Source organism: Pelodiscus sinensis, chromosome 1, assembly GCF_049634645.1.
Source record: "Pelodiscus sinensis isolate JC-2024 chromosome 1, ASM4963464v1, whole genome shotgun sequence".
NCBI lineage: Eukaryota > Metazoa > Chordata > Testudines > Trionychidae > Pelodiscus > Pelodiscus sinensis.
In genome coordinates this window covers 61,608,507-62,761,939 of record NC_134711.1, presented here as the reverse complement: position 1 = coordinate 62,761,939, position 1,153,433 = coordinate 61,608,507, and the positions used below count along the sequence as shown (strand labels likewise).

General features: G+C 43.2%; 7 protein-coding genes and 1 long non-coding RNA gene across 26 annotated transcripts; 4 read left to right on the top strand and 4 right to left on the bottom strand.

The window, feature by feature from the left end:
• Positions 1-80,948: 80,948 nt before the first annotated feature.
• LOC142829792 (uncharacterized) lies at positions 80,949-84,757 on the top strand. The gene is made up of 3 exons (XR_012904582.1): positions 80,949-81,072; positions 81,650-81,732; positions 84,622-84,757. It is a non-coding gene; the product is annotated as an uncharacterized LOC142829792 (long non-coding RNA).
• Positions 84,758-89,182: 4,425 nt separating this feature from the next.
• CAND1 (cullin associated and neddylation dissociated 1) lies at positions 89,183-147,431 on the bottom strand. Its single transcript, XM_075931364.1, has 15 exons — positions 147,073-147,431; positions 140,559-140,702; positions 118,173-118,327; positions 113,313-113,436; positions 112,564-112,820; positions 112,379-112,484; positions 111,340-111,485; positions 107,628-107,920; positions 106,189-106,330; positions 103,514-105,007; positions 102,376-102,471; positions 96,775-96,944; positions 96,510-96,674; positions 96,095-96,202; positions 89,183-94,265 (listed from the first exon to the last, which is right to left on the bottom strand). Exons 1-15 carry the CDS (start codon positions 147,138-147,140, stop codon positions 94,041-94,043), a joined length of 3,693 nt encoding a protein of 1,230 aa, XP_075787479.1. The 5' UTR covers positions 147,141-147,431; the 3' UTR covers positions 89,183-94,040.
• Positions 147,432-231,409: 83,978 nt separating this feature from the next.
• GRIP1 (glutamate receptor interacting protein 1) lies at positions 231,410-743,000 on the top strand. Of its 17 annotated transcripts, none has more exons than XM_075931263.1 (25): positions 231,410-231,911; positions 577,323-577,403; positions 610,226-610,361; positions 611,767-611,912; positions 614,310-614,393; positions 615,728-615,803; positions 617,016-617,161; positions 663,502-663,649; positions 665,270-665,439; positions 670,251-670,406; positions 671,053-671,208; positions 693,269-693,455; positions 694,063-694,208; positions 695,843-695,923; positions 704,735-704,804; positions 705,134-705,279; positions 715,038-715,215; positions 716,545-716,684; positions 716,859-717,044; positions 724,516-724,672; positions 728,930-729,041; positions 729,175-729,219; positions 731,828-732,061; positions 739,543-739,689; positions 741,483-743,000. In XM_075931263.1, the coding sequence occupies exons 1-25, from the start codon at positions 231,857-231,859 to the stop codon at positions 741,714-741,716; spliced, it is 3,417 nt and encodes a 1,138-aa protein (XP_075787378.1). In that variant the 5' UTR covers positions 231,410-231,856; the 3' UTR covers positions 741,717-743,000. The 17 variants fall into 17 exon arrangements, with proteins under 17 accessions (XP_075787378.1, XP_075787422.1, XP_075787391.1 ...); XM_075931307.1 differs by lacking the exon at positions 231,410-231,911 and adding an exon at positions 231,937-232,375; XM_075931276.1 differs by lacking the exon at positions 231,410-231,911 and adding an exon at positions 330,433-330,529.
• A 1,328-nt stretch (positions 743,001-744,328) lies between these two features.
• Positions 744,329-769,338, bottom strand: HELB (DNA helicase B). Its single transcript, XM_075931344.1, has 13 exons — positions 769,066-769,338; positions 764,776-765,153; positions 763,889-764,112; positions 761,455-762,345; positions 760,435-760,606; positions 759,021-759,162; positions 754,336-754,466; positions 751,699-751,783; positions 749,966-750,025; positions 748,493-748,751; positions 747,084-747,218; positions 745,903-746,403; positions 744,329-744,818 (listed from the first exon to the last, which is right to left on the bottom strand). Exons 1-13 carry the CDS (start codon positions 769,253-769,255, stop codon positions 744,729-744,731), a joined length of 3,258 nt encoding a protein of 1,085 aa, XP_075787459.1. The 5' UTR covers positions 769,256-769,338; the 3' UTR covers positions 744,329-744,728.
• Positions 769,339-772,110: 2,772 nt separating this feature from the next.
• LOC142829790 (general transcription factor II-I repeat domain-containing protein 2A-like) lies at positions 772,111-791,376 on the bottom strand. The gene is made up of 2 exons (XM_075931355.1): positions 791,284-791,376; positions 772,111-774,013 (listed from the first exon to the last, which is right to left on the bottom strand). The coding sequence occupies exon 2, from the start codon at positions 774,002-774,004 to the stop codon at positions 772,199-772,201; it is 1,806 nt and encodes a 601-aa protein (XP_075787470.1). The 5' UTR covers positions 774,005-774,013; positions 791,284-791,376; the 3' UTR covers positions 772,111-772,198.
• Positions 791,377-816,045: 24,669 nt separating this feature from the next.
• TMBIM4 (transmembrane BAX inhibitor motif containing 4) lies at positions 816,046-831,550 on the top strand. Its single transcript, XM_006130194.4, has 7 exons — positions 816,046-816,307; positions 818,054-818,162; positions 821,092-821,197; positions 825,106-825,139; positions 825,736-825,853; positions 827,639-827,684; positions 830,236-831,550. Exons 1-7 carry the CDS (start codon positions 816,205-816,207, stop codon positions 830,440-830,442), a joined length of 723 nt encoding a protein of 240 aa, XP_006130256.1. The 5' UTR covers positions 816,046-816,204; the 3' UTR covers positions 830,443-831,550.
• A 1,980-nt stretch (positions 831,551-833,530) lies between these two features.
• Positions 833,531-837,956, top strand: LLPH (LLP homolog, long-term synaptic facilitation factor). Its single transcript, XM_006130195.4, has 3 exons — positions 833,531-833,690; positions 834,026-834,217; positions 835,576-837,956. Exons 2-3 carry the CDS (start codon positions 834,037-834,039, stop codon positions 835,737-835,739), a joined length of 345 nt encoding a protein of 114 aa, XP_006130257.2. The 5' UTR covers positions 833,531-833,690; positions 834,026-834,036; the 3' UTR covers positions 835,740-837,956.
• A 101,342-nt stretch (positions 837,957-939,298) lies between these two features.
• On the bottom strand, positions 939,299-1,152,775 carry HMGA2 (high mobility group AT-hook 2). 3 transcript variants are annotated; one of them, XM_075931197.1, is made up of 6 exons: positions 1,152,465-1,152,775; positions 1,151,855-1,152,053; positions 1,149,378-1,149,464; positions 1,140,889-1,140,939; positions 978,171-978,203; positions 939,299-942,358 (listed from the first exon to the last, which is right to left on the bottom strand). In XM_075931197.1, exons 2-6 carry the CDS (start codon positions 1,151,969-1,151,971, stop codon positions 942,302-942,304), a joined length of 345 nt encoding a protein of 114 aa, XP_075787312.1. In that variant the 5' UTR covers positions 1,151,972-1,152,053; positions 1,152,465-1,152,775; the 3' UTR covers positions 939,299-942,301. The 3 variants fall into 3 exon arrangements, with proteins under 3 accessions (XP_075787312.1, XP_075787309.1, XP_075787308.1); XM_075931194.1 differs by having other exon boundaries at positions 1,151,855-1,152,775; XM_075931193.1 differs by lacking the exons at positions 1,151,855-1,152,053; positions 1,152,465-1,152,775 and adding an exon at positions 1,151,597-1,151,831.
• Between the last annotated feature and the right edge of the window lie 658 nt (positions 1,152,776-1,153,433).

Here is a 1,153,433-nt window from a genome sequence, read left to right as displayed (position 1 = left end):
GGTCATTTACTACTCTATCCATTTTTGTAGTCTAAGGGGCTGGTCCAAAGTGCATTCAAATCAATGGCAAGACTTCCACTTATTTCAGTGGGCTATGGATTCATAAAGTAGAAAGTTGTTTCCTGCTTTAAAATCCCTAAAGCAAAAAAAAAAAAAAAAAATGAAAACACAACAAAGGATTTTTTAAAAGAGTATAAGCTGTACATAGACAACACTAGAGCTGGGCAAATATTTATAATTTTGCTTCATTAAACTTCTCAAGAATTACATAGGCGATTCATATATATATATAATTTGAAAAACAGACCATTTTGCATGTCTTTCCCAGCTGGAAGGATAAACCCACAAAGCCTAGGTACAACATAAATAACAAATGAAAGCAAAATGTTTCAATCAGACAGGCAGTCTGCTGGAATTTCTGGTTGCAGGAGAGAGGAGAAATCCCCATGGTACATACAATGCTTATAAGGACACTCTTTTAAACACTCTTAAATGTTTCTTTTACACTGCATGCACTATCCATCTCTTCTTCTGCACAATGTAAGAACTCTTCTGGAAGAACTCAAATGTGAAATTGCAGAACTATTTTATATGGTTTGTAACCTATCCTTTAAATCAGCTTCTGTACCTAATGACTGGAAGATAGAGAACATGACACCAATATATAAAAAGGGCTCTAGAGGTGATCCTGGCAATTACAGACCAGTAAGTCTAATGTCAGTACCAGGCAAATTAGTTGAAACTATAGTAAAGAATAACATTGTCAGACACATAGAAGAACATAGTTTGTTGGGGGAAAGTCAACAAGGTTTATATAAAGGGAAATCATGCCTTACTTATCTAACAGAGTTCTCTGAGGGAGTCAACAAACATGTGGATAAAGGAGATCTAGAGGATATAGTACACTTAGATTTCCAGAAAGCCTTTAACAAGGCCCCTCATCAAAGGCTCTTAAGTAAAGTAAGTTGTCATGGGATAAAAGGGAAGGTCCTCTCATGGACTGATAACTGGTTAAAAGACAGGAAACAAAGGGTAGGAATAAAAGGTAAGTTTTAGGAGTAGAGAGTGGTAACTAGTGGGTTCCCCCAAGGGTCTGTCCTGGGACCAATCCTATTCAACTTATTTATAAATGATCTGGAGAAAGGGGTGTATAGTGAGGTGGCAAAATTTGCAGATGATACTAACCTGCTCAAAATAGTTAAGACCAAAGCAGACTGTGAAGAGCTTAAAAAAGATCTCACCAAACTAAGTGGTTGGGCAACAAAATGGCAAATGCAATGAAGATGGGAAACGTAAAGTAATGCACATTGGAAAAAATAATCCCAACTATATATACACACACAATATGATGGGGACTAATTTAGCTACAGCTAGCTACTCAAGAGAGAGATCTTGGAGTCATTGTGGATAGTTCTCTGAAAACATCCACTCAGTGTGCAGCGGCAGTCAAAAAAGCAAACAGAATGTTAGGAATCATTAAAAAAGAGATAGAGAATAGGACAGAAAATATCTTATTGCTTCTATGCAAAACATGGTATGCCCACATCTTGAATATTGCATACGTATGTGGTCGCCTCATATAAAAAAAGATATATTGACATTGGAAAAGATTCAGAAAAGGGCAACAAAAATGATTACGGGTTTGGAATGGGTCCTATATGAAGAGAGATTAAAAAGACTTGGACTTTTCAACTTAGAAAAGAGGAGATTAATGGGGTGATATGATAGAGGTCTATAAAACCATGACTGGTGTGGAAAAAGTGAATAAGGAAAAGTTTTTTACTTATCCCCACAATATAAAAACTAAGGGTCACCAAATGAAATTAATAGGCACCAGGTTTAAAACAAACACAAGGAAGTTTTTCTTCATTCAGGCTATGTCTAGACTACACTGATCTATTGGGAAAAGATACGCAAATTGTGCTCTGCAATTTGCATACCTTTTTCCAATAGTTTTTTCGGAAGAGGCTTTTCCGAAATTTGGCCTGACTTCACTGAGCCAAATTTAAGAAAAGCCTCCTCTTCCTGAAGAGCCCTTCTTCCTCATGGAAAGAGGAAGACAGAGCTTCTGAAAGAGCGTGTCTACTCTTCCGCAAAAAAAAAGCGGAAGAGCAGACGCATTCCCTGGACTCAGCGGAGTTTTTTCTGGGACTCCCATAGTGTAGACATAGCCTCAGTGTACAGTCAACCTGTGGAACTCCTTGTCAGAGGATGTGGTGAAGACTAGGGCTTTAACAGGATTCAAAAAAAGAGCTAGATAGATTCATGTAGGTTAGGTCCATCAATGGCTGTTAGGATGTGTACAAATGGTGTCCCTAGCCTCTGTTTGTCTGGAAATGAGTGACAAGAGAGGGATCATGTGATGATTACCTGTTGTGTTACCTCCCTCTGGGGCATCTGGTATTAGCCACTGTCAGCAGACAGGATACTGGGCTATATGGACCTTTGGTCTGACCCAGTATGGCCATTCTTATGTTCTTAAGCAATTCACTGTATTACTAATGCACAGGAAGGAGGAAAATAAAACTATTGCTACCATTTGTAAGCATGAGGATACAGTATTTATGCAAAGACAATGGAGATGACGTCCAGGGAGTTGCATCCTCTTGCAATTAAGAAGTCATGCCAGCAAATACATCTGACATGCTGACTTTAAACCTGGGAGTCTCCCACACCCTATCACCAGACAAGGATAGGATTACTGAAATGTCACATGTGTATGCAGGAGGAGTAGATGAATAAATCTGCTTGTTGGGCATATGCAGAATACTTCTCATCATTATCACAATGCAATCGGTGCTTTATCATACACTTAATACATCCACAGAATTGTCTAATGCCGGCACAGTGACTAGCGCCACTTCTGTCTTGCAAGCCCAAAAGCCTGTCGGACCAGTTTGAATGCATTAGTCTGAATGTGTACCAATGGTCACATACCCCTGGAATGAAACCTTTTCAAGTGATCACCTGGAAAAGTGGGAACCCTGATGAAGAAGTTTACTATACAAGAAAGCTATGTTCATGAGCTGACTCCTTTCTGTAATCCTGAAGTACCTAATCCTTGGCCAAACTCAACCCCCTCAGTTACTATCTATTCAGTAGATTGGCATATTTTATTATTAATGTATTGCCCTTACTATTACTATTATTTAGAGTGACTAGTGGGACCAACACCCTTGTCGGGCCCCTGGACAAGGCAAGGAGGGCCTCTGCTCCATGCTCTCAGAAAGGGCAAGGCCTCAGATGAAAGGTGCAGGGCTGAAGCTATGTAGCCCTCAATGCCACCCAGAGAGCTACCCAGAGTGTGTGGTGCAGTGCTCTGATAGCAATCTAAAGGGCCCAAGGCTCTGGCTGCCAGTGGCATCTGGGAGCTCCTGGCTGTTTTGCATCACTGGTCCCAGGGCAATTGCCCTCTTTCCCACCCTCTCGGTGGTCCTGAGGGTGACTGTACTGCTGATGAAAGTTGCCATATTGACAATGCACAGCCTGATGGCCTCTGCTGATCCTAAGAACAGGGAGAGCACCACTGAGTTTATTCAGGCTGCCCATAAATCAAGGCTTCAGATTTATATGGGGCTATATAATCTTCAGAGGCAGTTAAATTGGGCGTCTCGCCATTTATCATGTCTGTGTTTTGGGTGAGACTTCAAAAACCATAGCACTTGCTGATCTTCTTGTACACTGGATACCCCATGGTGTTCTCGCCCTAAGAATAAGGCTTTGCCTCAGAGTGCTTGGCCAAAATTGCTGTTTCCCTCACTGTCATGCTTGTTGACTGGTTTGCTACTTTGCTCCACTTTACAGAGATGGCTACATTTCAATGGAGCTCCACGTGCATGTATTGCCTGCGAAGGACTTTAGAATGAACTATGCCAGTGGTTCCCAATCTGTGGGCTGTGGATCCCTGGTGGTCTGTGATGGTACTGCAGGGGGTCCATAGAAAGTTTAAAAATAAGGATCGGGCCCACCTCAGTGAGCCCAATCCTCACTTTTCTTTTTATTTCCTTTTCTTTTTTTCCTCCCCCAAGGAGGGGGGGACTTGTGAAATTTTAATAGATTGAAAAGCGGCCTATATGCTCAAAAAGGCTAGGAATCACTGAACTATGCAATGTAATTGTCAAATATATGCCTGTGGGTGAGATAGTATCTTATAATGGACCAGTAAACGATATTATCTCACCGCCTTGTCTTTCTAATATCCTGGGACTGAAAGAGCTACAACTACACAACATACAAATATATGCCTCTGTTAATGTTATTGGCTATCTAGAGCCAGTTCAGTTTGTGGCTGCACAGCATTTCCAACTCCTCCCCCCCCAGCCGAAAGTGCAGTGAACAGTGTTTTTGTAACATGTCAGCAGGTTGTCTTTTTGCTAGTGGCACTGTTATTTTACAGAATTCTCTTTCTTCCTCTCTCCCTCACCTCCCAATTATATAGCTATTAGTGTTTAAAGGCCATATTGATTTTGCAATAAAATTCAAAAGGAGGTGTGGTTAGGAATATAACAACTGCTTGAGTCATGAAACAAAAAGAAGGGAGAAAGTCTAACTGACCTGAACTGTGTCATCACCTTAGGAGTAGAGGACGGAATAGGATCTGTCATTATAAGTTCAACTCATAAAGCTGACAATCTTTTGGAGCAAATGAACCGAACCCACCAGATCACAAGATTGGCCAAATATAGCAGCTGCCCTTTTCCAATGCCATATTAGGGGGATTGATGGACATTATTATAATGGACAAAACATGGAAAGTCTGCCTGACAAGGGGCAGATTTTCATGTGTGGACGTCAGTTATGCGCGGTGACAGAGTTTGTGAGAAAATGGCAAATGAGCCACCAAAGAAGCTAATGTGGCCACCTCCGCATCTTAAAATTGAGGGACAGTCAGGTAGAGAAAAGGAAGAGGCATCCGAGAAACACGTGGAGGATTCAAAAGATGCTCACCCGAGTGCGGCAACCCTTTCTACTCTGTAAGGTTTGCAAGGGAATATGCAAAAGAACTCAATGCAGAGAGATTATGGGATCTGAGATACAGCCAGACTCTGAGGGAGAGTTATATGCAGCTATAAAAGGAGGCTGGCATCTAGTTTAATGGACTCTAGACAGAGCCGTCCATAGGGGGGCCCCCAGGAGAGGCACACTGTCCACAGGAGGAAGAGGGGCCCAAAGCAAACCTAGGAAACATGACACTATGATGGCATCACCAAGCCCCAGAAAAGAAGGAGGTGATATTGCTTTATAGAACATAATGGCCCCAGCATAATATTATAATAACATTCAATTATAATTAACAGACCAGCTAAAACAAACCACGCAACATAACTGTATTAAACTGCTGTATCTAAAGTGTGATTAAAAGCCAGCACATGGTATCCAGTAATATACTTAGAATGATGAATATGCAAACTCACTAGAAAGTAAGTTCACTTCCCAGAGAACACCTCAAAGTATACAACATAGACATGCCATGATACTGTTCACCATGGTCTATTTTTCCCTTTATGGAACAAAAACAAGACAAAGGAATCAAAAGGTACGGCTGATACCTAACTAACTGTATTGAATAAATATATACAAATGCACCAGTCCTTGCTATGTACATACTGCTGCTCTGACTGATTTCTGATGGTAGACTCACTCAGAACACAGCGAGCATTACCAAAAGACTCAAAAACAGAAACTGCCCTATTCTAATACATTACAACAGAACAGTGTGATCACTAACATAAAGCATGGAGTTAGAAGATAAAGTTATGGAGTATGCTAATGAAAGGCCTGATGCAAATTTAAAACAAAACCTCTGATAGTTGTAATAAAAAATGTTATCCCTAGGAATTTAAAATGTGTCATAATGTGGTATATGCCTGTACCCACGCATGCAGCCATAAATGTGGGTTTACTCCAACAAACAGCAGACATTGTAGCAAGTTCAATTAAAACTGTCATTATTTTTTTTAACAAGCTGTTCATTCTTGCAACTTCAAGATGAATGTGACACCTTGGATCACTTAACTTTTAGTTTTATTCAAAAACACTTTTGGAAAACAGCTCCCCATTTAGCTCTGTGTTGCAGACTGAAACGTAGGCTGGATCTCTGACTGTTAACTGCCCTAAAGAACATGTTCTAGAGACACAGATAGGGCATTCAGGGGATGTCTACACAGCAGTTTTTCCCAGAAAAACAGCCTACACTTACTTCCACACTGCAATTGCATTCTTTTGACAGAAAGTCAAAAGAATGGAGGGGGGGTTCCGACAGAGGTAAACCTCTTTCTACGAGGAAGAAGCCTTTTTCTGAAAGAGCTCTTTCAGAATAAAGCATATGTGGACAGGGAAGAGGGGTTATTTTTTTGGTTTTTTTTAAAGAGACCTCCAGGAAAAAAACACAGCTGCCTTGGTGGCGACTCCGTCCATAGTAATCACAACTTCCATGCGAGATAGCGTCCAATCAATGTGGATGCTATCTTTCAAAAAAGCAGATCGCTTTTTCGATGTACGTTTGCTGTGTGGATGCTCTCTTTCAAAAGCAGTTTTTTCGGAAGATCTCTTCTGGAAAAGCTTCTTCCAAAAGAAGCCTGCAGTCTAGACATAGCCTCAGAGAGCTAGGTGATCTAGCAGTTAGCACACCTGTTCTCCCAGCATCTTTTTTCTCCATCATGGCACTATCTTATTCCTGTATTTAATGTATTTGAAATATTAATGTTTACATTTTAGTGAAATTTCTCAATTTAAAGGTGACTTTGTAAACAGTAAAGTCTTTCTCCAGCATGCTTTCTACTGATCAGTTTATGACCGCATAATTTAGTGCCATTTTCTAATGTTATATTAGTAGGGCTTTCACAAATTCATAGTCATGAAAAATGCTTTATGGATTAAGAAATCTGATCTCCCATATGAAATCTGGTTTTGCCCATGTAATCGGACTAGTGGAGAGGAAGAATTGGGCTGTGGGCACTTACCATGCAGCAGCCTCCAAATGCTAGTCCTAACTGGGATAGGGAGGGAGGGGCCATTATCTTGCCTACATGGGCTGCTACTGGGGCCAGGGCCGACCGATCGCCCAGAACCTCCCCCAGCTGCAAGAAGTTCCATAACTGCTGGCTGGAAGCCTAGCTCTGAATGCAGCAAGGCTACTAGTAGCAGTGCAGAAGTGGAGGTGGGAACAGTGTGACCCCCCCCAACAATAGTCTGGTTACCCTCCCTTGCCCCCCACTCCACACACAGCCTCCTTTTGGGTCTGAAACAGTGACATTTACTATTTTAAAAATCTTACAACCATGAGGTTGATCAAAATGGACCATGAATGTTATAGGGCCCTTATATATTAGTGATAAAGTTGTCCTGGAATTGGGACTTTTGCTTCCCTTTTCCTGTTATGTTGCCAGACCACATGTCCTGTTAGCAGTTTTCTAGCTTTGCTTTGTTTTCTGATAGTGCCAGGTCCTCTGGCTGCTGTGCTTCCATCTTATGCTTCATATTTTCAGCACGGGAGAGACTGACAACCATAATAACACATTATTTTTCTGGGAAGCAATTTCAGCAGAATCTCATCTATGAGTCTCAAAAGACTCCACATTTCTGGATATTATGTGGCCTGGGACCATATTCCAGCTGTGTTTGATTTAGGCCAAAATCAGAGAATACAAATTGTATACATATATTGATGATGAAGATGATGATGTGTAAATTAGAGTTAGGATCAATTTTATTTTTTTTTTCCTTTACATTCATATGCTTCTCCCAACTTCAGTTACCCAACTTTTATCTTGAGACATGTCTCTCTCCTCTCCAGAGGATAACCTCAGGCTCTCCTGACGTTAGACAACCAACAGATCTCCTCATTTCAGATCAAATATATAGCCCTTATCCCAAGGACATATTAGGATTTTTATGTTTTTTTAATAGCTTTGGCTTTTGGACTGATAGTCGCAGGTGGACAAAAGTCTCTGAAAGCCTTGACAACAGCGAGAGATACCAGAGAACAGTAACAGTGTGGCAACAGCATGTGTGTTCTGACCAATGGGAGTCACACTGAGACTTCTAAATCTCCAAAGTACAGCCAGTTTCTTCATAGTGGAAGTGGTTGATTTGGTTTACAAAGATCTTTGCAATGTGGCTCCTAATTTAAGGTGGCTTTGTTCACTATTAATGCAGCACAAACTGTATTTGTTTAAAAGCTATATATGAAACTTGATTTTTCTTAAAAACTAATTTTCCCTTATTTTATTTATCTAGATTATAAAATAATTTATATGAAAATGCTAAAAAGGTATGAACATCCGTGAAAATATCTTGAAAGCACAGGAATTTAATTTGAGCAAGTTACAAATCCACTTCATTCTCAAATAATTTGCAGCCATTTTCAAATTATGCCACTAAACTTGATTGTTATCCAATTTGTGCTATGTCAGATTAAGGATGAGGGGTCAAATGCCAAAGTCACGGGGTTCATCAGAGAATACATAGCCAGCATCCCCCTGGTGTTTATACCAGCAAGACTCCAGCTTGAGCTCAGCTGTGGTGGTATGGCATAGAGCGAAAGGCAGTCTCTCCTGTAGGTAGGCCCTAAACCATTTGGGATATTTTTAATATCAGTCTTGCTGCCTGGAGTGGTCAGGGCTGCCCTAAGGATTTATGGGGCCCTATGCAACATTATTAAACTGGTGCCCAATGCTCCACCAAAGGGGATCTCCAGCCAGCTCTGCTGACCCCATTGTGTTAAGGGGGCATAGCCCAGCTGTGGAACCCAAGGAACTCCATTGCTGACACACACAAGTACATGTGTGGGGGGGGGGGAGGGGAAGAAGGCAAGAAGTATGAGAATGAGTGAGCACACTGTCATTAAGTCTTCCTCTGCCCCCCTCAGTTACTCACACGGAAGTTTCACTCCTCCTGGGCCGAGACACCAAACAGTGCAGGCAGGCAGGGTGTAAGGAGGGACTCTGCTCCAAGTGTTGGTGCATCAGGCCACCATGCTGACAGTGACTTGTCTGGACTCCCAGTTCCCATGGCTGGGGCAGCAGAGCCAGAGGTTGGACCCCTCGGCCAGAAGGCTGAGCAGCAAATGAGGAAGGAGGCAGCGCAGGGGAGGAGTCATAGTCCAGCCACAGCCAGTGAGGGGAAGTCGAAGCTTGATCCCCCTGCAGCAACCCACCTGCCTACTTGGGTCCTGGGCTGGGGAGAACCAATTTGCTCCTCCCATGCCAGCAACCCCAGGCAGGAGGGACAAGGCAAAGGATACTGAGGTGAGCCTCATTGTGGCACAGAGCTGAGGCCCCTGCACATGTGGTACAGGTACTCAGTCTTTTCCCTCCCTCCTCATGAAGAATGTGCCACCATGCCAGTGCATTTCGTTGGGTTCTGTACAGCCCCAGTGACATCTCTTCCCTGCTGTCCGGGTTGGTGGGTGGTGCCCCAAATTTTTGAGTGCCTTACACAGCTATGTAGGCCTAAAATTGGCCCTGGGTGTGGTTCATGACTGCAAGTGCTAACCTCAGGGCAGAGACCTCAAGCTGGAGGTATGTTCCATAATTAGATTTCACCATCCCATAACCAACATGGAGTCCTGAGGTACTATATCAGTTTTACCATGGAATCACAGACTGTCCCCTTGGGCATTCCACACTATCTTGCCACCCAGGTAGGGTTGCCAGGTGTCCGGTTTTGAACCAGACAGTCCAGTATTTGAGCTTTCTGTTCAGGAAACAAATTGAGAAAATATAAATGTACGGTATCTTCTAAATAAGATGTAATGTAGATTGTGAGATAATGTCAAGCATGTCCGGTATTTTTGTTGAAACCATCTGGAAACCCTACATTCAGGCAAGTGATAAATTGTCCCTTACAGCAAAATTCACAAAACATTCAGGTTGCTCCCAGTCCCATTTAACCCAGATCAATTTGCACCTTAGCTCTCACAGCAAAGACAATGTTGGTAGCTGATCCTATCTTAAAGATTTATTAACTATGAAACAGAAAGACAGTCATTTACAGGCTAAAGAAGGCAACATAGAAGAACAAATGAGTTACAGGTTATGGCTCCAAAAGGTGACAGTGATGTAGTAATCTGTCCATTGAATGTCTTTTAAGACTAGCCCAGATTGACCCTGGGGATCTCTGGTTTTATTTCTTAGCTCAAGCCCTTGTGACAAGTCCAAACACCAAAGAGATGAAAAAAATCTTTTATGTCAGCTATTGTTATTTCCTTCCTCCAGGATTCAAACTGATGGGTTAAGACCTTCCGCATGTAGCCCGCGTAGGGGCAATTGGCAAAGTCTTTGTATTGTGATGTCTTACAATGGCCTACTTAGTTGGATAGTTAGTCCTCCTTGCTGAGAGGAGGGAACCATGTCTCCAGTCCGTGTGTAAGTTAAAAATGCCTGCACTGAAAATTATAAAATAAAACGTTCAGATTACCTGCACAGGATACAGACTTGACAAGTATGGTTAATTCATGAAGAAACTTACAAGCATGTTATAGATTCTAAACAAATCCTTTACATGTCTAACGCTTATCTTGAACAATACTACCATACAGGTAAGCTAGACTGGTTTCCAAGTTTGAATTCATCAACTCTCTGCTGACACCAAGCCCCACCACCCTGCTCTTGCACACTCTCCCCACACTCCAGTCACCAGTTCCTCTCGCCTGCCAAATGTGCCTGTTACATTGAATAGAGAGCAGGCAAGGATCAGCAAACAGAAGGTAAGGACAGTGTGTGACAGGTTGGATCACAGAGATCCCCTCAAGATCTTCACTCAATGAGCTGATCATACCACTGAGCCCAGCTCCCTGCTGCCTGGGGCACCCCAGCACCCTGTCCTCCTGAGCCAGACCCCTGGGTCTTCTCCAGTGATGGCACAGATTTAGGGTCACAGCTCACAGCAGAGTAACAGGGACACAGCTCAGCTCTGGGAGGGCTCAGTCACAGTGACTTGACAGCACTCAAGAGCACAGCCCCAAATAGGACCTAAACCCCAAATAAATCCATCTTACTCTGTGTAAAAGTTTTACGCACACAAAGCTCATAAAATGTACCCGCTTCTTCAGTGAAAGAGAGAGGTGCAAAGCTGTTGTAACATTTACATTAGGTTTGATAATAAACAAAAATGATTGTATTAAGTATAAAAATGGGATGTAAGTGGTTGTGAATATGACAGACAAATCAAAGTAATTTAGTAAATTAAAATAAACAAAACATGACAGCCCAGTCTAATACATGAAGAGAACTTGTTATAAATTATAATTTCTCACCCCAGTCCTTATTTCAGGTTAAGTAAGTCCTTCAAGCCAGAGTTTATCTTTTTTTCTGACCTGGGTTCAGCTGCTTCCCCCTCTTGCTTCTTAGAGTTTCTAGGGCTCTTCATACATCCTCTTATGATGGGGAGCAGTCTGTGAATCCAGTTGACGACAATCATTGTTTGTTTCTCATCCCTTAAGTAGAATCACCTCAGGATGAGAAGTCTTTGTTTCATTCTCCCCACCCCAGTGGGAAAATTCAAAATTCAAAATGGATTCCAGTATCAGGGGACATGGTCACATGTCTTAGTAGGACCAACCACAGTTTAAGCTTACAGGAAAAACAAAGCCATTCACAGATTGTTGCCTCAAGCACCAGGTCATTAAGTTCCTTCAGTACAGCTAAAGGCTTTCACTATAAGCAGGTTTACATTTCATATTTCTAACTTCACATACAAGAAAGAATATACACATACAAATAGAATATACACATTTAGAGGATTACTCATTCTTGAGTGATAGGTTACTTGCCCTGTTTTGCATGAAGTATATCAAGTTATGCATATTCATATTCAAAACATATTTTCATAAAAACTGTAGGGACATAGGGTTCCACAGATCACAGAAAGAAACTTAACCAATTTGAAAGTGCCCACCATGTCTCTTCCCCACAACTAGAGAAAGCTGTTGGTAGCTGTGGGAGAGGTGTGATGAGAGAGATGTCAGGCTCTCTTCAGAGAAGTTTAAAGGCCCCTATCCACACACTTGTGTATAGAAACTAGTACTAGCCTCCCATCTGTGTGGCATGTGCAGGGAACTCTCTCCAAAAGATTATCTCTGAGTACTATCAGTTACAAGTCAGGCTCCTCACACATTTCCATCCTACTTAGCCAGAAAGAAAGATTGGTTGTAACTTCCTGGTGTGATGGCGTGTTGGGGTCCCCCGTCTCCTGCACCCCCAAATGGCACAAACAGACTCCCCCAGCTAGTAGAATGGAGGTAGTTTATTGCTTCTCCAGGATATAGCACAGCACAGATGTAATCTGGTTACAGGAACTGGGGCTAAGAGGCCTCAGTGCCCCCCTTGAGAAGGGGGAATCCCAGCCCCCTCCCCAGCTCCTTCTCTCCTGCTTTCCAGACAGGAACTAACCACCTCTCCTCTAGCCCTACCCCCAGACAGGGCAGCCTTCCACCTTCCTTTGTTTCTCCCCATGGGGGGTGGCTGGTCAGACCAGTTTGGAGCCACCTTTGCATAATGACTCCCCCCTTCCCTGCTGGGTCTTGCTACAGACAGCAGAGACTTCAAAGTACTTTGAAGTAGGAATAAGATCCTCCGGAAAAGGGCACTTTTTCCGGAGGATCGGGGCCAGTGTAGACGCTCTTTTCCGGCTTTTCTAAAAGCCGGAAAAAAGCGGCGGACATTTTTATTTAAATGCTGCGGGGGATATTTAAATCCCCCGCGCATTTCCCTACTACGACTCATGAAATTTACATGCCCCTTCCGGAAAAGGGGCCAGTGTAGACGAGCCCCTACAGAAAACTGACCTAAGCTATGCCACTCCAGCAACATAAATAATGTAGCTGGAGTCAACATATCTTACATTGCTTTCCCACAAAGTCTACACCATGGGGAGTCAATGAGAGAAACTCTTCTGTTGATTTCCCTTTACTCTTCTCATCTGATAAAGAGTAATAGAGTTGACCGGAGAGTGATCTGCTGTCAATTTGGCAAGTCTCAACTAGACCCACTAATCAACCTCTGGTGATTGATCTCAGAGCATCAATCCAGGCTGTAGTGTAAACATACGATTAGGGTCCTCACAAAATACTAACATGATAATAACACTTGTTAATAATTATGCATTGACTTCTTCTTCCCGTGTATTATGAAATGCACAAAGTCTCTAACACACCAGATGCTGGCCCAGTCAAATCCATTCTCTTAGTCCATTTCCATTTCAGTTATATCCCCTGTATCATCTCTAGCTCTGATCTAGGTCAATAATGATTGAAAATTCTTACTGGGCTTCCAGGCATTTGGTGGACTGTGTGAACTATCTAGCAGTACTGTAGCATTTGAGTGAAGGAGTCATGCACTGAAGCCAAAAGGAGCAATTCCTGATAAATACTGAGCTATTGTCTTTTTCGATAATTGCAGGTATTAACCAGGGTCATCCTTACCCATATGCAGAATACGCAACTGTGTAGGGCACCCAAAAATTTGGGGCACCACTGGATCTTAAAATTCATCCACAATCCCACTTCTTTCCATCCCCGTTCTGTGGCCCTACTTCCTCCAAAGATGATCTAGTTAACTTAAAAGTGAAAAAGGCTTCCAAACAGCAGTCAATTGAACTTGTGATAGAGCCAGTCAAATGGTAATGAAGCCGTTTAACAGGTATTTGCCAGCTCTGGGTATATATTGTCTGCTTCTGAATTTACTGTGTTAGTCTACAGGGCTTTAATTTAAAATCTGCTTTAAAATATTTCATTAGAGTGTTGCTGAAGATTATAATATCACATCTATGAAAAATCATATCATTTCCCACCTCCTTCGTGTCTGACACTGGGCATAGAAGCACCAGTTTAATAGTACTGCAAAGGGCCCTATCATTCCCAGGAACAGCCCTAGTATCAGTAAACCAGAAGCTTGAATGTGAAATGCAGAATTAGTTTCAAACTGCCTCCTTAGCTCTTTCCTTGCAAACCCATTAGGCTGAGCTCTCTAACTGAAAAGCCCAAGAGTTGATGTGTCCCAAATCCTTTGCCAGTCCCAAGTTTCAGTCCCATGGTCCCAGAAGGATTCAGTCCCATGGTCCAGAGGATGGGCAGCAAGTGGTGTGTTTGTGGAAAGAAGAAGGGGAGTGGTAGATGCTGGGGTCCTACTTAGCTGGTCACCCAACAGGGGAAAAAATTCAAATTTGCCTGACCGTCTGATCTCTAAGGATTCACTCCCCTTGCTTCTGGAAGTGCTTACACAGCATTTGTAATTAAGACTGAGTCACGTTTTTAAATATTAAAATCTTTGTGTTCTTCAAATGACTTTAAAGGATGTACATACACACACTTCAGGAGCTAGATGGGTTTTAGTCATTAAAACTGCCCCTGAAAAATAAGAACAGTTTGTTACAATTTTCCCCTCTAGACTTTCATATCTGAAAAATGGATGACGACATTTTGCTCAAACTTGGAGGAAAAAAATCACCCTTAGGCAGACACCAACCATGGAAAATGTCAGGCCTTAAAGGAGAATGTTTTGGAAACCTATGATGGTATTGCATAAGTTATAACAGTTTTTCTAACTTGTGTTAACAGCATTCACTTCTGGCAATAAATGTGATGCTTGGAGAATTTATAGCAAGTAGCTTAAGGAACATTATGTGCAATGTCTAGGGTGATTCCTCATTAGAAGTGTTTAGGCATTATTAGAAGTTACTTGTTTTCTATACCCACACACAAAATGTTTAAAAAGTTTTATTGTGAAAACGACAATCTGAGAAATCTGCTCGTATGTCTATTTCTAGATTTTAGACAGTAACAAAAGTGTTTTAACAAAAGAACAAACCACAGTATTTCAGCCTACTTACCTACTTTTAAAAGGACAATAAAAAATAAGGAGCCGTTTATGAAATCCACAGTGTTTGTACGATCTGCCTTTTGCTGCACATCCACTGTTCCACTTAGGGCAGATGTGACCATTTGTGCCCCATTGCTTAAGCACAGTCTGTCTCAGGCTAGCCTGTTTTTTTCTCTGCAGTTTCCTGTATGTATTTCAGTCACACTAAAACAAGAAGAATTCAGACACTTATTGCTACAATGGATCCAGCAAGCAATGACATTTATACACACACATCTCTTACAGTGTGGGCTGCTTCAGCGTGGGAATTAAATAAGGGTTTTTAAGGGCAATTCTCACACAAAATCACAGTCTTCAACAGCTCAGAAGAGGAGTCCTGCAGAGCCAGCATTTGTTGTCTGTTCCCAATATAAATGCCTAGCTAATTAGCTCAAGAGGGAGGAGCAGGTAATGTTTTGATTTACTGGATTTTCAAACATATTTTAATTTAGTCCTAAGGATCATAGTGGAAAAGGATTCTGAAGGCTTAGATGACAGTTCAACACCTGTTTGTTTGTTTTATTCTATACACAACACAGTGGCTACGTCTAGACTGGCATGATTTTCCAGAAATGCTTTTAACGGAAAAGTTTTCCATTAAAAGCATTTTCGGAAAAGAGCGTCTAGATTGACACGGAAAAAAAAGCACTTTTTGCGGAAAAGCGTCCGTGGCCAATCTAGACGTGCTTTTCCGCAAAAAAGCCCCGATCGCCATTTTAGCCATCGGGGCTTTTTTGCAGAAAACAAATCTGAGCTGTCTACACTGGCCCTTTTGCGCAAAAGTTTTGTGCGGGACTTTTGCCCGAACGGGAGCAGCATAGTATTTCCACAAAAAGCACTCATTTCTTACAGTAGGAAGTCAGTGCTTTTGCAGAAATTCAAGCAGCCAATGTAGACAGCTGGCAAGTTTTTCCGGAAAAGTGGCTGATTTTCCAGAAAAACTGGCCAGTCTAGACACAGACAATATGTTTAAAGAATGTCCTGGCTCTGTATGGGCCAAATAGACATATAATGGATAGAGCGCTCCCAGCCCTGGCTTACTTAATCCAGCTCTAAAAGAAAGGCCATAAGTATGCTTTCTTTAGCCATGTTCCAGAGTGAATGAGGGCAATCCCTTGCTTCCTCTCTCATCTCCAGCCCATTCAAAATGATTGTGACACAGTGCAAGACCCAAGACTATTCTCCCCAGAACGTCCACCTAACAGTGTGCTGAGAAGAAGCATCTAATTCCCCACATCTTGCCCAATTCTGCTAATCTGCAGATCACTTCACTCCGGGCAGGTGGCTGGATTCTCCCTTTCAGCAGAAGGAAAAGGTTAACGCTTTGTCTGCCATTCTTTTCACTGTGAGGAGCAGAGGTCTCAGGGCTAACCCAAGGCAAGTTAAGAACGATGGACATCTGTTGGAGATAGCACTTCATTCTCTGGACTAGGTGGAGAATGGGTCATTTACAAAGACAAACAAATCCCAGGAGAACTCTCTGAAGAGGGGATCGCCTGAGCTAAAAGACAATAGCCTATACCCATATTAGAGCAAGATCTTAACCATTACAGAGGATCAGCTCTACCCACAGGTGTCTGGTGGATCTGAACAGGGCAAGTATTGAGCATTGGGTGAGAAATACCTTATTAGATGGGGAAATAACGTAATATGGATAGGATGCAAATGGAGTTTTATATTTGTTCTTGTACTTGTAATCTTACATTACCAAATCCTTTTACTTGATTTTTCTTGACTCTCTGTCTCTCACTGTTAAATACATTTCAATTTGGTTTTATTATAGCCACAGCTATGTGTCTTGTGCTAAGAAGAGTGTTGAACTAGATGCACTGTTTCCACAGATTCAGCAAGTCGGTGGATGTTGTGGGGGTCCAAACAATAAGGTTATGTCTACCAGCAAAGTTATTTAGAAATAACAGCCATTATTTCAAAATAACTTTATCAGCATCTACAAGCCACTATTTCAAAATTAAATTGAAATAGCAGCGGGCTTATTTCGAAATTGGTAAACCTCATTTCATGAGGAATAGCACCAATTTTGAAACTGCTATTTCAAAATAAGCATTGTGTAGACACTTATTTCAAAATAGGGGGCCTCCAGTCCTCCCGAGGGTGCCCTGGTGGCCACTCTGGGCACAACCAAGAAAATGCCTCTCCCTCCCCCACTTCCCGAAGCCCTTTAAGGGGCAGACTCTGGCCACAGTGTCTGTGCCAGCTCCAAGCCTGCCAGCCAAGAGCCAGCAGTCGCTGCACCTGACCCAGTGGCCCCAGCATGAGCCAGGCAGCCAGTGCCAGCCAGCCCTCCACCACTCCCCAGGACCAGTCTGCCAGCTCCCAGGTGCCTGCCAGGGCCCAGAAAAGGTAGGTGCGTGCCTGGTCCAGTGCAGAGATCAGGGATCTAATTCAGGTTTGGGGGGATGCCCCCAACGTCCATGATCTCCGCACTAAATGTCTACACTGGCACTAAATGGAGGAATGCAACCGTCTACAGGCAGATGGCTGCCAGCCTGGCCACCAAAGGCCACATGTGAACCCAGGAGCAGTTTCGCATGAAAATAAAGGAGCTGCGGCAGGCATATGCCAAGGCCACAGGGGGCAGCTCCCAACCAGGATGCTGTGGACTGCATCCTTGGGGGGGCAAGATGGTCCATGCCCCCTAGGTGGTTATCGACCCTGGGGCAGAGCTTGCTGCCTCCTGCTGCTCCAGCCCCTGCTGCCTCCCCAGCTACTGCTCCTCCTCCCACTCCTTTTCCCCCTCCTGCTTTTTCCTCCCTACCCTCCCCACACCCCCAGGGATGCCGAGGCCCCCGCACCCATGGTGCTGGGAGACAGTTGGGTTGGCGAGACCTCCAACCCTGAGCCCTGAGCTTCTCCTCCTCCTTTCTCCCCCTGCCAGATCCCTCCTCCCAGGTTTCCCCCTCCCCTTTCCCACCCTCCCTCCCCCACCTTCTTCCCCAGTCTCACCTCAGTTTCATTCCTCCCCACCCCAGTTTTGTTCAATAAAGAGCCTTTGTTGAAATGAACACGTGTCTTTTATTGTACAGCAGGAAGGGGGGTTAGGGAGGGGTAAGTGGAAGGACATGAGGGAGGCAGGGCTGCCCGGGGGGGCAAGTGGGGCAATTTGGCCCAGGCCCCATAGGGGCCCCCACAAGAAAGTCTGAAGTCTGAGACAGGGAGTGCCCAGAAGGGACCCCCAAAATTGCTTTGCCCCAGGCCCTCTGAATCCTCTGGGCAGCCCTAGAGAGAGGAATGAGGCACAAGCCTCCAGTGGGGCACACCAGGGAGACTGTTACTGCCTGCAGAACATGCTGCCAGGCTTGCAGCAACATATCCAGGAGAAGCACCAGAGTGCCCAGGGACGGCTCCGGCTCTATGCTGCAGAGTGCTGTGGTGTCCTGAGTGAAGGCAATCAGAGCACGCAGAGAAAAAATGCTTTGCTGTCCCTCAGCAAGGTAGGCAAACAAGCAGGGAAACCTTAGAACTGGCTGTCCGGGCGGGGGGGGTAGTCCCTTTAAGCACAGGTCTCAGATAGCCTCAGGCAGCAGCCACACAAAGTAACTCCTGACCTGATGCCCTGCCAGAACCGGTTCCAGCCGACCTTAAATGTGATTCAGCGTCCTATCAATGTAGATGCGCTATTTCGAAATAGTAAAACGCTATTTCGAAATGCATTTTGTGTCTAGCCAAAGATATTTCAAAATAAGATATTTCAAAATAATGCTGTAGTGTAGACATACCCTAAGGAAGTTGGAAATTCCCCCATAGCAAAGTCAGGTGTATAAATTGCTGCCCACAAAGGGAAAGAGCAAGAGTCCTGAGTGAAATGCCTGTGTTGCCAGCAGTCAGTGGTTAGGGAAAATTTCCCTGGGTGGGCACAGACAGGGTTTCCACAGAATGGCAAGCAGGTAGTAGTGGTTCATCTTGGACACTTCAGGTAACCTCAAAAAGTATCACAGAAAGGAGGGTTACAGTTTGGGTCAGGTTTTATGTTACCCTCACTGGATAGTCAAGGATAAAGCACCAGAAAGGGTCATGTAGAAAAACACGGCTCGTCTTCCCTCTGAAGGAAAGCGATGAGCCATGCAGAGGCAGAAATGATTTGTGCACATACTAATATTACTTTAAAGAATTCCAAAGTCATCAGTCTCAGAGTTTATTTACAGTACCCCAATTATGTCGCCTCCCAGCCCTCCCGCAACCATAATCAAAACTCCCCCTGCAAAAATAAACTTAATGAGCAGTTATAAAAGGCAGGCAATGTTAAGTAAAACATGAATAGTTTAGCTATTCCTATGCTTGTCCTGTAAGATACTCCTCTTCCAGGCAGGAATGTTACAGCTTGTCAGTACTGCCCTAATGCCAAGGGATTCATATTCATGTCACTGTGCTGTAACTTCGTATCTTCACTTAAGCTGCTGAGTGGTATGAAATTACATACAGAGACAGGCCACTCATCATTGTTGGTGTCAGCCAATTCAGCATTTCTTTCTTGAAGTAACAAACTCTGCTAGAAACTCTTCTAGTTTACTTTTAAACATGGCACTTACTTTACATTCTCAAGAAGGGCTCAGATGTGTCTCATCAGGTAGTAATCGTATTCCTGGAAATGCATTGCAAAAATAACCCAAAAGAGCAATTTTAAAATATATTACAGGAGCTGTATACAAGTCAGTCTTTTTTATTAAAAAACAAACAAACAAACCACCTATAAATCTGTGAGATCAAAAACTAGCTTTCCAGAAAGACCCTATAGAAAGATTTATACAATACAATGTATGGGCCAATTTTTCATAAACACCTTCTCTATCTGCAGTCACGTTGTAGTGTTCAGTCATCTGTGTCAACAAGTGCAGAAGCTGCAGCTGTTGAGCACTCATTACAAGTTGGGGGTACAAAGCAAGACTTAAGCCTTCTTTGCAATACCCCAGTCCTAAATCAGCTGAGCATTGAACCAGTCCCCTTTCATAAGAGCCTTCTGCAGGATGTTAAACATTACTTATGATGTCGTTGATCCCAAGTATCTAATATTGTACCTAGTGACGACAAAGTCACTGAGGCACCAGTTATAGGGGATGGATGGTGTAAAAGACATTATACTAACCCTGCACTAGTAGATGTTCTCCTTGTATTAGGATGATCCTTGTACAACTTAGTTTGCCACTAGATCAAAATGGTCCTGAAACTGACAAAGTGCAATGCAGTCCTAATTCTGGGAATAATCTGGATAAAAATCTGCAGGACAAGAGCTGCTTAAAATATGCATTTTCCCCCATGAAAAGAATTCAAAATCAAAATTATTCATTTGCAATTTATCCTGTGCACAACAATTTTCAAATAAAATATGCTTGCTTAATTTTGATTCATATCAAAGCTTTTGTTTCAGTCCAAATAAAATATTTATTTTATTTTATTTTGAAAAAGTTTTAGAGTTTATGGGGAAGGGGCATGGAGAAGTTTTGCAATCTTAGTTTTTCTTGTTAGCTTTTTTTTTCCTTTTTCCACTATAAGGGTGCATCTACACTGCACCCATAGCTCAAAATAAGCTATGCAATCTGAGCTATGCACTTTTCATAGCTTATTTCAAGTCAATTTTGAAATAGTTTATTTCAAAATTTGGCGTTGCCTACGCAGCACTTATTTTGAAATAAATTGCTATTCTGAAACATCCCTTACACTCCTCACAGAATGATGTTTACAGGGACGTCCGAATAGCGAGCCCATTATATTTCAAAATAATGGGCATGCTCAAAAGACGCAGAATAGCTATTTTCGTATCCTGAAATAGTGTTGCAGTGTAAATGCAGTTTAAGAGATTATGCTTCTCTCCCCCTTCCTACACACAAACACAACAAAACTTTAAGTCTTCTTAAAAGGAAAAATTCTGAGATTTTGGATATTTCCATTTTGAATTTTTCAGTTTTTTAAAACAGAAATTGAAAATGGCAATTCAAAATAAAATGATACTATTTTTTCATTTCATTGTGATTCTAAATTTCTCCATGAAAACTTGTAGTATTAGAAATGACAATTTCCCACAGGGAAAAAAAGGAGTAATTTTTAAAGAAATTCCATTTTTCATTAGAAATATTTTCCAGCTGAAGAATTTGAACCAGCTTTAGGGGGAAACAATGTGTATGAATACAAAACAAGTTTGTGCACACAATTTGTCCTTAGTAGATACATTAAACTGTGCAAGATTACAAGTTCTCATACATCTACACTGCAATGCAGAACATGCCCTACAATCCTGAGTCAACCTACCCAGAGCAGCTGTGGGCATATTTTTGTTGCATTGGAGACATACAGGTATATCTACAAATCAAAGTTATTTTGGGATACCAGAGGTATTGCAAAATAGCTATGCCGCATCTTCACAAGTCACCTGTTATTTCAAAATATTTTTCAAAATAACGGGCGCATTATTTAGGCATCCCAGTAACCCTCATTCCTCGAGGGTTAAGGGATGTCTTGAAATAGCACTTTATTTCAAAATTTGGTGCTGTGTAGACTATTTCAAAATAAACTCGAAATAAGTATGCAATTTGCATGGAGTTTAGAGTGCAGTGTAGACATAGCCTTAGTTATTCTGTTTCCCTGCCTTTAAAATGGGGATAATAATATTTACCAGTTTTACAGGTATGCTATCAGGTGTAGGTTAATATTTCAAATATTTCTATTTGAGGTTCTTGGAGAAAAGGAATTGAAAAGTATGATTGTGTCTCTGATGGGGTTTTATTTTGAGAAAATAAAAATAACACTAAAATATTATTAAAGCTTTGTCTATACAGGCAGCCCCCGGGTTACGTACAAGATAGGGACTGTAGGTTTGTTCTTAAGTTGAATTTGTATGTAAGTCGGAACTGGTACATATTGTAGGGGAAACTCTAGCCAAACATTTCTCCAGAGCTCAGTTCTATTCTCCCACACCTCACTTCCCTCAGTCCTTTATTCTCAAGCTAAGGTGTCTGCTGAGAAAAGCCACTTCGCGTCTCCCTGGTCTGCTGGGGGGGAAGCAGCTAGTGCGGGGTTTCCTCACCCCGTTTGTAAGTAGGGATCCGATGTAAGTCGGATCCATGTAACCCGGGGACTGCCTGTACTAGAAAGTTTGCTGATGTAGCCAATCCAGCAAACCAGACCAGTGGAGACATTATTTATTCTGGCAAGTTCTTAATCATGCCAGCAAAAAATGTCAGTATAGATCAGGCCTAAGTAACTTTAAGAACCCATCTTAGACACAAAAGCTTGAAATTCAGTAAATTTGTATCTTAATGGAAGCTCCTTTCTCAAGGTATCTTTAAAATTTTGTTGATTTCAAACAATATATTGATTATCCTATACCCATAATTTAATTTGAAATGGGAGGACTTAGGTCATATGGCAGCTGATAAGCAAGCACAGAGAATGTGGGGGTAGCAGAGTGTACTGAGAAGCACAGGATGAACTAAGGTTTAAGGATATCATTTAGGAGATCATACAAGATGATCACAGTGATCCCTCCTGGCCTTCTAATCAATGGACTTTCAGTCTCTGAATTCTCTTGGATTTATTGATTTAAATAATCCTCTTGATATTATTTTAACCTATTTTGTATGTGCACATTCATGAAAGTAGGAAAGGGAAACTTAGTGTTAGCTGCCAACAGTTGGCTGTCAACCCAGAATACAGCGTTTGCTGGATTTGGTTCAGAGTCTTGCACAAGGAGTTTATTTTTAGCTAGAAGGTGGGGGTGGACTCAGCTGAGATTTTGTCACATCAGTGCAAAGAACTGGACTAGATGACCTCTCCAGTTTCCTTCCAGTTCTATGATTCTATTATTCGAGTTCTGCGTTGGAGGGCAACCCTAGAGATTCATTTATAAAGCAGCATTTGAAGTTTGCTTCTTTGTCATTCTGTTATGCACAGCAGGATAGTCATCAAGGTTATTTCTAGGAACTCTATTATGTGATGGTTTCTTTAATGTTCTTCATTGCAGAGATCAGGAAAGAAAAATTGCCAAAGATTATCACATTGAAACTCTACATAAATGTTAACACCTCTGCTTTTCATGCCTTCACCTCTGCTTCTCATAACTTGACTGACTAAACAAGTCAGCAATAGGATAAAATGAGATCATTTACTCATACAAAAAAACCCCTCAGACAATACATAGCAATTCCCTATAGGTCCCAATGGTCCCCTTCCCTGAGAGAAGCTGCAATCAGGGGCAAAATCTCAGCAAGATTATCCTCACTGGTTTTCTTTTCCCATTGTTCTGCCAGAATAGGCTTAGGCCTCAGTCCACATGGATCAGTGGGAGGCTAGAGCTACCCACGTGAAGGCTCTGTCATTCAAATGCATTGTAAGCATTTAAAAAAAAAACAAAAAACCTGGACCACCCCCTCTAAAAGGAGGCTTATGGACAGGAGGCCTCAGAGAATCCTCTCATCAACTTTCCTTAAAAGTCCCCCCCATAATTTCTTACCAAAAATGCACAAATCCCCAATTAACTGTTTGTGTAGGAGGCTTTGGACCCTGAGTCCCTGTGTCCCCACAATAGTTCCAAAAATCTGCCTGAGAGCTGGGGAGGGGTGAGCCTATACAACTCCTGATATTTAAAGGGCTTGCATGAGCCCTTTAAATAGAAGTAGTTGTTATAAAGGGCAGATTTTCTTTTATGTGTTTTCCTCTCTTACCCCTTAAACTTTTATAGACTCCAACCCTTGGTTTAGGACTTGTCATTGCTCAAAATGAAGTGTTGGGTTGGTTTTCCTGTACAGATTGTATTTGTTGCCTTGTTCATTGGAAATCCATTCTAGGGATTTGTTTGTCTCCAAATTCTCAGATGTATAGCTCAGCATAGCCATTGGCTGATAGAAATGAGGTTTATGGATGAAGATTATGTTGATGTTAAGTTGGTCTGGAACAGTCTGCAGCAGGAAGAGAGTAGTCGAAGCCAGTGTATAGTTGGAAGGGCTCTGCATGAAAACTAATATTCATACTCTGTTTTGGATGCAGCGGGAACAATATTTCAGATTTGATCATAAATCATCTAAATTTCAGAGGCATGAGTGGCCTCCTGTCCTATCCTCATAGAGCCATAAAAATGTGCAAAAGTATCTTGTAGATCTTGGGTTTAATTGATCCTGAAGTTGTACCAGAGATGCATTTGGTCCTGACATCTTCCTCCCCAACAAGCATATACACCTGCTCAGCATTCGCCCCTCACATTCTTCAGAATCCCCAGGCTTTGTCTGCACTGCAGGGTTTTTGTGCAAGAAGCCTTTTGTGGAAGAGATCTTGTGCAAAAGTGTGTCCACACTGCATAGACACTCTTGTGCAAGAAAGCTCTGATGGCCATTCACAGAATGGCCATCAGAGCACCTGTGCTTTTTCCAACAGGGGTTTCTTGCACAAAACCCCTCCAAAGCGCCCACACCTGCCTTTTTGAGCAAGAGCTATAGCGCAAAAAGGAGTTATTCCTCGTGAGGAGAGGAATAACTCTACTGGCAAAAGCCCTCTGTTGATTTTCTTGCATAAAAACGCACTTGAGGTGTGGACACACCACCGATTTTTTCACAAAACCAGCCATTTTTGCACAAAAACCTTGCAATGTAGACATAGCCCCAGATAACTTATTGCTGGTCTTTGCCTCAGAAGCCGTAGACCTGTTGATTTCCAGCTTTTGTACTGGTGATCCCTTTCACACAGTAATTGTGTGTGCCCTCCACCCTCTTTGTAAATTAAATCAAACATTTTAAATTTAACACTATTTTAATACTGGGGCTTGGGGATGGAGGGTGCCACCTCCTGATTCCTCATGGAGAAACTTTGTGACCGCCTGAGGAATCATAACCTCCAGTTTGAAAACCTCTAAAATAGACTTTCTATCAGTGTATTGCTTGCTTCAGGTTGTTGGGCCTTTCTATTCCTACCTTGCTTTGAAGTTCAAGACCCCGCCCCTTCCACTCAAGGTCCTGCCCATTCCGGGGGGCAGCCCATGACCACTTCCAAAATTTGTGAACTGGCTCCTCTTCAGAAATTATTGCTCATCTCTGATCTATATCATCCCTAACAGGTGGTTATCTAACCCGCTCTTCAATATCTTCAATTATGGAGATTCCATAACTTCCCTAGGCAATTTATTCCAGTACTTAACCACCCTGACAGTTAGGAAGCTTTTCCTAATTTCCAACATAAATATCCCTTGTTGTGATTTAAGCCCTTTTTCTTTCTATCCTCAGTGGTTAAGGAGAACAATTTTTCTCCCGTCTCTTTGTAACACCGTTTTAGGTACTTGAAAGCGGTTATGTTCTCTCTTAGTCATCTTTTTTCCAAACTAAACAACCCAATTCTTTTAGTCTTCCCTCAAAGGTCATGTTTTCTAGACCTTTAATCATTCTTGGTGCAATTCTCTGGCCCTTCTTCAATTTCCCCACGTCTTTCCTGAAATGTGGTGCCCAGAACAGGACACAATACTCCAACTGAGGCCTAATCAGTGCAGAGTAGAGGAAAAAATTACTTCTTGTGTCTTGCTTACAAAACTCTTGTTAATGCATTTGTCAGGACTGTTCCCCACTCTGGCACTTGGAGTGCAGAAGGTGAGGACCCACAAGGGAGCTTCAAAACCTTGCCTCTACAGGCACTGGTTATAAAAAACTTCCCCACAATCATAATACATAGATTTTGCAGAATCACTGCCACCATCAAATGCTTTTTTATCCCTAAAAGCCAGGGGTGAACACTTGAAACCACCCCTCAGGGTTCCCCGAGTCCTTTTGCCCCAAAAGAGCTTGAAAAAAGAAGAGAAAAACAAGCTGCAATCTCTGGTAATTGACCCCTCAGTGCAGATACAGACAGACATTCCAGACACAAGAATCAAATCATCACCTTTAAAAAAGTGATTTTCATTACAAAACAAAAGATATACTTGATAAAGCGTACTTGGTTGCTAGATGTTACAGAGCAGCTAAAGAAAACAAATTAAAACACAGAGAAATCTCTGGAACCTATCCTTTGATGGTAAAGGGCAAAGAGAGGCATAGATTCACACAGAGTGGTTCAAACCAGACCACAAAATAAAGAAAAATTGCCCTGAATGCGATTGGATTCATTTATCCCTTTACTTCCAGTTTTCTCTTTGTTCAGTCCACTCCCATGCCCCAAATTCCTTGGAGACATGGTAGTCCTGCCTGGGTTTAAATTATTCAGTCTCTCTCTGGTTTTTCTCTCCCACACAAAGAAAGCAGGTAAGGAATCTATATCCAAATGAAATTTCAACACTATCTCAGTTGGTTCTCCCAGTCTCCTGGCCAACACCTTTGCCAGCTAACTGAGTTTAACCCCTTAGTCACCGGGTGCTGGTCAGGATTCCTCCTGTCCATTATAGCATCCTAGAATTATGTTTGCTTTTTTTGCAACAGTGTCACACTGTTGACTCATATTTAGTTTGTGGCCCACTATGACCTCTACAACCCTTTCTGAAGAACTTCTCCTTTCTAGACAGTCACTTCACTAAAATCATAAAGAAACCATTTCCTTGGCTGTCTACCTACTTCCTGTGCATGTTATTTTAAATATCCTGGACTGGGCCCTCAGCAGGTATAATTCAGCACAACTTCATTTACATCATTTACATCTGACCCATATACCTAAATTGACAAAGAATGTGATCTGATTCCAGTTCTTTATTTTCTTTTGGTTTTTTGTCTCCATTTGAGTTATTTTACCACTGCTCTCTATAATTCTATTGTTAATCACTTGCTTTCCTGAGCAAACCTACAAAGGAGAGACAGGTGACAACTGTGCAGGTCTGAGACCTTGAGATTCTGTCAGCCGACGGTCAGGGCAGTGTGTGCGTGTGTGTTACACCCAAGTCTTCAACTGCTGAGACACAAAGTCTCGGTGCAGCAGGCAGCCTAGGAGGCTGGAGGGCACCCTGAAAAGTAGTTTAACATCCGTGACTTTACTGCTAGGACCGAGGTCCCGTCGCAGAGGGTAGCCAAACAGGCTAACAGACGCCCCAGTGTGTACAGGAAGAGCTTATTACGCTTCAGATTTTAGCTGCTAGAATTTCATAATTCCTTCGCAGCGGGCAGCCTCGGGGAGACTGAGAAGCGCCCCAACTGAATTTTGCCACCTGGGTGTGACACAAATTCAAATGCCCAAGCTCTTCCTATACTATGTGTGTACTATACGCCTAAGACTTTAACTGCTGAGACCGGGGTCCCTTGCAGTGGGCAACCTGGAAGAGGTTGAAAGGCGCCCCAATAAGTGTACAGGGAGAGCTTATTACGCTTCAGATTTCAGCTGCTAGAATTTCATAATTCCTTCGCAGCGGGCAGCCTCGGGGAGACTGAGAAGCGCCCCAACTGAATTTTGCCACCTGGGTGTGACACAAATTCAAACGCCCAAGCTCTTCCTATACTATGTGTGTACTATACGCCTAAGACTAACTGCTGAGACCGGGGTCCCTTGCAGTGGGCAACCTGGAAGAGGTTGAAAGGCGCCCCAATAAGTGTACAGGGAGAGCTTATTACGCTTCAGATTTCAGCTGCTAGAATTTCATAATTCCTTCGCAGCGGGCAGCCTCGGGGAGACTGAGAAGCGCCCCAACTGAATTTTGCCACCTGGGTGTGACACAAATCCAAACGCCCAAGCTCTCCCTATATCTGTCCCTTTATGACCGGCTGAAGTTCTTTTGTTTGTGTTCGGTTCGGGTACAGCAGCACGGGTTCAAGTCAGAAGCTTGACACGCACTGGCTTATTTATAGGAGAAAGAAAGAAAGAAAGAAAGAAAGAAAGAAAGAAAGAAAGAAAGAAAGAAAGAAAGAAAGAAAGAAAGAAAGAAAGAAAGAAAGAAAGAAAGAAAGAAAGAAAGAAAGAAAGAAAGAAAGAAAGAAAGAAAGAAAGAAAGAAAGAAAGAAAGAAAGAAAGAAAGAAAGAAAGAAAGAAAGAAAGAAAGAAAGAAAGAAAGAAAGAAAGAAAGAAAGAAAGAAAGAAACTTGGTTCAGTGTATATAGATATATATATTTTATAAGTGAATGAGGGCACCCCACTTGTTCCCAAAGTTTATAGCTAAATCACCTTACCAAAGGTGATTTACAATAGAAATGAAGCAGTTTGACTTTAAGAAAACTATAATAAAGTAACTAACTTACAACAGAGAGACAATTAGAGTGTACACATAAAGAAAACACATTGCAGGTACAATTCTCACCCCTGCGTTCCAGACTTGGCGTGGCCAGCGTCTTTCTCTCAATCCCTCGGGAAGAAGTAGGGCGAGGTTGGGCGTCCCACGGACCTCGGGAGACAATCAATACCTGCCAGCAGGTGTAGGTGAGTGGAGCTCAAATTGGGTGGGCAACTCAACCCTCTTTATACCCCTTGGGTCACATGGGCTTCTTCCTGGTCTCAAGTGGCCAATCAGGAAAAATGGCTTTGAATGCCAAGTTTCCCACGAAGGGTGCAAAGCATAATTCACACCTGGGAAGATGCAGACAATGGGCACCTCTGGTATGTGATGGGCGAAGATTCCTCTCCCGAGACAGTGCAGGCGTGTCAATTACTGATACTAGCCATCACGGCGACGGGAGGCCTCCCAGTCGTCAGCTAGCCCATTTACTGTCTGGTTTCTGTTTATAGTAGAATAAGGGACAGGCACCACACCTGCGTTCCCAGGGCATCAAAGGCTGACTGCCTTTCTCTTGCTCTCTGGGGGGGGGGGGGAAACAAGATGGGGCTCGTGGAAAAACAAGATGGGGTTTTGTGTCTGGCTACAGATTCTCTAATTACTCTGTTGGGAAAAGGAGGAAGTGGTCCAGGGAGCTGAGCCCTTCTGATCCTTTGCCTTCCCTATCCAGCCTGATCTTCTCTAGGATTATCCAGGTTAACATGACACCAAAAGCTTCTGCAAGAAGGGGCTCATTGCACTCCTGAGGTAACTAGAGGGGCTTTGGCCTGCTATACAAATAAGCACTTGTAGGGTGTCTAAACTACACCCCTCTGCCGACAGAAGGATGTAGATTAGGCACATCGCTATTGCAAATGAAGCGGGGATTTAAATATCCCACACTTCATTTGAATAGAAATGGCTGCCATTTTTTGCCGATGCAGCACTTTGCCAGAAAAAAGCAGCAGTCTAGACAGAGATCGGTCAATAAGGAAAGCCTTTTCCGACCGATCCTGTAAACCTTGTTGCACGAGGCATAAGTGAAAGACACACCTTTTAGTGACATGGCTATGTTGCTGAAAGTCAAGCAATGTAAATGCTGTTTGTTGGTATTTCTGCCCACAAAAATCTTTCACACACCCCTCATGAAAGTAGCATTTGTTTTATTGGCAGGAGAGCACTCCTACTGACAAAGCACTGTTTACACTAGGGCCTTGCCTTTTGATGATAAATCAGCAAGAGTTTTTACACTACAACATGACTTTTGTCGGGAAAAACACCCAATTTTGGCAAGAAAAAACTTCCATCCCTGTGAGAAACTTTCGTTTTTTTTCCCTCCCTTTATTGTCGACAAAAATCCAGTATGGACTCTGCTGTTTGTTTTGTCGAGAGAGCTGCCTTCCGCCAGTATCCCACAATGCCTTCCTTGATGGCTCTGCTCAGTGCTTGTGACCTCTGCTGCCCTGCAGGCATGCATCCCTCCCCTTTTCAAAGCTCAGGGAACTATCTGACAGCTGAGTGAGCTGCTCCCTTTGGGGAACAAAGAACAAATCATTAGAGTGCTTTTGTTTTTCCCTGCACTAGGAACACAGCAGCAAGCAGACCGCTGCTGCAGGGCAGGTGGGGTGGAGAGACTGCTGTGATGCTTTGACATTCCTTACCATGGAGAGCTCACAAAGCTATAAGGGAATCCCAAGAAGTCCAGGGCTCAGCTCTGCCTTGCCGGAACACTGAGGCTATGTCTACACTGCAAGTTTTTGAAGCAGAACATATGCTAATGAGGAACTCATTAGCATAAGTCACAACATCATTAGCATATTTTCTACCGTTTCTTTTTGCTTAAGGGTTTTTTTGTGCAAAAAACCCGTTTTCCGCAAGATCCTTATGCCTCTCTGGGACATAATGATTGTGCGCAAAAGGGTTTTTTGTGCAAAAAGGAAATGTCCACATTGCTTCTTTTTGCTAATAATGTCAAGACTCATGCTAATGAGTCCCTAATTAGCATAGTGTAGACGTAGCCTGAGATTTGGGATGTTTACCCACATTGCTTTGCTCTATCTGTCAACAGGGTGCTAGCAATGTGGCCATGAAATGTCAACAATGAGGGGTAGAAAAACTAGCTGTTTTCACTTTTGTTGACTTTTGCATGTTGACAGCATTTTTGTCGCCAAACCATCCCAGTGTAGACATAGTCTAGTACTTGCTGTAATAAAGCTTTTGTCATTTGTGCAGGGGAGAGGTTTAGCAAATTTCAGTCACCCTGAGTGTGAGAAACATCCTGAAGATCTGTTTGGTTACAAAGCCAATCTGGTTCTTGGCCCATTTGCATTACTCTGGCTATCGCCTCCTGTCCTACAAAGAGGTTCAGAGAAGTGTATGCAATTAGTTCAATTTGGCCCTACACATGAAATTGCTGCAGGAATCTGTGGCATTCTAATGCCTTTTCTTTTCTATACTAGCCAATTAGCCCATCATAAGAGGGGATTTTCATATCTCTCCTCCACGTCGGTCTTCTCTCCTGAGCCTCCGGTCTCTCTCTCTCTCTCTCTCTCTCTCTCCTCCTCCTCCTCCTCCTCCTGCTGCCTCCCCCCCCCCTCTCAGCTCGCCTCCGCCGCCTGCCTCTCTCTCTGTCTCTCTCTTTCTCTTCTCCTCCCCCTCCTGCCTCTCACTCGGGGGACCACGGAGCCCAAACAGTTTTGCTTGTTCCCAAGCGGCGGCCTGGCTGAGCAGCGCAGAAGTCAGACGAGCACCACTGCGGGAGGCGAAGGGGGGCAGGGTGGTGACATTCACGGCCGGAGGCGGAGCCTGGAGCTGCTGTCATGCCGCATGTCACCGCCCCACCCCCCTTCACCTCCCGCTGTGGCGCTCGGCTGACTTCTGTGCCTCTCAGCCGGACCGCCGCGGGGAAGCCCAAACGGCCGCTTGCGCCACTTGCTCCCCCGTGGCGGCCTGGCTGAGCGGCGCAGAAGTCAGCCGAGCACCACAGCGAGAGGCGAAGGACGTGACTCAGGCAACAGCGCTGCCCAGAGGGAACAGCCAGGGAGGCAACAGCGCCGCTCAGAGGGAACAGCCAGCATTTCAGCATTACAAAGTCATAGATATTTGGCTACTATATTTAGGATTCTGCCCCTTTTGACTTCTAAGAAATCTCCCTGTATGCAAATTTAAGCAGATACTTTGCTCCATGGTATAGCTGCCTGGAGCAAAGGATTCAGATAGCGTTCTTGCTTATGGAGCCTTTTTACTTGGTTCATTCTTGTATTTGTTTTCCTTAGCCTGTTTTAGAATAAGCAAAAATGATTCAGGACTCCAGCATCATCAGTTCTGCCTCTCTTTTTTTAATAATGTGCACACTCATTCATTTTAATGGCAGTAGTGCTGCCTATACTCAGACTTGCCAGATACTTCCCATTACAAGACCCTGTTTTCAGTTGTTCTTAACTTTGCCAAATATTAACTGAAATTTTCCATGTCAGAGGTCTGCTTCTAATTTGGGGGGGAAACTTTAGCAGAAGCAACCCAACCAGTAGGGGAAAATACATGACTTTGCCTACATTAAAAAAATTCTTACAAAGTTTCCTTGAGAAGCTCCAGCAACTCAATACTTTCAAGCAGGGACATGAAATTTGTCGGGGGTGGAAAGAGGTGTCACATTGTATGTTTTGCTGTACTTTGGGGGGGGGGGGGGGAGAATCACAAATCTAGCCACACTATATGTCTTTGAAAAATTGCACTTTGCCCAAGCTTAGTAGAAACTTGATAGATTTTGGCACCAGTCTCTAAGATTCCATCTGCAGAGAGAATGCTCCATCTTAAGGCAGCAGAGCTGAGCAAAACTATCTCTGCAATTACTCTTTTTGGCTAGTAGGTGCTCCTTTGGCATCAGCCAAAGGAACTGAAAGCAAGAAGACTGTCTTCCCTGTGTGGTCAGTGTATCTGCTCCTGGTTCCAAGGCCAGTATTACAGACATTGACAGCATGGAAGAGACAGGAAGAGGTGATGGGAGACCAGGAAGCAGCCTAACAAATATAGCATGGATGTGAACCGTATCAGGGTTTGTGGAAAAAAACACTATGATCATGTAACTGTATTATTACTTATATGTCCATGTATGACTGCACGGCCAGCCTTAATTCTGGGATTTCTTAGCTTTTTACTGCTTGACTTTGCATCCTTACCATTCTTAATGTAGTTTGTAAGTTTATATATGCAAATACAAACTAACTCTCCAGAAACTCATGCATATACTTAACTGTTTCAAAAATAATGCAATTTGTATCTGCAAATCAAATGCACAAGTTCTTTTTTGCTTATCTCCTTTGGAAAATTCTAACAACTGCATTTCCACATTACAGTCTCCTTGAAGATCTCAGTGTGCTTTACATGGTCCATGAATCAAGATTTATAATATCCCTGTTTTTTTCAAAGTAGGAAACTGGACATAGATTGAATGAGTTAATCAGGGTCATCCATGATTCTGAGGAAGCCTATATCTTTTGTTTTTTAAAGGTACAGGCCTTAAGCAAAAGACCCATCTTCTTTGTAACTATAGGTGCCTCTCTATAGAAAGCTTCCATTACCTGCCTCCAGTTTTAAAATAATTATTGGTTGATGGACAATAATTATACAATAGAAAAGGAGATTTACAGATATTGACTGGTCTTATGGCATTAACATAACTAAAGTTCACTAATTACCCATCCTTTTGCTGACAAATTTATCTGAGGTGGCAAACATCTTAAAGCAAAAGATAGAGTGATTTAAAAAGGAAATGAATTGTTTTGCCTGATGGAAAAAAAATCAGCAGGAGCCTTGATGCATTTTTTTTGTTTAAATAAATACAATTTTGATTAGACTAGTCCACTACTCATTTCAATAGACAGAAGGCTATAAAAAAGTGTCAGCAACATGCAGGCTGGTGCTGTTTTTTTCTTTAAAAGAATCAAACCTGCTTGCTTGAACTCAGATTAAAAACAGAAGCATGATCTGCAAGTTATTTTAGTATGTGGGAATAGAAGTGAAAGATGAGCTAGAACAATAAAGGAGTTGCTTGCTTAAAAATAATAATGGGTGAGGAAAATCACATTCTTAGTATCCCACTTGTGTAATTCTGAGGTTGTTTTGAACAAAATTAAAGTGGATGGCTTTCTTTCTGTGCATTCTAGTAAAATAGATTTTGCAGCCAGTAGACATTTCATTTTCCTGGCTAGTTTCTGGATTCTGGCCACATGTTGTTAGTGACCTATTTTCATTGAAGTGAGATCAGCTGTGTCTGCGAGACCCTGAGTCAGCAGCTTTTCCCTGTAGTTCCTGGCTCTGTCTGCCCAGGCCTGCCACAGTCCAGATTTTCAGAAAGTGCTACTCCTTGACTTCCTTGTACAAATTTGTAGAAAACAGCATTTAGTCACATATAAGTCAGATTGGAACCTGTGATTTTCTTCCAAGCATAGCCTTCCAGTTCCACAAAATATAAGCAGCTGAGGCAGCTGAACTTGAAATTCTTTGTCTAATAAAGAGTCTAAAAATAGCAGAAACCTCCTCAGTTCCAGGGAAATTATAATCCTTCCTGGGTGGTGATACTGGAAAAACAATTGATGCCGGTAGCAGCAGGGAGAAGGATCTGCTTGCACTAGAAAAATCCTGGGTGCCACCCACTTTAGCAAGAATTTGCTAAGACTCAGCTCCTTGTAAATCTTGTGTCATATGTTATAAATTCTGGGTTCCGGTTATTTCTACTCCAGCTCATCTGAAGAAGTGGGTTTTGCCCACGAAAGCTCATGATAATATATATAGTTTTGTTAGTCTCCAAGATGCCATGGGACTACTCCCACAATGTGTTAGTCAGATCATTTATGAATGAGATTTTGGGATCTTTACAGAGAAAACACTCTTCTGCTCCTATAGCTTCTGATGGCTTAAATTCACCAATATAACATTAGTGCATAGTCTATGCAAGACCTTCTGTACAATTTAAACCCTACATTAAAGAAGAGATTGTGTGTCACTGCCTGGGGAGCTTGCACTGCCTTCTGCACTGGAGTAAATTTCAGCTTTTGGGAATATTTTAAAAACATATTTTCTATCACACATAGTACAAAATGTGATTACTTATAACATATGTGCTTTTCATGATGTCCAGAAGATTGATTGGAGGCTCTTTTGCTCTGCCTCATGTGGCAAAGCTCTGGCCATGTCCCATGGGCCCTGTTCTTCTAGGTGGTTATTGTATGCCTCAGATTCGCTGTGACCCTCCAAACTGTCTCTTATCTTTTCTAGAGGCCACAGTCAGAGCTTACTGAGCCATCTTCATCATCAGGTGAAACCTCTCAGTAATCTTGGTCTCCCTTTCCAGGAACAGACTTTTTTAGTGGCATGGGGAGGATTGAGGGGATCTCAGGCCCACCTATTACTCTGAGTTGCAGCACAGAGACCCTAGGCCTCAGCAACTGTCAGGGTTTTTCCTCTAGCCCAATACAGCAACCTTTTCCCAGGGCTACTTCCCCAAGTGCTCCCCTAGTACTTTCTCCCCAGAACCTGAATGAATCTTTTCTGCTTCAGCCCAAACACTCTTTCCTTTTTGCAGTCCCTGGATCTCTAGCAACATACTTCCTCCTCTCAGTCTTTCATTCTTCTTCTTCCCATATCCTTGTCTGGGGGAAACAGTGAAAGTAGCCCAGAAGACCTTAATTGGCTGCAGGTGCCTGATTAGCCTGTTGCTTCAGGCAAGCTCTTAACTTACATCAGGTGCCATCTCTGGCAGTTTATTCAGGAAACAGAAAAGCATTTACCCAGCTCCCAGCATGCCTGCCCTCCAAACTATTGTAGCCAGCTGCCTTCCTTTCCAAACTAAACAAGCCCAATTCTTTTCAGTCTTCCCTCAAAGCTCATGTTCTCTAGACCTTTAATCATTCTTGTTGCTCTTCTCCGGACCTTCTCCAATTTCTCCACATCTTTCTTGAAATGTGGTGCCTAGAACTGGACACAAAACTCCAACTGAGGCCTAATCAGTGCAGAGTAGAGCAGAAGAATTACTCACATCTCATCATGTGTTTCTTGCCTGTCACTGCTCCATGTGACATTGAAATGCTTTCTATAGTTTAAGTGCCACATCAGTTTATGACATGGAAACGGAATTGTTTTAACTTAATGAACTTCCTAGGGATGAAAAGATGAATATGTGGGCTGAAACTGGCAAAATGAGTCAAATGGAAAATAATCCCAGTGGGGCATGTGACATTTCCTTCCAATGTTGGATTGAGGCTGCTATTACACAACGTGTGATTACACAATATCACTGCCATGCACTGGTTGGGGGGTCACTGAAAATGGTTTTAAGACATGATAGACTCTTCAATCCTTCCTGGCTGATACAATCAACCCAGCCCACATATGCCAAATATGGTTGTAGATGAAAAAAATGTTATCTGTGTGGGAGGATTTTACTATGGCAGCTGTATACAGGAATCCCGTGCTAAGTGATAACAGCTGATTTCTGTGGATTCTACACAACTGTAAATGTATCTTTCTGAGAAATACTAATGTGTAATTCTGTCTTTTCATTCTTTCCTCTGATTGAAACTTCACTTTCTCATACAACTGTTTTCCTCCTGGACTTCCCACTGTAGACCCCAAGAGTTTATCAAAATACTTTATTGATGTATTTCTAAAGGAAAACAAAATAAGCTGTGTTCTCTACTGGTATAGCTCAGTTGATGTCAAACACTTTTAAACCATTTAAGTACATTCTGAAAGAATCTGAGGTTTTTTTAATTTCTCAATGCATCCCTTTGTGGCCATGCTGCTGTCACAATGAAAGATACATTGAAATAGCTGCCTTCAGGCATGTAACAACAATATGGGACGTGACAAACCAAGTTCCTTCTGATTCAAAAGGAATGATTTCATTAACCAAGTCTTTGGAACATTTAATTTGGCCAGATACAATAATAAAAGTGAGAAGAGCTGGTAGATTGTGGATAGTATAATATATGTTACTGGAGATTAGATGAATACCAATGGTCAAAGTATGCAAACCTTCCTGTGCAAATTCACCTCATCTCTTGAATAGACCTTGGGAGTTGTCCTTGAGTCTTTGAAATGATTTTATAATAATTCTGTAGTATGCCCAGGCTTACTTTTGAAATATAATAGTGTTTTATGATTTCTTTGTTGTTTGCTGCCTCCAACAGGATTACTGCAGAATTTGTCTACAGAAATGGCAGATGTTCTTGTCAGAACATGCATAACTACTTTATGTACAGATAAGAAATATAAATATAGGTGGTCCTGAGATACAAGCCATAATTGCTGAGGACCCAACTAGAAATCACTCAACTGCAAATTTAAGATATCCTAAACTATTGTTCATCTATATGAAGTCCAAAATAACTACAAGAGACACTCTGATCTGTTAAAAAAAAAAGCAAGCAATCTCACAACTGAACAGAAATCTGTAAAAAAAACTGCACAATTTATTCATTTTTCTAAGCTCACTCTTGAAAGTTTCATTGTTGCTAGAAGGAGGTGGGGGGGGGGGGGGAAGTATCTCTATGGCTTACCTCCATGAGTTTTAACTCACTCTGGTATCAGAGCTTGCATACTATGAGCAGATTCTTCAGTCACAAAGTTTACTGAGGGAGATGAATGCCAACCACATGTCTGAAGCTCCAAGAAATGTCAGATTACTGGGTGTTTTGAAAAATACTAAGAGTTCCATCCAGCTCTCTTTGACTCTTATGAGTTTATGACTGCCTTATGAGTTTTTGTGTGTGATGGGAATTAAATAAAAGTTTCGGGTAGGGACATGGAATTTACCAGTTCATAAATATTTTAATGTAACTACAGCTATACTCCTACATACTTTAGTGGAATGCAGAATTTCAGTTCTCGCCAAAATAATTGCTTGCACAGGGGAAAAATCAGAGCTAAATGAAGGATTATGGATTGCTTCTTTACTGGGGCTTCCAAGTTCCTGGGTCTACACCTGGGCCTAATCCATTCAAAGAAAGTTCTTTACCAGATGCTTGTCTTCCACTTCTGAGAAATTACTTTTAATTTTATCTGTTTAGCTAGGCTCACTTTTTCCTGTACAGGGAGTCCTACAAAGATTTTTTTATAGCATTGCTGTCTTTCTAAATGACACTTTTGCAATTGATGGCTCTCAAATAGCTATTTGAAACCAACAGGTAAAAATCAAGTGCGGCATTTATAGCTGGAAAATATTTTCCACTGATTGAAGGAAAGTAAGGAAAATGCTGGTGGTAGGATTGCTGAATCTACACTAATGTGTTGCTCGGCATGTCATCAGGCAAGCTTTCACCACCTATCTACTGTCGCTTTATTATAGTTATACTTCAAACTGAATTGGTGCGACATGTAAGGAACTGACATTTTATTTACTTCAGTCCTGAGTTATCTATCACCATTCCTTTGTCACTGCAACTATAACCACCAATAGGCAGAATCAAACTTGTGACCTCTGGAGATGAGCATATGAGCCTCTACAGCTTGAGCTATAGAGTCAGCTGGCACGTCACTTAAGCTGTGAAGCAGGGGTGGGGAACCTAAGGCCTGAGGGCTGGACACAGCCCCTGACTTGCCTGGCTCCAGCTCCCTAAGGCTCAGGGCACCCCTCCAGCATAGGAGACCCTGTACTGGCACTCCAGCCTCTGGGGGGCTGGAGCACACAATCTACTAGGCTGGGCCCCCCTAGGCTCTGGTGCACAAGGGGAATGTGGGGAGGACACTCATTCTTATCTTCCACTGTAATTGTTCGAAGTGCCACTACCTGGCACTGTGAACCACACCCAGCAGGCATGTGGGTTACATATTTCCCCTAGCTGAGGAAGCACATCCTGAGCTTCAGACCCCCCATTGAAATCCTGGACAACAGGAAGAACCAAACCAGGGACCTTAGTGTATAAGCCTCTACATCTTGAGCTATTAAGCTCACTGGTACTCAGCTTAGGCTATAGTGCTCACACATTCTTACCTCTCCCTATAAGTGGTCACAGGATATGTCTAGACTGCAGGCTTCTTTTGAAAGAAGCTTTTCTAGTAGAGATCTTCTGAAAAAACTCCCAAAAGAGAGCTTCTACACTGCAAAAGTTCATCTAAAAAGCCATCTGCTTTTTCAAAAGATAGTGTCCACACTGAATGGATGCTAGTTCGCATTTCAGCTGTGATTACTATGAACTGAGTGGCCACCAGGGTACCTGTGCTTTTTCCTCTTTCCTCTTCTTTTGAAAGAACTGTCTCTTCCACATTCACACACACTTTTTTCTGAAAGAGCTCTTTCAGAAAAAGGCTTCTTCCTCATAGAAAGAGGTTTGCCAATGTTGGAAAAACCCCTCTGTTCTTCGATTTTTTTTTTTTTGAAAGAACACGATTGCAGTGTGGACATAAGTGTAGTTTTCCTGAAAAACTCTGCAGTGTAGACATATTCTTAAGTGCCACTACATTGGACTGTAAAACACACTCTCTAGGTGTGCAGGTTACACAACCACTGCAGTGTAGTGCTTCCTTCAGTAAAAACTCTCAAACCTTCCCTTGGAGTGTAGCAGGGGGAAATGCAGAGAACAACCAACCAGAAACACCAACCAGTAAGTGCAGCTGCAGAGGTAGCCAAAGCAGAGTGCGCTGCACTGGCTGGTAGGAATAAAATGGGCCCAACACAGGTGTACCAGCTCCACCCTTCCCCCAGCATTGTGCAGTGAAGAGCCCCACATAATGAGGGCACTACAACCTATGTGGTGCCTTCCCCTCCTCCCCCATGTTGCATTGGAGAACAACAGTAGGGAGGAGCCAGACAGTAATTAGCCCCTAGGGGCACCTACTGAGTTTCCAGTGAGGTGGGCTTATGGAAAGTTCCTCTCCTCAGCCTAAGGGGAGGAACTACTGAACTATGGGGTCAGGTAAAGTCAGGTGACAACAAATGAAAAACAGAGAGGGGTGTGAGGGTTAATTGCAGAATCAGCCAAAGCAAAGGCTTTGGGACATTCAGAGAACTGTCTTCAGTTGTGATTGGACTTTCTCTGCGCAGTGCAGACTAGCTGTTTGCACCACTCTCCCCTCCCTCACACTAGCTTCACATCAAGCGTCACTCCACATCCACCCCCCTTCCATACTCTGTCTCCTCAATCTTTCCTTTGCTTTCCATGTATCCAGTTCCCTTCCAATTAAACCCACACCCACACGGAAACATTGTGGCACTAGCATGACATTTGCTGCCATCACACTGTTCCCTCTGCTTGTGTGTTCTAACCCTTCCCCCACCCTGTGTTTGTCTTGACTGTTTAAATGGTCAGATCTCTGGGGCAGGAACTAGCTGGCACTCTGACACAATGGGGCTCTGCTCCTTGTTGGACCTTAGGCGCTACTGTAATAAACATGGTTAATAAGAATACTAAATGGCCCTTTCTCCACAGATTATGCTGGGTTACAAGCTTTGAACCCTTCACTCTCCTCATTCAGAATAATCAGCTTTTTTTTTATTGGGTTTTTTTTGGGGGGGGGGGAGGGTTGTTATATTACGGCAGTGACTAGAAATCCCAGTCAAAGGCTCAAGGTCTCATTTTGTTTAATATTTTGCCATCAAGTAACAAAGATGACAGTGGGTGGGTGTGAGGCAACACTGCGTATATCCATCAAGTAGGGCATGCCATGGGCTAAGCAACCCATTTTAGTTGAATTAGGCTAATTTGGAAAAGGCTGATGACTCCTCCTGAAGGCTTTGGGCTCTAAAGAGGGACGGCAGCTGAGGCTGAAGAATCTAACACATGCATGGGGCCGAGGGAGGTCATCATAACCCAAGAAGCTGCAGGCAAGACTATGAAGACAAAGATATATGAGAAACAAAGACCCATCTATGGGGACTCAGAGTTGGACAAGGCCCCCATGTCACTGTATATAGAGCTCTGATTCAGAACACAAACTGCAGTGGCATGAGTAGAGGTCGTGACCCATCTCAGAGAGGCTATTAAAGGAAAACCTGAGGATTTTTCTTCACTGTAAATAATTTCTTATTATTCTAAGCTATTTTTAAATTAACAAATATAAAATTAAAGAACATTGAGGCTCAGGAACCATTTTAGCAAGAACAGCAGTAAAACAAATAGATCCTTACATGACTGCTGCAACATCTCAGAAGAAACAGGAGACTCTTTATTCAGGTATCACTTTTTTCCCTCTAAGTAGCAGCTTTGGTCTAATCTAAAACTATGTCCCTCCCTGCAGTTTGTGTCCAGAATATTTTTAAGTGAAAAGAGGGAGGGAGGGGAGAAAATTGTAGATTATTCAGCAGTAGAAATGTCAGCTCATAAAACACTAGAGGTCACTCTTTACAAGGCTGGTGACTGCATGCACGCTGTTTAGTTTCTTATGCACCAAAGCAGCCAATTTCCTCTGGACCAGATATATCTACTTTTTTATACCATGATCAAAATGAGCCAGTGTGGCACTTGCAAATGCCTTCTGGTTTATCAATAGAAAAACTCCTGTTCTTTACTACCTTTCTGTTTTGTGATGACTGAACCTCGCTGTGCATTTCTACCCTCTTGCAGGTATGAGAATAGTCACTTTCTTTGTTTCCTATATAATGGATAATTTATTATTTTCTTGCAGGTGACAGCCTGTTAAAGCCCTGGAGAATGAAGTTCTGTAGTGTGAGCTTCCCAACTTTTTGTTGATTATCTCTTAAGCCACCAGCAATGAGTGAAGATGCCCTTCCCACCACGGTGTGGTAGTGTAAAGGAGGACAGAGATGGAGTACTACTCAATGTGTGGGTGTTTATTACACCAGCAGATAAAGCTATATAAAAACTAGTCCCCCAAAGTTTGAGGTGAGCAAAGTGCTAGTGGTCCCCGTTAAAAAAATTAACACACTTTTCAGTATGACCATCTAAGAGGAAATAATCACAGCATCACATGTATTTTCTGTATCGTACCCTGAAGCTCTCTCTGAAGTAGGGACAAGCTTTCCAATGCCTGCATTTTCTTTTTTCCTGACAAAAGTAAGGCAACATTGGTGGAGAAGGGGAGCCTTGCCTCTTTCCCCGCTATTCAAAGGGCTCCAGCACAAAGCAACCCCCTGTGCACCCTCCAGAGAGAAGCTGCAGCAGAGCAAGCATGCCTGCTTCCTTCCTTCAGAGTCCCCAGTAACTCCATTCCCCCTTAGGTCTGGGTAAGTATCAAACCCTAATTCAAATAATCCATAAAAAGATTCACAGTCCATTTCTCACACCTATTGTTTAGAGCTCTTAAAATCCCACACCGTGTAGTCAATTTTCCCTTTAATCTTTTCCATGCATGAGTGGAATAATTTTTATGAGCACTGAGGCATGTGAGAATGTGCACCACCAGTAGAAATATCTAGCAAAAATATCTAAAATATCTAGCCGTGAGCACTCTGCTAATCAGCTGGGTGGCATTTGAATTTCTCCTGAGAGGCCACACAGTTTATAGGGAACATAGAATCATAGCACTGGAAGAACCCTCAGGAGGTCATCAAGTCCAGCCCCCTGCCCAAGGCAGGACCAATCCTGTAGTCCATCAACACAACACATACAACATTAATACCTTCCATCACACCCAACTCTTCTTGGTCCTCTCCTGTCCTTCTACCAAGACAGGCACCCCAGCCCTTCCAGCTGGAATGTTAGCATGCTCTTCTCAGCAGGAACCAATCTCCACAGTATCTCTGCACGGAGTCCATCCTCACCAGGGAGCATCCTACACTCCCTATTGCCCTCAATCCTCGAGCTCTAGCTCCCCAACATGGAGATATTACTAGACATGTCTCCTCCAATGTTCCTCTGTCTTCAGACCTCAGCTCTAGCTCTCCAGCATGGAAGTCAGCTGGCAACTCCCTCTGCTGCTCCCTGGCCTTCAGAGTTCCCCCAGGAATCACCTACAGGTTCCTTCAGGGACCTCCTACTGTCCCTGAAACTCTAGTCTGCTCTTTCCTCACTGATTCTTCCAGGCAAATCCGGTTTATATGACCCGGATACCCTCCCTTAAGAGCCAATTAGAAAGCAGCTGACAAATGTCAGGTACACTGGCCCCTTCCTTCTTAAAGGGCTATATTATGCAGACACCTAACACCACTTGGGCAGAATATATCCAAGCATCTTACAGAGTCTTTAAAAAGAGCCTCCTACCTTCTTCTCCTTCTTCTGTCACATCAATGTGCTTCCACAACGTTAGAATGGCTGGAGTACCCCTAGTGGTACTGCTCTCCTCATGACTATCTCTACCGAATCTTCTTACTGCAGTGGTCAGTCAAGTGTCAGTTGTTATTTGTGTGTGTCTGTGTGTGGCAGGAAGCTGGCCTGCCAAGACACTGAACTCAGACCACCAATTCATTTCACACAAGTCACTAAATAGCTCTCAGATGGCAAAAATCTGTGGTCACTTGGCCTAGGTTCTAACGAACCACTGCCCTAGATTTGAAATACTCTATATATTCTATTCCTTTTTGAAACAGACTTTTTTTAAAAAAAAAAAATGATGTGTACCAGTGCAATACAATCAGGATATATTTTGAACAAGGAGTAAAGAGAATTGGACTTCTAATTCTCTGTTTAAGTTGTTTCTGAGGTAAAGTACTCTACACCATGCTGAAATAATATTGTAGCCTCTCACAAAATCACATGTACCACATTAAAAGACAGCACACTAATATTTTGTGGTTTTAGTTATACTTTGTCCAAGTTATAAATCATGTTAATGAGTATATAAAAACACAAATACCACTTGACATTTTTATAATCTTTTTTCAGCTGTTTTTGTATAAAGTGCAATTAGCATAGGTACCATGAAGATCGAAGTACTATAGTTTGGGGGTGTTTAGCACACTTTAGAATAAGGCCTTGTCTGTACTATACAGGTTTTTCAACAAAAGTCAGGTTTCATCAACAAAACAATGAAGGAATGCACACAACAATGTTCCTCTTGGCAATTTAACTCTGCTGTTACACTAACATAGTAAAACCACCTCAACGCGTGGCATAGAGCTTTCTGTGACAAAGTTAGAAGTAATGTAGTGTCTATGTAGACACTGCGCTTCCTTATATCACTATAAGTAACCTCCAGGAAGTGTCCCATAATGCTCATCATGACTGCTCTGGTAAGCAATTTCAATTCCACTGCCCCGATCCAGATATACAGGCGTGTGCCCCTCCCCCTTAAAAGCCCTGGGAAATTTTATAATTCTACTTCCTGTTTGATTGAACAGCTCACATTGTATCTTCCCAGCAGACCGTGTCAACTTTCCACAGCAAATGGGCTCCCACGGAGAGTGCACCAGAGTTGCTGGATCTGTTGGAAGAGTAGGCTATGCAGTTGCAGCTCCAATCCAGCCACAGTAGTTTTGACATCTACCATGAGATTGCATGGATGAGAAGGGGCAATAAAAGGGCATGCAGCATTGCTGTGCTAAGATCAAGGTGTTTACGCAGGTGTATCAGAAGGCAAGGGAGTCCAACCATCATTCTGGTGCAGCACTGAAGGTGTGTTGCTTTTACAAGGAGCTGCTCACCCTCATCAGTGGTTATCTCACCTCAATGATCAAGATCCCTTGTAGATACTTCGGAGAGGGAAGAGAAAATGGAGGAAAGTGGCATCAATCCGAGAGACAAAGTGATGGACAAGGAGGTTGAGCTGGAAGGGGGTGCAGAATAGGCAGGGCTAGCCAGGACCTTTTTTTGACTCCACAGGAGTCTAGCCAGTCCCAGCAGTCTGGCTTTGGAATAAATAAATACTCATGCACATGGAGGGAGATACCAAAATTAGCATGAGATACGGTTTGCAACTGCTTTGCATTCCCCTATGCAGCAAGACAGTGGGGGAAAAATTTGATAATGGACTTCAAGATCTCCTGGGAATCCTCTGTTGAGATCTCTAGAAAACATCTGCTAAAGGTTCTTGGAGAGAGATTCTTTGTTTCTTTCACTGTTCTAGGAAACTTTGCTGTGCCAATCGGCAGTTACTTCACAGGAACCATAGAAGAACACAGGCAAGCAACAGTTGGTCCCAGTCAGAAGCTGCACACATGCAGGAGATGCACCCTTGCCTCTTCAGGTGTCGTTAGTAGTGTGATATCAGCTTTGATTGACTACACCAGAGGAAAACCATACTAGAATTCAGAATTGTGTCCCTAGTTGCTTGTAGTGATCCCCTTCCAAATACCACCCTACTGAGCCCCTCTAATAGTGCTGATGTCTGGCTGCTTAAAATCAGCATCCAGGTGATCTACCTCAACACTCTACCCCCTAGGGAAACTTTTCCTCCTTGATTGCACAAATGTTGTGCAGAGAACAACAGGCTGCTATGACCATAGGAATATTTTCCTCATTATGCTCTAACCTGCCAAAAAGGCAGCATTAGCAACCCCTTAATCTGCCAAATACACATTCTGTGGTCACTCTGCACCTGCTGAGCCCATTGTTGAAGCACCAGATTCCTGGTGTATGGCTTCATAAAGTACACTAGTAAGGGACAGACAATCTCCCAGGATCATTATGGGCATTTCCACATTCCTTATTATTATCTTCTGGTCTGGAAATAGAGTTTCTATAAGTCACTTTCTATAGAGGCCAGTGTTCCTGAAGATGAGTACATCATGCACCTTCCCTGACCATCCCACATTGATGTCAGTGAAATAACCACAGTGATCCACTAGTACCTGAAATACTATTGAGAAAGTAGCCCTCTCTGTTTATGTACTCACTACCCATGACTTGGTAACTTTCTGCTTCATAGACCTGACATTTTTCTTGAACCAAGATAAATTATTAATATAATGTGCAGAATATATTACCCATCTATTATCAAATATTTTGAAACAATGGAATGGAACATTGCCAGAGCTAATTGGCCATTCAGTTTGTCAATTATTGTGTATGCAATTTATGTAAGCTATGATATGTACAAACTTTTAAACATTTTCAGGAAACAGCTTTCTAGTTAGCCTATCCACTAGAATTAAGCACTGACTTTCAGTCTTCTATGATCATAGATCATATGATAAGCATTACTCCACATCAAATGAGATGGGTGACCCACCAGGCACAAATGTCTGAGTAAATAGACATTTAAAATGCAAAATACAATAGTTCTGAGAGACCATCTTGAGTTCTGCATACCATTTCCATCACCTGTTCCATTCCATGCACAAAAGGAGCCCGCAAGCAGCTGTGATGTGCAGGAAACATGTACTCCATGCACAGATGCCTGTCATCCAGCCCCACCCCATGCAGAACTGCATTGGTGCCACAGCAAATATCCTCCTCCATGCCTAGGAAAGACGATAATGGGACTAGCCTGTAATTGTTTATAGGCGTCAACTGTGACAGAAGATTTGCCTAAAGAATTATATTAAGATTTTAGAGCCCAGAATTTAAACTAGAATCAAATGTACATAACAACCCCACCTCAGTCTAGCGAGTCTTGTGGATAAGGGAGAAGTGGTGGATGTGGTATACCTAGACTTTAGTAAGGCGTTTGATACCATCTCACATGATATTCTTATCAATAAACTAGACAAATACAACTTAGATGGGGCTACTATAAGGTGGGTGCATAACTGGCTGGATAACCACACTCAGAGAGTAGTTATTAATGGTTCACAATCCTGCTGGAAAGACATAACAAGTGGGGTTCCGTAGGTGTCTGTTTTAGGACTGGCTCTGTTCAATATCTTCATCAACGATTTAGATATTGGCATAGAAAGTACACTTATTAAGTTTGCAGATGATACCAAGCTGGGAGGGGTTGCGACTGCTCTGGCAGATAGGGTCATAATTCAAAATTATCTGGACAAATTGGAGAAATGGTATGAGGTAAACAGGATGAAGTTTAATAAAGACAAATGTAAAGTGCTCCACTTAGGAAGGAACAATCAGTTTCACACATACAGAATGGGAAGTGACTGTCTAGGAAGGAGTACAGCAGAAAGGGATCTAGGGGTTATAGTAGACCACAAGCTGAATATGAGTCAGCAGTGTGATGCTGTTGCAAAAAAAGCAAACATGATTCTGGGATGCATTAACAGGTGTGTTGTGAGCAAGACACGAGAAGTCATTCTTCCGCTCTATTCTGCGCTGGTTAGGCCTCAGTTGGAGTACTGTGTCCAGTTCTGGGCACCGCATTTCAAGAAAGATGTGGAGAAATTGGAAAGAGTCCAGAGAAGAACAACAAGAATGATTTAAGGTATAGAGAACATGACCTATGTAGGAAGGCTGAAAGAATTGGATTTGTTTAGTTTAGAAAAGAGAAGATTGAGGGGGGACATGATAGCCATTTTCAGGTATCTAAAAGGGTGTCATAAAGAGGAGGGAGAAAACTTGTTCCTTGGCTTATGAGGATAGAACAAGAAGCTTAAACTGCAGCAAGAGAGGTTTAGGTTGGACATTAGGAAAAAGTTCCTAACTGTCAGGGTAGTTAAACACTGGAATAAATTGCCCAGGGAGGTTTTGGAATCCCCATCTCTGGAGATATTTAGGAGTAGGTTAGATAAATGTTTATCAGATGGTCTAGACAGTATTTGGTCCTGCCATGAGGGCAGGGGACTGGACTCAATGACCTCTCCAGGTCCCTTCCAGTCCTAGTATTCTATGATTCTATGATTCTTAGGAAAGACTTATAACTCTAATACAAGCTAATTTTGAAGAACTTCAAGTCAAGTCTGATGGGAGGCTGGATTAAAATCCATCAGATGACAAAGAATTAGGGGATTTCTAAAAGAAATAATTATAATTAAGATGGAGGTTCTCTGAAAAATAAAAAGAAGAGTACAAGGAACAAAACAGGGACAGTGGAGTCTCTTGAGACTTCTTAAAGATTGGAGGCAAGGAAAAAATTATTCTGTAAACAGAAAAAGGACCAAATAAAAAGTCAGGAAAAAAAGTGGCCTCAGTTTTCACCCCTGTTATCTGGTCACCCTAAACTGGATGAAATTCAGTGGTCTGTTATACAGAAAATCAGACTTGATGCTCTATTGGTCCATTCTGCCTTAAAAATCCATGAATTAATCAAATGAGCTGGCAAGAAGGAGAACATTCGGGGGATTTTCAGATGGTTAGTCAGGGCCAGAGAGGTCACACCTTTACACACAGGCACCAACAGTTTTTCAAGATAAGATTTTGTTTTAGCAAGGATGAGCATTTCTCTCACCTAGGGAAGCTAATTGCATCTGCTTATGTGCCTCAGAGTGCCATATAAACAATTCATCACCAAAATTAACTAACATGCATTAGGTTGTGCTCTTGAAATTTCATGAGTAATTGCCTATCAAATTACAGCATAAATTTAATATCCCTGCAGAATTCCATCTGTTTCCTTTGTTTGGCTGAAATTGCTTACCTGTTCAGTGCTTGAGGGTATACAGGGCCTCCCCTTGCTATGCAAGGGGAGAGACGGACATTGATTGCTGCTCCCTGTGCTACAGAAATCTCACCAGTCAGGCAGATTTCCACAGGGAGTACAGGGAAGGAAACACATGCTCAGAAGTACATTTTAGTGATGCTCTGAGCAGGCAACGTATTCGCCCCTAGCTAGATCTAACTCCTGACAGCAGCAGTAGCAGTTTACACTAACTGGCCCCACTCACAGGCCGCACCTCCTTGGGGACATGGTGTGGGTTGGCACATTAGCTGGCCCTTTCTCCTTGAGCTATCTTACTCTTGAGCACTGTTCAGAGATTCTGCCTTGCTGTTTGCATACAGCGAAGAGGCAGTCTGCAATAGTGACCTGCAATAGTCCAGACCAGGGTAAGACTGAGCACAGTTCTGGTGTCCATACAACTAGTATCCATGCATCCACTTCACTCCAACGGGATCTTGGCTATATACTGCCCATAACAGACTCGAGCAGAACATGATTTCATTCACGTGGCTTCACACATTTTATTGAGGGGCATTAGAGTACTCAGAGAGATGAGTTTGCTTATGATTGTTTCTTTTTTTCTGTGTTGGATCACTAGCTCATCTCTTTAGAAGTAGGGTTTTCACAAATAAAGCTGAAGATCTGGGTTAATCAGGGACCTATTGTGAGTTTTAGTATTATTTCCTATTGCAATAACACCTGAACAGGCATTAGGATCCCATTATACTAGGCACTGTACAGAACCAAATACAAAACCAAAAGAGACAGTTCCTGTTTCCAACAACCTTACAATTTAAGCACAAGACAAGAGACAACAGATACGAAAGCCAGGGGAAAACAGTGAGGCATCATCAGTCTGTCTGGTAGGTAGTGGTCTCCGTACACCAGTACCTTAGCTATTGTCAAGTTGTTTTGTAGGGGCGAAAGAGAGCTTTGAGGAGAATAGTAAGTTGACTTTGTGGATGTCTACAGAGAGTAATTCCCAAGCATGTGGGGCAACATGGGAGAAAGCACAATTGCGCTTGTTTGAAAATGTAACATGTGGGCACTAGAGGCAGCCTGAGTCCAAACATCTACACAGCAAGGTTTACCCCTCTACCCTGCGCCCCACAAACCCAAGTCAGCCAACTTGAGCTAGCAGTGGCTATGCCACAGGGATTTTATCCTTGTATAGATGTACCCATAGCGTACTGGGATGGAGCCTCTCTGGCCCCCACAATGGCAATGACAGGGCTAAGAAGTCTGTGGACCTATTTGACCTCACCCCAATACACATGAAGCCAATATCATGTGTGGAGAATAAATCCAAAAGGCTGAAACCCCTAGTCCAATTCAGGGCTGGATAAGGAATATACGGCCTGCTGCAGTTATCTTTTTTAAATCATTATCAAGTATCCTGGCAATTAAAAAGGGTACCTCAGAAAGCAGGCATGATCTAATAAATGAAATATAGTATGTTTGGGACTAAAAAGAGTGCTAGTATGGATCCGTGCACATACTGGGATACCTGGCAATGAAATGGCAGATAAGGAAGTGAAAAAATGCTTTAAAAATGGAGAAATTGATGTAAAGAGCCCCTGGAAGCTCATCCACACAGCAAGCCATTAATTCGAAATAATGTCAAGATGGAGGACTTCTAACTGACTCCTGTAACCCTCATTTTACGAGGCGTAAGGGAAGTTGAAGAAAGAATGTTCTTCCTTCAACTTCCTGCTGTGTAGATTGTGCCAAGAGTCAAATGAAGCTATTTTGACGTCAGCTATGCAACTGTCATAGCTGAAGTTGCGTAGCCCTGCTGTGTAGATGTACCTTGAGTAAGCAGGAATTTAAAAGTTTAGTTAAAAAAGGAGTGGCAAGAATTATGAACTCTGAAGGGGGAGAGAGGTGGAAAGGGAAGATTCTATGACGTACACCCTGAAATAAAAGATAATATGCTACTCCAACATTATGAAAGGATCAGTAAGTTTTATATTGTGTTTAGATTGTTAGCTGGTCACTATAGTTGGAAGAATAATTTATATTTATTGAAGAGCTATGAAGCTGGGTTATGTAATATATGTAAGTTTAAAGAAACAGTTGATCTGATGCTAGGATCTTGCAGAGAGTATTCCCAGGAAAAGAAAACCTCTTTCTTTATGGAGAATTAGGTGATTTAAGGTGACAGAATATGCTAAATGGATGACAGAATATGCTAAATTGGCAAAGAGGGTAACATTAAAAAGTTCTACTGTATTTTTTTAAGGCTATAGAGCAGTGTAAGAGTGTAGTGGCATGAGTGTATGAGGAATATAATGGAAGGTAGCTACTGACTCAGTAGGTGAGTATGCTTCACCATAAAGCGTAAGGGGAAGAGCAGGACTGACAGGAGACAGTAGAGCTCTGTTTTATCCTTGCTGAAAGCCTGGTTCTAGCTGAGAACCTAAAGTAGCTTGCTACCTGGGTGAGCCATTTGATGGATGGGATAACTAGGCCCAGGAAACTATCAAAGGCTCTGGCTGCCCACAGAAAAGCCTGATGTAGTTGTGCATGTGTCCTCCTGACAAACCTGCTCCAGAAGTTCATATTTTCCTTTTGAAGGAATTAACACATTTCCATTCATAACAAATATGCAGCATTTTAAAACATACATAATAAATGTGAGTGATGTTCAGGGAAGAAGAGGGATCTGTTTGGTAGTCATTCAAGACACCACCCTCAGAAAGGAAATAGGGAAGGAAAGAGAGGTATTAGATGCTGCTGTTTGATGTAATATTTTTTAAACTCAGGATTGGTCCCAAACCAAAGTATGTGAGCCCCAAAGACTCTATTACTAATATATGAATTTTGTTGATGGCTACTATTATCTTAATCGGTTGAAACAAATTCCCAGGTCTCAATATCCAAACTAGGGGTGGCTAACCAAGGATGCCTGATATGCTGAATTTAAAAATAAATTGGGGAAAATTTAGGAACACTCCCATGTTGTGTTTTTAAATAACCTGTGCCAAGGTTAAGAGCCACATTAAATGTGCTCAATTTAGACACTAAGCCAAGACTTTCTTGTCTCATACAAGTGTGCCCCAGTTACTTCAGCAGGGTAAGCTGCCTGAACAAGGTCAGCAGAATTAGACCCACCACCTATCTAAACACAGGTCTACACAGTGAGTGTTGCAGCAGCACAACTATATCAATGCAACTGCGCCACTGCAGTTTGTCTGGTGAAGACACTCTGTGCTGACAGGAGAGAGCCCTCCCACAAGCATGATAAAACCACCTCCACGAATGGCAGAAGCTATGTCAGTGAGAAAAACTCTCCCATCCACATAGCGCTGTGCACACCTTTTTTTGCATTGGTGTAACTTATACCACTCAAAGGGGTGGTTTATTTACACTCCTGAGCAACATAAGTTATGCCAACATACGCTGTAGCGTAAACACAGCCTTACTCTTTGAGGCATGGTTAGACAGATTTAGGAGTGAAAGGTACTGCTAGATTGTACATTGTATCACTGTTCAAGTTGTTACTGCTTGGGGTGTTCCCCTCCACCCCCAAAAGAGATGACCTTCCATTCATCCAGTGTACTGGGCCTATTCTCTATTAATTGGATTATTAAGGAAAATCAAGATACTATCAGGGCATCAAGCATATGCTAGTGCACTCATCACACTAGTAAAATGGTAAAATGATGTAGCATAGATTTTATGCTATAATTTTGTTTTACTTTTATGATATCATAATGCAAACCCACCCCCCACAAAAAAATAACATAAGTTACACACATATAAGTTGTAGCTGTTCGTGTGTTGGCTAGTTGATCTCTTTGAGATTTCCAAATGGGGAGACCAGACAGAAAATGCCTGTAAAAGAAAGCAAAAAATAACTGAAAATTTAGCAGGAAACCCAGACGTAGAAGGAATTTATTTACATTACTTTGGGGAGAATAAAAAAATTGAGTTCTAGAGTCTGTCAAACTTTAAACAAGTCACTTTTAAAAGATTTTCTTGACCAAGTAGTTCCTTAAAGACTAGAAAAGCCCCAGGAAAGCAATTACCAATAATTATGCACTGTAAGGATGCTCTCTCTCTTACCAATGAACTGAAATCATAAAGATTGCTGGCAGCGGACCATTAACTACAGCATTTACCTAATCTCATGCTTTATGGTCAGAGTGTTTGAAAGCCCTTCATATAGCTATAAACATGTGTGATATGTGAATCACAGGCTGGTGGAGGTGATCCCCAGCTAGGGCTGGATTACCCAATAGTCAGACTAAGCACAGGCTTAGGGCACCAGCAAATCAGGGGCACCAAAAAAAAAAAAAAAAAAAAAAAAGAGATTTTATGGTATAGCATTGTTTTTATTTTGAATTACATATGGGGGGGCACCATAATCTTTTCAGTGCTTAGGGCCTCTAAAGGTCTTAATCCGGCCTTGTCCCCAGCCCTGCTTCTTCCACCCAAGGCCCCACACCTTTTGCTTCCCCCCCACCACAGTCATGAGTCCTGTCCCAAGTTAGCCCCTCAACCCCAAAGGACCAGGAGAACAGGCAGCATTTGACCCCAGCCGGGACCACTGCAGAGGGAAGATGAAGCTGTAGGCAGAGTGGGAAGTTTAAGCAGAGGGGCTCATGGTGGAATGGCCACATTTGGCTGTTTTGGGAGGCACAGCCCCTGGTACTTCCCACCCATGGCTTTAAGTTTTATTATTATTTAAACTGAGGCACCTTACAAATGAGGTCAGAGATGTATAATTTGAAAAAAAAACTTAATACTGTAACTAAAATTATTAATTTAACCTAAAATTCCAGGGATTTTTAAAATATTGGCTAAATATTGTACTTGAAGAGCTGTTACTCTCAGTGAGATCAATGAGAGAGAGGCCATGCACTTCAATGGAAATGGAAAAAGTCCCATAATATACCAAGAGCTCTGATCTATTTGCACAAATGTGTTTACCATTTAATTTCAAGTGCTTTTCTGAAGAATTACAGGGAAAATATTGTTGACTGGTTTTTTTCCCTACTCTAAACTGTAAAAAATTTGAAAAGTCAATTTGTTGTTCAAAATTCCAGGTACAAGTGGTACTATGACTGAGGTATTCTTTGCCATTTTTCTTGTGTGTAGCCCTAAGTCAGTAAAACAATTAAGCACATGCTTAATTATAAGCCAGTGAAGTCACTGGGACTTAAGTGCTTAACAGAACAAGGGTGGGTCTATATTACAGATAAGGTCAAATTAAGATATGCAACTTCAGCTATGTTAATTGTGTAGCTGAAGTCAAATTGGTGCTGTCCACAGTGTAGGAAGTCAAAGGGAGAACACTCTTCCTTCAACTTCCCTTACTCCTCGAGGAAGCAGGACTACCGGCATCAACCAGAGTGCCGCTCTCAGTTCAAATTACCATGTCTTCTCTAGACTCGCTAATTTGAACCCTAGAAGATTGAAAGTGGCATCCTTGATCTTCTCTGTGGCATAGACATACCCTAAGAGACCAAGCCCTTGTCTACATTACAAAATAAGTTGACCTATGTTAGGTTTACTTATAACCACTGCCGTAATTACTACAGTGGTGTATGTCCCCACTAGGAACACTTCCACCAGTTTAACTGTGGGGGCCACTGTCAAGGGGTACGTTCCCCCTCGGCGTTGGGGCCGCATCGCTGGATAATGTCCCCACACGTCGGCCCCTCTGTCCGGTCTTTATGACCTACTACTAGGGCGTATATGGCCCTTGAGGCCTAGTCTCAAAGTTCAGGTCCCTTTATCAGGGGATATACAGCCCTTGAGGCCTACTCGCCAAGAAAAGCCTCTCGTGGCCAGGGAGTCTAGTATCCAGGGTAGAGAAAAGAGTGGTAGGGGACCCGGGCCCTCCCTCTCCACCAGGTCCCAGACCAGGGCCTTTTAGGCAGAGACTATTGCTCATGCTTGCTCAGCGGGGAATCTGACTGCTACACACTGAGCCGCTCTCCCAGTCCTCTGTCATGGGCCACTTCCTACCACACCCTGGTACCCCCATAGTCTGCTGGCCTCCCGGATCGGTCCTGGGCTGGCGCTGGGGCTGCGGGCATTTCGGTCTCTCAGCCGGTGGGGATGCTGGCTTTGCTCTGGGGTCTGCTGCGGGTGCGACCTGCCTCCCTCCTTCCCCCAGCTGCCTTCCCAACTGCAGGGCTCTCTCTGCTTTTATACTCTGGCTCTGCTGGGAGCGTGCCCAGCAGGGCTGGAGGGGTGGGGCTGCGTTCTGCCCTTCAGTGCCGGGCCTGTCTGCCCCGTCACAGGCACTGACAGCCAAAGTATCACCACCTCTCCCCCACCTTGGGCACTAGAAACTCTAGCTGTTAGTCCCATGGACAGGTGATGTACTGTCTACATAGATACTGTGTTACCATAGCAGGCGACTTATATTGGTGGGAGCAACATTGTACTCACTCACCATGTTAGGTTGACACGATCTGTCCTATGTCAATCTAACTCTAGTGTAAACCAAGCCTATGAGAGGACAGTAGTTTCAAGGAAGAAAACATTCTGAATCTGGAGTCTTTTGCTGCTATTTAGCCATTTACTCTTAGTGCCAGGGAAGAGACTTTAAGGGGGAATATTACACTTGTGCCTGGAGATATAAATTCCCACTAACTCTGATGGAGCCAGAATGCTAAAAACAGGGTAGACATGGTAGCACAGGCAGCAGGAGTTGTTAGCTGCTCCAGCTTCTAACTTATCTATGATGCTAAGTATGTACTTAGGGCAGTTAGCCCCTGCCACAGCTTGTGCTGCCATAGCTACACCCTATTTTAAGTGATCTGGCATGTTACCTACCAGCCTTGTGCTTTTGGGGAGCCAGGGAGTGACATTCATGGAAAACCATCCCCCTCCCCTTTCCTCTAGGCCTCTGCTAGAATCAGACAAAGCAATGAAAATGCCAGGAAACTAATTAAGGAAACACCCCAGCCTCATCTGCATTGAAGACAGAACAGAGGGACATCTCATTAGCATACAGAATGGAGACCAGCTCTTCCAAGGCAGGAACCGCAGCGAACTATGGGATATGAAAGCAGAGAAACACTGCCTGATGGGAAATCTCTGCTCCGGATGCTATTGAACCCAGTGTCGTACCTCGGTGTTTTCGTACCTCGGTACCTTCGGTGGTCTGGACTGTCAGTGTCAGCATCGTCTGGTCAGGGTTGTCCTGGCGCAGTCCTGACAGGACCTCTACTCCGCTGTTAAACTTTCGGCTGCGTGCGTAACAATCGGTACTCCCTTTATCTAGAGTGTTAGACCCCGTGCACTTGGGTCAACGCAAGAGATCTCTGAGGCGCCCTGGAAACGACAGATGCAGGCAAGGTTTGAAATCAATCAAGCAGGTTTATTGTCAAATGCGAAGCTCTACCAGTTGGTAACAGGGATCAGTACAATGTTACATCACTGGGCACTATCGCCCGCGTTGACAAGGTACCAACACCAGGCAGGCCTATTGCCATGTAACAGATATTAACAGCAGTTAGTCAAAGTTAAGCTACTGTACATTCTGTAAGTTTAGGCAATGACACCTGCCGTTCAGGCGCCTAGTGCGCGCCTCCCCCCCCAGGTTGGCCGGAGAGCACCCTCTGCGGTGTCCTTTTATAGACAGGTACAAACAACTTACATCATTTTGTTACGTACCAGGTTACCACCCTCTGTTGCCTAGTTACCACCCCTCACCATATGGAAGGGCGGGCTTACTTACTATCCTTCATGCTGTCAATTCCGACCCCGTCCTGAACCTAGGTCAGTATGTGCATTAGTGTTTAGGGAGTCTTTGTACCAAGACATTTCTTAAGATGTTCCGTTACTCCCCTTTGGCTCACAGTCTGTACCCAGTGCCTCCCTGTGTCCTTCCATGCTCTAACTAACTTACACAATCACACAATTATCAATAGTGCCTCTTTCTTGGCTCCTGTGTTACTGAACCAAAGTCTTGCTCACTAGATTGCAGGCCTGTTGCTGTTTCCATGTTGCAGGCCTTAGGCCTGCTGACTCCATGTTACTGACCCTCAACTTACTACACCCAGGTCTGCTCACACTTAAATTAGTCATTATCAGACCAATTCTAGTAATAATCCTATTGACATCCAAAATACTGAAACTGCCTAGTTACATTGTGAGCTCATTCAAGGAACATCACCCATAACCAGGTGTGATCAGTCTCTATTGTCTCGCCTCTGTTTCTCTTTGAACTATTGTCCTATCCCTATAAAAACTCCTATCCTTGCCCAAGAAAAACTGTTCTGATACCTGGATTTAAACTGCATCAGTTCCATTGAGACTTCTTCATCTCCTGTCTGATCATGCTGGAGGCTCTGCTCTGCTTGTCTCCTGCCCTCCAGACCCCCAGCTCCCATCACCATCTGGAAACCCCAATCACTGCAAGCTCCACGAAGTGGTGAGGTCTCTCTCTCTCTCTCTTTTTCTCTATCTCTTCCTTCCCCGCCCCCCTGCCAAGCATAGCCTCCTGACTCTGCCCTATGTAAACTGTTATATGGTTACTTAGCTCTAACATTGTAATCAGTTTCAATTTAGATTTAATTTTGTAACTGTGTTGTGTGTTTGGCTATATATTCACTACACAGAAATAAATAACTTTCATTGTAAAGCTGGTTGCTTCTCTCTTTCTTTCTATTTCTCTCGCTCTTCCGCAAGGGGTGTTGTTTTGGCTTCCCCATTCGCTCTGCAACAATGTTCCTTGTACCCAAGCTAAAGATCCCAGTAGTGCCCAAAATCCTGTGCGGTTTGCTCATCATGTGGTTTACCAGTGAATGATTGTGGTGTGAAAGTGGGGATAAGGGGTGCTGAACCTAGGGGCTTATGAGGATGGCAGCTTAAAGTGCTGTTTAATCCAGCCCACTAAGTCCAAAGGCACATGAGGGTGCCACATTAAACCCAGCCTGCTGAATCCAGGGACATATGAAGGATCAGCCTGGGAGTGCTGATTACTCAGTCCTCTCAGATGTGCTCTATTAGTGGGTGTGAGTGTCTGTGTGTGTTGCTAAGGTAGAAAGAACCCCATCCTGAGGAACCTGGTTCCTGCAGGAGAGCTCCAGAGGGAGGGGGAATTGGCAACAGGGAGAATTCAGCTCCATATGAGAGCACAAGTAGCACACTGATAGAATTGTTAAACTCCCTCCAGTCCCATAAGAGTAACTCTAATAAAAGAGTATACCCCAGAGTATTGGGCAAATCTGGTAACAAGCAGGGGTATGTATCCTTGGGATAGAAATAACACCTCAAGTTCAAAGGATAGACATACCCTCAATCATCACTAAGGCACATGTAGTCTGGTCTGACCTCTGACCCACTTGTCCTTTTTAGGGTTATTTGTCTTCCTCACACATCCCAAGTCAACAACTGAATTTGCAGTAGATCACTTGCTTCCCTTTATCATTTGTAAATTATGGTCCTTTGGTGAGTATGTTATGCTCCTAGCATACAGACAGAGAAATTAGTTCAAGAAATTAGTTCAAAAAAAAGTCCAACCATGTAAGTGTCTTTCTGGACAGTTGCAATGTAACATACTTTGTTTCTTAAAAGAACCCAGAACACAGAGAGACAACACAGACTGCTCCATAAAACAGAGGCACAACTCATCCTACTTTAATCTAGATAGGTTCTCCACAGACTAACTGCTGAAAGACCCAAATGGCAAACTCCCTCTTGCCTGAAAGAAGGATCAGAAAAACCCTTTAGATTTAAAATATCACCTTATAATTTAACAGTTTTCAATACCCCCAACCAGACAGTTCATTGATCAGCTTCATTTAGCAGCAACAGGATTAACAGAACGTGGATTTTAACAGAAGAGATGAATGTGAGAGATTCCCATGAGAGTGCCACATGTAACTGGGTTATCGCTGAGCCCTCTCACTCACTAGCTTGGGCTCCCTCTCACACTATGTTGCTGTAACAAGCTTCCGACCTGTTCCTAGTCCTACACTTCCACCAGCATTCACGAAGTCAGGGACACACCCACCTGCAGTTACATGCAGACTCTCTGACCAGCCACTGTATGAGCCAACAATAGAGAGGCTACAGCCAAGATAATCCCCAGCGTCTAAGGCATGCAGACTCAAGTATAAACACTCAAGTATAAACCCAAAATTATATGGTCTTGCACTGCACAGAGAACTGAATAGCACAAGTTCAATATTCATAACTTCAGCTACAAAAGTGATACATGAAGACAAATCAAAATCATATTCAGCAAATCATAACTTTTCCAATGACACCTCACATGACCTATCTTGTACAAAATGCATCATAATGTTATAATTCTATCATAATCATACAAGTATGAATAATACGGGGTACAGTGTTACAATGTCCCCCTTGAAATTTAGGATCTGCCTTCAATTATGAAATAATAAGATGCTTGATCCATGCCGCACCCCCAAACTGCAGCAAGATACAGCAGAGAACAATTTCTAGTTACACTCACTGACTAACAGGAATCTGATACAAGGACCCCTTTTAATGGTTCAGAGAGTGCACAAAGTGACTTCTGGTGACCCTCCTGAGCACAGAAAATAGGTTTAGCCTGTCATGGAACCAGAAGAAATAATGTGACGTAGTTTTCATACATATTTACTAGATTTGAGCAAAAAACAGAATGTTTATAGAAGCACCAAGAACTTGTAAAGGGAAGTTTTGACCTTCTGATTTTAAGTTAAATATTTTACATAGTCCTACAAGTAGATATTTATTCTACATTTTACTCCAAAAAAAGAATGAAAGCCATTTTTCTTGGTAATGAGAATGCACAGGCACAAGTTCTTCACTTGATCTGCCTTCAGAACTCCCATGAATATAAATATGTTAATTAGCTAACATATGGAATGATTGGAACACATGATCCTCGGTTAATATAAAATCACCATTAGCTACACTGATTAATTATCTGTAAAGATATGTTTCAATATCATCTTGAACTGCAGATATTAAGAGTGATTTTCTTATTGCTTATAAGTCATTATAATATCATCCACTTCATTCTGTTACCTTCCATGGCTTGTTCCTGAAAAAACTGACTGTTAATCAAATTGATGTTGAACTTTCCTTTCAGAGTTTCTCAGCCATATCCCACTGCCCAATGACTCAAGAATGCTTCTTGTATTCCTGACACTTCATTCTCTTCTCATAATTTTCATCATACTTTTTTTCTTTGGGGGGATTGCTCTGCTCTCAATTTTATTCTAAAAGACGGGAGACAAATATTTACTTTAACATATATTGAACTTTGATAAATTATCTACAATTACAAGTGCTTTAATACAGCCAAAATGTTTTGACAACGAAACAAAATTTTAAAAGTAACAGGTTCTTGCTTTCATGTAGCTGAAACAGAGAAAGAATATTTGGTAATCCTAATTATTGCCTGTTAGGTTTTAGAATTCAAATACTTTTCTTAGACTATATGCCAAAGATCTGAATTCAGCCTACCCAGGATTAGACACAGACAGTGGGTGAGGTAATATCTTTTACTGGAACAATTTCTGTGGGGGAAAGACAAGCTTTCAAATTTACATTGAGTTTCTTTAGGTCTAGAAACTGTCTCAAAGTGTCACAGCTTCCTCTCCCTGTATCCTATCTCCACAGAGCAAAGAGAGGGCACAACAGGATTTGGGATGGAATTTGCTGGCTGCTTTTGGGAGAGGGGCTGGGCCAAGACAGGGGTGAGCCTGCTTTAGCCGCACTGCACCACCTCCTGAGGTAAGCAGTGTCAACTTAAACCCACATCCCATAAACCTACCCCAGTCATGAACCCCCTCCTGCATCCCAAGTTCTAGCCCTGAGCACCCCTGCATTCAAATGCCCTCCCAGGTCCCACACCTAGAACCCCCTTTGGCACCCCAACTGCCTGCCACAAGCTCAGGTCAAAGCCCCTCCCACGCTCCAAATCCCTTAATCCAAGACCAGAACCTGCACCCTAACCCTCTGCCCCTGCCTGGTGAAAGAGAGGAAGGATGGGGGAAAGAGGATGGAGTGAGCAGAGGCAGGTCCTTGGAGAAGGGGCACAAAGGAGGAGGGACAAGGGTATTTGGGTTTGAGGTAGATCTTGGATTGTACTTGCATTCAAAAAGTAATCTTGTACTTAAAAAGGCTGGAGATCACTGGTCTAGATGGTGCTTGGTCCTGCCATGAGGGCAGGGGACTGGACTCTATGACCTCTCAAAGTCCCTTCCAGTCCTAGTATTCTAGCAAAGGAAAAAATGTCAGGGAATAAGGAGAAGCAGTGTTGATCAATGGACAAACCATGGGACAGGGACTCTTAGAAATCGGGGCTCTAGTCATGCCTCTGCCACTGAGCTTCTGGGTAACCTTGGGTGAGTCTCTTCATCGCTTTGGGCCTCTGTTTTTAGCCCAACCTTTTGTCTCTTGTTTATTTAGACTGTATACTTTTTTGGACTCGGTCTCTCACTTGTTATGTGTTTATATGGTGCCTAGACAAGACAGCCCTGATATCAGTTAGGCAATGCTGTGATACAAATATTAGAGAAACAGTCAAGGGAGGATGGCAAAGGAAGAGAAACAAGGGGCAAAAATAACACTGTCCTATGGGGAATGTATTGTCCAACTAACGAATGCCAAATGCCACAAGGTATGTAATAACAATCAGAAGTCTAGTTACTGTTAGAACCATAGTCAACCCTTGATATTTGACTAAATCTCCTTTTGACTTTTGTGGGTGGATCAAAGTCAGTCCCAAATGTGTACTACTATGGATCATAAACAACAATGCAAATTGGCCCTCCCTACAGAATGAGTTCACTTTTGAATATAACGCTTTAGACATATGAAGTACTGAATAAATACTAAGCATTGTTAACAATTCTTGGAAACATGAATCCACAGTAAATAAATTAATTTAAATGTTATACTTTCAGCTTCAAATTATCCAGGATGCTTCCCAATGCTACATTTTACAAAGCTCCTATATAGTATAGACAGCATATGAATAAGTCCCACATTTGCATCCATGTTCAGATAGGCCTCAAAACCCTAGCATGTTTATATTAAATTTTTTGTAAAACTAGACAAGATTAATTTAATTAAAATGTGATAGTCACCCCTTGACAGACTTCTGTCTTTGTAATTAGCAACACAAAATATGCTGATTATTCCATCATTGGCACCTCCACATTCCAAGTATCTCATAAATAGTCATCTTTGCTCCCAGTATGTGTGGCAAGAAAAATGGTTGGCTTAAGTTCCTGAGCATTTTACTGTAGTCTTCAGCATTCTAGTTAATCATTAAAATGAAATCTCATCCCCAAATGTGTTTTTCATGAGGCACTAAAAGCAGGCACTTTCTTCTTTTAAGGCTATCATTAATTTATTAAAGGGACCCAGACTTGGCAAGTAGGGGTATAATGTTTCATTAGAACAACTGAATGAAAGGCTGGGCCCGAAATTAATAGATCAGTACATGCCTGATTTGACAAATTCCCGTCAATCAGATCAGTTGATTTTAAAAACAAATCTAAAGCGGTTTTGGAATGACAAGAAAAAAAATGTGATCCTTCTGTGTAGAACTGTTCTTTTGGAATTGCCAACTGTTAAATAAAAGCAATTCCTCCTGTGTTCTGAAAGATGCTAGGAGTTCCATGCGCTTTGTCACTTTTTTCCTGAGTAACAGCTGCTTCTGTGTAAGGGCTGAGAGTTTCCTGTGGCGTTCACACTGATATTTTATAGAAGTTAGCTACTGATGGGAAAGCATTGTCAAACAACATGGTCTAGAGCAAGATTTTGACTCATATCAGAATCCTAAAAACACTAAGGGTACGTCTAGACTACCGCGTTTTGTCGACGGAAGTTTTGTCGACAGATACTGTCGACAAAACTTCCGTCGACAAAGAGCGTCCAGACACATTGAGTTCTGTCGACAAAGCAAGCTGCTTTGTCGACAGAACTCCGTAGTCTGGACGCAATGTTACAGGCAATAACACCTTCTGTCGACAGAAGGTGTTATGCCTCGTAAAATGAGGTATACCAGCATCAACAAAACTGCTGAGTTCTGTCGACATTATGTCGACAGAACTCAGCGGTAGTGTAGACGCTGGTATAGTTTTGTCGACAAAAGTCCACTTTTGTCAACAAAACTAGGTAGTCTAGACACACCCTAAAGGTGAAAAATGGGAAACAAACTCATACAGATTTTCATTGTGTTATTAGCAATAAGCATTTCTAAAAATGAAAAGTGTACAAATAAACTTGCATGCCTGATACTAATGAATGATGTTCGTGCCTAAAACACTGGAAAATACTACTCCAAAGTAGTTCATAGTGGTGAAAATATTATCTCCGCTAATGCCAGATCACTGGGAAACCTATTACTTATGGGGTTTAATAATTCAGCTTGCTCATCCTGTTTTAAGGAAAACACTTCGGCTCAGATGTAATGGAGAGGGGGCCTATCAGAGGCCATTTTGGCTCCCTAGCACATGCACAAGTTAAGCTGCAAAACTAGGGTTGCCAGGTGTCTGGTATTGACCCGGACAGTATGCTATTTTCATCTCCTGTCTGGTAAAAAAAAAATTCAGAAAATACCGGACACCTAAAATGTCCAGTATTTTCTGATTTTTTCCCAGCCAAGAGGCGAAAATCCCGGGTGCTTACCTGGTTCCTCAGGGGACCTATATGGCCCGTAGCAGGGAGACAAGATGGCAGACTGCCTCTAGCAGCCTGTTAGGGCCAAAAAGCCTCAAAAGCATTCTTAGAGGGGCCATGCTGGAGTTTATTTATTTATTTATTGCTTAACTCTCGGGGTCCTTTTTTTTCTTTCTTACTTTCTTTTTTGCTCAGCAACTTTGGCTTCTCTCTTTTTCTTTTCCTCAACAGAATTTTTTCCCCCGTGGCTTTTCTTTTTTGAAGGGGAAGGGGAGGGCTCGGTATTTTTGGCTAAACCATCTGGCAAACCTATGCAGAACAGAAGTTTAACTTATGCCACTGATGTAAGGTGCCCCCAAGGAATTTTGGCAGTGGAGAATTGTGTGTAGGAAACCTCACTTCACCATACCCCTTTCGCTCTTCTTCACTGCAATGCTCCACCATGCCTTGCCCCCAGACTGTACAGCTCTACCTGAGCTTTAAACTGGTGGAATTTCCCCCGAAGTGGGGAGAATTATCCTGTGGCAATCTCTGGCCTTTGTAAACTTGAGACATGAAATAATAAATACAAGAAACAGGCCTAAACACTTTGCAGGATTTGGCCTCAAGGAACAAGACTAGTGGTATTCCTATATTTGTCATTCAATATAAATATAAGGAAGGAAAAATTCCAGCTTCAATTTTTATTATTGGAAAAGTCAATGGAGTTACACATGGAAAAGTGAACGCAGAATTTTCCCCAACATATAAATGACAGTAACAGAGCCCCCCACAAAGGTCCAAGTTCTGCTCTGCCACTTACACCCATGCAAGCCATAATTCAAGTCAATGGAGTTACAAAGAATATAAATCAGAGCATAGTTTGGCTGAACAGATCCAATTTATCCTTTACCATGGTTTATTGAAGCTTCCTCCAAAGCAACCGATACTGGTCACTGTTCAAGATAGAGTTACAGACTAGATGGGCTATGAGTCTATTCCTATGGTCCTATTAAAAAAAATCCCGTATTACAATATTTCTTGAAATCCCCTGCTTATTGAAATTATTTGTCTTTAGGCCAAATTATTGTTCAAAAACACAGATTTTTCCATTTGCTAAGTTATGTGTTTCAGGTACTTAGGCTGAGAAAAGACATAGAAATAATTTCTGTCCAGGTGAAGAATTGTTCTAATTAGCAACTGATATGAAAATTCACACTCAGAGGTTAACCCTCTCATAGTCAGATGTGGCTAGTGTTTTGGATTGATATTTTTCAAAAAACAAAACAACCACCACCCTCCCTTTCTGGAAATGTGAAAGCATACAGGAAAGCAGTGAGGGTCAGTTGCCTGACATGTGATTAGTATCTGTGCTGTCATTTAGCACGAAGCATCTATGTGAAAATGTTTAAATGTCACATTAATCCCAATTTTACAAACCTTTCCTGTATGAAACTTACTGGAAGCAGACATCCACAGTTTGGGCACCATTGCTTTAACCTTTTTACCCTCCTCTTTTGTAACACATCTTCAAGGGGTGGGACTCTGAGCTGGCCATGCATGAGGTTGTAGGGAATAATTCCAAACACACTGGAATGCAGTGAAAACAAGTAGAGGATTTATTGTACACCAGCACTGGTGGAGTACCAACCAGGGGTTAACCTGGAGAGCACTAGTTAATCAAAAAAATATTAGATTATATAGGCAACAGATGGACGGAGGGGAAGTGATTTGATAGGTCTAGCAGCGGAAACATAGTTATTCCTAACATGCTAAATAAGCCAACATAAACAAAACAGACATGTTGATGGAAACTTATTTTGCTGCAATTGTGATATGACTACTGCAAGATGACTACTTCCTTGCATTGACAGAGTCCTTGAGATCCAAGCTGATTTGTCTGAAATTACAGAAGACAGTGAGAGAAACAGTGCAGCCTGGCTGATACCAGCTAGGCCTTATCAGAGTGAGGCCCCTTTGGAATGTGGTTGCCAGGAGAACCAGGGTCACAGTAGCTGCCTGTGTGTGCTTCCCCAGGCCCGGCCTAATGACTTAGGATTTGAGTTCTCAGCAAGATACCCTGGACTGCCTCGGTTTACCCCTACAGTTCCCTCCTCTTGACCTTAGGGTTCTTTAACCTACTAGGTTAAATACAACAATTTTAGGGGTTTTTAATATACTTTGGAAGCACCGGTACAGCACTAGGACTATTATGAATGTTATAATTGAAACTCCCCACATAATTTGGCAGAACACTACCCAAATTCATCCTCAAGGTATGTCGTCGCTAGTAAAGGCGCTGCCCATGACTATAGATTTGACCTATACTGCCTGGTTCAGTGCCACAGAGTAATGTGTTTTGGCATGGCAGAAGTAAGTACCAAGAGGAGGGTCTACTGGCCCTGCAGGCAAAGATCAAGGAATTGGTGGCTGATGCCCAAAGGCGTATCGGGATCGGCCATGTGAGGTACACACAGATAGGGAAAACTGTGGACTGGAGGCCCCAGCGAGGATTTTGTTATTTTTCACCTGCCCCAGTGTGTCCGGAATCATTCCCTACAAGGCTTACTCTCTCACCTGGACAAAGATGCTGGAAATTGGCAAAGGGGATTCTTAGTCACCTTTGTTGCCCCACCTCAGCTTAATCTACCTTCTATCATCACAGCTACAACCACCAACAACACTACTGATACCATCAGCATCCCCACTAGTGTGGCAGCAGCAGATACAGGCAGGTACTCCACTACCAAACCTCTTCTCACCACCAAAGGAACCCTCTCAGGCAGCAGAAAGAGCCAGAGGAAGAAAAAGAGTCCCTGTCACAGAGGAGGCCACTGGCCAACCAGCTCTACACCATTAAAAACTTTAACAATTACTAGCAAGGAAATATTATACACCTTTTAACAAAAGAAGAACTAGTGCTATTAGTTGTCAAACACTATGATCACTATCATTTCTAGTGCTTAAGGCTAAAACTCATGCATGAGGCTTGGGCTGGAAGCATGGGGAAGAGAAGACGACAACTAGCAAGGGAGAAGGGGAGCATGTAAACTATGCCATAAATCTTCTTTTCCTACCATCTGTTTTTCAAATTTTAGTCTAGAATTTAGGAATGACCCTAACCTAGTTTCACTATGCATTAAAATTGAAGTGTGTCTCTCAAGAGCTACAATCAAAGAAGGAAGGCTAAGACTTGCATTTTGGAGAGAGAAACAGCTGACAAAATTCAATTTTACAAGCTTGTCTTAAAACCATAGCTTATATTATTTAAATTAAGTGCTTATGAAAGAGAATGAGTCACAATAATAGTGACTGAAAATTGTGAAAAAATTCTAATAGATCAAAAAACCTTTTTATGGTAGGCCTAGTACACTCTATGGAAATTAAGGTTGTAAATGACTCTTGAAAGCTTGAAATTGATCTTCATGTGAGCCAGCCACAATGAGGAACTTCAAGAGCAGATGCCTGATGTAAAAATAATTATTTAATAAAACATACTGAAAGGCTGAGGCTGCTGTACATGCACAATACTTTATTGGTGTCGAAATCTTTTAGAATTGCTTAGTGGCTTGTGATCTGTTGATTAAGTTACATCGCCATCTTCTGGAAGTAAATATGAATAACTCATTTTTTGAATGGATGCTTAACTTCAGTTGCTAATTTACATTTTCATTGTGATGTATATTGGCATTGGAATTATGTTGCACTTGAGCAGCAAGATATATAGTTCGACTGACTGTAAAAAAAGAAAACATTATGAACAGGGTTCATGTTAATAGATTTGTTCCACACCATTACAATGACAATAGAACAGTGATGATGCTGTGTACAACCTCTGTAATAACCCTCTGAGAGAAGATGTGTGTATGCTCCGTATTGGGAAGGTGACATCAGATTCTATCCTGGTGAAAGGAGAAACACTGTGGGAGTACAGATTTTATCTCATGGGGCTAATTTTTTACTACATGCTCCAAACAGAAATTAATCAGGATTGCTACACCTGAGAATATTGGACTGAAAAAAAAATCAAACAGGGCTCAATTGAAAACATTGGAATTAAAATGAAAATATTAAAAATTATGATTGATGCATAGTTAGACTAAATTTTCTTTGCTTTAATGAAGGTTGTAAAATTCCTATGCATATTAATGATAAAGCAAAGTACATGTGTATTGCCATCCCAAAATATATTTTAAATGTATAGCAAACAACTTTAAAAGCAATGCTATTTCATTATTTAAAAGTATTTAAAAGATATATTTTGCATTCTGATGACAAATCTTTTCCACCAATCTAATACCAATCACTTTTTATTGCTAGTCTCAAAGAATCACATTCAGAGAAGAACCATTTTAGGGAACAAATTACAAATTAACAAAAGCTCACCAAAGAATGAAAAGGACATACACATAGTAGTTATGCCAGCATAATAAACTGCAGGGCCACCTGGTAAGCAGATAAGACATGATGGTCGCGTTAAGATTTCATCTAGCATTTGAAATAACTCATTCATGCATTGTAAAGAATGTGATCCCAAAAGAGTAAAATTAAAGCTTGGTGCTGCACTATCAAGTATTCTGTATGCACCGCACATTTAACTAGCTTAGAAAAGCTGGAGAGAGTTTTTAAAACATTTATAAACACTAATTTTGTATTATCCCATCTGTAAGAGCGTGGTGCATTAGCTACCAAGTTCAAATGGACAGGAATCAGAGGATGAATTCAATATATACCTAAACTAGCTTTTCCACAGGCAAAAATATCACAACTGTAAAGTTTGTTATTGAAATAGAAGTGTAAAACAGCATAAAAATTAAAAAATATATATATTTATTAAGCTGTTTTAGTAGTCTGAGTCCTCAATTAACAGCTTAAGCATGGAATTTGCTTGTGCTTTAACATATAAACTGCCTATTGTTAGTTCATGGATCTCTGCTATAACAGTTCTATGCCTGGTTAAAATATAAGTATTTTATATTTGATACCTAGCTAGAAACAAAGGCTGTTAATTCATCCTCTTCTTTCTGATCTCCAAGGTACATTAGCTGAGCAGAATTTGTAGTTAATTTCTTCTCTTTCATTGTTGGTATACTGGATATTGATTCAAAAGAATAAAAAACGTGAAAATATGCTAAGCAATGACTAGAAGTGTTTGGTAAATATTTACTTGGTTTTTGTACTTCCACATGAATAAATGTGGCAGTTCTTGTACTACACTAATGTATCCATTCTGTAACCATTCCAGTATTTGCAACATCAAATTAGCAAACTAGTTCTTGTAACAGTCTTTCATGACGCAGCATGAAGCTTTTGAAAACAAAACAATCTTCAGCATTGTGCAGAATTTACCATTCATTTCTATTATGTTCATTAATACAAGCAGACAAAAAAAATCATTTTTCTATAAACAAAAGCAAAGACCAACACCACATTGAATAGTCTTATTTGACCACATTAGCAACCAGCTGTAAAGTATAGATTTAAACAAGATTATGTTAATTGATTTTCTAATTAATCAAGAAAAATGTCCATTTCATGGAATAATATGATGTAGAGATGCCATATAAAATGGAAATGTATAAACTGGTTTCAATTTATACTATTCTTCATTGTTATTCTGTATTTGTATGTATATGTGAATAAATTTTTAATTTTTGCTCGCTCTCTCCTATATTATTTAGTTAGCTATCCATACATTGATCAACAGTTGCAGGGAATTTGGGAGTTACAAGTATAAATTGAAGCACAAATACTTTCATTTTTGCTTATGAATTAGGGATATTAAAATTAGGTTATTTTAGTAATCAAGTAGCTGATCAAATTCTATCGACTACTTGATTACTCAATAGGGGAAGGCAGCCAGCTCAGTCCCAGCTTGCGCCACGTCTAAACCCCACCACAGCTCTACAATTTAATAGGCAGTAGGAGCCAAAGGCAGGCTGCCCAGCTCCTACTGCTGCAATGGGATTTGGTCCCAGCACAAGCCGGGACTGAGCGGGGCTGCCTGCCCAGCCAGTAGCAGCCTCTGTTCACGCGGGGGGAGGGGGGGTCCAAGCTTCCCACTGGGACCCCCACCAGCAGCAGCCCCTGAGAAGTAGCCCATCTGTGGCACCTGTTAACAGGGGCTGCTCCCTTGTCCAGGAGAGTCCAAAATTTCTGCTGGGACACCAGCCCCCCCCCCCCCCCCCACACACACACACCCCACACAGAGGGTGCCTCAGAGGTAGCAGCAGAGGGATGGAGATGGCGCTGAGGCGAGCTGGCTTTTAAGCTGGCTCCCCCACAGCACTAGCTCCTGCTTCCCCCCACCCCCCACCCCTTGCTGCCTCTATATCAGATACATCTGATACAGAGGCAGCAAGGGGCGGAAGGGAAAGGACAGTAATTGACTCGACTGCCCCTTAAGCTTAAGCTACTCTCTTACATCTCTATTATAAACACACTAGAAGACTTAACCAGTGCTGCTCAGATCCTTTGGGGTAGGGGGTTGGCAGTGTGAAAAGGGTGCTAGAGTCAGGGCAGGAGCCTGGGAACATGGGAAGGCACAAGAGTGAGGGTTGGGGAATGAGGGGCTCAGGGAAAGGAGTGAGGAATGTACGAGTCAGAGCAGAGAACGAGAAAGGGCTCAGGGCAGGAGATGGGGGTGGCCACTGGCTTCCCACCAGGGGCAGCCGTACCTGCACAACCCACCCACTGGCCCATCTCCAGGGGCCAGTGGGAGCTCTCTCCCCCCTCCCCCTCAGCCCAATCAGGGACTCTCTCACTGGCCTGACCCAGGAGGGGGCTCTCTTCCTCCCCCCTCTCCCCTCCCCCCCCCCCCAGCCTGGACTAACCCAGGAGAGGGCTCTCTCCTTCCTCCCTACCTCTTCCTGGGGAAGGGAGGGTAACAGGGGCTCTCCCTCTCTCCCTTGGCCCCTCCCAGGGTAAGGTGACCCTTGTGAGCTGTCTCCTGTGCCCGGGGAGGGGGACACTTTCCTCTTCTGGTGGCAGGCAAAATGGCAGAGCCCCAGACTTGCTGGCCACCCTGTTGGTGGTATTACTTCCCCTAGTGGACACTGTGCAGGATAGCACAGCAGCCCCTCCCTTTACGTATTATGGAAAACTGTCCTTTTCCAGGGGATTCCAGTTTTCCTGGCACATCCAAATCCTGATCTTGCTCTAAGTTAGAAGAAGCAGCTGCATAACAAATTTGATGATGCTAGTCTTACCATTTAGGAGGAGTTCTTGAACAAACTCACAGACAGACTCACTCTAAAATACATGTATAGATAAGCATCATGCCCACAGCATACTTGTACATAATTGTAGAAGTGATTATTTCACATGTATTTAAATACCTCGTACTGCAATAAGTACTGATTAAAAAATAAATAGTGCACTCAGAACAAGTTCACTCATTAGCTACCCCCCAATACCAGGCTCTCCGGTTTTCCACTGGCTTTCTGATTGCTTTTTCACTGTCACATGCCCAGACACACAGCTACAACTAATCAGTGTAATAGACACTGTTTGCCTTCAGATCCCACAGAAACCCCTTAGCTTCTGCTCAGGCCTTGCCACTTAGCCATCACTTTGGTATTGGCTTTTATTATTTAAGTTATAATTGCAAAGAAAGCATATAATGACTCCTTCCATTTAGCCTGGATGAAGAGTGCTTACTACACCTAACTGCTTTAGCCTGGATGGAATGTGACTGATGGCAGTCATTAACACCTTCAAACATAAAGGCTGTGTCTAGACTGGACAGTTTTTCCAGAAAATCACTTTTCTGGAAAAACTTGCCAGCAGTCTACACTGGCCGCTTGAATTTCCACAAAAGCACTGACGATCTCATGTAAGATTGTCAGTGTTCTTGCGGAAATACTATGCTGCTCCCATTCGGGAAAAAGTCCTTTTGCGCAAAAGTTTTGTGCAAAAGAGCCAGTGTAGACAGCCCAGATTTGTTTTCCGCAAAAAAACCCCGATCGCGAAAATGGCGATCGGGGCTTTTTTGCGGAAAAGTGTGTCTAGATTGGCACGGACGCTTTTCCGCAAAAAGTGCTTTTGCGGAAAAGCGTCCGTGCCAATCTAGACACTCTATTCCGAAAATGCTTTTAACTGAAAACTTTTCCATTAAAAGCATTTCCGGAAAATCATGCCAGTCTAGACGTAGCCAAAGAGTACACTTTTAATGACTGCATATTACAAGAATTACTTTTAAAAGTGTATTATCTGAAGTAAAACTTCCTAAAATCAAGGCAAGGGAATTTGTAGGAGGATCCCGACCTTGATAATATTTTAGTAAGTACATAATTATATTTTTTTAAATTGTGTTTAAAAATTAGGATAAAAACAAAGTTATAGCTCAGAATTGCTTGTATGGAACAGGCTCCCAAAGCACTTTAGCACAGACTGCTAGGCCTATCCATTGTTGCATAGAGGTAGGATTTTCACTGGAATCTGTATGCATGGCCTTTCATATGATCATAGAAGACTAGGGTTGGAAGAGGCCTCATGAGGTCATCTAATCCAACTCCCTTCTCAAAGCAGGATCAACCCCAACTAAGTCATCCCAGCCAAAGCTTTGTCATGTCTTGAAAATCTCTGAGGATAGAGGTTCCACTACCTCCCTAGAAAACCCATTCCAGTGCTTCACCAAGTCAATACTCTTACTACAGCAGCCCATTATGCTATTAGCCTTCTTGACAACAAGGACACACTGGGTATGTCTTCACAGAACCATTATTTTGGAATAAGCTATTCCAGAAGAGAGATTCCAGAATAGCTTATTTCAATGTAACGTGTCTACACACAAAATGTGTTTCGAAATAGCGCTTAGCTATTTTGAAATAGTGCATCCACATTAATTGGATGCAGAATCACATTTAAGGCCACCCAGAACCAGGTCAGGGAGGGCATCAGGGCTGTAGTTTCCTCATGCGGCTGCTGCTTGAGGCTCCTGCTTAAAGGAATGCCCCATGAACAACCATTTCTCAGGTTTCCCTGCCAGCTTGCCATCTTCAAGGGGTTTGGCACCCTGGGCTTCCCCAACTGCGGGGCGGAGGAACTAGTGATGCGAAACATCCCTTTTCATGCCCCCAGACCACCAGGCAGCAAGTTACATCAACCACAAGGGATACTTTTCGGTGGTCCTACAGGCTATGCCTAACCACTGGGGCCAATTTACAGACATGAATGTTGGGTCATCAGGGAAAGCACACGACACACGGGTGTTCAGGAGCTCCATCGTCTGCCAGAAGCTGCACGCCGGGACTTTCTTCCCCAACTGCCACATCAGCAATGTGGACATGCCCATATGCCTGATGGGGGATGCAGTCTATCCCCTACAGACATGGCTCATGAAGCCCTACACGGGCCACCCGAACTCCTCACAACAGGTATTTAATGTGAGGCTAAGCAAGGCCCACATGGTGGTCGAAGGTGCCTTCAGCTGCCTGAAGGCACATTTTAGATGCCTCCTCACCCACTTGGACCTCAGAGAGCACAATATCCTACATGTGGCAGCAGCATGTTATGTGTGTGAGAGGAAGGGGGAGGTCCTCCTGTCAGGGTGGGGTGCTAAGGCAGATAGCTTAGGCGGGGCCTACAAGCAGCCATGCATGGCTGCCATCCAGCAGGCCCATCAGGGGACAGTGCATATCCGGGAGGCCCTGAGGGAGAGCTTCTCCCCAGTGGAGCAGTGACACTGCACCCTGGGGTGCCCCACTGTGAGCTTGTTTCACCCCTCACTGCCGTTCCTCCACTTACCCCTCCCTTTTCCCCATTTCCCCCTTTTCCAATCACAAAATAAAGACACTTTTGTTTTGAACAACTAAACAGTCTGTATTTTACAGAACGGGGTGGGGGGTTGTCAATGAAACTGGGGACAGAGAGGGGAAAGAACCTGGGAGAAGGGAGGAGAGAAAGTGGACAAAGGGGGTGTGGAGAACCTGGGAGGAGGAAGCTAGAAGGGGGAGGAACGGGGAGAAGAGGCTCAGGGTTTGGGCTGGGAGTAGTGCCAGCCTTTGTGGATCCCACCACCACGGTGTGGGGGCCTCAACATCCATAGGGTGTGTGTGGAGAGGGTGTGCAGGGAGAAGCGGGAGGTGGGGAGGGAGTGGGAGGAGGGGCAATAGCTGGAGAGGGAGCAAAGGTTGGAGTGGGAGGAGGCAGCATGCTCTGCACAAGGTTGTGCACATCATTGCACAGGGAGCCGTGCTGCGCAAGCAGCTCCCACCAGCTCTCCTGCCGTAGCTGCAGGTCCTCCTCCACCCAGCAGTGGATGGTCCTGTGCGGGGCTCACAGTGCGGCCAGGTGCTGTTGCTGGTACTCGTCCATGGGATGTGCGTGCCTATGGAAGTCTCGGGTGTGGGAGGATGTCCGAGGTGGTGTGCACCATCCTCCACTTGCAGCTGGTCCAGCTGTGGAGAATAAAAGACAGATGGTCAATCATCTCAGGGGACACTGCCTGAAGCCCAGCCTCCATCTGCAAGCCAAGAGTGATAGTTCTTGGCACCGTCACAACCAATGTGCTTGGAGCCAGGCCGTGTGCACTATGGCCAGTGGCCCCTAATGTCCCCAGAAGTGGGGGCTGCCCTGAGACAGTGGGCATGCCCATGTGCCGTGTGCAGGAGTGCTGAGTGTATGTCCCCTGCCTCCTTCTAGAGGTGGCTTATGGAGGGAGGGTGTCCCACTTCAAAGTCAGGAGCATGGCAGGTCTCTCCAGACACCCTGTGGCCAATAGCCGAAGGGTCCTCTGTCACAGCCTGCTGGGGCCATGTGCTCAGGAGTGACATGGCACATGCTCCCACATGCACAGGTTGTTGTGTGATCCATAGCCAGCAAGTGCCAAGCATGGAGCACCTAACTCCTTTCCACCCCCTGCATGAAGGGAAATTGATGGCACTCACATCAGGAGCTCCCCTCCTTGGCCCTGGCATAAGCCTGGCAGAGCTCCTTGACCTTCATCCGCACCTGTTCTTGGGTGCGCATATGGCCTTTGCTCCCCAGATTGTCTGCCATTCATCCATATTCATCCGCGTTCCTGCCTATGGTGTGGAGATCCTGGAGGTTTGTCTCGTCCCCCCTAAACCTCAATAAGATCCAGGACCTCCGCACCAGAACAGGAAGATGCATGTCGCTTGCGGCCCCTGGCACGATCCTGAGAGCTGTCTGAATGTTCCCCAGCAGCAGTGGAGGGCTGGTTGGCATCATCAGAGTGGCTGATCTTGGGCCTAAATGCTTTCAGGGACAGCTGCAGGGTGACTCAGAGCTGTCAGGTCTGATGTGATCCACAAACCTGGTCTGCAGCTTTAAGGGCTTCGGAGGAGAGTGGGAGATAAGAGTTTTCCTGTGTGGACAGAGCTGCCAGCAGGGCACCCTGGGAAGGGCCAGAGGTCCCCTATTACAAGATAGCCCCTATTCCTTGTCTATACTGCGCCTATTCCAAAATAGCTATTTGGGAATAAACGCTATTCCTCGTAGAATAAGATTTATAGAACTTGAAATAAGCTGTCCGCTATTTTGAAATTATTTCAAAATAGCAAGTTGGCTGTGTAGATGTTCGCTGTTATTTCAGAATAATGGTCATTATTCCAAAATAACTTTGCTGCATAGACATACCCACTGTCTCATAACCAACTTCTTGTCCACTGTAATCCCCATGTCCTTTTCTGCAGAACTGCTGCTTAGCCAGTCAGTCCCCAGCCTGTAGTAATGCATGGGGTTTTTCCATCCTAAGTGTAGGGCAATGCACTTGTCCTTGTTGAACCTCAGATTTCTTTTGGCTCAATCCTTCAATTTGTGTAGGTTACTTTGGAGCCCTATTCCTACCCTCCAGTACATCTACCTCTCCTCTCCCCCAGGCTTGTCATCCGTGAATTTGCTGAGGGTGCAATACGTCCCATCACTCAGATCATTAATGAAGATGTTAAAACCAGCCCCAGGACTGACTCCTGTGGCATTACACTTAAGACTGGCTGCCAACTCGACATCAAGGCAATGACCACTACCCATTGAGCCCAACAGTGTAGTCAGCTTTCTATTCACCTTCTAGCCCATTTATCCAAGCTGTACTTTGACTTGCTAGAAAGAACAATGTGAGAGTCCACATCAAAAGCTTTGTTAAAGTCAAGGTACATTATGTCCACCACTTTTCCCATCTCCTCAGAGGCAGTATTGCCATCACAGAAAGCAGTTAGGCTGGTCAGGCATGCCTTCCCTTGGTGAATCTATGTTTACTACTCCTGGTCACCTTCCTCTCCTCCAAGTGTTTCAAAATGGATTCCGTGAGGACCTGCTCCATGATTTTTCCAGGGACTGAAGTGAGATTGACTCATCTGTAGTTCTCTGGGTTTTCCTTCTTCCCCTTTTTAAAGATGAGCACTAAATTTGCCTTTTTTCAGTCATCTGGGATCTCCCTGATCACCACGAGTTTTCAAACAAAATGGCCAATGGTTCTGTAATCACATCAGCCAGCTCTCTCAGCACATTTGGATGCTTTACATCAGAAGTTGGCAATCTTTTCAAACCAAAGAGCCAAATCACATCAGAATTCAGAACAAGTGGTCAACAAAGAGCTGTATAAGAATTCCTATTTGCATGACTTAAAATATACTTCATATTATTGATAATTGACATGATTAATAGCATAAATGAAACATTGTACTCACTTTATTTCATGGGACTTCTGATGCTGTTGGGGTGCAAATTGTGGATGAGAAGGTGCAGGAATTAGGGATGGAGTGTATGAGGGACTCAGAGCATAGGGGTGGTGTGTAGAAGGTGCAAGAAGCGAGGCAGGGCAGGAAATGGAGTATGGGGCGAGGGGAGAGAACAACCCTGGGGCCGGATTACCTTATCTGGCCAGGGTTGGGCAGCTGCACCTGGACAGCAGAGGCTGGACAAAGGGCCAGGCCAGGATTGCCACAGTAGGATCATGGCCTCCCCTCCTACCTGTGCCACAACAGGAGGGGGCCACCATCAGCCCTTCCTATGGACAAATGGAGGCCGGACCATGGGGCCTGCTGCAGAACTAGGGACAGGACACTGCAGCCAGATGGAGGCTGGGCCCTGATTGGGGCCTTGTTGACCAGACTTAATTTTAAATAAAGTAAAATATTATGTCCAGCACAAAAGGTCTTTATTTATAAGACGGTTGGGGAACCTTTTTTGGGTTGGGGGTCACTGACCCACAGAAAAATAAGTTGGGGACCACACAAGTGAGCAACAAAAAAACCCCAAAAAACAACCCTTCCAACCCTCACTAATGCCGCCCCCAACTGAAACACCTCACTTCCCAGTGCTCCATCCCCATGGCAGTGGGGGTGGCAGGAGGAGGAAAGGGGAGAAGGCCTCAGGCCAAATTTACTCTTCTGGGGTCCAGGATTAGTGGATTTGTGGGCTCTGGAATGGGACCAAAAATGAGTCATCCAGTGTGGGGGACAGGGCTGCCAGTGAGTGGGATAGGGATGGGGATGCAGGATCTGGGTGAGAAGTGCAGTACAGAATGCAGAAGCAAAGGAGGGTGCAGGGGCAGGCTGTGGGTAGCTGTCTGGCCAGAGGGGAGGGGGCAGGAGCAGGCTGGGGGGGTATCTGGCTGGGGGAGGGTGCAGGAGTGGGATGGGGGTTCAGGGTCTTGGGGGAAGGTATGCATGATGGGGCTGGGGACATGGGAGGCTAGGCATAAGGGGTACTTACTTGCTTTCGCACCCATGCCCCACACACTCAGGCACCGCTTCCTGCTGTTCCCATTAGCCAACGGGAGCAGCAGCGAAAGCCTCCAGGAAGCGTGTCCGTGCATAACTGTTACCCCGCCAGGGAAGGAGAAAGGGAAGCAGCAACACACAGAGATGCTTCTCCCTCGATTCTTCCCCGCAACCTGGTTCTGGGAGGATGCTTGGGCCTTTTTTCTCCACCCCCTCTCTGCAGGGGGCCAAAAGAGTGGAGAGCCAGTGAAGGCTTCCTCCTGAAGGGGAAGCAGGGGGGCGAGCCTGAGCTGCAAAAGAGCCATATCTGGTTTCCTAATGAGCCATATTTGGCTCAGTAGCCACAGGTTGCTGACCCCTGCTTTAGATCCATCCCCATGGACTTGTGCATGTCCAGCTTTCCTAAGTAGTTCTTAACTGTCAATAGAGGAAATTTGCCTGGGAACCATGCCAAAGGAGCTATGATGAGCACTGCATTATGGGGGATGTGTTGCGAGCTGGTGTGGTGAATATCCAAGTGTCGGTCTCCTGTGACTATTTGTTTGACTGGAGCTAGTTACAGAACTGTTTGAGCTTGTGTTTATAAAGTGTGAATTGGGAGTGTGTTATTACATGGATATTAGCCATTTGCTAGTCAGGAGCATGATACAAGTTCCTACTACCTCCTGTGTGTATGGCAGGTTTATTTTAATAGAAATTTCATATTTTTATAAAATACTTTGCACTTCAATAGTATCTTCCACTTGAGAAGATCTGAAAGCTTGGCAACATGATATATTAGTCAACTTTACAGGACTTTAAATTCTAGTAAGCAGAACCAGGTTTAGGGGTAGGTGACACATGCAAATGCCTGTAACTGCTAAACTTGGGAGCACAAGGCTCAGGAGTCTAATTTGGTTGTTAGTGACAAAAGGAAAAATGGAATGTTTTGAAGTAAAATGTTTCAGGTATTTCATACATGGATTCATTTTTCCCTAACCTCCTAGAATTTTCTGGACCTTTGTAGAATCTCATGGAACCTTCCAGACTTTCTAAGAACTACATTTTCCTTGAAGGTCCTAGAATGGTGTCAGTGAGGCTCTCATGGGTATGTAAGAGGTGGGGCATTTCCAGTTAGTAAGATACAGGAACTAAGAGAACCCAGGTGCAATATTATGAACCTTGTTTTATTGTACAACTGTGTTGGCACCTATGCAGTTATGTTCCATCTGCAACAAAATCATGTACGTGAGCAGTTCCAATTGGTCCTCGGTGAGTTTTATCATTTGCTCCTGCCCCTGTCTGTAAGCCTATCTATGGACTGAGGTTTTTTTTTTATTGTTTCTCTCCATGCTCTGTGCTCGTTATTGGAAAGATCTGCCAATTAAGGCAATTCGCAAAATATATCCTCACTTCCTCATTCTTCTCATTTGATGGAGGTGCTCTGCTGTTGTTTAGCTCAAGGGCCCATCTGCAGAAGCAAAAGAAACAATAAATAGTATTGTGAATACACTCAGTCTTGAATCATAAAAGTTACATACACTTCTTTCATTTTCCCTTGGCAAGTGTGCAACATGGCAAGAACAATAAATATCATGAGTTCAGCCTACAAAAGGAAGGAGCATGATGGGACAAAGATGCTTTCAATAGGGTATTACAAGCACTTAGGGATGCTGTTCTGAATACTGGCACCATTTTCCACAGGCATGGCTGATCAAAGTTGACATTTCACTCCTTGAGGGTAACAAAGATACATGCATGTGGTTTCAGACTGGGTTTGTATGCTGCTCTCCTGTGTGCTGCTTTAGTTTCCCCGAACAGAAGCAATTGCCAATTGGCATAGCAAAGTTTCCTATGGCAGCAAAAGAAACAAATGAGCTCTGTATGGAACCTTTGGCATATGATTGCAGAGTGTGCATTAAACATTTCCACAGGGCTCCCTGCCAGTGCATAGCTGCACAGGAAAGGAAGAAACTGTGAAGAGTACTTAGCATTGTTAATTTCAATCCCTTACTCCATGTGCCCCATGTAACAAAATAAAGAACACCCCTATTTCAGGTAACCATGCAGTATCAAAGAGAAATGATTACTTACTGAGGCTCCCCCTCCTGGTTCAGATATGCCAGAGCTAGATTAGCTGGGACTGGCACGATCCTTCCGGAGTCAAAAAGAGGTCCTGCATCAATATGCCACTAGAGAATCCTGTCACCTATACCACATCCTCCTCCAACTAGATATTCTTATCCATCACTGCCTCAAGCTTGACGTGCACAGGATGTCAGAATATATCCAGTTAATTTAAGTTAATGCCTATTACACCCGCTGGCGTGTAGGGCAGCAACGAAGGTTCTCCATTTTTGTTTGTCTTTGGCCAGTGTGTCCCAGTTGTTGTTCATTCTCTTCAAATCTGCCTGAACTGTACGCCGCCATGTTGTCTTGGGCCACCCACATTTCCTTCAGGCGTCCAGTGAAGTGCTATCTTTACAATGGCGTCTGCCTCCCTTCTCATCACGTGCCCTATTCATCTCCAGCATCTTCTCATAACAATAGTGGTCATGTCCTCCTGGTGGCATCGCAGGAGCAGGTCATGGTTGGAGATTGGTTTTGGCCAAAAGATGTGAAGTATCTTATGAAGGCTGGTGGTGTGAAAGGATGAGAGCTTGGCATGGTCGCACTCTGTCATCCGCCAGCATTCTGAACCGTATAGTAGTGTTGATATGACACAGCTCTAGTACAGCTTAAGCTTGATGTGGACATATATCCAGTGAGTGGATCCAATTTATTTAATTTTTTCTTTTTATATTAGAAAAAACTACAGTGCTCTTTTCAGTTAATTGCTAAGTTATCTTTAAAAAACCCCCACCTTAGCTAGTTTACAAGTGCCTTAGTATCCCATGAAAAGAGATGTTTGTGGGGGACCTGGTTTGCTGCTTGACTTATACCGAGCAAGCTCAGTAATGCTGCTAATGCTGCTGTCCTCCTCCTGCCTCCCCATGCCCTCAATCTTCTCACTTCCCTACTATCGTGGCATGCACAGGTTGCCCCCCTCTCCAAAATCTGAAACTGCCCTTGGCTGCCAGCCATGCAAGGGTTTAATCGCTAAGGCTTTTATGATGCATCTATGTGATGCGCCTCCAAATCCCCTCTCCCCTCCCTACAGGGCTCTTGATAGCGGAAGTGGGGTTGCCACCGAAGAAGGCATGCAGCTCTTTGTCATGCCACGAGCAATCTGCTCATAGAGAGCTGCGACTGCACAGCATCCTCTACCTACAGACTCAACAGACCCAACAACTCCAGTATACTCCATGTGGGAGGGAATTTACTGCAGAAAGCTGACATTGTCAAATAAGACGCTATGAGAACTCTCCACACTGAGCAAACAAAAAGTGGAATTTCAAAAATTCTAGCTTTACAGGGGGGAAAAGTGCTCATGTCCAGGGCTCGGCCAATAATGTAATCTATTCACCTGTGGCGAGTAGATTACACCCCGGAAGAGCCGGCGCAGAACAATCTGCGCAGAGCGCAGAGCTGCGCGGCTGGTGAGCAGGGCTCACCGCCACTTGGCGAGCCCTGCTCATGACTATGTACTTAGGTCCAGGATAATCATATTAGAATTGCTGACCAGAGCATTCATGATGGCCATTGTGGGACACCACCTGGGGACCATTTTGGGTGACATAGGCAAACGGTGTGTATACCCTTTCAAAGTACATGAATCTTATACATGCATATCACAACATGTGATATACCTCATCTAGTGCAATAAATGTCCCAACAACAATTATGTGGGTGGAACGAAACGATCACTGTGATCTCAAATGAACTCTCACAGAAACTGACAAAAACACCCTATTACCTCTTTGTATGAACACTTTTTATAAAATGATCATTCAACAGCTGACCGATGAGTCCTCACCCTTAACAGAAACTTGCAGTGTTAAAAAAAAAAAAAAAAAAATTAAGATGAGCCCAGAGATTCAAATTCTTAATCTGCTAGACACTAAAAATCATGGATTTAACAGACACTTGATTTAAGGCTTATTGCAAAAATCTGTAGCCTAATCCAACCCCCTCTTTTTGTCCTGCAAATGGGCCATTCTACCTTGCAAGGTCTCTTACATTATGTGTTAAAATACTTATGCTAAACAATCTAGCCTTCCATTTTCCATTTTGTTGCAAAACTGGGAATACCTTTCCCAGACGTAAAGAAAAGCTCTGTGCTACTCAAAAGCTTGCCTTGCTCACCTATAGTATATATAGATATTACCATCCCCACCTTGTCTCTAATATCCTGTGACTGCATATAATTTTTAGAAATAGGGAGACAAATTCAGAATAGAAGTGATTGTTTTTGTCTCAGATGGACTTCTCGTTCAGACACAGATTAGTTTGGGTTGCATTAACTGTTAGAGAGGCAATTCAGATTTCTATCCACAGCATTCAGGGATTGGTCATGCCTCTTCCACCTATCTGCCAGATAAGACTTTCAAAGCAGCACTGCAAAACAGGCATCTAAATCCTTAACAATAGTTACTGATTCAAATTGTATTAATTATATACATGGATTCAAGGCATAGTCGCTGTACACAGAACTAACCTCAGCCCAAATTGGACAGAGATCAAACCACAGAAAGAAAAATCAGGTAACACATTTTCCTTTCTGAATCCTGACCCCTCTCTCAACCAAAAACAATTTTATCATTGAGAAACAATATGGGGAAAAAAGTAGGAAGAATAGAAGAAATGTAAAGGTCTTCCACAGGTACTATTAAACAAAAACCAAAATCCTTCATCTTGTTTGGGCAACTTCCTACCTTTTCTTTGGAAAGAGTTGAAGATCTATAAGAGAACTACGGGCTTTAAGTGATGGCCGGCCATGTGGGCTACTTTCCAGCTCTCCTCTGTGGTTCCAGAGGCTCTTTCTGCCCAGGAAACCACTACAGAACTAATGCTTTGGTCTCTCCTAGAATCTGTTTATTTGTGGCTGACTGCTTCTGTAAATCAGCACTTAATCCACTTGGCTATGGGAAATTTAGATACTTTCTGTCCCAACTGGATAAAAGGAAACAAGTGCAGTTTTTCTGAAGCAATGGATTCAACTAAGTTAAAATATAACTGCTCCCATTAGCAGACCACATAGGGGGGCAGAGGTGCAGTTAACCTCAAAACTGATGGCTGCAGAATTCAGTCTTAACATTTTTGGACTTTAGGACTAAGAATTGTCCATTAACTCTGAGGCTACCAAAAGAACTCTTCCAAAACTGTAGAAACCAATGATTAGTATTAACCAACTTGAAAATATCCTGACTAACCTTAGACAGGCAAGACATATGTTTGTCTCTCTCTAAAAACATTCCAATTTGTATTCCAGTATTTACCGGACTACCAGTGTTGATTGAACCAAGGAAGCTACCACCAGAAAGAAAATCAGGTAAAAAACAACAAAACCCTTCATTCTGTTGCACAGATTCATTATTTTAAATGAAAAGTAGCAAGCAGCAATTCATAGAAGTGAGAGGAAGAGGGGCATAGCATAAGGGAAGGTTACTCACCCTGTGCAGTAACTGGAGTTCTTTGAGATGGTTGTCCCCATAGGTGCTCCACCTTTAGGTGCACCAGCACTTCTGTACCCACCAATCAGAGATTTTTGGTAGCAGTGATCCCCCAGATGGCTGCGCGTGCGAGGTTCAGGCATGAGGCACCTGGAGTGTGTAATGCACATGCGTTGCCAGCCGGCTCCTCAGTTTTTCTCTGATCCAGACCCCAAACCGAATCTGGGGGGAGAAGGAGGGCACTGCTACCAAGACTCTGACTGGTGGGCCACCATCTCGAAGAACTCCAGTTACTGCACAAGGTGAGGGAGGCTGTTGAATATGGCATAAGCCATCCTTATACAGTCTGAGATCCACTTGGAGAGTCTCTGTTTGGAGATCAGTTATCCCCTTAGATCTTTCTGTAGAGGAGACGAAAAAGGGAGGCATTTTACGGAACGGATGTGTTCGTTGCAGATAGAAGGCCACTGCCCTACGGACATTGAAGGTATGGAGAGTCCATTCCCTGTCATTGCTATGAGGCTTGGGGAAGAAGACAAGTAAGTAAATTGGTTCATTACAATGAAGTGAGGTAAGTACCTTGGGAAGGAATTTAGGATGGGTCTGTAGGACCACCTTGTCTTTGTAGCAGACTGTATAAGGCGGGTCGGTCACAAACACTCCCAGTTCTCCCACTCTTCGTGCTGAGGTAATAGCCACAAGAAAGGCCACCTTCATGGATAGATGGAGAAGGGAACATGTAGTTAGTGGTTCGGTTTGCCCATTAATGCCCTTAGCACAAGATTAAGGTCCCATGACGGGACTGGCTCTTTAGTTGGTGGGAATGTATTGTGTAGGCCCTGCAAAAATCTCTTGATTGATGGAGAAGTGAAAATGGAATGGTTCTGTATAGGTGGGTGGAATGCAAGTACGGCTGCAAGGTGGACCTTGATAGATCTGAGGGATAGATCGGAGTTGTGAAGGTGTAGTAGGTAGATATGAGTGGGATTGCGTGTGCATGGGAGTGCAGCATCGAGACGAGCACTAGCTAATGAAATGCTGCCATTTTTTAGTGTAAGTTTTCCTCGTTGCAGATCTATGAGTGTTTGTAAGAATCGTTTGAACTTCTGGAGGATGCTGGATCTCTGTCGTGGTTAACCAGTAAGAAGCCATGTGTGCAGGTGAAGATACGAGATGGTAGGGTGCCGAATCTTCCTGTTCTGTTGCGTGAGCAGTGATGGAACAGGAGGGAAGCAATGAGGGAGATGGCTGGCCATGTGTAGAAGAGCCGGATACCAAGTCTATCTGGGCCACCATGGCGCTAGCATATTACTTTGGCTCTGTCCTGTTTTATTTTGAGTATTGCTCTCTGGATGAGAGGGATTGGTGGAAATACATATGCTAATGGCGTGTCTCATCTGATGCTGAACGCGTCCCCCAGAGATCCCGGCTCCAATCCCACTCTGGAGCAATATTGAGGGCACAGTGAATGCCTGTGTGTGGCAAAGAGGTCCAGCGTAGAAAACCCACGTCTGCAGAATAGATGGTTGATGATCTTTCTGTTGATCTCCCACTTGTGATTGAGAGAGAAGTTTCTGCTACTGTTGTCTGCTAATATATTGTCCCTGCCTGGGATACATGTGGCTATAAGGTGGATGTGATGAGGGATCGGGGCGGACCATGACTATAGGTTAACTCGGCCGCCGCCTAGGGCACCGCTGCCCGGGGCACCCGATGATGACGGCACGGGGAGCCCGATGATGACATCAGTCCACTGACGACCCTGCAGGTGGGGGCGCCAATCGCATGTTCCGCCCGGGTCGCCAGCTGCCGCAGCCAGCCTTAGGCCACTCCTGTGTGGGATGCACCATTCCCATAACTGTACTGCCTCCCGACAGAGGTGGCAAGAACAGACACCACCCAGCTTGTTGATGTAACACATTATTGTCTTGTTGTCCACCAGTATGCAGATGGTATTATTGTGTATTATCTGGGAGAAGTGCATACATGCATAGCAGACTGCTCTGAGCTTGAGCAAACTGATGTGTTGTGTTGCTTGTCTGGTGTCCACATGTCTTGAACAACCTGGTTCTGTAAATGAGCCCCCCAACCTGTTAAAGAGGCATCTGTGATAATTGTAAAGGTTGGGGAGTTGCATTGAAAAGGAACCCCTCTGCATACATTGTTGATTTGTGTCCACCAGGTAAGAGAGACTTATCTTGTCCAGCATGTTTAGAGACTTGTTCAGTGGGTGAACGTGCAGCCTGTACACTCTCCTGTGCCATGTCTGCACCAGTCTCATGTGTAGGCGTACATAAAGTACCACAAAGGTGGTGGCTGCCATCTGACCAAGGTGGCTCAGGCACTGCCTGGCAGTTAAAACGGACTGAGCTGTGCCAGATGCACCATGTCCTGAATTGCTGCAAATCTGTGCTGTGGGAGTGAGGCTATTGCAATTACGCAGCCCAGGTGTGCCCCTATTAAACCTAGTGTCTATGTTGGGAGAAAAAACACACTTTGCCAGGTTTATGCATAGTTCCAGTCTGTCAAATAATGCCCTGGTAATCGTCATTGCCTGCTGCATATGGTAGGGTGAGGGGCCCTTTATACGGCAATCGTCAATGTAGGGGAAAATGGTAATGCCTCTTGTTCAGAGGTGAGCGGCAACTACTGCTAGAACCTTTGAGAATACCCTTGGGGCAGTCAAGAGGCCAAATGGTAGGACTCTGTACTGGAAATGTTGGTTCTCCACTATGAATCGGAGGAAGTGTCTGTGCGACATGTACTGCAATGTGGAAGTAGGCATCCTGAAGGTCAAGGGTTGACAGCTAATCTCCTTTCTTGAGGGCAAGTATGACTGTGGTGAGGGTTACAATCTTGAAGTGTTGGTAATGGACATAGTGATTGAGTTTACTGAGACCTAGTATAGGTCTCCAAACCCCTGATTTCTGGTTGCAGGGAAATAGCGTGAATAGAAACCTCTTCCTCTGTGCTCGACTGGCACCTTTTTTATGGCTCCCAATTGTAGGAGATGTTGTGCTTCTTGTAGGAGCAGTCTCATGAGAGGTATCCCTGAAGAGGGATGGGGATGATGGCTGTGGGTGGAGACGAAGGGAATTACGTAACCTGTGTTGATGATCTTGAGAACCCACTTGTCAGTGGTAATGGACTGCCAGGCAGGATAGTCTGGAGCCAAATGCTACTAGTCTGGAGCCAAATGTGGTATAAGAGTTGGATTGCCGCCCTGCATGTATGGGAGCTGTCTGACCCTCGACCAGGACTTCAAAATGACTGACGTGGTGGAGCCTGTTGGGTGAGGGGTTGCTCCGATGCCTGTCTATGTCTGAGTTGTGTGGGAAATCGTCTGTTATTGTATTGTCTAGTGTGGATGAAAGGGGTCGGTTTATATCTATATGTGAATTGTCTATTCTGCTTTTTCCTATTGGCAGGAGGCCGGATGCCAAGCATGCAAAGTGACTTGGGAATCTTTGAGGGAGTGAAGAGTCGTCTTTGTGGTGTCTACAAAAAGTTAGGACATCTTGAACGGGAGGTCCTCTACTATGTTCTGAACCTCCTCAGGAAAACCGGACAATTGGAGCTAGGATTCATTACCACTGCAGATGCCAGAGATCTTGAAGCTGTATCTGCACAGTCAAGAGCAGACTGAAGTGCGGTTCTGGAAATCAAGAAACGTTCCTTCATCAAGGCCTTGTATTGCTCTTTATGGTTGTCTGGTATAATTTGAATAAAAGTTGACAGTTGGTCGAAGATGTGGTGTATATATTTGGAAAGAAACGACACGTAGTTGGTGATGCAAATATAACTTAGATAGGGCCACGATAAGGTGGGTGCATAATTGGCTGGATAACCGTAGTCAGAGAGTTGTTGTTAACGGTTCTAAATCCTGCTGGAAAGGGATAGCAAGTGGAGTTCCTCAAGGGTCTGTTTTGGGACCCGTACTGTTCAATATCTTCATCAATTATGTAGATATTGGGATAGAGAGTACGCTTATTAAGTTTGCAGATGATACCAAACTGGGTGGGGTTGCAACTTCTTTGGAGGATAGGGACATAATTCAAAATGACCTTAGCAAGTTAGAGAAATGGTCAGAGGTAAACAGGATGAGGTTTAATAAAAAGAAATGCAAAGTGCTCCACTTAGGAAGGAACAATCAGTTCCATACATACAAGATGGGAAGCGACTGTCTAGGAAGGAGCATGGCGGAAAGGGATCTAGGGGTCATAGTGGACCACAAGTTGAATATGAGTCAACAGTGTGATGCTGTTGCAAAAAAAGCAAATATGATTCTAGGTTGTATCAACAGGTGTGTTGTAAGCAAAACTCGTGAAGTCATTCTGCCGCTCTACTCTGCACTAGTTAGGCCTCAGCTGGAGTACTGTGTCCAGTTCTGGGTGCCACATTTCAAGAAAGATGTGGAGAAATTGGAAAGGATACAGAGAAGAGCGACAAGAATGATTAAAGGTTTAGAGAACATGACCTATGAAGCCAGGCTTAATGAACTGGGCTTGTTTAGTTTGGAAAAAAGAAGATTAAGGGGGGACATGATAGCGGTTTTCAAATATCTAAAAGGGTGTCACAAGGAGGAAGGAGAAAATTTGTTCCTCTTGGTTTCTGAGGACAGGACAAGGAGTAATGGGCTTAAAGTGCAGCAGGGGAGGTTTAGATTGGACATTAGGAAAAAATTCCTAACTGTCAGGGTGGTCAAATATTGGAATAAATTGCCAAGGGAGGTGGTGGAATCTCCCTCTCTGGAGATATTTAAGAACAGGTTAGATAGACATCTGTCAGGGATGGTGTAGACGGAGCGTGGTCCTGCCTTGAGGGCGGGGGGCTGGACTCGATGACCTCCTGAGGTCCCTTCCAGTCCTATTATTCTATGATTCTATTCTATGATTCTATGCGCAATTAGAGGTTGGCAGAAGAATATGATCTCTTGCCCATGCCATCAAGCCTCTTCCAATCCTTGTCATATGAGGTTGATGGCATAGTCTGAGGTTTACCCCTCTGGTTAGTGGCCTCTACTACTAGAGAGCCTGGCAAAGGGTGAGCGAAAAGAAATTCTGCACCCTTTGAGGCGATGTAGTATTTTCGATCCAGCTTCTTTGATGTAGGTGGGATGGTTGCTGGGGTCATCCGGAGGAGCTTAGCTGGATCCATCAATGCTACATTCCTGGATATTGAGACCTCGCTTACACTGAAGCATAAAGAATATTAGTTAGTTTGTGTTGTGTGAGGAGTTGTGGAGAGGGATATTTCCAGTTTGTCTGTTAGTCTCTTCAACAGTTCTTGAGAGGTCTTGAAATCGTCTCCGGAAGTCATAAGCGATGGGGGCGTGATTGTGTCTGCCATGGAGGATAGAGAAGAGTACATAGGTAGGGAGGAGCATGAGAGTTGCTCCACCCCCGTAGTATCCATCTCGTCTTCCAATTCAGAAAATTCGGACCTGTCTGACGAGTTTAGGCTGGCAGAGTGAGGTCTGGCGGACGAATGGTACTGGCGCCCAGTTGGGAAGGGGGTTGCTGTCTGAACAGAGCCCACAGGTCCTGGCAGCATAAGTGGTGGTATCCACTGCTGTTGCCACTGCTGGGTCTGTATTGGTTTAGGTGGATGTCTTGGCCACTGGAGGTTGGGACAGATCTTCCCCCTCAGAGTCACTAAACTGTGTTAACATAATTGCAGGAGTACCCGAGAGTGGAATTTTTGATCTATCCAAGGTGCTGAAGAGCCGGGTTCTCAGCACCGAAACTACTGAGAGCTCAGCTATTGTGATGAACTGTGGCATGAAGGGAGGTGGAGCTATCGGCAGCGCAGCAATGTGAGGGGCCGGTACCGGTAGCGGATAAGCCATCGGGAGCATGGTAGCCCTTTTGATCGTTTAGCTGGTACTGGCTTGTCTGCACACTGTGTGTGTGCTGCTGACGGTGCTGGCACTTAATGCAGTGCTGACAGCGGCCACTTTTTTCCAGTCGGCGTTTTAGCTGGAGTGAAGGCTTGATCACTGTGCCTCGCTGTACGGCTCTCTGAGGAGGTGAGCACTCTCTGCTTGTACTCCCGGCTTTTATGGGAGCTAGCAGCAATTTTTTTTAATTGCCTCTCCTGGTAGCATGGAGGCAGCAGTATCAGGCTGTTTGCTCGACCGTTTGGTGGTTGGGGACGTAGACCCCGAGGAATTATAAGCCTTCTTCCTCGCTGAGGGAGATCTTCCCTGGGTGATGGGGCTTGAAGGAATAGCCCTTTCACCAATGTCCGTCCCCTGTGGACTCTGCTTGAGGGGCAAGTTTGAAGTAGAGTTTGAGGGGGTTTCAATGCTTTCTCCACTTGTAATATGCGGAGCTGAAGCTGTCTAGCTCTCCTTGTGCACTTAGTCAGTTTCTGGCATTGGTGACAGCTCTATATCGTGGTCTTCACCCAGGCAGCGGATGCAGAGAGAGTGTCCGTCTCCTACAGATATGGACAGACCAAGTCCAAGCACCTTTTAAACCCAGGCAAGCCAGGCATGTCCCAGGTAATGCACCACAACAAGGGCTGCCACTATACAAGCGGAGTCGCAGGACGTGGTGAAGAATGCAGCCTGACAGGAAACTTTTTTTAAAAAACAGAAAATAAAGAAATAACTGAATAAGTTGAATAATAAGAAGAAACTAGGTGAATGAGAGAAGAAATTTTTGTTAGTGAAGATGAGAAAAATGAATGTGTGAGGGCAGCTGCTGAACAGCGACCGGAGCAGGCGGAGGACAGAGAAGAACTAAGAAGGCGGCTGGCCACACATGCACATTACACACTCCAGGCACCTGAGCCTTACCACACACAACCAACTGGGGGGACTCTGCTACCAAGAATCTCTGACTGGTGGGCACAGTGGTGGAGCACCTACGGGGACACTCCTTAAAGAAGAATTTCAGTTAGCACAGTAGACAGAAATAGAAGTTCTTTCCCTATGAAGCATAAATTTTAACTTATACAAGGGTTTATCTACACCAGACCCTGTAAACTATTACCTTTTTACTAACACAAGATATTTAGGGACCTGATTATCATTCACTCTGCAGTTCCTTTACACTGCTCCAATAGTGTAAGAGTATGAATTACATTTATACTCATTTCCAAAGCAACATCAGAAGACCTTTTATCAAATTAAAATAAAAGTCTAAGGCTGAGTCTACACTGGCGCGATCTTGTGCAAAAGCGGCTGCTCTTGCGCAGAAACTTGCTGCCTCTCTACACTGGCCGCGTGTTCTTGCGCAAGTAATCTGACATTGTAATGTACGAAATCAGGGCTTCTTGCGCCAGAACTCTGACGCTCCAGCACAGGAATAAGCCCTTTTGCGCAACTGTTCTTGCGTAAGAGGCCAGTGTAGACAGGCAACATGAATGTCTTGTGCAAGAAAGCCCTAGGGTTAAAATGGCCATCAGAGCTTTCTTATGCAAGAGAGCATCTACACTGGCATGGATGCTCTTGCGCAAAAGCACATGCCAGTGTAGACGCTTTCTTCTGGAAGAGTTTTTGCACAAGAACTCTTCCGCAAAAGAGTTCTGGCGTAAGAAGCTGCCAGTGTAGACGTAGCCTAAGTGTTCTGAGCTAGTCAAAAAGAGAGGAGGCAGGCTTACAGGTTCTAGACATGAGGGGAGCCTGGTTTAAACAGGAAGCAATTATTTGTCCAACACACAGTAAGGCTAGTACACTAACAGGAATTTTAAGTGGTAGAGGACTTTTCAAATCAAAACAGAAAAAGTGAGAGCTTATGCACCTGGGCCTGGAAGATAAAGGACTTAGCACCCAAGACTCAGCATCCTTGCCTAATAGGAATCTCAGTATGTAGAACATCAATAGTTTTAACAGTTTCTCTATTACAGTTGCTCAGTGAAATTATTTTGATTTTGTAAACTCTTGCATATTGGATGTTATTCTTTGTTCAACCTTTTTGGGAGGAAAGCTAAAATGTGGCACTGAATGTTTATGTTTCAATTTATATTGCAAAAAGGACCCCATTGTCAGATGTAACAGTTTATTTCTACATAAGACTAGAGGTTATTGAACAAATATTTTCCATTTGAGATAATCTCATTTTGAAGACAAAAAGCAGTTCAAGCAGAAATTTTTACTAGTGGTAGGCCTCTTCACAACTTCTATTACTATTTGTATATTACTTCAGTAAATTCCAGACAATTGCACATGTGCAAATTCACAGATAAGATTGTACAGATATAACTAAGGATCTTATTTGGTCCAATGAACTTTTATTAGAAGTGATGTGAGAAAAGAAAACCTACTTTAAAACAAAATATTTTTAACTGGTTAGTAAAAGTTACTCAATAGAAGATTATGTTCTGGAAAGTAATTAAAAAGGGCACTATAGTTTCAAGTTTCTTCATTCAGGCTTCTTCATATCAAGTGTTCGGGTGAGAAATTAAAATGAGATTTTTCTACATTTCCAGCCCTGCAAATAATCTGCATTCTAACAGTGAAACAGGGTTTTTTAATTCTCATATCACCAGTAATAGAAGTTCTGCAGGTCAAATAAAGTCCTCACAGTTATACCTGTGAGATCCCATGATCTTCCATGAGTCTGCACAGTTTTAACATGGAATTTAGCAAACCATTGATGCAAACTTAGTTGAAGTATCCAGCTCTTAAACACACTGGCTCTACAGTGATAGCAGAACCAAAAGGAATCCTAAACCTATTGCTGAAACAAACAAAGTGACTTAATACACACAAGGAGCAGAGCTGTTGAAGAGGAAGGTGACATTTTTAATAGTCACGTTAGAGAACCATCTTTTAATTGTTTATTAAAAAAAATCTGCATCCCAATATTCCTGCTGAAGGCTTTGCAGCAGTTGAATAATGAATAGTGTTCACAGAGCTGTGCTATCCTTGTGCGCTGCTATAGTAAGTACAAACAGCTATGTCTACACTGCGCACCTTACAACGAGGCTATGCTGTTGTAGCATGCCATTGTAAGGTACACAATGTAGCCATTATCGCTGGGAGAGAGCTCTCCCAGTGATAAAATAAAACCACTTGCAATGGGAGCAGTAGGTTCATCACAGGGAGGCACAGCTCCCACTAATGAAGCACTGTCCAAGACCACTGTTTTTCATCATTGAAACTTTTGTTAATTTTGTTTATTCAGACTTCTGAGCAACAAAAAGTTCCAATGATCAAAGTACCAGTGTAGGTAAGCCTAAGAATGAAAACTTTTTCAGAAGATTTTATACTCACCACTGTTTCAATATCTGAAACTGAATGGCATGGGTAATTCAGCAACAGTTGCTATTCTACTGATATTTCCTAGCAGGAAACAAGTCTGAAGAACCTGAAGGAGAACATGCCAATAAGAATAAAGTGAGCATAAGGTTTCAGAGTTGTAAATTACACTTGAACCTCTTTAATCTGGCAATCCTGGGAAACAGAGTATGCTGATTTTGTGGGGCCAGGAAGGGCACTGAGGAGTCTGGTGTAAGGGGCATGAGGGTGGAGTGCTGACCTGGCACCCCACTCCTGAGGGCACATACTCCCATGCTGCTCCCAGGCACTGTTTTTTGCTGCTCCCGCAGGGGAAGCACATCTGAGGAAGCGGAAGCACAGAGCTGCATCCTCCTCCATACCACAGGTGCTTCTGGATTAGGGATACTGGGAATACCGAGGTTCAAGCGTACTTAATTTTTTTTTAAACAGTGGTTGTCAAATACTTACCTTAAAGTTTGAAAAACTACTATACCATCCTTTCATATAGCACATCACTGTCTGCATCATAAACTATGCTAGGAAAGGAGGACGAGGGTAGGGAGAGATTTAAAAAAAATACTGAGGTGCCAAATGTGCAAACAGGCATTTTTGTAAGCCCCACTAAGATGCCTGTTTGCATCTTTAGGCACCTAAATACAGTTTAAAATCTGATCTAGTGGCTTCCTGCTTTAATGTAAAAGTCAGTGAGTTTCTTTGTAATTACTATTCAGAAATTTTACTATTTCTGTAGTTTTGCCCTATACAAATTTACTTCTGCATAAGAAAATTTAGTACTCTCTTCCTCACCTACCTGCCAGGTCAATGCTCAAAGTGGAAAGAGTGGATCGTATTCTGTCTGTTGAGCTTAATGTGCTATGCTTTCATTCAAATCTTTTAATGTTTGGCCTCGAAACTCTGCATCTCACAAAAGTGTAACCAAGCAGAATGTGAAGCTCCTGTTTAGGCCTGGAGCTTACTGTATTACAATTTAGCATAGAACAAGAAAACCAAGTCAGTTTGAGTAACCATAATATCAGATACCTTGTAACAGTGCCTAAAAGGTAGTGTACTAATTTCTCCAAAGACATTATACTTGAATTTAAATATACTCTTCATTATACTTGAATTTAAATATACTATTACACCTTCCTTTACACCAAGCTTATGAATTAATTTTCTAGATTGGATTCCTTTCCTATGTCTAACTCCGTAAACCTCTTTCACTTAGGGTACATCTACACTGCATACTTATTTTGAAATAAACGAATCCAGAAGAAATACTCTGAAATAGCACAACTATACTATAGAGAAGCCCCAAAATTAGTCCGAGGCAGGCTTCTCTAATGTGGACATGCTACCTCGATCTAGAGCCGCAGGAGGCACTGGGAAGTAATTACTCTGAATGGCCCTCGGGAGGACTTATTTCGAAACAGCAACAGTGGAGCGTCCACACTACTGCTATTCCAAAACAGCTATTTCGGAATAGATGTTATTCCTTGTGCAATGAGGTTTACAAAAGTCGGAATATGTTGTCTGTTATTTCAAATTTATTTAGAAATAACGGAATTGCTGTGTAGACAACTCGCATTATTTCGGAATAATGGAGATTATTCCAAAATAATGCTGCTTTGTAGATGCACCCTTATTGTGAGAACATGTCAGAAAACATAAGATCCTAGTATTTCACCATAACTACACAACACAACACATTCTTAACTAATACAATTGTTAAAACAGATTAGGTACACTGCAGAGGAAATACTCAATTCAGGGTTCCAATAATTCAAAGATGCATTTTCCAAACATGTAATTTCTTACTAAAACCAGGCATCACTACTTTTTGCCTTGATTATTCCCCTGCCATTACCTTTAAATATGCTGGCACAGTTTAAGGAGATGTCACTGATCTCCATTTCAAAAAGTCAACTTCCAGTTATGTAAGCATGAAGATTTTGAGGACAGATGAGAAGCTATAGCATCAAATGATACTTCTGCACTATTATTTGAAATTGTACTTACTGCATGAGTGCATGTACGCTTTTCTTCTCATTATAGGTCCTCTTAAAGTCAAAGGCCAAGGTTAAAAAAAAAGGGTGAATAAAATTAAACATTCCACCTCTCTTAGCTAACAAATCCTGACAACCTACTAAGCTCCTCAGACTTCTTTGATAAAGTGTGCTATAATTAGGTCTATAAGAATCAATGCATGTCACACTGTTGATGTCAAATACTGCCACACCTATTTCTAAATGCCGAACTATTATCAAGCAAAGTGAAACTAGAGAAAAACCTGAAACAGAGATTGGAATTTTACATTAATCAGTTTAAGGCAGTCGGACTCCAACCTTTTCTAATGTAACTATTTCCAATGAACTGCTAGGCAAACTTCCACCCCTGGAGTGTCCCCTTTCACCGGGCACTGGCACAGTTGTAGGACAAAATTATTCCTACTTTTTCTCTTGCATATCTTTTTGCTATTTAGTTTTCCAATATGGTCTAATTTCATGACTGCTCCATTTCCCACTCACCAGATGCTTGAGATACTAGCTAGTTCAATGTGGCCAAAACCCATGTGCTATACCATTCCTTCCGGCCACTAATGGAGAAGAGTTTCTTGGCAGCAACACAGCACATTATTTGCAGAAAGGCAGCAGGGGTCTTTCAAGAAGCCACCCCCCCAGCACACATTTATAAAACAGAGTCAGCTGGGTCCACAGTTATGCAGTTTTCTCCCACCTACTATTCTCTGCCCAACGATCCCAAACTCCTACTTCCTGTAGGATCCATCCTCCACATTGGGAAACATCAATTTAGTGAATAAGATTACTTTCACTGTAAGAATACCTGTAGTTCACCACACCTGCACTTAGAAAACCAGATTAAAATTTAACCCTCTCCCTTTCCTTTAAGAATGTATTTTCTATGTAAAAATAAATACCTGAAAATTACACTAATACAGTATTATTTTAACATGTACTATGAATAAACTGCACGTGCTGTTTTACAGACAATATATATTTGTAAACTTGCTCATGCAAAGTTAGTGTGCACAACTGGGATATTAATTTTCTAATCCCCACACCTTTAAAAATGACATTTATTTATGTCTGCACTTTTTAAACTGTGCCCTTCCCCTCTGCAATATAATAAATCTTACACAAAAGAATTTCTTATCGGCCAGCCAAATCAATTTATGTAGCTGAAACACAAAAGAATAAAAGTTATACAAAAACATGGTGGTTTGTTTTTACAGAAAGAAGAAAAATTAAACAAAAAAAAATCATGGGCACAAAATTTAACATTTTAATCCTAAACATTACAGGGCAAATGGATGTTGGAACCTATTTCCATACACCATATTTTTTAAACCTTTTATTTCCATTTCAAATGTGGCCAAATCCACGAAAGCATGAGTGGTTTACAACTTCTGGATCATGGAAATACATATTTCTGCAATAAATGCTAGAAAAACAACAATGGGGAAAAGCCAACTGTCTCCATAAAGGTAAATAAAGTGGAACAATGTGAATATTAGATATTTTTCTGTTTCTTATTCTTAACCTGTCAATTCAGTGCATCATATGGTTCAACGTAATGGTCCCCATTTTGAACAAACATCTAACTAGTGTCCATTGATTCTAAGTTAGTGGATGATGAATCTTTCTGGATACTTTCAAAGATGGCCGCCAGCTCAGGGTTAGAGCTTATCTGTGACTGAAATTCACTCATTAACGGACTCTTCTCTGCTTCTGGAATTGTTAGAAGGGCTGCTACTGCCCTCATGGCAGACCGCTTCAGTTCATCTTGTTTTTCAAATTCCTGTTTCACTGAGTTTGCCTTTACCTGTAGAAAAAGTAGTATATTTAGCAAGTTTATATTTAAAACTGAGTTCTTCTTAAATTAGTCGATGTAAGGTATCTTTCTTTCCAGATTGCCACTATAATTTGACAGGCAGTGGAAATAGTTTATACTGAACTAAGTATTTTTCTTTAGGATTAAAAGAATATAAAGGTCACCACAGGTCACTGGACAGTTTAGTGCAGCTGATGTTTAGCAGTCGTAATTAAAAACAGCCTAAAACTGCAGATTAAGCAAAACCAGTCTCCCCCCCCCCCCACACACACACACACACAAATTAACAAAGCATTACACAGGGGGTCAAAGCTAACAATAGTCAAACTAGTTCAATTTAGTATGATCAGTAACAACATTATAAAATTACTAGATGAACTGCAGAAGCACAAATTAGAATAGAACAATGGACATACTAACCATATTCTTATCAGTTAAACCCTTTAAATCAATCAAGTGAAATAAGAAGTAGATTAATAATGGAAAATAGAACAAACAAAAAATTGGGTAGGAGATATGATGGTGGAAGTTAATTATTTGTTTTACCGTATGTTAGGAACTCTAGTCATGGACCACAAACCCATTGTACTAGGTGCTATGTAAGCACAAACCCAAAAGATGGTCCCTACCCGAACAAACAAACATTTAAGTAAGGCGGAAGTAAAGCATCATCTTAAATTGTTGTTCTCACTTCAAACTGCCTATTTCCCCCTTCAGAAGAAAGCTGTAAGTTTCCCACAACTTTTGAACCTCTGTTGTAAAAAATTAAGAACAAAACTACCCAATATTCCACATTCAGTTTCTACAAAAAAACCTGAGTTTTCAAGTTGTTTATATGATAGCCAGGCTTCTGAAAGACAAAGAGGAAACCAAATAATCCAAATAATTGAAAAAACAAACAAAAAAAGCCCCAGAAAAAGTAAACAAGTGTATTCAGATTAGAAAAGAGATTTTTCTATCTTTTTTATAATTTTATTAGGGTGTATTTTTATAATATGCCTTGCATGAGTCTCCCACTCTCAAATTATTTCTGATCAACATTTAAAATTAAAAAGCCATTCTAACTCAACCATGTTAGGGTATAAACAGACTACTGGTGTACTTTGCATGAGTGAAGCTTCTACAAGTTGTACCTTTCTTAAACAGGACTTTCTGGTCTGGTAACATCCGTGGTCTGACAGGACCACAGAACCCAGGAAAAAGGAGTCTGGGTGTGGGGCAGGAGTGCAATGGGGGTGGGAGTGACACAGCCAGGAGCCCCGTGTGAAAGGAGGGGGACCGTGCCTCAGGGAGATCTGGCCCCAGTGACTGGGCAATAGCGTGGAGCCACCAGCAGCTGTGGAACTGCAGCCAGGGGCTCTCAGCCCCTGTCGCGCAACTCCGGCCCCGGTGACTGCCAAAGAGCGCATGGCTCCAGCTCCGGTGGCAGCCAGGGAGCTCTGCCCCCAGCAGCAGCAAGGCCAGGCTGGAGCCCTAGAAGTGGGGCAGCATTAAACACAGGCCATAAGGGAAAGGACCGCCCCATGTCAAGCAAATCCCCTCATTTGGGACCAGTAAGTTCCCGTGGGTGCTGGATCAGAGAGGTCCAACCTATACTTCGGGCATCTTGCCTTAAAATGCAGTTGAGTCATGCACAATATCTATAGCTGTAAATCCTATTGTGGCTTATCAGCCCAAAACTACAGAGCATATTCAATTCATATTGACACATTCTCAAAAAGTAATATCCTTAATCAAGTCTCAGATTTGTAATATTTCAATATACAAGAAAAAAGGTCGAAGTATTACTCAAGAATATAAGTGTCAGTTTAAGACAGTACCTTTGTTGTACATGTGGCACGTAAGGGTTCGACAAGCCTATCCAACCTCTGCAGTACTGCACTTGGACAAAGGGTAGACAGTCTCACCAACATTAAAAACGTTAGCATCTAGATGGGGAAAATCAATTCAGAAGTGATTAAGTTCTGCACACTTAAGGTCTTTATTGTACTTCACTATAAAAATGAGTTTTAGAACCGCAACATCCTATTATAAATATGATTCCATATACATCCCATTGTATGTTTACTGCCTGAAAACTATTTTTATTTATATCATCTTTCTAGTCAAGAGAATAATATTTGCATAGCAAAGACACAGCAAAATCTTTTAAAAGTCACTGTTTATCCAATATTTCGCATTATTAATTAGGTGAGAATGCTCAAATTTAAAGCACAAATATACAAGGTAATTTACCTTAATGTCATAATGATCCTTCAAACCATCTTCAACATGGTTTAGGAATTCAAATATATCTAGCCTATCCAGACAGCTGTCTAAAAGAGTATACATGCACTCAAAAGCTGCCTTTCTAATGTCCAGCCCATCATCAACTGTATGCTTGAATGGTCCCATTTCCACCTGTATACACACACACACACACACAAAAGAAGGGGATGTTTTTATTAAAATGTAACTTCAGCTTATGAAAATATTTTGCAGTCTCACCAAGTTTACCTACCTCTCTTATTAGTTCCTTTCTGACTTTTGTTTCATTGTAAAGATGAGGAAGCACAGTATCTAAAAGGTCCCTTATTAGTGATGGTTTATTGTGTGCCGCTGAATTAAATGTCACTAGGGCGACTCTCCTTACATTGAGATCAGGGTCTTCCAATGTTTTTAGAAAATCACCTACAAATATGTAAAGAAATCATTAACCAACAGATGTTTCTATTTGGTACTTCCAGAAATCTGGAAGTATTTTGCCACATAGAATTTATTTTTACATTTTAACTGAGAGGTCATTTACTATGCAAACTATTTTTGATGGAACGGTTATTGCTAAATTCAGCAGCATCACTGTAAACTATGCAATATTAAGTAATACCACTGTAAAGATTTTAGTAAGTTTCACTTTATACGGTAGCATAATAGCCTAGAACAATGTGTGATGTCAGGCACAACTGCAGAAAGCATGTACAGCCTCCTAAGGTGGCAGGGAAAATCCCAACTAATATTCATATTTGAATATGAAAAGCCAAGGAATTATAAGAAAATGTATATAACACATGTATACGTAATCTACGGTCTCTCACAATCTGAGTGGCACATCCAACCAAAGAAAGTTTTATACCGTAAATATTTAAACTGAGCAGGCATTATGAACTCAAAAGAATTACACACCCATAAAAATCACATTATTTTTACAGAAGAAATATTAACTGGAGGGTTTTTATCTTCTTTGAGAAAGGGGCAGAAAAGGGTCTGGCAAACTTCCACATGGAATAGGGAAGCATATGTTTGTAATACTACATAATATTGTGAGAACTAGGTATAATTCTATAGTTTGACATATTAAAACTGTATCCTATTAAATATTAAATATTACATACATATTAGCATAATGAAGTTGAAACAAATTTTCTGTTATGCCAAAATCAATTTCATGAGTTTTACCTGTATTTATACCAATTTTTTTAAAAAAATTATTTTTTATTGTTGAAAGATAAGCCTTGTATAACTGTATTAAAGAATCATGAAGACTGTTATCTCTCCCTTTATTATGTTGTTCCAATTTTCTTAAAACATACATGAGTATGCCATTGTAAACAAAATTTGTATACTTTGAAACAGCTTAGGACTGCAGAATCATCCATTAACTGCTTTTAAATTACCATGAAAAGGAGTATATTCAACATATACTAGGATAAAAACACCTCCACAGACTACCCACCCCACTGTCCAGACCCTGAGGAGAGGAGTCATACAGTACTTCCTAGACAGAATAAATGCACAAAGGATCACATCAATACCCCTTATTAAGTATTATGGGATGCTGCAATGAAGGAACACAGTAAAAAAAAAGGAAATAAAACAAGATGGGTGAAAAGCAAAAACAAAACAAAATTTTTTCTTTTTGTGGAAAAAAAATAAAGAGGAATCAAGGCTGACTAAGGGAGAGGAATATTGCTAGAAGTTCACTGACAGCACAAAAAATGGGTTCCTAGCTCTCTGAGCCAGTAAGATCACTAGACAAATTCAGGAAATAAGGCATAAAAGTGAGAGTAATTAAATATTGGAACAATTTAACCACAGGTTATGGTGGATTCTCCTTCACTGATCATTTTTAAATCAAGACTGTATTTATTTCTAAAAGATGCGGTCTAGGAAGTTCTACAGCCTGTGTTGTATAGGTGGTCAGACTAGGGCAGCGGTTCCCAACCTCTTCCATATGGGGACCTATTTTGAAAATTCAGGAAGACTTGGTGACCCAAGACAATTCAAAAATGGGGGAGGGAAAATGGGGGGCAGCACCTAACTAGCTAATTTTGCGCCTGAGGCAAGAATATAAAATTGTACCACCTTCTGTTTATATATTCATAGTAGTTATTTCATAGAAAATACATTATTAAAATAATAACTCTACATTTATTTGAGTTGTGGTGGGGGAAAGACACTCATCCCCAAACCGCTTCTCCCCCGTCCCTCCGGCTTAAACCTCACACTCAGAGGCTTGAGGGGCTGAAGGAGTCACACACAGGTGCTGGAGGGGGTGGGAGTCTCACAGTAAGAGGTCTGGGGGGCACACTCACTCAGGGGCTGGGAGTCACACTCTGGGAGTCACACACAGAGGGAGCATCACACTCAGGGGCTGGGAGTCAGGGCCTGGGAGTCTCACAGGTGTTACAAAAATATTAGAAACATAATACACATTATTAAAAAAACCAAAAACAAATAAAATGTAGTATTTTACTGAACAGATTCACCTGAACTTAAATTAATGGGTTACCCACAGCACATACCAAGGGCTGCAACTTAGCACGGCTACATATATGCAAATATATGCAGATCACAAAATTTATTAAAATAGCTCCTCCTACCCCAGAGCCAGGCACCTTCCAGCCCTCCTGCTGCAACCCAATCCCCCACCTCCTACCAAACAGTCCCAGCCTCTACCCCGGGCCTGCATCAACCCCCCCAGCCAGGGCCGGCCCGAGGTATTCCGGTGCCCCAGGCAAAGGTGCGCGGCCCCCTTAGGGAGCACAGGCCCACCCCCAGGGCGCACGGCGAATGCGCGGCCCGGGTATGCCCACTAGCGTGCAACCTGGTACCCGCCCCTAGGGCACACGGCGCAAGCACAGCCCAGTCTGGCCCGGCTGTCATGCACGCTGGGCAGTGTAGAGCCCCGTGGCTGTGGGGGAAAGGGAACTGCTGGCTGGCGCCACGGGGATGCAGGCGGGCCGGCGCAGCAGGTGCCGGGTGCACAGCTCCTGATGGCAGCTGTGACACCACGCGCCCCTTACAGCTGCCATCAGGTGCCCCCCAGCAGTTGGTGCCCTGGGCAGCTGCCCAGCTCACTCATGCCTCCTTCTGGCCTTGACCCCAGCACAGTCCCAGCCTCTCCCCACAGGCTCCTGAACACAGTCCCAGCTCCTACTCTGGCACCCCTCCCCTAGTCACTGAAATGGTATTCAATTCAATTGATTGGTTTAACTGCCTGAAGACTGTTAAACCAATTAAGTTGAGTACCACTTCAGGTGAATGGCTCTTTAAAACTAAGCCAGCTGCAGAGCTGCCCAGCAGTGGACCTTTTCAAATGTGTGAATGCACCTGGGGAGACACTTGGTGATCCTTTTGAAATGTAATGGCGACCCATAGGTTGAGAAACCTTGGACTATGGGAATCACAATGATTCTTCTGGCCCTGGAATCTATGAATTTTTTCTGGCCTATGGAAGAATAACACTGCCTGATTCTGAAAGAAGGCCCCTAAACTTTTCTATGCTAGCGGCCTGGATGTCATGAAGCAACAAGAATAGTAAATGAAAAAAAAGAATCTAATGAAACTGCTCACCTCAAAGAGTGCAGTTCTCAAAGAAAACTTAAGAAAAACAAACACTAATGGAAGGGAGAAAAAATTAAATAAGGCTGTAAGAAAAGACTCAAAGGTGGAAGGTAAGCACATTAATTTTAGAGAAAGACACTAAGATTTTTCAACTATGGCTTAATTTATGAAAGGCTTTCCCAACACTTGAGGAAGTGAGATACAGGTTGAACCTCTGTAGTCCATCATTCTCTGGTCCAGCAACATTTTAGTTAGCTGGATGTCCACTTATCATGGATGTAGCCAAATCTCCTGTAGTCCCATAAAATTTGTTTACAGCCACCAGTGTTCTGTGCTGTTATTTAGCTCTAATTTACCCCTAAATGTCGTCTAAGAGCCCAGTAAGCAGGGGAAATGTTGGTAATGCTGCTAGACAACATTGACATCCCATGTTTCGGCAAATTCTCTGGTTCGGCACCAGTCAGGTCCTGAGGGTGCCAGACTAGAGAGGTTCAATCTGTAATAAAGCATAAGTGTAATAAAGATACACTGCAATACCTATTCCAGATACAGTCTAAAATAAAGCCCAGTGGTATAGTATAAGAAAATAACCCACTAGGAAATATAAGACTAAGACAAAGGTTTGTATTTGCTTTAAAAATATGTGATTTTGTAAAGACTGCAATGGTTGAGATCTAATACAGATAGTAAGCATCTGTGGAAATGATGTACTTAAAAAATTCAATAAATTTTCTCTGGTGAGTTCGATAAGACTACTGCAATGCTGAAAGGTCAGAAACAACAGGAGACCTGAGGATCAGAAAGTCTTTTGGCAAGTCAAAGCTTGTTTTTCCTTCTAAAGATGTACTGATGTGCCAAGTAATTTGGTTATTTATGGATCAATAACACATTTTGACAGATAATTCATTTTTTCAAATAATGTATAAAAATATGTACTGGAAATCTATCTTTCAGTTTTTAATGAATTGTGTGACTGTGTATACACATTTAAAATTAGCCATTTGAAAATAAATTCAGCATTTAAAAAAGTAAATGGTTAGTAAACTGGAAATTACTGCTATTATGTTTGAAACCTCAGGGGTCTATATTGAAAAGTTGCCATTTCCTTAATGGCATCCAGTATGCTTCAGTATACAGTTTAATAACAGTTCTCACTAATAGTTGTCATCAGTGAATGACTAATTCAAGTACAGGCAGTCCCCGGGTTACGTACAAGATAGGGACTGTAGGTTTGTTCTTAAGTTGAATCTGTATGTAAGTCGGAACTGGCGTCCAGATTCAGACACTGCTGAAACTGACCGCCAGTTCTGACTTACATACAGAATCAACTTAAGAACCCCAGGCGTCCCCAAGTCAGCTGCTGCTGAAACTGATCAGCAGCTGATTCCAGGAAGCCCGGGGCAGAGCAACTCTGCCTGGGGCTTCCTGTAGTCAGCGCTGGTCAGTTTCAGCAGAAGCTGACTTGGGGACGCCTGGGGCAGAGCAGCTGGGGTGCTACTGGACCAACCCAGCAGCACCCCATCTGCTCTGCCCCAGACGTCCTGATTCAGCCGCTGCTGAAACTGACCAGCAGCGGCTGAATCAGGACCTGGGGCAGAGCATCTGGGGTGCTGCCGGGTTGGTCCAGTAGTGCCCACGGGCGCTGCAGGACCAATCGGCAGCGCCCCAGCTGCTCTGCCCCAGAGTCCAAAACAAAAGCCTGGTCTGCTGGGGGGGGGGAGCACACTAGCTGCGCGCCCCCCCCCCCCCCCCAGCAGACCAGGGACACGGGGAGCAGAGCCGCAGCGGCAGCGGGGTGCCGCACCTCTGAGGCTTTGCTCTGGCAAAGCCTCAGAGGCGCGGGACCCCCCCGCGGCTGCGGCTTCAGTCCGGGTGCCTGTGGTCTGCTGGGGACCGTCCCCAGCAGACCACAGGCACCGGGTCTCAAGGGGCAGCAGCAGCGGTTCCTGCGCTTCTGAGGCTTTGCTCTGGCAAAGCCTCAGAAGCACGGGAACCCGCCCGGTGCCCCTGGTCTGCTGGAGACGGTCTCCAGCAGACCAGGGGCACCGGAGCAGCTTACGAACGGGGCTTTCTCGCCCCGACTTCCGGGGCGAGAAAGCTCCGTTCGTAAGTGCGGATCCGACGTAAGTCGGATCCGCGTAAGTCGGGGACTGCCTGTACTTGATAACCATTTCTTTAAAATGGATTCTTTGCACTGCAAACCTGGTAAAAATGTTTGACTATTAAATTGTTGAATAGAAATCCAGTTTTAATTTTTAAAAACATACAAGAAACTTACCTATGCAGTTCTTTAATAGTGGATCAATAGGTTGTGGATGATCAGAAATGGTGAACTTCACCGCAGTAACCACTGAACTTCGAGCATATGATGACCCTAATACCAAACATGTCATTTTAGTTAAAAAATATTCAAATTGTTAAATAATTTAAATATATTTAAATTATATTAAATTATAAGTCATTCTTTTCTCACCACAATATGTCTATTTTCCTAAGAAAGACTTCTTGATTCTGCTTTCAAAGGAATTAAATGTTACTGATTGGCTGGCAAGATGTTAAGTTTTGTTCATGATTTTCCATTATTACATTTTAAACAAGGATGGATGTTAAATGTTAATTAGAAATACATTAAATTGGTCTTCCATACCAACATTACATAATGAATGCCTTAATTGGAAACTTATCCCAAATAGATCCAGCTGTAGTTCTACAAAGGAATTCTATGTTCTAAACAAATGCAAATAACTTTTTATATCAATATTACCCTAGGGGTAGAATTACTGTATTGAACTATGTATAGTGAAGAGCCCTTGTCCTCATATTTACATTCCTTTATTCCTCATCCCTTATCCTCATATTTCACAAGTCTCTTGATTAGTGTCTCAAAACTGTTTGTATACTGCATTTGAAAAAAAAAATTCTGTTTCCATATCCTTTAAAACTATTCACATATGTATATTACAACTCTTCACTAATAAAACACCACTGCATTATTTCAAAAGCTAGTTTCTCATATCAAAGTGAAATGTAGACAATTTATGTTAGACACTACCTACTTCCTCCAATGTAAGGAAAATGTTATTCTAAAAACAAAAGCCATTCAAATACTTATTTGAAAAACACTAATCTAACTGAACATTATATTTTAACAAAAATTTCATATTACTGCTCTATAAATGTACCATGCAAATTTAAATGCCTTTCTTACACCTCCATGCAAAATATGTAATATCGGGTGTCAAGAAGTAATACAATTTCATTTGCTGAAATTCTCTGGAAACAGTCCACAATTTGAGATTTTTCACACAATAAAACTCAAGTGCAAGCTAGTGAGTTTAAGCTATACTCAATGTCAGGAGTACAAAATTCTCTTAACAGAGAGTCTATATATATACACACACTGAACAACAGCCTACCTGATGCCAAATATCCTTTGAGCCGTGGCAGCAGAGTCTCTGGGTCTATTAAAGTAAGCTTGCCCAAGCATTCAGCAACAACATTCCTGGTACCCTCTTCTGCACACTCACAGTGTTTCAGCAGTAAAGCCCAGATGTTTTCAACATACGGTTTGAGGCCTACCACTGATGCAGAACTAATTATTTCTTTCAAGGAATGGAGAAGAAGGTATTGCCTCTTAGGCTGACTGGTTATTTCTTGTAAAACAAATGGTAGATATTCAGGAAGATTGCCAACACTAATACTGCCTAGAGCATAAGATGCTGCGGACTTGACTTCTTCACTAGGAGAGGAGAAAGCTTCTAGTATTACAGACTTGAGCTCAATTTGTCCACTTAGGTCAATATGATGCCCAACTTCCCCAAGAGACAGCAAAGCTAAAAGTCGAATGGAATCTGTAGACCTTGAATTCTTGACATCTTGAATGAACTGACCTACCACAGCTGGTCCCTCTTTAGGGCAAGCTCGTGTAAGGGCAGCTACACATTTGGCAATGGAATAATAAGACTGCTTGTGAGTAAGTGCAGTGCTCTGTGAGTACACTGGTCCTGTTAACATGCGTAATAAATCCATATATCCTAAGTTACTGGTTCCAGTCACAACCAGAGCTTGGAAAAATTCTAGCATAGCACTAAGTGCTCCACCCTGCAATAAAGGTGATCTCACCAGGCCAATAAGTTCATTAAGAATGGATCCACTGATCTTTGAAAGGGAGGAAGGATAAACTTTAGCCAATGTAGTCAGAAAACTGATGGCCATCTGTGAAACATGCATATCACTTTCACTGATAAGAGGTGGAAGCTCATCTAGGACAGCATCAATCATGGCAGCTGTCAAGCTGTCACTGTAATTTTTAATTAAGATATCTAGAGCAGAAAGCGTGCCCAATTTTAAAGCTCGCTGGTTTTTTCTGAGGAAAGACGCAAGGATAGGAACTCCTTCACCCAGGATTGGTCTCAGATCTATCTTCAAAGGAGAGCCAGCAATCAGCGTCAATGCTTTCACTGTAGTTAGCCGAGTGATCTCATTCTTTAGTCTCTCTAGGAAGATCTGAAGTGTGCTAGGCAGGTCAGTGCCTAGATTATCACCAAGGCTACAGATGATCTGGCCCATACACGAGATTGCCCTCTCTTTTACTTCCTGGTCAATGTCAGCAGCCTTCAGTCTCTTGATGGTGCAAGTAAACAAATCTTTGATGTAAGGTGTGGCATCAAAGGAAGAAGGCTGGTCTAAAGGACGAATGACCTTCACAAGCTGCTGTGTAACTAGAAGTGCCTCTGATGTTATCTTGTAAAAAGGATCTCCAACACAAGCTACAACTGGAGGAACCAGTGCTTGAACATGAGGATGGAAGACTTGGGGAGAATGGTTACACAGTATCACGTACAGACAAGACAAAGCATCAATCTTCAAATTAGAGGAACTTGATTTGTCATTCAGTGAAAAAATGATCCCTGTAAAAGAAAAGAGGTTCTGTTATTTCTATATTTATTTTTAACATCAAGGGTCATGAAAAGTCTAAACAATGCAGCTAAATCATGCTAACATTTTCTGCTCTTAAAGACTTTTTGGAAGGAAATGCTTGCCACTTTTATTTATTCCAAACTTCTTTTACACAGGCAGCACACATAGGCCATTTAATGGCTTGTGCTGTCTTTCTTTTAACTGTTAGAGGAAACTCTGAATGCAACTTCTCAAAATGACCATATTTAAAAAACATGTAAATCTGGCACTCACATCTCTAGTTACTTCATGAGATTGAAACAAGCTACAACTTTTAGTTGAATCTAAAGACTAACACTTAATCTTTTATAAAAAGTGTCATTAGACACTGAAGAATTACGTAAGCGATACAAAAGATTGCATATTTGTAGCTTCTCAGTAGCTCCTATAAAAATTAATCTAGTTTAATCAGTAAGAATTTTCTGGCTACCATCCCTATAAATTCTACAACAAATCTGAAAATAAAGCTTTTATTTGGCTCACCCACCACAACCAGTGATAAAGATTTTGCATGGGTGATAAAAGGTGAAAAATGGGCAGTATTTAGCTCCACATAAGTGGAAATGTGGCCAGAATTTGGCCTTCCAATTAGACAATTAGTGAACAATTTTGTTAATACACTAGACAAAATGAATCTAAGCTTACAAGCCAAGGACTTTTTACTTTGGTTTTTTTACTGTGCTCCAGGGTGGATGCCCTCTCACTGAGTTCACTGCAGATCCCACTTTACTTCCCTACCTTCAGTAGGTCCTTTATCCTGCTTCAGTCTGTGTTGGCTGTTCAGCTACTTCCAGGGTAGGTGGGGCTTGAACCCACCACCCTGCAATCCCCAGGCAAATGCTGTATCCCTTAGTCTACTCAAAAACCCACACAAACTACCTACCTTCAGAGGATCCCTTATCCTGTGTTGGCTCTTTGGTTGCTCATAGGGTGGGCAAAATAAAAGTATTCCTCAACTATACATGTGGATTCACACAGACGCTAATCTACCAATTGCATCTGAGTGATATTATTAACTAAGAACTATGCTTTAAAGCTTTTTCTTAAGTATCAGGATTTAAGGGTTAGAAACGTCAGAAGTCGAAGTCATCACAGTTAACCTATAACAGATTTACTAATACATTTTTCATACCTGGCACAAGTACAGGAATGTGTTGTGTTAGGGCTCCAGGTAAAACATTTACCAGCTCAGTTAGCATGTTAAAACAACACTGACGTGTCTTCACACTCTTCTCCTTCATCTGTTTGTGCAAAGCTTTAACTATGTTGGGAACCTGTAATAATTAAACACCTATTAACTAGTTTGGCAATTAGCATTTCCTTTTCAGAGTTATCCTAAATTATGGAAAACAGAATGTCTCTTTGGGCTTTGATTCTTCACAAGAGCAATATTTCTAGCTGCACTGACTGCTTTAAGACCAAGTTTCAGATGTTCAAATCACTTACTACCCCACCCCAGAAATTTTAATTTGAAAAATTAAGGTCAGATTTAGCAAAACATGTTTTCCACAAATCTTTTATCTCAAATTCTAGAAACCGAAATACTAATTACAGAGTTACCCAATGGAAAATGATTTATTAGTCACTGCTGCCTATTCTGAGGGTAAAAGGTGTTCTACTGATCAAGTATCGCCTTCTTTTTATTGTGAGAATTTGTCTCCTATTTTGATTTTATCTAAACAGTTTTAACAGACAGCAGACAATGATTTGTTTTATAAAATGGGGCAAATAATAACTATGTTTATAGACAATTTTAGAAATGGACAGCCAATAATTATAAAATAAATAAACTCCCTATAAGTCCAATGAGTAATTCCAGTTTCCAGATAAGCTGCAGTTATCTGAGGCAATTTACCCTACACTCCCTCTTAGATGAGTTAGTCAGAATCCATAATCTGAATATAACTACAGGAAACCCAGGATGTTAAGAGGCGGGTAACTGACTAATCGTGTAGTCGATACAAATTGAGTCGAAACAAATTGTATCAACTACTTGATGAGTCCATAAGGCTCTGCAGTTTAAATGTAGTAGGAGCCAGGTGCACAGGCAGCCCAGTTCCTACTACATTTAAACAGCAGAGGTACAGTGGGGGTTGGTCCTTCAGCCAGGGGGTTCTTACATTTAAAATGCAAAGCCACAGTGTCCCAGACCGGCGCAAGCCAGGGCTGAGCTAGACTTGCTCAGCCCCGGCTCACACCAGGTCCAGCAGCTCCTGTCCATGGCTAGCCTGGGCCCGCCACAGTCAAGGTTGCTTTGCAGCAGCCTCCCATACCCCTCACCATCCCCACTGCCTCTGATAAAGTCAGCAGTTGGGGGGCCAGCAGCATTGCAGAGACGGTGCTGGGGGTGGGGGGGGGGGAACGACTTTAAACTGGCTCCCTGCCCCTTGCTGCTTCTATCAGTTTAGGCTTATCGGGTAGTCAATTAATCAACTACTCTTTTACATCCCTACAAGAAACTGGTGACGAATAATGATTTCACCCCCTTTCCGCATAAACCCAGAGCACAGTGATTAATCAGCATGACCGTCTCTCATATTCACAACATTTTAAAAAATCCTGACAACTAACCTGACTCTGAAGCATTGTCAAAGGTGTTTCTCCTTGTTCCATTGCATCAGGATCACACAGCCAACTCTGTACAGGTCGAGTTTGTTTTAAAAGAGAAAGATATGCATGGAAAACATCCGCTTTTACATTCTCCTCACGCTCTTTGAATCTGGCTATTAAAGCAGGAGACACGGTCTTGTAGAATTCTGGAAGCATTTCATGTCGTGTGCTAACCACAGCATCTAAACATTTAGCAGCTGCACGTCTCACTTTCCAGCTCATATCATCATCATCACTATATTCATCATCACTCCCTTGAGAAAATAAAATGTATTTCTATTATACACAAATTCACAGGCATTCCATGCTCGCAATTTTGTACAAAGAGTTTTGTTTTAAAGAACCCAAATTTATTTGATGCAACAGATTGTTAAATGTGTAAAACTTGCCAGAGACAGACAACATATTAGCTTACATTTCTGAAGAAGCACTCTATAATCAAGATAAAGCAGAAGTATACGAAGGTCGTTCAAAATTGCCTTATTCCTAAAACTAAATTATCTACTTTGCATGCTTCCTCATACTAGTGCCTCTCATAAATCCTCTTCTCATGTTCAGTTGCTAATTGGACAGTCATTCCCAACACCCTTGTAACTTTACATTTTTTATTTCAAATCTTTTCATTTGATGGAAAACAAGCCAATAATAATAGCACATCAAAACTCAGAAAACTAGCCTATCACATTTTATACTTGCGTGCATTATGCCCGCAAAAATTGTGCATGAGTTCAACATGTGGTTGGTCCCATCACCTGATATATACACGCTACAATTATCTTTGTACCGCATTCCATAAAAAACAGCCATATCAATATGCAACAGTGACTTCTAAAAGCCAAAATTTTCAAGTCTTCAGGATCTTTACAGGGTAGGAAAATGTACAGATTTTAACAAATTTACTAAATCTACATTGCTTTGTGAATAGAGACAAGATAATGCCTTTCAAAATCCTAAGTACTTTACATTTTTGTTTTTTTAATCTCTCCTTATATCTTTACATTCTCCATTGTACCACCACTCTGGACTACATGTTCCAGACAATTTCTACTGCAGTAATTCAAGCTAAACTGACCAATTTATAAAGAACTAAACTATGTTTAATAAACAGTACAGAAGAGTACATATACTCTTACAGCCTAAAAACCTAGTTCCCCTAATCAACCATTTATAATATATGCCTGTATTCCATTTAACTCTTTTACTAGAGAACAAAGCCCTGAGAAGCAACTTCTATAGAACTGAAAAGGCTTCTTGTAAAAATTTAGCAGCTGAAGCAAGACACTTGTTTATCAACAAATTCAACCATACTATTTTTCATGAAGAAAACTGAACAGAAGCAGAATATGCAAGAAGTAAAATATATTATATTACTATTTAAACATATTGTATTAATATTTAAAAATTAATTTAAAGCAGAGCTAGATGGTCTAGTAGGAAAATGCTCTACCTTTCGATTTAAGGCAACTCAGGTTCAGATCTAAGCCACAAACACATGATCTTTGCTGTTCTTATGCTCTGGAATCCAGATAAAGTTATGGGCCAAAGTTTCAGTAAGAATGAAAAGTTATCCAATAGCAATATAATAATTTTTATACTTTTTGTATATAACCAAAAGAGAGACTGAAAAATGCACCTACTGATGGTAACTTGGAAACTTTCCCTGGCAAGAGAATGTTGGTCTAGACTCTATATAGCCACAAAGAAAACCAGATGTAAAGCGTTAGTGTTATCTCCTGCAGATTTCTCCATCTCTTTGCTACTGCTCATAGCTTTATCAAACACCAAAGCAGTATTAAGATCTTTTCAATCTTCTACTCCACCCTCTACAACTTCAGAACTGTTTTATGGTAAAACAACAAATTAAAACAATACATATCTCAGGCAAAGAAGCATGTCATTTTCCCTGATTACCGAAAGACTGGAAGATAGCTAATATGAAACCAATTTGTAAAAAGGGCTCTAGAAGTGATCCTGGTAATTACAAGCCAGTAAGTCTAACTTCAGCAACTGGCAAACTGGTTGAAACTATAGTAAAGGACAGAACTGCCAGACATATAGATGAAACATAATTTGCTGGGGAAGCATCAACATGGTTTTTGTGAAGGAAAAAAAAAAATCACATCTGAGCAATTTCTAGAATTCCAACAAGCATGTGGACAAGGGAGATCCACTGGATATAGTGTACTTAGATTTTCAGAAAGCCTTTGACAAGATTCCTCACCAAAGGCTATTAAGTAAAGTAAGCTGTCATAAGATAAGAGAAATGGACGGTCCTCTCATGGACTGGTAACTGGGTAAAAGATAGGAAACAAAGGGTAGGCATAAATGGTTAGTTTTCAGAATGGAGAGGGGTAACTAGTGGTTTCCCCAGGAATTTGTATTAGGACCAATTCTATTCAACATGTTCATAAATGATCTGGAGCAGCAATGGGCAACCTAGTGAGTGGGCAGCATGAGTGGCCTTCCTTTATCTCAGTGGACAGCAATATTGTTGTAACCAAGACAGTCTCTTAGGATAGGCTAGTTTTGCTAATTGCACCTGTGTCCCTAGAATTTGTGGGATGTGCCAACTGAACCACAACAGAACTTTGACTGGATGCAGAGGAAGTGCATGGCTCTTTCAGTCAATGGTGTGTGAAATCAGCACACATTCATCACGTGCCCTCGTTTTATGTGCATTTCATTTTAGTAATACCATTAGGAAAACAACTACTCAGACATAAACCAACAGAATCTCGCAACCCTGTGCAGCGCAATGATAAACAAAATATCTCATGAGCCACACACTGAACCCAGTAGGACACACATGGCCCTTGGGCCATAGTTTGCCCACCACTTACCTAGAAAAAGTAGTAATTAGGGAAGTGGGACAATCTGCAGATAATACTAAACAGCTCATGACAGTTAAGTCCAAGGCAGAAGTGAAGAGCTTGAAAAGGATCTCACAAAACTAAGCAAGTGGGCAACAAAATGATAGATGAAATTCAATGTTTATAAATGGAAAGTAATAAATATTGGAAAACATAATCCCATCTATACATATAAAATGACTGGGACTAAATTAGCTGTTACCACTCGAGAGAGATCTTGGGAGTCTCTGTGGCTAATTCTCTGAATATATCCACTTAATGCGCAACAGCAGTCAAAAAAGCAAAAAGAATGTTGGGAATCATTAGGAAAGAGATAAAAAATAAAACAGAATATCTTACTGCCTCTACATAAATCCATGGTACGCCAACATCTTGAATACTGCATGTGTAAAATAGACTACTGGGCTAAAGGGACCTTTGTCCTGACCCAGCCAGTATGGCCATTCTTATGTTCATTCTCTAAATTTCTTCCAACTTCTAGTCATGTCATACTAAAGAATTCCTCTGCCTGCCTCATTCTTACATCAGTCAAGTTACCTTTAGAAAACTCATCCCTTAATCCCTCTAAATTCACACTATCGTGCCAATTGATACACAAAATAGCTATATAAAATGTCATTCTGTTCACCTTACTGAGTGTAGTAAATGGTCAATCTCAGAAATATAAAAAAGGAATACATGAAAATGTCACACAGTCATTCAAGTTTTGGAAAACCTGAATTAAGGCGTCTATACTGATCATTTCAATTTCATCACAATTTAGGCTCACTAGCTCTCCTCTCCAAAACCAAGAAATAATATACCTTGATCATCGTCATCACCACCATCAGCATCCATGGCATTTTCATCTTCATCTTCATCATCATAATTATAATTAGGATCATAGGTAAGGTATTTAAGACAAATGTTTATAATGGTAGAGACATGAGGATAAACTTCCTTAGGACATCTGCACAGTAAATTTAACACAAACAAGTTTAACTTACAATATTTACGTAGACCAATTAAATATCTTTAACAGAAAAAAATTAAGTCTATATGCATCAGTACTGAGTTTACAAGCAAATCTAGTACTATCAGAATTTCCAATACATATCATTGTTTTTTCTCAGAATTCAACTCAACTCTGTTACAAAAATTCAATGTAATCTGAAACTTGCTATACAAAAACTTGGACAGAACTGACAGAGTAATTTAGAAGATTGGAAAAAATATGGAGTTTCATCTCCATATAGACAAAATCAAAAAATATTTAGTTCTTTAGCCACTTTGCAGTCCTGTAGTTCAGTTCTCATAATTCAGTTCCCAGAAGCTACTTTGACAGTTACTGCTACTGTCACCTGTTGAAGCAGAGGTCAAGGAAACAAGATCCTTAACACTTTTCAAAGAAGACAAAAGTAGAAGGAGAGGAAGTATGCTCTGCTTGTGATTCACGTTCATACATTTCCAATCTGGCTGCTAAAGAGTCTTACATACTTTGAAAACAAGAAGGTTCTGTCTCCACTAATGGGAAACCAGCACTTTCCATGAGCACTATGTTTATAAAAACAATTATCTTGTCTGTCTGCTGTACACACATCACACTGATTATACTTAAATTATAAACTAGTGATAGAAAAATCTACTTTAGCTATTCAGATATCAGCAAAAATAATCAAAATTATTTTGCGCAGGACTATCAATTCCATCAGGAAAGGAAGCATATTTTTTGTGGCTTACTATAACTTCTCTTAATTGTACTAGGATTAGCAATGACTTCTTACACATTAGAATGATAGCCATTCAACTTGTAAGAAGAAAATACCAAACTGAAAAACCCCACATACCTTAAAAATAGCTTACCTCCTTACAAAAGATTCAAAGGCTTGAATGCAATATTCTCTTAGTTCATCATCATCTATGTTACAAAATTTTACCACTAAAGGGATTATTTTCTCAAGATATTCACCTGAAAGGAAAAATTAGAAAAGTGATCATTCACATCTAAAAATATGCAGTATCGGAGAAAAATATATAAATTCTCTTACCTATTCTATGACCTGCTTGCCTACTGATAGCAGCAATACACTGTATATAGGTCCTAGTTGTTGACATGGAATCATTTTTAGACAGCTCTGTCAACAGATGTTCAATGAGGTCAACAAAAACTATATTGCCACAACTCATGACCAGATGACCAAGAGCTATGATAGTTCTTTTCCTCACAGCAAGCCTGGGACTAGTCAGCTGGGGGAGCAGACAGGTCAGAATTGAAGGATGGAAGTTAACAAGCAGTCCTCCTTGCCTTAAAACAGATAAAACACAAACTCAAACCAATTGAATCTAGAACTGATTCTGTTCTTCTATCGTATCATTTTTATTTCAAGTATTCCCAAAATGCTATATACAAAATTAAACGCATTTCGAATTTTTTGGGACACATAAGGTTCTAATTAACTGATTTCAGATATACCTCTAAGTATACTGACCTCTGAAAATAGGAATTAAAGTTCTCAACTGCATCAAAAGATAAATAATGAGTTATATGATTAACAATCTAAGCTTAAAATTAAATGTATGCTAAATGTAACATCTGTAGTTTTGTACAAAGTTTCATTTGTGTTCAATTTTACCCATAAAACACAAAATATTCAAATTTTTTACATGTTTACAAATTCTAAATTATAACTACCTAACATTTAATAATCAGAAAAAATAAGTTTGCAGTGATTTAATGGGGTTCAAATACAGTATTAACAATTACATTCCATCAACATTTTCTAAGAAGGATGTTTACCTGCTCAGCATATCAGCCATGATATCCAATGCCTCTAATTGGACAGACACATCTTCCTGCTTGGCTATTGCACTTGTAAGACGCCCTGTGATCTTTTTACAAACATTAGCTGCTAATGCAGATCCTGGAAAGCACAACAAAACCTTAGCATTTTGCCAGTAAAATCTAATAATCATCGTCATATACCAAATGTCATATTTGCAACAGTTGGAAATTACTTAGCAAAAGTTCCTCCAAAGGAAGACTAATTGTCCAACATAAGCCTAAACTGACTGCTTTACATCAAAAGTGAAAGGCTGCTCTACACAGAAACATTTACTGAGCAAGATCCTTCATTACGATGTAGGAAATCTGCATCCAACTCAAAGGAACACAATGCTGCTGGCATGGAAGCAGCAGAAAGCAGAAGCCAATGAAAGCCTGCAATAGGGGAGCATTTGTTGACTAAGTCTGTGGAACCAGTATGAGACTAAAGGTGGGAATAAAAAGAAAAAACAGCAAGAAAGTTTATTGGGAAAAGTAGAGAGGCACCATGAACTGGCTGTAAAGAATAGCTGGTATAGTGATCTGTCAATGAGTTTATAGGTCATCATTAATTTTTAGTCCTCTGTTAAATTCAGTTTTCTAAACTAGCTGAAATAATCTAATAGCAACTAGCCAATGCATTTTTAGGTGGGAAAGGTGATTAAAACATTGTATCACTGAAATTCTTGGGAGAGTGTTTTGAATAGTTAGTTTATACAAGGAACAAACAATTCATTTTTAAACATTTAAAATAAGTTCAATTGTGTCCACTGAATTTTCATATGGTTCTTCCCTTACCACAGACTACTCTAAACTTGTATGTACAGTTGCATAAATTCAAGTACCCTTTATGGTAATGTTGCTCAATTGTTTGCTGGAACCTTTGTATTTGCAAATTATTGACAGCCCCACAATGACTGAAAATTTGACTACCTGATTTGGCCACTTGTGCAAAGCCTTCAGTAAACATGGAACATAATGAGCTACACAGTGAAAACATTTAAAACTCAAGTTTTAGCCACAATTTGAAAAATTGTATGTGGCAGGAATAACAATTGTACTGTTTTGATCATAAAAACAAATCCATTTGTTTATTCATTCAACAGACCCCTAATTACACGAACTAAAAAGTCACTTCATAAAATGAACCAACTATTGGGTGACATTTGCATCACCATGCTGGCTGGTAAAAGGGAAGAACGCAAGCAGTTCAAATGCACTACATTAAAAAAAAAAATCTAGAAATCATAACTTTTTGTGTGTGACTTTTTACAATAAAATTTTAGTTTAATAAGTATTCATTATTCTCTTTTCCTCTGGATTACAGAAATAAAACTGACTTACCTTTAGAAAAACAGCAGCCCAAATCTATTATTTATAAAATATTTATTTTCTCCCTAATTGTATTAATTTTACCTTAATTATTTAAGTGTTTTTGCCAGAAGATCCACAAGCCAGCAAAAGTAGAGCTAGCTCCAGCTTCCTGCAAAGTGGGGAGAAAGTCCCGCGGCTCTGCACCAGATCCAGATCTGGCGTGGAGCCTCGGGACTCCCCCTTCCTCCCCCCCAATGCCGCAGGAAGACCGGGGGGGGGGGGGGGCCTAAATGGAAGCACAGGATCCAGAGCAGCTGGATTTCTTAAAGGAACCATACATGCTTTTTTCAAAGCTGCCTGCAGATCCTGCCCCAGAGATCCTTGATCCTGGAGACCCCTAGATACCCGCTGAGCTGCTCCTGCCCCTCTCCCCTAGTCAGACCCCCACCAGAACCGTGCCCCCTAGCCAAACCCTCCACCAGCACCTTGTCCCCTGCCTCCTGGCCAGACTACCCCCACTCGCACGTTGCCCCCTCTGCCAGGCCAGATCCCCACCAGGACCCTGGCTCCTGCTCCTGCCCCCTGGCCAGACCCCCACCAGCACCCTGGCTCCAGGCCAGACCTCCACACGCATCCTGCTCCTGTCCTCTCCCTCCTGGCCAAAAACCTATTCCCAGCTTGCTCCAGTACTCTACTTCCCACATGGATTCTGCACCCTCATCCCTATCCAACTCACTGGCAGCCCTGTCCCACACACTGGATCCCTCATTTTTGGCCCCAGCTCAGAGTGTGCAGGGGCTCACAAAATCCACTAACCCTGGAACTCCAGAAGAGTTAATCTGGCCTGAGGCCTTGAACCTTAGTCTTACCTCCCCTCTCCCCTGCCATGTGGCTGGAGTGCCAGGGGAGTGAGGTGTCTCAGTTGGGGCCACATCAGTGAGGTTTGGGGAGTTTTGAACGGTTTGGTTTGGGGTTTTTTGCACATCACACTTGTGTGGTGCTTGACTGATTTTTATGTGGGTCAGTGGCCCCTGACCCAAAACAGGTAACCCGCCCCTATCATAAATAAAGACAATGCTGAAACATTTCACATTGGACATAATATTTTATTTAAAAATGAAGCCTGGCCAACAAGGCCCTAATTGGGGCCAAGCCCCCATCTGCCACAGTATCATAACATTCCTGCGTGCGCGCACACACACCCCCCCCACACACACACACCCAGATCCGAACTCTGAGCCTATCATACACCTGAACTCTCAACCCTGAGCCCTTCACACCCCCAAACACCTGCACCACCCACATCCCTAGTCTTGTGCCACAACCCTCCTGTACCACCCACACACTGCAAACCTGTGCCCTGAGCTGATCATACACCCAATTCCCCCCGCCCTGAGTCCCTCATACACCCTACCCAAACTCCTGCACCCCCACGTCCACAAACCTGCAGCTTGCTCAGCACCCCAACTCTCCGCCTGACCCCAACACTCTCCAGCTTGGAGCACCCCTCCCTGAGCCAGCATCTCCTTCTCTAACTCCTCCTGCACCCAAATTCCCTCCCAGAGCTTGCACCTCTCACCCCTGCCCACACCCAAATCCCTCTTTCCCACCCCAGAGCCCACACCTTCTGTCTCAACCCACTGAGAGTGGGTAAGGGCTGGGGACAGCAAATGATGAAGAGGAGGGGAATGGAGAACATGGGGCCTCAAGGAAGGGATGGAGTCTTGGGGAAGGGATGGGGTAGATTTTGGCTTGCACTGACATTTAAAAAGCGATCTTGGGCGTAAAAAGGCTAGAGGTCACTGGTCTAGTTAAACATGTGTCAGAACACCGACCATACATCTATTGACTATAAGTAAATGGGAGAGGCGACAGCATGGTCTGGAAAGTGGCAAAATTAGGGACTGATAACAAAATAGGATCCCGTCATTATTTTCTGTGCAAGGATTGGAGAGGTAGGTTGGGGAACAGATATGCTGCATAAGATACCCAAATGCTACAGAGGATACTGTGTTTTCAGGAGAGTAGGAAAAGCAGCCTGGGAAAAAGAAGGAAACTGAAAAAAAGTAGCAACACTGAGCTAGAAGTTCAAATTTTCCTAAAGCTTTTAGTCAGCTTCTGCACTGCAAGGAACAGTGGGAGGAAAGACCAAAGAGAATAAAAAGGAAGCAAAAGAATTGTATACCAAGGAATAAAGAAGTCAAGAAAGAACAGAAATGCGAGTCCAGGTTCAGCCTCTCTGGTCTAGGACTCTCTAGTCCGGCAACATCCATGGTCCAGCAGATGTTGCAAGACCCAAGAGCCCCAGCCAGCTGGTAGTCAGGTGGCAGTGGGGTGGCAGCTGGGATCCTAACCAGAGATGGGAGGATGGGGGAAGGAGAGGGAAAGCCAGGAGCCCCGCATTGGACGGGAGTAGAGCTGGGCTGGGAGCCAGGACAACAGCTAGGAGCAGAACTGGTCTGGCAGCTGAGAGTCACCCAGGGCTGGGTTCAGAGGTGATCCAGCAGCCTAGGGGGAAGACACCCAGTGGCTGGGGCCAGCAGCAGGGTTGGTAGATGTAAGGGGAGTCTGAGAACAAGGGCTGTCGGCTCCCCGGATGACTCCAGAAGCCAGTTGTAGAGGGGCCAGCATTGATTTCCCCTAGTCCAGCAAACTCTTTCGTTCAAGACAGTCACATCCTGAAGGTACTGGACCACAGAAATCTGGCCTGTATTCCTAAAGAATCCCTGCAACAGCTTCATCAGTAAGTTATGCTAAATAAAACTAAAACATTAGAAACTACATTATAGTCATGTTTTATCATCACTGTTTATGCTAGTACAATTTTTGAACTGTATCTTGGACTAGAAATAACATATAACCCTAATTTTTAGCCTGCAAACCATGGTTAAAAGAAAGTAAATATAAATTCTCCACCAGACCTAGCCTCTGTTTCTCTGGAGCTGGGTGACAGGGGAGGGTTCACATGAGGATTACCTGTTGTGATCCCTCCCTCTGGGGCATCTGGTATTGGCCACTGTTGGCAGACAGGATACTGGGCTGGAAGGATTGTTTGTCTGACCCAGCATGGCTGTTCTTATGAAAAATTTTAGAATAAGTCATTTTTTGCTGATTTTATACCAATTTATAGCATGGTCAAAATTTCAACCATTTTTTTTTAAATCAATTCTACAACAAGAAACACCAAGTACATCCCAAATCACATACTAGGACAAGAAATGATCACACTCCCATTGAAAAGTCATCTAAATTTAAAAGTGCACTATAAACATTTTTTAAATTGATCCAGATGAGATTTAACTACTATCACAAAAAGCCTGAGAATATTGTGCCTGAAAATATTCACAGTAGATATTTAACTATAGCAAATGTAATCTAAAATTACTTCTAGCTCCTTTTACAAGTGACTTGTTTGTAATCTCTTTTCATATCATAAAGAGGTTACAATGAAATAATTGGATATGCAGAAGTTATATCTCACATTTTAAAAATGGAGAAGGGGAGAACAACGTCATTTCTTACCGCTGGAAGCTGGAGGAAGTTCTCCAATGACTGTTTTAAGGCCAATACTTGAAATATCACGCAGTTGCTCTTTATCTGAAAGCATGTTAGTACAGAGGGTATCCACGATGGTCTCCACTTGATACTCCTTCACTTTACTCACCAAAGGGCCAAGACTGAAATAAAAAAGCACTGCAAATAAATCTGCAGATTTAAGCAGAAGTGACATCCAGCTATGTAACATATCATGTTTATACGTTAAGAATCCTTCAATATATTATTTTTTAAATCTATTCACAGAGCCACTGTTAATACTGATGTTTGCAGGGTTGAGACAATGTTGCTATTATTTCTGCAATATTCCTATACTAGAAGATTTACCCAGCATTGCTCTGGTCCTTAACTCAATTTTTGTTTTTTGGAAAATAAAATGAATGGCCTGCAAGCTATTTGGGGGACTAATCTCCATGAGCTGGCACCGGCCTCCAGCACCATCCCTCTCTCATAGCCTGCAGGCTGTCCACTGGGGAGGTGCGAAAGACTCACCTTCCCCATCCCCACCCCTCCCCCTCACACCCTGTAGCCTTTCCAGGGCTGGGGCATGGATCCCAGCCACAGACTCTCTTCGGGGGGGAGGGGAGGTGCACTCCTGGGCAGGCTCGGAAGCTCCCAGGCAAGGAGCTGGGGCAGGTTCCCCCAGCACTGTTTTGGGGCAGGAGGGCCACTTATTTGCACCATTGCAGAGCCCCATCCCCAGCTAGCCAGTCTCTTACTGGTGTGGCTGCCCCTAGTGGTCACTCAGCCATATAACTGTCCCCTGCATTCACTGCCCCCAATGGTGACTATGAATACTGTGTCCCTCCTCTCTGCTCTCTCCCTTTTCCCAAATCTGGAAAACAGTCCCATTCCCAGCACTTCCCATTTTCTCGGTACAACCAGACCCTGGCCTTGCTTTAAGTTAGAATTTGGTGGCCTTAGCTATTACCGTTTAGGAGGAGTTCTTGAACAAAAAGACTCGCAAACAGATAAACTCACAAATCTCTAAAATACACAGACTAGCAAACATACTTGGCGTTGCCTGGGTCTGCCAGGAGAAAGGGGGGGTTGGGCAGAGAGTGGTTCGCAGGCCTTCTGCAGGAGCTCTCTAGGCCAGCCTTGAGTCAGAGGGGAGCTGGCCTGGGGCTGGGTAAGCCTCCCCTGCCGGTGCCTCCTGGAGCTAGGAGAGAAGGGGAGGACTGTGTAGGCCTCCCCTGTCAACAGTCCCACAGGGCAAGGCCAGAAGGAAAAGAAAGGGTCATGCAGGCTGGCCTGCCATGCTCATACTGGGCAGCCTAGCAGTGCAAGCTGCAGGAGGAAGCACACTGGTGGGTCTCGTGAGGGGCGGCCAGGGCTGCGCTGCCCAACCCCAGTGGTGCTCCCAAAGGGGTAAGGATGCATGGCGTTCAGGTCAGGAGGGACTTTCTACCCTCCCCTTTGGTCTGGTGCTGGAGCTGAGGGAGAGGGGTTTGAGTGGTGACTGCAGGATAGGTCTCTCCTGCACTCGCTGCCCCCATGGGTAAGGCTTACCAGTTATAGGAAACTAATGGGGGCTAGAGCAGCCCCCCACCCACTATGGTCAAAAGGCTTTTCCAGCCCCACTGGGCTTACTGTAGGCAAAGGGTACTTCAGCCCAGCCGGAGAAGACCCCCTACCTGCCCCCCATTTACTCGTGGTTAACCAGTTACATTTTACTAATTAAATGGGATTTTACATCCCTACTTAGTAGTTGTGTTTTGCAGCTGCCACAGCTGTTGCTTTTTCAGAAATACTAAGGGTTTTGGTTCAGGACCACATGGGTGCGACTCACCCAGGACTCAAAACATGGACTAACACTCCAAGTATCTACGCTAGGGATTTAAAATCCCACTTTATTAATTAACTGGTTAAATGCTATGTTTAACCAGTTAACCAATTAAACAGGAGAGGAGGAAGCCTCTACAGACCTCCCTCCCCCGCTGTTGCAGGGCACTGAACACTGGTGGCAATAAACAAACTTTACGGGACCACAGGAAACTTGGCCACACCTACAATAAGCGGACAGCCAACTAACTAAAAAGATGCCGCATCACAGATGTTGCCAGATCAAAGAAAGCTAAACTAGAGAGGTTCAACCTGTACTACAAAGAAATCTGATCCCTACACTTGAGTCAGAACTTTATTAAAATATGTCAAGCAGATGACAGCTGTGAAAAATAAAACAGAGATTACAGTGCAGTTTACTGAAAGATAAACCATCTTCTAACTCAGGAGTGGGACACAATGAATTTTGCTACATGATCACGGGCCGGCTCCATTCTCAGAAGGGGCGGGGTCTGGGGACTAGACTCCCCACAGAGTTGTATGGGGCTAGAGGCTTTGAATTAAAAACACAAAGGGCTTGCAGCACCTGGCCCTGCTGCTATCACATTGCCTCCCTCCAGACCAAAGCACCTGTAGCCTTTCCAGAGCTGGGGCATGGTTCCCAGACACAGCCTCTCTTCAGGGCGGATGCTCCTGGGCAAGGCCACAGGGCTCTCGGCTTCACCACTACCGTACTGCCTGGTAGCCACCCAGGCTTGCCGTGGCTATTTAAAAGGCTCACAGCTCCAGCTCCTCCCAGGGTAGCGCCATGACCGTGAACCATTTAAATAGGGTCCTGGCTGCCTGAGGCGCCATCTGAAAATCGGGTGGCAAGGGCAGCAGGATCTAAATAGAAACCAACCAGATGCAGTCCACAGGCCAGATCAAAGTGTTAGGTGGGCCAGATCCAGCCCCATAGCAGCATTTTGCCAAGCTCTGTTCTAATTAGAAACTCACCTAATGTCATCCTGAGCCCTCTGCTGTATCCTTTTTTCCCTACCCTTTCAGTTTAAGGCAGCATATTTATAGCTCTGTGCAGATAAAAAAATTTGTTTCCACTGCCATTCTGCAAACATTGTCTGCAGAAATTCACATATGAAGTGCATATCTACAGTTTTGCAAAGCTCCAAGCATATTCAAAGCAGAGACTATTTCCGCCTGAGTGCTTGAGAAGCTCTTACAACTTTTGGGGGTTTACAGGAAGTCCCCGGGTTACGTACAAAATTGGGACTGTAGGTTTGTTCTTAAGTTGAATTTGTATGTAAGTCGGAACTGGTATGCTAAGTTGAATTTGGATGTAAGTCGGCCTCGGCGCGGGGAGTTTTTTAAAGCGGCCCCGGCGGCGCTTCGCATCCCCTCCCCCCCCCCCCCACGGCCGGTCTCTGGGGCTGGGGCCAAGCGTGCCCCGTGCGCCCCGACCGGCCGCTGCAGCGCCCGGAGGCCACAGCCCGGCGCAGGGCCGGGTGTTTAATGGCGGAGGCGGATTCCCCTTTAAATCTCCCTGCCTGCCCCCCCTACCAGGTCTCCCTCTTACCGGCTCGCTCCTCGCCCTCCCTCCGCCTCCTCCCGCGAACGGGACTCCCAGCCCAGTCCCACAATGCACTGGGCGCGCCGGGCTCCTGATTCCAGGAAGCCCGAGGCAGGCGTCTCCGATTCAGCCACTGCTGGTCAGTTTCAACAGCAGCTGAATCTGGACGCCTGGGACAGAGCAGCTGGGGCGCTGCCGGGTTGGTCCCGCCACCCGCATCCTCCGTTAGCGAGAAAAGCCGCTCTGCGTCTCCCTGGTCTGCTGGGGGGAAGCGCCCCCGGAGGCGGCGACAGTGGGGGAGGCACCCTGCACTAGCTGTGCCCCGGCGGCGGCATTTCCATTCAGGCGGCGCTGAGGGAGCCCGGTGCGCCCGGTGTATTGTGCTAAGAGTGAGACCTGGGGGGAGGGGGTGGTCCAGGCGGGGAGATTTAAAGGGGAATCCACCTCCGCCATTAAACACCCGGCCCGGCGCCGGGCTGCGGCCTCTGGGCACCCCGCACTAGCTGCCCCCCCTCCCCGCCCGTGCGTAACTAGGGATCCAACGTAAGTCAGATTGATGTAACCCGGGGACTTCCTGTATTAGTACTGTAATAAATCCTAATAAACATCCTACAAATGACAAATCTAGCAGGACAACTGCAATCAAACAAACACTTTTGAAAAGTAAATTCAGATTAAGTATGTACTAGAATAACCATTGAAAAAGTTAACCAATAAGCATGAGCCTATCAGTTGCACACTGGCTGCCATCCTATCCGTATCAGAACCTGCAGTTGGCTCCTTGGGAGCGAGGCAGGGAGCCAGGCAGGAATTTAATACATTTAAAGTGCAGAGTCGCAGCATCCTGGGGGCGGCTCAGTCCCAGCTCACACTGCCCCCAGGACACCGGACTCCTACCAAATTTAAAGTGCAGAGTTGCAGCAGGGTTAGCTCCCAGGATGGTGCCTCTGCACTGTGGAGATGGTGCTAATACAGAGGCAGCAATAGGATGGGGGAGCGAGTAGTCACTTACAGGTAGTTGACTAATGTAGCCAGACAGACCCCCTCCCCCCCATCACATCCATCTTATTTGCCTCTCTGAGGTTCCTGAAGCAGAGAAGGAGCAATAAAATCAGCATAGTCTATGCTGGCTCATCTGATCCTGAGAAGCTGAAAACATAGATATGAGAAAAGAGCGATTAAGGCTGTAAGCTGACCTCGAGGCTGCGAGAACTGTACCGGCTGGCACCCATGTTGATACGATCACACACAAGTCGTCCCTGGGAGAGGAATCTCCCACTGAGAAAAGAATCTCCAGTACTTCCAATTTAGTTCTCTCTCTTACAAGTGTAAATTAAGTTCACAACTCCCTTGTAAGAACTGGTCTCACAAAAGACAGACCAACACAATTTGGCATCTCAGATAAGAAAGAGAAATACGTGACCCCATGGGTATAAAGATGGGTCCAGCAGCACACTCACTTTGAGTGTCAATCTACCATTTACCTGCTGGTCGGGTTAGGTGTTTGACCTCCCGAGGTTCCACGGGGACGCCCACCTCGTATTTTCGTCTTTCCTAGGAATTGAGTGACCGGCCCTGGCCTGACACGCTGGAGTCGAGAGGCACCGAAGGGGGTAAAAATTGTACCTGGATGTGGTCCTTTGTCTTAAGTCTACACATAGACTTAGAGCTCTTTAAAGATTAAGCTGTCACTTGGTACCATTATTTCTATTTTCTATCTTTATTTTCTTTGTAACTGTTTTTAAGATCTATATTTGCTAGCAGTTAAGAAATAGAGCAATAGCCATTGTAACCATACGATTTATAAGCTTCTTTAATAAACCTGTAACTGTAAGTTTTTACCTGACTCCTTCAGTTGCTGTAACAGAACCAAACACAATTTAAAAGAACTCCAGCCGGTCATAAGGGACAGGTATAGGGAGAGCTTGGACCTTTTGGATCGTGTCACTCCCGGGTGACAGATCCGTTGGGGCATCTCTCAGTCCTCCCTAGACTGCCCGCTGCAAAGGGATCCTGTATCTTAGCAGCTGAAATCTGAGATGTAATAAGCTCTTCCTATAAATTCTGTCAGCCTGTTGGCTACCCTCTGCGACGGGACCCCGGTCCTAGCAGTAAAGTCACGGAAGTTAAACCTTTTCTCGGACACACACACACACACACACACACACACACACACACACACACCACCCCCTGACGGTCAGCTGACAACTATTCAACTAGTCGCTTACATCCCTACGTACTGGCTGCTGGACCCACTCCTAGGGCAGCTGTGCTGCAGTAGAAGCTTCAAATTGCAGAGCCCACACTGCGTAACCATTAAGATTTTCAGCAGTTACACAGTTACTTAACTACTTTTTAACATCCTTAGTTCAGATTCAAATTAGTTTTACCTGATTTAAAGTTGGATTGTGGATGGTTAACTGGTAAGCATCGTCCTTACTGGTTATAGTTAACAGGCTGGTGCTGGAGGGCTGACCCCCATTTAATTAATTAAATGAGATTTTACATCCCTAATTTCAAGTGTGATCCTTCCTTTATTTACATAGCATAGAATGAGTGCCAACGCGAGTGCTCTGGGACTGGAACTCACATGGGGAAAAATTAGTGGCTGCTGAGCACCCATTGGCTGCCAAGCTCTCCTTCACCCACTACCTCTAACCCACTGACCTCCCTACTGAGCAATTCCTCCTTATAAGAACAGAAGCCACACTGGATCAGACCAAAGGTCCAGCATCCTGTCTGCCGACAGTGGTCAACATCAGATACCCCAAAGGGAGGGAACACAACAGGTGATCATCATGTGATCCCTCTCCTGTCATCCATTTCCAGACAGAGGCTAGGGACATCATTCCTACCCATCCTGGCTAATAGCCATTAATGGACCTAACCTCTATTAATTTAACTCTGTTGAAGTCCTAGTTGTCACAACATCCTCCGGCAAGGAGTTCCACAGGCTGACTGTGTGCTGCGTGAAAAAAACTTCCTTTTGTTTGTTTTAAACCTGCTATCTATTAATTTCATTTGGTGACCCCTAGTTTTTAGGTTATGGGAACAAGTAAATAACTTTTCTTTATTTACTTTTTCCACACCGGTCATAATTTTAAAGACCTCTATCATATGCCTCCTTAGATTCCTCTTTTCTAAGCTGAGAAGTCCAAGACTTTTTAATCTCTCCATTTGGGACCCAATCCAAACACCTCAATTTTTGCTGCCCTTTTCTGAACCCCCTCCCGGAGCTTCCCCCCTGCCATGCAACATTTGTTTCAGGGCATTCAACGCTTCAGGAGGGAGAAGGAAGAGGAGCAGGAACATGGCATATTCGTGGAAGGAGTAGGAACAGGAGGCTTGGGGGAAGGGATGGAGTGGGGAGAGGACTGAGGTGGCAAAGGGTCAGGAAGAGGCATGGTGGAGGGAGAGCATTCCCTGGCTGTAAGGGAAGTTGGCACCTCTGTATCATAGTCTTTGACAATTGGTGCCCTAGAAAAATCAAGATCCAATAAAAAAATAAACTTTAATACCATATGTTATATAGTGGTACAAAATATCAACCTCCTACATTTTATTTAAATACTGGAACTAAAAGATCATCATACGTAATTTAGTCTGACTTGCTGAATGTTATAACAATTCTAGTAAAATCTAGTGAAAAAACCAAACAACTCTGTACTTGAGCTATAAATGTTTCAGATTACAGTAACTCCTCACATACTGTTGTAGTTATGTTACTGAAAAATGCTACTTTAAGCAAAACTATGTTAAGTGAATACAATTTCCCCATAAGAATTAATGTAAATAGAGTGGATTAGGTTTCAGGGAAATTATTTCCCAAAGACAAAAGGTAGTATATATGTATACACAGTATACATTTTAAACAATTTAATGCTGTACACAGCGATGAGGATTGTAAAGCTTGGTTGAGGTGGTTGCGTCAGAGTGTGGACTATTTCTCAAGGAATGGCTTGCTACTCAGTGATGAAGTAGCACTCAACTGAGCCCTTGAGGGTTAAGGCATTAATTTGGCTTCACACTACAAGGCTACATAGATTGAAGCAGAAGGGAGAAAATACAATAGTGAAGCAGGGCAGTGGCTGCAAACACTTCCTTGCAGAAACTGAACATGAAGATGAACCCATACTATCCCACAGGAGTGTAGTCTCTCCTCTGGACAGTGCACAGACAGCTGCACAGTGCCAAGGAGTGGGAGCGTGTGAGGGACAGACACATTTTGTGTGTGTGTTTGGGGAGGGAGGGAGCAGAGACATGTGTTGCCCTTTTAACTACACTGACCCCACTTAAAGTACACTGTTTTTAATTAGATCAAGAGGTCCAGACACAAGATTCTGTAGCTGTGATATCCGGCTTTGTGGAGATGGGGTATGGAATGGGGGGCTCAATGGCGGGGATGAGGAGACATCCTGTCATCAGCACACCTCTTCCCCTCCCATCTTGCACAGCATGCAAGTGGCTCCCCAAATGCTCCAAGGCAGAGGGCAGACGCAGGCAGGCAGTGGAGGGAAGGGCAGCTGAACTGCAGTTGCCCAGCCCCAGACCTTAAATGGAACTTAGGGGAGCAGATGAACAGAAGGGTATCAAACCTCTCTGGTAAATCTAAATTGTGGATTGTACACAAAAATCATGTTGGGAATAAGTCAATCTGGTGGTTTAAGTAACATACAGACTGAAGACATAAGCTCTGATTGAACTGGCAAATACTAACAATTTAAAGAGCACTACTTTCTAAAAACCACATAATCCAATTTCTACATAAGAACATAAGAATAGCCATACTGGGTCAGACCAAAGGTCCATCTAACCCAATAGCCTGTCTGCCGACAGTGGTCAGCACCAGGTGCCCTGAAGGGGGTGGACCAAAGACAATGATCAAGCGATTTGTCTCATGCCATCCCTCTCCAGCCTCTAACAAACAGAGGCCAGAGACACCATTCCTACTCCCTGGCTAATAGCCTTTTATGGACCTAACCTCCATGAATTTATCTAGCTTCTCTTTAAACTCTGTTATAGTCCTAGCCTTCACAGCCTCCTCTGGCAAGGAGTTCCACAGGTTGACTATGCACTGTGTGAAGAAGAACTTCCACAGATTAGATTTAAACCTGCTACCCACTAATTTCATTTGGTGTCCTCTAGTCCTTATATTATGGGAACTAATGAAGAACTTTTCTTTATTCACCCTCTCCACACCACTCATGATTTTTATATACCTCTATCATATCCCTCCTTAGTCTCCTCTTTTCCAAACTGAAAATGCCCAGTTGCTTTAGCCTCTCCTCATATGGGACCTGTTCCAAACCCGTGATCATTTTTTTTGAGCTGAGGAGACCACATCTGTACACAGTACTCAAGAAGTGGGCGCACCATAGTTTTATACAGGGGCAGTAAGATATTCTGTGTCTTATTTTCTATCCCTTTCTTAATAATTCCTAACATTCTATTTGCCTTTTTGACCGCCGCAGCACACTGTGTGGATGTTTTCAGAGAACTATCCACAATAACTCCAAGATCTTTCCTGATTTGTTGTAGCCAAATTAGCCCCCATCATATTACATGTGTAGTTGGGATTATTTTTTCCAATGTGTATTACTTTAGACTTATCCACATTTGCCATTTTGTTGCCCAATCGCTCAGTTTTGTGAGAACTTTTTGAAGTTCTTTACAGTCTGCTTCTGTCTTAACTAACAGTTTAGTATCATCCGCAAACTTTATTACCTCACTGCTTGCTCCTTTCTCTAGATCATTTATGAATAAGTTGAATGGAATTGGTCCTAGGACTGACCCTTGGGGGACACCACTAGTTATCCCTCTCCATTCTGAAAATTTACCATTTATTCCTACCCTTTGTTTCCTGTCTTTTAACCAGTTCTCAGTACATGAAAGGACCTTCCCTCTTATCCCAGGACAATGTAATTTACACAAGAACCTTTGGTGAGGGACTGTGTCAAAGGCTTTCTGAAAATCTAAGTATACTATATCTACTGGATCCCCCTTGTCCACGTTTGTTAACCCCTTCAAAGAACTCTAATACATTAGAAAGACATGATTTCCCTTTACAGAAACCATGTTGACTTTTGCCCAACAAATTATGTTCTTCTACGTGCCTAACAATTTTATTCTTAACTGTTGTTTTGACTAATTTGCCCGGTACGGACATTAGACTTACTGGTCTGTAATTGCTGGGATCACCTCTAGAGCCCTTTTTAAATACTGGTATCACGTTAGCTATTTTCCAGTCAGTAGGTACGGAAGCCGATTTAAAGAATAGATTACAAACCACAGTTAACAGTTCTGCAATTTCCCATTTGAGTTCTTTTAGAACCCTTGGATGAATGCCATCTGTCCCGGTGATTTGTTCACGTTAAGTTTTTCTATTTGTTCCAAAACCTCCTCTAATGATACGTCAATCCAGGACAGTTCCTCAGATTCATCTCCCACAAAGGACAGTGCAGGTTTGGGAATCTTCCCAACATCTTCAGCTGTGAAGACTGATTCAAAGAAATCATTTAGCTTCTCCACAATGGCTTTATCGTCCTTGATTGCTCCTTTTGTATCTCGATTGTCTAGGGGACCAACTTTTTTTTAAAGCAGGCTTCCTGCTTCTAATGTACTTAAACATTTTACTTTTTTTTTTTTTTTGAGTTTTTGGCTAGCTGTTCCTCAAACTTTTTTTGCTTTTCTTATTACAGTTTTACACTTAATTTGACAGTGTTTATGTTCCTTTCTATTTCACTGGGATTGGACTTCCATTTCTTGAAAAATGCCTTTTTGCCCTCACTGCTTCTTTTACATGGTGGTGAAGCCACAGTGACTCTTTTTTAGGTCTCTTACTATGTTTTTTAATTCGGGGTATACATTTAAGTTGGGCCTCTATTATGGTGTCTTTAAAAAGTTTCCATGCAGCTTGCAGGGATTTGGCTCTTGTCACTGTGCCTTTTAATTTCTGTTTAACTAGCCTTCTCATTTTTGTGTAATTTCCCTTTTTGAAATTAAATGCCAGAGTGCTGGACTGCTGCGGTGTTCTTCCCACCACAGGAATGTTAAATGTTATTATATTATGGTCACTATTCCCAAGCGGTCCTGTAATAGTTACCTCCTGGACCTGATCCTGCGCTCCACTCAGGACTAAATCGAGAATTGCCTCTCCCCTTGTGGGTTCCTGTACTAGCTGCTCTAAGAAGCAGTCATTTAAGCTATTGAGAAATTTTATTTCTGCATCTCTTCCTGAAGTGATACGTACCCAGTCAATATGGGGATAATTGAAATCCCTCACTACTATAGAGTTTTTTATTTTGGTAGCCTCTCTAATCTCCCTGAGCATTTCAATGTCACTATCTCTGTCTTGGTCAGGTGGTCGATAATATATCCCTATTGCTACATTCTTATTATTGGAGTATGGAATTACTATGCATAGTGATTCTATTGAACCTGTTGATTCATTTAAAATTTTTATTTCATTTGATTCTACACTATCTTTCACATAGTGCCACTCCGCCACCCACATGATCTGTTCTATCCTTTCAATATATTTTATATCCCGGTATGATTGTGTCCCACAGATTTTCCTCATTCCACCAGGTTTCTGTGATGCCTATTATGTCAATCTCCTCCTTTAATACAAGGTACTTTAGTTCACCCATCTTATTAGTCGAACTTCTAGCATTTGTGTAGAAGCACTTTAAAAATTTGCCACTGTTTATTTGTCTGCCCTTTCCTGATGTATTAGATTCCTTTGTATGTGGCTGTTTGTCTGCTCTGGCCCCTTGTTTGTCCTCTCCCCGCCTCTCTTTCTGACTACAGCTTAGAGAATCTCTATCAATGGATTCTCCTCTAAGAGAAGTTTCCGTCCGATTTACATGCTTCTCCATACCAATCGGCTGGCTTTCCCCCATCTCCTAGTTTAAAAACTGCTCTATGGCCTTTTTAATGTTAAGTGCTAGCAGTCCAGTTCCACCCTGGTTTAGGTGGAGCCCATCCTTCCTGTATAGGCTGCCCCTCTCCCAAAAGTGTCCCTAGTTCCTAATAAATCTAAACCCCTCTTCCCTACACCATCGTCTCATCCACACATTGAGACTCTGAAGCTCTGCCTGCCTACCTGGCACGGAACTGGAAGCATTTCCGAGAATGCCACCATAGAGGTCCTGGATTTCAGTCTCTTTCCTAGCAACCTAAATTTGGCCTCCAGGACATCTCTCCTACCCTTTCCTACGTCATAGGTATCTACATGTACCACAACCACCGGCTCCTCCCCAGCACTACACATAAGTCTATCTAGATGCCTCGAGAGATCCGCAACCTTCGCACCAGGCAGGCAAGGGACCATATGTTTCTCCCGGTCATCACAAACCCAACTATCTATGTTTCTAACGATGGAATTACCCACTACTAATACCTGCCTCTTCCTAACAACTGGCGTTCCCTCCCCCCAGAGGTATCCGTAGTGCGAGAGGATACCACAACATCCTCTGGAAAGAGGGTCCCAACTATGGGATGGTTTCCCTCTGTTCCCATTGAATGCTCTGCTCCCCATAGCCTTTCATCCTCCTTAAGAACACTGGAGCTCTCAGACAGGAGGTGGGACAGTACTACAGTATCCCGGAAAGTCTCATCAATATAGCTCTCTGCCTCCCTTAGCTCCTCCAGTTCAGCCACCCTGGCCTCCAAAGCCCGAACTCGGTCTCTGAGGGTCAGGAGCTCCTTGCACCGAATGCACACATACACCACCCGCCCTCTGGGCAGGTAATCATACATGTTACTCTTGACGCAATAAACAGGATAGCCCCCACTCTGCTGCTGGGCTTCTGTCTCCATTTTTCTTATGAATAAGTTTAATTATAAACTGGGCTTCTTTTTAAATGCCTGGAATATAGATTATTATAAAAGTTATGATTAAAGAAGGTCAGAAGCCACTAGCGCCCTCTAACTTTTCCCTCTAAACTCTCTCTTAAAACTCCGTTTGCTGCTCCTGTTTGATGCTCCTGGTCGCAAGCTCCCTGGTCACTGACTCTCAGTTTTATAAAGCCCTGGTAGCCCCGCCCCTGACTAAGGCTCAGAGAATTAACAGAGACTTCTAGATTTCAAACCTTTAGAAGCTCACAGCTTCTAGCTGCCGGCCACAGCACACACTCCTTCAAACAAACCAAACCGACAAACACAAGCTCAGCACACAGCAAGTAACTACCCCCCACACAAACACACACTACAGACAGCCACTTACCACAAGGGTCCCGTATTTACTCCTCCTTACCTGGAGAATTCCCTCTCAAAACTCCCTGTTTGATGCTCCTGTTCTCTGACAATACATGCTATACAGCATACAAATTGATACTTTTATTTCCATCTTTATGACTTTCCCAAGCCATCCCCTCATCACAGAATCAGAGAACTTCAAATGCACCTTAAAATATATACGTAAAAAACTATTCTTCTATAGGCTAAAGGAAAAAACTGTTTCTGCTTTTACAGGTCTGTGTGTCCATAGACATACAGAGGAAAAGTTATACCAAAGATTAGTTGTCCTTTTTTTCCTACAGTGAGGTTAGTCTTATCTAGTAAAAAATTGTTTTGAGTATGGTAAATACAGTCTGTGACAGGGTGCCGAGACCCCGCACCCAACACCCGGGACTCTGCGCTCTCGCAGAGGGGCAGCGGAGCGTATACCGGCAGTGCGCCGGTTGTTCTCGTGCCGCGGCTCAGCTGGAGGGACGCCACGGCACAGCTGAGTTAGCCTCAGCCCCGCCGGCAAGTCAAGGCAGGATAACGCGCCGCATCGGACGTCAGGAGGGCGGGACACATAAACCCCTCCCAGGTCGGCGGGAACTTTAAAAGCCCGCCAGCCACTGGAGAAAGGGGGGGGGGGGAAGATACGAGCAGAGCGCAAAGGCTCCCCGAGGAGGGGAGAGACCCGGACACACTTGTGGCAGTCTCCCCAGAGGGATTTGACGCCGTGAGTACTGACACCCTGAAGACGGGGTGGGGGAGGAAGCAAGTAGCCCAGGGCAGGGCGGTGAAGTAGCCCGTGGGCTGGTGCGTTTAGGGGCACACCCCGCCAGCCAGCGACTAGAGCACAGTCTCCATCTTTAGGGCCCTGGGCTGGGGCCCGTGAGTGAGGGCGGGCCCGGGCCCCTCTTCCTTTCCCCAACCGAGGGAAAGGCAGATACAGCAGGATTCGAAGCGAGGAGATAAACTAACTGGCTTGGAAAACGGTCGACCGCACCCCGGACCAGACCGAGGGAGGGGGCACAGTCACACAGTCCCATAAAAGTCCTAGCTCCTGCATTCCCTAGGTTTTGCCACTGGCTCACAGATCCCAAGTTTCAGTGGAACGCAACTGTCAGTTTTAGAAAGAAATATGGTTATTTGTAGCTAGTACTAATCCAGCAGAAGGGTTTGACCTGGCCAGCCCAGAACCTCATGCTGCTCTTCAGAAGTTAATCCAATTTACCAATGTGCCAAAGAGTATTCACTACTCAAACCCCGTTCTGCCCCACGCCCTATCCCCATGACACACCCTCCCCCCACAGACACTGCCCCCTCTTCTAAGCCTGCAACACCTTGCTTCTCCCCCCACTCTGAGCCTCCAGTATGCTATGAAATAGCTGATTAGAGCATGCAGGAGAATCCTGGAGTGGGGAGGCACTGATCTGGTGGTGAGCAGGAGGTGCTGAGAGCTGCTGCTGCATAACTGTGGCTCTTCAGCAATGCACACTGGTAAATTCTGGCTCCTTTTCAAGCTCAGGTTGGCCAGCCTTAGCTTTGACTATTAAGTCTGAGCCATCAAACTGAGCTCCATACTCAACAGAAAGCCAAAACAGGGCTGGATACTTTGGTGATGTATTCACAGCAACTTTTGCTGCTACTGTATTTTGTTCTAGGTAGAGGTTTTTCAGAACGTGTCACTTTATTCTTAAGGCTTGCCTACATGTTCATGTTACATCAGATTAACTTTTGTTTGTCTTAATCAGACTCGCATCCTCACACACCTTATTTCAGAAATAAATTATTTGCCATTTTGGACAGAGATAATGATTCCTCCTTGGCACATGTATAACACCACTTGCAATCAGAGTTGTTCAATTTAAATGGCTTGTGGACACATTAACAACTACAGCAAACTTCCGATAATCCGGCACCCTTAGGACCCAGGGGGTGCCGAATTATCAGATATGCCAGACTATCGGAAGGGGGGGCTATGAGGGATCTAGCCCCAGACCCCTCATAGCCCCCCCTTCTGATAGTCCGACTCTGCCCCAGGTGTCCCTGATTCAGCCGCTGCTGGTCAGTTTCAGCAGCGGCTGAATCGGTGACGCCTACAGCAGAGTAGCTGGAGTGCTGCCGGGTTCGTCAGACCTTGGTGCTGCGAGACCAACCCGGCAGCACCCCAGCTGCTCTTGGGGAAGCCTGGGGCAGAGCAGCTGGGGTGCTGCCCATTTGGTCCTGCAGCGCCGCTCCTTGGCGCTATTGGACCAACCCGGCAGCACCCCAGTTGCTCTGCCCCAGGTGTCCCCAAGTCAGCCGCTGCTGAAACTGATCAGCAGCTGACTCCAGGAAGCCCGAGGCAGAGCTGCTTTGCCCCGGGCTTCCTGGAGTCAGCCGCTGGTCAGTTTTGGCAGCGGCTGAATCGGGGAAGCTGGGGGCAGAGCAGCTCCAATGGTCCGGCTGCCTGGAGCACTTCCGAGTTCCTGATGGTGCCGGACCATCAGGAGTACCAGACCATCAGATGCCGGACCATCGGAGTTTTACTGTACTTTGCTTCTGGAAGTTCTCCCACTGCTATACCGCATTGTTTTATTGCACACCTGGATCAATGTGCCTGCGTACCCATGTGCCCTCCACTGGTCCAGTCCAGGGTCATCTTGACCAGATTAGGGATGTAAGTCGTTTAGTCGCTATCTGATAAGCAAAAGCTTATTGGTTAGTCAACACATCAGTCCACTAGTTGCTCCTCGCCCCCCACCCCCGCTGCCTCTATTACAGAGAGGAAGCAAGGGGGGGAGGCGATGCTGAGGTTTCCCCCAGCTCCAGCACTGTGAGATGGAGCAAGGGCACAGCGGCAACGATTCCTCTTTGAAATGTACAAGAGCCCCAGCAGATTGAAGATTGAAATGCCGCATGGAAATCCCACTGACGATTCGATTAGTTAATTAATTTATATTTAACATCCCTAGATCAGATGTCATCTCTCTATTAAAGGCTGACAATCATGTGTGCCCTTTAGATGCTAAATAATGCTGAGCTCACACATCCAGGGACACATTCCTGTTACAGAAAGCACATCTAACCTGTTTCCATGTGGACCCGCTTGATTTTTGGAGAACTGTAGTCACACCTAAGGATGTTAAATTGCGATTATCTGACTAATCGTGTAGTTGATACAATTTGTATCGACTATAAATTAGTCAATAAGGACTGTTCTGCACAGCCGCAGCAGTGGTAGCTCCAGAAACTGGCTCAGGCTAGAACTGAGCAATCCAGACTTGTGCTGGCTCTGGGAGCCACCCACGCTGCAGCTCTGCAGTTTAAATGTAGTAAGAGTCACCAGGCTCTTACTACATTTAAAGTACAGAGGCACAGCGTCCTGGACCAGAGCAAGCTGGGACTGCTCAGTCCGGGCTTGTGCTGAGTCCAGCTGCCTGTTTGCGGCGGCCAGCCCAGGCTGCTGTGAATAGAGGCTGCTTCAGCACCAGCCCCTGGTCGCGGCAGCCAAGGCTGGCTGTGGGCAGGGGCTGCTACCAGAGCAGCCCCTTTACACAGCTAGCCCAGGCTGCTGCAAACAGGGGCTGCTTGGCAGCAGCAACTGCTGTCTGCAGGGACGGAGGGGCCCAGCTCCCCGCTGGGACCCCTGCAGACGAGGGCTACTGCTGGAGCTGTCTCTGCCCACCGCGAGACTCAGCCTGCTGCGGGCAGAGGCTGCTTCACAGCAAAGTCCCCTATCCCTCACCCACTGACTCTAATAGAGGCGGAGGCAGCACCACAGAGCTGATGCTAGGAGGAAATTGAACAGCTGATACTCCAGTTGACTACCCTATGAGCTTATGCTCGCTACTATCCCTAGTTCCATCTGGAGAAGAGTCACTGAAAAGCAGACACCTACAAGACAGCGTTCAGAGTACCTAACCATGCCTCTGCCTACAAGCTGATGAAATATGTCACTGCTTCTTGGAAGCCTCCTAAGGTAAGCACCACCCAGTGGCTTCACCTTCTCCTGCAACCAACCCCCAACACTGTCAGAGAAAGTGAAGAAGATGGCACTCCCATATCCAGTCCCAGGGAAAGCAAAAGTCTCCAGCAGAAGTACATGAAGGAAAGAATTTCTGATAATACTCCCAACTTTCTACCTATATTCTATGAGGAGCTGTAGCATATTTTTTGCCACTATTGCATCCCCAAAGGATATAGTGGATAGCTCTCCAACAGGGGTATAAGCCACTAGTCAACTACCCAATAAGCATAGGCTTATCGGATAGTTGAGTCACTATTCAACTAGTCACTTCCTTGCCGCTTGCTGCTTCTGTATCAGAGGCATCGGGGGGAGGGGAACAGGAGCTGGTGCTGGGGGGAAGCCAGCTTAAAAGCCAGTTCCCCCAGCATCGTCTCCACGGGGGGGGGGGGGGGGGGGGGGAGGAAAGAGGGAAGGTGGCAGGGAAGGCAAAGGATCAAAGAGAAATGGCATGAGCGGTGTACTGGAGTAATCCCCTCTCCACCAGTCCAACTGCTGTGCTTCTGAAATGTAGCAAAAGCCCCACAGGGGCTCTTGCTACATTTCAAAGGCAGAGACAGCACAGCAGGAACATGGGGTGAGTGGGGACTCAACTAGGATAGCGAATGCTCCGCCTCACCCCTTACTGACTAATCAAGTAGTCAATGGAATTTCCATCAACTACTCAATAAGCTAATTAATCCAAATTTAACATCCCTATTCTGTATCGGGGCAGCTGTTGGCTCCGCAGGAGCCAGCCCAGAACCTGTGTGTAACCATCTGGGTAATCGATAAGAGTGTAGCTATTAAACGGCTACACTCTTACATCCCTAGCACATATGTTTGTGCAGATACCAATTTTGTATCCATGCAGGGCTAGCAGTGTAATTATTATTCACATTTACTGTGTCCACATAAGAACATGGGTCTATTTGGAAAGGAAAGCACCTTTCTCCACTCAGAGACACAATACAAGTCAGTCTCAACAGACAAAGGCTATCTTAAGAACTTCACCATGAGCACAGGATCAAAGCTACAGAGGAATAAGGATTTGGAGGAACACCACCATTACAATGGACATACCTTTGAAAAGGACCACCTGATAGCAACCCAGCAAGTTGTTCCTGCAGGGCCTACAGAGATCCTGCAGGGCCTACAAGGTATATGAATCGGTGAATTAAGCCACAGCAGCACATTCTTTTCAGCACAATGCACCAGCAAAGCATGAAGGACAGCTTCACAAGAAGCATCAACACAAATGGTTCTTATCCTTTAGGCACTACTGTAATGCAAATAATCATGACAGACAATATGGTCACATATCCTTTCCACAAGCAGTGTAACATGTCAGTGGCAAATTAAGTGCTATTGGGGAGCTGTGTCAGGACACAGGGGCTTGCCCAGACCAGGAAGAGAGGGGAACACCCCCAGGCCGCAACCCACTCCCCAGCAGGAGCACCAGGAGTAGAGAAGGCCTTCTGGCAGAAGTGGGAGGTCCCACTTGCTCTGGCCCAGGGCTCCACAGAACTCTGCCCCTGCAACAAGCAATTTTGAGAAAATGGCAACCATCACATGTGAAAGTACAATTTTGGGAAAAGCATGCCATTCCTTCCTAGTGCCACTGCACTTATTACAGCACCAACACAATGAATGCTATGCATAAAATGCCCTTTGGATGTTGGCCAATGGACTACGGAGGTACTACAACCTGAAGGACCAATTTTGGTGGGAAAAGTCCAACAAACAAGATACCACTGTAGTGCTGCACCTCAACAGCTCTGAAAGGCAGAAGAATAAAAAAAGAAACTTCACTATGAAATACATAAAACTAACCAACCTAGTAAACAAAGGACTGAATAGACAAGTAACCAAAACAAAAGATTAAAAAACAAATTGAGTCTAGCCTCCAAAAAAAAAAAAAAAAAAAAAAAAAGAGGGCCTCGATCTGGTGAGACAAAAAAACTCCCAAGCAGTACATGCCACAGAACCCCATTTAAAGCAAAGTGACCTCACAGGAGCTTATAACTTCTTTCCTGACTCCATCTGGAAGCAGAGTATAATAATTTGTGACTGCTTGATAACCTTTTATTTAGTATTTCTCTTCCTCTTTATGATAAATTGAATATTGTTCTATAACACTTTGGTCTACAAAATGTTACAATCCATTTCACAGATTTAATTAAATGAAGTAAAATACAGGTACAATCATTGTGCCAACTCTATAAGCTAAAGCTCTTAAAAAGGACAGGTTGATAACTATACCCAAAGGCTATGTCTACACTGGCTCCTTTTCCGAAAGGGGCATGCTAATTTTAAACTTCAGAATAGGGAAATCCGCGAGGGATTTAAATAAAGATGTCCGCCGCTTTTTTCCGGCTTGTAGATAAGCCGGAAAAAAGCGTCTAGACTGGCCCGATCCTCCGGAATAAAGCCCTATTCCGGAGGATCTCTTATTCCTACTTCGATTTAAATCCCCCGCGGATTTCCCTATTCTGAAGTTTAAAATTAGCATGCCCCTTTCGGAAAAGGGGCCAGTGTAGACGTAGCCAAACTGTGCAATGACTGCCAATACTAAGAGATATTATGCAAGTAGTGTCCGACTCACACCAGTAATAATGTGCCACGTTTGATCAGTACAATGATTCCCTTAAATTCTCCAGCTTGCTAAAACCATTTGCTTAGCTCCAAAGATATTTGTAAAATTACATTATCTGAAATAGACCGCTGATACCACTGGAAGTTACAGCTGGCTACATCACTCTTATTTCCATTTCACTTATGAACATGTTTAAAGAATAAATTCAGGTTCTGTCTACATTACCAAGTTTTGTTGCCAAAATTTATGTCAAGACCCAAAAGCCCACAAAGCAAATATTGCCAGAGGGTGTTCACATTTGCTCTCTTAGTCAATGGATCACGTCCACATTGGGGACACAATCATCAACAGTGTGAGAAGTGCACTGTGGGTATGCATCCCAGAGTGCAGCATTGTGAGAAGGTAAAGCTGATATACGCATTTCTTGGGATTCCCTCTCAGTTCTCCCACAGCATTCTCAGCTGCTGGGAGCAGTATCATGGATAGATCTTGTGAGCTCTCTATGCTGAGAAGTGTCAAAGCAGCATACTGTCTGTTCCCCTCCCACTTCAGCAGCAGTCTGCCTACTGCTGTGTTCCTAATGAAGGGCAGAACAGGAGCTTTCCAATTATTTGTTCTTTCTTTGACCCCCAAAGGTAGCAGCTCACTCACTTGTCAAATACTTCCCAGAGCTTTGAAAGGTGAGAGAATGCATGTATGCAGGGCAGCAGAGAACAAAACACGGATCAGAACAGGCACTGTGGGATACTGGTGGAAGCCAGTTCTGTCAACAAAAAAACAGCAGAGTATACATTGGCTCTTCGTGGACAATAAGGGGAGGAGAAAAGAAAAAAGTCTCTTGTAGGGATGCAAGTTTTGTTGCCAAAACTGGGTATTTTTCCTGACAAAAGTTGCATTGCAGCACAAATGCTGTCACTATTTTGTCATCAAAAGGAAGGTTTTGGCAGCAAAACTTGGTAGTGTAGACAAGACCTCAGGTAAGATATCCAACAAAAAACTAGTTACCTTAATAAAGTAAAACTCCGATGGTCCGGCATCTGATGGTCCAGCACCATCAGGAACCCAGAAGTGCTCCGGGCAGCCAGACCATTGGAGCTGCTCTGCCCCCAGCTTCCCGGATTCAGCCGCTGCTAAAACTGACCAGTGGCTGAATCGGGGAAGCCGGGGGCAGAGCACCTGGAGTGCTGCCGGGTAGGTCCCATAGCGCTGCCCCTCGGGGCTGCGGAACCAACCCCGCAGCACCCCAGCTGTCCCCATTTCAGCTGCTGCTGAAACTGATCAGCGGCTGACTCCAGGAAGCCCAGGGCAAAGCAGCTCTGCCTCAGGCTTCCTGGAGTCAGCCGCTGATCAGTTTCAGCAGCAGCTGACTTGGGGACACCTGGGGCAGAGCAGCTGCTGTGCTGGTCCAGTAGCGCCAAGGAGCGGCGCTGCCGGACCAATCCGACAGCACCCCAGCTGCTCTGCCCTAGGCGTCCCCAAGAGCAGTTGGGGTGCTGCCGGGTTGGTCTCGCCGCACCAAGGGTCGGTGCTACCGGACCAACCCGGCAGCACTCCAGCTGCTCTGCTGCAGGCGTCCCCAATTCAGCCGCTGCTAAAACTGACCAGCAGCGGCTGAATCAGGGACGCCTGGGGCAGAGCCGGACTATCGGAAGGGGAGACTATGAGGGGGTCTGGGGCCAGACCCCTCAGAGCCCCCCCTTCTGATAGTCCGGCATATCTGATAATCCGGCACCCCCTGGGTCCTAAAGGTGCTGGATTATCGGAAGTTTACTGTATTACAATTTTATCTACATATGTAAAGAAGTGAATATAGGGTAAGACATGGGCAGAAATTTTCTTGCATTCACAGTCTGCAAGTGATACTACAGCAAAAATGCAAGACACATGCATTCTCTTAGTGCTTTAATACTTCATTTTTTTGTTCAATCCTGATTAAGAAAAATTAGAACAAGAATATTAAAGATCAGACTACTAAACATTAGATTTGCAAATCATTGAAGCAGGGTCCACCACATTTTGTGTTTATGTCCGGGATTAGGAAGAGTAAGAAAAATTGAATTTCATTTGAGCCCTTTTAGTTCCTGTATGTTACCTTTGGTTTACACGTACTTGAACTCTGTTGTGCCCTTTCAATTATCGCTCAGGTTTTCTCCTACTCAAATTTTATATCTGTGTCCTTCTATTTAACCACCACCACCTGTTTTTAAGCATACAAGCATTTCCTTCATTTAAGTAAGCACATGTTCGGCCATTCCCAAAAGCAGTTTAGAAACAGTCACTTTTGGTTTGAACGTTAATTTTTTCACAATTGTGTCCAAGCACTCTTTTCCCTTTTCTAACAAAACAGACAACAAATAACTGACTGGAAAAATGAGCTCAAGATCCGTTTTACATGGTTACTATTAATGCTGGTGTACCAGAGTTAACAAAAAAATGTAAGATACAAAGAAAAAGCTACTTCCATCAGGCCATACACAATTTAACCCATTGTAGTTTCCCTTCCTGCTCCTTTCCTAAATGACTGCCTTCTACTGCACCACCCACGCTGATTAACACAAACTAAAGCATCAGTTTTCAAATGTATGATTTCAAGAGTCAGATTCCTAAATCACAATTTTTTCCAGGTTTGGGACTCATTTACATTTCCACAATAGCACACTTCCAGTCAATCAAGTTCCCATAAATATGCACAGCAACATGTATCAGAGGCTGGGGGGAGGGAAGAAGGAGTCACTGCTCATGGGGAACTGAGTTTTATCAGAGGTTTCTATCAGAGGCAGCAGCAAGCGGTGGCGGGGTGGCACAGGTGACTCAATAGAAGCCAGTGCTCATGGAAAGCCCGCTTAAAAGCAGGCTATCCACATGCTCAGGCTTCCATGTAAACTCCCCCCGTGTAAACATGTAGCCACTGAAAATTTCACATTACCAAAATAAACACATTTTAACATCCCTTATTCCCACTGAACCAGCAAGTTCTCCATAAACCACCAATATGCAAACTATTTTGTGATCTCCAAATCATAATTTGGATCACTGACAAATCAAAATGCTTTGGAAGACTGGGATTAAGACAAACCATGTATGAGGGTCTCTTGAAAAATATTAAATATAACAAGAATATGCAACTTAATTTGAGCAATTGAATAAATCAGTTATATAGTTTAAAGATTAGATAATTATATACACAAAGACACATACCATTTGACAGCCAAGTTTTGCACCTCACCATTCTTATCTTCCAGTAATTTCAGAATCATCTTCACTACCTTCCTTTCACTGTCATCATCCAACTTGATCGAATCCTTCTGTAGCTCAGTCATCAAGTCATTTGTAGCCATAAACCTATCCAAAAGAAAAACCCAACCATTATAGCTAAACAGATATGGATTATTCACAACGTATTACAACTCAAAACTTATCATGTTGAATCATGCATGATCAAATTCTGCATGAACATTTAATGCTACCAAGATTCTGGAATAGAAAGCACCAGTTTTGATAATTTATAGTCTTATAATACAACACTGATATAAGAAAATGTTCTTACAACACTTGCTAACACAACAACAATCTTTCATTTATCTTGTAATCGCTCCTCAAAAATTGAAGTCACAAACTTCATTTACTTCTACTGTCTACACTATGGTAAAAGACGGTCTGAATTCCTATCCAAAATGGAATTAAAAGCAAGATTCGGACAGAAATCTACCAAGATTTAAAACAGTACTTTGAATTGCTGCAAACAGATTTTGTAAAAGCAAACTTTTACAAACCTAAAACCAATGGAAGTATAACTAAAAGTCTTTATTTTAAAAAGTATTCTTGAAAAAGTGTCCTCAAGTTGCATGTGGCAAATTAGTGAGTATGTCAATGGGAACCAAGGAAACAGCTGTCGGGAGCCAACTTATAATGGGAATGCGGCCAGAGCAGGAATCGAGCAAAGGAAATGAAGGGAAGGAAGGAAGTAGGGGCATGAACAAGGCAACTGCTGACCAGAAGTATGTCTATGCAGAGCTATGGCACTGTAATGCCACAATGGAGAGACTTCCTAAATCAATAAAAGAAATTTTTCCACCCATGCAGTTAAACCACCTCTCTGAGGCAAAGCAACTAGGTCAACAAACATTTTTTTGTTGACCTCACTGCATCTCGACCGAGGTAAATCTAATTGTGCTGCTCAGAGCACAAGATTTTTCAGAATCCTGCGCAACATAGCTATGGCAATCTAATTCTCCAACATAGACCAGACTTAAGACAATCAAGTAAACCAGTGATCTTCGACGTTTTTACACCGAAGATCACTTTTTCATTGTCAGCACAAGCCAAGATCGACCCCATCCTTTCCCCTCCATTCCATCACTTGCTATCCCCAGCCCTTAGTCATGCTCACTGAGTTGAGTCAGAAGGTGTGGATGCTAGGGTGGGGATGGGAGATTTGGGTAAGGTAAGAGGTGCAAGCTCTGGGAGGGAATTTGGGTGCAGGAGGAGGTGAAGAAGGGGATGCTGGCTCGGGGAAGGGACTACAGGCTGGAGACTGCTGGGGTCAAGTGGAGGATTGGGGTGCTGAGCAAGCCACAAATTTGTGGATGTGGGGGTGCAGGAGTTTGGATTGGGGTATATGAGGGGTCAGGGCAGGGGGGTTGGGTGTGTGATGGGCTCAGAGTTGAGGTGGGAGGGGGTGCAAGAATGTTATGATGCTGCAGCCAGATGGGGGGTTTGGCCCCAATTGGGAACTTGTTGGCCAGGCTTCATTTTTAAATAAAATATTATGTCCAACACAAAAGGTTTCAACATTGTCTTTATGGGAGGGGCAGGGAACCTGTTTTGGGTCAGGGTCCACTGACCCACAGAAAAATCTGTTGGGGACCACACAAGTGAGACAACTCTTCCAAAAATCTCCTCCAAAAAAAAAAAAACAAAAAAAACAAACAAAAAAAAAAAACACACAACTCCAAAAAACCCCAAGCCTCACTGAAGTGGCCCCAACTGAGATACCACACTCCCCTGGCACTCCTGCCTGTGGTGGGGAGGAGGGTAGGTAGAAATGAGGTTCAAGACCTCAGGCTTGGAACACTGACTTTGTCAGTGCGATCAACTGGTTGTTGACCAGTGAAGTAAACTGTCCAGAGGTTCTCACTCACTTTATATATTTTTCCCCTAAGTCCTCTTACTACCTATTTGGGTTTGTTTTTCTTATCAGCAGTGACTATCTTTCAGTACTATTTTAACACTAGGTTCTATAGTAGAGGTGGGCAATAAAAAAAATGGCAGTCCACAGAGTTAGTCCCTGGCAGACTGCTGCCACTATGTTTAAGGTAAGGATGTGAACTAGTAGACCATTCGATAAACAAATGCTTATTGGACAGTCAAAAGACTAGTCCAGGGGTGTCCAAACTTTTTTCAAAGAGGGCCAGATTTGAATAAGTGAACATGCATGAGGGCCGTCCCCGCACTCTCAGCCCAAGGCGGAGGGCCCGCGGGGTCGGAGGCGGGCGGAGAGCGCAGGGCACGCCGGCCTCACGGTGGCCCGGGGGCAGGGCGAACCCGCAGCCGAGCGCGAGAGCGGGGCTGCGGACGTGCCCTACAGGGCAGGCTCTAGGACCGCGGAGGCCATGGGCGGCGGCGGCGGCGCGGCCGGAAGCGGCGCGCTGGGCGCGCCAGATCAAAAGAGCACCGGGGAGCCAGGAGAGGGGGAGGAAGCGGGGGCCGTATTAAACCGGAACACGGGCCGCAATTGGCCCGTGGGCTGGACTTTGGACATGCCTGGACTAGTCGAATAGTTGCTTCCCCTCCCTTACTGCCTCTATCAGAAAGAGGCAGCAAGTGAGGGGTGGAAGAGAAAAGGATGCTTCAAAGCAGCAGCTGGGAGCCCGGGTTGCACGCAGCATTGTCAAAGTGGCAACAGCATGTGGCGCCCAGGGTTGGTCCCCAGCTGAACCTGGACTTCACACAGCACTGCCACTTTGAAACGCCACATGCAGCTCAGGGTCTCCAGCAGGCCTCAGGCTGCATGTGGTGTTTCAAAGCGGCAGCGTCACGTGGAGCCCAGGGTCAGCGGGAGGACTCCCACTCTGACCTTGGGCTCTAAGTGGTGCTGCAGATTTGAAACGCTACAGGGGGCATGGGGCCTCCACACAGTGTTTTCGCCTTTGAAGTGTAACAGCCCTGGGGCTGTTGCTACACTTCAAAGACAGAAGTGCCTGTATCAACTAATCGAATAGTTGATGCAAATTACATCAACTATTTGATTAGCAAAATAATCAAAATTTTACATCCCCTAGTTTACAGAGGTGCAAGTATCAGAGGATTGCAGCTCTGGTTGGCCACCAATCACTGTTCGCAGTCAATGCAAGCAGTGGAATGTGTCTCGGACCAGGATGCTACTTCCCACCACTTGCATTGGCTGCGAACAACGTTTTACGGCTAACCAGAGCTGTGATCCTCTGATACCTGCGGAGGTGCAGGTAAACAGAGATGAGGGCTTTCCAAGGATTAATCCTGCAGACAGGATCCAGCCTGCGGGCCAGAATTTGCCCACCTGTGTTCTAAAGACTCTCTTAGTACCTGTCCCCAGCAGTTTCCTAAAGCCAAACTCAGCTTGTACTTCAACAGTGCATCACCAGCTTTGACTCTCAGCTGCAACCCAGATCTCCTTCACTACAGCTACTCCAGTCAATTGGAGCTGCTTGTTTGCAGGACAGACTAACACAAAATATATCATTCCCTTTCCCTGCATGCTCAGTATGTTCAGAGCAGCAACTTGGCCCCTGCAGCTGGCTGCTTTGAGCAGAGTACAGGGGCACAGAAGGCAGGGAGCCTAGGTGAAGGACATGCTGGGCTGTTGGCTGGGAGCCGCCCAGAGCCTGCCTCTGTTCCCCTCCTGTGCCCCTAATTCCACCTAATCTAATCCCTCTTCACCCTCACTCCTGCACACATACCCCCCCTTCCAGAGGCAGCAGTGCAGGGGTGCAGGTTGGACCTGGTGTTTGCAAGGAGCCAGCTTTTAAACCAGCTCCCCATGCATTCCTGCTTCCAGGGAAATTTTCAGCAGTTACACATTTGCTTGAATAAATGTATTTTAACATCCCTAGTCACAACCCCATCCTCCACCCAAACTCTCTCCCAGATTCCATACCTCTTCCTTTATCCCATTCACTCGCGTCAAGTTCCCTTCTGCACCCAACCTTCATCCAAGACCACACACCTCCTCCATTAATATCATGGAAGAGTGTGACCCTTGACCACTTATCAGATTCTTGGCGTTGCCCCCCCATCAAGAATTATTGTTCATCCCTGGTATAAACACTATAAAAAAATCTACAGCAGTGGTGGATTTAAACAGATTCTTAAAGATTTTATTCGATATGAATATTAGAGCGGTGAAGATTTAACCAGTAAGCCTCATGCTAAATGGGTAATGCTTACTGGTTCCGGATAACCAGTAATGGGTGGGCACTGAAGCAGCTCCCCACCTGCCACTGGAAGGGAGCCTCTCCAGTCTCATAGGGAGCCTGCCACAGATGAGGGCTGTTCTCAACCAGAGCAACCTCTGTCCACAGGGAGCCCAGGTGCCCAGCAGGCAGGGGCTGCTCCAGTGCGTGCTGCGAGCCAGCAGCCAGCAGCCAGCCCCAGCGTGGCCCTGGGGGCTGCTTTAACCAGGCTAGAGTGGTCTTCAGCCTGGGATCCCAATTAGTCCATTAACCAGTTAAACTTTAGTTTACCCTAACATTTAACCAGTATTTCACATCCCTAATTCAAATACAGATATTCCTAATATTTGACTGGATTCACAATATAGAAAAATGAATAAAAAATGGTTAGTACTTAAGTCACTTTGCAAACCTCAATTCTTAACCATAGCTTTTATGATTTGGGAATTCAAAGAACTTAATCTATGCTAAACAACAGTATTATTTTTCAATGTACACACATTTTAAGGTGTTAAAATACTTAGAACAAATATTTTTACTGTCTGTGCTCATAAACCAACTGTCAAAGAACCTTTAAACACATTTGCATCAAAAAAATGTGCTTTCTAGGGTAATATGTCAGTTTTCACAGTTTTTTGTGAAAACTTTAAATCCCATCATAATCAGTAATTATAGTACCAACAATACCACTAATTACATCTTTAGAAGTTACCCATCCTTCACACCAATAAAAAATATAAAAATTATAATGGCATGAAAAATTTGGAAAAGCTCAACTTAAACAGTTCTGAAGATGAAGGAATATGACTTAACATGTAAACACCATTTTCAATGTCAGATTGTACTGTTATGATATTAGATTTCTGAATCAATTAAAAAGTAAAGGATATTAAACATAGTAGCTCTCTTTTGATTCAATCTTTATTCTTAATATCCCGGCCAGTCTATCTAAACAGGCAAAAGACTCACCAGAAAAATCTGACCAATAAGTATAAATAGTTAAATCTAATTTAGCTTGTCTCTAAATGCTATGACAGCTTTGTATCAGATACACAATGCTATACATAAATTGAAAACCAGAGCTCATTAACCATCTTTATCACACAAAAGTTTTCTGAAATAATTCAATACTCTCTGAAATAGTTTCATTTGGATGTATGCATTTCCTCTTAGTGACTGCAAGCTAAGCATAATATTATAGCATTGTGGTAATGTATGAGCACCAGGAATCAGCCTTATCAGAGAATTCTTATAAACACAGATTTAACTTCAATTTCCTAACATATTTACTAGAAGCAAAGGAGTACTTTAATGACTTCGACATAATACATCCAGCAGTTGACACAATTATCTTCTACTGCTACTTCAAGACTTTTTAAAAAATGTGTGGGAACAAAAACTTCAACCTTGTTTTCTACAATATATTTATAATGAATCAAATGAAATACTTTAGGTCATCCCATTGTCAAAATGAAATTTGTCATTCATTTTCAGATATTCAAAAATTATATGCACTTCTTTCATCTATAAAGATGTACAAATATGAATTCCAACAAACTCCTGAACAATGATAAGTTCTACCAAGAGAAATCCTTAACTTAAGTCAGTTTCTCCTCCATCACACAATCTTCCATGAAGCATCCCTCACAAAAATTTTAAGCATGGACTTTCACCGATGCTTAGGAGCAAGAAACCCTCTGCCCACAGAACAGGTACAACAAGGTCAACAGGCACCAAAGCTCTTCTGTCAACTTAGCCCTGCCCTAGTGAAAGAGCCTCCCTACGCCCATTCAATCCTTGCAGGCCTAAGAACTGGACTGAAATCACACGCAGGTCACCTACTACGGAGATGGGCCCTTTGTGGCTCCCCTACAAGCCTATGAGGATCTCCGAGCACGCTGCGCTTAGTCTTCATCTTCCCCTTACACGGACTCTGAGAAAGGGCTGAACAACTCACACTAAACTTTCACTGGGCACCAGAAAACTCGGGGCAAGCCCGGAGACAGGTTGGGATTCCTCCCTGCGCCCAGCCCCGAGCGCCACTCACCGCCCACTGCCGGGCTTCCAGACTCCGAAGCGAGAGGAGGGCGCGCCGACTGCACACTGCTCCTGTCCCGCGCCCGCCGGCTCTGACAGCCAGGCCCCTCGCTACGCGGGGCACGGGAGCCAGGCGCCGGTGGAGAAGCCTCGCAGGCGCAGAAGGAGTGGGGGGCTCAGGGCCTGCGTGGGGAACCCGGGGCGGGCGGGGAAAGGCCCAGATGCTCCGCGGGGCCGGCGCTCACCTGAAGTCCTTGTCGCTGGATGTCATTTTCTCCAGCAGGTTGGAGATGTGGTAGGAGGCGCTCGCCATGTTGCTGGTCCCGGTGGGGGGCGTCTTCTCGGCCTCGCCGGCTCCACCTCGCCCGCTGCTGGGGACGGCGCTGGCTAGGTGCGGCGGCGGCGGCTGCGTCCCCGGGGGGCGGCGCGGAGGAGGGAGGGAGGGAGGGAGGGGACTCAGTGCGGGCGCCGCGGGGGGGGCAGGCTCATCGCCACTTGGTGACACCGGGGGAGGGAGCGGCCTCGCGCAGGCGGGAGGAGTGGAAAGGAACACAACCCGAGGCGGCCGCAGCGCTCGCGCTAGGAGCGAGGTCAAAGTTCAAGGAGGCTCTCGCGAGGCGCGCGAGCGACGCGGTTTTGTAGCCGCTGATTGGCTCAGGCGGGATCGCGCGCTTGTTCGGACGATGACAGAGCGTACGTGGCACAGAGCGTGCGCGGGACGTTGAGGGCAGCAGTTACAGGGGGGAAGAAGCGCAGAAAAACAGCACAGGCTTCGAAGACTACGAATCCCAGCATGCAATGCGCCGGAGCGCGCGAAGCGCTCTATAACGACGCACGTTGGCGCTTGTAGTTTTTCTAGACGAACATGCGTCCCGTTGCCTGCAGCGGGGCAGCAGTTGCAGCGTGAGCTGCTGACGGAGCATTGCATGCTGGGACTTGGAGTCTCCCTCTGGGAGCGAACGAGGCGATCATGTCCCTGGCGTAGAACGTGGGTTCGGGTGGCCATTTATTCTGGTGCCAAACAAGAAATCGGGGATGGGGGCGCTAAGCCAAGCGGCCCTGTCGCCCGTGCTCAGGGGCTCTTTGCCCCAGGGAGATTTTCCAGCCGTTGCTGAAAAACCAGTTCCCCTCGTCTCGTGACAGTTGTCGCTCAAGTGCCAGCTCTAGGCGCCAGCGCTCACGTGAGCAGCTCAGCTTTCATTTCAAAACAAACATCACTTTCTAGTGCCAGCCCTTCCTGTTATGGAGGCCGGAGCTTGAAAATGTGTCCCAGTGTGGTGTAAAGGCTCAGGAACCAGAAGACAAATACACAGAACCCGGATTTATTTATTTTTAACTCGGTCTTGGGTTTTTTTTTTTGGAGGGGGGGGATTCACTCATGATATTTGATGGCAGGCACCGTTAATAGCAGTGTCTACGGTGGGTTTTCACTGTTAACATTCTCTCACCTTAGTGTCACTGATTTAACTTCACTGATGTGAGAACTTGAGTGAACACAGACCTGCTGTTGGGTGGCATTTCAAGCACTCTAATCGTGCTCAGCGTTGGTCTACTGACTGGCAGTATCAGACTGTTGCTGTTGTACACTATTGCTAATCCTCATGTTATTCTGAGTCCTCATGGTTTGTGGAGAAAAGCTTGGAGGAAATGTGGACTCTAAGGCTACGTCTAGACTGGCATGATTTTCCGGAAATGTTTTTAACGGAAAAGTTTTCCCTTAAAAGCATTTTCGGAAAAGAGCGTCTAGATTGACACGGATGCTTTTCCGCAAAAGCACTTTTTGCGGAAAAGCATCCCTGGCCAATCTAGACGCGCTTTTGCGCAAAAAAGCCCCAATCGCCATTTTCGTGATTGGGGCTTTTTTGCGGAAAACAAATCTCAGCTGTCTACACTGGCCCTTTTGCGCAAAAGTTTTGCGCAAAAGGGACTTTTGCCTGAACAGGAGCAGCATAGTATTTCCACAAGAAGCACTGATTTCTTACAGTAGGAAGTCAGTGCTTTTGCAGAAATTCAAGCGGCCAGTGTAGACAGCTGGCAAGTTTTTCCGGAAAAGCAGCTGATTTTCCGGAAAAACTGGCCAGTCTAGACACAGCCTAAAGGTTCCAAGACCAACCAAATAAAAGGAACACAACATTTATTATTTTCTTTTGTATGGGCCTGACTCATGATTTTTGACTAACATGAGATTTTGGAATGTTTTGGGTTGTAACTTATGGGTAGTCTAAAATAATAGGAGATTTTATGAAGACTTCCCACATTTAATGTAGATAAGACTGTCTTCTAAGGTATACTGTATACAACATCTGCACTTATAATGTAAAATGTGATCATACCCACCAGTCTTCACGTTTCTAACTATTTATAAATGAAAAAAAAATTGAAGAAATAGCTTTCAGGCTTTATTGACACACAAAAAAGAAACATTTTTCCTTTTCAGGCCATAGTACCATGTTGGTAGGGTGGACCAAAACAACCCAGCATGCCATACTCTCAAATTCTCCATGACCCAAGCTGGAGCTACATGTGGGGTTGCTTCAGAGATTCACAAAACTGAGACAGATATGGGAACTTCACTACATAACAACCATCATGTAATCAACTTTGATTGGTGCAACAGCTCTTAGTGCACTATGCATGTGCGAAAAGGAAGATGTGATGTAACTTTTAAATCAGGGATAGGGAACCTACAGCCCACTGGCCTATGGCTTGCCTTGATCTGACCCACCAGGTGTGGAACTCGCCACCCCTGACAGCAGCACAAGCATCACCAGCTCCCTGCAGTGTAGAGAAAAGCCCCAAGACTCACAGAACTGATGAATGCAAGCTAGGGCCAGATTTGGCCCACAGGCTCTGCCTGGCAGAGGGGAGGAAGTGACTCTGTATGCTGTAGGGAAGAGCTCAGGGCAGGCACCACCCTATCATTGCTCCTGTTGGCTGAGATTACTGGCTAAGGGGATCAATGTGGGCAGTGCCTGCAGGGAGTGATTCCTTGCAGGGTGCAAAGCTGCATGGAGCTACCTATGTCCTCATGGAGCTGTACCAGTTAAACACCCCAATTCCCTTCTTCCTCTTCCTTCTACCAAAATCATGCATCTCCTCCCTCCCAGCCCCTCCCCCCAGTGCTTTTTTAGTATTAAAAGAAAAGTGCAGGTACTCCAGGCAGGAGCAGATAAGAGTTTTGCAGGGCCCCCTTTGGAAAAAAAATAGAAAAAACGCGTCAAATGTGCAAATTGAAGGCTATTTTCATATTAAATGTGAATTGGGTAAATTTGATAGAAACTTAATTTAGTTGGACAATTTTTATTTTAATTATATTGTAAGTCATTCTTAAACAAAATTCTTCATTAATAATTAAAATGTTTCATTTGTATTTAAGTCTCCTCCCCCTCCTGCCTCACTCTCTTTTTCTCGTCCCCCTCCTGCCTCTCACTCTCTCTCTTCTCCTTCTCCTCCTGTCTCTCTCTCTTTCTCTTCTCCTCCTCCTCCTGCCTCACTCTTTCTCTTCTCTTCCTCCTCCTGCCTCACTCTCTCTCTTTCTCTTCTCCTTTGTCCTCCCCCTCCTGCCTCTCACTTGTGGAGCCCAAATGGCCGTTTGGGCCCCGAGCAGCATCCCAGCTGAGCATTGCAGAACTCAACAGAGCACCACGGCGGGAGGCGAAGGGGGGCGGGGCGGTGATGTACACGGCCAAGGGGCAGGATCTGGAGCTTCTGTCACGCCCTTCGCCTCCTGACCCCTGGCCTTGTACATCAACCCCCGCCCCCCTTCGCCTCTTGCCGTGGCACTTGGCTGAGTTCTACGCCGCTCAGCCAGGCCACCACGCAGGAGCAAGCAGCTCAAGCGGCCATTTCGGCCCCGTGCGGAAGGTCGGCGCGGGGCCTATTGCAGCGTGGGACCCAGGGCAGCCGCCCCGCTCTCCCTGCCCTATATCTGCTGCTGACTGCAGGGGAAAAGTTGTTGAACTCTGACTGGATGTGCTGGTACTGCATCTGGAGGTGCCGGTACTGTGTACCGGACAGTACCATCACAAAAAAAGCACTGCCTCCCCCCACTACTTCCAGCCTGTTTCTGTATCCTATCTCCCATCCAGACCTGCACCCCTATTCCCAGCCCACTCCAGCACCTTACCTCCCACCCAGCCTCCACACCTCTATCCCCACTCTGTTCCTCCTCCATCCCAGACCCTCATCTCTCCATCCTGCTCCCTACCTCCCACCCAGACCCTACACCACTACCCCAGCCCAATCCCTGACAACTCCCTCCCACACACTGACCTCATTTTTGGTCCCACCCCAGAGCTTAGGGGCGCCCCACAATATCTACTAGCTTCAGGGCCCCAAAAGAGTTAATCCGGCTCTGTTTCAGTACCTCTTGCCAAAAAAACAAAACTCTTTTGAAAGATCCTATACTCCTCATCTTTCAAAAAAGTGGGTTTTTTTTCAAAAGAACCGCGTCTAGATGGCGGCTTTACTTTTGAAATACCCATTTTCGAAAGAATGCACGGCCACATTATGCAAATGAAGCAGGGGAAATTCAAATCCCGGCTTCATTTGCAATTTCGATCTGTCCGATTTACATCCCTCTTTCTAAAGAGAGATGTTGTTTAGACATGCCCTATTTGAACCTATTGTGCTGATATGCCAGTTACTTCCACTTATTCTGACACTAACATAGTGCAGATTGAAACAGTGGCTAGTGCAGAGGTCCTCAAACTGTGGCTTTAGGGTAGGGAATAAAAAGTTAACCAGTAGGGGCGGGAGCAGCTCCCCACCTGTGCCAGCCCCATGGGATCCACCACTCACAGGAATTGCTCCAGGCTTCCAGAGCTGCCCCTGTCTGTGGAGGGCCTAGGCACATCACAGGCAGAATCTGTTCTGGGCGGACGCAGGAGGGGGGCATAAGCAGGGGCTGCTCCAGCCCAGCTGCAGCGAGGAGGAAAGGGGCTTCTCCATAACCCCCAGCTTAGCCCCCTTTCCTCTCCCTGCATCCCTCCATACTCCCATACCCCTGCTGGAGCTGCAACATTACTCCCAGATCCAACTCTGGGGCCGGGGACATGGAAAGGGTTAAGGGCGGGCACAAGACAAAAAGTTTGGGGACCACTGGACTAGAGTATTACTAGTAATTATTATGTACTAGCACATGTACCTGGCGTTGCTTTTGTCCTTAACTGTAGTAATGGGAGGGGGTTAGATATTAAATATACATGCTCTATTTAAATGATGGGGCTCAGGACAGTGGGTTGGAGAAGCAGGAGGCAGAGCAGGGGATTGGGTGTGGGAGGGATCAGGGCAGGGGTGCAGGAACCAGGGCAGGAGATGGATGGCACAGGGCTGGTTGTGGAGGGGCTCAGAGCAGGAAGTGGAGGTGCAAGATTCAGGGCAGGAAGCTGGGAGCTGTGGGAGACTCAGGGCAAGGAGTGGGGAGTGGTGGAGTCAGGGTAAGGATTGGGGGGCTCAGGGCAAGTGGTGGGAGTGCAGAAGTCAAGGCAGGGTGTGCGAGGTGCAGGACTCAGGGCAGGGATTGGGAGGTCGAGGAGGGAGCTTACCATGCCCATGTCAGCGAGGGTAGCACTGCTCTAGTGGTGGCTCCTCCCAGGGGGACAAGGGCTGCACTCCGTGACTAGCAGCAACTTCCAGGGGGCTAGAGCTGCACTCCCCGGCCACTGTCAAGTGTCCGGGGCTGCGCACACTAGCCAGTACTCTTCCCAGGGTGTGGAGAAGTGCCGGGGCTATACTCCCCGGCCAGCAGCTCTTTTGGGGAGCAGAGCTCTGGGGATGGCTCCAGCCCCCAGCTACCCCCACTCCCAGGGGCAGATGACCATTTTGCGGGGCCCAGGGAGGCCCAATTTTGCAGGGCCCCCCTTTGCCACGGCGCATGCGCGGGGGCACCACACGCATGTGCGGGGCTTCTTGAAGCGCGGGGCCCGGGGCGGCCGCCCCGCTCGCCCTGCCCTATATCCACCCCTGCCCACTCCAGCCTTCACCTTGTCTGGGGACAAGTCATGGTTTCTGGTCAGGGTGGGGTCTTCACTGGGGGGCCTCTCCTCTGAGGGGGGGAAACATCTCCTCTGAGACGGACTCACTGCTCTCAATGGGCACTCTTGCGTCGTGTCCTTATGAACAGCAGACCCTGCCTTTACATGTTATGGAAAACTGTCCTTTTCCTGGGGCTTCCCTAGCATAACCAATCCCTGACCCTGCTTAAAGTTAGGAGAAGAAGAAGCTGCATACCACATTTGGTGGCCCTAGCTCTTACCATTTAGTAGGAGTACTTGAACAATTGGACTCACAAGGCAGATACACAGACAGACACACTCAGTGGTTCTCAAACTTTCTGGCATCATGCCCCCCTTTTTGATTTTTGAAAAACCCTCCCATCCCCCAAATAGGAGCAAAACTCGTCGAGCCAAAAAAAAAAGGAAAAAAGGAACTGAACAGGGCAGCAAAACTTGATGAGGGGAAGGGGAGGCTGGGTTGCATTGCGCCCCCCTGGAATTTCTTCACGCCCCCCCAGTTTGGGAACCCATGCTCTAAAATATATAGTTAGATACTGCTCAAGGAAAAAGCTATTGTGGGGCAAACCCAAGTGCATCCTGTTCTAGACCACTTATTACAACTGGATTTTATTTACAGTAGAAGCAACTATTCTAGGGATATTTAGAAATGGATAGGACTAATGTGGAAGAGATTATTTCCCAAATGGAGTAGGAACTTAATCTGTTTTAGATTAACAAACATTAGATGTCCAATTTATTCTCAGAGATACTTAAATCTTATATATTGGAGCGTGAAAGGATTTATGATATAGTAAATTTTGAAATATGTTTACAAAGTGCTGAAGGTGAGTGAAAAGTAAGGTTGATGTACAGATATATTCATGACATTTACATATAAACACCCAAGAAGTTGCACTTTCACTTTCACTTGTTATAAGAACTCTGGATAAAGAAAAAGATTAATCACATCTCTATATATCTATGTAAAGAATTATTCTATAGTTCTGTATAAGGCTTTAAAGCTAATCGTTTAGAATGACAAATTTAAACCTGGTTATCAGTTTTTGCAGCTGGTTGTGCAAGAATAAAAGGAAGTTATTAATGTAAATCAAATGGACTTAGCTGCTACAATTTTGATCCAAGGAAAATGTTGCACTGACTTGTTTTGTCATTTATAAAGATGTTTTGCTTTTTAAGTGTGAATCTGGAATCTTGATAAGACAGCTAGGAAACACGACTTTCAAAATTCTAGCTTATTATAATAATGTTTATTTGTTGGTGTCACTAAGAAGTTATCTGGGTTTAAATCTGAAAAAAAGTAGTTTGGCAAAAGAGAATACATAGAGACAAATTATAAATTCCAAAACAAAATCACCAGTAACAGCACTGTACACTAGGTAGGGTACATCTGTATCATTGTAGGTACATGGACATTAAGGTTAACACACTATGGCTACATCTATACTGATGCAGTTTTTCGGAAAAGGAAATGCAAATGGAATGCTTATTTGCATATGTTGCACTCTCATTTGCATAGTCTCTTCTGATCCTTTTTGCAGAAAAGGTTCTTGTGATAAAAAGCCCTGTGTAGATGAGGCCATTTGTTGGAAAAACCCTGTTTTATGCAAGATCCTGTAAACCTCATTTTTTGAGGAATAAGGGATCTTGCACAAAACGGGGGTTTTCCTGACAAATGGTCCCGTCTACACAGGGCTTTTTATCGCAAAAACCTCTTCCGCAAAAAGGATCAGAAGAGAATATGCAAATGAGAGCACGAGATTTGCAAATGAGTGGTCCAATTTGCATTTCCTCTTCCAAAAAACTGCCACAGTGTAGACGTAGCCTATATAATAGTATGTGCCAGGAAACAGAATTGGAGTAGGTATAGGAACAGTAACATTGAGTTTCCTGACTTTAGAAACTCAGCTACAACATCACATTGTAGAGGGTTTGTTTGGTTTAGTTTAATTTTGGGCTCACTTTTTGTTTCAGTTTTCCTTATTTTTGTACTCAAGCTATATACCATAGTGAATCACAATTCAAAATAGGCCATATTATAGGACTAAACAATCTTACAATTTGCTTCAACCTGTCAAAAAAAAGTCATTTTAAGATTTCCTTTCTCCTGCACAGCCCCTCCCTAAAACTAATTAATTATTCATCTGAAAGCTAGTATGATAGAATCCCAAAATATTTTTCCAAAAGCAGTTTTAAAAGGTTGCTATGGTAAGAGATTTCTAGAAATTTACAACAGGAAAGAAGCAATCACATAGCTTTAAACAAAAATGTCAACCCAGCTAGTTCAAATAAGCTCCTGTCAAAGCAAAGAAAATAGAAGGGTCTGGTGATTCCATTTACTTCAAAAGAAGTAATATCAGGACCAACCTGCTGTAAATAGTAAATGCAAGTGTGTGATGGATAGGAGTGCTGGCCAGCATTCAGTGACTAAGGGTTAAACTCAAGTAGCTATGGGATGTTGGCAGGCAGCCAGGAGAGCCAATGAAAAAAGGTGTTGAAATTTACATAGGAAGATATACCTGCCTACTGTTTCCTTTGTGTGAGTTTTAAGCTAGGAGCTGGGAAAGACAAAATGAATTGAACCAGGAAGAACTACCATGTCTACAAGGAATACTGGTCATGGGAATGGAATGGACCTTGAAGTATGGATCATAAGTAGAAAGGGAAAATGTATATTTAGTCACTTTCAGCTTATTTTCTTTGTTTTGTTGTTTGGTGAAACTCCTCTGTACTAAGTCCATGTGCCCTCCCATTCACTGTATCCAAGCTGCACCCAGAGATACCATTTTTCTCTGTGTTTTTTAATCTGTTCTTTTCTCAGTTGCTCTGTAACACCTAGCAACCAATATGTTTTATTAAGTAAATCTTTTTGTTTTGTTAATAAAATCACCTTTTTTAAGAGGCTGATTTGATTCTTGTGTCCAAGAAGGTAACAGGAGGTCTGTGTATGCATGCATAAGGCTGAGAGGCCGGCTATCAGAGATCACAGTTTGTTTTCCTTTTTTTTGTTTCAAGCTCTCTTATGGTAAAAAAGATGGGCGGTATCCCTCTGGAAGAAGTTCAAATACTTCTTCCTGGGTTTAAGAAGAGGAGTTGGAGGGTTTTTTACACATGATGGTGGCAGCTTATCTCCCAAGGCCAGAAATCTGTAACCTTGATGAGTTTTTTTAAGCGGAAGCCTACAGAGGCAAGGTATTTAAGGTCTCCTGTGAGTCCCCACCTTCTGCACTCAGAGGCTATGTCTACACTGTGCCCGTTTTGTGCAAGAAATATGCAAAGAGGCTAAGCATGGAATATCGCTGAGCCTCATTTGCAGGGCTCAACAAACAATACAATCTACTCGCCCATGGCGAGTAGATTGCAACCCGGAAGAGCCGGGTTCAGGTGATCTGCGCATGTGCAGATCGCCGGACAGCGCAGCTGGTGAGTGGGGCTCGCCGCGGTTCGGCGAGCCCTGCTCATTTGCATAATTCATGTGGCTCCATTTTTGTGCAAAAACCCCCTCTTGCGCAAGAGCCGTTATTCCAGCCATTTTTTTCAGGAAGAATGGTCTTGCACAAGAGAGGTGTTTTGCGCAAAAATGGAGCCTAATTAATTATGCAAATGAGGCACATAAATATTCTATGCTTTGCCTGATTTGCATATTTTTTGTGCAAAACGGGGGCAGTGTAGACATTGCCAAAGTGGGGAACAGCTTTGACAATGTGATTAAATAATTGACTAAAAGGGGCTGTAAAAATGTCTGAAATTGCCTTTGCAAATTAATCCAGCTACAATAACCTTTTCATCATAAAATTAAGTTTTAACAAAGAATAAACCATAAAGAGAGAAGTTAAAAGGTTCTAGACAGGACGTCTGAAAGTGGTTCCACCCACGGGCTATTCAAAACCAGGAGGTAAATTTCAGTTTTCACAGTCAAAAACTTTTCAAATATGCAGCATCCAGAATAACATTTGAAACTTTTAAATGCAAGTTTACTCTAAAATAGGAGTCAGAAAATATGGAATATGGTTCCATGGTTGACATCGCTCAATTATTTCTATACCAGTTGAGCTCAGTTAACAGATACCAAGATATTTTTTCTTACTGCCAGGTCTGCAAATTAATTTTGGGTTCTGAAAGTCAAGCCAGGTTCTTTATTCACACACGTCATCAGCTGAACACCAGTCACTTGTATCTGCGCTCTCTGTAAGACCTCTGAACCTGGAGTTTCTATTCCCATGCCATTCAATTGACTTCTCATTCTGTCGGAGAAACAAGGTGGTTGAAGTAATCTCCTGGGCTGTGTCCAGACTCAGGGGTTTTTCCGAAAAAACTTCCCCTGCGTCCAGACTCAAGCCGCGTTCTTTCGAAATTAAATCAAAAGAACGCGGCTTTTCTTTCGATGGCGGTAAACCTCATTTCACGAGGAAGAACGCCTTCTTTCGAAAGTTCCGCTTTCGAAAGAAGGCGTTCTTCAATGTAAATAGGGCTTCTTCAAAAGAGAGCATCCAGACTCACTGGATGCTTTCTTTCGAAAAAGCAAGCCGCTTTTTCAAAAGTTCAACGTGCAGTCTAGACGCGCTCTTTCGAAAGAGGCTCTTTCGAAAGTATCTTTCGAAAGAGCCTCTTTCGAAAGAGGCTTGCAGTCTAGACATAGCCCTGGTGCAAGAGACAAGCTTTCAAGCTTACACAGAACTCTGTGAGCTTGAAAGCTTTCCCTTTCACCAACAGAAGTTCGTCCAATAAAAGATATATGACGCCTACCTTATCTCTCTCATATCCTGGGACCCACACAGCTACAACACTGCGGCTGTGCCTAGACTGGCCAGTTTTTCTGGAAAATCAGCCGTTTTTCTGGAAAAACTTGCCACCTGTCTACACTGGCCACTTGAATTTCTGCAAAAGCACTGACTTCCTACTGTAAGAAATCAGTGCTTCTTGTGGAAATACTATGCTGCTCCCGTTCAGGCAAAAGTCCTTTTGTGCAAAAGTTTTGCGCAAAAGGTCCAGTGTAGACAGCTCAGATTTGTTTTCCGCAAAAAAGCCCCAATTGCGAAAATGGCAATCAGGGCTTTTTTGCAGAAAAGCGCGTCTAGATTGTCACGGATGCTTTTCCGCAAAAAGTGCTTTTGCGGAAAAGCATCCATGCCAACCTAGATGCACTTTTCCAAAAATGCTTTTAACAGAAAACTTTTCCATTAAAAGCATTTCTGGAAAATCATGCCAGTCTAGACGTAGTCTGCATGTTTCCATTATGTCCTCAGACATTTGCACTTTACCATTACCTTCAGTGAACTTGCAGATCAATGATTGGAAGTTACTGCAGTAAACAACTCTGTTTATGATCCACACAATGGAAATGAAAACAACTCACACTTTCAACTGTGTTGGCTGCTAAGACATTTTTAACAGGGTAAGCCAAAATGCTGCTCTGATTCTGGGCATGGTAGCTACACAAAAGTTTAGCGACTGAATGTGAAATGACATGCTTTCATTCGTTTCTGTTGTTCTTGTGAGCTATAGGTCTGGAAGAAGTCTGCCTCAGTGCTGTAATATTTCATCCCAAAATGTGTTTGTGTGTGTGTTTGGATTTAAATAAAACAACCTAAAAGAATGTCTAGAATCATTACAATTTTTTTTTAAATCAGCACATTACAAATTTTTGTTTTAAATCAGCACAAATCTTCCCACATCTTTTGTGGGGCTATAAATGATATCCCGTAAAGATGAAAAAAAAACCCACTATAAGTACACTTTCATGAACCAAGCATGGAAATGACTAAAAAGAAACTGAAATGTATAAGTCAGATAAAACTAGACAACAGCTGAAGAGGGCTTTCGGGAGCAAAACTGACTCATCATCAGGATCATGTAAGGTAAAGTGCCATGCTGCTTCAAGAGTAGATGATGTTAGTTGCCAGCATACATCACTTGAACAATAAAGGTAGTCCATTGCTTTCCACAATGGGTCTCTGTTCACTGTCACAAGCTAATTCTTGGGTTTTTCCATTCGTTGTGGATGTTTCATAAAAGGAATTTAGTAGCTCACCATTCATCTACACCCCAGAAGGGAAGAATTTATTTTAGTAAAGCCGCTTTCAGGATTTTTTCTTATAAAACTGTTACATGAGAAATAAACTCAGATAAGTAGAATTAATTCATGAAGCACCCTGAGCCAAAATTGAACCCACAGTGTCCCAAATGTAAATCTAAGAATGTCTGCTGACATCAGTAGATTTCCCTCTGTGTATAAATCACTGCATGCATCTCTACACATATTTCCCAGGGAGCCTTAATCCTGACATGTAACTTCTGTCCTATTCTGTACCTTGTGAGCAGAGATCCAGACCTACCAATCATATTAGAATGACAATTTAATTGTGTACATTCAATTTCACATTTATTCTTCATTAGGAACAAGAATGAGATTGCAAAACTCATTGTACTTCTGACCAAATGAAGATGTTCTTGAATCTTTGGGCCAATGGAAACAGTCCGTATAATGTATAGGAACTGGGTAGTATCTCGCTAAAGAAGTACACTAACCTCAGGCTTGCCTCTTGTGGCTAGGCTTGGCATAGCTACTCATTATCTCCTACCCCCTTGCCAACAGCTCCTCTGGCCCTGCAGGTTTCCCACCTTGTGGCTTGACGCACTAGCCAGGTCACTTCAAATTCCCACAAATAAACACTCCAGTGCCCTTACAACAGGGGTAGGCAATAAAAAAATGGCAGCCTGCAGGGTTGGTCCATGGCGGGGCCACCGCCACTATTTTTACCTGCACCTTTGCAGAAATCAGAGGACTGCAGCTCAGAATCTCCATTTGCGCCTAATGTGAGCAGCAGGAAGCAGAGGCCCAGGTAAACATGGAAGGGGAACCCTCCAGGGACTAACCCTGTAGGCTGGATCTGGCCTACGGGCCAGAATTTGCCCACTCCTGCCTTACAACAAGGTCTTCATCCCCACTCCAGTCCCCATCATCTTCCCACCCTTGTCTCAAGGCTCTGTCACCCTGTCTCCTGCTCTATACACAAGCAGCCTTCCCAATGGCTAGTAGGGGGGACACAGGCCCTCTCACTATACTGGGTACCACCCCAGTGATCATAGAATCATAGAACACTAGAACTGGAAGGGACCTCGAGAGGTCATCAAGGGCCCTGCCCTCACAGCCGGACCAAGCACCATCCTATAACCAACAGCCAGAGTCTGCTTAGTCTATCTCTTTGCTGCTGTTTCCCTGAGTTCTTTGTACTCAGCCTTTCTTAGGACTCTTCAAGCTTATCTTCCATGCGGGGCTAAAACTTGCAGGATTCTTCCCAGGAATCTACCAAGCAGTCCCAGCATGGAAATACAAACTCAAACATCCTTCTGCCCTGCTCAGACTCTTTCCACTATGATTAATTACAATTAACCAAGAAACTAAAGGGCACAAAGACTGAAGGGTTTCCAACTTTCTCATTGGATAAAGCTAAGGCCCGCCCATTCTCACGCTACTCTCTCTCCCTCCATTTCTTGCTCTCCTCCACTCTCACTCAGTCATTCATTTTAACCAGGCTGGGGAGGGGCACTTTTTGACCCAGTGTTCAATTGATAATTGGACATTTGGCAACCAAAGGAGCTGATCATTTAAGAGCATTAGTTCAGTCTAGTTAATCTTACTGAAAACTTTTGGGATGATTCAGATAATGTTGGCATTATCTGCTTCTGAATCACTAATAACTCTAAAGAAATTGATCTTGAATACTTATGGATCAAGGTCCTAACAAAAGCACAGGAAGGGTATTAGTTGGTGTCTGCTACAAACTATCAAATCACATTAGGAAACAGAATGACGATCTCATTATCTATCTATAATGTGTAGGAAAAAAAGCAATGTGATCAGGGCAGACTTCAATTTGAGTGACATATGCTTGAGATCTCATGCTGCCAGTACCGAAACATTCCTAGATTGTCTTAACATTACAAATCAGTTTTCTAAGCCAAAAAGTGTTGCAGCCAACAAAGGGGAAATCTGCATTACAGACTACCGTAACAGACAATGGATAACTGAACTAAAAATTAATGGTACCTTAGGTAGAATGATCATGAGTAGATATTTGTAATATGCAAACAGAATAATATTCAGACCAGTATTATACATACTTGATGCTTTAGCAGGGGCAGTGTCACAATGCTAAAAATAATTATGAACCAAATCAGGTGGGAGGAAGCATTTAAATAGAAAAATGTGAATGGGAAATCCTTCTAGGACACCTTACTAGATACCCAAGACCACAAAACTGAGGAAGAAGGCTATGCTGGTTTTAAAATAAACTGGGTGGGTGGGGAAGTGAAGGTATCTATAATAAATCAAATAAATAAATAAATATAACAAGTGAAAGATGGGGACATTTATAGAATTTAATATAAATCAAATTAGAACTTGTGAAAATGTATAAGAAGGCTTTCCCTGTGCTCCCATTGGCCAGAAACTGGCTAATGGGAGCAGCGGGAGGCGGAGCCTGGGACTGGAGTGGGGCCTGATGACCAGTAAGTGCCCCCACCCCCCTCATGCTCAGACCCTGCATCCCCAACCCCCTCATTTACCTCCCTACTGAGAACCTGTGCCCTGCTGCTGCCCCCACCCAGACACCCTGCCCCCAAGCCTGCTCCTGTCACCCTCTCCTCCCACTCAGACATCCTGCCCCCAGCCTGTTCCTGTTTCTTCCCTTCCAGCCCTGCTGCTGCCCCCACCCAGACACCCTACCCCCAGCCTGTTCTTCCACGCTCCCTTACTCCCGTACCTTCCCTCCTAGCCACACACCTTACCCGCAGCCTGCTCCTGCATCCCACCTCCTGCCCTGATTTTGCACCCCTATCCCTATCTTGCTCACTGGCATCCCTGTCCCACACACTGACCCCCTCATTTTTGGCCCCACCCCAGAGCCTAGGGGCCCCACAAAATCCACTAGCCCTGGAACCCCAGAAGAGTTAATCTGACCTGAGGCCTGGAACCTTAGTCCTGCCCTCCCCCGGCACTCCCCCCCATGTGGATGGAGCACCAGGGGAGTGAGGTGTTTCAGTTTGGGGCCACATCAGTGAGGGTTGGGAGCTGGGGGGGGGGGGGCTTTGGAGGGGCTTTTTTGTCCTTTTCACGTGTGTGGTCCCCAACTGATTTTTCTATGGGTCAGTGGCCCCGACCCAAAAAAGGTTCCCCACCCCTGCCATAAATAAAGACAATGTTGAAACCTTTTTGTGTTGGACAAAATATTTTACTTTATTTAAAATGCAGTATGGCCAACAAGGCCCCAGTCAGGGCCACAGAAAAGGTTGGTGGTGGCACTCCCTCTCCCACCCGCTGCAACACAGGTAGGAGGAGAGGCCATGATCCAGCTGCAGTGGAAAGAGGGGATTGAAAAGCATAGTGAGCAGGGGACACAGGCCCCTAGTAAATGTATATTGAAAATACATGGTCATCAGCAATCCCTCAAAGTTGAGGAGGATTGTCTTTCATGGATTGTCCATTTCAAATTGCCTGTGGGTCCACTGCTGGCTGATAGGGTCTATTCTACTGCCACAGACTCTGCCCCATTGCAGACATGTATTCCCAAACAGGATGAGTGAACCTGGCATATTGGCTAGAGCTATAACATCATTTCTTTCACTCTTGTTTTTGCATTACTTATAGTCACATCTGGTTCTCAAAGTGCAGAGTTCCCTGCATCAAGCAATTCCTGCAATGTTGTCAGTCCTGAGCGATAGATTCCCATGAATTGATGTCAATATTGCATGTTTGTTCTCCTCCAGCCTCACTAACTTTCACCAGGCTGGGACACGGGGTTGAGATGCTGCAGAGAGTGCATGTTCTGGTTAGGGTTAGGCGCTGGGAGTGAGTTTGGGTGCAGGAAGGAGTGAGGGGTTCAGGCTCTGGGAGGTAGTTTGGGTGCAGGATGTGGGTTCTGGACTGGAGCAGAAGGTTGGGGTGCAGGAGCAGTTGCTCTTTCCTCAGGCGGCTCCTAAGAGCAACTGACGCACCAATTTGACAGGGGCTTCTAGGTGGAAGGCTAAGGGGATCTCCTCACACTGCTACCCAATGGAACTGCCCCCACAGCTCCCATTAGCCACAGTTCCTGGCCAAAGGGAGCTGTTGCAGCGGTGCTTAGGGCAGATGCAGTTTGCTGAGACTCCCACCGCAGGGGCATACCAGTCACTTCTGGGAGCAGCACAGAGCAAGACTGGCAGCCTGCCTTCATCTAGCTGCATTATTAGCAGTGGCAGCAGCCAAGGGGCCCTGGGCCTTTTTAACTACCCAGGCTCGTGGGCAATTGCCCCCTTCATCTTCCCCATCCACGAGCCTGGTCATGACCCCATTTTAATGGGGTTGCCAAGGCAGGAGTTAGTCTTGGGTCTCCATAAGCCTGAAGCTCAAGCCCCACCACTCAGGTCAGAAGCTATTGGGCTTTAGTTTTGGCTCTATTGCCCCGGGGTGTTGGGCCTTGGGCAGTGGGGCTTGAGTGGGCTCAGTCTTTGTTCCCCCCTCCTGAGGCCATGTAGTAATTTTTGTTGTCAGAAGGAGGTCACAGTGCAATGAAGTTTGGGAACCACTGGCCTAAGGAGCACAGTTGAATGGCTCTGATTCAGTCTCAGAGGAGTACAGGTTGAAGTTCTCTCGACCTGTGGGGCCAGGAACCCAGACAGGCTGGCTACTGGGAGCTTTGCCACGGGAGTCCGGCTGAGCCCGTGACAGAGCAGTCGGAATGCCAGTGGACTCTGGCAGGGCAGCTGTCTGCTGCGGTGAGGCCAGGAGCCTCAGTGGTAGGACCGTGGGGCTGCTACAACAGGGTTAGCAGGGCTAGGAGCCCCAGCAGTGGGGCTGGTGCTGCCCCAGTAGTTTGGCTGGGTCAGGCACCCTGGCTGAGCAGCAGTCTGCCTGGGTGGGGGGAGAGTGGGAGTCCCAGCGTTGGGACTGCAGGCTGCTGCTGCTGCGTCAGGACTGGCGAGGCTGGGAGCACTGGCAGTGGTTTGCCGTGGCAAGGCTGAGAACCCCAGTGCTGGGACAGTGGGCCCTCCATGACAGAGCAGCAGGGCTGCATGTGGGGAACCCCCCGGGAGGCCAGGCAAGGGGCTGAGTGGACTGGGGGTCCAGTGGGGGCGGGCAGAAATGACCTCTCCGGTCCAGCAAAATTCCTCCGTCAGAACCACTCAGGTCCCAAGGGTGCCAGATCAGGAAGATCTAACCTGTAGTTTGTACACATATAATGTTCAAGTTGAACACATAGCTAATTTATTATAATAAAAAAACCATAATTTTGCAACTGGCACAAGCCAGAAGATTTATAGAAATGAGTTAGTTTGCTTTTTAAGACAATGGAAAGGCATTTCTTCACAAATGAAAGACAAGAATGTTTGCTTCAGGAAATCAATTCCAACCATACATTACCATGCAGTGAGTCATCTAATATTGTAAGATATGGAGGATGGTCAAAATAGATTGGCAGTGATTTAGGATATTTTGTACTGTTGTGAAAAAAAGTGGATTGAATAGCTGGGTCAGAGTGTGTCAGCCAATTCAGCTGATTCATCATACTGAAACCCACTGGCATGAATGCAGGAAAGCACTTATGCATGTATTTAAGTTAATAGGACTGTTCACGTGTTTGAAGTTACTCACATGCTTAAGTGCTTTGCTGAATCAGGGATATACTGCAGGTGCATAAAACAAATAAAAATATGTCTCAGCTTTTGTTCAGCATATTATATTTAAGCCTCAAAGGTTTGGCTTTATTTAATGAATATATTTGCTTTGCTCAGTGGTTTGAATACATCCTTTTAGAGCCGAGACGAAATTGCTACTTTCTAGTTCTCATACTAAGGGCCCAGTTCTGCAGAGCACTGAGTCAATGAGCAGGTGATGAGCACATCCTAAGACAGTGGTCACCAACCAGTGGATCCGGATCTACTGGTAGATCTTGGAGCCTCTGACAGGTGATCCTGACTGGTTTGGCCAAGAGGCTATCAAGTGCTGGCATTTCACCTGCCCCTCCCCCTACTGCTGCGCATCTCCTGCCCTTTGCCTTGGAGCTGCCTCCCCTCACCCTTGGGAGCCTCCTGCTTGCTGGGCAGGGGAAGGAGAAGAGGGGTACTGATGTCAAGGTGCCCCCTCTCACCCTGTATCCTATCTCCTCAGAGCAGAGAGGGGGCACAACAGGACTTGGGATGGAGTTTGCTGGCTGCTTTTGGGAGTGGTGCAGGGCCAGGACCGATGTGAGCCTGCCTTAGCCCCACCGCACCACCAACCAGGAGCAGCCTGAGTAAGCAGTGCCCAGTCGGAGCCCACATCCTGAAGCCCTACCCCAGTCATGAACCCCCTCCTGCACCCCAAGCCCCTGCCCTCGCCCTGAGCACTCCTGCATCCAAACACGCTCCCAGAGCCTGCACCTAGAACCCCCTCTGGCATCCCAACTGCCTGCCCCAAGCTCAGCTCCAAGCCCCTCTCACACTTCAAATCCCTTAATCCAAGACCAGAGCCTGTACCCTAACCAGCTGCCCCTGCCGAGGGAAGGGAGGCAGGATGGAGTGAGCAGGGGTGGGGCCTCAGACAAGGGGCACAAAGGAGACAGTACAAGGATATTTGGGTCTGAGGTAGATCTTGGATTGCACTTAAATTCAAATAGTGATCTCGGGTTTAAAAAGGTTGGAGACCACAGTTATAAGATGTGCTCAGAACCTTGCAGGGGTGGTGCCTCGGATGGAGCAGCACCCTGACCTCCAGCTGGGCGACGACAGGCCAGAGTCCACCACTATGGGTGGGGAAACAGATTCTAGTGGAGCTCCTGGTGGTGTGGGCAGATTTGGGGTCCAAGGAGGGTGTCTGTGCTCCACCAGGGACTCGACCATGCACGCAAATATAATCGGTGATCACTGCTTGGAGCAGAGATCCTGCAATGTCTCCTCCTTCTGACAGTATCTCCACTCCAGACCAGGAGGGTGCCTGCCTCTTGGTCCCCCTGGGTGGGTCCTGGGACCCCTGGGGCTGCTCCCTGCGAGGGCCAGGGGAGTCTTAGGGGGCTTGAGGCTGGACAATGGGTGGCAAGGCCTGTGGCAGAGAGAACCACAGTCATGGTGGTGCTATCAAGCCAGCTTCCTGACACAAGGCTTGTCCAGGGTGCCTGCAGCTTTAAGAGCTGGCAGGAGACAGGAACTGAGAGTTGTGATTAGTATGGACAGAGTGTCCACCAGGGCACTTGTGTTATTTCCTAGAGGCCTCTTCTTTTGAAAGAAAACCCTCCTCCCATCCACACATGCCTTTTTCCGAAAGAGCTCTTTCGGAAAATGGCGGCTTTCTCATAGAAAGAGAATTACCCATACCGGAAAAACCCCTCTGTTCTTTAGATTTACTTTCAAAAGAACATGATTGTAGTGTGAATGTAACTCAGGTTTTGCCGGAAAAACTGCAGTAATGTAGACATACCCAGGGAGAAAGAGAGGAGGAGGAAGGGAGACAGAGAGAACACTGCAACTGTTGCCATAGTGTCCCTCCACATACAGTTCTTCATACACTGTAGTTTCAGCCTTGCATGTGCAGCTCAAAAATTAAACCATGTCTGTTAAAAAGAAACAGGTTTCGGGGCTCACATTAGTTAATATATGACATGTTTGCTTTATTTGTGCAGCTAAGGGTGTAGAATTAGCGCATTTTTCTCTGTGTTGCAATAAACTGCTCACTATAAAATTGTTCTCTGGAGCCAGTGAAATTGCGCAGCCTGGCGAGCTTTACAGCTGGGGGAAAGGGAGAAAATGACCTGATTATTTCTAAATTCCTCAATAACAGCCACCATTCAGTCCCAACCCCCCACAATTACCTCAGGAAAATACTGTTCTCGGGTTTCCACAGCTGAATCCTTCATTCTTTCAAGGACAGGAAGCCTGGATATAAGGATTCTTTGGTTGTTTCTGCACCTCTGTAACATTGTTATTATATTTTTATATTATTATTATATTCTGCACCAACCAACACAGTAGCCTTCTTTGAGTGTGATATCCTGAAAAACAGGGGAACAATAAGGCTATGTCTACACTCGCGGCTTCTTGCGCAAGTAATATGCAAATGAGGCATAGAATATCACCGAGCCTCATTTGCATGCCTAATGAGCCACCATTTTTTTCAGAAGAGGCTCTTGCGCAAGAAGGAGCATCTACACTGCCCCTTCTTGCACAAGAAAAACCCTCTTGTGCAATGCCGTTCTTCCTGAAAAGTAATAGGTGTAACACATTGTGCAAGAGGGTTTTTCTTGCGCAAGAAGGGGCAGTGTAGATGCTCCTTCTTGCACAAGAGCCTCTTCTGAAAAAAATGGTGGCTCATTAGGCATGCAAATGAGGCTCGGCGATATTCTACGCTTAGCCTCATTTGCATATTACTCACGCAAGAAGCCGCGAATGAGAGAAGAAGCCTAAGAGAGCTGCAGAAGTGGCTCAGCTGGAACTTTTTGCTGAATAAGGTCTTGTACATACTGATCACCACAACTATTACTAATAACTGTTCCACAATAGCTCCCCACGGGCTTGTCTACACTGCGCAGATGATCAACACTGCCGCAGTTGATCTCTGGGGTTCAAATTAACGGGTCTAGTGAAGACCCTCTAATTCGAACTGAGAGGGTGCTCCTGACAGTGCCAGTATTCCTGGTCCTCACGAGGAAGTAGATGGGAGCATGTACTCCTGTCAACCTCCTGCTGTGTGGACTGTTTAAAACACAATTTAAGATACTTCGACTCCAGCTATGTAATTAATGTTGCTAGAGTTGCATATCTGAAGCTGACTTTCCCCTTGAGTGGAGACCAGACCAGGCCCAAGTGAGCACTTTTATTCTAGAGTTAGATCACCTTTTTCTGATTTATCTTAATTCATTTCCAAAGTGACTTAAGACAAACCACAAAAAGCCACTCTATTGACAAATGCAACATACCTGTGAGTAATTCATTTGGCACCTTACAAGTAGCATGTTGGTATAGATATCTCATTAAACCCAAAAGACCTTTAGTCATCTTTCACACAAGGAATTAAGATTTTTATGAAGAAATAACAAGGATACTGATACAAGATGGGTGACCCATTTGTTACCATATTTGTCCATTACTTTGGGGTATGTTCAATTATTAGGGTTACTCTAATGGGAGGAGGGGTTAATAGTTCTATTAGTTTGCTGCTTGTGCTACTTATACTCTCATATGGTGCTGTACTTCTCCCTGATGCCAGTTCCCTCCCGAATGGAGTTCTTCTGCAGGAACTATGTTCCCCAGATCTAGATTCTTCCCACCCTAGAATCAGAGGAACACACAGACACTCACATTCACTAACAGAGCATGTCTGAGAGAACCGGTTAATCAGCACTCAAAAGCAGATCCCTTATATGTCCCTGGATTCAGTAGGCTGGGTTGCACAGTGATGCCAAGCTGTGGCCATCACGTGCCCTTGGACTAAGTGGGCTGGGTTTAACAGCACTTTAAGCTGCCACCCTCATTTGTCCCCCAGGTTTGGGTGTGAGTACGCATGAGTTCATTAGCATCTAGAGCAGAGATTTCCCACCAAGCAGTGCTTTTCTGCTTTTGGTATCCCATAGTTCAGTGCAGTTCCAGCTTTGGAATTGCTGTTCTCCATTCTGTTCTATCTTCGATGCAGATGAGGGTAGGGGTGTCTCCTTAATTCTATCACCCTTTTCCAGAGGGGTAGGTGTGTCTTCCTTTGCCTTTTCACTGGTTTTTCTTTGGTTCAAGCAGAGGTGGGGTGGGGGGTGTTCTCCATGAGTATCACGCCCTGGTTACCCAATAACACAGAGCTGGTAGGTAACACCTTGTCATGAAAGTTCACCTTATACGAGCCCACTCTTGGAGTTCATTCACAATTACTGAAATCCAGTCAATTGTTATTTATTGTATATTTACTTAACTAACAGTAATAACTCTGAGTCCCAAAAATACATGAAAACTCCAAACATAAATTAAAATAAAGTCAGACAATATCTGTGTCAAATCTCCAATTTTTTTTAAACCACTCTGGGGGGGGGGGGAGGGGAGAAAGGAGTACAGTAATTCAGATGTCAGCAAATAATGAAGATGGGAAGGTATGTATCTAGATGTCAAACTGTATAAGAGGTTCCAAAGCATTTTCAGTGATTACAGAGTGCAAAAATCAGTTCACATAGCTGATGATGTCATAAGTACTAAATGAGATCAAGAACTAATGGAAAAATCAGCCTGTCTTTATACCATAGTGTCTTCTTTTACAGAAGAAGCAGAATTATATAGCAGTCATAACTCATTATATGATGACAGAAGACACAGTGAGAATGATATTTCACGATAGTTCATATTTCATTTTTCAAAGTTGATCAAAAAGTGCAACAAAGTCTGGAATCAAACTGTTGAAGACAGCCATCATTTCATCTGTCATTGCTTTTTTATTACTTGCAGTCAGTAAATATTTTCAAGCCAGAGATACAGGTTTTTACTTGATGAGCCAAGGCTCATTTAGAAAGGAAAACATTATGTCAAAAGAACATTAAATAAACAGTGATTGAAACAAGGGAAAGATTTAAAGGAAATAATAATATTAAATATGATGTTTAATAATAAGGCTATATGCAAATAAGGACCCAAATCAGTAGATATGTTTCAAAGCCTATTCATGCTGCCACGGTCAAGGAGCCCAATATGTAAAGTTGAATCACTCTGTGACAGCTGCAGTAGAATTTTTCATGTAAACAATAAATCTTGTGATTCTAGTAATAAAACCAATTTCACTGAAATTCTGCGGCTTTATTCTTATCCCTTCCAACAAAAAGCAAGTAACTGATTGCACAGTTCAGAATGATCTAATCTGCTCTGATTCAGAAGTCCTGAAGAAATACTCTGTTAAGAAGATCCAGTCGGTCAGGGTTTTTGTTTTCTGTTCTAGTGTGGAAAAGCTAAACATGCATCAGAAAAATAATGCTATGCCTTCCAGAGAGTTAACTCATCACAAAGTCATTTGAGGATAGAGAGCAGACAACTTTCATGGGGGGAAATAGATACTGAATCTATTTCAGCATTATAATCATTTCTAGAATTATTATTTTAATGATATTTTCTCAGAGGAATTCCTAACAAGCCAGCAAAAAACTGAAATAAGTTTCATTATGAATTTACACAATATACATCTAATAATAACCATTACAAAACACTCCACTGTAATGATGGGGAGAAATCATGATCTCCAAAACCCAAATGATCTTCCTGACATAAACGAAGTATAAAGAATGTCTTCAATGTCCAGTTGGTAAAATACAAGGATGTGTGTCTGTCTGCTAATAATAATAATAAATAATAAAGTATTAGAGTTTAGAGAACTCAATGGAATCAAAGTGGGCTCAGGAAGCTATTCTCACCATGAGATTGGTTTAAATCCAGGCCAAGTTAGTACAGTAGAAATTTAACTCCATTACCCATTTGATAACTATTTAGTTATCTAGTCTCACGATTCCTAGTGAACAAGCGTGCATATCATATATAAAACAAATTTCCCCATAATTGCCACCCTTAGTAATCTCCTCTGAATGACCAAAGATTGCAAAAGATATGGGGAATGAAAGACCTTTTCAATCTTTGAAGTGTTTTCTCTTGTTTTAGGTGGGGGAATATTGATCTTAGCAGACACAAAATTATAGCTATCTGTCCCCCAGAAAAACCTCTACTGACAATATTTTGTGAAACTAAATCCAAAACCACTTCTTGGTTTTGAACAATTGTATTACTGTTGTTATTATTATTGCTATTATTATTATTGTTATTATTACTACTACTACATTTAGAAGTCCCAGTAATAGATCAGGATCCCATTTTGCTAGATGTACCAACACAGAACATTTTTATTGAGCGCTGTTATGATCTTGGATATTCTCCTCTACATGTTCAACCTAGTTCTCAGTGTTATCACTATTCCTTTGCAGATGCTTCATGACAGAGGCTATGGCCCAAATTTTTCTGTCTGAGTGAGCGGAGAGGCCAAGGGGGGGTTTCAGGAGGAGCGGAAGCAGACCCCACCCCTGGCGCACTAGACGTAGCGGCAGCGGGACGTTTAAAAGGAGTGAACCCCCAGAAGCAAGGGGGGGAGGAGCCGAGGTGCAGAGAGCCCAGGAGGGCTGACGGGCACGGAGGCACGGACCTCAGAAGAGAGGAGAGTAGAGGAGACAGGGGGAGACGACCGATGGAAGGCTTCGCGGAGGCTGCATGAGCCTCCCCTTCGGGGGCCACCAGACAAGTCTGCCACCGCAGCTCAGCGGGGGAGGTAGGAAGTGACCAGGGCAGGGTATTTATCCCGGGGGGTTGGTATGTTTTGGGGTTGAGGCTTCCTCCCACCAACCGGAACTGGGGTGCCATCCCCAATCCTTAGGGCCCTGGGTTGAGGCTCGGAGCGAGGGTGGGCATGAGCCCCCGCACCTCACCTTGCCAGCCTGCCAACGCACCGGAGGAGAGGACTTTAGGAGCAGACCAACCCTGCTGGACTCGGGGCAGGGTGGGTGATGGGGAGCACGCAGCTCAGCGTTTAGTGCACAGGACCAATAGCAGGGCATGGGCCTGCGAGCCCCAGGTGGGGCACACCCACGCGCCCCTTAACAGGCTAGAGAGGCTCAATGAGAGATGTAAGCTAATATGATATTCCAGGACTAACTAAAAAGTTTGACTGCCAAGGGCTTTTGTTGTATTTTTTCTCAGGCATTTTTCCCAGTCTTATTTTTACTTTTTGGCATGTAGTTATATTTCCATACCTATTAAAGCTGCACTGATAATTAAATACAAGAGCACAATTAGCACCAGATCATTCAGTTGGGAGAAATTTGTAATTTGAACAGTTTACCAAAGGCTGAGTCCAAACAGGAGGGCTTAACTCAAAATAAGCTACGCAAATTGAGCTACGTCAATTGCGTAGCTTATTTCAAAATTGGGAGCATCTATGCAGCACTTATTTTGAAATAGAGCACTCTTCTTCTGACTTACCTTACTTCCCGTACAATGAAGGTTGCAGGGTCGGAGTAAGAAGTCCTCCAGCTTGACAGTATTTCAACATTATTTTGAAATAACTAACCTGGGATATGTCTACACTACCCCTCTAGTTCAAACTAGGGGGGGTAATGTAGTCATACGGAGTTGCAAATGAAGTCCGGGATTTGAATTTCCCGGGCTTCATTTTCATGAAGCCGGCCGGCGCCATTTTTAAATGCCGGCTAGTTCGGACTGCGTGCCGCGCGGCTATACGCGGCACGAACTAGCTAGTTCGGATTAGGCTTCCTAATCCGAACTAGCTGTACACCTCGTTCAGAAAATAGTCACACATATGAAAAAATGAACACATATGAAAAGGCCGAATCAAATTTCAGAACAGAAGCAGGATGCAGGTAAAGGATCAATGCCCACAAAACAGATATTAGACAGGATCACAAAGAAAAAAAAGTTTCTTGCCATTTCAACCAGAAAGGGCATTGTCTCAACGACTTAATTATCTGCATCCTGCTTCAGAAGCCTTTTAAATCTGCACTTGAAAGGGAATCCTCTGAACTGTCATTCATGATAAAATTCGACACTCTACGTGGGGGTCTCAACAAAGACTCTAGCTATCTTACCCATTACAAAGATAGCTTCCACAATTATCACCTCTAATACCATTAGCTCACAGACATTTACCTTCCTCCCCCCCCCCCCGCATCCCCCTTCTGTTCTGAAATTTGATTCGTCCTTTTCATATGTGTTCTTTTTTTTTAATTGTATCCTTTGGTATATATGGTTGTGACTATTTTCTTCTACTATTTGATCTGAGGAAGTGGGTCTGGCCCACGAAAGCTCATCATCTAATAAACCATCTTGTTAGTCTTTAAAGTGCTACATAGTCCTGTATTTTGTTTCAGCTACACCAGACTAACACGGCTACATTTCTATCACTATTCTACGTAATCACTGACATTTTCAACGGTTACACGCGGTTACTTAACTACATGTATTTTAACAGCCTTAGTTATCACCATGTTTTGATTTGGGTTTATGAAAAAAATCTCTCCTCCTTAGTAGACTTACTGACAATTGCTAGGATTTTGGTGCTCAGATATCCCACCAGAATCGCAGAATCAGTATATCTGCCTCTCTGAGTGAAATACGGAAATGGTTTATATCAGTGCACATCAGTTGAGAACAAAAGAATGTAATACTAGATCCATTTAAAATGGCAGCTCATTTCGGAAGGTCAAATGTAATAACTCAGAATGAAAGTTAGTCAGGGCACCAGTTAATACCACTGTTTTCACCAACTTATACCACTGCGTGAAGTAGTCCACCACTTGATTATTTTTGCGTTATTTCAGGGATGGTCATGTTATTTGAAAAACGTTCCCTAAAAAAAACTTGTGCTATTGTGAAAATGTGTTACGCGGGCACGTGTTAAACGAGTAATTACTGTACCCACAATGGCCTTGCCAATTGTTCTGTGGTACCACTTCAGAAAAGTTTGCAATCTTTGCTCTTATGACACATTGCACAAGCAGAGTTGCAACCTCTTGGATTTATCTCTTTGGAGATCTATGTTCAGTTTTTGCTTGGTTGTGCCTGCCAGCAGTTGCCCCAGGTAAATGTCAGAAAAACCCGTTTAGTTTGACTTAAACAAAGGAAGTTTTTATTGGCTATTAAGAGACAGAGAACATAAAACAAGACAGTTAAAGATATAGATGCCTTGACAAACACTTTGGAAATCTTTGCGAGACAATTTATTTATGTTGCATTCCGACTGGCAGGCCCAATCAGGCTCCTTTTTGCTAGGCACTATACATGGTCAAAGCAAAATGATGATAATCAAAGAATTTTCAATCTAATTATACAACAAGGTGCAAAATTAACAGAATAATTACTTAGACTTGCAGTTAGCAGTGTTCTTGAGTAGCCATGCTGGTCCCAGAATTTGAGAGAAACAAGGGAGGCAGCAGGGGTGACACAAAGGGTCACTTGCACCCCAAATGCTGAGAGAGAGAGCTCATGGAATGAGGAGTACAGCTAGTTCGGATTAGGAAGCCTAATCCGAACTAGCTACTCTGTGCCGCGTGTAGCCGCGCGGCACGGGGTTCGAACTAGCCGGGATTTAAAAATGGCGGCGCCCGGCTTATGCAAATGAAGCCCGGGAAATTCAAATCCCAGGCTTCATTTGCAAGTGCGGTAAGCCTACATTACCCTCCTAGTTTGAATTAGGAGGGTAGTGTAGACATACCCAGAGCTCTTCTTCAGGCCACTCTGGGGAAGGAGGCAGAGTGTTTGAGCTAAATACAAGGGACAGATTGTTAAGCAGAAGGGTAATACGTGTGAGAAATGGCCACTTGAAATGGAGTGAGCAATTGAGGGTTAGATTGTTATGCATACAGGTGTAAAATGGGCAATTAAGGAAATGGATCCTGAAAGGCATGTTGTGTGTGTATCGGAAGGGAATATTAGGGGTGTGCTGAAGGGGATATTTGAGAGGTTCAGAAGGGGTATGTGTGGGCCATATTTATTAACTGTAGCAAAGGAGACATGTCTGCTGGTTCTGCAAGTGTTGTTCTTGTGCCACTGTGAGCTGGTGTGTTCTCTGTTGTGAAGAGCTTGTTTCTGATGATGAGGTTGGGTGTGGAGGTTGTTAGAAGGCCAGAAGAGGAGATTCAGGAAGGCTTTATTTCAGGTTGGGGTCTCCATCAAGTATGGGTTGTAACTATTTGATGAAACCCCGTATGGGTTCTGGTGACAGATGATAGCTAGGGTTGTGCAGTCATTGGCTTTCTTTTTCCTATATTGAGGCAGGTTCTCTGGGAGTAATTGGGTGGCCCTTTGAAATCTGTTTCTCTAGTGGAGTGTCCTTGTTTAGTAGAATAGTGATAGAAATGCAGCCGTGTTAGTCTGGTGTGGCTGAAACAAAAAACAGGACTATGTAGCACTTTAAAGACTAACAAGATGGTTTATTAGGTGATGAGCTTTCGTGGGCCAGACCCACTTCCTCAGATCAAATAGTGGAAGAAAATTGTCACAGTAGTTTAGCCTCCTCCATTTGCCCTTCCCCCACCCCCAAGCCCTGCTCTCACCTGTAGTGTTCTTCTTTAAAAATTTACCAATGTAACCAAATTAGCTTTTAGATGCTAAATTTTTTTCATGTCTTCATTGCCTTACATGATGCATGCAACTATGTTCAGTTAACCATAAGATCAAAGATGTGAACTACTCCAGGAAACTAACATTATCTACGCATCTTCAGCTTATGTAGCCCTGTTATAATGAATGACAGGCTGTTGCCTTATGTAAATGAGTATAACTAGATTACTAGTGTATGCATAGGAAATTGAATGTTAATGTCAAAATGAGGGGTCAGTGTGTGTTCAACAAAGAAGAATTCTCAGTCATGTGCTTTGCTCAAAACACTTGACAGCCTGCTTCAGCTAGAAAAGTGAAATCTCCGATCTTACCCTGTGTGTCTAGTCTGCTGCATTTTAAACAGGAAAAAGTTCAAGCCATAAGACTTGGATTTCCAATTACTTACTTGGAATAGTTGCATTCAGATTCTGACCTTTTGGGATGATTCTAGAAGGGCTTTTGCAAGCCAGCAGACTCATCCATCATGCTATGAATCTGATATGAGGATGTTGCAAACATCTGTCATAGTTCAACTCTGTTCGCTAAATTGCATCTATGCCAATGTTCTCTCACAATACTGTCAGCCACTTACGCATAGTACTTTATGGCTTTTCTCACCCATAGAGGACTGTAACAGGGCAGGACTCACCACCACAGGTGCCTCCTGCTGGACACTCTGGGAATTAGCTTTTCAGCTCTAGAGCACCCCCTTTAGGCTGGTGTCTCAACTGTTGTTACCTATTTTTCCTCCACCTCTGTGTATCAGGTCCCATGTCTCTCCCAGACCATGGTGTCCTCCCCACTAGGTACTGCCCTGCTACAGTGCCCCAGACTCCGGGGTTTTCCCCCTCAGGGAAGCCCAGCCTCCTATGCCCACCTTGCTTGAGTGGCCCACTGCCAGTCTTCATCTATGCAGGAGCAACTGTATTCTGAAATGGCCAGTCTTCATTGACAAGGGGTGTGTGGATCTGCTGCCTTTCCTTACCCCGCTGCCTCTCTGCAGCTCTAGTAGCCTCAGCCCTTGCTTCAGGCCTTACAGCTTGGGAGCTTGCCTGGCCAGAGTTTCCCCAGCTCTGCCTGCTTCTCCCCAGCCCTGCTCGAAGTCAGGAAGCCTCTAGCTTCCCTTGCAGCTAGGTCCCTCCTGCTCCCCAGCTAGAGTGAATTTGTCTCCTCCCTGCCAAGAGCTTTATTTATAATTCCCTCACCTGGGCCCTAATTGGCTCGTAAAGTGGCTGGCTCTACAGCTCCACCACTCTAGCCCTCACCCAGGCTGGGTTTTAACCCCTTAAAGAGCCAGTGTGTACAGATGCCCCATCACAGGCCCTCTTTCAGTTTAAAAGGATTCCTTTTGGTTTATCTTCAGCCACTAATCGTATCCAAAAAGTCATGGTCTCAGTGTCAGCAGGCATTCCTGGAGTGCTCATCTATCTAGATGATACACTGGCTCATAGATCACCTCTTTCTGGTCAGGATGCTTCTCTACATGCCATACTAACTCAATTTAAGGACCATCAGCTGACTCTTAACATGGAGAAGTGTGTTTTTCATCAGGATCACCTGACGTTGTGGTTCTTCATCTGTCAGCAACTGGCATCACCCCCTGGCAGTCCAGTATGGACTCCTCTGTTCAACTGCCAGATCCCATGGATAAGTCAGAACTCCTTGAGTTATTTATTGCTTTTGTTTTGTGCAAGATTAAGGTTTACTCACTTCACCCTTACGAGTCCAGCTACACAGCAACGTGGTTGGGAACAGTGTTCACGGGCAGTGTGCCAGCTCAAACAACATATTGCATCAGCCCCCACACTGGTACACTTTGCCTTATGAGCCCTTACTTTTGTCACATGTGATGCCCTAGCTGGCCCTGAAGCTCTCAGCACTGTGCTCTCCTAGATTCACCAAGGAAGTGGAACACCCAGAAGCATTTGCTTTTCAAACACTCTCCTCAGCTGAACAGAAATACTTGCCGGGGGAGTGGGAGGCCCTAACATGCACATGCCCTTGTGAGAGTTGGCATCTTTATCTGTGTGGCCATACTTTCACATTATGCATTGACCGCCAGGCATTAACCACACTAACATCTTTGTATTTATAGATGGGTTGATTCAGTACAATTTCTCAGTACAGTACCATCCAGATAAACTCAATCAGGTGGCTGATCACCTGTCTCAGGCTTCACCAGACAAACCCACAATAGGGGGTGATAAGCCAGGAAGAGGATAATCAATAAAGATTGATCTCTCTCGTCACTCCCAAATCATTGTCAGAGCACTGCTCCCAGGTTGAAGTGTTACAATAAGTTTTGAGATATGTTAATCAGGTTTGATCAAAAACAGTTCCAGATGATTTAGGTGTTTTTCTTTCCTGTGAGACATGAATTGTTGTTGTGAGGTGATCATGGTCTACTTCAGAGCTTTCAGAAGGCAGGCTCCCAGAGACCAGGAGAACACAGGTTCTGGCCATTGCCCACAAAGGGCCTTTTGGAATGGTACATAAGCAGCAGAGGTTTTGCACAGTGGTATGGTGGCCAAGAACTGATAATCACATGGAGGAGTTGGTCAGGAATTGTGAACCATGTCTACCTAGTGATAAACCCTACACACAACTGGTGCACCCATGACCTGTACGCTGTTGGTGCCTGGGCAATACAAACAAGAGACATATGTAGAGAAACAACCTCTATCCCACAGCATCAGTGGTTTCTGTTAGCAGCCTACAATATTTTTTCCAGAGGTCGCAGCTATCTGCTTCAGAATATCATAAATTATCTGTGATTGGCTGGAAGAGTGGCTTTCTACTTGGGGTTATCCCCACACAATAACAACTGATAATGAACTGCAGTTTGTTTCTGCTTGTTTCACCTACTTCCTATCAGGTAAAGGGATCCAACTCCCTCAGGCTTATTGTAGTGTAAGAGATTTAATCTCACATTGAAGAATGAGACTGGAGCTCATCTGACCCAGGATTTGCCTTTTCTGCAGGCTCTCTGCTCATACTTACAGCATTACCGGTCAATACTTCAAAAAGCTACAGATCAATCCTCAGTGTTGCTTATGCTCATCATTACACTTTCTTTAAGATCCCAGGATTACAGGTCAGTGGGTGGTTCACAACCATGTACAGAAGTATCAGGCATACTCCAAAGGTTACACCAATGAGAAACAGAAAGCTAAGGTAAAGATCCTGGGAGTGTGACAATGTGTACATGCATGCAAACCACAAAGGGCATCCTAGTTTGAGCCACATCTTTCAATTCCAGTGGAGATTGTGTGGAGCACTAATGTATGCATTGCACAGTGGGTCTTGTTGGCATATCAGTAAGGGTATGTCTGCACTACCACCCTAGTTTGAACTAAGGTGGTAATGTAGGCAACCTTAGTTGCAAATGAAGCCTGGGATTTGAATTTCCCGGGCTTCATTTGCATAAAGCCGGGCGCCGCCATTTTTAAATGTCCGCTAGTGCGGACTCCTAGGCTTCCTAGTCCAAACTACCGTTACTCCTCGTGAAACGAGGGAGTGACGTGAAACGAGGAGTAACAGTAGTTCGGACTAGGAAACCTAGTCCAAACTACCTAGTCTGTGCCGCGTGTAGCCACGCGGCACGGAGTCCGCACTAGCGGACATTTAAAAATGGCGGCACCCGGCTTTATGCAAATGAAGCCCGGGAAATTCAAATCCCAGGTTTCATTTGCAACTCCGGTTGCCTACATTAACCACCATAGTTTGAACTAGGGTGGTAGTGTAGACATACCCTAACTTAGTGCAGGTACAGGAGACCATCACAGATAATGCAGGTCTGGAAAATGCCCCTGAACCGTCAGCAACTGAGTGGGTACTGCCTACACAAGTCAGAAGCTTTTCCTGGTGGCTCCAGTTTCACTTCCAGCCCTGCTTCCTCCACCAGCTGATGCTATCCCAACTGTGGGGCCCATCTTGGCTGAAGAACTTTGTGGTGTAGCATCCAAAGGAATTACTGAAATGTTAAAGTTTTAAATTGTATAATTTGTTATTGAATGTCTGTTCGTGAGGCATGGCTTTTTAAGAAACCAGGAGGAGGAAAAGGAAGCAGGGGGGGTGGGGCAGGAGCGAGATAGGGGGATGCCATGAGAAACAGAAACCTAGAGAAGGTGCCAGTAAGATCCTGGAATCAAGTTTGCTCTTGTTTGCATTGAAACCCAAAAGTGACTGGGCTACCATAATGGTAAGGAGTCAAAATCATATCTTGGTGCCAGCTGTTGATTAGTGACAATTAGCTAATAGCTGACGACCACTTTGAAATGATTATTTATACTTCAAACATCAAATGTCCAAAGAAAAAAAGTTTGAAATATGTATGAACACTTTCCCAGGCATATAGAGCAACTATATCCATTTAATAAGATTTATTGTGATCTACAGTACATAAACCTAAAAAAGGCCTAGCCAAAAGCTGATCAAAGCTCTTGGGAGCAGTTGACTTCAATGGCCTTTGAACTAGGACACAAGAGGAAAACTTTAGACTACCCAGGAAGAAAAAACTCATGTAGCATTATTAGTACACACATCAGCAGTTGGGGCCACCCATGCATCTTTGCATTACCATTATCTCCAAAATACACCAAATTTGGGACTGGAACTTCAGCTTCTATAAATAGATATCAATTATCATCCCATTGAAATCAACAGAGCTGTACCTGTTTACACTAGCTGAGGACACATCTTTATTTTCTTTGACATTTTTTTAAGTGATTGGAATAGATAAATACCTAATGATAATGTGTTTGTTATTTACAATAAATGTATGATACACAGGTGTGTGAGTAAGAGACTGTTCTTTAATTCTTGGCCCTAGACTAAGTCATGGTCTCAAAGATTATACCCCTATCATGAGACACGGGAGAACAGCTACTCTACTGCCTCCAGCAGCTATTCTTACAATATACACCCAACGTGCTGAATGACTTGTGTCACTATTGTCTATTTAAAATGTTCAGTGGAACACACTAACTTTCAGAGAATGGGGAAGGGGAGTTCTGGGGGTCGTTTGCTCTATTCTCTGGAGACTGGAAATGAAAAACACCTTATTTTAAATATGCTTTAATGTAAATTCATTTTTAGAACATTCATATATATTTTGGGAGATTAAAGGATGCTAATAAGCTAAGCAACTATGTTACTAATAGCATTTTAGGAGTTTCAACAACTACTAATTGCAAACATACAGGACCTAAGGAAGCTACATGTCTTTAGGGGCAATAATTAGGTTTCCAAACTTTCAATGTGTGTAGCTGATAATGCAAAGAAGAAAACATGGACTCATCATCTACACTGTGGAGCCAAGACCCAAATGGGCTCAGCAGAGATATAGAGCATTTGATCACTATAATAAGAAACAGTTTAAAGTACTCATGAGTACCATGTGCTCTGAGTTGATTACTTTAAAATATAAAAAAGCCTTATAAACAAGTAAGCAGGTTTTCTCTAGTAATATAACATAAGGTCACTGTACACATTGCAAAACATATTCTGATGTATGTCTTAGAGTGACTGTCATCACTATAAAGTTTTCTATCAGAGTATTCATGTCATTTCAAGTTCAATGTAATTGGATTCTCCTCCATTGGAAGAGAGGTACACTTTTTTAAATGTCACCCTTGAAATGGACAATAGAATGGTCAGTTACTTGAATTGGTTTTTGCAAATTTTTATAATGTCAACACTTGGGTTTGACTTTTAAATTTGGAATGATCAGTTATATTCTGTTCATAGCCAGTACCAGGAATGCTGTAAAGAATTCCATTTTAACTTTTTAGGAAGCAACAAGTTCACTAAAACCTGTTTATAATACTCATTCTCCAGAATCAATGATTTTCTAGGCTCTCCCCCCCCCCCTTATTATCAGACATTGGGGGGAGGGTGCTTTCCTATGGGCAGTGGATAGAGGCCACCAAGCTCATTTCACAGAAGTCACTGAATAGCCATTAGCTATTAGGAATCCTTGGTTATTAGTAACATATGACAGGGTTAAAGTCATAGTTAAAATGCTCCACAATCCTTTACTCATATTTTGAGCCATCTGGTACCCCTCCAAAACTTGAATGGGAAGTAAAACAGGGATCCACGATTAGTACTTTGATAACAACTTGTTAATTCTTTCTGACAACATCGTACCTTTTCTAAATTGTCATTAGACTTTTAGAAGTACTTATTTATGGGAGTTTCCTGTATTTTCTCCTCAGATTATGAACATTAAAAATGGGTGCTGGCTTTTATTAGTTACTTTTATTACTATACAACAGTTGATTTCTGCTGTACACATAGTTTAAACCTTCTCTTTGGAAAGGACTATTCTTTTTACTACACACTGCTGGTCATATGAAGCTATGAATAGATTTTTCTCTGAACTGGCTCAGCTTCTAACAGATATCTAGAGGGACTCTTCTCCCCATAGCCCTTGCATATGTATTGCTCACACATGCCATGCATAAAATCTATTCCAGAATGGAATCTATTAGTTTTATGGAATGACTAATCAAACAGTTGGTCTAATTTGTTATCTGATTATTCTAGTCATAAGATGAATCTTGTCTTACTCAGCTTTATCCTGGTGGATCAATCATGAGATGGAGGTTGAATACTTTCAATCCTCACTCTAAGGCTGGGTTGGGCAAGATGCAGTCCGGGGACCAGATCCGGCCCGTCTAAACACTTTGATCCGGCCCACAGGCTGCATTGGGCCACTTTCTATTGATATCCTGCTGCCCGTGCACCAAATTTCCAGGTGGTGGCTCAGGCAGCAGGATCCTATATAAAGGGCTCATGGCTCCTCATTGCAGCACTACCCCAGCAGGGGCTGGAACTGTGAGCCCTTTAAATAGCAGCAACAACCCGAGGCAGCTGCCAGGCAATGTGGTAGCAGCAGGGCAGGGAGCTGCGAGCACTCTGCTGTGTTTTTAATTCAAAGCCTCTGGCCCCAGACAACTCTGGGGGAGGAGGCTAATCCCCAGTCCCGCCCCTTCCACCCAAGGCCCCACCTCTTCCAGGGGTGGAGCTGGCCTATGACCATATACCAAAATTCATTAAGTGGCCCCTCTGTGAAAATTATTGCCCACTCCTTGTCCTGGGCAATTCCTGGAGTCATGGAGATTGTTTTATCATGTCTAAGCAGACACAATAAATCAACCTGGATCAATTGCTACAGCATCAATCCACTGCGTTGTGAAGACAAGCCCTAAGATGATCAAGGAAAGGCTCTACATTGGAAGCCATCTCTTTCCATAAGTAGTTCAAACAACATTCTGAAACTGGATCCCCCCACTACTTCTAGCTTGTAGGATTATTGATGCCCATGAAAGGTAAATACAGATCACAATGGTACACCCAGTTTACTTTTTCAAGAGTTATTCCTCTCTCCACGAGGAATATGCCCTCTTGTGCAAGAGCTCTTGCATAAGAAGGCAGTGTAGACAGGTAACAGGGATTTCTTTCACAAGAAACCCTTATGGCTAAAATGGCCATCAGAGCTTTCTTGCTCACGAGAGTGTCCACTGCCATGGATGCTCTTGCGCAAAAGCACATGGCAGTGTGGACGTGCTCTTGTGCAAGGCTTTTTGGGCAAGAACTCTTGCGCAAAACAGTTCTTGCGCAAGAAACCTGCAGTGTAGACGTAGCCACAGGGTTTGGTGAGAGCTTTGTGGAACACAGTGAAGCCAAAACTGGGACAAAGACACCTATACCCAAGATTTAGATGTCTATCTCTGTTTTTTCTGTTCCTAAGTATCTTTGATTTTTTTTCTAAATGGTCATTTTTCTTTTCTTTTGTGTGTGTGTGTGTGTGTATGTGAAAAAGAAATACAGTATCTGATTTAGAGTACTGTAATAAGAATGGTTTAGGTATCATACTGGCTTTTTTGAGACTTGTAACTGGAAAAGTATTTGAAAGAGTTAAATGGAAATCAGGGTGTTTTATCGTGCACAAAATTAACATCGGTGATGAAACAATTAACTAGAGGTGTGCTTTTTATGATTCCTCTTTAGCCTCTGCTGTGACTGACAAAGGTTCTTCTGTGCCACTCTAGATTAAACAGCATCTACTGATATGTCTTTTCACAGCAATTCAGTTCCCTAAAAAAGTTTGAGTGTATATAATGGTATATATTAGGCAGTGTGTACATAAGGGGTTAAAAGCTACAGGTTAACATTTAAGAAAACATTGTTTCAATGCAACTGTTTGTTGAAGTAGGTGCTAATAAGGTAACTGAGTTTGCTCAAAACAACATAAGATATTTTGGACACTTTTGTTATAATCGGAGCTCTTGTATGGCCTGCAAATATATTACTGAAAATTGAAAGAAGGAAAAAGAATAGACTAAACTGAGTTATTAGATAGGAATTTTATATTCCAAATGGTCAGCTTCTCTTTTATATTTGGTTTCTACCTAAAATATACAGTAAGAGTTAATTGTAATTCCAAAAAAAAAAGAGTTTATTAAATTGTGTGCGCTCAGGGACTAGCTGAAAACCTGACACTGTCCCTTTTTGAACAAAAACCCCAAACAACTTTGACTGCATGAAACATTTTAATTACTTGTATCTATGAAAGATTAGTAGGGTTTTATTATTTGAATGAATTTTAATTATTTAGTTTTCCTAAAGATAAACAGAACTGTTTAATGGGAAAAGCTTTTTCAATTCAATTTTTAATCTTTTCACTGGAAAAAGAGAAACTTAAACAAGCAAATGCAGCACTTAATGGATTAGCTATTTGCTTTCTAATGAGCTTTAATGATATAAAATCATCATCATTCATTTATTACCCATGCTATCTACTTTTGTGCCATCAATTAAAATGTTTGCTTCTTTGGTTTTAAAATCAATGTTAGTAAATCAAAATTGTGTTTATTTAATATGAATTTGCACTTTCTAAGGGTGGTCAAACTATTCCCTGGTTTAACTACCCTTCAGATTTTACTTTTGGTACACATTCATTTTTCATTTTCTCATTCTCTGTAAGTGAATTCCATTCTGAACTGTTATGTGAAAGAACATCTATTAAAATGGAAATTGTTACCCTTTCTTAGTCTGTGCCACATACACAAGTAGCTAACGTGAATATACATCTCAGCCTCAGACATCTATTTTTGCGTGAACAGATCACAGTTTTCCTACATGAGTCTTTTAAAAGATTTGTATATAATTTTTAAAAACCATATTCACTTTTTGAATTTAAAATATCTGATTGAGGATTCAGGCTAGATCAAACAATCCTGTCTCTCAAATACAGTTTTTCTTTTGTGACTAGTTTCAAAGAAATCTCACGCAATTCCAGCTCAAAATAGCAGAAAGGGAAGATTCTCACCCTTATCATTCCTTGGTTCTTTGTGGCTGTTCCTGTATGGAATGAAATGTACAATATGGAAAGAAACTCTTATCTGATCAGTAGTCTGATATAAGGAAATAGCACTAGTGCCTTCGTCACGTGCTATAGTGCTCTGGATTTATTACATGGAGAAAATATTCTAGTAACTAATGTAGAAAAGGGATGATTCTGTACATGAAATCCATATTCCTTTGAAGGCCAGCATCTTTCAATATTTCTATTTACATATCAAATAGAAACATGGATTTTTTTTAACACTAAGCCCAATTCTGTGAAGTGGTTGATCTGTTTTTGGCACCTGTTTTCACAGTTTTCCGAAGCTGATCCAAATCTCTACCTCCCTCGGACTCTTAAGTTGAGCCCCCTGCCCTCTTGGCTTTGGCTGTCTGCCACATGCTTGGGTGGCTGCAAAGAGGACAGAATATTGCGGGGATGGGGGAGAGAGAGACACACGTGTAAATGTTCATGCACATCTTTATTATTCAAGCCTGACAAACAAACAGACTTCAACTGGAGCTGTTAGTCCCTACAACATTTCTAGAAACCTGTGGTCCTGTCATAGGCAACTCCCTCCATCTGTTCAGAATCTCTGTGCGTGGTCCCCTCCTATCTTAACATCTTACCTACCTCACGTCTTCTAGCTTCCACAAGTCTGGGTGAAGTGAGAACAAGGAAAGGAGATGTAGTTTACTTTCTGATGTCTTCAGAACATGAAACAACTTAGCAGTTAAAGACTGTGGGTTTTATTGTAATGGTATGCTATACAAAGCATGTGAGATCTTTTATAGGGGAGAAGGCAGTTCGCTGCATTTATTGAGAATACAACAGTTAGCATATGCTTTTCAGACACAGAGAGAGAGAGAGAGAGAGAGAGAGAGAGTCCTGCCAGTCCAGAGTCTGAATCAATCTAGTGGCCAGCCAGAGTGATTGCAGAGGGGAGCCTATCGGTCGCGATCTGACATGTTGAAAGTCCCCCTCCCCCCCACTCTCACTTACTTCAGGAGATACTCAGCACGTAACAGGATTAGGGACTTTTAATGGTGAACTGTTAGCTCAGTGATTAAAGATGTAGATTGCTATTCTGAAAAGTCCATTAATCCTCATGGGATGGGGTTTACAGGGATGTCAGAATTCTGTAGGAAAACACTATTTTGAGATACTGGAAGTATCCTAACATAGCGCCACTGTCTAGACGCACCCTTAGTATCCATTATGTCCACACATAATAGAATCATCCTATCCCAAGTCAAATGATTGAGGATTTTTTCCTAAACTTTTCAAATCCATTCCAAGATAAAACTTCCTTTTTGTCATATGTAATTTTTTTTAATGGTCAGGAAAATTGTAAAAAATACAACCAACCCAAAAGAAACAAACTGTCACCCAAACCAAACAAATTGTGCAACAGTAGCCAAAGCTCTTAAATGTATTTAGGTACCTGATTCCCACTGAAATCAATACAAATTAGGTGCCTAAATACTTTTTATTTTAAACCCTTTTATACAACTTATTTACAAAGAAATTAATGAAAATGCCTTTGAGATTCGTCTTTTTTAGTCTTAAATAGCCTTGTGTTTCATTGAAAGCATATCATAGAAGGCAAAACACAGGCTTACATATTGCTTTGCAGAGTATCATCTGAGTTGCATCCTGTTTAATAATACAGGTTCACACTCTCTAGTCTCGCACCTTTGAGACCTGACTGGGGCTGAACCAGAGAATTTGCCAGACCACAGGAGGTCAATATTGTCTAGCAACACTTCCACTGCTTCCTGAACTCTTAGGCTGTCCCTAAATTACATCCCTCTTTCGACAGAGGGATATTAATTAGGCACTTTGAAATTGCAAATGAAGCTGGGATTTGAATTTCCCATGCTTCATTTGCATAATCATGTAATGGCGCTCTTTCAAACAAGTGCCATATCGAAAGTAAAACCGCGGTCTAGATGCGGTTCTTTCGAAAAGAGAAGGCTTTTTCAAAAGATCCTATAAACCTCAAGGTCTAGACCACGGTTTTACTTTCGAAATGGCGCTTGTTCAAAAGAGCACCATTACATGATTATGCAAATGAAGCACGGGGAATTCAAATCCTGGCTTCATTTGCAATTTTGAAGTGCCTAATTTATATCTTTGTCGAAAGAGGGATGTAATCTAGAGACAGCCTTAAAAGACATTTAGGGGTAAATTAGAGCTAAACAACAGCAGAGAGCCAGGAATGGTGGCTGTAAACAAACTTTATGGGACCAAGGGAAACTTGTCCACACCCTTCATAAGTGGTCATCTGGCTCACTAAAATTAGGCCAGACCATGGATGTTGCCAGACCAGAGAAGTTCAACCTGTACACACATTCAGATAGGACTGATTCCGTGGGGTAAAAAATGTACAAAGCTTTATTCTAGCATATGCTCTGGTTGTTTAAGCCATTTTTAAAACACAGCTGTTTGACTGCTCTGTGACTGAAGATACTCTAAAGCCTGATATAATCACATTCACTTAACTATCATGACCTGTTTTGTTAATTGTTTTGAAAAAACATTCCCCCACACCCTCAATTCAAGTCTACACTTTTGCTAACTAGTGCATTGCTATTTCCTGGCAGGCGCCATCTACCAGCATAGACATGTGGATATTACTATCGTATACTTGATATGACAGATTTGACCGATGTGGTCCATTTATTCCCCTCCAGCACATTATCTCCCAGACGTAGAATGAATTATTACCTTTGCTCTAGTCAGTGTAGTAATGTACTATGCTGCATTATGAGTCTAATACTTTCAGTCTGTTTTCCACAACATGTTCCTTCATGGAATCTTCCAGTCTCTAATTGTATTTACATTTCAAATGAGTCTCTTTTTTTTTTTTTTATGTGAATAACCTTACAGCTGTATAGAGATTTTTATCTAAGTGGTTCCCAATCTTTATTGTACTTTACAATCTAAGAATGAAATTCATTTCTATGCACATACAAGAAATGGTGCTCATGCACCATTCAAGTCAAAACATCGGCTTAGGTGGGACATCCGGGGTCCAGGGCCTCATGTTCAGTCTCTGGGTGCATTTAATTCTGATTGCACAAACCACAGGTCAAAATTTGTATCAGGGGTTGGCAAGTGTGTGCCAAGGAAAATCAGCACACTAGGCAGGAGCTCAGCCCTGACTCTCACCCACAGCAGCTGGGAGTCTGTGCCACTGTTCCTTTAACGTGTGCACCTACTCGGCGACACACAAAAAATCTCCGCCCGCTCACCTCCGCAGCAGCCCTCGCTTCCCTCTTGCTCCTGAAAGGTGAGTGTCATGGCTGCTCCTGCTGATGGGGACAGAGACAATCTGGGGCTGCTGCATTGGTGAGTGTGTGTGTATGTGTGGGGGGAGGGTTGAGGACCAGAGGAGAGGGCTGTTGAAGCTGCGGGTGGCTTCGGGCCTGGAGGAGGGGGTTGAAGCCATAGGCGGTCTGGGGACCGGAGCGGGGGAGGATGTTGAAGCCATAGGCAGCCTAGGAACCAGAGGTGGGGGTGTTGTAGCCACGGGAGGCCAGGGCCACGTTGGTGGGCCTGCTGCTGGGTGTGATGCCACATTGTGGGGCAAACGGCATTTCCAGTCTAGACACATGGCAGCCAGGCGGGTTGCTGCTGTGGCATGTTGAAGCCATGAGTGAGTGGGTTGGGGACGGGTGTAGGTAGATGGAATGTAAGTATCCAGACTGAAACTGAGTTACACATTAGGGCAAGCAATTGACAGTTCAACTTTTACTAGCAGTGGCAGAGGGCTTTTAATGACCAGCCACCAGAATGTTAGTTTTACAACTAATCTGAAAGCCAATACATCTAAACACCTATTGTCTCCTAAAATCATTCTGACTATTGCTTTTTTCAGTGGCAGATATAGGGCAGGGCGAGTGGGGCGGCTGCCCCAGGCCCCGTACTTCAATAGGCCCCGCACCAGGGGCAGACTGGCCTGGCAGGATACCAGGAATTTCCCAGTAGGCCAAGGAAGGGGATTATGACACAGCCCTGCACTTTAAATTCCCCGGCGCTGGCCAGTACAGGCTATGTGGGACCAAGGGAACGCGTGTGTGGCGTGCTGAAACGCCGTGCAACAGCTGAGAGGGGAGACACCCGGGTGTGGCGTGACGTCACGGCCTGGGACTTTAAAACCGCCCAGCCCAGCACTGCTCAGTTTGGCACATGGTCTGGAGCCTGGGCCGGGGTCACGGCCGCCCTGAAAACTGGAAGGCAGAAGGTGGATGGCAGAGGAAGGGGCTTGTGCTGAGGGGAGGGAGGCAGGTCAGGAGAAGAAAGGGGAAGGCACCAAGGGACATCATGGAGGAGAGACAAATGCCAGGGGGCCAAGTGGACACAATGAGGAAAAGGGAAGCAGGGGAGGTGTCAGTGGGAGGGGGGACAGGGTGATGCTGGGAGAGGCGAGGGTAAGAGCATTGGGGGCTAAAGGAGGGAGGAAGAGGTGCTGGGAGAAGGCTTGAAAGGAAGGGTGGGCATGAGGAAGGTGGGGATGGAGCAAGACATGTGTGAGTCATGAGGGGAACAGGGGCAGAGGGTGATAAGGGGGTGGGCATCAGGGAAAAAGAGGGCAAAGGGCACAGGGGCAGTGAAGGAAGGGGGAGGCACCAGGAGGGTGCAGGGGTAAGGGAAGGTGCAGGTGCCAGGAGATTCTGGGGGTAAAGCAGAAGGGCAGACACCTGCAGGGGAGGGACCAGCACCAGAGGAGAGAGGCAGGACAGGTGTGTAGAGGGAGGTGTTAGGAGAGGGGATGAGGAGGGGTAGCTCACATGATCAGAGGAGTGGGCACGGGGGGGGGTCACCTTTTCTCTATTTTTTCTCCAAAGGGGGGCCCCGTGAAATTGTGCTGCCCTGGGCCCCGCAAAACTCTCATCCGCCCCTGGCTTTTTTAATGAGTCAGACTGACACCTTCTGAATCATCATCACTACTTCCTGCAGCATCTGGGTTTTCACATCCAAGGACTGCTGCTGCTCAGTCCTGCTTAGGTTGTGATGTCTGATTAGATCACAGCTTGATGCCTACTATTATAATTGTTGCCAACTTAATTTTGCCTTCCTATTAAACACTCTCCTCCTTTCCCACTATTCCCTTCCCTACCGTACATTTGTTATCTTTCCAATTAGAAAAAAATCATCCAAAAGCATTCAGCAGTGAGAAAAGTGCTACTAAGTCATCATTGTTACTTACCCATTCAGGTTTTTCTATGTGAAGGAGACAGCAGAGGTTTGGTTAACATATGGCTGTCCTTAAGTTAATATACTTATGAATCATTTCATTTTGTTGATATTGTAAGGCAGATTGGAAGAATTGCTCTTATTATTTCTATTACACATTTTCACAAAACTATAAATCCTAATTATTGTGGAGGCTTTGTTAGAAAGAGATGTACAGCGTTGATATAAATCACATCACTACGTATTCAGCTAGGAAATCAATATGCATACTTTATTTTGTAAAGAGAAATGGCAACAGTTTGGGAAGGATGGAGCTCATGAGGGCCTTTAACGTCTATCTAGCCATCACTTGTTTCCATATTTCTTCTATGTGCTTAATTCTTTTTTCTAATGATGTTTACAATGGCAATTTCTTTTACTGACTCCTTCCTCTGTGTTGGAAGCACTAGCAAAACTACAGGGGAGAAACTGGTCAAAGCCACAACATAGAATTCTAAGAAGCTGCTTAGCTACATTCAAAGCCCCTAGTACTGTGGTCTTCTGCAGCAGAGCCATGCTACATTATGCATTGGTGCTAGCTGATTACAAAATCATTTTATAATCTTCAGTTATGCTGAATTAATTCTAAAAGCATACTACTTTAACCATGGTGTTATTCATCTGAATTGTAACACCCAAATATTTTTTCCTGTTGGGGTTTAGGAGATCTTTAAAAGGTGATTCTGTTTGGTCTGATTGGAGTGACAAGGTGGGAATACAGCAACAAGAGGAATTACAAACTGCAGCTCCCAGAATGCACAGGAGCTGAGCTCTCTAAAGATTTGTAGTTCTACAAGGCAGTGACCTTTCCCTTTTCTGCATTTGCTCACCTGCACAAAAGCAAAGGTCCACTCTTGCAGGGTTTATATTGCCACAAGGTGGGCTCCCTTGTCAGCTGCATATATCCAAAACTTAGGAAATGAGTAGCAAGAGATGGTACATAGCATGCAGTGTGACTAATCTCCACAAGAGTAAATCCACTCCTATATAATTTAGGAATCCTTGAGAGCAACCACCTCCTATCTGCTCCCCTTTGCCCATTTTGCCTCTTAAACAGGTTACTCTTGTCTTTCCTGTTTTCCTAAGGGTATACAAGAGTATTTGAAATAAGTTATTTTGGAATAATAACTCCCAAAATAACGATTTCAAAATAGTATGTTCACACTGCGGGGAGGCCTAGAAATTGGTCTGAGGCAGACTCCCCTAATGTGGACACGCTACCTCAATTTGGAGCTCCAGGAAGCACTGGAGAGTAATTACTTTGAATGGCCCAGGGGAGAAGCTATTTCAAAACTGCAGCAGTGGAGTGTCCACACAAACACGGTTTCAAAATAGCAATTTTGAAATAAGCATTATTCCTCATAAAATGAGTGTTTATTATCTGAAAATAAGAAGCCTGTTATTTCAAAATAATTTTGAAATAATGGGCTTGCTGTATGGATGCCCACTTTGTTATTTCAAAATACCACTGTAGAGTAGACATGCCTTTAGTGAGCTGAATCTCTTGTTGTTTTCCACTCTATTCTTGAAAGGGCAGATACAGGTGAAGCAAACTTATTGAAGCGATCAGGTGAAGCGAGCCCACTGAACTCTCTTGTTCATGGAAGACACCACTTCACATGCAGAGGAATGGAAGATTGCTGGAAAATTGACTTTTGTGCATTTATGTGGCATCTCATAGAGTTCAACTAAATAACCATTTCCACAGCCACATATTCACATTGTGTCTTGGCTAAATGTCACCTATCTGCTACTTTTATGTTTGTTGCATCCAATCCCCTATTCTCTTTCTCTATGTCACCCAGAACACAAACTGGGGAAGCGGGGCAGGATGCTATTACTTTTCTGCCCATAAAATTACACCCAAGTGAAACAGCACTCACAGTACATTGTGCAAGTCCTGAAATTAGTATTACATGTACTAGGCTGGGTTCCAATGGCCTTTGTAGATTCAGCTTCTCCTCACTGGGAATCATATATACCCATGGGTTCTTATGAGTTCCTCCCACTTGGCTCCTGCTAAGTGGGACTCCGATATTCATTGGTTGACTTCTTGAATGATTAAAAAAAAAAAGTGGTAGGGTCTCCTGAGAACTACCTACTCATGACATCTAAATAAGACTTCATACTCCGATTGCAATCCTCCCTACATTCTGTTAATATGAATGAAATTGTTAATAATGCTGATATTTACATTTTCATCATTTGACATTTGAGTTAATACCTAGCTAAGATGAATAAGGATAGTTCTCATCTCTAAGCGTGATTGTGAAGACATCACTCTATTGCCTATACTCAAGTTTGCATTTTGAAACTTTTCTTTGGAAATTGAAGTAGTAGAGACCTCTTTTAAAATGTATTACTATGGAAGGAAAAAGTTGATTCTAAAATACAAGATGGCACGCAGGGTAAGGTGATGGTAACTATACCCTCACACACACACTCATCCCATCATCTCCCATATATTTTGATTGTAAGTTCTTTGAGCGAGATCTTATCTTTCATCTTGTTTGGCACAACAGATCTTAATGAATAATAATTGTAATAGTCCATAATAAATGCCCTCTCAGTAAGGAATGTGTCAAAAATTCCTTAGTTAGGAAAGGCCATACTGGATCAGACCAAAGGTACATCCAGCCCAGTATCCTGTCTGCCAACAGTGGCCATTACCAGATGCCCCAGAGGAAGGGATAACATCAGGTAATCCTCATGTGATCCCTCTCCTGTCACCCACCTCCAGAGAAACAGAGGCTAGGGATACCATTCCTACCCATCCTGGCTAATAGCCATTGATGGACCTAACCTCCATGAATCCCTCTAGCTCTTTTTTGAACCCTGTTAAAGTTCTAGCCTTCACCACATCCTCTAGCGAGGAGTTCCACAGGTTGTGTGCTAAGTGAAGAAAAACTTTCTTTTGTTTGTTTTAAGTCTGCTGCCTATTAATTTCACTTGGTGACCCTTAGTTCTTTTATTGTGAGAATAAGTAAATAACTTCCTTATTCACTTTTTCCATACCAGACATGATTTTATAGACCTCTATCATATCACCCCTTAGTCTCCTCTTTTCTAAGCTGAAAAGTCCAAGACTTTTTAATACCTTTTCATATGGAACCCGTTCCAAACCCCTAATTATTTTTGTTGCCCTTTTCTGAAACTTTTCAAATGCCAATATATCTTTTTTGAAATGAGGCAACCACATCTGTATGCAGTATTCAAGATGTGGACGTGCCATGATTTTATATAGAAGCCATACGATATTTTCTGTCCTGTTCTCCATCCCTTTTTGAATGGCTTCTAACATTCTATTTGCTTTTTTGACTGCCGCTGCACACTGAGTGGATATTTTCAGAGAACTATCCACAATGACTCCAAGATCTTTCTCTTGAGTAATTCTAGCCAAATTATTTCCCATCATATTGTATGTATAGTTGGGATTATTTTTCCAATGTGCATTACTTTACAATTATCAGCATTAAATTTAATTTGCCATTTTGTTGCCCAATCACTTAGTTTGGTGAGATCTTTTTAAAGCTTTTCACAGTCTGTTTTGGTCTTAACTATCTTGAGCAGTTTGGTATCATCTGCAAATTTTGCCACCTCACTGTTTTCCCCTTTCTCTAGATCAGTGTTTCTCAACCAGTGGTACAAGTACCCTTCGGGGCACTTGAGAGAAGTCTGGGGGATACGTCAACACAACTGAAATTTGGAAAAAAATGAATTTGTTTTAAAATTTGTTTTAAGTTTTACAGCGCTTTATTATTTTTGTACTTTTTACACCCAAAAATGTCATTGATGCCCAGCTATGATTAAGTTGTTTAAACAAATGTGTTTCAATGGTAGAAAAAATTGTGTCTGAAAACTGTTGGTACTGTGGGTACTTATAAATTTTTTTTTTAAAAAAAAAGGGGTACTTTATAAAAAAAATGTTGAGAAACACTGCCCTAGATCATTTATAAATAAGTTGAATAAGATGGGTTACACTAGCAGGGGTTTATTGATTAAGGAATTAACACTCCACTATATGCTAACTAAAGAGGACAGAGCTGCCATTAAAGATTTAAACTAAAGGGGAACCAGCTAGCTCGCACGCACGCGCACGCACACACCCCCTTCCTTCATTCATTCACTCACATTCTTTCCCGCTCTCAGGCACTCACACACTTACACAAACATATGGGTTGCAGAAGGAGCCAAGACATGTAGAATCTGGAGAGTCTGTCTGCTGTTCATGGCTGGAGAGCTGGTCAGAAAAGAAGGAGGAACCTCTCAGAAAAGAGAGCTTCTGCCACCTGCCACTCTCTTTTTATTGCCTCTGTACAACCTCTGAGACTCATCCACATTCCTCACCAGGGAGCATGCCCAGTCTTCCCTTGATCCAGCAAAGCAGCAGTCTCCTTAATTGCTCTGATGACTCATCACGGGCTTCACCTGCTCAGCCTTGCAGTTTCTAATCCCAAACACAATAGTTTCCACTCACACACACACATTCATATCTCCGGGAGAATGCAGTTTAGAGCAAGTTACAAGCAAAGTGGCTGAAAGTTACAAAGATTACAAAGTTGGAAGGCTCAACAATTACCATGCTTACAGTAGGTTTCTGAACTTATAAAGCAAAGTTGCTGAGAGTTACAAAGTTGAAAGGTTTTATAAAGTTTACAGAATTGTAAGGTTTCAGATTAGGAGTTGCAGAGTTTGAAAAGCAATGCAAAGCTGCAGAGAATCATTTACAAATCATCAGTAATGAAGTGATATAGAAGACAACTGCCTTCCACAGAAATGCAGTTAGCAGGAAGTTTTTTTGACAGTCTCCAAGTCATGTGCTGGTATGACCCCACAGTCTAGCATATTTCCAAAAACTCCAGGTGTAAAATCAAGCAATAGCTTGGGCTGAGGCTTTAAGCAACAATTCCTACCCTTTCTTTCCTGTCTTTTAACCAGTTATCAGTCCATGAAAGGGCCTTCCCTCTTATCCTGTGACAACTTACTTGACTTAAGAACCTTTGGTGAGGGACCTTGTCAAAGGCTTTTTGGAAAACTAAGTACACTATATCTACTGGATCCCCCTTGTCTGCATATTTGTTGACCCCCCTCAAAGAACTCTAGCAGATCAGTAAGGCAAGATTTTCCTTGACAGAAACCTTGTTGACTTTTCCCCAACAAATTATATTCATCCATGTGTCTGAATTTTATTCTTCACTATAGTTTCAACTAATTTGCCCAGTAGTGAAGTTAAACTTACTGGTCTGTAATTGCTAGGATCACCTCTAGAGCCATTTTAAAATATTGACATCAGATTAGCTATCTTCCAATCATTAGATACGGAAGCCAATTCAAAGGATAGGTTACAAACCACAGTTAATAGTTCCGCAATTTCCCATTTGAGTTCTTTCAGAACTCATAGTGAATGCCAACTGGTACCGGTGACTTGTTACTGTTAAGTTGATCAATTTGTTCCAAAATTTCCTCTAATGATACCTCAATTTGGGACAATTCCTCAGATTAATCACCTACAAAGAATGGCTGGGTTTTGGGAATCTCCTGAAGCAAAGACTGAAGCAAAGAATTCATTTAGCTTCTCCACTATGACTTTATCATCTTTGAGTGCTCCTTTGGCATCTCAATTGTCCAAGGGTCCCACTGGTTGTTTTGCCAGCTTCCTGCTTCTGATATACTTAAATACATTTTACTATTGCTTTTTTAGTTTTTGGCTAGCTGTCCTTCAAACTCCTTTTTGGCTTTTCTTATTATGTCTTTACACTTAATTTGACAAAGTTTATGGTCCTTTCTATTTTCCTCACTAGGATTTGACTTCCCACTTTAAGTGATACCCTTTTATCTCTCACTGCTTCTTTTACCTGATTAAGCCATAGTGCCACTCTCTTGGTTCTCTTATTGTATTTTTTAATTTACATTTAAGTTGGGCCTCTATTATGGTGTCTTTGAAAAGTTTCCATGCAGCTTGCAGAGATTTTACTTTTGTCTCTGTACCTGTTAATTTCTGTTTAACTAACTAACTTTGTCATTTTTATGCAGTTCCCCTTTCTGAAATTAAATGTCACAGTGTTGGGCTGCTGAGGTGTTTTTCCCACCACAGAGATGTTAAATTGTATTATATTAGGGTCACTATTTTCTAGCAGTCCAGTTATATTTACCTGCGCTCCACTTAGGACTAAATCAAGAATAGCCTTTCCTCTTGTAGGTTCCAGAACCAACTGCTCCAAGAAGCAGTGATTTAAGATATCAAGAAATTTTATCTCTGCATTCTGTCCTGAGGTGACATGTACTCAGTCAATATGGGGATAGTTGAAATCCTCCACTATTATCAAGTTTTTTTAATTGGATAGCCTCTCTAATCTCTCTTAGTGTTTCATGGTCACTGTCACTGTCCTGATCAGGTAATCGATTATATATCCCTACTGCTTTATTATTGGAGCATGGAATTACTACCCATAGAGATTCTATGGAATATTTTGGCTCATTGAAGATTTTTACTTCATTTGATTCTACATTTTCTTTCACGTATAGTGCCATTCCTCCACCAGCATGACCTATTCTGACCTTCCAATATATTTTGTACCCTGGTATGACTGTGTCCCATTGATTGTCCTCATTCCACCAAGTTTCCGTGATGTCTATTATATCAATATCCTCCTTTAAAACTACGCAGTCTAGTTAATCTATTTTACTATTTAGACTTGTAGCATTTGCATATAAGCACTTTAATAATTTATCACTATTATCTGTCTGCCATTTGTTGATGTGTTAGACTCTTTTTCTTTTGATTGTGTCTCATCAGATCCCACCCATACTTGCATCCTCTCCTCCTGACTAGAACATAGAGCATCTCTATTAGAACCTCCCTGTAAAGGGTCTCCAGTCAACAGGTGGGGCACTGCTGACTCTCTAGGGTGCCCACAAGTCTGTGTGGCATGCCTCAGCCTCACTGTTGGCTAAGTGACAGCCCCCTATGACCACAGTTTGAGGTGCAGCCTTGTCTAGGGCGACAAGCAATGGGGGAAAACAAATAGTTTAAGGCTATGGCCTGGTTCCAGCCAGGCAAGGGTCAGGTCTCTTCACTCCAGGAGAGCCGACAAGCGCAGGGGTTTTTCCCCCACAGAGGGAACCTGTCACACAATGGGAGTGGTGGCAGGAGGGGACGTAGGCCCACACACTTCACTGCACCTTGGCCCAGGGCCGTAATAGTGGCGGCCTAGCAGCCATTAGGTTGGCAGGGATCTGGGCCATTACATGCCAATGAGGTCGAGGGTCAGCAAGGGTCCAGGCCGCAATAAGCTGCCCACCCAACCTCCATGTCCTCAACTCTTCCAACACTGGCTATCGCTGAGCTACTTTCCAATCCCCCTTGTGGGCCTACAAGACTCTGGCACTGCTCTGGGGGGGTCCTTGGGCGATGGAGGTGTTGACAGGGTGTCCACAGGCTCCAGCTCAGGCAGGGGTCCCAGTGGGCTGGCCCAGTCCTTGGTGCCCAACAAGGGTCCTGGAGGGGTCAGTGTGGGTTCAGGCAGCAGCTAGTGTCTCAGCAGTCCAGGCCATGGCTCCAGAATTAGCAGTGGTCCCGGTGACCCAACCCAGTCCTCTGGCCTGGGGCAGCGCTGCTGAGTCCTTCACTGTGGGAGCCGGGACCAGGCATCTGCTTGGGTTGGCTGCCCAGCTCTGACTGAGGTCATGACTCTTATAGTCTTAGACCCACCCTCTGGCTTCCTGTGGGTGGGGCTAGGTGCATCTGGGCCCGCCTACCAAGGGGTCTTAGAGGGCGCTTCCTCTTCCAGATCAGCGGGTGGCCATGTTGCTGTCCTAGGCTCATTACACTCCTCTAATAGATGTCTCTGTCCATTCCATGTGTTCCCCCACACCTGTTGGCTTTCCTTCAGCCCTTAGTTTAAAAATTGCTCTACAACCTTTTTAATGTTAAGTGCCAGCAGTCTAGTTCCATTTTGGTTTAGGTGGAGCCCATCCTTCCTGTATATGCTCCCCCAATCCCAAAAGTTTCCCCAGTTCCTAATAAATCTAAACCCCTCCTCACTATCATCTCATCCTTGCATTGAGACTCTGAAGCTCTGCCTACCTACATGGCTCAGTGCATGGAACCAGAAGCATTTCAGAGAATGCTAGCTACCATAGAAGTCCTGAATTTCAATCGCTTTGGCCTCCAGTACATCTCTCCTACACTTTCCTATGTCATTGGTACCTACATGTACCACGACCACTGGCTCCTCCCCAGCACTACACATAAGACTATCTAGATGTCTCAAGAGATCCGCAACCTTTGCAACAGGCAGGCAAGTCACCACACGGTTCTCCTGGTCATCACAAACCCAGCTATCTATGTTTCTAATGATCGAATTCTCCATTACTAATACATGCCTCGTGCTGGGGTACTGAGAGTGGTGGATTGAGGAAGCCCTCCATGGAGTGATCTCGAGGAGTTGCGCCAAATAATATGTAATAAGGCGCCATGGAATAACAGTACCTAGGAGAAGGGAAACTCTGATTCCAAACCAGGGCAGACTGAGCTCACTAAGCCTTTTTAGGTGCATCAGTCTAAGAGAAGGCAACTCTGGTTTCAAACCTGTGCTCTCTCCCTCCAGTGTACATGTAGCAGTTCTTGTGCCTGTGCATGATGGTCAGTGTGAGTAGAGAGAGGGGGGTTGGAACTCACAAGCGAGCCTCACTTAAATCCATTCATATGTGAAGGTATCTCTCTTGACGCTAAAGATGGTACAGTCCTTAAGGCTGTTGACAAGTTCTACTACCTGAGAAGTGTACTGTCTTCTAGCATAGACATAGATCATGACGTATCTGCTCAATTGGCCAAAGCCAGTGCTGCCTTTGGAAAATTGACCAAACGCCTATGGAATGACCATGGTATGAAACTCCATACCAAGGCAGCAGTTTATCAGGCAGTTGTCCTGAATATCCTGCTGTATGGCTCAGAGTCATGGACAATATATCATCACCATGTTTTGAAGCTTGATCAGTTCCATATGCGTTGCCCACATGAATTGGTGGGACAAAATTCCTAACATGGAGGTTCTTAAGCTGTGTTGTGTCATGGGCATGGAAGCAATGCTTATGAACAAACAGTTTTGCTGGATTGGTCATGTTATGAAGATGGATGATACATGGATACCAAAGATGGTCTTCTATGGCCAGCTTGTTCATGGAAAGCGCTTTATCGGTGGTCAGTATGAGCACTATAAAGACATCTTAAAGGCCAACATGAAGTCATGCCGCATATCTCCCACTGATCTGGAAATTCTAGTTCAGCACAGACTGTCCTGGCAGCAAACCACTGAACAGGCTCTTAATTGCTTTGAGAGTCACCGTATCCAGGCATTACAGGAAAAGTGTAGGATCCGAATACTACCTCTGGCAGTTGGCAGTTTTCTATGTGACATATGTGATTGGCTCTGCCAATCAAGGATTGGTTTAGTTGCTCATCAACAGCGTCATAGAAGATGAGATCTGTCAATCAATGGCTCAGTCCCCACTAACACCTGCCTTTTCCTACAACTGGAGTTCCCTCTCCAGGAGATGTATCCTCAGTGCAAGAGGATACTATAACATCCTCTGGAAGGAGGGTCCTAACTATGGGATCATTTCCCTCTGCTCCAGTTGAATATTCTCCTTCCCTGAGCCTTTCATCCTCCTTAATAGCACAGGGGCTGTCTGACTGGAGGTGGAACAGTTCTACGGTGTCCTGGAAAGCCTCATCTATGTACCTCTCAGCCTCCCTTACCTCCTCCAGTTCAGCCACCCTGGCCTCCAAAGCCCTTACACTGTCTCTGAGGGCCAGGAGCTCCTTGCACCGAATGCACACATACGCCTCCTGCCCACAAGGCAGGTAATCATACCTGCTACATTGAGTGCAATAAACAGGATAGCCCCCACTCTGCTACGGGGCTTCTGTTTGCATTCTCTCCTACAGTTACTTAGGTTATTGATAGAGTTTTTATTTAAATCAGGAAGTTTTGTTTTGAGTTAAGTGAAAATGTTTTAAAGAATGGCAAGTGTACCTCACCCCCTCAAACTCCCATTCAAAAATCCGTCTCGAAACTCTGTTAGCTGCCCCTGTTTGCAAAGCTCCCCGGTCACTTACTCACGGGATTTATAAAGCCCTGGCCTTCCTGATAGGCCCACCCCCCGGCTAAGTCTCAGCCAATAAACAGAGGGTTCTAGATTTCAAATCTTCGTTTAAAAGCTCACCGTTTCCAATTGCTGGCCACAGCACATGGTCCTTCAAACAAACGGCTCAGCAGTTGTACCTCCAGACAGACAGACAAACACAAGCTCAGCACAGTTTCTTTCAGGCAACTAGCAAGTAACCCCCAAACACAAGAGGCATGTAAATTAGACATAAATCAATTCTGTAAACCTCCTTTCATGAGGCATAAGGGAGCAGTCAGCAACGACTTTCCCTGTCGACCGATCCGTGTCTTCACTGCTGCGTTGTGCCGACAATCAGCTGAGCTGGCACAACGCGGTGGCCGTTTTTATTTTAATGAAGTGGGGGATATTTAAATCCCTGCTTTATTGACTATGTCAGTATGTCTAATTTACATGCCTCTGTCGGCAGAGATGTATAATCTAGACATACCCTAAATGTCTCTCTTATAAAGGGCAAAGTTCCTTCTAATTTTAAATAGTAGATGGTGGTTAGTTATTATTGATCTTGTTGGTTACCACTCATCTCAAATTTCCTTTCCATAGTTATTATGAAAAGGCTGTTGGGTAGCTCCAACCATACTTGGATTCTACAGATGCATTGAATCCTATCAGTTGACAAAAGGAATGAAGGCTGTACTGATATTCTTAATTGATTATCTCTTTCTGGCAAAGGTAGCCATGATGACTTTATTTAAATCATTAGGTTTTTTTTACACCTGATATCATTGACTTGTTGGCAGGATCTGATAGTGTTAATGACGTGTCCCTTTGGTGAGTTTCTATTTTCTTTCATAGTGATCACAATGATAATTTTTTTTGCTTCCTGAGGACTTACTGGCTTACAATGTTTCCATTTTATCACCCCACCCGTTCCTGTAAAGTGAAGTGAGCAGACAGACTAAGGGTACGTCTAGACTACAGGGTTTTGTTGACAGAAGTTTTGTCGACAGTATCTGTCGACAAAACTTGTCGACAAAGAGCGTCTAGACACATTCAGTTCTGTCGACAAAGCAAGCTGCTTTGTCGACAAAACCCTGTAGCCTAGATGCAACCCTACAGGCAATAACACCTTCTGTCGACAGAACTCTGTCGACAGAAGGTGTTATGTCTCGTAAAATGAGGTTTACCAGCGTCGACAGAACTCAGCGGTAGTGTAGACGCTGGTATAGTTTTGTCGACAAAAGTGTACTTTTGTCGACAAAACTCAATAGTCTAGACGTACCCTTAGGTCTGTGTCTCCTTTTCATCAAATCCCATTTTTTTAACTATTTACTTCCCTTTGTAAATCCATGAAACTATCACTAGCCCTCTTTGTACATCTCAAAGTGTTCTATTTTTCCCCTTGCTAAAGATTTAGAACTTTTCCCAATATGAGGGTCAGATATACAACATTTCTTAGTTATTCGCGTAATGCCCATACTGTAAAAAAGGATTTTATTAGCTTATTTCCAGTTTTCATTTTTGCTCTTCTTTAATGTCATTATCTTGAAATAATCACTCTTTCTAATGCTAATTTCAAAAAATCAGTATAAATATTTTATACTAAGTCCATTTAAGCAGAAACACAATGAATATTAGCTATCTGTAAGGGTTAACCCATTAGTGAAAAGTATACCCAATAAATTGAAAATATGGCATATAGCCAAGGAAGTTCAGTATATTTTGAGCATTCATTTCTGCATGCTCTCTATGGAACTGCTTATTGAGTGCATGGGTGAATAAAGGACAATATTCACTAAGTTATCATTATCTTTAAGGCCCTAAATTAGCACTGTGAAACAAAAGGAATCTAGTTTCTAATGTAGCATCTTCAAATATTACGCAGAGATGGGAGGAAGCACCCTCTTCAATTTGGGCTGGTAAGGAAGAAGCTGGAACTATGATTTGTTGTAACAGAATAACTACTATTACTATCACGTTGCCATGATAAAGAACTACTCTAGTAAAGCAGATTTCATACATTTCCCTTTTTATTCAGAATTAATTAGCATTTAAAATGTTAAAATCTACATTCACTAATTCCAGCAGAAGATCTGAGTCAACATGTGTCATGTTATAGGATTTTAAAGTGAGCAGACAGATCACTGTTGCACCCACGGGTGGTATTTGCCCCAAATTCTATACAAAGTGGGCCATGTGAGGTGTCAAATGGAAGCGTATGTGCTACTGATTCTATGTATGATACTCGTGTACTTGTAGGATGTTTGTATGTGAAGTTGTGAATATGGGCTCTGTACTTGTACTGTAAATGTTCTCTGTCTGGGATGGAGCAATGGGCCTGGACTGCCTATTGTGTGGAATGATAATTCAGTGAATGTCTGTGCTAACTAGCACTACTTCATGGACAATGGCTCTCAGAGTGGTCAATACACACCTGAGGAATGCATCTGGAAGCCTGCAGACTAGCCAGTGCCTCATGGCTACTTGCATGTGAAACTTGATCATATGACTAGCTCCAATTTGGGAGACACCAGGAATATAAAAATCCTATGAGGGCATCTCCATCTTGTCTTCAATCTGCTAAGAGGCTGCATCAAGAACTTGGTGACTGATGTGTGTAATGTATTCTCCTTAACAATCTGACTCTCAACCTTTTCTTTCTTTTATTAATAAACCTTTAGATTTTAGATTCTAAAGGATTAGCCCAGCATGCTCTTGAGGGTTAGATCTAAAGTGTAAATTGGCCTGGGACTGTGGCTGGTTCTTTGGGACCAGGAGGATCTGTTCGGAGTTGGTGAGATTGGGTTTTATAACCTCTCACCTGTGTGTAAGGTCTGGGGCTGATTGTGGCACAGGGAAAGATGGGGTGACTGAGGGGTTTTGCTTGTGAGGCTTCCTGCTGGCCAGGTTGGCAGCGGAAGTGCTCTGTGTGACTGGTTTGTGGCCTGTTTGGGAAAGGTCTCCAGTCGAGGGCTGTAAGGAGCCCTGGTTTTGAGCAATTTGCCCTGAGCTGATGCCCTCAGCGGCGCCCAGACCTGGCCTGGTCCATCACAACATGCACATTCAAATACATTGATAAAACAATGCACATTGAAAAGGAGAATTATATAAGTTTATACACAACAGCAAGGAATGATTTAAGTTAGCCACGATAATTTGTTAAGTCATAAAGTTAGGGTCACATATCATGTATCTACAGCTACTACTGTTTCCATGAATCACATGACACTTTATTCTGAAAAAAGTGATGAGCCATCATTGGCCTCAAAGAAGAATTGGGTGAAATTGATAAGCTAGTTAAATGGAATTTCAAGTTAACACATTTGTTATTTTATTTTACATAGTAAAATACATAGTAGAACTGATCAGATCTTAAAAGCGTCTGATGGTGAGTACTTAATATACTAATTGGAACAGAGAAGACATCTTATTTTCATATTTCATGATGCTATATTGATTCTTTATTATATTGTAAAACAGGTGTGGGGATTCTTTTTTGGTCAGGAGCTACTGACCCACAGAAAAATCAGTCGGGGGCTGCACACAAGTGAGAAGCCTCCCCCCCCCCAAAAAAAAACACCTCACTGACGTGGCCCCTGACTGAGAAGGAGAAAGACATTCCCAACATTCCCCTCACACACCAGAGCCTAGTGGGGCCCAAGCTAGTAGATTTTGTGTGCTCTAGTCCTGTAGTAGGCACAGGCTCCCCAGTGCTGGGCGGAGACGGGGGGAAGGCCCTGAGCCTCAGGGGCCAGATCTGAGCAAGCTCAGGGCCGAATCCAACCACCAGGTCTGAGGTTCCCCACCTCTGTTGGAAAGCAAGCACTCTACTGACTAGATATAACATCAAATGAGAAATTAATTTTTCAGAAACTACTATTTCAAAATGTGCCCACATTGTTTGGTATTTTAATTTTTTATAAAAACATAGAGCACAATATAGTTTATTGTAACTCAAAATAAAATAATGCACAATAAACTACGCTATCATAAGTTCATTTAACTATCCACAATGAATATCCTTTCATGTAGCTTCATTAAGTACATGCTTTTTCATAATTATGTAAAAGCAATTCATGTATAATGATACTTGTTTTGTGACAAAACACAGTGAATTTATTTTACATTTGTTAAGATTTCTATTTTCTGGGTGTAAAAAATAAGCACTCTCTATACTCAAACATTTCAGAGCAAGCTCACACATGAATATTGCAGGTTGCAACTGTCAACTGAGACAAAGTGAGTGAGATAATATATTTCACTGGGCCAACTTCTGTGGGTGAGGGAGATAAGCTTTTGAGCTTACACACAGAGCTCGTCTTCAAATCTGGGAAATGTACTCAAGTGTCAGAGGTGGAACTGATTGTTTAGCATAAATAGTGAACCCAGCAGTGCCCAAACTTTTCCTGTCATGACCTACCTCCATTATTGCATAGTTGGCTAAGCAGGGGAGCGTGGGTTGAAGGTGAAACTGGGACAAAACAAACAATGGGGGAGAAGCGTGGGCTAGATCAGAGTTAGCCTGGGCATAGAGAGAGAATAAGGACAGAGTCAGAAGCAAGATAGGAGGTGGAGTAAAGGAAGGAGTGGAGCAACAGCTATGGCCAGAGCTGGACTGTGGATGGAGTAGGGCTGCGTCTGGGGACAGATCAGAGCTGTCAGAACTCCTTGCTCCTCATGGGGGCTTGCCATGACCTCTGCAGTGCATTTCCAGGAAAGGGGTAACCTACAGTTTGAGGACCACTGAGTTACCCCTTATTTCTTCATTCTTGTCTTAGCCATGTCAGTCCCAAGATATTGAGTGAAGTCATATCTTTTATTGAGCTACCATCTGTTGGTGAAAGAGACAAGCTTGTAAACTCAAATGCTTGTTTCTCCCACCAACATAAGTCAGTCCAATAAAAGATTTGATCTAATTCGTCTTCTCTCACACATTTCAAGGGACCATTCGAGGTGAAGTGGCTTGTTAACACTTCTCTACTCATGGGAGGATGGGGAATTGGTTGCTTACAGATTGATGTAATAAACCATAAATCCTGTATCTCTGTTCAGTACATGATTTTTAGTATCTAGCAAAGTTATGAATGTAAGCTCCTAGTCTTGTCTTTTGAAGGTGTTTTACATGTTTCCTTTGAGGTTGAGGATGAAGAAATCTAGTACAGAGTATGAAAAGTGTTCACCTACGAGTGTTATGGCAGGGGTGGCTAACCCACAGCCAGGAGTGGCCTGAGGCCGGCTGCAGCAGCTGGTGCCCTAGGCAGGGCGGCGCAATCGGCGCCCATGCCTGCACGGCCGTCAATAGCCGTGACGTCATCGCATGGCACCCCGGCGCCCGATGATGTCATCATCGGGCTCCCAGGCCAGCGGCGCCCTAGGCAGCTGCCTAGCATGCCTAGGCTCATGGGCTGCCCCAGCCCACAGCTCATGAACCACATGCAGCTCTTCAAAGAAAAAATTGCGGCTTCCTCACCCATGGCTCTTAAAAGGGCAACGTGTTTCTGTCTGAGACAGAGCCGGAGTGACGGCGTCCTGTGCAGACTTCAAAATGGCCACCTTCAAAATGGCCTCCTTAAAAGGGCAAACTGGTTTGTTTGGGTTTTTTTACTCAACTTTTTCCCCTCAGCCCTTTGTGCTGTATCCACCACTATTTTGGCTCTTCGTCTGTAACAGGTTGGCCACCCCTGTGTTATGGTGTTTTTGTTTTATTATTTTTCAGGAGCTGTAACTGGTGCAACTGTCCACCTCAGTGGGAGGAGGGGAGCTGGGGATGAGGAGTTCAGTTTGTAAGCTGCACCAGGAAGAAAGAATTACCCCAGCCCTTTCATCTTAGCACCTCTCCATGGCCACTGCAACTCCAGTGGCACAGCCAGGGAAGGGTGCATATCCCCTGGCTAGGGCAGATCTGAGTTCATCTGCCCCTTGCTCCCCAGCCAGAGCGAGGAATGCAGCAAACTGTGCACCTTCCTCTCACTCCCTGATGAAGGGGAACAGCCTCCAATGTCCCTGTATGAATTGTGGGGGGGAGCTTCAGCCCTCCTTCCCTCCCTAAAGGACAGCTGTGAGTGCAAGGCTAAGAGCTCTGTCAATCTTAGATTGGGGGGCCCCTGAAGTATCCATGGGAGTCTTTGGAGCAGAGGTGGAGTTGCCCCCATGTGTCATCCCACTCTTAGTAGAACTGGCAGGTTGTGGGCACCATATTGCAATGGTTGTTTCCTCCTGCACCTTGTGATAGGTGTTTTGCAGCTCCTTCACTTTGACTCTACACTGCAGTATGAACCAGCCATGGCCCCTTTTGGTCATGCATCTTGGTATCTGCCCAGAGGCACCATAATTCTTACAATTGGAGCACAGCTTCAACTGGACTGACATCTGTCCCCAAATGCTGTCCCTCCATCTCGGCATTGCTACAAGTAAGGGATTGTCTGGTGCATGGAGCAGATGACATCACCTGAAAAGATGCACTGAAAGCACTCTATCCATTGCTAACCAAACGAAAGAGGATTTTCAAAATCCCAAAGGAATGTAAAGGGTGTGTCTGAAGGTCAGTCACTTGAAGGCAGGGCAGTAAAGGTCAATCACCATTAATATTCTACCAAAAGCCTGACCCGTACAAATTCACTACCCAGTCCACTCTCCTTCAATGTAGAGAGGAAAATGCACAAGCTGCTGTTCCCAAACAGATTTCCCTTTGCACTTCAAACACCACACTGGTTTTGGTAAAACATATAAAACAGATATTAGCTACACAAAGATAGATTTTAAGTTATTATCTACTATACATTTGAGAGAGTTTTTTCTGTCTGTGTGTCTGTGTCAAGAACTCCTCCTAAACAGTAAGAGCTAGGACCTCCACATTTGATATACATCTTCCTCTTATCATAATTTAAAGCAAGGTTTAAATAAGAGTTTGGTTGTGTCAGGAAAATGGGATGTGCCTGGAATGGGATTGCTTCTCAGAAAACCATAGAGAAAAGAGACAGAATCACCAGGAGGAGGAAAAGGGGACCCTGAGCTAGAGGATGACTCGGCATCCACAGATGCCTGCAGTTAGAAGCCATTTTCTACCCAGAGGAGTCTAGCCAGTCACAACAGTCAGAGGTTGGGGAAGCACAAACAGCAGAGGATACACCTAGTAAATGGCTTTCATTTTGAAAGTGCTGAAGTGAGTTGATGAGGGCAGGAGGGTTGCAGAAAGCAGGCTTGGTCTATGTGCTGTTACTACCAACACAGGGCTAGTCAGATGCAGAACAGTGTTGTGGACTCTCTCACTGCATGGTAATTGGACTTATAGATCACATTGAAAGTGTCATGCAAATACTGGGCAATCTGCCTTCACATGATCTTTGGAAGAGCTGCTGTGTTCTTTGTCCCATTAAGGACCATTATGCCATGGGGGAAGGGGGAGAGGAGGGAAGAACCAGTGATACACACAGACAAGCCACATACGGGCAAGACAGAAGCTGCAGTCTCACAGAAGATCCTCCCTGGCTTCCCTTTTCACCCTTATCTGTGAAATATCTTCCAGGATAAATACAGCCTGTGGACAATGTGTGGACATTATTGATTATAGGGCTTCCTTGCGGTGTTGGCTCTCCCCAAGACACACACAACAAACCTTATATGTGCTTGCCCTGAGACAGCCAGTCAGTGCTAAGTATATGAATAGTGGTTGTGTTTAAACTGGGTAGTATCTGTGCTGTGTCTAGTGTTAACAATGGTCCCTCTGTAAAATGCTGCATGTTGTCTTCACAGATTTAGCCTTGGAATCCCACCTTTCCTTGTTACTGCCAGCAGAAAAGTTGCGCAGAGCAAGAAAGAGGCCTTGGAAAAGTAAAGACGACTTCTTGCATGACATTTTGCTGCAGGCTGCCACTGAAGAGAAAGAATCAAAGGAGCAAAGGAGTGGAGGGACAAGGAAGGAGAATGATGAATGTCAGATCAAAGCCATGGAGCAGCTCTTAAACATTATGGGGTGCCAAACTGACATGCTCCAGGCGTTGCTAGCACCACAGATGGAACAGCTCCATGATCACCACCTCCTTGCAGCTGTCACTGCCAACATTTTCTGAGCACCATCCTGTCTCCAGTTGGCACCCACTGCATTCCACACCTTCCCTTTTACTGTGTAGCCCTGCAGGCTCCCACAGGTACCCAATGTACTCAACCTCTGCCCCTGTGTAGTTTAGCCCTGCTGAACTGCAGCACCCATTGAATAACACATCACACAGCAGGGATGCATATACCACCTAAGCATATACAAATCTATAAATGCACCGGGACCTGACCCCCCTTCCTTCTCTCCTCCCTCCCACAAAGTGCGGATGTATCATCTGTGTTTCTGTTCTGCACATGTTGTTTTTAATGAATGAAATTCATGGGTTTGAAAACAATCTTTATTCCATTTAATGAAAGAAAGAAAGCATATCACACCAAACTAACAGGCACTTTTATACTAAGCATAGTATACAGACCAATCAGTCACCTACTAGCATCCCAACTGCTGCACCCCTGTACATGGTAAAAAATATTACTGACTTTCAGCATCAATTGGATGCTTCACGGCACCCCTGATCCTATGGCCCTGCACTGTGCTTCTCTACTAGCCCTGGTCTTGGGCTGTTCAAACTCAGCCTCCAGGCACTGAGCCTCAGCTGTCCAGCCCTAATTGAAGCTTTCACCCTTCCCATCACAAATATTATGGAAGGCACAGCATGCCACTATAAGTGCAAGGTTGTTGTCATCAGCCGGGTCCAGCTTCCCATACAAACATCACCAGCAGGACTTCAAATGGCCAAAAGCACACTCAACAATCATTCTGCATATGGTCAGCCTGTTGTTGAACCTCTCCTTGATGCTTTCAAGAGTCCCAATGTATAGTTCCATGAGCCATGGGATTAAGGGGTAGGCTAGGTCTCCCAGGATCACAACAGGCATTTCAACTTCCCATACAGTGATCTCCTGGTCCAGGAAGAAACTTTGTAGCTTCCTTAACACTTCAGTGTTCCAAAAGTTTGTGCTTCATGTACCTGTCCAGACCAGCCTTTGTTAACGTCAGTGGAATGGCCATAGTAATCCACAAGTGCCTGCAGAACCATGAAGAAATACCACTTCCAATTTATGTACTCAGAGGCTAGGTGATCTTGTGCTAGAATAAGAATGTGTGTGCCATCTATCGCCCCTCTGCAATTTGGGAAGTCCATCTGTGCACAGCCATCCACAATTTTAAGTAAGGTCTTTCACAGCAGGATGGGGTTACTAGCCCTGCACATTTCCATCAACATGAGTCCAAGGTCAACTTTCCCACTCCCTACTGATTGATGACCAATGGTAGCTGTCTAGAGTAGGCAGCTTTCTACAGTGCCATCACCACATGCTTCTCATTCTTGTGTCCTTCCACTGCTGTGTGGGGCAAGCTGTTAACACAGTCCCATGAAAGTGGCTCTTCTCATCCAAAAGTTCTGCAGCCATTGTTCATCATCCCAGACTTGCATGATGATGTGGTCCCACCACTCAGTGCTTGTTTCCTAAGCCCAAAAGTGGCATTCTACTGTGGCGAGCACCACTGGGAAATGCCACAAGACATCTCATGTTGTAGGTAGTATGCACGGCAAGATCAGTGTCTGATTCCTCATCGTCACTTTGTAGCTTAAGTAATAACTCAACTACCTTTCGTGGCGTGTTAGTGCGACCTATCAGAATTTCTTTCAACTGTTCAGAATCCATTCCCACAGACCGAGAAAGCAGAGCATGCAGCTCAAAAACCATTGAAAGATGGCGCCAAATGTGCACGGAAGCACAGAGGTTCCTGGGGTATGAAGTGATGTACCACAGAGCATTGGGACAGGATGCACTACAACCCCCTCTGTCGTCCTGCCTCTGGCTGTGGCAGAAGAGGAAGATATGCTCTGAGGGATAGCTCCAGTGCCACCAGCATGCACTGCTCCAAATGCTGCTGCAAGTGCCACAAGTGTGGTCTCACAACTGTGCTGGCACCTGATAGCATGGACATCCAACAACAGTGTCACTGTTGCATTACGTGAGTAGTACTGTAACTGCTTTACACTTGCCAATGTAGATAAAACTTGAGTACATTTCCAGACCTGAAGAAGAGCTCTGTGGAAGCTTGGAAGCTTGTTACTCTCACCTACAGAAGCTGATCCAATAGAAGATATTACCTAACCTACTTTGTCTTGCTAATATCCTGGATGTGTATATAAATATGTTTAATGTATATATCATGCTTTTCTCAAGCATAAAAACTAAGCCAGTTATACAACACCACTGTACATTTTCAAGACTTACTAGTCGATCTGTTTCTTCTTACTCAAGCAATGTGGAGGGAAGGCTACATTTTTTTGACATTTAGCAACATATTCCATCATTTCCTAATGACTGTTCTGTCTCTGATCTGTTGCCTCCCCCTCCAACCCTCTCAACCCTAGCCCCCAATAATTTTTTTTGCATGAAGAAAAGCTTGTAGGCAGCTCATATGAAGCATGGAAGAATAATTTATTTTCCCCTAATGTGATTATATATGCTTGGTATTTCAGTAGTTTAAGGAGAAACATCTTGTATGTTCATGCACTGACTTAATAATCATTCAGAGTGGCTTCCAGCTGTTCAATAAAAATATATACCCACCAATAAACAAATTAATCATTTCAAGCTTAAAATTCATTATCCATTATAAGTTAAATTCAAACTTTTAGCTTGTCTAAGTTTCTTCAGAGGAAAAACTGTAGTAAAGTAAGTTTGAGGAAATAATGTTATGGCATGGAAATTAAAATTTCAGAATTACAAGTGAGCATTATGATATTTATGAAGTATATTGTACATGTACCTCCATTTCCTACCCTACTTATTTTGTGGTATACTTCAAGATTTTAAGGCATTTCATGTAGATTTTTTGGAGAAGCTGCTCTGCTTGTGTGCATACCCATGCACACACACAGCTTCCTTCCAAAACAAACAAAATATTATATTTGGATAACACTTAAAAAAGTACTCAGAATAGCCCACACCAAATAAAGCAAACTACTTTTTGTCATCCGCCTTGATTAAAAAAAATGCCTGGTGTATAAAATACCATAAGGAAAAAGCATTAAAAGTGAAGAACAAGAGGAAGTAAGATACACAGTAGGCACTTCATACATGCATGGTGTTCTATGGTCATAGAACTGTCATTGTTTTTCTTTTTCAGTTATTGTTCCTAGGTGAATTATAAAATTAGGATCAGTCAATTGTTATTTCATATTTACATATGGTGACACTAAAGGGTTGCATTGTATTGGGCCTTGTAAAACAGTCAAGCATAAAAACTAAGTTTCTGCCCCCAAAGAGCTTACAACTTATATTTCCTTAAGCAGAGTGGAAAAACATTGGTTTGCTCTAAACTGAATAGCTTTTGTAATGAGCTTGTGGGTCTAGTTTTCAAACAGAATCATCAAAACCCAAGTTCTGGGTTTCCATGCAGCTTCCCATTAAGCCCTGCACAGGGTCTTGGGGCTGCATCGGGGAGAGATGCCTCTCCCCAAGCCCTTAAGCTGCTGTGGCCAGGGGATGCCCCTCTCTGCTGGTCCCATCCCAGAGCTGCTGTGGCCGGAGGAGAGGAGCCCTCCATGCTTGTTCCGGTACTCAGCGGCCACAGGCGGGGGAAAGAAGCCACCTGCAGCAGCTCAGGGCAGAGAGCAGACAGCACAGAGCACAGTAGGTCTGGCTCTAAAGCAGAAGGGGTGTAAGAGAGATGCAGCTTTATGGAACATTCCTACAGGAACCCAAAGAAAACTCTGAGCTTTGCTGAGCTTGAAAAAGCAAGGGGAATAATACACAAGTGGAGCAGTCTCCATTGCACAGTTCCTTGCTGGATTTTTCATTCAGACATTAATAATCATCAGAACCACTCACATAAGTACTGCCCGTATGAATAAAAGCAGCAGGACTGGGGCCTCCGTTGATAACCAAAATGCAATATGTCTTCTATGTTGGAATTTTTGTAAAACACTTGCCTGTATTTTCTAGGGTATGTCTAGACTACATGCCTCTGCCAACAGAGGTATGTAAACTAGGCTACCCGACATAGTCAAAGAAGCCGGGATTTAAATATCCCCGGCTTCATTAAAATAAACATGGCCACCGCACTGTGCCGGCTCAGCTGATCGTTGGCACAGCGCGCGAGTGAAGACGCGGATCGGTCAACAGGGGAAGCGTTTGTCGACCACTCCTGTAAACCTCGTTTCACGAGGCATAAGGAAGCAGTCAACAAAAGCTTCCCCTGTCGACCTATCCACATCTTGACTCGCGCACTATGCTGACAATCAGCTGAGCCGGCACAGCGTGGCAGTCATGTTTATTTTAATGAAGCCGGGGATATTTAAATCCCAGCTTCTTTGACTATGTCAGGTAGCCTAGTTTACATGCCTCTGTCGGCAGAGGCATGTAGTCTAGACATAGGGCTAAAGTGTAACTTAAAATCGTGAAATTGATTTAAATTCAAATATTGCCAGTAGGAGTGTAAACAACAGCTAAAACTAAGTGACAGTGTATAGAGGTGGAAGGGAGACTTTTCAGGAGGAATTGCAGAGATCCACATAAGGCAGTGGTAGGCAACCTGCAGCCTGAGGGCCACACATAACACATCAGGGTTCTATGTGTGGCCCACAAGACATTTTGTTTACTGTTGCTCATGCGCAGGGGATTTCACTGGTTTCTTATCCACGTCATTTTTTCCTATTAGTATTACTAAGGTGACACGTGTAAAGCAAGGGCATGTGAAGTGAGGTGATTGCACACAACATTGACTGAGAGCACCACATGCTCCCTCTGTGTCTAATCAAAGTGTTGCTTTGGTTCAACTGGCACAGCCCACAAATAGTAGGTATGCAATCACAGTTAACAAAACTACCTTATCCGGCGAGACCATCTTGCTTATGACAATCTTGCAGGCCACTAAGATGAAGGCAGGCCACTTAAGTGGCCCACTCACTAGTCTAAGTTTGCCCATTGCTTGCATTAGGGCCAGATTCATTTGGTATCTTTACAAATGGCAGTGTGAACATTATTGAAACTCAGCTGAGAGGCTTTGTTGTTTGAGAGCTCAGAAGGCCCCTGGATAGGGTTGCCAGATGGTTTGAACAAAAATACCGGACACACTTGACGTTACATCACAATCGACATTACATCTTATTTCGAAAATACCAGACATTTCTATTTTCTCAATTTGTTTCCTGGACAGAAAGCTCAAATACTGGACTGTCTGGTTTAAAACTGAACACCTGGCAACCCTACCCCTGGAAGACATTGAGGAAACACAGATTGTCAGTATGGATAGCTATCCCCTGGGATCTCCGGGTTTGGGAATGGGCACCAAATCCTTTTCCACAGGCAGGGAGCAATCCCTCTAATGGGGTCATGGGTGGGGGAGAATCTCTATGAAGGAACCAATGTTTAGATTTCCACCTCAAGATGCACATCATGTGAATTTTAACACGGAAGGAGATTATCTGAGCCTAAGGGTTTTAAGACTGTTTGGAAAGTTTGAGCCGGGATCACTTAGGAAGTTTCTGATATACTAGAATAATGGATGTAGGGGGCTGGGGCGGGGACGGCGATGGGGGAGATAATCAGATATAGTGAGAACTAATTATTGGTGTCAACTGTTTGCTGATTTCGGCATAAATAGGGATAGCTTACCTAGCTAAGTAGGTTGCATTACAGATTATTTAGTGAGGCCATTTATTGCATGGTAAAATTACAGATCACCTTATTTGTAGAGTTCAACTACTATTAACTGGCTTTGAAGGTTAATATGTTCCATCCTTCACAGTCATACCTCAAAGGATCTTCTGTTGAGTTATTAGGTCTTTGTCACTAGAAAGGGGTGCGATGCATTTTATAGTACTGTGTACTTTGTTCCTGGAGCCTTCTAAGAAGGGAGAGAATGAATAGACTGTAAAATGCAGTTGTTCTTCTCCGGGTAGCACAATATTGTACTATCATCAAAGTTGTTGGCCTCCGTCGGTCAGTTGACCATGGATGACGTATCCTAGTTCTCGTCTTGGTTCGTGTCGGATTGTCTGGGACAGCGTCGGGGACAGCGTCGTTGGTGGCTGAAAAGGCCAATCCGGGACAGGCATTCTTTGCCGCAGAAGTCGCAGCTATAGGTGGTTCCCTGGCTGTTGTTGTTGCGTAACTTCCTGCGGGCTCGCTTTTCTTCTGATGCACGCATCATGTTCGTTTCGCCTGACCTGAGCTGTGTGGTCAGGGTCCCCCTCCACTTCAGGCGGTCTGCTGCGAGGTCTTCCCAGGACTGCGTGTTTATGTCGATGGCTTTCATGTCCCTCTTCACGACATCTTTAAATCGCAGGTTCGGGCGCCCTGTGGTTCTCTTCCCAGATGCCAGTTCCCCGTAGAGGATGTCCTTTGGGATCCTCCCGTCCTCCATGCGGCGTACATGGCCAAGCCAACGCAGGCGACGTTGTCGGAGCATGGTGTACATGCTGGGGAGGCCGGCTCGAGTCAGAACTTCGAGGTTGGAGACTTTGTCTTGCCAGGTAATGCCCAGGATGCGGCGCAGACCTCGTAGATGGAAAGCGTTCAGTCTCCGCTCTTGTCTCGCGTATGTGTTCCATGTCTCGCTCCCGTACAGCAGGGTGCTGATGACGCAGGCGTTGTACACTGCCATCTTTGTTGCGATTGTCAGCCTGGGGTTGGTCCACACTCGGGTTGTCAGGCGGGCTAAAGTAGAGGCTGCCTTTCCGATCCTCTTGTCGAGCTCAGCGTCAAGGGAGAGATTATCGGTGATGGTGGAGCCCCAGTACGTTTACTGGTGGACGACGTCAAGCTGGTAGTCGTCTACTGTGATGGCTGGTGGAGTGACAGTGTCCTGGCTTAGGACGTTTGTTTTTTTCAAACTGATAGTCAGCCCAAAGTCTTTGCAGGCCATGGAAAAACGGCTCATCAGCGACTGTAGTTCTTCCTGGGTATGTGTCACGACTGCTGCGTCGTCGGCAAATATCATGTCCCTGATCAGCGTCTCACGTATCTTCGTCTTGGCTTTGAGGCGAGAGAGATTGAATAGCTTGCCGTCCGATCTGGTGCGGAGGTAGATTCCTTCCGTTGCTGAGCCGAAGGCATGCTTGAGGAGCAGGGCAAAGAAGATCCCAAACAATGTGGGGGCAAGAACGCAGCCTTGCTTGACGCCGCTGCTGATGCTGAAAGGCTCGGAGCAACTGCCGTTAAACTGTACTGTTCCCTTCATGTCTGTGTGGAAGGATTCAATCAAACTCTGCAGTTTTGGTGGGCAGCCGATCTTGTGAAGGATTTTGAAGAGTCCGTCTCTGCTGACCAGGTCAAAGGCTTTGGTGAGATCAATGAAGGAGACGTACAAGGGCATCTGCTGTTCTCTACACTTCTCCTGGAGTTGTCGTAGGGAGAAAATCATGTCTACGGTTGACCGTTTTGCGCGGAAACCACACTGTGACTCCGGGTAGACACGTTCAGCCAGCTTCTGCAGTCGGGTCAAGATGACCTTAGCAAATACTTTGCCTACGATGCTAAGAAGGGAGATGCCTCTGTAGTTGTTGCAATCACTTCTCTCGCCCATATTCTTGTAGAGGGTGACGATCTTAGCATCCCGCATATCCTGCGGTACGGCTCCTTCTTTCCAGCACTGACAGAGCACTTTGTGAAGAGGGTGCAGTAGGGAACACTTGCACTGTTTCAGCAGGTCTGGAGGAATCCCGTCGCTGCCGGGGGCTTTTCTTGAGGCCAGTTTATCAACAGCCTTGCTGAGCTCTTCTACTGTTGGCTCTGCATCAAGTTCTTCCATGGTTGGCAGGCATTCAATGGCATCTAATGCTGCGGAGGTCACCGTATTCCGTCTGGAGTAGAGGTCGGAGTAGTGTTCCACCCATCTCCCCAACTGTTGTTGCTTGTCGGAGATTATTTCTCCAGTAGATGACTTGAGGGGTGCTGTTTTGCTCTGGGTAGGGCCCAGCGCTTTCTTAATGCCGTCGTACATGCCTCTTGTGTTCCCTGATATGGCTGCTTTCTGGATGTCGTTGCTGAGCTGCTGCCAAAATTCGTTCGCACAGTGTCTGGCAACCTGTTGAGCCTTGCTCCTAGTAGCCCTGAGAATTTGTAGGTTCCTCTGGCTTGGTGACCGCTTGTATTCTGCCAGGGCGGCGCGCTTGGCTTCTATGACTGGAATCATCACAGAGGACTTTGCTTCAAACCAGTCGTGCGTCTTTATGGTCCTCTTTCCAAAGGTTGCCAGGGCAGTGCGGTGCATTATGTTCCGCAGTGTTTCCCACTTTTCCATGGCAGAGTCTCCTGTCTGTGTAGCATCAAGTTCCTTCTCAAGCGCTTCTGCGAATTTCTGCGTCAGGTCAGGCTGCGACATCTTGCTGACGTCGATGCGAGGATTTCCTTGTTTCCTTGAACGATGAAACCTCTTCGGGTTCAGCCTGATCTTGCAGCACACTAAGGAGTGATCTGTGTCGCAGTCAGCGCTGTGATAAGAGCGTACGTGCAGGACGCAATTGATAGCTGAGCGGCGAACTAGTATAAGGTCCAACTGGTGCCAGTGTTTCGAGCGCGGATGTCGCCAGGAGACCTTATGCTGGGGCTTGGTCTGGAAGTATGAGTTGGCGATGCACAGGTTGTAGAAAGCGCAGAGCTCGAGCAGGCGTTGGCCGTTCTCGTTCATTTTGCCGACGCCAAATTTTCCGAGGCACGAAGGCCATGAATCATTGTCCGCACCTACTCTAGCATTGAAGTCACCCAAAAGGATGAGTTGTTCCTTGTCGGGGATGCTGTTGATGACAGATGTTAGGTTCTCATAGAACCGGTCTTTAGTTTCCAATGTTGCATTCAGAGTTGGGGCATATACGCTGACGAGGGTGATAGGGCCTGTGGTGGTGTTGAGACGAAGGGTGAGGAGTCGTTCTGAGCCATTACTGCCTGGTTCTACCATACTCAGTAGGCTATTTTTCACCGCGAAAGCTACGCCATGCTGTCTAGGCTCGCCTGGGGCCTTTCCCTGCCAGTAGAAGGTGTAGTCTTTTTCTTTCAGAATGCCTGAGTCTGCCAGTCGTGTTTCCTGTAGGGCGGCGATGTCTACGTTCAGCCTCAGAAGTTCGTTGTTGATGACTGCTGTCTTTCGTAGGTCGTCAATGTCCCGTACGTCTTCGGAGAGGCCCGTCAACATTGTACGGACATTCCAACATCCCAGTTTAAGAGGTGGTCTCTTTCTCAGTGTTTTGTTGCCTGGTGCAATGGTTGCAGCCTGCCGTTCGGAATGTTCCTAATCCCCATGCACCCAGTGAGGAAAGCAGACTGTGGCGGGGCAGTACCTGACTGTCTGGGGGCTGCCCAGCTTGAGGCGGGCGGTAACTGCCCAGTGAGACCCGAAGATCCCTCCCACCGTCGGGAACAACCCCTGGCGCCATGCTCTACGCCAATTGAGCTGTGGCTTATAACCGGTAAACTGTTGCTCCCCGTGTTGTTTCCGCGCTAGTAATGCTAGCGAGGCTGGAGTGTCCTCTCCAGGGTTGCGAGATATGTTGGTAGTCGGATACTAGCCAGGGCAATGTAATATGGAGGAACAGGCTATTGCCCACGTAGCGGGTCCCCCCTCTCCACGTCGTCGATGGATCCAAAGGAACAGCAGGGCTGCTACAGTTTGGCATCGGCGCCGTCGCAGGAGTTGCCAGAGCGAGGCTGCAAGCAGCGTCGAACTGCCTTAGGGACTCCGACTCCGGATTTTTCCTCGAGGTTTACTCCTGAAGCCTTTTCCATGGAAGAATATAGCTGCAAGGCAGCGGAGGTTTAAAATCAGGGTTTTCCTTCCCCTAGATGAACTGCCTTCCTAGGCTGACGAGTATCATCTCCCCGAAGCAACTGGTTATAAGGCGCCATCAAAGTACATCACAGTGAAAATTACTAGCTAGGGAGTTCCATTAAAATAAATAATATACACTTGATATCAATCTGCCTATTGTATGATTCATGAGAAAGCAACATAGCACAAAGCATCAGTGTTTACATTCACTAACTCAAGTGCTGTTTTCACTGACCACAATATATTGATTTATTTTTTGAGTATACTTCAGATCTTAATTTTCAAAGTACTAAAAAACACCCTAATGAGTCCTGCAGAATCCAAGAGTTCCATTTTGTAATGGGCTAAGCATTTTCCTCCGATAGAGAACTAAGAAAGCTCAGCATTCAATAGGACTAAGTCTTTGCTTGCTGTAAGTTTGCAAGCTTGTCTTTCTCACCAACAGAAACTAGTCCAGTAAAAGACATTACCTTACTTATTTTGTCTCTGTTGAGAAACAATCAATTCATTTTTCCAACCCTTCAAGTTTGTCAATGATTTTTTCGAACATATTAGTCTTTATCAGGAAAACAGCAAGTTAGGTCCAATGCTGTCTTACTCCACCTCCTTTTTGAAAGGTTACAGGGACAGTTTAAATACATTTCAATTAATCTGAGTTTAATTTTTTTCACATTTAATGTAAATTATCATATACAGTGATAGCTGTCATTTGTAAAATGCTTTGGAATTCCCAAGAGGATGAAATGCACTACATCTGTTATAGCAATCAATACAAAAGACATTGTGAAGAGAATCAATAAAATATTCAAGAAAAATCCAAACATGCAATCCATCGTTGCAGGATTTTTAGGAGAAGTATAATAGTATGGGAATGGTAATAGTGATTATCATTCCCAAAACACAAATAAATCAGTAGGTAAGTCAATTACCAATTCAAAATGTGTCACATCATAAATATCGTATTAATTTGCATTAAGGACTTGATCTTGTTCCTTCTTGAGTAAAACACACTCATTGGAATCAATTATCCAATTTTTGCAGTTCCAGTAAGCTTAGTGGCTTTAAACGGAAAGCAACCACTGATTCTGGCTGACATTTTTATTCTTTGTTCTGGCCTGGACTGCAGGACAGGGTATGCATCCCCTGAAGGAGTTTACCACAGTTGATTACTGAGTTCCGAATTCTGCATGAAAATAATTGTGGATCTCAAAATAGGTATTTCCCAAGTGCAACAGAACTTTCATATATATTATTCAAGTTAAAGACAGTACCTACTTCTGCAGCAATAATTAGAGCCTAGCACAGATATTTGTGGATAGAAATCAGTATCTGCTGCTCCACAGGTCTCTTCTCCTAGGAGATGCTGTGTTCAAAGGAGACAAGCATGGTGCCACTGCTCCTAGCAGTCAGTGCCCCACGCTGGCAGTTTCTCCTATACCATCCCCAGCTCTGCCCTCAGCCATGTCTCCTATCAGGAGTTTTACAGCTCAAAGGAGGGTGAGGGTGGGGGTGGCAGCGGGACTGGGGACGACTCAGTTATGCACATTTATAATATTTTGCCAGATAGGACCATAAGCACGCTAAAAATAACAAACTCTTACCTCAATATTCATAATGAACATTAACAATAAATCTAATTTTTAAGATGACCATGCTTCAAGACTTCTATTGTTGTGCATCCTTACATAATGTTCTTCTGATGTTTTATCATCATATATGTAAGAATGTGGTGTTTTTAGTTATAATACACAAATCTAGCATCCTTCTATTTGTCTGTACATCTAAAAGTTAGAATTATGTGCTCTAATGAGTATAATACTTTTCTTGATGCACATGGAAGAGCCTTTCTGAGATCATTTCAATACTATGCATAGTAATACTACTACAGAAAATAGTATGAATTTCATTTCACTTACATGTATTTAATGTAATGAAAAACTGAATCTCATTTACATTTGGGGAAGAAATGGTGCAAAAATTCACTATTAGGGTTTTGGGGATCATTACTGAACATCAATTTTTTGAGATTTGGGGTAAAATTTTCAGAAGTGCATAGGGCCCAGACTCTCAATGATATTTTAGGTGCTTAATTTCTGTTGAATTCAGTGAGAGTTAAGCAGCTAGATCTTCAGGGATATTTGGGACTAAGAGGCCAAGGACCAGATCTTTAAGAGCTATCTATGTGCTTAATTCTCAATGAAATCACTAGAAGTTAAGACTTCTAGGCAGGGCTGGATTACCCAATAGGCAGACTAAGCACGTGTTAAGGGCACCAGCAAAGCAGGGGCACCAAAAAAAGAGAGATGTTATGGTATAGCATTGTTTTTATTTTGAATTACATATGGGGGGGCACCATAATCTTTTCAGTGCTAAGGGCCTCTAAAGGTCTTAATCCAGCCCTGCTTCTAGGCTATGTCTACAGTATGCAGAAGATTGACGCTGCTGCGGTTGAACTTCTGGGGTTCGATTTTCCGGGTCTAATGAAAACCTGCTAATTTGAACTTAGAGGGTGACTCCATCGGTGCTGCTACTCCTGAGGAGTAAGGACAGCCAACAGGAGCCCGCTATGTGGATGGAGATTTAAGATATCAACTCCAGCTATGTAATTAACATAGTGTAGACCAGATCCTATTGTGGTATTCAGGGTGGATTGATTTAAATCACAAACAAACAGACTTTGCTTAGAGTGCACTTAATTTGGAGTAAGCCCCATTGAACTCACTGGCATTTCTGTTTTTTGAGAAAACAAGTATAGAATGGGGTTCCCTTGGAAAAGCTGAGTTACGCTGAAGTAAAATAGGGAATAGACTTATGGCATCATCATCTGTGGCCATGATGTTCCAAAATAAGGAACATGTATTATGTAATATGAAATAAGAAAATGACACTCAGTGGCAACTGGCAACTCTAGATTTCGCTTGCTGAAGCTTTCCGTACTGTAGATTTGAGTGACAGATTCTAAACCTAGTTAACTAATTAAACAAGCCATAAGGATTAGCTTAGTAACATCCGACCTAGCAGTATCCAACACAGAAAATAACTTAGAAATGTACTTGTGAAATCACACATATTAAAAAGCAGAGAGAGAATGTAGAAGAATGATGCACTGCAAAGTGAATTATTTAAGTTTCTAACCAACTGATCCACTCAGCATTATCCACACCTTCATCATCTACATAATTTCCTCCGCTAAGCAGTTTCCTTTCAATGTTTTCATTCTTGCACTGCTTATACTTGACACGTTTTCCTTTTTTACCCAGGGAATTAATTTATTTAAAATATTCCCAGACACGGTCCCTCTTACACCCAGAAGCCACGACAGTTTTTCTGTATCAAAAGCATGGGGGCCAACAGAAAGCCGTGTGTGTGCTGAATAAGGTTTTCCCTTTTTCTTTCCAGTCTACTCCACTCTTCCTTTCCAAGCTGCCTCCTCCCTTTCCTATACATTGTGGGCTCGTCTACACTGGCCCCTTTTCCGGAAGGGGCATGTAAATTTCACCAGTCGTCATAGGGAAATCCGCGGGGGATTTAAATATCCCCCGCGGCATTTAAATAAAAATGTCCGCCGCTTTTTTCCGGCTTTTAAAAAAGCCGGAAAAGAGCGTCTACACTGGCCCCGATCCTCCGGAAAAAGCGCCCTTTTCCGGAGGCTCTTATTCCTACTTTCAGTGAGACTTAGGCATCTAAATGACTAAGGATAGTTTGAAAATGGGATTTAGGCAGTCTTGAAACCAGTGTGGATAAAAATTGATGATTTAAAAAAAATCAAAAACATCAGATTTTTTTTTAAATCAGGTTTTTATTTAAATCTGAATTTTAATTTTTTGAAGTAGGAATAAGACCCTCCGGAAAAGGGCGCTTTTTCCGGAGGGTTGGGGCCAGTGTAGACGCTCTTTTCCGGCTTTTTTAAAAGCCGGAAAAAAGCGGCGGACATTTTTATTTAAATGCCGCGGGGGATATTTAAATCCCCCGCGGATTTCCCTACGACGACTCATGAAATTTACATGCCCCTTCCGGAAAAGGGGCCAGTGTAGACGTAGCCACTCTGTCTGTCTTTAAAACAAAGTCTTAACTAACTCTTCTGCTGTGCTTGGCCAAGATCTACTACCACATATGCACAGACCAAAACAGTCCTATCCAGCTTGTGTCTTTCTTTACACATGCTAATTTTCAGTCTTCTGAGAAACAGAAATTGGAAGCCCAGAACTTTAAAGAAGCAAGAGCTAGTAGTTAGGCTAGACTGGAGCCATTAATTCATTTTATGAGATTGTAAGTGTATGAGTAGCATTTTTGTGATGAGATTTAATTGTAACTGTTATTTTTAAAAGAGAAATTTAATATTTTATTGGTGATTTTAAAAAATTAAAATTCAGATTTAAATAAAAACCTGATTTAAAAAAAAATCTGATGTTTTTGATTTTTTTTAAATCATCAATTTTTATCCACACTGGTTTCAAGACTGCCTAAATCCCATTTTCAAACTATCCTTAGTCATTTAGATGCCTAAGTCTCACTGAAAGTCACGTAAGAAGAGCTTTTAATACAGTGAGCCCTCGCTACTTCGCGGTTCGACCATCGCGGATTCACGACTTCGCGGACTTTTTTCATTACATTATGTATATACGTGAATCCGCGATGGTCGAACCGCGAAGTAGCGAGGGCTCGCTGTATACATGTTAAATATACATGTCCCTACTTCGCGGATTTTCAACTATCGCGGTCGGGTTTGTAACCTATCTACCGCGATAAACGAGGGTTCACTGTAATTTCATCCGTGTCCATTTTAGAACTAACAAACTCTACATGGCACAAGAGTTCTAAGTACTTTTATTTTTAAAAGACTGTTTCTAGTTAATCTGATTAGATTTTTAATTCAATTATCTGCATGAGAGCAATCATCTGAATTGCAAATATTTTCATAATTTGTTGTTTTTGTTAAACTGCTAGTTTTGTCATTTAAAGGACCAAATTTCTGAAAGAACAAGATTGCTAGAGGATCCAATTAAAGTATTTTAGTTTAATGGTACACCAAAACCACAAATTTCAAATCTGGAACCCTAAAGTTATATGCATAAATCGAAATTTAGGCTCCTAACTATAGCCTAAATTCACCAAGGTTTTTAAGCACATGAAATCAATGCTGAAAATTTGGCAAATACTTTAGTACCTAGCTGAATTGGGGCATAAAAGTGGCCTTATTTTCAAGGTTGATGAGAATCCACAAATCCCATTGAAGTCCAAGGGAGTTCAAGGTGCTGCTCATCCCTTTAAGAAGATTATTCCATTTTCATTTGGGAACTGAAATATTGATTGAGGAGCTTAACTTTTGCATCATGTTTGAAAACTGGGCCTCTTTTATTAATGACTTAGACAAAAATGAAAATAAAGAAATACAAAATGCAAACATTCAGGCTGAAATATGAAACTATGTTGTTTATCAACGAATTAATGTTTAATCTGAACCTGTAAGAATTGCAAGATCTTACCACAGCAATTTGCAAATGCCGTTTTGGATGTCCTCATTTAGAAGAGGGACTCTCTTAGTTTGCATTTGAAGCTTTGTTTTTAATCTCAATTATCTGTGTTTTGTATTTGGAATACAAATTAGGGATGTAATAGTGCAGTCGATTAACCGCTAAGAAAAAGCTTATAGGATAATGCTATAGACTGCACGCATTTCCCTTCCTCCACCTTTGCCAGTAACATTTTTAGCAGGCTGGCCAGCAGCCCGGCTCCGTTCTGGCTTGTGCTGGGTCCAGGAGCTCAGACCCCACCCCCTTAGACAAGGGCTGCTACCAACCCCCTCTGCTGCCTCTTTTTATTAGTTTTTAAACTGGCTCCCCTCGTGCACCAGCTCCCACCTGGCATGCTACATTGCTGCCTCTGGTATAATGGCTGCCAGCCCTGCTCACGGGGACTACAGAATAGTTGACTAACCGATAAAAATCCATGAGGTTACCTGACTATTTAATTAACTGATATTTAACATCCCTAATTCAAATATGTCTAAAGCTTCAAATCCTCAAATTTATTTATTTCAGTTTTGATACATCCACCTAGCACTACACGCACATGAACCATTACAAAAAAGATACTAAAATTCCACCCAATTTCTGAAAGCAGTAATACATTCTCTTAAATGTCCCCCACCTTTCCTCCCAACAGTTGAACTGTCACCCCCATCCAGCTACTTGAATTCCTCCTAGCCAAGCTTTTGGAGAACAAATGTAATTTTCAGTGCGACTAGGAAGTCCAAACGTTTAGTCTTGTAATTGAAACAGGGAGGATATTTCACATATTGGGGCCTCTCGAAGAATATCCTACCTTCATCCTCTGTGATTAAATCAATTTTTTTTATTTCAACATCTCAGAAGAGCTCAGCATGGCAGGCTCAAACAAAGAGACAGGTTGTCTCTTTAGAAATAAGGTTTCAATTAATTTAAAGTTAAAACATGTACATGGAAATGAACTGGAGGCCAGTTCACATAATAATATCGAAATGATGTGCTCACTGTAAGAAATGTACTCTAACAGACAGCAGGTACTCGATTCAACATAGCTAATCTGTTGCTAATCTGAATAACAAAATGCAGTTAAACTCAATCAAATAAAGGAGTTGTCATCACCTGCAAATTCTTCCAGTGGTTCCATGGAGACACTTGTCAGAAAGAGAAAATGACTGAAGAAGACTCTACAAAAATAAAAATCTTGTACATGACAGAGGTGATTTATTAGTTCTAGTCAGCGATAGAAATAACATCAACTATTTCTTTAATATTCAATATTATTATTCCTTAAAAGTCAGTCCATGTTTAGAATTTTTAATAGCTCTGGAAAATATCCAAAATAGCAGCTGGGATTTTATGACTTCTGTAGGACTTTTTGAAATCCTGCAGTCAGTCCTATGGAATTTTTACTCTTTTAAAGTGATGGCACTATGAAGTAGATGGAAACTAGGTTATTTTAAACTGACAACAAAAGCATGGCAATCCAACACTAATTTGGATCACAGAAATGCAATTCTGCAGAAGTCTAACAACGGTAAAAAGAAAATTGCAGGATCAAAAAGTGTTAGGGCTCAATGGAGCTTTGTTATATCCAGAATGTGGAAATCCCATTGGAAAGGCAAGGTAGTAGAGGAGATGCAGTGGTTTGGAATGTGAATGGTACAAAAAGATCTGAAATTTTATTTAATTTATTCTCTTGAATACACAAAACTAAGGAAGTTAGATAAACAGAAATTAAAAGGCACAGTGTCAAAAGAGAAATCCCTATAATCTACATGGAAATATTTTAGACACACCATAATAGAGGTTTAATTTATATGTGTATGCCAAATTAAAAAATATTGTACGAGAAAGAGAGAAACAAATGCCACTGTGGCTAAAGAACAAAGTAAAAGAAGCAGAGAGAGGCAAAAAGGCATCCTTTAAAAAGTAGAAATTTAATCCTACAGAGAAAAACAGAAAGGAGCACAAACTCTGGTAGGTAAAGTTGGTAGCGCTGGAACAATTTTTCAGTGGGGTGCCGAGTTACATCCCTCCGCTGACACCTGTTTGTGCTCCTCCAATGGTTGACAACTTCCTGGACTGGACTGACACAATGGTGCTCAGTCTGCCAGGTCCAGAAGAGTTGGCAACCTTGGCCCCTTGCCACCCCAGACCGGGATCAGACGGCAGCAGAGTCCCCAGGGCCAGTGGCAAAGATCCTGGGTCTGGTAGGCTATGGAGACCGTGACTGAACCCCAAGGACCAGAAGAGCCCTCAAGGTCAATAGGTTAAGGGACTCCAGGCAGGACTAAGGATGTTAAGGACTAGTTAACTATCCGATAAGCAAACGCTTATTGAATAGTCAGTCGACTAGTCGATTCCCACCCCTTGCTGCCTCTATCAGATAGAGGAAGCAAAGGGGAGAGGGAGGGAAGAGGACTACTTCAAAGTGACAGTGTTCCACAGTTGATCCTGTGATCAGCTGTGCAGCACTGCCGCTTTGAAACACTGAGGCAGCGTTTAAAGGGACAGCACCGCACAGCTGATCCCTGGCTCAGCTGTGCAGTGCTGCCCCTTTGAAATGCTGTCTCTGCGTTTCAAAGGGGCAGCACTGTATGGAGCCTGAGGTCACTCTGTGTGGCGCTACTTTGAAACACAGGTGGCATTTCAAAGGGGCGGCACTGCACAACTAATCCTGGGCTCTGCTATGTGGTGCTGCCCCTTTGAAATGTCGCTATAGCATTTCAAAGCGACAGTGCCATATGGAGCCTGGGATGAGCTGGGGAGTCCCCAGCTGACCCCGGGTTCTGGGGAAATGCTGCGCAGAACCCGAGGTCAGATGCAGGAATGTCACATGGCTGGGAGTCCCTAGCTGACCCCGGGCTCCACGTGGCATTTCAAAGCAGCAACACACCATGGACCCTACAGTCAGTGGGGGCCTCTCAGTCCCCCACTGACCCAAGGCTCCATGATGGCGCTTCTGCTTTGAAATGCACAAGAGTCCTTGCTGGGGACTCTTGTACATTTCAAAGCTGGCACGAGGCATGTAGCCCGGAGTCAGCGGGACCCTTTTCAAAGGTCTGATTTGTCTTGCGTACCTCCAAATTTCATTCCAATACTTACTATAAAATCGGACATAAAATTACACAAGTGTCACAGCACACTATTACTGAAAAATGGTTTACTTTCTTATTTTCACCATATATTTATAAAATAAATCAATGTGAATATAAATATTGTACTTAAATTTCAATGTATAATAAGTAGAGCAGTATAAACCAGTCACTATGAAATTTTAGATTGTACTGACTTAGTTAGTGCTTTCTATACAGCCTGTTGTAAAACTAGTCATATATCTAGATGATTTGATGTACCTCTTGGAAGAGCTTTGACTATCCCCAGAGATATATATACCTCTGGTTGAGAACCACAGCTGTTGGCTAATACATTGCATTACTTCAACAGGAAGCTTGGCATATACACAATACTAATGTATTATTGTAATACGTATCTCATGCAATGTATCAGCTTGTCCTAAGTAAACAAGTTATATTTATGATACAAAAGTAGGATGAAAATCAGAAAAAAGAATAGTATTTTTTGTAAAATCTGAGTTTAAAAAAAATCAGTTTAAATGGAAAACAAAGGGACTTAAGCATAGTACAGATGAAAGATAGATACCTTTGGAAGATTGTTTGAATTAGCAGGATGAAGACTAAGAAATATGGGGATGTGGTATACAAGAAGCAGAAAAATGGAGTAAGGAGAAAATAGTAAATGGATGGGGTGAAGAAGAATCAAAAAACAAGTAGAAGATACGAGTGAGAGAGTTTGGGCGAAAGGGCAGATTTTAGGCACTAACCTACATACAAACTGGCACAAATAAAAATCTGTGAAATAAAATAAAATTAGTTATTTAAGTGCAAATGTGTGTTTGTGGACACTTATTTCACAGTAAGTGGATAAGGTCAATTTAAATATAAGAGGTGTGATAAAGTAAGGAACCTGAAATATCTATTCAGAGGGCTTTCATTCAATAACAATAGTTTTTTACATTCAGATCACAGGTATAATAATGGTGCCTAAACCTAATGGCTGGTCAAAATTATATGGAGAGAAAAACGACAAGAGAATAAACCAAACCATGGTGGGTACTTACTACATTTAATATGTGCTTGCTAAACCAATTTGCTCTAGAAATCAAATTGGGAATTATAGGTGAGGAGAACATCCACTTACATCTCTACCTTTGCGCCATCCAGGCAACACATGCAACCAGAACCTTTCATATTCTGGGGGAAGTAGCATCACTATAGTTAGGCTGAGACATAGTTTAGTGTTGAACAGTCAATTTTCAAAGTATTCTAAAATCTATTTGCTTAATCAGGTTGCTTGAAAATGTGCTCTCCACTTTTGAGTCTGGAAAGATCATCTGAGCAAAAAATTCCTGAGATATAATTCCTTAACTTAAAATTATATCTGTCCATCTTTCCCTTAGAGCTGGGATCAAGCCATGACTCTGATCCTCCCCAAATAGGAATCACCCACTCAGAACTGATCTCAGCTAGTGTCCAGCACCTACTGCTCCTGAATAATACTTAAAGTTATTCAAGGTATTACTTGCATCTCTAAAGTGATTTGAGACAAGCTGACAAAGCCAGTGAAGTCATTTGCACCTGGGAGGCAGGATGGGGGAAATCTGCTGCAAGCCAACATTTGCAAGCAGCCTGAGAACAGTGAGTTGGTGCACTCCAGGTGACATAGCGTGTGGCCATTGAACCTGTCTGGTAACCATGTTCTGTAAGTCTGAATCTTCACCTTAGCAGCTTTCTGCCTGCATTCTACGGGAACATATTCTGGACATCTTGTCTTAAGAGCAAAGCTTCTGATTTAAGAGTCACTATTTCAGAGTGCTCTAAAATTCAAATATATACTCACGTTTTTCTTTAGATGTATTGGGAAGAAAAACAACATTAGCTAAAGACAAGATGAAAAACACTGAGAGGCAGTAGCATTAGGGTAATACAATCATGCCACATGCTCCTTGTCCTTTACCTCAACAATGGAATGGAGATCAAAGATAAGCAAGAAGCTGTGACTCTCTTCAGTGTCACCACGATCCAAGGCTTTCTGAGCATCAGGAAACACACCCATAAAAGAGCCCTGCTTTAAGGACTGGCTTACTGTCAACATTGATAAATGTGCTGCCAGGATGCTGTCATCAGTTTAAAGAGTAATTTGTTTATCATGAAAAAGAAACAGGGATTTCCTCTGGCCCCATATTTCTACCAGAATACATGCAATCTACACAAAGCAAATGTTCAAACCTATCAATATCACCTCCTCAAAATACTTTGGTTTCTGTGAAAAGGGGATTTGTAGGGAATGTCAGACACTGGAAAAAAAATAGCTATGTAGCTCCCTCTTAAAAGTCATGGCAAGAAAATGAACTATATTTTGTCTCTTCTGTCTCATCACAATATTGCTGTGCCAGGCATAGAGTCAGCAAATACAAACTGAGGTCATTAGGTTAAAGGGTTCTCTTGTACAGCTCCCTCAATAAGGAGATGGCACTAATAATCAAAGGGCTCTAAAATCTGCAGCCCTGAGGCAGTTGTCCTGAAAACTGGTTTGCTGCGATAGGTGCTAGAAAACTTTGTGGTGCAAATATGGGTATTTTGATTTCAGGGCTGTCAATACTATTTCCAAAGGGTGGTATGCACCTTTGACTCTATTTCCTAATTTTTCCCAGTGTAGCAACTCTACATGCACTCAGTATTCTAGAGCAAGGGTCATTGTGGCGTAATATTAAATGTTAATGAAATGTTTAGGCACTGACTTAACTAGAATTTCTGTGATGTGATTGTCAGTGCGCAGTGACTAACAGAGTATCTCTGGGTTATTTTTGGTCATTAGGAAAGGGATAGCTAATAAGTCAGAAAGTATCATATTGCCTCTATAGAAATCTATGGTATGCCCACATATTGAATACTGTGTGTAGAAGTGGTTGACCCATTCAAAAGAACATATACTGCAATTGAGAAAGGTACAGAAAAGGGCAACAAAGATGATTAGGTTTATGGAAAAACTTTCATGTGTGGAGAGACTAATAAGAGCTGACTAAGAGGGAATATGATAGAGGTCTATAAAATTATGACTTGTGGGAGATAGTACATATGGAAGTGTTATTTACTCCTTGTAACTCCTCCTTAGGGGTGTCAGCCGATGGTCAGGGCAGTGTGTGTGTGTGTGCGCTGAGAAAAGGTTTAACGTCCGTGACTTTACTGCTAGGACCGGGGTCCCATCGCAGAGGGCAGCCAACAGGCTGACAGACGCCCCTGTTTATAGGAAGAGCTCAGATTTTAGCTGCTAGAATACAGGATCCCTTCACAGCGGGCAGTCTAGGGAAGAGTGAGAGATGCCCCAACGTATCTGTCACCTGGGAGTGACACGATCCAAATGCCCAAGCTCCTCCTATACCTGTCCCTTATGACCGGCTGAAGTTCTTTTAAATTGTGCTTGGTTCTGTTACAGCAACTGAAGGAGTCAGGTTAAAACTTAAACAGTTACAGGTTTATTCAAAAGACTTATAAAAGCATATAGAGAGCAATAGCCATTGTAACCTTCTTAACTGCTAGCAAATACAGATCTTAAAAATGGTTACAAAGAAAATAAAGATAGAAAATAGAAATAATGGTACCAAGTGACAGCTTAATCTTTAAAGAGCTCTAAGTCTATGTGTACACTTAAGACAAAGGACCACATCCAGGTACAATTTTTACCCCCTTCTGTGCCTCTCGACTCCAGCGGGTCAAGCCAGGGCCGGTCCCTCAATTCCTAGGAAAGACGAATACGAAGTGGGCGTCCCCGTGGAACCTCGGGAGGTCAAAACACCTAACCCAACCAGCAGATAGATGGTAGATTGACACTCAGAGTAAATGTGCTGCTCGACTCATCTTTATACCCTTGGAGGCCCGTATCCTCTTTCTTATCTAAAATGCCGAATTGTACTGGTCCGTTTTGTGGCACCAGTTCTTACAAGGGAGTTTCAAATAATTTACACTTGTAAGAGAGGAAGATAGCTAAATTAGGAGTGCCGAATATTCTTTGCTGGGCGGGAGATTCCTCCCCCCGCAGACGGCTGTGTGTTCGTATCAATATGGGATTTAGTCAAGGGCACTCCTCAGCAGCCTCTTGGTCAGCAATTGGCATATCTCTGTTTACAGCCATTCACGGTCACTGAGCCTGCATATCCAGGCAAGCAAAAATGGATGTTACAAGGGGGGTTCCTGTCTGGCTACAAGGGGTCACCAAATGAAATTAGTAGGCTGCAGGTTTTAAATAAAAGAAAATATTGCTTCACACAACACAAGTCAACCTGTGGAACTTCTTGACATAGGATGTGGTGAAGCCAAGACACCAAGCCTACGTTTATACTACCCAGTTATTTTGAAATATGTTATTTCAAAATAATAATTCCCAAAATAACTATTTTGAAATAAGTGTATTCCTCTTCACAAGCAGGAGTTATTATTTTGACATAACAAACCATTATTTAAAAAAAAAAAACGGGCTTGGTAGTGTGGATGCTCCCCAGTGTAGAGATGCCTTAGCATGCTTCAAAAAAGAACTAATTAAGTTCATGGAGGTTAGGTCCATCAATGACTATTAGCCAGAATAGGCAGGGATGATATCCCTTAGTCTGTTTGCCAGAGGCTGGGAATGGGCAACTGGGGATGGATCACTTCTCTTTGAGGCACCTCAAATTTGTCACTGTAGGGAGACAGGAAACTGTGCTAGATGGACCTTTGATCCGATTTCTGATGTTACATTGCCAACAAGAACTCTCCTCTCCCACAGTCACCTGTTTTGACACCATAAACCATGAAATCACTTGAGCACTTTCAGAACAGAATTAGACACTTCTCCCCTCCACCGAAGACAATGCAAGATGAAACAGCTGTTTCAGTGTAGGACTGGAATGTAGATGCAGATGGCCTCTTTCCATCCTAAAATAGATTTGATAATTGTTGCAGGCAGAAACAAGGTCTCTAGATGCATTTTCCATTGCAAATGAGAAGGACCCAGTGCAGGCCCCTTTTTCAGTTGTGCCTAGTAACTCAACCTACAAGGCCAGACTGGGCTGTGAGGCGGATGCCTGGGCAAAGAGCAGTCCTGCCCTACAGCTGCAGGAGTTTTCAGACCTGCAGGCTGTTGTTGCTTCTGCTTGTCGCTGTGCCCTCATCCTCGACAGGAGCAGCCCGATTACCTCCGCAGGCAAACCACCTGCCTTCTGAGCAGGCGGCAGAAGTTGGTGCTTTTGGTAAACACTTTGGCCCAGGCGGACCAAGGAAGCCAGGCGTGGGGCTAGAGACTCAGGGTGCGAGTGGCCCTGCCGGAGACAGAGCCGCGGCTCTCGCCTCTTACCTGGCGGCCCACTGGGAGGGTGCTGCTCTCCCCCGCCCTGCGCGGCGCCTGGTTCACACCCCCTCGCTCCCTGCCTGCCTTGCGGGGAGTCCTCTGGGGCCCCGCCGCCAGGAGCCCAGCGCCGCTCGCCTCCATTGTGCGGCACCGGCGGCGGAGTGGAGAGGCCAGCACCCTGCCCACCCCGCCTTGTCCCCGGCTGAACCGGCCAGAGTCCCCCCCTCCCCTTCTCCTCCCCCGCCCAGCTGCGTCCTCCCCCCTCCCCGCCCGCCACAGCGAGGCTGCAGCTGCCCGGCGGAGCTGCCGAGTTTCCCCGGGAGTGCGGGAGGAGGGGGCGCCGCCACCGCCTCGCCCTGCAATGTGCCGCCCGCCGCCGCCGCTGCAGCCGTGAGCAGCCGGGCGCGCGCGGGAGCCATGCCGGGCTGGAAGAGGAACATCCCCACCTGCCTGCAAGCCGAGCCGGAGCGAGGTGAGCCCGCCGCGGGCTGGGGCCGGGGCTGGCGCCTTGAGCAAGGGAGCGGGGGCTGCGACGCCGCCGGGGCCTCTTGCTCCTCCTTCTCCGGCAGGCAGAGGCAGCCGCGGAGACCCGGGCGGTGCGGGGGGAGGAAGCGGAGCCCGGCTCCGGGAGCCGAGCACAAAGCGGGAGCGAACGGCGTGCGGGCACCGAGAGCGCGGCGGGAGGGGGTGGGGGCACCGTTCCCTGCTGCTAACTTTCCCGCCCGGGGCAGCGCGCCAGCTCTCGGGCTTGTGGCTTCCCCCTCGGGCCTCCCCCTGCGGCTGTGAGCGCGGGGGGCCGCCTCGCCGGGTGGCTTTGCAAACTTTCCGCGTGTTCCCTGGAGCCCGACCCTTGGCTGGCCCCGCGCAAGGCAGGGTTATAGAGTTTCAGAGAGGCGGCACTACCCAGGAGAAAGCCGAGAGGGGGCTGTCGATGGTGTGAGTGAAATTCAATATCAGAATGGGGGTTTCCCCCCAAAGCTTGGGCCTGGTTCGCTTCCTACTTACACTTGGGTAGATCGGCAGTAACTCCCAGTGGTGTAAATCCAGTTCCGTGGGTGTAAAACTTCCTCTTGTAAAAGCTCCTGCAGTTTTAAGCCTCTCGGTGCAGTTGCGCTGGTATTATTGGTTGCAATTTAGGGCACGTCTACACACACAAGTTGCACCAATGAAGCCAGTATCTGTATGTAGCTCTGAGAATGTTTGCAGAGTATTTGATTTCTTATTACTATTATTGCGGTGTCTTGCGGGTTACCAATGTTATAAATGGTCATTCAAGGAGGTACATTAGAATGAAACTTTTAAAACGAAGCCTCAGCTTGGTGCTTTTGTGCAAAAGGCAGCAGTTGTATTCATGATCTTGTCTTGTGGTCAATGTATGTAACTTCTAGACTCCCAGCTGAATGTAAATCTCATCTAATGCTAGAGGAATGTATGGAAGTGGCTAGGAGGAGTGGGTCTAAACGACTGGTTCTTAGAAGTTGTCAGGATTGCAGAACTGCGAGAATGTTGAAAACATTGGGTGGGAAATCCTGCAGCTTCTTTTCAGAGGGGATGATGGCATCTTAAGTATTCTTACAGTTTTAATAACAATGAAAAAAATCTGGAAAATCCCATTAAAAAACTTTAAGGAGATCAACAAGGGATTGGTAGCAGCGTTGTCAAACGAAACCTTATAGTGTAGGATTATTTGGTTAATGTTAAATCCTGTAACAAAATGATGGATTTGATGTTTTCTGGTCACTCTCAAAGTCAGAAATGGCTTGCATTTATTTTATATGGAATAAAATGACAACTTAGTCATTGTAGCTGCAAAACCGAATTCTGACTGTTACTAGGGATTACTTTGTCTCTGCTTAGTGGAAGGATTATGTCTATAATAGAGAAAAAATACCCAGTAAAACATTAACATTTGGGGAAATTGTAGACTCTACCTATTTCATTATATGTAGAAAGCTATAAGTTTTTGATACACCTGTACTACTTGTGATCCAAGTTTCAGTGTACAGTCACATGTACTCCTCTAGATGGTAGAGCAGGTCTTTGGTTTTCCTATAACTAATGAGCCAGGGAATTTATTTCTGTTGGCTGTTTTGGATACATCTGCATATTGCTAAGAAAGAATGTAATTTTTTCCCCCAATATTCAAAGTGAGATTTTTTTGATCTGCTATGAGGAGGAGACTTCTAGTTTGAGGCTGGATATTGAAGCCTATTTTGGAAGTGTTTTGTGTGTTGTATGTCATTAAAGTAGTAATGACTATGACAATGTACAGTAATTTAAAAGGATAATTTAAAAGGAGAATGCTAGCATTCATTTCAACCATGAGAAACTAAGTATCCTTGTCTGTTACTTAATATAATATATTATTACACATATACATTCAAATCCTATATACATATTTTTGACATGGGTAAACATGTGTTGGGCTGTGGAAAAACACAGAAATGAATAGATGACTGAACTGACACAATATGCTAGCTGTTTCTTAGAAATGTGGGAACTTTCAAAGATTATCTAATCTGTATTGCAGAAATAGTGAAAGCAAAAAATCCATTTTGTGGACAATATTGGAGTCAGGAATGAATTATTGTACTTCTGCTTTATCTTTTTTAAATAGCGCGCACAGTTATTTTTGGATATCTTTTTGAAAACTGTCTTTCTATATCAGCTAAGATGCTAATTTGTAAACAGTTCATATTTATGTTTTCTGTTTAGTATCTTATTTTCATTATGAAGCTCAGCAAATTAACATTTAGAAACCTTTATTATAGATGGTTTTTTTTTGGTATTTTATTTCTGCAGGATAAATAAAGCTCTTCAGAATCTACAGTAAATAGTTTCTTTCCAATGTTTCATTGTATATTGCTCAAGCTTAGCTAATTTAGCAGAATTTCAGTGCTACTTAGAATTAGATACAACTTTTTTTGCTTTTGTAATTCAGAAAAACAACGTGATCAGAATAAGTAACCACTTGTGAATTAGGTTGACCTGAAGACTAGAGAGTAGATTAGATAAACCTTTGAAAATGACCAGTGTAGTAATGAAATGAAATAAGATTCATCTGCAGCTAATGTAGGAATTTAATATGGCATCAACTTAAAAGGCAATTACAAAAACAGTTAGCCCAACTATCCAAAATTTAAATATTTCCCTCTGCTGTTTCCTGGCAATATTTTGATTCAGATACCATAGATTGTAGAGTATATGTACATCATGCTACAGGTTGGACCTCCCTGGTCCAGCACCTTTGGGACCTGAGCTATCCTCAACCAGGGAGTTTGTCGGACCAGGGGAGGTCAGTGCTCCCCTGCTGGCTGCTTGCTCCCAGGCTCCTCTCCTTGGGACTTGCTGCACTTGGCTCTGCTAAGGCTGGCCTGGCATGGGCTCCCCACCCAGCTGCCTGCATGCTGCCCCAAGGCCCCCCAGGGTTCCCAGCTGGGATGGCCTGGCTGCTGCTAGGGCAGGCCCTGCTGCTGCTGGGAATGCCCTGGGGTTCCCCAGCCGGACTGCCCACTTCAGCCGGGAGCTCCATGACTGGCGCTGCCCAATATGGCCCCATTACCATCAGGGATATCCTGGAGTTCCCAGCTGTGGCCACCCAGTAGCTGCCAGCGCTACTGCTGCGGAGGGGTGGTGGTGGTGGGGAGACTGGCTGGGTCACCTCCTACTGGAAGCCCCGCTGCAGCTGGGGGTTCCCCAGCTGGAGCCGGGATTCCTAGGCCACCTGGACCAGCTGATGCCAGGAGTTGCCACTGCTTGGTCCAGCTGTTGCTCGCCCAGCCAGCGCTAACCAGCCCCTGGGGTTTTCTCAGCTGGTTCCCGCTCCCACCTCCTGGGCTCTTTGGTCCAGCAACATCCATGGCCCTGATGGACCATGGATGTGCTGGACCAGAGAGTCCTGGATTTGGGAGGTCCAACCTGTAGCATAATGTTTGTGTAGCAGCTATTTATTCTAATATCACAGCCATCTTTTACATACAAATTAACAAAATTATAAAATAAAATTGAATCTCATATTGACTCTTAAAGGGAATTTCATATATACATATGTAGTTTATTTTGGATTTACAGTCTTATCTATATTCCCATATTTGATCATTTTTAAGTACTTCTCAGTTGGGTGGCTTGGGGAGAAGCTAGTCTTAGTCTTGATGCTATCCTATTAGCATCATAGTTTTGAGATACAGGTTTTTAATATTCTGTATAATTTGACCCAGTAACATCCATTAACTTTGAGTTAAGGTTGCTACATGGCATATTTCATAAAGCAAACCACAATAAGCAAGGAAAAAAACTAAGATTTTCTACAGCCCATTTTCTCTTTTTCTAACAGTCTCCATCTCAACAACCTCAACTATCAAGTTCCCACTGGTAAAACCTCATGGGACCTAAGTTTCTGCTAGTGGGACTGAACAAATGGGAATGGCATAGGCTAAGCTGCTGAAGTCCTGATGCCACTGAGCAGTTTGATGCTACTCAAACTGCTTTGAAACACTGCGGGGAGCCCCATGCGGCATTTCAAAGTGGCCATGCCACATAGAGCCGGGTTCAGCAGGGGAGTCCCCAGCTGGCCCCCAGCTCCATGCAGCGCCGTTGCTTTGAAACGCTGCGGGCAGCAAGGGGCTCAGTCAGTCCCCCTGGCCTGGTGCTCTCCGCATCGCTTTCACCTTTGAAGTGTAAGCAGCAGTCCCAGAGTTGTTGCCACACTTGAAAGGTGAGGCTCCTTTTATAGACTAATCTAGTAGTCGATGCAAATTATTAATTTAAATTTAACATCCCTAACCTCCACCCCACTACAGGCACTCAGCAGTGAGGCCAAACCCAACCCTTATGGTGTACAAGGGCACTCGTGCCATAGAATTTCCCCAAGATAATTCCTAGAGCATAGCTTTTAGAAAAATATCCAGTCTGGAATTTAAAATAGTGATGGAGAATCCACTGTCTTGCCTACTGAGAGTGAGAGATCATTGGGTCAGGGATTGTCTCACAAGAACATAAGAACGGCCATACAAGTCAAACCAATGGTCCATCGAGCCAAGTACCCTGGCTTCTGAGGGTGGCCAGTGCCAGATGTTTCAGGGAGAATGAACAGAACAGGGCAATTTATCACATGATCCATTCCCATTTGTTCAGTCCCAGCTTCTGGCAATCAAAGGTTTAGGGATATTCAGAGCATTTTGTTTTGTCCCTGACCCTTTTGGCCAATAGCCATTGATAATTAATGGAGGATACATTTAGCTAATATTTTTTAAAGCCAGTTATATTTTTGGTCTTCACAACTTCCCATGGAAGTGAGTTCCCCAGGCTGACTGCATGTGGTGTGAAGCACTTCCTCATATTTGTTTTACCTAGGCTGCCTATTAATTTCATTGAATGACACTGCTTTGTATATGATGTGAAAAGGTAAATAAAAGTCCCTATTCTGTTTCTCCGTACCATTTATGATTGTATATACCTCTATCATATCCCCCTTAGTCATCTCTTTTCTAAATTGAACAATCCAGGTCTTATTAATCTTTCCTCATATGGAAGGTGTTCCAGACCCTTAATCATTGTTGTTGCCTTTCTTTATACCTTTTCCAATTCTAATTTCATCTTTTTCAGATGGGGTGTGCAGAATTGCATATCCTATTCAAGATGTGAGCATACCATGGATTTATATAGTGGCATTATGATATTTACTTCCTCATTACCTATCCCTTTCCTAATGGCTCCTCACATTCTATTAGCTTTTTTTAAACTACTGCTTTACATTAAGCAGATGTTTTCAGAGAACTTTCTACAAAGACTCCCAAGATTTTTTTTGAATGTTAATGCTAATATAGATCCCATCATTGTGTCTATAGGAATTGTTTTTCCAGTGTGCATTACTTTGCATTTATCAACATTGAATTCCTAATCATCCAGCTTTGTGAGATCTCTTTGTAACAGTTCACAAATCTTTGGGGGACCATGCTATTTAGCTCTCCATTGTGAAAATGTGCCATTTCTTTTCTTTTAACCAGTTATCAATCCATGAGAAGACCTTTCCTCTTATCACTTGATTACATACTTTGCTTAGACCCTTTGGTGTGGGATTTTGTCAAAGGCTCTCTGAATCCCCACATACATTATATCTCCGGGATCACCCTTGTTCATATGTTTGTTGACCCCTCAAATAATTGTAATGCACACATCAATGGTTAACACTAAATATCCAAGAGAATTAAGAGAATGTGTTGTGGAACTGGGTTCTACAAGAGAACATGGAGAAAACACAGCTCTTCAAGATGCGGGATAGATTGGAGGGGCAAGGAAAACATTACAACTTTCTAGGAAATAATTCTCATCCATCTCAATTAACTAATACAGGTTGTACCTCCCTAAATTGGGACTCTGTAGTCTGGCAACGTCCATGGTCCAGCAGGGGCCTCAGTCAACGTGGAGAGCACTGTACCAGAGGGCTCAGGTGGTGCGGGGAATCTCATGATGCAGCTGGGAACCCTGCGGCAGGGGGTCCACTAGCACGGAGAATTCCGGTGGCACAGCCAGGAGTTCCACGTGAGGGACTCTGGCTGTGTAGGGAATCCCACAGGCGCAGGGAATTCCAGTGGTTTGTACCGCTCTGTTTGTACAGAGCGGTTCCCTGTAGTGATATGCTATTTAGGGAGAACTTAGGGTTCTACTGGTAGCACATCGCTTCAGGGAGCAGCTCTGTTCGAGCCGCCGGTGGTGTAGCCAGGAGTGCGACAGGGGCTCAGGCAGTGTGGGGAGTCCCATGGAGTGGTGGGGTGAGCCCTGTGGCAGGGGGCTTTGGCGTCATAAGGAGCCCTGAGGCAGGGGACTCAGCCAGAGCTAAGAGCCTTGCATCAGGGGTCTCAGGTGGTGTAGCTGGGAGTCCCAGGGCTCAGCGGTCCAGCCAGGGCCAGCAGCACAGCTGGCTGAAGGCAGTGGCGGCTGGCTGGGGCCAGAAGCAGAGTTGGCAGTTTCCTGGGAGGCTGGTGACTGGGGACCTCCCCTGGTCCCTCAGATTCCTTGTTCGGGATGGGCCAGGTCCCAAGGATGCCAGACCATGGAGGTCCAACCTGTGATCATTGAGCAATACTAAAGCATTGGGAAATTAAACTTTGGAGTTCAATTTGCTAGCCCACATAATCTACCAATGTAAATTATTTTATTACATTATGATGGAGAAAAGGCTGGAGAGGCATGATTTCCATTTACAAAGGCTGTGTTCATATGTGTTTGACAATTCTGTCCTTTGCTATTGTTTCAACCAGTTTGCCTGGTATTGAAATCTATGTATGGGAAACCCTCACCATTCACAGTGGATGTGGGAATGCATCCGCCATGAATTGCAAATACTAGGAGCCACGGCTCCTGGACTCTATGGTGATATGCAGCTCCGGCTCTCCTCCCAGCTACCGGGGAGGTCCAGGCTGAGACATGGCAGCCCCGGCCTGCCCCAGCTTTTCCCCACTCTGGCTGTCGGTGGTGGGGGCAAACCTAAGCTGGTCTGGTTCCCTCCCTCTGGCTGCTGTGGCGGGGAGAGGTTGGGCCGGACTGAGGCCATGGCTGACCCAGCTCTTTCCCTCCGACCATCGGGGGAGGGGAATTGGGCCAACCGGCCCTCACCATCTGGCCGTGCAGGGGTGAGGCCACGTGGCTCTGGCTCTCCGGTGGCGAGGGGCAAGGCCGCATGGCTCCTGCATGACCCTGGACCACCATGGATGCCACACGTGTCTGCATGCCCCTCTTCCCCACCCAGGCCCTCACAAGGCTCTGCAGCTCCCACGTGCCCCTCCCCCAACCCGAGCCCCTGCGACTCCTGTGTGCCCCGCATCAGACAGAGGAGGAGCCACATGGCTCAATTTAAACTCTCACCCCACTGGAGGCACGCTGGCCCCAGATGTCCCTCCAGAAGTTGCCATGTGGGCAGGTGGCTGCCAGAGTGACAACCAGTCCCAGCTTGAGTTCAGGGGCTGGAGTGTCCCCTAGGTCAGCACCCTGCCCCCGCAGCGGGCCTCTCCAGTGGCCCTCCTCCCCCCACCACAGGCCTCGTTGCCGCCCCCCCCCCCCAGTCGCTGGAGGAGCTTTTTTAGCCCCCCCTACAGCGGGTCTCTCTGCCACTCCTTGCAATTTTCCTCCTCCCTGCCCCTCCCCCCAGAAGCCCAGCAGCAGCTTACCTTCAGTACTGCTGCTGCTTGGGAGTCATGAATTGATAGTCCCTGCTGGGTTAGCAGAGGGAGGAAAGAAGGAAGCAGGGTGGCTATGTCGAGAGGGGCTATGGGACGCAGAGACATGATAACATCACTCTATAGTCCTGCAGGAAAAGCTTTTTAAAATAATATAGATAGATAATTTATATTGATAAGTTATGTGGAGTAGCAAATTGAACTCCAGAGTTTAATTTCCCAATGCTTTAGTATCTCTCAATGCTTATTAGTTTATTGAGACGGAGGAGGATTATTTCCTAGAGAGTTCTGATCTCGTCTTGCCCGTCCAATCTCTCCTGCACCTTGGAGAGTTGTGTTCTTCCTCCATGATCTCTTGTAGTACCCATTCCCACAACACATTTTCTTAATTCTCTTGCATATCTAGCATTAACCATTGATGTGTGCATATGATATGTATCTAAGATTTTTTTTTAAAGCTTACTGTAATAGCCAAGTGGGGGCAAATTGAAGAGCATGAATGTGAATTGTTTGGGAGCAATATACAAGTGTAGGATTTAAGAGTAGGTTAGGTGGGATCCTGTGATTATGAAGCAATAGGATATGTGGTGATGTGGGTGGATGGCAGTAGGGGATCTGAAGTGTTTGTTTATGGGGAAATTGAAGATAGGAGAAACATTGTTGAAAGAAATGGAACGGAAAGTAGTTCCACTATGATGGACTACATATGCCTTGTCAGAACACAAATCCTATTTCCTGAAGACCTTCTCCCCCCTAATCCCTATACTTTCTCCTATGATCCTACACACATTCTTTCTCTCCCTCTCTTCAACAACTCTGCTCAACACACAAATTCCTCTTTAGATTTAGCTGCCTGTTCATCTTTGGCTCCCCATGGTGTGGTATGTTTGAGAAGTCAAAAGTTTGTGGATGAACATGTTGTGGAAGTCATAAGGGTGATGATGGACATACAGTGCAGTGAGAATGGCCTTGTTGGGAAAGTGGAGAGCTGTGTGATCATCCTTGAAGGTCAGTCTGTGATGACACTAAGCTGGGGGGAGAGGTAGATATGCTTAAGGGCAGAGATAGGGTACAGAATGACTTAGACAAATTGGAGGATTGGGCCACAAGAAATCTGATGAGGTTCAACAAGGACAAGTGTAGAGTCCTGCACTTGGGACGGAAGAATCCCAAGCATAGTTACAAGCTGGGGACCAACCGGTTAAGTAGTAGTTCTGCAGAAAAGGACCTGCGGGTTACAGTGGATGAGAAGCTAGATATGAGTCAACAGTGTGACCTTGTAGCCAAGAAGGCTAATGGCACATTAGGTTGCATTAAGAGGAGCATTGCCAGCAGATCCAGAGATGTAATCATTCCCCTTTATTCGGCTTTGGTGAGGCCGCATCTGGAGTATTGTGTCCAGTTCTGGGCCCCCCACTACAAAAAGGATGTGGACGCATTGGAGAGGGTCCAGCGGAGGGCAACCAAAATGATTAGGGGGCTGGAGCATATGACTTATGAGGAGAGGCTGAGGGACTTGGGTCTGTTTAGCCTGCAGAAGCAAAGAGTGAGGGGGGATTTGATAGCAGCCTTCAACTTCCTGAAGGGAGGTTCCAAAGAGGATGGAGAGAGGCTGTTCTCAGTAGTGACAGATGGCAGAACAAGGAGCAATGGTCTCAAGTTGTGGTGGGAGAGGTCCAGGTTGGATATTAGGAAAAACTATTTCACTAGGAGGGTGGTGAAGCACTGGACTGGGTTACCTAGGGAAGTAGTGGAGTCTCCATCCCTAGAGGTGTTTAAGTCTCGGCTTGACAAAGCCCTGGCCGGGTTGATTTAGCTGGAATTGGTCCTGCCTAGAGCAGGGGGCTGGACTTGATGACCTTCTGAGGTCTCTTCCAGTTCTATGATTCTATGAGTTTACCCTTTTCTTGAGAGTGCCTCCTTTTTGCTGTGTGTGTGTCTGCATGCTCTTACTACTTCCAGGACAGGGTCGTGTGTCAGAACTCTCTCTCCTGAATTTGTCTTAGGTCCAGGCTTCTTTCTCCCTGCTCCGCAGTAGCTACTGAGGGCTTGGGAGGACCCAGGTCCACCCACTACTCTGGGACCTAGCCCAGGAATCCTATACATAGCAGTTTTCTGCTGTGTTCTGTTCATTTAAGTCCCATTGGTATTCTCACTTCCTGGACTACTTCTCCATGGTCCTACGCAGTCCTTGCCCTTATCTCAGGGTCTTGTCTCAAAGTCCCAGCGGCACTATATTCAGGGTTCTGCAGCTCTTCTCATCAGCCAAGCCTCCCTCAGCAGCAGCTGACCTTGGGCCTCAGTCCTGTCTCCAATAAGCTCTCCACAGTGAGCTGTCCATTGTCCTGCTGCTCTCTGTAAGCCAGTCACCGGACAGCATTCTTCAAGCTCCAAAGAGGAACTTGCCTGGCTTGCTTTATACTGGCTTGCTGGACCCAGATTGGCTGCCTCTTGCACAGCCGCTCCAGGGAGCATGGACAACTTCTGTACTGCTCTTTTTCTTGGGTGGAGTATGATAAGGTCACAAGCCTCCAGCAGGGGCTTTGGGGCTAGTTCAGTCCCAATGCATCTATATTGAGGGTTCAACTCTTAAATGGCTTCCTGTTACTATTGCTTCTGCTCTCTACCACACTACTGCAGCAGTACCAGGGGAGCACTGCTGTGGGAAACTCTTCATCTTCAGTTGCATCACTGCAGAGACTCATCTCATCTAATACTCCAGTGGTTTTGTGAAGTCGGCCCAGTGCAACCAGCTGTCTGTGCTACGTCACTGGCTCTTTAAAAGCTGTCCATGGTGCTGCTTCCTTGTTGTGCTGAGAAATCTTACAAAGACTAGTATCTTGATGCAAATGCACAACACCCTCCCTTTATCCCAGATTCACTGATCAGCTGAGGAACCTTCTTGGTCCCACTCTACACACATCTTACATATCTGTACTTAGCCTCTTCTGGCAAAATTATGACAGCACCATAATTCTTGCTGCACAGCCATCTCCTGGACTCACTAGAATTATGTCCAGAGAACACAGCTGCTGAGTCAGAGATGTGGCCAGTCGGACGCGTTTCAAATGACTTAAAATAAAAGTAATCAAGTTTAGCCAAAATTAGCTGCTCAAGTCTATATTCTGAATAAAGAGAGTAACTTTGTGTTTAATTTAAAAGTTTTGAAGAATAACTATGACAGCATGTATGTGTGACCATGGATGCAAGGGTGGAAGTGATAGGGGACCTTCATGGAGATCCAAAATGAAGTGAGGAAAACAGGGTAACACTTAAAAAATTCTCCTTTTTTTAAAAAAAAAGTCTTTTCTGTAAAAATTAGTAAATATTTTTCTTTATACATTGCATCAAACATTCACTTGGCCTCTGGAGAACTATTATTCCAAACCCAGAGAAAAATCCAGTAAATTAAATGTGAAAGTGGGTTTTTAGTCTTTAGTGCAAATTGCAACACATCCTTTAACTATGGAGTTTGTACTGCTTCCTTCATAATTTAATACTATAATGAAACAGCATCTATAGTGACTGGCCTTTCTTGGATTCCACTATTAAGATTACCATGAGTGAGCATCCTCTTTTAGAGGGCTGCAGTTATGCTCTGGTTGAGTTATGAAATTAACCTATGGCTGTTGTGACAAACCTTGTCTCTTCAGAAATGACAAGAAGACTCACAAGCATAAGATGATGTATCATTAAAATTCAGGGCACGCTTTCCCTAAGTTTTTTCTGTGTAAGTTACTACACTAAATCCAGTTATAAAATGCTCTTTAGGTGGCATTTGAGCAAACACTTTGAGAAGAATAACATTTCTGGAATACAATATTATTCGATATTCCTTCCAGTCAAGTTACATTAAATAAATAAAAACATTTGATGGGACTCCAGTCTCTGCTTTCATAGCTGATCAAATTTGACAGGAATGTAACATCTGCTTGTCTTGTGTGTTCCCTGCAGAACTGCTTGGCATCACTGAGTGTATACACATGGTTAAAAAGCATATTTATTTTATTCTATATAAAATGAATGAGCACCTGTTCTTATCTCCAGGAATGCTTGCTAGGTTAAACGTACAGTTGTTATAGCTGACTCCCACAGTCTTGCCCCGATAACGGAATGCCCAGTAACAGAAAAAACAGGAGACAATAACCCCTTTCTTTTCCGCTGCTGCTCCTTGAAAGACACGAAAAAAGATGGATTTCGCAGTATGCCTCAAAGATCAACACAATCTGCATGAAGAGAGAAGTCCAATTCCCAAATCTGGAAGGGCACCATAACAGCAGTCCTCTGACTGTTAAACTGGGGTTTGCTCCATTTCAGTCATTTACACTGGCAGTATTGCTCAGGGAGAGAGGCAGTCTTTCAGATGATACATTTCTTAATTTTTTTTGTGGCTCTGTAGGTCAAATCCAACACCTTGAAGTTTGCCCAGAATCCTATGGGCAGCAAATGCAGATTAGAGCAGCATTGTAATGCACAATGATTAACCACTTGAAAATCAGGTGAAAGACTCTGCACTACCCTTAGCTTGGATGATGTTAAGATGTAATCTTGTGCAATGCATGTTGCAGTATTCTAATCTTGAGGTGAGAAAGGAATGGATGATAGTAGTTCTGACTATATCTGAAATAAATGCTGCTATAAAAAAGAAAAAGTTGGCTTGGCTGTAGTTGCCACTTGAAAACTTAACCTGAACTCTAATTTGCAAACTCAACGAAAGTCAGATGCTATATCTGGTTTATCTTCTGATTGCTTTTTCTCAGCCAACCAGCATCTCAATTGAACTGAATTGTTTCTCTGACTCATGGACTCCTCATCCATGCCTTAATCTTAACCAAACATGGGATAAGGCCAAGACTGCTCCAGCCTGGTAGGATTAGATGGAGATAAAAAGCCAAGTGCCATCAGAATACTGACCTCATTGCCCCACATCTTGTCATTAATCCTCCCAACAGCAACACATTAAACAAGATGGGAGCTTATGCAATCCCTCACAAGAATGCTGCCAGGGAAGCAAGAATGATTTCTCACTGTCATCCTTCTAGCAAGAGAGGAAAAAAGCCATACAAGCACAAACCCCATCCAGCTTTGTGATCTGATGCTGCCAAATCAAAAACAACAGCACTGAATGTTGTGAGTGTAAATTGGTTATCATAGGCACCTGATTTTCATCCATCAGCCACAAAAGATCATTGATCATAACTTTTTCTGTGCCAGATCCAGTCATACCTATACAGACAAGGAACTCTAAAGCAAATACAGGACAATGTAGCACTTTAAAGACTAACAAGATGGTTTATTAGATGATGAGCTTTCATGGGCCAGACCCACTTAATAAACCATCTTGTTAGTCTTTAAAGTGCTACATTGTCCTGCATTTTGCTTCAACTACCCCAGACTAACACGGCTACATTTCTGTCACTAAAGCAAATAAACACTTGGTGGTTTTACTATAACTTTTTCCAGTCTCATAATCCAAAATGGAAAACTACATGCAGGGTATTGACCTGTTTGTCACCAGTTAGCGATGGTTTATTCCTTGCTAGACATGCTATTTATTAACCTGTGCACCTTCCAGGAGGAACTGACAGTCTTCACCCACCATGTGCCCGATTCTTTTCATTGACCTTTATGAACAGGCCATGAGTCGTTAGAACAAATTGTTGGACAAAGTATTCACCTCCACTCAGGCAGGGGAGATGTAGAATTCATACTCTTCAAAATTTGTTTGTGCCTGAATCAGAACATCTTGATCTTCAAAATAAAAGGAAATTTCTTCCTGGCAGCAATTTCTTATATAAACCATTGAGTGAGACTACCTGGATTAAGCTATCCATTATCCTCCCACCCTCCAAAAAAATCCACTGTTCTAGGCCCTTCAAAAGGAGAAACATAAGAAGAGATTCATCACCTTAGTAGGAGAGGTGCAAGCAACCTTAACATGCAGGAGTATAATTTTCCAAATGTATTTGTGTCAAATCCTGACTTAACTAATAGGTCAAGAATGAAAGTAACTGTATGAGGTGAGTCAACAAAGTCTGGGATAGTTTTATGACCAACACATGGTAGCAACAAAATCTAAACTCTTTCAAAGAACTGGTTTTCCATGTAGTGAGTGGTTGAAGTTATTGAGCACTGAATTGTCTTAACTTTTAGTACAACACGCTGGGAGATCAGGGAGGTACTTAGAGAGTTTATGGTGGGATCCCATAATGTGACAGGATAGTGTGTACCATAACTGGTTTCAGTTACATCCAGGGATTCTCACAAGATGGAATTCCATATGAACTCTAACTCTGTGTAGGAAATTATGTTTCTGGTTGGATGCTAATAGCACAGCCCCACATCTCCTTGCTGTCTTCCCTCTGGCTTGTGCTGATTTTTTCCCAACTAATATAAACTATACCAGTGGTCACCAACCTGTAGATTGGGATCTACTGGTAGACTTTGGAACCTCTGACAGGTGATCCTGACTGGTTTGGCCAGGAAGCTATCAAGCGCTGGCACTTCAGTTGCTCCTCCATCTACCCTCATGCTGCTCCTGCCCTCTGCCTTGGAGTTGCCTCCTTGGGAGCCTCCTGCTTGCTGTTCAGTGTGTGGGAGGGAGAAGGGGGGGGGGGACAAGTGATGTCCCTCCTCCCCCCACTTCTGTATCTTGTCTCCACACAGAGAGAAGGGGATAGAGGGAGCTTGGCAATGCAAATTTCTCTCTCTCTCTCACACACACTCACACACTCACACTGTGTGTGTGTGTGTGTGTGTGTGTGTGTGTGTGTGTGTGTGTGTGTCATTCACACAAACACACCTGTCCTTCACTCTCATCTCCTGACCCAACACATACGTGGGGGGTTGTTGTTATTTTTATTGCTTGCAAAGTGGGTTATTTTTGGGATTTGACTGGTCTGTGCATTTCATAATTTTTATTTCTCTCTTATGCTTAAATTTAATTCTTTGACTAGTGAGTTCTAAAATGCTGAACCTGCCGTGGCTGGATTCACTATCCCTATAGTAATTGCTGCTCCTGGAAGTGGTTGGCATGTCCCTGCAGCCCCTGAGAAAGGCAGAGCAGAGGGTCTCCACATGCTGTCCTTGCCTGCAGACACCACTCCTGTAGCTCCCATTGATCAATAATGGGGAACTGTGGCCAGTAGAAGCCATAGGCTCAGTGCCAGTAGATGATGGGCAACACATGGTGCCATGGAGCCATTGCTGTACATGCCAGCTACTTTCAGGAGTGGTACAGGGCCAGGGCCAGAGTAAGCCTGCCTTAACCCCCACTGCTCCACCACCCGGAAGCCATCTCAGTTAAATGGTGCCTAGCCAGAGCCTGCTTCCTGACCTCCTGTCCCAGCCCTGAACCTCCTCCTGGACCCAACCTCCTGCCTCAGACGTGAGTCCCTCTGCACCCAAACTCCTTCCCAGAGTTTGTACCCTGAAACCCCTCCTGAACCCCAATCGCCCATCCAGGGTTAAGCCCAGAGCCCCTCCCACACTCCGAACTCCTTGGCCCCTAGACCAGAACCAGTACCCCAACTCCCTACCCCAGTAGGGTGGAAGTGAGTGAGGGTGGGAGAGGGAGGGGGATGGAGTGATTAGGGTGAGGCCTCAGAGAAGGGGTGGAACAGGGGCAGGGCCTCAGAAGTGGCAGGAAGGAAGCGGGGCAAGGGTATTTGGGTTTGAGGTAGAGCTTACATTACACTTACATTGAAAAACTGATCTTGTGGTTACATTGTGAATTAAAACAAGACAGCAAGTGCAAATGATGTAACAAGGAGGGATGATTGTAACAGTGACTGGAACATGTGGTTATGTGGATTAGCCATCACTCCAGTTTCAGCTTTCAGTTTAGACTATTTTATTAAGGACAGGGCTGGACTAAGGGGTGGGCTAGCCAGGCAGCTACCCGGGGCACCAACCTACGGGGGGCGCCTGGCTCCTGGCAGGCTGCAGTGGCAGCCCAGGGCGGAGGCCGTGTTAACCCCCTCAGCACCGGCCAGCAGCAGTTCTATTTATGTCAGTACCAGGCAAATTAGTTGAAACAATAGTAAAGAATAAAATTGTCAGACACATAGAAGAACATAGTTTGTTGGGCAAAAGTCAACATGGTTTCTGTAAAGGGAAATCATGTCTTACCAATCTATTAGAGTTCTTTGAAGGGGTCAACAAACATGTGGACAAGGGGGATCCAGTAGATATAGTATACTTAGATTTCCAGAAAGCCTTTGACGACGTCCCTCACCAAAGGCTCTTACATAAATTAAGTTGTCATGGGATAAGATGGAAAATCCTTTCATGGTCTGAGAACTGGTTAAAAAAAGAAAGGAAACAAAGGGTAGGAATAAATGGTACATTTTCAGAATGGAGAGGGGTTACTAGTGGAGTTCTCCAAGGGTCAGTCCTAGGACCAATCCTATTCAACTTATTCATAAATGATCTAGAGAAAGGGGCAAGCAGTGAGGTAGTAAAGTTTGCGGATGATACTAAACTGTTTAAGATTGTCAAGACAGAAGCAGACTGTGAAGAACTTCAAAAAGATCTCACCAAACTAAGTGATTGGGCAACAAAATGACAAATGAAATTGAATGTGGATAAATGTAAAGTAACGGACTTTGGAAAAAATAACCCCAACTATAAATATAATATGATGGGGGCTAATTTAGTTACAACTAATCAGGAAAGAGATCTTGGAGTCATTGTAGATAGTTCTCTGAAGACCTCCATGCAGTATGCAGCGGCAGTCAAAAAAGAAAACAGGATGTTAGGAATCATTAAAAAAGGGATAGAGAGTAAGACGGAGAATATCTTATTGCCCTTACATAAATCCATGGTATGCCCACATCTTGAGTACTGCATACAGATGTGGTCTCCTCATCTCAGAAAAGATACACGGGCATTAGAAAAGGTTCATAGAAAGGCAGCTAAAATGATTAGGGGTTTGGAACGGGTCCCGTATGAGGAGAGATTAAAGAGACTGGGACTTTTCAGCTTGGAAAAGAGGAGACTAAGGGAGGATATGATAGAGGTATATAAAATCATGAGTGGTGTGGAGAAAGTGAATAAGGAAAAGCTATTCACTTGTTCCCATAATATAAGTACTAGGGGCCACCAAATGAAACTAATGGGCAGCAGGTTTAAAACAAAGAAAAGGAAGTTTTTCTTCCCACAACACATGATTGGTCTGTGGAACTCCTTGTCTGAGGACTATAACAGGGTTTAAAAGAGAACTATATAAATTCATGGAGGTTAAGTCCTTTAATGTGTATTAGCCAGTATGGGTAAGGAATGGTGTCCCTAGGCTCCGTTTGTCAGAGGGTGGAGATGGATGGCAGGAGAGAGATTGCTTGATCATTACCTGTTCGGTTCACTCCCTCTGAGACACCTGGCATTGGCCACTGTTGGCAGAGAGGATACTGGGCTGGATGGACTTTTGGTCTGACCCAGTATGGGCATTGTTATGTTCTTATTTTCAAAAGAAATTTTGTGGGAATTTGCATATCTTCTTCTGATCTCTCTTTCGAAAGTGAAAGTAGTCTGGATGTGTTTTTTTTGGGAAAAAAACCCCTTTTTGAAAAAAACGCTCTTCCTTAAAAAATGAAGTTTGTGTTTTTTTCGAAAAAGGGTTTTTTCCCCGAAAAAAACACATCCAGACTACTTTCAGTTTTGAAAGATCCTCTTTTGAAAGTGAGATCAGAAGAAGATATGCAAATGCCCACAGAATTTGCATATCCTCTTTTGAAAATAGAACGTAGTTTAGACATACCCTTAGGTGGCACATAAATGCTTGTTTTTACCGTTGCAGACTAGCACGGTTACCCCTCTGAGACTCTTAGCACAGTCAGCCTTAGCTTTTCTGGTAACTTGATTTAAATCAGACTACATCTGGACTGCAAGCCTCTTTTGAAAAAAAGCATCTAGACAACAAGAAGATTTTTCGAAAAAGAGTCTAGACACTCTCTTTCGAAAAAGCCCTGTTTTCATGCAATAGCGCCTTTTTTCAAAAGATGACTTTCGAAAAAAGGCGTTATTCTTCGTAGAATGAGGTTTACCGCCGTCGACAAAACCGCTGTGTTCTTTCGATTTACTATCGACATAATGCAGTGGTAGTCTAGACGTAGGTACAGTTTTTTCAAAAAAGACCACTTTTTTGAAAAAACCTTGTAGTTTAGACACACCCTCAGTGAATTTTGGGGGGATTTAAATTGTCTTGATTTAAACCAATCCACCCTGCTTGCATCTGAATTTGGCTTATTCTCAGAATGAATGATCAGGCTGCATTTAGGTTTGAAAGAAAGGCTACTTGAGAATGAGAGAGAGAAATCTGTTGAGAGGTAAGGAATTCTTGCAACAGACTTACAAAACTGACTGCGGTGGCATATTGTGATTTGTTGTAGAACAGTGTGGTAAATACAATAGCAGCAGGTGCCTCTATTAAAGATTGGTTATATATGGATTGTATTACATATTAGAACTGAAAAGACTATAAAGTGTCACTTTTAATTTATCTTTGTATAGGTGGACTTGCATTGCAATTAGTTTATATTGTAGGAGTAATAAATCTTTGGCACTTAGAGTCATCATCAGCTCACACTTCGGCTTTTTCATGAAACATTTTAAGCAATAGGTAAATTGTTACACCTTTCCCATTGTGTCTCCTTCCTGCCCACCATGTCCCTTCTCCCTACCCCTCCCCCCAAATGGCAAAAGGATTCAGGCAGGTGACTTGAAATTACTTTGATTTTTTTTTAATAATATTTTGGATTGACGCCGTCCCTTTAATACTGTTTAATAAGTGTGTGCCTACACTTGAATCCAGGGGATATATTTCAGCTGAGGCAGGAAGTGTATGTATACAATCGTCATGAATGACTTAATTCTGAGAGAGTCTGAGTGGCAGAAGAGGAATGGTAGCAGCTGTAAGAGGATATCAGGACAACAAACTGACTATGGCTTGTCCATAATAGGCACCATTTGATCAGCTGGTTTCTTCTTCCCTTCCCCTCCTATTCTGTGCTGTAGGTAAGCAGGATGGGGGAAGGCACATTAGCTCAACAATGGTGAAACAGCCATTGTCTGGGATAGCTGTGTTTTGTGAGAAATTGATTTATTGGGAATTTATTTGTATTGCAGTAGTACCCAGTCCAGATCAGGGACCCATTCTGCTAAATGTCATTATCTATCTGCCTTCTTGCTATCTGTGCATAAAACATTGGCGGAGTATCTAATTTTGTCCTCATTTGCTCAAACCTCTTGTTGATGACAATGAAATTTGGCTAGATGCAGCAAGGGCAGGATTAGGACCAATGTTTAAGGTAAGGTTATTCTTCCATGATAGTCACACAGATACATAAATATCAATAAATACTAAGGATGTAAGAGTGTAGCTGTTTAAACAGGTAGCCAGTAAGCAGGAGCTTATTGGTTGCCCAAGTGGTTACACGTGGTTCCTGGTCCAGCTCACTGGTAGCCGGCTGCTGCTTCTGTATTGGAGGCAGCAGTGTGGGGCAGCAGCCAGCTCCCTGGGAGCAGGGTGGCAGGCGGGAGCCACCTGCTGCCTCTTGATATAGAGGCAGAAACATGGAGCCGGTTTCCAGCCTACACCAGTTCTCAGGGAGCTGGCTGCTGTCCCACATGTAACCACAGAACATGGCAATATTGCTAGTGGGTTTACTCAGGTCCATGCGATGCACTTAGTGCCTGTAGCTTTGCTGGGTTACGCTTGCTGCTTATTTGCCTGCTTCTTTCATGTAATGGAATAAAAACTTGTTTGGAGCTTATGAATTTCATTTATTAAAAACAAGAAACAAAGAACACACATGAAGCATGGAACATCTGCACTTTGTGGGAAGCAGGGAGGAAGGGATGGGAGGTGGGAGAGAAGGCAGAAGGTGAAGCAGGCCAGGAAAGCTTTGGTCTTGCTGCTTGAGATCTTGCTGCCTGTAGATATCATAATCCCTACAGCAGGACTGCAGCTGGGACTCGATTGCCTCCTCTCCCCAAAGTGCTGAGCAGATTTGGTGCATGTGTAACTACCACCAAGGCGGATTTGAACCTGGGATCTCGGGAGCTGACTATAGGAGTCTCTACACTCTGAGCTAAAAACCAGCTGGTTCCCAGCCTGTGCTGTAGAGGTCTCTTGATCTTAATTGTTACAGTGGTCTAGGTGCCACTTGCAGTACTCAGTAACCACAGTAGGTGTGTGGGTTACACATGGAGCAGGCTTGGCCAGCTGAAAGCAATGAGAGATGCTCCTTGTGTTATTGAGCAAACAGGAAAGAGGACTTTCAAATTTCCAAAGGAATGTAAAGTGTGGCCTGAGGGTTGGCCACCTGAAAGCAGGGCAGTAGAGCTCAAACAAATGACCAGAGAGGCAAGACCAGGCATTGTTGGAAAGGTACTGGGGACCAGACAGAATGAAGTACTACATCCCAGTATCCACACTGGCACCCCAGCACTGTAGCCAGAGTGCAGCAAGCTCTAGGCTTCTGGTGGATGTGGTTTATTTAGAGTGCAACAACTGCTGAGCTAGTGTGCACTAATGCCTGGCCAGTAAGGGCACCTTGGATGTTACAGTTCTAGTAGCTGATTTACTGAGTAGTAACTGGCCAGGGTAGACTTGACCTTAGATGAGTTAGCTGGTCCTGAGTTTGACTGCAGGCCCAGGTAGTTTGTAGGATAAATATGGGCTTTCAGCTCAAGAAAATACAAGAGAATCTGGACCTTAACTTTGGCGATAGATATGTTCAAACTTCAAAAGAAAAAAGCCCACGTAAGTCTTATAAGTAGCCTTTGTCTTATGAGATACATGTATCTGTGTGTGCGTACACACGCACTCTTTATCTTTCTATATATAATTTTAAAATAAGCTGGTAGACTCAGTTTATTTTTCATTGTGTCTGAAATATTTGAGACAAATAAACAAAAAACTCAATCCTAGTCTTTGGAAATTAAATGGTGTCAGTTTTGATAAGATGTTTCCTGTACTGACGTTTACTAATCACAGAACAGTGGGTGGGGAATATGATCTGAATCACTGCATCTGTTATATTAGTTCTTCATTCTGCATAGATACCTTTATACTATAGTTTACACCTGTAAGAGTGCATTTATATAAACATTACTGTAGCATGAAATGAGACCATCTATGTGAACAAGTGGATTTTTTAAAGATTATCTGCCATTAATTGACTGCTTTGGAAATCCAATGACCATTATTACTGTTTTGTAGACAGAGTCTTGATATTTGAGGCTGTGTCTTATGTAAGCACCTGTTACTCACCACTCCCACCCTGTTTTTTCATACTTGCTGTCTGGTCACCCTACTTGGAAATAGGAAAAAAAAAGATGAACTGGGGACTCTCAAGTGCATTTTCTTTTTGCTTTCTTTTAACAGGCTAGGACTGTTTATTTACTTGCCCTGGCTTCTTATTATAGAAGTCATCTTTTCTTATTATGGAAAAGTGATGGTCATGAAACCATGAGTGAAGCCACACTTAGGAAAATAAATTTTTATCTGGAAATACATTATTATAACATTACTTACCATTAAAACAGCAACGACAAAAACCCCTTCAGGTAATAAATACCCAGAATTTTAAGAAAACATCTTAATCAAGTAGCTGGCTTAAAAAAGAGCAACTGATTTACTGCTGAATTATGGTGTACTAGACAATCTGAAAAACATGTCTTGGTATATTTCTTGCCCTTGACATCACACTGCATTTGACATCTTTTCCTCTTCTTGCACTTTTGCTGTATTCTTCATGATCTTTTCATGGTTGACAGTACTTTTTTTCTGACAGACCTCTTTTTGTAACTCAATGTGTTTGATGTTTTTCTATGGCATAGATTCAAATCAGTAAAACAAATAATAGCCTGATAGACCCTGTTTTTTCAAAATCAAACTCCCCCTTCATGTTTAGATTAATACTCTAGAGAAATGAATTAAAAAGTAGGCTTTAATTTACTTGTTCAATGTGTCTTTTTATTATTTGATTAATAGCAAATGCATATACTAATTATATAAACAATTTGTTCTTTGCCATTTTTAGTTTTGCTTCTAGTCTTCCAATTATTAAAATTGAGGTTCAGTACATTTACGTGAAACATGTGTTGTGTTAAAATGTTAAATATGTTAGCTGGTGAATGGGAAAACATTTCTGAATTTTATACAATTATCTGCATGTATTATCTTCTTGTAAAACATGTTTTATAATCAGTTGCATAAAATATACTACTTTAAAAAAAAAAGTATTTTTGACTTGATTATTCCTGTGAGCCTACATATCACTTTTATGTAAATGTGTGCTTGCAAGTTTAGTATTTTGAAATATAAATTTGCTCTGCCCTAAAAATATAGAAATATGATTGTCTTCTAGATTCTATTTATTTATTTATTTATTTTGCTTCATGGTGTCACTGAAAATATTCCTGAGAAAGGTCCAGTCCTGCAGTCACTTGTGCATATGTTTAACCTTACTACTGAGACAAGGTGGGAGAGATAATATCTTTCATTGGACCAACTTCTGTTGGTAAGAAAAACAACTTTTCAGTTTTTACAGAACCCCCCCCTTTTCAGAACTCATTCAGAGTACAGCTACTTGGTCCGTAACTCGAACTGTTCGTAACTCGGACCCCATTGAGTTACACGCAACCGCGCTGTTTGTAACTCAGGGACCGCCTTTACAACTGCTCTATGGGAGCTTTGGTCATAAGTGCGAACAGTTGTAACTCGACCGTTCGCAACTCGGGGAGCAGCTGTACTTGGAATAGTAAAGCCCTTCGATACAACCGCATCTGCTCTAATCCCACAGACAGAGACCAGAAACTTCAGGATCTCTACCAAGCATTTATAAACCTCAACTACCCACCTGGAGAAATAAAAAAGCAAATTGAAAGAGCCAAACGAATACCTAGAAACCATCTACTACAAGACAGATCCAAGAAAACCAACAATAGAACACCACTTGTCATCACCTACAGCTCCCAACTTATACCTGTCCAACACATTATCAATAGATTACAGCCTATACTGGAACAGGACACTAAACTCCAAGAAGCTCTGGGAGACAGACCCATCGTCTCCTATAGACAACCACCTAACCTCAAGATGATTCTTACCAACAACCACAGGACATACCACACTAATACCAACCCTGGTACTTTCCCTTGCAACAAACCCTGGTACTTTCCCTTGCAACAAACCCCGCTGCCAGCTTTGTCCACATATTCACTCTGCTGACACCATTATTGGGCCTAACCAAGTGAGTTACAAGATCAAGAATACATATTCCTGCGCCTCCAGAAATATAATCTATGCTATCATGTGCCGAAAGTGTCCGTCTGCTATGTACATTGGACAAACGTCTCAGACGAAAAAACAGTTGCTTGTCATTTCAACCAGAAAGGACACAGTCTCAATGACCTGCTAACCTGCATCCTACATCAGAAGACATTCAAATCTGCACTTGAAAGGGAATCCTCTGAACTGGCATTCATGCTAAAATTCGACACTCTCCGCACGGGACTTAACAAAGACCCCAGCTATCTTACACATTACAAAGATAGCTTCCCCAATTATCACCTCTAATACTATTAACTCACAGACATTTTCCCTTCTCCACCTCTAATATCATTAACTCACTGGCATTCACCTTCCTTCTCCCCCCCCCCCCCCACATCCCCCTTCTGTTCTGTAATGTGATTTGTCCTTTTCATGTGTGTTCATTTTTTTAAATTGTATCCTTTGGTATATATGGTTGTGACTATTTTCTTCCATTATTTGATCTGAGGAAGTGGTTCTGGCCCATGAAAGCTCATCATCTAATAAACCATCTTGTTAGTCTTTAAAGTGCTACATATTCCTGTATTTTGTTTCATGAACAAAATAGTTTTCTTACCCAATGATATATTTTTTAAAAAGTTTTCCTTTTATTTTTTTTAAATATCTTATGCTTAAGTGTACTGTACATTATATAGGTTTTTTGGTCCCTACTATCTGATTGTGTACTTCCAGTTCCAAATGAGGTATGTGGCTGACCAGTCAGTTCATAACTCTGGTGTGCTGGTGAACTCTGACGTTCTACTGTGTATTATAATGTATTCCCTTGATCAGCCTAGAAACTGGACAGACATTAGTATTACATAATTAGGGTGAAGTCTTGGCCCTTTTCAAGTTGATTAGCATTTTATCACTGTCTTCAAAAGAGCCAAGATTTCTCCCAAAATCTCTATGATCATACAATAGGTTTCCATTTTTAAAAAGACTGCGGTTTTAACTTCATCTTATGAGTTTAAAGCATTTAATTATGTGGTAGGAGAGGATCAAAATATTGAGGAGGAAAGTGCATAAGTAATTGGGATTAAAGCTGGGAACCATGTGAGGAGAAGAATTAGTTGTAAAAGGAGAATAGAGAAAATGGAATCTAGTGCATTTAACTTTAAAAACAAAAGGTATATAGGAGTTATTTACACTTTTACTTTGCTGTATGTTGTAGCTCCTTGTCTATTGTATGTCTATTTTTATTTTATTATTATTATTTTTTTTGGTTAGGCACATTGGCTGTTTCTTCCTTTGTATCAGAAGTGCTGTAGCACCTAGCGATGCTACGAAAATCTAACTATATAAAAGGAGAAAAAACTATTAAAAATTGAAGCTGCTTGATCCAAGAAACCAACAGCATGCACTAATTATAACTTATATTTATGTATAGGGTCCTACCACATTTACTATCCATTTTGTTCAATTTCATAGTCATAGGATTTTAAATATAATAAGTGTCATGATTTCAGCTATTTAAAGATTTGTAATTTTTATATTTTTATTATATTACAAAGTGGTGAATATTTTGTTTACTAGATTTTTTTACTTGTGATTTGTGTCAAGTTCTACTTTGATGGAAATTGGGATTCAATTAAAAAGTGGTAGGTAATGGACCTAATCAATAATAGCCATTGATGGACCTAATCTCCATAAATTTATCTAGTTCTTTCTTGAGCCCTGTTAAAGTCCTGGTCTTCACAACCTTCTCTAGCAAGGATTTCCACAGACCAGCCATGCGTTGTGGGAAGAAAAGCTCCCTTTTCTTTGTTTTAAACCTGCTACCTATTAATTTCATTTGGTGATCCCCAGTTCTTATGTTATGTGAACAAGTAAATTTGCCATTTTGTTGCCCAGTCACCTAGTTTTGTGAGATGTTTTGAAGCTCTTCACAATCTTCTTTGATGTTAACTATCTTGAGCAGTTTAGTATCATCTGCAAATTTTGCCACCTCACTGTTTATCCCTTTCTCCAGATCATTTATAAATAGGTTGAATAGGATAGGTCCCAGTTCGGACCCTTGGGGACACTGCTCTCCATTCTGAAAACTGACCATTTATTCCTACCCTTTGTTTCCTGTCTTTTAACCAGTTATCGATCCATAAGAGGACCTTCTCTCTTATCCCATGACACTTTACTTTACTTAAAAGCCTTTGGTGAGGGACCTTGCCAAAGGCTTTCTGGAAATCTAAGTACACTGTATCTAATGGATCCCCCTTATCCATTGTTACCAGATTTGGCCAGTACTATGGGGGATGCTCATTTATTAGGGTTACTCTTATGGGACTGGGGGAAGGTTACCAATTCTATCAGTGTGCTGTTTGTGCTTACTTGTGCTCTCATATGGAGCTGAATTCTCTCCCTGCTGCCAATTCCCCTCCCACTGGAGCTCTCCTGCAGGAACTAGGTTCCTCAGGATGGAGTTCTTCCCACCTTAGCAACACACACCAATATTCACACCCATTAACAGAGCACTCTTGAAAGGTCTGGGTAGTCAGTACTCACAAGTTGACCCTTTATATGTCTCTGGATTCAGCAGGCTGGGTTTAACAGCAATGCCACTCTGCACCCTCATGTGCCTTTGGACTTAGTGGGCTGGATTAAACAGCACTTTAAGCTGCCATCCTCATATGCCCCCAGGTTCAGCACCCCTTAATCCCCACTTTCACACTACAATTATTCACTAGTAAACCACACGATGAGCAAACCCACAGGATTTTGGGCACTACAGGGATCTTTAGCTCGGGTACAAGAAGCATTGTTACAGAGCGAATGGGGAAGCCAAAACAACACCCCTTGAGGAAGAGTGAGTGAAAGAGAAAGAAAGAGTGAGAAGCAACCAGCTTAACAATGAAAATTATTTATTTCTGGGGAGTGATAGGAAGCCAAACACACACAAGTTACAATATTAAATCTAATAGTTACAATATTAAATCTAAATTGAAACTGATTACAAATGTTATGGCTAGCTAACCATATAACAGTTTACATAGGGCAGAGTCAGGAGGCTAGGCTTAGGTAGTTGGTGGTGGGGGTGGGAGGGGAGAGAGAGAGAGAGAGAGACAAAGACACCTTACCACTCCGTGGAGCTTGCACTGATCGGGATTCCCAGATGATGGTAGCCGGGGGTCCAGAGGGAAGGAGACAAGCAGAGCAGAGCCCCCAGCATGATCAGACAGGAGATGAAGAAGTCTCAATGGAACTGATGCAGTTTAAATCCAGGTATCAGAACAGTTTTTCTTGGGCAAGAGTAGGAGTTTTTATAGGGATAGGACAATAGTTCAAAGAAAAACAGAGACGAGTCAATAGAGACTGATCACACCTGGTTATGGGTGATGTTCCTTGAATGAGCTCACAATGCAACTAGGCAGTTTCAGTATTTTAGATGTCAATAGGATCATTACTAGAATTGGTCTGATAATGACTAATTTGGGTGTGAGCAGGCCTGGGTTCAGTAGCATCTGGAGCAGAGATTTCCCATCAGGCAGTGGTTCTCTGCTTTCGGTATCCCATAGTTCACTGCGGTTCCTGCCTTGGAAGAGCTGGTCTCCATTCTGTATGTTAATGAGATGTTCCTCTGTTCAGTCTTCAATGCAGATGAGGCTGGGGTGTTTCCTTAATTAGTTTAGGTGTGTCTTCCCTGGCCTTTTCATTGCTTTGTCTGGTTCTAGAAGAGGCCTAGGGAAAGGGTGGGGACAGTGGTTTTCCATGAATGTCACTCCCTGGCTCCCAAAGAGCACAGGGCTGGTAGGTAACACCACATGTTTGTTGACCTCCTCAAAGAGCTCCAGATTAGTAAGGCATGATTTCCCTTTACAGAAACCATGTTAACTTTTCCCAACAAATTATGTTTATCTGACAATTTTATTTTTTACTATAGTTTCAGCGAATTTGCCCTGTATTGATGTTAGGCATACCGGTCTGTAATTGCCAGGATCACCTCTAGAACCCTTTTTAAATATTGGCATCATGTTAGCTATCTTCTAATCATTAGGTACAAAAGCTGATTTAAAGAGAAGGTTACATTCCACAGTTAATAGTTTCACAATTTCACATTTGAGTTCTTTCAGAATTCTTGGGTAAATGCCATCTGGTTCCGGTGACTTGTTACTGTTAAGCTTATCAGTTTATTCCAAAACCTCCTCTAATGACACCTCAGTCTGGGACAATTCCTCAGATTTGTCATCTAAAAAGAATGACTCAGGTTTGGGAATCTCCCCAATATCCTCAGCTGTGAAAACGGAAGCAAAGAATTCATTTAGTTTCTCCGCAATGACCTTACTGTTTTTGAGTGCTTCTTTGGCATCTCAATCGTCCAGGGGCCCCACTGGTTGTTCAGCAGACTTCTGATGTACTTAAAAAACATTTTGATATTACTTTTTGAATTATTGGCTAGCTATTCTTCAAACTCCTTTTTGGCTTTTCTTATTATATTTTTACACTTAATTTGACAGAGTTTGTTTCTATTTTCCTCGCTAGGATTTAACTTCCACTTTTTAAGTGATGCCTTTTTATCTCTCTGATTCTTTTACTTGGTGGTTAAGCTACGGTAGCAATTTTTTGGTTCTTATACTGTGTTTTTTAATTTGAGGTATACGTTTAAGTTAGGCCTCTATTATGGTGTCTTTGAAAAGCTTCCATGCAGCTTGCAGGGATTTTACTTTTGTCACTGTACCTTTTAATTTCTGTTTAACTAACTTCCTCATTTTTGTGTAGTTCCCCCTTCTGAAATGAAATGCCACAGTGTTGATACAGAGGTGTTTTTCCAACTACAGGAATGTTAAATTATATTACATTAGGGTCACTATTTCCAAGCTGTCCAGTAATATTTACCTCTTGGACCAGATGCTGTGCTCTACTTAAGACTAAATCAAGAATAGCCTCTCCGCTTGTGGATTCCAGAACCTGCTGCTCCAAGAAGCAGTCATTTAAGGTATCAATAAATTTTATCTCTTCATGCCATCCTGAGGTGACATGTACCCAGTCAATATGGGGATAGTTGAAATCCCCCCACTACTATTGAGGTTTTTTTTATTTTGATAGCCTGTCTAATCTCCCTTAGCATTGCATAGTCACTATTACTATCCTGGTCAGGTGGTCGATAATATATCCCTACTGCTATATTCTTATTATTAGAGAATGGAATTGCTACCCATAGAGAGTCTATGGAACGTTTTGGTTCATTTAAGATTTTTACTTCATTTGATTATACATTTTCTTTCAGGTACAGTACCACTTCCCCACAGGCACAACCTGTTCTGTCCTTCTGGTATATTTTGTACCCTGGTATGACTGTGTCCCATTGATTGTCCTCCTTCCACCAGGTTTCTGTGATGCCTATTATATCAATATCCTCCCTTAATTTGAGGCACTGTAGTACACCCATCTTATTATTTAGGCTTCTAGCGTTTATGAATAAGCACTTTAAAAATTTGTCACTATATCGGTCTGCCATTTCCTGTTGTGTTAGTCCAGGGATGGGCGATAAAAAAAATGGCAGACTGCAAGGTTAGTCCCTGGTGGGTCACTGCCACTATATTTACCTGCGCCTCAACAGGTATTGGAGGATTGCAGCTCTGGTTGGCTGCGAATCAGCATTTGCGGCTAATGCGAGCAACTAGAAGTGTCTCAGACTGGGACGCCGCTTCCTGCCACTTGCGTTGGCTGCGAACGGCAATTTGCGGTCAACCAGAGCTGCGATATTCCAATACCTGTGGAGGTGTAGGTAAACATGGAGGTGGGGGCCCACCAGGGACTAACCCTGCAGGCCGGAATTTACCCACCCTTGTGTTAGACTCTTTTTCCTTTCATTGTTTCTAATCTGATCTTATCCATACTTTATCTAATCTTCCATCCTCTCCTCTTTAGTAGAACATAGAGAATCTCTATCAATAGATCCTCCCCTAAGAGATATCTCTGTCCAATCCATGTGCTTCTCCGCACCCCTTGGCTTTCCCCCAGCCTTTAGTTTACAGACTGCTTTATGACCTTTTTAATGTTAAGTGCCAGCAATCTGGTTCCATTTTGATTTAGGTGGAGCCCACCCTTCCTGTATAGGCTCTCCCTTTCCCCAAAGTTTCCCTAATTCCTAATAAATCTAAATCCCTCCTTTCTACACCATTGTTTTATCCATGCATTGAGACTCTGAAGTTTTTCCTGCCTACTTGACCCTGTGCATGGAACTGGAAGCATTTCAGAGAATGCTACATAGAGGTCCTGGATTTCAATCTCTTTCCTATCAGCCTAAATTTGGCCTCCAGAACCTCTCTCCAACCCTTCCTGATGTCATTGGTATCTACATGTACCACAACCACTGGCTCCTCCGCAGCACTACACGTAAGTCTATCTAGATTTCTCCAGAGATCTGCAACCTTCGCACTAGGCAGGCAAGTTACTATACGGTTCTCCTGGTCATCACAAGCCTGCCTGTCTATATTTCTAATAATCGAATCCCCCATTACTAACACTTGACTTTTCCTAATGACTGGAGTTCCCTCCCCCAGAGAGGAGGTATCTTCAGTGCGAGCAGATACCACAACATCATCTGGAAGGAGTACATCTTCCATTTAGTTTTGCTAATTCACGATATTGTTTTATACTTTTATATAAAACAAAAGTGTACCCTCACCAGAAATACAATTCAGTTTGTCTTCCCATGACACTGAATTGTATTTCAGGTGTAGGTGTTCTTTTGTTTTATATAAAAGTATATAAAAAAATCATGAATTGGCAAAACGAAATGGAAGACGTGCTGTGATATGCAAAGATAAAAGCGGATGGATGAGATTCCAACAATGTCACTTGAATTAGGAGAATGCATGACTTAAAGATCTAGCAATTCCTTAGGCTGCTTTTTTATATACAGTATAGTTTATGTAAATATAGTTACAATTTAGAGTATGACTTAGGAGAACATTGTGGTTTTTTTTTTCTTTAAAAATTTTTGCTACCCACATAAATATATAATTTAATCCAGATATTCTTGGTCTTGATACTATCATGCAAGAATGAGATTCAGAGTATAATTATGCACTATGTGAAAACACATTTCCATTTATTAATTTCCAATTTGCCACCTTTTATTTTCACTGTATGTCTCCTTTTTCCTGTTTTATTAAGGAGGAAGAATAGAAGTTCATTATTTACCTGCATCATGAACTGATCTTAATTCATTTCCTCTCTAAAATCTAAAGTCTTTTCAACCTTTCTTGGTATGAGTAGTTTTTTAACTACGTTGCATTCTTTTTGCCTGTCTCTGAACACCACCTACTTCTGCTATGTCATTTTTGAAATGGAAAGAACTGAACATTATTTCAGTATTAACTCTAACAGACAAATTATCACAATACTACATCTAAGGTGTCCTTAAAAATTCTACAACTAGCTCTCATCTTCCCCACTCCAACTGTTATTTTGATTCATAGATGGAAACAGAAATATGAGATTTCCTGCTTTTTCAACTCCTCGTCTATTTCTTAGCTTTGAGTGAATAATATCAAACAATGAAAATATTCTCTCTATGCCTGCAGAGGAAACTACTGCTGCGAAAAGTTGACTTAGCACTTGAAGGTACTCTGTTTCAAGGTGCCTGGCTAATGATCCTGTTCTCAACTTCAGTAAATAGGTACCAATTAAATAGTTTCACTTCATTCCTGAAATGTATTATGATTGGCATAACTGGCATAGTGATTTTGAGATGCCCATGTCATGGGAGCATCATCTTCTTCAGAAGTTAGGCATCTACCCTTATATCTGGGGTCAAGAATGCTTGCAAGAAAATGAGGTGGAGTTATTGCTTGAGCCATTTTATTGCCTGCAGTTTAATTTTCTGGTGAGATATTTCTTTCTTCATTATCTCTAGAAGTGCCTTCCAAATTTCCATAGCATCAGCAATGCAGCAACAATTTCTCTGAAGTTTGTTTAATGCTATGGATATAGGCTTCAGTGTATCTAGCATATACTCTGCGTTCCTCTTAATTCAATGTTAGATACTTCAGTTGAGATACTTGCATCTTATTTTATTACGGTTTTCTTCATAAAGTTTTATGAGAATAGGCCAGTTCTTAATTAGTAGTTTAAGACTTACTTAATTCTCTGGCTAAAATATGCATTAAATGGGCACTGCGGCCATTTTTATTAAGGAGCATAGTGAGGGAAGCAGAATTAGGTATCTTGGGGTTGAAGCAAGCCCCCTAGAAACACCAGGAACTTTTTCATCAACAGCTAGGAAGCTTCCCAAACTAGTAAAGCCCCGGGGTCGCATTAATGATTTTTACAATTTGGATCCTCTGAGTATTATTTTCTGTCTCTTGATTGTTTGTCCCAGGTCCTCCCACTACCTGGGAGCTGGTAGTCCACTTTCATGGAACTTTGCAAATTGCTTCCCCCCCCCCCCACTCTAAAGTGCATCAATATGAGAATGAGGCCCACTCTGACAGTAGAGAAGCGAGTATATGCTTGCAATGTCAGGCAGCTATCGGTCAGTTGGGAATAAATTTGGAGTGGGAAAATCTGGCTGTGATCCAAGTAGCCAAAGTGATCAATAGCCTTCTCCTATAGAGGGTAGTGACTCTGGGAAACATATAGGATATAGTGGAAAGTTTTGCTGTGATATGGGGTTCCCTAACTGTGGAGGGGTGATAAATAGAACATACATCTCTGTCTTGTACCCAAACACCTTGCCAAAGAGTAAATAAGCTGCAAGAGGTACTTCGCCATGATATTACAGGTGCTAGTGGATCAAAAGACTGAAAGAATTGGGCTTGTTTTGTTTAGAAAAGAGAAGACTGAGAGAGGACATGATAGCTGTTTTCAAGTACTTAAAAGAGGGTTAGAGATGATGTAGAGACAGTGCTTTGTCCTGCTGTGAGGGCAGGGGACTGGACTCGATGGCCTCTCGAGGTCCCTTGCAGTTCTAGTGTTCTGTGATTCTACAAGGGCTGTTTCATGGACATTTACATGAGATAGTCAGGAAGGGTGCATGACGAGTGCATCTTTAGGAACTTCAATCTCTTCAGAAAGCTGTAAGATGGAACTTCCTTCCTAGACCAAAAAATTGCCTTCACGGTCATTGAAATGTCAGTAGTGAACTTTGGAGACCCTGCCTACCCCTTGCTCCTGTAGTTCATGAAGTTGTACACAGGCAGCCTAAACCACAGTAAGGAGCAGCTCAACTACAGGCCTAGCAAGTGCAGAATGGTGGTAGAGTGTGCTTTTGAATGTTGAAAGGGAAGGTTTCACAGTTTGACTAGGTTAGACCTCAGAGAAGGGGAGGGATAGCTCAGTGGTTTGAGCATTGGCCTGCTAAACTCAGGGTTGTGAGTTGAATCCTTGAGGGAGCCATTTAGGGATCTGGGGCAAATCTGTCAGGGATGATATTTGGTCCTGCTGTGAGGGCAGGGGACTGGACTCGATGACTTCTCAAGGTCCCTTCCAGTTCTGTGAAATAGGTATTTCTCTCTCTCTCTCTCTCTCTCTCTCTCTCTCTCTCTCTCTCTCTATATATATATATATATATATATATATAAAATAACATTCCCATTGAAGTGGCAGCCTGCAGTGTGCTCTATAATATCTATGAAAGTAAGGAGGAAAATTCAGTGAGTGAGGGTGGGGCAAGCAACAGAGGAAGGGGATGGAGTGAGTGGGGAACAGAGCTCTAGAGAAGGGTTGGGGCATGAGCGGGAAAGGATGTTCCATTTTGTGCAAGTAGAAAGTTGGCAACCATACTCCTAGTCCAGCCCCAAATTTCCTTCACCATCTCCAACAAGTACTAGTCTCCACTTCCTCAACCCCTCCCTTGCTACTAGTCCCAATCAGACTCCTTGACCCAGTCTACTCCTTTGTTTTCCTTTTGTCCATTTGTAGTCCCCCATGCATTTGAATCTAATAATTTCCTGAACACTGCTTTGGTACCAGCCAAAGGTCACTGAGACCAAAGAAGAAAGACAGGCTTCTTGGTCTAATTTCTTCAGTAGCCTGTCCGGAGAAGCCATTGCAGGGGAAGTCCAGCTTTGTCCCTCAAGCTTTAGAATAGAGTATGCACACTTGCTTTGTGGAGATGGTGCATGTATAGTCTAATCCAGTGGTCACCAACCAGTAGATTGGGATCTACTGGTATATCTTGGAGCCTCTGACAGGTGATCCTGACTGGTTTGGCCAAGAGGCTATTAAGTGCCAGCACTTCAGCTGCCCTTCCCCCTACTGTTGCACATCTCCTGCTCTCTGCCTTGGAGCTGCTTCCCCCCCACCCTGGGGAGTCTCCTTGCTTGCTGTGCAGGGCAGGGGAGGGAGAGGAGAGGTGCTGATGTCAAGGTCCCCCTCTCCCAACCTGTATCCTATCTCCACAGGGTGGGGGGCACAACAGGACTTGGGATGGAGGGAGTCTGCTGGCTGCTTTTGGGCACCACCAATCAGGAGCCACCTGAGATAAATAGTGCCCAGTTGGAGCCCACATCCTGAAACCCTACTTGAGTCATGAACTGCCTCCTGCACTCCAAGTCCCTGCTCTAGGCCCGAGAACCCCTGCATCCAAACACCCTCCCAGAATGTGCACCTAGAACCCCTTTCAGCACCCCGGCTGCCTGCCCCAAGCTCACACTCCAGATCCCTTAATCCAAGACCGGGCCTGCATGCCAACCCTCTACCTGGAGAAAGTGAGTGAAAATGGGGGATGGAGGGAGAATGGAGTGAGCAGGGGTGGGACCTTGGAGAAGGAAAGGGAAGGAGGTGGGGCAAGGGTATTTGGGTTTGAGGTAGATCTTGGATTGCATTTAAATTAAAAAAGACCACACCCTTGCCAAATGTCATGGCTCTGTTTCCAAAGGAAGGGCCTCAAAGAAGAGGCCACCAGAACTTAACTTTGGTAGGGGAAAAAACATTTTGTAATCTCATTTTTGGAAATGGTTGAACCATCCAAAAAAAAAAAAGGAAGAAAAAATCAGCTTGAGGGAAACCACCCCCAAAGGTTGCAAATTCGGAAGATTGAGCAACTGGAAAAAGATCTCATCATGGCACTCTTGGTGGTGCTGACAACATAACAATTACACTGGAAAACAGTTCTCGTTAAATGGATGTATATCTAGATAAGATTCCAGTCTGCCAGTGAAGTACAATTTCTGTTGATCCTGTATCTACTATTCATGTTGAGATAGTTCCTCATTTTTTCCTAGAATAGAAAGGATTATCCAGCAGTATTAAAAATAATAATCAAACCTGAATATCATCACATTCATCCTGGAAGGAGGAAATGAGAGTTATATGACTGGTTTTAAAAATACTTCATTTTGTTAATAGCCAAAAATATAATTAAGATTCTTGGCATTCCGAATGAACAGGAGGTGATAAACAATCATTCTGGTAAAAATTCCCCCTTAGGAACCAAAAAGGAGCCTACCATTTCTCTCCACTCTATCTTGGGAGGATGTAATTAAAGAAGAATGTGAGCTTCCAAATAAACCGAGAAATGTAACATACAGTTAATGAAACATTAGATTTGAAAATGAAAAGTCAGTTCCTTAAAGTCAATGGAGCAGTTTGCTTGCTCACAAAAGAAACTTATACCTGCAGTTTGAAAGGGGAGGTTTTTCAGAAGGAACAAACACATAGAAGCAGATTTCAGGAGAAGCTGTGGTATCAGATACTCAAGAAAACAGTTCTCATAAAACATGTAGAGCCAACTGTAAAAAATTTAGTGTTTGGAGCAATGCATTCAGTCTAATGTTTGGGAGTGCTGGAATGCATATGTTGTGCAGTGAGGTAAAACATAATCTGGAATAAAGAAGAATTTTGTGCCACAGTACAAGAAATTTGTGAAGTTTCTTCTGTTCTGGAGTGTGTGCACGCGGGAACGTGTATTTTCACAAAGCTTTACACAAGAATGCTCAAGTTAACAAAGCTGTTCAGGGATTCAATAAGCTAATTCTCTGTGTTAGGGCCAACTTAAAGATAGTGGTGCACCTAGGACTAGAACCAGCACGCTCAGTGGAATGGGAATTTTGTCATTGACTTCAAAGGGAGAAGATTTGAGCCCTTCATGAGAGGTTTTTGTGTTGAGTTCTGTGATTGCTATATTTTCTTACTTTTCTGTCTCTGTGCTGTGATTCAGTGATAGAGGTGTAAATGAGAGAGGATTTTCCTGTTTTCTTACCTCTTTATTCTCTTAAATGGTGTGCCCTTTAATTAGTTCAATCCACCCTTAAAAACATGGGGTGCTGAAACCAGTTTGTACAGTGGAGATGCTGAGAGCCATTGAACCAAGCAGTAAACCCTTGCATATCATGGAAACCACTTCCAGTTAGGGGGTGCAGAAGCAGCGCTAGTACCAGCTCCTATGTTTTAAAAACTAGAGGTGACTTTTTGGATAAATTATTTATTCTTGATTAAATTGCAGATCTTGTGCCTGTGACAAGCTTTCTTTGCCTAGGTGCCTTAAAGCATTCTATCTTGAGCCTCTAGTTCGGGGTGGGGAATGTCAGGCCCAGGAGCTAGATGCAGCCCCCCTGGCTTGTCTGGGATCCACCCCTGAGGCTCAGGGAGCTTGCACTGGTGCTTCAGGCTCCCCCCTCTCCCCCACCCGCTCTACCGTGGGGCTGGAACACACAAAATCATGTAGGCTGGGCCTCCGTAGGCTCTCGTGTGGGAGGGGAATATGGAGAGTGTCTTTCTCCTTCTCAGTTTAGGGCCACATCAGGGAGGGATTTTTTTTTTCTTTTCTACTTCTCATTTGTGTGTGGCCTCCGACTGATCTTCCTGTGAGTCAACAGCCCCAGACCTAAAAATGGTTCCCCATCCCTGATCTAGTTACTTGCTCTATGCCCCACTGGCATTCTCAACATTACTCTTTGCTGCTCGTGGCTGATTGCCAAACTTCAAAAGTTGATTTTTTTTAAACTCAAGAAATAACTGGGACAGTTTTTCACAAAAAAATTAATCAAACATGAATTCCTAGAATATTAGAACTGGAGGGGGCCTCGAGAGATCATCAAGTCCAGTCCCCTGCCCTCATGGCAGGACCAAGCACCATCTAATTAAACATTTTTAAACAGCTTTGACTGATTTTCTGCCTTTCTACTAGATAGAACACTTAGCGTAAGTACACTACACTATGGTGGAATATTGTAATTATTCTTGGGAGTCCGTTTTACTTTTGTTTTCATTCTCTTTAGGGTATGTCTAGACAGCGGGGCTATTTCGGGATATCCCCAGTCTTTTAAACACTGGATACGTTTAATACTTTGAATGAATTAGCTTTAATTCTGCTTATAAAAATGATGATGCAGATGTATAATGCAAGAACATGTACACTCTTCACAAATTACTTAGAAATGTCTGTATTCTCGAAAGGATGAGACTGTGTGGTTTTCTGCAAAGCCTTTTACACAGATGTGATCTGTTTCTCACTACTCCTGTAAAGTATTCATCAGCACAATCCAAATAAAATCTTATTAAAGCACTGGGTCATGTTCCACACTCATAAGATTCATTCTTACATTTATTGAGATAAACCACATATCATGTCAGAGACTGACCTAATCTCAAGGACAAAACGGTTCTTTAATTTCCAACAATTTATATCATTATGCTTATTAACATTACAGGGCAAATCCCCTGTAGAGAACTTGAATGCTTTAACAAGACTAGAGGGAGACTTCTCATCTGTAGTCAGTGCTTGACTATGGTTGTTATGAGGAAGTGTTCCCCGGTGACTCAGTGAACTGGAAAATTTATTATGCTTAGAAGTGGTTGCCATTTTTTTATTTAGTCTTCTGGCACCTCATGACAAGCAATTAAATGCTTAATAATTGAAAACCTACAGATGTCATCGTTAATGGTCATTGACAGTATTCAAGCCCTGGTGTTTCCCTAAAACTGGGACTTTGGGTATCCAACAAAAGGAAATCTTTCACAAAACATGTCTGCTTTCCATGGAACAGCTTGATGTTTCATTGAAAAACTGAACACCTAAAACCAAACAATTTGGGGCTAATCAGTTGGATACTGAATAATTCTAATATAGATACTTAACTCTGTGGTCCTTCCTGGCTGGACTAAATCTTTCATTGCTTACCACAGCCAGAGAGTTCCCTGGTGTACTCCTTTGGCTCAACTGGCGAGGAGACTCTGGTGCATCATGTGATATGTAGCTCAGCAAGGAATCCTGGCCCTCAAAGAATGGGGACATTATTGTACACATTTTGGGGCAACTGCATTGTTTATTCTACTGTACAATATAGCTCTTGATTATCAGTCTGAAAACATATTGTGAAGTAGTAACATTTATTTGTCTTGTGGGTTTGTCTAAGTATTTCATCTGTTGACAATGTATCTTGTGGGTCACATTTTATGATTTTAGCTTCTTTTTTTCTTTATTGCATATTACTTGAGGGCATTTGAATTGTCTGACTGCATTGAATTTGAGTTTGGAGTTGCTGATTCTGTGTCTTTTAGTCTAGACTCTGTCCTTTTAAATAAGAGTAAAAATGTGCTGTCATGACAACGCTGTTGAATCGTTGGAATAGGAAAGAATATTTACTGCAGTTTCTGAAAGTTGTTTTTTTTAGGTTGTTTAGGTATAACATTTTAGACAATTATTTGAAGTTTATACTGTGTCTTTTCACTGTTATTTTACATATTGAGAACCGTTTAAAATTTACTGCATGAAATTGTGTGATTAGTCCTCCCTGCTGCATTGCCCACCGTCATGTATCTCTGTGAGCTGAGGGTAGTGCAGCAACACTATGGGAGGAGCTGACATCGCAGGGCGCCGGCTCTTGGGCATAACAGGTTCATGATGCTCTCTATTAGCCACAGTGGCTCTTGGAAATAGGGCCCTATGGGTCGATCTATGGATCACAATGTGTATCTGTAGAGATCCGCATCCATTTCTAACCATGCAGAGTTCTAAAGATATGATTGCTCTCTATCCGTATGTCAGAAGGATAAATACCAGGGAGGGAGAGGACTTGGAGTTGGGAAAGAATTGGCAGAAACCCAGGGCTGGGTTTTGCCTACCTCTGCAGCCTTGGAGACAGGTCAGATGCAGGGCTAAACTAGTGTGAATGGTGGGTTCTCTGTAACCTGAAGTTTTTAAACCATGATTTGAGGACTTCAGCAATTCAGACGGAGGTTGGGGTCTATTACAAGAGTTGTTAGGTGAGGTTCTGTGCGGGAGATCAGACTAGATGACCATGTTGGTCCCTACTAGCTTTAAATCTATGAATGGCAGAAAAACTTTTACATAAAAAAAGATGATTGTAATTTAAAGAGTGTCCAAAATATGAAATAATCTGTCCCTTCCTTGTTGCATGAGAAATAAGGGATGGCTCGAAATAGCCCTTTATTTTGAAATTTGGCACCGTATTGATGCGCCAAATTTCAAAATAAGCTATTTAAAAATAAAATAGAAATAAGATATGCAATTTGTGTATCTTATTTCGAGTTTAGGGTGCAGTGTAGATGCATGCTTAGATTTGGGACTCCCATTCCCAGCTTACAGAGTAGATCTAGCTTATGGTATAGATTTCCATCTCAAAACTTGAGAGAGGATCTGTGCTTTATTCTCAAGGCATCAATATTTCAGCTCTAGCTATACTGTATATAATATGATCTGTCTCTGGAAATTAGTCCATTTGTTTAATCAAGAAGTGATTCTATCAAACTACTGGTAATTATTTGACACACTGTTGCCTTACTAATCTTTGTTTTGGACTGTGTATATACTCGCTGTCTATGTTTTTAAGTACACCACAACCTATTGCTTTTATTTATAAATATGACAAACCTATCATGTGCAAGATTTAAACAGTAACTCCAGACATAAGAATTTTGGGTAGAATGTGGTAAATTACTTCATTGGAGAACAGGAAGTTTCTGGATGTGAAAACCAGTTCAACAAAGGACTGAGGGTATAGTAATTTTAAGAGAATCAAAAAATTGTGTCATTTTTTAAAAAGGAAAATTTTTGAATTATGGAGTTTTAGGATTTTGGCAGCTTCATAAACCAGTTGAGCTTGTTTTCTCTGGTTTATGAACTCTCCAAAACTGTGAAGGAATTGATGTCCCCATATTAGTTATTTTGTTTATTAGATATGTAATGTAGAAATAAATGTTAGCTTTATTCAGACACAAGAAGATCCTTTTCCAGGCCGTCAGTGATTTTTTGCAAAACAAGTTACAGTATACATTTTCACTGGACCTGAGACTTTTTTTTTTAAGTGACAGCTTCAAGCCACATATAACCTCATTTGCAGTGGAGCAATTTAATGGATTTAATGCAAACTGCTTGAAGCCTTTTGATGATACTTTTGACTTAAGCAAAGAAAGATATTTGTCTAGCCTCTAGGTAAGATAATGTAGCAAATATAAGTCAGCAGCTATTAAAATACTTTGAAATGGCAGACTGTCATAGTTACAGGGTTAGTTGCACCTATAGCCCTGTCTCTGGTCTCTGAGTGCATATGCCTCTCCCTCTGGAATCTCACCATTTTCCCACTCTTAGACCAGGTCCAAGGCTACAATTCTCTTTGCTTTGGGAACTTGTAACCAGTGGTGAATATAATGACCCAAAAGAGCATTCTTGAAATAGTAGCAGTTAAATCTTAACAGTGGGTACAAAGCCTAACAAGAGAGAAGGTTTTTTTTTTAAAAAAAAGGTCTGCAACCATGTGTATCTTACCTACAGGCATGTTATCCCTCCATAGAGGCTCTTGGCATGTTGAACTTCCCAGACACGGCAGACTCTGGAATCTTAGCTCATTTTAATCTATCTTCCCTTCCCTTGCAAAAAAGTGACATTTCTTTCATCCCCTCCTAGTGCTCTTGTGTCCCTTTGTTTTCTGAGTCTCTGGTTAAACCGGTTTGAGCAGCTCGGGAGGAGAGAGGATAGGGTTGGGAAAGGAAGCAATATTATCTGGACTACTGTCCTCCTTCCTGCCTGTATTTTCTGATAGTCTTGCTATTAGGGATGTGAAGCGGTAAGCAGTGTAGGAGGGTATGCATGGTATAGAAAGGGGTTGTATCCTAGGCAGGAGAGGATGCAGGGTCTGGGAGGGTGGTGCAGGAGCAGGCATGCAGAGGGTTTGGATTGTGACTTAGGGTAGGGGTGCAGGAAGGGATGCAGGGGTGTTGGGATGTGACTTGGGGCAGGGAGTTGTGGTGCAGGAAGGAATGGGGTGCCAGGCTTATGTTCTGGCTTGAAGGTACTGTACTTAACTTAGGCGACTCCAGGCAGGCAGTCCAGCTGGACCCTGAAACAGGCTACCTGCCAACTGCATCCCCAGCCTCTCCCAGCCCCTCCCCCTAGCAGCCTCTGTTCTCAAGGAGCTCGGACCCCCACAAGCAGGGACTGTTTCTGGCCCATGCTGCTGCCTCTGATATAGAAGCAGCAGTGCACGGTATCAGAGGCAACAGCGCAGGGCGGTAGGCAGCTGGTCCGTGAGGGGAGCTGGTTATAAAACTGTTTCCCCTCGCAGATCGGCTCCAGCCTGACACCCTGCGCTCTTTGATAGAGAGGCAGCAGTGCAGGATGTTAGGGGGCTCCTTAGGAGTGGGACCAAATTGCACTGGCTGCTGGCCCCGCCCTCAGTGACTATAGAATAATTGACTAACCACTAAGAATTCATACGATTAATTGACTATTCAATTAACCGATAGCTAATTTTTATCGGTTACACCATTGCATTTTAAAATGACTATTTGCATCCTTAATCTGGCATGATTTTAGTTAGCCAGATGTCCGTTTATCATGGCGTGGCCAAGTTTCCTGCAATCCCATAAAGTTTATTTACAGCCACCAGTCCTGGCTCTCAGTGTTCTGTGCTGTTATTTAGCTCTGATTTACCCCTACATGTCTTCTAAGAGCCCAGTGAGTAGTGAAAGTGTTGGTAATGCTGCTAGACAATATTGATCTCCTGTGGTTCAGCAAATTCTCTGCTTTGGCACCAGTCAGGTCCTGAGGGTGCTGGACTAGAGAGATTCAACCTGTAGGCAATTTGCAAATATAATAAAGGGCTAAGTTCACTGTATTTGCTACAGGGTATTTATATAGTTTGAATTACACCAGATATTTTTATACTAGCATTAAAAAAAAATTAACAGACTGCTTTTAAACTCTGTGCCATCTATGCTCATGCAAAGGTACAAAGTTATATGATAAAATAATTCCCAAATTAAAAATTTACTGTGTGCATTGAAAGAGAGAGACAAAATGCTAGACCACTTTGTTTTAGGACAGAAGGCTCCATTTTATTTTTAATTCTTATTTTAATACAAAGCATATTTTCTTCCTTTCCTTTAGTGGATTTGTGTCAGGACAAACCTAAGGAATAAATTATTTTGCCATCTGGTCTGGAAATGTGACCTCCTGTGATGTGGAATGCCTGAATAATATACACAAAATTGAGCCACTGGATTCTGATCTTGAAAACCCTTAAGCATGTACATAAGGATTTGCAGAATTGGAACCTGTAGTTAAAGCACTCCCTATCCCTCACAAAATTGAATTCTAAAACAGGTGAATTTTCCAAATTAATGGAATATTTAGTGGCTAAATGTGTCTGTTTATGAGAGTATGACATTTCTAACAAGGCTTTGCATGACAGTTAACTGGATGAAATTGGAGCACATACTGTTTGTTGAAATGTATTGCATATGGAATGATCGCCTTTTTGGAGTGTGTTACCTGCCATGCTGTAGATCTGTGAAGATGGCAAGGAATGTGGGATGCTTGTCTGTTTCCTTGTTTCCATGTGTTATAGATCCAAGTGAGTGTTCTCTACTGGCTACCCAGTAGGACTGCCATGAAGGGAACACAGGACTCTGAATCCAGGTGTTTTAAGTTCCTGGAGCCTTAACAGAATCCAGGAACAACCTAAATCTTGGGGTTCCTAAGCGCACACTCAAGCTCAAACCTTCTCCTGGGCATCTCTCCCTCTGCATAGAAACTCTCTGTCCAACCACCTAATCTCCTTCCAACTGCTCACACTTTCAGGGATATTTGTGATAGGCTTTATTAGCAAAGTAAGTATTATCCGAATAGACACAGTAGAAGTTCCCTTGTACTAACCTGCAACATAATCCCACAGAAATGTGTTTACCTTCTTTAGGAACTTGCTGGAGTACAGTGTAGTACTCTTTAGGGATGTAACAGTGTAGTTGATTAACTGATTAATTGATAAGCAAAAGCTTATAGGTTAATGCTATAGACCACATGCATTTTCCCTCCCCCCTACCAGTACATTTTTTAGCAAGCTGGCCAGCAGTCTGACTCAGTCCTGGCTTGTAATTGGTCTGGGACCTACCCCTGCTGTGGCTCTGCATTTAAAGTGTATTAGGAGCTGGGTGGGCAGGCTCCTCAGCTTAGTTCCAGCTCGTGCTGAGTCCGGGAGCTCGGACCTCCCTAGACAGGGGCTGCTGCCAGCCCGTTCGGCTGCTGCTTTATCAGAAGTAGCCGCACAGGGAGACAGGCAGCTGGTCCGTGAGGGCAGCTGGTTTTTAAACTGGCTCCCCTCGTGGACCACCTCGGGAGTGAGGCCGGAGTGCACCTACTGCCAGCCCTACCCCCGAGGACTATGAATAGTCAACTAACCAATGAGAATTCAAGAGATTACTCAACTGTTGAATTAACTGATATTTAACATCCCTAGCACTCTTTGCCTCTACACCTCCAAATTAGAACAAGTAATGTTGCATTGTGGTGCACATGGTCACAGCATTGGCCATGGCCTGGGTGACCTCCCCATCCTGGTTTTGCAGCTTATGCTGATTGCTATGTGGCTGATGCATATGCTTCTGGGATAACATAGCTGAATGTTTTGAATGTGGAACAAAGGAATTTTTTTGTATTACTTTTATGTAGGATTGCCAGATGGTTTAACCAAAAATACCGACCGACCCCTTCGCCTCCCAGCAAAAACCCCCCCAAACAAACGCTGGGGAAAAAATTCTGTCGAGGGGAAAAAAAGTTGTTGAGTCTCTCCCTCCCCCCCAAAAAGGACCCTGAGAGTTAAGCAAAAAAAACCCCCAAAAAATAAAACAGCATTAAAACAGCATGGCCCCTTTAAGAAAAGTCTCTAGGGTTTTTGCCAGTGGCAATCTTGTTTTCTTGATTAGGGCCAAAAGGCCACTTCCCTGCGGAACCAGGTAAGCGGGAGGTGGTGCTGGGGGGCCCAGTACCTGAGGGAAGGGGCAGGCTGGGCTTGGTTGCTGAGTGTGTGTAGGGTTGCCAGGTGTCCAGTATATTCACCTCCTAGCAGGGAGAAAAAATCAGAAAATACCAGACATTCTAAGTGTCCTGTATTTTCTGATTTTTTTTTTTTTATTGGACAGGAGGCGAAAATACAGGACTCTCCGGGTCAATACTGGACACCTGGCAACCCTACTTTTATGTGGGAGATAACACTATTAATTGGGGGGGAGGAGCTGGCTGTAAATAAGAGTGTCTCTGACATACCATGGTTTGGTCATTGTGATTGGAACTCCATCCCAACTGTGTGAAGCTGCTGGCTTCCTCTTTAACTCTCTCAGGAGCAACCAGCAGTTGCGAAGCAGTCTACACACATTTTCACAGAGAAGCACTTTTATATCCTTTCTATTTAATCAGCTGAAACAACTCATACTAAATAACAAACACTGCCTTAGTTTCCTCACCACTCCAGGGCATTCCTTGGTCTGGGATCTGAGTTCCTTGGGTTGTCAGGAAAGTAGACAGGCACTGCTGCTTCATGAGGCTGTTGTGAGCTGGATGACTTCTCCCTCCTGAAGCCCCTTATCCAGATTCTGCGATTATGCTCTTGTTTGCCTGATGTGTGTCCTCTTGTCTGGGGCTTTCTGTTGCTGTGTGACTTGAAATAAAGTCAGGCTGATTACCTGGCCTCTCTTGTTTTACTCCTGCTGATGAGTTGCCTTTGCTCCCACCTTCTCTGTCATTAGGAGTCAGCTAAACTTGGTTTTCTAAAGAGGCAGCTTACCCAGTGTTCCAGATGTTTGTATCTAAATAGGATTGGTAAGTCCTAAGCACTTTCTCTTTGTGTTTATCTAGTGTATACATGCTTCAGGGCCTGTCAGCATTTGTGGACACACACATGTTTAGGCAGAAACAATGTAGCAGTTTTATTATAATGCAGTTTCACAGAATCTGCTAGAATTCAAAGTTGTACAGTTATAACCCCATTTCATCATACTGTGCCCTCAAGGATTTAGGTTGGTGGGGTGTGTCTTGCTGCACCCTTAGTTGTCACTGGATGTGTGCGTGTATGTAATATAAATACAACTGTGTGAGATCAAAACTGTAGAACCACATGAGGAATTGCATAGCCATGTGATAAATGTATTTCTCATGCACATTTTTGACTACCTCATCTTTGTTCATCTTCAAATTTTAACTTTATATAAAAAATAAATTAACCTGCAAAAGCAATATTTCTTCACTTTGTCCTGCCCCAGATATGATGTCCCAACCAAATTAAATTGTTCAGAGGTGAAATATGTAGGCAACTATAAGTCCTGGAGCAACAAGCTGTCTAATGCCAACCACGCAGGTTAGGGTTGTAATTTGATGCCACTGGGAAGAGAAGAGTCTCAGTTTTTCAGTGGGATACCCAACATTTTGATGGCTCTGGAAGAATGAAAGATATTGGTTGAAAAAACTGACACTGCGATGTACAGAAAAGCTATTTTAGGATATTTTGGGGATGGTTTAAATTTATCAGTTATAGTTTTTCTTTTCCTGGTTCTTTATTTTTGAATTCCTGGTGGAAAGGGAAGCTGCATTTCACAGGTGGAGAGATTAGGAAAATACTCCCTATAACATTTTGTGTGAAATGCAGTTCTCAAGAAGCTTTGCTGTAAAATATATGTCATATGTAGAAAACATGATGGTGCCTTGAGATATAAAGTTTTTCACTGAACTGTACGATGACCTGCATCACTCTTGTGACTAACAAAATAATGCCAAATTATTTGCTGATTTTAAAACCCTTTATTCAAAATCTCAGTACACCATATATCTAATTTAATCTATATTTGTCATTTTGTGGCATAACAATGATTAATTCTTTCTGCAGAAGTACCGGTAAGCTGTATACATATTTTATTCATGACAATGTTTGTTTTAAATATTTTATTTTAAGAGTGCAATGTGTTAACTTGCTCCAAATGTAGTTTTGTCTTATATCTTTCATTTATTGAACGCTGATGGCTGTTATGGGGAATAGAAACAGTTGTAGACGAACCTTAATGACTCACATGCTGTGTCAACCTCCTCCTGAGTTGACAGTATTTCTAACATGTAAATTTTGTTTGCTTCACTATATCAACTGCAGTGAAAAATTCTTATCGGTTTCATATTTTGGCAAGAGAACACTTTAATTGGGAACGTAAATCTGAGAGCAATGTGGTTTAACAGTAGAAGTGCAGCAGTGAAAGCCTTGTAGTGCTGAGTCTGCATACTCAAAGAAACAAAAATTTAGGAAAATGATTGCCAGCGTAATTTTGGTTTGCCATCCATTTCTTGTTCCCTCACATCACATAAGGGTGAAGGAAGCAAAAATGCATTTTTTCCCCCACTATTTATTTAATACAGATTTTTTGCAGTGGGGATCTTGTAATTGCTATGCCTTCCTTACATTTAAAAATATGCTGTATTACTGTTGTACTTTAGCTATTGCACTAGAAAATTGTGACACAAACAGCAAAGCTAAGATCATCAAAATTAATGAGGAAGATAACATTTTTGTGATATATTCTCCAGATTTTTTTCAAATGATGTTCATTTACTTTCTCACTATTTCCCAGTGTTCAGTAATTTGGATGGATCTTACAGTGCCAAGTGTGACTTGTGAAACCTCTTTGTATTTATAGGTTATGAACATAAAACCTCAAATTGCGCGTAGGCTGAACAATACTTTGCATTCCTCTAGCATCTGTAACTTACACATTACAAAGTACAAGTTGGACCTTCCTGATCCTGCACCCTGGGCACCTTAGTGGTCCTGAAGGAGGGATTTTGCCAGACCAGGGGAGGTTATTTCTGCCCCGTGGCCAGGCTCCACTCCTTGCCTGGCCTCCCGACAGGCTCCCCATGTGCAACCAGCCCTGCTGCCCTACCATAGCAGCCCACGGTCCTGCTGCTGGGGTGCTCAGTTTTGCTGTGGCAAACCACTGCCCTGCTGCTGGTGCTCCAAGCCTTGCCTGGCCTGCTGCTGCAGTACCAGCCTCACCAGCTTGCAGAACCGCCGTCGGGACTCTCCTCCCCCCCGCCCCCCGGCAGACTGCTGCTCAACCGGAGTTCCCGGCCCAGCCAGCCTACTAGGGCAGCACTGGCCCCACTGCAGGCGTTTCTGGCCCCACCAGCACAGCTGGTCCCACTGCCAGGATTCCTGGCCTCATTGCAGAAACCTCTGCCCTGCCGGAGCCCACTGGTGTTCCAGCTGGACTCCGATGGCAGGGCTCCCAGCCAGCCTGGGTTCCTGGCCCCCACAGGGCTTCTGCCTTTGGTCCCCCATTGGGTGTCTCTGGTCCTGCAACATCTGGAATGCCTGCCAGACCACAGATGTTGCTGGACCAGGGAGTCCCGGTTGAGAGAGGTTCAACATGTATTTTACAAACATCATCAGTTTATACAGGTACCTAATTTTTGCAATGAGCTGCTGTATTAGCTGATTATATATTGTGAATATTTAGATCTAGGAATGCAAAATATTGTTAAGTCAGTAGTAGTTGCATTGTCAAATTAAAAAAATCGTTAACGTTTTCCAGCGCAGTTGCCTCTGGAAGACAGAGTGGTAACTTGCTTTGTAATATTTAGGTAATGAATTGAAATATTTTTCGAAATCCTTTATGAATATTCTCTAATTTAATTGCATTGCTCTAAAGTAGTGTTTCTTAAAGTGGTCCTCAAAACCTCTTTGAGAAATCTGTTAACTTGCTGCACTGGCTTGTTTATTTACTGTGACTCCTGTTGGCTCTGTTTCACCATTTGCAGCCAAGAGGAGCCGCGGGAAGTGGTGTGGGCTGGGTCACCGCTTCCTGGAGCTCCCCTTGACTGCAAATGGTGAAACGGAGCCAATAGGAGCTTTGAGGTTCTGTGGCTGCAACACCAGTAAATAAACAAACTGGCACGGCAAGTTAACAGGTTTCTCAAAGTGGTTTTGAGGACCACTTTGAGGAACATTGCTCTAAGGCAGGGATGTGGAACCTTTTTTTGTTGGAGGCCACTGACCCACAGAAAAATCCGGTGGGGGGGGGCTACACACAAGTGAGAAGCACCCCGCCTTCCCCCAAGGCCTCCCCCCACCTTCCTTAAATGGCCTCTGACTGAGAAGCAGAAAGACATTCCCCATATTCTCCTCACACACCAGAGCCTGGACGAGATTGGGTTAGTAGATTTTGTGGGCCCTTCTAGGTTCTGGGATGGGGCCAAAAATGAAGGGTTCAGTGAGTGGGAAGACACTGCCAGGAAATGGACTTGGGGTATGGGATCTCAGTGGGAAGGTGCATGAGCAGGCTGGTTATAGGGGGTCTGGTGGGAGGGAGGGAGGGTGCAGGTGTCCTAGTCCCCTGGAGGAGGCTGCAGGGCTGCAGTACAAGGGCCAGCTCCTTGATGGTGGGGGAGAAGCCCTGAGCCACGAGAGCTGGATTCAGGCAAGCTGGGGGCCAGATCTGGCCCTCAGGCCATAGGTTTTCCACTCCTGCTCTAAGATGTTTTGTGTATTTGTTTGTCTGACTGATAATTCAACTTAGAAGTACCAATATTTTAGGTAAGAGAAGAATTGCCATATGGGAGCCTTTGAAATAAGCAACTTCCATCTTTCCAATATAATAGCAAAAAGTAGTGAATTTGCTTCAATTGATTTTGAATTGTGTACTCTTCGTTCACTTAATGTGCTGTGCTTCTAGGATTCAAATCTCCATATTCTTCTCGTGATTTATGATTCAGTGCAGATTTCCCATGGGATATTTTTTCTTACCTCATATATAAACTTGTTTTTTTTCACATGCAGTAAATCTCATTCTATAGTATCAACTCTGCTATCAGCTAGAACAATTCATAGTTTGAAAACTGCATTTTTTGTTTGACATAGTCTTTGTTTAAGAAACTTTTATGTAGGTTCTTTAGCCAAAAAAAGTAACTCCCTATTTGGAAGCACTAAAAAGTTTTTTGGTTTTGTTTTCAATTTGACTACATTTAACCAAGAAAGCTTTAACTTATTATCACAATGATTTTGTCCCCTTTTGCATCAATGTGAATATGGGAACATCTATGTGCAATATAACTGAAGAGTTAACATTCTGTCCCTTCATTTTGTCCAGTGGGCTGCAAAGTTGGTGGGGTTGTGAAATAGGTCTGGTAAGGGGCCAAAAAAGGAAGTGGATAGTTGGGGATCCAGGCCTTCAAAACTAGTATGCTCCCAGCTGTATGGAAATAATTTGCTCTTTGCACTGCAACAGTTCCTGTTCTCTTATAGCCATGGTAACACAGCTGGACTGTCAACCATGCTTCCAGTCCTTAGCTGTGCTCTGTGACTCTGCAGACGGGGACAACTGAGGAGAAGCAATTCAGTCTCTTAACTCTCTAACTCAGTGTTTCCCAAATGGTATTCCGTGGAAGCCTGGGGTTCAGGGAAGTGAAAATAAAAAGTTCTGTGGGAAAAATCCATTACAATAACATTTTATGATTAAAAATAATATTATTTAAGAATTTATGAATTTTATTAAAAACAATTTTCATTTGTGTTTGCCATGATAAGTGTCCCTGTGTAACGCCAGCTTAGCCAGAGAATGGGGATGATGATGTCACTACTCAGCGCTGTGTACGCAGTCAGTTAGTAGTGCGGCCGCCTTTTATATACCACATATAAGACTGTTATTAGGGGTCCCACAAAATTCTTTCGAGTTTAGAAGGGTTTCATGGCCAAATAAAATTGGGAAACACTGCTCTAACTCAACATTTTGTTCACTGAATTGTGGGTTGGTTAGTTTTTTGTTTTTGTTTGGGCAGAAAAATGGCTTATTGACCAAATAAAAAAATTAAGCAAAACCAAAAATTTTAATTTTGTAATCATTTCGGTTTTTGCAGGAAAATCCCAGTATTTCACTTTAAAAACTCTCCTTGCTTCTTTTTCTAGTCAGAAAGGGGAGTCAAAATTAAAAAGGGTATAAAATGCCATCCCTATCAAATAGATTTTTTTTTCTCAAAAGTGTTTGTTTAATTTTTTTTGAAGGAAAAAAATTGTCAGGAATTATTGAACAAAAGGAAAATAAGCATGACTTAAGTAGTTGTGTACTGTCATAGAATCAGTGCTCCTGTTCTACTATGACTAAGAGATGAGCCCTGCTACTACATCTGCTTGGAAAGGTACTTGGTATATGAAGCTCCTAAGCTCAGCAGGAACAGGGATTCCTTTTAGAATCATGGACGAGTAGGATTGGGAGAGATCACAGGAGGTCATTCAGTCCAACCCCCTGCTCAAAGCAGGTCCAGCCTGTCTCGAACTAAATCATTGCAGCCAGGGCTTTGTCAAGCTGAACTTGAAAAATTAATAGGATGAGGATTCCACCACCTCCCTAGGTAACCCATTCCAGGGCATCACTACCCTCCATATAAAATAGGTTTTCCTAACATCCAACCTAGAAGTCCCCCAATGCGACTTGAGAACATTGCTGCTTGTTCTGCTATCTGCTTCTACTGAGAATAGCCTGACTCCGTCCATCTGGAACCCCCCTTGAGGTAGTTCTTCCCTTCTAAAGACTAAATAAGCTCAGTTCCCTCAGCCTCTCCTTGTAAGTTGTGTGTCCCAGGCCCCTAATAATTTTCTTTGCTTTCTGCTGAACTCTCTCCAATTTGTCTACATCATTTCTTTAGTGAAGGACCAAAAAGTGGACACAGTACTCCTGTTGTGGCCTCACAAGTGCTGAATAGAGGAGAATAATCACTTCTCTTGATCTGCTGGCAATGCTTGTACTAATGCAGCACAATATGACAAGGACACATTGTTGTCTCCTATCCAACTTCTTGTCTACTGTAACGTCAAGTGCTTTTCTGCAGAACTGCCACTTAGCCAGTCAGGACCCAGGCTGTAGCAATGCTTGGGATTCTTCCATCCCAAGTGCAGGACTCTGCACTTCTCCTTATTGAACCTCATCAGATATCTTTTGGACCCATCCTCCAGTTTGTCTAGGTCGCTCTGGACCCTATCCCTGCCCTCCAGTGTATCTGCCTCTCCCATCTGCAGTCCATTTCAACATCCAGGTCACTATTGGAGATGTTGAACAAAACTGACCCAGGACCGACCACTTGGGCACTCCACTTGATACTGGCTGCCCACTAAACATCAAGCATTGATCACTACCCATTAAGCCAGACAATCTAGCCAGCTTTATGTTTACCTTATAGTCCATTCATCCAAGCCATACTACATTAACTTGCTGACACGAACTGCGTGAGTCCATATCAAAAGCTATGCTGAAATCAAGGTATATCATGTCCATAGTTTTCACTATATCTACAGAGCCAGTTATGTCACCATAGAAGGCAATCAGGTTGGTCAGACATAACTTGCCCTTGGTAAATCCACATAGACTGTTCCTGATCACCCTCCTCTCCTCCAAGAATTTCAAAATAGATGCGTTGAGGTGTCGCGAGAATCACAGGTCTGATGATGAATACCCAAGGGGGGAAGGACAGAACCACGTGGACAGTTTTATCAAATAAAAATTATTTATTTATGACAGTGGTGAATTTATAGTATTCTAAGATTTTTAATAGACTGTGTTAATAATGAATTTACAGTATTTATTATATTTATTCTATGGTTTCTAGTAAAACATGTCAGAGATATAGGGATGGGAATGGCAAGGGGAATAGTCTCTAATCTTAAAATATCCAGCTACAGTAATAAAATAACAGTGATAACTACAAACTCTTATGTACTACCCACAAACAACTATAACACTAAGCTTATACAACAAGAAAAAATCAAATCATACATACCAACTTACACAGCACACGGAACATTTCACAGATATCGGTTTGGTTGCGAAGGTCTTGGTTACGCCCGAGAGTCGGGGGAGGTGGCTGGTCGGTTGATCAGGCCGGCAGCGCTTTGAAGTATGCGAGAAGGCACATGCATGGTGGTACGTGTGTTGCGAAGACCTCCTCGAGTGAACTGTGCCATGGGTATTTATCCCCAAATCTGCACATCGCTTTCCTGTGCTTGCATATAACCATATATGGCCCAATGGTCACCAAGTGGGGGGGGGGGGTCTGTGTCCCAGGGGTTGGGCTGAAACTGTGCAGGTTTTATGCAACCAGGTAAGCCCCGCAGTTCTCACGCCAAGGTGACGGGTGGGAGAGTCAGGCTATTTTCCCCTTTTCACACCTTCCCCTTTTCTAAAGGCAATGGTATGCAGGAAGGGTGTGGCCGGTTTTTCTCAAGGAGTACTGCAGCCCACTATAGCAAGAGCAGCCTGGACAAACTTTTTTCTGGGGGAGCAGTTTCTTTTCTCTAACATTTAGGACAGCTCCATTATTTTTCCAAGAATTGAGGTGAGGTTGACGGCTCTGTAGCCCCCCTGATCCTTCTCCTTCCCTTTTTAAAAGATGGGCACTAGTTTTGTCTTTTTCCCAGTCATCCTGGACCTTCTCAGTTGCCACAAGTTCTTAAAGAATGGCTCTGCAATCTCATCAGCCAACTTTCTCAGCATCCTCAGATGCTTTAGATCCAACCCCACGTGTTGCACTTCCTCAGACCTGCTGAGGAACAAACCCGGACAAAGGGTGGGCTGGAGCAGTATTGCTTTTGGGGTTATTTATTGGTACAGATTCTTAAGAGTAAGGTCTCACACGCACATGCACACACACACACACATACACACACACACTCACTCTCTCTCTCTCTCTCTCTCTCTCTCTCTTTTAATGATGGTAGTTTGAAGAAAGGCTGCAAGTAGGGTGTAGATGACTTTTGATTAAACCTCATTCTGTTTAATTGTTAATTTGAAGTAAGGGGTTTATTTCGGAATCACCCTTCGCTGCCGCGTGTAGACGCTGGCAGTTCTTACAGGCTAGTCAGTTTCCAAAATGGCGACTGCCCGGGAACATGGTAATGAAGCGCGGGATATTTAAATCCTGTGCTTCATTTGCAATTTCGATCGCCCTCATTAGCCTCCCTAGTTCAAACTAGGGGGCTAGTGTAGACATACCCTTACTCTCTCAGAAGAGCTTATGTCTAAAATTTTGAGCCAGTGGTCTAGTGTGAAAAATTGAAGACATCCTTTCATTTAATGAAAGTGTTTTATCTGCTCACTTGATTAGGGACAAGGTAGGTGAGGTCATATTTTCCATTGGGTCATCTTCTGTTGGTGAAAGAGACCAGCTTGTCTCAGAGGTTGTCATGTGTAGGAAAGATTACCAGTACAGTAAAACTCCAGTGGTCCGGCATCCAGTGGTCCAGCACTCCTGATGGTCCGGCACCATCTGGAACCTGGAAGTGCTCCAGGCAGCCGGACAATTGGAGCTGCTCTGCCCCCAGCTTCCTTAATTCAGCCGCTGCTGAAACTGACCAGCGGCTGACTCTGGGAAGCCCGGGGCAGAGCGTGTTGTCCCGGAGTCAGCCGCTGGTCAGTTTCAGCAGTGGCTGACTTGGGGAAGTCTGGGGCAGAGCAGTTGGGGTGCTGCCAGGTTGGTCCCGCAGCGCCGAGGGGCGCATTCCCCCTACTCCACCCCCAGACTCCTCATAGCCCCCCCCTTCCGATAGTCCAGCATATTTGATAATCCAGCACCCCCTGGGTCTTAAAGGTGCCGGATTATCGGAAGTTTACTGTATTACAGCTAAGGACAAGATAGAACAGATAGGTAGGCATAAGGAGTTAACATGATGCAAGAGACCATTCAAGGTGAAGTGGGCAGCAAACACATCTGCAGTTGTATGACAAAGGAGGATTAGTAGATTACAGATTGTCATAATGAGCCATAAATCCAGTGTCCCATTGAGTCCATGATTTTTAGCGTCTGGCAGAGTTATGAGCCTGTGAACTGAAATTCATCTTTTGAAGGTGTTGTGCAGGTTTCCTTTGAGGATGAGAACTGAGAGGTCAGATATGGAGTGATAGTTTTGTGGTAAGTGTTCACCTAGAGGTGACATGATGTTTTTGTCTCATCATTTTTCTGTGTGAAAATTTGTCATTTTGAACATAGTGATTGTCTGGTTTCACCCACATTGTGGTTGTTGAGATATTTAGTGCACTGAATCATATATACCTCATGTTGTGATAGGCATGTGTAAGAACGATGGATCCTGAAAGGTATGTTGTAGGGGTTTTTGATTATGTAAACAGTGGATATATGTTCTGCAGGTGGGGGTGTAGGGTTGGTGTATCTTGTTCTGTTGGAAATTTGCTTTTGATGAGTTGGGAGTGTTTTGAAGCCCAGACGAAGAGGTTCAGGATTTTTTTTTTTCAGAATGAGGTCCTGTAGAGTATGAGTTGTAATAGTTTGTTACTCTATATGGGTTCCAGTTGAGGGACTGGTAACAACAAGAGGTGCGTGCAGTTGGTAAGGTCTTTTCCCCCCTGTATTGAAGTAGATTTTCTTAGGGTATTTGGGTGGCCCTTTCCATGATGCAATCTACTTTTCTTGCAAAGTGTCCTTATTTGGTGGTAATGGTTTTATGTGTGTTAAGGTATATATTCTAGAATTGCTCCTTGAAGTATATTCTATGGGTATCTGGGTGCTTGGCTGTAGATAAAACATTTCTTGGTGTATTTTGGAGTGATTGATGGATCTGTGAAGGTAGCTGTGGTGATCTGTGGATTTCTTGTAAATAATCATTTGTAGGGTTCCATTGTTTAAGGTGATCACGATATCCAGGAAGTTGATACTGCATGGGACTGTTCTAGAGAGAGTTGGATGGATGGATGATGGGAATTTAAGTCATCTGTCCAGAGGAGAAAAATATCATTCATGTATCTGAGAGTGTTAATTGGTTTCATGATATATTTGTCCAGATACTCTCTCTCAAGATGCCCCATGAGGAGGTTGAACTATTGGGCAGCCATCCTACTTCACACATGGCTATTTCCATGGTTTGGACAGAGTGTTCATTAGTTCAGGACTAAGATGTCACCACCTTGGTCTGCTGGTTTGATCACTATCTGGTGATTTTGTTTCAGGGATTGTATAGCTATATCCTTGGCAGTGCAAAGATTGTATTATATGTGATTTTTTTGAAAGATTTTTTTAGTTATGCTTCCCCCCAATGCAATCAATGTAATTTAGATTAAATGTATGGTTTTGTACTCTGTGGGTTGTCCAATCAGATGATTCTTTCTTCTATGACCCACAGTGGGAATGCGGTAGTTGTGAGTTGTCATCTTTGTTGAGAAGAAATTCTTTGTCCTGAGGTCTCCAGGTTCCTAGGGTATATCTACACAGCAGTGTTATTTCGGAATAACTAACATTATTCTGAAATAACATAGTCCATGTCTATACTACAGGCAGTTATTTCAACATAATGTTAAAAGGATGTCCAGCTGGAGGACTTCTTAATCTGACTCCTGTAACCCTCATTTTATGAGGAGTAAGGAAAGTTGGAGGAAGAGTGCTCTTCCTCGGACTTCCTGCTGCGTAGACAGCTCCAAAAACCGAAATAAGCTATTTTGACTTAAGCTACACAATTGACATAGCTCAAGTTGCGTAGCTTATTTCAACTTAGACCTGCTGTGTAGAAGTGACCTTAGAGAGTACAGCTATTTAAGCTCTATTAAGGGGGATTTAGAGTGTTACATGGCATCCATGTGGTAGGTCCTGATTACTCCCAGAAGTGTTCTGTGAATAGAAACCGTTACAATGAATAATGCTAAGATTTTTATTTTTTTATATACGGGTTTTGTTTCATTCTTAGTTTGCCTAATGTTTGAAAGTTTTAAAAACAAAGCCATTTTGCAGAGGTTTATAAACAAAAACATGTACTGTACACACCAATAAGTTTTCAAAAGGAGTAATTTTTCACTCTTTGAACTACTTGAAGTGCTCAATAGATTAACTTGCAGCTTTCCGGAAAATTAAATCTCTACCATATGATTGACTATTGTACTTTTAGTTATAATAATCAGTGCTTTTCATGCCCAACAAGGGTTTAAATCCTTTCTCTACTGAGAAAACAGAACTCACTAGTAACCATGGAGTTGCCACAAATGCCTTTAATTATTTGGGGCTTCCCTGTGGACAAGAGAGTACATGGGGCATTAGCTCAGGCTCTCAACCTTTCCAGATTACTGTACCCTTTACAGGAGTCTGATTTGTCTTGTGTATCCCCAAGTTTCACTTCACTTTAAAACTAATTGTTTACAAAATCAGATACAAAAATACAAGTGTCACAGCACACTTACTGAAAAATTGAAATATAAATATTGTCCTTATTTATTTGTGCACAGTATATAGAGCAGTATAAATAAGTCATTGTATGTATGAAATTTTAGTTTGTACTGACTTTGCTGATACTTTTTATACAGCTTGTGGTAAAACTTGGCAAATATCTAGATGAGTTGAATGCTACCTGGTGAACCTCTGTGTACTTCCAGGGGTACATGTATCCCTTGTTGAGAGCCATTGCATTAGATTCTTACTCCCTTGCCCATACCATTGCTTACTGTGTGCTGGGTGAAATATGCTTTGCAAAACCATGGCATTCAGCCATTCCCATTCCCATTCAGGTAGGTGGAGGCTTGAATCTGTCTCCACCAACATGCCCTGGGGTGTAGGGGCGCTGGTAAGTTGGGGTGTATGTTGTTGACACAGGTGTGCACTTTTGTCACAATTCACTTCCTCTCCATAGCAGGAGTCCAGGAGGTGGATGAACTCGTCAAGACAGACTTTTGGGATGCTATAAGAACAGCATCATAGCGTAATGCCTCTTAGTATGAACTAAATTAGAAATTGATTGTCTATCCCTTTGTTTCTGGTACTAAATATTTTTAAGTAACTCTAGAATGTGCTATGCTTGTAGAATCAGCTAGAATTTTTCTGTTAATTTTAAAATCTTTAAAAATCCAATTAGTGTCTAAGGAATCAACCAAATCTTCAAACTCACACAGATTGAGTATCTACAAAGTAGCAAAAGTGATTGTAAAGAGCTGTACAAGTGTACTGTGCTAGATGTGTTTTTTAAACTAATGAGCTATTAAAATCATGGAATCCTTTCTATTACTGCAAATATGAGATGACCCCATGGGAGTCACAAGAAAGGGTAGCATGAGCCCAAAGGGAATGAAAAACAGCTCATCTCTGTTTTCATGCAGTGTAACTCCAAACTGTCACAGATAGACACAGCAGTTTTGGCATGATTATGAGAAGAATTAATTGTTCACTCCCAAATTACTCGTTGCTTTGCTCTGAAGTAGAGTGGGTGTATAGGATTAAGAATACATCTGGTAATTACAAATAAATGATTTATAGAATCATAGAAAAACTGGAAGGGACCTTGAGAGATCATAAAATCTAGTCCGCAGCCCTCACGACAGGATCAAACACCCTACGTCAGAGTTTCTCAACCAGTGGTATGAGTACTCTTAGGGTACGCAAGAGAAGTCTGGAGAGTATTCCTAAGGGGTACATCAACACAAGTGAAATTTGGAGCAAACTGAATTTTTATTTTAAGTTTTACAGCGCTTTATTATTTTTGTACTTATTTCACCTAAAAATTTTATCATCCACCAGGCTTCAATTAAGTTGTTTAAACAAATGTGTTTCCATGGTAGAAAAAAATGTTGTGTCTGAAAACTATAGGTACTGGGGATACTTATAATTATTTTTAAAGGGGGTACTTTATAAAAAAAAAAAAAAAGGTTGAAAAACACTGCCCTAGATCATCCCTGATAGACATTTATCTAATCTACTCTTAAATATGAAGATTGCACAACCTCCGTAGGCATTTTATTCCAGTGCTTTACCACCCTGACAGTTAGGAAGTTTTTCCAAATGTCCAACCTAAACTTCCTTTCTTGCAGTTTATGCCCATTGCTTCTTTTCCTATCATCAGAGATTAAGGAGAACAATTTTTCTCCCTCCTCCTTGTAACACCCTTTTGGATACTTGAAAGCTGTTATGTCCCCTCTCAGTCTTCTCTCTTCCAAACTAAACAAACCCAGCTCTTTCAATCTTCCCTCATAGGCCATGTTTTCTAGACCTTTAATACTTTTTATTGCTCTTTCCTGGACCTTCTCCAGTGTCTCCCCATCTTTCTTGAAATGCGGTGCCTAGAACGGACACAATACTCAAGTTGAGGCCTAATCAGAAAATGATTCAGAAGAATGTAAAGAAATCACAAATGATGGAATGGATAAGATATAATGCTTGGGGCATTTTCCAGACCACCGAGATCCAATTTGGATATGGATAGACCTTCTTGCTTTATTTAATGAAACAAATACTACTAGGAATTGTATGATTATGGGAGACTTAAACTTTCCAGATTTTCTTCTATGTGATATAGCTGCTAGATAGATGGATGGCAGAACAAGGAGCAATGGTCTCAAGTTACAGTGGGGGAGGTGTAGGTTGGATATTAGGAAAAACTATTTCTCTAGGAGGGTGGTGAGGCACTGGAATGGATTACCTAGGGAGGTGGTGGAATCTCCATCCCTAGAGGAGTTTAAGTCTCAGCTTGACAAAGCTCTGGCTGGGTTGATTTAGTTGGGATTGGTCCTGCCTTGGGCAGGGGGCTGGACTTGATGATCTCCTGAGGTCTCTTCCAGCTCTATGATTTCTTCACCAAATAGTTGGCTAACTAACCAGACATGACACCATTTTGGATTTGATATTGGTGAATAGTGAGGACCTCATAGAAGAACTGATTGTAGGAGACAATCTTGGTTTGAGTGATCATGAACTAATTCAGTTTAAATTAAATGGAAGGGTAAGCAAAAATAGATTTGCCACATTTTTTCCACATTAAAATACGTCAGTTTCACTTTGGAACAAAGAAAATTAAACTGATCTATTAACATATGAAACTGACTTATTCATGGGCAGGCCATTACACTTATTCATGGGCAGGCCAATTAAACAAGACCTGGGTTTAATTCCTGACTTTGTCACTTATTTCCTGTGTGATCTCAGGCAAACTATTTCAGTGCCATACCTTCATTTTCTCTTTCCCTTTTTTGTCTGTCTGTTTTAAAATAAATAATCAAGATTGAGGGAAAACGCATAAACTATGAAAAGTAAATTATACAGAAACTTAAAAAATAGTTTTAGCATGACAGCGTTTGCTTGACTCAAACAGGCTTCATTGCATATTATCACAGTATAAATCATACAAAATATTAAAGTACATCTTTCAAGAATAGGGCAAGCCATGTCAAATCAGTAAGTCCTCCAGGAAGAATTCTCAAATCTCTAAAACAAATAAAAGTTATTTTAAACAAAAAAATTGCAATGAAATGTCTACAAATAAACACAGTTAACAAGCTCTATTATAGATTTCCAACATTCTGCAGAGATAAAAGCCACTTTGCAAATAAATTTAAAGTAAATTCAAAACGGAAGATAATTCTTCAGACATTAAAATACCATATTATATTAAACTTGGACTGGTTTATTACTCATAATAAAACTACTAAGCAACAGCTACCTTTAGAAAATAAAACAGTATAAGTTTTCAAATAACTTCCTCTCTCAAATGGTCTGCCATATAATCAATAATCCAATAAATAACAAATTAAATTAATCAGCTACAATTCAGACCAGGCAATATTGACTACAGCAGCTATACACAGTTTATAAGAAAGTAGATTGTTTCCTACATCCAATTAAAGAAAATGTCACCAAATTGTTGATAAATGTGCTGTAGAAACTTCTACTGTAATTAAGCAGAAGACTATTTATTAAAAAACATTTACTAATGCAAGTTAGATAAAATCCAAACTTCATGGCCCATGGAGCATGATAGTATTCAATTATATATAGATGCAATAACATGTCAGCTCCTCCATGAACTCCTACTGACATAGGAGCACCACAAAAATCAAAATGAAGAAAATAATTCAAGACATAGATCCAAAATGGGAAGATCTGTCTTTCAAAGGTAAATATATATGACAGACTATCAGTCAAAACAGAAATCTGTTTTACCGCGTTAACTGTAAATTTGATGGTTAGCTCTGTCTTTCCTTGGTAGCGATTGAAAGACTGAGCATGCTTGCTGCTGGGGGCTGTAGCAGTCACATCAGCGCCCCTTGGCCAGAGTATGGCACTGCCTAGTGCATCCTGTGCACCCCGCTCTGATTTCTCTCTGTGCCTGCTCCTTCTTTCTCAGTGGGGCTCTGCCCATGGCACTGAGATTGCCTCTCGGAGCTCCTCCTGAACTGGTGCTAAGCTACTCCTGCCTCACATTGTGTCCTGATTATAGTTACCTCCCCACTCCCTAATGCCTCACCTTTCTTCTAGTTGCCAGCACTAAAGAGTTTGTGCCTCTCGGGGCTTCCAGGGAGCAGCAACTTCCTTGTGGAAGCCCCAGAGGAAGGAAAGGGAGGGTGGCATCACCGGCCATGGAGGACTTACTGCCAATAGTGTGGTAACTCATTTACTTGCAACTGCACCTGCTGGGCATCAGGCAGGCTCAGTGTGCTGCTGGCTATGAACAGGGGTGCTGCAGTGGCGCTGGAACCTGTGCAAAAAGTGGCTGTAGCTCCAGCATAGAAAGGACCTCTCTGCAGCCTGCATGAACCATCTGCTGCCCATGCTAGAGCTGGTAACTCACCCAGCAAACCTAGAGGTGCCAGGGTTCTGTCCCACCAAGCCCTGTCACAAATTAAGCACTGTAGTGTAACCAGCACACCTTCTGTTCCCATCTAGTGTCACTGAGTCCACTTACAGAGAGAGTAATGAGACTGTGCTAAGGCCTTAGCTAATAGCGAGCTGGCTCCTACTAAGCTTTAGAGGTCCCAGGTGTGATTCTGCCCACAGACGATTGAGGTCTGCCAGCATTACACGGGTACCAGGTCATGAATAGATAATTGCAGATTGTAGGAGCACAAAGGCTGTGTACAGTTACGTTTGTATCCCCTCTCAGGTTCTGCACTTGGTGTTAGCAGCTTAAAGGATCATTGTGCTCTGATTTGAGTCTTAAGTAAAACCTAATTTTCCATTCTGATAGGACTTTGAGTATTGAAGATATTTGGATTGTTATAAACTACCAAAACCTCAAAATAGAAGAGCAAGTCATTTTGCAAATCATTACATTTTTTTTTGTAACTTACTGATGCTGCATCCTGTCTCTAAGACCACTAACATCTTGCTATAATTTGTACTTGAATAGGATCCTTGATGTAGTGTTGCTATTTCCATGCACTCCCATTTGGGTTGAATGAGATGCAATCACTGTTCACATTGGCAGATGTCAGTGTGTTGATCATTGCAATTTTTTGACTTCCTGACTTTGGTGGCAGCTGATTTGTGCTCACCAATCACCTTACAAGATTGCAGCTCAAAAATATATTTTAAAAACCCATCTACATTTCTGTCTAGTAGCTCTAGCAAATAATCTCTTTCCATTTTCTGGCTGTAACATTAGAAATCTGGGGTGATGCTAAGACACTGCCGGGAGTGAAAGTAATCTAGCTGTGCTTGTCAGGCATTTTAAGAGCCATTGTTATTTTCAGGATGTACACATTTAATTTAATTATGTATAAGAGGTTTCCTGACACTAGATCAGGGCAGGCAAGATATGGCCCGTAGGCAGGATCCAGCTTGCAGGTTGCCCCACCGGGACCCTCAGGGTTTGCCCACCCAAACTCTCTGCACTCCCCTCCACTCTCTCTCAAGTTACAACTTCCTCTCAAGTCCTGCATTGCCTCCTATGCTCCTCACCCAGACCAGAATCCTCTCCTGCACCCATACTCCTCCTAGACTTTGCCTCCCCAATCCGCTGCCCTAGATCACAATCCCCTCTGTCCAAACTCCCTCTCAGACCCCACACCGTCTCCTATACCCACTCCAGTCCCCTATCCCAAGCTCCCTCATTCATCCAACCTCCATTCCAGACCCTGCACCCACTCCATAGAAAAGTGTGGCTTTTGACCACTTACCACCACTGCACTAGATAGTAGCTTTGGTGAGATCCCATTTTTTACCCCTGTCAAATCTGTCAGCACAGAAGCATGTTAGCAGTGCCTTCTTGTACGGTGTTTGTTAATCCAAGAAATAAAAAAAATGTTTTAATAAAATTTGCCAAGTTAAAGGGATATTTTTCTCTCCATGGACCAAAGATTTAGATATTTGTAGCCCTGGCAATTCTTTTTTCCCAGATTCTCCATTTTATGGTCTGCTAGTAGCCCTTGCTTCAGAATCTATTTAATGTAGAAAACCCTCAATGCCTTTTCCCCCGGCTGAGCAGTTTCTTTTCCACTTGTTTAAATTCATAGACTCTTCTGCCCTCAAGCATATTAAATTTTGATGTACAATAAATGCCTAACTTCTTTAATGTCTTCCATTTTTCCTGCAGTGTATTTTGCATCTTCTTAGTTTTATTGTTCAAGTTGTCAAGTAAATCTCACAGAAAATGCTTCTGCTTCCATTTTATCAGGGGAAGCAAGAACGGCCCTACCTGACCCATTAATTGTTGCATGGCTGATCTGCAGCTGTTGTTTGTCTTAAAATTAAATTCTTTTCAGTTTTCTTTTTCACTGTTATTCATTACTAGTCACAGTATGCTAGCAAAAACAAAAAAACAGGACTATGTAGCACTTTAAAGACTAACAAGATGGTTTATTAAGGTGATGAGCTTTCATGGGCCAGACCTACTTCCTCAGATCAAATAGTGGAAGAAAATTGTCACAGCCATATATACCAAAGGATACAATTAAAAAAATGAACACACATGAAAAGGACAAATCAAATTTCAGAAAAGAAGGGGGATGGGGGGGGGGAGTTAAATGTCTGTGAGCTAATGATATTAGAGGTGATAATTGGGGAAGCTATCTAATATCATTAGTTCACAGACATTTAACTCCCCCCCCCCCCAACCCCTTCTGTTCTGAAATTTGATTTGTCCTTTTCATATGTGTTCATTTTTTTAACTGTATCCTTTGGTATATATGGTTGTGACAATTTCCTTCCACTATTTGATCTGAGGAAGTGGGTCTGGCCCACGAAAGCTCATCATCTAATAAACCATCTTGTTAGTCTTTAAAGTGCTACATAGTCCTGTTTTTTGTTTCAGCTACACCAGACTAACACGGCTACATTTCTCTCACTATTCTATATGCAAGCAAAGATTCAGTTGCCCAGAGATTGCAAACACTGAAATTAGTCAGGAAAAGATTAGGGTACTACAATGAAAATAGCATGAGTAGGATAACGAGAGCAGCAATCACATTCTGTATTTTTAATAAATAAGTTTCCTAGTTTTAGTATCTAGCCTTTGCCTTTCTTTGTGTGGCTTGTGTATGAGTGTGGCCATATCAAGGGGCAGAGTGTGTTTTGCAAAGAATATGTAATTATTAGATAATAACACAAACATTGTTAAAGAAAATGGTCCAGATTTCTGTTGTCTAGAAATGTGGGTACATTTACATCAGTGCAAAGTAGATGCTAAAATACTACTGAGTCAGAGTGCTACAGCTTTGTGCTCTGGTGTAAATATCTACCTGGCACAGGGCTATAGAGACTATGGCCCAAGGTCTAAAGACAAGAAATGATTCTAGAGACGAGTTCAGAAAGAACCATGATATTTTTCCATCATCAAGAATGGCACTGTTGGTGATTGGCCACGCTATGGCAATCGTACAGTTAGCCTCAAGTAGAAGAGAGGCACTTCTGTCAAATAAGTTATCTACTGAACGTCAATGCTGATTGGAAACTTAAATCATACTACTACTGGATGAGTTTGTGGTTCAATCATACGGTACCTGTTGAAGATTTGAAATATGTAAACAATAATCCAATAAATTATAAAAGCAGATTGTTAATTTTGTGGTAGCTCATGTTGGGATTATAACAGACCAATTAATATGAATGTACATTATTAAATTATTTATCACAAGATAAAGTAATTAGAAATTATAGTTGTGCAAACTAGTACAAAACCTTCATATAGAGCATTACAGATAGTTCAGTTACCCTTCTTTTTAAAAGATGAATGTGGAAAGTAGTCCTGATGGGACAGCTTCAGATAAGTTCAGAGGGTTCATATGGCTGCTCAGCCAAAACTGAGGCTTGTAGCAAGCTGCCTTTTCTAATTCCTCCTAACTTTCCACCCTTAACTGAATAGGCATCTCCCGTTGTCGACTGTGTCATCGCTGAATAAACTCGATGACACGTCCTCTGGTGGTTGTTCTTCCACTTCACTGAAATGATTAGGGGTCTGATACTCCCACAAGTGTCCTTTTAGAGTTGACTTAACAACTCCAGTCTAGTATATGGGTAGCCCGTTCTTCCCAGTGCACTAGATATCAAATTATAGAAGTGCCCCATTCCTAGAGCTTCAGTGTGGCAGGATTTAGCCCTCACTGTGCTTAGTTTTGCTAACTTGCTATTTTAAAAAGCAAATTCCAGATCCTGAGCCCTAATGTGCATAATCATGCACAGTCCATCTGATTTCTCCATGTCTTATTAGCTTAGTGGCTCTGCAGAAGTGCGAAGGAGTGGATTGCCCAGCCACACTTTAAAAGTGATTCCCAATTGGACTGAGTGGAATTGGCTGCCTGATTTTCCTTTAGAAGAGACCCCACACAAGAATTCAGGAGTAGGCCAGCTGATCATTTCCTGAAAAAGAGGCTTCCTGACCTTGGAATTGGGGATTACAGTTCAAGAAAGGAGAGACTCATCCAGGATAGTAGTAGGTCTCTAGACCAGGGCTACTCACCTTTGGAAGCTCTGGGGGCCACAGTGATACTCACAGCACATGCCGAGGGCTGCAACTTAAGTGTGGTTGCATATACATGCAATATATATGCAAATATGTGCAAATAGCTTCTTTCACACTTATGGGCATGAATACAAAGATTAAGGCAAGACTACACAACACACAGGCCCTATTTACACAACACACAGGCCCAACACACAGCTAATTAAATGCAATATTTACCCGATTTCCACCCATATGACAGCACTTTTAATGAGCAAATGACAGTCCAGGAATGTAACTACTAAAATGCATGTCAACAGAAGACCATTATAGCGACTATTTTTTTGTTTTGGCTCCCACCCATCGGCTGTGTGTTGAGCCCTGCATAAACCCAAACTGCACTGCGGGCCGCTAATAAACGGGCCGCGGGCCACATGTTGAGTAGCCCTGCGCTAGACCGTACTAGAGGCTATAATACAAATGGGTAGGAAATGTGATTGTTTCTGGGTAAGGAAAGGAACTGAGAGAAGGTTTAAGAGTCCATATCGAGAGGAAGATGGACATTCTTAAACTGTTCCAAACACCGTAACTAATTTATTGGAAGGGGGAGAGAGACAGGTGTCTTCCCATTGTTTCTTCCACTCCTGGAATATATTACTTCAGTTTTGTGTTTTCTTCTTTGAAATCACTTCTGAATTGCTTGTATTATTTGTGTGCTGTTCTCATTAATGTCAATGGGAGAGAAATACATGAATTGACAGAACACTAGGCCTCTTAGTTAATTAAGTACATTGTGGGTATATACGAATACATAAACATATTCCTATGTTCTCTAAACTATAATAATTTATACACATGACCTGTACATATACTATTTTTGTAAATCAAAATATAGTATTTTTGTAAAGCTTTAAGGAGAGCAAAATGAATAAACAAAATATATGCATTTGTTTCTGATAGTGAACTTCTTATGATTGCTTTTTATGAGCTATTTTCATATAAGCTAGTTTATGAAATTTGTAGCCAAATAATGTTCTCTTCTGGTAGAAATCATATCATGAAAGCTCAAATTGGGATAATTTGATATTACTGAACCAGAAATATGTCTGAGCAATACATTAAACCTGACAAATCTGTCATAAAATGTATATTTTAATATAAACTTAATCTGAGCTTTCATGACTTTGTCAAAACCAATAATATATCATCAGCTAGTTCTAAAACTGAGCAGCACTGGAAAGGTTAACAGATTTTAAGACCCAGTTACAGAAAAGGTTTTATATTGTGAATATTCTTTTTAAATGTGTTTTCAGCAGAAGACATGTGATTCTTTGCCTTATTAGGAAATGATATTATTAAATATCCTAGAAGTTAATTTATTCATTAGTATTGTTTTCCAATTTGCTTATAGTAAAATCATTTGTTTAAATACCTCAGTTAAGTATCACATTTTGATACTTGGTGATCTAATAACATTTTATGTCATAAAACAAGCAACAATTTTAATTTCTTGCCGAAATGTTTCACCCCCTTCCATCCCTCTTTATGACTCTCTCTCTATCATATTTGTGATATCATATCCTTCCTTTGAAAGGCATGCTGAACACCAATAATGTATTATATATTTAGCCAATAGATGTGGGCTCCAGAGATTTCAGTGTGTTTTCCTTGATCGTCTTACCTCCACTTGTCAAGATATTATTGCCCTGCTTTTTTCATATTACAGGCCTGATTCTACTTTCCTGTTTACCTATTACATTAGAAAATCTCTATTGAAATGCCAACATTACTGCCCAGAGCAAAAAATGTTTTTGGCACCCCCTCTTCCCCAGTTACAAGGCCCTCCCCCCAAAAAATCAATAAAAAGCTAGCTAATGAATAGCAAGAGTAAACGTGGCCAGCTCATTAGAGCAGAGCCAAAAAAAAGTGACCACACTTTTTGCCCACCACGAGAACCAGTAGCAACACTACCCTATGAGAGTTGTAGAGGTGGGGATAAAATGAAATTTAATCTGAATGATAATGATGATGTCAATGACTTCCTTATATGAAACTGAGATGAAGGGATTGTTTAAATATGACTCCAAACCTCTGTCTGTATACATGGTAAACATACAGAGCCATTCTTAGGCCTTTGTGGAAGTCCAAAGAGACATGAATGCGGGTGATGCTACCATTTTCTGCTAAAATGATGAATAACAATAATTTTGTCAAATGAAATAAGCAGAGTCATGAAGTGGCTTAATTCAAGTCTTTCATCTTTTTAAACACAGTGAGTTGATTTACAGCCCATGCAAGGCATCTGACCTTAAAAAAGATTACACTGTGGGTGTTTCTACACTGCAAACTTCTTTCCCCATGTAGATGCATGCCTGCATAGCTTCTGTAGCATGGTAAACAGCTGAGTAGTCAGTGAGGACTGGGGCTAAGTCTACACTGGCACTTTATAGTGCTGTAGCTTTCTGGCTCAGGGGTATGAAACATAGCACTATAAAGTCCCACTGTGAGCCAGGCTATAGCACTGTTAGCTATGCCCTTCATGGAGATGATTTACCTAGAACGCTTGGAGACCACTCTCTCAGTGCTCGGGCAGTGGCCATACTTTCATTTTCAAGTGCTGTGCCTTAAACTTTCAAGTGTGGACAAAAGCCAGGATTGGGCAGGTACAGTAAATACACTTCTGAAGAGTGTGGCTATATACCCAGGCACATATCTGAAACTCTTTCTACATCCCCAAACCATGCCTCCCTGCCTACACTGCTATTGTTATTCGCTTTCACCCTCCCCCTGAAACTTTCGCCTCTGGAGAAAAAAACTCCCTTAGTATGGAAAAGCTTGGACACCCCCTACTGTGGAGCATTTTCCCAGCAGTTTAGAGCACTTCCCCACTGCAAGGAAAAGCATTGGCAGTGTGGAGTCCACCCCATGGTACTACCACTACAGGATTCTTTGTACTGGCCTCGGGGACAGCATTATGTTAAGCTAAGATGCTCTCTTCTTGTGAGCATACATGAGTTAATTTATCTATGAAGACAGTAAGCCCTGACAAGCACCTTTGTCACCCAGCTGAGCCTTTTTTTTACCATTAACGTCAAGGTCTGCTGAATCAACACACTATCTTCATTGAGAAATTTGCTTAGTATGTCTTACATAGTTGGAAAGTTTATAAAAATAGAATTTCCATTTTTTGTGCCAATATGTAGTCAATTTATCTGCAATGCCAGTCATGATATTTTGAAAGGACAATAAAACAAGAAAATAGCATGAAAGGAGAGACCCTAATATAATGGATGAAGCATTAGATTGTTCTCAAGGTACAGAATCAGGACAAGTGTGTAATTGGCTAGATGAAAATATCCCTTTAAAGTAGTGGTGCTCAAAGTTTTTGGTCTGCGGACCACCAGACAACCATCCATGATGACAAAATGAAGGCACAGGGGATAGTGGTGCAGAGTTTGGCTGGGAGGGAGAGTACAGGAGTGGGAAGGGAGTCTGGCCTGGAAGTTGGATGCAGGAGCAGGCCGAGGGTGGATGGTCTGGCCAGGAGGTTGGATGGAGGAACGGGCTGAGGGTAGAGAGGAAGGCTGCAGGAGCAGGGTGAAGGTACAGGGTCTCAGCATGAGGTGGATAGGGTGTGGGGTCTGAGCATGGGAAGGGGATGGGGGGGGCGCTTACCTGGCTCTCTGCCTCCTGCCACTCGTGGGCACTGCCCCCACTGCTCCCAGTGACTGCAGTCCTGGCCAATGGGAGCAGTGGGGAAAGCCTTCAGGTGAGCGGTTTCCTGCACTGCTGTTTTCCCCAGCGGGGCCAGGGGGAGGTAGCAGCAGTATGTGGATCCACTTCTTTCCCCTTTAAGCCAGATCCAGCTAGTGAAGGTTGGTCCCTCCCCCCCACATTGGGAATCTGGCACTGGTGCTCCAACCTTGTGGTGGTGATGGGAGAGGTCTGTGGGGCTGGAGCACCAGTGTAGGCTCCCCATTGCAGGTTTTGGACTACGCTCTGAGAGCCACTTCTTTAAAGTATGTAGATTAGAAAAATAAAAATAAGTTGGAGTGTCCATTAAGTTAAGACCAAATAAAATAAGTGATTGAAGAGCTCCCTTCAATTCACTAGTGAGTTTAAATTAAATATAGATTTACTGACTCTGCTGTCACTAATTTAACTTAATTGTGCTTTTACAAAAGCCTAGTTAGTGGGGTCTATAATCACTTATTGTCAAGGCTGAGCATGTTTAAGGGTGTTCAGTGATCTTAAACTCTCAGTGAGTTCAATTCTGTTATCTATAGACAAAAGCTTCAATTGGTTTCAAGAGCATTTTATTTGTTTAAGGATTGCTGAAATCAGTATTTGCTGAACCACAGGGCTCCCTGAGGAACTGCAGAACATGGGGCCACTGCTCCAGGAACCTTGCCCTGGAAGACCCTCCTGGCTGTGTGGGTGTACCACCCTCAGCCTTGTCCCCAGCCCTTCCACACAGTGTGTCTCCTGTCTGGGGTTGTACAGCTCCTGAGAGCTTCAGCCCCATGTTCTTCTGCTTTCGCCACCCACAGTTCCTGGGGGAGCCCTGGTGTTCAGTAAATACTGATTTCTATCTTCAGATAGAAATTTGTATCTGCGCAGGGCTTTAAAGCTGTGCCCCCTTAACTGTGCAGCCTGGGCTGTCTCTTTACAGTGCTTTGCTAGTCCCGATGCTATCACTTATCACAGTAGCATGTGAAACCCAACACTCACCTAAATGCTACTCACTGAGCCACTCGTGAATCATATAGAGAAAGGCAACAGTAAATCTCACAAGCCCCTTTTACCTCCAGAATACAGCGTCTTGCTCTGATTAGAAGCCTGTCCATTGTAAGTTTATTACTCAGTCTTCCCCTCCCTCAATGTGGAGAGGACATGCACACTAGCCTTTGTAAACTAAGCTGAGATTTGTTAAAAGACACCATTTTAGGTAAAACGGGCAAAAGACACTATTTTATGTAAAACAGGGGTCTCAAACTCCTGGCCTGCGAACCATCCGCGGCTGGAGCAGTTGTGCAATCCAGCCCAGGAGAATTGTGTCAGCTAGGGTGTGGGGTAGGGGGAGGGAGAGGCACTTGTCCTTTCCCATCCCCCAAGTCCTGCCATTTTGCCATTGCCCCACCCTTTCCTCCCCATGGAACCCTTCCCCCAAGTATGCATCTTCAGGGGTTTGGTGCAGTGTCATCTCCCTTGTTCCCCCACAATCCCTGCCATGGCAGGAGCTGTAGTGAAGCAGAGCACAGCGTAACAGATGTGCCCCGGGACTGGATTCACAACTGCTCTAGCCGGGGATGGGCTGTGGGCAGGGAGTTTGAGTTTGCTGAGATAAAGTATAAAACAGATTTATTGACTGCAGAAAGCTAGATTTAGTAATTATAAGTGATAAGCCCAAAAGATTAGAGGTAGTTACCAAAGAAAATGAAAGGTAAGTGCATAGCCCTGCATGGTTTGTTGGGTAGGGGAGAGGGCCTGGGTGGAAAGTGGGTGGGCCACATATCACTCATGCCCACCCATGGCTACCCCTCTGGTGTGCTCTGTAAGAAACGTATCATACTTATAATAGGGTGAATATGGGGGTTCTAGGTATTGCTGTTTGTCACCCACTCTCCCCTTCCTCTGGAGTGCAGTCTGAGACTGGTTGAGCTCCCAGACTTCACCCCAGACATGAACCGCCAGGGTGTTGCTTAGAAGTACAGAGTGCCACAAGAATTAAGCCAGCTTGTTATGGTGTTTGATGATCTGTTTTTATCTATTTAACAGAACTAATCAATCAGTTTGAGTATCATGTTATCAAAGAGTTAACTAAAGAATTAATCTATATTCAGTCACATATTTCTATTTTATATATAAAATAGAAGCAAAAAGCTTTGACACTTTAATTCCTTTGTAAGGTTTTCTTTCATTTTAGTGTGCGCTGTTCTTGCATCTGCTGACACATGTATCCTCAGGAAAAGAACAATGTTAAGGAAACATCTAATTGTGATGTTTCCATGACATGACAAGAAATCAGAACCTATATAGATGATGGGCCTCAAGGTAGGACAGTAATCTCATAGACAAACATGGATATCAAATTTAGCGCTGGTGGAAACTATGGGCATTCCCACTCAGAGTAATGTGGATTGCTCGACCTTGTGGGGAAGTCCAAATCTGCCTTAGCATACAGTAATTCCTCATTTAACATGGGAGATAAGTTTCAGAAAATGATTGTGCTAAGTGATCACATGTTATTCAGGGTCAATTTTCCCATTGAAAATAATGGAAAAGGTGGGGGTTGCGTTTCAAGCGCACGTTCACTCGCAGCTCCAGCCTGCACTTGTTAGCAGCTGGGACCGGGACATAAGGTTGGGGGAGAAAGGGGACTGGGTTATAGAAGGGAGGGGAGGTGTTTGGCTCTAGAGAAGGGAAGGGAAGGACAGGGGGGAGGGTTTCTCCAGCTGGCTGGTCACCAGCAGCTGCACGGGGCTTCCTCTGCCTCCTTACAAAGCGGCAGAGGTTTGCCGCTGGCCACGCAGTTCCCCAGTGACCCCCTCTGGCCAGATGCCTTGCGTTCGGCCAGAGGGGGTCACTGGGGAACAGCGCCGCGAGGGGCAAACCTCTGCCGCTTTGCAGGGAGGCAGGGGAAGCTTTGTGCAGCTGCCGGCCACTGGCCAGCCCTAGGGGAAATCGTGCTATTGCGAGGACGGGGTCGTGTTGTTTGAAAAATGTTCTCTGAAAAAAAAATCATGCTATCGCGTGTTAAGCGGGCACGTGTTATGTGAGGAATTACTGTATTGTCTTGCTTTCTGACCCTGCATAGAGCTAGCCAGTTCTAAACAGCTGTATTTAAAATACATGTCACTATTCAGTGTGACTTCTGAGGTTTAACAGTTCCTCTCTAGTTGTATTCTAATAGATTTACCTGGCATTGCTCAGGTCCTTAAATCCTTTTTTTAAAATAAAATGAAAGTGTACATGCTTCATTTAAATCATTGCTCTGGTGTGGGGCTGCGGGTGAGGGGTTCAGTATGCAGGTTGGCCCAGGGAGAGAGGACTATCCCAGCTCTCACTCACCACAGAAATTTGGGGCCAAGTAAGAAACATCTCTCCATGGCCACTGCAGCTCCAGGAGGCAGAAGTGGAGGAGGGATGCATGTCCCTGGCTGGTGCAGGTTCAGGTTCATCTGCTCCCTGTACTCCCCAGACAGAATGAGGAATGCAGCAAACTGTGGACATTCGCCTCGCTCCCTGATACGGGAATAGCCAGCAATGTTCCAGTATGAATCAGAAGGGTAAGAGGAGCTTCAGCCTCTCTCCTGAACTTCCGAAAGGACACTTAGGTGGTGGGAGGCTCGGGGCTGGAGCAGTCACGGAAGGCGACATTCTCAACCACCTCCTTTCTATAAGGTGATTCTAACTCTTTTCTGTATGGTTTTATGAAAAGCAATTCCAGGCACATCCCATTTTCCTGGCAAAACCAAATCCTTGCTTTAAGTGATAAGAGGAAGCTGTACACCCAATTTGGTGGCCCTAGCTTTTGCCGTTTAGAAGGAGTTCTTGAACACATATGGACCAGCAGACAAAACTCTCTAAAATAGATAGCAGATATGAAGGAAAATATTTGCTAAGGATGTTCTCTTCTGGTTTCCTGGGCTGACTGATTAAATCACATAACAAATATTGTTTTCTTGCTTTCTGTTTTTTAGTATTGCTCACATTCCCTCTAGAGTTGGATTTTTTTCTTCCAGTTTTGAACAAATATTTCTCAATTGTGTGTAACATATTAAAGAGATGGTTCTGATCTGAAAAATAGGCTTCCATGTTTGTCTCTTTGGGCGACAGAGAAGGAACCAGGGTTTACTGAGGCCTTATCTACACTACACAGTTTTGTTAACAAAAACCAGTTTTCGTCGACAAAACAGTGGAGTATACACATTGAAATGCTCCTCCTGCTGATGTAATTCTCCTGCTATGCTGACATAATAAATCTACCTCAAGGAGTGGCATTGAGCTATTTGTTACCTATTTAAACCAATACAGCTTGATTATGTTGCTCAAGTTAGCTTCCAGGAAGTGTCCTACAATGCCCATTCTGACTGTTCTGGTCAGCAGTTTGAACTCTGTTGCCCTGAAGGTACACAGCTATGAACTCCAAACCTCATGTAGAGGCTTGGAATTTTTGAAATTCCTCTTCCTCTTTTCTCCACATGCACAGTTCACACAGTCTCTTCCCAGCTGACCATGACGGCTTTCTGCAGCCGATGCTTTCCTATATAGGGCACACCAGAAAATTTTGGCTAATTGCTACTGTCCTGCAGGAGAAGGGACATAAAAGGGATGCAGTCCACTGTTGTGCTAAAATGAAGGAGCTGAAGCTGGCGTACAGAAGGCAAGGGAGGCCAACCATTCCTCTGGTGCTGTGCCAAAGACATGTTGCTTCTATGAGGAACTGTATGTTATCTTTGGTGGTGATCGCACCTCCATTGCCAAAAGCCTGATGGATATTTCTGGGAAATTGGAGGCAGCAGACAATGGACTCAACTCCAATAAGGAAGTGATGGATGAAGAGAGGGCTCTGGAGGATGAAGTGGTACATAGGGTTATCCAGTGGCGTTGTGAGTCGAGATCTCTCTTTCCATTCTGGAGGGACCTAGCCAGTCCCAACATTCCTGTGCTGGCATGCAAGATGCAGGAAATGCAAACTTCGATACTTAGTATTTTTGCTTTCAATTGGATGATGTCAACAGATTGAGCTCTCGTGTACTTTGTTATATGGTAGCGGAGGGATAAGGAATAGAAATGAAATTAGCCTGTCCATCTAGTTAATGTAAACCAGGATTCCTAGGAAACTTCCACAGAGATGTCTAGGAAATTTTCCTGTAGGTATTCTGTAGTCCTCTGCTGAAGGTACGTTGGCAGATCTGCCTTGTTTCTCCCTCCACTGTAGGAAATGCTGCACCACCTGGAAGTTATTTCTGGAGGGACCAGAACAGCATACAGGCGAGCTATTAATATTGTGTAAATTTAACAGCTTTTTTATTATCCAACTCTGTGATTTCTCTAGTATTTTGAAGGCATGCTCTTGGTAATCTCTATGGGTATGTCTACACTAGCTCGTTAATTTGAGCTAGGTAGGCAAATCAGGAAACCGGGGTTGCAAATGAAGCCCGGGATTTAAATATCCCGGGTTTTATTTGCATGGTCTCGTCCGGCTGCCGTTTTTAAATCCCCCTTAGTCCGAACGAAATGCCTGCGGCTACACACGGCAGTTTAAAGTTAATCCGAACAAAGTCTTTAGTTCGGATTAACTGTTACTCCTTATTCCATGAGAAGTAACAGTTAATCCGAACTAAGGATTTAGTTCAGAATAACTTTAAACTGCCGTGTGTAGCCGCGGGCAGTTTGTTCGGACTAAGGGGGATTTAAAAACGGCGGCCGGACAAGAACCTGCAAATAAAGCCCGGGATATTTAAATCCCAGGCTTCATTTGCAACCCCGGTTCCCTGATTTGCCTACCTAGCTCGAATTAACGAGCTAGTGTAGACATACCCTATCAGGCTATAAATCTCCCATTCTTGTATAAATGCATAAAAATAGATTTTTTTTTAAAAAGAACTATTTCAATGGTTTGTTATTAATTTTTTGATTGCCTAAACAGTACAATATCTTTAAAAGTGGACAAAAGTAAATAATCCCTCAAATGCAGTTGTGAACATTTTTTGTAATTTTCCAATGGTAGTAATTAGTGTTGTAAATTTCCTGTCTGGCATATTACAAGTTTTAGATAAATATTGATTAAAATGAAGTACTCTGATTACAGTACTACATATAATTAAAAAAAACTGTTTTATTTTCTGTTTATCGTTGTTTTATATCTCAGCTCCAGTGCAGTGTAAGTGTGTGATAAGAAACACAATTACTTCTTATTATGCACTGTGTTATAAGTGGCAAATAACAGGTGATAAACTATGGAAAATGCCTTTCTCTTTGTTGCCAATATTTATGTAGGTGGGGAAGCTTAAGGTTTTTCAGACAAACTCTTTTTCAGCCAAGATCTCCAGGCTGCTCATTAAGAGTGAACATCGTTCCTACCTGTAAAGTGTTGGAATGAACAGGTTTTAATTCAGAAAACCTGTTGGGGTTAATTGGGATGAAAGTCTCTCCTAACTCATCAGCATGCCACAAGTCTGCACAGTGCTCCTGCACAGCAGCATTTATCTAGCCCCATCTGCTCTGTCCTGCAGTTTAGAATAGACAGTCCATCACTATGCTCTCTGCAGTGGGGATTTTGGGACACTGGTTCAGTGAAAAAGCAGCTCAGTGGTTTATTTTCTATGAAGATGTCACTTTGGAAATGAAACCTTAGGAATAGTGACATTCTGATGTATAAGCAATCACCATCTTTAAGCTTTTTTCGGTGTGCTTCTTTAGAAAACAACCTGGAATTGCTTTGCCTAAATCAATTTTGACCTGGAATTGCTTTGCCTAAATCAGTGTTTCTCAAAGTGGGTTGTTGGCCCGCTTTGGGAAACTGCTAGTGGATCTGCACCACTTTGTTTGACTAAAGGGTCCATAGTCACAGAGACTCGTGACTCCCATTGGCTCTGGTTAATCATTTCCAGTCAAGGGGAGATGAACTGCAGGAAGCAGGGCTGTACTGCTGTGGTTCCCCTTGGCTGGAAATTAGGCTTTGTGGCTTCTGAACCATGAGGCTTTGTGGCTTCTGAACCTTTAGGTAAAAAATGTGGCATGGGCCCACTAGTGGCTTTCCAAGAGTAGGTCCATAGCCCACTTTGAGAGACACTGGCCTAAATAATATTGCAAAAAGATCAAATGCGTTTTGGCCTTAAAATGTGAAAGTTTCCAATCAAAATTTTCATAAAGTATTTTGATGACGGAAAATCTGCCTTGGTTAATTGAAACTGAACTGAATGAATTAAGTTGAGGAATTAGTAAAAACCCTGTAAGTAATTGGGTTTTATTTTAGATTTTATTTTGGTCTTTCTGCAATTTTATCAAGATTCTGTACTTAGGGAAAGTACATTATTGTTTACTGAAGAATCACAAAACTTCCATTTGGTTTATTTTAGTAATGCTAAGAGATTCCAAAGAAATTAGGATCAAAGCAGCAGTCTTTTTAACTTCCAGAGAGTTCTCCCCAATCAGGAGTAATTCTTAATGCAGATTTGCCCCCCAGCAGTTCCTATCAATAGGAAAATAGTGATTTATATATTTTCACCAGGGTTCCCAAAGTTGTTTCCTGCCTCAGAGACTTGGTTGGTCCCATAGTGCTAACTTTACTTGCTTTGAACTGAGAGATGTAGATCGAATAGGAGATAGACAGACCATAAATGAAGGCCAAAAGCAGACGGAAAGACTGTTTTCAAAAAAAGGACAATAAGTTATTGCACTAAAAGCATCTAAAATACATAAATTGTTTCTATTACTGTTCTGTGAAACTGAGGTTGCTATGGCTGATGCAGAGACGTACGTTAGGCTGTCTTGGATGGGAAGGAAAGTGGGTCCATATGATCATGAACAGCAAGAAGGATGGTTTCTGATCATGAAGAGGAGAGGGCCAATGAGCAGGATCATTTTTTTTATTATTAAATTGTCCCACATGAAAACATCTGAGAATTATTTATTTAGCTCAGTCCATTGCTGAATTAACATGTACTTCATAGTATATAACTAACCAATAGGCATGTATATTTGTAGTTTTATATGATGAGTGTCCAAATGTGTGTTCAGCAGGATAGACTTCTAACGCTTGAATTAATAGGAATAACACCATTAGCTGGTACCAGTGGTTAAGAATATAATTTAGCCCTGGGTATTTTTAGTAAAAGTCATGGACAGGTCATGGACAATAAACAAAAATTAATGGCTAGTTTCCTGTCTGATTTGTACTGTAAATATCACTGACTAAATCTTAAGTGCTGGGAGCGAGGAGGGTCTCTGAGGTACCTCTGTCACTACTTAAGAATGGGGGGGGGGGGAAGAACATGGCCCGCAATGCAGCTGCTGCTCAGGACGTGGTGGCCTGGGATCTCATTGCTCCCTGGGAGGTGTGGACACAACCTTGGTCCCTGCCACCACTGCTCTAGATACAGAGTGATTTTGGATGCAGTCTGTTCATCCCACCAACAAATGTAATTGTTATGGGCTGGATGAAACCTTGTGCGTTGCGTTAAAACTGACAAGAAAGAAGAGAGAGAATGAAGAGAGAGAAACTAGAATGCAGAAACAGACAATGAGTTAGCCAGAACAGAAACCAAAAAAGCAAGGAAGTCTACTAATAGCCTGTGAGCACAGTGTATGTCTCTGGGAAAAGTACTGCTATTGTGGCAGTGGTGGCACCCAGCACCCTGGGGCCCTTAAAATTGTCACCAGAGCACTCCATCATGCATTCTGGGCAGCTGTGAGGGCTGGTGATGAGGGTGGGGGGACCCACTGCAGTCTGGGTGGCACAGAGGGCTGCCTCCTTCTGGGGGTGCGGAGTTGGGCACCCCACACACCTTGCCTTGGGGCCCATGGAAGTCGTCAGCTCACCTGATGTAAACAGTTAGTTTTTCAAAACATTGTGACTAGGGTATGAGTTTTACCAAATTCCCGATTAAACTATAACCTGTGATGACATTTCAGGGAAAGCTGTTTGTTTTGGGGAAATTAGGTGAAATTTGAATTCTGAAGCCTGTAATAGATGGAAAGATTCTATTAATCCTTGCTAAACTTATCCTGCTCTTTTCTATTTCTGAATTTATTGAACAACAACAAAAACTCCAGCCACTCAGTGTCTCTCAATATTACTAATTCTCAGATTACTTTGACACTGGGGTTTAGTCTGGTGCTGATTCACAAGAGATTTGTGTAAGTAATTTCAGTTAATGATAATGTGCATTACGCATGTATAGTGTATGCATACTGTTGGGAAAATAAATGTCAAGGCTTAAAGAACCAAAATTTTCCATTAATGTTTTTTCAGCAAAATGGCTTACCTTTCCTCTTTTTCCTGGGTCAACACAAACATTAGCCTCTATGATGCTTTCACAGCTCTCAAATTCTCTGTAAAGAGAATGTTAATTTGTAAGTGGCTTCAATAATGTAGCTGCATATATTTCATGGTTGGCAGGCCTAGTGTGGCCCGGGAGAATTTCACTTTCCTGTTGCTTTTTTCTGCACATGTTCAATTTGTAACCAATAAAATACCACAGCAAGAGAGATAGTTGAACTTAAGCATCTTTTGTCACTTTGGAAAAGGTCTTCCTCATGCCCATTGTTCAGGCTGTGTAGATTAGAGAACTCCCATTCTCCTCTTAATTCCAAACTTGAGACTCAAGAAATAACACTGTTATTCTTCGTTGTGTTGTGATCATTTAGGTGCAGAATCTCTCTCTCTCTCTCAACTTGTTTAATGTGTTTTGTAGATGGTTATGTACCTTGATAGCCTGGTATACAAATAGATGTTTGTTCTAGAACATTCCAGCCAATCAAGATGCTCAGCTTTCAATTAGGTCAGCTTTTTTGCAGCATGTAATAAAGTGAGTGATCAAGACATTGAAATAGTCTTATTAACAGAGGACTCCATGCAAAAAGGCAGGCCATCCATTAAATTATTGCTAGAATTTTGACAATATTTGATCATGGTTAGTTGACATCATTGGATTAGTTCAGAGTAGCAAAATGTTAATTCTGTGCTTGGGTCTTCTAGACTCCTGTGGGTATGTCTACACAAACCATAGAATTGAGTTTCCCAATTTGAATTGAGAACTGTGAGGTGGTAGGGTTCAAAGTAGAATTTGATAAATGTCTGTGAAGACAGTATTTTGAAGTTGTGGCTTGGGGTAGACCACAGGCCCAAATGCCCACACCTCTCCTTAGGCTACAGAACTGTTATTTTTTAGAGAGCTAGCACAAATCCCACCTCCCAGGTTGGAAGGTTCAGTTCTGCAGGTTGTCAACATACACTGTGGTAGGGCAGCCATTCATGCATCCCCAAAATACTGGAGATTCTGTTACTTCTGGCAATAGGATGACCATGAATCCATCTCCACCTATGTGACGCTGCTACCATCAGGCTGACTGCATGCAAGGTTATTCCAAATGGAGGATGCCATTATGAAAGGTGTGCTATGTACACCCACCTTCCCCCGCATTGTGAAACTTACACTAGTGTGGGGGAATGGTACACTCTCTTCAAAATGGGATCACCTGTTCATGATACAGGTTAATGTTGCAAGAGTTATCTACTTCTGAAATACTAAAAAACCCCAAACAATAAAGAAACAAACAAACAAACAAACAAAAAAACACCATTGCAAACTCAGTAGTAACCTCCTTGAAATTTTACCTATCTGCTGAATATTTTAGTTTGTATAAACATAACAAGAATTTTAAGACCAGTTTTTAATGCATAAAGCAATGTATTGAAAAGTTCTTAGTTTTTGCTAGGCTAATGTAAAGTATTGTTAATGCCTAGGAACTTGGGGGTTGGGAAGCCCAAATGCTCCTCAAAATGACCTATGATTTATATTTTGTATATTAAGTTATTACTATAACTTACTGAATTACAGTAATAAGAACCTTACTCGAGTCAAATACACAAGATCAACTTTAGATCTTAAGGAAAGAATTGTAAATTTTTTTCAGAAATTATTTCATTTTGGCTGCATGGCATTAGAATTTAATGTCTGAATAGTGCATCTTAGCATCCCTTTGCTGCCTGAACGGGACTATACCCTCTTGCTAATTACAAGGGTCTCTTCAGTTGTTTGCAAAACTATAATGGGTCATAATAGATTATTCCAAGAAGTGATTGTTTTGCCTTGGCATCTGTAATGAGGCTAGGTTTGAGAGACTGCTTCATGTCTCTTGCTTTGCACAGTTGTGGACTTCAGCTGGTTCAGTGTGTGCTTGTGTGAGCTATTTGCTGTGTTAACATCTTTTGTGGGGGCGTTAATGATATACAACTCTGGAAGGGTCAGTCCTCTGTTCTCCTAGCTAAATAGAGCCTTTTTTTGGCCATTTAGCAGGAAAGTCAGTTTTGAACAGGGATGGGCAAAATATGGCCCACGGGCTGGTTGCAGCCCGCCATGCCACGGTATCTGGCCTGCAGGAGCCTCTGCCAGGTTCCCTGCTTGCTCCCCCCCCCCCCCTCTGCTCTCTGAACACTGCAAGCCCAGGGGAAGGGGAAAGAGGCTTCACATGTTGCCCCTGCCCCAGCACAATCTTGCAGCTTCCATTGGCTGGTTTCCAGCCAATGGGAGCTGCCTGTTAGCAGCACACAAAGTACCCCTTTCCCATCTGGGCTCTCAGCATTTAGACTCAGCCACATATGGCCCCTGAAGCTAGTGCAGGGGCAAGGAAGGCAGGAATCCTGACTGAGGAACCAACTGGGCTGCTCGCTGAGAGCTTCCAGGGAAGTATCTCCCAGCCAGAGCCTGCCTCTGGCATCCAAACCCCTGCCTCCTCCCAACCCTCTGCCTCCCCCTCCTGCAGTCCTACTCCATGTAACCCAAACCCTCTGCACTCCTGCTCCTGTACCAATAACTCCTTCCAGACCATACAGCCCTCCTTCAGGTCACAAGTCCCTCCCAGACCTTGTACCTCAATCCTCTACGCTTAGTCACAAACCGAATCCCTGCACCCCTCCTGCACTCCTTCCCCAGGACACAACCCCCTCCTTCATGCAAATTCCCTCTCAGATCCCACACCTCCTCCTGTACCCCTATCCCAAGAGCCTTTCTGCACCCAACCTCCATCCCAGACCCCATATCTCCTACACTAATATCATGGAAGAGTGCGGCCCTTGACCACTTACCAGATTCTTCAAGTAGCCCCCTCACAAAAAGTTATTGTCCACCTCTGGTTTAGATTTTAATGGGAGGAATGAAATTGTTAGAGGAAAGGGCAAGGGATGCTTGAGAGCCTGTAAGAGCCCTTTGATAATGGGAATATCAGTAACATACGCATAAGTAAATAATTCAGGTTCTTCTCCCTGCTTGTTCATTTCCATCAAAATTAGTGATAAAGCAGTTGTATTGCACAGAATTGCCTCTAAGATAGAACATGCAATGATATGTCAGTGAGGTTTTCCAAATTCCTCTTGGAGTTTATTCCATTTTTTTCTAAATTATATTTAAAAAAACAGTTTGTTTATGAGAGAATCTGTAAGCAAGAGAAAGCTGCATGGAAATTGGCAGCTTTCTTGAAGTCTGTGGCATAATTTGTTGTTAATGAGGGAATGTAGCAAAATGTGAATATTAATATTTTATTGAAGGCCCATGTAAACTCCAGATGTGATCAAAACAGTCTGTTTTTCTTCAGGAAATACAAGCAGTGGTGCCCCATCTCATCTGATTTCTATATTCAGTAGCCACCCCTACACTAACATAGCTTTTTCTATATTTACAGAAGTGAATATGTCTTATGCTCATGTAAAACATCAGAGGCAAAATTACCGATGTAAGGCAGCCTGTGTGTTAAGTATTTTGAAAACCTACATAAGAAGATTTATTATTATTCTTTTATTATATGTTTTGTGTTAGATATTCTGTCATCTGTACAGCAATAAATGCACAGCAGATGGCACTGTGTTGTAACTGTATGCTGTAGTTTTTGGTAGAAAATGTATCCTTTCTGAGTTCACATGGTGTCTATACTGAATTTATATCTACTTATAGAGCATGATCTTATACTATCTCAATACAAGATTTGAAAGGTCTAATTGTTGAGGTAGACTTGTACTACACAGATATACAATAGATTAAAAAAAAGCAAGCATATTCTATCCTCAATGTCCCTCCTTTATAGATATTTTATAAATGTACTTTCTGTGACATTATCTAAATTATGTTTCAAGCTGCAAGTGCTTTTCAAGGTAAGATTAAAATTCAAAATGATTTAGTCAAACTGGAGAATGGTCTGAAGTAAAATAGGATGAAATTCAATTAGGGCAAATGTAAAATATTCCACTTAGAAAGAAAGAAACAATCATTCGCACACATAAAATGGGAAATGACTACTTAAAAAGGATCAGAGGGGTAGCTGTGTTAGTCTTTATAGTATATATTGTTAGTCTCTATGGCTGCATCTAGACTACATGCCTCTCTCGAAAAAAAGAGTGTCTAGAGTACAATCAGTACTTTCGAAAAAGCAAGCCGCTTTTTCGAAAGAGAGCACCCAGGCAGTCTGGATGCTCTCTTTCCAAAAAGTACAGTTTGCATTACATAGCGCCTTTTTTCGAAAGAGCACTTTCGAAAAAAGGCGTTATTCCTTGTAAAACGAAGTTTTCCATGGTCGACAAAACTGCTGTGTTCTTTTGATTTACTGTCGACAGAATGCAGTGGCAGTCTAGACGCAGGTAAAGATTTTTCGAAAAAAGGCCACACATCCTATATTATCATCTTGAGCTTTCGTGGGCAAAACCTACTTCTTCAGATGAGATTATCTTGAATGGAGAAATAAGGGGGCCCCTCAGAATAAGAAGGGAGAGGGAGAAAAAAAATTATGTCCCAGTTGTGCTGCTGGAGCTAATTGAGTGGGCTGGAAGTGTCTCATACTTAGCTTTTGATGTCAGTATGGGGTTCTTGTAAGGAAAGCTGGTATTTATAATATGTTAACCAGTCCAAGTCTTTGTTCAGGCTAAGGGAGAGGGTATCAAATTTGCATATGAAGGTCAATTCTGAACTCTTTCTCTCTAGTTGGTAAATAAGGCAAACATCATTCTGGGATATATTAGTAGGAGTGTTGTAAGCATGATATAAGAAGTAATTCTTCCATTTTATGCCACGCTTATAAAACCTCAACTGGAACACTGGGTCCAGTTCTTGGTGTCCACCACTGTTTCCTCTAATCTTTTCCATCCATATGTGAAATAATTTTTATGTTCAACAGGCATTGCAAATATGCATCACTAATAGAAACAAAAAAATCTGCCTGTGGGCTCTCTGCTAATTAGCTGGGCAGCATTTTAATTAGGGATATGAATGGTTAACCAGTTAACCGATAAACATCACCTTTACCAGGTGATGCTTACTGGTTGCAGTTAACTGGTGGAGGCCGGATGGTGTCCGCTGCAGATGGAGGTGCTCCAGGCTGGCCAAAGCAGCTCCTGCCCATGATGGGCGGTGCTCCAGTCCTGCTGGTGCAGCCCCTGCCTGCCCCCATTTAAGCTGTTAACCTATTAAACATAACATTTATTCAGTTAATTGATTAAACAGGATTTTACATCCCTCATTTTAATTTCTCCTGAGTGGCTGCACAAGCACACAGCTTACAGGGAACACTGGTCCCCAATTAAGGGAAGTGGACAAATTGGAAAAAGTTCAGAGAAGAGCAAAAAAAATGATTAAAGCTCTAGAAAACATGATCTAGGAGACAAGATTAAAAAAAATGGGTTTGTTTAGTTTGGAGAAGAATGAGAAGGGACATAAAAGTTTTCAAGTAGAGGTTGAATCTCCTAAATTCAGGACACTCTGATCAGGCAACATCCAAGGGTCAGCAGGATCGCAGATGTTGCTGGCAGAGAGCCCCAGCACCCAGGAGTGTGAGCCCGTTGGGAGTCCAGCAGTGGAGAGCCCCACCATCAGGACAGGTGAGCCCCAACCCTGCAGATCCATGTTTGGGTGTGGCAGCAGCAGGGCAGCTACAGAGCCCCATCCCTGGGGAGCCCCAGTTGGACACGACAAAGCAGGATAGCTGTGGAGCCCTGTCCTTGGGGAGTCCTGTCTGGGCACGGCAGCAATGGGGCTGTGGTAGTCGTGGAGCCCTGTCTGCAGGAAGCCCCAGCTGAATGCGGCACAACTGTGGGGCCATGGTGGCTGGGGAGTTCCATCCCTGGAGAGCCGTAACCTTCTGGTGGCAGCAGGCTAGAGCCAAGCCCAAGCCCTGTAGCAGCAGGACTGGAGTCACGTGGCAGTGGGACTGGAGCAGAGCCAGTTAGAAGGAGGGACAGTGTCCTAGGAGGCTAGTGGTGGGGAACCTCCCCTGATCCAACACATTCCCCCATTTAGGATGGGTCAGGTCCCAAAAGTGCCACACCAGGGAGGTCCAACCTGTACATAAAAAGCTTTTACAAGGAGGAGGGTAAAAAAACCTTCCTAGCCTCTGAGGATAGGGGCACTTTAGATTCGACACTAGGAAAAGCCTCCTAACTCTCAGAGTAAAGAAGCACAGAAACCAACTTCCCATAGGAATGAGGTTTTTAAAAAGGTTAGACAAAAACCTGTCATGAATGGTCTAGTTGTTATTTACTCCTGACTTGAGTGCAGGAGACTGGAGTAGATGATCTGTTGAGGTCCCTTGCAGTCCTACATGTCTCTAATTCTAAGTGGTGTAATTATTGAGGAGAGGAATTCCTTTTATAGAACTTATCTATACCACCTCATCTGCAAAACATATTCTTTTACTGACTGCTGGGAGTATTGTGCTAATCACAATTTAGGTGTATTATTTTTTTTAAATCCAACACAGATCATCTATTTTGATTTCTGAAGCATATTAGTTGTTTTAGTGAAAGAGGATCTGTTGCAGTGTTTGAGAATTTTTCTGTGTGAACTGCTTCAACTAGATGGTGAAGTAGGGAGCAGGTTCAGTTTTAAATGGTTAATAAACCACATGCTAATGCAAAACTGTCTTTTAATGATCTGTAGTTGGAGATATTTCAGATGTTGTTTTACTGTTACTATCAAAAATGTTAATTAGTAGCATCTTATCCCATGTTGTTGGTGCTATTGTGGTTGGCAAATTCTTTTGTTACTTTTCAGTGCCCTGATGCCAAAACCAAAAATATGTCACCATATGTGTTATCTCAGTACTGATAATAAATTTCAATTATGAATTATAAAACCATTTATAAAACATTATCCTAAATGTGAAAGCAGTGTGTCTTCTTCCAGCTCCATGAATAAAATGTATTGGTGCTTGTCAGGGATAGAATTCAAATAAGTGGTATGCATTTTGAAGTAAATAATGTCCTGTCTTTTTTATGGAAATCTTTATTCTTAAATTAGGTAAATAATTTACCACTGTTTTTAGATGAAGTCCAGTTGCTTCTCTTTTGGTTTTGATTCTTGGTGGTGGCCAAGGAATCATAGAATTGTAGGACTGGAAGGGACCTTGAGAAGTCATCTAGTCCAATCCCCTTACTCATGGCAGGAGCAAGTGCTATCTAGACAATCCCTGACAAGTGTTTGTCTAACTTGCTCTTAAATATCTTCAGTGATGGAGATTCCACAATCTCCCTGGGCAATTTATTCCCATGCTTAACCATGTTGACAGGAAGTTTTTCCTGATGTCTAACCTAAACTTTCCTTGCTGCAGTTTAAACCCATTGCTGCTTGTCCTGCCCTCAGGGATTAGGAATATTTTTTTCTTTCTCCTCCTTGTAACAGTCTTTCACAAACTTGAAATCTGTTATAATGTCTCCTTTCAGTATTCTCTCTTCCATACTAAACAAATTCAGGTTTTTAAATCTTCTCCCGTAGGTCGTGTTTTCTAGATCTTTAATAATTTTTGTTGCTTTTCTCTGGACTTTTCCCAATTTGTCCATGTATTTCCTCAAATGTGGCACCCAGAACTCCAGTTAAAGCCTAATCAGCACAGAGTAGAGTGGAACAATTACTAATTGTGTTTTGCTTACGACATTCAAGCTAATACATCCCAGAAAGATGTTCACTTTTTTGCAACTCTGTTGTACTGTTTACTCTTATTTAACTTGTGGTTCACTATGACCTCAGAACCCTTGCCACACTAACGTTTAGGGTTGCCAGATGGTTTCAACAAAAATACCGGACACACTTGACATTACCTCACAATCTACATTACATCTTATTTAGAAAATACCGGACATTTATATTTTCTCATTTATATTTTCTCAATTTGTTTCCTGAACAGAAAGTTCAAATACTGGACTCTCCAGTTCAAAACCAGACACCTGGCAACCCTACTAACATTTTGTATGTTTGCAACTGATTGTTCCTAAGCACAATACTTTGCTTTTTACTATGTTTACTTCAGACCATTTCTCCAGTTTGTCCAGACCATTTTGAATTTTAATATTTCAGAGGGGTAGTCATGTTAGTCTGTAGCTGAAAAAAACATAAAAAACATTGAATAGTCCTGTAGCACCTGATAGAGACTAAAAAAAAGTAGATGATTTTATGAGCTTTCGTGGGCACAACACGTGGGCACAACTCCAGATGAATGGAGTTAAGGAGTCCAGGTTGCAAAATAAATAGCAAAGAAAGAAAGGGGGAGAGAAAGAGAAGGAAAAAAATGGGAAAAAAATTGTCAGTGTCCATGCTAAATGAAGTTGGTAGAGTGGGTTATATGTATTCTTCAGTAGATGGTGTTTGACTTTTTATGACACTAAATATGTGTCTAGATCACATCACTCTCTCCAAAAAGGGATGTAAATTAGGCACCTCGAAATTGCAAATGAAGCCAGTATTTAAATATTCCGCACTTCATTTGCATAATGGTGGCCACGCTTTTTTTTGAAACAGAGATTTTCAAAAGAAAAATGGCCATTTAGTTGGGGATTGATCGAAAATAAAACCCTTACTCTAGGATCTTTTGAAAAAGGGTTTTATTTTTCATCAATCCCCATCTAAACAGCCGTTTTCTTTCGAAAAGCCCCGTTCTCAAGAAAAGGGATGTAATCTAGACACAGCCAGTTAAGGTCTTTGTTTAAACCTCTCTTTCAGGCGTCAAACTTGTAAATGAAATTAAGTTTAATTAATTACAAGCTTACAAGCTGGTTTTTGAAATTGGCTTGTAATAATATGGCAACTTTGATATCCATTAATGAATGTCTGAGCTGTTCCCCAACAAGTTTCTGTGTGTTACCTTTTTGAATATCTGATTTGTGTCCATTAATCCTTTATCATAGAGATTGTCTAGTTGGGCTTATACACATGGCAGAGGGGCATTGCTGAATGTTCAGTTATATGAGCCTCTGATGTGGTGGTTTATGTGGTTAGGTCCTGTGATGATGTTGCCAGTAAAGATGTGTGGACAGAGTTGGCACTGGAGTTGATAATTGATTTCAGGGGTGGGTTCCGGGATGAGTATGATGATGTGCTGTGTGGTTGCTGGAAAGAATTTGTGTCAGGTTAGGGGGTTGTCTGTAGGTGAGGATTGATCTGTCCCCCAAAGCCTGTGAGTGTGAGGGGTCATTTTCCAGGATAGGTTGTAGATTGTTGGTGATGTGTTGGAGGGATTTAAGTTGGGGGCTGTAGGTGATAAGTGGTGTTCTGTTGTTTTCTTTCTTGGACCTGTCTGGAAGAAGCTTATGTCTGGGTAATTGTCTGGCTCTGTCAATCTGTTTTTTCACTACTCCAGGTGGGTATTTTAGTTTTAAGAATGCTTGATATAGATCCTGTAAGTGTTTGTCTCTGTCCAGTGGAATTGGAGGAAATCCATTTGTATCTTAGGGCCTGTCTGTAGACAATTGATTGGGATTGTATGGAAGCTAGAGGCATGTAGGTAAGTGTAACAGTCTTAATGACACACAAAGCCAAGTACTGGGGATTTAAGAGTACTTAGAACCCACTCTATCAGCTTCATTTAGCATGGACACTCCAATTGTCACTTTTCCCCATTTTTTCCTTACTTTTTCCCTCACCATCCCCTCTATTTCTTTGCTATTTATTTTGTAACCTGGACCCCTTAACTCCATTCATCTGAAGAAGTGAGTTGTGCCCCTGAAAACTCATGATCTACATTTTTTGTTAGTCTCTAAGGTGCTGCAGGACTATTAGTTGTTTTTTAAGTTTTTTGAATTTTAATGTTATCCACCAAAGCATTTGCAACCCTTCCCAGCTTGGTATCATTTGCATATTTTATAAGCATACTCTTTATGTCATTATTTAAATCATTGATGAAGATACTGGACCCAGAACTGATATTCCTGATACTCAGGAATATGTGCAAAGATGGATTTAAGACAGCAGGAGGAGTAATAAGCTCCACTGTTGCAGCTCTTTATCTCTAGAGGAGATTCCTACCATGTGTTCAGCTGCTACTAGGGATGTTAAAATGGATGTAATTAAGTAACGGTGTGACTGTTGAAAATGTTAGTGGTTACAGTTACACACAGGGTGGCAGTCGATTCCCCAGGAGCTGGCATGTGTAGGTAGCTGTCTTTTAAGATGACTCCTCATACGTTTGGGATGTTAGCGTATAGATGTTTAAACAATTAACCACTAAGCTTGGACTTATAAATTAATGCTAATGATTACACACTGTCAGGGCTCGACAAATACACTCGCCCATGGTGAGTAGATTTTACCAGCTGGCGAATGCAGGGGTAGACTGGCCCGGTGGGCCGTTGTGACGGGCTGGCCGAAGACCACACTACGGGCGGCGCAGCCCCATCCGATACGCCGGCCGGCGGAGGAGCAGAGCGCTGCCGGGAAGGGGAAGTGCAACGATTCTTGCCACCAGACTGCCTGCATGGAGCTCCGGCGCGAGAAGGCGGGGCACGAGCCAGAGGGTGGGACGACAGCAGACACCAGGAGGCTGGCGTGACATGGCCCCACCAATTTTAAAGGGCTCCGGTAGCTCAGCTCTGGATGCGTCCGCAGGAGCTGGCTGCGGCATGTGGTGCAGCCAGGCGCCACCCTTCCCCGCCAGCTCTAGTCCTGCCATGGCCCCAGCCCCCTCGCCGGTGAGAGACCACTCCCCATCGACCGCCTGGCTCGCTGCACCCGCCCCGTGCCCCTTTGTCTCTGCGCCGCCCATTCCCCGCGCCACCCCTGCTCCCCTGCACCCCGGACTCCCTGCTCTCCCTCTTCCCTGCGACTCTCTGGCTCTGTGCCACCCTTGCATCCCGCACCTTGCCCCCCCGATCCCTGGCCCCCCAGCTCTGTGTTGCCCGTTCCCTGCACTGCCCGTAGACCCCGATCCCTCTGCCTCTCCCGTTCCTCGCATCCCATTCCCCGTGTCTCCCCCGCACCCTGCTCCCCCCAGTCTCTGCATCCCTCTGGCTCTGTGCTTCCCATTCCCCGTTCCACCCCTGTACCCCACATGGTTCCCTCCGCCCCTCTGGCTCTGTGCTGTCCCTGCACCCTGCTCCCTCTGTGGGTCGGGAGGGAAGGGTGCTTGTCCATAGGGAGGGGCTGGACAGGGCAGGAAAAAGGCTGCTGTGACCCAGCAGCGAGTGAAAGGGGGAGTTCACTTGAAGCGCCTTTGCCTTTATGGAAAAAAACGAATGAAAATGCTATTTGCTATTTATAGGGCTAAAATGCTGGGACAAAAACTAAAATAAACAAACAAAAAACTCATTGCAAAATGCAAACGTGTAAAACACAACAAAAAAGGGGGGGCAGTCAAAAAACGTTTTGCTTGGGGCAGCAAAAAACCTAGAGCTGGCCCTGGGGGAGGGGAAGGGGCTGGGCTGGGCTGTGGGGAGAGGAGGGAAAGAGAGGAGGTCAGGAGAAGAAGAAGAAAGGGGAAGGCACCAAGGGACAGGGGTGCAGGAGAGACAAATCCCAGGGGGCCAAGTGCAGACAATGAGGAAAAGGGCAGGAGGGGAGGTGTCAGTGGAAGGGGGAAACAGGTGATGCTGGGAGAGGAGAGGGTAAGGCCACTAGAGAGGGGAGGAGAAGGTGCTGGGAGAAGGCTTGAAAGAAGGGGTGGACATGAGGAAGGCGGGGATGGAGCAAGGCATGTGTGAGAGCACAGGGGCATGAGGGGAATGGGGGCAGAGGGTGGTGAGGGGGTGGGTATCAGGGAAAAAGAGGGCAAAGGGGGCAGGGGCAGTGAGGGAAGGGGGAGGAACCAGGGGATTCTGGGAGTGAAGCAGAAGGGCAGACACCTGTAGGGAGGGACCAGCACCAGAGGAGAGAGGCAGGGTAGGTGTTTAGAGGGAGGTGTTAGGAGAGGGGATTAGGAGGGGTAGCTCACATGATCAGAGTGGGGCTACTGGAGGAGTGGGCACAGGAGGGAGAGAAGCGCTGGTGGAGGGGGGCAGGTCTCAGGAAGGCTGAGGGCAGTGAGAAGGGCAGGAGTCAGGACAGCAGAGGAGGGTGAGGGGTTGGGGGGCAGCAGGCACCAGGGGAGCTGATGGAGCAAGGGGAGGAGACCTGGCATCAGAGGGAAAAGGTAGAGGTTTATAAGATATTTATTAGTAACTTGGCTGATATTTATTAATAACTTTTTGGTAATTACTGTTCTTATTCTTATTAGGAATTTATGCCATTAAAACACTTTTTGGGGGGGAGGGTGGCAAGTCCCTTTTTTGTCTGGCGAGTAGGGTTTTCTATAATTTGTCGAGCCCTGCACACTGTGACAGGGTCAGAGCAGAAGGCAATAAAAAAGTAATGGAGGGGAGTTACATAAGCCTCAGACTGAAGAGATTTCTGTTTCCAGAGTAACAGGGAGGGGCTGGTTTAGAACTAGCAGAGGCAATTGGGGCAGTGGAACACCTGGAACTAATTGACCAGGCCTGCAGTGTCAGGCCAGCCTAGGCTAATTAGGACACTTGAGGAGGATTGGGGGAGTAATTAAGAAAACTGGTTCAGGCTAGCTATAAAAGAAGCTTTGCCTTCAGTTAGGGTGCATATGTAGCTGAGAGGATGGAGAAAAGTGCCACTGAGAGTAGGAGGAAAGGAGACAACTGAACACTAGGAGGACAAGCCGGAGAGAAGGAAAGTGCTAGGAAAGGTTGTGGGGAAGTAGCGCAGGGGTCTTACAGCACATGTTAGGGACTTACACAGGTAACTACTCTGGAGCCCAGTGTAGAGAATGGGCCCAGGTTCCCCCAGCACCCACCTCTCCATTTCCATTTCAGGAAAAGGACTGTGGAGTTTATTCTCCATTTTATCATACAGTGGCCGATGATAAAAAGAGCTCAGCAGACAGAAAATTAAAGCCCTAGGCGTGGTGCCCAAAATTGTGGGCTAGTGTGAGCCTCTGCTGCAAGCAAATCTGCCAGGAGGTGCAGGGCCCACTCAGTTTTTGTAGGAGCTTTGTCACAACTCTCTTCCCCCCCCCCGCCCCTTTACTGCCTCTGATACAGAGGCAGTAGCGCAGGGGACAGGGGCAGGTGGGAGCTGGTGCTCGGGAGGAGCTTACTTAAAAGCCGGCTTCACGCAAGCACTGGATCCCACAGAGCTGCCTCTCCCTTCTTCCCCCCTCCCCTACACTGCTGCCTCTGATAGAGAATCAGCAGCACGGAGGGTGAGGGAGGCAGGCAGGAGCCAGGACATGTGGGAAGCTGGCTTTCAAGTTGGCTTCTTGCATGTATCAACTCCCACAGAGCCACCTTCCACCCTCCTCTGCTGCCCTTATCAGCTTTCAAGCCTTCTCCTCATGTGTGTTGGCTCCTCTGTGCCCTCCCTCCCCCACACTGCTGCCTGTTTATCAGAGGCAACATGAGGTTGGGGGGAGGGGGCAGGCTTAAAAACCAGCTCCCTGAGAGCACTGACTCCCACCTCCCTCTCTTCCCCGCATGTAATCATTTAACAGATAAAGTCTCAAATGGCTTCACATTTACATAACATCATGATAGTTAACATACTGGGAACCTGCATGTAACAGTGAACCCATCACATCAGTTCCTCCTACACTGCAAAGCCCTCATCCTTTGCCCCCTCCCCCCCAGTGCACACCTTCCAGCCCAGAGCCTGTACCACCTCCTATGCCCCAACCTCCAGCCCTGAGCCGAGCCACTCCCCTCCTGTACACCAAACCCCTCATCTATAGCCCCACCCCAAAGCCTGCGCCCCAGCCCTGAGCCCCTCAGTCCCAGCCATAGTCTAGAGCCAACACACCCAGCCAGAGCCCTCACACTCCTGCACCCCAACTCTCTGATCCAGCTCTGAGCCCCCTCCCACACTCACAACCCTTTAGCCCCACTCCCACCACATGAATTTTCTTGTGTGCACCAATATGAACGTCATGTCTCACGTCACCTCCGTATCGCACATCACCTCCACATTGGTGCATGTAAGAACATTTATTCTGCTCAGGATGGAAAAAATTAGAGGGAACACTGGTGGGAGAGGGGATCAGGGCTGGGAGAGCTGTGGGGTTCAGGGGGAGATGAGGCTCTGGGCGTGTGGGCTTTGGGATGGAGTTGGGGATGAGATTTAGGATGCAGGAGGGTGCTCCAGTCTAGGGATGTTAAATATTGGTTAATTGAATAGTCAAGTAACCTCATGACTTCCTATTGGTTAGTCGACTAGTCTGTAGTAGTCAGGGGTGGAGCCCGCAGCCAGTGCACTCTGGCCCCACTTCCGAGGAGTCCCCTATCACTCCGTGCTGCTGTCCCTGTATCAGACGCAGCAGTGTGGGGTGCCAGGTGGGAGCTGCTCTGCGACGGGAGCCAGTTTAAAAACCAGCTCCCCTTGCAGACCAGCTGCCTGTCGGCCCCATTCTGCTGCCTCTCATATGAATGCAGCAGCGTGGGGTGGCAGCAGCATTTACTTATCAGATAGTCCTTCACATCCATAAGTCAGATGTGCTGGGTTATAAATGTAAACATACTTGTACATAGTAATTTTAGTGTCAGTGGAGCTGATAGCCTTGGCAAGCCCCTGAGCAACTGGGAGTGGGGAGAGGTTTGTGTCCTGGTAGGAGCAGCACTGAGAGCAGCCAGCCCTCAGCGCTACCCGGTGCGTGTCCCTCTCCCCCAGCCCTTAGCACCGCTCGGAGCACTCAGCCTGGTGCTCTGGCACTCCAGTAGCAATTTAAAGGGCCCGGAACTTCAGCCACGTCATTGAAGCACCGGGTCCCGTGGCACTTACCTCTTTGCCTCCCCCATTGGCAGGCCTGGGCAGAAGTAATGCTTCAAATGAAGGCTCAGATGAGCATTTAAATTAAATTTACAAAAATGAAAAGCTTTTTATATCTTTCAATATCGTTATTTACCATTTATGAGAAGAATTATTGGTTTCAGAGGATAAGAATTTTGAGCTTCTTGAGCTCTTTAGTAGGGATATAAAAGGTTAACTGGTTACCTGGTAAGCATTAGCCTTACTGGCATGCTTACTGGGGTAAGTGGTTAACTGGAGGACTAAGCCAGCGGAAGCAGCCCCCTGCCCACCCGCTGTGGGGGAGGTCTGTTTACATTCCTACTCTTAAGTATGTGGGAGGTTCAGTTGTCGCATTGCCATGCCATTAACAGAAGTAATGTTTGGGGGAGCAAAAGCTTCCAGGCACATGAAAAAAAGAAAATAACTGCTCACAATCAATAATTAGATTGGTGTGTAGATAGGAAAATACTGATGTAGAAGCTTTTCAATGCTTCTAAACTGGTTGTACTAGACCATAATTTCAGTACAGTTGATGGATTGTTTCATTGATTGAAATTAATTGTATGCATGACACAAATCATGAAGAACTTGTGAGGATTCTCCATTATGAAATGACAGTCATATAGAAAGGCAACTTCTTACGTGCGAATCTATTACTAAATTAACTAACTGACCCTGAGAAGGGACAGTAAAATGCTTTATTGGTTTTCTGTTCATTTGATTGATTATTGGAAAGCTTTTAAATACAGTGCTGTGAGATCTGGTGCTTGTAGTTTTATCAGAGAGAGTTAAATAACATATTGCTAGCTCAGCATTCTTTTATGCACACTGTTCTTTGCAATAAATGAAGGTAGTCTACGTTAGAAATGTTCCTGATACTTAACGTTTATGAGCATGTGTGAATTGAATAATTTGCAGTATTATAATAATAAAATTGTTTTACTTGCATTACAAATTGAATCATATAATTTTTTTGGCATTAGTCTAAACCTTAAAACATCGCAGGTTTCAGAATTAGGGATGTGGAAGTGTAACCGTGTATAACTGATGAGTTTGGGCTTATCGGTTAACATGCACAGTAACTCGTAGGCTCCCTGTACCCACCAGCTCCCAGGGAACTGCCTGCCCTCTGCGTGTTGCTGCCCATGAGTGTCTGGTATAATGGGCAGGGAAAGTCTGGTATAATGGGCAGGGAAACTGCCATCATGGCCCCGTCTACATTCCACCCCCAGAATGCCTACTATAGGCTTCCAGGGGTGCAGTGTTGCTGCCCGTAACACCTGCCCTCTTGGTGCTCCAGGACCGGGGAGGCTGGAGATAAGCACCCACCTTCCTCCCTTTGCTCCAGGGCCAGGGAGGCTGGAGCCGTGTGCCGCCTGTACTCCTCTCCATGGTGATGAGGGGGGACGTGCAGCACGCTGCCCTTCCTTCCCATAGTGGGAGGGTCAGGCAGCAGCTTCGATCCCATGGTGGGGGCGGGAGGGGGCGGGCTGAGGTTGGTGGCTTGCCTTTCCTAGCCCTACCTTAATCAACTGCCCATGGGGGGGGGGAAATGAGGCAGGCAGAAAACATTGCATGGGGAGATCTGTCTGCCCTCTGCACACTGCTGTCTCTGTATCAGAGGCAGCAATGCAGAGTGGAGGAGGCAGGTCAACCTAACCCCCCCCCCCCCCGGTGTGTATCTCTGAAATCACTGAAATTTTCAGCGGTTACACGTTTACTTTATTAAACACATTTTGTTTTACTGAAAAAATATGCTATTCTTTGGGTATACTTTTCTAAGGATTAAAAGTGTTTTTGAAGCAGTTCTGAAGAATTATAAGGTTTAAAATCAAAGTGTTTTTGAATAAATATTTGTTTTAATTTTTTATATTATTTTAAACTTCTAAAAAACTGTATTAAAGAAGAGTTTAGAGCAAATTTCTTTTTTGTGATAAAATATTAATTGGCATTGCTTTTATATTTCAATCTGAAATAAGACCTGATCCTGTACCTCTAGGCTGTGTCTACACTGGCATGAATTTCCGGAAATGCTTAAAATGGAATACTATTCCGTTTTCAGTTTTTCCGGAAAAGGGGCGTCTACATTGGCAGGCTGCTTTCCCGGAAAAGCCCTTTTTCCAGAAAAGCGTCTGTGGCCAATGTAGACGCGCTTTTCCGGAAAAGAGCCCCGATCGCCATTTTCGCGATCGGGGCTTTTTTCCGGAAAAGACTACTGGGCTGTCTACACTGGCCCTTTTCCGGAACAGTGTTCCAGAATATGGACTTATGCCCGAGCGGGAGCAGAATAGTTTTTCCGGAATAGTGGCTGATTTTGTACAGTAGAGCATCGTTGCTTTTCCGGAAATTCAAGGGCCAGTGTAGACAGCTCGCAGCTTATTCCGGAAAAGCGGCTGATTTTCCGGAATGAGTGGCCCAGTGTAGACACAGCCCTAAAGTCAAAGGGAGTTTTGGATCTTCAGTTTTGACTTCAGGAGTTCAGGCTTCTGCCCGTGGAGAGTTTCTACCTGTACGTTCTCTTCTCATTTGTTCAAATTGTGAAGGATGGAGTAGGGTGTTTTTCTTTGCCTCTAATGAGATTTATTTTGATACAGACATACTTTCGAAAAAGAACATTTTGATGTTTAGAATGCAATAGATGAAACTGAATTGTATGTGTATAAATGATATGTAATAAGGGAAAAGCTTTTCAGGATCATCTCCAAGGCATTTATTCACCATTTTACAAATTATTTTTGTCAGGTGTTGTCTCTTTTTGCTGGACTCTCTCTGCATTAGATAGAAACTTTTTAAAATACAGATTGGACCTCCCCGATCCAGCACCCCCGGGACCTGACCAATCCCAAATGAGGGGATTTGACCGACTAGTGGAGGTCCCTCCCCTCATGGCCCATGCTGCCCTGGGCTAGGGCTCCAGCCCGGCCCCGCTATTGCCTGACTCCAGACCCTGATGCCTGCCTGACTGGTGCTCTCCGAGCCGGAGCTCTCTAGCTGCTGCTGGCCCCGCTGCTGCCGCCGGGGCTGGAGCTCTCCAGCTGCTGCTGCTGGGGCCGGAGCTCTCCAGTTGCCACTGCCAGGGCTGCTACTACCAGCCGCTGGGGCCAGAACTCCTCACTGTACCATCCACCTCCCCTGACTCGGGGCTCCTGGCTGAGTGACCTGCCCTGCCACCAGCCTCCCTACACCTGGGCTCTGGGGTCCAGGAATATCCGGGATCCAGACCAGAGGGTCCTAGGTTAGGGAGGTACAACCTATATTAACTTCATCACATTAAATATTTTACATCGTATACTTTTATAACAAAAGCAGAAGTGGCCAGATGATTTTCCCCTTTGATCTGTACATGGAAGTATCCTTCATATATGGATCCCCTCCATGTTGCTGTGCACCTCCAAGCCAACATGCCCTCTCTTTTTTTTTTAATATATCCTTTAGAGGGCTCTCTGGTCTGGTTCACACTCCATGGGAAGGTCAAAGTAAGATACGCAACTCCAGCTACGTAAATTCTGTAGCTGGAGTTGAGATGCATCTTAAATTCCCATCCACGCAGCAGGAGGTCGATGGGAACAAATACTCCCGTCGGCTTCCCCTGCTCCTGGGGAGGAATAGGAGTACTGATGTTGAAAGGGGTGGCCTTTTGAGTTTAATCTAGTGGGCTTATACTACTCTCACCAAATTGAGCCCCGGAAGATCGATCATGGCCCACTGTATGGTCTGGGCTTGCGTTGGGGCCAGGCTGTGGGCAAGACATGTGGGATGCACATTGTCCCCACTCCTACTCTGGCAGATTCTACTTTTCCAGAGTTACAGCTGTAACTCTTTCTCTAGATCTGTCCATATACCTTTCCAGGGTTCCCCAGGAACTGCTGCATCTGATTTGCATGATTTGGAAGACCCTGGTAGTCTAGATTCATAGATTCAAAAGCCAGACTCAACCACTGTGATTATCTAGTCTAGTGAGTGGGCCACATGAGCGGCTCTCCTTCATCTCCGTGAACCACTAGATTGTCTTAACCAAGGCGGTCTTCCTGGACAGGGTAGTTTTGCTAACTGTGCTTGCATGCCTAGAATTTGTGGGGTATTCCAACTGAACTGTAGGGTGCTTTGATTGGAAGCAGAGGGAGTACATGGCTCTCACAGTCAGTTTTATGTGCATTCAGCACATCCCTCATTTCATGTGCCCTTGCTTTACATGTGTGTCACTTTAGTAATACCATTAGGGAAAAAATTACGTGGAAAGAAACCTGCAGAATCTGGGTGTGTAGGCAATGGTAAAATGTCTCACAGGCCAGAGGTAAAAAAGGCATCTTTTAAAAATTAGAAGTGAATTTTTAGTGAGAAAGATAGAAAGAAGCATAAACTCTAGCCGGTCGAGTGTAAAAGTATAGTAAGGCAAGCAAAAAAAAAAAAAAAAAAAAAAGAAAAAGCAGCAAGTAGATAAGGACACAAAAAAACAACAACAAAAATTAAGTACATCAAAAACGGGAAGCCTGCCAAACAGTCAGTGGGGTCCACTGAACGATCAAGGTCCTAAAGGAGCACTTGAGGAAGACACGGTCTTTGCAGAAGAGCTGTGAAATCTTTGCCTCTATCTTCACTGCATATGTCCTAACAAATGTTCCCTTTATTTTTTTCCCTCCACGTGCATAATACATTTTGTTATGTGCACTGAGACCTGCATGGACATGCACCACCAGTAGAAACATGTGCTGCTGGCTGTGGACACTGCTAATCTGCTGGGTGGCATTTGACACTCTCGAGGGTGGCTGTCCAAGTGCACAGCTTATAAGGAACACTGACCCTAACCATTCTTTTTAGGTGACGAATCTGAAAAACTGCCCCTGATTTGAGGTGTCAATAGAGGAAATTTTGGAACAAATTGATAAATTAATCAGAAGTGACAAGATCAGATTGTATTCACCCTACAGTTCTAAAGGCACTCCAATGTGGAACACTAGAACTACTAACTTCAGTAAGTAACCTATCACTTAAATCAACCTCTGGATCAGATATCAGGAGGGTAGATAACATAATGTCTATTTAAAAAAAAAAAAAGTCTCCAGAGGCAATCCTGACAGTTACAGGCCAGTAAGACTAATTTCAGTACCTGGCAATTTAGTTGAAACTATAGTAAACAACAGAATTATCAGACACAGAGGATAACTGTGTTGCATGGCGAAAAAAAGTCAACAGGGACTTTGTGAATCATGCCTCACCAACTATTAGAAGTCTTGGAGATTGCCAGCAAGAATGTGGACAAGGGTGATGCACTCAATACAGTGCACTTGTGCTTTCAGAAAACCTTTCACAAGGTTCCTCACCAAACCAAAGTAAAGAGTCCTCAGATAAGAGGGAAGGTCCTGTCATGGCTCAGTACCTTGTTAAAAGATAAGAAATGGTCAGTTTTTACAACCGAGATAAATAATTGGGTTCCCCAAGGATGTGTACTGGGACTAGTGAAGTTCTGTGTATTCAGAAGTGATCTGAAAAAAGGATGAAGAGTAAGGTAGCAAAATTTGCAGATGATAAAAAATTATTTATGGAAGTTATAATTCTTCATAGTCATTTTTGGATTTAAAAGGATCTCATTTAACTGGGTGACAAAATGACAGATGAAATTCAGTGCAAATAAGGGCAAAGTGTAATACACAGTCGAAAAAATAATTTCAGCTCTACATCCAAAATAATGGATGTAAATTTGCTTATTAGCTGAGACTTGTGAATTGCTCTTAAAAATCAATCTCTTCAGGTTAAAGGACAGTTCTTAAGCCTTAGTCAAATAAAGATTAAACGTAAACCAGTGAGACAGAAAGATATGAAAAACACGGCCTTAAAACGCTCATGCCATCTGAGCACAAATAACAGCTTACACTGCAGCTGAATTTTGAAAGATGTTCATGTACCAAAGGACTCCATCTTATGAATCAAAAATACTCCGTGCATATATTCTGTTGATATTAACAAAAAAACAAATTTTTACTCTGAAAAGCAAAGCAGACAACAAGTTTTTCTAATCTGAGAATCAAGCAAACCGTGGTCTGTGTCATAGCTAGATATGGACCTAAATTATAAATGTCATATCGGTATCTGAGCTCCCCAAAGTCCAGGCAGGTTTCGAATTTCAGTTCAGGCCAGAGATAGGAAGCCAACCTAAAAGTTTGCATTTATTAGGAATGTTAAAATGTGTGTAACTGTGTAACCGCTGAAAAATTTTTCAGCATGGGGGCAGTTGGCTCCTGGTGAGTGTGGCAGGAGCCGCCGTGCTTGTAACAGTGCATGTTAACCAAATAAGCCCAGGCTGATCCGTTAACTGTTTACACAGTTAAACTTTCACATCTGTAAGATTTACTGGTCGATCTGGTATTCCTTAAATTTTGTAAGTTTTCTGATGCATGGTTTTGATATGTCTTACATTATTTCCATTTTATTATAAATTATAATTTATCTTGTCTTGTACTGTATGTGTAGTAAATAGCTTTTGGTGCTTGTGTGTGTGTGTGTGTGTGTGTGTGTGTGTGTGTGAGATTGATTATCTCCTTCTTACCTGTTTTTCTCCTTTCAGTGTTTGGGGGCATTTATACTTGTAGTTTATAAGCTCATTGACTGAGAGAGTTCTGAGAGCACAAGGGACCATTATGATAATTTAATTTGAGTTTCTGTATGAAACAGATCATAAAACTTCGCTAGATGATTGCTCCATCAAGTCCCAATTTAGGTCTCAGTCTTGCAAGTTGATCTATGTAGGTGCAGAGTTCTGTTAAAACCATCCAACAAGGTCCGTACTTCAAATCTCAACATATCAATAGAGAAGAGACTTCCTGAGCCCTTTAAGATAGTTTAAGGCCTTGATTCTGCAAACACATATGCATATGCTAAACATTCTACCTGTTCCATTAATTTCACCTTTGTTCTATTTTTATTTAGTATTAAAAAATAATTTTTGAAGACCTTCCGGGAGGCATTCTGAATGTCTCAACCTGTGTCCTGCCCCTCTGCGCTCTCTGGTATGTATTTGAGGTTATGCACAGTGTTTATCTACTACCACAGAGAATGAGTGTTTTGGCTGTAGAATTCAACACTGTTTTATGGATTAACCATAGCAGGGGAGGCACATTTGTGCAATCAGCTGCTTCCTTGAGACCAAACCAAGCAGCATTTTCCCTAAGGGCTGAAGTCAGCTGCACCCTGAGACCAGCCTCATCCCATTATAGATATGCTTGAGCTCCATTTCTCAAGGTCTCTTTTGTACTGCAATGTGTAACACAGTTGCCAAACCTCCTGGCTGACATCATTGCATTTTGCCTTTCGCTCTGTTTATGAAGGTGAACACACTTTGTCTTCATGATATTAATGTAACTTCATCAACTAGTGCTGACATTTATTGGGCTGCTGCTTATTGGCAGAACAAAATGTCATCAAGAGTAAGTCTTCATTATTATTTGTCCTGATATGCAAGTTGCAGAGCAGCCATTTGGGCAGTATACTTGAATACTTTTCCCCCAAGTTGGGATCTAATTGTTTTTGCAATGATCCCAGCATCATTATTTCAGCACTGCTGACTGCTAGACTTTTATAACTATATTAATATATCATAGAAACTAGAAAGAGTGCATCCTGACCACTGCCCCTTTGTATTTCTTGTCCATTTTGACCCTGAGTTCCTGTTTTATTACTGTAACCTTTGAAACATACTTGGGCAGTAAGACAAGAGGAGAATGTTCTATTACTGCTACAGAGGAGGAGGAGAAGGTCTTTGATCTGCCTTGAATTTTTGTGGAGGGAAAGGAGAGTGAGAAAGTAAAGAGGCTGGCACTGCTTCTCTGTTATTCTCTGTTGTAGATATAGTGTAAAATAGTAAGGGACTGGCATGTTACCATCCTGCCAGATGTGAGCAGCAGCAGGAGCCAGGTTCAGATGTCAAGGTGTTCCTCTTAAAACTAAAAAACACCATTGGCTTAAGTCCCATCCAATATTTTTTGGATCAGTGAATACTATCCTGAGCCCCCTGAACTGGCAATACAACCCTTCTTACAAGTCTGCTTATAAAACAAGGGAAAATTTTATTGGGGCAAACACGGAATCATAACCATCACTCCCCTTTATTCCCTGGATTACTCATGAGCAGGCAACAATTACTTGTGCCTGGGTGCCTGATGTTGATATTGAAGGAGGTCCTGAGTATCCAGCTTATCGGTTACCCATTTACACGTGCACACTCCTACTCCCAATTTAATTCCACAGTGTGCAGTTAAGTAAAATCAATTAACAAATAAAGTATACAGTAGATAAAGTTTAATTTATTAATGGGCATTTACACTGCCACCATTCACCCCACCCCAGAGCGAGCCCTCTTCTGGATTTCAGAGTCCCTGATGCTTGCATGGGCTCACTTGATGATCTGCAGCTGGAGCGGAGATAGCACTGTGCAGGTTCTGTGTGAGTCAGGCAAGGCAACAAGCTGTACAATCCCTCTGTCACTGGAACTGGCACCACCAAATGCCAGCAGCTCTGGTCCTAGTTCACTAAGAAAGATCACTGTGTCTCTTCTCAGACTCAGTCACTCTCTGCTGTGCTGCTTGCCTTGCAAGCACTTTCCCGAACTACCATCACAGTCCTTCACTGCAGGCCCTTCTCAGTCAGCTCCAAGCATGGCAAGAGTGTCCAGCCTTCAGGGGAAAACACTACAGACTCTAAAGCTCCCTGTTTGATCAAAGCGTCAGCAGGCTCTCAGCAGCAGGCTCTAGCTTCCAGCAGCAGCTCATTGTCTGGACAGAGCTCCACACCAGCAATCTGGCTTCTCTTTCCAAACTGGAAGCCACCATCTCTCTCTGCCTGCACTGCCTGGAAGAGAAGCAGTTTCCTACTTTTCCATAGGGTTGCCAGATGGTTTTAACCAAAATTCCGGACACACTTGACATTACCTCGCAATCTACAGTACATCTTATTTAGAAAATACTGGATAATCATGTTTTCTCATTTATATTTTCTCAATTTGTTTCCTGAACAGAAAGCTCAAAGTGTTCAAAACCGGACACCTGGCAGCCCTATTCCCCAGAATAATGTGATATAAATGGATGTGATGTAAAATACTCACTTACATGCTATCTTTGGCAATAGACTTTTACCTCAGCTCCATGCATGCTAGTGTCCTTTTACTTGTAATTCCCCCCTTCCTGCTGACTCCACTAAACTCCACTCCGGGTTTGGTATCAGTGAGTAGAGTGCTCCCCAAACCTGGGAGTGCAGTCAGGCTGGCCTGGCCTCCAGACCCTGGAGAAAATGTTGCCTGGCCTGGTTTTTAAGCTCTTACACCTAACTCAGTAATAGTCATTTCAGCTTTATTGGTGTTGGATAGCTGTTCTGTTTCTGCCGTTTGTCCCTTAAACAAAGAGCTGCCTCTATGTTCATTCTTCTTGCAGAATCATGTCTGTACCATCTCTTCAAATGTCTTCAGGGGTCCCTGGATCCCTGAGCAGGGTGCTTGACACCAAGAAGTCACTCCTTGCTTTGAGGGAGGAGCCCCTCCATTACTTTACAATTTGGAGTTTGTGCACAGTTCTTCTAATTCTCTGAAGTGTCATTTGAGGGTTTCTGGGTAGACTGATTATGTAAATAAACTCTCGAGCTGTACTTCCCCTTGTTCACCAATCGATGATGGTGGAGAGCCCTTCCCTCTGAGCTTTGTCCATCTGGAGTTCTGACAGTTTATCAAGTAGCTTTTGGCACTCCTTTCACCTTTTTTTATCAATAGATAGCAATAACAGGTTACTTACTTACCCTCAAGAGATTTAGGCCACCAGGTGTATATGCACCTTGAAGACTATGTTGTCACTTGAAAATTACAAAGTGGGCAGAAATTAAATATCCATACAGTCTGAAAATTAGAGAGAGAAACATGGCTATGCATAGCTGATGCCACCTGTTCACATGAGGATGACTCATACGTAAGCAGAATTCAACTTGCGTAGTTGACTGAGACTGAATGTATCTTAGTCTTATAATGTGAAGGAAAAGAACCATTGTTGAGCTAGCAGTTGGGGAGCCTTATATAATACAAATTAAAAAGGGAAGGGAAATTAAAACTAAAGGAGCAGTCCCGTTTTGCATGTGATTGTTACTCTGTGCACATGCACTCTGAGTCATGTGCAAACGTTCATCCTCTGATTCTAAAAAATAAATGAGACACAGGCAAGACTGCTTTACCCTTGGCCTTGTCAAGTTTTCGTATATGCAAAAATGCACATTGAACAGACCACTGGTAGAGTATAGGTCTGTACAAGTCTGCTTACAAATAGTGATTATGATGGGGTGGACTAGACATGATGACCCCTGCTAGAGGCCTTGTGACATGCTACACACCACCCCAGAAATGAGCTGTAGAGAGGTCCTACAGACTGCCTAGAGTGGCTGTGTGGAAAGCAGCTAATCAGGGCCCAATAGGGCCAGAGCAAGTTCAGGTTCTTGCTAGAGCTGGTGGAGAACGAATGATTCTTTCGGCTGGTTACTGGGACCACTGGCACCAAACTTTTGGTTCTCGAGGGGTGCTCAACCTCCACTCTTCCTTGAGCACTTTGTCCACCCATTCCCTTACCCTGCTACCTCCCCTTCCCAATCCCTGATTCTCCCAGTCCCCCCAGCACCTTGTGTATACAGTGGAAGAGCTAATCACGGTGGGTAGGAGGCACTGGGAGATAGGGAGAAGCATTGATCAGTGGGAGATGCTGGGGGTGAGGTAAAGGTGAAGAATGTGCTGGAAGTGGCCGAGAGATTGTAGCAGCAACACAGTTTATTTAAAGGGACGTGGCACACAGCTGCTGTCTCTAAAGTCCTAGGGCTTGGACCCAGAATGTAGTGTGGGCCTGGGTCCCTCTCCCGCTTCCCCCCCAACCAGTCTCGACTGGGAAAGTGGCCTTGACTTTGATGCACCCCAGAAGGGCCGAGAGAGATGAAGAGCCTCTAGGGAGGGATCCCTAGGAGACGTGTCCCCACAGCCATGCTGTGACTGCTTAAAGAGCAGGGAGAGTTTGAAGAAGAAGCCGAGAGACATTTTGGCTAGGGTACTTAATAGGCTGATTGAAAAGTGAGCCCCAGGATAGGGCTATCGATCGAAGGGCCTTACAGAGGGTGCTGAAATAGGCTCCCAGTTAGATTTATAACCCAGAAGGAATTTGCTTTGCTTTTATCGCACAGACAGACTGTGAGTGACTAGGCTGGTGGGCTGAGTCACTGTAAACTGACCACAGAGTGAGTGAGTGAGTGTAGGCACGTGCATATGCCCAAAGGACGCTTGCAAGAGGTGAATGTGACCCCTTACTGTGACCTTCACTTAAACCTGACAACATAACTATTTTGATGGGACTTACATTTTTAGTCTGTAACTGCAACTGCCTAGAGATGTCTGAGGCAAACCAGGAACAGCTGATCGTAGTATCTGACACTTCCCTGTGGGGATAACACAAGAGTCATCAGCAATGATTGTCTTAACAATGTTACATGCAGTGGCCAGGCTCAGGAAGCTGTTTCCCTAGTTAGGATGCTCTAGAAGGGCTGGTCCCCTTTGGGGAGAGAGGAGGCAGAGACAGAAATATTATTGAAAGGCAGAATTTTCTTGAGTCTCTCACTCTCAAGTTGAAAACTGCCAGGCAACAGAAGAACTGCAGGAAGAGACGACAAGATGCGTCTACTCACATGATGTGCACACAGTGCTGAAAACTCACACAAAGGGGATAAGTATTAGGCTCTGGAGAGAGAGCATATAGGCTGTGGTTATTTTCTTAATGATCTGTAACTTCTGTATGCTGTGAGAATAAAAGTTACTTGTTTGTTTGAAAAACTCACATGAAAAATCTCAGTTTACCTGGCCATGTGTTTCGAGAGAAGTTAAATTGTAAAGTGTCACCATTCCCCTCTCTCCTACAAGACAGCTTGCTTCAGTGTTTTCAACCAGTATGGCTGAAATCCTGTATTGTGAGATCAAGCCTGCTGGTGGCTTGGCCTCACAGAGTGTAAATGTGAGGATGTACCACCATACCCATTAGTTAATATCCCCAAAAGTTAATTGTCCTTAATTGTAAATAAGATCATGCTTGCTGGTTTAATTGTTCCAGTAATTTTTTTTGAAGATTTCACCATCTTTCACTAGCATTGGACTCAGTGTATGTGGACACCCATTGTGAATCATGAAATACTTAAATGTAAACAGACATAAATATTTCTTACATGAAAGAAAATCTGCTTTTTACCTTTCTGATGAGCTGTCCAAAGTCAGATCTTGCGATGATGATTTTCAGCATATGTACATAACTCCCTACACAACATCTGTACAAATAGTTTATAGTTATTATGATGATCACAGAGACAAAGCTTTCATTAGAGGCCTTTCGTTACAGTCTTTTGGTGAATCTGGGGGCTCCTTGTGCTTTCTGCCATTTGGCATCTAGAGGTTCTTGGGTCATAGAGGCTCAGAGTGAGACACTGTCTTGACTTAGCTGGCTTAGAAGCACAAGGTTAGGGCTTCTGATTTTCTGTTTTATCTGATAAACGTGGACGAAACACCCCCAATACAAGAAAAAAATAGTGATATTTATATCCAATAAATACCAGAAATGATTACTTATATCAAAGAGCTTGTTTACACAGAGTAGCAATGCAGACTACGGGGGATGTGATTTCTAAAGCACACTGTGTGCATTATCTGAGTGGGTCCCAACCTTTTTTATACCACAGATCGGCAAACCAATTCATAAACTTTTGGCAGATTGGAAACATCTTATTGGCACATTTTCATATTCATTATTCAAATAATCTCCTAGAGGCCCCCACCGCCAGCCACTGACCCCAGAGTCCCTGACCCAACCCCCCCAGTGCCAGCCTCCCACCCTCAGAGCCCTGCAGTGCCAGCCCCCTGCCCCTTAGAGCCCCCCCACCAGATCCCCAAGTGCCAGCCTCCTGCAGAGGCCCACTGCTCCCAACCGCCCTATGGCTCCCCCCAAGTGCCAGTCCCCAGTATAGCCCTGTCCCCAGTGTCATCCCTGCCTCCATAGTCCCCAGCTGATCCTGGGCTCCACACTGCGCTTTGGCCTTTGAAGTGTAGGAACAGCCCTAGGGGCTGAGTGCAAAATATACAGGGAAGGGTTGGAACTTAACTTCCCTTACAAGTTTGATTCCTATCAGGGAGGAATGAATAGAGGAATGTCTTGCAAATTACCTTCCACATCCTAATGACTTAACCAACCAACCAACCAACCAAACAGTGGGCACTTATAGAGGTGCAAATTGTTCTTATCAGCCTCTTGTAACTTGAACAAGCCAATTTCTTTTCCCCTTCTTCGCCCTCTCCTCCCTCCTCCCCCGCCTTCCGTTATTTTTTCTTGGATCTAGACTTTTAATACTCCAATCATCTTAAGACGTGGGTTGTACACACAAAAGGTCATGATACCATCTACATGTTTTGTTAGTTTTTAAGGTGCTACTAGACAATTTGTTGTTTTTACATTTTTCCTGTTACAGAGTAACTTGGCTACCCCTCTGAAGCTTTTCCTTTTTATTAATAAGCAATAAAATGCAAATAATTGATCTAGTCTGAGAGACATTTGTACACCTACCAATTCTTTTGAGGCAAAAAGAAATATCTGTGCACATGTAAGAAGTAGGATAAACTGACAACTCAACTTAAATTTATTTATTAACAATTAATAAAAATATTCACTCCAGAAATCCCTGCAAGTTGATTAATTTTGTCTGTTAAGTTCCTGTTCCCACTGATACTGATGACTACATGTCCATTATTTACTAGTGCAGGATTGGCCGTATATTGTCTTGTTGGTGTTTCTTTATTTTCCATTACAGTGTCTGACAAGTTGTCTTGGACAGAAGTTGTTGACTATTCTAATTTCTGTGTCCTATATTTTACTATGATTAGCTTCCAACTTATTCTGAAGGTTCAGTCTCTGGTTTAATTGCTTATTTGAAATCTGGAGTTTTATAAATCTATGTGCCAACCATTCATAGAAGCATTTCCTTGCCTATATTAGAAGTTAAACAATGCTGTTTAAAACAAACAAATTGTCCTTTAAAACTATTTCTTCAGGAGGCTGTTCAATAACAAATAGGAAAAAATATTGGCATACATTCATATTCTAATATTACAAAGTTTAGGGCCAACACTTGGGTGTCAGAGAGTAGAAAATAAGACAAAACTTGTACATCTTAACATTTTCTTTTCCATGGGCAGTTCTGTAAATATGCCACATTGGCTGAAGCCCTGTAACCACAGAAGAGTAGCCTATGCATTCTGATATTCAGATTATTTTAATGTGCTTTAATTACGAAAGCCTCTAATGGCGAGGGGTTCAAATAAGTAGCCAGGTGTTTGGATGCTGATATAAGCATCATGTATAAGGATCTGTGATAGTCCAAAACCACGCAGTCCAGCTTTCCTGTTAGATTTCTTTTTTCAGCTTAGATCTTGAGAGACAAGTCCAGAGGTCCACTACCTCTTTCTAGAATCTTTGATCTTCTGATATGATTTGGGCACCCATTGTGGGCACTACTGTAGTACAAATAAGTGATAACATGGCAGGTTTGCTGTCGTTATACACACACCTAGCATCCAGATACAGAACCTTCCTGCCAACACAACTCGTTATAGATACAGCTTTAAGCTGATGTAACTTACGTCACACAGGTATTTTTTCACACCCTTGAGCGACCTACGTTATATTGAAATGGTAGAGTAGACAACAGAGATGTGAATGTGTATCTGTTTACACAGTTAACCCATGAGCCTAGGCTTGTCGATTAACCTTCCTGGTTACACTCATCCATGACTCAGCCTGCAGCACTCCTCCCTCCCACCCCCATGCCATTGCCTTCCACAGAGGCAGTGAGGGGAAGTGCAGGTGGGAGCTGGCTTAAAAGCCCCTTCCCCCACTCCCCATGTAAATGTGTAACTGCTGAAAATTAAGTTGGTTCCCCCTGCCGGGGGGAGAGGGAGAGAGGAGAAAAACTCAGGCCTAGGGGCTGCATGCAGCCCCCAGCTTGCCTGGATCTGGCCCCTGAGGTTCAACATTGGGGAGCCCATGCTGGCACTCCAGCCTGCCTGCCACCCACTCACAGGGCTGGAACATACAAAACCTACTAACTTGGGGCCTGTCACGGGGCCCTGACACCGACCTTCCTGGTCGTGTCCCTCCGCCCCGCTTGCTGCTCCTGTCCCCTCTTGTTCGCTGAGCTAAGAGGTGCCGACCTTCCTTTTGGTCGCCCAGACAATCACCCGAGCGGGGAGGTGAGGGGGTCCGGGCTCTCCCTCTCTCCAGACCCCAGCCCAGGGCCCTAAGGCAGGGGAGAATAACTTCTTCTTCGAGTGATGTCCCCGTGGGTGCTCCACTACAGGTGTCGGGCTCGTCCCGGCGCCGCAAACCGGAGACTTCTTCGTAGCAGTAGCCCCCTCCGGAGGACCGCGCGTGCGCAGTGTGTCCCGCGGCGTTCGCGCCTTTTCTGCGTCGCGCGGTCCGACCCGCCAGTTCCTCCTAACCGTCCACGGCCGCAGACGGATCTGGAACACGCTCCTCTCCTGAGGAGGAATCGTTTAGTTAAAAAAATCAGATATATGTTCAGTTGTTTCCCAGTTAGCCCCTTCCCAACGTAGTGTTAGTCAGTGTTATATCGTTAGTTAGTTAGATTGGTTAATTGTTTAAAAAAAAAAAAAAAAAAAAAAAAACACCCCTGTTACTTCAACCCCCTGTTTTAATCCCGGGGGTTACACCCGCACAGCGAACCATGCCCGGTTCTCCCGGGTTCAAGAAGTGCGCATCATGCGGCGAGGCTATGCCGGTGTCGGATGGCCACTCCCGCTGCATTCGCTGCCTAGGGGAGGGCCATATCCCTCAGAAGTGTGGCCATTGCGCCAAGCTAACGGCGCGCACGAGGCGTGACAGGGAGATGCGCCTTAAAATGCTCCTCTTCAACAAGGCTCTTCAGCCGCCGACGTCAACAGAGCGAGAGACCGAGGGTACGCACAAGACCAAAGAAAAGGCCTCCGCTTCGTCCAGGAGCCTAAGTGCGGCAGACTCGAGAGCCGCGTCGGGCCACCCACAGGCGATGGAAAAGCCTTCCAAAGCCCGTAGCACATCGGCGCCGAGCCCTGCACTCTCTGTGGCATCGGCCCCGCCAACCCGTCCGGAGTCGGCACCATCATCAGCGGCACCGAGCCTCCGAGCGGCACCGCAGCCGGATTCGGTGCGGTCCTCGGCACCGAGGCAATCGGCACCGTCGGCGCATGACCGTGCCCCGACTAAGACGGCACCGGTGGCCGGCCCGGCACCGAAGCCTAAACAGGCACCGAAGCCTAAGCCGCAACAACCTAAGGCACCGGACACGGCACCGAGGAAACACTCGGCACCCAGATCCCATCCAAAGCCTAGCGACGCAGCCACTCCTCATCCTCAGGGCGCGTCGGCACCGCACCGCACCGACCGATCGCTGGAAGTGGAGCAGCCGTCTCAGTCTCCCGTTTCGGCACCGGATCCGACGACCTTACACCCTCAGGTGTCGGGACAAGAAGTGCTTCCGCCTTCCTCGCCTCCTGCGCCTCAATCACCATGCCTTCCAGGGGAAATCTCTGATGGGGCCTCACTTATCTCGATCCCAGATAGCCCGGTCCCCCATACTTCTAGAGCGGTACCGACGAAGGCACAGAGGAAAACACACCACCCTCGTACCCCTTCTCCAGGTTCGGACAGGGCAGCCTTCTCGCCTGGACCTTCGATTTCACCTCAAAGACGGCGGAGCCACTATCACGAGTACTCTCCTGCACGCCGCTACTATAGATCCCCGAGAAGGTCCATCACACCGCCTCACTATCACCGATCATACTACTCCAGATCGCCGTACCGTTACTCGTACCGTTCTCGTTCCCCTCGATCACCTACCCGCTCCCGCTATTATCGTCATAGGAGCACTCTGTCCTATTCTCCACAATACTCTCATCGTGCGTCTCGTCACCGCTCACCGCATTCGGAGCGTTCACGATCAATATCGAGGCGCTCACCCTTGTCTCCGAGCCGACAGCAAATATATTCGCCAACGACCCAAGGCTCTATTCCACCGGCTCAACGCCCACCAGCGCCTACGGGAGATGCGTCCACGACTTCGGTCCCACAGGACGATACCACTCAGTCACCAGTGGCGGAACACCAGTCAGTGGCCTCCCCGACAGATGTCGCTTCCTCTTCTCCTGATGATGCGGTGTTTAACGACGAACCCCCTCTAGCAGATGATTATAAGCAGTTCCATGAGCTTTTTACACGGGTAGCGGATTCACAAAACTTACGCACCTCGGGGGCGCCTCCAAAACACCATCCGCTGCTCAGAAATTTACAACATTCTAGTAAATCCAAGCTAGCTCTTCCTTTCGATGCCGCGATATTGGAGGTAGCCAATGACATCTGGCAAACTCCGGCGTCTATGCCTCCTACCAACAAACGCACGGACAGGAAATATTTTATCGACGCCAAGGATGCAGAGTTTCTCTTTACCCATCCTGTTCCGAACTCTATCGTGGTTGACGCAGCACAGCAAAAGGCGAGATCCGCGCAGGCGAGAAATTCTATCGCGGACAAAGAGGCCAAACGCTTGGATTTGCTAGGCAGAAAGGTCTATTCATCTGCTACGGCCACATTGAGGATGGCAAACTACTCTGCCCATCTTGCCAACCACGACTTCGACAACTATTCGAAGTTAGTGCCGCTCATACAGCATCTCCCACATTCCCAAAGGGAGGTACTGAAGGCCATAGTACAAGAGGGGTACACAGTGGCCCGTAATGCGCTCCAGATATCCCTCGATATCGCGGACTCGGCCTCCCGCACTACCGCGACGTCCATCGTCATGCGACGAGACTCTTGGCTCCACCTGGCTTCCGTGCCAAAGGATCTACACCCTAAGGTGGAGGACCTCCCATTTGACCGAGCATCCCTGTTCGCTCAAAACACAGACCAAGTGTTTCACTCAGGAAAAGACTCTAGAAATACGTTAAGAACTCTAGGGATGTACACCCCGCCCTTCAGGCGCAGGAGAGCCTGGCCATATAACAGGCAGAGGCCGCCTCCTTCTTCGGCTTCCTACTATACCAACCAACGATTTAGGCCATACGACCAGCATAGACAGAGGCAGCGCCCCCAACGTCGCCGCCAGCAACCTAACAAGGCCAACAACCAGCAACAATCTAGACAGCAAGTTTGACATACTGATCGAGAGTCTGCGAGCCATCCCTCAGCTAGAACCCAACGCGAGAGTAACCAAACTCTTCAACCGCCGTCTGTATCCATACTCCCTTCGTTGGTTTGCCATCACCACAGACCGCTGGGTCAGGGAGATTGTAACCTCAGGACTCACCATTCCGTTCTCCACCTTGCCTCCCACCAACCCTCCCTCCCCACCCCTTTTCAGGGACCCCTCCCACGAAAATCTGTTACGACAGGAAGTAGTACACCTACTTACCATAGGTGCAGTGGAAATAGTTCCTCCCGAATTCCATCGCAGGGGGTTCTATTCCCGATACTTCCTCACAGAGAAAAAGTCGGGGGGATGGAGGCCGATACTAGACCTTCGCGGTCTCAACCGCTACCTGCGAAGATACAGATTCAAGATGGTTACTCTGGGTTCCATCATTCCAACACTACAAAAGGGGGATTGGTTCGCGTCTCTCGACCTGCAGGACGCATACTTCCACATTCCTATCCATCCAGCTCACAGGAGGTTTCTGCGATTCACCGTCGGAGACGACCACTACCAATATGCGGTACTTCCCTTCGGCCTATCCGCAGCTCCGAGAGTATTTTCAAAGACCATGGCAGTCATAGCGGCATACCTCCGTCGAGCGGGGATCACCATCTTCCCTTATCTCGACGACTACCTCCTCTCAGCACCTTCGAGAGAACAAGCCGAGATGGCAGTTGCCACTACAAAAGGCATCTTCGAGACCCTTGGCCTAATTATCAATCTGCCAAAATCTACTCTAACTCCGGCCCAGTCCATCGTGTTCATTGGGGCCAGACTAGACTCTACCACTGCTATGGCGTATCTGCCTACGGACAGAGCCGACACCATTCGAGACCTATCGAACGTCTTGCTCACAGCCCCGAAGGTCTCTTACCTTACCTGCCTGAAACTATTGGGCCACATGGCCTCTACCACATATGTCATAGCCCATGCTCGCCTCCGCATGCGATGTCTGCAACATTGGCTCCTCATAGCCTACAAACCGGGCATTACCAATATCAACACTTTCATAACCATCCCTGCCCGAGTCAGGAAATCGCTCGTTTGGTGGACTCTACCTGCCAATACTCTAGCAGGCGTTCCATTCCGGATCCAGCCCCCATCCATTCAATTGACCACGGACGCGTCGCTAATAGGCTGGGGGGCGCACATGTTGCACTACCGGATTCAGGGACTGTGGTCCCATCAGGAATCCCTACTCCATATAAACTTCCTGGAGCTCAGGGCAGTCTTCAACGCATGCCGCCACTTTGTCCAACATATACAGGGGACCACCATACAAGTCCTTACCGACAACATATGCACGGTTTACTACATCAACCGGCAAGGCGGGGCCCGGTCCAGGACTTTGTGTGCGGAAGCAGTGCGCCTGTGGAACTGGGCGATCCGCCACAGGATCGCGCTCGTAGCTTCCTATCTCCCCGGCAAAACCAATATAATTGCGGACACGCTCAGCAGATCATTCCACTCCCAACACGAATGGGAGCTCCTTCACTCTGTAGCCCTCGATCTGTTTCGGGCATGGGGTTACCCAGAGATCGACCTCTTTGCCACTCGCGACAACAGGAAGTGCCGCTCTTACTGTTCGAGAGCGGGGATAGACAACCAATCCTTGGGGGATGCCTTCCTTCTCAATTGGGGAGCGTACCATCTCCTCTACGCTTTTCCCCCAATCCCGCTGATACCGCGGGTAATACAGAAAATACTGTCAGACTCGGCGACAGTAATCCTCGTGGCTCCCTTCTGGCCGCGCCAGACTTGGCTCACGCAACTCATGCAGATGTCGGTGTCCAGACCTCAACGTCTTCCAAGGATCAACAACTTGATCTCACAACAAAACGGCAACTTTCTCCACCCGGATGTCGACCGCTTGCACCTGACAGCTTGGCTCCTAACTGGCTCCAGGGCCTAGAGTTAACCTGCTCCCAAGCAGTCATGGATGTACTCGTGCAAAGCAGACGACACAGCACCCAACGATCGTACATCTATAAGTGGCGTCGCTTCTCAGCCTGGTGCCGGCCACAAGCCATTAACCCCCTAAATGTGCAGATCCAGCGTATTCTGGACTACGTCCTGCATTTACACTCCCAAGGATTGGCCGCTGCTTCGCTAAAAGTACACTTGGCAGCTATTTCGGCTTTTCACGCTCCCATAGAGAGCTTTTCCGTTTTCTCTCATCCACTTACGAAGAAATTTCTCAAGGGAATTTCCAATATTTGTCCACCACACAAGCCTATCCCGCAGCCATGGGACCTTGGCCTTGTACTGGACACCCTTACCCGCCCACCATTTGAACCACTTGCGACTTGTGAGTTACAAATTCTCACGATAAAGGTTACCTTTCTCCTGGCAATAGCCTCAGCTCGGCGAGTTTCAGAGCTTGCAGCACTCTCAGCGGACCCGCCATACACGATGTTCACTCAGCAGGGAGTCTCACTGAGATGTCACCCATCCTTCTTGCCAAAAGTCAACTCGGCCTTTCATGTCAATGAACCTATAATCTTCCCTACTTTCTACCCCAAACCGCATGCTACACCGGAGGAAGCCCGCTGGCACACTCTGGACATTAGAAGGGCATTGGCATTTTACCTTGACAGAACACGTCCATTCCGGAAGTCTCCGCGTTTGCTATTATCACTCGCTGATCGCTCTAAAGGTCATCAGCTGTCGTCCCAACGTATTTCCAAACATATAGTTAACTGCATCACCCGTTGCTACACTCTCAGGGGGAAATCTCTGCCCTGTTCGCTAACAGCGCATTCAACCAGAAGTATGGCTGCCTCCACGGCTTTTATGAAAAATGTATCTCTTACAGACATATGCAGGGCAGCGACATGGTCGTCCGCATCCACCTTCGCTAGACACTATGCCCTTGACCGTCTCAAGGTCGCCGACACAGCAGTCGCTCAAGCAGTCCTTTCGTCCGTGCACAAGTAAATCCGAAGCACAATCAGTGCGAGGGTGACTGCTTCATACTCACCTGTAGTGGAGCACCCACGGGGACATCACTCGAAGAAGAAGAAAAGGTTACTCACCTTGTGCAGTAACTTCTGTTCTTCGAGATGTGTGTCCCCGTGGGTGCTCCACGACCCGCCCTCCTCCCTGCTTCGGAGATCTCTCTTGTATCTTGCAGATGTTCCGGCTAGGAGGAACTGGCGGGTCGGACCGCGCGACGCAGAAAAGGCGCGAACGCCGCGGGACACACTGCGCACGCGCGGTCCTCCGGAGGGGGCTACTGCTACGAAGAAGTTTCCGGTTTGCGGCGCCGGGACGAGCCCGACACCTGTAGTGGAGCACCCACGGGGACACACATCTCGAAGAACAGAAGTTACTGCACAAGGTGAGTAACCTTTTCTTCTCTCCCCTCACCTGGCTGATGGGGCTAGGTGCCTCAACGCATCAGCCCATGGGCTCCTGTCTGCATCTGCCCTGGGCTGCTTCCTCACCCCCGCTCACCAGCGGACTTGTCCTGGTGTTTCTTCGAGACTCTCGGCCCTTCATCCCGTGTCCTCCCTCCTTTCCCCCAGCCCTAATGCCTCTGCTGGTCTTATCCTGGGGAGGCTGCTGCCCCTCCCCTCCAGGACCCCTGCGCCGGCCTCCCACAAGCGGCTCCTCCCCCTTTTCTCCGGCTGCCCCCGCTCCCTCTCAGCGTCCTCCTCCCAGCCGACGTTGCTGGGCATCAGGGTTTCCCATGGGGCGTCAGCAGGGGCACCAGCCCCGAGGCTGGTGGGGCGGTGCGTCTCCGCTGCTGCCGCCATCTCCCCCAACGTGAGAGAAGCTTCCCCTGCGGCATCCGGGGAAACGCCGGCTAAGCCGCCTGCCGGGCGGCACGTCTCCACTGCCACCCCGGCTGCTTCCCTCACAGCGGGGAAAGACGCTCTGCGTCCCCCTGACCCTCTGGGTGGGGCGCGGTTAGTGCGGGGTTGCGCCACCCCATCACAGGACCCTGTAGACTCTGGTGTGCAAGGGGAATGTCTTTCTCCTTCTCAGTCAGGGGTTTCTTGCTTTACTTCTCACTTGTGTGTGGCCCCCGACTGATTTTTCTTTGGGTCAGCAGCCCCCAACCCCAAAAAAGTTTCCCCACTCCCCAGTTACACATTTTCATAACACTAATCACATTTAGCATACCTAGTAGACAAGTATTTTGTTTCTCCTCTTCCTGCTCTGCAACCAGTAGACTTCACCAGAATGCCAGGGAAAGGGGAGCAATCAGGTGAAAGCCTGCTCTGCAAAATGGCTCTAGTGGTGGCAGGTGTTTTTTTGTTTGTTTCCCCTAGTTTTTAAACTATGCCGGCTGCTGTGACTTTCACTGGTATAAATTTAAAATCCTTGGGATAGTTCTGGCCCACAAAGGCCTTGTGACAACTCTGAAGAGGAGCAAAGATGGAGGAAATTATGGACCCTTCTATTATGTAGGGTGGTAAAGTGATAACAGCACTTAACATGATTTTTTCAAGTGTTTTATGAATAAAAAATCCTGCCAGAAAGAGGCTAATGGATGATGCTGTACACAGGAGACACATATGTGATACACTATCTTAGTCTCTTGCTTTCTGAGCAGACAAGAGCTGTAAACACTGTGGCAGCAACGGGCTTCTCCTCAGGCTGCTGGTCACATGACTTGTCAGAGTTGACAAAATGTGACTTGGCAATTAGCTACCAAGATTTGCACTGAGTATGTCATCCAGTGCGGTTCACCATTAAGTAGATACAGCTAACCGAGGAACTAGATCTTTGTTGTTGTTGTTGGGCGTAGATGGTATAAAAGAGATGTGAGCAAAATGCTTGTCCTAATGATAAGTTGGATATTTTTTATAGATGATCAATGTTCTGAATTAGTCAGGATAAGTACTGGCTGCCATGGAACACAGCCAAGAGGAGGCAGACCAAGAATTTAATATTAATGCTGGTATGTGAGAATTACTGCATTCAGACATACTATCCCAGATACTCCCATTTCCCCCGTGTTTCTCTTTTCATTTTATAATGCCTGTTCTATTACCCAACTCCCAGTTCTGAAGGAAATCCTTTTTAGCTTTTTCTAAGCACCATTTTCATTACTTTCTTGTCATCCTGGAAGTCCTGTTTTACACACAGTGTAGATGAATAATCAAATTGACAAAATGAACACTCTCTGCACATCCCTGAACAATACCATCAGAACCACAAACACTAAGACTCAAAGAAATAAACTGGGATAATATCTAATAATACATTTCACCATCTTCTGTTCATCCAAACCAAAGCAATTTAATTACAGCTGAGCAGGTAACAGCTGCGGGGTGCTGTGTTAATGTAACAAAGCAGTAAGAATGCCCTTTCTTCATCTGCATCAGTATCATTCTCATAATTGCCAACTCTGTGGGCGCTCTGGGACTGGAGCACCCCTAGGGAAAATCGGCTCCTCCTAGCTGTCATGCCCCTTACCCACTGACGAATTGCTTCCCTGCTCTCCAAACGCTTCCAAAGCGCTATGAACAGCTGCTTTGCCATGTTCAGGAAGCTCAGGGAGGGTTGGGGAGGAGTGGGGATGGAGTGCAATTGCAGGTGAAGGTGAAGCCAAGGCAGGAAGAAGTGGGGCAGGAGCTTTGAGGAAGGGGTTGGAATGGGAGCAGAGCTGGGGTGGGAAGAGGCAAGGTGGGGCAAGGTCTTGGGGGCATGGGTGGAGTGGGCACGGGGCCTGAGGTGGAGAAGGCTAGGTCCCGCACTCCCTCAGCAAGAGTGAAAGTTAGCACTTCTGATCATCTTTATGCTATTTTGATGTATCATTTAATTTTTTTCAGTTTAAAACCAAATATGAATGAGTGAGCATATGAAGAGTATACATCTGAGTTTAAAACGAGTATGATACTTTTCCTAAGTTAAAACAAAACAAAACAAAAAACCTCAGTGCACTGCAGCTAGCGGAAATGCCAGTGGATGGTAGCTGAGCTTAGAAAATTTCTAACTGGAAATAAAATGCAGAGGTTATACAGGAGGGTAATTATTACCCATTAGGGATGTGAAAGGTTAATCAGTAAGCCTCACCCTTAATGGTTGATGTTTACTGGTTCTCATTAACTGGTGGGAGCTGGAGCTGTGTCAGGGACTGCTCCAGCCCCACCGGGCCTGCAATGAACAGGGACTGCTCTAGCTGGGCTGGAGTAGTCCACGGCAGACCCACGCGCTCCAAAGGCAGGGGCTTCTTCAGCCATCTGGAGCAGCTCCTGCCTGCAGTGCACCCAGGTCCACCGTGGGCAAGGGATGCCCTGTCTATGGTGAGGAAGCCTCTTTAGCCTCCCTGCCATCCCCTTTTTAATCGGTTAACAATTTAAATGGGATTTTACATCCCTATTATCCACTTGAACATCTTACCAAGGGATGTGGCAAATCCCCCATCCTTTGAAGTCTTTAAAGACTGGATGTTTTTCTAAAGATGTTTTTCTAGTTCAACCTCAGACACTTGGTTTAGGGCAGAAATTGCTTGGTGCAAATCTGTGGCCTGTGTTAAGCAGGATAATCATAATGGTCCCTTGTGGCCTTAAAATCTATGGATAGATGAAGGTGATGATGGTCTGACATGTATTAGAGGTTTAGGCTACTGCTAACTCCCCATTTTTAACAGTCAGCTTTGAAAACTATGTAATAAGTACATAACAAAATTATAGTCTTACTGTCACTGATCTTTTCCCATTCTGGGGTTTAGCTTGCTCTTTTTTGTTTGTTTGTTTCTCACACTGAAACAATCCTTCTGAATTTTGTGTGCATTTTTATTAGAGATGGTAAGGAATTTTTCCTTAATGATTTTGTGTGAAAAATGGTTTCCATAAGAAATTCTTTGTTTTATCCCTATTTTTAAAAAACTTTTTATCGGGTAAATGAAAATCAAGTGTTTTTTTCAGGTAGGGTCGACGCAACTTGAAGTATTTTGATTTGTATAATTGTATTGAAAAGTTTTACTTCAGATCAATTCAGCATTGAGCTGCAACTACACTGAACATGCATAGATCCACGGTATGCCTACATCTTTAATACTGTGTGCAGATGTGGTCACCCCATCTTAAAAAAGATATATTGGAATTGGAAAGGGTTCCAAAAAGGGCAACCAAAATGATTAGGGATATGGAATGGCTGCCGTAAGTGGGAAGATTAATAAGACTGGGATTTTAGAGGTGACTAAAATGTGGATATGATGGAGCTCTATAAAATCATGATGGATGTGGAGAAAGTAAATAAGGCACTGTTGTTTGCTCCTTGTGTTCTGAGAAGAACTTTTGGGGTCACCAATTAAAATGAATAGATAGCAGATTTTAAACAGGAAGAATTTCTTCACACAATGGACAGTCAACCTGTGGAACTCCTTGTTGTGAAGACCAAGACTGTAACAGGGTTCAAAAAAGGACTCGATAAGTTCATGGAGGATAGGTCTGTCTATGGATATTAGCCAGGATGGGTGTGGATGGTGTCCGTAACCTCTGGTTTCCAAAAGCTGGGAATGGGCGATGGGGCATAGATCATTTATGATTATTTGTTCTTTTCATTCCCTCTGGGGCACCTGGCATTGGCCACTGTGAATGGTCTGACCCAGTATGACTGTTCTTAAGTTCTATGTTAACTGCTTGTGCTGCTGTAGTGTTTTTTATGAGTCACATGTTGATGAAGTCTGTCAAAGTAAGCTGCAAAAGGTTAGTAATTACTGGGAGTGAACCTCTTGATCAAATAAATATCAATAAATTATTTTTATAATCTGGAAAAAGACTTCATATGATCTTTTTTGTCTGTTTTCATGACTTCAAATGGAAGTGTGTGTCTTGATAAAAAATTGGTTTTAACAATAATCTAAGGAAGTATTGTCTGATTCCTATCTTTAAATAGAAGATAGGATAGAGAGTCTGTCTTAGTTTCTAGAGAGAAAACTTCTCTCTTATCCAAGAGGATGACTCATGCTATACGGGGACTCAGCACTGCTTTTGAGAAAATATACAAATATGCAGTATTTAAATGGACACCTAGCTGATGGAGCATTCAGTAGAGCCCATATTTGTTGTGTCATAGTTAACATTTTAATTCTGACAATGATAATGTAAACTTCCAGAAATTATGTTTTGTTTTAATTATGCTAAATTTAGATGTTGTATCGTGGGATAAATACTAGGTAGGGGAATGTATTTGTCTTTCCAAATTACGCGGAAAAGGTGCAAGTGTCAATCTGTGCTTCAGTCATAGACCACAACATTCCTTACACCTATTTCCAAAGGAGAACCTACTGATATAACTCGGTGAACAAGAGGCTCCCAAATATTCTGAGAATATTGTGTTGTCAGACTGCTGCAGCAGTCTGACTTTGATAATGCCTGTTTTTTCTTCATTTCCATCTCATAATCAACCATTTTTTTAACTTTCTCTTTTCAAAATAGTAAAGTCAAACATTTTACTCTCTAAAATTGCTATTCACTATAATATTTCTTTCCTTCGAGGTGTTAATATAGTAGCCACTACTGGTTGAACCTCTTTAGTCCAGAACTCTTCGTCTGGCAACATTCGTGTTTCAGCTTGATTTTAGTTAGCCAGATGTCCACTTATCACGGGTGTGGCCAAGTTTCCTGTGCTCTAATAAAGTTTGTTTACAGCCATGAATCCTGGGTCTAATTTACCTCTAATTTACTGCTAAATATCTTCTAAGAACCCAGTAAGCAGTGGAAGTGCTGGTAATGCCGCTAGACAATACTGACCTCCCATGGGGTTCAGGAAGTTCTCTGTTTTGGCACCAGTCAGTTTTTGATGGTGCTGGACTAGACGAGTAGTACTGTATGTATTTTTTCCATTGCTGAGGATAAAATGGAAGAAGATGGGATTAACACACTTTTCAACTATGATCAGCTTTTAGTGGCACACTTGAGTTTTCTTTTGTGATTCTTTTTTGTTAATGACATCTCTGTAATCAAAAGTGCTAGCGTAAATATGGAGGTGTAAAAATGCGTTTGTTCTGGGAAGTGGTATAAACTGCATCTGCAATAGGACAGTTTGCTAATATATTTAAAATAGAAACTTTTCTAGTGCAGATTAGGCCTTAATTTCCAGTTGATAGCTGTATCTTTACTTATACAGTGATACGTCTGTTGGCCCAGAACTCCATGACTTCACTACATTTCAGTTTAACATACATTGCTATGGTTTGGTTCTTGTTTAAGAGCTTGCATTGCATAATGCTATTGTTGCTGGAGGCTTTTGTGCATTAGGCCATCCATTATTTGTTTCCATTTCCATGTCTTTAAAAAGGTTTGCTGTAGAGAATAAAAAATTAATATTGGCTATTTTATGTGTTCATTACCAGTGATCTCAGGTATTCTTCTGACATACTTTTTTTTCCTCTTATGTTCAGCATATACTTTTTTCTTTCCACACCACCCATGACAGACACACAAAAACCTGCCTCCTACCCTAATACGCTGTTTCATAATTTGTTTGTGTGAAATCCATACTCATGTAGATATTGCATAAACATGGTAGCGAGGATTAACGTCAGAGATACTTGGGAGGCTCTTTTAATTTATTCATCATTGCAATACATCATCCTGAAGGTAGAGTACATATTGGAGATCTGGTTTCCAGCAATTTTCCCAACAGTAACTTTCTCTAACTTAGTCAGAAAATTGGGCTAAACAGACACTGAGTGCTGTGCCATGTACTGCACCAGCTGCCTCACTCTGGGAAATAGACACAGTGGCACTACAGGTTGCACCTCGCCAAACCGGAATTCTCTGGTCCGGCAAGATCCATGGTCTCACAAAACCATGGATGTTCCTTGGTCAGAGAACCCCAGTAGCCTAGTTACAGGAGGACAATCCAAGAGGGGCCGGGCTAAAGCAGCAGGACGGGGCAAGGGCTAAGGCTAGCAGCAGCAGCCTGCAGGAGTGGGGCTGGAGCCGGCAGCAGCCCCCAGCAGCACAGGATTGGGCCAGTGACAGCCCATGGCAGCACGGGGCTGCGGCCAGAGCCCCGGGCAGTCCATGGAAGCAGGGCCAGAGCCTGCGGGCTGCCGTGGGGCAGGAGCCTGCGCTCTTGGCAGCCCCAGCAACACACGGCTAGAGCTCCGCACAGCCCACAGGAATGGGGCCAGAGCTTGCAGTCTACTGCAGGGCTGGGATGTGAGCCTCAGCACTCGGGAGTCCCTGGTGCAGCCCACATCGCGCAGGCAGCTGGAGCGTGGAAGGCAGTCTGGCTGGGGCAGCAGCAGAGGGGCCAGCAACTCAGTAGACAGCCTGGCAGGGGCTGGAGGTAGTTTCCCCCCACATCCCACCTCTTCCAAGCTGCCAGAATCGTGGCTGGGGGCTGTGGCAGGGAATCTTCTCTAGACTTGCAGGTCCAGAGGGTGCTGGATAAGAGATGTCCAACCTGTGCAATAAATGTTCATTGTACCACACATGCAATAATTTATTAATGTGCAAAAGTTAAGCAAAAATAAACGGGAACAGCAGTTGTAAGACAGGAGAAACATTCCTGGCACAAGCTGAATGGTCTAATTTTGGTGCTAATGGGGCTAGTGGAACACTCTTCTCTAACCTAGGGACAGGGACTATGGCTTCAGTGATTTCATACCTGTTGTTACAGTCTTACAGGTTGAAACAGTGGGCACAGCCCCTTAATATCCATACAATAGATTTTAGTCCACTGGAAATGCCTGAGGATCTGTAGCTCTCTCATTTGACCCAAGCTTATTAACATAGTATCTGAGCACCTAACTCAATTACAAAATCCAATTTCCAATTCTCTCCCTTCTTCTGCCAAATCAGTAATTGCTCTCACCCCATCCTCTATCTTATTCACTGTTGCAGTGAGGAAGTGAAGTCAAAGAAGTAAGTTTTATAAATAAGATTTATAAAGATTTTAGGCTGTGTCCAAAGGTTGAGTGCTGAATTAATGTGGTGAGGCGTTACAGAAAAAATGTGGAAGATTCTTTCTATTTGTGGGGAATCTATCACAACAAAGCAGACAGCAAGGAGTTTTACATCTGGAAATAGTAGTAATACTATTCAGTTTAGGCAGAAATTCCTTTTCTTTTAGTCAAGTATCAGTGCTGCAGACAGCCTCTTTCAGGCATTCTTCCATACTCCTCAAAGTGTAATGCATTGTGACTCTCATAATTTATTCCTGCATGAACTTTTGACTGCTGTGTCGTTCTTCAAGTTTGTAATACCATTTGCTTAAAAAATTTATATACTGCTCTGCGGGTGATGAGATGAAATGTAAAATGGGGGGTGCTGTTTCAGGATAAGCAGTATTTAACTAAAGACATTGCAAGCTCAGGCTGAAGCCTAACCCACCTTTTATCTATGCACAAATTGCATTAAGCCTGGGCCCAGACTCAGGCTGCCAGGACCACTCTCCTCCAGGGTGGAGTGTGAGTCAAGGCAGGGTTCAAGCCCTGTTGCTTTGCAGTATAGATGCAGGCCCACTGGACAAGTACTCTAGGGGTCCACCAAAAATATCCCTCAGTCCCACTGATTGACTTGCTTTGTCCTGTGGACGGTCACATTTTCTCACATTACTGTTAACAAAGGACCAGAGCAACTACATGTTGGGAAAGCACTAGGGGTCTGGGATATAGGTGGTTGAACTTGGGTTTCATAATACAATGTAGATGCTGGAGTAATACAATGTAGATGCTGGAGTCCCAGGTAGAGACCTAGGGTTCCACAATTTCTAACCTGGGGCTATAAATGAGTGTAGACTCTCAAACCCTTGGTTAAGAGATCCGGGGTCTGCTAACTTGTGTTCAGGTAAGTTGGGGCTTACATTGCAGGGTCTGTGCAAAAATAGACAGAAAACCCCAAACCAACACTGAGTCTCAGGGCCCAGCTAATTTAGGCTTACAGGGCTTGAGCAATGATGCTCCAGAATTCCAGTGTAGACATTCGGGCTTGGAATGGAGCCTGATTTCTGAGACCCAGGCAAAGGGGAAGGTCTCAGAACTTGAGCCCAAATGTCTATACTGCAATTCTGTAGCCCTGCAGTCTGAGCCCTGTGAGCCTGATTCAGCCTTCCTGGGCCAGCTGGAGTCGTACCAATCGGGTCTTTATCACAGTGTACACATATCCTAAAGGTAGGTAAGCATAGCAAAAAAAAAAAAAAAAACCCCACAACTGGCCAATGCCAGCTGACTTAGGCTCAGGCCACAGAGCTGTTTCACTGCTATGTAGACTTCCATGTTCGAGCTCTTGGGCCTTCCCACTCCACAGGATACTAGAGCAGGGGTGGGCAAAAGGGCCTCCGGATCTGGCCCTTTTGATCTAGCCCACGGAAGTCCTGCCGTTCCCCCACTCCCAGGCCAATCAGGGCCTAGGGATGCGGGGGAAGTTTGCAAAGTGTCTGTCCGCCCTGCCAGGGAAATGGCACTCAAAGTCAACTGCCAGCTGCTGTTAAGTGTGGTGCTCCCTTGCAGGGCAGGGGCAGGGAGCGAGAAACATTGCTTGCTCCCTCTCCCCCTCGTCCTGATTGACCTGAGGACAGGGGAGGAATGCGCAAAGTCTCCTCCCGCCACCAGGGCATGGGCGCATAGAGGGAACCACTAGCGGTTCTGAACAGCTGGCAGTTCTTGGGAGGTGGGGGGAGGGGGAAAGGAGCAAAGACTTCACATGCTCCTCCAACCCCAAATCAATCTGGGTCTGTGGGTGGGGAAGCACCGAAGTGTTCTGGGCCCGCCCCTTCCGCCTGAGGTCCCGCCCCTTCTATGGCAGCCCTGGGCCACTTCAGAAATTTCAGAAGTGTCCTGCCTGGTCAAAAGTTATTGCTCACTCCTGTCCTAGAACCTGGGCTCTAGTCTAAGCACAGCTGGGAAACACTCCCTCTGATGAAACCTGGGAGCCCAAATCAGCAGGTACAGGTCAGCCATAGGTATCTAATTGCTGTATAGAAATACCATAGGAAAAAAATGTAATATTTACTAAATCATTGTTTTAATCCTAAAATCAGATTTTTACTAGATAGTGTTTACTTCCTCTTACTAGTTAGTCATGAAATAATGATGTCAATAATAAATTACTTGCAGAAATGCTGATAGTGTGTGCTTAAAATATAGGGGACTACAAAGGTATCAACCACTTTTAGAACATGTAGTTTCAGCCACAACTTTTTGAATATTTAATATGAATTGCATGTGCATTCTTGACTTGTTGCCTAGGCAACAAACAATTATTCATGTTCTTCACAAAATAATTATTAGCATAATCTAGAAGTTATAAACTTAAACTTGGAAAAAACCTGAACTATCAGCATCATGTTGCTAGCTTGTTGAACTCTTAAAGTATGCCTAGTTAGCCTCTACTCATCCCTTGCAGAGAAATGTACAGCCTAAATGGAATCATGTAGTAGTTTTGCTGATACCATCATAGAAGTTCAATTTTTTTTTTTATTAATTCTGTGATTTTTTTACACAGAATACTGCAGGGTTGCAAGATAATTATTAATTTTTTGGTACTGAAACATTAGGACTAAAAGCCTGATCCTGCAGGCACTACTTACATAATTCCTGTTGAAACCGGTCACTGGGTTTTTTGGGAGGTGGGGGCTATTCACATGAGTAAGAATACATAGCTACAGATTGCTTCATACTTGTTCAGGTGAATTACTTTAAAATGTTGCTAACATTCATAGGGGATCAGGTGAACACTTCTTCAGAAATACTCATTTAATGCAAGTATCTGAGGAGCCAGTAATAAACCCTCCTAGCCAGTGCAACCATTCTTCTCTGTCTTTAGTGAGGGCAGTCTTTTGATACTTTGGGAAGCATTTTAAACGGGTTTTGGATATTTCACACTATGTCCTTTAGGTCAACTGTTTTATGTAACAAGAGTATTATTAGTAGAATTTAAGACAAGTTGGTGAAATTCATAGCTTTTTATCTGAGCAAAGTGCTTGTGATTTCCATAGAGAGACTCAGCTGGAATAAGCATGTATGAAAAATGTTACTTTATAGAAGAATTAACTAGGTTATAAAGGATTTAAGTTTTCTTCAGACTCTCTCCCCCCACCTCTCCAAAATGTCTTTTTGTTTAAATTAACGAGAGGTTTTAAAATATATAAACATGTTTATTATAAGCATGCAATAAATCAAAACACTGATGCAAATAGTTTGTTAGAGGCTTATTTTGAATTTTTCTTTATGTAGCTCTACTGGAAAGAAAAAAGCTAATGTGATACAGCAGGAGAAAGAGGAGATACTAAAGCCCAAAGCTAATTAAGGCATGGTTCCTTGTAGACTAGGGAAGTTACTATAGGCTAATTGAAGTACTGTAGCCAATTAGGGCCTTGTCAGGAACCTATTAACACTCCCTATCTTGGGGCAGACTGAGTGCAGTGAGGAAGGAGAGAAGACTGGTGTTTGGAAATGTGTTGCTGAGATTTATAGACCAGAGAACTAGACGAAGGGAGACTCCTTCCCCTTCAGTGTAAAGGACTGAGGGTAAACCTAACCAGGGTAATGGTGGGGAAGAAACACACAGGGTTGAGAGGGGCTGGGTCTCAGACCCAGATCCCTTCCCCACTCCCCTCTTTCTCTCACCAGGGCATGAGCAGAATGCACAATGCCCAAGGATAGGGGTAAGGAGTGGCAACCTGACCCACCACATCAAGGGGAAGTGCAGGACCCATCACAGTAATACTGGCCATTTTCCATACTAATAATAGAATCAGAGATTAATTAATGAGTTTTGGAATTGACTTTGGGGGGGATGCAAGTATGAACAGCTCTGTGGCTTTTTCAGTGTGTCTTAATTTTTGTAAACCCTAAAACAATTGAAACGTAAATCGGTGTACTCTCTAAACAAGTGGGGAATGCATATATTGAGGAATACTTTATTGTTCTTCTCTTTAGTCTACAGTGGAGATACTTGGTGGGGATTGGGTGGGGGGGGGGGGTGAGGAAGGAATATCTTTTACTGGTCCAGCTTCTGTTGATGAGACGGATGAGCTTTGTATAAACTCAAAATCTTGTGTCTCTCTAACCAGCAGAACCTGGTCAATTAAAAAAATTACTTCACCTATCTTGTCTCTAATATCCTGGGACCAGCACCAATACAACAACACTGCATACATTTAATCCATATGTCACTTCACTGGTTATAGGGGATTAAGAAATAGATTTTCTTTCTAATTCACTCTGGAAGGCTTAGAACATTTTGTCTGGATCCATAGAAGGAATTAAATTTTTCTTATAGTTTAGCAACTAATGGAACACTGTACCAATGACCTTTTGAAATATTTAGTTTGGGAGCCCTAAAAGTAGTTGATGTGCATAAACTCATAAAGATGTAGAAAAGAACGAATATAAAATGTACAAATATGTTACCTGAAATAGGTGTGATTCTTCGGTTTCTGAAATTAGTGAGTAGGGCCCTACCAACTTCACAGTCCAGTCATCAATTTTATTGTCATAAAATGTTATAAGTTGTAAATGTCATTTCAGCTATTTAAATCTGAAATTTCAGATTTAATTTGTATTGTAGGAGTCTTGATCCAAAAATGAGTTGTGGCGGGCGGGCCGGGGGGAGGGTCACAGAGCCGGACTCATTTCTGAAGGCAGCAGTGCAGAAGTAAGAGTGGCATGGTATAGTATTGCCACTTGTATTTATACACTGCAGTTGGTGAGCCAATGCTTTCAGTGCTGGGTGCCCATCCAACAACTGCCATTCTTCAGCTGATTAGCTCTGAAAGAAACACAAAAGTAAGGGTGCAAATTGCGACCCCTTTAAAATAACCTTCTGAGACTTCTGACACTCCCAAATTGAGAAACTCTGGTCTCGCCTGTGAAATCAGTATAGTATAGGGTAAAAGCACACACATGGTAGATATCATGGAGGAAAACCGGATTTCACCATCCAAGACATGTTTTTCATGGCTGTGAATTTGATAGGGCCCTATTAATGAAAAATTAGGTCCTTTTGCTAAGAATGGAATGGTATATGGCAGGGGTAGCCAAACTGGGGCTCATGAGCCACATGCAGATCTTTAACCCTTAAAGTGCTGCTTGCAGAGCCCCATCCCCTTTCTCTGCCTACCAGACTGGGTGCCAGGGCGGAGGGAGACGGGGGAGAAAAGGTGAGGACCTCTTCCTTGTAGCGAGGTGATGGGGCAGCGACTTTTGCCCAGCGGGAGGGTCTCAGGGCTTCAATCCCATAGAGTGTACCTGCTGGGTCTTGAAGTTTTTTTTTGTACAAGTCTCTATTGGTTGACAGTGGCTTGCAGATTAGTGGTCTTTATAGACACTTAAAAAGTTAAACTGAAGAGCATGAAGTATGGCACTGGATAAAACAAGGTAATTTCTTTTTACCTCACTAACGTGCCACTCTTTCAGGATGCTGGAGATCTAGCCTCAGGGTCTGTCCACCCCATTTACATCACTATTGCTTGCTGCTCCAAAGCTGGCACACAGGTTTTGCCATTTAAAGGAAATGTTAAATGGGAAGATGGAAGTTGGAAGGAAAACTGTGTTCTTTGTACAACAGGATAGGAAGCAGCACAAATATAAAAACTCTCTCACACGCTGTTAAAAGAACATTGTTTGTTGCAGAGTCAAACACTCAGAACCTTTGCAACCTTAATTTGCCCGCCTTGTGCATATGCATTATGATACAGGCTTTTATTATGTAATCACATAGTGTTTTTTGTACAGGACCTTTGTCTCATTCAGTGTATGCTTAACTGGGCAGCTAATTGACATTTGGTTTTCTCCTCGTTCAGTTTGTGGCCCCTTGCCATATTTATCATACTTCATTCAAGCCTGGTCTGCACGAAGACAGTATTATTAATGTCCTCAGGCTTTTCTGTGGCATTCATCAGTCTGAGTGCTTTTACAAAAATTAATGTTTCTATCTTCACAAGACCCCTGGGAGAGAGAGGGGTAGGATATCCATTTTACCAACAGGGAACTGAGACAAAGAAATAAAGACTAAATATCTACAAATTATGTGAGTTCAGTTTGAGATGCTTAGGACTTTAGCATTATATAGTAGGGGAGTAGTCAACTATCCGATAAACCTAGGCTTATCGGGTAGTCAAGTCGACTACTTGTACACACACCCTTTGCTGCCTCAGTATCAGAGGCAGCAAAGTGGGAGGAGCAGCAGCAGATGCTACCTATCCCCACCTTGCTGCTGCCTCTATCAGACGGGGCTGGCAGGCAACCTGGCTGGGCAGGCAGCAAGGCTCAGTCCCAGCTCACCCCAGGTCTGGGATCAAACCCCGCCGCAGCGCTGCAATTTAAAACGCAGTGGGAACCGAGCAGCCTGCTCTTGGCTCCTACTGTGTTTTAAATTGCAGCGCAGCTGTGGGGTTTGGTCCTGGACAAGGCACAAGCTGGGACTGGGTTGGCTGCCTATTGACTAATTGAGTAGTCAATAAAAATTTCTGTCAACTACTCGGTTAGTTAAATAACTGCTTCTTAACATCCCTATTATATTGTACTTCATATGTTCAAAGGATATTTCCCCTTGACTTCAGTTACAGCTCTGAATGCTGGGGACTTCTCAAATCAGGAGACCTTAGGATCCCAAGCTAAGTACTCAGATGTTGAAAGAGAACATATTTAGTGGCTACTTGTGAAAAGTTTAGGGTAAGTAACTTCTCTAATGTCATGTTTGACAGAGGCAAGGATAGAATTCAGTTCCTTAGGGAAGCATTCAACTGCCTTAACTGTGAGCCTATCCTTTCTTCCTATCTTCTCCTACCTCATTTACAATGTACCTTCCAACTTCTGCTAAAAATGAAGCAGGGACCCTGCAGAGAGATCTCCTTTACTGTACAACCCTGATTCATCCTGAAAGCAGTTCCATCCTGTACACTGAATGAGGCTGGAATCCTGTGGGGGCGGGGGGAGGGAAATACTCTGTGATCATTGTGATGGGATGTGTATACCCTGCATTGGGCCAGGAGGACTTAATATTCTGTGGGTGGAAGAAGTGCCACCCCCCATCCCAAACTGGGCGTGGTTCAAGGGCAGGAGCAGCTCAGCCTGGACTGGATACTGGAGAGGAAGGACCTGCTGGAAGAGCTCCAGAGGTAGACCAGCCAGAAACCCAGATGATGGGAGCCAGAGAATGGGGACACTGTATCAAGCCTCCAGTCCCAGTTGAAATGAAGGAGAAGATTGGTGCTGCAGAGACTGGTGATCCGGAAACTACAGGGATCACCCCAATGCCAGACCTGGTAGGAACTGACCCAGGGAGGGTGAGCGAGCGGTATCTACAGTCTGAATGAGCTCAGCGCATTGTGATGGGTTTCCCCTCTGAGAAAGTGGTGGATTACTTCCCCACTGATAGGGCCTTGGGTTGGGGTCCTATAGAGTTGGGTGGGCCCAAATCCCCTACCAAGGCTGCTGCCCCAAACCCCTGAAACACTAGCCATTAGGCTGTGCTGCCCTGAATCCTAGGACTGGGTTAAAGACTCTGACCATTGGGCTGTGCTGCCTTATGACTCAAGGGCTACTTTGTGGACGCTGGCCATTAGGCCATAGTATTCTATGACTCTAGGACTTTGGGCCGAGCTGCCTTGAGATGGGGCATGCTTATGATTCAACAATCTTCTGTTAAAAGACTGTATCATTGTGCCTCTGACCATAGGTTCTCTGATATTTGGAATCTTTGTATTTTCAAAGCTTTCTCTTCTCCCCTCTTTAATATATAGATATTTCCATTCAAAGTTATACATCAAAATAATTTACTTTGTCTTTCTCTAGCACCTAGCATGCTAAACCCCCTGTCCTGTTTGATGTTTAGCCCAGGCCTGTAAGCAAGGGAGTGCAAAGGGTGCGAACACCCGCCCCCCCATTGACTCCCAAGTTGCCCCAGTCTTCCTCCCCTGTGCTTCAGCTGGCCCGGGGGAAGGCTGGAGCGGCATGTTGCCTGAACCTCCTTCCCTCATGCTACGGCCAGCCAGGGGAAGGCAGGAGTGGATTGCTGCCTGAGCTTCCTTCCACTATGATTCAGCCAGCCAGGAGAAGGCTGGGATTGATTCCCTCACCCCAGGAGCGAGGCCGGGCGCGGGGCTGGATCACCATTTGGTCAGTCGGGCTGATTCTGCCAGTTGGGGAAGTGGGCTGCTGGGCTGCTTCGTGATCCACCAGTTGACCGCTTGCGATTGACCAGGTGACCACGATCAATGTCTTGGGCACCCCAGATATAGGATATAATTGGGCTACAAGTGGACCCTCCTGGGCATGCCATGGGCATTGGATGATTAGTGCTGCTTGGTATCAGACTGTTCTTTTCATTGCAAAGATGGCTACCAGTTAGGATGACAGTATAAAGCAACAGTAGACGAACTGATGAAACATATGTATTAGTGTTACATCGCTGACAGTTTATTTTGTAACAGCTGCATACAGGCATTTTCACTACAATGGGACTGATTACCTATATTAATATTATTCTAGTTTAAATTAGTATTTATTTTTGAAATTTGTTTTTAGGCACAACTGGAATATAATTGGAAATTAAGGGGGCACTTTAAATGTAAGTAAAAATTATGTAAAAATTAAACCCTTTATAAAAAAATGGTCCCTTATATTCCAGATATAAACAGATTTAAATTTCACTATGGGGAGAAAAGAGCAGGAAATATATATTTTTAAAAAAATATATGTTTTAAAAAATTGCACTCTACATTTACAAAAAAAAAGTCGTTCCCCCCCCCCCCCCCCCGATATTCCTGTGTACAGGCCTGTAGCCATTACAGCAATATAAAAGTTAAATAACAAAATGTAAACCAATCACGAGGATTGAAAGTGCTCAGTTTACCTATACTGCGTATGTTCATGGCAAATGCTGTCATGTTTGTTTACCAGATGATCTTGCTGTTCTCTTGAGTAAATACTAGCATATATTTCAATGACATGTAATGAAAAACTAATTTTTAAAATTACTTACAATACAGGAAAAAAGTAAGTATTTAATAATCTACATTTACTTGTTATTATGGCATAATGTGCATCATGTGCTGGACATGGCACAAGTGAACAGAAGGGCACATTCTCTGTCTTGAAGAGCTCTTCGGTGCTTTCTTTATGTAGTATCAATAATTTCTTCATAGGCTCTATATAAAAGGGATTATTCATTCACCAGTGAAGTGCAGCACCCTCTAAGGTGAAACATTGCTAATAGTGTGCACCAGTTATACAAAAAAAATTTAACATGGGAAGGAAGATAAAGAATAACCTCAACTGAAACTATAGGAAACTTTTAGTAAGCAAAAATACAATGTAATTTCTCACAGTAAATTTGATTTTTGGCCACGACACCATGGTTGGCAACCTGTCTGTACAAAAATTCCAAGGACTTTTGTAATCACGAGTGGTCTAGGGCTTTGGTTTTGGGTCTTATTATAACTACAGTAAGAGTCTGAATTATACTAACCATGATTGAAAAAATGCAAAAGTAAGTACAGCTTTCATGAGAATTGATGTGGCTTTTAAAAAATTCATCCATATAATTGTAGAAAAGAGTCAGCCTCTGCTTTAGCTATTCAGTCTCTTCCTTTGAAATCGGATAACAACCATTATTTAAACATTGCTCTGCTTTCTATTTTTAAGTAAATGTACATATGCATAAGAATTATCTCTTTCATCAAATAAACTCCTGTGAGGACTAATGTGCTGCCAACTTAAAACTTTATGTTGAAAAATACAGGGGTAAGTATTTGTGTCTTAATTATTCCTCAGAAGTTAACTATCTAACAGTCTAGCAAAACTTACACCTGATGTCTTCCACAGGTGAGGGTAACCATGAAGTGGAGTGCTACTACTAAATAAAGATTCCTTACTCACCTACAGATATTGACGTGTAGGGCACGGGCCACCCCCACACACACTGTCTCTGTCTCTGTCTCATTTAAGTACCTAGGCCTGGATTATGAATAACTGTAATAAAATTACACAAGAAAGGTGCCCAACTACCCTACCTATATATTGGGTCCGGGTCCTTTGATGGACCCTGAACTTTGGGTGCTCCCTCAAAGGCGAGAATGGATGGAAGGGATGAGGATGGACCATTTTCTGCCCTTCTTTACTCCCCCCTGCTCCCCCCCCCCCCCCACACACACAAAAGGACTGCTAGGAGGCAAGTGCTGGCTGGGTACATGATGAAGAAGTAAGATGCTGTTGCATGGCAGTGGTAAGTTACTTCTACCCTAGAACATGTGGGAGTAATTGCAATTCCATTAATTGCTATGTCTTGTCATTCTGCCCCTGGGAGAAGGCAACCAAATTCTGCCATTTACTGCAGGCTAGAAAAGTGCAGTCTAGTGCTAATAATACATCTATGGGTTGCTTACCATTTTTCTTAAAGAAGGATTTATATAAAGTACCAAAGCTTGATTGTCTTGGAAAGTCATACTTTTTTGTGCAGTCTTGAGGGTTAGCAACTTAAAGGCTCAGATTGTCATGTATTCACTTGACTCTCTCTATGAGCAAGGTTTACAAGTAAAGCAATTACTGTACCATGAGATTCTCAGTATAATTGGCAACTTCATCTATTGGTTGGCATCCAGTATTGGTATGTTCCTTTCTTCATTTGTGGGTGGCACCAGAAGGGCCTCTGAGAAGATGGTCTGCATTGACATAAATTAGCTGTCATATTAAATCTAATTTAAATCCTTGTTTGATGCACTTAAACATGACTCATAATTTCCCCTCAAGAGGTTTCTTAATATGCTATGCAAAGTAAAAGACAAGACTACTCGTGAATCACGTATACATGAATTAATATACAATTTAAGTTCTTTTTACCTAATCAGCATACATAATATTAAGGAATGTAGCATAATTCTCCAAAAGCAGATGGTCTGTCCTCCTCCACAATTGGTGACAGAACTATTTTCATTCTGAAATATGTTTCTGTTGCAAAAATGGCATCTTGACTCTTATCAGTGTCGTAATATATATTCACTGTATTACAGAATTATTGAATCTAAAAGTCAGAACTACAGAGTGGCATTTTTCCTCCAGTTGTCCTAAGTGGTTGCTTTCACTTACCTGCCAAGTCATAGAAACAAAAGTACAGTGATATTGGGTGGGACCAATGGTCCATCTAGCCAAGCGTCCTGTCTTCTGACAATAATCGGTCCCATATGCTTCAGAGAGAGTGAGCAGAACATAACATTTAATTCCATGTTTCCTTTATAACAGCTGGCATAGCAAACACAATAAACATTCCCTGCTTCTCCCTACCTACTCTTTTGGATCTCATTAAAATGTTGCAGGGAGACCACATAATACTGAATTCAGAACTAAGGATCTGATTAAAAGCCCACTGAAGTCCACTTCAGTGTATGTGATTGACACAGGATATTAAGGAGAGCATGGGTGGGTGAGATAATATTTTTTATTAGATAAATTTCTGTTGATGAGAGAGAGAAACTTTTGAGTTACACAGTGTTTTTCAGGTTCTGAAGAAGAGACCAGAAAGAGCGCTCTCTAGCTTAAATTTCTCCCATACTTTAACAACACCCACTTTGTCTCACTGAAGTCCATGTAAATCTTTCTGTTGAAATCAGTGGGCTAAAGTTGCCCTAAGCATAGAGGAATCACATTTTAAAGGCACAGTGACCTCTTTAAATCATAGCCATTTACAATGCAAATGAAGACAAAATCCCTGCCCATAAAAGCTGGCAGTCTAAGGGCTTTTCCCTGCATAGTTATTCCTGTATGTAGAGTTGCTGACTTTCCATTGATTTTGACAGGACCCCAGGAAAGAATAACAACACCGAAAAAAATAACAGTATGTAAGTTTATTACAGGCAGTCCGCGGGTTACGTACAAGATAGGGACTGTAGGTTTGTTCTTAAGTTGAATCTGTATGTAAGTCGGAACTGGCGTCCAGATTCAGCCGCTGCTTAAACTGATCAGTTTCAACAGCGGCTGAATCTGGACACCAGTTCTGACTTACATACAGATTCAACTTAAGAACCCCAGGCATCCCCAAGTCAGCCGCTGCTGAAACTGATCAGCGGCTGATTCCAGGAAGCCCGGGGCAGGGGCTTCCTGTAGTCAGCCACTGGTCAGTTTCAGCGGCTGACTTGGGGACGCCTGGGGCAGAGCAGCTGGGGTGCTGCTGGGTTGGTCCAGTAGCGCCGCCGCTCCTCGGTGCTACTGGACCAACCCAGCAGCACCCAAGCTGCTCTGCCCCAGGCATCCTGATTCAGCCGCTGCTGAAACTGACCAGCAGTGGCTGAATCAGGACGCCTGGGGCAGAGCAGCTGGGGTGCTGCCGGGTTGGTCCAGTAGCGCCCAGAGCGGTGCTACGGGACCAACCGGCAGCGCCCCAGCTGCTGTACCACAGGCGTCCGGAGCAAAGCCGCGGAGCACGGGGGCAGTGGGACAGCCCAGACGCGCCGTGGCTGTCCTGCTGCCATCGGGCTCCGTGGCTTTGCTCTGCTTTGCTCCCCGTCCCCCTGGTCTGCAGACCAGGGGGACGGGGATCAAAGCGGCGGAACACGTGGGCAGCAGACAGCCCAGACGCGTCTGGGCTGTCAGCTGCCCGCGTGCTCCGTGGCTTTGCTTCCTCTCCCTGGTCTGCTGGAGACCAGGGAGAGGGAGGGCCCCATTCGTAACTGCGGATCCGACGTAAGTCGGATCCGCGTAACTCGGGGACTGCCTGTATCTGTTACTGTAGTGCCGAGGAGTACTAATCACAAAGATGGCCCCTATTCTGAAGAGTTTCACAATTGAAATATGTCAAGAAATAACAGGTGGATAAGACAGACCCACAAGCAAATAAAAGGAAACAATGATACATAACTGGCCAGCATGATGGGTAATGGCATGAGCACAACAGTGTTGGGTCTTAATTTAGATAAGAACAATGAGACATAAAACATAAGGATGAGAAGGAAAGGATGAGGGAGAGGACAGTGTTCAGTCCTGTGCAGCTCTTGCTTTACTTAGACTCACTGAAGCCACTGAAACTATTTGGACTAACAGCACATTATGTACAGTGAATTACGTGTGTAAGTTTTCAGTGGCTTGGGACCAGTGCAGACATGGTGGGATTAATACACTTGTCTAAAAGGTAGCAATCAAGATTTTAAATTATTTTTAATGTGTACAATGTATATTTTGAAACTGCCCGTGTGCAATATTTTGCTTCTTATTTGGAACTTAAGTTATTTTCACAATTTTGCAATTGAATCAGTCTTAATACTGAAAACTTAATAGTGTGAACTGAATATGATCAAGTATATTTATTATAGGATCAAAATTGAAATAATCCTGAAATTTGCTGCAGCTTTAATTATTGCAGCTTATACCACTGAAAATTAATATATAGCTTCCCAAATAAGTGAGATGTATAGATCATGAGAGTCACATATTAGTATTGTATGTTTGCTCATTTAATTTACTTAGCTGTTGCAGTGCAGTGTTTCAAATGGAGTGGCAGTATCAGAAACCCATAAATAAGACTTGGTAAATAAGACTTGTCATTTTTCTTTTTGATGTGTAGGTATAGTCCATGCAAAAAGCTGATGAACAGTGTCTTATGTCAGCGTGTTATAACAGTTAATCATCCTTTCCCACACAACCATATGTTTTCCATGGTTTTAATAAGGTAACCAGGTTGTTTTGTGAAATTATTAGAAACCCTGCAAAACATGTAGAGGTTTTTATTTTTTCCATAATAAAAGTATGCTAGGAATATTACTAAGAACATGATTTTCAGATTTTACATCTCTGTCAGGATTTCCTTCTTTCAATGAGTCTCACTGAAGTCCATGTAAATCTTTCTGTTGAAATCAGTGGGCTAAAGTTGCCCTAAGCATAGAGGAATCACATTTTAAAGGCACAGTGACCTCTTTAAATCATAGCCATTTACAATGCAAATGAAGACAAAATCCCTGCCCATAAAAGCTGGCAGTCTAAGGGCTTTTCCCTGCATAGTTATTCCTGTATGTAGAGTTGCTGACTTTCCATTGATTTTGACAGGACCCCAGGAAAGAATAACAACACCGAAAAAAATAACAGTATGTAAGTTTATTACAGGCAGTCCGCGGGTTACGTACAAGATAGGGACTGTAGGTTTGTTCTTAAGTTGAATCTGTATGTAAGTCGGAACTGGCGTCCAGATTCAGCCGCTGCTTAAACTGATCAGTTTCAACAGCGGCTGAATCTGGACACCAGTTCTGACTTACATACAGATTCAACTTAAGAACCCCAGGCATCCCCAAGTCAGCCGCTGCTGAAACTGATCAGCGGCTGATTCCAGGAAGCCCGGGGCAGGGGCTTCCTGTAGTCAGCCACTGGTCAGTTTCAGCGGCTGACTTGGGGACGCCTGGGGCAGAGCAGCTGGGGTGCTGCTGGGTTGGTCCAGTAGCGCCGCCGCTCCTCGGTGCTACTGGACCAACCCAGCAGCACCCAAGCTGCTCTGCCCCAGGCATCCTGATTCAGCCGCTGCTGAAACTGACCAGCAGTGGCTGAATCAGGACGCCTGGGGCAGAGCAGCTGGGGTGCTGCCGGGTTGGTCCAGTAGCGCCCAGAGCGGTGCTACGGGACCAACCGGCAGCGCCCCAGCTGCTGTACCACAGGCGTCCGGAGCAAAGCCGCGGAGCACGGGGGCAGTGGGACAGCCCAGACGCGCCGTGGCTGTCCTGCTGCCATCGGGCTCCGTGGCTTTGCTCTGCTTTGCTCCCCGTCCCCCTGGTCTGCAGACCAGGGGGACGGGGATCAAAGCGGCGGAACACGTGGGCAGCAGACAGCCCAGACGCGTCTGGGCTGTCAGCTGCCCGCGTGCTCCGTGGCTTTGCTTCCTCTCCCTGGTCTGCTGGAGACCAGGGAGAGGGAGGGCCCCATTCGTAACTGCGGATCCGACGTAAGTCGGATCCGCGTAACTCGGGGACTGCCTGTATCTGTTACTGTAGTGCCGAGGAGTACTAATCACAAAGATGGCCCCTATTCTGAAGAGTTTCACAATTGAAATATGTCAAGAAATAACAGGTGGATAAGACAGACCCACAAGCAAATAAAAGGAAACAATGATACATAACTGGCCAGCATGATGGGTAATGGCATGAGCACAACAGTGTTGGGTCTTAATTTAGATAAGAACAATGAGACATAAAACATAAGGATGAGAAGGAAAGGATGAGGGAGAGGACAGTGTTCAGTCCTGTGCAGCTCTTGCTTTACTTAGACTCACTGAAGCCACTGAAACTATTTGGACTAACAGCACATTATGTACAGTGAATTACGTGTGTAAGTTTTCAGTGGCTTGGGACCAGTGCAGACATGGTGGGATTAATACACTTGTCTAAAAGGTAGCAATCAAGATTTTAAATTATTTTTAATGTGTACAATGTATATTTTGAAACTGCCCGTGTGCAATATTTTGCTTCTTATTTGGAACTTAAGTTATTTTCACAATTTTGCAATTGAATCAGTCTTAATACTGAAAACTTAATAGTGTGAACTGAATATGATCAAGTATATTTATTATAGGATCAAAATTGAAATAATCCTGAAATTTGCTGCAGCTTTAATTATTGCAGCTTATACCACTGAAAATTAATATATAGCTTCCCAAATAAGTGAGATGTATAGATCATGAGAGTCACATATTAGTATTGTATGTTTGCTCATTTAATTTACTTAGCTGTTGCAGTGCAGTGTTTCAAATGGAGTGGCAGTATCAGAAACCCATAAATAAGACTTGGTAAATAAGACTTGTCATTTTTCTTTTTGATGTGTAGGTATAGTCCATGCAAAAAGCTGATGAACAGTGTCTTATGTCAGCGTGTTATAACAGTTAATCATCCTTTCCCACACAACCATATGTTTTCCATGGTTTTAATAAGGTAACCAGGTTGTTTTGTGAAATTATTAGAAACCCTGCAAAACATGTAGAGGTTTTTATTTTTTCCATAATAAAAGTATGCTAGGAATATTACTAAGAACATGATTTTCAGATTTTACATCTCTGTCAGGATTTCCTTCTTTCAATGAGTCCACCCGTGGTCTTTTAATTTACACTGGTTTTGTGACATTTTACTGATGTATTCCAGTGACAGTATTGTAAAATGTGGCTATAGTCACCTGCCAGAAATTACAGCAGTAAATGTGACCTAACTTTCCTGGTTTGTAAATTCTATGTTGACTAGCAAACCAAGCCAACTCCTCTATTTGTGACATATTTCAAGGTCTAACCTTTATTGGCTAGAAGATTTCTAGCTAAAATGACAAAGGATGACAGTGCTTATAGTTTGGTAATGTTTGCTTACTGAGCGTGAAATGAAATTTAACAGTGTGGCATGTCTACATTTATAAATTTATTGTGGTTGTTTAGATATTTTGGAAAATTAAATGTCAAACCGTCACCCTTTGCTTCAAAAATGGACTATACTGTAAGTCCCCACACCTGATCTTATTATTTTTACCAACATAAAATTATTTCTGATTCACCAGTAATTTTATTCACATGTAAACCTACAACTGATGATGTGACCATGTCTGAAAATAGGGCCTGACAATATCAGTGTAGAATAAGGGTCTGGTGCTGGTTGCCCTGAGCAGTTTTCTTCAATTCAGTTGAACTGTGAGCAAGGGTAAACAGATACCTGTATTTGCACAATCAGAGAGCCTGAGGTGAAGAGGTTTTGGAAAAAAATAGAAAGCGTGGAAATTCAAAGTTTTAGGAATATCATTAACTCTCCCCCCAGTAGTTTGCCGCCTTGTGCAGTAGGATTACATAAAATAGAGGGAAATGGGGTTTTTTGTAAATAGTTAATAGTTCATTCTGACCTAGAATTTGAGAGTACAATTATCACTGCTCATCACATTTGAGTACTCAAGTATGTTTAAGCGGATCACCTTACAAAGTTCTATTCTAATTCAAAATCTTATGTTTTAAAATTTTTGTATCTATATATTGGGCCCCCAAAATGATAATGCATATAATCTGCATCTGGAAAGATAGATACTTGCTTTCCATGGGCTTCCTAAGTAACATCAGTTTTATACACACTTCAGAATGTTGGTTGTGTGATTGTGACTCATGGCCCAAATAGGGCTTATAAAGCACCTACCTCACATAGTCCCAATGCAGACAGCCACAGTGGACTGTCAGAGAATCACATCTGATGGCAGTAGGGCTGCCCTGGCGGATCAGGAGATGAGAGGCTAATACAAGGTGATAAAGTGACTTGCGTACAACTTCCCAAATAAATATACATTCTATGCATGTTTCCTTGTCAATGATGCAGGGTGTCATAAAGGGAAAATAGGATTATGAGGTAGGAAGCAAAATGAAGGGGAAGCATTGGGGAAAAGAGATCATTCCGCATAACTTGCAAGTTCCATAGGAAACATGTTTTATCAAACTTAAGGAAATTCCTAGTCAAAATAGTCTTGTCGTGTAATTATTGCCTTTGTAAAAAGAAAGAAGAAAATGGAGTATCTGAGGAGAAGTTGTGATTTCAAGGATAAATATTACTTTAAGGATAATATGCTTAAAAGCTTGCCTAGAAGAAAGTTCAGTCTGCTGGTTCAGGGCTGCTGCCTGCTGTGTTTGTGTCTGAATGCTGGGGTAGGAGATTATAGTTTGAATTTTGGTGCAATTGTGTGTCCTGCACCTTGAGCCCTGCACCCTTTGTGGTGAGGGGAAATTCTGGGATCGAAGCAGCCTGATTCCTGCCCGAAGAGGATCTCTGCCAGAAGAGACCAGCCCCTCTGCAGTGATTGAGTCATCTCTGAACCTGAGGCTCATTCATGGAGTGTGTGCGCGTATCATCTTTTAGTTAGTAAGTCAGGGAATTTGTTTGGGGATTTTATAACCTGTTGCATATTAAACCTGTGGAGGGATTTACTGCCTTCTTCCATGTGTGAGTCCTTTGGGCTGTACTGGACCCAGTCAGCCCCACTGCTAAACCACTGCAGAGAAGAATTTTGTGGTCAAAAGTCATCAAGGGCCCCAACAAAGTACGTGTACCAAAAGGGGCAAATGATGATTTTGTGGGGCCCAGGGCAGCACAATTTCGCAGGACCCCCCTTTGCCATGGTGCATGCATGGTGGCGCCACGGGGCTTCTTGAAGCGCGGGGCCCGGGGTGGCCGCCCCGCTCGCCCTGCCCTATATCCGCCTCTGTGTACCAACAGGACACTAACTTTACAGCTGCTGGGCATCGGTGAACCTAAAGATAGTGTTTTACCATGTTCTGTTATATTTGTCTCTTGTTTAATATAATTGTGTTTGTGTTTGTGTTATTTTCTGGGAGTCTCCAACTATCTTGCAAATACGTGGGGATTACCCTGGGTTAGAATTTTCCTTCTAAGCTGCCCTGGTGACCCTGCCAGGAGGGAGTGAGGGGGTGGAGGCACCGCCAAATAAATCCATCGGAAAAAATAAAGTTGAGTGGGTAGCGGGATCCAGAAGAACCCAGACCTATCCATCAAAACCTGTAAGAAGATTGGCCTTAAAGAAGGTAACCAGGTGGAGAGGGGGTGCTACAATAGAGAGAGTTGAGAGCAGAAAACACTCTCTGAGAGATCATTCTCCGAGCACGTACATAGGAGGTGATAGTTTCAGGTGCTCAAAACATTCTGTATTTACCTCTTGAAAGTACAGTAAAACTCCAGTTGTCCGGCACTCCTGATAGTCTGGCATCACCTGGAACCCGGAAGCGCTCCAGGCAGCTGGACAATTGGAGATGTTCTGCCCCGGGCTTCCCTGAGTCAGCCGCTGGTCAGTTTCAGCAGCGGCTGACTTGGGGACGCCCGGGGCAGAGCAGCTGAGGTGCTGGGTTTGTCCTGTAGCGCCATCCCCCATCCCTCCCACCCCATCCCAGACCCCTCATAGCCTCCCCTTCCGATTGTCTGGCATATCTGATAATCCGGCACCCCCTGGGTCCTAAAGGTGCCGGATTATCGTAAATTTACTGTAGTACTCAAAGGTTCTAATCCTTGCAGAGGAGAACTGACAAAATCATTCTGGCGCTTGTAGAGCTTGAGGTTCCAAATAAATATTTGGAAACATTTGCAAACATAAACTACTTCCAAGTTTTGCAGGCTCTGCTATCTTTTGATTGCCTTGTCCTTTTTTTTTTTTTTTTTTGTAAAACTTTTTCAAATATTCTTCTGTGCAGAAAGTCACGCTGTGAAATTTCAGGGACCTTTTTTGTCCCCCCGCCCCCCCTCTTCAAATTAAGTTTTAAAAAAGACAGGTCATGATAGGATGTAAGTTAGTCTTAAATATGGAATTACCTCTGCAGCTGTGGAACAGAGGCAAAAAGCAAGCCAAAATTCTCTGTAAAGATATGTAGAAGGTAGAAATTCCCATTATACAAATTCTTTGAAGTGTGGGAGCTAGTCACTGGGCCCTTTTACTGTGCTAGTTTCCTTTGGAAACTGTCCATGGTATTGTAATATGAGTTAGTCTGAAAAGCTTCCTATTGGTTTCTCCTCATTATGATTTTACACCTTTTATATTTCTCTTATATCTTTCAAATTGCCCATCTAATCTTTTTTTTAACCCAGTCTCTTTATCACTGTTGACATCCATGTGCGACAACAGTCTATTAAATTACATGTATTTATTTAGAAGGAATATTAGCTGCATTCAGACATTTTAAAAAATAAAGGAAAGCTTGGGATGTGGAAGTGGATAAGATGGGTTTAACTTACCTCAACTGGATTGTTCATTACTCATCCTGTTGGTCTATGCCTCTGGGTCAGGAGATTGTAGATAGATTGCTAATTTGCATAAATATTTACATATTTTAATCACAGATACATTCAGTCATAGAGTGTTTTATGAGCAAAAAAGAGAAGTGTCTGCAAACAGAATTTGCTTGTTTTGTGTTCCACAGCAGTAAAATCTTTCTCTTGCATTTACTGAGGAAAGTTTATGACTCCACAGATTGCATTTTGCCCTCAAGATATACAGTTTTCTAGAGTCTTTTTCAATGCTTAAGTTTCTGGTTGTAGGCTTGCCAGTCTTCTGGCCAGATTCCTTACTATAACCTATCCTCTGTTCCTTCTTGCCATTCCTTTAGTATTTTGAAACAAATGACAAAGGCATCTTGTCACAGCTGGTATTCATCTCTGTGGGTAACCATACAGTGGAATTTGGTGGTTGTTTCCCTTAGAGAGAGATATCAATTAGATTCTCACAGCTGTCATGTAATTACAGTTATTGTTTGTAAATATTAAGCAGGATTATATAGCAGCTGAGGTGTGCACGATGCTTTTTAAAAAAGTGACATGGGCCTTGTGCAGAACAGTTTATAATCTGTGCTTGATATGATACAGAGCATCAACATCAGACAAGGGTGAGACAGGAAAGAATTTTTACATCTAATATCAGTTAGAAGGTTTTTTTTGTTTGTTTCATAGTGTAACACATGTTAATTCTCCTAATTTTACAGTGAATCACCGGTGAGGGGTGAGGTGAGAGATCATGAAAGCTGTGGCCTGTATCCTATAGTGAGTTTCAAATGGGCAGACTCCAACGCTGGGTGTTAACTGTACAACCAGGGCATACCACAGAATCAGGAAGGACATAGACTTAGTGGGCAGGAAGTGCTTGGGGGTAGAAGGATACACAAGATGCCTAAGTGAGTGCACTCATCTACTACTTTTCCATAACCATTTCTGCTATTTCCTCAAAGAAAAAAACCCTCTCTAAAAGAGAGCTGATCTTGCATAAGAGAGATGGTATCCTACAGAAATCTTTAAAAGGAAGGAAATGTCCAATTAAGGTATTCTTCTGTAACATACTTTAATCCACCCACATCACATTTGCCAATTTCACTGAAACTTTATTCAGCTAAATCCCATTTACCTCTCAGATATAAAGTAATACAATGCACACACCCTATTCATCAGGATTATGGTCTGATGAAAAACTTTAATTCTGACCTCAACATCATCAATTTGTATATGTGCCAGTGAAATGTGTGATGCATTATTTTTGTCTCTTCTTTCCTCCTACTCCCACTGTGATGTTGAACTTCAACTTTGTTTTGATTAAGTAGAAATAATTATTTTCTTCAAGAAAAGAGCTAAAAGATTTATGGCAAATGGAAGTTTTTAGTTCAAATGAGGCAAATGTTTATAGCTGTATGAACTCACAAGTTGGTGCAATGAATACTTTTATGTACAACATTAAGTGAGACCTACCAAGCAATATTTCAGAAGTATTTTTTTGACTACTTCTCCCCCCCCCCCCTCCCAAGCTCTTGCCAGTGATCAAATACCCTCAATTCACACCACTCAAGGAGTATTTTCCACTTTAGGGTTTAAAAAACAAAACAAAAACAAACAAAAAAAGTACTCTTTAAGCACCAGAGAATTTTTAAAGTTCTGTTAGAGACAAAACCTAGTTAATTCTTAACAGTAGAGCCACTGTCAGTGCATTCAGAAACCTAAGTAAATTCAATCTTTCTGGTGTTGGTCTTGGGCAATGGATATGTATCCCTGTGGCAGTGGTTAGGTTACAATTGGTTTACCCACTTTTGTGTGTTACAGTTATCGTGTCATGAATTAGGCCCTATAGCTGAACCTGCTCAGAATCCTGATGGCCTAATGAGCAAAGCTGAGGCACATCCACAGGACAGGCTAAAGGACTGCACCATCTGCTTGATCACTCGAAGAAGCTAGCAGGCTTGTTCCTAAGACCAGCAGAAGTGGTAGTTCATTGACTACTTTATACTTGAGGCATACTGATGGATTCTGTTTTCCTGTGCTGTGCTCCCCTTGCTTCTACCCTGGTCCTGCCTAATGCCTGTCCTGGACCTTATTCCACTCCTGTCTTAGTCTTCCTCTTGCACAGAGAACACTGTTGCTCCTCCCTTCCCCAACTCCAGGGAATCCAGTTCTGACCCTTTGCACTGATTCCTACCTCGGCCTTCACCAGTGGCTCTGGCATTTGGACTGATTTTTGTTCTGAACTTTGGCTCTGATTCCTTGACACTGCCTTGAATCTGGGCTTTGGCATCCAGACTGTGATGCTGGTTCTGAGTCCTGCTCTGTTAAATAGGCCTGACTCCAGCTCCAGCCACTAATCTGGACCTACCCATGACCTGGTCTCCAGAAAGTTTTTTTTTAAAGCACAGGGGTGGACAAATACCACCCACAGGCCAGATCTGGTCTGCCAGGGTTAGCCCCTGTGGGTCCCCAAACCACCATGCTTACCTGCACTTCTGCAGGTGCGGGGGATGGCAGCTCCTGTTGGCCACAGATCGCTGTTTCCAGCCAACGTGAGCTGTGATGGCCTGTACTTGCGGAAGTTCAGGTAAATACAGTGGCAGCGACCTACCAGGAGCTAACTCTGCCAAGCCGCATTTTATTGCCCACGCTGATCTAGCAGGTACCAAAAGCAAATAAGCAAAAAGAAAAAAAAAACAGGTAAAAGGATAGAATGTATAAATTGTTTGAACTGAATTTTTTTGAAATGAAAAAAGGCTTAAATTTCTTTTCCTAAAAACATCATTTTTGCACCAATTCCAGTTGACAGTGGCCCTTTTAAATAGTTATAACGATTCCACAGCAGTTTGCAGCACATTTACAAGATATGTCTAGTCACACACATGCACATGCACACGCACGCATGCACACAAAATTTCCCAATATTTTTGTGAATTCATCTCTTCTCCACTACTTTTTCTCATTCAATTGCATTAACATTGGTTATACACTGATTTGTGAGTGTGTATTTGTTTGCTAGAAAGCTTGTAGAGAGCAAAAGCAATCAGGAATGCTAACATCTATGAATCACTTAGTGTATTTGTTGGAAATGCTTGCGCAATGATTTTGAAAAACTGTGTTTATTTGCATAATAGATCTGTCGAATAATTATGTATGGTCACAGATAATTTATTAACAGAAAAGGGTATGTTAAGTTCATATCCTCTAATCAGAAAACAGAAACAAACTTTGGGTGAATAATTATTAGTAAATAGTCACAGTGACCAGTTGTGAACTGAAGTAAAGTAGTAGTGAAGTAAAGTCCATAGACTACAGAGCTGGAGAGGAAGTGGCCTGAAACTATTTAGGCTTTAATCCCCTTGCAAATCCAGTATAACTAATGCTGGAGCCCTCAGGTGCACTGCTTCAGCAGCATAGGTGCAGATGCCACTAAAATTTGGCCTGACTACCCCTCTGTTTTGATGGAGGTGTGGTTGAGCCAAGGAGTCTGACCAGATGCACAATGAGTCTGTTTCTTACTAGTGTCAGACTCAGGGAAATCCACCAATAGCTTGATTCCTGGCAGCCCTGGTCTTCTGCATTGTGTGGGTAAGAAAGAGGGGAGACTTCTGATGAGGTGCCCTTGCAAAGGAAGATTTAGCATAGACAAGGCTCTTTATTTAATCTTGCTTGACCACTAAGGGCTGTGAAGGTGAGGATCTGACCAGGATCTTGAAGATGATCTAATATTGAACTAGAAGCTAAGTTAGTATAATATTGCAAATAGTCAACACTTTCATGATGGTCTTAGTAGGCAGCCTGAAGAAACTTGATCTGACTAGCATAAAGAAAATTTATAGGAGCCCAGGAGAGAAATTTGTCAGAGTTTTACATCGTTTCTTTTGAGTTTCCTGTTAGCTTTGTAGTTAACGTTAATTTCTAGTTATAAGGCGGGGAGAGGGCAGTAGACGTTAGACTGGAAAATTGGTGTGTATTTTAAATCTGTTCAGTGGTTTAAAAATAACAGCTTTATGAAATTGGAGGGGTTCAACCTTACATCATTTTTGGAGCACTGTAGCGTGTTTTTAATAGCTTCAACATGTGTGGAAGTCCATACACAGTCTAGTAAAAATAATTAAAATAAGGGTATTGGTATTATTAGTCATTGCTATTTGTATTTGTGCAAAGGGGAGCAGATGGGTAAAGTAGTTGTCAGCAAATCATCTAGCTGTTTGGCTAGAGTCCCCTGGGAGGCCCTATTTATGTACCTAATTAGATATGAACAGTAGCTGCGGTGATATACTAAGGCAGGGGTTGGCACCTGATGAAGAACCACTCCAAGAATTTGGTAAGAGGTCAAGGGCCACATTCTTCTATGTTAATAGAAGAGGTGTGGGGTCTGGGATGGAGGCTGGGTTCAGAAAAGAGCTCGGGGTAGGGAATTGGGGTGCAGGAAGGGTGGGTATAAGGTTTGGGTGTGGGAGAGGATTCTGGCCCAGGACAGAGGGTATGTGTAAGGTCTGGGCGCAGGAGAGGATTCTGACCCAGGACAGAGTGCTGGAGGAGGTTCAGAGGGTTTGGGTTGTGACCTAGGGCAAGAGGGAGTTGTGACCTGGAGCAGGAGATTAGGGTGCAAAGTCCTGGAGGGATATTAGTATTGTGACGGGGGCAGGAGTGCAGGAGCAGGTACAGAGGCTAGGGTTGTGAGCTAGGGCAAGGAGATGGGAAAGTGAGTGTGAGGGATGTCAGAGGCAGGCTCTGTCTGGGAGGTGTTTACCTTAGTAGACAGCTCCTGGTCAACAGCCCAACCAGGCCCTTGTGTGGGTTCACTCCCTGCCTGCTGTGCTCCCACATGTTGGTCAGAGTGGCTGGTTGTTGGGGCCTTGTGTGTCTCTGCATGCTGCACCCCTTTGGGGGGGGGAGGTGGAACAATTTTTATATTGGGGGTGCTGAGAGCCATTGAACCCAAGTGTACCTAAGGGAAACCATTTCAAGTCAGGAGGTGGTGCAGCATTCCCCACACTCCTAGTTCCAATACCTGCACTGCATGCACCCCCAGCACAATGCTCCCATTGGCCAGAACCCGCCAGCTCCAGTTCCTGTCCCCTGTACCCCATGCTGCTGCTTCTGATAGAGGCAGCAGTGGATAGGGACAGGTGACAGTGCTCACGGGGGCCTGCTTCCTGCGAGCACCGGCTTCTGCCTGTTCTCCCCTCTCGCCCCCTCACTGCTGCCTCTGATACGAGTGCTCTTGCACTTAACCATGAAGGCTCATTGGTTAACCATTTAAATGTGTTTACTAGCACATGCCTAATACTAATTTGTATCAGTAGGGTCCTACCAAATTCACAGCCATGAAACTTGTGACATGGACTGGTAAGTCTGACCTACTCCATTAAATCTTGCTATTGTAGTGGAGACCTGATTTTACAGTTTTGGCCAGCTGGACAGTGGCTGTTGTTGGGCTGGAGTCCAGTTCTTCAGGCTGCAGCAGCAGTGAAGGAGACAGGTGGCATGGTATGGAGGGCATCACTTTTGGAGGGAGTCAGGGTTGGCTTTATACAACCACACAATCACCAATCTATAACCCACATACCTACTGGATGTTGTTCACTGCCCCATGTGGTGGCACTTAGACCACTTACAGAAAGAGAATGAGTTTGTTCTACAGCCTCAGCAGAGAGCAGTTGGCTTTTAGCTCAAGTGGTAGAGGCTCATACACTAAGCTCCAGAGGTCCCAAGTTCTTTCTGTCAGTGTTACACCTGCTCTTGACCCCATGGTCAGGGGGAGTGCTGTGGTCACCCCTCCCCTGCCAGTCAATCCAAGGCCTCTGTAACTCCCAAGCATTGGGCTCTAGCTGTTAGTCTTGGATGGGCTGGAAAAGGGCAGGACTTCCTCTTCCTCTCCCTGCGTCGCTCCCATGACTGGGTCAGATCCATCTCCAGGAATCTCCCGTGGCTTCAGGAAGGTCAGTGGCTGCTGGCTGGGAGACCAGCTCTGAAAACAGTGCAGGTGCTAGCAGCACAGAGGTGAATGTGGTATGGTGATGCTCTTGATGTCTGAGCTGTTGGTGGTAGCAGCGATGCCTTCAACAGCTGCTTTCTCACTCCCAGCTCTAAAGGCAACAGCACAGAAAGAAGAGTGGCAATTCCATGACCCTCCCTAAAATAGACACCCTCTCTCCCCCCAACCATGACCAATAACCCTGTTTTGGGTTGACACCCCCATGGTTACAGTGCTGTGAAATTTCAAAATTAAATATCTGAAATTTGAAATGAATGACTTTTAAAAATCTCACAACCATGAAATTGACCAAAATCGACCATGAATTTGGTGGGGCTTGTAGCATCAGAGTATGGGGTTCCCTCCAGTTCCCCCAGAAATTGTGCAGGTGTAACTGCCACAAGGCAGATTTGAACCTGGGACCTCTGGAGCTTAGTATAAAAGCCTCTACCCTTTGAGCTAAAAGCCACCTGGCTCCCAAGCTATGCTGTAGAGGTCTCTTGTTCTTATCTGTTGCTATGGTCTAAGTGCCACTGCATGGGACAGTGAACCACACTAGGTGTGTGAGTTACACTGTACCCACCCTCAATCGTCTCATGCCTTACAAGGAATGCAACAACCTCTTCCCAGGTCCTGGTATCCCTTTGAGTTTTCAGCAATGTATTTCAGTAATTTTTTTCACTACCTTGCTAAGTTAGCCAGACGCATGTGCACAATGAATCCTTTCTTAGCTATGTACTTTACAAGCTTACTGGGAGGGGAGGGAGGGAGGGAAATCCCACTGTGCAATCCCACTGTGCAATCTCAGCATGCAATTTTCAAAAGCTTCAAACCCTGCAATTTTCAAAAGCTCCAAATCCATAAGCAGTTGGTGTGCAAAACTTCTTGTTACACTATGCAGTATTGTTGTAGCTGTGTCTTTCCCAAGATATTACAGAAACGTGGATGGTGAGGTAATATCATTTCTTGGATCAGCTTCTGTTGGTGAGAGAAAGAAGCTTTTGAGCTTACACAAAACTCTTTTTCAGTTCTAGGGAAGGTACTAGAAACCTTATTGGTATAACAGTATCAGTTAGGGGTGTGAAAAATTCACACCCAGAGTGACATAGTTAAACGAAGCTACCCCCCTGCATATGTGTATGTTGACAGGAGAACTTCTGCTCACATGGTTACTGCCTGTCAGAGAGGTGGATTAACAGCGCAAACAGGAGATGCTCTCCTTCTCATGTAGGAAAATACTCACTAAAGAGTATGTGAATTGTAATGCTGTATGTGAAGATAAGCCCTAAAAGTGTCACTGCTGAATACAAGATCAAACAGATAGTTTAACTTAAGCAGTTAGCACATATTTTAAGAGTCCACTCCAAACCAACTAGCCATGAATAAGCCATGAATCCAGTGTTTTGATGAAGAATCCTGATTTTTAGTGTCTGGCAAAGCTATGAATTTAAGCTCCCAGGCTCATCTTTTGAAGAGGGTGTGCAGGTTTCCTTTGAAATAACGACTGAGATGTCAGACGTAGTGATTGCTTTGTGAAAAATGTTTACTCACAAGTTACAGGGAGTTTTTCTCTTCTAACATTTTCTTGTGTGAGTTCGAGTGTGTTGTGATATGCACGAGTGAGATGCATGGATCTTGAAAAGTATGGTGTGGTGGGTGTTGATCATGTCTGTTTTTGGCATTTGTTCTGGCAGGGTCTGGTGCTGTTTTGAGTTGGTGTGTGCTGGTCCATGGGGAGCTTTCTCCTGGAAGCATTCTTTGTGTAAAGGCCAGAAAAGGGGCTTCAGGAAAGATTTCTTTTGAGATGGAGTCCCCTTTCAGTATGGGCTGTAGTTGTTTAATATTAGGGAGATGTGGAGGGTGAGGTAATAGTGGAGGTGATTGATGGCCGCTAAAGGTGTGTGGTTAGATGGTTTTATTTCTGTGTTGAAGCATGTTTTCTTGGGGCATTTGGGTGACTGTTCCATGATGTGATCTACTTCTCTGGTGCAGTGTCCTTTTGTTTTGGTGAAGGCAGTTTTGAGTGTAATAAGGCATACACTCTGGACTTTCCCTTTGGAACATATTCTGTGGTATCTGTGTGCCTGGCTGTAGATAGCAGATTCCTCCTGAGATGGTTACTGGATCTGTGGAGGTGGAAGTGGTGATGCCAACCTCTTCATGGGACATCTTGAGCAAGAATTTCTGTGCAAATCACCATGAAACCAAGATGCATCAAAGATCTTCATCGGCTGAACAGATGACTTAAGCTCCGTCAGGATTTTTCTACAACTTCTGCAGCCATCATCCATCCATTAAGCTCTCTCTGGAACATTCCTACAGTAGCATCTACTTTCTGGATACCACAATCAGCTTCAACAATTGAAGCGCACAGACAAGAAGCCTACAGGTCACAAGAGCTACCTTCATAGATCCAGCAACCACCCCAGACACTCCAAGAAATCTCTTATCTACAGACAACCAGCCACCTTGAATCGCTTATTCCAGCAGTCATGATTTTGTTGTCACCTCCTTATATTTGTTTTCTTAACCTGTTGTCTCTAGTGATAGGATTAAATGAAGGCTATTTACATGTAGACTGTCCCTGTGTGTACAGTGCCTAGGAAAGTGTTTCCTCAATGGTTCCCAGAGTTCCGCGAAGTGAAAATAAGGGTACTGTGAGAAAATTCTATTACAATAACATTTTATGATTTAAAAAACAATTAATATTTAAGCATTTATTAATTTTATTGAAAACAATTTTCATTTGTGTTTGCCACGATAAGTGTCCCTGTGTAAGGCCAGTTTAGCCAGACTGGGGACGATGATGTCACTACTCAGTGCTGCACGCGCCATCAGTCTGTGGTGCGATCTCCTATTATATGCCATCATTAACGGTTTGTACACATTAAATATGATTTTTGGTTTTAAATATGTGTAATTAAACTAAATGTTGATCTCATGGCCTTGTTTAGCATTTGTTTATTATTATCCTTACTTATTTGTGGTCTACTTTTTCAGTTTCATATATAAGACTGTTATTAGGGGTTCTGCAAAATTCTTTCAAGTTTAAAAGGGTTCCGTGGCCAAATAAAATTGGGAAACACTGGCCTAGGACAATGGGACCTTCATCCGAGAGTGAGGTTTATTGTTACAACACAGATGATGATGATAATAATTTAATAATAATAAATCCCATTTCCTCAATGAAGGCTACATCCATGCCAAATGCCAGTTTTCAACATTTACCTATTCAATGTACAGCAGTTAAAAAGTGCCATTTTGTTTTATATTGGGAAAAGTTTTTCTCTCCACCCTCTCATAGTTAGAAATGGCTGAACCGTTTGTGTTTGTACTGGGCACAATTCACCAGTACCCTCAGTGTTTGGGCTACTACAACAAGATTGCTATTTATACTCATACTAGGTCTCATTGAGCTACACCTAGATTGAAGAGGAACTGGAATTGTCCTTGTTGGGAGCCAGGTAGGTAGGTAGGTTCAGGATAATTTGACTGATGTGAATAATTGCATTCCAAATTGTGGCAGCAGACTGGATACTAATACAAAGACCTCCTGCAGTTTACTGGACTGCTGAGGGGTTATAAAACAAACTGGTAAACAGTCATCTGATTAGATTTATTTGAATGGGCATTGATTTTTGTTCTCCTAAAATAAGGGAATTCTGTCAAAAAACACTTGAGAAATTTGTTTTGGAGAATGATTGTGGAGTGCAGAAACAAGTAATCAGAAAACCGTGGGAACCTTTTTAGATGTATTGGAGCATAAGCTTTTGTGGGCAAAGACCCACTTCATCACATGCATCTGACGAAGTGAGTCTTTGCCCATGAAAGCTTATGTTCCAATACATCTGTTAGTTTATAAGGTGCCCACAGGATTCCTTGTCGCTTTTGCAGATCCAGACTAACACGGCTACCCCTCTGATACTTTTCAGGTAGTTTAGCCTTCAGAACAGAGTTCTGCTTGATGCCTGGTTGGTTTGCTCTGGGTTATTTATTAAAAGTTTTAGAAGTCAGCTAGGATTTTAGAGTATTACATTATAGGCTAGCCTGTACCGTTTGGTCATGATGTAGCTTCCTTTGTTTTCATTGCTGTATGGCTGTGATGGATCTATAAGAAGCCCGTCTGTTAAGTGCATTTTAATATTTAGATCCAACAATGATTGAAATACATTAATGCCCTGTGGGTAAACGTGTCATTTTAAGCAGCTGCCGAGCTTTCTCCCTGCTGCTCCAATTAACACATTCAGCATACACACTTCTCTGTGAGTGGGCTGTGTATATGGGTTAAACCACTTTGCTGTTTATTCACCCCCTATGTGTGATATCAAAGGTGGATCAGCAAGGGTCACATTTTAAAAACAAATTAAATCAAATGAGGTCTTGAACATGTGCCACAGTAAACGTCAGGTTATTGACTAATAGGCTACAGTAAACCTGTTTTGTCTTCAGCTATGGTTGAGTCCATTGACTAACGTGTCCCCGCCCCCTAAGCTCCTCTTCAAATGATGGAGACATAGGGTAGTGAAATTCTAGTGCTCGGATTCCTCTTGCTGTCAGGCAGATCTTCTGAACTTTGTTCTTGAAAAGCTAATTGATATCAAACTGTACGTGCAATATTTCCACATAAAAAGAATGGATTTGATAAAGGTCCTTTTAAAGGTAAAACAAAATGCTTTGTCATAACTGAAACTGTTGGGATTTTTTTTATAATGGTATCAGAGTGGCTAATCAAAGTGTGCAGCTCTCCATCTGTATTTGCTGTTCATTCATGCTCAAGCAGCTTTTTGTGAAGCTTAGCTGTTGGCTAAGACCAGTGAAAGGTAAACTGAGCTGATAACTGTACGTCGGGGAAAGAGATGGAACGTTTCTTGGGCTTTGTGAAGCAGATAAGACGATCGAGAAGAAGAAAAGGCAAAAAGTACCGACCCGAGGAGGATTACCACGAGGGCTATGAGGATGTCTACTATTATGCTTCAGAGCATTTTCGAAGTAAGCACTGTGTAACCTCACTTTCTCTTGTTGTGATAAATATTCAGTTTTTTATCAGAAAAATCCTAGCACTGAATAGATATCCACATGTGAGCCTCTTATAGGTATTACAAGCACAAAACTGTTATTATTTGCATAAATATGATGGTAGGAAATTAGAAAGAAAAGCTTTTGTAGTATTCTAGCTTTCAAATCAGGCAGGGTTTGTTGATGTTAATGTTTTAGGTTCAGTTAATTGATTCTCACTGCTGCAAGTCTTTTGTTAGAGCACTTTGTATTGTAAACTGATATGATAGCCTTTTTAGAACACTTTGAGGTATATATGTAAAATAAAGCTACATTCATATTTCTACTGCACTGCTCTTTTTAAATAATTGCTCTTGTATAAGTTCAAGTTGATGATTAATATTTCTTGATTGAAAGTCAGTTCTTTGTGTCTGAACCGTGACCTCGTATTTACAGTAGAAAGTAAACTCAGGTGGAATTCTTTGGTGCAGCATGTTCAGAATGGCTTTAGGAACTAAGCAACTGGGTTTTTTTTCCACTTAATTTGCTGTCAGACATCTGCAGTAATAGCTGTAAATCAAAATAGAATGCCTATTTTTAAGACTCCTGTAAAATCTGTATTATAAACAGCAATGCACTTGAACCCTTGCACCTGTCAGTGTTCTTAGCTCATGTTCTCTTTCTGATTTATTCCAGTGGGTTGGGAATGCCCAAAAATGCCTGAGGGGACAGTGGGAGAGAAACTACTCAAAGACATCTGAATTTATTATGCCATTCTCTAACGGAAGGTGTTGACAGTATAATCAGTCATGCACAAAAAATATTTTTAAATAGAGTTGTTATTCTTTTGACCTGTGATTTGGGAGCTTTGCAGCAAAGAGCTGTATGTTCTGCCTCTCCCTGACAAGATGAAGTTTAAATATACTTTTATGTTTGTGTACTGTATCATTCAAGTGGCAGTCAGTTTCCCTTCCATCACTTATTCTTGTTTCCATCTGAATAAAGTGTATTATGGAAAAAAAATACAATGTTTTAAGGGTTAAATGGAGAAAAACTGGATTATAATCTAGAAAAAAAATATTTCTACTTTCATGGAAAAGCACGTAGCAAAAATGACTTAGGCGTGGTTCTGACCAACTACATCCAACTTCTTATCCAAGCCAAACAAGGTGGTTTACTTTTGGGGTTGTATTTAATTTTTTTGAATATATGTGTATAATTTATTTGGATGTTTCATGGGCCATCCTTATTCATATTCTCAGAGCTTTTCTTTATAAGAGGTTATTGTTACGTGAGTCACATTCAAATAATGAGTACAAGGTATGTTTAATTAATTTGAGATCTGTTAAGCAAAGTACTTTATTTTAGACAAGCTTATCATAACATGGTACTATCTTAAAATTATGTGGTCTACACTAGGAATATCACATTTAAAATAGAAAACACTGTAGAATTTTAAAATGAAATAATGAAAACATTCAACCTTTTTAGCTTTCTTCTGCATTGGTAGTGCCATGCAAATCACATGGATATATATATATATATATATCAAATTAGCTATGTCAAGCTAGTGTATCCCTAACAGATGGTAATAGAATATATTTTGACAAAAACAACCAAGCAAACAACAAATGTATGTATGTATGATTTTATTAGCTATTTTGAAAAAAGAAGCATGAGTCAAGTGTGTGGCTGGACGAAGTTCTTAATGGTAATTACTCATTTCATTTTTACTCTTATTAGTAGAATAAAGTTATAAATATTTTTCTACATACTTTAACCTGCCAAGGTCATGTGTGTACTAAGATATTTTCAAGTTGGTGAATGGGCAGTTCTGAAATTGGCATAATCAACAGAATTTAATAACCACCTACATCATAATACATAGCTCTACTGAGTTGGATGCGCAGGGGGCTTGCAACTTCAAACAGCAACTTAATAAAATGTATTCCAAGAGACTCAGACTCTAGAGACTTGATTGTTCATCAGTCATCAGATATGAAAGTGTTTTACTGAGATATCTTGTCAAATGTAATTGCTTCTTAACATTTCTTTTGTCTACTTTTTCAGTATGTTGTATGTCACTGTTTTGGTGGGTAGATGTAATACAAACTTATGTTGCACAAAGTGTCCAGGGATGCCACTGTTGTGAAAAGTTTTGCTCTTTATGCCAAATTTAATGTAATCTATGAAGTTAAATATCTATGCCACATTTAAATATTACTTAGCTATGCACCAGCAATTCACTGTTTACAGTGCAGGTTCAGAGGAATGACAAGCCTTTTAATTATCATTCCTTTTGCATTCATGTTTAGAAAATTCTTTGCATTGCTGAAAAGATACTTTACTACGTTTACTGATAAAAATGTCGACAGCTCAGAGATAATGGAGTCAGAGATTTCTTGTTAACTCAAATAGTGGAAGCATTTCTGGCATGCCCTCTTCCTTCACCCCTACCCACCCCCAGTAGTACTAGGTACTTGGACTTTTAGTTCCAAAGTAATATTTTATTTCTCTTTAAATTTACCTAATGGAGCTGAAGATTCATTCAAACAATCATTTTACATGTGCAATTAATATCTCTCATGTTCTTATTTGATATTACACATTGTAATATATACACTTTTTGCTATGAAACCCAAAACCTATATTAAAAGAACTCTAGGATCAAACAACCACACAAAAAGCAAAAGAAAAGAGTTAAAAATTGAATAGGCCTCTGGGAATTTAAGATAGAAGTTGGCATTTTTCTGTCCCTAACTTTCCCTTTTGTGCCTGGATATTTTAATTCATGCTCTCTATTGTGTACATAGGAACACCACTCTTCTGAACCCCTCTGAATGGAAAATAAGATGAGCTATGCTCCTTTGGCACAATAGGGTCAATGTAGGGTAATTATGGCAAAAGCTCCCCTGGTAAAAGGATGGTCCTAACTTTGAATCTCCCCCTTTTCATCAAGCTTTACTACAACGCTATTGAAATTCATTTTCTTAAAACTTTATTCGTAGCCTTATTTTGAGATGCTGTATTAGCTACATTATTTTTGTTAAGATTATCTGAATACAGCATGTTACACGACGTTAGTACCTTCCTCATCTGAGGAAGGATGAGGGATTTTGCCAGAGCAGGGGAGGTCATTTCTGGCCCCCTGCCACTGCTTGCGCCCACTTCCTCCAGCTGTGGCCCACTGGTTTTCCAGCTGGCTCCACAGCTGCAGCTGCTCTGCTGATCCCACTGGGCTGCTGTTGTGGCTCCTGGCCCTGCTGGGCAGCCACATACCGGCACTTTCAGCCCAGGGGGATAGCTGCACACCGCGTCTTTGGGCCCCACTGAGCAGTCGCCACCGCTGCTGCAGTTTCCAACCCTGCCAGGCAGCCACGAGTCACGTCTCCCAACCCCACTGTCACATGCTGGGTGGCCCTCGCTGGCAGTCTACTTTGGGGCCAGCAGGTAGCCTACGGTCCTGCTGGCCCCACAGGGCTCCATGCTTCTGGCTTTCCACCGGGACACACTGTTCCTGCTGCATCCGTGCTGGATCATGGATGTTGCTGGACCAGAGAGTCCCGGTTTAGAGAGTTTCAACCTGTATTGATGAGTGGTATTCTTGTTACACAAACTCATAACAATATTAGTATTGCGGGTCTCTCATTCATTTAAATGAGACATAACTTTGTGACAATGAATAATGAAATTACTGCCCCAGGTACTCTGAAAACTTGGTGCTTAATACATAACCTATCTGAGCAAGTGTTCTATTAATCTTGTGCACTGTTAAAGTGCTGCCACATAACCGGTTCATTGCAATGAAGCTTTGCATAATAAAAATCCTTATTACATTATAGATTGTTTTTCAACTGTAAGAATGGTATGTAGCAGAAGTTCTTGAAATATTTTTGATGTTCTATTGTTTTGTAAAACCAAAACATTTCACAAAGATATATTGGTTTTGATGGGAAGATTTCTGAGTTGCAAGGCTCTGTTCACTTCTGACAAGAGGTAGACACACTAGTTGAAAATGTAACCGTTTCAATCTCAAAATGGAGCATTCCACATTATTCCATTTTGCAAAACAATTCGAAAGGTTTTTCATTTTAGTGCAAAAGGAAAATAACATAAGAACAGCTGGGGACCCATTTTGACAATTCAAGAAGACTTGGTGACCCGAGGCAATTCAAAAATGGGGGGAGGAAGGAAGGCAGAGCCACCTGGGGAAACACTTGGCGACCCTTTTGAAATGTAATGGCCAGGTCTCGAGAAACAATGTAATCTACTCACCTGTGGCGAGTAGATTACACCCCGGAAGAGCTGGTGCAGAGCTGCGCGGCTGGCGAATGGGGCTTGCCGCCGCTCAGCAAGCCCTGATAATGGCGACCCATATTTGGGTCCCGACCCATAGGCTGGGAAACCCCTTTGTTAGACCAAAGATCCCGGTATCTATCCCAGTATCTAGTCTTCCAATAGACAGTGACTGCCAGATGCTTCATGGGAAATGCCAGAATTGGTAAGCATCAAGTGATTCATCCACTGTTACCTATTCCTAACTTCTGGCAAACAGAGGCTAAGGACACTTTAAAGCACAGTTTTGTATCCCAGCTGGTCCTGATTAATAGCCCTGGATGACTCCACCCCCCATGAATTTAGAGTTCAAAGGAGAACTAGATTTAATAGTCTTGGCCTCACAGCATCATCTGGCATACAGGTTTGCTGTATGCTATTTGTTGATCCCTGATTTTTGTGGCATGGGAAGCAATAAATAACACTTTAAAATCACGACTGCTATGGAGAAAATAAATATAGACCTGTATCATACCCACTCTTTTTCGAGCTGAAAAGTCCCAGTCTTATTAATCTCTCCTCATATGAAAGCCGTTCCTCATCCCTAAACATTTTTACTATTTTCTGTACTTTTTCAGTTCCAATTTATCTTTTTATTTATATATATATATATATATATATATATATATATATATATATATATATACACACACACACACACACACACACACACACACACACACACAGAGAGCGCAACCACATCTGCACATAGTGTTCAGGATGTGGATGCACATGAATTAAGATAGAGGCAAGATGATATTTTCTGTCTTTTATATTCTTTTCCTAATTATTCTTAACAACGTTAGCTTTTTTGAATGCTGCTGCACATTTGTTTTTAGAGAATTATCCATGACTCCAAGATCTTCCTTGAATTATCAACAGATAATTTAAATCTCACCGTTTGGTGTCTATAGTTCAGAGTACGTTTTCCAATGTGCATTACTTTGCCTTCATCTACCATTTTGTCACCGAGGTGCCCAATTTGTAAGCTTCCATGATAACTCTTTGAAGTCTGCTTTGGATTTAACTTGAATAGCCCTTAAAAATATCAGAACCTTGAAAGTGGTAACAGAATGGAGTTGTCTTCCTCTAAACAGCACTGTTGCATAATCAACATGGAGGCATCACTCTAAAAATTCACATTTTGTTGTACTGCTTTTTTAACTTCAAACCTTGAGCGATCAATAATTTTTGCTAGTCAACGATCAAGTTTCAGCAGGTTACAGTTTGAACTGGCTGTTTATTAAATTGTGGAAAATAAATGCTGTATTTATAGTAACAATGACCTAGTGACATTTTGTACTTGCAATAAAAAAGGGTAAGAGTTTGGCTTCTGAACTGGGTTGCAATGTCCATTTCAGTTGAGATGTTGCATGCCATTTGTTCTTGATATGTGCTCAGGACAGGATAAAACCGTAAGTATGTATGCAACTAGCTTATGCTACCCAGACTTCTTATTCTTTTCTTCTTTACATATTTTGCGTCATTAATCTGTACAAGTAACTTTTACCCATGTGAGTAAAGTCAATGGAATTACTTGAGAAGGTTACTCAAGTATCTCTTTGAAGGATCAGGAAATTATTTTATAGAAAACTTCATATCTAAGTAACAATCTGTAATTTAGCCTGCTGTCATTTGTAAAGGTTAAGATATTTAAAACTGAAAGTTTAAAAACTCCAAATGAATAATTTAAACATTTTATGTAAAGATTTTGCTGTATATATTTAATAATGATTATTAAAATTTAATCTATTTGGTAGTTTCAGAATGTAGTTTCAAATATACGAAAGAACACCAACTGTATGCGTGTGGAATTGCTAAAGTATGGAATGGTCATATATAAGCGTTTGTGCTTAAAGATAAATATGTGCTTTAGTGTTTTGCTAGATCCATGTCTAGCTAAGCACTCAGGGAAGTATAAAAATGCTAATGTTACAACAATTTGCCAAAGCTGATGATCTGAAATATACAGAACTAATTGAGAGACAACTTGATTATTGAGCATACAGAAACCAATTTGATCAGTTAGATGTTTTCAAGCTGAAATATTCCTAAAACTTCCATCAGCTACTTGTGGCAGAAACTCAGGCTCCAGACCTAAATTGGAGAACTCCATTCAAGTCATGCTAGTGCAAATCTTTTTGGTGTTAAAGAAGACTTAAAGGCCTTTCCAGGTGATATATTTATTCAAATGAGTAAAACTGAGGTTGAGTCAGAAGTAGCAGTTCCAAAATTATCCTGGGTGGGACCACATGGTGTTGATTCTTTTCCTTGTTTTCAGCTGTTTCCCTGGGATCTTTGTTGCACAGAGCAGTTTGGACACCTTTCAAGGCACCTGGAAATGAGAAGCCAGTTTAGATAGGTACCATTGCTACAAGAGCTGCTCTCACTGTCAGCTGTGGGATAGAAACCAGAGGCTGAAGATAGACATTTAGGAGAGAAGGGACTGAAGCATCAGGGTAGTTGTGTGCAGCAGGAGAAGAGGAATCCTTGCATCACAGAAACACACTGAGATGAAGCAGAATTAATATTGGGACTGATAAGCCCCTTGGAATGTACACTTTGGGAGGATGATTTAGGGAGACTCTTTGCAGACACACTGCACAGATTAAACAACAAATGATCTGGTAGCACTTGATAGACTAACGAAACATGTAGATGGTATCATGAGCTTTCATGGGCACAGCCCATTTCTTCAGATGACCGGAGTTGAGTTGGGGATATGAAAACTCAAAATAAATAGGAGAGGGGAGAGAAAGAAAAAGGGAGGGGAGACAGAGAGAGCATCATTAAGTATCTGGATAATCTAAGAGAATGTGTAAAACCACGGCATGAACTCCTGTACACCTAGGATAGTTTATATGGAAGTATCTTAATTCTGTGACCTGACTCATTTAAAAATATCACTTAAAAGTCAAGGTGGGCAATAACTTTTGATTGGGGGTGACACTCTCAAGGATTTGATAAGTGGTCAAGGGCCACATTCTTCCATGATACTAGTGGAGGAGGTGTGGGGTCTGGGATGGTGTTGTATGTAGAAGGGAGTTTGAAATAGGGAATTAGCTGTAAGAGGGGGCGTGGGTCATTATTCCCCTATTTTTTCCACCCATGTGCAGAATAAATGTGCACCAGGACATGTTCAGATGTGCACAACAAGTAGAAACTCATGCTGCTGGCTCTGGGTGCTCTGCCAATCAGCTAGATGCCATTTGAATCTTTTCTGAGAGGCTGCCCAAGTACATAGCTTACAGGGAACACAGATGTGGGATCTGGGAGAGAGGTTGGGTAAAGGAGGGTGTGCGGGAAAAGAGTGCAGAGGGTTTGGTTTATGATTTGGCCAGGAGGAGCTTACCTTAGGCACCTCACGGCCACCAGCCCAGCAGGGACCCCAAGGCAGGCTCCCTGTCCGCCATGCCCTGTATGCTACTTAAAGCACCGCTGAGGTAGGTTCTGGCCTATAGAAGTTGTGAGATTATGCTGGGTGGAAGTTCAGCGTTACCTGTAAGCCGAGCACTTGGGCGGCCACCCAGGAGAGATTCCAGTGCTGCCCAGCTTTATGAGCAGAATGCCCAGAACCTCCCACAACTGGCAGTGTGTGTTTCTGCCGGTGGTGCACATCCACACATGACTTGGTGCACATAACAATATTTATTTTGCCCCTGGATGGAAAAAAATTAGAGGGAACACTGACAGGGGCAGAGAGCACATGGTCCCCACAACCAGCCACATTGAGCGGCATGGGGTGGGTGGATGCGGCAGGCGGGGAGCCTCCCTGAAACTCTCGCTGTACTGTGAGACAGTGGCAGGCTGGATCTGGCCGTTTGGTGCACTGGATCTGGCCCTGAGGTTGTATTTTGCCTACCCTAGCTTTAAGTGATTATTGTATTAATCAAATTAAATTGTATACCCGACCTGTTACTGAAAAACTCCAGCACTAAATCTGGACTAAGGAAAGCAACATGCATTGGTCATGTGTTGTGATATTTTTTTTTAATTCTTTAATAAAATTATGTATTGCTAATGACAAAAGTTAGTCAGCTTTAGTCCATATAGCCAGTTACTTATCACTGATGTGTTTGCAAATGTTAACAAAGGTTCACAATACAGCCAGTCCCCGGGTTACATACAAGATAGGGACTGTAGGTTTGTTCTTAAGTTTAATTTGTATGTAAGTCGGAACTGGTACATATTGTAGGGGAAACTCTAGCCAAACATTTTTCCAGAGCTCAGTTTTATTCTCCCACACCTCACTTCCCTCAGTCCTTTATTCTCAAGCTGAGGTGTCTGCTGAGAAAAGCCGCTCCGCGTCTCCCTGGTCTGCTGGGGGGAAGCAGCTAGTGCGGGGTTGCCTCACCCCGTTTGTAAGTAGGGATCCGATGTAAGTCGGATCCATGTAACCCGGGGACTGCCTGTACACACACATACGTGCAGAGGAAGGTTGCATAGGTTTGGTGTTATCCTTATATGCATTATCTCTGTATCTGGGAATTAAAGCTTTTTCGTTTTTTGTTTTTAGATCCTGTTTTCTTATAATATAAAATTAAAGGGAAAAATGCAAACCAGTTTACTGACAAAATGAAGGTAAACAATGGGAAGAAATAACCCCAAACAACTACATCGAGTTTTTTACTTGTATAAGTTAAAGATTAAATTTTCCAAAGCACTCTGTGTTGACCTCATTCTGTTCGTACAGAAATCGATGGGGAAACTTTCTGAACGACTTCAGTGGAAGCATTTAATATATTTTAAAGTTGTGTCATGAATCCAAATTGTGTTGCTTTGCTCTGAAAGACAAAGTTTATAAAACAGTATGCTTAAAATTTTGTGGGTATGATAGCACTGCAAAGTTTAGTTTTGATAATAATATTGGTAACTATGGTACAATGCATGTACTAGAAGTTAGGCTGCCTTGCATGTGTCTTTCTGGGAGGTGTTGTGCTGCTGCTGTTATTGCTGGCTGGCTGAAGATGTCTGCCTTTTTTGCTGGCCAGGTTGTCACTGACCAATGCCACTGGACTGTTGGGGCTTGGATTATCTGAGGCTTTTTAAAAATCAGGCTGTGGTCAGGAACAGTCTTAATTCTGCCCTGCAAGGAAGGTTCGCCCACCTTCATTTCATTGTTCTGGGAGGGGGAAGGAGGCAGTGTTACCTGTAAGGTGAGCACTTGGGTGGCCACCCAGGAGAGATGGATGTGAGGACTAGCTGTTTGCATTATATTGGTGGGTTTGTAATTGTTTCATTTTGGTTGTGTTTGTGGTTCTAAAAAGTTTGACTTGCTGGTCATTTTGTGTGATGATTGGGGCATTGTGCATCTGTAACAAAGGTTATGTGGGTGTTTCTGAGGGGATCTGTTATTCATTCTGTGAATAACACTGTTGCCAACTTTTCTGATTTCATCATGGCATTTGACCCCCCTCCCCTAAACTCCTAGCTCCTGGTAATCAAGTGCGTACCCCATTAGGGTTGCCAGGTGTCCAGTTTTTGCCCAGACTGTCCGTTATTTGGGTCCCCTGTCTGGTTAAAAAAACAAAACAAAACAAAAAAACCAGAAAATACTGGACATTTCAAATACTGGACCTCTGAAATGTCCAGTATTTCCTATTTCCCTTGGATGGAAGCCTAGTGGGGACAATTTTCCCCTGGCATATCTGGCAGGGGTGGGGGAGTGAGGAGTGCGGGGCCATTTAAAGGTGCAGCAGCCCCCTCCCCGTTTTTTTGCTCAATAACTTTGGTCTCCCCCTTTTTTTTCCTCAACAGAATTTTTTCCCTGTGTTTTTTTTGCAGGGGGGAAGGGGCGGTGTTTGGTATTTTTGGTTAAACCATCTGGCAACCCTAGCCCCCATGGCTATAGAAAGCGGCTTTAAAATATGACCATGGTATAGTCTAAAGATTATGGTACTAGAACACAAATATAAAGTAACCACAATGTATAATTAAAAAGATCTGATTCTTTTAAGCACATCTCATGACTTTGTTCAACCTTGACCCATGATTTTTGAATGCTTGAGGTTGGCAATAGTAGAAGAGAAGCAGTCCCAAATCAGGTTGTCCTGGTGACAAGGCCTGGAATAGCCCTCCTATCCCAAATTTGGGTGTAATCAGTGGTAGTCCTCTGGTCAGCCTCTCCTTCATTGCCTTTCAGATTAAGTAATAGCGTCTATGGGTGCAGTCTCTCCTATGAGAGGACCCTGAGACAATAGCATGGCCTGGGAAGGCAAGATGTATTGCAACCTTAGTGGGAGCAGTGGACATCAGTATTCCCATTCACAGATACATGCATAAAAAAGGGCAGCACGGCCAATGACAACAAAGGGCTATATTCATTCCTTTTTTTTCATGCTTCAAGCACTTTCTGTGCATCAGGGCTGCTTGTATTTGTTTCTCAGAATAACACTGTGACCTTTTCAGACGTGCTTTAAGGTCAAACTCTGCATGTTCACATTGGTACCTGCTGTCTGCAGAACGTATCAGTTTTCTGCAAAAGAGATCAGACAAGCCCGCCAACTTTTGTATCTGTAACTCTGACACTTGTTTGTGTTCCATTGGCTCAGGTGTAGAGCTGTTACTTCATGATAAGCATGCTTCTGGCTTGCATTCTTGTGTTCGGTTTCAGAAGTGGTCAGTTGCTCAGTCACACTTGTACTTTTATGGCCCACTTTAGTGTAGAATCTAAGTGACTCACTAATGTGTTTATTCTTACAGCAGCCCATCACAACAGCAGTGTTCCTTATAAGCTGTGCACTTGGGTGGCCGCTTAGGAGAAATTCACACACTGCCCACCTGATTGCAGAGTGCCCATAGCAAGGTTTTGTGGTTCTGTTGGTGGTGCACATTCGCACAGGCCTTGGTGCACATAACATTTATTTTGCACATGGTTGGAAAAGATTTGCAGGAACATTGTGCAACAGTACTCAGACTTTTCCAGTACAAACTCTGCTGCCTCTCTCCCTTATTGCATAGTGTAGTATAACAGGTGGTCTGGCATTGCTATGAGGGTGAAATCAGGGCAAATTACAGCCCAAGACTGGGTCCCCCTTTGTAAGGCACCAAACCAGTCACACAGAGCACTTCGGCTGCCACTCTGGCTAGCAAGAAGTCTCATAAGCAATCCTCTTAAACACTCCAGCTTTACGTATGCCACAACCAGCACCACAATTTACAAACATGAGAGGTTATGAAAACCAGTCTCACCAACTCCTAAAAAGTTCTTCCGGTCCCAAAGGACCACCCACAGTCCCAGGTCAATCTATACTTTAGAACTTATCCAAAAGAGCAAGCTGCACCGATCCTTTAGAATCTAAAGTCTAAATGTTTATTAATAAAAAGAAAGAAAAGGTTGAGAGTAGGATTGTTAAGGAAAGCACATTACATAAATCAGTCAAGTTCTTGATGCAGGCGCTTAGCAGAGATGTAACACATCGCTAGCTTAAAAGTCTCTCGTACATCCTATGTTAGGATGGGTCAGTGAATCCTTCCGGGACCACTGTACTTAGCAAAGGTGCTTCTGGAGCAGAGGGAAGGAGTGAAGACAAATATGGAGGCACCGCTAAGATACTTTTATAATGTTGCCTGTGGGGAGGGAAATCCATTGTTCTGAGTGACAGTATCTCCCAAAATGGAGCTGATCACATGATCACCATGTCCTCCTTAGGCAAGGCCTCCTTCCTTTTTTCTTTTTCTCTCCCCTCCCCTTCCCTTCTCCTATTTATTTCGAGTTTTCATATCCCCCTACTCATAACTCCAGTCATCTGCAGAAGTGGGTTGTGCCCATGAAAGCTCATGATAACATCTACAAGTTTTGTCAGTTTATAAAGTGCTACCAGACCATTTGTTGTTTTTCTCTCACAATAGGTGGTCGATGCCTGCCGCAGTCTCCCAGACAGAAAACAGTTAAAATATAAGTATAGGGCCCATATTCATAACTTTACATACAAAAATCATACAAGTATATGAGTAGAATTGATAGAATCAGTAAAGCATAAGCTTTTGTGAGTAGGGTTGCCAGGTATTTGGTTTTCTACTGGACAGTCCGGTATTTGCACTCTCTGTCCAGTAGAAAAATTCAGAAAATACCGGACATGTGCAGTGTCCAGTATTTTCTGAATTTCTGGCTGGGCGCCGGACGGAAGCCTGGTGGGGGCGGGGAAGCAACTGGGAGGCGGGCCCGTGATTGGCGCTGGGAGTCTTTGGTCACATTCAAAAGCCCGCATGTTCAGTATTTTTTGGGAGACCATCTGGCAGCCCTATTTGTGAGATGCCCACTTTGCACACAGAATTTGGGGCAAACACACAACAGGGGGTGCAACAATGATCTGCATTTTCCTTTTGAAATCCAATAGCATGACACACAGCCAAGGTATCCTCAGCAATTCAATTTGGGCTCAAGGCAGAGCAGGGTGGGGGATTGGGGCAGAGCTGCACTAGAGGCAGAGTGGGAATGAGTGCAGAGTGGAGGAGGGCTAGAGCAGGGGTTGGGATTGGACCTGCAGTTGGAGGCAGAGCAGGGGGCAAGTAGTGGCCTAGGAGTGGAGATGGAGTAAGGGCAGATCTGGTCTGGGGCTGGAACACAGAGTGGAGAGGGAATGAGGGTGAAGCTGGGCCTGGAGGCAGAGCAGAACTGGAGGCTGAGCTGGGTCTGGGAGCAAAACGGGGCTGGAAGCATGGTGCATCCTCCCTCCCTCTTTGGGAGGCTGGTCCTGGCCCTACTGTATGCTCCCTGAATACACCTCTGTGCACCCCTAAGAGGCATCACCCACAATTTGAGGACCACTGTTCTGTGAAGTGGGGAATTATTATTACCCTCATTTTCAGAGGGGGAATGCTAGGAGGCTGTTATAAAAGGGGAAGTCTTAGCAATGTCTGAGTCTTTTTAAAAGAGTCTGTAGATGACTTTGTGTTCCAAACAGTACAGGAAGTGTGGAGGAAATATGTGCTGTTTTATTTCTTCGTTTATTTTTATCAAATTTTTCTAGCCAAGAGGATTTTGTCTTGTGTTGTGCTCATAGGTGTGTATGAATGTTTGAATAGAAATTACAGATGAATTATGTAGTTTATATAAATCCATATTTAATTAGAGTCCTTACTTAAGCAATTTTACAGGCACTTTAGGCAGTGAGGCACCATAAAAATATGTTCTCTGAAGGTAGGAAAACAATACTTCTGTTGTGCTAGGAGTAGAGTCAAATCTTGAAGGTCACTTGGGGGAACTAAAGTGTAGCCTTTCCTGTATTGAATGTTTAATATAAGTATGCATTTCTGCTGTTCTGGTTACTCTTTGTAGTTATTTAAAGGAGACTGGTCTATGTCATTTAAAGAAACCTAAAGTGGTAACAGGCTGCGGCATCAGCACTTTAAATTTTTGCACCAGCTATTGAGACTTCTTGCTTTTAACAACTAAAAATGTAGATTGTCAGTGCTATTGTTCTTTCTTCCCCCTCCAGTCCAACTCTTGTTCTTTGTCTGTTGAAATAAAGATGTTCATATTCCTTAGCTCAAGAAACATACTTCTATAAGAACTGCCACCCTTTAGCTACTCTTCTCTTGAAGTTACTTTACTGCAGCTGTGCTGCACATCTTGTCATTTAGAGTGGTGAGCAGCCAATGTGTTGCTGCTGCCTAATACATTTATATCAGCTTCTTTTGATAACTTGACCCTAGTTTCAAACAAGGGAATTTAGAGATGTGGGCAGCCACTGAATTTTCTGTTTCCTGTGGTGAGTATGTAAGTGCATGTATTTATCATTGATATATCAACTTACATCATGCATATAAAATGTCAAGATTATTTTCCTTTTTGCATACTTTCAATTGATTTTTGAAACTGAGCTATATAAGCTTAATAGATAAACGCAGTAGGTAAAGTGCCTATCAAGCTATGATAGGAAGCTTAAAGAAAAGAAAGTGGCAACAAAATATGCCTTTTTAAAACCAAATTCTAAAGCTTGAATAAATTATTACTTCTTTCTTCAATAGGCAATAATTGCCATGCATAAGAAACTATCAAAAAGAATAAGCAGCTGTTTTTCTTTAAAATGTTTTCTTATATAGGTATTGTTTAGCCACTAAGATATATTATAGGCAAAGCTGACAATACTGTCTATATCAGGGTTTCTTCCACTTGATTGAACTGAAGTCCAAGTGCCACTACCCTGAGGAGCACCAAAACTTGTGGACTTTAGCCCTGGGCAGCGGGACTCAGACTTCTGCTCTAGCACCGAGACCCAGCAAGTATTAACACCAGCCCTGGTAACCCCATTAAAATGGGGCTGCAGCCCACTTTAGGGTCCCGATCCACAGTTTGAGAGCAGCTTATCTATGTTTCAGGTTCATCAGTACTATGTATTATAATACCTTGTTTTCAGTTACTTATAATATTGCCAAACTTAAAATGGTTTAGGCTGAAGTTTTTCTTACTGCGTGTCTATCTCAAGTTTTTCTGGGAAGTTTCAGCAAAAATAACTCATCTGTTACTGCAAACAAGATTAGGAGGAAAATGTTTCCTTCCATGTTAAAAAATGCTTACAGCCACTTCACTGAAAAACTCTAGAGTGTCTTTGCTCTTTGGGGACAGGGACTTGAAATTTAGCTGGGGGTCATTCTGAAATCACCAATGTGCCTTTTGCTTTCCCCATGAAAAGCAATGCAAATGAGGCCAAATTATAAGCCTATCGGGGAAGGGGGGGAATCAGTATGCACATGCTCAATAGAGATTTAGATAGTTTAGCCAACCAACTAATAAGGATACAATACGTTCCATGCCCCTTTGTGGGGCTGCAGAGGCAGAGTGGGTTATTCCCTATATTTAAAATTCTGGGATATTGTGGGCCACTGTCACATCTGGCAAAGAAAATGAGAGAGAGGGAGCCTGTCTCTCCTGTACTCTCAGTGCTTCTCATGCCCAATGCAAAGGACTCCACAGACTTAAGGTGGAGGATGTGGCAGAGGGAGTAGATAAGACAAGAAATTTGAGGGGGAATGTGTGTGGGGGGGAGCAGACCAATCAGATGAGGTGTCAGGGAGTCAGTGGGAAAGGAGACTGGGGGGACCAGAATGGTGGGAAGATTGGGACTTGCATGGGGAGCCTTGAGGGATGATGACAGTACTGGCTGGGCAAGGAGACTGGGACTGGAACAAGATGCTGCATGGGGGAGGGCAGGAGATAGACTGGGAGAAGAAGCTGATAGGGAAGAGAAAAAACAGGATTGGGGTAGGGAGAGGTACTCTTCCTCAGCAAATGTGTGTGTATGTGGGGAGGTTGGATGTGCTTTGGAGGAGAGAATTAAAATTCAAAATGATCTGGGAAAAAACCAGAGAAATTATCTGACGTAAACTGAATGAAATTCAAGAAGGACAAATGCAATTACTCCCCCTTAGGAAGGAACAATCAGTGTACATGTACAAAATTGGAAATGACTGCTTAGGAAGGAGAACTGAGCAAAGGCGTCTGGGGATCATGGTGGATTGCAAGCTAAATGTGAGTCAACAATGAAACACTGCTACAAAAAATGCAGACACCATTCTGGGATTGTCTATTAGCAAGACATGAGCAGAGTTCTCTCTAATGTTTTCCTTGTGCAAAATAAAATTTATTATGTGCACTGAGGCAGTGTGGCTGTGCACCATCGGTAGAAACACCTGCTGTGGGCACTTTGCTAATGAGCTGGGCAGAATTTGGCCATCCAAGCATTCAGCTTATGGGGAACACTTAACACCAGAAATAATTCTTTTGCTCTACTTTGCACTGATTAAATCTCAACTGGAGTATGTGAGCATCTCTGGATGCCACATTTCAGGAAAGATGTGGACAAATTTGAGCGAATCCAGAAAAGAGCAACAAAAACGAGTAAAGCTTTAGAAAGCATGGGTTATAAGGCAAGGTTGAAAGAAGTGGGTTTGTTCAGTTTGAGAAGAGAAGGCTGAGAAGGAATATACTTTTTCAAGTATATAAAAGGTTGTTACAAAGAGGGGTGAGAAAAATTATTCTCCTTAATGTCTGATGATTGGACAAGAAGCAGTGGGCTTAAATTGCAGCAAGAGACATTTCGATTGGTTATTAGGAACTGTCAGCGTAGTTAAGCAATGGAATAAATTGCTTAGGGAGGTTGTGGAATCTGTCATTGAAGATTTTTGAGACTGGGTTAGACAAATAACTGTCGGCGGTGGTCTAGATCAGTGTTTCTGAAAGTGTTCCATGAAATCCCTTTGAGAAACACAGTCACACACAGTGGTTTGTTTATTTACTGGCACCGCAGCCACAGAGCCTTGTGGCTCCGTTTTGGCATTTGCAGCCAAGGGGAACCGCGGGAAGCAGCATGGGCTGGGCCACCACTTCCTACTGCTCCGCTTGGCTGAAAGAGTGAAACGGAGCCAATGGGAGCCGCAAAGTTTTGTGGCCACGGTGCCAGTAAATAAACAAACCGGGGTGGCCAGTTAGTGTTTCTCAAAGTGATTTCTTGGAACATTTTCAGAAACACTGACCTAGATAACACTTAGACCTATCTTAAGTACAGGAGCCTGGACTAGATGACATCCCTTCCAGACCTACAGTTTTATAATGCTATTATTCTAGTTCCTGTGGCAAAGAGTGTATGTCATCTCCCTCTAGGGCTGGTCCACATAGAGGAGAATAACTTAGTACTGTTGTCAGTTATTTTCTTAGCTCAAGTGGAGATAGTCTGCTGTGGCTTAAATGTTATAATATGGTTTATGAATCATTGGGTGTCCACAGGATACCACATGATTAAAATTCCCGATTTTTAGTTTTCCTTTTTAGAAACCTAGGAAATTATACAAAATTATTTTAACACGCATAAAAGTTGCGAAGTCAAGAACCTAATAGTTAGGAAACTTTAATTTGTTTGTATCCTTGTTGTGTATGTGTTATGAAACATTGTTTAATTGCATACTATGTTTTCCCAGAGGATCCTGCAGCATTCAGTGCACATGACAGATTGTGCTATTGGGATTAATTGGGGTTGTGTCATAAAGAAGGCTATTATTTGTAGGAACCCTACCTCATTTGCTGCAGAAGTCACAATGTGTGCGTGAATGATGCAGAGGATTATAGGAAGAGAAAGGATGATTTCATGGTTAAGGCACTTGATTTCTACCTTAGAAAGCTGGATTCTGTCCCTGAATCTGCCAGTGCTAGGATAATCACTTAGGCTATGTCTACACTATGTGTTTTGGAAGAGGCAATGAGAATGAAGTGCTGATTAGCATTTTGTTGTGCTTCATTTGCATAATCTATTCCGATCCATTTTTGTGCAAGAGGCTTTTGCGCAAAACCATGTAATGTGGACATGTCCATTTTGCGCAAAACCCCCTTTTTATGCAAGATCCTTACGCCTCTCCCAGACACGGACACATCCACACTTCATGTTTTTGCGCAAAAACAGATCGGAATAGATTGTGTTGTGAAAACTAATATTTGTAAAGCATTCAGACACAATGAAGAGAGCTAGAGACAAATTCATGAGGAAATTAATTATTCTCTTTAGAATAGGACTTGAATAGTGTGCAGTAAGCAACAGGCCACACATTGAACAATAAGAATATAAAGAAGAATCCACTCAGTCCCGGTCACTGGCTGAGACAGGATCCTGTGATTTAAAAAAAATGCATGTAATTAAAAAACATATTGCATATGTTCAAGGGAGGGGTGGCAAATTAGGGTTGCAGAGTCAACCTTAATTCTAGTTTTTCTAACTTAGTGTACTTAATTTTTTTTGTGTACTACTTTCTATATAGGATATAATATAGAATTCTTGATTTCTTCATCTTCCTCATCGGGGTGGCCAACCTGAGGCTCGTGAGCCGCATGCAGCTCTTCCCTCCCCTTAGAGTGCGGTTCGTGAAGCCTCCCTCATGGCTCACAAAGCCACCCCTGCATCTCTAGAAACAGTCCCCAGTTCCCTGTACTCACCAGGGCAGGGGAGCTGTCCGGTGCGTCGATTCAAAATGGCGGCGGCCAATGGGAGCCTGATGTGACTAAAAAGCCTCATTTTTTTTTCCCTCAACAACTCTGGGAGCTGGCGGGGAGCTCTTCCCTCCTCCCTCACCCCCTAACAAAAATTGCTCAAAAAAAATTCTGGTGCGGCTCTTCGCATTTTTTTCTGACCCTGTTTCAGCTCTCTTCATTTAATGGTTTGGCCGCCCCTGTTCTACATTGTGTTATGAACAGTCCACACATCTAGGCTGTGTCTACATTGGCAAGATTTTGTGCAAAAGCAGCCGCTTTTGTGCAAAAACTTGCTGCCTGTCTACACTGGCCGCGAGTTCTTGCGCAGGAACACTGACATTCTAATGTAAGAAATCAGTGCTTCTTGCGCAAGAACTATGATGTTCCCGCTCAGGAATAAGCCCTCTTGCACAAGTGTTCTTGTGCAAGAGGCCAGTGTAGACAGGCAACATGAATTTCTTGTGCGAGAAAGCCCGATGGTTAAAATGGCCATCGGAGCTTTCTTGTGCAAGAGAGCGTCTACACTGGCACGGATGCTTTTGTGCAAAAGCACATCTCTTGTGCAAAAGCACATGCCAGTGTAGACGCTCTCTTGCGCAAATACTCGAACTCAAAAACTCTTGTGTTAGAGTATTTGCGCAAAATCTTGCCATTGTAGACATAGCTCTAGCATAAAAAGGAAGCCTTTCTGGGCAAGAACGTCAAATATATTCAGTGTCTTCCTTTTCATTTAAAACTAGAAAAAGTTCTAGCTCTTATGGGTTCTGAAAGTGACATTTAGAACATGATCATGTGACCTCGGTGCAGCCTGGCAGCTCTAGTGCTTTTACTGTGTTTTCCCTTGTTACAGCTTCTGTTTTCACTTCTGCCATTCAGAACAGTGGGGGAGAGGGGACAGTGAAACACACAAGAATCACATCAGTTTCACTCTACTGCTGCCTAGGAGAATTCTGAGTAGCCCCAAAGGTAAACACTGCAAATAATCATTTGGAAAGTAGGTTATGTCAGGTGAACTATCTTTGCCATGATCAGAGTAGCAGCTCAGATGCTAAGGGAGAGATACACCTGCAGGGCAGGAGGTTAGAGGAGGTGCAAAGTAGTAGAAATGTCAACCAACTCTGTTGAGAATCCAGAGGCTGTGGTGTGAGAAGTAGGGAACAGATTGTATCAGACAAAATATGCTCCTTGTCTCTCCTAGCTAACAGACACAGAGGACACAGGTGTGAGCACAAGCACTTTGGTTTTGTCAGATACTTAGTTTCCAAATGCTGACACAAAAGATAGAGCGGCTGTGCGAGTCCAGGGACAACAACGTTCACAGCATCTGGGTGGAACTGGTTTCTCAACTGGATGTTGCTCCCGGACACTGTGGTACCCTCATATTTAATATCCAATGTGGCTTGTAGATTTAGTCCCCAGGCTTTTAGGTATGTAGAAAAATTTCCAAAATTAATGTATTAGGGTAGGATTTTAGAGGCAAATTTGTCATGAGAGCGGAAAGAGGGGGATTGATAGCATAAGTTCAGAAAAAAAAGTACAAGTTGGTCCTCCCTGCTCTGGCACACTTGGGACTTGACTGGTCCCAGATGAAGGATTTTTTTTGACCAATGGAGGTCATTTCTGGCCCCGTTACTGCTGGTCCCCCTTTTTCTGCCCCTCCACCGGGCTCCTGCCCCACCCTTCCCACAGTCCAGCTGAGCCATGCTCTGGTTCCCATCCAGTTCAGCTCAGCTGAGCCTCACGACTCACTCTTCTACCACCTTCCTGCCCCATAGTGCCAAGCTCCAGACCCCTTCATCCTCCCCTGCAGCGTGCTGGGAGACTCTGATGCTGGAACATCTGTGGTCTGGCCTGACCACAGAGTTCCAGTTTATAGAAGTGCAACCTGTATATCGATTAATTTTGGAGGAAGAAGAAAATGTAAAAAAGCAGTAGTAGAATGCAGGTAAAGGGGGGAAGAGAGAAATATAACAAGTTGGAGAGAGAGAGAGAGAGGAAAAGAGAGAAAAACTGACAATGAGTGAGAAAAAATGTTAGAAAAGGGAAAAGGATAATACCAAGCCATCATCGGCCCCTCAGCCATGGCCTTGCTGCTAGCCTCCCAGCTGGCTTTCCCCTGCCGCTGGCCCCTCAGCATTCAGGGCTCCTGACCCCACTGTGGCAGCCCCGCCGGCGGCATGTACAACCCCACTGCCTGGCTCCTGGCCCCATGGGAGAGCCCCTCTGCTGGGGTCCAGCTGCTTTGCTGGGCAACAGCCTCACTTGGGCATTAGCCTCGCTCAGCAGCTTTGCTGCCTCCCAGCCTCCCAGCGATAGTGTGGCTGCCGGGCTCTTCTCTGTGCTGCAAGTTCCTGGCCTCACTGCCAGGCAGCCTGGTGGTCAGGCTCCTGGCTCTGCACGGCAGCTACACTGCCTTCTCGTCCCACTGAGACACTTGGCTGGCAGGTGGCCCTGCTACCTCCCGGTCTCACCAGGAAGTTCGCTGTTGATTGCCAGCCCCACTGCCTCCCACCCCGCCACTCCCACAGTGTCAGCACCAGGCAGCAACCCTACTGCTGGGCTCCTGGTTTCACTGCCACAGGGTAGCCCCCACTACTACTGGGCTCTAACCTCACTGCAGGGCTACTAGCCCTCCACTGGGACTTTGGTCCTGGGACATCCGTGGTCCTGCTGGGATGTTGCCAGACCAGAGAGTCCTGGTTAAGAGAGTATTAACCTGTGTTTCTATTCATCTTACAGTGCAATTATTAGTAATAAAATAAGATAGCACTGTACACTTTGTATTCTCTGTTATTTGAAAATGTAGAAAATATCAAATTATTTATATTTGAATTGATACTCAACTTTTAACAGTATGATGAAAACTGCAATTACTTGTGATTGATATTTTTGAGTTAATCATGTCAGCTAACTGCAATTAATCAATGGCCTTATGTTCTATCTAGCTATAAATAAAAATTAATAAAATAAGTTGTATATGTATGATAAATGTTACCTGCATTTCTGGACTCCACTAATATATATTAATGATAGTCCAGATAACATTTATCATCAGGGCTTGACAATTGTATATTATATAAAATAATATTATATATTTTATAAAGAATAAGTAGTTTTATTCCTTAGTCTGAGTGGAGCGAGGGAGTGGGTGGGAGGGAGGGAGTGAGCGCGAGAGTGTGTGTGTGTGTGTGTGTGTGTGTGTGTGTGTGTACATCACCCGTATGCACATGTGTGTATTGTTTCTCTCTCCTATATATATATTATAATTTTATATAACATAAAATTGTCAAGACCTGATGATAAATGTTACCTGGACTACACTCTCACATCGGCCTAATTATTTTTCTCCTGTATCATGAGTGTGAATTCCAGTGAGATTTACCACACCTGCTTTAGAGGAAATTATGTTTGTTTCACAAAGCCCTTCCCATAGGTGAACCATGCAAGTGTTCAGGGGTTTATTCATCTTAGTGCCAGATATGTTGGTGCTGAATGTTATCTGAGTAACCACAAGGGTATTTACAAATTTCAGCTTGTGGGTTACTAATATCAGAGTTTGAATCCTTTTCTGGGAAGTGAAGAGATTTCCATGGAGGATAAATAGTTTTGGTGCTTTTTTTTTTCTTTTCAAAGTCGGGATATGGGCATAGTTGGAGTTTGATAGAGTCTGACGTTATGTGCCTATCACAGCCCCAGGAACATATAAAAAAATTATTATTCAGAGTTCCTAGAATTTTATTACTTGAGGTCCTTTTATGAACTCTGCTGTTCCCCATATGTCCTGACTACAAGGAGAGTAATTTTATAAAGAATCTTTTTGAGGTTAGGATTCTTATGTTCTGTTTGAACTTTTTCTTTATTCTCAATACATTCTCAGTCATTTTGCAAAAAACATTACAAATATTTCTGGTATTTCAATAGAAATGTTATTTTTTCTTATTTTTATTACATTGAAAGATAATTTCCTTGTCTTAATATAACTTTATTCAAGCCTGAAATAATGGACACTATGTTGAAAGCAACTGAAGGGAAGGGGCAATGATAGAGACTTTGCCTATTGACAGATTTACAGTTGTTCTTTTAGGCTGCTATTGCTCCTTAAAGTAACAAAGTCAATACGGAAAATATTGCACAGGTTCGATTTGTAATTCATTAATTGATTTGTGCTTGTATTATTGGTTAGCAGTTAGTTAGAAAACAATGTCTTTTAAACTATTTTTTTAAACTCAGCATACTATAAAGAACCTTAATGGCTTGTTGATTTCATAGGATAGATTATGTGTCACAAAAATTGTTTCCAGAGAATGAGTAAAACAGTGGAAGGTCATTCTAGTTACAGCCCAAAGGACTGGTGATCTATTGTGTTTTGCAGATAATTGGACTTTTTACAACCACTTTTCCAGGTGTGATGGATTATTTTTTTGAATAACAGATAGTCATAGAATTTTATTAGATGTTGTTTTTAGAGTCTTAAGCATATTTCTTCATTAGTACTGTTATTATGATTAATAAATATGACTCAGATGTTTACATCAGTATTAATAAAAAAGTGGTTACAAAGTTCCATTCATTTGTATGAAAAAACATTTATACTACGTTTCCAAGTAATGTGCAAACCTTATATGTTTCCCATATTACGCTAAAATAGTATTATAGATTATTTTGTGAAAATATTTTATCTGCAACGGCCAATGAACTTTTTGTATAGTTTGAATACATTGGTATTTTTACTAACTGTGGTGGATTGTTAGTGGATTTGCATAGGGATGTAAGTGACTGGTCAAGTGAGTGCTTGACTAATCACTTACCCCTCTCCGGCCCTGCTGCCTTTGTATCAGAGGCAGTAAAGTGGGGGCGGGGGCGGGAGGGTAACAGGAGCTGCTACTGGTGGGAGCCAGCTTAAATGCCAGTTCCCCCCAGCACCGTCTCCCTGGGGCAGGGCAGAGGATGCAGAGCTGCAGAAGGAGCCTCTCCCCCCCCCCCCCATCGACTAATTGAGTAGTTAGTGGAAATTCCATCGACTACTTGATTAGTTAATTAACGGATACTTAACATCTGTAGATTTGCATGTGGAGCAAATCTAGTTTGAACTTTCATTTTCAGATATATTGAGACATACATTATCTGATAACTAGTAATAGGAAACAGTTACAGCTTTTTAACCATAGGTAGATGTACATTATTGGCAGTAGAAAAGGGATTACACAAACAAGATTCATTTCAAATCACATAGGGTACGTCTACACAGCAACATTTCCGAAATAAGTAGCATTATTTCAAAATAATGTCAAAATACTGTCAAGCTGGAGGACTTCTTACTCTGACTCCTGTAACCCTCATTGTACGAGGAGTTAGGTTGGAGGAAGAGTGCTCTATTTCGAAATAAGTGCTGTGTAGACGCTCCCAATTTCGAAATAAGCTATGCAATTGACTCAGGCATTTCAGGAAAACAAAATAAATGGATGAGCCATGGTGAATTGTTCTTTTTATTATTATACGAGAGGTTTTGGTAAAGAGTGAATTTCTGGGAAACACTAATCATCTTGTTTATCTTCCTGCCAGGCCCATACTTTCAATTTGCAGCCCTTAAAAGGTGGAGGTTTGGATTAATGTAATAATACATATCACAATGTGGGGAAAAGGCTAATTAACAGAACAACAAGATAATGGTACATACATTTGGATCTTAGACTCGACTACATTTGTCTTGCTATATGTCACTTTCTTTTTTTATTTGTTCTACTGCATGTAACTGTTCGATTTTTATTTTTTAAAATATTATTTTTTAACTCAGGAACTGGATGACCCCAATTATTTTTCCAAAGTGTAATTTTTATGCATTAAGAATTAAATCTTTTTATTAAAGTATCCAGGAGCAAACAGTTACGGTGCAGTATAACAGTTATCTGGGGAGTGATAAGCGACTACTTGATTAGTCATCTACTCGATAAGCCTAGGCTTATCGGGTAGTCAAGTCACTACTCGACTGCTCGCTCTTCTCCCCTGCTGCCTCTGTATCAACCATCTTAAAAGATGCTTCCCCAGCACTGTCTCCGCGATGCAGGGCATGGGGATGGGACTGCGGCTCTGTAGTTTACATGTAGTAGAAGCTGGGCTGCCTGTGCACCCAGCTCCTACTACATTTAAACTGCAGAGCCACAGCGGGAGAAGATCAGGCTTGTACCTCCCCTTATCAACTAACTGTGTAGTCGATACAATTTGTATCGACTACACAGTTAGTTGATAAGGGGAGGTACAAGCCTGATCTTCTCCCGCTGTGGCTCTGCAGTTTAAATGTAGTAGGAGCTGGGTGCACAGGCAGCCCAGCTTCTACTACATGATTACTACATGATTACTACAAATTGTATCGACTACATGATTAGTCAGTTACCCGCTTCTTAACATCCTTAATCCCATACATACTCACTTCCTTTCTAAATTAAGGCTTTTTTCCTTTTCCCATTTATTGACTGAAAATGGATATGTCTGCATTTGAACCTCAGCTCTACATGTAAAAGTAAATTATATGCTATGGGCTTGATCTCGTTTATAGTGTATGAGTTTTTGTTTTATGAAAGTGAGCTGTCAGTGTCATTACTCTCTTTCCTATTTCATTTTTTTATTTTTTATTTAACTGAAGTTGTGTAGCATCCAACAAAGCAGAAAGATGATAGTTAGTTGCTTTGACAGGTAGTCCAGGTTTAAAAATATAGTCCTCCTGCCAATAGACTTGCCCTGTAACAGCTGGGTATGTGTTGGTTCAAGACCAAAGGAAAAACATGTAAATAGTGAACTATACAGAGAGTAAGAACAAGAAGTGAAATTTAAACAGTCTATGGATCTGCAAATTTGGTTTTTTATTCAGTCTGCAGTCTATAATTTTAATAGGTTCTTCAGTATATCTCTAAACACTTACGAAAATTTTAAAAAAACCTACTATGCAGAAAGGTACATTTGCTATCGCTAAAGAACATCTGACTTAAGTGCTCTTTTTGTATGACTCTCTTTTATGATATAGAAGATCATGTTTTCTTAAGTAGATGGGTAATTTTTGTGCTTTTTTAAATTCTTGCTTTGGATATACTGAACTGTGTTGTCATAGCACTGCGAAAGACTTGAGCCTGTAAATTGTTATGCATGTGAGTAATGTCACTTGCATAAGTAGTCCCAGGGACTATAATGGGACTTTGTAGCACTGGATTTTAAGAAAGTTATGGGGAATGGGGATGCCTTGTTGCAAATAAGTGCACATGGTAGAATGACAGTTTTAATTCTTAAGTTTCTTATATATTACAAATGTATATGTCACAAATATTTATATAATGTTTCACTTTCAGGGAGATGGTTTTTACTTGGATTGAGAAATTGTTTTAATATAATTTTGTAAGCATTTGCTGCAGTATAGTATTTTCATTATGATTTGTGGGTGGAAGCTTTCAGAGTTAAAAGAGTTTATTAGTTCTGCATTATTTCATTTCAGTTCATGATTTCAATCATGTTCATTAAAGCTGAAGTAGCAAACCTGGATCTGAAGGATCTCCGTTGACGGAAACACTAGCCTAGAGCACAAAATTCAATAATAATTGATTATCCGGTCTAATGTAGTTTACTTTTGAGTTCTTTTCTTTGGAAAAAGTCAGTGATTTTTGACAATAAATTTTATGCATGAGTCTGCCCATAGAAATTAAATAATGTTTTAAAATTAATAGCACAATACTAAAAATTAAGTTAAGTAAGGCATATTTAGCTCTGTCAGCAAGATGTTGATTTAATGAAGTATAAAGAAAAGAAGGCAGACTTGAAATGGAAAAAGTTGAAAGGATTGTCACATACAGTAAGTAAATAATATTTTTTCTCAAAATAAAATATTTTTAGGTAAAAATTACAATCAAACTCAACTTCTGCCTATTTATATGTATCAGATGTTATCTATTTTTAAAATATTTGAGATAAAATTCCAGCCAGTAATTATATTGAAACATCAGCTTGATATTGCACCAAAGTCCTCTTGTACAGAAATTGAATTAATTTATAAGCACAGACAAAAACACACGGGAGCTCTGCATGCATAGCTCCTTTTCAGTGAATACACAATAGCGCCTGCAGGCATGGATTATCAATTGTGCTCAGAAGAACGAAAAGGGTAAACAAGCTGCTGTTTCAGATGCTCAGTGGCTAGAATTTTATCATTAATATTTTATGTTACGGCAGCTTGGCTTAATATTTCTTCTGGTGTGGGCAAAGTAAGACCTAAACATGTTACAACAAAGTGGATAAGTGAAGTGAAGTAGGTGTAAAATAGGACTAGTTTTTTAAAGTTTCAATAAAAGCTCAGTATACCACATTAATGCACCTACTTTGTCTCTATGTCATCAATTAGACTCCTGGATTATCCCCTAAATTAACATGACAAAATTGCAATATGATAGTGGCAGTCATTCTGACTGGGGAAGCATTCATCTTTGCTTCTAAATGTTAATCAATCAATAATTAAGTTTATATTGTGGGAGAAACTGTGTGAAAATAGATTCATTAGTTTAGAAATTTAAGACCCCATTGTTAGTTCTGACTCAGACAAATTTTGTTTTTAAATCAGTTCCCGCTCAAGAACTCTGCTTTCAAAACTGGCTACTGAATTTGATGATTGTACACTTCACATGTTAGACCAAAATAGTGAGCCTATCTGATTTACCTGAATTGCCATGGAATTTACTCCTATTCTTTGTAAGGTTGCCAGATACTTTCACAAAAAATACCTAACATGGCAGGGAAAAAAAATTGGTTGAGTCAAACAAAAAACAGGGGACCAAAGTTGTTGATCAAAGAAAAAAAAAGGGGGGGGGGGAGGACACAAAGTTGTGGAGCAAAAAAAAAACCCCCTGCAAATAAGAGTCCCTCTGCCAGACGCCGCAGGAGAAAAATGTCCGAAGCAGCCTTCTGTCCGAGAAAAACAGAAAATACCGTACATGTCAAATTATCTGGTTTTTTTTTTTTAAACCGGACAGAGGCCACAAATACTGGACTGTCTGGGCCAATCCTGGACACCTGGCAACCCTAATTCTTTGAATTGCAAGTGAAGTTTTCCCCCTAAATCATCAATGGGTTGCGGCCTTTTAATGTTTTTACACCTACATATTTATTTCTTCAAAGATTTCTCTCTACCTTTGTGATAGGAAATGACAAAATAAATTATTAAACATTCTTCTAGTGTTACGTATATTGACAGTGTGTCTCTCCCATATCCATCCATCGTCTCTATATTCTATGCAGCGCTAGGCCTTGTCTCAAACCTTGTATTCATATTTTTTTCCATTTGTTAGCTAACATGTGGTGACTAACATGAGGTGAAATCCAAGTGAAGACAAAGCAGTTGGTCATTTTCACAGATATTAGTAGGTCGAAGTATATAATAAATGGAGATATACCATTTCATAGAGCTGGAAGAGACCATGAGAGGTCATTGAGTCCATCCCCTGCCATCCCTTACAGAGTTGCCCCAGATCCCTAAATGGCCCCCTCAAGGATTGAGCTCACAACCCTGGGTTTAGCAAGCCAATACTCAAACCACTGAGATATCCCTTCCCCTCCTAATTAATGTGAAAACAATCTTTGGGATTTTACCTCATGTTAGTCTTCATATGTTGGCTAACGTATGGAAGAAACAGCTTTATTCCTAATAAAGAGACACCCTTGGAGAGCAAGATGGCTACTGGAACTTCTTTGTTGGGGGGAGGGAATAAGCCCTAACTTTATCCCTTCACTCTTAGGATCAGAGGTTTGTGCTGAGGTGATGGAACATTTTGAATGGTTGTAGAGTTCCTTGTAGAGAGGTCAAGGATGTGTTGCAGAGGGAAGCTTAATAAATTTAGGAACTTCTTGCTTGGGAAGTTTTCTGGTTGCTACTTACGGCTTGTCTCTTGGTGGTTCTGTCCTCACCTATGTGGTGTCAGTAGCGAGTGAACCCATCTTTGAGAGAGCAAAGGGAGGAAAAGAGATCCTTTCCCACAAGACTGAGAGAGAGGTGAGTGTGTGGAGAAAGTGTAACATCAGGGAGGATATCTGTGAAAGCTCTCACAGGTAGCAGTGGAGCCTTCAGTACAAATGGCTCTGCTGGAGAAGCTTAATTTATTGGCAACTCCAGCAACTGGCCTTGCTGTATCCAGAGTTGCATGAATCCAAGTGACTTTTGATTTAACAGAGAAACCACCATAACACCAGGTAAATTCCTTTATATTTGCCATTGGTGATGCTGCTGCAGTTATCCTGTGTGCCCTACTCGTTACTGAGGAGGAAAAGAATGAATATACCAAACTATCTGAGGCATTTGATGGCCATTTTATAGTGAGATGGCATATTATATGAAATGGTGAAATTCAATAGGAGGAGCCAGGAATTAGCGGAAACATCTTAGACTTAATTACTGCAGTTCATAATCTTGCTAAACATTGCAAATATGAAACGTGAAAGCAACTAATAAAAGACAGGATAGTTGTTGGCATACAAGACACCAGTTTATCAGCACAGCTTCAGTTAGATTCAGATTTCGCACTAGTAAAAGTGAGACTGCAAGAAGCCATAAAGAACTAGCAATGTGACTGACTTGTCAGCAGCACAGGAGAGACTGCATTAGATAATACTGACACAATAAAGAGAAAAGAAACTAATGTGAAAGAAGCAGTCTGACCAAATACACACTATAAGAACAACAGCTAGTGTGTGGGAAACCAAACAACCTTAATAAGACTGAAGGTTGGAAAACCTGTGGAAGATGTGGCAAGACAGCAAGCCACAGATGGCCACAGTGTGGAAGAGGAAGAATACAGAAGATGCCACAAAGTGGGACATTTTGCAATAGCATGCAGGTCACCAAGTATAGTGGAAATAATCCAAGAGGGAGTGTAATCATTGTATGACAACAAGTGCAGACTTCTACGAGACACATCTGAATAGACCTGATTGTATCAGTGGTGGGCATCCTACAGCCTAAAGACCACATGTGTGGTCCACAAGACGTTTTGTTTACCATTGCCCATGCACAAGCTTGCCAGATTCCGCTGGTTTCCGTCTGTAGTTTTTTTTCCTACCGGTATTACTAAATTGACTTGCACATAAAGCAAGGGCATGTGACGTGAGGTGCATGCTGATTGCACTCGACATTATGAGATCTGGGTGCTCCTTCTGCATACCCCACAAATTATTGGAATGCAAACCCAGTTAACAAAACTAACTACCCCAGATCACCATCATGTTTATGGCAATCTTGTGGCCCACTGAGATGGAGGGCAACTCCTGGAGCCCATTCATTAGCCCAGGTTGCCCATCGCTGGGCTATGCCTTTGTTTAAAAGTATGGACCTAAGTATCAAAACCTTAAATTTAAAACTGACACTGGGCAGCACTCACTGCAATTAAAAAAAATAAAATAAAAAAAATTATGGTCCATCTCAGGATGGATATCTGCAAAGATCAAATAAGATTCTGTGTCATGTTAGTAACAATACATTAGCTGTTTGTGGCCATTTCCCTGAGAAACTGTAGAAATGATGGAAAACTCAGCAATTTATATATGTAATACAGGGAGGGATTGACCACTTCCCTACTAGGGCTGCCAGAAGTATAAAAACTATACTTACTAAGGAAACTGGAATGTATTACTGGCAAAAAGCAAACTATACAGGAGATATAGCCACACATCTTCATAGGGCCAGGAAGGTTTTCAGAGGAGTACAAAATAAAATTGATGCCTTTGCTCTCTCAGCTTCATGCCACATTGCTTTATCCTTGCTAGGGAAAATCACAGAAAATCTAAAAAGAATGCAAGAAATGGGAGTTACTTCCCAGCTAGAAAAACCTACTGACTGATGTTGCAGACATGGTTGCCTTATGGAAACCCAGTGACAAAAATAGATTTGTGTGGACCTTTCAGAATTTTAATGAAAATATGTGCAGAGAAAGATTTATGCTTCCTGCAGTTGATCAGACATTAAATCAGTTATCAGAGGCCAAAGTCTTCTCAAAGTTAGATGCTATAGCGGTCTTCTGGCACATTCCCTTTGCTGAAGAAACCACAGTATTAGCCATATTCATCACTCTATTTGGACAGTATTGTTTCAGTCAATTTCCAACATATCTTCAGCACCAACACATTTCCAAAAGAGAATCGCAGATTCTGATCATGTAAGTGTATGCAGATGATGTATTGGTATGTGGTAGGAAGAAAAATGAACATGTAGCTTTTGAGGCTATTCCAACTGTAGTTTTGAGGCAATTTCAACTAGGGATGTGTCAGAATGCATGGTTAGATGATTAACTGATGGACCTGGACTCATTGGTTAACCTTCTTGGATACATGCAAGCCCTCCGCCCCCATGCTGCTGCCTTTCTATCAGCTTGTAAGCCAGTTCCCTGTGTGCACTGACTTCAACGGAGCAGCCTCCCATCCCTGTGTGTAAACATGTAACCTCTGAAAATTTCAGCGGTTACCTGTTTAAAAAAAAACAACCCCTACACTTTTTAACATTTCTAATTCCAACAAGCTGACCTCATAGAATGAAAAATATGAGTTTGGAAAGGAACAGATAATATTTATAGGTACATAATTAGCAAACAGGGAATTCAGTCCTTTGTAGAAGACTTCAAGGTCTGTAGCAAGGGAAGAAAAACCAGCACTATTACTCTACAAAACTAAGTGACAGACTTGGCAGCGGGTAGTCACAGATTTGTTTTTCTGGAAAGGACACACAAAAGTTATTGTAGTCCATTACTTATCCAGATATACTGATTTAGCCATAATTCAAAATATATCATCAGCACAGATCAACTAGGTATTGAAGTCAGTATTTGCAAGGCATGGAGTTTCTAATGTCCCACATTTGATAATGGGCCTCAGTATGCCTCTGAACTGTTCCTAGCCTTTTGCATGAGAATTTGATTTTGAACATCATACTGGTAGTCTACATTGTCTGTAGAGCAACAGGGCAGGTGGAGAGAAGAATGAAGACTTCAGAAGGGTTTTTCTGTAACAAGCATTGGATCCATATAAGCATTCTTGCCATATTGACAAACACTGCTTGAATCTGGACTGTCTCCAGCAGAAATTCTGATAAGACAGCTGAGGATTCCTGTGGCATTGTTACAGTTTAACTGTAAGTGGTCAAACTTGAAAGAATTTTGAAAATGAGATGCCAACATAAAAATTCATCTTCAACAAAACTTCAGTGTTTGGCACAGAACAAAAGCACTACTTGAACTGAGATACAGGGTACAAAGTTTGTCTCAAAAACTGCCAGATACATTGAATAGTTTTGAATTTGGCAGAAGTGCCCAAGTCTTACCTCAGAGAGATTCCAGAACGACTTCTGTGGTGGAATTGGGTTCATCTTCAGTGTGTCCCAACAAAATGAGAAGGTAGTGAGCTCCCTCCACAGGAAACTCCATGCACAAACTCAAAGAAGTGAGTCCCTGGTATTCAGCTCCCTCTTCCCCCTCCCCCCCCAAAAAAGGGGGGGGAAACGAAAACAACCCTTGATCTGTAGAATAGTGTTCAGGACTATTTAAAGGTAACCGATTAGGAGACAGAGTGGTAAATGGTTTGCAGGAATTTGATATTTATTTTTAGGTGGAAGGGTGCATGTGCTCACATAAGTTGAGTTTTAATGTTTTATTTTAAAGAAAAAGAGATATGGAGTGGTTATAGAATTTCTGATTCTTGGGAGTTTCCAGAGAGCACTAGGATGTGTTGGAGTGGGGAGTTTAACAAATGGATGATCTTCCTGCTTGGGCATTTGTTTAATTGTTGCTTAAGGAATATTCATTTATGTTTGTTCTCACACTACAGAACATACATGCAAGTGCACATGTGTTCCTATATTGCCTGTGTAGTGAATAGAACCTCTTGACCTATCAGATCTAGGGAACAGTCCCATTTGAATGACATTGGCCTAGAAGAAATTCAGATAAAATTGTGAAGTGATTTGAAAATGTCAAATCTGTAAACTTTCAGACACTTTTAATGAAAGAATTTTTTAGAAGAATTTTCAGTTTTGTTTTTTAAAAAATAAAATTTTCTTTTGGTGAAGGTAGAAGTGTTCTTCCCATTTGTTTACTCATTTTCACTTGAAAAAAGGTAAAAATATCTGTGGCTAAAATTAAAATTTAATGTAGTAAAACCAAAATCTTCAATAGAAAGTTTGGAATGAAATTATTTTATTTCTTTTGAATATTTGTAATATTTTGTGTACAACTCTAAATGATTTTCATAGCAAAGAGAGAGAGAGAGAGTGGGTGAGGTACTATCTTGTACTGGATCAACTTCTGTTTGAGTGAGAGACAAGCTTTTGTGAGCTCCACAGAATGATGTGAAGAACAGTTCTGTGAAGAAAAGCTCTGTGTAGCTCAAAAGCTCATCTCACTTGCCAGTCAAGGTTAGTCCAATAAAACATATGACCTTGCCCACTTAATATATTGGAACCAGCATGACTAGAACAGCACTTCTGATAACGCAGACATTTTGCTTATATAATAAACCAAGGGTTCCCCAATTTTTTGATACGGGGACCAGTAAATCCAGTCCCGAGATTTTGGAGGACCAGTAGCATTCATTTGCATATTTACATATTCATTAAGCAAATGATGAATATGCAAATAAGTTGCTTCTGGTCCTTTTAATGTTCCCAGTGCCAGCTTTAGCAAAGCTTTTGATATGGTCACCCACAATATTCTTGCCAGCAAGTTAAGGGAATATGGATTGGATAAATGGACTGTAAGATGGATAGAAAGCTGGCTAGACCAGGGTTTCCCAAACCTGACTGGTCCCAGATGAGGGGTTTTTTGGACCAGGGGATGTCATTTCAGGGCTCCTGGTTCCCTCCCTCCCCACTAGGCTTCTTTGCACCTTCCTCCACTGCAACCCAACTGAGCTGCCCCCCCTCACTGGTTCCCTGCACCTCCCCCAAAACCAACCCCCCCTCAATGCAAGGGAGTGCAGCACCAGTTCCCTGCAGCCCCTCACAATCCAGCTGAGCTGCCCATCTGTTCCCTATGCCTTCCCCCATCCACCTCAGCCCAGTTGTTCCCCGCACTGGTTCCCTGCATGCCTCCCGCACAGCACAGCTGAGCCCCGTTTCCCTGCATCTCCACCTAAGTCCCCCGCAAAACTGCTGAGCCCAGCAATTATTTGCTGCCCCTCCCTCCCCTTGAGTCTAGCCCCGGTTCCTGGCACCTCCCTCCTCCTGTAGCTCAGGTGAGCCCAGCGCCCTGCACCTCTCCCCTCCCCCGTCCGCAGCCCAGCCCGGCACTCCCCTAGCATCAGAGGAGTAGTGAGGGTGTTATGCACCCGGGGGCAAAAGCAAAATTTGCGCCCCCACCCCAACCACCATGGGGCAGGGCCCTGAACTTGGCGCGTGGCTGAGCCGGACCCTGAGAGGAGAGGGGGAGCTCACCTCCTCCAGTTTGGGGCAGACTCCCACATGCACTATCCACAACCACACATGGAGGGAATCGAACACCTCAGTAATGCCAACTCCTTTAGAATTGAGGCCTGGATTATCCAACACGAGTTGAGGTAGAGAGGGCACTGTGTGCACTTGTCTGATATATTTTTACCAAAATTGCTACCTGCCCAAGTTGCCAAAAGAGAAAGGAAACAGGGAGGCCAACAGGAATGGTTTGGAGCAGTGTTTCTCAACCTTTATTTATAAAGTACCCCCTTTAAAAAAATTATCAGCACAGTTTTCAGACACACGCACAAAAATTCTAACATTGCAACACATTGTTTAAACAACTTAATTATAGCTGGGTGGGTGATGAAATTTTTGGGTGTAAAAAGTACAAAAATAATAAAGCACTGAATAACTGAAACTAAAAATTCAGTTTTCTCCAAAATTCAGTTGTGTTGATGTACCCTCTAGACTTCTCTCAAGTACCCCTGAGGGTATTCATACTACTGGTTGAGAAACACTGGTTTAGAACAGTGTTTTTCAACTTTTTTAATAAAGTACCCCATTTAACAATTATAAGTATCCCCAGTGCACCCACCCCTCCCCCAGATCCAGGCATCCCCAGCCCCCCTGCTCCAACCTAATGCCCCTTCTGCCCGAGAACCCCCCACCTCCCGCTCTAATCCAATGCCCATCCCCTAGAGCCAGGCACCCCCAGCTTCCCTGCTCCAGTCCAATCCTTCTCCCCCTCCCCCTTCCGCAGAGCCAGGCACGGTAACCCTACCTTTGAAGTGGCCGCTTGGCCCTGCCTTGGAGGCTTGATTGCACAGGGAGCTCGTGGCCTGACAGCGCTCCTGTAATGTAGAAAGCTGCTACCTTATAGGAATGTGCTACTGGTAGCATTTTCTTATCTGTACGATTGTAAGGAAATGCTCCTGTAGGAAACTGGTACCAGAAGTAGCACAATCCTACAGGGAGCATTTCCATACAGACCAGGATCACTGCTCGCCACAATTCATGGTGCTGTGCGCTCTGCTCCCACCCCAGCCTGGCGCCCCCCTAGCGTGGTGCCCGGGGGCAACTGCCCTCCATCCCTCCCCCTCGCTACACCTCTGCCTAGCATGACGCCCGGGGGCAACTGCCCCCCACTCCCTCCTCGCTATGCTTCTGTGCCGGGAGCCTGGAACATCCGGCTGCATCTTCCGCCCAGTCCAGGCCATGGGGGACACAGCGCCGCCCGGGCACTCTGGAAGCCTGGAGCACCCCGGCAGCCATGCTAAGGCCCGGTATTTTTTTCCCGGGCCATGGCCCATAGTTTGGGAAATGCTGTAATAAACCATTTTGATATTTGTAATCTTTCTAAAATCATTTGATTTGTTCTTCCATTGGAAACTTATTGTCTAAAGGAAAGAAATATATTTACACTACAGTATATCAAGTTGATTATTTCCATATTGATTCATTAGCTTTTCCATTATATTATATTAGTTGATTAACTAGCCCACGTGAATTGCATTCTGTTTGGGTATATTTGTGCCTGTATAGAACTTTTGTTTGTGTCTTTAATATTTTAATGGATTTGTGAATACTCTAAAATATGATAAAGTGATTGAGCATATTGCATGAAATTAATTATGGATGCACAAAAAGATTGTCTCAATTTTTATAATTTAACATCAGTCCAGGTAATGGGGGTGGTGGAAAAGATCTGTTGTAGCACAGAGAAAACACACTTGAAGCTTTAGAGTAAGTTGGTACTCAAGAAAACCGACTAAATTAGGTAGCCTAAAGTGGAGACTATTCACATCCTTTGAGCATGTCATTGTTGAAAGTAAGGGTTGCCAACTGCCAAGAGTAGAAGTTAATTTGCTAATGGAAACACTGGGCCCTTTGAAAAGCCATTTCAAGTATCAGGTATGTATTAGTGGTTTAATAATTAATCAAAGGAGCGATATTTAATGTCAGTAGAATTTGCCTTTGGTTTCCTGTTTTACTTTTTAACACTAAGTTCCAGCTCATAAGGGAACACGCAGCTCTGCAAGGTGTAATAGTAATGCAGGCACGCTAACTATCAATGTATCCTCTTTGAAGTACAGCATATTTCTTTTTTTCAGATTCTTGAGCATGGAATTTGTTTGTAAAGAATATTCATAAAGACTGTTGTAAAACTAATTATAGCATAGCCAATTAAATATGTGACTAGCGATTTCCTCCTCCCGCCATCTTCTAAGCCGCTACCCTCCCCCATGGCTTCTTTTTGCTGCTGTAATGGAAGATGGAAAGGAAGGTCATCAACTACCTGGAGATTCTGCTGCTGTTAGCAAAATCCCCAGGTTACTCAGGGTATGTCTACACTGCAGAGAAACACCCGTGGTTAGTCTATAACAGCTGACTAGAGCTTGCAGGGTTCAAGCTAAGCTGCTTAACTGTGGTTGAGATGTTTTTCCTCGGGATGCAACCTGAGCTCGAGGAAGTTGCCATCTGGCAGGGCCCCAGGCAATGTTTCCTCTAAACTTTTTCATCCATCTGCAGAATAAATTTTTTATGTGTGCCGAAGCATGAGCGAATGTACACCACGGGTAGAAACAAGAAGCCTAGCTATGGGTGCTTTGCTAGTCAGCTGCATGTATAGGCAGTGGGTGAACCTAGGGCTGGGGGAAGCAGTCCCCCAGCCCTGCCTCCTCCACATGAGTACCACCCCCTGCGGGAGCTGCCTCCCCTCCCCCACTCAGGGGCAGGTTTCCAGCCCTTCCTCTCCACAGCAGGGGCAGGTCTCCAGCCTCTCAGCGCTGGAGCATGGGGAGGGCAGACAGTGCACAGTCCCGGCCTCCCTGGCTCCAGCATACTGGGAGGAGAAGAGGCCATAAAAGTGACATACTGACATTCTTTGCTTACGCACACACAGAGGCCAAGCCACCTCCCCATCCCACCCCCACCACAAGGAAACGGGGCAGTGCGGAGCACAGGGAGGGAGGAGAATGCGTGGCCCCAGCCTCCATGGACCCAGAGCACAGTGAGGAAGGAGGGAGTACGTCCCCAGCCTCCCGCAGCCCCAGAGCACGGGAAGGGCTGGTGCTGGGGGCATCAGTATTCCACCCCACAGAATGCCTACACTAGGTGTAATGGGGGCAGAGTGTGGGTGGGCCACACTGGGAGTTTGGGAAAGCAATGCCAGTTTGCCTAGCAAACCAGCCGCCCATACACTCAGGCACATGCCCTGTCTCAGCTATGTTGGGCTAAGCACCATTCACTCTGCATTCCAGAGGGGTAGCTATGTTAGTCTGTTTTAGCAAAAACAAATTTGTTCATCTTTAAGGTGCCACAGGACTCATTTTTATGGAATATAAAGCACTTGAAATGATATGTGACTTCACATAGTGACACAGCACCTGTTAATTAATATTCGTAACTTGTCTCATAGCATGGTTCTTCATGTCCACGTTTGCTCACTTCACATTGAGCACAGAAAGAAACACATCTGTCATACTGATACAGGCTTTTTTTGTGGTTGTGCGCTGCTAATAGCAGGCAGCAATGTATTTCAGTCAGGTGTGTGTGTGTGTGTGTGTGTGTGTGTGTGTGTGTGTGTGTGTGTGTGTGTGCGCGTGCGCGTGTGCGCGCACTCATGCACTAATGGAGAGCCTCTCACTCCCCAGAAAAAACATTGCTTTGTCTGCTGTGAAAGCTCAGCACAGATCCACAGTAAAATGTAATTTCCTATTCTGGCATTGGATCCATGACCAGATATGTGCTACTGATGGTCTCTAGGGCTATTTCCAAATCAATGTTAATTTGCTTTCCCTTTCTTAAAGTTAATATACTTCCTTTTTTGAGAGGCAAGCATTTGGTGAATTATGAAAAAGGGAGTGTAATGAGGGAATATTTGTTGAATGATGCGGGTATTTAATGGTGTAATACAGTGATGGTGTGAGGAACATTATAACTGGTCTATAATGAGTAGAGTGACTCTTCCCTTAAATGAGTTTTCCCCAAGCTCATGTGGGCACTCTGTCACTCTGTGAAAGATTAAGTAGCCAGCAGATACACTGGGCAGTATCAGTACTGTGTCAAAAAGCCCCATGTTCAGTGGCAGGGCTCGACAAATAATGTAATCTACTCGCCTGTGGCGAGTAGATTATGACCCGGAAGAACTGGCGCAGAGCAATCTGCGCAGAACGCAGAATGGTGCGAAACCGCGTGGCTGGCGAGCAGGGCTTGCCGCCGCTTGGCGAGCCCTGTTCAGTGGCAAGCCAATGAGAGAGAGACCATTACAGACAATATAAAACAAGCACAGGACATACCACACTAATACCAACCCTGGAACTTTCCTTTGCAACAAACCCCGGTGCCAGCTTTGTCCACATATTTACTCTGCTGACACCATTATTGGACCTAACCAATTCAGTTATAAGATCAAGAACACATATTCCTGCTCATCCAGAAATATAATTTATGCCATCATGTGCTGACAGTGTCTGACTGCTGTGTACATTGGACAAACGTCTCAGACACTTCGCCAAAGAATCAATGCACATAAAACAGATATCAGACAGTATCACAAAGAAAAAACTGTTTCTTGCCATTTCAACCAGAAAGGGCATTGTCTCAACGACTTGATTACCTGCATCCTGCTTCAAAGACATTTTAACACCAGACTTGAAAGAGAAACCTCTGAACTGTCATTCATGCTTAAATTTGACACTTTTACTCCTGGGTCTCAACAAAGATGCTAATTACCTTACCCATTACAAAGATAGCTTCCCCAACTATCACCTCTAATATCATTAGCTCACAGACATTAACCTCCCCCCCAACCGCCCTCTGTTCTGAAATTTGATTTGTCCTTTTTATATGTGTTCACTTTTTTTGATTGTATCCCTTTGGTATATATGGTTGTGACAATTTTCTTCCACTATTTGATCTGAGGAAGTGGGTCTGGCCCACGAAAGCTCATCACCTAATAAACCATTTTGTTAGTCTTTAAAGTGCTACATAGTCCTGTTTTTTGTTTGTTAGACTAGACTAACGTGGCTACATCTCAATTAATATAAAAGTAAGGTTTACTCAAGGATTTGACTAGTTAAATAGAGATGAGTTGATTGTCTTGCTAATTAGTTATTTCTCATAGTCTCTACTGTGAGAGACAGTGTCTTACGTTTTGGGAAAATGGTCTGGAAAAACAGAACCGAAAGTTCTAAATCAATTTTTTTTTAAGTATCAACTCTGTGTAGACACAGCATACAAATAAAAATTTAGAACTGTTGAGTTGATGGCAGGACTAATGACTATGCAGGAATGGTGGGCTCTTGTGTTGAGCCATTCTGTTACTTTTAATGCATGGTTCTAGTTGGTGCTAATGGGTATGTTCAGCTGATTCAAAGCTTATTAATTCTACTGCAGGATCTATGGCAGGGGTCAGCAACCTTTTCAAACCAGAGAGCCAAATTACATCAAAATTCAGAACACGTTGTCAACAAAGAGCAATGTAAGAATGTATATTTTCAGTCATGCAAATAGGCAACTTAATATTATTGATAATTGACATAATGAATAATAATAGCCTAAATGAAACTTACTCACAGACTTCTGCTTCTTTAATGGGACTTCTTCTGCTGCATCTTTTCACAGATTTCTTTGAAGTTTACATAAAACTGGTCAAATCCAGCTTCATGCGCACTTTCAGGCTATCTTCTGTGAATCTCATGGTGGGGGCTGGAGATGTGGGGGGGCAGGAATCTCGGACTGTATGAAGGGCTCAGAGCAAGAGGTTCGGGTGTATGATTGGCTCAGTGCACAAGGTTGGGGTGTGAGAGGGGTGCAGGAGTGTTATAGCAGGGGACTGGGGATGTGGGGGTGCAGAAGTCTGGGAATATGAGAGTATGAGGGGCTCAGAGCAGGGGGTTCAGGTGATGATGGGCTAAGGTTTGGTGTGTGGGGGGGCGGGGGGGTTTGCAGGGGTGTTATGATGCCATAGCCAGATGGGGGCTGGGCCTCAGTTGGGGGCGTGTTGGCCAGGCTTCATTTTTAAATAAAGTAAAATATTACGTCCAAAACAAAAGGTTTCAACATTGTCTTTATTTATGGGTTGGGTGGGGAACCCTTTTTGGGCTTGGGTCCACTGAGTTTGGGTGAAGGAGGCATTTGTGACCCGAGGCACTGCAATTGAGGTACAGGAGTTTAGAGTGTGACCTAGGGCAGGGAATTAAAGTGCAGAGGTTTGGATTGTGACTTGAAATGTGCCTGAAAAATCAACATTATTTATAAGAGAATACAAGATTATGTTTTACATTCTATTGCACTACAAAGAAGTCAAATAGAAACGTATCAGAGATAACCAGTGTTGCAGATGTAATATACCATAGAACATGATCAGTGTATTCTGAATAATTATGTAAACTGTAAAAGTAGTTTAAAAATATGCAAAAATCAGAGAGTATGCTATTGAAACAAAACAAAATTCTCCGCTGGATTCAAGCATAGCTCTCCCCAGCACAAGATTTCACTCATTATAGTTTTTTGTGCATTATTTTTTCATGTGAAATTTTTATGTACTGTATCCCATAACAATGGATCTGAATGGATTTCAGAAATTTCAGTGTACCAATAATGATGAGCCAGTTTACACAGGGGGGAAGAATAATACTATTTGTGAAACATCCTTGCTCAGATAAAAGCTATTTAGAATCTCAACTATTTTTTAAATTTCCTCTGATAAAATTTTACTATAAAATCATGTTTGTGGGTTCTCCATTTTTACAGTATGATTCTACTCTGGAAAGTGTCTGTAAAAATAGGACTTTTAGTTCTTGAGCCACTTCTTGTCCAGAATCTCAGCTACACAAATGGACTGAATACTGAAAATATTTTCAAACTATAGAATGTTCTATAGAATTCTGATTTAGTATTGATTGCCATGCAAAGGGGAGTGTGTGATTTGTCCAGGAAGCAGATGTTTTGGTCTAGGCCTCCAACTTCAGCATTTCCCTTAGTCAATGACGTCCCTTCTGGATGAAGTCTTAGCTGGACTGGTCTCTTTAGTAATCTATAGCCCTTTCCTCCTTTGGGCCAGTGGCATAGCTTTGTGATGGGTAAGAGGGCTCCAGAAAGTGAAATAGCATGAACCAGCCTAAGTTTGGCTGTCCCACTTGCTCACCTTCTGCTGGGATAGCTCCTACCAACAAAATATCTCAGTTTGCCATTTGAGCAACCTTTGTGTCTTTACACTCAGACACACACTCTCTCTGCCAATGCCTACAGCATTCTCAAATCCTTGTCCACAGTTCTCCCTATTCTTGGGGAGTGTCTGGTGGGGATGAGACTTCACGTCTTTGTGAAAGTTTCCTTTCCTGTTGCTGCATAAAGGTGCTCCTCCAGGAGATGGTCTCCTTTCTTCTCTCACCTATCTTGGGCTTCTGAAAGGCCCTTTATCTTGATCTTCTCCAAGGAACATTCTTGCCATAGCCTGAGGAACAGTGCTTCTCTGGTCCAGTACTGCTTCAGCATTTGTCCTGTCTCAGCCATAGTGTGGGGCATGTAAAATCAAACATAGATGTGTTTTAATTAAATTGGGTAGCAGTTTAATGTAATGTCTCTGGAATAAGTTAACTTTTGTGGATAAAACTCAAGAAAAAAAATGTATAACCTAAATTTGTTCTTTTTACTGCCTATTCTAGCTGTCCTGCTCTTATTCACTTTCATCGGTGAATTGATATGGAAAAACAAGTGCCATATTAAAGCAGGACATTGCTTCGGGCACTTTGAGAAGCAAAATATGCATACCAACAACCTAGAGAAGCTAGACTTTACAGACACGGAGAGAAGTTAAAAAACCACCCTCATGTTCAATTACATATGATTTTAAAAGGATGTAATAGAATATTTTATGGTCCTTTATAGAGTTAGTATAAAGTTACCATACATTCATTCCACCCCTCTAATTTATTTGATACCATATCCATTAGTTACCCTTTTTCTCGTAGGTGCAAAGTCCCTTTCAGAGTTATTCAGGATTAGCTAAAGTGTTTAAATAAGTTTTCTGCCCTTGGGGAATATTATTACAAGCCTACATTCCTTCTCTCCTCCCTCTTCTTACCCCCATGTTGTCGCTATCTTGACATATACTGGAGCCATGGAAACCAAGGTTTTCTTGTTTATGTGGTGGAATGTCGTTATCTGAGCTTCAGTCTGTGAAATATCCAAATTTTTCATGAACCATTTTAAAACAAGTGCAAGGGTCACAGTTAAAATGCTGTGCTAAGGTAAAAGCAAATCAAATCTCAACCCTTACATAATGTTAAGGTCTGGTTTGAAGGAAAAGCTGTGACATTTTGTATTTTTTGTTCCTCCAAATCTATAATTCACAATATTATGCTGAAGTCTCAGCTTGTCATGTTACATGCTCCAGATCAGATTTTAACCATCTCATAACTGAAAAAAAGAAAAAGAAATGTCATTTTGGGTGTGACTTTTAAGGTTGAATAGCAATAAGATTGAGACAGGACCCTAGCATATATGTACAGAGTTCAGGTGCACAAATAAGAAGGAAGACACTCTGAAAGCCTTAACTTGGACATTTGTGCTGATTCAAAGGGCATCATCATAGTTAAAAAGCAATCACTGTTTTACTACAGATGTTGCAAGTGATGCTAAAACTATTGAAACTGAAAGTGAATAGAAGGAAAATGTTTTCCTCTGTTTCTTTCATGTGTTTTGTGCAGTTCCTCTTTGTAGACCATTAATCCAATTTCCCTTATTGTCTTTGTGGATCTTCCATATGGCAGGAGGGGAGAGAAAATATTTGTAAAAATTAAAGCTGTCAAACAATTAAAAATCACCAGTAATCAGACTCAGTTGCCAAGGCTAAAGGAGAGTGTAGAGTTCACCACATGGCTTGAAGAGCAGGTTTTTCCCGACAAAGAAACCTAATGCAGCAGCAGCTCCAGCTCTTCTCTGACTCCCTTTTCCATCTGCACTCTTGACTTTTTCAACAAACTTCAAAATGAGAAAACAGATTCCCAACCCTGTGACATTCCCTTCCCCTGCCTTCAAGCAGCTTTCAAGACTCTGCCTCCAACAGTGCTCTCTGAACTTCACCTCTCTTGATTCCATCTCTAAAGAGTGGCAGAACTACCACAGCTTCCTGGAACAGGGGCATGCTGGGGAGCTACTGCAATGCTAAGGAGGAAAAAAGTAGTCTTTAACAAAAAGTAGAAAGAGGTTTTAATGACAGACAGCAATATGAAATCATTTTCAAAATGTTCTCAGTGAGCGATTCAAGTGTTGCTTCTGTAGACTGATATCACCTGTCCATACTGTGGTACTACAGCTCTGGGATTTGCCCTGACCAGTTCTTTGTATTGTATAGAACACGTTGCATTTTGTGCTATTATTGTTACCTAAAATAGTAATAATTCCTTATTACAGAAATAATATTATTATTATTATTATGCAAACTTTCATGTAATCGGTAGAATGCAGCATTGTGAAGCTGGGGTGGGAAAACTACTGCCCATTGGCCACATCCAGCTTGTCAGCCTTTTTAATCCAGCCCTCAGACTCCTGCTGGGGAATGAGGTCTGTGGCTTGCCCTGCTCTGCACGGCTACTGGAATCAGCGGTATGACCCCCTTTGGCTTCTGTTTGCTAGAGGCAACCAAAAGGGTCTCTGTACTGCTCCCATCCCAAGCACCAACACGGCAGCCCCCATTGGCTGAGGACTGCAGCCATTGGGAACTGCAGGGCTGGCACCTGCAGATGGAGGGACAGCACACAGACCCACCTGGCCACATCTCTGTACAGAAGCTGGCCAGAATGGGGACAGAATGCTGGCTGCTTGTGGGAGCTGCTTCTGGAGGTATGTGCAACCCACAGCCAATACCCCAAACCTTCCCACTATGCTCCAAACCCTCCCCTTTCCCTCCCCTGATCCTTCTCCTGTGTTCTGAATTCCTCAGTCCTAGCCCAGAGAACTCTCCTGCATGGAGCCTGCTCAGCCAGAGCACTCAGGCTCCCTTCCTTTCCCCCGCCACTCCAACCTACTGTCCCAGATCAGATCCCCCTCCCATTTGCCAAACTTCTTCATCCAAGCCCAGAACCCCCTTATGTATTCCAAACTCCTCATCCTGGCACCATCCCAGAGCCTGAACTCTCAGCTGGAGTCCTCACCCCCTCCTGCATCTCTGCAAAAAGTTTGCTCCCTCCCCCCCATCCTAAAGGTTGCACATAATTGAGATGTGCAGTAAAAGAAGGAAAAGAGTAAAGGACAATGTCAGTTAAAACATACACTAACTACTTTTAAAATACTCTCCAGCCTCATATTTGTAACACAGATGGATTCTGCTACAGTTATACAATTTGTTTTCTGTAGCCGTTGGAAAGCATTTTGGGTTCTGAACACATTGCAGCTGCCAAAGCCTCAATTTGCTTGTGCCTGGAAGAATTGAATTTCCTCTCATGCATCTTCCTTTCCCTTCAAGCAGCCTGACTGCTTCCATTTGTGGTACCTGACCTACTTTTCCATAATTTCCCCAAAGGTAATAAACATCCTCCCCATCCCCACATATGAAAAACAGCTAACCATGACCATCCACTCACTTCTGTAAAGACCATCTATAACTATATGCAGTACTCAGGATTGATTTGAATACTGGGTCATACCATATGTAGCCCTTCTGCCGGGTAGGCCTGGCAGGAACCCGGCTCGAGCCCCCACCCAGTGATCTGGGAAATTCACGCACCCCTGGGCGCCTCTGAGAGGCAATGCTTCCCCACTCGCAAGCACTGAGTCTGAGTGTAGGAAAAGAACATTTAATGAAACAGAGGAAGAATTCATACGGCATTAGCTTGGGGAAAACACCACAAACAGAGTTCATAACCCAAACATGAGCCCCCACCCCGGCCAAGATTCGCCCGAAGTCCACCGACTCCCCAAAAGTCTCTGTCCCCACAAGTCTCTGTGCCACCCAGAGTCCCAAAGTTCACCCAGAGGGTTTCACCTCCCAACCTGGGTAGAAATGGGGGTGGGGAGATAGATAGGGGGCACCTTATTCGAAACTCCGCTACGCTTCACCAGCTGTCTTGTCCCACACCTCTGGACGCTCCGCTGGGCACCTGTCGCCACTCCACGCCACGCCACGCCACGCCACTGGTCGCCGCTCCTCGCCTGCTGCCGCTCCATGCCACACCGCTAATGGCCACTCCTCGCCTGCTGCCACTCTACTGGCTGCAGTAGGTCTGGCTCTCAGCCAAACCACTGATTTCAGCTTAGTGATTTCAACTCTCAGCCAAACCAGTGATTTCAGCTCTCAAATGAATCCAGCTTTCACTGGACTAGCAAACAAAAAGACTCCTCAGGGAGTCTGCTTTAGGTCTGTCCTTAAAACAAAGGGGGAAAGGTGCAGGCTGGGCCAGTCTTATAGCTCACACCTGGTAGGTGTGAAGCAGGCTGACTCAAGTCCTTTAACCCTTTCCCCCAGCTCTGTTCACTCAACTCTGGAAGGGGGGAGGCTTGTTCTTCCGAGACCTCTTACCATGATGGTGGTGTCTCTCCTGCAAGCACTGGTGGCATGTTTTACAGTTCCTACATTTAGGGGTAGCATGATTAGTGACCCCCACAACAGTCCCAAATTATATACAATTCTCCACATTCCATTCCAACACTGACCCTCCATCAGCCCTGGCTGAATGGGATTTACATAGCCACACCTTGGATTCTCTCCTGAGCAGTATTTACATGTCAACAGTTAACAGTTAATTACCTTGTAGAGCTAAACAACTGTAGTGGGCACACCCACCCCTCCTTTCAGCTGGCTGACAGCAAGCAGCAGTTCAGCCCCTGCTTACACATATAATAGTTTGTTTCAGTGATATCTATTCAGAAGCTCACCACAATAATTTTCATTTAGAAGGACCTTAAATTGTACCCTCTAAACTACTGTAATCATGAGGATGAGAATAATTATTTATTATGTTCAAGAGGTCAAACTACCACCTGAAATTTTATTTTTATTTTTCCCATCCTAATGTATGTAATTATGGCAAGTCAGAACCTTAATAAGAGTTTATGAATAAATAAATCAAAATGAATATTTTATAAAAACCCCACTGACCTTAGTTATATTTCTAGTTGACACTCAGAGCTGTCAAGCAGAGCATGGGTTTGTAACAGGATCACTGATGTATCCTTTTCTGTCTGTGGCATGGCTAGAATATTAATGCTGTAAAATGTCCAATTAATTACTAGTACAGGTATTAGAAGCAAGTAAATCTGAGTCTTTTATTGTTTATGCATATCACTGTATAGTTCCTGTTGAATATACAGTATCTTTTATAAACAATAGGCGCTTTTGAAACTTATGGGGGGAAGGAACACTTTTTTTAATCTGTCTATGTGATGACACACAAAAATTAGATAGTGTACATGTCAATGAGCCGAGATTATTGAGTGCCTCTAATCAGTTTCTCAGAATTTTTTTCTCTAAATAAGACTAGGTTTTTTACCTTACTCATATTTCTTTACGAATTTCTATAAAATGTCTTCTTCTTACACAATAATAGGTATGCAAAAAGATAAATATAATCCACTTTCAAACAGATTTTGGTTCAATTCACCAAGATTTTGTGAATTAATACTTAACATTTCCACTTTTAATGTCTTGTATATAAGACAGTAGTTTCCAACCTATGGTCCATGAACCCCTGGTGGTCCACGACATTACTGCAGGGGGTCCATGGAAAGTTTAAAAATAAGGATCAGGACCACTTTTCTTTTTCTTTCCTGATTTTTCTTTTCCTTTTCTTTTTTTTCCTTCCTCAAGGGTGGGAGGTGTGAAATGTTAATAGATTGAAAAGGGGTCCCTATGCTCAAAAGGGTTGGGAACCACTGATATAAGCTATTCATTACAAAGTGTGTTCAATTACATTGTGGGAGAGGTATTAACATACTTTTTGATGATTTAGAAACACATATGTGATGTACAGTGAATGTTTATTAAAATACATTGACTCCAATAACTTGACAGACTCTCCATATTTTAATCAAACACAGTTCGATTCCTTGCTATTCTTGAGGACACATGCAGTATTCCTCATTCAGCATACTCTGTCCCTCACTTAATCACTCAACTTCTTTTTGTAAAAGGCCAGAGCTTCCTTCTGGTCATTTTGGATAGGTGTCATTTGTACACACTTGGGTAACCAGCAATGATACCCTTCCCTAAAATTCCTCCCCCAAATATTCTCTCAAGGTATGGTGTAACACAGGTTATCCTAGCGCACCGGGATGTTTTATATACTTGCAATGTCCACAGGCATGGAGTCCCTTGGCTCCCAGTGCCTGCAGTTTTCTGTTCCTGGCCAACGGGAGTGGCGGCAAGTGGCGGGCAGCACTTCCCTCAGCCCATGCTGCTTCCTGCAGCTCCCATTGGCTGAGAACAGTGAACCACAGCTACTGGGAGTCGAGGAACTCCGTGTGTGCGCACATTCCAAGTGCACAAAACATCCTGATATGTCAGTGGTTTACCCTGGTGGGCTGGAAACTGAAGTTTGCCAGCCACTGAAATACAGGGTAGGCTTATGTAAGGGTCATAGCAGTTTGCCATTTTTTACCTATTCATTTTGGGGGGTTGGCGTATGAATGAGTATATACAGTTTCTCTTTTTGCCCACCTCTCTTTTGTGATTGCATGTAGAGTTAGTAAAGTGATTTAATGTCACTGACTTTGTTCAACATTTATAGTGAGTGTGATTCATTTAATTGAAAAAAACCCAGAAGGTATGATGTTGAATGGAAACAGGAGGATGCAAGATGACAATGGTGTTTGTTGATTTAGAATAAGGTCTGACAAAATTAGTAGAGTTTCTGTATGAGTATGGCAAAGGATATGGTCTAGAATTGAGTGTGGACAAGACAAAAACAATGGTGATAAGCAGTGGTCCTGGGAAAACGTGGAAGGTTCCAGTGAACGATAGCCATTGTGCAATTGAGAAAGGAAGCATCATTATAGAAGATGGAAAATTGGATATTGAAGTCAGCATCTGGAATAGTAAAAGCAAAAGAGAACAAACATCTGATGGGAAGGGATATAAATCTGAAGACTAAGTTGTGACTCTCTAAAAATTTATCTTTGGTCTGTGTTAAGTTACAGCTGTGCAACATGGGCATCTAAATAATCAAAAATAAAGAAATTACATTAATTTGAAAATGCTACAATATAATTGTGAATATATCATTGATAGACTGAATAATCAGCAAAAAATTGGAGATGACTGGAACTCAAATGCTACTCGGAGAACTTATGATTTGCGGGCGCATGCTTTAAAAGGTTCAGTGGGCAATGCATGTTTATGTATTGGATGGAAATGTTGATGGTAGAAGAGCACAAGGCAGAAAAGGAAGAACTTGGGTGGGTGATGTGAATTCTTGGGTGGAGCAAAAGGACTATTTATCCACAAAGACATTAGAAAAGGATTACACAGAATGAGCTACCATAGTTGCAAACCTCCAGTAATGTAAGAAGATGGAGGGTAAAAATAGAGAATAAGAGAGACTGTGGATTGGAGGGATGGAGAAAGAGAACTTTCTTATACTAGAATATTTCTTTCCTATCTTTGTCCCCTAGGGGATCACCATAGCTTCATTTTTCAGCCCTCCAGTTAAGATCTCCACTTCTCTATCCCTTGCTGTAGGGGTCCTCAGTCTCTCTCCAGGCCTTAGATGCATAGCAGTGTATGGGCTTGCCATCAGGAAAGCATAAATGGTCAGGAAGAGTGAGAGAAATAGAGGGTGAATTTCAGTTGAAGATGGAGGAGACACCAACAAAGAAAGAAAATGAAATAGGATGAGCCAAGGAAGGAAATAAGAACTTGAGGAGAGAACCAGGGAAGCTAATGAAGCAAAAGGAGGAATTTGAAACACCAGCTCCTTATAGAGTTGGTATGGTATGAAAATAGGACTGGACAAAAACTCTTGTTATCTTCTTACCACTTAGACTCTTTTCAACAGTAACTGCTCCTTTCCCTGTTATTGCCTCTCCAACTGATCTCAGCCACCTAATAACATTGTTTGCCGTTATGCCTCTGGCTTAAACGAGTTTACCAGAGCTCCTCTCTCCATCTTGACACAGCTGGTATGTCAGCTTTTCTTTCAGCAAGCTTTTTTTCCCACATGCTCACCAATCACTGCAGCAAAAAGCCATTCCACTATGTGCATGAAGTGAGAGTGGGAATTCTAAGTGTCTCAAACTCATCTGTTTAGAGAGACAGAGACTGAGTATCTAATTTCCTATAACAGTCCCTACCTGGATCTGAAAAGTACTGTTGGATAATGCTACGTTGTGGTTGCTTATCAAGCAATATATTTGTTGCTGTCCCATAATGGTCCAGCCTATCATGAAAGTGAATTTATAGAGTCTCCATTGTCATTTTCCCCCAGGTGGATTGCAGGGTTTCTAGTCCCTCTATCATGGCTTCCCTCCTTTCCCTCACTACCTATTCAGTGGTTCCACCTCTGTAAACAGAAACAGTTTGTGACTTGGCTATGAAGATGCTGAATCAGTGCACAGACCATTCAGAAGCTTCCCCCAGCCCAATTTGTTAGAACGGGAAAACTTTTTATTATAGGGTTTCTGCTCACTCTTGTTAAACAGCACTTTATCTAGTCTGGTGAACTTGCCTGTCCGTTCTGAATGGCAATAACGCCAGCATCAATTATGTAGTGGTAGAGGGTGTAGCTTTTCTAGCCCAACCAAATGATGAATGGACTGGCTTCTTGCTGAAGTCATTGGTGAGCCCGTGGACAAAGCTTGCTTCAAAACAGAGGATGCCTGAAAACACAAGGCCATTGGTGGCTGTACACATTGAATGTGCTTAAAAAATCATTCCCTCAATCATAATCACCACCATAGGGCAAGGGAACACAATGCAGGCAATCTACCATCTGCAGCAGAGACACATTTTATGATCAGCCCTTCCCTACTGCACACCACGCGTTTCAAGAGAGAGCTTCTTCTACCCCATGGAGATACTCTTAATTAAATCATTTACAGTGAGCACTAAATTTACCTTCAAAAGAGTTATATAAGCTAATATTTAATGTTAGGTAGTTAAATCAAGTAAACTATTTAAGCTTCAGGGATCAGTTTAATATGAGATTTGTTGTGGTTGTCTCACCAAAGGACCATATGCAAAGACTTGTTGTGATTGTAAGAGCTGAATATGCAAATAGCAGTTAACATTTGAACTAATTTTCGCAGGATCTGTTCCATTCAGCAAAAGGGTGACATCCTTGTGGTGCACATTAGAACTCATGTCTGCAGAGCATGAGGGTCCCAGATTGAACTTTTTGTTGCAGAGATGTACAATGTATGTACATTCTCTCTCCCTGCTTTCCTCTTCTGGTCCCCTAAAGTCCTGTCACTGGAGGATTAAGTGCATTCTAGGTTTTGGCAGCTGTTGACAGATTGGATCACTATTTACCACTTACTTAAAGCCCTAGTTAGATCAAATAGATAGAATTTGCAGTGTTCCCTGAAGGTCAACAAAGTACAGGCAGTCCCCGAGTTACGCGGATCCGACTTACATCGGATCCGCAGTTACGAAAGGGGCTTTTCTCGCCCCAGAGGACGGGAGCGGCGGGACGCCCAGATGCGCCGCAGTCCGCCACCCCCGTCCTCCGGGGCGAGAAAAGCTGCTCCCCGTCTCCCTGGTCTGCAGGGAGACGGGGAGCAAAGCCTTGGAGCACGCCTGCAGCGGGACAGCCCGGGCGCGCTTGAGCTGTCCTCCTGCGGGCGTGCTGCGCGGCTTTGCTCCCCGTCTCCCGACCAGCAGACCAGGGAGACGGAGCAAAGCCGTGGAGGACTTGGGCGGTCCTGCCACCCCCGTCTCCCTGGTCTGCTGGGGGTGTGTGTGCAGCTAGTGCCCCCCCCCCAGCAGACCAGGCTTTTCTTGCCTACCCCTGGGGTAGAGCAGCTGGGGGCTGCCGGGTTGGTTACGCAGCGCCGCTCCGGACCAACCCGGCAGCACCCCAGCTGCTCTGCCCCAGGCGTCCTGATTCAGCTGCTGCTGGTCAGTTTCAGCAGCGGCTGAATCAGGACGCCTGGGGCAGAGCAGCTGGGGTGCTGCTGGGTTGCTCCAGTAGCGCCGAGGAGCCGCGCTACTGGAGCAACCCAGCAGCACCCCAGCTGCTTTGCCCCAGGTGTCCCCAAGTCAGCCGCTGCTGAAACTGACCAGAGGCTGACTACAGGAAGCCGGAGGCAGAGTTGCTCTGCCCCAGGCTTCCTGGAATCAGCCGCTGATCAGTTTCAGCAGCAGCTGACTTGGGGATGCCTGGATTTCTTAAGTTGAATCTGTATGTAAGTCAGAACTGGCGTCCAGATTCAGCCGCGGTTGAAACTGATCAGTTTCAGCAGCGGCTGACGCCAGTTCTGACTTACATACAGATTCAACTTAAGAACAAACCTACAGTCCCTATCTTGTACGTAACCCGGGGACTGCCTGTAAAGCTTTTTGGGTATTTTTAATAAAAGAAAGGTGAAAGTCTTCTTACAAAGGTCTGTACATATTCATAGACACTCATTAGAAATGGAGAACTGTTTCCTTAAATGTAATCAGGCAATAAGTAATTTTTCTGTGTGAGGCTACTGTACATATGTACTAATGTCTATTATGTTCGTCTTGCAGGCCAAGTTAACAATACGGAAGTACAGCTGAGATTGAGGAGAATTATACTTGAAGGACACAGTGTGTGTGGGCATTTTACAACCAGGTCACTAGTATACTCCCATAAATAAACTTCACCATCAGGATCAGTGTCTAGTGAACAGATGCCGGATAAATGTTACTTAATTTCTCTGAAAATATCTACCAATAAACCCATCTTGAGTCAGGCCAAGTGTTTTTGCCTGTTCAAAGTATCAATCAGTTTCTCCTTTTATGTGAATCAGACCAGTAGTTGATTAAACTGCTAGGTGAAGCTTATTAGTCTACAATTATCATGAGTGTATTTTCACCTCCACTACTTGCCAAATCACTTAAATTTCTGTTTTGTCTCATTAGCAAGTTCTCCCTCTTCTTTTGATGACAAGGAGAGGAGAAGCATCTCCTCCTTTATGGGATTAAGCCTCCCTACCTGGGAAAGGGATGCTTCTTTCTGTGGAAGATTGTATGACCCAGTAGGTACGAATCAATCTCTGGAATTGGAGGCTCCTTTGGACATCCAAGAGCAGCCAAATAAATGCCTGTTTACTCAACACTGAACTTATCACTGCAGAAGTGATTGTGTAGTCATAAACCATGCATTGTAGCATGCCAGGAGGAGAAGGCTGATTAGAAGAGTCATTTGTGTATATATGCAAATATCTCTGTCTTGGGTAGGAACAGGATTACAGGAAAGTGATAAATGCAGGTTTGATAGAATATTCATTTTTGGAAATTTACTGTGTGTGATAGTGGTTATTTTAGTGGAGACCAGCAATGATGAATGTTCCCATTTTAGCTTTTCAACACAAGATCCCCAGGAACATAAAGGCAATGTTAACCTGATTGCTACAATAAAAGGCAATGCAAGAAAACTCATTAATAGTATCACTGTATGCTGTTGTGACTGTAACATTTCATGGAGTGCATCATCAAGGACAGAGAATTTGTTCATTGTTGCTGAGGCAAATTGACCTTTGTTTTACAAACAAACTAAATATAAATGTAGAACAGATATTGCGTTGATATCTTTCTGTCCTTCACTTCTTGGCTGTTCTAAGAGTGCTTTCGCTATTTTAGCAGTGTTTGTCACAAAGATGTGATTGCATTCCAAATGCTTCCAGCAGGGGCAGATGACCATTTTGCAGGGCCCCGGGCAGCATAATTCCGTGGGGCCCCCCCTTTGCCACGGCGCATGCGCAGTGACGCCATGCGCATGTGCAGCGGCGCCACAGCGCATGCACAGGGCTTTCTGAAGCGCGGGGCCCGGGGTGGCCGCCCCGTTCGCCCTGCCCTATATCCGCCCCTGGCTTCCAGGAAGGTTATAAAATCAGTGTGCTCATGTTTGAAATGGGTACAGTACAGTACAGATCATGGTTACAGTACAGAATCTGTGTAGTTTGGGACACTAACATTAAGCCAGCTGTGCTTCTTATCAGTTGACTTGTACATAAATTATATATACGTGTCTTCTTGTCCAATGGTTATTTTTCCTCTGATAATGGGGTGGTGGCTATTGTTGTTTTTGGGGGGGGGGGGTTGCTTTGTTTTTTGCTACTATTCCCACAAAAGATCAGTTAAATTGAATTATAGCAGCTCTAGTGTAAAATATGTATCTTCAACATCTTTTCTCTACCTATGCATTTTCACAACCTAGGATTGATGGTCTCATTGTACAAGACATGGACATGGGGCTCCTGTATTCCTACTATTCATGCACAAGTTTAAATGTGTGTTTATTTAACTACAAGCATATGAATATATCATTAATTTCTGTGACATAATTTGTGTTCTTACAGTTACACATGTGATAAGCCCTTATAGGGTTGAGGCTAATTATCATGATCCTGCAGTTGGGCCCAGACAGGAAGACCCTTGCCTTTCCACAATCTTTCACAGAATTCTGTGAAAATACAAGGTTCAGCTCTGACAGCTATAATTGCTGTGTTTGTGGTCCAGCTTAATTATGATATAGGGGAAACGAGGCAATGGGAAACAGGGGAGAAAGAGATTGTAAAATTAACTGGTAAAAGTAGAAAGAGTTTTTTTGGCTTGCTTTTTTGGGTTTGTTTAACTTTAGTCGACACCTTGTTCAACTTATGTTTCTGGTTTAGCATTTAAGTATTCATTACTGTTGTTCCTATATCATGAACCTAATTAAAAGGTACTTTTTGTGTGCCATAAAGGCCTTCACATCAGCTCATGAAAATTTTGTTGAGAAAAGTTGTTAGCCTATAAGCACTAACCGGTTTTTAAACCTCAAAATTTTACTCATTAGTCCCATTACTTTTGTTTGCATTGGAAGATCATTGTAATACATTTATTTATTTAATGTAAATATTCTGTAGCCAAAATCTAAGTTATTTTACTAACAATGCATGATGGAATGTGCTCCAAAAGAACATTTTAAAAGAAACAGAAAAGATTTTTTATTAATTTGATTAATTTTAAATGTATTAATAAATGCCTCATACCAGATAATGAACAAGAACTGGGCTTGTTTTTCAAATTTCAGTTTCTGTATTTTGAATTAGGAAGGCAAAAATGCCTTTCTCTATTGTTGGTCTCTAGTGTACATCTGCGCCATCATCTTGGTATAATGAATAGTTTGGGGAATCACTTTGCAGAGAGCTACCAATTGGAGCCAGCATTTGCCTTGTTAGGAAGTCTAAATGCTTGCTGCTCTACTTTGTAATTTATGTCAATTCAATAGAAAGGAAAGACTTTTAGTAAGTTTTAGGGAAAAAATTAAACCCAAGCCTCTGATAGCATGAGGGCATAATACACACTTAGCAGCTGGTGATGCCATTTGTGATTTGTATATAATTATTATTCAGTTTTAGGTGGTACTTATGTTCTTTGCTCATGATGAGAAAATTCATTTGTCCACATCATCATTATCTCGTCTGACATGTGCTTTAGTGAATTTAAACTGTGTTTTATTTCCTGCAGCAATAATAAGAGGGTTGTCTTCCCTGGCATTATTATGTTGTCATGCTTTCTGAGGATGTCCTCACAGAACAAAGGAAATTTATCACAAGGGATATACTCCCAAATAAGTAACATTTATTAGTCTTTTAATTCTTCATTTTTCCTTCTTGCCAAGATATGTTGGAATAGCTAATATTGGACAGGCAGACAAATTGTTCTTGGTAGTTGTCCTCTCAAATATTAAAATTTTATAAATTACTTTTAAAGAGTATCTTGAAAGATTGCAACACTGGAAGTCATCTTGGCTATGTGTACACTGGCCACAATTTCCGGAAAAGGGATGCAAATCAGGTAAGTCAGGATAGGGAAATCCGCAGGGGATTTAAATATCCCCCGCGGATTTAAATAAACATGTCCGCCGCTTTTTTTCCGGCTTGGGGAAAAGCCGGAAAAAAAGCGTCTAGACTGGCGCGATCCTCCGGAATAAAGCCCTTTTCCGGAGGATCTCTTATTTGAAGTAGGAATAAGAGATCTCTTTGAAGTAGGAATAAGAGATCCTCCGGAAAAGGGCTTTATTCCGGAGGATCGCGCCAGTCTAGACGCTTTTTTTCCGGCTTTTCCCCAAGCCGGAAAAAAAGCGGCGGACATGTTTATTTAAATCCGCGGGGGATATTTAAATCCCCCGCGGATTTCCCTATCCTGACTTACCTGATTTGCATCCCTTTTCCGGAAATTGTGGCCAGTGTAGACGTAGCCCTTATGTTTCTAATAAGAACATTTCACCAACTCTGACAGTTCATTATAGAAATGTGGAAGATAATTTGGAGACAATAGAGATTAATTCATCTTTCAGGTAACTAAGATGGCTTCACCACATTCCTTTCCAGACAAGATTGGATAAAATGACTGAGTGCTTTGGAGTCACTAGAAGGTATCTTTCAGAAGTCTTATCCTCATGTATGCTTTACAAAAAACTTACTAGTTGATGCTATCGTGCTTGAAGAGTAAATTTGGGTAATTGGCATATTTGTATTCCTATTAGTTAACACAAAGGTGTATATTACATTTACCTTCTATCCCTTGTCTGTCTTCACAATATGAATCCTTGATCAGATGAGATCATCTCTTTATCTCTAGTTAGAAGAAACCTAGAATGCTGTTGGTTCTACTTGAAATAAATACTATTGATAATATTTTTCTGATTGTGATTCTAATAGCATGAAACAAAATAATGGAATTATGGCTTATCTGGAGGACAGTTAGGTTTCACCTATTGCATACCCCAACTAGTTAAAATTCTCATCGTGTAATAAATGACCCCTGTCTGCTGCTGTTTTGTATCCTTCTCTTGTTGCTACTTAAAAATACCACATGTGACAATGAGGTTCCCTTACTGAATATGTAATATATTAATATCAAAGAACAGAACAAAGGATTCTTTATTTTGGGCAGAAGGGACAGGTGTCTACATGGTTAGATAAGCATAAGTGTTGACTTTTAGTTTTCCCTTGGGTGTGTTCCACCGCCACTCTGCCTAAGCCCCATTCATCCCCACTCTGCCTCTTCCTTTGAGGCTCCACCTCTTTCTGCCCCTTGCTGCTCTTTTCACATCGCTGAACATCCTCATTCTTCTGAAGTGAGTCGCTTTGGAAGTTATCTGTAGTGCTTGGGAGGAAAATAACCCTTTTCCATTATTTTGGAATGTTTCCTGAATTACTTTCTCTTATTAACCACAAAACAAAAATGATTCACTTTAACAAATTGATTGTAAGTGCTAACTAGTCACCATTCAGGTGACAGCCAAAGGACTCTGATCAGAAAAAGAACTCAAAATATCTACCTTGTATCTGGAATCAGATCCTTTCTGCATTTCGTTCATGGGATTACTTTAATGAACCAGTTCCCTGTGGACCTGACAATTAGTATACTTGCAAGTACACCAATTAAAAGATTCTTCAATACAAATAGAACAAGCTAACTATCCTCTTCACTATAGAAAATAGAGGGTAGGATGATTATACATTTTCAATTTATATTTTTCTGCAGCAATTACTATCTTTATTTTATTATTAGTGTGTTGTTTTATTAGAATTATTATTGTATTTGTGGAAGTATAAATTGTTTATTGGAAGAAAAATAGTTTTGCAGTAAAATGCTTAGTAACTTTTTAGGATGTGAGAATACTGCTACTGTTTAACAACTAGCCAATTAGCGCGACATAAGACGGGATTTTCAGGTCTCTCCTCCACGTCGGTCTTCTCTCCTGAGCCTCCCATCTCTCGCTCTGTGTCTCTCCTCCTCCTCCTACTGCCTCCCTCTCTCTTCGTCTCTCTCTTTCTCTTCTCCCCCTCCTGTCTCTCACTCTCACTTTCTCTTCTCCTCCTCTTCCTGCCCCTCACTCTCTGCTCTCCTCTTTCTCCGTTGGGGATGCACGCTCATCCAGGCCTTGCCCCCTGGGCATGTACGTCGCCTCCCGCCATGGCGCTCGGGTGACTTCTGTGCCGCTCAGCCAGGCCGCCACACGGAAGCAAGCAGCGCAAACAGTCTCTCTCTCTCTTCTCCTCCGACTGCCTCTCTCTCAGCTCTCGTCCACCTCCTGCCTCTCTGTCTCTCTCTCTTTCTCTTCTCCTCCTTCTGCCTCTCACTCTGTGTTTCTCTTCTACTCCTTCTGCTGCGTCTCTCTCACTCTCTTTCTCGCTGTCCTTCGCCTCATCTCCACCTCCTCCATTCTCCTCTCTGTCTCCTCCGCGTCTTCTGTGTCTGCTCCGCTTTCCTCCTTTTGAATCCGGCGCTCTTTCCTGACGTCAGAGATGTATGCTCGTCCAGGCCCCGCCCCTTGGCTGTTCCCCCTGGGCGGCGCTGTTGCCTCCTGCCGTGGCGCTCGGCTGACTTCTGTGCCGCTTCTATGCTGCATGGAGAGTGTGGACCGCAAACGGCCACTTGTGCCACTTGCTCCCGCACGGCAGCCCGGCTGAGCAGCGCAGAAGTCAGCCGAGTGCGACGGCGGGAGGCAACAGCGCCGCCCAGAGGTAACAGCCAGCGTTTCAGCATTACAGAGTCACAGACATTGGGCTACTATATTTTAACAATATACTTCTGTGAGAGAAATAAAGTTGGTATAATCTCATAATACTCTGTTGAAAATTTACTTGATCAACTGTGAATAAAAATGGTCTTTACAATAGTCACATTTAAGCAGTTGTTTAAAAGAGAATGCCATCAGTTTGTTGAATAACTAATAGAATATTCACCATTCTGACTTTTTGTGTTTGTCAGTAGTAATAATGCTGCTGTTCTCAAAAATCACAGCAGATCATAATTATGTACTATCATTCTGAATTTCTACAGGTACAATCAGGTAATGAAAACATTATCAGAAAGGAGAATTTATACTAAATGGGTTATTTCTCCTACTACATAAAATGTGTATCTATCTACTGTCTCTGTGTATGCAACTGAAGTAGATACTATCAAGAGAAAATACTTATGGGAAGAACAAACAGGAATCAAACTTAATACAGGCTGAACCTCTCTAGACCGGCACATTCTGGTCTGGCAACATTCTTGGTATAGCATGATTTCAGTTTGCTGGATGTCCACTTATTATGGGTGTGACCAAGTTTTATGTGGTCCCATGAAGTTTGTTTAAGGTGTCTAGTCCTGGCTCTCAGTGTTCTGTGCTATTAGTTATATCTGATTTACCCCTAAATATCTTCTAAGAGCCCAGTAAGCAGTGGAAGTGTTGATAATACTGCTGGACAACATTGACCTCCCATGGTTCAGCAAATTCTCTCCTTCGGCACTAGTTAGGTCCAGAGGGTGCTGGACTAGAGAGGCTCAACCTGTACTAGGTGAAAACAAGATGAGAAGAGAAAGAAACCTTGTGACAGTAAATTTCCAGAGCCCAAGAATAAGGTGGTAAACCTGTTAGGGCAAATGCTTCCCATAAACAGCTGATTGCCAAATGTGCCTGGAAAAGTGCCTTTGCCATAAGGGGAGGGGTAAAGAAACCCGCCATTTTTATCCCAAATAAGTTGCCCTAGGGAGATCCATTTCTCTCTGGGGTGGTGTGGGTGGGGAGAGACAAGTCTCATTCTGGATGAGCCCTTTCCCCCGTCCCGAGCCCTCCTCATCCCCTAACCCTCACTCTTGCAACCTCCCATCCCTAGCCTCCTGAAGCCCCCATACACATCCCCAAGGCACTGCCCTGAGTCCTGCATCCCCCATGCTGCCAGCCTCCTGCCCTGAAGGACCTGGGAAATGCCAGATGAGTATGCTAGTTATTTATAAGTGTGCTGACTACAAGCCTTTATTAAATCTTTCATTTTGGGGAAAACTTGTTAAGCAAGTTGCAGTGAAACATCTGTAGCATCCTGAAATTGGCTTGCAGGTACTAGTAGGGGATAGAAGTATAACTGTCAGTATTTGTGGACAATCGCCTCTTCTTAATGTTCATCGTTGGAAATGTGCCCATATTTTTCCTCTCCATGTATCAGTAGCATTTCATACCATTGTCAAACCTGATTATAAATGCAGTGTAGAAAAAAATTAGTAATCAGAAATCCTACTCAAATCAATCTCAGCTACAAGTCTTCAGCAGCACTGCTGAAAATCAGACCACTTGCATATTTCAGTTATTAATTTTAGTCAACCAGTTTTCACCATATTGACAATAGTTCTTGGCTAAATTTAAATTTAAACTTAACTTTTATTTTAATACCTTTGTTATTTTAGCATAATTGATAAAGATTAGAATGTGATCTCTCATAGGAATACAGTGCCAGAGTGTGACGTAGTGGGGGTACCTGGCTGGTTTCTATGCTGCTGGCTCTGGGGTAACCCCCACTGGCTGCTGTGGGTACCACGACCCAGCAAAACAGGATGAGTCACTATGCAAACCAGTATGGCCAGACACCCCCCATGGAGAGGAACAAAGGAAGGTGGAATGCTGCCCTGGCTGGGGGGCAGGGCTGGAGGAGAGTTAGTTGGTTGCTGGCTGGAAGCATGGAGGAGACAGCCTAGGGAAAGGGGCTGGAGTTTAGGGGCCCAGTCCCCCCCATCTCAAGGGGGCCTTAGGCAGCCTAGCCCAGCTCTGTGACCAGACTACATCTGTGCTGTGCTGTAACCTGGAGAGGCAATAAACTTCCTCTATTCCACCGGCTGGTGCAGTCTGTTTGTGCCATTTCGGGGTGCAGGAGACGGGGGAACCCCAATGCGCCGTCACACAGAGTTTTCTATTCCTACCACTTTTTGTGGTCACTGGACATTACACATGCCTGTGTTGACTCAGATATTGACTGCAATGACATTTTTTATGGGTTGCCTCGTCTGTGGGATCCAGCGTTGATATAGGTTTTTCCCCAATTGTATCCCATTAGAGGTCAAAGGATTTCTTTCTTTTCAAAGATGTTCCTCAGTGGCGTTATGAAAACAGTCTAAGGGTATGTGTACACCAAAGAGTTTTTCGGAAAAACTTCACTTACATCTACACTGAAGTCGTGTTATTTAAAAAAAAATTGGAAGAACTGACGGTTTTTTCCGACATTGGTAAACCTCTTTCTGCGAGGAAGAAGGCTTTCCCCAAAAGAGCTCTTTATCCACGTTTTTATATTTATCCACACGTTGAGACAAACAATAAGGCTTTTAAAAACTGACTTTAACTCAGAGTAATGTTCTTGTAATGATTGAAGAGAGAGATAAAAGAAGTAGCTGTCAGAGAGGCACAACAGAAAAGTACCGGAGAAAATTGTTGCTAATTTGAGTTTTTTGGTTAAATGTGATTTGGTATGAAGGGGTTTTGAAGAATGCCAAGCAAATAACAATAAGATTGAAAGTATTAGTGCTAACATTGAGTAGTTTATAGTGGTTTTTGTTTGTTTGTTTCTGTTTATTTTGGCTGTTGACTGGATAGTCATCTTAAATGAATTTCTGTGTGCCCTTCTGAATCTTGATGTTTTAGACTGGTTCTTGAATGTCATTATTAATCTGTTTTAGTTTTCGTTAGTTTGATTATGCCATGATTTTGAATATATTGTTCATCCTGTTTTTTTAATTATTTCTCCCTGAATCATTTTGGCATTTATAATCCAAATGCAGCCTTAGGATAGGTGGAGCCAGTTTCTATAGACTTTTAACAAAAGCTGTTGCCGCTTTGATCAAGTCTGAAGTCCCTCCCCCTCCTTTTTTGCTGACCTAGTTGGCATTTGTTTTATTTGCAATGGTTTTCTTAATATTTAATTATAATTGTATATAATTTTCAATTATTTTCAGGATTAAGTAACTACTGGTACTTTGTCATTTTAATTTATGATGCTTAATTGTACTCATTTCTGGGTCATCCATAATATTTCTGTGTGTGACTAGTGAGATAGTCCTTTCTGATCCACCTTCAAAGACCAACTATAAGCAGCTGAAGGAGGGACAGCAAATAACTGATGATGGATGAGAAAAAACTATCATGACTAACTCTTTACTTTTAGCAACTGATTTGTCTGAAGGCTAACTTGATGACCAAAAAACTAGAAACTTATAATTTTTAAAATGAAAAAAAAAAAAAAAATTTAAAGCATTGACTTATTTCTACTAATTCCCTGCAGTTTTCACCACATTTTCAAAATCTTTTCTTTGTGCCTATATTTTCATCCCTCACAATAGATACTATTTTTCTAACACTACTGGTAAAAGTGACCATCTCAATATATTTGTTTGCTAGTAAAAGGCTTCTTGTGCATTATTGTCACTCATACAAAATCAGTGTTCTTCCTATTTTTACTTGCCCAAAACCTTGCATATATTTTCTGGTGACTGTTTTGCTTCTGTGTAGCTGATCCTGGAGGGTATTCTTTTCTTGAGCAGATTGTCCCTTGAGGGCTGTGCAGCGTTGGTGTTATATTTAACTCTGTATTTAAATTGTCTTCCTTTTTTGTTTCATTTGAATGTCTCATAGTTCAGCATGTTTCACCCAGTCAACTTAAATTATTGTTTACATTTATCCGTTTATATAACCTTTGTGTATGAGCAGACTTTTCTTCCTGTAATGATATAGTTGTGATTTTTTTATTATCCATATTAATAATTATTTGGATCCCCTTTAACTTTTTGTCCTTGGAATCTAAGTTTTACCATTTAAAGTCAATTATTCTTATTCATAAGCAATATCTTTTTCACTTTCTTATCAATTTCTTTTTCACTTTCAGTTTTTTCTCTCCCATCAATATGGGATTTATTACTTAGTGACCACGTTTTAGCCTACTTTTTTCTCACCTTTTAAAATGCTCCATCACATACCTATTATATCGCCTATAAATCTTGATTTCAGTCAGTTTTGTGAAAAAATATAGGACCTCAATCTAGTGGGAGTTTGATCCTTTTCATGTTGTTGCTTAATCTTTCTTGCTGATTCTTCATTTCACATGTGGTCGTTTAATTTTCTCCCTAGCAACTCATTGAAATGTGTTTGCTCTCTTCAAAACGTATTCTGTGTTTCACTCCTCTAGGTCACCTTGGTAAAATGATTAAATCGAGCTTTTGAAATATATGGTCAGTCACCCTGAAAGGAACTGGCACACTTCTGGCTTTTCTTTCACTGTCAGATCTGGAAAGCTCAGTATAAGTGTGTTGCAGTGACTTTCTGGGCTTGGGGGGGGGGGGGGTGGGAAATCTTCAAGTGCTGGTCCATATTTGTACTGAACCATTAGTACCCAGTCTCTCAATGCACCTAATACCAGAAGATTCTTGCTAGCTAGCCTTTACTATTGGCCTGTACCTGTACCCTTTCTCCTCTTGTGCTCTATGCTGTGTGTGTAAAGGGCAGAGCAGGCCACTGCCTATCCAGTTTCTTTGAACCTCCCCATAGTCTGAGATGTAATCCTCCATTGAACAGGACTGATCCATTGTTTTCCATCTTATAAATACTAAAGACTTATTCTGCTTTTAGCATTAGTTTACTTAGTTAAAAGTGGTACCGGACCTGCCTCCCAGTACAAAATTTGGATTATACCCAAGTTACTTGGCTTTAAAAACTGCATCTCCTGACTTCACTGCTTTTTGGACAGAGACAACCGCCAATGGTGTTTTTACTGCCTAGAAGCTGCCCATGTTTCTGCAAAGTACAGTATTTGCCCTACTTTCTCTGCCAGACCTGGCAAATGCATGAGCTCTGGCTTAGTAAACATGTTATAGATCATGCAATGAGACTTCAGTCAGAGTCTAGCTAGGGGTTCCCCAGGACGTCAAAAGAAAACCTTCTAGTACCATGTTGTCTGACTCTGTGACAGGGAAGAATAAGGCTCAGGACTTTCTCCTTGATCTCAGAAGTGTAGGAGACACTCTGGAGAGGTGGAGACTAGCAAAAGAGAAGATCCCTTTACTAATGAGAAGATGCATTAACAGGTGTGTTGTGAGCAAGACACGAGAAGTCATTCTTCCGCTCTACTCTGCGCTGGTTAGGCCTCAGTTGGAGTACTGTGTCCAGTTTTGGGCACCGCATTTCAAGAAAGATGTGGAGAAATTGGAGAGGGTCCAGAGAAGAGCAACGGGAATGATTAAAGGTCTAGAGAACATGACCTATGAAGGAAGGCTGAAAGAATTGGGGTTGTTTAGTTTAGAAAAGAGAAGACTGAGGGGGGACATGATAGCAGTTTTCAGGTATCTAAAAGGGTGTCATAAGGAGGAGGGAGAAAACTTGTTCATCTTGGCCTCTGTGGATAGAACAAGAAGCAATGGGCTTAAACTGCAGCAAGGGAGGTTTAGATTGGACATTAGGAAAAAGTTCCTAACTGTCAGGGTAGTTAAACACTGGAATAAATTGCCCAGGGAGGTTGTGGAATCCTCATCTCTGGAGATATTTAAGAGTAGGTTAGATAAATGTCTATCAGGGATGGTCTAGACAGTATTTGGTCCTGCCATGGGGGGCTGGACTCGATGACCTCTCGAGGTCCCTTCCAGTCCTAGTATTCTGTGATTCTATGATAATGCTATCTTTAAGCCATGATGCTTTTTCTGTGGCAAAAGTGTGAGGGAGTATAGGAAGTTGGGTGTGTGCTGAATAATTTCTTCCTCTTTTCTTTCCAGTCCTCTCCACTGTTCCTTTCTGTGCTGCCTCTGTCTCTTCCTATATATTGTCTCTCTTTCTTTAAGACAATGTCTTGACTAACTCCTCTGCCGTGCTTGGCTAATGTCCACCACCACATAAGCACAGAAGGAAAACCGTCGTATCCAACCTGTGTCTTTCTTTGCACATGTTACTTTTCAGTCTGCTGAGAAATAGACATTGAAAGCCCAGAATTTTCAAGAAGCAAAGACTAGTAGTTAGGCTGGACAGACTGGACCCATTAATTCATTTTTACGAGACTGTCAGTGTATGTGTGGCATGTTTGTGATGAGATTTAAGTGCAACTGTTATTTTTAAACAAGAACTTTAGTATTTTATTGATGATTTTTAAAAAGTCAAAAAATATGATTTATGTTAAAAATCCAATTTTTAAATAAAAAAAACATAAATTCATTTTTATCTACCCCAGATAATACTGTGAGGTTCTTGCTTGGAATTTGGTAGAGAAGATGTAAAGAGAATTAATATATTTATGTATTTGGTTTTCTTCTGGAAATGGGCAATGCTGAAAAAGGGTAGCACTATATTGTAAATTAGAAAGGTGCACCTCAGCTGCTGATTAGATAACCACCAGCAGTATCAGGATTCTTAGTACTGTATAGTAGGACAGATAGATGTCATACGTCTATAACTAGGATTTACTGTGTTTATTCCTCTATTATATTCCTCCTTTCCCTTCTCTTAAGACAGTTGCAGCATTATACAGGTTGAACTTCTGTTAACCAGGACTCTCTGGTCCGGCAGGATGTCCCAGGACCAGAAAGTCCTGGTGGAAGGCTGGTGGCAGGGCTTCCCACAGCTGGCTGCCCGCTCTCTGCAGCTAGGCTGCACAGTGTGCCGTGGCTGGGCTGCTAGGTACCACCTGGCAGGGCCAGGAGCCCAGTGTGCAGGGAGTTGGGCTGGAGCTGGGCTGCCTGGCTTTGTAGGGAAGGGCAGGAGGGGCTGGCAGTGGCTGGGAGAGCGGGGGGCGGAAGCCAGTCAGGAGTCTGGCAGTGGGTCCAGGAGGGACCAAGGCCACAGCTGGGGCAGTGCTGGGAGTGGAGCTGCAGCTGAGGCCAGGGCCACAGCTGGGACCAAGGCTGGGAGCAGAGCTGGGACCAAGAGAAATGGCTGTGATTGGTGCTAGGAGCTGTGCTGTGGCAGGATCTGGGGTCAGAGCAGAGATGGTAAGTTCACCATTTGTGCTGAAAAACAAATTACTCGGTCAGTATTAGATCATTTCCTCGTGTTGGAATACCTAGAATAGAACTGTGTTCTTGTTTGTTTTCTTTGTTTCAAGCTAGATATCTAGCTCTTTATCTAGCTAATCATTTGTACTACTTTAGTGCTTTCCATCCCAAGAAACTCAGTTGTGCTTTACAAAGTTTATCTTCTAAGCTCATAACACTATTCAGATGTTACAGATGAGGCATTGAGGTACAGTGAGAGTATATGACTTGCCGAAGATCAAACAGGAAAGCAGTGGCGGAAGCAGGAACAGAACACAATCCAGCTAATGCCTTAGCTGCAGGGCCGTATTTGCTTATATGGCAAAACTGAAGCAGGAAAGAAGCAGAGATGTAGAAAAAAGAAGGCAAGATTTGGAGCAAGATGCAGAGAAGAGCAGATGAGGGAAGTCCTGGCTGGCTAACATGGAAATTGGTTTTCGTGGTGCAAGCAAGCAGCAAAACAAAAATCTCTCCCCTCCCAAATAAAATAGAAATGGCAAAGAGGACTTAAAAGGTGAATAGCAGAAGTGAGAAAAGGGGCCAGATGGCAGCATGAGAGGCAAGAGAAAAAAAGACAACAGAAGGACCATGAGAAAGTCAAATCATGTCTGAATTTCAACCTAACCAGCCATACCTCCTATCTGGTGGAAGGTAGTGAGTATAAAGCAGGGGTGGTGAACCTAAGATCTGGGGGCCGAATCTGTCCCCCGGCTTGCCTGGATTTAGTCCATGGCTTGTCTGGATCCAGCCCCTGAGGCTCAGGGTCCTCCCAGCATTGGAGAACATGCACTGGTGCTCCAGACCCACTGTGAGGCTGGAGCACACAAAATCTAGTAGGCTGGGCCCCCTTCGGCTCTGATGTGTGAGGGGAATGCCTTTCTTCTCAGTTGGGGCCACATCAATGAGGGTTTGCGTTTTGTGTGGGGGAAAGAGGATTGCTTCTCACTCGTGTGTGTCCCCTGACAGATTTTTCTGTGGGTCATTGGCCCTTGACCCAAAAAAGGGTCCCCACCTCTGGTGTAAAGAGATAAATGTACCTTTTGTCTGCATTGTCCTTGTAATTCCTCCATCTTGGATAGCAGTGTACGTCCCCTGAAAATAACTAACCATCATTCAAAGAGAGCTGAATGAGTTTAAATATATCTGTTTAAGTACAAATATATAGGTCAGTCTACATAACTCAGAGAATGAATGACAAGACAAGTTAGTGTTGCTTTTATAAGGATTTATAGTAAGACAGGCACTTTCCTTTACTATGTATGGGTATGTCTACACTACCCCGCTAGTTCGAACTAGCGGGGTAATGTATGCATACCGCACTTGCTAATGAAGCCCGGGATTTGAATTTCCCGGGCTTCATTAGCATAAGCGGGGAGCCGCCATTTTTAAATCCCCGCTGCTTCGAACCCCGTGTAGCGCGGCTACACGGGGCTCGAACTAGGTAGTTCGGACTAGGGTCCTATTCCGAACTACCGTTACTCCTCGTGAAACGAGGTGTACCGGTAGTTCGGAATAGGCACCCTAGTCCGAACTACCTAGTTCGAGCCCCGTGTAGCCGCGCTACACGGGGTTCGAAGCAGCGGGGATTTAAAAATGGCGGCTCCCCGCTTATGCTAATGAAGCCCGGGAAATTCAAATCCCGGGCTTCATTAGCAAGTGCGGTATGCATACATTACCCTCCTAGTTCGAACTAGGAGGGTAGTGTAGACATACCCTATGATAGTTTCAACCAAGTTATGAACATGGTTCCTAGTGTATCCCACAGGATTGCAAGAAAGGGCTTAGCTCAGTGCCTTCTGATTGCAAGCAACAAGAGGAATTATCGAGGAGGTCTGGCTCATTACCTCTCCAACACATTTTTTTAATGTGTAGTTATGTCTGATCATCCTAGGCTTTTTCAAACTATTTATTTAATTAATCACTGAAAGGTGAATATAGGAAAGTGACCTCTAAAACTTGAGCCACATACTTCTCAGTAGGAAATTGCAGGAGTTGCATATCTTCCTTTCTGCTCACTTGTCCCATATAAATTTCCAAATGTGGACCAAATGTAAAAAATCCAGTGCAATACTGTCTGCCTGAGTCTGAAGATAGTTCTAGTAGTATCACTATTAATTATTTTTCAGGGGGTAGCCGTCTTAGTTTGTATCTGTAAAACAAGGACGAGTCCTGTGACACCTTAAAGACTAACAGATTTATTTGGGCATAGGCTTTCGTAGGTCAAATCTGCTTTGTCAGGGTTTTGATCCACAGATTTGGGTCTGTTTTAACTCCATGCATCTGACACAGTGGTTTTGACCCACGAAAGCTTATACCCTAATAAATCTGTTAGTCTTTAAGGTGCCACAGGACTCTTCACTTCTATGGTGAAAGATTCTGCTACTGAGGTCCCTGAGGGCTTCTGTGACAGTGACAAGAGTTAAGTCACTTTTACTGTGATATTGCTCTGGAAAGTTTTGAGTTTCAGCAATGCCAAATGCTTGAGCTTCTCACTGGAGTGGGTGGGGGACTAATAAACAAGGGGTTTGGAAAGACAGAGAGTAGGAAAGATAGCAGCCAGAAAGCTGAGGATAGGGTAGAGTAGTTGAGCTTATTTACCTCTGGGGAAAGGTGCTGGGTTTTCACATAGGCATTGCACCTAGATCAGCGGTGGGCAATAAAAATGGTGACGGGCCATCAAGCTTAGTCACTGGTGGGCCCCTGCTGCTATATTTACCTGCACCTTCACAGGTATCGGACAGTCGTAGCTCTCGTTGGCCACGTTGCCATTCCCGACCAATGGGAGCAGCAGGAAGTGGTGCAGCTTGGGATACCACTGCCTGCCACTCCCATTGGCTGGGAACCATGATCCACAGCCAACGAGAGCTGCCATCTTCCGATACCTGCAGAGGCGCCAGTAAATATAATGGTGAGGGCCCACAAGGGAATTACCCTGGTGGATCAGATCCAGCCCACAGTCCAATAGTTGTGCATCCCTGTCCTACATAGTATATTCTTTTCTCTCCATTCATTTAGAATTTGGGGTTAATCCTCTGCCTACTATGTGTCTGATGAAATTTCCAAGCCTGATGTCTGAGGGGATGAGGTCTGAGGAGGGAGTTTCATAGGATGAACGAGAAAATAAAATTGTGTAATAAATGGAGATGTAGGTGATTTTCCTGGGGTGTAAGAAGCTTTACCTGGAACTTTTCAGCTTAGAAAAGAGGAGACTAAGGGGGAATATAATAGAGGTCTATAAAATCATGACTGGTGTGGAAAAAGTGAATACAGAAAATCATTTACTTGTTGCCATAACCTAAGAACTAGGGGCCACCAAATGAAATTAATAGCTAGCAGGTTTAAAACAAACAAAAGGAAGTTTTTCTTCATGCAGTGCACAGTCAACCTGTGGAACTCCTTGCCAGAGGATGTTGTGAATACCAGCACTTTAACAGGGTTCAAAAAAGAGCTAGATAAATTCATGGAGTTTAGGTTCATCATTGGCTATTAGCCAGGATGGGTAGGAATGGTGTCTGTCGCCTTTGTTTGTCAGAGGCTGGAAATGGATGACGGGAGAGGAATCACATGATAATTACCTGTTCTGTTTACTCCCTCTGGGACATGTAGGATTGGCCACTGTTGGAAGACAGAATACTTGGCTAGATGGACCTTTGGTCTGATCCAGTATGGCCATTCTTATGTTCTTATGAGAACAAACAAGAGAAAAGGGAGAGGCATAAAGAGCGTATTGCAGGGAAGGGTAGAATAGGATGGAAGGAGAGCAAGAGAATTAAAAAGGAAAAACTTCTTAATTCTGAAACAGAAAAAGATAGTGTGATATTTGATAGGAAAGAACAGAATAAAAGGGAAGATAGTGTAACAAAAGCAAAAGTTAAATTACAAAAATAAAACGGGATGGGCTGTATGCTACAATTAAATCTAGTACATGCTGGAATCATCATCTTTAAATTGCAAAGCTTTGGGGTGTGGCCAGGTATTTATAATCCTGGCTAATAATCCCAGAGATTCTTTAGAATAGTGGGTATTGAATATATTTTTTAAGCCCTATTTTAATCTGTTCCCAACATTTAAATACATATTTTTGAGGAAGAGGGGAAATTCTTTGGGATTTAAATTCTGTAATTTAAGAGTTACCTCTATTTTGTTTTCCTTCAGAATTGTTAAATAAATAAATAAATAAATAAAGAAAAATAAATTATTCTCCAAAAATGAACAGTTGCTACCAGGAACAAAAAACAGGACTATGTACCAGGCTGAGACTTGTGTGCCAGTTTTCAACACAAACTAATTTGTGCAGTTGAGTTATAATCTGCTGAACATAGGGGTATAAAAATGAAAGTGCTGACACAACCTTAACTATGGTAATGTGAATGTGCTACTGTAATAAAAAAAATGTGGTTTTATTGCACTAGACATAAAGGAGTCCAGCAGATAGTCTTCATTCCCTAGTACTCTCAAGGCAGGGTCCTGGCTTCCTGCTGTTTTTTAACTGCATGGTATATCATACTTGATCTCTCATTTCCTTCCCATTCTTTCTAAGTACTTTCAACCTCTTTCCCACCCCAAAGGCCTAAGGAAAATTAACTGCTGCCTTATATTTCATATCAAAATTATACGGTGTACTTTTCAAAAATGATGAAAGTGCTTCAGCTTCCAATCTAATTGCTCTTGAGGTGACATACAATTTGGTGACTAATCATTCCCTTTTTCTTCCTTTTAGAAGTGCTGAAGAAACATTAAGTTGCTGTGCTAGGTGATTAAAATGCCTGTTGAAGGTTTATAACAAATGAGTTCCTTCAGTCTGCACCTGCAGTAGCATTGTTTCTCTTTGCCAGACATAGATAGCAGGTGGATTCCCGTCTCAGAATATTTTCATGGAGGTTAGATTTTAAATGTTTAGCCTTATTTCTGCCTCACAAACCCAAGTTCACAAAATATTTAGTTCCTCTAAGCTTTGTTCTATGAACCAGTTGCAGGAATGTATAGTGGAGAAATGGCAAATGTAGTGCTTTCTACAACTGTTGAAAAGTTAGCTAAAGGTCTCTATTTATCTCAAACTCAGTTGAATCAGGGCATGTATAAGTGAACTAGTAGCTGAATGCCTGTGCTGTTGCATAGGTTTGGCACTTGGGTCTTGCAATCCACCATCTGTGCAGTCTTCCTCATAAAGCTAATTCAATTGTTGCATGTAAATTAACTATCAGGTAAAGATGGTGATTAGTTGAGATACAACTGATAGCACAATGATCTGACTCTTAGTATGGAAGTTGACTTACTGTAGCTGTAACACTACGTTGGTGTGATTTGTAAAAGCAAAATGTCTGACAACTTAAAAATTGGTTGGCAACAGACCGCGATTCCCTGTGATGATTCAATGTGGTAGTAATGTAAACAAAGAGAGCTCTCAGTCATCTTTGTAGCTGTTTCCATTGCTTCGCAGTGGCTAAACAGACATTGTGGGCTTCAGAATGGCTCATACATTGACAATCCTGGAATCTTATTATATAGACTCATTTTTTTTCTTTCTCATACTTCAACTTTAGTATTTCTCATTTGAAAGGAAAATGGAATCCATTTTGCACAGCTCAGCAATCGGAAAGTTCCAAAGGTAAGAATAGTTGATAGAAATGATTGGAGGTGTGTTTGAAATATAGTTTCTAATTATAATTGGCACATCATAAAAGGAATGTGGCTGCCACTGATAGCAAATTCTTAACATTTCCTTTATTTGAAGATAAAAGACAAATGTAAGTTGTTAATTTTATTAATTAACATTGTTTTGTGAATCTAACAGAATTAGGGCTCAATAAAAGACCCCCATTTTACACAGTTTTAGCTTCATTGACTTTGATGGGGTTATTCTTGATATACAATAACATAAATGAGTGGGAAATCTGGCACAGTACTTCAGTTTGAAACGTTGATACTGACTTAATAGTGAAAATACATGTTCAACTATTGCTTCTTAAACGTTAATGTTCTTGTTTCCATTACAGTGTTCAGATAGTAATTTATTGTCTGCTCTTTGGTCAAATCTTACTGCCATTGGGCTAGATCAGCTCCTTGTACCCATTGCAGAAAGTGCTGCTCTATGCAGTACAGAAGCACAAAGCCACAGTGGGGGATCTCTATATCCTGCCCTCACAGTTATTCCCTCAGTCCATGAGGTAGAATTATATTGGCTGAATACCAGCTGTGCTGGATTCAAGACCTCATGAATCCAAAGGTGAGGTAGGATTTGCTCCATTTGAACTTAGACTGTAGGGCTGAACAAAAAGACGTGATGGGGGATTATCTTGTAGCTCTGCTTCAGAGAGCCACTGATACTTGATGGGAAAAACTAGACAAACATTGTCTTCTAGAAATTGTATTTTGTTAGTGAGGGTATTTGAATTACTATGAATTCTTTATTCATTATTGCTACTTCTACTGCTTCTTCTCCACTGGAACTAAGAGGCCAGTGTTCGGAACATTATCTTTATTATAGTGATTGTGGTGTCAAAAACATATGACTGATTTCCAAAGCACCCTCCCCCCATGATTTAGTGCCCGCAGTGGTCATCCCCATGCTGTTCTCATGAGGCCAATTGGCCTGCCTTCACTCTGACAGCTGTGCCAGCCCGACCATTTGCTTCCGCCAGAACATTCGGGAGCTTTCTCCTAAATCACTCCCAAATGTGGGGAAAACTGCTAGTCAAAATCTGCAAAACTACCCCCTTTCCTGCTCAGGTCCCTCCTTAGAACTCAGGTCTTCTGTAATTAGGCATGAAAGTAAAATAAATGTCTTCCCTGTACAGGGGATGAATGCTAGTTAAAGGGGGCTACATGACCTCCCCATGTGACCCCCCCCCCCATGTGACTTGGCCCAACTCCCCAGCCTGGGGCCCCTTGGATCTTGCCATCCTGTATTACCTGCGGGAGACAAGGAGCTGGGGCGATACACCAGCCAGAGGATCTGCAGGCAATTGTTTTGCTTTCCCTGCTCTCCCCCTGCCAAGAGGGGAAAGGAGCAGAAGCCTGTCTTGCCCTCTGCCCTTCCAAGGAGTTGCATCTCCTCCAGCCCCATCTGTACTGCAGGAGCTCTATAGGACGACAGGGCTATGGTGGGAGGGCTGCAGTTTCTACTCCTTTCCCTGCAGGGACGATACCAGCAGCTCCTCCTGGCAGCCCTCTTCTCCCCAACCCTGTTCTCCTTTGGGGTGGTTGCTGAACAAACTAAGCCAGAGGAGAGGTAGCTCTGGGGAGAGGTTGGGAGCGCTACAGTGTTTTTCCAGTGTGCTGTACTGCCTATAAATAGCTAATACAGTGTACCGGACCTTGCCAGACACTTCTTTTTTGCCAGTACAGCATACCAGGCTATACCAATTTACCTTAATCTCTGTAATGCATACAGAAAAATGCTTTTATATTGTAATCGTTTGGCAAGTGATAAGTTGTATTTAATGACTAGAGATTGTGCAGCCAGTCTGTGTTAAACCTATTACCCCTTCTTTCTACCCCAGGTAATGTCTTTTCAACTGTGGGCGCTTGAGGAAGAGATCATCATTTACTATGTTTGTTCAAAGCCAAGCATGATGGGGACCTAACCAGATTGAGGCTAGGATGCAAGCGACTAGTTGATTAACGGATAAATTTAGGCTTATCGATTAGTCGAGTCGACTACTTGCATTCCTCCCACACCCTGCCTTGCTGCCACGGACATTCAGAGCAACCTTTGCCTGTGGCAGGCCTGGGCTTACCACAGACAGAGGGTTGCTCCAGCCTGGTAGGCAGTCTGGCTCAGTCCTGACTTGTGCCTGTCCTGGACCAAACCCCACTGCGATTATGCAATTTAAAATACAATAGGAACTTTCCGGGGGGAGGGAGGAGAGACTGCCTTTTAAATTGCAGAGCCTCAGCGGAGTTTGGTCCTGGACCCAGTGTAAGACAGGACTGAGCCAGGCTGCCTTCCCCAATTAGCTATAAATAAAAATTCTGTCAACTACTCGATTAGTAAATTAACCTCATTTTAACATTCCTAGTAGAGGCCTCTCTATTACCACAATATAAATGATTAATATTTGTAATAATTATATTAATTAATTGTGCTAATAGATAAGATAAGAACACACAGCTAAAGGTTACAAATATCCCTAATAAAGATGTGGGAAGAGCAATGACAAAAACTGAAAAAATAAGGAAAGTTATTTCTGAAATAGACTGGGTGTTTTACCGCGCTTTTGTTCTGTAGGTTTCTTTCTTTTTGCACAGCCTCTAATTCTATTCCAAATTTACCTACACTGTGTGAGAAATAACTTGGAGCCTTGTAAGCTGGCAAGATGACTGAATAGAGATGTAGCAACACGCTGGTAAGTCTCTTCCATGGGAGAGACTCTTTATAAACATAAATCAAAACACGACAACAGAAACAAAAAGAGTATGTTTTGTGCAAACCCATGCTACTTTCAGTTGGCAGTGTGGGATGAAAGGAACATGCATTGGCTTCTGATTCATAGCCTGTTGAAGACTCACTGATTTCAGTGGATTTTGGATCAGGATCCAGAAGAGTACACAAAAAGTAAGAAGCCGCTTGATCTTTTGCTTATGCAGTCAGAGACCTCCTTGTTATAGCATGCAACAGGTTAGAAAAAAGAATGGAAGAAATTATCTTTATTCAGTATAGTCAGCCTGTTTTCTTCACTAGCAAACAGAGTAGTTGGTCTTTTTTTTCCCTGAGAGCTGTTATCAGGCTGTTGCTGTACAGTATGTTGTTGTGTCAGTTAATAACGTGAGCTAGGTCCCACAGGAGCACTTGTAGTCTGCAGGGTAAACTTGTTTAATGTTGCTTTCCTGATAGTGAATGTCAGTTCATTTCAGGGTCTAAATGGAATTAGTAAAGAGGGAAGATGGCATCAGTTGACTGTTTGCAAGTAGGCACTCTTTTGACCTTTTCATCTAAATTGTAGGTTGCCATGGACAAAAAGGTAATGTCAGGTATTATTCCTTGCATGGGAGTTGTGCCTGTGAGGTTATACTGCCCCACATTTTCTTGCCCCGAGGAGAAAAGGTTATTTACGTTGGAGTGAGCTTTCCATCTGTGCTGCACAGCTAGCATTTTGTGCACCTTTGGATTTGCTTAAGAAATTCCAGTCAACTATACCTCTGCAGAGCCAAGGCTGCATTTCCAGGGCTGGGAGACATGTGAAAAAAAATCCCGTCCTTTTTTATCTTATAAAATTAGCACATCTGACACACATTGTTGAGAAACAATAAACACAGAACCCTATCTTGCTATTTTACAGTCAGTTTTCAGAATACAACCTCTTCTTAAATATAATTTGACTAATGTAGTCTACTGCTTAAGCTGCTCAAGAGGTGTTTAACTGTTTACTAGTTAAGGACTTAAAATCCCATTTAAAAAGTTAAGCGGTTAAACGTTACATTTAACTGATTAACCTCGATCTCGCAGGTCGGGGGGCTGCTCTAGCTGAGCTAGGCCTGCCACATTGCTGGCTGCTCTGACTGGTCCAGGCCAAGGCCATCGCACCACAGGCAGGAAGCTGCTCCAGCCAATCCAGACTTGCCACATTGAGCTATAGGTGGGGGATTGCTTCAGCCGGGTGGGGTCACTGCTTAACTAGTAAGGCTGATACTTACTAGTTAACTCTTTACATCTCTGTTACTAGTGTGGTTGTTACAGCTAATTGCAGTGCCAGTGTTTCCTAATAAACTACAGCATTGTAAAAATTTTCCTTTTAAGCACTAGTTCACAGTTAGGGTACGTCTAGACTGCATGCCTCTGTCGCCAAAGGCATGTAGATTAGGCTACCCGACATAGTAAAATGAAGCGGCGATTTAAATAATCGCCGCTTCATTTAAATTTACATGGCTGCCGCGCTGAGCCGACAAACAGCTGATCAGCTGTTTGTCGGCTCAGCGCGATAGTCTGGACGCGCTTCATTTTACTATTTAAATCGCCACTTCATTTTACTATGTCGGGTAGCCTAATATGCATGCCTCTGGCGACAGAGGCATGTAGTCTAGACGTACCCTTATTCATATTGATAAATGGAGAATTGCATTTGTGGTCCATATGAACTTTGTGCCCGAATTTGACTCTTTATTGGGCATGCTAATGTAAAATAAAGTGAGTATGTAAATTGTCGGTAAAACACCTTCCCATTACAGACTTCGACAAGACGTTTTTAGGTGTGGATGAAGCCAGCTCACATTCTAGCCCATCTTGAGGTTGCCCTCATTTTGGACCACTAACTTTAAACTTGGAATATGGTTAATAGAGGATCAAGAGTTCACTTTTAAGCCCTTCATAACAGTCCTCCCCTCTTCTTCTGCCCACTGCTTCAGGTGCTGCAGCATCCCCTGCTTGAAATGATTTGCAGAGTTTCGTTCAATGGTTGTCAGTAACTTCCTCTGCCCTCCCCCCCACACACACACATTGAATCAGCATCCCTGCTACCGAGTAGTGCTTTGAGTTGTTGTCTGTGGACAGACAAGCCCACTGGCATTGAGCAAATCAGCTATAAAGAATGAAACTTTATCATTGTAACTTTGTCTCCAAATATGAGCTAGTCCTGAATGCTGAGCTTGAGGTCTTAAAATTTGGATTTCTGAGATACTTTCTGCTCAGATCACATTGGTGATCTCTAAAGGTTTACCAATTTCCACTAGGAACTGTGTAGCTCAAAAAGCTGAAAATTCACTGTTTGCCTTTATAGCACTGTTAATTTGAGTGTCAGTTTCTGTCTTGGTATAGATGACTACTTTCAAAAGTATAGAGCTCTTGAGTCCCACTGGTAGTAACTAAAGATTTTTAGGACTTTCATATTTTGTTTTCTATTGAGTCTACTTAGGGGCTGTCTTAACATAGTTTTATAATATCTCTGTGACCTTCTGAACAACCCTTTGTATTGCTGTGAAAGATGGGTAGTAGCCTTGACTGAGTCTGTGTAATACTGAATTATTAAAGTCTAAAAACGTGTTTATTGTTTTTCAGCAGAGTAGATGGTGCTTATTTAGGCAAAATGTCTGCTTGAATTAAGTTTAAATTAGAGAAACTTATTAGATGCCCTAAACAACCCAACCCTTCTTCTGCACCTTCAGTGACCTATTTTGCCATGAGTTGGGAGAAGATAGTGGTGATTTTAGGATATTTTAGAATATTTGGTGCTGATGTTTCAAAACTTCTTGATTTTCTTTAAAAATCTGTGTGTCCATTAATACTGCCCCATTTTCATTTATTTTTCTTTATTTATTTGTTATTCCAAATGGCTTTCTATGTCCTTTTTGTCAGTCCCTGCAATACACGAAGTTCGAAAGGGATGCCGGAAAGAGTGAGACCACGACTCGGGGTTGTAAAAAGAAAAACTGGTTTTATTTTAATGATGACTCTGACACCTAATGACTGGGAACTCAGTCACATGCTCGGGCGCCAGATAATCATCAGAATAAAAAATAAGCAAATCACCAAACAATATAAAACAATTCCCTGAGGCTTTTCTAAATCACAATAATTCTCAATAACTGCCCAGGGATTAGGAACAGTTGAATTGATACTTATGTTGTTCATAAAGTTAACTATTTACACTATTTTATACAAGAGAACAGTCAAAAACTTAACAACAACTATTGTAAACTAACACAATGACTCTTTAACCACTGTCACTTGACAGGCAATAAGGGCAACTGAAAAATCAAACAGGACAGGGATAATGGCGGGGGAGGGATGTTATACCAGTTCTGAAGACAGCAGGAACACAAGTACCAGCCACATGCTCATAAACTGTCTCCACTCTGGTCGACCAACTCGGAGTACGCTCAGTAAGACTCGAGAGCGGCGGTTGCAAGGCATCTGGGTGATCAGGCCAGGCGTTGACACGATGCGATTCCCCAGTGAGAGAGGGGTTGCCTGCCTGTTTTATTGCCCGGTCACTTGTCACCTCATTTGCTGATCTTTGCCGCAGTGGGTGGAGTGAGCAGGTCTGACCACGAGTCAGCCCATTGGCTGATCTTTACTGCAGTGGGTGGAGTGAGCAGGGAAAGATAATTATTCTGTAGTCCCTTATATGGAAAGTGCTCCGCCTCACAGACAGAGCCCCCTATACCAGCCTTGGGGTGTAACAGGCTATGGCTTACCTGCGACAGGCAGCCATTTTTGTTGTTCTGTCTCGGACACTTTTAATATCTCTTTTCTCTTTGCATCTATTTGTATTTTTCTTCAGTTGGTAGAACAGCTTTTGCTGTGCTGTACATGCTTCAAAGGAGTTACCGTTTTCCTTTTTTTTTTTTTTACATCCATCCTACATTGTGGGAAATAGTATCAATTTCAGGTTAATGTCCTTTCTGTTCTGCAGCATGGCAGAGCCATGGAGTGGTGCATGCATATGGCACAGACAGAGCTATTCACTCCCTACCTGGGAGCCAGAAGGCCATGTGTTCCCAGGCCTCTTCTTCTAATAACTGTTTATATTTCAGTTCATTTACTTCCTTTTGATGTGTGCCTTATACCAGGGACCCTGGGAAGAAAGCAAGGAATGCAAATAAGTTTACTGAGAGGTTACCCATGAATATTTGTTTTAGCATTTATATACCCCTACTTTCCCTTAAACAGGGAAAAATACTTGTCCTTGAACAACATTCTACTTGGGTTACCATCTTACAATCAGTCTCCAGTTAGTAGATTTCCGATCAGCTTTTGAAGAAGGAACTTTCTTTCTTGTCCTCCTCTCCTTTCTCTGGTTGCTGCATCGGAGGTGTGTCTCTACATCTTGTTCAGCTCTTTGGCTGTCACCACTGTTCTACCCTTCCCTGACGTCCATTCTGCATGTTTCTGTGCATAATGCTGGTCCCTGCCTTTATTTGGAGTGAAACTTATGTGATTTTTACTAGTTTCACTAGTGCCCACATGGTTCTATCTGAATAGGGGAAGCAAAAATTGGTTGTGCATTGGCTTATGTTTGGTTCAGAGGGACGTGATAAGAGAATGGTCACTGTGGGAGCAGCAAACCCATAGGGGAGAGCTATCCTGCAGTGTGTCCACTGGAGGCAGCTGTACCCTCAAAGATGTGGCCAGCAGGGCTTGGCCTTCTTGCTTGCCAGCACATCAGTAAGTAGCCCCCTACCCCAAACCCTTTCCCCCCCCCCCCAACCCCTGGCCACAACAGTGAAGGAGGAGGAGGGAGAAAAAAGGACCTTGGTGGCCTGAGCTGGGGGAAGCGAAAAGGCCCATGCCAGAAGGGACCCCTGTCTTGAGTCCCTTCTCACCCCCCCAACCAACCCTCACTCTCACAACCCCTACCTACCTTATCCCCTACCCCCAAACCCTGTCCTGACTTCTGCACCTCCTCAGACCACAGGCCCTTCCTCCAAGGACCCCAGCAACACCAGGTAAGTCTGCTAGTTTATTTTAAAATTAAATAAACTTAGGTTTCTTAGAGGTTGAGGCACTGAAATACTTCCCCAGGAAAGCTTCCTAATCGTCTTCCAAGTCCAGGGAAAAGTTATCTTAGATATGTGCTTTGTATTGTCAGTCCAGGGCAAAAGCAGGGTTAATCAATTCTTTCTAGTTAAAGGACATGAATTGCTTATGTGTCTTAGCACAAATCAAAAGAAGAGGAGAATTTTTGCATGCCATTCTCCTAGATTTTTTAAATCAGTGTCTCCCCTTCCCTCAGAACTATTCAAACTTAATTACATTCATCAATTAGGTAAATAAGATTAGTATGCATTATCAGTTACAATTACAGAAGAGTCCTTGGTAATTACTGGCTAATATGCATTATCATTATATGTAAATGCTGAAGTCTTCTCAGCCAGCCTTATAGAGTCAATTAAAAATGATCTTCTTAAGATTAATTCTTCAGACTCTTTCACATCCACATACGAATCATTCTGACAATATATTTCTTGGGCTTGCAAGCTTCCTGTGCTTGACAACACAAGGGGTCATTTATAATACATGCTCTGTTTTCCCCACACTACAGTTTTCATTGTTCCTTTGTGTACCTTCAGGAAAGCTTCAGTGACATTTTGGTACAAATCCTTTTATTGACTTGAGAGGATTAACATTTTACTGGGCCCACATAATTTCTTTTATGCCAAGCAGAAATGCCAGCTACAGTAAAAGCAAGGTTTTGAAATCATGTACATATATACAGTTGCTTCCTTTTTAAATGACTGAGCATCCTAGGGAATAAGAATCACCATCATACAAAGATGTTGTGCTCTTAGCAAGAGTGAGAGTTTAATTAAATCTGCACATAGTTCTTTGCCAGAGCTGTTGGTTGGATCTTGCTGCCCTCTGTCTTCAACATTCAAGCAATGTATTTTGCTACTCTGGTTTTCTAGCATTTCAGAAAAATCAGTATAAAACGTGCATGCGACTATAGATCTTTGGGATTCCCTCCCATTATAAAAGACTGCTTCTAGCACATTATGTTAAAAAGTATCCTTTTGAATAGGATTTAGACTCCTCCCAAATGCTAACACTGCACTGCAGTTCTATAGAATGCTTTTCTGACGCCCTTAAGTTGAGACATAGTGACGTTCCCTTTGCCTATGTGTAATGATTGTCCATGTGGAAGTTAAACATCCCATTGTACCTTCTGAAAGGAGTTTGAAATAATCTCAGCATGTTAGCCAGCATTCCATCTTTCAACAAAGCAGATTGTGATGCCTCTGGCTCTGTGTTAAGCTATTGTTGATCACATAATGGCTGCCATGTTTGCCTAAACAACTACTGCACTAGTAGTTCCTAATTCCTTAGTTTATGTAAAGCCCTCTGGGATGAAAGGCACTACATAAAATCAAAATCTTTTCAATTTCTTCTAATAAAAGCTTTTACAAGGACATAGAATGCAGAACAGTGTGCATACCCATCTCCATTAGAAAATAAATATCTAATATATTTAAATTGTATTAATACTCAAGTAAACCACTGTTGGCATGCCATGTATTTTCCCTTCTAGCTGTTGGTTAGGAAAGACAGTTCTTTCCTTTCTTTGCCCTTTGATTTTTCTATTTTTCATGCAATATTTTGTAGAATTATCCCATTTTTAAATAATCTGAAAATAATGTGCAAGACTCGAAAACAAAAGTAAGCCTCAGCTGAGCAAAAATGTCAATTGCTTTTTATATTGTTATTAAAATGGTGTCAATATGACAATATAACTGAGAATCGTGTTGACTCTTTCCCTTTATAGTAGAGGGATGAAAACACTGCATTTGTTGTAGAATTACACTGTTTATGCTATAGAGTTTTACTTATTTTTAGTTCAAAAATATTACTGTGACCTTAAAAACTATGGATCTAGGGGAAATACCATTTACTTTTCTGGAATTATTCTAGGGCTGAGCGTAGTGGTTCTGGGAATCCTGCTTGAGCAGCAGTAGTTTGAAATCCTCCATCCTTTTGGCTTTCCTCTAATTCTTGTCCTCCTTCTATTTCCTCACTGGATACGTTGTGCCACTTGCACTAGTAGCACCAGAGTGAAGGTGAATACACCTCTCTGTCTAGCACATAGCGCTTCAGATTGAAAGACTTTAGCTCCAATATGCATAGCATGAAAGAAAGTAGAGGTGGAAGCAGCAGAAAGGGAATGAGAGGGACAGGAAAATGTTAAAAGGACATTTTTTGACTGCAGCGTGTTCTTTTGACTATCTCCCAAAATCTGCCTGTGACTGAATGTTTTGTTAAATACATGTATAATTTTGTGTTATTTTTAAGTAATTTCATGCCCTCCCCCCCTTTTTTAGAACCAGCCAACTAGTCCTGCAATAACCTAAAATAAAATGTTTGAACACTTATTGATAGACTTGAAAGTGACAGTGCATAAGAACTATTTTGATAAACAGGCAGCAGAAAGCATTAAGTAGCCAAGCTTTCCTTCTACTGTGTATGGCACAGAATGTAACATATTTGCTCAACTCTCTTGCCTAGTCTTGCTGATTCACCTTGCCTCTCTGTTCAGATGGAGAGAGCACAGCCAGACAGAAGGTACTGTTAAAATTACTTTGCAGTGATTCAGGTTTATTCATGCATAACTCTTCGTTTTAAAGAGTTCAGATTAAAATGCAAGTAGCAGCTTTCTTTTTTGAGAATTCCATAAATATTTAAACTAAAATTCAGTGTATTATTTCATGGATCTTTTATTATTTATTTTAAAATGCTGTTTAATAATAAACATACAAAGTTCATGTGAAAAGGGAAACCAGAATATATACTCATTATAGCTAATGTACTAGCAACAGCTTGAATAAATTCTGAGTGTATTTTGAGGAAGAGTTCTCTTATCTGTTGAATTTGTCATCAGGGAATACAATTAAATTCCCAAATTATTCCAGTGTTCATTATATCTACAAAATATTAATTCATAAACTCTTAATGAGATTGGTTCAATGTAGTGTAGAGTTGTGATAAGCATTATCCACATGCTGTATATTTTAGAATGTTATATATATTTTCTAAAATTGACTAGTTTTAGAATTTCCTTGTTTTCAGCTGACTACAGTATGACCTTAGTTGAATGGTAATGTCAGTTCATATGCACGTTTAAATCTTATACACTAGCAAGAGGCAAATAGAGACATTTTTTCGGATAAGAAAGTACTAGGTTTTACCAGTAGAGGGAGTAAATTAACACTAATTTGGGACCTGTGAGCATTGCTTCAAAGGAAAAGTCAAGTTTGCAGTAGGTATCTGCTTCTTTGAAGTTTGTGTGTCTTTTAGATACTATTTATCCTTATCCTGAATACAGGGGTTTTTTTGAGTGTAAGAATTATGTAACATCCAGATATGTATTGCTCTTCTATATAAAAAACGCTGGGGAAAGTATATTGATTTTGTGGCTTGTTTAAAAAAGAGAGGGATTGAATGATTTTGTTCTGGCATACTGTAATTACAATAATCTATAAGCATTCAGCAAGTCAAATTAATTGTCAATGTCACTCATTTCAAAATGCAGGACTCTCTTTTTAAATACAAATTGGTAACTCTGCAGGTTTTGATCTTTAATGGGACACTGATAATTAGCCCCAAAGCAAAATACTTTAACCTTAAAAGTTGCTTATTCTGGCACTTACAGCAATTATGTTTTGCCTGTGGTATTTGTAAAACATTTCATACAGCAGAAATCTGAAGTGTTTTATACCTCTGTCATCTTGTTTTAAAGTAAGTACGTCATGGAGAGCTAAGGAAAGAGAACACCTGAGGTAATTGTGTGTGTAAGGATGCTCTGTCAGTTGCCATGGAATTGGCTTGTTTTCATCACATGGCATCTGTAATGGAGCTGCATGGTTCACATTGTAAATAATCTTTTCCTTTCAGGTTAAATGAGCCAGAGTTTGAGGCAAGGAGACATGTTAGATGCAGAGAGTTAATCTCATTTGGTGGTGGCAGATTGAAATCCTGGAAGGATATGTGGTGGCCTTGGCTTGACAGTCTATCTGGAAGTTCTGTTTGTGGTTGTTCTCACTCAGTGAACATAATGGGGGAGACTGAAGGAGGTGGGGGCAACTAAGACTTCTGAATAATTTATGTCAAGGCTAGAGCTCTTCAGTCTATTTTGCTATTGCTGTTATTGCCAGAGGAACCAAAGTCGTGCCTGAAAGTGAAGGATGTGAGAGAGAAGAACCTGGTCTCTGTCAGGGGCAAGGGAAAAGATCTCTGCTGGCCCCAGGGAATAGGAGAAAAGAAACCCAGCCCAGTTGGCACTGTAGAGATGGTGCTTTGTCCCTCCTGTTCGCTGGAGAGGGCTGACAAGCAGATCTTCATTTGAGTCACACGTGCTCTGTTTGTGAATGGAGAGCAGAAGAACGAATGGAAGTGGGAGGTGTGGGGAAGACCAGTGTATCAGAGTGGTTTCCCCCAGTAAAGAAGAGCCTCTGAAAGGGCAGTGGTTGGGGACTGAGCCAGTGTCTCCATGAGCAGCTCAGACTCCCGGCCTCCCAGGATAGAAGCCTGGTTCATAGAATCATAGAACTGGAAGAGACCTCAGAAGGTCATCAAGTCCAGCCCCCTGCTCTAGGCAGGACCAATTCCAACTAAATCAACCCGGCCAGGGCTTTGTCAAGCCGAGACTTAAACACCTCTAGGGATGGAGACTCCACTACTTCCCTAGGTAACCCATTCCAGTGCTTCACCACCCTCCTAGTGAAATAGTTTTTCCTAATATCCAACCTGGACCTCTCCCACCACAACTTAAGACCGTTGCTCCTTGTTCTGCCATCTGTCACTACTGAGAACAGCCTCTCTCCATCCTCTTTGGAACCTCCCTTCAGGAAGTTGAAGGCTGCTATCAAATCCCCCCTCACTCTTCGCTTCTGCAGACTAAACAGACCCAACTCCCTCAGCCTCTCCTCATAAGTCATATGCTCCAGCCCCCTAATCATTTTGGTTGCCCTCCGCTGGACCCTCTCCAATGCGTCCACATCCTTTTTGTAGTGGGGGGCCCAGAACTGGACACAATACTCCAGATGCGGCCTCACCAAAGCCGAATAAAGGGGAATGATGACATCTCTGGATCTGCTGGCAATGCTCCTCTTAATGCAACCTAATATGCCATTAGCCTTCTTGGCTACAAGGGCACACTGTTGACTCATATCTAGCTTCTCATCCACTGTAACCCCCAGGTCCTTTTCTGCAGAACTACTACTTAACTGGTTGGTCCCCAGCTTGTAACTATGCTTGGGATTCTTCCGTCCCAAGTGCAGGACTCTACACTTGTCCTTGTTGAACCTCATCAGATTTCTTGTGGCCCAATCCTCCAATTTGTCTAAGTCATTCTGTACCCTATCTCTGCCCTTAAGCGTATCTACCTCTCCCCCCAGCTTAGTGTCATCCGCAAACTTGCTGAGGGTGCAATCCATCCCCTCATCCAGATCATTAATAAAGATATTGAATCAGAGTTAATGAACAACTGGCCAAGAGGAGCAACTCTCATAATACAAGAGGGCTGTGAATCTAAATCATCTTCTGCTTCTAGGTTAGAGAGTCAGGGAAATCTCCTGTTGTAGCAGACCAGGTGATAAAAAGCATTTTGAACTTACATGTAAACTGAGTTGGAGTTATACAGAAGATACACATATACCCACTCTCTTTCAATGAAAGAGAAACATGCGTTTTTTAAATAAAATATTTCTAGATGGAGTGATGTGGTGGTAGAGCCACCACAAATAAATAAAAAATATCAGCCTTGCTACTAAAATATTATGTTTCTCATATTTTGTCACTATTTTTTTTCTGACCAGTCCTGAATAAGGGGATTTGCCAGACCAGAAGAAGTCAATGATGGCTTTTCTGCTGCTGCTGGTTACAGTGCTCTGCTCTGATGGAAGAAGAGGGGCTGGCCTTGATGGAGCCGGGATGAGGGGGAACACACAGGGGAACTAACTTTGCCGCTGCCTGCCTCTTCTCCTGAGCATCCCCCTATTCCTGCTTCTCCTCTTCCCTCTTTGAAATTGAATGCTGCAAATGAGCAATTTGTGGTGCTCTGGAAGCTTTGGGAGGGTGGAGGAGGAGTTGCTGAGCACATGGCCCCTGGTTTTTTCCCACGAGTGCTCCAGTCCCAAGCAAACATGGATGATGGACCACGGATGTTGCAGGATGAGGAAAGTCTGGATTATAGAGGTCCAAACTGTATGTAATATACTTATACATATTTTTATGAAGCATTCTCTCAGAAGAACAGAAGGGGGAATGAAAGAAAAAGAATTAATTGCACATGGATGTTGTAATGCACTTCTGGAAGGTATTCAGATAGGTAGAGTATGAGAATAAACATATTTTCCCACAACCACAACGTCAGTCTTGCATGTAGAAGAAAGAAAAGCTGAAATCCTGGAAGCCTTCCTGAAAGAGCGAGGAGGAGATTTATTGTGTTTTACCTTGTAGGAGGTACACAGGGACTCTGATGAGGATGGGTAAAAAGGAAGTTATTTTTGTCATTTATCATCGATCAAAATGTTATGAGAAGTTATATGGCAGCAAATTTAAGGTTTTGTTTAATATCTAATGATAAATCACCAAATTCTCATATTGTTATGGCAAACATTTGTGTCAGGAGAAGTCAGCTGTCTCCCCTACAGATCCCCAGATGGAAAACTTGGGTTGTTTTTTTAAAATGTGTAATAACATTTGCCATTTGTTGTTGTTGGTTTTTGGGGGTGGGAGGGGTGGCAGGGAGGCAGGGAAATAACCAGAAAGAATACAAGGCTAGTCGCTTTACAGTGTCCTAATAAAGCTGGCAATGGTCAAATTTAATTTACATAATAGTTTTATTTGCTTTTTTTGATATTCCTGTTTCCTTCCTATTTCATCACCAGAACCCTGTGCATATACAAATGCTGTCCACTGGTGAAGATATCTGCGAATAGTTATTGGTATCTCTTGATCCACAGGGCTCTGATCCCAAGAGACTCTGTGGCCAAAGGAGAGGAGCATGGTCCTGTAACTCCCAGGAGCCAGCATCCCATGCCGGCTGCTCCTTCTGGCAGTGCTACTGTATCCCCAGCCCTGCGGGCTGATTGACCCCAGACTTGGGATGCTGGGGTTGGAGGCGGGGCTAAGAGCAGTACACTCACACTGCTGGAAGGAGTTGCCAGAACGATGGGATCATGCTTCTCTCTGTTGACCACAGTGTCTTTTGAGGGTATAGCCCTGCATATCAGCAGATACTGATGCCTATCTGGATATCCACAATCATGGGTAAACATTTGTATCCGTGCAGGGCTCTATTCATTGCTACCACTCAGCAAGAAATTGAACATGGGGCAGAAGCAGCTGTAAAAAGGAAGAGGAGGAGAAGAATAGTTTTGATTATATGTGTTGTTTTAAATATTGTCCTGAGAATGGAACAAAAAAGTGTTTTTATTTTGTTTTTTATTTTTATTGAAGAAACAGAGGATCTTCTTTTCTATGGTGTTGCTTCTAGACATATAAAATGGATGGAGAAAAACACAACACTGAGTTTTTTGTGAGCTTTATATGATATGCTTTCTCCAATTAATGCTAATTCTCAGATCCCACATTGATCAAAGAGAAGAGCATTTCTTGTTAACAAAATGATTCATTCCCTTTTACTTAAAAAATAATTTTTGGTATTCACTGCCCAATCTGAGTTCACATGTTGGAAAGGCTATTAATGCACATTATCTTTCTTGGCTTTGTTATGGTAACTTTTAATTGAGTTTGTCTTTATTACAGTGCCTCTTTTTGCCATTTTGTTGTAACTCATTCCTTCGTAATTGGATATGTACCGTCTCTGAAATGCAATTTTCTTTACGCTTGTAAAATGCATGAAGCAAGTTATACACTTGAGTCCTTTCATAGGATTTTTACCTTCATTAAAAGTCAAGATCAGAAGTTGTTGCCCTGGAGGCAGGATTTTACAGGGCTTTCAGCATTTAAGGAAAATACACCATGACTCTGGGAAAAATTGTCAAAGTACAGAAGAAGGAGAGGCTATACACATAGGACCAGGAACTGGGGGTGAATGGAGCTGGAGAGTGATTCCTATTCATAACTAATCAATACTGCCAGTTCAGCTCAGTAGGGAGGGGAAAAAACCCTTTTCTTTCCTAGGCAATCTCAAATTAATTCCCATTTGTGGGATGAAAATGAAATGAGTTTGGTCTCAGCTTAACCTTTAATCGGGAGGAATGAATATGATACAAACCCTATCATTCAAATCCATTGCTAATGGTAGTATTTACTCCAGAGCCTAAGACTGAGCTAACATGTAACCTGAATACTTCTGCCCTTAAAGACAGGAGAGACCTTGGGGAATGTTTTGATGATAGCTCAATATATTGAAATGTTACACATCCTTTCATCAAGTGTTAAATTACGTAGCATATGATTGAGACTGTTACAATTGCTTTGAGTGACTAGAGCAGGAAACACTTGCTACAATACTGTTTTAACTAAAAATCAATTATTTTCATATTTACGGTTAGGGATGTAAGCGACTAATGGAGCAGTCGCATTTGCTTATCGGATAGTCAACTTGACTAGTTGATCTCCCTCCGCCACTTGCTGCCTCTATCAGAGAGAGGAAGTGGAGTGGAAGGGAGCAGAAGCCAGTGCTCAGGGGAACCGGTAATGCTGGTTCCCCTCAATACCGTCTCTGCGGGGGGGCTGGGGAGGCAGAGGCAAAGCAGAAAATGGCGCCAGCTTGTGCCAGTTCCCACTGCAGGTGCAAAATGTACAAGAGCCCGATGGGGCTCTTGTACATTTCAAAAGCAGAAGTGCCGCAGGGAGCACGGAGCGAGCAGGGACTCGAGCAGTCCCCATTTGCCCCATGCACTCTGCCGCCCTCCCTCCCCCTACCTCCATAAGAGGCACCATGGGGAGACAGGAGCTGGTGCTGGGGTAGCCATTTTAAAAGCTGGTTCCCCCCAGCACCGTCTCCAGGCTGCTGCCTGCCCCCACCCCCCACTGCCTCTGTCAGAGGCAGCAGGGGGGATAGGGGATGCTACTACAAAGCAGCCTCTGTCCACAGGGGTCCCAGTGGGGAGCTAGGGCCCCCCCCCCGCAGATGGGCTGTTGCCACCAAGCAACCCCTGTTTGCAGCAGCCAGGGCTGTCCGCCGCAAACAGGGGCTGCTGGACTCAGTGCAAGCCAGGACTGATCAGTCTTGGTTCACGCATATCACTGTAGCTTTGCATTTCAAAAGCAGTAAGAGCCCAGCAGTTTCTACTACTTTAAAATGCAGAGCAGCAGCATGGGTGGCTCTGGAGCCGGCTCGAGCCAAGACTACTCAGTCCTGGCTCAAGTCGGCTCCTTTGGAGCTACCCCTGCAACGGCTCTGCTGAGGCGCTTATCAAGTAATCGTATAGTCAATACAAATTGTATCTACTATGCGATTAGCCAAATAATCGCATTTTAATATCCTTATTTACGGTGTATTTAGAGCTATAAACTACAATTTAGAGCCTATTGGTTAGGCATTATATAACTGTATTAAATCTTTTCTTGCAATGGAAAGGTATATAGATGCATATTCAGGTTAAAAGATATATCCACGTTGCATATTACTATATGAAAAGATCTTGGTCTAAGTTGTTGAGGTTAGCTGTGATTTGTTGGGTTTTTTTCCTAACATTTAGACCTAATTTTTCAAGAGATCTTGTAAAAGAGCCTGTTAAGCCAGTATTGATCCTTCCATGAAAGAGTTAAATAGGTTTTGCTTACTCACTAGTAGAGTAGTGGTAGAAATGTAGCAGTGTTAGTCACTAGTAGAGCTGGCTTGTTATTTGACATAGGCCAGTAGGCAGCTATTTGATGCTAGAAATCTTCAGCCATTGACTACCTGAGCCAGATCTGAACTGACAGCCTCAAAGTGAAACAATCCAGATATCCAAACCAAGCTCCTGAGCCATCATATCCCCTGAAATAGGCACTTTAAAATATACATATGCTAAATATTTGCAATCACTTGGGATATCTTAGAGGCCCATATTAAATTAAATTTTACTATATTTTTTAAAATGTGCATCTTTTTGTCTGTGAGTCTATTGGTTCAAGATCTCTTCCTAAACGGTAAGAGTTAGGACCGCCTGGAATTCAGCTGTTTCTCATAAAATGGCAGGAGGAACAATTACAGGCAGTCCCCGACTTACGCGGATCCAACTTATGTCGGATCCGCACTTACGAACGGGGCTTTCTCGCCCCGGAGGTCGAGGTAGCAGATTGCTACCTGCGAGCTCCGGGGCGAGAAAGCCCCGTTCGTAAGCTGCTCCGGTGCCCCTGGTCTGCTGGAGACTGTCTCCAGCAGACCAGAGGCACTGGGCGGGTTCCCGCGCTTCTGAGGCTTTGCCAGAGCAAAGCCTCAGAAGCGCGGGAACCCGCCTGCTGCTGCCGCTTGAGTCCCAGTGCCTGTGGTCTGCTGGGGACCGTCCCCAACAGACCACAGGCACCGGGACTCAAGCCGCAGCCGCGGGGGGGTCCCGCGCCTCTGAGACTTTGCCAGAGCAAAGCCTCAGAGGCGCGGCACCCCGCTGCCGCTGCAGCTCTGCTCCCCATGTCCCTGGTCTGCTGGGGGGGGGGGGCGCGGATAGTGTGTCCCCCCCCCCCAGCAGACCAGGCTTTTGTTTTGGACCCTGGAGCAGAGCAGCTGGGGCGCTGCGGATTGGTCCTGCAGCGCCCGCTCTGGGCACTACTGGACCAACCCGGCAGCACCCCAGCTGCTCTGCCCCAGGTCCTGATTCAGCTGCTGCTGGTCAGTTTCAGCAGTGGCTGAATCAGGACACCTGGGGCAGAGCAGCTGGGGTGCTGCTGGGTTGGTCCAGTAGTGCCGAGGAGCGGTGCTACTGGAGCAACCCAGCAGCACCCCAGCTGCTCTGCCCCAGGCGTCCCCAAGTCAGCCGCTGCTGAAACTGACCAGCGCTGACTACAGGAAGCCCGAGGCAGAGTTGCTCTGCCCCAGGCTTCCTGGAATCAGCGCTGATCAGTTTCAGCAGCAGCTGACTTGGGGAAGCTTGGGGTTCTTAAGTTGAATCTGTATGTAAGTCATAACTGGCGGTCAGTTTCAGCAGCGGCTGAATCTGGACGCCAGTTCCGACTTACATACAGATTCAACTTAAGAACAAACCTACAGTCCCTATCTTGTACGTAACCCGGGGACTGCCTGTATACTGCAGAAAGACCACACTCTCCGGGGGCAGCAAGGGGCCAGAGATGGGGACCAGGGTAGCAATAACCCCATTGGGGATGGAGAAAGGGACAGCTATCACTATATATTTCAGGGAGTTCTCTGTTTCTGTGGATTGTTGTAACATGTTTTTTTCTGTAAAGCTTTTACCTTAAGAATACATGTGCTTGCTTAGAAAGAGCTGCATGGTAAATTTTAACAGCAGGCAATACCCCAGGCATAGACCTTGGTGAGAAAGCAAAGCAGAGGTGTTGGCTGTTAGGCAGACTGGGTTGCTGAGAATATTCATGTGTAAGATAGCTGTGCCTTCTGGCCATCAGGGAGTGGAAAAAAAAGTCCCTGCTCAGAAACTGTTGATGGCTAGAGACCTGAGATTTGACTAGGAAATCCTTGAGTGGATTACTGTGGGGCTGGAAGGGGGAGAAGAAGGTACAGTTAACCTGAAACAGTGACAGTACTGTCTGGATATTAATCATTCTGCTAAAAACCTAGTCTTTCTTGTTCTATGAATAATTTCCTTCTTTTTCACTAGTTCTGGGCAGAACTTGTGGTATATAAAAAGCCTTATGTATAATGTAATTATGCAGTGATGCAGATGACCAGGAGACTTCCATGTGTCTGTGATCCAAAATCCAAGATTTCACTTTAAAAAGGCAGAATGAGATTCTTACCATAGTTTCTGGTAAGGTGCGTGGCTGCGCACAAAAAATTCTTCCCCTGCCCACCTCCTCTGGACAGCAGCGCAGCAGCACTCGTGCAGCAGACGGCTACTCTAGTGTGGTGAGGAAGCTTCTGCAGCAGGAAGCTGGGACCTGCTGCAGCTGTGTGGTAGTGGTGGGGGAGACTTGCTCTGGTGGCCAGGGCTGCTATGTGGCAGGGAGACCAGGGCCTGTTCTGGTGGCTGGGGCTAGGAACAGGTCCTGCTGCATGGTGAGGGTGGGGTTTCTGCTCTGGCAGCCGAGAATGGGACAATCTGCATGGCTGGGGTGGGGGAGAGTGTGTGTGTGTGTGTGTGTGTGTGTTAATACATTGGGTGTCGTGGTGATACAAATCCAAACCAGCGCTCAAGACCTCAGTATTGGTGCACAAGCCAAAATTCACTCCGCTCATGGTTGGAAAATCTTAGAGGGAACACTGATCCTCACCTGGTCCCTTTATACCAGGTAAAAGACCCAGAGTGCCCTTTAGCTTGGGAAATATTCTCCCAATGCAGAAATTGAGGAAGACAGGACCTCTCCCAAGCCCTCAGGAATGGAGGTTCACAGTATGTGTACTGTGGAAATTGTTGGTGCTTCTGCCCATACAGAACCTTGGGGAGGCTGTGGTAATCTACACAGTCTTCGCAGGGCTATTTAAATTACACCAGGGCTTTTCTGGCTCCTTAAAGAACCCAGAATCAGGAGAGTGCAAAAGCAGCATAAGTCATCTTGCCCTGCCAGCATGACTACTCTTTCTGGTCTGTTAGTTGTCATTCTGGTCTGCATCTCTTAGAGAGTCTCAGCTGGGATCTCTAGCCCTTGTGATTGTAAAGATAATCTCCAAACCTGAACTGAATGTAACAGGCGGTAATGTCTGCCTGAGTCTGTAGACAGCCTGAAATTTTATTTCTGATAGTCATCTGATGTAGCCCTCTTCATTTCAATGGGCAGTTAGCTCTGAAGCCTGCTAATGGCAAATTACATTGTAACATTCAGAACTACACTTGATCATTCTAAGGAAAACACCAGCCAATATGCATATTCACCATAGTGGCAGAGTTAAGTGTGCTTCAGTGTCTCCATCTGTAAAATGGTCACAATGATACTAACCACATTTTGTAAAGTACTGAAATCTGCTAATGAAAAATGCTGTATAAGAGCTAGGTAGTAATATTATTATTATTAAGGTCAAAGTATAGTGAAGTAAAAGTCAGACATCACCAGTGGTCAATCCTCCATCCACTAGAGTGTTTATCATATTGATGGGCTGTGTTTGCAAGAAGATCCTAGTGGGAAGAAGCAAGAAGTTGTCCTATACATAGCCATTCTGAAAAGAAGACCCGGAGGAAATAGCAAATCAGGATATGACCATCAAAGCAGGCATGATCAGGAGTGAGGCCATGTGGATCAGAAGAGGGGCCGCAGAGAAACAGAGCAGAGAGTTAGTTTAGCAGACTAAACCGGATCAGCCAATTCAAGGACATTGGCAGGTAGTTATGGAAAGATGATGAGCTTCAGTGAGAGAAACAGTCCAGATGGAGAAGTTCTGGAAGACTGTGGAATAATACCTCAGGTGGTATGTATGCCATTGAGACTGGAAACCGAACTGTAGAGAACAATGGTGTACTCCACAATCCTGTAGGGTGCAGAGAATGTGTGGTAAAGAGATGACATGTACAGTATCTACTGGTATTTGAGATGATATATATTCACATCACAAAAAGTTACATGAAAGTACAGACTCAGAAATTAAAGCATTAGGATGGAGTTAGACATCCATGATGTGGCTGGTAAAATCTAGGAAGTGCGACTTCACTGGTTCAGGCCCATACAAAGAGGAGAAATGAAGAAGTCCTCATAAGGAGAGCATGTAAAAGAGGGTGGTAAGAGAGTGACCCTAAGGAAGCAATGGATGGATTACATCAAAGGAAAAGGTAAGCAGATGTCTCAGCCAGACGTAGGTGGTGACTGCTTGCATGATGACTTTATCTCAGTTGGTGAGAATGCAGTGGGGTTTTGTTTTGAATGGTTTATGGGATGGGGAAAAAAAATTTAAATGGGCATCTTCCAAAACTTAAAGGGACACTATCAAGATCAGTTTTTTAAAAACCTCCAAATAGCAATACACTTGTCTCACAATATATACCTCTGATTTGTGGTAGGCCAGGATCACTTTGAGATCTGGGTTCTGCCCTTCAACCTCTCATTAGCTCTAAGTGTATTCATGAAAGTCGTATCAGTAATGACTGCTTATGTGCGTCATCAGGCTACCATGGTAGTCTCATACCTTGACGATTGGCTACTGAGGTTGCAAGGAGTCCTGTGGCACCTTATAGACTAACTGAAGTGTAGGAGCATAAGCTTTCGTGGGCAAAGACCCACTTCGTCAGATGCATGTAGTGGAAATTTCCAGAGGCAGGTATAAATATGCAGGCCAGGATCAGGCTGGAGATGATGAGGTGGATCCAATCAAGGAGGATGAGGCCCACTTCTAGCAGCTGATCTGGAGGTGTGAATTCCAAGAGAGCAGAAGCTGCTTTTGTAGTTAGCAAGCCATTCACAGTCTTTGTTTAATCCAGAGTTGATTGTGTCAAACTTGAAGATGAACTGTAGCTCAGCAGTTTCTCTTTGAAGTCTGGTCCTGAAGTTTTTTTGCTGCAGGATGGCTACCTTTAGATCTGCAATTGTGTGTCCAGGAAGATTGAAGTGTTCTACAGGTTTTTGTATGTTGCCATTCCTAATATCAGATTTGTGTCCATTGATTCTTTTACGTAGGGACTGTCCAGTTTGGCCGATGTATATAGCAGTGGGGCATTGTTGGCACATGATGGCATATATTACGTTGGTAGATGTGCAGGAGAACGTACCAGTGACAGTATGGCTGATCTGGTTAGGTCCTGTGATGGTGTTGCTGATGTATATATGTGGGCAGAGTTGGCACTGAGGTTTGTTGCAAGGATTGGTTCCTGAGTTTGAGTTATTATGCTGCGGTGTATAGTTGCTGGTGAGAATATGCTTCAGGTTGGCTGGTTGTCTGTGGGCAAGGACCAGCCTACCTCCCAAGGCCTGTGAAAGCGAGGGATCATTGCCCAGGATGGGTTGTAGATCACTAAGCTAAAACCTCTCCAACGCATCATTAGTGATCTACAACCCATTTACTTTCATTGCAAGTGAAAAAGACGCCACTTTCTGCCTTAGTTTCCATTGGGCTCCACTGTAACAGTAAAAATAAATTCTCCTCAAACAACAAAACTGGTACAATATGGTATGTGTGAAAACCCATTTTTAGGAGAAGCTTATGACCATAATAAAAAAGGTGTTTACCGGTTAAGGAGTGTGGCCTAACTGCCACCTTTGTGTGAGGTAGTGAACACAATGACTGTCTGCATTTTCATGGGCTGAAGTCAGTGTAATCAGGCCCCTGTGTAAATTCACTTACATTTAACATAAAGCAAGCAAAGGTCTGATTTTTAAAAATTCTAGTTATTAAAACTAAAAAAAAAAATTGAAGTTATACTGATCAATGCTTCCGATTTCCTTCCATTTGCCTATACACATTCATCACTATTCTAATGTGTGTATAGCTTTGAGGTTTCTGCTCACACTGGCAGTCACAGTTGCAAGTGCTGAGTGCATTACTTTGAAGCTCAGGCTTATTGAAACATATCTTCAATCAAGAGTGGCCAATGAGAGACAGACACCACTTGCTATTTTATGACTTGAAAATGCCATTGGGCAGTCTTTGAATCTATCTAACACTATGCTTCAGTTCGCAAGAGCAAAGGTGAGAAAAGTGACCTTTTGAACTTAAGGATGAGAGTGATAATTCTAAGGCTGCCACCTACTGTAACACTATTTAATGCAGTGTTGGTGCACAATTCCATTTCTTGATGTTAGTACATTTCAGTTATTCTTAAAATTAAAAATCTTCTATAAGATTTGAGGAAATTTGTTTTTTTAATTTGCTTTTGTTCGGCATGAATATATATAGATATAAAGATCTTAGCTTACAACTTCATCATCCTATCTCTGTATATAAATGATGAATGCAAATCATGCATCAGAGTCATGGCATGGGCTACAAATGCAATACAAATAAGGGATTCAGAAGTTTTAACAAATGGAAAGGGGGCACTGAATATACTCCCTTGCCTAGGACACCATTACATCTAGGGTTGGCCTTGAGCATAGGCATGAGTGTCCTGGAGCCCAGCCAGGACTTGCTGTTTCTCCATAAAGCTGTGCTGTCTTAGTTGTGTTTGCTCACTGTAGCACTCCTCCTACCCAAAAAGCAATCTCACTTTTCATCCAGCTCTGGATTTCTGTATCGTGTATAAACACTCTCTGATATTATAGCTTTTCAACAGTGACTTAAACCTGAGTCTCAGGTGCAGTAGACAGTATTGAGATAAGCAGCCCAGTGCTGCCCAAATCTAGGGTGAATCTTTAATGCTCTCTGCTTGAGTTGAATCTAATTTTCATGCATCACAGAAGATGCTGCATTCAATCTTTATTTAGATTTTTTTATTAGGTGTGAAATGAGCTGATGATAAATCCTCAGTTACTTCAGATTTCTAAATGATGGAGATAGATGGCTATAATCTTCAATCATCTGACAAGGTTTTTACTGTGTTTCTGCACCTTGACAGAAATGGTAGGAATTCAGATTGTAATGAGATGGCATCCAGATGCATAGCGCGCGCGCGCGCACACACGCACACACACACAAATATTGATTTAAATGTACTCTGACAAACTGTTCAAGCAAAGATCTCAAGGAAGGAAAACTTCTGAAGTGAAAGAGAAATAATGGTAATAATGAAGAAGCAGAACATTGATTTTAATATGCAGTAGCAACATCAAGTTCTGTGTATGATGAATCAGAATGGGAAAGCTGGCACGAGAGCATACAAGTGATATGTTGCATGCATTTGTTTCCATTTTTATCCATTAGTACATGGCTAGTATTCAAGTACAGCTGGGGGATCTGTAATGGGAATTAGGGAAGGGGAAGAGTGTGAATTCACTTTTTAAAGCTTTGATTGATGGTGAATTTCTATCAATCATGTTTCTAATTTCTTGAAGTGTTTCCACTCCTCCCTCTGCTTTATTTTAAAAACAAATACATAGATTTTGCTGCTGTTCTTCAGTTCAGCATTCTAAACAGCAGCTCAGAAACATTTCCATCATCTCAACAGTTTCATGGACTTTTCTGTAAGCAGTAGGGCTTAAAGGTTGGTGCAGTTCTATTAGCATATGGCTGTGAAAAACATTTCATCCTTTTGGGTGTGTCTACACAGCAAAGTTATTTCAGAGTAATGACCGTTATTCCGAGATAACTATGCGAGCGTCTACACAGCATTTCCATTATTTCAAAATAATTTAGAAATAACAGGCAGCTTATTCTGATTTCCATAAACCTCATTCTACGAAGAATAACACCTATTCCAAAATAGCTATTTTGAAATAAGACGCGTGTAAACACTCCATTGCTGCTATTTAGAAAAAGCCCCCCACTAGGGCCATTCTAAGTTATTCCTTGCCAGTGCCTGCTGGGACTCTAAATCGAGATAGTACGTCTACATTAGGGAAGCCTGCATCGGACTAATTTTGAGGCTTCCCTGCTGTGTAGACGTGTTGTTTCGAAATAAGCTATTTCAGAATAACTGTTCCGGAATAGCTTATTCCAAAATAACTGTGCAAAGTAGACATAGCCTTTGTGACTCCTCTTTGATCAACTAAGTAAATATAGCACTTTCTAAACAAGCTCAGACAGACAGACTCTGTTGATTGCCCCTCTTTGTGGTCTCAAGTTTAGTTTCATTGTTGAAGTAAAGCAACTGTCATAATATAGATTTTCAATGAAGACTGTATGGAATAAAAAAAATGCCATGTATGATTATTTTAATTAAGGCTATGACACATTGAGGAATGCAAAGAAAATCAAAAATAAATTCCAGACAAAATTATGCCTGTGCACAGCTCTTATTGATGTGTGCATGTTTCAGTGTGATATGTGTCATATGAATGTAAAATTATATGAATAGCAAATTACTTACATGCTATGAAGTATTTTAACATGCACACTAATAGGAAATATAAATGGTCCTGACACTTATCTTCCCTTAAATCTATGAAAATGAAATAACAAATGTTAAAATGAAAAGTCACTGCCTTTTTGGAGGAGAATGTAAGCATGAGCACAAAGTAGTTTGGATTTATATATATGTATCTTACCACAGTTACTGTTAATTATTAAATTAGTATAAGAAGAAAAAGTTGTACTATTCTGGTTCTGGTAAAGCATTTGATATATAGTCTCACAATTTTAGTTGGAAAATACTAGGCTTTCATAGGAAAACCACTGAAAACTGGTTCAAGAATCAGAAAGGTTTTAATGATAAGTAGCTGCATATGTTGCAGGACAATATATAGCAGGTACCAATAGAGAAAAGTATTACATCTGTTCTTATTGATTATCTGCACAATGGGGAGGAGGAGATGATGAATTTGTTAATAACGACACAGATGATACTAAATTAGGAGGTGATCTAAAGAGTAATGAAAGCAAAGAAACAATAAAAGGAGACTTAGAGCAATCAAAAATATGAACAGACCAAGGCAGAATGAGATTTAACTTGGAAAACTAATACATCTGTAGGGAAGCAATCTAAAATATGCTGATTCAATATAAGGGGAAAGCCAGGAAAGCAGTAATGCAAGAAGACTTAACTACAGCTAGTAGTCAGCAAATTAAATTTGAGTTTGCAATGCAAAATGGCAGCTGAATTTGCAAATCAGCCACAGGGTCTACACCCAGGCGCTTTGTGTCATAGAGAAGGAAAGTAATTGTCCCTACCTATTTTTTCTCATATGACTATATATGGAATATTGAATTCTGTTCTGATACCTCCTTATAGAAAGGATATTGACAATGTGGAGGAATGTCAATGAAAAGCAATAAAAAAGACTGAAGCGGTTAAAACAAGGGGCTTATTTATGAGGAAAGTGAAGAGCTACATGTATAGCTTACATGTAGCTAAATAACTAGTGGAAAAGCATAACATTCTATGATGTTTAAAGTTATGATGGTTAAAAGTTAAATAATTTAAAGAGGTTGAAATCCTTATAACTAGCAGGTGGTACATGATGAAATTAAAAAACAGAAAATATAGGGTGACTATTTAAGAAAATCTTCCTCTCAGTGAGATTTGTTGGGCTGAGTAAAACATCTGAATATATGCAAAGTGGATAGTTACTAGCCTGTAGAACTAGACTAGATAAGAGCTACCTGTAGGACCAATCCTGCACTGTCAGATAAATGGACTAGCTGATCTAATAGGTCTTATCTATCTCTGAATTGTGGTACTTAGTGTGTGGCACTGATATGTGCATAGTAATGTAATCAAGAATGTGCACCATGCGTTTAACTCTTTAAAGCTGTGTAGACTCAGGAGTAGAGCATTATAAATAGCTTTTGCAAAAATATGCAAATATTGAAAAGAACAAATGTAGTGGCTAACAGTAAATTTGGGTGAGTGGTGTAAATCAGATGGGGCATAACAAGGGATGAAAAATCTTTTGGCAATGGGAAGCAAGATGTATCTCTAATCTTTGTTCACACATTCCACCTTTTGAGTTCTGAATCTTTGTAAAGAAAATAACTTTCACTTATATAAACTTAAAAAACAACACATGGTCTGGTAGCACTTTTATAGACTAACAAAACATGTACATGGTATCATGAGCTTTCGTGGGTACAGCCCGCTTCTTCAGATGACCAGAGTCTGAAGAAGTGGGCTGTGCCCACGAAAGTTCATGATACCATCTATTTATTTTGTTAGTCTATAAAGTGCTACCAGACCATTTGTTGTTTTTTAAGTTTATCCTGTACAGACTAACTCGGCTACCCCCTGAAGCTTCTTTCACTTATATATGTCTGCTCCAGAATCATAGAGCACTAGAACTGGAAAGAGCCTTGAGAGGTCATCAAGTCCAGAGTCTCCTACCCTCACAGCAAGACCAGCCATCATCTAGGTCATCCCGGACAGATGTTCACCTAACCAGCTCTTCAATATCTCCAGTGATGGAGATCCCACCTCTCTAGGCAATTTATTCCAGTGCTTATCCACCCTGGCAGTTAGGAGTATTTCCTGATGTCCAACATAAACCAACATAATTGTTGTTGCAATTTAAGTCCATTACTTATTGTTCTCTCCTCAGAGAATAAGAAGAATAATTTTTCCTCTCCTCCTTGTAATGCTCTTTTAGGTACTTGAAAGCTATTATCGTGTCCCCTCTGGATCATCTCTTTTCCAAACTTTTCTCTTCTCTGGACTTTCTCCATTTTTTTTGGCAACAGTGTAACATTCTTGAATCATATTTAGCTTGTGGTCCACTATGACTCCAATATCCCTTTCTGCAATAGTTCCTAGACAGTTACTTCCCATTTTGTATATGTGAAACTGATTGTTCCTTCCTAGGTGGAATACAGGTTGGACCTCCCTGGGCCGGCACCCTTGGAACCTGAGTGGTCCCGAAGGAGGGATTTTGCTGGACCAGGAGAGGTCATTTCTGCTCCCCTACCTTTGATCCCCCAGCCTGACTCCACTCGTGGGCTGGCCTCCCAGTGGACTCCCCATATGCGACCAGCACTGCTGGCCTGCCACAGCAGCCCATGATCCTGCCCTGGGACACTCATCTTCATCACTGCACACCACTGCCCTGGTTCCAGTGCTCCCAGCCCCGCCAGCCTTGCCGCAGCAGCTCTGGTCCTGCCAACCCGCAGCCTCTCCTCCGGGATTCCCGCTCTTTCCCCTCCTCGCCCTGGGGAAGACTGCTGCTCAGTCACCAGGATTCCCAACCCAGTCAGCCTAACCGGGGCAACCCCAGCCCTGCTGCCAGTGTTTCTGGCTCCTCCAGCCCTGCTGCGGCAGCCCCACACTCCTGACCCCACCGCAATAGACCACTGCACTGCCAGAGCCCATTGGCATTCCAGCCGCCCTGCCACTGTCTCAGCCGGACTCCCACAGCAGGGATCCCAGCCGCTGGCCTCTTTGCAGCCAGCGTGGCTGGGTTCACAGCCCCCACAGAGCTCCTGCCTCTGGCCCTCCACCTGGTCTCAACCACGGATGTTGCCAGATCACAGAGTCCCAGTTGAGAGAGGTTTAACCTGTACTTTGCATTTGTCCTTATTGAATTTCATCTTATTTACCTCAGACCATGTTTTCCAGTTTGTCCAGATCATTCTGAATTGTAATCATATTCTCCCAACTTATCATCATATCCTTGCAGCTCCTCCCAGCTTGTCATCCTCCACAAACTTTATAAGCAAACTCTCTATGCCACTATCTAAATCATTGGTGAAGATAACAAAACTGAACCCTATGGAACTCTACTTGTAGTGCCCTTCTAGCATGACGGTGAAGCATTGATAACTACTCTCTAAGAATGGTCATCCAACCAGTTATGCACCCATCCCATCTAGGTTGTATTTCCCTAGTTTATGTATAAAAAGGGTCATGGGAGACTGTATCAAAGGTTTTACTAAAGTCTAGGTATGCCACATCTACCACTTCTCCCTTATCCCAAGGGGTATTATGTCAAAGAATGCTATCAGGTTAGTTTGACATTATTTGTTCTTTACAAATCCATGCTGACTATTACTTATCACTGTATTTGCAGATGGATTCCTTAATTATTTCCTCCATTATCTTTCTTTGCACAGAGGTTAAGCTGACTGGTCCGTCCTGATTTCCCTTTTTATAGAGGGCACTATATTTACTGTTTTCCAGTCTTCTGGAATGCCTCCTCTCCTCCATGACTTTTTAAAGCTGATGGCTTATGGCTCAGATACCTTCTCAGTCTGCTCCTTGAATATTCTACGATGCATTTCATCAGGCACTGATGACTTGAAAACATCTAACATTTCTAAATATTTTTAACTTGTTCTTTTCTATTTTTATCTCTCAACTTAACTTCTTTTCTCCAGCATTCACTATTCTAGGCATTCAATACCAACAGCCTTCTTGGTGAAAACTGAAACAAAGAAGTCATTAAACACCTTTGCCATTTCAACATTTTCTGTTATTGTTTTTCCCTTTTCATTGAGCAGTGGGCCTTCCAGGTCCTTGGTCTTTCTTTTGCTTCTCATGTATTTCTAGAATGTTTTCTTGTTACTCTTTGTCTTTAGCTAGATAGAGCTGATTTTGTGACAGTACAGTTTTCAGTTACTGTAGTAATTTTGCTTCTAACCTTCCATGAAAATGTTTCAAGATATTTCTCATCAGTAAGACCAACAAAATGAAACAAACTGGGAGTTTATATTTAAAGTCATTTTTGTTTCATAAGACAAAAACAAAAAACAAAAAAACCAAAAAACCCTACCGTCAGGAAAATGCTCAAATCTCTTCTAATGATTTGTATCACACTTCCCATAACATTTTGGAATGAGATTTGTCATGCAGTATTTCACAAAGTTCAGTATCTTTTGGATGAAGTTCAGTATCTTTTGGGGAATAGGGATGAAAACTGGGCTGGTAATGGAAAGCTAGCCTCAGCTTTAATTATGAAATAACGACTACTGTTCCATAATAATTTACTAAATGGCAAACAAGAAGCAGTGTATATTGATAAAACATTATTTAATCCTATAATCTGCTGCAAGAGAAAATCAGTGTATGAGTGTTATATGCAGAATTTCAAGAAAGCGTTAGAAAAAAGGAATTAAAACAATGATGTGCTACTGATAATCAACTGAGATAGCAGCATTCCTCTGACTGTAGCTACCATGATGACCAGGGGCTCGACAAATAATGCAATCTACTCGCCCGTGGTGAGTAGATTGCAACCCGGAAGAGCCGGGTTCGGGTGATCTGTGCATGCACAGAACGATCTGCACATGCGCAGATTGCCAGACAGTGAAGCTGGCGAGTGGGGCTCGCTGCAGTTAGGTGAGCCCTGATGATGACAGATATAAGGATGTTAAATTGCATTTAATTAGCTAATCAAATAGTAAATGGAATTTCAATTGTGGCTCTTACTACATTTAAGAGGCAGAGGCGCAGCACACACCTGGCTCACACCTGGTTCCTGCTGTGCCTTTTCCTCCAACTCCCTCCCCCACGGATATGGTGCTGGGGGATGGAGGGGGAGAACCAGCTTTTAAGCTGGCTCCCCCCAGCACTGGGTCCTGCTCCCCCCTTGCTGCCTCTGATAGATATTCTGATTTTGATTTTTATGACTCTTAACTTTCAGGAGAAAAACATTTGTTCTCTTGACAAATTGGTTTTAGTTCTTTATCAGGTCATTTATTAATATATAGCTAAAAATCTATATTTAGCTGCTCACCGTTTGTTATTGATTATATTGTGTGTAATGCTGTGTTAACTCAGAATGTTATAAGTATACTGTGAGCAGTGGGGAGGACAAAAAATTGTTTCTGCAAGTTTCAGAGTGTTAGTGTTGTGTCTAGCGTGACTTCTATATTTTTTTAAAGACTGTTTTAAATGGTGCTAATAAAAATATGATGAATAGCAGCAGGATGCTACTACAACGCTAATGACCCATAGTGGAATGATCCGAAAATAAGTTTGTGGGTTATCCAGCTCTCTCCCCTGAGAGGCATGTTACAAGTATTGCAATACATTGACTTTGAGCATAGCAGCATTAGTTGTAGTTGTGATTTCCTCGTAGGTATCTGATCATTTTTTTCCAGCCCTAATGATAAGGATTCTTTAGCTATACTCACTACCAACATCTTAATTTCATGACCTAGATGTTATCTATGCATTAACTGACACACCTTATTTTTGTTTTATGTTTCTATGGTTCCTTGCCCTTATTTTCACAACAAAATGGGAGGGTATGACCCTGTTGTAACATTGTCACCTCAGATAGGAAGCATCTCTTGTTTAGTAATGCATAGCAACCCTACATAATAGGACAAGGAAAGTTGAAATGAAAATAGGGGGAAGTTTAAATAGTCAATATTTCTAGCTATACTATAGCTTTTAATATTTAGAAGAAATTTTAAAAGTAAACAAACAAAATTATTCATTTATTTTTGTTAAAACAGGTTTTGCAGATAATCCCAAATTTTAATCAAATTGTATATGCACAGATTTCAGGTTGTGACAATGCAGGGAATTTCATAGTCTGCCTATGTAAATATTTCAGGATGGAAATAGCCTAAACACTCTTCAGAGTTTCTCACGCAAACTTAATTATTACTAAATCCACTGTTTAAACGGGGTAAGAGAAAAGATATCAGCAGTATGCAATCATATTGTCATCCTTGGTCATAGGGGTTTTACTCATATACTCATAGACTTTAAGGTCAGAAGGGACCATTATGATCATCTAGTCTGACCCCCTGCACAGTGCAGGCCACAAAATCTCACCCACCCCTCCTAGAATAATCCTCTCACCTATATCTCAGATATTGAAGCCTTCAAAAACTTTGAAGACCCCAAGATGCAGAGAATCCTCTAGCTCTGATCTGTACCCCATGCTACAGAGGAAGGCGAAAAACCTCCGGGGCCTCAGTTTTAAAGGCATAGGGGACAATTAGAGCATCTAGTTTGACCTCTTGTTTTTGTATAACACAAATTATAGAATTTCACACTTTTACCCCTGCTCAAAAACTTGTTTGACTAAAACATATCTTCCAGAAAGGCATCAGTCTTGACTTGAAGATATCAAGTGATAGATAATCGACTATATTCCTTGGTAGTTCATTTAATCATCCTGTAAGAATTGTACCTAATTTCTAATTTAAAGCTGTCAGGCTTTAACTTCTAGCTATAGTTCCTGTTATATTTTCTCTGCTAGACTGAAGAGCCCTTTGGTACTATTCCATATTTTCTCCTTGTGAAGGTACTTGTACGCCACAATCAAGATTTCTTTTTGATAAACTAGATAAATCGAGCTTTTTAAGCCTCTTGCTAAAAGGCATTTTCTTCCGCTCTCGTGTATTTTTTGTGGCTGTTCTGTGCACCCTCTCTAATGCACAGCACAATTAGACCGAGTATTCTAGTGTTTGTCTCTCCAATACTATATAAAGACATTAAATCTCTTCCTGACTCCCACGATTACTCACCTTTTTCTGCATCCAAGGATTGTATTGGCCCTTTTTGCCATAGTATCACACTGGGAACTCATACTGAGTTACATGTTGGTTATAACCCTTCTCAGAATCACTTTTTTCAAGATATGATTCCTCTTTGTATAGATGTGTTCTGCATTCTTTTTTCCTTAATCTTGCCTTTGGCTGTTTTAAAACTCATTTTGTTTAATTGACTCAATTTGCCAAATAATCCATATTGCTCTGTATGACTTCCTCTCGCTGAGCTATGATGTATGAAAATGTTTAGTGCCACACAGCGTGACCTAGGTCATTACATCTGTGGTGAAGTAAGCTGTGGAGATAAACTTCAGTGAATTTTATTTTGCTTTTTTTAATTTCAGGTGAGAGGATTGAAATAATACATTTTAGGTAATTTGATGATGAAAAGATATTAAACAGTTATGTTTTCAGAAATTCATACTGTAGGATATGATGCAAAGACATCAGGTTAATAGAGCCTCTACACGGCATGCTACAATTATAAGCAGAAACAGTGCAACCTCCTCAAAAGGCTATTAAGGCTGCAGACTCATAGCATGTATGGTAGACTGAAACACACGAGATTTGGCCCCTTACGCAGTTTACTTACTGGCATATAGTGTGAAGATTGCCAAAAACCAGTCAATATAGAGGATGTACTTCAGACAAAGAGACCATTTACAAAAAAAAGTTTGATAATAAATTTGCTTTGCTTAATGTGCACCTTGTATGTAGTGATGTTGTAGCTCTGTCAGTCCTAGAATCTTAGACACACAGATTAGCTGAGGTAATATCTTTTATTGGACCATCCTCCTGTGGGTGAGAGAGAAGTTTTCTAGCTACACAAATTCTTCCAAAGACCAATGTGCAGGCCCTCTCAGAGAATGTCAGAGGCCCAGGCCACTTTGAATTTAGAGGCCCCAGGTCCCCAAAGTATCTAACTTCTCATCCATGGGGTCATATTAAAACCAAAAGAATATATAAAAATGAGCACTTGAGACATTTATTGATTAACAATAAAGTCATTATACCAATAGCATGTGTATTAAAAATGTAACTTGAATTGTGAGTTTCCACTGCAAGCAAAACTCTTCATTTTAGGAATGCTTTTCTGGCTTTGTTGTGTGCAAACTCGTTTATAACTGAAGAAAAATTTACGTGCAACATCACTGTTAATGTTAAGCATTACGAGCCCATTCAAATGCTCTTGTCCCATTGTAGAATGATGATATTTATTTTTTAACAAGTGGAATGTGCATTCTCCTGAAGCCACTAATGCAGGGAGACGGATAAAAATACGTAATGCAAGGCTGAGATCGAATATTTCTTGAAGCAGTTCTTTTGGCTTGCAGTCTGATTTAAAGTTGGTGGAATACATACATTTCAGGATTGTCACAGAGCTCTCTTGAAATTTCGTTGTACCTTTGTTGAAACTGTTCAGCTGCTGAATATAGATCTTCATCACTTAGTTCTCTGAACGCCCAAAGGAATACAAAAAGAGTACAAATTTGTCGCAGTAATTCAAATCGACATGTAAGATCAGATTTGACAGAGTCAATACTAACAAAAAAACCATTGACTCAGTAGTGCCTTTCTGCATCAGATTGAGATGTTAAGCTGCGATTGATGCAAAACTCAGATGAAATGTCAATACCCCGTGCTACTGATTTGGACTTGGAAAGGATTGCATCCCATTGATCATGAATCTTTTGAATATCTTTAAGAAGTTATTCAGTGTTATCCCTCTCAGCATCTACTGTAGCATTGTGTCCTTCAATTACAAGATTAGTTTCATGGATCATTTTTAGCATCTTGATCCACATGGATGACATTAAAATGAATTCAGATTTGGATGTATACTTCTGAAATGTTTTAAGCTTGGTGTGAGTCTGCTGTGAGTAAAAGAATCAAGCGCTCATAAAGCCTTTCTCACAGAGTCTACATGCTGTACAACTGATTTAATACCATCAATTCATGCTGACCATCTTGTTGTTGGTGTGCCGTGAAGGGAAACTGGCAGGTGCTGCTTCAGAATTTCCCACATTCGAGGACTGCTACTGAAGAGGTTGTATAATTGCTGGATTGTTCCAAAGTATGCAATTGCTTCTTTGCATGGTTTAGTGCAATCAGTGCTGACAAGATTTAATGTGTGGTTGCCACAAATGGAGAAAATACAGTTTAGGTTTCCTCAAGAAGGACTGTTTGTACTCGGTTGTACTTCGCAGCCATATTGGATCCATTGTCATACCTACGCTTGACCAATGCAGACTTGAAAATTTAATTTGAAGCCTTCCAGAATTTTGAATACACAAGTGGTGATTTCTTTTCCATTTTTTTCATGAAATTATCGAACAAAATGAATTGTTCTTCAATTGAAACATTTGAACTTCCTGGAATTTTAACATATTGAACAACTAAGGTTGTCTGTTCTTTATGAGAACAGTGTGGAGTTGCATCAATAATAATTGAAAAGTACTTTGCATGTTGTATCTTGTCAAGAATTGTTGTTTGCACAAATGTTCCACACAGCTCAATAAACTCGATTTGTATTCGGGTATACAAATAATGGACTTGCATGGGTTTTCCGCTCTCTTGTGATTCGCGAATTTGCTTAACATGGCCTGATAAAAGTGGGGTCATACTTGATAAGAAACTCAAGTATACCAAGAAAGTTTCCATTTATAGCATCACCGATACATTGATGGGAACCAAACAAAGCCAATCCCTGTTCAGAAAGAAAAAGAATGACATTCAATATGCACTCAAAGATTTTTTTCTAGTTATCAGTTTCTGTGTTTATTTCACTCAGGAGTAACTTTTCAGTTGAACTGTTAGCTAGTGCTGCTCTACTAGCTGATTTCCATGTAACATACTGATGCATGTGAAGTATTACTGTTAAAAATATAACAGGGTACATGGTACAGAGCCTGCTTTTCCATGCTCCAGCAGAGCCAAACTCTTCTGTAGATCTCTCCATTTGGAAGAGTCTTTGTTGTCAAAAGAGTAGGAAAGCATGATTTTCAGTATCTTTCAGTTTATTACTTAGAATCTGAAAACTACTATGAGAAACGACTACATTTGAGCAACATTGTTCTTATCAAGAAGTCCAAAGTCAGGTTCTGATGCCACTGTTGTTACATTGAGTACTTTGCTAGTCATAAGTTCTTGCTTTTTCTGTGCAGCATCTCCAAAGTCCTCATTTTCTGCCTGCACAGTCTCTAAATTGAGCCTAGATTTTGCATCTGTTGCTACTGTTGGCATTTCTGTGTCTTGATTAAATGACCTCCTCATTTTAAGGCAGTGGCATTGAAATGTCATTTGTGGGTACAAAGTTTTCATCATCCGAACTGGACGTATCACTGTCAGTATGATCACAATGTCATGGCTGAGGTATCTTTTCTATGAGAAATGATGTTGTTGGCTTTAAACTCTTAACTGCTGCTTCACTCTGTTGCTTTTACCGTCTCTTACTTGCACCACTTTCAAATCTTCACTTCATTTTTATAAAGAGGTTCTTTTAAAACACAGTAACATACAATAAATTAATTCACTAAAGGCAATTGGTTATACAAAATTTTAATTGTATATACTTTACAACGGATAATAGATAATAATGGTTTGGAGGGGTTATTTACTACTGTCTTATAGCCTTATTTCAAAGTCTTGGAATTTTGTCTGCTAACATGTTCCCATTATTAAATTCCTCTAATAACTGGTGCGTCATTGTGAATATGAACATGGGGTGATTGCCAGATTATATATGTTTATTAAACAACTAGAATTAAAAGTTTATTATCACAAAAAAAGCCTTTAAAGGTGAATCTAAAACTGGCCGAAGAGGTAGCTTACAGCTGAGCCTGATATGGTTATTGTATATGAAGACACACAAGAAAAAACAGGAATATGAAAATCTCCTATGCAGAGATAAACATCTAATTTAAAGGTTAAACGCACCCTCAGACCAAGCAAAATCACTTTGCAGTAACAGAATAAATTATGACTTTCAAAACCTCTAAACTATGCAGAGACTGTAAACAGCGTTTCATAATGTAGAATCACTAATAGCAGATAGAAGTACCATACAGCAGATATTGGCACTAAGATTGATAGTGAAGAAAGCTCGGCAAAAGAACAAGAACATCTACAATTGCTTCGTCGATTTTCAGAAGGCATTTGACGGTATAGATCAGAAAGTGACTTGAGCGGTATTGGTGTCGTGCGGAGTTGATAGCAGACTGATACGGTTGTTGAAGGATATCAACGATAATGTGGAGGCAGTGGTGAGAACATACGGAGAGTTGGGAAGTTGGTTTAGAATGAGTAGAGGTACAAGGAGATCTGATGTCGCCGAATATCTTCATCACGCACCTACAGAGAGTGATGGACAAGATCAAGGAAGAGGTAGAAGGGATATCAGTGCATGGGATGAGAATTAACTACTTGAGGTTCATGGATGATATAGTTATCATCGAGGAAGATGAAGAGAAGCTAGCGAGAACGGTGCAGGTGCTAAGTGAGGAAGGGAAGCAGTATGGACTGATTATGAATATTGATAAGACGAAGACAATGTTATTTGGAGATAAGGAAATAGTAAGGAAGATAGGTGTAGATGGGATCGATCTAGGGAACATGGAGAAGTTCACGTATTTGGGGAGAAACATGACGTATGGTCTAGACTGTAAGAAGGCAATAGCAACTAGAACAGCGAAAGCAAGAGCGAGTTTGAAGGCAGTGGATGAGATCTGGAAAAGTAAAGCGACTAGCTTAGGAACGAAGTTGAGCCTCTTGAAAATGTGTTCATTTAGTGGCATTTTGTAGGATGTGAGACATGGGTGATAATGAAAGATTCGAAGAGAAGGATATTGGCGGTCGAGAGGAGTTGTTATAGAAAGATCTTGAGAATAGGATGGATGCAGAAGGTCACCAATGAGGAATTATGTAAAAAGATACAGCCAAAAGAGAACCTACTGCAGAAGGTTATACAACGGAAGCTACAGCTATTCGGGCATATCTAAAGAATGAACAACAAGCAAAAAGTTAAGACTCTGATATTTGGCATAATGTATGATCCGAATAGGAGAGGCAGATCCCATAGAGAATGGGTAGATGATATAGTAGATTGGTGCGGAGCTAGTCTACAGAAACTAAGCCGCTCCGCACAGGACAGGAAAAGATGGAAGGAAATAGTGAGGAGGGCATCGGACACCAACAGGCGTTGAGCCCATGGCTGTTGATGATGACTCCAGTCATGTAGATAAACACTTGGATATGACTGAAAAATTGGCAAAGGCCTAAGGTCTCACATTGATTTAAATCAATTTTTTGCAATTGTATAACGCTTCTTTTGTTGTCTCTGTTATAATTGCAAGGTGTATAATAAATGGAAATGACTTGGGAAAAATGTCAAAATTTGAGGCCCCTTTGTTGTCTCCTGAGGCTGGCCCAAATGGCACTCCTGGTCCCTCTCCCCTCCTAACCCACTCCCTCCCCCCCCCCCGATAGATCTTGCCTATGTCAGTCAAAAGCTAGTCTCTCTCACCAATAGGAGTTGGCCCAATAAAAGATATTGCTCGCCTAACTTGTCTCTGTCCATCTTGTCACATCTATTATGGCTTCTTCTCTGCATAAGAATGTTACTCCCTCAGAAGCCAAAATCCTGGTGTTACTTCATGGCATAATCTGTAGGGATAGGGTGATGTTACATAAATGCAGGGATAAAAAAAGAATATTGAGTACATTAGCCATTTGTCTACCCCACTTGCTGTCGTGTAGAACAAACTCAATATATTCTTAGCAGTCAGCCTCCAAGTGTTGAAACTCGGAATGCAGCTCCCCTTTCCACTTATTTTCTTTGTCAATTCTCATCTGTTACATATTTGATCTCTCTCCCCATACTTTATTGTGTATTGGACAAGTGAAAAAGGTGTACAGATTCTGCAGCTCACCCAGTATATTCTGACAGATGGTATTTCTGGAGAAAGAGGGAGACTACATAGGTTGACAACTACTCAAATAGCAACCAAAGCACTCCTTGTCAGTCCTGATTTCAGTACAAATAGAGGAGGCCCCCGACATGTGACTGTCTGAGTTCTGACCCCCCACACTTACAACCATTTTTGTAAACGCAAAAGGGGCCGGAAACCCCCAACTTATGTCCTCAGCCCGCATTTATGACTGCACACGGCACCTATTCTAAATGCATGTTTGAGTTATGATGCCCCCAACTTGCAATGCTTCCCCCAGAACCAATCATGTCGCAAGTTGGGGGCCTCCTATACACACTTCATTTTAACAAAGGAATTGTAATCCAGTTTTGCTGTCTTAAAATTTATGCAGAGACAGGAATATAATTGCATCAGTGAATCAGGTTTAGCTTTCCAGTTATGTATTTTCAAGGATTTATAAGTTGACCATCAGAAATAGCTGTGGACTGAAACTTTTATTTACGTTCGGTAACCTGTATTACGTCATCTATGTGCTGCATCACCGTAGTGACAACCTCTTATTGTCCTTCTAGGGTTTCTTGGACATAAAGTTTTGCCTATAAAAATCTTTGAAGTTCACACCTGAAAAACTTATATAACTTATATGCTAAACATATTATGAACACCAACATTTGGTCGTATCTCTCACAAGGTACATTTTATCAGTTCATGTGGTGTTCACATTTACATAATTGTTCAATAATTTAAAAAAATCAAAATTAAATACAGACGCAAGTGATACAGTTAGAAAAAGGTATAATTCTGCTTTTTGTTCTAAGCAGTTTCTGTGGTATTAGAATAATCTTTTGATTTTAAATGGCAGAGTCAAAACAGCTGTTTTCTCTTAAGTGTAAGAGGCTTTATCCCACTTGAATGGTAATAGCAAGTGTAGGAATTTCCTAACTGCATTTTATTGCTTTCCACTGTGTTGTGTTTAGCATCTTTATTCCGCTGCGTAAAGAATAAGTGTGTAGATTGTATTATAGCAATTTGTTTAGAACAGGTAAAATTACCTTACCATCCCCAAAAGGACTTTTCAAATCAAACACCTTTGGGAGCCAAGTAATATTCTTATCCTAGCTTTTCAAAAGCTAACTCTGTTTTCCATAAGATGAAGGATGCTGCAGCAGAAGGAAGGTCAGCTTTGTGACTAATTGAAAAAGTATAAAGCCCTGTAGAGATTGGAATTACGGAAGCCTTTAACCATGTACTGAAGCACATGGAAACTGCTTGTAAAACAGAGACATTCCTTCATTTTGAGATTACATTAAATCCCAAGGACTGTAATTGTATTCAGGCTGCTGGCGGACATCACCACTAGGCTGAGTGCGCGGTGCTGGAGGGGGGTGGTTATTTATAGTTTTCCTCATCAAAATCTACAGACATAGGTGCAGAATCCTTTTTGGTTTCTGTTGTATCATTTTCTATCCTTTAGTGCTTCTGTTTCCAACATAGGTAAAAAATTATCATCATATTTGGAAGTCTACAAGCTGTTTATGAATCATTGTGACAGAAGAGACTAAGAAGATTTCTTAGCAGTGTTCCTGAAAGAAAGCACTTCTCCCTCCCCTCCACCCTGAATTTTATGACTCAAAATCAAGAAACATGGTGCAGTGTTGTGGATTCATGTCACATAGGTTTTGCCCAAATTAAAATTTCACATAGTTCATCTATATTTAGTGATGCCTTTCAAAGACAGAATTTAATAGAGCTACTAAGATAGGGTTCTTTGTTATTGTAGCACATACGGTATCATTTCTTTAATATATTACATTTTCTTTCAACCCCATAATTATTTTTTAAAGCAAAGGTATGCATTTGTGAAAGCATTTGTTAGAACAGCTGAACCATGTATTTTACAGTAAGTATAATTAGGTTAAGAATGAAAGATCTGTGTTGTATTAAGTTCCTCAAAGGTCTGCAAAGAACATTTCCTGCATGTAAACAAACATTTCTCAGACTTTCTACAATTGCACGCTTTATTGGAAAAGACAATTTCAATTTTCTCACCAGTTATTCTAGGATTTTTATGCATTTGTTGTACAGTTTGCTATAAAGAACACAATATAGGGTAGAGCATTCACTGGTGGTGTTCACTAGAAAATTAATTTTGTTAAGAAAAAGTGCACATTCTCTATAATTTAATATTATACAGAGTTGTATAAAATGCATTCAGAAAACCAGATTACTGTTTGGTTTTAGTTTATGAAATCATAGTAGTACCAGACATTAGCCCCATGGTTTATAAATTGGAGAATCTACAAAATGTGTTCAGATTTTCAATACTGAAACAGTTTTTCTTCAATATATCCTCTTACAAGTCGTCCCCGGGTGAGGCAATACTGATTTATCTTACCATACATTAAGATAACTTGTAGGTGTTCATCCAGGGGTTCCTAGATTGCCAGTAGCCCCAAATCTAATCATTTTCTGTCTAGATCTCACACTCTAGTAGGGATGTTAAAAAGTATGTGTTGGGGTGGTTTTTTTTGGTAAACGTGTAACTGCTCGATTTTTCAGCGGTTGCACTCTTACACGTGGGGGAGGAGGGGATTTAAAAGCCTGCTCCCTGTGTGTACCAGCTCACGCCTGTCCCTCCTCTCCCCTCCTCCTGCCTCTATATCTGATACAGTGGCAGCAGCACAGGAGTGGGGAGGGAGGTTGTGTGTAACCATGCAGGTCAACTGATGAGCCCAGGTGCATCAGTTGACCATTTAACTGTGGCTCCTAACACATCCCTACTCCTTACTTGAAAAAAATAGTTTGCTTTTAGAGCCATGTAAAGTGCCACTTCTATGGTATCTGGGCACCAAAGTTAAGTATTAAAAAAGATTCATTGTTGTCTATAAGCAGTCTAGTTTTTCTGTGGAACAGGAGTATTTCTTACATTGGACTAGCTGTTTAGGGGATGGCTAGTGTGGGTGACTGTAGCTTCATTTAACAGAGATAGAGCTTTACAAAGGAATCTGTTTTTGAATTTCCTTTGAAGCTTTAAAACAAACTCATTCTGATCCTGAATGAAGAGAGTCAAAACTATAGACCCTCTTCTAAATTAGGAATGAGGGTAAAAAGCACTGATAATTTTTAAATCTTAAACTTGAAAAGCATTATTGCTCATGTTGAAAAAACATTAAAATGATCAATCACCATTATTCCAACAGGTAATCCTTTCACTGATTTGCCATTCTCCACTATATCAAATTAAAGTTCTTACTCTCATCATCATCAAGGTCCTTCTTGACTCTGCCCATCTCTGTTTATCTAGTCTTGTCTCCTAGGGTATGTCTACACTACAAAGTTAATTCAAACTAACAGACATTAGTTCGAATGAACTTTGATAGGCTCTACACTAGTGCTCCGCTAGTTCAAACTTAATTCGAACTAGCGGAGCGCTTAATTCGAACTAGGTAAACCTCATTCTACGAGGACTAACGCCTAGTTCGAATTAGCTAGTTCGAATTAAGGGCTGTGTAGCCACTTAATTTGAACTAGTGGGAGGCTAATCCTTCCCAGCTTGCCCTGGAGGCCACTCTGGCCAACACCAGGGAAACTTGTCTGCCCCCCTCCCGGCCCAGGAGCCCTTAAAGGGCTACACAGTTTGTGCCAGTTGCAAGCCTGCCAGCACCCAGCCAGCAGACCCTGCACCTGGCACGCCATGAGCTAGCCACCCGATGCCCCCCAGCCCTCCCCCTCTTCCCGGGACAGGCCTGGCGGCTCCGAGGAGCCTGCTCGGGGCCGCAAGAGGTGGGCGCCCGCTTGGTTTAGTGCGGAGATCATGGACCTCATCGAGGTTTGGGAGGAAGCCTCCAATGTCCACGATCTCCGCACTAGCCACAGGAACGGCCGCATGGCTGACAGCCTGGCCGCCAGAGGCACCCAGTGGACCCGGGAGCAGGTCCGTGTAAAATAAAGGACCTGTGGCAGTCCCACTCCTGGGCCTGCCTGCCAGGGGCCAACCCGGAGGCCTGCCCCCCACTTTCAGGCCCTGGACCGCATCCTGGGGGCTCACGCCGTCCATGCCCCCTGGGTGGTCATCGACCCCGGGGCAGAGGGACCCGTCCTGGACACCGAGGAGGAGGAGCCGGAGGACGCCGTGAGCCAGGAGCCTGCCGGGAGCCTGCCCAGGACCCAGGACCCCTGAGGAACCCCACAGACCACATCTCCAGTGTTGTCCGAGGCCGGGGAGGCCTCCACCTGTGAGTACCATCATCCTCCTCTTATGTGTACAGGTGGTGGGGGGGAGAGGGAGCCCAAGGACCGTGCGCCTGGGCCTTGCCCACCATGGTGCAGCAGCTGGGTGTCATGCAGGGGCCTTGGCCTTGCAGAGGGGGGCTGGGTTTCACCCACCTTGTCCCCAGGGAGAACTGACCGCTGCTCTTGTTTCACCACAGCCGCAGCACCTGGGACTGCAGGGCGCACCACCCCGCCTGCAACAGCCACCCGCGCCCGGGCCAGCAGGCGTGCCAGGAATGAGGAGGACTACCAGCGGCGGCACCTCCAGTTCATGGAGCAGCTGCTCCGCAACCAGGAGCACTGGGTCCGGGAGGACCTTCGGCTGTGCCAGCAGAGTGTGGATGCACTGGAGGAGCAGGGCCGTGGCCTCAGAGGCCACCTCCAGACCCTGCCTCCTCCTGCTCCGGATCCTGTGGCTGCCCCAGCTCTCGCTCCTCCTCCCACCCCTGCTGCCCCTGCTCCCTCTGCTGCCCCTGCTCCCTCTCCCACTTCCTCCGCACCCCCCATCCCTCCTGCCCCACCCTCCACACCCGCTCCCCCCCGAGGCCCCCACACCCGCAGTGTTGCGAGACGGGAGAGCCAGCCGGACCCCCAAGCCTGAGCTTTCCCTTCCCTTCCTCCCCTTCCACCCCCTTCCAGCTCCCTCCTCCCAGGTTTCTCCCTCCCCTCTCCCACCCTCACTCCTCCCTTCCCCCCACCCCAGTTATGTAAAATAAAGAGAGGGTTTTTTTGCTAAAATAGGTGTCTTTATTTGACATTAGGAAGGGAGGTTAGGGAGTGGGAAGGAGGGGAGGGTGGAGGAAGGCCCCAGTGGGGCATGCAGGGAGAGTTCAGTCTTCCTCCTCCACCTGGAAGCTCTCCCGCAGGGCTTCCAGGATCCGGACAGCCCCCCGCTGGGCTTCCTGGATGGCGGCGGTGCGGGGCTGAGTGTACTGGCCAGCCATGCGGTCAGCCTCAGCCATCCAGGCTGGCAGGAAAACCTCCCCCTTCCTCTCGCACAAATTGTGCAGCACACAACATGCTGCCACCATGGGAGGGATGTTGTACTTGGCAAGGTCGAGGCGGGTGAGGAGGCACCTAAATCGGGCTTTCAGTCACCCAAAGGATCCCTCTATCACGATGCGGGCCCTGGTCAGCCTCGCATTGAAGGCCTGGCGGGAGGGGTTGAGGTGCCCCGTGTAGGGCTTCATGAGCCAGGGCTGTAGGGGATAGGCCGCATCCCCCACCAGGCACACGGGCATGTCCGCATCCCTGACCCTGATGTGGCGGTCGGGGAAGAAGGTCCCGGCGTGCAGCCTCTGGCACACGGAGGAGTTCCGGTACACTCTGGCGTCGTGTGCCTTGCCGGACCAGCCCACATTAATGTCCGTGAACTGTCCCCGGTGGTCACACACGGCCTGCAGGAGGACAGAGAAGTACCCCTTGCGGTTGACATACTGGGAGGCCTGGTGTTCCGGGGCACAGATGGGGATGTGCGTCCCGTCGATGGCCCCCCCGCAGTTGGGGAAGCCGAGGGCGCTGAACCCCCGGATGATGGCATCCAGGTCGGCGAGGTGGACCACCCTGCGGAGCAGCACTCAGTTGATGGCTTTGACCCACTGCGGAGAGACACGGCAAAGCGTGAATCAGTGGGGCGCCCGGGTGGCTGGGAGTGCTCATGCCCTGGCAGTGCCCCACGCCCCACTCCCAGGAGCAACCCCCCCGGGCGGCGTGTAGTACGGCCGGGAGAGACCGGCCCCTCCTGTGCGGGGCACTTTTGCCTCCTCCCCCTCCCCGTCACCCCGTTTTCCCTGGGGCAGCCCATCCCTTCCTTGCAGCCCCTCTTGCCCCCGGCCCAGTGGCCGGCGAGTGCCATACCTGCATGAGCACCGCTCCGACGGTGGATCTCCCCATGCCGAACTGGTTCCTGACGGATAAGTAGCTGTCCGGCGTGGAGAGCTTCCAAGGGCGATGGCCACCCGCTTCTGGAGGGGGATGGCGGGCCTCATGCGAGTGTCCCTTCTGCGCAGAGCAGGGTCGAGCCACTTGCAGAGCTCCAGGAAGGTGTCCCTCTTCATCCTGAAGTTCTGGGTCCACTGTTGGTCTCCCCAGCGCTCCAGGATGATGCGGTCCCACCAGTCGCTGCTGGTGTCCAGACGCCAGATGCGGCAGGGCACGCCGGCGCCCAGGCACCGCCGCAGCTGCGCCATGGCCCCCAGGGTGGCCAGGCGGAGAGGCAGGGGGCTGATGTGCACCAAGTGGAACCAGACAGCCTCCAGCCATTGCTGGCAGGCTTGCAGCAGCAAGTTCATAAACTGCACCAGAAAGTGCAGGGCGAGCTCTGGCTCCATGTTGCCACCTGCCGCTGCGTCCCCGAAGGGAAGCACCGACACAGACGGGCGCAGAGAAAAACGCTTTGCTGTCCCTCGGCGACGTAGGCAAGCAAGCGGAAAAGCTGAGAACCGGCTGTCCAGGGGGTCCCTTTAAGCACGAGCCTCAGATAGCCTCAGACAGCAGCCACACAAAGCAACTACTGACCTGATGCCCTGCCAGAACTGGTTTCAGCCGCCCTTAAATGCGCCCCTGCGTCCAATCAGTGTGGATGCGCTAGTTCGAATTAGCAAAACGCTAATTCGAACTAGTTTTTAAGTCGAGATGCGCTAGTTCGAATTAGCTTAGTTCGAATTAACTAATTCGAACTAAGTTAGTTCGAATTAGCGCTGTAGTGTAGACATACCCCTATTGTGCTTTTTCTTGTTCCACTTTCTCTGCTTCTCCAAAGATGCTAGTTTGAGCAATCTGTTTGTCAAAACTCAGTGTAGATCAAGGTGGGGAACATTTTTTGGGTCGGGGTTACTGCTCTACAGAAAAACCAGTTGGGAGCTGCACAGAAGCAAGGAAAAAAACCCTACCCTTCACCAGCGTGCACTCCCCAATGCTGGGGGGAGGCTCAAGCCAGGCAAGCTGGGGGCTGAATCCAGTCCCTGGGCCTTGGGTTCCCCACCCCTGCCATTGATGTCTTTTCTTTCATGCTGCTCTTTGTGCATAAAATACCTTTCTGGAATGAATATGTGAAGCTACTGCCCTCTACTTACTGTGTTCCTTCCTCAAGACTTTCCTTTGGTGTGAATTTTAAAAGAAATATTCCAACTGATTCTGGATTCTGAATGAAGCATTGTCAGATATAGTGGATGTTTAAGAGATCCATAAAAAAAATCATGTTTCAAATAATTGGGAACCAATAAGATGTGGACATAGCTGACCAATGTTATGATGGGATTTCTTACTGATATCCTCTTCCCCTCTCATCTCTATAGATAAAAAAGTTTTTACCAGAACAGCTTATGGTTATAAAATGCTAATTTAACTAAATGAGGAATTTATTTGTAGGAATGTATTGATTTCATTGACATTTTTCACTAAAAGTTATTGAAACATTTTGTTTAGGTTGATGTACTTCGTGTGAAGATTAAAACACTTTTGACTTTTATAGGATACCATATTAGTCAATATATAATAGATGAAACAAAGTTTAAACAAAGGTTCCCCCCTTATTGACATGAAGCATTGCAAAGTATTCATGAAGCAGAACATTTTGATGTTATTTTGGATATTTCAAAACAATTTTTCATAATTCTGTGAAATTTTTAAATGTCAACCCTCTGATCCAATTTGGGATGAAAGAAATTTTTAAATATCGGAATGTCCTTTAGGAATGGACATTCCAAGTTTTGATTGGCTCTGCATAACTCCTGTTGTTTGTAGTATCTGTTGGTTGCATCTTGTTTCCAATTACAAGGTTCAAGGCAAGGCTGTCTTCTTCTATATCTTCATACAGTATTTAGCACAATGGGTCCCTAATTTTGCTTGGGCTTTTGGAGTATTATTATTATTATATAAAATTCACTTTTAGAATTTTTTTTTCTTTACAGTCTCCAGCCATTGTAATATATTTCTTTGGCAGCCAGCATTCCATTACCAAACTATTTCAGCAGGGACTATTGCTCCTCCTGTTTGTTCTCCTGTTGTTCTATTTTAAATGTAAGTGGTAATAAATGCTATTACTTTGCAAGCACCTACAGTCTCTTTTTAGTTAATTACATATGCAATAGCACACAAAATAGACTGTTGATCAAAGTACCAATGTGTGTCTGAATGAATCAAGATGCATGAAACTGAAACCAAGGTTTGTTTAATCACCTGTGAACTCTGGGTGTCTGAATTTAAAATGGAGTGAAGATTAAGAAAGTGGGGGAAAAATTGTTCTGTAAGAAGTATGTTTCTATCCTGGAAGTGCATGATGGTTTTAAGAAAATGCTTTGCCCCCTTCTATTAAGTGTTTGTAATAATGAGCTGTGTATTTATGATCTATTCTGGAAATGGCTGACCACAACTACTACACAAAACACGACTGAAACCCATCTGTGCGTATTACAATCCAAGATTGAAACTCCAGAGCACAAATTGCCACTGATGGAAATCATCATTGATAAGACAGGATAGAAATCAAATCCCAAATCATCATAAAAGTCAAAATATCAGATTTGTGTGTGTGTGTGTACGCGCGTGCGTGTACACAGATTGGAAAATTCCCAATTTGCTGATCCCATTATGTTGAAATTTTTGTTTCGATGTTTTCAACAACAAAAAAAACCCCTTGATGTTCCTGAATAAAAGTATTTCATTTTGGTGTGTTGAACCAAATCAAAACTTTCCATTTCTCCTTGGTTTGATGATAATCCGTGTCCTCCTGAGATGTCATGATGTTTTTCAAGGCAAAATTCTTATTTTTTTAATCACATTTTTCATTTTAAATTAATCACAGCTTTAATTTAAATTAAATCCAGGTTTTTTTAAATAAACTCTATTTAAAATTAAATTTGAAATTGACAACTTATATTAATGATTAATATTATTTGAATATATTTTAATAAGTTGCATTAAACCTACAAAAGAATGCCAAGTGATAGATATTTGCTGCCAATTTTTAGTCAGACAACTGAACTGATGAAGTCACTGGCTAAGCATTTGGAACCAAAGTTTGTTCAAGTGTTAAAACAGCTTATTGATAGCAATATCTCTTCTGCAGAGAGAGTGTTTTCTTCATTTCAGTTTATTCAACTATATCAGTTCAGCAAGTAGTTCTGTCAGTTAAGAAACTGAGTGGTAATTGGAAAAGCAGGAAGATTTGTTTTCCTTTTCCAATCCATGAATAAAAACTAGATATGAGAGGATGAGATCTATTAGTTCTAAAATCTCGAAGGATGTGGTTACCAGAAGTAATCAATTCAGTTCACTAATGGCAGATAATACTTCATTTGTTTAATAAATTAGTTTTTAATACAAAAAAATGTTTGTATTAACATTTTTCTTGTGTATCCAGCACACACAAGGTAGTTTTGTTGGATAGTAATGATAAATGCTATTTTGTGCATTTTAATTGAATTTAGCATTTCTATCAAAATAAAAAGTGATGAATGTTTTTTCTTATTTGCTAGATTACATTTTTATTTGGGATTTATATCTAGCTCTAACATTTAAAATATAAAACATTTAGCATATGAATTCATGTAAGTTTAGGTATACAATTAACTATATATAGATGTAGTCTGACCTCCTGGTTAGAAAAAATAATAATCAAATTTACTGTAACGGCTATATGTAGTTACAAGCTAACATGATTTAATGGGTTACAACCAGTGAATATAAACTTTTCTTCAGGGAAATAACTAAAAAGTGTAAAGACAAAACAACATTAAAATGAATGATTTAAATCAAAGTTTGATGTTTGCTGATCTAAATCTAGATTAAAATCAGCTATTTAAGTATCTTTCATTTAAATCACTTAAGTTCTCTCTGGTGGGAGTTGTCGTTTGAGTGCTTCATGCCCCCATTCTCCTTTATATGCAAGGCTCTCTGGCTTGACTACATCTCTCTCATGATAATCGTTTGATCACATGCCTCCAATGATGCCCGTCACCAGTTACCAAACAGGAGACTACAGTATACCATAAGAGATGTTGTCTGGACAGGGAGCCTGCTCTCTTCAGAAAAAAATACTCACAGAGCGCCAAAGATACTAATTCTATGAGACATTGTCACAGCTCAGATGAATGCAGATTAATGTTGAACTGACGAGAAACTAAATATTTCACTTAGATTTTCCCAACATAAAACTAGTTTGCCAACATTTTTAGCAAAATCAACATTTTCCCATTATAAAATTTCAATTTCCACAAAGTTCATTTTCAATCCAAAAGTCATTTAGACAGAAGATTCTTGTACAATCCTGGTTTCATACAGACATTTTACTTTTTGTAAAAATTACAGTCTCCTGTTCCATATAGAACAAGCATAGTTTATTTCATTGTAATCTTCTGTCTTAAGTCACTTCAGAGGAATTTAACTGATGTCATATTATGAAACATTCTTTCTAGAGATGAGTTGGTAGAAGATGACATTTGAGAAGATATAGAGATATAGATCGATATAGATATAGATATATAGTAATTCCTTATTTAACACATTTTCGCAATAGCACGATTTTTTTTTAGGGAAAGTTTTTTGAATTACATGACCGTCCCCAGAATAACACGATTTCCCCAGCCGGCTCATTGCCAGTGGCTGCACGGGGCTTCCCCTGCCTCCCTGCAAAGCAGCAGAGGGTTCGCCGCTCGCCGTGCCGTTCCCCACTGACTCCCCCTCGTGAACGCCTTGCCCCCCTCCTCCGCCCTCGCTTGCAGGCTGGCGGCTGGGTTTCCCCAGCTGGCTCGTTGCCAGCAGCTGCGTGGGGCTTTCCCCACCTCCCTGCAAAGCGGCGGAGGGTTCGCCGCTCGTCGCACCGTTCCCCGGTGATCCCCCCCTCACCGGACGTAGTGCGGGTCTCGGCAGGCCTTTCACAGGGGCATTCTCCCAATGCTTCTATCGGAGCATTTCTGTGACAATAAAAATGTGGTATCTGTCATTAAAGGACCAGTTCAGGAAAACATCCTATCAGGAAAAGCGCTTAAACACAAATGAAAGTCTTTTATACTTCCTTGAACATCAGTCTAAAAGAAAAGAAGAATCATCCTGGCAATTAATATCCTATTCGAGAATTTTGATTATTAATAAAATACAGAAAATGGTGGAACCATGAGTAATAAAGGGGAAAGGATAGAGCTTTTGGGACAGTTGAAAAATTATCCAGTAGCCTTTTCTGCTTTCCCTGAGTAGTGATTGGAGCCATTTAAACAACTATACATATTCCTGCCAGGATTTATGGCATCAAAAATTTCTGACACATCTAAAAAAATCAATATGAACACTTGATATTGGTCCACTGCCAGAAGATAGTGTACTGCCTAGAACTGTTCCATTATTTGAAACTTTAGACTATGGGAGGTGAAAACAGGGCTGGCGAAGAGATGACCAGGGACCCTCTGATTGGCTTCCAATGAAAATGAATAATCTATTGTCTGAGATATTTTAATGTGCTGATAAACTGTGTCTGGCCAGTCTTTTCACAATATGGCTGATGCTACAACCAAGGAGGTTGCCACTACTAAGGCAAAAATAAGAAAAAATGTAGAGTAGAAATTCTGATTTAAAATGGAGAAAGAAACTGTTGTGTCTAATGAGGTACTTAGAAAAACGTGTCTTGATCTTTTTTCATTTGTGGATCTCTAGAAAATTTTGAATGACAGCTCGGACCCCATTATAAATATATTATTTGTGGTAGAGCTGAATTCTATTCAGTTAGTTTTCAGTCTTTCGCGGAACTCTTAAATGTAGTCTGCATTTCCCCAGGAGTCAACAGACCACAAGTAGAGAACCACTAACTTAAAGAACAATGTTTCCCCTTTAGAGTTTCTTTGGATGGCCTTTCCCATGGTTGCTTCCTTCACTTTATTAACATTTACAAAATGTATGATTTATGGAAAAAAAACATTGTCCCATTCTTCCCTGCAACTCCCACTCCCCCAAGAAATATAATCCTGCCCCAATGCAGCACATGAGCATTTTAGCACTAAATAATCATATTAACTGCAGCTTTGGTTTAAAGATGTCAGAATATACCCTCACTAATTTTGAAATGGAAGGAAATGAATTGGACATGGAGTATATCAAGCTCTGTTAAATGTATTCCCAATAAGGAGGAGATGGGGTGATAGATTAATAATTATCTAATTATTTAAATTAACAATATTGACATTGCCAAACAAAATATTTGTCTTGTGGACAGAAATCTGGTTTGACATTTTATGCAGCTTTGTTTAATTTTTTACTCTAAGGTAACAGAGTCTATGAGGTTGATCCATTAGAAAAAAAATGGTTTCTCTGTAAGGATAGGGTGGAACTGTCATTTAAGCATCATGTCCTACTTTGTTATTCTATGAATGAAATGTTAAATATCAGTGTGAATGGCAACGAGAGATTGTAAAACATCTGAAGTAATGGGGCAATATTTTGCCATATTTAAAATTAAAGTTTGGATGGATTAGTTATGAAGTTGGTTCATAAACACCCTAAGAGTGGATGTCAGTTTCTTTCCTTTTTTTCCCCTACGTTTCAGTAGGTGGACTTTATAGTTGGTGAGTGAACCTGATTTGTTGCATATTTTCTATGTAGAATAATTGTATTTATTTTGGGTTCAAATGCTTCATGATCCATCCCACATAACAAATATCTCTCAGCCCTCGTTCCCTCTAATCCCTTGTTTCTACCACCTTAATATAATTGTTTTAAAATTATCAAAATGCTTTCTGGATGATAAAATCAGCTAGTCAGTTTTTTCACTACCTTCTTATAAAGTAAAATCTAAATCCTTTAAAATATATATATATTTTTGTTTTAAAATATCCCGGCTCACAACTAGCATCTCTAGTCTTTTGTCTTATTGTTCAGTGCAAGTCACAAAGGAAATGAAAGATACGTAAGAGAGGGGGGAAAAAAATCTCTAAATTTGCTGAGATGTATGGCCCCTTGCCTAGAACAGAAACCAGTGCTCTGTGCACAGCAGGGGAATGTGAGAGAATGTAGAATGGCTCCGTGTAGTATCGTTAGCATTTTATACTATTTGATGCTTTGTAGCTGCTAAAGAAACATTGCTTTTTAAGCCATTGATCTCATACTGCAAGTGGTGCTGATAGGAGTAGTAGTGAATGACACAGCTTTGCTGGATGACATGAAGCTGATCTCTGCATCAGCCAAGAGGAATTAAGCTTTGTCACTCCCCACTGGGACTACCTTTCTTCTGGTATGTGAGCAAGGAATTCATATGCTTCTGCTGCATCCACCAGAGCAGAGCCTAGAGTATACTTTACTACTGAAGACAGTAAGCAAGAATGATAGCTGTCTCTTTTAAATGCCGCTGTCAAATTCTGAGGAGACTTGCTAAAGGTATTGTGCTTTCCTTGTTGTTCATTCAGTGGCTCTGTTGTAGCATTCCATGAACATAGTCTAATGGTTTTATTTTCAAATATGACTGCCCTTACAATTTATTGTCAGACACAACAAAGAACTCTATGAATATATACAGGTAAGGATTTTAACTGAATGAGACTCTAATTGGCCCACGGCATGTTCATATTAGAAGCATAAGATGATTTTATTGCTTAAGAGGGAATTTTATTGCTTAAAAGGGAATTTGTTTTTAAGTCAAGTGATAAAGTTATTATAGGTTATCATTGTTTTGTATTCCTGCTAACTGATCAGTAGAAGTCTTGAATGTGTTACTATACTGTATGCTTCTAAAAGCAGCTGACAGAGATCCAGAACCTGTATCAAAGATGGAATTTTGAATTATTGTTTTTTTATTATTGTTTGTAATCTCTCATAGGGCGTTGCTCTGCATGTTTAAAATATCTGAGCCTAAAATGGGCTAAATATGGGGTCTTGATGAATTGATGGCTTTGATATGTTGTTACACTTGTTAAGTTAATTTGCCCATAATAGAAGCATTCTTTTTCTGTTGTCGTGAATCACTTTGCTTTCAGATTGATCTGTTAATACTTTGAAATGCAATTTGAACCTTATTTTGTGTCCTATTTGTTTTTAGAGCAGTTATTTTTAAACCTTCTAAAATAAAAAAATTCATTTTCCAAAAAATTTAAATTTTAGTTTTTAAAAATTATTTATACGTATTAAAAATACCAATTACTATTACTATCAAAGCTTTGTACCATCTCTGTATAAAATATCAATGCTAAGGAAAAGTTTTTTGTAGTAACTTCTGACATTATAGTAACAATATGTAGCTAAGTAAATGAGACATTTTTGTTTTCAGACTTAGTTGTGTGAAAAACTTAACTATTAGTATTATATGAAGAGCTATAAAGTCCTCATTGTTAATGAAACTATTTGTATCAGTTTAGCTTGAGATCTCAAAATTCTTTAGTCAGTCAGCAATACAGCCCAAAATCAATTATTATTGTATTTTGTAGAAGCTTGAAAGCAAATGTGTGTGTGATAGGTCTAGAACAGTCAGGGGGAAAGAGGAGAATTTTGTAATCAAACTTAACCAATGAATTTCCCTACTGTGTAAAATATCATGCATAGATATAAGAATGTGCTTTTTTTCATAGCTCATATGAGATTATTTTAAGATAGGTAATGTATTATTCTATTGAGGTACTCTTTCTTTAAAATCTATGCCTAGTAATGTTTAGTTTAGTAGGTTTATTCTTCATTTTTAAGATTGAAATTCAATTTTTCTCTTTTGTTGCTTTAAGTGAGGGGAACAATCTTTTTTTCTAAAACACTGGGGAAAAAAGATTTTGGTACAATAATTAGTCTATTAGTTGTGAGAGTTTTTGTGCACATAAATAGAGTTTGCTCTGGAATTATCACTATTCTCATAGGTGATACTCAATTAATTATTTTACACTTCCCATCACTTAAAAGAACACAAGCTTATATTATTCTTCGAAATAATTTTAACCCCCTTTACTTCCTCCCCAGTAAAAGCTGGCATGAAACGATTATCTGCTTTAAGAGAAGTGTGCCCTACACCATGGATTTTCAAAGTGACTCTGTATTGAGTCGTGGAAAGTCAGGCACTGGGTCACCTTGCTGTATGGTGACTAGGTGATCAGCGGAGGTGCTAAGGCCAGCTTCCTCACGGTCCTGGCACCATGGACTGCGCTGTGCCCTGGGAGTGGTCAGCAGCAGGTCCAGCTTCTAGGAGATGAGTAGCCAACTTTCACAAGATACAAAATAAGCCAAAAAATGAAGCTAATTCCATTTCAAAACAAGCCCAAAATGAGCTCCATACATTTTTGCTCAGCAGTGCCTGGCGACAAACCAGGAACCAGCCAATGGGTGTGTGGATCCAGAACTTGGGGTGGGGACAGCCTGTGGAGCTGGACCTATTGCTGACTACTTCTGGGATGCAGTGCGGTCCACTGTGCCACGACAGGCAGGAAGCCTGTCTTACCATCCCACTGCATCACTGACCAGGAACCTCCAGAGGTAAGCCTGTGCTCCAACATCTCCTGTCCCAGCCCTGAGCCCCTCCAAACCCAGAAATCCCTCCTGTGCCTTAAATACCTCATTCTCAGCCCCATCCCATACCTGCACCCCTTGTACCTCACCAACATGCCCAGGTCCAGAATCTCTGCCTACGTACTGAGCCCCTGTACCCCAGCCTACACCCCAAACTCCTCTTTCTGGCCCCACTCCAGAGCTCACAGCCCTAGGCAAAGCCTTCACCCCCCTCACTCTCAATCCTGCAGTCCTACCCTGGAGACTGCACTCTAGTCAAAAGATATAATTGTGCTGGGTCAAGAACATTAACAATTTTCTTCAAGTGGGTTGTGAAAAAAAAAGTTTGAAACCACTGCCCTACACTTGTCTACTATCACCGCTATTAACAATCCACATGCAAAAAGAAAGATCCTCTTCTATTGACTTTCAGTGCACCAGATTTTAATCTTACTCTTTTAATCTTCATATCTTTTATTTCCATTTCAGTATTTAAGATTTTGGATTGTCTATTAAATAACATTGTAATTTTTTGTTTTGTTTTGAGTGATGCTTGCCCATTAATTTTCTAGCAGCTTGTGTGGTGTGTTTACTTACTTTTCCGTATAACGCCGCTCATTTAAAAAAAAAATCTCCAGACTATAACAACATCCCATTTTACACACATGTTTTAAAAGAACAAAATATTTTTCAAAGGAGTAGCTAGAGAAAGACAATAACTTTCTCGGGGGAGTGAGGAACACATTCTAATTTTTTGTTTTGTATCCATCAGTTCCTGTTGTGCTAAATCCAAGGCCAAAACCATTATTATTCAGATAGACATCATATTTATTGTAACTGAATCTGTATGCCAAATATTATTTAACAATTTGGACAACCTATTAAATTGTTCAAACTAGTTTAGAACAATTGTGCTGCTGTAATTTGATGGATGAAGTAGTCTCTGCAAGTAGAGAATGAATGACATCTGACAAATGAAGCTCTTCAGTGTGTTTGCAGGGCTCCTTGGCTTGGATGAGCAAGATGTTTGGCATCTAGCAGCAAAAAATAAGGCCTGTGTTTCTATCACTGGGAGTCTTTTGTTGCTAGCATTTCACCACCATGTTCTCATTTTTGATTATGCCTTTGCTCTAGTAGTTAAATTCTCAGCATGCCTTGGCTCTGATTTTACTCGTCTGCCATCAGTTATGGAGTAATCAACATAATCAAGGTGTCAAAGAACAATACTAGCTTTTATTTCATCTGTATGGTCATAATATGCAAATGGCTCTCCTATATGTAGTCAACAGCCTTTTGCTTCCTGCCATCTTCTTCACTCATTATCACGCATAGCCTTTTCCACTGGATCCTCTATGTATTTGGCCTGATTACATAGCTAGACAAGCTATATCCTTTTTGTCATGACATTGCTTCTATTTAATGCTGTGTAGCTAGCGTCTTCTGTATATACTAATACTCAGCCTCCATGAAGACCCAAAAGGTCATTTCTGAGCCCTTTCTGCTCATCTTCTAACTACCTTTAACCCTGATGTGGAAAAGATATATGTATAACAAATGCTCATTTACTTTATCATTGTATTTTTAGTAAACGCTAGATGTTTGTATTTCAGGGGTGGGCAAAATATGGCCCACAGGCTGGATTCGATCACTAAACCTTTCAATCCAGCCTGCCATGATACTCTTTGAGTGGCATGTGGGGCTGTCAGCCAGGGTTCTGCTTGGCTGCTGGCCAGGAGCTGCCTACGGGTAAGCACCTCCCATCTAGAGCCTGCACCTGGCACCCCACTCCTTCCTGAACCCCAATTTCTTTCCCCAGATCACAGCCCAAACCCTCTGCCCCTTCCCCAGGGTCACAACCGCCTCCTACTCAGGTCACAGTGCACACCCCTCTCTACCCTTTTTCCTGTTCACAGTTCCCTCCCAGACCTAGTACTCTCTCTGATGCCCCAGTTCCCTACTCCAGGCTCTTCTGCACCCAATCTCCATTCCAGACCCCACATTTCTTCCATTAATATCATAGAAAATATGGCCTATAACCACTTACCGAATTTTTAGATTGGGCCCCCCTCATCAAAAATTATTGCCCACCCTGGTGTATTATAAGATGTAGTATGAAAAGTGCCAATTTCATATTAGTCGTGAATCAATATGTGATCTCATGGAAGTCCTACATATAAAATGTATATAGTATTCTCATGTAAGTTACATATATTTTAGTACCACTTAAGCCTATTATTCACCTAAAGATGATCTTTAATTTAATTCTTATGCTGATCATGCTCTAATATATGTATGTTTTGACACTTTTAGGCTACATCTATACTGCAGGCTTCTTGCGCAAGGACTGTTTTGCGCAAGAGTTCTTGTGCAAAAGGTCTTCCACAAGAGCGCTTCCACACTGCCATGTGCTTTTGTGCAAGCATCCATGGCAGTGTGGATGCTCTCTTGCGCAAGAAAGCTCTGATGGCCATTTTAGCCATAGGGGTTTCTTGTGCAAGAAATTCATGTTGCCTGTCGACACTGCCTTCTTGTGGAAGAGCTCTTGCGCAAGAGGGCTTATTCCTCATGGGGAGGGGAATAACTCTTCTGTAAGAAGCCCTGTTTTCCAATGCTTTACTGTAAATTTACTTGCACAAGAATGCACGTGTAGTGTACACACACTGCAAATTTTTGCGCAAGAATAGCTGTTTTTGCACAAAAAACCTGCAGTGTAGATGTAGCCTTAACGTTTCCCTTCTATCTTGATAAAGTAAACTTGTAACTTCCTTTTTCTTTCTGCTAAATAAGTTAGACTGAGTTGTTTCTTCTAAGCATCAGGAGAAACTCCAAACATCATAATTCTCATTTGCCACTCTAAAGGGTAGAGGGATTCTGAGGCAATATTCTGGATAATTCTATTACACTCCGCTCCTTCCTGTTCCTCAGCAAAACTCTTTGCTGCAACAGAGGCAGGAGCTCTGTCTTTTCAAAAGTTTGAAGACAGCTTTACACAGAGTCAAATTCAGACCTGTTGTATGTAAAATCCTGAATGTAGCTATTATAGCAGCTCCCAGTTTGCTTCCAAGACAGAATACCAGTATCATAAAAAAATTTTTAATGTAAACAAACATTTAATACACAAACACTGTAAATGCCATTTGGAATACTTACAAAAAACCATTTTAAAAAACCTAGAAACTGGTAAATCTATTGGTGTTCTTTATTGCAGTTACAAGTTTAAATGCAATGTTTCAGTATATCATTTACAATGCTATCCCTCTGCACAGCATATTAATACATTCCCCTCTAATCTCACAGGGAGGATTTCTCAGGCTTTAGCATTTTGCCATAACATATACTGTGTGTGTCACCTGGATTCTTCAGAGCTTGCAGACTGGTCTTCACTGAAATATTGTATCAGCATAATTGTGTTGGCCAGGAATATTTAAAAACCCACATCCGTGATTATGCTGGCAAAATCCCCAGTATAGAGACAGCTGTGTTGACAGACATGGGCTTCTGTCAACATAGCTCATGTTGTTTGTGGAATTTGTGTTTCTAACACTAGTAGAAAAACTCCTTCTGCTGGTGTATACTGCAACTCTGCTAGAGGGCTGTACCACCATAGCTATGTCAGCGGAGGTTCTGCAGTGGAGCTATACCCTGAGAAGAATGGCAGCATCTCTGTTCTTTTACAGAGACGTCTCAACAAATAAAAGGCTGGAGATCCTGATGGATAACAGCATTCCAGTCCTTGAATTAATAGCTGACTACTTCTCTTCATTCTTGGTGAAATAGGAAATCTTTAGCCTGTCTCCAAAGAGATACAGAATCCATCCCACACAGCAGATACATCTCTTGGTCCTGTGCCAATCAGCCACTGAGTCCAATGGGCTGCTTAAATTTCAATATTTATAACTTTCCCACCCCACTCAGCTCTCAGGCAGTCAATGTGTGGAAATTGCAGTTCTGCTTGCCCTCAATGAAAACCTTCCATATACCTTCAGAAATGGTCACGGAGCATGGTTAGTAACTGTCAGATCCTACTTTTGGATGTTTCCTGGCCCTTTTACCAAGTTGCCCAATCCTGCTTGTTTTATGTGTGCTGACACATAATATATTCAACCTGAAATACTTGTTTCCTTTTCAATGTTTCTCTCCCTTTCTTAGGACTTAAAAATTAAATGCTGCAGTATAAAGCATGTGTGTTACACCCGTACTGTCCTAAGCCGTGGTGTCACTTCTCCCCGCTGTCCTGTTCTGCCTTAACTGTATTAATGCTTAATCCTCAACCATGCCTTCATCTTCTTCTTTTGACTAATGCAGCTCCCTCCTCTATGGCCTGAATGAGCCATATCCAGATTCCATCACATGCATAAGACTGCCACCTGCCTTCTGACCCCTACAAAGTGTCAGAATCACCCATAACAGCTTTCCTCAAACATTTTTAATAGTTCCCCATTCAGTTCAGGTTTCAATACAAAGTTAAATACCTTCTGTGTTTTAAAATATGCTATTGCATTTTCCCACTGTTCACCACAGATTTATGTCATTCTCCTCCCTTCCCTGGTCTTTCTGCATATCTGCCATTGATCAACCCATCTTTAGCACTGACCAAGAACTCCCTTCACACCACTTTTCCTTATTTGGTGAAAAAGTCACTGTAGCTGCAGAAGTTACAGTCTAGAACAGCCCTCATTTTGACTTCACTGAGTCTCCATCATACCTCTCAACATGCGAAGGGGCAAATGTGGGACACATGGTGGAATAAGGAGAACACAAATTATTCATGTGGAAAACTTAAAATGCCATGAGATTTATTCCCTTAAGTGTAACACTTAAGTGTCGATAACTCTTTCCTCAGTTTCATGATAATTTCCAATGTAAATAACTTTAATCAGTTAAAGTGAGGGGAAACAAAATGGCTACGTCTAGACTGGCCCCTTCTCGGGAAGAGGCATGCAAAGCAGGCAAGTCAGAATAGGGAAATCCGTGGGGGATTTAAATATCCCCCGCGGGATTTAAATAAACATGGCCGCCACTTTTTTTCCGACTTGGGGAAAAGCCGGAAAAGAGCATCTAGACTGGCGCGATCCTCCGGAATAAAGCCCTTTTCCGGAGGATCTCTTATTCCTACTTGCAAGTCTAGACGTAGCCAGTCTAGATGGACCAGTCTAGACGTAGCCAATCAGGTAATTTTTGGTGGAAGCACCATGAAATGAGGTACACTTCATAAGTATGTGCCCTGTATCTTTTAAAATTGTATCTGGATATACATATTTTCTCTCTTTTCCAGATCTGCCTCTAGTGTTCATTTTTTTACTTGGACTAATGTTTAATTCTATTGTATGTTTTATTAAAAAAAAAAAGGTACACAAAATAAAACTGTAACCTGCTTTAGTATTGGTCCATATAAAATCTGTTTTTAAAAATTCAAGAAACCCTGCCAGCTTCTGCACTAATAAGTTTCTTGCTGTGCTCATTTGGATTACCAGTTTCATTAATAATAGTTGATATTGTTGAAATAACACAAAATATTGCATAGAGCAGCAGCAGTCCCTAGAGTTATGGCTGCAAGAGAGTTTCGATTTTAATTGCCTGCTTTTATTCACAAATAAATCTCTGAAACTTTTCCCTTTGGGGGTGAAATTTTGCAGACACGGTCTTAACAGTGATTTTCTAAACAATACTGGAGTGAAAATTGTTGAGCAGTTTTGAAGAACATGGGTACAAAGTGCTTTCAAAGCTCCTAAGGTTTTCAGGGGAAGGAGTTCCCAAGTTTTGATCTCTTAAACTATGTAAGTCAGGTCACTGGCATAATGTTTAGTCAAAACTTTCAGAATATGGAGTTTAAATGGATTGTTGCTAATTTGTTGCAAACTTACAGAACTCTGAAGTCTTGAAAAGAAGCTGTTGCTTTTTGTTTTAATACTTACCTTTAAAAAAATAGAAAATTTCACTCCATTCTACCAACTTTAAAGACTGCGGTTGCAGACTGGATTCCATTAACTAGTAATAGAGATTAAGGTCCTCATATAAATCTATGATCCAAATAAAGTAAGGTTCTAAACCAGCTCCTGCTAATGTCAATAGAAAGACTTCCATTTACTGAACTGGGAATTAGATTGGGCTCTGAAAGAGTGCTAGGATTGCAGTTGAATACTTGAAAATTGGAAAGCACTGCATTTGAGGATAACTCTGCTTCCATGTACGTAAGCTTAGGCCAGGTCTATACTAAAGTGAAAGGTTGAATCAAGATACGCAACTCCAGCTACTCTAATTATGTAGCTGGAGTCAACATACAGGCAGTCCCCGGGTTACGTACAAGATAGGGACTGTAGGTTTGTTCTTAAGTTGAATCTGTATGTAAGTCGGAACTGGTGTCAGCCGCTGCTGAAACTGATCAGTTTCAACCGCGGCTGAATCTGGATGCCAGTTCTGACTTACATACAGATTCAACTTAAGAAACCTAGGCATCCCCAAGTCAGCCGCTTCTGAAACTGACCAGCGGCTGACTACAGGAAGCCCGAGACAGTCAGCCGCTGATCAGTTTCAGCAGCGGCTGACTTGGGGACGCCTGGGGCAGAGCAGCTGGGGTGCTGCTGGGTTGCTCCAGTAGCGCGGCTCCTCGGCAGACCAGGGGGACAGGAGCAAAGCCGCCCAGGCGGCGGGAGTCCCGCTGCCTGGGCGGCTTTGCTCCGGGGCAAACGACCAGCAGACCAGAGAGACCAGGAGAAGCTTTTCTCGCCCCGGAGGACACGGGTGGCGACCTGCCGCCCGTGAGCTCCGGGGTGAGAAAAGCCCCGTTCGTAAGTGCGGATCCGACGTAAGTCGGGGACTGCCTGTACCTTAAGGCGAGTTTCCCCACTGTCCCCAATGCTTCTGTTGGCATCCCTTACTCCTTGTAAGAGTACTGGGAGCCAACAAGGATGCCCTCAGTGTTAGATTTAGCAGGTCTTTACTAGACCCACTAAATCAAAGCTCCAGAAGATCAAATGCGGCAGTGTCGATCTTCTGCTTAGTGAAGACATGGCCTAAGTCTTAAATGATCTGATAACATTTTCTTCAACCTTAAGTATACATGTATAGCACTTTGCAGTATTGTGTTATTCTGTGTGTGCCAAAGAGTTTATGAAAGCTGCTTATGTGAAGTGTACATAGTAAACCATAATTATACAGTACATAATAAGTATATGGCACATAGCAATGATGAAAACTTGCTGGCATATGTAAGCCACTGAAATTCAAAACTAAATTAGTTTCATGGTTAACTGCCTCATCCCCTGAACAGCACTGTAAATTTGTACTCAGCCAAGTTTCTCTGTTGTCATCATATTCTAAATACTTTGCCCTTCGTGTTAGCTTTATCTCAGAGTGATGAGCTGTTCTGCAGTACACAGTAGCCCATTCAGTTCTAGAGACTCGCAGTGGAGAAACTCCTGTTAACCTCTTATAGTATGCATGACTTGTCAATGGAGTAGCATCTAGCCAAAAACTTCTAGAAATATGGAATTTGAATGGACTATTGCCAATATTTTGCAAGTCGACAGAACTTTGAATTCCTAGAGAGAAGTTGTTCCCTTTCTGAGTATTAGATAAATCTGGAAAGGAAAAGCCCATCTTTTCTTCCTTGGCTGTGGAAATAGAGTGAAATCCCCCTGTGTGCCTGGTATTGTACATAAAGCTGTGCAGGAGCTCTAGTAGAGCCTTCCCTACCTTACTTATCATCTTAATCTCTCCTGGTGGGATCCACATACCTTGCAAGGCTTCAGACAGAGATGCATTGTCCACTCAGTCTACCCAATTCCTTCTTTGAGGGTGGTAAAGGAAGGCCACTAGCACCCCTAATTCGGTCTGTGGAAGTATTCTGAGGGTGAGATCTGGGCCAAAATCGCACAGATGTGCACACACATTCCCCACTCACAACCCCACCCCTTTCAGCAAAGTAAGTGCAGTACAAGGCTCTCTCAGCTTCCCAACTCCATCTCTCTCCCTTTCATATTTCTAGCTGCTAGGTAATGCTGGAAAATGTAGACCCTTCCACATTCCAGGGCCAGTTCTCTAGGCAGGTAACTGGCCAAGGAACTACACCACCCACATACCTTGGGCTCTCAGCTCCCATCCCATCATGCCCTGCAGGCTCCATGTGGATGTATTGGAAGGGTGTCACCCCTGCCTGTGTGAACCCTAAGGTATGTCCACATTGCACCATTATTTTGAGATAACGAAATAAACAGCCATTCCGTTATTTTGAAATAATTTCGAAATAACAGATGGCTTATTCTGAAATCTGTAAACCTAATTTTAAGAGGAATAATGCCTATTCCATATGCCAAAATAGCTGTTTCGAAATAAGGTGCGTGTAAATGCTCCACTGTTGCTATTTTGAAATAGCCCCTCGCTAGGGCCATTTTAAGTTATTTCTTCCCAGTACCTCCTGGGATTCTAAATCGAGATAGCATATCTACATTAGGGAAACCTGCCTTGGACTAATTTTGAGGCTTCACTGCAGTGTAGATGTGCTATTTCTAAATAAGCTTCCGTGCAGTGTAGGTGTTCCCTAAAGCTTTAAAGGAGATAACTAAAAATAATCCAATCATGAGTATTTGTTTTCAGTGGGGGCTCAGCCTACTTGATATTAATTTGAATGTTTGTACTGCATAGGTCTGACTGATTGTTGTTGAACTCGCTTGAAAATATGTAATTTTACTGGTGTCCTGTATTCAGCATAGGGAAATATAGTCCCCCTATAGATAGCAATCTATTAAAAAGTATAAGTCTGTGTACAGTAAATAAAATCCCTAACAATATTCTTAGTATTTCTATTGGTGCAAGAGTGTACATTAATTATTTGCAATTTTCACAGGCCAGGTGCCTGATTTCAGGGTTTAAAATGTTTACTTGACAATTAACTAGGCAAAGACTGAGTCTACTAGATAAGGTGCAAAATGCCCTTGTCAGTGTGCCCAGCCATAGCCCTACACCCTTTGTACTTTTAAAATAATAAAACAGATGTATCTCATCATAAAGTATCTTTTCCTGAGTTTTCTTCAGGGTTTGTTTCCTCTCCACTACATTATATTTCTGTCCTCCTTGCTTTCTTTTCATTGTGTTGTCTTTTATATCTTCTCTCTCCTTCTCTCATTGCCACTAACATCCGTCTTTCCCAATAAAGTGTCTCTTTTCAAAACTTTCCCATCTCTTACCCCACACCTATTGACATTCTCACTCACATACACCTTTATGTGTATCACTTCATTCACTCATGCGTGGGACTTGGAAGTCCTGTTAAGCACCTTCTAGCCAGAGGACCAAATGTGCTAGCTGATGGCAAACCTCTTATGTACATTAATATCTGTGAGAGAAGCAAATCCCACTCCACCCTTAGTTACTGCGAGATGTAAAATCCCATTTAATTGGCTAACTGGTTAATAGATTAAAGAGAAGGTGAGCAGGGGCGCCACTCCAGCCTGGCTAGAGTGGCCCTGCCCCTGGGCTGGAGTGGCCCCTGCCTGTAGGGTGTCTGGGCCCACCACAGGCAGGAGCTGCTCCAGATCAGCTGAAGCAGCCCCTGTCTGAGGTGAGCCCCCCATGGGCCAGCCCCCACTTGTTAATGATTAAACATACCTTCTCATACCTACTAGAAGAGAGGACCTCTCTTGAGTAGAACTAGCTCAACTGGTGTGGCAATTTTGTGATTGAAAAATGCTGTTTATTAAGATTGTTTGTCAAGTGTCGAGAGTTCTTCAGAAGCAGTGGAAAATATCTCCATAAATAAAACAAGAACTAAATAAGTCCAGCCAATTAATTGTATGCATAGCCAGTAGGAATCCGAATGTTTAGCTTTGGAATCCAAAGGTTCACATTAACATGTTATTTGGTACATGTGAATTCCAGCCACATGACGTACCATGACATAGGTGCTGATTCGTGGCTTTGGAAGGGAGCCAAAGGAGTGGGACGGAATCTGAATCAGCAGATTCATGGTGCTTCGAAAGTCCTGGAAGGAAGGAGGAGGAGCAAGGAAATGCAAGGCTATCGAGCCCCAGTGCGCAAGAGGTGGCAGATAGGGGGTTCACAGGCTGCAGGTGATACTCCAGTGGGTGCAGGTTGCCCACCACTGGTTTAAATCAAGTTTCCCAGTGATACTTCTTGATATATTATTTCACAAATGCAATAGCAGCAGTCTCCTGAGTTGCTGGCTGACAGCTGTCCTTAAACTTTTTTAAAATTTTGTAATTTTCAAATTTTATTAACTTTAATAGACGTGTCCTCAGAACCCTAAACATATGGTATCCTTAAACCTTCTACAACTAGCTTTCATCTTCCCCACTCCCACTGTCATTTTGATTCATAGACTGAAACAAAAATATGAGATTTCCTGCTTTTCCAGCTCCCCATCAATTCCTTAGCTTTGAATAATATCAAACGAAAATATTCTCTCTGTGCCTGCAGAGGAAACTAGTGCTGTGAGAAGCTGGTTTTGCAACTGAAGGAATTCTGGTTCAGGGTGCCTGGTTAATGATTTCCACCAGTTCAGGGGAGTGACTTTTTTCAAAACATCATTCTTAAGCATGTACAGAATTAAATGATTTCACTCCAGCCCTGAAATGTATGACTAAGAAGTGATTTTGAGATAGCCAAGTAAGCAGCAGCATCTTCAGAAGTTAGGCCTCTACATTTATACCAGGGGTTAAGGATGTTTACAAGAAATGGAGGTGAAGTTAGTTTGATCCATTCACTTCCTTACTGCTTGCAGTTTAACTTTCTGGCGAGGTATTTCTTTTGGCAATGTCCCCGGAAGTATCTTTCAAATTCCAACAGCATCAGCAACGCATCACCAATTTCTCTGAAGTTTGTTTAAGGCTATGGATTATAGTTTTCAGTATACTGAGCATATATTCTACATTCTTCTTAATTCATTGTTACAAAATTTGGATGGGATACTTGCATCTATTTATTCACGTTTTTCTTCACAAAGTTTTATTAGACTAGGCCAATTCTTAATAAATTGTTCAAGACACTTAACCACAGAATTTCATTGAATATTTTGAGGGAGAATTAGTTGGGATCTTCTGCTCTCTTCTATGCTACTGAAGCAAAATGGTCGTTACGGAAGTATTTTGCGACTTCAACAACATTCTCTTTTATTTCTGGAGAAGAAGTCCTTTAGTTAAAAGATGCAATAAATGACACTGCAGCCCTATGCTATTAAGGAGCACACTTCTGTTTCTTCTTTTAAGTATCTTCTCAGCTTTGCCACGTTTGCAGCATTGTCTGTGACAAAAAATTGCACATATGACTGTGGAATTTTTGTTCCCAGTTTATTACAACTTTCACTGCCACTTCTCTTAAATATCTTTTGTATAGGCATTTCCTGATGTTTCTGAAAGATATGCAACCCCATCTTCTGTTGTCACATAGGCACATATTAAGGATCATAGTATACGTTGCTGGACCTGTTAAAGCTTAAACTGGCAAATTGCCCTTCAGTGTTTCTTATATGCTGTTCAAATTCCTTCTCATAAACGGTATCTAGCAACCTTCCACCAAAGTCTGCTCTACCATGTGGAGTGTAGCCTGACCATAAGGACCATGGTGACTTATTGGTATTTACTGTTTCTTACTACAAACCATCAGTGATGATGGTTTTACTGGATGATAGGGATGTAAAATTTGTTTAACCAGTTAATCAGTTAAACATTACATTTAACGGGAATTGTGCGGGCAGGGGGCAGCTCCAGTCTGGCCAGACTTGCTGGCCAGACTTGCTGGCCAGCCTGGCCCAACAGGCTGCTCCAGCTGAGTTGGACCCATCACACTCTGCCACAGGTGGGAAGCTACTCCAGTTGGCCAAGCCACCTGTTAACTGATTACCAGTTTACATCCCTACTGGATGACTGAAATCTTTTGCTTGCTTCTGACACTTAGTTGCTGCACTGCTGCTAAAAATAGCAATGGATGACTCTGAAGTTGTTGCAGATGGTCTAAGTATCTTGTGCTTAAATGGGATCCTGAAACAAAATTCAAAAATTATTCTTTTCCGCTGATTATTCAGCTAATTATTTATTTTTTTTTTCAGTAAGGATGCAGCTCCAATTCCAAATTACCAAAAAAGCTAAGACTTCACTTACAGTGGATTTGATTTTGGAATAAACCCTACTGAACTCACTTGCGCTTCTGTTGTTTTGAGAAAACAAATATAGAGTGGGGTTCCCCAAGGAAAGTTGAGTTATGCTGAAGTAAAATAGGTCATCACCATTATGGTCTGAGGCCATGATGTTCCAAAATAAGGGCCATGTATTCTGTAAAATAAAATAAGAAAATTACACTTGGTGGTGACTGGCACCTCTAGTTTTCTCTAACTGCAGCTTTCTGTACCGTATACTAAGGTGATAGATTCTAAACCTAGTTAGATAATTCAACAAGGAGGTGTTGCCTTATATACGGGCAGTCCCCGGGTTACGTACAAGATAGGGACTGTAGGTTTGTTCTTAAGTTGAATCTGTATGTAAGTCGGAACTGGCGTCCAGATTCAGCCGCTGCTGAAACTGACCGCCAGTTCTGACTTACATACAGAATCAACTTAAGAACCCCAGGCGTCCCCAAGTCAGCTGCTGCTGAAACTGATCAGCAGCTGATTCCAGGAAGCCCGGGGCAGAGCAACTCTGCCTCGGGCTTCCTGTAGTCAGCGCTGGTCAGTTTCAGCAGCGGCTGAATCAGGACGCCTGGGGCAGAGCAGCTGGGGTGCTGCTGGTTGCTCCAGTAGCGCCGCTCCTCGGTGCTACTGGACCAACCCAGCAGCACCCCATCTGCTCTGCCCCAGGCGTCCTGATTCAGCTGCTGCTGAAACTGACCAGCAGCGGCTGAATCAGGACCTGGGGCAGAGCAGCTGGGGTGCTGCCGGGTTGGTCCAGTAGTGCCCAGAGCGGCGTTGCAGGACCAACCGGCAGCGCCCCAGCTGCTCTGCCCCAGGGTCCAAAACAAAAGCCTGGTCTGCTGGGGGGGGGGCACACTAGCTGCGCCCCCCCCCCCCCCCAGCAGACCAGGGACACGGGGAGCAGAGCCGCAGCGGCAGTGGGGTGCCGCGCCTCTGAGGCTTTGCTCTGGCAAAGTCTCAGAGGCGCGGGACCCCGCCATGGCTGCAGCTTCAGTCCCGGTGCCTGTGGTCTGCGAGGGACGGTCCCCAGCAGACCAGGGGCACCGGAGCAGCTTACGAATGGGGCTTTCTCGCCCCGGAGCTCGCAGGTAGCAATCCGCCACCTCGACCTACAGGGCGAGAAAGCCCCGTTCGTAAGTGCGGATCCGACATAAGTCGGATCCGCGTAAGTCGGGGACTGCCTGTATTAAAAATGAACACACTTGGAGTGAGGTGGAGATGGACATAGGAGAGTGTTGAGAGTCTCTGGGTTAGGCTAAAAGGGATTAAAAACAAGGGTGATGTCATGCTAGGAGTCTACTACAGGCCACCTACCCAGGCGGAAGAAGTGGATGAGGCTTTTTTAAAACCACTAACAATATCATCCAAAGCCCAAGATTTGGTGGTGATGGGGGACTTCAGCTATCCAGATATATGTTGGGAAAATAACATAGTGGGGCACAGACTATCCAATAAGTTCTTGGACTGCATTGGAGACAAGTTTTTATTTCAGAAGGTTGAAAAAGCTACCGGGGGGAAGCTGTGCTAGATTTGATCCTAATACATAGGGAGGAACTAGTTGAGAACTTGAAGGTGGAAGGCAGCTTGGGTGAAAGTGATCATGAAATCATAGAGTTGACAATTCTAAGGAAGGATAGAAGGGAGAACAGCAAAATAGAGATAGTGGATTTCAGGAAGGCAGATTTTGGTAAGCTCAGAGAGCTTATAGGTAAGGTTCCATGGGAATCAAGACTGAGGGGAAAAACAACTGAGGAGAGTTGGCAGTTTTTCAAAAGGACATTATTAAGGACCCAAAAGCAAGCTATTCCGCTGTGTTGGAAAGATAGAAAATATGGCAAAAGACCGCCTTGGCTTAACCATGAGATCTTGCATGATCTAAAAATAAAAAAGGAGTCCTATAAAAAATGGAAACTAGGACAAATTACAAAGGAAGACTATAGGCAAACAACACAGGAATGCAGGGGCAAGATTAGAAAGGCAAAGGCACAAAATGAGCTCAAACTAGCTATGGGAATAAAGGGAAACTAGAAGACTTTTTATAAATACATTAGAAGCAAGAGGAAGACCAAGGACAGGGTAGGCCCACTGCTCAGTGAGGAGGGAGAAACAGTAACAGGAAACTTGGAAATGGCAGAGATGCTTAATGACTTCTTTGTTTCGGTCTTCATCGAGAAGTGTGAAGGAATGCCTAACATAGGGGATGCTAGTGGGAAGGGGGTAGGTTTAGAAAATAAAATAAAATAAAAAAAGAACAAGTTAAAAATCACCTAGAAAAGTTAGATGCCTGCAAGTCACTAGGGCCTGACGAAATGCATCCTAGAATACTCAAGGAGCTGATAGAGGAGGTATCTGAGCCTCTAGCTATCATCTTTGGAAAATCATGGGAGACAGGAGAGATTCCAGAACACTGGAAAGGGGCAAATATAGTGCCCATTTATAAAAAGGAAAATAAGAACAACCCAGGAAACTACAGACCAGTTAGTTTAACTTCTGTGCCAGGGAAGATAATGGAGCAGGTAATTAAGGAAATAATCTGTAAACACCTGGAAGGTGGCAAGGTGATAGGGAACAGCCAGCATGGATTTGTAAAGAACAAATCATGTCAAACCAATCTGATAGCTTTCTTTGATAGGATAACGAGTTTTGTGGACAAGGGAGAAGCGGTGGATGTGGTATACCTAGACTTGAGTAAGGCATTTGTTATGGTCTCGCATGATATTCTTATCAATAAACTAGGCAAATACAACTTAGATGGGGGTACTATAAGGTGCGTGCATAACTGGCTGGATAACCGTACTCAGAGAGTAGTTATTAATGGTTCACAATCCTGCTGGAAAGGTATAACAAGTGGGGTTCCGCAGGGGTCTGTTTTGAGACCGGCTCTGTTCAATATCTTCATCAACGATTTAGATATTGGTATAGAAAGTACGCTTATTAAGTTTGCAGATGATACCAAGCTGGGAGGGGTTGCAACTGCTCTGGAGGATAGGGTTATAATTCAAAATGATCTGGAAAAATTGGAGAAATGGTCTGAGGTAAACAAGATGAAGTTTAATAAAGACAAATGCAAAATGCTCCACTTAGGAAGGAACAATCAGTTTCACACATAGGGTGTGTCTAGACTACCTAGTTTTGTCGACAAAAGTGGACTTTTGTCGACAAAACTATACCAGCGTCTACACTACCGCTGAGTTCTGTCGACATAACGTCGACAGAACTCAGCAGTTTTGTCGACGCTGGTATACCTCATTTTACAAGGCATAACACCTTCTGTTGACAGAACTCTGTCGACAGAAGGTGTTATTGCCTGTAACATTGCGTCCAGACTATGGAGTTCTGTCAACAAAGCAGCTTGCTTTGTCGACAGAACTCAATGTGTCTGGACGCTCTTTGTCGACGGAAGTTTTGTCGACAGTATCTGTCGACAAAACTTCCCTCGACAAAACGTGGTAGTCTAGACGTACCCATACAGAATGGGAAGTGACTGTCTAGGAAGAAGTACAGCAGAAAGGGATCTAGGGGTTATAGTGGACCACAAGCTGAATATGAGTCAGCAGTGTGATGCTGTTGCAAAAAAAGCAAACGTGATTCTGGGATGCATTAACAGGTGTGTTGTGAGCAAGACACGAGAAGTCATTCTTCCGCTCTACTCTGTGCTAGTTAAGCCTTAGTTGGAGTATTGTGACTAGTTCTGGGCACTGCATTTCAAGAAAGATGTGGAGAAATTGGAGAGGGTCCGGAGAAGAGCAACAAGAATGATTAAAGGTCTAAAGAACATGACCTATGAAGGAAGGCTGAGAGAATTGTGTTTGTTTAGTTTAGAAAAGAGAAGATTGAGGGGGGACATGATAGCAGTTTTCAGATATCTAAAAGGGTGTCATAAGGAGGAGGGAGAAAACTTGTTCATCTTGGCCTCTGAGGATAGAACAAGAAGCAATGGGCTTAAACTGCAACAAGGGAGGTTTAGGCTGGACATTAGGAAAAAGTTCCTAACTGTCAGGGTAGTCAAACACTGGAATAAATTGTGGAATCACCATCTCTGGAGATATTTAAGAGTAGGTTAGATAAATGTCTATCAGGGATGATCTAGACAGTATTTGGTCCTGCCATGAGGGCAGGGGACTGGACTCGATGACCTCTCGAGGTCCCTTCCAGGCTTGTATTCTATGGTTCTAAACAATGAGGATTAGCTAAGAATTTTTTTTCTAGCAACACCCAACATAGGAAAAAGCTTGCGAACTTACTTGTCAAATCACACTTATACTAAAAGACATAGAGTCTTAAAGAATGATGCCTTGCAAAGTGAATTATTTAAGTTTCTAACCAGTTGATCCACATTGTTCTTCAGACATATCCATATCTTTATCCATCTGGTGTTTTCCCAATGAGCAGCTTTCCTTATAATGTTTCATTCTTGCAGATTGGACCTGCATCATCATCTTGCATTGCTTACATTTGATACATTTTCCATTTTTTACCCAATGAAAAAAATGGCTTCAAAATATTTCCAAGTAGGGCCCCTCTTATGCCCCAAAGCCATAGGAAGCTATGTTTGCTAAATAATGTTTTATCGTTTTCTTTCCAGTTTGCTCCACTGTTCTTTTTTATCTTGTCCTCCTTCCTTTTCTATATATTGTCTGTCTGTCTTATAGACATTGTCTTAACTAACTCCTCTTCTGTGCTTGGCCCAGGTGCACCACCACATAAGCACAGAACAAAACAATCCTATCTTTCTTTGAACGTGTTACTTCAGTCTGTTGAGAAACAGAAATTGAAACCCCAGAACTTTCAAGAAGCAGGAGCTGGTTGTTAGGCTGGACAGACAAGAGCCATTAATTCATTTTTACGAAACTGTGAGGGTAGGTGTTACATGTTTATGTTGAGATTAATGTAACTGATACTTTTAAATAAGAAATGTAGGATTTTAATTATGATTTTTAATAAATATAAATCTTATTTAAATAAAAAAATCCAATTAAAAAAAAGCTGTTTATTTTAATAAAAATATTTTATTTTTATCCACCCTGGGTATATATAAGCCTCAGGATGATCAGAGTTTTATTCACTGAAATCTAAGGAGTTATTACTACAAAACATGGAGCCATTTAAAGCCTTGGCTAAGACCTAATAAAACCACTGCTTCAATCCGATAGAAGGAGGGAAGGAGAGCTGGCTGTAGTTAGGAGGCATACAGGTGCTAACCAGAGGATTAGAGTACCCATCACAGTAGCCTCAATCATTTGCCGCACAACATAATATGGGAAAGAAGTGAAAAATTGGATGGGTATTATTATTGCCATTTCTTAGATGGAGATAGAGTAGTCATGTGACTGGCTCAATGCCACACAGCTAGTCAGAAGCCTTTAGGGTTAGATATCAGACCTCCTGGTTCCCATTCCTGATGGCAATGAAAGCATAGGTGATAGTACATTATGATTACTGTCCTGGATTTTTCTTTCTTCCTTCCCCCCTCCATTTGACTTAAAATGCTTTTAGCTTGAAAGAATTATTTTAAAGAAGATTTGAAACCTCCAGTGTCTGCTTTGTGGCAACCAGAGGAAAAGGGAAGAAATTATTTTTTCTGATGAAAATGTTCCTTCTATATTTGCTGTTCAGGATTTCCAGCACTGCACATGTGAAGGACAAAAGATGAAGATGTATTATATGCAGTCATTACTAGTAGTTTGCAGCATTGTCTTTTTGTTCAAATGAATGCTTTGATCATGTTGTGAAAAGTAATGGAGGAAGGAAAATAGTTTTGTTTTCCACTCTAATCTGACCATAGTTCACAAGTTCAGACAAAATATTTCTTGGCCAAAGATATACTTAGAATTGCAAACTCCTTTGCATGAATAATTCAGGACATTTTAGATTGCAATTTTTACATGACCCAAACTTGGTGAAAGTTTGACGAAGAGCAAGAAGTGATATACCCCCCTTTTCAGACACACAAGTATTTCAAAGCAGATGACTAATGGTTGGTATTTTCTAGTTCATAAGAAAAATAATTACATTAATATACATAAATGCAGAGATTATTTGAGAACACTAGTTCAAAATGGAATGTTTTCATACTGATTTCCAAGTTGGCTTCAAATTGAGAAAAAATGGCCCAGAGGCAAAGGAATAGGTTGGACCTCCCTGGTCCAGCTCCCTAGGGATCTGACTGGTCACAAATGAGGGGATTTGCAAGACCAGGGGAGGTCCCTCACTTCATGTCCTATGCTGAATGCTGTCCCCCAGCTAAGGCTCCAGCCTAGACTTGCCACTGCCTGGATGGCTGTGGCTCTCTGGGCCGGAGCTCCCTGGCCACTACTCTCTGGCTGCTGCCAGGGCCACGCAGCTTCTGCTGACCCCCCACTACTCCCCAGCTGCTTGGGTGCACCGCCCACCCTACCTTCCCAGACACAGGACTCCCAGCTTGAGTTGCTGCTTCCCCCTGCCCTCACCAGCCACAATCCTGCCCTGTAACCAGACCGTATACCTGGGCTCTGTGGTCCAGGAACATCTGTGATGTCGGACGTTGCTGGACCAGAGAGTCCCAGTTAAAGAATTTACAACCTGTACTTCTCTGGGATGTAGGTTCAAAGCCTTGCATCACCACAGACTTTATCCTCTCTGAGCCTCAATTCTCTTACTATAAAACAACACCCTGCTACCTCACATGGCTATTGTTTGGATAAATACAATAAAGTCTGTGAATGCTCAGATATTATGAGTGTCAGAATGAGTGTCAGAAAGTATTTACGAGAAGAAAGGTGTTTAGAATATTATTTTATTCATCTGGTAAATCAATAAAATACTTCAGTAAAGATGGCCTATCTGAATTTTAAATAATAGGGGCATACTGATGTTGTTATACATGCATCTTTCTGGGTTCTTGTCTGACACTGTCACTCCAGTGACATAAATGTGACCCCTAAACATTTAATGAATATATTCTCACGATCACTGCATGTTGGGGAAATTTGTTCCCCATTTTATGGATAAGGAGAAGAGGCACGCAGAGACTGAGCAATTAGCCCAAATTCACACGGGAAGTCAGAAGCAGAACCAGGAAGTGAATGGAGATCTGAGTCCCAGTCCGCTACAAAATCAGGAATAGAGTAGAAACTGTCTACTGGTTTGTGCTTGTAAAAATATGTACAAAACCTGCTTTTGCTGGTTACCCAATTTGCACACACGTGTGCAGCTTCTACATGCAAGGTTTGTTTGTTTTTCCTGGCATACTTTTCATGCCAAATTAGCTTTCTGATTATGCATATTTGGTGCTTAAAAGAGTACCAGTTTGAATAGTTGCTCTTCAGAATAAGGGCAGTGTAAAGCAAATGAAATTGAAGAATAAAAACATGAGGGAAAGGCAGCAATAATATATGGGAAGATGAATGTAATATTCAAAAATCTTTGTCCCAATAATTATTTGCTGGGGCTTCTTGAGAAGTGCAAATACTAACTTTGAGACTATTTCTTGTTAGCAGGAGAGAGATACAGCTGGAATGGTGGAAAAGGAGGTGAGTCACTATGGGTAGAAAGGAGGAAGAGAGTAAAATATTGGGGAAAGTATGGCGGGGGGGGAGAAGAAGAAAGAGCAGAAAAATTAGAAAAAAATTAAAAAACAATGAATGATCCTGCAGCACTATAGAGACTAACAAAAAATGTAAATAGTACCATGAACCTGAGAGAGAGATAAAATAGGATGTGACAGAAGGATACTGAGGAAGAAGAAAATGGAAGGGAAAATTGAGATAAAGCAGATGTTGCACAAGCAGAGAGAGAGAGAGAAACAGCAGCTCTCTTACTCTTTTTACAGAAGAAAAGAGAATGGGGTGAAGAACAGTAATGAACTGCTTGCAAAATGATTATAGGAAGTGTTTGAATTATTAATTTGGGAAATTATTAATATAGGAAATCATCAAATGCTAATTTAACCATAAATTCCTTTATTAAATCCAAACACCAACTTATATTATTGTTCTAATCATATCTAGAAGGCCCAAATAATAAGTAATTTACTACATCTAAACAGCAATGAAACATTTATAAACATTTGATCAAGATGCTTGCAAACAAACTAACCTCAAGGGCTCCTATGTATCCAGGCTGGTCTCAGCAAGAGTTATTTTTTTATATCCTTTAACAAACACATGATGTCATTTCCAATTAGACTTCAGCTAAAAACCAATTTGAAACATTCACCCCGATTTCCAGTCTTAAGCTAGATGAGGTTTACACCTGCCTTTCCACACCTCTTTGCTGCCCAAAAGTTTTCCAGTGCACCTGGGTTCACATTAGCTTTAACATTGGCATGTGGGATAGGAAGGGCAATGTTGGCTCATTTTAAGGCAGATTCTTTCTGACTTATTTAAAACCCATTGCAGTCACTCCATTGGTTCTGAGACCTTTGTAGAAACTGTCCCTTATCTCATTGGTTATTCTTTGAAGCAGATGTCTCCGAAATTCATTCCTTGAATTGGCCTCATAATTGGTTTTCAGGGCCTTTCTATACAACATACACACACACATATAACCAAACGTCAGCTAATTGTGAATCTTGTAATTCATATTTATTTTAAAGGAAACTTAATATAAAAAAGTTACAATAGAAAATAGTTTGATTTGATGTCAGAAACATATACAGAGGGTGGATGCAGGTTATGAGTGAGACGAAGCACCCATTCATCATGTTTCCGTGTGTGATGCATGGAGAATCTGCCTTATGGGTTTTGTCTGTCTGTCTGTCTATCTAAATGCACCTGTCTGTGAGTCCTTTTGTTCAGGAACTCCTCCTAAACAGCAAGAACTAGGGCCATCAAATTTGGTATGTAGCTTCCTCTTATAACTGAGGGTGTGTCTAGACTACTGAGTTTTGTCGACAAACGTGGACTTTTGTTGACAAAACTATACCAGCGTCTACACTACCGCTGAGTTCTGTCGACATAACGTTGACAGAACTCAGCAGTTTTGTCGACGCTGGTATACCTCATTTTACGAGGCATAACACCTTCTGTCGACAGAGTTCTGTCGACAGAAGGTGTTATTGCCTGTAGGGTTGCGTCTAGACTACAGTGTTCTGTCGACAAAGCAGCTTGCTTTGTCGACAGAACTCAATGTGTCTGGACGCTCTTTGTTGACAGAAGTTTTGTCGACAGATACTGTCGACAAAACTTCTGTCGACAAAACCCGGTAGTCTAGACGTACCCTTAGAGCAAGATCAGGGTTTGTTTTTGCCAGGAGAACAAGAAGCCCAGGAAAGGGAGAGTTTTCCATAACATGCAAAGGGAGGGGCTGCTGTTTGGAGGCACTGGGGGCAGAGAACCAGCAAGGGAGAACTGTCCTGTGGAGAGTCCACTGGAGGCAGCCATACCACCAAGGGAGCGGCCAGCAGGGCAGGGGCTCTGCCATCTCACCTGCCAGAACATCAGTAAGTAGCTCCCCTGTGCCAAAACTTTTTGCACCCCTCCCAGCTCTTGGCTGCAACACCAGAGTGGAGGAGAGAACATGCCCCTGGCTCCCATCCACCTGCACCCCACGTCCCGGTCAATGCCGGGTAAGTCTGTTAGTGAAATATGAGTTACGAGTACTAGGTTTCAGTTGTGTACTATATATTTTAACATCTGAAAGGGTGTTGTGGAGTGAGGAGATTACTGTATTTTTGGCAGATGTTTAGCACCTCTTGGGTTTGAATGTCATTTCCAAATGCTGGGCAACCACTCGCCAGCTTGTAAGAGGAAGTGGTTATTGTTGTTGGAGGTTTCAGTGATGCTGGTGGACTGCTGCTCATTCTTTCAGAGGCCAAGAAAAGAACTGTGTAAAAGGGCTCTCTCCTTTGTGTTTTTGACGTACAGCAATTGCACTGTGGAACATGAGAATTGTCTGGAACTTCATGGTGCCACAAAATAGTTAGCTACCTAAAATGTTGCAAGAGTTCGAATTACATTTACTCCCACCCCTCATTAAAAACCCATTTTTAAAGTAATTTCTAGTAATTTGTATTTTTTCAAACGTGCGTATTGACTGTTCCTCATTACAGCCAATCTAGACGTGAACTTTTAAATTTCAATTGCATTGAGTTATTTCTCAGCAAACAAAAATCTTAATTTACTTCAATGGGAAATTTACATGTTAAATTAAAAAGTAGCTGAATGGTTTTGACTCAACTCATCCAACAGTGTTCCCTGTTTGAGCTATTTATTGTAGTTTGCAGACAATAACAACAAATGGTCTGGTAGCACTTTATAGACTAACGAAACATGTAGATGGTATCATGAGCTTTCGTGGGCACAGCCCCACTTCTTCAGATGACCCGAGTTATGAGTTGGGGATATGAAAACTGGAAATAAATAGGAGAGGGGATGCGAGGGGAGAGAGAAAGAAAAAGGGAGGGGGTTTGCAAGGGGTTTAATTCTGCCTCAGCTCAGCAAGATGGACTAGTTGACCTCCTGAGATTCCTTTCAGCCCTTTTGAATTGCTGGGCTCTGAAGAAATTGCCCCCTTTGTTTCCCCACTCTACCCATCAGTGGGCCTGCATAGAGATTCATATTGCAAGTATTTTTGCAACCCTCTAGGTTACATTGGGGGAGTACACATGTGTAACTTCCGTTAATATTACTGTTTCTAGGAAGCATCCTTCAAGTGTTCTTACAATGCTCAAACAACTTTCAAGAAGAATGATTACAATAACATACTATCAGAAATGGATGTATGCTAATCACTTCAATTGCAATATAAAGATTAGACTGAAGATGGCTATTTAGCATATAAATACCAACTATTCAAATGACTGAATTAATGTAATCAACAAAACACAATTCATGTTACTTTTTTAGGAGACATTGACTATTTTGATCAAGCAGGTTATGATGGACTTTTTTAAATGGCCATATTTGGCAGGAAAAGCCACCTTCTGGGCTTGTATGTCATTTTCATATGCTGAGCATGAGGGCAACCTGTAAGGGGTCAGATGTGGTTTAGCCGCAAGTCACGTATATGGGGCATCACATAGATTCTCACAGAGAAAGCCAAGCCCTTTACAATCAATACTGCTGCAATTTCTTAGCACATTGCAGGATGTGAGGTAATGTATCATTTTCTACTCTGCAGAAGTCAATAAAAGAGTGGTTTTTGAGTCGCTTAAATAGTATGCAGGTGATTGCCCCATGGAAACAATTGAGAGTTTGGGACTATTTGTGTACTTAAAGTTAAGCCTGTGTGTCACAAGGAGAAGGGGGACTTGAGCAGGGAGTTGCACCAACCCACCTGGCTTTATTAATAGCTTCATGATGAGGCCTGATGGGAGTGCACCTGGTCTCTATAAAGTACAGCAGGAAGCTGCAGAGGACGGGGAGAAGGGATGCTCAGGGAAATCAGTGCGGAGCAGGATTCTGTGAGGAAAGCTGAGACTGAGGGAGCCGCAGAGTGTTAGCAGGCTCCTGGGGTATGTCTACACTACAGCGCTAATTCTAACTAACTTATTTCAAATTAGTTAATTCGAAATAAGTAATGCGAAATAACGCATCTAGATCCAAAAACGAATTTGAATTAGCACGTCCACACTGATTGGACCCTGAGTCACATTTAAGGGCAGCTGAAACCGGTTCCAGCAGGGCATCAGGTCAGTAGTTGCTTTGTGTGGCTGCTGTCTGAGGCTATCTGAGGCTCATGATTAAAGGGACCCCCTTAAGGATCTAGCTGGAGATCAATCCGTGCGTCTCAGAATCTGCAAGGAGGTCATGTCCTTTCAAGATTTGCCATGATGATGGCTTACCTGTTCTACATGATTCCTTATCAGTCTGCATTCTTAGTTTATAGAAGTTTTGAAAATGTATTAAACAGTTTTTCATTGTTGCTGCATTAATTTTTGAAATAGAGAATTGTATTAGGTTTCTAGTTGGTTGGGTCAAGAATAAAGGTAAAAGACACAATCAAGATTATGAAAAAGGGTGATTTGTTAGTAACTGTGTTTATGTTCTAATGTCTTTATTGGAGTCTTGAGCCCAGCGGTTAAATGTATATTACAAATAAAAGAGGAGACAGTAACCCTGACTGTTTCATCTGTGAATTCTAGATAGAGCTGTGATTTTAAACCTAAAGGTTGCTGATGACACTGGGAAGTGATGGATGACTTTAATCTAGCTGAGAAGAAATAGGACAAAGTCCAATTCTTTAGTATTGCCTGTAAAAAGTTCTGTTCAGTATTTGCAGGTCTTTTGCACATCAACTGACACCGTAATTATTCTGCTTAAAGTGTTGCTATAAGTCCACAGATAGCTCATTCTAATGAGCTTTTTTACTGTTTATCTCTAATTAGTCAGAGGGTAATGAAGTGAGTAAAAGTTTCTCTAATTGCTTGACATCTATTTTTTGATTAAATGCTCATATCCGTGATACCATAAAAAGAGAAGCAGGATAAAAGCTACAAGAATGAGTGTCTTTATTTGGATCTAGAAACAGAGACTAGGACAGACTAAAAGGTCAGGGAGAAGAAAAGGAGATTTTAGGACAGACTTTTTAGTATGAAATTGTTTGGAAAGGCCTGTAAAAATTGATGCTGAAGTCATAGACCCTAAAGTTTTCCTGAGACTTAAAAAATCTTCTAGTGTGAACTGCTTCAAATGTATGTTTCTATTTCAGAGTATTCTTTTTCCTCTGAAGAGGGAATTTACTTTAAAAGAAATTTATTCAAGATGTGCATAAAGCTGTGACTCATCTGAATGATACACATTTGTTAATATGGCCTAATTATTTGGTATCTGTACATTTAGGTGATTTATGGTTACCCGTACTTGTACAGATTTTCAGGTTTTCTCTTTATTTACACTATGAACTTCCTTTGCATTTCTCAAGCTGTCAAGGGAGTGATTTCTCAGTTACTTCATTTGTTGATATGCAGTTCACAACATAAACCAATTTGTGAGTGGTAACATGCCACAGTTTCTCCTAAAAGTTCTGAACATCCTATTTCATTAGTAATTTTGTGACAAATAGTTTATTGACTTAATTTTCCATCTGAATGTTACAAGTTGGTTTACATTATGTTTAAGTGGCAAAAAATGAAAATAGAGCAACACTGTCAACTACATTAAGTACAGCAGTTACATGAATGAAGAATATCTGTTTATCTAATCTGTTGTATATCTGTGCCACCTATCATTGTGACATAAGTGTCATTATGTCTGGAGTGTTTGTCATAGCAGATGGAGACATAAGAATATTGTTTGCTGATGCCAAAAACAAATTGGTTAAGTAGGAGGAGTAAAAAGATGGCAACCTAAAGACAGCTGTTGTTCAAAAAAAGTCTTATGGATTGGCCAACATGGGTAATTATTGAACACAAGACTGAGGGTGTGACACTAAATAACACTTGCTGAATTATCATGAAAAATGTGCTTACCCAGTCATAAAATCGGTTTGCTTATCCCTGCCATGATGATGCTAGTGCTGTCCAGATCCAGTGTTATGTTACTTGTGTATTAAAAAAAATACCTTAGCTGAATGAGTGAGAAGACCTGGCAAAGCTACATTAAATTAAATTCACATGTAGAAATCTGAATCCTGTTGGACAAAATTCCATGATGCTCATCATGATAAGTAAATGTCAGTTTTCTCAGTTGGCTCAAAAACGACAAAGCATTTTGGTGGAGCTGCAATGAAAGAAGTGTGTGGGGGGGAAGGGGGCGGACAGATAGTGCTGGGTATTCATAGGTAAAACTGAAGAATGGTCAGCTTGAACCTGCAGTTGGGTACATGGGTGTCTGATTTAGCAGGTTACAACAACCAGAGATTTGGCCTGTTGCGGAGATGTGAAAATTGAGAATCTTCTACTAGGGATGTCAGTGAGTAGTTGACTAGGCTTAGTAGTAGGCTAGGTTTATTGGTTAATCTTGTCAACTACTCACATTCCCCTGCACTTGCTGCCTCTGTATCAGGAAGCAGGAGCTGGTGCTGGGGGAAGCCGTCTTTTCCCCCCAGCACTGGCTCTGTGGTGTCGCCTGCCACCTCTCACCCCTCCACGCTGCTGCCTCTATATTGCTGTTAGTGGAAATACTGTTCTCCTTCTGTAGGAACATGGGTTTTCCAAAATTAGCTTAGTCACAGCAAGCCCACAGACAGCAATGTACACTGTAGGTTTTGAGGCAAACAATGGGGAATGAGCAAAGGAAAATATTTTTCAGCCCCATCACCTTGTTCTCTTCTGGCTTGCTGCTGTTCATGGCTTTAATCCTAATGAGCCCTCAGTAGCAACAGCAGGCAGCACTAGTAGAGACTACAGGATAGATCTAAATTTCAGGCCAGATGGACATCATCCATAATGTTATTTAAATATTCAAACATTTGTTTGAATTTGATATAAATTACATTACATAGTCACAGTGCTGACACACTCTCTTCTTTCTCTGGTGGTAGCAGTGGCTTGATAATTTACATCAAATTAAGAACCCGACTACATTTACAGTACTAGTGGGATTCAGACGCACAAAAAACAGAGAGCAAGAATGGGAAACCCTGATAATAATTCAGCACTCAACCCAAACAGATGCCTTTGAGCCAGCGGTTTTCAAACTGTGGGTTGGGACTCTAAAATGGATTGTGAGCTGATGTGAATGGTGTTCCTAGTAGGGATGTGCATGGTTAACCAGTTAACTGCTGAGCATCACCATTACTGGGTGATGCTTAACAGTTATGGAGCAGCCCCCCCACCCACTATGGACAGCGGGCTAGAACAGCCTCATGGGGTCTCTTGTGCTCCAGCCCGGCCGGAGCAGCTCCTGGCTATTGCCAAGGGTCGGGGTGGGGGCAGTCCAGCCTTACCACGGTGACCCCGTTTAACTAGTTAAACATAATGTTTAACCGATTAACTAATTAAACGGGATTTTACATCCCTAGTTGCCAGGTCTGGCTTAGATTTGCTGGGTCCCGGGGCTGATGCCTGAGCCCCTCTGCCCAGGGCCAAAAGGCAAACCCCCAAAGCTTCAGTCCTGAGCAGTGGGACTTAGGCTGCAGCCTTCCCCACTTCCTCCTCTCCCCCGTCCCCTGCATGGGGCTGACCCCCTTGAGCTTCACCTTTAGCCGGAGCTCAGGCAGGCTCAGGCTTCATTCCCCCCTTCTGGGGTTGAGGACAGGGTTTTCTAATTTTTTCCATCCATGAGTAGAATAAATTCTGGTATGTGCACTGAGGCATGTGCGGACAGGGCCAGACGGAGGCATGGGCGAGCCGGGCAGCTGCCCAGGGCACCAGCTGATGGGGGGCGCCTGACGGCAGCTATAAGGGGTACGCGGCATCCCTTACAGCTGCCATCAGGCGCCGTGCACCTGGCTCCCGCAGCGCCGGCCTGCCCGCATCCCTGCGGCACCGGCCAGCAACGTCCTTCCCCCCACGGCTGCAGCACTCTACACAGCCCGGCGCGCACGCCAGCAGCAATGGCCAAGCCAGACTGGGCCGTGCTTGCGCCGTGCGCCCCAAGGGCGGGCCCCAGCCCAAGCGCCAGCGACTGTTGCCGGGCCGCGCATGCGCCATGCACCCTGGGGGCTGGCCTGCGCACCCTAGTGGGGCGGGCCTGCTCCCTACGGGCGGGCCCGCGCATGTGCCGTGCGTCCAGGGGCGGCGCCACACGCCTGTGCCCAGGGCGCCAGAATGCCTCAGGCCGGCCCTGTGTGCAGATGTGTACCACCAATATAAATACATGCTGCCAGCTGTGGGTGTGCTGCTAATCAACTGGGTGGCATTTGAATCTCACCCGGATGACCGTCCAAGTGCTCAGCTTACAAGGAACACTGGTTTTAAAGTAATTTAAGTTGTCAGAAGGGGTCACCGGGCAATGAAGTTTGAGAACCCCTGCTTTAGACAATCTCAGCATGTTTATTTTATATTTAATTGAGAGAATGAGACCACAGCCCAGAATTTAAAATGACTGCATTTGCTTGGTGAATAACCAGTTAGAAATCTTACATCCCTCTGAGCAAATGCTGACATTTTTTCTCCCCTTCCAGGGCTGAATGTTTACAGATTTTAAAAATGTTTTGATATGTGAGAGAATGTTGTTGACAACTGAATAGATACTTTCCACTGTGATTGATCAGAGATCTGATGCTTTCAGAAATAAGAAAAGAATCAATTCTGTAATTCAGATTTGGCTGTTGAATACTTAGCAAGCAGAGCAGTTGAAAAGAGAACTGTATTAATCTTTCACCATACATCATAAAGTTGCAATTATTTCAGTTCTAAAGGCTTTGACAGTGATGGTTAGTGCTCTTTCTTCACAGAGATTATTTTACATAACATATCCTCTACATATTTCATAAATGGAGACCTAAATTATGTATTTGGAAAAGTCTGTGAAGCATGGGAAAAAGTCCCAAAAGAATATTTTTAAAAGATTCCTGAAATGATTATGAAGAAAAGAAATTCAACACCCACTTTCCCTGTCAAATGAGATTTATAGCAAAAGAGCAAATTAAACAAAATGATTCCCATTGTTTCAAAGATGAAGTCTTCAGTAATAAAAATAACAGAACAAACAAAAAAAATCTAAATGAGATGGGTGAATGTGGAGTGGGTAAAACTTCCATTCATTCTCAATTACAGGAGCTAATGTCATGTTGGATATTGGGAAGAATTGAGTGAAGGGGGAATTGAGTTCATATTGATATTATTATCCATGCATCTGAAATACAAAGTATTTATTGTAATTTATTCTGTGACTCTGCTGGTTTCCATTATGAAGATTTTCATTCTTGATAAGCTTCTGCAAATATTCTTCCTGTAAATGTAGGGTTTGTGACTTGAATCCATGGGGACTTACAAATTTGTTGTAAGCTCACTGGGGGATGTAAGAAAGAGTCATTTTGATGGCATAGATGTGTGCCCATAGTTACTTTTACATTTTAATTTTTTATTCTAATGGTGGAAATCTTGGTTTGTTATGCAGTTCAGGAGGGTAGAGGTATGCGCACTAGATAGGGTTAATCAAATGTTTTTTCTCAAGGTTCAGTTTTCTTGGTCATGGTATAGTCAAGGTCCAGACTCCAGAGAAAATAATACAAAAATAATGACGCTAAGCAAATAAAAAGATTTTGCCATCTGTTTAGAAATGTCTAGTCTGGATTTGGCCCTTAGTCAGCCTCTTGACTACCCAGCATTATATGATCTCTTGAGGTACTATATAGTCCTTCATTTCTATACCTCAATAATAATTTCTTAACCACATTAATAAGAGGCCTGAGGATGAGTTTCTAGTCATGGTTAACTGAATCCACACCCATCTTCATACTGAGTAACATCTATACTGGAGTTCCAGTGATTTCAGCATGACTATCCTGGAGAAATACAGGTTAGAATGTGAGGGGAAGAATCATGTACAGAATAATTAAAAATTCCTGTTATCATCAACAGAGATTTTCCTGCTTTGGACTAATCTGGATTAGAATTCTCTTTCACACTTAGATCTCATGAAATTTATTGTGCTAATATACACATAATAAAAATAGTAATACTTTGGGTCTGAATACTTTAAATTCTTCTATTGGTGTTTCTTTGGGATGATCCCTGAATTATCTTCATCTATGACAAGAGCTCTGTGGGTAGTACTGTAAGACAGACAAAACTATCGGTGCAGCTCACGAAGCCGTCCCCAGCTCCCCTGTGCTCACCGGGGCAGGGGAACCGTCCGGATTCAAAATGGCGTCCGTGGACGGGAGCCTGCTGAGGCGAAAACGCTGTTGGATCCAAAATGGCGGCTGCCAATGGGAGCCTGCCAAGGCCAAAAAGCTGTTGGATCCATAATGGAGCCTGCCGAGGCTAAAAAGCCTTTTTAAAGGGCCAGTCTTTCTTTTTTTTCTCTACCATTTTTTTGCCCTGGTTCTTCGGGCTGGATCCAGCTGGATCTTGGCTCTTCGTCCGGAATGGGTTGGCAACCCCTGCACTATAGCAATATGGGTCTCTTTTCATTTAAATCTCTTTGCATTCAAATTTGCTTTTGAACTGCTTTAGGTATGTCTTTTCTACGGGATGAATTATTATAGAAACTTAGTAGCAGTACACTTGGGACACAGTCTTGTTCCATTTTCTGAATAGTTACAACAACCACAAATATGTTGCAGTTATATCTTTTTCACTCTGAAGATTTGTTCTCTCCTAGAAATGTTACTTAATTTCTTTTGCAATGTTTGAAGCAATAGGTCAAAACTTTAGAGACATACCTTTTCCAGAGCAGATAGATGGATCTGCAGTCTTAGGTGGAACTATTTAATGCATATTGAAAAACAAAACTGCATCTTTAGGAATTAGTATAGATTTCCAGTACTTTAGTAGAATTGTGATTTCTATCCTGCATTTTACAACTTTGTTTTTGAGAGAGCAACAGGACAGGTAGATATAATTTATCTACTTGTGTATCAATTTATTACAATAACAAACAAAGCAAAGTTAATGCAACTGTCTTGCTTTGCACATGCCTTTTTTCAATAATGTTCTGACTGGAACATAATCAATACCTCATTAGTTTTCAAAATCCAAGCAGAATGCAAAGCATACTCCTTCCAAAATTTAAAACACATATTTTGTTATCTAGACCACCTTCTTGGTACCACTTGGAAAACATTCTGATAAATTCTTTCTGAAGAGTTTTCCCCTTAATTAAGATGTCTAGGGAGTAATGAATATAATGTTGTATGTGCTGACACAGATTGCAAAGAAATAAAAACAAATTAAAGGCATTTCATAGTAGTATTATAGATTTCTGTATTTAAAATATCTTTAGAAATAACTTCATAAAAGAACTGATTGTTTAACAGTTTAATCCCCAGAAAATGACTTTTTAAGTGGAAGAAATTGTAATAGATATTGGATATGCTGTTGCACTTCAAAAACTGAACATAAAAATGTAATTTCTCACCTTGGATTGCATGGGAAACCTTTTGTGGAATTTTGTGACAGTTGATTATGATTAACTATCAGCTATTCCTAGAAATAGCTTTGTTTCCTAATGTTTGTAATATATAATTCAGAGAGGGAGAAACAGAGGTGGATTACATTAAGCAAAACATATAAACCATTTTATATATATTAGAATGACTAAAACATGACATGCTAATACATGGTTTTGTGTTTAATTCGAAGGTTATAGTGACCTTTTTACATTTACTAAAATAGCCAGCTATTAAGTTCCTTTCATCAGTTTCAAATGTGTTTATATACAGCATAGGTCTCACTTTCTCCTTTCATTCCTACACTTTTCCCTCCCTCACCCCATCTTAATAAAGTTAATGTAGTGAGCTACAGTTTTTCCTAACTGGTTTTTGGGGGAGAAGGGAATTTAAAAAACAACGAATGGTACTGTTTTGAAACAGTGATCTAAAAGGCCATATGCAAAACAGTACAGTACTGTTTGAAGAGTGTAAATGACCATGGTAGAGATTGGAGTGATTGAATGAAATGAAGAAAATGAAAATGTGGCTATCTGAGGAAAATTCTTTACGGTTAGGTACAATAAGTTATGTCTGGTCTCTCAAAGGAAATAGTCAAAGTGCCACTTGTTTTAACAGTAGGATGGCCAAGAAGCTAGAAAGATGTACTATCGGGAACTATCCTTGCAGTGGCAGGGTATAGGAATCAAACATAATACTGTAAGACTTTTCCATCTCTTTCTTCTATAATTCCCAATAAATATTTAATCAGAGTCTGAAAATATTTAACATTCATTCACATAAGACCATAAATGACCTTTTAACAAGAAGCTCTTTGATGTACATAAAATATTACATTAATTTCTCTGGAAATTAAAACATTATAATTTGAAACTATGACATTTCAAAGTATTTTTTAAATGAAAAATGGTTAGGAGTTGTTAATATCAAAATCTGTACAATAAAGCTAGGAGAGGAATGTTGTGTAATGTCCGTTGAAGTCCTAGTAATGACTCAAATAATTCACAGCCTCGTGAAGAAATGAAATATGTTGGAATGAAGAGAAGGTTCTGAAGTTTTATATGTACAAGTTAAGGACATGGTCAAGTTCTATAATTTAGTGTCTTACGATAATGAATTTTATTCTGAATACTTCATATTTCTATTATTTTCTATTTAGTAGCTAGAATGTACCTACCCTTTCAGTATGTTTGTACATATTGGCACTTTCAGAAATTAATTTTGGTATACAAATTGTATTTGAATTGTACTCAGAATTTGATTATGAATTGGGACTACATAAGCGTTTGCAGTATTGAGCCTTTAATGAAAGTGTTGCCACTGTGACTCATACCTTATTCGAAGCTCCAGTAATGTCAGCTAGGAAAACCACATTAAAATAATATCCAGATTAAAATAATATCCAGGGTTATGTACTAATGTTTTTAAAAAATTCTATTATTCCCACTGTCTGTCTGTAAGATTATGGTGATAGCCTTATTCTGTTAACTGTGTTAACAACTGTGGAAATCAGGTCATTACACAGATTAGGCTGGCTGCCTGTTGTATCATTATTGCCTGTCAATCTTATATGCTTTGTGAATTATGAAGTACTGCTAGAGATGTAACCATATGTGTTAATATTTCTTGTAGACGTCTCAAGGATATTTTAATAAGCTAAAACCAAGCATTTTAATACTGCCCGTAGGCAGAAAATGTAACCATGAAACCATGAATTTCTATCACTAGAAAAATGATAAAATGAGGGTGACTAAAGTTTTTCTAATGCAAATGTAATTATTGGTGGCAAAAAAAAATACTTCATTGTGCATTCCTTCTTTGTCTTTTGTATACAAGTCTTATAATCACATTTTCTATTTCTTTAAAACCCTTTGTGCAACTGTATTACAGTATGTATATGTGTACTGAATACATGCAATTTATTATATATACTCAGCATATGTACACATTAACGTCTGTATATATGCAATGTCTCTGGTACGTAAGAGAGGCTAAAACTTGCTATAAGCAAAAAACATCCATGGAATGTCAAATTAGAATGGAAAGACCCTAGGGAAATTAATTTCTATCCCTGAAGATTTACTCCCAGGTGTTGTAAGCAGGGAATATATGCAGAGCAATATATTGAGAGGTGATGCATGGCAAAGTATTGTGTTCCAAAGAAACAAAATTGCCCATGAGTTAAAGAATGGAATAAAGAACTTGATCTATGAGCACGCAAAAGACGATGCACGGAGGAGGAAAGAAACCTTTTGTACCTGATGGTATCAATTGGGCACAGAGAAATGCTTCAGGCAGATGCATTGCACAAATCTAATTACAACTGTCATCCCCAATCCAAAGTTACTGGTCCACTCAGGACTCGTGTTCCCATTCTGGATCTGTCAGTGCAGGTGGCCTAAAAAACAGTGGCAACCAAGTTTTGGATCAAGTGACTGTCTCATCAAGCATGTGCTTAGGTCAGTCAGGACACTGAGAGTGAAACCTGACGTATTAACATGAAGTGGGATTTGTAATGGATGGAGGGAAAATGTCGGTGTGAAAGCCTAGCAATCAAGTTAAAACCATTTTTGGAGAGGAGGAAGATGCCTGGGTAACCAGACCAAGGGTAAGATCTCACAAATCAATGAATGCTTCAGACTCCTGTAATGAAGCAGATTAGCAGTGCACATGGATCACAGTCATATTTGGCAAAGATTTTCTGCATGGTTTAGGTCTGATTATTTTTGTTCTTTTTATTAAAAGCTGGAGCCAATTGACCCCTCACCGCACCTGATGCCTGGCAATGATATTTGCAAGTTAATGTGGGCTTTTTGCATGAGCTTGTACCTCTAGAAATCCTAAAGATATTCTTGGGATTTGATAAAGGCAGCTTGAGAATTTTTCATGCCGACCACTTGTCAATCCCAGCTATTACACTCTCAGCTTCACTTTAGTTGTTCTGGAGTAGAGATATTAAATTGCATTGCATTTTGTCTGCTAATCCAATAGTCAATGGAATTTCCGTGGACTACATGATTAGTTGATAAGGAGGGACGCTGCAGAGCCGCATCGGGGTTAGCTCCCGCCCCCCGGGAACTGACCCCACTGCAGCTCTGCTTTTTAAATGCAGTGAGAGCTGCCCAGTTGATTCCTGGCTTGTGCCAGGTCCCCCACTGCACCTCTGCCTTTTAAAAAGCAGCAACTTAGTGTCTGAGATTGGGCACAAGCTGGGAATCACCACTGCACTTCTGCCTCCCATGCTCCTGTCCCCCGCAGAGATGATGCTGGGGAGAACTGGCTTTAAACCAGCTCCCCCCCAGCACTGGCTTCTGCTCCCCTCATAGAGGCAGTAAGGAAGGGGGGGGGGGTGACTAGTCAAGTAGTGATTGGACTATCCAATAAGCATATGCTTATCGGGTAGTCGACTACTCAACTAGTCACTTACATCCCCACTCTCGAGATAGTCCATGTTATTGCCTCTTTTCTTATTTTCATGGAACTTTCTCCTCAAAATCTTTTTTTCTCCTTTCTTCTTTTCTTTATGCCAGTGCTCTCTATGCCAGGCAGCTTTTCAATGGAGTCAGGAGTTAACCTTGGTTTATGAGCAACAGATCATTCCAGCTTTTGTCATAAGTCTAGCTCTCACATTAACTTACTTTTCTGGTCAAAAAAGAAATATTTGTGGATGAGTTATAAAGAAACCACGTATGTCTTTGAGGCTATGTCTATACTGCAGGGTTTTTTCAAAAAAAAGTGGCCTTTTTAAAAAAAAAAAAAAACTTCATCTGCGTCTAGACTGCCGCCATGTCTAAATAAGGGAAGGAGGGAGTGTGGGGGAGAAGGAAAAAGGGGAAGGGAGGAAGAAAAAAAGAGACAATGAGTAGATAGTTCAAATAGTTACAAGAGGCTGTTAAGAACGATTAGCACCTCCATTGTTTGGTTGGTTGGTTAAGTCATTAAAAGGTGGAAGATAGTGTGCGAACCACCCTCTGTCCTGGTTCAGACCATTTGCATAAGAATTAAACTTGCGAATGAAGTTAAGTTCCTATCCTTCTCTGTGTATTTGGCTTATGGAATTGGTCTGAAACAATACGGTGTCTTGGAGATCCATTAATGAGTGTCCAGGAAGATAAAAGTGTTCTCCAACAGGTTTTTGTGTATTGCCTTTTTGGATATGTGATTTGTGTCCATTAATTCATTCTAGAGACTATCCAGTTTGGCCAGTATACATTGCAGTGGGGCATTGCTGGCATAGATCACATTAGTGGATGTGCTGTTAAATGAGCCTCTGATTTGGTGGCTGATGTCATTGGGTCCAGTGATGAAATTACTAGTATAGATGTGTGGGCAGAGTTGGCACCGGGGCTAGTTGCAGGGGCTGGTTCCTGGATGATTATGATGGAGGTGTGTTGCATGGTTACTGGAAAGAATGTGTTTGAGGGTAGGGGGATGTCCAAGGGTGGCAGCTGTCCAAGAAACATGTTCCCCAGGAGAATCTTTACAAACATCCAGTAATTCAGACCTTGACATATTTCTGTTTCTTAAGGACCTTAACCTCCAGGACAAGTGAGGTTGGTCTACATCTCATTCACTGTCACTTCTTAGAACTTAATGCTTATTTTCCGGAGAATCGCATCTAGACTGGCGCTTTTCTCCAGCTTATCCCCAAGCCAGAAAAAAGCAGCAGCCATGTAAATGCAAATGCCGCGGGGGATATTTAAATCCCCCGCGGATTTGCAATTCCGAAGTGTCTAATCTGCATCCCTTTTCCGGAAAAGGGGTGCAGTGTAGACACAGCCTTTGTGTGATCTGGTCATTTATGTGTTGTTTTTGTTTTATGGCTAAGGAAAGTGAGGGGCTGATGGCATTGACTATGGAGGTTAGTGTAATTGTTAGTAGATGTGCAAACTACATTCCCTCTCTTCCAAATCTCGTTAGTTTTGATTATCCATACTTCTGCTTTTCCTTCCTAGCACTCTTCCCAAGCTTGCAAACCAGGAAAGCCAAGTTTGGGAAAGTTAATACTTACCAATCTCATTCATGTAGCTGAAAAAAATTGGCTAAATTAGCTAACATTTCAGGAGTAAGTCATCTGGTATTTCTGAGAAAAATATCTGCATAATTTCCTTTTAAGAAAATATACAATGTTTCCTAGTACACTGAAGGGTGCAGCTGATATTCCCATCAAACTGCATTATGTATGTACTGTACTTTAACAAACAGCTGTTTGCTGTTGCCATAGTTATAGATAAGCCAATGATATAAAATTGGGGCTGAAGCCAGATCTATACTTTTCTGAAGTACAAGCTTTTGTAGAGAGAGTTGTGAATCATGAATTTGGGATTCTGATCTCAATCTATAAGCTTTAGGAAGTTTATAATACTCACCCTTTTAGGACTAAACCAGGCACTTCTGCACCTGAAAACAGGAGTTTCTCCAGCTTGAGCTAAAGAGCAAATCTCTGTCCCTGGCTGTCTAACTCATTTGTGTGATGAGGCACAGAGGAAGACTAAAGACACAATGAAAATGGACAGCATTTGCATTTGGGATACAGAGGGAAAATCTCTCCACTTTCACCTTTAGTTTGCATGTTTACCTTCATGCTATACTGGGGATTCTAACATGACACTGTTTGCGAAGCATGTGGAAAAGAAAATAACATCTACCTGTGGCAGAAAAGAGTGCAATTTACAACCCAGAAATTTTATCCCTATGCTTTTGTCGTGAGTGGAAGTGTGCGGTTATTTATGCTCTATCGCTTTGTTTTGTGCTTTGTCTAGCTGCCAAAAAAAAATGTGGGAAAGACACATTCCCAAAGATATATCATATAATAATATATTGCAATGCATTGGGGTGACATCTGGGGATAGGTGAGCTGGTACTGTATCATGGGAGCTGTAAGTCATGTGTTTCAGAATCTAAATTGTCATTGTGAAAAATTAAGTGCCTAACCCTTATATTTGCAAAGGAAACCTTCAAAATGGGAAGATGTGAATCATTAAAACTGATGTAAACACCATTATAAGGGAATTTGAAGCAATTGCTCTGAGAAGTGTGAACTCTCTACATTCATCTCAATATTAACTCTGGAGGCTAATATGGAATATTTAAAAGTCCTCATTAGCTATTTCATGTTGATGTCTGATCCCATCTAAGAAAGAAGAGAATCAGTGGGATTCTGAAAGCTTAACAATCTTCCTGTAGTGTCATCTCATTTTGGCACCATATATCGGCAGAATATCGTCCCCAGTACACAACTGTGTTTACTTTTTTCCTGCATGTCATAATGCTATGTACTATTGGAGCTTCCGTGAGTGAGGTGTTGGTACAGCTCTTCTTGTTTCATGGGTTTCTTTCTTACTATTTGCTGACGTTGTCTGGTTTTGATCCAGCTCTGGGTAGCTAGCAGGAGTTGATTCTGTACCTAGTTAGCTTATACATCTCCCGGGGAGCAGTTTATTAATAAACTAATGATAAATAATGTCCTATGTACCAGCCTTTGCATATAGGATAATTCAAATCTCCTAAGACACCAGGAGAATGAATGTATTATTGGGTACACGTGGGATGTGTTTTGCTACCTATTATGCCTCCTTTCTCAGAGATATAATCATGTGTGATGCTTCATTTTCAAAGTGTCTTCAGTGTAGGTACCTCTTGAAATAATGGCACATGAACACGACAATGCATGCACAACCAAGGGCGGCCCGTGCCTGTAGGCAAACTAGGCAGCCGCCTAGGGCGCCAAGTTGCATGAGGCGCCAAATTCCAAACCCTGCCCATTCCATTTCCCATTCCCTTTCCGGTAGTGACTGGGTATTCCCCAAATAATTTTTCACTCTTTATCTTTGTGGATGTCACTGAGTAACAGTGGAGCTAATGGGAATTCTATTCACATCCATCAGTATTTGTCATATGCCATTCCACATCCTATGAGCTAATAGCCATGTTTTTAACTCCAAGCTTTGAATTCTGAATGCGCTGTAGTGCATACTGGTACATACTCAAGAGATAACATCGATTGTTTTTTTGGTGCAATAAAAAAAGTAAAAGCGTTGTAAATAGTATATAATATTTCTACCTGCATCATTCTATAGAAATAGATTGTCTGAAATAGAAATGGTTGTGTGTTAAAATTTAATCTGCAAGTTTTACAACTACCTCTGCCCTATATCTCAGTAGTGCATGGCGTGAGTTGAACATTTTTGGACAATTTTATGCTGATAGAAACTGGAAAGCTGAGTACCAACAGAAGATTGGCTTTTATTCCATTATAAAGCGCTATAGTTGAATCATTACAAACTACATTTTTAAACTTATACACTTGGGATTGAAATTTGAACTCCTCTATATTATTTGATTTTCTGATGAAAGATAAGAAGCCAAATCCTGCTTTTACAATTTATGCAAGTACAGTATATCAAAGGAAACAAAGTTTCCTAATTGTAAATATGGGCTGAATTGTTTTCTTATCTACAAATGCCGTTCATTGTGGACTATGTAGTGACACTGAGTGACAGAAAAATCTGTGACACGCTTGTAAATGACACTGTATCACACTCTCTTCTCCCCCCTCCCATGCAGCCTGGAAATGGGTGGAGCCATAACTCTCTTCCCATGACCATTCCAGTACATTACTGCCCAGCATTGTGATTCTGTTGCAGTCACTGAACATCTCCCAGTGCAGCGGTTGCAATTCTAGCTGACGCTTGAGTATGGGCCATGTAAAAGGGATGCTCCTATTCCCTCTCCTCACTGCACAGCTGCCTAAGAAGGAAACCCACTATCTGGGCCCCGATGCTGCTATTACAGGTTCTTGTTGTTCATCTCTTCAGTAATACAGATTGAACCTCTCTTAATTGGGACTCTCTGGTCCAGCAACATCCCTGGTCTGGAAGGACCATGGATATTCAGGACCAGAAAGTCCCGTGGAGGGCTGGTGGCTGGGAGCTCTGCAGCAGGGTTGGATCCCAATTGATATGTCTGTTGGTATCAATTCAGCCTATCTTTGAATGGAAAGAAGGATAGTAAAGTATACATTCTCCATCTGTTCTCTCTGATTTATGTATCCCTTGCTAAAGTAAATGTTTTGTACTAAAGATAAGTTGCATTATTCATTTCTTTGTCCTTGAAATGATTTTTTTTAACTATGAAATTTCTATAGCTTTTCCCTCTGGATTTGAAACACTTCCTCTTCTATAGATGTAAAAATATATATAGTTAGTTGTTCAGTTCCTAGCAAACTTAAACTAAAGCACAGCATGCATACAAAATTAACTCCAGCAGGCAGTAATCCAGCAAAAGATAATCAATCTTTCTTTGTTTAAGATTACAACTTATGCTTTTTCCCAGTCATATAATGGAAGCTTCTACAGTAAAACGCTTGCTTTTAGCTTTGTCTTTTTTTCTGCTTAAAAGAAAATAGAAAAGTCATTTCTTGAATTGCTTTGTTTATGACTATTCACACTGGCCTGTAATATGACCTTGGTTTTAAACTTAAATATTTTTGCACTGTTATTATGTACACAGATAGGGGAACTGACAGCCAGGCTGGGACCCAGAGCAAAGGTGGTTTCCAGAAGGGCCGGGGCTTTGGGCAGAATGGGCAGCGCGGGGGGCCAGCCAGCCCTCAGCACCTCCCAAAGTGCACCATGCTGCCCTCCACCTCCGGCCCTTAGAACTGCCTGGTGCTTGCTGCATGGTGCTGTGGCAGTGATTTAAGGACCAGAAGCACTAGGCCCTTTAGAATTGCCAGACCCAGGACATTTGCTGTCTTTGCTAACCCCTCCCATTGGTGGGCCTGCACGCACCTGAGCAAACACACACGCAATCCTTGTCCCAAAGCTTTTGCAAAGCCCACTGAAATCAATGAAGAGACTCCTATTGACTTCATTGGACATTGGATGAGACCCTAAAGAAAGAATCTGAGGCTGTATATTATATAGTTTTCTATTTCCAGTTACTGTTTAAATGGTCTGTTATGTTAGAGATGATGCATATGTGTTACCCTGAAGGTAAACATTGATTACAAATAGTGAAGATTAATGTAATGATCAAGCAAAGAGCAAGGTGAGAAACATGTATGAATCTAGTGTGTGCGCATTGGTAAACAATAGTTATAAAACTGTTAAAATAGAGTAACCTTTTTAACCGCATTCTTGGCATGCAATGTGCAATACAGGTTGGACCTCCCTGGTCGGGCACCCTCAGGAACTGAGCCATCCCAGACCAGGGAATTTGCCGGATCAGTAGGGTTGCCAGGTGTCTGGTTTTAAATCGGACAGTCTAGCATTTGAGGCTTCTGTCCGGGAAACAAATTGAGAAAATACCGGACATATCAATGTCTGATATTTTCTAACTAAGTTTTATTATTATCATGAGTATCAGTATGTAGTTGCGTACTGCCTGGCTGGCAGACATGCTCACGCTGTGTGAGGGTATCTATCAGCCAGGCAGTACGCAGCTACACAGTGGGGGGCGAGGACAGGGGCAGGATGGAATCCCTGGGGCCAGACTTGCCTGTGCACCCTGCCGGGATCGTGCACGGGATGGGCAGCACCCCGAGATCTGCATGCGCCTGGGCCAGTCCTGCTCCCCTCCTGCTGGTTCCCCTCCGCTCTTCCCCCCTGGCTAGCCCTGCTTCCCACCTGCCGGTTCCCAACCCCTGCCCCGATCTCCCCTGGCCAGCCCTCCTCCCCCCAATCCCCTCCCAGCCAGCCCCGCTCCCCTCCCGGCCGGTCCCCCGATCTGAGATCAAGTGTCTCCATTATTTTTTTCAAACCATCTAGTAACCCTACGGACCAGGGGAGGTCAATGCTGCGCTGCTAGCTATCCCACTGCCGGCTCCTCACCCTGGGGCTTGCAGGGCTAGGGTTCTCTGCCCTGCCGCTGTCCTGCTAATGCTGGCCCGGCTGCTTGGGGATTCCCAAGCCAGGGCTGCCCAGCTGCTGCCAGTCCCATTCAGCCACTGCTGGCCCCAGTACCTCTGGACATTCCTTTGAGTTTCTCTGCTTTGAGGCCACTCAGCCACCACCTGCCCCACTGCTCTACTGCCGCCAGGGGGTTCCCGGCCACCACCAAACCGACTGCTGCTGGGGGATTCCTGGGGTTACCCGGCCAGGGCCACTAGGCTGGCCCTACTGCTACCAGGGATTCCCCTGCTAGGGCTGGGAATCCTGGCTGCTGCCTGGCCCCACCGCTGGGGTTTTTCCTAGCCAGGGCTCCTAGGTCGCTGAGTGGCCCTGCTGGTGCCGGGGAGTTCTCAGGGTTCCTTGGGCCAGGGCCGCTCTGGCCGCCTGACCTCACTGACACCAGGGCTTCTTCAGCCGAGGCAGAGGCTCCCAGATGCCTAGTTTCCCAGCTGATACCGGGATTCCCCTGCCTAACCACTGCTGGCCTAGCCAGGACCCCGCTGTCCCGAGGCTGTTTGGTCCAGCAACATCCATGGCCTTGCCAGACCACAGATGTTGCCAGACCAGAGGGTCCCGGTCTTGGGGATACCTGTAGTAGTTGTATTATCCCAGAAAAAACACTTTGTCTTTACTTCAATAAACTCATATTTCCCAATTAGTACTGATATTTGCAGAACGTTTTGCCAGAATGTGAAAGCCAATGTGTCCTCTAGTGCAGTTACTAAGCACAGGAGGTAATACATTATATTTTAAATTCAGAAATGTTTCAGAAAACCAAAAGGGGCATTTCTTGTTTTGTTTTTTAATCCCGTTTTTTACCATAACCATTTGTTATGGTAAATAACTTGTATAAACTATTAGTATTATGACAGCTACCCAAAGGGTCCCTATTATGTGTGTATTATTTGTACATCATGACCCTCCATGTCATCTGGATCAATTTCCTTGACAAGTCCCAAAGTAGCAAATAGCATTCAAAGGAGCCAACTGCCTACCATTTTTAAAGAGACTGGGTGAAGATCTATATTTTACATCTTGGGGGCTACGTCTACATTTGCAAGATTTAGCGCAAATGCGTCCACTTTTGCGCAAAATCTTGCCGCCTGTATACACTGGCCGCAAGTATTTGTGCAAGAACACTGACGTTCTACTGTATGAAATCAGTGCTTCTTGCGCAAATACTCTGAGGCTCCCACTCAGGGATAAGTCCTCTTGCGCAAGTTATCAGTGTAGACAGGTAACATCAATTTCTTGCTCAAGAAAGCCAGATGGCTAAATAGCCATCGGAGCTTTCTTGCGCAAATCTTTTGCGCAAAGGCACATGCCAGTATATACACTCTCTTACTCAAATACTCTTGTCAGTCCCTGTAATACACGAGGCTCGAAGGGATGCCGGAAAGGATGAGACCACAACTAGGGGTTTCAAAAAGCACAAACTGATTTTATTTTGATGGCGCCAGACAATCATCAGAACAAAAATTAAACAGATTGCCAGACAACACAAAACAATTCCCTGAGGCTTTTCTAAATCACAATAATTCCCAATAACTGCCCAGGGGTTAGGAACAGTTGAATTAACACTGGTATTGTCCATAGGGCTGATTATTTACACAACTTTATACAAGGAAACAGTAAAAAATCTAAACCACAACTATTTATAAACTAACTTAGTAACTTTTTAGCCACTGTCACTTGGCAAGCAATAAGGACAACTAAAAAATCAATTAGGATAGGGATGATGGTGGGGGGGGGTGTTATACTAGTTCTGGAGACAGCAGGAACACAAGTACCGGTCACACGCTCATAAACTGTCTCCACTCGGGTCGACCAACTCGGAGTACGCTCAGTAAGACTCAAGAGCGGGGGGTGCAAGGCGTCTGGGTGATCAGGCCAGGCGTTCACTCAATGCGAATCCCCAGTGAGAGAGGGGCTGCCTGCCTGTTTTATTGCCTGTGAACTTATCACCCCATAGGTTGGTTTTTGCTGCAGTGGGTGGAGTAGCAGGCCTGAGCACCAGTCAGCCCACTGGCTGATCTGTTACTGCAATGGGTGGAGCGAGCAGGGGAAGATTATTAATTTACATGCCCTTATATGGAAAACACTCCACCTCACAGACAGAGCCCCCTGTACCAGCCTCAGAGGTATTACAAGCTATGGCTCCCTGCGACGGGCAGCCATTTCTGATGTTCTGTCTCGGACAACTCTAACGCAAAAACTCTTGTGTTTAGAGTATTTGCGCTAAATCTTGCCAGTCTAGACGTAGCCACACTGTCTATGAAGAAGAAGGTGGTGTCAGATTTGTTTATGGCAGGATTAAGTTGCAAAAAGAATGATAAGCCCTCAAATATGCCCAGCTTCCAACTCCCTCATGTGTCATTGCAGGACTATCAAGCTAAAGTATTTCCTCCAAATGTAGGTGTTGTGTTAAGTATAGAGATGTAGGTAGGGTGTTTGTTTTTGTGTGTGCGTGCGTGCGCATGTCCAGACTATGGTATTTGCAGATTGGGAATAACATCTTGAATTTTCCTCTGAAGAGGCAGTTTGAATAACAGTTGTTATAACTACTCCAGTTTTTATTAAGGTGACCCACCAATTGCCTTTTGTGGTTTTTCAAATTTCAGACATGAAAGAAACCCCCCCACAAAAGTATGTGCTCCAACACTCTTAACATCCCTCTGCTGCCTGCCCTCAAGGCCCTGGCTCAGCTTCCTTCCATCCTCTCTTCCAGTCCTGCCCCCTCTTGTGGGTGGAAAACTCTTAACAGGGTTCCTCCTTCACTCTTAGAATTTGAGGTCCCCATGCCTTTAAATGGGAGTGGAAGACAGATACCTCTAAATGGAAGAAAACACAAAGCAGCCCTCCAAGTTGTGTCAGTTCTAGAGAGTCTTGGATTCTCAAAGATCTTTTTACTTCTGGCAACCCTAACTGAAACAGACACCAAAACCAGAAATCCCTCTACCAACAGCGGAGAGGGCACAATTCCAGTTTTCTCCAATGTCAAGATGAGGAAAGCATCCTGCTCCCCTCCTGCTTGGCTCCTCTTACCTCTTGTTCTCCCTGCTCTAGTCTTGCAGCTCCAGTTAGCTTGTGTCAGGGATGGTTGCAGCTGAACAGCAAGCCTGCCCCACGCTTACCCTTCAGTGGTGGCTTCTGTCCTGCAGGGCTGTGTCCAGCTCCCTATTGCAGCTATCGTGACCAGGTACAGTGGGTCCCAGTGCCACTCAGGTTTCGCCTGATAGCCACTATGTCAAGACAGATAAATAATGTAGGACCAAAACTGGTCCCTGTGGCTCCCCACTAGAAACACATTCACTTGATAATGATTTCCCCTTCATAGTTACATTTTGAGATCTATCAGTTAGCCAGCTTTTAATCCATTTAATGTGTGTCAAGTTGATTTTATATGGCTCTAGTTTTTTAATCAAAATATTGGGTGGTTCCAAATCAAACACCTTACAGAGGTCCAGGTCTAGTACATCTACGCTATTATCTTTATCAGACACACTTACAAATGTTAATTTGACAGGATCTGTTTTACATAAATTCATGTTGATTTCCATTAATTATATTCTTCTTCAATTCTTTATTAATTGAGTCCCACATCAGTTATTCTGTTATCTTGTCTGGGATCCATTTCAAACTGTCAGGTTCATAATTACCCAACTCACTTTGTTTACCCTTTTAAAAAGCTGGCACAACATAGTTTCTTCAAGTCTTCTGGAATTTCCCCAATGCACTAAGACTTTTTTGAAAATCAATATTGATGGCCCAGCGAGCTCCTCAGCCTTGTCCTTTAAAATTCTTGGAAGCAAGTTATCTGGACTTGCTGATTTAAAAATGTCCAATTTTATGGCTGCTATTAAATTTCTCTCAGAGATGCTAATGGAATGAAAAGGTGCTATAAGATACAGCTATGCCACATTTTTTTACCCAAATAAAGAACAGAAATATTTATTGAATACTTCTGTCTTTTCTACATTATTATTGATAATTCTGCAATTTAAGGCTAGTAATGGACCAAATCCATTGTAAGGATTCATTTTGTTCCTACTGTATTTAAAAAACTCCTTCTTACTGTCCTTGACTGCTGACTCTAGCTTTTCTTTTTTCATCCCTTTGCTCCCCTGATCAATTCCCAGCTTCTTATTTATATTCATTGCTATTAACTTCCTTTTTCTGTCATTTGTTATATATTTTTAAAAAATTCTATAGATATCTTCACTTCCTCTCTAAACCAGGTTGATTTTTTTTAACCAGTATGGTCATCTTCCTCTAGTCTGGGATTGTGGCTTTTGCAGCATCTAATGGTGTTCTTAAACAGTTCCCAGTGATCATTCACTTTTTTACTGATTAAAGTTTTCCTCCCAGATCATTTGGCTCTTACTTATTTTCATCCTTGGGAAACTGGTCTTTTTAAAGCATCAGGTATATATAATTCTGGTTTGGACTTTATTCAGTTTACGCACTGAAAGTGTGATCAAGTCATGATCACTCATATCTAAGTTACCATTAATTTTTAGTTCTGTAATCAGTTCCTCTTTATCTGTTAAGACAAAGGCTAAAAAAGAATTCCTCTCTGTTTCTAACTCTTTCAGTTAGAAAATTGTCACCTATAATGGTTTAGCAATTCCAGTCACTGGCAGCAGGACATGTTTAGCATTTGTTACTCAAATAGAAGTCTCCCACAATGACACAGGTTTTTTTCCCTACACATTATGGATGGGTGTGCAAGGTGCCAATTATTCTTTTCCTAACTGCGATTTGGTGGTCTGCAGCAGATACCAAGTGATGCTGCATTTTGGTAGGATATTGATCCACAAGCATTCAAGATAATTTTCTTCCAAGATGCCAGTGACACAGGAACTGGTAATGCCATTTTTGAGGGTGCTTTGCCTCCTCCCCTTTTTGCCCACTTGTTTCTTTTTAAATAAGTTATAACCATTCATGTTAATATTCAAGTTGGGCAAATCTTCCCACCTGGTTTCAGTAATACCAACTAGATCAAATTAATGCTCACAGCTGAGCAATTCCAATTCCTTTTCTTTGTTACTGATGCTCTTACCATTCCTGTGTAGGCAATTAAAGAATTGCTTTAATATCCTTTGGTTCTTTTATTCTCAATATCTTGATTTTTATGCTGTGTTCATATTTTCCCTTCTTTTAACCTCCACTCTTGTTGTTAGTGTAGTGCCCTCCTGACTCATCTAGCCAGCCTGTTTCCAAGGAGATTGTTCCCCTTCTGCTGAGGCAGAAGTGTCTAAACTACTCCCCATACAAGATGGACCAACGTTCCACAAAACCAAAATCCTCCACCCTAAACCACTTACCTTGCCAGGGACTCACTTCCACAATCTTCTTTCTTTGCTCACAGGAAAGATCGCAGAGCAGGTCGCTTGGACATGCTTCAGCACACTTCTAAAGTCATTTAGTATCTGTGAGAGATCCTGCAATGCTGTGCCATTAGTGCTAATATGAATAATGACCAGTGGATCCTTGCCCATCAGTTTCAGAAGCCTATCCAGTTATAAAGTGATATCTTTTGCCTTAGTTCCTGAGAAGATAGCACACAGCCCTTCTGCCATGCAGAATGTTCTTTTGATTCTTTTGAGTATTGAATCCCCACGAAGAATTATCTGTCTTCCCTGGATGTGGGAGAACTCTCTGTAGACAAGCTTGCATTAGGTTCAGTCCTGAGGTGGCAAATGTTTGGCTCTCTGTCGCCAAGAGGAATGGGTTACTTTCTTTGGGTCAGTCATAGGTGATGGCTTATGGTTTTGATCACTGGACCTATCTCACTATCTAGGACCTGCAAGGGATCCAAAGTGGTTTCAAATATTGCAAGCCACATTGACAATAGCTGTGGAAATGCAGTGGGGACTAGAGGCTGTATTTGGCTGTTCGACAATGCTTCCCTCTGTTAGCCAGGATCATTTCTCTGTATTACTTGAGGGAGGGTCTATCAGAAATGTCAGAAGTAGGAGACACGGAGCTACACATCATCACATGTGGCTAACACTGGACTCTCTAACTCCATGCAGTGTTTCTGTAAATTATAGTATTTGATCAGAAATGAGAACAAATCCAAAAACACAACAGTGGGACTTTACAACTGGGTGATTCCTGAGAGGGTCAGGCAATTGACTGCCAACCACAACCCCCTGTAGTCTTTATGAAAGGAAAGTGCTGAGCCATTTTAAATCCATGTCAGATTTTTCTGCCAGGTCCTGGAGCCAAGTAAATAGTGTCTCATCACTGCCTGTGCCAAAGGCCACTGACATATCTAGCAATATCAGCATAGCCATCTGGTCTGTGTCAGTAACATGGAGATCATTGACCACTGTGATTAATTCTATTCCATTCCACAACCCAGTCTGAAGTATGCTAGAAGATCCAAAATCTATAGGATTTCAGATGTTGCTAAAATTGGCTGACCACCTTTCTTCCAATGACCTTACCTAGAAAGGGAACGTTAGAGACTAGCTGTTACTTCACAATGTTATGTAACAGACCCAGACTAGCTGGCTGTTGCACTCTAATGGAGGGCAGATATACAGGGCACTTGATAAACAGTTTTCCATCCCCTGAATAAACTCCCAGGCTGTGTCTAGACTGGCGAGTTTTTCCACAAAATCAGCCGCTTTTTCAGAAAAACTTGCCAGCTGTACACTGGCCGCTTGAATTTCTGCAAAAGCACTGACGATCTCATGTAAGATTGTCAGTGTTCTTGCGGAAATACTATGCTGCTCCCGTTCGGACAAAAGTCCTTTTGTGCAAAACTTTTGTGCAAAAGGGCCAGTGTAGTCAGCCCAGATTTGTTTTCCGCAAAAAAGCCCCGATCGCCATTTTCGTGATCGGGGCTTTTTTGCGGAAAAGCGTGTCTAGATTGGCACGGACGCTTTTCCGGAAAAAATGCTTTTGAGGAAAAGTGTCCGTGCCAATCTAGATGCTCTGTTCCGAAAATGCTTTTAATGGAAAACTTTTCTGTTAAAAACATTTCCAGAAAATCATGCCAGTCTAGACATAGCCCCAGAGTCTGCTGTCCTGTAATTAGGGCAGGCAGACACCTGAGGCTAGTTAATTGCTGCCTGAAGGAGCAGGCTAATCAGACACCTTCACCCAATTAAAGCCAGGGGAGCTGCTATAAAAGGTTTTCCCCAGGTAAGGAAGGGGGAAGGAGAAGAGGGATGGACTGAGAGGAGGAAGGGGGTTTAGTGGAGAAGCTGAAATGGGAAAGATTCATTCAGGTATCAGAAGAAAGGTACTAGGGGAGCATTTGGGGAAGTGGCCTAGGAAGAAGGCTGCTGTCTTGGGGCTTGAGGGAAAAACTGGAGCAGTTGCTGCCGCCTAGGGTCTCTGGGCTGGAACCCAGAGTAGTGGGTGGGCCTGGGTTCCCCCCAGCATCCCCGCACCACAGAAAGACCTAATTCTGGGAAAAGGAGGCACAGGAATTACAGAGGGATCTCTTCCTCTTCATCATGGACTTGGACAGTGGTGAAAATGGCTCAGTAAGTCTTAACCCTGACCTCTAGAAAGACATGAGGCAGTGTAGAGGGACAGAGGCATATAATAACCACCTAAAAAGTGCAGGACCCATGGGACACAGCCAGAACTTAGCCTCAGTTGTTACTGGGTATCTTTGCATTTGGTGCACATATTGCACAATTTTACAATATAGAGTTCTGAAGGAGAATAATATCTTCTCATCTGCTTCCGAGCCATATTCCTGGTTAGTATGTGTGATTTTTCTGATTAACATCTGTAATTCTTAAAATTCCTATCTGTCACAAATCTATGAAAATGGAACTGCAGTAATGTTATGTCTGAATTGCTTCTCTCTGCTAACTTCTTACTTCTATGATCTAATAATCTAAATAATCATACTGGTAGTAGGGGGTCAAAGGAAGGGGGAAGCCATAAAAACTAAATAGAATACTAACTGTGACCTATAAATTCCAGCTCCTGCATAAGCTACTGATTTAACAATTCAGAGATACACCATATACTCAACTAGTGAGGATCATTGAGAGGCACTGTTTATAGGACAACGTGTGATACATAATCTTAGTGGCTGTGAACAGATTTGGGACAAATCCTGATTCTGGCAGGCATCATATGCTCAGGAAAAAATGATTGTGTCTATGTTTTGCAGAGTCCATAGCTGCTCATGGTACCTAAGTATGTAAGCTTCATGAAGGAAAACCTGAAGAAGAGCTAGGATTTGCTCTTCAGTAATTGTACGTTATGTAACATTCCTTATCCATTTCATGCATAGGTACATTACAGCCTAGCTTTAGCTTTAGTAGCTGATGTTCAGTTGCTGGTGTAATAATAACAAATGGTCTAGCAGCTATTCTTGGCTACCCCTCTGAAGCTGGTGTAGTACTGTTAGTCTTTAGTGAAGGCTCCCTCAGACTCACAGCTTCTTAACAGATTTCTATCACTACACAGCTTCTTAACAGATTTGCAAGTGTGGATTTGTGTAGGCAGCCCTCAAAGAAGGAAAATGGGTTACTGCCCTGTAACTGGAGTACTCTGAGATGATTGCCTGCCCAGCCAACCTCCATCCCCATGTATTTGGTGTGCATATTGTGGGCTCTGAAGTAGTGAAAGAAACTGAGGAGTTGGGCAGGGCTATATAATATTATGTACACTTGAACAGTCAGTACCCTACAGGAGCTATGTGTATGCATGGCCCTGGTAGCCCAAGCTTTCTAAGGGGTTTTTAATGAAGATGAGACTTGCACAGGCATAGCTGACAGTGTGCAGGCACTCCTGCAGGCATCCATCTCCGAGAGATCCCATTTCAAGGTAGTCGCCTTTTGTGCAATATGTTGTAACACTCAGCCAGTCAGAACCTCCAGTTGTAATGTTTCTTGTCATTAAGACTGTGGTGCAAGAGAAAAGATGAGAGGTAAAGGAGAAAAAAGAACAGATAGTGTGCCTGATAGCCCAAGTTGCTTCAGGCTTTCTGTCTGTTCTCCACTAAACTTCAGGCAACTTTTTCAATTAACCATGGAAGTATGTAATTGCATCTAACAGGCAAGGGAGGTGGAACTTTATACCTAGTAGCTGTGAATGCAAGCTAGTAGAGAAGCAAGCAGACAGCCTCCCTATCACTTTTTAGCTGTCAGTACAGGTTGGACCTCCTTGGTCCGGCACCATCGGACAAGAGAATATGCCAGACCAGGGGAGGTCTCCTGCCTCCGGCTCCCAAGGCTGCCCCAGCAGGCATCCTGCCTCGCTTCCCCCTCCCACCCAACCTGGCTGGGCTGCTTGCCCAGCTGCTGCCAGCTCCCCTGGTAGCAGAGGCTCCTGGGCTCTGACTCCTGCTGCGGGGCTCTGGCTCCAGCCCTGCATGCCAACGGGCTGCTCTGGGAGATCTGGACCTATGCTGCCATGGGGCTTGACTCCATCCGCACACTCCTGGGGACTGTCGCAGTGCCCCAGGCCCACACTCCAGGGAACTACTGCAGGGCTCTGGCAACCTCCTCCAAGGAGCTGCCGGAGGATTCTGATTCCGACCTCAGTCCCGAGCTCCCATGGCTGACATGCGGTGCTAGCTCTGCAGCTTTAGCCCCACGCTGACCCGTGCTGCTTGGGGGACTTCTGCATGGGCCCACGCTGCTGCGAGCTGCTGAAGGCTACTGCAGGTGTCTGGCCCCGGTCTCACGCTGCCCCCAGCCAGGCTGCCAACCTTGTTGCCCTAGCCTGCTGGCCCTCCTGCCCATAGGCTCCCGAGCTCTCTGCCCCAGGAGCATCCGGGGTCCTGCTGGACTATGGCTGTTGCCAGACCAGAGAGTACCAGGTTTTGGAGGTACAACATGTACTTCAGAGTCTGTTCAGGCTATGTCTACCTGACAAAGTGTTGGCATTATTTTGGTTGACACTTTAATTAAACCACTGTTGCATTTCCAGACTATGCTCCTTGTAACAGCAGAGTGCATCCACACAGAGCAGTGCACTGTGGGTAGCTACCCCACTGTACAACTGGATGCAGGGAGCACTGGGAAGGATCTGCAATGCCTCATAGACAGGTACAGCATCAAATAAGGCAGGTTTCTCAATTGCGTCATTCCATGGGCATCATACTAGCTTGCAGGCTGCTTCTCAAGTGAAATGTAGGGGAGGCAGGGTACAGAGTATGTGAAATGGACTGTGGGAAAGGGGGGAGGGGAGACAGAGATCTGTGTGTGTTGGGGAAGTGTGTATGTCAGCGTGCTCTTCTTCTTTTTTTTTTTTTTTTTTTTTTTTTTAAAGTTCAGACAACAGCCTGAGCAACCAATCCTGGAGAAGGGGGACCTCTGCCATCAACCCTAACTCTGCACAGCACAGCACAGCAGTTCCCCCCCATACACACACACACAGCTAGGGTTACCAGGTGGCTTCAAAAAAATACTGGCAGGGCTGGTGGGGATGGGGTGGGTCAGGGGCAGTGGGGCTAGCTGAGGGAGATCGGGGGGGGGGGAGATTGGCGGGCAGGAAGCTGGGCTGGCTGGAAGAGGGCTTGCGGGGAGCAGAGCTGGCCAGGGGAGATCGGAGTCGGGGGGAAGAGAACCTGCTGGCGGGAAGCAGGATTGGTCTGGGGGAGCAGGACTGGCCAGAGGAGGTCGGGGGAAGGGTGAGGGGGACTGTCCGGCAGGAAGTAGGGCTGGCTGGGACGGGGTCAGGGGAGCAGGGCTGGCTGGGAGGAGGAGTGGGGGGAGAGAATTGGCCAGTGGGGAGTGGGACTGACCCGAGTGCACGCAGGTCCCCGGGGTGCTGCCCATCCCGCTCATGGTCCCGGCAAAGCATAAGCGAGTCTGGCCCCGGGGATTCCCTCCCACCCCGGTCCTCCTCCTCCCGTCCCCCTCGCGTAGTTGCATATTGCCTGGCTGGAAGACACACTCACGCAGCGTGAGCATGTCTACCAAGCCAGGCAGTTCGCAAGTACATACTGACACACCTAATAATAATAAACTTACCTAATTAGAAAATACCGGACATTTTATATGTCTGGTATTTTCTCAATTTGTTTCCCGGATAGAACCCTCAAATACTGGACTGTCCAGTTCAATACCGGACTGTCAAGTTCAAAACCGGGCACCTGGCAACCCTATCCACAGCAACAGCCAGCTCTGCCTGCCTGCTTTCACATTAATGATTCTGTGGTTCCCTCTGAGTTCTTTCACAGCCTCCTCAGCTAACGGGAGCAGCATCCTGAGCAGCCAGGTCAGCTCTCCATGCTGAGGAATGTCAACGGTTCCCCATTTTATAAAAGAGTTTTTATATGCCCCAGTGTTTTAGCCATTCTGTTCCTAGTGGTAGAAAAAGCTATTTGATCTTTTTTTGTGACCGAAGTAGCTTGTATGTTCATGTGTATGCTTTATCTTACTAAATTCAGGCTGTCAAGTTAAAGATGGTCTTTAGCAAAATCCTGTAGAATTTAGCACATGAATTGTTAGGAAAATAGCTACACAGCTGTTTGACATTCAGAAGCTACATTTAGATTAATATGATTACCATTTAAAAATGTAACCCTACCATCCACTAGGCAGGCTGACTACTGCACTATACTCTGTGGTGCTTCTTGACTTTGGACCATAGGCATAAATTAATTGCTTTTAGACCAGGGATGTTGGGAATAGAAATACAAATATGGAAATGGGTTACAGCTGCCAAATATCTGCATGCTATAAGTCCATAAGCTGAATTAAACATACTGTTCTTTGTCAGTGTTACTATTGGACATAAAATCCTGCTCTGAGTCTCAGGAACTACAAGAGGACTGATTTGATCTGACAGAAAAACTACTGTGGACATTCCTGTGTGTGGGGATGCACTTAAGCAAGTAGAAAAACACGGTTCCTCGGGTTCTTATTTTTATCCACATGGGGTAGTCCCGAGTTCAAACAGAGGTGGAGAAAGACAGGCTGATTGATGGCTGATGGTGTTTTTCAGGAGCATACTACAATTGTGTGTCATAAACTGTACTTGATTCCTGTTTAATTTGGATATAGGACTTGGTAAAGCCATGTATGGTTTGGGTCTTGTATACTGTGTCTTTATAAAGTAGTAATCTCCCTGTGCTCCATCCCAGCTAGAGTCACTCATTGACAAATCCTTAAATACAGAAATCTGGAGACAGGCTGTTTTTAGTGGAATTCTATCAACTCTGGCATTCACTTCCCCTTGTTTGTCTGACAAAGCATGAGTGTTTGGCTTTAAGAACATACTGGAATTCTAGTCTGTTTACTCAAACTTTTACCCAAAGGGCTGAATTTTTTTGTGGGTTGGCGAGGCCTCTGGCTGATAATGTGTCAGTTTAGTTTTATTTTTTTAGTGCATGTTTTATATTATATATGTACATTTCCTTTTAAATAACCCTATCACTAAACATTATTGCTGAAAGCTGTAAATTTACACAATGTGGTACCAATATACAATAAGTAAAATAATAATAATAACCTCAGTGCCTTGAAAAAGTTGAATTTGAGAAAGCAAACAAATTGTATTTTAATATTATGAAGCAATGAAATATAGAGTCTATGTGTATAGTTCTGAAAACTTCAGTGCCATATTGCAATGAATTACAAGAGGAGAAACAATATTAGAACATAAGAATGGCCATACTGGGTCAGATCAAAGGTTCATCTAGCCCGGAATCCTGTCTGCCGACAGTGGCCGATGCCAGATGCCCCAGAGGGAGTAGACATAATAGGTAATCATCACGTGTTTCCTTTCCTGTCATCCATTTCCAGACAAACAGAGGTTAGGGACACCATTCCTACCCATCCTGGCTAATAGCCATTGATGGACCTAACCTCCATACATTTATTTAGCTCTTTTTTGAACCCTGTTAAAGTCCAAGTCTTTACAACATACTTTGGCAAGCAGTGCCACAGGTTGACTGTGCACTGTGTGAAGAAAACCTTCCTTTTGTTTGTTTTAATTCTGCTGCCTATTAATTTCATTTGGTGACTCCTAGTTCTTATATTATGGGAACAAGTACATAACTTTTCCTTATTTACTTTTTCCACGCCAGTCATGATTTTATAGACCATTATATTGATATTATGATACTTATTAAGGAGCTGGAGATTGATACGTGGGGAAAGATTACTTGTACATTTTTGAAGGACATGAGAGTTCTCTAGACTGTTTTATGAGTATGTGTCCATATGTCTGTCTGTCTTATAATATTTTCATAGTAGTACAAAGCATCATTTCAGCCATGAGTTAGATTGCAGGTAGACAGGAAAAAGAACAAACACTTCTGATAGCCCTCCATTTATTGAGTCCTAAAACTTGGACAGAGGTGCACTCTGAGAGAGTCCACTTGAAGGGTCAGAACATTTTGAGAATATTGTACTGTTCTAACTAATCCCATTATATGTGTTTATACCAGCATAGCTTATTACCTGAGAGGAAGGGAAATGAACGATGCTGGTATAAAGGCACATTATATCAGTATAATTACATTCTCCCTTGGAGTTTTACTGGCATAATTATTTTGGTAAATAAGTAAGTCACACTCCTCGCCAGTACAAAAATTGTACTCAGTGACAAAGACTCAGTTTTGTGTAAGTCCTTCACTAATAGGCCCTCAGTATGCATGAGAGACTCTGGCAGGATTAGGGCCCGACATGGTAGTCATCGACATCAGCAACCCATGAGTGGCTCCTGCATCTCAGTGGGCTGCAAGATTGTAGTAATCAGGATGGCCTCGTGGAATAGGGTATTTTGCGAACAGTGCTCATGTACCTAGAATTTGTGGAGGGTGCTGATTGATCTGTAACAGCACTTTGGATTCAGATGGAGTGCATGGTTCTCCTAGGCAATGTTATGTGCGGTCAGCACACATCTCACTTCACATGCCCTCGCTGTAGTAATACTGGTAGGGAAAAAAACAACCCTGACAGCAACTAATGGAATCTGGAAATCCTGCGTGTGAGCAGTGGTAAACAAAACCTTTCTTGGGCCACATTTAAGATTCTGATGGGCAGCCTGTGGCCTTCAGCCTACTGACCTACGTGTTTGTTGGAGGAATAAGCAGAAATAGCTTTGTTTTTAGGGTTTCAGAGGCAGGGGATATGGCTGGGAGTAATAAAGGATGGCATTTTAAAGAGAAGAAAATGTAGGCTGATTAAAGGAAGTACTTGCTATTCCCTGTAGAATAGTCTCCCAAGACAAGCAATGAAAACTCTATCAGATTGCACAGCATATGATTTACTTCAGGTATGATTAGTTCTGTACTGGAGGTGGAAGGAAATACCTAATCTCTTACTTCAGTGTCTTAGGAAAGTAGGACTATGACCTTGTGTTTTTGACTTGCTTCAGGCTATAGTAAGAGTAAGCAAGCCTGCGTGTGAGATTTTTGCTATTCAGACACACACACACATACATAGTTTAAATGAACAATAATAGAGAGTGGATAGAATTTTTTTCTTAATAGTTGCTTTTATATTTAATTCCAGTGTAACAATCATTCTCTCATCGTATATAATTTAATTAATTAATTTTCAAAACTGGCTTCTGTTTGTTCTTGGCATGCAATATAAAAGGTAACCTTTGACTGCCTCACACCAGATCTCTGCCAGATGTAATGACAGTAGCAGAAGTGAAGATGCTTGTTCTGCTTTGTTGTGCACACAGGGAAACCGGGTTTCGCTAGTTCTCTGGCAAGTACAGCTGAAAAGATGATTATCCATATCCATTTTAGAGAAAATCCATGAGGATTTGAAATAGCCTTGTGGCCGTTTCAATCACCACTTCCACTTTTTAAATTCTGGGCAGTTGACCTGCAGGAAAAGCTCTAGAAGATATCCAAAGAAACAGAGGCGATCAGAATATGTGAAACCATTGTATCTACCAGTACAATGGAGGTATTCTTCAGTATCTATACAGCTCAAGTGTCTAGGAAACATTCAACTATCACATTGTAACTGCAGGAGGGTAGCTGTAATAATAGATTACAAGAAAGTAAGATTATATCAAACAACACAATCACAAAAAAGTCCTTATCAGGATGAAATGTTACTACTCTATAAGCCTGTTATCCACCCACACCCCAAGAAGTCATGAACAAAGACTACTGCTGCTCAGTCTCAATAGGTCAATAAAAACCCAGTTGGAGGGGATGTGAGATGCATCTGTAGAGAGAGGGAGTAGATAAAGCAAGAGGAGACCAAAAACCATATTAAAGTTATTCATGAAAGAAAATAAAACTGGAGGGTAGCAAAGGTAAATGCCAGAGAGGGATGAAAAGGGTCAAAGGAGAGGACTGGTGTTCTCTCTCATATATTAGGGGTTATTATGGTGTCACAGTATTGACTCTATAGTTCAGAGTTTACAAACCTGCCAGCTTTTGAGGAAAAAAATCTAGGAACAGTTTCACAAATGCTTATGTTTTGGGGATTGTCAGCCACTAATGCCCAATTTTTCTGTGTGGGTTTTAGTTACTGTATAAAAATCTTAGTTATCACACAGAATATAGTTTTAAGTTGTGCTTAAAAAGCTGATGCACACAGGTGGTTATGCTTAATCAAAATAATGCAACACTGCTGTTCTCTGTGCATATGTTTTGCAAAACTAAACCATCTCTGCAGCCAAAATGCATAGATGAGAGAAGCAGAAATGTCTAGTGCTTGGACTATCCTCCTACAGTTAGGACTCTCACTAGCAATAATGGGATGAAGTTCAGAAAAGGAAAATTTACATTGAATATCAGTCTAACATCACATCAATCAGTGTGAGCTATTTCACTGAGGAATTTTTATCTAAAAAATAGTTGGTCAAGGCTCCATCATTTGGGACTATACTGACCACAGCAGTATAAAATGTACAATACAGCCCAATCATGCATTGATAAAGAGGTGGACATAGTGATGTAACAAGTCACTTAAATCCCTAAATACTGTTAATTCTTCCATTTCTAGGAGAAAACTTCATTTGCTTCATTCTTGTGTTTTGCACTGTATATAATTTTCAGAGACAATAAACATGGCAGCTCAAGACACTGTAGTAGTACCCCACTTCACAACCTAAAATGAGGTTTAGATTATTTAATGGTTCAATAATTTATTCTATTTTATGGCATTGGGTTTAATCCTCTAGCAAACACTTACAAACATATAAAATATTTATAGGATTTGAGGTTATCTCTGCTTGGTAGATTTAAAAATGTGTTACAGTAATAGGATTTCTTCTTTATTAGAGAATTCATTGAAGGAGAGTTTCACTGTATGCCAGCAGTTCCTGAGGCAATTTTTTCCATAATGAAAGGATTGTATGAGAGCTCAGCACCTTTTGAGAATCAGACCATTTCTATTCAGATGCCTAAACATTGGTTTTGGAGCTTAATTTTCGGCATCTTAAGTTTTTAAAGTGATACATCTTTAGCTTATTTTTAGACAGTAAAATGTATGGGTATTTTAGATATCAGTAGCAAGTTTAAGATACATAATTACAAAGTGCTGCTGCTTCCATTAGCTTAAGATTAGTATAGAACCACCTAATTATAATGAACCGGACAATTCAGAATTCAGAGAACACAGGTAAGATGTATTCAACTCTCTTTTCACCTTTTGTATGTCTTAGAGAGCTAATGATTATTTGCTGTATGCTAGTTCTCTTTGAGAATGATATCTACATAAATAGTATGTGACAGTCAACTAAGTGTAGGAGAAAAGCTAATGTATTCAATATTATTATAATATATTCCGTATTTTTAACACCCTCTTCTTCTTGTTTCTCCCATTATCCTCACACATTCCAAAACTTCCAAATGAGTACAAAATAGAAGACCTTAGATTTTCCTAATGGTGAGTTCTAGAGGGTGAGGGTGAATATCAGGAGAACACTTACAAAATGAATAACAATGATTACACATATTTGTGATAGTTGGAGGTGAACAGTCTGTTCATGATTAGGGTTGTCAGGTGTCCAGTTTTGAATCAGACAGTCCAGTATTTGAGCTTTCTGTCCAGGAAACAAATTGAGAAAATACTGGACATATAAATGTCCGGTATTTTCTAATTAAGTTTTATTATTATCATGAGTGTTAGTACGTAGTTGCGTACTGTCTGCCTGGCTGGTAGACACTCCCACACTGTGTGACCATGTCTACCTGCCAGGCAGAACGCAACTACACAGTATAGAGGAGGGGGGTGGGAACGGAGCCAGGGCAGGATGGAATCCCCAGGGCCAGACTCACCCATGCACGGGACAGGCAGCGCCCCAGGATCTGTGTGCGCTCGGGTCAGCCCCACTCCCTGCCGGCCGCTCCCCTTCCTGGCCAGCCCTGCTTCTCACTGACCTGTTCTCCCCCCCCCCCCCCCCCCGATCTCTCCTGGCCAGCCCCGCTCCCCCATATCCACTCCCGGCCAGCTCTGCTTCCCGCTGGCCGGTTCCCTCCCCACCCACCCTCGATCTCCCCTGACCAGCTCCACTCCCCCATATCCACTCCCAGCCAGCCCTGCTGTCTGATTCCTTCCCCTAATCTCCCCCTAACCTCCTCCCGGCCAGCCCTGCTTCCCGCCAGCCGTTCGTCCCCATTTTTGTTGACTTTTGGGTGTGGACAGTTTTATCAGCAAAACTTCATAGTGTATATGAGACTTAGTCTCCTAAGTGCTTGAGTCAGTTTTGAAAAATGGGAGTTAGGTGCTTGTGAAATTTTTAACCTTCTGGATATGAAATGGCAGATCACTTTTCCATGACAAGTCTGAAAATGAGTAATATGTGTGTAGTAGATTGCTGACATTGTGGCATTCTTTGAAACCTGTAAATACAGTGTTCATTATAGCCTCTATTTTCTGCTGTTGTCAGCCATCAACCTCTCAAATACAGATTGGCAGCCCTGATCAATCTATGTTATTCAAATCTGGGTTCTTGCATTATTTAAAAGTAAATCATCCAAAATGTTCTTCTTTCCAAGAACAACCTTCTCCTAAACATTTTTCTCAGTGGCATTATTAATAGCCATTGATACTGTGCTGAAAATGTTGATGCTAAGTGGGACATCAAGAACCTGGATGGATTTTCTAAATACTCAGTAATTCCTAGAAAATTTCAGGATGCTGTGGCATCACAAACTAGTCTCACTTAGATACAGCTGTTTTTCATCCACTCTAAACTATACTTTATATTTAGTATTCAATAGCATTTTTAATCTTCAAAGCACTTTGCTAATATTAATTATACAAAGTAGAATTTACTGTCTGAGACATACTGTTTGGGATCCGTCCAAGGAATTGTATTCCCTTCTGGATCTGATGGTTGCAGAGCATAACAAACAGTAGGACTGTTAGCTTAGCATTCGCTTGACTTGACAGTGTCATGTAGAATAAAGTAAGATCTATGTTAATGTCTTTGTGTTTCTGAGTCGGTGGTGTCCACACGATTATTTTCCTGTTACGAATAAAGCTCTTCATTATGAGTTTCACGAGTGCTATAGCTGCCATCTTGTGACTGAGATATCAACTCTAGGTATTACAGAAATATGAGTCTTGTATTCATTAATGTCAGTAGTTTTTGGAGACCTTGCAGTTTCAGCACTTGTAGAATAATTGTTAATAACTTGGCACATCCTCCTCCTCGTCATATTGTCTCTAAAATATTATACCAGGATCAATACTTTATGTACAGGCCATAATATGCAATATGGATAATATGCATTTCTGTACTGTACTAGAATACTTAGGGAACTACTAAGGAGATATTTGAGCCATTAGAAATGATTTCCAAAGAGTTATGGAAGATGGAAGAGATTCCAGAAGACTGTAAAAGGGCAAACATAGAGCCAATTTATAGAAAGAGAAATAAGGACAACCCAGGGAATTACAGACTAGTCAGCTTAATTTCTGTGCCCAAAAAGATAATGGAATAAATAATTAAACCGATTTGCAAACATCTAAAAGATAATAAGGTGATAAGTAACCGTATGGATTTGTCAAGAACAAATCATGTCAAACCATTCTCATAGCTATCTTTGACAAGGTAACAAGCCTTGTGAAAAGGGCTGAAGCGGTAGCTGTGGTATATCCTGACTTCAGTAAAGCTTTTGATACTGTCTTGTATGATCATCTTGTAAACAAACTAGAGAAATGCAACCTAGAGAAAGCTGTGCAATACTGGTTGAGGTATTGCAAGGATCAGTTGGGGGCTGGTTTTGTTCAATATCTTGATCCTGATTCAGATAACACAGAGTACACTTATGAAGTTTCCGGATGATACCAAGATGGGAGGGGTTGCAAGTGCTTTGTAGCATAGGATTAAAATTAAAAATGATCTGGACAAACTGGAAAAAAATGTCCTGAAATAAATAGGATGAAATTGAACATGGACAAATGCAAACAAGCAATCAGTTGCACATATACAAAATGAGAAATGACTACCTAGGAAGGAGTTAGGAATGTAAACTCCCCTTTAATCAGTTAACTTTGTTTAACCCATTAACCTCTTAAATAGGAATGAGTGTGTGAAGGGGTGTGCTCCAACCAAGCCTATTCCTGCGGGCCTGCTCCCCCTCTCCTCCTCCCCCCCCCTCCCCCCCCCCCGCCACAGGTAGGGACTGCTTCGGTTGGACTGGAGTGCGTCCTATACTCAGAGATCTCACAATCACCCCGTGAACCAGTTAGGTTCAGAAAAGGGCAACAAAAATGATTAGGGGTTTGGAACAGGTCCCATATGAAGAGAGATTAAAAAGGCTTGGACTTTTCAGCTTAGAAAAGAGGAGACTAAGAGGGGATATGATAGAGGTCTATAAAATCATGACTGGTATGGAAAAAGTGAATAAGGAAAAGTTATTTACTTATTCCCACAATAAAAGAACTAGCGGTCACCAAATGAAATTAATAGGCAGAAGGTTTAAAACAAAAGGAAGTTTTTTCTTCACTCAGTGTACAGTCAACCTGTGGAACTCCTTGCCAGAGGATGTGGTGAAGGCTAGAACTTTAACAGGGTTCAAAAAAGAGCTAGATAAATTCATGAAGGTTAGGTCCATCGATGGCTATTAGCCAGGATGAGTAGGAATGGTGTCCCTAGCCTCTGTTTCTCTGGAGGTGGGTGACGGGAGGGATCACATAAAGCTTACATGTTGTGATCCCTTCCTTTGGGGCATCTGATATTGGCCATTGTTGGCAGACAGGATACTGGACTAGATGGACCTTTGATCTGACCCAGTATGGATGTTCTTATGTACCCCATTACATTTTTTTTAACATCCTGACTCCTAAATCAGAAGTGTGACTCAGCCCACTATGGGGCCTTTGTGGGAGAGAGGGAAGTATATGGGAAAATATCTTTAGACGGTCAGAACCCTTCATTTCTCCCCCCCCTCCTTCCCTCAAAAAATACCACCCAAGTTCTCTCTTGCCACAATTTTCTTTAGCTGTTATCTCCAGAGTGTTAAGTACAATAACAAGCAAGCTTTAAACGCACCTCACACACCAATTTAGGGCCAAATCCTCCACCTGTGTCTTTAGCACCAGAGACTTCTGAAACAGGTGTGTTCCCTCTGTTCAAGTCAGTGCTGGAGTAAAGAGGTGGGGAGGTGTCCTGTCAAGTATGAATGGCGTGCAGTTGAGCTATAGGAGAGGCAAGGAATGAGACTGAGGGATCATTGCATGTAGGTTCCTTTCCATCATCTCCTTCGAGTGAGGGATAACTAAAGGGGTGTCTCTATAGCTGCTCTGTGACTTGGGATAAGAAGATGCTCTTCATATCTTATAGGGCAGAGCAATACTCAGTCCATTTCTCAGACTTCGTGAGGCTGCCAAGGATTTGGGCCTTACTGTATATTGTGTCTCTACTTATCACCCAAACAAGTTGCAATAGCAGCCAAAGCATTTATCTCATGCTAGTTAATAGTTTTGGAAGAGGGACTCATGAAGTGTTGACATAGGGATTTGTCTTATAATTCCTTATTGGTATATCGCAGTTCAGGCAAAGTTCTCTTATCAGTTACTTTCACAGTGCTCTGTTGTGCCACAGAAATAGGTTAGTCAAGGTACACTGATGGATGTTTTGAATGCCTGGATTTGACAGTGGAGGAGCTATCCTACAACTTTCCTCTCTCTAACTCACTGCGTCTTGTCACTGATTAATAATTTTTTTAAAGGAAGCTAGCAAACTTGAGTATAACAACTATCCAAAGATCTTATGTGAGACGTTGTTCTTCTTTTTTTGCTAGGTACAGAAGCAGGTACTTTAAAATGGGGGAGCAACAAACAAAAAAGCTCCCTATATATGCATTGTAGTGTAAATGTTTATTGTAAGACATCATTATTTATATTGCATTACCACATAGGAACCCCAGTCATATATCAAGGCCATGTTGCACTAGGATTAATGTACAAACCCAGGTGATGGTCTCTGTCGCCAAAGAGCTTATTCCAATTATAAGACAAGGGACAAAAAATAGATGCTGATAAATTGAGGAACATACAGAAACAATGAGACAATATTAATTAGGATGATAAGCAGTGGAGGCATTGCAGCTATCTTATATAATAAGCAGTGGTGAGAGTCAATATAATCTTTGCAACTAGAGATTGTGTTCTTCACTCTGCATTATACAGAGATGCATGCTAATTCTGTGCAAAATAAATCGTTTGTAAAGATTTCAATGGTGGTGATAGTTTAACTGCTAATTAATTGGCAGGTGTGTGTGCTGGGCTTTGAAGGTGTAAATGTAATGTAGCAAACGTAACTACTAAATATTATTTGCTGCTATTTTAGAGAGGACAGGTAAAAGAATGAAGGCTATTCTGCATATTTATTTACTTTGTCAGTAATCTGCAAGACTTTTCCTCAAAGATGAGTTTTGCATTATGATCAGAAAGGATGTAAATGAAAATGTCCTGGTAACTTGCTCAGTACTGTGTAAAAACAGCTGTAAGAAATATGCAAGTAGTCTGTCTTAGTATCTAGGGAAATTGAAGCCTGATAGTTAACATGAAAAGCTTTTCCTGTAGTCTTTGAGTTAAGGAAACTGCTGGCACTGCAATCACCTTGGTACAACACATTGACTTACAAAAAACTGTTTACTTCAGACTGTCTACTCTCTCAGGCAGAAGAAATTTTTAAAAAAATCCATTGATGCAACCAATGCAGGTCAAGAACTGCATCTACATAGCAATGCAGTAAAGATGAACACCTGCAGTTCTAGTGCTCTAAACATTAGGAATGTGAAAGTGTAGCTATATATATGTTTACATGCAGCCCTCCCCTGCGCTGCTACCTCTCTATCAGAGGCAGCAGCACGGGGAGGGAGGCGGGAATAGGCTTAAAACCTGGCTCCCTGCACACATTGGCTCCCAAGAAGCCACCTCTCTCCCTCCCCTGAAACTGTGTAACTGATGAAATTTCCAGGGTTACACAATTACTTATCTAAACACATTTTAACATCCCTACTAGAAATGAGTGAGAACTAGTGAATTAAGAGGCAAAATGTGTAGTTGTGTATCTGAAAGGGCTGCAGATAAATGCTCCTCAGTGGCAAAGTGCCATAGTGCCCAACCAGTACTGATACAGAGGCCGCAAGGGGCCGGGGGGAGGGAAGGCGAGTAATGACTTGAAAACTTATCAGATAGTCAACTATTCGAGGAGTCACTTACATCCATAAAGATTGAATATTGGGGTGTCTAAACTGCCTTTGATTGAGATGGCATGGGGAACATTGTACCGCTAGTAGCTGTCTGTTGCCTCTTCTATGAATGAAAGAGATCCATCCAGACCTTTTCACAAGCACTTACTTCTCTCTCCAGAATTTTTTTTTTCAAAATGTAAGACGACTGTACCTCTTTCCCACCCCCGTACAATAATATTAGCTGTATACCAAATCTGGGGGGGGGGGGGGGGGGGTTAAGGTGGAATGATAGATGGTCCTTCCTTCAATATACCTTCAATCCATTTCAGTAGCCTGTTTCCCTCAACATTCTGTTTGTTACTGTCTTTGGCTTTATGCTGTGTTCTATAGCAGGGGTAGGGAGCCTTTTTTGGGTCAGGGGCCAATGACCCAGAGAAAAATCAGTTGGGGGCTGTACACAAGTGAGAAGCGGGGAAAAAAACCCTCACTGTAGCCCCTGACTGGGAAGGAGAAAGACACCCCCCCACACACACAATCCCCTCACACACCAGAGCTGTTAGGGTCACTAAGCATGATCCTAGGTAACTCAGGAGAGTAGAAGATCACAAAGATTGATGAAGCCCCCCCTGATCTAAGCCCAAGCACCTTAAAAGCCCTCTTCCCCCTCCTTTCCTCCCCTTCCCTCCCCCAAGCATAACTTTTCTTTAGCTCCCTAACAGCTAGGAACAGCAAGACCTTGAAGTTGCTTAGTTACTGTCAGTAATACAGAAGAAGAATTCAGATGTGTTTCTGTAAAGGAAGAAGAAGAGAAACATGTCCCAGCGTAAGAACCTCGCTACAGTTCACTATTCTCCTGCAAGGAAACAACCTGAGTATATAAAGAAAGAAAACTGCTTACGTTAGTGTGCTTGATTTGAGATGTCTAGTCTCCTCACACCTATTTGAACGTTCAAATAAACTTTTTTTGCTTCTCCACACCGGTGTGTTTATTAGAGTGCGCACACCGGGCAACGAACCCAGCTGTTGCCCCCCTCGGGCACTGTGTGCCGGCAACAGAGCCTAGGGGAGCCCAGCCTAGTAGATTTTGTGCACTCCAACCCCCAAAGAGGCAATGGGGTGCTGGAGTACCAGCATAGGCTTCCCAATTTTGGGGGGGCCTGAGCCTCAGGGGCCAGATCCAGGCAAGCTGAGGGCTGAATCCGGCCCCTGGGCCTGAGGTTCCCCATCGCTGTTATGCAGTATAGCAGAAGTTACCTTTCTTATTATGACTATACTTCTATGGCAATCTAAATTAATCTTACTATAGTAAAAGCAATGATATCTTGCAGACCTGGTATAATTGTTTTTAATTATTCGTTCAGTTCCCTTCCAGGGGCATGGCTGTACAACAGCCTTTTGCCTTGTTGCCAGTGTGCAGAAGTTTTTCCACTTTGTAAGGTAGACTCGGTAAGAAGAATTTGTTGTAGAAGATCTGTGGTTTGAAAAAATGAACTGTTCTTTGTAGTGTCTATCTGAGACCTGGTTTTAAATTATGCTGACCAAATCCTTATCCTTGCTGAATAAAAATGAATGATTTACCTTCTTTGATATAGTTTTCTAGTGTTGTCTGAGATTTTACATGTCATAAATACAGTAATCAGTAAAGAGAGAAAAAAATCTCAAGAGGGTCAGTAAGAAAGAAAAATGGATTGCCAAAAATGTTTATATTATTCATCTACTAATTTTTGTTGCATTTTAAGATCCCACTACATAACATAGTCTTTGATTCCTTATCCATTGATCTGTATTTATGCATGGTTGTGCGCACGTGCTAAAAATTAATTGGTCATTCCCAAATTAAAGAGAAAGTATGCAAATAGAAGTATTGGATAATGCATAAAGAGTTTTTTGAGAACAAGATTAAAGGACCCACAAAATAGGATCTAATTCCCTTTTATTTTTTCTTTTGAGTGAGGAAGTGAAGTAAACACTATCAATACTAGTGCTTAATTGACACATACAGTTCCTATTGAAGTCTTTCTCTGGCAGCTTTTTATATAAAGGCACTGTAAATTGTTTGGTTTTTTTCATTGAGAAGGCTGTTGTGGGGAAGTAGAAAGCAACTCATTTCCACTTGGGTCTGTCTTTAATGGATGGTCCATCTGCCCTGCCAACCAATCCCAGTGGCTCTCAAAAGAGCAGCATCACTCTTAATCCCGCTTAGGCCAGGTCTCCACTACAGCCCTATATCAGTATAATTACATTGCTCAGTAAAATCCACACCCCTAAATAACATAGTTATACTGATCTAACCCCTCTGTGGACACTCCTCAGTGGCCAGGAGGGCTTCTCCCTTTGACATAGCTACAGCTTCTTGGGCAAGTGGATTAACTACGCTAATGGAAACAGCTTTCCTGTTGGCATAGTAGCATCTTCGCTAGAGGATTCCAGCAGCACAGCTAGTCAGTCGACGGTCAGGGCTCCCTATATCTGTCCCTTTAGACCGGCTGAAGTTCTTTTAAATTGTGCTTGGTTCTGTTACAGCAACTGAAGGAGTCAGGTTAAAGCTTAAACAGTTACAGGTTTATTAAAGAAGCTTATAAATCATATGGTTACAATGGCTATTGCTCTATTTCTTAACTACTAGCAAAATATAGATCTTGAAAATGGTTACAAAGAAGATAAAGATAGAAAAATAGAAATAATGGTACCAAGTAACAGCTTACTCTTTCTATGTGTACACTCAAGACAGAGGACCACATCTAGGTACAATTTTTATCCCCTTCTGTGCCTCTCGACTCCAGCATGTCAGGCCAGGGCCGGTCCCTCAATTCCTAGGAAAGACGAAAATACGAGGTGGGCGTCCCCATAGAACCTCGGGAGGCCAAACACCTAACCCGACCAGCAGGTGGAGGGTAGAATGACACTCAAAGTGAGTGTGTGCTGGACCCATCTTTTATACCCATTTTGGGTCACGTATTTCTCTTTCTTATCTGTGATGCCAAATAGTGCTGGTCTGCCTTTTGTGAGACCAGTTCTTACTAGGGAGTTGTGAACTTAATTTACACTTGTAAGAGAGAGAACTAAATTGGAAGTACTGGGCATTCTTTTCTCAGTGGGGGATTCCTCTCCCAGGGACTGTGTGTTCGTATCAACATGGGTGCCAGCCGGGGGCAGTTCTCGCAGCCTCAAGGCCAGCTTACTGACTTAATCGCTCTCTCTCCACATATCTGTTTTTTTCAGCTTCTCAGGATCAGATGAGCCAGCATAGACTATGCTGATTTTATTGCTCCTTCTCTGTCCTGTATGCTTCAGGAACCTCAGAGAGGCAAATAAGATGGATGTGATGGGGAGGGGGAGGGGGTGTCTGTCTGGCTACATTCAGTGGCCAGGAGGGCTTCTCCCTTTGACATAGCTACAGCTTCTTGGGCAAGTGGATTAACTACGCTAATGGGAACAGCTTTCCTGTTGGCATAGTAGCATCTTCGCTAGAGGATTCCAGCAGCACAGCTGCAGCACTGTATATGAAAACAAGCCCGCTGCTAACTGGTGCACTGTCATCTTTTTGGGTAGGAAAGTGTTGGGCAGGCTGAATCTGAAAATGACTGGCTGACACTCTCTCAGATCTCTGGCCACAACACAAGAGGGGTCTTTTGTGAGCAGAGTCCCAAATCAAAAGAAATGTCTTCCTATAGAATCTCAAAATGATAAAGGCATATATGGCTTCTTGCAGCTAATGTGGATGGGAGACCTCCCACTACTAGCATTAAAGTGAGAGCAAGGGCTCTTCAAATGAAAGAGGAAAATCCACATTTCCCAGGGTCCTTTTAAAGTAGAACACTTAAAGCTTCTTGTAGCTAGACTTGAGTCAGAATAAGGTAAGGCTGCCTGCAGTCTGAGATTTACACAGTGCTTTTCTCATCTCTGACACAGCTAGAGTCTGACATCTTTGTTCAAAAGAGAGTGAGTATTCAAAAATACCCATCCTTATACTTCCGAGGTAGCCTGCGATGGTTCTTGTATTCAGAAAGGGAGTGCTTCGCTCACTGCCCTGGCTAGTATGCTAAAGACATTCTGTGCATTCTTGTCACCCAATGGCTGGCCCCTGTAAATGTAGGTTGAGCTCCCTGTGTCACAGCAGGTGTTCCCATCCGGCCAGTTAAGAGCATGGGGGCAGCACTTGTGGTCTGAAAAGACTGAAGGAGAGCTCCAGTGAGGGGAAGTCCCTGAAGGAAGCCAGGAAAGAGAGTCCAAGTGCAGACAGGTGAGAGCTGCCTGAGAACAGGGGACTGGAAGAGGGCCTGGAAGGTAGAATAAGGTGTTTTCTTGGGGAAGGCTGAAGGCAAGTAGAGCAGCGAGAGGGGTTTGCTGGCTAGTATTCCCAAGCCAGAGAGCTGGGTCGAGAGTGCTGGAGAAGACTGAAAGAAGGAGAAGCAGTAGGGGGGAATTTTCTGCCAGCTTGAAGCTGGAGAACCAGAGCCTTGGGCCAGAGAGGGAAACAATAGAGGAGATTAGCTGGTGACAGTCCCAGGGCTTGAAGAACCATGAGAGTAGAGTTGTACTCCAGTTGGCAAGGCTGGGGTGACTGTCCTAATACAAGGTCATGACAAGAGTGTGCTTGAGCGTGGGGAGGGACCCTAGCGCTGCACTGGAGCACCAAGGCATGGTGAAGGATTGTGGTGCTTGTATGTCACATGGTCTATATTAGGGTTGTTAAATATTGGTTAATTGAATAGTCAATTAACCTCATGAATTCTTATCGGTTACTCAACTATTCTATAGTTCTCAGGTGCAGGCAACCAGTGGCCTCCAACCCCACTTCTTAGGAGCCCCCTGCCACTCTGCACTGCTGCTTCTGTACTAGAGACAGCAGCGTAAGGTGCCAGACGGGAGCTGGTTCGTGAGGGGAGCCAATTTAAAAACCAGCTCCCCTTGTAGACCAGCTGCCTGTCACCCCACATTGCTGCCTCTGATACAGAGGCAGCAGTACAGGGTGGCAGTAGTCCCGGTCCGTGGGGTTCTGAGTTCCTGAACCCGGCGCAAGCCAGACTGCCTACCTTCCTAGTTCCTAATACACTTTAAATGCACAGCCACAGCAGGGGTAGGTCCTGGACCTGGTGCAAACCAGGACTGAGCCAGGCTGTTGGCCAGCCTTCTAAAAAATGTACTGGCAAAGCGGGAGGGGATCCATGTAGTCTGTAACATTAACCGATAAGCTTTTGCTTATTGGTTAGTCAGGTAATAGACTACACTATTACATCCCTAGTCTGTCTACTGTTTGCACTATGCTGGAGGAATTATCATTTATGGGACTTGTTTTGTTGTGATTTGTATGTATGAGACTTGTGTATTAAATGAAACTCAGTTGGGAACATGCTTTGGGCCACTTTTTGGGACTCAGAAGGAAGAAGGCTGAGGCAGGCGTACTTATAATGGTGCCCTGATTGGGGCTCATTATGACAATCCTAAAGACTAATAGGGTTCGTGGTATGTAATCAAATTGTTCCTTTTTGTGGGAAAGAAGTAAATTGGTACTTAAATCAGAAATTGTTAAAATACATCTCTTGCAACCTATTTGAAACTAAAACCTCTTTTTGTTTTTATTTTCAGATGAGAGTCCCTATACTAAATCTGCAAACCAGACAAAGCCACCTGAAGGAGCATTGTCTGTGAGGAGACAGAGCATCCCAGGTAGATGAGTTAGTTTAAATTTTAATTGTCCTTGCCTTATTTACACCAATATATGTTACAAGGTAGAGAAGCCAAATCATACATTCATTTTACCAAGCAGTTTATGGTTGATTATATGAAGAGCATTGGTGATTGCCTCACATTTTTATTATGGAAAAAAAATCTAGCTGCTTTTCTCTAGTACTATATTGTCCTCATAGTTTGCAGTAGCATTTTGACATTTGCTAGGGAGAATGTTGTGGGTCAAAGTAGTGACTTTTGTTGTCATCTTGAAAATCTATTCAGATTGTCTAGGGAGGTGGCAAGTTGTGATCGCTGCTTCTATTTGATTAAAAATTATATATGTCCCACACTATACCATCCCCTCTCTGGCTCTCTTCTTTGTTTCGCCCCTTTATCATGTCTCATCACTTAGATTGTAGATTCCGTGGGGCAAAGACAGTTATTTTTTATGTGTCTGTACCATCCTAGCAGAGTGAGGCCTCAGTTGCACTGACTCCCAGGCACTACTACAATATAAATGTTAAATAACAGTTATTGGGGCAAGTTATATGATGTCAGAAACTAACATTTCCCATTAGCCTTTTGTTCAGTAGAGTTATCTGCTAAACTTGTTCTGCATTATGATAGCACTGTGCATACATGTTGCTGGTGTCTCACTCCAGGAGGCCACACAGAGCTGAACCTCCTCTGAGACACAGGCAAACTAAATTATGTAGCTACCCCCTCTCCCAGCCACAGTACCTTTTGGCCTACTGGAAAATACACAGTACCAGAAGTTCAAGTCTCATTTCTACTGGCTATGTCATTCAATCTGTGATTTCACAGCCTAGCAAGGCCTAATATACTGCTAAGAAGTTGTACAAGCTGTAAATAAAACTCAGAGCTGTAATATAATAGACCAGAAAGCCACATTGGACAAGTCAAATTCTGGATCAATGTAGCTGTACCTCTGTACTGCTTTAGTGAGTTGGAGAGCTTCTCCCATTGGATTAGTTAATCCACCTTCCTGAGAGGCAATAGCAATGCCCATGGGAGAAACCCTGCTGTCATCATAGCTCTGTCTACATGGGGAGTTAGACTGGTATAATTACATTGTTCAGGATTATTCACACCCCTGCACAATACAGTTGTAACGATGTAGCTCTGTAAAGCTGGATTTAATCACACTTTCTCAGTGGTCTTTCCTGAAGTTATAAAGTTCAAGCCCTGATGATCTAGTGATGCATGACAGTTATGCATAATAGAATTGGTTTTTCTCTACCTAAAAAAAAATACGGAAACATCTCCCTCCTCCCTCTTTTCCACATAATGAAGATTGTTTAGATTGCAAATCAAATTCTCAAAAATGAGAGCTCTAGAATGGAGAGCCTTTATTCTGTATGTATTATTATGCACTCTTTAATTATATGGTCAAATACTAGTTTTTCCAGTACAATAAAAATCAAGATTTGATGCTTCCTGCGGTGAATCTGCTTGTGCCGTAGTTGGGTAGTATTTTACATCATGAGTCAATAAAACTCAGCTTAATAAGTATCTGTATTATACTGCATTCTTCTGGAATACTTAATTCTGTCCTCCTCCCTCAATTTCAATATAATCCAAACATAAATTTATGGATGAAACATTTTGTGCCACATGTGCATCACATTTGTGCATTCATTATGCCTACTGTATTTGGAAGAAGAGCACACATGTATAAGACTGTATTCTTCGTTCCCAATATACTTTAATTCTTGTGGAAGAGCTAAGAAGAGCCAATGTCTAAAATTTTTGTGCTTGGCACAGATTCTTTCCATTTCAGCCTTGAATGTGAGTGGCATACACCCTGTCTCCAGTTGATGTAGGTTTGGGGTGGTCCACTTACTGCAATGACACCTCCTCCTGGCTGTTCTGGGAATTAGATCCATGATGCTGCATTTGCACACCATCTCTCTGTCTTCTCTTGGTCCACAGCACCTCACTCACTCCAGGAGCTCTTTGTCACTCAGCCCTCTAGCCCCGTCACTCAGGTTTCCCCACTTCAAAGATATAGTCTTTCAAAATCTCTTCTGTTCAGGGGACCTCTGGCAGTCCTCCTGCATCCCTACCCTCTCTTAGAACTACACCCGAATCCCCTGCCCCAGGTCACAACCCCCTCCTTCATCCAAACTCCCTCTCATACCCCACATCTCCTCCTGCACCCCAGTCTCCTATCCCGAGTTCCCTTCTACACAACCTCCATCCCAGACCCCACACCTCCTCTATAGAAAAGTATGGCCCTTGATCACTTACCAGAATATTGGTGTGCCCCCCCCCCCCCCCGCCGCCCATCAAAAATTATTGCTCACCCCTAAGCTACTGCCTCACTGTGCTGGCCCAGCCCATTGGCTCTTATATAGCATGCCCTGCTCCCTTCCTGGTGCTGCCTTGTTATGTGCTCTGAGCTTGTGTGACCACAAACATGGTCATTCCATAACCCGGGTAACCCTCCTAGCTCTTCAGCCTGTGAAATCCCAGACCCAAAGAGAAGTTGTGGACCCATGGAATTTTTATCACAACAAACCTGCAGCCCAAACCATGCATTTCATGAAATAAATCCCCTGCGTTTAATTCCATTTTATCCCCCCGAAGCAGAGAATGGATTAAACATCTCTTTGGAACAGAGCTTGTTTTAGATACACTTCATTCATATGATCAGGGTATTTGTCATTTTTATCATGTCTTCGCATGGCCTAAAACAAATGACTGATTCTTTCATGGGGATTTATAGAATTTTGGAAAGTAATGATAGTTTAATTAAAGTGATGTGTAATAGTAGCATACCCACATTGTATTTTAAAACTTAAAATTAACACTGTGAGAGTATTTATTTGATTCACTGGTTAGCTCTGCAGTTTATTTTCTGTGGGAAAATTAATCCTGAGTTTGGAAGTGGTGCTGACACTGACAAACAGGTTACAGAGTGAGACAAAGTATTTTCTTTCATCTCTGCAAGATGCCTGCACCACTTAAATTCAGACGGGCATCTGGTGTATTCTGCAACTGAACCGTTAATCCGTCCCTGAACTAGATTGCAGCATCTTTGGGGCAAGGACTATGATCCCTATTCAGATCAGCACTTCTGCGCCTGCATAAAGCAGTGTTGTGACTTTTTTTCAGCACATGGGGCTGACAAGTCAGCCCCCAAATCCTGATACTTTACAAATAATACATTTTGTTTTTGCTGCTTCTTATTTGCCTGTTGGTGTTTGATCTTTTAGGTTTAATTTTCAAGCACTTGTTCACAAGCACGATGAGAAATTTGCCTTTGTTTAAATGAAAGCTGAGTTTCCCATTCTCTCTGATTTCTGCAAGAGATGGGAATAAAAAAAACCCCACCAAATATTGGAAGACTAGTGATAAAATCGCAAGAGTGGGCAATACTGCTAAGGGGTCCATAGAAGTCAATGAGATTTAAGCACATACTTAAACATATGCTGAAATGGTGTGAATAGAAAGGTACTCCAGCAAGTTCTGAAGTGCTTTTCTGAGTAGCAGAGTGTCTCCTTATCTGTTTGAACAATCATAGTAAAATAACTATATTATTTTTTGAAAACCTCTTAAGCCAAATGTGTTTAGTATGACAGATTGTTCGTAATTTGTGGTTTGAGTGCTTGAACTGTTCACCAAAATACTGGGAAGAGCTTTTAGAAAACTGTAGTTTTTGGCAGGTGGTGTAATTATTTGCGTCTTTAGTAACTTAGATTTTTCCAGTACTTGGGCTGCACATTGGGGGGGCCTTTCCTAGGCTGAAGAAATCCCCCCCTTTTTTTTTTCAGGGCTCAGAGCAGTAATTTAGCTGCAGTAATGGTAATAAAGCAATAAAATCTTGTCATCCTTTCATGTGATGTTCAGAGTTTATATACAGTGTACATATATTTGGGGGGAGGAGAGGCTTTGACTATATACAGGTGTTTATCTTTTTTTTATAAAAACAGAATTGTGCACGGAGGGTGTTCATTGATCCATAGCATCTGTGCAGCAAATGTTCATATTCTGTCTGAGGCTGCACCAAATATGAAATTCCTGAGGGGAATACCCTGTCTAGTACCCAGGGGCAGATGACTGTTTTGCGGGGCCCCGGGCAGCGTAACTCCGCGGGGCCCCCCCTTTGCCACGGCGCATGCGCGGGGCTTTTTTAAGCGCGGGGCCCGGGGCGGCCGCCCCGTTCGCCCTGCTCTATATCCGCCCCTGCTAGTACCCAGAACTAATGGACTACAATATAGGTCAACTGGAAAGGAGGGAATTTTAAAGGCAAAATTAGTTGCTTCAATATAGTAACGTTTTTAAGTCTGAAATGTCCATATAATTTTGAGAACAGAAAAAAATCTTTATAAGGAACTTGCATAAAGGTTACACAGAGTTTAATAAAATAACTAATGTATATTAAAATGCAAAATGAAAGAAATGCACACTTCATGTGCAAGTAACAATAAATGACTGGTTTCTGTTAGGGATGTGAACAGCTAGTCGACTAGTCACTTCCCCCCCTGCCTTGCTGCCTCTATCGGAAAGAGGCTGCACATGGCGTTTCAAAGCGGTAGTGCCGCATGGAGCCTGGGATCATCTGGAGACTCCCCTGCTGATCCCAGGCTCTGTGCGGCGCTGCTGCTTTGAGAAGCCACGTGGAGCCTGATGCTGGGCTCCCCATGGCATTTCAAAGTGGCAGCACTGCACGGAGCCTGGGATCAGCAGGGGAGTCCCCAGATGATCCCAGGCTCCATGCGGCACTGCCACTTTGAAACACCGTGGGGATAATGGGTTCAGCAGGGTACTGCTCCACTGGCCTTGTGCTCCCCACATCATTTTTACCTGAGAACTGTTGTTACACTTCAAAGGCAGAGGCATCCTATCACCTACTTTGAATAGTTGATGCAAGTTGCATCTCCTATTCAATTAGTCAATCAACATTTAACATCCCTAGTTTCTAGTAGGAGTTGACTGTCCAGTGATGAAACGGAATCTTTTCCTAGACTACCCTTTCTTAAGCCTGAATTTGTGGAACAGATGCTAGTACCTTGATGAACTGGGACCAAAATCAGATATCTAATTTTAAACATGTAAATAGTCCTATTGAAGCTAATGGGACTTGGTAAATCAGAGTCCAGGGAGAAAACAGGGATAATTTAGACCAGTGTTTCTCAACCAGTGGTGCGAGTACCCTTAGGGGTACTTGAGAGAAGTCTGGGGGATACGTCAACACAACTGAAATTTGGAGAAAACTGAAGTTTTGTTTTAAGTTTGACAGCGCTTTCTTATTTTTGTACTTTTTACACCCGAAAATTTCATCGCTTGCCCGGCTATGATTAAGTGGTTTAAACAAATGTGTTGCACTGGTAGAAAAAAATTTTGTGTCCGAAAACTATAGGTACCTGGGGTACTTATATTGTTTGTTTATTTAAAGGGGGGTACTTATAATTTTTTTTGTACTTTATTAATAAAAGGTTGAGAAACACTGATGTAGACCCAGGCCCACTTGGTGGTTCCACTCTCTACTGAGACTAAAAGCAATGATGCTAGATATGTTGGGCCTGTTCACTATGTGAATGCCTGCACATTACAGACTGGACTATGACTACCAAATGATTTGACATAGGCTACCAAATAACCATCAGATTAGTTGCTTAGTACTGAACTATGTCACATTTCAATGGGTCTGTTAGTGCAGGACTAACCCTGTGGGGCAACAAATATTATTTAGTGAAATGGTCATCCTCAGATCACATAAATTCATTTTTTAAATGATTAAAATTGATTTTGTTTTAATTCACCCTGCTTCTCTATATTATTTGCACAAACATTGCTACATTTCCCCTTACATTTACCAATATGTTAATCTTTTAAAGAAGAAATATTGCACACCAGTTATTCCAGTATTATACCATTCTATAATAGTTCTTCACTCACTAAAATTGCAGCACATAAAATCAAAATATTAAATCCTGTTCTTTTTTCTTTATATATCTTATATTCTGGATAATCCAAACACTTACTGTAGCCTACGTATACATACACATAATAAACAGGCCCACCATATCTAGCATCTTTGCTTTCAATCTCAGTAGAAAGTGGAACAACAAAATGGGCCTAGGTCAAAAATTTTAATTCCCGTTTTCTCTTATACCTCAATTTACCAAGTCCCATTAGCTTCAATGGGACTATTCACTTAAAATTTACTTTCCCGTTTGCTTAAAAATGGGACACCTGATTTTAGTCCCCGTATATCAAGATACTCATAGTCTGTTCCACAAATTCAGGCTCAAAGCAGAGTGAAGGGAATAGTCTAGGAAAAAAATCCATTTCAACACTGGATATTCAACTCCTACCAGAAGCCAGTCATTTTATACTATTATTGGGAAACATTCAAATTTAAAAATATGTATATTTGCTGGTAAATAATTTTAAATAGTCAATATTTTGAAGAATGGACATAAAATATGGAAGAAATGTAGAACTTAGAGATATTTATTATACTTCCCATCTTCCAAATGACTAACCGATCCCAGAGCTGATTAGAAGTGATGTGATTACCATAAATACTATGCATATTTATTTTTTATACATCAAGATTTCATTACAGTTTAAGCCTTGGGGAAAAAACTTTACAAATGTCATAAAATTCTAGTTGTTCATTACTATGTGTCCATTCAAGTTAGATCTCACTTTTGCATAGCACATTGAGTAAATTTACCTTTGTTTCATTCAGTACTTGTGGGATAAGTTCAGTTGGCACTTCTGAGATGAAAAATTGATGTGGGATAAAACATCATTTTCTCATATGCCCAGCCCAATAATGCATCTGATTTTGAGACTCTTCGGGCTGATTTCTGAATTCAGTTACACTGGTATAAATCCAGCATGACTCCTTTGATTGTAATGAAATTAATCCAGATTTGCAGTAGGGATGTGAAAGTGTAACCATGTACACAGTTACTTATAAGCCAGTACGTGCAAAGAGCCATCTTATAGGCTTCCGGCGCACACTTCCTTCTGGGGAGCCACTTGCTCTCCGCTGCCACGCTGCTGCCCACGCTGCTGCCTCTCATACAGAGGCAGCAGCGCAAGGGCATGCGGGAGTTGGTGTGTACGGGGAGCTGTCTTAGAAGCTGGCTCCCCACACACACTGGCTCAAGGGAAGCTGACTGTTGCCCCTGCATATAATCGCTGAAAATTTTAGCAGTTAAAATGGTTACTTAATTACATGCATTTTAACCAGGCTCCAAGCCAAGGGGGCAGCCCTTATTACCCCCACCTCAGGGTCCTCCTTGCCTTTTTCAGCTCTCCAGCAGCAGGCTCCAGCTTTGGAGTTCTCCTCCCTGTAGTACCAGGACCCAGGGACCCACAACTGCACCCCCACACACCAGGACCAGCAAATTACAGAAAAACAGTAGAGGGTTTCCACCATTTTCAGACTTTTAAAACTCAACTTTTCAAAGTGCTCTAAAATCTGAATGGTTCCTCTGATTGTTTGGAAATCTGCCTCCTGGGGATGCAGAGTGGCACTAGTGATCCATATTTGGGATCTGTGATGGGGCGACGCAGCCCCGCACTGAATCCACAGGGCCCAGTCAGGGTTACCTGGCTGCAGAGGCCCTTCCCCGCAGCCCTACCGAGCATGCCCAGGCTGCAGCTCAACTATAAAAGCCTGGGGAAGGGTTCAGTCTGGGCTGGCAGCCAGAGGAGAAGGACCTATGAAGGAAGCTCCTGACCAACAGTGACCTGAGACCCCAGAAGAAGTCAGTGGAGATGCTGAGGCGAGTTGGGGCACCGCAGAGGCTGCCCACCGAGAAGATGTCGCCTCGGGGGGGCAGCAAACCTGACAAGTACATGGGAAGAGTAGCTCCAGCAGACCAGGTAGGAAGTGGCCCAGAGAAGGAGCGGGAGCAACCTGTCCCGCCCTGGGAACCTCAGTGTGTTTTGGCAGGACTTCCCCACCAAGGGAGTGGCACACCGTCTTGTCACCCACAGGGTCCTGGGCCGGGACCTGGTGGAGCAGGGTGGGTCCGGGTCCCACTACCTGGGGCGCGGCCCCGCTATAACCCTGTTCTGCCAGCACAGGCCTTGCCTTAAAGGGCCATACTGAGAGTGTTTGCAGACTGAGGCCGTAAAGGGCCGCACTGAGACCGTGTTTATGGACTCAGGACAGAGGGCCTTGCCTTAAAGGGCTATACTGAGACTCTACTCATGGACTTGGGCCAGTGAGCCAGGTTCTAGGGGGGTAGTCGGTATCTGGGTTCGTGGACTCAGGGTCCCTCCCTGTCTGCTGGAGGAGACAGGAGGGAGCACCCCACCATAGGATCCTTTGCCCAAGGGATCTATGAGTTACAGGCTTCTCCTCAAACCTGTTTCCTTCTTCGTTAAACAGAAAGCAAGGTACTACGTATCTCTGGATGAATCAGACAGACTTCATTGAGAGAGATGGTGTGAGCTCACCCCACCATCTGTTAACAAAGCTAAGGAGAAGTCAATCACAACCCTATTAAACAAAAGGAATTTTGCAACAGATGCCTCTAGGGTGCTGTTTAGTGGCAATTTGATTTTTGTTGAGGATGTAATCTGGTTTGGAGGAGGATGGACAAATTAGGCATGTGACTGCTTCCTGACCAGGGACCAGTATTAGGAGCCAGAGGAGTAGAGAAATTAGAGGGAGAGTGGTGTGGGGAAGGGAGAGATTTTAGAGAGGGAGGTAAGTGGGGATGGATGGGATAGGAGAGGGGAAAGATTTGAGTTTCAGGTGAAGAAGACATACCACTGCCCACCTCTTCCAGTGCACCTCCAGACCCCTGCACTCCTCATGTCTGCCCCTCTGCTGCTCTGCAAGGGCCCAGTGCACCTAGCTCTGCTCTAACACACCTGCACCCCCAGCTAGCATACAATGGCTAGTATTAGTAGGCACAGACAGAAATGGAGAAAACATAGCTTTGGGTGCTATGAGGATTCATCCCTGAGGGAACAAGTACTGCATGCCAAGCCTTCAGTGTCTTTAATCACTTGACAGTGCCTTCCCAAACACAGCAATAGCACACAGGATTTCGTTGACAATCCCAGTCACTGTGGCTTCAGGGGAGCAACATTTTTTCCAAATTAATAACTATTGAGACATAGTTGGCTGTCAGTAGCTCTCGAGAGGCTGGGTTGACTTGCCATTCTGTCTATTGAGAAGGAAGTAGCATCAAACCTGGATTATCATGATGTGGTAGCCGAGTTTGCTGCAAGGAAGTCCATGAAGATGGATTTCAGAATGTAAGCCGAGTGAGCATGATCATGATCATGATTAGTGAGGCTTTTTTTAATTATATGAGCTTCATTATAATCATAAAAAGAGCTACACTAGGAGTTCCCAAACTTTTTGACACGGGGACCAGTAAATCCATTCAAGAGCTTTTGGAGGACAGGTAACATATATTTGCATATTCATTAAGCAAATGATGAATATTCAAATAAGTTTCTGGTCCTCCTAAAGCCCCAAGTGCCAGTGTTAGCAAAGCTTTTGATACAGTCACCCACAATATTCTTGCCAGCAATTTAAGGGAATATGGATTGGATAAATGGACTCTAAGGGTATGTCTACACTACAGCACTAATTTGAACTAACTTAATTCGAATTAGTTAATTCGAAATAAGCTAATTCAAATTAGTGCATCTAGACCTAAAAGCAAAATGCTAATTCGAATTAGTTAATTCGAAATAGCATGTCCACAGTGAGTGGACCCTGAACCAAAGTTAAGGTAGGCCGGAACCAGTGCCAGCAGGGCATCAGGTTAGGACTTAGAGTGTGGAGCTGCAGCCTCAGGCTAGCCTGAGGGCTGTGCTTATAGGGACCCAACCCCCACCCCGGACAGACAGTTCTCAGGGTTCCCCCATTGCTTGTCTATCTTGATGAGCGACAGCAAAGCAGTCCTGTCTTTGAGTGCCCTGAGTGCCCACACTCGGCACATCACAGCACTCGCCCATCAGCCCGGCTGCACTTGCCGCAGGCTGCCATCCGGGGGGGGGGGTCAATCGGGGGGCTGTCAGGATCCAGGAGGCCCTGCAGAAGAGCTTCCACCCCGAGGAGCCTGCAGAGCCACCCCAGTCCTCCCCATCGGGGGCTCATGCCCCATTCCTCCCTCACCTTCCAATTACCCCTCCCTAACCCCCTTCCTGATGTAAAAAATAAAGGACATGTGTGTTCCAAAATAGAAACTCTCTTTATTTAACAAAACCAGGGGCGGGGGGAGGAGATTAATCTCTGGGGAGACTGGGAAAAGAAGGTGGGAGAGGGGAAGAGAGAGGGTAGGGGGGTGGGGGAAACCTGGGAGGAGGGAGCTGGAAGGGGGGGGAAAGCCAGGGGAAGAAGGAGGAGGGGAAGTATAAAACTATGGTACACCATATCTTCAGTACTGTGTACAGATGTGGTCTCGTCACCTCAAAAAAGATATTTTGGCCTTGGAAAGGGTTCAGAAAAGGGCAACTACAATGAACAGGTCCCATATGAAGAGAGGCTAAAGAGACTGGGACTTTTCAGCTTAGAAAAGAGGAGACTGAGGGGAGGATATGATAGAGGTCTATAAAAGCATTAGAGGTGTGGAGAGGGTGAATAAAGAAAAGTTCTTCATTAGTTCCCATACTAGAAGGACTAGAGGACACCAAATGAAATGAATGGACAGCAGGTTTAAAACTAATAAGAGAAAGTTCTTCTTCACACAGTACATAGTCAACCTGTGAAACTCCTTGCCACAGGAGACTGTGAAGGCTAGAACTATAACAGAGTTTAAAGAGAAGTTAGATAAATTCATGGAGGTTGGGTCCATGCAGTGCTATTAGCCAGGGGGTAGAAATGGTGTCCCTGGCCTCTGTTTGTGGAAGGCTGGAGATGGATGGCACGAGACAAATCGCTTGGTCATTGTCTTCGGTCCATCCCTTCCGGGGTACCTGGTGCTGGCTGCTGTCGGCAGACAGGCTACTGAGCTAGATGGACCTTTGGTCTGACCCAGTACGGCCATTCTTATGTTCTGGGCTCAGGGTCGGGGGGCTCACTGGACCAACTTGATTTTCATGCAAACCTGCTCCTGGGTTCGCATGTGGCCTTTGGTGGCCAGGCTGGCAGCTATCCTGCCCTAGATAGCCACATTCCTGTGCCTAGTATGGAGATCGTGGACGTTGGAGGCCTCCCCTCCCCCCCCAAACCTCAGTGAGGTCCACGATCTCTGCACTAGACCAGGCAGGCACCCATCTTTTACGGCCCCGGGCAGGCTCCTGGGAGCTGCCAGCCTGGTCCTTGGAAGAGGCGGAGGGCTGGGTAGCAGCGGGGGCTGGCTCATGCCGTGCCATGTGCAGGGTTTGCTGGCTGGGTACTGGCAGGCTTGCAACTGGCACAAGCACTGTAGCCAGACCGTGCCCCCTTAAGGGCTCCGGGGCTGGCGGGGGGGGGGGGGGGGAGACAGAAGAGTTTCCCTGGTTTGGCCCAGAGTGGCTACCAGGGCAACCTGGGATGGGCTAGACTCCAACTATTTCAAATTAAGTGGCTACACAGCCCTTAATTCGAACTACTTAATTCGAACTAGGCGTTACTTCTCGTAGAATGAGGTTTACCTAGTTCAAATTAAGCGCTCTGCTAGTTCAATTTAAATTCGTACTAGTGGTTTGTATGTATAGCCCCTATTAAAGGTTAATTCGAACTAACGGCTGTTAGTTCGAATTAACTTTGTAGTGTAGACATGCCCTATGATGGATAGAGAGCTGGCTAGACCATGGTTTCCCCAATTTTTGACTTTAGTTAGAACCCCCTTTATTTTTTTTAGTACTGTTTTTTGCAGCCCAAAAATATAAATGCATATTAAAAATGAATAAGTTTTCAGTGTTTCACCTGGCTGCATCCTCCGCCCAGCCTGGGCCAGGGCTTGGGGGACCTGGCACTTCATGGGTACTCCAGAAGGCGGGAGCAGGAGCAGATTGGGGGTAGGGTATCTGGCTAGGAGGGAGAGTGCAAGGAGGGGTAGGGTTGCTGGATGTCTGGTTTTGTACCGGACAGTCTGGTATTCGAGAGTTTTGTCTGGGAAGCAAATTGAGAAAGTACCGGACATATAAAATGTCCGGTATTTTATAATTAGGTACGATTTATTTCTATTATTAGGTGTATCAGCCCATAGCTGCGAACTGCCTGGCTGGTAGATGTGCTAATGCTGTGTGAGTATTACCACCAGCCAGGCAGTTCACAACTACTCGAGGGGGGGGTGTGGCAAAATGGAATCCCTGAGGCCAGACTCACTCGTGTGCCCAGGTCTACATGTGCCTGGGTCAGTCCCACTTCCTGCTGGCTAATTCCCCTTCTCCCCTTGGCTTCTCCTCCCGATCTCCCCCATTCAGCTCTGCTTCTGTGGGCCGGTCTTGCCCCCCCCCCATCTCTCCCTCCCAGCTGGCTGATTCTCCTCCCAATCTCCCCTGGCCAGTCCCGCTGCCCACATCCAGCCCTGCTTCCAGAGGCTGGTTCTCCCGTCCTCCTCCTCCCGATCTCCCTTGTCCAGCCTCCCCTCCCCCTTGTCCAGCCCTGCTTCCATTGGCTACCCGCCTCCCTCTTCCCCCCCCCACCCGGATCTCCGCCGGACAGCCCCACTGCCCCCAACCCTGCTTCCCGGCGGCAAGTCCCCCCGCACACACACACCCCTCCTCCCAGCCTGCCCCACTACCCTCCCGACAGCCACGCTGAGGCCCGGTATTTTTCCCCCTGCAGCTTATAGGTTGGGAAAAGCTGAGCTACACTATAACATTATAATTATACAGTTGGGTGTTTTCAATATTTAACCTGCAGACAGCAGCTGCCTTTGAAGTGCACTGTAGCCAGATTTCACTTGTATAAAAATGTTAAGGGGGGATTCCATACAGGTCACTTGCCCCAATCCCTGCACCTCATTAGGGATGGACCTGCCAGATCCCAGCCACAAAGATCCTTCTGTTTGGGCCTCAGCTGCTCTGCCACACTTCCTGCTAGGAGCTCTGCTGTAAGAAAAGCCTTGATAGCCAACTGCAACGTATGCCCCAGGCCATTTCCCTCCACAGCTGCAGAAAGTCTCTGAGCTGGCAGATGCTGGGTCCTAGCTGACGGTGACCAGAGAGGCAGGCCAAAATGTGGGGATGCTGCAGCTGGGATCAGGCACAGTCTGGAGCTACTGGCAGCCTGGGATGGAGCCAGAGCTGAGTAGCAGGACCATCCTTGGCCACAGCCAGGTAGCATGGCCATCCTTACCATAGAGTCTCTAGCTGGATGGAGAAGCCAAGCGCAGGCAGGCGGAGCCAGGGATGAGATGGGCTCTGGGAACTGTTGCCTCCTGTCTCTCTGCTCCTCCCCCATTGACTTCCACCCAGCTCTCCCCATTCAAGCAGTGCCTAGGAGATTCCCGCCCCCTTTCTCTGACCAGCCTCACAACCCAAAATTGTGATCTCCATGTGAGCAGGGGGCAGGTCACACTGTTCACTTGGATAACCAAGATTTTGGATCAATTGAATTTTGGATAAATGGACTTTACTCATACATGGCATGACAGAAAAAGAGGGAAAATAAACTGAAGTGCATCCAGAATGCATCTCTGATTGGATTAGTAGTCCACATGCCATTCAGAAATCACCCAATATAGCATATTTGGTACCTGTGCCATAATTGCCAGTCCCTGCCAGCTAGGCAAAGAATTGAGCTGCTTCTGCTAGAGGGCAAATCTGAAAGCCCTCCAAGTTTTGGAAATTGACTTACATTTTCTGGGGTGAGGTATAATTGCATATCAGTGGTGGAGAGTGAGAGCGAGCAGGGCCTGCAGAGAAAGAAACAGGAGTATTTGTGTTGCTTCTGGCTAGTGGAGTCTGGCAGCTGACTCTCAGCAGACCATGGACAAGGTTTCCTCACACTAAGGGCAGCTGATAGCGAGGTGCCACTCAACCCTGAGTATCCCCAGGAAATGTCACACTTGGGAAATAATTTATGGTGGTAAGTGTGAAACTGGGAAGTCAAATGGCATTACCTCGATCAGTTTACAGATTCGACATTGACCTTTTCTTGTGAGCAGGCAAGCGTATTTTTCTCTTTTCTTCTATACTGTATTTTATCATCTTAAAATTCTCACACTTAACAACTAAAGACATTTTTTAGCACTTGCAATTCTATTAGTATTAACCTAATGTAAGCGAGGGAATGGTCCCGCTATTGCGCTCCTTGGGCTGTGTGTCTGGCTCTGACACTGCAGGTCTACTTCTTAGCACAGGGTCTGTGCTCTGTGGGACGTATGGGCCTCTGGCTCTGACACTGCAGGTCTGTCTCTCAACACAGCTCTTTTTGCTGCTCTTCTTAGCTCTCTCTCCTTTTCTCAGAGAGACCCAGAAAATCCCAGCTCATGCGGAGGATGGGACCTGGCTTCCTAATTTCCTCTCTGGCCTGTCCAACCTGTCAGTCAGGCTCAGCTGGAGTGTTGGCCTCTTTCCATTGTCCCTGGGGTCTGTCAGTCTCAGGACCCTGATTTATTTTGGTACTGGGAGCTGGCCAACCAAAAACTCCCACTGAGTTTTAGTAAGGGGCTAACAGTCCCCTTATTCTAAGCACTGTATATTTTGACTGATTTCCTACCAGAAACAGATTTTTTCAACCCAATAAGGTCTCTATACCTGCTCTTCTCATTATATTTGCAAAGCCTAGTTCTGATTGTCATCTTTGATAAGCTACTAAAATTGTCATGTTCGTTGGTGTCCCTATTCACTCGTATGACCGGAGGCTTTTGAAATAGTTTTTGAAACAGCTGCAGAGCTTCCTACCACAGGGAAAATTCCTAAGTTGCTTTCAAGAATTTAACATGATAAAAAACATAGTTTTGCCCCCAGAATTATTGTGTTTGGGAAAACCCTCTAATTGCTACATTAAAAAAAACTCATTATAGATCTGTTTATCAATGGAATTTATAGAAGAGCAATCACTGAATGTCTAAGCACTGACAATTAAAGAACACGGATCCTTCCTCACTGGGTCTCACATCCCTGCCTCCTCTCGTTAGTGGCCATATCTTCCTTAGGTCTAATTGCAGCTTGATAGAAGAGCTAATAAAGACTGTGAAAAGTGAATATTCTTGTTTAGTCCCTTGACTCACCCTGAATGGAAAAGAAAATGGTACTGAAGGCAATAATGTCCTTAGAAGAACTCATACATCTTGAAATTGTCAACTATACTGAGAAATTTATTGATCAGGTCTCAAAAGCTAAACATTTTATCCTTTCTGTCTGCATGAAGAAAGATTACAGTCAGAGCAGTGCACAGCACCTTTACTTAAGGTTTTCTGACACTTTCATCACAACTAGGGATGTAAGCATTTTTTTTTAAACCCACTAACCTTGTAACCAATTGATTTTCCACGGTTAAACATCCCATTGCTTGTTGGACCCATGGGCCACTGGCACCTGCAAGATGCACAGGCTGCTGGTAGTGGCTGAAAGTTTAACTAGTAAGGTTAATGAATAAGTTAGTGCTTATCAGTTAACCATTTGGTCAGCTAAGCCCTGACATCCCTAATCATAATACACTATTTTCAGTTGCTTATTACTTTGCCAAACTTTAACTGTTAAGGTTGAAATTTTCCACATCTGCCCTGTGCTGCTGCAGCAGGCTTTTTTGTTGTTATTTTTCTTTTAGATTTAGAAAAACCAGTTCATCTGTTTCTGGGAATGAGTTTAGGGGAAAATATATTGGGTCAACAGGGTTTGTTTGTTTGTTGTTTCGTTTTAAATCTCACCTCTCCCACCGAGAAGCTCTAACACCTCCATATGTGGCTGCAGGAATTTGGGTTTTGCTAAGAAGCAACCCTGAGTTGAGAGAGAAGCTCTGTTACAGAGGACATCTGACCAGAAGTAAAAGAAACATGAGCAGAGCTTCAAGGGAGAAGCACGCTATACTGAACTCAAAAAAGGAATGTGGTTATTCATGAGCAAGAAACAGTATCCATAGTTTACTTCCCTAAAGTGGACAGAGTATATATTGATCAAGGCTGGGAGACGTGCCAAGCTCCAATATTAATTGACTGTGTCAGTGAAGCAATAGGAAACGTCACTTGAAAGTTGATAACCATGAGACAAGAATCCTTACATAGTACAACTTTCTCCCACAGTAGATGACATTGTGTCTAAGCAATTGGCAGATAAATAATATGGAAAATGAGCTAACCTCTCTGTGATAGAAAACAAAAACAAGGTTTTGGAAACCAGAGCATGTTACAGCTGAATTATCGTTCTCCCAGAAAGCCATGAGTGATCAGATCCTGTTAAATTCCGTGACAAACTGATCCCAGAAATATTGCTTATGTAACAAAACTGAAAGATGAAAATTACTAGAGCTTCTAGAACACTCATAGGGAAATGTTACACATGGACTAAGACCATAGTGAGATGGCATCATTACCATGAAATATATTAATGTTGCAATAAGTCTGAAGTATAAAAAAACATATTTGGGTGGGGTGAATGCATAGGCTGGATCACCCAAGGAGAAAAATTAACAGATGTTTAGTAATGTTCCCTCTAACTCTTTTCCGTCTATGTGCAGAATAAATTATTTTCTGTGCATCAAGGTGTGTATTGATGTGCACCACCGGTAGAAACACAAAAACTAGCTGTGGGCATGCTGCTAATCAGCTAGGCAGCATTTGAATTAGGGATTTAAGTGAGTAGTCAACTAGTCGACTACCCAATAAGCCAAGGCTTATCAGGTAGTCGAGTTGACTGCTCATGTCCCCCGCTCCCCCCCTTTGCTGCCTCTGATACAGAGGCAGCAAGGGGGGGAAGCAGGAGCTGGTGCTGGGGGCAGCCTGCTTAAAAGCCAGTTCCCCCCTCAGCACTGTCTCTGCGGTGCCGCCTCCCCTCCACAGAAGCAGCAGTGTCGGGGAGGGGGTAGAGGGAAGCTGCCTCAAAGCAGCCCCTGCTTTGGTAGCAGCCCCTGAGCAGCCATGAACAGGGGCTGCTACCAGCCAGGCAGGCAGCCCAGTTCAGTCCCAGCTCATGTCAGGTCCAGGACCAAACCCCACTGTGTCTCGGCAATGTAAAAGGCAGTAGAAGCTAGGCAGCCTGTCCTCTGGCTTCTGTTGTCTTTTAAATTGCTGAGCCACAGCAGGGTTTGATCCCGGAACCAGCACGAGCCAGAACTGAGCTGGGCTGCCTATCGACTAATCAAGTAGTCGATAAAAATTTAATTGATTAATCAATTAGTAAATGAACTTCAATATCCCTAGTGGGATAAGGTTGCCAGGTGTCTGGTTTTGAACCGGACAGTCCAGTATTTGAGCTTTCTGTTTGGGGAAAAACATTGAGAAAATATATTAGTATTTTCTAAATAAGATGTAATGTAGATTGTGAGGTAATGTCAAGTGTGTCCAGTATTTTTGTTGAAACCATCTGGCAACCCTAAGTGGGGATCTTAGCGTACAGTTGTTTAAACGATTAACTGATAAGCCTGGGTTTATCATTTAATCCAAACAACTACACACCCGCACACACCACTTGCTTTCTCTGTATAGGGGAGGCGGGAGCCAGCTTTTAAGCTGGCTCTTCATGAGCACCAGGTCCTCTTCTCACCCTCCTCCCCCCCGTGCTCCTGCCTCTTTATCAGAGGCAGCAGTGTTGGGGGGCAGGTGGGAGCAGATACCCATGTCTCCCACAGAGGTGAGGGAGGGGGCAGGCGAGAACCAGTGTGGGGGAGGAGCTTGGGCTCCCTGTGGATAGGGGCTAGTGCCACTAATTCAGGCTTCATCAAACCAACAAGGGAGAAAGTTCCAAAGTGAAACTATCTGTATACTTGAGCCAGGTCTATACTAGAAACTTTTGCAATGTAGCATTGGTGGTTAAAAATGTAATTTTTGAGGCATTTCTTATACCAGCAAGAGTCCTAGTGCAGATATAGCTATATGGAATAAAAAATGCATGACAAATTACTATACAGTATATGTGCAAAAGCACTTTTTCTAGTATAAGCAATGTCTACACTGAGAGGGTTTGCCAGCATGTACCAGCAAACTTTTTCTAGAACAGATCTGGCCTATAGACAGCTTATTTAGAAGCAGAAAAGCTTCTCAGAGGGTGGAATCAGAGTAGAAGAAGATTATATGTACTTGTTTAGGAGAAAAGTTCATAGAATGGTTGACTATTTTTTACAAAAGCCAGAAAACAAAAATCATGACAAATGCTTTCATTGGATGCTTTTATACAATCGGGCCAACGCTTCTATTTTTAGTCCCAGAACTGCTGGAGTGGATGAGTTACATCATACATTTTAAAATTGTCAGAATTAATTGCATTCTGTAGAAAAAAATAAGTCTTTAGCTGAAATGGTCTAGTGCTTCTTCAGTTTAGACAACTATCTCCTGTCAATATCAAAACGCAGTCTGCAGTCTCTCCGGATCTCCTCCTACAAGTATGAAATAAATCTTAGGGAAATCTCAGACCATGCCTACAGGCAAAGGTAATCCTTCTGTCTATTTTAATTAACTGATTATTACATCTTTAGGAATAAGTAATAGCTGCTATTATTTAATCTTTTGTGAGGTAAATCTTGTCTCCTTAAAACTTTTTTGAAAGAAAGGGATATGTTCTCAACAACTGAGTAAAAAGAGCTTAGGTAAAAATGTAAATAAATGCAAGACTTATCCACATGCTTTACAACTAGTATCCTTTGTACTAGTGTCCAGACTATTAATGGTCATAAATCTGTAACTAAAAAAAAAAAAAAGAAACCACAAGTTAATTTTAAATTATTGTGCAAGTTAAAGACTGGTGACCCTCTCCTCACTGACCTACAATTATACCAGTGTTCCTTCAACTAGGATCCGAGTCTGGGGTCTTGCATTTCCTGCATCACTTGGGTTAAAAATAGAAACAAAGGAGCCTAACTCCTTATCATTACTTAAGCTTCTATGGGCCAGTCAAACAAAAAGGAGAAAACTTCAGAGAAAATTGGCTTTTGTGATCTTAAAATCGGCTGCTTTACAAGTTTTGGTGGGAGGATAAGGAATTAGGAGGATGCTAATGATCTACCTTTGCCTTATATGCCTTATAAGGAAATAGAGGAGCTGAGCATCTGCAATTTCAGTTTTATTCATGGACAGTACAAGTACTCAGCACCTCTGAAGATCAGACTCAAGAGAGATGATATAACATCTAAGGGCAGAAGTGCCTCTGTCAATCTTAGGAATGGTATTGACAGTCTCCGGGGGGGAGGGGAGAGTAAGCTCTAAGGTCTTTAGAACTCAGTGATGCCCTGGAAAAATAAGTAATAATAAAGGGTAAGGTAAAAACAATGGCAGAATAGATTGGCATCCTCAATCTCACAGCTAGCCAGAACATTTCTTAGATTTCTGAGGCCTCAAACAAGAGCTAAATCCCAAATTCTTTGCTTGGGAGTAAGGGAAATTCAGTTCATGAGCTGCTTCCTCCCCTTGTGGTCCTGTTCATACCAAGTTGGGTGGGTGAAGTAATAATTTGTTTTAACAGGGAGACTGGATGGAGTGAAGAGAAGGAGGTGGAGGCATCTTGTGAGATGCATTTTCCATGGAATGAAGTATCCTGAAAGAGTAGGCCCTCAATTGGCTTTACTTAGTTTAAGGATGCCCTTTCATGTCAGAGTGAAATCATCCGTTCTCTAATAATCCTTCTCCAAGAAGAGAAGAAATCATGTATTTTCATAGAAATGCTTGAGCTGCATTGGATGTGGATGTCCCATATCTTAATGCTACATATAAGTTGCATCTCTCTAGTTAGTGTGTGTCAGATGTAAAACAAAAGTGAATTTCTCTTTGCTTCATATTGAAGACTGCATCTTATCCTTCCTGTTCTTGTCCACATTGATTTTTTTTCTTTGTATTAATCCTGGATATTAAAAAAAGAGAGCCATTGAAATGGATAAAGTGAGCAAGACACACATGCTTGGGATATGCATGAACCAGAATTTGTAACTGGTTTTAGTCTTTTCTACATTTCTTCACTTCCCTCTCCTCTAAAATTTTCAGAGCTTAAGATGGAGAGAGAGAGAGAGAGAGAGAGATTTTTTGGTCCATTTGTAACACAATTTTCATGGGACATGTCACATTTTATATTCTCTGACTGGAAAAAAGTTTTACTTTTACCTGCAATAATAATATTGTTCAAGGGTGATATAGGCTTAATACTTAGGTCTCACTAGGACTTCTGTATTGAGAGCAGAATACAGTACTATTGATGAAAACAAACTTTCAAATGTAAAGGTTCTTTATTGTGTTGTAGCCTAATGTGCGCTCTATTATATGTGCTAATATAGTTAGTCTTTTGATTAATTCATTGGGAAACATTTGCAATTTAAATTGCAAAAGAAAGCAACCTTCACTGCATTCTTATTGCTCAGTGTTTCACTGCTATGCTTTTTTTCAGTAAGTTTGCTATGTAATAAATTAGCTCATGCAAATGAATGCATCTGTCTTCATTTCTCTTTGCCATTAGTTCATTATGCAGACATTAAACCCCAGAGAACAAGTAAAGAAATTGATTATGAAATACAGAGCACAAAGCCAGGAGGGAGGAAACTTCTGAATTATAGATATTTTTCCATTGGCAAACATCTTTAACAGAAATAGAAATCCCTCTGGATTTGAAATACTTATTGGCAGCTAAGGCCATCAGCACTTCTGTGATTCAGCACATTTTCCTGCAAGCCAGTATTTTATTTTGCAGTGCTTTAATCCAGCCTTGGCCTTGATGACACCTTTTTCTGATTTTTTTTTTTTGTAGTGCACTAATCATTAACTTAATGGTTACATTGAATGGTAAAATAAAGCCCTCTCTCGCCATTAGCAACTCCTTTTTGTAGACCTTAAGTTTCTCACATTTAATTTGGTGCTGTTGTTTCTGAATAATTTAAGTCATTAATTACTGTTAATTTTGTATTTTAAATTCATAATAGCCTATGGATTACATGCAACATTCATCTTGAAATACTCTATATGAGGTACAGGGGGCTGACAGCGACCATGAGTCCACGAGCAAGGTGAAGGGGGGGCCCAGTCTGCACCTCAAGAAGGGGCCTTAGACAGTCAGCCCTGTCCAGACCGCAGAGCTGGGTCCTCCCTCCAGCCCTCAAAGTAATGCGGTGCAGTGCTGTGGGGCTCCCATGGCAGTTCAAAAGGGCCCAGGACTCCAGCCACTGCTGCCATAGCAACAGTTGCAGCTGGGAACACTGGGGCCCTTTGCACCCCTCCACTCCCAGCCCATTGATGGGCCTGAAGAGATACCATTTAATATCAAAATTAAGTACTCTTTAGGGCTGTCAATTCACATGCGTTAATGCCTGCGATTAACACAAGGCAGGATTAACACGTTAATTATTTAATGCTTTAATCACAGGTGTTAATGCTGCACTGCACCTTTGAAGTGCTGCTCTGGCGCTTCAAGGGGCAGTGCAACATGGAGCCTGGGATCAGCTATGGTGTCCCCATCTGATGCCAGGCTCCAATGCCCCTGTGAAACACACGGAGGCACCATTTCAAAGGGGCAGCCTTCTCACATCTGAGCGGGGATCAGCTGTGTCGCAGCTGCCCCTTTGAAATGCCACCTCTGTGTGTTTCAAAGGGGCAGTTTCAAAGTTTCCGGGTGACATTTCCCCAGAACCCTGGGTCAGCTGGGGAGTCCCCAGTTGATCCTGGGTTCTGGGGAAATGCTGTAGGGAGCCTGTGATCAGCTCTATAGTCCCCAGCTGACCCTGGGCTTCACAGCAGCTGCCCCTTTGAAATGCCAGAGGCAGAGTTTTCAAGGGGCAGCTGCTGCACAGCTGTGGGGCAGCTGCCCCCTTTAAAACACTGTCTCTGGCATTTCAAAGGCGCGGCTGCTGTGGATCCCAGGGTCAGCTGTGTACTCCCTAGTTGAGCCTGGGCTTGGTGCGACAGCAGTCCCCAACTGGGGACTGCCCAGGTGATCCTGGGATTCCCGCAGCATTTCCCCAGAACCTGGGATCAGCTGACCCTGGATGCCACTGAAATGCCACACAGAATGCTTTATGCTGCCCCTTGGAAATGCCATCCCGGCGCTTCAAAGGGGTAGTGCTGCATGGAGCCCAGGGTCAGCTCAGGACTCCAGCTGATCCCGGGCTCCATGCAGCGCTGCTCCGTTGAAATGCTGCTGTGGCTGTGGCTTTCAAAGGGGAGGCAAACACGATTAATCAAGCAGTTAAATTTTTTAATCACTTGACAGCCCTCGTAATCTTTAATAATTTCCAGCACAACAGTTTCTGTTATGTGAACTGAAGCCTGGAGGTTCTGAATCTTCCCTTCCTCGATTCCTGGTAGCTGGAGCCTCACACACCATCCCTCTGGCTGCTGAAGCCCAGAACCCCATGACCCCCCCTCTCCTCCCCACCTGCTGGGCCCTGGAATTTTTTATAGCATGTTAGCCTCAGAAGGGGGGAGGGGATTGAAAACACATGATCTAGACTATCCTTAGTGTTTGTCTAACCTGCTCCTAAAAATATCAGTGATGGAGATTCCACAGCTAGGCAATTTATTCCAGTCTTCTCCTCCAGCTGCCATTTTTTCCAACAGCAGACACATTAGAAATGTGCCCTTCGATAAAACAAATGAGTAAACAAACAATAAATGTTTGTGATTACCATTCAAAAGTCAGTATAACTCTGTTATGCTTGTCAGATCTCCCATATCCATATATTTCCTACAATAATAGGCCACATGAAGTTTTAACATCTGAGAAAATAGATACATCAGTGCAAAAGATCACTAATAAGCAACATCTCCACCAGCATCGCATCCAATTCCCAGACTGCAGTTTACATTAACCCTGTGTGATATGTCTGGATCTCACATAGCTCAAAAAATAGTGCAATGTCTGATAGTAAATGGGATCATTACCACAGATAGCTTACCATTATTTAGAAACAAATGTTGCCATCTCTGCAATTGTATTTCATGCTACTAGGTTGCTTTGTGTCAGAGGGGTAGCCGTGTTAGTCTGAATCTGCATAGATAACGAGAAGTCCTGTGGCAACTTATAGGCTAACAGATTTATTAGAGCATGAGCTTTCATGGGCAAAGATCCACTTTGCCAGATGCATGTCACAGGTTGCATTGGATGCTGTCCTTTTCTGTAACAGGGCTGTCTGACTTATTCTCTAGAACAATGTTTCTTAAACTGTGTTCTGCGGTACACCGGTGTGCTGCGAGGCAGTTGGAGGTGTGCTGCAGAAAATAGAATTAAAAATGGCCACCCTTAAAGGGGAAGGCAACCTTTTTTTGCTCAATAACTTCCCCCGACCCTTTTTTCTCAATAACTTTCCCCCGACCCTTTTTTCCCCCACCTTTTTTTATTTTATTTTTTTTCCTCAACAAAAAATCCTCGGTGTTCCTCATAAAAAAAAATTGTTTGGTGTTCCTCAGTCTTAAAAAGTTTAAGGAACACTGCTCTAGAAAAAGGATATCAAACTGCTAAGTACCTTGATTAAAATAATAATCTGTTCCCAAGGCTGACAGGGTCAGATTAGTTGTTGGGCTAACAAGTAGCTGTACTTACATAGGGAGAAATCATAGCCCAATTGACTTTGTGAGGCCAGGATTTTACCCGCAGTCTTCTAAATGGGAGTGACAAAAGATGAGTTCACAAGGAAAACCATAAGCAGATTGTGAGTACTAAAATGAAATCCTGTGCTTCAAAGGCATCTGCTAGGGCTTTAAACCTCCCAATTTCTCCATAAATTAGGAACCTAATTGATTTACTTGGTATAAATCATAGGTTCATGAAGCTTAGATGCACAAAAGCTATCCCAAAGGATGTCAGCTTTTATTTTAATTCCAAAGTGGGAATTTTTGCACTATTTTAATGAAGCCTCTATGTGCCTTGGTTTCCCCTATATGGTGCATTGTTACCTAGCAGGTGAAAAAGGACCATATGCTCTCAGTTCAGGCTAAGACATAGGTGTGAAAGGTAAGAGCCTGAGGTACCATATCAGTGGAGCTCTTGAGAAGACAATGACAAACAATTGCCCAGATATGGACACCAAGCAATCAGTGGCCAGAGAGATATGGTCTTCCTTCACCTCTCAGGAGGAAGCTAGGACTCATTTCCCCAGCTCAGGAACAAAGAACGTAGGGAGAAGTGTGAGGGTGAAAATTAAGTGCTAGCTGCGGGTAAGCCATGGAGGGCAAACCTGGGAGTCTGATGAGGGAGATTAGATGGAGGAACAGACAGAGCTTGAACAATCAGTGTGGTTCATTAGTTTAGCAGGGCTCTGGCTACCCAGACTGGGCTATGCTTTAACCTTGATGTGTCTCCGCTCATCAAGGACTCCCTGTGCTGTGTTCTTGCTGAAAAACTCTACTTTTGACAGTGCTGGATGAGTGTCCCTCTGGATGCTGATGTAGTACACTGCTCTCTGACTGTATGGGTGTCCCTCAGGTGGGTTTCTCTCAGGAGGATTCACTGAACAGCACTTACAGTGTAAAGTAGGAGTGCTAAAGACCACAATCTAAGGAGACAGTGAAGCTGATGGGCTTACTCTGGTGGAAGAATGGAACCCCAAGAAGGTCCAGTACACTGAGAGGTCCTCCCAGAGTCTGTTCCAAAGCTGAGACCATAGCACCAATCCTGTGGGTCCATGGCAAGCACTTTAAGCAATTGGTTCAATATTATTTTTCTCAGGGCACGTCTAGATTACATGGCTCCGTAAACGGAGCCATGTAGATTTGTTTACTCAGCAAACGGAAATGAAGCAGCAATTTAAATAATCGCCGCTTCATTTAAATTAAAATGGCTGCCGCACTGTGCCGATCAGCTGTTTGGCAGCACAGCGCTGTAGTTTGGACGCTCCGTGGTCGACATCAAAGGCATTTGTCGACCTCCCCAGTAAACCTCATCCCACGAGGCATAACGGGGAGATCAACAAATGCCTTTGATGTCTACTGCGAAGCGTCCAGACTACAGCGCTGTGCTGCCAAACAGCTGATAGGCACAGCATGGCAGCCATTTTAATTTATATGAAGCGGTGATTATTTAAATCTCCGCTTCATTTCCCTTTGCCTACAACCCTAATCTACATGGCTCCGTTGACAGAGCCATGTAGTCTAGACATGCCCTCAGATATGCCAGTCACATAATGTTGTTAACATTTCTCTACCAAATTCCAGTGGCATCTACACTGAAAGTCTGTTATAACAGATTTTTTTTTTTTTGAGCAACCCTTATGTGACAAGCTATGTATTGAGTTTTATACACGGGAAAGAAAGCTCTCCTACTTCGTGGCATGCTTTGAGAGCAATATGTGATCACGTTCCCTTTTAAATGAATCAAAAGAAAAATCTCCCATTAATATAATTTCTCTAAAGGACAATAGGTAACATCTGTAGAGAATGTGAGCATTCATTTTCCAAAGTCTAACCCTTCTAAAGAGAGACAATGGCAAATATAATTATCATGCCAAATCTCCCTGAATACTAAAAAGTAGGAATAGAATATTTCAGCTGTGTATAACCTATAGATTAATAGGAATCTTACTTCCTATGTACTTAATATTTCTATTTATTAATCTAAATGGGGGAAAGTCTTCTACCTCTGCTTTCCAGAGAGCAGATGCTATTTAAAACTTCATATTTCATAATATTTTAAAAATTCATTAACATTCTGTATTTATAACTGTGAATAATAGTTTAACACAGTAGGATATAAATCTGGTTTAGCAAGTTCTATTCACATCCTCATACCGTTGATTGTATCCGTGTATGTAAGGGCCACAGCAAGAAGCTACAAAAATGAATGAGGGAAATTTCTATCTTGTAACCCATGTAAAACAAAAAAAAAAGAGAGAGTATAAATTATTGGTAATTACAGCAGTCTTGGGGTTTTATAATACCTACACGTAATGAATGAAATTTAAGCATAACCCAAGAGTCAAATATCTTCACATAAATAATGCTGCTCCCTTCTCTCAAAGGCTATTTCTTCATCCAAGGAAATAACCCACTCCACCTGTTCCCACAAATGCATAGAACTTAAAAGTGTTCTAATATTAATGGCAGAATGACTTCCTGTAATAAATCCTGGTGATTAAACTGTGATGGTTGCCTAGCTGCAAGCGATCATGGCCTCATTTTATATGTTTTGTGAAATCAGAATATAGTCCTGACCATAAGCCCATATACTTGGTGCTTTGAAAAGGCCAATTTCTCAAAGCTAAAAAGTATAATTAGAAAAATTGAGTGTTGGGGGGAATAACATAAAATGTGAATGATAATTGGGACTTATTTAAAAATACTTTATTAGATGTCTAGAATAACACAATTCCAAAATAATAAAAGAAGGCTTAAAATCATTCTGATTAAGAGGGGAGTTTAAGGCAACAGTAAAAATAAGTGAAATATACAAATCAAATGGAAAAATTGATGTTAACAATGAGTATACATCAACATTTAGGGAATGTTGACAATTGAGAAGAGATTTTGTGACCAATAAGGTTAAAAACAATAAAAGGAATCCCAGCAGTAATATAGTTATAATATTAGGTTTGAATATTAAAATTGTCAATTATAGTAAATAAGGCATTAGTAGTCAAATAAATATTTGTTTAGTATTTGTAAAGAAATGAGATGATATTATTTCCTTATCACTGTAAAGATATCAATTTCTAATTTATCAGTAACAAGGGATGATGTTAAAAAGCAACTATTGAAGTTTAATGTTTTTAAATCCATGGATCTGAGTAATTTGATCCCAAGAGTATTAAAAGCATTGACCAAGTAACTCTCTGAACAATTAATGTTGATTTTTTTAAAAATAAACCTTGCAACATTGGGGATAGTTCTAGATAACTGGGAAAAAGTCAGTCATGACAGTATTTTAAAAGGGTAAATTGGATGACTTTTGTAACTTATAGGCTGATTAGCCTGACATAAATTCTGAACAAAATTATGGAAAGGGTGATATCGAAAGTAATTGGCAAAGAATTAAAGGATGGTTTCATAATCATTGTTAGTCAACATTTTTTATGAAGAATGGGACTTGTCAGAGAAAATTGTTATTGCTTTAAGTGAAATCTCAAGTTTGGTCATAAAGGTAACTGTTGTCATACTGTAATAGTCTTCTATAAGGCATTTGACTTAGTCATGTAAGAAAGTCTGATTTGGGAGTAAAAAGCACTATATAACAATAGCAGAGTGGGTTGTTTCTTTTGGGGTTCAAAAAGGATCTATTCTTGGTAGAATAGTATCTAATACTGTTTATTAATTAACTGAAAGAAAGTATAAAATCATTACTGCTAACGTTTTCCAATGACAAAAATGGGTTGAGAGGTAAATAGTGACAAGTCATTTATACAGATGGACCTGGATTATTTTGTGAGGGGGGATCAATAGAAAAATATACGTTTTAATACAGTTGAATGAAAGCAGTGTGTCAGGATGATAAGTTTGTCAGGCCTGTCAGAAGTTGCTAACCGAGTCCTAAACCCATTGCCAGTAGGCATTAAGGATGTTAAGAGGTGACTAATTGGCTAATTGTCTAGTTCATACAGGCAGGCAGCACCACAGAGATGATGCTGGGGGGAACTGACTTTTAAGGTGGCTTCCCCCAGCACTGGCTCCTGCCTTCCCTTCCTTGCTGCCTCTTTATCGGGGCAGCAAGGGGGGGATGCCAGGAGTCGAGTAGTCAACTCGACTACCGTAAAATCACGACTATAATGCGCATCTATGTATAATGTGCACCCTAACTTTGCTATGTCAAAATCATGGAAAAAACTGAACACCTATCTATAATGCGCACCCTGAATTTGCTGTATTTCCTTCCCTTTTGGATTGCTGGTCAACTGCACGTGAGCGCACAAGTATATAATGCACGGCGTTTCGATGCTCTCTTTGTGATACCATGAGTTGTCTGCGATCTTACACTACAGCTGAAAAACTTAAGGTACTTAGGTATGCTGAGGCTCATGGCAACAAAGCTGCCAGCTGTGAATTTGATGGCATAGCAGAGTCTAACATTCAGCTTTGGAGATGGCAGAAAGAGCGCCTGCAAGCATTGCCTCAGATGAAGATGGCTGAGAGAGGTAAAAGCGCTGAATATCCTGAGGTGGAGGCCAAGCTGCTTGAGTGGATTGCTGAGCGTCGACAGCAAGGCAGTGGTGTTAGCATTGTGGAGGTTCGAATGAAGGCTTTGACTTTTGCGAAAACTTGTGCTAACACAGTTTAAAGCTTCGCATGGCTGGAGCAATCGATTCATGCATCAGCATGGCCTATTGGTCCAATGCCGAATGACAATCGCGCATAAGCTACCTGTGGACTCTGACACCGTTACTACAGTTCCAAAAGTTTATCATAAAACTACACAAGGAGCACAGGTATGACCTTTCATTAATCGGTAACGCAGATCAGACACCTTTAAATTTTGATAATCCTTACGATAGACCGTTTGAAGTGAAAAGTGCCAAGACCACCTCAATTGCTACCACAGGGCATGAAAAGTCGAGGTTCATTGTAATGCTTGCTTGCATGGCCGACGGAATGAAGCTGCCTCCTTATATTGTCTTCAAGTGCAAGACAATGCCAAAGAATGTTATATTCCCGAACACTGTTCACGTGCATGTTCACCCTAAAGGCTGGATTAACAAAGCTTTAATGCTTGATTGGCTACAGATGGTTTGGGCGAAGCGGCTGGGTGGATTTATGAGAAAGCGGTCTGTAATAGTTTTGGATGCATTTCATTGTCAGGATCAAGAAAAGGCTTCAGCAGTGCAAAACAGACTTTGCAATTATTCCTGGTGGAATGACCAAAATGTTGCAGCTGCTTGACGTGACAGTTAACAAGCCAATGAAAGATGCACTATGCAGGAAATGGAACACCTGGTTGTTGGAAGGTGAACATACATTTACTGCAGGTGGACGTATGCGAACTCTGACGCTGCAAGACATGACCCAGTGGATAGCAGATGTCTGGCTTCAACTTGATCCCGCCATCATAAGGAAGGTGGTTTCTGAAATTCAGCATCTCTAATGCTATGGATGGCAGCAAGGATGATGTCCTGTGGACAGATCCGAGCAACGATGAATCAGCCGAGGGCGAATTATGCGAAGATTACAATGACTTGTATTACCTGGATGAAGATGTCGAGGGCTATACCCTGGAAGATATTGCTCGTCTGTTCGAAGATTATTCTAACTACAGTGAATTCAAGGGCTTCAAAGATGAGTAGAAGATCAATTAACATATTTGCGTGTTTGAGCTGTGGTGTTGATTTCTTTACTTTTACTTACTTTTTTGAAAGTGTATATGATTGCTTGTCTATGCTAATAAAATTCAACTTAACCTCCAGTGTCTAGCAATTAATTAACTGACGCGGATCTGCCAAATGAAAACTTAAAAAAATTATTCCTGTAGATAATGAGCACCCGGACTTTGACGCTAAAAAGTCCGGGAAAAAAGTGCGCATTATACTCGTAATTTTACGGTAGTCATTTACATCCCTAGTTGGCATTGGTCTGTGCCACATGAGGTTGTGTGGGTCAGTAGAGGTTTCACACGGATATTGGATATAGAGATTAAAGGGAACATGACTTAACTAGACCAACTGGTTCAGGTACTGGGGCAGCTAAGTAATAGAAGACAGTAAGCTTGAGCATTAGATACAGTGCAGACTAGGAAGTGCTTGAAGAATGTGAAATCATATCTCAGGTGTGTTGAATATGACAAGTATATGCCACTGAGATTGAAAGCTCAGTTATGTAGTTCATCCGGTAATGCTGTACTGGTGCAGAAGCATGGGTGATAAAAGAACAGCAAGTGCAATGCCCATAGGTGCTTGAAATGAGATTTCCTCATGAAATAAAAAGTGTTACATGAAAGGACGGATGACAACATGGTTGCAAGTCAGAATTTGTGATGTGGCTGACAAAATTCAGAAAATACTAATTTCACTGGTTCAGGCACATACAGAGGATGAATGAAGAGGACCTTGTGGATTTAACATGGCAGAAGAGGGTGATAGAAAAGAGATTCCAATGAAAGCTGAGGAAGTAGTGGATGGATTACACAAAAGGAGATTGAGTAAGTGGATATCAGTGCCACCTCTTATAAAGGAAGGTGTCAGATGCTTGTATAAGAACCCAACCCAGATGATGGGATAAGGGGAAGGCGAAGTAGTAGTCTCTGAGTAAGTCCCAGCTCTTAAAGGAATCAGTTACAGTCATCCTAGTCAGTGTAATTCAAATTGATCTCTCTATATTCAGGCCCTCCTCTCTTACACCACACTCACTCACTCTTGGAGCCTGGGCACTTTTAGATTTTCAGAGTATAGGGGTTTTGTTTTTGTTCATTTGTTTGCACAAAAAATCCATACAAAATATAGTGTAAAAGAGCATCTCAAGCAAAGTAATTGCAAACACCACAGTGCATTCAAAAGACCAAAATTGAGAGCTAAATTTTCCCATTCAGAGCCACAAACCCCTTCTTCTTTTGGTATTGATTCCACCCCCTATTTTTTCTCCACAGAAACAAAGCAGCAATGTCTTTGACCTAAGATACAAAGAATCTATCATCTGTGTAGTCTCTGGCATGGGATCACTGCACATCAGAGTGCTGTCATGACTGCTGTTTGGGGTCGCTTATTTATGATTTTATGCCATGCCCTATTTGTGCTCTGTGTCAAATGTATAAGACTCTGGAGAGGGGGAAATGGTAATCTAGTCATTGCAACTTTATCCTAATTAACTAGATGAAATATTTCACTCTGCTTCTTGGGATGACACATCTCACCCACCAACTGCAAGATGAAAATACAGTAGAACTTGCATTGAAAGAAATCAGACTTAGAGAAGAAGAATTTTTCCTGGTTTATATTATTAGTGTTTGCACTGCATTGCTGTCATTCAGTATCTGTTTCTTACCCCCTCTATAGCCATCACTAATGAAAAGTCAGAGATTTCCACAGAAGAGAGAAAACTATCTTACTAAAAAACAAACAAACCAACAAAAACACCACCACCATTAAAGATGTTTACCTTAGGCGAGGTCAGGAGGCCTAATCTACTCTTTCCATACAAATTCTGCTTTCATTTTAATTGGAAAGTTCAACATCATGGGTAAATCTGTTTGTTTCATAAACCCAACCATGTTTCTGAAACATGGTATCATTTGTGATGTGATATCTGTACTATTAGCCAACCTGGTGTTTTTGTTGAATTCTCCAGCATTGTTGTCCCAGCAGCGTAGGAGTGGCTGTGAGCGTTTCTAGCCCTGTATAACCCTGTACAGATATGAAAAGCCTTGTCTGTGCCTGCTGTATATCAGCTCCTTACGCCCACAAGCAACACAAGCCCTTGCGTTTAGGCCTCATAGGCTCTGCTGTCACTCTGCAGGTTAGCAATAGGCACATTCCAGCCTCTGAGCATTTACCTGGCGTGTCCGGCCCCTCATCCATGGAACACTGTGCACACCAATTTACTGCTCCCAGAACAACTGTGCACCTCAAATCCCAGCTCCACTTAGCTCACAGCCCGGGCTGCTGACAGAATTGATGGACAAGATGGGGGAGCCTGACTCCTTACCCAGGACTGGAAAAGAAGGGGTGTTTATATGTCAATGATATTGAAGTGGCACTGCTATATAAAGAATATTGCATATTGTGCACACTATGCTTGGCTCAGGCTTGTACCACTATTAACATACTTTCAGGGTCCTAAATTCACTCTCAGATTTTTTATAGAGGGAAAAAAAGCAATATTTTGTTCCATGGTGTTTCTTAGTGCTGTAGTGTATTGATTTTTTTCAGTGCACTTTGAGGAGTCTCATGGGTTGTTATGTTTCAGAGAGGTAGCCATGTTAGTCTGTTTCAGCAAAAATAACAAAAAGTTCAGTGGCACCTTCAAGACTAACAAATGTATTACACTTCATTGTAGATGCAAGACACTACTTGAAATTTTCATTTATATGTCTGTGATTCTCAAGGCTCTGCCCTTAAATGGGACACTATCTAACTTCTGGTTTTGCAGTGGTAATTGTGGCTGCTAAATTATGCTCAAATAATTATATTTGAGGCTACCCTTCAAAATCAGGTTCTAGAAGATATGGCATTCTGATGTGGTGTTATTGGACATAAGACAGATTTTACCATCCTTACTCTCAGAAATTGCACTGGATTCTGCAATTAGTCCCATTAATAACAGTCAGACTATTTGTGGAGAAAAGTATTACTCAATGTAAGCTGACAGAACTGGATCCTAGATTAATAAGTATTATGGTAGTAGAAACTCTGTTTTAGAGAGAGATACATTATATTTCTTCCCGAAATCATCTTATGTCTGGGTATTCTAGTTAGCATTGACATCTAAGTAATGACCTCAATATTAGTCTGGCTCCAAAATTCAGTTATATCGTTTACCCACTGTTTATTTTATCCTAGCAATTTGTAGTACAATAAATGTATTTAATTCAAATTTTGGTTTTAAAGAAAGAGAAAGAAAAGAAAGCTATTTGAGAATATGAAATTGAATATAGAAAAAAGTTACTTTTTATGTAAGATTTCCTACACTTTGTATTTATTGGCTGTCTAGAGTATACTAGTCCATTGGTGCATTTTTTAATAACCTGTTATGGACTATCTACATCAGATTTATCTATATGTAGAGCTTTGTGGACCGAGCCTGTGAATTGTAATATAAAGAGAAGACAGATATACACATTTTTTCTTATTAAAATACAAAATTACTTCCTTGGGAGGTAGATTACATACTTTTTTAAAAAACAACATCTGTGATACTATTTAAATTTTAATAATGCCAATAACTTTCTTTCAACAGAGGAATTCAAGGGCTCGACAATAGTTGAATTAATGAAAAAAGAAGGCACCACCCTGGGGCTTACGGTATCAGGTGGAATTGACAAGGATGGGAAACCAAGAGTATCTAACCTTCGTCAAGGAGGAATCGCTGCTAGGTAACCACATCTCAAGCTACAAAATACATTATATGATATGATTGCTTCAAAAATACATACCGCATCAAAAAGGTCACTAATAAGTAAGTGACTACCAGCATCTGTAGGGCAGCACATCAGAGCAGAGAAGCTCTATAAAAAGCATTTCAATAGTATTTGAACCATTGCAACCCTCAAGGCTGCTCTGATACATACAAGAAGTACTGACACATTGTTTCAAGAATAATTTATTTTTTTATAAACTGTTTAAATTTAATTAACTGCTGTTCTTGAATAAAACCTACAAAACACACTGGCTGTGTCTAGACTGACAAGTTTTTCCGCAATAGCAGCTGATTTTGCGGAAAAACTTGCCAGCTGTCTACACTGGCCGCTTGAATTTCCGCAAGAGCACTGACGATCTCATGTAAGAAATCAGTGCTTCTTGCGGAAATACTATGCTGCTCCCGTTCGGGCAAAAGTCCTTTTGCGTAAAGCTTTTGTGCAAAAGGGCCAGTGTAGGCAGCTCAGATTTGTTTTGCGCAAAAAAGCCCCGATCGCGAAAATGGTGATCTGGGCTTTTTTGCGGAAAAGCGTGTCTAGATTGGCATGGACGCTTTTCCGCAAAAAGTACTTTTGTGGAAAAGCGTCCATGCCAATCTAGACGCCCTTTTCCGCAAATGCTTTTAACGGAAAACTTTTCCATTAAAAGCATTTGTGGAAAATCATGCCAGTCTAGACGTAGCCACTATGTATCACATCAAGGAAAAATATAGTTGAAAATCTCAGACAAGGTACTATCATAGTTTCGAATGGCTGTTGATTACCTGCTTATTTAAAATTTAAATAAAACAAACCATAGCTCATTTGCCTGCTTCCACAGAGAAAGCAGAACAAGCTGCTATGGGAGGAGATGTAGCTGGGGAAACTGAGATTAAGGCAAATTATTCCAAGTAACTGAGCAGAACATATGTCAGTGGGCTCTGGCTTACCTGCTGGAGTTGTGAAGTTGGCTGTGGAGGTAACAACTTGTTCAAAAAATACTTCTGGCAGTAGCCCAAGCAGAGAGAGGTTGGGGGGAGGCAGGGGCTTGAAAGAACACTGATGGAGAGAAATAATCCCAGGTATAGCTAAGTATTGTAACTGGCCTTATTATGCAGTTCCAGTGCATAGGTCAGCTTTTCCTACATCATAATAAACACTGTAAAGCTTCTCTTCTATATATTTTATATATTAAATTAGATTAAATTCTTGAAACATCATTTAGCTATTTGGAAAATCAGCCCAAGAAGGGTTTTACTTGTTTGACTTTAGTTGTGTGGTAAGATTAGTTTTTAATCCACTCTTGAAATGTAATTGAAAGCAACTCTGCTAATGTAGCAAAATGAGATACAAGTTTATGGAAAAGAAAATGTGTCTGTTGCAGAAGTGACCAACTGGACGTGGGAGACTACATCAAATCTGTGAATGGAATCAACCTGACAAAATTTCGCCACGACGAAATCATCAGCCTTCTCAAGAATGTTGGTGAGAGGGTTGTTCTAGAAGTGGAGTATGAGCTCCCTCCAGTCTGTAAGTACTGAAAGGATAAACTGGAATCCTCTAACACATAGAACAGCAGAATATAGAATTTTCAATAAGAGGTTTTAGAAATGTGTGTTTTCTCTGCAGTTAGTGCAGTAATGGTCAAATCAAATGATTATGTAGTATAGGATTTTAAAAATTGCCTAATTGGCTAAGGAGCATAAGTCCTGTTGAAAGCTTCCAAATATAGCCAATGTAAACCATTTCTGGGGAAGAGCATTAAATGAGGACCATGTGAAATACATTTGATATATTCAGAGACAAGAGAACTATGGCGTGGTGTGTGGGAAGATAATAGGAACTGAAAACTCTACTTTGGCTTCCTCTGTGATAATAGAATCATAGAATGCTAGAACTGGAAGAGACCTTGAGAGGTCATCCAAGCCCAGTCCCCTTCCCTGTTTGCAGGACCAAACACTTGATAAATGTTTATCTAAGATGCTCTTAAATATCTCCAGTGAGGGAGATTCCACAACCCTCCTAGGCAATTTACTACAGTGGTTAACCACTCTGACAGATAGGAAGTTTTTCCTAATGTCCAAACTAAACCTCCCTTGCTGCAATTGAATAGTGCCCATTAGTTTTACCAGTGCCCCTGCCTTCCTCCTTTTAAGATACAGTCCTCTTCCATGCATAAAGCCCCACAAAGCCCTCCCAGGGTTAATACTTTGCCTTTATGATTTCTGGAGTTATGGGATCACCCCATAACATCTTTAGGCACTGCCAACTCACTCCTTTCCTCCTGTCCTCTTCAAGTGCCATGCTTCAGCATATGCATGGCAGGAACTTTCTGGGTGATAGACTTACCTGCCTGTCAGTGTACAACTTTGCTGTTGTTTGTATCTCTGCCACCTCACTGATCTCTACCACAGTCTGAGACTCAGGGTTATGTTAGAGTGCACCAGTATAATAAGCAAATCACAGAAGAGGCAAGAGGGATAATGTGAACCAGACAGCCCCCTCTCCCCCCAAAGAGTTTAGAGCAGTGGTTCTCAACTCGTTTCAGTCCACAGACCACCAGGCCAATCAAAAAAATTTTGTGGACCACCTCCAGCACATGTAGCACAGGAAGAACAACACAGCAACTGCTCAGCATGACGGCGGCAGCTACACTGACGCTCAGAGCCTCAGATGGAAGTTACTGGTAACACAATGTGGTTGCGTCCTAGGTGACACTATGGATGACACGCCACATGCTTGTGAACACGGCGTAAAACAGCCTAATAGTGGTGCCTGATCACACCGTGTGACTTTGGACAGTGTTCCTGTGGACCACCAAAAATGTCACCATGGACCACCAGTTGAGAACCACAGGTTTAGAGTGAGGGAGAGAGCTGGCCAACAGATCACCTACTCCCTTAAGACATTAGGCATGGAAGGTTGTTTTAGGCACAGAAGGCAGATGGGGGCAAGGGATGTGCTGGGAGCTGTGGTTGAGAGGGTGAATGGAGAACTTCATGCTATACAAAATGGACTCCAAAATTCAAGTTCGCATTGACACCCAAAGCTCATTGACTACCTTATTGTGGGTCTTGTTATGAAAAGAAGTATACACAGTCCTGTTTAACATCTTTCTTCCCTCACTTCCTAATTTTTAAAAGTGTGTGCATGAGAGAGAGAGAAAGAATTAGTAACAATTGGGAGGTGTTGGGTCAGGGGGGGAGCTGGAGTGAGGGAGAGCTGGAAAGATGGGGGCTGGAACAGGAGGGACTGTTAGTGACAGCTGGTTGGCAAACAGGTAGCTGCTGAAGCTCTGTCAGCCAGATAAGAAAAGTAAGTGCTCTTTCCTATTGCTCATTGACAGGGCTCGACAAACCACTGATTCTACTCGCCCATAGTGAGTAGATTTCAGCCAGTCGCTCCATGAGCCCCATTCACCGGCGCTGCACGGACGCGCAGTGCTGGTCAAGCGTATGCGCAGTGTGGGGCTGGCGAGTTGCTCTCACCGCAGTTTGTCAGGCCCTGCTCATTGACATTGAGCAAGAAGGGTGCATGTCTACAGGGTTCAGCATGTCCTTACTTTGCTCACTTAGGCAGCGTCTCCCCAGCTACACTGTTCTTTATGCCTGTGTGAGGGGGACATGTACTGTCTATGCTGCCAGAAGTGTGCAATATAGACATACCGTCAAACACAGAGCCAGATCCCTCAGTGGCTGTAATTTGGAATTACTATCTATTGAACTATGTGATTATATGACAGTTTAGGCTAAAGATCTGATCCACAATGTTCGCAGTAAGGTCATGAGATGTAGTTAATTACAGCTTTTAAAAACTTTTACAGTTGAACTGTTCCCATTTTGTGATCAGAAATGCAATCGCTGCCTGGATTAGAAGCAGTGCAGAGCTATGAATCTGATCAGACAGTTTTCCTTTTAAATCTTTCAGCTGTACAAGGATCAGGTGTCATTTTTAGAACGGTGGAAGTTACTTTACATAAAGAAGGGAACACTTTCGGGTTTGTAATACGAGGTAAGTCATCCTTAAATATGAATGGTGTGAAAATCTAGATCAGCACAAGCTAAATAGGGATAAGTTTTTATGATACCATACAATCATATTTCAAGATTTGTTCACCATTTGTAAATCCTGTGTGATTAATTCATGATTTCTTCTGTACTTAATATACTGTGTTTATGAACTCATATAATTCTTTATTTCTAGAGCAATAGTAATAAATACATTATGCCAAGAACATAACTGACTTTGGTTCACATAAGGCCAAATCCTGGTCCCAGTGAAGTTAATAGGAAGTGTGCCATTTGCAATGGGCTCAGGGCTCTTAATGGAGCTAATCTTAGGCCTTGTCTCCACTTATTGGAGGATCCACGTTCTGGCAATCGATCTTCCGGGGTTCGATTTAGTGGGTCCAGTAAAGACCCGTTAAATAGAATGCTGAGGATGCCTCCATTGACCACGGTACTCCTCACTATACTACTTGGGAGCATTTCTCCCATGGATTTCCCTCTGTGAGACTGCCCCTGAAAATCGATGCAAAGTACATTAACTCCAGCTATGCAATTCACATAGCTGGAGTTGCCTATCTTGCATCAGTTTTCTCTGCTAGTTTAGACCTGGCCTTACATAGTAGTTGTTTATGTTAACTATTAAAATTTGATTTATGGTTTAAGAACATCCCACACCTCTAGTATAATGTGAATCCTCATGCTGAATTGGAGAACAGAAAACCTTCATGAAGCTTTTAGACAGTGATACCCACATGGTAAATTGTGGGAGTTTATTAACTCATAGACTTCAGAGTCAGAAGGGACCACCATGATTATCTCTAGTCTATTCCCCTGTATGCTGCAGGTCACAGAACCTCATAGAACCCTAAGCTCAGGGAAAACCATGTCCTGTGTTTTTATTTCAATATTTAGCATCTCCCAGTGGTCACTGTTGGGTTCTTCTAAGTACAATTTTTCCCTTCCTTCTCCTGTCCCCATTTGACCATCCAGCAAAGCATTCAGGATACCTAGTGTGAATGTCCATACAGGTGAGCATAAAGAGTATGTACTGAAAACAAAAAAAAGGAATGGATTTGTGGGGGCTTTTAAGAAATGAAAATCCCCCTTTAACAAATCTTATTCAAAAGGAGCAGTAGAGTAGGAATCCCCTGTATGTAAGCTAGCATAGCACTGCTCCACATGTGCAGACATGTAGGTGTATTTTAGTGGCTTAATAGTTTTTGCTTTTCTAACCAATCTCTAAGTGTGCATGCTGCAACCTTTGGAATTACATTTTGGAAATTAGTTTTCATAAAAAAACCCAGTACAAAGGTCTTTTATTTCATTCCCCTTTTCTAGGTGGAGCACATGATGACAGAAATAAATCTCGTCCTGTTGTAATAACATGTGTTAGACCTGGAGGGCCTGCTGACAGGTAAAATTCATTTTTCTCTGTAGTGAGAGAAAAGTTAGATTGTTTGTGACAAAAGTTAAGAGAGTCATCTGTGGAGCACAGTATACAATGTTCAAATCCAATCCTTTGAAGTTAAAAAAAAATCATGCATTTAATTGTAGTGACAGTAGGCAACCAGAGGAGCTTTGCACACTGTATTTCAAAATGTATTTCTCTTGCACTACAGAAACAAATTATCTAGATGTGTATTTTTTCTGATAACACATTAGAGCTAATCCTAACCTGAGTTATTACTCCTAAAGGAGTTATTACTCACTCCTTTCTCAGGCTTCACTCCCACTCCATCATTCCTGAATAAGGAGTTTAGGATATGGCCATATTACGTTGTGTGTGTATGTGTGTATATGTATAGACACACACGTGCATGCACAATGGTTATATATATATATATATATATATATATATATATATATATATATAAAATCTTGTATCTGTAAAAAAGAAGAAAAAAGCTATTTTGGTAAGGTTCTATATGTCAGTTACATTTTCAGAAATGGCATTGGTGTCCTTAGAACGTTAAAGGAGCTAAACAGACAGTTTCTTTAAAGGATGCTGAGTTCTCTAGCTTATGCTTAGAAAGTTTGCTTATGGCTAACATTAATAAACAGACAAGTGTTCAAAAATACTTGCTTTTTTTCTGTTTTCCTCCTACCCTGCCCATTTCTCTGAAACTTGAATTAAGAATAGGAATAATTTTTGCTAATAATTCAGGATGTATTATGATATATGCTTAGGAGGGAGGATGGCATTGCTAGCCAATTTTCTTTCAGATAGCAGGTTGGGAAGAAGTGAACTGTCCAAATGAGTTGAAGGATGTAAATCAGGAGGTGATTCCTCACAGTTGGCAATCTGCCTTTTCATCAATGTGTTTGTGCTTGGAGCATGTGTGAGAGAGAGAGCATATATTGTAACAAAACCAATATCTAATATCAGTCCGCTGTGACTTGATTATTTAGTAATGGGTAGTTTTTCCCATCACTGATTTTCCGATTAAAGCAATTTCCTTTTCACAGTGACCCCTGAACACTTTTAATGTCAAAGTAAATGTTAAAAGTAAAGTCAAGTGGGATGGATGTCAGAAAGAGCGTCAGTGAATCGCTTTGCGCAAGTGGCTATTATCTCCAAACCACATTATGTTAAATTAATAAGGACTGTTCCTTTAACTTCCCTCAGAGAGGGCACAATCAAACCTGGTGACAGGTTGCTGAGTGTGGATGGAATTCGACTCCTTGGAACATCACATGCTGAAGCCATGAGTATTCTGAAGCAGTGTGGGCAGGAAGCAACTCTGCTGATAGAATATGACGTCTCGGTAATGGGTAAGTTGAAATTCTGAGCTTTAGTTCTGGGAGACATCCATGACATTTTACTCTCTATCTCTGATAAGCTACTTCAAAATTGATGATGACCTTTTATACCTCAGATATTCCCATCAGAACCACCTCATTCATATTTTTTGGTTTGTGGGGAGGTGAGCGGAGTATTGTAATTTATAGTCTTGATAATTTGTGGTTTGTAAAGTGAAGCCACACTGTGGATCCTAGCAAAATAACTCTCTCAGTGACTATGTTTGTACAAAGTAGATAAAGGTGTGTACGCATTTCTATCCAGATTGTACAAATGGGAGGCTTATTTGTTGTGGCAGGAGTCCTTATTTTATTTTGCCAATGTAGCTGCCAACAGCACAGAAAAAGCCATCCAACCTCAGATATTCTGAAACAGATGTGCAAAGGAGTGTGAGAGAGCAAGAAGAAAGTAGGAAGGAAAACTGAGAGGTGCAAATTGAGCTTTAATTTTTATGCAGGATCTCGTAGGAATCCAGTGAAGATATTTAATGAAGGACTAAATGTGGCCAGAATATAAGACTAGGTAGATGGTTCTGTATAGCAGAGTTTTGAATAGAAGTTTCCTCTACTTTTGGAGAGACATTCCATCACCTTCGTTTCCTAGGCTTTTGATGAGAACTTGAGCCTAGAGGTGGAGGAGTTATCCGAGCAGCTGGACACCTTGTTCAGCACGCTCTCAGCCTATACCCCTACCTATGTTGTAGTACCAGTGCATGATGGGGTCCTGAAAATTTCCAGGACCCTCTGGCAAACCTCATCATCCATCCCTTCCCCTTCCAAAAGGGCCAAAAACAAGTAATTCATCCTGGCCAAATGATTTGAGTACTCTCCTCTAGTCACCTCACCTCTACTCCTGCTGCTTGTCTCTGTGGCCAATGAAAAGGACAACCGGGGCATACCATTTCAGCTCCCAAAAATAAAGAGGTCAAAAGACTGGACCTTTTTGTGTGGAAAATTTATTCAACAGCCAGCCTGCAATTTCAGGTGGCAAAATACCGGTCTTTCTTGGGAAGGTACAATTTTAACTTATGAGACTCCCTCCATACGTTCAAGGAGTCCCTTCCCCAAGATTTAGCCTAGGAATTTGGCATCTGGTGAAGGAAGATACCATAGCAGCATGGTGCTCTCTTCATTTGGCATGGCATGTGGCTAGGTAGTCAGTGGTAGTCATAAGGCACAACCCCTGATTTCAGACCGCTGGCCTCTCTCAAGAAATGAAGACCTCGATTCAGGTCTTCCCATTTGATGAGAATGAACTTTTTGCAGAGTAGACAGACATGAGGCTGTGTGGGTTAAGGGTGCTTGAGCTACCCTTTGCTCACTGGATATGCATATGCTGCAGTCTGCAAAGAAGCAGTTCTGGCCATCTCGGCCTCCAAGGCCTTGGCAGCCTCAACAGGATTCTGCAAGGAAAAAGAATAGAGAAATGAGCTTTATACCTTAAAGCCGCCTTCCTCCCCCTCACCCACACAGTCTGGACTAGCAAAGCGTACAGGTGTCCAGATATATCAATATGTTTCCACAGCACTCAAGGGGGCACAAGGCTGCCCCTACGGATTCCACTAGGACAAAAATCTGTGGCCGCTGTGCATGTGGGCAGGGGTGGCCCGTGAGCCTAGGCAAACGAGGCAGTTGCCTAGGGCGCTGCCAGCCCAGGGGCCTGATGATGACATCACGGGGCACCGGGGTGCCCCATGATTACGTCATGGCCGTTGACGGCCGTGCAGGTGGGGGTGCCAGTCGCGCCTTCCGCCTGGGGCACCAGCTGCCGCAGCCAGCCTCGGGCCGCTCCTGCATGTGGGCATGCACGTGTCTAGAATGGAATGGACATAAGCAACATTACAAAGACCAACATTTACGAAGAGGCAGGTAACCATTTGTTCAGAGTTATGAGCATTTCAGAGGTACAACCAATCTCCATTTCCAAGGTGTTTGTAACTCTGAGGTTCTATTATATTAAATGTACACCTTTAGTGAATCATTTCACCTCTTTATCTGTGTCTACACTGTACACTAAGCAAAGGCTCTGACTCAGGTTTGAGCCCAAACCCGTCTTCTATCCCCATACACATCGATCTGATGTGGGTCCTTCATCTTGGGGTGAAGATCAGATACCAAGTCTTCCTGTAGTGTGGCAGTGTGGAGGCAGCTTAAGCTGGACATTGAAATCAGAATATGTAGGCCAGTATAGACATGTTAGCACTTCTGAGAGACCCAGATGTAGCAATTGTAAGGCCAGACTTACAATGCATTGTGAACGCTTCAGCCTGGGCTTGGAAACACTGAGTTCACAATTCCGAGTCCCATAGACCTGGCTGTACAGTGCAGTATAGATTTGGTATCTGTATCTCTTTTTCCTCTCCTTGCTTTGTCTGTCTTGGTTGTGGATGGCGTGGAGCAGGGGCTACCTCTTACTGTGTGTCTGCACATAGCCTCAAACAATGGAGCCTGACCTGAGGTGGGGCTCTACGCACTACTGTAATACCAATAATGGTAGCAGCATTCCTTGCCTCTTGATCACACTATGTCACTTTCTTCTTGAAAGCCTTCCAGCTGCATTGAGCTTTATGGGACTATGCATGAGTTTAAAGTTACTCACATGCTTAAATATCTTGCCGAGTTAGGCAAAGAACTTACCAACATGAAAGGGATTCTATCTGCCTGTTGTGGCTTCTTTGGAAATGTGTCTTCTTGTTTCATGATTCATGGAAAACATTATGATGTAATTTCAAGAGGCTTTGAAATAATGAGAAAAAGAAATAATAGATTCATCTCTGAAAATGATAGGAAAACATGTTCTACAGTGACAGCTTGAGGAAAACGCTCTTCACGATGAATTAGGAGCATAGAAATGTTCTGGCATAATAGAGATGGCAATCTGTGAGGTGTCTTTCTTTTCCCTAAACCATCTCATTCTGTTTTGATGATGAAACAGGATGATTGCTCATATTTCCCAAAAGATTTAGGGGAGATTACATATATTTCTGATTTTGTGAGAAATAAATAATGCTGCAAGTCCTTGTGTGTCTGCACAGGAGAAGTATAAGAAAATTTCACACTAAATTTAGTATCATGCAGAGATACTATAAACTGCATGGACTTTATAGCTTTTTTCGTGGTAGTCCTTAGATTAAGCCATTGATGGGAGATTCACTGCTCTTTTTTATCAATGAATGATTTAAAGGTCTCTTCAGGAAGAGGAAAACATATAAGCCAAGTCAATTGGCTTTGTGAGGTAATACATATGGGGACATTTTCCCCCAAAGATATCTATAGTAAAACTTGTTATTCTGCACTGGAATGCATCTCTTTCTAGAGTACATGGTGTAGGGTACTGGAATAATCTTTACATGGAGAATTACTGCTTTAGATTGAAATAAATTCTTAAATTGTTCAAGCTAGAAATACTGTACTATAGTTAGCCAAGTGAGTTTCATAGCTTATTTTTGATAGTGGATGAGCATTAAATCACACTTGCCTAAGAGAACAAATCTAGAGCTCAGGTTTTCTTCAAGGAGGAGCTTCATTTCAGCGATCTTATGGGCACAGATGAGAAATCCTGTAAAAGTGCCACTATAGTCTCACAACAAGATATTTACACAAATTCCAGATTAAGGCTCCCAGGGTGTGTCTAGACTACATGCCTCCTTCGACGGAGGCATGTAGATTAGCCAGATCGGAAGAGGGAAATGAAGCCGCGATTAAAATAATCGCGGCTTCATTTAAATTTAAATGGCTGCCCCGATCTGCCGATCAGCTGTTTGTCGGCAGATCGGGGGAGTCTGGACGCGATGCCCCGACAAAGAAGCCTTTCTTCATCGACACAGGTAAGCCTGGTTTCACGAGGCTTACCTGTGTCGATGAAGAAAGGCTTCTTTGTCGGGGCATCGCGTCCAGACTCCCCCGATCTGCCGACAAACAGCTGATCGGCAGATCGGGGCAGCCATTTAAATTTAAATGAAGCCGCGATTATTTTAATCGCGGCTTCATTTCCCTCTTCCGATCTGGCTAATCTACATGCCTCCGTCGAAGGAGGCATGTAGTCTAGACACACCCCCAGTGTCCTCATCCAAGAGGAGGAACAAAAGTTTATTAATGGATTTCTTAATGATCAGAATGGGGAACATGACTTTCAGCCTTTCTAAAAACATGTGGCTCATAATGACCATATATACTCTGGATGCTAATGAAAAAATTTCTGAAAAGTTTGAGGAAAATTCATCCATCAGCTTGGATTTCTGGACATGAAAATAGTACCATAATTTAGAATTCTGACTTCTTAGCTACCATTTTTGTGCAATTCTAACAAAAATATAGCTTATTGTTGCCCTTCAAGTGGTCTGCCTTGTTACATCTTGACAATTCCTGTAAAGGGAATCTTTGCAGTAAAGCGGTCATAAGTAAGAAAAAATAAATTGCTAGATTATAGTGTCTGAGTATTTTGTGGTTGGCTGCACCTAAGGGAGAACATAATGAACCTTTTGTAACACATCACTTTAATAGAAGCTTCCTCTTAGCTTAAGTAGTAGGTACCTGTATTATTATTATTAGAACCAAAGGAACAGAGTTCTAATCCTAGTTTGCATATTTGGCTTCTTTGTCTAGCAAATACAATATTTGTTTGTAGAAATGGCTTCATTGAACAATGGCAAGCAACAATTGTTTCCTTGAAAATGACAAGGAAATTAGCCAAGTTGATTTTGAGTTCTATGTCTTTAAAAATCACTCTGACTGTAGAGCCTCTCAGTAGCAACTGCTTTGCTAAAGCTTCACCCAAAGTATTAGATGAACATGATGTTTATTCTCTCGTATAACTTTACACAGAAGAATATATTAATGTGCTTATTTTCTCAACTCTTAAAGACAGTTCATCATAATATGTTAAAGTTATCAATGCTTTGTTTACAACACTTTTTAAAAATATGCTACCAAGTGTCTTACCTCATTGGGTCACTTTAGCTAAAATATTTGGTTCATAGAGTAGCTAAAGAGCAATAATTTTAAAGGGATACAGTCATAAAAATCTGCCTTAGTATTTAGTAACTCTTTTATTAAGAGTTACCAAGAACCCTCCTGGCAGGGTTGTGTATGTTGTGTAATCTATACAATATGATGACCACTTTTAAAAACGAGAAGTGGAAAAGACAAACCCTAGGGATTGTTCCTAAGATTCACAGTGCATCATAAAGCAAGGGGATCTAATCTTGAAGAAATTCTAGAGCCCCTAAATTCTACAGATTAAGGGAAGGCTGAAGGAGCTGGGGACTCTGCATAGCTTTGCAGCAATGGGAGGAGACAGGACTCTTGCTAAGGTTAAGAATTCAGCAAGAGACTGTGAGCGAGGAGGATCTCCTATACTCCGTCTTTTGTTAAAAACTTAAAGTTAGCAAAGATTTAATCTATTAAAAGAAACTTTGATGGGGAGAATGGGATCTGGCATTTGAAGGAGACTGCTAATAGCTGCACTATCAAAAGGCTTGGATCCCACAGTACTCTAAATGCAAATGATTTGATCCTTTAACATACATTTTCTCTCATATGTCCCTTTAGGGACAGACTCACTATGCGTGTCAAATGTATACTGAAAGGTCCTGCTATTGTCATAGTGACCTTAGGAGCTGAAATATTAATCTGCCTTATCGTCATTACACACCTAGGGGAAAAAAACCATTACATTTAAAGAACAGTGTTATGTTTGCAAAGTCAAGGACAGAAAAGTTAAGAAATACCACTTACTTTGCCTGTAAGGTTGCCTGTTTGCCCATTTTCACTGCCCAGGCTCCTCAGCCTAGCTCAGTGTCCAGCCTGCAGCTCCTTGTCCCATTCAGGGTATGTCTACACTGCCACCTTAGTTCAAACTAGGGTGGCTAATGTAGGCATTCAAACTTGCAAATGAAGCTCGGGATTTAAATATCCCAGGCTTTATTTGCATGTTCCCGGGTGCTGCCATTTTTAAATGCCCCGTAGTTTGAACTCCCTGCCCACAGCTACACGCGGCACGGGCTAGGTAGTTTGAATTAAAGCTCCTAATTCGAACTACCGTTATTCCTCCTGCGCCCGGGAACATGCAAATAAAACCTGGGATATTTAAATCCTGGGCTTCATTTGCAAGTTTGAATGCCTACATTAGCCACCCTAGGCTAGCCACCCATTTGCAAGTTCGAACTAGGGTGGCAGTGTAGACATACCCTCAGTGTCTTTGACCAGCCAGTCCTAGTCTCTCCCCTCAGTTCCCAGTTTCCACCCCCATCTTCCTGTCCAAGTCCCACCCAAGCTACCAGTCCCCATTTCCCTCTCCCACTCCTTGCTGCCTCCAATCCCAGTCTTCCCATTACCTCAGGATCCTTTTTTAAATCTACTCCTACCTCCACCTACCCATTGGCAGGGGTGGCTCTTTGTTCCCTTTACTTGCAAATTAGGCAGGTTCCTCCTCCTTACTGCCTGAGCACAGCAGGAGGGTCATTGAGTGTATAAGACCCAAGGTATGGCCCAGGGTGGGCAATAATTTTCACAGGAGGGCCACTTCATTAATTTTGGTATGTGGTCACGGCCCGGGCCGGAGGCAGAAGCAGTGGAGCTGAGAACTAGCCTCCCCCAGAGTTGTCTGCAGTTGGAGACTTTGACTGAAAAACCACAGTCTCGCCGCTGCCACATTGCCTGCAGCCACCCAGGGTTGCTGTGACTATTTAAAGGGCTCACAGCTCTGACCATGACTGGGAGCCATGAGCCATTTAAATAGGATCCTGCTGCCTGAGTCACCGCCTGGAAATTCAGTGGCACGGGCAACAGGATATAAATAGAAAGCAGCCAGATTCAATCCGCAAGCCAGATCAAAGTGTTAGGTGGGCCGGATCCGTCCCCCAGGCTGCATCTTGTTCAGCCTTGGTGTGTCCGCAGCTAACCAAGGTCAGCTGACTCAGGCTTCTGAGACTCAGACTCTGGGGCTAAAAATCAGGATGTGGATGTTCAGGTGTCAGCTGGAGCCTGAGTTCTGGGACCTACCAGCCTCATAGTGTCCCACAGCTCAGGCTCTGGCCTGAACCAAAACATCTACACAATGATTTTTCAGCCCTAGACCAGGAGCCCCAGGAACTGAATCAACTGCTATGGGCCAGCCGCAGGCTATTTTATCCCTGTGTAGGCACACCCTGAAAGCACAGAAGAGATGAGCTCTCTGCTCTTAGTTTAGTATGTGGATCTGGATCTGGTGTAACCCACAGTAGCCAAGAGGTTCCCTTGCAGAGAAAGTTTATCTCAGCACCAGGATGGAGCATCCCCACTGCAGACAGAACCATGGGAAATTTATCTACTAAAAGCTAAAACATCTGTAGTGAACACGGGCAAATTGCAACTTGTAACTTGTCAACATTCAGGCAGTTTTTCCAAGGATGGTTCAACTTCAAGTCTCTGCTCAAAGGCATGAGAGTGCTAGAGATTTTTAATGTAAATGCTGACATAACTTCTGAAAATGGTCAAAACAATGCATTTTCTTGAAGCCCCATTCTGAGAAATGGCTAAATTGTTTTATGTGAAGTTTTCAAAAAGAATAATCAATAAATTGCAGCCTGAGGAAAATTTCAGCACAAATAATTTGTGACAAAGTTATAAACAGCTAAAGACAGGAGCTTATAATGGTGTCAGGCAACCTTAGTAATAGGTGATGTTACAAACTTCATGTATTGTGCTGGATCTGCTAAATCCAGTTGCCTTTCTTATTTGTTATCTGTTCTTGTTTGTTGATCTAATTTGTTATTCATGTCTGTTAGTAGAAGATTGCTGAAAAACAGGGAGGAATCTTTACTTTTTATACTCACAGTATTTTTTTTCTTTACACAACTTCATGATGGTCCCTGAGGAGAAGTAAAAAGAGTTCTGTGGTGCCGTATAGCTTACAAATTACTCTAACAGGCTCAATTAACATTTCTGTCTAGTACTTATGAAACCAAGGGGTTATTAAATGCAGTTTCATCCACTTTGTTCTGTAAGAGAGAAAAATTATAATGGTGAAATGAAATTTTATTATTACACAATAAGTAAAAATAAAGTTTCATTATCTGAAATAATAAGAGAGAAGGGGGATTCATTCTATTCAAAGAACCACTTATAATAGAAAAGTGTTGTGGTGTCGTGTACTTGCTGTTAATTTGCACCCTGAGAAATGGAGACATCTGCTTTCAAATATTTATTAGGAAATCGGACAATATTTAGATCAGCAGAGGAGAGATTCCAATTTTTTATTTATATATATATATAAATATAGTACCTACCGTTTTTATGCAGGGCCTCTATCTATGTGGGAGGACTGCTAGTGTGTCCTCCCATGTATTCTGAGGGAACTGACTTGACTTTTTGTATTCCAATTAAAGTTCCTATGTCCCTCAATGAGAGTCAGGCAGCAACCCATGTAAGCCGCCTCTGAGTGTTGAACAGCTGCTCCCTGCCATTCTTGTTACAGAGGTTGAACCTCCTTTGTCCGGAACCCTCGGGACCTGAATGGTCCTGAACCACAGATTTTACTGGACAAGGGGAGGTCAAGCTCTGCTCCCGGCTGGAACTGCACTTCATGCTACCTGTCCCGCTGCCTCCAGCCCCAGCCAGGGCTATGTCCCTCACTGCACCAGCCCTGGACAAGGACCAGCCCCACTGCCTCCAGCCCTATTGGGGCTGTGCTCCCCACCATGCCAGCCCCACTGGAGTTGTGTTCTCTCCCCCCCCCCCCGCCCCCCCGCCAGCCCAGACTGAGCTGTGCTTCTGTACCTGGCCATTGTGGGCTCTCTGGGGGTATGTCTACACTACCACCCTAGTTCGAACTAGGATGGTTAATGTAGTCAATCGAAGTTGCAAATGAAGCCCGGGATTTAAATATCCCAGGCTTCATTTGCATCTTGCCGGGCACCACCATTTTTAAATCCGCGGTAATTCGGACTCCGTGCCCGTGGCTACACGCGGCATGGAGTAGATAGTTCGAATTAGGCTTCGAATTAGGTTTTCCACGAGGAGTAACGGTAGTTCGAATCAGATATTTAAATCCCGGGCTTCATTTGCAACTTTGATTGACTACATTAACCACCCTAGTTTGAACTAGGGTGGTAGTGTAGACATACCCTGGTTCAGCAATATCCCTGGTCCTGCTAGACCATAGATATTGCTGAACCAGAGAGTCCCGGATTTTAGAATTTCAACCTGTAAAAGAAATACCAGTTTTGGATAACTTATTGTGAAACATTTTCATTTCACTCCTAGGAAAAATCTTTTCTGAGCAGTGATATAGCTGATATACTCCCCACACTCAGTTGGCCCTTCAGGTATTAGTACCTGTGCCTCTGAAAAGTCATATTAGTAGTAGTGTGGCTTTTCCAGAATATCATTTTTATTGTGCTGCTTTCTCTCAAGTGTTCTGCAGAATGATGTTCTAGTTTCATCTGCCAGCTACATACATTGAAGCAGGGTAATTAAAGGTAGTTAAAACTAAACTCTTGCTCTTTATATGAAGATGGAAGAGACAATTACCTGTTCTGTAACTGATGCTCTTCGGGATGTGTTGCTCATGTTCATTCAGCATAGGTGTGTGTGCCTGCCATATGCACCAATGCCAGAAGTTTTTCCCTAAGCAGTACCTGTATAGGCTGGGGTCCCCCGTGCCTCCTGGAGTGGCGTGCACATGCCATGCTATCTAGAACACTCTCTGTCTCCTCACTCCTCGGTGCCTTCTTATCGGAACTCCGATAGAGGGGATGCGGGTGGGAGCTACACATCTCCAGGAATGGACATGAGCTACACATCTCCAGGAACACCAGTTACAGAATAGGTAACTGTTCTCTTCGAGAGCTTGCTCATGTCCATTCAGCATAGGTGACTGTAAGCAGTGTCTGTGGAGGTGGGTGGGAGTTATGAACATGCAGACTGCGGTACAGCCCTGCCAAATGCAGCATCGTCCTTGGCCTGCTGCGTGATGGCGTAATGAGACCATACAAGGGGAATGCTTGCTGCAGCTAAGGTCAGAGCATTCTTTTCCAAACACTGTCAGTGGCGGTAAGAAGGAACTGAGGAGGGAAAGGCTAGGGAGTGTCCTATGTAGCACGGCATGTGCACACCACTCCAAGGGGCACTAGAGACCCCGGCCCCTATGGGTACTGCTTAGGGGAAAACGTCCATGCTGGTGCATATAGCAGGAACACACACCTATGTTTAATGGACATGAGCTAGCACTCAAAGAATTCAGAGTTCTGGGTCTGTCTTCGAAAAGTGCTTGTGCAAAGCACTAGAAGAAGAGACTAGCCTATCCCAACCTGGGCCTCTCAGATATCACAAGTCTCTGCGTTATCCATTGTTTATATGTCAGTAAATCCTAAACTGCGGTCACTCCATGAGTGGGGTAAAAACCCCAATGTGTGTCTACAAATGTCTTTAATATAATCTGGGACTAAAACAACTGAAATGCATTAATCCTAGTAGTTTGTTGTTGCATGGCATTCCTCCAGGGAAAGTTACAATTGTTTGGTGCCCTAACTGTGCATTTCCAACCCCTACAATGTTTGGATTTCTCTTCAATTTAACCTTTTCACTGAATTTCCTGGGTTTATAGTACTTGGTTTGAGGATAATTACAACATCCATATAATATATTTCACCTTCAATGCTTGTCATTCCACGACTTACTACTTCCTGACAGCCCTCCTAATCGGTGGATGTCCTATGTAACTGTCGGGACGTATTTGTATTGTGTTTATTTTTTTCATTGATAGACATCCATCAACCTGGATGAAACCATCCACCTCTAAAAATAACATGATGTATTTTATTTAATTGGTGTTGGCATAAAAGCTGGAACTTTTGAGCCTTTTAGAATAGGGCTGGAATTTCTGCTTACTTCCAGCTGGTATATATTCTCCAGCCTGAAGAATATATTCTGCAGGGAATTTCCTTACTGGGTAGAGTAAAATGTCCTCTTGTCATATCTATTATTAAGTATAATTGTAGTGTCACAGGTAGGGAAAGCGTGAATCATTTGTCTCTGCATGTTGAATGAAGACTATCCTGATGTGCTGGGTAGGGGAGTAGGAAAAGCAGTTGGAAAGAGGACTGCAGTCCCAAATACATACTCACACTTAAATCTCAGTGGAGATTAAACAAATGTTCATTCTTTAAGCTGGCTCATCTGTTATTTATTGTGCTGGATAAAACCAAACTAATTGGCATAACGAGTCCTCTCAGTTTATATAACTCTGAAAAAGAATTGCACAAGGCAGATGAAGTGCTTAAATTCAGGGCAAAAATGTCATCATGTCACAAAAGGCAGGCTGATAATTAAGCATCTCAAAGATTAAAGAAACTTCTGAACCTGACATGTAGTGCGGGAGAAACTCTATAACCAGAAAAATCCAATTAAAAAATGTCAACCACTGGAGCTGGCTTACTGACGCTGCATCAAACCAGGCGACCAAGGACTAGGAGTGGAATAGAATTTCTGAATATTAGAAAGGGCTTGGGCTGTTTTATCTGGGGCTGCGGGTGAAGCAGGCTTGTCTCTGAAGGAACAACAAACAGTGGTGTTAACAATGGTAGCATCCACTGTCCGTGGAAAGATGAACTTTGCTCATTTTACTAGAGCCTTCCCAAAGCAGTTTGTGGGGATAGGCAGGGGAAGCTTGAATTGAACACCTGTGCAGTATATCCTCTTGACAGTTTTTACCAGCAGGCCACAGAGACTGCGCATGATGGATTTGGTGCAGGGGAGAGGGGCTGGCAAGTCCTTTAGGCCAGTGGTTCCCAACGGCTGGGCTGCGGACCGGGGCCGGGCTGCGGACCGGAGCTGGGCCATGAACCACTGGCTGCCAGGCCACGGCACACTGCCAGGTAATGCCCCCATGGCCTGATGATTGGCTCGGCGGGGTTCCCCATAAGCTGCGCAGCTGCTAATTGAGCTGGTGTGCTGTGGCTGGAGCCGGGACCATGGTGAGGCTGCCCGTTCTGGGGCAGCCTCCCCACAACCCTGGTTCCAGTTCAAGTGGCTGCTATGCAGCCTCGCTGGCAGGGCCACATGGATGGCAGCTGATCCGGCGGCTTGGGACAGGGCCGCATGGAGGGCGGCTGCTCCAACGGCGAGGGCCGGGGCTGCATGGAGGGCAGATGCTCCAGTGGCCTGGGCCAGGGCCAGGTGGAGGGCGGCTGCGGCTAGAGGAAAAGCTCCCGGGCACCCCAGGCCAGTCTCCTGCCCCACTTCTCATGTGGGAGGAGAGACCAAAGAACCTTCCGCCACGCAAGCCGGCTTTCCTCCCACCCATGCTGGCACTGCCAGGAGGCTCCCTCTTCCTGGCCTCCAGCTGCTCCCAGCCCAGCCAGTGTGCACACACAGGAACCTGCCACCGCCTGGCCGTGCTGGTCCCTGGAGGCTGGTTCGGGGACTCCCTGGCAGGGTGGCCGGGGCTGAGCAGGGGCTACCACTACCCAAGCGACTAGGGTCGGGTGAAGGGACAAGGCGGGAGAAGCCCTCCGAGCCAGAGTCAGCACCCCATCACTTTCAGCCCAACCTCTCCCCAGCTTGGTCCCTTCTTTCGTTTGCACTCCTCGCCCCCTTCTTCCTTTTCCCTTCCCTTCTCCGTCCTCCCCCCGGTTCCCTTATGGTTTGCATACAAGTGCAATGTAAAATAACACACGACTGCTTAAAATTAATTACCATAATGAATATGCAAATATTTCTGTGCTGGTCCGCCAAACGTTTTTTAATGAGTTTGCCAGTCCGTGGTATGAAAAAAGGTTGGGAACCACTACTTTAGGCCAAAGCCTAGAACATCATTAATAAGTATGAACTGAGGCTAAACTTGGAGATAATGGGCTAAATGATTTCCATTATACAAGTGCAAAGTCCTGATCAGGCAAAGTATTTAAGCAGGTGCTGAATTGTATGTAAGTGCATCTCGAGTGCTTTACTGAACAGAGATGAATTTAAGCAGGTGCTTACATTTAAATATGTTTTTCATTTCCTGGCCTAAATCTCGAATAATTCAATTGAAGGTGCTCTGGAATAAAACTGCTGTGAGATCAGAATCAGACCCAGTGAGGTTCCATTTGAAAACTCTATATGAGATTAGAGAGTCTATCAAAATAAAGAACTCAATAATAATGGGGGATTTCAATTATCCCCATATTGACTGGGTAAATGTCACCTCAGGACAAATTGCAGAGACGAAAATTTCTTGATACCTTAAATGACTGCTTCTTGGAGCAGCTGCTACAGGAATCCACAAGGAGAGAGGCAATTCTCGATTTAGTCCAAAGTGGAGCGCAGGATCTGGTCCAAGAGGTAATTATAACAGGACCGCTTGGAAATATTGACCATAATATAATAACATTTAACATTCCTGTGGTGGGAAGAACACCTCAGCAGCCCAACACGGTGGCATTTAATTTCAGAAAGGGGAACTATGCAAAAATGAAGAGGTTAGTTAAACAGAAATTAAAAGGTATAGTGACTAAAGTAAAATCCCTGTAAGCTGCATGGACACTTTTCAAAGACACCATAATAGAGGCCCAACTTAAATGTATACCCCAATTTAACAAACACAGTAGAAGAACTAAAAAAAGAGCCACCATGACTTAAAAACCATGTAAAAGAAGCAGAGCAAGATAAAAAGGCATCTTTTAAAAAGCGGAAGTCAAATCCTAGTGAGGTAAATATAAAGGAGCATAAACACTGACAAATTAAGGGTAAAAATGTAACAAGAAAAGCCAAAAAGGAGTTGGAAGAACAGCTAGCTAAAAACTCAAAAGGTAAGAACAAAATGTTTTTTAAGTACATCAGAGGCAGGAAGCCTGCTAAACAACCAGTGGAGCTCCTGGACAATTGAGATACAAAAGGAGCACTTAAAGACAATAAAGTCATTGCAGAGAAACTAAACAAATTCTTTGCTTCAGTCTTCACGGCTGAGGATGTAAGGGAGATCCCAAAACCTGACCCGTCCTTTGTAGGTGACAAATATGAGGACTTGTCACAGATTGAAGTGCCATTAGAGGAGGTTTTGGAATTAATTGATAAACTTATCTGTACCGAGTCACCAGGACCAGATGGCATTCACCCAAGAGTTCTAAAAGAACTCAAATGTGAAATTGTGGAACTATTAACTATGGTTTGTAACCTATCATTTAAATCGGCTTCTGTACCCAGTGACTGGAAGATAGCTAATGTAATGCCAATATTTTAAAAGGGCGCTAGAGACGATCACAGAAATTACAGACCAGTAAGTCTAACCTCAGTACCGAGCAAATTATTTGAAACAATAGTAATGAATAAAATTGTCAGACACATAGAAGAACATAATTTGTTGGGAAAGTCAACATGGTTTCTGTAAAGGGAAATCACGTCATACTAATCTATTAGAGGTCTTTGAAGGGGTCAACAAAGGTAGACAAGGGGGATCCAGTAGATATAGTGTACTTAGATTTCCAGAAAGCCTTTGACAAGGTCCCTTACTGAAGGTTCTTACGTAAATTAAGTTGACATGGGATAAGAGGGAAGATTTTTTCATGGACTGAGAACTGGTTAAAAGACAGGAAACAAAGAGTAGGAATAAATGGAGAGGGGTAACTAGTGGTGTTCCCCAAGGGTCAGTCCTAGGACCAATCCTATTCAACCTATTCAGAAATTATCTGAAAAAAGGGGTAAACAGTGAGGTGGCAAAGTTTGCAGACAATACTAAACTGCTCAAGGTAGTTAAGACCAAAGCAGACTGTGAAGAACTTCAAAAAGATCTCACAAAACTAAGTGATTGGGCAACAAAATGGGAAATGAATTGAATGTGGATAAATGTAAAGTAATGCACATTGGAAAAAATAACCCCAACTATACATAAAATATGATGGGGGCTAATTTAGCTAAAACTAATCAGGAAAGAGATCTTGGAGTCATCATAGATAGTTCTCTGAATACATCCACGCAGTATGCAGAGCCAGTCAAAAAAGCAAACAGGATGTTAGGAATCATTAAAAAAGGGATAGAGAATAAGATGGAGAATATCTTACTGCCCTTATATAAATCCATGGTATGACCGCATCTTGAATACTGCCTACAGATGCGGTCTCCTCATCTCAAAAATATATACTGGCATTAGAAATGGTTCAGAAAAGGGCAACTAAAATGATTAGGGGCTTGGAACGGGTCCCATAGGAGGAGAGATTAAAGAGACTAGGACTTTTCAGTTTGGAAAAGAGCAGACCATGAGGGGATATGATAGAGGTATATAAAATCATGAGTGGTGTGGAGGAAGTGAATAAGGGAAAGTTATTTATTTGTTCCCATAAGAATTGGGGGCCACCAAATAAAATTAATGGGCAACAGGTTTAAAACAAATAAAAAGAAGTTCTTCACACAGCACATAGTAAATCTGTGGAACTCCTTGCCTGAGGAGATTGTGAAGGCTAGGACTATAACAGGGTTTAAAAGAGAACTAGATAAATTCATGGAGGTGAAGTCCATTAATGGCTATTAGCCAGGATGGGTAAGGAATGGTGTCCCTAGCTTCTGTTTGTCAGAGGGTGGAGATGAATGGCGGTAGAAAGATCGCTTGATGATTACCTGTTCGGTTCACGCCCTCTGGGACACCTGGCATTGGCCACTGTCGGGGGATGGGATACTGGGCTGGATGGACCTTTGGTATGACCCAGTATGGCCATTCTTATGTTCTTATATGTATAGTCTCAGTAAGGAAAGCAATCAGACTTGATTTTCAGATACCAGGTGCTAAGTTTGCAGGCCTGACAATTGGAAGGGAGCCCATCTTTTTGTCTGTGAACTGAACCAGTTGTATCTGTAGAGATTGAAGTATAGAACTTCACAGTGCCTTCTTGTACAGTGCCACTTAATAATTGTACTTCAAACAGTGATTAGTTGTTTTGTAGGTATTTTTTCATTCAGATTAAAGTTAGCTAAAACAACCCCACATATAAATTAATGTAAACATTAGGAACCTATAATAAGTTTAGGATTCTTGTAATAATCAGAAGAGGTCCCTATAATAAGTTTAGGGACCTCTTGGCGCCAATTAAAAGCAAGTATAGAAGGTGCATAGGATTTTAAAGAGATCCTTTTTATCAGATATCTGCATAATAGTGCACCAAAAAGCGATATGTGTCTGCTAAGAGCTAGTAGCCCACTCATCACAGTCATTGCAAAATATATTTTCAGATACTATTTAAGGAGTTATGTAGCTATACTGGAAATTATGTTTTTAAGGTCTTAGGGATAAGACAGCTCACCAAAGGGTAACACCGCTTGGACCTGTTCCTTTTAGGCAGAAGGTAACAGACATTTATTCCCCCTGTCTCATGCTGTGTGCATTTGTATTGTCTGCCCTACACAGTAGACCTATTCGTATACTGAGTCACAAGAAAAAGCAGAGACTGTGAAGTCTACAAAAGAGGAAATGCACAGGATGAAACAAGCAGTAGGGGCTAACCTGTTTTTACCACCAAAGACAAAGGATTATTATTGTATATCTGGGAGTACAAAGAAATGGACAGGGTCCTTCATCTGGGAAGCAGGCTGACAGAGTACATCTCTTACGAAAGAAGTATTACAGCCAAGCTAGGGTTTGAAACACTGCAATGAGTTTTAGTAAGCAATACTCTACAAGACATGAACTTATTTCCTGTGTAGCCATTTATTTCCATTACTTCTATTCACTATTACATGAATTTCTATGCTTGGTTAAATCTAACTGCTGTGTGTTAAGTGGAGTGGTGATCTGAGATGGAAGTGGTAAGGTACTGCATCATTGGAAGCAGCAGATCTGTGTCTACTTTGAGGGTCCAGTGGGACAGAGGCTGGGAAGTCCAGGGAGATGATCAGAGGGCTTGAGGTTTGGAGTGTGGCTAGAGTAGCATGTAGAGAGGCTACGGGGGCACCCTGAGAAAGCGCCATATCTGCATAAGCCTAGAGAGAAGGCCATGTTGTCTGTGGCTGGTAAAATAGGGAGCAGACTGCTGCCAGGCATAGATGAGGCTTCCTCACACTAGGCACTGGTGGTAGAAGGGTGCCTCACAACCCTGGGTGCCCCCAGGAAGTCTCTCACACGCACTTGGGGCTGACTCTGTAGGTGCTTCAGGGCTGCGGAACCCATGGAAAAAACTACCAGGTGCTTAGCACCCAGTGGCAATCGAGATCTCCCCCTTTCCACCCGCAGCACTTCCTATCCACTGGTGGCCAGTGCTCCCTGTAAGCTGTACACTTGTGTAGCCACGCAGGGGAGTTTCAAATGCTGTCTAGCTGATTAGCAGAGCATCCGCAACTAGGCTTTTTGTTTCTTCTGGTGGTGCACATTTGCACAGGCCTCAGTGCACATACAAATTTTTCCACACATGGATGGAAAAAGTTAGAGGGAAAATTGCTGGTGGCCCCACCAATCAACTCTTCTCCTTCCCTCAGAGTGCCTCCCAGTCACTGTGATCAGCTGTTTTATAGCATGCAGAAAGCACTGGTGGGGGGAGAATTGAAGAGAGGGTGTGTTTGGGAGAGAGGGCAAAATGAGTCAGGGAGGCAGTTGATTGTGTGGGGCAATGGGGGAGGGTTGATGTGGGGGCAGAGATGGGCCTGGGGATGACTGAGAGGAGAGGGTTGAGCAACACCCCCAGGTTAGTTGGAAACGGACACCAAAGTAAGCACATAATTTCATCTCATATGGACTCCAGATTTTGTCAGACTGGTTTGAGGAATTAGTACTGGGTAGATTAATTTGCACAGCAAATTCCGTGTGCAGCACATGTGCAGGCTCACATGTGAAGATTACATTTACATTTTTGTTACAATCCGTTCTTGACATGCCATGGAGGCTCCCCCCAGTACAACCGATGCCAAGCCCTTCCTCCATTTCCTAGGATCCAGTGAACACGGGCAATGTGTAGGGGTACATGAGAGGGTCATATGTACCCCCAAGGTGGGAGAAACTAGCCAGCACCCAGCGGGGGGAATTTGGAAGGCCAGAGGGCCAGCACCATCAGCAGGGGTCTCTACCCCTCTTCCATTCACCAGCAGTGCCGCAACAGGGAAACTACAGCAAGGCTTGGTGAGCTATCTTAACTTCTTGGTGAGTGTGCGGTGAGCAGTGTGGACCCCTTAAGACCCAGTCTGAAGCTGGTGGGGGATTAAGAGGGCTGGTGGCAGCAGGAGTCCATGCTACCCCCCATAACTCACTGACAGCGCCATGATGGGGAAAGCTCAGCAAGGGGGCTATAGCTTGTGCTGCTCTCAGGCCATGCTGCTCTGGAGCAGGGAGAGATGAGTCTGGGGATGTAAGGAGGTTATTCTGGCCCTTTCATGTGCTCGGGGGGGAGTGGAAGGTGCCCCCCTTGACCCTCACTCACCAGTTACCTCTGCCAGCAAAGTCTGTTACTGTCCTCTTTCAGGTCTGCAGTGATGTCACCAAACAACCTGTAGTCCACAAAGGGGGTTAAACAAGAGAAAGCTAAAGAAAAACATGTGAGCCTCCAAGATATGAGCCTCTCCTTTTTCAGGGGGCCTGGGAATGTCAGTGTCCACTTAAGTTCACTGAGCTCCAGTGCAAGCCTCAGTTCTTTCCCCTTAATGCAGGGGCTCTGCACCCACCCTCTGTGAGGACAGGGGCTCTGCAGGCTGGCTGCCCTCTCTCTGGGGCTGGAGAAGCTTAACAGTCCGTTCCTTTCCCATAGGGCCCCTATCTGAATGGACTTCCCTCTTATACAAGTCCTCCTCCAGTCCTAGCAGGATTTACAAGTACAATGGGGCAGGGCCAGTGCAGTCCATAGCAGCTCTTTACCTCACAAGAATATACAAAAGAGAAGGGTGAAGCTACAGTTCTCTTTTTGACCTTTGAGTATTATTTAGATTATCTACAAAATCTATATTCCTAAAATATATCTATCCAAACATTAAGTTGGAATCTTCTCTCTAATAATTAATCTAGCATTGAGAGAGTAAGTTATGGCTCATCAGGGCCACAGATGCATTGACGAGCAGCACAGAAGAGACTATCAATAAGTAAATAAATTATGTAAATGTGACAGCCTGCCTGAAGTTTCTAGAGGTAAGCATGGGGCTCTGGCAGAGGCTGCTGCTGCTTCTCCCCTTCATACCTCCATCTTAGCACTGGTTCTGTGCTGACTGAGGTAATTGTACACCTTGTTTTAGAGCTTAAGGATTCACCAGTGAGATGTAAAAACTTTCTTCATTCCTTTTCCTGACTAAGTTTTATTCTTTGTTCTCAAATCCAAAAGCTATTGCCAATTCGGTTCATCCCTCTTGAGTTCCTAACTGAACCTGAAGACATCAAGTAGCTTTAAAACAAAAAACTAATAAAAAAAGAACCTCCATCACAGGTCTGTAGGACATGTGCTTTCCTTGCTGCTGTTAGTATATTTCTGATACAGAGCTCTGAATAATTGTAATGATGAATGAAAGCTAACTATCCCTTTGGTGTATTGAGTCCTTTGTTTTGGCTTATGAAGATTTCCAACAATTTGATACCCAAATTGTCACTTTGTCAAACTTTAACTGTTTGGGTTGAAATTTTCCATACTGAGTGTCTGTCTCAGGTTTATATTTATAGGAAAATTTCATCCAAAATGGTTTGGCCAATTTCCAAGAATTATGTTCTATGAGAAAAATATGTTCTCTTATGCATGCAAAAAAAAAAAACCCCCCAACAACCCAGCAATGTTTTCTTGGAGAAGCTTTAGCTCTCATGCTCAGGGGCAAGGACTCTGAATTTGGAAAGGAATGGCCTTTGTCAGAATTTGCCTTGTGCTGTCTCTGTGAACATCCACCCACATATAGCTAAGTTATATGCCTCTAAAAAATCACAGTTCACATATGATCAGTAGAGAGCTTTCAAATAAATTCCTTGCAGATTCCATCTGTACTGAGCATCCTCGTTTCTGGGGTTTAGCAGGACTGTCACTGTAATTGCAACTCTGGGCTACTCTGAACTGGGCCAGTTCCAAATCCAAGCACCAGGACTGAGAGGAGGAAGACAGTCTTTCCTTTACTTTTGACATTCCTCCTACTGGGTCCCTGCAACGAGGAGGAGTAAGCTGCCTGATTCAAACATGGAGCAGCAAGAATCGGGCCAGGGTTGGGGAGTAGGTTAGGACAATGAGTCTGAGGGTTATGGAGGGAAGACTCAGACTAGAGGCTGGTGCAGCAGGAAAGAGAAACTGGGGCTAGGAGTTTGGCATAGACTAGGACTAGCTAGGTAAGGAGACTGGGAGCTAGTGAGGAAAACAGGCAGGAAAGATTTGGGACCTACTGTAGGAGGGAGATGGACCAAGGGACAAGGACTGGAACTAGTTAGACAAGGAGACAGGGACTGAGATGAGAAATTTCAGTGTTGGTGACTGAGATTACTAGATAAGGAGATTAGGACTGGGATGAGTAGCCTGAGTAGGGGACAGGAAGGACTGGGACAAGGATACAGTAGAAAGACAGTTCAGAAGGAGTTTGGTGGAAACAGGAGGAAGGATATGTCATCACTAGAGAAAACTCCCCTCCACCCACAAGTTGTAATAGAAGCTACTAGAGGTGTGGTCAGTAGGTGGACCATGGGCTGAAACCAGATCCCCAGATGCTTTTAAAAAGACTGCAAAATCTTTTTATTGATGTGTTATCATTATTGTTATTGCACTTTCTCTGGAATCTAGACCCTGAGAATTCCTTGACCAAGAAATCTGAACCTTGACAAAAAATAATTGACTAGCCCAACCTTCTATTTCTGGTTCTCTGAATTCCTCTACTACCAGCAATTCACTGTGCAATTCACTGGCAAAGAGTATGTCTCGTTCCCTTCCAGTGTTGGTCCACATAGAGGATGACAACCTACTATTGCTATCTATTACTCTCTTAGATGAGATAGCAAAGGTCAGTGTGATGGATCTAAAGTTTCCAATTGGCCGATGACCCTTTCAGTACCACAGCATGTAATTTCTGTGGTTTTCAGTTTCCTTTTTTCAAATACTAGGAAATAACATGCTGATAAACTGTGTCAAATAGATTTTAAGGTTAGAAAGTCAAGCACTCAAAAGTTAGGAAATGCTAGAATAAAGGTTGCTGTTGCAAATCTTAATTCAGCATCCTTATCCATGTGCATTGTGATAGTCTTTAATTACCTAATCACATTCTATTTTTTCTATGCCTCATTCAGGCTGGTCTCATGGTTAAGACAGTTGAATGCTGTTCTGGAAATTTGGGTTATTTCCCTGCCTCAACCAGAGGTTTCCTATGTGATGCTGGACCAGTCATTTAAACCAAACTCTTCATAGGTCATCACTAATTGTGTGTGCCTTACTAATTGTGGGTGCCCGGCTTGAGACCCTGACATCTGATTTACAGAAGTGTTGAGCTCTCTGCTCTCTGCTCTCTGCTGCTACTGAAATTAATAGAAACTGTTCTTTGAATATATAAAATGCTATATAATGGTTAGTGATAGAAATGTAGCCGTGTTAGTCTGGTGTAGCTGAAACAAAAAACAGGACTATGTAGCACTTTAAAGACTAACAAGATGGTTTATTAGGTGATGAGCTTTCGTGGGCCAGACCCACTTCCTTAGATCAAATAGTGGAAGAAAATTGTCACAACCATATATACCAAAGGATACAATTTAAAAAAATGAACACATATGAAAAGGACAAATCAAATTTCAGAACAGAAGGAGGATGGGGGGGAGGTAAATGTCTGTGAGCTAATGATAGTAGAGGTGATAATTGGGGAAGCTATCTTTGTAATGGGTAAGATAATTAGAGTCTTTATTCAAACTTAGGTGTAAAGTGTCGAATTTAAGCATGAATGACAGTTCAGAGGATTCTCTTTCAAGTGTAGTCTTAAAAAGGCCTTTGAAGCAGGATGCAGGTAATCAAGTCGTTGAGACAATGTCCTTTCTGGTTGAAATGGCAAGAAACTGTTTTTTCTTTGTGATCCTGTCTAATATCTGTTTTGTGGGCATTTATTCTTTGGCGAAGTGTCTGAGATGTTTGTCCAATGTACATAGCAGACGGACACTTTCAGCACATGATAGCATAAATTATATGTCTGGATGTGCAGGAATATGTGTTCTTGATCTTATAACTCACTTGTTATAAAATCAAGAACACATATTCCTGCGCATCCAGAAATATAATTTATGCTATCATGTGCCAAAGGATCAATGCCCACAAAACAGATATTAGACAGGATCACAAAGAAAAAACAGTTTCTTGCCATTTCAACCAGAAAGGACATTATCTCAACAACTTGAGGCTTTACTGTACTCTGAAAAAATCATGCATCTCAGATTGGTCACCCATAGTTAGTGAATACTTTTTACCTTATTCTCTCTAGGCCTGAGTTCCTTTTCTGTACAGTGAGGATAATAGAATCCTCTTCATCTCACAGGGACATATTAATGTTTGTGAAGCATTCAAATGCTATAATGATAAATGCCATGGAAAATGCTGGAGGCCTTAGGAGAAGCAGGTGGGTCTCTCTCTGGAGGTATCCAGCAAGGAAGAGATGGAGTGCTCAGGTGCCTGGAGTTGCTTGGGTCCTTTTGGTTCTTGTGGAACGGTGAGAGTTTGCAAGGGGAGGAGTGGTGGGGATTTTTGCTGTGATTTAAGAACTTGGGGCCAATATTTGGTCTGTCACCTGGTGCATCTTCCATCACCATCTCCTGACTGCTCCTTGCTGACTATAATCTAAAAGGGGTTATGAAAGAGGAGGCCTGTGACTACAGGCCATAGTATCCCCATGAGGCTGAAAAGCACAACTGCAGGCAAATATTTGAAGCCTTCTCATAGCTCAGCTTGATCCCTGAGATTCCAGCTGATATACAGTCAATCTGAAGGGCTGGTGTCACCTGGCAGGCTGTAGGTCTCTAGCCAGATTTGTAGACTTTGAATTAGTATGTTCTTGGGTCAGCATCCACTCTCTGATCATTTGTGGCAGAAGAGATGCAGCTGAGGTGTCACATTGACAGCACTATCCATATTCTCTAGATCTTGTCAGGATCCAGAAGTAAAATGAATGTAGTAAAATCCCGACATTTAAAAGTACTACGGGGCTGTACCCTCTGCTCGCTACGCTCACCTACCCTATATATATATATATATATATATAGAGAGAGAGAGAGAGAGAGAGAGAGAGAGAGAGAGAGAGAGAGAAACAAACTCTGCCCATACACCCCGTTAATTTAAAATAAAAAATTCAAAAACTAGCAATAAAGGACAAAAGAAGAAACTCTAGGTTTTCTTTGAGGTTCTCCTTTGCAGTGGAAGATGGGCAGCAATTAAATTCAATCAACTTGAGCTGTTTGACAATTTTTGAATTTTTATGTTTTTCAAATTTTCTTGCAAAAAATGTTTGCTGTTTTTAACAGCTTATTAGCATATTTGAAATTTTTCAAATGTTCAAAGTTTCAGAGAAAAAATTGCAAAATATTTGTTTAGTTCTCAGAAATGCTTGTATGATTTTGACCCATTCTAATACAAACTATTTGTAGACTGGGGAAAGGTACTAATGTATAGGCAAGAAATAACCCATACCCACCGTTCTGTATCAAAATTATGAGTGCTTTCGAGGAGAAGCATTATTTAATGTTAGATTGTAGAGCAATTTGTTAAATTCTTGATTATCATTCACCTCTCCCCCTTTAGATCCCATCTGTTCTTCTGTTGAATTGCTCCTTAGACAATACTAAAATACTAGAAGCATGATTTGGAGAACAATTAACCAGCTTGTTTTTTTGGTTAATGCTCATAAAATTTCATTCCATCACTAGCTGGTATTTGAAAGCTCTTATTACCCTTTCCAGCTTTCCTGGATACCTGAAATGCTTTCATTCTACCCCATATTAGATTAATATCAAAACCAGTTATAGTAGCACATTATAAACCAGTGCACCAACAACTGAAAGAATACCAAAGTTTTTCAGTAACAGTAATGTATGACAGTACGGCTTCAGAAATTTACACTTGCAGACTGTTCTCTTTTTTTATTTTATATTTTTATTTTATTTTTCATTTGTAATGTGCCAGCAGGTGTTGCCAACAGGTATGAAGACATGTATTCATTGTTTTACAGATAGGTATAAGGTCTGTACCCCAAACAGCATACAAACTGAGGGCCCATTCCCGTTCCTTTTAACTTCAGTGAGAGCAAAAGCAAGTCTGAAGTGATCAATCCAAGTCAAGGACTGTGCCTAGCTGCCCTTTTGCTATCAGAGTGTAAATAAAAAAAGGTTTACAATCCAATTACTCTTACCTTCAAAATAATGTTATGGGGTTTTACAGGCAGTCCCCAACTTACGCGGATGCGACTTATGTCGGATCCGCACATACGAACAGGGCTTTTCTCGCCCCGGAGCTCACTGGTGGCGGGTCGCCGCCCGTGTCCTCCGGGGCGAGAAAAGCTTCTCCAGGTCTCCCTGGTCTGCTGGGGGGTCCAGCAAAGCCGCTGGACCCCCCCCCAGCAGACCAGGGGGACAGGAGCAAAGCTGCCCAGGCGGCGGGGGTCCCGCTGCCTGGGCAGCTTTGCTCCCGGGCAAACGAGCAAAGCCGCCCAGGCGGCGGCTTTGCTCGGGTGTCCCTGGTCTGTTGGGGGTGTCCAGCGGCTTTGCTGGACCCCCCCCAGCAGACCAGGAAGAAAGGAGCAAAGCCGCACAGGCGGCATCCCGCCGCCTGTGTGGCTTTGCTCGGGGGCAAAGGAGCAAAGCCACACAGGCGGCGGGGTCCCTCCTCCTGTGCGGCTTTGCTCGGGTTTCCCTGGTCTGCTGGGGGGGGGAGGGGGCGCAGCTAGTGCACCCCCACCCTCCCCCCAGCAGACGAGGCTTTTGTTGCGGGACGCCTCAGGTAGAGCAGCTGGGATGTTGCCGGGTTGGTCCTGTGGGAACCTACCGGGCAGCGCCCCAGCTGTTCTGTCCCAGGCTCCAGATTCAGCAGCTGTTGAAACTGATCAGGCTGATTCCAGGAAGCTGGGGGCAGAGCAACTCTGCCTCTGGCTTCCTGTAGTCAGCTCCTGGTCAGTTTCAGTGGCAGCAGCTGAATCTGGAGCCAGTTCCGACTTACATACAAATTCAACTTAAGAACAAACCTATAGTCCCTATCTTGTACGTAACCCGGGGACTGCCTGTATTTTATTTCTTGGCATATTAACCCTAATATTTCAGTTAATATCAACAACTTGGAACTTAGCAATGTTAACCAGTGCATAACTTGGGATCAGGAGCTTTCAGGAATGTTGTTGTACCTCTACAGCTGTGGGGTCTTGTACAGGCAGTCCCTGAGTTACGCGGATCCGACTTACGTCGGATCTGCTGGTACAAACGGGGTTTGCTGCCCGTCTCCCTGCTGGAGACCAGCAGACCAGGGAGACGGGAAGCAAAGCCTCTGAGGACGCCGGCAGTGGGACAGCCGCGGCGCTTCTGGGCTGTCCGCTGCCCGCGTGCTCCGCGGCTTTGCTCCACGTCTCCCTAGACCAGAGTGAAGCAAAGCCGCAGAGGACCCGGGCGGCAGGACCGCGGTGCGTCTTGGTCCCCCGCCCACGTCTCCCTGGTCTGCTGGGGGGGGGGGCGCAGCTTGTACGCCCTCCCCCCCAGCAGTCCAGGCTTTTCTCCGGACGCCTGTGGTAGAGCAGCTGGGGCGCTGCCGGTTGGTCCCGCAGCGCCGCTCTGGGCGCTACTAGACCAACCCAGCAGCACCCCAGCTGCTCTGCCCCAGGCGTCCCCAAGTCAGTCGCTGCTGAAACTGACCAGCGCTGACTACAGGAAGCCCGAGGCAGAGTTGCTCTGCCCCAGGCTTCCTGGAATCAGCTGCTGATCAGTTTCAGCAGCAGCTGACTTGGGGACGCCTGGGGTTCTTAAGTTGAATCTGTATGTAAGTCGGAACTGGCGTCCAGATTCAGCCTGTTGAAAGTGATCAGAGGCTGATTCCAGGAAGCCCGGGGCAGAGCAACTCTGCTTCAGGCTTCCTGTAGTCAGCCGCTGGTCAGTTTCAGCGGAGGCTGAATCTGGACGCCAGTTCCGACTTACATACAGATTCAACTTAAGAACAAACCTACAGTCCCTATCTTGTACATAACCCGGGGACTGCCTGTATTACAGAAATGAACTCTGTCCGTTTCATATGATATGATAGTTGGGTATAAGTGCTTATGCTGGTAGTTAGGAACTTTGCATTCTGTGGGCTTTGTAAAGAGATTCCAGGAGCGCTCTCTCTTTAATTACAACTGTTGTTGTTAAATGGAAGCCTGGGAACATTGTGGCAACTGGACTTAATTTATGGACATCACAGCCCTTTATTTTCTCTATAGTGGTGTATGCTGAAAGGCACAGTTTTCAGGCTGGCAGACATACAATCAAATACCATCTGTCTTTTAGTTTGCAGGCACACATGCAAATCATACTGCCTCTCTATTCTGCCTGTTTGCTCTATAGGTTATAGCAGGCAAGTACAAAACTTGGCTCTTTTGAAATGACCAGCATTCTTGTACATTTCAATTTCCTATTTACTCACAGGAATTTAACAGCAAGGCAGAGCAGTGATATATGCATTCAGATACCCTCTAGAATGGAGAAACCACTGCCTGGTGGTTTGTTATTGTGGGACCTTTCAGCAGAAGAATTTAAATTTTATATATACTGCTGTAAAGTTCTCTTATCCCTTAAGATGGGGGCATCAGTCAGGATTGCAGTACTGTTCTAGCTTACAGTTCCTTGAATGAAAGGTAGGCTAAATTCTAGGTTTCAGCTGTCTTTATTATATGTTTCACATAATCTAATCTGATGTAACCATTCTGGGCTTGCTTCAGAAGCAGCTAGTTGTTAGAAATTGGGAGGCAAAAGACAGTAATAATGCCTGAGTTGTCAAATGGATTATTAACTGTTGTATGTATGTAACCCCCTCTTTCCTCCCTCAGGAGCAGTCCACACTCACCTGTGTGTCTGGGCGCCTGATATTTGTAACATAAAAAGAGATCCTGAGTATCCCAGTGGTTATGTTGTATAGATAGGGATTCCCTATCCACCCTCTTGCTGCAGTCCCTTGCTCCTAAGGGACTATACAATGGCAGTGCCTCCATTTGGCTGACCCTGTACTCACTTAATGGTGTGCCTTGGGAGACTCCAGGAACAAAATTATTCCAGTAATAATCTGGATCTAGTTCCAAAACAACTATTATAAATAATGTTCATTCAATCGATTAAATTACAATTAACACATCTTTACTTAACAACTTAAAGAAAGAGGGCTTAACGATTAAAAATGAATAAAATCAATAAAGGAAATTTATCTAACTGGCATTTACCCTGCCACCATTTATCCCTGCCCAGAGTGTGCACTCCTCTGGATTCAGAGTCTCAGACGCTTACCAAATCCCAGTAAGTAGGCCTTACCAAATCCCAGCAGCTCTGGTTCACTGGGCAGATCACTTTGCCTCCAGTGATAATCACCAACAGCCCCCTAAGCAGCCTACTAGATCCAAGCCCCAGCAGGCTCTAGCTTCCAGCAGCAGCTCCTGGCCTGCAAAAGGCTTCATACCAGCAATTTGGCTTCTTTCCCCAAAATGGAACCCACCAACCCTCTCTCTCCCTGCCTGGAAGACAGCAAGAGTTTTTCCCTCCTTTTTCCCAAGGGTTCGTGGGAGTTGTAGTCTCTAGGGTTAGATTGTAGCACAAAGGATCCTCCCAGTAAAAGTCAGAGGTTCCTATAGTAAGGGGAACTACACATATAATATATGTGCCGTATTGCAGGTTTGAATACCATCTCATGCCACTAATCTGCTTTTACCAAGCATGATTTCAACATAGTGTTTGAATAATGTCAGTGTGGCCTTTTCTACAGTGGCTGCCTCTCTGCTGCTAAGCTGGGTGGAGTTAAAGAAAGAAGGCAATAATAGCGGGGGATCTGATGATTAGAAATATGGGTTTGTGATGATTGGGAGGGCCACAATGTGAACTGCTTGCCAGGTCTGAAGGTAGAGGATCTCACAAGACCTCTAGATTAGGGGTTTTCAACCTTTTTCTTTCTGAGCCCGCCCTAACAGGCTAAAAACTCCATGGTCCCTCTGTGATAGTTTCCTGCATATAAAGTCCGAGGCTAAGTTAGGGGGAAGCAAGCAGAGTAATTGTCTGGGGCTCCTCAAAGCAACATTGCTAAGGCATCAGCCCCAAGCATCGAGGCTCAGAAGATGGTGGTCTTTCTACCCTGGGATCCAGTGGGTCTAATGCTGGCCTTACTTGGGGAATCTCCTTAAGCCTATGTGTGGGCCAGGACCCTACTTGAGAACTGTGGATCTCGATAGCTTTATAAGTAGTGTTGGCAAGAATGTGGTTGTGGAGATTAATGACATAAGGAAAGGTAGGAGAGAGGCTGAGGGAAAGCTGTCAAGTGCAGAGGAGCACACAGTTCAGGCAGTCGCACCTCTTAGGGCTTATCTAGACTATGCAGAACAACTGAAAGAGGATATGCAAATTCTGCGGGAATTTGTGTATCTTCTTCCGATCGCACTTTCAAAAGCAGAGCTTTCTAAAGTGAATGTAGTTTAGACGCGGCTTTTTCGGCGAAACCCCCGACCCCTTGTCGAAAAGCCACGTAAACCTCATTTACGAAACCTCTCCTTTCGAAAGTGCGATCAGAAGAAGATATGCAAATTTCTGCAGAATTTGCATATCCTCTTTCACTGTTCCGCGTAGTCTAGATAAGCCCTCAGAGATGAATGACTGAAAGGGGAACTCTATATGGGTATGTCTACACTACAAAGTTAGTTCGAACTAACGGACATTAGTTCGAACTAACTTTCATAGGCGCTACACTAGCGCTCCGTTAGTTTGAATTTAATTTGAACTAACGGAGCGCTTAGTTCGAACTAGGTAATCCTCATTCCACGAGGATTAAGCCTAGTTCGAACTAGCTAGTTGGAATTAAGGGGTGTGTAGCCCCTTAATTCGAACTAGTGGGAGGCTAGCCCTCCCCAGGTTTCCCTGGTGGCCACTCTGGCCAACACCAGGGAAACTCTACTGCTCCCCTCCCGGCCCCGGACCCCTTAAAGGGGCACGGGCTGGCTACGGTGCCCGTACCAGGTGCAAGCCTGCCAGCACCCAGCCAGCAGACCCTGCACCTGGCACGGCTCGAGCCACCCACCCAATGCCCCCCAGCCCTCCCCCTCTTCCCGGGACCAGGCTGGCGGCTCCCGGGAGCTTGCCCGGGACCGCAAGAAGCGGGCACCCACCTGGTCTAGTGCGGACATCGTGGACCTCGTCCACGATCTCCGCACTAGGCACAGGAAAGTGGCCGGCTTGGGCAGGAGAGCTGCCAGCCTGGCCACCCAGGAGCAGGTGTGCAAGAGAATCAAGGGGGTCCACTGAGACCCCCGACCCTGAGCCCTGAGCTTACAATGGCCGTCCTGGGTCAGACCAAAGGTCCATCTAGCCCAGTAGCCTGTCTGCCAACAGCGGCCAACCCTAGGGACCTTGGAGGGGATGGACCGAAGACAGCGACCAAGCCATTTGTCTCGTGTCATCCCTCTCCAGCCTTCCACAAATCTTGGGCAGGGACACCACTCCTACCCCCTGGCTAATACCACTCCATGGTCCCAACCTCCATGACTTGATCTCACTTCCCTTTAAACTCTGTTCCAGTTCTAGCCTTCACAGCCTCCTGCAGCAAGGAGTTCCACAGGTTGACTCTCTGCTTGTGAAGAACAACTTTCTGTTACTAGTTTGAAGCCTGCTACCCATTCCTTTCCTTTGGTGTCCTCTAGTCCTTCTTTATGGGAACTAATGAAGAACTTTTCTGTATGCACCGTCTCCACCCAACTCCTGCTTTTAGAGACCTCTATCCTGTCCCCCCTCCGTCTCCTCTTTTCTAAGCTGAAAAGTCCCAGTCTCTTTAGCCTCTCTTCATATGGGACTTGTTCCCAACCCCTGATCATTTTAGTTGCCCTCCCCTCTCCCAGCCTCTCTCTTCCCCTCTCCCACATCCTTTTCCCAGTCTCCCCCAGTTTTGTTCAATAAAGACAGATTCCATTTTGGAAGACACATTATCTTTATTTTGTACATCAAGAAGAGGGGCTAGGGAAGGGTAAGTGGAAGGAGGTGAGGGAGGAATGGGGCACGAGCCCCCGATGGGGAGGACTGGGCTGGCTCTGCAGGCTTCTGGGGGTGGAAGCTCTCCTGCAGCCCCCCAATTACCCCCTCTCCCAAGATGGCAGCCTGCGGCAAGTGCAGCCGGGCTGATGGCCGAGTGGTGTGATGTGCCCAGTGTGGGCACTCAGGGCACTCCAAGCCAGGACTGCTTTGCAAGCTGGGCACCCCTGAGAACTGTCTGTCCGGGGTGGGGGTTGGGACCCTTTAAGCACAGCCCTCGGCTAGCCTGAGACAGCATCTCCACGCTCTAAGTCCTCCTCTGATGCCCTGCCGGCACTTCTTCCGGCTATCCTTAACCCTTGTTCAGGGTCCACTTAATGTGGACATGCTAGTTCGAATTAGCAAAACGCTAATTCGAACTAGTTTTTTAGTCTGGATCCGTTAGTTCAAATTAGCTTAGTTCGAATTAACTAATTCGAACTAAGTTAGTTCGAATTAACGTTGTAGTGTAGACATACCCTATCTTAGTAAAAGGATAGGTAGGATGTTGGTGAAGTACAGGCAGTCCCCGGGATATGTACAAGATAGGGACTGTAGGTTTGTTCTTAAGTTGAATCTGTATATAAGTCGGAACTGGCGTCCAGATTCAGCCGCTGCTGAAACTGACCAGCGGCTGACTACAGGAAGCCCGAGGCAGAGTTGCTCTGCCCCGGGCTTCCTGGAATCAGCCTCTGATCACTTTCAACAGGCTGAATCTGGACGCCAGTTCCGACTTACATACAGATTCAACTCAAGAACCCCAGGCGTCCCCAAGTCAGCTGCTGCTGAAACTGATCAGCAGCTGATTCCAGGAAGCCCGGGGCAGAGCAACTCTTCCTCGGGCTTCCTGTAGTCAGCGCTGGTCAGTTTCAGCAGCGGCTGACTTGGGGACGTCTGGGGCAGAGCAGCTGGGGTGCTGCCGGGTTGGTCCAGTAGCGCCCAGAGTGGCGCTACAGGACCAACCGACAGCGCCCCAGCTGCTCCACCACAGGCGTCCGGAGAAAAGCCTGGACTGCTGGGAGGGGGTGGGCGTACTAGCTGTGCCCCCTCCCCCTCCAGCAGACCAGGGAGACGCGGGCGGGGGACTGAGACGCATCGTGGTCCCGCCGCCCGGGTCCTCCGCGGCTTTGCTCCGCGTCTCCCTGGTCTGCTGGAGACCAGCAGACCAGGGAGACGGGGAGCAAAGCGGAGCAAAGTCGCGGAGCACGCCGGCAGCGGGACAGCCGCGGCGTGTCTGGTCTGTCCGCTGCCCGCGTTCTCCGCAGCTTTGCTCCGCTTTGCTCCCCGTCTCCCTGGTCTGTTGGTCTCCAGCAGACCAGGGAGACGGGCAGCAAAGCTGCGGAGCACGCGGGCAGCGGACAGCCCAGATGCGCCGCAGCTGTCCCGCTGCCGGCGTCCTCAGAGGCTTTGCTTCCCGTCTCCCTGGTCTGCTGGTCTCCAGCAGACCAGGGAGACAGGCAGCAAACCCCGTTCGTAACTGCGGATCCGACATAAGTCGGATCTGCGTAACTCGGGGACTGCCTGTACAGGCAGGATTTACTGAAGAAGAGTCAAACAAAATAGAAGTGCATCTGACAAAGTGGGTCTTTGCCCACAAAAGCTTATGCTACAATAAATCTGTTAGTCTATAAGGTGCCACAGGACTTCTCGTTGTTCAAACAAAATAGAGTTTCATTTAAATATAATTCATGAAGGCTAGCATATTGACAACATTTGCAAGTGCTTACATATCAATACCACAAGGCATAGCTACACTACACCTAATGTAGGTCAGCTTACAGATATCATAGTAATTATTGCAATAAATAACAGATGTGCATACTACCCTGCTGTTGGGTAAAAACCACTTCCTCAGATGCATTGGAGTCAGTGACTCCAATGCATCTGAGGAAGTGGTTTTTACCCACAAAAGCTTATGTCCAAATGAATCTGTCTTTAAGGTGCCATAGGATTCCCCACTGCTTTTAAAGATGATCAAGGATATAGAATAACTTCCTTAAGAGAAACGATTGAAAAAAATTAGGGCTTTTCATCTTAAAAAAGAGCCGGGCCAACCCACAACATTATAGCACCTGAGGCAGGGAGCTCAAATGACGCTCTCACGCCTCCTCGCTTGGGCCAAAACTTTGAAAGGTCTCAATTCTGCCTTCTTCCTGTTCTACTCCACTCATGGTACTGCAGAGAGAATACATATGCACCAGCAGCAGACACAATTTTCAACACTCTGGGTCCTAGTGGCGCCCCCACACAGTCTGGCACCTGAGGCGGCCGCCTCAGTTCACCTCATGGTAAGGCCAGCCCTGAAAAAGAGACAAGTAAGTGGGTATAATAGAGATCTGTGAAATCATTAATTGTTTGGCAAAGGTGAATAAAAAAGTGTAGTGTATCTTTCCCATAATTCAAAAAATGAATCAACCGATTAAATTCATAGATTCATAGATTCATAGACTTTAAGGTCAGAAGGGACCATTATGATCATCTAGTCTGACCCCCTGCAAAGTGCAGGCCACAGAATCTCAACCACCCCTCTTAGAATAATCCTCTCACCTATATCAAAGATATTGAAGCATTCAAATACTTTGAAGGACCCAACATGCAGAGAGTCCTTCAGCTGTAATCTGTGCCCAATGCTACAGAGGAAGGCGAAAAACCTCCAGGGCCTCTGCCAATCTACCCTGGAGGAAAATTCCTTCCCGACCCCAAATATGGCGATCAGCCAAACCCTGAGCATGTGGGCAAGACTCACCAGCCAGACACCCAGAAAGTTCCCTATAGCAACTCCTATCATCCCTCCATTGACCTATTTCCAACTGATAATGTATGGTCAATTAGTTACCAAGATCATGTTATTTCATCCAACCATCCCCTTATAGAATCATAGAACTGGAAGAGACCCCAGAAGGTCGTCAAGTCCAGCCCCCCGCTCTAGGCAGGACCAATCCCATCTAAATCAACCCGTCCAGGGCTTTGTCAAGCCGAGACTTAAATACCTCTAGGGATGGAGACTCCACTACTTCCCTAGGTAACCCATTCCAATGCTTCACTACCCTTCTAGTAAAATAGTTTTTCCTAATATCCAATCTGGACCTCTCCCACCACAACTTGAGACCATTGCTCCTTGTTCTGCCATCTGTCACTACTGAGAACAGCCTCTCTCCATCCTCTTTGGAACCTCCCTTCAGGAAGTTGAAGGCTGCTATCAAATCCCCCCTCACTCTTCGCTTCTGCAGACTAAACAGTCCCAAGTCCCTCAGCCTCTCCTCGTAGGTCATATGCTCCAGCCCCCTAATCATTTTGGTTGCCCTCCACTGGACCCTCTCCAATGCTTCCGCATCCTTTTTGTAGGGGGGGGGGGCCCAGAACTGGACACAATACTCCAGATGTGGCCTCACCAAAGCCGAATAAAGGGGAATAATGACATCTCTGGATCTTCTGGCAATGCTCCTCTTAATGCATCCTAGTATGCCATTAGCCTTCTTGGCTACAAGGGCACACTGTTGACTCATATCTAGCTTCTCATCCATTGTAACCCCCAGGTCCTTTTCTGCAGAACTACAACTTAACTGGTTGGTCCCCAGCCTGTAACTATGCTTGGGATTCTTCCGTCCCAAGTGCAGGACTCTACACTTGTCTTTGTTGAATCTCATGAGATTTCTAGTGGCCCAATCCTCCAATTTGTCTAAGTCACTCTGGATCCTATCTCTGCCCTTAAGCGTATCTACCTCTCCCCCCACCTTAGTGTCATCCGCAAACTTGCTGAGGGTGCAATCTATCCCCTCATCCAGGTCATTAATAAAGATATTGAACAAAACCGGTCCTAGAACTGAACCTTGGGGCACTCCACTAGAAACCGACCGCCATCCTGACATCGAACCGTTGATCACTACCCGCTGGGCCCGGCCTTCTAGCCATCTTTCTATCCATCTTACCGTCCATTTATCCAATCCACATTCCCTTAACTTGCTGGCAAGAATATTGTGGGAGACCGTATCAAAAGCCTTGCTAAAGTCAAGGTATATAACATCCACTGACTTTCCCATGTCCACCGAGCCAGTTACCTCATCATAGAAGCTAATCAGATTGGTCAGGCACGACTTGCCCTTTGTGAATCCATGCTGACTATTCCTGATCACTTTCCTCTCATCCAAGTGTCTCAAAATGGATTCCTTTAGAATCCCTTCCATGACTTTTCCGGGAACCGAGGTAAGACTGACCGGCCTATAGTTCCCTGGATCGTCCTTCTTCCCTTTTTTTGAAGATGGGCACTACATTTGCCTTTTTCCAATCATCCGGGATTTCTCCCGATCTCCACGACTTTTCAAAGATAATGGCCAAAGGCTCCTCAATGACATTTGCCAACTCCCTCAGTACCCTCGGGTGCGTTAAGTCTGGACCCATGGATTTGTGTACGTTTAGCTTTTCTAAATAGTTCCTAACCTGTTCTTTACCCACCAAGGGCTGTCCATCTTCTTCCCATCTTGCGTCACTTAGCACAGAAGTCCAGGAGCCGACCTTGTCCGTGAATAAGCAGCAGGTGTAATACAAACAGGAGGAAGTGTTTGTTCACACAAAATACGATTAGCCTGTTGCACTCATTGCCATGTTATGTTGTGCTGTCCAAACACATAACTGGTTAAAAAATATTTTTAATTAGTCCCATAATGGCTATTAGCAAAGGTGGAGAGGCATGTAACTCCATGTTTGGGATGATACTAAACTTCTGATGACCAGAAGCCAGGAAGGGAAGATAGGATTACTCCACATGCTCTGTTCACTTTGTTCCCCCTGAAGCTCTGGTACTGTCCACTCTCAAAAACATGACACTGAGCTAGATGGGCCATTGGTCTGATCCTCTACGGCCATTCTTGTGCTCTTATTATTCATTCTTCAGTCTTAATGGAACACACACATTTCCCAAAATCAGAAGGGGATTGTGAATACACATGTTGTGGTAGGTTATATGCTGGGCCTCTTGGACTTCCGTAAAACCTTTTAATAAGAATATTATTTCATTTTAAAATGTTGTTTTATTATTAAATAAACTTGCCTGCTTTCCTACCCTAGTACTGTTTGCAGTTGCATAGTACCAGCTTATTTCATTCCAAAATGTATTTTGGGCTAAAGTGTCACAGATCATTAACCATATTAATATTTTCTTCCAGTTCTTGAGAGAATTTGAATTACTGTCGATGATTTTGGCTTTTCAGCCTTCATTATCAGTGTTTGCTGGCTGAAGGATGTTTCTAATTTCCCCACAAGATCTGAAATAAAAAAGGTTACTCTGTTTAATGAAGCGTGGACAAAGCCAGAGTGCAAACATGATGTTATATTAGTAAAACTGAATACCAATGCCAGAACTGTATGGTTTACTCATGACCTTTACCAGACCATAGAGTATGAAGAATAGTATAAGATTATGATTGATAATGGTCATTGCTGGATGTAATGTTGCTCCCTTGGCCTTGAGATGCAGCAGTCATTTTCTCTGTAACAGCTGTGCTAGCTCTCCCTGTGGCTGCTACTACTATTTCCCTAAATCATTCAACCTCTACCCAAGTCTTGTTTTTTAAATAGACCCATATTAGTCCATGGCTAACATTGATGCTAGTGTTTTTTTCCCCAAAGTGAGGATTATAGAGGCAAGCCACCCTGGAAGTGCATTATGTGATTTAAATAAAATATATAACACTCTTGAGAGTTAGAGTGATGACATTAAGAAACCATCAGCCATGTGTGGGAGAGGGGAAAGTGAGGCTAGGTTAATCATCTGCTTGGCATTAAATCTGAGTTAATGAAATGCCATAACAATTAAAGTAAATGAGATTGTGTGAGAGAGAGAGAGAAATGAGCCAACACAGGGTGACCAGATGTTAGTATTGGAAAATGCCCGGCTCAAATGTATTGGAAGTAAGATGATCAGATGTCCCATTTTTAGAGACAGTCCCATATTTAAGCCTTCCTTCAGGTTTTCTGGCTTTTTTCTTAAAAATCGGCAAATTGTCCCGTATATCCTGTCCCCCATTCCATCAGTATTGATGGGTCCTGCTACTGGCCAACTCCGTGCCAGCTCTTGGTCAGAAGGGCTCTGTCCTGTTTCTGGCTGGCACTGCCTAAGTGCTGTAAGCTGTAGAGTCTGGTGTGTGCAGGCAGGCACTTGGCAGTGGCTGATAATTTGTCACCTCTGCTGCCCTCCCATCAGCCCTTTGTTTTCCCCCTCACTGTCATCTCTCTGCTATGACCTTTCGCCACCCAACCCCGCTGTTCTTCCATATCCCCCCGGCAGTGTGCATCCAACTCCTAGTACTGTGAGAACAAACCCCTAGTCAGAGTGCTCAGCTCACTAACAGTCTGGCTAGCAGGCTCCTTCCTTCCTCCACTATCTCTGGCAGGGCCCAGGGCCCTGGGAAAGCCCAAAATCCTCCAGCCTGGGGCACTGGCCAGGAAAGAGCCAAGCCCTGTATGTGCCAAAGCTCTGCACAGCACTGGCACTGTGGTGCTGGAGGGCGAGTTCCAGCCTGTTCGCACCCCAAAACTGCAGGCTCCACAGCAGCCCCCCAAGCAGGGGCGTAGCATCATCTTCACAAACTCCCAGCCCCCACCTTGGGTCCTGTCCCAAGGAGCGAGGAGCTGCTCCATCACATAGGTACCCTACCAACACACACCTCTGGGTGAGTTGGATGAAGACCCTGCAGTCAGGTTCCCTGGTGGACTGTGCAACCTTAGGGTTTAACCTCTTCCTGACTGCTCTGTAGTGGGAGACAGGCGGCAGCTGGGTTACAGCAGCAGCCAGCAGCAGTGTGGAGGTGTTGTTTGCCTTTTGACTCTTTGCAGGTAGGAAGGGACAAGCTGCATCCAGCCACAGGGAAGGGGAGGGAGAAAAGATGTGCTCTGCAAAGATACCAGGTCATCCCCTCCCACCCTCATCCCCTATGCTGGAAGTATCTCCTGTCCCTTACCTCCCACACAGGGCAGAAAGCTGTTTCTGGCCATATTCTGGTGCAGACCTGATGGAAATCTAGAGAGGGCATGTGACCTTGTGTGCTCCATTCCATATTGCCTCAGGAAAATGTGGCATTAGATGCCAGGAGATGTGGGTCTCAGCCAGGCATACAGGGTAGAGAGCATGGAGTGGATTTGTTAACATAAGAGTGAAAAGCCTTCTAACTTGCCAAACCTGTTAACATAACTGTGACTGGGTGGGCCTCACCACCACAGACGCCTTCTGCTGGACACTCTGGGAATTAGCTCTTCAGCCCTTGCGTGCCCCCTTTTCACCAGTGTCTCACCCATGGTTGCCAGTTTTTTTCCCTTCACTTCTGAGTACTGCCCTGCCACAGTCCTCCCCCTCAGAAAACCCCCAGCACTCTATATCCACCTTGCTTCAGTGACCCACTGCCAGTCATCATCTATCCCCTTTCCTCAGGGCAAACTGCAATCTGAAATGGCCACTCATCATTGGCCATGGGTGTAGACCTGCTGCTTTTGCATCTCCTGGCTGCCTCTCTGCAGACCTAGTAGTCTCAGGCCTTGCAGCCTGGGAGTTTGCCTGGCCAGATTTTCCCCAGCCTTGCCTGTCTTCTCCCAGCCCTGCTCCAAGTCCGGACGCCTCTAGCTTCCCTGGCAGCTAAGTCCCTCCTGCTCCACAGCAAGAGCAAGTCAATCTCCATCCCTCCAGGAGCCCTTTTTTATACAGCCTCAGATGGACCCTAATTGGCAATATCAGCCTCAGCTGTGGGCTTTGCTCTCAGCCCTTTCCCAGAGCTAGGTTTTACACGTAAAGGGCCAGATGCCCCATCACAATAACATTGACCTGTGTGAAAGAGTCATTATTAATGAAACCATTCAACAGGCATGTACCAACTCTGAATGTATTAACAAAAACAGTTGTGCATTGTTGCCTGATCTAAGATTACGTTTTAATTTAACCACCTTTAGGGTTGGCAGGTTCTTTGTCCCAGGATCAGGCCCAATATTCAATTATTCTACGGTTGGAAACCCTGATATGCACAGTTGCAACACTCACACTATAGAAACTCTTGTATATTTGTATAGTTTATTAATGCAGTTAGCACAGTCACGAACACCCCAATTTAATAAGATAGGGAACACACATCCATATTTCCATATACTTACCTCATTCCTTTTAGAACAATCTTAAGTATTAGCCCATCATCTTTCTCATTACTTTCACCTTCCCCATCATCACCAGGGGTCATCATTCTGGCCCTTCCAAGGACTTACATCTTCTTCTTCCTGTCGCCCCGTGGCTGGGGTCCCACTTTTATACAATGTGACACTGACATGTTTGATACATATTCAGTAGGGAATGTTTCTAAGACTGAAGTGTTCTTTTCCTATAGGTCAACTTTATTATCATATACATCAATTTGTTACAATAGGACTTTGTGGTCATTTATCACATCCTGTATCCTGATTCCTTCAGCTCAGCCTGAACCAGTTATTTTGGGACTTTGTATATGACAATGCAACTGCTGAGCCTGAGGGTATTTTCCCTACCATCCTATGAGGGTGAAAGGTCCCTGACATAAGTTTCCCTTTTTGCTCTAAATAAGCTATGATCTGTGTCTGGGTGAGATCAGTGTCTCAACCATAGAAACCTGCTCTCCTTAGCTTCTGCTGATCTTATAAATGGCCTTTAGCAGATTTCTTGCATTACTGCTCTTAACTATTACCTCTGTGCTAAATCTACCCATTAATATATTAATGAATTAATCTAAATCAACACAACCGTATTATTAAAATGATAGGCAAGCAACTTGATAGGCTACGTCATTACTATGTTTACTGGACCTTAGTTTAAAATTGCTTTAAATTTAACATTTCATTAGTTTGTTGCTGAAGATTACAAAATCACATCACTAAAAAAATCCATTCATAGATGTTTACATGCACAATCTGAGTATTCAGCTTTATCCTTAAACACTTGGATCTTCAGACATATCTCTATTTATAAAAATATTTTTACTGCAGGACAACAAAGTGACATCATCAAACCACTATGCATCCCGCTGCTCTCCTCCACCCTCAGCCATTCGGCCTCCTCCTTTATTCCTTGCCAGTTCTCTGGGGAGGCAGGCGCCACGCGGCCTCTCCTTCCCCTCTTCCCAGTGCTCAGGTGCTTGGTGCGCAGGCACTTGGCTCACACTCCAGGCGGAGAAGACGCACGTGCAGCAGCTGCTGCTGGCCACACACTGGCCCCTGTGCCCCACTCCTCAGCTGGAGTGGCCCAGCTAGCTCCAGCTGCCTGAGTCCCAGCTCTAGCACCATTGGTTCAGGGGGATGGGACAGGGAGGCAACTATTGTTCCCACGTGATGTGGGGAGTGGAAGTAGAGGGGGAGAGTAGAAGCAGTTGGGCCCTGGCTTGGTAGCAGGTGTTCCGTGGGGCTGGGCAGACGGGAGAAGGGGCTGCCTAAACATAATGATGAGTAACCCAGATTACCCCACTGATCTCTCTTCCAAATCTGGTTCTCAGTACGGTGGGGGTGCATAAAGCTGGGGTTTCCCCCATGGTTCTGTGTCTCTCCATTGTGCCTTGTTTGCACAGAGCATGTCCCAGCCCCATGGCGGGAGCTTACTTGCCAGCTGGAAGGGCACAGCTGGAGCACTACCACACAGTAAAGATGGGAAATAACCAGGCACAAAAGTGGACAGCAAGAGGGTGGTTGGTGAGCGTAGCAAGCAGGGGGCACAGCCCCCTAGTAGTTTTTTAAGTCAATTATTCAAAAGACCACCCTTTTTCTAAAATACACATTTCCCCGGAACCCGGGATCAGCTGGGGAGTCCCTAGCTAACCCTGGGCTCCTAGTGGCATGCAGTGTAGCATGGAGTCCGAGGTCAGTGGGGTACTGTGACTAGTCAATTATCCACATTTTAACATCCTTAGTAGGGAAGGGACAGATTGCAATCTATGTGACTGATCATAACAGAAGCATGAAACGTGCTGTCAGAAGTAGGGATGTAATAGTGTAGCCGATTAAACTATAAGCAAAGGCTCACCATCGGGGCAGATGAGGATTTTTCAGGGCCCGGGGCAGCACAATTTCGCGGGGCCCCCCTTTGACACAGCACATGTGCGGTGGCACCACGGTGCATGCGCGGGGCGTCTTGAAGCGCGGGGCCCGGGGCGGTCGCCCCGCTCGCCCTGCCCTATATCCGCCCCTGCTCACCATCACCACCACTACCCGCCTCCCTGCCGCAGCTCTGCCAGGACATTTTTTAGTGCGCTGGCCAGCAGCCTGGCTCACACCGGGTCCCAGGAGCTACCCCTGCTGCAGCTCTGAATGCAAAGTAATTTAGGAGCCAGTGCGCAATCGGCCTGGTTCAGTTCCAGCTCACACCGGATCCAAGACCTACCCCTGCTGCAGCTCTGCATTAAGAGTATTTTAGGAGCTAGGGGCAGGCAGCCTGGCTCAGTCCTGGCTTGTGCTGAGTCCCAGGAGCTACCCCAGCTGCAGCTCTGCAATAACATGCACATAGCTCCCAGGACTGAGCCAGACTGCCTACCCGCCGGCTCCTAAGTTACTTTTCATGCAGAGCCACAGCGGGGGTAGTTCTCAGAACTGAGCCAGGCTGCCTGCCTTCTGGCTCCTAAATTACTTTCTCTGCAGAGCCACAGTGGGGGTAGCTCCTGGAGCTGGTGTGAGCCAGGCTGCCTGCCCACCAGCTCCTAAAATATGTTGCATGCAGAGCTGCAGCGGGGGTAGCTCCCGGGGCCCAGCACAAGCCAGGACGGAGTGCTTGCAATGCTAACCCTTATCAATGAATTGTATAGTCAATAAAATTTTGGTCGATTATACACAATTAACAAATTACACACTTCTTAACATCCCTAGTCAGAAGTCTTAAAAGAGCAACACTGATGAACACGACTACAGAACCCAAATCACCAAAAAAGAAAATTGACCTTTTGCTGGTGGCTTCTGAGCCTGATAATGAAAATGAACGTGCATTAGTCTGCACAGCTTTGGACTGTTACCAAGCAGAACCCATCATCAACATGGAGGTGTGTCCTTTTGAATGGTGATCAGCGCATGAAAGGATTACAAATGTTTCACTTAAATGGTACATAAATACCTTACAGCGAACACCTGTTCTCACTTTCAGATGACATTGTAAAAAAGCAGGCAGCATTAGCTTCCTGCAAATGTAAACAAACATGTTTGAGTGATTTTGCTGAACAAGAGGTAGGACTGAGTGGACTTGTAGGCTCTTCAGTTTTACATTGTTTTATTTTGAGTGCAGTTATGTAAAAAAAATTATATCTGTAAGTTGTACTTTTATGATCGAGCTTGTTCTACAGTACTTTCATGGGGTGAACTGAAAAATACAATATATATCTTTTTCACTGTGCATATAGTTGTAATAAAATTAACGTTGAGTGTCTGTGGTACACTGTTTTCTATGTTGTAATTGAAATCAATATATGTGAAAATGTAGAAAACATCCACAACAATTTAGATAAATGGTATTCTATTATTGTTTAACAGTGTGATTAAAACTGCAGTGAATCACAATTTTTTTTAAATCTCATGATTAATTGTGATTACTTTTTTAAATCATTTGACACTGAGATGCAGCAGTCTTTTACCAGGGCAAGGTTCTTCCTTTCCCACATCTGTTTATCAGCACTTTGTAGAAACTGGCAGAGATTTGCTGTCAGTTTGGATTTCTTTTCCGGTTAACACAAGAACTCCTGGGAACTGACAATGATCTCTCCTTTCACTTTGGGAAGAATCAGATTTACTGAGTGCCTGTGATTCATGTACTGATGATCACTTGCCATTAGAAAGCCACTTGTTTAAAAACCCCTTTTTGGCTCACTGCATTTTTACTGGCTTTGGTCAAAGTAACACAACAAAAAAGGACTATGGAGGCTTTGCTTTATGTATCTCTTAGGTGAATTGGTTGTAGAAATTTGGGACACCTAGAAGAAGAGAAGCCACTGGAGAATCCAGATATCAGATGGAGTAAAACCAGAAGTCTTTGGATAGCTGTGTGTTTCAACAGCTGCTCCCTTTTAACCTCAACAAACTGTGTGAAATCTCTTCCCCTTCTCTCTCTCTCTCTCTCTCCTCTGATTTAAAAATGTTGTAAATGATTGTTTTCAGTTTGTCACGGTTGTTGTGGTTATGCCTATCTACCTTTTACTAAAGAACCTGAGCTCCCAAACAAGCACCTCCCTCTCCCTTCCATTTATAGAAAAGTACAGAACACATAGAGTTAGAAATAAAGCTTGGAATCTCTCCAGAAATGCTGTTCTCATATTATTTCAGCACTTCCTATCTTAAATCAGACTTTGAAAAGGAAAAAAATACAAGAAGTTAGCAAGACTTTTTGATCCTTGACAATTGTTCTCTTTGCATTTGTTCTCAGACCAGGGGTAACTTACTTTATCCAGACCGGTTTGCCCATCACTGTTTGAGTAGTACATTTAATATGATAGTCCTGTTTGCTAATGATCAAACTTGACAAGCAAAAAAGGTTCCCTGCTATTTATCTAAAGAAACATGAGCTAGGCAAGGTTGTTGTTAGCATGCAGAAAGTAATTTCATAGCCTCTGGGAGGATTTAATCAAGCCTTGTATACTGATTGAGATGCACTGTTCGAAAGAGGGGAATCTGATTAACGAAATAAAAATTCTAGAGTGTTTTTCATGCAAACATTCATCAGGATATCTTATATAATTACATAGCCAGTAAATCAACACGGTGTGTAAATGCTTCAGTCATGGTGTAAATATCTTAATGACTGAAACATCTTTAGACATGAATAATTTATATCTGTATGATTCATTTTTCATACCCATGGTTTACTTCAACATGATAAACTAATCCTTCTCTGTCAGGGGATATGCAGTTGATTATCCTTTCCAGATTTCTCTTTCTTGCATTTGTTTTTCTCTATTAGACACACTCCATTGCTTTTCTTCTTCGTTTTCTAATGTAGCTGTTTTATTTATTCACCTTGTCTACTGTAGTTTAGTTTACCTTCCCAGTACATCTCAAGAGACATGTAGAAATGCAGCCAGGGCATAAGCTGATTTTTCCTCTCACAAGTAGCTTTTACAATAATTGCAGCTGTATCTTGAGACATTGACTGATTATCACCAAATGACATTAGTACTTCTTATTTCTTTGCCATTGTAGAAGAGATGTACGTTATGGGAAGTATTGTCTAGTGATAGGCCAATGCCAGGTTAACATTTATCACTTGCAGCCTCTTTATCAGTACAGCACTTTACTACAATATTTATAACAAAAAGGCTTCCTTCTTCACAGAGTACCATACAATACTGATGCTCAGCTAACTTGTTTGTAATTCTAAATATCAGTGGAAAAAAATCGGCTGAAAAAATGGCAACAGCGGAGAGCCAGGACCTCATTAGTTCTTGTCTTTACAGAGGACACCATCTTTTGCAATAGGCAAGTCAGATAGGGGGAAATGTTTCAGAAGGATACTTCTGGATGCCTCTGTTTGGGGAACTCCACTTGAGATGTTTTTGGCCTGATTTTTGGAGTTGCTGAGTGCCTGTTATTTTAATTGATTTCAGTAATGTATATAGATGCCTGGCACCTCTGAAAACCAGGTGTCTTAGTTGGGCACAAAATCGAGGCACCCCAAATGAGTGGAAATGTTAGCCTTAATTTCTCTAACTGGATTTTCTGTCTGCAAGAAAGAGAGGATAATCGCCATCTACTTCATAGGCAGCAATGTGAAAAATAATTAGCTAAAACCTTTCAACTGATGAACAATTCCTTTCTGCTCTATAATCCTTTTCATTCTTTTGTACTCATTATGAGGACAGCCCCACTTCCATAACTTAATATTTGCAGTTCTGTTTATTTGCTTTATACACTGCGTTTTCCCTGTATTTATAGTTTGTGACAATAAGAATGTGAACTGGTTCCCGTTCAGTGTTTTTTCTTGGCTGCTTGTTGACTTGCTATTTTTGGCTTTTTCTTGGATAGTTCCTTCTCCTTGTCCAGGATAAGGATGCCAGTTGGAGTTGTCTCTAGAATCACTCCATTACATTCTTCCTCTTCTGCAGCATACCATTTTCTATCATACTATATGTATTGGAAATAGATGACAGATTCTTTAAGATTCAATAAAAAAAACCCTCATGTCCTCTTTACCTGTTTCCTACCTAGTTTAAATTCCAGCTAATAAACACTCTCAGTTTCAGTTCCAGCAGCTTATGTGGAGGCCATCCCATCTAAACATTTGCTTCTCCTCACAGCAGGCATCCCATTGTTCTGTGAACCAAAACTAGTACTTGCATCCATTAAGTTTCCTGCAGTGTTAATATTCTCCTTTCTCCACTGATGCTGAGCACTGGGAAGACTTCTGAAAAGATCAAGTTACTTTGTCCGAGTTTTCAGTTGTCTTTTTATATCCCTGAAATGCACTTTCATTTTATCAAAGCTCCCTTCACTTGTCTCATTTGTAGCTTGAATGTCAATAGTTGACAGGGATTCTCCAGTTATTTTTCACTCTCATTATCACATGCTTTATCTTGGCATTCATGAGGCAAAGTACCGTCTTTTTCCATTGATCTGGGTAACAGATATTTTGGGCTTAGTTCCTCAACACAGAGTCTCTAATTAGATTCATTTGCTTCTTTCTTTCTTGCTTGCTTGCTTGCTTGCTTGCTTGTTTCTATTTGGTGCTTTCTTGGCCAGTTATTGAGTTGCTATCTTTGAACTGTTCTTTTTCTTTATTAGTGACAGGGTATGTATGGCAGGTATCACTTGAATTACAACAGACAGTTCTCTCTTCTGCTTTTCATACTATTTCTAGTAGCCATTTCTAATAGCCAGGATGGGTAGGAATGGTATCCCTGGTCTCTGTTTGTCAGAAGCTGGAAATGGGTGACAGGGGAGGGATCACTTGAGGATTACCTGTTCTGTTCAGTCCCTCTGGGGCATCTGACATTGGCCTTTGGCAGAAGACAGGATATTCAGTGGTGGATTTAGAGTTAGTGGGGCTCTATGCTCAGCTTCGTTTTTGGGGTCCCCCTAGGAACCCAGCCAAGAAAAAGACGATTCACTCTTCCTGCGCCTCCCATATTTCATTGTTTTTACTTCATCCTCTTCCTATATTATAAGTAAAAAGAAGTAAATGAAAATAAAGTGAGGTACTTTGTTTGTTTTTTGTAGTCTAACTCTTTTTTTCATAGACCATTTGAAAATTGCTGAGTATCTCAGTGGACCACTTAATGATCTTTCCAATTATTGTTTGAACCATTAGCTAACTATTGTAAATAGCTTTCGATAAGCATTTTATTTAAAAAAAATAACTTTTTCTCAGTCCACTTGAATGGTGTTCTCGGAGCACAGATGGGAACTTCTGGTCTAGATGAAAGCTTGTATTTTCATTAAGCTAACATGAAAAATATGTAAAAATAAAATGTATAGATGACGTATGAATGGACAAATAAAAGTTAACTTCTTCTGAAGAAACATATTTTTCAATTTGAAAATAATATTCTGATAACTCTCTTTTCTACACTTCTTCTTTACAAAATCATCAATTAAGTCATTGTAAATAATATTTTGTAAAGAAGCACTTTCAACTGTCAATATTGCTGAACTTGTCAACTGTTCCTGACTCATCATATTCACAAATAATTTTTAACTCATTTCAATACAGAAAAAGATGGTTCACCAGAAGCATTTGTGACAGATATTGTTTAAAATATTTTCAGAATGGATTCTACATTTGAAAGGTTGCCACTGGCGCCACATGTGGTACGCTCTGGGTCACTGAGCATTGGCCACGGAGAGGAAGCGTGACACAGAGCCCCCAGCCCTGCCCCTTCCATTTAAAGTCTCCTTTCCCCCCCTTTCTGGGGAGCATGGAGCCAGACCCGCCTCATCTTGCCCAGGGGCCCTGCCATTCTGTCAGCCTCCTGTCTCTTGAGCTTCAAAAGCAAAATATCACAGCTCTAGAAACCAAACTGCTCTCACTTTCATTCACTCCACACTCAAAATATAGGCCCCTTGTTAATTTTTTAAACTCCGTAATTGCTCTCTCTGGAACTCTGCTGTCCAATGTGTATTTCCTGTTTGTGGCCTAGATAAATACACTTGTAGAGATTTTCTGTGCGCCTGAAATATGAAAATGGCACAAATACCAAATTGGTGTAATACTGAAATACTCTTTTTGGTCTAATTTTAACAGATTCAGTAGCAACAGCATCTGGACCATTGCTAGTTGAAGTTGCCAAAACTCCTGGTGCTGCTCTTGGGGTTGCACTAACTACCTCGATGTGCTGTAACAAACAGGTCATTGTCATAGACAAAATCAAATCTGCAAGTATAGCAGACAGGTGAGTGCTACAGAGGACCCTACATTATAGGATTACACATCCATTTAATATCAGTATTTTTGTTGTTGTTTATAGTAACTTTGCTTGGAATTTGAGATGAATTTGACTGAAGAAGATGTTGTCTGTGTTGTTAGAGTTTAAAACGAATCCATCTTGGCAGACAGTTTGTCCATACTATAGAGCTTTTAAAAAGTTTCTAAGACACCATTTTACTTTTGCTCATTCACACAGCACCAAACTACGGTAAAATCAAACCAACTCCCAACAATACCCTATGTCATCCCATAAACAAACACTGTCTCCACTTTATGGTATGTCTGAACATGTTTGTTTATGCTGTGCTGCACAGTAATTTGAAGGTTTGCTGGGGTGGGAGATATTTAAAAATATAATGCTGCAGCAGCAATTAGCTTTAAAAATAAGTACCCTGATAGAATTCTTAAAGTAAATCCCAGAGTATGAAACATTTGTCAAAGCAAGTAAATTTTGAGACTTAGCAACCGTGAAGTGCTCTTTAAGGGTACCTGGTTGATTCTTTTGGCACAGTGAAATGGAACTCCCTTATTTTTTTCTTTTTTATATTTTAGAATACCACTGAGGTATTAGAAAGACTGGCTTCTGTATTTTAGAGATATTTTATAAAGAAAATCTCTTTTTCAGCTCCATTTGAAAAATTCCCACATAGTGAGATGAAATTACACTTACAAACAAGGGGGAAAAAATTAGATATTTTCCCTCAGATGATGTAACTTCTATACTGAAGCTGTGGGATCTTTTTTTTAATTTACTTAAAATATTGTGTTTCAGCAGCAAATTTCTCCTGCATGTCGCCAGTCACCCTTCCTTTGTAATCTCCCTTTGACAATGGTGCTGTTAGTAGCACCCACTTGTAACAGTGAGTCTACAGCTCCACTGTGGGCTTGACCCTACAGTAGAACCTTTGAGAGTGACGGCCATTGATCCAGAGATGTTCTCCAGCTCAATGGTGCAGGATGCTTTAATTTTCTCCCTCTGTTTTCTCCCATTCCACAGGGGGTAACCAATTAAAGGAGCTGTCCACTTGACTGGTACGTCGGGATGCTGTGTTTGCATTTCTCAACTCATCCAGTAGCCAGTCTCTTGAGTGCAGCAAGATGTAGCATCTAGCCCCCTCCCCACCCCACTCCTTGAGTCACCATGCCAGCCCTGGTTTCATTATTTGTTTGACTACCGCATAATTTCATCATCATTGACAGCTTTTGTACTAATAAATGTTTAACTATGAATAACTCAAAAAATGATGAACTGGGTGCTTGTGTGAGGGATATGAGCAGGCTTGCTGAGTCTCCTTAAGTTCTTCTCATTTATTCTGCTGCCATTCACACATATATTACTAGTTAACTAGTACCCCGTTCCAGTTCTGTGAGTGACGTCTTGACATATACTGTGTTTGCTGACTTGTATTTAAGATTTGTACTAATAGACTTAAAGTTTGGCCAGGGACAATCCTTATAAAAAATACAAAGTTTTTCTCTTAAAAATGAAGTATCATAATTGTCATGACCAATTTGAAGGCTACAAAACTCATAATCTAATCAAAGAGCAAACTTTATCATACTGAGTTTTTTTCCCTTTGTATAGATGTGGTGCACTACATGCAGGAGACCATATTCTGTCCATTGATGGTACCAGCATGGAGTATTGTACGTTGGCAGAAGCAACACAGTTCTTGGCTAATACAGCAGACAATGTGAAACTTGAGATCCTTCCTCACCATCAGACTCGATTAGCATTGAAGGGACCAGAACATGGTAAGGGAATTTGTGGCCCTGGACCCCACTTCCTCTTTCTTGCATCTTCATAGCTACTACCATCGCTGCAAAATGGGGAAAAGATATTAAGGCAATTTTCTCTGTAACCTCTCTTTTCAGCTCTCCAGATTATGCTTCTGAAATCCCTTTGCCAGCTGCCTACTCTACTCTCAGTTTACCTCGATCTAGCCTCAGAAATTCCTAAAAATAAGGAGAGAATGTTTTGCTGATTGTACCTCTGTATAATTCCAGTCATAAAAAAGAGTTGGTGGTTATGCCTTAAGTATATGAAAAAAACAAACAAATAATGAATTATACTCAGAATAGCTTCACAAAATGGAAACAATATGGATCATTACCAACTTTTTAAAAATTTTCACTTTGAAGAGTATTATAAATGCCCATAGATTCACCTGCTTTCTGTCATTCCTGATAAGTTCTTGAGACTCATCTCTCAGTACTTCCAAAACACTGAATTTCTCTTTTAAATAACATTGTCATTGAGATGCCATCCTTCTCAAGGGAGCTTTTCAAATTACTCTGCTACTCAATTTGATATTTAAAAATTGTAATGTTTGTTTATGGACACTTCTCCATAGTCCCTACTCTAGTTCAGTTTGCTGTTTCCTGATATTATATTATAATTCCATGCTACATAGTCCTAATATTATATTCTAGAGGGGCAATAATTATAAATCTAAACATTTAACAATCTTAACAAATAATAATAATAAATCTAAACACTTTAAGTTGTGAGGAACAAATTATGGGGAGTCACTTCCACTTGGGGGAATCACATTTTTAATACATTGATATGTTATCCCTACAATAGCACTGTTTTGAAATAGCACCATAATGCGATTCTGCAAATGAAGCATAGGATATTTAAATCCCGGCTTCATTTGCAATTTCTAATGTCTTCATTTGTATCCCACTCTCGAAAGAGGGTGCAAGTGTAGACATACCCTTACAGACTATGCAACATCATGAGGCAACGATGTCATATGTGGCTGTTTTGTAGCTGTTTGAAATTCCCTTTGAGGAGGAAGTGGCTCTTTTCTGTTAAAAGTTGAGAACCATGGCCAAATGATTTTATTCAGTAGCAATCTGGTTGTATAGCTGATTACAGTTTGCTTTTAAGACAATGCTAAAATAACCACTGACCTTCAAGGCTTCTGTTATACAGGTTGAAACTCTCTAGTCGAACACTCTCTGGTTTGGCAATATCCATCGTCCAATATGATTTTACTTAGCTGGATGTGCACTTATCATGGGCATGGCCAAGTTTCCTGTGGTTCCATAAATTATTTTTTACAGCCACCAGTGCTGGCTCTCAGTGTTCTGTACTGTTGTTTAACTCTAATTTAACCCCAAATGTCTTCTAAGAGCCCAGTAAGCAGTGGAAGTGTTGGTAATGCTGCTTGACAAAATTGACCTCCTGTGGTCTGGCACATTCTCTGGTTCAGCACCATTCAGGTCCTGAGGGTGCCGGACTAGAGAGGGTTCAATCTGTATACCAATCCCCTTCATCTAGCACAACTACAATCTGGAAGCCAGTATAGCTGTTTTGTTATATATGGGCATTGAGCTTTGTGAAATGACATCAGGAGGATTCAGTGATGTGCATACAATGGTGTCTTTCTATAGGTGCTCTCGCTAGACAGATGCCTTAAGTTAACCAGAAGAGCCCAAATGTTTTGAGTATAGACTCCAGATGGTGTTACTTAAAAATCACAGTCTACTTAGAGGAAACATGCTTTATGGAAACAAATGTACTCTTAGGAACAGTCCTTCATTGGCTAAGAGATGGACTGGATGATATGAGTGCTTTGCACCACCCTCTTCTATGATTCTATGAACTGTTGAATCATTAAGGCTCTCGCTGTTGAATGCTATTTGCCCTAGAACATGTTCTGAATTATGAGCTGGCAAAAAACAAAAACAAAAAACCCTCAACCAACCCAAAACAAAACTAAAGTAAAAAAATCTAAAGAGAGTGAATGGAAGAATAGAGGATTGAGGCCCTCCTCCCCCAAAAAGCACAAGAGATCCTGTTTTTAAGGGTTTTTTTCTTTTATATTGGAATGCCAGGCTCATTCCTTTGTCTACTGTTGTCCCATGAAATTTATTGCAATGTTAAGAAATCCTAGACTGTCATAACTCAGTCAATTACTAATATACATGCTATAGGTTTATACAGAATTCTTGTTGAACTGGAATAATCATTCCACAAGATATGGAAACTTAATTTGTATCGACTTTCCACCTCACAGGACACTTTATACCTGTCTGCAGCATAAAAGAAAAAAAAACAAATGCACCAGATAATTTCCTGCTGGAAGCAGCCTTTTTAATTAAACAGGGCTCATACCAACCTGAACATAATGAAAATCTGCCTCACTGCATTATTCTTATCAGATTTTAATTTTTACACTATGGTTAAAATTCACACATTGACATAGATTATCAGCAGAAGAATCAGATGAATTTGAAAAGATATGATAGGAATCTAGAGTAGGTTTGATTCATTAAAACAAAATATTGAAATAGATTGTTACTAGGACTGCTGGGGTTTTCCTGGCCACATATCCTGTTTGCTATATACATTTTTGTAAACTTCTTCACAGTTATGTCTATTAGAATTAGATTGGTGAGCTGTTCAGGCCAGTGGTATAGCTAGGACAGGAAAAGTGGGTGGGCCCCGCTTTTAGATAGGCAGGAAGTGATGGGGGCAGCACGAGGAATGGAGCGCCCAGGGGGAAGGAATGATCAGGGGCAGGAAGGATCAGATATGCAGGTGGGATCTAGTGTCCTGTATAGAGGGGCATGAGGGATTCAGTGCCATGGGAAGGGGGCAGGAGGGATCTGATGCTCTGGCAGGGGCAAAAAGGGGAGGAGATGCAAGAGGGATCCAGTGCCCTGGCAAAATGGGGGAAGAGGGATGGGGAACCCAAGGCACACTGGCTGTACCTCTGGAGCAGAGGGGGGCTCCACTGGGGCTGAAGCACTGCCCACCCCTCCCAAACACAGTTCGGTTTCTGCCCCAGTACTAGCCCTGCCCAGACATACCCAATGAGGCATGCCCTTAAGGAGCCAGCACTGGGGCTGGAGACCAGGGCAGGAGCACGCAATGCTGGCAGGAGAGCTATGTGATCAGGCTGGAGGACAACCAACTAGTGTCAGGAGTCCCAACCTGTGGATTCAGCCTGGATTTGGGTAGGCCTGGATGCTAAGTGGATGCTGGATGCCATGGCCCACGCAGGCCCACCCATCGCTATGCCCCTGGTTCAGGCATTGGTCTTTTGGACTTTGAAGTGAGGCTGAGTGGTTCTGTCCAGGATCTGAATGTCCTAATTTTAGTGCCTTATGACAGTTTATAAAGAGGTTTTGGCAAAATATTTTCTTTAAGTCAAATACATTCCTTTCCTTTTACCTTTCCTCACTCACCCTTCGTTGTAATGAAACATTCCACTGGGCTTAGAGGAGGGAGGGGTGCATTTTTATTGAGATAAAGAAGGATTTAATGTATTCAACCAAGTGAGAGATCCTGTTTTTTCTATCATATAAAATGGAGAAAAACTATAGCTGTTCCTCTGGCATGTAGTTGGGCCTTGGTCCAAATGCAGCACATAGTGCTTAACATTACAGCCCCGATCTCCCCTCATCTTTAAATATGAAAGTGAAGCTAATGGGGACTACAGGTCATGCTTAATTTGTGCTAGGGTTTGCTGGTGCTGAGCCCTGGCAACTCTAAGTGTGGCAGTTTATAGCCCCAGCATCTTGGGGAATTCTGTGCCAGTTATGAAAGTTAAAAAAATTGTTTGAGCCTGACACCTAATTATTTGAGCCACAGCACCTTTTTCTTTACAAATTAATCACTGACAACAGGTCACAACACACTGTGTTTCATCTTGTTCAGAGTGAACAGACCATGAAGCATCTAGAGTTGCATCTCCATACTAAAAACGAGGGTAGCTATTTATCTGTATAATTGTGTATAGTTTAGGAGCAGCCTCTCTGGCTTTTGGCAAATTAATCAACGTGTCATTCCCTTCTCCCCTACCATCTTTTTCATGACAAATTTTAGCCGCCGCCCCCCCCCCCCATTTTGCTCAAACCTGAGTAGGAATCAAATATCATCTTAATTTTAATCTGGAAATTTTTAATTTTACGGTCACCCTGCAAAATCATAAATGGTGACTTTGGACTTTTGTTTTGTCTTTATTTATCAGACCCTAAGATAGGATTTTTGTGCTGATGGCTGAGTGAAGTAGTTTATTGCCCAGGGTGATATAATGCCAATGATGGATGCTGGCAAAATTAAAATGTCAACATAGAAAATCGAAATGACTGACACGTAAACCACTTCAAATCATTGTGGGAAATGTGATTTATAGTCCCTTTTTATTTTCTTAATATATACAAGTCCTGCTAATGCTAGTGGAGATTTGCAAATCTGTAATTACTAGTCATATATCATACATCTCAATAATGTCGACTCAAGTATTTTTCTAAAAAGTTTTTAATCTTCACTCTTAAGGCCAGAAGGAAATTAGAAATTGATTCAGTACTTATCTTTTTAAAAAAGCTATAAGAAGCATTATTTCCGGGAAGATGAAAGGTTTCCATCCCTGAAGTTGGTCACAGTGTTTGCAGATCACCAAAAAAAGGGACAAAGCCATATTAATTTCCACACCCTTTTCAAACTGCTTTTATTTTTGTTATTTTTTATTTATGCAATTCAGTTACCTCTCCCTCTTCTCTGGTCCCTTTTTGTTTTCTTATTTCCTGTCATCCCTTCATATGGGCAGTGAAGGTTCAAAGGAGCAACAGGCAACTTACCTGGGATTCCTGTGCCAACAACCACAGCAGCCTCCTCACCTACCACCATTATAACACCTACCACCCTGACCATTGCAGGATGCCAGCCTTGAAATTCCAGAAAACGCCTCCTCAAAAAAACCTTCGTAATGTTCCATGCTTTTTCCTGCTGACATATATATATTTTTCTTCTTCTTCCTCTCACTCTTCTCTTGTTTCAGTTGCACTTTAAAGATGTGGGTGTTGCACTTGAATGATGACATGGTTATTTCTGACAAATTATGCCCTTTTTTTTTTAACGGGACAGCCTTTGTAGATTGGAAAAGGCTTGAAAATTTTCATGGTACCTGGTTTTTCAACCGTATTTCTAGATCAGTAGGTTTGAGCACCTTATGTGCAGCATAATCTTTGAATACAAAGAATGGCTTACAGATTTTATGTCAGAAATCACCTAATAAAAATGCATTTCTAGAATCAGTATCCAGAAACATTGATTTATGTTGATTCATGGGTGTGTATCAAAAATATTTATTGTATGTACTTTGCTTAAAGTATATAGTACATATTTTTATTTTTCTGTCTACAGTGTCTTTGCTAGTTCCTAGTTCCTTTTATACCTCACATGGTGTTGAAATTCTGGCTATGCTATTATCTAGGGTCATACCTAAAAATGTATATGTGTCTTCGTTACTAGATTCACAAACCATTTTTGAGCACCATACGCGCAGATTCATATTGCTGCTCTGTTCCTTGTTCTAAAGTGCTATGTGCCAAGTGTCCAATTTTTTACAGCAGCTTTGGTGTCTTCATCCTTCTCCCCTACCTCCATGAGTGCATACAGCCTGAGTTCCCTGAACATGGGGACTTTACCTCGCAGTCTCTACTCCACCAGCCCACGCGGAACAATGATGAGGCGACGACTGAAAAAGAAGGACTTCAAAAGCTCATGTAGGTAGTAATAGCTGTCATTTGCAACAAACGGGTTGGGGAAACAAGATGAGAGAAATGTTTACTGCAGTTTTACTTTAGTAAATGTATTGAAGAGGAGTTGTCAGGAGAGGGGAAGTAGTTTAGATGTTGTTCCATTTGGTGAGCAGTACTCAGCAATGTGCACTGTTAGTATCCAACACTAAAATGTGTTGATTACTTCTAGTTTGTGTAACCCATAATTAAAGATATATATTATTTTAGTGTAGTTTGCTTCAGTGCTCTCTGGATGAGTATGCAATACTAATTTTGGATGCCCCTTCCCCTAGTATTTAAACATAGTTGGGTGAATTTATCCATTCAACTTGTACAATCATTACAGTCGGCATAAAATATATACACCATTTTATTATACCAGTTGCTCTGGCTAATAGCCAAAAATAGACCTATCCTCCATGAACTTATCTAATAATTTTTGGAACCCACTTATGCTTTTGGCCTTCACAACATCCCATGGCAAAAAGTTCTACAGGTTGACTTGCGATGCATAAAATACTTTCATCTGAAGAAGTGGGCTGTGCCCATGAAAGCTCATGATACCATCTACATGTTTTATTAGTCTATAAAGTGCTACCAGACAATTTGTTGTTTTTTAAGTTTATCCCATAGGCTACGTCTAGACTACATCCCTTTTTCGTAAAAGGAATGTGAATTAGATGTATCGCAATTGCTAATGAAGCGGGGATTTAAATATCCCCCGCTTCATTAGCATAAAAATGGCTGCCGCTTTTTTTCCGCACGGAGCTTTGTCGGATAAGGGATCTTTCGGAAAAGGCTTTATTTTCCTCAAGATCAGCGTCTAGACTGACGCTTTTTTCCAACAAAGCTCCGTGTGCTATCCACTTCAAGATCCCTTTCTTGAGTGGAAACAGCTATTAAATCCCGTCATTTAGTGTGTACAGTTGGAATTATGTTTTCCAATGTGCTTTTCTTCACATTTTTTAATTCATCTTCCATTTTGTTGTCAGTTACATAGCTTAGTGAGATCACTTAGTAATTCTTTGCAGTCAGCTTTGAACTTAACTATTTTGAGTAACTTTGTATTGTCTGCAGATTTTGACCACCTCACTGTTTATTCCATCTTCCAGTTCTTTGGTGACTATGTTGAACAACACCGACCCCAGAACAAATCCTTGAGTGACCACACTATTTATCTCTTTCACTATTGTGAAAATTGACCACTAATTCTTACCCTTTATTTCTTTTTTTTTTAACCTATTACCAGTGCATGAGAGGATCTTCACTCTTATCCTGTAACTGTTTAGCTTCCTTAAGAGCTTTTGGTGTGGGACTTTGTCAAAGGCTTTCAGAAAAGCCAAGTACATTGTATCAACAGGATCACACTTGTCCCCTGGCTTGTTGACTCCCTCAAAGATTTCTAATAAGATTGGTGAGGCACGATTTCTCTTTATAAAAGTTGTGTTGATTTCCCTCCCCCATCCCCACCCAAACATATTGTGTTCAATTACATGTCTGAATGTTCTGGTTTTTACTATAATTTTAACGAACTCTCAGTGTACTCAGTCACTGGCCTATAATTGCCTCTGGAGTCTTTTTTTTTATTATTATTAATTTTATATTCACTATCCTCTAGTGGTACAGAGGCTGATTTAACAGATAGGTTACATATGATAGTTCATTGCTTTATGATATCATATGTGAGTTCCATAAGAACTCTTGGATGAATGCCATCCCAGCTAGTCCTGGGATATTATTGCTGTTTATCAAGTTGTTCCAAAACAAGTTCTGCTAACACCTCAATCTGGGAAAGTTCCTCAGATATGTCACCTAAAAAGAATGGCTCAGGGGTGATAATCTCCCTCACATCCTCTGCAAAGAAGGCCAATACAAAGTATTGATTTTGCTTCTCTGCAATGGCCTTGTCTTTTTGAGTGCTCCTTTAGTACTTGGGTTGTCCAGGGATTGTCCAGAAGCCTTTAGTATGAGTCTTTATTATAAATGTTATTATAAATTTTAAATAGTTTCCATGCAGGCATTTCACTCTTGTCATTGTTCCTTTTAATTTCTGTTTAACTAGCTTTCTCAATTTTGTGTAGTTCCCCTTTATTAAGTTAAATGCTATTGTGATAGGGTTTTTTGGTATTTACTGCCCTATTTAGATATGTTAGACTTAATTACATAATAGTCACTATTACAGAATGGTTCAGCTGTTTCGCCTGTTGGACCAGATCCTGGACTTCACTTCAAACTAAATCAAAAATTGATTCTCCCCTTCTGGGTTACAGAACAAGCTTCTGTAAGAAGCAGGGATGAATGTGTCCAGAAATTTTATCTTTGCATCCTGTCCTGAGATAACATGTGTCCCAGCTGATAAGGGTGTAGTCCTCCATTATTATTGAGTTTTCTATTTTTATAGTCTCTCTGATCTCCCTGGGCATTTCATAATAAAGAGGTACCTGATACATTGAGCAGAGGGACCATTTTTATATAATTATTTTGCTAATTCAGGCCCACTTTCAGTAGTGTGAATCTGTCTTTCATTCTGAGAGTTTTTGGACATTCTCCTACAATTGGATATGTAATGATGAACCTCTTTTTGCCTGCACGGAGTCCCACCGATTTGAATTGGGCTCTGCAAATATGTGGCCCACATGGAGTACTGCTGAGGTCACTGGGGCTGTGTCTACATTGGCATCCCTTTCCGGAAAAGGGATGCTAATGTAGCACTTTGGAATAGGCAAATCCGCGGGGGATTTAAATATCCCCTGCAGTATTTGCATTAACATGGCTGCCGCTTTTTTCTGGCTTGGAGATAAGCCGGAGAAAAGCGCCAGTCTAGACGTGATTCTCCGGAAAATAAAGCCTTTTCCAGAGGATCTCTTTCAAGTAGGAATAAGAGATCCTCCGGAAAAGGCTTTATTTTCCGGAGAATCACGTCTAGACTGGCGCTTTTCTCCGGCTTATCTCCAAGCCGGAAAAAAGCGGCAACCATGTTAATGCAAATACCGCGGGGGATATTTAAATCCCCCGCGGATTTGCCTATTCCAAAGTGCTACATTAGCATCCCTTTTCCGGAAGGGATGCCAGTGTAGACACAGCCTGGGTGTTCTGCTCGGCTCAGCTTGTGGGTAGAGGGCATTAGTCAGAGAAGAATTTTCACTTGTTGGCCAAGTTTCTCTTGTGGATGGGAATTGTGGGATTCCACAACCTGCTCTCAAAAATTTGCAAATCAAGTAAATGTGTCAATACAAATCATCTCTGATTTTTGTTGGAAATAACAAATAAGTCCATGTGAGATTAAGGGGTTTGGTTTTTGTTTTATTTGCCTAGTCCTTTAGCAGTGCAACTCTTTTCACACAGTTTTGCTGTTCATCATATTTCTTATCTGATCGTCCATTGGAACCAATACATTTTACATACTATCTGCTAATATATCCTTTCAGATTATTAGAAGATATTGTGCCAATTCATACTATTGCATTGATACAATTGAGTATCATAATGTATGAATCTCATTCTCTCTCTACACATGCAGAAAGGTAGAGGGATTATTATACAAATACTAATTGATTTAGAAAGGAATAAAAGTAAAATACTGCCCAAGGCAAAAATATTTCCTGAGATGGTGGTAGCCTGTCGACAGTGGTCATTCTCTGTGGCTGAAGAAACTGTTGTTAACTGAGGCAATTTTATTACCAGCATTGCCTCTGGAGACAGTCGCTGTTTGTTTGTGTGATATTTTTATATTCTATTTAATAACCATAAGTCTTTGAGGCAAATTCTCTCCTGTAGAGAGGACCAACATAAAAGGACAAACGTGGCACATGGGCAGGGCTCGGCCTAGCTGATTTTTACCTTTTAATCACATACAAACTACAACATCTAAGAATTGCTGGTGCATTAAGGAGAAATTAGAGTTGCAGTCACCCCAGGAAGTGATATTAAATCTCATGCTTCAAGTCTTAAAACAATCCCTAGAGATTAGGATGGCATCTAAAGTGAGTAGAGGGAGGCAAATTACCCACATCTGTTCATTGTGGGATTCTTACACCTTCCACTGAAGCATCAGGGATGGTGTAGACGGAGCTTGGTCCTGCCTTGAGGGCGGGGGGCTGGACTCGATGACCTCTTGAGGTCCCTTCCAGTCCTATGATTCTATGATTCTATCTGATGCTGGCTGTTGTGACAGACAGGACATTGCACTGACTAGATGGACCTAGGGTCTGATTCAGTATGGCAATTCTGATGTCCCTCAGAAATGGCCAATTCCACTGCCAAGCAGAAGAATTTGGGCAAGCCTGCCATCTCCATGTGAGAAATTGGGGTGGACAATAATTTTTGACCAAGGGCCACTTCAGAAGGGGCAGGGCCAGAACACTTCTGTGCTTCCCCACCCACAGACCCTGATCTAAACAGTGTTTGGTCCTGCCATAAGGGCAGGAGACTGGACTTGATGACCTCTCAAGGTCCCCTTCCGTTCTAGTGTTCTATGAATCTATGATTCTGTATCAGAGGCAGCAAAGGGGGGCGGGAGAGAGCTGATGTTGGGGGGAGCCGGCTTAACAGCTGTTTCCTCTGGCACCGTCTCTGCAGGAGAATGGGGTGGCAGAGGCACACTGGGAAAATGCACGAGTGAGGACTGAAGCAATCCCTGCTCATGCTGGTCTGACTGCTGTGCCTCTGCCTTTGAAATGTAGCAAGAGCCCCATAGGGGTCAGTGGGAACACGGGGCAAGCAGGGACTCAAGCAGTCTCCGCACGTCTGGAATTCCCTGCTATGCCACATCTATCTTTTAAATGTAGTAAGAACCACAGAAGGCTCTTAATACATTTACAAAGCAGAGGTGAAGACGAGCTAGTGAATATCCTGCCCCACCCCTTATCGACTAATTGAGTAGTCGATGAAAATTCCATCGACTACTCGATTAGCTGATCAATTGAAATTGAACATCCCTAGTGCACATAAAATTCATTCTACATATGGACCTAAAAATACTATCTTCTGGTGCCTGTCCCTCCCCTCTACTTGTCTGCCCTTCTGCTTTACCCCCACGATCCCCTGGCACCAGCACCTTCCCTTACCCCTTCACCTTCCTAGTGCCTCCCTCTTCCCTCACTGCCCCTGCCCTCCTTGCCCTCTTTCTCCCTGGTGCCCATCCCTTCACCACTCTTGGCCTCCGTTCACCTCATGCCCCTCTTTACCCTCACACATGACACACTCCATCCACTACCTTCCTCATTCCCACCCCTCCTTTCAACCCCTCTTCTCCTGGCACTCTCTCCTCCCCTGTCCTCTGGCTCTCTCTTGCCCCCATTGCTCCTTCCCTCTCCTCTCCCAGCATCACCCTTTCCCCTCCCTTCTCTCACCCCCACTGACACCTTCCCTTCCCTCCCCCCTCCTCTTTTCCTTGTTGTCTCCTCTTGGCCCCCTGGCATTTGTGTCTCCTCCATCCTGCCCCTTGGTGCCTTCTCCTTTCTTCTACTGCCTTCTCCTTAGCACAACTCCCTTCCCCTCTTCACCTTCTTTCCCTTCAGTTCTCCCCCTGCCCTTTCCCTAACTTTCTACCTTTGCAGTGGAAAGTAGTTTGTAGGGGCTGGATCCAGGGCTATTTTTAGTACCGCAGTCCTGGCCCCAAAAGCTCACGTATCTCCGACCCCAGCTGCTCTTGGGGTGGGACCGCGTGCCAGGAGTGGAGCAGAGGCTGCCCACGGTACTATTTTTAGTACTGTGGTCGCGGTTCCCATGGGTGGACCCAGCTCCAGCTGGAATAAAGCAGCAGCTGCATGTGGCCCGTTCCAACTGGGGGAGCCTCACTGCAACAGCCTCACCTTAGGTACCCTGGCTCCAGGCTGAGCAAAAGGGCAGCCGCCCGCCACCAAGAACCCACCAGGCCACTGGCTGCAGGTACCACTCCCCTTCCCTTGCAGCAAGACGGGGAGAAGTGAGTGCTGCTGCGTGGCTCTTAAAATGACATGGGAGGACCTACAATTTTTAGTTCACGCTCATGCAGGCACATAGCTTAGAGGAAACACAGGTTGGCTCTAAGTGTTGCATCCCTGGGTCTTGATTGGCTTGGGGGCGAGGGAGTGGCAGGACCTCCATAGGCCAGATCAACCCACTTAGCAGATTAATCCATTCTGTAGAAGCACTTTTGCCCACCCCTGGTCTAGCCCCTCTCTGATAGATGTCTATCTAACCTGATCTTAAATATCTCCAGAGATGGAGATTCTACAGCCTTCTTGGGCAATTTATTCCAGTGTTTAACCACCCTGACAATTAGGAATTTTTTTCCTAAAGTCCAACCTAAACCTCCCTTGCTGCAATTTAAGCCCATTGCTTCCTGTCCTGTCATCAGAGGCCAAGGAGAACAATTTTTCCTCCCTCCTCCTTGTAACACCCTTTTAGATACTTGAAAACTGCTATCATGTCTCCTCTCAGTGTTCTCTTTTCTAAACTAAACAAGCCTCAATCCTTTTCAGCAGTACAGCTTCCTAGACAAGAAGCAGCAAGAGGGGTTGAAGTGAGTAGTCTAAGCCTATGCTTATCGGGTAGTCGACTAGTTTACTAATTGCGTACATCCCTAATGTGCACCAATATGGAGGTGTGTGGTGAGCATGAGGTCAAGGGGTTCAATGTGGTAGGAGACTGAGGGGTAGGGCAGATGGTTGGAATGTGTGGGGTGGGGGGGATAAGGGCTCTGGCTGGGGATGTGGGCTCTGAGGTGATGTTGCCCCAGGGCTGCAGCAGGAAGAGAGGACTTCCCTCAGCACTCTCTCATCACAGCAGCTCAGAGCTGGGTGAGAGGCTCCTGTACCCAGCCATGGCTGCTCCAGCTGGGCTGGGTCAGGGAAGAGGTGCCTCTCCATGGTCATGTTCGTGGCAGCCCTGGTGGGGCTGGGCTAGACTGGACTGCATTGTGCGGGGGGCGGATCTGTGCAGTCCTTGATAGCCTTCTGCATGGCTGTGCAGCTTAGAGGGAACTAAGAATGGGAGACTGCTTACACGTCCCTTCTTGACAATGATTTATGTCAGGTGCAGATTGTTGCCCTTTGTCTAGAAGAGCAATAGCACAATCTGCTTTGGGGTTAGTAACCGATTTCTAACCAGTCAGATTGTTTTGGGATAGTTATAAATGTAAGTTGTAATAAGTCTTGGTCTGAGGGAAATGGAGAAGATATGTTGGTGAAGGGTGCTATAAAGTTTTCATTGCCACTTGTTAGAAAAGTCTGCATAACTAATAGATTCTTCCCAAACGCATAATAAAGTACAAAGGTGTAGAATACGATAAACGTTTAATTGCTGTGAGTTTGCAGTGACTGTAATACTTATGCAAGACTTTCTAAACATGTGAGTGTAAACATTTAAGACACCTCCATACCATTATGTACTTTATTTATTCCACTTGTTTTTTCTTCTCCAATAATCGTGCTCTGCTTTTCCACCTTTGAGGCACGTTACTTAGTAGGGAAGCAATTATGTAATTTGGGTAGAGTTTAAATCCCCAAATGCTGTGCAGTGTGGTTATGTAAATAGGACAGATTATCTTATGCCAGCGGTGGTGATTTATAGGTGTTTACACAATGGTTTTCAGGACCCCACGTTTGGTAGTAGTTGAAGAAGGGCTTGGACATCCTTTTTTTTAATGAAACTTCATTGTTTACACAGTCCCTTTAGCAAATGTCACAGCAAGATTTGGGACACAGCAACTCTGCCTCAGTTTCCCTCTTTTGATGTGTTCCCTGCCTTCTAGCCTGCTTGTCACTTCCTTGTTCTGAACTCAGTTCTCCGCCCAGGTCCAAAGTTCCCTCTCAGCTGTGCGGCTGAGTGGCCGTGCAGCTATGTTCTGAACTATGTTCTTGCAGAAGTATAAAGCTCTCCACGGAGGCAGGGAGATCAGCTGATCAGCGGGACCTGGGCTTCAGTAAACAGCAGCTAAACCCTGTGCATGCTTGAAATGAAAGCAATCAACGGAGATAAACAGGGAATGAGTGGCTGGGAGAAGGGAGGGAGTAATTGGTTTGGGGGGAAGTCCCATCTGCCAGAGGGGGAGAGAGAGAGTCAGAAACCCAGCAGTCTCTTCAGTCATCCTTGGCGCGGAAGGGGGAGGATAGTGGAGAAAAGAGGGAGAGATTGCTGGCATCTGTGCAATGAGGTGGAGGCAGGGGCAACTTGTTTGGCTGGGTGTCTGACTATGACTAGCTGCAGTCCTCTCTGTTAGGCAGGTTTGGAGGGAGGGGGGGAAAGCCTGGTGTGTGTATGTGCTAGGAGGGCATTTGCCTGATTAGATTTCAAACAAAGTTTGCATATCATAGAATCATAGAATACTAGGACTGGAAGGGATCTCGAGAGGTCATCGAGTTCAGTCCCCTGCCCTCATGGCAGGACCAAATACTGTCTAGACCATCCCTGATAGACATTTATCTAACCTACTCTTAAATACAGGCAGTCCCCGGGTTACATGGATCCGACTTACATCGGATCCCTACTTACAAACGGGGTGAGGCAACCCCGCACTAGCTGCTTCCCCCCAGCAGACCAGGGAGACGCGAAGCTAGCGCCTCCTCCCCCCCCCCCCCCCCCCCCCAGCAGACCAGGGAGACGCGGAGCAGCTTTTCTCAGCAGACACCTCAGCTTGAGAATAAAGGACTGAGGGAAGTAAGGTGTGGGAGAATAAAACTGAGTTCTGGAGCAATGTTTGGCTAGAGTTTCCCCAACAATATGTACCAGTTCCGACTTCCATACAAATTCAACTTAAGAACAAACCTACAGTCCCTATCTTGTACGTAACCCGGGGACTGCCTGTATCTCCAGAGATTGGGATTCCACAATTTATTCCAGTGTTTGACTACCCTGACAGTTAGGAACTTTTTCCTAATGTCCAACCTAAACCTCCCTTGCTGCAGTTTAAGCCCATTGCTTCTTGTTCTATCCTCAGAGGCCAAGATGAACAAGTTTTCTCCCTCCTCCTTATGACACCCTTTTAGATATCTGAAAACTGCTATCATGTCCCCCCTCAATCTTCTCTTTTCTAAACTAAACAAACCCAGTTCCTTCAGACTTCCCTCATAGGTCATGTTCTCTAGACCTTTAATCATTCTCGTTGTTCTTCCCTGAACCCTCTCCAATTTCTCCATATCTTTCTTGAAATGTGGTGCCCAGAACTGAACACAATACTTCAACTGAGGCCTAACCAGCGCAGAGTAGAGTGGAAGAATGACTTCTCGTGTCTTGCTCACAACACACCTGTTAATGCATCCCAGGATCATGTTTGCTTTCTTTGCAACAGCATCACACTGCAGACTCATATTCAACTTGTGGTCCACTATAACCCCTAGATCCCTTTCTGCCTTACTCCTTCCCAGACAGTCGCTTCCCATTCTGATGTATGAAACTGATTGTTCCTTCCTAAATGGAGCACTTCGCATTTGTCTTTATTAAACTTCATCCTATTTACCTCAGACCATTTCTTCAATTTGTCCAGGTCATTTTGAATTATGACCCTATCCTCCAGATTAGTCGCAACCCCTCCCAGCTTGGTATCATCTGCAAACTTAATAAGCGTACTTTCTATACCAATATCTAAATCGTTGATGAAGATATTGAACAGAGCTGGTCCCAAAACAGACCCCTGCGGAACCCCACTTGTTATGCCTTTCCAGCAGGATTGTGAACCATTAATAACTACTCTCTGAGTACGGTTATCCAGCCAGTTTTGCACCCACCTTATAGTAGCCCCATCTAAGTTGTATTTACCTAGTTTATTGATAAGAATATCATGCGAGACCATATCAAACGCCTTATTAAAGTCTAGGTATACCACATCCACCACTTCTCCCTTATCCACAACACTCGTTATCCTATTAAAGAAAGCTATCAGATTGGTTTGGCACGATTTGTTCTTTACAAATCCATTCTGGCTGTTCCCTATCACCTTGCCACTTTCCAAGTGTTTACAGATGATTTCCTTAATTACTTGCTCCATTATCTTCCCTGGCACAGAAGTTAAACTAACTGGTCTGTAGTTTCCTGGGTTGTTCTTATTTCCCTTTTTATATAGGTGTTAATTGCTTAAGATACGAAATAAAAGATTATTTTAACAGTTTCAGAGGTGTAGCCCTGTTAGTCTGTAGCTAAAACATATTAAAAAACAGTGAATAGTATTAAGGTGTTGCAGGGCTATTTGTTGTTTTTTAATTCTTTTAACAGAATTTTTTGGAGTGCTGCAGATATCTAAACTGATTTTTTAAAAATCCTATGTTACTAATTAATACCTAGTAAATTGTGTTGCATTAAGGCCAGATCTTTGCTATCTGATAGAGTGCTGGCTTTTATGAGTTAGAAGTAGCATCACACCTAGTACTTGCTAGTTGTTGTGTAGGATAAAACCTTAATTGCAAGCTCTTTGAACCATATCAATCTCTACAAATCCTGAAGCCAGGTGTTAATTTGTTCTGGGACTTCTGCTCTTCCTCCAGAAGAAGAAGGCTAATTTCCTACCTTTGTAGTCACAAGCGTACCTCTCAGTGAATTTCCTTTTCATTGTGGTACCTAATTAGATGAGGAAAGTGACATGACAAAACAGTCTTGAGTTTCTGATTCAAAACTCTTGTTGTAAATGGACAGATTCTTATTGACTATAGTGGGCTTTGTATCAAGCACTGAGTTTGCAGAATCATATTAACTTGAAACTCAATGCAAAAAACTAGTGCTATAAAATAGGGCCCTACCAAATTCACGGTCCATTTGATCAACTTCATGGCCAATAGTAAATGTTATTTCAGTGATTTAAATTTGAAATGTCATGGTGTTGTAATTGTAGCGATCACGTGACCTACAAAGGATTTGTGTGGAAGTTGCAGGATTATTATAGGGAGGATTGCAGTACAGCCACCTTTCCTTCTGCACTGCTGCTGGTGGCAGCACTGCCTACAGAGCTCAGCAGCTGCCTAATGGCATGAGTCTCTGCTAAACGAACATTCCCAGAAAAGTTTGTGAGATTTAAGATGTTGTGGGGCATTGGCAAGGTCTTGATGAGTAGGAAGGCACCTGTTTTCCTGCATTTGCTGAGTTTTGTGGAATGTTACAGCAGTTCAGCGTATCAGCAGGGGAGCAATGTTAGACATGGTGTTGGAGTCAACCTAAGCGTTCCCATGATGCACCACATCGCTGTGTTCAGCTGGGTATCCACAAGTCATGTGTGGCTGCATCTGCTTCATACCAGTGCACAATATTCAGCTACTGAATATGTAAGTGCTATTGCACATGTTCTCAGTATTGATGCTGATGCCCCTCAGGTTGTACCTACTAATTCTGGATTATGTGGGCTCTCATTTTTATCTTTGCAGCTGCGTACTCAAGATGATCATAGAAGGAGAGGGTGTGGTCAAATTTCATTCAGAGATATGTTGGTGTGTAATCACGTTGCACATTTTTACCACAGAAAGCTACTTTCTGTGTGGTTCGAGCACTCTTATCAAGATGGAATACGTTTACTATTGTTTTTCCAGGGTTTGGTTTGAGTCTCAATTTCCAGAAATATTGTTCCATATATTGGAGGAACTCAGTTGATGCTTTCTCAGTGTCATGGAGGTTTGATGGTTGGTTGCTATAGCAAGATCATCTGCATATCCAAATGTTTGTGATTTAGTTGGAGACACGTCATTTATATAAATATTAAAAACGGTTGGTGCAACTACAGAGAGGGTGTGCTGGTGTTATTACCCAGGTACATGTACATGTCAGTTACTTGGCATGATCCACAGCAGGTGAAGTAATTGGTAACAATATATAATTTTAGCAGTTTCAGTGCCAGGCTATTAATCCATACACTATTATACGCACATGACACGTCAGCAGATACTGTACCAGTTGTTAGGTATTTGTTTATTTTTTGTTGTTTTGGTTGTTTGATAGCCAGCCTCACTGTGAGTTGTGAGTCCCAGAATTTGGTCACAACTACATTTTGGTCAGAAGCCTACCTATTCAGCAGGGATAATTGGCTGAGTGAAAGGACATATTCTTTTGAAGGTGATACGTTTAAGAAGTTTACCAGTCATACATAGTAGATAAATTGGCCCGTAGTTTCCCAAAGGTTTTCCAGGCTTTGTTATGGCAATTACCATTGCCTCCCACCATATTTTAGGGATCTGTACAAGCCTTAAGGTAGTGGAGTACAATCATAGAACACTAGAACTGGAAGGGACCTCGAGAGATCATCGAGTCCAGTCCCCTGCTCTCATGGCAGGAGCAAGCACTGGTTACTCTAGATCATCCCTGACAGGTATGTGTCTAACCCCCGCTTAAACATCTCCAGAGATGGAGATTCCACAACCCCGCTTGACAGTTTATTCCAGTTCTTAACTACCCTGACAGGCAGGACATTTTTCCTGATGTCCAACATAAATTTCCCTTGCTGCAACTTAAGCCCATTGCTTCTTGTCCTATCATCAGAGGCCAAGGAGAACAATTTTTCTGAGTCCCCTGCTGACCCTAGGCTCCATGTGGCGCTGCCGCTTTGAAATGACATGTGGACAGGGCCAGCTCTCAGTTTTTTGACACCCTAAGCAAAAAAAATGTTTGGTTGCCCCACGCCCCCCCTTTTTTTGTTGGCTTTTACACGTTTGCACTTTGCAGTGTTTTTTTCTTTTTGTTTGTTTTCATTTTCATTTTTGTCCCAGCATTTTAGCCCTATAAATAGCAAATACAATTTTAATTATTTTTTTTCCATAAAGGCAAAGGCACTTCAAGTAAACTCCCCCTCCCTTTTCACTAGCTGCTGGGTCACAACAGCCTTTTCCCTGCCCTGTCCAGCCCCAGGAAAAGGGGCTGCGGGGTTCAGAGGGGGCACAGGGCCAGAGGGGCGGGGGGACTGGGGTGCAGGGGCAGAGGGGTGCAGGGTGCGAGGTGCAAGGGAGGTGCAGAGCCAGAGAGTCACAGGGAACAGGGAGAGCAGGGGGACCGGGGAGCAGGGTGCAGGGGCAGCTCAGGGAATGGGCAGCGTAGAGCCAGAGAGGCGCGGGGCAGGGCAGGCGCAGCGAGCCGGGCAGCCGGCAGGGAGCAGTCTCTTGCTGGCAAAGGGGGCTGGGGCCGCTGCAGGACTGGACCCGGCAGGGCGGGATGGAGCCTGACTGCCGCACTCCGCAGCCAGCTCCTGGGGACATGCAGCCAGAGCCGAGCTCCCGCGGCCCTTTAAAATTAGCGGGGTGGGGCCGGGCATTGCTGGGGGTGGCTGCTTACCTGGAAATGCCACCCCTGGAAATGTGCCGCCCCAAGCACATGCTTGATTTGCTGGTGCCTAGAGCTGGCCCTGCATGCGGAGCGCAAGGTTTTGCACACAGTCAAACGTGTGCCTTACTGTGTAGCAGAACTTTTGCAGTATGAGAGCTCCTGGTCTGATTGTATTTCTGAAGCAATTCCTGCATCTCTCTCACCCAGCAAGGAGTGTGCTTTTCCTGGAAGGCTCTCGATCCCATGCATCTCCCTTTTGAGTCAGGACCTCCTGTTTGAGAAATTCTGGTTTCCCCTATGAAATCCATATAGAGTAAAAGCACACAAAAGACAAGAATTCAGGGTCCAGATTTCACATTCCAGGAAATATTTTTCCTAGCCATGAATTTGGTAGGGTTCTATCTTTAAACCCTAAGTTGAAGGAAAAGTTTACACAAAGCCTAATGAAGAAATGCCAGTGAGATTTTTTCTACAACTGTGCTAACAACTTATAAATATAAAACATATTTAAAAACAAGTAGTAACTTTGTTTTTTACTCATTAAAAATGGCAAAGAACTTAAACTGTCCCTCAGATGAGCCATTCAGTTTTAGCTAATTCCTTGTAGGTACTGATGAGCCTTGAAGGAATTTAGAGGAGGACTGGGCAGTAGCAGGAGGATTTAGGGATACCGCTTCAATAGTTCTTTATTGGTTTGACTGGAATCAGAACAAATTGGTGCCTGTCTGCTTTGTATAGGATAATAGTGTCTTCCAGTAGCTATATATAAACAATGATAAAAGACCTCATTAGTCAGGGATCAAAGTACCCAAGGGCACCCTACTTCTTTTGTGTAAGTATTGGTGTTGAATCTCCACATCATTTTTCCCTTGACTTGTGCCGCAGTGCAGTCAGCTGAGATGGTATGGGAATAAAGAGAGAGCAAAAAAGTCTGTCAGAAACGTAGGAATCTTGCCAACAGTGGGTGGGGGGAACTTTTTATAGGAGTTATAGGATCCGTTTTTTTGAAGGACAATATAGAACGTGGTGGTTAATTAGTATTACGTAGCTCAAATTGCCTGACATAAATGTTAATGAGAAATAAACACCACAGGTGGTGAAATTCCCTACCTTTCTAGGACATTTGCCCTGTTTCTAATGAATAAAATATTAGAGATTTTCAAAGGAGCCTACAGGAATTAGCAGAGCCATAACTTAAGTAATCTAGCTCCCAGGCTGAGAGCACATTTGTACCCCTTAAAAGTAACACATAGCAGGGCAATCAGAGTCACATGGCTCTCCCCCGGCTCTGATTTCTTACCTCAATTTAGTAGAGTATTTTAAAAATGTGAGTTGCGCCTTTCTTAGGGGCACATGCACCACAGTTTGAAAATTACTTATTGCTAGGAGCTGGCAGATTGGAAGCTAGTGGGAGTCACGTGGCTTCCTTGGATTCCCAACTCTCTGCCCTGTGGAAGCCAGAGTGCTGGCTGGCTACTTCTCGGCCTCTTCAGCCTTGTTCCCTAAGCCATGCTGCCTTTGCCTCTGGGCACTCCCCAGAAAGATGGGTGGCAGCTCTCCAAACTGTTCCCCACTGCTCTCGTGCCTCTTTCCCAAAGCAGCACAGATCTTGGCTGCCATGAGATGCTCCCCCTCACAAACTCATTCCTCCTGGGCATCCGTCTCCCAGCAGTCTGGCCACACCCTGTTCACTGCCTAGAGAATTGTCATTGCAGCCGGATTATTCCCCTCACTTCATACATGCAGAACAGAACTGCCTCTTGCCCCGCTTGGCTGCCTTGCCCCAGCCCAACCTCTCACCTCAGCCACATTAACCTAGGGCCCGGCCCAGCCAAGTCTGGAAACCAAGGCTGTGAGAACAGAGTGACCTCTAAGGTTGCCACATTTCAAGTTCCCAAATGGAGGATGTTGCTGGGGGGGAATAGGAGTGGAGAGGGAGCAGTAGGGGTACAGTTGGAGGGCACTGGAGTGGGTATTTGAGGAACACTGGAGGTGGAACTTGCGGTGGAAATACCCACTGTAGTAGGGTTGCCAGATGGTTTCATCAAAAATACCGGACACACTTGACATTACATCACAATCTACATTACATCTTATATAGAAAATACCGGACATTTCTATTTTCTCATTCATATTTTCTCAATTTGTTTCCTGAACAGAAAGCTCAAATACTGGACTGTCTGGTTCAAAACCGGACACCTGGCAACCCTACACTCTCTGTCACAGTGGTAGGGCAGCTGGCACAGGCCTGAGATGTAGACCTCTCCCCCATCCTTGGGCAAGGCAGAGGCACCATTTCAAATTTTGGTAGGGGAGGTAACTTTGACCATGATTCCAGGGGTTACTTAGGTACCTGAAAACTCAGGTTTTTTGTGTTAACTTAGAAATTAGCACTGTATACATACTTCCTATATAAAGAAAGAACAAAATGTATAGAAATGCCAGTTAAAGCCATATTTTAAGTTTATATGTAAGGATAGAACAATCAGGAGATAATACAGGAAAATATTTCCAATCCCAAAACTTGAGGTGGAGTCAGAACTGTACATCTAGGTCCTGCCATTAAAGGGTTAAGACATTATTCAGCTCAGTTGGTGATGGGGAGGAGCCTGTTTCAATACCTACAGCCAGGACAAAGTCCCACATGAAGAGGAGTTGCCACAGTCACTGCAGGGCCTGCTGCTCTTGAGAGAGAATTCTGGATTTGGGAATGTCAGGTCCCACAATCCCATTGTCACACTGCCTGGTGTGGGACACAGCTAAGCATGCCAATCTCAGGTCAGACTGCCAGGAAACCGGGCATGTACCCCACACTGCATCGGATTTGGTGAAATCTTGCCTGTCCAGGTCAAAATGTAGTTCATATCTTATGCAAAAACCATGCTCGTTGCCAATCTTTTAGCAATTAAATAAGTTTTCTTCTTCTTTTATATATTAATAGAGTTAAGAGGTTAAATTAATTATATACACTACACTTGATTTCATAGTTTGTAGATCAGGATAATAGCAGTGATGTTAAATCTGCCAGTTTGTAATAAGTCTCTTTGGTTCATCCCAAATAGCGGGGTCCTCAGTCCATTGTTCAGAGTTCTTGATTAGAAATCATAATTCAGAGATGTGGAGCAGAAAAGAGACAAAGAAGTAATGCCATAGTCTCCATTTTTATATCCTCAGCCCTTGTGCATGGAAAGTTACTGGCAAAAACATGGCTTATAACTCCTTACATGCAATTGCTGAGTCGTGGGGCATTCTCAGGAGGGGTTCACTGAAGAGCTGATTCTCCTTAATAGACCATCAATATATAGCTGACCTGCCTCTGTCTTGAGGCTGTTATCCAGGAACACAATACAGCCATGGTGCACAGATTTAAGCAGGCCAATAATATTTAGCAACTGTTAACATTTCCTTTGATACCTTAAGTTATGGGATGGAAGCACTTGGTGCACAGAGATTTCTTCTGCTGATGTCAAAATTAAGATCTGATCAGCTGGTTCTTAGGGCAAACTTTGTCTGCCTAGGCAGGTGAGTAATGAACAGGTACATGTACCTGGATCTCTCATGTTTCCCTTGGCTGTCATGAGCCCTAGCAGAGATTCTTTTAGCTCAGGCCTCAAGGCTCTTTGGTGTAGGTGACTTGATTTTGGCCCCAGCTGCAGCTGTGAAGCTTTCCAAGACTGTTATGTGCAGCAAACTGTGTGACTGTCACCACACAGAAGTACCTCCTTGAATCTCTCCTTGCCTTCCCAGTGCCTCGCTGTTCGATACAGTGACACAGTTGGTCTGGATTAGAACAGGGTCAAGTAAAAACTGGCCAGTATAATTTGAAGTCCATGTGTGAGTGACAGGGCCCATCTTTTCATCAGCAGCTGTGAAAAATGTGCATCTCCAGACCCCTCTGCTGGAATTGAAGCCTGAGACTCCCCAGTTCATGGAACTGAGCCTACAGACATACCAGAGGGCAGTCACTGCCATGGCAAGTGGGGGTCCTCCTTGCCACTGCCATGCACTTGTGTCAGAGTCACAGGTTTGTCTGCAGCCAAGGGGTAAAGTTCAGGCCTGTATGCAGCAAAGGCCTCTGACAGTGGCCACCCAAGAGCCACAGCTACGCAGTTTGGCACGCTGGCTCGTCCACATAGAAACCCTGGCCAGGGATGAGTCTGCTTAAATTGCAAACCCCCTCTAGTGGGTACAACTAGTAATTAGCATCTTTAATGAGAGTCCTAACCCCAGGTGTCCTCTTTCCCCCAGTGCTGGGAAGGGCCGGGCCCCAGCCTGGTGACAGGGCTCTAACAGGGCTCAGGCCTGCACACAGGTTAGGGAGTGTGACCTGAGACAGTGGAGAATGATAGACAGTGGATCTGGGGAAGGCAACAGTTCCATCCTGAGCTGATCTTCCATGCAGCCCTTTCTGGCACAGATCCCTACAGCACTTAGCATGTTTCATGTGTGTGCCAACACAAAGCCCAACTTGTGCACACTTTCTTCTCCTCATGCCTATGCTAATGCTCATGTATCCCCTTCTCCCCTAACCCTGCACTCCCGTCCTGTGCCCCCTTCTCCCCTAACTAATGGTCTCTTTAAGCTGCGCATCAGCACAGCCCCACAGCTACACAGGGTTCTGTGCATGGTGCTGCCTGGCTGGGGGCAGGGCACTTCTCCCTCAATGACAGCAGCAGCTCCTTGCTGCGGAAAGAGCTGCGAGTCTCTCCCAGCTGGTAGGGACTGGGAGAGACTCACTGCTCTGTCTTCAGCAGGGAGCTGCTGCTGTCATTGAGGGAGAAGTGCCAGGCAGCACCATGCACAGAACCCTGAGAACCTGGTGGGGTGTGGCTCATGAAGCAGTCGTGGGGCTGTGCAGATTAGAGGGAACCTTGCCTTTCATCCCTGCGCTCCCCTCTTGCACTCCCTTTTCCAAACCCATGTGCTTCCCTCTTGTGTCCCCTTCTCCCCAACCCCATTTTAGATTTGGCATTTGGTGATAGTGAAGATCTCATAGATGCACAGGTTGTAAGGAACGGCCTTGGTTCATGTGATCATGAGCTAATTTAGCTTAAATTAAATGGAAAAATAAACAAAAATAGATCGGCAGCTACGGTTCTTGATTACAGAAGGGCAAACTTTAAAAAATTAAAAGAATTAGGTAAGGGGCTGGATTGAAGAACTCATGGGTCTGAATGTGCAGAAGGCTTGGAATTACTTAAATCAAAGTTGCAGAAACTATCTGAAGCCTCCCAAGCAAGGGAGAAAATACACAGAGAAACCAAGCTGGATGAGCAAACATTTCAAACAGTCGATTAAGAGAAAGAAGAAATTCTACAAGGAATGAGAGATGGGAAGGATCAGCAAGGAAAGCTACAACTTGAACATCGGAGTGTAGGGCAGTGTTTCTTAAAGTGTGTTCCGTGGTACACCTGTGTGCTGCAGAGAACAACAGAATTCAAAATGGCCACCCTTAAAGGGGCAGGCAACTTTTTTTTGGCTCAATAACTTCCCCCCGACCCTTTCCTCAGTAACTTTCCACCTCACCCTTCTCCTCCTCCCCCCCCCCCGACCTTTTTTTTTTTTTTCAACAAAAAATCCTTGGTGTTTCCCATTAAAAAAATTATTGTTTGATGTTCCTCAGTCTTAAAAAGTTTAAGAAACACTGATGTAGGGGGGAAGTAAGAGCTGCTAAAAGCCAAGGTAAGAAATGGGCTCACTAAGCACTGAGGATGGGGTGGAGATTAACAATAATGTAGGCATGGCCCAATGCCTAACCAAATCCTTTGTCCCACTTTTTAATAAGGCTAATGAGGAGTTTAGGCAGAGTGGCAGAACGGCTTGTAAGAAGGAGGATGTGGAGGTAGAGATTACCTCATCCTAGGTAGAAGTCAAACAGTTTAATGGGACTAAATCGGGGGCCCAGATAATGCCCATCCAAAAATAAAGGAATTGGCATGTGAAATTGCAAGACCAGCAGCAAGGATTTGTAATGAATCTGTAAACTCCGAGTTCATGCCCTAAGGTTGGAGAATTGCTAAGATAGTATCTCATTTTTAAAAGAGGGGAATGGGGGGGATGATCCAGGAAACTATGGGCCTGTTAGTTTGACTTCAATTGTGTACAAGGCCTTGGAACAGATTTTGAAAGAGAAAGTAATTAAACACATAAAGGTGAACGGGATAATACACAACATGGTGTTACAAAAGGTAGTTTGTGCCAGACCTGTCTGATCTCCTTTGAAAAGATAAGTGATTTTTTTAAACAAAGGAAATACAGTAGATCTAATCTACTTTGACTACAGTGAGGCATTTGATACAGAACCATTTCGGTAATTAGAGAAAATGAGGATTGCTATGAGAATTGAAAAGTGGATAAGGAACAGGTTAAAGGGGAGACTTTACAACAGGTAATACTGAAAAATGAATGATCATGCTGGAGGGAAGGCTAATGCAATCCTAGGAGACATCGGGCAAGGTATTTCCAGCAGAGATAGGGAAATGCTAGTGCCATTATACAAGGCACTTGTGAGACCTCATCTGGAATACAGTTGCTTTCAGATTTCTGAGAAATTGTGGACCATTGCTCAATGGAAGGGCAGCAGTTCTGGTCTGCCATGTTTAAGAAAGATGAATTCAAACTGGCACAGGTGCAGAGAAGGGCTACTAGGGTGCCCAGAGGAATGAAAAACCTACCTTAGAAGAGGAGACTCAGAGCTTGGCTTGTTTAGCATAAGCAAAAGAGCACTGAGGGGAGATGTGATGGCTCAGTACATAACAGGGAAAAATGCCAGGGAGAGAGAGGAGTAGTGTGGACACAAGAACTATGGCTTTAAACTGGCTATCTAGAAGTTTAGGGCTGAAATTAGGCAAGGATGAAGGTCTGGAACAGCTTTCCAAGGGAATAATGGTGACAAAAAAAAACCTAACTGGCTTCAAGGCTGAGCTTGATAACCTTATGGAGGGGACTGTATAATGAAGCTGCCTAAAAGCATGTAACCAACTTGCAACTACTAGTAGCAAATATCTTCCAACAGCCAATGATGAATATTAGAAGTAGGGAGGTCTCTGAGTGACTACAGAGGATTTTCTCCTGGGGTCAGATGTTGGGTCTTGCCAAAATGCTGAGGAGCCAACTGATTGCCATATGTGGGTTGTAGAAGGAATTTTTGCTTGGATCAGATTGGCAGAGACCATGTGAGGGAAAGGAGCTTGCCTTCCTCTGCAGCTTGAGGCAGGGATCACTTGGTCATTTCAACTAGTGTAAATGGCAGATTCTCTGAAGCCTTTAAATCATGATCTGAGGACTTCAGTAACTCAGCCAGAGGTCCGGGCTCTGTTACAGTCTATTAGAGTTCTTTGAAGGGGTTAACAAACATGCGGACAATGGGGATCCAGTAGATATAGTATACTTGGATTTTCAGAAAGCCTTTGACAAGGTCCCTCACCAAAGGCTCTTGTGTAAATTACATGGCCATGGGATAAGAGGGAAGGTCCTTTCTTGGATTGAGAACTGGTTAAAAGACAGGAAACAAAGGGTAGGAATAAATGGTAAATTTTCAGATTGGAGAGGGGTAACTAGTGGTGTCCCCCAAGGGTCAGTCCTGGGACCAATCCTTTTCAACTTATTCATAAATGATCTGGAGAAAGGGGTAAGCAGTGAGGTAGTAAAGTTTGCAGATGATACAAAATTGTTTAGGATAGTCAAGACAGAAGCAGACTGTGAGGGACTCCAAGAAGTTCTCACCAAACTGAGTGATTGGGCAACAAAATGGCAAATGAAATGTAATGTGCATAAGTGAAAAGTAATGCACATCGGGAAAAATAACCCCAACTATACGTACAGTATGATGGGGGCTAATCTGGCTACGACAAATCAGGAAAGAGATCTTGGAGTTATTGTGGACAGTTCTCTGAAAACTTCCACGCAGTGTGCAGCGGCAGTCAAAAAGGCAAATAGGATGCTAGGAATTATTAGGAAAGGCATAGAAAATAAGACCCAGAATATCTTGCTGCCCCTGTATAAAACTATGGTACGCCCATATCTTGAATACTGTGTACAGATGTGGTCTTCTCACCTCAAAAAAGATATTTTGGCCTTGGAAAGGGTTCAGAAAAGGGCAACTAAAATGATTAGGGGTTTGGAACGGGTCCCATATGAGGAGAGGTTAAAGCGACTGTGACTTTTCAGTTTAGAAAAGAGGAGACTGAGAGGGGATATGATAGAGGTCTATAAAATCATGAGTGGTATGGAGAGGGCCGATAAAGAAAAGTTACTTATTAGTTCCCAGAATAGAAGAACTAGAGGACACCAAATGAAATTAATAGGTAGCAGGTTTAAAACTAATAAAAGAAAGTTCTTCTTCACACAGCGTGTAGTCAACCTGTGGAACTCCTTGCCAGAGGAGGCTGTGAAGGCTAGGACTATAATAGAGTTTAAAGAGAAGCTAGATAATTTCATGGAGGTTAGGTCCATAAAAGGCTATTAGCCAGGGGATAAAATGGTGTCCTTGGCCTCTGTTTGTCAGAGGCTGGAGAGAGATGGCAGGAGACAAATCGCTTGATCATTGTCTTCGGTCCACCCTCTCTGGGGCACTTGGTGCTGGCCACTGTCGGCAGACAGGATACTGGGCTAGAAGGACCTTTGGACTGACCCAGTACGGCCGTTCTTATGTTCTGTGTATGTTCTTACAGGAGAGAGGTTCTGTGGCCTGCGGTATGCAGGTCATCAGACTAGATGATCATAATGGTCCTTTCTGCCCTTAAAGTCTATAAAATAGATTATATCAAAATGCAATTACATTTCAGCTGCCTGTGTCTGAATGCTTTTCCCTCTGATCTGCTCTGTTTTATAGTGTCTTTAGCTTCTAGCACAGTTGGTTTGGCTGGACAAGTTGTCCACACAGAAACCACGGAAGTAGCGCTGACAGCAGATCCCATTGTAGGATTTGGGATACAGCTCCAAGGTAGTGTGTTTGCTACTGAGACCTTGTCTTCTCCACCTCTGATTTCATATATTGAGTGTGACAGCCCAGCAGAAAGGTGAGTCTCTTTCAGATGATTGCTTGTAACTGAATCTTGCTGGGGGTGGTTTGGTTCAGTTGCTTTCAGATTTCTGAGAAATTGTGGGCCATTGCTCAATGGATGGGCAGCATGTAATGAACTCTCTGATCTGATAATAAAAAAGATTATTCTTGTTCAGGAGTAAGACAAATAATAAGCACCACTGTCTTTATCTTGTTGATTCCTTCAACAGCAGTCCAGAGGTTAAGTTAATTAAAAAGGAGAGAATTCGTTTTGAAAAAAAAAATTGAAGTTCAGAGCTAGGAAATTCTTTATAGTGGAGGAAACTGCATCCACCACTGCCAAGTTGTAGTGAAGATCACAACATAGGAAATGCTTGAGTTTTGAATTATTAATTACGTTTTAGGAACATTTCAACTGCACCTGCTTGTTTACAAGTGTATTTGTAATAACATGGTTTCATGCAGAACCACATTGGTTCTATAGTAGATACAGCTGCTAGCTGCCACTGCATAGAATAAGATAATACATCATCCTTTTTAAAGGTTAGATGAGATTTATTTTGTATAATGCGATACTGGTTGCCTGTACATCTGAAGGCTAATTTTTATTATTGTGTATCAAGGTGTGGAGTCCTACAAATAGGAGACAGAGTAATGGCGATAAATGGAATCCCAACAGAAGATAGCACGTTTGAAGAAGCTAATCAGCTTCTCAGAGATTCTTCTATCACCAGCAAGGTCACTTTAGAAATAGAGTTTGATGTTGCAGGTATGAACATACAATCTTTTTTTTTTTTTCCTTGTCAAGACAATATTAGGAAGGATTCCCATGTTCATTTTATTTGATAGGCACATGAGGCTAGAACTTTATTTTCACATGTGCCATTTGTTTGGGAAGCAGCTACTCTTACAGTTGTGTCTTTTTGTGAAGTTCCCATATTGCATGTGGCCCTCCTTAGTGTGCATCACAACCCCAGTGGAAATGACAAATGCCATAGAAAGTTAGTGACAGTTAGTCCCTATTGTTTGTTCTTTGTAAACATATTTCTGTTCAAAGTTAGACTTACAGCTCAGCAGAATATTCCTAAATGTATTATAATCTTTTACAGAGTGTTGTCTGTTAGCAACATGTTTTGCTATGCAGAAAAGTGTTATGTACGCAATAGATTAGTGACAAATTCTTAATGGTCCCATTCTTGAGGTATGGACCAGACAGAATATTAATAGAATTTCATCTTTAAAAACCAACCATATAAATTATATACAAAACTTTAGATTACTATAAGTCAGGAAGATACATAGTTTTCTGTGCATCCTTTATTTTCCCATGGCTCATCACCTTTTTAAAGTTACTGAAGCATAGATAATATAAAACCACAGATTATAAATGGAATATGCACAGCGTATAAACAACATACACCCAAAACACACGAACACACCTGCTATATATCTAATATGTACTTTAAATAAAATATTAAGACATCTCCACTCATTTAGTAACAGCTCCTCAGAAGTCATTTCTGTGTCCATCCTGCAGTGATTTTGCAGGGTTTAATTATTTTATTAATGGAATTTGATGTAATAGTCAGGTTATGCAAAATCCCAGCTAAGGATTGCTACAATTATAATTATGAGTGATATCATAGCATAGAAATTTCCATTAAGGTGTGGCCAGACTATAACATATTATCCGTACATTTTTATACATAGCAAATACAATGTTCAGAATGACACCCTGTTCAAACGTTGAGCAAATATTTAAATCTGTCTGAGGTGACAAATGAAAATGACTTTCATGTTTCAAAATTCCTGTTCCCAATAATTTCTATTGCAAAATTCCCATTGAGTTCACCAGAGTAGAATAAATGGTGGATATGTATTTACATCTCTAAACCACTTCAACATGCTGTTTAATTTATCTGAGACAACAGAAATGCCACAATACAGGACTGGGATATAGTGCTGTGTGTTCAAACTTTCATTGCCTCAGCTGTGCGTTTGTTCCTTTACTTTTCATGAGAAATAAAATGTACTGCTGTTATTTAGGTGATTATTTCAAAAATACACAAAAAAGTGTCTGAAATCATAAGGACATACTTTATGTCTTTTTAGTTAAAAGCTACCCGACAACAGTACATTTGTTCTCGCACACACAAAAGTGCATCTCAGCTGAGATACTGTGGGCTAAGCCGCTGGTAGGCACATGCAGTCTCCATCAGCTGAGATTTAACTGCAGAATAATAGAGTTACAGGACCTTAACTTATGCAGTGACGTTATCATCACTGATGTCAAACATCCTGTGTGTCATGCTCCTTTCAAATCAACTCCTACGTTGTTTTTATGAATGAGTAGATGCAATGTACTACTAATGTGTCCTGTAAATCACCTACTTTTAATTACAGAATCAGTTATACCAAGTAGTGGAACATTTCATGTAAAACTACCAAAGAAGCATAACGTGGAGCTTGGGATCACCATAAGTTGTAAGTAATTATGATTAATTTTAAGCCCATTATTGTAGGTTATTAAATAGCTAAAAGTGTATAATATCCTGGACTGTATTCAGTTTCAATTGAAATACCTCTGTGTGTGCTATTCCCAGCATCTGATATTTAGCAACATGGCATCAACTCTCTGGGTGCTTTAGGGCTGGAGCATCCATGGGGAAAAAATGGTGGGTGCTCAGTACTCACTGATAGCCAATTCTCCCCCTTCTCCCAACACTTTCCACCCATCTGCAGCCTTGCAGCTCTGACCCCTGCACATCAGCACCTCCCACCTCTGCACATCAGCTGTTCCATGAGGTGCAGGAAGCACCAGGAGGAACGGGGAGGAGCGAGAGCAGGTACAATTGGGAGAGGGAATGAGATGGGACAGGAAGAGGAGAGACAAGGTGAGGGCTGGGGGAGCGAGGAGAGAGGAGGAGTGGGAGCAGGGTCTTGGACAGAGCTGGGGAGCCTGGTAAGCAGTGCTATCTTGTATCAAGTTTCTCCTAACTCATTTGTAGTTTCCTTATTATGTTTATAGCTAGTTGAAGAAGCATGGGCAGCTTTACCAAAACTTAAATTTGACTTTTTTAGTAGATACATGCCCCAGTTCAGTAAAGAACTTAAGCAGATGCAGAATCCCAGTGAAGTCATTTTACAAACAGAAGCCAATGAGACTTTGGTACAAGCAAAAGTTATTTTCTGAGAAGGCAAACTTTCTTGCATCAGGGCCAATATTTGCAAAGTTAAGCTCCCAAGTCCTGAAAGTGGCTTCTGTACTCACTTCAGAGGGACTCCTCCTGGTTGAAGGGATCCACACAAGGAGTCATTTGCTGCATCAGAGCCCAAAACTATACTTTTAACAGTGTCAATGCCAGGAGATCAGCAACACTTCAGTGACACACCAAAAGTGGACATGTAGAGGAAAATTTAATTTATTTAAGGAAACTGATTTCAGGTGAAAATAACAATGAGACAAAATGTATTTATTAATTTTTGTAACACTTGGACATTATTTTATATTGAAATAAAAAAATTATTTTTCTATTTTTTTCCCAGCAGCCAGTAAACCTGTGTCTGGGTTGTAATTTGACCTTGTTCAACCTAGCCACAATCCCATTAAAGTTAATGGGTGTTATGCATAGAGCATGGATGCCTGTGATTAATCTGGCCTGATGGGATTTAAAATTTCATTGCATTTTGGCCTTACTTACACTAATAGCTTTATTCAGACTTATGTTTATGCAGAAAGCTTTGTAGGTTTTTTTGTGGGCTTAAATTTATAGTCTCAAAGCTTTTAGCAGCATGACAGATTAAAATTAGTCAAAAGTGCAGTGAAGAATTCAGCGCTATGATTGGCATCTGAAGAACAAATGAGATATACTACTCTAGGCTCAGCTTATGTTCTCATTTGTTATATATGCATATCAAGAATTGTTATACTCAGTACGGAATGTAGTTTGAAGCAAATTAAAATCATAGATCTGTCAGCAGAAGGAGTGGTAAACACATGAAACATTCATACAAATAAAAATAGTGAGCAGTGGTTCTATTTTGCTATCAGGCCTTGGCTCAGTGTTGTTTTCCTGATTGTGTTTGTATTTATATGAAGATGCATATTTTTCTCACTATGTTTGTCTCAGAAAGGTAGTCGTATTAGTCTGTAACTTTAAAAACAACAAGTTGTCTTCTGGCACCGTAGAGACTAACTGATTTAGGGTACGTCTAGACTGTAGAGTTAAACTAAGCACAAGCCAACATTTTTTTCAGAAGAGCAGACGTGTTTTTTTGGCATTCTTGTAAACCTCATTTTGTGAGGAAGAAGGGATGTTCCAAAAAAAGTGGTTTTTTTTCCCACACTTGCCTCAGTGTAGATGGGCCAAATGTTGGAAATGCCTCTTCAGAAAAAAGAAACAGAAAAAGCTACACAAATTGCAGTTTGCAATTTGCGTATCTTTTTTCAGAAGAACTGTGTAGTCTAGACAGAGCCTTAGTCTCAAAGGTGCCCCAGCACTACTTGTCTCTATATTTGGTGTAATATACAGGTTTTAAAGAGTTTATCCTCACCCTGATTAACTAAAATGTTGAACACTTGTTTGATAGCTTTCAGACCCTTTGTAAAGCTTTGTGTTAGTGCTGCTTTTGCTTAGTTTAATACTTTGTTTTCTACCTGATTAACTCAAAAAAGAGCCATTGTGATTTAACAGGGTGAATAGTTTTACACCAAGGATATTTATAGCACATTAATATCAGCATGGCATTTACTAGTATTTTTTATAATGATTTATTTTAAAAAACAAAATGAAAATGGAACAGATCAATGGAAAAATCTGCATGTGCTGTGGGAGTAATTTAATTCTCCATAAAGTTGGCGTTACCAAGCTTAGAGCATAAGTGCTGCATGGGATCAGGTGATATAGTATCCATTTGGGCTAGATGTTGGTAAATACTGCAGGTACTCTGTAGTCACTACTCCTGCAGGCACTCTGATGGGGGTAATTTCTGGTACCTCTTTTTGTTCATATATAAAGGCTCTAGAAGAGCTAGTGGGGTACTCAGTCTGAGATGCCACTTGTATGTAAAGACGTATGTGACATCTTTTCTTTTTCTGTGTCTGGTTTAATTTTGTATCTGGATGAGAAAGCTGATTGATAAGCAATCAAAATAAAATACAGGACTATGTAGCACTTTAAAGACTAACAAGATGGTTTATTAGGTGATGAGCTTTCGTGGGCCAGACCCGCTTCTCAGATCAAATAGTGGAAGAAAATTGTCACAACCATATATACCAAGGATACAATTTAAAAAAAGAACACATATGAAAAGGACAAATCACATTTCAGAACAGAAGGGGAATGGAAGGGAGGAAGGTAAATGTCTGTGAGCTAATGATATTAGAGGTGATAATTGGGGAAGCTATCTTTGTAATGGGTAAGGTAATTAGAGTCTTTGTTCAAACCTAAGCGTAAAGTGTCGAATTTGAGCATGAATGACGGTTCAGAGGATTCTCTTTCAAGTGTATTCTTAAAAGGCTTTTGAAGCAGGATGCAGGTGATTAAGTCGTTGAGACAATGTCCTTTCTGGTTGAAATGGCAAGAAACTGTTTTTTCTTTGTGATCCTGTCTAATATCTGTTTTGTGGGCATTGATCCTTTGGCGAAGTGTCTGAGACGTTTGTCCAATGTACATAGCAGACGGACACTTTCGGCACATGATAGCATAAATTATATTTCTGGATGCGCAGGAATATGTGTTATTGATCTTATAATTCACTTGGTTAGGTCCAATGATGGTATCAGCAGAGTGAATATGTGGACAAAGCTGGCAATGGGGTTTGTTGCAAGGGAAGGTACCAGGATTGGTATTAGTGTGGTATGTCCTGTGGTTGTTGGTAAGACTCATCTTGAGGTTAGGTGGTTGTCTATAGGAGACTATGGGTCTGTTTCCCAGAGCCTCTCGGAGTTTAGTATCCTGTTCCAGTATAGACTGTAGTTTATTGATAATGTGTTGGACAGGTTTAAGTTGGGTGCTGTAGGTGATGACAAGTGGTGTTCTATTGTTGGTTTTCTTAGGTCTGTCTTAAAGTAGATGGTTTCTAGGTATTCGTCTGGCTCTTTCAATTTGCTTTTTTATATCTCCGGGTGGATAGCTGAGGTTTATAAATGCTTGGTAGAGATCCTGAAGTTTCTGGTCTCTGTCAGTGGGATTAGAGCAGATGCGGTTGTATAGGAGGGCTTGGCTATAGATGATGGATCGTATGGTGTGTTCTGGGTGGGAGCTGGAAGCATGTAGGAAATGGATCTCTTGTGTAGAGTGGTCCAGGCTGAGATTGATGGTGGGGTGTAGGTTGTTAACCCTACCATCAATCTCAGCCTGGACCACTCTACATGAGAGATCCATTTCCTGGACACCACAGTACAAATCAGCAATGGAAAATTAGACACCACTCTCTACAGAAAACCCACTGACTCGTACAGTTACCTATATGAAGAATTCATATGCATACTTGTAAACCAAACTACTAGCTTTCACACAACCCTAGTATCAGCTCTCTCTCTAAATAATGGGTGTGTCAGATGCTGCTCTAACGCCCACCAGTTTATTCTCTTGACCTCCCAGAAGAAGATCTTTTCAGAGTTCCTCAAAATTATTTAAAGGGGTAGAAATTCCCTTAGCATTCTCCTACTGCCTGTGAAAGGCCTATTTTCCATTAATATTAATATGCTTGGATCAAGAATCTAGCCCATAGTCTGTCAAGATAAGTGAGTATATCTTTTGTACCGCAGTTAGCACCAGTTTCATACCCAATTAACTGCTGCTGGAAATCAGAACTTCTCAATATTTTAACCAGGCCACAGAAAAAAGAACTGTGTAAATAACTAATTTTTTGGTTCAGGAGCTGAACTAAAAACTGGGGGTAGAAGGGATTCATTTCAGGTTGACCCAAAAAGAAATAGTTTCTTTTTTTTCCCCAGCAAAACAAGAGTTGAAAAATTTAGTTTTGGATCCAACAAAACATTGTGGGACCCAAAGGATCTGGATTTGGGGATTTTTAAATAATTTTTTACTCTATATAAAAATAAAATTGAAACAAAATGTGAAATAAGTAATTTAAATTTGAAAAATTAAAATAATTTTTTTTAAACATTCTGAGATTTTTGTTTCCAGTCAGGATAATTTGGTGAATTCAACTGACCTGAATTTGCATTTTTTGGCAAACAATTTTTATCCATTTTTTCCCAGCTTTAATGGGACCACATATGACACGACAGTATGCTAGGCAATATCAGGGGTTTTTTTTCCTCCAACAGAGCTATTTTATGGAAATTAATAAAGAGGTCAGCCCTCCGTAATTATAAGGCATTTAAATTTGATTTAATTTATTTGCCATCTAGATGGATTTTTTGAGACACAAGCTACTTTCATGGGCACATATTTTCAAAATACATCGAAGGGGTCAGAAAGATATATTTGCTAACAAAAATTTATTTTCTTACGTTCTGTATATCAAACACCAAAACATTGTGACAAAGCTTCTCCTCAACCTTGGTGGGTTCTGTGCTTTCGGGCAGATTACTTGCCTCAGAGGCTCACAGCAGCCCTTCATTTAGACACTAGCTTGCTGTTTGTTGAACTACTCTCAACATTGGCCAACATGGGAAAAGAGGGGAAACCAAACTTCATAGTCTCTGTGGCCCCTCCCAGTGGTATAGAATAGGACAAACTCTTGTACCAGAGCCAATCTCTTTTTAGTATTGAAAGGGGGGGTTGGTGGTAGAGGAAACCTAGCCCCACCCTCTACTCTGAGTTCTAGCCCAAGGACCCTGTGATAGCAGCTGCCTGTAAGGTCTCTATGGCTGTGTCCAGACTCAGGGTTTTTTTTTTCGAAAAAAGTAGCCTTTTTTCGAAAAAACTTCACCTGCGTCTAGACTGCAGCCGCGTTCTTTCGAAATTAAATCGAAAGAATGCGGCTTTTCTTTCGACGGTGGTAAACCTAATTCCATGAGGAAGAACGCCTTCTTTCGAAAGTGCTCTTTCGAAAGAAGGCGTTCTTGAAAGCAAACAGGCTTTTTAGAAAGAGAGCATCCAGACTCACTGGGTGCTTTCTTTCGAAAAAGTGGCTTGCTTTTTCGAAAGTTCCGCGTGCAGTCTAGACGCTCTCTTTCAAAAGAGGCTCTTTCGAAAGTATCTTTCGAAAGAGGCTTGCAGTCTAGACATAGCCTATAATATCTGCATTACAGCTCCCTGGTCCAGTGCCCCACAGCCTTTCCAAACACCTTCCTTAAGCACAGGTTCTTCCTCCTTGTACTTAGTTGCACTTTCTCTTCCCAGACTCTACACAACACTTTTTGTCATCAGCTCCTTTCTCACACACTGAGCAAACAGAAGGGAAGCCTTTTAAAACCAGACTCAACTTAATTAGGGTCTTAATTGGTCCCCAGGTGTTCTGATTAGTCTGGCTCCTTTGAGTCTGGAAGCCTCCTAATTGGTTCCAGGTGTTTTAATTGGCCTGATGGCTCTGATTCTGACAGGTTCTTGCTGGCTCTGGAGCAGCCGTTGTTAGCCTACTCTGGGAACAGGGACCTATTTAATCTAGAGCTAATATAGTTCCCTTCTATAATTCTCTGGATGCATCTGCCTCATCCTCTCACAAAGCCTCCCTCTTCTGCTCAACACCATAGAGTTTGGCAATTGGGGTTGTCAGGCAATGCACTCGCATCAGCATTGCCATGGCAGTTTCTGGCCAAGTACCGTGTGGTGAATTGAAAAGGTTGCAGTGACAGAAACCATCTTGTCACCCTCACATTTTTCTCTTTGTTCCACTGCATCGACTGGGGTGCATGGTCAGTCACAAGGGTTAATCATTAGCCCAGTAGGTAGTAATGGAGTCTCTCCATAGCCCACTTAATGGTGAGGCATTCCCTCCCAACCACAGCATATTGCTGCTCTTTTGGGAGGAGTTTTTTACTGAGGTCGAGGCCTCGGTGTCTTCATCTCTGGCATCTGCGATAGGACAGCTCCCAGTCCTACCTCGGATGCATCTGTCTGTAGAATAAACTCTCTGATAAAGCCTGGAGCTATCAGTACAGCATTACTGAAGTACAGAATTACTGCAGAGGGCGCTACACAATTCTATAAATGCTTTCTCTGCTACATCAGTCCACTTCACTATGTCAGGAACCCGGGCTTTTATCAGGTCTGTCAGGGGCTTGCTCTGGTAAAGAAGTGGAGGATAAATCATCTGTAGCACCCTACCATACCCAGGAATGCTCAGGCTTGTTTGTTTTAATTGGGCTGGGGCCAATTTTGAGGGACCTCCAGCTTGTTTACTTGGGGTTTCACTGGTCTCTGTTGCATCTGCCTGTTTGGAGGCATTAGAATGGGGATCAGGCTCGGGTGCCTCCCCATCCAGGGCAGCCTCCTTCTCTGCCACCCAGGTCTGCCTGCTAATGAGAAGAGCCTTCTGGTTGTGGGTCAGAATTTGGGTTTCCAAGGCCATAGCTGCTCTTCTTTCCCTTTTTGTTTTTCATGACCTCTAGGTGGTGAGGAACAAATCTGGGAATATTTTGGAAAGAATTGGGTGTTGACGGTCTACTGTGGACACGTCACTAACCTTTTGAGTTCAAGCCAAGTTGGAACCTCAGCTGCAATTGTCTAGACTTGACTGGGCACTAAGATGAAAAAAACATGTTTGCTGGAAACATTTTTGAAAAAAAAAGTTCATGGATGTGATAGTGACCACAGCCTGTGTGTTTCATGTTTGCGCTGGGATGTGAAAGCAGGTGTAGATTGTGATTTTGTTACAGCTGCAGTGATGATAGAACCATTGCATTATTGATTCCCATCAATTTCATGGAGGGCTTTTTTTCCTTTTTCTGGTGTTAGTAGTAATATCATAGTAGCATTTGGGGTGCGTGTACATAGCCCAGATCAGGGAGCTCCTAGCCCAACTCAACAAACTCAGCTCACAGAGCTCTTGGTACCACTCTGGCACCAGACATTGTGCATCAGGCTGGAGTTCAGACTCTAAGGTCTAGGGAGGGGAGAGGGCTTTCACGGTTTCAAAGCACTTTGCGTCAGGGATTTGACCTTCTCCATAAACATCTGCCCTAAATCTGGCCAAATTATTAGTCTTTGAAAATTTGCACATGTATAGTACAGATTTCCACAGCTAGGGTTGGTCCACATAGATTATGACACTCTACTACTGCTGTCCGTTACTCCTTTATCTCAAGTGGCAGAGGTCTTTATTGTGGAGCTAAGGGGTCCAGCCTGCTGATGGCCAATGTAGGTGTGAATATAAATGCTACATATTAGATTTATTTTCAGTTTGTGTTTTTTAAACGTAGGAAATTATACACACAAAAAGAACATTAAGGTTGCAAAGTCACTATTCAAAAGTCAGGAAATGCCTCCTGTGCATACGTATTATGATACAGTCTTTAATTATATGATCACATACTGTTTTTTCCCCACAAGTCAGAGTTGCTCTGGAGATTAATCAGGTTTGTGAAGGAGATTGTCTGTAGTATCCCTGCTTCATTTGGGAGGTTGGATAATGTGTAGTGACTGAGGCAGTGAATTGCAGGAAGAGAGCAGAGATAGTCTCATAGTGCAGTTGATTCTATCCTGGCCTTTGTCACACCATTCCTATGTGATACTGGGCAAGTCACTTAAGCCAAACTTCTCACAGGTGGTCAAATATACAATGTAATTATTTTATACTGTGACCACTATTTCCTAGACTACAAACTTCTGCAAACATTGCTTTATCAGCCATGTCTCAGGATATAATACGGTGTGATTTGTGACCAGCATAGCTGTACCACAAAAGCCCCTTGTATAGAGAGTAATATCAGCAAAACTGAGCTTTTACAAGAATAGGTTTGTGTGAGGGTAAGGGGTAGGTCCTGGAATAAGCTATTCTGGCAAAAGCATAGTTTTGCCTGGTGTAAGCTGCATCCACACTAGACTCACTTTGCTGATATAGTAGTATAGCTTATATAGCTAGCTATAACAGCAAAGCCCTCTGAGTGTAGGCCTGGCCTCAATCATAATGCATCTGTTAGGGATGTTAAATTTAGATTAATTGGCTAATCGAATAGTCGATGCATATGTACAAGGGGACTAAATTAAGTTGCATAGGCAACCTTAGTATGGCATTATCTAACTCTTGGCTGCTGGGTTTTGTATTTTTATTTTATTTTTGTTTTTGTATGAGTAATTTATAAATGTATGTTTTGTGGCTACATACAAAGGGTATATGTATGTGTCTAACAAGTATATATGTGTGTGTTCTTTATTACAGCACCATCCAGTAGAAAACCAGGAGACCCCCTTGTTATTTCTGATATCAAGAAAGGAAGTGTTGCTCACAGGTGAGCTCTTTCACACTTCCCAAAAAAGTCTATTGCCTTCAGCTTGAGCCCTCTTATGTGTAAATTCTCTGCACATAATCTCTCTTACATGAGTTCTATGGTACATCAAGTTTCCAAATCGAATCATTTTACTGAGAAATAAATAATCTGTTTTTAATCATAACTCGTTTAAACTAAGATTGTCATCCAAAATCAAGATGGAAAAGTTATATTAAGTATTTTTTAATCATTAAAAATCCATTTGAATGGTACATTAGAATTAACATTTCTTTAAATAGAATATTTAAATGTCACTAATTAATCATGTAATGTTGTTCATTTCTTAACAGAACTGGAACACTGGAACTTGGTGATAAACTGCTTGCCATAGATAACATTCGACTGGACAACTGCTCGATGGAAGATGCCGTTCAGATCCTTCAACACTGTGAGGACCTTGTAAAACTAAAGATTCGCAAAGATGAAGATAACTCCGGTATGTATGGTGATGTAGATACAGGTTTATATGCATTTTCACATCTCTTAGAGCATAAAATTGTTATTTTATGGATAGAGAGCAGTTAGAAAATGTGTTAAATCTGGATTATATTTATTAATGCCAGTTAAAGATGTTCAGAGTAAAAGTATACAATCTAAAGTTGTCTCCTTGGCTGTTGTTAACAAGAGTTTTCCAGTATTAGATAAGAACATAAGAACAGCCATAGTAGGTTAGACCAAAGGTCCATCTAGCCTAGTATCCTGTCTTCTGACAATGGCCAATGGCAGATGCCCCAAAGCGAGTAAACAGAAACAGGTAATCCTCACATGATCCCCCTCCTGTCATTCATTTCTCGACTCTGATAAACAGAGGCTAGGGACACAATTCCTACCCATCCTGGCTAACAAGTATTGATGGACTTAACCTCCATGAATTTATCTAGTTCTTTCTGAATCCTGTTAAAGTCCTGGTCTTCACAACATAATGCTGATTTTTCCCTTTGTGATCATGTGAATCTTCCCTGTCTCAGTAACCGGAGGGGGACACATAAAGTGGAATCCTGACTTAGGGCCTGATCTTGCAACATAAGAACGGCCATAGTGGGTCAGACCATAGGTCCTTCTAGCCCAGTATCCTGTCTTCCAACATTGGCCAATGCCAGGTGCCCCAGACGGAGTGAACAAACAGCCTTTCCTGTCATCCATTTCCAGCCTCTGGCAAACAGAGGGTAGGGTCACCATTTCTACCCATCCTAGCTAGATGCTGAACACTGTGGCCTAAGTAAACAAAAGCTTTTAGGCACTTAACTACCAGTTTTAGGCATTGCTGTGATCCACTTGGCTGTCATCAAACACTCATGGAGTCTGAACTTGGCACAGAAATGGTCAGAATAAAAGTTCTCTAGATGCCATGTGCACTGCTGCCACACTCTAAGCACCTGTGTGCCTAGCTCTTTCCCAAAGCCCAGAGCAACCCACAAACGAGAAGTCAGGTGAAGCAGTGTCTGTCTCACTTATGGGGTTCATTAGCTGCCTACCAGATTGGATTCCATTCAGAATTTGGCTAGAGAAGGAGGTGGTAGAGCAGGTGATGCTTATGTTTAGAGCTGTGGGAGACCCAGGTTCAGTTCCCTGTCTCAGGGGGGAGAAAGGTTGCACAAGCACCTCTCACCTCTTAGGACTCTCATTGGAGAGTCATCGACTACTTAATTATTTAGCCAAAGGGGAACAACTTCAAGTGAAGTGAAAGAGAGACTTTCACAGCAGAATATCCTGTTGCCCAGTGGTTAGAGGTCTCCTCTGAAAGGTGGGAGACACCTGTTCAAAACACTTTTCCCATTATTCAGAGGGAGGATTTGAACCTGGTTCTCCCACCTCCCAGGTGAGCAATAAGCACTTAGCAAAAAGTTATTATGTGGGTGGTAGCAGCAGTGCTACTGGTTAGATCTCCCTGGTCCAGAACCCTGGGGACCTAACCAGTCCCAAAAGAGGGGATTTGCCAGACCAGTGGAGGTCTCTCCCCTCATGGCCTATGCTGCCCCTCTCCCCCCAGGCTAGGACTCCAGCCTGACCTTGCTGCTGCCCCAACCCCCCGGGCCTCTCTAGCTGTCACCCGCTCAGCTGCTGCTGGAGCCGGAGCGCTGCAGCTGGGACCGAAGCTGGAGCTCCTGACTGCCACTCTGGCTACTGCTGGAGCCAGGACTCCACAGCCAGGGATGGGGCTCCTTGGCTGCCACTGCCATGCTCGAACTCCCCAGCCACCGGGGCCAGTACTCTCCACTCTGCTGCCCTCTCCCCTCCCACATGGGGCTCCTGGCTGAGCCACTGGTCCACCCCTACAGCGCTCCTGCCTTGTTGCCAGACCTCCCTGTTCCAGGGCTCTGTGCTCCAGGAACAGGCGTGGTCTGTGCCGTGCCGGACCACGGATGTTGCTAGACTAGAGAGTCCCAGTGTAAGGAGGTACAAGCTGAACCATTATCTCAACATGCTCCTCCTGTTTCCCCCTGTTCTGTATGGAGTGAGTAAGGCCCCAAGCTCATGCTCACAAGGAATTGCTTCAGAAAATGACTTCAGGAGTGAGATCCCCAAATGTGGAACACTAGCTGCCTTCCCACAGCCCAGCCTTAGGTGCTTATCTCCAGGAGAAGAGAGGAGCTTAGAAGGACTCTAGAAGCAGGACAGTCATACCATATAAAGACCACAGAAGGGAGCAAGGGGCCAGAGATGGGAACTGGGACAGCAGCGGACAGAGGTGAAGACAGGGAGAGCTATCTGCTCTGTATTTGAGAGAGTTTGTCTGTCTGTGTATCTGTCTGTCTCCCAACAAAGGGACATACATGGAGAGGTGCTTCTCACCTGGCCCCACGCTACTGTGATGAGAGAGGACTGTGGTTGTCCTCTCTCCCTGAGGCAGCCTACATACTGAACCCCTCATCCCTAGCCCCACCTCAGATTAACGATTTAAATAAAGAAAAACAAAAATTAATTGAGGTAAGGACTCAAACAATGCTGGGTGAATCCTTTAGTATATTCATAAAAGCAAGTCCTTTTTTTTATTGAGAATAGAGTGAGTTCTGCTCAGCGTTTTAATGCCAGAGCAGGTCAGTCCAATTATAATTATTGTTCTTAATTATTTGTATTTTAGTAGCATCCAGGGGAGCTGCAGTCCTGGACGCCATTTGCTAGGTACTATACAGACACCAACAAAAACATGGCCTTGTCCTAGAGCTTACAATCTGATAGCTAAATCTAAATTATACGTTGTAACTGACTCAACCTAGCATCCCACACTATGTAATGTTCTTGTCCTGTAGAGAAATGCCAGCAAGGAAGTTCTTAAATTCTTTTCTACCACTGAAAACATCAAAGAATTGCTTCTGGCCTGATCAATGTTATTGAAGGGCAAACACAGCAGCACCAGTAGGAATTAGCTTTTGAAAAGTTGCCTTTGGTCCAACGAGCTAAATGATCACAAAGCTGAATTGTGTTCTACAATATGTGGTGACTTGGCTCACAGGGTTGGTGATGAGGAACTCATTAAACAAACTTAGAACATTCTCAAACATCCTAATGTGGGATAAGGGAAAGACTGGCCTGGCTGATTGATGTCAGATAGTTATGGCAATCAATAGATCTTGTGGCCCAAAGATACACCAATTAATAGAAGAAAGGGAGGAAACTGCAGACATTGTAGGCAGGTGATTAGGGGGCAGGAGTTTCCATTCTTTAGTGGTCAGAAATTACTTAACAAAATGTTCTTTTCTATAGAAAATGCAAGTTAATTGACACCAAAACAATAATATGTTTACTGAAATGCATCCTTTTCAACAAAACTTTCTTTGAGGCGATTTCTTGTGCACTGGATGGAATTTCTGATCTAAACAAGAGGAGCAGGGCACACCAGAATAACCAATATCACAATGGTCAAGCCCTTGCATTAGTTTTTTCAGAGCAACAACTTGAATCTGAGTCTCTCACATCCCACATGAGTGCTCTAGCCCCAAACTATTACTGGGATGGTCAGTCTGCCTTTTCTTCTCCGTCTCTGGTAATGTTTTGGTTCTGCCCTCATACAGAATAAATATTGAAATCTCAAAAACTTTCACGGGATAAGAAAACTGTTTCCAACCCAGTTCTATTTATAACAGCACTAGATCCTGTCACCTACCTTCTGCTTACCTGTTCTCTCATTTTCCTGCCCCAGTCAAAACTGTAGCTTACTAACCATGCCAATACGGGAAGCACTAAGAACCTAAAATAAGAAATACTGGAAGAGCAGGAGTTAATTTTACATATCCCCCCTTTCAAATTTAAACACCTCTGTAGCCTCTCAGAGGTGGTGTTGTCCTAAAGCAAATCCAGGAATTTTCCTGTTCTTTTCAGTGAAATCAAGATTTTATGCTCAGAAGCAGCATATGTAGTCTTTGGGAAGCTATGTGCATGTTAGATGGTGTATATTTTAGTCTGAACAGGATCCTTACTTACTAGGTTACTTTTGCAAATGAATGTTTCTTAATTTTATGGCTAAATTAATATAATACCTAGAAAATAATTAGGAACCTTTTATTTTATTAGTAAATATTATTAGTAAGTTTTAATTTATTATCCACTCTGTGTAACCAAATCTAGTCAAAGTTAGATGCAAGACAGATTGTAGACATAGTGATCATAATTTGCTATGCAGATTACAGGCAGTCCCCCGGTTACGTACAAGATAGGGACTGTAGGTTTCTTCTTAAGTTGAATCTGTATGTAAGTCGGAACTGGCGTCCAGATTCAGCCGCTGCTGAAACTGACCGCCAGTTCTGACTTACATACAGATTCAACTTAAGAACCCCAAGCGTCCCCAAGTCAGCTGCTGCTGAAACTGATCAGCGGCTGATTCCAGGAAGCCCGGGGCAGAGCAACTCTGCCTCGGGCTTCCTGTAGTCAGCCGCTGGTCAGTTTCAGCAGCAGCTGACTTGGGGACGCCTGGGGCAGAGCAGCTCAGGTGCTGCTGGATTGCTCCAGTAGCGCCACTCCTCGGTGCTACTGGACCAACCCAGCAGCACCCCAGCTGCTCTGCCCCAGGTGTCCTGATTCATCTGCTGCTGAAACTGACCAGCAGCGGCTGAATCAGGACGCCTGGGGCAGAGCAGCTGGGGTGCTGCCGGGTTGGTCCAGTAGTGCCCAGAGCGGCGCTGCGGGACCAACCGGCAGCGCCCCAGCTGCTCTGCCCCAGGGTCCACAACAAAAGCCTGGTCTGCTGGGGGGGAGAGGGCGCACTAGCTGCGCCCCTCCCTCCCCAGCAGACCAGGGAAACGGGGAGTAAAGCCGCAGCGGCAGTGGGGTGCCGCGCCTCTGAGGCTTTGCTCTGGCAAAGCCTCAGAGGCGCAGCACCCCGCCGCGGCTGCGGCTTTGCTCCTGGTGTCCCTGGTCTGCTGGGGACCGCTGCGCTCTGGGCGGTCCCGCTGCCTGCGAGCTCCGGGGCGAGAAAACCCCGTTCGTAAGTGCGGATCCAACATAAGTCGGATCCGCGTAACTCGGGGACTGCCTGTATACTAAAAAAACAAATGAATTGATTCCAGTCTGTATATGTTGTGATTAAAAATTTTGCTTTAAATTTGCTATGAAATATATAAGGAAATCAAAAAGAGACATGAAAAATGATTAGGGTTACCAGATGATTTCAAAAAAATACTGGACACATTTGATCTCAGATGGGGAGGAGGGGTGGCTGGGAGGGGAGCGGGGCTGGCCAGGAGGAGGTTGGGGGAAGCAAGTCTGGCCAGGGGAGATGGGGGAGAATGGCTGGCAGGAAGCAGGGCTGGCCAGGAGGGTATTGGGGGGGAGCGGGGCTGGCCGGGGGGGAACCGGCTGGTAGGGTGGCAGGGCTGTCCGGGAGGGGGTCGAGGGGAGCGGGGCTGGCTGGGAGATACTGGGGGAAGGAACCAGCCAGCAGGGAGCAAGGCTAGCTGGGAGGGGATTGGGGGGAGCAGGGCTGGCCGGTGGAGATTGAGGGGGGGAACCGGCCGATGAGAAGCAGGGCTAACTGGGAGAGCGTCCAGGGGAGTGGAACTGGCTGGGGGGGAAGAGTGGGGGGGAACCGGCCGGTGGGGAGTGCTGCCCGTCCTGCGCACGGTCCCGGCGGGGCACACGGGCGAGTCTGGCCCCAGGGATTCCATCCCACCCCGCCCCCGCCTTGCGTACTGCCTGGCTAGTAGACATGCTCATGCAGTGTGAGCGTATCTAGCAGCCAGGCAGTACGCAACTACGTGCTGATACTCATGATAATAATTAAACTTACTTAATTAGAAAATACCGGACATTTATATGTTCGGTATTTTCTCAATTTATTTCCCAGACAGAAAGCTCAAATACCACTGTCTGGTTCAAAACCGGACACCCGGCAACCCTAAAAATAATGGCAAAAATGTGAAACAAAACCAAGAGGCTGATAGAATTGCCAGGCCACAAAGCAAGGTGGAGGAAGAGCCTGCTCCCGAAAGGAGTGGGGCTTTGGGCAGAAGGGTGGGGCTGGGGAAACCGGGGTGCTCAGAGCATGGCATGTGGCACCTCCCTGCCCTCCCCCTGGATCCTGACAGCCCTCAAACCACCCAGAGCATGCTGCACAGTGCTCCAGTGGTGATTTAAAGGCCCCTGGCTTTGGCCACCACTGCGTCAGTAGCAGTGGTGGCAGCCAGGAGCTCCAGGCCCTTTTGAATTGCTGGGCCTTGCGGCAACTGCTCTCTTTGCCCCCCTTCCTCTGTCAGCAGTCCTGAACAAATCAAAATACCTACCCTAATTTAAATTAATTTGAAGTAAACTTGTTACTTTCACACATTTTTTTTCTCAACTAAGGCTTCATGGTACACCTTAAACTCAATAAAATTGATCATTAATTAGAAGTTCCCTAAGAGAAATAAAGGTTGATTCTTATAGATGAGTAGGCATAGGGTACTCCAAAACAATTGTTATACCACAGGGTATGTCTAGACTACATGCCTCTGCCACAGAGGCATGTAGACTAGGCTACCCGACATAGTCAATGAAGCGGTTATTTAAATAATCCCTGCTTCATTAAAATAAAAATGGCCATTGCTCTGTGCCGGATCAGCTGATTGTCGCACAGCGCGCAAGTCAAGACGTGGATCTGTCAGCAGGGGAAGCCTTTGCCGCCCGATCCTGTAAACCTCGTTTATTTAAACGATTATTTAAATCCCCGCTTCATTGACTATGTCGGGTAGCCTAATCTACATGCCTCTGTTGGCAGAGGCATGTAGTCTAGACATACCCACAGTGTTACACAGAGGGCTTGTCTACATAGGAATGTCCAGAAAAAGTAATCTGAATAAATCCCTCTGCAAAAGCTGATATTCAGTATTAAAGTGGTCTTAATTCAATTTAACTTAATTCATTGTGCAAATTAATTAAACTACACCAAGTTAGGACTCTTTAATTCTGAATGAGGGTTTTACTGTGGTTTAAATCACCCACTTCAAATTCAGACTTTTATTCATTTAGATTCACTTTCCTGGATTTTCCTGCTTAGGCAAGGTATAAGACCTTAATGATTATTTTTAAATTCTTCTTTAGCTCCAACCTTTGTTTCTGTGATGATGTGTTGGGGAGAGGGGTTCTCTCTTCTTCTTCCCTATGACGTTGTTTTAATCATCTCCTTTTACAAATTATTTTTAGACTCTTACCCATAAGAGTTTTTCCAATTTACCTTCTCTTTCTCTTTCATTTGGTTACTTTTTCTTTGTGTGCATTTTTAAACATTCAGCTTGGTTTCATTTAAACCTTTGGCCCTTCTTCAATCTTCTCTTTCACCTATTCCTTCCTTCATCAAACCACTAGTGAAGTGATTAATACCTATACCATAAGGGCTCTCCAGTTGAGTTTCTGCTTCACATTCCAGTCTATATTTAGCAAATATCACTTTGCAAGAGCACAGACAAGTGCTTATATCAGAGACAGTGCAGTAAAGGGACTACAGTGCTTCTATCAAATGCAGAATCAAAGAACTTTTGCAAGTTGCATCAATAGGTGAGAGGCAACAAGGGGAAATTTCACCAAACTTAAGGAAGTCCTAGTATGTCTAGACCTAATTTGATTAAACTTCTTTACAGTGGGGAAACATGCATACTGGAGTCAAAGAAATTATACTTGTTTTTTTCCTGACAACTTTTCACCCTGACGTTTATATCATCATCTTTATTGACCTGAACCTACAGCCTTGAAAAGTCTTTACAAATCTAGGTCTTCTGCTTGGCAGCAAACACAGCTATCTTTATGAACTCAGGCCTGTATTTATCATTTTGTTAAATAGACAGTACTCAGGCTGTCTGAAATAACACTGAAAATAAGTAATGCTGCAATTTTACATCTGTTCTGCTATGTCATTAATTTTCTTAAGTGGAGCTGAAAAAACAAACAGGTAATCGACTGTCCATTCTTGTCATCCCCTAATAGTTGTAAACATTCTGTAGAAATGCAGGACTCTGCTTATCATATGATTAATGCCTGCTTATTCTTACACCACACTTCACTATTGATAACTAGACACGACTGTATTTTGTGAACGCACTGATATACTGCTGCACTCAGTTTCACCCATCATTTGCTAGTTATTTTTTTTAACAGGACAGTTCTTTCTTGAAGGACTGCCCCATTTATGTAGCTCTTTTAAGGCTTGGATTTAAGCATCTCGCCAACATTCTGCAAATGTGCAAACAATGAACCAGTGGATTCTGCAGTTATTTTTGTTGTTAAACTGCCAACAATTTTGTGCAAATTCATCACATGACCATTCATTACTTCCAGCTGGATTTTGAGTGTTGGGTTTTTTTTCCTGTGATTGAGACTTTTCCAAAATCAGGTGGCAGAAAAAGCATATCCAATAGGAGATATGAGAGGGCCAGAAGCTATTTAACAGGTCTCACAGCTAGGAATCAAATGTACATGCTAGAACTGAAAGGCATATAGACCAGCAGTGATTCTTTCCTGAGTACCTACTAATTCATCTCTCAACACAAGCTTTTACTTTTCTTTCGTGATACAATGCCTATTGTTTGTTTAAACCTATAGTAGGAAGCTAGATAACAGAGAATTAGATGGAGATTCAAGACAGTAAGTTTCTAGCAAAGCAGAGATACACAAAATAGCTTGAAAGGTAATATCATTTCACTTAATATAATAGAGTGCATTGTTCAGTGTTAGAAGAAAGCTACTCGCTCCATGGACCTTTGCCATTGACACACATTTCCTTTTCATTTTAAAACTGTATGACCTAAATGAGCAGAACATTTAAAAATTCTGGCCTGTCACCATTTAGTTCTGGTCATGTTTGCTGAATATGCGCCACAAGGGTTATCAGTGCCTACTGAGCCATTTCAAAATGTCATTACCCACAGATCTGAGAATGTGTGCTTGACAGGCCAAACATACTTGGTGAACACCAATATCTTTAAAAGGGCAAATGACCATTTGTTATTTTGGTTTTCAGATAATCTGAGGTTTTAAGATTTAATCATTCCTCTGACAAATTGTAAGCATTACAGTTGATTGCTCTCTTGTTGCGACACCTTTGGGTAAATTGTAGAGAACTACATTTTTGGTCACCCACTAAAATTTTCCTCTTCATTCCCTGATGACTCTGTGCTAAGACAAAAAAATGCAATACAAAAGATTTCATGAAAATGACCATAGTCCATTTATTGCTTAGCTTGATGTTTGTTGATACAAAGAAGCCAGGAATTATTTTTAATTATGTCAATATTTGAGGCTCAAAACATGCACTTAGAAAACACTGAGCTGATATTAGATTTTTCTTTAAATAAAATAAATAAGTGTTGATCAGCTCAAAGAAACATTTTGTCAGTTAAGACTGTGATGCCCTCAAACTCCTCCCTGTTTTAACCCTTCTACTGTCTACTCCAATTAACAGAAAAATCATTGTGGTCCTCCCCCCAGCAAAGTGTCTCCTCCCTACTAATTAACCTTGATATTATATTTTTATAGAATAAATACACATCAAGAATTTAAAACTTAAAGATCAAACCCCGGTTCCACTGACATAATGGGAGATCTGCCATTGTCTACAGTGGGACTGGTTTTTGGTCGTAAAAGGAAAATGAATGAGAGGTTCTCTTATTTTTGTTTCATGAAATAAACTAGTGGAAAAGTGAATAAAAACTGTAATCCTTTGAGGATGCTGTGTCTGATTTCCAGTCACTTGTCTGAATGTGTTATTCTTTTCATTCCTTCTTTCATAAGAAACCAATTGCGTCCTCTTGGCATTTATTGCAGATGAACAGGAGAGTTCTGGAGCAATTATTTACACGGTAGAGCTCAAGCGTTATGGTGGTCCACTTGGGATCACAATTTCTGGTACAGAAGAGCCCTTTGATCCAATAATCATCTCAAGTCTTACCAAAGGTGGACTCGCTGAAAGGTAAATATGAAACAGTTATTAGTATCACTTCTGCTTATGAAGTTCATTTCTTCCTTCATTCACATGGACATACTAGATTTTTCTTGCTTAAGAATGTGTTGATTTTCCCAACATCTTTGAAAAAAGATAAACTATCAGTAACCACTCTTTGTCATTGTTTTATGTCTCCTGTAATTTTGCCAAACTCTGCAGTATCATGGATATTGTATCAGGATGTTATTGAACCTACAGCAGGATTTTCTTAGAGTGATAAGGACTGCTGACCTTGTTGTAAATCACCTAAGAAAGCTCTGCCAACCAGATTCCTCCGTCACATGAAGGTTTTATGAACTTCTTTTGAAAAGTGGAATAATTAAAAAACGAGTGTGTGTGTGTGTGTGTGTGTGTGTGTAAAAATATAAAATACACACATATTGTATATTGTACATACATATACACACAGTCTGCATTTGTTTATGGGTTATACATGTGTGTAGTGACACCATTAAAAGATTGGAAATTAGTTCACATTAATTAAGGATGTTAAACATTCCCTACAGTAAGTGCTGTACAGGGAATAATGCAAACATTGAAGTTACCTTATCTATTTCTAGAATTGGCATGTTTTAAGGGTAGTTACTATGTATCTGCATATTATATCCAGAGCGTATAGATATTTGAGCAATGCATCTTATTGAAACATTCCAAAATCTAGTGAACAAGCCAGTTTCCAGTAATACTTAGTTTTAATGCAAGTTATACATTTACTATTTTGTAAGAACAGTATTAAATGTAATAGCTTTATGGAAATATTATTTATTTAATGGTGTTCAAACCCATAACCATCTCATAGATGTTCAGAATCTGTGTGAAATGACAGGGTGATTTTAGGTCAAGATTTTTAAAAGGAAATTTCAGGTGCCTAACTTGAGATGTCTGAACAGAGCCTGATTTTTAGGCATATCTGAGCACCCACCCTCTGACCGTCAGGCCCCTTTAAGGTGTCCCAAGTTGGGGACACAAAATCACTGGTCATTTTTCAAAACCTTGGCCTTATGTCCTGATGAGAAGGTGGTCCAGTACAATATAGTCATTGTAACCAAAACCTTTGACAGAAGGGTCAAGAAATGAATGAAACATAGAAGCAAATATATACATGGGGAATGAACCATGTGCAACCTTAGTGGCAAATGTACTGATAAAAAGTAGTTCCAATAATAATACCTCACATGTGAAATTAAAAGAAACAATTGAAAATAACTTGCGTATCTCAAGATATATGCTAAGAAATTGGCTTTGCTTGGGGTTTTTTCTGTTGATCTTTTCAGTGTTTTATTTCTAATACTTTAGGACAGGTGCAATTCACATAGGAGACCGCATCCTAGCAATAAATAGCAGCAGTCTGAAAGGAAAACCTTTGAGTGAAGCCATACATTTGTTACAGATGGCAGGAGAGACTGTCACCTTGAAAATCAAGAAGCAGACAGATGGTGAGTATGGCTAGAATTACATTTATGCTCTTGAAGCAATGTATTGCTACATCTTAAAGAACATTTGAACATGTATGTACCCTGGGAAGTTTCTTGTCCAAAGGGAAAGGAAGGTCAAGTACCTTTTTAGTTTGCAATGAGGCTATAATCATTTTGTTTTTAAACCCTATTTAGCTGCAAGCCCCAAGAAATTTTCCGTATCTGGTCACTTAAGTGAACTGAGTGATGCTGAAGATGAAAGCTCTTCTACACAGAAACCAGGCAAACTTTCAGACATTTATTCTACTACCGTTCCAAGTGTGGACAGCGCAGTAGAATCCTGGGATGGATCTGGTATTGATACCAACTTTGGAAACCAAGGTACAAGAAATAGTTTCAACCACCACCTAACAGGGAAGTGATTAGATGTATGAATCACCTTTCCCCACATTAGAGAAAATGTTACCCATCAACTTTCAACTTTGTACTTCACAGTGTGCATGTCTCATTTCAACCACAAACCTTGATAGCTGGTGTTATTTCTTATACTCATGCGGCCTTGAATTCAATCTTTCATGGCATTATGATGGGTTGTGAGGCATTTATCAATATATTAACAAGCTTACGTTAGCTTTACAAATGTCTGAATGGCCCAATCCATAGTTTGTCCACAGCTAAATGAGTTTACCCTTCAAGATTAGATTAATACAGGGCACAAAACACACTGAAGATGCTCATTAATTTGAGCATCTGAGGCCCATTCTCATTTGTTTTAAGATTACTATAATGAAGATGTATTGTAAATTGCTAAAGGAGAACACAAGAGATTATTCAGTGATTTGTTACTCTTTTGTTTCTTCCATCATTCCCATGACATTAGAGTCAGACTTTCAGCCCTCAAAGTAATCACTGTATTTAAAGAGATTATTTAATTAAAGAAGTAACTGGCTTTGTATTACCCTCTAACTTCTATAGCTATATTTGCCTGTTTACTTAATATAAGTATATAGGTTTGGGGGTTATAGAAAATGTAAGAAGTTCTTTAATACTCTGGTTTACAAAAGAAGAAAGAGGCTTTCAAACATCTTTATAAGTTTTCTTTGACTGTATTATAAATGACTATTTCTGTACTATCACTGGTGTGCACTGGTACATCTTTTCACAGACAGATCCCCTAGCCCAAAGAGAATTTTCTTCCTCCCCTGTGGTTTCATAAAATTGTTCAGTTGCGTCTTCATCTTTACATTTCTATCAAGGGTTTCTGGGGCATGGGCAGTCAGATCAGTTGGTCTGCTGTGTTTTGCCCAGTAGAGAGAATTGGGACAGGACGTTGCCTTTGATAGACTGAAATCTTTGCTGATTACGTTAGCTGTGTATGTTTAATTAATCTATGTTTGGCTTAATGAAGCACTTGTCATTTTCTCTCTAACAATTTTCGTTGACGCCTGTCTAATAGTATTAGGGCAAGAAGTAGCTGATGTAACTATTGATTGCTGGTTTTTCTTGTACTTAATTTTTATATATTTATGCTCTTATTGTGCATAACCTAGCCGTAATTCTCTGTTGTACAAAAGGGTCTCTTGCCATTAGCTCATAACCCCTCTTTTCTGTATTTTGTAGTTAATTTATTACAGGTTAGACCTCCCTCGTCTGGCACCCTCGGGACTTGACCGGTTCTGATTGAGTGGATTTGCCAGACCAGCGGAGGTCCTTCCCAACATGGCCAATGCTGAATTCCTGCCCCATGTTAGGGATCCAGCCTGGCACTACTGCCAGTTCTCTAGCTACTGCTGCCTGACCCTGAGTTCTACCGCTGGGGCCAGAGATCTGCAGCCACTGCCCGACCCCAAGGACCACAGTTGGGGCTGGAGCTCTGCAGCCACTGCTGGACCTGAGCTCCGCGACTGGGGCTGGAGCTCCCTGGCTGCAGCTGGGGCCGGAGCTCTGCAGCCACAGGGGGCAGAACTCTCCGCTGTGACACCCTCTGTGTCCCCCCCACCCCACATGGGGCTCTCAGCTGAGTTGCCGACATCCCCTCCTCCCCCCCCCCCCCTGCACTCCTGAACCACAACTTGACCTCCCTATACCTGGGCTCTGTGGTCCAGGAACCATGGATGTTGCCAGACCAGAGAGTCCTGGTTAAGGGAGGTACAACCTGTATTACATTTCCATTTTCTTTGGAAAAAAAATATGATACTGCTACTCAAGCCAAATTCACCCCATTGACTTCACTGAAATTACAGTAGGGATGAATTTTATCTCTAGGGATGAATACAGTAGGGAATTTTATCTTCCTCTCTCTCTTTCTGCTCCTTCCTCACTTTGATCTGATTAATAGAATCAAGATTTTTATATTTTCTTTAGTTTTCTGATAATTGTAAGGTAATATGGTGCTATGAAAGATGCTAGATTGACAGCTCTGTCACCTTAGAACTGATCTGGAGTGAATTCACTGTTTAGTTATGGTGCATGTTCAGTGCGGGCAGTGACAGTGTGTACACTCTATGCTGTCCCATCAATGTGCTTGGATTTAGTCCTGAGGGAAGATGAGAGCTTCGTTCAGACTCAGGGACCAAGAGGCCCTTCCTCTCTGCTAAGATTGCCAAAGAAAAGGTTTTGGAGCTGGATTAAAAGAAGGAATCACAATTCCCTGACTAGATTTTTCAGTATTAGTAGAATGCTTGTTGTATGCAAAGCACGGGACTCTTGTTTCCACAACAATTATTTCCTTGTCAAAAGGCAGATTAACAGCTATGTGTGATTCACCTTCCTAACCTAAACCGGTAACTACAAGTAAACCTTCTCTTTCTCTCTCAGAAATACCAGCCCACCCTTGCACTGGTATATCCTGTGCATATCCTCTTGGCCCCTAGTCTCCACCCATCTCTATTAAATTCTATTCTGCCTGACCTGTCACTTCTGAGTTTAGCTCCCTTTCCAAACCTTTCTTGGCATAAATATAAACTAAGGAAATTCAGGAGTCTTGGAAACCTTATGGTATGACTACTAGAAAATTCTCTTATTGGTTATAATGGTTTAATGCTGGTAGCAGTGTTTCTCTCCCACATGGACTGACACTATACTTAGAACCATTGGCTAAGGTGCCAGCGTGGGGCAGCCAGAGTGTCCCCTACATAATAATCCATATCACACGTATTCTCACAAGCAAAACCATCTGGGTGCATTAAGGCCTGCTGTTCGGCCTAAAGAATAGCTGAGTAACTCCATAGCTGCAGTGTTTGGAGGGAATGTGATTCCAGACAGACTCCAGGAAGTCAACTGCTCCTCTTCATGGGTGGCCGATGAACAAAGCTCCTCAACAAAATAGCTTCTCCATCAAAATGTAGGCAGAAAATTCCTCTTACCGAGGTTAAAAAGTGAAGTGTGGAGGCTCAGTGCAATGTACAGAACAGCCACATGCAGTTTCATTCATGAGACCATAATAGATTTCTGTTTATTAACAACCTCTTGGTGGCCAACACGGCATTGCTATTACCCAGCAGTTGCTAATAAGCAGAAGGCTGGCTTGGGATGAAAGTGCTTTGATGTATTCTTCCTGGCTGCAGCCTTACAAACCTGACTGCACACAGGGCAGCACGGAGGGGGGGTGGAACCTGCTGCTGCTGTGCTCAGGTGCTTGGACTTTTTTGTAGTGAGTGGGGCCACTGGGGACCCATGGACTGCACTGAATATTGCCCTGTACTCTCCAGGGTTTGGGCCTTGCTTCCTTCCTTGTATGCAGCCCCGACCCACCCACCTCTGAAGCACATTGGAGTCTGGAGAATGCAGAGAGAGGGGAACCATACAGCTCTGACATGTGGGCTTCAGCCTCACCCCTTCCCTCTGGGTCTTCCCTGTGCTCAGACAGCTTGGCCAGGCTGCCTCCCCAGATGGAAGTGCCGGGATGGGCTCAGCACTGGCTGCAGGCAGGTTTGCGGCACTCCCACCAGGGAAGGCACATCCCAGCACTTCTTTCCCTGCCGGCAGCCTCACAAATCTGCCTGCAGCTGGAACCATTCTTTTAAAAAAACACACTAAGAAGTGGCATGCCATTGCCAATATCTGAATCCCATTACCATTGATATTAATGGGAGCGGACTGCAACTGGTGTGAATGTGACAGGGACTGGTCTGCCAACTTCTGTGCAAATCAGTCTTCTCAACCCTTATTAAGAGGGAAGCCAGCAGGGTATCAGGGCTATCTGAGGATGCATGCGGGTAGAACAATAAGGAAGAGTGGAAACTTGCTGATCCTCCACTGGTTTAAAGTTCTTGGGGGAACCTAATTTCAGAGGCATCTGTGACGCCTGCCTTTATGTAGCCCCAGTTTGCTCTCAGTTTGTTCCTTAGATCACCAGTGTCCCCTGTGTCCACACAGAGCTCAGATGTTGTTTAGAATCAGTGTCCCAGTGTTTACAGTAACATCATGCACTGTTCAGAGATCCCTGCCTATCCAGAATATATTGCACTGGATTTTAAAAGATTGTCCTAATGGTTAAATCACAGGCCTGACACTCCAGGTATTTTTACACTGCAGACAGACACCCACAGCTGGCCTGAGCCAACCAGCTCGGACGAAGGGAAGAAGGATGATCCAGGGAACTATAGGCCGGTCAGTCTTACCTCGGTTCCTGGAAAAATCATGGAAGGGATCCTTAAGGAGTCCATATTGAGGCACTTGGATGAGAGGAAAGTGATTAGGAATAGTCAGCATGGATTCACAAAGGGCAAGTCGTGCCTGACCAATCTGATTAGCTTCTATGATGAGGTAACTGGCTCGGTGGACATGGGGAAGTCAGTGGATGTTATATACCTTGACTTTAGCAAGGCTTTTGATACGGTCTCCCACAATATTCTTGCCAGCAAGTTAAGGGATTGTGGATTGGATAAATGGACGGTAAGATGGATAGAAAGATGACTAGAAGGCCGGGCCCAGTGGGTAGTGATCAATGGCTCGATGTCAGGATGGCGGTCGGTTTTTAGCGGAGTGCCCCAAGGTTCGGTTCTAGGACCGGTTTTGTTCAATATCTTTATTAATGATCTGGATGAGGGGATGGATTGCACCCTCAGCAAGTTTGCGGATGACACTAAGCTGGGGGGAGAGGTAGATACACTTAAGGGCAGAGATAGGGTACAGAATGACTTAGACAAATTGGAGGATTGGGCCAAAAGAAATCTGATGAGGTTCAACAAGGACAAGTGTAGAGTCCTGCACTTGGGACGGAAGAATCCCAAGCATAGTTACAAACTGGGGACCAACCGGTTAAGTAGTAGTTCTGCAGAAAAGGACCTGCGGGTTACAGTGGATGAGAAGCTAGATATGAGTCAACAGTGTGACCTTGTAGCCAAGAAGGCTAATGGCATATTAGGTTGCATTAAGAGGAGCATTGCCAACAGATCCAGAGATGTCATCATTCCCCTTTATTCGGCTTTGGTGAGGCCGCATCTGGAGTATTGTGTCCAGTTCTGGGCCCCCCACTACAAAAAGGATGTGGACGCATTGGAGAGGGTCCAGCGGAGGGCAACCAAAATGATTAGGGGGCTGGAGCATATGACTTATGAGGAGAGGCTGAGGGACTTGGGTCTGTTTAGTCTGCAGAAGCGAAGAGTGAGGGGGATTTGATAGCAGCCTTCAACTTCCTGAAGGGAAGTTCCAAAGAGGATGGAGAGAGGCTGTTGTCAGTAGTGACAGATGGCAGGTGAAAGGGCCCCCAGATCTCAGCCTGCATCCCAAGAAAATATCTACAATGCAATTAAATGGCCCTTTAACTTGAGCCCTGGGAGCCCAAGTCAGTTGGCATGGGACAGCCAGTGGTGTCTACTTGCAGTGTAGATGTACCCTTAGAAGACATGGGTTATATTCTTAGCTCTACCATACATTTCTTATGTGATCTTTGATGCCTTGACTTCCATTGTATGTTAAATGGGGATTGTAATACTGATCTATTTCTTAATGGTATTGAGGTTAAATTCATTGTTTGTAAAGTACTTGGAGTTTCTGAGCTGGGAGTTACTTTATCAGTGCAAAGCAGTAATAGTAGTAAAATGCAACAGCAACCATTAAGCTGAATAGCTCTGATTTTGTTGTTTTAAATCTAATCTTTAATGATCTCATTAAAAATTTAACTTAACCTGTGTAGATATTTACCTTGACTAGATTTTCTATCCAGTTGTAGCTGTGAGGTTAAAATCTTATTTAGAGGCAAATATGACAAGGTGCACTATAAGCAGCCAGATTTTATGCTGTTCTTTTCCAGTCCAGGAAAACAAACAGGTTATGTTGACAGTGTGCCAGAATGCACTGTAGTGTTGTCATTTCGTTTCCCTTATGGAGAGCAAAATGTTCACTATGCAGCTCTAATTTAGTTAGACAGTAAACTGCACATGCATCATACACATGGCTTCTTGCAGACACATCACTTGTATTTCTGCTTCTATCAGACAAAAATTATGAAATTTTGTAACTGTAAATAGTTTCTGAACCTAAAATAGTTCTAACCTGCAGGATCACTCTGAGAGCTCAACCCAGCCATCAAAAGTGACAATAGCTGTCATAATGGCCCAGCCTGTAGCATTCTAGCCTTTAGGCCAGAACCTTTTGGGGGCAGAGATGTCATTCTTAGAATAAGATATTTAAGGGGGCAGGTCTGTTCTGTTTATTGCCATTTACTTCTTAGATGGGAGCGAACGGTCCCTTAGTAGAAAACTGTACGAAAAGAGTATGGTTAATCCTGCAGCTCAGATCCAATCTTTTTCTCCTCCATCAATAAGTCAAGTTATAGTTAGAATGATCAGACATTTTTATAGAATCTTCCATCCCAAAAGATTCCAAAGAACTTTCCTGGCTTCAACTAGGTCACAGGCTGTATACAGGGAACACTTCCTCCACCAGTGAGGCATAACAGTACCAGATATCACCTGAGGATAAGAAATAATGAATACCTTATTCCAAATGCAGGTGGTAAAGCAGTGGGGGAATTTAGATAGGTAGAATGTAATTATCTGAGAGAGAATTTGGCCATGACTGTGAGGTTAACCCTTCTATATGTATCAGAACTATCATTAGATCCCATTTTTTAAGGGCTGTATCCCCTGTATCAGCACAGTGCTCTGTAATGCTATGCCGGAATGTTAGTCCAGTACTGACTGAGAATAGTGCCAGCTATTGAACGCTTCATATATCACCTGTGTGCTCTTTTTGGGGGAGGCCTCCCATCCAAGTACTGAGTCCATCCCATCCTGTTCACATTCTGAGACATGACAGGATCTGAGTACAAGGTGATATGGGCTGCTGGCCAAGTCTCTGTGTGAACTGGAGCTGAATGCATAATGGCTGCCGCTTTTGACTGTCACTAGGACCTGGTTAATTTAAAGTGCTTTTAAGGATACCCTAAAATATGAAAGATGTAAAATCAATAAACAGTCTAATCTTAAGTTGCTTCAGGCAGCACTGCTGTGGACTGTTCTTTTTTTACATTGTAACTCCATTGTCTTTTTTTTCCTTTGCTTTTCTTGAAAAATTCAAGAAAATGTGACTCTTGTCAAAGATACTAGATGAACAGTACTGGATAGTATAGTGGGAGCAGGAGTGAAGACACAAAGGACAATTGTTTTCATTTGTAGTGCGGCTATTTGACATCTGGTTTTCTACTGGTTTGAAAGGACCTCTCTTTTTGCTCACAATTAATTGTGACTGAAGTTTAGACATCTAAGTATCCAATTATATCTATAAAATATTACCAGCAGTTGTGTGCTTATAAATGATGGGTGCACGTTACTGAACATCTATTAAAATACGCAGTTTCAGTTATTTGAACATCTGTAGAGTCCCAAGTATATGATTATTTTTTTAGGTCCCAGCTATCAGGCTTCAGGATACAGCTTCAATGCATATGAATGGAGGAGTCCTAAGCAAAGAAGCAATTTGTCCCCTCCCAGTAGGCCACGAAACCATCCTTTTCATGACACAGGGCTGAGTGATGATGAATGGGACAGACCAATAGCAAGTGGGTAAGTCAAATGCAAAGTTATGTGAGATTTTCAACTGCAGCACAATTGCAGTGATTTTTCTTTAGAAAATGAGCACTGATCACCTTGAATGAAAATACCTTTTTATAACTCAGCTTTTCTCAGCTCCTCTTGTACTACTGGGATGCCACTTCATGCTGTATGAGATTTATTAGGGTAGATCAGTGACATTCATAAAAAAATACCCGGAAGCCGAAATCAAGGCTTGTAAGTAATGTGAGTTGCTGTGTATAAAAGGACATAGCATTAGGTGTTAATGTTAAAAAAAAAAAAAAAAAAAACTTGTGTGCTTTACTCGTGGTAGGCTTCAAATGGTAGAAAAGAAGTCTCCCTCCCTCTCCAGAAGGTGACCAAAAAAGCCTAAAAACAGGAAAAAAAGAAATGATGTTATCGCTTTCATCACTGGGGTTCAATCTAAGGACTCACTAGTGCTCAATGAGGCTCACTAGTGCTTAATCAGAAGGATGCAACAAGTGTAATAAGTGTGGAGTTTTAGGCACAGATCCGTGATGATATTTAAGACTCTTGCTCCCACTGAGTTCCTCAATTTCATTGACTGAGAATCTGAGCCTTAGTATTCTACATACCTACAGTGAAATAACTCATGGTTTTGAATTGTTTTACTTGGAGTTGTAATAGTCAGATTTCATCCATTCTAACTGAAGCTGTTCCACATGTGATAAGTGGCATTAAACTATAGAAATACCTTTCTTAATATTTCTACCAGCCAGCTAGTCAGACATCCAGTCCCAATGGTGAAGATCACAGACAGTTAATTCCATATTTGCATTCTGAAAAAGTGAAAAAGCAAGACGGTGACTACTGTGAGGCGTGAGCAAACAGTAGATCAGGCTTCTTGAACACTGGCTTCTGAGATTAAACATTTAGTAAAGCAGCCCCCCTCCTACCTTATTCTACTCTCCCAGTTGTTTTTAAATTAATAGCTTTCTTTTACCAAAAGAATCATATTTAGCCCCTTATCAAACTCATCCTTTGTTTCTTGGACCAGACGTAATTGTTGGTTTGATAAATCTACTGTTTGGGGGAGGGTTAAATACCAGGTTGAAAAATTAAATCATATATAAACAAGGAATCTGGGTAATAAAAATTCATATAACGTGTAGAAAATAAACAATATTTTCCAGCAGTCCTTTAAAAGCATAATCAATAAAATTATACTTCATACAAAAGCTATTTCCTAATGTGAAAATCCTCTGAGACCTGCAGCACAAATAAAAATAAAGATTATCTGAAGACAGCATCTAGAAGATGGACAATACCACTACAGATGGGATTCATAAATGGATCACCAGACTTTTCTGAGGGACTTGCCCATTCTTTCAGCCAATCAGAGGAAAGGATGGGGCTCTAGCCCCTCTCCGCTTCCAGCTAAAAGCTCTTTGTCTCTCCCCTGGGTAACACTAAAAGCTACTTTTTCTGCCTGCTTTGTATTGTGTAATGCAGCTGGGGAGAGGAGAGAGAACATGTGGCAAAACCACTGAAGAAAGTGGGAGCATTAGGGGCCATTTCAAAGAAACCACTCAAAGTAAGCTGCAATGGAAAGACCAGGGAGGTACCCAAGGAAAAATGGTGAGAGAGAGAGTGAGAATGAGGGGAAAGAGGTAGTAGAGTGGGAAGGGGAAAGGGTCAACCCCAGAGTGAGCAATAGTGAGTCAAACCAAACCAAAAGGAGACATTAGTTGCAGACATGAGGGCTTTTTGCCTACCCAAGGGAAATTTGTGGGTGGAAAAGCCTAATTACAAATATTTCATCGTGCCAATCAGTTATTAACTGTAAGCATGCCTAGTTCACTACCTTTAATTGAGATTTACAAGTGGTCCTGTGGCACCTTAGAGACTAACCAAAATATATAGAATCATGAGCTTTCATGGGCAAAATCCACTTCATCAGATTAATTGGAGTGGAAATAACAGAAACACATATACAGGCAGTCCCCGGGTTACATGGATCCGACTTACATCGGATCCCTACTTACAAACGGGGTGAGGCAACCCCGCACTAGCTGCTTCCCCCCAGCAGACATGGGAGACGGGAAGCTAGCACCCCCCCCCCCCCAGCAGACCAGAGAGATGCGAAGTGAGCCCCCCCCCCCCTTCCCCAGAAGACCAGGGAGACGCGGAGCGGCTTTTCTCAGCAGACACCTCAGCTTGAGAATAAAGGACTGAGGGAAGTGAGGTGTGGGAGAATAAAACTGAGCTCTGGAGAAATGTTTGGGTAGAGTTTCCCCTACAATATGTACCAGTTCCGACTTACATACAAATTCAACTTAAGAACAAACCTACAGTCCCTATCTTGTACGTAACCCGGGGACTGCCTGTGTGTATACATACAAATTCAACTTAAGAACAAACCTACAGTCCCTATCTTGTACGTAACCCGGGGACTGCCTCTGTGTGTGTGTGTGTGTGTGTGTGTGTGTGTGTGTGTGTGTGTGTGTGTGTGTGTGTATATATATATATAACAGCAGAAATAGTATCTGTCAATTGTAGGACTTGTGATTGTATATATATTTGGTTGGTCTCTAAGGTGCCACAGGACCACTCATAATCTTTAAAAACAAATACATCTACCTCTCCGAGATTTTTTTCATTGAGATGTCCCAGTTGCTACAAGAGAAAATTTACTTTTAATTGTTCTTAGATTCTACTTCTCATCCCGCCTTATAAAATACTACTCAAAATCCACCTCTTCTACAACCAGTCACCCTCTAGTAATTGCCAGTGTATGGAAGACTGACTGACCTTTTGCATCCTACTTACTCTCACCTTTTTATTGCAGTGCTTCCTCTTTTCAATCTAGACAGCTACTCAGAGTTCAGAGTCATGGGAATGTTTCCGTTAGAAATAGAAATGGATGGAATTTGGTGTTCTCTTTGGTGCAGTCATCTTGTTTATTTACAAGGCATGCATAAAGTCCTGGTTCTCTGAACACAGGAGAAATCAAGAACAAAAGGAGTTGTGTCTTAACTAACAGCCTTAAGCTTCTCTGCCCGTCATTGGACCCAAAAGCTCTCTCTAGCCTTTTCCAAAGTCACACTGTGCTGACAGGCTGCAGCTTGGCTCTCTTGCTTTTTGCCTCAGTATGTTTTCCCTTCTCTTTTAGAGCATGCCTTCACTGCACATTAAGGCCGGGCTCTGACTCATGTTTGAGCCCATGCAAATCCTCTGTCCACACACAAATCAGCCTGCTCAGGTCAGCAAGCAATTAAGAACTCATCCTGGGACCCTGCTGAGAGGGGTAGTCAGAACCAAAGTCCCATTATGAGACATGCCTAAGCTGTCATTTTGCAGTGTTGATGTAGCTCAAGCCACAGATCAAAATGGGAAGGTCTGGGTAGTGCAGTAGGGACATGTTAGCATGGCTCTGAGATCTGGGTTTAGCAATTGTACATGGAGGTTTACATTGAGTTGTGGACCAGGTCCATAAAGCAGTATAGATGTAGCCCTTTCCTCCCTCCCCCCCTTGCCAACACACACCCCTATAAAACACAACAAATGATCAGCAAAAGCCCTCCACCACTCAGTCCAAACACCTGGACAGATTCACAACCCCCTTTTGTCTTGAGTTATGGGGCTTCTGTTTAACTTTTCTTGACAGTCATGTTAATTGAAAAGTGCATTCACATCCTGTTTCGGAGGTTTGTGTTTGAAGCAATTGCCGGTATTGCTCAGCATAACACTGACTTTTTGTTGTTACAATTGGGGCTCGTCTACACTGGCCCCTTTTCCGGAAGGGGCATGTAAATTTCATGAGTCGTCGTAGGGAAATCCGCGGGGGATTTAAATATCCCCCGCGGCATTTAAATAAAAATGTCCGCCGCTTTTTTCCGGCTTTTAAAAAAGCCGGAAAAGAGCGTCTACACTGGCCCCGATCCTCCGGAAAAAGCGCCCTTTTCCGGAGGCTCTTATTCCTACTTCAAAGGTTCCTACTTCAAAGGGCACTTTTTCCGGAGGATCGGGGCCAGTGTAGACGCTCTTTTCCGGCTTTTTTAAAAGCCGGAAAAAAGCGGCGGACATTTTTATTTAAATGCCGCGGGGGATATTTAAATCCCCCGCGGATTTCCCTACTACGATAGGTGAAATTTACATGCCCCTTCCGGAAAAGGGGCCAGTGTAGACGTAGCCTTGCTGTGTGTGACACTTGTATGACTGATACATTGCAAAGCGAAGCCTGAATGTTGTTTGTATATTTGACTGAGTTTCCCTTTGCAAATCCAGCTTTTCAGGTGCCCCAGACAACACGGAGACTGACCAGGAGGAAAACTTCTGGTCTCAGGCACTGGAGGATTTAGAGACCTGTGGCCAGTCAGGAATTCTGAGGGAACTAGAGGTAGCACAATCTTTCCTATAGAGCTACAACAATTTTGTTTGTCTTACATTCATTTTCTGTTCTCTTTTCTGTTTTTCTTTACATTTTCATTAATCACACAAATTCATTTAAAAGCTTTAACCCCTTTCCACAGGACAAGGCTCACAGGCGTCTGTATTTGAGAAACATGACTCTCTTGGTACCTACCCTTTACGTTTATATGTTTGCTTGTGCAGCTTCCTCCCCTCCCCTGACAAAAGCTATTTTGTGTTATATTATGCAGCTGACTTAGGCAAACGTGATCACCTAAAAGCTTCCTGTCTTGTAGCTTCTGCTATGCGCTCTGCTAACACATGCATAATTTTGTGCAGAATTTTTAAGTGGCCAGAACTTTCCAGAAGCAGTGCATCCCGCTTTTTAGCGCCACCTTATGAAGTTTTTCTTAGCATGTTATAATTTGTCTCTGGTCTGTAACTTTCTCTGATTAAGATGAGCATAAAAGAAAAACATAAATTAAAATGTTTTTAGCAGGAATTTGTCACGCGGTGAATTAAGACAATAGCACAAGAAATGTTCATAGTAAAGAAAACTTATTGTGTACAACAAATGTTCACATTGCACTCTGAAATTAATTGCAAATCTGAACTCTATTAATTTTGTATCATATGATTTTGGTGGAAAAAGGAGGAAACAATAATCATGCATATTAATATAATTTCTATAAGTTCTTTAATGAGAAAAATTAAGAATATACTGAGAATTTTGAAGCTGTCGAATAGAAAATCTGAAAAATATTTTCTTTTATGTTCTTTTCAATTTCCTGAGCTACAAAACTGGCAGAATCTCATTTTCATTTTTATGTCATATAGAGTCCCTTAGCAACCACAAGGAATGTGAATGGCATAATTGGGTGAAACTTTTGCAGTTCTAAATGATTGTACATGCTCAGATTTATGGCTTCCATATTGCACGTACGGTTACTTTAATGTGATTTTGAAATAATTGTAATTGCAAGACAGAGAAATTAAGAGAAAAGTTAATGTCAGTTTAGTTTAATTCTGTGGTTATCTATGGCATGGTACCACAGGCTTCTTTTGCGATTTTCATTATTCAGAGCACAGTAAAAGGATATGAAAATAGATAACAGAAATGGATATTTCAACAGGTTGATGTTCTTACAGTTGTTACCATCAATTTACAAGTTTAAAAAATAAAATCAAAAGTGTAAGCTGAGCGCTTTACTGATATCACTATATTTAAGTCTGGCCAGCACAACTCTGAATCAACATCTGTCCCCATAACATTATAGAAGTAGAATTCCCAACAGAGAATGTCTTTTTGCATCAGGAGGTTAATCTGGGCTATGTTTCTTTTTAAAGTACCATCCCTATTCCTGTCGTTTTGATTCTCTTCTCATTGCTCATTTCAAGGTCGTCAGCCAAAGAGGAAGGTGAAATAACCTTTATCAAGTCCTCTTGCTGCTGCTCTTTTACAAGGGAGCATCATAAGTCACGCCTGAAGTGATGGGTAGCTGTTACAACTATAGAACTGTCACTTAATTAGGCAGTGTTGGTGCTGATGGGAACATGGACAGCACAGAATCCATCACAAGAACCAGTGGTACTACTCAAAAAAGTATCTGATTTTCTTCTCCATTCCCCATATTTGGGGAGGGCTATCTGCATCCTTATTCAAATCCCTGCTCTGGCAGTGGTTTCAGAAAGTGAAACTGAAAGTTTAAGGACAACTTTAACTAGACTTTAACATTCCACAACACAGAAGAAACCATTCCTCTTCTATATTGATCTTTGTCGATATCAAGCTGTTCTACCACAGGGCAGTAGAGGAAGGTTTACCTTTGATTTTAGATGATTCTGGTTTTCACTCTTTGTAACTCATCAGCAGTATTACCAATGAGAAGGTTACTGTTCCTGGAAGATGAAACAGACTATGTGAGAGAGAGCTTTGTATCTTTTCACATATGCCAGTCATACTGCAGAAAGTTAGTGCTACAGTATAATATATTCAGTTTCTTCTCAAGGACATCTATACTTAGTGCAAGATTGCTGCTCCAGAGGTCAATCTTCTGTCATTTGATTTAGCAGGTATAGTATAGACCCCTGAATTGAATGCTGAGGGCAGCTCCCCCTAGTGTCTGGTACTCCTCCTCCTGCGAGGAGTAAGGTAAGCCGATGGGAGTGTTTTCTCCCTTCTACCTCCCATTGTGTGGATGCCTCCACAGCTCAGCTTAAGGTTAGCCTGGAGTTGTATACCTTAAGCTGAGCTGCCTGGTCTAATATAGACCAGGCCTAAATGATCTATTCTGTGGCAGTGTCTAGTCACCATCAAATGCAGTGCTAGTTCCAGGGTTTCCTCCACACTTTTCTGGCTCATGTATTTTTCCTTGATATCTGCAGATGCCACAGTACTAAATGCCTTATTTTGTTCAAGTACTAAGGGAAAGCTAATGTTCCAGAATTTGGCTTTTATTTTATTTTAAAAATATTTTCAGTGTAAGTAAACAGTCGTACTGTTTTGTCTTCAGGATGGTTGGCTTCATAAAAATAACAGTTTTAATGCTTTCTTTGACATTTTGGTTGAAAATGTCATCTGAAAACCTTTTACTCACGGTTGGGTTTTTTTTAGTGACTTACAACCAGTTTGTATGTCTATCCTCCTGCCTTTTGCTGTGCCCTGAAGTGATTTTGTTTTGACAAGATATTACAGAATTGTGCCTAGTGTTATGAAATAACCCTTTCTTTAATCCAGGTTATAAATTAAAAAAAATCTGTTTGTTAATGCTGTAGGCAACAATTATGTCAGGAAGTACAATGAGCTTGAATAATGAAAATCCACAGCCTCGCAGTCAGTTGGGTCGACAAGCCAGTTTCCAGGAAAGAAGCAATGTGAGGCCACATTACAGCCAAGCTACCCGCAGTAACACACTGCCATCAGATGTGGGGAGAAAGTCTGTGGTTTTGAGAAAAATTAAACAAGAAATGAAAGAAATAATGTCACCAACGCCTGTTGAATTACACAAGGTCTGTAATTTTTCTTTTAGCAGTAATTCTTGCTTTGGATTAATGCATGAAGCATAGGGAATCTAATTATGTGGTGATATATTAAGTACTTTTCATAATGATGCCATAGATGGGCTTTTGGGTGAATATTTCTTCTTGCAAGCACCCTATAGATGTATTTTTATGGGGAAAAAAATGAATAAGATGCATTGTCATTTGCTGTTTGCTTTTAAAGCATATCCTCAGTGTATACTGCTCTTTTCCAAGGAGGATTTACTGATAATTTGATTTGACAACAATGATAATTTCTATGTTCTCAATGTTTTTATTAAGGCAAGAAAGTTTAATGTGCTGAAAATCGATTCCTTTTGCATAATATCTTGTGGCTCCCCTAGTTGCTTTGCAACATACTACTTTGTTTTAATCTTTTCCTTCTTCAGATTAACATACAGGCTGTATTTGATAGAAGACAAACTTGAAATCTGTAGAACAGGGTTAAACATACGCAATAGCCAACCAACACATTGGGATCCCTTTTCTCTGAGAGAGATAAAATAATCTTCAGTCTAGGAAATATGACTTATATAAAATAGTCTAGTTTTTCAGTTCCTGGGGACAGGCATTCATAGATGTGTCCCGTAGTAGAAAGGGAACTATGCAGCTGATGGCAATCTTAGGTAAAGCAGTGCAAAATATTCTTCAAATCTGCTCTGCTGAGCTTTAAATATGATTTGTCTATGAACTGCAACTTATGTTTACAGAAGTTTGTGAAACTTTGGTGGGAATCCAGTAACTCTCCTGCATCGCCATGCCCCATCAATTTTGGGATTATTCTTTCCCTTAAGAGACATCTAAGGTAAGGAGAGGTCTCCCTTGACAGAAGGAGCCCGTTAATGGAGGAATTTCATGAGAGGTTAAAAGCCAACAGTCTCAAATGTTTAAAGCTAATATGCATGTTGATTTGAATTTAATCTTTTGCACTGTATCCCCGATTTCAATTCCTTTACTAAACCCTGATGTCTCTCACAGTCCTAACACGCACCAGATTAAGTGTTCCCAGATAGCAGCTGCAAGTGGATCTGTTATTTTGGAAGATGAGTTAATTGCCACTGTAATGAATCATTGGGATCAGTTAGCTTAATACATGCTGAGTCCAGAAATCACTTGTTTCTCAGTTTGATGTGGAATGATGGATTTGTAAAAAAGCATAGTCTTCAAGAATTTTCATCTCTGTGTAGTTAAGGTCAGACGGAGAAGTTTTCCATCAAGCAAAAAGGCTATTTTCTTCTGTGGGGAATATAAACCTGGCTTTCAGCATCATGATAAAACAACCAACTCAGCATTCATTGAAAAGGAGGAGTCAGATTTCTTCTACTGGGTGTTCTGTTCCATTTGTTACCTCTCAGTCCCTGTCCCTTATCCTTTTCTCTATTCACATGCTATTTTTCTGTTATTTGTATTGCCATAACTCTGCAGCAATTGTTTTGTCGCCTTTCAGAAAACATTTATATTTTTCCATTCTTCACAGAAATAGTTAAGTTTCCTATTACTAGCTACCTCTTTGTTGTGGTTTCCTCACCCTACTCCTTCTCAAAACCTACAAGTCAGTCCCCCTCCTAAAATTTGTATCTTTGTATTTTTGTAAACATTTCTAAGGACTGGGTCCTGCAGTCTTGTCCATCCAAGCCAATGTCGGGCCTACTCAAAGCCATAGTCTTTACATCATGTGCTGTCCTTTTTTATTTTGTCACACTTGTCTCATTCTCTATCTTCTTTCCGAAGGGGTCATTCCAAAAGCAATGGACAGAGCCGTTGAATATAATTAGTAACAGTAAACTTAATAACAGTGAGGAGTTCTGTGACACCTTAGAGACTAACAAATATATAGGTTCATGAAAGTTTTCATGGCTCAAACCCACTTCATCAGGACTACTCATTGTTTCATCAGATGAGTATCTTAATAACGAACTAAACTGTGTATGGTAGACTAACTGGCCTGTGAACTGCATAGCCAAGGTTCACAAAAGAGGCTGTTGTCTTGGCTTGATGGAGCAGAGACCACCCCTTCCCCCAGCCACGACTGCAAGGAGGATCGTCCTCCTGCTATGGAGCAGTCTACCCTTCTGCTAAATAGCTCCTGTCTGGGGATGGTCCCTCACTCTTGACTAGTGAGCAAGTGAGTGGGCGTGCAGAGGCTCTCCTCAGGGCTGGTGACACCTCATCCCAGCAGATGCAAGCTGTGGGGAAAGGTGAACGCCTGGCAAGACAGAGCAGAGACAACTGGCAGTCAGGTGGTGGATGAGTGAGGCTGTGACAGTAGGGGGCTCCCTGTGCTGCCTCAATATGAGTAATATCTACACGTGCATGGGGTGGGAATGGCAGGCTGTTACCAATGGATTCTCCCACCCCTCCCATTAATTTCAATGTCAGCTGAAATTGACATTTAACAGCATCTATGGAATTAATTGAACCCTGCCAAGTCTCTGCATCCCCCAGACCCAATATTAATGCCTGCTTAAAGTCCCAGGCCTGGGTTTGAACTGAAGTATCTCTTCTAAAAAAAAATCTAGTTTTGATTTATAACCCAGGTCTACAATAGGAACTTATTCTGAAATAACCCCAACTTTGAATTTATAAGTGGTGCGTCCACCCTACCAAGCCTGTCATTTCAAACGGGCCGCAGAATTCAAACTCTGTACTCCTGCTTTTCATGAGGCATAACACTAATTCGGAAATAGTAATTTCAAGATAACATTAGTGCAGATGCTCCGGTGCTGCTAATTCAAATTTACTGGCTCCAGGAGGCCTCCCATAGCTCCCCAGAGTGCTTCCTGGGGTTCTAAGTCCAAAGTAGCACATCTACATTAACAGAGCCTGCCTCAGACTAATTTTGATGCTTCCCCGTAGTGAGGACACGCTAGTTCGAATTTGTTAAACTGGGAGTTCTTAAATCAAATTTTAGTAATTCTGAAATAGTTTCCTAGTGTAGACATGACCTAAGTGTCCAGGGATGGAGAATCCACCACAACCCTTGTGGATTCTCCAGAGATTAACCATCTTTATTGTTAAAAAACTGCTCCTTATTTCTAGTTTGAATTTGTCCAGCTTCACCTTCTAGTCAGTGGTTCATGTTATGCCTGTATTGGCTACATTGAAGAACATTCTATTAACAAACTTCTGTTGCCCATGTGCGTCCTTACAGACTGTGATCAAGTCACCCTTTAACCCTGTCTTTAATCTGAAACGTAGTCTGTTTATTTTATCAGTGACTTCTATGTCTTCCAATCCTTTAATCCTTCATACGGGAAGTCGCAAGCATCAAACATTAAAGAGGGACCAATAAAGAAACAGACTGAGATAAGGAGCTTTCCCCTACTGAGTGAATACCTGAATGGCACAGGATTTAGTTTTTTTATTTGTTGTTTTGTTTTCCTTTTATCACCACACACTGTACCTTCTTTACACAGAAGGCCTCTGCAGAGGACTGAAAGTCCACTTCAAAATATTTAAAACGTGTTGATGGGATGGCCTAGAGCCTTCCTGAGTCGACACTACAAGCTCTTTCTGCCCATGAACTCACAGAGTTTGCTCTGATTCCTTCCAGACTAGGTTCACCTGATCCCTCCACAAGGCACATTTTAATCTATCTGTAAGAGATCATCTGGGTACCTGAAGACCTAGAATTGTGGGAGTCGCTGAACTATAGAAAGATATAAGATGGTTGAAAATTAAAGCCAGAACACATTTAAATTTGGGGAAAGGAACCATTTTTAATCAGGAGGAGGACTGTTCATTGAAATAAACTAACAAGGGTAGTGGTGGATTCTCCATCTTTTGAAACCTTCAAATCAAGATGGATACCTGTCACGAAGGTGTTCTTTAGTCAAGCATGCTATTGAGCTTCATACAGGGCAGATGCATGGAATTCTACAATCCATGTTATACCAGTCACAGATGACCTAATAGTCCCTCTTCTGGCCTTAAAATCCATGAAATGAAAAATTATAGCACCAGTTGACCATACTGCCTTTATTTTAGGCATGTTTTAACATCCCATTAAGGTAAACAGGACTTAAATATGTGCTTCAGTATTTTTGTAGGGGCCTAAAACACCAGCAGCCATATTAGATTAAAATAACAAAATAAAAATCTCGCTCTTCCATCCCTAATTAAAAAGATACTGTCAATGTGCCACTCCCTGTTTTGTCAATTGCTACACCTTATATCTGTGTGGAAGATTTGGAGGCAGGGGTGTTGCTCATCAGTTAACTAACTCGTTTAGCTTTAATCAATCAAATCAACACATGAAATTGGTTCTTCTACAGGTCTAAACCTCAAAACAGTCCATTTTTGTTAGAAGGAATGTACATTTTACCTGTTCTTTGGCTATTTTGATATAGTGAGATTGTCCTGCTAGCACAGGGGTGGGCAAGATGCGGCCTGTGGACTGGATCTGGCCCGCCAAGCCACCAGATCCAGCCCACAGCCCACCTCACTGGGACTCTCAGGCACAGAACGGCTCCACACTACTTTAAGCGGCTGACTGCTCCATGCGGCCTCTGATGCTACATGCTTATAGCACCAGTGTAAAGGGTCCTGTCGACCCGATGGCCACCTCAGTTTCTTCTTATTCTTGGACTCCAGTAAAAGAGAACAGGGGATTTGGGAATGGACACGTGCAACACATCTTGAAGAACCAGTGTTACAGAAAGGTTAATAACCTTTATTCTTCCTTGAGTGCTTTAGTTCCATTCCAATGTAGTTGACTACCAAGCAAGTATACAAGAGATGGGTTTGCAATTAAAACTGTGTGGCTGAAATTAGCATCCTCTCTGGCCGCCAGTGTGATGACATAGTGTGTTGAACCTGTGCACCGAAGGCCAGGTTCCTGCCCTGGAAATGGACGGAATAGAGGTGTGAGCTAGGAAGTTGGCCAAGTCGGCCATCTTCTGTCCATTTCCAGTTACCTGGAGGGGTAATGCTGGCCAGCTCGTAACACACATGGACACATGATACAATTCAGGATGAAATCTGGGTGGAGCCGAGAAGGAGCTGGGTTGATGTGAAGCAGTTTCGTTCTTTGTGTATAGAATGTTGGATACATCTAACATCCACAGAATGTAGGCGCCGCTCCTCTGTTAACAGGCAACTGAGGGTATGTCTTGACTGCATCCCTCTGTCGGCAGAGAGATGCAGAGTAGGCAGGTCGACATAGCAAATGAAGGGGGATTTAAATATCCCGTGCTTAATTTGCATAAAAATGGATAATCTTTCCCCTTGTCTAAAAAGACCAGATGGGCTGTCAACCCAGGGATGGAATGTTGAAATGGCTGCTAAGTGGACCTTGACTGAAGACACAGCCAGTTAATGTTATTTCAGAAGCAAAAGCTACTCCAATATGAATTATAATGATTCCATGGGCGGAACTCTCCAATGGGAGGACCAGATGGAGAATCACTTCTATTTTGCAAAGTAAATGGTCCTGATGGAGAATATTCTGCTGCCTAGTAGTACTCTACAGACTTTTTCCTCGCACGCATGCTCCTCAAGAGTCAGCTATGGAGCTTACAAGATGTCATGTGAAGAGAGCTGATGTTTGGGTACAGTAGCCAACCAGGATTTCAGAAGATCAGGTCTGAGCATAGCAGCAGCAGGAGCAGTCTCTCTACTAAGAGGCATAAGAGGATAATGAACCGATACTGCCTGGGCATGCCAAGGCTATGAGAATGATCCATGCTCAGTCCCACTTGATCCTCAAAAACTTGTGTCTTATCGGGTTAGGAGGAAAGGCGTACTACAGGTGATCTATCCGTAAGAGACCATGGGCTGTGGCCTCACAGGGAGCAAAACTGGTGACATTTCATGTTCTGAGTGACAAATAGGTCTACAAATGTGGACCCCCACTTTTCAGGGATGTTCCTTGCCACCTCCAACCAAAGGGACCATTTGTGATGAGAAGAGAAGAACTTGCTAAGGTGTTATGCCATTTGGTTCAGAGCTCCTGAGAGGTATTGAAACCTTGAGCTGGACTGAACACATTGTGCAGAATTCCCATAGCTGGATTGCTTCCCAGCAAAGGAGGGAGGATCAAGCTCTTCCATGACTGTTGCGTTATATGTTGTGACATGGCAGTTGGGTTGTCTGTAAGAACTGAAACAACTTTGTTTGAAATGTGGGCAGTAACCCTTGGCAGGCCAGGCAGATTGCCCTGAGCTTTCTGACACGCTACTGAAGAGAGCTTTTCTGAGGATCGTATGCCCTGAGTCCTGAAAGTCCCAAAGTGGGCTCTCTAGCCCAATGCTGACACATTAGAGATAAGAGCCATCAATGGTTGGGGACTGCAAAAAGGGCACCCCTCATCGACCATACAGTCCTGAGTCAAACGAGGACTTAAGCAGGGTTGGTGAATGCCAATCCAGATGTTGCAGCAAAGGTGAATATACAGTGGCCAGCCAAGCTTGGAGAGACCAGAGAAGCAGTCTCATGTATTGCACTCTTTAAGTGCATAATGTTATATGATCCAGAAGATTCAGACATTTTTGAGCTGCTGTGGTTAGATGAGTCAGGGGGGTCCTTTTCAAGATCCTTGCCCTGGAAACTACAGAAGAACATAGAACTGAATGTTAATGCAATAGTGTTTAAAAAGTTAGGAATTTCTATTGCTTTACACCTGACTTTTCTATGAGGACCCTAAAAACAGTCTTTGTTAACAAGACTCAGTCCCAGCAACCCAAACTACAAATCTCTTCCCCACAAGAAAGTTATACAGATCCACCTGAGAAAAGTAGGAGCTCTGCAACCCAAATGCTTTTTCCTGTGTGCAAACCTGAAGCTTAAAATGCAAGCTCAGCTAATATTGTGGCCTCTTACATTAATCACTCTCACTGGATTTCTTGAAGCTAATTGTAGAGAGAGAGTTTTAGACTATCAAAACAAATGACCTTGGAAGTCAGAGAATAGGATGATAGAGAAACTAAACAGATAAACTAGAAAAAATGTCCCAGAAGAAAAGATTAAAAAAAGCTAACAAAGGAATTCAGGATTACTACTGAAGTATAGAATATTAATATGTTTTTGTAACAGTTTTACAAAAAAAGAAGACTTTGCAAGTAACAGAATGAGGAGCAATGGTGTCAAGTTGCAATGGGGAAATCAGGAAAAACTGCTTCACTAGGAGGGTGGCAAAGCACTGGAATGGGTTGCCTAGGGAGGTGGTAGAATCTCCATCTTTAGAGGTTTTTAAGGCCAGGCATGACAAAGCCCTGATTGGCATGATTTAGTTGGGGTTAGTCCTGCTTTGAAAGGGGGCTTAGACTAGATCTCCTGAGATCTCTTACAACTTTGATCTTCTAAGATTTTTTTAAATAACATTCCAAATTAGAAATGCAAAATAGGCAAATTATCATTCTAGTATGAAATAAACTGAGGGGGAAAGACCTATGATAGTTTATAGCAGCACAGAAATATCATTTGCTTTTGTTATTTCTAAATTATTTCAACAGGTAACTTTGTACAAGGAGTCAGATGTAGAGGATTTTGGATTCAGTGTCTCAGATGGTTTATTGGAAAAAGGTGTATATGTTAAAAACATTCGGCCAACTGGCCCTGGGGATCTAGGTGGTTTGAAGCCATATGACAGACTTTTACAGGTAAAATTATCTGTACTTTGTATATGGTTTACTTTGTAAAAGATGTATGTGATAAATGTTGTATGGGACTTGTATATAAAATGTACACATGATGGTATAATAGAATATAATGTTTTTGTTATTTGTTTGGAATACCGCACTACCCATACTCTGCTTATACTAAGTCTTAGGAAGTAAGTGCAAACTTTTAGCTTTTAAACATGTTTATTGGTACAATATTTTGTATCTCTCTGAGTGTAAAGGCTTGTCTCAGTTATTCTGCATCATAGAAACAAATCATTCATTCGTCCAAGTGAGAAAGTTAGTACCAACTAATATTTTTTTTACACTGTAAAAATGTTTAGCTAGATTTTCTATAAAGCCAAATTAACACATTTTATAAAATCAGATACTTCAACACAACGTCGTAAACAAATGCTCCCTGACAAATTTTTGTTCCTCTTCAGTTTGTGATGCTCATTATTCTAGAGATATTGCTGTCTGTGACCTAGGAATTTAGTTTTAAACTACAGTCTAAAATTGGTTGGGGGAAATTAAAACATTTTACAGGCAGTCCCTGGGTTACGTACAAGATAGGGACTGTAGGTTTGTTCTTAAGTTGAATCTGTATGTAAGTCGGAACTGGCGTCAGCCGCTGCTGAAACTGATCAGTTTCAACCGCGGCTGAATCTGGACACCAGTTCTGACTTACATACAGATTCAACTTAAGAACGCCAGGCGTCCCCAAGTCAGCTGCTGCTGAAACTGATCAGCGGCTGATTCCAGGAAGCCCGGGGCAGAGCAACTCTGCCTCGGGCTTCCTGTAGTCAGCCGCTGGTCAGTTTCAGCAGCGGCTGACTTGGGGACGCCTGGGGCAGAGCAGCTGGGGTGCTGCTGGGTTGCTCCAGTAGCGCGGCTCCTCGGCGCTACTGGAGTAACCCAGCAGCACCCCAGCTGCTCTGCCCCAGGCATCCTGATTCAGCCGCTGCTGAAACTGACCAGCAGCAGCTGAATCAGGACGCCTGGGGCAGAGCAGCTGGGGTGCTGCCGGGTTGGTCCAAGAAAAGCCTGGTCTGCTGGGGGGGGGGCACTAGCTGCACCCCCCCTCCCAGCAGACAAGGGAGACAGGGGTGGCGGGACCGCCCAAGTCCTCCACGGCTTTGCTCCGTCTCCCTGGTCTGCTGACCTGGGAGACGTGGAGCAAAGCCACAGAGCACGCGGGCAGCGGGACAGTCCAGGCGCACCGCAGCTGTCCCACTGTGGGCGTGCTCCAAGGCTTTGCTCCCCGTCTCCCTGCAGACCAGGGAGACGGGGACCAGCTTTTCTCGCCCCGGAGGATGGGGGCGGCAGACCGCGGCGCATCTGGGCGTCCCGCCGCTCCCGTCCTCCGGGGCGAGAAAATCCCCGTTCGTAACTGCGGATCCGATATAAGTCGGATCCGTGTAACTCGGGGACTGCCTGTATAGTGAAAGTGGCAAAAGAGAAGGGTTTTTTATGTATTCAGACACACTTCTGAGAATACCTTAAGGGGAATTAAATATTAGAAGTAGTAGTTACTTTTGTGTGACTTATTTCTTACTTGAAATAAGTTTACTAAATAAATGTATTTAATAATCTTTAACTACAATATAGTAAACACTGATTAGAAAAAAGTTATTTCTGTTCTCCTTAAGCCATGTTGCATTTTCTGTATTCTGTGTACTTTATCTTGGAGGCCACTAACATATTCCAGTCATATTTTAGATAACGTGTTTCTTAGGTATTTGTTGCATTGCTTTCTTTGATACATCTAAACCAACATTTTTACCTTTCAGGTAAATCATGTTCGTACCAGAGATTTTGACTGTTGTCTAGTTGTGCCTCTCATAGCAGAATCTGGCAATAAACTGGAACTGGTTATTAGCAGAAACCCACTAGCTTCTCAGAAGGTGACATCAGATCAACAGACTTTAACAGGTGGGGAATGGAATGACCAAAGTAACGCCTTCCTTCAACACACTGGACATACAACTAGTGTGACAACACGAGACCCTACAAACACAATATAGCAACAAGTTATTTTAGTGGGACACTTAGACAATATATGGTGCTAAAATCCCTTTTAAGATTTGTGTGATACTTGTGGCACAGATGTCATGTGGCATTATAAAGCACAGAGGGTTTGACTATCCCTCTCAAGGCTCTGTTACTTCATGATTACTTTAAAAACAGTTTGGTTTTGTGGTGGCCATTGAATAGTGCCATTCCAAACTAAGCCTAATGTCATAGAATTCACAATAATACTGAGTAAAGAAAATGGCTAATGGCCTTATTTTTTCCCCCCTGAAGAAATAGCTGAGGGGTCCTTTAAAAGAGACTGAATTGCTCCTTACTGTCTTAACAGCATCATTGGAATATCTTTTTCCACAGGTGTCTGGATTTGGGAGTTTTTAATACATTTTTAAGCTAGCTGGTTTCTGAGGGAGGGAATCATGAGATTGGGGTATGCTGCCTCCAGAAGATTTTACATTGACTGTTGTAGTGTTTTGTGAACCGTTGTGATGCAGTTGGAGGGGCACAGCCATCACACTAAGTGCTGTTCAAGTGTTTTAGCAAAGATGCAAGTAGGAAGCGGCAGTGCATGGTGGTAAAATTTACTGCCCAACTGTACTACAGTTTTATTAGAAATTACGTTGTTCCCTATGCAATGGAAGCACTAGATGGATGTGTCTTGAAACTGTAAGATTCATTTTAAGCAGAGATGTTTTAGGTAGTGGAAAACTTCTAATGGATTACTAAATAAAACTGAAATGAGTTATTTAAAAATCAAATTAAAAAGACTTTTTTTAAATCATTCAAGTGGAAGTTTTTATAGTATATCAACTACTAGCAGCAACAGAATACATTGTAATGTAAAATCTATTCAAATTAAAATGATTCATACAAGGACATACAACTCTAAACTTTTATTTACTAACAACAGTTTCTTGAGGATTGTTAAAGATTTATGAAGTCCATTTAAAAAGGCTTTGTTTTCAGCTCTCATATTTATCCTTACAGGTTTTTAGACATTTGAATTGTAAATACATTTTACAGATATATTGCAAAAATTCTTTCCTTCCCCTTCCCCTTCCCCCACTTGAAGCAATAAAATACTGCCAGTTGCTTTTAATGCTCACCAGCAGCTGCTTTGATTTGTTCCAGTATTCAAGTTGTCCTTGGTAATTATTGTTATTTGGTGAATATAAAGATATTGAATTTGTATATTAATTGTAGAGTCTTCATATCTGATCAATTAACTTTACAACCAGATTTGTTTTGGGTCAATATAAATTGTTTAAGAAAACTTTCTCCCATGCTGTTTTCCTTTATATGAACAAACTCACCTGCCCTGCACACAGAAGCGTAATGTTTCCTTCATGTTTCAGCACTGCCAGAGAAGATCAGTCAATATGAAATTTAACTCAAAGTAATGTAAAAACAAAAAGTTCATGATTCACGTAAATATGTATTTTTATTTGTAAGAAATAAGTATTAAACTGTAAAGTATTTTTGTACAAATTTAATACTTTAATAGCATGATATTTATTGTCTATGTATGGATTTTGGGAACTCAAACTTGCAAATATTTGTATGGAAAAAACTGTATAAAATGGAATAAACAGTGATTTAAAGACAATATTCTTAATGAGATGGTATTTACATATATTGGACAGCAGAAAAAGCAGTTAAATAGCATATTTACAAACTATTACAGATATTTCACCATCTTTTTTATATAAAAATTAATATCAAGTATTTCTACCACAAGTGTAGCTAGGACAAGAAATGCAAGTCTCTTTAGTTAAATACTGGGATTTTAAATCATCTATACTGAAATATGCAAAGTATTATTCCAGAACCTAGGAGTTTCAGCCATCATTGTGCTAGGCAAATATAAGCCATCCAAATTTCATTATGTATTAGTCAGTCAAATGTTTAAATAATTGTCGTATTTTTCCTATTTGGGTATCTCCGAGTGCATCAAGTCAAGTAATTATCCAGGAATTCACAACTGGCACTTGCCCACACTTTAAAAGCCCTATATTTTTTCTCTCCCATGTGCCGAACTCCCATCAAATGTTTTGTTCACAGTGCCTTACAAAATTTGGACACATTTTGAACGTTAAATAAATTGTCACATTAACTGCAGTAAAGAGCAGGTTCATGAAGTTGAAACTTTCTTTCTGCACACATAGAATGCAAAGGGAAAATCATTTTCTTTGAAAGTAGTGGGGCTATGTCTACACTACACAGTAAACTCTGGAAAAACTCTGCCGCGTCCAGGGAATGCATTCACTCTTTCGGAACAGTTTCTAGAAAAGTAGGCGCATTCTTTCGGAAGCCCTGTATTCCTCATTTTATGAGGAATAAAGGCTCTTCCAAAAGAGGAGGTTTTCCCCCCCACTTTTGGCCCCATGTAAACAGGCCAAATGTCAGAAAAGCCTCTTCCGAAAAAAAAGACGGAAAAAAATCGCAGTGTAGACATAGCCTGAGTTACAAATCTATTCTGAGCAAGATCTGATTCAACTTCATGACTCTGTATGGTGGCAATAATCTGTATTTTGAGACACTCAAAACTTCCATGAAGTTAGTCCATTGCTACGGGTACAGAAGAAAAAAAATCCACACTATATGCAAGTCTAGTCAAAATGCATTTATTAACATGGGTGTTAACTGTCTGCCACAATCAAACCATATTACATGTGTTGTATCAACAATATACATGGTATTCAAAAACCCATAGACCAAGAAATTACCTTCTGAACAGATCTGTAAGGCCTCAAAATGTTTATTTAAAAATATATTTGTTTGGCTGTAATAAAAAGCACATAGACACGTAAATCTTCAAGAAAAAGTAGACCATATATTTTACTAAAAGAGTTAAATTCTGAATATAAAAAGTTCACATTAAAAACATGATGCTCCTAAAATATTGCGAAATATTTAGGGAGTAAGACCAATCCCTGCATATTTTATTTCTCTGTTCCTTATTTGGAGTTGTATTACATATTTAAGTGTCATATTAATGTACGTGATTGTTAAGGTCCAAAAAGCTGCTTGGGAGTTGGGCACTTCAAAGTCAGATTCTGAAGTCTGACTGACCCAAGGGGCGAATCTTCTGGATTTACCTGTCAAACAAAACAAGAGGAGTGTGATGAGGCCTTGAAATAGCACTTAATATAATAAAATGTTACTATGCAACACAAGGATTATGTTCAGAATAGATTTTCATTGATGACTTACGTAGTTTAGAGATTTTTGAATAACAATATACAAGTGGCAAACCCCAAGAGAGACTCTTTGTAAACGTTATCATTAGTATAATTTAATGTGTATAAGAAATCTGCATATAAATATTGTACTTTTGCACAACAGATCAGTCACTACACAGTTTGTTATTTTAGCCATCAATTATTAATGAACTTTGAGCAAATCAAAGAACATTCAATAACATAATTTATCAAATATTACTTCTAAGGTAACTATAGGTTGAAACTCTCTTAGCCAGGACTCTCTGGTCCTGGAATATCCGTGATCATGCTGGACCACGGATATTCCAGGACCAGAGAGTGTCTCACTGGAGGGCTAGCGCCCAGGAGCCTTGCAGACTGGTAGGGCAGCACGGCTTCCCGGCAGGGCTGCAAAAGCCCCACATGCAGCAGCAGGAGCCCATTGCACAAGCTGCAGGGCTGCTCAAAGTGGCAACAGGAGACAGGCTCTACAACGGGAACTCAGTGCACAGAGGCAGCAGGGCTGCCAGGATCTGGAGCAGGAGCCCAGTGTCCACATGCGGTGGAGCTGCCTGGCGCAGCAGCGGGATCCTGGGGAGCAAAGGCTGGAGCTGAAAGGGCAGTAGGGCCAGCCAGCGGGGAGGGCAGCCGTCAGGCCTGCGCTGGAGGGGTCTAGTAGCCGAGAGGCCAAAAATGACTGCCCCTGATCCAGCAAAATCCCTTATCCTGAGGGTGTTGGAACAGGGGAGGTCCAACCTGTAGTTTTAAAATAGCCATTAATTACTGAGACTGAATGACAGGCTTCATTCTTTCATTTGTGCCATACAAGACCTGAGAACATTTTACCAACAAAAGATTGATATAATTCCACAACGTTTTGGTTTTGATAAAACTGCATTTTCTGAACTTTGTTTTAGCAGTTGAAAAATTCTCAGATCTTTGCAAAAGTTTAATTTTAAATACTCTTTAAACAGTTTCTTACCATGGTAACTTTTGAAGGACTTTCAAAACTATCCGTAAAACTGCTTTGTCTTTTACATCCACTTGATTTAAGGGGAGTTTCACCGCCTGCACTGGCCAGTTCACCAGTACTGCACTGTTCATTGTTAGTTTGTACATTTTGAAGAATTGCAGGTTCTTCTGCTTCAGTGAAGTCGTCTTCAACAGCTAAAGAAGAGAGGGGAATATCCTGAGCTACTGAAATAGGACCAGGTTGAGGAGCACGTCCTTGACTTTGCCAACAATCCTGTAGTTGAGAGGACATTTGTTCAGTAGAGTCACTGAATGCAAAGACCTCTCTCAAACGTTGTTGTAAGCGAGTTTTTCTGGGAAAGCTCTTCGTAGTAACTGCCTTCCTGAGTTGAGGCTGCTCAGCCACAATATAGACCCGACAGCGGCCTCGAGTCACAGCTGTGTAAACATGCTGCCAGTGCTGTCGGCCTGCATTCCCGACTACATAGACAACTGTTTTTTCCTCTGAACCCTGGAAAAAAAAAAAACAGCTTTTTTAAGAACTCAAATTCAAAGCATTTTAAATAATTATTGAGAAACAAGGCTTACTAGAGAAGTGCCAACAGCCATCAGTTAGCTACAGAAGTATAGGCATGAATTTGGGGCTGTATTTTTTATAAGTTACCTTACTCAGGTACATACCAGCAGGTAGACAAACCTGGACTAGAAGGCGAGATGTAAATGAAAGAGCATATTTGTTGCCTAAATGCTCACAATTTTAGTTTCTCATGGGAATGGCGATAGCCTCTGAAGTTTGTTTCAATTTCCAAATCCACAACAACAAAATAAGTCAATTGCATTCACATATCCCACTTGCCCAGAGAGTATCTAATGATGCACAATTCTGGATGTCAATCGTGGAATTTCATTTAGACTAATCAACTTGAGTCACTTTAAGTACAACTGTATAGTAAATTAATTTCCATTGGATCAATTAGTGCTTCCCTTCAGATGTACTACAAAGCTACTCAGCTAGTTCCAGCAAGAGAGTGAAGAGCCAGTACCACACTACTTCCTTCACTCACAGCCCAAAGCTGTTGCTAAGTTCATCTTTAAGGATTTTGCTCCTGAAATCAAATCTTTCCCATGAAATTACAGAGAAACCCAGCAGTCAGTCATTTTACTGGCTGACATAACTATTACAATTCTTACCTGAAAAGTGTGAATAGTTCTGGCCCATGCATGCTTTATATGACACTCTCTCCTCAGCGCCTTATACCTCACAGTGTATTCGGAACCATATGTGCTGCTGATGGTTAATAAACGACATCTGTCAACTTCCACATCCTATAGAGCCAGCGTGAGGAAACTTTGTGACCAAGTTGTTGTAGAAATCTGAACATGTACACATGTCTCTTTTCTAGCTCACTAGTTTCCAGACAAACTGGGGTCTCACCGCTGACCCTACCTGCAGGAGCCTCATCTGCTTCAGCTGCCTCCTCCTAGACTTTTTATATTTCCTCACCAGCCAGCATAGCAGTGTCTACCCCAAGCCTGCAAGGGTAACTGGGGGGCACGCTGGGCAGGGCAAAGCTGAGGCTCCTAACTGACATGTTGGCAGCACCAACTAGATAGGAAGCAGCAGCGTCAGCTGGTATTTGCCCCAGGACAAAACCAGCCTACCACTTCCTCCTCCCCTCTGGGATGGCACCACCTTCCAACCTCCTCATAAGAAATGGTGGCCTCAGCATGCAAGTGAAAACGGGAACGCTAATGCAACTTTGCTCCTCCCCACTTCTGAATTTTTGGCAGCAACGGGTCACCTCCCCCACAAACACCATTCGGGCTGAGGGAACCAGAGCGATCTGACACCTTGCTCCAACCCGTGGTACCAAGCCTCCCCTCCACCCCCCATCTCCTAGCCAGCTGCGTCCTGCTTCTCCGCAGCAGTGGGAGGCAGGTGACGGCCTGCATGGTGAGTGCGGAGGGGAGAGGGGGGGAGCAACCCCTGCTGCCTGTGTGCCAGGCCCCCATAACCTCTAGGTCCCTCCCTCCATAGGACAGTTGGGGCACCTGACACAGTGCTGAGTCTGGGACAGTTGCCTCAATTCAGCCTATGGACAGGAGGGCTCTGTTTGGTGGGGAAAGAGGGAGCAGATCTGTGCACTGCTGCTTACCCTTCCTCCTACCTGGGGGAACAGCAATGCAGCAAAGCACTGGTCTGGAGGCTTTTCCCCCGCAATGCAGAGCCATGTGTGTGCCTGGGGCCTTGGCACCAGGTAAGCTCTAAACCCCCATTCCTCTCTCCCCCAGGTCCTGCACCTCCAGCGCACTCCTGCATCCTCCCTGCCAGATTCCGCACCCCAGTTCCCAGCACCCTTCATTATAGCAAACATCAATGGTTCGGAAAATTCCATAGCCTATTTCCCAAGGTTGCCAGACTACAGAGGTTCAAGTGTATTACAATTCTGGTTCTTTCTTGTGACAAGAATGATGAACCACATGAGAATTTTGTCATGTCAAATGTCTATTAAGAGCTAGGAGGAGATGTACCCCAATTAAGACCTGCACCCTTTTGTGGTAAATCCTGACAGTTATTAATCGTTCAAAAGAATACATACATCTATTATGAAAAATATTTCTCCATTGCAGAGTCGTCTGTCATCCTCAACGCTGCCCCCAAAATCACTGGGTAGCTTTTCTCCACTGAGAAAGGCTTTTCTTCTACAACACCCCCTGCATACACATTGATCTGGAGTCGAAGAGTCACTATTCCTTGTGCAATCAGTGTTATTTTCTGGAAGAAGGTCCTTGAGATAGGCATTCCTCGTGGAACAAATTTTGTCATCACATTGGAACGACAGGCGATTTTTAGGATTTCTTGGGGGAGAGAGGAAATAATTGAAATAAAACATTTATTTGCAACTCTACTTATCTAGGTGGTTCATATAACCGATTCAGATATGCACACTAAGCTTTTGTTTAAAATAAAATTATTAGCCTTCATGACAGTGAAGACAATCTTACAAATAAAAACAAATGCAGTGTGTCTCCCTGTCTCTTTGAAAGGACCATCTGTAGCAATGGCTCCAAGAGCAAAGAACTCGCCTGCTTCCTCCCGCTTCAAGGAAGGACTGAAGCTGAAGTCATGACTATTTTGAAACTGATCATTTTAGCAGCTGATAGGGAAAGGAATGGAAAGGAGTTGCCTCAGAGAAATGCAGAGAGTGATCTTGTGTTTATAGAAAGAGGTGCGGTCTGATAGGCAAGTCCTGTCACAGCAAAAAAACAAAAAAAAAACAAAAAGCACTAACAATTTTTTTAACATAATTGTTTGCAAATCAACTTCAATGCTCAGCACCTGCTCACAAAAATCTCAGGTTGAGGACACTAACACCTCTTTTAATCAGAGAGAGGCTCAAAAGCCAACACCCATAGCTTTCTATGAAACTTCAAGGGAAGTCACAGGCTCTCCATATTTATTTCTGCTGGCTGCTCAGGCAGTCAATTAGGGGACACATCAAACAAGGCATTGGACAACCATAAAACCGATTTTAAAAGTTTAAAATATTTTTATTTAGTGTATGTAGAATTTTGGTCCCTTATGAGAAACAATTTTTAAAACAAAACAAGAGGGAGGAAAGGCAATGTATACACATTGGCTACGTCTACACTGGCCCCTTTTCCGGAAGGGGCATGTAAATTTCAGCAGTCGTCGTAGGGAAATCCGCGGGGGATTTAAATATCCCCCACGGCATTTAAATAAAAATGTCCGCCGCTTTTTTCCGGCTTTTAAAAAAGCCGGAAAAGAGCGTCTAGACTGGCCCCGATCCTCCGGAAAAAGTGCCCTTTTCCGGAGGGTCTTATTCCTACTTCAAAGCACTTTTTCCGGAGGATCGGGGCCAGTCTAGACGCTCTTTTCCGGCTTTTTTAAAAGCCGGAAAAAAGCGGCGGACATTTTTATTTAAATGCCGCGGGGGATATTTAAATCCACCGCGGATTTCCCTACGACGACTCGTGAAATTTACATGCCCCTTCCGGAAAAGGGGCCAGTGTAGACGTAGCCATTATATATTCTCAAAACACTGTCTTACCTGATTGAATGTTTTGAATAGTGCAGACAGCAGAGCTCATTTATTAGATCACAATCTTGCCTACAAATATGAAAACAAGAGGCACAACTTTAGCAACACAAGAGGCATGTAAAACAACTTATGTGCATTTATCTAGAAACAAGTGTGTTCAAACTGAAAGAGAACAGTTTCTTAGTAATGACAATTTTCTACTGACCATTAAAAAGTTTGAATTCAGTGGTAGTTCAAAAGATGCTGCCACAAAAGGAACTGTTTTATTTTAATTCCAAAAGAAGGGAAACAACTTGCAAAGTATAACTAGGTCAACTGGGGTTGCCTCCAAAACAGAACAGCAAAACAAGAATTATTATACTGCGGTAGTGCTGCTTGTCTGTCCATGGACTCTTTGGAAGTAAAATGAATCCAGCATTTCAATGTTTCTCTTCTAGAAACTTTGAGATCCAAAGAACTCTTAAAAACCTATCATTGCAGATTATGTTCCCACAAGATTTGTTAAATGGAGCTCAATGGTAGAATTTGGAGTACTTAGGTCTGATAGTAAATATTTTGCAAGCTCTATTCCAAGGCAGAAATTTAAAAAAAACCCGACTTCAGAATCACTCTGTTCACAACAAAGATAAAATATAAGTAAAATTAGCAAAATTAGGGGGAGGGATAGCTCAGTGGTTTGAGCATTGGCCTGCTAAACCCAAGGTTGTGAGTTCAATTCTTGCGGAGGCCATTTAGGAATTTGGGACAAAAATTCATCAGGTATGGTACTTGCTCCTGCTGAGAAGGCAGGGGACTGGACTCAATGACCTTTCAATGTCCCTTCCAGTTCTAGGAGATAGGCAATCTCCATTATAAGAAAACCAGAAATAGAACCCCCTCTCTTTACTTTTGATTCTGTCTCATTTTCTCTAGATAAAAAAGGTTTTGGAGTTCAAAAGTGTTTAAGTTACCAGTCACTTAGATACTAGATACAATTAAAAAATGCAATTGCAATTGGAAGACATATACACAGGCTATGAACCAGCTTTAGGAGCAACAGACCTGTCTGAAAAGACAAATAAAGCTATGACCCACTGCAACTGCATTCCAAGCATAAATTAACCTGTGTGGTACAATGAATATGTGAGTAATCATCTGGAAAATTAAAACTACAGAAAGAAAATACTTTGTAAAGTAATATGGAAAATTGAAAATCTGAGATAAGGATGAGGCTGAGACAATCATTTTCTACAAGCTTAATTATCATCTTAAAGAGTAACATGAAACTAGATAGCAAAGAAAGAAAAATAAATGGTAAGGAACTGAGAAAACTAAGAATCATCTTTGCCAGGTTATAAAGCTGGTTAAGACTACAAGCTAGGAGACAGAACCTGAATGAGGACCCTATTCCAATTCAAGTCTGAAAGACGGCTTGTTAAAACTCAGTTGCTACCCCTGGCATGTGAAATTTTGATGTCCTCAAAGCACCTTGAGCAGAGGGCTACTGGTCCCCAGGATGAACATGAACAGTATATTCAATACTCTTGTGAATAGTTTGTAGCAAAGTAAATAGTACAAAAGGAATCGCATACATTAGCAGTAGCAAGAAAGTAATAGAAAACTAAGCTATCAACATTCTACATGGAAAAAAATCTATGCCTGAGAGAGACGATAAATGGCCAATTTTCCCCCAGTTTTTGTCTACCAACAATCTCAAGATGCTTGCAAGAGTTCTGCAAAGTCTGCATACATGCTTTCCCTACCTTCTGAAAGCAATGAACTGTGATTCTTTGGCATCTTGCAGTCCTGGTCCTTTTTCAAGTAAAGTTTTTATGGCAGATTGCAAGTCTGATCATAAGAGAAAGAAAATTAAGCAAGTAGAATAAATAATTCAAGAAAAAGAAAAATACAATTCAGTATGACTTGCTTCAGTTCCCCTGTAAGCTAAATTTTAGTTCCCTGAAAAAAGCTTTATTAAAAAGATTTTATACTAGAAGATTTACCCGACATTTCTCTGGTCCTTAACTCAATTAATTTCTGGGTTTTTTGAAAAATTTTGAAAAATTAAATGAAAGTGTACATGCTTCATTTGAATCATTGCTCTGGGGTGTGGCTGAGGGGTTCAGTATGCAGGCTTCCCTGAGGAGAGAGGACTACCCCAGCCCTCTCTCACCACAGCAGCTTGGGACCAGGTGAGAAGTGCCTCTCCCTGGCCTCTGCAGTTCCAGCAGGCATAGTCAGGGGTGGGGAGGTCAAGATTTCCTCTAAGCTGTGTGGCAGCACAGCCGGCAGCTGCTTAATCAGCCCCACCCAATCAGGGGCTCAGGCTCCATACAAATAGCTGCCTGCCTGTATCAGAGGCAGCAAGGGCCGGGGGGGGCGGGGGTCAGCAAGTTTCCTCCAGCGCCAGCTCCATGGTGCCACCAGCCCCCACTCCCCATAGAGGCAACCTCTGCTGGTGACAGGCCCTGGCTCGTGGACAGAGGCTGCTCCGGCAGCATCCCCTGACCGCAGGGGGTCTGAGCTCCTTGTGGACAGGGGCTGCTGCTGGAGCAGCCTCTGTTAGCCATCCTAGGCCTGCCATTGGCAGAGGCTGATTTGCGGCAGCAATCCCTGCCCCCTTCCCCCCAGCAGCCTCTGTCTGTGGGGAAGCTCGGACCCCTCCCCACAGACAAGGGCTGCTGCCACCTCTCTGTCAGAGGCAGAAGCATGGAGTGACAGGCAGCCGATCCATGAAGAGAGCTGGTTTTTAAACTGGCTTCCCTTGCAGACTGGCTCCCGCCAGGCACCCTGCGCTGCTTCCTCTAAAAAAAGAGGCAGCATTGCAGGGTGGAAATGGGGGCTCCCCAGGAGTGGGGCCGGATTGCACTGGCTGCCGGACCCACTCCCAGGAACTACAGAATAGTTGACTAACCACTAAGAATTCTTGAGATTAGTCGACTATTCTATTATCAGCTATATAACATCTCTCTCACACACACCCCTCTCCTCCCCCTTAACTCCAGGGAACAGTGATTCTGAAAGTTATGGAAGAAAAACCTCTTGCTTCTCAACACTACATAGCTTTCTAGAATATATTCCACCCAATTAAAAGAAAAATCTCTAGAATAATCCTTGGACAATTGATTTAATATTTAAATTAAATATTACATTTTCCAAAAAGACCCAAAACTAGAAGTTTAGACTTTGAAACACAGCCCATATGGAAATAAAATAAGTGTTCTGTCCACTGAACAAATTTCTTAAGAAATGAAAACATATGAATATTGAGACAATTGCTTTCCTTTCTATATATTTATGAAGTTTTCTGATGTCTAAAAAAGTTACATTATAGCTCTGTTTGATTATACGTGTAATACAGTAATTCCTCATTTAACACTATAGATATGTTTCAGAAAATGATCGTGTTAAGTGAAAACATGTTATGCGGGGTAAATTTTCCCATTGAAAATAATGGAAAAGGTGGGGGTTGTGTTTCAAGCAGTGGTGTCTGTTGGGACCGGGACACAAGTTTGGGGGAGAAAGGGAACTGGGTTACAGCAGGGAGGGGAGGTGTTTGACTCTGGGGAAAGAAGGGGACTAGAGGGAAGGGGGATTGGGTTGGGAGTATGCCCCTGTTACGGGTCTGCCAGGACCCACACTGCGTTCGTCAGGGGTCGCCGGGGAACAGCGCGGCAAGCAGCAAACCCTCCACCGCTTTGCAGGGAGGCGGGGGAAAACTGTGTTATTCCAGGGATGGTCGTGTAATTCAAAAAACGTTCCCTGAAAAAAAAAATCGTGCTATCACGAACACATGTTAAGCGGGCACGTGTTAAATGAGGAATTACTGTATTTTAAAGGTTGACAAACAAAAGATCCTAAAAATTAAAAAAAATAAAAACACTAGTGTCCATTTGCAATACTGATGACCAACAGGATGAATGCAAAGTTTAGACTTGCTGCTATGACATTCCTAAAAAAGCTCAAGCACCTATCCTCTGGAAATCAATCTTCTTAAGATTCTCTCAATTTGGTACCTGAAACTTTTGTAAGACATGGTCCTAGACTATAAATCTTACAGTCACGATGGGAATGATGCATAATCTGGTGCAATGATACCACCTTATAGTAATTTTATATATATGATTTATCTATTCTATATTTTATTGCTTTTCTTAAACTGCTGTACATGCTTTTAACTCTTGATGGGTATGCTCATTTTGTAAATCAAAAGAATAAATAGCTAAAAATCTAATTTAATAGTCTATCATTTTTAAGTGATTAAGTTACATTTACTGGAATCATTCATTCCTGTAATATAGGATGTCGAAATTGATTTTATCTCACTTAAATGTGTTACACTTTGCAGAAGAGAAGTTTTTGAAATATTAACAAATCGTTAACTAAATATACAAACATACATTGACCACTGTCTCCAGAAGGCAAAACAATGAAAATAAATTTTTTCTCAGGGCCTGGCATGATCAACTTTTCATTCCAATCACAGACTTTGTGTACCGAATCAAATACTGGGAATTTTCGCTGAGAGATTCTTAAGCACAGAAGAAAAAAGAAAGAAAAATAGTTTAATACAACTGTGCACCTCAATCTTTTGCATCATAGTTAAGTTTACTTATACAATTTTATGGATACCTCCTTTAACTTCTTTAAAATATAGACAAGTGGTAATCAATTAGTTTTGTCAAGGTCCAAAATTCAAGGTATAGTCAAGGTCTAGACTCCAAAGAAAATAATGATAATAAGTAGGGATGTTAAGCAATTAAAAAAAATGAATAGTGATTAGTCGTGATTAGTTGCATTGTTAAACTACCATTTAAATGTTTTTGCTGTTTTCTATATTTACAAATATATTAATTTCAATTAGAACAGAGAATAAAATTGCACAATGCTCACTTCATATTTATTTTTATTATCAATACTTGTGAATTGAAAAATACTGTTTTGTTTTTTACATCATACAAGTACCAGAGGGGTAGCCATGTTAGCCTGAAACTTTAAAAACAACTTTAAAAAACAGCACATAGTCCTGTGAATCTTAGGGTACATTTACACTGCAATACTATTTTGAAATAACTAGCGCTATTCCAAAATAACTTAGTCCGCATCTACACAGTAGGCAGTTATTTCAAAATATTTAAAACTATCAAGCTGGAGGACTTCTTACTCCAACTCCTGTAACCCTCACTGTATGAGGAATAAGAGAAGTCAGAGGAAGAGCGCTCTATTTCGAAACAAGTGCTGTGTAGATGCTCCCTATTTTGAAAAAAGCTATTTCAAAATAAGATACACAATTGAAGTAAGCTCAATTTGCATACCTTATTTCGAATAAGTCCTGTAGTGTAGACGCACTCTTAGAGACTAACAAAATATATATATAGTATCATAAGCTTTCATGGGCAAAACCTACTTCTTTAGATGAGATGATCTTGAGTGGAGAAAAAAAAAGGGGGACCTTCAGAATAAGGAGGGAGAGGGAGGAAAATTGATTATATGTGTAACTGTCAGTTGTAGTCCCAGTGCTAATGAGGCTAATTGAGTGGGCTGGAAGCATCCCATACTTAGCTTTTGCTGTCAATAGGGTGTTGAATATAAGAAAAGCAGATGTTATAGTATATTAACCAGTCCAAGTCTTTGTTCAAACCAAGGGAGACGGTGTCAAATTTGCATATGAAGATCAATCCTACACTTGCTCTCTCTGTAGTTAGCTTGTGAAATTACCTTTTTAGAAGAATGTCTGCTTTGAATATCTAATTTGTGTATATGGTATATTGGCCAAACTAGACAGTCTCTATGACAAAGGACTAATTGACACAAATCAAATATTTGGAATGGTAACGCACAGAAACCTGTAGGAGAACATTTTAACCCAGTGGTCTCCAACCTTTTGGGGCTGCCAGGTGCCATGGGGCAGGGCCACTCATGCACACACACGCCATGGGGCGGGGCTGCACACATGCCCAGGGGCGGGGCAACGCCTACGCTGCGTGCCCAGTGCCCGTGCCACCCACGCGCTGCACTCCCAGGGCCGGCGCCGCTCCTGTGCCGCACACCCAGAAGCCGGCATCACCTGCGCGCCTGGGGCCAGCGCCGCTCCTGAGCTGCATACCCAGGGGCAGGGCCACCCATATGCCGCGCGCCCGGGGCTGGCACAGCCCATGTACCGCGCACCTGGGGGCAGGGACGCCCATACGCTGTGCGCCCAGGGGCCGGCACAGCCCATGCACCACTTGCCCCAGGGGCGGGCCTGGCCACAATCACTCAGCGGGTGCACAGAAATGGCCTGGCGGGTGCCATGGCGCCCGCGGGCACCGCAGTTTAACCTGTCTGGGCACTCATTAATGGACTTAAATGTCTGGAAAAAGAACTAAGGAAACTTATATTAAGGAGAAATATATGGTTATATGGGCCTAACTGTTGAAATATTAGTTGAATTTTAGTCACTCTTAGAATATTTGTTGCATTTATCATTAGGGCGGATGATTTAATTATTAAAAAGTGTTTCAAATCAGTAAACAGGAAACCAGCAATAACTGATTTTAAACTTGTGCCCCTGCCACAGCCATGAAAACAGAGTCCCTCCACTGGCTCCGCTGCGGCTGTTGGGTCCCAACAGAGTCCAGGTTCCGCTACCCCCACCCCAAGCTGGGGCTGCTGCAGCCCAGCTTGGCTGGCCACCAGCGAATTCACTGGCAAAGGCTCTGGGTTGGCAGTGCTGGCTTTGGAGAGGTGCTAGGGATGAGAGGTTTGGGGTACAGGAAGGCTCTAGGCTGGGGAAAAGTGATTTGAAGTTTGGAAAGAGGCTGTGGGTTCAGTTGCAGCAAAGGATGAGGGTTCTGGGTGGGGATGACGGGCTCAGGGTGGTGGGTGCTCTGGGTTGGGGCATGGGCTTACCTCTGGCAGCTCTGGTCAGCAGAGCAGCGAAACTTGCTTTTTTTCTCACTTGCTTTTTTTATTCATAGATTGGAAGAAAATTTTTTCTTTTCTATTGGTTTTCTACTTCTAGGCAGTTTCCCAACTTTGAGTTAGCTAGCCCAAATGAAGAAGGTATTGTATCTATATGTGCTAGCCAAGTGAAACCAAAAGCAATTAAAGGCAAAGCTTTTCTTCACAACAGAAACTGAAAGTACTAATATTTTGAAAGAAATGTAAACATTAGCATTTGCTCCATTTGTACGGACTGAAAATATTGTAGATAATGCAATGTGAGACCATGTGGCATGTTAATAAAGCATGAATTGAAAGTTAAAGATGTTCTCCATCAATTTTGTATATAGTTATAAACAGGGCTCGACAAATCGCTGTTTCTACTCGCCCATGGCGAGTAGATTTCAGCTAGTCGCCCTGTTCACCGGCGGCACGCGCATGCGCAATGTGGGTCTTCCACATGCACAGTGCAGGGCTGGCGAGTAGATTTTGCCTCTGTTTGTCAAGCCCTGGTTATAAAGCAGGCAACATTTAACTCAACATTTGAGATGGGTTGAGGGCTGAAGCAAAATAATTTAATTAAAAACAATATATTATAATTAATTTAGGCCTGAACATAGGTTGTCATCACTGCAAATCATTTGTAAACAGGTTTATTTTCAGAAGACAAAAATTAGCCTTAAATTTAATTGAAATACATTTCAGTCATCAATTTTAATTCATCCTATGTATCACTGATTTGTGGTAAAACTCCATTTATGAGGTGTAATTGCAAATGGAAAGCTGAAATGAAGAAAAGTCTGCTGAGCACACAGCAATTCAAAACTAATTTCAAAACAAAAAACCTTTCACCCTGTAAGCTGTTTAGGGGATAGAAGGGTCATCCTGCACAGAGCAGTTTGCAGAAGAATCTAGACCCGTGGTCACCAACTGGTCGATCGCGATCGACTGGTCGATTGCGAGGCCTTGACCAGTCGATCGCGAGGCATCCTGTCCGCCCCGTCCCCATTTCCCTCCCATCCCCAAGAAGCCCCACTACCTATCTCAAGTGAAAATGGAGGTAGTGTAGGCTTCCCGGGGATGGACAGAAGTCCCACAGCTTAGCACCACTTCTGGCGATTCCGGAAGTAGCGCTAGCTGCTCTGCTGGGTGTACTGCGGGAGGGAGCATCGGCTCCCTGCACCACACAGAAGGGGTGAGTCAGCCCTGGGGCAGGCGCCCCGCGGGGGCTTCCCTGCATGGGGGGGGGGGTCGGTCCCGGGGCAGGCGCGTGCTGGTTTCCCTCTGGGGGGGGGGGCCAGATGCAGGGGACTCCCCAGCCATAGAACGCTGTCCCCACTCCCCTGTTCCCAGCTACAGAACTCTGTCCCTATTCCTGTCCCCACTGGCACCCTGTCCCCTGCTGCAGAACCCTGTCCTCTGCCCTCCCAGCACCCTGTTCCCTCTTCCCTGCACCCCGCCACAGAACTCTGCCCCCACAAAATGTATAATTATAAATGCTTCATTTTAGATTTAAATAGCATGAATAAAAAACAGACCATTTATTTCACAACTATAAACACGTGATTTTAATTTTATATATCGCATAATTTAAAAAGAAACTGTTTATCAGAGTGTGTAAGTAAGGGCGGGGGATAGCAAGTGATGGACAGGAGGAGAATAGAGAGGGCAGGGCTTCAAGGAAGGGGTGGGACGGTAGATCTTTACCTGTTTGGAGAGTTAAAAAGTGATCTTGAGTGTAAAAAGGCTGGAAACCACTGATCTAGACCTACAGCACTATGAATGCTCATGTGCCTACATGTTCATAGGATCAAGGCCTGCAAACTCTCACTCACATAAATAGTCCCACTGACATCAGTGGGATCAAATGTTATATTTAAAAAGAGTGAACTAAAGAAACTCCAATTTGCATGGGTTTTTCTTTTTAATATGCACTTTATATTATTCAAAAGCTTTGCACACTCTATTCAACTTTTGTCTTTAAATTGCTCCTCGGTGCACGAATTTCAGCTGCAATTTTAAAGATATGAAAGATCTGTAACAAACAGTGAGTCACATAACTATTGTTATGGCTTGGTGCCACTACCATTTTGCAGACAAAATAAAAGGATCAGGACTTCTATAAAAAAAAAATTCTCCAATATATACAAAAAATTCCTACCTTGTGGCATTATCCACAATTAGCTGAGATTCAGCTCTATGATTAGTTCTTAGTTCCACAGACAAGCCTCTAGATTTTAGAGCCTCAAAAATATCAGCGAGCATATTGCCAGGGTCAATGCTGGGTAACTGTCTAATATCACCTAAAGAGAAGAAATATTAATAGTATTTCTGAACAGTGGGAACCAGTGAACAATATGTAGAAAATATTTCTAATACAGCAGTGAAAAGAAATACGTACTTCACTTCCATTACAATACAAGACAGAGCCATGGCATGCATACATCATATAAATTCTGTAATATTCTGTTTTTCTCTACTAATTCCAATATGGAATTTCTCTGAATGATGTTGCTGCATAGTTCCGATTGTTTTCCCTTCAGTATACCTGGGTGGTCGACAAATGCCTTTGATGTCAACACCCGCGCGTCCAGACTACAGCGCTGAGCCGACAAACATCTGATCAGCAGTTTGTCGGCTCAGCGCAGCAGCCATGTAAATTTAAATGAAGCGGCAATTATTTAAATCGCCGCTTCATTTTCCTATGCCTGGTAGCCTAATCTACATGCCTCTGTCGCCAGAGGCATGTAGTCTAGATGTACCCTTGGTCACCAGATTCTGATCAGCACTCCTCCTATCCATTATAACAATACATTAAATTTTTTAATGATGTTCTATATTGACAATTCAAAAAGCTATTATACTCAGTATCAGCCATACTGTTAACTCTTTTCTGTATGGTGAGCATTAACACTAATCAGTCTATGGAATTTATACATTTAAAAACAAATGCCATGATTAGAAGGGCAAAAACCATGATCTCCAAAAATAGATACAGGAGTACAAACCCCCTTAATTTCTTTTCATGCTTTTTTGTTCTATTTGTTAGACTGAGAACAAGTTACTTCAGATCTGACTGGTTGAACTACCTAAATCAAATATTTTACTTTTTTTCTATTCAGTTCATAGGCTATCAAAATTCTCTTTCAAACTGTTTTAAATAATTTAGGGGAAACTTCTTTACAGCAAGATGTACTATCAGCTTGTTGAAAAATCTGAAGGGTAGTGGTGACAACCTCATCATTTAATACTTTTAGAAGCAGACATAACACCAGAAGATATATAATAGTGACTAATCCTGCACTTGCAGGGAGGTAGATTGGATGATATGATCATTTCCCATCTCACTTATGATTTTATGGCAAAGGTAACAAAATCCATGGATCAGAACATACTTTTCAGGTGGCCCTAGAGATTATAGCTTGATGATCATACATAAATCATAATACCTCTACTGGATTTCTTTCAACTAATTATTGTGTAACCACCAATCTTAAGCACACAGCAAGCTCTCATATTCCATAACTCAGGAAATATGAAATCAAACGAAATTTATACCATTGCTTTTCACTTACCAAGAATAATGAGCTTGGCAAGCTGAGCATGGTCACACAGCAATTTTAAAACTGAACTGAGCTTTTGTACAGATACTAAGCTCCCTTCATCCACAACCAAAACTGTCACATTAGAAAACTTCCATGGTGTTGGTCCATCTCTTAACATCCATGAATAAAAACTGTAGATGACCTATAAAGCAATCAAAATAAATAATTTAGCTTCTGTTCAAGAAACAACTGAAGTTGTCATATTTAAATAACTTTCTTATAAGAAGTAAAGTGTGGGATGTTCCAAGCTGTGTTTACCACAGCCATCATCTGAGTTTCTGTCATGAAACTGAATCATTGAAGGCTCACAAGGGTCAATCCTACTCTCCAGTAACCAGGAAAACACCTCCAGAACACAATTTTTTTAGCAAAGCACAGTCAACTAGAACTACTTATGCAGAGGCATAGCTCCTCAAATATAGAATCTTAAGGCAGCTGGGTGTCTCCTGATTTCTAATTTTAAATTTCTAGATTTGAAAGTTAGAAGCTAGTGGAAGAGGGCATATGAAGTGGAAGATCTTCAGTTATGTAATTCACTTCTTGCACTGGTCCAATATAGCAAAGTCTGCTGCCCTTTTGGGCAAAACATCTATTTTCTTGGTAAGAAGAGTGGCTGGTAGATTATCAGTCTATTTGCTGGAAGCAAATTTTGTATGCTGCCTGATCTTTGTCAAGCCCAATTTTTTAAAATTTAAAAACCTACAATAAATATTAGACATGGAGAATCAATTTTTCTTAATATCCATGGGATTCTGGATTTTCAGTATATGAAACTGGTGAAAAAAGTGTCATTTTTATGCCTCTAGGAGACTGACTTGTAAAATTTTGAAAAAACAAGACTGACTCTTAAATGTGTATAAAGTGTGATTAAACATTATGAACAGTCAAAAGAATATTAAGAGGTTCCAATAGTAATCTGATTATTGTACAAAGTAAGAAGATCTACACTAAAAGATCTTTGGAGAGAGAATGCACACAAATATTTTATACCTGATGGAGAGTATAGGCAGGAAGCTCAGTTTTCTCATTCAGGAGACTAGCTGCCTTTCCTGTAGGTGCAGTAAGTAAAACATTTAAAGGGTTTCTTGGGCAAATATCCTCTGGGCAAAAATGATGAGAAGTACTCCATTCAGAAGATGCATCCAGGTCCTTTTCAAAATCATTACAAGCACTTACCACTTCTTTTTCCAACTGCTTTAAATACTGAAAAAGGCAACAAACTATAGTAGTCTTCCCACAACCCCCTTTTCCACTGATGATTGTCACTGGATTAGAACAAATCATTTCCATAGCTTTCAACTGATCTGGGTCCACTTCTGCTTCACTTGTAGTTTCTATATCTGATACTTTTTCATTATAAAGAAAATCACTGTCACCAATGTTTTGTATATCTGAGGAGTTTTGTATGTCTGGGTTTAACACTTGCTCTGTTTCATAAAGCTGGTTATTGTTTATGTTAATATCTCCATTTGCTTTTGATTTGTTAGCATATCTAACATTAAGTACTTCTCTTGCATTAACACATAACTGCCATGGGTCATTTGTCATTAGATGATTTACAGAAAGTGCAATGTTTTTTTCAGATTTGTAAAGGTGAGAAAGAAATACCAGTTTCTTCTCACCAATCACTATCATCTCATCTTTCAAAAATTTCAAGGACTCCCAGGCATGCTCAATGGGCATATCTTCAAAAACCAGAGAGTCCAAAATGTCTTGTTCTTCATAGGTGTGTCCCATTTCTCTACATTTTTGCTTGAGTTTATTGTATATTATTAATGCATTCTTCTGCAATTCAGGAATCTTCGAGAGGAGATGTTCACACTGACAGAAGGCTGTCCAAGTTGCCTCACAATTGGAAACGTTCAATTCTCTGTAGGTGATCTGCCCACCAAAACGGAAAAAAAAATAATTATTTCACAAGACATTGGTATGTAACTGCAGAACTAATGCTTTTGCCATTAAATACAAATTTAAAATACAGAAGGTATGAAGTACAGACAAAATGCACGTTTTAATAAATTCTAGCTATACAGGCAGTCCCCGGGTTACGTACAAGATAGGGACTGTAGGTTTGTTCTTAAGTTGAATCTGTATGTAAGTCGGAACTGGCGTCCAGATTCAGCCGCTGCTGAAACTGATCAGTTTCAACAGCGGCTGAATCTGATCAGTTTCAACAGCGGCTGAATCTGGACGCCAGTTCCGACTTACATACAGATTCAACTTAAGAACCCCAGGCGTCCCCAAGTCAGCTGCTGCTGAAACTGATCAGCAGCTGATTCCAGGAAGCCCGGGGCAGAGCAACTCTGCCTCCGGCTTCCTGTAGTCAGCCGCTGGTCAGTTTCAGCAGCAGCTGACTTGGGGACGCCTGGGGCAGAGCAGCTGGGGTGCTGCTGGGTTGGTCCAGTAGCGCGGCCGCTCCTTGGTGCTACTGGACCAACCCAGCAGCACCCCAGCTGCTCTGCCCCAGGCGTCCTGATTCAGCCGCTGCTGAAACTGATCAGCAGCGGCTGAATCAGGACTCCTGAGGCAGAGCAGCTGGAGTGCTGCCGGGTTGGTCCAGTAGCGCCAAGGAGCGGTGCTGCGGGACCAACCAGCAGCACCCCACCTGCTCTACCACAGGCCCCGGGCTTTGCTCGACGTCTCCCTGGTCTGCTGGGGGGGGCACTAGCTGTGTCCCCCCCCAGCAGACCAGGGAGACGCTGAGCAAAGCCGCGGAGAACCCGGGCCGGACCCGCGGCGCTTCCAGATCAGCTGGAAGCGCCGCGGGTCCGGCCCGGGTCCTCCGCCGCTTTGCTCCCCGTCTCCCTGGTCTGCTGGCTCCCCCAGCAGACCAGGGAGACGGGGACCAGCTTTTCTCGCCCTGGAGGAGGCGGGCGGCGGGACCAGGCATCCCGCCGCTCCAGTCCTCCGGGGCGAGAAAATCCCCGTTCGTAACTGCGGATCCGACATAAGTCGGATCCGCGTAACTCGGGGACTGCCTGTACTACCTTCTCAAACCAAACAAAGCAAGACGATTGATAAATCCCATCTATCATTTTGCTATACAAAATTGACCCATTGTACAAAAATATGAACAGAAATTGGGTACTAAAAAAGAGGTCTGTATCAAATCTATTTTATACCCAAATGATCATCAAGAGCCAAATACTACAGAATAATATTACTAGAGATTTTAGATATGGGGATATTAAATTTAGTTTGATCATTCCATCTAGTTGATGGATTTCCATTGATTAGTTGATAAGCGGGGAAGCCACAGCGGGGTTAGTTCCTCGCCCGGGAGCTAACCCTGTTATGGCTCTTTTTAAATGGATTAAGAACCTGTCTTCAAAAAGAAACAAACATTCAGAAGAAAAGGGTTATAGTTGGAACAAATACTATTGAATTATATGATGATCAAATGTAATGCATTCATGTTACTTACCCTGCTGAATCCAAGTTTCCATGGTTCTTTTTTTAACATCTCATCTAATTTTGGTAGTATCTCATTTTGAGGAAAAGCTTTTTCATCAGTTTTGCTGTTCTGTTTTGTCACTCTAACCCAGCTCACACCCTTTATGATATTGCAAAAATGATATGGCAGAAGTCTTGGCAGGAACTCCATTATCATTGGGAAATTCAAAGCTACCAAAGCAGTCTTTCCTGTAACTACATATCCATCACAAATCAAGAAAATATAAATACAAAGAGTGTTGGTAAAATGCAATTACTTATATTAGTAAGCTTTATTTAAAAAAAAATTCAATAGAACTGGTTCTTTATTTTTTCTGTCTGCAAAGCTTTTGTATATACACTATTGATATGAGTAAGATTACTACAAGATTAAAAATATTTTCCATTTTGATTAAATTGTGCAGTTGACATTTTATAAGTAGTCAGTTTCACATTAGTAATCAAGTCTACCTTCCTTGATGTGTGCACAACATTCACAGTATACACATAAACCTAGTAATCACCCATTCTTCAGTTCAATCAAATATCAAGTTCAGCAGAACTGCCAGCACTTTTGAGTGAAATGGAAGTTAATTTTTAACAGATCTTCCTTTAAGTGGGTTCCTCTATTACATTTTTTCTCCAGCTGATTTCTGTTCTATCTGTAGGGTACAGGGCCCAGCTCATACAAAGACTTACACATATATGCTTAGCTTCAAACATGTAGAGGAGTTCCCTTTATGTGCCCAGGAAAAATCTTTTCAGGTTCAATGGTCATTTAAAAACACACATTACAAGCACAGTAGCATGGATAAAAACATCTTAAAAATAATTCAGTGTTTTATTTGTATAAGCCAGTGATATATAAATTATACTTACATGACTGCATAATATAATAAAAAATATCAAAATCTTTGGTTTTCATTGATTTGTTCCCTTTCTGAAGATTTAATTTTGACTCTTGAAACTGATTTAATTTTTCTTCAAGGTTTCTGAAATTCAGGACAGATCTCTGAGGAAAACTCATAAATTCTTTTATGAAAGAATCAGGAACACCACACTCGTTAAAAAAGAGTGAAAAAACTGCATTTTGGTTTTCCCTTATATCAGTTCGTAGGAAGTAGGATGGATATCCTTGCACAAAATACTTTGATTGCACGCATTTAACTTTAACATGAACTTTCCACCAGGCGCCGACTAATGGAAAATTGCCCACCACGTCATACATCTTTTGGGATCTTTCATCTTGTATTATAACTGAAATATAAAAATATCAGTTACATTTAAAAAAAAATCTTTATTGCATTTTGCATAACAAATTCTCTAATGAAAAACAAATAAATATTTTTTCAGATGTAATTTAGTTATAATCCTCTTAGGTACTGCTTTTAACATTAGCAAATAAAAAGAGAAAAAGAAAAAGAAGAAAAATATCTCAGACATAAGCCTTATTTTTAAATAAATTGATTATGTTTCTGTGACTAAAGTCAACAATACATTTAATAATTTTCTGGTATGAATATTTGTATAAGCAGTTAAAGCAGCTTACTAATGGTCAGATTTTGCCCTATTTAATGTAAAATTGTAATTAATTTATTAATGATATGCTTAAAACAAGTTTTAACTTCATTATTTAAAAAAAAAAATGGCAATATCTAGTCTCCAGAATAACAGTTCTATTCTAGGACCTTTTAATTACCTTAAAGAACACACAACCTCTTGCCTATGTTATAGCTATATACAATGATAAACTTCGTTATTCCAGACATCCAAAGCAGAGATTTTGCATATCTCAGAGCTACCACTATGTAAGGACAGACAAATAGGAAGAAGTAAGGGAAAGAGAATAAAGGCGACCCCCAACTTACGACTCCCCATTTACAACAGCCTTACTCCTGCCGCCACCTCCAACAGGCACAGCCCCCAGCCAGCTCTGGGAGCAGCTTGCACCACGCTGCTTTCCCCTGGCACAGCCCCCAGCCGGCTCTGGAAGCTGCTCATGCCTTGCCGCCTTCTCCCAGCACAGCCCCCACCCGGCTCTGGGAGCCACTCGTGCCGCGGACTACAATTCCCAGGAGGCAAAGTGGGCCAGGAACGGAACCCCCATTTTTATCACTGCGCCTATGGGAAAAAAGGGTTCAATTTACGACAGTTCTCCAGGAACAAATTAGGTCGTAAGTGCAGCTTAATTCTACTATTTTCACATCTTTTTTTTGTTACAAAAGTGACTAGAATTAATTGACACTCTCACTAATAAAGTGAGAGCAAAGTGATGAAAGCACAATTGTAACTGGATTTGAACACACTATCTTGGCAATACAAGTCAGGCAAGCTCCACATATCCATTAATGTAGTAGGGATGTGAACTAGTTGATACACAGTAGTCAACTAGTTGCTTCCCTCTTCCCCTTGTTGCCTCTATCAGAGAGAGGCAACAAGGGACAGGGAAGAGGAGGGAGTGCTTCAAAGCAGAAGCACGCAGCCTCAGGCCAGACCGTGGACTCCATGCGGCACTGCCACTTTGAAACAACACATGCAGCTCAGGGCCAGCTGGGGAGACTCCTAGGGTATGTCTACACTACCCCGCTAGTTCGAACTAGCGGGGTAATGTAGGCATACCGCACTTGCAAATGAAGCCCGGGATTTGAATTTCCCGGGCTTCATTTGCATAAGCCGACCGGCGCCATTTTTAAATGCCGGCTTGTTCGAACCCCGTGCCGCGCGGCTACACGCGGCACGGGCTAGATAGTTCGAACTAGCAAGCCATTCCGCACTATCTGTAAGCCTCGTTCCACAGATAGTGCGGAATGGCTTGCTAGTATCTGTGGAACGAGGCTTACAGATAGTGCGGAATGGCTTGCTAGTTCGAACTATCTAGCCCGTGCCGCGTGTAGCCGCGCGGCACGGGGTTCGAACAAGCCGGCATTTAAAAATGGCGCCGGTCGGCTTATGCAAATGAAGCCCGGGAAATTCAAATCCCGGGCTTCATTTGCAAGTGCGGTATGCCTACATTACCACCCTAGTTCGAACAAGGGTGGTAGTGTAGACATACCCCTACTGACCCCGGGCTCCATGCGGCACTGCCACTTTGAAATGCTGTGTGGAGCATAGGGCCAGTGAGGGACTGCTTGAGTCCCCCACTGACCCCATGATCCACGCAGCACTTTCGCCTTTGAAGTGTTGCAACAGCCCTGGGACTTCCTTATCAACTAATCGAATAGTCGATGCAAATTGTATCAACTATTTGATTAGCCGATTAATCTAAATTCAGCATCCCTACTACACACTTTTTATTCCAATTGAAATGGAAATCATAGAATCCTAGGGCTGTAGGAGGTCATCAAGTCTAGCCTCCTGCCCAAACAAGATCAAATCCAACTACCGTATTTTCCGGCGTATAAGACGACTTTTTATGCTAAAAAACATCCCCCAAAAATCGGGGGTCGTCTTATACGCCGGGGATACAGGCAGTCCCCGACTTGCAGGTACAAACGGGGCTTTTCTCGCCCCGGAGGACACAGACTGCGGGACCTTGTGGTCCCGTCGCCCGTGTTCTCCGGGGCGAGAAAAGCTGCTCCGCGTCTCCCTGGTCTGCTGCGGCTTTGCTCCCGGTGCCTCTGGTCTGCTGGGGACCGTCTCCAGCAGACCAGGGACACTGGGAGCAAAGCCGAAGAGGCGGAGGGGTCCCGCCACAGCTGCAGCTTTGTTCCCGGTGCCCCTGGTCTGCTGGGGACCATCTCCAGCAGACCAGGGACACCGGGAGCAAAGCCGGGGAGGCGGAGGGGCGCTGGGGCGCTGCCGGTTGGCCTCTTAAGGGGGGGTAGTCTTATACAGCGAGTATAAGACGAAAACCTATCTTTTAACTAGAAAATTAGGGGATCGTCTTATACGCCCAGTTGCCTTATACGCCGGAAAATACGGTAAACCATCTGAGACAGGGCTTTGTCAAGAACAACTTCAGAAATATAATACAGTACAGGTTAGGGATATGAATGGTTAACTGGTAAAGTCTCACTCATTAATGTTGAGGCTATCAGCTTCAGTTCACCAGTGGGGGCTGGAACAGCTCCCCACCCACCACAGGTGGGAGGCTGCTCTAGCCTCACAGAGTTCGCCATGGGCGTGGGGTGTTCCAGCAGGACCAGAGCAGCTCCCGATAGCAGTGGGCCTGGCCACCTAGGCAGGGTGTGCCACAGGCAGGGCACTCCAGCCAGGCTGGAGCAACCCTTTTTCAGGGTGGGAGGAGATAGGATGGTATTGTGTGATTTAGTCCAACTGGGTTGGAGTGCCCCCCCCAGCCCAGTGTCCCAGTTAACCCATTAAATGGGGTTTTACATCCCTAGACAGGTTGTACCAGCAACATCCATGGTACAGCACAATTTTAAAAAACAACAAATAGTCTAGTAGCACCTTAAAAGCTAAAAAAAAATGTGGATGGTAATCATGAGCTTTCATGGACAAAACTCACTTCTTCAGAGTGAGTATTAGAAGTCCAGATCTAGGAATAAATAAGGGAGGGGGAGGAGAGAAAGAGACAATAAATAGATTTTTTTTTTCTTTTTTTCCTCCTCTCCCCCCATTCATTCCTGACTTTCAATAGTGCAGTCATCTGAAGAAGTGGATTTTGCCACAAAAGCTCATGGATTTTTACCATCCACATATTTTGTTAGTTTTTTCAGTGCTACTAGACTATTTGTTGTTTTTTAAGTTTTCCAATTACAGACTAACTGGGCTACCCCTCTGAAGCATGATTTTAGTGAGCCAGAGATCTACTTATCACGGGTGTGGCCAAGTTTCCCGCCCTTCCATAAAGTCTGTTTGGGAGCCAGGTCTAGTGGTTGCAGTGTTCTGTGCGGTTGTTTTCTTACAATTTGCCCCAAGTGTCTTCTCACAGCCCAGTAGGCAGTGGAAGAGCCGGTAATGTCCGCCCGTGGTCTGGGGCACGCTCGGGGCAGGGCTGCCCTGGGGAAGGGCCCCAGCGCTGCATTGCTCGGGCACGGAGGAGCAGCGCGGGAAGTTTCCCCGCGGACTCTGGCAGCGGGAGGGAAGAGCCTCAGGGGCCGGCGCAGCAACAGGCTGCCAGGCTGCAGCTCCGGAGCCAGCGACTGAGGGGGCGGGGAGGCGCGCGCGGGAGGGCGGGGGGCTCCGTGTCGCGCGGCGGCTCCTCACCCTTGCGGCGCGCGGGCAGCGAGGAGCGGAGCACCAGGCCGCTGCTGCACAGCTCCTCGGCGTCCAAGAAGAGCGGGTCGGGATCAGGGTCCGGGTCGTCCTCCGACTCCTCCGCCTCCCTGTCCTTCGCCGGCAGCAGCACCCCGCACAGCTCGATCGCCGGCCGCGACCTGCCGCGGGACAGGGCCATCGTCCCGCTCCTCCGGCACAGCGCCCCTTCCGCCTCCGCGCCGGGCCCCGCCAGCCACACCCCCCCCGTGGGGGGCAGGGCTTGATCGCTGACCCCGCCCCACAGAGATTGCACGCCTGAGTGTGGGGGGAGAGGCGTTATGTGCTGGCTGCGCCCTCTCTCCCTCCCTTGGCAGGGCGCTGCGGGCGGCACAGCACCCCTCTGTGTTCCCCCAGGGGCGCAGCTGCTGGCTTGAGGCTTTTTTGTCCTGTACACACCAGCAATGGCGTGAGGGCAGAATTACCCAGGCAAGCAAGTAAGCTTGTTCAATTGTGGTGCACATGCATACATGCCTTGGTGCATATAACAAAATTGATTCCACCAGTTTGGGGAAGGTCTGTCTTATTTCTCAGTACTCTGTCCTGAATTTGGCATCTTTAGCAGGGACCCACTGAGGTACGGCAGCAACATCCAAGAATAGTATTATGTCTTTCTGCTGCAGCATTAAACTGAGCGCTCACCTTGAGTGGCTTGTCTGTGATGACTCCTAAATCCCTTTCAGAGTCACTGTTTTCAGGAATACAGTTCTGCATTCTGTACATATGAACATAACTTTACATTTGGCTGTATTAAAACAATTTATATGAATGCAATTTACCAAGCAATCCAGATTGATTCATAGGACTGCCCCATCCTCATAGTTATTTACCTCTATGCTACTTTATGGTGTCATCCTCAAATTTTATCAATAGTGATTTTTATATTTACTTCCAATCACTTATGAAATGTTGAATAGCATTGGGCCTGGTACCGATCCCCATAGAATTCAATTAAAATACACATATTCATTCATGATTCCCCAACAATAAATACTTTTTTAGATCAGTTAGCCAGTTCAATTTAACACGTGCTTTATTGATATTCTGGAATGCATTTTTTTTAAATCAAAAGTGTGATCAAAAGCATACCTAAAGTTGTGAGACACCACACCATCATCTACACTTAAAATGAGGAAAGCTTGTCTGTGCCTGCTCTGTACCAACTCCTTGAATCTACCAGTCATAGGAAACACAAACACTTCCCTGTTAATATATGCAGGCCCTCTGCAGGCTAGTGATAGGCATGCTTCAATCCCCAAGCTCTCTGTGCATCTCAGTGTCCAGCTCTTGTTCCATTGCACCCTCATTATATTCATAGATTCACTGCTCCCAAAAAAGCAGTACACTACAGCTTACCAGTTTCACCTCAGGTCACTAGCTATTTAAATACAGCACTTAGAGATACATTTTATAGTGAAAACAGTTACATGTACAATAAAATCCTAACACACATTCTAAAACCTATACTTAACTCACACGAAAAGTCCTTGCACTGTTTTTCAGCCAGTGACTTTTATGACATGAATGACTTTTATTCATGTCATCCTTTATTCATGAGTCAACACACATTGTCAGCTTTTCACTTTAGTGTTAATATGCTATTTTCAAAGCATCCCTTTGAGCTGCTCTAAGATGTGTGTTCATAACACAGTGCAATGCTGATCAGTAGCATGCTTTCTGACAGAGATGGCTCAGTGGTACGTTGTTTGAAAAGCAACTGGCAAGCTAGTAGGATCAGGGGAACGGACATCTCCATGCTCCAGGAAAAAGTGGGGCCTCAAGTGGAAAGGGTGAGCTGGGAGCAACCAGCACTCCCCACATCGCCTTCAGAGCCTCACAGTGCTCTGGCAGTGATTTAAAGGGCCTGGGGCTCTGGCTGTTGCTACAGTAGAAAATGTTGGTGGCCAGGAGCCCCGTGGTCCTTTGAATTGCCAATAGGGTTGCCAGGTGTCCAGTTTTTAACCGAACACTCCAGTATTTGAGCTTTCTGTTTGGGAAAAAAATTGAGAAACTATAATTGAGTAAATAGAACTGTGCAGTATTTTCTCAATCAAATGTAATGTAGATTGTGATGTAAGGTCAAGTGTGTCCAGTATTTTTGTTGAAACCATCTGGCAACCCTAATTGTCAGGCCCTGGGGCATCTGTCCCTTGGTCCCACCCCCTTTGGCAGGCCTAAGTACAGAGGCATAGCGAGGGTGTTATGCACACGGGGGCAAAGGCAAAATCTGCACACACCCCCGCCGCCGCCGCCGCCGCCACCGCCACCGCATGGCAAAACCCCAAACCTGGCACCCAGCTGAGCCCAACCCTGGGAGGATGGGGGAGGGAGCTTGTATCATGTCTTACCCGACCCCCTCCAGTTTGAGACTGGGCCCCACATGCACTAACTCTCCAGCAGAGGTGGAGGGGGATGAGGCAGGGGGCAGAGAGGCGGGGAGGAGGCAACTCCAGCCAGTGGTGGCAGGCAGAGGAGGAGCAGGCGAGCAGAGAGATGACAGAGGGAGTGGAGGGGGACTATATTGGCACCCCACTAACATGGCATTTGGGGTCAACTCCCCCTGCACCCTCCTCACTACACCACTGTAAATAATCCACCTCTTAGGATATTTATTGTTTAACAAATTACTTATTTTACTAACTACAGACATATAAATTATAAAGTTTTGTGGTTTACATTCTGTTAAATAATGTTTTCTCTTCAATTTGTTCAGATCCTGTTCTCATTAAGTTAATGTCTTTTACATTAACAAATGTCAAATTCTTAAACTATGTAAGTTTTATAAAACATGAGAGAAATAAATGTTATACACCTAAATATGAATTTCATCACTATATTTCAATCAATCATTTAAAACCACTGTTATAGCAAATGAGTAATTCGTTGCTTTAATGCAGGGGTCTCCAAACTTTTCAGCCCGAGGGCCGCATTAACTATCAAACAGCAGTTCGGGGGCCGACTACACACTTGAGGTCCAAATAAAAAACAATCAAAACATGGATGTTGTTTTTAATTATTTATTTAATATTATTTTATTCAGTTATTATTTAATAACACATTGATACACTACACATGAACACCTGTATTAGTGTGAATGGTGAAATTGTTTCCTGGATGCCAAAATAGCAGACATTTCTGGCTTTAGATTTGTTGTCCCTAACATCAACAGTGACCTGAGATTATCATCGGACAAGTTTGTTCTCAAATTGTTCTTCACATATTTCATTCTTGAAAATGTTTGTTCACACAGGTATGTTGTTCCAAAGATTGAAAGGTACCTTGATGCAAAAGTTTTGACATTAGGAAAGTCTTCCTTGGGCAAAAACTGGTAAAAACCCACCAGTCCTATTTTGAACTTGTCCCTAAGGAGGTCATTTGCTTGCAACTCAATGACTTCCAGCTGCAGTTCATCTGGGCAACTGGCCACATCTGCTTCAAATGGGTTTTGAAACAATCTCACTTCTTCTGCCTTTGAATCCAAGTCAGAAAACCGCTGCTGAAACTGCAGCTGGAGGTCTTTGATGATCTCGCATGCAAATGACGTGGGGAACTCAGCTGTTGCTTCAGCCATGAAGACCTTGCACTGCTGAAAGTGCGTCAAGTTGTTGGCCTGTACTTGTTCCAAAAACAAGACAAGTTTGGATCTGAAGGCCTTTAGGTGGGTGTATAGATCAGAAACTAGATTTTGCTCTCCTTGTAGTTTTAGGTTCAGAAAATTTAAATGACTAGTTATGTCTGCAGCAAAAGCCAATTTCCATACCCACTCTTCATCAGACAGTAAAGGCTGTGGCTTGCCTTTACTTTCCAGGAAGTCACCTATTTCCTTTCTTAACTTAAATACTCTGCTCAGAACTTTCTCACAACTAAGCCATCTTACTGCTGTGTAATATGGTAAATCTTGCGATTCTGTGTCTGTATCTTTCAACATGTCTCTGAACTGTCTATGGTTGAGCCCATGTGACCTTATTAAATTCACCATCTTCACCACAGGATTCAGTACACTGCTAATGTCCACATATTTAGCACACAAAGCTTGCTGGTGAATAATACAGTGCAGGAACATTGGTTGTATAATGTTTTTCTCATTACACATCTGCTTCACTTGTCCAACCAAGCCTTTCTTTATGCCACTCATGTTCTTTCCTCCATCAACAGTCAGGCAACTGAGGTTAGTCCAGTCCAAGTTATAATCAGCAAATGTTTTTTTCAACTCATTGAATATATCCTCTCCGGTAACAGTGCCATACATGCTATGTAGGGAAGCCAGCTCTTGTGTTATGTTCATGTCTTCATCCACACCTCTAATGAACACAAGCAGTTGAGAGGTGGAGCAGCTGTCCAGCGATTCATCCATTGCAATTGAAAAATGGCAAAACTTGCTTGCATTTTTCGCTATTTGAGTCACAATGTTTTCACCCATGTCTGCAACACGGCGGGCAATGGTATTCGCACCCAAAGCTACATTTTCAAATTGTTTTGACTTTTCTGGGCAAAGTTCCTCAGCCACTTCCAACAAACATTCCTTCACTACTTCACCATCTGTAAAGGGTTTGCCACTTTTAGCCAGGACGTAGGCAACTTTATAACTGGCCTTAGTTAAGGATTCATTTTCATTTGAGGATTTACTGAACAATGTCCTCTGAGATTTGAGTTGATTTTGTAATTTAGAAAATTTTTCGGCACGGACTTTACCCTTCAACTGTACATATTTCTCCTGATGTTTGCTTTGATGATGACGGCGCAGGTTGTATTCTTTCATCACAGCCACGGTTTCGTTGCAAATCACACACAATGCTTTCTCGCCGGATTTGATGAAGAAGTATTTCAAACTCCATTCTTCTTGAAATTGCCGACACTCATCGTCTATTTTTCTTTTCCTCTTCTCGGCCATTGCTGGGCACTAAAATAAAGTGAATTCAACATGAATAAATAATGAAACTGAAAGTATCTTGCACACAATATCGCTCAAAAAACCTGATTATGCGAACTAATTTTGTCGCAATAATAGCTGCAAATGACCCGAAACAATTTTTAAAAATTCTTATGATTTCTTAAGTTAAACTTACCTGAATATAGTGTGCAAATATATCCACTTATGGTAGAGAGATTGTTGCTTTTAATGTTTCCTCTTCAGAATATTCGCCTGCGAATCCGTTTCTCCCGGAAGGGGGGGGGGCTTTTCCCCCTGCTCTCCCCTTCCTCTGCACGCTGTCCTCCCCTCCTGCTTGCCACCGCTCACTCCTTCCCCCCCCCAGGCGGAAGGGGTCACCTTTTTAAAGTTCCCGCCGGGGTTCACATTCCCCCGCACGTCGCCGGGCGGGCGTTACCACCACCGCCCATCCTGCCCCCTGATTGGCCGGCTGCCCTGTCAGTCTGGGCGGGGGAACGCCGCCCGTGCTAACCCCCGCCCCCTGCGCCGTTTGCCGCCGCGCGGCCGCTTGTCAGCGGAGCGGCCCGCTTCTCCTGCCCCGGCGCGGCGTGAGTACACGCCGCACACCCCTGACAGGGCCCTCCCCCCGCGGCAAGAAGGGCCCGTTCGGCGGCGCCCCAGGGACGATCTCAAAGGGCCGGATGAGAGGGCCTCGCGGGCCGCATCCGGCCCGCGGGCCGTAGTTTGGAGACCCCTGCTTTAATGAATAAAAGGTAAACAAGATTTTGAGCATGTCAAATTTATTGTAAGCAATCTGTAATGCTTCCTAACTGCCTAGTTACCATACTTACCTAGTTAACCTAATTGTTTTTCATACTATCACACAGCGATAAACTACATGAGAGTTATGAATGTAAGGGTATGTCTACACTTGTTCCCTAGTTCGAACTAGGGATGCAAATGTAGGCGACCGAAATTGCTAATGAAGCGGGGATTTAAATATCCCGCGCTTCATTAGCATGATCTCGCCAGCGTGCTATTCCGATCACCAGCTTATTCTAACCAGGAAGTACACACCGGGACGTGTTAGTTTGAAGCAAATCCCTTGGTTCGAACTAACGTTACTCCTCATTTTTTGAGGAGCAAGTATAGATGTACCATAAGAGATGAACTCAGAAAATAACACTCAGAAAAACTTTAAAATAAAACTAACACACAATACGAGAATCACCCTCACTTTCTTGAAAGCACTTGAAGCAATAAGTAGGTTAAGGCTGAGGATACACTGCAAGAATGGCTTTCTGTCTGCCACGAGGACTTTTTCATTCAGGCTGCGGTGAGATTCTGTCCTTAAGTAAAGGAGAGAGGTCTCTCTGTGCTGATCTTTCAAATTTCACATAAGTCATTCAAATGAAGCCATAGATGTCAAGATTTGAGGCCAACTTTGCCTTCAGCAGACTGCCTCACCAGGTGTTCACAATCACAACATCTGAACATGTATAAGACTTTTAAATGAGAAAGCCATGTTAATCCCAAGTTTTTGCTATGACTGGGAAATGTGGGTGACCTATAGAAAACACCAGCATTGTCTTTGGAAAATCCGTAATAAAACATGGGGGGACCTATCACCTTAGTAATGCCAACTCCTTTAGAATTGAGGCTCTGATTATCCAGCACCAACTGAGGTAGAGGGGGCACTGTGTGCACATGTCTGATATATTTTTACCAAAATTCCTGCCTGGCCAGCTTGCCAAAGGAGAAAGGAAACGGGGAGGCCAAAAGGAGCAGTGTTTCTCAACCTTTTTTTATAAGCTTCAGAGGAGTAGCCGAGTTAGTCTGTAACAGGAGAAAATTAAAAAATAATAGTCTAATAGCACTTTAAAGACCAACCAAACATGTAGATGGTATCATGAGCTTTTCTGGGCGAAAGTGGGTTTTGCTCACAAAAGCTCATAATACCATCTACATGTTTGGTTAGTCTTTAAAGTGCTACTAGACTATTGTTTTTTAAGTTTTTCCTTTTGTTATAAAGTACTTTTAAAAAAAAACTTTAAGTACCCCCATTGCACCCACCCCTCCCACAGAGCCAGGCACACCAGCCCCCCATCCCAATGCAACTGTAGATACATCTCATTAATCTCTGTATTAATCATTTTCTTATTGATTTTTTTTATTTTAACTTTGTATCAAGTCCTTTTTAGTATTGTACTAAGTCTGTAGTTTATTGTTTTAAATCCTTTTCTATATAAATTTTTTGTACTTTCATATAAAACACAGAAACTTTGTATTGTCTTTTTACATAGAAACCTTATATCTTGTAGTGATAGAAATGTAGCCGTGTTAGTCCCGTGTAGCTGAAACAAAAAATAGGACTATGTAGCACTTTAAAGACTAAAAAGATGGTTTATTAGGTCTTGTTAGTCTTTAAAGTGCTACATAGTCCTGTTTTTTTTATATCTTGTAGACTTTGTACCCTCTTTTGCTTAATTGATTGTCCTTTTGAGTGAACAAGGTGTGAATGGATAAGGCATGAAAGACTAGCACCTCCCTGCACTTGCAATGGTTGGAAAAGGGTGGGAACCAGATCCAAGAACAATGAGAAGAATAATGGGAACTGTGAAATGGGCTCATTGAAAGAAGACTGGACCTATGGACGCCTTGGGAGTCAGCAGCAAGTGTCTGCTTTCGGAAGCTCCCTCTTTGAAGGCGAATGGGGCAGTATTAAGACAACTAACTGCATATGCATCTGATGACTCTCAAAGATGATGCATATGCATGGGATGACTAATGGGGTAGAACTGCATGAGAGTGCAGACACCATAAATCTAAGGCAGTGTTTCCCAAATGGTGTTCCCTGGAGCCCTGAGGTTCCACCAAGTGAAAATAAGGGTTCGGCAAGAAAATTCCATTAAAATAACATGTTATGATTTAAATAATAATAATAATAATTAATATGTAGGCATTTATGAATTTTATAGAAAACAATTTTCATTTGTGATGATCTCATGACCTTGTTTAGCTTTTGTTTATTATTATTCTTAGTTATTTGTGGTCTACTTTTTTAGCTCCATATAAGACTCTTATTAGGGATTCTGCAAAATTCATTCGAGTTGAAAAGGGTTCCGTGGCCAAATAAAATTGGGAAACACTGATCTAAGGCATCTTGCAGAGGGACACCCGGATTTCCTCTTGTCAACATGGGAGCATCGAGCTGGATCCACCCCTCCCACACCTAACTCACCTGGTGAGTGCAGTTAGGGGGGAGCAACTATTGGTAATAACAAGATGTGTGTGTGTGTGCCAGCTGCCTCGTCTCACAGTGTGTTCAGAGTGGCAGCACATGGCCCAACTCCCGGCTCACTCTGCTGTAAGCATCAGGTGGGCCTGTGCGACACCCTTCTCGCGTGGTGCCCGGAGGCAACTGCCCCGTTCTTCCCCCCCTTCGCTACGCCTCTGCCTGAGTAGTATGCCAGCGAAATGATAGGATGAAGAAACCATCATGTGACACTGCCTGTTCCATGAGGCAAAGCAAACTCTTCCCAAATTACCCTGCAGTCAGTTGCCCAATGGGGGCACAGCTACACAGCAGGGGTAAAGCCAAAATAAGCTACGCAACTTGAGCTATGTCAATTGCATACCTAAAGCCAAAATAGCTTATTTCAGCTTTTGGTGTTGTCTACATAGCAGGAAGTCCGAAAGAGCAGTCTTCTTCTGACTTCCTTTCCTCCTCGTTAAAATGAGGGTTACACTAGTCAGAAAAAGAAGTCCTCCAGCTCAACATTATTTCAACAGTATGTCAAAATAACTGCTTGTAGATGCTGACTACGTTATTTTGGAATGACTGACATTATTTTGAAATAATACTGCTGTGTAGACGTACCTTAGGAGAGTTACCCAAAATCGACTGGTCTCTGTGTTGATACAAGAGCAGTTATTGTGGATGCTCTGAACTGACACAAGGAACATAGCGTGTGGATTTTATTAAAGAGGTGGTTGTCCATTGGAATAACTTACTTAACCAAATGTAGACAAGGCCTATGACAAAGACATCCCTTTAGGGATATAAGGGACAAAGAAAGACTCTTATCTTTATCTTTTACCTTAGGAGACAAAGAAACCAAGCAAGTTGATCTCTGTGATGGGTCCTGACCATGCTGCCTAGAAAGAGCTGGAAAGCAGATTGTGACTGAGGGAAATCAGCCTGAAGAGAGACTGTAGTTTGCTAGATTAAGACTTGTAGATATGTGTTTTCACTTTTATTTGCTTGTCACCATCTCTGCCTTTCTTTTTACTTTGGTATCGCTCCATCCATTGTCTTTCGTTAATAAACTTGTGTGGCTTTCATTATAAATCATGGATGCCTATGATGCCTAGCGGGCCCTCCACACTCACCGTGGCAGTGAGAACCAGCATGACTCTGCCCTGCTGCCAATTTGCCAGCCTGCTGCACTCTGTTTCACCACAGCAGTGGGAAGCAGAACACACTGGGGCTGGGGCTGCTCCATTTTCCATTGCCATGCAGGCTGGAAGATGGGTAGGGGAGCAAAGCAGGCTGGGTCCACTGCTGTAGTGACTGGGGCGGGGGCAACTGCTGCTGCCATCCCTTGCTAGGCCCCTCCAGGCCCCCTGGGGCCCTGCAAGTCCTGTCCATAGGACAGTTGAGGCAGCTGCTACAGGACCTAGGGCAGCCGCCCCTAACCATCCTATGGATGGGACGGTTCTGAGTACTATGTACTTTCAGTAGAGTTTATGCTTCTAGACAGCTGACAAGTTGTAGTGATTTACTATGCCAGTAAACATGGCAAAACCAAACTCTTCCTCTGTGATGGCCCACTGAGAGGGACTATTCCTGCAATATGACAATTCTGGGGCAAATTCAGGGCTGGAAGGGTTCTAAGATCAGCCTGAAAAGAAAATCAGGTTGGGCAGAGCCACGGTGAGGTTTGTGGGCTGCTGGAAGGCTGCTGAGGTCCGACCTCTGAACCAAAGATGCACAGCACAGCCACAAGAAACCCAGGGTTACAAGGAATACAGTGACCTAATTGCTTATTGGCCTGAGCAAACCTTAAAATGTCACACACTTGTACACAGGCTTCTACTTGAGGGAACAGCTTAAGGGAATCCAAAAGGAATGGATGATTCAGAGACTGCTGGAGTCTACTTTGTGTCACCTTATTGTATTTAAATTATGTAATTGTTTACATATTGTGATGCAGTATGGAATTTGGAGGACACTTTAGGACAGGCTACTCAACTTTGGAAGCCCCAGGGAACACAATTATATTCACAGCACATGCTGAGGGCTGCAACTTAAGTGTGGTTGTATATACATGCAAATAGCTTCCTTCACACTGATGGGCATGAATACGAAGATTAAGGCTAGACTACACAACACGCAGGCCCCATTTAAGTCAGTTCTGTTGCTATTAATAAAATGCCATATTTACCCGATTTCCACCCATATGACAGCACTTTTACTGAGCACTGACAGTCCAGGAATTTAACTATTAAAATGCACGTCAACCGAAACTAAAATGCATATCATCCATTATATTAACTACTTTTTTGTTTTGGCTCCCACTCATGGGCCGGGTGTTGAGCCCCGTGTAAACCAAACTGCACCGCAGGCTGCAAACAAACAAATGTCTCAGAGGAATAGCTGGGTTAGTATGGAACTGTAAAAACAACACACAGTCTTATGGCTCCTTAGAGACTAATAGACTCATTGGGTCATGAGCTATTGTGGGTAAAACCCATTTCATCATGGGTTTTATCCATGAAAGCTTATGTCATAATAAGTTTTAGTTGCTAAGGTGTCTTAGGACTACTCACTGCCAAATATGATAATCTCATTTATATGTTTGTATCATCTTTGGATTTTGGGTTATGAATATGTCTGGCTGGCTGTATTATAAAACCTTTGTCCTATGTTTCAGGGAGACACCCACAGACAGTTTAGTAATGCGCTGTCTAGTGTCTTTGATGGCCCATCAAGGACTATCAGCTATTCAAATGACCCATTCACAAAAGGTAAGAGCTAGAACTTAAGGCTCAGCAAGGCATGTAGAGGCATGTCTATGGACAAAACAAAGGCAGGGTATGTCTACATTGGTACTTGTATGGTGCTGGCAATTATATGCTGCTCATATTTCACAGGAAAACAGATGGGCTGTGTCTACACTGGCGCATTCTTGTGTGAAAACAGCTGCACTTGCACAAAAACATGCCACCTGTCTACACTGGCCACGTGTTCTTGCACAAGTAAACTGATGGGCTGTGTCTAGACTGGCAAGTTTTTCCGCAAAATCATCTGCTTTTGCAGAAAAACTTGCCAGCTATCTACACTGGCCGCTTGAATTTCCGGAAAAGCACTGACGATCTCATGTAAGATCGTCAGTGTTTTTCCGGAAATACTATGCTACTCCCGTTCGGGCAAAAGTCTTTTTCCGAAAGACTTTTTGCGCAAAAGGGCCAGTGTAGACAGCACAGTACTGTTTTCCACAAAAAAGCCCTGATCGTGAAAATGGCGATAGGGGCTTTTTTGCGGAAAACCGTGCCTAGATTGGCCACGGACGCTTTTCCGCAAAAAGTGCTTTTGCAGAAAAGAATCCTGCCAATCTAGACGCGCTTTTCCAAAAATGCTTTTAACGGAAAAGTTTTCTTTTAAAAGCATTTTCGGAAAATCATGCCAGTGTAGACGTAGCCATGGTCTCGCCCCTGCCCTACACACTCCCTGTCAAACACACTGCATGCCTCCCCCTGCACTTCAGCTGAAAAGCAGCTGTCATGGTAGTAGGATGACCATGGAGCAATGGGATTGGAAACCTGCATCATGTGACACTGCCTGCCCCATGCTGCAGTGTAAACCTTTCTCAAAGCACGCTGCAGCTGCAATGCACTGCTCTTTGTGGCACTGAAAGAGCTGCTAATGTGGATGTGCTCCACCTTCACAAGAAGCATTGTTTGGACACACAACATGGCTCCATCTACACTGGCAGCTTCTTGCGCAAGAACTCTTTTGTGGAAGAGTTCTTGTGCAAAAACTCTTCCAGAAGAGAGCGTCTACACTGGCATGTGCTTTTGTGCAAGAGATGTGCTTTTGCACCTAGCTTTTTGGATTCGCAACCCGTCCGCTCTTGGTCTGTTCCATCCAACCTTATATACCCTGTTTCGATATTTCGGTATTCTTCCACTCACCTGACAATTGCTGACGTTAGACTTTTGTTGTCTCATTCTGCCCTTACAAAAACTTTCGTCTGCTCCATTTGGGGTAATCAGCACTTTGTTGCATACTGCTGTCTGAGTTACTTACTTCCCTAAAAGCGGGGTTATTGTTGGTCATTCAATCAAATTTTGTTTCTATTTTACATCTCCTGTATCTCACAATGCTGCCTTTCCTTTACACTTACAATTAAACTGGTGCTCATTTGACATATTCTGGGTAGGCCTCAATACCTTCCTTTCACACATCTCTGCTTGTTACCACTGTAGTAACCTTTCTACAAATGAAGCTCTGAACAAAGGATTAAAAGACCCATCCAAGCTATGGATGTGTTCCAGTGGCTATGGCTACACTCCCATTTTTTTGCGGAAGAAGATATGCAAATTGTGCTCCCGTTTGCATATCTTCTTCCGATTCTTTTTGCAGAAGAGGTTTTGCCGATATTTGTCCCTGTGGAGACAGGGCCAAATGTTGGAAAAAAAACCTCTTTTGCAAGACCCCTTATTCCTCATAAATCAAGGTTTATAGGGTCTTGTGAAAGAGGTTGTTTTTTTCCAACATTCAAATATCAGCACATCGTCTTCTGCAAAAAGAACCGGAAGAAGATATGCAAATGCGAGCGCGATTGGCATATCTTCTTCCGTAAAAAAACGGCAGTGTAGCCATAGCCAGAGGGACTTTCAAGACTGCAAACTCACTAGTACTGGCAGGAATGTGATGGACTTCAAAGTCTTTGTATGTTTCTGACTCTCCATTAAACATCTTGACTTTATTTTTTTCTTTATAATAAAACTTTAGGGCTGTGTCTACATTGGCAAGATTTTGCACAAAAGCAGCTGCTTTTGTGCAAAATCTTGCCGCCTGTCTACACTGGCCGTGAGTATTTGCTCAAGAACACTGATGTCCTACTGTATGAAATCAGTGCTTCTTGCGCAAATATTCTGATGCTCCCACTCAGGGATAAGTCCTCTTGCACAAGTGTTCTTGCACAAGAGGGCAGTGTAGATAGTTAACATTAATTTCTTGCGCAAGAAAGCCCTATGGCTAAAATGGCCATCTGAGCTTTCTTGTGCAAGAGAGCATCTACACTGGCACATCTTTTGCGCAAAGGCACATGCCAGTATAGACGGTCTCTTGCGCAAATACTTTTAACGGAAAAACTCTTCCGTTAAAAGTATTTGCGCAAAATCATGCCAGTGTAGACATAGCCTAGATATAGATACGAAAGGGTTGGCTGGCAGCATGGTATTTTGGGATAAGATCCAAACCTATACTGACCTGGTAATGTGGCTGACCTTTGGAGATCATGAGAACATTTTGGATATGTGAGCAGACGGTTTTTTGTTTGTTTTTGGTGGGTTTTTTGTTTTGTTTTGTTTTAAATAACTGTTCTCACTGTACTGGATCTAGGTGCATACTAGAAGCCAGAGAAATGGAATATAATAAAGGGGGTTGAGTGATTTCTTTTTTTGGCTTCCTGATAACTAGTGTGGGAGATCAGATGCATACTTTGGGTATGTCTACACAGCAACATTATTTTGAAATAACTAGTGTTATTTCAAAATAACTTAGTCTGTGTCTATACAGCAGGCAATTATTTCGAAATAATGTCAAAATACTGTCAAGCTGGAGGACTTCTTACTCCTCATACAATGAGGGCTACAGGAGTCAGAGTAAGAGAAGTCAGAGGAAGAGTGCTCTATTTCGAAATATGTGCTGTGTAGACACTCCCAATTTCAAAATAAACTATTTCAAAATAAGCTACGCAATTGCCGTAGCTCAATTTGCATAGTTTATTCAACTTAAGCCCTACAGTGTAGATGCATCTTTAGTGACTGGTTGGGAAGTCTAACTTCTTGATGCTCGCCAGCGTGGGGAGTATCTGCTCTCCTTTTTGCATCCTGCCTGACCCTGACATTTACAGCAGGGGCTGCCCCAGTCACCTTCAGTCACACATGTGAAAAGTGCATTTCATAAATATAAGGACAAAATATACTGATATACCAAATTCTATTTTTGGTCCAAACTAAAGGCTGAGTAAATTAAATGGATGCTGGGTATATAAAAAGATTTAAATGAACTGGCCATTTAAAAAAAAGTTTGACTTAAAAGCTATACATACATCTGAACTTGAAATATTTTTTTCCATTAATTTCATGGCAGGCAGGTCTTTTTTCTGTGCTGAGCTTGTAGATTAGTTCCTTTAGATAGCAGGCTAAAGCCATGTGACATATAAAAGGTGAAGAGGTTCGGTGCCTCTTATATAGAGAATCATACGTAAATTAATAGCTTAGAGCAATATCCACATGGAAATACTTGACTGATTTATACAGACATATTTAAATGAATGCCCTGAGATGATTTTCATATGAGAATGCTTACATACATATTTGATTTGTGTAAATGAGATGAATGTGCCTGAATCTACATGTACATTCTGGAATAAGAATTGGGTTCAAGTTGGATTCCTGAATATTTAGAATTCAAGAATTCCTGGGATATAGTTTAAGACACAGGTTTCTCTTGACTTTTAATGCTTATAGATCATAAGAAAAACACGGTGTCTTACATTTAAGCTGTCTGTCAGGCTGGCAAGGGAATATCATCCCCATTTTAAAGGCAGTGGGGAAAGTGTCTAAATTTTGAGTACCTCATTTTTGGCCACCCAACTTTAAATACCCTGTACCTGATTTTCAGAGATGGTGAACACCTGCTGTTCCCTTTAACTAGGCCACGGTATCTAGGGCTGGGCAGCCAAACATTGATACATTTCCCTTTGGAAAATACAGGCCTAAATGGTTTGCCTGAATCAATGTTAAAATTGGGATTAGAGCTCAGGTTTTCTTTTCTTTTTTTTTCTCTCATTCCACACAGACTCTAATACAGCTAGGTACATAAATGGCAAACTCTTGCTGCTATTCAAAGTCAGTGGCAAAACGGAGTAAGTCCAGGATTTCACCCATAACATACAGGTAATAAAACTGAAAAACAATCTTACAATGCATGTCTTTGAGAACAGACTTCCAGAAACTGAAAACTTCAGCAACATGAGACAAGGAGTCAATAATTACCCTGTCATAAGGCCTTCAGAACAAAGTTTTAAAAGTTATTTGAAGTCCTAAGTCAACTTGGTCGACTGACTTTTTTGCTATTATCTCTCAATTTTAATTCCACACAAGTACATGAGGAGGATGTACAGCAGCCCACTGACTGTACCGCCTAATGCACCGTATTATCACTGCTGTGATAATTCATGTCTCTGAGAGTATAATCTGACATGACACTAAGGAAGTTATTACCCTTCTGTCCATGGAGAAAATGTATTTCTAAATTTGAATGCAGTACTACTGTATTTTGTTGGGAGAAAATAACTATCTGAATCCCTAAAAAATAAATGGTCACTACAAACAAAAACAGATAATTCATACCATTCCATTACTGCTGTGTTCCTTTATATACAGTAGTGAGTTCTTCCTCTAGTCAGTACAGAATGCAAATGTAAACCTACTTGTTTTTAAAAAGGAAAAATTTAACTTCTGCTCAGAAATCAGTTTTCAGAGTGCTCTTGTAAATATAAAGTGCTGTAAATATGAAGCGTAAGATTAATGCCACTTGCCAGAGTTAAGTGAGAAGAGTTGGTCTTCGTGCATAGGCAGGTTCCTCTCTCTCGTATTTATTTTAATCTCGCTGAGCCATAAATTATAGACATGCCCAATTATCACTGATTTGCTTCAGTAAACTGATGTGGGGCTGGATCACTTCTACAAAACAAAATTAGGCCTTGAAATTATCTTACTTTTGGCTAGGTGCCACTCTTAACTATGGGCAAATGAGCCAGCTTCCTATGGAGGCAGATTCTGGCAAGAGCAGCCAGGCCAAACCTGAGTAGATTTGTGACTCTGCGAGACAGTTTTCAACTCACTCACATTTGCACAGGCAAAAAAGGCTTTCTATGCTCACATCCCTCCTGCCTGTGCACTAGCATAACTAAAGTTAGGGAGCCAGCATAGATTGGCCTAACACAGGGCTGGGCAAGATGTGGCCTGGGAGGCTGGATCCAGCCTACCTAACACTTTGATCTGGGCTGCGGACTGCACCTAGTCACTTTCTATTGATACTCTGCTGCTCATGCCACCAAATTTCTAGACAGTGGCTCAGGCAGGAGGATCCTCTTTAAATGGCTCAAAGCTTCCTGTCACGGTGCTACCCTGGCAGGGACCGGAACCGCGAGTCCTTTAAATAGCCACAGCAATCCCAGAGAGCTACCAGGCAATGCAGTAGTGGTGGGGCAGGGAGCCAGGAGCCCTTTGCTGTGTTTTTACTTCAAAGCCTCCACTCCCAGACAAGTCTGGGGGGAGGCTAGTTCTAGCACTCCAAGTCCCACCCCTTCCGGGGTAGAGCCAGCCCGTGACCATGTACCAAAATAAAAAACAAACATTAAAAAATAAGAAACAAATATATTTCAAATTGATACTGGTTTGAAATACTTATCATCATCAGAATTATCCAGGGGATTATTTGATAGTCTCTTGACTTCTTTGGTTTTTTGGGTTTTTTTTTTTTTAATTCTTTAATGACAGTCCCAGAAATGAATTTTCTCATACTCCTCTTCTTATGTTTTATCTGAACATAGCAGAAATAGTGGAACTCTAGAGTCTATTCTATTTTGTTTCAAGCAGGAAAAAAGGACACATGGGAGAAACATGCAATAGTAAAAGAGGTAAGTGCATATAACACGTATTTTTATATAGTTTGATCTCTAACACATAAAAAAATCCTAGTGATGTCTAGCTATTAACTTTTTGTGGATGACAGAGTAGACTGCTTAACTATTTCAAGCTTGCTGGAAGCATCATTCTGTCTAATATTAAGCTGATTTTCTTTGTTGATGAAGTGTGAAAACAAAGCTCTCTCTTAATACAGGGTCATCCTGACTGATGGCAGTGATAACTTCTTTCCCACTTCTTTGGCTGTATCTGCATTTTCTTCTAGAATCATAGAATCATAGAGCTGGAAGAGACCTCAGGAGGTCTGGGAACAATCCCAACTAAATCAACCCAGCCAGGGCTTTGTCAAGCCAAGACTTAAAAACCTCTAAGGATGGAGATTCCACCATCTCCCTAGGTAACCCATTCCAGTGCTTCACCACCCATCTAGTGAAATAGTTTTTCCTAATATCCAACCTAGACTTCTCCCACTGTAACACGAGACCATTGCTCCTTGTTCTGCCATCTGTCACTACTGTGAACAGCCTCTCTCTATTCTCTTTGGAACCTCCCTTCAGGAAGTTGAAGGCTGCTATCAAATCCCCCCTCACTCTTCTCTTCTGCAGACTAAACAAACCCAAATCCCTCAGTCTCTCCTCACAGGTCATGGACTCCAGCCCCCTTATCATTTTTGTCGCCCTCCGCTGGACTCCCTCCAATCCATCCACATCCTTTCTATAGTGGGGGGCCCAGAACTGGACACAATACTCCAGATGTGGCCTCACCAGAGCCGAATAAAGGGGACTAATCACTTCTCTGGATCTGCTGGCAATGCTCCTCCTAATGCACCCTAATATGCCATTAGCCCTCTTGGCTACAAGGGCACACTGTTGACTCATGTTCAGCTTCTCATCCACTGTAATGTCCAGGTCCTCTTCTGCTGAACTGCTACTTAGCCATTCAGTCCCCAACCTGTAACAGTGCTTGGGATTCTTCCGTCCCAAGTGCAGGACTCACTTTTCAGCTTTCAATGGGACCTTATTCTCCTTCTTTTAGATTGTACATATGTTCTCACTCTTCCGTTTAACTTGGCTTTTTCCATCTGCTTGATTGAAAATGCCTTTACTTAGATCAGCTGATTCACCTTGTTATTGTATTAAAATACACAGTTGCCAACAAGCTCTTCTATATGCTCCCCTAATATTTGCATTGCCTCTTTGATAATTTCTTCTAAAAAACTCAAAGGCTCTGAAAGAGTAAAAGTCACAATTGTGCACTTCATAGCCACCTCTAGTGATCTGAATATCAAAATACAGTAAAACCTGTATTCTCCAGCATGCTTGGGGATTAGAACAATCTGGTTATCTAAAAATTTTGACTATCTGAGGGTCCCATAAACCTAGGAAAAACCAATGGACAATAATAGTAAAACTCAAGCTTTTAATATTGGCAGTTTTGTAGTGTGAAGCAGTTGATCTCACATTTCTATTTTGAGTTAAAGATGATTAGTACTTCTTAAATAAAAAATTGTTAAGCCAATCATGGTAAACCAAGCCAGGCCTGTGCGCCTGAAGATGTGACAGTATTGTGGCTGGGGGCAATGCTGGTTAACAAAGTTTTCTGGTTAACAGAGTGCTGGATAACAAAGCTTTCACTGTAGAAGGCATTACATAGGTGTATTGCTTTCTCCCGATCTATGCCCCAAGCTTTTCCCTCCCCCACCAGAAAACTGAGTCCTTTACATCACAAGTAGATCGGACATATCCACTGGGAAAACAGATCAAGCAGAAGAGATGTTTCTGAGTGAGAAAGGCCCAGGGACAGAGGGTGCCCCACTCCATCATTTTTTAAAAACTGTGGCAAGACCTGCCCTGTATCACTCCCCATAAGGACCCCAGAGACATCACATTGAGGTGTGTTTACTTGCTCCTTTGCCTCTGGAATGGCACAGATGTGTAGAAGAGACCTGATAAAGATGGTGCACAGGGTCAAAAACTTTACCTGTTCTTTTTGGCCATGCATACCTACAATGGCACAATTTTCCCATGAAATATCTCCACTACTATAATAAATACATTTTGGTTTCATGTAGTTATCAACACTGCACACCAGATGTAGGCAATAAGTTTTGATGGGTGGCCACTCCAAGAATTTGGAAAGTGGTTGAGGGCTGCACTTTTCTATGATATGAATGGAGGAGGTGCGGAGTCACGGATGGAGGTTAGGTGCAGAAGGGAGTTTGGTGTAAGGGAGGGTGTTGGGGTGAAGGAGATGGTTGTGACCCAGGACACTGCACTGGGGTGCAAGGGACTGGATTGTGACCTAGGTCAGGGAATTGGGGTACAAGAGGGGGTGCATGTGTTGTGTTGTGAGCTAGGGCAGAAGGAGACTGATATGGGGCAGGAGATATAGGTGCAGGAGGGGGGCAGAGGATTTGGGTATGTGGAGTAGGGGGCAGGAGTGGGGGGCAGAGAGTTGAGGGAGGGAAGGGCTGGGGTGCCAGAGGCAGTTTCTGGCCAGGAGACTTACCAGCCAGCAGCCCAGCACTTTCCTGAAGCAGCCATGTGCTCTGTGAATAACTACTAGCCCCGGAGGGGAGGCAGCATAGTGCTTCTTGGCTGCCTGTTTCTGGCCAATGGGATTGTGCGGGGGGTGGGAACAGCTCCTAAAGCCTTCCCCCCTCCTCTCAGGGCTCACAGATTTTAAAGAGTATCTGCCCAGCAGCCGTGTTTCTGAGCAGCATGCGGGTGGGGCGAGACAAGCGGGGATCTTGTCTGGGGCTCTCCGCAGCATCTGTGGGCCAAATCCAGTGGCTTGGCATGCCGGATCTGGCCCGTGGGCTGTATTTTCCCAGGCCTGCTGCACACCCAGAACAATTAGCTGCTGTGTTGTGACAACACAGCTAATTTGTTTAGAAGTGTTTTTGTTCACCGTCTACTTTTTGCATGACTAAGAAAGGAAGGATCTCTGGGAATTGTGCAACAGGGAAATAGGTTTCTTATCATCTGATCCTAGGGCCTGGAGCTCCTCAAGGGAAAGTTTGAGAGCTCTGTTCTTTCCCATGCTCAAGAGACTGACAATGTTTTCCCAACAACCATTAGTCCTACCACTTTCCCATGGCATGCGTATGTGAGTGAATGCATTACTGATGGGTTGTGACAGGTAGTTAAGTATTTTTCTTCCTTCTCTAAATTGCTGCAATGTTCTTGCTACACTCTTCCCAGAAGCAAAGAGAAAATGCTGTTTTCTTTCCCTGATGAGGGGGTGAACTGATTGGTACAATGTAACTACATCTCAGCTAACTTTGTCTTAGTCAAGGTTTTCCTTGTCTTTCTTGAAGTGGGAAAAATAACAATAGGATCCTCTATAGCTGGTTTCAGAGGGTATGTCTATACTTGCACCCTATTTCGAAATAGGGATGCAATTGAAGACATTTTAAATTGCAAATGAAGCCGAGATTTAAATATCCCGTGCTTCATTTGCATATTCACGTTATGGTGTTATTTCGAATTAGCGCTATTTCAAAATAAAACGCACTGTGTAGACGCATTATTTCGAGAGAAAATCCTTCTCTCAAAATAACGGTTAAATCTCATTTTATGAGGAATAAGGATTATTTCGAGAGAAGGGTTTTCTCTCAAAATAACTTGTCTACACACTGCATTTTATTTCGAAATAGCGCTAATTCGAAATAGCGCCATAACGTGAATATGCAAATGAAGTGTGAGATATTTAAATCCTGGCTTCATTTGCAATTTTGAATGTCTTCATTTGCATCCCTATTTCGAAATAGGGTGCAAGTGTAGACATACCCAGAGAGAATAGCTCTACCAGCTACCTCCTAGTTTCTACCAGTCATTAGACTTTAGCAAGCCCAGCTGTGGTTAAATTAAAGTTAAGGACAATAATTTGCAAACAGCAGCACTTGAGGCACTATAAGCCTGAGAAAAAGGTCAATGTATAGAGTACTTGAGCGTGAACAAAGAACACTCTGAGAAGAAAATGTCAAAAGTTGGTTATAAAGAGCTTGATTTTTCTTGTGTAATGGAAGAAAACTTTATCTTATAGAATCATAGGACTGGAAGGAACCTTGAGAAATCATCTAGTCCAGTTCCCTGCACTCATGGCTGGCCTAAACATTATCTAGCCCAGGGTGGGCAAACTATGGTCCTGTACCCCGAGCATCCTTCCACACTTCAACCTCCATCACACCACTGTTCCCCCTCTCACACTTCAATCCCAGACCAGCACGCCCTCCAGTGGGAGCCTTCACTGCTCCCCACCCTGGATGTATCCCAATCCCTTGTCCCAGCTGGAAGACCTCTCTTTCCCTCCAAAACATGCAATCCAACCTGGAGCACTCTCCCGCACTTAGGATGTTAAATTTAGTTCAATCAACTAATCGATTAGTTGATGGATTTTCCATTGGCTAGTCGATAAGCAGGGCAACCACAACAGGCTCTTAATATATTTAAATGGATAAAGTGCAGCAGGGGGGACCCAGCGCGAGCCAGGAATGAGTTGTCCCGGAACCTGGCTCAGTTAGGGACTGACCAGCAAAGAGACAGGAGCTGGTCCTGCTCTCTGCATGACCTGAGCCAAATCTGTCTACTGAGTCACCCACAGGAACACGTAAGCCTCCAACCCCTCCCCTTGCAAAGTGAGAGAACCTCCAAGGAACCTCCAAGGAACCCTCACTGATATGGGGGAAATTGGACTCTTGGGGCCATGCCCCAAACTTAAGAATCAGACTTAGATAAGAGGCCACAGTTTCTAGGCCTGGCCCCAGCAGCAGGGGCCTTCCTACACCCTTTTGCCACCAGCTAACTCTGGGACCTAACCTCTAGGCCACCACATTGCCCGGGAGACCCGACCACATTCTCCTCTCAGGCTATGTCTACACTACCAGGTTATTTCAAAATAAGTTATTTTGAAATAATAACTCCTGAAATAAATACTTCAAAATAAGCTTATTCTGCTTCACAAGTAGGAGTTTTTATTTTGAACTAACAAGCCCATTATTTTGAAATGTGGAGGCTCACCATGTTATAAGGAGAGTTATTTCAAAATAACTCCCTAGTGTAGACATGCCCTTAGGGTAGATCTATTCAACAGGCCACAGGGGGCAGTGATCAATCTAGTGGGGGAGGGAGAGTGTCAATTTAAGTCCCATGAATTCTGGTATTGCATCTCAATGTGTAGCGCAAGGAGAGTGTTGCTGGCAAGAGTAAGTCTCAGGTCCGACACTGGGTTCTCTAAGTTCAAAAACACGCTGCACAAGTATCGGTCAAACACAAGCAGTTTAGTTCCATACAGACTTTAACTGTACCCCTTAACTAAAGAACAACATGATAGGAAAAGCGACATCTTACATCCCTTCTGCAAGCTGGGGACCCGGTTACAGCTGTGGATGAAGGGGGAGACCATCTAAGCTTCCAAGGCACTGGTACCAGAGTCCATTGGTGAAGTCCAAATTGCCATACTGTTGTGCAGCTTATATACAGGTTTTTACCCTGTTTAGAAGTTTGGAAGTTTCCGGGGGTTACTCATTGCTTGTTACAGTATGGCTCAGCCGTACTGCTTGTCCTTTGACTTTGTTTACATGATCAGTACATTTAGGTAAACAAGATTGTTATGTGTTCTTGTTCTTATCTATAACTTGTTTTTGCTACACTGGCACCATTGCTTCTCTTAAATGGCGTATGTTCCTAGAGGCTTGCTTCTGGATTATCAGATATGGGCAGGGGGAATGCGTGCCTCACCACCCTTATACTTCACACGTACAGAGTTCTTCCGCAATTAACCCATTGTCTCCCATTGAAAAACTGCTGCAAAAACACTACAGGAACTCTATTCAGTTACACTATGCATGTAGCTGAAGTTGCAATACTTAGATTGATCTCACTCTGTAGTGTAGACAAGTCCTTGGTCTTCTCTTCTCCAGATAAAGCAAATCCAGGGTTTTTTTTTAAAATTTCCCTCATAGGTCATGTTTTTTAATAATTTTTGTTGCTTTTCTCTGGACTTTCTCTAATTTGTCCATCCTCTTTCCTGAACTGTGGCACCCAGAATTGGAAACAATACTCTAGCTGAAGTCTAATAAGCATGGAGTAGAGCAGAAGGATTACTTCTCATGTCTTGCTTACCATTCTTCTGCTAATGCATCCCAGAATGATGTTTGCTTTTTTTGCAACAGCGTTGTACCGTAGACTCTTATTTATCTTGTGGTCGACGAAGACCTCTAGATCCCTTTCTGCAGCACTTCTTCCTAAGCAGTCGATTCCCATTTTACATGTGCGCAACTGATTGTTCCTTTGAAAGTGGGGTACTTTGCTTTTGTTCTTATTGAATTTCATGCTGTTTACTTCAGATCATTTTTCCAATTTGTCAAGATCATTTTGAATTTTAATTCTATCCTCCACAGCAATTTCAATTTCCCCCAACTTGTATATGGATTAAGCTACCAAGAGCAAATGAGACAAATGCCTGCATTTGTCAAAAATGTAGGGAGCATTGCTGAGGAACATGCAGGGGGTAAGAGGAGATGCCAGCCTCGTGCATGGGGGAGGATAGGCTTAAGGTAGAGTAAAAAGGGTTCCAGTGTGCGGGGAGGTGGGCAGGATTTCAGAGGCCAGCGATGTCTTCAAGTGGGCAGCTGTCAGGGTTTGAGAGACCAATAACAATCTGGGGACGAAGCATCTTGGATGAGGAGCTAGGGCCAGCCCTGCCCAGTGTCCCATTTTCCCTTTGGAAAATATGATATATACACATTTTCTCTCTTTTTTGGAGCAAGAAGCTAATTCAGCCACTCTGCATGCCACATGCATTATTAAAACTAGAATAATAAAAGAGGGAGGGTTTAGGAATCGAAATGTGCATGTGCTTTAAAACAAATGAGAAACAATATTGGCTAGTTAAGACTATAGATAATCAAGACCTCAAATAATCTATCACATGAGTTCAGTGATCTGAATTCCCACAGAACTAAATGCCATGTTCAATTTTATTTTCTACTTCCTTATTGCAAATATGAATATTGCCAATATTCACAAAACCAGAAGAATCTGGCAACATAGACAGCACTGCTTCCAGGCTTGTAAGCCATGGCAGAGTTTCAGCTTCCATTAAACAAATGGCAAACAACTTAAAAATTAAACACAAAGGTGAATATTTCATGGTGACTCCATTTGCTACAGGAGTTTGCTCTTTCACTAGAATGTAAAGAAAGTGACCTCTAGTGTCAGAAAAGGTATATTAGTTTTAAAGAAGTCAATTTGCTAGCATAAGGAAATATTTACATTGCAGTGGTTCCCAAACAGTTGTAATCTGGGCCACCTAAACTGACACAGAATGTGACTGAGAAGAGCATCGGTGGAATAAAAAGTGAGAGAACCACAGCCTTATTTCAGCGCCATTCTCTAAGGAATGGATTCAAACCCATGAAATTAATTTCACTCTGATCCCATGAAGCTTATTTTTCAGTAATATCAGGCTATTCAGGACAGAGTTTTAGTCTGAGAAAATAACTTTAACTGGCAAGCAGTTATTTTCCTTTACTGTTTAGAATGGATCTGAAATTAATAGTTTTCTTGCTTTAATAAAGGGCAGTTCCATCGTACATAGCTCTTGCATCATGCTAAAACACCTATGGATATCTGCTTCATTGATGGCCTAGGAATGTTTCTTTGTTTGCTACTGCTATGGCATACAGTGGGTATTGTAGATTTCATAAATAATGGATTTGTTGGGCAAGGAGATTGTAGATTTGAAAATATGCCTGATTCTCCTCCTTCTCCTTCACCAGTTCTGCATGGTTGCAACTCCACTTGTTTTACATACTTATCAGTTATATGAAATTAAAGTCAATGGGGCTCTGCACAGCTGAAGCAGTCTGTCCATACATTACAAGTTGCAGTCTTGATTTGCCACTGAGTGATCCTAGAAGTTAAAGTGAGGTAAAACTGGAGTAAACCAATGGTGAATCAAGCTCTAAGCCCCCCAAACGTGTCTCTACTCTTGAACATTCACTGTTTATATATTACATACTACTTGAATGTTGTTGATATTTCAGTTCCATGTGTGGAGAAATGACACAGGTATTTCCAACGTGTCTTTGCTCTGCACACTTTCAGGTTTCTTCTTTGGCTCAGGAGCAGGGGAAGCAGTTGATTCAGTGTCAGTGAGAATTATTGGTTTCATCTGGTCTTTGTTTCTGTCCGTATAGTTGTCCATCCACCTCCACAAGGTTCGAACTTAATGTGACTTGAGACCAGACCTCCATCTTATTTCATTTAGAGATGGATTCACTTATAACCTGCACTGTCTGAAAAGCTGTTAGTTTTTTGGTTCTTGGATGACAATATGCCTTTACTTTGAGAATGCTTGGGGAATGGTCTCTATTCCTTCCACAACCTTTGGCTGCAGTAGTTTGCTGGCTGATGGGACCAGTGTTTGGTTCACTTGGACACTGGTTTCTGTACAGGGCTGGTATTGGTGTATGTGGTATTTCGGGCGGGGCTTTTTTTTAAGGTATTGCACTAACTGAGAATCATTTTCCACAAATGTGTACTATTGCTTTTGCTTAAGCTTTGGCTTCTGATTCCATTGCCATTGGATCAAGGGTGGGCAAATACCAGCCCACGGGTCAGATCTGGTCCACCAGGGTTAATCCCCCAGCAGGCCTTCACCCATTATACTTATCTGCACAGCCATAGATATGGGTGATCGCAACTCCTGCCTGGCTAGGGATCGCTGTTCCCGGCCAACGGGAGCTGCAGGAAGTGATATCTTGGTCCACACCTCTTCCCACTGCTCCCATTGCAATCAGATTCTCATGTTTTATGGAACTACACACACTAACCCCTGGTGAACAGTGAACTGATATTAGTTTTCATTCTTCAGGGAATACCATGGTGTACCAGTAGCTGACACTCCAATTGTAGCATGGGAATGGCCTCCCCAAAATCCATTTACATTTTCTTGTCCTCTTTGCTACAAATAAGTCAGTTCCAATTTTAGGTGGAAAATGTGTGTCAGAAGTGTCTCCTTACCTTATTACTTAAATAAACACACATGGCTATTGTATCTGAGTGCAATGTCTTTGATTTTTGAGCTTGCGTGTGGCCAGAAAAACATCTCATGCTTTGCAGAGACATATTTCAAGTGCTTGCATCAGAAGTTCTTGAACATTCATATCAATTGCAACTTCACAGAGATGGTCCATCATGGCTATTAGCCAGAATGGGTAGGAATGGTGTCCTTAGCCTCTGTTTCTCTAAAGGTGGGTGACAGGGGAGGGATCACGTGACAATTACCTGTTGTGTCCCCTCCCTCTGGGGCATCTGGTACTGGCCACTGTCGGCAGACAGGATACTGGGCTGGATGGACCATTGGTCTGACCCAGTATGGCCGTTCTTATGTTCTTATGATCTCATGGATCATTCTTTTCTTCATTCCAACTGTGCAGACTGCTTTCCCCTGACTACCTCCTCCCCATCTATGATGGCACTATAGCCCTGTGGCATCCACTGCTATTGCTTAGGAGGAAAAGTCATATTAATGTATTTTATCTGTCTTAACAGAATTTAGCAGATGGAAATAAGGAGAGCCAGCACCATGTGACCAGCCAGCTTTTCACAGACCAGCCAGGTAGTGCTGCATGAGTCACCAGTGATCCATATTTTGAGAATGTCTAAGGTAACCTAAATTACAAGCATGCACCATTGCCTACATTTCAAGTCTCACAATTTTAAGTATGAATCTGGATGGGATTTTATTCTGCAAACCAATTTCCACATGATATCTCTGGTGTTCCTGAGACAGACCAGATATTGTCTGTCAAGAATTCTTTTATAGAGCCTGTTATTACTGAGGAATACAGGATTATTGCATTCCAGGGTGATGAAAGGAGATTAATCCATGACTAACAAGGCAGCAAGAGAATACAAAACCCTCTTAGGGAGAAAACATTAACTAATATAATAGACTAATATAATAGACTTCATTCTGACCAAGATGATGGGCAAATAAAATATATGTTATATGCAGCAGGATCAAAGCAGATTTCAGAATGCTAGAGCACATCACAGAAAACACAGGAGAAAAATAAGTGCAGTTTGGAGGTGGGTATTAAACTTGTCTGTCTTTTTTTACTATGGTATACAATGGCTATTATTGGGGAAATGAACATCCCCTGGTATTCCATCTGCACAATAGCTATGGTAGTTATTCAAATACAACATACGACTCTGTGGCTTATATGGTAGCCTATTGGTCAAATCTGATATTTCATTCAAAATGACTACAAGCACCATTAGACGTGTAATAGGCTGGGCATCTGAAACTAATTATAGCAATGGTCACTGACTGAGCATGAGCCTCAGAGATGCTGCAGTGCTATGACAGACAACTTAAGCAGGAGAGACCTAAAAAGCAAGATTATTTGATCTTATGGATGGACTCACATCTGTGAATTTCTACCTTTTCTAGCTATGCTTTTAGCCAGACTTTAGGTTGATATGATTTTATACTCTTTAATTTGGGTTTGATAACTTTCCAATTGAATCCTTTCTTTAAGATTCAAGTATAAGTTCTTTTGGGATAATTCAGTCTAAGTCCGGTTTGGGGGAACTAGAAAGCGAGGGAAGGGACTTAGAGGTTCCTGACTTGGAGCACTATCAAAGGCTCACCAATGAGCCCCCACTTGATCTGAGGAAGTGGGTCTGGCCCACGAAAGCTCATCATCTAATAAACCATCTTGTTAGTCTTTAAAGTGCTACATTGTCCTGCATTTTGCTTCAGCTACCCCAGACTAACACGGCTACATTTCTATCACTAATGAGCCCCCAGACTTTGAAATGCGGGAGAGTAGCCCTCAAAATGAAGGACAACAAACTTTGAAACAAGGGACACAGTGATGCATGGCTGAGCTGGAACATATGTCACTGCTGGCATTTTTAGACTGGCTGTAATTCCAAAGGGCATTCTGAGCCGCTACTGTTGCACAAGTGGAGTGCAATTATTTGTCAAGCAACTGCTTTGTGCATCCAGCTTAACTTGCCAAAACCATTTTTGACATCCAGGACAAAAAAGGCTTTTGCTAGATTTAGCCATATTTCTTCAGCTGTTGGCAGAAGCTATTGTTTGACTGATGCAGATTGGCAGTTGGCCTGACTTACTGTTACCATGCTGTTGATCCAGTCATCTGCCTCATTGATTTGGAGGGCAATATAATTAATGTCCATCAATGGAAAATAGATCTTGTCAAATGAACTTGATATCTTTATTTGATGAGATTAAGTTAGATAAGGTAACCGGGTTGCTGTAAGAGATTTCTGTAAAGCTTTGGTCTTGGTACCACACATTTTGATTATGCAAGTGGAATGATTCAAAACCAATATGGTACACATGAAATGGATTGATGCCTGTTGGCGTTAAAATAGCTCGCCACAGTGAGCTGTCTGCGGTGCTGCTGTTCTCTCAGTCAGCCAGTCGCCCCATCTTTACATATGCGACACCAAGAGTCTGCAGTACATGCTGCACATGCATGTGCAAACTTCTGTGTCTCCTACTCTTACGATAAGAAAAGAGCTGAGCTTAAAAACACATATGAAATATATGGGTACATGGGAGTAGTAGTCAGTGTAAAGGGACTTTCACTAAGATAAGCTGGAGCCTATCTGTTTTGCAAAGCAATCTGTTGTGGTTGCAGAAGCTGTCAACAAAGTGTTCTCCTGCGCTCTCCTTGAACGTAGCTTACGTATTTGCTAGTGTGCACAGATCAAAACCATTGTCAGCACAAAAGAGCCCTAGCAGATGGCACTCAGTTACCTTTTTTCCTGTAAACAAAATCAGTTACATTAGCAATGAAAGAATTTTCAACACCAGTAGGTGATTTTCCTACCATAAGTGGTGTCTTATTTTCATTGTTCTCAAAGAGGTACTGTGCATAAGTGGAAGATATGGCAGTGCAGCCCTCAAAGACCTTTTGAGTCCTGATTTGGCACATCTTAAGGCCATGAATCAGGCTTCAAAACTCTTTTTCGGAGTCACTGCTCAAGCAAATCATGAATCAGGATAATTCTTCTGAGAGCAGCATTAGTTCCAGAAAGAACCGTGTAATTTTATTTGTTCTACCTATCCTAAATCTCATATCAGTGTTATTTCCTGGCCTTTTCTGCAGTAAGTTATTCCAGTTTGGTTCACTGCATGTTGTGATGAAGAGGAGAGGTGGGCAAGAGGCAGCTTGCAGGCCAGATCTGGCCCATGGCTACCTCACTGGGACCCTTAAGCACAGTGCAACTGCAGCTGCTTTAAATGTGGCTGCTCTATGTTGGGAGTGAGGAGGGAGGCTTTGTGCTCTGTCCCATCCCCCAGCAAAATCTCTCACTTCCCATTGGCCAGTTTCCAGCAAATAAGAGCTGAGAAATTTTGCTGGCGGCATGGGCAGCCAATTAATCTTCCTTCCTCCCTCCGCCTCCAGCCCAATGTGGAGCCACATGGAGCATCTTGCAACTGCAGCCTCCTGGTTCCTGCAGGGCTGCTGGCTGGGAGCCGCCGAGGTAAGCATCTCCCAATCAGAGCCTGCTTCTGGTACCCATCTCTCCCTGCAACTACCTGCCCTAGAACACCACCCAAACTCCCTGTATCTCTTTCCCCCAGGTCACAAATCCCTCTCAGACTCCCTCCTATACTTCTCTGCCAGGCCAGAATCCTCTATGGCATCCACACCCCCTCCCTGACCCTGAACCCCATTCCCCTGCCCCAGGTCATCACCCAAACCCTCTGCACCCCCCTTCACGCAAGTCACAACTCCCTCCCAGACACCTGACGCTCCCAGGCCAGAATCCTCTCTTGCACCCATATCCCCTCCTGGACTCTGCACCCCAAGCCTCTGCTCCAGATCACAACCACCTTTTTCACTCAATTCCCTCTTAGACTCCTCTACCCCAAGCTCCCTTCTGCACCCAAACTCACTCCCAGACCCCACACCCTCCTGGTAGAAATGCGGCCCTTCACCACTTCCCCAAATCTTTAAAAATTATTGCCCACCCCGATGAAGAAGATAGTATGTAGTCCTAAATTAGATGCGCAAGTGCTAAGTATTAACTCAGATCAGAGCCTTAGGCTAAAAGCTTACTAGAAAAAGCTGCAAATTCTGCCAGACAGATTTTCCCCATTAATTGTGGGATTAATTGCACTATTAAACATTAATAGAATACAATTTATTTAAATAATTTGGATTTTTTTACATTTTCAAATATGTTGATTTCAATTACAACACAGACTACAAAGTATGAAGGCTTGTTTTAGACTTATTTTTTATTACAAATAGGTGAGCTGTAAAAAAATATTTTAAGTTTCCTCATTAAAGTACTGTAGTGCAGTCTGTTTATCATGAAAGTTGACTTTGCAAATGTAGAATTATGTACAAAAAACATGCATTCAAAAATAAAACCATGTAACATTTTAGAACCTGGAAGTCCACTCTATCCTATTTCTTGATCAACTAATTCTTAAGACAAAACACACCTTTGTATATTTTTATAGTCCAAATATTTGTAATAAAAATAATGTGAACATTGTACACTTAGTATTCTGTGTTGCAATTGAAATACATCTTTGAAAATGGAAAAATCCATCCAAAATATGCAATGTGAATTTGATATTCTATTTTTAGTAGTCTGATTAAAACTGTGATTAATTGTGATTGCTTTAATTGCAATTAATTTTAGTTAATCACATGAGTTAACTGGGATTAATCAATAGCCATAATTATCATGTTGTGAGATGTTATATAGTCCATCTTCTTAAGTCTGAAACACCTTTTGGCTGGTTACAACTGCACTAGAATTTCAATAATTATCTCTCTAGATACTTTTTTTTCTCTTAGAGAACTATTATGCATAGTTCTTATTCAGCAAGGATTTTTCATGGTTCACAGCATCTTGACTTAAAAGCAATGCAATTTCTCATGTAAAGGTAGACCAGGCAGACCATCTCATTCTCTAAAAAGTAGCCAGCCAATTCAAGTACATTTGGGCTATGAAACCTAGGCATGAAAAGGTTTTGCACATGCAACTTCTGAACAAAAGGGAAAGTGTCCAATTGTTTGAAAACAAAGTCACTGTTTGAGGAAAACTGCTTTAGTGCACTAACAACTGAGCAGCCTAGAGAGGAATTATTTACACAAGAGCTGCCACATTGGACCAGGGCATGGACCATCTTGCCCACTGTCTTGTCTCCAGAGCTTCTGGGGGAGTGTACAGAACAAGGCAATTTTTGAGTAATGGCCTCTGTCTTCCACTCCTGGCTTCTTGTAGTCAGATGTTCAGGGTCATCCCAAGCATGTGCAAGCAATGTAAAGCATGTAATGGTCTCAGGTCAGTGTCTCTCAAATCCTCATCAGTTTGAATCCAATGTCCATTAAGCTCACAGATTACTGATATCACACAGAAGCTTAGCTTCAGACATACTATAAAAATGATAAGACATTTAGAAAACATGAGGGGGCTGTGCCCCCTGCTTACTGCGCTCACCAACGCCCCTCTCATGGGGGATAGGCAATCCCGGCTCTCCCCCCTGGCCACTGGGGAGAGTGGGGCTGCGGCTGTGCCAGCCTGGGTCCCTTTTCCCTCCTCCTACCCCGCCAGCCTGGATCCCTTTTCTCTTCCTCTTTCCTCCTCCTCACCAACCCCGGGCCCCTTCTCCACCTCCCCACCCAGCCAGCCCAAGTCCCTTCTCCCTTCCTGTACCCCTGCCAGCCCAGCCCCCCCCCCCTCCCTCCCACCATGCCAGCCCAGGCGCTTTCTCTCCACCTCAACCATAGCCCCCCCACCCAGCCATGGCACGCACCAAGCCCAGCTCTAACCCCGATGGCCAGGGAGGTGCAGGGGTGCCTGCCCGCCCCGCATGGGGTGCAGCAAGGTGCAGGTAATGCTGTGTGCACATGGCGCTCCAGGGCACTGCAGCCTGCTGAGGTGGGGAAAGCAGCAGTACGGGGGGCTGCTGTCCCAGCCTCTCCCCTGTGCAGTCCTGCCTGCTCTGCTCATCACCCCAGTCCTTCCCACAGAGCCCAGGACCACCCGTGCACCCATCTGCTGGGAGTGGAAAGGAAGGAGCAGACAGGTCAGTGCAGCAGCTCCTCCCTGGCAGTTTGGGGGTGCTCTGGCAGCTGCAGTTAAGCGCTGCCGCTGGGAAGAGGGTGAGTCTCCACAGGGGCAGCAGGACTCTGGGTGGTTGGGCACTGTGCTGTGGCTCCCCAAGAGCCTGGCAGCGGGGAAGCCCCCAAGAGCCTACTGCTGACATATAAGCCCGCCTGGGAGCTCTGCTCCTAGCTCCTGTCCCTGGGTTGCTGTCCTGAGCGCTGTACCCCCTCCGAGCTGTCATGACTGCAGTGTGGGGTCTGCTGGCTACTGTGCCATATTTCTTGGTGTTGAAAGCCCTGTGGGTGGGGATGGCAGAAGAGGAGTAGGGGCTTGGTTTAAAATAGCAATTCCAAGCAGCGAGGGGAAGCAGTGCAGTTGCGCTAGAGCTAGGAGAGGAGGGAGGGAAGAGAGAGGGAGGAGACAGGTGGGACACAGAGTGATCTGATGATGATGTCACTCTGTCGTCCCGCAGGAAAAGTTTTTCTTATATATAGAGAGATGACCTATAAGGAAAGGTTAAAAGAACAGTCCCTTTTTAGTCTAGAGAAGGTTGAGAAGGAAGTAACTCTGCAAATATGTAAAAGGTTGTTATAAAGACAATGATCAATTGTTCTCCTGAGAGTAAGATAAGAATTAATAAGCTTAATTTTCAACAAAAGCAATTCAGGTTAGACACAGGAAAACCTTTATAAGAATAGGTAAGTACTAGGGATGTTAAATATCGGTTAATTGAATAGTCGATTAACATCTTGAATTCTTATCAGTCAGTCAACTATTCTATAGTACCCAGGTAGCCCTTGTCCAGGGAATAGGGGTCTGAGATCCTGGACCCGGCATGAGCCAGAACTGAGCTGGGCTGCCTGCCCACTTGGCTTCTAGTACACTTTAAATGCAGAGCTGCAGTGGGGGTAGGTCCAGGATCCAGTGCAAGCCGGGACTGAGCTGGACTACTGGCCAGCCTGCTAAAAAATTTACTGGCAAGGGGTGGGAGGAAAATGCATATAGTCTAAAGCATTAACCTATAAGCTTTTGCTTATCGGTTAATTGATTAATCTACTATACTGTACTATTAAATCCCTAGTAAGTACTGCAACAAATTAACGAAGGAAGCTGTGGAAGTGTTACTACTGGAAGTTTTTAAGAACAGGTGAAACAAACACCTGTCAGGAATGTTTTAGCTGTACCTAATCCTGTCTTAGCATAAAGTGTGTGTGTGTGTGTGTGTGCGTGTGAACTAGATGAATGCTTCATTTCTATGATCCTTTAATGGGGACTAATCATTTTATATAGTGTTCTAATTGCAAACTTGTTTCTTTACCACTTGTAAAGTGATGGAAGGATAAAATCGATAGGATTTGCTGGTCAAGTCACATACTCATAATTATAAATCAATTTGAAATATAATAGTTCAAATTAATTACTAATGTCAGCTAGGTGCATAAATTTTAATAAATAACTCAGAATAGCATTTAAGAGTATTATCATTCTCTTCCTGTTATGGAATTGAAGGAATATAAATATCTTCTCACAAAGTGTAAAGGCAAGAATAAAATCTGCACTGTATCTGAATCTAGTTTCTTACAAGTTGCTATATGTTCCATAACAAATTCCAACCATTAACCAGCTCCTTAACCATGAAGCCAGGAAAGTAGCACAGTTAAAAGGATTGCTTATATGCTGCAATCTTTCTAATGGGTTGCATTTGTCAAGAACTGAAATTTTACGTAATGGCTTGACAACACGGACATAAAAAAAGAAAAACTGGTATAAAATTATTCATATTTGTAAAACTTCAAGTACTGAGAGAGAATTTCCACTATTTCTGACATTTCACATATTTCTTGTTAATTCAGGGTCCAGTTCATCTAGTCATGGATGGGTCTTTTGCACCATTTGTGTCCATTACTGAGGCTCTGTGAGAAGAATGAGAAGAGAGACCAGTTCCATTTACAGTAGCACAGAAGGCAATGATGGATATGGACTGGAGAGGCACCACGTATTTTGCTCCCTTATCAGGCCTCACAGATGACCCAAATGGACTCTACTTTTATTTCCATATGAAGGTTCAGGCAGGAAAGGTACACTGCAGTACCAGTGTACCTGCAGATGCCAGGTTGAGTTCTTCTCATCCCCTCTATTCCTCTGCTTAAAGCCAGTTAGTCAGCCTTTATACAGATATAGTGCCTTTCATCCATAGTGTAAATGTGTGGTATCTTAGGATTAGCAGTTTTCAGTGTCCAAATGAACAGCTTCACATGTCAATGTGTGCTTAATACAAGTACTCTGTGTGATGGGTTGGGTCACAGAAGTCCCCTTGGGGTTGTCACACAGTGTGCTGATCAAGCCATTAAGCCTACCTTCCTGCCTTCTGGGGCACCCCACCACCCTGTCCCAGTGGGCCAGATCCTCTGGTCTCTCCCCAGCTATGGCACAGAGATGGGGTTACTTCCCAAGCAGAGCAAGACAGACACTGAACCAGCTCAGTTCTGGGAGAGCTCAGCTATAGGGCTGTTGGCAGCATCCAGAAATGCAATCGTCAAAAGGTACCAAACCCTCACATTTTACATAGAGAAAGCTCATAAGGACAGCCCCTTTTTATCAATGAAAGAGTCAGCAAAGTGGTTGCTCCTCCCTCTGCCCAGTAACAATTATTTACAGTTGGCTTGATAATGAACAGTTGGCTTTTTATTAAGTACAAAAAGTAGGATTAAAGTGACTGCACGTGAAAAGAGGCAGATCAAAGTAGGGGTACGTCTAGACTGCACTCTAAAATCGAAATAATCGATTTTATTTCGAAATAGGCTATTTTGAAATTTGGCATGTCTACCCAATGCCAAATTTCAAAATAAAGTACTATTTCGAGACATCTCTTATTCCTCGTGGAACAAGGTTTACAGGGATGCCAAAATAGCATGTCCGTTATTTCAAAAATTATTTTGAAGTACCGGACGCATTCCTTGGACACGGGGTAGCTATTTCGGGAGACCTCCAGTATCCCGAAACAGCCTTGCAGTCTAGACGTGCCCTTTGTTACCAAGACAAAATAAATAAAACATACCATAGAATCCTAATACACTAAAAAGTCTAATAAGGGTAGTTGTGTTAGTCTGTAACTTTTAAAATAATGAGTAGTCCTGTGGCACCCTTGTGACTAACAAATATATAGGATCATGAGCTTTCAGAGGTAAGAACTTCTTCATCAGATGAGCTGGAGTGGAAATAACAGAATCCAATATAAATATAATAGCAAAAGCAGTTATCTGTCAATTGTAGTTATCTATGTTAAATAAACTAATTAAGTGGGCTGGATGTGTCCCATTCATAGCTTTTGATGTGAAAATATGACTGGCAAAAGTGGGAAAAATTGGCTTTGTAGTATGTTAACCAGTTAATATCTTTATTCAAGCCCAGGTTGGCAGTGCCAAATTTGTAAACGAATTCCAGTTCAGCCTTTCTCTGTAACTAGGTAGTAAAATTTCTTTGTAGAAGAATGGCTAATTTTAAATCCATGATTGCATGTCCAGGTAGCTTAAAATGTTCTCTTATAGGTTTATTTGTATTACCATTCCTGATGTCTGATTTGTGTCCATTTATCCTTTGTCACAGAGACTGTCCAGTTTGGCCAATATACATGGTAGAGGGGCATTGCTGGCACTTGATGGCATATCTCGTTAGTTACAATTGTGCATCCTCTAGCAGATCTTTCATTTGGTTCACATAAGCAACATTATTTAGCCCAGTCCCTCTCTTAAGGGATCTAAATTTTACCCTGTAAGTTTCAAGTGTGCTCTGAAAATGTCTTAAAACCAAATCTTTGCATTTACCATAGTTTGAAGCATCACTAATAGGCATCTTATTGAACATGTCCACGGCTCTCTCAGTCAGTTTTGCAACCAGAGTGGTCATCTTCTGATCCTCAGAAACTGAGTGGATGGTGACAGTCTCTCAAAGGTGATGCAATTCTTGGCAATGTCTGCCAACTCATCGTAAGTTGGGTATGGTCACTCATACTTACAGATTTTTGGAGAGATGAATCCAGCTGCATTGTGATGCTGATTCTTCCAGTCCAATATAGCCAGTTCATGCTGTGTCTCTCTCTGCCTTTTCTCAAGCATCTTCCTTCTCAAGCTGCTTCAGTTCCAGGGTTCTCTTATGATCAGTTTTTTGGGCTTCAAATTCTTTCTTCTTCTATTCCAGGGCTAACCACTGGGCTTCCATAGCTCTCTCATGATCAACTTTTCCCCTGCCAGCTTGTTCTTCTTTCTCTAATTGCCATAATTCCATTTGTCTTTTATGTTCATTTTCCTTCTAGGCAATTTGTCCCTGTGCAGTTCCAGTTTCTTTTGGGTCTCACTCTCATCCATTTTGCTGATTTTCCTGCCTCTATTTCCCTTACCCAAAATAAGAAAAAGAAAATAATAAAACAATAACTACTTTGTTTTCCAGCCACCACTCTTAGAACATACTTAAATTACTACTTGCTTCCAGAGCAACCAGCTGTGCACACTACTTTGCTTGACTACACTCCTGTGACAGGCTGGATCATAGAAGTGCCCTTGAGATTGTCACCTGGTGTGCTGACCATGCTGCTGAGCTCACCTTCCTGCCCTTTGGGGCTCCCCACCTTTCTGTCCTACTGGGCCAAAAGCTCTGGTCTTCCCCAGCCAAAGCACAGAGTTGGGGAAACTATCCCCCAGAACAGCAACCCAGAATCTGAACCAGCTCAGCTCTGGGAGAGCTCAGCTATAGGGTCATTGGCAGCACCCAGGAATGTAACCCCCAAAGGGGACTAAAACCCCAAATGGGTCCATCTTACTCTTTTTACACAGAGAAAGCTCATAATGTCTGCCCCCTTTATCAATGAAAGAGAGATATGCGCAATGGTTGCTTCCTTTCCCCACTCCTGGTAACAATTATTTACACAGGGCTTGATAATTAAACAAAAGTATTTTTATTAAGTATAAAAAGTAGAATTTAAGTAATTGCAAGTGAAAACAGATTAAAGCAAGTAACTATACTAAAGTAAACAAAACATTCCAGCTAATCTTAACACACTAAGAAAAATTATTTCAAATTACAGGTTACACCTCTATAAACTGGAATTCTCTGGTCCAGCAACATCCATGGTCCAGAAAGGCCACGGATGTTTCAGGATCAGAGAGTCCCCGTATGCTGTGAGGGATTGAGGGACTGGGAACCTAGCCAGATGCAAGGCAGGGAGGTGACACCTAGCTCAGCTGGGCTGTGGAGAGGGTTGGAAGCAAGCATGTAGCCCAGCTGGGCTGCAGGTTCCAGGAACTAGCATGGGGCTTGGCTAGGCTATGGGGGAAGCCCGATAGGGAGGGAGCAGGGCAGTGTGGGGCTGGCATCATGGGGGCCCAGAAATGACCTCCCTTGGTCTGGAAAAATCCCTCATCCGAGACCAATCTGGTCCCAAGGGTGTTGAACCAAGGAGGTCCAACTTGTATATTCCTCACTCTTATCCTTATTTCAGGTAAAAGGCTTCAAGACAGAGTTGATTTTTTTCTGCCCTGGATCTACTGCTCCTTGTGTCCTAAGTGTTCTTTGTTTTCAGATTTCTTCATTTGTATCCTCTTAGGATAGGGAAGCCATTTCACAGTCCAGCTGGAGACAAAAGACAGATTGCTTTTCATTCCTTAAATAGAATTTCCCAAGAGTGGGAATCCTTTGTTTAATTCCCCCAGCCCAATGGAAAAATACCAGATTCAAGATGGATTCCAGCACCAGGTGGCATGGTCACATATTATTGTAGGACCAACCACAGCTAGGGCTTACAGAAAAACAAACACATTTACAAATCATTGTCTTGAGCACCAGGCCATTAAGTTTCCTCAGGTATCACTGATGGCTTTCACTAAAGGTTGGACTTCCCTGGTCTGGCATCCTTGGGACCAGTCCCAAACAAGGGAGTTTGCTGTACCAGGGGAGTAAAATTCATCCCCTCTGCTGCTGGCCTCTGAACTCTCCCAAAGGGCTGCAACTTGGCCTCCTAGCCGGGCTCCCCACCTTGCCACTGGCCCTGACTCCCAGGCTTCCCTCTGCCATAGCATTATGCTCCCAGCCAGGCTCCCAGTCCCTCAGTCGCCAGACCAGCTCTGCTCCTGGCCCCAGTCAGGTTCCCATCCACTGGCCCTCTTAGCAACACCCTCCTTCAGCTTCACTTCTGGCTGCCAGCCCCCTAGCTGCTGGACTGGCTCCACTTCTGCCCCCTCTCCTAGTCTCTCAACCACCTGCCCCCGACCACTGGACTAGCTCCACTTCTAGATACAGCCAAGCTCCCAGCTACTGAACTGGCTTTGTTCCTGGGCTCCTGTCCACTGGCCCCTCCATTGCTGGACTCCCAGCCAGAGCCCCTCCCAGCCTTTGGGGCTATCTGGTCCAGGGACTCTCTGGTCCAGCAACGTCCATGCCAGAGCACAGATGTTGCTGGACCATAGAGTCCCAGACCAGACAGGCCCAAACTATAGAAGATTTAGATTAATAAAACAGGTTTACACTTTATATTTCTAACTTCATGTACAAGAGCGATACATGCACAGAAATAGTATATATACATTCAGCAGATTGTAACTTTAAAAATATATCATGATGCATTTTTGCCCATTAGCTCTTCGAGATATACATATTCATAAGCCAATTTTCATGAATCACAGGGGGTATCACAAAGAAAAAACAATGTTTGGACATGAATGCTACACTTTACTTACATTTATTAGACTAATTAAGTTAACAGTTTAGCTGTCACTTTGTCACTCTCTTGAGAGGCTCCTTAGGGAAGATTAACCAAAATTCTACCACAGCAATAATTTTCTGCTAAGCAAAAAAGCGATACTCTCCACAGAATTACTGCTGCCTTGCGATATGGCCTAGTGCTTCAGAATAATTGCTGAGCAGTTGTGAAAGATTATTTCAGGAATCAAGCAACCACAGCTAAAAAGGGCCATTTTTTCATTATGATGATTTGGTTGGCAGATATTAATAAATCTTAAACGATTGTACATCGATCAGTATTAGATTTTATTCACTGAATCATTAAAATATACCATATGCAACCAACAATGTGTTTTAAACCAGTTTAAAATATAATTTTTCCTCACCAAAGGACCATGAGGAGCATTACTTGAACAAGAGAATAAGAGATGAGGATGCCTACTCCTTCCTTCCAATACACTGGATATAATTTTGTCCCCTGGCTAGTAGTGCTGCTGCAGACTCAGAGGCAACACTTGCCAAGCTGGCAGGTCTCCTTTCCTGCCCATAGCAAAGGGCAGAAATGGAGGAACTCTGGATACTGTTGCCAGCTAGTAGGGACAATGCTGTCTTTTCAGGGCTCCCCACACGCTGTCCTTGGTGGAGGAGAGTTGTTGAGGGGGATAGATGCCGATGAGCTGGCTCTGGCACTGCTGGTTCCAGGGAGGGTATGGCGATGGCTTGGGGCCAGCTAGCCTTCAGCGTTATCCAGAACTCACCCCACTGGTCCTCCCCCAGCCCTTACAGCCACCTAGCAGCAAAATAATAGGGCCAGGGATCTGAGCACTGCCACTGCCACAGTAGAGATGGTGGTGGCCTTTACAATCGCTGGGCCCCAGGGCAACTGCCCTCTTTGTGCGCCCTGTCAGCGGGCCTGGTTGAGAGAAGTACTTCATCCTAAATGAATGAAAGGTTGGCCTGGTAATCTGATTGCCAAAGACTATACCAGCAGTTTATTTGTTTCATGAAGTTCTAAGTATTAAAAAGGTACAATCTTGTCCCTGATTTGTGGATTTTCACAGTCATCCAGGATATTAGAGCAGCAGATGGCACATCTGTCTTTGAGTTTCTCATAAGAACATCATTAAATTATGTAGCTACAATGTATTGTATATGTTTATAAGTGAACTTTCAGACTAGCTTTGCAGTTATGAAGATCTCCAGCCCTCACTAATTCTCAGGCTGAAAGGATCCAGGATTGAAGCCAAAAGATATTGCTCCACAGTGACTAAAAATGCAAAACTGAATCATAATAGAATCATAACAATTTTACAGAATAGAAATAACATTAATTTTAAAATAAGATGTTTTTCTTCTACGAATGCCATGTAGTAGTAACTTGAGCCAACTCAATTGAGTAACTGAAAAATCTGCTTAGCATCATTTCATCACAGCCTCATAGGATTTGTGTGTTTAGATTCTCATGGGGAGAAGTACACAACTAGAAGCCACGGCGTTTAATATTTTTATGATTTAAATTGTTTCTTATGTTTAAAAATAATTTTATTCAATTTGCATATATGACAGATTTATTACAGCACTGCTAAATATGTCTAACACTACAGTATATCAGCATCTTTGATATATTCATTATGTAACTAATGAATATCATAACTAAATACTTTTTAAAAAATAAGGGAACTCCACCTTGCTTTGCCTATCACATCATCCAAAATAACCTGCTTAGAGTTCACAGATGGGGAATAACCAGCCAAAGGTTAAGTTACAAGAGGAAATATAACATTTATAAGGCCTGATCTTACACGCTGCTGTTTGTCTTCTGTGAGATGCTGGGCACTCTCAATTTCCACTGAATTTAACTGAGGGTACTCACCATTGTACAGGATCAAATCCGTATTTAAGAGAAAGCCTCAGTAAAGATCTACTTTATATTTACCATGAGAGCAGCACAACTCAGGCTTCAAGGGCTACACATCAGGAGTAAATTCTAGAGCCAAAGGCCTCCTTTACCTCTATTAATAATTTCTGAAAACATCTACAAAACATAGACATTGTTTACTTTGGCTCAATGAGGAAAGAGAGGTACTTTTATGTAATAATTTTGAGGCAAACCATTCTGGAGAAGCTGCTTTTTCAACCTTCATATTTCCCCTTATGTATTTCAGCTTCAAAACAGGCTTCCTGGAGTCAGGAACAAATCAAAAACCGCACAAAATCCATACAGTGAATGGAAGGGTCCTGTGTCAGCATACTGGAAAACTTGTTGTACAAACATTAATCCTACATGTATTTGTAAACCACCACCCTTTTTTTCATTGTGATACTAGTAGTCCTGTGGTACCTTAGGGACTTAGCCACAGGACCTTAGCAGTGTTATAAACTTAGCAGTGTTATTTCTGAATAACTGTTGTTATTCCGAAATAACATAGTCTGCGCCTACAATACAAGGACATAATGTTGAAATAATGTCAAGCTGGAAGACTTACTTAGACTCCTGCAACCCTCATTTTAGAGGAGTAAGGGAAGTTGGAGGAAGTGCTCTTTCTCAGACTTTCTGCTGTATATACAGGCAGTCCCCGAGTTACGCGGATCCGACTTATGTCGGATCGCAGTTACAAACGGGGCCATTCCTCTCCCTGGTCTCCAGCAGACCAGGGAGAGGAAGCAAAGTGGCGTAACACGTGGGCAGCGGACAGGGCTGTCCGCTGCCCACGCGCTCCGAGGCTTGGCTCAGCTTTGCCCCGCCCCCCCGCCCCCCTGGTCTGCAGACCAGGGGGACGGGGGGGGGGCAAAGCAGAGCCAAGCCGCGGAGCGCCCTGCCAGCTGACAGCCCAGACGCGAAAGCCAAAGCAGAGCCAAGCAGAGCCAAGCCGCGGAGCGCGCGATCAGCTGACAGGGCGCTCCGCGACTTGGCTCTGCTTCCCTCCCCTCCCCCCCGTCCCCCTGGTCTGCAGACCAGGGGGACGGGGGGGGGGGGCAAAGCAGAGCCAAGCAGAGCCAAGCCGCGGAGCGTGTGGTCAGCTGACAGCTGGCCGCGTCCTCCGCGGCTTGGCTCTGCTTTGCCCCCCCCCATCCCTCTGGTCTGCAGACCAGGGGGACGGGGAGCAAAGCAGAGCAAAGCCACGGAGCCCGAGGGCAGCAGGACAGCCACGGCGCGTCTGGGCTGTCCCGCTGCCCCCGTGCTCCGTGGCTTTGCTCCGGACACCTGTGGTACAGCAGCTGGGGCGCTGCCAGTTGGTCCCGTAGCGCTGCTCTTGGCGCTACTGGACCAACCGGGCAGCACCCCAGTTATTCTGCCCCAGGCGTCCTGATTCAGCCACTGCTGGTCAGATTCAGCAGCGGCTGAATCAGGACGCCTGGGGCAGAGCAGCTTGGGTGCTGCTGGGTTGGTCCAGTAGCGCCGAGGAGCGGCGGCGCTACTGGACCAACCCAGCAGCACCCCAGCTGCTCTGCCCCAGGCGTCCCCAAGTCAGCCGCTGCTGAAACTGACCAGTGGCTGACTACAGGAAGCCCCTGCCCCGGGCTTCCTGGAATCAGCCACTGATCAGTTTCAGCAGCAGCTGACTTGGGGATGCCTGGGGTTCTTAAGTTGACTCTGTATGTAAGTCAGAACTGGCGTCCAGATTCAGCCGCTGTTGAAACTGATCAGTTTCAGCAGAGGCTGAATCTGGACGCCAGTTCCGACTTACATACAGATTCAACTTAAGAACAAACCTACAGTCCCTATCTTGTACGTAACCCGGGGACTGCCTGTACAGCGCCAAAAGCTGAAATAAGCTATTTCAATTTAAGCTATGCAATTGATGTAGCTGACATTGTGTAGCTTATTTCAGCTTTAGCCCTGCTGTGCAGAAGTGCCCTTACTATATATCTTTGTTAGTTTCTATCATGAGTTTTCATTGGTAAGAACCTCGTCATCAGATAAGTTGGACTGGAAATAACAGAATCCAATATATATAAACAGCAAAAGCAGTTGCCTGTCAATTGTAGAGCCTGTGTGAAAGAAGCTAATTAAGTGGGCTGGATGTGTTTCATTCACAGCCAACGGGAACAGTGGGAGGAAATGCCTGGGACCGGTGTGGGGAGCGAAGGCAATTAAGTGCTCCCCACCCCCTCACACCTAGACCTTTGCACTCCTACCCCCTTCATGCACCATCATCCTGCCGAGACCCCGCACCTCCAGCCGGCTCCTGCATCCTCCCTGTCAACCAGACACCCTATCCCCAGCCTGTTCGCACATCTTCCCTTGCTCTTGCACCCTCTCCCCGGCTAAGGATATTAAATTTAAATTAATCAACTAATCAAATAGTCAATGTAATTTGCATCGATTATTCGATTAGTTGATAAGGGCACCTCTGCCTTTGAAATGTAGCAAGAGCCCAGCTGGCTCTTAAAAGGCCGAAGCGTCACATGGAGCATGGCCAGCAGGGGCCCTTGCCACATTTCAAAAGAGGAAGTGCCGCCTGTTCCCCGCTGCACCCGTGCCACTTCTCCCCATGGAGACAGTGCTGGGGGCAGAACCAGCTTTTAAGTTAGAGGCAGCAAGGAGGGTGAAGCAACTGGTCGAGTCACTAGTTGACTTGTCGCTTACATCCCTACCTCCAGCCAGACGCCCTACTCCCACCCATGCTCCTGCACCCTCCCTCCTGGCCACACACTGTACCTTCCCTTGGTCTTGCCCCCTCTCCCTGGCCAAAACCCCTAATCCTAGCCTGCTTCCTTTCTCCCACCCAGACCTCGCACCCTCACCCCTTCCTGCACTCCACCTCCCACCCAGATCCTGCACCCCATTCCTTGAGTTGGCAGCCCTGTCCGCACACTGACCCCGTTTTTGTCCCAATCCCAGAGCCTGGGGGGGAGGGGAGGTGTCCACAAAATCTGGTCTATGGGAAGCCTTGAACCTAAGCTCTCCCTCTCCTTCCCCCTTCCTTTGTGGTGCTGGAGCATTAGAGGAGTGAAGTGTCTCAGTTGGGGGGCCACATGAATGAGGGTTGGGGGGTTTGGAAGGGCACTCACACAGTGTTGGCCTTGCTGAGCAGGTAGAGCAGCAGCAGGCAGAGGCAGCTGAGGGAGCGGGAGGCCATGGCAGCCGCACTGCCAGCCATGATCCCAGAAGGTAATTTCTATAAAACCTTTATTACTGTATAAATTTTTAGTATGTTATAATAAAACAATTTTGCCACCAATTTTTCATTAACCTCTCTTATGCGAACTCATTGCATGATTATTTTGAACTCCTTTATACTGAAAAAAAGTTGTAGTCCACATTTACAAAAAAAGCAACTCCCCTCCCCACACAAGTTCTTGTGTATGGGCCTGTATGTGAACAGAGATACAAAGGCAAAATTGTCAGCAAAGAGAGGATAAGATAGGCACGAAAGGCCTTAGGGGGAAAGTCAGTTGAAAATCTTTTATGGATTAAGAATAAAAAGACGGGTAAACTGTTTTTTTGTTTTTTTGCTGAAGTCAGTAATTGGCAATGATATTGCTTGTTTGTTAAAGGATTCATTATTAATACTTGTCTGACCATGTTGGCGCCAACTGATCTGGGTGTCTAAGCATTCCTGTGCTAGACAAGGACTTAATCCTGTCTGCAAGAACACAGGTTCTTCACCCTTTCCGTATCTGTGTCACCAGGTGTTAGTCAAGTCAAACACAAATGACTGGAACAACTATTTTATTAACACAACACTAAATTTAACAAACATAAAATCCAAATGTCACAAATGAAACATGTCATGAAGCCAGGACCCAAAACCACAAATAATCAAAACTGGGGGCAATACCAAAAACAGGGACTCCATACCTCCATCACAATATTTGGTGATGAAAGATAAGCAGGAGTCCAGGATGGAGAAAAGGGAACTTGAGGCAACAGCACAGAGTTGTAGAGGCTCAGGCAGATGAAAGGTCATCAGTCTTTTTTCTTCTGTCTTCTATTCTTGGCACATTGTGGACATGCGGACGAATGATGGTAAGTATGTGTGTGTATATGATTGACAGATCCAGTTGCCTGGCTCTGCTACAATCTCCTAACTTAAAACAAATAAGCCCTGCACCAGCAACCATTACAGGTGTGCGACACAGGGTTGCTGCACTACAGAATACTGTCTCAAACACACTCTCTGTTAGGAGACTACCACTCTCTGTGGTGGCAGCAACCAGGCTCCTACTTCAGTCTATTAAGCCAAACAGCCTGCCCCAGCTGCCTGAAAGGGCCGACAGATAGACTGTCACTCTAGCATGCTGAGTTGCACAGAGGGCACACATGCAGAGAGCTCTGACGGGTGGGTGAACACCCCTTATAAGTCCTCTTTTTGCTGGGCAGATTAGAGTCAAGTGACCCACTTTCCCCACCCTTACCAGGCAGAGGATAGCGACAGGAAAGCTAGGGTTGCCAGGTGTCCAGTATTGACCCAGACAGGCTGGTATTTTTGCTTCCTGTCTGGTAAAAAAAATTAAGAAAATGTCCAGTATTTTCTGATTTTTTTTCCTGGTCAAGAGGCGAAAATCCCGGGTGCTTACTGGGTTCTGCAGGGGAGCTGTCCGGTGCAGGGAAACAAGATAGCGGACGGCCGCCAGCAGCCTGTTAGGGCCAAAAAGCCTCAAAAGCATTTCTTAAAGGGGCCATGCCTTTTTTTTTTTCTTTTTTTTTAAATTAATTTCTTTTGCTTAACAACTCTCGGGGTCTTTTTTTTTTCTCAACAACTTTGGTCTCCCCGTTTTTTTTCTCAACAGAAATTTTCCCCCAGTGATTTGTTTTTTGGAGGGGAGGAGGGTTGTTCGGTATTTTTGGTTAAACCATCTGGCAACCTTAAGGAAGTCTAACCACTACCTTTAACGGGACAAATCAACATGGTGGACATAAAAACAGGCACCCCTTTCCTGACACCTGGATACAGCCCAATTATAAACATGTTGATCAAATGTTTAGAATAATTTGTTATTTTTAGGTGCATTAGCCTTTTTAGCAGAGCTGACCCTGCCAATTTTTGTGCCTTACTCAAGCTGAGCATCTGCACCCCCACACTTGGTGCCTTTAGGGAGGGGAGGGCTGCACTCAGGGTTGCAGAGCCATTTGTGAGGGGTAGGGCAGGGAGATGGCAGGGATTGAGCCCATCCCCCCCCCACTCACCAGCAGTGGAGGGAAACTGATCCCAGCCCACTCCGATCATGCTAAGGCAGACCAGGGCAGGATCCAGCCCACCAAGCCACCAGATCCGGCCCGCAAAGGCAGTGGGAAACCCTAGGTAGGGGGAGCTCCCCTGCTTGCCCCTCAGCCCCATGCGACATGCAAAAACGCGGCTGCCGGGCTTAGTTTCTGTTTCAAAACTGGAGGGGAGGAAGGAAGCTTTAGGAGTCGCCTCTGCCCCCAGCACAATCCCATTGGCCAGTTTCTGGCCAGAATAATGGGCAGCCAAGAAGAAGCATGGCCACCTCTCCTCAGCTCAGTTATTCACTGAAGCAAGTGGCCAGGCAAGCAGGCTGGCTGGGAAATGTTCTAAGCTCTGCAAGCCTTAGCTCTGCAGGCAGACAGGCTGGTTTGGCTCCTGGCAGGTAAGTTTCCTAGCCACAGCCTGCCTCTGGCACCCCAGTCCCTTCCTGTGCCCACCCTCCCCCCTCCCCCACTTAACACACCCAAACCTTCTGTCCCCTCTTGCACCCATACCCTCTTCTAGATCTGGCACCTCAATCTCCTTGCCTAGATCACAATCCCCTTCTACCTTAGGTCACATCCCAACCCCCTGCACTTCAGTCCCCTGCCCTATGTCACAACCACCTCCTTCACCCAAATTCCCTCCCAGGCTCCCTCCTGAATCGTAATCCCTTAGCCCAAGCTCCCTTCTGCACTCAACCTCCATCCCAGCCCCTGCACATCCTCCATTAATATCAGGGAAGAGCGCAGCCCCCAAACACGTCTCAAAATCTGGCAGTGACCCCCCCTATCAAAAATTATTGCCCAGCCCTGTGCTAAGGGGAGGGGACTTGCAGGAAGGCTGCAAGGGGGGCGAGGAAATGTGGGGCGGTGCAAGCCGCACGGAGCCTAGTGGCAGGGACGGCTCCGCTTTCCAGGCACGTCTAGCGCGATCGTAGAAACACGTGGCGGCCTGTGGCTGCAAGGAAGCGTTTTATGGCCAAATGGGGGCGGGGCAAACACCCGGCCCGCAGCAGACGCGCCGCGCAACACGAACGCGAGCGCAGGGCGCAAGGGCTGTCGTTAGAGCCACGTGCCCACAGCTCCCCGCGCCAGCAGGCGGGCGGGGCTCTCGCTGCCCTGCGATCGATGCTCTCGGCGGTTCCGCGCCTGGCTCGGCGTCTCGGGGTTCGATTGTCTCACCCGGAAGCCGGTGAGCGGACGTGGGTGGCGCAACCGCAGTCGGACGGTTAGAGGCGCCCGGGCCGTGGACTGTGGCGATGGAGGCGGCGGCGGAGGATCCGCGCTACCCGCGCTCGTCCATCGAGGATGACTTCAACTACGGCAGCAACGTGGCCTCGGCCAGTGTGCACATCCGCATGGGTGAGACCCGGACCCCTTCGCTTGTGGGGCGCCCCTGCGGCTCCCGCCCCGCCCTTAGCCTGGGCTCCTCCGTTCCCTTCCCCCCGCTGCCCCGGGAGCGTGGTGGGCGACACTCTGGGATCAGGGCAGAAATCCCCTGCGTGCCTCGCTCTGCTGCTTCCCCTCCGCTGGCACAGACTGTAAACACCCCCCTCCCTGCCCCACTAGTCTGCTCGGCTTTGGCTCTTTCGCTTTCTCTCTCCTGCCTGGATCAGGCTACAGACTGAGGCGCAGACGTTGTAATCCAGCGCCTTTCAGTAGGCCTCAGTAGGTTGTTTTGATTAATAGGTTTTCTCATAGTACCCAGTCTAGGGTACAGCACTTATCCAGGATGAGTACAGTTCGGGAAAGGTGAGCTTGTTTTATTATCAAAAGTGGATTCAGATATAATTCTTAAGATTCATGTAAGAGGAATGTTCTGCTATCCCATCTCCTTAATCCATCACGGCATAGTTATAGCTTTAATTTATATTTTACACACACACACTTAATTTATTGAATACAATATATAGTTGTGCAGAGTCTGTAGGAAGTTGATGTATCACTTAAATCCAGGTTAAGCAGGACACAGGCCCTTGCATTGGCGTTTTGTTCAAGGGTGAATTTCACCCTCCGGCTACGTCTAGACTGGCATGATTTTCCACAAATGCTTTTAACGGAAAAGTTTTCTGTTAAAAGCATTTGCGGAAAAGAGCGTCTAGATTGGCACGGACGCTTTTCCACAAAAGCACTTTTTGCGGAAAAGCGTCCGTGCCAATCTAGACGCGCTTTTCCGCAAAAAAGCTCCGATCGATCGCGAAAATGGCAATCGGAGCTTTTTTGCGGAAAACAAATCTGAGCTGTCTACACTGGCACTTTTGCGCAAAAGTTTTTGCGCAAAAGGACTTTTGCCCGAACGGGAGCAGCATAGTATTTCCGCAAGAAGCACTGATTTCTTACATGAGATCGTCAGTGTTCTTGCGGAAAGTCAAGCGGCCAGTGTAGACAGCTGGCAAGTTTTTCTGCAAAAGCACCTGCTTTTGCAGAAAAACTTGCCAGTCTAGACACAGCCTCCATGTTTGAGATACTGTCTCTTATCGGAACACAGGAGAGAGACTGTGCTCTCTTCTATTGAGATTTGACTTTTGTCTCACTAGTTGATTTATTTACTAATAATCAGTTTGAACTTCAAGCATGGCTATGGAGGAAACATAAATGTCTAATCTGGCTTCTAGAACTAGAATAATTTTTTAAAAGTTTTGTCAGAGATTTGAAGTTTTGAATGAGGGGAAAAACAGCTACTATAGGTGTAGAAAAACAGATATTTTTTTCTTGACCTTAAGAATTCGGGTAGTGACAGAAGGCTACTAATATGAAGAGACTTTATTGCTTTAAACATGTGGGTCTGTTAATAAACATATTCAGTAAACTGAAGTCATTTGGGACTATGTCTCTGCGAATGCACGATTTTTTCAGCAGTCTAGTTTATAGCTGTGTCCAGCTTGTTATATTTCCACATACCATGCAGGTGCATTAGAGTTTCCTGGGGAAAGTACTGCTACCATTTTTATTCTGTGATATATTTTTATGTAGTTCAATAATCATATCAGTTTCTGTTGCTTCTACTCTATATCACATTGCAAACTCAGATTTAATTCGCTGTCTACTTTAAATGTGATTCAACAGAGTACTCAAAGTTGACATGTCATTTTTGTTTCTTTATTTCAGCTTTTCTACGAAAAGTGTACAGTATTCTTTCAGTTCAAGTTCTTTTGACCACAGTGACATCTGCAATATTTCTGTACTCTACTCCAGTTCAGATATTTGTGAATGAAAGGTAAAGTTCTTAAATGAAGTGTAAGACTTTACAAAAAGTAAAATGTAGTTTGTTCAATGGCCACTCTGTAATTTGTAGGTGGGAATATATTTAATTATATTAAAATGTTTATATCTCCCAGATATATTTGGAGTAAAACACCTTCTTTGTCTTTGAATCTATAAGGTTTCTCTTTAACTGTATGCCTCTACTAGAAACCTTGTAATCTGACTACATTTTGTTTATTTTCTTTCCATATTTTTCTTTCCTGTCTTCTTCCCTATCTTTATCCTCTCTCTGCTGAGATAAATTCCTTAATCACTTCACATCTCAATAAATGCTTTTTCCTCTTATGATCTTCCTAAATCCCTGCTTTTCAACTCCACATTTGGAATGCTCTCTAGTTCAACAGTCACCATTTCTGGGTTCCTGGCCTTTGCTGACTCTCTGAGAATTATCCTGAAATTCTTCACATACCTGATTCTGTCTGCCTCAGAAATTATATCCACTAGGAATGTGAAAGATTAACTCCCTGCTCCAGCATCAGAGCCCACCATGGACAGGAGCTGCTCTGAGCATCCGGGGCAGCTTTTATCCATGGCAGCTTTGGTGTGTTGTAGGCTGGGGCTGCTCCAGCTCATGTCCATGGCGAGCCCGGAGTGTCACAGGCAAGGGCTACTCTGAGTGTTGGGAGCACCCCTGTCTGCAGCAGGCCCGGTGAGTCTCAGTAAGGGGAAGCTCAGTAAGCTCTGGCAGGGGGGCGCTGCTCTAGCCCTTCCGTGGTGGGTGAGGCTGAGCGGGGAGCACCCCTCCCTTTAATTGGTTAACTGATTCAACTTCACATTTAACTGGTTAACAAATTAAATGGGATTTTACATCCCTAATATTCACCTCTGTCCAGTGTTCCTTACTGTTGCTACTAGTGTCCCTTTGTCACAGCTGATCCTATTTCAGTTGGTTTTCATCTGTATTATTCCAATTTGGAACTTTCCCTCTCAGGCACTGTGCCCCATATGCTTAAGTTGGAGTGAATAAACCACATGTTCTTGAACAATGTAAGTTATACTGACCTAAATGCAGGGATGTGGACACTGCTGTGTTAGCTGGAGTGCTTCTCCTGCCAACATAGCTACTGTTGATCGCAGGAACTGGAGTACAGGCAGTCCCCGAGTTACGCGGATCTGACTTACGTTGGATCCGCAGTTACGAACGGGGCCTTCCCTCTCCCCGTCCCCCTGGTCTGCTGGGGAGCAAAGCAGAGCAAAGCCGCGGAGCACGCGGCCAGCAGACAGCCCAGACGCGTCTGGGCTGTCCGCTGCCCGCGTGTTCCGCCGCTTTGCTCCCCGTCCCCCTGGTCTGCAGACCAGGGGGACGGGGAGCAGAGCAAAGCGGCGGAACATGCGGCCAGTTGACAGCCCAGACTCGTCTGGGCTGTCTGCTGGCCGCGTGCTCCGCGGCTTTGCTCTGCTTTGCTCCCCAGCAGACCAGGGGGACGGGGAGCAGAGCAGAGCAAAGCCGCGGAGCACGCGGCCAGCAGACAGCCCAGACGCGTCTGCTGGAGACCAGGGAGAGGGAGGGCCCCGTTCATAACTGCGGATCCAACGTAAGTCGGATCCGCGTAACTCGGGGACTGCCTGTACTCCAGTTCCTGCGATCAACAGTAGCTATGTTGGCAGGAGAAGCACTCCAGCTAACACAGCAGTGTCCACATCCCTGCATTTAGGTCAGTATAACTTACATTGTTCAAGAACATGTGGTTTATTCACTCCAACTTAAGCATATGGGGCACAGTGCCTGAGAGGGAAAGTTCCAAATTGGAATAATACAGATGAAAACCAACTGCAGACCAGGGGGACGGGGAGCAAAGCAGAGCAAAGCCGCGGAGCATGCGGCCAGCAGACAGCCCAGACGCGTCTGGGCTGTCCGCTGCCTGCGTGTTCCGCCGCTTTGCTCCCCGTCCCCCTGGTCTGCAGACCAGGGGGACGGGGAGCAAGGCAGAGCAAAGCCACAGAGCCTGAAGTCAGCAGGATAGCCACAGCGCGTCTGGGCTGTCCCGCTGCCCCTGTGCTCCGTGGCTTTGCTCCGGACGCCTGTGGTACAGCAGCTGGGGCGCTGCCGGTTGGTCCCGTAGTGCCGCTCTGGGCCCCACTGGACCAACCCGGCAGCACCCCAGCTGCTCTGCCCCAGGCGTCCTGATTCAGCCACTGCTGGTCAGTTTCAGCAGTGGCTGAATTAGGACGCCTGGGGCAGAGCAGCTTGGGTGCTGCTGGGTTGGTCCAGTAGCGCCGAGGAGAGGCGGCGCTACTGGACCAACCCAGCAGCACCCCAGCTGCTCTGCCCCAGGTGTCCCCAAGTCAGCCGCTGCTGAAACTGACCAGTGGCTGACTACAGGAAGCCCCTGCCCTGGGCTTGCTGGAATCAGCCACTGATCAGTTTCAGCAGCAGCTGAATCTGGACGCCAGTTCCGACTTACATACAGATTCAACTTAAGAACAAACCTACAGTCCCTATCTTGTACGTAACCCAGGGACTGCCTGTAATCAAGTTGATAGGAGATAAACTCGTTACCCTGTCAGTTTAATTTCAGCAGCAAATTACTAGTTAATGTTTATGTTGATTTCTGTACATAAAGTTACTCACATGGATTTGTAGAATCAGAGCCCATGTGTATAAGTTTTATAGATTTATTTACAGATAAAAATATTTTCTGTTTGCATATGTAGAGGGGTTATTTTTTCCCCTGCAAACACAAGCATAATAGATGACTGTTTTAGATACAGCTAATAGATCTCTGAACAGACTACATCTTTTTCTATAAAGGATTCTTATGTCCCTCAACTTAGTATTACCATTGACATAGAATATAAGTATTCACTTCTTAAGAAATTTGAGAGGGAGTAGTGTTACTACTTTTATTTAACTATGACTTTTCTGTGTTTAAATTTTACAGCCCTGCTTTGCTTTTGGTGTCTGTGCTTGGATCTTTGGTTGTGATTATAGCATTAACCCTGTACAGACATCAGCATCCTGTTAATTTATACCTGCTCTTTGGATTCGTAAGTATCCCTATAATCTCATTCTTTACATGCTCAGTGTAAATGTTATTTGGAAGCAACTTTTTAAAACCAATCAGCGGTGTCTAATTTATTTCATTGTACCTTTTTGGGGGGTGTAATATAAAATTCTCAGTCCTTCAGAATTTTTGTATGCTCTGGCTGCACTTAGTTCCCTGGTATCTTTCATTCAGTCATTTGCAAATTTCCTTATGGAAAGAATACATCATATTGGGCTTTAAATAGGCGTCAGCAAAGTTTGTTTTGTTTTAATATCTCCCTTGACTTTAAGGACATTTTTATTGTCTATAATAGTAGTGGGAAACTTGTGGCCCATTAGGGCAGTGTTTCCCAATTTTATTTGGCCACGGAACCCTTTTCAACTAGAAAGAATTTTGCGGAACCTCTGACTGACTGCGCACGCAGCGCTGAGTAGTCGCATCATCGTCCCACTCTGGCTAAGCTGGCATTACCCAGGGACACTTATCGTGGCGCAAACAAATTAAAATTGTTTTCAATAAAATTCAAAAATGAATGAAAATTCCATTCCATTACAATAATTCAGGTTGTAATGGAATTTTCTCACTGAACCCCTGTTTTCACTTTGCGGAACCCATGGGTTCCGTAGAACACCATTTGGGAAACACTGCATTAGGGTAAGACACCTGCAGGCTGTAAGGCAGTTTGTCCGTGATCTCCAGCCTTTTTAAGCATGAGATCACTCTTTGAATTTAAGTGCAATCCAAGATCTACCTCAAATCCAAATACCCTTGCCCTGCCTCCTTTGTGCCCCCTTTCCGAGGCCTCACCCCTGCTCACTCCATCCTCCCTCACTTTCACCAGGTTGGGGCATAGGGTTAGGGTGCAGACTCTGGTCTTGGATTAAGGGATCTGGAGTGTGAGAGGGTCTCTGAGCTGAGCTTGTGGCAGGCAATTGGGGTTCCAGAGGGGGTTCTAGGTGCAGGCTCTGGGAGGGTGTTTGGATGCAGGGGTGCTTGAGGTGCAAGAGGGGGTTCATAACTGGGGTAGGGCTTCAGGATGTGGGCTCCAACTGGGCACTTCTTACCTCAAGCTACTCCTGGTTGGTGGTGCATTGGGGCTAAGGCAGGCTCACCCCTGCCCTGGCCCTGCTCCTCTCCCAAAAGCAGCTAGCAAACTCCCTCCATCCCAAGCCCTGTTGTTTCCCCTCTCTGCTCTGTGGAGATAGGATACCATGTGGGAGGATACCTTGACATCAGTGCTCCTCTTCTCCCTCCCCTGTCCTGCACAGCAAGCAGGAGGCCTGGGGATTGGGGGAGGCATTGCCAAGGCAAAGGAGATGTGCAGCAGTAGCGGGGAGAGGCAGTTGAAGTGCTTGCACTTGATAACCTCTTGGCCAAACCAGTCAGGATCACCTGTCAGCAGTTCCAAGATCTACTGGTTGGTGACCGCTGGTTTATGTTAAACCTCTGCAGGCAAAGCCCCCCTGCAGCTCCCAGTGGATTTCTCGGTGGATTGATAAGGTGCTGAATAAGATACACAGGACTCAAGGAAATTTCTGTGTTACCAAACGTACCAAACTTAAACAGTTGATAACTGTGGTCAAGCACAGTTACTGAAAGGGACTAATAGCAGCTTCCAGTGCAGAAGATTAAACTATCTATTTTCTCCTTGGTGATGAGTTTTTTTAACATGTTTCCAATCCAAAGAGCATATGAACGATCTAGTCTCAAATCTGGATCACCTTCAGGATAGTATATAACTATCAGTCTGCACATATGTAGAATTTTGTAGTTATCACAGTTACTCTGACTGTCTAAGGCAGGAATTTTCAAAGTTGGGTCACGGACCTGCCTGGGTAAGCTGTTGGTGAACCACAAGATGCTTTGTTTATCTAAGCATCACTAGGCACAGAGCCTCATAGCTCACATTGGCATGGACTACACCACTTCATGCAGCTCCCCTTGTCTGGAAACGGTGAAACAAAGCCAATGGGAGCTATGAGGCTCTGTACCTTTGGACGCTTAGATAAACAAAGTGTCTTGTGGCCCACCAACGGCATACCCAGGTGAGCCCGCAACCCAACTTTGAAAACTACTGGTCTAAAGTGGGGATGTAAGCGACTAGTTGATTATCTGATAAGCATAAGCTTATCCGATAGTCAACTAGTGATGTGACTAGTCGCTTCCCCTCCCTTGCTGCCTCTATCAGAGAGAGGCAGCAAGGATGGGGGAGGGGGAGCTGGTTCTGGGGGGGAGCTGGCTTAAAAGCCGGTTTCCCCACAGCGCAATCTCCGTGGAGGGCAAGGCAGGTAGAGGCACAGCAGAAAACAGTGCAAGCGGAGACTGAAGCAGTATCGGCTCATGCTGCTTCTGCTGCAATTCTGCTTTTGAAATGTACAGAAGCCCCACTACCCCACTGAGAGTACAGGGCCAGTGAGGGAACTCCCGTGCTGGCCCCGCACTCCCTGAGGGGCTCTGCTTTTGAACTGTAGCAAGAGCTACAGTCCTAGGAGGCAGTATTCCATTGGAGAGTCAGTGCAGCCTAGCTTCCATCTGCTGTGCAGCTCTGCCCTATCAGAAATGGGGGTTGGACCTGTGGTACATAATTCACTGTGTCCTCGGTGCCTCATGTGTTTGGATGGGAGCTATGCTTCCTCAAAAAACTGGATACATGGTTGCTGCCCCCCCACCCCCTGCAGCTTCCCTTCCTTTTTTGGCAGGGATTCAAAGGAATTCTGCAGGGACAGTGGGGGAGCATTTTCTGCAGATGCACAGTACCACAGAATTCCCCCAAGATAAACATGATAAAAACAGGCAAGGTGCTGTTCTGAAAGTAAATTTTTCCCTCATGGTGTCTAATGAATATTAAAACTAAGAAAAATTCCAAGTTTTGTTTCAGTCCTGTGCCAATACACAGTAGTGGATTTGTTTTCAAGCTGGTTGGTCGAGGGAAAGGAATTAAGGACACAAGTTACTTCCCTCCCATAGTCCTAAATATCCCAGGGAAAGTATTTTAATACTGAAAAATATAGAGTGAAACTGAAAACAGTTCAATTATAATAACCATTCCAAGAAACCTACCTACTTTTTTTATTGTTGTTTAAGGGAAACGTGTTACGCACATTACTTAAAACGGTCACGTACCATATATGTAGATGGGCTGTAAAATGCTCTCTTTTGGATAAACAAGAAGTCGTCCTGTGGCACTTTAAAGGCTAAAAGATTTATTAGAGCATAACCCACTTAATTAAGAGGGGTGGGTTTTACCCATGAAAGCTTATGCCCTAATACATTTGTTAGTCTATAAGATGCCACAGGACTCCTCGTTGCTTTTGCATATACACACTAATACAGCTACTCTTCTGAGACTTCTCTTCTGGATAGTAAAACACATGGTAGTTTCCTTTTTTTGAGAGAGAGAGAGAGCGCGCGCTTTCCATTTTAAAACTGGAAGTATTTTAACAAACATGTTTCTATAGCACATGATACATTCTGCATATAGTAAAAGATTATGTAGCAAAATTCAGGTTGAACCTCTCTAGTTTGGGGCTCTCAGGACCTGACCAGTGTCAAATCAAAGAATTTGCCAACAATGGGAGGTCAATATTATCTAGCAGTATTACCAACTCTTTCACTGCTTACTGGGCTCTTAGAAGACATTTAGAAGTAAATTAGAGCTAAATAACAAAACAGAACACAGAGCCAGGACTGGTGGTTGCAAACAAACTTTATGGGACCACAAGAAACTAGGCCACACCCATGATAGGTGGACATCCAGCTAACTAAAAGCATACTGGGCCATGGAGATCGCTGGACCAAAGAGTGCCAGACTAGAGAGGTTCAACTTGTACTTAAACTACAAACTGGCAAATGTGTAGTGTTTCCATATGAATACTTTTAGTTTGTTTTTTTTTCTATTTCTTCTCATAGACCCTTTTGGAAGCGTTGACTGTTGCTATTACAGGTAAACGCTAGTCATTTTAATATTGCCGTTGGTTTCAGATAGAAATAGCAAAAAGAAATGTAAACATTGTACCCATTGCTGTTTAAAGCTGACAAACGTGAACTGGCTAGTGACGGAGTGCTTATTTTGGGTTTGCACACAACTTCAATACCTGTAGCAAAGTCATGGGAGCAGGAGGAGGAAATCAAATTTTAATAGGAAGAAGGAATGACTTGGGAAAAATAGATGTTTTAATTACGCTTTGGACTCCTGTGACTTGACTGTTAGATAGTAGGAGAAAAGATACCACTTTACCATTTCAAGAATGGTCTGAAAATGTTCTTAGCATAGGTGCAAAAGATTCAAGGTGTTCATTTAAGAAAGCTAACCCTATACAAAATGTGAAGAACCCACAAATGTAAAAGTATATGGTACATGTGCACTGTATATATCTGTCGCAAGATTGTTTGGTCAAATCTAAACATCTGTCACTTTGACAATCTATAAATACAAAAACCTCATCACAATGTTTAAGCATTTATTAAATAAAAAACACAGTTTTGTTATATTCAAAGCATACTATTTTTAAATGGTGATTTTCTTTTTTCTGTTTACAGTGTCACTTTATGATGTATCAGTTGTCTTACAAGCTTTTATTCTGACGACTGCTGTGTTTCTTGGATTGACTATGTATACTTTGCAGTCCAAGAGAGATTTCAGCAAATTTGGAGCTGGGTAGGTACCTTATGAAACTATTAAAAAAGCATAAGTATTACAGTTACAGGAATAAAAGTCAGGCCTACAGAAAGCTGAATTGTGTAATTGACTTAAGTGAATGTTATTGGCAGGGCTCGACAAATTATGGAAAACCCTATTTGCCAGACAAAAAAGGGATTCGCCACCCCCCCCCCCGTGTTTTTTTTTAATGGCATAAATTCCTAATAAGAATAAGAACAGTAATTACTAATAAGTTATTAATAAATATCAGCCAAGTTATTAATAAATATCTTATAAACCTCTACCTTTTCCCTCTGCTGCCATGTCTCCTTCCCTTGCTCCATCAGCTCCCCTGGTGCCTGCTGCTCCCCAACCCCTCGCCCTCCTCTGCTGTCCTGACTCTTGCCCTTCTCGCTGCCCTCAGCCTTCCTGAGACCTGCCCCCTTCCACCAGCCCTTCTCTCCCCCCTGTGCCCATTCATCCAGTAGCACCACTCTGATCATGTGAACTACCCCTTCTCATCCCCTCTAACACCTCCCTCTACACACCTGCCCTGCCTCTCTCCTCTGGTGCTGGTCCCTCCCCTGCAGGTGTCTTCCCTTCTGCTTCACCCCCAGAATCCTCTGGCACCTGCTCCCTCCTGGTGCCTCCCCCTTCCCTTACTGCCCCTGCCCCCTTTGTCCTCTTTTTCCCTGATACCCACACCCTCACCACCCTCTGCCCCCATTTCCCTCATGCCCCTGTGCCCTCACACATGCCTTGCTCCATCCCTGCCTTCCTCATGCCCACCCCTTCTTTCAAGCCTTCTCCCAGCACCTCCCCTTCCCCCCTCTAGCCTCCAATGCCCTTACCGTCTCCTCTCCCGGCATCATCCTGTCCCCCCTCCTGCTGACACCTCCCCTCCTGCCCTTTTCCTCATTGTCTGTGCTTGACCCCCTGGCATTTCTCTCTCCTGCACCCCTGTCTCCTGCACCCCTGTCTCCTTTCTTCTTCTTCTTCTTCTTCTTCTTCTTCTCCTCCTGACCTCCTCCCCTCCCCTCCGCTTCCCTCTTCTCAGCACAAGCCCCTTCCCCTCCGCTACCTGGCTTCTGCCTTCCACTTTGCGGGGTTGCCGGAGCCTTTTTGAATCCGGTGGTCGCCAGCTGCGACCTCAGGACACCACGTCATGCCAGCCCATCTGCCGGCATCCCGCCCTCTGCACAGAGGCAGCCCGGCACTGAGAATCACCGCACTTCCCCCTTCCCAATGGCGCTCTGCTCCTCTACCAGCCGATAGATTGGATGGGGTCGTGCCGCCCGTAGTGCGGGCATCGGCCAGCCCATCACCATGGCCCACTGGGCCAGTCTGCCCCTGCACTCGCCAGCTGGTAAAATCTACTCACCGCGGGCGAGTGTATTTGTCGAGCCCTGGTTATTGGTGTTGTGAGTTTTGTTTTTTGTTATTATATAGGCCCCTCCTTTAGCACATAGTTTATTTTGTAGTTGTGCTATTTGTCAACAAATATACAAATTCGAGTATTAGCATTACACAAACAAATGATTTATTCATATTTTACACTGAACTATCGAGAACTTTCAAACAGTAAATCATTAACAATAGTTTTCATTAATACCTACAGTAGAGAAATTTGATGTTATGGTTGGCATCTTAGAAGTGAGTGGATGGGTGGTGGAGTTTGAGTGTGTTTCAATGTATTGGCAAAAAAACAGAGTATTTAAGGTGTTTTTCTGTGGGATGAACAAATTTGAAGAAAATTTTGAAAAATGCTGATATCTAAAACACAAATGCCTTTTTCTCCCCCAGGCTGTTTGCTTGCTTGTGGATTTTGATCCTCTCCAGTATCTTGAGGGTAAGATATTATATTGTGTTCAGGTCTAGAAGTAATTGTTTGAAATAAGTTACTAAAACAATATTCTTGACACCTAATTATGCTTTTTAAAACAATACAGTTGTTAGAATAGGACATGTTTGAGATCCTTTAGAGAGTGAAATCTATACAAATCTTGGAATGGAATTATCAAAAGTACCAAAGTGACTTAGGATCATCAGTCCCATTTTCAATACATCTTCACTTTCAATGGCACTCCTAAGTAACTATGGTACTGTTGATAATTGTATCTTTGATCTGTAATAAGACAATTTATCATAGTGTCTCCAACTAGTTAACTATAAGGGGAAACACTACAAGTTAATATAGTAATGATGAATTATTTGTAATTAAACTGTTAAAGTGTAATGCTCAATCAGAAATTTGTAGAAATCTTTCATATTGTAAGATTAAAAGCAATAGGTATTTACTGATGCAATCTATGATTGTTATTTGTGAGGGTTATGTTGTAATTTTTTTACTACAGTTTTCTAATTGAACCAGGCAAACTGGCTGAAACTGTAGTAAAGTTGACTGAAATTGTCAGTCAAATAGATGAAAATAATTGGTTGGGTGGGAAAGTCAACATGTTTTTTTGAAAAGGGAAATCATGCCTCACTAGGGATGTGAAGGATTAGTTGACTAGTCACACACTCCACCCCTTTTTTGCCTCTATCAGAAAGAGGCAGCAAGAGGAGGAAAGGATGGGGTACTTCAAAGCGGCAGCGCTGCATGGAGCCTGGGGCAAGATGCAGGACTCCACATGGCACTGCTGCTTTGAACATAGCTGTGGGAGCCCAGAGTCAGCTCCTTGCAGCATTTCAAAGTGGCAGCACCGCACAGAGCCTGAGGTGAGCGGGGAGTCCCCAGCTGACTCCAGGCTCCACATGGTGCTTTTGCCTTTAAAAGTGTATCAACAGTCCTAGGGCTGTTGCTACGCTTCAAAGGCGGAGGTGTCCTGTCGATGCAAAATGCATCAACTATTCGATTAAACAATTACCTGAAATTTAACATCCCTATACTTCACCAATCTATTAGAATTCCTTGAGGGGGGTCAACAGGGATGTGAACAAGGGGGATCCAGTACCTAGTCTACTGGATATACAGTGTACCTAGATTTCCAGAAAGCTTTGACAATGTCCCGCACCAAAGGCTCTTCAGTAAAGTAAGTTGTCAGGGGATGAGAGGGAAGGGCCTCTCATGGATTAGTAACTGGTTAAAAGATACAATACAATACAAAGGGTAGACATAAATGGTCAGTTTTCTGAATGGGGAGAATTTACTAGTGGTGTTCCCCAGGGATCTGTATTGGGACCAACATACATGAACTGGAGAAAGGGAAAAAAGGTGGCAAAATTTGCAGATGATACAAAATTGCTCAGTGTAGTTAAGTCCTGTAAAGAGCTTCAAAAAGGAGTGGGCAATTAAAGTTCGATGAAATTCGCTGTTGATAAATGCAAAGTAATGCACATTGTAAAGCATCATCCCAACCATACATATAAAATGATGAAGTCTAAATTAGCTGTTGCCATTTGAGAGAGATCTTGGAGCTATGGTGGATAGTTCTCTGAGTACATCTATTCAGTGTGCAGCTGCAGGCAAAAAAAGCAAACCATGTGACTCACTACAAAAGAGATACATAATAAGACAGAGAATATTTTATTGCCTCTATATAAAACCATGGCACATATGCATCTTGAATACTGAGTGCAGGTGTGATCGCTTCATCTAAAAAAAGATACATTGAAGTGGTTCAGAAAATGGCAACAAAAATGATCTGGGGTATGGAACAACTGCCTTTTGAGGCAAGATTAATAAGCATGGGACTTTTCAGCTCAGAAAAGAGACAACTAAGCACCATGGTCTTATTCTTGAGTTTTAAGGACTGCTAAAGCAGAATGCTTAGTTCCTTTTTTATGGGCAGTACTTTGTGCCTTCAACAGCAGTTTAGGCCTTTATCTTGCAAACACTTCTGTACATGCTTAACTTCACTACCATAAATAGTTTTACTAAATCAGTATTATATGTGTAAATATATTGAATTTTGAAGTAGATAATATCTAATCCACTTATCTCACAAGAATGGTGACACTCACCTAAAACTTCAGTGGTGGGGATGTTAATTTGAGAGGGGAAAACAGAAGTGTAGAATTTCTTCTACTACTACTGGCTTTTAGCAATATGTATATTCCTGTTGAAGGGCAAAATCAGGGCTGCCAACATAGGGGAAGGGGGCAGTTGCTGTGGGTGATTTAAAGGACCCAGGGCTCCAGGCTCATTAAGTCACCATCAGAGCCCCTGTGATGTGGTCTGGGTGGTCCTGAGGGTTAGCTGCACCTCTTCTGGGCAACTTGAAGCTGAGGCCTTTCTCCTTCCCCCCACATTGCCCAAGACCTGGTGAAGACTGTCACCAGCCCTGGGCAAAATATTTACGATTGTCTAACTGTAGTTCTGTTTTAATACTGAAGTGCCTTTATATAAGAAATTTCAACTTACAAATGTTTTTCCTTCTCGCATTATCATTTTGTTATAGTTGTTTTTCTATAGTGAGACAATAGAGCTGTTGTTTGCTGCTGTGGGAGCGCTGCTGTTCTGTGGATTTATCATCTATGACACTCATTTGCTGATGCACCGACTGTCCCCTGAAGAGTATATATTGGCTGCCATCAATCTCTACTTAGATATCATCAATCTGTTCCTACATTTGCTGCGCCTTCTAGAAGCATTAAATAAAAAATAATTCTAAGTTGTCCATAATGAAACACCATCATAAATAGTAAAATTTGATGTATAGAAGGTTGTGTCTAAATAGAGTTGGTTTTGATGATGTACAAACTACATTATATTTTTGAGAATAAATCATACTATTTTCCACTGCATGGTTCCTGACACTTTTTCTTGAAAATAAAATAGTTTTATGTAACTGATGTATTTCTGTTCAAAATACATATTTTTACTTTAATTGCAAGATGCAGTCATTTGTTACTTTTGTAAAAGGCTTCCTTTTTCCCAAAGTAGCTTTTGATGAAAACGCTTGTCACCTTCTGATAGCTCTAATATGTACTGTCAGAAAATCCAATCATTTTATTTCTGCTATCCTATAATTTTGCAGATGATTAATCTGTCTGGATAGTATAACATTGTCTCTTCATTTTGTTGTTGTATAGTGATGTTTTACATTAGTTAAAATTCTATAATTCTAAAAACTTATATTAATGGGATCTTGATTTAACAGACTTGGAATTATTAACCAGTATAATGTAACTACACTTCTTTGAAATGATTTTAATCTACTTTGATTTAGAGCTATGTGATTATTTTATTAGCAAGGAAAAGTATATAAAGAACAATGCAAAGCGCTAGTGCTCAATTATGTATTATCTTTCATCTGTTGATTAACATTAATGCCATTAAAAGAGGGAATGTAGTTTGTGTATAAAAATGTTGAATCAGTATTGAATAATAAATATGTATGCAGTATAATTGGAAAAATCTTAATCCTAAAATGTGTTCATCTAGCTGTATGGATTTGAGAGCTCCAAAGATTAGAGCGAACTATACATGTAAACTATTGCTTAGCAGCAACATTTGTTACTTGGAAGACCTTGATTCTGGTATGAATGTGGATTCTATTTTCTAGAAATGTTGGAAATACCAGTGAGGACAAAATAAAGGGAAGCAAAGTGAAACTTATTTTTCGCAATAAAGAACTGGAATAGTTTAAGATCAGGTATGGTTTTGGGTTACTGAGATGTTGGTAAAGGAAGACTATAAATAAATGTGCTACCTGTTTGTACTTTGAACTGTATGAAGAAATATAATAAATTTTAAATGCTGGGTAATATGGACAGATCTCAATCTCTGAAGTTACTTTTATATTGTGTGTTTACTGTTATTTTTATCTAGAAAATAGTACTTTATTTTTCCTCAGGTTTATCAGCAAATAAAATGTTTGTGTTTAATTATTTAGTATTGAAATATGATCAATCATTAAACAAAAGACTAACTTTGCTATCCTGCAGTATAGTTATGTATGTTTATTCACTTCGTCATGCTCTCAGAGTACAGGCAGTCCCCGACTTACACGGATCCGACTTATGTCGGATCCGCAGTTACAAAGGGGGCTGCCCCGGAGTACATGGACTGCGGGACCTCACGGTCCCACCGCCCGTGTACTCCGGGCGAGAAAAGCTGCTCCGCGTCTCCCTGGTCTGCAGACCAGGAAGACGAGGGGCTCAGGCAGCGGGGCAGCCCAGGCGCGCCTGGGTTGCCTTGCTGCCCGCGCCCCCCCACCCCCTCCACGGCTTCCCCGAGGCTTTGCAACCCGCTGCTGGCTTCCCCGAGGTTTTGTAAAGCCGCGGAGGGGCTCGGGCAGCGAGGCAGCCCAGGCGCCCCGCGGCTGTCCTGCTGCCGGCGTCCTCAGAGGCTTTGCTCCCAGTCTCCCTGGTCTGCTGGTCTCCAGCAGACCAGGGAGACTGGGAGCAAAGCCGCGGAGGACCCAGGCAGCGGGACCGCGGTGCGTCTCGGTCCACCGCCTGTGTCTTCCTGGTCTTCTGGGGTGGGGGGGGGGGCGGGCGCAGCTAGTACTCCCCCCCCCCCCCCCCAGCAGACTAGGCTTTTCTCCGGACGCCTGTGGCAGAGCAGCTGGGGCGCTGCCGGTTGGTCCCGCAGCGCCGCTCTGGGCACTACTGGACCAACCCAGCAGCACCCCAGCTGCTCTGCCCCAGGCATCCTGATTTAGCCGCTGCTGAAACTGACCAGCACTGACTACAGGAAGCCCGAGGCAGAGTTGCTCTGCCCTGGGCTTCCTGGAATCAGCTGCTGATCAGTTTCAGCAGCAGCTGACTTGGGGACGCATGGGGTTCTTAAGTTGAATCTGTATGTAAGTCAGAACTGGCGGTCAGTTTCAGCAGCGGCTGAATCTGGATGCCAGTTCTGACTTACATACAGATTCAACTTAAGAACAAACCTACAGTCCCTATCTTGTACGTAACCTGGGGACTGCCTGTATGTCTACACTACGGGATAAACTTGAATGAAGAGACACAACTTCAGCTACATTAATTGCATAGCTGAAGTCAAAGTACCTTAACTTTACTTTTGGCACTGTCCACACTGCAGGAAGTCCAAGGGAGAACATTCTTCCTTTTATTTTTCTTACTTCTTGTAGAATCACGACTACCAGTATCAAGCGGAGTGGTCATCTCAGTTTGAATTAGTGTGTCTTCACTAGTCCTGCTAATTTGAACCCTGAAAGATCAATAGCTTCAATCTTCTCAGTAGTGTAGACATACCCTTAATTATTTTTAACCTGATGTTGGGCTTTTTACTACATATTTTTCAAATTAGTTTCTAAGGCAGTAGCTTGGGTCGTGCTCTGTGCTGTTCCTGGGCAAAGTTTCTAGTCAGTGCCTTGCAGTCAGGTAACCCTGTGCCTAACTTGGCCTCTGCAGAACCAGGGGTAGCATGAAAAACTTAAAAAACAACTAATAGTCTAGCCCAGGAAAGCTCATGACACCAACTACATGTTTTGTTAGTCTCTAAGGTGCTGCTAGACTATTGGGTTTTTTAAGTTTTTTTCAGTTACAGACTAACTTGGCTACCCCTCTGAAGACCCAAGGCCAGCCGAGATCTGGATGCAAGGCTGCAGTGGCTGCCCAGCAGCTCCCTGGGAGCCTGAGCCTGTGGAGGGCTCAATAGCCCAGCCTGGGGCCCATTGTTCCCTAGGGGCAGAATGTTGCGCGCGCACTTCTTTTCGCAGGAGAGGCGTTTGCTGCAGCTTTCCCCGCCGCAGTTCCGTCTTGCCCTGAACTGGTTAACTCAGGGTGGCTGGGGCTGCCAGGCTCCGCCCTCTGCACGCGTCTCTACGGGTTCCAGCGCTACTGGCCGGACCCGGAGGTCTGCGCGTGCGCAGAAGCACCGGAAGACAAGCAGTGTTGCAACTGAAAGTCGGGCGCGTGGAGGAGCCAGCTCTGCGCAACTCTCGGGGTGAGTGGATTATGGAGCGCGCGCGGCTCCCGCTGGCCACCTGTCGCCGCGTGCTCGGCCGGGACCGTGGGTGGGGGGCGGGCGGGAAGGGTGTGAATGGCCCCACTGAGCGCGGCGGGGCGGTTCTGGCCTCGTCCGCCCCCGCGCGGGCCACGCTCCTGCCCGGAGAGGTTCGGCTGGGCGGGGTCAGCTCCGGCCGTGGCCAGCGGGGGAGTGGGGCAACCTGGCGCCCGCCCGCCCGCCTCTCCCCGCGGCGCCCCGCAGGCCGGGCGGGCTACCTGTGCGGTGGCCGGTTCCGGAAGGTCAGTGGTTGGGTTTCTGGCCCCCTCTCGCAGCGAGCCGAGCCATGGCGAAAAGCTTGAGGAGCAAATGGAAGAGGAAGATGCGAGCCGAGAAGAGGCAGACGAACGCGCCCAAGGAGCTCAGCCGCTTGAAGAGCATCCTGAAAGCAAACGCCGACGTGGTGATGGCGGAGGTTAAAGAAATAGCGACAGTGGTTACCCCCGAGAGCGCCCCGGATCAAGGGGGTGAGTTTGATTTTAATGGTGCAGTGTTATTTAGGTGCTCTGGAGGAAAATACACTCCAGGGGCTGAAATGTACAGGGTTCCTGGCTGGTACCCCCCTCCAGCCCTTCCACAGACTCCCTGTGTGCCACCCTCCCTTCTCTCTTTATTTTGTGGACTCCTTTGAAACCACTTCTTCTCTTGTGATCTTCCCCCTTCACCGCTTTTCTGGGTTTCAAGCCTGGAATTGAGTAGCACGGGGAATTTCCTTAAAATAGGGTTACCATATTTGAAATTTCAAAAAAGAGGACACCCCTGAGCAGGCACGTATCTATATCAGCATCTACAAACTCACTGTTATATTATTTGCTATATATGTGTGAGCTGGTAGATACTGATACAGATACACTCCCTCTCAGGGGTGTCCTCTTTTTTGAAAGTTCATCTGTATCAGTATCTACCAGCTCACACATATATAGCAAATAATACAACAGTGATATGGTAGATGCTGATATAGATACATGCCTGCTCAGGGGTGTCCTCTTTTTTGAAAGTTCAAATATGGTAACCCCACTTTAAAAAAACCCAAATAAACTTGATTTTCACTCTAGTTGGTTCCAGTGGCCCTTTATTTCACCCATCAAAATTAGAGAAAAGACAGCACCCGTCGTCATAGCTCTGAACTTTAATATTCATTCATATTTTTTTATTCTAACAAAAGTGTTCATTTACTAGGTTCTGCTCCTAAATTCACTGGGTTTGCACATTCTCTCCCCTGTCCAGGAACTAGTTGCTGCTCTCAGCAACTGATACTTGGCTTGGGGAAGAGCATCTGTCCACAGTGAACACTACAGATTCTTTTGCCATGGCAAACAGCATTATTTGGAAGGGATCATCCTATTTTCATTTTTGGGGGAGAACAAAACATCTCTTATGGAAACTGCAGATAATATTAATATAGAAACTAAAACTTTGTGGGATGTGTGAAAAAGGATTATTATTTTGGTTACTGTTTGTAAATCTAGTGTTTCTAAGTACAGGTTGAACATCTCTAGTCGAGCACTCTCATGATCTGATAGGTGTTGAGCCATGGGAAGTCAGTATTGTCTAGCAGCATTACCAACATTTCCACTGCTTACTGGCTTAGAAGATATGTAGGGCTAAATAACAGCACAGCACACTGAGAGCTAGGACTGGTGGCTATAAACAGACTTTATGGGACTGTGGGGAAACTTGGCCAAACCCATGAGGAATGGTTATCCTACTAACTGAACTCATGCCAGGCCATGGATTTTGCCAGACTAGAGAGGTTCAATCTGCATTCTATGAGAAGCTGATTCAAATGTTGATTTTTTTTTTGTAAATGCTCTTCTTTTTTCAGATGAAGTTAAGATGGAGACACAGGTTAAAAGAAACAAAAAGAATCTTTTAGACCAAAATGGACAATACCCAGTATGGATGAATCCCAGACAGAGGAAGAAACTTAAGGCAAAACGGGTTAAAGGGAAAAACAAACCCAAGATGGCCAAAGGATTAGCATGGTAGCTATGAAGAAATTTGAATGTTGGAAAAAAGATTATATAGACAATGGAGACTACCAAAGATTAAGAGTATTTGATCAGGTTGGGTCCCAGCTACTAAGTGTAAATTATCAGTAAGTCTGGAGACTGTTAGATCAGAAATTGATAAGAGACATTAATTTGATATCTATTTAATTTTAAAAGAAAATAGTTTCACCTGCTTGTGACCAGTATTTGTAGTTATGCATTTTTAAAATATTATTCTGACTTCTTGCTGTGTTGGCCTTGAACATAGAAACAACTGGAGAAACATGGAATCACTTATGTACAAAGGAAAACATGTTTAATTTTTCCTGTAATTTTACTGAAGTTGTTTTAATATTGAAATATTAAATTATGAAAGCATATTATGTGGCTTTTAATAGAAAACTATAAACTGAAATTCGCTTAAAAAAAGACTATACATTAAATCATCTAAAGCCCAACACCAATAAAAATGTTGCTGGTCATTTAAAAAAAAAATTCCAATAGAAATGGTTATTAAGGAACGGCATTACAGTATTTGCAATTCATTACAGCTCTGAGACAAAATAGAGTTAATGGATTTTCATTGTCCATCTGAGAGATTTCAAAGGCACATTTTCCTGAACAGTTGTAATATAGGTAAATAAACACATTGGCAATACATGTGACTTAAGAAAAAGAAAAAAAAAGTAGATACCCTTAATTTGGTGTTCCTGTATCATACTTCACAGAGTAGACACAAGAGCCAAGTGTTGTGTGATGACAGAGCAAAAGTTGTTTTCATCCAGCTACATATTAATTACAGTATAACATTTCAGTTATTAATTCACAGTAATATATAATGACAATTTTGAGTGTTATTCTTTACCTTTTATATTAAAAAAAAAAAAGCTCTTGCTTCAAAAATGGATATAATTAGGATCCCACTCATACAATATGATGCCCACTGAAGGATCTTTTGCCCACAGATCCACATTTGTGTAAAGTATATTGCTAGACTGAGACCTAAGTATTTTGATTACCCAATGGTTATGCATTGGTATATGTAATTACATGGTAATCTTGCAATACAAAGGAAATAAGATTCATGCTTTTAAAAATAAAGATATCCACTTAGAGTAGTACAGTATGCTAAAAACAAATAAATGTTGGACATTTTGGGTATAGTCATAAAATTAAAATGTTTTAGGTTTTTAAGACTATTTTTTTAATTCATTAATTTTGGAAGGAGTAATCTATTTTTTTTCATTGCTCACATAAAATCAAGTGAGAATGTACCTGCAATATAGAACACTAAATGCATAGATGTTATTAGGAGGCAGAAGGTGAATGTCTATTTGAACATTATATTTGGGTCTGTTTCCTATAATGAGATTTCAGACTTGTTCTGGTTACTTAAGTAAATTGTTATAAGATTACCAAGTATTGTACAGTTAATATATATTGGCATTTGTACTTTGAAAATGTATTCATCTACGTATTTCATTACAGCTGTCATACTGCAAAACAGAAAATGCCACATGTATTTCAATATCAAATGTGAAAAGCCTTTTACATTTGAATTATCTTTAAGTTAGCTAATAAAGAGAATATCCCGTCTTTAAAAAAAATACACACAATTTACTGAGATTTTAAAAATGACAACCAGTTTGTATTTCTTCAATATTCATTCAATGGCCCACATTCTGTCTTGTATGTGTTCACCCCCACGAAGGTTTAAGGGTTTCTCAGCTGTAACTAAAGACAGAATATGGCTGTTTTTAGGACCAGCAGAGGGGGCTCAAAGCTTTGCCTTTTTTTTATGCTCTTCCACGAAAAAAGAAAAGAGATGATAAAATCAGGGTAATTTCAAGCTCCAGTATGCCGGTCTTGAGGGAGAGGAATCAGTGATTGCCAACTGTTCCAGGTTGTATAGACACGTGATCCAGGTATGCCCTGGCACTCTCGATTTAATCTCTTCCCCATGTTCTACTTCAGCCTTTATTGATATCACTACAGGTAGGCATGAGCTGGAGCACTGAGCATTTTTCCAAGATTGAATGCTGTCTCAGGAAAATTGTCTTATTCTGAGGAGCATCAACAATGAATTGGGATGGGTCTGATGCCATATAACTTTATTTTGAATATACAGTCCACACCCCCTATGCTTTCTTGAACAGTTGTTTGTATGGCGAAGGTGTGAGAAGTCTAATTGCAATAAAGTGAAGGTTTGCTTATAGACTTTGTTTTTTCCTATTACATTCCAGCTCGGCTTCCCCCTTGATATTTTTATACCTACTGACTGTTGTTTCACTACCCCCCCATTTTTTCCTTTTCTCTTCCCCCCCGCTCCCCCCCCCCCCATTTATTTTAGTTCTGCACATCCAACACTCTGGTCATCTGAAGAAGTGGGCTGTGCCCACGAAAGCTCATGATACCATCTACATGTTTTGTTAGTCTTTAAAGTAATACCAGGCTATTGTTTTTTAAGTTTATCTGGTACAGACTAACTTGGCTACCCCCTGAAGATTTATAATGTTATACTCTGTAAGTTGATGGAAAAAACTCAGTTCTTGTATCTGTTATAATTTTATTGTTCCTGGTTATGATCCCCCACACTGTACAAACACAACAAGCTATACAAGCTTACAAGCTAAGTGTTAAGACAAGACAATAGGCTACAAGAAATGATTTAAATAGTGTTGGCCAGTATGTTAGGCAATGTCTGTACAAGAACAGCCAGATGGTTATTAGGCTTTTTGTAAGCCTGGGAAAGAGGAGTTTTGAAGAACGATAAGTTAATTTTGTTACTGTTTATAGGAAACTCTTCTTAAGCATGAAGGGCTGTTTAGGAGAATGTACAATAGAAAGCAGGGTTTATCTTAAATATCTCTGTTCCAGAAAGGATTGACGAACATTTTGATAGGTAGATGGTCTGATTGGAAAAAAATACTTTCATTGTAATTGACAAGTGTAGTGAGGCTCTCTCACATCAACCAAGTGGTAGTTTATGATTGCTTTTTTATCCAATTTATTTTTCCATAATTTTGAACATGTGAGTTTTGAAGTTGTTAGGATGTAGTTTCTATTGTATAACAGCACAAGAAAAGGATAAAGTAGAATTTTTAAAAAACGTATCTGAAATCCCCGGGCATTAGTTATCCTGACATTTCCTGCTACTGTAACCATTATACTGCAGCATAATATGTGCAGTATTAACAATTTCAGGGAACCAGAAAAAAGTAGGGAAATATGTTAGGTAATAATGAACTGAATTTATGTCTTTGTTCCAGCAGATGGGAAATTTTGAAATTTTATTTTTAATTCACTTTTGCATTTAAGTATCAATTATTTCTTGTCTGGGGAAAGGTAGTGAATAAATGGGCTGCCTAATAAATCTTTCCATCTCTAATGTTCTTAAGCACCTCATTACTGAATGATGTATTGAATGGTAAATATTGTATTGCTCTAAAAAAGAAAAAAAGTATAATCTCTGGATTGAAAATAGTGACAGTCTCTCACTCTCACTATTGTAAGGCTAGGGGAAGGGCAAAGGGTTTACGGCCAGATTTTAGAAAGTATTTAGGTATCTAAAGATGCAGATAAGGGGTGGGTCTACACATCAGGGCTTAACTCAAAATAAGTATGCAAACTGAGCTACATCAATTGTGTAGCTTATTTCAAAATTGAAATTGGGAGCATCTTAACAGCACTTATTTTGAAATAGAGCATTCTTCCTCTGGCTTCCCTTACTCCTTGTACAATGAGGGTTATAGGAGTAAGAGAAGTCCTCTAACATAATAGTATTTTGACTTTTCAAAATAACTGCCGTCTTGTAGATGTGGACTAAGTTATTTCAAAATAAATTGCATTATTTTAAAATTGTGTTGCTGTGTAGATGTACCCAGGCATGCAGTGGGTTTCTCAAGAGCACTTATCCAAGTTAGGTGTCTTAGTGAGATTACATGGATTTAAGTGCCTGAATTACTTTGGTAAATTCTCACTAAGACTGTGTCTAGACTGGCAAGTTTTTCCGCAAAATCATTTGATTTTGCAGAAAAACTTGCCAGCTGTCTACACTGGCCGTTTGAATTTCCGCAAGAACACTGCCGATCTCATGTAAGATCGTCAGTGTTTTTGCAGAAATACTGTGCTGCTCCCATCGGGCAAAAGCCTTCTTGTGCAAATCATTTGCTCAAGAGGGTCAGTGTAAACAGCACAGAACTGTTTTCCGCAGAAAAGCCCTGATCGTGAAAATGGCGATCGGGGCTTTTTTGCAGAAAACCACGTCTAGCTTGGCCACGGACGCTTTTCCACAAAAAGTGCTTTTGCGGAAAAGCATCCTGCCAATCTAGACGTGCTTTTTCCGAAAATGCTTTTAATGGAAAGCATTTTCGGAAAATCATGCCAGTCTAGACGTAGCCTTAAGTGTTTAGGCATGTATATCTGACCCATAACCCTTGTGGCCAAGTATTGATTTTACTTCCAGTAATTTAGTTGGAGGTGGATTCATTAGAAGTTAATAAGGCCTGGTCTACACTACAGCGGGAGGTCAAATTAGGATATGCAACACTAGCTATGTAATTAAATGTAATTAATTGATTATCTTAAATCACATTTCTGTGCTGTCTGCACAGCAGGAGGTTGACATTAGCAAGTGTGTTGTTCAGCTTCCCTTACTCCTCGAAAGGAGCAGGAGTACTAGTGCCAACAGGGGCACCCTTTGAATTCAATTTAGCGGGTCTTTACTAGACCCACTAAGCTGAGCCCTGGAAGATTAACCATGGCGGTGTTGTTCTGCATAGTGTAGATGTTCCCTAAGAAAGAAATATAAACAACACCCCTTTCTGAAAATGTTTAAAGGTACCTTTTAGGAGACCTCCTAAGTAAAACAAAGTTGACATGTCTAATCCAAACCTCTTTTGAGATTTGACATGGAAAAATGTTACAACCTCTGACTTTTCAAACCATCATGGCACACAAACATTTTGTCAGATCACCTTTTGTGCATGTGTGTGAGACATTCAAAACGGGATTTATAATGGAAAGTATCTCACAATCTTAACTCTAAATTATAGTTTGGGGGAAATATGCAATTTTACTTTGCCTCAAATGCAACAACTGCAAAATTCCCCCGAGATGAAGATTCGTCTATTTGTAACTAAGGGGCTGTGTCTAGACTGGCATGATTTTGCGGAAATATTTTTAACGGAAAAGTTTTTCCGTTAAAAGTATTTCCGCAAAAGAGCATCTAGATTGGCACGGATGCTTTTGCGCAAAACCATCTGTGCCCAGTATAGACGCGCTTTTGCACAAGAAAGCTCCGATGGCCATTTTAGCCATCAGGCTTTCTTGCGCAAAAAATTAAGGTGCCTGTCCATACTGGCCTTGCGCAAGTATACTTGCGCAAGAGGGCTTATTCCTGAGCGGGAGCGTCAAAGTATTTGCGCAAGAAGCACTGAATTCTTACATTAGAACGTCAGTGCTCTTGTGCAAATTCAAGCGGCCAGTGTAGACAGCTGGCAAGTTTTTGCGCAAAATCTTGCCAGTCTAGACGCACCCAGGGTGTTTTTGTTGGAACTTTTAGTAGTGGAAGATAAATCATTTCTTGCAGGATTGCATGGTTTTTTTCCTCAAATAATATAAAAACAGAAATATGGGACAGAAAGAATTCTTTCTGGAATCCTTACCTCTTCCATCTTGAAGAAAGCATTACTGCAGGAGACTCAGTTGTTATACAAGAATCTCCTCTTCCCATGATTCTGGGTCATCAAAATGGTGACTTTCAGGTATTCCTAACAAAAATCAGTAGGTTTATGCAATATATGAGATTTGCAGATGGAAGTAAATGATGATGAGGTCTTGGAACTTAACTACCCATGCTGCTTCTCTTTCAGTATTAAGTGCAATTTTGGATATTTATATGGTACCTGTCACTATCATAAGAGTGCATCTCAATCTTTATTGTATTCATTGAGAAAAATGTTATTAACATAGAGTTAAGTTTGCCCCCATGCCTTCCAGAACATGGTTTGCTACATTCTGGACTCTGAAAATCAGGAAATACATAGCTGAGGTAAGCACCATCTCCTACAACACAACCTTAACTCCACCCTATGAGTGATGCACCAGCCGACCAATAAAATCTATACCAGTGTTCTGCCTTTACAGCTGTACAGACCATTTGGGGAACAGAACATATGGGCACTGTAGAACAGTATCTAGCTTCTCTTTGGTAAGGTGAAATTTGCATTTAGGTTAAGCATAGCTCCTGTTCCTATTCTATCCTTCACTCAAAAGAATGAACCCATTCCATGCAAGCCAATCCAAACTTGCTAAGTGTTATAATTTCTTCACTAAATTGCTGCCATTTCTCATCACAAAAACACTCTTGTTCACACCTACTGATGTGACCTACAGAACTCAGTGCTGAAATGGGACACGCTTGATGTCTCAAAGTACGTGTGCACCTGCCCTCAAATCACAGTGACAGCTGTTCCAGCCTGTTCCAACTAATCTCCCCCACTCCCTTAATATGCCTACACCTAATGTGATGAAAGTAGCAGATAATTGTGGTGTTAGATTTGAATTCCAGCAAACAATAGCATGTCTCTTTGTCACTCCTAGTTACGGCACTGACCTTACTGAGTCACGCCCAGGGCTATTGCCAGTTCCAGAGGCTTACAGTTCAGGTTGCAGTGAGGGAGTGACACGTACTTGAATGATATTTCATGCTTTTTCAGATGTTTGTTTGCATTACTTTAACCTTTTATTTGAGTTTCTTTTTTTAATAGAATAATTGTTAAATTTAGTGAGGTACAGTAAAGTAGGTTTGTAGGTAGAACTGAGGACAGAACCCAAGTCTTGTTCCATATGTGCTTTTCATCTTTTAGCTATAATTCTGACTTGGAGTTACAAACTTTGTCCTTAGTTTTTTCAATATTGCTTCTCCAAAGCATTTGGATGGTTCTTAGCTAAGAAAAAACCCCATGTTACTTACTAAGATTTGTTTGGAGAGAATTGGAACCATAGTTTGAGCCCTAGTTATGGCCAAATAATCAGTTAAAGAACCAGGTAATTCTGTAAAATGCTGAAGGTTGGGGGCTGTATCTTGGGAACTCTGTGCTTAAATTATTCCAAATGTGGAATTACCCAGCACTATGCTGAGACAAAACATTTTCAAGAGGCTCCAAGTAAGCATGCGTATTTGGGAAACCTTACAACAGTTCATGTAGAAAGTGATATTCAACCTGAACTATCACAGAACAGATGCTCTGCTATAATTTATCATCACACCACCAGTGCAGGTAGAGATGTACTATTAGCCCCATTTTTAAAGTGGTGGAAACTGACACACACAATGACCATGGTCTCTCAGGAAGTCTGTGGCACTGCTGAGCAATGTTCCGTGTAAGCTGAGCGCTTAGGCAGTCACCCAGAGAGATTAAAATGCCACCCAGCTGATTAGCAGTGTCCATAGTCTCCTATAGCCAGCAGCATGTGTTTCTATGTGTGGTGCACATCTTCACATGTCTCGGTGCACATTACAAGATTTATTCTGCACATGGATGGAAAAACTTAGAGGAAACATTGCTGTTGGGAATTGTACTACGAGTTTTAGGCTAGTGCTATAACTACTGGGCTCAGCTTCCTCTTCTAAACAGACTAAACATTCTTGTATTTGTGTAAAGACATTTTGTGAAAACTTCCTAAATGTTGATACAATTAAACTAGTGCATTCTACTCTGGTTCTTAATCCATGTCATAGAATCATAAAATACTAGGACTGGAAGGGACCTCCAAAGGTCATCGAGTCCAGTCCCCTGCCCTCTTGGGAGGACCCAGTACTGTCTAGACCATCCCTGATAGACATTTATCTAATCTACTCTTAAATATCGCCAAAGATGGAGCTTCCACAACTCCCCAAGGCAATTTATTCCGGTGTTTAACCACCCTGACAGGAACTTTTTCCTAATCTCCAACCTAAACCTCCCTTGCTGCAGTTTAAGCCCATTGCTTCTTGTTCTATCCACAGAGGCCAGGAAGAACAATTTTTCTCACTCCTCCTTGTGACACCCTTTTAGGTAATTGAAAACCGTTATCATATCCCCTATCAATCTTCTCTTTTCCAAACTAAACAATCCTAATTCTTTCAGTCTTTTTTCATAGGTCATGTTCTCTAGACCGTTAATCATTCTTGTTGCTCTTCTCTGGACCTTCTCCAATTTCTCCACATCTTTCTTGAAATGTGGTGCCCAGAACTGGACACAATACTCCAACTGAGGCCTAATCAGCGCAGAGTAGAGCGAAAGAATGACTTCTCGTGTCTTGCTCACAACACATCTGTTAATGCATCCTAGAATCATGTTTGCTTTTTTTGCAACACTGTCACACTGTTGACTCACATTTAGCTTGTGGTCCACTATAACCCCTAGATCCCTTTCTGCCGTACTCCTTCCTAGACAGTCGTTTCCCATTGTGTCCTTTAATTTGAAACCTGAGCATCTTCATTTGTCAAGTGTGGGTCTTTACTTCTTTTTTCTATCCCCAAAGAGAAAATTGTTTCTGGATTTTTAATTTTTTTGTTTTTCTTATTTTAAGAAACAAAAATCTGAGCCATGCAGGCCTTCGGCTTGTTCAATGTTTTATAAGTCTAGTTATATCACTTCTTAAATTACTTGACAGACTGTCTGGAACTTTTGTTTGACAAACTGAAGAACTAACCATTAGGGTCAGGCTGGCAATCTGTGCATGCTGAAATATAGGGGATTAGAGTTCACCTCATTAACACAGTCTTTTGCTACCTGGACAGTAGCATTTATCAAGCTTGTGTATCCCTTGAGCAAGCCTCCTGGACCAGTACTTCCTATAGCACTGATATGCTCCTAAGGACACGGGGCTAATCCCTCCATGGCTAGCATTTGAGTTGCAAACCCCAGGGTCATGGGATAGAGAGAAAATGAGATTCCCTGTAATATGTCTTCCTTCCTGTTATTCCTCCTCCCCTCCTAAAACAAAACAAACAAACAAAACCAAATTATTTAGAGAAAGGAAAGGGATGCCCTGAGAGATTAGTAATGAGAAATGACTGGTTTTTTCACCTCTAGGAGACTGATTCAAATTCATCCTAATTCTAGTAATAGTCGTCAGTATCTGATGGTTGCTCAGTGACCTATGCAGAATAAGTTGGTGGTCTTGTCTCACTCCAGCTCCTACCAAGCATATCACAATTGGCACTAATTGGAATGCTTATTGACATTCTGAGTAAAGATGCCATGAAGAATGAAACAGCATTCTCGACCCAAGAAATGGTTTAACCCGGAGCCAGCCAATCTAAGAAAGTCTGGACTGTTGTATGTACCCTGTGTTGTGTCCTTTTGAATATTTTGGTGAGATTTAATGATATTGTCCAGCAGATGGCACCATGAGTATCATACAACTTTGGGAACAGGAAAATTCTGATACGGGTTTCTTAATATGCTGTAAACACCAAGTAGGCAAAATCTTTTAAAATAATTTTGTTTCAAGAAAAAAAATCACATGTACAATATTAAAGAAAAGTAAACTTGCTTAATTTAAATATATGACTAATTTTCAATTTTCAATTAATTTATAAAAATACTGCCAGTTCTCTAAAAGAATAAAAAGTTTTACAATATTTTAGGTGGACAAAGATTTTGTTTTTGTTTTAGCCTTGTGACTATTTTCAGAATTATAACTACAATAGATCATGCTTAAATCACATGCATCATTGGAATTTCATGCTCAATTTTTAAAATATCTTAAAATTATTTTTTGTTAGGAATGCCTTCCAAATTTTTAGTATTTTCCCACACTGCCTTTTTTAAAAAAAAACATATCGTTCCATCACTGAGGAATGTACAAGGAGCATGTCCCAAAATGTAGTATTCTATTTCTTAAAGAAAAGTTTTTGCCAGACTATGATATCAATCATTTCAAATGTTCCCATGAAATTAAAAAAATTACTGAAAAGAGGGTTGTTTTGTTTGCATGTCTTGTTTGGATTTTAAAAGTCCCATGTGGTGGTTGAAACTCAGCTAGTCTGGCAGGAAAACCAGAAAATGAAACTGACCAGAAACATAAGTAAAAATATCTGGGCTGTTTTCATTGTCCAAACATTAGATATATGTCATAATTTAAATCAGCAGCATATCATGATGAAAAGTACATTGGATTTTTTAAATTCTTAAGATGTAATTAGTAATGCAAGAAATGACATTTGCTGTTTAAAAATGAATTCTAATCAGACAGTATTGCTTTAGAATAAAATCAGATTTTACCAGAACCCGCAGAAAACAAAATTTCCAGAATTGTTATCGAAATAGAAGGAATTTAGCAAGCTCTATTGCCACAGATGCATGCATTCCTTATTCTAGTATTGATGCTAATTGGGAAAAGTAATTTCATTTTTAATTTTCCATAAATGTATTATGCATAAGGGAATATAAAGGTAAAGATAAAAACTATTTTAAATGTGCTAAAATGTGTCCCTCTAACAAAATCTTCAAGAACAAGATTTTAATTCTCAAAATAGCAGTAATCCACAAAATAATTATACGCTTGTACAGTTCTATTAATATATGTACTAGTTCAAAACTGAGACACTGTTTTCTAACTTTAATGAAAGAACAAATTTTAATGTAGGGAAATACATTTTGACACAGAAAGATAAAATAACAGGCACACACAATTAAATGCTACCTCAGATTTGTTTAGCGATAACATGAAAAGATTTAAATAAAATACATATAAAATCTTTTCTGAGACTCAAAACTTTTGCAGATTTGAGTACATAGGATAATTTAAAAGTTGTAAACATATTTGAAACATAAGATGATTCCCTTTTTCCCCTACATTTCATTTAAATACTTGAGTTTTGGATGTTCCTTATTTCTGTTGAAGACCTCACAAATGCAAGGAGCAAACTAAGGAATAAAGCTTCTGGACAGTTCTTCTAACCCCAGTGGTGTTGCATGACAAAGAAAGAACACTGGCTGCTCATATGCTGAGCTAGGTCAGCGTTAGATGCAAGGTCAATTTGCTATGGAAAGGCAATTACATAATTTCCAAGATTATTTTTCTCAGTAACTTCTCAGTTGAATTGTGCTTGGATTCCGTGGCTTCTAATGAAGCTGGATATGTTAATAGTGATTGGATCATATCCAAATATGACTTGATGGGAAACCCATTAGTTTTCTTCCCTGAGGTTATGTTATGATCCCACCTGGTCATTGCTAATAAATCTGGTTACATTTTGAAAAAGGGTTTGTATTGGATTCCAGTGTAAATCAAGGAGACTGCAATTTCTTTAGGATTAATTCAGACACTTCAGTGTAGTTGAATCTTCTTTAAAACTTGAGGGGAAAATAAAATATTGGTAATGTGACATAAGTTTTTAAATAATTTATTGGTTCTATTACAATTGTTTTTCTATTTTAATACCAAAAAGGCACTGCTCTGCATAATGCACTAAACATCTGTTTAATATTTGATTTAAAATTCTAATATCAAGAAAGCAAAAGGAAAGGAAACTATTTAAACCAATTTTGTATTTGACTCTAGCCACCTGTCATATGGTAACAAACTTGATTGCCAAATCGGTGCTAGACCAAGAATTTATATAGAGAGTTTCAACTCTGAGGAATTTTTGTCCACAATTTTCAAAATCTTGAAATTCTGGGGAAATAATATTAAACGTTTAAAAACAGTAGGCTACAATTTATACATTGTGGATATTTATATTGTATATTAGCAATACTTATGAAGAATTAAATTTCTTCTGCAAATACATATCTTTCTATTTTATCCAGTATTTTAATGTAAAATGTGTATTTCTCAGTAGAAGGTGATAGTACTGTTGACCAATTAAATCATTTTAAAATTCAGTCTTGGTAGAGTTCCCCCACTGATGGTGTATGAGCAGCAGTCATTTCACTAACTGAAGCTAAATCAGTATAATTCTGTTATACAGTATAGAGCATCACTTACACAAATCATATCCCAGTATAAAACAATGCATAAGCAGAGGAAGAGAGAAATTAATAGGAATAAGAAAGGGAGAAAATATGCTTTCTGATTGTTTTGATATATGATAAAATATTTTATATTTAAATTATAATTGTAATTTGTGTAAAGTGATGTCTTTGTATATATTATGATTTATTATTTATATTAAAAGAACTATTACCTAACATCCACATATTTTTATCATCACACAAAGTATTTTTTAAAACTGTGTTTTAATTTATGTAGACAAAATTAGAGCTCAATAAAACCCGAGAAACAAAATAGGAACATGGACATTTTTAAATTTTTTTTTCAAGCAATAGTTGACTAACTGATATGAAATGTTTTTGTGGGTCTAGGGTTGTACAGTGACACTTGCTTCTAATAATGAGTTGCTTTGTGTTCTCATGTTATCTGTGACCCTGAAAGATACTGGATGGAGAGTGCTGAAGACTGGAGCCCTCTGTTTACCCACAAAGCCAGCAATGCAAATTTTCTTTGTGTTACTCCACAATGTACTTGGAGAGGTCAGCCGTACAGGTGATAGTGCAGTTAATTTTGATACTCCCTTCATTTGCCTGGGATTGCCAGAACTGCTATATAATTTTTGAGGAAGATGATGTCAGACACCTTGCCATAGTACCAGAGTGAGACAGCTAACTGAATTAAATGGGACACCAAATAACTCATTTCCAACCTTGACTGGATTTGAACCAATGATCTAACAATAATGGGAGGCTACTGTAGATGATTGTTTTGGCTCAGTAATTTATAAGAGAGGAATATTTTGGTCCCTGATTTGGTATAGAATTTAAGTATTTCTTTGACTTCAGGTTCTTTTACTTCAGTAGGTCTAATCATGTGCTTTAAATTAAGCAAACACTTAAAATGCTTGCTGGCTCAGGGCAGAATACTCAGTACTTCTTAGGATCAGCACCATAGGGACTAAGGGTCTTGTTGCTAATTTTTTCATGCATTAATGTGTATTCCTTACTTATACAAAAAGTCCTGTTGTCTTCAGTGGGATTTCTTATAGGAGTAAGTGCAGGAGAATTGGGGTTTAAAGCTGTTGTTGCTTCTAGTATAGCATAGGCTAGAGCAGACACAAATGTGTTTGCCTTATTGAGAAATAAAAAGCAAAATCTTTCACCTTTAAAACCAGAAGTTGCATCTGATATTTTTAATAGTGCCTGTTGTCCTGTTGTCACCATGAGCACTCCCCTTACTATTGTAACACCAGAAATTCCTCCTCCCCAGTAATAGAGCTGCTCCTGCTCTTCCAAGCGCTAGCTCCATTGTAGGGGTAGGATCAGCAACAGCACAACTAGAGACTAGTGGTGCAGTGATTTATACAAAGTGGTGACTAAACTCTCAGGCTATGTCTACACAGCAGCGTTATTTCAGAATAACTGATGTTATTTCGAAATAACATAGTCTGCATCTACACAACAAGCAGTTATTTCGACAGAATGTTGAAATAATGTTGAGCTGGAGGACTTCTTACTCCAATTCCTGTAACCCTCATTTTATGAGGAGCTAGGGAAGTTGGAGGAAGAGTGCTCTAACTCGTACTTCCTGCTGCGTAGACAGCTCCAAAAGCCGAAATAACCTATTTTGACTTAAGGTACGCAATTGATGTAGCTCAAGTCGTGTAGCTTATTTCAGCTTTAGCCCTGTTATGTAGACGTGCCCTGTTAGTGTTCCCACAATACCAGTGCTGAGCAATACTTGCAGAACAAATGCTCTGACTATTAGCTGACAAATTAAGAGTACATATTTTACCCTATTTTCAAAGTACAGTACACATTATGGCAGTAACAAAATGTAGTTAAGAACTGTGGTCCTTCCCATCAATAGATTATGAATATTATTTTTCTATACAGTTATTTTCTTCTGCAGTATTCTGATATAAACTATTGCTATGAGTCACTAGGTGGAAGCATATACCTTAATATAGTTGCACAACTCCTAATTAGTGAAGTAAGTTTTCTATTCCTAAATAATTTTCAGTTGTGCATCAGACAGTTAATATCTTGCCACCAATGTTATTAAAATGCAACCCTACTATAGTTCTGATTCACAAAAAAACACTAAAGCACATACTTAACTTTAAGCATGTGAAGTCTTCCCCTAATTCCTCAAGCTGAAAACACTTATGCATGAGTTTAATTTTACTATCCTTTATAGTGCCGTAAGTATTTGCAGGACTGGTGCCTTATTCAGCAGAGCACTTAAATACATTCTTAAATTCCATTAGCGCATATGCTTATGTGCTTTGTTGAACTGGGACTTTTAATAAGTCGTTTTTGTCTTTTAAGCAGCGTTAACAAATATCAATGTTGTACTAATATAGTTGTATTAGTGCTTGCCTTTACGAAATGCAGAGGTTGAGAATCCATGAGATACTCTCTGTGTCTGTGTGTGTATGAAATATATGACATTTTTAAAAACACAGCAATATAATTCATGTCCGTAATATCACTGTTCTCAGCTGAGGAAAACACGTAAGCATACACTTAAGTTTATCCTTATTCAAGAAAATAAAATTGTACTTCAACAGGAGATAAGCAACTTCATCACCTTCAGTGCTTTTCTGAATTGGGGAGGATCTATTTGAAAATCAGTTGTATAAAAATGGCACCCTCTTACTCAACTGTCCGTTTATTAAGAGTTAGATCAATTTTCTCCGTTGATTAAAATAAATTTGTATTACACTTGACTCCTTTTGACTCTATTGGCTTTGCACACACAGAACAAGCTGGCTCTATTTCTGGTTTTTGCTTCATCAACATTGTTAACCAAATCTTGGTTGTAGAATCTCTATGGTTGGTAATATGTGAAGAAGAAAAAAACCAGCTTGCTTTTCAGACTTGATTTCCTGATGCAAATAAAAACAATCTTGCTTTTTTTACTTGGGTAAACAGTTTAGTTTGAAAATCATTGATAAACATTAAACATAGAAACTGACAATGAAATGTTTTCAGTTGTATTTCAGACAACTACATTTTGATTGAAGTTAAACTATGTGGGAAGTTTTCAGAGTAGGGCATATACAGGGGGAGAAAATTATTAAAGCATGATGGAACCATCAACATTCAGGAGTTAGGGAAAATTCTGGTATTCACATTCCTCATCTGTCTTCTTAGTTGATGAAATAATTCCCTTCCTTTTGTTGTTGTTGGTCTAACTTTTGTCTCAATTCCCATGTACTTTCAATTTGCCAAATTTGACTGCATTTCTTTTTTATTGTAAACAGCTGTAGTGAATTTTGGGGTTCCGAATGATTAATTGTAAAATGGACAAAGAAAACAATTTCTGTACATCTTTCATCTATGTATTTTTCATGAGTGAAAATATCCACTCTTTCATAGTGCACACTGTTGTGAAATGCTATTTCAAAGTCACTCAGTAATTGTATTTTAATTTGACATCCATATACTTCATTTTCCTCCCACCCTTATTTCATAATTCATTTTCATGTAGAGCAGCAGAAATTGCTGTCATGTTATCACTACAAAACAATACTTTATAAAATGTAACCTTCAGAAAGGTTTCTTATATTACCTATTCTATCTGCCTACTCCTGGGCCAAAAAACACCACAAAAACAAACAAACAAGAACAATTACCTATAACAAGATAGAAAGATACTTTGAGAGGTTAAAAACTATTTTGTTTTTAATACTCACATGTAATTTTTTATTTGTATAAAATTTTGTGTTCAGGACTGTCTCCTTGTCCCTTCTATGTACTAAGAATAAAGGCCCATGCTTATAATTTACACATGCAAATGCCCAGTCCTTAGTAAGGATGTTAAGGACTAGTCGGCTAGTCAACTATCTGATAAGCAAAAGCTTATCAGATAGTCCAGTCGACTAGTCGATTCCCATGTCCTTGCTGTCTCTACGGGTGTGTCGAGACGACATGGCTCCGTCGACAGAGCCATGTAGATGAGTTTACTCGGCAAAGGGAAATGAAGCAGCGATTTAAATAATTGCCGCTTCATTTACATCAAAATGGCCTCCGTGCTGTGCTGATCAGCTGTTTGTTGGCATACCGCGGCAGTCTAGACGGGGATCTGCTGACCCCAGAACCCTTCATCGGCAGATTATGTAAGCGCATAAAGGATCTGCTGACGAAGGGTTCTGGGGTCGGCAGATCCCCGTCTAGACTGCTGTGCTGTGCCGACAAATAGCTGATCGGCACAGAGCAGTGGCCATTTTGATGTAAATGAATCAGCGATTATTTAAATTGCCGCTTAATTTCCCTTTGCCGAGTAAACTCATCTACATGGCTCCGTTGACAGCTCCATGTAGTCTAGACACACCCTATCAGATAGAGGCAGCAAAGGGAGGTGGGTGAAGAGGGGTACTTCAAAGCAGTAGCACCGCACAGCTGATCCCCGGCTCAGCTGTGCAGCGCTGCTCCTTTGAAATGCCTCATGGAGTCTGGGATCAGCTGGGGAGTCCCCAGGTGACTCTGGGCTCTGCATGGCATTTTAAAGTGGAAGTGCCGCATGGAGCCTGGATCAGCGGGGGACTCTGAGTGCCCTGCTGACCCCAGGTTCCAAAAGGGTGCTTCCCCCTTTGAAATGCACATGAGCTTCCACTCGGGAATCTTGCACATTTCAAAAGCGGGCATGCCACGTGCTGCCTGGAGTTCAATGGGAATTCCCATTGGCCCCAGGCTTCACATGGAGTTCTGCATTTCTCCTTTGAAATGTACAAGACCACCCAGTGGGCTCAACTAGTAAATTACTCACTATTTAACATCTTTTGTCCTTACACATGCAAAAAGTTGAGATTACTCAAATGAGCAAGGGACGGCAGGACTGGACTCAAAAGTTGCAACTTCTCTGTATTACATATCCCCCTCTGTGCCTAATCCTCAGAGGACATGAGTCTGTGATGGACTCAACTACAAAACTTCGGTTCAGATTGTGGCATTTATCTATGTCAATCCCCATGTGTCAATAATTGTCACAATAACATGTTGTTATGAGTTTGGTTGTGGTTGGATTGTTTCTCAGTTGACTGATCATTATAAAGACTGAAGAAAATTAAAAGGCAACTTTTTCTAACATTTAAATATAATAATGAAATATTAATTGGAAAAAACAAGTCATGTGGGGAGAAATAATCTGAAACACATTCAATGGAATGCAGAAATATAGAAGCAAGATCATCAAGAGAGACTTGGTGGAGATAGTGGACAGCAAATTAGACATGAATCTGCTGTGCGTTGTAACAGCAAAAAAGATCTGCAATTTTGGACTGCACCCAAGGAAGCACTACATTATGAGACAAAGAGGTAATAGTCATTCTCTAGTATGATCAGACTTGGGAATGTTGATTTCTATTCTGGGTAGTTTCTTACCAGAAATATATTAACAAATTAGAGAGTGTTCAAAGAACAGCAACAAAATGGTAAAGCGTTTGCAGGAACTTATCTATAAAAATGTGAGTGCAATGTGTGGAGTAAGGTATAGGGCCATGATAACAGTGCACATAGACTTGCAGAGTATAGGCACTAAGGAGGGAGAGCACACTGTAATGACATGAGTGCTCTAGAATAGCCTAAAAATTAGATATTTGGGAATGAAATTAAGAAGGAAAATGTAGGCTAAAAATCAGGAGAAAACTTCCTACTAGAAAGCTCTGTTAACTTATGGAGTGATCTCCCATGGAAAGTGGCAAAAGCCTCATTGCTTGGAACAAGTAAAACTAGTTTAAACAAGGCTTTAATAAATGTTTGATAGAGAACAATCCTGTGCTGGCAAGGAAAATTAGATAGAACCTTTCCTTTTTTAGATTCTATGAATAATAAAGGGGTTACAAAAAGAGGTGAGAAACTTACACACACATTTTACAGATGGAAAATCATTTCCTATACAGGAAAAGCAACCTGAAAAACCCTCACTACACAAAGACAGGAATGTAGAGACTTACACAAAAGACACCATATCTAAGTGTTCGCAGTAGACTCACATGATGAAATCCTAACCACAGAGAAGTCAGTGGAAGTTTTAGCATTGACTTCAGCAAAGCCAATATTTCATCAGCATGGTGTTTTTCAGAGGTAAAATCTTCTCCACATTGAGGTTAATCAAAGTTTTGCCATTGACTTCAATGGGGCTAGGATTTCATCCCAAGTATCTGCTCTTATAAACTGGGTGGCCTTCAACATTTGCTTCTTTTCTTCTCACAAGGATTGGCATCATCATCATCAGAAGACACTCTATTCGGGCAGTCCCTAACACATCTTTTGCCACCCATCAAGTCAGCATGCCATGCACCTGGAAGGGTTTATATCTTGCTCTTAACTGAGTTTAATGTCAGTTAGGCCAAGAAAAGAAAGATACACTATTCAAAAATATTTTAAAATTTGTCAAGACAAGAGCACTGCAGTTTGGATAGTTATATGAGCAACAGGGAAGAAATCTTGCATTCACAGCTCCAGAAGTGCCTGACCACAGGACTTTTTCATCTTTATTGACTTTGTTTCTGATAGCATCATTAAAACATCCTGTGGTGAGTGAGAGGGGGTGAATGAAGGACACTCCTCTTTGATGCTCATGAGGAAATAGGACAGTGCCAAAGCACCAGAGTCCCTGTTTCACATATTACATGCTGGTTAAGGACATGAGAGGGCTCCATGTTTCTACAGTTAAACTGGTTCTTTATTAAGACCACTTATTTACTGAGGCTGTGTCCAGACTCAGGGGTTTTTTCGGGAAAAGTAGCCTTTTTCCGAAAAAACTTCCCCTGCGTCCAGACTCAAGCTGCGTTCTTTCGAAATTAAATTGAAAGAACGCGGCTTTTCTTTCGATGGCGGTAAACCTCATTTCACGAGGGAGAACGCCTTCTTTCGAAAGTTCCTCTTTCGAAAGAAGGCGTTCTTCAATGTAAATAGGGCTTCTTTGAAAGAGAGCATCCAGACTCACTGGATGCTTTCTTTCGAAAAAGCAAGCCGCTTTTTCGAAAGTTCAACGTGCAGTCTAGGCGCTCTCTTTCGAAAGAGGCTCTTTCGAAAGTATCTTTCGAAAGAGCCTCTTTCGAAAGAGGCTTGCAGTCTAGACATAGCCTGAGATGCTACAGTATCAAACCCTATATATGCAGACTGGCTTCTTGATGTCTCTTCCAAACTCTTCCCTCCTGCAACTTGTTCTTCTCTCTCTAAGGCTACATCTAGACTACATTCCTCTGTCAGCAGAGGGATGTAAATGAAGCACCTGGAAATTGTGAATGAAGCCAGGATTTGAATGTCCCACGCTTCGTTTTCATAATTGTGTCATGGCGCTCTTTCGAAAGAGCGCTATTTTGAAATTGAAACTGCAGTCTAGACATGGTTCTTTCGAAAATAGAAGCCTTTTTTGAAAGGGCCTGTAAACCTCAAAAAAATGAGGTTTTACAGAAGCTTTCAAAAAAAGTGCCCCGATTTCGAAAGAACTGCATCTAGACTGCGGTTTCAATTTCAAAATAGCGCTCTTTCGAAAGAGCGCCATGACACAATTATGAAAATGAAGCGTGGGACATTCAAATCCTGGCTTCATTCGCAATTTCCAGGTGCTTCATTTACATCCCTCTGCTGTCAGAGAAATGTAGTCTAGAGGTTGCCCAAAGAGAGAGAAGCACAAGTTGCAGGAGGGAAGAGTGCAAGTTGGGGGTGGGGGCCTTGGGGCAAGAACAGCAGGGTGGGGGATCACAGGTCTGGGTGCTTGTGCCCCCAAAACCCCCTTTTTGGGCATTTCTGTGATTCTGGGCTAGGAGAGCAGGGCCTGCCCCTGAGCAGTGCCCAGGCAAGGGACAGCACATGTTAAGGACCTGCAGTAAAGTAATGGCTTGGCTGGCGGGTAAGCAAGAAGAGCTTTGTCATTTGTGAACTCCACCCGCAAGTGCTGGGAGCTGAGGTGTGGGCAGCCCCTTCCCCGTACACTTAATTTGCCAGTGTCCTATCGCTTGGCACTCGGTTCCCTGCTCACAGACTTTCAGCCACTCACCCGCTTGTCACTGGACCACCTCACTTGATTTCATACGGACACAAGCGCTGTCAAGCAACTGATGGCGCCATCCACCCGCTGGAACGGTACCAAGCCCACATGATCAAGGCAAAGCTAATCCTTGGCAGCCCTCGCTTCGCCCATTGATAGCACTCAGAGGGCTTTCCCAAGGAGGCCAGCATTGTTCCCATTTTACAGGAAACTGAGGCCCAGAGGAGGCAGCGACATGTCTGAGGTCACACACCAGTCCGAACTAGAAGCTCAGTTTCCAGTGGTTCAGGGACTGTCTACATAGGTAGCGAAGACGTGACTACAGCACAGGCCGGCATAACCTGGCTTGCTGTAATCTGCCTAATGTGGGGAACATCCGCGTGGTGGGGGGGACCTGGCTAGCTCGTGCTGTGAGCAAACTGCCTCTGCTCAAAGGAGACAGTCCTGGGAGCTTCCCACTGGCCCACGGAGCAGCCTAACTAATGGCAGCGAGGGGCAGAGACTGATACCCAGCAGCCACCCCATGCCCCCACTTCTCCCATTCGCTCAACCCTGCACCCAGGCTTGCTGAGCCCTGTTGGGGGGATGCTTCGGACCTAGCCAATTTGCTCCCCTTGTGCTGTGACACCCTGGGACCCCAGTGTGGGAGAGAACAGGTCCTGACCTGATCCCGTTTAAGGGATCCACTTGAGGGAAGGGCCTGGCACCAAAATCCCACTGGTGCTCAGGAGGCTATAGGACTCCTCTAGGGGGCGCTGTCTCTGGTTCAGTCTGAGAGCAGGAGACACAGGCTGGCTCATGGAGGTATGGATGGGCTGTGGGGACCCAACCCTTCTAGATGGCACCAGCCCCTATCTAACCCCATGCAGGTAGTATAGAATCACTGAACACTAGAGCTGGAAATGGCCTTGAGAGGTTATAGAGTCCAGTCCCCTGCCCTCACGGCAGGACCAAGCACCCAGGGCTACTCAACACATGGCCCATTGGCCGCAGGCGGCCCACGGCCGGTTTGTTTGCGGCCCGCAGTGCAGTTTGGGATTATGTGGGGATCAACACGCGGCCGGTGGGTGGGAGCCAAAACAAAAAAGTAGTCAATTGTAATGGTCTTCTGTTGAGATGCGTAGTTACATTCCTGGACTGTCATTGCTTGTGAAAAGTGCTGTCATATGAGTAGAAATCGGGTGAATATTGCATTTTATTAATATCAGCAAACTGACTGAAATGGGGCCTGCGTAGTCTTGCCTTAATCTTTCTATTCATGCCTGTCAGTATTTGCATATATTTGCATATATATTTGCTTGTATATGCAACCACACTTAAGTTGAGGCCCTCAGCATGTTCTGGGAGTATCATTGTGGCCCCCAGGACTTCCAAAGTTGAGTTGCCCTCGCTCAGTGGTCACCAACTAGTAGATCAGGATCTGCTAGTAAATCTTGGCGCCTCTGACAGGTGATCCTGACTTGTTTGGCCAAGAGGCTGCCAAGTGCCAGCACTTCAGCTGCCCCTTCCCCCACTGCTGCACAGCTCCTGCCCTCTGCCTTGGAGCTGTCCCCTCAGAAGCCTCCTGCTTGCTGGGCAGGGGAGGGAGAGAAGGGTGCCAATGTCAGTGTGCCACTCTACACTCTGTTTCCCATCTCCACAGAGCAGAGAGGGGACATAGCAGGACTTGGGTTGGAGTCTGCTGGCTGCTTTTGGGATAGGGGCAGGTCCAGGACAGGTGTGAGTCTGCCTTAGCCCCACTGCACCACCATCCAGGAACCACCTGAAGTCAGCAGGGTCTAGTTGGAGCCAACATCCTGAAACCCTATTCCAGTCATGAACCCCCTCCTGCACCCTAGTCCCCTGCCCCAGCCCCGAGTACCCCTGCATCCAATCACCCTCCCAGAGCCTGTTCCTAGAACTCCCTCCAGCACCCCAACTGCTTGCCCCAAGCTCAGCTCAGAGCCTCTCTCACACTCCAGATCTCTTAATCCAAGACCAGAGTCTGCACCCCAACCCTCAGCCCCAGCCTGGTGAAAGTGAGGGAGGATGGGGGAGGGAGGATGGAGTGCACAGGTACGGGGGACCTCAGAGAAAGGGGACAACGAAGGCAGGACAAGGATATTTGGGTGTGAGGTAGATCTTCAATTGCATTTAAATTCAAAAATTGATCTTGTGCTTAAAAAGGTTGGAGACCACTGCCTTAGCTCATTCCGGACAGGTGTCTGTCTAACCTGCTCTTAAATATCTCCAGTGATGGAGATTCTGCAACCTCCCTAGGCAATTTATTCCAGTGTTTAACCACCCTCACAGGTAGGAAGTTTTTCCTAATGTCCAACCTAAACCTCCATTACTGCAATTTAAGCCCATTGCTTCTCGTCCTATCTTCAGAGGCCAAGGAGAACCATTTTTCTTCCTCCTCCTTATGACACTATTTTAGATACTTGAAAGCTGCTCTCATGTCCCTTTTCAGTCTTCTCTTTTCCAAGCTAAACAAGTCCAATTCCTTCAGCCTTGCCTCATAGCTCATGTTCTCCAGACCTTTCATCATTTGTGTTGTTCTTCTCTGGGCTTTCTCCAGTTTCTCTGCATCTTTCCTGAAATGTGGTGCCCAGAACTGGACACGATACTCCATCTGGGGCCTAATGTGGATGGCTCATTCCCTGCCTAGGGGAAGTGAGACTGGGTGGGTTAATTTCCAGTCCTCCTGTTTATTCTTCTCCTAGCCAGGAGGGCACAGCAGTTCTGATGGAGGCTCTGCAGGAAGGCAGCCTGCACTGCCCCCTGCCTGAAATCCCTTAATGCAGGTGTTAAACAGCTGTCCAGCCTCACCCAAGAGGTGACTGCATATCAGTGTGCCTGAAGCAACACAGCACCAGCAATGGACAGGGGAATGGCTCCCAGCCATGGCTTGCTCATGACTGCTTCAGTCCCGTTGGATGGCCTCATCCCCATTCCTTCCCCTCCCCCACTTAGCAATGGGGCTGTAGACTCTGGGGGAGAGGGGTGGAGGCAGGCAGAGGTGTCTCCGTGCAGCAGATGTAGACACGTTTCTGTATTAATCATTCTCTCATTGAAGATTGAGTCCATGTATTGAGGCCTTTTACATGGAAACTTTGTATTACATCTTGGTAGAATAGTCCCTAAAACAAGTGAGGCAGAGACTGTCTCTGTGGGGTGAATAAGGTAGGAATGGATAAGGCAGAAGGTGAGCACCTCTGGGCAGTTGCAAGGGTTGGAGAGGGGAGGGAAGCCAGATCCAAGACCAATGAGCCCTGGGAAGTGAGCCCATTGAAAGGAGACTGGACCTGTGGATGCCTTGGGGATCAGCATCAAGGGCCTGCTTTGGGAAGCCCCCTTTTTGGAGGTGATTGTGGCAACATTGAGACACCCCCCCAGAAGCAGGTGCCACAGACACTAACTGCAGATTCATGGGACGGCTCTCACAAATCTTGCACATGCGTAAGATGATAGATCTGCAGGAGAGGGGGCAGTGGTGTAGTGTGGGAGCCGGAGGGGTCAGTTGCCCCTGGGCACCATGCTAGGGAGGCACCAATTTAACCCCCTTCTCCTCCCCCATCATCCCTCAGCTCTCCTGCTCCTACTCCGCCTGCCACCAGCAGCTGGAGCCTCCTCCCTGCCTCTCTTCTCCTAGCCTGACCCTTCTCCATCTCTGCCCAGGGGTTAGTGCATGCAGGAGCCTGGCCTCAAACTGAAAGATGCGGGGGAAGATGCAATACAAGTTCCCCTCCTCCCAGGGTCAGGCTCAGTTGTGCACCAGGTTCGGGGCCCTGCTACATGGTGGCGGGGAGCGGCAAATTTTTCCTTTGCCCCCGGGCACGTAAGACCCTCGCTACGCCTCTGACTGTTGCTTCCCATTCTGTATGTGTGAAACTGATTGCTCCTTCCTAAGGGGAGTACTTTGCATTTGTCATCCTATTTACCTCAGAACATTTCTCCAGTTTGTCCAGATCATTTTGAATTATGACTCTATCCTCAAAAGCAGTTGCAATCCCTCCCAGCTTGGTCACATGCTTGTTCCTACTCATGAGCTATAGAGGAAACTGGATATAAGAGTTCCTGCCTGTTAAGCAGAAGATCAAATAGGAGAGACTCAGCATCTCCCAAGGAGCTAGGAGATGCCTTCCCCTATGTTGGGCAGAAGGACTGACCATATATGATCTCTGCTGGGTAACGCTGGAGACACATCAACATGCACTTCAATGTGTTTGGAGTACTATTACTGGGTGGTGGTAGATGCACTGAGGGAGAGTCGCCACACTAAATACACATCCAGAAGCTCTTTTTTAATTTGTGTGTACACCTGTTAAGTCTGCAGCAGGGTTCTGCTGCCATCAGTAACTAGCTGTTCCTGGAAAAGAGTTATACCCAGTTCTTTCTCTGATACATCACAGAAGAGAATAAGTAGTTCATATACTGTAGTTAGTAGTACTTCAGGATAGGGACATCTGTTATCTTCTTTTTTTAGCATGTCTAAAGCTTGTAGGACCTCATATACTGCTTTGTGAGCTGACATAGGGATTCTGCTATTGCAGGTAGTTGTCGGCAGAACTTGGACAGAAAATGTATCATTCCTGTGATATGCTATATTTTCGCATCCAGTGGAGGAAGCACTTCTCTTATTACCTAGATCTTGGTGTGATCTGTTTTAAGTTCCTGTGCAGTATGCAGCTTCCCAGTGTATTTCACCTCACGCTGTTTGAGTCACATTTTTCTGCATTGAGTTTTATGTTTTTGTCCTTGTATTGCTGCAAAAAAGCTTATAGTTTTCTATTGTAATCTCATTCACTTCTGTGTCCTTGCTCCCTTCACCTATAATGAAGGTATCATCTACAATTATTTTTACCTTATGCACTCTCTTAAGTACTTGGGTGAGTCTTTTTTGGAAGACCTCTGGCACCGAATTTATGCTCATCGGCATGATCAGACATGCGTGTTGAACAAATGATGTTGCGACGGTTTTCAGTGTCCTCAACTGACGGTTTTCAGTGTCCAGGCTGATGTATCAAAATTCATTTCCTCAGATTGCTAACTGTAAATTTCTGGGTTTGGAAAGTTTTGGCAAGATGTCTGTCAATCTGACCTTGGTGAAAATGTCTTCCTGACCTCAAATATGGTGATCAATTAGACCCTAGACATGTGAGCAAGACCCACCAGCCAGACACCAGGGAAAGACTTCTTTGTAGTAATAAAGTCTTCCCCATCTAGTGTTCCACTCCTGGCCATAAGAGATATTTGCTGCTATCAGTCACAGATCAGCTACTGTCATCATACCACCCCTTCCATAAACTTATCAAACTCAGTCTTGAAGCCAGTAAGGGTTTTTATCCCTATTACTCCCCTTAGAAGACTGTTCCAGAATTTCACTCCTCTGATGAAAAACTTAAAAAACAATGAAAAGTCTAGTAGCACCTTAAAGACTAACAAAACATGTAAATGGTATCATGAGCTTTCATGAGCACAACCCACTTCTTCAGATGACTTAGAAACCTTTATCTAATTTCAAAACTAAATTTGTTGATGGCCAGTTTATACCATATGTTCTTATATCTGCAATGGCACTTAAATAATTGTTCTCCCTCCTTAGTATATCTCTCTGATTTATTTATAGAGAACAATCATATCTCCCCTCATCCTTCTTTTGGTTAGGTTGGTGAAACCCTGCTCTTTGAATCTCCTCTCATAAAGTGGATTTTCCAATGCTCTATTTGGAGGTTTTGGATCAATGCTGATCTTTTGTTTACTTGAGGGTTTCCCCCTAGCTATTAGATGTCAAGCCTCCTGCTTAGTTTCAGTGTAGTGCATGGTATACAGTCCAGAAATGTGCTGGGTGAATGGAGACTGGCTGTGCAGTTCTTTGAGAATCCCTGTTATCATGTGTATTTGCATGTAGTCTCGGGTAGTGTAGTCAGAGCAGGCTAGTAAGTGATCGGGAGGCAGTAATCCATGTGGTCACTCATGCAGCATCTTATTGATTCCACCATAAATTTTGACCCTATCCTGGGTGCTAATAGCAACAGACTTTTCTGGTGGTAGAAATTCCAGAGAAGTAGTCATGTTTCAGGAAAGGATGTATTCTCTACGACTGCTTCTATAGAAAACTACTCCATTCCATCCATACGTTGCTCAGTCACAATAAGCTGGAACACCTCTCTGAGGCACATGGGACTGGCTTGCCTCTGGTAGCTTGGAATCAGAGTAGAGTGATTTTTAAAGCAAGGCAATTTATATAATGATTTAAATCACCAAGTGGAAAGCTGGATTTAAATAATCAGTTTTAATCAGTTTTTCCATTTGTACTTCAGTTAGTTTCTAAAGAAAAGTGCATTTTCATTCGTTGATTTACAACTAAGCAGAGCCTTTACACAAGATTTGCTACCTCTTTTTGCTACCTAGCAAGGCACAACACTATAACTAAATACATTTATATAAGCAATTATCTACTTTAATATTTTCACAGTCTTATTCATTGACTGTGCATTTTTAGTAAGTTAGAAAATGGTGAATGCTGTAGTGAATGATATATTGTTTATTTACTAAATCATTAACTTTTTGCTCATGATTTGTGTCAAGTTGCATTAGGAAGGTAACTGGAATTTAATTAAACACAAAACCACAATATAAAATATTTATTTTTATTGAACAAGTCCTTAATGCAGTACATGACCTATTACGCCATATTTCTAAAGCTTGATCTCAAATGTAAGATGTTTTTCCTCTGATTCTTTCTTTATATAGAAAAGCAGCTTTGAACTTAGTTTTTGACAGAGGCTCATGGATTCAGCATATTTATTTTTATTTAAATGTTTTGAGAGATTAAAATAATTTTAGGCCTTAACCTTTTTTCTTGTCTTCAGTTCACATTTTAAACAGATTTATTTATGTTATATTTATTATAGTTTAAATAACTTAAAATATCTGCTCCAAATTTTAAAACTCTGATTAAAAAATTGTTTTTTATTTTATTTATTTATTTTTATCTTATTTTTATTTTCACCCTGCTTAGACTAGCTTATCCCTTTGCAATTGGAACCTCCAGGATTGTTATGTCCCCCAGAAGTGTGAAATGCCTGAAAAAATTGAGCAAACATTGGTATTAAACCCCAGCACCTGCCCCCCCCCTCAATTTCTAAGCTTTGATTTTTAAATGTATAGCATTCATATATTTCCCCTTTCCATTTCATGTGCGTTCTTTTCACTCTGCGTAACTCAGTGTCCATGGAGTTTCTGGGAACTGAAGGGTTCCTCTAAGAATAGATTGAAGCTGAGTTTTACAAAGTGTCATTTTTTGGCTTTCAGATTCCACAGTCACTTTTCTCTGAGGATGTACTGAAATAGTGAGACAATAATGCACAATTTGATGTCTGCTTTCAGGCCTTTGTAGCTCTGCAGCCCAGCCATACTCCATAAGGATTTTGAACTCTCATAAAGAAGTCAAAGAAGCAGCATTTTCATAATGACCTTCTCATGGACATTCAGGACATAGTCAACAAGTAGATACCATACGAAAGGGAAAATGATTCACAGCAAGTAGAAAAGCATAGACAGTTCTGTTGAAGGGCTGTTTGTGCTAATAGTCCCAAGAGTACAGCCTGCTGCTCCACATGCACCATGTCTTAAGTCATCCCACTCCCATGGTACCATGTACTGCAGACCAGGAATGAACTGGGCAATACCAACGGTGAATAGCTCATGCAATGAAGACTGAACACTACTTGGATAGGGAAAATATGCCCCCAGCAATCCTTCATCCCCTGCAAGACTAGAGACATGCAAAAGGAGGGAATTTATTTGAAATGGTTTCATTGTTTTTCACTGTTCAGTGTTTAAGTTGTGTACTTTATTTCATTTCTGGTTTTGTGTTTTGTTATGGGTGTCTTAGTGCTATAGTGGCAGCTGGCCTGCCTGATACATTGTGACATTTATCCAACCAGGGCCTTCTCTAGAAAACACAGCTGAAATGTTCACTAGCTGCTCATGGTTGTTCTGCCTGTTTCATGAAAGAGGAATGAAAGCACAAGCAACACAAAGTCTTTAAATGGTGGAGACAGTGTGGGAGGTTTATGGAAGCCTGCAGTTTAGACATGTGAGCATACATGTGACACCTGGGTCCAGAATTCATAAACCTATGGTCACTATTCAGTGTGGATGATCAAGCCCAGGTTTACAAACACTAAGTTTGCAGACTTGAGTCCCACAGATCGTGGACTTACGTAGCTCTATAGACATACCATCTCCTGGTCATGTGTGTTTAGATGGAGTTAGAATGGTAGTCAGGGTCTGTGGTGACTGTTCTCCCTCCCTTGCACATTGAGGGTATTCTGGTTTTGTGCTGTGATCAGATCCATGGCTTGCATTGCCCAGCTGCTCTGTAGTGAATGGTACTCCTCTGCATCAACTATTATACATTCTAAGCTTTAACATCTCTTACTGACAGCCTGGATTTGCTCACTGGCCTTGAAATGGTTTTATTGTATGTCACCAGCACCCAGTCATGTTATCCCAATCTAATATTGCTATTTATCATTGTTGCCAAAGTACATTGCTGTTGGCTCTACAATACAGGTGAAATTAAATTGCTCATTGAGGTAATAGAGCGCTATCTCCAAATCGCAAGGGTAGCTGGACTGTCCAGGAAAAGGATCAAAGAAGTGCTGCAGACCAAGTCCACAAGTTCAGATTAATGGCACCCAGGAAACAGGACAGAGACAGACTGCCTGAGCACTGAGGCATCATGGTTTAATGTGGTGGAAAGCACACTAGGCCATGGAAAGCAACAAAAAAAGGTAGAGAGGCGCAACTTATAGGCAATGGTGCAAGGGAGGGTGGGAAACAGAATTGCATTATGTTCCAATGGCGTAGCTACCCAAAGAAGAAAAAAGCAGCAGCATCTGCTGTGATGGGTGACAGAGACTTCCAGTGATATGCACAGAGTGACTAGCAGATCCAAAGATTCAATATACATGCACTCGGAAGAAGGCTGCCAGTGATTCAACTGCTATCGTTTCAACTATGCTATTAAATCTCACAGGATCAGGGCTGAGAAAGGTTTTCTGCATTCAAAGCTGTTCGCCCATTTTTGGGAACTATCTGCTCTTTAAATAATGATACATCTAGGTCCCTGTAAGACTGCTCTGTTGCAGGTTCACTCTGACCTATTATTTATCACTGGTACTAGTTGATTATTATTTGAATCGTGCCAGCAGTATGTCAGGAATTTTACAGACTAAAACTACCTGTCCCAAAGACCTTACAATCTACAATCTCAGTCCTAAAACAAGTGTCACACAGGCCCATCAATTGCAGTGAGGCTCCCCATATGAGCAGAAGTCTGACCATGGAGATCTGCATGCTCAGAGTCTAATTTATTTTAAATCTGATGTGATAGAAGAGGTTTGGTAGCAAGCAGCAGGGGGGCTGACAGACTTGTCAGGCCCCTGGGCAAGGAGGAAGGGGGCCCATCTCAACGCTCTCAGAAGGGGCGTTGCCTTGGGTGGAAGGGACAGGATTGGGGGTCACCAGCCAGAAGTACGTTGTACTGCCTCTCCCCTGCCTCTTCCTCCCCTCCCCCACACAGCTGCCCAGAATATGCTGCATGGTGGTGATTGAAAAGGCCTGGGATGCTCAGCTGTGGTTGCTGCTACTGCAGGTGTGTCAGTGACTGGAGCCCTGGCCTCTTTAAATCACCTGGCCCCTTTTGTCCCCCTCCCCCGTTTGTGGATGTGGCAAGCAGTAGAAAGGTAATCAGGTGAGACAGTACAGCAATAGGTTTCTTATTTTGGAATAGTTTGATAAAATGTTTTTTTATTTGAAATTTTATGAGTACGTCTACACTAGCTCGTTAGTTTGCGCTAGGTAGGGTAATTAGGGCAAGCGGAGTTGCAAATGAAGCCCGGGATTTAAATATCCTGGGCTTCATTTGCATGTTCCCGGGCGCCGCCATTTTTAAATCCCCCTTAGTCCGAACTCCATGCCCGCGGGTACACGTGGCACGGAGTAGGTAGTTCGAATTAAAGATCCTAATTCAAACTACCATTACTCCTCATTCCATTTAATTATTCCATGAGGAGTAATGGTAGTTCGAATTAGGATCTTTAATTCGAACTACCTACTCCGTGCCGCGTGTAGCCGCAGGCACAGAGTTCGGACTAAGGGGGATTTAAAAATGGCGGCGCCCAGGAACATGCAAATGAAACCCAGGATATTTAAATTCCGGGCTTCATTTGCAACTGCGCTTGCCCTAATTACCCTACCTAGCTCGAACTAACGAGGTGGTGTAGATGTAACCTATTTGTTTTAAATACAGGCAGTCCCCAGGTTACGTACAAGATAGGGACTGTAGGTTTGTTCTTAAGTTGAATTTGTATGTAGGTCGGAACTGGTACATATTTTGGGGGGGAAGGGAGCTTGAGAAAGGTGGAAAAGACCCTGATTCTCATACAACTTCCTTATTCTAAGAAAAACACATAGGCTACGTCTACATTGGCCCCTTCTCTGGAAGAGGCATGTTAATTTCAAACTTCAGAATAGGGAAATCTGCGGGGGATTTAAATATCCCCCACGGGATTTAAATAAACATGGCCGCCGCTTTTTTTCCGGCTTGGGGAAAAGCCGGAAAAAAGCGTCTAGACTGGCCCGATCCTCCGGAATAAAGCCCTATTCCAGAGGATTTCTTATTCCTACTTTGAAGTAGGAATAAGAGATCCTCCGGAATAGGGCTTTATTCCGGAGGATCGGGCCAGTCTAGATGGTTTTTTCCGGCTTTTTCCCAAGCCGGAAAAAAAGCAGCGGCCATGTTTATTTAAATCCCGCGGGGGATATTTAAATCCCCTGCGGATTTCCCTATTCCCACTTTCAAAATTAACATGCCCCTTCCGAAGAAGGGGCCAGTGTAGACGTAGCCATACTGTTTTGATATGAAGGTTTTTTTGGTTGATATTTTAATTAAAAATTGATCATAAGTTTCAGTGTTTCATGCTATATCCAAATCTTCCTTTTGGGGGACCTGAAAGATCCCAGTTATTCATTTAATAGTCAGAATCTTTGTTTTTTATAACTAAAAAAAGTTTATTCAATGCATATTACTGTTCCAAATAGAATTTGCTACAGATGGTTCAGTGAAATGGGTATTAAGTGTAATCAATAGTCATTGGAGAGCACAGTGAAATCAAAGCTGTTGTTGTATTCTGCTGAGCAGAAAATGGAAATCCCTTCCTGTGAAGTGTGTGTGTGAATTTATCCACAGGATTAATTTTAAAGAAAAATTCTGTGTTGGGAACAGGAGTTTAGCCACAGGTGGGTCCTCATTGTCCACTCACCCACTTTGCAACCAGACCCATCCCCTCGGGGCTTACCCTGCTCCGCTCCAGCCAGGGTGTGGGGTTGGGGCTTATCCCCTCTTCCCTTCTGTCCTGCTCCTCCCCATTCTTGCCCACCCACACCACTGCGTAATTTTTCAGCTTCACCTCTGCCAGGCTGGAAGGGACTTGTTAATTTCACGTGACGCTAACAAGATACTTGCAGCTCTAGTGCTGAAGAGGGAAAGAGCTGTTGCTCCCAAGGCGGGGACTGTAACACAATGGGTCTCACTGCCTGCTGCTCCTGCTGTTCCCTAGGAAATTAATTTTTCCGCTCTGGGGTGCCCCCTTTTGGCTGGTGATTTGTTCCTCCCAGCAGACCTGCGTCCTCCGCGGCGAGAAAAGCCGCTCCGCGTCTCCCTGGTCTGCTGGGGGGGGGGGAGAGGGGCGCTAGCTCTGCGTCTCCCTAGTCTGCTGGGGGGAAGCACCCCCCTGCCGCCGGAGGCGGCGACAGTGGGGGGGGCACCCCGCAGTAGGTGCGCCCCCTCCCCCCCGTTTGTAACTAGGGATCCGACGTAAGTAGGATTGATGTAACCCGGGGACTACCTGTAATAATGATTTGACTCCACATGGTCCTCATGGAAGAAGCAAGTCTGAAGAAGTGATTTGATGAGTATAGGATGGTGATTTGTTTCTGCAGCTGAGAACTCAGACATTATCGACTGACAACAGACTTATATATAGCAACACTTCTGGGCACTGATCTACGCATCTTTCTAGAAATAACATAGTAGCAGCAGATTCATACTGTCTTCCAGATCACCCAAACGATTAATGCCCGCTCAGAAAAATTGGGAGTTCACAAATATTCATTCCTTCTTTCAGTTGGAGGGTTCCAGCGTAGCACAGCAAAGTTTTTATAAGGCTGTTCAGGAAGCCCCAACTTGTCAGTCACTTCTTCCACTAAGCTGCAAGTAGGAGCAACCAATCTCCCTGACTGGCATGGAGTTTTGCTCTGATGTGACCTTGAGTTCTGTTAGCTCTGTTTTCATTGTAAGCTTTTGGTAGAGGTCTCTTCTTTAGACATGTGCCCAGTGCCTAGTACAATAGGATCCCCTCTCTGACTGGGATCTCTAGGTACACTACCTAATTCACAGCCATGAAAAATGTCATGGGTTGTGAAATCTAGTCTCCCCCTATGAAATCTGGTCTTTTATACTGTGTAGATTTACAGAGGAGATCAGCATTTTCTCAGATTGGGGTTGCTTACCCAAAAGGGAGTTTCAGGGGGTCACATCTTACGGGGGATTGAGGTATTGCCACCCTTACTTCAGCATTGCCTTCAGAGACTAGTTTCCAGCTCTGAAATTGGCACCCCGCAAGCAGCAGTACAGAAGTATGGGTGGCAATAGCTTAGTGTACCACCCTTACTTCTGCACTGCTGATTTCAAAGCTGGGTAGCTGGAGAGTGACAGCCACTGACTGTGGGCCCAGGTCTGCAGGCCAGAAGCACAGAAGAAAGGTTGGCTGTATAACAGAGCTGGGTTCTTGGCCAGTAGCAACCAACCTCCGGCTGCCCAGCTGTGAAGGCAGTGCAGAAATAGGAGTAGCAGTACCATAACAATCCTTCCCCTACAATAATCTTGTGACCCCCTTTCTCTCCTCCACACAACTCCTTTTTGGGTCAGGACCCCTTCAATTACAGCACGGTGAAATTTCAGATTTAAATAGCTCAAATCATGACATTTACTGTTTTAAAAATCCAATAACTGTGCAATTGAGCAAAATGGGCTGTGAATTTGATAGAGCCCTAATCATAAGGCACTCCAAAAAGAAAATATGCATAGAATTTGAATCTTTGTCTTGGAAATACTGTGACAACACCTCCACAGGCCCTACAGCATCCACTTACGGCCCCTTTATGTTCATTGGGTGAAATCGTGGTCCTCACTGAAGTCAATGGTGAAGTTCCGCACTGACTACAAGGGGTCAGAATTTCACCATTACCTTGTCAAAAAATCCTTGCTATTCATGCTCAAATGCCCACCACGAGTAAAGGAACATTTAACATAACATTTAAAATGTAAAATACAATTATGGCTCTTTTGCAGGAGGCCCCAGAAGCCTTGAGAAACTGGCTACCACAGCATTGTGTGGGCTTCTGCGTGACGGAAGCCACACATATCTTTTGCTGACTTGTGCCCCCAAGAGATTATGGTTTGGAATGTAAAATAGTTGACAGTAATATACATTGAACAATCATTTTTTATTAGAAGGTTGAATGGTAGTGGTTAACAAATTAATTGGGGAGCAGGGATATAAACATATGCCTTATTAGTTTATAGCACCATTGGACTGTTATTTTCTCTACTTAGTTATGCTGTGTGTTTTAAAAGGAATAAATTATATGGTTGTCATTTTTCTTGTTGTCCAAGATTCCAGCAACAAAACAGTAGGGAACTTTCATTACACATTTCAACTTAAAAAGTATTCTTTTTTATTCTCTTTAAAACGCGCAGATCTAGCAGTCCAAGTTAAACATCACTGGAATTTCACCATAAGTCAAAAACAATATTAATTTTGAGCCCACATATTTTTCTTTTGGTAGGGTATAAAAGTTTAAAATAAGTATTCCAGACAATCTGTAAATGGTAGAGAGCACTGGATAACATAAGGAAAGAAAAACGAAACAAAACACATTTTTAACAACAAAGCAGCAGAAATGTTTTAGTATGACAACAGGAATGAGGGTTTTTCCCCTTCTGTGGTCTGCTTCAAAGAGAAACTGAGGTTGGCATCATGCCACAGAGCTGTGGTTGAAGATTTCTGTACCATACAAATCTATAATCAGGGTTACTCCTTGATGGGAAGCACAGAGATTCTTACAGAATATTAGCGTGGCATACTGAGCTAATGTATCCCTTACTCCCTCACTGTATGGGAGACTCTGCAGTGCTGTTTATCTGAAGTCTAAAGATTACCATAGTCATCTTTTTCAAATTAAAACAGCAGTGTAAAGTTTTGTAAATGTTAGTTCTTCTAATTGACAGTGGCTTGTATAATTAAAATAAAATCACTAATATTTTCCCTTGTTTTCTTTTTTATCACTGAAGTTCATTTTTTCAGTAACTCATACAAGGTCTTCATTTTTATGAAGACCCATGCTGACCTCTAAATATCTGATTTTTTTCAGTTAGTGTTTATGCCCATCTGGTTTGAATTTAGCATTCTTATGAGTCATTTCACTTTGATAGGAACACTATGCTATAGAAAACTTCTGTTAATATTTTAACATTCTAAATCAAACACTGTACAGTGCATTACCTAAGTCTAGGTACAGTTATGGAGACCCATGTGTTACATTTGTTCATGGAACATGCGTTTGTTAAATAAATATAGTTCATGATAGATAAGTCTATAACCCATATGTGTTCAAGTGTTTTACCATCATTTTCTGTCACATCCTTTCTCAGACTTAATAACAGCGTTTTGGAAGCAGTCTCAGTAGAGGAAGGATGAGTGATTGTATAGGAAGTAAGGATGCTCTGTACTTCCTTACATCTGACATTAACACAGGCAAAAATGCTATATTTATTTTTCTATCGACACCGACTTTATTACTTATTATGTTCTTACTTCATGCATTTCCTGGTTTTAATGATATAGATTTTAAATAGGAAAGTAAAATCAATCATATGCTTAAAAGATCACTGGAAAGTTTTTAAATAGATATTTTTAAGCTCACTCTCAGGTTACATCTACACTAGGGGTGCATCTAGACTGGCAAGATTTTGCGCAAAAGCACTTGCTTTTGCGCAAAAACTTGCCAGCTGTCTACACTGGCCGCTTGAATTTGCGCAAGAGCACTGACTTTGTAATGTACAAAATCAGTGCTTCTTGCGCAAATACTTTCACACTCCCGCTCAGGGATAAGCTCTTGCGCAAGAGGGCCAGTGTAGACAGGCACCTTAATTTTTTGCGCAAGAAAGCCTGATGGCTAAAATGGTCATCGGAGCTTTCTTGCGCAAAAGCGCGTCTAGATTGGCACAGATGCTTTTGCGCAAAAGCACTTTTTGTGCAAAAGCATCCTTGCCAATCTAGACGCTCTTTTCCGTTAAAAGTATTTCCACAAAATCATGCCAGTCTAGACGTAGCCTTGGAGTCATGAGTGAGATTCCCAGCTCACCTACTCATACTGTAATTTGCACTGTCACCTCAGAAGCAGTGTTCCGATGGGCTAGCCACCCTGAGTACCAAACTGCCTGAGATCTGTGATTACGTACTCAGAGAAGCTAGTTGCTGCCCTGGTCTTCACTACTACTTTTAGTGTGTTTGCACAGATAAGAGCTAGCACAAGTATGTCTACACAAGCTAGGAATCATATCATGTATATGAAGTATTTCTTTAAAAAAAAGGGGGTGGGTGGGGAGCGAAAAAAGTTATAAGCAGCCTATTAAAATAACTGACATGCTTTAGAGACCAATTTTATTTCAAAACAAAGTCTGAGTGTATTGGTGTGTTTTGTGAGTTATAACTGAATCATCACATGAAATGGAACAGCCAGTTCCAACTTGAAAACAAGCAGTACATTTTAAAGAGTTATTTGTTTGCATTAAGTGGAAATATGTCCTAGCAAGTTGAGTCTATGATTCTTTTACCAGCTATTTAAATATGTTTAAACTCTTTTTAAAAAGTTTGCTTAACTAAACAGAAAACTCATTTCGGAATATATAGGGAAGAATCACATTAAAGCAGATGAAAGTTACAGTGAACAATGGACCTGATTGAGGAAAACATTCCTATTTGGGAAAGTTTTTAAGCATGTGATTAATTTTACACATATGCCTAAAGTTAAACATGTGCTTCCATGTTTTCCTGTAGGGGGATACACTTAAGCACGTGCTAAAGTGCTTTCCTAAATCAGGGCCAATGTTATTAACCATATTTTTAAATGCAACCGGAGTTTCTCTTTTTTTATGGCTCTGATTCTCCTCTCTCTTACCTCACAGTAAATCAGGGTTTGAGGAGTGTGACTGGTACTAAGAGAGGGCAATCAATCTTCAGATAAACTCTGACAGAAATGCATCTGAACAAAATCATGCAGCTTCACCAAGATCAGAGCATTTATTTTTTTAGTCTCATGGCTCCTGATTCAATGAAGCGACTAAACTCAGGCTTTAGTCTATCGCTGCTCAGCAGAACAAAGCACGTGCTTAGGTGCTTTGCTGAATCAGGGCCATCATGATTACTGTAAGTCAGTCGTCACTTAACCATAAAAGGAAAAGAAAAACCCTTGTTCACAGAGACTGATTTTTGCAAATACCTCTCATAACTATTTATGTTTGGCTTTGAGCATGAAGAATACTTGTGTAGTTCCCAATAGCTGTATTACTGTGTCTGAATAATGGAAGCAAAAGGATGGGGTTTTTTCACACAATTTAATTAGAGGTACAAGATGTGGTGTTGCATGATTGATGTCAAAATATGACACTTTTTTTGTAAATCCTTTAGCTTGAACAACAAAGTAAAAAGCTAAAGCATTTCTAAACTGTTTAAACTTCCTACATTATTTTTGTCTTTGGTGGAGCAGGCCATAGACAATTGCAAGCTCATTAAGAAGTGAGGGGAAAGTGTTAGACTGGATAACATTTTATTATAATTTGTCTAATTGGCAGTAACAACTTTGCAGATTGTTGAACTTTGTGAATTAATGAATAAACAAACACAAAGGCTATGTCTACACTACAAGGTTTTGCCGCAAAAACAGCTGGTTTTGCACAAAAGCCTGCGGAGCTCAAATGAGCTTTTGTGCAATTAAATGGACAGTTAAATGGCAGAACAGAGGGCTTTTCCTGCTGTAGTTAAACCTCCTTTTCTGAGGCATAACTGCTTTTAGTGCTACAGCCATTATACAAGAAGGTAAATGTGGATGCTCCAGAGGGGTTTTCCCCAATGGGAAAAAGCACAGGTGCTCTGTTGGCCATTCTCTGTGAATGGAAATCAGAGCTGTCTTGCACAAGAGTGTCCATGCAGTGTGGACGCTCTCTTGCACAAAAGCACATCACTTTTGTGATGTGCTTTGAGGTGTGGATGTGCTCTGGCGCAAGAAGTTTTTGTGCAAAAACTCTTGTGCAAAAGGATTCTTGCGCAAGAAGCATGTAGTGTAGAAGTAGCCAAAAAGAAAATGTACTATGTTTACCTATTTGACATGCATAGATTACCAAAGACTGTTTATCATACTTCATAATATAGAAGGTAAAGAGTCTAAAGTACATTATATAAAAGCAATAGTTAGTCTTAGTAATATGACACTGGAGTATACCATATATATGGGAACATAAGCCCTTTCGTTTATAAGTTGACCCCCCAAACTTACAGAGAAAAAATGGTAAAAAGTCACTGACGGGTATATTAGTTGACTCCAAAGTACAGAGGTTTAGGACCTTATAAACAGTCCAGTGACTTTTTACCATTTTGAATCTGCAAGTTTGGGGGTTCATGTGGGGTCCCAGACTGCTGCAGATCTGCTTTTTATATGTAGTAAGAGCTGCCAGGATCTTACTACATTTAATAGGCAGAGCAGCAGCTGGATTGCTGTGTCCCGGCTTGCACTGGGTCCCTCGCTACCGCTCTGCCTTTTAGAACCCATTCATAAGCTGACCCCTGCTCTTCACAGCAGAATTTTTTTCCAAAAAACGTTGGCATATGAACGAGTATTTACAATTGTTCTCAGCTATTTAATTTGTACTGAGAAGTCGGGAGAGGTTGCACTTTTAGGTGTGTGAATTATGCGGGAAGATTAGCAAAGTGTATATTAAAGATTCTACTGGGGTTTTTTTAAGTGCTGGCATTCATGGTCAGCAGCTTCTTTTGAACATATGAAAATATAGCACCATTTGTATACCATTAGCAATTAGCAAGGCATACGGGGAAGTGGTAAATAAACTACTTAGTTTGGTCTCTCAGGGCTAGATTCTGATTCTCTTATTTTTTTGAGTAATTTTTTTCCACAAGTAGGTTGATTAGCTTCAGTAGGAATAATTGTGAAAAAAAGGTACTATCCCTTTGTCTAGAGGAGAAAGCAATGCTCTGCCAAGAGCCAGGAACTCAGGTGCCAAGAAAATTTTTACCTTTAAAAAGTTAGGTGCCAAGTGAGTTTAGGCAGTTCTATGATGTGGTGGGAGTTTTGTGGCTTGCATTGGAATCAAAATTGGGACTTAGGTACCAAAACCCCAGATTAAGGTACCTAAGGCTAAGGTTTAGGTGCATAAAAGCCTTTGTAAAGCCCACCCTCTTTGTCTCAGGTCAAAATTTGTACCAAATGGAACTTCCCTATTTCACAATGTTCTGAAGGTAAACACATTAATGGTTGCGAGGCACTCAGCTGCTATAGTAACTAATGAGGACAATATCAGTACCTGGATAAATAGATTAATTTTCATGTATCTTTTCTTCTCTATTCAAATGCACAAATCTGCAAACGGCTGTGTAACCCACACATCTGCTGGTGTGATGTATTGTCCCATCTAGTGGCACTGAGACCATTTACAGAGGCGGTAGAGGCTCAAGATTCGTTTTCACCTATCGGCGTTACAAGTGGGGGCATCTCTGAAGTGCAGGACACGCTCCCTCAGCTAAGGGAAGTATGTAACCTACACACCTGCTGGATGTGACATACTGTCCCATCTCAGGGCACTGAGACCACTTAGAGAGAGAATAATGAGTCTGCTCTATAGCCTTAGCTACCAGTCAGCTGGCTTTTAGCTCATGTGATAGAGGGTAATGCACTAATCTCCAGAAGTCCCAGGTTTGATTCTGCCTGTCGGTGTTACAGCTGCACAGGGCATGTCTTTGAAGCCAGCGGAGTTAAAGTTACACACCTATGTAAGAGCATGAAGGTTTGGCATAGAAAACAAATCAAGGAAAAAGCGACTCTGGATTTTAACTGCTAAGCTGCAAACTATATATATATAAGGTAAAACACATGAATGGCTATTTGATTTTCCACAAGTGGAGTATGTTTGGATTATCATATTAATTCCTTTCTCTGGAAAGTGTGCCAATTGACGGCAATCAAGTACAGTTTTTATATTTGTTTCTGCCGTACATTTGTTTTTCCTGCAGTCAGTTAAGAGTTTCTTGTTGAGCAGTAGCTGGAATTTCTTTAAAATTCAAAACAGAACCAAGCTGAAGCCTAAACAATACATAGTTTGTTCATTATTCTTTTTACATCAGTCATAAACTGAGAGTGATTCTGGGTAAGGAGGTAGGCAGAATTAAATCATTGCCTGGCTTCTTTGAACTGTTTGTGATTGTTCAGAGGGTTGTGTGCTGTGAGGCATTTAGACTATTTTGCTGCCAAGTCAGTGACTATGGCATTAGTCATAGGAATCTCTAGAGATCATAAAATAGGAAAGTGCTGAATAACCTGTGACTCAGCTTTATTCGAATTTCTCAGTACACGTTAGTAACACTCAGCCTCCGGGTACACCACTCACACCCTGATATTACTCCTACACTCCTTCCCACATGAAACCGGATCTGAACTGTCTCTTTCAATTTTCACGAGTTGCTAGGGACAATGGATCATTGCTCAGCCCTGTCCATAACCTCTGTAGCTTTTCAAAGGCTGCCTAGTTTAATACTACTTAGCTTATGTACAGTTTCTTGAGCAAAACAATAAGGACAGAAAGCAGCTGAAATTTATAATGCCGCATTTGACTCCACATTCTCTGTACGTTGTAGTTAAAACTCAGTATTTTTCACATTTGTACTTATACACAGGATTTTTAAGGAAGAGTGAAAATCGAGCCATTGGGAGGTTTCTGTGGTAGAAGCTTAAATGTTTTTTTTTCTTTTTAAAGACAACTTTGTTTCTGTTGGCGTTATCGTAGATGAAGTTAATGGTGGGTGTAGGATTCCTAGGAAGGAAATGTGTAGGGGTAAAAAATGAAATTGTGGTGGGTCACCACCCTGGAGGGCTTTGGTGGAAACCCTGAATAATTGTCTGAATGTTTTGGGTCATCTTAAATGAGAGTTTTATAGAAGTATAGAGATATACAGCATGGTGGAAGGATGCACCTTTCTGTATGGTAAAAGAGCACAGCATGGTTTTTCTCCTGTGGAAACAAGACAGGACCTTATTCATTACAGCCAAATCCTGCCAGCCTTCCTCATAGTGAGTACCAGTAATAGTTCCACGGAAGAAAGAAGAACTGTGTGTAGAGTAAAATCCTAAAGCCATGAGTTAGGATATTGGAATAGAGACTTTAACATAGAGATTCATTTTTATTTGGCACATGAAAGGCATCCTGAGCTACCCTGCATGGGAATGCAATGGGAGTGTGATCAGATAATAATAGTCCTCCCAGCCAGTGATAAAAAATAGGCAAAATAAGGAGGAAAAGCTAGGGGCTAGATTTTCAGCTGGTGGAAATAGGTGTCGCTTTATTGACTTCAGTGGAGTTATTCTGATTTACAGCAGCAGGTGAGCCAGCTGAGTGTGCCTTTGACCTGCCCAGAACAGGCATATGAAACCCACAGATGAGCTGGTCTGTGATTTACATGGAATACACTGACTCGGCTATCAGGCTAGTCAGAAAATTGTACATATTTTCAGTGAATGATTGGCAGAAGAAATACATTTGCATTTCATTTGTTCGAGTGCTTGCAAATTCTATAGAAATTCGCAGTGTCTGCTGTTGCAAGGAAGCTTCACAAGGAGATAATAATATCATTACATAATAACTACATTGACACCAACTGAAGAATGTATAGTTGCATTGCTCAAGTGGTTCTTTGTTTTTGAACTCCTTGTTAATTGCCTGAGCATTATATGGTCTCTCTCTAGGTTTTCATTCTGAGGTCATCACCATGCCAGCTGAGCTACCTAGCTAGAGCAAAATCTAGTACTAGTTATTGTAACATTTTAACACGTGTAAAACAGTAGCAAGTGTTAAAAAGAAAAGTCCAAATACATTTATAGAGAAAGTCTTTATGACAGAAACAGTTGCATGTATTTGCAGTGCAGGTTCTGGTTCAAAGTCCAGATCTTTAAAAACTCAGTAGCATGAAATTCACTTTAGAAGTGGAAGGTTTTGGTGTTACTGGAGTTCTGAAGAAGCAGGAGTCAACCTGCATGGAGCCAATTTTTTGTTACTGTGTCCCTAGAAGTCTTGAACATGTTGGGGCCTCATGGTGGTAAGTACTGTACAAATTTGGGCTCCAATCCCACAGATTGTCAGGGATGCTTAATGAAATTGCTCACAGTTTAGATAAGCACCTGAACAAGTCTTTGCAGGATTGTGGTGAAACAGTAAGGATACGTCTACGCAGCTGCGTTATTTCGGAATAACGTCCGTTATTCCAAAATATCTATGTGAGCATCTACACAGGTAGCCCATTATTTTGAAATAATTTCAAAATAATCAGTGGCTTATTTCAGCATTTGTAAACCTCATTCCATGAGGAATAACGCCTCTTCTGAAATAACTATTTTGGAAATGCAGTAGTGTGGACGCACCACTGCTGCTATTCTGAAATAGCTCTTCCCCCAGGCTATTCAAAGTAATTACTCCCCAGCGCGTCCTGGGGCTCTAAATCGAGGTAGCATGTCCACATTAGGGGAACCTGCTTCAGAGTAATTTCTAGGCTTCCTTGTAGTGTAGATGCACTATTTCAAAATAAGCTATTTTGGCATATTTCTTCCGGAATAACGTATTCCGAAATAATCGTGCAGTGTAAACATAGCCTTAATGTCCTTGCCTCAAGCAGCTTATAGTTTTGGGGTCTTTGGGGAAGCTGTGTAACATACCATCTACAATAAAACCATGGGCTTTTCTTTGCAGAAGATATAAGCTAGGATAGTTTACAAAGTGAAATTTCAGCTGGCTGGTCTCCCTTTTGTGGTTGCAATTTGCAGTCACAAAACTTGTGCTCACATTCTTGCACCCTTAGTTGTATTGCAGGCCCAAATCCAAGTTGTTTTGCTCTTAGCTAGCTGGTGGAGAATGCAAATCAGGCAGAGACAAAATCATTCACATTTGCACCCACAATTCATGTTTATGAGTGCAAGCTGCATCCAGAAAAAGGCTCATAGACTCAGTTCAGCAGAACATGGACCTCTCCATCTTACAGCTTCACTTCATTTAACATTCTCTCCAGAGTACTTGAACATGACACTGGTTTTTCTGGGTCTGCATATGAGTCACTTACATTCCAGTATCTCCACATTTTGATATCACACCTGCAGTACAAAAGGAGAAGTAGATGCCTGCAGTCTTGTTTGAATTAAAATTATGTTCAGCTAGGGTGCCATTGTGTATGGTGGTCAAAGGGTTAGGAAAAGTTGTTCACAACCTGTGAAGCATATGAATTATATTTACATGACATTTAGAAATACTTGGCAGAGAGAGAAGTGCTGAGTGAAAGATAATAATTCACAGTTACCTTTTCTTGTAGTTTGCCTAGTGTTGTAGTGGTTAGAAATTATATAGCATAACACATTTTGATTGTATTTCTTATTGGCACAGTAATCATTCACCCAATGATCTCGTTACAGTATCCATCCACAAAACACCTTAATCACAGGAAAAGATATCTTAAATGGAAAGAACTTCATGGACACCACTCCAGGTAAAAATGCTGTTCTTTTACTGTAAAGAACTTGACAAGTCTTGTTTCATTATCAATAGCTGACCTTCAGGAATCAGTTTCCTGAACTGAACAGTGTTACAGGAGGAAAATATAAATGTGGAATAGCTGGTATTCCAGATGTAAACAGCTGCTTTCCTGGCTGATTAAGGGAAAGAAAAAAATAGCTCATCTCTCTTTTATTCCTACTAAACAATTTGCAATTGTACACAGAAACTCTCATTCATAAGGGCAAACCTGCGGAAATGAATTCTAGAAAACAACCCATTGCAGTGCCAGATTTTAATATCTGCTACTGTTAGTTTCTTTTACGAGCATGTTGCAAGCCAGGGATAACTTGAGATAATTTCTGTGGATGAAACTGTACTGTTATTTTGGAACACTGGACTGGTTATGTGGGTTATCTGTCATCTGTGTGCTATTTGTCTGACATACAGTGCCAGCCATAGTATTTTGGGGTGAATCAATGAAGTCAATGTTCACTCCCATTCACTTCTAGTCCACTACTACATACACTTCCACCACGAATAATAAATGGCAGTTAGGTCACAGAACTCATTATTAATGCCAGGATTAAAGTCTAAGAGGTCTCTTGGCCTTGGTCCCAGGCTTATTCCAAGCAGTGGAATGCCACATACTGAAGTGACGTGCTCCCCAAAATGATGATTGTGAAGGTGGTTTTTACAAGCCCCGAAGACCAGCCATGGCTGGATAGTCAGTGGATACTACTCCTACTGAATAGGCAGCAAGTTAAATTTAATAGGCAGCAAGTTTAAAACAAACAAAAGAAAATATTTTTACCACAGAATGCACAGTCAGCCTGTGGAACTTTTTGCCAGAGGATGTTGTGATCATAGATGATGTTGTTGGAACATCAACATCATAATGTGGGGATTCTGTTCAAATGTAAATAAGAGTAACTAATGGCCACATAAATTACATTGCATTTACATTATACCTTAGCATTGGCTTATATGTTGAATTAAAGGAAGAAAAAAGCTAACAGGTTAAATGACTTTCTCCAATTCAAAGGGTAATGTTGCTTAGAGGTGATGTAATGTTATTATAAAAGGGCCAGATAGCGCCTACTCACAGGAGTAATCCCATTGGCTTTATTTAGCTATGGCTCACTTGAGTAGTATTTGCACAGATTGGCCCCAAACATTTTGTTGGTAACTTAAATAAATAAACCAAAGGTGGCTTATAGCACTGCAGTTTGCAGGTGTGCTTTTTAAATGTGACTGTTCTGAAAACCTCTTTGAGATCAAAACAACATAAAAAATTATGGTAACACTGCAAAGTGCATTTATTTTATGATATGCAGGACTGATAATTATTCTTTAAAAGTTCACTGTTGTTTTTACATGAAACATTAAAATGTTATGTGTTGAAATGGCAGATGCAGGAAATTTTTAATATGCTGAAATAAAATGTGCTTAAATAACCTTCCACAATGCTCTTGCTTTCTTAGCTTTGCTTGTATCAAGAACCAGCAGTCACTTAAAGTTTTAATAAGTTTCATATGTTTTGTACTGGAACTGTGTTTGGTTAATTCTAACCTTTAATTAGTAGCCTCTAAATTGATGTATATTCCAGGCATGGGGATGTTATTAATGTGAAATGAAAGCGGTATATGTGTGTACTCCATACAGATAAAAACAAGCCTTGTGTGCCCTGACAGCATTAAACCCTCCGGAAACCTCATGAAGAATATGGTTTTTCACTTGCAAAAGATAATTGTCATTCACATGTTCTTGCCAGACATTGTCCCCAAATACTTCTTCATCATATATGTACAGCATAGGTGGGCACCTGAGGTCAAGCTGAATGTGCACTGTAGTAGAGCATTTGTTAAGATAAATATTTTCTTCCATCTTAAAAACAAGTTAAAATTTACCCCATAAAATGGTTATGTTTAGCACCATAGCTCTTCATTGACTTTCAGGCTTCTAGAAATAATTTTGGATTTACTTGGGCTCTGCATGGCATAGATCCAGTTGTAGAATCAGAAGTTTTGACTGAAAGTATGCTTTTGGATTTGTTTCTCCTGAATGCTTACACTAAAACTCATAAGTCCTGTTTAATCTCTTTAACAAGAAGAACATAGAAAAATTTTTATAGCCTTGAAAGCAGGAGGGTTAGAGACTCCATGAAGTCGACTAGAAACTTTGCTATTGCTAATCAATTTTACATGAAAGATACTCAGTTGTCAGATGATGCACAGCAATATAAAAGCCTAAGATGGACAGACAGACAGACAGTGAAGAGGTAAAAAAAAATCTCCATTTAATCATGATTTCAGGAAACATCGTTTTACATGATGAATCTCTCTAGTACGACACTCTAGGAGCCTGATCAGTGCCAAGCCACAAGAGGTCAATATTGTCTAGCAGCATTACCAACACTTCCACTGCTTATTAGGCCCTTACAAGACATTTAGGAATGAATTTTAGCTACATAACAGCACCGAACACTGAGAGCCAGGACTGGTGGCTGTAAACAAACTTTATGGGACCACAGGAAACTTGGCCACACCCATTACAAGTGAACATCTGGCTAACTAAAATCATGCCAGACCACGGATGTTGCCAGACCAGAGAGTGCCAGACTAGGGAGGTTCAACCTGTATTCTAAAAATAAAAATTCACAGCACTGAGTGCAAGTGTTAGGTGGTGGGGAAAAAGCAGATAAATGTGCATTTTTAGTTAACACACTTGTACTCTAAGATGCCCATCCTCAGAGCATGGTTAACATGTAGAAAGACAAAATAAATTTGTACTAGCATTAAATTGTCATGATTATAGCTAGAAAATTTGGACAAAAATGAAAAAAAAAACAGTTTTCAGTAAAAAGTTTTTTATTTTTCAAAAAAAAGTTGAAATTCTCCATGGAAAGCAGAAACTTTTAGAAAACACAAAGATTATCCAAAAAACCCTCAATTTTCTGTAGAAAAACTGGTTTGATGGAACTTTTTCAGCCAGCCCTAGTTATAATTCTTCCACACATTGAATTAGAGAGCTCAAATCAAGCACTTACCTAATAACTTTCTTCATGTCTGCCCAGGTGTGTCTAAGTCAAAGTGTGCCTTGTGTTACACACTGGAGGTTTTTAAGAGCAGGTTGGGCAAACACCTATTTGGAACAGACTAGGTATAGTGGGTTGGGGCTGGACTAGATGACTTTTCAAAGTCCCTTCCAGTCCTACCTTTCTTTGATTCCATGATTTGCGTTGTAGGACACATGAAGCTTTTATCTCTTGTTATATTACTGCACAAATGTGGCAGGTAAGAATTGCAAGTATTTTTTTACTTGGTGTTGGCCTCAGGAGTGTCAAAAGATATTAGCTGAAGTTTTAATGGTGGATGTATATGCTATACTTGCAGCATGGTTATGCTAAGATATAGAAATCCAATCTGTCACCATGCTTAGAACTACCCTGTGAATGTCTGAGATTTAGTGACATATTAACATAATCTATTTTTGGCTGTTTAATGCAGATTCAGGGACAAACTCTGCAAGGCCTCAGTTCAGCAAAGTACTTACCTGCAGAGTTGTGGCTTTATACAGCTAACTTCTCTCATATGAACTGAAAAAAAAACAAATAGTCTGGTAGCACTTTATAGAATAATAAAACATGTAGATGGTATCATGAGCTTTCGTGGGCACAGCCCACTTCTTAAGGAAGCTTCTCTCATATGAGTAGCCCAACTAAGTTCAATGGAGTCATTCCCGTGTGATTAAAGATATTCAGATGCAGGGATCAGGGTCTTAATCAATATTTGTCATGTGAACAAAATGATTCAAAAGATTTCATTTGCAACAAAATGTAAATGTAAAACAGTTAATTTTAACAACTGATTAATAGTTAATTAAAGGGTTGTTTTTAGAATGAATTATCTAAATAATTATTAATAAAATGTATAATTGAAAGCATATGTCATTTCTTCTGTTAAGAGCCTCAGTTCACTTTTGGTCTATTGGTTACTCAGTGCTAGTAAAGTCAATATTTGATGACAGGAACAGTCATGGAAGTAATTTAAAATTAGTCATACGGTAAGGAACATAGCTATTGTATTACTATAAAACTAGCATGTGTTTTATTCCTCTGTTCAGGAGCATCAGATTTGGGCACTGCTTTTAGTAGTGCTCTTTTCAAATGGTCTAGTCAGAAATTCCCTTTGAGGAAGGTATGCTAATCTTTTCACACATCCTGAATTTGTGTGGAGCTAGGTAATTGCATATTCTAAGACGGAAGATTTTCTTTTATCAGCACCAGATGCAAAAGATTTTTTTTTCAAACTGGCTTTAAGGATCTCCAGTGCTAATTTGTGTGTGTGAACAAAACAATAAAACCTAGCAGACTATCCTGAGCATGGCTCTGAAGTTTGGGAAGAAATCTGAAACTTCTTTTCAATTTCCCATTTGCTTCCATACGCCCCTTTCATATGCCTCCATTACCAACCTCTATTCAAACAGCATTTGAATCACTGTTTAAATTATATCTCAGTTAAATGTTGCTGGGACATTTTCTCTGTGTTGTATTGCATCTTTTCCCTCATACTTATTCATCTTTACATAAGAACATAAGAACGGCCGTACTGGGTCAGACCAAAGGTCCATCTAGCTCAGTATCCTGTCTGCTGACAGTGGCCAGCACCAGGTGCCCCAGAGAGGGTGGACCGAAGACAACGATCAAGTGATTTGTCTCCTGCCATCCCTCTCCAGCCTCTGACAGACAGAGGCCAAGGACACCATTTTATCCCCTGGCTAATAGCCTTTTATGGACCTAACCTCCATGAAATTATCTAGCTTCTCTTTAAACTCTATTATAGTCCTAGCCTTCACAGCCTCCTCTGGCAAGGAGTTCCACAGGTTGACTACACGCTGTGTGAAGAAGAACTTTCTTTTATTCATTTTAAACCTGCTCCCCATTAATTTCATTTGGTGTCTTCTAGTTCTTCTATTATGGGAACTAATAAATAACTTTTCTTTATCGGCCCTCTCCATACCACTCATGATTTTATAAACCTCTATCATATCCCCCCTCAGTTTCCCCTTTTCTAAACTGAAAAGTCCCAGTCGCTTTAACCTCTCCTCATATGGAACCCGTTCCAAACCCCTAATCATTTTAGTTGCCCTTTTCTGAACCCTTTCCAAGGCCAAAATATCTTTTTTGAGGTGAGGAGACCACATCTGTACACAGTATTCAAGATGTGGGTGTACCATAGTTTTATACAGGGGCAGTAAGATATTCTGTGTCTTATTTTCTATCCCTTTCCTAATAATTCCTAGCATCCTATTTGCTTTTTTGACCGCCGCTGCACACTGTGTAGAAGTTTTCAGAGAACTGTCCACGATAACTCCAAGATATCTTTCCTGATTTGTTGTAGCCAAATTAGCCCCCATCACACTGTACGTATAGTTGGGGTTATTTTTCCTGATGTGCATTACTTTACACTTATCCACATTAAATTTCATTTGCCATTTTGTTGCCCAATCACTCAATTTGGTGAGATCTTTTTGGAGTCCCTCACAGTCTGCTTCTGTCTTGACTATCCTAAACAGTTTGGTATCATCTGCAAACTTTACTACCTCACTGCTTACCCCTTTCTCCAGATCATTTATGAATAAGTTGAAACGGATCGGTCCCAGGACTGACCCTTGGGGGACACCACTAGTTACCCCTCTCCAATCTGAAAATTTACCATTTATTCCTACCCTTTGTTTCCTGTCTTTTAACCAGTTCTCAATCCAAGAAAGGACCTTCCCTCTTATCCCATGGCCATGTAATTTACACAAGAGCCTTTGGTGAGGGACCTTGTCAAAGGCTTTCTGAAAATCTAAGTATACTATATCTACTGGATCCCCCTTGTCCGCATGTTTGTTAACCCCTTCAAAGAACTCTAATAGATTAGTAAGACAGGATTTCCCTTTACAGAAACCATGTTGACTTTTGTCCAACAAATTATGTTCTTCTACATGCTTCACAATTTTATTCTTTACTATTGTTTCGACTAATTTGCCCGGTACTGAAGTTAGACTTACCGGTCTGTAATTGCCAGGATCGTCTCTACAGCCCTTTTTAAATATTGGTGTCACATTGGCTACCTTCCAGTCATTAGGTACGGAAGCTGATTTAAAGGATAGGTTGCAAACCACAGATGATAGTTCAGCAATTTCCCATTTTAGTTCTTTTAGAACCCTTGGATGAATGCCATCTGGTCCCGGAGATTTGTTAACATTAAGTTTTTCTATTTGTTCCAAAACCTCCTCTAATGACACTTCAATCTGGGACAGTTCCTCAGATTCATCACCCACAAAGGACGGGGCAGATTCAGCAATCTCCCCAACGTCCTCAGCCGTGAAGACTGAGGCAAAGAAATCATTTAGTTTCTCTGCAATGGCTTTATCGTCCTTGATTGCTCCTTTTATAGCTCAATCATCTAGGGGACCCACAGGTTTTTTAGCAGGCTTCCTGCTTCTAATGTACTTAAAAAACATTTTGTTATTTCTTTTTGAGTTTTTGGCTAGCTGTTCCTCAAAATATTTTTTTGCTTTTCTTATTACATTTTTACACTTGATTTGACAGTGTTTATGTTCTTTTCTATTTATCTCACTAGGATTGGACTTCCACTTCTTAAAAGATACCTTTTTGTCCCTCACTGCTTCTTTTACATGGTGGTTAAGCCACGGTGACTCTTTTTTAGGTCTCTTGCTATGCTTTTTAATTTGGAGTGTACATTTAAGTTGGGCCTCTATTATGGTGTCTTTAAAAAGTTTCCATGCAGCTTTCAGGGATTTGGCTGTAGTCACTGTGCCTTTTAATTTCTGTTTAACAAAACCTCCTCATTTTTGTGTAATTCCCCTTTTTGAAATTAAATGCCAGGGTGCTGGACTGCTGAGGTGTTCTTCCCACCACAGGAATGTTGAATGTTATTATATTATGGTCACTATTCCCAAGCGGTCCTGTAACGGTTATATCCTGGACCTGATCCTGCACTCCACTCAAGACTAAATCAAGAATTGCCTCTCCCCTTGTGGGTTCCTGCACCAGCTGCTCCAAGAAGCAGTCATTTAAGCCATTGAGAAATTTTATCTCCGCTTCTCTTCCTGAGGTGACATGGATCCAGTCAATATGGGGGTAATTGAAATCCTCCAGTTCAGCCACCCTGGCCTCCAAAGCCCGAACTCGGTCTCTGAGGGTCAAGAGCTCCTTGCAACAGGTGCACACATACGCCACCCGCCCACAGGGCAGGTAATCATACATGTTACACTCGACACAATAAACAGGATAGCCCCCACTCTGCTGCTGGGCTTCTGTCTGCATTTTTCTAATGAATAAGTTTAAGTATAAACTGGGATTCTTTTTAAACTCTGGGCTGTGTCTACACTGGCATGAATTTCCGGAAATGCTTAAAACGGAATACTATTCCGTTTTCAGTTTTTCCGGAAAAGGAGCGTCTACATTGGCAGGCTGCTTTTCCGGAAAAGCCCTTTTTCCGGAAAAGCGTCTGTGGCCAATGTAGACGAGCTTTTCCGGAAAAGACTACTGGGCTGTCTACACTGACCCTTTTCTGGAACAGTGTTCCGGAATAAGGACTTATGTCCGAACGGGAGCAGAATAGTTTTTCCGGAATAGCGGCTGATTTTGTACAGTAGAGCATCATTGCTTTTCCAGAAATTCAAGGGCCAGTGTAGACAGCTCGCAGCTTATTCCGGAAAAGCGGCTGATTTTCCGGAATAAGTGGCCCAGTGTAGACACAGTCCTGGAGTATAGATTATTCTATGAGTTATGTTTTAAAGAAGGTCAGAAGTCACTAGTACCCTCTAAACTCCCTCTCCAAACTCTCCTGTTAGCTGTTCCTGGTCGCTGTGTCACAGGCTTATATAGCTCTGGTAGCCCCTCCCCCTGACTGAGGCTCAGCCAATTAACAGAGGCTTCTAGATTTCAAACCTTTTAGAAGCTCCTTCAAACAAACAAAGCAAAAAAACAAACAAACCAAACAGACAAACACAAGCTCAGCACACTGCAAATAACTCCCCCCCACACAAACACACACTCCAGACAGCCACTTACCACAAGGGTCCTGTTTTTACTCCTCTTTTACCTGGAGAACTCCCTCTCCAAACTCTCCTGTTAGCCTTTACAAGTCTGCAATTTAACTTCTTCTTTAGATTGATGATTTTCAACTTTTTAATTTTGGGACTGGTTCCATTCAATATCCGCATCAATGATACAGATATTGGCATAGAGAGTATGCTTATAAAGTCTGAGGATAATACCATACTGGGAGGGGTTGCAAGTACTTTGGAGCATAGGATTACAATTCAAAATAATCTAGACAAACTGGAGAAATGGTCGGAGATAAATAGGATGAAATTTAATAAGGACAAATGCAACATACTCCATTTAGGAAGCAACAATAAATTTCACACATACAGAATGGGAAGAGACTGTCTAGGAAGGAGCACTGCAGAAGGGGATCTAGAGGTCATCATGGACCACAAGCTATATATGAGTCAGCAGTGTGACACTTGCAAAAAAGCAAACATGATTCTGGGATGTATTAACAGGAATGTTGCAAGTAAGATATGAGAAGTCATTCTTCTGCTCTATTCTATTATTAAGGGCTCAAAAGCAAGCTATTCCACTGCGTTGGAAAGATAGAAAATATGGTAAAAGACCACTTTGGCTTAACCATGAGATCTTGCATGATCTAAAAATAAAAAAGGAGTCATATAAAAAACGGAAAGTAGGAGAAATTACGAAGCATGAATATAGGCAAACAACACAGGAATGCAGGGGCAAGATTAGAACGGGAAAGGCACAAAATGAGCTCATACTAGCTACGGGAATAAAGGGAAACAAGAAGACTTTTTATAAATACATTAGAAGCAAGAGGAAGACCAAGGACAGGTTAGGCCCACTGCTCAGAGAGGAGGGAGAAACAGTAACAGAAAACTTGGAACTGACAGCAATGCCTAATGACTTCTTTGTTTCAGTCTTCACTGAGGTGTGAAGGAATGCCTAACATAGTGAATGCTAGTGGGAAAGGGGTAGGTTTAGAAGATAAAATAAAAAAAGAACAAGTTAAAAATCACCTAGAAATGTTAGATGCCTGCAAGTCACCAGGGCCTGGTGAAATACATCCTAGAATACTCAAGGAGCTGATAGAGGAGGAATCTGAGCCTCTAGCTATCATCTTTGGAAAATCACGGGAGACAGGAGAGATTCCAGAAGACTGGAAAAGGGCAAATATAGTGCCCATTTATAAAAAAGGAAATAAGAACAACCCAGGAAACTACAGACCAGTTAGTTTAACTTCTGTGCCAGGGAAGATAATGGAGCAGGTAAGTAAGGAAATCATGTGTAAACACTTGGAAGGTGGCAAGGTGATAGGGAACAGCCAGCATGGATTTGTAAAGAACAAATCATGTCAAACCAATCTGATAGCTTTCTTTGATAGGATAACAAGTTTTGTGGTTAAGGGAGAAGCGGTGGATGTGGTATACCTAGACTTTATTAAGGCGTTTGATACCGTCTCGCATGATATTCTTATCCATAAACTAGGCAAATACAACTAGATGGGGCTACTATAAGGTGGGTGCATAACTGGCTGGATAACTGTACTCAGGGTTTGTCTACACTACCCCGCTAGTTCGAACTAGCAGGGTAATGTAGGCATACCGCACTTGCAAATGAAGCCCGGGATTTGAATTTCCCGGGCTTCATTTGCATAAACTGGGAGCCTCCATTTTTAAAACCCCGCTGGTTCGAACCCCGTGTAGCGCGGCTACACGGGGCACGAACTAGGTAGTTTGAACTAGGCTTCCTAGTTCGAACTACCTAGTTCGTGCCCCGTGTAGCCGCGCTGCACGGGGTTTGAACCAGCGGGGTTTTAAAAATGGCGGCTCCCCGCTTATGCAAATGAAGCCCGGGAAATTCAAATCCTGGGCTTCATTTGCAAGTGCGGTATGCCTACATTACCCTCCTAGTTCGAACTAGGAGGGTAGTGTAGACATACCCTCAGAGAGTAGTTATTAATGTTTCACAATCCTGCTGGAAAGGTGTAACAAGTGGGGTTTCATGGGGGTCTGTTTTGGGACCGGCTCTGTTCAATATCTTCATCAACGATTTAGATATTGGCATAGAAAGTACGCTTATTAAGCTTGCAGATGATACCAAGCTGGGAGGGGTTGCGACTGCTCTGGAGGATAGGGTCATAATTCAAAATGATCTGAGCAAATTGGATAAATGTTCTGAGGTAAACAGGATGAAGTTTAATAAAGACAAATGCAAAGTGCTCCATTTAGGAAGGAATAATCAATTTCACACATACAGAATGGGAAGCGACTGTCTAGGAAGGAGTACGGCAGAAAGGGATCTAGGGGTTATAGTGGACCACAACCTGAATACGAGTCAGCAGTGTGATGCTGTTGCAAAAAAAGCAAACATGATTCTGGGATGCATTAACAGGTGTGTTGTGAGCGAGACACGAGAAGTCATTCTTCCGCTCTACTCTGCGCTGGTTAGGCCTCAGTTGGAGTATTGTGTTCAGTTTATGCCCATTGCTTCTTGTTCTATCCTCAGAGGCCAGGAAGAACAAGTTTTCTCCCTCCTCCTTATGACACCCTTTTAGATACCTGAAAACTGCTATCATGGACATTAGGAAAAAGTTCCTAGCTGTCAGGGTAGTCAAACACTGGAATAAATTGCCCAGGGAGGTTGTGGAGATATTTAAGAGCAAGTTAGATAGACCTCTATCAGGGATGGTCTAGACGGTACTGGGTCCTGCCATGAGGGCAGGGTACTGGACTCGATGACCTCTCGAGGTCCCTTCCAGTCCTAGTATTCTATGAGTCTATTCTGAGCAGATGAGGCCTCAACTGGAGTATTGTGTCCAGTCCTGGGCATCACATTTCAGGAAAGATGGGGAGACATTGGAGACGGTCCAGGGAAGAACAACAAAAATGATTAAAGATTTAGAAAACATGATTTATCACGGAACACTGAAAAAATTTGGTGTATTTAGTTTGGAAATGAGAAAACTGAGGGGGGACATGATAGTGGTTTTCAAGTATCTAAAAGGGTGTTACAAGGAGAAGGGAGAAAAAATATCCTCCTTAACTTCTGATGATAGGACAAGAAGCAATGGGTTTAGGTTGCAGGAAGGGAGGTTTAAGTTGGCTGTTAAGATCAACTTCCTAACTGTCAGGGTCAGTGGCGGATATAGGGCAGGGCGAGCGGGGAGGCCGCCCCAGGACCCGCGCTTCAAAAAGCCCTGCGCATGCAGCATGGCACCACCGCGCATGCGCTGTGTCAAAAGGGGGGCCCCGCCAAATTGTGCTGCCCTGGGCCCCGCAAAATCCTCATCTGCCCCTGGTTAGCGTGCTTAAGCAGTGGGATAAATTGCTTAGGGAGGTTCTGGAGTCTCCATCATTGGCTGCAGTCAAACTCAAAGTTCAGTATTTTACACTACTTTTTGTACAAAAGTAACACTTTTAAGATCAATGTAACACCTTGCAGGTGTAGATACAGTCTATATGCAACATAAGCAAGGTATTTTTTAAATGAAATTGTTACTTCTTGTGGCCCTGCTGAGATTTTTGCCATTGACTTCAATAAAAGCAGATTCCTATTGGATTCAATAGGAGCAGAATCAGCCCTTCACTGGGTTCTAAGAGCTAATTTCAAACTTGACGTTCTTAGTTCAGTCTTCTGTGTAAAAGAGTTTCTTGGTTTAATGGCAGTAACCCAAGTTTTGGGCCCCAATCCAGCAAGGCACTTAAGCACATGCATAACTTTAAGTACATGAGTAGGCATACTGAAACCAATGGGACTACTCTCATGCACAAGGTCACCCAGATGTTTAAGTGCTTTGTTGGACTGAAGCCTTGTATCATGGTGATTTCAAAGTACATTTACTTATTACATCATTGTGCTATATGGCATACGGAATGAATAAGTAAATGAGACAAGGGGAAGTCAAGCAGAAGCTCATGAGAGAGGGGGATACCACATGACATTCAAAATAAGAACATAGTAATAATAATGTAGGACATCTGAACCAGCCACATAAGAGTTTATAAATAACATAGGGTGGGATAGCTGGGTGCGATACCATTGTACTACGGTACATATTCTATAGCTCTATCGTATCAATACTGTGTGCTTTGTGCTTTCAATCTTCCCACAGCGTAAGCAGCAACCAGCTTTTCAAGGCCAATGGGGTTTGGTCTGGGGAAAACTCAATCTCTCTCTGTGTGAGATTTGATGCTATATGAAGTGCTTTAGCTGGAGCCAAGATTGCAGGCCACGTTCAGGGTTTGGCATTAGATGTGGTTTTGTTTTCTATAGTTTTCCATAGACCAGGGAACATTCTTGCTTATGTAGTGCTGTAAGTATGCAGGGCATTTTACAGACAAATAAAACCCAGCAATTTCTTTCCCTGATGTGCTTGCAAACTCAATTAGACATAATAGAGCAAAGGATGGCAAGAAGCAAAGAGTGTGGGGAGGTGTTAAGCAAAGCAAGGGTTACACTATAAAAGGGCATGAGATATATTTGTTGTGCCTAGAGTCTGTGGAGAATTGGGGCCAGAGCCTGAAAAATGATTTGCAAAGAGGGAAAAAAAGGACGTTCTTGCCCTTTTTGTTTTGTTCTTCAAGTTATAAACAGATTGTTTGAAAAGTCTTTTTTTTTAAATGGTTAATTTTTGTGATTATTTTTCACCTTACAAACATCAGGAATGTTAAATCTTATTCTTTGTGGGTTTTGTTGGGAGATGCCTTGATTGACTTTGAAGTGTGTATTGGGAGTTGTTTTTATGCTGAACCAAGAGGAGAAGGGGGTTTGAATTCTTAGCATATCCCCAACCTTTTGTCTCATGTACTCATACTTTTAAAAGTTTTTAAAAGTTAAAAAAAATATCTTCTTTGATACTCAGGTTTCATCTCCATACTTGTGATCTGCTATATATACCAGTTCTCCAGACGTCCATAAAATCACCTAAGCCAAACAAGGCCTGAATTGCTAATGTCAAAAGGAAGGAGAAGGGGCAAACCCCCTAACTCCCCCAATAGAGCTTTTTAAGGTCATTTTCATACATCAAAAAGGAGCCATAAAGAGTAAAGTCTGAAGGTCCCCTTCAAGGATTCACTTCATTACAGATGTTGGCTTATAACTGAATATAAAAAAAAGCCTTTCTCTTCTGTGAAGGTTGATGGAAATATATGGAACATAATTCTAATCAAATATATCAAAAAATTCCATAAGCCTTTTCTATTGAAAACAGGTATAGTTACGCTGGGAAAGTTACAGATTTATTTATAGTCTCTTCTTTGAATGTTGCCATTAATAGAGCCCTGCACAGATTACAAAATTGGTATCCACATCTGCATCTGCAAAAATGATCTGCAGAAATCTGTATCCACATCTATAGACGCAGAGACCTGTGCATATAAAGCAGATATCTGCAAATTTGAGGGATCTAGATACAAAATGTGTATCCTCATCTGTACCCACAAAAATGACCCACAGATATCCACATCCACAGCTGTGGATATGGATACCCGTGGATATCAATGGATTTGCAGGGCTCTAGCTATTAATGCTACCTCCTGAGGATTTTTTCACCCTTTTGCTTAGTTTTGCTTATTATTCATAGGTTATATTTTTTATATGGGGTCATTTGTAATCTGAATATGTAGAATAATAAATAATGTAGTAAAATAGTTTTTAAAACCTAAGTAAATGTTAATGTATAGAAAGGGCACAGTTCCTATTATCTCCTTATAACTCTTAGATACCAACTTTACATTCATTAGCACTTACAGGAAAGATCTCGGCAGCAGCGTGGTTGCACACCACCAACTGACAACAGAGCAGTGACATTTGTGCTGTTAAAAGCAGATATGTTAGCATCATTTTACTATTGTAGCACACAGCAGCACCATAGTAGTAAAATCTGAGTTGTTCTTTCCAGTCTAAATCTTGCTGAGGATAGGCTACACAATAACCCTGCCTTCTTAGCTAATAATTGTGTTGCACAGAGCTAAGTGCATGAACCAAAGCCCACTGTGCTTTTGATCGGTTCCTAGGTCTGCAGATACCCACATATGAGTAACATAATTTTTGTGGATAGTTCAGTTGCATGAGCTACTACTCACATGAGTAAAGTTACTCATATATGTGAGTATGCTCTGGGCCTTCATCTGTATCAAGCAAAAAGGCTCTGCAACTGTTTGCTAGTTGGTGATTCAAATAATTGAATCTGTTAAACCAGTTTGTAGGGCAAAGGCAGTTTATAAACAAAACAAAATGCTGTATTGCCCTAAGGGCAGGGGATATGTCAATATGTGCAGAGGACTACATGGTTTGGGCATATGGACTACATGGTTTGGGCATATGGGTTAATATATTAAAAGGAGGATAAGAAAAAGTTGGTAATGAACAGTTGGGAGCTGGTGAGAGAACCCATGTAAACATAACACATGAAGGCAAACAACTCAATATGACAAAAGTACAAATGCTAGGTGTCTAACTACTAAGCTGGGTGAACTAGAGTGTCTGGTATTAAATGACTGGTATTTAATGGTAATAAATGGTATTAAAGCATCCTAGAATGTTGGTGGAATTAAGCTAATCAATGGGACATGGCAATATCACTGTATAAAATATACAGCAATGACAGAGCAAGTTACACTGGTGAGGTAGGAACATTGTATGTGAAACAAAGCAGAATCAAATAAAGTAAACATCTTAAATGAATCAAAGTATACTATAAAACCTCTGTTGATAGAAATTCCGGGCTTAAAGAATAAGAGCATGTTTACACTATGGGGAAGATCGACGCTGCTGTGGTTGATCTTCCAGGGTTTGATTTAGCGGGTCTAGTGAAGATGTGCTAAATCAAACTCAAAGGGTGCTCCCATTAGCACTGGTACTTCTGCTCCTCATGAGGAGTAAGGGAAGCCAACGAGTGCATTTGCTCCCATCAGTTTCCTGCTCTATGGACGCATTTGGAATTTGACTCCAGTTACTCTATTAACACAGCTGGCACTGCGTATCTTAGGTCAACTGCCCATTCCAGTGTAGACAAGGCCTAAGAGTATAGTACTAGGAATATACTATTGACTACCTGACCATGATGGTGACTATAATTTCTGCAAACCTCAGGGAGATTAGAGAGGTAACAAAGTCAGGAAATGTAATAATAATGGGTGGATTCTACTATCCTTATATATACTGTGTATATGTCACCTCAGGACCGGATGCAGAGTTAAAATGTTAAGATAACATTAACTACTGCTTTTTGGAGCAGCTTGTCCTGAAGCCCACATAAGGAGAGGCAATTCCTGGTTTAATCCTACATGGAGCAAAGCATCTGGTCCATGAGGTGAATATGGCTGAGAAAAGGTCGCAACACTAGACAAAAATGCTTCAATTAGTTGCCATAATGTAATTACATTTAACATCCCTGTAGGGACAAGAAATGTCAAAGAAATCTACCACTTTAGCATTTAACTTCAAAAAGAGAAACTACACAAAAATGAGTAAGCTTGTTAAGGAAGAATTAAAAGGACCAGTCACAGGGGTGAAATGCCTGCTAGATGCATGGTCAAAACACCATAATAGAGGCTCAAACTACATGAAAAAAATAAAAAGAGCACCAAAAAATCATTATTAGTACCAAATGAGCAGCTCGGTAGATGGAAAGAACATTTTGAAGAACTACTGAACCAACCTGCCCACATACAACCTTTGGAGTTACCACCTGCAAATATGCCTCTGTAAATTAACAGCAGCAGACCTACAAAAGAAGATATCAGAAAAGCTATTGCCCATCTGAAAAGCAGAAAAGCACCTGGTTCAGACAACATCCCCACAGAAGCAATGAAGGCAGGTAGTGAGACATCAGTTAATATGATGTATACTCTATTAGAGAAAATTTGGGACACTGAGGAGATCCCACAAGACTGGAAACATGGCTACATTATCCAGCTTCCAAAGAAAGGCAACCTGAACGAACACAAGAACTAGAGGGGCATCATGTTACTGTCTATTCCAGGAAAAGTGTTCAATAGGATTTTCTGGGAGAGAATGAAGACAGAAATTGATAGACAGCTCAGGGAAGAACAGGCAGGCTTCTGAAGTAAGAGATCTTGTACTGATTGAATAGCAACTCTCAGTCGCTTGAGTGGAACTCCCTCCGTATATAACCTTCGTAGACTTCGAAAAAAACCTTTGACAGTGTTGATAGAGACACCTTGTGGAAACTGCTGCAACATTGTGGCATTCCATCTAAAATTATTAATCTGATTCATTCAATGTACGAACCCTTGACATGCCAAGTTGTTCACAATGGTGTCTTGACAGAATCCTTAAGAATATTCTCAGGAGTGTGACAAGGGTGCCTAGTGTCACCTTTTCTGTTCATAATCACAATGGACTGGATTATGAGGAGGAGACCAGATGGCCATCAATGGGGCATTCAGTGGGCACCTTTCAAATAACTAGAGGACATTGATTTTGCTGACGATGTCAGCCCTCCTTTCACACCGACATGAAAGCATTGAAGAAAAGGCCACAACACTAGACAAAACTGCTTAAATGACTGGACTGAGCATCAAAAAGTGAAAGACCAAGACAATGAGGATCAACCAGTCCAACAACAACACCATCACATTGAGAGGGGATGATCTGGAAGATGTAGAACAGTTCACCTACTTGGGGAGTATTATGGGTAGAGATGGAGGAACAGACAAGGATATCAATGCTAGGATAGGGAAAGCAACAGCTGCATTCAAGACTCTTCGTCCCATATGGAACTCACAAATAATATCTGCGAAGACAAAACTGCGGATCTTCAACACAGATGTGCAGAGTGTGCTCTTGTATGGATGTAAGACCTGGCAAACAAAAAAGCTACAGAAATTCATAAACAGATGCTTGAGGTACATTCTTCACATCAAATGGCAAGACTTTGTTACAAATGAGGAACTCTGGAACAGAGCAGGACAAGAACTTGACGTTCAAATCAATAAAAGAAAGTGGGGATGTCTAGGCCACATTCTCAGAAAACCATCTTCCAGTATACTTACATTTAAGCTTTCACATGGAACCCGCAAGAAAAACACAAAAGAGGAAGACCTCGGACAACACGGAGAAGATCAACTGAGAGTGAAGGACGACAATTGGGGTACTCCTGGAGTCAGCTAGAAGTTTTGCCTCGAGACAGAGTGAAGTGGAGGAGACATGTATGCTCCCCTGGGAGTACAAGGGTTTAGTAGTAATAGAGCCAAAAATGCCACCACGGCTGAACTGCAGAGCAAAAGAGGCAATTGGGGCAAAGTGGAATCCTTTAAAAATTGGAAGCCAATCCTAGTGAGGGAAATAGAAGGAATATAAACTCTGGCAAATCAAGTATAACAAGTATAATAAGAAAAAATCTGAGCATCAACTAGCCAATGACAGAAAAACTAACAGCAATAAATCAGAAGTATGCCTGTCAACCAGTCAGTGGGACCACAGGACAATCAAGATACTAAAGGAACACTTCAGGGATCCAGTTCAATGAATTCTTTGCATTAGATTTCACTGAAGAGGATGTGGGAGAGATCCCATTTGAGCTATTGTTTTTAGATGACAAATTTGAGGAAATATCCCAGACCGAGATTTCATTAGAGGAGGATTTAAAACAAACAGATAATCAGTGGTAAGTCACATGGACTCTGTTTGTCAGAGGCTGGAGATGGATGACATGAGACAAATTGCTTGATCATTGTCTTCGGTCTACCCCCTCCAGGGTACCTGGTGCTGGCCACTGTCGGCAGACAGGCGACTGGGCTAGATGGGACCTTTGGTCTGACCCAGTATGGCCATTCTTATGTTCTTATGTTCTTATGAGTCTCAGGCTGATATAAAGTATTTGGACTTTCAGAAAGCCTTTGACAAGGTCCCTCACCAAAGGCCCTTAAACAAACTGTGAAGTCATGTGATAAAAAGAAATGTCCTCTCCTGGATCAGGAATTGGTGAAAAGATAGGGAATAAAGTGTAGGAATAAATGGTCAGTGCTCACAATCAAGAGAGGTAAATAAATAGTGGGACCTCTCAAGGATTTGTACTGTCATGTACAGTGTGGTATGGATCCCCTAGGCAGTTGCTTGCTACACCCTTAGGTCATCCCTGGTTTTTACATGCAGAAAACCACTTATGGCACAGCTGGGCCATGGAGTTTTTATGGCATGTTCAGGTGGGTGGGGGTCTCACAAAGAAAAGAGTTGAGAACACCTGCTCTACATTCACACAATGTTATGTTTTAAAGACTTTAGGAAGCCTGCTATATGGCAAAGGTGGTAAAACAAATCTATATTTTATTGCATAATTGCAATTATCTGATTGAAAGTACCAGTAGAAAAAATAAGCATGAAAACTCTACTGGAATCCTGGCAGTGTAATTAAGCCCTGATTTGGGAAGGATGCTTGCAGTTCTACGCTGAGGTCAATGGGAATGAAGCATATGCTCAAGGAAAGGAAAGGAAAGGAAAGGAAAGGAAAGGAAAGGAAAGGAAGCACCGGGATAGTCTGTGGTTACAGCTGAATGCACTTCTCAAAAAGAAATGGTCATTATATGTTGCTTAGGCATGGGTGAAGACTGGGCAGAGGCAGAGTCTGGAGTGACTGGAGGGATAGAGGGAGGAAAATGTTATTGGATCGTTTGATCAATTGCCTGGTCACTGTTCTGTGCTTTCCTGTATAATCCTGCCCAGTCCTCCTTTCAAATATAGTGTTTCTTCTGCAGGATGCTATTTGCCTTTCTGATGTATGACAAAATGACCCATTGGAAATCCAGTTTGACATAATGACCAAAATGTCAAGTTTCAAGCTATCGATGCTACTTAGAAACATGCAAGGCTTTCGTCTTTGGACATAATCAAGCCAACATGTTGGTTTATCCTTAAAAAGCAAAGTAAAAGCAGATGAAGTGTATTTATAGACTCATCAGACAATAAATGGATGAAAGAGAAAGAGAAATTAATGGGAAAATGTCAGCTAGAATGGAGGAGGGATTCGCTGTGAAGTTTGTGTCCGGACCAACTATTTGGAGCTAATTCCAAAGAGAGAGGTCTCTTGATTTACGTTAGAAGAAAAATTGATACTTTATCTGCAGTAAATTTAAAAATGAAACAGTAAAAGGACCCAGTTTTACTAAAATTCCTTAAACAGACTCTACCTTAGAAAGAGAAAAAATAAGAGGCACTTCAGTCTGGCCATTTGGAAGTGTGATTCTGAATTTAAGCTCAAAAACCTTAAACAAATGGGGAAGGTAGTAAAAACTGTTTCAAAATTAATTCTAGAATTCCTCATTCTCCCCAGCTCCAAACACTCATGTCTACACTGCCACCCTAGTTCACCCTAGTTCAAAATTAGGGTGGTAGTGTAGACATACCCTCAGACATACTCTCTGTCGCCAGAGCCATGTAGATTAGTTTACTAGACATACCCAAATGAAGTGGCGATTTAAATAATTGCCGCTTCATTTAAATTAAAATGGCTGTCGTGCTGAGCCAATCAGCTGTCGGTTCAGCGCGCTAGTCTGGACGCTCCGCGGTCGACATCAAAGGCATCCCTCATCCCAGGGATAACGGGGTGGTCGACAAATGCCTTCATTTGGGTATGTCTAGTAAACTAATGTACATGGCTCTGGCAACAGAGATATCCCAGAAAAACTGTGCCACATCTAGGGAACGCGTCTGCTCTTCCAAAATTCTTTTCAGATGAGCAGACGTGCTCTTTTGGCATTCCTGTAAACCTCGTTTTATGAGGAAGAAGGGAAGTTCTGAAAGAGGATTTTTTTCCAACATTTGGCCCAGTGTAGATGGGCCAAATGTCAGAAAAGCCTCTTCTGAAAAAAGAAGCTGGAAAAGATATGCAAATTGCGGTTTGCAATTTGCGTAGCTTTTTCCGGAAGAACAGTATAGTGTAGACATAGCCGCACTAAGCCAAAGACACAATTATTTGAGAGCATAACCTCATTTTTAAAAAAGTCATTTTTTCAGCAACGTTGGACACAGGTAAAATCAGAAAGAAATAAAAGAATCCATAAAGGGAAGGAGGGGAGGCGTCATGTTAGTACTCAGTAGGTTTTTTACACAGAATCATTCTTAGTTCTCTTTCTTAAAGTAAAATGGTATTGTAGACCCAGACATAATGAAACTCAACTCAACTCAAGGAAATGAGGAGATTGGAATACTCTAGTAGGTAAGGTTATTACTGATTTTATTTCAAGTTCTGCTAATGGCTCACCATGTGACCTTGAGAAACTCAATAAAACTCTGTGTGTCAGTTTAGCCATTTGTCAAGATACATTTTTGCTTGTTACAGAAGTGTAGTGAAGCTTACTTAATTAATGTTTGCACACTGCTTTGAGACCCTCTGATGAAAGTCATATATGTACAATATATTGTACTACAAGTTGCACCTCTATAAACTGGGACTCTTTGATCCAGCAATATTTGTGGTCAGGCAGGACCACTGATGTTACAGGATCAGAGAGTCCTGGTGCGCTATGGGGGGTGGAGGGCCTGGGAGCCCTGTGCGCTGCAGAGAGGAGGAGGCGAGAGTCCAGTGCATGGCCCAGCGGGGCTGCACAAGGGGCCAGGAGCTAGGAAGCTGCCACACTGCTGGGGGACAGAGGAGATGCAGAGCCAGGAAAGCTGACATGTGGAACAGATGGACTGCTGGGGGAAGCCATGTGGGGTGGCAGGGCCGAGGGTGGGGCCAGTAGCAGAAGGGCCAGAAATGACCTCCCCTGGTCCGGCAAAACCCTTCAGCCAGAACCAGTCAGGTCCCAAGGGTCCTGGACCAGGGGGGTCCAACCTATAGAATATTTATCCAGCATTGCTTTGGTCATTAACCAGGGCTGAGGACAGGGGGATGGGAAAGTGGCCAGTGCAGGGGACTGGGGATGTGCTGGGTACAGTAGCCAGAGGTGGGAGTGAGGAGGAGCTCAGGGCAGGGGGCTGGGAGTATAGAGATGAAGAACTGGGGGAAGGAGGCTCAGCCCAGGGGATAGGGATGTAGGAGGCTGGCCAGTGAGGTGGGGGTCATGTTGCCCAACTGCCAGGTTCCCCAAGGCTGGCCGGGGAGGAAGGGACCACACTGCCCAGCTACTGACTCCCCAGGACTGGTCAGGGCTGTACTGCCCAGCCTGTGGCTCACCAGCATGGGAACTTTATCTGTGTATGGTGACCAGCAACCTCCAGAGCCCTACCCACAGCTGGCTACTCTTTTACTGGTGTGCCCACCCCCTTGTGGTCATTCCATAGTATAACTGTGCCTGCTAGGAGACCCCTCCTTTTTGTGTGTTATGAGAAAGAGTCATATTTCAGGTAAATCCCATTTTCCTGGCATAACTGAACCTTGACTTTGCTTTAGTTAGGAGGAGAGAAAGCTGCCTACCAAATTTGGCGGTCCTAGCTCTTACTGTTTAGGAATTCTTGAACAAATAAACTCAAACACATGGACAACCAGACAGACACACAAACTCTCTCAGATATATAGTAGATTATTACTGTTCAATGATTCCACTGAAAGAGAGACTGCATATCTTCTGTAAGTACAAAGGAATATTTCCAAAAATCCATCCTACACTTATTTGGCTACTGAGGTATTGCTCTGAATCAACCCACGCTTCAGAGTATAAGCGAGAGGTTAGAATTTTGAAATAGAATGTAACTGACATAACAACATACATACACCTGGCAACACTTCGCAGGTCATGATCTGATGATGAACTTTAATGAATGTATATTAGTTAATGGTTTCACCCAGTGTTAATTTAAATAAATTAAATTGGAAATTTGGTGTTCACTGGAGAGATGAATGGAAACAAAACTGAACCATTTCCTTAATTCCTGTAGAACTCAGAGCTAGAAACGGCTCATTTCCACATGGGCCATAGGGAAGTTTGCAAACTGGGGCTAATGGTACGATTCATGTTCCAGAAAAGCAATAACCTATGACACACAATAGAGGCTCAATACACATAGCAGTTCTTTTGTAATGTATTTGGGAGGACTATTTCTTTAAAAAAAATTGTTGAGCAGGACTATTTCTATCATTCCCACATGGAACACGCGGTGAAAGGGTTGTGGAAATCATTTTTATTGCTATCATATGTTTTCTGTAAATGTTGGTATAGCGTAGGCCTTTCTTGGTACTATTTACTACATGCTATTGTTTGATATCCAACACTATACGTATGTATAAATGGTCTGTCCTTGTAGCATCCCTCTATTTCTCTGTGGTTTTAATTTGAGATAAATACATTAATGTTCTCTGAGGTTTTAAAAATTATTCTCACTGCAGCTGGGTGACTGAATATTAAAGAAATGGTCCAGATTGTCCCGGTCGTCTACCCTTAGTACATTGCATTTCCACGTGTGAGATCTAGCTTTGAATCTGAGATTTAATAACTTTTGCCTCCCAGACCCCAAGGCGGCTCTATGTTATGATGGTCCACTCATCTCCTACAGATGAAGGGTTATGTTGTGCCTCTTGGCTCTGTGCTGCTCCACTAAGCAGTGAGAATTCTCAAACTATTCAGCTGAGACTTAGCCAGAGGAGTGCAAAATATCTGGGAAAAAGTAAAGGTCTTCTTAACATTTATTTTCTTTAATATATTTGCCTAATTGAAAGACTCCAACACTAATGGGTCAAAGACTGAGCAACATTGTTGGTGATGAACATTTCTGGCAGAATATTTTCATTTCCCTGAAAATTGTCCGGGTTTAAAAAAACAACAACCCAAACCCAAAATCCAAAGAAAATATTTTTTAAAAATATCCAACCAGTCAACCAACTAACCAAAACAAAAAATAAAACCAGATCAACCCAGTGACAATATGTACATTTTACGGTAATTAAATAAATGATTATGCATATAACTATGCAATTTTTTAATGTTTTTGCTGAAAATTCTTTTAATTTCAAGCTGTGTGTCTGCCATGTAAAAGACATATCAGGTCACGTGTGGGTTTCATATGCTTCCCTCTGCCTATACTGGGAAGGCCAATGGCAACCTGGTCTAGATCTTCAGCTGCTGTAAATCAGAATAATTTCACTGAAGTCAATGAAATTACAGCTGAAGATCATCTAGCCCATAACTTTAATTCCTAATTTTGCCTAGTTTTGTCACAGGCTGGGAGGTCTTTGATCATCTGATCAGAAATTCCATTGCATTCCCACGCAGAGTAACTGATGATGCCTTTCATATGTTGTTATAAATCACAAATACATGCATAAAATGAATCTCCATTGTTAGGGTCAGAACCTGACATGCTTACTTACACAGAGTAAGACCTTCCTCCACAAAACAGCCTCACTGCAATCAGTGGAACTAGTTGCAGAGCAAGGGTGGGATTTTCTGAGGTGCTTAAGTGATTTAGGAATACAAGTCCCATGGATATCTAAAGAAACACGTGATCCTAAATTACATAGACACTTTTGAAAATCCCACCTTAATATATACATAAAAGTGTGAGCAGTAGTGTAGGAAACTGGCCCTTATTTTATTGCCACTAAGCCTCATTTTTATTTGATTTAATATTTGTCTGTCTGCACTTTTTTAACACTCCTGTAGGCTGCTAATTCTCTGACAAGCCTCAGGAAAGTTAACTCCCCTCCTTCCAGTGATGACTTCTCTGAAGTCCGCTATTGTTAGAAGAAATAACTTTTATTCTGTAGCCTGTGCGGGATGCAGTATGAGCAAGTTGAGCAACATTTGTCCATGTAAATGTAATAAAAACTAGAATTCTCAGATTTGCTGATGCTATGTCAAGGGTATCAAAGACTCTTCTAAACAAGAAATTATGGCTGGAATCTAGGGGTATGTCTACACTTGCAGTCTATTTCGGAATAGGGCTGCAAATGTAGGCATTCGGAATTGCAAATCAAGCCTGGGATTTAAATATCCCGCGCTTGATTTGCATCTTCCCGGCCGGGCGCCATTTTTGAAATTTACAAGCCCGGAATAACTGCCCGTGTCTACATGCAGCAGTGAAATGGGTGTTCGAAATAAAGCCCTATTTCGAACTAACTGTTAAACCTCATTGCAGGAGGAATAACAGGTAGTCAAAAATAGGGCTTTATTTCAAATGACCGTTTCACTGCCGCGTCACAACAGACGGTCTCTCACAACATATGTGTGTGATACCTTGCCCAATATGATCCTGATCTTGGTTGAGGCCTCTTGGTGTTATTGTGGTATAAATAAAAGATTTACATTTCCATGACTTACTATTTCTATAACGGTCAGGCCTGGTGAAGCATAATTCTGTGTGCAGAATAATCAGACATTTCCCCCTGAGCTCTATAAAGGCTACTTCTCCATTTTGAACAGTCTATAGGCCACTAACTTCTATAGTTGAAATAATTGAACCTCATTGCTGGCTTTATTATTCTGGCAGAAGAATTGCATTTGTGATTAATTACATGCTGTACTTTGTCATGTGGGCTCATGCCCACAGAAAACGGAACTGAGATCACGGTCACATTAGGCCCAGGACTTAATTATGCTCACATCATGATCTCTGAGGTAGAAAATTGATATGCTAATTAGCCTAGCAGCCCATATTTTATCAGCATTGATTTCATCAACTTACTTTGGGATGTACAAGCAAAGGTGAATAATGATAAAAATGTATCTTGCACAGTTTATATAAAGTTTTCGTCTCATTTTCAGTAATAATTTAAACAGAAATGCTTAGTTTTAGATAAATGCTTGCATGTTAAGCTGTATTCTATTTCTGTGTACTAACAAAGGTCAGGAATAGAGTAAAGTGTTTGAGGTTTGCTGGATTGCTTTGATGTAAATTCTATTGCCACTGGTATTCTCCATTTACCACATTTGTCCCCTGGGAATGGCCTGCCGGCATAGCTTATAAATTTGTTATAAATTATAATATCTCTAGTTCATCATTTCTAGCCTATCAGGATAAAAGCAAAATGTGATTCCTTTTTCCTATGTGAAATTTCCAGTTTGGTGGCATTTCTGCTTCATAATAAATTCCAGACGGTCAATATTTCATGGTATATCTAAAGTCTGCCTTTTGGATCTAATCTGGATGACTGTTGAAAACTGTGAGGCTACGTCTACACTGGCCCCATAAAACAGAATAGTCATGCAAAGCAGGTAAGTCAGAATAGGGAAATCCGCGGGGGATTTAAATATCCCCCGCGGATTTAAATAAACATGTCCGCCGCTTTTTTTCTGGCTTGGGGAAAAGCCGGAAAAAAGCGTCTAGACTGGCGCGATCCTCCTGAATAAAGCCCTTTTCCGGAGGATCTCTTATTCCTACTTGAAAGTACTTATTCCTACTTGAAAGTAGGAATAAGAGATCCTCCGGAAAAGGGCTTTATTCCGGAGGATCGCGCCAGTCTAGACGCTTTTTTCCGGCTTTTCCCCAAGCCGGAAAAAAAGCGGCGGACATGTTTATTTAAATCCGCGGGGGATATTTAAATCCCCCGCGGATTTCCCTATTCTGACTTACCTGCTTTGCATGACTATTCCGTTTTATGGGGCCAGTGTAGACATAGCCTGAGAGTTTTGCCAGTGCTCCCGAGGGAAGAGAATTGGGACCGTTAGGTACATCACTTTTCTTTGGTGTAGTAGAATGGTGTTTTGGTGTTGGCCTCTTATGAAATAATATTTCTAGGATTACAAACATCTGATGTGATAATTATTTGCTGAAATGTGGATTTTATGCCAGTGGGTTTCTAATGTTAAAAATATTTATTTATTTTTAATTGTGGGGCTAGAGGATGTAACCATTACACATCATAACAATGGTAAACAAAGAAAATATCAGCAGTTACCAAGCAATCATGACAAACAGTAAAATAGTAATAATGAGGTCGTATTTTTCTGCTAAATATACATTCACCACCAAATAGTAGAGGGAATGCATGAAACTATATAATTATCACATTTAAACTAATAGTCTATGAATAGTACATGAATAGTACATGAATAAGTACGTTGATAGTCCCATTGAATTGAACGTGATTGTTCATGTGTACAAAAACGAGGAGTCCTATGGCGCTTTAAGGACTAACAGATTTATTAGGGCATAAGCCTCCGTGGATAAATCCACTTCATCAGAAAACTGGAGTGGAAGTTATAGAGGCAAGGATATATATTTTGTGTTAATGAGACTCATCAAGACAGGGTGGAAATGGCTCATTCACAGCATTTGGTGTGGAGATGTGAATATCAAAAGAGGAGAAATTGCCTTTTTGAAAGATGGATACTTTCTAATCCGTTGCTAAATGTCCAGGGAGATTAAAGTGTTCTCCTACTAGTTTATGTGTGTTACCATTCCTGATGTCTGATTTCTGTCCCTTTAGACTTTGGCGCAGAGGCTGTCTGGTTTGGCCAATATACATGGCAGAGGGGCATTGCTGGCACTTGATGGCATATATCACATTAGTTGGATGTGCAGGTGGATGAATCCCTTATGTTGTGGCTTATGTGGTTAGTCCTGTGAGGGTGTCACTTGTATAGGTATGTGGCCAGAGTTAGCAACGGGGTTTGTTGCAGGGATACTGCTTGTTCCTGGCAGTGCTTTTTTGTTAAAAAAAAAAAAAAAGGTGCCTGTACTCCAGGGAAAAAGTTGCTGAGCTCTGACTGGAGGTGCTGGTACTGCTTCTGGAGGTGCCGGTACTGCATACCGGGCAGTACTGTCACAAAAAAGCACTGGTTCCTGGGTAAGTGGTTCTGTGATGTGTTGTGTGGCTACTGGTGAGGGGGAGGGGATAGGGCTGGCCTTACCATGAGGCAAACTAAGGCGGCCGCTCCAGGTGCCAGACTGTGTGTGGCGGGGTGCAACTAAGACCCAGAGAATTGAGACCTTTCAAAGTTTTGGCCCAAGCGAGGGAGCATGGGGGCATCATTTAAGCTCCCCGCCTCAGGTGCCAAAATTTTGTGGGCCGGTCCTGGGTGGGGAACTGTCTATAGGCAAGGACTGGACTATTTCCTAAGGCTCTGCAACATGGAACCAGACCTGCCCCTGGGGACTCTGCTGCGTCTCGTGGACATGTTACCAGAAGCCTGGCTGCACTGTATGCAGGCTGCCATCCGGGAGGACCATCGAGGGGCTGATCCACGTGCCCTGCGGGAGAGCTTCCACCCTGAGGAGTACTAACAGTCTCCCCGGTCTGCCCCACTGGGGGCTTCTGCCCCATTCCTCCCTCTCGTCCTTCCACTTATCCTTCCCTGGCCCCCCCCTTCCTGATGTCAAATAAAAGACATGTATTTTCAAAAATATAACCTGTCTTTATTTAACACAACTGGGGAGGGGGAATGAAACTCTGGGGAGATGGGGGAAAGGAGGCGGGAGAGGGCAGGAGAAAGGGTGGGAGAGGGGAGGGGGAAGCAAGGGGAAGAAGGAGGAAGGGAAGCTCAGCACTCAGAGCTGGGGGTCTCGCCGGGCCAACCGCCTCCCAGCACAGTGGGGGAGGGAGCCTCGGCGTCCTTGAGGGGATGGGGAGGAGGGTGCGGAGATTGAGGTGGAGTGTATGGACATTGAGGAGGAGGGTGTGCAGGTTGAGGAGGAAAAGGTGGGAGGGGGGCAGGAGTGGGAGGAGGAACAGTAGTTGGGGGGGGCAGCAGACGCAGGACTGGCACGGGGCACCATGCTCTGCAGCAGGGCCTTCAGGTTACAGTTCATCGCTCGGTCCTCAGCAAGCTACTCCCGGCGGAGCTGCAGGTCCTCCAGCATCCAGGCCTGGATGATGGGGTGCAGGGCTCGCAGGGCCCCCAGGTGCTGGTCCTGGTACTCCTGCCGGGTGCTGGTGGTCCGGAGCAGGCCGCGGGTGCGGGAGCATGTCCCAGGCGTGGTGGTGCACCCTGCACGAGCAGCTGGTGCAGCTGTAGAGAAAGAAGAGAAGTGGTCAGTTCTCCCTGGAGACACAGTGGATGATGCCCATCCTGCCCCTGTGACGTGAGGGCGACTGTGCCCTGCACCGTCAGAGCCGCTGTGCTTGCACAGAGGACATGGTCAGGATGTCTGGCTCTCCCCGGGATTGGGAGCTGCCCCAAGACCGCACCCATGCACCTGTGCCGTGTATAGTGTGGCCGGGGCGGGGGGAGATGTCTCCTGCCTCTGTGTAGAGGATGTGTGTGAAGGGAGGGCGTACTGCTGGGTCCTGTCCCGGGGTCGGAAGCATGTCAGGTCTCTTCACAAATGCATGTGCCTATTGTGCCAAGGCTCCTGGATGTCACGCAGCTGGAGGCACCTGCCCAAGGGTGGCATGGCACATGCTCGCATGTGCACAGGTGGCTGCGTGATCCATGGGAGGCATGGCCCATGCGTGCAGTCCCTGGTCTCCCTCCCTGCCTCTCCCCCGGGTAGGGGACAGTGCTGGCACTTACCCGGTATGGCCTCCCCGGACGACCCTGCCAACTCCAGTGCTGGGACAGCTGGCAGTGGCTCCTCTGGTGTGCCCATGTCCGGGCCCTCCGGTCCCGGCTCACTGCCTCCCAGGCTGGTACGGACCGCCCCACCCCCCAGGAGTCGGTCAAGGGCAGGGAAGTAGGGGCAGGTGTCAGCCCCTGCTGCGCCACCACTCCTGGTGGTCCTGGCGTACTCCTGCTGCAGCTCTTTCACCTTCAGGCTCACCTGCTCTTGGGTGCGCCTGAGGCCTTTCCTGGCCAAGGTGGCCGCTATGCGGCCATAGACGGTTGCATTCCTCCACCTAGTGTGGAGATCATGGAAGTTGGGGGCCTCCCTCCAAACCTCAATGAGGTCCATGATCTCCACACTAGTCCAGGAGGGCGCGCGCTGTCTATGGCCCCTGGCTGGCCCTTGGGTGCTGGGGGACTGGGCAGGGGAGAGCTGGCTGCAACTGGCTGCCATCCTGTGGCCACTGGCTGAGGGTCTGCAGCTGCTGGCAGGTCTGGCTTTTGTATGTGCCCAGTGGTCATAGTCTTCCCCTTTAAGGGCCCCAGGGCTGTGGGAGAGGAGAGGAGTTTTCCTGGTTTGGCCCAGAGTGGCCACCAGGGGAAACTGGGAAAGGCTGGAGGCCCCCTAATTTGAAATAAGTGTCTATACAGCACTTATTTCGAATTAGCTATTTCGAATTAGGTGTTATTCCTCGTATAATGAGGTTTATCAAATTCAAATAAGGGCTCCACTAGTTTGAATTAATTTCGAAATAGTGATTTGTGTGTGTAGACGCTATTAAAGTTAATTCATAATAGCGGCTGTTATTACAAATTAACTTCGTCGTGTAGACATACCCTTATTTTCTAAGGGTATGTCTACACTGCCACCCTAGTTTGAACTAAGGTGGCTACTGTCAGCATTCGAACTTGCAAAAGAAGCCCAGGATTTAAATATCCCGGGCTTCATTTGCATGTTCCCAGGCGGGCGCTATTTTTAAATGCCCATAGTTTGAACTACCTGCCCACGGCTACACGTGGCACGGACTAGGTAGTTCGAATTAAAGCTCCTAATTTGAACTACTGTTAAACCTCCTTGTAGGTGGCACCTTGCATACCCTAAGGTGCCACAGGACTCCTCGTTGTTTTTGCAGGTACAGACCAACACAGCTACTCCTCTGATATTTTTCACCATGTGTACAAAGTTGTTCATGTGCATATTTGTATGTTTGGGACTTTATTCAATCTTTATTCAATAAGATGCATAAGGCTGAGATAAAACTCCTATCTCTGGTCAGAATAATATTTGGAGGGACAAATTCTGCCTGTGGATAAAGTCACAGTGAATTATGGGCTCATATTCAAGAGCCTAATTAGATACTTAGGTTTCTCTGCCTGTTTATTCTCTCTCATGTTTTATCGTAGTAAAGCAAGTAGTGAAGTATGTGATTGTGACACAATCAAAGGTAAAAACATCATTGAGTAAAGTACCAGTGTTATGACACCTCCATTATCACTAGGGCTGATTGAAAAAAAAGTGTGTGACAATGTTCATGAAAAAAGTGTCATCCTTTTTCATCAAAAACATTCAAAATTGGAAATGTTTCGACCAGCTCTATAGCTGGTTAAAAAATGGGTTGACTTTTCAATAACATTTTCACCCAAAGTGTGTTCCTTTTGTTCATCTAAAAGAATTGCAGTTTGAAATATTTTGGCCAGCTGTAATTGCTGCCATTCTTTTGTTTTATATGTTGTTCTCTGGACATGCAGTAAAGACTCTGGCATAAATCCTGTCTGACTCCACAGAAGTCAGTAGAGCAGAAGTGTTGTCTAACCAAGCCCTTTGACCATATGCACAGATGTGCTATGAGTGAGAGTTAAGCTTTAGCATGTTTTAGCATGTTTCCCCAACCAAAAATAGAAACAGCTGCATTTAAGTTAGTAAAATTGGGGAACACCTTAACAGAGAGTAAGGAAATCTTCACAAGTATAAAGTGATATGTCAGGCTATTGAGTTTAAATTCTTGCTTTAAAATCCCAACAGAGTGTATGAAGATTAAGAATATATATAGGCAGGATATGTTAGAGTTAAAATCCCGATAGTGGCACTGCAAGGCTACGTCTACACTGGCCCCTTTTCCGAAAGGGGCATGTTAATTTCACAGGTCGTAATAGGGAAATCCACGGGGGATTTAAATACCCCCCGCGGCATTTAAATAAAAATGTCCGCCGCTTTTTTCCGGCTTTTAGAAAAGCCGGAAAAGAGCGTCTACACTGGCTCCGATCCTCCGGAAAAAAGCCCTTTTCCGGAGGATCTCTTATTCCTACTTTAAAGTAGGAATAAGTAGGAATAAGAGATCCTCCGGAAAAGGGCTTTTTTCCGGAGGATCGGAGCCAGTGTAGACGTTCTTTTCCGGCTTTTCTAAAAGCCAGAAAAAAGCGGTTGACATTTTTATTTAAATGCCGCGGGGGATATTTAAATTCCCCGCGGATTTCCCTATTATGACCTGTGAAATTAACATGCCCCTTTCGGAAAAGGGGCCAGTGTAGACGAGCCCCCAATAGTTCAGCATGTGGGTCAGTGGAGTGGGTCTTTCTGAATAAAGTTCATTGCAGGATCAGGGCCTCTGATGTCATAAATAAATGGGACAAGTGAGTTTATTATGCACAGCATTTATAATACAGGTAGTCCCCGGGTTACATCAATCTGACTTACGTCAGATCCCTAGTTACAAACGGGGGGGGGGGGGGGCGCACCTACTGCGGGGTGCCTCCCCCACTGTCGCCGCCTCCAGCAGCACGGGGGGCGCTTCCCCCCAGCAGACCAGGGAGACGCGAAGCGGCTTTTCTCTCCGCGGAGGACGCGGGTCTGCTGGGGGGAACAAATCACCAGCCAAAAGAGGGCACCCCAGATCAGAAAAATTAATTTCCTAGGGAACAGCAGGAGCAGCAGGCAGTGAGACCCATTGTGTTACAGTCCCCACCTTGGGAGCAACAGCTCTTTCCCTCTTCAGCACTAGAGCTGCAAGTATCTTGTTAGCGTCACGTGAAATTAACAAGTCCCTTCCAGCCTGGCAGAGGTGAAGCTGAAAAATTACGCAGTGGTGTGGGTGGGCAAGAATGGGGAGGAGCAGGACAGAAGGGAAGAGGGGATAAGCCCCAACCCCACACCCTGGCTGGAGCAGAGCAGGGTAAGCCCCGAGGGGATGGGTCTGGTTGCAAAGTGGGTGAGTGGACAATGAGGACCCACCTGTGGCTAAACTCCTGTTCCCAACACAGAATTTTTCTTTAAAATTAATCCTGTGGATAAATTCACACACACACTTCACAGGAAGGGATTTCCATTTTCTGCTCAGCAGAATACAACAACAGCTTTGATTTCACTGTGCTCTCCAATGACTATTGATTACACTTAATACCCATTTCACTGAACCATCTGTAGCAAGTTCTATTAGGAACAGTAATATGCATTGAATAAACTTTTTTTAGTTATAAAAAACAAAGATTCTGACTATTAAATGAATAACTGGGATCTTTCAGGTCCCCCAAAAGGAAGATTTGGATATAGCATGAAACACTGAAACTTATGATCAATTTTTAATTAAAATATCAACCAAAAAAACCTTCATATCAAAACAGTATGTGTTTTTCTTAGAATAAAGAAGTTGTATGAGAATCAGGCTCTTTTCCACCTAACTCCAGCTCCCCGTCCTCCCCCCTCAAAATATGTACCAGTTCCGACTTACATACAAATTCAACTTAAGAATAAACCTATAGTCCCTATCTTGTACGTAACCCGGGGACTGCCTGTATACAGCAAAACAAAACCAGTGTTTTCCTCCCAAAATACCACCCTGAGGGAGTTAGTAGCTCTTTTAAAAAGACCTATCTAGGAATGGGTCAATGAGGTACATTTTTGCCACTGATTTCCTATATATTTCCAAACTCCATTTAAAACAGAAGTCTCCTAATGTGCAATTATTTACTCTTTTATGGTTGTAAAGTATGGCAACATAATACTTTTTAATGGAGACCCTAATAAACGACATATGCAGCAAAGTGTCTACAAATGAACTTTATAGTCTGAAATTCTTACATCACAAGCTGTTTACACTTATGATCTTAGTGAATGGCTCTGAGATGTGGAAGAGGATATATGAGATTATAATGAAAGTACAAACTAACAATATTTATTTTAAAAGTATATTCTTAGACAAAAAAAGCATGGGTGCCTGTCATAAATACTGAAAATATTTATTGTTGGGAAGTACTTTACAACAGTCCAGTAAAGGCCTGGTCTACAATGGAGCATAGCCCTGACTTATTGAGAACTGACACAACATTGTGTGACAACATAATATCAGTTTTAAGCAATTTTTTCAGTCAACATGGAGTGGTTTATTGGACACTGTTCAGCAACATATTTCTCAATCGTTTATTCATGATCAAGTATTTCTTAGTAGTTCTTTAGTGCCTTTTATAGTTCTTAAATATGCAGTCATCTTAGATCTGCCCAGGCATTAAACAAGTATGGTCGATCAATGACAATCAGTTTACAAACAGATTTGTTGAAACTTTCCAACTATGTGGGCCAGGCTTTCTCTAATTATCACTATCACCTTTATTCAGCAATCCAGATCTATTCAGCAAGGGACTTAAAACACTTGCTTAACTGATTTACTGAATAGGGATAAACCTAGGAACATGCTTCATTGCTTTGTTGAAAGGAAGCTTCAGATCCCAATCCTTCAAACATTTCCCATGTGAGAAAATACCTACACAAGTAGTTAATCATGTACATAAGTGTAATAGCAGATATTAAACAATATTTATGTACAGTAAAACCTGTGTCATCTGGCACATTTAGGGATTAGGGCGTTCTGGTTATCTAAAAATTCCAGTTATTTGAGGGTCCCATCAACTTAGGAAAAACCAATGGACTATAATAGTAAAACTCAAGTTTTTAATACTGGTAGTTTTGTAGTGTGAGGCAGTTGGTCTCACAGTTCTGTTTTAAGTTAAAGATGATTCGTACTTCTTAAATAAAACATTGTTAAGCCAATCATGGTAAACCAATCCAGGCCTGTGTACCTGAAGATGTGACAGTATCGTGGCTGGGGGCAATGCCGATTAACAAAGGTTTCAGGTTAACAGAGTGCCGGATAACAAAGATTTCACTGTAATATAAAATAGCAGCCTTGTTCAGCCTAGGGATTTGGATTGTTTAAATGTTAACTATCAATTAATTATTGAAACATATTTACTGAGAGTAAGGGTACAATTTGTAAAAGTTCCTAAATAATTTAGAAGCCTAAATCCTATAGCAAAATACAGGACTATGTAGCACTTTAAAGACTAACAAGATGGTTTATTAGATGATGAGCTTTTGTGGGCCAGACCCACTTCCTCAGATCAAATAGTGGAAGAAAATAGTCACAGCCATATATACCAAAGGATACAATTAAAAAAAAAAGTGAACCCATATGAAAAGGACAAATCACATTTCAGAACAGAAGGGGGATGCGGAGGAAGGGAGGAGGGGGGAAGGAAGGTGAATGCCTGTGAGTTAATGATATTAGAGGTGGGGAAGGGTAGATGTCTGTGAGTTAACACTATTAACTTTTGAAAATGTTAGCCACAGCCACCATATAAGAAATACTATACATGTTTCCACAACAAATGCTTTACATGAAATGCATAACAGAGAACTTTTGACCAAATTCTGCCCTCTGCCTATGTCAGTACATAACTGGAGTACATTGGCTGAGATAAAAATTAAGTGCTTTGCTTTTAAAGCCTCACTCACATGGCTTATAATTTTCTTTGTCTCCTTTTAAAATTGTTATATTACCAATGATCAAGTGGATTCCATTCCTGCAATTTTAGGTTTAAGCTATGATTGCCTCTCAGAAGATACAGGCTTGGGGAATCTCAGATAAGGCCCTGATTCTGCAAGTGAGCCATGTAGGCAGATACCTTTGTCACATGGTCATAGTGAACATTCTCTTCATGCATGCCATTGTAGCATCCGTAATAGGCATTGAGTCGCCTTTTCTCAAATAGAATCAGTGCAACTTATTGGAACAAATATATGGGTATACCACAGGCAAGATGAAATCCTGGCCCGATTGAAGTAAAATTCTCATTGATTTCAATGGGGCCAGGACTTCTCCCCAGGAATTTGCCTTGTTCTAATCATACTTAGAAGATAGGGTTTTCTGGTACTGCTACTTCAGCCCCTTTCGTACCAGTATACAATGCGGCTGCTAAAATATTACAAGATCAGCATTCTTATAAAGCTGAAACTAATATTTATATACTGTGTCTACTGGGATTGAGTAATTCACTTTTTATTAAAAAGCCATAAAAGCATAACTCTAAATTGCCCCAAATAGATTTTCCCACCTAATATGCTGATCATTTTTTCAAGATTTTTTAAAAAAAATTTACGGATTGCTTTGATCTTTTGTTTGACTACTACTTCATGGAAAATGCTCATAAACCTTTACAAAAAGGCTTTCTTTGTTTCTAGCTTATTCAAGAAATATAAACAATTGATGGATCTATAGCAAAGTTATTTTAAGAGCACTTAGTACTAGAATGCTAATTTATTTGCTAACCGCCAGACATAAGTCTCAGAAAAGAAGACTTAGAAAAACACTTATAGGTGTATAGAAGTTTTCTGATTTTGATTACAGGCTCTCAAAAAGGACAGTCTTTTGGATATGTAATAAAGTATGAAGGAGGCTACATCTATATTCATTCTAAAAGCCTTCAATGGTGTTCTGGCATGTCTATGCAAAAACACAAATTCTATGGCTGCAAACATATTATGGGCCTGTTGTAATTCCAGGAAAAAACAGACCATAGGACATTAGAGTGAGAGCAAGCAATTTGCCCTTGTCCAAGATTACTAGTTTTATTGCAGTGACTCCACAAATTGCAGATGTATATGGAACTAATGTTTTTTTCAAAGTGTTGTGATGTACTCTGGTTATATGTATAGAATTAAAAACAGGGAGATCACTTCTCATCTTTTAGCACTTACATCACTAATGGTATAGTTTACTAATCAAACACAGGAAGAAACAATTCACTGTATCTGTTTTACTCTGTTTTATACTGTACTACTCTATTTCTGTTTTTTGCCTTCCTCCATTAAAAAATATTCTTTGGTGATAAAATACAGAGCTGGCAGCCTAAAATGTAGAGGTTACAAAGCAAAGCTAGAGAGTTCTTGCTGCTTCTTTTGTAATGTTTCAACTTATCACAGTTACATTTTTTTACAATTACATTGTAAACTGGTGGGAAAGTCCCCTCCCTCCCCACATACACACACAAAGGCCCTCGGTTATAATTCCATAAAATAACCCAGGCAAGTTTTGTTTCACTTGTATCCCATTCCAAAATATCCTAAATCAAAGTTTAACCGAGGTCCTTAAAGAAGTCCAACACAATGATCCTAAAATGGACCAGGTCTTGCAAGCAGACTTCTGGGTCCACACATAGCCCACTGAAATCAGTTTGGCTTCAACTATATTGCTCCAAGGAACCAACTGAGAATCGTGTCATTACCAGCATGGAAGGGGCTAGGGAGTAACAACAGTTGCTGCTAAGTGTGCTCAGTGATGGTCTCTTGAGCCTGGAAAAACAAACCCAAACTGTCAAAGTGGCTTAAACATGGGAAACGGCATTTAAAATATAGAAGAATCCCTCAGGCCTTCATGTTAAGGTCCTATAGAATGAAACAGAAAATGATTGCCTTTTGATAATTTTAACCTTCTTTTAAAATTTAGTGGAGACCTCTGTGCTTGCTATGGATTTCAACAGGGTGGATAACTCCCCCCCCCTCCCCCCTTCAAACAATAGAAAAGGTTTAGAGGGGTAGCCGGGTTAGTATATAACAGGAAAAACTTAAAAAACAACAAATAGTTTAGTAGCACCTTAAAGACTAACAGAACATGTAGCTGGTATCATGAGCTTTTGTGGGCACAACCCACTTCTTCAGATTTTCATTGCATAGGTTTTTTAGGATACTTTCTACAAAAACCTTAATGGGTTCATGTCTATTCAATTGTATGGGATTTCTCAACAGAGGATGGGTGATACTCTTCCTTATGTAATACCAGTAACTTCAATAGATGAATTTGACTTGTGTATATGCTCTAGTGGGCTGTGGGAGCTACACAAGTAAACAAAGGGGGAAGGAAAATTGTTGTAGGAGTTGAGGTTGGATTTTTACTGAAAGAATCGTACACAGTGTCTATACTGTGCCTAGTACCTAGAAAATTGTTCTCATGTCCCCCATGCAGCTGTTATCAATGAAGAGTAAAATGGGGTGTCTAAATGTGACAATAAGCCCACAACCAGGTGAATATATCTTATCTCATCTGTGTATGAGGCAAGGGGTCATAGGCCTTGTGTCTTTAGCCATTCAAGAAGTGTACCAAACGCCTACCCATGCTTAGTATTTTTCTAACTCATGAGGCCCCTGGAAGCCTCGCTGTGCTGTTAACAGCAGTTTATGGCCAAGCAGCCCCTTTCAACTCAAGTTTATTTATTAAAAGTAGGGGTCAGATCCTGAGGTTACTCATGTGTGTGAAGTGACTCTCTTGCTTACAGCTTTGCAGGACTAGGCCCTAAATTTGGCATAGCTTCTTGTCTAGTTTTTACACTTGCAAGTCATTTAAAATTAGCTGCAAAGGCCACAACATGCTAGTGAGAGGGCAGAGAAAATGTATGATCACTTTCCCTCATTCTTCCTTTTCTCCCCTCCTTACTATCCTCTCCTTTTATAGCCAACCTCTTCTGGTTTTGTCCTCTCATTAACGTTCCTTCCAACACCTCGGCAACATGTCTGTTACTTAGGGTATGTCTACACTACCCCGCTAGTTCGAACTAGCGGGGTAATGTAGGCATACCCTTTGTGAGTGTAGGGATATTGTTTTAGTTGGTGTTCAGTTGTGATGTCATCAAAAAGCCCATCTAGTCAACGGGAGTATGGCTTTAAACAGCCATTGTTCCTTGCAGGAAACTGTGTTATGATTTGAGCTCCTGCTCAGTTGAAAGTTCAGAGACATTAATGATTACCCGCACCTTGTGTGAAGGTAATTACATTGTACAATGTCACACCTTAGTATCATAGCAAGGAGATCAGTCTTTAAATGTTTGAAATAAAGTTGTATACTGGTGACATGCTAGGTGCTTTGTGGACAGCTCAGTGAGGGTATGTCTACGCAGCAAAGTTATTTCAAAATAACAGCCATTATTTCAATATAACTTTATCAGCATCTACACAGCCGAACCGCTATTTTGAAATTAAATTGAAATAGTGGAGGGCTTATTTCAAAATTGATAAACCTCATTCCATGAGGAATAGCACCAATTTCGAAACTGCTATTTCGAAATAAGCATTGTGTAGACTCTTATTTCGAAATAGGGGGCCTCCAGCCCTTCCCAGGGTGCCCTGGTGGCCACTCTGGGCACAACCAAGAAAACTCCTCTCCCTCCCCCTCTCCCCAGAGCCCTTAAAGGGATAGACTCTGGCCACAGTGCCTGTGCCAGCTCCAAGCCTGCCAGCCCAGAGCCAACAGTCGCTGCACCTGACCCAGTGGCCCCAGCATGAGCCAGGCAGCCAGTGCCAGCCAGCCTTCCACCGCTCCCCAGGACTAGTCTGCCAGCTCCCAGGAGCCTGCCAGGGGCCGGAAAAGGTGGGCACCTGCCTGCTCCAGTGTGGAGATCAGGGACCTAATTCAGGTTTGGGGGGATGCCTCCAACGTCCATGATCTCCACACTAAATGGAGGAATGCAACTGTCTACAGGCAGATGGCTGCCAGCCTGGCCACCAAAGGCCACATGTGAACCCAAGAGCAGGTTCGCATGAAAATAAAGGAGCTGTGGCAGGCGTATGCCAGGGCCCCAGGGTGCAGCTCCCAAACAGGGGCAGACCCAGACCCCTGCCCCTATTTTGATGCCATGGACTGCATCCTGGGAGGCAGGATGGTCGTTGCCCCCAAGGTGGTTATCAACCCTGGGGCAGAGCTTGCTGCCTCCTGCTGCTCCAGCCCCTGCTGCCTCCCCAGCTACTGCTCCTCCTCCCACTCCTTCTCCCCATCCTGCTTCTTCCTCCCCACACCCCCAGGGATGTTGAGGCCCCCACACCCACGGTGCTGGGAGATAGTTGGGCCGGCCTGAGACAGTTGAGCCCCAACCCTGAGCCCTGAGCTTCTCCTCCCCCTTCCTCCCCTTGATTCTCGCTGCCAGCTCCCTCCTCCCAAGTTTTCCCCTCCCCTCTTCCCCCCTCCCTCCTCCCTTCTCCCACCTTCTTTCTCCAGTCTCACCTCAGTTTCATTTCCCCCACCCCAGTTTTGTTTAATAAAGAGGCTTTGTGGTAATGAACATGTGTCTTTTATTGTACAGCAGGAAGGGGGGTTAGGGAGGAGTAAGTGGAAGGATGTGAGGGAGGAATGAGGCACAAGCCCCCAGTGGGGCACACCAGAGAGACTGTTACTGCCTGCAGAACGTGCTGCCAGGCTCACAGCAACACGTCCAGAAGCAACAGAGTGCCCAGGGGCAGCTCTGGCTCCATGCTGTGGAGTGCTGTGGTGTCCTGAGTGAGGACAACCAGAGCATACAGAGAAAAAAATGCATTGCTGTCCCTCATCAAGGTAGGCAAGCAAGCAGGGAAACCTTAGAACCGGCTGTCTGGGAGGGTCCCTTTAAGCACAGGTCTCAGGTAGCCTCAGGCAGCAGCCACACAAGGTAACTCTTGACCTGATGCCCTGCCAGAACTGGTTCTGGCCGGCCTTAAATGTGATTCAGCGTCCTATCAGTGTGGGTGCGCTATTTCAAAATTGCAAAACGCTATTTCGAAATGCATTTTGTGACTAGATGTGTTATTTTGAAATAAGCTATTTCAAAATAACTATTTCGAAATAAGGTATTTCGAAATCACGCTGTAGTGTAGACATACCCTGAAGACATATGGTGGTATAGAGGACTACTCTATGGGTTTAAATCAGCCAAAACAGTCTCTCTGGTGTGGTATTAAGGCAAATATACAGAAAGTGTTACACTGGCAGCATGTAAATAAACTGTACAATCTTCCCCTAAATACTACATTTCGTTTTCATAAAAAAGTACTAAAGAAGGAAAAATATAACTAGAAGGTTGGTACAGGCAACATAAAGATAATTGAAGGGATTGATCCAAAACACATTGAAACCAATGGAAATCTTGCTCAGACCCCAATAAATTAGGGGTGAAATCTTGGCCAAAGAAAAATCCATGAAAAAATTCCCATTGACAACACTAGGACCAGGATTTTACTGTAGCGCGATTACTTTGGGAACGAGAAGTGGTGATATGACAGGTGTATGTGAAATAATGAATGGTACAGAGAAAGCTGGTTCCAGCACTCTGTTTACCTTTTCTTATACTGTATGAACAAATGTGCACTAAATGAAATTAAATGGCAGGAAATGTAAAACAGATTAAAAACAATATTTTCTTACACAATATATAACTAACCTTTGGAATTTGTGCTGCAGGAAATAGCTTAGTAGAAATAAAAAAAATAGACATATGAATAATTACCGCATCTGCAGTTACATTACCTAGAGAGTAAAATTACAAAATTGCTAGTTGGACTCAGGGTGAAAATTTTCTACATGGTCTAGTGTGATATAATTAGGTACGTTATGGGATTTACACCTTCCTCTTAAATGTGTAGTAATGGCAACTGTTGAGAATTGGATAACAGGCAAAATGGACCATTGATTTTGTTTCAGTACTGTAATTCTTAAATATTTTGTTCTATATGCTGTATGAAAAGTAATAATATCATATGAATAGTGGAGGCATTTTGAATATAGGAATGGTTTTCAGTAACTGTGCTAACTTTGGGTATGTCTACACTACAAAGTTAATTCGAACTAACGGATGTTAGTTCGAATTAACTTCCATAGGCACTACACTAGCGCTCCGCTAGTTCGAACTTAATTCAAACTAGCGGAGCGCTTAGTTCGAATTAGGAAAATCTCATTTTACGAGGATTAAGCCTAGTTCGAACTAGCTAGTTCGAATTAAGGGGTGTGTACCCCCTTAATTCGAACTAGTGGGAGGCTAGCCCTCCCCAGGTTTCCCTGGTTGCCACTCTGGCCAACACCAGGGAAACTCTTCTGCCCCCCTCCCGGCCCCGGAGCCCTTAAAGAGGCACAGGCTGGCTACGGTGCCCATGCCAGGTGCAAGCCTGCCAGCACCCAGCCAGCAGACCCTGCACCTGGCACGGATCGAGCCACACACCCGATGCCCCCCAGCCCTCCCCCTCTTCCCGGGACCAGGCTGGCAGCTCCCGGGAGCTTGCCCGGGACCGCAAGAGGCGGGCACCCGCCTGGGCTAGTGCAGACATCGTGGACCTCGTCCACGATCTCTGCACTAGGCACAGGAAAGTGGCCGTCTAGGGCAGAAGAGCTGCCAGCCTGGCCACCCAGGAGCAGGTGTGCAAGAGAATCAAGGGGGTCCACTGAGACCCCCGACCCTGAGCCCTGAGCTTACAATGGCCGTCCTGGGTCAGACCAAAGGTCCATCTAGCCCAGTAGCCTGTCTGCCAACAGCGGCCAACCGTAGGGACCCTGGAGGGGATGGACCGAAGACAGTGACCAAGCCATTTGTCTCGTGCCATCCCTCTCCAGCCTTCCACAAACCTTGGGCAGGGATACCACTCCTACCCCCTGGCTAATAGCACTCCATGGACCCAACGTCCATCACTTTATCTCACTTCCCTTTAAACTCTGTTCTAGTTCTAGCCTTCACAGCCTCCTGCAGCAAGGAGTTCCACAGGTTGACTCTTTGCTTTGTGAAGAACAACTTTCTGTTACTAGTTTGAAGTCTGCTACCCATTCCTTTCCTTTGGTGTCCTCTAGTCCTTCTATTATGGGAACTAATGAAGAACTTTTCTGTATGCACCCTCTCCACCCAACTCCTGCTTTCAGAGACCTCTATCCTGTCCCCCTCCGTCTCCTCTTTTCTAAGCTGAAAAGTCCCAGTCTCTTTAGCCTCTCTTCATATGGGACCTGTTCCCAACCCCTGATCATTGTAGTTGCCCTCCCCTCTCCCACTCTCTCTCTTCCCCTCTCCCACCTCCTTTTCCCAGTCTCCCCCAGTTTTGTTCAATAAAGAGAGATTCTATTTTTGAACACAATTGTCCTTTATTTTGTACATCAAGAAGAGGGGCTAGGGAAGGGTAAGTGGAAGGAGGTGAGGGAGGAATGGGGTACGAGCCCCTGATGGGGAGGACTGGGCTGGCTCTGCGGCCTTCTGGGGGTGGAAGCTCTCCTGCAGCCCCTCAATTGCCCTCTCTCCCCAGATGGCAGCCTGCGGCAAGTGTAGCCGGTCTGATGGCCGAGTGCTGTGATGTGCCCAGTGTGGGTAGTCTGGGCACTCCAAGCCAGGACTGCTTTGCAAGTGGGGAACCCCTGAGAACTGTCTGTCCGGGGTGGGGGTCGGGTCCCTTTAAGCACAGCCCTCGGCTAGCCTGAGACAGCATCTCCACGCTCTAAGTCCTCCTCTGATGCCCTGCCGGCACTGCTTCCGGCCATCCTTAAGCCCGGTTCAGGGTCCACTTAATGTGGACATGCTAGTTCGAATTAGCAAAACTCTAATTCGAACTAGTTTTTTTAGTCTGGATCTGTTAGTTCAAATTAGCTTAGTTTGAATTAACTAATTTGAACTAAGTTAGTTCGAATTAACGTCGTAGTATAGACATACTCTCAGAGACATACATTCTGAGTCCTTATAAACAAAAACAGAAAATGAAAAGGAATATATTTTAGAGGTCCACTGGACAAGTATGTTAGTATTGTTTTAAAATTCAGATTGGTGGTTGTGCTTATTTAAGGTACAGACATACAAAAACAGACACAAGAACATTAGCAGTCAAGAAGAGACACTATGATACATCGAGGTCTGACCTTTCAAACTCAGGAAATACAAATCAACCTATTTCTCATTAACCTAATCTCAGAAATCTGGCCAGTGGTATATACTCTTGTGCTTGCCCCTTTTTCAAAAATGTCTCCCCTTCCAGAACTGGTGTTGTTCACTGCTTAGAACAAACTGCCAAAGTTAATAATCAAACTGTCTTCTCATTACCCCTTGTATAAAGAAAATCTTCCTGATTTGTTTATGGACTAACTCTCTCCTCCATTTCAGTCCATGACCTCTGGGTTGTAAATTAGATACTGTGTTAAGCATCTTACCCCATCAATCTGTTACTCCCCACTAAGGATCATGTATACCTCCATGAGACCTCCCCTTTGCTCTTCCAGTTTCCTTTTATTTTAAAATAAGTATTTGCCAACTCTGACTCATCTTTCTATAGAATTAATTCCTCCCAAAGCCTGAATCATTTTAGTTGTCATCTGCTGCACCTTTTTAATCTTAGCAATATTCTTCTTGACTGAAAGCACACTCAGTACTGTAAATGTGTTCTCACCAGTGACTTTGATAGTGCTGGAATAGCTTCAGTTGATTTAAAAATCAAACCTCCTATAATATATCCAGATAATTTGTCTGGCTTTCTGACAGCTGCCTAGCATGGTGCAGATGGTTTTAGTTTATCCACCATTTATCACCAAGTGATTTCCCCCTTTAAAATTAATAGAAGAAAAATATTTGGAAAGTGATAGCTGCTTGTTAGATATCACTTCTAGTGTTCCTGGCCATATTTTTCTTTTCTTTTTTCTCCCTCCAAATCGCCTTTCTCTTTTATGGATTTAGCCCTGTGATACTGTGCTGCATGAGGTTGCGTTTCAGCTGAGCACTAATGGTGAACTCTGTGTTCCATTGAAGTCACTGACTTGAGCTCAGTTCTGGCTTTGCCACACACCCCAAGAAAGGAAGAGCACATAATTGAGCAGCCCAGGGAGCGGATGGCCCTCTCTTTGTCACCTCTCATTCCAGGAGATTAATGGTCTGGGCTAGCCCTGAACCATGGATGCAGACTATTTCCTCCTCCATGCTGGCCAGCATGTTGGAGAACATTCCCATTTAGGGTTGCCAGGTGTCTGGTATTGGACTGGACAGTCCTGTTTTTGTGGTGTCTGTCTGGTAAAAAAAAACCCAGAAAATACCGGACATGTAAAATGTCCGGTATTTTCTGTTTTTCTCGGATGGAAGGCTGCTTGGGACATTCTTCCTCTGCCACGTCTATGGGGTTTTTTTGTTTGTTGTTCTTGCTCAACAACTTTGGTTACTGGTTTTTTTGGGTTTTTTTTTTTTTTTTGTTCAACCTATTTTTTTCCCACCATGTTTGGTATTTTTTGTGAAAATATCTGGTAACCCTATTCTCATTGACGTTGTACATCTATTTAAATGTATGCTTAAAGTTAAGCATATGCTTCAGTTGTTTGCTAAACCACTGGGGTGTTTGTAAAGAGAGAAATGCTGATAACATAGAACATGGCCCTTTCCCAAAGACCAGCGTTTTATATTCTTCTTCACCAAGCTCTGTTTTCCTCACTTGCCTGTCTTGGCAGGGATGGCTTCAGTTCCTGCATGGTGATATACGTGTAACTGCTCACCAGACAAAGAACGTTTCCCTCATTTCTTTCTTGAGCTCAGAGGTAGAGATCTGTATGGGTATGTCTACACTACAGCGCTAATTCAAAATAACGTATTTCAAATTAGTTAATTCAAAATAAGCTCATTCGAAATAACGCATCTAGACCCAAAAACTAATTCAAATTAGCATTTTGCTAATTCGAAATAGCGTGTCCACACTGATTGGATGCTGGGTCACATTTAAGGGCAGTTGAAACTGGTTCCGGCAGGGCATCAGGTCAGTAATTGCATTGTGTGGCTGCTGTCTGAGGCTATCTGAGGCTATCTGGGGCTTGTGCGTAAAGGGACCTCCCTTGGCAGTCGGTTCTCAGCTTTTTTGCTTGCTTGCCTACCTTGCTGAGAGACAGCAAAGCGTTTCCTCTCCGCCTGCCTATGTCAGTGGTTCCCAGTGGGGACGCCGCCACAGTTGGCACCATGGAGCCAGAGCTCACCCTGGGCATTCTGGTCCAGTTTTTGGACATGCTGCTGCAAGCCTGCCAGCAATGGCTGGAGGCTGCCTGGCACCATCTGGTGCACGTCAGCCCCCTGCCTCTCCACCTGGTCTCCCGGTGGGCCATGGAGGAGCTGCAGCAGCGCCCGGATGCCATCTGGCATCTGGACACCAGCAGCGATTGGTGGGACCGCATCGTCCTGGAGCACTGGGGAGACCAACAGTGAACCCAGAACTTCAGGATGAAGAAGGACACCTTCCTGGAGCTCTGCGAGTGGCTCGTCCCTGCTCTGCGGTAATGGGACACTCGCATGAGGCCCACCATCCCCCTCCAGAAGCGTGAGGCCATCGCCCTGTGGAAGCTCTCCACGCCGGACAGCTACCGATCTATCAGGAATCAATTCGGCGTGGGGAAATCCACCATCGGAGCAGTGCTCATGCAGGTACGGCACTCACCGGCCACTGGCCCAGAGGGAGAGGGAGGTGCAAAGAGGGGATGGGCCGCCCCAGGGAAAATGTGGGGGAGGAGGCAAAAGTGCCCCACACTGGAGGGTTCAGTCTGTCCCGGCCGTACTACATGCCGCCCGCGGCAGCAAGGATCTCAGTGGGGGTTGCTTCCAGGAGTGGGGCATGGGGCAATGCCAGGGAACGAACACTCCCAGCCACCCGGGCGCCCCAGTGATTCGCGGTTTGGTGTGTCTCTCTGCAGATGGTCAAGGCCATCAACCAGGTGCTTCTCCACAGGGTGGTCCGCCTCACCGACCCGGATGCGGTCATCCAGGGGTTCAGTGCCCTCGGCTTCCCCAACTGCGGGGGGGCCATCGACGGGACACATCCCCATCCATGACCCAGAACACCAGGCTTCCCTCTACATTAACCACAAGGATTACTTCTCCGTCCTCCTGCAGGCCGTGTCTGACCACCGGGGCCAGTTCACGGACATTAATGTGGGCTGGTCTGGCAAGGAACATGACGCCAGGGTGTTCTGGAACTCCTCCGTGTGCCGGAGGCTTCACGCTGGGACCTTCTTCCCCAACCGCCACATCAGGTTCGGGGACGAGGACATGCCCGTCTGCCTAGTGTGGGATGTGGCCTACCCCCTACAGCCCTGGCTAATGAAGACCTACACGGGACACCTCAACCCCTCCCGGCAAGCCTTCAATGCCAGGCTCACCAGGACCCGCATCGTGGTCGAGGGGCCTTCGGACGCCTGAAAGCCCGATGGCGATGCCTCCTCACCCGCCTCGACCTCGCCGAGCACAATATCCCTCCCATGGTGGCAGCATGTTGTGTGCTGCACAATGTATGTGAGCAGAAGGGGGAGGCTTTCTTGCCAGCCTGGATGGCTGAGGTGGAACACTTGGCTGGCCAGTACGTGCAGCCCCGCACCAACACCATCTGGGAGGCCCAGCGAGAGGCCTCGGTGCTACTGGACCAACCCGGCAGCACTCCAGCTGCTCTGCTCCAGGCGTCTCTGATTCAGCCGCTGCTGGTTAGTTTCAACAGTGGCTGAATCTGGATGCCTGGGACAGAGCAGCTGGGGCGCTGCCAGGTTGGTCCCGCCGCCCACGTCCTCCTCAGCGAGAAAAGCCGCTCCGCGTCTCCCTAGTCTGCTGGGGGGGGGGGGCGCTAGCTCCGCGTCTCCCTGGTCTGCTGAGGAAGTGGGTTTTACCCACAAAAGCTCATGATATATTTGTTAGTCTCTAAGGTGGGACTACGCATGTGGCTCATGGCCTGTTTGCGGCCTGCGCTGTGGTTTGGGTTTATGCGGGGCTCAACACGTGGCCCACAGGTGGGCTCCTTTGAACATGGCCTCCACTGGGAACACGCTCCACAATGGCGAAGCATCTTCCAGATGGAGTGAGCATTGAAAGACATATGCAGACGGGCTGGCTAGAACAGATGGGTACAGGGTGTCGGCATTTCTAGACCCCAGGATGGAGATGCCAGGAGCGTCGGGGCATTGTGGGAAGTTCTGGCTGCTTAACCTTGTGGGCAGAGTCTGAGAGGTGCTGACTGGCTCACCACAGCCACATTTGGGTCCAGCGCCGCGGTTGGGCAGCCCTGCCTTCATCCCACACAAAGCAACAGACTCCTGCATGGGGATATCAGCCCTACTGGGAATCCAAGACTGGGCTCCTGGGCACCTGTCCTTTTTTGCCTTTCGTGTCTGGCTTGACTCGCCCAGCTCCCTGTCCACCACAGGTTGGCGTGCTCGGACTTGGAAACTTTTTTCTGAGTAAAATCACCAAGAAACGCACAACCTGAAGCTTCAAGCTAAACACCCAAAACACTGTTATACAATTTTCTTTTTAAAAGTGCTCATTAAAAATGCTGTCATATGGATGGAAATGGGGTAAACACTGCATTTCAAAAGAGACTTAAATACCAAACCTCAAAGTTATTTAGGCTGATTTTAATCGGAATTAGGTGCCTACCTTCTTTGAGGAGCTGGGCCCTAATGACTCAGATCCAGATTTTGAAAGGGCATCTGGGCATTGCTGTTTTCTGCAATATAATAACTGATTTAGGAACCTAAATCTCATTGTCAAAATGGACTCAGGACTTATGAGTCCAAATTCTACTGACTGTCAATGGGATTTAAACTCTTAAGTGGATAGATCCCTTCTGAAAATGAAATTTAAGCTCCTAAATCAGATCAATGTCGGGATGCTGAGCACAGCAATGCCTGGATTGCTTCAAAAGTCTGGGCCTGAGTTTCTCTTGAAAATTCATTGCTGTTTATATAGAGCCCAGCAGACCCTTGAATTTTTTAATTGCCCTGTTTGTTCTCCAAGCATCTCTGTAGGGATGTCTTTAAACATTTGTCACTAGTGAATGATTATTGAGGCTAGCTCTCTGCTGATTGAGTTATATTTATGTGTGTATAAATAACGGGACAGGTGCTAATTTAATTTACAATCGTATAAACCTGGAAAAGTTCAGAAAGCTGAGATTCTGACACCTCAGGTTGGCCAAGGCCCTAGAGCCTTGAAAAGTTATGTCTATAGTTCGGGTAACCACATGTCTGTTTTTTGACTGCAAAGTCCAGCTGAAAAGGGGACCTGGCAGTGCCCGGTTAGATTTACTGACTGGACACGAAAAGTTTGGTTCCTATGGGCGGGGGGAGGCACTCAGGGTATGTCTACACTACAAAGTTAGTTCGAACTAACGGACGTTAGTTCGAACTAACTTTAATAGGCGCTACACTAGCGCTCCGCTAGTTCGAATTTGAATCGAACTAGCGGAGCGCTTAGTTCGAACTAGGAAAACCTCATTTTACGAGGACTAACGCCTAGTTCGAACTAGCTAGTTCGAACTAAGGGCTGTGTAGCCCTTTAGTTCGAACTAGTGGGAGGCTAGCCCTCCCCAGGTTTCCCTGGTGGCCACTCTGGCCAACACCAGGGAAACTCTATGCCCCCCTCCCGGCCCCGGACCCCTTAAAGGGGCACAGGCTGGCTACGGTGCCCGTGCCAGGTGCAAGCCTGCCAGCACCCAGCTAGCAGACCCTGCACCTGGCACGGCACAGAGCCACCCACCCGATGCCCCCCAGCCCACCCCCTCTTGCCGGGACCAGGCTGGCGGCTCCCGGGAGCTTGCCCTGGACCGCAAGAGGCGGGCACCTTCCTGGGCTAGTGCGGACATCGTGGACCTCGTCCACGATCTCCTCACTAGGCACAGGAAAGTGGCCGTCTAGGGCAGGAGAGCTGCCAGCCTGGCCACCCAGGAGCAGGTGTGCATGAAAATCAAGGGGGTCCACTGAGACCCCCGACCCTGAGCCCTGAGCTTACAATGGCCGTACTGGGTCAGACCAAAGGTCCATCTAGCCCAGTAGCCTGTCTGCCAACAGCGGCCAACCCTAGGGACCCTGGAGGGGATGGACCGAAGACAATGACCAAGCCATTTGTCTCGTGCCATCCCTCTCCAGCCTTCCACAAACTTTGGGCAGGGACACCACTCCTACCCTCTGGCTAATAGGACTCCATGGACCCAACCTCCATGACTTGATCTCACTTCCCTTTAAACTCTGTTCTAGTTGTAGCCTTCACAGCCTCCTGCAGCAAGGAGTTCCACAGGTTAACTATTTGCTTTGGGAAGAAGAACAACTTTCTCTTACTAGTTTCAAGCCTGCTACCCATTCCTTTCCTTTGGTGTCCTCTAGTCCTTCTTTATGGGAACTAATGAAGAGCTTTTCTGTATGCACCCTCTCCACCCAACTCCTGCTTTTAGAGCCCTCTATCCTGTCCCCCCTCCGTCTCCTCTTTTCTAAGCTGAGAAGTCCCAGTCTCTGTAGCCTCTCTTCATATGGGACCTGTTCCCAACCCCTGATCATGTTAGTTGCCCTCCCCTCTCCCAGCCTTTCTCTTCCCCTCTCCCACCTCCTTTTCCCAGTCTCCCCCAGTTTTTTTTCAATAAAGACAGAGTCAATGTTGGAAGAAACGTTATCTTTATTTTGTACATCAATAAGAAGGGGGGCTAGGGAAGGGTAAGTGGAAGGAGGTGAGGGAGGAATGGGGTACGAGCCCCCGATGGGGAGGACTGGGCTGGCTCTGCGGGCTTCTGGGGGTGGAAGCTCTCCTGCAGCCCCCCAATTACTCCCTCTCCGCAGATGGCAGCCTGCGGCAAGTGCAGCCGGGCTGATGGCCGAGTGGTGTGATGTGCCCAGTGTGGGCACTCAGGGCACTCCAAGCCAGAACTTCTTTGCAAGCGGGGCACCCCTTAGAACTGTGTGTCCGGGGTGGGGGTCGGGACCCTTTAAGCGCAGCCCTCGGCTAGCCTGAGACAGCATCTCCATGCTCTAAGTCCTCCTTTTATGCCCTGCCGGCACTGCTTCCGGCCATCCTTAAGCCCTGTTCAGAGTCCACTCAATGTGGACTTACTAGTTCGAACTAGCAAAACGCTAGTTCGAACTAGTTTTTAGTTCTAGATGCGTTAGTTCGAACTAGCTTAGTTCGAATTAACTAATTCGAACTCAGTTAGTTCGAACTAGCGCTGTAGTGTAGACGTACCCTCGGTCATCAACCCACCCCTGTCCCTACTAAGCTTCCTACCTAAATCTCATGGCCAGGCAGGTACTAGGTTCTGTGCCAGGCTGCAGTTCCCAGCCCAACAGAGGGAGGCCAGCTGGAGAGGGGGAGAATAGCAATTAACAGGGGGAGGGGAGAAGAGCAGTGAGCGGTGGTGGGTCTCAAGGGAAGAGGTAGAGCAGGGCTGGGAAGAGGTGGCACAGGGGGGGTGGGGCTTCAGGAGGAAGAGGTGAGGCAGAAGCCATCTGGTTTTCAGCAGTTAGAAAGTTGGTAACCCTATCTATAGAATCTATGGCTTTATCTGGCCATGACTACACTATGAAACATGAATCGTATCATAGGGTATGTCTACACTAGCCCTCTAGATTGATCTAGGGAGGCTAATGAGGGCGACCGGAATTGCAAATCAAGCCCAGGATTTAAATATTCCACGCTTGATTTGCATGTTCCTGGCCGGTCGCCATTTTAGAAATTGACTAGCCCGAAGTAACTGCCCGCGTCTACATGCGGCAGTGAAATGGGATTCCGGAATAAAGCCCTAGATCGATCTAGGGGGCTATTGTAGACGTACCCATAGTGCTATTTGCCTCAATTGCAGCCACTAGTGTAACTTCACGCAGCGCGGCTCTATGCCACAGTTTGTACCAGAGAACTTACCCCAGGGTCAGCTTCAGGAAACTGCACCGATGCAAATAAAGGCTTTTTCCTGTCTATGCTGGCAAAGTTGTCCCAGGTGCGGGTCACACTTGGCTGAAATCCCCTCTGTAGACAAAGGCAGAGACATTTGTTATAATGGAACAAATACAGACCCCCATGCACCCTAAATGACCTCAGCCAACCATCTCTTCCACTCTTATTCTTAACTAGCCACTGTAAAATTGCTGCACTCACACCAAGTGCAGTGCAGTTTGAAAAGAGGAAGCGTCTCAGTTGGGGCCTTTTCTCTGGTTATTCATCGTGTATTATAATCAGAGTTTATCTCCACTGACCAATGAAAAACTAAAAGGGAAAAGGCACCTAAAACAATGCAGCACAATCTGTTCTCCCTGAGCATGAAAGCCAGAGAGAGAGAGCTGACGTGAAGCAAATTAAAGGCCAGATCCTGTGAGGTGATGAGTGTTTCTCCTTCCCATTGGTTTGTATGGGAGTTGAGGGTAATGAGCATCCCATAGGACTGGGCTCTTACAATGTACTGTGTTTGGCAGCCTTCAAATGTATTTTGGAAAAAGCTCCAGTCTTGCCAGTAAGGATATTTCAAACGGAATGCACCTTGGAGCATGGTGGAAGTAGTGTTAGCTCTAATAATGTGAAACAGGCAAGTGGTTGATTGATTAGCTTGCTCTTTTTAATTTTTTCTAGAGAATCATGCAATTAAGGAGAAAACACTGTGAACCTGAATAAATGGCAGACTATCAAGGTTATTAGAAACAGCCTATTAGTCTCTCAGCATCAATGCCTTGAGGAAGAGCTATTTGCCTCAATTGCAGCCACTAGTGTAACTTCACACAGCGCGGCTCTATGCCACAGTTTGTACCAGAGAACTTACCCCAGGGTCAGCTTCAGGAAACTGCACCGATGCAAATAAAGGCTTTTTCCTGTCTATGCAAAAGTGTGCAAAAGTACTGTATTAGTAGGATATTAGCTTTTAAAATTCTTCCCAATAAAAACAAAACTTGGAAGTAATACAGCCACCCCAAACTCATGCCAATAAAACTTTTATACCACCAGACCCCTATTATGACTGTGTCTGTGACCAGGTACATTCTCGCTCTCGCACGCATGCATGTGCACAACCACCCACACCTTCATTCAAACAGGTTTATAAGGAATACATACGAAAAATTGACTACAGGAAGATGTCTGTTCATCATCTCGTGTCTCTGTTGTCCAAATTACTTATGCAGCAACACAATGATTTGTGGGTTTGGCATTGCCAGGAAGGGCCTTTATTTATTTAAGACTAGTTACTTTTAGGATTGTACATCCCAGCGGTGTATATGGAGCTTTGAGCTTCCTCATAATTTAGAGTTTAGAGGATCACATAAGTAAATCTGCACATTACAGGCAGATGTGTGTTGAGCATGAGGAAAATGCAATACCAAGGTCAGCTTTTCCAGGTCAAGGCTAACTACAAAAAAAGAATAGAAACAACCCTGAAGTTGTTCAGGGAAAGGAGATAGAAAGAAGATTGTGAATGCTTCCTGTGTTCCAAAGGAAATGAAAGTTTCCTATATTCCCCTTTTAAATCTATTTCCTATGGAAATTAGGACAGGAGATACTTTATATAGTTTTATGTCACTGTTAAGGAGCAGAAGGGAAACTGCCATCATATCAGTTAATTTGTGTTAATCCGCATCTTTTGGATGTATATCAGGTAATGTGCAGTACACAAATACATACCGTATTTTCCGGCGTATAAGACGACTTTTTATACTAAAAAACATCCCCCAAAAATCGGGGGTCGTCTTATACGCCGGGTATAAACATACAGGCAGTCCCTGACTTGCAGGTACGAACGGGGCTTTTCTCGCCCCGGAGGACACGGACGGCGATACCTAATGGTCCCGCCGCCCGTGTACTCCGGGGCGAGAAAAGCTGCTCCGCGTCTCCCTGGTCTGCAGACCAGGAAGACGCGGAGCAAAGCCGCGGAGGGGCTCCGGCAGCGGGGCAGCCAAGGCGGGAGGGAGCCAGGGGGTGCACCTCAGACTGGAAAGTGTCCTCACTGTCATCTGCCTACAATGACTGTGGCTGTGAGGCACCTGGAAAAGGAGGAGGCGTGGCAGGATAGCTAGATAGATACTTTTTTTCTGTAGGATTGGGCCTTCTGAGTCCCGGCCTGGGTTGCTGCCTGGGAATCAGAGTTGGGTGCTACAGGGCAGGAATATCCTGTCCAGCTCTTCAAAAACATGGACAGGATTTTTTCCTGTCAGCTGGGGTTCGAATTTAAGGCCTTCTGAGCTGTGTACTTTGTATCCATCACTGTCCCGGGTGGACTCCCTCCTCCCCCGACACACACATTGACATATATTTTGGAACATTCACAGGAAGATCTTCATTCTGGTGGCTGGCCCCAAGAGCTTCCTGCACCGACGCATCTCCCCAGACGGCAATGGAGCTGAGGGTCAGCACAGCTCCAAGCAGCTGCTTGATGCAAGTTGTAGGGCTTCCTGGCATAATATTGCAGCAATTTGATGCAAATGGGCAAAATCTGGCCTTATGCCAACTTTTAAAGAGGAACAAGGCCATCCAGTCAACTTGAAATGAGAGCAGGGGAGGTTAAGCAGGCAAACAGACAGGGCAGTAATGCTCACCCACATGCAGTGTGCGGTAGCCACTGGAGACCTGCCAAAGCAGTGCGTAGTAGCATTGTGTGGACACAAACAATGCACTCCACTAACTCAATTTGCAACAAAGTCAGTTCATGTCTAGTGAGAGCTCCAGAGCTCACAATGGCTAGTGTGCAATAATGGATTGTGGCCTGTGAATGCACATATTTTCAAACTAGATTAACTTGGTTGGCTCTGGTTTAAACCTCCTCCTTCCCATGTAGAGAAACCAAATTCTGCTCTGAATACCAGCCACGTCTCACTAAAAGACACTCGTATATGTATATCTGAAGGCACAATTTTGAGCCTGAGTAGTTTAATCACCAGCTGTGGCAAAATTACGTTGTCTTCTTTTAGATAAGCCTTGGAATGATGGTGCAGCAAAGCACCTTTGAATGATTTGACTCCCCATTAGATGTGTGCAATTGGGCTTGGGATGATAATAAAAAGCTTCTGAAATTTTAATTGGTCTGATTAGCTCAGAATTAGTGAGGGGCCATTCTTGTGTCACTGTCTCTTTGCATGTGGACTAGAGTACTTTGCCAGATTTGACCAAAACCTGATTATACTGAGACGTGATGGAAAAGTCATCAGAACCTGAAGGCAAATGTGCAAAACAAAGGCAGAGTGTGTAGTGACCACTCTGGGTAATATCCCATACAGATGGGAAGGTGCTGCAACTAGGGCCTGTGTAGATTGGCAAATTCTGCAGCAACAGCCTACAATTTCCACAGCAGCTAAATACTAACCTAATGTTAGGGTATGTCTACACTAGCCCCCTAATTCGAACTAGGGAGGCTAATGAGGGCGACTGAAATTGCAAATGAAGCATGGGATTTAAATATCCCACACTTCATTAGCATGTTCCCGGGAGGCCGCCATTTTGGAAACTGACTAGCCCGGAATAACTGCCCGTGTCTACACGCGGCAGTGAAACGGGAGTTCGAAGTAAACCCCTAACTTGAATTAGCTGTTACTCCTTGTGGAATCAGGTTTAACAGCTAATTCAAGTTAAAGTGTTTACTTCGAATGCCTGTTTCACTGCTGCGTGTAGACGCGGGCAGTTATTCCGAGCTACTCAGTTTCCAAAATGGTGACTGCCCGGGAGCATGCTAATGAAGCGCAGGATATTTAAATCCTACGCTTCATCTGCAATTTCAGTCGCCCTCATTAGCCTCCCTAGTTCAAACAAAGGGGCTAATGTAGACATACCCTTAATGTATTCTGCCACTTATAAACCCCTTTATTCCCAACATACACAGTGATGGTTCATGGATGTAAAAAACCTCACTGATGTTACATTCATTTCCTCTGAGACTCAGTTCCATTCCACGGGCCTTTGTTGTCCAGGTGACCCAGCTAAGTCCTGCCTGCACTTACTATGTGCCAGGGAAGTAGAGCACTTACAGCCCTGCTTCAGGGCCTAATCTGAAGTCAGATGATCAGTTTAAGGCACTGCTAATTAGTGGGAGCAGAAAGTGTGGCATTGCCAACAGCATGGAGGCTGGCTTATTGGAGAAAAATTTAAAAAATAATAATGGTCCTGTAGCACCTTAGGGTATGTCTACACTACCCCCCTAGTTCGAACTAGGGGGGTAATGCATGCATACCGAACTTGCTAATGAAGCCTGGGATTTGAATTTCCCGGGCTTCATTAGCATATAGCTGGCGCCGCCATTTTTAAAAGCCGGCTAGTGCGAACCCCATGCCGCGCAGCTACACGCGGCACGGGGTTCGCACTAGCCGGCTTTTAAAAATGGCGGCGCCGGCTTTATGCTAATGAAGCCCGGGAAATTCAAATCCCAGGCTTCATTAGCAAGTGCGGTATGCATACATTATCCCCCTAGTTCGAACTAGGGGGGTAGTGTAGACATACCCTTAGAGACTAGTCAAATGTATATAAACAGTATCATGAGCTTTCATGGGCATAACCCACTTCTTCCAGAGTCCTTAATGAGCACATGTAATGGGGTCAACTTACCACCACGGTGCCTCCTGCTGGTCACTCTGGGAATTAGTGCTGTTCCTCATCTGGGTGCCTCTTCAGGCAGTGCCCACCACTCTGCACCCCTTTCTGGGAGTGGCAGCCGTCCTGTGTCACACCTGCCTCGAGGTCTAGCCCCTCACCTCAGTGGCAAGCCACAATTTATAAAGGCCACACTCTCAGGTGGCTAGATGTAGGGTTGCCAGATGGTTTAACCAAAAATATTGAACACCCTCCCCGCCTCCCCCTCTGCCAAAAAAAATACCAGGGAAAAAATTCTATTGATGGGGGGGAAAAAAAGGACTCTGAGTTATTACACACAAAAAAAATAAAATAATAAAACAGCATGTCCTTTTTAGTGCATGCAGAGTCAGAATAGGGATAGGAACAGGGGAGCAGTTGAGCACTAAGACCCAGGGAAGGCATTGCTTCCCCTTGGTCTTTAGGCTTTTTGCTGGTGGCCATTTTGTGTTCTTGATCAAGACAGAATGCAGCTTCCCTGTGGAACCCGGTAAGCAAGGGGGTGGGGGGCGGGAGATGTCAGAGATCTGGGAGGGACGGGGGGAGGTAGGAGACCAGGATCTGGGCCCAGTTGCCGAGTGTGTCGTGGGGTTGCCAGGTGTCCGGTATTTTCATCTCCTGGCAGGGGAAAAAAACAGAAAATACTGGACATTTTAGGTGTCTGATATTTTCTGAATTTTATTACCAGACAGGAGGCAAAAATACCAGACTGCCCAGGTCAATACCGGACACCTGGCAACCCTAGCTAGATGCAGGGCAAGAGGGAAGGGGGGGACCCAGGCCTCTTCACAACTCTGGGTCCCAACCAAGGAACCTTCTGGCGGCAGCTTTATTCTGCCTTCCTTCACTCTCCCTTTACTGCTCACACACCCTGGCCCACATCCCTGTGATCCTTGCTCCTTCTTGGCTCCTGTATCAAGGCCACAGTTTGGCAGATATCAGGCTGGAGCCTCTCTCTCTCCCTGCTTTCCTGAGCCTACCCAGCACAGATCCTCCTAAGGTGCAGTTTCCAGGGAACCAGTCCTGCACCCTCCCTGGTCAGGACCCAACTGTCCACTGCTTTGTTGAGCAGTTCCTTATAACAGGACTGCCCCAGCAAGCCCCTCTCTGACTGGCTCCTTATCAGGCTTTTTCTGATTGGCTGGGGTTCTACACAGGCCCCCTCGACCCTGCTTTAACCTCTCCCAGCTGGAGTTGGGCAGCCACCCCACTACAGCATATTTTTGGAGGAGAGAACCTGAGCTTTGCTTTGTCTGGTGGCAGTTTGTGAAGCAAGGGTTATGAAACTTCTAGAGCAGGGCTACTCAACTTTGGAAGCCCCAGGGGCCACAGTGATACTCATAGCACATGCTGAGGGCCGCAACTTAAGTGTGATGGCATATATATGCAAATAGCTTTTTTCACACTAACGAGCATGAATACAAAGATTAAGCCAAACATGGCCTGAGTGAGCCAGTTAGCACCTCTCGAGCTCTGCCCACAAGGCTAAACAGCCAGCACTTCCCACAATGCCCCGGTGCTCCTGGCACCTCTTCCCTGGGGGCTAGAAATGCCGACACCCTGTACTTGTCTGTTCCAGCCAGCCTGTCCGCTTGCATCTCTCAGTGTTCACCCTGCCTTGGGGAGGCCTCACCATTGTGGCGTGTGTTCCCAGTGGAGGCCATGTTCAAAGCATCCCACCCACGGGACACATGTTGAGCCCAACATAAACCCAAACCCCACCACACCCCACAAACAAACGGGCTGTGGGCTGCATGCGTCCCACGGGCTGCATGTTGAGTAGCCCTGATCTACAGATTGATTACAAATAGTTAAGGTGATATTGTCAGTGGGACGAGTGTGAGCCCGTTGGGTCCTGACCTTGACAGAGCTGGAGCAGGCTGTCAAACACAGACTTAACATTTTCTCTTAATTGCAGCTGTTCTTTGTTTTATTGTAAAAGACTTGGGACAGGAGAAGGAGGATGAGGAGCTGAGAGTACCTTGGCCAGCAGAGAAAACAGACCAGCTGATGATGGCAGTAGAAGAGCGAGAGAGAAGCTGGAACTCATCAGCTGATGGTGTAACTGGGTTTGATAACTCCGGAGAGCCAAGAGATGATCTCTGATGGAGGAAAACAGAGTGAAGCTGATTGGCTTAGCCAACTAACTCTTGTGGGCTGTCTCAGAGGATGCAGAAGAGCAAGAGGGCAGAAGCTCAGATGAAGTCCAGGATCATTTGGAACATGAAGGCCCGTGAAACCGCTGCACTGGCACAAGCTCGTCTTTTGATGTTTTTTTTTATTTGCCTCTTTAGATTGGCTTAGCTTGTTGTAAAAGCTGGACACTGCTCTCTAAGCGGTGTGCCCTGTTATTGAGGGAGAGTAGTGAACTAGACAAAGTCCTCTGCAGAAGGAGTGCCAGGGGGTAGAGGAAAAGACAGCACCTCAATCTGCCAAATAATCCTGGCATTTCATTGGGGTTCCTGTTTGTTTGTTGTGTGATGTGGATGAATCCAAATCAGTGGTGTGGCCCACAAGATGGTTTGTTTACTGTTACTCATGGCCAGGGTTGCCAGATTCCTCTAATTTCTGTCCATGTCGTTTTTTTTCCTATTGGTATTACTAAAGTGACACACATGTAAAGAAAGGGCACATGAAGTGACATGCATGCTGATTGCACATACATTGACTGTTAGAGCCCTGTGCTCCATCTGCATCTAAAGAGCTGCTAGGGTTAATCAGCACATCCTATAAATTCTAGGGATGAAAGCACAGTTAGCAAAACTCCCTTATCCTGAGACCTTACCTTGGTTACAACAATCTTGTGGCCCAGTGAGATGAAGACGGGCCAGTAATGTAGCCCAGTCACTAGCCTAGGTTGCCCATCGCTGACCCAAACTATCCAAGCTGTACATATTGTTAATTTTGGCAACAATAGAGACTGATACTTCTTGGCTTCAAACGCCTTTCCATCCAATTAATAAAAAAAGCCTTTTAGAAATCATGCCTCATAAAATCCTTATTGTAAGACTTACAGTAGTTTCAAGGATGATCCTGTGCAGTCCAGGCAAGCACAGAGCAGCCTCTCCCATGGAGCTGCAGAGATTGTTTTCAAATGTTGATTTAAGTTCTAAAATTTGTTTTATTATGTGATAGTCCTAAAACTATGTTTTTATGAGTAAATGTGTTCCAGTGTAATAAAAATGTGCTTATTTTTCTGTCTACTCCCTGAACTAAGAATATAATGCCTTGAGGGACTATATACATTTAATGGATTTTTGTGAATTAAAAAAAAACCCTCTTAGATTAAAATCAGTCTTTGGTGGTCCTACACTATAGTCTGTTACTGACACTTACACACAACTTGAAGTCATATTTTTAGCTGTGACTTCTGCTTTCAGAATACTTATCTCCTAAAAATCAGGGTTTCTACTCAATTTTGGGATTGCTCAGACCTCATTTATTCTGTTTTCTCTTGATTATTTTGATGGTGAGTGTTAATAAAGTGTATTTCAGGATCACTGCTCTGACCCTCTCCAGGTGCTGCCTCACAGTTGCTGACTGTAACTCTCTTACTTTATATGACAGCTCGGACTTTTTAGCTCTCCTTAGCTATGCCTTCACTATTATCAGGCCATTTTTGAAGATTTGGCCTATATCTCTAATTGATTAATCTTGTAATTTCCCCTTTCACTACTGAATAGATGAGAAGAACAAAATCATCTGGTATATCTATAACAAGAAACAGTGCTGTAGATTATTTAGGCAATTCCTATTGCTAGTGCTGGTTCCTAGATATTAAACCACTGGTTTAATATCTTAATGGCTAATAGTAATTGTCTTTGTGTATTTTAAGGTTGTATTTAATTGCAAGAACAAAACACTGTTCACTTTGAATACTAGAGCATGTGCAAACAAAGACCTGACGGAATGAGAGTTTGTAGCAGAGCAAAAAGGGGAACTAAAGGAAACACTGAAGGCAGGTAGGAAAGAGAATGAGAGAAATGCTCAAGACGGGTATGTGTGGAAAGGTAATTGGAATGGAAAATAGGAGTTGGAAGGAATTATTCTGAAATCTTGTTCATTGCATTGTAGTACCTCAGCAAAAAAGATACAGGCAAGTTGATTGGCAGAAAAGCTCAGTAGTAATGACAGAAAACTGAGGGAGCACAAATGCAACATTTAAAGGTAATACTCTAGTATGGGTGTGTCTACACTGCAGGGCTTAGCTCGAAATAAGCTACGCAAATTGAGCTACATCAATTGCGTAGCTTATTTCAAAATAGCTTATTTCGAAACAGGGAGCATCTACACAGCACTTATTTTGAAACAGAGCACTCTTCCTTACTCCTCGTACAATGAGGGTTACAGGAGTCTGAGTAAGACGTCCTCCAGCTTGAGAGTATTTTGGCATTATTTTGAAATAACTGCTTGCTGTGTAGACACCAATTAAGTTATTTCGAAATAACGCTAGTTACGGAAGTATGGATTCATGAATAAATAATTCTTGGATTATAAAAATAAAGCCAGAAAGGAAGTTTATGGGAGATTCAGCATAGCTGAGTCCCTAGTGAGATGGGGGAAATTCATAGAAAAATGATGTGAAGGAATGCAAAGGTGTGAAGGACTGACATAATACTTCACTATGGTGTCGAATGAAGAATGGGGTATGACAAAGCTGCATCCTGGCTTCTTGGTATAGGAAAAGAGGAATTTCCATACCAGATCAGACCCATGGTCCACCTAGTTTAATATTCTGTCTCCTACAGCGGCCTGCACCACATTCAGGGAGAGGTGTAAGAAACCATGTATTAGGCATTGTTGAATATATGGGCAGTGAAAACACTGTAAAAGGGATACTAGCCAAGCTTCTGCAGCAATAGCTTTAAAAAACCCCTCTCTCAAACTGATGTGAGAAAGTGACTTGATGTGAGTTTAGTGATATGGGTGGAAGCTTATCCTAATCTGTTTTGCTGGACAGAGCAGATACTTGGGAGCTGACAAACAAAAGTCTTGATCCTGCAAATTCTTTTACATGTTTTAAACATGAGGAAGCCCGTTGGGAAGTGCAGTCTGGATAGCTTTATTGGAATACATCTCAGGAAGGCAAGTGGGAGTAAGGTGAGGTAGGGGAATGACTAATAAGAAGATATGGGGAGTTAAGCATAGCTACATAAGTTCAGTGAGCTGGCTGATCTGCTAGGTGGGCGGGTTACAGCTGGAACATAAGATCAGATAAAATAACAGGAAGAGCTGAATGATGGCAATCAGAGGGAGGAAGACCACCAGGAAGACTGAAATGTGAAATGGAGTGATCCTGTAACACTGTTGAGCAAGGAACGAGATTGGAGCAAAAAGAGACATAAAATGAATGAAATTGCTCAGCTCTCTACTTCAGAACTATGTTACATATATTACATCTCAGTATTGTGTTGGGAATATGTTATAGGCTATTTGCCTTACAAAATAACCAAGTTCAAGCCACAAAACACTAGAAAAAAATGGTTATAAATCCTAGCTAGGTTAGCTATGTTGAAAAGAGTAGCTTGGAAATAAACTAAGAAAGAGAGTATGTGTAACTAAATATATGGACTAATACGATCAAAACAATCACAGGAAGACAGTGAGGCAGAGTTGCAAACATAAATGTGTAGGCATAAACCACAATCTTCCAAACTAACCCTGTAATTACTAAAGTCTTTAAAAACAACTTCCCTTTAATTCAGGCACAAAGAGCTGTACATTACCCATGGTTCACACACAAAAATGACTTGCATACAAACTTTTACAAATTTGGCCCACTTGTGACCAAACTTTATTACCCATTTCATGGAGATGTGACAAAAGTCTAAGAATCAAATAACTTGGGGATCACAGAGGCTATTATGTTTATTGTGCTGAACAGACTGTGATAATCCATTAAAGGACCATTTTCAACAAGCAAGCGATTCAAAGTACAATCATAGACAGCAATTCTACATGAAGAACAAAGCAAAAAGGAACAGGAGAACAGTAAACTGCAGTTAAACATTTTGAAACTTGTTTCCTGCAAACATACCTATATTGCAGAAATGGTAGAAAAGTTTAATGTCCAGTTTTATTTACTAGTGACCAATGACAGCAAAGAACAGTCCTATAAAATTTATCTCCCATAAAAATAAACTATATATATAAAAATTTTATGATGTTCTCACTGTTTCAATGGCCACAAGCAGTTTTCAGTCTGAAAAATGAGGTATAGTAGGCCCTAAGAGGTAGTAATGTGTTTTGATTGTACTACAATATTTAGACAATGTAAGATGAACTTCATCAGAGCTGTAAGTCCCTCGGAGCTTGATCCACATGCATCACTACTTCTGTTTCATCTGTTGAATAGTATGTTTTTTTAAAAACACAAAACGCATTTGTTAAACAAATTGTTCAAGCCTGATTCAGTATCCTTTGAAGTCAACTGGAGTCCTTCCATTGACTGCAAGGGACAATGGATGCAGCCTTTAATAAGACACAAAATGGATATGATTATCCTTTGTTTAGTTAGCATTAACACATCTAGTTTTAATACTCAGACTGGCTCTTTCTCAGTAACCCCCAAGAATGAGCCTTCTGTAAGTCTTTTGAGATCCTTGTTTCTTGATATCATGTCTTGGAAGAAGTCAGTAAGTAGTTATCTTTAGGTGCATTTGACTTAAAAGCCATACCAATTGAAGCCTTCCTGAGAAACTACCCCTGGCCCAGTTAATAATACAATGTCACAAAGCAGATGTACTGACTAGGAGAGAGAGTGAGAGAGAGAGAATGCACGAGAGAGAGAGAAAGAGAAAGAGAGGAATAAAAAAGCCTCTACATACGAAGCATTCAAAATAAATCAGGTTTGAAACATATTACAAAAATCACATTTGTGTAAAATACATGAAAATACTTGTCAAGTATTTTCTTACAATCTACTATTTAAAAAACACATATTTGTGATTGCATTATGCAAAAGCTGAGCTTGTTGCTTCCCACCTACAAAGCTTCAAGTTTCTTTGAAGGTTTTTTTGTTTTTTGTTTTTAATATGAAAGTAATTTAAAATGTGTTCATTTCCAGCAAAGTTTGTTTACAAAAAATAGTTTTGAATTAGGGATTAGTTGCAGTCCTAACTGTTTCAAACATTTCAAACTAATGCTGAAAGTAACAAGTTCATTCCATTTAAAGTCTGGAGGTAGGTCTTTGTCAATTGATTAGTCCATTTCTTTAAACAATTCATTTGAGGTACAAACTTGGACAGTAATATTTAAACATTACGACTAATTTTTTTCTATGTCATGTAGTGTCATTGAAAATTATCCTTACAAACCTATGAGTAATTCAGTACAAAAATATATTCAAGTTAACAGTACATTACACAGAAATGTAGCAGAGAATAAGAATAAGTACATTTAAAAAAAAGAAAAATACATAGACATGCTGAAACACATTAAAATATTGCGCCATTAAGTATTGAAGAAGAAATAAGGAGAAAATGTAGATATTCATGATTATCTACCCAATAATAATTTCCTGCACTGTATGTGTATAGCAGCATGTATTTATCAGGCTGATGAGTTAATTGTACAAATCAGAGGTAGTATTGAATAGTGGGGTAATATTGCAACTGTTGCTAAAAGTGCTGCTTTGAGTGAAAGAGATGGAGAAATGTCACTGGAATAAAACTGCCCAGCGAACCATCCTATGTCAAAGTATATTGCTTAAAGTAATATACAAGCTCACTTGAGGTACATGATGTTGATTCTTACATCAAGACTGGTGAGTAATGAGAAGAGATTCATTCCCTTTGAAATATTGAGACAGGGCGGGTGAAATTAGCCATCAAACAAAATGTTTTTTTCTTGCTTCAGGTAAGCTCCTGATTCATTCCGTGGTACCTTTGCATAATTTTTCCCTCCAAAATCTCTTTAACTGAAAATCTCTGCATTTATATATGGCTTTAGAGTGTTTTGGTGTAAGTCACCACTAATTTTGTAAAAAATGTCTGGCTCTGCGAAAAGTAGAGTCTACCTGAATTCCTAAAAGATGAGTGCTCTGAGTTTTGTTTATTACTATTTCTGCTGATATGTTTGTATCTGTAAGTATACAACGTATCTTTGTCTTTCTTTCCCTTTTGTAAAATGAAAGTACCTTGTTTTCTTTCTTTTGATTATTGGCTGAATTAAGTGAATAATCAACTCTCAATTTTTCCTGAAATAACAGTAAGTTTTTAAAAAAAAATCAAGTACAAGTCTACAAGAAGGATACAAAAAGAGAGTAGTATCTATCCCTTATCTTTGGTGTTCTAAACAGGGAGTTTACTAAGCTCGGGAGTGGGTTTTTGAGGTGTTGTTAAGACTGATAGTGCTATACACCAAGCCTTTCCTATTTCAATGCCCGTAAAATTATGTTACAAGTCTCCTGTTTATATGCAGTGCAGTGAATGACTTAAACCTGATTCAAAGCTTTCCTGACCCAGTCACCCTTACTTAGCAGCTCAAACAAACTATTAATAGGTTAAGAAAAAAGAAAACCGTAATTAAAAGTTGCATCGGTAATCTGTGTCCCCTTTGTGTTACAGCAGTTTTTCACTAAACCTGGGACTGTGAAGGGATTAAAAAGAAGGTGATTAATATAGTCTTTTTTAAGGTTATGTGATTTTTTCCCCCCCAGGCATAAGTGGAAAGACCATGGCATAGAAAATAAGTGGTCAAGGCAGCGTCTTCTCCCTTCAAAAGACCCAACTGCTGATGAGGTAGAAATTGAATGGTGTGGTCTCTTAGTCTTCCTCTGCAGATTCTTGTGAGGATGTCTCTTCAGTTTCTTCAGTCTCTTCCTGGAATGTACAAAATAAATAATTATCTTTGTGTCTATGCCTTTCAGTCACAAGGGCAGATATGGTTGCCCCTGAGCACTTTTGCATAAATAATAATTACTTCTTAAGCTGAATGAACACTCTTTATAACCTCTACATCAGTGGTCTCAAACCTTTTTACACACTTTTTAAATGACAGAATAAGCCAAGATCTACTGCCCAATCCTTCCTCCAAGACCCCACCCCTTCCCTGAAGCCCCACCCTCTCTATTCTCCTCCTGTCTATCCCTTGCTATCCCCAGCCCTTATACTGATGCTTCCCCCCCCCCCCCCCCCCGAATCCTTTTGTAGGAAGAGGTTTTTCCAACATTTGGCCTGTCTAGACTGGATCAAATGTCAGAAAACCCCCTTCTTTTGGAAGCCCTCTTATTCCTTGTGGAAAGAGGAATATAGAGGTGACCAAAAGAGCATGTTTGCTCTTCCACTAAAAAAAAGCGGAAGAACAAACACATCCCTGGATGCAGAAGAGTTTTTTTGGGATATCTCTGGAATCCTGAAAAACTCCTGTAGTCTAGCCGTACCCTCACTGGGTTGAGACAGGATGTGTAGGCTCTGGGATGGGAATGAGGGATTTGGGTGTGGGAAGGGGTGAGGTGTGCAAGCTCTGGAAGGAAATCTGGATGCAGGAGGAGGTGGAGAAGGGGCGCTGCCTTGAGGAGGGGGCTCCAGGCTGGGCAGTGTTGGGGTCAAATGTAGGGTTGGGGTACTAAGCAAGCCACAGGCTTGTGCATGTGAGAGTACAGAAATTTGGGTTGAGGTATGTCAGGAGCTCAGAGCAGGGGGCTCCAGTGTATGATAGGCTCAGATCTAGGATCTGTGATGTGTGTGTGCAGAAGTGTTATGATGCTGTGGGCAGATGGGGGCTTGGCCCCAATTGGGGGTTTGTTGGCCAGGCTTCATTTTTAAATAAAATACCATGTCAAACAGAAAAAGTTTCTGCATTGTCTTTATTTATGAGAAGGGCAGGAAATCTGTTTTGAGTCAGGCGTCACTGACCCACAGAAAAGTCAGTCGGGGCCACACAAGTGAGATGTAAAAAAACCGCAACTCCTCCAACTCCCCCCCCCCCCCCAAGCCTCACTAAAGTGGCCCCAACTGTGCTCGTGGGAGCAGGGGACATGGTACTGGGGAAGGGTGCTAGTGGGTGCTGGGGCAGGGGACAGGGTGCAAGTGGGGGCAGAGAGTCCTCATGCACCCGCCTCCTCCCAGGACTCCCCGTCCCCCTCCCCGCAGAGGAGAGAAGCCCTGTTGCACGCCTCCTCTGGGGCCAACGCATGCCTCCCATCACGCACCCCCTCCAGGCCTGACTCCCTCTGCCATGGAGCAGGGAAGCCCGCACAAGTGCCCCCTCTGGGGCCGACCCCCCCCTGCAGAGGAAGAAGCCCCATTGTGCGCCTCCTCTGGAGCCGTTGTGAACCTCCTGCAGAGCAGGGAAGCCCCCATCGCGCGCCCCCTCCAGGCCCGACTCCCCACTCCCACAAAGAAGGGAAGTCCCAGCGTGCGCCTCTGGGGACTCCCCTGGTAAGTTCCTGGCATGCCACAGACCTGGGGCAAGGAAGCAGCCAGCACATTTCCGGAACCCCCGGAAGTGGCACACAACTGCAGGACTTCCGTCCACCCCGCGGGAAGCTGCCACTACCTCCATTGCTGCTGTAGGTAAGTAGTGGGGCTTCTTGGGGGTGGGGGAAATAGAGGACTCGGAACGCCTCGTGATCAACTGGTTGAGGCCTCATGATTGACCAGTCGATCGCGATTGATGGGTTGGTGACCATGGCTCTACATTATTTCAAGAGTCCTTCTCTAGGACTCAAAATTACAATGATACCCATGTAATTTTGGAATAAAATATTCTCCAATATCCAGCTATTTCTGCCAGTCTGTTGATCTGACCTCTTGCCACCAGGAGGACTCCAGAGAGAATATGAGAACCTGGGGAAAGGTACTGACTTGGCTGACCACATGAATTCATTTTCATTTGTCTTTCAGTTTTCCCATTTTTAATTCTTTAGGACCTATGATGCTTTTATGTTGACTTAACAAAGATGAGACTAAATAAGTTGCTAGCAATTGGAGGAGGCTTTGAGTACAACAGTAATTATATTGTTGTTTTGTGTTTGACACTGGAGTCCTTTGATGATGACATTTCTCATTCCAGAAAACAGATATAGCCTTACTCCTGAATTTAAAATAGGAAAGAGGAGAGCAGCATCTACATTAACACCAGAACACTATTTTAGTTCTGATGTCGTCAGACAACAAAATGAAGAAAAATAGGAAAATATATCATCTAAAGGTAGGAACTTCAACTCTGCAGTATTAAGTTGTATTTCTTCACTTTAACCTGACTTTTTTTTTTAAAGATTAAGAATGTGAGTGGATGTTTCTCAGCTGTTGTTTAGAAGTTTAACCAAGTTCTGCTGAACCACTTAGTCTGAACTCTAAACCACATGTAAAAACAACTCTGACAAGAGGTAGTGTCTGAAAGGTGGGCTAGCCACGTAAAGTAAATTTGACATATTTCCTTGCAGGCCCCTTTCTTAATAACAGCTGCTCTCCTCTGCCCCATCCCTCTGGCCTTGACGTTTTCCTTCAGCAGGCCCAGCTCTGCTGAGCAAACCTCTTCACACTGCTTATTTAATAAATGTGCAATACCTTTTAGGACATGGCTGGTAAACTGTAGACAATAAACATTTCTGATAAAAGGGCTGTTAGTGAGAAGTTGATTTTTATCAAATGCTGCACATCATCTCCTAAGACAGCATATGAAAAAGATCTAGGAAGAATAGGTAAACATTTACCCCTACAGTAAAGTGAGACCTTTTAAGAATGACCAGCTTAAAACAGCTTATAACAGTCTTCATACTTTAATAGATTTGATTTTCCACATGGCTTCATTTTGTCTGGGTGGCTAACTGACACAATTTATAACTCTCTTCCTTTCCCAGGCCACTACAGTACACCATTCAGTACAGCATGCCTTAAAGCTTGTCTGCATTATATGACCAAACTTCCATTCATTAGTGTTTGAAACACCTCAGCTGTGAAGGGCTCCTAAATGCTACCATGTGTGACAGTGCTGCACAAGAGCAGTATCAAGAAAAAAACATACTGGGCTTTAATCAGAGGCCACTGCTTACTACAATCCCCTTTCAAAAGGTTTCAAACATCCCCCCCCCCAAAAAAAAAGGGCTGAAAAAAGCTGTAAATCCAGGGAATAAACACAAGTACAAATGAATGGATGACAGCTTAAAAAATATAACCATAGCAGCATCAAGCCATGAGATTTCACACTGGTTTTGTTTAGTCTGCTTTGGGTTATGTGGGAAATGTGGAAAGCATGAAGCAAAAGCCCCCCTCCCTGCTAAACCATGGGCCTCAAATATTTAAGCCAGTAGGTTTATACCTCTTGACTAGGAAACAGGCCATGACCTTGGGGTACTCTCTGGAGTACCAGGCACAAAGAAAGATGTAGCATGATCAAAGCCACGGCCAGACGAAAGAGAGCAAAGTCAAGTGTCAGCTGCCCCCTGACCTTGTCTTTTCAATTAATATTTAAATTCCAGAGAGGCACTTAGCGAGCATGCAGATACAGAGTTTTCTTCCTCACAACAGCTCCTTTCCAGTTGTGACATAGGAGGTATTTAGATCACTGCTGTTAAAATTGTCACAGAACAGCAAGTGCATAGGTGAAATTGACTCCACCCTTGCCAAGGTTCAGAGATAATATTCAGGTACTGAGCCAATCTTTTTAACACTTCATAAAATTCATAAATATATGATGCGTTTCCCCCACTTATCCTCCCTATCTTGCAGAATGACATAGGGGGTAGTTGGAAAAGTTGAAGAAAATCAGTATCTGAAGCCATCAAGAGAAAAGATCTTTGTGTTGCAAAGTCCTAGAAGTGGGAGAAGCTGGTTTAAACCATATAACTTTGAGGCTTTGCACATTCAGAGGATCATCAAGACCATGAAGCGCTACTGTTTTACTCAAAGCCTGCAGTGCCTATTCAGCTGAAAATGATGACCTTGGATTTTGTTTTCTTTACTTAACATAACATACATAGGTGTGTTTTTTTAAATGCTGCTTTCTAGTGACTTTGAAGTTGTATTAGCTTTGACATTTAATTAGTAATGGTATAAGGAGCAGCCTGGAAACCTCCACTGATTTTTAAGGCTAGGTAGGGGGCAGCAGTGAGTTGCCTTAACTTTCTAGAAGTCAGTTTCACATACTGAACAGTTAAGCTAATGCTTTTGGAGGAATTCTGCACCAAAATATTAAAAATTCTGTGCGCGATATTTTAAAATTCTGCAAAATTCAGAAAATGTTATTAAGGTAACACTACATAATCATGCCAGTTTCAATTATTTTGGAAATTTAATTCAAAATACGTATCAGCAAGTTTGTCTGTATCAATACAGACACAGGCGCCCAGACACAAATTCCCGCAGGAATAGAAACTTAAAGAAACCGCTGTGACAACTTAGTTCCTGTTTCTCAGCCTCCTTCCCACCAGAGCTAGCCATAGGGTGCCCACTGCCGGCTCAAGTTCCCCATGCCCTCTTCAGCTGTTGGGCTGCACCTTGCCTAGATACCTGCCCTAGCTGCAGCAGGTTAGAGGGCAGGCTTGGTTGGGTCTGAAGGTGGTGTGGCCACAGATCCCTGCCCTGTGCGGCTTCCTGGAAAGCCTGCAAGGTGTGAAATAGACAGCTGCACAGCCACGCAGCTTACATGGAACTTGCAATGCTCTCAGTCCTCTCCTGTGTGGACTTACTTGTGTAAGGAGTGGTGTCTAACTGTACCACCCAATGAGAGCACTGGGAGACATTCTTCAGACACTCTTGGGAATACAGAAGCTGAACACTGCTACCACATTACTCTGTGTGGAGTACCTTATTGTCTCGTGTGGCTGGTCAGATCAATTGGCTGATATGTAGGATATGCACAAGAACATATGCAAATGAGGTATGGTAATGAATATTGCCGCACTTCATTTGCATACTTAATGAGCCACCATTTTTCTACAAGGGGCTTTTGCGCAAGAGCCTTTCTGCTGCTTATTTTCAGGCAGAACAGCTCTTGTACAAGAGGGGGGTTTTGCGCAAGAAGGAGCAGTGTAGACTGCTTCTTCTTGTGCAGAAGCCCCTTGTGCAAAACGGTGGCTCATTAAGTATTCAAATGAGGTGCAGCGATATTCATCGCTGTGTCTCATTTGCATATGTTCTTGCGCAAGACTGGACAGTGTAGATGTAGCCTCAGAGAACTAGAGATGAACAACGTTTCTAATTATTTTAAGAGCGCAGGGGGTTGCAGTTCTGCCTCATTCTCCTGCCGGCTGATGCAATGAAAGCATGAAACACTGGAATTATGGCAAGGGACTGCTCTTTATTTTCTAGCTATAGCCGCATGACATAGTTAAGGGTATAAAAAGATTAACACATCCCCATTATGTGGCAGGACTGACTCCCTGACTCTAGTGGCTATTGTTACATTTCCCTTCCTTACCCCATTTTACTTTTGAAAATCAAATGCATATAAATTGTAATATCAATAAAAGTAACAATTACAAACTAATCCAACTACTTAACAAAATTTAGAAACAGCTAGAATGGTGCTAAGGCAGGAGTCTGTCTGAAGTGGCCCCAGGTTGCACTGGAAGGGGCGGGTCCAGGATACCTCCAGGTTCCCCATGATTGGTCTAAGGCGGGAGGAGAGCCTTTGCCTGCCCCTCCCCCATCCCATTTCCCCTAGGTGCCCATGCCCCTGGCTGGGAGGAGACTTCCCATGCTCTCCTCCCCAATCAGGGCCTGGGGGCAGGGGAGCACGCAAAGTCTCCTCCTGCCCTGCCAGGAGCACACAGCACTTCTAAGTGCCACATGCTCCTCACTCGGCGAGGCCAGGGTGGACGAAACTTCGCACGCTCTCCGCCTCCAGGCCCTGATTGGCCTGGGGGTTGGAGAGCATGCGAAGTCTCCTTCCGCCCTGCCAAGAGCGTGTGGTGCTTTTAAGCGCCATGCACTGTTCACAGAGTGGGGACAGAGCAGGGAATCTATGCATGCTCTGCCCCCCCCAGGCCCTAATTGGCCTGGGGGCGGGGGAGCGTGCAAAGCCTCCTTCCGCCATGCCAGGAGTGCCTGGCGCTTCCAAGCACCATGTGCTCCTGGCAGGCTGGAGCAAACTTCACACGCTCCCCCGCCCCCAGGCCCTAATTGACCTGAGGGGAACAGCAGGACCTCTGTGGGCTAGATCCACTGCTTGGCGGGCCGGCTCCAGCCTGAGGAGGCCCTATTGCCCACCACTGTGCTAAGGATACAACTGCCCTTAAGTACCCCATCAAAACCACATACAGGCAGTCCCCGGGTTACGTACAAGATAGGGACTGTAGGTTTGTTCTTAAGTTGAATCTGTATGTAAGTCGGAACTGGCATCCAGATTCAGCCGCTGCTGAAACTGATCAGTTTCAACAGCGGCTGAATCTGGACGCCAGTTCTGACTTACATACAGATTCAACTTAAGAACCCCAGGCATCCCCAAGTCAGCTGCTGCTGAAACTGATCAGCGGCTGATTCCAGGAAGCCCGGGGCAGAGGCTTCCTGTAGTCAGCCACTGGTCAGTTTCAGCAGCGGCTGACTTGGGGACACCTGGGGCAGAGCAGCTGGGGTGCTGCTGGGTTGGTCCAGTAGCGCCGCCGCTCCTCAGCGCTACTGGACCAACCCAGCAGCACCCAAGCTGCTCTGCCCCAGGCGTCCTGATTCAGCCGCTGCTGAATCTGACCAGCAGTGGCTGAATCAGGACGCCTGGGGCAGAACAGCTGGGGTGCTGCCCGGTTGGTCCAGTAGCGCCCAGAGCGGCGCTACGGGACCAACTGGCAGCGCCCCAGCTGCTGTACCACAGATGTCCTGAGCAAAGCCACAGAGCACGGGGGCAGCGGGACAGCCCAGACGCGCCGTGGCTGTCCTGCTGCCCATGGGCTCCGTGGCTTTGTTCTGCTTTGCCCCCCCCGTCCCCCTGGTCTGCAGACCAGGGGGAGGGGGGGGGGCAAAGCAGAGCCAAGCAGAGCCAAGCCGCGGAGCACGCGATCAGCTGACAGCCCAGACGCGTCTGGGCTGTCAGCTGGCTGGGCGCTCCGCGGCTTGGCTCTGCTTTGCCCCCCCCCCCCCGGTCTGCAGACCAGGGGGACGGGGCAAAGCAGAGCCAAGCCTCGGAGCGCGTGGGCAGCGGACAGCCCTGTCTGCTGCCCACGTGTTCCGCCGCTTTGCTTCCTCTCCCTGGTCTGCTGGAGACCAGGGAGAGGAACGGCCCCGTTCGTAACTGCGGATCCGACGTAAGTTGGATCCGCGTAACTCGGGGACTGCCTGTATTTCTGATCACCTAGCCAGCCACTTCTTCTCTAAACACTTCCTTCTGCAGTGTCCTATTCAGCTGCTGAGGGGGATCTGCTTCCTGGCATCTTTGCTACTCCGCAGATTTGTTATTGTGACTAAGTGAGCATGTGTTGCTTATGTCAGTGTGTCAGTACAGTCAGTAGCAGTTTGGGTGTTCTAAGCACCAACATTTCAGTCTATTCCTTGGTCTCCTCTGGATATCTTTAGTTCTTCTTACAGACCTGACCCTCGGGATAATTATGACATATGACTGTAGTGCTCAATCTAGCATTCTTTCCCACTTGCAACAGGAAGTAACCACTTGGCATTTTTGCCATATTTCTTCTGCTCTAGTTTCCCAGTATAAAATTATTTTGTTACTACTTCAAGGTTAATTATCTTTGATTCAGGAAACTTGTTGGATGTTGGTACTAAGGTTTTGGCACTATTCTAGCAATGATAAGTATTCATCCTTTGAATCTGCCAGGGCTTTTGTTAAAAATTAAATTATTTTGTTATTTATACAGCTTTCTCTGACTGTGATTGTAAGGCCCCGATGGAGAGAATTTAAACTGATATGCCAAAGAGAATTGTAGAAACAATAAGCTTCTGAATTGTAGACAATTGTCTGTTGCTAACTCCTCTGGAATTACATGGATGGCAAAGCAGGGTTGTAACAGGAGCCGCTGGAGAAGGTGAGTGGAGACTAAGGCGCCATCTCCACAGCAGGAGATCGACGGGAAAAATGCTTCCATTGACTTCCCTTACTCCTTGTAATAGCGAGCAGTACCACTGCTGACATTGTTTGATTTAGCAGGTCTTTACTAGACCCGCTAAATTGAACACTGAAAGATCAGTCACCAGAATGTTGATTCTCTAGTAAATGAAGAGATGACCCAAATGTGAACCCATGTAATAAATGGGTAGGATCTGGCTTTAAACAGTTAATACAGTAAAGATATTTAAGAATGGTGACTCTTACAAATGTAACAGGTTTAATAAATACTCAATTAATACAGGAGGCCCCTGACTTGCAACGTGATTGGTTCCAGGGGAAGTGCCACAAGTCAGGGGCTTAAACCCTTATTTACGACAGGCGCCATGTGGGGCGAGGACGTAAATGCAGGCCGGGTTTTTTAATAAGCTGGGTTTTTTTTAGCCCCTTCCGCACTTACAAAAATGGTTGTAGGTGCAGGGGTTCGAAACTTGGGCGGTTGCAAGTTGGTGGCCTCCTGTACTCAAATAAGAGTTGAATACACAGAAAACCTATGATAAAATCTGGTGCATAAATGTAATGCACATATACAAAGGTTATAAGCCAGATTCTGCCATATTTACTCACACTGAGTCATATCTTACTGTGACCAAATGCATCCTGTACTCACGCCCTACATGCTATTGTTATAGTCTTCGCATAGAATATGCCTTGTAAGGTATCATTTCAAAACTAAGGATGTTAAGAAGAGGGAATTGACTAATTGTGTACTCGATACAATTTGTATTGAGTATATGGTTAGTTGACAAGGGGCCTTGCTGTAGTTCTACAGTTTAAATGCAGTAGGAGCCAGGGATGCAGGCAGCCTGGCTCCTACTACATTTAAATTGCAGAGGTATAAGTAAGGGTAGTCCCAGACCTGATTTAAGCTGCCTTTTAAAAGTAGTAAGAACCAGCTGGCTCCCCCCAGCTCCTGTAAGCCAGCACCCCGAGCACCGGCTCCTGCTCCCCCCCCCCTTCCTGTTGCTGATAAAGAGGCAGCAAGGGGGAGGTGGGAATGCGAGTAGTCAACTTGACCACTCTTTTACATCCCTATTGAAAACCAATATCTCATTGGTCATATTATAGTGAAATATGTGCAGCAACATTATATATAAAATTGTGAACACAAGTCTGGGGAAAGGAAAAACCTGTTTCTTACAAAGGACAAGCTGATGCCTTTAGCCAGGTGTCATCAAAGTAGACTAGAAATTGCCTTTGAAGCTGACATTTTTTGGAGCAGGAACAGACTGATCTGCATTTTAGCAAACAACAGCATGGAACCTCTTTCACCAGGAAACTCTATGACTCCATCTTCACTGTGGGCATGAACTTTATTAACGGAAATTCAGGAAAATATATTTCAAAAGGGGACTGGACTTTAAAAATAAAGGGCAAAAAGATCCCAGACTTAGACTACTAAGCACCTCGTTCATTTCTGAAAATGAGACTTAGTCAGTTAAGGCCCTGAAACAGAGGCTCGGTTTATGCTACAGCAGAAGGTTGAATTAAGATACTCAATTCCAGCTAGGTTAATTACATAACTGGAGTTGACATATCTTAAATCACGTTTCCGCACTGTCCACCCAGCGGGAGGTCGATGAGCGCAAATGCTTCTGTTGGCTTCCCCTACTCCTCATGAGGAGCAGGAGTACCAGTGCTGATGGGGGCACCCTCTGAGTTCGATTTAGCAGGTCTTTACTAGATCCGCTAAACTGAACCCTGGAAGATCAACTGCAGCAGTGTCAATCTTCCATGAAGCATAAACATGGCCTGAGCAGAGTGTTACCTGAATACCTTGAAAATTTGGGCTCATCTAGAACCATAGTAAAAGCTATCAACTGGCAAAATTGAATGCTTTAACAACTGGTCACAGGACTTTTTGCTTAGAGCAGAGTTCAAGCATATATTCTGTATAGCATTTACCTTGGGACAAATCCTGCCTGCAGAAATCTTGGGGGCTGTACAAACACAGATAAAGTGATACACTCTGACCTAGAGAGTTCACATGCTAAAAGCCAAAACCAGGTTACACAGGAGTGAAATAAAATATTAAAGAAAGGAAGCATTCTTGATGCATGTTGGTTGAATCAGTAGCGTGATCTTATATAACCTTGTGGCAGTCTGGCAAACCCCAAGGGTTTGCAACTAGCTTCTACAATTTGTCTTTTTGACTATAAGACCTTTCAGTCAGGGACTATAATTTACTGTACGTTTTCACAGCACACAGTAAAATGAGGCCTGACTGTGATGGGTTTGGGGTGCTAAAAACAATATAAATATAATAATAATAATAATAATAATAATAATAATATATTAACAAGCACATTGCTCAGTAATTCCTAGTATTTCGGCCAGTGCACTAGTCTGACAAATTACAGGCCTTGGCATAAACTTTTCCTCCTGATGTTAGTAGAGACTGGTAGTTCCAGAGAGATGCTGCTGTCAATGCAGATGGAAATGATATAAGTTATAATACCACTCAAGAGCTCCTAAAGACTCATGTACGAAACAGCATATATTTCTGTACATTAACCCCACCTGTTTAATTACAATCTGTGTTACAGCAATGTTTTCATTTTTGATAGGTATAAAATGCCATAAAATAAAAGAAAAGGACAGGACAATTCAGAATAGAGGTGTGGGTTGAAAACCATGACATGTTTTACCCAAGCCTAATATCATGATCACCTATCTCATGGAAGTGAGAATCTCCTTAGGGAGATATGCCTATGCTGTAATTAAAAACCCGTTGTTGGCTCAAGGCACCTTACTTTGGCTCAGGGGCTCAGGCAAAGGGGCTGTTTAATTGCAGTATAGACATTTGGACACTTGCTGCAGCCAGAGGTCTGAAATCCTTTCCCCTCACAGAGTCCTAGTCTAAGTCCAAATGTCTGCACCTCATTTAAACAGCCTCTTAGTCTGAGCTCCTTAGCCTGAGTCAGCTGGCACACGTCAGTTGTAGGTTTTTAATTGCAGTGTAGATGTATCGGTAGTATTTGTTTTGAACAGGAAAGAAGAGGCACCAATCATATACCTAGGTCTCCTGTTACAAAAAGGCATAAAACGATAAGGAGAGATATTTATTGTTTTAATTTCTCAAAAGAGCAGTTGCTTGGGGTATGTCTACACTACCCCGCTAGTTCGAACTAGCGGGGTAATGTATGCATACCGCACTTGCTAATGAAGCCCGGGATTTGAATTTCCCGGGCTTCATTAGCATAAGCGGGGAGCCGCCATTTTTAAATCCCCGCTGCTTCGAACCCCGTGTAGCGCGGCTACACGGGGCTCGAACTAGGTAGGGGTATGTCTACACTACCCCGCTAGTTCGAACTAGCGGGGTAATGTATGCATACCGCACTTGCTAATGAAGCCCGGGATTTGAATTTCCCGGGCTTCATTAGCATAAGCGGGGAGCCGCCATTTTTAAATCCCCGCTGCTTCGAACCCCGTGTAGCGCGGCTAAACGGGGCTCGAACTAGGTAGTTCGGACTAGGGTGCCTATTCCGAACTACCGGTACACCTCGTTTCACGAGGAGTAACGGTAGTTCGGAATAGGACCCTAGTCCGAACTACCTAGTTCGAGCCCCGTGTAGCCGCGCTACACGGGGTTCGAAGCAGCGGGGATTTAAAAATGGCGGCTCCCCGCTTATGCTAATGAAGCCCGGGAAATTCAAATCCCGGGCTTCATTAGCAAGTGCGGTATGCATACATTACCCCGCTAGTTCGAACTAGCGGGGTAGTGTAGACATACCCTTGTTGAAGACTGCTAAGTAGTGTCCAATGACATTCAAATCCTGATCGTTCCTTTTTAACAACAGCATTATCATTCATTTACAGACAGGTGGCAACAATGATTTTTCTGAGTAGCCAAATTTATATTATGTGTATTCATAACTAGCATTTGAAACACAGCTGAAAGGTTTTGCCAAGAGCTAAAACTTGTTTAGACCTCAAAGCTGCCGCTTTAAAATAATAAGAAAGAGATTGGAAAACTGTAGCCAAGAGCTGCACACACCTCATTAGGGCCAAATCATGTGGGAAGGCCAAGCTGCAGCTTCCTGATCAAGCATGCTTATCCATTGGACAGAGGCTTCAGGAAAGTAAGATAAAAGAGCCTTTCAAAGTGGAAGTGCACAGTGACATTGTTATGAGTGTTAGTCATGAAGGCTTCGAAACACTGAACAACTCAGTCCTTTACATAATCTACTTTACAAAGAAAATGAAGGCTGCTACAAGGGGCATAACAAGCACATTCTTTGAGGGAGGGGGAAGGTTAAGTTGGAGAACTTTTTTTTATTATTAGTTTCTAAATCTTACTCGTTTGCTCTTCGTTTTCACTCATGAAAGGAAGAGTTTAACAAATGTGGCTCTACCTTCCCCCAAGAGTGCTCAGAAAAGCTCTCAAAATAAGAACCATATTTCTGAAAGAAAGCTAGCTGGGTCTTCTGACTTGGTTCAACAAATTTCATGCAAGACCTTTGAGTATAATAAATCTAAATGATTTGGTTCTTAAATAAATAAATAAACAAACAAAATCAATGACAGAAGAAAACACTAAAGCCTAACAGACTTGTAAAATCATTTTTAAAATGTTTGAAAAGCTTAATGCTAAATCTTACCACACAGACACTGGTGAGGCTATGTGCTGGCAGTAAAGCAGAGTATTTAACTTTGAGAGCCGAAGTTCTGGGTTTAATTTTCAGTTTCAGACTAAACAGCAGGTCTGTAGTGAAAGGCAGGGCAAAGAGGACTCCTGAGTGAAATGGGGTAATGGAAATGGTTTCCTTGCAAGCTTTACTGATTGTATAACCACGGAGCACCTCTTTGTGCAGGCAAAGGAACACAAAATCAGAGAACATTTAATAAGAAGTCCCATTTTTCCTCTCTTTTTCACTTCAAAACATTCTGTTTCTATTTTATTACGAAGTGCTGCAGGGTAAAAATATATCTCTAAATTTAAGCCATCTTGCTAATAAATCTACAAATACCTGGTAATCCAAAAAAGGGTAGTTATGGTTTAATGACATACTCTTCTTGTCATCTTAATATGTTCAACTTCTAAAGGATTTACAGCCATGCATTTAAAGATTTTTCAACTTCTTGAATATCTCTGAGTAGTCTGGTGGATAGGCAATAAAGTATGGACCTCTTCTTCATGGCGCATGAACCAACTTTTTGGCTACGTCTAGACTGGCCACAAATTCCGGAAAAGGGATGCAAATCAGGTAAGTCAGAATAGGGAAATCCGCGGGGGATTTAAATATCCCCCGCAGATTTAAATAAACATGTCCACCGCTTTTTTTCCGGCTTGGGGAAAAGCCGGAAAAAAGTGTCTAGACTGGCGCGATCCTCCGGAATAAAGCCCTTTTCCGGAGGATCTCTTATTCCTACCTGAAAGTGCTTCAAAATAGGGAGGAAAAAACCCAGGGCTGGGGAAAAGGGCCCACCAAGCAGGTGGATTCGGTCTGCAGAGGCCCTGCCGCTCCCTTGCCCACAGGCCAAGTAAGGCCTGGGGGCGAGGGCAGTGTGCAAAGTTTCCTCCACCCTGGCCCTGCCCTGTGAGGAGTACGTGGCACTTAGAAGTGCAGCGCACTCCTGGCAGTGTGGGAGAAGACTTTGTGCACTCGCCCACCCTGATTCGCCTGGGGGCGGGGCAGCGTGGAAGTCTCCTCCCAGCCAGGGGCATGGGCACCTAGCGGGAAGGGGGGGGTGGGAGGGCAAAGGCCAATCATGGTCTGGGGGTGGGGAACCCAGAAGTATCCCAGCCCTGCCCCTTCCGCTCGAGGCTCCGCCCCTTTCGGTGCAGCCTGAGGCTACTTCAGAAATTTTTAAGAGACCCCCGGCAAAAAAATATTGCACACCCCTGAAAAAACCCCATTCACTACCTTGTCTGTAGATCTCCTGGGTCCCAGTGCTTTCTTTCCATCCCTTTCCCTCTTACCCCTACTAATCCTGCCTGTGAGATCAGCCATTGGTAACTGTCAGACATAACACACTGTGGGAAATTAGAGATGAAAATTCAGGCAGAATGTGGGTTATTTGTTTTTTATTTATTTCGTTTTCCCCATGGCTGAGGAGTGGCAGATAATCCTCAAAACCAGAGGTCAGAATCATACAATACCATTCTTCAACAGCCTTATAACCAAAAATTCAGCAAGTTTAGGAATGACTTTTCATGCTGTTTTCCTTCCTCTTCTTCAGATTCTGAGACTCAAGTGCCATAAGCAGGGTTAAGGTACGGCAAGTAGTATTAAGGCAATACACTGTGACTGTTAAACACTGGGATCATTTAAACAGTAGTTTGACTTTTCAAGGGACCAAAGCTGCTTGCACTCAGGTGCTTTTGAAAATATGACTTTGTGTTTATAACTACAGTAAGGATGTTATGGACTTGTCGACTACTCGACTATCCGATAAGCAAATGCTTATCAGATAGTCTAGTCACCTAGTCTATTCCACCCTCCTTGCTGCCTCTATCAGATAGACCAGTGGTCTCCAACCTTTTTACACCCAAGATCACTTTTTAAATCTCAGAACAGGCGAAGATCTACCACCCCGCTCCTTCCTTGAAGCCCCGCCCTCTCTATTCTCCTCCTGTCAATCACTTGCTATCCCCAGCCCTTACTTACACACTCTAATAAACAGTTTATTTTTAAATTATGCGATATATAAAATTAAAATCACGTGTTTATAGTTTTGAAATAAATGGTCTGTTTTTTATTCATGATATTTAAATCTAAAATGAAGCATTTATAATTATACATTTTGTGGGGACAGAGTTCTGCAGCTGGGTGCAGCGAAGAGGGAACAGGGTGCTGGGAGGGCAGAGGACAGGGTTCTGCAGCAGGGGACAGGGTGCCAGTGGGGACAGAGTTCGGGGAGTGGGGACGGGAATAGGGACAGAGTTCTGTAGCTGGGAACAGGGGAGTGAGGACAGAATTCTGTAGCTGGGGACAGGGGAGTGGAGACAGAATTCCATGGCTGGGGACAGGGGAGTGGGGACAGAGTTTTGTGGCTGGGGACGGGAGTGGGGACAGTGTTCGGGGAGTGGGAACAGTGTTCTGTAGCTGGGGACAGGGGAGTGGGAACAGAGTTCTGTGGCTGGGGAGTGAGGTCTGGGGAGTAGGGAGTGGGGTGCCAGTGGAGGCAGAGAGTCCCCTGCATCTGTCTCCTCTCAGGATTTCCCTCCCCCAGAGGGAAACCAGTTTGTGCCTGCCCCGGGGCTGACCTCCCGCCCCCTGTGGCGCAGGGAAGCCCCGCACGTGACTGCCCCGGGGCTGACCCCCTCGGCGCAGGGAAGCCCCGCGCGCCTCCCCCGGGCTGACTCACCCCTCCTGTGCGGTGCAGGGAGCCAATGCTCCCTCCCGCAGTACACCCGGCAGAGCAGCTAGCGCACTTCTGGAATCGCCAAAAGTAGTGCCAAGCTGTGAGACTTCTGTCCATTCCCAGGAAGCCGACACTACCTCAATTTTCACTTGAGGTAGGCAGTGGGGGTATGTCTACACTACAGCGCTAATTCGAACTAACTTAGTTCGAATTAGTTCATTCGAACTAAGCTAATTCGAACTAATGCGTCTAGAAAAACTAGTTCGAATTAGCATTTTGCTAATTCGAACTAGCATGTCCACATTAAGTGGACCCTGAACAGGGCTTAAGGATGGCCGGAAGCAGTGCCAGCAGGGCATCAGAGGAGGACTTAGAGCGTGGAGATGCTGTCTCAGGCTAGCCGAGGGCTGTGCTTAAAGGGTCCCGACCCCCATCCCGGACAGACAGTTCTCAGGGGGTGCCCCGCTTGAAAACCAGTCCTGGCTTGGAGTGCCCGGAGTGCCCACACTGGGCACATCACACCACTCGGCCATCAGACCGGCTGCACTTGCCGAAGGCTGCCATCTGGGGATAGGAGGCAATTGGGGGGCTGCAGGAGAGCTTCCATCCCCAGAAGCTCACAGAGCCAGCCCAGTCCTCCCCATCGGGGGCTCGTGCCCCATTCCTCCCTCACCTCCTTCCACTTACCCTTCCCTAGCCCCTTTTCTTGATGTACAAAATAAAGGACAATTGTGTTCAAAAATAGAATCTCTCTTTATTGAACAAAACTGGGGGAGACTGGGAAAAGGAGGTGGGAGAGGGGAAGAGAGAGGCTGGGAGAGGGGAGGGCAACTACAATGATCAGGGGTTGGGAACAGGTCCCATATGAAGAGAGGCTAAAGAGACTGGGACTTCTCAGCTTAGAAAAGAGGAGACGGAGGGGGGACAGGATAGAGGTCTCTAAAAGCAGGAGTTGGGTGGAGAGGGTGCATACAGAAAAGTTCTTAATTAGTTCCCATAAAGAAGGACTAGAGGACACCAAAGGAAAGGAATGGGTAGCAGACTTCAAACTAGTAACAGAAAGTTGTTCTTCACAAAGCAAAGAGTCAACCTGTGGCACTCCTTGCTGCAGGAGGCTGTGAAGGCTAGAACTAGAACAGAGTTTAAACGGAAGTGAGATCAAGTCATGGAGGTTGGGTCCATGGAGTGCTATTAGCCAGGGGGTAGGATTGGTGTCCCTGCCCAAAGTTTGTGGAAGGCTGGAGAGGGATGGCACGAGACAAATGGCTTGGTCACTGTCTCCAGTCCATCCCCTCCAGGGACCGTAGGGTTGGCCGCTGTCGGCAGACAGGCTACTGGGCTATATGGACCTTTGGTCTGACCCAGGACGGCCATTGTAAGCTCAGGGCTCAGGGTCGGGGGTCTCAGTGGACCCCCTTGATTTTCATGCACACCTGCTCCTGGGTGGCCAGGCTGGCAGCTCTCCTGCCCAAGCCGGCCACTTTCCTGTGCCTAGTGTGGAGATCGTAGACAAGATCCACGATGTCCGCAATAGCCCAGGCGGGTGCCCACCTCTTGCGGTCCAGGGCAAGGTCCCGGGAGCCGCCAGCCTGGTCCTGGGAAGAGGGGGAGGGCTGAGGGGCATCGGGTGGGTGGCTCGATCCGTGCCAGGTGCAGGATCTGCTGGCTGGGTGCTGGCAGGCTTGCACCTGGCACGGGCACCGTAGCCAGCCCGTGCCCTTTTAAGGGCTCCGGGGCCGGGAGGGGGGCATAGAGTTTCCCTGGTGTTGGCCAGAGTGGCCACCAGGGAAACCTGGGAAGCCTTAGCCTTCCACTAGTTCGAATTAAGGGTCTACACAGCCCTTAATTTGAACTAGCTAGTTCGAACTAAGCTTAATCCTCGTAAAATGAGGTTTACCTAGTTCGAACTAAGCGCTCCGCTAGTTCGAATTAAATTCAAACTAGCGGAGCGCTACTGTAGCGCCTATTAAAGTTAGTTCGAACTAACGTCCGTTAGTTCGAACTAACTTTGTAGTGTAGACATAACCTGGGACTTCTCGGGGGTGGGAGGGAAATGGGGCAGACAGGATGCTTTGCGATCGACTGGTCGAGGCCTCGCGATCGACCTGTTGGTGACCACGGGTGTAGAGGGAGGCATCACATGGCCAGCTCCCGGGTCTCTGCTGGTCATGTGGGCCAGCTTGGTGCCCCCTTAGCGTGGTGCTCAGCAAGTGTCCCTTCCTGCCCCCCTTCACTACGACTCTGCCACACTCCTCACTTCTCTGGCCCCGCCAGACGTGGCGGGAAATATTGTCCCCCCCAGGCTTCCGTCCGAGGGAAACAGGAAATACTGGACATTTCATATGTCAGGTATTTTCTGTTTGTTTTTTTTACCGGACAGAGCCCGCAAATACCGGACTGTTGGGGTGAATACCGGACACCTGGCAACCCTAGGGACAACTGAAGGCAGGAACACAACTAACTGGCTAAACGAAGACAAGCCATGAGCAGAAGGGTGGCATCCTGCCAAAGACTCTTTAGACAACCCTACTTTTGAATTCATGGTATTTCTTTTTAGTTTTTAACTTTAATAACTTGGAAGAGGTTCAAGTATGTCTAGGCCAGAGGGCTAATGTGCCGCTGCACTGGACAGTGAGAGGTGGCAACTGACTGCTGGAATCCCTATGGGCATGTCTACACTGCAGGGCAAAAGTCAAATTAAGCTACACAACTTGAGCTATGTCAATTGTGTAGCTTAAGTTGAAATAGCTTATTTTGGCTTTTGGAGCTGTCTACATAGCAGGAAGTCGAAGGAAGAACTGTCTTCCTTCAACTTCCCTTACTTCTCGTAAAATGAGGGTTACAGGAGTTAGAGTAAGAAGTCCTCCAGCTTGCCATTATTTGGAAATAATGGTTTGCAGTGTAGACACGCTCTTTGCTATTTCAGAATAACGTCAGTTATGCAAGAGGTCTGATTTTAGAAAGAATGCTCAAAATTTCTTGCAATCAGGCCCCTCTAAGATGTCTCAAGTTGGGCACCCAGAAATTATGGCACTTAAGAGTCATAGAAATGAAAGGCTAGAAGGAACCCAAGAAGGTAATGTAGTCCACCTTGGGATTCTCATCTGCAAATGCATTGCTTGCCTAGGCAAGAGTAATGTGATGGTGTGACTGTTATTCAGCATCTAAATGGTAGGCTGCAATCTGTTTGAAGCCTCATTTCAAAGTATTAAATTATTTTATTTTCATATACGTGTATTTAAAAAATAATATGTTCTTTCTTCTTTGGGATTGTTCTATATTAAAGATGCCCCATTCTGGGTTGTGCTAGGAGCCATTTTTGGTCTTCTATTGTTCTTTTAGGAAGGCTCTGAGTGAGAGGGATGCCTGCACAGGAAATATGCCTTCTTCAAAGAACGCTTCAGGAGCGGGATAAGACAATTAATCCACTGACTACTCCTTGGCATGTATCTAGCATATCTACTTATTTGTTTCCTAACATCATAGTACCTAATGGAAGGCGGATAGAAAAGACCTTCTCAAAGACTTCAAACATTATGGCTGTCTGGCATCAACAGACACTTGTCTCTTTCAGAATAGTGACAGAGATGCAGCCATGTTAGTCTGGTCTAGCTGAAACAAAAAACAGGACTATGTAGCACTTTAAAGAATAACAAGATGGTTTATTAGGTGATGAGCTTTCGTGGGCCAGACCCACTTCCTCGGATCATATTGATCAATATGATCCGAGGAAGTGGGTCTGGCCCACGAAAGCTCATCGCCTAATAAACCATCTTGTTATTCTTTAAAGTGCTACATAGTTCTGTCTGTTTTCTCTTTCAGGCATTCTACCTCATAACACATCCAAATTGGTTCTGAACAATACATCATGGAGGTGCATAACACTTTCAGTGTCCTCTTTGCTGTCACAGCATGAGAGAAAATTAAGCATTGTACTCACCGGATAGCTTTTTAAAGGTATTTGGGCACTAAAGTATAAAAGGGGTTAGGTACCTAAATACCTGTGAGGCTCTGTCCCTGAACGCTTTACAACCCTTGATCAAATAACTAGTGTATTTATTTCCACTACTTCCTGCGGCGGGAGGGAAGCACTATCTTTTCCCCAGTTATACAGTTGGGAGAGCAGAGCCCCAGATCCTACAGGAGGTGGGTATAATTGGCCAAAGGAGGCTAAGCCTCACCTGTAATGCAGACACCGATCCACGGCCTTTGAAAACACAGACCCCTGGGCTGGGTGTGTGGTGGCTCTGCCTGCACTCCACCACCAATGCCCTCTCTGCTATTTGCCTTTGACCCCATCTGAGCTCCACCTCTTAGGCTGTGTCTAGACTACATGCCTCTGTCGTCAGAGGCATGTAGATTAGACACATAGGCAAAGGCAAATGAAGCCGCGATTTAAATGATCGCGGCTTCATTTAAATTTACATGGCTGCCGCGCTGAGCCGACAAACAGCTGATCAGCTGTTTGTCCGCTCAGCGCGCTAGTCTGGACGCTCCCCTGCCGACATCAAAGCCCTTTGTCGGCAGCCCCGTTATTCCTCGTGGGACGAGGTCTACCGGGGCTGCCGACAAAGGGCTTTGATGTCGGCAGGGGAGCGTCCAGACTAGCGCGCTGAGCGGACATACAGCTGATCAGCTGTTTGTCGGCTCAGCGTGGCAGCCATGTAAATGTAAATGAAGCCGCGATCATTTAAATCGCGGCTTCATTTGCCTTTGCCAAAACAACAAATCTACATGGCTCTGTCGACGGAGCCATGTAATTTAGACGTACCCTTACTGTCTCTGATCTCCACCAAGGCCCTCGCTGCCAGCTGCGTTGAGTCTATCCTCATCTCTCCTGAGAGGTTCCCACCTCCTACTGCTTGCTGAGTCTCTCCCCTCCTCCACTTCTTTTCTCCATGATGGCCCCTCTCGCTACTCACTGAGGGTATGTCTACTCTAGCCACCCTGCAATGAGGAGTAACGGTAGTTTGAATTAGGAGCTTTAATTCGAACTACCTAGCCCGTGCCGCATGTAGCCGCGGGCAGGGAGTCCAAACTACCGGGCATTTAAAAATAGTGACGCCCGGGAACATGCAAATAAAGCCCGGAATATTTTAATCCTGGGCTTCATTTGCAAGTTCGAATGACTACATTAGCCTCCCTAGTTCGAACTAGGGTGGCTAGTGTAGACATACCCTGAGTCTTGACATCCTCCTTTCCCCTATACCCTACCCCCAAGATCCCCACTCCCTGCTGCTTGCCTGGTCCCTTCACCTCCTTGTGCCTCATGCCTCACCACTCAGGAGAGGGAGAGGAACTTGGGGAGGGAGGTCACAGGGAATAGAGGAGAGGAAGGAGTTGATGAGTGGTGGGAGGCCTTGGGGGAGGAAGCGTTGAGGGAGGAGGCCTAGCATGAGCAGGACCTGAAACAGAGTGTGAATGGAGTATGCATGGAACCTCACGGAAAGGATTTGCAGGGTTCAGAAAAGAATTAGATAAATTCATGGAGGTTAGGCCCATCAATGGCTATTAGCCAGGATGGATAGGAATGGTGACCCTAGCCTCTGTTTGTCAGAAGCTGGAAATGGGTGACAGGGGATGGATAACTTGGGCTACGTCTAGACTGCAGGCTTTTTGTGCAAGAAGCTTTTGTCAGAAGAGATCTTCCGCAAAAACTTCTTGCGCAAGAGAGCGTCCAGACTGCATGGACCCTCTCTCGAAAGTAAGCACTGATTGGTATGCACAGAATGGCCACCAGGGCTGTGTCTAGACTGCAGGGTTTTTTTCGAAAAAAGTAGCCTTTTTTCGAAAAAACTTCACCTGCGTCTAGACTACAGCCACGTTCTTTTGAAATTAAATCGAAAGAACGCGGCTTTTCTTTCGACGGCGGTACTCCTCATTTCACGAGGAAGAATGCCTTTTTTCGAAAGTGCTCTTTCGAAAAAAGGCATCCTTGAATGCAAACAGGGCTTTTTCGAAAGAGAACATCCAGACTGCTTGCTTTTTCAAAAGTACTGCTTGCAGTCTAGACGCTCTTTTTCGAAAGAGGCTTGCAGTCTAGACGTAGCCCAGGGCACCTGTGCTTTTACCTCTTTCTGTGCAAAAGCCCCCTTTTCCCCGTCTACACATGTCTTTTTGCGAAAGAACTCTTATCACAAAAAGGCATTCTTCCTCGAGGAATACCAATTGCACAAAAAGCCCTCTGTTCTTTCGATTCTCTTGTGCAAAAATGCGTTTGAGGTGTAGACGCTCTGTGAGTTTTTGCAGAAAAACGGCCTTTTTTCACAAAAACTCTATAGTGTAGACATAGCCTTGATGATTACCTGTTCTGTTCATTCCCTCTGGGGCACTTGGCATTGGCCACTGTTGGAGGACAAGATACTGGACTAGATGGACCTTTGGTCTGACCCAGTATGACCGTTCTTATGAGAAGGCTGAGTGTGTGGATGGGGCCAAGGCCATGGTCCAGAAGTCGGCTGAGTTTCCGGTGCTTGCACCAGCCTCCCCAATTGCTGGAGCCATACATTGCTTATGCATGATTCCCAAAGATATGTAGGTGTCTAACTCCCACTGATTTCAAAGAAGTCAAGCACATATATACCATGGAGGATGTGGTCCAGAAAGACTAAGGACCAGACTTGTCAAGGTAATCAGGCATCTAAAGGTGGAATGAGGAGTAACGGTAGTTCGAACTCGGAAGCCTAGTTCGAACTACCTAGTTCGTGCCGCGTGTAGCCGTGCGGCACGGGGTCCGAACTAGCCGGCATTTAAAAATGGCGGCGCCCGGCTTATGCAAATGAAGCCCGGGAAATTCAAATCCCGGGCTTCGTTTGCAATTGCAGTATGCCTACATTACCCCGCTAGTTCAAACTAGCGGGGTAGTGTAGACATACCCAAAGGGGGAGCCAGCAGTGAAATGGATACTCCAGTCCTAAGGCTGTTTAACAGTCTAGGGAAGATATTTCCCTTCCCCTCACAAAAACTCCCCTGCAGAGCACAATCTAGTTTCTTGGACTATGCACTTGGAGTAGGGTTAGGAAAATGCTTTGAGGGAGCGGGTCATGATGTGTGCATGCATTTGTAATTTGCTTTATAAAGATGTGCTTGGTGCACTCTATATGGGTATGTCTACACTGAAAAGTTAGTTCGAACTAACGGACGTTAGTTCGAACTAACTTTCCTAGGCGCTACACAAGCGCTCCGCTAGTTCGAATTTGAATCGAACTAGCGGAGCGCTTAGTTCGAACTAGGTAAACCTCATTTTACGAGGATTAAGCCTAGTTCGAACTAGCTAGTTCGGATTAAGGGGTGTGTAGCCCCTTAATTCGAACTAGTGGGAGGCTAGCCCTCCCCAGGTTTCCCTGGTGGCCACTCTGGCCAACACCAGGGAAACTCTATGCCCCCCTCCCGGCCCCGGACCCCTTAAAGGGGCACGGGCTGGCTACGGTGCCCATGCCAGGTGCAAGCCTGCCAGCACCCAGCCAGCAGACCCTGCACCTGGCACGGCACAGAGCCACCCACCCGATGTCCCCCAGCCCACCCCCTCTGCCCGGGACCAGGCTGGCGGCTCCCGGGACCTTGCCCTGGACCGCAAGAGGCGGGCACATTCCTGGGCTAGTGCGGACATCGTGGACCTCGTCCATGATCTCCGCACTAGGCACAGGAAAGTGGCCGTCTAGGATAGGAGAGCTGCCAGCCTGGCCACCCAGGAGCAGGTGTGCATGAAAATCAAGGGGGTCCACTGAGACCCCCGACCCTGAGCCCTGAGCTTACAATGGCCGTCCTGGGTCAGACCAAAGGTCCATCTAGCCCAGTAGCCTGTCTGCCGACAGCGGCCAATCCTAGGGACCCTGGAGGGGATGGACCGAAGACAGTGACCAAGCCATTTGTCTCATGCCATCCCTCTCCAGCCTTCCACAAACCTTGGGCAGGGACACCACTCCTACCCCCTGGCTAATAGCACTCCATGGACCCAACCTCCATGACTTGATCTCACTTCCGTTTAAACTCTGTTCTAGTTCTAGCCTTCACAGCCTCCTGCAGCAAGGAGTTCCGCAGGTTAACTATTTGCTTTGGGAAGAACAACTTTCTCTTACTAGTTTGAAGCCTGCTACCCATTCCTTTCCTTTGGTGTCCTCTAGTCCTTCTTTATGGGAACTAATGAAGAACTTTTCTGTATGCACCCTCTCCACCCAACTCCTGCTTTTAGAGACCTCTATCCTGTCCCCCCTCCGTCTCCTCTTTTCTAAGCTGAACAGTCCCAGTCTCTGTAGCCTCTCTTCATCTGGGACCTGTTCCCAACCCGTGATCATGTTAGTTGCCCTCCCCTCTCCCAGCCTTTCTCTTCCCCTCTCCCACCTCCTTTTCCCAGTCTCCCCCAGTTTTGTTCAATAAAGACAGAGTCAATGTTGGAAGAAACGTTATCTTTATTTTGTACATCAATAAGAAGGGGGGCTAGGGAAGGATAAGTGGAAGGGGGTGAGGGAGGAATGGGGTACGAGCCCCCGATGGGGAGGACTGGGCTGGCTCTGCGGGCTTCTGGGGGTGGAAGCTCTCCTGCAGCCCCCCGATCGCCCCCTCTCCCCAGATGGCAGCCTGTGGCAAGTGCAGCCGGGCTGATGGCCGAGTGGTGTGATGTGCCCAGTGTGGGTACTCCGGGCACTCCAAGCCAGAACTTCTTTGCAAGCAGGGCACCCCTTAGAACTGTCTGTCCGGGGTGGGGGTCGGGACCCTTTAAGCGCAGCCCTCGGCTAGCCTGAGACAGCATCTCCATGCTCTAAGTCCTCCTCTTATGCCCTGCCGGCACTGCTTCCGGCCATTCTTAAGCCCTGTTCAGAGTCCACTCAATGTGGACTTGCTAGTTCGAATTAGCAAAACGCTAATTCGAACTAGTTTTTAGTTCTAGACGCGTTAGTTCGATTTAGCTTAGTTCGAATTAACTAATTCGAACTAAGTTAGTTCGAACTAGCGCTGTAGTGTAGACATACCCTATGATTGATAAAACAGTGAAAATGCTAAGTAAACCCTTTAATGCTTTCATTAAGGTGTTTTCAATAAGTTTCACAAAGAAAAATGTTCAAATTAGCCATGATCAATGCCAGTTCTTATAAAGGTGAATTTGAATGTATAGAGCTGTACTTATACTGGCTCATTGGTTATCATCCTCTGACCAAGAGGTACCTGCATTTCCAGTGTAGTACATTGATTCAACTGGTAAGTGCTTTATGATAAAAAGCACCATTTAAATGCAAAATAGTAGAATAATAATAATGCTTAGTACTTAACCAGTTATTTTTATCTTCAAATCACTTTACAAACAGGACCTGAGCTCTTGAGATTGGTCTTGTGATTTGGGACTTTTAAAAAGGTGATTAACCTCACAATGTTCTTTTTTTAAAGATAATAACCCTCTCCCCCTTCTTCTTGGCCACATAAAATCTCAGTTGGCTTGTTTAATCCATTTAAAGAGGAGTTTCTGGGAAGCAGCAGCCTCTGAAATTTCACTCAATATAGTTACAAAATAAACAAAAATGACATAAAATATTTAGAATAATGGAAATCTGAATCTTAGATCAGTTTGGGGATCTACAAAGAGCCCAGATCTGAGTAACATTCTTTAGATTCTGCTCAGAAGTGAAGTCATATAAACAACAAGAAACTCCCTTTCAGAAAACATCTGATTTCCTCTTCTAAACCCTAGTTCTTTAATACAGTTTAGTTTATTGCTATATCTGTTTACAAAATCACTAAACTGCTAATCGTTACTTGCTTATTTTTTTTTCTCAACAGATGTCTTTTGTCATGCTTCCAGAAATCTCAAAATCTGTCCTTGTGGGGGGTTTTTCTTGCTCATCACAGCAAATTCTGAGGTACCCTATCATGGCAATATTTTCTTGCCACATCTTCCTATAAAAATCACAACCCAGAATGCTACATTGTCATCATGTGACGGAATTGGCTCCAAGGGCTTGTCTATATTACAAAGCCTGGGTTGGTATAGCTAGGATGGTACAGCTATGCTAACAGAACCCTTTAGTGTAGAACCAGTGGAAACCAACAAAAAGAGCTCTTCTGCCAGCATAGCTACACCATCTCCCAGAATGACTTAGCTATTCAGTGTGGTAGTCATGTCAGTCCCAGGACATTAGAAAGACAAGTGGCGGGAGGTCATATCTTTTACTGGACCAGCTCTCGCCAACATCAATAAAGATATGACCTCACCGACCTTGTTTCTCTAATTAACTATGTTAACAGAAGTATTTTTCTGTCAGCAATAGTTGTGTCTACATCAAGGCTTTTATTGGTACAGCTATGTTGACTATTTATTTTCAAAAAGTTTGTACTGTAGACCAGGCGTAAGCACTCAGCCTGTGCTGCACTGTCAGGCAGGAAAGCAAATGTAAATTAAAACTGATTTTCTTCTTTTACAGTGAAGAACAATGCCACCTCTTTTTTTTTTATCAGATTCTGCAATTCATCTACCTGTTCTTACTTTAATTTGGATTTGTTTTATGCCAAACAATGTTTAGAGTTACTTTAAGTATAAACATTTGAACTGGTCAAACATGGAAAAACAGTTTCAAACTTGACCCATTTTCCATGAAAGTCTGTAAAATTTAAGATTTTTTAATCAAAATCATATCCAAAACTATTATAGAATAATTTTGTTCACAGAGAGCTGCATTTTGGGTGAACAAAAATGTTTGATGATGGTTTCAAATATAATTTCAATTTTAACAATTGATTAAAATATCATGAACTTTCACCAGAAACAAACCAAAATTTAAAAGCTTCAGGGGGTAACTGAGTTAGTCTGTACACGTGGTAGGCTTGGGTTGGGCAGCGAGTGACCTCCACTGGTGGCTATTTGTAGCATGGCCCAGCAGGACAGTGGATGAGTCACTAGGCAAAAGTCTCACAACTTGTCCGACAAATTGCCTCCTAGGGAGAGAGACAAAGGAAGGAAGGCAGGTCCAACCCCTGGCTGGGGGGCAGGGCTGGAAGAGAGTTTAGTTTCTGTCTGGAATCATGGAGGAAGCAGCCTAAGCAAGGGGGCTGGGATTTAGGGGCCCAGTCTCCCCCATCTCAAGGGGGGCTGAGGCATCCTAGACCTGGCCCTGTAATCGGATTACATCTATGCTGTGCTGTATCCTGGAGAAGCAATAAACTCCCTCTATTCTACTGGCTGGTGGGGTCTGTTCATGCCACTACGGGGGTGCAGGAGAAGGGAAACCTCAACGCACCGTCACACTGGTGTTAGAAGTGGGATGCACTGCACCCTGTGGATGGAGCGTCCAGCAGAGAGTGTCAAGGCGCAGTAGAAGCAAGGGCCTTAGAGCCAGGCATGCTGGAGGCAGAGTGAAGTGGTCCCTGGGAATCGTGGGGCGCTACAGCACTAGACTGGTGAGTCTACACTTTATAAATCATGGGGATCGGTGGGGAGATGGCCTATGCCCGACTCCTGAAGGCAGACCTTGTGAGGCTGTGCAGAAAGAGGGGCCTGTCTGTAGGAAAAGCAACCAAGGCCCAGCTGATTGCCCGGCTGGAACAGAATGACCAGTCACAGGGCCGGGATCCTGTCCCAGTGGGGAGCAGCCAGACCCCCCCCCCCCCTCCCGGTAGTGTCTCAGGCTCCCAGAGGGGGCAGAGGACTGAAGCCTGCCAGGGAGATGGGACAGCCTCTCAGGGAAGCCTTGCCAGCCGCAGTTCATCCAGGGCAGAGGCCAGCGCAGTGGAGCTATGGCAGCTGGAGATCCAGCTGCGGATAAAGAAATTGGAAGTACAGGACCGAGAGAAGGAGCGCCGGGACCGTAGAGAGCAGCGACAGCATGAGCTGGCCATGGCAGACTGGAGAAGTGGCGGGGCCCCGGCTGCACTGAGTGGGGAGGGGCCCCAAGGTGGCCAGTCGCTTGGAGAAGCTCGTGATGGCCCAACTGAAGGATGTGGGAGACATGGACGGGTTCCTCAGCTCCTTTGAGAGGGCCTGTGAACTGCAACGAGTCCCCCCAGCTGACTGGCTGCAAGAGCTTATCTCTGCACTGAACCAGGAGTCTGCCGGAGTGCTCTGTCAGCTGGAGGACCTACAGCCAGGTGATTACAAACGAGTCAAGGAGGTCCTACTGCACAAGTTCGGGCTGACCCAGAGGCATAAAGGAGGAAGTTCCGGGGGGTGCAGAAAGGGCCATGGGAGACCTATGTGGATATGGCCTCCCGCCTGGCGCAATACTGCCGCAAGTGGGTGTCCGAGGTCGGAGCCCAAACCTCAGAGGACCTGCTTAAGCTGATCATGATGGAACAGTTCTATGAAGTGTGCACACCCAGCCTTAGGCTGTGGCTCAAGGACCGAAGACCAGAGAACCCCCAGGAAGCTGGGAGGCTGGCGGATGAGTTCACAGAGAACTGGTCTGGGTGTGAACGGGAGTCCCGGAGAGAAAGGGAATTGCACAGAGACCGGTTCTCAGCTGAGCAATGGGGAGAGTCACCTATGAGGCGAGCCCAAGAGACAAAGACCGGCCATCTGTGCCCCAGAGAACCAGCCAGGATTTGGGCAGAGCTGGCCCAAAAGGGCCCGCAGGACCTAACCTGCCATCACTGTGGACAAAGAGGCCACAAGAGGGCTCAGTGCACTGGGCACAAGGACAGGTCCTATGACATGGGACTTTCCAGGGTTAACTGGCTGGAACAGGGGGAAGGGCAGGCTGCCCCAAAGGCAGGAGCCAGCAGGCAACACTCAGCTCAGAGTGGGGGGGAAGAATGCTCAGTGCACCTTCCCTGGGAGGTCTGACCCTCGGGAGGCGGATTTCTCCATGTACCTAGTGGGGGCAAGGCAGCCCCTGTGGAGTGAGTGCCTCGTGCCCCTGCAGGTGGACAGAAGGGAGGTGACGGGCTACTGGGACAGGGGGACGGATGTGATGCTGGCCTGGCCCGAGGTAGTAGCCCCAGATCACATGATGCCCAACACTCAGCTAACCCTGAGGGGCATAGACAGGACCCTGTTTAAGGTGCCCATAGCCCGGGTGCATCTGAAATGGGGGGCCAAGGAGGGCCCCAAGGAAGTGGGGGTGCACTGGCACTTGCCCATGGAGGTGCTGATGGGGGGTGACCTAGAGGAGTAGCCAGAAGGACCCCACAGGGCCCTGGTCCCCACCCGTAGCCAGAGCCAATGAGGGGCTGGCAACTTTGATCCAGGGAAGGACTCCCTGCAGGGCCCTCAGGGTCCCATCCCAGCAGACACAGGGTCCGGCAAGGCTGGGACTCTGGCCCTGGGCAAGGGTGGGGAACAGGTCCCAATCCGTGCCCCAGTGGCTGAATTCCAGGCTGTGGTGCAGGCAGACCCCTCCCTACAGATGCTGAGGGACCGGGCTGGCTTCGGCATGGCTCAACCCTGAGGAAAGGCTGCCAGGAGAGATTCCTGTGGGAGCGGGGATTCCTGTACCGGGAATGGCTCCCCCCAGAGAAGGTGGAGATATGGGGGCTCCAGCGGCCAGATACCCAAGCTGCTGTATCTGGCCCATGACGTCCCATTTGCTGGGCATTGGGGGATCCGGCGCACCCAGCAGAGGCTGCTCCAATACTTCTACTGGCCGGGGATATTTGCGGCCGTGCAGTGGTACTGCTGGTCTTGCGACTCTGCCAGAGGGTGGGGAAGGCCCAAGATGGGAGGAAAGCTTCTTGGAGACCTCTACCCCGCATAGAGGTGTGGTTCCGGAAGGCAGCAATAGAGATAGTGGGGCCTGTCGGCCAGGCGACCCGGACGGGGAACAACTACATCTTGGTAGTCGTGGATACGGCTACCAACTGCCCCAATGCCATAGCTCTGCCCTCTATCGAGGCAGACATGGTGGCAGATGCGCTGCTGGCCATTTTCAGCAGGGTGGGATTCCCCCAGGGGGTCCTCATGGATCAGAGATCCCACTTCATGTTGGCCCTGCTCCGGTGCTTGTGGGAGAAGCACGGGGCCTGGCTCACCTGGGCCCCAGCATATGGCGCCCGGCCCAGCGGGCTGGTGAGGAGGTTCCAGGGGACTCTGAAGCAGATGCTGGAGGTCTTCATGCACCGGCACCTGCAGGACTGGGATGAGTACCTGCCCCACCTGCTGTCTGCACACAGGGAGGCACCCCAAGAGGCTGCCAGGCTCTCCCGGACTGAGCTGGGGTGCAAAGGGGGAAAGGGCTTGCTGAGAGAGTTCTGGGAGGGGGAGACCTCCCTGGATGGAGAGTTGGGGGTGGAGGTCATCCTGGCTTTCCGGGGAAGGCTTGCTGAGCTCATGGCCCCGGCCAGAGAGACCCTGGCCAGAGCTCAAGGGCAGTGGAAGGGCTGGTATGGCCACAGAAGACAGGCCCGTGCCGGTCCCCCCGGAGCTGTGCAGCAACCGGACGGGGGGAGCTGGCTTCTGTAGGGCATTGCCACGGCTGGCCCGAGCCAAGGGGAGCACCAATGTCCCCGCAGCAGCTTTGCCGGGCAGGGGACCTGAATTTCCCTAGGCTACAAGCGGAGTGACCCTGCTCAGTTTGCTCTCGGAGGGGGGATAACTGTGGCGTAGTGGAGGTGCCTTGCTGGTGGCTAGGCTTGGGCAGTAGGCTGTGGGTGACCTCCACTGGTGGCTATTTGTAGCACGGCCCAGTAGGACAGCGGATGAGTCACTAGGCAAAGGTCTCACGACCTTGACTAGCCCGAAGTAACTGCCCACGTCTACATATGGCAGTGAAACGGGTTTCCGATTTAAAGCCCTAAATCGAATTAGGTGGTACTCCTCCTGCAGTGAGGTTTATCACCTAATTTGAATTAGGGGCTTTAAATCGGAAGTCCGTTTCACTACCGCATGTAGACTCAGGCAGTTACTTCGGGCTAGTCAATTTCTAAGATGGCGACCGGCCCAGAACATGCAAATCAAGCGCGGGATATTTAAATCCCGGGCTTGATTTGCAATTCCGGTCGCCCTCATTAGCCTCCCTAGATTGATCTAGGGGGCTAGTGCAGACGTACCCTAATGGATAGATCCACAGCCCCTTGAAATCAGTGGGAAGATGAATGAAGTCCAATGGGTTTCATCCCTTGGGCTATGTCTAGACTGCAAGCCTCTTTCGAAAGAGGCTTTTTCGAAAGATACTTTCGAAAAAGCCTCTTTCAAAAAAGAGCGTCTAGACTGCAAGCGGAACTTTCGAAAAAGCAAGCTGCTTTTTCGAAAGAAAGCAGCGAGTGAGTCTGGATGCTCTCTTTCTAAAAAGCCCTGTTGGCATTCAAGAACGCCTTTTTTCGAAAGAGCACTTTCGAAAAAAGGCGTTCTTCCTCGTGAAATGAGGTTTACCGCCGTCGAAAGAAAAGCCGCGTTCTTTCGATTTAATTTCGAAAGAACGCGGCTGCAGTCTAGACGCAGGTGACGTTTTTTCGAAAAAAGGCTACTTTTTTTCGAAAAACCCCCTGAGTCTGGACACAGCCCTAGAGGATTCAACTTGTGTCACACTAAATAATGTGGAGTCAATGAAAGGCATGCCATTCCTTGCAAAGGGGCAGGCAGCATCTTGCAGGTTTCAAGTTGCTGAAACAAAGTTTAGACTCCAATTCAGGAAAACACTTAAACATGTGCTTAACTATAATAATGGCGAGGAGTCCTGTGGCACCTTATAGACTAACTGAAGTGTAGGAGCATAAGCTTTCGTGGGCAAAGACCTACTTCGTCAGATGCATCTGATGAAGTAGGTCTTTGCCCACGAAAGCTTATGCTCCTACACTTCAGTTAGTCTATAAGGTGCCACAGGACTCCTCACCGCTTTTGCAGATTCAGACTAACACGGCTACCCCTCTGATACTTAACTATAATAATGACAGGTATTCTTTCCTGAATCAGGACCTTCTTTAGCAAGTAAGACACATACAAGCATGTACTTTATTTGCCCTTTTTACCTATTCAAAAATAATACTTTGCTCTTTTCCTGGTATTGTTATTATTGTTGTTTGTTTGCTTTTTTTTTTTAATTTAAGCAATTTATTTTCTATTAGATAAAAAAAAAGCTACTTAGCTGCTGGTAAAATATGTTTGGACTCATGTTCTGTCTTCTGAATTTAGTTATCAGACCCAGACACTCTAACACCTCTGTTTTAAACCTCACTCACACCCCATGGATCATTTAACAGTTTCAAAAGCTTGTTTTAGACTATTTCTATTGTGCAGAAAAGATAAAAATAAAACATGTCGGCTGTGTCTACACTGGCATCCCTTCCAGAAAAGGGATGCTAATGTAGCACTTTGGAATAGGCAAATCCGCGGGGGATTTAAATATCCCCCGCGGTATTTGCATTAACATGGCTGCCGCTTTTTTCCGTCTTGGAGATAATCCGGAGAAAAGCGCCAGTCTAGACGTGATTCTCCGGAAAATAAAGCCTTTTCCGGAGGATCTCTTATTCCTACTTTCAAGTCACTTAAATGAGAATATAGTAGATCTTACTATAAGATCTGTTTGTTTTTTTCTGGTGACTAAATCATATTTGAAGCAGATACCTGAGATTTCTCATCTTTTGAGATTTTTAGACACCTGTTCCACACAGAGACTCTTAACTTTCTGATACTTGCTGTTAGATTTTCCAGAGCAAGATCACTGTGGTTTGTGTGTTTCCCCCTTGATACAAGTTACTTGGTGACCATCATGAATACACACAGATGATATGATGTACATGTTTGCATTGATTCTATGGACTTATCTCTCCTCAGTGGAACTTGCTGTTGTATTTACCAGCTGCAAGATGGGAAATCCTCAGGGTTCTGTGGCTATTTGATGATATCACAGCATTGTTATGGCCTTGAACTGGATAGCAGCTGTCCATAAAAGGAGATTTAGAGAATGCCTGAGACCAAGAGGATGCCTAAAACCTGGGAGATGGTGACATTTACAGAACTGTTATGACTACAAGGGGAGCTATATCTGCTTTTGCTTCTGTGTCTTTTAAAATGCAAAATAACAGTTGTGCCATCTGAGATGGCAACAAGGTTACCAGCTGGATGTAAACTAATACTAATCCAAAATCCTTGAGAATGAACATCTCTAGAAATTCAAACCACAGTATTCAGTGATAAGTCTGATCAAGGGTTACGCTTCTCTTATTCAACCAGACTGTGGCAACATGCTCACTACCACATGGCAGTGCTTGAACGTAACCTCTCAAAGCCCCGCTGATGAAGAAAAGATACGCTTCTAACTTAATCCAGACTGCCACATGGAAAAGCCATCTGTGAGGGTATTTTGAAGGAAACAGATGGAAAAGGAAGAGATTCCTCTGAATGCAGTGTAAGATTTACATTATCCTCATGAACTTCCATGTAGTCCCCATGTTTATATAATTTATCACTATTTCCTTAGACAGCTCAGATTAGGAAGCTCACATGAGCTCATGTTCTTGCTGTTAATTCTGAGTCTGAACTCCTCTCCTTTAAAGGAAAATTCAGTCATGTAAAAGAAAAGAGCGAAAGGCAATTGGACAGAACAAAGACCAATTATGTCAAGCTCCCAATTTTCCCATTGCTACCTCTCTTTCTTTTCAGCATTAGAGTTGTTTTAGTACTGTAAGTGTGCGCCCATGGCGATAGTCTACATTCACTGCCATGCAACAGAGCTCAGTGACAGCAAGAGGCTTTGCTCATTGTACTTTCAGAGCAATGCCTATTATAGCTGCTGTGATTTAAAGGCTAAAAGGTACATGTGTGGCAAACCACTGCTGCCAGGGGTTTAAAAAAAGTTTTTTGAGTTGAACGTGCATACAAATAACGGCATTTATATTTATGCTGTATCTGTAAACAGAATTTTAGCTATAGTTCTAGTCCTAGATCACCTTTCAGAAATCAAGCATTATCTACATATATCTATGTTAAATATATTCCTTACTTGATTTCTGGTTTTGAATAAAGAACTCAAGATATTAAAAGTGGGAGTTCTAAGGATGCAAATCTGAACTCTAATGTTCACCATAGAGAGGGACCCCTCTCCCCACCTTTGCCTGCAGAGTTAGTTGCTAAGCCCACCCCCCTATGGCAAGGAGCCTCAGAGCCCAGGTTCATAGACTTGGGCTCTCTGCGCCCATGCCATGCTATGCTGCAAAAACATGTGGTTGCCAATCCTTCAAGATTGGTGTGGAGTCTCCAGGAATTAAAGATGATGTCATACTCCATATGTTTTAGGAAAATATGTCTATGATATAATATGTCATAACTCAGTTATGCTTGATACAAAACGTCTCGTAACATTTCAGGAGAAAGGCTGTAATTTACTGAATATCATTATCCCATTTGTATGCATGTATCATTTTTGTAGATTAAGTTAGGAATATTGACCTGTGTATCTGTAATCTCATATTAGCTGTTTTGGGCTACACCCACTGCTGACATTTCATGTACAACAGGCAACAGTGCTGATGGTCCACCAGCAAGAGACAATGAACTGTAAATGAGCTTAGCCTTCCTGGGAACCTGTGGGTCAGCCCAGAGGAATGGTTACAGAGATATGTTACCGTGTCACCTGATCTGGAATCCATCTTGAATTCTATAATTTTCCATGAGAACCTGGGAGGGGTCAAGACTATGAAAAAAGGACTCCTGCCTTATGGAAATCCTATTTAAGGGTGGGGAGTGAGGTAATCTTGGTTGTCAGTTCTCCCAAGATGACTGCTGGAAACAACTAAATCTAAGCTGAGGAAAAGAAGTGGGCCTAGGCTGGAAGCATGTCTGGCCTGTGAAGATATTAGAACCCATGGTGAGATTATACATTAACTAGTTTCTTTAGTGTATCAACTTATCTTAAGAACATAAGAACATAATCCCCATTTGTTTGCTTATTTTGCTTAGTTACCTACTTTGTTCTGTCTGCTATCTGTTATGACTACTTAAATCCTATTTTTATACTTAATAAAATCACTTTGGCTTAGAAATAAACCCAATAATTGCTACGTGTGGGAGCAAGGAGCCTGTTCATCTCTCTTTTTACATTGAGAAAGTGGGCAGATTTCATGAGGTTACACTGAATAGATTGCTATTTGTATAAGATGGATTTATCTAAGGTTCAGCTCCCAGAGAGAGCTGTGTATTCGAGTGCTAGGAACAAGGCCTCTTACTTTACTGATTTCTGTCTGTGTCTCCAGCAATGGGGGTGTGGTCCTGTCCCTGTATCTCAGTTGAAGTAGGCTGGCAAGCTAAGTTCAACAAGACAAGATTTCAGAGTGCCCAGGGGAAGCGGGCTCAGCAGTGTCTCAGCACATCAGGTAACAGTCCCAATGGGGTTCCGTCCTGCCACAATGTTATGTGATTAAAGCTACAGGAATATTTCCAACCAAAACTGGCAGCTCTACATGTGGATGCTCTGGCTTGGGCCAGAGCTCAGGTTCTGAAACTTACTCCTTCTCTTAGGCTTCAGAGCCTGAGCTGGAACTTCTTCATGGCTACTTTTACTGCAGTAGTATGGGCCCAGCAAGTCTGAGTCTGTAGACCCAAACTCACATACTCATTGATGCAGGTAGTTCTCTGCTGTGTAGATGTACCCTATATGGCCCCCTCTACTGTCCACCTATGTGGGGAATGGAGGGGAGGATAGTAGGATCCACGCAGCAATAGGTTCTCTGGCACAAGCCTTCTCTTAGTCTACTTTTACTCTGTCCATTGTGTCGTACTGCCAGCCATTGGAGGAACTCTGCAACATGTAGGAAGCATGCACCTCATGCAAGGCCCCATCCAGAATTGTGTCCCTATTGGCACAGCAGAACTGTGCCTGGCATTCTCTGCTGGCTATGATGGATGGTGAATTTGAGTTTACATGGAATTCCTATTCCATTATCCTGAATGTTATCTTCACCATTAGGGGAGTGCAATACTACTGTATCAACAGTATTAATTCATCACTGTTGTAGTTTTATTTTTTATTTTTTTTATTTTTAGAAATGGGACTCCTACACCTGCATTTGGAAAGCTTATATCTTTTTACCACTAGAACTTTCTGTTTCTGTACTTAATTCAGGTTATTTTTACACCGATACATTCAAATCACAAGTTAGTCTAGCAAAAGGTCTATGTCTTCAAAAAAGCAGACTTACATAAAGAAGAGTTCTGTATCCTTAGCAGTTCATATGTATTCATCAAAGCACTAAGCACATGCATAAGTAGTTTTATAGTTATACTAAAAAATATTTTATGGACAGGTTGGGTCCAATTTATGGTGTGGATTTAATGGATGATTTAAATGAACAGTGCACTTTTTCCATTTATTAAATATTAATTGCATTACTTACAATAAACATTGCTATGTATGTGTTCGAGAACTAAGGACTTTAAGGTAATTTACAGAATTAATTCATATAAATGTTACTTACCTGAGCAGGCTTCTTCTGAACCACTTGTTGCGGCTGCAAAGAAAAGTAAAGATTAGCTCTTTTAAGAACAAGACAATATATTCAGGTAATATTTCATTTTATAATATCTGAAATAACATATATACAAAGGACCAAATTCAAAGATGACGTGAAAAATAGTGCCAAAGTCCTGCACTCGGTCAGACGCCCTAGACATGCTTATGTCCTCTTGCCCAACATGCAAAGGTTTATAAGTTTATGTACACTCTGAGGAGGCAGGTATATACGTAAGGGGTAAGTCAAAGCAAGGGGATGGTTGTGTTAACATGCACCTTCGTCCAGTTCCTCTGGGGGTGTGTTACAGAGGCTTTACACATCAGAAAAGGAGGGTTAAACAGATATACAGTCTGAATGTAGAGGAATCTGCTACTGAAAGGGAGTCTGCCTTATATCATCTTCTATATCCCTTCCAAATTTGTTCCCAATGATGCAATTTTAGTGTAGTTTCAAAAGGAATTTTATTGCTACTGTGTCCCAGTTTGTTATGCATATGTGTGTACATTCAAAATAAGCTTTGGGAGGCTTATGTTACCCAGAAATTTACCTCATGTCAGACATTGGAAATTCTGTACTCAGATTAATCCCATTTCAGTCCCTCAGAACTGATTTTTGTGATACAGGTGCACAGTAATACTCAGGGCTTGACAATCTATGTAATCTACTCGCCTGTGGTGACTAGATTAAATCCTGGAAGAGCCAGGTTTGAGTGATCTGCGCATGCGCAGAACGCCGGATAGCGTGGCTGGCGAGCAGGGCTCGCTGCGGCTCGGCGAGCCCTGGTAATACTCCAAAAGTGTCATTTCAAGTCCTATGTTCTGCCTGGCCTGGGAATGGTTGCACTACTTTATTGCCGATCCCTGATGATTCTACTCATGCCAGCAACAGTTAGTTCCAGCAGAGGATGGGGTGGGGGCGGGGGGGGGGCGGAGGGATGAGCTATCATACAAACACCAAGCTCCTTGATCCCAGATCCTATCTGAAATACTATATTTGTAGCTCTGATGCCTTGTAGAGCCGTGACCTCCACAGGTCTTGGGAAAGGCACAAAATAACAAAACCACTTAGTACTCACAGAGTGTGAAATTCTGGCCCCACCAAAGTCAGTAGGTATTTTCGCAATAACTTTAATGTGGCAAACTTTCATTCACAGATATTTTTTTAATATTTTCAAATCACAGAAGAACCTCAGAGTTATGAACACTTTGGGAATGGAGGTTGTTCATAAATCCGAAATGTATGTAACTCTGAATAAAAAGTTATGGTGGTTCTTTCAAAAGTTTACAATTGAGCATTGAGTTGGTACAATTTTGAAACTTTGCTCTCTAGAATAATATGTATGCTTTACCTTTATTTTTTTCAGTAGTTTACATTTAACACAGCCCTGAACTGTATTTGCTCTGTGTGTGTGTATGCACATGTGTGTGTCTGCCACTGCCTGATTGCACTTCTGGTTCCAAATGACCAATCAGTTTGTAACTTTGGTGTTCATAACTCTCATGTTCTACTGTAGTTGCAGCCAATAATTTTCTTTGTGTCCATTGCTTTATGGGTTTGTTTCCTATTCCCAGCTTTGCCTTTTCCCAGCTGAAGACCCGTGTTTGTCGTCTTAAGTCATTTGTTTGTTAAGTTTGTTTCCATAAGTCATTTAGATATTCAAAGAGTAGTTTTCATTACTTTGTGTTAGAAAATAGCTTAAACTTTTCAAAATAAACAGTTTGATGTATCTGGACCTTATGAGTAATATTTTAGTGGATGGGAAAAAATCCATGAAAATGTAACACAATAGTAACTGAAACTAGGATCAATTCACAATACCCACTACAAAACATTCTATTTTAGCAATAGATGTTTTGCTTACTTGCAGTATCCTTCTACTTCTATGGAGTCCTATTGCTGATATATTTTTGAATCTGTGCTTAAACCTCGAAGGAAATACAAGAAAAGAAAGTGTGATTTAGCAGTTTTTAAATCTTAATGTTGAGCCTTTCTTTTCCATTAAATAACCTTGCAGTGGAGAAGCAAACAGAAATTCACACTCTTTTGTTGTTGTTGATGTCTTCTACCCAAGGTAACTACAGGCCCTGGGCTGATTAACACATCTGCTGCCTCCTGAGAAATGAGAGTTTATGCAAAGAAATTGTGTGATTCAAAAGAATCATTTGTAAGAACAGAAATTTATTGAGCACATAGATAATCTCAATCACTAACACTTCCCTGATTTTTCTTCCCCCGGCTGATTACACCTGTACACGTGCTTATTCCCAAACCATGCAAAATCCAGAGACATTCTCACTGGCTGACTTGATTCCTACAGCTCAGATATCCCCATGGTTTTTTGGCCGTGGACCCTGCATTCATGTGACTGTTGCACACTATAGCTCAATGAAATTCACTGAAAGAGCTGCCAACTCACCAAATTTTCCATGAATTAACTCCTGACACTTCAATGAGGGAAAAGACAATGTCTGAAACAACGCCAGCTCTGGCTCCGTGCCTAGTATGTGTCAAAGTAATTTTACCAGCAGCCCTTCCACACAGTACTTCATACTTTTCAGACCACCAAAAAGACCCTTAAATACTTTCAGTATCAGTTGGGGTTATAACTGCCAGTATGTTTTCCCAGCCTCTGGCACCCAGTGGCTTCAGACTGAACCTAGAAAGTTTTGTGTGCGTTTGTTTTGTTTTTATTTCTATGAATGGTTTTAGAAGTCTCTGATTGAAGCACAATACTGCAGTCATTCACAAAAAGTGAAGGGAAAATGTTGTACTTTGCCTGCCTGGAAACTGTTTTATAAGACTCTTACTCACTCGGGACCTTTGCTATCTTACTGCTGAGAGCAGTTTGCTCCCTGCTAGTTAGAGTTCTTGTGATTCAATATTATGCATTTGTGATCTTGGATATGCTGCTTATGCTTTTTTATAAGGAGGAACTGTATGATTTAGATTAAGATTTAAAGCAAGGGTCAGATCCTCACCCAGTGTAAATCAATATACTCCCTTGAAGCCCATGACATTTAACGCTTTGCAACTTAGGCTCTGTCTAGACTGCTGCTTTTTATTGGAAAAAGGTACGCAAATTGCACTCCACAATTTGTGTACTTTTTCTCAATAGTTTTGTTGGAAGAGGTTTTTCCGAAATTTGGCCCATTTACCCTGGGCCAAATTTTGGAAAAACCTCCTCTTTCAGAAGAGCCCTTTTTCCTCATGAGACAAGAAAGACAGGGCTTCTGAAAGAGCGCGTCTGCTTTTCCACAAAAAATGTCTGAAGAGCAGACTCGTTCCCTGGACACAGCGGAGCTTTTTGTCGGCTGGGCTCCTACAGTTTGAATCAAGGGTGCTTTGTCTGTATAAGGGCTGCAAATATTGCATGGTAAAGTCAGTGAGATTTATTCTGAGCCTGAGAGACTTGGAGTGTCCCCTGTCTTAAAGGCAATTAGGGTATGTCTACACTACCCTGCTAGTTCGAACTAGCGGGGTAATGTATGCATACCGCACTTGCTAATGAAGCCCGGGATTTGAATTTCCCGGGCTTCATTAGCATAAGCGGGGAGCCGCCATTTTTAAATCCCCGCTGCTTCGAACCCCGTGCAGCGCGGCTACACGGGGCTCGAACTAGGTAGTTCGGACTAGGTTCCTATTCCGAACTACCGTTACTCCTCGTGAAACGAGGTGTACCGGTAGTTCGGAATAGGCACCCTAGTCCGAACTACCTAGTTCGAGCCCCATGTAGCCGCGCTGCACGGGGTTCGAAGCAGCGGGGATTTAAAAATGGCGACTCCCCGCTTATGCTAATGAAGCCCGGGAAATTCAAATCCCGGGCTTCATTAGCAAGTGCGGTATGCATACATTACCCCGCTAGTTCGAACTAGCGGGGTAGTGTAGACATACCCTTAGATAGTTCAGGGAACCTGACTGTACAGAATCAGGGCCTATGTGTCCTGTTCTACTGATGCCTTCTTTTATTGTAGTGGGTATGTGTCCTTTGGCTCCCGTGTCAACTCTTTGACAAAGTAATGATACAACCTCCTTGGCTCACTAAGCTTTCACTGCATTGTGTTAACAGATCTCTGCATCTTCCAATGAGTGTTTTGAAATGAGACAACTCTAATTCAAAAGCTGGTTGTGATTCAACTTGCTGGGGTGAAAGAGAATTCACCTTGAATATAAAAAAATGTTAATGCCTACAAAAAATGTCAGAAACAAAGGACTTTTAAGAAATCCTTTGGAGCAAAATATTATTGCACATTGAATTGGAGAGTCCTGAATAAAAGGCTCTATCAACTTAAAGTGCCACTTATTTGTTCTGTAAAACATATGGTGATGTCTCTGACTGTTCTCAAGGATGCAGTGTCACTTATTTCGTTTTTTACCCCGGGGGGGGGAGGGAGAGGGGAGACCAGGGACCGCACGCATGGGCCTTGCTTACCACGGATCATGTAGCAACCTGTGCCATGCCACCCCTGGGCAGGTGGCTCCAGCTGCGTGCCACACAGGGGCCGTGGCCTGATAGCCACACGTGTGTGTGAAGAGACCTGACATGCTCCTGACCCCGGGGTGGGACACAGCAGGATGCCCTCCCTTCACAAGACCCCTCTACACAGAGGCAGGGGACATCTCCCCCCCACCTCGGCCGCACTATACACAGCACAGGGGTATGGGTGTGGTCTTGGGGCAGCTCCCACTCCCGGGGATAGCTGGACATTCCAACCATGGCTTCTGTGCAAGCACAGCAACTCTGACAGTGCAAGGCACGGTCATCCTCGCCTCGCAGAGGGGGGTTGGGGTTTCACCCACTGTGTCTCCAGGGAATACTTTCTCCACAGCTTCACCAGCTGCATGTGCAGGGTGCACCACCCTGCCCAGGACATCCTCCTGCACCCGAGGGCTCAGCAGGTCCACCGCAACACTGCAGGGGTACCGAGACCAGCACCTGGGGGCCCTGCGAGTCCTGCACCGCACCATGGAGCAGTGGGTGCAGGACGAATGGGTGTTCCGGCAGGAGCTGCTTGCCCAGGGTGATCCCATCTCTGCCCATCTGCAGACCCTGGTGCAGAGTGTGCTGCCTCGTGCCGCTCCAGCACCTGCTGCCTCCCCAGCTCCCGCTCCTACTCCCACTCCTTCTCCCCCTTCCACCTCTCCCTCCTCAACCTCCACACCCTCCTCCTCAATCTCCACACCCCGCACCTCAACCTTCATACCCTCCTACCCATCCCCCCGTGGACGCCGAGGCCCCTGCACCTGCCGTGCTAGGAGACAGTTGGCCCAGTGAGACCGCCATCCCTGAGCCCTGACCTGCCCCCCCCTTCTTCCCCTTGCTTCCCCCTTCCAGCTCCCTCCTTCCAGGTTTCCCCATCCCCTCTCCCTCCCTCTCTCCTCCCCTCTCCCACCTCCTTTCTTCAGTCTCCCCAGAGTTTCATCCCCTCTCCCCCAGTTTTGTTAAATAAACAGAGTTTATATTTTTTAAAAATACGTGTATTTTATTTGACATCAGAAAGGGATGGGGTAGAAGGGGTAAGTGGAAGGATGTGAGGGAGGAATGAGGCACAAGCCCCCAGTGGGGCAGACCAGGGAGGCTCTGAGTGCTCCTCAGGGTGGATGCTCTCCCGCAGGGTCTCCTGGATACTGACAGTCCCCCAATCAACCTCCTGGATGGCAGCCTGTGGCAAGTACAGCCAGGCTGATAGCAATGCGTTCACGAGAAGCACCAGAGTGCCCAGGGGCAGCTCTGGCTCGATGCTGCAGAGTGCTATGGTGTCCCAAGTGAGGGCAACCAGAGCACGCAGAGACACAAATGCTTTGCTATCCCACAGCAATGCAGGCAAGCAAGCAGGGACACCTGAGAACTGGCTGCCCGGGGGCGGAGGGGGTATGTGTGTCCCTTTAAGCACAGGCCTTAGATAGCCTCAGGCAACAGCCACACAAAGACACTCCTTACCTGATGCCCTAACCCTGATCTGGTTCCGACCAGCCTTAAATCCGAATCACAGGTTCAGGAATCTCGACTCTTTATTCTTTGGTGTAGGGGCAGGTTGACTCTGTCACTCCCTGTGGTTAACCGATTCTATCATGCGTGAATTTGAGGCAGGGTGGAAGGCAGAGGTAGTCATGGTCCTTAGCTGAGATGAAACAGTTAAATTCCGCCCTCTTTCAGTTCGGGGAATAGAAGAAAATGTCTGCCACAATGCCTTCACTATCTTACAGACCTCTTCATGGAGTGACAAGGTGAATCTAGCTGGAGCCACCTGTCCCAAAACCCCAAAGGTGGTGTCTATGGACTCTTCACACCTCTTCTGCCTGGAGGTCCAGGTTTATGACCATCTGCTTCAAAAAATCCTGGTGAGCCTTACTATCGTCTTGTGGAACTGCCTCATCTGGCAGGGAAGAAGAGTCCTGGGCCAATTGTTACTCCTCTGTTGGGGGCTGGTCCTCCACCTCCTTCTGAACCATGGAATGCCCGGAACATTCGATTCTGGTGCCAATGGTTGACTGGCAGGAGGCCTTGACTGAGCCTCCTAGGCTCCGGCCACTGATCATCCCATCTTTGACTCTACAAGAATACTCCACAGGGTCCAGTGGCGCTATTGCGAGGGCCATAGTGCTAGAGGCCATGGTGAAGACTGAGCAGCCAGTTGTGGTACCTAGGCAGTGGGCCCAGGGTGCTGCGCTGACGACTGCCCTGGCTGGAGGGAAGAGAGTTCTGACAGGGTACTGGCTGACCTGACACTGTCCAAAGCCCAAAATGGAGATCGGGTACCACAGCACGTCTGGTGCCGGGAACTGCCAGAAAAGGGTGACCTCAGAGACCATGAGGTTTGTCCATGTCCATGGATGGAGATCGGTGGCACAGTCTTTAGACTACTCCACTTCGCCAGAGATCAGCAAAGAGGAGGTGACCGCTGCTGCTGGGAGGATGACCAGGACATCAAGAGCCTTCTCTCATGTCCAAAATACCAGCAGCTATCCCCACGGCGGGGAGCAGGTGCCATCCATGTGGGAATCTGTGCCGAGAATGACTACTTGGGCATGGGGAGCAGCTAACTCTAACATGCCTGGCTTTCCAGGTGGTGCATGCCTCCATAGATCTGCACCAGATCTCTGGTGATTCCCGGGTTCTCATGTCAGAGCCCTGTCTTTCCCTCACCAAGTGTGCAGGTGACTCCCCAGATTGATCTCACAGGAGAGTGGAAGTGTGCTCTTGATGACTGAGGCACCAGAGAGGGCTTCCCTCTGTGCCAGGGCCCTGGTACTGACGGCGTTGGCAGGACCAGCAAGATGATGTCCTGCGCTGCTTGAATCGCCTCCGGGCTGGAGGGACCTCTATGCCCACAGACGGTGGTGAGGAATCTGGAGGGTTGTCCCGCTCTGATTGAGGGGCCATGTCCGGCACTTTATCCTTGTCCAATGCCAGTTTGGACTTTCCTTTATGTGAGCTGGAGACTTGTCCTTGCCTGACTTCTTGGTCCATTTCATTGGGACCATCAAGGACTCCTGGTGCCGGCTTGTCAAGGGTGCTGGGGAAGCGCTCTGCACTGAGGCACTCATACCTGGCACGAAGTCCAACCACAGGCCTTGGGGAGCCAGAGCCAACTCCATCAGATGTGCCTTAAGTCTTATGTCTCTGTCCTTTAAGGTCCTGGAACAGAAGAACCTACAGATACAGCAGTTTTTGCTGATATGACCTTCACCCAAACAGTGAAGTCAGTTGCTATCAGGGTCACTAACTGGCATAGGCCTGCAACAGTTAGCACACTATTTAAACCCAAGGAACTGGGGCATGCCCTGTGCCTGGGCTGAGTCCCAACAGAGGACTTACTAGCTACAAACTAACAACTGATAAAGTTTACAACTATTTACACACTAAAGGAGGGAATAAACAACGAAAGCTACAGCTACAGCTGGAGCACAGTTCCAAGCACCATCACTGGTGGCAATAAGGAACTGGAGAGGGAGGGGCTCAGCGGTGCCCCATATAGTACATCATGTGTACACCACTCCAGGGGGTGCTGGAGGCCAGTCCCCTATGGATACTGCTGAGGAAAAGTCTTCTGGCACTGCTGCATGTGGCGAGCATACACACCTAAGTTGAATGGACATGAGCAATCACTCAAAGAACAAATAGTTTCTTTAAGTATAAAATGGAAACAAGAACAGAGTAGAATTTTCTTCAGCAACTTTAAAACTGTGTTGTTTTAGTGTGCAAGCAAAGGCAAAATAAAATTAACATTATACTTTCATGGTATGATACGGCATTTTTGATGGAAAAAAACAACTGAGGTGATGAGAATGGACCTTTCAGATGTCTTGTCCTCAGCTTAAACTTTAAATAGCCAAATCCGAATTCCTTATCTTTCCTAACAAACCTTCTTCACTTCCTTCATCCTCTATTACTGCTGAGAATCATCCTCAGCATCTCAGTCACCCAGGCCTAGAGGTTAGTTTTGACTTCTTTTTGCTTGCCCTGACATCCAAATCATGCCACCTTTTCTTTCTTAATGTCCAAGATGTATCCTTTCTTTTTCCTCCCCACAGCCAAATCTCATGTTCAGACCTCTTTATATCCTGCACTGACAACTGCAATGTCCTCATCTAAAAAGTCCTATAGTAAGATATTGTCTACCTGTATAGGGAACTATGGGCCCTCATCAAATCACTTCTCAACCCTTCTCTTTGCAGACTAGTTTCACTTTCTTTACTCTCTCATCATAAAAATGTGATCTCCAAAACACAAATAATTTCTGTATCTCTTCTTTAAACTCACTCCATTTTTAAAAATTGGACACATTATTCCAGCAGTGATTTCATCAGTACCAAATATAAAGGCAATATCGTCTCCATACTGCTATTCAATAGTACACTTTATATTTCCAAGTAGGAATTCTAAATCACCTCTTGTTAATGTTTCATACTTGGGCTTTAAGAGGCATACTATACACAGATTTTGCTGGATGTCCTACAATAGTGCTTCCAATGTTTTCAATATTAATTGGGAGGCTTCTAGAACTGAGTTATACTTTGAAACTTCATGGCGCTGGTTGGAAGAATATGAATAGCTTTTCTTTTAAATGAACAATGCTGGAACACATGTAATGACTACAGATGAAAATACCATGCATGAATGCAATCCATGAACTGATTTCATCCCCGAAGTACAGCAATCCATACTGTTCTTAAAAGTTTGCATTTGGATCTGTCTCTCTCCCTTATTAAAGTGAACTCAGAGCAGTGAAAAGTGCTAGATGGACAATCCCCAGAGATTGAAGTTCTCTGTTTTACCTACAAGTAAGTACAATATCAACACTGACAAAACAAACATATGTGATTAGCCCTGTTGATAAGATTAGCAAAAATGGTAAAAAGCTAATAGCAGTTATGATGGTTACACTAATACTAAGTACTGTATTAAGGTTCTAGAACTCAAATGACAATAGTTAAGGCTGAAATTAATCCAAAAACACTGAATCTAAAAATATTCCTTCTGTAGTAAGATGAAGACCTGAAACATAAGCCCATGTAGCACAGGCTGGTTTGAGACCTGAGGCCTAGCTAACAATAGACAACTCTTGGCTAATATAAAGCAAAGCTAAGCTGTGAACAAGAGGCAGGCCCCTGAATTTGGCATGAACAGGGCTAACAGTGTAAAACACTAATTGGTAATAGGCCCAGGTGTAGAACAGTAATTGGTACTAGGTACCCACTATAAAACAGTAGTTGGTACTGGTCATAAGTTGAAAGCACATGGTATCACCAGCTCATTAAAAAATACCTTGGTACTCACACTCCCACAGATACAGACCCAGGTTCAGAAAAGGGTCTAAAATGACAGTATGATGGATAGAGATGATCTAAGCCAACATTGTCCCTGCCTGCAGCCCTCTTTGACAACTGTGGAAGTCATTCAGATTTGGCAATTCATGAGATTGGGTATGGATCCACAGTTATGGTCAAAGGTTGCTTTTAGTTCATTAATTGTATACTGTATATGAATCCAAATGCAGAACTTGTGATATACTGATCTATTTATCTGTCTATCTGTTTGTCTGTCTATCTTTTTTATTTAAATCATTGCTCTGAGGTGGGGCTGGGGAGGCTGTCCCAGGGAGAAAGGATTACCCCTGCCTTCTCTCACCACAGAGCTTAAGGGCAAGTGCGAATTGCCTCTTCACGGCTGCTGTAGCGGGCACAGCCAAGGGAGGTTGCATGCCCCCTGGCTGGGGTAGGTCCAGGTTTATCTGCTCCCTCCATTCCCCAGCCAGAGTGAGGAATGCAGCAAACTGCACTTTCCCCTTGCTCCCTGACAAAGGGGAACAGACAGTAATTTCCATGAATCTGAGGGGAGAGGGGCTTCAGCCCCCCTGCCCTCCTTAAAGGGCATCTTAAGGGGTGGGAGGCTCAGAGTTGGGGCAGTCCTGGGGGTGGGGGAAGGGGAAGGTCACCCCCAACCAGCCCTTTTCACCTACCTCGTGATTCTGTCTCTTTTCTATTTGATTTGATGAGAGTCACCCATTCCAGGCACATCCCATTTTCCTGGCACAACCAAACCCTGGCCTTGCTTTAAGTTAGGATAAGATAAAGCTGTATACTGAATGTGGTGGTCCTGGCACTTACTATTTATGCCCTCTAGGCAATGGAACCAGGTATACACACAAGTTTATCAGTGGAGATTGTTTTGCACTACAGTGGTTAGAGACTTACAAGCAGTATGTCTGTTGTACTGTCATCAAGAACTACAGCTAATTCTCCATGAGCTCAGCAAGTAAAATGCCTGAATTTTGTGAGCAAAAGATAATGAATTCTATTGTTTACAGGCCATGTTTGTAGTTAACGGGCACCCATGGAGTGTGTGCATGCATACAGCCATAGGTCTTTAGAATCTAACAGTAATACCATCTTGCCCTTATAATGAAAAGATTTCATAGTGCACTGTGTAATCTCATAAACTGGGATAAGAGTAATCTGTGGAAAATGTTTGCAAAAACTGTGCTATTCCAGGCTTTTTTTCTATCCTACTTGGTCAGACTCTTAGATTTGAATAGCAAAGACAAAGTAGGATGATTAAAAAACTATTAATTAGTTTATTAAACTGACCTACCAGCTGCTGGAGCTAGTTTTACAGAAATCCACAAATTCCCACAAGCTGCGCCACAGGAGACCAATATTCTTTAGCCCAACGGTTCCCAACCTGTGGTCCACAGATCCTTGGTAGTCCATGAAGGTACTGCAGGTGGTTCATGGAAAGTTTAAAAGTAAGGATCAGGCTCACCGTGGCAGGCCCTGTTCTTTTCTTTTCTTTTCTTTTCTTTTCTTTTCTTTTCTTTTCTTTTCTTTCTCCAGCCCCAGGAAGGGGGCGGGGGTCCGTGAAATTTTAATATATTGAAAAGGGGTCCGTATGCTCAAAAAGGTCGGGCCCCACTGCTTTAGCCTATACCAATGTAAACACCACTCCCATCCTAACTGCTAATGACAGTAGCAAGGAACATAGTTACCTCAATAGAATGTTTAATAAAATATTTCAATATTTGTATATTCAAAACTTAGTCATATGAAAAGCCCATTCAGATAACAGAAACTTCAAGCAATTACATGTATATCCAATAGAACAAGCACTTTAATGGGAAATGGATGTGCTCAACTTGAGGAAAAGAATAGTTATTGGGCCTGAATGATTTCAAAAAGAACTACTGGAGTTAGAATCAGGATCTGGGGACACACGAGGCTCCCCAATTGACAACAATGAACTAGTCAATAAGAAAAAAGCTCCCAAAGAAAAGGAAAGAGTGGGAGAGAGGAGTAAATTGGAGGGATTTTCAGTGGTGACAAGATGGACAACTACATGAGGATCACAAGTATCTGTAACAACTTGGAGCTGAGCCCTGTTGAGATGGTACTAAAAGTTGCAATCTCAAATGTATACTTCAGAATGCATACTACAGATAGAAGATCTTTTAGTTTTTGGACGGGCAATATTTGGATCTTGCAGGATCCAAGCGTGACATGGAAAGTCAAAGGGATCAGAAAAGGTTTTTGGTCCTCAGTGCTTGATATTTACTAAGGAATAGGGACACTGCTTTATACTTGTGCAATGTGGGTGCAGAAGGGGATTCTTATCTGATATCTTCTATTTGTGAGATGTCTTTGGTCCACATTGTCAGAAACTGAGAAAAGATCTTTATACAGAGATTGTGCCTTTTTATTGATGTCTTGACAGTTATTTTACATGGGGGATTTTAATGGTTTAACTGCCGTGATTGAGTGAAGGAATGTTCAGCATTACAAGATAATGAAACTTACTCACAGTTTGTGTGATACTTCTAGGCTAAAGGATATTTTTGGGCATCCTCATTTAAGGAAGGAGGAAGCATTTACATATTCAGAGGGCAACTGTATACTCGATTGGACAGGGTATAATATGAAAACTACCACAATAATCAGAGGCTGTGCAATGCAATCTGTAGTTTTCTGACCACTACTTGGTCCGAACTGACTGTGCTGAATATGGAGCAGTGACATTTGGCTGCAGTTATTGGAAACTAAATACTTTACTCAATCATGCAGTTGCAATCAGAAAGATTGAATACATCTTTATGGCTGAGAAACAGTTTGGGAGTTTTATGCATCCCAGATGGAACAGTGGGAATTGACCAAGCAGAGCCTGGTGATTTTTCTATGTTCTTATTTCAGGCTGTCTGTACAAAACTGATTTCAAGCTTTATTTGGCAATACAGAGCCATTTGAGAGATTTTGATAGTTGACGGTGAGCTGGAAAATGCATAGACCCAAGGGTCGTTAGAGGAATTAAGAAGGAAATGGTACAACAGTACAGGAGAAAGTTGGAATCATCTAAATTTGCAAAGAAATTTAGGAGAAGGGGGGGGGAGGGCAACCTCCTTTGATATATAAGCAGGATATAAGGAAAAGACACTGCAGAGGGGTTTGATGGGTTATGGGATCCTAAGAAAAGGGCAGGTCCACAGGGACACTGTTGGCATGGGAGGATAGCACAGTGAGCTCTTTCAGGGTATGTCTACACAGTGGCGCTATTTTCGGATAACGTCCATTATCCCAAAATAGCGTTGTGTGCGTCTTAACAGCATGCCAGTTATTTTGAATACATTTACAGATGTATAGACAGCACCAACTTTCAAAATAAACTATCTTGAAATAAGCTAAGCAATTTGCATAACTCAAATTGCATAGCTTATTTTGAGCTATGTGTGTGTGTGGACGTATCCGCAGAGCCAAGTTATTCCTGCTTTCCGGCAGCAGCAGCAGTAGCAATTTTTGAATAAAACTGAAGGTTTTCCAACACTTGCAGATGAGGCCAACAGAGGAGTAGGAGTTTTACTGTGTTATCTAGCCTCTTAAGAAGGGAACTTCTCTAGGGATGCATGGTTAGACAGTAGAATTTTATCAGAGATTTATGGATCCCTCTCCGTGGTGCTCTCATGTGCTTTCAATGATGCCTTGATTAGAGGCACATTGGGATCTTCCTTTTATTAAGTCTTCTTTTGTGGGGGATTGGCAGACAAAGGGGATTTGGAAAATATCAGGAAGTGGAGCCTATTGGTCTTTTGAATATGGAGTACAAAATGTTGGCTTCCATTCTAATTGAAAGATTGGGGAAAATAGCTGGAAAATTATTGCACTCCTGTCAGTCTATCACAGTTGAATGAATGTCTTACAGTGGCAGGCACTTTTGTAGGAACTCTGCGAAATTGGGTGACAGTGATAGTGGTAGGGGTTTTTATTGGCTTTAGATCAAGCCAAAGCTTTGGATAGAGTGACCTACCTTCTCATGGATGAGCCTTTGTAGGGTTATGGATATTTTGGGACTCACCTTTGTCAATGATTTCAGTTGCCAGGTTGAACTGGGAAAAGCAGTTTGCCTGAGCCCAGTTAAGGAGATGAGGTAGAAGAGGTGGACCCTGATGCTAGCAGACGGAGTGATGACAATTAAAACATTTTGGTTACTTCTTTGCATGTATGTGGGATATGTATATCCTCCCCTAGAAAACTGTTGGTCAAACGGACCTGGTTATTTTTTCAGATGCTCTGAGAGAATAAATGTAACCGAGTGAAGAGGTGTTTTGTTTATTTACTTTCCTGATGTTGTTGGGTTTTGTTTTTAATTTTCATAAGGTTTGCATGGCTGGGGGCAGGGAATAGCTATTTATTTTCCAGTATCACTGGGAAATGGGAGAAAAGGAAAAAGTAATGGGAAATGAGTTAATGGGAAAAAGGGGATGCAGCTTCTAGCAAGGAATTATTTTTTGCTGGCCCACCAGGCTCTCTTACATACAACTTGCCTCAAGTCTGGCAACAGCACTCCAGCATGGTGGCTCACAAGTTAAGTAGACTGTTTCAGCAGAGGATACATAGGGCATTTTCCCTCCAGAAAGCTATCTGTCAGTACTGACTTGCCTCAAAGATTGTGTCAGTGGGGCACTGCTGTTCTCTTCAAGGGCAAGGCCGCATGGTGGTGGGTATCTCATGTAAAACTGTATGTCAGAAGTAACTTATGCAGAAAGCACATAGTAATAATAGGCTGCCTTGGGTAAACCTCATCTGTATTAGAGGAGACAATGGATCACTTGTTACTATTCTGCTCATTTGAGATTTGATTTTTTCAGTACTGAGAGTCCCACTATTTTGTAGTCAGATTTATGGACTCCTGGATTTTGCACTTTTTCAGACACCAGAAGATCCAGCACCTACCTAGATTAGAAATTGACCACATATTTTCTTTGAGAATTTAGCAATTTTTAACACAGCAGTTTTTATATGTATGGTAAAGCTGCTGTTCAGCCTGTCTTTAGGTGCAGAGTATATACACCTGAAACTCTAGTCCATACTGTTGGCACTGGAGGAGGAAAAAATGAATGAGTTTGGCAGAACAGTGGGCAGCTTGGGGACCTAACGTACTGGATTGACCATCTAGCTTTCAGGACAGAGGTTTTGCGATTTGTCCTGATTGTGACTACTTTTTTGGTCTTCATTCTGTTTATTTAAGTAAACATGAACAGAGGTAGAGGAAAATGTATGCTCTTGGTGACCACAGTATAATTTTAGAGTAACTGTTGAAATCATTGAGTCAGTGGGGTTACTGTGAATTTAGACCAGTCTAACAGAGAAGAATGTTCCCTATAGTTTAAAAAAAAATTGCTATGTAACTGTTTAGATAAAATTATTTAACAGTCTTGTAGAAGTTGTGTCTGACCTGAAGATCTCATTTGTTGCTTGGCTCTAATATTGTGAACACCAAAGATTGTGTGTTAGGTATGCATGCAAATCCCCTGCAGCTTTTTTCATATTACTGTAACATGATACTGCATCAAGAATGCAGTGCCTAAAGCACTTAACTACAGCTCTGCTAACCGTTACAGCTTAGTGGTTTCCTTGTTCCCATATCACAAAGCACCATGTGCCACTGGGAAAGCAGTCTAGTTTTAAAAATGCTGTTTTTCAGGAGTTGTCTTGAAAGGAACATTTCACCAAAAGTGGTTCACTTCAGCCAATCACACTGATCAATGATTTACTTACATTTCCTGGCACTCACTCTCTCTATTTTTTTTTTTTTTGAAAGACAAAGTAACTGAATTTGGAATGTGTTTTATAAGTACTGAGCCAAATGCTGATCTTGGCTGAAAGAATTTACCCCTCAATGTAAAACATCTCGCCCTTCTCCCAACTAGTCAGATTTTATTTTTGGTTGGTTTAATATATGGGTTGAAGGGTGCCAGTTAAGATCAAGGTTAGTGGTGACTGTGGCTGGGGGGTCCTGGCAGCAGGTCTTGGAGACAAATGAAGAGATGCTTGACCCCCAATCCTGCTGTGGGTCTTTTTAGGGATTACACATCAACCCACCATATGAAATGGATGCATGGGATCAGGCAATAGAGCAGTGTTGTGGATGAGGACAATTGCAAGATTGTTAGGCTTTGCAGAGAGAGTCAGGAGATGCTAATAAAGGAGAGGCTATAACTTCCTTGCCTTTCATCAGCTATCATGATTTCTTGCCTTTAAGGGTGTGTCTAGACTCCATCGATGGAGCCATGTAAAGTAGTTTACCCGACATAGTCAATGAAGCAGGGATTTAAATAATCCCCGCTTCATTAAAATAAAAATGGCTGCCGCGTTGTGCCGACAATCAGCTGATCCGGCACAGTGTGGCAGTCTAGACGTGGATCGATCGACAAGCAAAGCCTTTGTTGACCGCTCCTGTAAACCTCATTTCACGAGGCATAAAGGAGCGGTTGACAAAGGAGCTGGCCCCGGAAGCTGGACGTGCTGTGGCCAAAGAGGCTGCAGCCACGTGACTGTGGGTCAGCCCCAGAGGCCAGAGGCACCGCTACTGTGGCCACACAGCCCCGGAAGCTGGAGATGCCACTGCCACGGTCCCCAACCAGCCCTGGAAGCAGGAGACGCCATTGCCGTGGCCACTTGGCCTGGGGCTAGCTGGCCCCGGAGGCACCGCAGCCCTAGGCTGGCCCCAGAGTTGTTGCAAGCATGGGCCATCCCCAGAGGCAGGAGGCACCACTGCTGCTGCCACATGGTCTAGAGCCAGCTCCGGAGTCTAGAGATGCTGCTGCCACGGCCACGGGCCAGCCCTGGAACAGGAGGTGCCATTGCTGTGGCCACATGGCCTGGAGCTGGCTGGCCCCAGAGCAGCTGCACCCACAAGCTGGCCCCAGAGGTGCCACGGGCATGGGCCAGCCCCAGAGGCAGGAGGCACCACTGCTGTGGCCACATGGCCTGGGGCCAGCCCTGGAACATATGGCCACAGTAGCAGTGCCTCCTGGGCTGGCCGCAGGCCATGTGGCCATGGCAGTAGTGCTTCCGGGGCCGGCTCCAGTCTGCGTGGCCCTCAGTTCCAGAGCTGCCTCCTCTCCAGCAGCTGCATGGGAGGGAGGAGGGGCAGGGCTGAGCTCCTTTCCCTGCAGCACATGCCCGGTAGGGGCAGGGCCTGGAACTGCCTTGCGGGCTGGATCAAAGCCCTAGTGGGCCGGATCTGGCCCTCTGAGAGGCTTTTCTCTGTTATAGGACCATGGTGTCCAACACACTAGTCACTAACCACATGTGGCTATTTGGCTGGTTGAGAGTGGCTAGTTGGTTTGAATGATATGACTATTTGGCTGGTTGAGAGTGGCTAGTTTGCCGTAGCAATAGCTACTATAGTGGCTAGTGCTTCAGAACTGGTCGGACACCACAGGTGTAGGAGTTACCGTTGCCTCTTCGTCTTTCATTATCTACCATAGTGGTGGACAAAATATGGCCCGTGGACCAAATCTGGTCTGTCTAACAATTCTGTCTAGCCCGTCATGACTCCCAGCAATTGAGGAAAATACAAGAACAGGAGCGACCTGCAGCTTTTTGGCTGCCCCCTTGTGATCACTAGGCTACTAAAAGTCCCGCAGCGCAGTGGGATTCAGGCAGGCTGGCTGCATGCCATAGCTCCACTCTGCTCCCCGAAAGAGCCAGCTGCTGCTGGCATATCTCTGCATCCTCTGGAAGGGGGAAGGTGGCTCCATGCACTGCCCTGCCTCCAGTACCTTCTTCACAGCTCCCATTGGCCAGAAACCAGTCGATGGGAGTTGTGGGGCAGTGTTTGCAGGTGTGGGCAGCACACGGAGACTTGATGCCCCCCCAAGGGGTGCACAGAGATGTGTCAGCAGCAGTGCGCTGCTTCCAGCAGTGGCATGGGACCATGGCATGCAGGCAGCTTGCCTGAGCTCTGCTGCTCTGCTAGCCAGCTGGGAGCTGCCTGTGGTAAGTACCTCCCAGCCAGAGCTTACACCTCACACCCCTCCAGCACTCTTGACTGCCCTCAGTCAGAACCCCCTTTTACATCCCATTCCCTTGTCCCATCCTGGAACGTCCTCCTGTACCAAATTCCCTCCCTGTGCCCACACCTCTCACCCTCTCTTGCACCCCAACAGTCTGCACTAGCCTAGAGCTCCCTCCTCCACTCAAACTCCCTCCCAGACTCCTCCTCCATTAACAGGAGCAGATGACGATTTTGCGGGGCCCAGGGCAGCACAATTTCGCAGGGCCCCCCTTTGACACGGCACATGCGCGGTGATGCCATGGCGCATGCGCGGGGCTTCTTGAAGTGCGGGGCCCGGGATGGCCGCCCCGCTCGCCCTGCCCTATATCCGCCCGGTCCATTAATATAGTAGAAATGTGCAGCCCAAAATTCATTGAGTAGCCTCCCTGTGCAGAGTATTGCCCACCCCCATCTGCTAAGAATGTTTGCCTTTGAGGTTAATCTAAGTGGGTTTACGTTAACAAATTTGTGGCCTTTTTAGCCATATTTTATCTTCAGTTTTTGTCTGCACTCACTGGCACATACATGCCTTTAGCAATCTGTGATTAGTTTGCTCATTTGTGCTTCTTTGGTTACTGTATAGAAGTCCTTTTTTACTGAATCTAGATAATTTCTTGAGGTCAAGCAAACAGAACTCATGAATGTGAGGTAGCCTAACATTAGTCTTCCTTACATATTCAATTACCTTCTGTGCTTATTTTTTTTAATCTACTACATATTTGAGAGAGTTTGTACATCTGTGTGTCTGTTCGTCTGTTTTTTCAAGAGCTTCTCTTAAACAGTAACCACTAAATTTGGTGTGCAGCTTCCTCTTCCCCTAACTTATAGCATGGTAAAAGTTTGGTTATGCCAGGACAATGGGATGTGTGTGGAATGTGATTGTTTCTCATCCAACAGAACGGGAGGGTTGTGAGAGCAGGAACATTTATATTCCCCAATGACCACAGGGAAGCAGCAAGAACCCCAGCCCTGGGGAGCAGCCGCCAACTGGCCAGCATGTCCCCTGCTCTCCCAGGCCAGCTCTGGGGAGAAGCCGGCAGCTGCTTCCACCTCTTCCCTCTGACCTCCCCACCCCAAACTTTCCAACCTTCTGCCCTGATTCCTGCACCCCCCACACCTCAGTCCCCTGCTCTGAAGGACTCAAGCAATGATGGGTAAATCTTCTAGAGGTAAATATTACATTTTGCAAAACAGTCAAGTTGTACACTGCAAATTACATATGTGTTCTGGATACTCTAACAACTCTGAGCTAAGAAACATTCTTTTATACCTAGGGCTAGCGAGAAAACTATGACCATTCATTGCCAAGTTCAGACTTGCTGCTGATCTTCATGTTTGGGATCTTCTGCCTTGATCGGTCTAGCTGTGTCTACATTGGCACCCCTTTCCGGAAAAGGGATGCTAATGAGACACTTCGGAATTGCAAATGCTGCGGGGCATTTAAATATCCCCCGCGGCATTTGCATGAACATGGCTGCCGCTTTTTTCCGGCTCGGGGTTTTGCCGGAGAAAAGCACCAGTCTAGATGGGATCTTGCGGAAAATAAGCCCTTTTCTGGAAGATCCCTTACTCCTTGAAAGTAGGAATAAGGGATCTTCCGGAAAAGGGCTTATTTTCCGCAAGATCCCGTCTAGACTGGCGCTTTTCTCTGGCAAAACCCCGAGCCGGAAAAAAGTGGCAGCCATGTTCATGCAAATGCTGCGGGGGATATTTAAATTCCCCGTGGCATTTTCAATTTCGAAGTGTCTCATTAGCATCCCTTTTCCGGAAAAGGGTACCAGTGTAGACACAGCTTCTGTGTATTGAGTTAGGATGTTAAGAGGCAGGTAACTGACTAATTGTGTAGTCGATACAATTTGTATCAACTGCATGGTTAGTTGATAAAGGAAGGTGCTCTGTCTCGGCTCACACTGGTCCAGGAGCTACCCCCACCATGACTCTGCAGTTTAAATGTATTAGGAACTGGGTGTGCAGGCACCTATCCCTGCAGAGGTGCAGCAGGGATAGGTCCCTGCCCGGTGCAAGCTAAGACAGATCTGGGACCGCTGTGGATCTGCCTTTTAAAATGCAGAGTTGCAGCAGTACTGGACTGGCGCGAGCCAGGACTGAGTCAGGCTTGCTCAGTTCCTGCTCACACCTGGTCGGCAGTCCCTGTCCATGGGGGAGCTGGGATCCTACATGGACAGGGCTGCTGCTTGAACTGTCTCTGCCTATGTCAGCCCAGGCCGCTGCAAACAGGGGCTCTGGTGAGCCTGGGTCCACCGCAGGCAGAGGCTGCTTTGTGGCAGCCTCCTATATTCCCCCCACCCCCACCACTGCTGATGTCTCTGATAGAGGCAGCAGTGTGGGGGGTGAGGAAATGGCACTGCAGAGATGGTGCTGGAGGGAACTGGCTTACCTCTAATACAGAGGTAGCAAGGGGTGTGAGTGGAATGAGTAGTTGACTTGACTGCTTGATAAGCTTAGGCTTATCCGGTAGTCGACTGCTCAACTACTCTTTTACATCCCTAGTGTTAAGCAATACGGGGTGTCGGAAGCACAGCATACACCAGTGCAGCACTCTCTGCACTGACTCCCTAGTGAGTATAGAGTCAAATTCAAGGTTTTGAATCCTCATCTTCAAAGCCCTCAATGGCATTGGCTACACTTATCTGGGAACAATCTTACATTACATGATCATGACCTTCTGCCATAGCTGGGTTCCAATGCAACAATGGGACTGTCAAGCTCATGGCTAAGACTTGTCTATAATGGAGACTAACCTTTAGGTCAAGATGCCCCTAACCTTTAGAGCCTTTCAGAACAAAATGCAAAATCACCAACAAAAATTAACAAAAATCTAGGTCCTGCAAACTGAAAGGACAGGAGAAACTCAGTATCACCTGACGCTTGCAAATTTAATCCATGTGTGTGCAATGGCCAGCCTATGCAGATAAATGCACAGGACCAGTCACTTCGGGATCTAGAATTACTCAGGATCATTAAATCAAAAGTATACCTCAAAGAGTGGAGCTCACAAAACTAGTAAGAAAATGGCAGATTAAATTAAGGATGTTAAAATGTGAGTAGTTGATAAGTGCCTCTGCAGAGCTGCAGTGGGGACAGTTCCAGAGGAGCCGACTTGAGCCGGGATTGAGCACCACCCGCGCTCTGGAGCTGGCTCTGGAGCAGGCACGAGCCAGGACTGCTCAGTCCTGGTTTGAGTCGGCTCCTCTGGAGCTACCCCTGGATGCTGCTCTGCAGAGGTGCTTATCAACTCAGCTGCAGCACGGGTGGCTCTGGAGCCAGCACGAACCAGGACTGCTCAGTCCTGGCTCAAGTTGGTTCCTCTGGAGCTATCCCTGCTGTGGTTCTGCAGAGGGTCTTATTGACTAATCGTATAGCTGATACAAATTGTATTGACTATACGATTAGCCAGAGAATCACATTTAATATCCTTCATTTCATCTGCCACTTTCTTACCCAGTTTTATGAGATCCCTTTGTAACTCTTTGAGGTATACTTTTGATTTGATGATCCTGAGTAATTCTAGATCCCAAAGTGATTTACAAACTCTATAAGGATCCATTACTGAATTCTCTCCACTGAAACATGGCCATCTCTAGGATAAGATATTGCAGCTAGCTAACAGCACGACTCCATTACATAAGTGTAGGACCTGAGGTGAAAAATACCACAGCCAGCTTTAACTGCAAGGGAGAAAGGATGTAACTGGAATTTGGTCAGGACATAGGGTCAATACACCTACTGTTTTGAAAAATGCAGTGGGAACTTTAATGACCACAAGTGATCAGGGCCTTTTTATATCTCATCTGCAAGACAATGCTTCTAATTGCACAATCCTCTTTTAACAGCCTGCTGGGACATTGGTTCCTTAAGTGAATCACCATCTCCACTTCCCTCTGCAAGTAGGTGTTCAGTGGAGGTGTCAACACTGACCTTATCAATCCTTGAAAAAACTTAAAAAACAACAAATAGTCTTGCAGCACCTTAAAAACTAACAAAGCACGTAGACGGTGTCATGAGCATTTGTGGGCACAACCCACTTCTTCAGATGAATGGAGTATTAAAGGTCTAGTTTAAATAAATAGGGGATGTGGGAGTGGGGAGGGGGAAAGAAGGGAAAAAAATAGTTGTTCAGCTTGTGAGATTTGACTAAATGGCAGTGCCGGGAGCTATGACTGCTGAAATACAAACAAAACAGGACATGGACACAAAACCATGTGCTCCCGCTGTTCAATTCATGCTGATGCGTTTATCAAAAATTCACATCACTATCTAATTTCACAGCAGAGACTTTCATCCTGTGATCATGTTTATTACAAGGAACATTCTTTCTGCTGTATAAAATGAGAAATGTAGATATAGATGTTTTTCTAACCTATGGATGTTGGGTGCAATGGAATGATGCCTATTTGTTGTGCTATTATTTACCTGCTGCATTCTGGTTATTTTAAGGAACAGGGATTAGCTCCAAACTCACTGCTGCTGATCTGGTCTATCACAAAGGATCTTATTCATAACAGTAAATTAGATTATGTATGTATGATAAATATTAATATGATAACCGTTCTCAGAGAGTAGTCATAACTGGTTCACAATCCTGCTGGAAGGGCATAACAAGTGGGGTTCCACAGGGGTCTGTTTTGGGACCGATTCTGTTCAATATCTTCATCAACAATTTAGATACTGGCATAGAGAGTACAATTATTAAGTTTGCAGATGATACCAAGCTGGGAGGTGTTGCAACTGCTTTGGCGGATAGGGTCATAATTCAAAATGACCTGGACAAACTGGAGAAATGGTTGGAGGTGTGGTGTTTTATACAACAGGAGGTAAATAGGATAAGTGTAATAAGGACAAATGCAAAGTGCTCCACTTAGGAAGGAACAATCAGTTTCACACATACAGAATGGGAAGCGACTGTCTGGGAAGGAGTACGGCAGAAAGGGATCTAGGGGTCATAGTGGACAACAAGCTAAATATGAGTCAGCAGTGTAACGCTGTTGCAAAAAAAGCAAACATGATTCTGGGACGCTGTGACAGGCCGCTCGCGGCCTGCACGGTAAGCCGCGCTGAGGGGCCATAGAAAGTCGCGGCCCCGGCGGGGATGCCCGGTACTTGTGGCCGGACCGGGAACGGGCGGTGACGGCAGGGCCTCCCCCCACGTCTGCGCAGCCGAGCGACGGCTGGCCCCGCCCCCTATGTGCGTCCGCAGGAGGCGGACACCTGACTGATGGACAAAGGAAGGTGGGCGAGTCTGCCGCGTCCAGGGAGGGGCAGGGCCCCGTAGGGAGGGGCAGGGCCCCGTAGGCACGTCACGACTGGCGGGCCATTTCAAAAGGGCCCGCTGGCAGCGAGGAAGGAGGCAGCCTCTGAGGATGGCCCCAGGGAAGCCCTGGGCCATGGTTGGGTCGGCGCCACTCCCAAGGGTGGCCGGCGGGCAGACTCCGCCTCTTGAAGGCCCCAGACTCCCGCGAGTACCTCCCGCCTCCGGACCTGAGATCAGACTCCGAGCGGGGACGTCCACCAAGCCGGACATCAGAACCACGGTAGGCCCCGGGGATCTTTTGGACGGGGTCCCGAGACCCGCGGAGGGGAGGAAGCAGCCCGGGGCGGGTCCCTTTTGGCGTCCTTGGGCAGACGTGTTGAGGGAGCACATCCCATGTTTGCCATGCAGGGGGCTAGTAGACCCCTGCACTTAGGTCCCCGGGCTGGGACCCGGAGGAGAGGGTGGGCCCGGGTCCCCCTCCCCTCACACCACCTCTGGAGCCGGTACGACCCCGGCCCCGCGAGAGCGAATCTACCGAATGTCACGGAACAGAAAAGCCCTGCTGAGGGGGACGGTTGCAGGGTTCGCAGATCCCCCGGATTCGTTGGAACGGGGTGATCGCACCCGACGACGCTGGCCTGGGGCCTGGCCCAGCAACTGGCGTCACAGAGTTGGGCATCGGGGTCTGCTGAACCCCTCTGCCGGCCGGCAGGGGGCAATCGCACCCCCTAAATACGCCCACAGATGCATTAACAAGAGTGTTGTGAGCAAGACACGAGAAGTCATTCTTCCACTCTACGCTGAGCTGATTAGGCCTCAATTGGAGTATTGGGTCCAGTTCTGGGTACCACATTTCAAAAAAGAAGTGGAGAAACTGGAGAAGGTCCAGAGAAGATCAACAAGAATGATTAAAGGTCTAGAAAACATGACCTATGAAGGAAGACTGAAAGAACTGGGATTGTTTAGTTTGGAAAGGAGAAAACTGAGAGGGGACCTGATAACGGTTTTCAGGTATCTAAAAGGGTGTCACAAGGAGGAGAGAGAAAAATTGTTCTCCTTGGCCTCTGAGGATAGGACAAGAAACAATGGGCTTAAACTGCAGCAAGGGAGGTTTAGGTTGGACATTAGGAAAAACTTCGTAACTGTCAGGGTGGTGAAATACTGGAATAAATTGCCGAGGGATGTTGTGGAATCTCCATCTCTGGAGATATTTAAGAGCTGGTTAGAGAAACAACTATCAGGGATGGTCTAGATAGTACTGGGTCCTGCCATGAGGGTAGGGGACTGGACTTGATTACCTCTTGAGGTCCCTTCCAGTTCTAGTATTCTATGATTCTATGATTTTTTAGGCCTTGTCTACATTGTTCTGCAGTTCAGACTATAAGGAACTGATAGAGGCAGCAAGGGTGGGGAGGGGGAGGAAGCAACTAGTGAACTTGTAGTCAACTAGTAGACTAATCCTTAACATCCTTATACCATACCATACCATATGAATGTGCAGCAATATCCATGTGAGAGAAGCTAAGAATGGGGTTTGAGTCTCTCCTTTAGCTAAATCCTGGATGTAACTTGAATAAATGTAGGAGGCATTATTTAAATAGACCAATATATTTTTAAAAGTTCATTCACGTGGACCGCAAAGTGACCAGTGAGATGAAGGAACCTAATAACTACTGAATCTCTTTTATAGAAACAAATGCCCTGTGATTTTTAAAAGTTATGAGAGCAAATAATTTTTGGACAATTGCTGGCTGATTGTAATCAAGCAAGTTCTCCAAGCAAGATTCAATGACTAGAAACACATTTGTTTTTACTCTGTGATTTTACTGTTAAGAGCATGATTAAATATATGTCCTTTTATCTAGAGGTATACAAGTATTAGCACACCGGGATTGAAAAAAAACATGATGCCATCAGTAAGTGGTCTGACTTTATAAATATCTACTGATTTGTGCTAAATTGTTTTTGCATTCAGCTTTGGCTACGGAAAAATCTAACACAACTTTCCCAATGATTAGCCCCCATTGCCTAAAATGAAGTTTGCCCCTATATCATCCTTCACTTATATATTTTTTTAAACTATCACAGTCTAAGCCCTTACTTGTCTCTCTCCTGCTCTTCTCAACTTTACTACCCTGCTGAAAACACTTCCATTGTTTTACTTAAAAATGTTGGACCTTGATACCATGTTCATTTTCCTAAGTCAATTAATAATATCAATTTCCCTGAAGGTCAGAAACAATATATCAGGAAATACCACCTGCTTGTCAGGGCTATCACAGGAAATTTGCATTTCCACTTTGTTGTTTTGGATTGACAACCTATATTATTTCATTGTCCCAGAGTGTAAGAATCCTTGATTGCTAAAAGGAGAGTGAAAGAATGAATATTACTGTCCCGGCTACCCTCCTGCTGGCATTTCATGGTCATTAATAATCAGAGTGAGAAGACAAACAGCCTTTTTGCTGAAAGATATGCATGCTTTACCCACGGCTCTCAATGTCACTCCTACAAAAATATGGTAGCAATTCAGATCGTTCTCTCAATGTCTTCCACTTTGGCCAGATTTTACCCCAGAGCTGGGTTACTGCCTGAGTGCATTCTTTAATATTCTGTAAACACTAGTTGGAGAACGAGGTGATGTGGCCACAGCGGTATGCATCTACCTCATTCCAAAAGGCCTACCATGCTCTGATTCTGTCATGGTAGAGCTAAATAGCTTTCACTAGATTTTTACACAGCTAGTCAACGAAGTTTGAAAATCAAGCACTTCTGGGTCACTCTTGAAAAGAAAAAAACAAAAACTCTGCCTTTAAATAACAGTTCTCAATTCCTATGAATTTCCATAAGCACTATGAATGAATAGCTCAAAACAAAATTGAGCCCTTGAAGTAACAAGGAGCAGAAACTCCAGCAATTTTACAGCCTTAGAAATCTCAGACTACTGATAAAGGCTCATAAAATTTAAAGATGGAAGATCTCTGCTAGATGGAATCTACATCTCTGCACATTTTAAAATACTATTTCCAAAGGACAAAACAGATATTAAAGTTGATCTTAGAGAAGAGACTTTATTTTCAACTCTTTACTCTCTATAGTACTCTCCTACATAACAGATGCCTTATTATTAATACCCTCTATACTCCGTACTCAAATATAGTTGCCTTCTTAGCCATCCTACTTTCTCCTCCTGAATTTATACTTACTGCTCTCTGGGGGTATGTCTACACTAGCTCATTAGTTTGAGCTAGGTAGGCAAATGAGGGCAACCAGAATTGCAAATGAAGCTCGGGATTTAAATATCCCGGGCTTCATTTGCATGTTCCCGGGCACCGCCATTTTAAAATCCCCCTTAGTCTGAACTAACTGCCCACGGCTAGACGCGGCAGTTAAACGTTAATTCGAACTAACTCCTTAGTTCGAATTAACTGTTACTCCTCATTCCATGGTTTAAGACAACTCATCACTACTGGGGCTTTTTTGTACAGTATCCAGTTGGCTATGTGCCTGAAAAGAAAGAATCCCAAGGATTACACTAAGGATGTTAAGAGGCAGGTAACTGAGTAATTGTGTAATCAATACAATTTGTATTGACAACACGATTAGTCGATGAGGGAGGGTGCTCAGAAGGAGCTACCCCCGTTGCAGCTCTGCAGTTTAAATGTAATAAGAAACTGCAGAGACACAGTGGGGGTAGCTCCTGGACGTGGTGCGAGACGGGACTGAACTGGGTTTACCCAGTCCCAGCTTGTACCAGGTCCAGCACCCCCTGTGAACAGGGGCCGCTGCTGGAGAAGACTTCCCTACCTCCCACCATTCGTACTGCCACCTCTAATAGGGCCAGCAATGTGTGTGTGTGTGTGTGAGAGAGAGAGGGAACGGGGGCCCAAGTGGCACCATGGAGATGGTGCTGGGGGGAACTGGCTTTTAAGCCGGCTCCTCCTAGCACCGGCTTCTTCTTCCTCCCTCTCCGTTGCCTCTGATATAGTAACAGCAAGGGGGGGAGGGAATGCTAGTAGTTGACTCGACTACCTGATAAGCCTAGGTAGTTGATTAATCAACTACTCTTTTACATCCTTACATTACACTACAAGAAATAGTATTTTGATACAGGTTGAACCTCCCACATCTGGGACTCTCTGGTCTGGCAACATCCATGCTCAGGCAGGGCCAGGGATGTTGCTGGACCGAAGAGCCTGAGAGCAATGCAGGGGCTGGGAAGCCCCGGCTGGGCCAGGTAACATCTGCAAAATCCCCACCCTGGCCCGGAACCCCCAGCATTAATGGGGCCATGCGGCTGCCAGGGAGCTCCTGCCCGGGCCAGAGAACCCTCGGCGTTAGCGGGGCCACATGTCCGGGAAGTCCCAGTCCCAGCCAGGAACTCTGGGAAACCCCCAGTGGCAGTGGGACTGGGATGACCAGGCAGCCCCTGCTATGGAACCCCTGGCTGAATTGGGGTTGGAGAAAGCGGGCGGCCCCAGAAGCAGGGCAGCCAGGCAGCCCTGGCTTGGGAACTCCTGGCAGCAGCAGAACTGGCAGTGGCTGGGTGGCCTCAGCTGGGAAGCCTGGAAAACACCCTGTAGCAGCGGGACTGGCAGTGGCAAAACGGACCCGTTGGGAACCCCGGGAGACCTTGGGGCAGCAGGCGGGAAGAAAGGTGGGGGGCCATGGTGGGCCAGCTTTAGCTGGGCCAGCAACAGGGCAGTGAGGCCCTGGATGGGGAGCCTGGGAGTGAGGCAGCCAGCAGGGGAGCACTGACCACATTTTGCAGATGTTACCTGGCCCAGCCGGGGCTTCCCAGCCCTGGTCTGGCAAGCTCCCTGGTGCAGGACAGCTCAGGTCCTGAGGGTGCTGGACCAGGGAGGTCCAACTGAGCCTTTTTTTTCAGTAATAGGGGTGTTGCAAGACACAACACTATTTCAAACACCAGTAATAGATACTCTTATGAAGTGGACTGGGCCAAGGCTGAGAAGGGACATAGCCAGAAGTAGAGTGGATGGGGAACTTAATCTTATTGGCTGTGTTAAGCAACTCCTTATTTAAGGGGAAACTTACGGCTCGTCCCTGAAAGTGAGAGTAAAATATATCTAAATTAATTACACCTAATGAAGGACATTCACAATGAGAGGCAGAAGAATGTGGAGCTTCTATGTAAGTGATACACTGGCCCTGATTCTGTTCCCTTGCTTCTCCCACCCAAACAGCTTTGTTCAGTTGTGGCCTGGTGAAGAAGCTGGAAAGTCATGCTACCCAAGGAGTCATTAGGTGGTGTAGAATCTGAGGAGCAGTTCTATATGACTCCCTTTGGCCCCAGGTATAGGAGGCCTGGCCTCTTCAGCAATTCCAGCTACAGAAATAGCATCCTGGGGCTTCTGGCACTGATTTCAATTAAAGCTTCTCTGAGACTGCACTAAGTTACACTTGGCTGGATTGGTTCCTTAGGAACCAATCCAGCCAAGTATCTCAGCACAGGTGAGGATCTAGCTCATTGTTTCTGTATGTGTGAATTTGCTAGCCACACAGTGGTACTCTTACGAGCAAACAGAATCAATGAAAACATCCAATTGATAGAAAAGTTCTATATACAGGTTGAACCTCTCTAGTACAGAACTCTCTGGTCCGGCAACACCCCTGGGCTGGCAGGATTTTAGTTAGCTAGATGTGTGTTTATAGATGTGGACAAGTTTCCGATGGTCCCATAAAGTTTGTTTACAGCCACCGATCCTGGATCTCAGTGTTCTGTGCTGTTATGTAGCTAAAATTCATTCCTAAATGTTTTCTAAGAGCCCAGGGTATGTCTACACTACCACCCTAGTTCGAACTAGGGTGGTTAATGTAGGCAACCGAAGTTGCAAATGAAGCCCGGGATTTAAACATCCCGGGCTTCATTTGCATCTTGCCGGGCGCGGCCATTTTTAAAGCCCCGGTAGTTCGGACTCCGTGCCCGCAGCTACACGCGGCACGGAGTAGGTAGTTTGGATTAGGCTCTCTAATCCAAACTACCGGTACTCCTCGTGGAACGAGGAGTAACGGTAGTTCGAATTAGAAAGCCTAATTCGAACTACCTACTCCGTGCCGCGTGTAGCCGCGGGCACGGAGTCCGAACTACCGAGGTTTTAAAAATGGTGGCGCCCGGCAAGATGCAAATGAAGCCCGGGATATTTAAATCCCGGGCTTCATTTGCAACTTCGGTTGCCTACATTAACCACCCTAGTTCGAACTAGGGTGGTAGTATAGACATACCCCGAGTAAGTATTGGAGGCATTGGTAATGCTGCTAGACAATATTGGCCTCCCATGGTTCAGCAAATTTTCTGGTTTGGCAACAGCCAGGTCCTAAAGATACCAGACTAAAGGTTCAACCTGTACTGGCACTGATTCAGATGCTGGTTTAAGAAAGATTGTTTTAAAACTACTGACTGATAAAACTGACAAGTGTTGAAAGACAGCCCTAAAATATTGACTGGCTCCCTATCCCCATCATAAAGCTACTGCTGATATTTCAAGTGGGTTTGAATGAGCTATTCTTCACTACACTCAGCGTTTAACTGGAAATAGCAATCTGCTTGATACACCAGAACACTTGGACCAGCAGTCAAAAAGTTCAAAAGGTAAGAAATATCTCTCACCATGAATAAACAGTGATGTGCATTTGAAAATAACCTTTCCATTTACAATTAGCTTTTCGGAGCCTTCTGCTTGGCAAATTCTCATGTTGAAAAGTGATTGAGTTTCCAGCCTAGTTTAATGGTGGTTTAAAAATCAGAAGAAAAAGCATCAGTGTTTGGTATTAAAACAAAAAATGTTTAATTTTTAAACATTTATGTTCTTTTTATGATTGTTAAAACAATATTAAAGCAGAATGTAAACTGTTTTATAGCCTCAGCACAGGACTCCCCTGCCACTGTTTCCACAAACACAGTCCTCTTTCTTGGCAAGACGAGCGCCACCTACAGGAGGTTCAGAAATGCTAATAATAATTACTAACGCCAGTTGAAAAGCCTCAGTCTTTGTTCAGCCAAAATCCTGCCTGAGTAAGGATTTCAGGTTTTAGCCTATTACTCTCAATTAAAGAGAGAAAAGTTTATTTGCGATCTGAGGTGCTTTCAGCTTGACATGCTGAGCCAAAGAGATGCAGTTTCAGTTCTCTCCCTTTCTCCAAAGTTTACGTTCTGTTATTCAAAAGGGCACCAAAAACTTAGTATTGTCAAATGGTTCTGTTACTAGGAGCTTACTACTGCATGTCCTTCATGACAGACTAGAGAATGGATGTTCAGGTGATAAACAGAGGGGTCTTTACAATAGGCTTCAAAAGAACTGAAAAATACCTTTTCCCAGAGTTAGACTTCAAACAAAGAGCCTTACTGTATCATTCTTTCTAGGCACTGCGTAGTATTCATTACCATAAAACAAAAACACCTACAGTACACTAGGATATGCTATACTTCTTTCAAAAGGATGATGTTCTGTGGGTGAAAATCAGACAAAGGGGGATCGCATGTAGGGAACTCAAAAACTAAGATGTTTGAAAATAGGGGGCATATTGAAAATTGTTTCCTATGTGAATTTCAGATCTGGGTCTGTCAATGGTAGCAGAGCCGGGCTCAAAACTCAGACCACCCTACTCTATTTGTATCAGAAGAGCTTTTTCAAAAGTATTCAAATTGCAAATGTTTATAAACAAATCTTTACCCTATGGCTCTATGGGTACGTCTACACTGTGGAGGTTTTATAGAATACCAGAGGTATCCTGGAAAAACTCCATTGCGTCCAAGGAACACATTTGCTCTTCAGCTTTTCTTTGCCGGAGGGCAAACGTGCTCTTTTGGGGAGCCCTGTATACCTCATTCTACAAGGGATAAGGGCTCCACTGAAAGAGGAAGCTTTTCTGCCATTTGGCCCCGTCTAGACAGGCCAAATGGCGGAAAAGCCTCTTCTGGAAAAGCGATTGGAAAAAGCTACGCAAATAACAGAGTGCAATTTGCGTAGCTTTTTCTGAAAAAAACCTGATAGTGTAGACGTAGCATATGGATTGAAATATCACAAGTCTATCCTCCCTCTCAGTCATCTCCTCATATATATCAACCTAATCCAATCATTAGAACAAGAGGTGTACTAGTTGCTCCTCCTCTGTTCCTCATGACCCCTGTTTCTAGACCCATACAGCAGCAACTTTGTTAGTTCCCCCTCTTCCCTCAGATTTTTTTCTTATTTTCTTTTAGTGGTGTGAGGGAGGAAGCTGTTCTGCAATATATTTTACTAATGATTTAAAGCATATGGTCTGAGAGCTGTGAGTGCCATGGAAGATTATTGTCACATGTCCCAACCCACTGCGTATCTGTTGACACAGTATCACCTTTCATAAATTGCTGGATATAATTTTCCCATCAGCATCACTCTAAACACAGGAATTACTGCCAGAACACAGATCCAAATAACCCTTATGTGCTTAATAAAATAAATAACAATTGGCCTCTGAAATGTCTCTCCTTTAGAGGACTATTCCTTATTCTAGATCAAATGCTTCCTGGGGATCAATGTTAATTTGTAATTTCCAGTGCCACAAATAACTAACAGAGAAAAAGAAAAAAGTTAAAAAGCAGAAAAAGAAAAAAGCAGAACTCAGATAAAATTAACCTTTTTTTTATTTTAAAAAATGTGCTCATCTAGTACCCTGGGTGCACTTATCATTTTTAAAGGGATGCACAGAGAGCAAGACGAACTCAGATTTACATCAGGTCTGCTTTGCATTCTAAGCCTAACTCCATATTAATGAGGATAACCCAATGTATACCACCTGGCCCACAAAGTTCCCATGAATAATGAAATGTCCTTATAAAGCCTTCTCCTTCTGCCAGATAAGGAAAGCACTTAAAGAGTAACACTGTACATCAAGCCAGAACTCGTTCTAACTATCTGGGTCACTTCTGAGTCAGGCAAGAACAAACAAATTCATTCAGTTGAAAGCCCAATTTTCTGTAGAAAGAAAGTTTTGATGGAAAATTTCCAACTGGTCCAAATCAGGACACTTTGTCTTGTTTTAACAATACACACTGCTCTGTATTCCTGGACCAGACTTCATCCCAACTCTGCCTACCAAACCCCTTCCACCCTCACACCACATATACACACAGTACTTACAAAAATACATGGACTCTACAGTGTGCCCTGACGTTCAATAGATCTTGGCTCCAATGGGCCAGGGAGTAAGTTCCAGAGCTGGGAATCTCTCACTAAAAAATGCTATTCTACCAGTCCCTGTTGTTTAAACTTTGCAGTTGAGTGCCACTGCTCAGATTAACAGTTGCAACATCACATGAGTAGAGAGGTGGTCTCTATAGTGACATCAAACTACATCAAGATTTATAGGTTGAAACCAACAACTTACACCTGTAGACCAATCAAGGCAAATGATGAAGTAAGGACATAAGGTGGGAAACACAGCTAAATAAGTGAGAAGACACATTCTGTACCAGGTGAAATTTCCAACTTGACTTGAAGTATAGACCACCTTCCAGTAATCCAATTGAAAAGGGGCAAAACAAAGGTAGCACTGTCAAACTATTCCATTACCAATGTAGCCGTGTTAGTCTGGTATAGCTGAAACAAAAAACAGGACTATGTAGCACTTTAAAGACTAACAAGATGGTTTATTAGATGATGAGCTTTCATGGGCCAGACCCACTTCCTCAGATCAAATAGTGGAAGAAAATTGTCACAACCATATATACCAAAGGATACAATTAAAAAAAACGAACACAAATGAAAAGGACAAATCAAATTTCAGAACAGAAAGGGTATGGGGGCGGGAGGAGGTCATGTGCCGAAAGTGTCGGTCTGCTACGTACACTGGACAAACGTCTCAGACACTTCGCCAAAGAATCAATGCCCACAAAACAGATATTAGACAGGATCACAAAGAAAAAACAGTTTCTTGCCATTTCAACCAGAAAGGACATTGTCTCAATGACTTGAGTACCTGCATCCTGCTTAAAAGACCTTTTCAGACCACATTTGAAAGAGAATCCTCTGAACTGTCATTCATACTTAAATTCGACACTTTACGCCTAAGGTTAAAAAAGACATTTAATTATCTTTCCCATTACAAAGATAGCTTCCCCAATTATCACCTCTAATATTATTAGCTCAGACATTTAACTCCCCCCTCCCCATCCCCTTTCTGTTCTGAAATGTGATTTGTCCTTTTCATTTGTGTTCATTTTTTTTAATTGTATCCTTTGGTATATATGGTTGTGACAATTTTCTTCCACTATTTGATCTGAGGAAGTGGGTCTGGCCCATGAAAGCTCATCACCTAATAAACCATCTTGTTAGTCTTTAAAGTGCTATATAGTCCTGTTTTTTATTCCATTACCACAGTATCAGAACATTTCCTACAAACGTCAAAATAGAATTAACAATAACAATCTCCCTCTCTCTCTTTCTTCTGATGGTTATGAGAAGCAGCTTAATTATTTCAAAGAGTGTTATCTTAAAACCAAAGTATTTTTTTGCATTTATGAATTCTAGTGAGGCCCAATCTAACTTCAAATTCATTTTAATGGCCAAGTTTATAAAACATAGAATTACCTTGTCTAATATTTTACAGTCTACTTTTGTAGAATATACATATATACAGTGTATACTATATAAACAGAGTATACTTGCACTATGAACCTTCCATCACACCTGCATGAAAATTTTCAACTCTGATGTAATACTACTTTGGGATCTGAAACATTGTGTTGTATCAGCCTATACATAAAACAGGCCAGGCCAGGGTAAATTTCAGCCTGCGGGCCATGTCTAGCCCATCAGATCTTTTAATCTGGCACTCAAGCTCCTTTTGGGCTTGTGCCAGAGCTCCAGTTGGGAAGCGGGGTCAAAGTCTTAGCTTGCTGTACATGTGCCATGGCTCTGTGAGCTCCACAAAGCACCAGCATGTGCCCCTCTGATTCCCACATGTAGAGGGCAGCCAAGAGGCTCTACACACTGTCCCCACCCTCAGTGCCGGCTCTGCAGCTCCTATTGGCCAGGAACCGCAGCCAATGAGAGTTGTAGGGGCAGTGCTTGTGGGTAGGGCAGCATGCAGAGCTGCCCAGCTGCGCCTCTGCATAGGAGTTTGGAGCGGAGACATGCTGCAACTTCTGGGAGCTGCTTGAGGAAAGCACTTTCCTGGAGTAAACACCTAGGAGCCCCTCCCCACCATTCCCCATCTCTCTGCTGCAGCCCTGATCCCCCTTCCACCCTTCAATGCCAGCCTGAAGCCCCTTCCTGCATCTCAAACCCCTCATCCCTACCCCCACCCCAGAACCCACACCCCCAGCCAGAGCCTCACCCCACACTGTACCCCAACCCTCTGTTCCAACCCTGATCTACCTCCTTCCCTTCAAACCCCTCATTCCCAGCCCAGAGCATGCTCCTTCACCCCCACACAGAGCCTCATCCTCATACTGCACACCAACTGCCTGCCCCAGCCCTGATCCCCTGCCCACCCAACTAACTCCTCAGCCCCAGCCCAAAGCACCCTCGTACCTCCCAAACCCCTCGTCCCTGACAACACCACAGAGCCCGTACCTCCAGCCAGAGCACTTACCCCCTCCAGCATCCTGAATCATCCCAGCTCAGAGCTCCCTCCTGCAACCGGAGCTCCTCATTTCTGGCCCCATCCTAGAGCCCTCATCCCCTCCCACACACCAACCCCCAATTTTGTGAGCATTTATGGGCTGCCATACAATTTCCATATGGAAACGTGGCCAACAGGCCCAAAGGGAGCCCACCCCTGAGACAGGTACTTTCAGGGAAAGAATCATTGTCAAGTCCAGTGTAGATGGAAAGGTCACCACTTATACTAGTCTGCACTGGCAGTGTTCTTTCAAGAGCCAACATTCCATGAGAGGCTGACACCTCAGATGGGGCATGTCATATGTGCAATGCAGGACTAGATACATCTGTTCTGCGCCAAGTACCTTTTATATTACTGTTAACAGATGAGATCAAGATACAGGTCAGTGACACCACAACCTTATTGGCTCCTTCAAAGTGGTTGTGACCTCAGGTCCTGTAGGAAACCTAAGGGTATGTCTACACTACAAAGTTAATTCGAACTAACGGACATTAGTTCGAATTAACTTTGATAGGCGCTACACTAGCGCTCCGCTAGTTCGAACTAGATAAACCTCATTCTATGAGGACTAAGCCTAGTTCGAACTTACTAGTTGGAATTAAGGGCTGTGTAGCCCCTTAATTCGAACTAGTGGGAGGCTAGCCCTCCTCAGCTTTCCCTGGTGGCCACTCTGGGCACCACCAGGGAAACTCGTCTGCCCCCCTCCCAGCCCCGGAGCCCTTAAAGGGGCACGGGCTGGCTACGGTGCCCGTGCCAGGTGCAAGCCTGCCAGCACCCAGCCAGCAGACCCTGCACCTGGCACGCCATGAGCCAGCCACCCGATGCCCCCCAGCCCTCCCCCTCTTCCCGGGACCAGGCTGGCGGCTCCCGGGAGCCTGGCCAGGACCACAAGAGGCGGGCACCTGCCTGGTCTAGTGCAGACATTGTGGACCTCGTCCACAAACTCCGCACTAGGCACAGGAAAGTGGCCATCTAGGGCAGGAGAGCTGCCAGCCTGGCCACCCAGGAGCAGGTTTGCATGAAAATCAAGGTGGTCCACCGAGACCCCCGACCCTGAGCCCTGAGCTTAGAATGTCCATACTGGGTCAGACCAAAGGTCCATCTAGTCCAGTAGCCAGTCTGCCGACAGCGGCCAGCCCTAGGTACCCTGGAGGGGATGGACCGAAGACAGTGACCAAGCCATTTGTCTCGTGCCATCCATCTCCAGCCTTCCACAAACTTTGGGCAGGAACATCATTTCTACACCCTGGCTAATACCAACTTCCATGACTTTATCTCACTTCTCTTTAAACTCTGTTCTAGTTCTAGCCTTCACAGCCTCCTGCAGCAAGGAGTTCCACAGGATGACTCATTGCTTTGTGGAGAACAACTTTCTGTTACTAGTTTGAAGCCTGCTACCCATTCATTTCCTTTGGTGTCCTCTAGTCCTTCTATTATGGGAACTAATGGAGAACTTTTCTTTATGCACCCTCTCCACACCACTCTTGCTTTTATAGACCTCTATCCTATCCCCCCTCCATCTCCTCTTCTCTAAGCTGAAAAGTCCCAGTCTCTTTAGCCTCTCTTCATATGGGACCTGTTCCAAACCCCTGATCATTTTAGTTGCCGTTCCCTCTCCCAGCCTCTCTCTTCCCCTCTCCCACCTCTTTTTCCCAGTCTCCCCCAGTTTTGTTCAATAAAGAAAGATTCTATTTTTGAACACACGTTTTCTTTATTTTGTACATCAGGAAGGGGGGCTAGGGAAGGGTAAGTGGAAGGAGGTGAGGGAGGAATGGGGTACGCGCCCCCGATGGGGAAGACTGGGCTGGCTCTGCGGGCTTCTCGGGGTGGAAGTTCTCCTGCAGCCCCCCAATTACCCTCTCGCCCCGGATGGCAGCCTGTGGCAAGTGCAGCCGGGCTGATGGCCGAGTGCTGTGATGTTCCGCGTGTGGGCACTCAAGGCACTCCAAGCCAGGACTGCTTTGCAAACGGGGAACCCTGAGAACTGTCTGTCCGGGGTGGGGGTCGGGTCCCTTTATGCACAGCCCTCGGCTAGCCTGAGGCAGTCCTCATCTGATGCCCTGCCGGCACTGCTTCCGGCCATCCTTAACCTCTGTTCAGGGTCCACTCTGTGTGGACATGCTAGTTCGAATTAGCAAAACGCTAATTCGAACTAGTTTTTAAGTCTAGCTGCGCTAATTCGAATTATCTTAGTTCGAATTAACTAATTCGAACTAAGTTAGTTCAAATTAGCGCTGTAGTGTAGACATACCCTTACAGATTAAATGCAGCTGTAGCACATGCTTTATAAAGTTACTCTGTTATGAAACAACTCAGTGGTGTCTGCCCAGTTCCCAGCGGACACATTCTCATTGCACAACCAACCATGTTGCAACTGATACTAATTGGAACACATGTTAGCAGTCCCAGCAGAGTCCAAGGCTCGACAAGGAGGATTACTACTCTCTCATGCCTCCAGGTGAGGGCTTTAACTTGTTAATATTCTAAGTATGTATGGAGAGAATAACATCAGTAGGCATCAACATGCCCAGACCAGACTGTGCTGGTCCCATCATGGGGATTAACAGAGGACTTCAATTTCCAGAGCTGTCAATCTAGCTCCTTTCACAAGCACCACATTCACTTTGGAAAACTGTATTTACAATACGGATGTTAAAATGTGTGTGATTTGCTAACTGTGTAACTGCTGAATTTTTCAGCGGTTACATGCGGGGCGGCAGCCAGCTCCATGGGAGCTGCTGCACACCAGGAATTGGCTTTTAAGTTGGCTCTTGGTGCACACTAGCTGCTGTCCCACACTGCTGTCTCTGATGCAAAGGCAGCAGCATGGGACAACAGTCAGCTCCCCGGGAGCTAGTGTGCATTGGGCCAGCTCCCAGCAAGTACCGGCTCCCACCTGCTGCCCTGCTCCAGGGAGCCAGCTGCTGTCCCAGGAGCTGGACTGGGAGCCGCATATAACCATTTGAGTAACCCGGTTACCTATTTAAATGGCTACACTCGTTCATCCCTAATATGAAAGCGAGAATTTAAATATTAGTGAACCTGTGCACCAGCAGACTTGTATACACACTGAAGATTTGGCAATTTTAAAGCTATAAACAATGATAAAGTCTCCAAACAAGCCACATTTACATTACATACTAATGATGCCTAAAAAATTCATCTTTTTAAGAAAAAAATGTGGGTTAGATTCTTAGGTGCAGCAGAAATGCACAGGATACAACAGGTAAGGAGGTGAAAAAGTGGCTTAACTTATGTCTTTCTGTTTTGCCTCAGGAGACTAAAGATAAGTATAGTCACATCAATGGCTCCTTCCCTCAGTTCACACCTCTGGTAACTGCTACACTGGCAGCAAAGAAAGTGATATAGTAGTTCCTATGATGCCTTTGTCTCTCCAGTGGATCATCCTTCTGCTGGAGTGATCCCCTCTGGCCTGGTTACACCTGCATATGGGTGATGAGAAGCAGCTGTACTGCAAGTGTGAATCTGACCCCAAGCCATTTAAGGGATGGAGTTTGACCACAGACCATAAGTGCTAGTTAGATTTCTGAAATGTGTCAACATTTGAGACCTATCAACCTTCTGTGATTGGTCAGGACCCACTTGTATTCCCATATGTGCCGAGACCTCACTGAGTCTACTTCCCCGATAGTCTCGGTACCCTGTAATACTGTCTTGCTGAGCCCAGCCTGTTTCAAGTGAGACACAGGGACAGTCATACCCTCAAGGCTGCTGACCCATACTGTAAGCAGCACGGAGTGAGATCTTTCCTCAGCACTCAAATGCACAACCTTTCTGGGAGCCAAACCCTAGATAAATCCGTCTTATGCTGTATAGAGATCCAAACCGTATACGCTCATGAAATTCACCCTCTTTCTCAATGTAAAGAGAGATATGCACAGTGTCTTTGCCCCTTCTCCAGCTAACAGTTACGTACACTGATTTTGTTAATCAATAAAAGTGATTTAATTAAGTATAAAAAGTAGGATTTAAGTGGTCATAAGAGATATCAGACAGAGCAAAGTAGGTTATTAAGCAAAATAAAACAGAACATGCAAAACAACCTAAGGGAACTGGCTACAGATAAATTCTCACCCTAGATGTGGTTCCAATAATCTTTGCATAGCCTTAGATGTTTCCAGCAGTCATCTTGGGAGGAATCCCAGGGGAGAAATGATGGTTTGGGTTATCTCACTCTCTATCCTGAAATAGGTTTTGCAAAAGGCAGGAATCCTTTGTGTTCAGTCTAAACTTCCCCTGTGGTGTTGTGGAAAAACACAGCATTCAAAATGGATCCCAGCATCAGGTGATATGGACACATGGCTCTGCAGGCCCCCCGTCTCAATACTACATGGGCTGACTCACATGTCTCAAGGAAGATCGAGCTCCATTGTCTCTTGCTAATTGGCCACCACAGCCCTGAAGTACAAATAGTGGGAGTGACCCAAAGGAGCAAATATGTATTACAGATACATAGTTCAATATTCCTAACCTGATCTACAAAAACGATACATGCATACAAATGGGATAATCATATTCAGTAGATTATAATCTTTCTAATGATATTGCACATGAGTATCTCACATAAAGCATATTCTAGTTACGCCATGGTGATAAGCATCTTTCCATAAAGAATATGGAATGTCCCATCACTCCCTCCCTTCACTGCGTGTGGAGCTTAATAAAGAGTGAGGCATCTGCTTCATATTGCTCACATTTAAAAAAAAAATCTCAATCTTATCACCAGTTGTTTCTGCCTTTTCTCTGGAACTGCCAGGCCTACAAGTGTGTTTTCCCACGGTGAACAACAGGGAAACATAAATACTCTATCCGCGATTGCCTTTACAACAATCTTCATTCATGGTAACACTGGTGAATATCCACAGCATGTTGCACAGTGGGAATTGTTACACTCAGCAATAGGCATTCAGATAGTATGATGGAGGGCTTCAGAGAGAGACAAGTGTGTCAAATCCTCTCTCCAGCACGTTAGGAACCAGAGGAGATGGAGTGGTGGATGGCTCCTCACACCCAACATGTGAATAAACTTTTGATGGTAATTCATAGGGTCATAAGGGACTATTCTGATATTCTCATGACAGGATACAGAACTTCACCCACTCACAATCTCCATCTCCTTTTGGGCCTTAGACTACTCTGACTTACATCCTTGGAACCCCATTAACCAAGGATGCACAGTGTAAGTTACAACAGAATCTAGCACATTAATTGAATTGTTTGAATTGTCTGATTTTGTAGGCATAGTTACAGGAACTGAAGGAGACCTGAATAGGTAGATTAGTGCCCTTTAAAAAGTTCACAAACCATGAGATGTACATCTAATCTCTCATGCTTTTGGGCAAAAGTCACCTATTAAAAGCTTCAGGTCAGGAAGAATTTTCCTCTATGGCCAGGTTGGTCTATAACTTCTTATTATGGGGATTTTGCTTCATCCTATGAAGCACCTGATTCTGGCCACTGTCAGAGACAGGATTTAGCAAGAGTGGGCAAGGGCACAAGATCCGGCATGCAGGCCACATCCAGCATCTCTGTGCTGTGGGGAGATGTATGGGAGGGTTAGAGAGGCTATGTACACTCTCCTCGCTTCCAGCAAGTCTCTCAGCTTCTATTGTCTAGAAACAGGACAATAGGAGCTGAGAGATTTTGCTGGGGGCAAGGGCAGCATGTGAAGCCTTCCTCTCCTCTGCAGTGGTGAAAGCCACATGGAACAGCCAGCTGGGGGCTGCGAGCCAGCAGGGAAGCCTGCTTGAGAGTGCTGCTGGCTGGGAGCTGCTTGAGCTGCCTCCCAGTCAGAGCCTAATTGTGGTACCCCACCGTCTCTCACACCCAACTCCCTCCCGGAGCCTACGCTCCCTCCTATGCTGCTCCCCCAGGCCAGAATCCTCTCCTGCACCGCAATCCGCTGCCCAGGTCACCACCCACCCTCCTCACCCTCCTTTCCCACTCCAGTCACAATTCCTTCCCTCCTACATCCCACCCCAAGCCATAATCTTCTCCTGCACCCATACCTCCTTCTGGACCCTGCACCCCAAACACCTGTCCCAGATCACAACCCCCTCCTTCACCCAAACTCCCTTTCAGATCCCCACACCCTCTCCTGCCCCCATGTCCCCTATCCCCAGTTCCCTTCTGCACTTACCCTCCATCCCAGACCTTTTATTCCCTCCATAGAAAAGTGCAAACCTTGACCACTTACCAAAATTTATGGAGTGGCCCTGGATAAAAAATAATTGCCCACCCCGGCAGATGGACTACATGGACTATTTCTCTCCAGTATGGCAATTCTTACACCTACATCCATATAGAGTTTAGTATTTTTAAAAGTGATTTCTAAACAGTTCTTCCAGAGTGAGTCCTCCTTGCCGCTAAGAAAAAAAACTGTATCAGGCCTAAAATAGAATCCACTCCATAAAGAAGTTTACAGCACTATGACATATATATATATATATATATGCCCTCAATTTTGACTGCAGTCAGTCAAAACCTATGTGGGGTGTGTGTGTGTGTGTGTGTGTGTGTGCGCGCGCGCGCATCGGATTCTTTTTTAGTAAAAGGAATGCAAAAAATGCCAAAATTCAGTCAAAATACTATTTTTGTCATCTTCTTAATAATACATCATAGTCAAACCAATTTCCTTCAAATTTTGTGGAAAAGAAAAATGTTCTTGGATCTGAGCTAAGAGTTTGTGTACTACATTTCAGTCTGGGGAGAACTTGTATGGCTGTATTTCACACTGCTAATATACAAACTTTATAATGGAAACGCTGAAAGGTCCTCAAATGAAGCGATACCAGGAAGGACCTCTGTAATAAATTAAATTAACAGCTAACAGAAATTGTGATGTCATCACTTGTCAACTAACATTGTCCTCTGAATAAACGAGAAAAAACAGTTACTTACCTTTCAACTGTGTTCTTTGCGATGTGTTGCTCATGTCCATTCCAATACATGTGTGCGTGTCGAGTTGGCTGTAGTGCCCCCCTGCAGAGGTGCCTTCACGGCTATGTATATATACCCCTGCCAACCTGATGCCCACTAGTTCCTTCTTGCTGGTATAATCGAACAGAGGGGAGATGGGCAGAGGACATGAGCAACACTTCTTAAAGAACAACAGTTACAAAAGGTAAGGAACCGTTTTTTCTTCTTCGAGTGATTGCTCACATGCATTCCAATATGTGACTTACCAGTAGATTGTGTGGAGGAGGAGGAGGCGGACTTCATCCTCCAGTGGAATAAACCTTCTTTCCAAAAAAGTCCAGCATCTTAGCCTTCTTATTTATGATTGGAGGCCCTGGCTGCTCTCTGTGGTTCACTGCATCTACAGCCTGTAATCCTGGTTGAGGGTGCATGAAGAAATGTTCATAACCTCACTGTGGTATGAAATAGCATCACTCTATGCCTTTAGCCATGGGAGTGATTGACATTGGGGTCTGCCAAAGTATCTTGGTGGAGGGATGCATTGACTTAATAATAGGCAGAGTGATCCTTGCTGGACCATCAGGTAAGAGTATATCCACTATGGGGTCCTATTCCTCCACCACTTCCTTGGCCTGGAGTTTAAGGTTTTGGGCCACCTGCCTAAGCAGATCCTGGTGTGCCATCATGTTCATGGAAGAGTGGGACAAAGAGATGCCTGATACCACCTCGTCCAGAGACAACGAGGATGAAGCTACCAGGAGCACAGGATTCTCCTGTCCCATAAAGGTTCTCCGAGACCTCCATCTCCTGTGGCTTATCAGGAAGGGTTGTTGTGATTGTGGGTGCCAGAGGCACCTGATCATTGTGCCCCACAGTTACCTCTGATACCAGAGGGGGGGCTGGGATTTCTGAGGAGGCAGATGGTGGCACACGAGTGTAAGGTGGTCTATGCTATTGGCTCTGGTGGTATGCCCAGAGAGTCCAAAAGGGCCAGTGCATAGGTGCTTGCCATGACTGCACTGGTGCTGCTGAGGAATCAGAGTTCCAATGCAGGGAGCGGAAGCAGTACCAAAATCTCCAGGATATGAAGGACTCAGAGTCAGACTCGGATGTGTATTAAGATGCTGACCAAGGGAGAGAAGAGTTTGAGGTGCTGATGAGCAGTGCTGGGAAGAGCATGCATGCTAACTCATGGCTGATGGCTTTCCTCGATATCTCTGTGCTGGCAGTACTGAAAGGGTCCTTGGTGCTGAAATTGCAGGAGGTGTCATAGGGTATGTCTACACTACCACCCTAGTTCGAATTAGGGTGGTAATGTAGGCAACCGGAGTTGCAAATGAAGCCTGGGATTTGAATTTCCCGGGCTTCATTTGCATCTTGCCAGGCGCTGCCATTTTTAAATGTCCGCTAGTGCGGACTACGTGCCGTGCGGCTACACGCGGCACGGACTAGGTAGTTCGGACTAGGCTTCCTATTCCAAACTACCGTTACTCCTTGTGAAACGTGAAACGAGGAGTAACGGTAGTTCGGAATAGGAAGCCTAGTCCGAACTACCTAGTCTGTGCCACATGTAGCCGCGTGGCACGGAGTCCGCAGTAGCGGACATTTAAAAATGGCAGCGCCCGGCTTTATGCAAATGAAGCCCGGGAAATTCAAATCCTGGGCTTCATTTGCAACTCTGGTTGCCTACATTACCACCCTAGTTCGAACTAGGGTGGTAGTGTAGACATACCCATAGGGAGTAGGGATGCTAGATAATGGGTAACAGAATAATCGAGAAACTACATGAATTCTTAGCAGTTACTTGACTATTCTATAGTGCTGGGAGGGGAGGAAGAGAGGAGATGGCAGCCAGTGTACTCGGGCCCCACTCCTGGGGAGCCCCCCCGCTATCCTGTGCTGCTGCCTCTGTATCAGAGACAGCAGCACGGGATGCCAGGTGGGAGCTGGTTTGCAAGGAGAGTCAGTTTAAAAACCAGCTTCCCTCGTGGACTGGCTGCCTGCCTTCCCCTACTGCTACCTCTGATACAGAGGCAGCAGAGTGGGGTGGCAGCAGCCCCTGTCTGTAGGGATTTGAGCTTCCCATGGCAAAGGTTGTTGCGGCAGGGAGGAGGCTGCCATGAAGCAGTCTCTGTCTGTGGTGGCCCAGGCTTCAGCTCTAGCCTCTGTCTATGGGGAGCTGAGACCCCCCACCTTGTGGACAGGGGCTGCTTCATGGCAGTCTCCCCTCACCCCCCCCCCCAACCCCCGCCTTCTGCTAGAGGCAGCACCAGGGGAGGAGGCAGCACTGTGAAATCAGTGCTGGGGTGAACCAGCTTTTAAGCTGGCTCCCGTTCCCCTCCCCCTGCTGCCTCTGATACAGAGGCAGCAGGGGGTGGGGGGGGGAGATATGAGTAGTCGAGAAGCCTAGGCTTATCAGTTAATCATATACTCAACTACTTGTTTACATCCCTAATAGGGAGTGCCACAATTGGTGCCATGGGCGCAGGTGTTGGTGCCAGAGGCACAACTACCTGTGGTGCCATCAAGGCTGAGGCAGAGAAGCCAGGTAGCGATGCTGGGGCCGGTCCAGGAGGCAGTGCTGGTGTTGGTGTGGGAGGCGGTGCTGCTTGTGCTCCTTGCAATGGCAGATGCGGTTCAAACTGTGCCAGTGCTATGAACTCAACAAGGTCCTAAGCGGCCTTGAAGGTGTCTGGTATGGAGGGCAGATCCAAGTCCTCCTCCACCACCACCACCTCCAGAGAGTTCACTGATACCAGACTCGACAGCCTTGCCCAGTGTGCCAGAGTCAACGAAGTTGGGGCTGAGGTACCCGGCATGGGCAGACTCGGTACAGTGCTGGCTGCCTTGGGGGCCTTGCTAGACCTCTTGGAAGGAGAACAGCCCCGACTGGTCTTTTTTTCTTAGGCACTGGAGAGTGTGGCCGGTGCCATGTGGATGGGCTCATCTTATGCAAAAGGGACCGGTGCCAGTGATCCCTCTGCTCATCATGGTGCAGCACCAACGCCTCTCAGACTAAGGCCAGCGTGCTGTGCACGGAGGAAGTGGAGGTTGTGGTCAAAGTGCTGATGCTATCAGGAGGGTGTAAGCCACTGATCTCTCTCTCTCTTTTAGTTCAGGCTTAAGCCCCCTACAAATACTGCATGTATCTTTTTCCAGGTACTTCAGGCAGGCAGCAGGCAGAGGCCACCTCTTAGCATACGCTTCCTGCACTCAGCACATTGTTTGAAGCCCTGGGGCCTCTGCATGCCCTAAGGGCTTGAGGGAGGAGCCCCCTTAGAACAACTAAATATTTAGAAAACCTCAGAGGGATAGCCGTGTTAGTCTGTAACTTTAAAAACAACTGGCACTCCTGTGGCTCCTTAGAGACTAACAAATACATTATATCATGAGCTTTCCCCGGTAAGGAAGTGAGTTTTACTCATGAAATCTCATGATATATTTGTTAGTCTCTAAGGTGCCACATGACTGCTCATTGTATCTAGAAAACCAACAACTCTATAATCTGCACTGCAAAGGACTAGGAGAACTAAAATACTAGGGCCTAATGACTTGCGCAGTAAGAAAATCAGAAGCTCCAACAGCTGTCACTGGTGGAAAGAAGGAACTAGTGAGCATTGGGTTAACAGGGGCATATATGCACAGCCATGAATACACCATTGCATAGGGCAACATAGCCAACCCGATGGGTACCATTACGGAAAATCTTCTGGTGATCATACACATGGAGTGCACATACAGGGTACGTCTAGACTGGCGTGTTTTTCCGCTGTGTCCAGATTCCATCCGCATCCAGAGAACATGTTTGCTCTTCCGCTTTTTTTTGCGGAAGAACAAATGCACTCTTTTTGGGAGCCCTGCATACCTTGGAGTGCAATTTGTGTAGCTTTTTCTGACAAAGGACTGTAGTCTAGACCTATATACTGGAATGCACATGAGCAATCACTCAAAGAAGAACGAGCACTTACTGGCTTCTGTCAATTCTTTGCTATCCTTAAATTGTACCCACAGAACAGCAAGCATTATGAAATAATGTGTCTTCTTTAATGTAAACAGAAACTATTGATTTTAGGCCAGATTGACTCTCAATTACATTAATTTAAATCAAGAATATCACCATTGGAGTTTTCATCCTATACTACAGAGTATTAGGATACAAATAAGAGTTAAAATCAAGTCCTTGTTTGTTTTCTGCCCGTAGGACATGCTACACCTAACATCCTTTTAAATTCCAGAGATAATAAAGTTTATACTAAATGAGACAGGTCCCAGAACAAGTCTGTACTGATGGCAGGCCTAAGAATCACTTTGATGTTTACTATTTTGAAAATACGAGGGCTGGAAGGGGGTGTATGGAAAGACAGAACTTGACATTCTATTGATATTGAGATTGAGCTGATAATATGATGATGGTATATACAGCATCAACAAGTTAAACAATTCTTGGATAGTGGTGGAAGGGGCAGAGAAGTAAGAAAAACAAAGAAAACAGAGTCAGTCAGTACAAACCACAGAATGCTAACTTCTGTTTCCTAGAGAAGTAAATAAGCAAACCCTTTCCAAAGAGATGTGTTCAGAACATGAATTTTGTAAGGTGCAGGCATGATCTGTTGTAAAGATAATTACAGTGGAATTCAGGTGGGGCCCGTACGCAGGGTATAGTTCTGTGAGGTTAATCAAAGCATAAAACAAGGGGTCCAATTCTCTGTTCCTGTCAAGATGCACTCAGCATGGAGGCAGAGGCTTGTGTGTCTAAGGGTGTAGACCAGCTGACTTTGCCCTATATCTCTTTTAACTGACACTTGGATTACTTACTCATAACCTTCAGGAGGATGTGGGTAACAAGGAGTAGTTGGTGCGCAGTGGTGCAGGGGCCCTGTCCTGTTCTCCACATATCCCTAACAGGGGCTACAAGAGGCAATTAGCATATACCCACTGAATCAGCTCCATGCCAGCTGGAGAGCCCCCTTGTGTCATAAGAATTTCTGTGGGTATGTCTGATGATTTAAGGGCCCTTTATACTGCTGGAGAAAGATGTGGGGGCCTTAACACAACATGGAGCAAAACACAATGTACAAGTCAAGACACAGTTTACAAGATACTATTAAATTAAAAGAAGCCCTAAAACACAAACATAGCTTCAAATATTTTAAGCCTGAAAGAGATCAGATTTACTTGCACAACACAGGAACCTCATCCAGTGATTCTTGCATCAAGCCTATAAAAAAGATCTGGTGTCTTTGAGATGTGTTCTTCATGTCCATTCCACATTAGGTGTGTGTGCTCACCACCAGTGTTCCCTCTAAGCTGCATAGCAGCACAGCTTCACAGGTGATTAATCAGCCCCCTTCTCCCCCAGTCAGTCAGCTCCATGCAAGGAGCCCTGAGCCTCTGACTGGATGTTGCTGATTAATCACCTGTGAAACTCTGCTGCCACACGGCTTAGGGGGAACACTGCTCACCACATGCACTGAAGCTGGAAATTTTTCTCTCAGCAGTATCCATAGGGGAGCAGCCCTGGTGACCCCTGGAGTGGTGCCTCCATGGCACCATAAAAGGTGTACCATGCACCCCCTCCCTCCCAGTTCCTTCTTGTTGGAAACTCCAACAGTGTGGAAAGGAGGGTAGGTTGTGGAATGGACATGAGCAACACATCTTGAAGAACACCAGTTATGGAACAAGAACTGTCTTTTCTTCTTCAAGCGCTTGCTCATGGTCATTCCACATTAGGTAACTCCAAGCAGTGCCCATGGAGTTGGGTAAGAGTTCATAGCTGTGAGATTGTAGCACAGCTCTGCCAAACCCAGTATCATTGTTAGCCTGCTGAGTGATGGTACAGTGAGTCGTGAACATGTGGACCAAGAACCGTGTTGCGGCTCTACAGAAATCCTGTACAGCACATAAGCCAGGAAGGCCACCGATGATGCCCGAGATTCTCCATTTGGAAATTCTTTGTGATGACACTGGAAGGCCCTTCATCCTGTCACCTGTGGTGACAAAGAACTGCGTCGATTTGCAAAAGGGCTTGGTAGGTTCCAAGTACAATGCCAAAGTCCTCTTGACATCTAGGGCATGCAGACGCCTCTCCTATGCTATATTATGCAACTTGGGACAGAACATAGGCAGGAATCTGTTCTTTGGAAGGAAGATACCACCTTAAGCAAAAATGCCAGGTGAGGACGCTTGTTTGACTTTGTCCTTGTAAAAAATAAATAAACGTGTTGGTTAGTTTTGAAGTCAGGGCTATTATCTCTGATACTCATCTTGCCAAAGTCATTGCCACTAGGAAAGTGACTTTCCAAGACAAGAAGGAGAAGGAGCAAGAGGCCAGTGATTTGAAGGGCAGGCAAGTGAGCCTGGAGAGAACCAGGGGTCCCATACCTGTAGGGAGAGACTCCCAAGGCCCCAAAGGAACCTAACCATCATGTCATGAGAAAAGAATGTCTGCCCTGGATTAGCCGGTGGGAAGCAGAGAGCTGTAAGGTACTATCTTGGAAGAGTGTGCCAAACCCTGGTTCCTGAAGTGCAGCAAATATTCTAATATGGACTACATGGAAGAGCATGAGGGAGAGATGCCCCATTCCAATGCCCAGCAAGAAAATCTAGTCCACTTGGCCCAGAGGTAAGTGAGTCTTGTGGAAGGCTTTTTGCTCCCCAGGAGAACCTGATGGACTTCTTCCAAAGAGGTACATTGCTCCATGTGTAACCATGGAGCAACTATGCCATGAGGTGTAGAAACTCCAGGTTGGGATGCAGTAGCTGGCTGTGATCCTGCAACAGCAGATCCAGGTGGCTCAAAAGGGGCCACCATCGTGTTCATGAATGTACTGAATGAGTGCTGGTGTGGACACACTGGGATGATCATCATCAGGGCTCGACAATCTATGTAATTATTCGCCTGTGGCGAGTAAATTACATCTTGGAAGAGCCGGGTTAGGGTGATCTGCGCATGCGCAGAACGCCGGACAGTGCGGCTGGTGAGCGGGGCTCACTGAGGCTCAGCGAGCCCTGATCATCATGACCCATGCCCTGACCCCCTTGATCTTTACTAGTACCCAGCTTATGAGGGGAATCAGTGGAAATGCATGCACCAGTCTCCCCAGCCACAGCAGGAGGAAGTCATTGGCAAGGGAACAAAAGTGATGAAGAACAGAAGTGATGGCACTTCCTGTTCTGCCTGGTGGTGAACAGATCCAATTGGGGAGCACCCCACCTCTGGAAGACCATTTAGGCCACTTCCAGGTGGAGGGACCACTCGTGGTGAGAGGAAAAATCCATGCTGAGATGATCTGCTAAGGCATTTCCGATACCGGAGATTAGAAGTCTGCAGATGGACGTAGGAATAGCAGTAGGGCCTCCTGGAAGAACATCAAGGTTTTCAGAACATCAAGGACATATTGTCTGTCCAGGACTCTTACCACTTTGCTGGAGAGTTGAGGCAAAAAGACTCTACAGGCCAAGAGAATTGCTCTGAGCTCTTCGATGTTTATGTAAAGCACTGTAACTTCTGTAGCAGGAAAAAAGGCTGTTAGGCAGAACAACTCTGATACACTAGCATAGGGCAGCAGAATGTTCCAGCATTGTCACTGGTGGCAAGAAAGAACTGAGGATGGGGGAGGGAGAAGTGTGTGGTGCTCCTTACACTGCACCATGGAGGTGTCATTTTAGGGGTCACCAGAACCATTCCCCTAAAGATACTCCTGAACACACCTTTAATGTGGAATAGACATGAGCAAGCATTCGAAGAACCTGTGGTTTAACTACAGCTTTTAGAATGACAAGGGAGAGGGATAGCTCAGTGTTTTGATCATTAGCCTACTAAACTCAGGGTTGAAAGCTCAATCCTTGAGGGGGACATTTAGGGATCTGGGGCAAAATCTGTCAGGGATGATACTTGGTCCTGCTGTGAGGGCAGGTGACTAGATTCAATGACCTCTCAAGGTACATTCCAGGTCTATGAGATAGGTGTATCTCTGTATTTTATTATTATAAATCTTGATTTAAAGATAGCAAGTGTTGAAGAATCCACCACATCCCTAAATAAAGTGCTACAATGCTCAATTATCTTCACACTGCTGAACATTTGTATCTTAATACTAATTATGTGAGAACTAAAAATATGAAGAGTAATTGAATCATCACCAAATCATGGTTCTATGCCAATTTACTCTAGTTGAGGCTGGGTCTTTAATCTCTTTATGGCTTTTTAAATCCCAAAACAGAGCATATCCAATCATTTTGAAATACTTTTGTGTGAGCACCTAGAATTAGGCAAGAATCCCTGCAAGCTGCATGGGCACTTTTCAAAGACACCATAATAGAGACCCGACTTACATGTATACCCCAAATTAAAAAACATAGTAGAAGAACTAAAAAAGAGCCACCGTGGTTTAACAACCATATAAAAGAAGCAGTAAGAGATAAAAAGACATCTTTAAAAAAGTGGAAGTCAAATCCTAGTGAGATAAATAGAAAGGAGCATAAACACTGCCAAATTAAGTGTAAAAATGTAAAAAGAAAAGCCAAAAAGGAGTTGGAAGAACAGCTAGCCAAAAACTCAAAAGATAATAAAGTGTTTTTTAAGTACATCAGAAGCAGGAAGCCTGCTAAACAACCAGTGGGGTCCCTGGACGATTGAGATACAAAAGGAGCACTTAAAGAAGATAACGTCATTGCGGAGAAAATAAATGAATTCTTTGCTTTAGTCTTAACAGCTGAGGATGTTAGGGAGATTCCCAAAACTGACTTGTCCTGGTGACAAATCTGAGGACTTGTAACAGATTGAAGTGTCATTAGAGGAGGTTTTAGAATTAATTGATAAACTTAACAGTAACAAGTCACCAGGACCAGATGACATTCTCCCAAGAGATCTGAAAGAACTCAAATGTGAAATTGCGGAACTATTAACTATGGTTTGTAACCTATCCTTTAAATCACTTTCTGTACCCAATGACTGGAAGATAGCTAATATAAAGCCAATATTTAAAAAGGACTCAAAAAGTGATCCTGGAAATTACAGACCGGTAAGTCTAATGTCAGTACTGGGCAAATTAGCTGAAACAATAGTAAAGAATAAAATTGTCAGACACATAATTTGTTGGGCAAAAGTCAACATGGTTTCTGTAAAAGGAAATAATGTCTTATTAATCTATTAGGGTATGTCTACACTACCCCGCTAGTTCGAACTAGCGGGGTAATGTAGGCATACCGCACTTGCAAATGAAGCCCGGGATTTGAATTTCCCGGGCTTCATTTGCATAAGCTGGGCGCCACCATTTTTAAATCCCGGCTAGTTCGAACCCCGTGCCGCGCGGCTACACGCGGCACTGAGTAGCTAGTTCGGATTAGGTTTCCTAATCCAAACTAGCTGTACTCCTCATTCCACGAGGAGTACAGCTAGTTCGGATTAGAAGCCTAATCCGAACTAGCTACTTCGTGCCACGTATAGCCGCGCGGCACGGGGTTCGAACTAGCCGGGATTTAAAAATGGTGCCGGCTGGCTTCATGCAAATGAAGCCCGGGAAATTCTAATCCCGGGCTTCATTTGCAAGTGCGGTATGCCTACATTACCCTCCTAGTTCGAATTAGGAGGGTAGTGTAGACATACCCTTAGAGTTCTTTGAAAGGGTCAACAAACATGTGGACAAGGGGGATCCAGTAGATATCATGTACTTAGATTTCCAGAAAGCCTTTGACAAGGTCCCTCACCAAAGGCTCTAACGTAAATTAAATTGTCATGGGATAAGAGGGAAGATTCTTTCATGGACTGAGAACTGATTGAAAGATAGGAAACAAAGGGTAGGAATAAGTGGTCAATTTTCACACTGGAGAGGGGTAACTAGTGGTGTTTCCCAAGGGTCAGTCCTAGGACCAATCCTATTCAACATATTCATAAATGATCTGGAGAAAGGGGTAAACAGTGAGGTGGCAAAGTTTGCAGACGATACTAAACTGCTCAAAGTAGTTAAGACCAAAGCAGACTGTGAAGGACTTCAAAAAGATCTCACCAAACTAAGTGACTGGGTAACAAAATGGCAAATGAAATGTAATGAGATAAATGTAAAGTAATGCACATTGGAAAAAATAACCCCAACTATACATATAATATGATGGGGGCTAACTTAGCTACAACTAATCAGGAAAGAGATCTTGGAGTCATCATGGATAGTTCTCTGAAGACGTCCATGCAGTGTGCAGTGGCAGTCAAAAAAGCAAACAGGATGTTAGGAATCATTAAAAAAGGGATAGAGAATAAGGCGGAGAATACCTTATTGCCATTATATAAATCCGTGGTACTCCCACATCTGGAATACTACGTACAGATGTGATCTCTTCATCTCAAAAAAGACATACTGGCATTAGAAAAGGTTCAGAAAAGGGCAACTAAAATGATTAGGGGTTTGGAACGGGTCCCATATGAGGAGAGATTAAAGAGACCAGGACTTTTCAGCTTGGAAAAGAGGAGACTAAGGGCGGATATGATAGACGTATAAAAATCATGAGTGGTGTGGAGAAAGTGAATAAGGAAAAGTTATTTACTTGTTCCCATAATATAAGACCTAGGAGCCACCAAATGAAACTAATGGGCAGCAGGTTTAAAACAAATAAAAGGAAGTTCTTCTTCACACAGCACATAGTCAATCTGTGGAACTCCTTGCCTGAGGAGGTTGTGAAGACTAGGACTAGAACAGGGTTTAAAAGAGAACAAGATAAATTCATGGAGGTTAAGTCCATAAATGGCTTTTAGCCAGTATGGGTAAGGAATGGTGTCCCTAGCCTCTGGTTTGTCACAGGGTGGAGATGGATGGCAGGAGAGACATCGCTTGATTATTACCTGTTCGATTCACTCCCACTGGGACACCTGGCATTGGCCACTGTTAGCAGACAGGGTACTGGGCTGGATGGACCTTTGGTCTGACCCAGTATGGCCATTCTTATGATATTATGTAAATGTTTTTTCCAGTCCCTGAGAATTTTCAAGACTTCAAAAAGATTTTCCCACCTTGAATCAGGATAAAAGGTTGAAATCTTGAAAATTTTCATTAAGCAAAAATACCAACTGTTTTTGAATTGGGTCAACTGAAACTATCAATTTAATGTTGGTCTTTGGTTATTAGTATCTAAATATTTTGACAAAGACTGAAATACAGAACTTTTCATTTTGAAAATGTCAAAAGAGGACATTTTCAAAAAATAAAAATATTAAAAATGGAAAATCATCAAAACTAATCATTTCACACACACACACGCACACACACACACAAATTCCAGTTCTGACAAAGTGTCCTAAACAAAGTTTTGTCAAAAATTTCCCAATCAGTTCTAATAAAATCTGACTGGGTCTCAACCAACTGTTGTTTATTTTGAGCCTTACCAGAAATTATGTGAGGGCCATGTGGACAGCAGACAGAATGATTCTCCTCACACTAACACAAGTTGAAAATCAAATTACTTTTGCTTTACTCTAGTGCAAATGAGAAAAAAGCCAGGCCTGGAATTCAGAATACATTGCTTGATGGGAAGCAACCAGCCATAGCAAATATGCTCAGAAACATAGCAACAAGGAACTAATAAGCATTATGGAAGTAAATGCTACATATATTTTGAGAAGGATGGCCAAATATAACCACATGTACACAGTCATCTATTATCCCCTGTGTGCTGCTGTCATGATTATGAGAGATGGCCAGCAGCCTAGGGACTAAGGGGTTAACTATGTCCCTTACCTAAGCCAGGTAGAGTTAGCCAATAAAAATGCAGATAGGAATTTCAAACTGGGACAAAGGATTTTTTGGGTTTTTTCCTCCTTTGTTCCCAGGCAATTTCTCTTCAGCTACTGAGGGGGACAGACATCATGTCTGTCTCCAAGGAAAGACTCTTCACTATCTGTAAGTAGGGCAAAGTTTAAATAAATCTGTTAGGTTTTGTTGTTTTATGGTTTGGGAATGAGAGTCTGATATCTGTGCATTTAAAATGGGATTTTCTCTCTTTTGCAACTAAGTTTTGGTCCATGGTGGAATCCCCCCATCAGTATATTGGTTACTTTTCCATCTAGTCATTTTGCATGTAACAGAAATATTGTGGTGATAATAAAAGTTCTTTCTCTTTCTTTTTTATTAACCTGGTATTGGTTCATTTTTGTGTGTCCTGGTTTTTACTTTAGGGCTGAGATTTCCCAAGTAGTCTCTCCCTGGTTTCTTTATTATTACTTGGGTGGTGGCAGTGGATTTTTATCCCCAAAATCTAGATTTTTTTTAAAGATTTTGGGGGGAAGCTTTATACCAAAGCCTGGAGAGATAAGCTTTTGGGGTACCTTTGAGGGCCCCCAATTCTGCATTTATCATACCAGAGTGGCAAAGAAACCTCGAAAGCTGGTGATTTAAATCCCATTAGCATCACTGATACTTAAAAAGAAGAGAGACTTCTCCATGCATTCTGTAAAGAGGACTCAGATTTATAGTCTTGCATTTAGAATGGATTCTAGTTTAAAATATAATTTTTGGTCCTGGTACTGTATTTTTAAACTAATTTACTAATTTTTAATTATGGTACTGAATATGACACCTATAGGAATCAACTAATCCAAAAGGCTTTGATTATGGACCAAAGCTTCAGATGCTGTAAATTGGGTGGTGTAAAAACTAATAAATGCCATCTGAGGTTATGGATCAATGTCTATTTTATGTGCGTTGTCAAAGGTGGAACAACACATGTGCACACATTCTTCTCTCCTAAGAGAGCATGTCCTCCTACATGTGGGGAGAAGGGGATATTTTACATGGGCTGCCATTTATTTAAAACTGCTAATTTTACCATTCTTTGGAAACTCAAGTACATGCAGAATAAATTTGCACAAAATGGGGCTTGTTGCTGGAGACGCTGACCTCCAGGGCGACCCCTTGATGATTCCGCTCTAGTCTCCAACAAAACACCAAAAGAACTTCACCTTCAATCATTGTTAAAATGTGACCTCGTGGTTACTTCCCCACATGAGTTTAGCTGCAGGCCTATGTTTTAAAGTTCAGGCAGTAAAAAAACCAGATTATTAGACACAATCAGGAATTAGACTTCAAAGGCTATTAGTCTGTCATTTGAAATTAACATATTAGATAGCAATTAAGCCACTTTGGGCATGAATAGCATCAGCTCTTTAGGAAGAATGGAGATAGTTTTTAATAATATTAGTCAGAAAAAGATGCAATTATTTAAACGCACTTATATTTCCAGCATGTTATAAATCACTGAACTTAATAACAGAAATCCATTTGATAACACATCACTGAAAATAGTATCACCAGGAATCAAAGCTATAGTCTCAAATAAAATGTTGCATTCATGTTATTTTCTGACTATTGCTGTGTAAGGCTACTTCTAGACAGCAGAGTTATATCAGAAAAAGATACGCAAATTGTAAACCACAATTTGGGTAGTATCTTTTTCTGCTTTTTTCTGAAGAGATTTTTCCGAAATTTCGCCCATCCACATAGGGCCACGCTTCAGAAAAACCTCCTCTTTTGGAACATCCCTTATTCCTCATACAATGAGGAATACAGGGATTCCGAAAGAACACATCTGCTTTTTCGGAAACTGTTCTGAAAAAGTCGGGATACGCACTGCAATGTAGATATAGCCTTAGTGACTGACTATCCTGGGGATGGTGTAATTTAAAAAGAAGAATGAAAAATAGATGTGTCAAAAACTCAGATTGGAATGATGAATATACAGTCATTAGCCACATGTTCCACTTAAATGGCTACTTAGCTTAATTATAATACATCCTGAAGTGTGCTTTAAGTACATTAAAATGTTTGATCAAGACATTAAACCTCTCAAATACAACAAGGGTGAAAACCAAGTGCATGTTCACAGTAACTGTGATTATTATTATTATTATTACTATGAACAACAACAACAACTTGAAGTTTGAGGTTTTATATGGGAAAGGAGAAAGTTCACTGGGCTTTGGGCCCTTTCTGCTGTAATTCTACAGTTCCGGAAATTACACCCCCGTGATTACACCTGATGGGACTTAGCTGTCTAAATCACTCAGATCTTGCAGATCAATGTCTAAAAATACCTTTTAAAATCTTGGCTGTGCTGTCTAATTTCTCTTCCCTTTGTGTAAAACAGGGATATCTCTAAAGTCTATGTAGTTACATGAGGGTGAGATTAAAATCAGGTTGTAGTGTACTTATTAAATTACAGCCATTTACATTGAACTGAGTAGTAGATCCCCTTTAATGAGGTCCGTTAACATTCTAACTAACCAGCTGGCATATATTTTGTGCTTATATCTGATCACAAGCAAGGCAATCATTTTGAATCTTATATTTTCAGGTTTTTAGCTTTTGCAGAAGAAAGAAAGAAAGAAAGAAAGAAAGAAAGAAAGAAAGAAAGAAAGAAGCTGCTAGGACTATATGAAAACTTGAAGAAAAGAGCATTGCCTTCAATAGCTTGCTCCAGGAAAGGATAAGAGGTGAGCATAGTCACAGCATAAATGTCATGATTCCTCAAAACTAACCACTGCCACCATCATGTGTTTGAGTTCAGGAATCTTGTTCTGAAGAACTATGGGAGGGTACGTCTACACTACAACGTTAATTCGAACTAACTTAGTTCAAATTAGTTAATTCGAACTAAGCTAATTCGAACTAATGCGTCTAGAACTAAAAACTAGTTCGAATTAGCGTTTTGCTAATTCGAACTAGCAAGTCCACATTGAGTGGACCCTGAACAGGGCTTAAGGATGGCCAGAAGCAGTGCCGGCAGGGCATCAGAGGAGGACTTAGAGCGTGGAGATGCTGTCTCAGGCTAGCCGAGGGCTGCGCTTAAAGGGTCCCGACCCCCACCCCGGACAGACAGTTCTAAGGGGTGCCCCGCTTGCAAAGCAGTCCTGACTTGGATTGCCTGGAGTACCCACACTGGGCACATCACACCACTCGGCCATCCGCCCGGCTGCACTTGCCGCAGGCTGCCATCTGGGGAGAGGGGTCAATCGGGGGGCTGCAGGAGAGCTTCCACCCCCAGAAGCCCGCAGAGCCAGCCCAGTCCTCCCCATCGGGGGCTCGTACCCCATTCCTCCCTCACCTCCTTCCACTTACCCTTCCCTAGCCCCCCTTCTTATTGATGTACAAAATAAAATAACGTTTCTTCCAACATTGACTCTGTCTTTATTGAACAAAACTGGGGGAGACTGGGAAAAGGAGGTGGAAGAGGGGAAGAGAAAGGCTGGGAGAGGGGAGGGCAACTAACATGATCAGGAGTTGGGAACAGGTCCCAGATGAAGAGAGGCTACAGAGACTGGGAGTCTTCAGCTTAGAAAAGAGGAGATGGAGCGGGGACAGGATAGAGGTTTCTAAAAGCAGGGGTTGGGTGGAGAGGGTGCATTCAGAAAAGTTCTTCATGAGTTCCCATAAAGAAGGACTAGAGGACACCAAAGGAAAGGAATGGGTAGCAAGCTTCAAACTAGTAAGAGAAAGTTGTTCTTGACAAAGCAAATAGTTAACCTGTGGAACTCCTTGCTGCAGGAGGCTGTGAAGGCTACAACTAGAACAGAGTTGAAAGGGAAGTGAGATCAAGTCATGGAGGTTGGGTCCATGGAGTAGTCTTAGCCAGGGGGTAGGAGTGGTGTCCCTGCCCAAAGTTTGTGGAAGCCTGGAGAGGGATGGCACGAGACAAATGGCTTGGTCACTGTCTTCGGTCCATCCCCTCCAGGGTCCCTAGGGTTGGCCGCTGTTGGCAGACAGGCTACTGGGCTAGATGGACCTTTGGTCTGACCCAGGACAGCCATTGTAAGCTCAGGGCTCAGGGTCGGGGGTCTCAGTGGACCCCCTTGATTTTCATGCACACCTGCTCCTGGGTGGCCAGGCTGGCAGCTCTCCTGCCCTAGACGGCCACTTTCCTGTGCCTAGTGCGGAGATCGTGGACGAGGTCCACGATGTCCGCACTAGCCCAGGAAGGTGCCCGCCTCTTGCGGTCCCGGGCAAGCTCCCGGGAGCTGCCAGCCTGGTCCCGGGAAGAGGGGGTGGGCTGGGGGACATCGGGTGGGTGGCTCTGTGCCATGCCAGGTGCAGGGTCTGCTGGCTGGGTGCTGGCAGGCTTGCACCTGGCACGGGCACCGTAGCCAGCCCGTGCCCCTTTAAGGGGTCCGGGGCCGGGAGGGGGGCAGACGAGTTTCCCTGGTGTTGGCCAGAGTGGCCACCAGGGAAACCTGGGGAGGGCTAGCCTCCCACTAGTTCGAATTAAGGGGCTACACACCCCTTAATTCGAACTAGTAAGTTCGAACTAGGCTTAATCCTCGTAAAATGAGGTTTTCCTAGTTCGAACTAAGCGCTCCGCTAGTTCAATTCAAATTCGAACTAGCGGAGCGCTAGTGTAGCGGCTATGAATGTTAGTTTGAACTAACGTCCGTTAGTTCGAATTAACATTGTAGTGTAGACATACCCGGAGTTATCCAGTTTACCTTTGGCAATCCATTGATATATTGGTCACACTTTTTAGAACAACAACCCAATTTTCTTACAATAGATCATCTTCCCTCGTGACATTTTCAGATTACTCTGGCACTTGTGAAATTTTTTCACAACTAATTGCCAACCTCCCCTTTAATCAGTTAACCAGTTAAACATCACATTTAACTGGATGACCAATTAAATGGGATTTTACATCCCTAATTTTCACTAGAGGTGGTAAAATCATGCACTAAGATAATCCTGTAAAATAGCGTTGTTAACTCCTTATAGCAGGGAACAGAGAGTCAACAACCCTGATTCTGTTCCCAACTCAATCACTGATTCACAGCATGGCCTTAAACAAATCAAATGATTTTTTTCTCAACCTAATTCTCCTCTCACTCACACCAAGGAAAACAGAAGTCATTGGAGTTAAGTAATCTGAGAGGAGAATCCCGCTGTATGTGAAAGTTTGCGTGTCTAAAATGACTACAGTTGGGGAAAAACTTTTGTATAAAAAAATTTCTTGACAAAAAAATAGGTTAATTGAAACTGAAATTTTTCATTTGAAGATGTCCTCAAATTTAAAAAATCAGTTTTCCCATGGACATTTTTAAATGAAAAATTGACTTAAAATAATATGTTGTTTCTCTATTTTCAGTTTTAAAACTGAAATGACATGACATTTTATGTCAAAATGTCAATTTGAAATTAAAAAAAGCCTACTCTGAAACTTCCAGCCCAATATTTTTTAACCAATATTTTTTAAAGCTTTTGTGTTCAGAATTTCTTGCAGAAAATATTTTGTTTGTCTTCCCAGCACAGGGCTGATGGGAAGTTTAATCAAATAAGATTTGAGATCTTTAAATGACAGGAACTACAGATCTTGCAAAGGGATTGAGCTACATGAAATTCTACAAAAGTCAAGGAAGCCATGTCTATACTATGCAGAAGATCAATGTTGCTGTGGTCAATCTTCCAGGGTTCGATTATACAGGTCTAGTGAAGATCTGCTAATTTGAACTGAGAGGGCACCCCCACTTAGCGCTGGTACTCCTGCTCTTCACTAGGGATGTTAGATAGTAGGTAATAGAATAGTCAACTAACCACATGAATTCTTAGTGGTTAGTCAACTATTCTATAGTCCCTGGGGATGGGGCTGGCAGCCAGTGTGCTCCGGCCCCACTCCCAGGGAGCCCTCTGGTACCCCACACTGCTGCACCTGTGTCTGCAATGGGACCAAGTTCGCTGAGGATAGAGGCTGCTCTGCGGAATGCAGAGCAGCTTCTGTCCACAGGAAGCTCGGAACCACCACCCCGAACAGGGGTTGCTGCTGTGAAGCAGCCTGGGCCTGTTGTGGGCAGGGGCTGCTGCTACCAAGGAGCCTCTTGCAGCAGCCTCCCTTCGCACTCCCTGCCCCCATGCTGCTGCCTCTAGATAGCAGCAGCAGTGCAGGAGAGGGGGCAGGTGGCACCATGGAGCCAGTGCTGGGGAGAACCGGCTATTAAGCCGGCTCCCGTCAGCACCAGCTCCTCCTTCGCTCCCCCTGCTGCCTCTGATACAGAGGCAGCAAGAGAGGCGGGGGGGGGAGGGTGGAAATGCAAGTAGTTGACTACATTAACTGATATCCCTAGACTTTATCTGTTAATTATCTTGTCAACTACTCAGTGATATCCCTACTCCTCATGAGGAATAAAGGAAGCCGATGGGAGCATATGCTCCCGCTTTGTGAACAGTGATTTAAGATATGTTGACTCGAGCTACATAATTAACATAGCTGGAGTTGCAAATCTTAAGTCGACCTTCCCCTTTAGTGCAGATGTGCCCTGAAGGTCCATCCTGGTTTAGGGGTATGATCACTGGCTGCTTTGCAGGTGCAGAGTTCATGCTTATTAGTACACAGTTTTAGCATTATGTTCTCAAAAATGCCAATAGTAAATAGTGAAACTTTGGTCAGACTGAGAAAATAATTTTCTTGTACTAGCCATTCCCAAGATTCAACATCCTTACTAGAAGGAGCTTCATAAGATTTAAGTTTTATTTGGTCCCTCCCCTCTAAATAATAAAAAAGTATTATCTAATCTTTGGTTGCTGATTTCAATTTGTATGAAGCAAACTTAATTTTTATTTCACCCCTTTGAGTTCTTAAGAGTATTTTTCACAACATATCCAATATTACAAAAGCACAGTACTAGTTGATAGAAAAAAAAACCTGCAAATGTATTTTATAAAGCACTACAAAATAACTGCAACTGGCAAGACAGAGATTAAGAGCAGTGGAAACTTGAACTCATGTTCTGATGCCCAGGTGAGACATTCCTTAACATCCTGTCTTTCCCCTCCTTCCTCAAATGCCAGTTATTTATGGGATGCAAACTCAGAATTTACCCCAGATGTGAAGGAAACTTCTGAATCAGACTCTTTACACATCTCTCCTCCAAAGGTATGTAAAATATATTACAAAAAGGAGGCCGTGTAGTTTTTTATATGAATTTATAAAAACTTTTGAGGACCATAATGGCCTTGAACTGGCTCACTGACTTATTGGGGTACACATAGGTCAAAAGATCTGCTACTAAAAATAGCCATGGCTCATGTAGACCAAAAGGAATGTACAGTCATAAGAACAGGGAATGAAAGAGGAAAAGACTAAGGGAAAGAGAAGACTGTGGAAAAGAGAAAGAGAAAGAACCACACTTTCCTCCAAGAGCAGCTTTGTGATTCCTCCAGTAATGTTCCTTAGTTTTGTTAATCATGAAAAGAACCCATTAATGCTCCAGCCCAATCAAAGAGCAGACCAAGACCATGAATGGCACCTATCAGAGCCCAGGATAAATCCAATGATTAGAGGGAATTTGCCAAAGGGCCTTTGTAGCTGAGAAAAATGCCTACTCCAGAGAGGAATGCAGAAAATTCCTGGGAGCACAGGCACTTCTTTGTTGGCAGTCTGGCAGTATTCTGGAGCAAATAAAGGCACACAAAAAATGGGATTTTAGATGCAATGAACATAAGACAAAAATTTTCAAAGACCTCCTTGAAACATTACTTATTTTTTGAAACTGTACTAACTCTGTTTAGGATGAACTAAATTACTAGAGTCAGAATACCACTTTTTAAAAAATGCGTAATTTAAGAGTTTCCCTACAGCAATAACTTCACTTATTTCTTTTTCCTGATTTGTTTCTAATTTATTTCTAAAAGTGATAGAAGGTTTGAGGGGCTAGATTCTCAGTGAGCATAAATCAGTGTTAATCCACGGAGATAAATGGAGCTTTGATGATTTACACCCTCTTAGAATGTGACCCTGAGGCTTACAAAACAGAAAACATAAGAAATATACAGAAACAATGGAATAGCTCCACAGCTGGGGTAAAACTCAAGTCAGCGTGGCTTGGCTGATTTACCCCAGCTGCAGATCTGGTTCCATGTATATACAAAAATAATATATGCAGTCTATGAAGTGTGAGGCAGGAATCACACTGCACTAGAGAATGAAAGACACGCCTGGCTGGGCTCAGCTTGAGAATATAGAGATATTCAGCCAGAAATAAAACTTGCTAGATAGGGCAAGACAGGACAGCACCTGGAAAATAACAAAAGACAAGACATGTGGGACCTGATTCTTCTCTCACTTACATAAGTGCCACTCAATTTGCTTCAGCTGAGTTAAGTTCTGATTTAAACCAGTGTATGTATCAGAATGTGGGTAATCAGACTCACAGAATTCAGCCAGATTTTATTTAAGCTACAATTTGTTATGCAACGTTACGTCCACATTTGCTTACCAGGATTCTGTCAGCTAAATTACAACAACATGAACATACTAGAAAATGTTTTTATACCAAAAGAGCTCCAGGCTATATGTCATGGCAATGTTCTGACTACTATGGGGCAGATTCTGATCTCACTAACATAAGTGTAAATCCAGAGTAACTCCTCTGATTTCACTGACACATACAAGTGAGATCAGAACGTGGCCCTGTGGCTTTTTTCATTCTATTTCCCCCAGAGAACGGAAAATAATTTATTATTATTTGTTTAGTGTGAAGAATCAGATACAGATTTTATGGCTGAATTAGAAGATTTTATCTGCTGCTGAAATCCTGAACAGCATAAATGCATGTAATCCTCACCTAAACACTTTCAATAAACATCATTTCCTCCCCTGCTCCCATTTTCTAGGATCCAAATAATCTTAATTACTTTTTTTCACAGCGTGTCCCTAGCTGCAATGTTTCCTCATAAATCCAGTTGTTCTTATGTTCTGTTTTTATCTTATGTTTTGTTTTAGAGAAATTGCTGGAATGAATGAGTGAACTAAAAATCTTGTTGTTCCTGTTAAGACTGTGTATGTGCTACTCACACATCTGAAACCTAATAAAATATTATTTATTTGCAAGTTTAGAGATGAATTTACTACAGGTAAATTTACAAATTTAATCTCTAATCTGGCACCCTGGGGACCTGACCGGTGACAAACCAGAGAATTTGCTGGACCATGGGAGATCAGTATTGTCTCGCGGCATTATCAACACTTCCACTGTTTACTGGGCTCTTAGAAGACATTTAAGGGTAAATTAGAGCTAAATAACGGCACAGAACACTGAGAGCCAGCACTGGTGGTTGTAAACAAACTTTATGAGACCGCAGGAAACATGACCAAACCCATGATAAGTGGACATCTAGTTTATTAAAATCATGCTGTACCGTGGGTGTTGCCAGACCAGAGAGTGCCAGAGTAGAGAGGTTCCGCCTATAGTATTTTCAAAATGGTAATGAGGTTGTTTCAAAGGTGGTATCTTTATTGCTCTGCAAATGTTGTTCATTTTTCAATTTGTTTTAAATGCTTTATGCTGCACTTGGTGGATTTACATTTACAAGGCAGTCAGAAGGTATAGAGTTGTATGATCAAACAAAATACAGCCTAGTCACATCACTGTTACCTCACTCGTTACTTGACTATCTGTACCAATGTTAAAAGGACTGTTATCATATAATAATTCAAAATCAATCCAGGGAATGGATACATAGAGAGAAACAACTACTTTCTGCCTAATGCCAATTAGTCCAATACCAAGCTATTGCTACATTATATTAAGAATAAAGGCCCACTCTTGCTCCCATCAAAATCAGTGGGAAATTTGCCATTCTAACGAGAGCAGGATTGATCCTTTAATCAAATGGGAAGAGACAGATTCTGCCATCCTTATTCATGCTGAATCATTTTCAATGGCACTCCTGGAGGAATAAGGTACCATCCTATTTCACATGGGTAAGGGTTGCAGAATCTGACCTGTAGGCAAAAAATGAGAATTCAGCCATTCTGAAAGGCCATGTGTTATTGTGCCCTGCACTCCTATTATCTCTGCATTTACATGAACAGAAATGAAAACAAAGGGCTACAAGGAGCCAGTGCTTCCTACCAGGGGCAAAGTACCCTTTCCTCCCATTAAAGTCAGTGGAAATTGAACTCACTCAGCATTTTGCAGCATTAGGCACTAAAAGAAACTAATGACAGAAAAGCACAATTAATTCCAGCAGAGAACAGGCACGGTGACAGAACAAGCCATTAATTATGCTCCCTCCAAAAGGGGTGCATGTCTCCAACACACCAGATCTTTAATTGCCATCAGATGCATATGTCTTAAGAGCATCTTCTGCAAAGTAAGTGTCAACTAGGAAAACATGTCACCAAAGAAAAATGCAAAGCTTGCAAAATGCACACACAAGCCACACACACAAACACTCGTACACATGAATACACATGTGCATATCAAAAATTGATTTATCAAGCCTTATTTTCAAAGCCAAACAAATGGCTGACCTTTTAAAGCATATTTCTAAAAGTGCCTCGCCTTTCTTACCCACCAAACTGCCATTAACATCTTTGGTTATATTTTTTAATAACTATATAAGAATGAATGTACAGTAAATCAATGTGACTGTGTTACATACAAGTGGTCATATCAAGCTATCATGGAAAAGTGTGAAAAGCTGGATCTCTTTTTTCCAAATTGAGGCTGTATTTTCTTAACCGGGGTGGGCAAGAGATGGCTTATGGGTCAGATCCGGCCCGCCAAGCCATCGGATCTGGCCTGCAGCCACTTCGCTAGCACCCTGACTATATAACGGCAGCACTCGTTTTAAACAGCAGTCCGCTAATTGCTCTGCAAACTGGATAGGAGGAGAAAGCTTCGCGCAGTATCCCTACCCCCTAGCAAAATCCCCAAGCTCCCATTGGCCAGTTTCTATGAGATGAGAAATTTTGATGGAGGCAGGGGCAGTGAATGAAGCCTCTTCACTCCCCCGCTCCCTGTGCTGGATCAGAGCCATGTGGAGCAGTCCGCCCAGCACACAGGGCAGGGTTCCTGCAGAGCTGCTGACTGGGAGCTGCCTAATTAAGCACCTCCTAGCCAGAGCCTGCCTCTGGCACCCCACCCCCCTCTCTCTCCCACTAACTAACTGCTCCAGGCCACCACACAAACCGTCTGTATCCCCTTTCCCCATCTTCTCTCCAGGTCACAACTCCCACCCAGACACTGCACTCCCTCCTACACCCCTTCTCCAGGCCAAAATCCTTTCCTGTTCCCATACCCTGTCCCTGATCCTGCACCCCATTCCCCATGTCACCATCCAAAGCCTCTGCACCCCCTTTCCCTCCTTCTCCTAGGTCACAACTCTCGCCCAGATCCTGCACCCCTCCTATACCCTCTCCTAGGCCAGAATCCTCTCCTGAACCCATTACTCCTCCTGGACCCAAGCCACTGACCCAGATCATAATCCCCTCCTTCATCCAAACTCCCTTATACACCCCACCCACCATCCCAGACCCCATGCTCCCTCTACAGAAGTTTGACCCTTGACCACATACCAAAATCTTGAATGGCCCCCCATAAATAATTATTGCCCACCCCAGATCTAAACACATGCTCTTTTTACTATTTTGTACATCTAGCTTTGCTCAAAAATTTCCATGAATTAGCCACTGATTTACTAACTGTTGTGAAATATTAGTTGTAGTACAAAGAAAACTAATCAACCACCTACAGAAGATTTTATGGGGCCATTATATAGTTTTCAGTTGCATCTTATTGAAAAAAAAAGATAAAGCTGGATAATTATAAACAACCGACATCCTGTAGACAGAGACAAGGCTGTGGAATTACGGAAAGTCACGTATGTCTAAACTGCAATAAAACACCCATAGCTAGCCTGTGTCAGCTGACTCAGGCTTGCAGTGTTCTGGCTATGGGTCTACCAAACTTCATTGTGGACATCTAGGCTTGGGCTGGAGCCTGGGCTCTGGGACACCATGTGGTAGGAAGGTCCCAGAGTACATGCTCCAGCCCAAGTTCAGGAATCTACAAAAAGTCTGAGTCCTCTAAGCCCAAGTCAGGAATTTGTTATTCCAGTGATGATATACCCTTTGGGGCCAGATTTTTCAAGGGACTTAGGACCTTAAAGATACAGACAGATTATTTCAATGGGAGTTCAGTGCCAAGGTGCTTCTGAAAATGCCACTAGGTGCCTATGCGCCTCTTTGGTTGTCTAAATCGTTTTAAAAGACTGATGCTTAATCTGCTTGTGTTTCAGATCCCCTTTTGTAAAATAGCACTTCCTTACCAGGGCATGGAGAACGACATTCAAGATAGTGAGTGGCTTAGATGTCGTGGTTAATGGGAGAGGGAAGGGACATAGCTAGCTACTATCATATCAGTCATCTCTTTTAAAATCAAAAGAGTAAGGGTTTATATTGATGGGCTTTGGGTCTGGAATGGTTTGAAGGCCCTTCTCATGCAAAACCAGAAAAGTTTTAAGATTATTTATTATTTTTTGCTAGAAGCAGCCAAACCACCATTAAATCCTAAAATCAAACTTCTGATTAAAGCAAACTTTCAATAAAATAAAAACAGCTTGACTAGTTCAGATGCTGAGATGTGGCCAAAAAGTGCTCAGCACCAGTAAGAGGGACTTGCTCCAGGAGCTCCCTTTGCAGTCCCTTAACTTTGGGGCAGGTTCAGGTCCTCTCATTTATGTTAGCTGCCTGGGACCCTGAGGCGCCATTGCAATGAATCAGGGAAATCTGGCCATGTGCACTATTCCCCGGCTGCACCCGTGACACTGCTTGCATTAAGGCAGAGTCAAAGCAGTTGATAAAGCACCTTTATGCCACCTAGTGATCCTTTAATGCAGCAGTTCTGAAACTGTGGGGTCAGGACCCACAAGTGCATCACAGCCCCCTTTTTCATGGGGTCGTCAGGGCTGGCTTAGAGTTGCTTGGGGCCAGTGCCAAACCTCAAGCCCAAGGGCTTCAGTCCCGAGCAGCAGGGCTAGGTTAAAGGCCCCCCCACTTGGGGCTGAAGCCCTAAGGATTTGGTCCCCCCACCTGGGATAGTGGAGCTCAGGCTTTGGTCCCCAGTTCTGGGACTCTGTAGGCATTTGTGTTTCCTGAAGGAAACTGTGATGCAATGAAGTCTGAGAACCCTTGTTCTAAAGCCTGCATAAAGAAGCATCAGGGTAGCTTTGAAGTGCTGGTCTTTGAAGTGAGCTAAATAGATTCATGGAGGTTAGGTCCATCAATGGCTATTAGCCAGATGAGTAGGAATGGTGTCCCTGGCCTTTGTTTCTATGTAAGTGGGAGAAGGGGAGGGATTACCTGTTGTGATCCCTCCCTCTGGGGCATCTGGCATTGGCCACTGTTGGCAGACAGGGTACTGGGCTAGATGGACCTTTGGTCTGACCCAGTATGGCCGTTCTTATGTTCCTTGCTCCTTCAGTTGTCACCCCCTTTTAGCTTCTCCATTTCTCTTAATATAGAGTGTGCTCTGATGGAGTCTTTCAGAAGTCTTTTGGTGAGGTGATCAGATACCAAGGTGATGGTCTAAGTGTAAGAACTCAGACAGATTTGGTATTTTAGATAGCTAGATAGTCCCTGGATAGTTCACCCTTCAAATGCATGAGAGGAGAGCATCTATTTATACAGCATGAGCAACAAATAAATCTGTGAGCATCACTCTTTAAATATTAATTAGTGCATCCTCTGTTTTGGTTCTGATTTAGAACTCACACCTTTGTAAATGAATGATTTGGAAGTGTAAGTGATTGATCCAATGGCACGCAATTGGTATAAATGAGATCAGAATCAGACCTGGTGTATACTAGAGGATTTTAAAGGTGGGATTTTCTAATGCCCTGAAGCAACTTGATTTCTAATGGGCTTTGTGCCCACGTCACTTTGAAGCTCTGGAAAATCCCACTCTAAGTGTTGGATTCTTCTCTCTTCTTCTCATCATGAAACATTAGGGGAGGGAGGAGTGGAATCCTACCTAAACCAAATCAGATAAATCAGTTACATTTTATGTTCACTTCTCAGACTCAGGAATTGTGGCCAGCATTTAAACATACAGCTTTTGGTAATGATTCAGTCCCTCAACAATCATCCATGAGCCAACAGGAAGTAGTTACTGTTGAGGTCAGATAGAAGTACATTGTGATTACCTGTCTGTACCTTCGGAGTGTTCAGCAGGATATGAATGTATCCAAGCAGTAATAGGTACTCTTTCCAAAACTAGATCTGTGGAGTGTTAAATTATCAGGCTAAGCCTGAAGCCTGAAATAACATTCACTGGTATTCAACATTTAATATTTTGCATTTTTATACTCCTACTTAAAAATCCAGGAAAACTCTTGAACGTTTTAAAGAACTTAAGTTAGTTGTTTTCTTCAAGCATTAAAGTACTTCTGCCCTTTTTCAAATACCCCTTATAAATATGAGATCTAATGAAATACATTTTCTTTTCGGGGGGAGAGGATGGTAGGACGTGGACTGCTTTAGCACAAAGCAAATTGGTGAAGAGAGTGCAGAGGTAGCTCTGAATACAAAAAGGTCTTGCTATATTTCTTGAAGGTTCTCCTGTAGTAACAGCAATTAGAGAGTTCAGCTGTAATTTCACCCCTCATTCATACAGGACCTTGTCTCACCTTAAACAGGAAATAGGGACTGAGTTAGTGGAGCTTGAATATAATAGAAGTCTGTGACTGTAGAGCAGCACAACCATCAATATAAATCTGTCAGAGACACACTCAGTGAGGAAGAAGAACTTCCATATACTACAGCCCCTACATTTTTTGATGCAGATACAGATTTATGGCACATGGGGAAGCAATAAGCCTTTGAGCCAACAAGAGCCTTGCAAATGTGCAGGTTCAGGAGACTTACATTACAAGATAGAGCTACAATTTTCTAATTGTGTTTCTAGCCAAGTTCCTAAAAGATATCAGAGTTTTGAAAGACTAGAACTGAGAGGTCTACCCAATAGTAGTCTTGTGTCATTTCAGTTTTCATAACAGGGTGAGCTGACTCAGGATAACTAGAATTTTTCAGAACTAGTAAAACTACATTAAATCAGACTTGGTCTATGGCTTCTCTGCAGTATATTATGCTTCCAGATGTGATGTTAAAACAAATAAAGTACCAGATTCTGTTTCCTTTACTCACATTTGCTCCATGTGTGGGACCATTCGTATGACAAAGAACATGAGTAAACATAACTGAATCTAGCCCCAAATGCAGCAAGTCTCCAACACAACTGGGTAGCTTTTCTAACAAAATACTAGTATCAGCTACCAAAACAAAACAAAAAACAACTAATCATAGCTTTTTTCTTCTGAATGTAGGTATCCTAAGAGTGTTTTTAGAAAAAGGAAATTACAAATGAAAGCAGTTTCAAGAAAATGAAAAAACAGCTCAGTGTCACTATTAATTAATTAAAAACAAATTTTCCAAGTCAGCCTAATAGAAGGCTTCCTACATGCAACCAGTAACTGATTAAGTGAGTGACTCAAGCAATTAAATCACAGTTGGGACTATTTTCTTCATGCTGGAAGGCCAAGTTCAATATTTTTCCTATGAGGCATGCCTGTGCTATAAAAAGAATATGATGTTTGAATGTGAGTGTCTCTGCTTTCTCTGTGCTGGCACTAAAAGCCTTTCCTAGCCCTCCTGCCACATTTCAAGAGTACAGTATGAATCAGAATCATGTGGCTCATCTCCCTGCCAAATTCTTTTCTTCTGCTACCACTGTGAGTTCCTCTCAGATCTCTGCCAACAGTATCTGTTCCCGAGCCAAGACCATCAGCGTGAGTGTCAGTGGGGGAGACAGGGCTTTCTCTCTTATTCTTCCACTAGGAAACAAGTAGGCAGATTGTTATAAAACTGCAATCACCAGACTGCAAATAGATGGTGGTGTTTGGAAGCGTAGGGTTAGAATCAGAGAAAATAAGTAGGATGCCAAAACTGAACAGACAGAAGAGAAGAAACACATGTATAAATGAATGGACACTGCAGCCCACACTCGGAGATGCAAGGCGGCTTTTCTTCCTTTCCACACACACCCAAATTATAAGAACACTCTTAATCCATCAGACCAGGAACGTATGTTCTGCACAGCACTGTTTTCAACCAGGCGTATCTCTTAGACAACAGAGTTTCCTTTGCAACAGAGCAATGAGGATGTGTAATCTTATCACAGGCTAGTTCCTGTAGCAGTAGCATCTGGGCCCCAAGCTATAGCAGAAGGGCAGATGGGAAAGAGGGTATTAATTGAGGAGGAAGCAGACTGGGTTCGAGGAAAGTTAGTGCAGACACTGTGCCACTGTATTTCTCAGAACAGGAAAAAAGATGGTAACAACTGTAAAAATGTTTTTAATTTACCAGATCCACACTTGTAGGCCAATAAATCTGTGCTAGATAGAATGTAAGATCAATGCACACACAGCTCAATATAAGTGGAGAAGCTGTGGTGAATATTTACAAAACTCATATTGCTGAATGACAAAAATTCTCTTTGCCACCTCCTCCAGTAACTTAACCCTAACCCTAACCCTTCCCCATCAGAGCTGAGTTCCAAAGGGACCTAAGGATCACCTGAGTTCCCTCTCAGCATGTACAAGCATTCAGAGGTGGGCTCACAGGCCATGATGATGCATGTAGTGTAAATACAGAAGCAGACAGGGTGGAAGAGAATGAAGAGGTACAACTAATAGTGTATTTGACATTAGGGAGGAGTCAGAATAGAGCAGGCAAGAGACAGGGACTTTTCTGATTGGCATAATTCCCATATATGGGTAAGTTAATTCGAACTAACAGCCATTAGTTCAAATTAACTTTCATAGGCGCTACACATACAAACTGCTAGTTCGAATTAAGTAGCGCTTAATTTGAACTAGGTAAACCTCATTCTACGAGGACTAACGCCTAGTTCGAATTAAGTAGTTCGAATTAAGGGCTGTGTAGCCACTTAATTCGAACTAATTGGAGGCTAGCCCTTCCCAGCTTGCCCTGGTGGCCACTTTGGGCACAACCAGGGAAACTCTTCTGCCCCCATCCCGGCCCCGAAGCCATTAAAGGGGCACGGTCTGGCTACGGTGCCCGTGCCAGGTGCAAGCCTGCCAGCACCCAGCCAGTAGACCCTGCACCTGGCACGGCACGAGCCAGCCACCTGCTACCACCCAGCCCTCCTCCTCTTCCCGAGACCAGGCTGGCGGCTCCCAGGAGCCTGCCCAGGGCCTCAAGAGGCGGGTGCCCGCCTGGTCTAGTGCGGAGATCGTGGATCTCTTCCAGGTTTGGGGGGAGGCCTCCAACGTTCATGACCTCCACACTAGGCACAGGAAAGTGGCCGTCTAGAGCAGGATAGCTGCCAGCCTGGCTACCAAAGGCCACATGCGAACCCAGGAGCAGGTTTGCATGAAAATCAAGGTGGTCCAGTGAGCCCCCCGACCCTGAGCCCTGAGCTTACAATGGCCGTACTGGGTCAGACCAAAGGTCCATCTAGCCCAGTAGCCTGTCTGCCGACAGTGGCCAACACCAGCTACCCCGGAGGGGATGGACTGAAAACAATGACCAACCCATTTGTCTTGTGCCATCCATCTCCAGCCTTCCACAAACAGAGGCCAGGGACACCATTCCTACCCCTTGGCTAACAGTACTCCATGGACCCAACCTCCATGACTTTATCTAACTTCTCTTTAAACTCTGTTATAGTTCTAGCCTTCACAGCCTCCTGTGACTAGGAGTTCCACTGATTGACTATTTGCTTTGTGAAGAACAACTTTCGCTTATTAGTTTGAAGCCTGCTACCCATTCATTTCATTTGGTATCCTCTAGTCCTTCTATTATGGGAACTAATGAAGAACTTTTCTTTATGCACCTTCTTCACACCACTCATGATTTTATATACCTCTAACATATCCTCCCTCAGTCTCCTCTTTTCCAAACTGAAAAGTCCCAGTCACTTTAGCCTTTCCTCATATGGGACCTGTTCTAAACCCCTGATCATTTGAGTTGCCCTTTTAGGAACCCTTTCCAAGGCCAAAATATCTTTTCAGGGTGAGGAGATCACATCTGTACACAGTACTGAAGATGTGGGCGTACCATAGTTTTATACTTCCCCTCCTCCTTCTTCCCCTGGCTTCCCCCTTCCAGCTCCCTCCTCCCAGGTTTCCTCCTCCCCTCTCCCACCCTCTCTCTTCCCCTCTCCCACCTCCTTTTCCCAGTCTCCCCAGAGGTTAATCCCCCCCCACACACACACCATCCCCAGTTTTGTTAAATAAAGAGAGTTTCTATTTTTGAACACACATGTCCTTTATTTTTAACATCAGGAAGGGGGCTAGGGAAGGGTAAGTGGAAGGAGTTGAGAGAGGAATGGGGCACGAGCCCCCGATAAGGAGGACTGGGGTGGCTCTGTGGGCTCCTTGGGGTGGCCTGGGGAGTGGATCTTATGAGAGGTTTCTTCATTTTGTGATGGACAGAGTCCACTACCAAGGTATGTCTACACTAGCCCCCTAGTTCGAACTAGGGAGGCTAATGAAGGCATTCGAAGTTGCAAATCAAGCCCGGGATTTAAATATCCCACGCTTGATTTGCATCTTCCCAGCCGGTCACCACTTTTGAAATTTACAAGTCCGGACTAACTGCCCACGTCTACACGTGGCAGGGACCCGGTATTTCGAATTAAAGCCCCTAAATCAAACTACTTATTAAACCTCCTTGCAGGAAGGAAGAACACTCTTCCTTTAACTTCCCTTACTCCTCGTAAAATGAGGGTTAAAGGAGTTGGAGCTAAGAAGTCCTCCAGCTTACCATTATTTTGAAATAAAGGCTTGTAGTGTAGACATGCACTATGTTATTTTGGAATAACATCCGTTATTTTGAAATGATGATGCTGTCTAGACATAGCCTTGGGGAGGCTGAAGCAACTTTTCATATAGATAAGTCTTAAGTCTGTTGTTGTGGTCTCATCGCGCATTAGCGATAAGATTAGAGCAGTGCGAACATTTCTGCATCATATTTGCCTCCCCGAGGCACTTAATACAGGAGATATGGCCATCCGAGGCAGGCCTCCCCGCAGGAGTCACAGTGTTTTAAATCCTGGTGAGCCAGGCATAGCGAAGAATGAACAAAGAACTGACTTTTGTTTTTGTTGTTGTTTTTAACAAAGAGGAAGGGTAGGAGTAAAAAACTCGGAAGTGAGGAAAAACTGAGGAAATGTAACCGATTTTTATGTTGTTTTAGATAAAAAAAAAAAACCAAGTAACAGGAACTCCATCTGCTGCCAAGGACGGTAGAGAAGGACCTAAGAGGCTATGCTGCTCACACACCTAATGGATAGCAACAGAACGAGGAGACACTGTGACACATGCACAGCACGACAGGGCACTGCTAGAAAAGTCTCCGGTCACTGGCACGAGAACGCACCAGCACCCAGAGTGGAGCAGCCACTGGGACATCACTCAAAGAAGAATGGACTTTGCTATTATGATCAGTTTTGTGTGGAAGCTGCTGGGACACTGCAGTGAGGGGTGACAATATTAAATCCTAAAATAGATAAGAGAATAATCAGAGTGCATGAGAGTCACTTCAAATGGAGACATTCACTGACTGTCTCTGAGGACCCAAAGCATTCAGAATAACATAAATTCCTCTTGTAACAACATGACAAATAAAAAAAATCCACAAACTACTTATTGCAAACTTTCAGTGAATCCATACAATGGGTCTTGTTATTGTCTTGGGATATTGACTAATGTAGTAAGGTGGGAGGGTTAAACAGAGCCCAGTGTCTCATTCAAAACTCAAACTTATTCAAACTCTCCTCTAATCCCTAATCTCTCTCCCTACTCAAAAACACCATCGTGGTTGTTGCTTCAATATCTCAGAAAGCCATACTACTGCAGGATTCTTCCCCATCATGTGTGGAGGTGTGAAAGAGTCACTAACTTTGGGAGAAAAAGTGTGGTATATCGCCCAAGAATCATTGCTCATTGATAAACCAAATGCAAATGAGTGGAGCAGTTTCACAGGTCCTGCTTCACTGCATGTGCTTCTATTATGAAGACCAAAAAAGAACCATTCTTAAATGCTACCAGAACTTATAAACTAACATTACATGTGACCGAACTGGTTCTCACTGCCTGAAAATATGTTCAGCATGGGTGTATCTGGTATTGCAATGTGTTGCTGGAAAAGAATCTGAAGATGGATGGTTTTTAGCTGATCTAAAGTGCTCACGGGTCAGGGTTAGAGTTAGATAATAAAGCACCTGCTTTACATTAAATTATTCTGGGCAGAACGCTAGATGGTGTAAATCGGCACAGCACTATTAACTTCAGTGGAGCTAGAGCAATTCATACCAGCCATCCATCAGGCCCTTAACATTTAAACAGAACTGAGGCTAGAGCATTTGCAGTTTACGGTTTCCTATATAGACTATCTGAGGCCTTCAATATCAACTGTAAGGCCAGGCTCACATAACTCTCACAGATTTAATGCATTGTCTATAAAAAACAAGGAAGCAAAGTACCCCAAAAGATATGCTCTTCCTGTAATGTTTCCAAACCTAGACATAGTAGCTTGTAGATTTTCCAGAAGCAGATGCCTTTGTTGCAGAAGACTTTAAAGCTGGGTGGATTAGGGAGGCTTGCTGAAGTTGAGGGACGAATCACATGTGGTACTAGATCAGGGGTGGGCAAGGGCCCACCAAACTGCTGGATCTGGTCCGCCGACACCTTGTGGGCACCCTTACTACATAGCAGCTCGGCTGCTAACTGCTCTGCAAGCTGGGGAAGGACAAGAGAATTCACACGCTGTCCCCACCCTGAGCAAAATCCTTCAGATCTCATTGGCCAGTTTCTGGCCAACAGGCATTGAGAAATTTTGCTGGAGGCAGGGGCAAAGAGAAGACTCCTCCCTCCCAGTGCTGGAATGGAGTCACATGAAGCAGCCTGCTCTGCAGACAGGCATGAAGCCTGGCTCAGGTTCCTGCAGGGCTGCTAGCTGGGAGCTGCCTAGGTAAGCGACTCCCAACCATAGCCTGACTCTGGTACCTCCCGCCCCTCTCGCCCTCCAACTACTTGCCCCAGGCCACCACTCCCTCCTGTCCCAACTCACCACCCAAACCCTCTGTATCGGCTCTCCCTCTCTCCTCCAGGTCATAACTCCTTCCCAGACCCTACATCCCCCTCTCCCCTCCTGCAGGCCAGACTCCTCTCCTGCACCCTTAACCTCTCCAGGACACTGCACCCCAAACCCCTGATCCAAATTATTACCCCCTCCTTCACCCAAAGTCCCTCTCAGACCCCACATCCCTTCCTGCACCCCAGTCCATTATCCCAAGCTCCCTTTTGCACCCCAACCGCTGTGCCAGACCCTGTGCCTCCTCCATAGAAGTGCAGCCCTTGACTACTTACCAAAAACTTGGAGTGGCCCCACTCATTAAATATTATTGCCTACCCCATACTAGATTCTTCATGTTGAGTTCAACTTTTTTCACTAAGCTTGTCCCCAGATGAGTCACAAACTGTATTTTCCTCAGGTGAGAGGACTTCCTAATGTATTTTACTACCAGATGACTTTCCTTTATCACTTTGGAATATGAATCTAGTCCACACTGTGGCTCTAGTTCCAAGTGCTGCTTGAGGAAGAAGAGCAATGATGGAGTACTTGTGTCATCTGCTCACCCTACATAAATAAATAGCCCACTAATTATGTTTTCTGTTTTCAAAGTATTCCCAACTATGAGAGTATTGTAGGGGAGAGGGGATAAAATTCCAACAGGGTTTCTATTTAAACAAAGGAATATTTTTTACTTAAAATTAACTGAAATAATTGAAACATACAATTTACTTCATAATAAATGTTTGCATTTATTATAGAGTTAAAACTTACCAGAACAGCAAAGATTTTTGTCTACAGTTATAAAATATATTTACTATATTGGTTTTATTATTGGAACATATTTAGGGATAAGAAAGGCTGTAGAGTTCAGTGGATAAGGAATGCACAGGGAGTCAGAAGAAATTACTTCCATTTCCAGCTTTGCCACTAAGTCACTTTCTGCCTCAGTTTCCCCATCAGTTTCCCCATCTACTCTCTTTTAAACTTTCAGGGCTATGTTTCAAAAATGCTGTGTAAGTGGCAAGTGTTAAAAGTATATTTTACAGCTGGTAAAAATTGTTTCTCTAATCAGCATTTGAGTAATACTAAGGAGAATAAATATAAGTTCATAAGGGGGAGGAAGGGTCTTTTTTAAATATGTGTTTTTCCATGTTAAATAATGATTATTGGGTTTCTCAAAACACATTACATTAATGATAGTCTAGAATTCTTAGAAAGCTGAATAAATTATTTTTACTGCAGACTTTACCTTTAAGAGATGCCAGCTGAAGAAGAGGAAGTTTTAATGCACAGACGTATGTGCAGGGACTAATAAATTCTCGAAATAAAAATGTCAAAGTCCTCTGAAACCACACTGTTCCTGACAGAAATATTTCCCTCCATCACTCTTGATGGCAAGTTACTTTAGAAAATACTATAGTCCAAATTTAGTATTGAAATGTAAAAACTATTGAGTTGCTCCCACTGAAGTCAACGGAAGGAAGCAGTTCAGAGGGTATAATATGGCCCTATGTGCAGACACACCAACGGTAGTGCCGAAAAGTCTGGTTAAGAATCAGTGATTAGACTAAAAGCCTAACGATAATTTTTCAAGTTGGATGCCATAGGAAAAATTCATCCCTGATGTATGCAGGCACAATACTTCTGATGCTGGAGACAATGAGCCTGCTTCCACCAGGGCTGAATTTGGTCTAACAACAGGACTAACAATCACAGAATGCTAATTGTGGGATCAAAACTCTGACCAATATAAACTTCATTAAAACTGCCAAAACACATTAGAATTCTGAAACATCTGTGGGCTACTTCTATCTTATACCTTGTAGATAGCTAAGATTTTTTTAACGTTTTCTTCTCTTCACCCAGTTTTTTCAGTCCCCTGGTATTTCAGTTGTGGCTATAACTTGGAAATAAAACACATTCAAAGCATGCTCAGTCTGCACATGTAAGCTGGTGACTCAGATTCTCTCATTACATGCTGTTTATATGTAGCATTTACAATTTCCTGTACAGAGAAGTAACTACAATTGATTTGTACTTTTCAGTTAGGCTAAAGTTCAAATCAACTGGATCAGTTTAGATCAAGTTCATTCACCTTTATCTAAATTTGACTAGGAAATGGTTTGGGAGGGTTTTTTCCCCTGGCTCTTTTGATCTAACAAAGTAACTAACTATTCAAGTCTAAAGAAATGTACGCACACTTTTGTTTCTGCCTTTAAGTAGATCAAAATCCCTTTGTGAAAGATACTGAATGAAATGGAATTTGGAAGAATATGGCAGAGCACCGAGATGCCATTACAATATTATTCTGTGGCTTTACTTATTAATGAACACAGCTGATTTGACAGGGTTATTTTGCTTTGTTGCTGGATCCACTACAAACGCAAATCATTGGCAACTCAGCTAGAAGCTTATGAGAAGGGGCTTCCTCTCTCACCATAGTAGTTCTGGCTGTTTGAGCATGAACAGAAAGGTGGACTGATGCCAGCTGGCGAAACCCATAGAAATAGCAGTACATGATTCTGCTACAAACAGCACAAGACTAGGCATACTTCTTTCTTTCTTTCTTTCTTTCTTTCTTTCTTTCTTTCTTTCTTTCTTTCTTTCTTTCTTCAGTACAAGTCTTTTCCATGATTACTTTTTTCTGGTCAAGGCAGATTACTTTAATTCTGTAGCAATAAGAGGTAATACTGTACATTCTCTGACACCAGCCATCAACTAGGGTGGTAAATGAACAGCAAGTGTACTGATCAGCTATCAAGAGGCCCACAGATACTCCCCACCTTGACTTTCTGATGAAATTCCACACAAAAGGGCTTATTTAGGGACTTCCCAGGAGCCCTCCTCAGACTAATTCACATGCACTGCGTGAACACATGGGAAAGGGTGTGCAGCTAAAGGGAAGGAAAATGTGTAAACAGCAGTGACTCAGTAATCCCGGCACGTTTATGGAAGGCGGGTTCATTGGGATTAACATGCTTCCTTCATAAACAGATTTTCATTAACAACTACTCCAAGTGTGTACATGTTTCTGAGTGTACGGAGTACACCAATAGATGAATCAAATTCTTTAGCAGTTTGCTTTCTTTCTATTCCCCCGAGTCCCCCACTACAGGACATCAGCTAAAACAGAACCAGACCCAACATGATCATTCCATTACTTAGCAGCAAGTACAAAGATTTTCTGGAGTGGGTTTTTTATTATTATTTTCATTATTAACTGAAAGATTGCCTCATAATCTTATAAAAGACTTTTTAGCCAACTTTTAATGTTTTGACTTGTAAAAGCAGTGATCAAATCCACGACTTTCACAGAGCACTGGCAGACAGAAAGCCTCTCTCAAATCAAGGAAACTGATCTTTTCACCACAAAGACAAACATAATTTTCCTGTAAATAAATGGCTGCTTATGCCAATTGTAATCTGGTTTCCAGACATCGGAGGGGTGGGGGAGGTTGTTTACATGAGGAGAAAGTGATCCACGGGAAGTGTTCCTTGCTGGGAATGGAGAAGCAGAGACAATGAAGAAATATAGAATCATGGAACTGGAAGGAACCTCAAGAGGTCATTTAGTCCAGTTTCATGCACTTATGGAAGGACTAGACCATCTCTGACAGGTGTTTGGCTAACCCAGTGTTTCTTAAACTTTTTAAGACCAAGGAACACCAAACATTTTTTTATGAGGATCACCAAGGATTTTTTGTTGAGAAAAAAAAGGGGGGGAGAGGGAAGGAAGAAAAGGGTCGGGGGAAAGTTATTGAAGAAAAAAAGAGTTGGGGGAAAGTTATTGAGAAAAAAATTGCCCCTTTAAGGGAGGCCATTTTGAATTTTTTGTTCTCTGCGGCACACCTCTGACTGCCTTGCGGCACACCAGTGTGCCCCAGAACACAGTTTAATTAACACTGGTCTAACCTGCTCTAAAAATCTCCAGTGATGGAGATTCCACAATCTCCCTCCCAAACAATGTATTCCAATGTTTAACCACCCTGATAGGAAGTTTTTCTCCATATCCATCCTAAGCCTCCCTTGCTGCAATTTAAGACCATTGCTTCTTGTCCTATCCTCAGAGGTTAAAAAGAACAATTTTTCTCTCCTTCTTGTAACAACCTTTAAGTACTTGAAAACAGTTATCCCCTCTCGGTCTTCTCTTTTCCAGGCTAAACAAATCCAGTTCTTTCAATCTTTCCTCATAAGTCATGTTTTCTAGACCTATAATAATTTTTGTTGCTCTTCTCTGGATTTTATCCAATTTGTCCACATCCTTCCACATCCTAGACACAATACTCCAGTTGAGGGTCTAATCAGCACAGAGTAGAATGGAAGAATTATTTCTCATGTCTGCTTACAATACTCCTTCTAATACATCCCAAAATTATGTTCACTTTACTGTTGCAACAGCATTACACTGTTGACTCACATTTAGCTTGTGGTCCACTATGACCCCTAGAACCCTTCTGCAGTACTCTTTTGTAGGCAGTGATTTCCCATTATATATGTGTGCAATTGATTGTTCCTTCCTAAATGTAGTACTTTGCATTTGTCCTTATTGAATTTCATCCTAGTTACTGCAGACCATTTGTCCAGTTTGTCCAGACAATTTTCAATTTTAATCCTATCCTCCAGAGCATTTGCAACCCCTCCCAGTTTAAGTATCATCTGCATAATTTATTAGTGTAGTCTCTATACCATCATCTAAATCATCAGGGAATATATTGAACAGAACTAGACCCAGAAAAGATCTCTGCAGACTAGGGATGTTAAAATTAAATTAACTAATTGAAAAGTCAATGGGATTGCTATCAACTATTCAATTAGTCTATAAAGGCGCCTCTGCCTTTGAACTGTAGCAAGAGCCCTGCTGGGGCCTTGCTCCCTGCAGCGCTTGAGCCATTTCAAAAGCAGAAGCGGAGGTACCCTTATAGACTTGTCAGATAGTCGACTAGTCGCTTACATCCCTACTGCAGACCCCTCCACACCTTGATATGCCCTTCCAGTTTGACTGTAAATCATTGATAACTACTATCTGGAAATAATTTTCCAACCAGTTATGCACTCCTCATATAGTAGCACCATCTAGGTTACATTTTCCTATTTTTTTCATGAAGGCATGCAAGACAATATCTAAAGTCAAGATATACCACATGCACTGCTTCGTCCCCTCCCCATCTACAAAGCTTGTTGCTACTCTGTCAAAGCAAGCTATTCAGTTGGTTTGACATGATTTGTTCTTGGCAAATCCATGATGACTTACTTATTACCTTATGATCTTCTAAACGTTTTCAAATTAATTCCTTAATTATTTGTTCCGTTATCTTTCTGGGAGCAGAAATTAAGCTGACTTGTGTGTAATTCCTGGGGTTATCCTTATTCCCTTTTTATATACTGACAGTGTATTTGCCTTTTTCCAGTCTTCTGGAATCTCTCCCATTTCCCACTACTTTTTTTTCTTTAAAATAATCATTAATGGCTCAGATATCTCCTCAGTTAACTCTTGAGTATTGTAGGATGCCTCAGGCCTTGGTGATTCGAAGACCTCTAATTTGTCTAGGTAATTTTTAATTTGTTCTTGTTCTATTTTAGCTTCTGGTCCTCCCTCACTTTCACTGGCATTCACTGTTAGACGTCCAATCACCAACAACCTTCTTGGTGAAAACTGAAACAAAGACATAATTAAGCCCCCCCGATACTTCCATATTTTCTGTTATTATTTTCCCTTCCTCCTTAAGTAATGGTCCTACTGTGCCCTTGGTCTTCCTCTTGCTTCTAATGTTTTTTTGAATATTTCCTCCTTACCGTATTTGTCTCTAGATAGTTTGATTTCGTTTTGTGCTTTGGCCTTTCTAATTTTGTCCCTGCATACTTGTTTTATTTCTTTATATTCATCCTTTGTGATCTGAACTAGTTTCCCCTTTTTGTAGGACTCTTTTTTTATTTTTAGATCATTGAAGATCTCTTTGTTAAGCCAGGTGATCTCTTGTCATACTTCCTGTCTTCCCTAACCAGTGAGATTGTATCCTCAATAGTGTTTTTTTTTAAACTGCCAAATGTCTTCAGTTGTTTTTCCCCTTAAACTTGTTTCCCCTGGGATCTTACCTATCAGCTCCCTGCTTTTACTAAAGTCTGCCTTCTTGAAATCCTTTGTCTTTATTTTGCTGTACTCCCTCTTACCATTCCTTAGACTCATGAACACTACCATTTCATGATCACTTTCAATTAATTTGCCTTCCACTTTCAAATTCTCAACCAATTCCTCTCTATTTGTCCAAATCAAATCTAGAACAGCCTGCCCCCTACTAGTTTTCTCCACCATCTGACGTCAGAACAAATGTCTCCTTTACGTTCTAGGAACTTGAATAATCTGTGCTTTGCTGTCTTGTTTTCCCAACAGATATCTGGATAGTTGAAGTCCCAATCATCACCAAGTCTTGTGGTTTGGATGATTTTGTTAGATGTTTAAAAAAAAGCCTCATACACCTCTTCTTCCTGGTTAGATGGTTTGTTGTAGATCCCTACCATGACATCATCCTTGTTGTATATATGTTTTAACCTTACCCAGAGACTTTCAGAAAGTCTGTCTGTCTACTCTGTCCAACTCAACCTCAGCCCAAGTATATACATCTTTAATATCTCTTCCTTTTTCCTCCACCTGTCCATCCTGAGCAACCTGTACTCTTTTATACCAATATTCCACTCATGGGGTATGTCTACACTACAGCGCTAATTCAAACTAACTTAGGGTATGTCTACACTACCCTCCTAGTTCGAACTAGGAGGGTAATGTAGGCATAGCGCACTTGCAAATGAAGCCCGGGATTTGAATTTCCCGGGCTTCATTTGCATAAGCCGGGCGCCACCATTTTTAAATCCCGGCTCGTTCGAACCCAGGGTACCTAGTGTTGGCCGCTGTCGCCAGACAGGCTACTGGGCTAGATGGACCTTTAGTCTGACCCAGTACGGCCATTCTAAGCTCAAGGCTCAGGGTCAGGGGTCTCAGTGGACCACCCGGATTTTCATGCAAACCTGCTCCTGGGTGGCCAGGCTGGCAGCTATCCTGCCCTAGACGGCCACTTTCCTGTGCCTAGTGCGGAAGTCGTGGACGAGGTCCATGATGTCTGCACTAGACCAGGCGGGCGCCCGCCTCTTGCGGTCCTGGGCAGGCTCCCGGGAGTCGCCAGCCTGGTCCCGGGAAGAGGAGGAGGGCTGGGTGGCAGCGGGTGGCTGGCTCAAGCCATGCCAGGTACAGGGTCTACTGGCTGGGTGCTGTAAGGCTTGCACCTGGCACGGGCACCGTAGCCAGCCCGTGCCCCTTTAAGGGCTCCGGGGCCGGGAGGGGGGCAGTAGAGTTTCCCTGGTGTTGGCCAGAGAGGCCACCAGGGAAAGCTGGGGAGGGCTAGCCTCACACTAGTTCGAATTAAGTGGCTACACAGCCCTTAATTCGAACTACTTAGTTTGAACTAGGCTTAGTCCTCGTGGAATGAGGTTTACCTAGTTCGAACTAAGCGCTCCGCTAGTTCGAATTAAGTTCGAACTAGCGGAGCGCTAGTGTAGCGCCTATCAAAGTTAATTCAAACTAACGGCTGTTAGTTCAAATTAACTTTGTAGTGTAGACATACCCATGCATATTATCCTGCCAAGTCTCTGTGATGCTAGCTATGTCATAGTTGTGTATATGTTCTATGAACAAGTATTTACACATGTTCTTTAAGGGCGATAAATTATGTTCCCTGATGAGCATGTCCATACTATGATAAAAGACCCACCGGATGGCCTGGGCTTGGGCTCATGTGGCTCATGCTGTTGGGCTACAAAACTGCAGAATAGATGTTTGTACATGGACTGGAGTGTAGGCTCTCAAATCCTCACATCTTGCAATACGGTGCTATCCCGACCAAATAAACTTCTCCACAGAAATTTCTTAACTCCACAGACTGAGCCCCACAAACCCAAATCAGCCAGCCTGGGCCCTAAAACCCAAAGCTAAGGGTTTTTTTATTGCAGTGTAAACATACACAGTAATAAGACCATATTGGCATCTTGCCCCGATCATGTGCTCAGTTATGATCTAATGCCCCATGAAATTGATGGAGCCTTCCCCCTGACTTCAGAACGCATTGGATCAGGGTCATAATTTGTATATAAACCATTTTTCAAGCCAGAATGAAGACACTCAAACATATTTCCTTGCACCCCTTTAAGGGCTCCAGGGAGGGGGGAGGGAGAGGAGAGTTTTTGGTTGAGGCTGGAGTGGCCACCAGGGCACCCTGGGAAGGCTGGAGGCCCCCTATTTCGAAATAAGTGTCTACACAGCACTTATTTCAAAATAGCTATTTCGAATTTGGCATTATTCCTCGTAGAATGATGTTTACCAAATTCAAAATAAGCACTCCGCTATTTCAAATTAATTTCGAAATAGCGTCTTGGCTGTGTAGACGCTAGTAAAGTTATTTCGAAATAACTTTGCTGTGAAGACATACCCTAAGAGATATGGAAGTACCCATGTTTCCCCATGGGAAGTGCCTATAATTTTCTCCAGTGTTCTAAAGTCAGTGTCAAAGGTTTGTAAATAGTTTTCAGAATGAGCAAGTGGAACCTCCCATCATTAGCTGTCTACATTTTTTATAACCACTTGCATACTTTTGGTCAACCACTGTAAAATAAACAGTCCTTCCCAAATGTTTTTGTTTTCTTTGACAGCACAGCAATAACTCACTTGGAATGCTGCAGATTATAATAGCACTTTATTACTGTTGTAAAGCTGCCTTTTTATTATTTATATTCATCAAGTTGTTTTTTAAGTAAAAAAGATACCCGATCTGCAGATGTATAAAAAATCAGAGGGCGTGTGTGTGTGTGCGCGTGTGTGTGCATGCGTGCACATGTGCACGTGTGTGTCTTTGGGGGGAGGAGATTATTGCTGGAGAGACTATTTTTAATATTATTTTCACCTATGATTTTTGCACAAATCATGTCTGTGTCTTTGGATGTGGAAGCAACTTCATGCAACAATAAAGTTTCATGACTTCTGAAATCTGATCAATAAGACCCAAATGAAACCCAATCAATACTTAATACCTATAAATAGAACAAACTACACAACTGACTGGGTACCTGCCACACCCACCTGTGCAAAAAAATAGTACAATTATGAAAGAACTTTATTGCATCTAATAGAAGGAAATTCTTACACCTCCTTATAAAAATATTATGTGGCTGCAAATGTAATCAGGGAAAACTAATGCAGTCATCTGTGACCATTACTACAGTGCCTCTCATGTCATACCAGGAAGCTGAGTCCACGTGCCTGCAGATATTTGGGTCTTGTCAGTGTTGCTTTATTTATCTTTCTCATCCTATTCGCTAAAGAATCTGTCTCCAGTCTTCACAACAAAGCTCCCAAATTGCACTGTATGACAAGCATGAATCAGTCTTATGTCAAGTTTGATCTTGAAGGCTTAGAGGTTATCAGTTCAGTCATCACATCTGCATTCCTGACAACCAGTGGAAGACCATAGAGGCCCATCTGAGCTCAGAGCTTCTCCAGCAGAGAGCAGTGATACGCTGTCAGTGAGTTCAATCCTGGAAAGCAGAGCAGCTTCCAAGCATAAGAAAAAGGCAAAGCTCAAAGCTGGCAGGCTCACCAATGTGCTTCGAGGAATATCACAGGAGCTGGTCTTGGAGACACAGATGTATAAAATAAAAGAATTTAATAAACAACCTGCCTGATGCTGTAGCCTGTATCAAAGACCACTTCTGTAAGTGCATGGGACCACTAAGGAGTGCAGCATGGGTCTTGTGGCAAGAGAAGCAGGTGCAAGTACTAAACCTCTGATCCTAATACATCCATGGCAAACAGTGCGGTGGACAAAAATATCCTTCTTTAAGGAAGCAGAAGAGAGTGTGGAGGGAGAAACAGAATTGCTGTGTTATAACTACTCTTCTGACTGATATAAACTTTGTGAGCTATACATACATCCACCCGCTCACTTGTATGCTTTGTCTTGTACTGCAGCGTTTTTGTCCTGTTCTACAATCCCATTTGCTTCTGGTCAGATCTTTCCTGCCTTTAATGAAGTCATAATGGAGATTACTCCTTAAGACCAGACAAGCAGCAATGACAAATGTTGACTGTTCAATTAAAGCTGCCATTGTTTTGGACAAAACAGAAAACAGAGGTACAGCATGTGCCTTTGCTGACTCATTCAAGAGAACTAATCTGACCTGAATAAAAACCTTCTGATGAGAGCTGGAGATCCATACAAGCTTATCAGCAGCATATCTATGTTGATCACATTAACTATTTAGCATGTCTATAGCAGTTTGCATTTAGTGAACCCAAAAAGGTACGTGTCATTATCCCTATTTTACAGATGAGGAAACCAAGGCATTGAGTGGTAAGTGACAGGGCCAAGGTCACACAGCAGGCCAGTGATAGGCCATGTCTAAAGAGGAATAAAAAAACCTCATGGCTGGACTACGTCAGCGGGTGCAGACTCACAAGGGCTGAAAAATCTCTGTGTAGGTACTCAGGCTCAGACTGGAGCCTGAGCTCTGGGACACCACAAAGGTCTAAATGTCGACTTTCAGCCCAGCAGCCACCACCTCATGAGCTCTGTCTGCTCTGTAGAGTTTTTTCAGAAAAACAGCTGTTTTTCCAAAAAAAACTTCACTTACGTCCACACTGTAATCGTGTTCTTTTGAAAAAAAAATCAAAAGAACAGAAATGTTTTTCCGACATTGGTAAACCTCTTTCAATAAGGAAGAAGCCTTTTTACAAAAGAGCTCTTTTGAAAAAAGGCGTGTGTGGACGGGGAAGAGGGAGTTCTTTCGAAAGGAGAGGAAAGAGGAAAAAGCACAGGTGCCCTGGTGGCCACTCCGTCCATAGTAATCACAGCTTACATGCGAGATTGGATGCTATCTTTCGGAAAAAAAACAGATCGCTTTCTCTATGCGCTTTGGCAGTGTGGAAGCTCTCTTTTGGAAGATCTCTTCCAAAAAAGCTTCTTTGGAAAGAAGCTTGCAGTCTAGACATACGCTCAGTCAACTGACGCAGGCCAGCTATGACTTTTTTACCCCTGTAGCAGATGTACCATCGACTCTTGGACTAGACCCAAGATCTCCAGACTCCCGGTCTCATATACTAACATAACAATTTTTTTTTCAGAATGGCTGTGTCTACACTAGCATGAATTTCCGGAACTGCTTAAAACGGAATACTATTCCGTTTTCAGTTTTTCCGGAAAAGGAGCGTCTACATTGGCAGGCTGCTTTTCCGGAAAAGCCCTTTTTCCGGAAAAGCATCTGTGGTCAATGTAGACACGCTTTTCTGGAAAAGACTACTAGGCTGTCTACACTGGCCCTTTTCCAGAACAGTGTTCCGGAATAAGGACTTATGCCCGAGCGGGAGCAGAATAGTTTTTCCGGAATAGCGGCTGATTTTGTACAGTAGAGCGTTGTTGCTTTTCCGGAAATTCAAGGGCCAGTGTAGACAGCTCGCAGCTTATTCTGGAAAAGCGGCTGATTTTCCGGAATAAGTGGCCCAGTGTAGACACAGCCAATGAGAAAAGTAATAGAACCCTGTCATATACAATTGTAATCACTCCCCCAGTGTGTAACTTTAGCAGGGCTTGAACCCTAAGGCTACAGCACTTCCAGGCAGACTCCTGCCACTTGAGCTACAGGGCTTTAATGCCAGAGGAAGATGGAGGTTATGGGTGTGAGGGTGAGGGAGGAAATGAGAAAAGCCCAGCTCAGCCCCTCACTCTTTCCATTCCTTGGAGAAGAGAAGAGCTTCAGCTCCATGTGGTGTCCACAGAGAGTCATATGCTAGATCAGGGGGATATGGGCAGGAGGATGGGTAAGAACCTGGCTCTCTCTCTTATTGGGCCCTGGTGCTGGGGGAAGGGACATGCTTACAGGGATGGGAAGCACAGTCTGCTTCCTGCCCTAGATGGTGCCCCCAATAGCACCAGCCTAGAGCCATGGGCTAGGTCCAGGGGAAGAGCCCATCCTGGCCCTATTCCTCCTTAGGTACTTCTAAAGCAGTGGTTTCCAAACTTTAACAACCTAAAGAACGCACCCCCCGCCCCTTTTGATTTAAAAATTTTCAGGGACTTAGGGTTGCCAGGTGTCCGGTATTCAACTGGACAGTCCGTTATTTTCGCCTCTTGTCCGGTAAAAAAAAAATCCAGAAAATGTCCAGTACTTCCTGATTTTTTCCCAGCCAGGAGGTGAAAATCCTAGGCTGTCTGGCTCACTACGGAGGCAGCCTGGCAACCCTATTGCTTACCGGGGAGCTGTCCAGCCCGGAGCAGGCAGGCAAGATGGCGGGTGGCTGCTGGCAGCCTGTTAGGGCCAAAAAACCTCAACACGCAGTGTTTTGCGGTTTTTTGCTTAACAACTCTCAGGGTCCTTTTTTTTTTTATTCCTGGAGTGGTTTTTTTTTGTTATTTGGTATTTTTTCTGAAACCATCTGGGAACCCTATCTGGGACTCCCTACCCCCACCCATTCTCCGAGGCCCCACACTACACTTGCTCTATCTGGCCTCTCTCTGTCTCATGTTCTTCCCCACCCTTGCTCACTTTCACCCGGCTGGGGGCAGGGGCTAAAGTGAGAACTCCAGCTGGGGGTATGGACACTGGGGTGGGGCTGAAAGATTTGGGATATAGGAGGGGGCTCCAGGCTGGGGAGGTGAGCGATTTGGCCTGGGAGATTCAGACTTTGGGGTGGCACCAGGGACAAGGGGACTGAGGTGAAAGCTTGGGCAGAGGGTTGAAGTATATGTGCGGGGCGGTGCAGGCTCCAGGAGGGAGGGATTTGGGTACCCTCAGACCTGCAGGACATATCATTTTTAAGATAACAGAGATAGCAGTTAGGGATGCGACCTTGTAAACATGTATATGGTCAAACAATGACCCTAGACTCATGGGTTAACCATCATGGTTACACCCACTCCACCCCTGCCACATTGCTACCTCTGCATCAATAGCTTCAGAGAGGCAGCTGAGTTAGTCTGTAACAGGAAAAACTTAAAAAACAACAAATAGTTTGGTAGCACCTTAAAGACTAACAAAACATGTAGATGGTATCGTGAGCTTTCGTGGGCACAGCCCACTTCTTTAAGCAGAGGAGGGGAGGGGCAGGCGGAAGCTAGAGCTTTTAAGCCAGCTCCCCATAAGCACTGGCTCCCTCAGAGCTGCTTCCCCTCCCCCCCAGCCCACGCTGCTACCTCTGAAGTTGCAGCCCTGAGAGGGTGAGGGAGTGGAGGCTCCCCAGGAGCCACATTCTGCCAGCACGTAACTGCGCACCCGCTGAATTTTTTAGTGGTTACATGTTTAACAAGTAAACACATTTTAACATCCCTAATAGCAATCTCTATACAGGCAGTCCCCGACTTACGCGGATCCGACTTATGTCGGATCCGCACTTACGAACGGGGCTTTCTCGCCCCGGAGGTCGAGGTAGCGGATTGCTACCTGCGAGCTCCGGGGCGAGAAAGCCCCGTTCGTAAGCTGCTCCGTGCCCCTGGTCTGCTGGAGACCGTCTCCAGCAGACCAGAGGCACCGGGCGGGTTCCCGCGCTTCTGAGGCTTTGCCAGAGCAAAGCCTCAGAAGCGCGGGAACCCGCCCGCTGCTGCCGCTTGAGTCCCGGTGCCTGTGGTCTGCTGGGGACGGTCCCCAGCAGACCACAGGCACCGGGACTGAAGCCGCAGCCGTGGGGGGGGGGTCCCGCGCCTCTGAGACTTTGCCAGAGCAAAGCCTCAGAGGCATGGCACCCCGCTGCCGCTGCTGCTCTGCTCTCCGTGTCCCTGGTCTGCTGGGGGGGGGGGGGCGCGCGGATAGTGTGCCCCCCCCCCCAGCAGACCAGGCTTTTGTTTTGGACCCTGGAGCAGAGCAGCTGGGGCGCTGCAGATTGGTCCTGCAGATTGGTCCTGCAGATTGGTCCTGCAGCACCCGCTCTGGGCACTACTGGACCAACCCGGCAGTACCCCAGCTGCTCTGCCCCAGGCGTCCTGATTCAGCCGCTGCTGGTCAGTTTCAGCAGTGGCTGAATCAGGACGCCTGGGGCAGAGCAGCTGGGGTGCTGCTGGGTTGGTCCAGTAGCGCCAAGGAGCGAGGAGCGGTGCTACTGGAGCAACCCAGCAGCACCCCAGCTGCTCTGCCCCAGGCGTCCCCAAGTCAGCCGCTGCTGAAACTGACCAGCGCTGACTACAGGAAGCCCGAGGCAGAGTTGCTCTGCCCCAGGCTTCCTGGAATCAGCGCTCATCAGTTTCAGCAGCAGCTGACTTGGGGAAGCTTGGGGTTCTTAAGTTGAATCTGTATGTAAGTCAGAACTGGCGGTCAGTTTCAGCAGCGGCTGAATCTGGACGCCAGTTCCGACTTACATACAGATTCAACTTAAGAACAAACCTACAGTCCCTATCTTGTACGTAACCCAGGGACTGCCTGTATAGCAAGGATTCCCCAAGGTGGGCCGTGACATAGTCCAGGTGGCCCACTGGCGTGAAATGAAAGGAAACATGTACATTGTTTATTTACAGTGTTATAATTTACATGTATATAATAATTAAAATAAATAATTTTCCTCAAGAAGTGTTAATGGGGCCACAGTGTCTATTGTAGCTCCACAGGTGGATTGCAGGGAAAAAAGTTGTGGAACTCCTGTTCTACAGAAATGACCATGCAAGGGGAATCCAAAAATGCATTAGTTCATGTCCTAGCCCTGCCACTAGATTAGTTTGTGGCTTTGGGCAAGTCACCTAACCTGTTTTTGCCATCTGTAATATAGGGATAATAACGTATCATACTTGTTAATACTAATGTAAGACTAAAAATTTAAGTGGTGGAAACTGTCAAGTGCTACTAATTATTAATGTTAGTTTTACAGTAGTGCCTTGACACCCCAGTCATGGATTAGGGCCCCATTGGGCTAGGTGACATCCAAACAAGGTCTCAAAGTAGTAAGACAATGCTCTCAATCTCTATTACATTATTGTCTCTAAAAGGCTGAATGAAAGGGACAGCCACAGTCTATGGGTTTACGCCAGCTGCAGTCCATTGGTATCTTCCTGAATAACAGGTGAAGCATCCACGGGTTACACACAACAGAGGAAAAAAGGTACCTTTCCTAAAATGCACTTCCCCCCTTTAGATGAATTTCAGGGGACTGGCATAAGACACTTCAAGGTTCGCATCCCTTTCTTCTGGTGACTGTGATCTTTTTACATGATACTAGCAATTCTACATGATGCTAGCAATTTGAGCAATTCTATTTCATGTACTGAAACAATCCATTTCCCGCCCTGCCATCATGGCTATGGGCCCTGCTTCTAGGGGACAGTGAACAATGCGGCAACTAGCACACCTAAAGTCAGTTCTTCTCTGCTACTGAAGAATGCAGGCTGATGCAAAGGCTAAAAAGCTTGGGAAAGTGCAGCCCGGCTGTTCCGTGTCAACATTCCACCCCCTCTGCCTTTCCCAAGGTCTCAGGCAGAAAATCCTTTTTTGTTCTTATCAGTTCAAACAAGAACAATGAATTCCTCAAGCCCACAAGAATGTGACAAGGTGCCAACAAAGCCAACCAGGAAGGTGATGTATGGTCTATAGGCTTTAGCTCAAATAAATCACTTCACAATCCAGGACTTTAAGATGTGAAGTCAAGCAGTTTAGAGCATGTATTTAAAGTTCCTTGCTACTGATTTTCACCTGCAAAACATCCCAAATATAAACAGCATGTGTGATGCTAGAACGCCGCAAGTCCTTTGCTTTTGTTACAAGTAATAGCTATACAGTATGTAATTAAATTATATTACAGTAGTGCGTCTGCACAGTTTCAGGGAAGGCTGAGTTGCAGTTTCCATTATAAACCTCTAGATTCAGGGGTTTACAACTGTCAGTAAAAACTGGCTCACAGAGCAAAACTTGGAACATACAGTTGTCAGGCTGGGAGCAAATTATTTTTACCATATTTCAAAAATAATTGGTTTGGCTCTTTTAAAATCACATGAACGCTTAAACAAATGAGACAGTTACTAGGCCTGGATGCTACTTAGTATATATCTTCCATTTTTACAAAGGAATACTGGCAGGCTGTTCGCCTTATAACCAAGTAGTTTGAAGAGGAAAAAGAAAATAATAATCACCAAGGCTTTGTCTACACTGCAAGTTGTTGAGGCAGAAAATATGCTAATAAGGGACTTATTAGCATGAGTCATGATGTCATTAGCATATTTTCTGCCGATCCATTTTTGCGCTAGGGGTTTTTGTGCAAAAACAAGCAGTGTGGACGTTTCCTTTTTGCACAGGATTGGTATACCTTCTTTTTTGAGGAATAAGGATCTTGCGCAAAAAGAGGTTTTCGCACAAAAAGGAAACATCCACACTGCTTGTGTTTGCACAAAAACCCTTAGCGCAAAAACGGATCAGCAGAAAATATGCAAATGAGATCACGACTCACGCAAATGAGTCCCTCATTAGCATATTTCTGCCGCAAAAACTGGCAGTGTAGACGTAGCCATACTTAGCCCATAAAAGGTGATTCAGCAGGCAAATATTGCAAATTAGATCAGAATGCTTATTTCTCTTCTTTACTTTGGACAGAACATGTCCTAAGTGAGACTCTACATCCCAGTCTGGACTACAGTCTATGGATAAATTACAAAATATAATAGATCCTCACTAAATCACATTCTTGATGGGGAGAAACATTGGTGCAAATCCCTAGGACATTAGCCCGGTTAAGTGCTCTATAGATGTGTGTTCTCCCCATAAGCTCCAGCTCCTGGGGCAAAGAGGCAAACCTGTGCTGCCCGAGGGTGAAATTCGCTCAACACACATAATATTAGATTAGTCAAGGTCTATGTGAATGGCTGGGGATGTAAATTCCATCTCCTGAAGTCAGGCCCAGAATGTGGGTGGCTGCACAACTTCCTCATGCTCATGCTATTCCAGCTTCTGGGCTGGAGTATTGGCTACAACCTATCTGTTGCATGAAGCACTGGATCCTTACAAATGTGGATCTCCAGCTCCTCCCCCTGCCCATTTCTAGCATGGCTTTCTACTCTGGACTATAGGGCACTGGTGTTGAGACCCTTTCTTTGGTGCTTAGGAGATGTATAGCTGCAAGCACCGACAATCCCTCCACACGTCCCCTATACATTGCTTAATTGGCACCGGAGGACCTCCACACCACGAGTGAATTTTATCCCTTATGCACCATCTCACCTCCGCTGGCAGAGGACACACATAGAAATAATTCTTAATCATTGCTCCTGCAGCTTTCTCTGGCCCACTAAATCCCACACCCATCTTCTGTCTACATGATCCTGTAATACTCAGTGGATGTATACAACACCCATGCTGAAGAACCACAGCCACTGCCAGGATGGCAAGGATGGGACTGGATTTGCCCTGTTGCAAATGTTTCCATTTTACAAGCTAGTGGATAAGCAGAGAAGCACAATACAAAAGCAAGGAGGGAATGTCCTCCCTTGCCATGGAGTGTCTCCCTTTGTTTTCACAATTGCAGCTCAATTTTAACTGCTTGTGTTAATCATTCATAACATACCAGTAAATGTTCCGCAGAACATTTTGTAAAAACACTGATGTCTCAGTAACATGAGACCTCACGACAGCCCTGGGATATTAAATCTTTTTCTGTTAATTGGGGAGAGATGGACTTTTTTTGCAGAGAATTATAAAATGTGTGGCTTAGCGAAGTTGCGCTTAGTGGCCCATTCTTAAAATGATTTCAGTGGGAAATTTGTCCAAGTAAAGATTGCAGGAATTGACTCTCCAGATTTAAACAACATACTTGAATAGAAGCTGTTTCACTGGGCACATGATACAATCACCAAAAAAAACCAACCTTAAATACATATTTTACCCAACCAACCAGAACAGTCGAGTAAATAATTTATAACATGTATTTATATGGTAGATCAGAATTGCTGCGCCTGACAGCATCTAAAATAGATTTTTTTTAAAACTTCCTGAAAGACTGCTGCATAAAGGTTATTCTGATACAATCTGAAAGATGCAACTACACTTACTGGAGAAGTATGTATGGGGCTGATCCTGAATAGGTAGGGTTGCCAACTTGGGTTGGATGAATTCCTGGAGGTTTCATCACATGATATTATCTCAAATTAAACAATAATATTTAATTCTTGGACACACCAGGACAATCCTGGAGGGTTGGCAACCCTACGGGTAGAGTTTATTTGCAGGCATAATCCTGACACATACCATCAGTTATGATTACTCTTGTTTTGGAGGCTTATCATACAAAGGCACCCAAAAAACCTAATCAGAATCAGGCTCTCACTGTGCTAGGGGCTGTCTATATATATTTACAAAGACTCTACATCTCTTTTCAAATCTAATCTTAAAATAATTCATCTCTCTCTCTCACTCGCACTCGCTCTCATTCTCTCTCTCTCTCAGTTCCTCTCTGCTTACATTTATGGCTAGCGGCCCATATTCTCCACAACAGTTAAGAAGTGAGTGCTTAGTGAAAGTCTGTAAGAGGCCTTACTTCTCCTTCATGATCTTCTCATCCTTACACTGTCAAGCATCTGCTTAGTTCTTGGTGCAAATTATGACTGTTGGTGTTCTGTCTTCTTTTGGGTGTCAAAAGTGCTCAGAGACTGTTACAATGGGCATGGATCAAACACATGCAAAATAGGGATGTTAAACTGCATTTAATTAACTAATCGACTAGTTAGTGTGTAGTTGTTTAAATGATTAACTAATCAGCCTGGATTTATCAGTTAATCCTAACGACTACATTCATACATCCCTGCAGAGACAGCCATGGGAGAAGGGTCAGAAGCTGGACCCAGTGCCTCTGGGGAGCCAGCTTTTAAGCGGGCTCCACGGAGCCACCTACTCTCCCTGCTGCCTCCTAATTCAAGCTTTTACATGTTTACACAAAAACCCGTTAGTTAACATACTAGAAGAGCATCTGGAGAGAGTATGTATATTCATAAGACATGTACCAATCACCTGCCTGATCATTTTGCTTTTATATTGGTTTCTCTTTTTTCCATCCTTCATCTGTGTTTTGTCTTTTTGATTATAAACAAACACTTCTAGAGATGGCTTGTGCTAGGGATGTCAAGGGTTAACCAATTGGTAAGCATCAACCTTACCAGCATGCTTACCTGATAACTGTTTAACTGGCAGCCCAGCTAGGGTGAGAGGGAGGTTCTCACCTTGTCGTTCCTTCAAAGCTACAGAGATTTTCCAGAGAAAACAATGCAACTGGGGACTGATCTAACTGAGTTCTGAGTGTTCCAAAACTACACCCTGGACATGCACAGTACAGGTTTGCTTTTGAACTGAGCTTCTTAAATTTGCGCTACAGAATGATGCAGTACATAAGCCCGCACTGCAGGATTAGCTTTTCAGTAACCTGAACTGCTCCAAATTGGTCCTGACAACATTCCAATTGTTCTGGGAAACCCAAAGTCTGGCAAACTCAGGGTCTGGCAAATGGCACCCTTGTCTCGCTACTGCTAAACCGTCCCTTTTGCCAAAGAGAATATCCAGAACCAGAAGCTAGGAGGTCCTGACTTCCCTTCTTATGTCTTTCACTAACTGGACCTAAAACAAAGGTGGAATTTCAGTTCTCTCAATTTACTGGCCTGGTGAGTATAGAAGTTTATTGTCACAGCCTTTTCCAATGTCTCTGTATTGAGCACTGGGTGTTCATGTGTTCACTAAGTTTTTTTGCTTTCACCTGAGTACCCCTGATTCTTTATGAGTTAAAATGATTAAGGCTAGGTTTAAATCACTTCTGACCTATCTCTGCATGAGAGCTGGAGGCAGTACTTTATTTAGCAATGTTTTCCTGACCTGAACTAACCCTCTTTAAAAGTTTACTCCTTTGTAATTGTTACTGTATCTTTCATAGGAATCTCCTAAGGGATCAGATTAAACTGCAATATCCTAAAGCACCTGATAACACAGATGTGCTGTTTAAAAACATTATGTAAAGTATTCTTAGGTGCAATAGGTGAAAAGGGAGGAAGTATGGTTAGTGGATAAGGAACTGGTCTGCTAGATCTAGATTCTCTTCTTGGCTGTGCAGCAGATTTCCTGTGCTACATTGCTCAAATCAATGACCTTTGGTTTCTTGAGCTCTAAGATGGAGGTAACATTTCAGAGGGGTTTTGTCTAGCTTAGGTCTCCAATATTTGCGAGCTCCTGATACTAAAGTGATAAGTGAATAATACATGTTATTATTTATTTAGTCCCTCCAGGTTCATCTCATATTAAATGCTAAATTTATAGGGTAAAGATTTACCTTTGATTTATGCAGGCTTCCACTGGCATAACCCACAAGAGATGGGATTCCCGGAAACAGAAAATCTCAAAAGATGAGGGTGTAGTTGTACAGGACAGCCACAACCTACTGCTATTGGCAACAGGGGACTAGGGCAGGTCTAAAACTGTGAACTACTAGCCTAGGAAAGCTATAGCTGTTGTGTTTGTGACATGCTCTGATCCAACATTTCCCCACTGCCAGCAGAACGTCCCCCATGGAACCCAAAATTGCTCTTATCCTCTGTGTAATCCCTATGGAACAGGAAAGGTGGAAACAGCATCCTCCCTCCTCTGGATATGAACCTGCCCCTTTATCTGAGACATGGGAGGCCTCTGCACAGCACACCTCTCTGAGGTAGGTGAGGGGAATCTATTTCTGAATTGAACTTTTCATGGCAAATTTACCCTGGTGTAAATCCACTGACCCAAAGGACTTGTACTCAGGATGAGTTTGGCACATTGTTTTAAAAGCTATAGGAAGGAGATTATGTTCTGCCTAAGCTCCTATTACCATGGTCCAACTCAGGACAAGCTATTGGGATGAAATTGGGTGAGTCAGAATCTATTCCAGCAATACACTTAAAAGTAAGATCTCATGAACACAGTATTTCCGAACTGGTCAACACATAAGTTAACATGTTTTACCTGTGCATTTTCCAGGGCTGAGGACAGGCAAATGGAGGTGTTAAGATGTGGACTGGCCCATTTACAACACACCAACAATTACACACAGAGACACAAAACTGCAATTTCACTGCACAGCATGCTGCCTCACCATTTTTAACCTTGACTTAAGCAGTTAAAGTTGAAGCTGCATTTCCATTCCCAGGGTCAAATATCCCCTTGGCTGTGCGTGACACTCACTTCTCATTTATGGTTCTATGTGTAAGTCAGTGATGTGTACAGCACTGTAAAAAAGAAGAAAAGAGCTCCACTGTGACTTTGCTACAGTCATGCACAAATGCAATGTAATGTATTTCAAAAGTAAGTGTATTTTTATGAGACATATTAGGGGATCAAACGTCTCAAGGATTGGTAATGAGATATAGAGGCTTTCACCTTGAGGTCACAGAGTTCAACTATAGACCAGATTGCTAGTGACCTAAAATTGTTACAGCCTTGGCAGCTGCTTGATGGCTCATGTGAAATGAGTTGGTGGTCTCAGATCCCAGTGAAGAAAATTCCCCATCTCAGGTTCCTCCCCCCACCGGGGGGGGGATTTAAGTTGAGAGGGCAAGATGAAGCCTAACCTACTCTCTCACCCTTTAAGTGGTCCCTCCCTGGGTTGAGGAACATAGTTAAAATAGTGTGAGGAAATCTGTAATGCCCCTGCCTATACTCCGCTTTTTCTCTGTATGCAGGATGTTCTGTTTTTCAGGCTGTCTGCTCAGCACCTTTCATTAACACTGTAGTCCCACAAAGACATTACATTTTATACAAATTGTTGCTACTATTAGTCATTCCTCTAGGTCACTGCTTTTTCAGGTATATCAACCAGTTAAGTCCTCCTTGGCCTAAACAAACCTAACAAGAACTGTGGCAATAACTGTTTTTCTATTAACCAATTTAAAGGCCCCGAGGGGTTGTTTTGATGGGGAGGAAGAGGAGGTTAAGGGGCCTCCATGCAGCCAATAATTTTCTGGCAAGACGGTTGCTCCCAGAAATAACTATAAGTGCAATTTCACAGGTGCATCTTCTAACTCTTATTTGTCTAATTGACTAATTTGTAGGTGCAACTAGGTTAGAGTTCTAAGTGCAGTAAACAGAAACCACAATTATCTCCTGAAGCAAAACTGCAGGAACAATAATTAAGGTCACTTTTCAAAGCCAGACTCAAAATGCATTTTGAATTTTACATAAAAACAATTATATCCTATCATCTGCAACACTAAAATACAGTTACAGGTATCATGCCTAAGGTGGTAAAGGCAGGGGTCATAATTGTTATATATTAGCTGCACGTTAGTGACTCTGTAAATGTTACAGTGTAACAGGTACTTCATTATACGAGTATCCTTCAACAGTTCTCTTAATTATTATAAGTGGATTATCAAACTTGGCCAACCTTTGGGCAAATGCATCAGAGTTCTGTTTGCTTGGCCAGATTTCAGAGCGTGTGTGTGTGTGTGTGTGTGTGTGTGTGTGTGTGTGTGTGTGTGTGTGTGTGTGTGTGTGTGTGTGTGTGTGTGTGTGTGTGTGTGTGTGTGTGTGTGTGTGTGTGTGTGTGTGTGTGTGTGTGTGTGTGTGTGTGTGTGTAAGCAAAGGGAGACCTTTTCACTTTCTGTTTAAGTCTGTGAGATACAGAAGATATTGAGGCAAATATTGCTGAGAGATATGTTCCTGCAGCTCTGTGGTTCTCACTGGGGTTTTGTGTGCATGTCTAGCTGAAAGCAGAAATTGGTCTATTGTCCTTGTATATCTCATTTTCTGGGGATTATACAAATGCAATGCAAATAATTCACAAGTAAATATATAAACGTATGAATCACTGTTAAACACAATAACTGGGCTGTAATTTTGTTATATCTTCATTTTGAAAGTAGATAGCATATTGACTTAGCCTCACTCCAACATTGTTTAAGGTGTGATATGAGGGATGGAGACTGCTTGGAAATCCAGGGAGTGGAATTTTTGTTCAACTCCTGTAGTTGTCACCAGAAGATTTAGCCAGTGTTGCCCCGGTCCTTATGGGGGATCAGGGTAGGGGTTGGGGGTGCAGCAGTCAGGACAGTGAAACTGGGAAGTGAGGGGGACAGTGAAACTGGGAAGTGAGGGGGAGCTCAAGGTAGGAGATGGGAGGTGCGGGACTCAGGGCAGGGGGGTGCAGGGTGGGATTCTCAGGGAAGGGTGTGGGAGTCTAAGGGCAGGGGTGGGGATACAGGAGTCAGGGCAGAATGGCTTAGGCCAAGGGGCTCAAGGTATGGAGAGGGGGGAGCTTACTGGGGACCCCCATGACAGTGAGGGTAGCACTGCTGCAGCTACAGCTCCTCCTCGCATGCCAGAGCTGCACCATCCAGCCCCCCCAGCCAGCAGTTCCTGGAGGGGGGGGGAATCTGTTTGGCTCCCTTGGTCAGCCTGCCTGCTTGGCCCCCCACCCCGGCGGCTCTTCTGACTAGGAAGGGACAGATCTGGGCTCCCTGGCTTCTCCTCCTCCCTCCCACTCCCGGCCTTTACTCGTAGGTGGGGCCAGGGTCAGGCCATGGTTTCTGGCCTCCAGTGTTTCCTGGGGAGCCAGGAACAGGCTACATTTCTGCTCCCTCATCATCTCCTGGGGGGGAGGAGCTGGACTGCACTGTCCAGTCCTGAGGTGTCCCAGGGGGACTGTGGTGCTGGGGTCAGTGGCTGGTCAACCCCCCTCCCCCTGCATTGGCACTGTGGCCGAGTGCTGGTGGGGGAAGGGATTTGAGGCAAGGGGGCCACTTACTTGATCTGATGGCTGGCATGATGGTGAGCCCCTGCCCCAACTGGCCACCATCCTGCTGGTGTGGCTGCCCCCAGTGGTCACTCTGAAGTATAGCTGTCCTGCTGATCAGCCTCCTCCCTTTCCATGTCATGGAAAACAACTGGATTCCAGGCACATCCCATTTTCCTGGCACAACCAAACCCTGACCCTGTTTAAATTAGGATGAGAGGAAGCTGCATACCAAATGTGATGGTCCTAGCTCTTACCGTTTAGGAAGAGTTCTTGAACAAATGTAATATCAGACAGACAGAAACAGACAGACAGATGCTAGTTTCTAAAATATATAGCTGCAGATAAATTTCTGCCCTTAGTCTCATAATTTTCTGGTAGTTTAACCCAGCTAAAGCCTTTAATGTTTTCAATTGAGGATGCACCACAAGCAAGAACCTCAACTGGTATAAACTGTCAGAGCTCACAGGAGCTGTGCAGCTTTGGATCTGGACCAAAATTCCTCTTCAACTTCACTCATAGCTTCAGCTCCATAGTGCCTCACGGTTCCGTAGGATGGAAGCTCCCGATTATCTAAACCAGGGTTTCTCAACCAGTGATACTAGTACTCTTAGGGGTACTCAAGAGAAGTCTGGGGAGGGGTACGTCAACACAACTGAAATGTGGAGAAAACTGAATTTTTATTTTAAGTTTTACAGCTTTTTATTATTTTTGTACTTTTACACACACACATTTCATTGCCCGCCCGGCTACCATTAAGTTGTTTAAACAAATGTGTTGCAATGGTAGAAAATGTTTGTGTGTGTCTGAAAACTATAGGTACTAGGGGTACTTTTTTTAAAAAAGGGTTACTTTATAATGCAAAGCTTTCCTTCTTTACCACTTCCTTAGCACAAAGCTCCATCTGTGAAATACTGGAGCTAGTAAACTGGAAAAATGATTCAATATAGAATACTTAATTGTCATTACATGTGAAAGGTATCTCTCCTAAACTTCCTGTCCTGGAATGTTGAATGGAATATATGGCACAAGCGGGTGGAGAGTCTGGCTGTGAAACTATAGATACAGTGCTTTTTCCAGAAAGCCTATGCAAAGCAATTTAGTGATCAAATAAAGTTTAGAACTCCCAGAACACCAGATATGGTCAAAGAATGTCAGAGGTCTAGGAATTCCTGATTAATTATAGAAACTCTCACTTGCTTGCATTTAAGGGTGAGCTAGTATCCACTACGGTAAAATTGATTGCGAAGGATGAATCTATCTATAAAGAAAGGCAAAGAAACAAAAAGAAACTGGAAAATAATACCTGGAATATTAATGATATTTGACTTCCTAGCTGACATTATGAAGGAGAGAAGTATGTTACCATGTTGAGTAACTAACATTGGAATGCTATCTAAATATTCCTAGAGTGATACTAGAGTGTAGAGTTTGCTGGGTGATGATGATTTAACCAGCTCTCTGTTATTTCCCTTCCACCTCCTTAATCGTGGACACTAATGGCAGAAATATTCCACTTTTCCTTTCTTTTTTCTGGTGTAACAGATTATGGCATGTCTTTTCCCATTTTGTCCTCAGTGTCTTTTCTTTTTCTTCTTCTTCTCTTTACATCCACCTTTGACATCTTTCTGTCTTTTTCCTCCAACACAGTGTTTTCAACCCCTATATTTTATGTGATCTTCATTCACCATCAAATCTCTGTCAGTACCATATTTTTCTTTTCTGATTCATCCCCACATTTTCTTTCTCTCCCACCTATAGCCTCACATATTTCCTCATTCACCCCTCAGTTATGGAACCAACAGCCAGAGGACTAAAGCTACCAGTCAAAGAAAGATCCACATACATCTTCTCAAAATCTAAGAACAATACCCAGATGAAAAGCCAAAGCTCTTCTAAGATGCAGGGGGAAAGGAAAAGGTGTTCCCAATAAGCTGAGAGCTTCAGTGGCCTTCAATGAGAGATTCAAGTGCTGCCTAGCTGATTAGTAGAGCACACACAGGTGCAGCATATGTTTCTACTGGTGGTGCACATCTGCACATGCCTTGGTGCACTTAACAAACTTTATTCAGCACACAAATGGAAAAAATTAGAGACACTGTGGCTGGGATTAGGAATGTAAAAGTGTAACCATTTAAATAGTTAACCAATAACGATCAGAATATTGGTTTCTGTTATGGTTACATGCCAGCTCCCACTCCTGAGGAGCAGGCTGCCACCCACTAGGATTTTTAACAGTTACATGGTTACATTTTTAACAGATTTTTTTACATCCCTGGGATTTGGGATTCCTACCAGAGTACCTTGCTTGGTGACTCAATTATTCATATCAGCCTCTGATGAGTTGACTCCCTCCCCTCAAGCTTACCATGCTGCTGAAAGAGAGAAAGAACATTATCTCTCTTTGTTCCCTGCTCTAAAGCCTCCTGTTTGCTACCACCACTACGCCTAGACTGCAGGCTTCTTTTGGAAGAAGCTTTTCCGGAAGAGATCTTCCAAAAAAAACTTCTTCCAAAAGAGCACGGCCAAAGTGCATCGAAAAAGCAATCTGCTTTTTCAAAAGATCGCATCCACACTGATTGAATTCTATATTGCATTTAAGCTGTGATTACTATGAACAGAATGGCCACCAGGGCACCTGTGCTTTTCCTCTTTCCTCTTCTTGTGAAAGAACTCCCTCTTCCTCATCCACACATGCCTTTTTCCAAAAGAGCTCTTTCGCAAAAAGGCTTATTCCTTGTAGAAAGAGGTTTACCAATTTCGGAAAAATCCCTCTGTTCTTTCGATTTTTTTTCGAAAGAATGTGATTGCAGTGTGGACATAAGTGAATTTTTTTCAGAAAAACAGCCATTTTTCTGAAAAAACTCTGTAGTGTAGACATAGTCTGAGACAGTCTCTGCTACTCTACCTCTCCTCCCAGTGAATAGGTACAACTTCTCAATTTCACTATTGTCAACATCACTCTAAATAGCAGGAATAGATACTAACAAAGCGCTTGGCAAAGCTCTGAGCAACAGCAGAGGGAGAGGAACTACCTACCTGCAGACTTAGACAGCACAGTACTGATTTACATTCAGTTTATGATTTGAAGGTAATCTTCATAACTATAAAGACTAGAGATTTTTTTTTCACTGACTACTTAGATTTGGTAGAAGTTAATGGCACTTGCAAGGGAAAGCTTCCTATTCACCACATGTGAATGGGGGAGAGGATTTTTTAAGGCCTGTATGACTGCATAAGTCTCCTGAGTATCATGGCATCAGCAATGTTACTTAAGGATGAATACTCAACTGTCTTCAGCACTTTTTCATCTATGAGAAAATTTCCAGGGCAGGAGTGAAAGAGAATCGTAAACATTTAATCGTATTTCTGTGCTTACTGCTGCCCACAGCTCAGTTAGTAGTAGTTAGTTAGGCTTTTCTCAGCTTTCGTTCTAACTAAGTGGTTGTCCTTTAAGTGATTCCTGCAATGTATTTCCACTGTTCCATGATTTAATATATCTCAGTCTCCGGAAGTATTCCTTTGCTCATTTTTCCCTGTGTCAATTTCATCATTTTTTCTTTATGATATCCTTTGTTCTTTTTGCTACTGTATGTGCTGCAAATGCTCTACATATGCTAATGTCCTGTGTCAGGATGTGAAGGTTTAACCAGTAAGGCTCACATTTAAGGAGGGAGGCTTACCAGTTATGGTTGCATAGTGGGGCTGGAGGCCATGGGCAGGGGGCTGTCCCAGCCCTGCAGGTTGGGTGCCCTGCAGATGGGCTGCTCTGGCATTCTAGCCGGAGCAGCTCCTGCCTGTGGCGGGGGAAGTGTTCCATCCCAGCAATGGATGGGGGGTGCTTTATAACCGTAGTCTTGCATAACATCAATCTGGAAGCATTTAGGGCAAAATTCTGCACACTGATTCTCACAACTCCTTATGATTTCCTATAGAAATCAATAGAAAAAATAAATACCCTATAGATTTTTAAAACAAAACATTATCCTGCAGTATTTAAAAACAGAATTATATCCTTGCTATACAATTATATAAGATGCCCAAAAATCCTCATAGAAAGGATATAATTTTCTATTAAATGGATTTTAGAGAACTTTTTATAGAATCAAATTAAACTTCTTTGTAACCCTATTAAATGAGAAGGAATTTTTCTATAAGAGTTTGATTTTGATATCAGATATTCTGCTCATTTGACATGTGCAAAATTCCCAGAAGGGCAGCAAAATACAAAAAAAGCAGAGAGAAGAAATATCATTCTGTTTGGAGACCAGCATTTTGTTCATTGTTATTTTAAATTTTCCACTTCATAATTCACTCCTTTTGGTGCACACATCATTATTGCTATGATGTTTTTCAATAAATGAAACCAAATTACACTCTATGCCAAAAACTATATATAATGTAAAGGATGGGATTTTAATCACACAAAACTCAGGTAATTGAGCATTATGATTTCTACCTGACCTAATATGCATTTAACAAACAGATCAGAGAGATGTTTTGAAGTTTGAATGGGGAAAATATGCTTTTTATGTAAAGATAAAAAAAATAATTCATCTAATTACTACCTTAACTTACTTTCTTTCTTTCTTTCTTTCTTTCTTTCTTTCTTTCTTTCTTTCTTTCTTTCTTTCTTTCTTTCTTTCGGGGGTGAGGGCAATCTAGCAAAAGATACTCTTTCTCTACAAACATTATTCAATTTAAAAATGTGAACTTTAGCTCAACAAACAAGTCCTATTGCTTAGCACAGTAAACTGCATTCCAGTACTAAATGAATACAAATAATTTACATACTTATTATGGTGACCATATTTTCTGAACCAAAAATAAGGACATCTTGGCCACGCCCCTGACCCCTTAGGTCCCACTTCTGGGGTAGTACCTCTGGGTCAAGATGAACACATGATTGGAAATAAAGGATGTCATGTGACCCCTCTAAGAACTCCTCCCACCTTTCTTTACCAATAGGGATGGGTTTGGGTCCCATAGAAGCCCCACCCCCATACAACTATACTGCAATTGCATCAACCCAGAGTCCAGACCTAGGGTCCCATGACACTGCAGTGCTAGGGGTCCAACCTCGATTCAAGATGAGATCCAAGATCTAAGAGCTATTACTTTGCAGTGTAGATGCAGCCCCATTTGACTCAGAGCCTGGGAATCATCCAGAACTATCCAATAATTTCATGGGGCAACTTCCATAGTCCTCTTAATGGATGATGCTTACTGGTTCCAATTAACTGGTGATCAGAGATAACTGCTTCAGAATGGGGGCTGCTCCAGGCCTGCAGAGGGCCTGGGGAAGACAGGGGTTGCTCTTCTCCATATCAGGCCCTGTCTCTGGGGAACTTGGAGGCCCCACAGGCAGGGACTGTGCCAGTATCCAGAGCAGACTCTCCCCATCGGGAGTCCAGTTTGCTATGGACAAGGGCTGTTCCAGAGGGGCCTGGGAGCCAGCGGCAGCCCCAGTGTAACCTAACAGTAACCGGTTAACTGATGAATGGGAATTTACATCCTTAATGAGATGTACTGCCACTGCATTTTTTGAAGTTACTGCAAAATTTTCAGGTGTTCTCTGTTTCCACAAGCCAGAATGACAATACTGAACTAACCATAACAATTACAGGGGGGAGAAGACCATGTCACTAACCCTCATCACCACTGCTTGAAAGGTACATTACCCATGGAGATCAATGGGCCTAGGCTATTTTATATGTAAAGCTACTGAGATATGTATATGTCAATACGATAATGGCAATGCCTATATTACGTAAATGATACCTAATAATAATTGCCAAATGAGACCACTTCCCAACCTGCTTACAAAGTGCCTGATCCAACTTAATTTTAAGCTAGGATTGGGCCCAAAGCAATCTGTTTATACTATCCAAGATCGAGGTAATATTTAGTCATCCTTCAAAAATATAATGAACCAATCAGTCAAAGCCCCACTGCTTGGTAGAGCTGATCTTTGAAGAAATTTGGAGAAACTGAATTTACTTCTGACAGCAGCACTTTCACTGGATGTAGGGTCTTTAGCACAGGTTTCACTTTGTGTCAGAATTAATTCAGAAATGTGTTGTCACAGCTAACTCCATTCAAGTCTAGGCAACGTGCAGCCCAAAGACAGAACAAATTCCTTTGAAGCTGGAAATCAAAACGTCTCACCTCTTCACAGAGCTCACAAAGGGCTTGTTCACCACGACACAACCCTCTCTGGAGAGAGGCAATACATCCTATCTCTCTGTGGACACACCAAGGGTATGTCTACACTAGCTCGGTAGTTCAAGCTAGGTAGGCAAATAAGGGCAGCTGGAGTTGCAAATGAAGCCTGGAATTTAAATATCCTGGGCTTCATTTGCATCTTCCTGGGCGCTGCCATTTTTAAATCCCCCTTAGTCCGAACTCCGTGCTCGCGGCTACAGGCGGCATGGAGTAGGTAGTTCGAATTAGGATCTCTAATTCGAACTACCGGTACACCTCGTTTTAATTCGAACAACCGGTACACCACATTTGCCTACCAAGCTAGTGTAGACATACCCCAAGTGTTTTCCCGTGGTATCTTAACACATTGTTTAAATCATCAACTTCTTGAATGAGGAAAACTCACAAGGAGTCCGTCCATCATCCACGCTGGAGCGACATGGTGATTTCACCACCGTGGTAACAGACCCGATCTCTCTGTAGGCTCTTCTGGAGCAACAGGGAGCCTGGGTAGGTCTCTCAGGGGAAGAGGCCAGGGGTACCTCTGTTTCAGTGATTCTCAACCTTGTTGAGGCAGGAGGTCCACAGGCCAATGTAAACTTGTCCATGGACCACGACTTGCTAATGGAAACTCACCGTTAATTACATCATTACACCTGACACATTTTTCTAGTGCTGCAGCTAGGGAGAATGGTTTAATTTAAATTATTAAACAGATTAAGCATTTTAACTTTTTCATGTTAGTTTATCAAACTTAATTTTAAATAAAATAAAATATTAATTTATATTGTTTTGCAATGTTTTCTTTATTTATGGCAGGGGTGAGGAACATTTTTGAGGTCAGGGGCCATTGATCCACAGAAAAATCAGTTGGAGTCCAAAAAGTGAGAAGCAAAAGAACTCCCAAAACCCCCAGCCTTCACTGAGGTCGCCCCCAAATTAAACACCTCACCCCTCTGGTGTTCCAGCCCCAAGGGGTGAAGGGAAGGGACAGGGAGGACTGAGGTTCAGGTCGTCCCATAGATCTGATATACTTTTCTGGTCGATTTTATGGAGCCCCCATAGGTTCTGAGGTGGGGACAGAAATGAGGGGTTCAGTATGTGTGACAGGGCTGCCAGAGAATGGGATAGGGATGGGGTGCAAGATCTGGGAGGGAGGTGGGGGGCAGAAGAGGGAGAGGTTGCAAGGTCTGGGTGGAAGGTAGGGCGCAGAAGTAGATTGGGAGTAGAGTGTCTGGCTAGGGGGAGGGAGCAAGAGCAAGGTAGGGTGCAGTGTGTAGCCAGGAAGGAGGGTGCAGGAGGAATGGTAGATGCAGGAGCAGAATGCAGGTAGGGTGTCTGGCCAAAGGGGAGTGTACAGGAGCGGACTTGGGGAGTAGCCGCTATCCAGCCCCCCTGCTCTCCAGCCAGCCCGGCCCACTGTCCAGCCCGCCCCCCAACTGCTCTGGGACGGGCCGCTCTCCAGTCTGCCCGCAGCCGCTCTCCGGCCTTCCTCTCCCAGCCTGCGGCCATGGGCGGGAGCCGCTCTTCCCCTCCTGCACCCAGACGGGCCACAGGGGGCTGCTCTTCACTCTCCTCGCCTGGGAAGACTGCGGGGGGGCTGCTTTTCACTCCACTGCTCCCCCCTTCTTTTAAAATAACCCTTAAATCTCATTTTATAAGGAGTAAGGGTTATTTAGAAAGAAGGGTTTTTTTCTCAAAATAACCACATCTAAACAGCGTTTTTTATCTCGAAATAGGGTATTTCGAAAAAGCAGCCGGCCGCAATTATGCAAATGAAGTGCGGGAAATTCAAATCCGCGCTTCATTTGCAATTTCATTTGTCTGCATTTGCATTCCTTTCTCGAAAGAGGAATGTGGTGTAGACATATGCAAAGAGATTCTCAAAGCTAGGCCATAATGGGCCTTGGAACAAGATGTAGAGAGTGGGGGTGAAGAGAAGCCCCAAAGGACATAAAAAGCTTTTAGCTTGTTTGTGCTCCTTGTTTTATGACTACGCTGTAGGGCTAAGCTACACCTCCATCACTGTGTGTGGAGAGCTGAAGAGACCCATGCTGAAAGAAACTAAGCCTGGGGGTGCTAGCAGTGCCAACGTTTTCTGGGAGGGGTTGGTATAAGAAGGCCCTGCCTTTATTGTAACAATTTCTTGGTGATGTAAGTTGATGCCATTAAAATAAGGAGATTCCAATTTCTAGCTGCTGCCACCCCCAAATTGAAGCAGTAGCTAACGCTAAACCTTCTCAGAAAATTTCCTTTAAACATACTGGCTGTGTCTACATTGGCACCCTTTTCCGGAAAAGGGATGCTAATGAGACCAGTCGGAATTGCAAATGCCGCGGGGGATTTAAATATCTCCCGCAGCATTTGCATGAACATGGCTGCCGCTTTTTTCCGGCTCAGGGTTTTGCTGGAGAAAAGCGCCAGTCTAGACGGGATCTTGCGGAAAATAAACTCTTTTCCGGAAGATCCCTTATTACTACTTGTAACCTGTAACCTAATCTGCTCAACTGGAGCTTTTCTCTTGAAAGTTTTCCGAGCCGGAAAAAAGCAGCAGCCATGTTCATGCAAATGCCGTGGGGGATATTTAAATCCCCCGCGGCATTTGCAATTTCGAAGTGTCTCATTAGCATCCCTTTTCCGGAAAAGGGTGCCAATGTGGACACAGCCACTATGTTTGTAAAAGTTCCTGTAGTTTTTAAAGCTGGGTAACTCAAGAACTTTAAAAACATACCAACCATTGGAAAATCTGGAAATAATCAGTTACAGTTGATCTAAACATCCTTAACTCTGCTCACCAACAGTCTTCCATCCACCATAGCTATTTTGTAAAGGGGTGTTTTTATTGCCATTGTTCTGTATGAAATTATGTGAAGCATTTTTTCTAAATATTCTATGAACAAAGCCTATGTCAGTAAACATCTTAAATTTGGGAAAAAATATTGTCTATGAAAAGTCTATGTAAAACATGATTCAGTAAATATGGCTGATAAAGCACTGGTTCCATACATATGAAGTGTGATCCTTTGCCAGTTCATTAAGCTTTACTCTTACCCTTTAAATATAATAAATTAAAGAATTAGGCTGTATAATTTTCCACCTCTGGATGCAATTGTTCTGTGGCTAACATTTGTGTAATGGGTGACAAACCAAGTGGAAGTTGTATCTGGTTTCTAAAACAGCGGGGACTGTATGGTTAATTTTAAACTAAAGGAGTTATCCTGTAAGACTGTATAAACACCACAAGTTGAACCTCTTTAGTCCAGTACTCTGTGCTACATCCATGGTCCAGCATGATTTTAGTTAGCCATATGTCCACTTATGGGTGTGACCAAGTTTCTAGCAGTCCCAAAAAGTTTGTTTGCAGCCATCAGTCCTGGCTTTCAATGTTCTGTGCTGTTATTTAGCTCTAATTTACCCCCACATGTCTTCTAAGAGCCCAGTAAGCAGTCAAAGTGTTGGTAATGCTGCTAGACAACATGGCAAATTCTCTGGTTCGGCACTGGTCAGGTTCAACCTGTAGTACTATTTGATATAGATAACAGGATAGTGAATGTTTAAGATTAAGATGAGCTAGTGAAAAGCTGGCTATGAATTAATTTTTTTTAACTGATTCTATTTTTATCAATTTCATTTTCACTTACATATGCCAAACTGCTCTAAGTACAAGATTATTTTAGTAACATGTTTTCCTTTCTGATAGGAGTCAGTGCTTAAATGTACTTGTGAATTCTTTGTGGAAAAAGCTGTCTTCGGTGGTGGTGATTTTGAGAGAGGCAAAATGGGCAGAGAAAATTATTCTTTGGAGGATCTTGACTAACCATTCGCATACTTGCTTTTTTTTTCTTTAAAATATAATTTATAATGTTGGCTTTCCCCAAGTTTTTAAATATTGTGTGGATGGGGTTTCTTTAGTTACAACAATAGTTTATAAAGGCTGGTGATTGTAACCTAATCTCCTCAACTATAGCTATGGTTTAAAAAAGATTTTTGTGTATGGATTTCCTTAAATGTGTAAATATAAAGACAATGAGCAGTCCTGTGGCAACTTGGGGTATGGCTACACAGCAAAGTTATTTTGAAATAACAGCCCTTATTTCGAAATAACTTTATTAGCATCTACACAGCCAAACTGCTATTTCGAAATTAATTTGAAATAGCGGCGCACTTATTTCGAATTTGGTAAACCTAATTCTGCGAAGAATAATGCCAAATTCGAAATAACTATTTTGAAGTAAGTGCTGTTTAGACACTTCTTTCGAAATAGGGGGCCCTCCAGCCTTCCCAGGGTGCCCTGGTGGCCACTCCAGACTCAACCAAGAACATTCCACTCCCTCCCTCCCTCCCTGGAGCGCTTAAAGGGGTAGACTCTGGCCACAGTGCCTGTGCCAGCTCCAAGCCTGCCAGCCCAGAGCCGGCAGTCACTACCCTGACCCAGTGGCCCCAAACATGAGCCAGCAAGCCACTGGCAGCCAGCCCTCCACCGCTCCCCAGGAGCAGTCTGCCAGCTCCCTGGAGCCTTCCAGGGCCCGGAGAAGGTGGGCAAGTTTCTGGACCTTAGTCAGGTTTGGGGGGATGCCCCCAACGTCCATGATCTCCACACTAGATGAAGGAACGTGGCTGTCTATGGCGGGATAGCTGCCAGCCTGGCCACCAAAGGTCACATGAGAACCCAGGAGCAGGTTTGCATGAAAATCAAGTTGGTCCAGCGAGACACCCAACCCTGAGCTTCCCTTCCCCTTCTTCCTCTTCCAGCTCCCTCCTCCCAGGTTTCCCCCTCCCCTCTCCCACCCTCTCTCTTCCCCTCTCCCGCCTCCTTTTCCCAGTCTCACCAGAGTTTCATTCCCTGTCCCCCAGTTTTGTTACATAAAGAGAGTTTGTGTTCATGAAAATACGTATATTTTATTTGACATCAGGAAGGGGGGCTAGGGAGGGGTAAGTGGAAGGACGTGAGGGAGGAATGAGGCACAAGCCCCCAGTGGGGCAGACCAAGGAGGCTCTTAGTGCTCCTCAGGGTGTCCCATTCACAGCATTTGATGTGGAGATTAAAATATCTAAAGGTGGGGAAATTGCCTTTTTAGGCAATTTGTACACTGCAGCACCATTTCAGAATACATCTGGTATCCTGAAAGAGCTAGTCCGCATCTTTTGTGCGCGCCTGTTATTTCGAAATATAACAGGCTTGCTATTCCAATGTCCCTGTAAACCTCAGACCACGAGGAGTAAGGCACATTTTGGAAGAGTGATTTATGTTGATGTAAGTGCTGTTCAGACAAGCTCCAAATTTCAAAATAAGCTATTTTGAAATAACATTGAAATAAGATACACAATTTGCGTAGCTCAAATTGCATAGCTTATTTTGAGCTACAGGTGCAGTGTAGATACACCTATAATATGTTAACCAGTTATGATCTTTATTCAAGCCTAAACTGATACCATTGAACTTGTAAATAAATTCCAGTTCAGCTATCGCCTTCTGTAACAGAGTGATAAAATTCTTTTCTTGAAGGATGGTTACTTTTAAATCCATTACTGAATGTTCCTTCAGATTTAACCACATAAGCCACAAAATCAGGTGCTCATGCTCCTGCATATAATGTGGTATCTCCATCAAGTGCCAGCAATGCCCCTCTGCCATGTATATTGGTCAAAGTGAACAGTCTCTATGCCAAGGATTAAATGGACACATATCAGACATCAGGAATGGCAGTACACACATGCCACTGATGAGAGGATTTTACCCACGAAAGCTCATGACCTAATACGTTGGGGTATGTCTACACTACAAAGTTAGTTCGAACTAACAGACATTAGTTCGAACTAACTTTCATAGGCGCTACACTAGCGCTCCGTTAGTTCGAATTTAAATCGAACTAACGGAGCGCTTAGTTTGAACTAGGTAATCATCATTCCACGAGGATTAAGCCTAGTTCGAACTTATTAGTTCGAATTAAGGGGTGTGTAGCCCCTTAATTCGAACTAGTGGGAGGCTAGCCCTTCCCAGCTTGCCCTGGTGGCCACTCTGGCCAACACCAGGGAAACTCGTCTGCCCCCCTCCCGGCCACGGACCCCTTAAAGGGGCACGGGCTGGCTATGGTGCCCGTGCCAGGTGCAAGCCTGCCAGCACCCAGCTAGCAGACCCTGCACCTGGCACGGCTCGAGCCACCCACCCGATGCCCCCCAGCCCTCCTCCTCTTCCCGGGACCAGGCTGGCGGCTCCCGGGAGCTTGCCCGGGACCGCAAGAAGCGGGCACCCTCCTGGGCTAGTGCGGACATCGTGGACCTCGTCCACGACCTCCGCACTAGGCACAGGAAGGTGGCCGTCTAGGGCAGGATAGCTGCCAGCCTGGCCACCCAGGAGCAGGTGTGCATGAAAATCATGGGGGTCCACTGAGACCCCCGACCCTGAGCTTACAATGGCCGTACTGGGTCAGACCAAAGGTCCATCTAGCCCAGTAGCCTGTCTGCCAACAGCGGCCAACCCTAGGGACCCAGGAGGGGATGGACCGAAGACAGTAACCAAGCCATTTCTCTTGTGCCATCCCTCTCCAGCCTTCCACAAACCTTGGGCAGGGACACCACTCCTACCCCCTGGCTAATAGCACTCCATGGACCCAACCTCCATGACTTGATCTCACTTCCCTTTAAACTCTGTTCTAGTTCTAGCCTTCACAGCCTCCTGCAGCAAGGAGTTCCACAGGTTGACTCTTTGCTTTGTGAAGAACAACTTTTTGTTATTAGTTTGAAGCCTGCTACCCATTCCTTTCCTTTGGTGTCCTCTAGTCCTTCTTTATGGGAACTAATGAAGAACTTTTCTGTATGCACCCTCTCCACCCAACTCCTGCTTTTAGAGACCTCTATCCTGTCCCCCCTCCATCTCCTCTTTTCTAAGCTGAGAAGTCCCAGTCTCTTTAGCCTCTCTTCATATGGACCTGTTCCCAACCCCTGATCATTTTAGTTGCCCTCCCGTCTCCCAGCCTCTCTCTTCCCCTCTCTCACCTCCTTTTCCCAGTCTCCCCCAGTTTTGTTCAATAAAGACAGATTCCATTTTTGAACACAATTGTCCTTTATTTTGTACATCAAGAAAAGGGGCTAGGGAAGGGTAAGTGGAAGGAGGTGAGGGAGGAATGGGGTACGCGCCCCCGATGGGGAGGACTGGGCTGGCTCTGTGGGCTTTTGGGGTGGAACCTCTCCTGCAGTCCCCCGATTACCCACTCTTCCCAGATGGCAGCCTGCGGCAAGTGCAGCCGGTCTGATGGCCAAGTGCTGTGATGTGCCCAGTGTGGGTAGTCCGGGCACTCCAAGCCAGGACTGCTTTGCAAGCGGGGCACCCCTGAGAACTGTCTGTCCGGGGTGGGGTTCGGGACCCTTTAAGCGCAGCCCTCGGCTAGCCTGAGACAGCATCTCCACGCTCTAAGTCCTCCTCTGATGCCCTGCCGGCACTGCTTCCGGCCATCCTTAAGCCTGGTTCAGGGTCTACTCTGTGTGGACATGCTAGTTCGAATTAGCAAAACGTTAATTCGAACTAGTTTTTTAGTCTGGATGCGTTAGTTCGAATTAGCTTAGTTCGAATTAACTAATTCGAACTAAGTTAGTTCGAATTAACGTTGTAGTGTAGACGTACCCTTGGTTAGTCTTTGAGGTGCCACAGGACTGCTTGTTGTTTTTACCATGAGAGATTAATACATCTATCCCTCTGAGACTAAATATAAAGAGTTCCTCAGTTATGGGTTGCCTAAGGTCCTCAAGGCCATCACGAGATGGACTCATTCTTTCCCAGAAAACATCCCATCTGCCCACAGACATTCTACTCCTCATTCTTCTTAGTGGACACTGTCACTCACACTCTCCCCATCTGCTCAGATCTCACCTAACTCCCCTGCACCTACATGCTGCTGCTACTCTATCATAATCAGCTCTTTGCATCTGGACTATGCAACATTTCTAAGGTCTGCAGCAGACTATGAAGACATTAATCAGGCCATACAGACATCACAGAAAGACAATGGGCCATGAGCACTTTGTAAAGTGAACATGGGCATTATAATGTACATATCAGGCTTTATTGTGTGTGGGAGGGTGCTGGTAGTGAAGCCCTTAATCAGCTCCTGACACTCCAGTCCCAATCAAGGGGAAAGGATTGGAGCTGGGTGAATAGCCCTGTGCCTGCTTGGTAATTGGCAATGCCTGCCAGTCTCGTTAGCTCAGAGCTATAAAGACTAAGGATGTTGAGTTTCAGGTAACTGAGTAATCGAATAGTCAATGAATTTTGCATCCACTATTCGATTAGCCAATAGGGCGTCTCCGCCTTTGAAGTGTTGCTACACTTCAAAGGTGAAAGCACTGCATGGAGCCCAGGTTCAGCTGGAGACTCCTCCACTGACCCCAGGCTCTGTGCAGCGCTGCCGCTTTGAAATGCTGCATGCAGCCCGACGCCAGGTGCCCCCTGGTGTTTCATAACAGCAGCACTGCCTGGAGCCTGTGGTCAGCGGTGGAGTTCCCTGCTGATCCCAGGCTCCATGTGGAACTGCTGCTTTGAAACTCTGCATGCAGCCTGGGACACACCAGCTGGCCCTAGAATGCACATGGCTTTTCAAAGTGTCAGCACCATGTGGAGCCCCAGGTCTGGCCCAGGATTCAAGTACCCCTTGCTATGTGATAGAGGCAGCAAGAGGGCAGGGGGAAACAATTAATCAACTAGCCCTAATAAAGACTGGGAGGAAGGGAAAGGGAACTGTCAGAAACAGACAGATGTAGGAGTCTCCTATTTTGTTGTTGGCTAGGCCTGTCATATGCAAAGTAGCTGAGAACTCTGTATATGATTGGGAATTGGTGGTGGGAAACCCATCAAGAGTAAAGAGGGTTTTGCACTGGACTGAAGTGTCCCTGACACATTGAAGAGGAGGCTACAGGGGCTGAATACCCAGGGATGCAGCATGACCACTGTTACTGAGTAACTGAAAACTATAATACATATCTAAATAATCTCACATCAAAATACCTTCAAACAGGTCACTGGCACTGTCCTTCATGAAGAGCAAAAGAATAAAAGATCTGTTTTGGAGACTGGTTTTACTTTGATTGTTCTATACCATAACTTTCTGAGCTCTCAAAGTGCTCAATAAATGTATCTGATTGTTCTGGTATCAAAACCTGCCACTATACTAGTTTGATTCTTGGCAATGACAGAATGCTGTTCAGAATTAAATTGACCTCACCTAAATTGATTCTCAGATTTATGAGCTCACAGCTGCAGGAGACCACTGCTCTGCTACAGTTCAAGTTGCAAAGGAGGTGTGGGTATGAAGAATTCCAGTGAACACCACTCATTACTTTAAAATGTCTCACATTGTTACTCATGTAATCAGTCTAGGTATAGTTACTGAGAAACTGAGACTAAAATAACCACCCACCTCATACCTAAAAAATAGCTCTATATGCACAAAGGTGACTGACTTTAATATGTCTCAAACAGATTCTAGAGTGTCTCACAGGTACATCATGTGCCAAAAAAAGGATCAAATATTTCCTCTATATTCATCTACTGATGAGTATAGCTTGCCTGATAAATACCAGGTGGTTTCTTCCTCTTCTTTGTTTCGTGCAAATTATGAAGTGTTTTTTACCCACAAAAGCTTATGCTCAAATAAATCTGTTAGGGTATGTCTACACTACCACCCTAGTTCGAACTAGGGTGGTAATGTAGGCAACCGGAGTTGCAAATGAAGCCCGGGATTTGAATTTCCCGGACTTCATTTGCATATAGCCGGGCACCGCCATTTTTAAATGTCCGCTAGTGTGGACTCCATGCCGCGCGGCTACACGCGGCACGGACTAGGTAGTTTGGACTACGCTTCCTATTCCGAACTACCATTACTCCTCGTTCCACAAGGAGTAACGGTAGTTCGAATTAGAGAGCCTAATTCGAACTACCTACTCCATGCCGCGTGTAGCCGCGGGCATGGAGTCCACACTAAGGAGGACTTAAAAATGGCAACGCACGGCAAGATGCAAATGAAGCCCGGGATATTTAAATCCCGGGCTTCATTTGCAACTTCGAATGCCTACATTAGCCACTCTAGTTCGAACTAGGGTGGCAGTGTAGACATACCCAAAGGTACCACAGGACTCCTTGTGTATGTCTAGACTACATCCCTCTGTCGGCAGAGGGATGCAGATTAGGCAGATCGACATTGCAAATGTGGTAGGGATTTAAATATCCCATGCCTAATTTGCATAAAAATAGCCACCGCATTTTGCCGACAACACTTTGTGAGCAAAAAGTGGCAGTCTAGAGGGGGATCTGTCGAGAAAAAAGAGCCTTTTTCAACAGATCCCTTATGCCTCCTTCAAGGAGGTATACAGGATCTGTCAAAAAAGGCTTTCTTTCTTGACAGATCCCCCTCTAGACTGCCACTTTTTGCTGACAAAGTGCTGAGTCACGAAACTGTGGCGGCCATTTTAATGCAAATTAGGCATGGGATATTTAAATCCCTGCCTCATTTGCAATGTCGACCTGCTTAATCTGCATCCCTCTGCTGACAGAGGGATGCAGTCTAGATATACCCCTTGTTTTTTACAGATACAAACAAACATGACTACCCCTCTTAGACTTCTTTGTTTCAGTTATTTTTCACATCCAAATTGGATTGCAGACCTAACCTATCACTGCTATTTTAGAAGATTCATCCCATGCTGAATAGTTTGCTGTGCTTATTGCTTGCCCATGACTTCTGCTGAAGGCTATGTTGGCCACTAGAGTAAAAGTTTTCTCAGGTTGGATACTAATGAGTAGGGTTGCCAGATGGTGTCAACAAAAATACTGGACACACTTGACATTACATCACAATCTACATTACATCTTATTTAGAAAATACCAGACATTTATATTTTCTCATTTATATTTTCCCAAACAGAAAGCTCAAATATTGGACTCTCCGGTTCAAAACGGGACACCTGGCAACCCTACTAATGAGGCAAATTCCTGAAAAGGAAGGAGGCAGCAGCCACAAACCATTTTAAGGAGTACTCGACTAAGCACAGGGAAGAAGAGTGACATAGTGGAAAGAGGAAACCCTTATAATTATGCTCTCATTTCTTTGTTTCATAGACTCTAGGAATTACTACCATTACAAATGTTCTCAAAATTAACTATACCATCTCCATTTATCCCCATACAACCTAATCTACATTTTCAAGCGGCTTTACTATCTAAGGGTATGTCTCCACTAGCCATCCTAGTTCAAACTAGGGTGGCTAACGTAGTCATTTGAACTTGCAAATGAAGCCCGGGATTAAAATATCCCGAGCTTTATTTGCACGTTCCTGGGCACCACCATTTTTAAATGCCCGGTAGTTCGAACTCCCTTCCCACGGCTACACGTGGCATGGGCTAGGTAGTTCGAACTAAAGCCCCTAATTTGGACTACCATTACTCCTCATTGCAGGAAGAGTAACGGTAGTCCGAATGGGGCTTTAGTTCGAATGACTACAGTAGACACCCTAGTTCAAACTAGGGTGGCTAGTGTAGACTTACCCTAATATCTTCAAAGTATGACTACACAGTAGTTGGAAGCATGCCTCGCAGCCCAGCCAGGCAGAGTACCGATCTAGGGATGGGCAGGCCTGTATTCAGATGGCTAACCCATTATGGGTATGTCTACACTACCCCCCTAGTTCGAACTAGGGGGGGTAATGTAGTCATACGGAGTTGCAAATGAAGCCCGGGAAATTCAAATCCCGGGCTTCATTTGCAACTCCGTATGACTACATTACCCCCCTAATTCGAACTAGGGGGGTAGTGTAGACATACCCTATGTCCCTTGTGCTGCAATGTCCACACTGCTATTTCAAGCATGCTACAGCATGTCTTTCTATCCAGTCTGGGAGGCACCTTCCCCATACTCTCAGCTGCAGTGTAGAGGTACCCTCAGAAACTGGATTCGATTGCAAAAGTAAGCTAAATGTTCAAATGGTGTAAGTATTGGTTCTACAAGAGCTTGAAGATAGAAGATAATCCAGGCAATCTAGTTGACACGTGTACAGGATACTGCTATAAATGGCCTGCACATAATACAATTGAAATAGCATCAATCATAAAAAAAAATCTGCATGCCTATTTCCCCCTTCAGTTAAAAAAAGCAACAACCTCAGCACAGGGCATTTCCACAGGATGGGTGACCAGCTGGGAAGATCAGTTGAAAGCAATGACTCCTTCTAGCATGTCTTGCTGCCAAGGAAATGTCCCGTGCTTCAATTTTTATTATTTAAATATCATTTTGTATCATTCTTCTGTTTCAAGAAATGCAAACAAAACAGTGTTACAAAACTCAATGGGTGTGTCTAGACTGGCAAGATTTTACGCAAAAGCAATCGCTTTTGCACAAAATCTTGCTGCCTGTCTATACTGGCCGCAAGTATTTGCGCAAGAACACTGACTTTGTACTGTACTGTATTGCGCAAGAGGGCCAGTGTAGACAGGCAAGTTAATTTCTTGCGTAAGAAAGCCCGATGGCTAAAATGGCCATTGGAGCTTTCTTGCACAAGAGAGCGTCTACACTGGCACGGATGCTTTTGTGCAAAAGACGTCTTTTGCGCAAAAGCATCCGTGCCAGTGTAGACGCTCTCTTGCGCAAATACTTTTAACGGGAAAACTTTTCTGTTAAAAGTATTTGTGCGAAATCATGCTAGTCTAGATGCAGCCTACATGTATAAGTCACCTAATAGGCCACTTATGGGCTAGAAGATGTAATAATTAAAACTAAAAGAAATAAAAAGGCGCTACCCAAACTCTGCCAAGGGGAAGGAAATTTGGAAGACATTTAAGGCTGAGAACCACTGGCATAGAAGAGACACTTCCTCTGTCTTTCTCAAAAAGAGGGAATAGCACAAGATAGCATTTGATGAGTACACCTCAGGCACACAGACTCTATTGAGCAGCATAAGTTTGCCATTGATTAACCAAACTATGTAATTCATTAACCACAATCACATTTAAGCCTACACTGAGATCTGAATTTGATCAGTGCTTAAGAGCAAGTGTGAAAAGATTAGCTCTGTAAATGGGGCATGTTGGCCCTTTAAGGGAAGCCTCTCGAACTATGCTACCCCTTGCCAGGGGATTTTCTGTAAACACAGACTTCAGGATAAAAGAAGGCAGCCACTGAGAGAGAGGAAGTGGTCCCAGGGTGGCAGTTTATGGTTTGAGGCAAACCAAAGCTATTAACTCTGTGTAGAGCCTGGAACTGAAGCCCTGATGTGTGGGCAGGGAGAGACTTCCCTTTCTCTTAGCCAGCCAGAGAGCGAATCATAAGTATCACACTCCCAGGAGGACTGCTGTGATTCATAGGCTTTCCCAATGGAGTATGCTGGGAACTATGAATGGAGACAGAGCTGCTGCCCATGACAAGCAGAGAACTTTGTTTGTTTGGACTGGCCTGCCAGAACTCTGAAGAATGTCTGGAACCCTGCAAAAATGCCTGAGAGGAAGAAGCCCTGGGGGGAGATTGCTCTCTTTGTTTTGAAATTTATCATATGTCTTTTAGTTTGTTTGTTTGGACTTGCCTGTCAGATGTTCAAGAACATCCGGAACCTCAGCAAACCTGGATAGGAGACAGAGACCTGGAAAGGAGGGGGGAGGGGAAGGGAAGGGTCGATTTGTCTCTTTTGAACTCTTTCACATCTTCAGTTTCTTGGTTGCTGGATTCTTCAGAGGAAACAAAAAGACTGGCCAGGGGACACATTGTTGTGCATGTTTGTTGGGATTTCTTTGGATTTGTTTTTCTTTTTTGTTTGTTTTTGTTATTTTGGTTTTGGTTTGTTTAAGCCTCTGTCTTCACATGGGAATGATCTTATGAAAGAAATGTACATATTCAATCATGGGTAAGTAACAGCCATAATCATACATCTGTGGGCACACTGCTACAACCCCTGTTCACATGAGTAGTCTCAATGGGTCATCTGTATTTGGGGTAGAGGATAGTATTTTGAGTTAAGAAAGTGAACTCCTTGCAAAAAGTCATAATAGGCTTACACACATACATGAATTTGGACCTAGCAAAGTATAGCAGAAGTATTATATAGTATAGTGGTAGTTTGAAAAGTAAACATATATGACATGCTGAACAAAAGGCACTGTTTTATGATTTTATCAGACACAGGAAATCCCCCTTCCCATAAACTACATGTGGCTCATACTTTTTAGGGAATCTATGGAATTATCCTTCTCTTGATGTTCACAATTTTCTGACAATGTTGAGACACATTCATCAATCAACAGACATTCTTAAAAGAATACGAGCTGAAGAGAATAATAAACTTCTTCAATTCTAGATGTGAACTGAGAAAATTTATAATACAAAGGCAGGGATCCAGGAAAGAATCTTCTCAAGGCCATTGATTCTAAATCTCTTTCAGTAAATCAGAGGATTAGAATTTGTACCAATTAAACCTTTGAGGGTACGTTATATGTAAAACCTGCCATGAGCAACCACTCATGGGAGTCTGCAAAAGTGGTCACTTGTCAGAGGTTGTCTCTCTTCAAAGGTACAATACAGTATTGCCAGCCTTACTTGTGTGCTGCTGCTGCTGGTAGTGCTGCCTTTAGAGCTGGGTGCTTGGACAGCAGCCACCACTCTCCAGCCACTCATTTCTGAAGGGAGTAAAAAAACCCAGCAACATGTGCTTGCTGGCTGTGTATGACAGGTGGTCATTCTTCAGTTTCTACACACTTAAATTATAAGGGGGAAAGTTCTATGGCCTCTGTATGTAGTTGCTCTTGACAGGTGAACTCTCTTTAGAGGTGATCTCCAAGGCAAATTTTAATGTATGTTTTAGCTTATGTGTAACTTCAGAATACATGGGACTGCATCGTTACAACTCAGGTGTTCCAAGAGGAACTCATGTGCTTCAGGGAAATATATTTATCAACTACACTCTACAATTCCCAGGTGGTTTATTTATTATAATTTTTTGTACTACAGTAATGCCTAGAGTCTCCCTCCAAGATCAAGGCTCTAAGATGCCATGCATCGTAGAACTGTGTAGTGAGAGATAGTCCCTATCTGAAGCACTTATACTCTTAAGTATTTAATCAAGACAGACAAAGAGAGGGAGGGGAAATGGAGGCAAAGTGACATGGCCATGGTTACACAACAAGACAGTTGCAGAGCTGGAAACAGCCCCCCAGGTCTCCTGCCAATGTCATGATGACCACTAGATGACATCGTTCATCCTTATTCTTTCAGTCATGTAAATCAGTTAAATTGTTTCAATTTGTTATAATTCCCTCTGACCACCCGTAGCAAAAGGCGGAAAGTTACTGAAATATTTCATTGTTATATATTGCCTTATTGTATAGAATAGGTACAACACTGAGGCTGTTTCTACACTGGGCCACTTATTCCGGAAAAGCAGCCGCTTTTCCGGAATAAGCTGCGATCTGTCTACACTGGCCACTTGCTTTTCCAGAAAAGCAATGACGATCTACTGTAAAATTGTCAGTGTTTTTCCGGAAAAACTATGCTGCTCCCCTTCGGGCAAAAGTCCTTTTCCAGAAAAACTGTTCTGTTTTAAGCATTTCCGGAAAAGGTGCCAGTGTAGACGTAGCCATACAGTGGTGGAACAAGTTTCCCGGCACTGTCCAATGAGCCTGACCTGGGCAGACTATCACTATTTGTCCATCCACACTGAAGAATTTAGTTACCGATATTAAAATAGCAGTCAGTAACTGCATTTGTTGTAAAGCGATATTCAAGTTGAAATGAGGGATGTGAAAGGTTAACCTATAAGCCTCACCCTAAACGGGTAATGCTTACTGGTTCCGGTTAACAGGTGGGGGCTGGAGCAGCTTCCTGCCCACCCCAGGCACGGGGCTGCTCCAGCCCTGCGGGGCCCAACCCCAGGCAGGAGCTTCTGTGGCCAGCTGGCCAGCGCAGCCCGTCTGTGATGGACTACCATAGCACCCTGCCACAGGTTACACTTTGACTCCCTGGGAATGGGGCTGGCAGTTTCTGCAGGAGAGGCTTCACTGCTGGGGGAGGATTTGCTGCTGGCTCTGAAGTATAAAGCATGCAGCATTTAACTGTATAACCACTAGGATTTTTAGCGGTTACACAGTTACCATTTTAAATTAGTTTTTTACATCCCTAGTTGAAGTTCAGGCATCTTTACCATTATTCAGAATAGGTTTTCATAATATAATTGTAAAAATTACAGCACCAGTAGCAATGGTGCAGATGTACAATCGGTGATAGTCTCTACATCGAGGATAGTTCAGCAAATCGTACTACAGATTGTACCTCCCTAGTCCAGCACCATTGAAACCTGACTGGTCCCGGATGAAGGATTTTGCCAGATCAGGGGAGGTCATTTCTGGCCCCCCTGCTGCCAGTTCTTCCTCCCGGCCTGCTGGCCTCCCGGTCAGCTCCTTACCTCCCGCTAGTCCCGTTACTCTGCCTACCTTGCTGGGCAACCATTGCTGCCCTGAGTCCGGGTCCCACTGGGCAGCCGTGCGTGCTGAGCTGGGGCGCTGGGTCTCACTGGGCAGCTGTGCACTAGGGATCCCTGCCCCACCAAGCTACAGCAATCTCCCAACCCCATTGGGCAGCCATGTGTGTGTCTCCCAACCCCACTGGCAGTTCTGCTGCCACACGCTTACAGTGGGCTGACAGTGGGCAGCCCATTGGCCTACCAGCCCCACAGAGATCACTTGCCACTGGCCCTCCACTGAGATTCTCTGGTCCTGCAACATCTGTGCTGGAACATGGATGTTACCGGACCAGAGAATCCCGATTAAGAGATTTTCAACCTGTAGTGGAAGTTTTCTCTTTTTTTTTTCCTTTTTTTTTATGGTATGCCCACCTGTTTTCTAGGTACTGAATTGAAATCACTAAGTTATTTCTTTCAGATTGCCTCTGATGGCAACAATTTTTGTTCACTATTGATCTGAGCCAAATTCAAATGAATGACATATTGCAGAATGCAAAGTACCGATACCTTATTAGTAGTTACCCAAATCATTCCGTCTCCCTTAATTATACATTATTTACCAAAAACAATACATCTGCTAATATACCATTGAAAAGCAGCAGGAACTCTTATGGAAATGCAATGGGAGGGCGGAGAATTGCAGGGGAGTGATTCCTGTACTGTCTTTGGAAAATAACACATTTTTTTATTTTCTAGAACCAAAACTTCTTAGAAAGCTATTTTTATTTATGGTTTAGATTGAGACTAGTGCCTAAAATGTGCTCAGACACTTTCCATACATATAGGAAAGATGTCCCAGCCTCTAATCTAAAAAATTCCAACTACTTTTCAATGAACTGTAACACACTTTACTGCTATAATGAAAGACCAGTTTCTAAATCTACTCATAGTCATCTTGAATGCAGATTATGACTTCCTTGTGATTTTTAAAGATTTATAACTTTGATGTTTAAAATTGCATTGTCTTGAAACTCAGCACTCAAGCTGTCAGAATGAAACCTGTTTCCGACAAACACATGGCAGCTTTAAATGGCAATTTCAGGGATTTCTAAGAGATACTGATGTCAAAAATTAGTTTCTGGGGGATTCATACAATTTGTTTTTATTGCCTTCAGCTAAAACAATGTTATGACCTCATGGGAAATTTTGAAAAGCATTTTATTTGAGACAGCTCTTGGTAATGTACTTCATATGTTTTCTTTATTTTTCTTCTTCTGCTGTCACTGCTCAATGGGGGCTTTTGCCTGAAAACCTGTTTCTTAAGAGTTTGTCTGTACATTCTGCATCTAAAGCTACAATACTCTGCAAGATCACAACCGGTTGCTATGTAAATGATTGTGATACTGTACATGGGGAATAAATAAGCTAAGTAGATGAACATTTAGATCCTGTTTTCCTAGAAATGTTTATAATAATAATTAATAAATAATAAAAGAAGCAAAATTTTCCCCAACACCTGCTGAGCAGTATAAAGTAATACAAGTTCTGTTTCTAGATCCTTCATGATTGTTGATCCACCACTAATGCTGGAAAGAGTTTATGAAAGTATTTATAAAGAGCTGATAAAGTATTTCTAGCCATGGCAGTACATAGGCCCTTCAAATATTATTAAGATTAATTTTGTGCTTCTTTTCTGCACTCAAGGGGTAAGAGTGAAGCACAAAATATTTTGTGGCTAGCACATGACTCTTGTTCTGAACTCTCAGAAAAATATGTACAGTATAAGGCTGAAGTATAAGGTCACAACTTAAGAAATCAAATTCACTGCTTGGTACCAGAACAAATGAGTGGTGGTACAGTAGACGTCCGAAAATCCGGCACCTTTGGGACCTAGGTAGTGCTGGATTATCAGATATGCCAGAGTATCGGGAGGTACTCCGGCGGGAGGAGGGGCTGTGACAGGTCTGCTGGACCCGCACTGGGGGGCTGGGTGGGAACGGCGCGGCGAGGGGCGATCCCTCTGCCGTTTTGCAGGAAGGCGGGGGAAGTCCCGCACTGCCGCCGAGAGTTTCTGGGAGGGGAGGAGAGCAGGCTCCCCACCTGCCAGACTGCAGTAGTTATCTCCGAGCAGGGAGGTGAGGGGCGGCGCTGCAGGACCAACCCGGCAGCACCCCAGCTGCTCTGCTCTGCGCTGCGTCCCCAAGTCCGCCCCGCGTCAGTTTCAGCAGGGGCAGTGGCAGACTTGGGGAAGCGGCGCAGAACAGAGCAGCTGGGGTGCTGCCGGGTTGGTCCCACAGTACTGCCCCTCACCCCCCTGCTTGGCGCCCGGCAGCACCCGAGCTGCTCTGCTTTACGCCGCTTCCCCAAGTCCGCCATTGTCACTGCTGAAACTGACGAGCAGCGAACTTGGGGAAGCTGCAGAGCCGAGCAGCTGGGGTGCTGCCGGGCACCAAACAGGGGGGTGAAGGGTAATGCTGCAGGACCAACCAGGCAGCACCCCAGCTGCTCTGCCCGCCATTTCCCTAAGTCCGCCGCTTGTCAGTTTCAGCAGCGGCAGCAGTGGACTTGGGGAAGTGGTGTGGAGCAGAGCAGCTGGGGTGCTGCCGGGCACTGAGCATAGGGGTGAGAGGCGGCGCTGCGGGACCAATCCGGCAGCACCTCAGCTGCTCTGCTCCGCAGCTTCCCCAAGTCTGCCACTTGTCAGTTTCAGCAGCGGCGAACTTGGGGAAGCAGCGCAGAGCAGCTCCAATTGTCCGGCTGGCTGGAGCACTTCAGAGTTCCAGTTGATACTGGACTATCGGGAGTACCAGACCACTGGATGCTGGACAACTGGAGTTTTACTGTACTTGAAATCTGTGTTTGGTTTTCTTTACTGTGCCATCAGGGGATAGAATCTTGAATATTTGTCACAAAATCTTCTCAACACTGTGGTATATGAGAGAGCAACTAGGAGGGTGTGTCTAGATCACAGGTTTTTTTAAAAAAAAGTGGCCTTTTTTTTTTAAATCTTCCCCTGCGTCTAGACTGCTGCCGCGTTCTTTTGAAAGTAAATCGAAAGAACGCAGCAGTTTTTTCAACCATGGAAAACCTCGTTTTACAAGGAAGAACACCTATTTTCGAAAGTGCTCTTTCGAAAAAAGGCACTATGTAATGCAAACTGCTTTTTTGAAAGAGAGCATCCAGACGGCCTAGGTGCTCTTTTTTGAAAAAGCGGCTTGCTTTTTTGAAAGTACTGGTTGTAGTCTAGATGCTCTTTTTCGAAAGAGGCTTTTTTGAAAGTATCTTTCGAAAAAGCTTCTTTCAAAAGAGGCTTGAAGTCTAGACGTAGCTTAGAGTACCTGGGTTCTACAAAGGCACTCATATTTGTGCAATACAAAAGTTAAGTCCAGTAGTCCTGAAACCAGTCCCCCATGTCTATCTAGTAAACACACATACCCCAGAGATGGGCATAGGATTGAGTGCAAGCAGCAGCAGAACAAAAACAATAAAAAGCATTTGGTTTTTCTCTTCCCACCAGATGTACATATCTTTGCTCTGAAAACCTCTATACCTTCCTTGCCTGTACCTTACATCTTAATGCACTGCCCCTGAACGCTTCCTCTCCAAACATTCAGTGGCACTACATCTTGGATGCAGATATGAACAAAGCACTCTGTCCTGCAAATCACCTTGCTTCCTGTAGGACAAGCAGGCAGGCCCTTGGAAAGGTTTCTTTTAGGTTCCCCACTCCCTCCATGTCCTCCTCAGCTCTTCATCAAGGCAGCACAAACAAAAGGAGAATTAAGGCTCAGCTCTGGAAAAGTATTTAGGATCCTAACATCTATTGACTTCAATGAAAGTTAGGATCCTAAATACCATTGTGGACTTGGGCCTTATTGACTTTTATCTTTGTTTGTATTAGAGTATTATATTCTTCACAATGGGGGTAAAAGGTTTGTGGAATTTGCTTTTTAGTGTGTTAGTTTAGTCTGAACCAACTGCACTTAAGAAAAACAAAATATACTCTCAGAATGAGGATATGAAGCTGGCATGGCAACCCTAATGTTGAATGAAGCAAAGCAGACACTGAGTAGGAATCAGTCAATGAAAGAATTTTTAGAGCTGGCTTTCAGACTAGATTCTTTCAACTAACAGTCACACAATGCTATACACAAGCCAGCGAAAAGCCTGCTTTTTATTATTTGTTACACATGTTAATGAAGGTCCCAAACATAGTGTCATAGTGACTATGGGTGATTTTAACATAAAATGCTGGATGTAACCAAGATGGGTAGGATAAAATTATGCGCAAATATGGCAGGGGTTTGGACACACACCAATTGGACTGTGCCTACACTACAGGCTTCTTGCGCAAGAACCTTTTTGCGGAAGAAATCTTCTGCAAAAAGTTTTTGCACAAGAGATCATCCACACTGCATGGACGCACTTGCGCAAGAAAACTCTCATTGCCATTAACAGAATGGTCATCAGAGCACCTGTGCTTTTTCCGATAGGCTGTTTTTGCGCAAGAAACCCGTTTGCCATTCACACACACCTTTTTGCACAAGAGCTCTTGCACAAAAAGGCTTATTCCTCATAGAAAGAGGAATAACTCTTGTACAAAAAGCCCTCTCTTCTTACGATGAGATTTTCTTGAACAAAAACACACTTGTAATCTGGACTCTCCGTGAGCTTTTGCACAAAAATGGCCAAAACTGTAAACCGTTAGTAGAAACTTGTAGTGTGAACCATCTACAGATACCTGGAATAGTATTTCCTTATTAAAAAATCCAGAAAGTGATATGCAACTCCCAGATGATTCTACAAAGAACCAGAGAGATCACTCCTGCACTTCAAGAATGTTTCGTAGCTCACTGGCAGATGTACATACGTACAGGAGAGCATGTATTAGTGACCATAAAAACTGATGATTAAGTTAAAGAGGCTGAAGATGGTTAAAAGACCATATATCAACGGCGCACTATTAAAAGATCCAAACACTAGAAGTACTTTTCAGCTTGAACTGAAAACAAGTTCAATGTTCTAATGAAGTTAATTGAAAACCAGAGACTACTGTCTAGAACAGGGTTTCCCAACCTATGGGTCGGGACCCAAATATGGGTTGCCATTACATTTCAAAAGGGTCGCCAGGTGGCTCTTAAGGAGCCATTCACATATTTTTTGAATTGTCCTGGGTCACCAGGTCTTCCTGAATTGTCAAAATGGGTCTACATCTGGAAAAGTTTGGGAACTGCTGGTCTAGAAAGTGAAAAATACAGATCTAATAACAATAAAATCCAAAAGAGAAAAATGGATTATCAGTGCTACTTGAGCAGCAGTGGAAAAGAAAAGATGTTTAAAGCAAAAACTCCTGAAAGCTAAGATATACAGTAAAACCTGTGTTATCCGGCATGCTCAGGGATTAGGGTATTCCGGTTATCTAAAAATTCCGGTTATCTGAGGGTCCCATCAATCTAGGACAAACCAATGGACAATAATAGTAAAACTCAAGTTTTTAATATTGGTAGTTTTGTAGTGTGAGGCATATGGTCTCACATTTCTATTTTGAGTTAAAGATGATTAGTACTTCTTAAATAAAAATTGTTAAGCCAATCATGGTAAACCAAACCAGGCCTGTGCACCTAAAGATGAGACAGTATTGTGGCTGGGGACAATGCCGGTTAACAAAGTTTTCTGGTTAACAGAGTGCCGGATAACAACGGTTTCGCTGTATAAAGAGAACAAACAAGTAGCCAAAAAAAAAGAAAATACAAAGCTCTATACAGAGAGTAAAAAGGAGTGTTAGACTATATAAAAGGGCATATATTGATAGAAAATGTCAAGTTGCTAAAGATCCTAGACAAAGAGGTGACTTTACAGCTTTTTTTAAGATAAACAAATGACTAACATGAAACTTCCGCAGCACTATTAAAGATGCAAATGGAAAGACTCTACTATATGAGAAGAACAAAGGAAAATATGGGCAGAAAATTTTCAGCCTGTTTATAATTAATCAAGTTCAAGCAAACTACTGGAACTATGCAATGAAGACCCATCATTAGATCTTGATATTAATTTAGGAGATGTTACAGTGGAAAAAGTTAGAAAAGCCATCAGTAAACTCAAACCTGGGAAAGCAGCTGGATAGTAGAAGAGATGCTTAAGCAAGTGAGGAAACGGTTCTTGGGACAGCCCTTGAGACTTTCCTTGGATTATTGGATTGAATATGGAATAAAGAAAAGAACCCAAGACAGTGGAAGCGAGGCCTTATAGTAAAATTGCCAAAGAACGGTGACAAATCACGTTATATTCAGTGCCTGGGAAAATTGTATGCAACATTATCCTGAAGTACTGTATATTAACAAGTAGGTCTTCAACCAAGATAGGAACAGGCAGGATTTTGACCACTGATATTATATGCCAGCCATATGGTTGTTCTCAGACACAGTATAAAACAAATTGTGGAGTAATGACCATCTCTTATGACCAATTTTATAGATTTCCAGAAGGCTTTTGATAACATACACAATATTTTAAAATTATGAGATACTCAGGAATACCAGTAAAATAATTAGAATTATGATCATGCTGAACATGAAGCGAGACATTGAGAAATCAGCCAATGTTTTGCAGTGACAATTGGTGCTAAGGCAAGGATGTATTACCCTTTCATTACTATTTTCGTTGGTCATTGACTAGGTCATAAGGAAAGTAACCACAGAAGCCAACTGAGGCTAAATAAGAAAGCACAATTAGAGATGACATTATTGCTTAATGAAAGGGAAGTCCCAGTTTTTGGAATGTACTGCACCAAGAAGGAGAAGACAAAATGCATGGTAATCAATGTCCCGAAAGTAATTATCAGAGTGGACAAAAACCACTAGAAGTAGTAAGATATTTTACCTATAATAAGGAGTGAGCTGTACAAAGTTGGTGATCATAAGCTAGATGTCACATAACAATATCAAAAGCAACAAACAACTTTTATATATTTAAAGAGATTTGGACAAGTAGCATCAGCAGCACTGACCAAAAATATGAACTATTAACATCAGCATCATATCTGTCCCTCCTTTAGGAAACAGAGTAATTGAAACGTACAGAAGAAATTGATAAGACCAAGTCATTGGATATGGAATATCTTCAAAGTCCACTGGAGAGAGTTTCTTGAAACATCAAAACAGAAAGAGTTTCTTGAAACATCAAAAATTCTAAGGAGAGCAAACCAATCTAAAGCATTAAATATGATGAGCAGACAACAGTGGACATATTTAGGATATGATTTAAGGATATCACAAACATAATTTCCATAGCAAATGATAACGTGGGTTCCACCTGGAAAAACTAAAAAGAGACTGGAATAGAGAAACGCAGTGCAGAACAACAGAGAAAGCCAAATCCACCAGCATGATGCTCAGAAGCTTGAACAGATCAAGATAAGACAAAGACAAATGGAAGAAGTTGGTGAATGCCTTATGCACCAGAAGGTAAAGGAGGATAAAGTAGTGCAGAGGAATCAACAATTCTTTGCTAGATCCAGAACAGTTTGCTGCAGGAATCATCATCTAGAAGCAATCATCATCTGGAAGGACAGAGGTACTACATTTTGCTCATTCCTAAGCATGAAGATACACAGTGTATGGCTGGGAATAGTTTCACCTCTGCTTATCACACTTAGGCTATGTCTAGACTTCAGGCTTATTTCGGAGGAACCTTTTTTCAGAAGAGATCTTCCAGAAAAATTTCTTCCGAAAGAGAGCGTCAACACTGCAAAAGTGCATTGAAAAGGCCATCTGCTTTTTTGAAAGATACTGTCCACACTGAATAGACGCTATCTCACATTTAAGCTGTGATTACTATGGACAGAGTGGCCACTAGGGCACCTAAGCTTTTTCCTCTTTCCTCTTCTTTAGAAAGAACTCCTTCTTCCCTGTCCACACACACCTTTTTCCGAAAGAGCTCTTTCGGAAAAAGGCTTCTTCCTCGTAGAATGAGGATTACCAATGTTGGAAAAACCCCTCTGTTCTTTCAATTTTCTTTTGAAAGTATGTGATTGCAGTGTGGATGTAACTGAAGTTTTTTCGGGAAAAAATGGCTGTTTTTCCAAAAAAAAAAAACCTCTATAGTGTAGACATACTCTTAGGCATGGCTCTGGACCTAAGTCCACTCCCATGGACACCACTGTAAATCAGGAGTAACTCCAATGAAGTCAGCAGGCCCCCTTATCAATTACTCCATTCTTGCACTTAGCATAGGCTTTATGTTTTGTAGGGAAGCCAGAGGGCTACCCAGCTCTAGGTGAAATCCAATAATAGCCAAAGCACCGGGCATTTTGGTCAGTCCCTACCCCCCTTCCAAATGTATCCCTTACAGCAAGTCCCAAGAGCAAGACTGGGACAAAGCCCTTTTACTAGTTGCATGCCAGTTGGGAAGGCCCACTGAACAAGGATATTTTTAAAGAGGCTCTGACACCTCCTTTATAACAGCATAGGGGCTTTAGTGTTTCTGAGATTCACTTAATTATACCCATGTGCACTGGAGTATGTCACAGTATAATTAGTATCTATGTGCCTAAGAGTATGCCCCATTCTAAACCCACTTACACATTTCCAGTCACTATAGAGATCTAATACATAGTGGGCCTGACTCTTTGCACAGGTCTGTGATCCCACTGAATAAAATGGAATAGAGCTGGTGAAAAAACAATGTGAGAGGTGAATGAGGCCTATTGACAACAGTATATCAGTGACACCTTCCACATACTTCATACCTTAGATACTTGTGTTATCATTCATATATATACAAAGTAGTGCTAGCATTATAAAGTGTGTGGGGAGAATTCTGTTCTAGAAGTGCTTTCTACACATTATACATAGAAACAAATGACATCATTGGGAAATAAAACCAGAGAATCCAACTTGCAGAAATATAACTTTTTATTCCCCCGTTTACACCAGCCATGAATGAGAAACCTTCATTTTAAAGTTTTTAGTGAGGTATTAGTACTGCAGATCTTTCATCTTAACAGCCTCCAGGCTCTTAGGCCCAGATACTCTAAGGCAGGGGTGGCCAACCCGTTACAGATGAAGAGCCAAAATAGTGGTGGATTCAGCAGAGGGAAAAAAGTTGAGCAAAGAAAAAAAAAAACCCCCAGCCACAGTCCTTGTAAAAATGGAGCAGGCATTTTGAAGGCAGCCATTTTGAAGCCTGTACCAGCATCCCATGCAGATGGAAACACGCTCCCCCTTTCAGAGCCATGGGTGCGGGAGCTGCAATTTTTACTTTGAAGAGCCGTATGCGGCTTGCAAGCCACAGGTTTGCCACTCCTACTCTAAGGAGAAAGGTGCTTAGCTAGCATTGATTTCAATGGGAGAGAGAGGTCCTAATACCTTTGAGGATCTGGGTCAGTGGTGGACCACATACAGCACATCAGAATTCTATGTGTCACCCTTGAGACATTTTATTTACCGTTGCTTATGCGTAGGACTGCAGAAACCAGTGGAATTTTGTTTGTGTTGGTTTTTTCCTACCTGTATTACTAAAATGAACATGAAATAAGGACAGGTGAAGTGAGGTGCGTGCTGACTGAACACAATATTGCCTGTGAGAGCTGTGCACTTTCCCTGAATTTAATCAAAGAGCTACTACAGTTCAATCAGCACACCCCACAAACTCTAGGTACACAAATGCAATTAGCAAAATGCCCTATCCCAGGAGACTGTCTTGGTTACAATAGTCCTGTAGCCCACCGAGATGAAGGAAGAACCACTCCTGAGGCATAAGTCTAGGTTGCCCGTTGCTGATCTGGGTCTTAGTGCATAGTTTACATGCAAAAAACAAATTAAAAAATGGCAATAATATTTAATTTTGGAAACTAGATGGTGAAATGCAGATCTATTTAAATCCTCATCCTTTGAAAAGAAGTGCCACAGCTATTCTCATACATGTTCATGGAGACCTTCCACTTGGAACCTCTGCAGTACTCATGCAATCACTGAGTCATCCTCAATGAAAGTTTATTTTTGTTTTCATTAAATCAATCTCTCTCTCTCTCTCTCTCTGTCTCTCTCTCTCTGTCTCTCTCTCTCTGTCTCTCGTAAAATCAGACCAGAGGACATCAAACACCAAAAGATATATTAAAATAACATTACGGATCTAATATAAATCCATACAAGCCAGGAAATTCAGAGATAAAGACTTTCATAATAAGGTAAACTTTCCAACATATTAGATTGAAGCATAAATTCACTTCCCCTTCACATGTTTGCCATCATCCCTTCCAGACACAAAGGGGTAAGTTCCTCTCTGTTGTAACTCCTCTGAGTTCAATAGTGCGACAACAGGGATGAATTTGGTCCCATGGAACTGTATATTAATGCTTTATCTAACTATTTCTGATAATTACCAAATATATTTGAGTTTAAGCAGCAACTTCCTTCCTCGCAGCTACACCCCCTATCCTTCTGGGATTGTTATAATATCTGTGATTACACTGTGGGTATGTCTAGACTGCAGGCTTCTTTCGAAAGAGGCTCTTTCGAAAGCATCTTTCGAAGAGCCTCTTTCGAAAGAGAGCGTCTAGACTGCATGGAGAAATTTCGAAAAAGCGGCTTGCTTTTTCGAAAGAAAGCATCCAGTGAGTCTGGATGCTCTCTTTCGAAGACGCCCTATTTACATTGAAGAACGCCTTCTTTCGAAAGAAGGCGTTCTTCCTCGTAAATTGAGGTTTACCGCCATCGAAAGAAAAGCCGCGTTCTTTCGAATTAATTTCGAAAGAACGCGGCTTGAGTCTGGACACAGGGGAAGTTTTTTCGGGAAAAGGCTACTTTTCCCGAAAAAACCCCTGAGTCTGGACACAGCCTGTGTGTTAAAGGACCAAACGGAAGAAGAACCAAAGCTGTGAGGTTTAAAACCCACATTAAAATGTAAATATTTTCAAATGTAGCAAAGATAACACTGAACATTACTAACCATACACATCTCCATTTTCTTCAATTGTGAAAATGCCCCTTGAAAGTGTTAATTTCATTCACAAGTCGCCCTTTGTACTTATTTATGTTTGATCACCAGAGAGACCAAATTCAGACTTTGTCTTAGTGATGTTTGGGATAAATTCAGTGTAAACAGTGGTTTACACACTAAGGCAGTGGTCCCCAACCTTTACAGGCTCCCGGGGCCGGCACCGCCGCCCGAGCCACACGCCTGGGGCCGGCACTGGCGCCGCTCGAGCGCCGCGCGCCCACATGTGCCCTGTGGCTGGGGCCGCCCGAGCGCCGCACACCCGGCGCCGGTGCGTGTCGCGCGCCTGCGGCCAGCACCTCCCGTGTGCCAGGGGCGGGGCCGGCCCAGGTTGTCGGCGGGCATGCACAAATGCCCCGGCGGGCGCCATGGCACCCACGAGCACCACGTTGGGGACCACTGCGCTAAGGGCTCAATCCTGTGCTGCACCTCTCAGGAAACATGGGACAACTAATGGGAGACTCAGAAAGGGACACCAGCTAGAGGGATGGAATGTAATCCCCCCCCCCCCTCCCATCTTCCGCCCAGAGCCTCCCATCCCCTCCACATGGCATGGCACCTGGAGGGGGGAGGGGGCATTCACTGAACAGACTCCCAGGAAGCTTTCAGCCATGCTGCCTGCCAGGGGCACTGTCTGGTGCAGCACAGCAGTTGCCTGACACAGTGCACCAGGCAGCATCCCAGGCAGGCAATGTGGCTGGAATGGGAAGAGGAAAGGCTCTGGCCCCACTTCCTTCCTTAAAGCTCTGCAAATGGCCCTTGTCCCCCTCAGCATTTGTGGGGAGGGGCATGTGACCACGTATGTCCCTCCCACTCACAGCTCCTGCAGGAAACACATCACAAACTGTGCAACTTAAGAGAGTGAGGGCCATTGCTTTGCTCCCACAGTCTGGCCTACTCCAGAGGCGTACTCCAGTCTGGCCTACTGCTGATATGGCTTGCCACCTAATTAGATCCTTGTTTGACTGGCAAAGTCAGCTTTCCCAACTCTATGAAGGCCCACTTACAGGGGGGTAGAGGAGACAGGAAAGAGGGCAGCTGCTCCAGAGAAGGGGTGGGGAACCTCCAGCTCCTGGGCCAGGTGGCACCCAGGTTACCTGGATCCAACCCCTCAAGACTCAGAGCTCCCCACCCCAGCATTGGGGAGCCTGCAGTGGCACTACAGCCCTGCCCTGCTGCTGCACTGTGGAGCTAGAGCACACCAAATTTACTAGGCTGCCCCCTCCCCCCAAGCTCTGGTATGGGAGGGAAATGTGGGGAGTGTCTTTCTCCTTCTCAGTAGGAGGCCACATCAGGGAGGGGGTTCCCGACTGTGCGGCTCCAGACTGATTTTTCTGTGGGTCAGAAGTTCCCAACCCCAAAAAGTTTCCCCACCCTTGCTCCAGAGCTTGGTCATTCAAAGGCCCAGTGCTTCTGAGTTCTGCCACAGCAGCAACACCAGCCACAGTCCCAGGTCCTTTAAATTGATGCTAGAGTACCACACAGCACATTCTGGGCTGCTCTGAGGGTTGGCTGCCCCCAACGCACCCCTTCTGCCCAAGACCCCACCCCTTCCAGGAGTGCAAAGCCGTCTCCCCTCCACCACTACCTTGCTCAGGTGCCTGACAATTCTGTCAGTCCCCCGGCTCTATGCTGCCAGAGCAGAAAGTATCAGATTGATCTGTCCTTCTGATCTTTATAGCACAACTACAATTTTTCTGCTACCAAATAACTTTATTTAAAAGAGGCAGTTAAGATGATCACTATGTGGCTTTAGCCCGCAGATCCTAATCCTGAAGTTACTGCTATAAACACAAGGGCTTTCAGGGCATGGACTTCAGACACTTTGGATTCTGAGAAACAAATGGTAACTCCTTTCAGCACCGCTTTAATTTCCGGACTATATTTTATTAAATTTAAATAAAAAGCTTTTCATTATTACTCAGGATGCACTGAGATTGCACTGCACCTATTTGACCAAAAACCAATGGTCTACATGCATTTTATAAAATAAACAATGTCTGCAATGGGTGAAATTGTGGCCCAGCTTGCGTGGCTGCAGAAATGAATAAAAGGGAGTAATTCACCCCTTTTATCTCCTGTGTCTTAAGTAATCAAGAGCAACCCGTACAGCGTAATTACATTTTTTCTCTCACATATGGGTGGGAATCTCCTAGAAGGGTTGGGGAATGCACAATGGCTTTCCTGCCTTGGATCCACCCTTCTCCCCACACTACGGCTATGTCTAGACTGAAGGTTTCTTGCGGAAGAAGCTTTTCCAGAAGAGATCTTCCAGAAAAACGTCTTCCAAAACAGAGCATCCATGCTGCCAAAGTTCATCAAAAAAGTGATCTGCTTTTTTTGAAAGATAGCATCCACACTGAATGGATGTTCTCTTGCAGGTAAGCTGTGATTATTATGGACGGAGTGGCCACTAGCGCACCTGCGCTTTTTACTCTTTCCTCTTCTTGCGAAAGAACTCCCTGTTCCCCGTCCCTACACACCTTTTTCTGAAAGAGCTCTTTCGGAAAAAGGCTTCTTCCTCGTTGAATGAGGATTACCAGTGTCGGGAAAACCCCTCTGTTCTTTCCATTTTCTTTCGGAAGAACGTGATTACAGTGTGGACGTAATTTTAAGTTTTTCTGAAAAAACTCTGTAATGTAGACATAACCTAAACCTGCCACTTCAGCTGTGCTGGTGCTCTGAAGGATATACAATGCACCAGGGTGACATGGTACAGTGTATTTTCACAGCACAGGGCAAACTGAAGGTTGACTATGGCCTCATTTACACATAAAAGGTAGGTCAATATAAGTTTGGTGTTTGGGGTATGAAAAATCAACATCCCTGAACACTGAAGCTATGTCCACCTAAGCCTCTAGTGCAGGCCAGGATAGGTCAATGGAAGAATGCTTATGATGACCAAGTGACTGTCTCTCAGGGGGATGGCGTTAGTACAGTGCTGAGAAAACCCAGCACTGTACTGTACATCTATCCACTGGCAATACAGCTGTGCCAAAGTAGTGCCCATAGTGTAGAGACAGCCTGTGGCTCTGAGGCTCCTCGTTCACCCCTGCAAAAACAGGCTGTGTCTTGCTTGAGGCTCTTGAAAAAAAGCCACCATTTAGCTCTTTGGTGACAACAGGAAGTTAATAACAAAAAATCTAGTAGGAAAATAAACTCTGTTATGTTGTGTTTTCCCTGGTAACCAGGATGACCAAAAGTATTAGTTTTCATTACAAGTATCCTTCTGCAATAATGAATTCAAGTTAACATTGTTATCATTTTGCTCTGTATAAATACCAGAGCAGAGATCTTTGGACAAATACCATTTCTAGTTCCATGGTACACAGCTGAATGCTAATTAATTAGTCACCGCTAATTATGCACCTCTCATTTTCCGGACAATTGGGGCTCAAGTTACTTGTAATGGTTTGCGAGAGATGAAACCAGAACTATAGTCAAGAAAGCTATCCAATGCAGAGTTTCACACTAACATCCTAGGTACAGACAGTGAAATCTATACCCTGCCTAAAGACATTATTATTAGAGTCTTTGATCTGCAGAAATGATTGGTGGATATGGATCTCTGTAAATATAAAGCAAATATCCACAGATTTGCAGGGCTCTAGTCATTATGGTGTGGAGAAGTTCTATCACTTGATGCTATGCATTGTCACAATCAAGGACAACAATGGATTATGCCAGTGCTCAGATTGCAGAAGATGATTCTCCTTCTGACAATTATCACTATCCACAGAAATAAATAAAAATAGGGTGGGGGGAGGGGAGGAAGGGGTGTTTCTTTAACACTCTGTAGAATGATCAAGATAATGCAGTACAGGGAGAGCACAGAGAAAGCCAAACAGCAGAGAGGCAGCCTCTGTAGTACAAACACCATCATGGGATCCACACTGAAGCATTGGAAGGGATATCTTTTCCAAAGGCTAACGGGTGTCACCACAGTTAGATGGGAGTAAGTATCCTGCCTCCCCTCCCCAACACAGAAACTATCATTGTGCCCCATTCCTGTGAAATATAAGGAACAGGGCACCTTTGCACTCTCCTTCCCTACACTGAAAACACTATATCAGATCAGAAGGGTACAATCTGGCTCCCATCTGGTTAATGGAAGATCCTGGAAAAGAACCAGCCATGCAGATTCCCAGTTGCCTGCTCTAATAATGCTGCTTACATATTATATAGGCTACACTGCAGGATTAGCTCTACAGTTAAGATTGAGAAAACATGTTCATTCTAAATGCCTATTTTTTGCTGCCTGCTGTATGACTTTCTAAAAGGTTACCTGAAATTTCTCATATTTAGTCTTGGAGCAGATGAATATTTTCTTGGATAGTTTCCAAATAAATCCACTCAGACAGTTTTTAATTAAATAAATGTCCTTTCCAATTTTTCAAGTGCTTTATGCTCAGATTACTACAAACCAGACCTTTCTCAAGGCTCATACTCATGACATTTATGTACTTCTGAATGAGGAAAAGGGATATTCAAATACAGAACCGGAGGAGAAGAAAGGGAATGAATGTGAATATGATTCTTCCCTGTCTTGCATATTCTGTCAGACTTGATCATAGAGGAAGTAAAATCCCCTTTGCACAGGTGGAAATGAAGACACAAGGTGTGATGCAGGAAAGAATCAGTCCCTGCACTTTATATGACATACCTTTTAGGAGTGCCTTTTTAACACACACTAACAGGTTTTACCCAAAAGCAGAGGCAAACAAACAAATGAAACCTGTTAAGCAGTCTGAATAGACATCTCTTTGCACATTCCAGTATTCCCACTGAAGTAAATAGGAGTTCAGGTACATGAACACAAGGAAAGAGGCAATACATGCAAAGGATGCTCTATGTGAAACAGGACAGAATTAAGGGTATTTTGGAATAGTGCATTGTTTGCATTTGAATGATTTAAGTTATAACCTTAATGATGCATTAACATAGGCTTCTGTGCATCGTACCATTTGTTTTTTACAGCTAGATTGAAATTCTGTAAGTATAGTCAAGAAAAAGAGACCACAGAGAGAAAAAACCCTGATCAGAAATTTGCTCAACCTTATTGTTGGGAGTTGTTATGATCATGAGGGGTGGGCAGCAGCTTGGGGACTAAGGGGTTAACTGTACCTCGCCTGGTAGCAGTCAGCCAATAGAAATGCAGGTAGGAATTTCAAACTAGGACAAAGGAATGTTTGGGTTTTTCCCTCCTTTGTCCCTGGGCAGTTTCTCTTCAGCTACTGAGGGGAACAGACATCATGTCTGTCTCCAAGAAAAGACTCTTCACTATCTGTAAGTAGGTCAAAGTTTAGATAAATCTGTTAGGCTTTGTCTAGACTGCAGGGTTTTTTCGAAAAAAGTAGCCTTTTTTCAAAAAAACTTCACCTGTGTCTAGACTACAGCTGCGTTCTTTCGAAATTAAATCGAAAGAACGCAGTTTTTCTTTTGACGGCGGTACTCCTCATTTCACGAGGAAGAACGCCTTTTTTCAAAAGTGCTCTTTCGAAAAAAAGGTGTTCTTGAATGAAAACAGGGCTTTTTCGAAAGAGAGCATCCAGACTACATGGTTGCTCTCTTTCGAAAAAGCAGCTCACTTTTTTGAAAGAAGAGGTTGCAGTCCCGACGCTCTCTTTCGAAAGAGGCTTTTTTGAAAGATTCTTTCGAAAAAGCCTCTTTCAAAAGAGGCTTGTAGTCTAGATGTACCCTTAGGTTTTATTGTTTTATGGTTTGGGAATGGGAATCTGATGTCTGTGAATGGGTTTTCCTCTCCTTTGTAAGTAAGTTTTTGGCCCATGGGAGTCCCCCATGAGTATATTAATTGGTGACTTTTCCATCTAGTCATTATGCTTGTAACAGGAGTATTGTAGTGATAATAAAAGTTCTTTCTTTTTTATTAACCTGGTATTGGTTAATTTTTGTGTCCTGGTTTTCCTCTAGGGCTGAGATTTCCCAAATAATCTCTTCCCTGGTTTTTCTTACCATTACTTGGTGGCAGCAGATTTTTATCTCCAAAATCTAGGTTTTTAAGATTTTGGGGGGAAGCTTTATACCTTAAAAAATAAGGTTTTTGGGGTACTTTTGCAGGCCCCCACTTTTGCATTCATCATGCCAGCGTGGGAAATCAGCCTTGACAGGAGTATATGGTAAGAATTTCACCATGAACCAAGCCTAGTTTGTGAAGTTTAAAGAGGGTTTTATCTTTATTTCTCTGGTAACCATTTCTGACTTTGATGCTCACTTAAAATCTATCTCTGTTTTGTTAAATAAACTTGTTTTATTCTCTAATTATGTAACATAAAAACAGCCACACTGGGTCAGATCAAAGGTACATCTAGCCCAGTATTCTGTCTGCCAACAGTGGCCAATGCCAGATGCCCCAGAGGGAGTGAACACAATAGGTAATCATCACGTGCTCCTTCTCCTGAAATCCATTTCCAGAAAAACAGGTATTAGGGATACCATTCCTACCCATTCTGGCTAATAGTCATTGATGGACCTAACCTTCATGAATATTTCTAGCTCTATCTTCTGGCAAGGAGTTCCACAAGTTGACTGTGCACTGCATGAAGAATTAAAATTAAATCACTGTTATCTTTAAACTGAACTGTGTGGGTAACTCCACTTATGGTAGCAAACTCTTGTATACTGATCCCCTTAAAGGGGAAATGGACCAAGTATATATGGACTGCCTAGGAAAGGTCTGGAGAGTGCAAAATACACTTTGGGAGGAAAATTCAGGATTGGAAGTGAGTTGAGATAATCCTGCAGGTAGGAATCAAGGTCACTGAGAGCTGACAGGTTGCTGGGGTCAAAGTTGCTGGACTATGGCTGTAGCTATAAACAGATGCTCACCGTCTGAACTGCATGTTATTTGGTTGTTTATGAGATGCCCATATTGGAAGCTACAGCAGCAAAGCACTGTGAGGCACCAAAGTTTTTTCACGGCAAGGGGTCTCTCAGCCACTCACTAGTCTGAACTGAACATGGAAATGTCAGACTGACCCAATGATGCACAAGGAACACAGCTGAGGAGGTATAAACCAGGGCATAATGCCTTGTGGTTCGAGCCATGTGAAATTCTAGTCATATCCAGTGATACATACCAAAGCTAGGCAACTGAAGTGGCCTTTGCTCTGGAGAAGTGGGCCTTCACTCTATAAGGTGGAGGTGGCAACAGGTAATTGATAAGAGAGAAAGACATAGCCCGATATCCACTTGGAGAGTCTTTGTGAAAATAACTCTTGTCCTTTCCTATGTTCTGTTAGTGCCCAAAGACCTTAGACCATCTCCTAAAGGGCTTTGTTTTTGGAAGATATAATGTCAGTGCCAGACGTAGGTCCAGAGAAGAGAATCTCTGTCCTCATGGGTGGTATGGGACTTAGGGCAAAACATGGTTACGTTATCTTCTGATTCATGTGGTAGTTCAAGATTACTCTAGAGATAAACTTTGGGTGTTCAATGAAGCCTTATCTTTATGGACTATAGTATAAGGTGGGTCAGTTCTCTGTGTTTCCCTCATTTTATCCTTCTAGCCAAAGTGATGTTCACCAGGAAGGTGATCTTCAGAGATATAAACAGGACAGTAAATATGTCACTAGTGATTCAAATGCTGGTTTAGTTAGTGCTGAAAAGTTGCAATCCCATGTTGAAATAGGTCTGGCTAGTGGAGGGAAGATTTTGAGCAAGCCTTTCAGAAATCACCCAATCACTAGATGTGTGACGATGGAATAGTCATCAATAAGAGGATGAGCGTCACTAATCACTAATGAACTGTAGGGAGCTCAGGGAAAGACCAAGGGATTTCCAGGCAAGTAGACAGTCTAAACTAGTAGCAATGACCATTTCCTCTGGGGAGGTTTTGTGATGCTGAAACCAAACAACAACTCTTTCCACTTAACTAAGTAATGCCTTCTCATGGATTCTTACCTGTTATTGGTAAGGGTGGCTTTAACAGTCATCAAACACTTCTGCACTAGGTATGACACCCATCCAAATACCAGGCAGGTGTGAAGTAGCTCCAGATTTGAATGCCTCGCTTTACTCAATACCAACGACCATCTCCAGTCAATGGTGCTGAAGGGGAGGTGCTCTTAGTCTTTGCAGCCTGCAAGTCAGTACCATGGCCTCGATGGTTTTCAAGCTTTCCTGCACTGGGTCCAAAGAATCACCTGATCTCTAGAGTGCCAGAGATTCAGCCCTCCCCTTTGAAATGGATCTAGAGGGGGATTTCATGCCTGCAGAATGACCCAGAGATGAGGAGTCCTTGGGTCTTCTTTTTCCTGCCTCTCTGTCCAGAGTGGCAATGCTTGGTGGCACACTCCTCCATGCTTCGGTCCTCTGTATAAGGGATTCTGCCTGGCCCAGATCTAACTTGGGCCTCATATCCTGCTCCAGGAAGTTCTTCCTGAGGCTGAATTCCCACACTTGATGGCTTTAAGGAAGGAAGAAGTGGCAAAGACTGCACTGTGTGGAGATACAAGCTTTCTTGAGGCAATAGAGGTACCTCTGCTGGTCACTGCTGATTAGGAAAGAACAGGGCAGGAACCACAGTCCTTAAAGCCCAGAATCATGGGCACCATTGGTGTCCTGTACCCGAGAGATGAAAGAGAATGGGCAAAATCTAAATACCTAATAAATTAACAAAACTAACTACAATTTTTTCTACATACAGTATTTAGTTTATACTATTTATAGGTTCAATGTACAGGGCCCAGAATGTAGCATGGACACTGGAAGGGTTTCTTTTCAGACCAGGAACAGACCAACATTACTACCAAAGCACAGGCACAGTCCAACAATACTAGCAAAACTTTTCCAGTCTTAGCAACATGGAACACATGTACACAGAGAGAGGAATATATATAGGGACCAGCACTTGAGGAAGAACCTTCTATCTTCCAAGAGAGTTTACAGATCAAGGGACAAGTTCTCCGCTGCACAAAAGCTGAAGTCAATGACACTATGTTGGTGTAACTTAGAGGAGACTAAATATTAGTTATACAGCACCAGAAGTATTTACATATAATAAATGTAAATGTATGGTATGAAAGCCTGGCTCAATTGAAGTTAATGAGAGTTTTACTATTGACTTTAATGGAGCTTAAATTTCACCCAGGGTCCTTGACCTGACGAGTTTTGCTCACGGAGTAATATATTCTGAATGTGTTTTCTGGTGATAGCTAACTGCACCCCGCATCTCACAAATGCCATGTCTGCCCTCAACTGAGGGTTACACTAGTTCAGACAGCAAGATAATTCAAGTTACCAGATCTTTCTACCCCACAGAATACTTTGCTGATGTAAAGTTATAGAGATGCCTCAAGTCTGACTTATAAATTGTCTGCTATTGCTGAAATTATTAGAAAAGAGTAAGGATTATTTGAATGTTTAAAATAGCAACAGTATGCATCTGATACCAGAATCGATAAAAATCAATAATATTTTTTAAATAAAAAAATCAGATTTTTTTATTTAAATCAGATATTTGATAAAATGTTTTTGAGAAAAAAAGATAATTTTAATTAAGATACATCATAGCTCAAAATATCTCATCATGAAATAGGGATTATAAAGTCTAATTTGAATTCATGTAGGCTACGTCTAGATTGCATCCCTTTTTCGTAAAAGGGATGCAAATTAGACGTATCGCAATTGCTAATGAAGCAAGGATTTAAATCTCCCCTGTTTCATTAGCATAAAAATGGCTGCCGCTTTTTTTGGCTCGGAACTCTGCTGGAAAAAAGCGCCAGTCTAAACGCGGATCTTTCGGAAAATAAAGACTTTTCTGAAAGATCCCGTATTCCTCTTAAAATAAGGGATACGGGATCTTTCAGAAAAGGCTTTATTTTCCGAAAGATCCGCGTCTAGACTGGCGCTTTTTTCCAGCAAAGCTCCGAGCCGAAAAAAAGAAGCAGCCATTTTTATGCTAATAAAGCAGGGGAGATTTAAATCCCCACTTCATTAGCAATTGCGATACGTCTAATTTGCATCCCTTTTACGAAAAAGGCATGCAATCTAGACATAGCCGTAATATTTAAGAACAGTTTTGTAAATGAGTTCCGATAGTTCATAGATTAGGGATCCAATCTTATGAGGTTCCAGAGGCTTCTGTATACTTTATTTCAGTTAATCTTTCTGGGTATGTCTATACTACCCTCCTAATTCGAACTAGGAGGGTAATGTAGGCATACCGCACTTGCAAATGAAGCCCGGGATTTGAATTTCCCGGGCTTCATTTGCATAAGCCGGGCGCCGCCATTTTTAAATCCCGGCTACACGTGGCACAGGGTTCGAACTAGCCGGGATTTAAAAATGGCGGCACCCGGCTTATGCAAATGAAGCCTGGGAAATTCAAATCCCGGGCTTCATTTGCAAGTGCGGTATGCCTACATTACCCCGCTAGTTCGAACTAGCGGGGTAATGTAGACATACCCTCTGTCTACCCAGTGGAATTCAGTGCTCAGTCTAGAAGATATCATCAGGGATGCTTAGTTTTGCAGTTCTCAAACTGTGGATTTGTGTCTCCAGAGATAAAATGCTTGTTAAAATATGTTTTAAATAAATAAATAATATATAGAGGTGAGAAATAACAGATCTCAACCCAGTTGTCCCTCTGCAAATTTGTATACAGAGTCAATCCCTTACCTCTCTCTAAGACCTGGTTTACACCAGGGAGTTACTTTGAAATAACTTCCCTTATTTTAAAATAACAAGTGGAGCATCCACACTACCAAGCCAGTTATTTAAAAATAACAGGCTGTTTATTTTGAAATACTAATTCCTGCTTTCCACAAGGAATAACACTTATTTTGAAATAGTTATTTCGAAATAGCATTAGTGTGGATGCTCCATTGCTGCTATTTTGAAATAACTACTCCCTATAGTCATTCAGAGTAATTATTCCCCTGTGCTTCCTGGGGCTCTACATTGAGGTAGCATGTGCACATTAAGGGAGCTTGCGTTGGACTAATTTCTAGACTTTCCTGTACTGTGGACATGCTACTTCAAAATAAGATATTTCAAAATAATTTCTTAGTGTGGACGTGCCCTAAATGTACAAAATTTCAAAAAGTTCAGTGAATAGAAGCCAAAATGTTAAGTTTCTCATGTTGACTTGGCTAACATAATCAATTTAGCTTTCCTTAAAAAAAATATTTCATTTAACTATTTTAGTTAAAAACCATTTTAATAAAAACAAACTTGATTTTAAAAAACTTGAATGTTTAACTAAATTCAAAAATTCATATGCTTGTTTTGTTACAATATATGTTTGCTGTTGAAGACAAAAATCCAGAATACATAACGTTGTTTTAGTTAAATAAAACAATTTGAATATCTGTCTGGTGATGTTCTCCTTCTAATACAGTATGGTAAGAAAATCCTCCAAATATTTATAATTAACCTATTGAATTGAAGCTAGTTTGAATTGAATGGCATCATAAATATCTGATTCGATTACATTTGGCAAATGAAATAACCAATCATTAATTTTCTGATATAGCCATTAAACTAATCTGAAAAAATCACTGTTTAAAAATGCGTAGTGCATACCTTTTAAACATGAAGCCTACATCTCTCTCTGAGTTGTAAAGAATATATATTAAGATTATGACAATCAACAGTAATGCACTTTGATGAAGAAAACCATGATTAAATCAAGTCTTCCTGACTAGTGATTTAAATCATGATTTAAACCAAATCTACTCTAATATACATGATCCTTTTGTAAAATAAAAATTAACAAAAGGTGTGTCACACAAGGGTGGCATATACAAAGGTATTTATGCACAAAGTCCAGTTTTGGCCCTACTGTGAACCACAGAATTCTCACTGAATCTTGTAAGCACCTAAACCTAAGTTTTCAGGGTATAAATTACCTAAATATAAAGTTTTTGTCTCTGGGTATGTACACTGCTGCCTCCATTTAGCAGCTAGATGCATATCTCTAGTAACTGACAACTTTGGGAGAGATAGCATTCTGCCACCTAAGTTATGTGTCCCATATATGTGCTCCCTGGATCAGATCCTATTCAAAATCTAGGTGGACAAGAAAGGTGTGGTGGGGTCTACTTTACAACTTTTAACCCTTCTATTACATGCTCTACTTTTTGTGGCATGAAGTAGCATTTAATTCATTCCTACAAGAAACTTGTTCAGTTCCTAAGCTGCCTTACTCCAAGCAATGGGTGCCCATTTATGAATTGCTAGCAGGAGAGCCATGCTAATCCACAGATATTTGTATCCGCGGATGTCAATATATATATTCATGGCTCATTTTTTTGTATATGGATGTAATGTAGATACAAATTTTGTATCTGGAACCCTGCAAATTTGTGGATATCTGCTTTATCCACGAATATCTGCATCCGTGGATGTCAACATGGCTACCCATCGTTCATTTGTCTGACTATAAATGCAGATACAAATTTTGTATCCATCCAGGACACTAGCTAGCACAGCTAGGTGCCTCCGTACAACTTTAGATTTAGAACTCAGGGTACGTGTCTACACTGCACTCTAAAATCTAAATAAGATTTTATTTAAAAATAGGCTATTTTGAAATTTTGCGCGTCTACACATTCCACATTTTGAAATAAAGTGCTATTTCGAGCCATCCCTTATCCCTCGTGCAACGAGGTTTACAGGGATGGTGAAATAGCATGTCCATTATTTTGAAAATTATTTTGAAATAGTGAACACGTTCCTTGGACGTGAAGTAGCTATTTTGGGATACCTTTTGTTGACATACCCCTCAGTCTCTGAAAGAGGAACAGGTTTAGCACTCATCTCTCTCTTTCGCATATCCCATTGGCTAGCTTAGGCATCTACCTCTCCCCATTCAGTGTACAGGGAGACTAGATCCCTACCTTATCTTTATGGGTTGCACTATCAATCCTGTGATTTCTAGGTGCCTAAAAATTAGGCACCATAACACTCAGTGTTGCAACTCTAAGCCCCTTTGTGGATCCCATTATACATTTATATGCAAGTCTGATCCATCCTTTATTTATCATCTGTAGAAGGTGTTTCCACCTTCCTCTAACCAAAATTTCCCTACTCAAGAAAAATGTGTACCAAAGTTATTGAGTCAGCTGTTATTATTACTATATATGCTCACAATGTACTCAACATTGAACAGAACACAAAGAACATTTAATCCATGCAGCAGCTGAATATCTGATGTTGATTTTTGTCATAATCAGATCTCAGTTTTATGCTAGCAAAATAACACCCATTTTATAGAAAGCTAAATGACCTGCATAAAGACACACAACAAATCAGTGGTATGCTAAGAACTAGAATCCAAGGATGAATTAAAAAGGACTGTTGACTTCAATTATACTAAAATTTCACCCTATGTCTCCTGGATCCCAGCTAATCTCCTTGACCATAGCCCCCTGAAATATTTACTAAAACAATCTCTGTCTTGCATTTAAGGTCTGCTACTACAGCTGTTTTATACATGGAAAACTTCCATTGACTTCAGCATGAGTTCTCTGAATGAAGTGTTTCCAAAATCAGGAAAACACAGTCTAGGGAGACCTCTGTTGCTCCTAATGACAGCATAAACTGTTTTAACATAAAGACTTGCACCCCATAGAAGTATGTTTTTTAATGCTGTAAACCAAGTGCTATATCAGACAAATTATGGAAAAAAGATTTCAGAGCAGATTTCTCAAGGCATCGTTAACAGGAAACAACTCATTATGAGTGGGCAGAGTACAAATGAGATCTGTGTGAATACTAAGGAAACCCCAAGAATAGGTTAGCACAGTGCAACTTCGATAAGATCATAATAGCAAAGCTCACATATGTGTTTGTATTGCAACTTGTAAAAGCTCCCAAATTGATATTTACTAGGATAATTGATGTAGCAATCAAGATGGATTAAGATAACATAGTGGATAAAGTTGCCATTTTTCTGGTATACAGGAACTACCAGTTTAAATGAGTTTTAAGCACTAAGCAGTTATTCTAAACAGACAGGATGTAAAACACACAATTCTAAACTTGACTGATTTATCAATAATTTGAATGGCTCCAAAACAGAGGCTATGTATACAGACCTCTGTTGGTCAGCTTCATTTATACTGGTGTAAATCCACTAAAATGAGCATGGTTACTGCAAATTTAGCTATTAGCTTATTCATCTATTATTATGTATATTGCTGTAAGTAAGAACAGAAATTGATCCTACAACTTGCAGACCCTCCCCCCCCCCCCCCCCCCCCGCAGACTAGAAAAGAATAAACTGATGGTGATATGTCCATATAGAACCTCTGAGTTACAAATACCAGAGTTATGAACTGACCAGTCAACCACACGCTTCATTTGGAACCAAAGAATGCTATCAGGCAACAACAGAAGGCCCCCCAAAAACTAGTACAGTAAAGTACTGTGTTAAACATAAACTTCTAAAAAAAGTGTAGAAGTTAAAAAGAAAAAGATTTGAAAAGGTAAGGAAATTGTTTCTATGCTTGTTTCATTTAAATTAAGATGGTTAAAAGCAGCATTTTGTTCTAAGTAGTAACGTTTCAAAGCTGTATTAAATCAATGTTCAGTTGTAAACTTTTGAAAAAACCACCAGAGTTACAAACATTTAAGAGTTACAATCAACCTCCATTCCCGAGGTGTTCGTAAGAAAACAAAAGAGCACATTAAGCACCACTAGCTTACATAAATTGCTATGAAAAGAATTACTATCTTGGTATTTTCTTCCCCAATGTATGTCAAATTACACAATACATGTATTAAAAGTTGCCTAGGGTTGAAAGAGTAGAAAACAAACTACTTCTTCAACAGGTAAAGTAGAAAATCAGCTCATGAGAAAGACTTCATGGAAATCTACTACCCTTGTGTACAGTCCTTCTAGCCACACTGTAAAATATACAAGAGCCATATTCCATAAATGTACCAAATTCTGCCCTGTCAGTCTCCAGGCAAAACCAGGGAAGCCTACACATGGCCACATTCAGAGATGTAGCACCTCTTTCTCTTCCTAAGAGTGGCCCTAAGGCTGCTCTTGGACAAAGCAAAGGTCACTTTTCCATCAAGAAATCAAGGGAGAACTACACTGGACAAACCAAATGAGCAATGACAAAAAAAAAAAAGACTCTGTGACTGCCAGTTCCTCCTGATATTTTACAAGGAAGTAATACTTCATCACCAGTCACTGGCACAGACAACGCTTGTAGGAGAGGTGTGTAAAATCAGAATCACTCTGAACAGAGAATGACAAAAGATTGCAGAACAAATAACCATATGTTGAAGATTATGTAATTATGATGTTATAGAGGACTAGGGGGCTGTGCCCCCTACTCACAACACTCGCCAACCCCCCTCTCTCTGGCTGCTTTTGCTTCACTGAGAGAGCTTGTTGACACTGACAAAATATTCATATGAAAACCAACTTAACATAACAAAATAATGTAAAAAACCCAAATATAAATATCCATCGAAAAACAACCTGGCCCCAACAGTGCCCCCTGCACCTCACAGCCCCTCTCCATGCCTGATCCCTGCAGCACTCCCTCCTCCCCCACTGCTGTGCCCTGCCAACCTCTTCTCGTGCCCCACCCTTGCAGTGTCCCTCCCACCCACTGTGCCCCGTCGGCCCCTCTCTGTGCCCACCCCAGCCCTTGCAGTACCTTCTGCCTGCTGCACCATCTTTCCCTCCCATACTAGGGATGTAAAATTTCAATTAATTGGCTAATTGAAAAGTCTATGCAATTTGCATTGACTATTCGATTAGTCAATAAGGGAGCTTCTGCCTTTGAAGAGTAGCAACACCCCCAGGGCTGTTTCTAAACTTCAAAGGCGAAAACACTGCAGGGAGAAAGGGGACAGTGGGGGATTCAAACTGTCTGAGTTCCCCAACTAGCCCCATGCTTCCCACGGCATTTGAAAGTGGCAGCGCCACATGGAGCCCAGGGTCAGTGTGGAGTTCCCAGCTGATCTCGGGCTCCATGCAGAGCTGCCGCTTTGAAACTCTGCATGCAGCCCGGGCGCACTAGAGACCCTTTTCCCCCGCCCTCCTTGCTGCCTCTTTCTGATAGAGGAAGCCAGAGGAAGGGGGAAGCAACTAGTCGACCAGCATGTCAACTTTCCGACAAGCATTTGCTTATCAGAGATTCAACTGGTTGTTCACATCCTTATTCCATAACTACCTCAGTCCCTGCAGAACACCCAGCCTGCTGCCCTTGACCACCTCTCCCCATGCCCAGTCCATTCAGGGCCCCCCCCACCCTCTGCCCCTCACCAGCCTCCCCCCATACCAAGCCCCATGCATCACTCCCTGACTGCTCCATCCCCCGCTCCTCCCGATGCCTGGGTCCTGCAGCACCCCCTACTTACTGCACCCCATGCCTGCTTGGTCCCTGCTACACTCACTGCCCACTGCCCTCAGCCCCTTCTTATGCCCAGACCCAGCAGTGCCCCACACCCTTTACTCCCCTAACTCCTCTCTATACCCAGCCTCTTCAGCAGCCCCCACTCACCCCTCTCTATCTGTGGGGGGCAGCTTTGCACAGTGCGGATTGTTTTTGGATGGATGTTTGTTATTTTTCGCTTCACTTGTGCTCTTCCTCCCCTGTAGAGCATGTTAACTTTGGACAAAGCAGGACCACCTTCTGCCCCTGAACCAGCTCTGCCCGGACCAGCGGTGGGGAGGGAACATGCCAACCTAAGCCCTTCTCCCCGCAGCAGAAAAACTGAGCGAGGCTGATGCTTCAAGTTATGGGAAATGCATGTGGCACGGATCTGGAAGCGTCTCTATGAAGGGGGCAGCACTCAGGCCCTGCAGGGCTGCCTGCCCCGTGCTGCTACAATAACCAGCTACACCTGGACGTGCTGGGGTTCCCCATGCACTATAGCTGCCCGCACCCACACCTTCTCCATCACAGCTCCTGTGGCCCCTGCCAGGCCCGGCTAATGGGGCAGCAGCCAGCAGGGGATGCTCCAGTCAGTGTAGCCTTTCCCTGAAAGGTCAAGGTGCAGCACTGCAAGCAGGACCCCACCAGGAACTGGAGGGGAGAGCAGGAATTCAGGGGGAATGAACTGGAGCTGCAGGAGAACTGGGAAAGGAAAGAGGGGATAGACAGAGGAATCTGTGGTTAATGGTACTGTAGAGAGTCTTATAGCCCCATGCACAGGGCTTCTCTCTCTACCATAGATCAGGTAATTTCCTTTTTCTTCCTCTCAACTCACAGTTAAGCAAGCCCTCTCTCCTGTCCCATGATTCCCCACTTTGCTGAGAGAACCTGCTGACGCTGGTGACATGATGTCACTCTGTCATCCCGCAGGAAAAAAAGTGTTTATATATAGAGAGAGATAACATTTACCATGCACTTGTTCATTCACTCTTTCACTTCCCTGGGGCTTGGTGCTTCAGATTATAGCTTCTCCTTGAAGAATGAAAATATTTGGATTTTCTGAGGCCTGAGCAGATCTCCTGTTCCTTTACTGATAATGTCTCTACAACATGTGAAATTACTTAATTGACTCTTTAAATGATAAAGGTCTGGATTCATCTTTCTGTGATGTTAGTGTTTTCAGAGTCAATTAGCAGGTTTTGTCCCAATATTTTATGTTAAAGGTCTAAAGAACACTGCTCACAGGTTCCAAAAAGGAAAAATAATCACTCTATTGTAAACTGGCTGTGTTTTAAATTTGAGCACAGACATATGGATATAAATGGGCAATGCTAACTAAAGGCACATATCAAGTCCATTAGTGTTGGTATAAAAACTGCTTTTCTTGAATCGGGTGCTTGTACTTAATGAGAACAGCGCCCTTTCTTGTTGAAAATCCTGTACTGTAACTAAAATAGAATAATGAATTTCAATATGAAACACAGCTTTGTCTTATGATTAAGGGAAAGGAAATAATAATGTTTGCACTTATAGACTGCAGTGATTTCATTCAAGGACCTCAAAGCATTTTCCAAACATTAATTATCCCCAAGCCATTGGAACATTTTCAAACCTGCATTTCATCCAAATCTCCCATTAGGGTATGTAAAGAATGCAGAATCATGTCTAAAGTATCCCAGGTAATATGTATAATCAAACTCCATATTCCAAATGGGTGAATTTAAGCACAGAGGTCCTTATTCTCATTTACACAAAGGCTCCTATCACCTCTACAGTAGTGTAAAATGGGGGAAGATTATCATTACAGCTAGAGGCCATAGTGTAAATGAGCATTGTGCACACAAGGATTAAGTGGCTTCCCCCATACCACACAGAAAACACTCTATGCCCGTGGTGTCACACACACTAGCCACTAACCACCTGTGGCTATTTGGCCACTTGAGTGTGGCTAGTTTGCTATAGCAGTAACCACTATAGTAGCTACTGCTTCAGAACTGGTTGGACACCATGACTCTATGCTGATGGTAAGAGCTGGAAGATAATCCAGGAATCATGATTACCAGCCTAACCATCAGATGACACTTTTACACATTCATGGCACCAGATCTCCCAGCAGCCCCCATATACTCAAGGGTGTAAGGTGTTGACTTCTTTATGTCTGTAGAGAGAGACACTAGGGCCTAGACTACAGTGCAGCAGAAGGTTGACCTAAGATATGCAACTCCAGCTATATTAATTGCGTAGCTGAAGTCAAAGTACAGGCAGTCCCCGACTTACGCGGATCCGACTTATGTCGGATCCGCACTTACGAACGGGGCTTTCTCGCCCTGGAGGTCGAGGTGGCGGATTGCTGCCTGCGAGCTCCGGGGCGAGAAAGCCCCATTCGTAAGCTGCTCCCGGTGCCCCTGGTCTGCTGGAGACGGTCCCCAGCAGACCACAGGCACCGGGAGCGAAGCCGCAGCAGCGGCGGGTTCCCGCGCTTCTGAGGCTTTGCTTTGGCAAAGCCTCAGAAGCGCGGGAACCCGCCGCTGCTGCGGCTTCAGTCCCAGTGCCCCTGGTCTGCTGGAGACGGTCCTCAGCAGACCAGGGGCACCGGGACTGAAGCCGCAGCCACGGCGGGGTCCCGCGCCTCTGAGACTTTGCCAGAGCAAAGCCTCAGAGGCGCGGCACCCCGCTGCCGCTGTGGCTCTGCTCCCCGTGTCCCTGGTCTGCTGGGGGGGCGGCACAGCTAGTGTGCCCCCCCCCAAGCAGACCAGGCTTTTGTTGTGGACCCTGGGGCAGAGCAGCTGGGGCGCTGCCGATTGGTCCTGCAGCGCCACTCTAGGCACTACTGGACCAACCCGGCAGCACCCCAGCTGCCCTGCCCCAGGTCCCGATTCAGTCGCTGCTGGTCAGTTTCAGCAGTGGCTGAATCAGGACGCCTGGGGCAGAGCAGCTGGGGTGCTGCTGGGTTGGTCCAGTAGCGCCAAGGAGCGAGGAGCGGTGCTACTGGAGCAACCCAGCAGCACCCCAGCTGCTCTGCCCCAGGCGTCCCCAAGTCAGCCGCTGCTGAAACTGACCAGCGGCTGACTACAGGAAGCCCGAGGCAGAGTTGCTCTGCCCCAGGCTTCCTGGAATCAGCCGCTGATCAGTTTCAGCAGCAGCTGACTTGGGGACGCTTGGGGTTCTTAAGTTGAATCTGTATATAAGTCAGAATTGGCGGTCAGTTTCAGCAGCAGCTGAATCTGGACGCCAGTTCCGACTTACATACAGATTCAACTTAAGAACAAACCTACAGTCCCTATCTTGTACGTAACCCGGGGACTGCCTGTATCTAAAAACCCCATCCACACAGTGGGAGGCTGCCTGGAGCACATCCTCCCATCAGCTTCCCTTACTCCTTGCAGAATGAGGAATACCACATGCCAATGGGGTCTGCTCTTGGTGTTCAATTTACAGGTCTATATTAGACCCACAGAATTGAATGGGGGCTCAATCTCCTCGCCAGTTTAGACATGCCCTAGAGGTGCTAGACCACTGGGGATCCTAATCAGGAATATTCTCTCCCCCCAACACATCTCGTATTTTAATTTTTATATATATTTCTATTGTATTTTTAAAATGTTGTAAGCCACCTCAAATACTTTAATTAGAGAGGTGGAGTAAAAATATTTTAAACAAACAAACAAACAAATAAATAAATACCAATAAACTAAGCAGAGCTTGGGGTGTTTATTTTATGATCTTTTTGAAAACATAGTTTTTTAAATACTAACACAGGCAAGTTCTTCTGAAAGTAATAATAAAAAGCAAGAGCTGCTCAGAACCCTAAACAACTTTTTAGTCTGCTTATGCCTAGTGCCAGCTCTGGTGTGAGCCCTTTAACTGGACATGTCCAGTGTCTATATTAAAAAACCAGCTTTTGTCTTAATACCTAAATTAGTTAAATTCAAAATTATTTAAGGAACTTATGAAGCTTAGTTTGATAATTGTATTCATATTTTTATCAAATACATTTCCTGGTAACAGCTGGGCCAAGCCCAGTTACAAAAACTCACACTGGTCCTGATACTCCCTCATACATCTTGTACACAAAGAGCATGTAATGCCCTTCCAAGTCCTCCCTACCTCATTACTCTGACAGCTATGCATGTGCTGAATGCATCGTTAGCCTATAGGTACTGAAAACAAGCAAATGCACTGGCTTGGGATACAATTCAAATGTGTGCTCTGCTCCATCATCTAACTAGTAGACATGTGAGAACAAGTAAGGAAGGACAACCTTCTTACAATGCTAGGCGACTGTCAGGAGATCAGAAATCTATTCCTGGCTCTTCCAAAGATTTCCTATGTGACCCAGGGCAAGATGCTTGGGCCAAATTTCTAAAGGCAGTTAGCTGCCTAACTCCCATTTAGTTCAGCTGCACCAATGCATCTGTGCCATTGTAGTGTTTTAATAAAAACACTCTATGCCAATGGGAGGAGCTCTTATCAGCATAGTTAATCCATACACAAATGCATGGTGCAGCCGTGTCATTGCAGCATTTTAAGTGTAAACATGCACTAATTCTAGGCCATAGAAATTTAGGATCAAATTCTCTATTGGTATAAATGGGCAGAACTCCATTGCCATCCTTGGATTCATACATAGATTCATACCAGCAGAGAATATGGCTCCAGAATTCTGATCAGGAATGATAACTGTGATATCACATACAAAGTCCTTTACTTGAATCTTATCTTAAACACAGCCTAGCCTACCTAGTACAGAAATGAAGAAGCACACACCTCTCTGAGGGTATCTCTACACTGCATTCTTCTTTTGAGAGAGGAATGAAAATGCAGCCGAACGAAATTGCAAATGAAGCAGAAAGTTGAATTTCCTGGGCTTCATTTGCATAATCACAGCCGGACTCTTTTTCAAAATACCCTATTTCGAAAAAAACCCATTGTGTAGATGGAGTTATTTCGAGAAAAAACCCTTCTTTCAAAATAACCCTTAAACCTCATTTTATAAGGAGTAAGAGTTATTGCGAAAGAAGGAGTTTTTCTCGAAATAACACCATCTACACAGCGGGTTTTTTTTCGAAATAGAGTATTTCGAAAAAGCGGCCGGCCGCGGTTATGCAAATGAAGCCTGGGAAATTCAAATCCTCTTAAAATCAGGAATAAGGGACCTTTCGGAAAAGGCTTTATTTTCCGAAAGATCCCCGTCTAGATTGGCGCTTTTTTCCAGCAAAGCCCCGAGCCGGAAAAAAGCGGCAGCCATGTTTATACAAATGAAGCAGGGAAAATTTAAATCCCCCGCTTCATTTGCAATTCCGACTTGTGTCATCTGCATCCCTTTTCCGGAAAAGGGGTGCAGTGTAGACACAGCATAAATGTATCCAAGGCAGAGTATGTTTTAAAGGTATGTTTTCCAATCCATTCAATGACTTGCAACTTAGAAAAGTTGTTTTCCTTCTCCAGAATATAAAATGAAAAAAAAATTAAATGTCAAATTACCAAACTTTAAAGATTCACCAGTAATTAAAAATAATCTTAAAGGTTCCTGGATAACTTGCTTTTGCAGTTATCCTAGTCTTTTGAGAGATTATACTTTTTGAAGATCATCTTGTATGGAAATTATACAATACATATTAAGCTTTCTAAGACTTCGAAATTGTTCTTCATATAACTTGATTTTATGTCATATGTCAACACTTTCAGTTTAGGAACAGTGAGGACATTGGCAATGATTTAGATCACTGTAGTTTTAAAAGCCCATTCAAGATCTTTAGGTTGCTAAAATGATGACCATCCACTAGGGATGTGAAAGTTCAACTGTGTAAACAGTTAACCAATAAGCCTAGGCTTATTGGTTAAAGTTCACAGTTACACACAGGCTCCCACGCTTCTATTTCAGTCTAATGCACTCAAAGCAAGACCAAATATTATCTATTCAGACCAACCCTGACAGGTGTTTGTCTAACTTGCTCTTAAAACTCCTATGACAGAGATTCACAACCTCCCTATGCAATTTATTGCAGTGTTTAACTGCCATGACAGTTAGAAAGGTTTTCCTAATGTCCAGCCTGAATCATCCTTGCTACAATTTAAGTCTATTGCTTCCTGTCCTATCTTCAGAGGTTAATGAAAATAATTTTTCTCCCTCCTCCTTGTAACAACCTTTTAAGTACTTGAAAATGGTTATGTCATAGAATCATAGAATTATAGGGTTGAAAGAGACACCTCAGAAGGTCATCAAGTCCAGCCCCCTGCTCTAGGCAGGACCAATTCCAACTAAATCAACCCGGCCAGGGCTTTGTCAAGCCGAGACTTAAACATCTCTAGGGATGGAGATTCTACCACCTCCCTAGGTAACCCATTCCAGTAATACACCACCCTCCTAGTGAAATAATTTTTCCTAATATCCAACCTAGACCTTCTCTCTTGAGACCATTGCTTCTCCTTTTGTCATCTGTTACCACTGAGAACAGATCTCTCTATCCTCTTTGGAACCCCCTTCAGATAGTTGAAGGCTGCTATCAAATCCCCCCTCACTCTTCTCTTCTGTAGACTAAATAAGCTCAAATCCCTCAGTCTCTCCTCATAAGTCGTGCTCCAACCCCACATTTTTGTTGCCTACTGCTAGACTCTCTCCAATGCATCCACATCGTTTTTGTAATGGGGGGACTCCAGAATTGGACACAGTACTCCCGATATGATCTCACTAGGGCCAAATAAAGATGAATTATCATTTCCCTAGATCTGCTGGCAATGCTCCTACTAATGCACCCCAATATGCTGTTAGTGGGCACACTTTTGACTTATATCCAGCTTCTCATCCCCAGGTTCTTTTCTGCAGAATTGCTGCTTAGCCAATCAGTCCCTAGCCTGTAGCAGTGCTTAGGATTCTTCCATCCCAAATGCAGGAACCTGCACTTGTCCTTGTTAAACCTCATCAGATTTCTTTTGACCCAATCCTCCGATTTGTCTAGGTCACATTGGACCCTATCCCTACCCTCACCTTAGTGTCATCTGCGAACATGTCCTCTTCAGTCTTCTTTTCTCCAGACTAAACAAACCCAATTTTTTCAATCTTCCCTCATAGATCATGTTTCCTAGAGCTTTAATCATTTGTGTTGCTCTTCTCTGGATCTCCTCCAATTTGTCCAGATCTTTCCTCAAATTTGGCACCCAGCATGGGACACAATACTCCAATTGAGGCCTAATCAGCATGGAGTAGAATGGAAGAATTACTCCTTGTGTCTGTCTTACAACACTCCTACTAATGCATCCCAGAACAATGTTTGCCTTTTTTGCAACAGTGTCACACTGCTGACTCTTATTTAGCTTGTGGCTCACTATGATCCCCAGATCCCTTTCCACTGTACTCCTTCCTAAACAATCATTTCCCATTTTCTATGTGTGCAAGTGATTGTTTCTTCCTAAATGGAGTCCTTTGCATTTATCCTTATTGAATTTCACTGTAGTTACTTCAGACCATTTCTCAAAATTGTCCAGATCATTTTGAATTTTAATTCTGTGCTCCAAAGCACTTGCAACCCCTTCCAGCTTGGTATTGTCTGAAAACTTTATTAGTGTACTGTCTATACCATTATAGAGAGTAAGGTCAGGTCAGCTGCAGGAAGTCAAAGGAAGAACAGTTTCCCTTCAACTTCCCTTGCTCCTTGTGAAAGCAGGGTTACTGGCATTGACTAAAGTGCCCCTCTCTTTTTGAATTGGCTGTTTTAACTAGACCACCAATTTGAACCCTGGAAGATTGACAGCGTCAGCGTCGATTGTTCTCAGTAGTGTAGACATACCCTTATTGCCCCCCTCCTCCATTCAATAATTAGCCTACCCTATCCTTGTCTTCCTTTTGCTTCAAATGCATTTATAAAAGTTATCTGCTAAAAATCATTTTCTTCACTTTTTAAAAAATAGTTTTGAATCTCCTAATTTAACTTTCAGCATTTAAGGTGAAATCCTGGACCTCCTGAAGACAATGGCAAACCTTCCATTGACTTAAATAGGAGTAGGATTACACCCTGAAACCTCAGAACCATAAACTTGTCTATCTACAAATGTTAAAATCAGTTCAAACCCTTGCATAGAGAAATGGAGTTTACTTCTGATTGCTTTATCATCTTCCTATTTGGAATGAACTGTTTAGCACATTTAGCAGTAAATAAGTCTGCCTGCAAGAAAAAGTCATATTATCAAAAAAATCATATTGATCTGTTGTTTGTGGTTCAATGATTTTGTGCGTGTGCATTTGTGCTTAGAAACTAACTACTTTATCTTTGCTGTTATAAGCAAGTTATTGTAGGAGTTTTACATAATCCTTTGTATTATCCTTTACCAGATAGTTTCATATTACTATACCATTATGTCAATCAGTTATCCGCATCAACTCCAGACCCCTTACAAAGTTATAACATGTGCATATGGAGTTCTGGAATATGCCTGGCTATTTTATTTGCTTTTGAAATGTTTTGTTTCAATTTAAACAATGTTAGGGTGAAATCAGACATTCTAAAAACCAATCTGGAATACCCTTTTAAAGCATCATCTTCGGAATGAGGTTTCAGGTTTCTCCATTAAACTGAAGTCTGAGAGCACTAGAAGTCTGTGAAATTTCCAGGACTTTTTAATATGATCCATTGGAATGAATTGTATTATAACTGCTTATTCGGTCTGTTCTGCTTCTGCCTCAACAAAGTACTTCACTCAGATTACTAGCCTTACACAGATGTAAAAAATGTGGAAGTTTGAAGTGCAGTCTCCTTGGGACATGGCAATGTGGAACTACCCCTGCTTCTCACTGAAGGTACGTCTACATAGCGGGGCCATTTCGGGATACCACATGTATACCTGAATAGCAACCCCATGTCTTTTAAACACACTGGCTATTTCGAGATAGGTCTTTCAGAGGAGAACACGCTATTTCAGCATCCCTGTAACCTTCGTTCCATGAGTGTTAAGGGATGTCTCAAAATAGCATGTTATTTCAAAATTTGGCACTGTGTAGACGTGCCAAATTTCAAAATATATTATTTCAAAATTCAATCGAAATAAGAGACACAATTTGCGTATCTTATTTTGAGTTTAGGGTGCTGTGTAGATATACCTTGACTCCAGTGTGATTAGGGTTAGGCTCCACCACTAAAATCCTGGCTTCATTGAAGACAATGGCAAAATTCCCATCCACTTCAATGGGGCCCCCTGGCTTCATTATCTCTGCAAATTGCTATGACACATACAATAGTAATCTATTATATATTTTAGAGAGATTGCGTGTCTGTCTGTCCATCCGGGAGTCTGTTTGTTCAAGAACTCTCCTAAATGTTAAGAGCTAGGATCACCAAATTTGGTATGCAACTTCCTTTTATCCTAACTCAAAGCAAGGTGAGGGTTTGGTTGTGCCAGGACAATGGGATGAGACTGGAATTCAATTGTTTCTCATGAAATAGAAAAGGAGGGGTCTGGTAGGAGGGACAGTTATATCATAAAATGATCATAGAGGAGCAGCAAGGGGCCAGAGATGGGGACCAGGACAGTTATAACTCCATTGGGACAGCAGGGGGCAGAGGTGGAGAAAGAGCCAGCTATCTGCTTGGGTACGTCTACACGGCACAGCTATTTCAGGATACCACAGGTATCACAAAATAGCTACCCCGCATCTACACAAGCCAATCGTTCTTTCAAAATATTTTTCAAAATAACGGGCGCACTACTTCGCCATCCCGATAAACTTCATTGCATAAGGGTTAAGGGATGGCTCGAAATAGTGTGTTATTTCAAAATTCGGTGCTGTGTAGATGCACCAAATTTCAAAATAAGCTACTTTGAAATAGATTCAAAATAAGATACGCCATTTGTGTAGCACAAATTGTGTATCTTTTTTCAAGTTTAAAGTGCTGTTTAGACACATCTCTATATTCAGAGTTTGTCTGTTCGTGCATCTGTTTGTCTATCCCCAGGTGAGGGACCTGAAGCCCTCCCCAAACTGTGCCCACTACAGCTGCAGTGGCCATGGATAGGCACTTCTCACCTGGCCCGTGAGAGAGGGTTGGGACTGTCCTCTCTCCCCGGGGCAGCCTGCACACTCTTATCTGCAGCCCCCCGGAGTCCCAGAGAAATGATTTAACTGAAGAAAAACAAACATTTGAGTTAAGGACCTGAGCAACACCAAGTAAATCTCCTAGTCCTACTAATAACAAGCTTCATCTGCATATTTCACAGGCAACAAAAAACCTAGATCATGTCCTTGTATCAAAATGTCTAAAATTAAAGGGTAACATGCACACAACGAAATATTTTTCATTATTAAAATGACAGGATTCCCTCCCCCCAATTGTATTGTACTGCACACATATGTCCAGCAACAACTTTTAGTGACAGATGGAGTCTAGTATAACTGAAACTGAATTTCTGATTCTAAATATGTTGGATCCCATCTGGTTCTTCCTTATTATCTCCATTGCTTTTAATCAATTAACTCTAAATGGCTTTTCTTTATAACCAAATATTTATTTCCTATAGAGCCACTCATTCTTTACTGTTTTTGTTCAACAGACGAGGATCTTATCTTCTTGGACTGTTTTTCAAAGTCCATGTTATTTATTAAATATATAGCTTGGTTTACTGTACACTTCTGATAAATCAGGTTTCTACTCCTCTCACTTCAGCTTTTTTTTCCCAGGTTCCATACATTCATGTAGGCCCTCTTCTAAAAAATATTGTGAATCACAAATATTAAATGCTTAATATTTAATAAAATATTAAATATTAAATGCTTAATTTGAACTGGCAGAAAGACTGGCTACCAGAATTCTACAAAAGTCTGTTAGCTACTATGTTTCTGCACGAGCATATTGAAGGAAACAGCAGAAATAATACTTTACCATTTGATGAACAACATATGACACAAACCTCTAGACTCACAAAAATAAGTTACAAATTTAGAAAAATATCCACCCTATAAAATTTCTTTCCCCCACCCTCGCATACACAAAGGAAATCAACAAATTCTTTATTTTAATTGATACATAACTGTTTAAAATAATGCTTGATACAAATATATTAGATTAGCAGGTTCTCAAACTGTGGGTTGGGACCCCAAAGCGGGTCACAACTTCGATCTAATGAGATCATCATGGCTGGAGCCTGGGCCCACAGCCCACTGCCAGGGCTAGAGCCAAAGTATGAACCTCATCTCCCAGGGCCAAAGCTTAAGCTTAAGGGTTTGAGCCATCGGTGGCAGGGCTTTGGGATATAGTCCCGCTCTCCCCACACCTGGGGCTGAAGCCCTCCAGCTTTGGTGGCCCACTACCGGGAGCAGTGCGGTTCACAAGGGCTCAAGCTTCAGTCCCCCATCCTGGAGTCCGGTAGTAACTTTTGTTGTCAGAAGGGGGTCACAGTGCAATGAAGTTTGAGAACCCCTGTATTACATTTACAAAGAAAATAACTGCTAAAAAATCCAAATTACATTCATGTGATAAAAAGAGTGTTTTCTGAACAGAAACTAGATGTTAAAACATAGTGAGTCTTATTATGTCATGCCCATCTGTTTTTAGATAGAATCCCTCACTGATTTCCACAGCAAATACTGCTTAATATTGATGGTATGCTAATGACTCCTAATTATTTAACAATTTTTTTTATGAATAAAATGAGATATGGCTCTCCATTTTATCACACGCAAAAGGAAGCCCACAAGTTTGACTCAAGTTGGAAAACAGAAAATCAGAAGAGAGAAAATGGAACTTATATTTCCCAATGTCTATAACATTGTCCCATTGTTAGGTACAAGTTTGTGTATTATTTTTAAAATTCACTCTAAAACAACCATGCAGTGCAGTAGTAAATGGGTAAAGGGTTCTGTTTCTGATATCTGCAAAAAGAAAATACTACAAAGCATTAAAATACTCGTTAATTTCAAGGAACCGAGTGGCATTGTTGGAAAGCATTTACTGGTTGCAGAGTGAAGACTGCCTCTATGGGATAGTCAAGAATTTATTTCTGCAGTTCAATTTTTTCACCCAAAGGATGGTACTCTATTTATTTCTTTGTTGCTACTGCCTGCTTACTCTTGACAGTGTAAGCTACACAAACCAAAGTGCAATACGCTGTCTAAAAAAACCCATTATTTTTCTGTTTTAGAGAAGACACCTCTTAATCTCTGGATACATTGCCTAGGATGGTGCTCCTCTTAGCACCGCAAACTGTGACATTTTCCATTCCCACAGAGTTAACAACATTCTGCTTACAACCACATACACCAAACTCAGAATAGATGGTTTGGATGTTATAAATTATTCTCATAAAATAGCTATTCATGGGCCTCCCTGGGGATTGCACCTAATACGAGGATCAGACAAAATCAGTTAGCATCCACATATATAATCTCAGGCCCTAAAAAACTCTACACAACCTTATAAGGAAACTGACAGTAATTGCTATATGTTTTACTGAGCTATTTAGTGTTTGCCTCATGCAAGCCACCTTTGAGAAGGTTACCAATTCATTTAAGTTTTTATAAACCATCTAATCTCCTAATGCCAATGGGCTTCTTCTCTGTGGACAAAGAATCTGCCTAGTCTAAATACTGTAGACATGTATACTATATACTGTATATGATTGCCTGATTTTCTCCACAATATTAGAGGAAGATCCTGAGGTACTTTTATCACTGGATCACAATAAAGGATTATTTTTATAGCGTATGTTAAAACCATCCCTCCTCTCTTGTGCTTAGCTTCTGAAACTTTGGGGAACCTCAGTCATAGCTGGAAGCTTTCTGTGGGGCTGTTTTAGCTCTAGGAAGCCTGGATGTCTTGACAACTGTCTTAAAATATATTTCAAAGGAAGCTAATATGGAGGAAATGACAACATGAAGATGAGGAAATAGAAGGAAGAACATAAGGAAATGAAGAAGAGATGGGACAAGAAAAACAAGTATAGAAAAAATATGGAGGACAGAATTGGAAAAGTTAAAGGTACAGGGAGAAGGAGAAGGAGATAGGGTATGTCCACACTACCACCCTAGTTCGAACTAGTGTGGTTAATATAGTCAATCGAAGTTGCAAATGAAGCCCGGGATTTAAATATCCCGCGCTTCATTTGCATCTTGCCGGGCGCCGCCATTTTTAAATCCCCGGTAGTTCGGACTCCGTGCCCGCGGCTACACGCGGCACGGAGTAGGTAGTTCGAATTAGGCTTTCTAATTAGAACTACCATTACTCCTCGTGGAACGAGGTGTACCGGTAGTTCGAATTAGAAAGCCTAATTCGAACTACCTACTCCGTGCCGTGTGTAGCCACGGGCACGAAGTCCGAACTACCGGGGATTTAAAAATGGTGGCGCCCGGCAAGATGCAAATGAAGCGCGGGATATTTAAATCCCGGGCTTCATTTGCAACTTCGATTGACTACATTAACCACCCTAGTTCGAACTAGGGTGGTAGTGTAGACATACCCATAGAGAATTTATTATGGAACATTATAGTTGCACTGTCAATGTCTTCCATTAAACACCTATAGATGCTTTTCAGGTGACAATCTCATCGCTTTCCTTTTGAAAGTGTGTGTACAGTATAAGGGAGAAAAGTAAAAAAGAAAGCATACAAGAGGTATGCAGCAACTTCAGCCCTCAACGAGAACACTGAATTTCTAGACTTCAAGCAACCAGAAATGTGTATAACAAGAGGATCAAGGGCACTTTCCAAAAATGAGTTTGTTTTTCACACTAGGGAAGTCCACAGCAATGGAAAAGAGCAGAATTTTAAATTTAATAACAAGACAAGTGAAAAATATAACATCATCCAGTCTATGTGAGGTGTAAAGCTGGTCCACACAAAGAAAACATTCGGTGCAAATTTTCCAAAGTTTATTTTTGTTCCTTTTAAGAATTGGGGGGAGGAGAGGAGGGAGGGAAATGTACTCTGTTTCCCAGGGATTGTGGAGAATTACTAAAGAGACAAAGAGGTTTTGTTTTTCTGGTTGTTTTTTTTTTTTTACTTTATCTTGTACACACTACATTTAAATTTTATCGCCTTTCTTAATCACTTTCTGATGCCTGATAATACCCCCTTTAACCTTTGTTACTCAATTACCAAACAAGTTATCTCATTGTTACCTTTTTTTAAAGGAAGAGTTGAGACTCTTTTTATGCTGATAAGAGACACATACTATTCAATGCCTGCAAACATTTAGTACTAAAGTGTCTTGAGCAAACTATCAGAGTCTAAAGGTAGAAAGTTGAGATAACATGTCTACTGCCTTAACCCTTTCACCCACCCAGCAGAAGAGAAAGAAATGAGACATTCTTTTAAAAAAAACAGAAACAGTCTTCTAAAGAATGGTTTTGGAACATGTTTTGTAAAGTAGAAAAATAAATCAAATGGCTGAAAGTGAAATACTTACCCATTTCCTGGGCCGGCCTCTGGGTCGTTTTTCTCCAGTGGCTTCTGCTTTCTGTAAAGTGAAAAAACATATTTTATAAACAAACATTATTTTGCAGCCCTGGTAACTGAAATGTATTTCTTATAATATTATCCATAATTATGTATCTGCTGATTAGATGAGTGGCAATAAGCCTCTGTCTTTCTCTCCTCTATTGCTTGAATCTTGACTACATTCCTTTTTCTAACATTTCATAGAATAGTCTTAAAGATAATAAAATCCCCTCTTGTAGGGTACAAAGAATACAGTTTGTTTAAAAAAGGAAAGAAACTTCTTAAAGCCAACGGGCTATTTGCTGTTTTTCCTCTTGATAATGTTCAGAAACTAAATCAGCATGTTTGATAAAGAATATCATCTTGAACGTGTGTGTATTTCTACTTAGTGATATCTTTCCTAACTCTGGGTAACATTACCTTTTCAGCTTCAAATATGTCCTTTAAACCGTAAACATATCTTTTACCATTCCAATATAGGTCTTCATTTTGAGGGTGGAAACAAATTCAAAGGTAAATACCCTAGAAATAGCATCTGATATGTAAGCATGGCACAAAGATTGATGCAAGGAGCTCAAACCAAAACAAAACAGATTCCACTCAGGACTCTGTCAGTAGTTTGTTTGGTGACTCTGGGATAAATATACTTACCCACTTTTGTAATAGAACTTTGAAATCCTTGAATAAAAAATTACATATAAAGTGATGTTATTTACAAAGTATGTCCCTCAAGCATAGGCAATATGGGTACGTCTACACTAGCCCCCTAGTTTGAACTAAGGAGGCTAATGAGAGTGACCAAAATTGCTAATGAAGTGCGGGATTTAACTATCCCGTGCTTGATTAGCATATTCCCGGCCGGTCGCCATTTTGGAAACTGACTAGCCCGAAGTAACTGCCCGCGTCTACACGAGGCAGAGAAGCGCGATTCTGAGATAAACCCCTTAGTTCGAATTAACAGTTAAATGAATCATGGAAAGAGGTTTAACTGTTAATTCGAACTAAGGGGTTTATCTCAGAATCACGCTTCTCTGCCGCATGTAGACGCGGGCAGTTACTTCGGACTAGTCAGTTTCCAAAATGGCGACCGGCCGGGAATATGCTAATCAAGCACGGGATATTTAAATCCTGCGCTTCATTAGCAATTTCGGTCACCCTCATTAGCCTCCCTAGTTCAAAGTAGGGGGCTAGTGTAGACGTACCCTCAGTGATTAATAACAGTGCTAATTAAGTAGGTGAACTACAGGTGAAATCCTTCACCCACTCAAGACAACAGCAGAACTCTCTTCTGTGGGGCCAGAATTTCACCCTATGTGCATACTCATCCCTTAAATCTGGGGGCGGGGGAGGTCCCTGCTGCATTGTACGTGTTTTCATATATTGCTTCTTCACAGGAGTCGGGAGTCAATTGTCTCACTACATAAATCACTTATTGGCATATCTCTGTATAATGTAGCATAATGCCTTGTCATGTAAAATGAATCCCACTGAAAGAGAATCTGAGCTGGGAAAGAACTGGGGCCAAGACCTATAAACCTTACTCTATAAGTGCAGTGAAATGACCTTGAAATAAATACCTCACCAAGAAGAAAGGTGTGAAAATAAAATTCACATTCCTAAAGGGCAAAATTATCACTTAGACTTGTTAAAAGAGTAAACTTGCTCTTTAACAGTTTATGCCAGTGTTACATGTAAGGTGAAACCCTCTTATGAGAATACTTTTTAAGAAGTACATTTGCTGTATTCTCTACCTATTTAACACGTTTTTGTTTCCCTTCAGACCCTTCATTATTAGGTCTTTATAACCCAGGCAGTGCAAACAGAGATTAGTTTTAGTATATGATGTCCAAGAGACACACAGTGATGATTTGAGCAATCTCAGGCATTAATATTAAAGAAAGGATTTGTTCAAAATGCTCTAAACCAATACCTGGCATTTTAGTAAAGAAACAACAACCCCTTCCTTTTTCAAAAAAAGATTTTATTACTCTTAAATAAGAGTAGTAAACTAAGAAGACCGAATGGCTCACTTGATGGTTACCAGTTCTGTTCATTTCCTCTGGGGAACCTGGCATTAGCCACTGTCAGAAGACAGGAGATACTGGACTAGATGACCTGGTCTGGAAATCTAACTTTTATAAAACCTATTAAGTTGACCTAGACCATATAAAGTAACTTAACTGGAGAGTCCATGCAGATTTCTTTGAATAATCAATCTTCACTTCCAGTCCTAGACTCTCCTTCAATGTGGTTGTGTGCTATTAACAACGTTTCACCTGAGAAGTGGCTACATTTCAGTAAGGGAAAAGTGTTCCCTGTGTATAATTTGTATATCAGTTTATAAAGTGCTTAAGGACCCTTTGGAATGAAAGACATTATGTTAGTGGTATATATTATTTCCACCTCATGTCAGAAGAAAAACATCTCTATAGTTCTTATCAAAACCAAATCTTTCCCAGAGGTGAGCTGGGCAAACAGCAGTGCATTCTAGTTCATTATGTTTTGGTAGGGAGAGATGCTGTAAGCAAACAGGAAGGTTTCCATAGACTAAACTGCAGAATGACAAGGACTTCCATAATGGACATTTTATCACTTCTCTAAAAGGCAAAGACAAAACACTTCTTGGACAAACAAGAAGGAAAAGTACTGATGAATGCTGTAATTTAATTTAAACACCTGGAGTCATGACTAGCTATTTAGCAGTGATCCTCTCAAATCATTTTACATTTTTCCACGCAAATTTATTTTAATTGACAAGAAGTTAAATATATCAATCCAACAGCACTACTTTGCCTTTGGAATAGATATTTAGAGCAACTAAATTTAATTGCTCCACTAGCTGTTTGCTTTCATTACACTGTTGTGTCTGGTGTGAGGGACAAATCCAGAGTGAGCACCAAACCTCCCAAACATAACAAACAGTTTTATTTGGGCGGCAGTTTGCAAGTGGTCTCAGCTACCCACTTCAGTTTATACTTACTTAATCAAAGGAAGCTGTTTTTTTTTTTTTTTTTTAAATCCTCTGATGCAATGTAGCATAAGGTGTGTTGTGTTGGTTTATATCTCATCACATGACACAACATGAAGAGGCATGACTTTGCTCTATATAACAACATTCAACACTGAACATTAAACATAGAAAAGCTGAGCAAGGGGAAGAAAATTATAATATATGCAGTTTAAAGGTGTTTTTCATTTTTTAAATTAACAAACTTTTATGTGCCATATTATAAACAATTAAGTGCTCTGATAAATTATTTTGGGAGTGGAAATGAATTAAGTAGCTTTCTGAGCACAAAATATGTCTCTGAGAAAATTGTGTTTTTCATGCTATCACAACCGCTATTTCAGTCCTTTTCATATGAAAGCCAGTAAACAGCCAATGGAAAGATCTGCAATTCCTCAAAGCTTCAGTAGCACCAGGCAATTTCAAGCTGCTTCATGCTGTACTAGACTTAGCAAAAATGGAGTCTGTCTTTCCCACCACCTTCTTAGTGCATGGATGGGCAATGCCAAGCAAAAACTGTACAGTTGAAGGAAATTAACAAGACAAAATAAATGTCAGTAATTTAATGGCTATAAAGTGTTCTTCAGGCATCTATATATTGTCAAGCAGGAACCCAAATGCAACAGATTCCATATATTGTAAACTGTTTTGCAAAATGATCTATTGAGATGTCAAGATAAAATGAGTCAAAGGGATAGCCCAGCTAAAGTAACTGATAGCTCTCTGAACAAAGATCACTGTTTATTAAATCTAGTCAAGAGAACTTGCACAATGAAGTGTCTCTCTAATAAAGAGTCACTTTATTAAAAAAGTAATAAAAGGACACTGAGGAACTGAGCAGTCATAATCTTGTTACAGCTTCCATGTCAAGTTTACCCAATTTACCACTAAACTGGGCGTCATGCCTGACACATCTTATTGAAAACAACTTATTAGCTGTAGTCTCCATCTTTTAAGTACAATCACCATCTGTGAATCACACCTTGTTTTTCCCAAACCTGATTATAGCTAGTACTAGTAATAACAGATTAAATATGGTAAAGTAATAGTAGAATCACAGAAATGCAGAGCCAGAGGGGACCTCCAAAAGCCATCAAGTATAGTCCACTACACTGAGGCTGTCCCCCCAGTCTTCTTTTCTCAAGCCTAAACATGCCCAGTTATTTTAACCTTTTCTCATAGTCAACTAGAATTTCATCAACCGACCTAGGATGAAACAATGGTCCCAAAGATGTCAGGGGCAAAACTCTCACTGATTTCAAAAGGTACAGATTTCACCTAACCATAAACTTAAACAACACAAACCTCTCTTCATAGAAGGCATATAACAAGGTGTAGATACATACAGTACCACTAAAATTGGTTTGAAAAGTAAGCATTTCCCAACTCAAGTGGGTTTTGAGTTATTTCATTCTAATGAAAAACAAATGAGCTGGACATAAACTTTTAAATTGAAAGTGAAGATGACATAAGAGCACTTCTTGGGATGCATTTCTAAAGTTTTCTGTTGTTATGACACACAGTAACTATTTCTTATGTTTTACTTCAAAAGCATATTATTTCATTGCAAATAAGGGGAATTTTATTTAGCATAAATATAGGAGCTAAACAAAGAAAAGCCCTGAATGCATAAGGGAAATGGAGATGTACTGGTAACAGTGTTACCTCAGTATAACAAAACATAGGTACAGGGCAACCAAGAACATATAAAAGGATGTCGATATGCTGTCCTTTTTGCATAGTCAAACAGACAGTCCTTACAAAAGAGAAGATCTCCATTTATTCTCCATTTTTGGTTTAAATCAATCAGAGCCGGACTTGTTCAAAGCTCCAATGATAGAGTAAATCTAAACACTCCAGTACAATGTGATTAGAGTTCTTTTGTGTCTTTCTCCTGCAAGTCATCTGTTAATATGTTATTCACATTCACTGTTTGTGGAAAATTAAAGTGATTGAGCGGCTGGCTGGAGTGTTCTTTTATAAAATGCAGGTTTACCTCATGTATTGATCTAAGAAGTTAATTGTGTTTAAGTTTGATAGAATTCTATTTTTATATAATTTTGAATGATATCAGTTTGTTTTTATGCCTTTTTATTTTTATCTATTTAATTTTTCACTGTTGCACAAAATCTTGAGTTTTAAGCATTTTTTAAGAATTTTAATTATTTAAATTTTCACAGTTGTGGAAATTATGAAAGGGTCAGACAATAATTATTTAATGATAGCCGTCATTGAGATTCAAAAAGATAAAACTTTAAAATCATTCAAACACAATTTGCAAGCATCACATCAAAATATGCAAAGTAAATATTCTTAAATCAAGCTCCAGTTATCAAGCAGCATTTTTCTTACTTTACTTCTCAGTAAATATTGATCGTTATTGATGGAAATATTTTGTGTGTGAACAATGAAATTAACACTCGCCAACATTTACAGATAAAACTCTATCTTTCCAAGTCTAGATATGTATTATATGCAAGTCAGTTTTTATGTGTGCATTACCTGAAATTAGAGTAACAGCTACATTATTAGCTGTCCAATTGATCTTGCAACATTCTGCATGCATTGTCAAGTTTCACATTGCTAATTTCCTAACAAGCACAGTTTGTTTTCAAATGCCCCAAGGCCAGTTTACTAAGTCCAAACACAAGCTCTGCAAGATAAAAAAAAAAAACCATACACCAAGAAATGTTAAATACACCATAGAATCATGATCCCTGGGCAAATGGTGCCTCAACTGATTTAAGGGTATTTACTTTTTAAAGTATAACAAAACAAAGTTCCAATACTTGTCTGAGTATTTTTAGCTCCCTGCCAGTTTGTGTAATACATTTTTAATTGTTATGTGTAATGGTTTGCAAGAGAACACCCAATCAATTAATCATGAGTGCCTTCTCATGTCCGCTCTGTGGGTTCTAGTGGTGTACGTTTATCTTACATGTTGTGAACACTATAGTACATTTCAATGAGCTCACTTTGAAAACCATAGGCCACACACTAATCTATAGAAATTCCAGCAATTTTCAACTGCATGTAGAGCAACCAAGTTCACATGTATACAGTCTTAACAAAGTTAACAAGCAGGGCTTTGAGAGCTGGAAAAGGATATAGAGGCCCTTCAATTTATATATGTATGTCAGAAAATTACAACTGCAATTCATTATTTTAAAAAGTGATACCAACAACTACTGAACCAGGAGCTCTTTGTTTTTAAATGAGCAAACTTTTCAAATCACATTCACTATGAGGAAAGATATCAGAAAAGAAATTAAACAAAATAAAAAATTGAGGTGTCAAATGTGAAATTACAACATCTATTTTTAAAGGGCAACAAATAGCTATTTGAAACATGATCCAAAGGCTTTTACTTTATTTATTTGCTTACTTATTTTTAAAAGTTCTACAACTGTTTTACACTTTGGAAAATTTATCAAGTACTTGTGCATCTTACCCAAGATGCATATTTTAATGATTCCATCACAAAAACTAAAAACATAAGAGACTTATATTTAAGGAAACATCAAAGTTTTTTAATAGTAAATAAGATATATGCCCCTTCATCAAATTTTATTCTGTGGAGTTTGCCTTAATTACAGTAGTTACTTGAGTGAACTTTGAAAATCAAAAAGGTGCTATTAACTTGTTCAGTTTTTAATTCAACCTAAAAGGAAACTACATGCACCAAAATGGTCTGAATGTAACTAAACTGCATAGTATATAATTTTGTACAATAAAAAAAATCTAATTTATTATTATTTCTAAATCACTAATGTTAAAAAACAGGTTTTAATATATCTACCAGAAATATCTTTTGAAAATACATTTCCATGAAGAATTAATTATATTTGTTATTCTTTCTGGAAATATTACATACAGTAATGTCTACTCTCCCAACAGTAATATTCAAATAATTTAATCTCAAATTTGGATTTTCCAAACTAACAGGTATTTGTATTCTCTCTTTTGAAGTATCAAATGTAATGTGTTTAGTACTTAATCTGATGTACATTTTTAACTATATAAAGAAAAAAACATAAATAAACCTACCAAGTGGATTTTGTAGATTTTAAATATCTAACCTGAAAAGTACAATTTTACCAACTTATCAGTTGATTGATTGATTGAATGTACTGTTTTTTTCCCAACCCAGACACTAAAAAATATTTGGAAATTCAAACAATGTAGAAAAATGTTTCTTCAACTCATGTTTAAAACATTTAAAACAGTCATGAAACAATTTAATATTTATCACTAGTTGCTATTGTAATTTATAACATTGAAAACTATCAAACTTAACATGGTCAGTGCCCACAGGCACAAAGTAAACCACATTTTAAAATTAACCATAATTAGATAAGCCAACAGCCATCTTCCTACACACATTTTACCACATAACTACAAAAGAGTAAAAGACACTGATACACTTAAGCACCACAGTTCACTCCCAGATTTAGTAAGCTTTTGTTTTCAACTTAGTACCTGTAAATTAGTGCTAATTGCTATGGAACCCTCCACAGAGCCATTACTCCTGTATTTATTTACAAAACTACATGCTTCTATTCCACATCTTATGTTCACTCAAAAAAATCAAATACATAAATGTATTATTGGTCCTGTTAGCAAGATTTTATAATGCAGAGCATTGGCAAATTTAAATAAAATTAAGCTAGTTTTGCAGGCTAAACTTGCAATTTAAAATCTATTAACTAAAAGATTGACTTCACTGGACCATACCATTGCTAAACATATTGAGAACCACTGTGGTATGTATCTCATAGCAATACCAAATTGTAGGAGTGGACCAAAGAACTAACATTGCTTCAAGAAACAGTCTGTTTTAAAGTAATTACTGAATGATACACAGCAGGCTGTTACAGTAACTCACAATTTACTTGACCATCACATTTTAAAACTGGAAATTTCAAAAAATGCACTTATTTCTATCAACACATAATTGGATTTATTTCTAATTACCATATGTTTTGATGAAGCATTTAGCCTTAATAGACAGATTTAGTTTGAAGTAGCAATGTAAATGAGTGTACAGGAAATGAATCTTCATTTTTCTGCACAGGAGACATATATAAATATTAAGCTGGGGAAATAATATTAATAATAATCAATAATATTGTCTTTCTAGACTACAATGCTAGCTGCAGAAAATCTCAATCAGTATGTCATATTATTTCATACTCTATGCACTGTTCAAAAAGTAAATTGTCTTCATATGTTCCTGTGCCTAGGGTCTTTCTGCAGTAAATGTTAACTCAAATCTTAAAAAGGTAAAATGCAGAAAATATGTGTCCTCCATTATTAAAAAATGGATTAAGCCCTACAGTTCAAAGGCTGAATGACTGAAATAATTTGTAAAGTAACTGGTGAGTGGACAGTAAATGTTAAGAACTCCCTCTCTCTCCCTTTCCACTCTCCCCCTCCCCCAATAATCTCACCTTCTGAGCTGCTTTAGAGGGACTCTTGTTTTTGCTTCCTCTTGGTCTTCCTCTTGGTCTTTTAGGAGATGGTTCTCCAGTTGGTTCCTACACACAGGAAAACATGCTATTGTGGCAAGAATCCCCACAAGAAACTACCCAAATAGATCTTAAGTATCAACAACTACTACTTAAAAGTATATGAAATATAAGTGAATGATACAAAGTTTAAATGAAGTAGCCAGCCTTCATTTAAATTGTAAATATGTAGCAACATAATGAAAATCTGTGTATTCTAACAACAGTAAAACCATACCAGAAAACACAAATTGTGAACAGGGATGACAATTGCAAACTTTGTGGAAGGACGGTTATTCAGAATTAATTACCCCAGTTCATTTACATTTCACCATAAGAGTATACAGCTATCATGTCGTTTCTATCACAAATACTTTTTTAAAAAGCTGAATACTGAAAAAATGGAAAATAATCTGCAGGTTTTTCTCAAGGGCACAAATAGTTTATTATTTGCTTTTACTGCTATGAAGTTTGCATTCTATTTCCACTTAGTCCAAATGTAATTGCCTTTTGTTAAAATGTAAAGATTTATTTACAACATATTTTTGGTATTATATATAATATATATATGGAAATAAAATATCTGTAAAAAGTTTAACACAGCTGTACAAGAACAGTGATTGTTTTAGCAATTTTCTTAACTGGTCCCTGTGTTTGATAGTAAATAAGCCAGTCATTAAAATGGATATGAATGACTAATAGTTCAGATTCCAAATATTTATTCAGTGAATCATAAATACTATAAAACTCTTCTATTGAACATTTCATTCTGATTACAGGATGTGGTAAAACTAATTAAATGCAGTTTGTTAACTTAAACCAGCCTAAACCCTTCAGATTTTAAATTCCCTGGTACATTTAGATAATCTGGAAAAGAATAATTGACACGATTCTAAATTGCAAACCAGAGCAACATTGTGCACATCTGGATCGAACACGTTTTAGGAGATTCAGGTTTTATCTGCGAGCCATTCAAATGCTAAAAAAGCCCTGCTCAAAACTTGCAGAGCCCACTGCTACTGGTTGGTTTTGTTGCAAGACCACGTTGTCAGAGCCAGCTGTAAAGTGAGTTGGAGGGGCAGAAAGCTTCTCAAGGCTGACTATGTATCACAGGGCAGAGCGGGAAAACGTGGGGCTCCACTTTTGTGGTTTTCTATAAGTATTTTCTGTGCATGTTTTAGGAGCACACTGGAGGGGCAGAAGCAGCTGCATATCCCCCCAGCTCAAGGGAATGCCTTTGGGGATCTTGTGCATCTCAGCTCCCATAACATTTTCTACGCATCTGATTTGCTTTGAAGGAAGCGAGGGGATGCTAGTGAATGGAGTAAACACGTTTAAAGCCCGCGGAAGTCAGTTTAAATGAGCTCACTAGAAATCCCCACACACTTCCACTAGGTACTTCCGAAGCCTGCGAACTATGGCAAACAAAACCCCCCGCTTGCCGCTCCCGCGTGCAGCCCCTGCAACGCTGCACGCTTAATTAGTTGCATCCGCAGGCAAAGTCCCCGCAGCCTACCTCGCTGCGGAGGGGGTGAAAGGAGCCGGACTCGGGGAAGCGGAGGGGCAATGTCACTCCAGACAAGAAAGGGGGGAGGCACGAGCCTAGCAAGCTTGACCCGAGTCAGGTTCTGCAAGGGAAGAAGGGGCCCGATGTGCCCCTTTCTGGGCTCCCTGAAGCTCCCCGGCGGGTGCAAACCGCGGGGGGAGGGAGGGGGACCGGCCAGAACCCGGAACAGCCCCCCCCCCCGGGAGGTGAAAGAACGACCTGCCTGGCAAAGGGCTCCGGAAATGCAAAGGTGTTGGGACTGAGCCGCTGCCCCTGCAGCACCCTCCCCCGCCGGGAGTGGGGGGGCACCTCTGTGCGCACCAAGGGGGGCACTAAAAGCCAAGCGACTTCGCAGCCCCGTCCTCCCCCCCTTTCCCCCCCGCACACCTCAGGAGCTAGGGGCAGCCCGAGGGGTTGGGTTGGTCAAGCAGCCCCCGGTGGGACCTGACCCCCACGTGCCCCCCCCCCCCTTCCCCAGCAGCTTGCACTGGCTGGGCGAGGAGGGAGCCAGCGCAGCCCCGTCCCTTCGCCCTCTCGCAATTTCAAACTCAGCTCGGGGCTGGCCCAGCGCGCGCTGGTTGGTCGGCTCCGCGCCGCGCCGGGCTGCACCATTTACATTGAAAGGCGCCGCCGCTGCCGCCGCCGCGCACAATAGCCAGCAACTCTCTGCCCGGCAACCCGCCCCGCGCCGCCGCCGCCTTCCCCTCGCCGGCGGGCTCTCCGGGCAAGGGCGCGCAACAAAGCCCCGCACCCTCGCGCCCGCTCCCCGGGAGCTCAGTGGCAGCGGGGGGAGCCCGAGCCTGGCCCCGCTGGCTCGCGCGCGCTCCGTGCCTGCACGCATGGCGGGGCGCGGGGGGGGGGGGGCTGTACTGACTTGTGGCTGCTTCCTGGGTCTGCCCCGTCCTCTCTTCTGCGGCGCGGGGGCTGCAGGTTGCTCCTGGGCAGCGGTGGAAGTGGAAGGCTGGCCGGCTCCTTCCCCTCGCGTGCTCATCCTGCCGCTGCTGCCGCCGCCGCCGCCGCCGCCGCTGCTGCTGCTGCTCAGCCGGGAACAATCGCTCCGAGCACCTTGAAAGCTGGGGAAGGGGGGGGGGGGGGGTTCAACCCGAGAGCTCGCCGCTCGCGGCCACCACCACCGCCACACCGGACGTCCTGGTGCTGCCAAAAAGGAGAGAAGGGGAGGAGGAGGTGATGGTGGCAGCGGTGCTGGTAGTGGGGGGGGGGGGGGACTCCCTCTCTCTCTCTCCTGTACGGTTTGGGAACAGGGATCGTTAGTAACGCGGAGCAATTCAAGGGGGGGAGGGTGAATTGCAGCCCTACAAATGCCAGGAGGGGGGGGGGGAACCGCTGCAAGCGGAGCAGGAGCAAACCAAGTGGGGGAGAAAATATCTTCTTGCAAAATTGGCTATGGCCCCGGGATCGGCTCGGGACCCATGAAGAGACTACACGTTGGAAAGGCAGGGGTGACAGGGTCCGGAGTCACGCACTCTGTGCAGATGGGGGGCTCGGGAGCGGCAGCGAAAGAGCGATCATTTAAAAACCCGGGCGGGGGCCGAGCGAGCGAGAGCTGCGGTTGTGTCTGTGATGTGAGCTGCTGGGGCTGGAAATATTATTAGGCGAGTCCTGCCCACGGATTCAACGGGGATGAGTAAAAACAAAACAAAAAAACCACCAAAACACCTTTGTCCGTGGGTGGAAAAAATAGGAGGGCGCTGGGTGAAAAAAAATACGAGGAGGAGTAGGAGGCAGGGCGAAAAACCTAGGATCGGGGGCTGGACCTGGGCCAGAGAAAACAGAAATACAGCAGCATTGGAAGCAGAGGCAGACTAGAGCACACTGAGACCAACTCACGTGTCCAGTATCGTTCATGCCCAACTCCCTGCAGCAGGTTTAAAGGGACAGGCCGGGGATTCCCACTGCCCACTCCCCGGTCCTCTGGCATAAGTACTGAAACTAGGGAGTGCTGGGGATACTGCCTGCATGTCCAGCTTGAAGTACAAATAATATCCCAGAAATAGGCTGTCCACCTTCAGCACCTCCACTTTAAAAACTGTCCCAGCACCATTGGTCATTTCTGGTTACAGACCAGCATCATCGGTCATTTCTCTCCAGCCTGCACAAGCCAAGTGTTTGGGCAGCTGTACAAATGCACCTCCCTCCTGAACAACACCTAGTCAGGCATAAAAGTTTGTCACTCAACCTTTCTAATAGCTGCTGTTTTGCTTCCTCCAGTGACTTTTTGTCCTGCCTCCAAACCACTGCACAAGGGCTCCAAATGAGGGGTAAAGAAATCCAATAAGGTTAATAATCTTGCAAATAGCACCTGATTCAGAAAGTCGACATTTCTGATGTATGTAATGAATAATTTTAAAAGTAAAACATCTGCACCAGGATATGGCACAGAGATGAATCTCCTTGCATCCATAGAAAAGTTCAAACACTAGTTCTTCTAGACC

Coding starts and splice junctions, on each gene's coding strand:
- LOC142829790 (XM_075931355.1), bottom strand. CDS start 774,004: ATGGCCGAGAAGAGGAAAAGAAAAATAGACGATGAGTGTCGGCAATTT.
- HELB (XM_075931344.1), bottom strand. CDS start 769,255: ATGGCCCTGTCCCGCGGCAGGTCGCGGCCGGCGATCGAGCTGTGCGGG. Junction 764,113..764,775: donor TTATTATATTATGCAGTCAT/GTAAGTATAATT, acceptor ATGGATATGTAG/TTACAGGAAAGACTGCTTTG. Junction 750,026..751,698: donor CAGTTCATTGCTTTCAGAAG/GTAGGGAAAGCA, acceptor TCATATTTGTAG/GCAAGATTGTGATCTAATAA.
- HMGA2 (XM_075931193.1), bottom strand. CDS start 1,151,821: ATGCGTGCAGGCACGGAGCGCGCGCGAGCCAGCGGGGCCAGGCTCGGG. Junction 978,204..1,140,888: donor GAGGCCGGCCCAGGAAATGG/GTAAGTATTTCA, acceptor TTTTCTTTGCAG/CCGCAACAAGTGGTTCAGAA. Junction 942,359..978,170: donor TTCAGAAGAAGCCTGCTCAG/GTAAGTAACATT, acceptor TGTACATTCCAG/GAAGAGACTGAAGAAACTGA.
- CAND1 (XM_075931364.1), bottom strand. CDS start 147,140: ATGGCGAGCGCCTCCTACCACATCTCCAACCTGCTGGAGAAAATGACA. Junction 106,331..107,627: donor TGACAATGCTTCAGAGTCAG/GTTAGTTGTCAG, acceptor TAATTATTACAG/GTTCCCAACATAGTTAAAGC. Junction 105,008..106,188: donor CATTCCTGTACTTGTGCCAG/GTATGAAAAATG, acceptor TTTCTTTTACAG/GGATCATTTTTTCACTGAAT.
- TMBIM4 (XM_006130194.4), top strand. CDS start 816,205: ATGGAGGCGGCGGCGGAGGATCCGCGCTACCCGCGCTCGTCCATCGAG. Junction 816,308..818,053: donor CAGTGTGCACATCCGCATGG/GTGAGACCCGGA, acceptor TCTTTATTTCAG/CTTTTCTACGAAAAGTGTAC. Junction 827,685..830,235: donor TCCTCTCCAGTATCTTGAGG/GTAAGATATTAT, acceptor ATTTTGTTATAG/TTGTTTTTCTATAGTGAGAC.
- GRIP1 (XM_075931223.1), top strand. CDS start 383,301: ATGGAACGTTTCTTGGGCTTTGTGAAGCAGATAAGACGATCGAGAAGA. Junction 610,362..611,766: donor CAAGGAGGAATCGCTGCTAG/GTAACCACATCT, acceptor TGTCTGTTGCAG/AAGTGACCAACTGGACGTGG. Junction 615,804..617,015: donor CCTGGAGGGCCTGCTGACAG/GTAAAATTCATT, acceptor AACTTCCCTCAG/AGAGGGCACAATCAAACCTG.
- LLPH (XM_006130195.4), top strand. CDS start 834,037: ATGGCGAAAAGCTTGAGGAGCAAATGGAAGAGGAAGATGCGAGCCGAG. Junction 834,218..835,575: donor GAGCGCCCCGGATCAAGGGG/GTGAGTTTGATT, acceptor TTCTTTTTTCAG/ATGAAGTTAAGATGGAGACA.